Below are 1,153,433 nucleotides of genomic sequence, written 5' to 3'. Positions count from 1 at the left end.
AATTTGCATGAATTGATGTTAAAAGATACTCACTAAAACGAAGTCCTGTATCATCGCAATGAATGAGAACCAGTTTTAGTTTTATCATCATGTCTCACTTGATTTTTTATATACTCTTTCTAATTGGTTTTAATAATATACTTTCAACGTCATTTCATGTGACTTTTAATATATTTTTCAATGAAAATGGCTTAAAAACGAGCCGAAACATGTAGACCAAAAAGTTATCCCTTTAATTTAATTTTTATTTTTATTTAGAGAACTCTGTACACACTGTCTATACTGTTTGCTTTCTCCACATTATTTTTCTGTTGAGATTACAACCACACAAAACACCCTAACTTGCTTATATTAATTCTCTCTATCAATAACTTCTCCATTCTTATACCGCCCAGTATTTTACTTACGATCACCTCCGGTGCTGTAATTACACAATCTACTCCACAAATATACAGACATTCCCATATACAATAACTTTGATTTAACAATTACATTTAATATATTTTTGAAGTTCCAAATCAACAATGGACATCGTTTTACTTAATATTTTCGAAGATTTCGAAATGTCATGGCGTGACGCTGTAACTGTATCATCTCTGAAATACGGGGGTAAGGCAATTTAAGTGGATAGCTATTGCCAACATGATGTCAAGGATGCTTGGAATAGCAAAGGCAATGTTCCACAAATACATGGTAACCAACTGAGGACTGAGCCTAGAATTCGTTAAAGTATTTATTTGGTCAGTGGGGCTGTATGGTGAGGAAACTGGAACACTGAACTTCGATCTGACAAGCCGGATTCAGGCATTTGAGATGTAGTGTTGGAGGCACGTGTTTAAGATCAGGTGGATGAATCTAATCAGAAATTCATAATAGGTCTTCTCCATCGAATTAGTGAAGAAACTGCACTAAACGACTCGCCTGGATTCGACACACGCTGCGACTTGCAAGTCACACTGGAAGGAAGGAAACAGCGAGGATGATTAGCCTACATGGTACATTTATAAACCAACTAAAACATAAGTCGGAGTTCACACATTTGAGAAGCTAAAGGAAAGGGCTTTCTGTCGTGAAATTTTGAGATCTATAATTATAGGTGGTGGTGGTGATTATTGTTTTCCTTTTTTAACAAGTTGTTTTACGTCACACCGACACAGACGGGTCTTATGGCGTCGATGGGATAGGGAAAGGGCAGGAGTGGGAAGTAAGCGGCAGTGGCCTTAATTAAGGAACATCCACAGCATTTGCCTGGTATTAAAATGGGAAACCACGGAAAACCACTTTCAGGGCTACTGACAATGGGGTTCGAACCCACTATCTCCCTAATCAAGTTAATACCTGTGCGCCCCTAATCGCCAACTGACTCGGTAAGAGGAAGTACAACTGATGGGAAGCCTAAGTTCCCAATGAAAGGCCTTACATCTAATAACTGAAGTAAAACTAGGCAACCATCCTCTATCAACACTAATCAGGAGACAAATTGAAGGGGTCCGATAATTCGAAAAATGAAGGCATCGGCCGAAGAAAGGCAGGGACGACGACAGGAGTGAAAATGTAAAACTCCCTAAGCTTTGAATGCTCTAATACCGTTGGAGTCGGAAAAGAACAAGAGTTGGGAGTTCAGATAGGATAGATCAAATTGAGGAGCTTGGCACAACTTCGTGGAAGTAATTCCAGGACTCAGCTCAGAGCCCCGTGGCTGCCAATCCACGTTCCCAAGTTAAGAGCCCCTGGCGCCCGTTTTAGTCGCCTCTTACGACAGGCTGGATTGACTGATTCTCGTACTGGACAAGGCATCATTAGGCTAATGTTAAAAGAGATTATACGAATAAAGTCCTTACTTTAATTTGCTTTATTGTGAGACTTGAACATAGTAATCGTTAAGACTACGTGCTTCCAGCATATGCGAAATCTGACGATTAACTTAAGTTTGCAAGCTCCAGCCTCAGTATACTAGTCAGAGGCCTTTTGCAGGATTGTCCTCTATTCCACGGCATGTTATGATGTCATGAAGAACTTCGTGTAGGATGGTCTTTTATTGTATACTTAGCTTCCTTCTCCGATGAAATTGGGTTTGCAAGGCCTAAACTGTCTCTCACTTTCTCGCCAATCATGAACTTTTCTTTTATGTCTGTAATATAACAAGGCAAATTTCATCACCAGGAACACGCAATAATACGTGGAATTTTCCAGCTTCTACTCCAGCTGAAATGAAATGGCATATGGCTTTTAGTGCCGGGAGTGTCCGAGGACATGTTCGGCTCGCCGGGTGCAGGTCTTTTGGTTTGACTCCCGTAGGCGACCTGCGCGTCGTGATGAGGATGAAATGATGATAAAGACGACACATACACCCAGCCCTCGAGTCGGCGAAATTAACCTATGATGGTTAAAATTTCCGACCCTGCCGGGAATCGAACCCGGGACCCCTACGACCAAAGGCCAGCACGCTAACCATATAGCCATGGAGCCGGACTCTACTCCAGCTAAATGTTGGCAAGTTGTCCTACATAGGCCTCGATGTTCCCGAGTTTCATAGATAAACAGGAACATGGGCTATGTCTCAAGAACACATTTCGGTTATGAAGATGCATGTGTTATTTTAAAAAATCACTGTAAAACATTAAATGCGATTATCGATTATGCAAGTGGAGGAGTCGTAGTCATTTATAAATTCCGTATAGGGCCTATGTTCATCGGGATTCGAACCGCTGCCGAAGTCACTCAGCTATCACGTCCAACATTCAAGAGCATTCAGTCTGTATTGGCCCACCCTATAACATTTTATCCTATATATTCCCTTCTCCTGGAGATGGTTTTTCGTGGTTTCCTGTTTTCACACCAAGCAAATGCTGAATGGGGCTGTGCATTAAAGCCACGACCGCTTCCTTCCCAATCCTAATCCTTTGCTATCCTTGCGGCGCCCAAAATACTCGATGTGTTAGTGCGACGTTAAACCACTGGCAAAAGTCAAATCAAAAGTATTACCCATCTACAACGAACTTCCGTGGCTCAGGTGGCAGCGTGCCGGCCTCTCACCGCTGGGTTCAAATCGCGGTCACTTAATGTGAGGTATGCGCTGTAAAAAAGTGGAGGCGAGACAGGTTTTTCTCCGGGTTCTCCGGTCTTCTCTGTTATATTTCATTCCAGCAACACTCTCCAGTATAATTTCATTTTATCTGTTAGTCATTAATCATTGCTCCATACGAGTGCGACAGACTTCGGCAGCCGGCACAGTTCCTATCCTCGCCGCTAGATGGGGGCTTCATTCCAATCCTGACCCTGGCGAATGACTGGAACATTTTCATTTTCATCCATCTACAATATACTGTATATGTGAAGTTGGCTGAAAATTCATGCGTGATATCTGTATTGCATTCTATGTTGTGATGTTATTCCTATTCAAGAAATGGATCCATTTAATAGAAATTTTACATGCTAATGACAGAAATATCCTTCCATGTGAAATTAGACGTGACATTCTTTTCAATGATGGAGAGAGGTAAATTTCGGAGTCATCAGTCTTTCAACTTTAAATTACCCCGTAGATGGTCCGTATAAACGTCCTCCTTGCTTGCGCAGTTCTAAGATGATAGGTAGGACAGACCGTGTGGGGGTCGATTCGTTTTTTCTCCGTTTATTTTTTATTTATTTTTTACAATTTACTTTACGTCACACCGACACAGACAGGTCTTACGACGAAGATGGGTTAGGAAGGAGATCGGAGTGGAAAGAAAGCGGACGTTCTCTTAAATGAGGTAGAGCCCCAGCATTTGCCTGGTGTGAAAATGGGAAACGACAGAAAACCATCTTCAGGGCTGCCGACAGTGGGGTTGGATCCCACTATCTCCCGAATACTGGATACTGGCCACAGATTTTTTTAAAAATATTGCGACATTTAGTGATTTTTTGCCCCTACTTGTACCATATGATATGAACCTGCGTGTAACTGCAATTGCGGAAGTGTAGAGTGTTGAATGTGAGGAAAGGAACGTTAAGGACGACACAAACATCCAGTCACCAGGCCAGGGATATTAATAATTTACAATTAAAAATCCCTGATCCGCCCGGGAATCGAACCCGGGGCCGCCGAGTGACAGGCGCACGCGTTGGCCCCTACACCGCGCGGCCGGACCAAGCCGCAGAGCGACTGCAGCTATCGAGCGCGGTGTGGCGGGGACTAATTTTCGTTCCTTTACGGTCTTAGATTAAATCTGCCGCGGTTACTTTTTCGTACATGAACAGGTAAGTCGATGTGCAAGTTGGAGCATGTACGGGGGTCTGCGGCCTTAGCGTCAGTTTTAACCAACAGCTCTAACTATATATTTCACTCGTAGAATATAACATAGTCCGCCTCTGTCGTGTAGTGGTTAGTGTGATTAGCTGCCACCCCCAGAGGTCCGGGTTCGATTCCCGGCTCTGCCACGAAATTTGAAAAGTGGTACGAGGACTGGAACGGGGTCGACTCGGCCTCGGGAGGTCAACTGAGTAGAGGTGGGTTCGATTCCAACCTCAGCCATCCTGGAAGTGGTTTTCCGTGGTTTTCCAGGCAAATTCCGGGATGGTACCTAACTTAAGGCCACGTCCGCTTCCTTCCCTCTTCCTTGTCTATCCTTGTCATCCCCCCGCAAGGCCCCTGTTGAGCATAGCAGGTGAGGCCGCCTGGGCGAGGTACTGGTCATTCTCCCGAGTTGTATCCCCTGACCCAGAGTCTGAAGCTCCACGTCACTGCCCTTGAGGCGGTAGAGGTGGGATCCCTCGCTGAGTCCGAGGGAAAAACTGACCCTGGAGGGTAAACAGATTAAGAAAGAAAAGAAAGGACTTGAGAATCATACCTGGAGCGTTTTTAAGCGAATTCATCTAGCTATACCATTCCAATCCATGCTTGTGGAAAATAAAATATAAAGTTGTCGGAAAATGATCCCGAAACTACAAAAGTGGTGGTAGTGGTGATTATTCTTTTAAGAGGAAGTACAACTAGGCAACCATCCTCTAAGGAAGCAGCGGTCTAAAAAAAAATATCAAAGCTTCGATAAAAAGCGTCATATATCATTTCATAAAATTGTGCTGTAAGCTTACATTTCGTTCTATATTTTAAAGGACATGACTCGTTGGCTGAACGGTCAGCGTACTGGCCTTCGGTTCAGAGGGTCCCGAGTTCGATTCTCGTCCGGGTCGGGGATTTTAACCTTAATTGGTTAATTCCAATGGCACGGGGGCTGGGTGTATGTGTTGTCTTCATCATCATTTCATCCTCATCATGATGCGCTGGTCGCCTACGGGTGTCAAATAGAAAGACCTGCACCTGGCGAGCCGAACCCGTCCTGGGATGTCCCGGCACTAAAAGCCACACGACACTTCATTTCATTTCAAGGACATGAAATTCATGTTATGTTACCTTGTAGAAGTAACTTATAAATACATTTCCACTTACTGTGTAGTAATGTTTCTCGTCACACCTAATACCGTATATTGCAGGGCAGGTGTGAGGAATGATTACTCCCAAAAATTGGGCTTAAATTACAGTAGACAATGTTAGATCTTATTTCCTATCTCAGTGCATCGTCACTCTTTTTTATATTTATTTTTACTTATTTATTGATGTCTTTATTTGTGGCGAAGTTAGGGCTCTTGGCCCCCTCTTACACTTATCCACATTATGCGGCTTAATATTGAATACACCGGGCGAGTTGGCCGTGTGCGTAGAGGCGCGCGGCTGTGAGCTTGCATCCGGGAGATCGTGGGTTCGAGCCCCACTGTCGGCAGCCCTGAAGATGGTTTTCCGTGGTTTCCCATTTTCACACCAGGCAAATGCTGGGGCTGTACCTTAATTAAGGCCACGGCCGCTTCCTTCCCACTCCTAGCCCTTCGATGTCCCATCGTTGCCATAAGACCTATCTGTGTCGGTGCGATGTAAAGCAGCTAGCAAAAAAAATATATATATATATTGAATACAAACTTAATATTCAAACTTAACACACTGTATATAATATAATAATAATATAACTTAATATAGACTAAAACTAAAAGATTACATCCTAAGTCTAAAATTAGAAAAATAAATTCAATAACTACTCTAGGTGGAATTCATATAATATAACAGTAATTTATGTAAACTTTTGGGAACTATTTGCTCCAGACATTCACTCACACATTCACACATTACTGCATGATATAGCCTACGTATTCAAGAGGAAATCTTTAGACTGTCTTTTGAAAGTAATTAATGAGGAACAGTTTCTAATTTCAGAGGGTAAAGAATTCCATATTCTAGCGCCCAACACAAGGAAAGAATTACTGAAGGAAGATGTATGATGTGGAGGTATTGCAATTGTTGACCCAGATCACGTGTCACGGTCATGAAAGGAAGATAAAAAACGGAAATTACTGGAGAGATATTCAGGTATATTTTCAGTCAAGAGTCGATAGATAAGGGTTGATACATGGTGATTTCTCTGCTGCTCTACTTTTTAGATATGGAACGCTACCAAGTGAAGAATGTAGGTTTTGCTGCCCATCCGTATATAATTGTACTAGTCACCTGGTTTTAAAATTAAATCTTTCATTTAATTTATATGCGACAATTTATCTCGTTCAAGTAAGCAAGCTTGTGCTCATTTTGAATTAGCCCTTTTCTTTCTAAGTTGTGATCTCAACGCTACAATGGTGTAAATTAAAAGTACCTCCAAATGTTATTCCGTGCATGACTCGCGAAAACTGACCACAAGCATGACAGTAAAACGGAACATCTGTGTCTTCTTCCTTGTTTCATCTTACCTGTCATCTTAGAACTGTGCAGGCAGGGTAGCCCAACGTACGACCCGTAGGCCGCACCCGACTCGCGAAGGCATTTTATGTGGCCCCCTGGCCGAGCTTTTACAATGTGCTTAAGTTTCAGTTTATGTTTTTCGTAGGTACTGAAACACATACTTATTAAATAGTAATAACTTTCTACGGGGCGAGTTGACCGTGCGGTTAGAGGCGCGCGGCTGTGAGCTTGCATCCGGGAGATAGTGAGTTCGAATCTCACTGTCGGCAGCTCTGAGGATGCTTTTGCGTGGTTTCCCATTTTCACACCAGGCAAATGCAGGGGCTGTACCTTAATTAAGGCCACGGCCGCTTCCTTCCAACTCCTAGGCCTTTCCTATCCCATCGTCGTCATAAGACCTATTTGTGTCGGTGCGACGTAAAACCACTAGCAAAAAAAGGAATAAAGTTCTTGTAAATTACGGAGGAAGAAGATAAATCGCGAGAAAAATCTCCGAATAATTCATAGTTTTCTTCTTGACGTGATGTTTTTCTTCATTGGGCAGTAGGAAATTCTAAGATGCATACTTATTCCCACCTTAAAATTAGGTAAGGTTTAGACTTTATCCGTACGTTACTAGGAATTACATCCGCAGACATCCCCGGAGAATGAAAGACTTGGTGCATTCCACGGGGGATAATATAGATACAGTTATCTTGGGACATCCACAAGAAAAGGCCAGTTACCCCCGAAAAGTGCTTTGGGAGGTTCATTGTGGTTTACTATTTTAGTGTGAACGAACGTTCTTACGAACTACTGATATTTAAATTCGTTTAAATAATTTATTTGTGAACGAAAATGTCCCTTTCGAACGTAGCAAAATGGACAGTGTGCCGTGCCTTGAGGTCAGACCTCTCATTAATTGGTAAGTTTATTCCAAGTTACAGAGTATTCTCAATTCCTTTTGTATTGCGTGTTTTTGTATTGTTTGTACTGACGAATATCCATTTGAGACGTTGGTTAATTGGTTGATGATTGAAGAAGGGGCACCTGGGTATGTGGATGTATTTTTGTGTTAGAGAAGGACGGGAAGGGGAGAGGGTGTTAGCGAATAATGTGGCCCGTAGGTCGTTTAGGAATCTGCCGTTCGGCTCGCCTGCAAATTAAGTTGAGTACTCCTGGTCTATGGGACAGTTATGAGTGATACACACAGTTACCTGAACAATCCTCGTTAGGAAAATAAATTTATATTTTTATATGTCGAAGATTACTTCCTAACTGCGACATACAGAAACTGGTTGTCTATTAAAAGCAAATTTATTGTAGCCAACGAAGAAATAGTCTCATATGCAATTTGATGCCGAGTTCTAGCGGTTGTTAAATTTATCTACAGATGATTACTGGACAGGTGGCAAGGTAAGTCGGTCAGTAGTGCCAGAAGGGTGTGACCTTGAACCTCTGGTATTGTGTAGTTCTCGGAAGGACAACTGCACGCAAAAAGGCCGTGATCGTGACGGGAGTTTGACGTGTTCTTCGGAAGAGTTGTGCTGTGGTCTCAAGCAGTTAAATAGCAAGTTGTATGCATTACTCTCGTTATCTGCTTCCGGTATAGCGGCTGGGCTTCCAACAAAACATGCTTTATTTATGTTCACAATGCTCAGAACAATGTATATTTAGCAGATATGGTTTGCATAATTGGTTGGGAGTGAAGAGCGAGTGCCCGTGCATTTCGTAGAAAACTGTGTGGTGGTCATCGTAATGCAACATATGGCTGTAGAATGTACTTAAATAAGGAGGTAAGCTGAAGCGAGAAAGATAAGAATAATACCAGCTGGTGCTTTCTTATGTCATAGCTCAAGCGAAAAAATACCATTTCTTCCTTACCTTCGCTTACAAATGTTCAAAAACTATCTAAGCATATGGTCTTCAAACTCGCGTTATAGTAATAATAATTGCAAATGTCCTCCGGAGAGGTCTGCTGCATGTATTTCTAGACGATGCCCTGGCACCTCACCTACGATAAAGTCTAATGTTGAAGACGGCATACACACCCAGTTCCCAGTCTAGATCCATTTAATAATGAAAGTTACAATTTCAGATCCAGCCGAGAATCGAACCCGGGACCCTTTGGATCAAAAGCGAACATACTAACCAGTTAGCCGTGGAGCCAGACGGAAGCACGTTGAAATAATTTTTTTTTACAAGCTGCTTTACATCACACCGAGACACATAGGCCTAATGGCTATGATGGGATAGGAAAGGTCTAGTGGTGGTTATTATTGTTTTAAGAGGAAGTACAACTAGGCAACCATCCTCTATATAACACTAATCAGAGGGAAAATATGGAAGGGGTGCGACACTTCGAAAAATGAAGATATCGGCCAAAGGAAGACAAGGGCCACGAAGGGCGCGAACATGAAAGACTCCCTAGCCCTCGCAAACCTAATAGCGTCGGGGTCGGAAGAGAACAAGAGTTGACCAAGGGAGGTCGGATAGGATAGATGAAAGTGAGGAGTCTGGCACAAGTAAGTGGAAGCAATGCCAGGACTTAGCTAAGGGCCCCGTGGTCGCCAACCCACGCTCCAAAGTTCAGAGCCCCTGGGGCCCCTTTTAGTCGCCTCTTACGACAGGCAGGGGATACCGTGAGTGTATTCTACCCCCCACCCACCCACAGGCGGGGGGAAAGGTCTAGGAGTGGGAAGTAAGAGGCCGTGGACTTAATTAAGGAACAGCCCCGACATTTGCTTGGTGTGAAAACGGGAAACCACGGAAAACCATCTTAACGGCTGCCGACGGTTTGTTTCGAACCCTCTATCCAAACAATATATAGACCTACATGTCTTCTAACGTGGACCACGCTTTCGTGTTCGGTAACTTATCTTTATTGGCCATGGAAAGTCCCTCAGAATCCGTATTACTAAATTTTCATTGCCCAGAATGGAACGTTCAAATTTTGTAGTAATGTAGATGTGTGACAAGGGAATGTTGGAAGTTGGATAAATTTGCAAGTTCTTTGAAATCGTGTAAGAAAAGACTAGGTAAGCAACTTACAGGAAACCTGTCACCTGGTCGACAGCCCTAAATTAAGATCAGTTGTGATTGATTGATTGATTGATTGATTGATTGATTGATTGATTGATTGATTGATTGATTGATTGATTGATTGATTGATTGATTGATTGATTGATTGATTGATTGATTGATTGATTGATTGATTGATAAACAACTGATGGTCGGTATCGAATTCATTTATCCCTTCATACTAACAACCCCTGATGTTGTTAAACAGGGGCAAAAGCTCGTACGCGGAAGAGGAGTTAGGAATTGGAGTAATTTACCAAATGTCGATAAATTCTTTGATACTGTATTTAATAAAAGACTAGATCAAAAATTGACCTAAATGCGGATCATTGATGAATGAATTCGTTAGCTGCCGTTTTCGCAGGCTGAACCCTGAATATCATTGCAATCACTACTGATTTGCATTTAGGGCAGTCGCCCAGATGGCAGATTCCCTATTTGTTGTTTTCCTAGCCTTTCCTTAAATGACTGCAAGAGAATTGGAAATTTATTGAACATCTCCCTTGGTAGGTCATTCCAATGCCTTACTCCCCTTCTTATAAACGAATATTTGCCCCAATATTTCCTCTTGAATTCCAACTTGATATTTATATTGTGATCTTTCCTACGTTTAAATACACAACTCAGAGTTATTCGTTTACTAGTGTCATTCCACGCCATATCTCCACTCACAGCTCGGAATATACCACTTAGTCGAGCAATTTGTCTCCTTTCTCCCAAGTCCTCCCAGACCAAACTATGCAACATTTTCGTAAAGCTACTCTTTTGTCGGAAATCACCCAGAACAAATCGAGCTGCTTTTCTTTGGAAGTTTTCCAGTTCTAGAATCAATATTCCTTGGTAAGGGTCCCATACACTGGAACCATGCTCTATTTGGGGTCTGCCCAGAGACTTATATGTCATCTCCTTTGCTCCCTTACTGGAAGATGAAAAGTTTCCAAGTTCCCACAAGGGGTAGGATCCAAAATATTTATTGGGATATGTATCATTAAAGAGCGATATATACTAAGCATGTTTGATTCCCGAAGAAACCTACTGAATGTTGTTTGCTACTAAGGCTGTTTATTGACACAAGTATTCTCATAGCACCAATATATACCTACAGTGATGGTTGTGGTACTGATGGAAATTATCGTTTTAAGCTGAAGTGCAACTAGGTTATTTTACCCCCTAAGAAAGTCTGAATTAACTATAGTAACTTAGATATTACATGCAGACGAAAAATCCATTAAAACCGATTAGGATTCGAACCCCAGCTTAGCCACTACGCTATATACCCTGCTATCAGATATATCATTCTCGTCGAAATGTAGGAGTCTTTCCTTGTTAGTCATTGCGCGGAGTTCCTTCCTACCACAGACCTTGTCTCCAAGGATGATGGTGTGGTCTTTAAAATCGATTAAGGTCATCTGCACTGCTGCGCTCTTGAGGTACAAAAGTCTGAAGGTTACGACTACATTGTCACACGGTTGTGTTGCCTCGGGGGGCTTCAAATTGTTCTCAGAAATTCACAAAAGAACGCGATCAACGTAAGTGAATGACTTCTGAATGTTTAGAGGGCGGCAATATGTAAATATATATTATTACTTAAATTATATTCTATTACGACTAACGTCACACATACATGTGATGAAAGTTTAATGATCGACATACGATGTGTAGCATGTTCCTTGTTGACGTGTTACGTCCTCGCATTTACACCAGATCTCCTTGCAGGCAAATTGAGTTTCAAAGGAAAAGTATAAGAACTTAATTAGATGTTTCTGCACAGATGGCTCAATGACAGCTTTAGGCTATGTAGATAATTGTGTCTATTAATAATAATTACAACCCATACCTGCATTTCTCTTTGAGACAGGTGTCGTAATCATACAGGATCAGTCGTAGAGTGTCGGCATTCCGATCTCAAGACAGCGGCTTCAAATCCAGGCACAGAAAAAAAAGTTTTCAAGGGCTGAGGAAAGTTCATTCGGAATTCCATGCTGTACGATGTCGACTTGTAAAAGATATCAGGTAACAAATTCAGTGTTTAGCCGATAAATGTAGACTAATTAAAACTCAACATTAGACAACCCAAAAGAGTGCAGGATTTTTTTCTCGCAGGAGTTCTTTTACATACCAGTAAATTTACCAACAAGGGACTGGCGTATTTAAACACCTTCAAATACCACCGAACTGAGCCAGGTTTGATCCTGCCATGCTGGGCTCAGAAGAAAAGTGCTCTACCGTATGAGCAACTCAGCCCGACATTATTATTATTATTATTATTATTATTATTATTATTATTATTATTATTATTATTATTATCATTATTATTATTATTATTATATGCGAATAAACCCACCAAGACTACGCAACTTAGAGGTGTGTGCATTTGCCTTCCTCTGTGCCCATATTTCATTCATTCTTTTATCGTGGGATTCCTTAGTGTCTTCAGACCAGGTTGTTCCAGTCTTCTTCTTTGGTCTTTCATCTTGGTCAACTTGCCATTTGTGAATTCTTGGTCTGAAGATTACTCTGTTTTGGACATCTACTGGTGTAATTCCTGCCTGTTTCAAATCGGTTTTGATATCGCCAGTCCATTTCATTGTGACTGTTTTAGCCTTACTCCTGTTTTCATAAAATTCGACTATTAGTTTGGTAGGTCTGTCTGGATGCATTATATTAATATGACCATAGAATCTTAGCCTACGTTTTCTAATGCCACTATGAATATTTCTGTATTGTTTGATTTCCTGTCTGATTCTGTCCGTTGGTAAGTTTTGGGCCTAGAATTTTTCTTATGATTTTGCGTTCCTTTTTCTCAATGTTTTCATTGTCTGCTTTCCTGTTCAAAATTAGCCTCTCTGATCCATAAAGATATTCTGGTTTAATGTCTGTATTGTAATGTTTAGGTTTTGTATACTTGGAGGTACATTTTTTGTTATAGATAATTTGAGTTAGTCGATGAGTAGTTTCAATCTTTTCACATCTAATTTCGTTAGCTTTTGTTTCAAGTCCATTTTTCTGAATTGTTTCACGAAGATACTTAAATTGTGATACTCGTTTAATTTTGCCATACTTGGTTTGCGCGAATTTCGGTGCATGTTTTTTTCAGGTCATGTATTCTGTCTTTTCAAAACATATGTGAAGGCCGACCTTTTCCGCAATTTCTTTCAGGAGTTCAATCTGATTTTGGGCTGTTCAAATGTCTCGAATTAATATTGCGAGGTCGTCCGCATATGTTAAGCAATCTATTGCTAGTTTTCCTCTGCCTAAAGTGATTGGTTGCTGAATTTTGAGGATCAGTTTCTGTTTGCGCTTTTCTTGTCTCAATTTTTCAACGACGCAGTTGTAGAGGAATGGTGAGAGTCCATCTCCTTGTCTTACTCCCGTTTTAATTTCAAAGGAATCTGAGGTTTCCACCATGAATTTAACGTCGGACTTCGTGTCTGTCAGTGTCTGTTTTATGATTCCAAATGCTTTAATGTCTAAACCTAGTTCTTTCAATATTTGAAAGAGTGATTTGCGACCAACTGAATCATAGGCTGTTTTGAAATCAACAAATGTTCACACTAAATTTTTGCTACAAATTATCTGATGTCTTAGGATTAGCTTTAGGTTCAAGATTTGCTCTGGACACGATCGGCCTGGTCTGAATCCTGCCTGATATTCTCCGATTTGTGGTTCTACTTGTTGTTGTGCTCTCTTCAGAAGACATTGGGATATAATTTTGTATGCAACCGATATTAGTGAGTTTCCTCTGTAGTTCTTTACATTATTATTATTCTTAATCTGTTTACCTTCCAGGGTTGGTTTTTCCCTCGGACTCAGCGAGGGATCCCACCTCTACCGCCAGGGCAGTGCCCTGGAGCGTGAGACTTCGGGTCGGGGGGATACAACTGGGAAGAAGGGAAGGAGGACCAGTACCTCACCCAGACTGTCTCACCTGCCATGCTGAAGCGGGCCTTGTGGGGGAGGATGGGAAGTTTGGAAGGGATAGACAAGGAAGAGGGAAGGAAGCGGCCGTGTGGGGTAATGGTTAATTTCATTAGCTGCCACCTCGGAGGCCCTAGCTCGATTCCCGGCTCTGCCTCGAACTTTGAAAAGTGGTACGAGGGCTGGAATGGGGTCCACTCAGCCTCGGGAGATCAAATTTATAGGGGGGAGGGGGGTGGAGGTTCAATTCCACCTCAACCATCTTGGAAGTGATTTTCCGTGGTTTAACACTTCTCCCCCAGGCAAATGGCGGGATTGAACCCAACTGAAAGCCATGACCGCTCCTTTCCCACTTCCTTGTTTATCCCTTCCGCACTTCTCATCCCTTACAATACGGATATTCAGCATCGCAGGTGAGGCCGCCTGGGCGAGGTACTGGTCATCCTCCCCAGTTGAATCTTCGACCAAATGTTTCACGCTCCAGGACACTGCCCTTGGGGCGGTAAAGGTGGGATTCCTAGCTGAGTCCGAGGGAAAAACCAAGCCTGGAGGGTAAGCAGATTAAGAAAGAAAGAAGAATTCGTCGTTAATCAACCATATCTGTATCGTCCGGCTCTATGGCTAAATTGTTAGTGTGCTGCCCTTTGGTCCAAAGGGTCCAGGGTTCAATTCGTGGCAGGGTTGGGTTTTCAACCTCTATTAGTTAATTCCTCTGGTTCGGGTACTGCGTGTATTGGAATTCAGTATTGGAATTCATTTTAGGTAGACTCCTATCCTAACAAATGTCCGACTCCATGGCTAAATGGTCAGCTTGCTGGCCTTTGGTCACTGAGCCCCGGGTTCGATTCCCGGCAGGGTCGGGAATTTTAACCATAACTGGTTAATTCCTCTGGCACTGATACTGGATGTATGTGCCGTCTTCATCATCATTTCATCCTCATCACGACACGCAAGTCGCCTACGTGTACCAAATCAAATGATCTACACTAGGCTTCTTTGGAGCCCAAACGCCATTATATAACCATGTCTTGTTGTTAAAAGAAATTTGTACAGCCTTTGTCTAAAAAAATTTTAAGAGTTTTTCTTCACGTGTTTATCTAATAGTTTCACACATCTAGTGAAATCAGCGAAGCTTCTATTCACAGTCTCTCTTTACCTTAATTTCTCCAAGTCTAGTCACACCACACAGCAACTCTGTGCAGACAGGTTTGTACGCAGACTACTGGTCACACAACACACAATCACTGTTCCTTTGTTCGACTCCAGAGATAGTCCAGTAATTTACAGAGACGAACACAGTGAATAACTAAACAGCTTCAGCTCAATAGTGTTAAACCGCAGGGCAGTACGCCTCACAACAACGGCCAGTAACACTCGCGAATCCTAAAACAATTTAGATAATCATAAAGAATTGTAAAATCATAAGAAAAATTCTAGGCCCAAAACTCGCGGGACAATATCGATTCAGATGCAGACCAGAAATCAAACAATACATAAATATCACACAGTGACGTTAGAAAACACAGGTTAAGACTCTATGGACACATTAAAAGAATGCATCTAGATAGATTTACAAAACAAATAGTCGAACTGTACGAAAACATGAGTAAAACAAAAACAGACACAGTGAATTGGATTGGTAAAATCAAAACCATTTTGAAACAGGCAGGTATTACACCAACAGATGTCCAAAACAGGGTAAAAATCAAATCCAAAATTCACAAATGGCAAGCTGACCAAGACGAGAAACCAAAGAAGAAGACTATTTGCTTTACGTCGCACCGACACAGATATGTCTTATGGCGACGATGGGATAGGAAAGGCCTAGGAATGGGAAGGAAGCGGCCGTGGCCTTAATTAAGGTACAGCCCCAGCATTTGCCTGGTGTGAAAATGGGAAACCACGGAAAACCATCTTCAGGGCTGCCGACAGTGGGGTTCGAACCCACTATCTCCCGATTACTGGATACTGACCGCACTTAAGCGACTGCAGCTATCGAGCTCGGTAAGAAGAAGACTGGAATGCTGAAGAAAGAAAGAAAGCCCACAGTAAAAGCTCGAATGATATGTGGACACAAAGGGAGAAATATACGCCTCTACGTACTTTGCACAGTCCTAATAGGCTTATTCACATATATAAAGAATCATACACATACATGAATAACACTAAATCAGTATGAAAGATTTGACATGGTCTAATTTAAACATTTTCCACACTACACCTTTTTAGTTTAGCTGTTGCGGATTACCCTTTCTGTGCACCAATGGATGTGATATTTTCTACTTTTCGTCTGTACATTTCACAAAAGAAAACGGTACATTCACTGGTAGGTTCGAGGAATCGTTTCAGCGTACATCATTTATGATGAAAACAATGAATACTTGGTCTGGTTACTACATATTACAGTTAGCTGTTGTCCATTCTCGGTATATCATATGTATGAAGTGTAGAATCCCTTCTGTATATCGTCGCTGTTACAGCTAAACCTCGTATCTACCAATGATCTTCCTATCCATTATTCTCCTTAAGACGGGTCAAGCCTCCCAGCCACGTATGGACATGCAGTCCATGAGAACATTTTTCGTTGGGTTCATCTTTCCTATGATAATGTGTAAAGGAAAATGAACCTTAAACACATTATACTCTAACAGTAATGATAATTTCGTGTGGCTATTTCTAGGCGAGTGCAGCCCTTGTAAGGCATAACCTCCGATGAGGGTGGGCGGCATCTGCCATGTGTAGGTAACTGCGTGTTATTATGGTGGAGGATAGTGTTATGTGTGGTAATAATAATAATAATCGTATGGCCTCAGCTACCGCGTGCAGATATTTCAATTTGACGCCATCTGGCTGTCTGCTCGTCAATTTAGACGTTCCGTATTACTCTAGGCCCACTAGATGACAGACCGAATAAACCGAAACTCTCTTGGGCGTCTATGGCTGAGATTTAATGAATTTTGTCGGGTAAACACCAAATGTGTCACCAGAGATCTTTTACATGCCAACATCGTACAACATGGAGTGTCGAATGGACGTTTTTACGCCCGTCAAAAATCCGACTACCAGATGGATTACATATCCATATGTGGCTGGGAGGCGTGACCAGTTTTAATCCGTGGTTACTCGCATGGTGAGCGCGGTGGTCACCTCCGTATTATATTGCTTTTTGTTGGCATTTTACAATACCTCTATTTCTGAAACTCCATATACCTTTCAAACAGACTGTTAGGAAAAGGATGTGTCAGTCATTTCTATTATCTTTGAAAACCAAGACCCTCAATCCATTATTAGGCGCAACAGTGCATATTTGGTGAGCGGTGCGCTCAGTAGCGAGTAACAGTGCTACTCATATTGCGCGCATTGTTAAAAGTCAAAGTTTGTCTTAAGCTTGTGTTTAATGTGAAATGTTGATATTGTGACTGTTGCTAGTGAATTTATACAAGTCATAGTGGCATCCACCGATCATATACCTTCGCTTTCGGTTTAAATGGTGGAGGAAGTAGACTTGAACAATGAAAGCGATGGTAGTGAAACGAATGAGGTTTACGAAAGTGATCATAACTCTGAAATAGAGTGTCTACAAGTTCTGAGGAAGAAGAGGTACTTTTGTTGATTGAAAGCTGTGTTCCATTCGTTTCAGGAAAGGATGGAATTACCCGCTGGGGCCTCCATAGTCCCGTTGCAAATGTTCGAACACGGAAACAAAAATTTGCAAATTGTTCCAGGAAAGATGCTGAAAGCAACAGTAGTGATGACTAGAGCCCGGAGTTTTATGCATTAATAGGTTAGATTGCAAACTTACTGAAGTGAGTAGCAAGTATAGTCTACCTTCACAACGATTATACTATGGGGTTAGCATAACCACGAGGGGTACGGCCCATCAGAACCCCTATAATTTCTGTTACTCTTGCTACATTATGGAAGAGCGGGTGGCCGACACTTCCTACTAACCAAATTAGTTTGCAATCTAACCTGTTACTGCATAAAAATCCGGGCTTTAGTGATGACTGACTGTAAAATATTTGTTTCCTCTTATACACGATAATATGTTCACATTATTTATTTCATACTGAGCATGCCCCTATCTCAAATTTGTTTAAATAAGTAGGCGTGTTCCTAAATAATTTGTTTGTCTAGCCCTCAGAATGAATGCAAGGAAGAATGACATGACAATATGTAAATACAAGAAAACACCCATAACACATTTCAAAATTGGCCCTGATAAAATTGAACAAGTGAAACGGTTTTGCTACCTAGGAACCTTGATCACGAGTGATAATCGGAGCATATCAGAAGACACGAAAAGGATTGAGCCTCCATGATAAAAAGCATCTGCTGGCCAACAAACATATAGATATTCAAACTCGAAAGGCATTTGCGAAAACCTTTGTATGGAGCGTGTTTCAGTATGGTTGCGAAAGCTGGGTATTAGGAATGCAAGTAAAGAAAAAAAATCTAGAGGCAATTGAAATGTGGAACTGGAGGAGAATGCAGAGGTTAAGTTGGACTGAAATGAAAAAAAGCAATACCGAAGTCCTTAGAGAGGTGGAAAAAGAGGAAGAGGACGACCCTGAGTGTCTTATTTCAAGAACCTGCTGCTGAGGATGAAGTGCAAGCAAGACCTACACTGAGTTGAAAACACTGACTCAAGATAGACATCTATGGCTGCGGAGACAATGGAGAATGATTTGAATATTACCTGGAGGAAATCTGCCTGGGTAACAATCAAGGTTCTATTGATAGATCCATGTCTTCTTCTTCTTTATCTGTTTACCCTCCAGGGTTGATTTTTCCTCGGACTCAGCGAGGGATCCCACCTCTACCGCCTCAAGGGCAGTGTCCTGGAGTGTGAGACATTGGGTCGAGGGATACAAGTGGGGAGGATGACCAGTACCTCCCCCAGGCGGCCTCACCTGCTATGCTGAACAGGGGCCGTGGTAGGGGTTGGGAGGATTGGAAGGGGTAGGCAAAGAAGAGGGAAGGAAGCGGCCGTGGCCTTAAGTTAGGTACCATCCCGGCATTTTCCTAGAGGAGAAGTGGGAAACCACGGAAAACCACTTCCAGGATGACTGAGGTGGGAATCGAACCCACCACTACTCAGTTGTCCTCCAGAGGCTGAGTGGACCCCGTTCCAGCCCTCGTACCACTTTTCAAATTTCGTGGCAGAGCCGGGAATCGAATCTGGGCCTCCGGGGGTTGCAGCTAATCACATTAACGACTACACCACAGCGGCGGACAGATTCATTTCTTGCCATTTAATTTCCTCCTGAGCAGGCAACTAGAAGCAGAAAGGAGTTGGCACTAGTAACAGGACTTGAAGTTATTCTACTTCTCCTGTCAGTTAGTGCTTAATTAGTATCAGAAATGTATAATGGTATAATAAGGATATAACGTTTCACAGGGGTCAAATATCTGGCTCTAAGAAATGCCTTTGCCCCATTGGTCTTTTTTTTTTCTTTCACAGTTTAGGACCCTTCACATCTTAACTTCGTCTCTGTTATTTGACTTACTGAACCCACTAGTCCCGTTTCTTGATACATGGTTGGGAATGAGCTGAAATGAATTTATATAGCTTGTTTTACGGTCGGATGCCCTTCCTGATGCCAAACTCATTTGAGGAGCTAATGAAGTTGAAATGAATGATGCTAAATGAAATTGGGTGAGTGAGCAGGGGAAGGACTAGGCTGTAGCCTAAGAATGGAAACTGTCCTTGCATTTGCCCGGAAGCGTAAACAGGAAACTATAGAAAATAATTCTCAGGACAGTCGACATTGAGATTCGAACTGACGCATCTCTATAGCCATGGCGCGTTATCACGCGCGCTCACTCCACTCACTCCTGTTTATAAATAACTGTCACTCAAAAATTTACGTATTAAAAGTACTTCAATCTTCATCTGGGCAGATTATGGCTTTTAAACATAAAGGTGAACGCTGTGCTCACTGGCGAGTAACGGCGCACGTAAAGATCTGGTGTAAAATGCCGGGTTAAAGACAATAATGGATAGGATGATATTTGGAAGACATGAGGTTTCGCTGTAACAGCGACGATATTCTTCATTTTATATTTTCTCCGTTGATTTGTTTGATCTCAAGCTGCTGTGGCTGGTAGCTGATATACTCCTCATGTCTTCCAGGAAAAAGTTTTCTTTTGCCATTACGTGTACGAGTCTAGGGTGGTGTAAACCTCGAGATGCAGTGCTATTATTCAAGAAAACTGCCTTCACTTTTTCAAGGTCTTCCATGTTGCATTCAGTCAGGTTTTCCTATATCAGCGTGAGATCGTAGGTGATGATAGGCGTGATCTTTAATCGGAACAACTGTATAGCCATCTCAAGGGGTATACGTGGGAGATCCTTAATGACATTCATGGCCTGTAGAGCAGTGACTCTTTCTCTGAGATGTGTCTCCAAGAGGTTGGAATGTTACGAATATTCCTACGTATTTACAGGATGATTGTACCCTTAGCTGTTCTCCTTCCAAGGATATGTTATAACGTGCAGTCCTAGCTTTCCTTCGTTTCTGAAAACTATATCTTGTTATCCGATAGTTATTTTCATTGTTACAGTGTCCTGGTTGCGTAAAATGGCAATGCTGTAAAGTACGCCATTAATATATTCTTTTGAGTGTCGTAATGTTAGACTTTACGACAGTGAAGTACATAAAATATAATTTATTCTCTTGCGTACCACGCGATTTTACCATATGGTGAATAATAACGCAAATAGTCGCAATTGTTATGCCACAACATTGGCTTCATACATTTGTGATCTGATAAATTCGTCATTAATTAGTAACTCAGTGGCATAGCGTATATTCAAAGATTTTTCATATAACATCCTGATATATTATCTTCTTTCACATCACAGTAATATATTTTGAAAACTAATCAAACAATCAAAATTTTCAGCGTATCTCACATTATCCTATTCTTTATCCAATAACAGTTTGTGGAGTGAGAGTGAACTAAAGTGAAGTGGTTGTAATTATATACCTTGTTGTGGTAAGGTGATCTGCAGTGTAATTATGTTGTCAAGTAGTATATTGCTTGCGTTATTGTCGTGTAATTCGTATGAATCATGCGATATTTCTCTCTTTCTGTAGATAATTTTGTATGGAAGAATTGTACTGAATGGCTGAAGAATTCAGAGGTAGGGACTGCGAGCGTGAGTTTGTTTTTTTAGGGAGTATGAGGGAAGAGTTGGAGAATTATGAGAAGGTAATTAGGAATCTAATGGAGGACACCGATGAAGATAGGTCTCACTTGAACAATGTACAGGGTACGGTGGGCAGAGAAGAGTGAGGGGAAGGAAAGCGAGAATTTGTGGATGGCAGATTCGCTAATGTTTTAAGGGAAGGGAAATTGAGAAGTCAAGGGTTCACTTCAGGAGACGTATCGGTGAAGAATCGATATGAGTCACTACTAATAGAACAGAAGAGGGGAGATGGGCAACAGGGAATTATTACTTGCGAGGGCGATAGGTGATAGGATAGGGAAAGATAACAAAGAGGAACATAGATTAGGGGTAAGAAGATAGAGGTGGAAGGGTCAAGAGAAGGAGAGAAGGGAGGAAGGAGTTGGTCTTGCACCCGTTGTAGAGGATATGGGAGACCAGTAAGAGAGGGGATCAGTTGAGGTGGGAGGGATTAAGGCAATGGCCATTGGAAACTCCATTTTTAGGTATACGGGGAAAGTGTGTGAAACCAGGGTAGAGCGTTGTCCTATTATTAATTTAAGGTAGATGTTTAAGATGGTTCATGTTTGTGGGTTACTGTAGTCACGTCCTAGTTCGTGAACCATGGGCAACGGCTGAGTGGCCTAGTAAGTGGTCCTGAGAGTCGGGATACTAGTTGCTATGGAATGGGAGTGGGCATCTCGGACATATTCTGAGTCGTGGCCCTCCTTGTGCTCAGGCGGCTAGGACTATACAATTCACCGGTGGTCCATAACCCGTTAAAGGAGAGATCCTCACTTGGACTATGTGCAAGTAGGGCAACATCCTGCTTCATGAATTTACCGAGCTCAGAACATTTTAAGCAAGCCTCGGACTTATGGGAGTAATGGAGTCCCACTCCCATTTGACAGGCGAGGGACTCCTTGGAAACAACTTGGCGAACGAAATGGAATTCGATGGGGAGCTATCAATATTAACGGGGCTTATGGAAGAAAGAAGGTAGAACTGGCTGAGTCAGCAAAGAGGATGCATCTGGATGTGCTAGGAGTAAGTGATATTCGGGTAAGGGGAGATAAGGAGGAAGAGATAGGAGATTATAAAGTGTACTTGACTGGTGTTAGAAGGGGAAGGGCAGAGTCTGGGGTAGGGCTCTTTATCAGGAATACCATTGCACGCAACATAGTTTCTGTTAGGCACGTAAATGAGCGAATGATGTGGGTAGATTTGTCAGTGGGAGGAATTAGGACAAGAATTGTGTCCGTGTATTCACCATGTGAGGGTGCAGATGAGGATGAAGTTGACAAGTTTTATGAAGCATTGAGTGACATCGTGGTCTGGGTCAACAGCAAGGATAGAATAGTGCTAATGGGCGATTTCAATGCGAGAGTTGGGAATAGAACTGAAGGATACGAAAGAGTGATTGGTAAATGTGGGGAAGATATGGAAGCTAATGGGAATGGGAAGCGTTTGCTGTACTTGTGTGCTAGTATGGGTTTAGCTGTTACGAATACATTCTTCAAGCATAAGGATATTCACCGCTACACATGGGAGGCTAGGGGTACCAGATCCATAATAGACTATATCTTAACAGACTTTGAATTCAGGAAATCTGTTAGGAATGTACAAGTTTTTCGCGGATTTTTCGATGATACAGGCCACTATCTGATCTGTAGTGAACTAAGTATCTCTAGGCCTAGGGTAGAGAAAGTGAAATCTGTCTGCAAACGAATAAGGGTAGAAAATCTCTAGGACGAGGAAATTAGACAGAAGGACATGGATATGATTAGTGAGAAGTTCCGAACAGTAGACAGTAAGCAGGTTCAGGATATAGAAAGTGAATGGGTGGCATACAGGGATGCTGTAGTAGAAACAGCAAGGAAATGCCTAGGAACAACTGTGTGTAAAGATGGGAAAAGGCGAACATTTTGGTGGAATGATGAAGTGAGAGCAGCTTGTAAACGTAAAGAGAAGGCTTATCAGAAATGGCTCCAAACAAGGGCCGAGGCAGACAGGGATTTGTACGTAGATGAAAGAAACAGAGCGAAACAAATAGTTGTTGAATCCAAAAAGAAGTCGTGGGAATATTTTGGTAATAACCTGGAAAAGCTAGGTCAAGCAGCAGGAAAACCTTTCTGGACAGTAAGAAAGAATCTTAGGAAGGGAGGGGAAAAGGAAATGAACAGTGTTTTGAGTAATTCAGGTGAACTCATAATAGATCCCAGGGAATCACTGGAGAGGTGGAGGGAATATTTTGAACATCTTCTCAATGTATAAGAAAATCATCATTGTGGTGTTGCAAACAGCCAAGCTCATGGGGAGGAGGAAAATGATGTTGGGGAAATTATGCTTGAGGAAGTGGAAAGGATAGTAAATAAACTCCATTGTTATAAGGCAGCAGGAATAGATGAAATTAGACCTGAAATTGTGAAGTATTGTGGGAAGGCAGGGATGAAATGGCTTCATAGATTAGTAAAATTAGCGTGGAGTGTTGGTAAGGTACCTTCAGATTGGACAAAAGCAGTAATTGCACCTATTTATAAGCAAGGGAACAGGAAGGATTGCAACAACTATCGAGGTATCTCATTGATTAGTATACCAGGCAAAGTATTCACTGGCATCTTGGAAGGGAGGGTGCGATCAGTCGTTGAGAGGAAGTTGGATGAAAACCAGTGTGATTTCAGACCACAGAGAGGCTGTCAGGATCAGATTTTCAGTATGCGCCAGGTAATTGAAAAATGCTACGAGAGGAATAGGCAGTTGTGTTTATGTTTCGTAGATCTAGAGAAAGCATATGACAGGGTACCGAGGGAAAAGATGTTCGCCATACTGGGGGACTATGGAATTAAAGGTAGATTATTAAAATCAATCAAAGGCATTTATGTTGACAATTGGGCTTCAGTGAGAATAGATGGTAGAATGAGTTCTTGGTTCAGGGTACTTACAGGAGTTGGACAAGGCTGTAATCTCTCACCTTTGCTGTTCTTAGTTTACATGGATTATCTGCTGAAACGTATAAAATGGCAGGGAGGGATTCAGTTAGGTGGAAATGTAGTAAGCAGTTTGGCCTATGCTGACGACTTGGTCATAATGGCAGACTGTGCCGAAAGCCTGCAGTCTAATATCTTGGAACTTGAAAATAGGTGCAATGAGTGTGGTATGAAAATTAGCCTCTCGAAGACTAAATTGATGTCAGTAGGTAAGAAATTCAACAGAATTGAATGTCAGATTGGTGATACAAAGCTAGTACAGGTGGATAATTTCAAGTATTTAGGTTGTGTGTTCTCCCAGGATGGTAATATAGTAAGTGAGATTGAATCAAGGTGTAGTAAAGCTAATGCAGTGAGCTCGCAGTTGCGATCAGCAGTATTCTGTAAGAATGAAGTCAGCTCCCAGACGAAACTATCTTTACATCGGTCTGTTTTCAGACCAACTTTGCTTTACGGGAGCGAAAGCTGGGTGGACTCGGGATATCTTATTCATAAGTTAGAAGTAACAGACATGAAAGTAGCAAGAATGATTGCTGGTACAAACAGGTGGGAACAATGGCATGATGGTACTCGGAATGAGGAGATAAAGGCTAATTTAGGAATGAACTCGATGGATGAAGCTGTACGCATAAACCGGCTTCGGTGGTGGGGTCATGTGAGACGAATGGAGGAGGATAGGTTACCTAGGAGAATAATGGACTCTGTTATGGAGGGTAAGAGAAGTAGAGGGAGACCAAGACGACGATGGTTAGACTCGGTTTCTAACGATTTAAAGATAAGAGGTATAGAACTAAATGAGGCCACAACACTAGTTGCAAATCGAGGATTGTGGAGACGTTTAGTAAATTATCAGAGGCTTGCAGACTGAACGCTGAAAGGCATAACAGTCTATAATGATAATGTATGTATGTATGTATGTATGTATGTATGTATGTATGTATGTATGTATGTATGTATGTATGTATGTATGTATGTATGTTTAAGAAATAGAGCGGGAGAAATAAGGTAACCTGAAGTTCCTCACATTCATACCAACAACATAGTTGCAGAGTGTGGGATCTGATCATGACAGCGCAGGAGAAGCTTAAGCGAGAGGAACACTGAAATAATGGAATACTCTATAGGAGGGATGCTGACTGGGAGGTGATCTAGGCTATTGAAAGAGTTTGAGAGGAAAAGGGTGCGCGGTTTGTATATCCTAATGGGTGAGTAAGAGATAGGGATATATTGCCTTCACTTGAACCGGAGAGGTACGTTTAAGGTTTGTTTAAAAGGGTAACAGGAAGGCACACTCAGGGAAGCGGTATGGACTAGAGAGCAGTGATGAGAGTAGTGGGAGCTGGAAGTCAAATAACGATGACATAAAGTTGTTACTGTTAAACTGTAGAAATGCTGCATTGAAAGGAATTGAATTAATTCAATGTATTCATATTTGCAAGTTATTGTAAGGGGAGTTAAATCTAGCCTGAGAAAGGATAATATGGATGCGGAAATATTTTCCCGGGACTGAAGTGTTTGTACTGGTGAGAGAATAATGTCTAAGCTATGGAACGTTAAGGATGAGAAACACGAAATTCTAGGAATAAAGCTCATTTATAACCTTAATAGGAATCTTAGTGCTTATGGGAAGAGTGACGCTCTTGCGAAATAATTTGATAAAATATTCATTCGCTTGGGGACCAACACACAAAGCAACGAAGTTGTTGAGGACGATTTCAATATACTAGGCGATAACAGGGAAAGTACAGCAATGCAAATGACAGGCAGCATGATCAACCAATGGTAAATAGTTTAATTTAGGAAGGGCAGCAAAATCAGAAAATGATGGAATCATCTAGAAGGAATAATATTCTAGATGAGGTGCTGATAAAACTAGATGAGCTCTTCAGAAAACCTGAAGTGACAGGTGGTGTAAGTGATCACAGAGCAGTTTTAATTTGTTAAAAATGCATGTATTACAAAGGAATGTTATAATATTATTATGCAATACCATATTGTTGATGAAGAGTGAGTTCAGGAAAGATTATCTTTGGTGGAAGGTGGTAAATAATAGTTCAGAATGCATGAAGCCTGTAATGGCAATAATTAAAACACGAGTACGTTTATCAAACGAGTGCCTTAATTCCCATTATAGGCGAGTTGCATACGACTGTTTATGCTCGACGATAGTTATAACTCTTTTGTAAAATATTCATACATTTCTGTCGAGATGTCGCTTGACAGTTGAGTTTACTGAACAGAGCGCATGCGCTGGGTTATTGATTTTCCGTGAGTGCATCAGAGACCTTGACAATGTCATATGTTTTCGAAGCTTTGATAGAAGGTTATCATAACCTAGCTCGATTTCAAGTAATAATATGGATGCGGAAATGTTCTCCCGGGTCTGAATTGTTTATATTGGTGAGGGAAGAATGTCTAAGCTATGGAACGTTAAGGATGAGGAACACGAAATTCTAGGAATAAAGCTCATTTATAACCTTAATAGGAATCTTAGTGCTTATGGGCAGAGTGACGCTCTTGTGAAATAATTTGATAAATATTCATTCGCGTGGGGACCAACACACAAAGGAACGAAGTTGTTGAGGGAAAGCTCAATATACTAAGCGATAACAGGGAAAGTACAGTAATGCGAATGACAGGCAACATCACCAACCAATGGTAAATAATTTAATTTAGGAAGGGCAGCCTTCATACTTTAATAATTGTTTATTATACAGGTAGTGAAGTGAATTTGCGGGAATGTGACTTCTGGTTGTGGAATATTGGAAGCAGAAGGTGCATTGATGTTAATATGTGTGTCCGACATGCTTGATTTTGGAAACAAGTGCGAAGCTAGTGCGGTGGGCGCAGGTACGATGCTATAATTACCTAATTAGTTAAACAGTTGTATCATAACGAAACTTTAACTATAATGAGCCTCATTAAGATTCAGTTTTCTGGGATATAATATATTTCGCGTCGTCGAGCATAAAAATGTTAACATCTTCTGGTATAGGTCTATAGAAATTGCTAAGGGGAGTGAAAAGAGTTAAATACCTTTATAGGTGGTAATAAATGGTAAAGATCCACTATATAAAAACAAAGAAATAACGATATTAATGAGGAGGTGCAGGTTAGAAAAAAAGAGTCAGTCTTTGTTGTGGAAGGAAAGATAGATTTATGGAAGTTCATAGGAAATCAAATTTAGCAAAAATTCATCAAAGGATAACATGATGGCAAGCATAATTGGCAGTCATTTGAGTTCTGTTAAAAAATCGAAGGGTTCAGGATTTCAGCCATATATAGAATGTATTCTAGATTCAGAAGGTCATCGCCAATGACCTGTCCAAGGCTTTGAATAGGGTAGATCATGGAAGACTAATGATGAGAATGAGACCTATTGAACTAAACAAAATCGTGATTGAATGGATGGATAATTTGCAGAAAGAGGAACTTAAGGAATTAGAGTAGGAAAAGCATTATCTGATCTTCGGGAACAATAATTAAGAGGAACAGACAGAATTATTGGACCTTCACGTTTTCTCATATATGTAATCGTATGAGTAAAGAACTGGTTTCACAACTAAAGTTTTTTTTTTTTTAGGATTATATTTTAATGCATAGTGTAATGAATGTTACAGGATTTTGAGTCAACCCCGAAATGACCTCGACGATGTTATGAGTTGAAGAACAGACAATTGGACAATAGCAGACGTAGTGAAGTTTTACGATTCAGTAAGAGGAAAACTCCACTCATTTTAATTACTGAGTATTTCATGGGGTTCACTATAAATATGTAGATGTTAACATAATGAAAGTTAATTTTTTTTCAAGTTGCTTTACATCGCACCGTCACTGAGAGATCTTATGGCGACCATAGGATGGGTTTAGGAGTAGGAAGGAAGTTGACGTGGCCTTCCTTATGGTACAGGCCCAGCGTTTGCCTAGTGTGAACATGGGAAATCACAAAAACAATCTTCAGGGCTGCCGATAGTGGGGTTCGAACGCACTATCTTCCGAATGAAGCTCACAGCAGAATAGAAATAAAGGTTGCACGTATATATGTATAAAATAAAATGTCCTGACTGACTCACTCACTGATGAAAAAAGGACTGAAAAAGGGGTTGAATTCTTTTTGTGAGGATACTTATATCTCAAAACCTGAAGATGTTACAGACATGAAAATTTGTATTTAGAATATTCTTTAAAAATAGAGAAACATGAATTTTATTTTGTTTTCTGAAAATCCACTTAAGGAGATGGGGTGGGTGAAAAGAAGTGAAGAAAGTGTTGAATTCTTTCTATGAAGATACTCATATCTACAATTCTGAAGATGTTACAGACATGAAAATTGGTATCAGGAATCTCCTGTAGTAGTAAAGAAACGCACATTATTTGCTTTCTGAAGATCTACTTAAAAGAAAGTGTTAGAGAGGGTGAATTCTTAAAATGAGCATATCTACAATACATCTCAAAAACGTAACATTTAACAGACGTGAAAATTGGTATTTTTAATCTCATCTAAAATTAAGTAAAAACGTAACATTTAACAGACGTGAAAATTGGTATTTTTAATCTCATCTAAAATTAAGTAACACGTATTTTTTGTTTCGAAAAACGCACTTAAGGAGTGGGGGTTGTAAACAGGGCTGAAAAAGGTGTTGAATTTATTTTTATGAGGATACTTATATCTCAAAAACTGAAGATGTTTCAGACATAAAAATTCGTATATGGAATATCCTTGGAAATTGAAGACACACATATTTTGTAGTAGGGAATAGGGGGGGAGGAGAATTATCTTAATTGGGGTGGAAGAGGAGTTGAATTCGTTTCTTGGGAATAAAAATGAGAGGTGGATTTAAAAGATTACAATCTTAAGGGGATTTTGACTGGGGGATGAGGAATGATGACAAAAAATGTGTTTACATGAAACCGTTTGATTTATAAAGTTAAAATTTCAAGTGATATCCTAAGTGTTAAATAACAGAAGGTTTGAAAAACATTTTACCGCTTTGAGAGTTAAATGGGGGTTAAGATCCGAAAACAAGTAGGCCTATATTCCTTCCTTCCTCCGAAACGGTTTAACGTACGAAGACAGAATTCCAAATAGCGGTATATATTTTAAATAATTGGTGTGAAATAGGAAATATTTTTAACGTTCCACCCCTAAAGTGTTAAATGAGGTTAGCTCCGTAAACGAAATTATTCTTCCCTCCAGAAGAGTTTGACGTAAAAAGTTGTAATTTTACGAGAAGATTCTTCTTTTGTGTCCTAGGTGTAAAATATCGTATACTTGAAAACGTTTCTCCCCTAAGGGGTTGAGATGGTAGCTGACTCTCAAAAACACAATATCCATTCATCCGAAACCCTTTCAGGTACGAACTTAATTTGTTAATGAAGGGTAGTCGTCTATATTCTAGATGTTCATAAATATTTAAAAACATCACCCCCAGAAATGTACTCATTCCTCCATTACTGTTGGACATACAGAATCAAAATTTTCACAGATTGATCGCTTTTACATCTTAGGTGATAAATAAGATAGGGTATAAACATTCAAATTCTTCCGTATTGGGTTAACATGATTGTTATATCAGACGATAAATAATTATTCCCCAAAAAACAGTTTGACGTACGAACTGAGGGCGTATTTTACAGGCTCAGCTGACAGTGGACTCTCCAAAATGTTAAAAGTTTGAATAATAACTTTCAGTTTAAAACCATAGCAAAGCACGGGTATCTTGCTAGTATATTATTCAAGTTATGAGGGTATTCAAGGATTTTAATAGGAATATAAAAGAGAGGGTGTTTAGGTCACTGGTAAGACCCTAGTTAGAGTATGGTTCCCGTGTATGGGACTCTCAACAGGATAACTTAAACCAAAAACTGCAAAAGTTCCAAAAGAAAACAGCACGATTTGTTCTGAGTGATTTCCAATGAGTGAGTAGTGTTACGAAAACGTTGTAAACCTTCGGCTGGAAAGACTTGGAAGTAAGGAGACCTGCTGCTCACATAACCGGTAATATCCGAGCTGTCAGAAGGACAGAATATAGGATGATGTTAGTAGACGAGTAAATCTGAACCAAGATTTTTAAAGTTGGAATCATCATGAAAGGAAAAGAGTTTGGAATTTAAAAGGACGCATTTTTGGAAAGTGTTCGTGATAGGAAGAAGAATTCCATAAATTTCCAACTTCTTTGAAATCATGTGAGTAAAATCTGGACAAGCAATTGATAGTGAATTTGCCACTTGGCCGACAGTCCTAAATCGACGTTGCGCCTCAAAATACGGTTATGTGACAATATTGAAAGTAGAAATACTGACCTGCAGCACATGTATCACCTAGAAGAAAAATTCGTTGAGACAGTTCATGCAATGCTGAAACTTACATGACGGAACCTTCCTGATCAGAGTTCTAAGCTAAAATATTAACACATAGCGCTTTTCCTTGGTGCAACGACGAAATGCAGGGCAGTGGTGAATGATAAATGACCGTGTTTCATTTTCTACACGCTTCCAAGTATTTCCAGAAATATTAATTAATCATCACCAGCGTCATATGTCGTCACCCCATATGAACACTGCTTAGAGGTTTGGGATTGAATCCAAGATGCAATCTGATGATTAGAAACTGTTTACCACCACCTCTCTTTCCCTGTCGGCCAACATTCTGGTGGTGAACAGTTTTTGGACTGGCAGGACTGGAACTGGCAAATCACGGTGTCAGACCATGTAGAAGATCACGACCACCACCGTGTATTATTCTGCCATCAGAAAAAGACAAATAGTGAAGCTAAATGGCTAAGACAATTATTTTGATGATGCTGAAGCTGATGCTGCTGCTGCAGTTACTGATAACGGTGATGATGATGATCATGATGCTTATTGATTAAAAGGGCCTAACATCTAGGTCATAGGTCCGAGTTCCAGTATTTTAAGTTGCTTATCTAAACACTCCAGTTTCGTATCGACAAATTTACTAACACCTAATAGAACACCTGTACAACGAAATTCTGGCTCCTTGGTGTCTCTGAAAACCAAATAAGTAGTTAATCCGACTTAAAACTAATAGTATTATCATTAAAATGTATGGTTTTGTTATACAGTCAGTGTAAAATGGTATATATCGTGCCTGTATCTGTTTACTTACTTACTGGTCGACGCTACAGTCCATGTAGGTCCTTGGCCCCCTGAATCACCTGCCTCCATTCATCTCGGTCCACAGCTTTCCTTTACTTTAAATAACTTTACAGCATCAGTAACAATGTACGTTTTACAATGTAGGGAGTTAACCCTACGACCAACCCCCATTCTAGAGGACTATGCTAACACTCTTAGTCTGGATCATCCCCTTAGACCTTATCTGACAATAAATAAATAAATAAATAAATAAATAAATAAATAAATAAATAAATAAATAAATAATATAAATAATATAAATAATATAAATAATAAATAATATAAATAATAAATAATATTTATTTATTTATTTATTTATTTATTTATTTATTTATTTATTTATTTATTTATTTATTTATTTAATCCCTTCACCCTCCAGGATTGGTTTTTCTCCCGGTCTCAGCAAGAGATCCCACCTCTACCGCCCCAAGGCTAGTGCCCTGGAGCGTGAGGCATTTGATCGTGAATAAAACCGAGAAGGAGGACCAGTACCTCAACCAGGCAGCCTCACCTCCTTTGTTGATCAGCTGCCTTGTGCGTGTGGGAATATTGGAAGGGATTCGCAAAGATGAGGGAAAGAAGCGGCTGTGGCCTTAAATTAGGTACCATCCCAATATTTGCCTGGAGAGGAAGCGGCAAACCTCGAAACACCATTTCGAGGATGGCTGAGGTGGGAATCGAAACTCCTATACGCAGTTGACCTGAGGATGAGTGAACCCCGTTCTAGTCCTCGTACCACGTTTCAAATTTCGTGGCAGAGCCGGCAGTGGAACCTGGGCCTCAGGAGATGGCAACTAATCACACTAACCACTACACCACACAGGCGGACATATAAATACGAGTAAATAAGTATAAACATTATAATATTATAAATGTAAATGTTTCCCTGAACAGATTATAGAGTGGGCAACTGCTATGCACATTAGTTTTGAGGATCTATTAAGATAGTGGTCGATTCATAACATAGCGTAATGGGTCATAAGCTCTCTTCAATGACATCAACTTCGGAAGGGACGCCGACAAGGTTACTGAAAGGCTAATTACGTGGCCTGCACTTTCATAATGTTCAGTGAGAGCACATGCATAATTGAATATTCCTTATTGTTCTTCTCCATCTGACCTTTAATTGCGCTAACAACCCGTCAACGCTTGAGGGAGAAACTAATTGAAATAAAATTGTGTAATCCAAGTTTGAGTGATGCACGACAGTAGTAAGTAAATTATTGCTCATAATAAATGCTCTTCTATTTCTGTCGTAGTTGTCTCCCACATGGGAGTCCGTAGTTCAAAAGATGCATATTGCTCCCCAGCATTATGTGTATTATTATATTTTTTACGATCTGCTTTACGTCGCACTGACACAGGTAGGTCTTAAGGCGAGGATGGGATAGGAAAGAACTAGGAGTGAGAAAGAAGCGGCCGTGGCTTTAATTAAGGTACAACCCCAGCATTTGCGTTGTGCGCAAGTGGGAAACCATGGAAAACCATTTTCAGGGCTGTCTACAATGGGGTTCGAACCCACTGTATGTTATGCAAGCTCACAGTTGCGGGATTCTAACTGCGCGGCCACTTACTCGGTACAATGGGTAGCGATAAAATGTTAGACAAATGAGTGTAAAGTCCTGTATCAGAAGGCTGATGATACATTCGTTTCACTTAATTAGAGCTGGCAACTTTCCCATCATTGACGTCAAGTTTCTTACAATAAGTGCATATGCCAAAAAGTCTCCGTAAATAACGAAATGAAAGGCGATGTTCAGAATATGAGAAATATATAACAGAACCACTATATGAAGGATTTTACAACCAATTCAAGACATGTCCTATCAGAAACGAGAATGTTGACAGATAAGTGGCTAGTACCCAGACAACATTTGTTAAGTGTTTGGATATCATATAAACCTATTGTAATATGTGAAGTGCAGTGGTGCTGTGAAATGAGTGTCTTAAATATAATCTACTAACCTTTAAATAGCGTTTTCTAATATGTGTCTTACTTTTTTAAGAGTCTGCCAATACCAGGCGGTAAACGCATGCTTGCTTCGACCGGAATAAAGTGGGTTCTACTCATCTTCAAAATAATAATAGGGCAATTTCCACGTCGTTTTCTACTCTCAGCCAGAATGTGCTATTACATGTCACAATGCCAAACCCACTGGAACGTTAACACCACCTGACCTTACAAGCAGTATCTTCTCACAGTTCCTAACAGAAACTTACCATAAAGGAATAGCGTTACAAGCTTTGTGCATACCTCAATTACACTGATCATGTTGGAAGATATCAATGAAAGTAACACACGTCTTGTTGCCCATATTAGCGTTTCTAACATACAGGGGGAAAAACTTACGAAAAAAAATTTCCCTTTGCGGAAATCAAATGATCATAAATACGTGGCTATCCATCCATGGCTGCTAACTTCAGATGATCACCGCAATAAGGCATAGCCTGCACGGTGGCTAGGTAACGTTGTCTGACTACCAATCCGTACCTTACATCACAGCCTGCACAGGTGCAAGGTAACAGAGTCTGACCATCCATCCATACCTTACATCACAGTCTGAACGCTTGAAAGGTAACATTGCCTTGTCATCCATTCATACCTTACATCACAGCCTGCATGGTTGCAAGGTATCATTGTCTTGTCATCCATCCATACCTTACATCACAGCCTGAACGCTTGAAAGGTAACATTGTCTTATCATACATCCATACCTTACATCACAGCCTGAACGGTTGCTAGGTAACATTGTCTTGTCATCAATCCATACCTTCCATCACAGCCTGAATGATTGCTAAGTAACATTGTCTTGTCATCCATCAATACCTCACATCACAGCCTGAACAATTGCAAGGAAACATTGTCTTGTCATCCGTCTATACCTTACATCACCGCCTGAACGCTTATAAGGTAACATTGTCTTCTCATCCATCCATATCTTACATCACAGCCTGAAAGGTTCCTAGGAAACATTGTCTTGTCATCCATCCATAAATTACATCACGGCCTGAACAGTTCTAAGGAAACATTGTCTTGTCATCCGTCCATACCTTACATCACACCCTGAATGGCTGCAAGGTAACATTGTCTTGTTATCCATCCATACCTAGCATCGCAGCCTGAACGGTTGCAAGGTAACATTGTCTTGTCATCCATCCATACCTTACATCACAGCCTGAACAGTTGCAAGGAAATATTGTCTTGCCATCCATCCATATCTTACATCACAGCCTGAACATTTACCAGGAAAGATTGTCTTGTCATCCATCCATACCTTACATCACAGCCTGATCAGTTGTAAGGTAACATTGTCTTGTCATCCATCCATACCATACAACATAGCTTAAACGGTTGCAAGGTATAATTGACTTGTCATCCATCCATACATTACATCACAGCCTGAACGGTTGTTAGGTAACATTGTCTTGTCATACATCCATACCTTACATCACAGCCTGAACGGTTGTTAGGTAACATTGTCTTGTCATACATCCATACCTTATATCACAGCCTGAACGGGTGCAAGGTATCATTGCCTTGTCATCCAACCAGAACTTACATCACAGACTGAATGCTTGCTACGTAACATTGTCTTGTCATCCATCCATATCTTACATCACAGCCTGCATGGTTGCAAGGTATCATTGTCTTGTCATCCATCCATACCTTACATCACAGCCTGCATGGTTGCAAGGTAACATTGTCTTGTCATCCATCTATACCTTACATCACAGTCTGAACCGTTGTAAGGTAACTTTGTCTTGTCATCCATCTATACCTTACATCACAGCCTGAACGGTGCTAAGTAACATTGTCTTGTTATGCATCAACCCATACCTTACATCACAGCCTGAACGGTTGCAAGGTAACATTGTTTTGTCATCCATCAATCCATACCTTACATCACAGCCTGAACGTTTGCTAGGTAACATTGTCTTGTCATCCATGCATACCATACATCACAGCGTAAACGGATGCAAGGTAGCATTGTCTTGTCATTCATCCATACCTTACATCACAGCCTGAACGTTTGCTAGGTAACATTGTCTTGTCATCCATGCATACCATACATCACAGCGTAAACGGATGCAAGGTAGCATTGTCTTGTAATTCATCCATACCTTACATCACAGCCTGAACGGTTGCAAGATAACATTGTCTTGTCGTCCATCCATACCTTACACCAGAGACTGCACGGTTACTACGTAACATTGCCCTGTCAACCATCCATACCTTACATCACAGCCTGCACGGTTCCTGGGCAACATTGTCTCCTCGTCCATCCATACTTTACATCACAGCCTGCACGGTTGTAAGGTAACATTGTCTTGTCATCCATCCATACCTTACATCATAGCCTGAACGGTTGCAAGTTAACATTGTCTTGTCATCCAATCCATACCTTGCATCACAGCCTGCACGGTTCCTGGGCAACATTGTCTCCTCGTCCATCCATACTTTACATCACAGCCTGCACGGTTGTAAGGTAACATTGTCTTGTCATCCACCCAGAACTTATATCACAGCCTGAACGTCTGCAAGGTTACATTGTGTTGTCATCCAATCCATACCTTGAATCACATCCTGCACGTTTGCTGGGTATCATTGTCTTTTCATGCATCCATACCTTACATCAAGGCCTGCACGGTTGCTAGGGTTATACTTCAGTCACACATGTTGTCGCGTCACTTTACAAAAATTCCCTATCAATTGCTTATCCAGATTTCACTCACATGTTTTCAAAGAATTAGGAAATTTATGTAATTCCTCTTCCTATCACGATTATTTGCAAAAAAATGTCCTATAAATTCCAAACTTTTCCCTTTTATGATGATTCGCACTGTAAAAACCTTTGTTCAAATTTACTCGTCTACGAACGTCATCCTATATTCTGTCATTCAGACAGCTCGGATATTACCGGTTATCTGAGCATCAGGTCCCCTTACTTCCAAGTCTTTTCAGCCGAAGGTTTACAACGTTTTCGTAACACTACTCGCTCATTGGAACTCACTCATAACGAATCGTGCTGTTTTGCTTTCGAAATTTTGCAGTTTTTGGTTTAAGTTATTCTGGTGAGAGTCCCATACACGGGAACCATACTATAATTAGGGTCTTACCAGTGATCTAAAAACCCTCTCTTTTATATTATTAAATCTTTGAATACCCTCATAACTTGATTAATATACTACCAAGATACCCGTGCTTTGCTACAGTTTTAAACTGAAAGTTATTATTTAAGGTTTTAACATTTTGGAGAGTCCACTGTCAGCTGAGCCTGTAAAGTACGCCCTCAGTTCGTACGTCAAACGGTTTTGGGGGTGGGTGTTTATTTATCGTCCGATCTAACAATCATTTTAACCCCATACTGCCTGTTCTATGTAAACAATGAAAAGGAGGGGAAATCTGCAGCCCTGCCTCACTCCTTTCCGGATTGCTGCTTCTTTTTTAAAGCCCTCGATTCTTATCACTGTAGACTGATTTTTATACAGATTGTAGATAATTCTTCGTTCTCGGTATCTGATCCCAATCAGAATCAGAATCTTAAATAGTTTGGTCCAATCAACATTATCGAATGACTTTTCTCGATCTACGAATGCCATGTACGTGGGCTTGTCCTTCTTGATTCAATCCTCTAAGGTCAGACGTAGATTGCATCTCGTGTTCCTACATCCCTTCTGAAGCCAAATTGATCTTCTCCCAACTCAGCTTCAAATTGTTTTCCATTCTTCTGTAAACAATACGTGTTAAAATTTTGCAGGCATGAGATACTAAACTAATGGTGCGATAGTTTTCACACCTGTCAACACCGGCTTTCTTGGGAATAGATATAAAAACATTCTGCCGAAAATTGGATCGGACTTCTCCTGTCTCACACATCTTATACTCTAAATGGAATAACACTGCCATGCTGGTTTCTCCTAAGGCAATCAGTAATTCAGAGGGAATGTCATCAATTCCAGGTGCATTGTTCCTACTTAGGTTGCTCACAGCTCTGTCAAACTGTGACCTCAAATTTGGGTCTCCCATTTCATCAGCATCAACAGCCTCTTCTTGTTCCAGAACCAAATTATCTACATCTTCACCTTGATACAATTGTTGGATATGTTCCTGCCATCTTTCTGCTTTGTCTTCTTTCTCTAGAAGTTGCTTTCCATCTGAGCTCTTAATATTCATACACCTAGATTTCCTTTCTCCAGAGGTTTCCTTGATTTTCCTGTATGCAGCATCTACCTTTCCTAGGACCATACAACCTTCGACATCCTTGCACTTTTCCTTCAGCCAGTCTTCCTTAGCTCGATTTCCTCATCATCCGCTGAGCTAGTAGGCATATAGGCCTGCACTATTGTGGAGGGCATTGGCTTGGTGTCTATCTTGACGACAATAATTCTTCCACTACGATGGTCGTAGTAGCTTTCCCGCTGCCCTATTTTCTTATTCATTATTAAACCAACTCCTGCATTTCCTCTGTTTATTTTGTGTTGATAATTCGGTAGTCGCCCGACCAAAAATCCTGTTCTTCCTGCCAACGTACTTCACTTGTACCAACTACATCTAAATTCAGTATATCGATCTCCCTTTTCAGATTCTCTAATCTACCACAACGATTCAAACTTTTAACATTCCACGCTCCGACTCGCAGAATGTCAGTTATCCATCTTCCTGATGATCGCCCCCTCTCGTGTAGTCCCCACCCGGAGATCCGAATGGGGGACTAGTTTACCTCCGGAATATTTTACCCGGGAGGAAGCCACCACCAGTGCATCATTCATACAGCTAAGCCATGTTGAGTATTATTACAAGGCCATTTCAGTCAATCATCTAGACTGCCGCCCTTGCAATTTCCGAAAGGCTCCTATTCCCCTTTCGATGAACCATTCGTTAGTCTGGTCTCTCAACAGATATCCATCCGATATGGTTGCACTTGCGGCTCGGCTATCTGCTTCATTGGGACACGCAAACCTCCTCACCGCGGCAAGGTCACATGGTTCGCTGGGGAGGAAGGAAAAACTACTATGCAAAATTCCGTGCCGAATACTAAGGACCATTCTGCAAACATGTGATTTATTGCGCCTTGAAATATCACAGTTGTTTGTAATGCGATCGATTTAACAAGTTATTCCACGTGCTCTGTAATGTAAAGAAGTTAAATGAGCACTGTAAACCATCATTCAAGACTTTGACATGGCTATTAACATTCGAGGTGAAACGGTCATGCGTAAATATTAAACCTCTAACAACAGTTTTGCATGTCCACTTCGTAACTGAATTGGTTAAGGGCTGAAACACAAGGTGTGTGAGTATCGGCAGCGTATTAGTTCGAATCAAGCTTGAGTAAATTTTTTTAACGATAGAGGTGCTCCATTTTAGCGGGGAAGCAATATTATGAATATTTTCTTTTAATTGGTTGTCCGACTCGTTGGCAGAATTGTCAGTGTACTCTCCTTCTGTTCAGTGGGTCCCGGGTTCAATTTCCGGCCGAGTCGGGGATTTTAATCGCTTCTGATTAATTATTTTGGCTCGGGGACTGGGTGTATATGTCCGTCCCAACACTCTCCTCATCATATTCAGACAGCATACCACACTACGAAGAACCTCAGAAACACGCAATAGTGATTACATCCCTCCGTAGAGGGTTGGCGTCAGGAAGTGCATCCGGCCGTAAAGCAGGGCCAAATTCACATGTGCGACGCAGTTCGCACCCGCGACCCCACAGGTGTGGGAGAAAGCGGCAGAAAAAGAAGCAGATTTTTTTTTGCTATTGGTTGCGCTCTGATTTGGCGTCTTTTTCCTAAGGATGGGTGGGGGAAGGAATGGGAATGAACTCGGTCTTGGTCTTTTTATTAAGGTACAGTCGCGGCATTTGCCTGGTGGTGGAAATGGGAAACCGAGGAAAACTATTTTCAGCTTTGACAGCATGCGATTGGATTCCACAACTTACCGAGTTCAACGCACGGAAATAATAATCCACACCTACCACGTCACGTCACAGCACTTATTAATTTCTCCACGACGTATTCCTATGAAGATTACATTGAATTGTTTGTAGTTTATGGAGAAATCACTGTCGAATTAATATGTATTCTGCGTGCTCCGTAATGGTAAAATGTTAAATGAACACATTAAAGTGGCAAACATTTCGAACACTTGCTACTCTGTATATGCTGGTCACCCTACTTCCTACCTATAGACCATCACATCGCAGTCCAACCTAACTATGTAACATCGGATAAAAACGGTCCTTTTCAGGACCAAATAAAACTTCTCTCTTTGGAAAAGGATGATATGCGTCCATATTTCAGTCACTGTAAACGGCATTAATCTCAAAAATTGTACCAAATCTTTGAATCGAACCTATTCCCACACAGCTTGGCTGATGCAACAACAGTAATATATGGTTTAGCCAGTTTACCTACTACCGCGAGCAGCGGTGCACTTTTAGCTCGTTGTAGTGCTTATAGACACTTTCTGTCCAAACGTAAGATAGTGTTATTCCCAGCTGTGATCGTTCTACACATTAATTATAATTAGGTAATAGAAATAACACTGCCGTTAATGATTTCTACCATATTCGCCAGTATCATGTAAACGGTGTGGTTGTACTAAGGCCATAAAAATCAGGTACTAATGTTTTTCAGATGATTATGATATACGCGTTAGTTGGGTTACCTACCTCCGTAAAAAATAAGGAGTTGGCGAACCACCGCTGTATGCATGCGAACAACATTTTCGATTATTTTACTGACTGTAATAACTTATATTAATATTATTTTCTTAACCTGCTTATCCTCCGGGATTATCTGTTCCCTTGGGCTCAGCGAGGGAACCCACCTCTACCGCCTCAAGAGCAGTGTCCTGGAGAGTGAGACATTGGATCGGGGATACAATTGGGGAGAATGACCGGTACCTTGCAAAGGTCACCTGCTATGCTGGACAGGGGTCTTGCTAGGGGATGGGAAGATTAGAAGGGATAGGCAAGGAATAGGGAAGGAAGCGGTCGTGGCCTTAAGTCAGGTACCATCCCGGCATTTGCCTGGAGGAGAAGTGGGAAACATTGGAAAACCACTTCCAGGATGGCTGAGATGAGAATCGGACTCACCTCTAATCAGTTGACCTCCCGAGGCTGAGTGGACCCAGTTCCAGCTCTCGTACCACTTTTCAAATTTCGTGGCTGAGGCGGGAATCGAACCCGGGCCTCCGGGTGGCAGTTAATCACACTAACTACTACACCACAGGGGAGAACATATATATTAACATTTGACTCAGAAAATCAGATCGCCGTCCAAACAAACAAGAAACGTCTTGTAAATCAAAGTATAGATGTTAAAAGTATAACTGACCACATGTTTAATAATCCCTTAATAATTGACAAGAATTACAAATGTAACATAGTAGTAAATAAACTAATTATGTAGCTACATAGATAAAAAGTGTACGCTGTTCTTCACTAACCGAGGTAACTTAAACAGTAAGAGACCAACATGCCCAGGAATGACACCTGACCTCTTGAAAATTTTTGAACAAAAGAACATTATCTTCTTCTTCTTTATCTGTTTAACCTCCAGGGTCGTTTTCTAAGTTGGACTCAGCGAGGGATCCCACCTCTACCGCCTCAAGGGCAGTGCCCTGGAGCTTCAGACTCTGGGTCGGGGATACAGCTGGGGAGGAAGAGTAGTACCGCACCCAGGCGGCCTCATCTGCTATGATGTACAGGGGCCTTGCGGTGGGATGGGAAGATTAAGGATAGACAAGGAAGAGGAAAGAAAGCGACCTTGGCCTTAAGTTAGGTACCATCTCGGCATTTTGCCTGGAGGAGAAGTGGGAAACTACCAAAAAACTCTTCCAGGACGGCTGAGGTGAGAATCGAACCCACCTCTACTAAGTTGACCTCCAAAGGCTGAGTTGATCTCGTTCCACCCCTCGTACCACTTTTCAAATTTCGTGGCAGAGCCGGGAATCGAACCCGAGCCTCCGGGGTTGGCAGCTAATCACACTAACCACTACACCACAGAGGCGGATAGAAGGATATTTATGCCAAAATTAAAAGGCAACAACTTAGAAACAGAATGGGGTGCGAATATAATTCAGAAGAACAGCTAAGGGACTACAAATTACTATGTAGAAAAGTAACTAAAATGAAAAGGGATCTAGAGAATTCATATTTTATTTACAGATTAATTACTACAAAATACATTGGAAAGTGGTAAATGAAATCCTAACCACCGACAGCGAAAATGATAGCAAAGAAATACACTTGAGAGTACAGGATATGGTTATCGCAAATCCACTAGAGTTATCAACAACATTTAATGAATATTTGACTAATATTTGTCAAAACCTAGCTGCCAATATTCCACGTAAAACCACTTCCAATTTAGGTACATATTCATGTATTTCTCTATTTTACACCCTAACAACGATAATGAAGTATTAAATAAATCAGAAATCTGAAAAATACCAGTAGCTGTGACTGTCATGGTGTTAGTAACAAACTTATAAAGAAGCTGGCTCCCTACCTAGTCCCCTATATTACACAACTTATAAATATATCGTTTCATGAGGCTACTGTCCCCAAAATGTTGAATGTCGCAAAAATTATACCATTAATAAAGGTTTAGATAAATATAACGTAAGTAACTATCGTCCAATTTCTATACTACATATCTTATCTGAAAGAGAGGTTTGCTGAGCTTTTACTTAAAAATAATTATTTTTACAGATATCGGTTTGGATTTTTCCAAATTCTATTCATACAATGCAATAGAAGATATAATAATTAAACTTCAGGAAACCTTAGAGTCAGGAGATATTGCTGCAGGATTATTCATTGACTTGAAGAAAGCTTTCGACACAGTGGATCATGATATTTTAATCAGGAAGTTGGAAGCTTCTGGATTTAGAGGAATCGCATGAAACTGGTTTATCGATTACCTTATGGACAGAGATTAATGTTTGTACTGTAATAATGCGAACAGTATCCCATTGCCTATAAATATAGGTGTACCTCAAGGTTCAGTACTAGGTCCCATTATTTTTCTCATTGTTATGAATGATACAGGATAACTAAATTTGTACGGACGATTGTCTCTATTTGCTGACGAACTAACGTGTTTTACACGGACACTTCTCCGGATAACCTTGAAATCATGATGCAGTCCGATATTTACTTCAGAATAGGCTTCTTGTAAATCGTCTAACTATTAATCTGCCTAATACAAATTATATCATCTTTCATAAACCACCATGCAGGATTTCTCTGGAAATTACAGTCAAAATTTATGACTGAAAAATACTTAGAGCTGGGGCGACAAAATTCCTAGGATTAATTCTTGATGAATTCCTCTCTTGGAGTGATCAAGTTCAGGCGGTATTTAATAAAATTGCACCAGCCATTGGCGTTATTAATAGACGTAAATAAAAACTTACTAACAGTCTACTAAAGAATATTTACCACGCTCTTATTCAAAGTCATATACTTTATCTGGTATAATACTATTTCGGACTCTTGAAATTCTACACAAGAGAGCATTAAAAATAGGTTTCTAAGCTACCTACCCGACCAACAGCTTATCTATACAAATTTTGTAATGTTCTTCCACTTGAGGCTCTACGTCAGAAAGTTTTAGCTGTGATGTTCTATAAATTGATAAATAATTTGGTTCACTCCAATACTTTATGTGAGACAAATTCTGACAGTCATTCAATACAAGAGTTATCAATAAAATTCACATTGAATTAATTAACTCAACTAAATATGGCAACAAATCTGTATGCTACCACTCAGCACATGTCTATAACTCACTTCCTGAAAATACTGGACAGGCTGCTTCATTTTCTGTATTTAAGCAGAAACCTGTAAAATATTTATATCAGGTGCTATGAACATCTGAGTTATCTTGACTATGTTTCTTGTATATGTTAAATATATCGTAATAATATTGTAATTTTACCTCACTTTCTGTTTATTCTTATTTCAAAAATGAGTGTATTTAAGATTATGCTTTATCTCCTAATCCTGCCGTATTTATATCAGATAAATATTGCACCTATATGAGTCAGCTCAAGTGCCCTATACGAAAAAAATGTATGATGTGAAAATTTAAACATTTCTTCACCTTATACTCTTCAGCCTTTTTGACTCTCTCTTCTCCCCCTGTAGGGACTGGCACCTTAACTATTCCCCTAGGTAATGCACAGCTCCTCCAGTCAACAGTCAAATCCTTACTGCATTTATAGATGAGATGAAGAACAACGGATGATCGTAAGAGCTACTTCATCTTAGAGCAGAACAGAACAGATATCTCAGTGTGATACCTTCACTGCAATACAACGACTTTAACAGAAGACAATAAAGACAAGCTTCAGGAACGAGGAAGTGAATTGTTCCACCCAGCACGAGACCACAGGACCGCTGGCAGACCACTCACCTTGCCTTGACGGTATGTCGGTCAGTGTCACAGTCCAAATATCATTCAATTATCAGTTGGCCTAGATTCTCTCCACTTGACACCAACGTACACAGCATAATTTTATTATTATTATTTATGATTTTACGTCCCACTAGCTACGTTCTATGATTGTCGACGGCATCGTTTTGCCAGAATTTGTCCCGTTGAGTTCTCTGACATTGCGCTAAATCTACCAGCAGGAGGCTGGTGTATACGAGTGTGGATTGAATCGGGGTGGAATCTACTAGTTAGCCATAGAAAGCGAGCAGTCATATGTCTGTCACCCAAACCGATTACTCTTCCTACTTTTCTTGCTAGTGGCTTTACATCGCACCGACACAGATAGGTCTTATGGCGACGATGGGATAGGAAAGGCCTAGAAGTTGGAAGGAAGCGGCCGTGGCCTTAATTATGGTACAGTCCCAGCATATTCCTGGTGTGAAAATGGGAAACCACGGAAAACCATCTTCAGAGCTGCCGACAGTGGGATTCAAACCCACAGTCTCCCGGATATTCTTCCTATTATTATTATTATTATTATTATTATTATTATTATTATTATTATTATTATTATTATTATTATTATTATTATTATATGCCTTTGCTGGCAGGAGCTAGTGTTTACAGTGCACTATATCTTCTGGTATGGGCTAGAACAGTTTTGTTACTTTCATTGATCTGTCTCTGTCTTATCCTTGGCTTTGACAATATGAAAGTGACTGAGGTATGAGCGATGCTAGTAATGCGATTCCTAGCACAGCCAGTCCCTGGTATGAATGGTGTGAAAATATTGCTCATAGGGTCGGTTGATGCATTTCAGTGGGCTTGGAAGACTGATATGTAATAGTAACTTCTGGCTCGGTGGGGAAAGCAACGGGAAACTACTTCACTCCTCATTTCCCTAGTACGCCTCTTCAGTGATGCCTATGACAGCTGATGGTAGAGCTGTTGAGGATCCAACCAGCCTTAGAGCTCAAGACTGAACATACACACATTATTATTATTATTATTATTATTATTATTATTATTATTATTATTATTATTATTATTATTATTATTATTATTATTATTATTATTTCAAGTGAATTGTACTTCATACTTCATCAGAAAGGTTTTCAGCGATGATGGGATTGGAAAGGGCACGATTGGGAAGTAACCGGTAGTTCCCTTAGGCCTAATAAATTGCCTGATGTGAAATTTGCGAACCACGGAAAGCCATCTTCAGGCTTCCCAGCAATGCGATTCGAACTCAACATCTCCCGATTTAAAATTTATAGCTATATGGCGCAAACCGTGTAGCCAGTTCATTCGATATTATTATTATTATTATTATTATTATTATTATTATTATTATTATTATTATTATTATTATTCTTTCTTCGTTACGCCCATTCAAAGAGCGCATTTGAACTATTTCATCGGCCTGGTGGTTTACGCCTTATAAACCTCCCTAAATCTGTTCATGAATGCACTGTGCTGCATCTTGCGTTCTGTGGACCACTTCACCCCAGTTTTCATTTTAGGTCTCTCCATGACGTTTCGCTTGATTGCTACTGTACTCAAGGCTCCATGAGCTTGTATAATGTCGTCCGAAATATTCATTTCTTGGAAGTCCATCTTAGTTTCTTCCAGCCAGTTTATATTGACCCTCTTTGAGTTCATTAATTTAATAATCTGTTGGTGAGTCTGTTGCCTTCTGGAGAATTTTCCTTTCTTCGTTTTCAATTTCTATAATTTTAGAGTGACCTCCAAGGTCTGAGGCGTATAAAGCATCCAGAGAAAACAATTGCCTTGTAGTGTCGTAATTTTGCATTACGCGCTGTGACTCTTTTGTTGTAGTAATTCAACGTTAGTTTGTACGCCTTATGGAGTTTGGTGGCTCTTTCTACATTGGCCCTACTGTCCAGTCCCGATGGTAGTATGATTTCTCCAAGGTATTTGAAGGAGGACACCTGTGAAATTTTACCGTTTTCTAGCTCTAGCGGAGTTTTCTTCTGCTGTTGATGTTGATGTAGTCTACAATATCTGGAGGCCTGTCTTAATGCTATATTTCAAATGTCGGTAAAGTGTATCTGATTTAATATCTGGTCTGAGTCATCATTGCTAGATTGTCAGCAAAGACTAAATATTTCACAGTGACTTTGCATCCCAAATTTCCGATGTTCACGCCTTTGACGTCCCTTTTCCATTCTCTAATAACTTCGTCTAGAACTCCAGCAAGTTAATCAGAGTAGGGGAGATGCCGTCACCTTGACGAACGCCCGTACATATTTCAAAAGGCTCACATTTCCCCAAGGAATTTTAATTTAAAAGTCGTATTCGTGAGAGTTTGCCGGATTAATTCTCTGGTCTTCCTGTCCACTCTGAGTTCTTCTAGAGTATCAAGAAAATAACGATGCTCGACTTGTAAAATTTCTGTGTATACAAATTGTTGTTTTTGTTGTTGTTGCTGCAGCCTCTCATGAATGATTGGGATATTTTGATAGGTAGTAGTCTACTCTGTAGTAAATCTGAAAGTCATTGATTGATTGATTGATTTGATTGATTGATTGATTGATTGATTGATTGATTGATTGATTGATTGATTGATTGATTGATTGATTGATTGATTGATTGATTGATTGATTGATTGATTGATTGATTGATTGATTGATTGATTGATTGATTGATTGATTGATTGATTGATTGATTGATTGATTGATTGATTGATTGATTGATGCATTCATTCATTCATTCATTCATTGATAAGTAATTTCGATAGTCATACACCGTGTAGAAGCATATTTGAAAACGTACGTTGTCTATCAATCTCTGTCTTACATACATATCACATGTTCCTACTGAGAATAACATAAAACAGATTCTCCTTGTTGTGAAGGTTAAGGGTTAAAAATAAAGTTCCTCATTTTGCTGAGCTTTAAGGGATGAAAGAAAAAATAAAGATCGTTACTGTGTTGATATCTGAGGGACGAAATGAAACAAATATAGTTCTTAATTCTGCAGAAGATTAAGGGATGAAATTAAACAAAGTAAAACTCCTCACTATGTTGAAGCCTTAAGAGTTGAAATAATGGGGAATAAAGCTCCTCACTGTATTATGGGTTAAGGGATAAATGCAATAAAATAAAGCTCCTTACAGTGCCGAAGAAGGAGGTATAAATAACAGAAAATAAGCTTCTGACTATACTGATATTTAAGGGTGAAAAAGAAGAAAATAAAGCTCCTCACTGCGTTAAGTTTTAAGAGTTAATATAAAAGAAAATGAAGCTCCTCGCTGTGCCGAGGTTTCAGAGATAAATAAAAGAAAAAGCTTCTCACCGTGCTAAGCGTGAGGGTAGAAATAAAACAAAATAAAGTTCTTCAATATGCAGAGGGTTAAGAGATAAATAAAAGAAAAAGCTCCTCACTTTGCTGAGAGTTATGTGTTGAAATAAAATAACAAAGATCCTCACTGTGCTGAGGGTTAAGGGTTGAAATAAAAGTAAAGATCCTCCTTCTGCTAAAGTATAAAATTTGACATAAAAACATACAATTTCTTGCCGAACTGAGAGTTAAAGGATAAATGAAAGAAACCTAATCTCCTCACTATTGTGGCCATAAATATACAATGATTAACTGTACAATTTAGGTCCAATACCTTTCGTAGTGTCGTAAGTAACAGACCAAAGATTTATATACCTATGTCTACCCCTTAGTCCTCATTCTTGATACGGGTTCGGGGATGAAGTGATATTAATTTACATGCCATGCTTGTACGCTGGATGTATTTCCCGTCGCCAGCCTCAGTTCAGGAGCTAATGAAGATAAAATTGATGGTGGTGAATGAAATTGGGAAAGGAGGTGAAAACAGTCGGCCGTGGCCTATGAATAGGAACTATCCTGGCATTTGCTTGGGAGTGAAAATGGGAAAACACCATTCTCAGGACCATCCGCCAGTGGGATCGAACCTTCGCGTCTCCCGAATGCAGAGTTTGGCTCCATAGCCGTAACGCGTTAAAACGCACGGCCACTGCACGCGGTAGGCAAACAAAAACAACAACAACAACAACAAAAACAACAAAAACAAAAACAATAATAATAATAATAATAATAATAATAATAATAATAATAATAATAATAATAATAATAATAGACATGATGCTGTATAGGCTTTTGGGCTTATGCCGTGTCAAGAAAATAAGGTGAAATTCTTTACGTTTCGCAGTTTGAAAATATTGAGTTTGACTTAGAAACGTAAGATTTAAAAAATGATTTGTCATAAATGAAATGTTAAACAAAGGTCAAACCACATATAGAGTTTCTCTGTAAATATGACAGTCACAATTAGAACGACGCTTACTTATTTTACTCAAGATGCAATCTTGAAAGTACTGAGTTCTACTTAGAGTAGGAAGATTCTCAATTTAAATAAAATGTCTTGTCACAATTGATCAGAAGCAGAAATGATGAAACATGTATGAAGTTTCTTTAAAAACATTAAAATAATTCTTGGAAAACAAACTGTAACAGTCGTCTGTTTTAAAGTTCTAACTTGATTGGAAAGCGTTATATTGTGTTAAGTGTCGTTCTAATCGTGACTTCAAGATTTTGAAATTGTGATTATTTGAAGTTTTAATCTCCAGATACTTTTAGCGGCATCGTAACTTCAATATTAAGAGTGTTTATATGCGCATTGTTTTAGTGATGATATATATATTTGCGATTGCCTGCTCTCATATTTGGCTGTAGATGACGCTCACCAGCTTCGAAACTAGCTCCAAGTAAATGTTATAACATATTTAGTTTAATGTTAGTATTGAATAGGTGGACTTTTTAATTTTACATATCTATTATTCTCTGTTTAATACGGACGTAAAAATGAAGTTCTTAAATTTAAATGAAGTACCACTAGGCAACCACTTTCCTTTAACATATGGGTGTATGTGGGTATGTTACAGAATAGCTCTGAACGAAACTTGGTACACATACGACTTACCATCTAGAAAAGAATACTGTAGAGATGAAACATACCGATCCCCCCTGGGCGTGCGGAATGGAAGTGGATGGAATTTAAAAATAATGGAAAATAACCTATATTAATGTCGATTCCATTATGTGTCACTGAGATGAATTGTGACGCTCTGGATACCGCTTTAAGACTACGTTCAGACTCCATTGGGATAGGGGCTGAGATAGTGTGAAAAGTAAACAATCCAAAATGGCCTAGATTAGTATTTAATACACTGCTTTTGGGGTCGCAAGGCTGATTGGTGACAGTCTTAATGACAGTTGGAATCGTGTACACCATACCTATAGCACGACGGGTAAATACATTCCTATTATAAATTTTGAAAGGGTCAAATATTTCCTACTGGGCGGGTTGGCCGTGCGGTTCGGGGCGCGCAACTGTGAGCTCGCATCCGGGAGATAGTGGGTTCGAACCCCACTGTCGACAGACCTGAAGATGGTTTTCCGTAGTTTCCCATTTTCACACCAGGCAAATGGTGGGGTTGTACCTTAATTAAGGCCACGGCCGTTTCCTTCCCAGTCCCCCATCGTCGCCATAAGACCTATCTGTGTCGGTGCGACGTAAAGCAAATAGAAAAAAAAATTCCTGGTCAATTCGGGCTTCCACAAGGACAAAGTTTAACTAGAAAATGAAATAATCTAAAACTTGAAATCAAACACATATAAATAACTCTAAAACTACATAATATAATGTAAAATATTAATCAACGTCTCAATCAGAAATTCTACAAAAATTCACTTCACATATAATTAACAGGCAATACAGGTAACTTTTCAAGAACTTTCCGGGCAGCTCCGGGTACTACAGCTAATATTCTTATATGCGTGCAATCTAAGGGGGCTGTCACACTGGATCGATCGAACGACTGCGATGAACCGACTAAGAAAACAAACCTACAGAGGGCAATGGCACCAGTCACACAGCATCGATCGTCAGCGATCAACTACGAGCGATGAAGATCGACTGGTTTGTGAAAACAAACGTGTTCGTTTTTCAGTCGCAGTCGTTCGATAATGGCGGATGTAACATTGTGTTCTGTTGATGAAATCGAAACATTAATTTTCCTAGTGTATGAAAACAAAGTGTTGTATAATCCTAGACTCCCTGGATATAGTAATAGGGAGACGGTAAATTTCGTATGGCATTTTATAGCGTTGAGAATTGGGACGAAAAGTGGTAAGTAATTATTAGATTTTTTATGATTATGTGTAGTGATATCTTATATTAATTATTAATAAGATATATTATATGGAATAGATTGGTAAAGAAAGTTACACTAGGAGAAGTAGTAATTATCATTCTTATGACTTATTTGAAGAAACGTTCGGAAAACATAGCAGTGCTTTCCTAACCTCCATCTCGTAGGCCTACCTAATGAAATGAAGAGCATTGTTCGTTTTAATGACAAATAAGTGTATGCCATAAGTACTACAAGTATATTTTCTTTGTCACAATATTCTAATTCATTGTTTCAGGATAAAGTTGTGCCAAAATATGGAAAATTCTGAGGGCAGGTTATCGAGAGATAACATCCCCCCTCCCCACCCAGGTTCTGCTGTACAGAAAACAGGAAATGGGTCTACTTCACTGCCCGCAACTTTCTGGAACCCTTCATTGCTGGAAGAAGGTACAATTCTGTAATATTTATTTTTAAAAGTAGGCCTAGCCTGCACCACAGACCAGTGTTCTAGTTGTGAAAGAGTGAGGGGAAAATTGAGTCTCTAGGCCATAAGTTCTACCCATATGTTCATTAATGTATCAGATATAACTGAAAGTAATATAATCTAACCTAACAATCATCTTACTATAATTATTATTGAAACTAATAATTTCTTAAACAGAAGGCTTGTGTGCAGACTAAAATGTAGCTCCAATGTAGAAGAATTGCATTAATATATTGTTCATTTTTTTCAGTTCTATAACAAACACACCTATAGAAGTGGCACCTGGTGTAGGAGAGCCTTCTCACCAAGCTGAAATGGAGAAGGAGGCAGAAATAATTTGTGTTGGATGGGTTTAAATCCTGCAGTTCAGTAATTATTGAAGGGACATCAACGTGCAGTCCAGTGAGTTCTGCTTCTACCAACGGCTCTGCCAGCAGTAAAAAAAGAAAGAAATGTGAAAGTGACAGTGATGTGTTAAGTAAATATTTAGAAAAGATACTGAAAACTGCAAAGAAAACATAATCAATGTTATTTTTAGTGTCGTCATGATGACATGGAAAGATTGAGTGAACTAGGTCAAAGGGTTTTCATAGTTAAAATTCAGGAACTATTGTAGATCAAGAAAGAATCTAATAAAATTTATGACCTTGAGAAATGTTCTACTTTTTAAATTAAATCAGTTTTCCTTCTACTTATCTATCAATATTTATTGGAATCCTCAGTGAGTTATGTGTATTTGCACCTAATGGGAAAGTAACCTTAACTACAATGTTTATTAATTATTAGCATTATTACAACTTAATTTGTATATTTTATGTGGTAGAACATGTATGGCTCAGAAAAGGAGCGGCCCATTTTGAAATACTGGTAGTAGGTCCTCTCTATGTATATGTAGTAAGCAGTTGTACAGCACAGGTGGTCTGAAACCAGACTGGTGTATTGATAGTTTTGTCCAAGAGCTAACTTCCTTCTCACGGTATACCGTTGATCGCAAATGCAAGCTCATTCCACTAGGTTTGTACAGCACAGGTGGTCTGAAACCAGACCGGTGTATAGATACGAGTAGTTTTGTCCAAGAGCTGACTGCCTTCTTACAGATTACTGTCGATTGCATATGCAAGCTCATTGCATTAGGTTTACTGCACCTATATTCAATGTTGCTTACTATAATGCCATCCTGGGAGAATACACATCCTAAATAACTATTTGAAATTATCTACCTGTTCCAGTTTTGTATTCCCAACCTGACATTCAGTTCCCTTTTAGGTGTCTTCCCTACTGCAGTCACTTTAGTCTTGAAAATACTAATTTTATTATTATTATTAGAAAAGCGCACGAATGTGCATTACATAGATTATTAATTTTCATGTCATTTTTAAAGTTACTAGATATTAGATTGCATGGTTTCAGTAGACCAAGTCTTTTGCATAGGACAAACTTCTTACTACAGTTATACCTAAATTAATCCCTCCCTGCCACCTTATACCTTTGTAATTAGCCTTTATCTCCTCATTCCAAGTACTCTCCTGCCATTGATACCTGTTTGCACCAGCAAACATTCTCACTACTTTCATGTCTGTTACTTATAACTTATTAATAACATATAGGCCTACTGAGGGCAACAAGGTAGACCCATTCTTTTATTTCTTGTGCTGAAGGTCCATGTAAACAATGAAAAACAAAGGTGGAAAATTCATTTGTAACTGTTTTGACAGGTGTTTCTACCAAAGTTTTGTAGATTTTAATCTACAAAATAAAAATCTGCATTTTGTGTGATGTGATATTAAGGGGATGTGATGGCAGAAAATATACATATTTATAAAAAATACATTCATATCACAGTTACATGCTTGTAATAAAAGGTTGAGTAGATTAATTACCCTGTAAGTTAATCCGAGATTTTACAAGAGCTAAGCACCCTACTGTCAAATATTATTTTATATAATCAGTATTTACAAATAATTTTGACACACAATGTAAGATATAGCAAAATGAAATCATTTACCACCTGAGCAACAGCCCTAAATAACATTCTACTGTAAACAGCCATGGTACTTAGTTGTTAGAAAGGCATAATCTTCACTTCTAAAAATAGAAGGCAAGGTGCTTGTTATTAGCACCTATTATTGTTTGCAGTGTTTGGTCCCCATTTTTGGTGAAATTGAAGGCAAAGTTTTCATTTTCCTTCAAGTGATTCATAAGGGAAGTATTTCAGGATAGATAGATAAGTTTGGTAGTGTTCACATCAGTAAAGATGCATAAGAAAAATATACAGAAAGACAAAATCAACATTGAGGTAAGAAAGAGTGTCCTACCAGACATTTGTGGAAAAAGTTGTAACTCTGTACCAAGGAGTTTAGCAGTAACTTGGACGGAAGTGCTGGATTTAGATTAATAGGTTTATTATTGCCAAGTGAGCAATAAGATCAGCTTGCCCGTGCAAAGTTTGGGGAGACAGTACTGTATGCGTAGTGATGGGGGCAATAAGACCTTGTGTGTAATTTACATGTAGTTGTGACAAGCATCAGTCTATTACACTGCCAACTTACTCCTTAGAACAATATTCCAGAAGCTTTTCCTATAGTTATTGATCTAGTGTACAGAGCACTAGCCTCACCTGAACTCCTCAAGAAATGTACACATATGTGAATACACAGAACCCTAACGAGAATTTTTTCTTTACTTTGGAAGAGATGTCCATAGACAACCTTTCTTCACAGCCATTTGGTAAAATTAGCTGCTTTTCAAGATGCTGTAGTATCCAATGATATAAATTATGATAGGTTTGTCATTCTTGCACAAAGTTTGGTTTTGGACCTGGATTCTTTGCACAAAAGACAGTACAGAAATTCAGCAACATGCTTGTCATGAAAGCAATATGCTACTATTCTGAACATGGCACAATATCAAAGAAGAAGAGAGGCAAGAAGAGATTTACAGAGGATCATGAGGGAGAGAAACAGTGTAAGGAACTCCATTGCTTTACCTTGTTTTTCTCATTTTCACAATATTCAGAACATATGTACATTTTTCTTTCATTCAAAATTATTTACAGAATTGTAATGAAACTTGACACACTATTTCTACATTAGGTATAATGTAAATTTTAACTGGAAGCATTTCTTGATATATTTATTATTTTGGTAGGTGGGGTCTCACCAAGTGGTATGAAAATTTTTAAAAAATGTTAACCTCCATCAAATAAACAACTCAAAATATCATCTGAAAAAGGCAGTAATTATGTCCCAAGAACCAGCATAATAAAAAAAATAAGCATAAATGGTAGTAGTCTTATATTTGAAGTACAATGAGCCACTGTTGTGAGGCTTTTGTTGCAATTTTCACCCTGTCAAGAATTCTGGCTGTAGTGCACTATGAATGGCATCACATATAATAGGTACAAATCTGGTGATGTAATGTGAGCAATCCTAAATCTGTAAGATGCAGACATGTATGAGTCCACAATGTCCAGAAACCTGTAGGCGTAAATAAATATATTTCCACTGTTAATTGCAGTACCTTCAAATTATGAATTCCAATTGATGTACATAAATTCTTCCATGGCTTTCAGTCCTTTTTTATCAATACTTTATTAGCAACCTGTAGAATGCAAAGAAATGTACCTGCCACTAATCTTTTATTTGAAATATTTTGTCACGGACATAGTTGTTTCGGAGGTGAACATCGCTTCTGACTTTAAACCTTAGAAAATCGTTGTGAACATTGAATTTAACGATACTGTCAGCTTTTCGTCAGAACTTATACTTTTCCTGTAATTTGTTTGCCTGTTGTTTATTAGTGACTTCATTTTTTCCCACTAATTCCTTATAATTATTGAATGGCATTCGGTACTAGTTCCTGAATTTTTCTTCGTCATTCCACAACGAAGGGACACGTTGGTCGAATTCTCCATGGCTCTTTGCCTTGTCCACTGCAATTGTCTGGTTCTTTCCATTCTCCTAATATATTCATACGTTAGAATAGTATCTTCACACGAATTATCGCGTTCACAACACATTCTTTTCCGCTCGTTAATATGAATACGTCCTATAGCCTGTACGGTACTTGGCGGGAGTATCAGCTGTTTCCGCGCAGTCGATCCCTCTCGATCGATGACCAGTGTGACAAGGTAAATGAATTTAGTCGTTAGTGCTCGATGGCAGTTGGTTGCTCTTGATCGTTCGATGCTCTGTGTGACAGCGGGCTAAGGCTCCTATAACACCGGGTACTACTGCTAGTATTCTTATATGAGTGCAATCTAAGGCTCCTACAACACCGGAAAAATGTAATAATTGATATACTGCTTGAATGATTTTCGGGCATCCTTTTATTGCGGGAAAAGTAATGAAATGCCTTGCCAATGCAGCGGAAACTCTTGGCATAATTCTAAACACTCTTCTCTTTCATTAATGAACTCTGTCGCCTAAAATTACATGAAAAGAGTCTGAAGCACAATATCTAAGAACTATAAACTGCTCTTGTAATGGAGACACTATCAAGTTTCAATCTGTAGGAACTCTATTCTATGTTCAACTTCTTCTAGTATCTTGTTCGTAATGGCGTTGGTAATTAGGCACATACATTTGTAGAAAACTTTACTCTGATAACTCTAAGAAGCATTTTTCTTAGTATGGATTATCCTTTGCCTTCTTTCGTTTACGGATTTTTTTTTTTTTTGCTAGGGGCTTTACGTCGCACCGACACAGATAGGTCTTATGGCGACGAGGGATATTTTTCATATAGCAATATAACTTCAAACTTACTTCTTCTAAATACAGCCATTTTGAAATTTTAACAGATGTTAAGAGGATTAACACAGGGCTGGTGTTGTATCAATTTAACACAAGTATTAACAATTTGTTAGTGTTAATAATTTTGATGAGACGGTAATTTTGTTAAATTGTGTATCTATTTAATCATCATCATCATCATCATCTGTTTACCCTCCAGGTTCGGTTTTTCCCTCGGACTTAGCGAGGGATCCCACCTCTACCGCCTCAAGGGCAGTGTCCTGGAGCTTCAGACTCTTGGTCGGGGGATACAACTGGGGAGTATGACCAGTACTTCGCCCAGGCGGCCTCACCTGCTATGCTGAACAGGGGCCTTGTGGAGGGATGGGAAGATTGGAAGGGATAGGCAAGGAAGAGGGAAGGAAGCGGCCGTGGCCTTAAGTTAGGTACCATCCCGGCATTCGCCTGGAGGAGAAGTGGGAAACCACGGAAAACCACTTCCAGGATGGCTGAGGTGGGAATCGAACCCACCTCTACTCAGTTGACCTCCCGAGGCTGAGTGGACCCCGTTCCAGCCCTCGTACCACTTTTCAAATTTCGTGGCAGAGCCGGGAATCGAACCCGGGCCTCCGGGGTTGGCAGCTAATCACGCTAACCACTACGCCAGAGAGGCGGACGTATCTATTTAATAGCACTTAAAATTCGTTGAAGGAACCGGACCTCAGTAAAGTGTCTGTCATAAAATCTTCTTTTGTCCTTGTTAAAATTCACAATGTATTTGTTAAACTGTTCATGCTGATTTAAAAAGAAAAGTTGATGCTGCCTTTAGACTTGACCTTGAAAATAAACCTCAATGTGGAAACAATGGTGAATTGTTTGAAATAGTCACTCAAGTTACTCATTATTTCATTCATTCATTTATAGATTTTAATGTTTCCAGTATTTTGTTAATTGCATTTAACTGATGATGACCACAAAGGCCGAAACATGTACCAAGCATAACATACCTAAACTTATGTTTTTAAAAAAAATTGTGAGTGTTAGTCTATGAAGTATTGAAAGGTGGACCCGAAAAATTAAAATTCGTAAGAATTGAAACCAAGAATCTTTAAGGCAATTATCATCATCATAAGTGTTCTGCCCTAGAGCAGGTTTCTTCACATGGCAGCTCTCCGTGCAATCCAGGCATCTGCTACCCTCTTCGTTTTCTCGTAATTGGCATCGTACTACCAACCATCTGGTATTTCCTGCGTCCTATTCTTCTTCCATTTACCGTCCCTTCCATAACATCCATCAGTAAACAATCTCTTCTCATCCAATATCCAAGCCAATTGTGCTTCCTCCTCCTGATTACATTTAATATTTCTCTCTCTTTCCCCACTCTTCTCAGCATCTCCTCATTTCTCACTTCTCTGCCCATCCATCCTCCCCCATATCCACATTTCAACAGCGTACAGTCTTCTTTCTTCCTCTTTCCTCAGTGCCCATGTCTCAGCTCCGTATAATGCCACGCTCCATATAAAGCACTTTGCTATTTTCTTCCTAAGGTCTCTGTCCATGCAACCACAAAAATACTCCTCTTTTTTATTAAATGCCTTCTTAGCAATTGCAATACGACTTTTTACCTCCCGTTTGCATCTGATGTCTTCCGTTATTATGCTCCCCAGATATGAGGCGTATAGTTTCAAACACGACCAAGTCCATCTTTTTCACGTTCTGATGAATACAACGGGAACGAAAGTGGGTTTCAAATCCGGCCAGATCACAATTAAAATTGCAGCAAAGAATGATGTTTCATATCAAAGTCGGCCAAGTCCCTGTTAACCCGCACGGGCCAATAATGCTGCGCTATCCAGTCACGTGTTTTCTTCCGGTAATATGGCGGCCTGACGTTTGTTCGAGTTACATGTGGTGGTTTTGTTTGCGTGTATTTTAATAAATATTTTATAAATAATAAATATATACATAATTAATTGGTCGTTTTTAATAGTATTCATATTTGCTGTGCAATAAAATGGAGGAAATTAATAAACGCCATACCAGAAAGCGGCAACGTGATCTTTCCACCTTGAAGCGCACGAGGGAAAAACCGCTGAGATGGTGGTGATTCAATCAAGGCTCGGTGATGTGTTTCGAAGGCGCGATGGTATTGAATAGATATAATATAAAGAATATACATTGAAGTAGCTACTTGAATCCATATATTTGCAAAATAAACACTATTTAAATGTTAATTAGCCTCTACATTGGTTACAATGTTGAGTAATTTTACACAAACATAATGTTTAAAATAATAATCTTTAAAGATTTTTCACTAAATCTTATATCATTTTTAATCATATTTGTTCTAAATAAAGTCAAGATAAACACAGTTGGAAAATAGGCCTAATCTAGATTTCTTTTTTCTTTAGGTATTAGGCCAAATTTTCTAATCTAAGTTTCAGACATAGTCAAGTCCAAATTTTAAATACATTTTTTCAATTCATGTAATATATTTCGACTGTAAAAATTGTATGGTAATGAATCAGAAGCCTCTTCTAAGCAACATAAAGATTAAAGTGTCTGAATATACAGGGTGAAGCGAAATTCGCGCACTCGGGTGTCGCAGCGCGACTCCTCACATGCCAGCAATAAAAATATGTCTCTCACAAAAGTTCGTCCTGCGAGTATATCCGGAAGAAAAAGGACTTTGAAGAGTGGTAATCTGGCAACACTGTAACCACATGCAGGGTAACTACCTCTGTCAGCACATTTCACTCGTGCTGTACAGTTGGTGCAGTGGATAGAGTTTTGGGTTAGCAAGCAGGAGATCGAGGGTATCGATCCTGGTTTGAGGCGAACATTCGTTTTCATTGGTCAGCTTTGAAAGACGCACTTTCCACGTCTTGGGCGTGAATTTATTCACACCACTTCATCTACTGGATCCGTTATAACGTGTTCATCGTGACTAAATTTTGTAAATGTAGGATACATGTGACCTTTGAAACGGTGTCTCACTCTATTACAGTATGTAATGTCCGATGGAAATTAGCAAAAAAAGAAAAAAAGTGCGCCTAAACCCAGGATCGAACCCTCGACCTCGTGCATGATAACACAGAACTCTATCCACTGAACCAACTTTACAGCACGACTACCACGTGGTGACAGAGGTAGGTACCCTACGTGTGGTTACAGTGTTGAGAGATTGCCACTTTTCAACATTCTTTTTCTGTCGGATATACTCGCAGGACGAACTTTTATTGCTGGCATGTGAGGAGTCGCGCTGCGACGCCCGAGTGCGCGAATTTCGTTTCACTCTGTATATGAATTCATACCCTAAACGAGTTTTTAGCTTCTCCTGAGCAAACAAACAGCTCAACGGACTTGGCCATGTTTGAAACTATACGCCTCATATATGAAAGCACTTACTTGTTCCGTATTTTCCTGTCCTAATTTTATAGTTGTCTTTAGTTTTCTTGCACTTATCACCATACATTTTGTCTTTTTCTTATTGATTTTTCTTCTATCATTCCAAGCTTAGAACTTTCCCTCTGCCAGTAACATCATATCATCAACAAATCGAAGATATTCTGTCCTCCTACCACCAATCCACACCCGCCTTTTTCTTTCCATTCATTCATTCACTGATATCCTAAAGGAAAGGCCTTGTCACTGCAACCACATTTGTCTCTCCTCTGGTGAGCGTTTCAGGTCAACATATTTTTTCAAATTCAGCCTGTCCATCACGGAATCCAGATACATCTTTCTCTGCCTTCCTCTTCCTTTCGTACCCAGCACTTTTCCTTCCAGCATAGTCGTGAGAAATGTGTTATGTCGAAGTATGTGGTCTAGGAATTTGTTTTTCCTCTTTTCTACAGCGATGATCAAATTCCTTGTTTCGTTTATTTCCTTAAGACCGTATTATTTGACTTTTTCTCTGTCCAACTAATTTTCAGCATCATTCTCCATATCCACATTTCCATTGCTTCCAGGCGTTTTATATCTGTTTTGCTAAGACCCACGTTTCGTAACCATACAACAAAATACTCCACACAAACATTTTGGCAAATTATTTCCTAATTTTAATGTTAATGTTCCTGGTTGTCAGAAGCTGTTTCTTGTTACTGAAGGCTTGTTCAGCTAGAGCAATCCTCCTCCTGATTTCTGTGGTGCACCTGTTGTCCTGAATGATAATGCTTCCCAAGTAGCAAAATTGACGTACTTGTTGTACAATTTCATCACCTACCTTAATGTTTATTGGTATTTCTTCAGTTGATATCTTGACAACTAATACTTCTGTTTTCGAGGTGTTCAGTTTCAATTTCGATTCTTGTAGTGTTGATGTTAAACTCGTAACATTTTACTTATTTCCCACTCTGAATAAGCAATTAATGCACACATACGTTTCTGAATAATATGCTCCAAATACATGTTAAACAGTATTGGGAAGTGAGAGAGAAAACAGCCTTGCCTTACTCCCCTACCAATTATGCTTAAGTAAGTTAGTACGGAATCGTAATGAAGTTCAATCTTTGCAAGTCATTTCTGGTGTAAACTGAATAAAACTCAGAGCAAGAAAATGGAATCTCTTGGCGCGTGGTGTCTTGGCGAACAGTGTAAGGGATATTTTACGGCAGAGAGAGCTGGACACTGTCGTGTAGGCACTGGCCTTGTGAGAGTGTGGTTGATCAGGTCGCTCCAAGTCCAGTATCAAGGAAGGTGCAGGAGTTACACTTGAACAGCCTTGAAGTATGAAGACCTGCTGATGATAATTTGCATATAGATTGCAGAGCATGACGCACACTCTCTGACACAGAGGGGCGAATATTGTAACCATCACATCATGTCATCTGCTTATCTACGAGATTAAAATTGAGACATATACTTTCAACACTGGATTTGGACCTCCCACTAGGCTAATAATATTCTAAGGTGCGTACGAGAGATCTGATGTTTTTATGCTATGTTTATCAACAGAAACAATGTTGGTTGAGCGTCCGGCTCCCCCATGTTAGCGTGCTGGCCTTTGGTCACAGGGGTCCCGGATTCGGCAGGGTCGGGAATTTTAACCATAATTGGTTAGTTTCGCTGGCACGGGGGCTGGGTGTATGTGTCGCCCTCATCATAACGACGCGCAGGTCGCCTATGGGAGTCAAATCAAAAGTCTTGCATTTGGCGCGCCGAACATGTCCTCGGACACTCTCGGCACTAAAAGCCATACCCCATTTCATTTCATGGTGGTTGAGCGACTGGAAATGTATCAGTTCTTCTTATTCTTATTTTATTATTCGTGTCCTTTTTCTCATTTTATTTGGATCGAAGTTTGATGACCATTTGGCCCAGTTATACGACCGCGAGCATGTGGAGGCATGTATGCACTATTGTCATTTTCTGTTTGCATGTTGATGTAGAGACGTGAATTATGACGAACTCAAAGACATATTCCTGAGTCAGCGAAATTAACCAAGCACAGTTAAAATCCCCAACTCGACTAGGAATCGAATCCTGAACCATTTGACGGAAGGCCAATACTTGGGTATCTGTAAAATGAAAATATTCATGGATAAATTCTTTTGAAATATATTTATTTGAAGAACATAGACAGATGTGCGACCTGTGCGGTTTCTTGACATCTAATGTATGACCCTTTCTCTTGCAAAAGACAAGAGGTGACAGCAAGTAGTCCGTGTGCATACTTTAGTTGAAGGCAAACGAGAAAAGATATTCGATCATCAAATAAGGATCTTATTGATAGACAGCTGCTGATCAGATCTTACTGACATAATACATAAATACAGAGTGAACATAAAGTCTGACACTCTCCTTACAAAGTGTTATGAATATTACGAAATATGAAATTAACAATGTCTTTGCATTGTTTAGATTGCCTTCTTAGGTATTTGACTCATGTCGCCAATGACCAATCTACACCTGCCTGTCACTGAAATTTTATCGTTCTTCTGTTATGACTTTCATTTTATCACAGTTACCTGAACTAGTTTCTATATTAAGTATAGTGATGGGAAGGGTACAAGAAAAAAGAAACTACGTTTCATTTCCGAAAATCAAACGATTATAAATATATCTCCCGGTCATAGCCATCCATCAACGGTTGCTAATTTCAAATGGCCACGGTTGCTAGGTAACAAGGTCTGGCCATCCATCCATACATTACATCACAGCCAGCACGGTTGCTATGGTTACACTTCCGTCACACATTTTGTCGCGTCACTTTACACAAATTTTCGGATGATCCCCAGCCGTAAGACAAAAATAATTGGGATTAATTACGATTATCTGACAAATATTTTATTCAGTTTTAAAATTACAAATTACTTTTTCAACAGCTAATCTGTAAAATTACAATTTTTTCACAGAACGCCAGTCTTAAAGAAACCGCTGACATATTTTTCGCACGGAGCAGGAATGATACCATAGTTTGGAAGGAGGAAGACATAACATGATTTTTTGTTTTATGTAGCACACAGACAGTACTTGGCTATCATAATTCATAACTAGGGCTTGGATGTTTAGGACCAAAAAATAGTCCAAATAAGTAAGTAAATATGATCTCAAAAGTCACGAAATATGACGTCAAAATTACAAAATATGACCCGTAAATTATTAATCTAAATATAACCATTCTAAAATAAGTTATAAATCGAAACAGCAATTCCTTTGATTCATATTTGTTAAGTAAATTCTTTATTCTTACTTTCATATTAATTTTCTGAATATAGGGCCTACATGTTTAACAGTAATTCACAGTCTATTGTACTCGATTTACCTATCAAACGTTTGTGAATACATACATATAAAGTAATAAGTTCGCTAAGATTATCAGATCACACAACATCTGAAAAGTCAAAACATGTTTGCACCATTCATTGGTGGTTTGAATTACGATAAAACTAGAAATCAAAATTTTTAAAAAATATTTTGGAACGTTTAAACCCAGATTATATTAATAATACTCAAATGCATTGAAGTTTGAATTGAGCACCACGAAATTAATTAAGTAGATGTCTTTAGATACATTATGGTAGGGTGGCAGGGCAAATAGTGCAAACTCACCTAACATTTTCATTCTTCTCCGCGGATGGTATTGAAGTGTATGACAAGATTCATCTTCAAAACATCAGGCGCGGAAGACCTCCGATTATCACCTAACACATTCTTATAAGAAGATAAGCTCCTTTCTTCGTCACAAGACGTTATTGGTGCACATTTAAATAATATTCAATCACTGCTGTCGAGTATGTACTCATTTGAAATGTACTGGTACCTTCTCCTCTAAGAACACCATTTATCTTGTCATACACAGTGAAAACCGTCACTTCGATTAAGCACGTTTTGAAGTTTCCGTTTAACAATGACGCCAACTATTCCATATGTTTGTTGTGCTGAAAGCTCAACACTTCTCACAATTTTAATACTTGCATGAATTTCTAAGCTATCAGCTTCTAAACGAGTAATTGCACTCGATATAATTCAAAAGTTCGACTTAATATATGCCAGATTTTCTGACAAACGGTTGGAAAACAATTCCTGCGCTATCTTTATAGAAGAGGCAGAGTATTCCACTTGTATTAAATACAGATGTGATAGGAAAAAGCCGTTTTGTAAATACTAGTTCCCATTCGGAAAGTTGACGACGAATTTGCAGAACTACAGAAGTCGCCAAAACCACCGAAATATGATGTTTTTACAAAAATAGCTTCAAAATATGACCTTATGACAATACATAGCCAAAATATGCATATATATGACAAAAAATCACTTAATTGTGACGATAATCACCTGATTTGCACCAAAGTACAATCAGGCAAGAAAGCAGAGACAAAAAAATATATGACTTTTCCTAATCATTCTTAACTAAGGGAGACTAAATATGATGCTTTGAAATTTTCAAAATTATCATTTTTCCTATATTTTTAATGTTGTTAGTAAAGTGTAGTACTTCAAATCTTTTACTATTTCTTTTAAAAATAATTGATTCTTATATCATTGCTAAGCCTCGACAATACTGTACATTTCTGCCTTTGCTTAAAAGACAACCTACAGGGGCACTTGTGTTTAATTTTAAGAAAATTCCCAGCTGTGATGGATATTTTAGGATAATTACTGGAAAGGTAAGGAAGCACTCCATCCAGTACTGGTGAAGATACTGGCTCTGCTCTACTAGAAGTGAAAAAGTTATCTTCAGCGTCACTTAATTTCCTCCCTTTTCTGTTTCCATGCGATTTAAATTAATTAATATAAGGTTACGATGATTAGAATGTAAGGATTACAATTTTATTTGAAGAAGTAAATTACGGGTAAAAATTACGTTTTCTGGAAAGTAACGATTACAAGTAAAAATAAATGTAAATTTATTGGTTACGAGTAATTTGATTAATTTTACTCAATTCCTTCCCCATTAGTTTTGTTGAAATTCATTAGAATGATACAATTTACAATTGTCTTTACGTCGCAATGACACAGACAGGTCTTACAGAGACGATGAGAAAAGAAAGGGCTAGAAGTGGAAAGGAAGCGGCCGTGGCTTTAAATACGGTACAGCTCCAGCATTTACCTGGTGTGAAAATTAGAAACCATAGGAAACCATCTTCAGGGCTGCCAACAGTGGGGTTTGAACCCACTATCTCCCGAATTCAAGCTGATAGCTACGTGACACCAACCACACAGCCACCTGTTCAGTTCTTTCATAATATATTTGACCACAGACCGCACGGTCAGCAGGATGTGACAGTGTTATTTTGATGAAGACGGCAGCAGACATTTTGAGAGACTGCGGCCCACATTGTTTGAATGCAAAAATAAAATGGCATATTTCCGTGCTGAATTTTTTGTTTTCTCTATAGGTTATAAATATGTGTGACTTTTAATTTTTTTTTTTACATTTATTGTCTTTTATTATCATTCATCATCATCATCATCTGTTTACCCTCCAGGGTCGGCTTTTCCCTCGGACACAGCGAGGGATCCCACCTCTACCGCCTCAAGGGCAGTGTCCTGGAGCTTCAGACTCTTGGTCGGGGATACAACTGGGGAGAATGACCAGTACCTCGCCCAGGCGGCCTCACCTGCTATGCTGAACAGGGGCCTTGTTGAGGGATGGGAAGATTGGAAGGGATAGGTAAGGAAGAGGGAAGGAAGCGGCCGTGGCCTTAAGTTAGGTACCATCCCGGCATTCGCCTGGAGGAGAAGTGGGAAACCACGGAAAACCACTTCCAGGATGGCTGAGGTGGGAATCGATCCCACCTCTACTCAGTTGACCTCCCGAGGCTGAGTAGACCCCGTTCCAGCCCTCATACCACTTTTCAAATTTCGTGGCAGAGCCGGGAATCGAACCCGGGCCTCCGGGGGTGGCAGCTAATCACGCTAACCACTACACCACAGAGGCGGACTTTTATTATCATTGCTTATTAAAATTTGTTGTTATTTCCTAAATAGTCAAAACAAATACAAAACGAGCTCCAGATTCTCTACAGATAATTTCAAGGCCCAGGATAATAGATCAGAGATAATATTCTTTTGGGTTTATATCGCATGGAAGAGATAAAATACAGAGAAACCTGAGATTTCACGAAGATTTTGCTTCGCTTCATCAGGAGTTAGCCGCTCGTTTCCATGATTATTCCAATGATGAAAAATGAATAATTACAATACTGATAACCAACGGCCGTAGCCGTGTTGAAACACCGGATCCCGTGAGATCTCCGAAGTTAAGCAACATTGGGCGTGGTCAGGAGTTGGATGGGTTGCCACGCGCTGTTGTTGAGGGGTAGGGGAATGGAGGAGCGGAAAGGAACTGGCCGCCCTACCGCACGTAAACTCCGGCTCAGGACACCTCTGCGGTGGTTCGGACCTCCCTTCGGGCAGAACAACCCTTACCTTACTGCAATACTGATTTACCGTGAATGAATTAAAATGAAGGATATGTTCCAATTTGCTAGTTGTTTTACGTCGCACTGACACAGATAGGTCTTATGGCGACGATGGGATAGGAAAGGGCTAGGAGTGGGAAGGAAGCGGCCGTGGCCTTAATTAAGGTACAGCCCCAGCATTTGCCTGGTGTGAAAATGGGAAACCACGGAAAACCATCTTCAGGGCTGCCGACAGTGGGGTTCGAACCTACTATCTCCCGAATACTGGATACTGGCCGCACTTAAGCGACGCCAGCTATCGAGCTCGGTTGTTCCAATTTGATTATGGCTGTTAAATTTTGGGACACGTGGGATTCAGTTAGTGACAATAAATCATGAAATCACTTCCTTTCTAATATCTAATCTCATGTAAAGTTTTCGTTGCTGTTAAGACAATGAGTTTCGAAACTGATTAGGCCTAAATCAGTTTACATTCCAAACCCACATTTCCACCACCCCGAAATGTGAAGAAATTGATTTTACACTGGGGTTATGAGTAGCTCATTGGCTCAGCTGCTGGCTTCGTACCTTGAAGGATGAGGTTCTAATCCTGGATTGAGTTTTCATTTTTAAGAATCACGTAACGTCATGAAGGGCATCAGGACTTTAACCTCCAGGAGAAACTAAAATGGGCGTGGGTGGCTTCGAGGCCCTCGGTTTAGAGGGTTCCGTGTTCGATTCCTGGTGGGGTCGGGGCTTTTAATAGCATATGGTTAATTCCTCTGTCCCGGGGACTTCAGTTCGTCACAAAGCCCTCATAGTCATACACTTACAACACATTACATTATTGGCCAAGACAGAAAATAGGGCTGTCATCAGAAAGGGCAATCGGCCGTAAAACGGGGTCAAGTTCACTGGCGTGAAACAGTTCGCACCCGCCACTCCATCAAAGTGTGGTAAAAGTGGTAGAAGAAAAAGATAGACAGTTTTACACTCCCCGGTTCGTACAGTGCCACCTAGTTAACTACTCCACCGTCCATCTTCTCTAATTTGCTTGTCATATTCACACCTTGGTCTACCTCTATCGTTCTTACCGCCTATAATTCCTTGAGTGTCTTTACATGTGCCCTATCATTCCATCTCGTTTTGTTGTCAAATCGATCTCTTCTCACCAACTCAATTATCTCTTTAATCGTGAGTTGATTTATCCATCTCACCTTCAGCATTCTTCCGTAACACCACATTTCAAAAGCTTCTAATCTCTTTCTTTCTAAACTAGTTATCGTCCGTGTTTCACCTCCATACACTGCCACGCACCGGACGAAATTCTTTAGAAACATCTTTCTAATTCTTATACCAATGTTCGATGTAAGAAAATTTCTTTTCTTAAGAAAGTTCTTCCTTGCTTGTGCTAGTCTGCATTTTTTGTCCTCTTTACTTCTAATAATGTTATTTGCTTTACGTCCCACTAACTACTTTTTAAGGTCTTCGGAGACGTCAAGGTGCCGGAATTTAGTCCCGCAGGAGTTTTTTAACGTGCCAGTAAATCTATCGACACGGGGCTGTCGTATTTGAGCACCTTCAAATACCACCGGACTGAGCCAGGATCGAACCTGCCAAGTTGGGGTTACAAGGCCAGCGCCTTAACCGTTTGAGCCACTCAGCCAGGCCCTCTTTACTTCTGCCGACGTTAGTTATTTTACTACCCAAGTAACGATATTCATATACTTCTTTTGTCCGCCTCTGTGGTGTAGTGGTTAGCGTGATTATCTGCCACCCCCGGAGGCCCGGGTTCGATTCCCGGCTCTGCCACGAAATTTGAAAAGTGGTATGAGGGCTGGAACGGGGTCCACTCAGCCTCGGGAGGTCAACTGAGTAGAGGTGGGTTCGATTCCCACGCACCGGACGAAATTCTTTAGAAACATCTTTCTAATTCTTATACCAATGTTCGATGTAAGATGATGGGTTCGATTCCCACCTCAGCCATCCTGGAAGTGGTTTTCCGTGGTTTCCCACTTCTCCTCCAGGCGAATGCCGGGATGGTACCTAACATAAGGCCACGGCCGCTTCCTTCCCTCTTCCTTGCCTATTCCTTCCAATCTTCCCATCCCTCCACAAGGCCCCTGTTCAGCATAGCTGGTGAGGCCGCCTGGGCGCGGTACTGGTCATTCTCCCCAGTTGTATCCCCGACCCAGAGTCTGAAGCTCCAGGACACTGCCCTTGAGGCGGTAGAGGTGGGATCCCTCGCTTTGTCCGAGGGAAAAGCCGACCCTGGAGGGTAAACAGATGATGATGATGATGATGATATACTTCTTTTGAGAATTAGTTTCCTAATCTAAATTACCTGCATTTACTTCGTTCGACTGCACTTCATTACTTTTTCTTTGGACTTATTTATTTTCATCTTGTACTCCCTGCCAAGCCGGAAGGACGTGGGTTCGAATCCTCGTCAGGAAGTCGTAAAATTTAAGAAACAAGATTTCCACTTCTGGAGGTGCACATGGCCCTGACGTTCACTCAGCATACCCCAAAAATGAGTACCAGGTTAATTCCTGGGGGCAAAGGCGGCCGGGCGTAGAGCTAACCACTTTACCCCACCAAGTGCCGAGGTTACGGACAGTGGAAGCCTTTACCTTCCACTCCTCCAAGGGCCTTCACTGCCTGTACGGTGATGACTTTGCTTTTAGATTTTTTTACTTCTTTCCCAAGACTCGGTCTATGCCATTCAGCAATTTATCCAAATCTTGTGCAGACTCAGATAATATAACAATACCAGCGGCAAATCTCAGAGTTTTGATTTTCTCTCCTTGGATTGTGATTCCCTTTCCAAATTTCTCTTTTACTGCCTGATCTATACAAACATTGAAATGGTGCAGAGGAGTTAATAAGATGGAATGAGTTACGTGATGTGGTAGTAGGAAGGGAGAGGGTGAAACCCGGTGCCGGCTCAAAGCCTACTCCTGACGAATTGCACCAAGGGGTCTGCTCAAGGCTTTACGTCTCCACCCGACGGACGAATCCCCCATCAACAGTGTCATATGTCCTCACTCCATACAGTATGAGCACCGCGGAGAAGTTTGAAATTGAATCCAGGCTTTTGTCACGCAATCTAGTGATAAGAAATTGTATACCACCACCTCCCCTATCCTGCCGTCCAAATTTTGATGGTGAAAATCTTTTCGACCAACGGGACTCGAACCGGCTAACTATTGTGTCAGGCCATATAGACTTCCCGCATTAACAATCATGGTCACCAGGTGGGCTTCCACAGCAAGTACAGAGAGAAGAATCCTCCAGAGCTCAATTACTGTACACTTGTCTATGTCAGAAAGTAGTGCAACATACGAATGTTTACTATGCAAGCATATTCCTAGATAACTATCTGACATGAGCTATTCTTAATGAAACGCCTAGTATGTAAGTGGGGTCTAGTTGAGGAATCGTGATCAGACTGAAAACATGGGCCAAATATGGAACATCTCCGATGTGAAGGTTAACCACAAGGCTCTGCGTCTACTGATATCACTACTATTGATCTTAGAACATAAATGAATCCATCCCTAGGATGAACATGGTGAGTTGGTTTACCGTCAGTCACCTGATCGCAAGGTGAACCGCATTATCGTTGATATTAACATACGTTCAGGTATTAAGAGCATGACTTTGCTGCCTATCACCTGTTCTATCGCAGTAACTTGCCTTCACTTCTGTCCGTCTTCATGAATTAATTCCCCATCTGGAGGGGTAATGCCCATTCTCTGGCCAAGAGATGAGCTGGATTTGGAGGTATATTGGAAGAATAAGTTGGGTCAGGTAATTATTTTGAATCTGAAGGATTTGGGGCTTTTGGGGAGAATTGATAAAGCGAGGAGTGAAGATAACAAATGCTAAGTGGTGGATAACCTAATATTTCCTTCTTTTAAAAATTATTGTATGATTACAAGCTTATTAGACGATAATGTATGTTTGGGTCCACCTCAGTGGGGTAGTGGTTAGTGTGATCAGCTGTCACCCCCAGAGGCCTGGGCTCGATTTCCGACTCTGCCAAGGAATTCAAAATATGTACGAGGGCTGAAACGGGATCCACTCAGTCTCGGAAGATATAAAGGGGTTCAGTTCCCTCCTCAACCAGCCTCGAAGTAGATTTTCGTGGTTTCCCACTACTCCTCGTGGTAAATGACGAGATAGTACCTAACTTAAGGCAACGGCCTTTTCCTTCTCTCTTCCTTGTCTATCCCTACGGATCTTCCCATCCCCCACACTGCTTCTCCTCTCCAGTTGTATCCACGAACAAATATCTCACGTTCCTCGACACTGACCTTGAAGTGGAAGAGGTGGGATCCCTCCCTAAGTCCGTAAAAAAAAGAATCCTGGAGGCAAATTGATTAAATAAATAGCAAGTTATGTATGTATGTTTAGTCATCAGTCCGAAGGCTGGTTAGATCCTCAACAGTTCCGCCATGAGCTGTCATAGATGGCCTAGGCATCACTGAAGAGGCGTACTAGGGAAATGAGGAGTGAGGTAGTTTCCCGTTTCTTTCCTCACCGAGCCAGAAGTTGCTATTACATATCAGTCTGCCAAGCCCACTGAAATGCATGCACCAACCGACCCTATGAGCAATATTTTCACACCACTCATAGCAGGGACTGACTGCGTAAGGAATGGCATTACTAGCATCGCTCATACCTCAGTCACTTTAATTTTGTCAAAGCCAAAGGTAAGACAGAGACAGATCAATGAAAGTAACAAAATTGCTCTAGCCCATACCAGAAGACTTAGTGCATTGTAAACACTAGGTCCCACCAGCAAAGGCATAGTAAGTAATATATTTAGATAATTTAATACAAGATTCTCCCAACTACTGAGGTTGTCCTCATGCACAAGGTATACAAACAGCATTCATGGAGAATTAAAATTGGGGGTTAATTTTTTTATTTTCAAAATCTTCCTCAATTCGAAGGCTGTCAGAGATGAAGAATATACTAAACGCTTTCAGTCAACAGGCGATGGACTCCTTGGTATGTTGCTGAATTGCTTCATCATCTGTATCGTCTTCTTGGGACTGACCCTTTCACACGGATCATGAGAACCCTCACTTCTACGCCGTCCAACTCGCATGTATTCATGTAATAGGGCACTGTAAGCAGGAAGATGGACTTAGTTTCTCTGTCTACTTCGCCTGGTTACAATAACATGTATGAATATAATAGCATAGCAAATAACAAACCACACATAACGTCATTGAACTGAGATAGTAAATTAAAACTTTTCTAACAGGCTCAGCTCACGATCGAGGAACTGAGCGTTTAAGAGGTTGTGCAGTATGTCGATGGAACCTTTCAGCGAGGAGATCGAGACCTCTTTGATTAGTTCTCTGTCCAAGCCGAAATGCCAGCAGAACTTGACTAAAGTATTAGGAAAAGTCCCTCTAGCTCAGACCATGAGACCAATATTTACTTTAGGGCTGACGCGGGTTTGAACCTTGTTAATGAACATTGCAGAAGATACTGGAACTGGCCTCATCTAAAGAAATGAGAAACTGAAGATCCGAAAGTCGTGACTCCAATTCACTCAGAAACCAGCGGCACAACTCAACACGCGAAGGTTCATCTGGACGCTTTAACGCATGCTCAACACGCGAAGGTTCGCCTGGACGCTTTAACGCATGCTCAACACGTGAAGGTTCGTCTCGACACTTTAATGCATGCTCAACACGCGACGGTTCGCCTGGACGCGTTAACGAATGCTCAACATGCGAAGGTTCGTCTCGACACTTTAATGCATGCTCAACACGCGAAGGTTTGCCTGGACTCTTTAATGCATGCTCAACACGCGAAGGTTCGCCTGGACGCTTTAATGTATGCTCAACACGCGAAGGTTCTCCTGGACGCTTTAATGCATGCTCAACACGCGAAGGTTCGCCTGGACGCGTTAACGAATGCTCAACACGCGAAGGTTCATCTGGACGCTTTAACGCATGCTCAACACGCGAAGGTTCGCCTGGACGCTTTAATGCATGCTCAACACGCGAAGGTTCGCCTGGACGCGTTAACGAATGCTCAACATGCGAAGGCTCGCCTGGACGCTTTAACGCATGCACAACACGCGAAGGCTCGCCTGGACGCTTTTACGCATGCTCAACACGCGAAGGCTCGCCTGGACGCGTTAACGAATGCTCAACATGCGAAGGTTCGTCTCGACACTTTAATGCATGCTCAACACGCGAAGGTTTGCCTGGACGCTTTAATGCATGCTCAACACGCGAAGGTTCGCCTGGACGCGTTAACGAATGCTCAACATGCGAAGGCTCGCCTGGACGCTTTAACGCATGCACAACACGCGAAGGTTCGCCTGGACGCTTTTACGCATGCTCAACACGCGAAGGCTCGCCTGGGCGCGTTAACGAATGCTCAACATGCGAAGGCTCACCTGGACGCCTTAATGCATGCTCAACACGCGAAGGTTTGCCTGGACGCTTTAATGCATGCTCAACACGCGAAGGTTCGCCTGGACGCGTTAACGAATGCTCAACATGCGAAGGTTCGCCTGGACGCGTTAACGAATGCTCAACACGCGAAGGTTCGCCTGGACGCTTTTACGCATGCTCAACACGCGAAGGTTCGCCCGGACGCTTTAACGCATGCACAACAATAAATTTGTAAGGATACAGATGTAAAACCTTTTTAATAACGTTTCGATATATCGATCTCTTAATTCCCATTCCTAACGATATAGGGCAATGTGATTTCATCGGACTTCGTTCAAGGCAATCCTTCACTCGAGCGATGTGTTCTGGTGTTCGAACTCCTTTCGGATAACTACAGATTCGCTACAGAGCCCGCTTCACGCCATTTTGCCACTAAGTTGTGTATTTCAGACTTTGCTGGAGGTTTCGCCAAAACACTTCCAGTCTTGAACTATTGCGCAAACAGTTCCGCACAAGTTTTCCACAAATCATGTTTCGCATAACAGTCGACAATGAACACGCGCTGTTTTACAGTGAGTACTATGTTGCGTTGCATTCAACTGGTCACTAAACACGTCTGCTCCTCTCACTCACTCACGCGCAATAACACAGCGACGTACTCGCGAGATGCTGGAGATGCGCAAGTGTAGACATGTGACAACAACCGAATCGTAATCTCTGTTCCCAGCATTTCCTGTGACGGGCAGTTCTCCTGTTCATTAACAAGGGTCAGTTCCGCTTCACCGGGGGAGTTGGCCGTGCGGTTAGGGGCGTGCAGCTGTGAGCTTGCATCCAGGGGATAGTGGGTTCGAACACCACTGTCGGCAGCCCTGAAGGTGGTTCTCCGTGGTTTCCCATTTTCACACCAGGAAAATACTGGGGATGTACCTCAATTAAGGCCACGGCCACTTCCTTTCCACTCCTAGCCCTCTCCTATCCCACCGTCGCCATAAGACCTGTCTGTGTCGATGCGACGTAAAGCAAATTGTAAAAAAAAAATCCGCTTCGGTCTTATAAATATTTTTCGGACCAGTTTTATTTTGCCCACCCTGTATATCAGCCATTCAGTATTTTCTTCTTCTTTTTAACCTCTAGGGTCGGTTTTCCCTCGGACTCAGCGAGGGGTCCCACCTCTACAGCCTCAAAGGCAGTGTCATGGAGCTTCAGACTCTGGGTCGGGGGATACAACTGGAGAGGATGACCAGTACCTCTCCCAGGCGGCCTCACCTGCTGTGCTGAACAGGGGCCTTGCGGGGGATGGGAAGATTGGAAGGGATGGACAAGGAAGAGAGAAGGATGTGGCTGTGGCCTTACGTTAGGTACCATCCCGGTATTTGCCTGGAGGAGAAGTGGGAAACCACGGAAACCACTTCGAGGATGGTTGAGGAGGGAATTGAACCCCTTTCTACCATCCGAGACTGAGTGGACCCCGTTTCAGCCCTCGTACATTTTTTAAAATTCTTTGGCAGAGTCGGGAATCGAACTCAGGCCTCCGGGGGTGACAGCTAATCACACAGCCAGTCAGTATTTCTCCTTATAATGCGGTTTTGTGGTGTCATTCTCATTGTGGATTTCAGTCGGTTGTTGCACGTGGGTTGGGCCTCTGTTCCCAATGTCGGATCGATTATGAATCCGTATTGTCTCGGAAGGCGATCATATCTATTCGCAGATAACTGCGTGCTTTTGATATCCCATGGATTTCCTCAAAGCCAAGATAGCATTTTTTATTTTATTTTGTTATCTTCCAAAATGTTGATACTTGTTTAACGTCGCACTAACAGATCGAAGGTTTTCGATGACGGAAGGGCTAGGATTGAGAAGCTTGCAGCCGGGATCTTAATTAAGGTACAGGCCCAGTGTAAAAATGGGAAACTACGGAAAACCTTCTTCAAGACTGACAAGTGTGCGAATCGAACCTACAATCTTCCGAATGCAAGTTCACAGTAGCACGACCCTAACCGCACGGACAACTCGGTCGCCTGAAACTTCTTCCGCAGGGCTCTGTCAATCAGTGAACTACTCGGTGGCAGAGTTTCACCAAGCGAACAGTATCCCTAGACGTGACAACGATTTGCTTTCTCACTGAGACTCTGAAACAGTGAGATCCATACAGTGCTCGCGTCTCCCGACAGTATAATCATCTACTTCCATTCACCGCTTGTCCGATTTATTTACATTATTTCCACGGGATCACATCTTTGCTCTTCTCTTCATAATCTAATATGTTTCAAACACAGAAATACACACACACACACACACAAAGCCGCACACAAAGAAAATATACCCTCCCCGCCGGGCTGAGTAGCTCAGATAACAGAGCGCTGGCCTTTTGAACTGAAGTTGGTGGGTTCGATCCCGGCTCACTCCGGTTGTATTTCAAGATGCACAAATACGTCGGCCTCTTGGCGATATATTTACGGACTCCTTAAACTAATCCCGCAGGACAAACTTCCGGCACCTCAGCGTCTAAGAAAGCCGTAAAAGTTGTTAGTAGTACAACAACCAATAGGCATAACATATTTTTTCCCCAATTGGCTTTACGTCGCACCGACACAGACATGTCTTATGGCGACGATTGAATAGGAAAGGGCTAGGAGTTGGAAGGAAGCGGCCGTGGCCTTAATTAAGGTACAGTCCCAGCATTTGTTTGATGTGAGAAACCATGGAAAAACACCTTCAGGGCTGCCGCCAGTGGGGTTAGAACCCACTATATCCCAGTTGCCAGCTCACATCTGCACTTCCGTAACCGCATGGCTACTATCAACACTCCAGAACTCATTTATTAACTCGAGTATTTGCGTGGCGCACTGTTTATTGCATCAACCTTTTCGAGTTTACTTAAATTTAAAGCCAAAAATTATGTTAGGATTTAGATTATTTGATACTAAAATCATTCATACAGAATTAGGCCTAAGTAGGCCGATAATACTGGATTATGTTTATTTATTTTTATTATTGATTTATTCCCTTTAGCCTCCCAACATGGTTATTCCCCCGAACTGAGCGGGGGATCCATCTCTACAACCTCAAGGACAGTGTCCTGTATGGGGAAACATTTGGTCGGGGATACAGCTGGGGGCAGGAGGACCAGTAACTCGCCCAGGCGGTATCACCTGCCATGCTGAACAAGTGCTTTGTGAGGTATGGGAAGGAAAGGGAAAGGCAAGGAGGAGGGAACTAAGCAGCCGTGGCCTTAAATTAGGCCGAATCCAGGCAATGGAGAACAAGTGGAAAACTCCAGGTGATGACTCAGGTGGGAATCGAACACCTTCTACTCAGTTGACCCCCCGAGGCTAAGTGGAACTCGTTCCAGTACACATACTACTTTTCAAATTTCGTGGTAGAGCGAGAAATCGAACCTGGGCCTTCGGGTTTGGCAGCTAATCACACTAACCACTACAGCACGCAGGCGGACGGATCATATATTATGAGATTATAATAAAATTTTACAATGTGAATACAATATATCTCCTGATAAGAAAAAGTTGTGTTAGCGTATACTAAACTGAATTTAGTATCAGAAGTATAATTTATTATGTGATATTCGAAGAATCCACTCAGATCTGATATTAATACATTCGTTATTTTATCTAAAAAGGCGGCGGCCGGGCTGAGTGGCTCAGACGGTTAAGGCGCTGGCCTTCTGACCCCAACTTGGCAGGTTCGATCCTGGCTCAGTCCGGTGGTATTTGAAGGTGCTCAAATACGTCAGCCTCCTGTCGGTAGATTTAATGGCACGTAAAAGAACTCCTGCGGGACTAAATTCCGGCATCTCGGCGTCTCCGAAAACCGTAAAAGAGTAGTTAGTGGGACGTAAAACAAATAACATTACTATTATTATTAAAAACGCGGCGAATGGCATTATCACAATCATCCGCTTGGTTGAAATCAGTAGGCCTATTTTCGTTGAGTATCCAGCACAGATGGGGATTTGACAGATTTCTGCTTGTTGTTAATAAACATAGCAACATTTGCAGACATTCCTCTGAAGGTAATGAATGTCGAATATAACATAAATGATACTGAAGTTAAATGAAAACGACCGGGCGAGTTGGCCGTGCGCGTAGAGGCGCGCGGCTGTGAGCTTGCATCCGGGAGATAGTACGTTCGAATCCCACTATCGGCGGCCCTGAAAATGGTTTTCCGTGGTTTCCCATTTTCACACCAGGCAAATGCTGGGGCTGTACCTTAATTAAGGCCACGGCCGCTTCCTTTCAACTCCTAGGCCTTTCCTATCCCATCGTCGCCATAAGACCTATCTGTGTCGGCGCGACGTAAAGCCCCTAGCAAAAAAAAAATTAAATGAAAACGAATCAAATGTTTATTAAAACATAAACTGTACTTATATGTTCACGAGTGGGATACTGCGTAATTAAAACTCAGTTTACCTCGCTTCTGTTAAACCGATATTCATTACAACTTCTCACAGGGATAGGGAGAGTAGAATTGAAGAAGTAATTAACTCTACAGAAAAACAGATTGTATATGCCTAGAAAAACCGCTAAGTGGTAATATTCTTGCTTAGAATTCTGACCATAAAGGTTCTGTCATCTAAGGTTCATATTGCATGAACTACGAGAGTTAGGGCATCAGTCATAGCAACTATTTATTCCTCACAATTTCACCGTGCTACCATACAATGGTCATATGTCCTGGAAAGGATCACACTCATAGTGGATGAGCACAGCACGAGATGCCCGTGTATTGGACAGGTACCACGCACAGGGCGATGGAGCAGCCTCCATGCTCACCGGACTTGTCTCCCTGCGAATTTGATCTCATCCCCAAAGTGAAAGAATTATTGCATGGGAGGCGGTTTGGGACACGAGATGACATTGCCAATGCTGTGAAACATGAGACTGAAAAATTTACCCATGGTGAGGCGACTGATATCCGACGTCTCCCGTATCATTGGCAACGAGTTGCGGACAATCTAGGTAACTACTCTGAGATTTTACCGTAAAGGTTACTGTACTCTCTGAGAATAAACATTATGTAGCACAAGGATTTCCCGGCTGACAGGTTCGTTGCTTTGTATCCTACAACTGGTAAACATACTCGTCATTTTTCACACATTCTCCTGCACCTTACGCTCCCCACTCGTATCTGTATATTTCTATTTGTCTGGTAGATCCCACATCCGTGAAATAAAAGTAGTTGCAATGTCTCCTCGCATGACAACGAATTTTCGTTCTAAGTGATACATGTGCTGCGGGTCAGTATTTGGAGGTCCAAAGACGGTATGTTTAATAGGCTTCGATCAATTGGCGGCACGCTTGTGCAAGTAATTTGATGGCGCGTGCGTGCGCAAGCGTGCACATATAAACAAAATCTGCAGGAGAGCGACAGAAACAAGTGGTGACTTGTCCATCGCCGCTCACACTGCGCGCCACAAGCAAGTGCACGCTTTGGCAATCTTGATCCAACCCAACTTCGAAACAAAAATATTTGTTTTGTAGTTGCAAGCGTGCGTGATATCAGTTGATTTCTGACCATCGAAGCAATGAGAGTGTAGTGTTTTGTAGCTCTTCAGGTGATACACACTTTCGGAAATTAGATTGCCTCCTTATTCTAGATGTGATGTTGTCCAGTATATAGTAGAAAGTGTCTGGTATCATTCTGAAGTATTCAAAAACGTATCAGGCTGTCTAAGCAAATCGTTGAATATTCGTCAGTACTCTCCATCTTCCTCTCTGTGCAAAAAATACTCGTTCAAGCACACTTCCCTGATTTCCTGCTCATCCAAAAATAAAAACTTTAGAACACCGTTTTCCAAAAAATGTCCTCATCTTCTGACATCTCCATTTCGACTGACCTGTTCATTATAATTAACTTGCACCTGCTTGCATTTAGTGTGAGCACATTGCTGTTCACGCCAGCTTGCGCACGCGCGCGCTACCAAATTACTTGCACAAGCGTGCTTCCAATGTGATCGAAGCCTTATCGTATCTGCACCAGTGCAAGTGCTGGAGCGTTATTATTATTATTATTACTATTATTATTATTATTATTATTATTATTATTATTGCTAGTTGCTTTACGTCACACCGACACAGATAGGTCTTATGGCGACGATGGGACAGGGAAGGGCTAGGAGTGGGAAGGAGGCGGCCGTGGCCTTAATTAAGGTACAGCCCCGGCATTTGCCTGGTGTGAAAATGGGAAACCACGGAAAACCATTTTCAGGGCTGCCGACAGTGGGATTCGAACCTACTATCTCCTGGATACTGGCCGCACTTAAGCGACTGCAGCTATCGAGCTCGGTATTATTATTATTATTATTATTATTATTATTATTATTATTATTATTATTATTATTATTATTATTATTATTATTATTATTATTATTATTATTATTTAAAAAAATCTCAAACAATTGACGATAAGGTTAAGCGAAGTTGGCAGTTACGGAATTCATGGAAGGGGTCCCACACTCGTTGTGCTTTTGGAAATCGAGCAAGAGAGAGTACATAACAATATTTAGCCTTCACTGAGGCATGTTAGTGAAGGTCAGCGTTCACTAGGGAATGTGGATTATAAAATATTCAACTTTCACTACTCGTCCCTGTGAACGTCAACCGTCAGTAGTCTAGTAATAGTCACTGACTTTCAAGATTCACTGTAATACATTATTCACTGCTGCGTCTTTCTGTGTTGATTAATAGTGTTGTGTGTTGTACGTAGATAAGCACAGACATCCAGTCCCCGAATCGTAGGAATTAACCAAACGTAGTTTAAATCCTCGCCCAAAGAGTCCCGGGTTCGATTGGCAGACAGGATGGTCATTTTAGTCGTGCCTGGTCAAATATTGCTCTGGGAATGGGTTTTTGTGCTTGCCTTATCACACGCCTCTTCATTTACACGGTACACATCCAACTACCAGACACCAGAGGAACACGCAATGATCAATACAGCTCTCTACGCAGGAAGGACATTGGAGCGTTCACACATGTGTTCATTGCTGACGATCTAGCAATAAGGAGGGAATAATAAATGATCGTTCTACGCTTCAAAAAGAAACGCTCCTCCGTTCTGATCAACAAGTACGGTGACACTGAAATTTGACGGTATAAGAACAACCGCGAAAACGTCTCCGTGGTTGCATTGGTCGATGGTCAACCCTACGTTTGCCTTCGGAGGTTCATGCATTTATTACAATCCCATCTGAGTCACATTAATGAAAACCAATAGTAATTATGATCATATATCGCATTCCATACAGTCTATGATGCCTGCGTTTCGGTAGCTTTTTTTTTTTTTTGCTAGGGGTTTTACGTCGCACCGACACAGATAGGTCTTATGGCGACGATGGGATAGGAAAGGCCTAGGAGTTGGAAGGAAGTGGCCGTGGCCTTAATTAAGGTACAGCCCCAGCATTTGCCTGGTGTGAAAATGGGAAACCACGGAAAACCATTTTCAGAGCTGCCGATAGTGGGATTCGAACCTACTATCTCCCGGATGCAAGCTCACAGCCGCGCGCCTCAACGCGCACGGCCAACTCGTCCGGTAGTTTCGGTAGCTCTTGAAAGGCCGGTCTTAAGCAACATGAAGATTTAGCAACACCGCCTCGCAAACCACATTTTAATTCCCCTGCCAAGCGATCTCATTGGTTAACTTCAGCAGCTGATAAAATGACAACTATTTATTTTTGACATAAGTTGGTCTTATGACTGAGGGTCATCCGAAAATTTGTGTAACGCGACGCGACAAAATGTGTAGAGGAAGTGTAACCATAGCAACCGTGCAGACAACAACCGTTCAGGCTACGTTTTATGGCTGGTGCTCGTCTGAAATTAGCAGCCGTTGATGGGTCGCCATGACCGGGAGACATATTTATGAGGTCGGTAGATGCAGAGGGGTCTTGGCCCTCAAGTCGCCACGGCTGGTCCTTGGTCCAACAGCACTGAACTCTGACCGACCGACCGAGCAGAGGAGGAATGACTACGGCTCTACCGTGACTCTACGCCTCTGCATTCGGGAGACGGGACAGGGCTAGACCTCACGGCTGGTCCCAACCGTCGGCTGTCCTGACAATGGTTTACCGTGCTTGTCCATTCTCCTGCACTAAGGCGAATGCCAGGACAGTTCCTAGTTTAGGCCACTGCTGTCAACCCCCTCACCTTCTCCATGCATCTCCTTCACCGTAACAAATCTCCCGGCCGGAGAGACGGCGTTACCTCCTAAGAGGCCCGCCTCCACCTTCAGGGGAGGAATGGAAATATTTTAGTAGCATTTATGATTATTTTAATGTCGAAAACCTTTCTTATCAGATAAAGCACGGATATACATACTACGAAAAATGTTAAATTAAGCAATTTCCTCAATGTGCTGAAAACTGTTAAATTAAGCAATTTCCTCAATGTGCTGAAAACTGAAGGGCTAAATGGCCTGGAAAGGTTCTAATGTGTGGGTCCTAGATAGATCTAACAAAATTTAAAAACTATATTTCGAAAATCACTTCCGAACGAAATGCAGTTCCGGAAAACAGCCTAATGTAGCTTGTTTCTTTACTCGTTTACTTTTTGATTCAAATCCTAGCCAAATTTATTTAGATAATTATTTCTATAATTTCCATGGTTCAATACTCTCATGCCTTTTTTTATGTTTTGGAAAAATTGCACACCGCATGTAGTTATAAGTGCTTAATTGAAACTGTGCATTGACTCACATTAGCGCTCGTAGTGGTACATGCAAGCACAGAAATGGTATCCCGACGTAAACAGTCAACACTGCCCCACTCCAGTACAGAAAAGGAGGAGAGAGAATGAAGGGGTGGTGTCCAAGGCCACTCCAGTAGAGAAAAGGAGGAGAGGGAGTGAAGGGGTGGTGTCCAAGGCCACTCCAGTACCGAAAAGTAGGGGAAGGAGTGAACGGGCAGTGCTGAAGGCACAGTATGTGTATTGCTATACATCCACCACTGTGCCCATTTCAGTCACAACAGTCTTGCTGCGGGCTGTCTACCTGCAGCAATACGTTAAGCGTGGAGGTGGGGGTTTACCATGTTTTGTTTATACCGGAACACCATTTCTGTGCTCGCGTGTACTCAAGTGAAAGAATGTATTGACTCACATTAGCGCTCGTAGTGGTAGAAAAAGGTAAACTGCTAATCTAATTGACCGGATTACAATGATTAAAAAAAGGATTGTACGTTTTAGGAATAAGTAGATAATAAATTCTCATACTTTATTAAATTGTATTTACCTAAAATACGTAGGTCATATCCCTAGGAAGTTTTCAACGTTGAGTTGCTTGCCTGTAGGGCTACGTTGTGGATTTTTATTTTCGCGAAGGTAAAGTAGTTTCTTTTTTTTATCGCATTACTTGATGGTATAACCATTCCTATAACGTTCACATACCAGGTGCACGCTGTTTCCAAGTACACTGTATATGAAGAGGAAGGTCTTATAGACCTGAGGGAGTAAGTAAAAAACGCAATACTTAAACGCCGAATATCATACGCCACAGTGCGGGCACGTAATCATAAATTCTACATTGTAGCTTCTTTTTATCGGAGGCTCACTAAGATATGACCCATGTGTAATTGTTCGGTCCAACATTTCCCTCCACGCTGGGAACCAGAAATTGAACTGCTTGTGAAGCCACCACATTCTACCAGAGATATAACTGCACTTCTATAATTCCACAAGATCAAGGCCACTCTAGTAGTGTAATTCTGCCTGGGAGACTGATTACCTCGGATCGAGTAGGGGTATTTCAGTCGCCTTGACAATGAATACTGCAATGTATTCGAAACGTCGGCAAACTGTACGTGATATGCGTACAAGTACAACACGGTTCAACCCGGAAAATAAATTAAATAATACCTCGTTCATGATGTTGTGTCTGATCCCCGCACTAGGAAACTCATATTCGACTTCTACTTGCAAGAGACCGCAGCGACCTCCTTCTAGATCAACTCCTATTTATACTGGATCTATCTCAACAAACGTTATATTTATTTTTACGTCACAGCAACTCATATGTCTTAAGGCGACGATGGCATAGGAGAAGGCTACGAAAGGAAAGTAAGCGACCATGGCCTTAATTCAGGTACCAATGGTTTTAGGGGATAGAACCTAGGATACTAGTGTGAAAATGAGAAAGCACGGAAAGCCAGATTGAGGACCACAGATAGTGGGGCTCGAACCAAGAATATCCTGAATGGAAGCAAATGGCTACACGCCTCGAACCGTGTTACCATCTCGCTCGATAACATACGTTAGCTACCTCCAACTAACTGTTGAGGAACAATTCATTTGTACTATTCCGCTGAATGGTCAGACTACTATGGTTACGTTCCAAGGGCCCCAGGTTCGATTACCGGTCGAGCGGGAAATTTTAACTGTGTGCGATTAATTCTTGTAGCTCGGAGACTAAGTGTTTGTGTTTGTCTCAGTACACTTTTCCACATTTGCACCAACCACGCCGCGCTGCTAACTACAACAGAAGCATGCAAAAGTGAATACATTCCTCCAGGAAGGCCATCCGGCAGTAAGAATAGGCCAGACCGACACTAAATGCCAACCACAGTAAATTTAAAACAAAGCCATGAATAAGAATAATACGAACTTGGATTTTAGTAATGATTGGTAACTGCCCTGAACATGCTAAATAATTATCATACGATAGGGGTTCTTGTGTGATGAAATAACTAATTATTAAACCGTACTAATCAAGATATGTCTCATTTATACCCTTCTAATGTAACTCCCTGACTCTTCTTAAATCCATGTATAACCACGATTCAAATAGTTTTGTTTAGTTTTGTTGTAGTGTTAGTTAAGTTATTTGTTAAAAAATTTTGTTATTAATTGCGCCTACTTACCTAATTGCCTATTTTACATTGCATTGTCAATTATTAACATTTCTATTTTTCACTCATATGTAGGAAGAATGGCAAATCAGTAGAACCTGATAATTTTTCATCTGAGCTGTGGAAAGTTCAGGGTACTGAACGAATTGATTGGCTTACTAAGATGTTTAACAAAATACTCCCTGCGCACCCAAGCCAGAGCAATTTCGCCAAAGCTGCCTTGTGCCCATCTTCAAGTAGAATGGAGATGTTAAAGAATGCGACAGCTATAGAGGCAACAGAAGCATATAAAAGTGAATGCATTCCTCCAGGAAGGGCATCCGACAGTAAGACTAGGCTAGACCGACATTAAGTGCCGTCCACAGTAAGAATAATACGAAATTCGATTTAGTAACGATTAGTAATTGCCGTGAAGAGGTCGGTGTAGACTTAGCACTTTGGAGAAAATCTTTGGAGACAAATGGACTCAGAATAAGCTGTAAGAATACAGAGTATATGCTCTGTAGCTTCGCCAAGCCAGAAGTTCAAGCTCCACCCAATACAACTTCCCTCTCTAAAATTACTGGAGAGTCTAGGAAATGCCTTTATGGTCCTAAACTCGATAAACTCGATAAAAAGAAATTCTTGGTATTCACCTTCCCGAGGTAACGTCTGAATATGCATTTTTGTCATATTCAAGCGGCTAACGAATACAGGAACCAAATATCTTCCGGGATAAGGAAACCACCATTGCTAAGTGCCAACGGCCTCCTGGGAGGGTGGATGAGCGGGTAATGATACAGGGCACTCTCTTGCCCAAGAGGTAGGAAACTACCTCTGAAGGTGGATGAGCCACTTTAGTGCTGGTCAACGGCCTAAGATAGAGAAAGCAACGGGAAACTACTCCATTAATTATCTGTTAATATTTCCCAAGTATCGGCAATATGATGGAAGGCTATTTAGTAAATTATTCCGGAATAGTCCTCCATTCGTATCTCCGGGCGAGGACAACTGAAGAGATGAAGCGAAGGAAATACAGTGGAGGAGAGGAAAGAATAGCAACATGGAATGTGCAATCGGTGATGAAGTGTAGAAAGTTGGAAGATTTGAAACAAGAGATGAAAAGCAGGAAAGTTATCATTTTGGTACTGTGAGAAGTAAGGTGGGCAGATGCAGGAGACTTTTGGAGTAGCGATATCAGAGTAATTTGCTCAGGAACATCATCTGACAAACTAGGTTAAGCAGCAGTAGGAATAGTCCTAAATAAAGAAATGGGTATAAGATGAAAATCATACGTCCAATTCAGTAAAAAATTAATACTGGTTAGACTAGAAACAGACCCAAGAGATACAATAATAGTACAAGTTTACATGCCAACAACTGTTCACGGCGAGCAGGAAATTAAACACATGTACGAAGAAATAAAGAAAAGGTATTAGGAGAGTAAAAGGTGAGGAAAATCTTATCATACTAGGAGACATGAATGATGGAGAAGGAGCGGAACATAAAATAGTAGTAAAATATGGACCGCCTCTGTGGTGTAGTGGTTAGCGTGATTAGCTGCCACCCCCAAAGGTCCGGGTTCGATTCCCGGCTCTGCCACGAAATTTGAAAAGTGGTATGAGGGCTGGAACGGGGTCCACTCAGCCTCGGCAGGTCAACTGAGTAGAGGTGGGTTCGATTCCCACCTCAGCCATCCTGGAAGTGGTTTTCCGTGGTTTCTCACTTCTCCTCCAGGCAAATGCCGGGATGGTACCTAACTTAAGGCCACGGCCGCTTCCTTCCTTCTTCCTTGCCTGTCCCATCCAATCTTCCCATCCCTCCACAAGGCCCCTGTTCAATATAGCAGGTGAGGCCACCTGGGCGAGGTACTTGTCATCTTCCTCAGTTGTATCCCCCGACCCAGAGTCTGAAGCTCCAGGACACTGCCCTTGTGGTGGTAGAGGTCGGATCCTTCGCTGAATCCGAGGGAAAAACAGACCCTGGAGGGAAAACAGATTAAGAAGAAGTAAAGAAGAAGAGCCGGCCCCGTGGTGTAGGGGTAGCGTGCCTGCCTCTTACCCGGAGGGCCCGGGTTCGATTCCCGGCCAGGTCAGGGATTTTTACCTAGACCTGAGTGCTGGTTCGAGGTCCACTCAGCCTACGTGATTAGAATTGAGGAGCTACCTGACGGTGAGATGGCGACCCTGGTCTAGAAAGCTAAGAATAACGGCCGAGAGGATTCGTCGTGCTGACCACACGACACCTCGTAATCTGCAGGCCTTCGGGCTGAGCAGCGGTCGCTTGGTAGGCCAAGGCCCTTCAAGGGCTGTAGTGCCATTGGGTTTTTAAAAAGCAGAAGAAGAAGAAGAAGAAGTAAAATATGGCCTGGAAACGAGGATTGGAAGAGGTGAAGTACTATTAGAATTTTGCCCTAAAAATTAACTTGTATTCATCAATACATGGTTTAAACCCCATAAATGAAGAAGGTACACTTGGAAAGCACCAGGTGATATCAATGGATGTAAAACTGATCATATAATAGTTAAAGAGAGATTTATGAATCAAGTAAAAGATAGCAAAAGCTCTCCGGATGCTGATGTGGAAATAGATCATAATCTCGTTATGATAAAGAGTACGCTGAAATATAAAATAATACAGAAAAAAATGCCATATCTTGGCAAATATGTAAATTGAAAGATGAGAACACTGCTGAGGCATACCAGCAGAAAACTGATGACATAACTAAAGCAGAAATAGAGAATACAAAAAAAGATTCATGGATTCAAAATCAAAAAAGATCTGATGGAGGCAGCTGATGAAATTTTGTGGAAAACAGAAATACCACCTTGGAAGAAATGGGTCACTAAAGAAATCTTAGATATGATAGATAAAAGACGGTTAATCAAGAGCTTAACAAGATCGGAAGACAAAGAAGAATATAGTAGATTGCGAAATGCTGTAAACAGGAAAGCAAGAAGAGCAAGAGTAAATTATTACGAGGCATATGCTCAATGACTAGGGGCTGCCTGGCTGAGGCGGTAAAGGCGTGCTCGGTTCGCCCGGAAGGACGTGGGTTCGAATCCCCCTCAGGAAGTCTTAAAATTTGAGAAACTTGATTTCCACTTCCGGAGGTGCATATGGCTCTGAGGTTCACTCAGCCTACATCAAAAATGAGTACCAGATTAATTCCTGGGGGCAAAGGCGACCTGGCGTAGAGCTAACCACTGTACCCCATCACGTGCCGAGGTTTACAATGGTGGAAGCCTTTACCTTCCACACCTCCAAGGGCCTTCACACCCTGTACGGAGGTGACTTTGCTTTGCTTTTTTGCTTATATGCTCAATGATAGAAGTAAACATTACGAAAGGACATGTAGATCCTGGGTATTAGATGGTAATGATTTTCTTTGGAAAGAGGTGTAACAATACTAATGCCATAAGTAATGCAGAGGGAGTAATTATCGATGATCATAGTGAGATTGCAAAGAGGTGGAAAAATGACATTGAAACCCTGTACGAGGATGTAACTATACAAGGAAATGAACTTGAGAAAATAGAGAAAGTAGAAGACACATTTTTTGCTAGTGGCTTTACGTCGCACCGACACAGACAGGTCTTATGGCGACGATGGGATAGAAAAGTGCTAGGAGTGGGAAGGCAACGGCCTTGGCCTTAATTAAGGTACAGCCCCAGAATTTTCCTGGTGTGAATATGGGAAACGACGGAAAGCCATCTTCAGGGCTGCCGACAGTGGGATTCGAACCCACCATCTCCCGGATGCAAGCTCACAGCTGCGCGCCCCTAACCGCACGGCCAACTCGCCCGGTAGAAGATAATTTAGGCGTTAACGTACTGAGAGAGGAATTTGAATTAACTCTACGAAGACTGAAGGACAATAAGGCACCAGGCATTGATAATCTCAAAGCTGAACTCCTAAAATAAAGTGGACCTCATATGAAGGTGAGATTGCTCATACTTGTACAAAACATCTTCATGGAGGTAAAACTACCTACAGACTAGGAAAAAAAGTGTCATAGTCCCTATACCAAACAAAATGACAGCAAAACAATGTGAACCATATCGCACTATCAGTGTAGTCGTTCATGCATCAAAAATTGTCACCAACATAATAGTAAGACGAATTGGAAAGAAAATTGAAGAGTATCTGACTGAAGTCCAATTTGGTTTGTTAAAGGTAAGGGTGCAAGAGAAGGTATACTGGCATTGAGACATATTCTTGAAAAACGATTAGAAAAAGAGGGACGAACTTCTTTATGCTTTGTGGACATTGAAAATGGTTTTGATAATGTGCATTGGATAAAAATGTTTAAAATTAATAAAAACATAGGTGTTCCATATCGAGATAGAATAATAATTTGGTGTTCGTATACAAAATGGAATTGCAATAATTAAAATTGGAAATGAACAAGAGAAAGCAAAAACAAGGAAAGGAGTTCGACAATGTTGTGCTTTGTCTCCCGTGCTTTGTAATGCCTACATCCAGGATGCATTGAATAAGGTTCGAGAGGATTTGAATATAGGAATAAGGATACAGGGTGAGCAAATAAATATGATTAGATTTGCAGATGACATTGCCATAGTTGCAGCCAGTGAACAACATCTCAAACAAATAATTTAAAAATGGAGGAAATCATAGGTAATGAATACAACCTGAAAGTAACGTAAGACGAAATTTATGGTCTGCGGTAAAAAAGCAGGCTCAAGTATGAAAATAATGGTGGGCAACAAAACACTGGAAAATGTTAAAAAATTTAAATGTCTTGGAAACAAAATTACCAAAGATGGAAGAAGCAAGAAGGAAATTAAAAATAAAATGTTACAATCCAAATTGGCATTTCACAGAAACGTTTATTCACTACGGATTCCATTAATTATAAAAGAAGAAAAAGATTATTGAAAACGTATGTTTGGAGCATTGGCCTTTATGGTTGCGAAACGTGGACAATTGGAAACGAAGAAAAAAGGATATTAAATTATTTTGAACAGTGGTGTTGTAGAACAATGTTAATGATTAGCTGGACAAAAAATTAACGCATGCTGAAGTATTTATTAAGAAGATCGAGGAAAATTTACCTTATGGAAAAGTATAAAGGGAAGGAGGACTAGACTGTTAAGACATACTTTGAGACACGATAGCCTGTTAAGAAAGGCAAAAGATGTCGAGGAAACCACGCCTACAATATGTACAGCAAATCAGGTCTGATGTAGGATGCAGAAGCTATGAAGAGATGAAGAGGAAAGCTATGAATATAGCCGACCGGAGAACTGCCGCAGACCAATACATGCATTTAATACTTAAGTACAAGATAGAGGCATTAAACTCACCTCACACTAACTAAAAATTTTGGAACGTGTCATTGCTATCCGCATCAAGAAAATTATAAACATCCATAGAAAGCAGCGCGGCTTCACATGTGGAGTCTCAACTAGTGATGTGATTGAAACTCTCTGAATATTGATGGAGAAACGTTTTGCTCTTCACAAGGATCCCCTCATGGTTTTAATTGATTTAGAGAAATTGTTTGATCGAAGTCCTAGAGAAATCGTTTGGACTATACTGCGACACCGGGGGAGTATGTAAGGCTTATCCAAAATGTATATGTCCATCCCTCTACAAAAATGGAGTCTAGTTGTCGTATCTCTGGGAGTTTTTCTGTTGAGGTTCGTGTTCATCAAGGTCCAGCTTTGAGCTCAATGTAATTCAATATAGTTATTAACTATTTCACAGAACAACTGATGACTGGTGACTCAGAATAAGCCGTAGGCATACGGAGTACATGTTCTATAACTTCTCCAAGCCACAAGTTCAAGGTCCAGTCAATATAATTTTCTTAGTGAGTGAACCACTGGCAATGGCGAATAAATTCAAGCACCTGGACTCAATTATTACAACCGATACGACACATTGCATCAAAGTTGGATGGATCAAAGGGCGTTTACTGACAGGCGTCTTATGTGACAGACGGATGCCTATAAAGCGCAAAGACAAGATATACGAGACTGTGGTTATACCTACCACCACTTACGGCTCCATGTGTTGGACAAGGCAAAAGAAGCATGATCAGAAAATGTATGTAACGGAAATGCGGATGCTGCGAATGTCAGCAGGTGTCACCTTATGGGAACGAGTGCGCAGTGAGTATAAACGAGGATCATTTAATACGGCCCCTATTAGTGAGAAATTGGACGAGGGGCGGTTGCGCTGGTACGGACACGTTCAACACCGAGATGAAAATCATTCCGTTAAAGAGAGCTCTTGCAGTCGAGGAACCAAAGAGAGGGCAACATGGTGGCGTACAGCCGAAAAGGCCTTGGATATAAACGGCATTCCTCTGGCGGAGCCATCCAACCACAGGGAGTACTCTCTAAGGATCAGAAGAATCGATCCTGAATTATACTTGGAATCCATTGTGGGCACATATACGGTCAGAAGAGAAGAATATATATTTGTATAACTGTTAAGTTCATACTTCTTCTTCTTCTTCTTTTCCTACCGCTTTTCCAACACATGTAGGGTCGCGGATGTGAACTGCGTCGCACATATTGATTTGGTCCTCTTTTACGGCCGGACGTCCTTGCTGACGCCAACCCTATATGAAGGGATGTAATCACTATTGCGTGTTCCTTTGTGGTTGGTAGTATCGTATGTTGTCTGAATATGTTGAGGAATGTGTTTGGATGGACACATATGCCCAGTCCCCGAGCCAGAAGAATTAATCAGAAGCGGTTAAAATGCTCGACCTGGGCGGGAATCGAACCCGGAGCCTTCTGAACCGAAGGCCAGGATACTGACTGTTCAGGCTACGAGTCGGACTGTTAAGTTCATACTTAATAACTCAAATATATTTATCCATTGTTGTAACCTTTTTACTTCAGTTAGTTATAAGCAATTTATTTATTAATTACATATTTAATAGGTTATTTTATACTACGTATTATTTATTATCATATTTTACACTCGTGTATAATTTAACTGTTAAATTCATACTCCATCATAACTCAAATAACATTATTTATATTTTGTAACGTTTTGTTTAGTTAGGTATGAACAATTTAGTTATTAATTACTTACTTAGTAACTACCTATTTCATATTATTAATTACTAGTTTGTTCTGCAGAATCGTTTGAAATTGTTTAGTAAATAAAACAACACATTCATGTTTTTTATGTTCGTTTGATAATTTCAGTTAACATGTAATTTTTATACGAGAGCAATAAAAGACAATATTCAAATAACATTTCTGTTCAAGTTGGATATTTCTTTTAAACCAGATTTTGTAGCCTAATTTATGACATAATATTCCTGAATTGAACTCCGTCATGTCTAATTCTTTACCCAATAGGCAACAGCTAGAAAGTAGCTGATATTCATCAAACCAGCAGTATCATAGCATTGTTTCTGATTACTGACATTATTCTCTCAGAATCACATGCAATCACCTGATGATGGAATAAGGTAAGAGACAGCATTAACTCAACAAGCTGTCTTCAGTCTTGTGCACTGTATATTGGTAGGTGTTTTTTCTTTAATTTGCTGCTTTCCTTTGAGAAAATAAAATTACAGCTTTGTTCTGTTAAAACATTTATCGAAATCACTGTAAGGGAAGTATCCTTTCATCTGGAAATCACACAAATATTCCGTTGAAGTATCAAAGTGAGGCCAAATATGGAACAGCGCACTTATTTGTCAAAGTAGAGAGCAATGAGATAACCAGCTCTGAGGTTTCCTCTGAAGTTCAACAGCCTTCAACTGACGACCACCTTTTGGAGGATTACTAGCCTCCATTTTCTTTTCCATTTTAGTCTTAATATTCCTGGCAAGAGTGAAAAAAGCCTCCTCTACACGAATAGACGCCTTTGCACTAGTAGGTATGTACATATATAGTCGAGAACAACAAATAGCGTAATAAACTGATTAAATATAAGAGAATACCACCTGGCCTTAATCCTGTCAGGATAAATCGATGATTAATCAACAATCAGTCAATCAATCAATCAATCAATCAATCAATCGATCAATCAATCAATCAATCAATCAATCAATCAATCAATCAATCAATCAATCAATCAATCAATCAATCAATAATACGGTGTCAGCTACCACTCGTCACATTCGTACACAACTATACGTACTGCAATACGCATCATTGTAATCGTCAAACGAATATTGGTTTCTGTACTCGCACGATGACGTATTTACTCCTACAGTTCTCTAGAATGCGTCCGGACAGAGAAAATAATTGCACGTGGCTGAAATGTCCTACTCCTGTCAGGATTGGAAACAGGACGCTCTGAGCCGGTGACCATGACGCAGAAGATTTAGCCTAGAAGCCAAACTACCTGCCAGGCATTTCTTGAACATTCTTTACGACAGCAGTTTTTAATATCTTCGATGTGGTTTAATTACATGTTAGATACTATACGATGCTCAATTACGTTTAAGCTAAAACTGGCTACAAAAACATGAGAAAAATCCTCAAATCCACTTTCAGTTATTACAGTCTCTGAATTCAGGTTATGACTTTATTTATACGTAAGAACAGTAATTATGAGTAAAACTGCATCGATACTATGCAATATTTTTCTTTCGTGCAAATGCATAGGTAATTACGGTGTATCAAACAGGTTTTGTGGTTTAACGTGACATATTAAAAGCCTGTGATGTAGGTCAGTCCTCCAAGGACAAGTCCAAGTAGCCCTGACTCTGCATTATTCAGAATCTGCGGTAACAGAAGAACACGTCCACTGTCAATGTAACAATGACGGGAAGGTTACAAGATGATGTCCAGCGAAAGGTTTTCTTGCAACTTATTACAACCTTTAAAAACCTTTTAAAAGTAATTATTCTTAAAGAATTTCGAATAGTAACTTCGTTCTATAATATCGAGAGAGAGAGAGAGAGATTGAGGTATAGAATAAACAATATTGTTATTGGTTTTACGCCCAAATAACTACTTTTACGGTTTTCGGAGACGCCGAGGTGCCGGAGTTTAGTCCCGCAGGAGTTATGTTACGAGCCATTAAGTCTACCGACACGAGGATGACGTATTTGAGCACCTTCAAACACCACCGGACTGAGCCAAGCTGGCGTCAGAAGGCCAGCGCCTCAACTGTCTGAGCAACTCAGCCCGGCGACTGAGAGACAGAGGGAGTGTTCGTGAGTTTGTATGTGGAGGCTAATCTGACGATCCACCCTACCGATGTCAATCATTTATTCACAACTTGAAAAATTGCTGAGCCAAGTTTGCTACGCGGTTTGGGTCACGTAACTGCGAGCTTGCATTCGGGAGATTGTGGGTTCAAACCCGAACATCGGCAGCCCTGAAGTTGTTTCTCCGTGGTTTCCAATTTTCACTCTAGACAGTACCTAATTAAGACCATGGGCGCTTCAATTATTGGTCCTAGACCTTTTCTAACCCATACCTGTGCAAAACCTTAGTTGCAACCAGAGTTGGTTGGGAAGTGAGTATAAGTATGTTAATTAGTTGTAACGAATACACCTACTTATTATTAATTTTAATCCGTTTAGCGTTCAGGGTTGGTTTTTCCTAGGACTAACAGAGGAATTTCACCTCTACCAGCTCTAATGCAGTATCCTGGATCGTGAGTCTTTGGGCCTGGTGATACAACTGGGAAGGAGGACCAGTACCTCGCACAGGCGGCCTCACCAGCTCTACTGAACAGGGGCCTTGCGGGTGTATGGGAAGAATTGAAAGTATATACAAGGAAGAGGGAAGGAAGCGGCCATGGACTTAAGTTAGGTACCTTCCCGGCATTTGCCTGGAAGAGAAGTGGAAGACCACAGAACACCAGTTCGAGGATGGCTGAGGCGGGAATAATCGAACCCCCCTCTAATCAGCTGACCTCCCGAGGCTGAGTGGACACCGGTCACGATTATATTCTTAGTAGATTTTACTTATGATCGTTACATTTTACAAAACGTAATTTTTAATTGTATTATAGTTCTTAAAATGAAATCGTAATCGTTACATTCTAGTATAATAATTACGTGTGGCTGTTTCTAGCCGAATGCAGCCCTTGTAAGGCAGATCCTCCGATGACGGTGGACGTCATCTTCTATGTATAGGTAACTGCGTGTTATTGTGGTGGAGGATAGTGTTAGGTGTGGTGTGTGAGTCGCAGCAATATTGGGGATAGCACAAACACCCAAACCCTAGGCCTTGGCATTAAATAATGAAGGTTAAATTCCCCGACCCGGCCGGGAATCGAACTCGGCATTCAGACAACGAGTTAGAATCCATTCTAGTAATTGATATACATCGCACAGAAGCAGAAACGGGAGAGGCGAAGATAACTTTCTCAGTTTTGTTACAGCATAATCAGAAGCTTCAGCAGTTCTGAAAGAAGTACTTTCTTACCTTTCCAGTACTTCCAAAGACGGTATTCTTAAAGTTAAACACAGGCACACTTTCAAATGTCCTTGTAGGGTGTCTTTCCGGTAAATAATGAAAGATGTACACCCACTCCACACTTTCCAAGACGTCAAGGATTAGCAATGAGTAGTTTAAGATGCCTTATTCTATATAAAAGAGTTTACTAAAAACGGGTTTGTCTGATCTGTCCGTCCGTTCTACTGGACCGATTTACTCCATTTTTATTTTATTCTCTCCGGAATTATCTTCCGGCGAATCATCAGATATTGATAGGTCTCTCAGTTTAGTCAACTGAGTAATCATGAAATCAAAACATTACATAATCATTCAAATAATTGCAGGCGAAGGCTTACACTATCCCGCAATACACGCTGTACTTAGCAGGTTGCTAAGCAACTAACACTTTCGTTAATATTCTGTGATTTTCATCCAAGGATGCCACTGCATGCAGCCATGATTGAATACTACCTGTCAAGCCGGAGAGTATACACTTCCTCTGATCACGGAAGAATACTGTTCCCTGCTAGATACTTTTTGATCCTCTAATCTGTCCCAGCTTCCAAATGTATTCAGCAGATGGTAGAGCTATCCTAATATCTTACATGCTGGTGAGGGAAAACAGTCTACGTGCAAACAGACCTCATCATGACATATACATTAGACATTATCTGGGAACACCTGTCGAAAGATAACCTAGCTACACTAGGAGAAAATAAGTTCTGTATACAAGAACTGCAATTAAAAATACCATTGTCTTCTACGACACAATACCAAGCTTTACATCAAGAACTGCAGGATAAAAAAAACGAGCGAATTTACAAATAGATGTTTACCAAATAGGCGGCAAGATGACGTCAGAATGAATTCTGTCTACGATCTGCGGCACACCATAACGCGCTTCTTATTTAATGTTCATAAAACCATTGAAAATTGCAGACAAAACAATATGACTACAACAGACATATCAAGACGAGTTATCTGATCTAATTAAAACGAATACTGCGAAGCCGCACGGGTCCTCTAGTTCCAAGTATCATATTTAATTTCACCTTGTGATGATGGCCACTTACTGCATCTGTGCTAAAAAAATAGGCATTTCCATGCTTCTTCTTCTTCTTCTTCTTCTACTTCTACTTTATCTGTTTACTCTCCAGGGTCGGCTTCTCCCTCGAACTCAGCGAGGGATTCCACCGCCTCAAGAGCAGTGTCCTGGAGCTTCAGATTCTGGGTCGGGGATATAACTGGGGAGGATGACCAGCACCTCGCCAAGGCGGCCTCACCTTCTATACTGAACAGGGGCCTTTCGGGGGGATGGGAAGATTGGAAAGGATATACAAGGAAGAGGGAAGGAAGCGGCCATGGCCATAAGTTAGGTACCATCCCGGCATTTGCCTGGAGGAGAAGTAGGAAACCACGGAAAGCCACTTCCAGGATGGCTGAGGTGGGAATCGAAGCCACCTCTACCCAGCTGACCTCCAGAGGCTGAGTGGACCACGTTCTAGCCCTCGTACCACTTTTCAAATTTCGTGGCAGAGCCTGAAATCAAACCCGGGCCTCCGGGGGTGGCAGCTAATCACACTAACCACTACACAACAGAGGCAGACCCATTTCCATGCTAGATTTTGTATTATTCCAGTCTCACGCTAAAAGATCTGTGATTTCCTTATGACTAGCGTTATGTAAAGAAATTCTAATTTAGTAAAATATTTCTCAGGTAACTGTATTTGAGCCCAATTACTTTTTTCTCGTACTCTTCCCATTACTGGTTATAACACACACAGAAAAGGGAGAAAATCATTCTGCAATGGGTCTGTTTAGTTCCTAAATTCGAATCCTGCAGTTGGTTTTTTCATTTAATTAGTGAGTATGTGTTCTGCCTAAGAACCTGTTTTTTGTGATGTTTGTATTAGCATTGCAGCTGCCTCATCGAGCCAGTTAAGGTGTTCATCTGAAAAGACGTGGGTTCGATTTTCTGTCATAAACGTGACTAATTTACAAACGAGATTTTCACTAGTTGGGAGACAAATAGACCAAGAGTTCACTAAGCCAAATCGAAAACGGGTACCAGGTTAATTCATCGAAGGAAAAGAGCCAAATATAGAGCTAATATTTCTGTGTTACATAGATAGATCTTATAGCGACGATTATTGTATTTGTGGTCTTACACCTAGCTACTATCACTTGCCCAATTTCACCTGAGTTCACCACGTTTTTTTTTACCATTTCCACACTCTCTTTACCCCTTTCTACTCTAGCCCCTTATTTTTCATCCCCCAGAGGTCTTTTATACTTAAGCTTCTTCTCCTACCCATTGATTCACGTCTGCTTTCTTCTCTCTCCTCACATCCTCTTGTCTGCGTCGTCCCCTGGCTGTCCTCCAATCTTGTGATCCCCGGCTCCACGTGTTCTGCATTTAGCAGTTCTTCACTTCCCGATCTTGTGCGGTTGACTTCGCTCACTTTCTTAAAGTCATTCTCCTCTATCTCATCTCTACTTCTCCTTCTCGTGAACTTCCTCACTTCTCCCTCTTCCGTCTGGGTCGCCTTCTGCTGATGTTCTTCATTCATTTCCTTTAACCGACCCACGGTCCATGTACGTGAACATCTTCCATCCCCGACAACCAGCTGCTGCCCACTAATATATGCACTGAGACCTTGTTTTCTTCCCTCTCTTAAATGTCTGCTAAGGATTCTGTTCTCCTTAATGGCTCCACCGTCCATCTTCCTTTTTATCCACTTTTCTCTCCTTTTAAATTACTAACATTCCTTATCACAATGTCCGCCATAAATGTAGATAATAATTTCACTATAATGGGCTTACTTTCCTTAACTTTCCCGACCCGATGCACATCGTATACATCAACTTCACTAAAGTTAATTTTCATTCTATTCTGCACCACCTCCACCACTTTGTACACAAGCTCCACTTTAATCTCTTTCTCCTTTTCTTGCACACTATAAATGGAAATATTTTTCCTCAAAATGATTACCTCTCACTACTAATCGCTTCGCTTCCCTCGGATCTTGCTCTATTCTTACATTCCGCTTCAATATTTCCAGCTCATCTTTATTACACCCTACTTCCTCCTTTATTTTCCTCACATCTTGCTTAATACACAGCTTTAGGTTCTTAAAATCATTAGATTTCTCTCGAATCATTTCCTTTATTTGCTCCGTCTGACATGCCTCTCTCATTATCTCTTTCATCACTTCAAATTCCTCCCATCCAACGAAACCCACTGAACCAGGATCAGGATTAACTTCCACTCCTACTGGGCGAGTTGGCCGTGCGGTTAGGGGAGCGTATCTATGAGCTTGCGTCCGGGAGATAAAGGGTTCGAACCCCACTGTCTGCAGCCCTGAAGATCCGTGGTTTCCCATATTCACACCAGGCAAATGGTAGGGCTGTACCTTAATTAAGACCACGGCCGCTTCCTTTTCATTCCTAGGCCTTTACTATCCCATCGTCACCATAAGACCTATCTGTGTCGGTGTGACGTAAATCAAATAATTATCAACGGCACAACCACAAAACCGCCGCCACCGATGGAGCTGCCAACATTCCCGTTTTCTCATCATTTATCTCCACTCTTCTCTCCTTTCTACTTTCCATTCCTTACCGCTACACTGCATTGTGCGAACGTGTTGCCCATATTCAGCGCTCAACTCAGCACATCCGCACTCCTTTCTTACTCAAACAAAACTGTGCCTGACATATTTGAGCACCTTCAAATACCACCGGACTGAGCCAGAATTGAACCAACCAAGTTGGGGTCAGAAGGCCAGCGCCTTAACCGTCTGAGCCACTTAGTTTCGTAAACTAGGAACAGTTATAATAAAACAACTAGCAATTGTACCCGTGCTTCGCTACGGTATTCCAGATTGTATACGGATATCGAAGTAAATTACTGTACATGAAGTTAATAATAATTTTTTAAATTGCATGTAAATTGGCGTTATCCGAGAAAAAGCATAGGGAAGTCCGCAGACGATGTTTCCAATGTAAAGTGCGAGTTGTGGAGTTGTGATGATAACGACAGGTGCACTTGTCTTCCACGATTCATCATGTTTTAGAAACGTTGAATAGGGTGAAATTTGTGTAAGATTTTCACACAGTGCATTATTTTTCAGATACTTATGCGACAGCTTCAAACATAGAATTTGGCTCACATATGGCTACTGGGTGGGCCAATATTCGTGTAGAATTTGATGATCCCATCTTTCCTATAAGTGAATCAAACCATCAATTGTACGTGTACAAAGTGGAAAATTTAGGTAAATCCAGAAATAGAGAAAAATTTAGTGTATAAGGAATAGAGATACGACAAAAGGTCATAGGACCGAAGTTGTAGATCACTCCAAATTGAACCGAGATTGTGCCATCCGTTTTGTGATACGACTTACCGTTTAGCCACGAAATACATCGAAAGAAAGGACTGCACCGTCATTAAAATTGCCTCCATATTTCGATAATTTCTGGGGTAAAAAATAAAATGTTTAAACATCTCGTAAATTTTCCGTCGGTTACATGCTAAAAGCTATAATTTTGCAAAATTTCAATTTTCTAACTTGTCTGGGAGACTGTGCTGCGATCTTGATATGGGGGAGTGGGTTAAAAATCAGGACTTTAAGTAAACTTTTAAGCCCATAAAACCTGTAGGTTCTGGATAAATGTCACCGACTGTGTTCTTATGCAGGTTTGAAACTCCCAGCATGTACTCCTCAGAGAATTATGAGAATTTGAGATTTTTCTAGGGATTCTGAAGTCATCAGGTTGTCTGGTACCAAGTTTTAAATTTCTAAGGTGCCTAGAATGGTCTCCCTAATTTACGTCTGTTTTCATTTTTATGCCTTAATTTATATATATATATATGGTACAGTATATATAGATCGCGCCAAACAGACTTCCATTTATTAGGATGGATAATATTTTACCGGCTTCCCTAGTGGTTCTAGGGGCGTCTTACTCCCACAGTAGGTTTTCCAGGTAGTAAGTCATACTTGAAAGTCATACTGGAACATACACACGTCCATTATCTCGGTCATTTCTGACAATTTATTTTTTCTCCCTTTCTCACCCCTATGCCAAAGGGGGCTGAAGTTAGACTTTAAACATCCGGAATGTTACTATTCATCTCAGCGATCCGTAAAACTATGGATTCGGCAGTATATTCGATTACTATTATATCTCACTCCCCCTTCCCCCACCCTAAAGGGGGCTAAACTTCGAGTTCTAAAAAATTGGAATGTTACTATTCATCTCAGCGACCCCGAAATGTATGGATTCGACACTACTTTCGATGATTTGTATATCTCAGTCCCATTGCCCCCCCCCCCCGCCGCCCCCAAAGGTTCCTGGGCTGTTTTACCCCCATGTGGTTTGTCTCCTAATACTAAAAATTCGGAGTGTCACTATTCACCTCAGCGACTATGTATTCGACACTATTATTTCTATATATAATTATTATTTCTATATATCACTCTTCCTTCGCCCCCCACCACGAAGGGGGCTGAACTTGGACTTCAAGAAATTCCGGAGTGTCACTGTTCATCTCAGCGACCCCGAAAAGTATGGATTCGACACTATTTTCGATGATTTTTATATCTCAGCCCCCTCGCCCCCCTGCCCCTAAGGCTTCCTGGGCTGTCTTACCCCCACGTGGTTTGTCTCCTGATACTAAAAATCCGGAGTGTACAATTCACCTCGACGACCCCGAAAACTATGTATTCGACACTATTTTCGTCTAATTTTATATATCACTCCCCCTCGCCCCCACCCTAAAGTGGGTTGAACTTGATCTTTAAAAAAAAATGGAGTGTCACTATTCATCTCAGCGACCCCAAAAAGTATGGATTCGACACTATTTTCGTTAATTTGTTTATCTGACCCCCCTCGCCCCCCGCCCCTAAGGGTTCCTGGGCTGTCTTACCCCCACGTGGTTTGTCTCCTGATACTAAAAATCCAGAATATACAATTCACCTCGGCGACCCCCGAAAACTATGTATCCGACATTATTTTCGTTTAATTTGATATATTACCCCCCCTCGTCCCCCATACGAAAGGGAGCTGAACTTTGACTTTTAAAAAATCGGGAGTGTCACTGTTCATCTCAGTGACCTCGAAAACTGTGGATTCGGCACATTTTTCGATTATTTTTATATCTTGCACCCCTGGCCCCCCACCCCTAAGGGAGCTACGGATGGCTTACCCCCACAGTGCTTGTCTCCAGATAGTAAGTCATAAGTGTACCAAGTTTGGATGAAATTGCTCCAGTGGTTTAGGAGATGTTTCATTTACACACACACATACATACATGCATCCATTTTTATATATAGTAAGAAGAAGATTATGCTTGCTTTATTATTACATGGAGAAATTTTATTTTGAACACTGCAGAGATCTAAACTTAAACTGTATATCCGAAGAAATTATTCGAATCCGAGGAATGAATATTACTTCGCTGTAATCAAAGCTGAAGCACTATATACATCTGAAAAACTGATCATTGGGGGGCAGATAAATTATTGAAGATGTAAAAAGTAAGAAAAAAATCTTAAGGAAAATTGTTGGACCAGTCTATACAGGGAATCTCATGACCTGTACGAACACTCATTGTGAGACACGTTTAGGAAAACACGCTAGCAATTTTACGGACATATTATCAGAATGAGTAATCAGACATTTATCAAACGAATTCTGAACCTTGGCCTATCAATGAAAGTAAAAAATATTTGGCTACTCGACGGTGGAAAAGATCTTCAGGAAACAGGCATCACTGATGTCACTGTATTAGACAGATCTATGTTCAGGAAATCAATCGCCAATCACCGATTTACACACCATCCAAGCACTACATATACGTAGAATTTGCTTTACGTCGTACCGACACACATAGGATTTATGGCGACTATGGGATAGGAAAGGGCTAGGAGTGGGAAACAAGCCACCGTGCCCTTAATTAGGTACAGCTTCGGTATTTGCCTAGTGTGAAAATGGGAACCGCGGTAAGCCCTCTTCAGAGTTGCTGAAAATGGGAAATCACGGAAGCCCTCTACAGAGTTGCTGATAGTTGGGTTCGAACCCACTACCAGCTGAATCCAAGCGCAGTTGTTTGCTCGGTGGCCAGATAAATTTTCATGCCAACATCGTGCGCTTTAGCTTCCGATTGGACTTCAGATGTCTGGCTAGGCCTACCTCTGCTGAATGTGAGATCCGAAATCCAACTCTCTACCAGTGATCCTCAATATTAACGGCACATATACCAGTGTTGCTCTAAATAGCATTCCTCTTGGCACTTCTTCCTGCTCTGAATTCAACGCGGCATAAAATGGCCGCCGCTGAGCTGCGCAAAACATCATCGCGAAGGAGAAAATACGTAGCTTTGAGGAAGTTGCATGTTAAGTGCAGTAGCGAAACACTGCCTTTCCTCAAGCGAGTGAATGTGCACAAGTAAAGCAAGGCCAATGATTTGAGAATAAAGTTAAATAATGGTCTGAAAAAGTTACATGCAACATGTATGCCCTGGGGGGATATTTCCTTATAAGGCTCTTTTAGCTCATTGTCCTCAGTTCCGTATGAATGCTCGATGCTTTGGTAACACCACTCACTGTGTTAACTGAAATACTGTTTAAGACTCTTACGTCACTCTCTGTCCTCAAGCACCTTCTGCAACAGCCGACTGGGAATAACAGTGATATAAGTTTATCGTCATAATTTATTTATCTTTAACCGCTTATCCGGAATTAGCCACACCACTGAAAATCTTTCGTCGAAATATTATTACTATACAATTGGCTTTACGTCGCACCGACACAGATACGTCTTACGGCGACTATGGGACAGGGAAGGGCTAGGAGAGGGTGGGAAGCGGCCGTGGCCCTAATTAAGGTACAGCCCTAGCATTTGGCTGGTGTGAAAATGGGAAATCACGCGAAACCATCTTCAGGGCTACCGACAGTAGTAGTAGTAGTAGTAGTAGTAGTAGTAGTAGTAGTAGTAGTAGTAGTAATAGTAGCAGTAGTAGTACCGAGCTCGATAGCTGCAGTCGCTTAAGTGCGGCCAGTATCCAGTAATCGGGAGATAGTGGGTTCGAACTCCACTGTCGGCAGCCCTGAAGATGGTTTTCCGTGGTGTCCCATTTTCACACCAGGCAAATGCTGGGGCTGTACCTTAATTAAGACCATGGCCGCTTGCTTGCCTCTCCTAGCCATTTCCTGTCCCATCGTCACCATAAGGCGTATCTGTGTCGGTGCGACGTGAAGCAAATAGCAAAAATGTAGTAGTGGTGGTAGTGGTGGTGGTGGTGGTAGTAGTAGTAGTAGTAGTAGTAGTAGTAGTAGTAGTAGTAGTAGTAGTAGTAGTAGTAGCGAATTCTCTCAATATTGGAAGACGTTAAGCAAATACCTCAATCAATTCTTCTGTGAGTTTTTCTTGTTGTTTCAAAAAGCTTTCATTCTTTCCGAGAAGGCTTGTTTACGTTCTTTCGACAACTTTGGTCTTTGCTGGTTTTGTTGTAGTTGCTCTGATGTACCATCCCAATTGCATAGTTTGTGTCTAAAGGTGTCTCTTTCTAGAATGTCTGTTGAACTTGTGTTTCTAAGATCCTTTGAATTTCAGACATAAGAAATTCAGCAAAATGATCAAAATATCGCTTTTTATCTCCGGAGTGTCGCCTTAATTAAGGTACAGTCCCAGAACAGAAAACCATCCTCCGGGCTGCCTCCAGTGGGGTTCGAACCTACTATCTCCCGAATGCAAGCTCACAGCTGCGCGCTCGTAACAGCACGGCCAATTCAATCTATCGGTATATTTACTGGCACGTAAAAAAGGACCCCTGAAGGCCAATATTCTGGTACCTCGAAAACCGTAAAAGTAGTTGGCGGACGTAAAACCCAAACAATAATAATAATAATAATAATAATAATAATAATAATAATAATAATAATAATAATAATAATAATAATAATAATAATAATTGTACCGGGCAGTACACCCCTACGCCGCACTTTTAAATCTTGCGCCAATAAAACCTCCTCTACAGGAGAAAGTTTTTCCGCTGAATTCAAACAATTCACTGTAATAATCCTTTGTTTGCCAAATGTAATTTTACATTTAAATCCCATTTTTCTTTCGTAATATTCTGCCAAATGTAACAAAATTTGTATGGTTTATGTGTCACAGTTATATTAAGAAAGCTACGTATAGAATTTTTCTAAGTAGTAGGGATTTTTAAGTCCAAAATTTTAGGACGTAAATATTACACTAACTTTAGTACGATACAAGCTTGTCCCGCGGTGTAGGGGGTAACATGACTGCCTCTTACCCGGAGGCGCCAGGCTCGATTCCCGGCCAGGTCAGGGATTTTTACTTGAATCTGAGCGATGGTTCGAGGTCCACTCAGCCTACCTGATTAAAATTGAGGAGCTATCTGAAGGTGAGATGACGGGCCCGGTCATAAACCCAAGAAAAACGACCGAGAGGATACGTCGTGCTGACCAGACGACACTTCGTAATCTGCAGGCCTTCGGGCTGAGCAGCCGTCGCTTAGTAAACCAAGGCCCTTTGGGGCTGTTGCGCCATGAGGTTCGGTTTAGTTTAGTACGACATGTCCCCTTATATAAATTATGTACAGAAACATCGATACGTAGTGCTTTTAAATGGAGTATTATCTACCTAATTACGAATTTACATGAAAATGCTCATTAAATTTCATGGAAAAATGGAATAAAAGATTTTAAAAAAATATTTTGGAAAAATTAATTGTATATGAAGAAAATGTTCTTGATTTCTCTACTTTTATTTAGGTGACATTCCCAAAGTTTTGTGAAAATCATTGCAGTAGTTAAAAATATGTTTCTATCTCCGGAGTGTCACCTTAAGGTCACGGACGCATCCTTCCCACTCCTGGTCCTTTCCTATCACATCGTCGTCATAAGACCTCTCTGTGTCGGTGTGACGTAAAGCAACTTGTAAAATAAAGACATCTACCGACATGGAGCTGAGGCACTTGAGCCCTTTCAAACTCCACCACACTGACCCGAACGAACACGTTAACGTCAGTTCACAAGGCCAGCGCTCAATCGTCTGATTTAATAATAATAATAATAATAATAATAATAATAATAATAATAATAATAATAATAATAATAATATAATTTATAATTATAATTTATAATTATAAATTATAATTAATAATTTATAATATAATTTATTATTATTATTATTATTATTATTATTATTATTATTATTATTATTATTATTATTATTTTGCTTCTTGCTTTACGTCGCAACGTCACAGATAGGTCTTATGGCGACGATGGGATAGGAAAGAGCTGGGTGTGAGATGGAAGCGGCCGTGGCCTTAATTAAGGTACAGCCCCAGCATTTGCCTGGTGTGAAAATAGGAAACCACGGAAAACCATCTTCAGGGCTGCCGACAGTGGGGTTCGAATCCACTATCTCCCGGATGCGAGCTCACAACTGCGTGCCCTTAACCGCACAGCCAACTCATCCAGTATATTATTATTATTATTATTATTATTATTATTATTATTATTATTATTATTATTATTATTATTCTTTGTCGTTTAGGCCTACTGAGGACCACGGGGCTCGTATCTACTCTTCGGTAAAGTTGTTGCTTTCTTCTTCTTCCAATACTCCTTCATTTGCTGACTATGAGCCAGCTTTCTCTCCTCTGTCCACTTAGTTCCTGTAGTCTTCTTACTTGTAAAGGACGTTGGGAAAACTCCGTGTCGGATGGCTTGACGGAACAGTAGTCGGTCATGAGTTTGTCCCAGTGGGATACCTAGTTGTTCCATATCCGACTTAACTGACGTGATCCATTTGTTCTTAGAAGCCTTGCCTCCTCGTGTTACTGTGAATATCCTGTTGGTCAGTCTTTTGGAATCCTGATGGGCCAAGTGTCCATAAAAGGTCAGGCGCTTTTTCCTTATAGATGTGACCATGTCATCCTGGTGTTCATACAGTTCATCATTATGGCGGATTTTGTATGTGCCTCCTTCCTCTCTGATTGGTTCTAATATCCTCCTCAGGATCTTCCTCTCTTTTAACTCCATCTTTCTGAGTGGTCCTTCCTAGCCATTACAAGGCACTCGGAAACATACAGAACAGATGGTTTGACGACCCAGTTGTAGTGTCTGAGTTTGAGGTTCTTGGAGAGGCACTTAGATGAATAGATACTACGACAGGAGTGATAAGCCCTTTCAAACTTGGTACATCTGGCATCTATTGCTAGGTTCTCGCTCTGATTCGCAGAGATCCATTCTCCCAAGTACTTAACTGCAGGTACTTTTCGTATAGCAGCGTCTGTGAGAGGAATTGTAGAAGGGGCCTCCTTGATATTGGTCATAAATTCAGTCTTCTGGATGCTGATCTTCAGACCAGTCTTAACCGCTACACTATAAAGACTCCGTAAGTTGTAGGTAGCCTCCTCTATATTGTTTGAAAGTAGAATGAGGTCATCGGCAAAGGCTAGGCACGGGACAATGAGGTTGTCTCTCTTGTACCTAAGCTTCAACCCAGTTCCCGGTGGTAGCATCATTCTCCATTCGATAATGACCTTTTCCAGGACACAGTTGAAGAGAATGCAGGAGAGACCATCACCCTAACTCCTGTTCTGATTTGAAAGCTTTCGGATAGTTCACCTCTGAACCTGACCTTGGACGTCGTGTTCTTCAGAGTGGCTTGAACCAATCGTAGGGTCTTCCCATCCAGACCAAGTTCCCATATTATTATTATTATTATTATTATTATTATTATTATTATTATTATTATTATTATTATTATTATTATTATTATTATTATTATTATTAATAATAATTCTTAATAATAATAATAATAATAATAATAATAATAATAATAATAATAATAAATGAAAGCATAAATTATACAAATAAATAACATTAGAACAAATTGGATCATAGCAAGAAATTATACTTCACACCAGTTTTTCCTCGAGGTGGTCATGTCCAAAACCCGGCCAATGCATGTTGGATATCCCTTTGGTATTCGGATTCTACCTAAAAAGTGAAGGTCCTTTGGGTGATTGTTATCGTTTTCATATCATTGTCTCTATTTTTATGTGGAATCCTAATCACAGGGACACTAGTTTTTATTTTAAATAAAATTATGTCGAATTTCGCTACAGGAAAATCAAATGTTCATAAATATGTCTAATGTATCAAGGCCATCCATCAACGGTCGGTAATTTCAGATGACCGCCAGCCGCAAGACACAGACTATACTCCTGTTTGCTTGAACAGCCCTCGCACCAGCTCATAGGCCTAGACACCGCAGCTCAACACCACGAAGCGTCTCATCACTGACACCATAAGTTCTACACCCACATATTGTCCACCTATCCTCAGCCATATCTCCGTACCAGATCTTCGACCTAATTACGCTCTCCTCAGGGAGTTCAAGAAAATAATGAATGGTCCCCATTTACCAATACACTTCCACCTGAATAGTCTAAGATCTCGAAATCCACCAATATGAACTGCAATAGAATTGATGAATACGAACTTCAATATAACTAAAGAATGGCAGGGAAGGCAAGATAATAAGCCTGAGTCAACTTCGAAACAAATTAGTTCATCGTTGCCACCTGGATTTGAGTTTCCTCGTAAAACTTGGTGTACTCTCAAAAGGATACGATTGGGCTTTGGTAACTGCGCAGATTTTAACTACAGATGGAAAACATAACTGCGATTGTGGTGCCTCTAAGCAGACTATCCAGCATATTATAAAGTACTTATGCATTTCCAGAGACAATTAATTACATAAACAACCTGGACATAAACATACAGTTTGCTTTCCAAAATCGTGTACGTATGTATTGCATATGTAAAGTCATAACGCTAAATAAATCCATGGTTTATATCACAGCCTAGACGTTTGCTAGGTAACACTGTCTGGCTATCCATCCATACTTTACATCACTGCCCACGCGAATGCTAGGTAACGCTGTCTGGCTATCTATCCATACTTTACATCACTGCCTACGCGGTTGCTAGGTAAAGCTGGCTATCTATCCATACTTTACATCACAGTCTACGCGGTTGCTAGGTAACGCTGTCTGGCTATCCATCCATACTTTACATCACTGCCTGCCCGGTTGCTAGGTAATTCCGTCTGGCTATCTATCCATACTTTACATCACTACCTACACGTTGCTAGGTAACGCTGTCTGACAATCCATCCATACTTTACATCACAGCCTGCACGGTTGCTAGGTAATGCTGTCTGGCTATCCATCCATACTTTACATCACAGCCTGCAGGTTTGCTAGGAAAATCTGTCTGGCTATTCATCTATACTTTACATCACAGTCTGCACGTCTGCTAGGTAAATCTGTCTGGCTATCCATACATAATTTACATCACAGCCTGCACGTTTGCTGGGTAAATCTGTCTGCCTATCCATCCATACTTTCCATCACTGCCTACACGGTTGCTAGGTAACGCTGTCTGGTTATCCATCCATACTTTACATCACAGCCTGCACGGTTGCTAGATAACGCTGTCTGGCTACCCATCCAAACTTTACATCACAGCCTGCACGGTTGCTAGGTAACACTGTCTGGCTATCTATCCATACTTTACATCACTGAATACGCGGTTGCTAGGTAACGCTGGCTATCTATCCATACTTTGCATCTCAGCCTACGCGGTTGCCACGTAACGCTGTCTGGCTATTCATCCATACTTTACACCACAGCCTACGCGGTTGCTAGGTAACGCTGTCTGGCTATCCATCCATACTTTACATCACTGCCTACACGGTTGCTACGTAACGCTGTCTGGCTATCCACCCATACTTTACATCACTGCCTACACGGTTGCTAGGTATCGCTGTCTGGTTATCAATCCATACTTTACATCACAGCCTGCACGGTTGCTAGATAACGCCCTCTGACTATCCATCCAAACATTGCATCACAACCTGCACGGTTGCTAGGTAACGCTGTCTGGCTATCCATGCATACTTTGCATCACAACCTGCACGGTAGGTAGATAACGCTGTCTGGCAATCCATCCATACTTTACATACCTGACTACACGTTTGCTAGGTAACGCTGCCTGGCTATCCATCCATAGTTTACATCACAGCCTGCACGGTTGCTAGATAACGCTGTCTGGCTACCCATCCAAACTTTACATCACAGCCTGCACGGTTGCTAGATAAGGCTGTCTGGCTATCCATCCAAACTTTACATCACTACCTACACGGTTGCTAGGTAACGCTGTCTGGCTATCCATCCATACTTTACACCACAGCCTGCACGGTTGCTTGGTAACGCTGTCTGGCTATCCATCCATAGTTTACATCACAGCCTGCATGGATTCTAGGTTGCACTTCCGTTACATATTTTGTTACATGACACTATTTCGTTACGTAAAATTTCGGATGGCCCCCATCTCTAAGACATACTTACGTCAAGAAGATAGAAGATTGAGTGAAAGATGTGAGGGATGATCTTCGCAAGCTGGGAGTCAGAAGTTGACAGAAGGGTGCAGCGAAGTGGAAACACTTTGACAGGGAAGCCAGGGCTCTTCGAGAGTTGCAGTGCCATCGGTGATAGGTACGCTAAGTAAGACCTAAATCTCTATGAATGTTTGACATTACTGTTCAGCTGAACGGGATAATACCAACGGCCTGTCAAATCATTTTGCGGCTCACTGGTTGAGCAACACAACTCTTCTCTTAAACAAGATGAGTTGAGATTTTGTACATGGCGGATAGGTGCAGTTTGTCACGTGCATTAGGAATGTTTTCTCTTCATTAGCATGCAATGCCGATTATGCAACGAGCTAAGCAAGTAGAAAAAATATTAAAAAAATATTAGCAATAATTTGCCTTGGACAGGCTTTTACTGTTCTTCATTCTGGTATGCAGAGGACATTGGTACCTTGATTTACTGCGGAAAAATTACATATATTATTCTTTATCACCACCCGTAGAGGCTCTCTCTGCGTGGTTTTCCTGATGTAATGGACACTGGGTAACGAGTAAGACCAGCTCATCTTCCGCTACCACACCGAGTGGTCTGTAAGCCAACAATTGAACCCACAGCTGGTATTATGTGGGTCAGATCAATGACACACGCACTTACTGTGTTGACCTCTTTCGCATCTTCACACCAAGAGCACTCAGTTACCAATATGGTTTTGGCCTACAAGTGGCCACGGCTGGTTTGTGGTCCGACAGCTCTGCACGGCGACCGACCAACCGAGCAGAGGAGAGTTGGCCACGGCTCTACCGTGACTCTGCTTTTCTGCATCGGGCTGGTCCCCACCGTGGGTTGTTCTGATAATGGCTTTCCGTGGTTTTCCGTTCTCTTGCACTAAGACAAATGTCGGGACTCTTCCCCACTGTTGTATGTCCGTCGCTCCCTTCTCGATCCGCCAGCCAGCTACACGCGTGCCAGTGTGTTATTCTTCGAGCCTCGACGCGCAGCTCTCAGTGCGCGTGCCTGGAACGTCGTGTGTGCTATAAAAAGGAGCTCCTAGTCTGTCCAGACGCCCACTGACCCCGGTGTCCCGCTCCAGAATACACCCTACGTCGAGCACGGAGGCTACTCCTCTTGAAAATGTGCTTCGGCCAGGTGGACTGAATTTCTGGCAGTAAGAGGTCTCACCTCGGGTCACCGCTCCTCTTGCCTATTCCGCTGTCCATGCCCAGTCTTACCATTATATGCCACTATCATTCCCTAGCTAATGCAAGCTCCCATTATCAACTTAGTTTCGCTAAGTAGGAACTCTTCAGTCATTGAACTTGCGTTAATGAACTCAGACACTTCAACAAGGAAGGACTCTCTGATATATTTACGTCAGTGCTTCTGATAGTTTTCGACTATCAAGAACTTTTCATGTCACAAGGACTATCTTTCCGAAATAGTAGTGAACGTGAATACTCCAACATGTATATAGTGTACAAAGACAGACTCTTTCTCCAAATTCATAGTTCATTTTGCTTCGAGATAACTTTCAGTTTTGTTAGTATAAATATTGTAATTTTACATGTGAAGTAAATAAAGAAGTTGTGTTTTTGTAAACCCAACCTTGTTTACAACACCCACCACAAAGGTGAGAGACTGCGTCACCGTCTAACGAGGGAAGTACCCCAGCTCGAACGGCTAAAACCGACTGGAAGTGCGCTTAACATTCGAAGATATGTCTGTTCTACTACCCATCAAGGGCATTTGTCTGTAAAACCCCGCATTAGTGTACAATCAATGTTTGGAAGTTACGGCGTAAAAAGATTGTAGAAACACAATTCGCAGCAGAAACTACCGTGCAGCAGACACTCCGGACCATTATAGTAATAAGAAACAGATGTGGTGCAGTATCACGTGCTTGCAACAAGAACTCTTAACACATGTAGTACCGTGTTGACATAGTCATCTTTCCCACAATAGAAGATACTGTGTTGTCCTTTATTCGACGTCGAAGTGTAAATGTGGAGTTTCAATTAAGTTATTAAAACAGCGGAATGGAACAGTATGCACACTTAACGAGGTTAACATGCAGACATGCTGCATTATTTACAATGTTCCCGCATTGCAATAGTCCAAACTCAAATGCCACGGTGATCACATTATCAAACGAAGCAACAGGAACATCCACATCATAACCCTGCATTTTGCCATGCGTATGTTAACATACGTCTGAATCTCGGTGCAGGTGGTTTGTTGTAGATGACGGAGTGAAGACGGATTATGAAGTATCGATCATGTAACGTGGCCTGCGTGGTATCTATTTGCAAACGTACAAAATCAACAAAACGCCTGACATAGAGCTTGTACTGCCTAAAAGTATACATCCAGAGGGTGACAGTATTTGGTTGTTTTGGGTGGCAATATCCTTAATGTAATATCTTTATTTGGAAAACATTCTTCAATGACGCTGTAGCTTTTGTGTCCTGACCAGGAATCGCAATGTAATAGACCTTTCTCACCAACATGTTCAGCGAGGACCGAACTAAAGAAGCTCTTCATTACGTGCTTTAGTCATTTTTCCACTTTTACTAGCTTCAGCATGAATGTTCCGTGGAAACATTGTTGTCATTGCTTTGCAACCTGCGGACCAAACGTTCCATCCTTTTCCTGCAGACAAATGTAAAGCTTGTTCGCTAATTTGCCATTTATGAACACAGCCACATCAATTGTCTAACTATGCGTAGAACTATGTACAGACTGTACCAGACCAACTGTTGATTTCCCCCCCCCCCCCACTCTTTGAAAGTGTTGCAGAAGACGTTAGTCATAAAAAATTGGCTCTTATCACTATTCCACTATTCCTTCATTATATTCCCTTCTTGAATAAACATGTTCACGTCTGCCACAAATGTTTCTGCTGTTTGTATACTAACACACTCTTCTTCAATCTCTTTTCGAGCCATGTACATAGTGATATGTCTGGACGAAATATTATATTCGTCTTTGAAGGCCCTGACAACATGAACGAAGCTTAAAAATTGTCAAGAGAAACTGCTCTAGCGGCCTTCAGAGCCCATGCTTGAATGTGCCAGCAGTGGACCACTGATCCATCATCTCTAGCTCTGTCAAATTGTTCTTTTAGAGACTCGTCTAAAGCCTTCAGTCTTAATGTTTTGTTTCCCTTGAACAAACCTCGGTCTTGCATTTCGCGCGTCACATAATATAAAATTACCTTGCAGATTGATTTCGAGCTAATGCAGCTATACCGCTTCATTAGTTTCTGATAAGAATTGTAACCACGATTCTAATAATCATCATAAATGTTGTCCAATTTCGGTCATCAGTACTCCGTATCACACTTGTTTGTACACGTTTTGGGGGTGAAGGAGCGAAATCGCTGTCACGTGTAGTTCCTTTCGTTGCTGGATTGTCGGTACGGCTGGAACCCTCATACTCATGTGCTGTTTTTTCCACGCCGTCTGCCTCACAGTCACCATTACTCTCCAATAAGTGTCGCTATGTAGTTCTGTTACAGATCCATTGTATTTCTGCGTTATGATATCATATAACATGCAAATGGCCCATCCTCCACACCACTTCAATCTTCAGCATCCGGTGTGTAGCGTCGGCGTACAATCCGCGCAGCAACTTCACAACATCCACAGGGTTGATTGGCTTCCACCTACTCATATCGGATGTTTGTGTGTGCACTATACTACGACACACTGCAACTGACTAACAGGCATTGTGTATACAGCTCCAATGCAGCGCGGCCTGTGCGCTGTCAGATTGCGCTGGCGACCGACCACGTACTTTTACAGATTAATGGCCTTGATAGCTATTAACATAGGTACAACTGTATACTTTAAGCCCACTTTTTGTCTGTTTTAGCCGTTCGAGCCGGGGTACTTCCCTCGTTAGAGGCCCGCCTGACCTCTTTAGGGTAGGAAAGAAAACAATTAATAGCAGTACCTACCTCCCTCTACAACCTCTTTACAAGTGAGTGTTAATCCAAGCTCCATAGTAACTTCTAGTCTGTTTTTACTTTTTAATTACAATTTCATTCATGTCGCACCGAAACAAATAGATCTAATGGCGACAACGGGATGGGAAAGGGCTAGGAGTGGGAAAGAAGTGGCCATTGCATTAATTGAGGTTTCTCCCCAGCTTTTGCCTGGTATTAAAATGGGACACTACGGGAAACCATTTGCATGGCTGCCGTCAGTATGATTCGAACCAGATATCTCCCGGATGCAAGCTCACAGCTGCGCGACCCTAACCGCATGGCCATCTTGCCTGGTTTCTAGACTGTTGATAAACCGAGCTCGATAGCTGCAGTCGCTTAAGTGCGGCCGGTATCCAGTATTCGGGAGATAGTGGGTTCGAATCCCACTGTCGGCAGCCCTGAAGATGGTTTTCCGTGGTTTCCCATTTTCACATCAGGCAAATACTGGGGCTGTACCTTACTTAAGGCCACGGTCGCTTCCATCCCACTCCTAGCCCCTTCCTGTTCCATCGTCGTCATAAGACCTATTTGTGTCGGTGCGACGTAAAACAACTTGTAAAAAAAAAGGCTGTTGATAGACCGGGCGAGTTGGCCGTGCGGTTAGGGGCGCGCGGCTATGAGATTGCACCTGGGAGATAGTGAGTTCGAATCCCACTGTCGGCAGCTCTGAAGATGATTTCCGGTGTTTTCCTATTTTCACACCAGCCAAATGCTGGGGCTGTAACTTAATTAAGGCCACGGTTGCTTCCTTCAAACTCCTAGGCCTTTCCTATCCCATCGTCCCAAAAGACCTATCTGAGTCATAATAATAATAATGCTATTTGTTTTACGTCCCACTAGCTATTCTTTTACGGTTCTCGGAGTCGCCGAATTGCCGGAATTTAGTCCCACAGGAGTTCTTTTACCTGCCAGTAAATCTACCGACATGAGGCTGACGTATTTGAGCACCTTCAAATACCACCGGACTGAGCCGGGATCGAACCTGCCAAGTTGGGGTCAGAGGGCCAGCGACTTAACCGTCTGAGCCACTCAGCCCGGCCCTATCTGTGTCAGTGCGACGTAAAGCAACTAGCAAAGAGAAAAAATACTATTATAGTGCACCTAGGTTTATTTGATTCACACAATAATGCTTAGTACACACATCAAAAAACGTTTTGCATCACCTCTGTGTTGCCGTCTTGAGATGTTTGTAAACATAATCACAATTTTACGCACCTTAACCCCTCTAAAATTGGAAGCAGTATTGCAGTTGATGTTTTAGCACACAAGTGTGGGAGAATTAGAGGTATGTTCTAAGCGGGGTTGTGAGCGGCTAGGATGGCACGGCGTGCAGTATCGACATATGAAAGACTGCACATAGTCACATTATGTCAAGAAAGATGGTCATCAAGGGCCGTAATGAAAGTCATGTGTTTCGAACGTGGAAGTTGTAACAGCGTGGCAGGGACTGTTTGCCTCGCACAGGTCACCCAAGGGCTATGACTTTCAAATTTAAGCTGGAAGGAACCCTGAACGCGAAGTCACTATGTTGAATAAATTATCTTCGGTCAGCCACAAGTCACCAAGTTTCAACTCAAATGGTGAGAAACAGGTTCCACGAGGCACAGCTTCACTCCTGATGACCTTGGTGAGGCCCAACTCTCATACCTAGATCTCATGGGGCGCGGTACATATGAGCCCAACATTATGCTGAATGGTCACTTCATCATCATCATCATCATCTGTTTACCCTCCAGGTTCGGTTTTTCCCTCGCACTCAGCGAGGGATCCCACCTCTACCGCCTCAAGGGCAGTGTTCTGGAGCTTCAGACTCTTGGTCGGGGGATACAACGGGGGAGTACGACCAGTACCTCGCCCAGGCGGCCTCACCTGCTATGCTGAACAGGGGCCTTGCGGGGGATGGGGAAGATTGGAAGGGATAGACAAGGAAGAGGGAAGGAAGCGGCCGTGGCCTTAAGTTAGGTACCATCCCGGCATTTGCCTGGAGGAGAAGTGGGAAATCACTTAAAACCACTTCCAGGATGGCTGAGGTGGGAATCGAACCCACCTCTACTCAGTTGACCTCCGGAGGCTGAGTGCACCCCGTTCCAGCCATCGTACCACTTTTCAAATTTCGTGTCAGAGCCGGGAATCGAACCCGGACCTCCGGGGGTGGCAGCTAATCACGCTAACCACTACACCACAGAGGCGGACATGGTCACTTCACTATGTGAATAAAGTCTTTTTCAACGATGAGTGTCGCATAAGCCTTTTCTTGACGATCACCTGCAACGCTTCACTGTCCATCGCATACATGAAGGTGGTGGTTCCCTGATGTTTTGGGGTGGCATTGTGTGAGGCTGACGGCGCCTGCCGTTCCTGGTTATGCAGGGTAATAAGGTATAAAGGAACGACATCCTCCGACCCACAGCGATACCGTTCCGCTACCATTTTGAAGCAGATTTTTTTCTCAAAGGGCGATAATGCGCACATCCATCGTGCAGTTCTCGTGCGATCACGATATCACTCGACTAGAAGGCCGCCGTGTTTCCCGGACATGCCTTGAATAAATTAAAGATGGCTGTTTATGCCCGTCATGACTCACCAACCACTTTGAAGTCTACGCCGAGTCACCATTGAAGAGTGGGAAAATACGGACCAACATTACTAACAAGACGAATGCAGGCATCCATCAATGCAAGGGGAAGTGTCCTTTCTTTCTTTCTGTCTTTCTTAATATATTTACACTCCAGGGTTCATTTCCCCCCCCAACACCCCCCCCGAGGGATCCCACCTCTACCACCTCAAAGGCAGTGTCCTGGAGCGTGAGACTTTGGGTTGGGGATACTGCACCTGTCCAGGGCTCTAGTGCATAACAATTTATATTAATTGGCTTATACAGTGGCTGTAAGGATTTATTCGACGAGACCCTTGGACATTCCCTGGAATCGAAAGCCATCACCCCTACTTGAGTTTCCTTCGGCTTGCTCGAGAGCTTGGGTTCGTGGTATGTCCGGAAGGGGGCTTAAAATATTTAATTCTAAGTAAGGGGAAAGAGTCTCGGATTATCAGAGGAATACGAACACATTACTAATGAGAAGGAATACCGTCTATTTTGTAAAAACACCTTTAATTAGCTAAGGAAAACACTTGAAATTTCATTACATACAGATATGCCGAAATATTTATTAACACACTACATTAATTATTAATCATGTCTGAACTCGAATGTCCTTTTCTGTCCTTTTATCAGACCGGCATTCATCATTTCATAACATTTAAATCATTAAACACACTGAAAAAAAAAAGGGCGTCCCCTTTGAATTATTTAACACACGAAAATCTTATTATATTAAGCATTTTACACATATGTTATTTACAAGGGCATATCTTCTTACGGCGCGAGTTATATCGCCCAATTCATTCGAATCATGTTAATTGAGCTTGTTTAAATGTGCGAGTACCCTTCGAAATACATGATAGCTATGTCACAGTCTCTATGCTAATGACCTCGTCTGATTTATTACACGGAGTATTTACCCCTTATAACGCCTGTTTCATAGGGATTTACCTAGGCGTTAATACAACAAGTGACATTTCATTTCAACGGCGTTCCTAAAAACAACAGGCATATCAACCAATAACCAATGAATTGCATCACCTAACATAATATACACACTGGAAGAAATGACATAACACCTTGCATTTGCTTCTCCATGCCAGAGAAGAGTAAAAAAACAACAACAACACAGGGTCTTGATACAGCTCCGATTTGTTACCACATGCGGGTAACAGTCTTCTTCGAACCCTGGGGTCTCGAGCCCAGGACTTCCATGATTTGTTACCACATGTGGGCAACATTCTTCTTCGAACCCTGGGCTTCGAGCCCAGGACTTCCATATGTGGGGTGTACAAAAAAAGAATCTAAAACCCTATCCTGGTTTTTATCTTAATAATAATAATAATAACAAAGGTGGAAGGAGTTCATTAATTTGTCATACCTAGGATATGCACGACGGTGTCTTTATCTTGAATTGTGCACGTTTCGTTCCACTATATAAAGAAGGGAGAGTTGGACATCACATTTCATGCAGTGGCTAGCGAGACCCTCTCATTCCCCCCGGCCATAAACCTGTCAAGGGTTCGGCTCGCTTGTCTTTTATTTTCTTTTCCTTCACCCACATAGCAAGGCTATCCCCTTACTTGCTATATTCAAATTCTCGTATTATCGCAAAAAAAAAACCCTTCTTGCTGCAGTTCATTGACACACACCTTACATATGCCTTCAGCCATCTTATCCCTGTGCCGGCATTTTCCAAATGTCTCTTCTATCGGAGAACACATATATGTACACACCACTGTACTTTCAAACGAACTCACAAATCACATACCGTCCCTTCTCCCCTCATTTCCCGAAACAGTGCACATTTAACCAGAGGACTCTAGCCTTCAGAATAAAAATAAATACAATAAAAATGATTCATGGTTAATCGCATCTATAAATTCAAGTACACCCCACACTTTGTTTACTGCCGTCTTGTAGTATGCCGCCTTAATATATATACAGGAGGAACTTCTATCATCAGGTGACGTATCATCCTAAATTACTAATCAGGAAATTTGTGAGGATTCGTCGCAGTTACACTCAGCCTTGGACGATCGGATCACCTAATGAAACTTTATTCCCGTTATTTACATTACGTCACCTGTAAATTATACTAGGGCCTTATTAATTATCATGCATTATATCCCCTAATTAATAAAATGAGTGGCTCCGGCCACGAAGAAAATCTCACAGGAAAATCTTATCAACTATAATCCCTGAAACCTGCGTTATACTCAAGGTATTTACATGCAAATGAATTTTATTTCCCTACAAGTGACTAGCTATCGAGATAAATGAAAGAGTACTTATCACTACTGCGACTCGCTGCCCTCAGGGAATACATCCATCAGCTTAGGCCGTCATCGGGGCGTTGAGATCGGCAGGGTTGTCCATGGTCTTCATATTCTGGTTCGTCCGCATGCCGACTGGATCCTCAGATGTCGTTGGAAGGTCCAGAGTATACCTGACGTTTTGAAGTTACTATACAGCCGACCTCTCACCAGCCCTGAAGTTCTCGTAGGTCATACATGCAATGAGGAAGGATTATTGCGTTATGAATGCACTAAGTGTGTCGTGCATTTAAACCTGTCTCGGCTAAAGATACTCATATGTATATTTAAGTATCCTAGCCCTAGATTATTAGTCTGTCCTGCAGCTCGACACTATTGCCTTCCCTTGCACACACTAGTTCTCCATAAATATTTTAGTTGACTCTAAGAGCACCACGCGCTAGACGGACGCACTCACAGGGTTTGAACATACGTGTTACTATATCTTTTTATATCGGTCATCCATCGACCCACTCCACTTCACTGATATTTAATCCAATGTGCAACTCACTGCGTTAGAGCGAATACGGCGGACACTGCCCGGTCTATAAACCAATGGCTGAATGCCAGTCACTAATGTCGTCGGTTCGAATCTCACTACAACACTGTGATCGAACTATATCCTGGGCACCACGCGCCTTTCTGACACATAATCCGAATTAAAGAAAAAAAAATTCACATCCAGCTCATTACAGGCTGCATTAGAAGCATGATCAATATCTGGCTTGCAACGCACTGTCGCTCACTATAGGTTGTCACTGACTATTACATATCACTGTTCGATGAAGAATTTCCACAATGTAAAACACTAATTATCCCTAATAACTGTTCACTCACGAATAGACATGTCGATCACACCAAAGACACAGAATATACTGGGTTACCCTGGTCTCCTGCCTCTCGCCTATATGGTGGAACGAATTATTTCTGGAGGGGGAATCAGTCCACGCCCCCTTGTCACACCTCACTCCGGTGGCAGGTGTATTTACACTTTGAATTTAGTATCAAATTAAAGCGTGTACATCCCGCTTTTCGTTGATCATTTTTCATTGCGAATTTTTCACGGGCTCGCCTGTAATCATGAAAGCGTCATTACCAATTTAAAGTAGGTGGAGCTTGACTCCGGGGATTTTTTAGATTTCCTGGTCCTGTCAGAGCCGGGCATCTGGTCTTTCTCACTTCAAGATATTCGCTGCCTGCGCAATTCCCATTAACCTTATCATGTAGAATGGTTCTCTACATGATAAATCCCCATAAAATCCCCTCATTCATTGAAGCTGTAACTTGAAATTATCTATCGAGCATTTCCGAGTAATTAATATTGATAGCCTCGTAACAGTTGAAAGCGATACACTGGTACCACCAGATATTTAGGGGAATACGTGGGGTGATATCGTCTAGAATGTTGGGACGACTTCCTTGGGGCTGCTTCGTGACCTCACCTCTCAGTCATGTGACATCCCGCTTGCTCCAGCTCCCTCGCTCAGAGAGAGAAAGAATTCCACTTACGGGCGCCTGTACTCCCTGTTTTCTCAATTACGCGCAACGAGAGGAGAGGCGCGTGACTCTACGGGGGGCGGCTCGCATCCCGGAACCGACAAGATTATCCCCGTTCGGCGGCTATTTGACGTAGAACCGCGCGGAAAACGGCATATTCTTTCTACAGGATGTCTCCATATACGTATGACGAGGTCATGAACGGTCACATCCCTCCCCCACTTGGGTTAAGAAAAATCACGACAATGAGGAGGGATTTTTCTTATAAATCAAATGCATCATGACCCTTTCACTTGACTTTGTCGGAGGATAACATTCTCCAACCTCAATTCATATCCGATCATAAGGATGCGCAAGCAATCTTGAGTCATCATATTCCGTCTTTCCGCGCAATCTATACAATCATCCTCATTTGAATAACCCCCGTCACCCTCTGCATCTCGATCATCTTCTTCCATCAGCACACAGTTGACTTCATCACCCTCTTCTTCCTGTTCATGGTCATTTTCAACGTCGGCTTCATCTTCTTCCTCATCTTCTTCTCCTGATGGTTCTCCATCACCATGATCATCCGGGTTTTCTGCTGGTAGCTGTCCGGGCGCGTGATATAACTTCAGATTTCCCGCATTGTATATGGATTCACTGGTGCCATCCATTGACTGAACCTTATATGAATTGTTCTCTAAACTCTGAATTACTCTATAAGGTCCAATGTATAGTTCTGCGAACTTATGGTAAAATTTACGTGGTGGGTCCGAACTAATGGGACGCTTTACCAACACGAGCTCTCCCACACGTAATGCTCGGTGAAACCTCCTATTTCGGTGTCTTCGCATTCGTTTGTCTGCCTGTTTTCTGAGAGACTCCAAGGTATCTCGTACTCTTAATTCTGCTGAAAGCCTCGGATCCTCTGGACATGGTACAATGTTCTTCCATGGCCTTTCAGGATGCTCATTAAAATGTACAACACTAGGAATCTGCCCCGTTGATTCGTGGACTGTGGAGTTGATGCATTCCATGATAATCGGAACAACATCTACCCACCGCCAGTGTTGCCTTGGGCAATATACTCTACAGAATTTACTGATTTCCCGCATAATCCTTTCTGCTGGGTTGGATTCTGGGTGTCTGATTGAACTCATGACGTGACGGATTCCCATTTGCTCCATAGCACGGCGAAATGCAATAGACGTGAATTGGGGTCCATGGTCGGTTAGCAATCGTTCTGGTTGGCCCATTTTCGGAATGATTTTATTCCTGATCTGAGTAATAACTGCACGGGTATTCGCTTTTTGCACCGGGCATAGAACCACAAATTTAGTAAATACATCCATACAGACCAAGATGTATTGGAGTCCTCTGGTCGCCTTGGGAAGGGGACCGTAAAAATCCATCGAAAACAACTCACGTGGCTTCTCAGGTATTATTGGCTTCAGCCTCATCCAATTTAATCTGCAATACTTCTTCAAACCTAGGTTCTTCTCCTTCGTCTTCTTTCTCCAAATCAACAACCATCATCTCGAATTTCTCCCCGATTTCTTCCATCATTTGAGCGTTCCAATTCGGAAATTCTCTAGGCCTACCTTCTTCGCTATGGAGTACCTGCGTTGTCCAGATCCTTTCTCCGTCTTCTGTTTCTGGCCTATCATTTAACCGGACATCTTCGCGGCTCATATTGATGCAAAATTTGACATGATTTTGATCCATGTCGATAACCGCTCGATACTCACGCAGAAGATCTGCACCCACAATCACGTTGTATTCCATCTTGTCTAGAACCAAGAATGGATGTGCGAGCGTCGCGTTACCTATCTGTAGGTCTAGATATACTTGCGTATCGCATACCGTCGTGCGATCCGGAATGATGCCCCGCACCTTTACCTTAGCTACTGGTAAAGTAGGAATTTTAAATTTTGATTGGATCTCTCTGACGAAATTTCTCGACACCACGCTCACGCTGGCTCCGGTATCCACTAAACAACGTACGCGGAGTCCGTGGACACGTATGTAAATCACCGGTAATTCTCTAACTATCTTTTTACTGCATGGATTTGGGTCTTCTATCAAGTCCTCTGGTTGCATCACCCAGGTATCAACGGTAACGATGGTCCATTCTAATTCGTTTTGGTGGTTGTTGGTATGGGGAAAAACTATCTCCTCGATACCTAGTTCATCTTTTTTTTTACGGCTCCACCCCCAGCATGATATTCGCTCGCGTGAGGGTTGAGTCGATTCTCGGAATCTTGTCTACGTTGGGCCTGAAGCTGAAGACTTTCCGCCCCTCTACTTTCTTCCATCGCGGCCATCTCTTGAATTGGTCCTTGCCATTTGTCATTCATAACAGGTTGATTTCTGAGGTGTTCAACGTATCTCCGAGACTCGGCCTGACGATCCCGTATGTGGCTGTCCGAACCTCTAGATCTTTCCCATGGCCGTCCTCCATCACTTCTCCATTTCGTGTACGGTCTTCGATAACGATCGCCTTGATTATATCCGAATCCATTTCTTCTTTCGTAAGGTCTTCTGTGTTCGTAATTTCGAGAACCCCATTTGTCACGATACCGTTCTCTTGGTCTATTCCACTTTGAAGTCTCCCTATCTTCTGTCCTCGGTGCCGAGTACATTTCTCTCCTTTCTTCTGTACTAGTCCCCTGATTTCGGAGCTGAGGCGTTCCTCCCTCTCGATTTGTATTGACGGTGTGGATAGCCTCATGGTGCCTCTGTCGAACGTATCCCCCGTTAGTTGTTTGGTCGAGCTGCCGCAAAACATGTTCAGCCTCTACCGCGGTCCTAACATTAGCAGAGATAAGTAATTTCTGCACCTCTAGTGGTAGCTGCTTCCCTATCGCTGCCACCAACTCCATTTCTGTTGGGGGACTATCCAGCTCTTTCATCCTCAGGAGCTGGTGCACAAAGTATTCACAAAATCGTGTCTGCCCCGTGGCCGAATACCGCCGAGAATACAGTTCCAGGCGTAGATTTTGTTGGGTCTCAACCGACCAATATTTCTCAAGGAATCGACACCTAAATTCCTCGTAACTCCCGAAGCAATATTTGAACGCCTTGAACCAAATAAGAGGCTGTTCTACTAGATACTTCTCCACCATTCTTAGGCGCTTATCTGCTGGAATATTGTGATCAAGAAAGTATTGATCCATTTCAGAAAGGAACCCTCTTGGTGTCATGTGAACGTTCGAGCCGAACTTCTTTGGTTCATCATAACTCATGCGAAGAAAGTTATAAATTGGCATTGAGCTACAATCCTGTGGTGCCGAATTACGCCCGGGTGGAATACGCATGGGATTCGTTTCATTTATCTGTGGAGAATCCTCCATTTTATCTGGTTCGGTGCGATTTCCGATAACATCGTGTTCACCTTTCTCTGGCTTCTTTAAGGCGGATTTTAACAGTCCATCTCCTCGAGACTCTTGAGATTTAAGGTTCTCGACTTCCTCTTGTAACTCCAGTATTAATTTGTCGTGAACATCAGCCTTAATACTAGCTTTATGAACCTTCAATTCGAATCTATCAACCTTGTCCTTCGTCTCCTTCAACTTGCTTTGAATTTCCCGTTGTTTTCCCTCGACATCGGTTTTCAATTCGACTTTCATTAGGTCCACCTGTTGGTCGAGGTACTCCCTACATTTCGCCTCTGTACTGTCGGTGACCACTATCAGTTGTGCCTCAATATCTTGGGATTTCACGGACAATTCTTCAACTTGAGTTCGTAAATTTACGACCTCTTCCGATCCGATATTAATCTTTGCTTCCAACCTATCAATTTTTCTTTCCTGAGCGGTAAATTTTTCATCAACTTCTTTTATTTGTCCCTCCAGACGGATACTTGTTTGATCTAATTTTTGTGTCAAAGAATCTATATGAGCAGTTAAGTCATTAACACGGGAAGTGAAATGGTCTTTAAGTTCTGTGGCCTGGGCCTTACATGATGCCTCGTATCTCTCTAAGCGTTCAGTGAGTTGCCCAACCTGACTGGTCTGTTGGTTCAAACATTGGTCTAACTTAATAAGCTGTTCTTTAGTCTCAGCGTCCGCTTGCTCCTGTCTAGCAAAACGTTCCTCGAGCCTGTCACTATCGGCCCTAATCTGCTCCTTCAAGAGTCCCGCTTGCCTCTCACTATCGATCCTGATCTGCTCCTTCAAGATTTCCGCTTGCCTCTCATTATCGATCCTGATCTGCTCCTTCTGTTCGGCCAATAGACTGGCCATCATCGCCTTAATGTCCTCTACATTCATACTGACACTTATTTATGGAGAACGTGTACCCCCTGAATCGAGCTGACCGCAGTATACTCAATTAACATGATTTATTTTCCTAAAGTTAGGCAGGTGTGTTCATTTTTGAAACACGTAATTTGCCTTATACCAAATTTAGCTTCACAACAGCTACGTCACACCTCCTAATAACTGCAAGTGTTTCCTTAGTGTGTCCATACATCATTCGTAACTATTTTCCCGGAACTCACTACAAATAACTTTCTGTAGCCCTTTATCAAATTACATGTCACCCGAATTCATGACCTAAATGGGCTCGGCAATTTACCTATACCAGACACCTGGTATATTCGATGAACATTGGATGCCGTCAGCTTCAAGATGTACAAGTTGCACTAGCAGTCAGTTGTCCGTCTATGAGCTGACAACATTTCACTGTTCATTTTAGGAAATATAAAAGTCATGGGGTGAGGCTCCATCTCTTACTCACGGTATCTAATATTTAAAATAGGACGTATTCCCTAAGTTACCAAGGCCCGCTACTAATGCATCGCCTCTGGCACAAACCCGTAACCAGCAGGATTTGAAGAATTCTGCCCGATCACTTTGTCCTCACTAACGGGAAAGACATTGTATTGTCTCTCTGAAGTTTCACCATTTTGTAACTTCATCGGGTCTGCCATGATCATGAGTGACCATCGTGCACATTACCACTTAATCTGGTTACACGATTTTCCCAATTTTTCTCCGTATCTTTATTAAATATAATCTATTCCAATCACTCATTTACATATCATTGCGTGTGATAAAACTGTCTACGGAAATGACCTAAGCACTCCGCCCGACACATCATTCATACTAGTTACTGTATTCACACGTTCTGACTTCATCTCGTATTCCTCCTTCCTACTAAATTCAACATTCGGATACATTCGGTATTTCTAATCCTTTAGTTCTCACCATACACCTTTGGTACTACTAAGTTTACCAGGTACTCCTTTTTATAGTAGTGGTGTTCGAACTAAGCCACATGTTCGGAGATGAACTTGTGCTCTGGAATACGGTTATATATTTTTTTGCCACTAAACTACCATATTAATGCCTGAACGTTGGCCGATATTTTGTACGCCCCTAACGTCGGCCACTATTTGTACGCCCTGACGTTGTGTGCCATTTGTATGGCCCCACGTTGGGCGCCATTTGTATGCACCTGTCCAGGGCTCTAGTGCATAACAATTTATATTAATTGGCTTATACAGTGGCTGTAAGGATTTATTCGACGAGACCCTTGGACATTCCCTGGAATCGAAAGCCATCACCCCTACTTGAGTTTCCTTCGGCTTGCTCGAGAGCTTGGGTTCGTGGTATGTCCGGAAGGGGGCTTAAAATATTTAATTCTAAGTAAGGGGAAAGAGTCTCGGATTATCAGAGGAATACGAACACATTACTAATGAGAAGGAATACCGTCTATTTTGTAAAAACACCTTTAATTAGCTAAGGAAAACACTTGAAATTTCATTACATACAGATATGCCGAAATATTTATTAACACACTACATTAATTATTAATCATGTCTGAACTCGAATGTCCTTTTCTGTCCTTTTATCAGACCGGCATTCATCATTTCATAACATTTAAATCATTAAACACACTGAAAAAAAAAAGGGCGTCCCCTTTGAATTATTTAACACACGAAAATCTTATTATATTAAGCATTTTACACATATGTTATTTACAAGGGCATATCTTCTTACGGCGCGAGTTATATCGCCCAATTCATTCGAATCATGTTAATTGAGCTTGTTTAAATGTGCGAGTACCCTTCGAAATACATGATAGCTATGTCACAGTCTCTATGCTAATGACCTCGTCTGATTTATTACACGGAGTATTTACCCCTTATAACGCCTGTTTCATAGGGATTTACCTAGGCGTTAATACAACAAGTGACATTTCATTTCAACGGCGTTCCTAAAAACAACAGGCATATCAACCAATAACCAATGAATTGCATCACCTAACATAATATACACACTGGAAGAAATGACATAACACCTTGCATTTGCTTCTCCATGCCAGAGAAGAGTAAAAAAACAACAACAACACAGGGTCTTGATACAGCTCCGATTTGTTACCACATGCGGGTAACAGTCTTCTTCGAACCCTGGGGTCTCGAGCCCAGGACTTCCATGATTTGTTACCACATGTGGGCAACATTCTTCTTCGAACCCTGGGCTTCGAGCCCAGGACTTCCATATGTGGGGTGTACAAAAAAAGAATCTAAAACCCTATCCTGGTTTTTATCTTAATAATAATAATAATAACAAAGGTGGAAGGAGTTCATTAATTTGTCATACCTAGGATATGCACGACGGTGTCTTTATCTTGAATTGTGCACGTTTCGTTCCACTATATAAAGAAGGGAGAGTTGGACATCACATTTCATGCAGTGGCTAGCGAGACCCTCTCATTCCCCCCGGCCATAAACCTGTCAAGGGTTCGGCTCGCTTGTCTTTTATTTTCTTTTCCTTCACCCACATAGCAAGGCTATCCCCTTACTTGCTATATTCAAATTCTCGTATTATCGCAAAAAAAAACCCTTCTTGCTGCAGTTCATTGATACACACCTTACATATGCCTTCAGCCATCTTATCCCTGTGCCGGCATTTTCCAAATGTCTCTTCTATCGGAGAACACATATATGTACACACCACTGTACTTTCAAACGAACTCACAAATCACATACCGTCCCTTCTCCCCTCATTTCCCGAAACAGTGCACATTTAACCAGAGGACTCTAGCCTTCAGAATAAAAATAAATACAATAAAAATGATTCATGGTTAATCGCATCTATAAATTCAAGTACACCCCACACTTTGTTTACTGCCGTCTTGTAGTATGCCGCCTTAATATATATACAGGAGGAACTTCTATCATCAGGTGACGTATCATCCTAAATTACTAATCAGGAAATTTGTGAGGATTCGTCGCAGTTACACTCAGCCTTGGACGATCGGATCACCTAATGAAACTTTATTCCCGTTATTTACATTACGTCACCTGTAAATTATACTAGGGCCTTATTAATTATCATGCATTATATCCCCTAATTAATAAAATGAGTGGCTCCGGCCACGAAGAAAATCTCACAGGAAAATCTTATCAACTATAATCCCTGAAACCTGCGTTATACTCAAGGTATTTACATGCAAATGAATTTTATTTCCCTACAAGTGACTAGCTATCGAGATAAATGAAAGAGTACTTATCACTACTGCGACTCGCTGCCCTCAGGGAATACATCCATCAGCTTAGGCCGTCATCGGGGCGTTGAGATCGGCAGGGTTGTCCATGGTCTTCATATTCTGGTTCGTCCGCATGCCGACTGGATCCTCAGATGTCGTTGGAAGGTCCAGAGTATACCTGACGTTTTGAAGTTACTATACAGCCGACCTCTCACCAGCCCTGAAGTTCTCGTAGGTCATACATGCAATGAGGAAGGATTATTGCGTTATGAATGCACTAAGTGTGTCGTGCATTTAAACCTGTCTCGGCTAAAGATACTCATATGTATATTTAAGTATCCTAGCCCTAGATTATTAGTCTGTCCTGCAGCTCGACACTATTGCCTTCCCTTGCACACACTAGTTCTCCATAAATATTTTAGTTGACTCTAAGAGCACCACGCGCTAGACGGACGCACTCACAGGGTTTGAACATACGTGTTACTATATCTTTTTATATCGGTCATCCATCGACCCACTCCACTTCACTGATATTTAATCCAATGTGCAACTCACTGCGTTAGAGCGAATACGGCGGACACTGCCCGGTCTATAAACCAATGGCTGAATGCCAGTCACTAATGTCGTCGGTTCGAATCTCACTACAACACTGTGATCGAACTATATCCTGGGCACCACGCGCCTTTCTGACACATAATCCGAATTAAAGAAAAAAAAAATTCACATCCAGCTCATTACAGGCTGCATTAGAAGCATGATCAATATCTGGCTTGCAACGCACTGTCGCTCACTATAGGTTGTCACTGACTATTACATATCACTGTTCGATGAAGAATTTCCACAATGTAAAACACTAATTATCCCTAATAACTGTTCACTCACGAATAGACATGTCGATCACACCAAAGACACAGAATATACTGGGTTACCCTGGTCTCCTGCCTCTCGCCTATATGGTGGAACGAATTATTTCTGGAGGGGGAATCAGTCCACGCCCCCTTGTCACACCTCACTCCGGTGGCAGGTGTATTTACACTTTGAATTTAGTATCAAATTAAAGCGTGTACATCCCGCTTTTCGTTGATCATTTTTCATTGCGAATTTTTCACGGGCTCGCCTGTAATCATGAAAGCGTCATTACCAATTTAAAGTAGGTGGAGCTTGACTCCGGGGATTTTTTAGATTTCCTGGTCCTGTCAGAGCCGGGCATCTGGTCTTTCTCACTTCAAGATATTCGCTGCCTGCGCAATTCCCATTAACCTTATCATGTAGAATGGTTCTCTACATGATAAATCCCCATAAAATCCCCTCATTCATTGAAGCTGTAACTTGAAATTATCTATCGAGCATTTCCGAGTAATTAATATTGATAGCCTCGTAACAGTTGAAAGCGATACACTGGTACCACCAGATATTTAGGGGAATACGTGGGGTGATATCGTCTAGAATGTTGGGACGACTTCCTTGGGGCTGCTTCGTGACCTCACCTCTCAGTCATGTGACATCCCGCTTGCTCCAGCTCCCTCGCTCAGAGAGAGAAAGAATTCCACTTACGGGCGCCTGTACTCCCTGTTTTCTCAATTACGCGCAACGAGAGGAGAGGCGCGTGACTCTACGGGGGGCGGCTCGCATCCCGGAACCGACAAGATTATCCCCGTTCGGCGGCTATTTGACGTAGAACCGCGCGGAAAACGGCATATTCTTTCTACAGGATGTCTCCATATACGTATGACGAGGTCATGAACGGTCACAATACAACTGGGGAGAATGGCCAGTACCTCGCCCAGGCGGCCTCACCTGCTATACTGAACATGGGCCTTGCAGGGAAGAGGGGAGGGGGTGGGAAGATTGTAAGGGATAGACAAGGAAGAGGTACGGAAGCGGCCGTGGCCTTAAGTTAGATACCATCCCGGCATTTGCCTGGAGGAGAAATGGGAAACCACGGAAAACGACTTCGAGGATGGCTGAGGTGGGAATCGAAAACACCTCTACTCAGTTGACCTCTCGGTGCTAAGTGGACCCCGTTCCAACCCTCCCCACTTTTTAAATTTCGTGGCAGTGCCTGGAATCGAACCCGGGCCTCCGGGGATGGCAGCTAACCACACTAACTACTACACCACAGAGACGGACGAGAGGACGTGTTACCCAGTATTAATAATAATAATGCTATTTGCTTTACGTCCCACTAACTACTTTTACGGTCTTCGGAGACGCCGAAGTGCCGGAATTTAGTTCCGCAGGAGTTCTTTTACGTGCCAGTAAATCTACCGACACGAGGCTGTCGTATTTGAGCACCTTGAAATACCACCGGACTGAGCCAGGATCGAACCTGCCAAGTTTTACCCAGTATTGAAGGTACTGGAGTGTGCTGTATTTAGTAACTCAAATTGAGAAAGCAAAGCTCTATTGTTGTAGAGACTGTCATTTGTTGTTTTGCTGGGCAATACCGTAAATATCGCTGTGCACCTTTGTGGTGTAGTGGTTAGTGTGATTAGCTGCCACCCACGGAGGCCCGGGCTCGATTCCCGGTTCTGCCACGAAATTTGGAAAGTGGTACGAGGGCTGGAACGGGGTCCACTCAGCCTCGGGAGGTCAACTGAGTAGAGGGGGTTTCGATTCCCTCCGCAGCCATCCTGGAAGTGGTTTTCCATGGATTCCCACTTCTCTTCCAGGCAAATGCCGGGATGTACCTAACTTAAGGCCACGGCTGCTTCCTTCCCTCTTCCTTGTCTATCCCTTAGAATCTTCCCATCCGCCACCAAGGCTCCTGTTCGGCATAGCAGGTGAGGCCGCCTGGGCGAGGTACTGGTCATCCTCCCCAGTTGTATCCCCGACCAAGGGTCTGAAGCTCCGGGCCACTGCCCTTGAGGCGGTAGAGGTGGGATCCCTCGCTAAGTCCGAGGGAAAAGCCGAACCTGGAGGGTAAACAGATGATGATGATTATGAACTACTGCTGTAAATACCTCACTCCTCTACAACCGAGGACACTCTAAGGAAGTCACCATTGGCCAAGCTCCAACTACTTCCAGCACACGCGCTACCTCGAATTCTCGTACTTGGCAAAAAATGAAACAGTATTATAACGTTTCTCTAGGAAACTCATGCAATGCTAAACTCGACTGATTAACGATAATAAAACTTAACATTGAGTAAATATTTCTTAGTTACTTTTTATGTGAGGTAAACGGCGCTCGAATGTTTAGACACGTGCCGTAAGCCGCACCAGACAATTCTAGCTGGTTACATCATTCTCATTCAATGCGGTAGTGTTCATATCTTCCAGACACTCTTACAAGTCCGAAGGGAGAATATTCTTAACCTTCTGATAGCAATATGTACAACAGTGAGTAAGGTAAAACTCTCATCTAGGATTACTCTTGTGAACCACAGATTACTCGTACAGTCAGATCAAGATGTGGTAGCTGATCAACATCGTTACTAGCTTGACATCAATGAAACTGCAGTACAAATCCCTGTAAATGCATGCTGGGTTATGAAATTAAAATTTATATCTACATGGTTCGGATTCCACTTAAACACAACATCTTTTAGATATGACCAAGATATCAAAAGTCACGTACAGTGGGTAGTAAACACAGCATGGGCTTGTCCTCTGTCAATGTCGCACAAGAGCACTGTCCTAGTGCCGTTAAATGGTGTTCTCCAGCAACCAGTCAACGAGCACCTTGATATGAGTGGTGTGTATTAAGGAGTGGCCCACCATCACATCAAAATTTAGTTTTATGCAACCTACAGTTTATAGACAACCTAAAAATAGCGGTCCCTCTTCGAAACGCCTGTATCGAAATACTAGGTAAACATGAATGAATCCTGTAGTTGTGACCTCAAAACACCTCCTCCTACTTCCTCTTTATCATTAATTCCCTTTTCTTTTAACAGATAATTTTCTTCTTCTTCTAATTCTTCTTCTTATTCGTACTTTACCTTCCCTTTTCCTCTCAATTGAAGGCGACATTTCGGTATCTTCTTATAATTAGTATAATCTGGTACTTAACGTTCATATGTTTCCTATGTACGTACAGTAAAATGTGTTTTTGTATATACTGTACAGGAAGAACCCGAAGTACACCGACAAACCTTCGGAGGTTGTTCAGCGATGCCCTCTGAGTATATTGGTAAGAGGGCGAATCAAAAAGTAAGTTACACAAGCTCGCCGTGAGAGCATGCTGGCCAATGCGAAGCAAGCTACAGTAACTGCTGACACGTCCGATAGGAAGGTTTGTGTGGAATCTCGTCGTGTTGTGTGTGCAGAGCGGGCAAGGCTCCATGGCGCGTCGACTGGATCTGCACTCCAAATGGAAGGTGCGTGCAACGATCAGATTTCTATGGGCTAATCGGCTCAATTGCACGGACATTCATCATGAAATCACTGCTGTATATGGTGAACGTACAATTTCTCTCCCAGGTATTGTAAAGTGCTTGTAAGCAATTTGACGCCGGACGCACGGATCTCACGGACGAATATCGCGAAGGCAGGTCCGCAACGTCCAGTACTGTTGCAAATCTTGACCGTGTGGATGGGATCATTAGAGAGAATTGGCACATAACACTATAGGAATATTTCGTATGGCAGTGTGTTCTCCATTGTTCACTAGCACCAAGGATTTCGTTAACTGTGTCAAAGACGGGTCCCACGTCTGTTCACCGATACTCACAAGGGACAACATTTTCAATCGTCACTGGCATTTCTTAACGGTATTCTGTGGTGGGCAATACACTTCTGCGGCGAATCATCACAGGGGATGAAACGTGCGTCCACTACTTCACCGCCGAAACAAAGAGAACATCAATGGAATGGGTCCACATCACATCACCACCACGAAAGGAGGCCAAGGTTCAACCTTCAGCAGGAAAGGTAATGGCTACAGTGATCTTTGAGATGGAGGCTGTGGTACATGTGGAATTTATGCCGAATGGCACGACAATCAACCCGGTTTCGTTTTGTCAATCGTTGAACCGGTTGCGTAAGGCAATTAAAGAAAAGCGGCGGCGAAAATTGAGCGCTGGTGTGATCTTGTTGCGCGATAGCGCAACGCCTCACTCGGCCCGTCAAACATCCGAACTGCTGCAGAGATTCAAGAGAGAGGTATGGCAACATCCTCTGTAGAGTCCAGACTTAGCGCCATGGGATTATCATGTGTTTGGTAAGCTGAGAAAAGATCTCGGTGGACTACAATTCCGAAACGATGAGGAGGTGAACGCAGCTGTCTCCAGGTGAAGCCCTGGAGGTAATTTCCATGCATCCGGAATCGAAAAGTTGGTTGACCGTTTCGAGAAACGATTACAGTCTCTTGGGGACTATATGGAAAAGTGAAATTACATTGTATGTTGTTATAGCCATGTTGCCTATGTGTAGGTGGTTTCATAAATGGCCATAACTTGGAAGTGGAACTTACTATTTGATTCGCCCTCGTATACGGGACCCGTGATCTCCAGTGGTTCGTTACAGAATAATGGCATTCGTTTGGTTTTTTGCCACAATCTGTTTTACACTGAAAATAATACGAGTAATAATGTTATTAGTTTTACGTCCGTCCTGAATCCTACTTGACAGACGGCGGGGTGTCAGAATTTTGTTACACAGGAGTTATTTAATGTGCCGGAAGCCAACGCCACGGAAATGTTACCTTTAAAACGCTCTTTAAAGGCATATCGCAGGCGTTTTCACTGTTGAGAGGGAATTTTCACAGAAACAATGATGATTAGGGTAACAAACCGAATACTCATAATTACATTATTAATTATCTTATCTTATCTTATCTTATCTTATCTTATCTTATCTTATCTTATCTTATCTTATCTTATCTTATCTTATCTTATCTTATCTTATCTTATCTTATCTTATCTTATCTTATCTTATCTTTTACAGGATTACTACAATGAATAGTTCGGGTTTAAGCTCAATAATACAGATGGAATGGTCAACGCTTGTCTGCTGATAATATTGAAGGCATGAAACGATGATAATTCATGTATTTACTTGATATATGCTTCTTGGAGTTTTATGAGGATAGTGCCGAGCTCCATGGCTAAATGGTTAGCGTGCTTGCCTTTAAAATCACAGCAATAGAACCCGCTTTTGGGTGGTTAGGCCGTGTGCATTATGCAGAGTTTCGTCCAGACGTGCCATTTGGACTCATCAGCTGGAATGGCACGCCCCTCCAGGACTCTGCTTAGCAGTAGCAGACCAAACTGCGTGGCCTCGCTGTGTTAGCAAATCAAGTTTGCTAACCTGCTAAAGGAGAAATCATTTCTCCGTTCAAAAAATGCTCCCCCATTGGAGATACAATGTCAAAAAATGCTTTCACAGCCGCCATTCCAGCTGATGAGTCCAAATGGCACGTCTGGACGAAACTCTGCATAATGCACACGGCCTAACCACCCAAAAGCGGGTTCTATTGCTGTGATTTTAAGATCTGCGGCTGTGAAAGCATTTTTTGACAGTGCTTGCCTTTGCCCACAGGGGTCCGGGTTCGATTCCCGGCAGGGTCGGGAATTTTAACCATCATTGATTAATGCCGCTGGCACTGGGGCTAGGTGTATGTGTTGTCTTCATCATCGTTTCATCCTCATCACGACGCGCAGGTCGCCTACGGGAGTCAAATCCAAAGACCTGCACCTGGCGAGCTGAACATGTCCTCGGACACTCCCGGCACTAAAAGCCATACGCTATTTTATGAGGGTAGTATATGAATGTGTCTGTCCATTCTCATCTCGAACATGGCTAAGCTTGCGCATGTGCCTGGTTTCGTGATTCTGTACCCGAAAGAAAAACAACTCTTATGTTGATGACCAAATTATTAGGTGAGAGTTGATGTATATGTTAAGTCTTCAGGTCGGAGGCTAGTTGGATCCTCAGGTAGTACCACCAACGATTATGTGATTATGGGGAAACCATAAAACCTATGGTGGGGAACAATGAGGCTTAAAAGACGTGGCAAAGAATGAGATATTTGATCATTGCTCTCTCCTCACTGCTACAGAGAGGGCTATTGCAGACCTATGAGTAGCATTTTTAAAAACATCCAGACGCACTAATTGTGCTTCGAATCATTCATAACCAGGCAGCATCTATACCAGAGGTGTTCACGCTGGGCATATCTTCCCACGGGTGCCCAGTACTGGAGGCGGGCGGGCAGGCAGCCGATGAGCGTAAGCTATTCAACCACAGTGACGTTGGTGGTTACGTCACAGGCCGTGAAGATGGGAGAAGTTCTCCCAGTCGTCTCGATCACTGCGGGGATATCAGAGTTTGAAATGGAGGCCAAAAAAAAAGTGAAAGAAATAGGGAAGAAATCCACGTAATTTTTAACTTACATCGCAAGGAATAAGTTATTTAATAATATTAATAATAATAATAATAATAATAATAATAATAATAATAATAATAATAATAATAATAATAATATTGGCTTTACGTCCCACTAACTACTTTTACGGTTTTCGGAGACGCCTAGGTCCGGAATTTAGTCCCGCAGGAGTTCTTTTACGTGCTAGTAAATCTACCGACACGAGGCTGTCGTATTTGAGCACCTTCAAATACCACCGGACTGAGCCAGGACCGAACCTGCCAAGTTGGGGTTAGAAGGCCAGCACCTCAACCGCCTGAGCCACTCAGCCCGGCAATAAGTTTTTTATGCTCATTGCAGTTAATAGTCCGACTCGTTGGATGAACGGTCAGCGTACTGGCCTTCGCTTCAGATGGTCCCGGGTTCGATTCCCGGCTGGGTCTGGGATTTTAACCTTAATTGCTTAATTCCAATTAAGCTGGGTGTATTGTGTTGTCTTAATCATCTTCATCCTCATCACGACGCGCAGGTCGCCTATGGGAGTCAAACAGAAAGACCTGCACCTGGCGAGCCGAACCCGTCATGGGATATCCCGGCACTAAAAGCCATACGACATTTCATTTCATTGCAGTTTATACATTTTGCCTGGATACAATAAAGAATTAAACCTACAACTTCACATATTTTTGTACTGCGCGTAATGAGTTACAATTTTTACTATTATATTTTAAGAGGTGCTTTTATAAATATCTCTGATATAATATGAAGTTAAGGTGGATAAGCTGTGGCTTCAAGTTGCTGCGATTTAAATTATCTTATAAACTCACGAACAATCCAGACACACTTGCCGTAAATAAAATCAGTTATAAGTTAGGTTATTTATTTCAAGGCAAACTGTACATGTATTTGGTACATACATTACATTGTTACTGAACTTTAATCTTGGACGGTAAATATCTACGTCCTCCGAGTGAGACGTCCCCGCCGTTTAGAGGCTAGCTATTATCAGCGGACACCTGATGAGATTTAAGATACTTCTTTTCAGAAATTCAGTGAACAGGAAAAGTCACACAACACTGTGTGACATCAAGCAACAAACTTGTTGAATGATGTAAATACTGTATATTATGTTTTCTGAATGAACAATAGGAATATTTTTTTATAATTGAAATACTGTCATTTACATCTAATGAATTGTAAATTGTAACCTGTACGCTTAAACGCTGTATCTCTGTAAACTGTAACACAAAAATTATAACGTGCTAGTTTTCTTTGAATTCATAAAGTAAGGTAAGGGTGTAATCTGTCCTAAGGCAGGTCCGAACCTCCGCAGAGGTGTACCTGAGCCGGAGTTCACGTACGGTAGGGTGACCAGTTCCTTTTTGAATGTATAAATATATATAAAACTGAGTGTTTATATCGAGAGCAGTACAAATCAAACCGGAATATCTTAAATAGGTCGGTTTTTTGGCCATTATAATGTTTTCTAATACCTTGCGGTATCGCAGTGAAAATTTCACTGAGTAGTGGAATAGAGCTTTGTAGTCAAAGTCGAACGTCGCCGTTCTACATCCCTCTTAAGTGTGCTCGCTCTCTCACTTGACTGTGACGTATGCATGCTACGTAAGCTGCCCGCATTTACGTCACGCCAGCCCGGACGCACTGGGCTAGCCTCAACGGGCGCCCAGCTGACCACCTCTGATCTATACTATCATAGCCAACTGAGAATTTAGTGGACGAGACCTTTCGCTCCGGCCTGTACCAAGACAGATTAATAACAGTTTAAACCTTGACTTGGTTTCTGAAAAGGAAAGCGAAATCATAGGATGGGCATATTCCTGGTAAAGTATATGAAATTGTCTAAAGAGAATAGCCTGAATTAGCAGTTACATTTTGCGATTTGAAATACGAATAAATTTGGACAGCCTTAATCATGTGTTGACAGATCGAATAGCCCACGTCATTATACACAAACAAGGAATTAAATTTCAGTAATTCGTTAACTATCCGTGTAATTACAGTATCAACAACATGGACGGATTTAAATGATTGTTCGCCCATAGGCCAACTTCTCAGCGCTCCTTCCCCTCCCCCGACACTCTCCCTGCTCGATCCAGAATTTCACGTTTCTCTTAAACATAAACACTAGGCACATCTATTAATATATGTATAGTATTATAAAATATTAAAAAATAAAGAAAAGTATATTAGGAACAACGTTATTATAATTTTAAAATGAGTTTTTACTATACTAATCTCTTCTATTTCTTCAGCGTTCGTCCCTCCTGGTGGCGAGGCCCGCTATATGGCTTGGTTTGTCGGCAGATGAAGAGTAGATTTCGGCCTACAAGTGGCCACGGCTGATCCGCGGTCCGACAGCTCTGCACTCCGTCCGACCAACCGGGCAGAGGAAGCGGGGGCCACGGCTCTACCGTAGCTCTACACCTCTGTATTCGGGAGACGGCGAGGGGCTGGTCCACACGGTCAAGTGTCTTGAGATTGGTGTTCCGTGGTGTTATATTCTCCTGCACTTAGGCGAATGCCCGGTCAGTTTCTAATATAGGCCACGGCCCCCAACAAACTCACCTTCTCCGAACATTTCCTTCACCGTTAAATCTCCGTGGCCTGAGTGAAGGCGTTACCGTCTAGGAGACCCACCGTGCCGTTCAGAGACGGAATGAAAACATTAGTACTACTACTAGTAGTAGTATGGATCGGTTGTCTCCAGTTAGTTCTGTCCTGGGGCATATCAGGGTGGAGATTGACGCTCTTCAAGAATATAAGCCCATTGCTGTTTTTGTCGTCTCTTTGGTCTCCTACCGACGACTTCTAACCCACAACCTTCGCGGTAGCGTCGGCCCCTGTCCTTTGCACATGTCCAGACCATCGTAGACGACTCTCGCGCATTTTGCCTTGAATCAGTGCAAAGCCAAACATCTCCCTGATTGGAGATGCGATCCACTTCAGTGACGATAAATGTTCACCTCAGCATCTTCGTCTCCATGACGCTATATCGACGTTCAGGTCGGCAGAGAGTACGATCGATTTTTGATTTCAAATTATCTTTCAATATCTGGTCGCAAGTGACGCAGACCGTTGTTCGCCATTTCATCCAGGATGCGGATATCCTTGCATCGACCTCTTCGACAAGTCAGCCATCACTAGATATCGTGAAGCTAAGATACACCAGTGTCCAAAAGTTAAGCATAATCGCTAAACGAGGCCATACCATCTGATAGGAATGTCAGACGGATTGCTGAACAAACGGAATCTGAATCACACACCGTATGCCACAAAAAAAAAGCAGTGTCGGAAAGGTTCCGCTAGCTAAGGTACGACTTTAACAACAACTGACAAAACTTGGCAATATCTTCCACAACAAAATATGCTGTTAATAGGGTGTATGGTTACCCCTAACGGCCACCCATGCTTCGCAGCGACGTGGCATACTCTCTGTCAGCTGGTCCAAGAGCTCTTGTGGCAGTCAATCCCATTCCTCCGGAAGGGCAATGCGAAGGTCTTGGAGGGTCCTTGGTGGAGGCTTACGGGATTCTATTCGCCTCCCCAATGCATCCCAGCCATATTCTACAGGATTCAGATCCGCAGACCTCGCTGGCCAGTCCATGCGATGAATTTCTTCCCCAACCAGAAATTCATCCACCAGAGCAGCGTGGTGCTGTCGGTCATTATCGTCCATTAAGTGGAAGCCTGGACCAACTGCATCTCTGAAGATTCTAGTACCTCATCCCTGTATCTTCGAGCGTTAACAATGTTCCTCGGACCACCCATGGATGTGCAGTTCCGTACTTCCATTCAACATGATCCCGCCCCATACCATGACGCCACCACCATCACCATACTTGTTCCATGATGATCTAGTGGTTGTATCGGCTACCCGGTTCTCTGTACAGTAATGTGCGACGGGAATCGTTCTGCAAACTGAAGCGGGATTCATCTGTGAAGAGCACATGCCACCATTAATTCATGGTCCAGTTTCGATGCTGATGGCTCCTCAGTAAACGGGCCGTCTCTGTGCTGGAGTGAGCGGGATGATTCAAAGGGAAAAACCGACCCTGGGGGGTAAGCAGATAAAGAAGAAGAAGAAGAAGGAGTAATTATGTTTGAATAATTAGGTGCAGGTCGTTTCTGAGGAACGTGTCGCAGTGGAAAAAATCCAAACAAAAGCAGCTCGATTTGTTCTGGGCGATTTCCGACAACAGAGTAACGTTACTAAAATGTTACAAGGTTTGGGCTGGGAAGTGGTGGTGGTGGTGGTGATTATTGTTTTAAGAGAAAGTACAACTAGTCAACCATCCTCTATATGGGCTGGGAAGACTTGGGAGAAAGGAGATGAGCTGCTCGACTAACTGTCGGTGGAGAGATAGCGTGGAATGACATTAGTAGACGAATAAGTTTGAGTGGTGTCTTTAAAAGTAGGAAGGATCACGATATGAAGATAAAGCTGAAATTCAAGCGGACAAATTGGGGCAAATATTCGTTTATAGGAAGGGGAGTTAAGGATTGGAAAAACTTACCAAGAGAGATGTTCAACAAATTTCCATTTTTTTCATGCAATCATTTAAGAAAAGGTTAGGAAGACGACAGATAGGGAATTTGCCACCTGGGCGAGTGTTGCGAGAGAGGGCACTATGTTGTGTTACACTCAACACAATAAACTGCTGCTAGATGCAACCAAGTGGCAATTCCTCTACGGACAAATCGTAAAAAAAAAAAAAAAAAAAAAAAAAGGAGCCCTCTGGTTCTACAAACCCACGTGATCATTTACGAACCTTTCCGTGCAGAGTGACGTGAGGCTATAATTTTTACTATTTTTCAAAGAGTCTCCGGGGTCCCTGAAAGGCCCGGGCCTGCCTGCATTGCAGATACTGCAGGCCCTAACGTTACGTCCCTGAACTGAAGCTTCCCTTCACTTTCACGAGAAGAAAGAAGTTTCTCAAAAATCATTTCTTCAATTGTGGATACGTTCGTTCGTCTTTCGGTGCAAGTTACAAGTGGCATTCTTCACTAACACTAGATCTCAAGGGGATCCATTACTCACAAATTATGAATTACTCTGACGGCGATTTTTTTCTAAATGTGGTTCGGTCCAGGCTTTCTATACACTCCACTTATATTTTCATGCAGCATTTGTAATGACATACCTGAAACGTACTTGTGCACACACGTTAATGACATGCGAATTCAAAAAGCATCTGGTGTCATTAATTAGTGAAAATACAAAGAATCATGTATTCTAAAATTGATCTGATCTACCACTCTTTTTTGCTGTTATCCTCCAAGGGCTACCGCCATCAAATCTGAGTTCTTTGTTAGTCCCATTTCCTGTTTTTTTTACAAGCTGCTTTACATCACACTGACTCAAATAGATCTTATGGCGACTCTGGGAGAGAAAAGAAGTAGGAGTGGGAACGAAACGACCGTGGCCTTAATTAAGATACATCCCCATTTTTGCCTGGTGTGAAAATCGGAAACCACGGAAAGCCAACTTCAGGGCTGCCGACAGTGGGGTTCGAACCCACTAATTCCCGAATACTGGATACTGACATAACTTAAGCGAATGAAACTGTCGAGCTCGGTAGTGCCATTTCCTGATACGGGTCGGGGATGAGGTGATGGTGAAGTGAATGTATATTTCATGTTTTTTTCGGACGGATGCCCTTCCTGGCACCAGCCTCCGTTGAGGAGCTAATGAAGACGAAATAAATGATGGTGAATGAAATTGGATAAAGAGGTGGAAAGAATCGGATGTGGCCTATGGAGTGATATTATTTGCCTGAAATTGAAAATGGGAAACCACAAAAAAGGCATTTTCAGGACAGCCGATAGTAGGGTTCGAACTCATGCTGCTCTACCGAATGCAGAGCTTGGCTCCATAGCAGTAGCGCGTTAACACGCACCCTTGCTATCAAATCTGACTATCCCTACCTAAAATGTGTTAAGCAAACAATCAGTCATGTAAATTATGAAGAAATATTTTTTTCAGTGCTTCATTTCTTATATGCAGAGGTATAATTTTGATGAAACATCATATTTTAATTGGTTCACTGCAGACATTGCTAACTTGTACAGAAATCCTGGTAATAGTTTCAACATTGTAGACATGCTAATTTATTATGCTTTTGGTCAGTTTTTGCATGTTGTAATTTTACATCATTTTCTAAAATTGTAAGTCATTATTTGGTCATTTTATAGAATTTATTAGAATTTTTTTTTTTTTTCTGAGTGATTTTCTTACATGTTCGAGGATTTTGAACCATTTACGCGTGTGGTATTGGATATTATCGCAACTTTAAGTGAGGATGAATACGATGACTTGAGAATCTTCACAATGCTTTGTCAATCTGGGGACTGAAGAATCTTCGTTCTCCACTTCTTGGAAATATCCACATTCCAGGGGAGACATCTCTAAATGGAAAATTCTACCTCGTGAACACTCGAGATTTTTTCTGAAGACGCGGAGAAAAATTCTGGGCAAAAAGTAAAGAATTTCACCTTGTTTTCTTGACATGGCAAAAGCCCAAAAGCTTAATAAAATGTCTACAAAATAAATATAGGCTATACCAACTCGATTAGTAAATTGATTGTAAAATTTCATTTAATATTTGCCACTTTTTAAAGTTTTCGGATTATTTTACTTGATTTTCGCCACCAGTTTATTCATAACTTTTTAAACAGTTTTAGGTCATAAAAATCCCGGCCACACGCTTTAAAACCGAATGTGCTTCCTTCCTGGTCCAACCGAAGTAGCCGGGATTCAACCCTGGGACGCTTAGCACGACAATGCAATGCCTAGATCAGTCAGTGCCTTCACTCGAACAGAAATAAGTAGCAGTAACAGCTACGCCAAAAAGGAAGGCATTTAGAAAACATCCCAAATATAGTTGACCGTACTGTTTGGCGAGCCTTCTTTCGCGTTGATACCAAACGGACTGTTGTGTTAGAAGCTAGATCAAGTGCTCTATTGAGCAAGAAGATGGTCTTCTTCGGCCTTCACTAGTAGTCTACATTGCCCTAGAATCCTTGCAAGCCTCAGTCATGAAGGCTGACTACCTGTACGCTGCTATAATCAGATGATAATCGGAGCGTCTGAGTGTGTGATATTTGGACATGGGGTCCTTGTGCTGTCAGTTATCTTAAAGGGAACTCCATTTAGACCGAGCCTGTTGCTGCAACAGATGTGCGCGAGCCACTTCCACTAACCTGTACACTGAAATCCTCAAGTGCTTCTTCATCGACAGAAAAATTATACTGATGGTTACAGCATTCCTATGGCGTACGGAGAGGATATGGTAAATAAAACTACCGGTAAGTACAAGGACATAGAAATAGATGTTTTACTGCCTACTGTACACTTCATCACAACACAATCAGTTGAGAAACAGTAATTAGAAAGGCACAAACAGTAAATTGACACTGAAGAGTAAATATAAATTAACAACAGTTAATTATGCCGTCTCATTAAAAGAAGCAAGAATATCAGCTGCCTGTCTAGCTGATAGAAATCACTAAATTAATTCTCAATTTGACGATTTGTTGTCAGCAATTCTTCTCCTCCACTCCTCTCCGTAATCTGCTCAGTCTCTTCATTTCCTCATATGAGTCTGATCCTATATCTTCTCTGATCTGTCTAGAGTATTTCTGTCTAGGTCTACCTGATCTTCTCTTGCCTGATTCATTAGTGTTCTTATCTGCTATCTTCGGGGTCCCAAGAATAGCAGAAGGGCTGGTATGTGGTTAAAATGGTACATGTGCCTCCATTGGAGGTGTGCCTAAAAATAGCTGCACCGCCTCGGGATGAGAACGCGAGTTTACTTTACTTACTCTTCTAAGAATATCTTCATTTGTAGCACCACTCGTTAGTCTGAAATGATACAAAAGGAATTGTGCTGCTTCATTTTCGAACTTTCCCAGTTCTCGAATCAAGTTATCAACTTAATTATCGGGGTGAGAGAAAGGATATATTTGTAGTGTAGTTTCTGGTTTCAATTGAATACTTATATTTTTAGCAATCGTGTTTATTAATATGTGGTACTGAATCACAAAAAATTCAAAATATTGGTGAAAATTATCTATTACTACTATTTTTTATTATTACTATTATTGTAGTCCACGTTAAGTAGCACTCACACATTATTAGAAGCCTCCTTTGCAGCCCAAAACCTGCTTTCTCTGGCAGCCTGTCTTCTTTCCTCTGTCCATCTCCTATTCAGTTTCTGCTCGTCATGGAAGCTTCTGAGGCTGTCGATCACTGATATGCATTTTTTTCGGTTTAGGATGTCTTACCGATTTAATCCAGAGTGCTCAAGATCCTTTCTTACATACATGGACCGTTTGTCAGAAACTTTAGGTTTACTGTCGAGTGTTCTAAAAATCTGTTTTGTGCGCCGTTTTTATCCATTCTAAATACATTTCCATAAATTTTGAGTCTTATTTTCTTCATTGACTCAATGAGTCCTTCGCTTTCCTGGTAACCTATACTGGCCATACAAGATTATTGGACCCATTATCTTGCGAAGGATGTGTATCTCAAATTTCTCGGCTTCTCTCACTCCCGACATTCCTGTCAATCAGAGGCATACACTAGCACATAGACATCATCTTTTAGTCACTGCCTTGTATTGTCTTAGTTTCTCTTGCGAAAAGTGGTGGCCACCGTCTCTCGCCTGATATAGTTGGCTTCTCTCTCATTAGTTGTCAGCAGAGCGATTTTTTTTTATGTTTAGAAATTGGCTTTACGTCGCACCGACACAGATAGGTTTCATGGCAACGATAGTACAGGGAAGGGCTAGGAGTGGGAAGGAATCGGCCGTGGCCTTAATTAAGGTACAGCCCCAGCATTTGCCTGGTTTGAAATTGGGAAACCACGGAAAAACATCTTCACGGCGGCCGACAATGGGGTTCGAAGCGGATGCAAGTTCACAGCTGCGCGCCTCTAACAGCATGCCGCATGCCCAACTCGCCCGGTACGATTTCTCCGAGGTACTTGAAGCTGTCTACTCTTTCTTTTTTACCAAGTGATTGTGGGCTGTTTTGATCTTAGTCGTATATCAGTTTTCCTCACAGGAAATTTTGATTCATGATTTGTCTGCTTTCTGGGTCAGTACATTTATCTGATCTGTAGCTGAAATGAATACAAGAAGTTGTGTATGCCATACAACTTTTCACACGACTTCACAAATACGCATTATCTGAAGGCATTCTGTTCCAGAGGGTTAATTTTAAAAGAACTGGGCGAGTTGGCTGTGCATTTAGGGCCGTGCGGCTGTGACCTTACATTCGGGAGATAGTGGGTTCCAACACCAATATCGGCTAACCTGAAGATGGTTTTCCGTGCTTGCCCATTTTCGCACAAGGCAAATGCTGGGACTGTACTTTAATTAAGGCCACAGTCGCTTCCTTCCCATTCCTAGGCCTTTTCTATCCCAACATCACCACAAGACATATCTGTGTCGGTGCTACGTAAAACAAATTGTACTGTACAAAAAATATTAAAAGTTACTTTCCAGTTATTTACACTGAAAGGAGGCAGTGCATTAACATGATTTTCTGATTCAGAATCAATTTTACTAAAAGTATGCGTCTCCTCCCATAGTTTCTCAATACCGAAAAGAGCAGTTTCACTTTATTTGCTCTTTTTAACCTTCGTCATTCTCCAGCGATTATGACTAGAATCTATTTAACTTACATTAGTGTATTTGCTTAATCACATTATAACTCTGAAAACTTTCGAAACCACTCGAGTAATTTGAAAATGTACAGGAAACCTTTAAACATGGCCGCGTGTGAAAATTGTAATACTGAAAGAAGTACCTGACAGACGGAGGGAGGAGCATCGCACATGCCATTGCACGATGTTGCCACATTCCTACATTCCTGTCTCTTTCCCCTCGCTTCCGGCTCACTTCTTCGTTCGTTCAGATCGCTCAGAAGTGAGCGGTTTGCAACTCCAAGTAACACCAGCCGGTCAGCAGGCTTATCTCCATGGCAACAGCTGTGGACCCGCCCCCGTTTCCATGGCAACCCTAACCCCTACTCCGTTATTCCCACCCAGGCAGATAGTACACGGACCTACCCCTAAGGAGTGCTTCTTTAATTATTACGACCTTACAAGCTTTAAAATCCCATTTCCGTTTTTTGGGCCAATATTTTAGTAGGGTTCTCCCTTAAACGGAAATCCATAAAATCACACGGAAATTCTTCTGAATATCTCTAAAATAATTATTTTCTAGAAGAGAGAAAGCAATGGAAATTCTTTATCAGTGGTAGGCCTACATACAGCTACTACCTGCCTACAGTCAAACTGCACTGACACATGTCAGAATGAAAAGTTGTATTATTTTTATAAACAAAATAAAATGGTAACCTATAAGTTTTATAACATATAGAAATGCCGGTCACTAGTAGCAATTACAAACTACTTTCAAGGTAAAATTATTTTACACATTTGTACAAATAATTTAGTGCTGTTTCATTTCCGCTATGGCGTTCAAGCAAACAACTGCCTAAACTCTTTAATCGTTATTACCCAATATGTAATCCCGCTTGGAGATATTCGTGAATAACCGCACTTAAAGTTCTCAGGTCAAAAAGCTGTTTATAAGGAAATATCTGACTTCATGCGTTTGTCAAGGTTGCATCCAGCATGATGGATGATAATTAACCTGGGAACTGACAGAACACTTCATATTATCTTACAGTAACTGTCAACTATAGCAGTAATATCATCAGAAAATATACGATAGAGAATTTTTACCTTTAGTTTCCAAAGGTGGCACGTTGTTCTGGCGTTCTGGACGCAAGAACAAGAATCGCGCAACGAGGAGGGCTTGTTGTTGTGATAACAGTGATCATAATTATCAGAAAGCATTTTTTCTTCTTGTTTAACGTCGCACCGACACATATAAGGTTTTCGATGACGCAAGGATAGAAAAGAGCTAGGATTGTGAAGGTACCGGCCATGGCCTTAATTGAGGTATAGCCCCAGCATTTCCTGGTGTGAAAAAGGGAAAACAAGGAAACCCATCTTCAAGGCTGCCAACGGTATGATTATAACGTACCATCTCCCGAATTCAAGCCCACAGTCACGCGAATCTAACCACAGAGCCAGCTCGCTCGGTATATCAGAAAACTTTCACACACAGCGAATGCATTCTGTCGCTTGTTTGTCAGCCGGTTTATTTACATTGCTCCATCTCATTATTGTTGATTGTTACCATGTGCGTTCTTCTTACGTGTCCACTTCCGTAACAGAATATCCAGTGTCTTTTGGGTTTTGATTATATCTTCAAACATTAATAGTTATTTAGCATCTGTCCATATTGTTATTATTATTGTTATTATTTTAACAATTTGCTTTACGTCGCACCGACACAGGCAGGTCTTGTAGCGACGATGGGATAATAAAGTGCTAGGAGTGGGAAGGAAGCGGCCGTAAGGTACCATCTTGAGGGCTGCCGACATTGGGGTTCGAACACAGTCTAGCTTAATCCATCCAGGAGAACAGACGTGTCGTGTGGTGTGTGCCGGCTGAGTGGAGTGGAGGAGTTGGGGAGCGGTCGGGTCAAGTGGAGTGTGAGGAGAAAGCTCGGAAGATGATCGATATTGAGTAGTACAGGGTCACTATCGGGAGATGGCAGGGAAGAATGAAGAAGGGAACGAATAATAAAAAGGAATGTAAGGAAGAGATGGGAGTGAAGGAGGAGATGCTGTTAGTGGCAATGGTCGTCACTGTGCTGCTGGTTATTGGAGGAGTGGAGGTAAATCCAAGTCCACGGAGTAGTAGCAATATGAGCTGGGTAGACATAGAAGTTATAACGAAGGTGGTAAAGGAGGTAGTGGAGGAGTTATGCCCGTTTGAGCAGTTAGAAAGATGCTACAGGAGCAAGTCCAGGAGCACGAAAAATCGAGGCAGTGATCCGGGAATACATGAAAGATATTAACGCAAAGATGGAAGACAGCGAGAGAGAACTGGTGTCACTAAGGAAGAAAAAAAAAATATGGAAGAGGAGGTGGTAAATTTAAAGAAAGAAATAGTAGGCTACAGTGTGGATCGTAAGAAGAAATCCATATTTATTTATGGGGTGGAGGAAGAAAAGACAGAAACTAGAATGGAAATTATTTACAAAGTGGTAGATGTCTTCAAACGAAAATGAAAATTAACTTTAGTGAAGGCGATATAGACAATGTGGAGAGGGTAGGCAAGGTGAGAGGGCGCAGACCCATAAAAGTGTCGCTGCTAACTTCATTGATGGCAGATATAGTGATAAAGAACTCAGGTAATCTACGGAGTGAGAAAATTGGGATTAAGAGGGATTTGGGAAGAGAGCAGAATATGAATTTTAAAATTTTGAAGAAACATTTAGTGAGAGCAAAACTGCAGGGGTTGAGGGCGTACATTAGGGGACATACTGGTGAGCTACGGCAACTGGACGGTGTCGAAACTGAAAGCATTGGAAGGGAGTTTGAAGCAAGAGGAAATTAGCAGGGCAGATGAGGATGTACATATTAGCAAGAGAGGAGAACCGAGCAGAAGCAACATAATCGAAGCCGTCTTAGAAGGAGTCGGGGAAGCAGCAAACGAGCTGAGGATGGAGACCAGAGCGAGATAAGAATGGAGGATACAGGAAGTGAAGGTGGGAGGGGAAACACAAGAAATGGCAAGTGGTCATAAATGAAGCGAAAATAATGGTTTGACGGAAGAAGCAGAAGTAAGAGGTGCCTTGGCTAAAGGGAGAAGCTCGAGCTTAAAGGAACTATGGGGTAAGAAGGGTAAAAGTGACGAAGGCGTAGTGGCGAGAAGTAAAAAGGTAGTAGTAAGTAAACTGTTTTTCTTTTGAAATGTTTAGTGAATTGAGTGTATCTAAGGTAGTTTGGAATGGATTTGGGATTGTTAAGTATATGTGAATGAGGAGTCGTTGGCATGAGAGTGATGAGAATTTGTAAGGTCTAGAGAATTATTCTGGAGTTAGATTGTGATTATATTTATTGAAATGTTTAGTGATCCGAGTGTAACTAAGGTAAGTTGGAATTGATTTGGAGGAAAATATATAAGGCAATTTGGAATTGCTTTGAAGTGTTCAGTATATGTGAATGATGAGATGGTGGAATGAGAGGGTTGAGAATTTGTAAGGACTAGTGAATTTATTGTGGAGTTAGATTATGATTATATTAATTGAAATGTTTATTTATTTTAGTGTAAATAAGGTAATCTGGAATTGATTTGGAGGTTAAAGTATACGTGAAGGATGAGTTGCTGGCATGAGAGGATAGCGAAGTTGTAATGAGTAGTGAATTTAATGCGGAGTCTGATTGTGGCTATCTGGTGGTAGGGTAAGAATGATGATAAAGGGGAGAGTGTATCTGTTAAGGGTAGTTGAAAGGAATAGTGAGTAGTGTAGATAAGAGAGATTATGAATAAGAGGCTGAGTTGGTGGTAGGAGACTGGAAAGTGCTGAATCAGATTGTGATTATATTTATTGAAATTTTTAGTGATCTGAGTGTAATTGAGGTACGTTGGAATTGGTTTGGAGGTTAAAGTATATGTGAATGATGAATCGGTGTCATGAGAAGGTCGATAATATGTAATGACTAGTAAATTTAGAGTGGAATTGAGGTAATTTGTGAAGGTAACAGTTTGATTTGGAGGGATAGGAGATTGGAAATTTCGATAGTATTTTTAGAGTGGAGGTCGCTAAGAGTTATTAGACGTGATGGCGGAATGTAATTGTGGAATTTGATTGTGGGTAATTTGAATTGAAGAGTGATTAGTTGATGAGACGGATGAGAATTCGAAATGTGGAGTTTGTTTGGGTTGTAATTCTAAGAGGTTGATTGAAGTGAAAGGAGAGTGTGGGATTGTGATTATATTTATTGAAATGTTTAGGATTTGAGTGTAATTAAGGCAAATTGGAGTTGATTTGGAGGGTAAAGCATGCAATTTGGATGAGTGATTAGTTGAATGATAACAGTTTGAGTTGGATGGAAAGTTCAATGGTATTTTTGAAGTGAAGGTCGCTTAGATTGATTAGACGTTATAGCAGAATTTAAGTGTGGAATTTTATTGTGAGTAATTTTAATTGAAAAGTGATTACTTGATGAGATGGATGAGAATTTGAAATTTAGAGTTTGTTTGGGTTGGTAATTATAAGAGTGTGATTGACGTGAAAGGAAAGTGTGAGATGGTGATTATATTTATTGAAATGTTTAGTGATTTGAGTGTAATTAAGGTAATTTGGAATTGATTTGGAGGGTAAATTATGTAATTTGGAAGAGTGATTGGTTGGGATAAGTAATGGCGTTTAGTAATTAGGAAGTAGTAAAATGCTAGGTAAGAAGCTTGTGGCACACCAACACGACAGGCGATGTAATGCTAGAGCTGGGTAAGCATCCTGAGGAGGTCAGCAGCGAGGACAAGGTACGGGCTGAAATGTGCTAGGTTGCGAGCCCAGCCGGAAAAGATATGTAGGTTTCTAAACTACATGTGTCTGTACTGTGTCTGTTTTCGTATTATGTTCAGATACAGAATTCTTTCTCACGACTGTTACTAGCCCAAGACCTGCAAAGTCATGATCTTCGTTAAAATATTATTTTAGTTTTCATTTACATTTTTTCAATTTATTTCCCATGAGTACAGACACTATTTAATCTCAATACTCTTAGTTTGTAATATATATTTTTCTATATTATAACTGTAGCATGTTAACTTAAGATGTTTTAAAGTGTAAATTTATTTTCAATGTATTCCTTGTATGATTGGTTAGTAATAGGCATTTTTCAACATTATAATTGTAGCATGTTATCTTAAGATGATTTTAAAGTGTAACATATTTTCAGTGTATTCCTTGTATGATTGGTTAATGATTCGGACTTTTGACCTTCAGGTTACCTACCGGCTGATGATGCCCTTAACAAGGGGCGAAACATGTCCCTAAGAAGTGTACATAGTATTATGTAAATTTCACCCACGTAACACGTGGCATGTATTGAATGGATGATACGATAGAATACATTATTTTGTGACAATTTGCTTATAGTCAGCTTCAATACGGACCAACCATGAGAATTGTCTCTTGCAACATCGTTTCTGTTAATGCAGCAGCGTTTCGTATATACTGAACAGCATTGACGAACAAGAATAAAGCATCTAATCTGAATTATACAGAGTGGATAAATAAAACTGGACCAAAAAATATTTATCAGGCTGATGCGGAATTGACCCCTGTTAATGAACAGGAGAACTGCCCATTACGGGATATGGTGTAAACCGTGATTTCTATGCACCAATCGGTAGCTGTCACATGTCTGTGCGTGCGCATCTCCTGAGTACGTCGCTGTGTCATTACGTTTGATTGAGTGAGAGGAGCAGACGTGTCTAGTGACCAGTTGAATGCAACACAAAATGGTGCTCATGATCAAAATGCGCTTGTTCATTGTCGAGTGTTATAAGAAGCAAGATTCGTCGAAAATCTGTGCGGAACTGTTTGCGCAAGAGTTTAAGACTGGGAGTGTTCTGGCAAAACCTCCAACAAAGTCTCCAATGCAAAACTTCGTGCTAAAATGGCGTGAAACGGACTCTGTAGCGAAAGAAACCGTAAATATCCGAAAAGAATTCGATCATCAGAAAACATTGCTCGAGTGAAGGAAAGCCTGGAACGAAGTCCCACTAAAATCTCACCGCCATTTATCTCTGCAAGTGGGAATTAATAAATCGTTGTTTCGAAACATTATCAAAAAGGACCTGCATCTCTATCCTTACAAATTTACTGTTGTGTATGCGTTAAAGCGGCCAGGCGAACCTTCGCATATATGACTTCTGCCGGTGGTTTGTGAGTGAAGTGGAGTCAGGACTTTTCGATCCTCATTTTTTTTTTTTTTCAGATGAGGCCATTTCCAGCATCTTCTACAGTGTTCATTAACAAACATAAATCCCGCGTCAGTCTTATTGTACACATTTTTCTGGCCAGTTTTATTTCACCCAATCGGTACAAGGTAGCTTGAAAACGTAAGGTAACAAACGCTCTCAAGGATAAACTATATTTTAAAAATAGATGTAAGGGATCACAGTAGTAGTAGTACACTCATGTTCTAACAAAACACCTTGAAGGAATAAAGATAGGAAGTTAATATTCACGGGACATGTGTATTAGTATGTTCTGAAGAAATAATTAGCATTTGAACCATATCGGCTCTCAGATTAGAGGTTCACATCGATATATCGGCGCACCACCACCTACTGGTAAAATGTGCGTGCGGTTCTCGTCTTCGCTATAAAGCGAAGGTAATGGATCAGTGTGACTTGAACGGACGTGCAGGATGCCTCGCAGACGTATGCGAGAACCGTACTTTCAAATGAGTGAATTTGAAAGAGGGCGCATTATTGGCATGAGAGAACGTGATGCATCCATCCGGGAAACTGCAGCTCGTGTGGAACGAAATGTGTCGGCAGTGGTAGGGGTGTGTACAGAATGGTTCACAGAAGGCCGTAGAACACGACGAGATGGGTCTGGTTGCACTACCTAGATCACCCCCCGAGAACATCGACACCTCATTGGAATGGCACTGAGGACAGATCTGTGTCCTCCTCGGCTCTGGTGCAACAGTGGAACAGTGTAACACTTCGTAAACTATCAGAGAGTGGCAGTCCATCGCTGTTTATTACTCTCTGGGTCAACGGTGCGTCGTCCACTTCTCCGCCTAGCTTTGACTAATGTGCATAGTCATACTAGACTGCAATGGTGTATGGAACGACGTCACTGGGGAGAGGAGTGGCAGCAAATGGTGTTTTTGGACGAATACTGGTTCTGTTTATTTGAAAATTATGGCCGCATTTTGGTTCGCCGCACACAGGAGGAGAGGCATCACACTGACTGCATTCGCACAAGACGTACAGCGATAACTCGCTCGGCCTTATGGTGTGGGGTGCTATTGGGTGCAACCACAAATCACAGTTGGTGCGTGTCCAGGGCACTGTGGCCAGTTTGACGTATGCGAATGACATCCTGTGACCCGCAGCCACACCCTTTCTGCCCGGCACCCCAGACGCCATATTTCAGCAGGACAATGCGCGACCACATGTTGCTGCACGAACACGTGCCTGCTTGTTGTCACAGTATGTCAGACTGTTGCCCTAGCCCGCCCGATCATAGGACTTGTCGCCAATCGAAAATGTGTGGGCTATGGTGAAATGACGGGTGCTGCACTGTGGCTCAGTGCCAATCACTAAAGAAGAACTGCGGAACCAGGTGAATGCATCATGGATGGCTGTATCTCAGAACGCCATTTGCGCCTTATACGCGTCGATACCATCACGCATGGGATAATTTATCTGTGCTCATGGAGGACCCAGTGCCTACTAGGCAACAAATCGCCTGCTGAACCTAGGTGACTGAAATGCTAATCGTTTCTGCAGAACATACTAATGAACATGTCCTGTGAATATGAACTTCCTATTTCTAGTCTTCCAAAGTGTTCTGTTTTTTTATGAACATGAGTGTTGTCGCCATTGTTGTCCAAGCACTTACTCCAACGGTGCACGAAGGCATCCATACCAGTTTGGTTGAAATGAATGTCCAGTCCCTGAAGCCACTTCATGTCGGCATACTGCACGACCGTCTCGTCGTTTGATTGCTTACCACGCTGGAACTTCTTTAACGGTCAGAAGAGACGGAAATCACTGGGTGCCAGGCGGGAGCTGTAGGCAGGACAGTCTAGTAGTTCCACCAGAAGCTCTGTGCCAATTACCGGTACACGTGTTGTAGCTGCGTCTGGCCTGGCGTTGTCGTGCAGTAACACGACGCTTGTAGAGAAAAGTTCGAGATGTGTAGAAGTTACTACAAAAGAACAGCGCGCTCTAATGGACAGTGGTTCTGAAAGTAGTAATTTGTTTAAGATAATGTTAATGGCAGCCGGACCCCTGGTGCAGGGGTAGCGTGCCTGCCTCTTACCTGGAGGTTCAGGGTTCGATTCCGGGCCAGGCCAGGGATTTTTATATGGATCTGAGGGCTGGTTAGGCGTCCACTCACTCTTCATTTGAGTAGGTATCTGACAGTGAGATGGCGGCCCCGGTCTTGAGAGCCAAGAGTAACTGCCGAGAGGAATCGTCGTGCTGACCACGCGTCACCTTGTAATCTGCAGGCTCTCGGGCTGTGCATGGTCGCTTGGTAGATCAAGGCCTTTCAAGGGCTGTGTCGCCATGCGATCTGGTTTGGTTTTAATAATAATGGCGTGTGGCTTCTGAAGAGGCCTGATGCTGTGCTTTCGAGTTGACGCCATAAAGGAGACATTCGCGTCTGGGGGGATAGAGCGCTAGCTATGATGAAGACGGCACACACCCCCAGTCCCCGAGCCATCGGAATTAACCAATGAAGTTTTAAATTCCCAAGTCGGCTGGGAATCTAACCCGAGACCCCTTGGGCTAAAGGACAATACGCTAAACATTTAGCCATGGTGCCGGTTCTGTTTAAGATGATACCGATGAAACATTTTTGTCTTTATTTATTTATTCTTCTCATAATATTTCCACCTCCTGGTGCGGTCGCATGTGCTAATTGTGTCGCACTTGTGAGTTGGGCCCTGCTTTACAGCCGCATACCCTTCCGGCAAACAATCGTTTGTGGAAAGATATGGTGTCGGAAGAATGGTATAATGTCTATAGAGGATTGTTGGGACAAAGACTTAGTCTACGACTCAGACGAATTAACTAGATGCAGTTAACCTTGCCGGGAATCGAACCTGGGAACTTGTGAATTGTGGACACCAGTAAATGCGAGCGGAGCCCGGAAGACATCTATCTACATAAATCAGAGAAAGTTTTGCACCTGGCGTATTTTAAGTGCTCGTGAATGATGTCCCTCTAAGAGAGTACTGTAGTCTCAATAAAAACAGACATCGGAAATCCATGGACGTGGAAGTAGAAGTGAATTATAACTGGAAACCCTGGACACAACATGCAGAGAAACTAGTTTGTAGTCTGTTCAGTTTGTAAATATACCTGCATTACAATACTTGATCGTGCATTTCGTCAGGAAGGCCTGCCCGCGAAGAAGGTTCCCTGCTTGGTTGATGACGCCCTTGGCATGTACAATCGCTGTCGTGTGACACAAAGTGTTGAAAATCCTAGTTGTAGTCAAAACATTAGGGCCTTTTACTAAATCTTCTCGCTTGCAAGAGCCGAGAATATTTCACACCAGGGCTGTGGAACGTATCTCTGACTGCAACTGGGTGGGCTATATCTTCTCACACATTCAGAAATATTCTTCATAGGATCCATCTTCACTCCAAAGTTCTTTGGCGAGCATCTACACGTACACCCAAATATCGTGGCACCAGGTGAAGGTGCCTGGAGTCGTTTTCACTGCTGAGTACAGAATTTCCCCGACGTCTGATAATCGTTGGAGGATGGTGTAAAAAGAATGAAGTATCTCCAGATGAGTCATATACACCATAAGCAGAAGGGAGGCGGATCTGTCACGTTTATGACGCGGTATTAAGTATAGAAGTCGGATGCCACTCATCATCGTTGAGGACACCATGATAAGTGTACGATATCGGGTATCCTTCAATCCATTGTTCGGCCATACCAATAACTTTTCGGAGAAAGGGTCATTCTACATGACAGCGCCTAAATCAATAGGATCGAATGATCTGCTAATCTGATTCCGATCGTACTAGCCTGAGACCAGCTGAAGCAGGTGATTTGAAGACGTAGGTACTCTCCAGTAACACTCGACCTCGGGAGGTCTGCTGTCAAAGAATGGGGCAGGGTAGAGCAGGGCAATATCAAGCATCAATATGGCGTATGGTAAAATGAGACTTCAATGCACAGGGTGAATTAATACCACCTTCTTCTCCACCTCCCCCCACCCACAAATTCCACCTGACGCAAACGCATTTTTCTCGTTTCTTTTTGCTACACACTGTTCTTTCTATCTTCGGCTCTATTCTCATATCCTATTAGTATTTCGTCGCAACTTATTTTATTTCTTCATTTCATTTTATTTATTCTTCCTTCCACCGCATTCGTCCCTGATTCATCTGATGAACTTGCATTTTACTTCACACGTACGTACGATGGAACAAGAAACATCTTAATAACTGGAGCTCGGAAGACTAGCATACAGTGAGCCATCCAGTGACGATCGAGAGTACCATTTACTATAGACCAAGTGTAAAGTATTTTTAAATTAAAAACATCATTAGGTATTAGAGAAGCCTCGTTCGTGAATAGACAAGATTTTCTTCTGAAGACGCGGAGTAAAGTTCTCTGCGAAACGTCAGGAGTTTCTTGACACGGCATAAACCCAAAGGCTTATTATCACGTCCATGATTTCCAGGTTTCATAGACGGATGCTGTTTGTCAAATAATGCGTCGTGTTTTACGTAGGTTTGTGTGTTCTCCAAAGCAATCAGGTTATTCGTTTACAGAAAGTACGCATGTTCCTCCCATACTTTCTGTTGCATCGCAAGCAACCTAGTACATTTGCATTTCAAGTTTTTTAAAGCTTTTGAGGTGTGTAATACGTAAGTACATTGTTACTTACGGACCCCTTGATGTGTTCCTCCTCTTATATATCCTAAGGCAGATGAGTGTATAATATTACTTAATAACTTGTGTTGTATCAGTGGAAGTTGGTCAGCCGCAGAATGATACCAAGTTACCTCGTAAAATGAGAGCACTGTATAAGTAAATATTTAATATTTGGGGAAGAGAAACGCTGATAATATAGCACCCTATCCATTAGGTACCTAGTCTAAATATTCTGGGTTTAAATTCCGAATATTCTAAAAAAGATTTTCAATAGCACCGGTATGTGGCTACAGGAAGACCATACGACCTCAAACCCAAGGCCAAATCTTAAAATAAGTTATGATGCTCCATTAACCCCAGATAAATCGTACTAAGATGGGGTGAAAAATTGAATCGTTTGTTTGATTCTCTTTAGACCATCACATCAAAGGTTCAGCTACTTCACTGCATGGTTAATATAGTGGCTTTCGGGTCAGAGGGTCCTGGTTTCAGTTCTCGAAAAGGTTGGTTTTTAATCCCAGTTTGGTCAATTCCTCTAACCTGCGGCTAGGTTTCTGTAATACAAACACTTTTATTGGATTTGGGTAACAGAGGTAACCGCTTGCATTCAGGAGTTAGTCTGTTTGAACCGTACTGTCGGCAGCCCGAAGAAAGTTTTCCGTGATTTCCTACTTTCACACCATGTAAATGCCACGATAGATTCTTGGCGACCTCTAGCATATTCCTATCCCACCGTCGCCATAAAATCTAGGCTATCTGTGTGAGTGCAACGTAAAGTAAATTAAAATAAAAAAAATAAAAATTAGAGGACCGGGAGAGTTGGCCGTGCAGTTAGGGGCGCCTAGTTTTGAGCCTGCATTCGGGAGATAGTGGGTTCAAGCCCCTCTGTTGGCAGCCCCGAAGATGGTTTTTCGTTGTTTTCCATTTTTACACCAGGCAAATGTTGGGGCTGTATCTTTATTTTTTTTTCTAGTTGCTTTACGTCGCACTGACACAGATAGGTCTTATGGCGACGATGGGACAGGAAAGGGCCAAGAGTGGGAAGGAATCGGCCGTGGCTTAATTAAGGTACAGCCCCAGCATTTGTCTGGTGTGAAAATGGAAAACCACGGAAAACCATCTTCAGGACTACCGACAATGGTGTTCGAACCTACTGTCTCCCGAATACTGGATACTGGCAGCACTTAAGCGACTGCAGCTATCGAGCTCGGTGTATCTTAATTAATGCCACGGCCGCTTCCTTCCCACTCCTGGGCCTTTCCTATCCCATTGACGCCATAAGACTTATCTGCGTCGGAGCGACATAAAGCAGATTGAAAAAAAAATTGACTTACATCCAACGTTTTTGGAGACGCCGATGAACCGGAATCATGTGCCGTTAAATCTACCGACACGAGGATGACGTATTTCGACACCTTCAAACACCATAGCACTGAGCCAGGATCGAACCTCTTACCTTGAGTTCAGAAAACCAGCCCTCTACTCAGCCCGGCGAAGCGACTATATTCGTATTAATACACGCCTCTTAATTTTCACAGGAGAAACCAAACCACCAACAACAGTTAATAATGCTATTTGCTTTACGCCCCCTAACTACATTTACGGTTTTTGGAGACGCCGAGGTGCCAGAATTTAGTCCCACAGGAGTTCGTTTACGTGCCAGTAAATCTATCGACACGAGGCTGACGTATTTGAGCACCTTCAAATACCACCGGGTTGAGCCAAGATCGAACCTGTCAAGTTGGGCTTACCGTCTGAGCTACTCAGAGAGGCACGCAATAGTTAACACATTCCTCCACAGAGGGCTGACGTCTGAAAGGATATCGAACAGTAAAAATGCGCTTATTATTATTATTATTATTATTATTATTATTATTATTATTATTATTATTATTATTATTATTATTATTATTATTATTATTATTATTATTTGTTTCTGGCAATTTGTTTTACGTCTCACCGAAACAGATAGGTCTTATGGCGACGATGGGATAGGAAAGGCCTAGGAGTGGGGAAAAAGCGGCCGTGACCGTCTTTAATGTATAATCCCAGCATTTTCCTGGTGTGAGGATGGGAAACAAGGGAAAACTATCTTCAGGGCTGCCGACAGTGGAGTTCGGACCCACTACCTCCCAGATGCAAGCTCACATCTGCGCTCCCCTAACCGCACGACTAACTCACCCGGTAAAACTGCGCTTAATCCTGGAGTAGTATCAACCTCAAGTTAATGGGAATAGGTCAGGAAATCAGAGGAAAAGAAGAATTACGCCTGATGCTTGCAAGAAAGTTTGTAGTTTTACGAGACTGTTGATGTCTTCATCATAGCCACGGAACCTCCGTAACGTGACATTCCGAAAATTCCTCGTACATTATTTGAGACTCGAACCGTGACCGTTTTGAATGTAAAGCAGTGACAATACCATACGGCTATACGACATAGTAATAAGCAATAATAGCGGAGAGTGAAGAGCATTTAACGACAATGCTGGAAGCAATGGAGACGAGTCTTATATATGGATAAAACATGAACATAAATTACGATAAAATGAAAGTAATTGTGGTAATTAAGCAACAAAGAAAATTAAAGATAGCTCTGCGTGGTAACCAGCTCAGTAACGTTGAAGTGTCTTCTTACTTGGAAAGCAAAATAACAGTTGATAACCGAAGTTAAGAGAGATCTGGTCAGCAGAAATAACCAGGCTAAGATAGCCTTCAATGAAAAGAGAAAGCTCTTTACATCTAAAAAATATCAGCTCAAAACTGATGAAAAAATTAGTTAAGACATATGTATGGAGTGTATTTCTGTACGGAAGTAAGACCTGGACACTAGAGGTGACAGAGAGGAAGAAAGTAGAAGAATTTGAACAATTCTGCTATGGACGAAAAGTGAAAAATCCTTGAACAGATAGAGTTACTAATTAGGATATAATGGAAAGAGTTGAGGAAACCCCGAGCTTGTCAATGAACATGAAGAAAATAAGAAATACATGAATTGAACATATAATCAGAGTTTACTAGCCTTCACCCTGGAGGGCTCTTTTGAAGGGAAGAAATTGTAGGAGAAGGCCTAGCTTCTGTTAACTGGTGGGGGAGAAGGGATGCCAATCTTATGTAGAACTGAAGAAAATGGCACAAAACTGGAACTTTTGAAGAGTTGCTGCTAACCAACCTTAGGGTTATAAACTTTTGTAGTAGTATCCTAGGTTTTCTGTCAGCTTCTGAACGATTTAGAGCTGTCCTGCCCATGATATACACATCTAACCATATTCCTTATTACTGGTATCGGTATCAGGCCTTCCGTTGACAAACCACTAGAAATCCATCCGTCGGAAATTGTTGGCTTGCATATAGTACCGGACGAATTTTCAGCGTTGGTGGCCATAATACTCACGTTGATCTACACGGAAGAAGAAACGAGCTAGTCAAATGAGTTAGAAACTCAGTTATGTGAAAGCAATGCTCGTTCAATCTTGAAGTAGGGAATAAAGTTTTCATCAGGGAAAGCCGATGCAAACCAGGCGTAGGTGAAAGTTGTTGACAGATATTTGCATACAATAGACGTTGTGACAGCTCTACCGGTTGTTCAGAAGGCTATGCTAAGCATTGGCGCACGGCTTGAACCATTAACAATCTTCAGGAACTGGGGAACGACACTTTCCTGCCATTCAATGATATGTACGAATCAGGCTGTTAAGAAAGAAGATATACAAAGACCACTTTACCATTTGAATTTAATATATTCTTATCAAACATTTTTGTTTCGGTATCATGCCACCCTATCCTGTACTAAACTTTTCATTTCTATGTAACTACTACACCTACATCTGCTGTAATCTGCCTGTCATATTCATCCCTCGGCCTACCCTCTACCGTTCTTACCACTTACACTTCCCTCAAAAACCAACTGAACAAGTCTGAGTGTCTTAAGATGTAACCTATCATTCTATTTCTTCTTCTCGACAAATTCAACCAAATCGATCTTCTCTCACCAATTTGGTTCAGTGTTTTTTCATTCGTGATTCCATCTGCTAATGTCACCTTCAGTATTCTTCTATAACACCACATTTCGAAAGCTCCCATTTCTCTTTATTTCCGAGCTAGTTACCGTACATGTTTCACTTCCATACAAGACTCCTGAAGAAAGTCTTTAAAAACATCCTTCTAATTCCTATGTCTTGTTCGAAGTGAGCAAATTTCTTTTCCTAGGAAAGGCCTGCCTTGCCTGTGCTAGTTTGCATTTTATGTTCTCTTTGCTTCTGCCATCGTTAGTTAATTTACTACCCAAGTAACAATATTCATCTACTTCCTTTAAGACTTCATTTCCTAATCAAATAATTCCTGCTTCACTTGACTTCGTTCGACTGTACTCCATTACGTTTGTTATGGACTTATTTATTTTCATCTTGTGCTCCTTCCCTTCGTTCTTGATATCTGATCCCGATCACCTACTACTACTACTACTACTACTACTACTACTACTACTATACTAAATGTTTTCATTCCTCCCCTGAAGGAGAAGGCAGGCCTCCTAGTGCCCTCTCCCAGACCAGGAGATTTGTACCGGATAAGATGTGCGGAGGAGATGAGAGGGTTTGAATCCGTGGCCTTTTCTAGGAACAGTCCTGGCATTTGCCTTAGTACAGGAGAATGGAAAACCACGTAAAATCATTCTCAGGACAGCCGACGGTGGTGACCAGATCTCTCCGTCTTGGCGCACGGCCAAGGTAAAGCCGAAGCGTTGGCCGACCCGAGAATTAACTTTCCGTGGTTTTCACCATTCTCCTCACTAAGGCAAATGCCGGAGCAGTCCCCTTTATAAGCTGCAACCGCTCCCCTCACATACTTCTCCACATCTCAAATCATCGCTGCACCTCCTGGCATGAGAGAGGACGTCACCTTCTCGGAGGGTCGCCGTGCACCTCCAGGATACGGTTTGAAAGCTTTGTAGTAGATAAGTAGGCAGATACGTAGGTAGATTCTGACTGCTGGTCAACATCCTCATGGCCGTATGTGTGTGCCTCAAGGCATGGTCCTTCACCAGGGGGTTTCTAAAGGTGCGATAACAGTAGAATATAAAATAAAAGTTAGTGTCAGCATTAACAAATATATTTAGATTGTAATATCTTACATTTGTATTAAAGTAAAAGCATACGCATATGACAGAGTTCCGGAGGAACAGGTGTTCGCCGTACTGGCGGACTATGGGATTAAGCGTAGATTATATTAAAATCAATCAAAGGCATTTATGTTGATAATTGAGCTGCAGTGAGAATTGACGGTAGAATGAGTTCTTGGTTCAAGGTCTTACAGGGGATACGCAAGGCTGTAATCTTTCACGTTTGTTGTTCCACGTTTACATGGATTATCTGCTGAAAAGTATTAAGTGACAGGGAGGGATTCAGTTAGGTGGAAATGTAGTAAGCAGTTTGGCCTATGCTGACGACTTGGTCTTAATGGCAGATTGTGCCCAAAATCTGTAGTCTAGTATCTTGGAACTTGAAAAGAGGTGCAATAGGTATGGTATGAAAATTAGCCTTTCAAAGTTTGAATTGATACAGTAGGTAATAAAACTAAGATAATTGAATGTCAGACTGGGGGCACAAGGGGGAATAGGTAGATATTTTCAAGTATTTAGGAGGTGTGTTCTCCCAGGATGGTAGTGTAGTAAGTGAGATTGAATCAATGTGCAGTAAAGCTAATGCAGTGAGTTCGCTGTTGCGATCAACTATATTCTGTAAGAAGGAAGTCGGCTCCCGTAAGAAATTATCTTTACATAGGTTTGTTTTCAGACCAACTTGCTTTATGGGAGTGAAAGCTGTATGGAATCAGGATATCTTATTCATAACTTGGAAGTAACAGGCATGAAAGTAGCGAGAATAATTACTGGAACAAACAGGTGGGAACAATAGCGGGAAGGTACTCGGAACGAGGAGATGAAGGATAAATTAGGAATGAACTCGATGGTTGAAGTGCGCACAGACCGGCTTCGGTGGTTGGATCATGTGAGACGAATGGAGGAGGATAGGTTACCTAGGAGAATAATGGACTCTACTGTGGAGGATAAGAGAAGTAGAGGGAGAAGAATACGACGATAGTTAGACTCGGTTTCTAACGACTTAAAGATAAGAGGTATGGAACTAAACGAGGCCTCATAGCCAGCTATAAATAGAGGATTGTGGTGGCGTTTAGTAAATTCACAGAGGCTCGCAGACTGAACGCTGAATGGCATAAGGAAGAGGTATGTATATATGTATGTATGTACGTATGTACGTATGTACGTATGTACGTACGTATGTATGTATGTATGTATGTATGTATGTATGTATGTATGTATGTATTGAACCCATGACCTTTGTTCAGTACGTATTAAAGTACTCGTATTAAATGAAATAGCGATGAACAGTAAATATTTACAACTTGCCGTTTGCTTGCAGTTAGCACATGCGTGGTGTGTCTACTCTACGGTTTATATATCTTTGAAGCAGATAAGCGATATAAATGAATGTTATCAAGTTGTTTACTATACAAATATTATAACTTGCTTAATGATATTGTTGCAATAGCCATTGTCCAGATGGAGCGGCTTCCTTATCAGACTATCATGGAAGAGATACTGCCTGGAGTTGTATGCAGACATGATTACAGAAATGGATAGGAATGTCATTTTGCGATATCCGTCTGTCTCAGAAAGTGAACCGCTTTACGTCGCTCCGACTCAGACAGGTGTTATGGTGACGATCGGACAGGAAAGGGCTACGAGTGGAAAGAAAGTGGCCATGGCCTTAATTAAAGTACAGCCCCAGCATTTGCCTGGTGTGAAAATGGGAAACCACGGAAAACCATTTTCAGGGCTGCCGACAGTGGGATTCGAACCCACTATCACCCAAATACTGGATACTGGCAGCACTTAAGCGACTGCAGCTATCGAGGTCGGTGCCTTCAAGACTGACTCACTCCCATACCCATATCGCTTCACAAACAGGTATCGACAATGATCTGTGCAAAATACCCCCACCATATCATTGATATCACATGCAAGTAAACTGTTATTCCTTATCGTAAATGAACGTTTGAAACCTTACATCAATCAATAACTTAGTCACTACTGACCTGTATTTAGGCCTGTCACCCAGGTGATAGATTCCCTATCATTTATTTTCCTAGTAAAAAAGTTGGAAATTTGTCGAACATCTCCCTTAGTAAATTATTCCAATCCCTAAATCCCCCTCCTATAAACGAACATTCTCCCCAATCTTCCATCGAATTTCAAATTTTCCTACTTTTAAAAAGTCCTTCCAAGCTTATTCGTCTACAAAGGTCATTGTACGCCATCTCTCCACTGACAACTCTGTACATACTGCGTAGACGAACGGCTCGTCTCCTTACTCCCAATTCTTCCCATCCCAAAGATTGATTCGGCTTCCACGAGAACAGGTTATTTTTGTTTAAAATGAGAGGAATTAAGGAACTAATCCTCAGTGTAGGTCATTTGTCCGAGAAGGCACGTGAGTTCAATGTTACATTACAGGGCTATCTCTGTTTTGCAGACTGTAAAAAGGCCTTCGACTGGAGAGTGTCATGGTTTGTTCTGGAAGATATGGACGTTTCTCCCATCTTATCTTACTGATCAAAAGGTCCTAACAACACCGAAAAATAAGAATTACCGGGTGAATTGGCCGTGCGGTTAGGGCCTCGCAGCTGTGAGCTTGCATCCCGGAGATAGTGGGTTCGAACCCCACTGTCAACAGCCTTGAATATGTTCTCTGTGGTTTCCCATTTTAACACCAGGCAAATGCGGCTGTATCTTCATTAAGGCCAAGTCCGCTTCCTTCCCACTTCTAGGCCTTTTCTATCCCATCGTCGCCATAAGACATATCGGTGTCGGTGCGACGTAAAGCAAATGGTTTATTAAAAAATAAGAATTGATGGTGACTTCTCAACAGGTTTTGGTATTTTAAAAGACGTAAGACAAGGCTAAGGTCGTTTAACATCAATCGCGAATATATCATGCGATGTGCCTTGGATAACTATGAAGGTGGATTTCCAGTTGATTCGAAAAAAATCGGTAAACTTAAGTTATGCAGATGTCACCACATTTATTGCAGGCAGTGTACAAGAGGATAATGAAACAATGGAAATTGTAGAACGTGAAAGTCGCACTCTTGGCATGGAGAGAAACTGGAGTAAAACCAAAGTAATAATCGTGAACAAGCGTAAAGCAGTTCAGCCGACAGCGATACTGTGACATCTCTAGAGAATTCACCAGTTTACGTATGTGGGTAAAGTAATAGAAGGCATTGCCTACTGTCAAAATAACATAATGCAAAATCTGCGGAACATTTTCCAAAATAGAGCAGTTACTATAAACATTATTTCTTTCATTCTTTCTTTCTTTCCTAATCCGGTTACCGTCCTGAGTTAGCTTTTCCTTCGTACTGAGCGAGGGATCCCACCTATACCGCCTCAAGGACAGTGTCCTGGACCTGGACGTTGAGTCGGGGATAAAACTGGGAAGGAGGACCAGTACCTCGTCCAGGTGGCCTCACCCACCATGCTGAACAACTATCTTGTTGAGGATGGAATGCTTGGAAGGGACAGACAAGGAAGTGGAAAGAATGAATTAGCCCGTGGCCTTAAGTTAGGTATCTTCCCGGCATTTGCCTAGAGGAGACGAGGGAAACCACGGAAAACCACTCCGAGAATGGCTGAGAAAGGATTCGAAACCCCTCTAATCAGTTGACCTCCCGCGGCTGAGTGGAACCCTTTCCAGTCCTCATATGACGTTTCGCATTTCGTGGCAGAGCCGGAATCGAACCCGGATCTCCGAGGGTTGCAGCTAATCACATTAACCACTGTACCACAGAGGCGGTCCAATTACTATGAACACGAAGAAAAGAGCCTAGCCCAGTCATCCGTATTCTCCATGATGCTTGATGAACGTGAAACTTGGATCGTAAAGGTTGTGGACAGAAAACGCCTCACGCGATTGAAATGTGGTGTTGGCATAGAATGGTGAGAATAACGTCGACAGCCAGGCGAACAAATATTTTGATCCTCGATTAAGTTAGAGTGGAAACCCGTCCCTCCAACATTGTTTACCAGATAATCCTACAGTTCTTTGGTGACAAACATGAAAACCTGTACGGTAACTCTCCGAAAGGCAGAAGATCGAATGATCAACTGATAGAAGCTGCAGCAAGGCCCATGGACCACAATGCTCGACCGAAGGTACAAATGCACTCTAACACTGAACTAAAATGTTCTCAATAAGCAGTTTGTTTGAAATTTGTCCGAAAGTGCTACTATTAGAAGCCAAAGACATATAGACAGCCATCTAATAAAAGAAGAAATTTTGCAAAATAATCATGACACCCTGAAATGGATAACAATTGTAAATTCTGGCCACAGTAATAAATGCATTGGCATTAAGTTCTTAGGAACGTATTTGTAAGTAAGTAAGTAAGTAAGTGAGTGAGTGAGTGAGGGAGTGAGTGAGTGAGTGAGTGAGTAAGTAAGTAAGTAAGTAAGTAAGTAAGTAAGTAAGTAAGTAAGTAAGTAAGTAAGTAAGTAAGTAAGTAAGTAAGTAAGTAATTAATTCGTCTTTATTCGTGGCAAAGTAAGGGCTCAAGGCCCTTTCTTACACTTAACCAAAACATTTAACATAATTAATATACATATATTTTTTAAATACAACAAATTTTTTTAAATAATATGAAGATAGTAGTAAAAGAAATAATTATAGAATGTACATTACAATATAAATGAACATCATAATAATTTTAAAACTAACACTAGTAAGTCAATAATAAAAGAAGGAAAAACAGTTAAAACCTATGACTAGCAAATGCATTTGTAAGTTTTATGAAAATAAGATCATTGACGCACTCATTCACACTACGCACATCGAACAAGTCAGCTAGAAGTATTCAGCAAGTGATTTCGGCAATCCATCTCAAATCTCCTACGAGAACGCAAATCCCCAATGGTTGCAGGGAGGGTATTCCACAGGCCAGCGGCAGTGACTACAAAGGAGCGGTTGTAAGTCCTGGAGTGACTGACAGATATTGTTAAACAGGAGCCAGATCGTTTATCGTGGTTATGATAGGAGGAGAGGTAAATAAAGTTTGATGAGAGATAATCCGGTACAACGGAACGGACAAGATGTGGAGACTGCGACGTTCATGAACACGAAGCCATGACAACTCCCTATAATAAGATGAAATGTGAGAATCATATCGCAACTTAAATATGAATCGAATACAGGTCTTTAAACTCCGTTCGAACATCTTGTTGCTTTCTTGAGATATGTCCGTAAGTATAGAGTCGCAGTAGTCTCTAATTGGGAAGATTAGGGATTTTACCAGTTGTATTTTAAGATGTTTTGGAAATATAGTAGAGTAGCGTTTGAGAGGAAAAGTGGATTTATGCACTTTACGGCATGCATTTGTCACTTGTTCAGTCCAATTTAGTGCCTCAGTCATTATAACACCTAAGTTTCTTACTGACGTAAAATAGGGCACGACAAGTATTATTTAAAATAATTGGGGGTACATGTCTACTTTTTAACAAGTTAAGGTTTCTTTTGGTACCAAAAATAATAGATCATGATTAATCTGCCCAGCATTAAGGAATCCACGAATGCTTGTTCTATGAAATTTGAACCCAGAAAGCTGCCAAAAATAAACTATCCTGTGAATTTTGTCTATAATTTCACTGTTTCACCGGCCAACGGCCGTAGCCGTGTTGAAACACCGGATCTCGTGAGATCTCCGAAGTTAAGCAACATTGTGCGTGGTCAGGAGTTGGATGGGTTGCCACGCGCTGTTGGTGGGGGGTAAGGGAATGGAGGAGCGGAAAGGAATTGGCCACCCTACCGCACGTAAACTCCGGCTCAGGAACACCTCTGTGGAGGTTCGGACCTGCCTTCGGGCAGAATAACCCTTACCTTACCTCACTGTTTCACCGCAGTCATTTGATAGGTTCAATAATTGCATTTGAAAATTTAGTTGAAATTGGGCCACATAACGACAAAATATTTGTCTTATGTTAGCATTTTCTTCCATCATTCTTTACTCAGGTCTGAATTATCATGTTATTGTTTTGTTACATACATGACTATATATAGAGATAATACAGAATGAGCTACGTATAATCATGAGACAAGTAAAGCCGTGAAAGGTAATTGTTAGTACTGTAAAATGGTAATGGCATTACGAGAGGCTGAGATAAGCTCTTCCTTAATGCATGTTGACAGACACACGGTACTGTAGGCTCATTTAAACCTTGGTGAGGCAGAGAGGTTCTCAAGGAGTGGGTGTGCTTCAAGTGTAGACACCGTTCGACACTATCACTCTTCGAATGTCACCAGTAGTTAGCAGATCCTTAAATCTACCGAAGCCTCAGAACGTCTTGATAACATAGTTCTCTCAGATATACGAATAAAGAAAAGAAGGAAGGAACCATAAAAGGAAAGTACTCCCTAGGCCTGGCACAATCATAACTGGCGTGGTGAGAAGAAGGAAAGGTTTTAAAGGAAAATCTGAGAGGAAATATGAATAATCAGACAAAAGTTGCCAAAGATGTAGCCGTGTTGAAACACCGAATCCTATGATGTCTTCGAACTTAAGCAACATCAGGCGTTGTCAGTAATGAGATAAGTAAGCATTTGCTGTTGGCTACAGAAAGAGCCGAAATGAAATGGTCGTCCTACTGCAACCTTCATCCAGGATAAAAACATTTGTCCGCCTGGCTCTCGACGATATTTTCAGCATCTTGTGCCAGCACCAAATTTCAGACGGGTCAATGTGTTTTCTATCCACAACCTTTACGATTCAAGTTTCACGTTCTTAAATCAGCACGGAGAGGATGGGTGACTGGAGTAGGCTTCTTTTTGTTTTCGTGTTTATAGTAAGTTAATTGCTCTATTTTGCCAAATATTCCTCAGGTTGTGCATGATTTTATTTTGAGACTTGGCAATGCCTTCTATAACTGCAAGTAACTCTGGTTTAAAATACCTGACAAATGGCCCTTGACTTAGCTGGGGACACTGAGTAAGTCAATGGTGTCCAGGTTTGGATGAGGCACTTCGTTGGTTGTTCAAACCGAATATACTAGAAGTCACACAGGATTCAGCTGAGGTTCCGTGATTACCAATCATGACTCATAACGTTTGAGCCCGTAGAGGGGCGGAAGGACCTTGCAGCAGTAAATAGTGTATTAGGTACGGAATACAAGGCTTCTAGTTGTCTAGCTGTCCAATTTTGCATGGAATATAGCACACAGCACAGCTGATATCAGATGGTAGCTACCTGGTGCAGAAGCTGTTTACTACAAGGTCAGCCTTTAATTGCTACATAACGCCTTGCAGCACAACTACTTGAAATATATCCCTGTACAGTAGGAAACTCAAGAGAGATGTCGACATCGTCTTGTCTGCCAGTGAGAGCGTGAATTACAGAAACACTGTTATTAGAAGAATGAGTACCGGTATGTTAAAATTCTTCCTTAGCATCGCACTATGATTACTCAATAATAGCAACGAAAGAATGAAATGCTGTAAGATAGGTTCTATTGCGGTGAAGCATGTTGCTAAGCCATTACATAGTATTCTCAACTGAGTTCACTAGTTTCCTTCCCAGTGAGGTCTTACTGATGACTTCGATGAAAAAAGAAATCTAGTTTCTAATTTACGATAGGTTAGTATTAATAGTTTCCAGGTCGGGTTGGTTCCAGTTCGATTCCTGGTTAATTAATAATAGGTAAACTCACGCCTCCGTCCCGAAGTGGAGAAGCTATATTTAGTCACACTCCCAATTGAGGTGAGCTGCGGGACTTGCAGTTTTCTTGTTTTCTTTTTTGCTAGTTGTTTTACGTCGCACCGACACAGATAGGTCTTATGGCGACGATGGGATAGGGAAGGAAGCGGCCGTGGCCTTAATTAAGGTACAGCCCCAGCATTTGCCTGGTGTGAAAATGGGAAACCACGGAAAATCATTTTCAGGGCTGCCGACAGTGGGGTTCGAACCTAGTATCTCCCGAATACTGGATACTGGCCGCACTTAAGCGACTGCAGCTATCGAGCTCGGTTTTCCTGTTTGTTAGCAGCATTTGATCTTTAACCCTACAACTGTTTAACTCTCAAAGGCAGCAGTTATTTTTCCCTAGTACATATAAATCTGTAGTTGTTCCGTGCTCACCAAACAAATTACCAATAACTTTAATAATAATACTAATAATACTAATAATAATAATAAGAAGCCGGAAGCACTATCCGCATCTGAAACACTGATCAATAGGGTGAAGATCATTGATTAAGGATGTAGAAAAACAGGAAAGAAAAATCTTAAGAATAATTTTTGGACCAGTCTCTACAGGGTAAACCTTGATTATAAGGAAATCTCATGACCTGTACCAACACTTAGAGAAAATCTCAGACATATTTAGGAAAAGATGTTTGAAATTTTGCGGAAATATTCTCAGAATGAGTAATTAGATTGGCCAAATGAGTTCTGGCATTGCCCTATCAATGAAAGTAAACAGACAATTGGCTTCTCGAAGTTGGAAAATATCATCAGGAAACAGGCATTACAGATGACATTATGCTAGACAGAACTAAGTTCAGAAAATTAGTCGACAACCACCGCTTTACACGTCATCCAAGTACTACCACCAACAAAACCTGGTTGGAAGATCGCAAGAAAAGCCACAGCGAGAGATAAGAAATTTACGAGACAAGCTTTCCGATTCTGTTGGGTGAACCGCGTGTTTAAGAGGAGGGTTCTGACATTAGTACCCCGTTTGTGTAAAGTGATTCGTAGGTAATGTTGATTGCATTTAAATAACATGTATTTGGGCTAAAACAGTTGCAAACAGTATCATTGAGTGGAAAAGAATGGACATAATCAAACACCTGGATTACAACGAAGAAAGAACTTCCAACTTCCCAATAGACTAATGCCATTAAAATGAACTGTAGGCCTAATGTGATAACAAGTGCAAGAAGATTACGATATTTTCGGTGAGGAAAAGGCAACAACAACATCGGAGAAATAAGTTCAGTCTCACTCCTTTGTCAGCTATAACGAAGAAATACTAATAATAAATACGAAATTACGATATAATTAAACAAACGTATTTGAACGTCGTTAAGTATTTATTAATTCCGATTTTTCAGGATGTTGCCAACGGCTGCAGCCGTGTTGAAACACCGGATACCGTGAGATCTCTGAAGTTAAGCAACGTTGGGCGTGGTCAAGATTTGGATGGGTTGCCAAGCGCTGTTAATGGGGGTTAAGGGAATGGAGGAGCGGAAAGGAACTGGCCACCCTACCGTACGTAAACTCCGGCTCAGGCATACCTCCGTGGAGGTTCAGACCTGCCTTCGGGCAGAGTACACCCTTACCCTTAAGCGGTCCTTACACGATCAATAATATTGACTATACAGTATGATATTGACAATAATATTGATCGTGTAAGGTAAAGAAAAGAGTATTGACGGTATGTATTGAAGCGATATTGATGAAATCCAGATTTTCTGATCTTGGGGCGTCAATATTTAAAAGTGGAGGGGATATTGTCAATATTATTGATCGTCTAGGGGAGGACGTTAATATTATTGTCAATACTCATTTGTCGCCGCGCTTTCGTAGGAAACGGAAGTGATCTTTGTGCGGAGTATTATGGATTATACGAGTGACCTTAAGACGATGTCTGAAAACTTTGAAGCGGTAGAATCGGTGAACTCTGACAACAACATACCGACTATCGCAAAACTTGGGGAGAAAAACTGCTCACTTTGGATGTCAAGCAGGGACAATTTGCTGAGGAAACAGTAAATGACGTGCATTTTGAAGCAAGCTTGAGCACTCTCCATCGCAACTCCGTAAAAATAAATGAAGTATGTCAATATCTAAGCCCTCAGATTACCGCACATCCGAGAACAAGCAGTGGCAGCACTTCATCCTTCTCCACATTTAACTATTCTTATCCTACTCACAGTGATAACCCACTAATCAACAACAAACAACATCAGGATTTATCAGTGGTGACTTTTTTCAACCTGCCGCCTCTGTGGTGTAGTGGTTAGTGTGATTAGCTGCCATCCCCGAAAGCCCGGGTTCGATTCCCTGCTCTGCCACAAAATTTGAAAAGTGGTACGAGGGCTGGAACAGGGTCCACTCACCCGCGGGAGGTCAACTGAGTAGAGGTGGGTTCGATTCCCACCTCAGCCATCCTGGAAGTTTTTTCCGTGGTTTCCCGGCAAATGCCGGGACAGTACCTAACTTACGGCCACGGCCGCTTCCTTTCCTCTTCTTTGTCTATCCCTTCCGATCTTTCCCTCCCCCCTAGTCGTATCCCCCGACCCAGAGTCTGAAGCTCCAGGACACTGCCCTTGAGGCGGTAGAGGTGAGATCCGTCGCTAAGTCCGAGGGAAAAACCGACCCTGGAGGGTAAACAGATTACGAACGAACGAAAGAACGAACGAAATTTTTTTCAACGCCTTCGCAGATTGAGGATTTTAAATTTTGATTGATTTTGATTGCCTTATTTTTTTCTTTTCTGTTTAATCAATATCTAATTCATATTATATTTTGTTTTAAATTATTCAATATGCGTTTCCATACTTCTGCTGCCGTGCTAACTAGGCCTAATTTCATAAAGGTGTGAAGAGGTTGTGTGCGATGGCAGACTGAAGGGCGGGAAAAAGTCCATTCGACACTACATGCCGTACGATGTCGGCATGTACAAGATCTCTGGTGACACATTTGGTGTTTACCCGACAAAATTCATTAAATCTCAGACATAGACACCCAGTCTGCCATCTAGTAGGCCATCTAGGAAAACAAACGTCGAAATTGACGAGCAGACAGCCAGATAGCATCAAATCGAAATGTCTGCACACGGTAGCTGAGGCCACATGATTATTATTATTATTATTATTATTATTATTATTATTGAAATGAAATGTCGTATGGCTTTTAGTGCCGGGATATCCCAGGACGGGTTCGGCTCGCCAGGTGCAGGTCTTTCTATTTTACACCCGTAGGTGACCTGCGCGTCGTGATGAGGATGAAATGATGATGAAGTCAACACATATACCCAGCCCCCGTGCCATTGGAATTAACCAATTAAGGTTAAAATCCCCGACCAGGCCGGGAATCGAACCCGGGACCCTCTGAACCGAAGGCCAGTACGCTGACCGTTCAGCCAAACAGTCGGACATTATTATTATTATTATTATTATTATTATTATTATTATTATTATTATTATTATTATTATTATTATTATTATTCTGCCTTCTCGAGAGTGGTTCTACCATCTGTAATAATTTTATGAACATCCTTTCTTTCATTCTGAAATAATCTGCCAATCTGATTTCCATCAGCAGCCTCAAATGAGAATATTCTTCACGTTTCTTCATCCACTCTGTCATCCACCTATTTATATTTTTTTCTATCGGTTTTACGTCGCACCGACACAGATACGTCTTATGGCGACGATGGGACAGGAAAGTGCTAGGACTGGGAAGGAAGCGGCCGTGGCCTTAATTAAGGTACAGCCCCAGCATTTGCCTGGTGTGGAAATGGGAAACCACGGAAAACCATCTTCAGGGCTGCCGACAGTGGGGTTCGAACCCACTATCTCCCGAATACTGGATACTGGCCGCACTTAATCGACTGCAGCTATCGAGCTCGGTCCACCGATTTCGCTGAACTTGACGAATACCTTCCATAGCCATATTTATGGCTACACAACCTTTTTATCGATCGTCCATATTTTCAAAACACACAACGCCACAAAAATTCACTTGAAAAGACACTATTTCAATAGTCCGAATGGTGGAAACAAACGTACTGAGCACATTTATTGATACAATTATTGACAATAATATTGACCGTGTAGGGTATGGTGATATTGACAGGAGTAAGCGACTGTATTGACAAGACTGATATTGTCAATAATATTGATCGTGTAAGGGCAGCTTTACCCTTACCTTTCAGGATGTAACTTACTAAATAAATGATTTTTGGAAGGTTAGTAATATTGTCTTATTCATGCAACAGGTTTCAATATTTCCTATTAATTCTTCTAAATATATTCTATTATTCACCTAGCCTAACACCTCTCACATTTATGTTTACAAATTTATGACACATTTCTCATTTTAGTTCCTATTCGGAACTTCCGAGGCACCCTATTCATTGCCATCACTCTCATAGTATTCATTGCCTGTTCATCCGTTTCTACAGAACTATTACTGTCAATGTCGATATCGTCACACAAACCTTCGAAAACCAAACGCCATATTCCAGCCGTGCTGCTTCTCAGCCCTCACAAGTGATGAAAGTGCAACGACGTCTCTAGCCATATAACTGCCTGCAAGATATTATTTGTCTCAAAGATTTTCAGAACAAAAGACTGAATTTTAAAACAGGTGAGAGACGCATTTCTGGGGTGAGATATAAGAAGTCTGTTTGTATTAGCAATGTAACGGTAATTGAGAGGTTCCGGTTCGAAACTTGTTTAATGCACTTTTGGCCAGTTTGAGTTATTATTGGCGTTCGGAAGTCCGAAATATATCTACTAAAGTGCGCAAACGTCTGTATCAAACACGTTATATATTGAGCCATGTTAGAAGGCTACAGGATATGAGGCTCCGTTGCAAAACCTGTTCATTGCTCAACGCAAGCAATAATAATTTCGTGTGGCTATTTCTAGCCGAGTGCAGCCCTTGTAAGGCAGACCCTCCGATGAGGGTGGGCGGCATCTGCCATTTGTAGGTAACTGTGTGTTATTGTGGTGGAGGATAGTGTTATGTGTGGTGTGTGAGTTGCAGGGATGTTGGGGACAGCACAAACACCCAGCCCCCGGGCCATTGGAATTAACCAATTAAGGTTAAAATCCCCGACCCGGCCGGGAATCGAACCCGGGACCCTCTGAACCGAAGGCCAGTACGCTGACCATTCGGCCAACGAGTCGGACAACGCAAGCAATGAAACTCCATATCAAAACCTGCCTACTGCTCTTACAAATTAGGAGCCATCTGTCAGGCTTTCTTGAAGGTCTACAATAACAAAATTAGCTGCATTGTTACGGACATTGTGCACAGTAGTGTGCAGCACGTTGGTGTGCGAGCTTGTTAAATTGAGGAGAGAGCATCAAGACCGCTGTCTACAAGTTGCAAGGACTCCAGGAATAGAGTCAGAATATAGAAAAGGAACTACAGAAAATAGATGAAATAATAAGACATGAAGACTACGCAGATTTTGTTGCTTTGGGACTGTACGAAAAATGGGCACGGAATGGTTTCCTTCTGATTGGAGGGCAGAACTCAACAATGTCTTGAAAGTTCTTTAGCATTGCCTCTCCAGTTGAAGATTTGCCCGGAATAAGGATGTAACCAACACATTTTTGAAAAGTGAGATTTCAGTCGAGATAGGGTGTACCAACACGCTTCTATGATGTGGTGCCATCTTGTGTCTTACATTTGAACGTCAAGCTGGTGTACTTTGTCCTCCGTGGTGTAAGGATGGAACATAAGTCAGGATAGTGGACAGTGCTTGTGTTGCTTCATCGCCAGATGTAATAGATCACAGGCCACAGACCAAATTACATCTATATTTATAAATATGTTCTTGACATTTTTATTGGTATTATTACACTGACATTACTTGCTATCTATTTGTGATTGACCAGAGCGCCACTGCATTGGCGCTGCGCCACTTCTTGGGGTTGTTTTTATGTCGGCAGTGATCGGGCACCTTCGCGTGCAATCGGGTGAGCGAGGGGTTGACGGGAAAGCAGCATGGCTGCCGGACTATGTTAAAATGTGCTATGCGGACAAGTTCGTAAATATCTAAACCATCGTGTGAGCGACAGGTTAAACAAATGTATCACGATAATTAAGTACAGTTCATCTTTCTATGTGTATGAACCAGCATGTGGTTCCTAGCACCACGTGTTCTCAGGGACCTGTGCGTATGAGGTCGGAACACTATCATTTTTGTTCCAGTTGCATATACAGGATTTCTCTTCTGTTATATACAAAATATAAGACATACTTGCAGATTATTCACCATTGTATTACTTCCAATTCGTACATTATATTTAAAACCTTTTGTTATAACAATAAATTATTGTTTTTAATAGATGGACTCATTTGTATACTTGCACAAGCAATTGGTTCAAGTAGTGTATACCGCTCTCTTGAAAAAAAAAATACTGATTTGCTGCTTACGTCCGTATTCCGGGAAGGTCTTCAATTATCTAAGTGAAAGAGAATATTCTTCACGCGAAGAAGATAATCCATTCTTCTCAGAGGGGAAAGCGCCTATCATAATCATCTCGATATAGAGCAAATTATTTTAAAGAAATGAAAGACTTCAATACATGTATCGCCGAAAAGATCCCGCATTGAAATTCTTGTCTCAGCAGAAAAAATGGAGGACGTGAAGATGCTACTGAAAAAGCATTTTGGAGATTCATGGAGGGATGTCCCTCATTTGTCATATTACAAAGACGCGGTGACTGGAGAGCTAAGAAATTTACGAGACAAACTCTTCGATTCCGTTGGTGAACCACGCGATTAAGAGGCGGGTTCTGACATTAGTACACCGTTTGTGTAAAGTGAGTCGTAGGCAATGTTGATTGTATTAAAATACCATGTGCATGGACTAGAACAGTTGCAAACAGTACCATTGAGTGGAAAAGGTGTCTCGAATGTTTAAGAATGGACTCAATCAAACACCTGGATTACAACGAAGAAAGAACTTTCAACTTCCCAATGGACTAATGCCATTAAAATGAACTGTAGTGTGATAGCAGTCCGAAGCGATCACAGTAAAAGCCAAGAAAACCGTTCTTGTCACCGCAGCGAGATAGGAACGCTCACTCATGTTCTTGGTTTCTGCCCGAAAGGGGGAACTATTGAGAAATAGCAGGCACCATAGGGTTAGGAGTAGTATTGCAGAACTCAGCAGATTTGAGGTCTTTGAAGAACACTGTATCTCTAGCGATGGATCCAGTAAATGTGCATACATTGTCGCGGTTGACAGGGAGAGGAACATCGGCGTTGTTATTGATCCAACAATAAGGTTTGAGAGTAACTGTTCACAGGCCAAAGAAGTTGATTCTGAAAAGAAGATACAAAATGTGTCTCCAGAAATCTTTTACTTGCCGACATGGAGTGTCGAATGAACTTTTACCACCCTTCTGCCTATGTGTCATGAAAATTGAAATTTCTATCAATTCATTACAACTAATCTCATGACACATACCACGAATACAGAACAAATAATAAAAATGGTTTAAAAAGAAAACAATCCTAATATTAACAGTCATTCCGTTATTTTTCCATGTTTTTCTCAGATTATAATTAGCAGATTTTGCACCGATTATCCTCAAATAGTTTGGCGAGTCTTTTGCATGAGAAAAGCAATTTTATCTTTAAAAAGCAATTTTGATCATTATTTGGACTTATCACTTGACTAGAAAGTTTTGTATCATCTGATTTGTTACGTTCGTAACAACTGAATGAATAGACTCTCCTGTCGGTCGATATAGCTTAATCTAGCACATGCCATTTAAAACAGGGCGAGGCAATCAACTGACTCTTCTCAGACACGTAGTTCTGAAGAGATCTTTATTATCCTGAATTGTTTATTACACACTCGAACAACACGTTTTACATAGCACTTGTCAATACGCCCAGCAGGTTGTTTTATATCTGCCTGTTACTGGGTGTAAAAGGCTTAAAACAAAAACAAGAAATAATCTCGGAATTAAATGGTGTACTCAGGTTATATAGGCCAACTCAAAAAAGTATGTTTATCTTCTTCTTCTCTTTAATACTTCTTATGCTGAATGTAAAGTAGCTGTTAAAAGTAGTGACTCATTTCTTTCGGTTAATTTTGGTCAATATGAATTATTTTCCGATGAAATGAAATGTCGTATGGCTTTTAGTACCAGGATATCCCAGGACGGGTTCGGCTCGCCAGGTGCAGGTCTTTCTATTTGACGCCCGTACGCGACCTGCGCGTCGTGATGAGGATGAAATGATGAATACAACACATACACTCAGCCCCCGTGCCATTGGAATTAACCAATTAAGGTTAAAATCCCCGACCCCGGCCGGGAATCGAACCCGGGACCCTCTAAAATGAAGGCCAGTACGCTGACCGTTCAACCAACGAGTCGGACATTTTCCGATTCATTGCACTTATGGCTGAGTAGAATTAAATATATACAAAAAATCACGTTTGGCCGGTAGGCTACAATATGAAAGTGATCATTTTGTACGACTAAAAAAACTTTTCCGTGTCATACAAAGATTTTAGAAATAACTGGTTCAACTTCTGTTTATCTACGTGTGTATCACGTAAATAGACAGTTTATGAGACTCGGTATGTATCTAACCAATATCGCATGAAATTAGATGCTGAACCAATTGACATTAAGGCATTCAGAAGAAGATGAAGAAGAAGAAGAGCTAAGAGTGAGGATGAAACGTTTTCTTGACGACATTAATATTAATAATAATAGTTTGCCATTTCTGTTGGCAAACATGTCGGTGCGCCGTGTGCTGCTAGAGATGAAGAAATACCGTGAAATTCCTCATGTACATTAAAGTGTTTCTTTTTTATTTCTTCTGAAATAAAAAATCTTATTTTATGGAGACATGAGTTTCTCAGTACTTCACCATAGGGGCATGAATCCAGAACATGTGGCTGACGCATCTGCGAAAGAGGTACCGTCCTGGGTTCTGCCGGAATAGTCCGTACAGCAGAAACATTTCATGTCATTTTGATTGGATAATGACGAATCCAATTGTTGGCTGACTCCTGTAATTGCAAAGGACCTACAAAATGGCACCGCCCTCTGTTTTGAACCTATTATCTTCGAATCTGGAGGCTAACACTCTGCCACAAATCCTCAGAGAAATTCATGCAAATAATAATCTATATCTATATATATAAAGTAACTTGTCCTGACTGACTGACTGACTGATTCATCATCGCCGAGCCAAAACTACAGGGCATAATGAAATGAAATTTTGAGAATACACTCACAGTACAATGTAAGTGCTCGCTAAGAGAGGATTTTTGGATATTCCGTAGCTGAAGGGGTGAAAAGGGGGGTGAAATTTTAAAATGAGTGTATCTATATCTCAAAACTTTAAAAGTTTACAGATGTAAAAATTGGTATTTGGAATTTCCTTTAAAAATAAAGAAACACGTATTTTTTTGTTTTCGGAAAATCCAAATAGGAGGGGTGAAAAAGGGTGAAAAAGGGGTTGAATGCCTTTAATGAGGATACTTATATCTCAGAAACTGAAGATATTACAGACCTGAAAATTCGTATTTGGAATCTCCTTTAAAAATAAAGAAACACGTATTTTTTTGTTTTTTGAAAATCCAATTAATGTGAGGGTGAAGAGGGGGTGAATTTTTAAAATGAGTATCTATATCTCAAAACTTTAAAAGTTTACAGATGTAAAAATTGGTATTTGGAATCTCCTTTAAAAGTAAAGAAACACGTATTTTTTGTCTTCGTAAAATCCCAATAGGAAGGGTGAGAAAGGGTGAAAAAGGGGTTAATGCCTTTTATGAGCATACTTATATCTCAGAAACTGAAGATATTACAGATCTGAAAATTGGTATTTGGGATCTCCTTTAACAATAAAGAAACGAGTATTTTTTGTTTTTGGAAAATCCAATTAATGGGGGGACGGGAAGGGGGTGAATTTTTAAAATGAGTGTACCTATACCTCAAAACTTTTAAAGTTTACAGATGTAAAAAGTGGCATTTAGAATCCCCTTTAAAAATAAAGAAACACGTAGATTTTTGTTTTCGGAAAATCCCCTGGAAGTGGTGAAAAAGGGGTTGAATGCCTTAAATGAGGTTACTTATATTTTAGAAACAGAAGATATTACAGACCTGAAAATTGGTATTTGGGATCTCCTTTGAAAATAAAGAAATACGTATTTTTTGTTTTCGGAAATCCACCTAAATTGGGGGGGGGGGAATTGAAAAATTAGTTGAATTTTTTGTATGAGGATACTATTATCTCAAAAAAGAAATATTTTGCACATGTGAAAATTGGTATTTGGAATCTGCTTTAAAATTGAAGAAACGCGTATTCTCAGAAAGTCTAATAAAGGGGGGGGGGGGGGTGAAACAACTGAAAAATTAATTGAATTAATTGTATGAGGATATTTACATCTAAAAATGTAAAGTTGCTACAGACATGAAAATTTGTATCTGGAACTCCTTTAAAAACTAAGAAAAAAGCGCTTTTGGGGGGAAATAATCTTGGGGGCGGGGGTGAAATGGAGTTGAATTCCTTTTATGAGGACATATATCTCAAAAACTAAAGATGTTAGAGTCGTGATAATTGGTATTTAGAAGATCCTTTACTATTAAAGAAACAAGTAATTTTTGCAGGAAAATTCACTTAAGGGGGGGGGGGAGTGTGAAAGGAAGTAAAAAAAGTTATTTCTTTTTATGGGGATACTTATATCTCAGAACTGAAGGTAACGGACGTGAACATTAGTATTTGGAATCTCCTTAAAATATAAAGAAAGCCGGTTTCTTTTTCGGGTAGTGGGGGTAAATTAACACCGGCGGTGGGGTGAAAAATGCGTTGAGACCAATTGATTTTACTGTTCATAATGTACTTATTCTGAACATAAACCATTTTTAATCTTTCCTAGGTTCGTTTTCAAGAGCCATCTTTTCCTTTGGAGAACATAAAGTTAGATTACAGTACATTCTCCTGGCATATAAATAAAAATTTAAACACCTTTGAAATAAACGATATGAATGATATTGACCGTACAACTGTTCACCTCTATAATAAGGTCAATATTGCACGGAAGTATATCATTCGTGTCGCCAGAAATCTCGCGCACTTGCCTACGCGCGACGATGGTGCTGGTCACATTTTCAGCAATGACAATGGCAGCAGATGGAATTTACCGCCAAGTAGCGGTCTTGCATCTTGCTGTGGGGTCCAGACCATCAATAATAATAATAATAATAATAATAATAATAATAATAATAATAATAATAATAATAATAATAATAATAATAATAATAATAATAATAATAATAATAATAATAATAATAATAATCATTTTTTTTGCTAGGGGCTTTACGTCGCACCGACACAGATAGGTCTTATGGCGACGATGGGACAGGAAAGGCCTAGGAGTTGGAAGGAAGCGGCCGTGGCCTTAATTAAGGTACAGCCCAAGCATTTGCCTGGTGTGAAAATGGGAAACCACGGAAAACCATCTTCAGGGCTGCCGATAGTGGGATTCGAACCTACTATCTCCCGGATGCAAGCTCACAGCAATAATAATAATAATAATAATAATAATAATAATAATAATAATAATAATAATAATAATAATAATAGTAATAATAATAATGGTCTGGACCGTCGTCCAAATGTGCGGACCGCGCTAGAAACGGGTCCTGGCCGGGTAGTGACTACGAATGCAGTCCGGCCGCGGGTTCAGTACCGCCAAGGCACCCAAGTCGACACCACGCCAGATCTCCTCAAGGATTTGAATCATATTAAAAATGCTTATAGGAAAAGATGGCAAAGATTTAGGGACCCAACTGACCGAATGGAATACCTGGAATTAGCCCGGGAAGAATGAAAGCGATTGCTGGAAAGAAAGATTGAAAAATGGGTGGAACTTTGCCGTAATCTCTCAGAAAACGAATCAGATCACGGATTTTGGCGGATTCTCTGAGAAAACGAGTCACATCGCGAATTTCGTCGGATTATATATAAAACGTTAAGCATTCAATTATAAATTTCATTATAATACCGTAGCGAAGCACGGGTATCTTGCTAGTATATATATAAAGTAGCTTGTCCTGACTGACTGACTGATTCATCATCGCCGAGCCAAAACTACTGGACATAAAGAAATGAAATTTTGGGGATATATTCATATTATAATGTAGGTGCTCGCTAAGAGAGGATTTTTGGATATTCCGTCGCTAAGGGGGTGAAAAGGGGGGTGAAATTTTAAAATGAGTGTGTCTATATCTCAAAACTTTAAAAGTTTGCAGATGTGAAAATTGGTATTTAGAATCTTCTTTAAAAATAAGGAAACACGTATTTTTTTGTTTTCAGACAATCCCAATAGGAGGGGTGAAAAAGGGTGAAAAATGGGTTGAATGCCTTTAATCAGGATACCGCTACTTATATCTCAGAAACTGAAGATATTACAGACCTCAAAATTGGTACTTTCGATCGCTGTCAAAAATAAAGAAACACGTATATTTTTGTTTTTGGAAAATCCAATTAATGCGAGGGTGAAAGGGGGGTGAATTTTTAAAATGAGTGCATCAATATCTCAAAAGTTTTAAAGTTTGCAGATGTAAAAAATGGTATTTAGAATCTTCATTGAACATAAAGAAACACGTATTTTTTTGTTTTCGGAAAATCGCAATAGGAGGGGTGAGAAGGGGTGAAAACGGGGTTGAGTGCCTTTAATGAGGCTACTTATATTTCAGAAACTGAAGATATTACAGACCTGAAAATTGGTGTTTGGGATCTCCTTTAAAAATAAAGAAACACGTATTTTTTGTTTCTGGAAAATCCAATTAAGGGGGGTGAAAAGGGGGTAATATTTAAAAATGAGTGTATCTATATCTCAAAACTTTTAAAGCTTATAGATGTGAAAATTGGTATTTAGAATCTCCGTTAAAAATAAAGAAACACGCATATTTTGTTTTCGGAAAATCCCAATAGGAAGGGTGGAAAAAGGTTGAAAATGGTGTCGAATGATTTTAATGAGTCTACTTATGTTTCAGAACCTGAAGATATTACAGACCTAAAAATTGGTGTTTGGGATCTCCCTTAAAAATAAAGAAACACGTATTTTTTGTTTTTGGAAAATCCAATTAATGGGGGGGGGGTGAAATGTGGGTGATTTTTTAAAATGAGTGTATCTATATCTCAAAACTGTTAAAGTTTATAGATGTAAAAATTGGTATTTAGAATCTCCTTTAAAAGTAAAGAAACACGTATTCTTTTGTTTTTGGAAAATCCCAATAGGAAGGGTGTAAAAGGGTGAATAATGGGTTGAATGCCTTTAATGAGGCTACTTATATTTCAGAACCTGAAGATATTACAGACCTGAAAATTGGTATTTGGGATCTACTTTAAATGTAAAGAAACACGTATTTTTCGTTTTTGGAAAATCCAAATATTGGGGGGGGGGGTGAAAAGGGGGGGTGAATTTTTTAAAATGAATGTGTCTACATCTTAAAACTTTAATTTTTCAGATGTAAAAATTGGTAGTTGGAATCTCCTCAAAAAATAAAGGAACACGTATTTTTTTGTTTCCTGTAAATCCCAATAGGAGGGGTGTAAAAGGGTGAAAAATGGGTTGAATGCCTTTAATGAGGATACATATATCTCAGAAACGGAAGATATTACAGAACTGAAAATTTGTATATGGGATCTCCTTTAAAAATAAAGAAACACGTATTTTTTTAGGTTTTGGAAAATCCTATTAATGGCGGTTAAACAGAAGTGACAAATTGGGGTGAATTTTTTGAAAGTTATCTTGGAAACGTAAAATGGTACAGAAGTAAAAAGTGGGTGTTTGGAATCTCCTATAAATGTAAAGAAACATAGGTGATTTGTTTTTGGAAACTCCACTTAAGGGGAACCCAAAAGGGGTGAAATTTTAAAATGAGAATTTTTACAGTATATCTAAAAAAACTTAACATGTTACAGAAGTGAAAAATGGTATTTTTATCTCTATTAAACATAAAGAAACGTGTATTTTTAATTTTCGGAAATACCACTTGGGTGGAGGGGGGGGGGTAAAAGTGACTGAAAATGGTGTTGAATTATTTCAATTAGGCTACTGATATCTTAAAAATGAAGATGTTACAGACGTGAAATTTGATATTCGCAATCTGCTTTAAAAGTAAAGAAACACGTATTCTCGGAAAATCCAATGAAGCGGGGGGAGGGGGGTGAAAGAATTGAAAAATTAATTTACTTTAATTGTACGAGAATATATACATCTAATAAAAACTAAAGTTGTTACAGACGTGAAAATTCGTATTTGGATTTCCTTTAAAAACAAAGAAAAACGCGTTTTGGGGGGGGGGAAACCATCTTGGGGGGCGGGAATGTAAAGGAGTTGAATTCCTTTCATGAGGACACATTAATCTAAAAGTGAAGAAGTTAGAGTCGTGATAATTGGTATTTAGAAGATCCTTCACTATTAAAGAAACAAGTATTTTTTGCGGGAAAATTCACTTAGGGGGGGGGGGAGTAGTTTGAAATGAAGTGACGAAAGTAATGGGGATACTTATATCTCAAAACTGAAGGTAATAGACGTGAACATTGGTGTTTGGAATCTCCCTTAAACATAAAGAAACACGCCTTCTTTTAATTTTTTTTTTGGGGGGGGGGGTTGGCAGAAAAAATTAACGGCGGTGGGGTGGAAAAGGAGGTGACACCAATTGATATTACTGTTCTTAATGTACTTATAAGGATCCTCCGTTGCTCAGGCGGCAGCGCGCCGGCCTCTCACAGCTGGGTTCCGTGGTTCAAATCCCGGTCATTCCATGTGACATTCGTGCTGGACAAAACGAAGGCGGGACAGGTTTTTCTACGGATACTTCGGTTTTCCCTGTCATCATTCATCCCAGCAACACATAATAGTAATAATAATAATAATAATAATAATAATAATGTTCCGGACCGTCGTCAAATATGCGGACCGCGCTGGAAACGGCTCCTGGACGGGTAATGACTAAGAATGCAGTCCGGCCGCGGGTTCAGTGCCGCCAAGGCACCCAATATGACACCACGCCGGATCTCCTGAAGGATTTTATCCAGATTAAAAATGATTATAGGAAAATACGGTATGGCAAAGATTTACGGACCCAACTGACCGGGAAGAATACCTGAGCCTAGCCCGGGAAGTACGAAATCGATTGCTGGAAAGGAAGATTGAAAAATGGGAGGAAACGTGCCGTAATCTAATAGAAAACGAGTCAGATCGGGAATTTTGGTGGATTCTCGCTGAAAACGAGTCAGATCGCGAATTTCGGCGGATTATACAGTATATCTAAAACAATAAGCATTCAATTATAAATTTCAGTATAATACCGTAGCGAAGCACGGGTATCTTGCTAGTAATCAATATGCATAAAAGACCAGGGCTTCATACGTTAACGATTAATTCTAGAGTTGTGGAGGACTAACTTTAACAGTTTTTATGTCATTCGAAAATCCGGCCCAGTGGATTCAAAATTTTTTAAAGTACTGGGTTTCTTGGAAAATCCTATCGGAAAAGTGGATGAACCTCTAACTCCTTAACCCCTTAAAGATATTGAGTTGAGGACTTCATTAATCGATTTCAGATAGAGACGTTTTATGTCAAAAACGTGAATTTCGTCTACGTTTTATGCATGTACCGATAATCGATAATGGCTGATTTCAAGAAAGCTACTAAAAGCGCCCATGAGTATGTAAAGATGGCGTGTGGCCTCAGGAGAGGTCTGGTGCATTCGGGTTGACACAGTGACGATGGGGCCCTATCTATGATTAATTCCAATGCTGAATACGGCACACGCACTCACCCACCCTTGAGATATCGGAATTAACTAATGAAGGTTAAAATTCCCGACCGGACGAGGAATCGAACCTAGCAACCCTTGGGCCAAAGGCCAGCGCGTTAACCATTTAGCTACATAGCCGGCAAAGCAAACTCGTGTCATCGTCCCAAAGTGGTGCAGTTCTTTCCAAGTACAATTTCAACAGTGGTGAGCTGCATGCACCGCTTTAGGCACATACCACTCCTCCTGCGATTATAAATATCTGTCAGTACAGGGAATCGAACTCGATCCTCAGGGACGGCAGCTGATATTGCTAAGATACGAAGGTGGACATGTACTAAATACTGAACTGAGATGGAAGTAAAATGAACAGTAACGACTTTTACGAAGAAAATGACGGCTCTGGAACACATTCTCGGCTTACGTTGCCTAAACAGTTCACGACAGACTATGTGATTAAGAATTATAGAACATTAAAGGTTCTACAAAACAGTCCGCGGGACGACATACGTGTTTTTAAAAGGTAGTCCACAATAACAATTTTATGTTGCACTTGAGGGTAAAAGAATTATCGAGATGCTGTAAACTGAAGATGACGAAACAGCTGCATGATTTTTTATATTGGTCAGCACTGAAAGTATTTCCTCCCAGAAATCTTCGTCCACCCTCTTAAAGAGTTAAGGTTCATAAAAGGTTTATTCAAATCCATTTCTCTGCGATATTTAATACAGGTGTCACATTGTGTTTCACTTAGTGAATTTTAATGAAGATCGCAGGACACAATCGCTTGGATTCGCAAAACTTTGTCGAGGCCAATGGAACCTTGAGTGAAAACTAGTGTCACTGCTTCCAGGTTATGGAATACGATCCAGGTAGATATTAAAAAGTCTTGCTCGACTAGGACCTTTAAAACAGCCTACCGGAAATTCCTCCAGAGTACATACAGTTGACTCGAATGAATGTAAGAGTGAATGACGTGTGAATGAAACAAAAAAACTACGTATGAGATTGAAATATCTTACGCTACCCTAGAGCCTCCGTGGCTCAGGCGGTAGTGAGCTGGCCTCTCACTGCTGAGTTCCGTGGTTCAAATTCCGGTCACACTATGTGAGATTTGAGCTGGACAAAGCGGAGGCAGTTTTTCTCCAGGTACTCCGGTTTTCCTTGTCATATTTCATTCCAGCAACACTCTCCAATATCATTTCATCTGTCAGTCATTAATCATTTACCCAAAGAAGTACGACAGGCTTCGGCAGCCGGTACAATTCCTATCCTCGTCACTAAATGGGGGCTTCATTCATTCTGTTCCTGACCCGGTCGAATGACTGAAACAGGCAATCTTTGGCTTAGGCTACCATTAGATCTATGCACTGTTCCTAGATATAGCAACACGATTTATAATGAACTCAGATTGTAACATAGTAATATTAGTTGATATATTTTTGCCTCATATTAGAAAAATCTTCCTTTAAGCTAGAGTAGATATATTATTTAGTTATTAATTTGATATATTTTCATTAGTGTCCACTCTCTATTCTTCCCATGACTTTTTCATCAATAGTAATCTTAATTAGTTGTATTATTGTTACTCTTTATCTAATAAACTCATCTCATAAACTGTACTTGATTACCATAATATCCACTAATGCTGTTATAGTCTGAAAAAAAGTTTGTGGTTAAGTGTAAGAGAGGACCAAGAGCCCTAACTTCGCCACTTTATAAAGTGCGAACCATGTGACCTTGCCGCGCTGGGGAGGCTTGCGTGTCCCAATGATGAAGATAGCCGAGCCGCAGGTGCAACCATATCGGATGGGTATCTGTTGAGAGACCAGACTAACGAATGGTTCATCGAAAGGGCGGTAGCAGCCTTTCGGTAGTTGCAAGGGCGGCAGTCTGGATGATTGATTGATACGGCCTTGTAATAATACTCAACATGGCTTAGCTGTGTTGATACTGCTACACGGCTGAAAGCAACGGGAAACTACAGCCGTAACTAACTCCCGAGGACATGCAGCTCTCTCTGTATGAATGATGTACTGATGATGGCTTCCTCCTGGGTAAAATATTCCGGAGGTAAACTAGTCCCCCATTCGGATCTCCGGGTGGGGACTACACGAGAGGGGGCGATCATCAGGAAGATGGATACTGACATTCTGCGAGTCGGAGCGTGGAATGTTAGAAGTTTGAATCGTTGTGGTAGGTTAGAGAATCTGAAAAGGGAGATGGATAGGCTAAAGTTAGATGTAGTTGGCATAAGTGAAGTACGTTGGCAGGAAGAACAAGATTTTTGGTCAGGCGACTACCGAATTATCAACACAAAATCAAACAGAGGAAATGCAGGAGTTGGTTTAATAATGAATAAGAAAATAGGGCAGCGGGTAAGCTACTACGACCAGCATAGTGAAAGAATTATTGTCGTCAAGATAGACACCAAACCAATGCCCACCACAATAGTGCAGGTCTATATGCCTACTAGTTCAGCGGATGATGAAGAAATCGAAAGAATATATGAGGAGATAGAAGATTTAATACAATATGTAAAAGGTGACGAGAATCTAATTGTGATGGGAGACTGGAATGCAGTGGTAGGCCAAGGAAGAGAAGGTAGTACAGTAGGAGAATTTGGATTGGGACGAAGGAACGAAAGAGGAAGTCGTCTGGTTGAATTCTGCACTGATCATAATTTAGCCCTTGCCAATACTTGGTTCAAACACCACAAACGACGGCTGTATACGTGGACGAGACCTGGAGACACTGGAAGGTATCAAATAGACTTCATTATGATTAGGCAGAGATTCAGAAACCAGGTGTTGGATTGCAAAACTTTACCAGGAGCAGACGTGGACTCTGACCACAACTTTTTAGTCATGAAATGCCATCTGAAGTTGAAGAAATTGAAGAAAGGAAAGAATACAAAAAGATGGGATCTAGACAAGTTGAAAGAAAAGAGTGTGAGGGATTGTTTCAGGGAACATGTTGCACAAGGACTAAATGAAAAGGCTGAAGGAAACACTATAGAGGTAGAGTGGAGAGTCATGAAAAATGAAGTCAGTAGGGCTGCTGAAGAAATGTTAGGAAGGAAGAAAAGATCAACTAAGAATCAGTGCATAACTCAGGAGATACTAGACCTGATTGATGAACGACGAAAATACAAGAATGCTAGAAATGAAGAGGGCAGAAAAGAATACAGGCGATTAAAGAATGAAGTGGATAGAAAGTGCAAGGCAGCTAAGGAAGAATGGCTGAAGGAGAAATGCAAGGATGTCGAAGGCTGTATGGTCCTGGGAAAGGTAGATGCAGCATACAGGAAAATCAAGGAAACCTTTGGAGAAAGGAAATCTAGGTGTATGAATATTAAGAGCTCAGATGGAAAACCACTCCTAGGGAAAGAATACAAAGCAGAAAGATGGCAGGAGCATATCCAACAGTTGTATCAAGGTAAAGATGTAGATAATTTGGTTCTGGAACATGAAGAGGCTGTTGATACTGATGAAAAGGGAGACCCAATTTTGAGGTCAGAGTTTGACAGAGCTGTGAGTGACCTCAATGGGAACAAGGCACCTGGAATTGATGACATTCCCTCTGAATTACTGACTGCCTTAGGAGAAACCAGCATGGCAAGGTTATTTCATTTAGTCTGCAAGATGTATGAGACAGGAGAAGTCCCATCCGATTTTCAGCAGAATGTTGTTATACCTATTCCCAAGAAAGCCGGTGCTGACAGGTGTGAAAACTACCGCACCATTAGTTTAGTATCTCATGCCTGCAAAATTTTAACACGTATTATTTACAGAAGAATGGAAAAACAAGTTGAAGCTGAGTTGGGAGAAGATCAATTTGGCTTCAGAAGAAATGTAGGAACACGTGAAGCTATCCTGACTTTACGTCTGATCTTAGAGGATCGAATCAAGAAGGACAAGCCCACGTACATGGCATTTGTAGATCTAGAAAAGGCATTCGATAATGTTGATTGGACCAAGCTATTTATGATTCTGAAGATGATAAGGATCAGATACCGAGAACGAAGAATTATCTACAATCTGTATAAAAATCAGTCTGCAGTGATAAGAATCGAGGGCTTTGAAAAAGAAGCAGCAATCCAGAAAGGAGTGAGGCAAGGCTGCAGTTTGTCCCCTCTCCTTTTCAATGTTTACATAGAACAGGCAGTAAAGGAAATCAAAGAGAAATTTGGAAAGGTAATCACAGTCCAAGGAGAGGAAATCAAAACCTTGAGATTTGCCGATGATATTGTTATTTTATCTGAGACTGCAGAAGATCTCGAGAAGTTGCTGAATGGTATGGATGAAGTCTTGGGTAAGGAGTACAAGATGAAAATAAATAAGTCCAAAACAAAAGTAATGGAGTGCAGTCGAACGAAGGCAGGTGATGCAGGAAATATTAGATTAGGAAATGAAGTCCTAAAGGAAGTAGATGAATATTGTTACTTGGGTAGTAAAATAACTAACGATGGCAGAAGTAAGGAGGACATAAAATGCAGACTAGCACAAGCAAGGAAGAGCTTTCTTAAGAAAAGAAATTTGCTCACATCAAACATTGATATCGGAATTAGAAAGATGTTTTTGAAGACTTTCGTGTGGAGCGTGGCATTGTATGGAAGTGAAACATGGACGATAACTAGCTCAGAAAGAAAGAGAATAGAATCTTTTGAAATGTGGTGTTACAGAAGAATGCTGAAGGTGAGATGGATAGATCGAATCACGAATGAAGAGATACTGAATCGAATTGGTGAGAGGAGATCGATTTGGCTAAATTTGACGAGAAGAAGAGATAGAATGATAGGACACATCTTAAGACACCCAGGACTTGTTCAGTTGGTTTTTGAAGGAAGTGTAGGGGGTAAGAACGGTAGGGGTAGACCAAGATATGAATATGACAAGCAGATTAGAGCAGATGTAGGATGCAATAGTTACATAGAAATGAAAAGGTTAGCACAGGATAGGGTGGCGTGGAGGGCTGCATCAAACCAGTGTATGGACTGATGACTCAAACAACACAAATATATAAGTAAATAATAAATACATAAGTAAATATAAACATGAAAGCTTTTTAAATAATTAAAAAGCAAAACCAAAGTCATCTCCATAGAGGTCATGAAGGCCCTTGGAGGGGCTGGAAGATAAAGGCTTCCGCTATCCGTAACCTCGGCACTTGATGCGGTAGAATGGTTAGCTCTACGCCCGGCCTCCTCTGCCCCCAAGAATTAACCTGTTACTCATTTTTGGTGTAGACTGAGTGAACCTCAGGGCCATGTGCACCTTTGGAAGTGGAAATCTCGTTTCTTAAATTTTACAACTTCCTGACAGGGATTCGAAACTACGTCCTTCCGGGCGAACCAAGCACGCATTTACCGCCTCGGCCAGACAGCCCCTTTTAAATAAATAGTAAAGTCTAAACTGGTCCGCCTCTGTGGTGTAGTGGTTAGTGTGATTAGCTGCCATCCCCAGTTACCCGGGATCGATTCCCGGCTCTGCCACGAAATTTCGAAAGTGGTACGAGGGCTGGAACGAGGTCCACTCAGCCTCGGGAGGTCAACTGAGTAGAAGTGGGTTCGATTCCCAGCCCAGCCATCCTGGAAATGGTTTTCTGTGGTTTCCCACTTCTCCTCCAGGCAAATGCCGGGATGGTACCTAAGTTAAGGCCACGGCCGCATCCTTCCCCCTCTTCCTTGTCTATCCCTTCCAATCTTCCCATCCCCCCGCAAGGCTCCTCTTCAGCATAGCAGGTGAGGCCACCTAGGCGAGGTACTGGTCATCCTCCCCAGTTGTATCCCCGATCCAGAGTCTGAAGCTCCAGGACACTGCCCATGAGGCGGTAGAGGTGGGATCCCTCGCTGAGTCCGAGGGTGAAACCGACCCTAGAGGATAAACAGATTAAGCAGAAGAAGAAAGTATAAACTGGACATAATACAGTAAGTTGAGGTTGTGGGAAATAGTTCCGGTGGAAGTCACTTTTAAATAACACAATGTAATTAAGCTGGGAATTTCAGGGTTAACATTTCTTCCGGCATTACTGCTTGCATTTTTTTATAATCTGCTTTACGATGCACTGAGATAGATAGGTATTGTGGCGACGGTGGGATAAGAAAAGGCTAGGAGTGGGAAGGAAGCGACCGTGGCCTTAATTAAGGTACAGTCGCACCATTTTCCTGGTATGGAAATGGGAAACCACGGAATCCCAGTTTTATAGATAATATAAATTCGACAATTAGGACCCGCACGAAGTGAGTGAAGTCGTGTACGTAAGAGTGTCTAGATATCTACAGGGTTTTAAATATTACAGTATCTTCACGGAAATCCTTTTATCTCTTCGCAGACATCCCATCCTTGAGATGTATAATTACAGGTTAGAAGGATGTGATGTTGTGTTGCTTGAAGTCGTGCGTTGCCGATAGTCGGCAAAAGCATGCATACATCGTATCTTCCTCGATAACTTGCAAAGTAATTACAGGTAGGTCATGTTTCAACTTGGATGACTTAAAAAAATAATAAAATTGTCCGTATTGGAAGAAGATTTATAGGTGACATTTGGAGTAATTAAGATCAGCTGTTCTCGTCCGATGAGTGAGTCCTCCTTCAAGTCACGCTCGACTTGAGTAAAAGGATATTGAAATGTCACTGCAGTGAGGAAAGACATGAGTGGTTTACTGTTCGTGGTTTTAGCTCTCACATTAAATGCCATTGAGCAAGTGAGTAAATACATTATACAGGAAATCCTGCTGTCCTTAAATATTTTGATTTCAGTTTCACCGATTCACACACAGTATCCATTATCCTTTTCGCAGAGGCGTAAAGAATATGATAGGGCCTATCTGTAGAAAACAAAATTGAGCTCAACAAATTATAAAATCTAACAATAACACATATTAATTTAGCTACAGCAAAAACTTTAATGCAGTCTGTATCAATTTAATATGTGCAAAGGATTTACAGTACTATAAGATTTAAAAAACGAATTAATTTTTGAATAGCAGAGCCTGGCTGTTAAGGCTGTCATAGGTTACAGTGTCAACATACTAAAAGAAATAATAATAATAATAATAATAATAATAATAATAATAATAATAATAATAATAATAATAATAATAATAATAATAATAATAATAATAATAATAATAATAACAATAATAATAATAATAATAATAATAATAATAATAATAATAATAATAATAATCGTTTGGCTCATCTACCGTGTGCAGACATTTCAATTTGACGCCATCTGGCTGTCTGCTCGTCAATTTCGACGTTCCCTTTTACTCTAGGCATACTAGATGGCAGACCAAGTAAGCCTAAACTCTATTGGGCGTCTATGGCTGTGATTTAATGAATTTTGTCGGGTAAACACCAAATGTGCCACCAGAGATCTTTTACATGCCGCCATCGTACGACATGGAGTGTCGAAGGGACTTTCTTCCGCCCTCCAAAAAACCGACTACCTCTGCCGAGTTTGAACCCACTATCTTGCGATCCGGAGGCCGACACTCTACCACTGATCCACAGAGGCAGCTACTAAAGTAAATAACAGGTATACTCTACCCAGACAACAGTTCTGCTGTGAAATTTGCACAAATATTAGGGTCCCGGTTTATTAGAACCCCTACAACTTATGCTACTCTCACCACATTACGGAAGAGCGGATAGTCGGCCTTACCAGGTAAGGTTTTTTTAAACACTATTTATGCGGGGCGTCGACCTAGAAAGATCTTTTGCCCCTACTTGTACCATATGTTATGAACCTGCTTGTATTTGGAAATTGCGGAAGTGTAAAGTGTTGAATGTGAGGAACGGAACGTTAAGGACGACACAAGCACCCAGTCTCCACGCCAGGGATATTTATAATTTATAATTAAATACCCCTGACCCGGTCGGGAAACGAACCCGGGGCCGCTGGGTGACAGGCGGACGCGTTTCCCTCTACACCGCGGGGAAGAAATACCAGGTAAGTTAGTTTGCATTTTAACCTAAACATCTAGGCTCTAATGAATAGATATATATTTTGCTGGTTGCTTTACGTCGCGCCGACACAGATATGTCTTATGGTGACGTTGGGACAGGAAAGGGCTAGGAGTGGGAAGGAAGCGGCCGTGGCCTTAATTAAGGCACAGCCCCTGGATTTGCCTTGTGTAAAAATGGGAAACCACGGAAAACCATCTTCAGGGCTGCCGGCAGTCGGGTTCGAACCTACTATCTTCCGAATACTGGATACTGGCTGCACTTAAGCGACTGCAGCTATCGAGTTTGGTATAGATATTATTTTGAAAATAAAATACCTTGTATGGAATTAAATACAACATAAATATATAATTATGTGTCTATCTTTTGTATATACATTTATAAAACTTTGTTGTAGTCAAATTTGATTCTAAAGGAACTGTACCATGCAGCAGACCTCCTGGAATCCAATGGCATTGACAATTTCGAGGATATCCAAGGATGAAACATTCAGTGTTGAGGAAACAGCTCACAGAGTCTGTCATGGGTCATACCTGTTACCGTGTTTTGGTGGTAGGTAGAGGTGTAAGAAGGTGAGGGCGTGAATGGGTCTCAAACTACGGAATCGAAGTTAATGTAAAATTTAACAAGGTTATATTTTCTTTTCAAGATTAAGTAATAACAAAGAACAGGTACTTAGTAGCCGAAACACAATTTGAAATGTACAATTACAGGGGTTACAGAGTTTGGGCTTCGAGCCCTGAGTTGACAATTCTTGGGCAACTAGCCCAACTTTCCGATATACAAATTTTAACAAAGGGGCAGAAGACTCCAATCCAACCCTGGAGCACTTGCTCCAAATTACACAGTAAAGCCTCCTCGAGGCACACAACACTCCGTTTCCAAAAGAGCCACTCGCTCTTTAATTTAAGCCTCTCCCAGGCCACACCAAACTCCACCTTCAAGTTGTCCTCAACGGACATAAACACAGGGGTAAAATACCCAATCTACTGAGGTCTATTAAATGAAAAGCGGTTTAATTAAATGACCTCTAAAACAATTTGAGAGGAGGCGAACTTGCACTCCTAATACACTTTGATTTTAAGACCTACTTTGGCTCTTAGGCCACTGATGCAAGGGCTAATCCCATACTACAGAGGTGACTTAGGAAAGAACAATTTGTTTTACGTTATCGAAGAATAGGTTGAGAAAAATAAGTTCACCTCAAAACAATATGAGTGGGAGCTCGAGAGGGTTAGCACTCTCTATCCCAGTATGTAGCTTTACAAGAGAATAGAGGAAAAGAGTAGTTACATTTTAGGAAAAGGTTACATGGTAGAACGCTTCGCACCCGCCCCGAAAGTTAAACTGCTGAGCAAGAAAAGAATGAATTTATTAATCGGCCATTACCTTATTGTTGACCGCTGCCGAAGAAAGAGGCGCTTCCCGCCTCCTGCTATGTACTTAATACACTGAAAGATCGAACAGAAGTGGCCCGGAGACCCTAAAATCAGCAGTTTATATCCTCTCGCGGAAGGTTCTAGGCGTTAGGGGAATGAAAACACCCTCCCTCAACGTTTTTATTGGATAGGACCCCGCAACAGATTCAAGTTGGGGGAAGATACCCCTGATTGGTCAGAAATTAATTAAAGAAATTCGGGATTGGTTACATTCATAACAAGGGGAAGAAAGGGGTAAATATTGCCAACTTAAACAATGACAGAAATAAATTTAACAAAGAACAAACTCTTGAAATTAAATTTTCTCCAAAAAAATAGTTCTTTGACTCCTCACTAGGTTGCACTATTGTTGATCTTCAGTAGTGTCCTCTAGAAGAGAAAGTTCACACTTCTTACTTCAAGTGAAACAAAACCACATCAAAAATGACACAGTTCAAAAACTCAAAATTTTCCACGTGGTGACATCTTCTGAGAAGGTAGAGAATTAATAGCGTAGATAAAGTTCAGCCCTCCTCCAGCAGAGGAGTTTCAAAAGGCGCACATTTTAAATTAGCGGCGTGGAGGTGTACCACCCGGTACAGACCTCACCCCCCAAAAGTTCCACCAGGGGTGACACATGAAATTGTTTGAAAACAAAGTCCAAGTTTTGATGTTGATATTAAAATAAATTGCAGAAGTATTTGAGAAATTCCTAAATGGGGTTTGATTCAGTTCCAAAATTTTGTTGTAATTGGTAACGTAAAGTATTTATGTTTGTAGAAGGCGAATTTCTGAAGATGATCTTTTAAAAGGTGATGAAAAATTTTGCAATGTCCACCAAATATTGCTGTTGAATTCCCATGAAACGGTATTAAGGTTGAACAGGAATGTCTATGTAGTTGATGTAGGCTAAATTGGATGGCCAGACCGGCCGTTACAGCTTGCGTCCAAAGGAAGCCGCTCGGACCCCTCAAGTACCCTGAGATACCGCTCGCCCGCACTATGAGGGGAGCAGAGGTGTTGAAACACGCCGCGCCCGCGGTGAACATATACAGGCTGCGGGCAAGTAGCAGGTCGTGCGCCGCACATCAGCCTTGGCCGGGAGGAGAGCTCCGGCTCGCCGTGCACATGTCGTCCTCGCTGGGGCCGAGGGGGCCCGTCCTCGGGCCCAGTTGCCGCACGGCGCCGCGCGGCTGCGGGGGCACTGAAACATTAAAACTAGGCGGCAGAATTGTGTTGGACCATCATGTATCTTTTGAGGGCACAGGCATGTAGAGAGATTGAGGGGCCAGCGGCGTGGAGATATCCATGGCGTTTCATCTAAGCCAGCCACTGTGTGTAGTGGAGCAGGAGACGGGAGCGTGGTAATGGCCGTGACAAGGACAGGATGGCAGTTTAACAATCGGGGGAGGTTTACAAGAAATGCTTACATATAAAATAAAATAGAAGGAGCAGAATGCCTTAAGAGTGGAACTCAAAAAAAAAATATAACCCTCATATTCCTTTCAAATTATATGAAGCAAGTTGACACAAAATTTACACTGGTTTCACCTGTGACAGGTGAACCCTAAATATCCTCTCGGTGGCTGGATTGCTTACTAACAACGTAACTGGCGTAAGAAAATCGAGAATGATACAAGGCCCATGAAATCTGGGGGCAAGCTTGCCCGCGGGAACAAAATTCTTGACCATCACCTGGTCACCTACCTTCAAAGGGGAGGGTCTCCGTCCACGATCATACTTTTCCCTAACCTTTTCATGAGATACCATAAGATTGGCTTTAGCCTTCTTCCAAAGATCTTTGATATTATCCGGATCTATTGTCTCGGGTAGAATGTCACTCAGAGACCAGAGGTTAGAGAGCGGCGTGTTGGGAACAAACTTGAACATCAAGGAAGCTGGAGTGAACTTATGAGATTCATGAACCGCCGAATTCAAAGCAAAAGCTAACCAATGCATGGACGTGTCCCACCTGGAAGGATCTTCATGATGATAGGCGATAAGTGCGGACCTGAGATTACGATTAACCCGTTCAGCCAGAGATGGTTGAGGGTAATAAGCAGAAGTGGTTACATGAGAGATGGACAAGTCAAAACAGAATTTACGAAAAAGATTTGATGTGAACGCCTTAGCATTATCAGATACAATATATTGGCACGGACCAAAAGAAGCAAAAATAGAATTTAGACAGGTAATGGTGGACTGAGCGGTAGCCAGCTTAGTCGGAAATAACCAAGAAAATCTGGTAAAACCATCTACACATACAAGGATGAATTTGTTGGCATTTCCCTTCGACTGGGGGAAGGGTCCTACATAATCAATATACAGGCGTTCCATGGGGCGCGACGCTTGATGAGAAGACAAAAGGCCTACTTTAGTGGACATGGTGGGTTTACTGAGCAAACACGATTTACAAGCTTTTACAAGTTCCCGAATTTCACCGTCCATACCTTTCCAGATGAACCTTTCACGAATCTTTTCACGGGTTTTAAAGATTCCAAAATGCCCCCCCAATGGGGTCTCATGATAGTATTTGAAGATCATAGGCACCAGAACAGCTGGAACGACAACTTTCATCATCTTGTCATGCCTCGAAGGGCAACATAAAACACCATTCCTCAGAACATAAGGGACAACATGTTCCCCAGAAGAAAGGGTTTCCATTATCGGAGCCAGCGTCGGATCTTCACGTTGGTATTTCTCGATATCCCTAAAAAGCATGGGAGCATCTGTTAGGATGGCATTAACCTCAGATAGCATGGACTCGGGAGGTGATGAACTGTCGACCTGTTCATGGTTATCAACGTCGTCTGAAAACATACGGCTGAGTCCATCAGCAACAACATTTTCAGTACCTCTGATATGCCTGACATCGAATTGGAAGGCAGAAATACGGATGGCCCAACGGGCTATACGACCAGTACGACGCGGCCTACCTAAGACCCAGCTTAAGGCTTGATTATCGGTCTCCAGGTCGAATTTAACATGTTCCAGATAGAGACGGAACTTCTCTAAGGCGAATAAGACTGCCAAACCTTCGAGCTCATAGATGGAATACTTGGCTTCTTGAGCCGACAAAGTCCTAGATGCATAGGCGATGGGTCGCCTCCCTAGTTCAGTCTCTTGAAGAAGGACTGCAGCTACTGCTGACGACGATGCGTCGGTTTGGACGATGAATTTCTTCGAGAAATCAGGCATAGCAAGTACAGGGGCATTACAAAGTGCTAATTTAAGGTCTTCAAAAGCGGCTTGTTGAGAGGGTCCCCACTCGAATTTGATGCCTTTCCTACGAAGAAGGTTTAAGGGCGCCGCTCTATTAGCGAAGTTAGGAATAAACTTCCTGAAGAAATTCACCATACCAATGAACCTGGCGATACCTTTAATGTCCTTGGGAGGTTTAAAATCACGAATGGCCTGTGTTCTAGAATGATCGACTGCTACACCATCAGGTGACACAATATGCCCTAGGAAAGACATAGAGGGCTTAGCAAAGGCAACCTTGGACAACTTAACCGTTAACCCAGCCTTACGAAGGCGATCGAGAACTTCTCGCAGATGATCTAGATGTTCTTCAAAAGTCTCTGAAAATACGACGACATCATCCAAGTAGTGATATAAGTACTCAAATTTGATGTCGGAGAAGACCCTCTCTAGTAGCCTAGTGAGTACAGCTGCTCCGGTGGGGAGCCCGAAAGGCACGCGGTTGTATTCGTATAAATTCCAGTCCGTAGCAAACGCTGTAAGATGTTTAGACTCTTCAGCAAGGGGAATTTGATTATAGGCCTGATTCAAGTCCAAGATGGTGAAGAACTTGGCCTTACGAAACCATGAAAAACAAGAATGAAGGTCAGGAAGGGGCACAGATTGCAACACCACCTTCCGATTGAGAGCCCTGTAATCAATGACAGGCCTGAAGCCTCCTTGGGGTTTCGGGACTAGAAAAATAGGCGATGAATACGCCGACTTAGAGGGCCTAATAATACCATCCTTCAACATCTGATCGATAATTTCTTTCAGAGCCTTCATTTTAGGAGGAGATAGCCTATAAGGTGGAAAACGGACAGGAATCGAATCTGTGACCTCAATTTTGTATTCAATAAGGTCAGTAACACCAAGAGTATCAGAGAACACCTCGGGAAACGACTGACACAGTTTGCGAATACTATCAGCCTGCTCCTCAGGTAGATGTCTAAGGTCTAACAACATCTCATCCTGGGTAGGCGAAATAGAAGAACATAACACAGAATTACACTTTAATAGAGGGATTTTACAATTAGAAGCAAATTTGAATGTGCACGACCTAGACTGGAGATCGAGCACAAGACCAGTGTGAGAAATAAAGTCCGCTCCCAATATAATGGGGCAAGACAATTGCTTGGCCACAAACAATTTAACTTTCCATGTAAACTTAAAAACACGAATTTTGACCAGTAAGGAACCTAGAATTTCTAATGGAGATGAACTAGCCGAAACGTATTGAACAGGAGAAGAGACATAGTCAGGAAGTTTACAAACCGTTTTCAATTTAGAATACCATTCAGCCGAAATAATCGAACAAACACTGCCTGAATCTAAGAGAGCTGTTATAGGCTCGTTATTTAACTCAATCTTAAGAAAAGGAACATAAAGAATTTCACCTTATTTTCTTGACACGGCACAAACCCGAGAGCCTATATCATGTCTATTACTATTATTCATAATTAATTGTAATAGACTTTTATTTGCTCACACGATGTTAGAATTTGTTTTACGTCACACTGCCACAGATAGGTCGTATGGTAAAGATGGGACAATCAATGGCTAGGAGTGACAAGGAATCGACCAGGGCCTTGGTTACGATACAGCCCTAGCATTTGCCTGGTGTGAAAATGCGAAACCATTTACAGGGCAGCCGACAGTGGAGTTCGAACTCACTATCATTCTAATTCAGGCTGAGATGGTGGTGGTGTTCATCCTCTATTAACACCAACCAGAGGGAAAACATGGAAGGGGTCCAAAACTTCGAAAAATGAAGGTATCGGACAAAGGAAGACTAGCGCCACGAAGGGCATGAAAATTAAAATCTCCTTAGGCCTCGATACTTAATACCATCGGGGTCGGAAAAGAACAGGAGTTGACCAAGGGAAGTTGGATAGGATAGATGAAAGTGTGGAGCTTGGCACATGTGGAAGGAGTGTCAGGACTCAGCTAAAGACACCGTGGTCGCGAACCCACACTCCAGAGTTCAGAGGCCCTGGGGAACATATTAGACACCTCTTACTGCAGGCAAGAGATACCGTGGATGTTTTTCTACCTCCCCGAATTCAAGCTGACAGCTAAGTGACAAAACCGCGCGGTCTATCACGGGGTTATCTCTCAATTCACGCTCACTCTGTCTCACTGGCACCTAATCACATTACCCAAAGACTTTAGTACTAGCAATCGCAATGTCCCACCATCTTACATATTACCATATTTAACGCTGCTGCACTTCCCCATCACGACGCGCAGGTCGCCCACGGGAGTCAAATCAAAAGACCTGCACCTGGCGAGCCAATCATGTCCTCGGACACTCCCGGCACTAAAAGCCATGCGCTATTTCATTTTACTGACATAATTCAGCAATTTAATACGCTGTCTCATTTTGTTCTCGACCTTGAGATTTTGCTCACTGGTTCTTTCTTCCTTAAATACCGGTAAGTATTGCACTCCAACACAACGTGTGTTATCTAAACTATTGTTTCAAGTGGGGAGTAATTGTTCTGACCAGCAGGCAACCTTTGACCCCTCACGTGAGCATAAATCAGGTTAGAACACAACGAAGGTCTTCTGATATCATCACTCGTCCGTTCACTAACTTACAGTGTCAGTGTCAGAGGAGCCAATTATATCCCGAGCTTCTCCCCACGGGATTTATTGAGTCCATTGTGTTTGTCAAGGATGAACTCATCCCGCTAATTCAAAGGAGATCACAATAAAAGAAGATGAAGAAAACAGGTATTAGAGTGTAAACTTCCGACGATAATTAGCAAGAAATCTTTCAACGCTTAACACCTGAAAGAATAATTAATGACCATCTACTTCGGTGCACTTGTTCGTATCATGAATACCTGGAGCATGTGTGCATTTTGTGCTGCAAGCAAGCTGGAACACAATCTTGCAATCCTTTCCAACAACAGAGGGGAAAAAATGAAATCCGGTCTGTAGAAAAACTTCGTGAATAGCGGCAAAAACCAAACTCCAAATTTCACTTGATAATGTGCAATATATGGAAGGAGCTAAATCAGTATTCAGCAATCAACTTTTATTACCAAAATAAATACCTCCCAAGTAGATACGCTCAGGGCAGCCTCTGTGGTGTAGTGGTTAGTGTGATTAGCTGCCACCCCCGAAGGCCCGGGTTCCATTCCCGGCTCTGCCACGAAATTCGAAAAGTGGTATGAGGACTGGAACGGGGTCCAATCAGCCTCCGGAGATCAACTGAGTAGAGGTGGGTCGGTTCCGACCTCAGCCATCCTGGAAGTGGTGTTCCGTGGTTTCCCACTTCTCCTCCAGCTAAATGCCGGGATGATACCTAACTTAAGGCCACGGCCGCTTCCTTCCTTCTTCCTTGTCTACCCCTTCCAATCATCCCATGCCCCCGCAAGGCTCCTGCTCAACATAGTAGGTGAGGCCGTCTGGGCGAGGTACTGGTCATCCTCCCCAGTTGTATCCGCGACCTAGAGCCTGAAGCTCAAGGACACTGCCCATGAGGCGGTAGAGATGGGATCCCTCGCTGAATCCGAGGGAAAACCGACCCTCGAGGGTAAACAGACAAAAAAGAAGAAGAAGAAGAAGAAGAAGAAGAGAATACGCTCAAGCATATAGGCGAAAGTAACCAATGGGGACAAAGCAACAAGCAAGTAAATAAACAACTTCAAAATAACAAAAGGTATATAAAATCACTTGGAATAAATAGACCCTACAACAAAAATTGGAATCACAAAACGCAAAAGATGGCCCTAAAATATAGACTAGTAATAAAATAAGAAACTATCCAGCCTAAACTCTGATAATATTGGCACAGTTCGCAAACAAATAAGAAAATCTTCCAAAAATAGGGGAGAAAAATAACAAGAAAAAACGTAGGACCAAAAGGCGAAATTGGAATTTGGATGAGAAAAAACCACAGGATATCTAACATCACAGAAAAATCTCAGATACAATCAGAGAAAGGCGACTAACTTTTTACGGTCTGTATAGAGAGCAAATAACCTCTCCCCATTGCACTACAGCCCTTGAAGGGCCTTGGCTAACCAAGCGACCGCTGCTCAGCCCGAAGGCCTGCAGATTGCGAGGTGTCGTCAGCACGACGAATCCTCTCGGCCGTTAATCTTGGCTTTCAAGACCGGGGCCGCTATCTCACCGTCAGATAGCTCCTCAATTCTAATCACGTAGGCTGAGTGGACCTCGAGCCAGCCCTCAGGAAGAGGTAAAAATCCCTGACCTGGCCGGGAATCGAATCCGGAGCCACCGGGTAAGAGGCAGGCACGCTATCCCTGCACCACGGGGCCGGCAGAGAGCAGATGACAACGAAGAAAATTCTAACCTTAGCACTATCCCTGAAAAATCACAGCAATTGGCTAGCAGAAGTAGCCAACGACATACAAGAATTGGTATTAAGGATAAGAAAATGTTCAAGATTGAAAAATTAACAACCCTAATAAACGAACATAAAAATGCTGATAAATTTTAACGAAAAGTTACAAGATGGATAGAAGAATGCAGAAAGAAACTCAGCGAATGGCTGAACAGATTTGGAAAGAAATGAATTAATAGTTAAGTAAATTCAAACGTTCTCCTTAATTGGGCATAATAATAATAATAATAATAATAATAATAATAATAATAATATTATTATAATATTATTATTATAATAATAATATTATTATTATTATTATTATTATTATTATTATTATTATTATTATTATTATTATTATTATTATTATTATTATGTTTGGCCTTCGTTCTCCACGGTAAGATAGAGAGGATCTAAATGAAAGAGTGAAAATTCGTAAGGAAAATCATCGACCGATGTCAAAATTGTGAGGGCGAATATCACTTGAGGTGAAATGGAGAGCTGTACTCTGAATTTGGAAAGCTCTCACTTGTTAAGAGGAAGCACTGTCCCTAACACCAGAATATGTCAAAGAACTCTCGTATCTTCTCATGACTTGGAAATGTACCACTCCACTGGGAACTCCAGTGAAGGAGGATCAGGCCGGTGTCTCTGAGACGCTGCTTTAAGAACCTGGGTACACGGGATAAAGGATCATCCGGATAGAGTGAGAAGATAACCTGCTGCAAAGTGGTCCGAGGAGCGAAGATCTGCAATCCCCATCAAGATGAGCCAGTCGTGAAAATCCATAAAGCCTGATGAGTATCATCCGTGGTCCTAAGAGGACGAAGCGATATGTTAAGAAAGTAATAATAATCGTAGGGCATCAGCTACAATGTGTAAGTATGTCAAGTTGACACCATCAACGCTGCCTGTGCGTCAATTTTGACGTTCAGTTTTACTCTACTAGATGGTAGTGTGAACAGGTACAGTTGAACGAGTTTGGCTGAGTTTTAATTCATTTTGTCGGGTGGACATCGAATGTGTCATCAGAGTTTATTTACACGCCGACATCGTTTTACATGATTGGACTTACATTTGCAATTCAAAAATCCGATTGATTGTGCCGGGTTTGAGCCTAATCTTAGAATAAGACGGCCGACAATCTACCACTCGTCGACAGAGAGATCTATGCCTGTAAGAAGATGTTCATAACGGCCTAAGTTCACCCTCTACTATTACAATGTTCACAATTCTGCAGAATTACAATCGACAAATTTCATTGTAATGGTCCGTATTGATGAAAATGAAAACCTACAACCTGTTTTCCAGTCAATGATCTGGTCAGGAATGGAATGAATGAAGCCCCCATCTTGCGGCAAGGATAGGAATTGTGCCGGCTGCCGAGGCCTGTCGCACTCCTCTGGGGCAATCATTAACGACTGACAAATGAAATGAAATGATAGTGGAGAGTGTTGCTGGAATGAAAGATGACAAGGAAAACCGAAGTACCCGGAGAAAAACCTGTCCCACCTCCGCTTTCTCCAGCACAAATCTCACATGGAGTACCTGAACCACGGAACCCAACGGTGAGAGGTCGACGCGCTGCCACCTGAGCCACGGAGGTTGGTCCGTATTGATATAATTTTATTAAAAACTTCATTTTATTTAAATTATCCACATAATCAATACAAATCACTTCACAAATAAAAATACAGTCCGCCTCTGTAGTGTAGTGGTTAGTGTGATTAGCTGCGATCTAAGGAATTCCGGGTTCGATTCCGTGCTCTGCCACGAAATTTGTAAAGTGGTACGAGGGCTGGAACGGGGTCCATTCAGCCTCGGGAGGTCAACTGAGTGGAGGTGGGTTCGATTTCCACCTCAGCCATCCTGGAAGTGAAGTGGTTTTCCGTGGTTTCCCACTTCTCCTCCAGGCAAATGTCGGGGTGGTACCTAACTTAAGGCCACGGTCGCTTCATTCCCTACCGGGCGAGTTGGCCGTGGGCGTAGAGGCGCGCGGCTGTGAGCTTGCATCCGGGAGATAGTAGGTTCGTATCCCACTATCGGCAGCCCTGTAGATGGTTTTCCGTGGTTTCCCATTTTTTTTGCTAGGGGCTTTACGTCGCACCGACACAGATAGGTCTTATGGCGACGATGGGATAGGAACGGCCAAGGAATTGGAAGGAAGCGGCCGTGGCCTTAATTAAGGTACAGCCCCAGCATTTGCCTGGTGTGAAAATGGGAAACCACGGAAAACCATCTTCAGGGCTGCCGATAGTGGGATTCGAACCTACTATCTCCCGGATGCAAGCTCACAGCCGCGCGCCTCTACGCGCACGGCCAACTCGCCCATTTTCCATTTTCATACCAGGCAAATACTGGGGCTGTACCTTAATTAAGGACACGGCCCCTTCCTTCCAACTCCTAGGCCTTTCCTATCCCATCGTCGCCATAAGACCTATCTGTGTCGGTGCGACGTAAACCCCCAAGCCAAAAAAAAAAAAAAGCTTCCTTCCCTCTTCCTTGTCTATCCCTTCCAATCATCCCATCCCCCCGCAAGGCCCCTGTTCAGCAAAGCAGGTGAGGCCGCCTGGGCGAGGTACTGGTCATCCTCCCCAATTGTATCCCCCGACCCAGAGTCTGAATCTCCAGGACACTGCCCTTGAGGGGGTAGAGGTGGCATCCCTCGCTGAGTCCGAGGGAAAAGCCAACCCTGGAGGGTAATCATATTAAGAAAGAAAGAAAATCGCATTGAATATCACTCTTGAACACATTTAATATTATTGAATACATCAACTCGTCTTCTGAGGCATCTTCAAAAAATGTCTGTGCAACATCTTGTTTTGGTAACATTCTACAAAATATCTTAAGAGTATTTTAAAATGCACACTTAAAAGAACAACTAGAGTACAATCATTCTCTGTAAAAACTTTGTTAAAATGGAGTTAGTGGCTGATTGTAACCTGATTTCAGTTTCTGTGTATTGATTGTGTGTTTTTTGAACTATAGCTCAGGAGATGGAAGAGAAAAGGGACCTCGCTGACAGTTAGTTTTGTCAAATTGTCCGGGCGCCGGGAGCTTTCGTACAGAAGTCTGGTCAATAACAAAGTCTGGAAAGAGAGAAAATATCTTGTTGATTTAAAGTGCTGAAGTGAATCGCGTTTATTTTTTTCTTGTTGAGAAAATGTCCACACGATATCAAACGCGAAAAATGCTGCAGTGATCTACAGCAATTCAATTATTTCTATTAATTACAAATCCTGGAACTTATTGTTAGTTTATATTTTGTAAAGTCAACCTCGAGTTAAGGACGGAGAATTCAGTTGGTGATATCGTGAGGGAGAGTGTGGGAACAATGGAAAACGTGTTAGAACGTGTGATCTGCCACTGATAACAATCTGCACTCAGTAGAGCAAATAAACTTAATGATGCATTACAAGTATATAGGTTAAGGATGTAATCATTCATATCTGAAATTAAAGGTCAAGCGGCTCATGATTCATAATAAGTTCACTTTTAATTTTAGTTTAGTAGTCGATGTGTAACAACTTGATAATATACTGTAATCCCTACTAATATACTGTATAAGGGACAGTCCAATGAAACGGGTCACCTGGCAAATGGTACAGTAGAACAATGCGTACCTCAAAAGCAATTACCAGAACTGTTGAGGCAATCCCAATTGGTGGTAAAATGGTCAGTTCCATTCTTGAAAGAGCAGGCAGGCTGTCGTCGGAGTCATATCTGTACATCGTCGTCCGATGACAATCGATGAAATGAAATGAAATGGTGTATGGCTTTTAGTGCCGGGAGTGTCCGAGGACATGTTCGGCTCACCAGGTGCAGGTCTTTTGATTTGACGCCCGTAGGCGACCTACGCGTCGTGATGAGGATGAAATGATGAAGAAGAAGACACATACACCCAGCCCCTGTGCCAGCGAAATTAACCAATGATGGTTAAAATTCCCGACCCTGCCGGGAATCGAACCCGGGACTCCTGTGACCAAAGGCCAGCACGCTAACCATTTAGCCATGGAGCCGGGCTGCAAATCGATGTCTACGAATAACTTTTAACATGGATATATTCTGGGCTGGAGGTATACCTGGAGTTAGATAGATAGATAGATAGATAGATAGATGGGTAATTTTTATCCTGGCAAATTTAGGGACAGCTTTCCCTGTCTTACACTTAACGAGTATCAAAATTAGGTTAGGTTGATAACTAATTACATATTATTCAAAACTTACCCATAATAAACTTAAACTATGTAGAGCTATTGAACTATAGCTAACAGTAACTACTTGTATTAAAACTTAAAATGTCAAGGGGCAATAGCACAATAACAACTTACAGAAAAGGAATACAGTTTTAAGATATACATAAACAATATAGTTATAAAAACAAATTATTATTATTATTATTATTATTATTATTATTATTATTATTATTATTATTATTATTATTATTATTATTATTATTATTAATGCCTTTGCTGGCAGAACCCAGTGTTTACAGTACACTATGTCTTCTGGTATGGGCTAGAGCAATCTTGTTACTTTCATTGATATGTCTCTGTCTTATCCCTGGCTTTGACAATATGAAAGTGACTGAGGTATGAGCGATGCTAATAATGCCATTCCTTCTGCAGCCAGTCTCTGCTAGGACTGGTGTGATAATGTTGCTCATAGGATCGGTTGGTGCATGCATTTCAGTGGGCTTGGCAGACTGATATGTAATAGCAACTTCTGACTCGGTGAGGAAAGCAACGGGAAACTATCTCACTCCTCATTTCTCTAGTACGACTCTTCAGTGATGCCTAGGCCATCTACGACAGCTGATGGCAGAGCTGTTGAGGATCCAACCAGCCTTAGGGCTGAAGACTGAACATATTATTAGTCTTATTATTATTATTAACAAATACATTGTAATAGGGATATATCCAGGTGGCAATGGTCGTTTACAATAGTGTGATAATAAAGTAAATTTAATACATAACTACACAGCAACAACAACAAAGGGAGTACAAAAAGCAATTCCACGGAAAGAAAATATTACAAGAAATACTACTAGTTTAACATTCTATATCCAGCATCATCATATACTAACTCACATACTACTTAAGTGTTTCCAGTGCTTAATACTACGGCTTACAATACTACACGCTGAGTTTACAACTAGCTTGAAAGGTAAGGTAAGGGTTATTCTGCCCGAAGGCAGGTCCGAACCGCCGCAGAGGTGTTCCTGAGCCGGAGTTTACGTGCGGTACGGTGGCCAGTTCCTTTCCGCTCCTCCATTCCCTTACCCCCCACCAACTGCGCGTGGCAACCCATCCAACTCCAGACCACGCCCAATGTTGCTTAACTTCGGAGATCTCACGGGATCCGGTGTTTCAACACGGCTACGGCCGTTGGCACTAGCTTGAAAAGAAACTGGTAATTTGGAGGTTATAAATGATCATTGATCCTTTACTTGGTTTTCAAAATGAAGAGCGTATGTGAAGAAATATTGAAATGTCTCCTCTTCTATGCAGTCCAGGCGTGTTTATGGGATGTTTACGATGTTATTTCAAAAATAAAATGGAATGCACTACTGATATTGAATCAATTCTGGAAGGTAGTAATACGGATGGACTGACAGTTGATGAACTCAAAAAAATAGACTGCCGCTATTGTAACGACCGCAGGGTTCGGAGGGTTTCGTAGACTTATTTATTATATATATTTACAATTTGCTTTACGTCGCACTGACATAGATAGGTCTTATGACGACGATGGGATAGGAAAGGCCTAATAGCCGGAAGGAAGCGGCCGTGGCCTTAATTAAGGTACATCCCCAGCATTTGCCTGGTGTGCAAGTGGGAAACCACGGAAAACCATCTTCAGGGCTGCCGACAATGGGGCTGGAACCCACTATCTCCCAGATGCAAGCTCACAGCTGCGCGTCCCTAACCGCACGGCCAATTCGCCCGGTAAATGCCTTTTTTATCTGGGTGGATATATATGTCACATAGAGACAAACATGTTTCCGTACGTGTGGGAACTGTAGAACCAGTTATTATTTTGCCTTTTTTCAAATTTTAGTTTCCGTAGCCTATTTGGTAGTATAATGCCTTTTTTTTTGCCTTTTCTTAAGTTGCTGTAGATATTTTCTGCTGCTATTTATGTATTAAAATGAATCAATGAAAAGAAAACTATAAATCGAATGTACTGTATTAATAATAAAGAAATACATTCATTTTCACTTAATAGATAAACAAAAACATTTAGATAAACGATATCTTCATATGACACAAATATCTACTGAAAACTCTGCAAGCCAAGTGGTCGAGAGGGTTTCCAAGTCCAGTCGTTGCTACGTAAAATTGATAAAGTGATAATTGTTTTAAGAGGAAGAACAACTTGGTAACCATCCTCTGCTAACACTAATCAGAAGGAAAATGGAAGAGGCCCGATACTTCGAAAAATGAAGGTATCGGCAAAAGAAACGGAAGGACCACGAAGATCTTGAAATTTAAAGACTCCCTCGGCGTCGCAAATATAATACCATCGGGGTCGGAAAAGAACTAGAGTTGACCAAGTGAGGTCGGACAGGAAAAGTAGGGCGCGGAACCTGTCACAAGTACGACTCAGCCCGGGGAACCGTGGCCGCCAACGCACACTCCCAAGTTTAGAGGCCCTGGCTCCCCTTTTAGTCGCCTCCTCTTACGACAGATAGGAGATATGGTTGACGTTATTCTATCATCCCAACCCACAGGACGATGTAAGATTAAGTACTAAGATGGGATGCAGACGTGCATTACGTAGCTTACATTAAAGCATCTTTATTATTTTAGTGCCCAATTTTGTCATGATAAATGCCTATGTTCTAAATGTCCAATGCTTATTTCCCTCACTATTTTAGCAAAATTAAATGCCTGAACTTCCGGGCTCTAGTAATAACTCTGTGTAGTCTGAGTCTATGAAATAAGAAATCATCATCATCATCCCACCTCTACCGCCTCAAGGGCAGTGTCCTGGAGCTTCAGACTCTTGGTCGGGGGATACAACTGGGGAGAATGACCAGTACCTCGCCCAGGCGGCCTCACCTGCTATGCTGAACAGGGGCCTTGGTGGGGGATGGGATGATTGGAAGGGATGGACAAGGAAGAGGGAAGGAAGCGGCCGTGGCCTTACGTTAGGTACCATCCCGGCATTTGCCTGGGGGAGAAGTGGGAAACCACGGAAAACCACTTCACTTCCAGGATGGCTGAGGTTGGAATTCGAACCCACCTCTACTCAGTTGACCTCCCGAGGCTGAGTGGGCCCCGTTCCAGCCCTCGTACCACTTTTCAAATTTCGTGGCAGAGCCGGGAGTCGAACCCGGGCCTCCGGGGGTGGCAGCTAATCACACCAACCACTACACCACAGAGGCGGACATTATTATTACCGTTGTTATTATAAAAAGATGGAAGTGCTGCAAAAAGAAACATTTCCCTTTGCGAAAAGCTAATGATCATGAATATGTCTTTCATTAAATGAAACAAAGATTTATTTCGATCATTTCATAGAGCATCTTTGGTGACCAAAATGTACGGTAATGACTAACATGACGCCACTTCCGTCACATTATGTCGCGTCACTCAAGTTTTCGGATAACCCCAGCTATAAGACATATTCATGTCAAATCAATGCTCACTATGCAGGAGTATAAGTTGCCAATTTTACATTCTATATACGTCTGTCTCACTGGTTTGTTACCTTTTGTGCCACCCATACAAACTGTGATAATTTTACACAATGACAAATATACATGAGAGCTTTGTGATAAATGAATATTAAACACGGTATTTTAAAATATACTGGATGGTTCACAAAATACGGGACATTATGCGTCCCGTTTTTTTTTGGACAACGGGACATTTTAAAGAAATAATGGACAATCCCGCAAAATAAGCGACGTATTGTTATTATCATTATTTTAAATAGTATTAGTATTTTATTTATTACAATTATATAAAATCAACGAAGGAAATTTTGTACGCTGCTTTCTGAATTAGTATGTTAAGTTAGTCATCTGTGGCAGTAATTCTGAATCTTCTTCAGTTACCTTTACTGCAGTCGGCGCCCTATTGATATTATCCTGAATGGCAAACTCAAACCAAAGGTAGGTCAAGCCCATTCTGACCAGCACGTAAGGGAAGATACAACCCTCCATCGCTGTATTGTCCCATAAATTAGGCAAGTACTACCCTCCGAATCCCTTGGCGGTATCCGACAGTGACAGAGTTGTAAATAATGTCATTGTAAGACCTCATGCAACACCTTTCAAAAATGGTGAAAAAACTGTCTACTCCTGAACATACCAGTTTTGACCTTGAAGATGCAAGAATATAAAAACTATATCCAAGGACCAGCAATACCTGGAAATCGGATGGCTTTTGATTTCGCTAAAATAAGGTAATAAAATTGGAAATTTCTGTACTGCAGGTACAACTCATGGCTCCCAGAAGACAGGTAAAACACGGATTTTACTGAAAGGACACTACCAGGTCTTAAATAAATTGTGTTTTTAGACCGATAAAATTGTCATATGACTCGGTCTCGCTAATAATAATAATAATAATAATAATAATAATAATAATAATAATAATAATAATAATAATTATAGCGTGAAGTCTTCGGTGAGGCCTTCGCATCTGTCAGGATGAGACCCTCTCTGTAATGAATTCTAATGCTGAATACGCCAGGCACTCTCAGCCCCCGAACCATCGGAACTAAACAGTGAAGGTTTAAATTGCCCGACCTGCCCGATAATTTTTTTTCTTTTTTTGCTATTTGCTTTACGTCGCACCGACACATATAGGTCTTATGGCAACGATGGGATAGGAAAGGCCTGGGAGCTGGAAGGAAGCGGCCGTGGCCTTAATTAAGGTACAGCCCCGGCATTTGCCTGGTGTGAAAATGGGAAACCACGGAAAACCATCTTCAGGGCTGCCGACAGTGGGGCTCGAACCCACTATCTCCCGATTACTGGATGCTGGCCGCACTTAAGCGACTGCAGCTATCGAGCTCGGTCCTTGGAATAAAGAGCAGCACGCTAAACATTTAGGCATGGAGCCAGACTCTGGGTCAGAGTGGTTGTTTCATTTCTTGTTGTTATTGGTGATGATTAGGGTCTGGAATTTGATGTAAAATCGAAGTGCGAAATTTGTAACTAAATATGTAATATTCTAAAATTATGTAATTAAATACGTACTGATAATTAAATCTGTACCTGTGATCTAAACCAAGGTAAGTCACATTTTATGAAACTTAGAGCCATGTAAACCTAAGTCCACTGTCATTTTATTTTTATGGCAATAAAATAAAAATTAACCATTTTAAGTGTAAATTATATTAATGAATGTGTTCAGTGATCAAAATTACAGAAAATATATCAAGAACAATGATGAACATTTATTGCCTAAGTCACAATGCAGCAAAAATTCTCTACAACTGTCGTTTTCCTCTCTGCTGTAAAATGACTAAAATGTGACTTACGTTGAAAATGGTGTTCCGTTGTTTCCCATTTTCACACCAGGAAAATGCTGGGGCTGTACTTTAATTAAGACGACGGCCGCTTCCTTCCCATTCCTAGGCCTTTCCTGTCCAATCGTCGCCATACGACCTATCTGTGCCGGTGCGACGTAAAGCAACTAGCAAAACAAAACAAAAAAGATCAAAGTCAATAGTTTTACAGCGGTTGGTATTTTCAGTTTGCAATCTAAAATCCAACTTTCGAGGCTTCTTAATCTAACCAATCCTAGACTACTGCGACACTGTACTTACGGACATATCTCATGACAGTAACAAGATGCTTGAACGGAGTTTAAACACCTGTATTCGATTCATATTTAAGCTGTGATATGGTTCTCACATTTCACCTTATTACAGGGAGTTGTCATGGCTTCGTGTTCATGAGCGTCGCAGTCTCCACATCCTGCATGGAGTTCGAAATAAAGGTGTACCGAATTATCTCTCTTCAAAATTTAATTACCTCTCCTCCTATCATAAACACGATACGCGATCTGGCTCCTGTTTAACAATATCTCTCAGTCACTCCAGGACCTACAACCGCTCCTTTGTAGTCACTGCCGCGAGGCTGTGGAATACCCTACCTGCTACCATTAGGGATTTGCGTTCTCGTAGGAGATTTAAGATGGATTGCCGAAATCACTTTTCGATGTGTGTAGTGTGAATGAGTGCGTGAATGAGCATATTTTCATAAAAAGTAGAATTATATTCGCTAGTTATAGGTTTTTACCGGGTTTACGTCCCTTATTATCACTAGTGTTAGTTTTATATTTATTACCATGTGCATTTACATTGTCGTGTTGTACATTCTATAATGGTTTTTATTACAATCCCCACATTTTCTATTAGTACTATATTATTTTTTAAAAATGTGTTGTATTTAAATATTATACTGTATGTATGTTAATTATTATAAATATTGTGGTTAAGTGTAAGAGAGGGCCTTGAGCCCTAACTTCGCCACGAATAAAGACGAATTACTTACTTACTTACTTACTAATCCCCTGAAAGTTAAATAAATAAATAAATAAATAAATAAAATAACAATTAGGTCTATGTGATACGCGTGCCGGATCTCGGGGATTGTCTGACTGCTGAATACTTACCCCCAGTAACCCCCCTCCCCCACTTTGGCTACACCCCTGATACGCGGCTATGAAGCGTAACCACTCTTAAGGAAAAAAGCATGGGGACATACGAGGTTTGGTTTATTCAACGACGATATCTATGTATTTATTTATATGTGTGGCTATTTGAAGCGCTTCGTGGCTCAGGCGGCGGCACGCCGCCTCTCACCTCTGGATACCGTGTTTCAAATCCCGGTCACTCCATGTAAGATTTGTGCTGGACAAAGCGGAGGCGGGACAGGTTTTCCTCCGAGTACTCCAGTTTTTCCTGTCATCTTTCATTCCAGCAACACTCTGCATTAATATTTCATTTCATTTGCCAGTCATTTATTATTGCCCCAGAGGAGTGCGACAGGCTTCGGCAGCCGGCACATTTCCTATCCTCGCCGCTAGATGGGGGCTTCAGTCATTCCATTCCTGACCCAGTCGAATGACTGGAAAAAGGCTGTGGATTCTCATGTGTGGCTATTTCTAGCCGAGTGCAGCCCTTGTAAGGCAGAGCCTCCGATGAGGGTGGGCGGCATCTGCCATGTGAAGGTAACTGCGTGTTATTGCGGTGGAGGATAGAGTTAGGTGTGATGTGTGATTTGCAGGGATGTTGGGGACAGCACAAACACCCAGCCCCCGGGCCATTGGAATTAACCAATGAAGGTTAAAATCCCCGACCCGGCCGAGAATCGAGCCCGGGAAACCCTGAACCGAAGGCCAGTACGCTGACCATTCAGCCAACGATTCGGAGGATATCAATGATGATGATGATGTTTGTTGTTTAAAGGGGCGTAACAGTTAGGTCATCGGCCCCACGACGATATCCCCTCCAGCTTTTGCTCCCGATCTCTCCACGGGAAGCACTAGAACTTAGGGACTCCTCACTGGTAGCTATAACGTTACTTTAAATAATCGTCGCAAATATCGAACATTAACAAACAATTTTACCAAGCAATACTTCCTCTCCGTTGATATGGGACATAGGACATTTAGAAGGTCGGCGGTATTACATATCGATGCGATGCGATGCGATGACTCCTTGGCTGAAGGGTCAGCGTAGTTGTCTTCGGTTCAGAAGGCCCCGATTTTGATTTCTGGCTGTATTTGGGATTTAGACGCATTTGGTTAAGTCTTCTAGTTTGGAAACTGAGTGTTCGCCTTCTTACACACCTTCATGTACATGCAACCACCACAGAAAAACGCAACACTGAATAGATCTCTCAGCATAAGGTTGGTGTCAGGAAGGGCTGCAAAACTGGCCTTGATCCACGGATAGTGCCAACTCTAAAGAATTGGGAAACGACCAGGAAGAAGATGAAAGCAAGTGGTGGAAGCGCGGAAGAAACCGCAATGCCAAGACGTAAACCTGTTTCTCAACAGCATAAGTTATCTGAAAATGTACACAGACCTGAAGATAGTTTTTCGTGGTTCCCATTTTCACACCAGGAAAATGTAGGGGCTGTACCTTAATTAAGGGTATGGCCGATTCCTTCCCACTTCTAGACCTTTACTATCCCATCATCGCTATAAGACTATCTGTGTTGATACGACGTAAAGCAAACAGCAAAATAAAAAATACAAAATGTAACCAACCCTGGAGGGTAAATGGATTAAAGAGAAAGAAAAAAATATACCCTCAGTGTACACGAGTTTCACATTCCTGTTGGGTACATCATGTATTGCATACAAATGCTACAAAAAAAAGCATTCAACAGAACTACCCACTTCTTTATTCCTCTTCAAATAACACAAGTGTTATTTGTGGCAGAGTGACAGAGTAAAAATGCTATTTAATTCTGAAATTGATGAAGATTGAAAATTCATTAAGTTATGACGTCATCTAGCGTATGGAAGCTTAACTAAAGCGAATGCGGAAAACAGCAGCTAGGAATTTCCACACGTTGAGAGCGTCCATATCAAAGTAACTGTGGGCAGTTTTGGGACAACTTCCGTACAGTGTGTCACACGCTGAAGAGTTCCGCAGACCCTGCGAGGCAGCCAGCAGATACTGAAAGTACTGTCCTTCTCCAGATACGACCCTGAAACAAAAATACAGTTTTACATTAGCCCTTTCCTGCGTACAAACTTCATACGAGGTTTTATGTACCCTTTCTTAGTTATGTATTGCAAGATAATAACAACACGTTTCACTGTATATGTCACATATGTGTGTTAAATAACTCAAGACACAGAAGCTGTGTATATGAAACTCGAACTGTATCTGTTGCATACGTGTCACTCGTGCTAAGTTACTGTAGGATAGTAAATACATGCATATAAAACAACTGTAGTAGGTGAGTAAGAATGTTTTCTACAGTCTAAATATGTGTTCTCATAAGCTTCCCCTCATTCCGACAGAATATTTTTGGACCTAAAATTGTTATTGAACAGTGTATAATTATTGTTACTCCGACACGTTATGGTATTATTATATTGGGCATAAATTAAACATATGTATTATACAAAAAGGTAGACAGAATTAACTTCCACTCCCGCCTATAAAAGATCCGTTTAGGATCAACTTACGTGTATATATGTTCAGTCCTCAACCCGAAGGCTGGTTGAATCCTCCATTACCTGCCATAGATGGCCTAGGCATCACTGAACAGGTGTACTAGGGAAATTAGTATTGGTGTAGTTTCCCGTTGCTTTCCTCACTGAGGCAGAAGGGTGATCAGAAAGTTTCCGTTTGCAGCGGATATGCAACGTTGCACGACTCCGATGCGGTTATGTAAGCACGGACATGAAGGCAAAGGGGTTAGTGTGGCAGTCGTTTCGTGCAGAAGTGCGTGCGTTAAATGCGGCCACGTTAACTATGGCAACGTTGTTACCAAATGCGTCCAAACAGGACCAACGTGTTGTTAATCCGTTTTTGGCTGCCGAAGGACAAACACCGGTGGACATCCATAGGAGAATGAAGACCGTGTATGGGGCAGCATGTCTGTCGAAAACCACCGTTGTGGAATGGTGCACCAAGTTCCGTGTGAGTCGCGTTTCGACACAAGACGCCAGTCGATCTCGCAGGCTGGTCTCTTCCATTACGGACAACAACTGAGGGGTGGATGAGGCGATTAGGGCGGAGCAGCGCATAACCATTTGTGCGTTAGCAGTGGATCTCGACATCAGTTTCGGTAGCTTGAAGGGTCGAAGCTTCCTGTCGGACGAGGATGCGCAGCAGGTGGTTACGGACTTCTTCACGCAGCAGGACGCGGTGTTTTACCACACGGCGATCTGCAATCTAGTGCGTTGGTGGGATGAGTTCCTCATTGTCCACGACGGTTTTCCCTGATTGCCATCCCGGTTCAGGACTGTACTACCGTCGTATCAGTCTTCCAAGCCCACTGAAATGCATGCACCAACCGACTCTGTGGCAACATTTTCACGCCATTCATAGCAGGGACTGGCTGCATAAACAATGGCATTACTATCATCGTTCATACCTACGTTATTTTCATGTTGTCAGAGCCATGTACAAGACCGAGACAGATCAATGAAGGTAAAAAAAAAATGCTCTAGTCCATACCAGAAGACATAGTGCACTGTAAACACTACGTCACGCCAACGAAGGCATGATCAACGTACAGCATAGAATGTTGAGTAAATAACTATTAAACCACCGAAGTATATCAAAACACGAGCTACAAAAAAAAAATCACTTCGTACTCGACCCCGTAGAGAAACGGGACAAGGGTTGGACATGCATACATTGACAGTTTATTCTGACATTACTTTGATCAGAAAATATGAAGAAAAATTCAATTTAGTTATTGTACTCTTCTTCTTCTTCTTCTTCTTCTACTACTACTACTACTACTACTACTACTACCGATTTTCCCGCACTCGAGGGGTCGCGGGTGCTAACTGGGTTGGACATATGGATACGGTTTTATTTTACGGCTGGATGCCCTTCCTGACGCCAACCCTATGTGGAAGGATGTAACCAATATTGCGTGTTTCTGCGGTGGTTGGTAATGAGTGTGTTATTTGGATATGGTGAGGAGAGTGTGGGACAAATACCAACACCCAGTCTCCGAAACGGAGAGATTCATTCGACGGGATTAAAATCCCCAACCCAGCCCGGGAATCCAACCCGGGACCCTCTGAACCGGAGGCCTCAACCATTCAGCCAAGGAGTCGGACCATTTAGTTACTGCACTGAACGCAGTAAATCAAGTTCCGCATGTGGGAAATTTCGACAGAGACCGCAGGTAATAAAATGTCACCTATGCTCATATGACTTTGTATTTACCCTATAATGATTTACTTGACCTTATATTGGCCTTTAGAGCAATTTGGGCCTTCCCGATAAAAATATTATTCCGATTTACTTGAAAACCTGTATTTGGGTAGGAAATAATGGTGACTCATAGTTTATTCGTCTGGACTCCTCAATCATGCTGGCTCTCTTCTCAGCTATAAACATTTTAGTACCGCACACGCCTACCTGTGCAACTTGGTCTTATGACCTCACCTTAATTTCGTACGTTAGTAAGGTGAACGTTGACGACCCCGTTCTAGAAAACTGTACTTCTTTTCTGGTCAAAAATGATTTGTCCAGGGTTGTTTTTTTCCCTCAGACTCAGCAGCGGATCCCACCTCTACCGGCTCAAGGGCAGTTTCCTGGAGTGTGAGACATTTGGTCGGGGGTACAACTGGTTAGGTGGACCAGTACCTCACCCAGGCGGCATCACCTGCTTTGCTGAGCAGGGGTCTTGTGAGGGATGGGAAGATTGAAATGGATAGACAAGGAAGTGGCTGTGGCTTTAAGTTGGGGACCATGACTGGAGAAGTGGGAAACCACGGAAAATCATTTCGAGGATGGATGAGATGGAAATGGCACCCCTCTCTATTCAGTTGACCTCCTGAGATTCACTGGACCCCATTTTCCTGGTGTGACAATGGGAAACCACGGAAAACCATTTTCAGGGCTGCCGATAGTGGGATTTGAACCTACTATCTCCCGGATGCAAGCTCACAGCCGCGCGCCTCTACGCGCACGGCCAACTCGCTCGGTCACATATTTTTAAAATGAATAGTTCGCTAAGGGAACTACGTGTAGTGGTAGACAAACACTCAATCAAAACAAGATTTTACTGAAAATGAGCAGGTTCAACTATTTTCTGAACTGCTCACTGAAGACAGAAGCTACGGTAAATTTGCGTACAAGTTGAGCCGACTCCGTGTACTGTCAGTAGCGCGCGTACCACACTTTGAAAACCTCCGCTCTAGAAGACACTTGCTGTCAACTGCCAGTGCTCATATGGGTCAGTTCCTAAGCTCTGTGGAAACCACTCCATTCTTTGATATATCGAACCACCGACTCGTCACAGTCCCTCACTATTCTTTGTAATATGAGCCTTACTACTACTACTACTCAAATGTTTTCATTCCTCCCCTGAAGGGAAAGGCGGGCCTCTTAGACGGTGACGCCGTCTCTCAGGCCGGGAGTTTTGTTACGGTGAAGGAGATTTTCGGAGACGGTGAGGGGTTTGGCGACCGTGGCCTATACTAGGAACTACCCTGGCATTCGCCTTAGTGCAGGAGAATGGAAAACCACGGAAAACCATTCTCAGGACAGCCGACGGTTGGGGCTAGCCGTGAAGTCCAGCTCGGTTCCGTCTCCCGAACGCAGAGGCGTAGAGCCACCCTTCCTCTACTCGGTTGGCCGGTCAGAGTGCAGAGCTATTGGTCCACGGACCAGCCGTGGCCACTTAAGGGCAGAGACCCACACTGCATCTACCGACCATGAGCCTTAGCTCATTGGTCAAAGTATTATTTTGTATTTCGCTAGGGACATTCGGGTCACCAGGTGGATGCCTGGATGTTAAAATCCGCCCTGAGTTGTAACTTGCTCTGTCTGTCTGTCTGTTACAATATGTTGACGTTACTATACGCCAGACAGTGCAGATTGTAGTAAATCTGTGCGCTGAATAAGGTCAGTGGAACCAGCCTTGAACTTGTACAGGCCGAGACCTCCTGCTGCGTCAGACTGATTTACACATATCCTTCTCTCATTCTCTGTCCCACCCTTCTTCCCATCAGTAAATAAATATCGCTCGGAAACATTTACACACACTTCATCGTCTTTGAACATATGCAATGACTTTCTTCACATTTCAACTCTCCCCCCTAAACAGGAATAATGTTGTGGAACACATATAAATTATATTAACTGCTTAATTAATTTCCTAGTCTTCTTCTTCTTCCCTTTCTTCTTGCGGGGATGAATAGCTTAGACCGTAGAGACTTGGCTTTCTGAGTCCAGGTTGGCAAGTTCAATCCTGGTTTAGTTCGGTAGTATATGAAGGTGCTGAAATACGTCAGCGTCGTATCGGTATATTTACTGTTGCTATTGATGCTTTCACGGGCCGTACTTATAGACATGATGTAGGCTTTTGGGCTTATGCCGTGACAAGAAAATAATGTGAAATTTTTTACGTTTCGCAGAGAACTGTGCTCTGCGTCATCAGAAGGAAATCTCGACTGTCCACGAGAAAGGCCTCTTAACAATGAGCTTTGCAATTTAGACGTTACAATTAAAGTGGAAATGATACATTCATTCGTCACCAGATGGCTCCCCGAAGCTGTCAGCTTTTCTTCTGATGACATTCTCTGCAAAACGTAAAGAATTCCAACTTATTTTCTTGACATGGCATAAGCCCAAAAGCCTACGTCGGGTATATTTATTGGTACGTAAAGAAACTCCCGTGGGACAACATTTCGGCACCTAGGCGTCTCCGAAAAGTAGTTAGTGGGACGTAAAATAAATAATAGTATACCTTCGGGTTTTTTTAACAATCCGATTTACGTCGCACCGGCACAGGTCTTACGTTGACGATGGGATACGAGAGGGTTAAGAGGGGGAAGGAAGTGGCCGTGGCCTTATTTAAGGTACAGTCCCAGCATGATTATTTCTCATTCTTTTACCGGGAAGGGGGCGCACGGTTTAAGCCACGTAGCCATCAGTTTGCATTGCTGAGATGGTGTGAGTTTAAATCCCACCGTAGGGATTTTCCTTGGTTTCCCACTTTCACACCAGGAAAATGCTGGGGCTGAAACTTACTTAAGACCACAGTCACTTCTTTTCTATCCCAGCATCGCGGTAAGATCTATCTGTGTCGGTGCGACGTAAAGAAAAATACACAAGAACCTCGTTTATCCGGATTAAGTGGGACCGGAACTGATCCGGATTATCGAAAATACACAAGAACCTCGTTTATCCGGATTAAGTGGGACCGGAACTGATCCGGATTATCGAAAATACACAAGAACCTCGTTTATCCGGATTAAGTGGGACCGGAACTGATCCGGATTATCGAAAATACACAAGAACCTCGTTTATCCGGATTATGTGGGACCGGAACTGATCCGGATTATCGAAAATCCGGATAATCCAGAAAAACTAAAAAACCAAACAGTACATGTTATATAGTCTATTAATATAACTTGTACAGTAATATCTGTTTTCAATTGTACAAACAAATATAAGAACACTTTTCTTATATTTACGACTCTGTTTTATGCACTAAAATAATGTGGAAGTTTTTTTTTTCTGTTTTACATTTGTATAGCGTTAGCGCGCAGCATGATCACGAACGCGTTTTACTAACAACAGTTCTGCCGGTGTGGTTTCAGTCTAGGATTCTAAATAATAATAATGTTATTTGTTTTACGTCCCACTAACTACTTTTTTAAGGTCTTCGGAGACGCCAAGGTGCCGGAATTCAGTCCCGCGGGAGTCCTTTTACGTGCCAGGAAATCTACCGACACGGGGCTGTCGTATTTGAGCACCTTCAAATACCACCGGACTGAGCCAGGATCGAACCTGCCAAGTTGGGGTTAGAAGGCCAGCGCCTTAACCGTCTGAGCCACTCAGCCCGGCGGATTCTAAATAGCCCATCAGTTTGTCCAGCTGCATTGTTGCCTCTCCATGAGCCAAAGTTTCTTTTGATGGAGCACCGGTTTCATTTTCGAATTCAGTATTAGTGAATTAGTATCGCGTTGCATTCAGAAGAGCGTGAGTTCGAATCCCACCTCGGCCGTCCTGGGAATGGTTTTCCACGGTTTCCCATCCTCAATTCCAGACGAATGCCGGGGCGGTACCTTTGATAGACCGTGGCTGAATTACTTCCATTTCCTGTACTTAACTGTCCTTGGCGGAAAAGACATTCAAAAAGAGTCGACCCCGTGAAAGAATTACTGTAGAAGTAAAAATACTTTTTATTATTATCGATTCGGATAAACCGGAGATCCGGATTAATGAGGACCGGATAAATGAAGTTCTTGTGTAGTAAAACAGTCTTCTTTTTCTTCTTCTTACCCTTCTTCTTGGCCATTTAACAATTACTAGGGGTTAGCACTATACTGTGTGTTGATAAAGCCCAGTTTTACGTCCCGATAAACTTCCTGACGTCATCACACGTGGTGTGATATATATAGATGTGAATTAAGAAGAAGCCACATTTCTAGCGCCCAAACTGGACAAATTGAACGTGGGACCTTCTGAACGGAACACCACTACACTAACAATTAAAATGGACTGTTTTATTACTTATGATGATATAATTCAGTTTCGAGTAGTTATTTAAATCTGATGCAGCTCTTGCAAAAACAAAAAACAAAACACCCAGTGATAACGGTGGGCTGCGGCTGCCACAGAAAGTATTCGTACATCAATGGAATGTAATGGAACATCATTACCGCATACGAGCTGAAGTTAGATTTATAAAGAGCATAACGACAGACATCAGATATACACGCTGAACATACAGATCGTTTAAAAATGTAATATGATCGGCACGATACTGTATACAAACTGCAGATCGTACCGCCAAGAAAGTATTCGTGCAGTGGGGATGTACTGTCTTTGTGATTAGTTAAATCAGTTGTCGCCACAGGTTTATGCCGCTGTGCCTGCAGGAGTTGTCATCTCTTCAGTCATCGCTCTGCTGTTGTTGCCGCAAGGTTATTTAGTATGAGGCGAAAGAAGACGGGACTTTCAGTGAGTCAACGAGAGAGTATAGTGTTACTGTGTAAACAAGGTAATAGTTATCGCCAAATTGGAAAACAGCTGGACATTAGCTATAGTACGGTGATTTTAATCTATATAACTTATATAAAATAAGAGTTTTGACTGTACATTGATCAGAATTTGAAAAAAAAATGGTATTTCTGTATCGTTCATGTCCACAGTAACAAGGAAACGCACTTTTATCTTTTCCGTAATGTCTGTCTGTCTGTATGTATGTACACGCATCACCTGAAAACGGCTGAAGAGAATTTAATGAAAATCGGTATGTAAAGTCGGGGGATGAGCCACTACAATCTGAGCTATAAATCATTTTATTCACGCTGAGTGAAATAGTAGTTTAGAGGAAGGCCTAAAATTCAATTCTCAAATATTTATATTTTAAGTGGTACTGTCGATAAATACTACATAACTGAAGTTACATAGAATTAAATTTCCGATCATTTATGTCTTATACAATTTTACCGTACCGGCTATGATAACACTGATACTCATGAAGTTCGATTTTTGTTGCTAAGTCCACATCAACGCCGAGCCACGAGAAAATGGGTGAACAGAATTTAATGGAAATCGGTATATAGAGTCGGGAAAGAAAGAACTGTAGTCTAAGCTATAAACAATTTTACTGAACCTGGGTGAAATGGTAGTTTAGGGGTAGGCGCCTAAAATTTAATTTTTAAATACCTTCGTTATTGCTCCTATAGAAAAGTACTAAGTTACATAACAAAAGTTATAGAGAATAAAATTTCCGACGAGTTGGCCGTGCGTGTAGAGGCGCGCGGCTGTGAGCTTGCATCCGGGAGATAGTAGGTTCGAATCCCACTATCGGCAGCCCTGAAAATGGTTTTCCGTGGTTTCCCATTTTCACACCATGCAAATGCTGGGGCTGTACCTTAATTAAGGCCACGGCCGCTTCCTTCCAACTCCTAGGCCTATCCTATCCCATCGTCGCCATAAGACCTATCTGTGTCGGTGCGACGTAAAGCCCCTAGCAAAAAAAAAAAAAATATATTTCCGATCATTTATGTTTTATTCAGTTTTACCGTCCCGACAGCGACAAGAGTAGTATTTCAGAGGCGGAGGAAAACTAAATGCGAAGGCCTACAATATGGAAAGCGCATAACATTGATCAACAATTACATTACATTGACCATTGTTTGTTGTGATGTTCTTTGCCTCTTATCGTGCCCTCAACTCTGATAGATGGGATTACTGTTGCGTATCGAGTATAACAACCTGACTCAATATTGGCGGGAAAGAGTTGGGGAGTTAAAAAACTGTTTTCTTTAGCATGCCATTCCTCTGGTTCATACATTGTCTGATACTGCTGGTACGTAACACACTGGTTCATCAGTATTCCAGCTATTCACTCCCTACTCTGACACGCTGTTTTGAATGAGCAGTGTGCAAATTTGGCAGAGGCTCACTTAGTAATAGTAGTATGACCTGGTCTAGAATTACAATATAAGCCTATTCCAAATTACAGCACTATAATTCATTCATAATTCAAAATTCAACCCTGAAAAGAGATGTTACTTAAGAAAAGCGTCTTCCTCTTCACTTTTATTAAATTCTACATTCATTTTGTTCGAAATTAGCAGTGAAGAGGTTTTTTCTCCTCTGGCTTGGAGGAAAAATTTGCCTCCAAGTCAGATAGATTTTTCTGCCACCAGTGTAGTGAAAGGAGATTTTCCGACTCATCGGGTACTCCTAGGAAAGAGATTAGTAAAAGGGCATAGATTTGTCCTCCTGGGACTCCCCGCTATTCGACCCCTCCCCCCCGACGAAAAAAAGACGAAGAGTGTTCACGGATCAAGGCTGTGCGGCTTGGCCATTCTAGCTCTGGAACTTTGGACTGTTAGATCGGCAGCTTAGTACTGTTCGTTAAAAGTGAGAAAATGTGTTGTTTTTTCATTTGGTCGAGTATTTCATATTGCTTTTAATCGCGCCATTCCTACTGACGTCATTGTAATGACCTATGTTCATTTCACTTGGGAAAACCACTAAGGCAGTCTTTCTGGGAATGTAAAAAAGCAGGTGGAGAGTGAGTGTCTGCCATTATAATGAAAACTCCCCAACCTGATTGTGACAGAGTAGGCAAGCAGACCTACCATCACAATGAAAATTCCCTAATCCAGTCTTCATATGAGAAAAGACGTTTGGTGACTTCCCCCTCGCCTTTCTAGGGTAACGTTGCTGTACAACATAATACAATCTTGCTCACAAGGTGTACACTACTTAACATAGAATTCTGTATACAATGTAGAATTCCGTAGCGGAGCACGGGTACATCAGCTAGTAGTTAATAAATACAAGCACAGCGGACAGAAAGAGAACAAACCAGTGCTGACAATACAGGAGCGACGCATTATTGTGCATTCGGCACGAAAGGAACTGTTCCGGAGTCCTGCATCCATTGCTACACAACTCGCTTCAAGGTCAAACAAAACGGTGAGTGTGCAAACTATAAGGAATGTATTGCACAGTGCGAACCTGCGTCCACGAAAGGAGCTACTTATAAGTGAAAGAGCCTTAAGACCTATCTGTGTCGGTATGACTTCAGTTGCAGCACCACGCCAGCGGCCAGAGATATTACAGTATGTAACTGAGAAGTAAGGGCAATTGCACACAACTTTGAGCTAAGAACTTACCGTAATATAAATTCCTAAATTGGACCATTCTCAGTAGAATTTATTCAGCTTTATCGCACTTCACACTACTGTCACATGCTTCCAGAGAATACTATCAGTTTAACATCCTCTATTAAACGTGTTAATGGAGCCACGCGACTTTGTATACGTTCGTGAAGAAAAAGAAAACAATAGTAGTTTCCGAAGGTGAGGAAAATTTGGTTGTAATAGCTCTTCCAAAGCATAAACAGGTGAGTTGAGCGTTGAGCATGTGACATCAACTGGCCGTGGGAAGTCTTATATCGACGTTTGGCTTCCCTGGACCACTGCCTTGTAGATAAGTAGATACCACTTAGGCAGCACCTGGACAGACCACAGCCACCAGGCTTGGTTTATCCTCTGCATCTCGCACGTATTGATAGGAAAAGACGAGGGATAGGGAAGGATGGGTATCCTCAATTATGGTGCAGGTATTTGCCTGGAGTGAAAATTAGGAAACCACTGAAAACTACCTTCAGGGCTACCGACAGTGGGGTTCAATCCCACTGCCTCCCGAATGCAAGCTCACAGCTACGTGACCCACTTGTAAAAAAAGTGATAGATAATCGTAATTTCAGGATATTAGATCGCGCAATGTTAATAATCTGCTGACGCGTTTCGATCCTGCGACCAGGATTTCAGAGCAATAACAAATAAAGTATTGACAACTGTCTCTCCATAGAAACCAGACTCAAGGCAGAAAGACCCTGTTAGAAATATACACTGCTGGAAAAGTATTAGTACACCCTCGTAGAATTTTCCAATTCACTCAAGATTTATTGTTGAAACACTACATATGGAGTATATGAAATGATTACATTTAAAGATCAATAGCTCAAGTGGTACTGAGGTACCAGGTGTCGATCCATGCTGAAACACCCATATTAGTACGTGGTGTATCCTCCATGGGCGGCAATGCAGGCACTGATTCTGACATCCATTCGATCATACAGATGGTGAATACTGTCTTGGATTACATTATTCCACACCTGTTCGACCTATTCACGTAGTTCTGCAAGAGTTATGGGTTGAAGAGTCGCACGTGTTAGTTGTCGTCCCATCATATCCCACACATGCTCGATAGGAGACAAGTCCGGAGATCGTGCTGGCCAGGGAAGCTGCTGCACGTCTTGCAGAGCACATTGAGTTTCACGCGCATTGTGTGGGCGAGCATTATCCAGTTGAAACAACACATCACCGTCCTGTTGCAAGAATGGCAAAAGAACGTTTCTTACAACATTCTGCACGTACCGACTGCTGGTTAGCGTTCCCTCCACAAACACCAAAGGTGAACGAGAGTTGTAGCTTATGCACCCCAGACCATAAGGCCTGGGGTGTGGCCAGTGTGTCTTGGCCGAATGCCCTCCACGAGACAGCACTCGCCAGGTGTACGTCGTACGCGCAAACGACCATCACTTGCTTGCAGGCAGAATCTGCTTTCACTACTGAAGACCACGGCCGGCCATTCCTTCTTACAAGTGATTCTCTGATGCTACCAGTCCAGCCATGCACGTCGATGCTGTGGCGTGAGCGGCAGACGGGCTAGAGGTGTGCGTGCCCGCACTCCCACTGCTAGTAACCGGTTGGCAATAGTTCGTGTTGACACTTCTAGGCTCACTAACCCTCTTTTCTGTGCTGTGGTAGCTGTACGATCTGCTACTGCTGCCCTTACATTACGACGATCTTGGTGGACATCCGTGCTGCGTGGACGACCAGAACCTCGTCTACGAGTATGAGAATGTTCACTCGACCGTTGCAGGCAGCATCGTTGCACAACTTACGCAGCACGTCCAACCTGTGCGGCAATTCACCGAAAGGACCATCCCACCACTCAGAAAGCCACAATTTGACCCCTGTCAAACTCGCTCAGTTGGCTGTAGGAAGCACGAGTGCGTCTCCGTGGCATGGCGCATGTTTACTTCGTACGTTTACATCACACTGAGCCTTCTGGCTGTAAACATTCTCTGTTAAAGGGTACACGCAGATGTCGCACTGGCAGCTATGTCACTGCGCTATCTATGAATATTGAATTTTCACGACCGCATTGTAATCGAAACAGACTTTCAACGTTTTAGGTCGTGTTACGTACATGTAGTACGTGTTGAAGAGATGTTAAGTACAGAACAAAAATGGCCAGCCGGACACCAGTGGGATCCGAACACAACACGTACTACATGTACGTAACACGACCTAAAACGTTGAGAGTCTGTTTCGATTACAATGCGGTCGTGAAAATTCAATATTCATTGACATGCCCCACAATGGGCGACTTAAACGCACTCTACAGTGTGCTAGCAGCAGTGCCAGACCTGTAGCTCAGATCCTTTCAAACAGAACAAAGATGGCCTAGGCCACCATAGCTCAATTGGTAGAGCAACCGACGCGAAATCGGAAGGTTGTGGGTTCGGATCCCACTGGTGTCCGGCTGGCCATTTTTGTTCTGTACTTAACATCTCTCCAACACGTACTACATGTACGTAACACGACGTAAAACGTTGAAAGTCTGTTTCGATTACAATGCGGTCGTGAAAATTCAATATTCATTGACATGACCCACAACGGGCGACTTAAACGCACTCTGCAGTGTGCTAGCAGCAGTGCCAGACCTGTAGCTCAGATCTTTTCAAACAGAACAAAGATGGCTTAGGCCACCATAGCTCAATTGGTAGAGCAACCGACGCGAAATCGGGAGGTTGTGGGTTCGGATCCCACATGGTGTCCGGCTGGCCATTTTTGTTCTGTACTTAACATCTCTTCAGCACGTACTACATGTACGTAACACGACCTAAAACGTTGAAAGTCTGTTTCGATTACTACGCTATCTGTTGGCGGACGACGTTGAAACCATTATCAGTACATCCGCCAGGTGGCATCTGCTGTCATCGGATCAAAATCGATGTCATCTTTACAGGTGTTCTATTTTTTCCGGCAGTGTAGTTAATTCCAGGGCCTCCAAGTCAAGGATAAAGATGTTGACGAATTAATAATGGAGGGTAGCCATGATCTACTAACAATTTCTAACGCCTCAGGAATGATTCTAGGTATATACTCATGCTCTTTATGAATGAACTATATTTCTAACAGGGTATCTCTATCTTGAGTGTGGTTACCATGGAGTAACAGTAATAAATCTCGAGCTGGTGCAGCTCTTTTCAGGCACACCCCCATTGGAGGTGAGCTGCATGTACCATTCCAACCACATACCAGCCCTCCTGCCATTCTTAAATTTCTGGCAGTACCGCGAATCGAACCCGGGCCCCCGAGGACGGCAGCTAATAACACTAACCGTTACGCTACGGAGGCGGACTGGAGTAATAGTTACCAATACATTATTTGTTATTGCTCTGAAGACGTTCCTGTTCGCAGGATGGAAACGCGACATTTAGTGGTCGTGAAAGTCTACGTTGTTGATGATTGAGTCATCAGTCCATAGATTGGTTTGATGCAGCCCTCCATAACACCCTATCCTTAGCTAACATTTTCATGCGTACACAACCGCTACATCCTACGACTGCTCTAATCTGCTTGTCATACTCGTACCTTGGTCTACCCCTACCGTTCTTTCCACCTACACTTTCCTCAAAAACCAGCTGTACAAGTCCTGGGTGTCTTAAGATATTACTGTCATTCTGTCAAAAGTCAAAAAATCAAAAGTCTACATATTAAGATAAAAAGTGAGAGCGTAAACAACTCTGTCACTTACGCCGACTTTAAGCAGTTGTACTGTCCGACTCGTTGGCTGAATGGTCAGCGTGCTGGCCTTCTGTTCAGAGGGTCCCGGGTTCGATTCCCGTCCGGGTCGGGGATTTTAACCTTAATTGGTTAATTCCAGTGGCCCGGGGGCTGGGTGTTTGTGCTGTCCCCAACATCCCTGCAACTCACACACCACACATAACACTATCCTCCACCACAATAACACGCAGTTACCTACACATGGCAGATGCCGCCCACCCTCATCGGAGGGTCTGCCTTACAAGGGCTGCACCCGGCTAGAAATAGCCACACGAAATTATTATTAGCAGTTGTACTTTTCTTTCAGAAGTAGCCGTTTCAATATTTGCTCTACACAGTACTTTTTACTATTTACAATATTTCATGTAAGCGTAAAGTACACAGTTCGCGTGCAGCTGTTCATGTAGTATTTGTTAAAAAATTGCACATATCTTAAGACTGACACGATTTAATTTTGTTTCTGTACAAGACGTGACTGCCCTGACTTCCTCTGTCGGAGTGGAGGTCAGCAGAAGATACAGCCAAGGTTACCTCGATATTGTTTACTGTCAGAACTCATCTGTTTGATATAACATCAGCTAATTAAAGATGCCATAAACATGTACCTCCAAGGCCAAGAAGGTTCAGTCTGTAATTACTGTAGTTAGTCAGCTGATTTGTGCTACCAAGTTGCACCTTGCAGGTCGTAATATGATCTGATATAATTTCAGTGACATTTCATTATGAATAAAGAGTCAGACAGGTGCATTAATGCACGTAAATTAGAAATACTCCTTTTAATAAAACGACATTTCACCTAACCACAAAACAAATTACTAAACAAGCTTCAGTTAAAAGCATCGTTCCTATGAGGTGTTTAACGTGGAAGAATACACGACAAAATTAAATGTGATAGCTTATCTATATCAAGCTCTACAAGTTTTGATTTAATTTCACTCTTCCTCAACTTGCTGGTTGGATGTTACCAATTGAACATCTCCCTCCAGGACACGAGGAACATTGGTCTACGTGGAAATCGTTGAACAGGCTTCACACTGGGGTTGGTAGAGCAAGAATCAATATGGTAAAGTGGGGCTTTCCTGGCACATCCAGGCAATGTGAATGTGGTGAAGACCAAACCACAGCCCATTTCATGAACTGTAGTAAGTGTCCTTTAAGTTGCACAATAGAGGACTTGATGGCTGCGACACCTAATGCCCGTGATTTGGCAAAATTCTGGGCAGACACTATTTGATATGTATGTCATTAAGTACCATTATGCTATGTAAAATGTATGCTTCTGATACGAATAAATAAATAAATAAATAAATAAATAAATAAATAAATAAATAAATAAATAAATAAATACTCTAAATATTCTTCTTCTTCTTTTTCTACTGACGCTAACCCTATACGGAGGTATGTAATCACTATTGCGTGTTTCTGTGGTGATTGGTAGTGTAGTGTTTTGTCTGAATATGAAGAGGAAAGTGTTGGGACAAACACGAACACCCAGTCCCCGGGTCAGGAGAATTAATCAGAGGTGATTAAAATCCCCGATCCTGCCGGGAATCGAACCCAGGACCATCTGAACCGAAGGCCTAACCGCTGACCATTCAGCCAATGAGTCGGACATTTGATTTAATTTCATTATTTAATTTAATACACTCTCACCAAACCTCTTAAATTTGCTTATTGAAGAAGCAATATGTGTTTTAAAGGAATGGTCTAAAGGAATAAAGGTAAGCGGGAAAAGAATCCACAGCATTAGATTTGCTGATGACATTTCCATGCTAACAGATTCTGAGAAGGAATTGAATAGAATGTGGACTGTTCTGTGTGATACATTGAAACATTACAAACTTAAAATCAATAATAAGAAAAGCAGAATTTTAGTTGTGAACAAAGATGGCAGAGGAGTTATTATTATTTTTTTGCTAGGGGCTTTACGTCGCACCGACACAGATAGGTCTTATGGCGACGATGGGATGGGAAAGGCCTAGGAGTTGGAAGGAAGCGGCCGTGGCCTTAATTAAGGTACAGCCCCAGCATTTGCCTGGTGTGAAAATGGGAAACCACGGAAAACCATCTTCAGGGCTGCCGATAGTAGGATTCGAACCTACTATCTCCCGGATGCAAGCTCACAGCCGCGCGCCTCTACGCGCACGGCCAACTCGCCCGGTAGGCAGAGGAGTTAATACAAATGTATGTTCAGTCTTCAGCCCTAAGGCTGGTTGTATCCTCAACAGCTCCGCCATCAGCTGTCATAGATGGCCTAGGCATCACTGAAGAGGCGTACTAGGGAAATGAGGAGTGAGGTAGTTTCCCGTTGCTTTCGTCACCAAGCCAGTTGTTATTACATATCAGTCTGCCAAGCCCACTGAAATGCATGCACCAACCGACCCCATGAGCAACATTTTCACACCATTCATAGCAGGGACTGGCTGCAGAAGGATTGGCATTACTAGCATCGCTCATACCTCAGTCACTTTCATATTGTCAAAGCCAAGTATACGACAGAAACATATCAATGAAAGTAAAAAAATTACTCTAGCCCATACCAGAAGACATAGTGCACTGTAAACACTAGGTCCTGCCATCAAAGGCAAATATAACAATAGGATATTCCAAAATACAACAAGTGCAACATTTCTGTTATTTAAGAAGCATTATAACTGAAGACGACTTCAAAAAAGCTTTTGACAAAGTAAACCGCAATACCTTACTTAATATTTTAATATCTCACCACACCCCACAACAGATGGTACAGAACATAAGTACCCTTTACACACTTAACCTGATTTCCGTAAAGGTCAGCGATAAATTATCAAAGTGGAAAACAATAAACACAGGAGTAAGACAAGGTTGCGGTCTTTCCGCTCTCCTGTTCATAATCTATATGAATGCTCTCATACGAGAATTTAGAGAAACAAGACATGGTTGCATCCGCATTAACAGAAATCCACAGCTGGACACAATCTTATTTGCAGATGACTTAGTGCTGGTCGCCACCTCAGAAGATGATTTACAGTGTTCAGCCTAGTCTCAGGAAAGTATTCAATATCCCCTGAGAAAACTGAGCTAATGGCTTTCTGCGGCAAGGAACCAGTAAGAAGCAAGATCTGCTTAAATAACAACATTTTTGAAAGAGTAAAAAATGATTTTAAATACCTCGGCTACAAACTTCTTTGAAGAACTGGACATACCCGAGAAAATCTCCAAATTTACCAGATGTTTGGGAATCATCAATAAAGTTTTTTATTTGGGAATCATCAATAAGTTTTTTATTTGGGAATCATCAATAAAGTTTTTATTGATGATTCGCAAACATCTGGTTATTTTGGAGATTTTAGTTTTTAGACCATCATTACTTCAAAAACACACCCGTACAAGAATCTACAAAACCTTGGCAAGACCTGTACTTTGCTATGGAAGTGAAGCGTGGATCCTGAGGAAATGTGATGACAGAAGAATAACTACAGCTGAAATGAAATGCATGCGGCGAACAGCAGAAGTCACTAAGTGGGAACACAAAAGAAATACAGATGTGCTGAATGACCTTAAAAGCAGATCTATATTGGAATACATCTATGAATACCAGAGAAATTGGCTAGAACACCTAAACAGGATGGACAGAAGCGGGATCCCCAAAGCAGTCATAAACTACTGCCCCGGTGGGAAGAGATCTCTGGGACGCCCCAAGAAGAGAAGGCGTGAAAATGCAAATCTTTTGTGTAGACTGTAACAGTTCTTCTATAGGACTAATACATGAAAGTATGATGATGATGATGATGATGATGATGATGATGATATAATTGAAGACAATAGATGCACCAATAATATCAAAAGAAAAATGGCTCCTTTTAGGAAATACCCATATAAGTTTATAAACAAGAAAGGCTTTTGTAAAATCCTTTGTCTACAGTGTACTACTTTACCGTTGTGAGAGCTGTACTCTTGGATAAAATGAAATAGATTCGTTGGAAGTAACTGAAGTGTGGATTTGGATGAACATGACGAGTACATGCTGGACTGAAAAGAAAAGACGAATCGAGATATTTGAAGGGAAGTCAATGAGCAACGGAGACTGATAAAGGATATGGAAAGAAGAAAGTTAAAACTCGTAGGTCATATCTTGAGACCTAATTAATTCCTAGTAAACGTCTTTGATGGAAAATACTAGGAAGGAAAGGAAGAGGAAGACCAATGACGACATACTTGATGGGATGTAAAGACTACAAGGAAGTGAAGAGCAATCACATTATGTCGCACTCACATCCCGATAAGAAGGCAGCATGGCTATTATGATGTGTAATTTATTGTAATGCTATAGTGTATAATTTTACTCCCATTATGATGACAAGAAAAGTAATGTGTGGGATGTCAATTATTCTGTGCCTCGGTGCAAGATAATGTTAAGCGCCTTGAAGGTTTTCAGTGATGTTTAAAAGAAAATTAGAATACTGAGAATCACGTCTTAGTAGTTCTTATTTTCTAATATTCTTATAGGATATATTAGGATGTACAGAAGAAATATTCACGGCCAATACATCGAAGAGTTACCAGCTAAACTCTATTACTGAACACATGCAAGAGTTCTTTCTTTAGGGCGTTGTATCAAGGGAACGTTTTGTAGATTTCTTTACTGTGACATTGATTGATCTTTTTTGAACTATTTTGTAGTTTTAGAGTTATTGTTGTGTTTTAAATTTAAAGTTTCAGATTACAAGCCCGCCTCTGTGGTGCAATAGTTTGATTAGCTGCCATCCCCGGAAAATTGAAGAGTGGTACGATGGGACGTCAACTGAGTAGAGGTGGGTTCGATTCCCTCCTCAACCATCCTCGAAGTGGTTTTCCGTGGTTTCCCACTTCTCCTCCAGGCAAATTCCAGGATGGTACCTACCTTAAGGCCACGGCGGCCGCTTCCTTCCCTCTTCCTTGTCTACCCCTTCCAATCTTTCCATCCACCCACAAGGCCCCTGTTCAGCATATCAGGTGAGCCCACCTGGGCGAGTTACTGATACTTCTGCTCAGTTTCACCGCCAACCAATAGCCTCACGCTCCAGGATATTGGAGAGATGGAGATCCTTCGCTGAGTTCTAGGGAAAAACCAACCCTGGAGGGTAAACAGATTAAGAAAGAAAGAAAGGAAGTTCTAGATTATTTTGTTTTGCGTAGAAGTTTATCTTCGTTCCATCCCATATTGTGTGGGAATCAGATGATTCTTGATAATTGATAACTATATGTAAGGTAAAGTGAGGTAACTCCGTGATACTAAGATTTTGTTGATACTGTGTACAGAAATTTTGTGTCACGGGCATGATCACACTTCAGTTGAAAGAGGGATAGTTTTGGAGCACATTGCGGTTAAAATTTTGTAAAACGTCCAGTATTGAACACCAAGAATTTATTTACAAAATTTACAGTCGAAAGTAGATAATTCCGTGATATTCTAGTAAGTCCGAGTGTTCAAGTAACTCCGTTACAACCAAATATTCACAACGAACCGTGCTTTTTCGTAATAGAAACATGTTTGTAACAAAAAATAGGTTTACATATCCATTGTATCCTTCAGTTTCTTATGTTGCAGTTATGATTTACTACAGTTTAGGGCCTAAATATTTTGAAACTAAAATGACAAAACAAATATCAGTTGTAGTCACTATCGCAGAAATCTTGCACATAAAATACACTTTGTCTATCACTTTTCGACACTCCTCATGGTATCAAACATGACAAAGCTGGCATTCAATCCACTTGGTACCATTCTTTTTCCTAAAGTCATCTGCTCAACATGCTCCACAGTTGTCGTTTAGCATATATATGAGGCATGGTTTCCAGCTTGGGCACAGTTGTGGATTTCATTCCTGACGTTGATGGCCTTTTCTGGCTTGGTTAGCCTGGCTACTTTGTAAATCCTAAACCCAAAGATTGCATTGTTGTAACATAATTTACTATTTTAATTTCTAGTTCAGATGGCTTGACAAGGGGCTTTCCAATTTTAGCAATGGTGGCACACAGAGGATCAGCTAAGAATATAGCATAATAATCCTTGGGAGTGATCAAATTGCTTTCCTAGCTTTGTAAACTGTCCAGCCTTCGTCCTTAACCAAACGCAACGCTTCTTTAATGCTTTGAGACGTGTAGGAGCGAACCGCTTTACTCTACTTGGGGGCCATCACCACGTGCAAAACCTAAGAAAAGCTATCATCTTGCTAAGCTCCTTGACCCCTACCATGTAGCACGATTTATTTGTATTTTTAATATCTAAATTATTAGTATCTGATCTGTAACTCTAGTTCAAATTGAACATTCACACTGAAAGCTGCTCTTAGTAATGTATTAAAATGCACAACACTACTTTCACTACATGGAAAAGGTGTGTTGATACTTCAAAATTTAACAAAGGACTCTGTAAAATCTCACACAGGTGCCCACAGACGGTGTTAGCCACCTGGTAGGAGTCGCGCATACTTCTGCCATCTGGCGATGGAGTTTGGAGACATTCGGTTTTCAAGCTACGTCGTGATTTAGGAAATGCAAACTATCAAGTCATTACCTGATATCACGAAGTTACCTTACCTTACCCTATATACGCATTGGATATGATGTGCACGATTCTAACTGCCACTGGGACTATCACCAATTAGCCTAGCGAACCCGAGAACTGTGTATTCAACACTAAGCTTGGTCATTGTTATATTTTCTTTTTTCATCCCTTCTGACTGCCATGCCGATGAAGGCTGAACTTAAACAGCATCCAGAGTGTCACAGGTAGAGGCGGCAAACTATCGATAGTAATCGCCATCGATATTTTCCAATATTATGAGCTCTACTATCGATAGTAATCGATAGTTTTCAAAAAGTGGAACGAATCATATCATTATGCATGAAAATAGGACCTTCACTGAACACAATCCACACAAAAATTCAGTAGAAATTACAACTATTTCATGCTATGTAATTTCTGAAATTCAAATCGGAATCACTCATAAATCTCTTTAGTGGCACGTCCGAGACATTCTCGAGCTGCATGCGCTTGCCCATAACTTGACCGCCCGAGAAATTTTCGTTCAGCTGCAGTGTTCATTTGCGATTGCCGGATATTTTCGCGGGTATAGTAATATCTTTGGAAAAATGTTTTACAGCCTTCTGAACGGATGGCAGGAGAGTTTTCAGTTGCTTTCGTGAAGCCTTTGGCCTAAAATTTGCCTTATCTTCTCTCGCCTCTATGTTATACAATCTCTGACTCACCAGCTGACAAGGTAAACAGAAATGGCGAGCGCGAAAAGGAAGAAATGTTTGTCTGATGACAAAATAAGGGACTCGCCTACATCAAAGATGAATCTCTAAATGATATTGGTAATTCTAATAGTAGTAATAATGATTTTTCGCATGATGATCTGGTATTTCTAATGAATGTGAGGAAGATATTTTGTCGGAAACAATGGTGATGGTAGATGTAGCACATACATTCGTGTGGAAAGAATGTAATCCTGTAAATACTGAACGATCTAATATAATTCCATTTGCGGATATTCTCGTGTAGGGTTTCTATTACAGTATTCCACACTCATTGCACTTAGTCAACTTTTCATCCTCACTACGCCTAAACCACTTCCAAACGTCAGGTGATCTTCCTTTTGGGCATCTATATATGAAGTTCAACATTTTAAATCGGGATATTAAAGTTACTACCAAACGTGAAACATCTGTACAATTTCTGTTAGTGCGAAAAATAAGCAAATAACGAAAAAAGAAAACTATCGTTGACTATCGATAGTAGGCAACTGACTATCGATGTCAGACGATAGTGGTCGCTATCGATAACTATCGATATCACTATCGATAGTTTTCCGCCTCTAGTCACAGGTAATGTCAGCGACCCCGAAAAGTGTTGATTCAACACTAATATAGCTTATTTTGGACTACTTTTACACGCCACTCCCTCCCCACTCCATCACTAACCGTGCGGGGGGTATCTAACCCCTACAGTATTTCTATCCAAATCATACTGTCACATGCGTACCAAGTTTGATTGAAAGTACAGGTTTGCCTATAGACGCCTGCCATTTTAATCATTTAGTTTACGTAAAGATATTGCTCCTTAACTGTGTGCAACCAGCTAAGTACAGTCATTAAGTGACTTAATCATAGGATTGCTCAAAATTTACTGAAATTAGAGACCTATCAATTTCTAATGATTCACCGGCACGTTATTCCGGGGAGGAAAAAAAGGCATGAAGCAAATCGGTCCAGTAGACCTTGTTAATATATAGATAATAATAATAATAATAATAATAATAATAATAATAATAATAATAATAATAATAATTGTACCGGGTGGTACACCTCCATGCCGCTAATTCAAACTTTGCGCCAGTTGAAACTCCTCTACTGGAGGAAGTCTGAACTTTATCTACTGTGTTAATTTTCTAGTTTCTCAGAAGATGTCACTACTTGTAAATTTTGAAGTTTCTGAACTGAGTCGTTTTCGATGTATTTTTGTTTTGCCTGTAGTAAGAAGTGTGGACATTCTCTTCCAGATGACACTTCTGAAGAAATACAATTATGCACCCTAGTGCGAAGTGAAAGAACTATGTTTTTGAAGAAAATTTGTGTTTATAAGTTTGTTCTTTGTTAAATTTCTTTCAGTTATTGTTTATGTTGGCAATATTAACCCCTTCCTTCCGCCCGGTTTGAATTTAGCCAATCCCGAATTTCTTTAATTAATTTATGACCAATCAGGTGTATCTTCTTCAACTTGGATATGTTGCTTAACCCTAGCCAATAAAATTCTTGTGGGAGGGTGTTCTCATTCCTGAAACGCCTCGAACTTTCCGCGAGAGTATATAAACTGCTGATTTTCGGGTCTCCGCGCCACTTCAGTAACATCTTTCAGTGTGTAAAGTATGTAGCAGGGGGCGGGAAGCGCCTCTTTCTTCGGGCAGCAGTTCATCCACAAGGTAATGGACGTTTAATAACTTCTTTTCTTGCTAGCTCAGCAGTTTAACTCTCGGGGCAGGTCCGAAGCCTTTTACCATGTAACCTTCCCTTATAATGTAAAGTCACTCGGTATCAATTCTATCTGTTTAAACTATAAATTGGGATAGAGAGTGCTTAACCCTCTCGAGCTCCCACTCATATTGCTTTGAGGTGAACTTATTTTCTCAACCGTATCTTCCAGTCTAGCGTAATGTAAATTGTCTTCTCATATAAGTCACCTCTTTAGGATGGGATTAGCCCTTGCATTAACGGCCTAGTGCCAAGTAGGTTTTAAACAAAATGTATTAGGAGTGCAAGAACGCCTCCTGTCAAGTTGATATTTTAGAGGCCATATAATTGACCTGTTTCCTTACTTAATAGGGCTCAGTAGGTTGGGTATTTGTTTTACCCCTGTTTTCATGTCCTTCGAGGACAACTTGAAAGTGGAGTTTGGTGTGGCCTTTGATAGGCCCGAACTTAAGAGCAGGTAGCTCTTTCTTAAACTTTGTTTCTGCGCGCCTCGAGGAGACTTTACGGTGTAATTGGGAGCAAGTGCTCCTGGGCATGATTGGGGTCTTCTGCCCCTTTGTTGAATTGTGTATATTGTAAAGTTGGGCTTATAGCTCAAGAATTGTGTGTCTGGCTCTCGGAGCCCAAATCCTGTAATCATTGTAATTGTACATTTTCGAATTGTGATTCGGCTACTGAGTACCTGTTCTATTTGTTATTTCTTAATCTTTAAAAGAAAATATAACCTTGTTAAATTTTATCTTAACTTTATTTTCGTATTTTGGGACCTGTTCACCCCCGCACCTTCTTTCACCTCTGCCGTTCCACAGATACCTCGGAACAATAATAATAATAATAATAATAATAATAATAATAATAATAATAATAATAATAATAATATTAATAATAATAGCGTGTGGCCTCCGGACAGACCTGGCGCAGGTCTTTCAAATTGATGTCCTATGGATGACCTTCGCGTCTGTGAAAAGCGGGTCTTACCTAAGATGAATTATGTAGAGCGATCAAAACGTTTCCCTTCGTCGGACGGACTGTCCTGAATCGGGATGCCAGTCAGGCAAAATTGCCGTGAGCACTGAGGCACTCATCCTGCCAATGCACCAGATTGAAGATCTCCGTATGGTAAAACACCGTCTCGTGCTGCGTGAAGAAGTCCGCAACTACCTGCTGCACATCCACGTCCGACAGGAAGCTTCGGCCCTTCAAGGCCTCTTATGTCGAAACGCGACCCGCACGGAACTTGGTGCACCATTCCACAACGGTGCATTTCGACAGACATGCTGCCCCATACGCCAGTCTTCATTCTCAGATGTATGTACACCGGTGTTTGACCTTCGACAACTAGGAACAGAATAACAGCACTTTGGTCCTGTTTGGACGCATTTGGTAAAAACATCGGCACGACATGTTTCCCTCTATCTACATGTCCATGCTAATGTACCCGCATGGAGTCGCGCTACGTTACTTGTCCGCTGCCGCAACGCCCTCAAACGGAAACTTTTTATCACGCCTTATATAAGAATGAAGCCCTAAGCCAAAGAAATTAAGAAATAGAAGTTATAATTCTGGTTGCAGCCGGCGATCGAACTCGGGACCAAAGGCCAGCACGCTAACCATTTAGCCTCGAAGCCTCACGTAAGTCGTGTCCTCGTGCCGGGGTGGTACAAGTCTTTTCTCACACATCCCCAATGGAGGTGAGTTGTGACCACCATTTCAATCACATACCAGCCCTCTTGCCAAACTTCATTTTCTGCCAGTACCGTGAATCGCACGCGGGTCCCCGAGGACGACAGCTGATAATGCTAACCATTACTCTTCGGAGGTGGGCAATCCCCGATACGGGAACAAGAAAATAGGTGATGATGTTGGGCAACCTTCTGTCAGGACAGAACTGTGACAGAAGGAGAATATTAAATATTCTATATCAAAAATTAAGTTCCCAGGAGGAAACCATACTTTAATTTCATCGATTGCAAACATTAGAAACATGTTATTAAATATTCTGTTCGAAGTACAATTGTTTATGTTTTTACTGGTATATTAGGAAAACCGCCTCTGTGGTGTAGTGGTTAGTATAATTAGCTGCCACCTCCGGAGGCCCGCGTTCGATTCCCGGCTCTGCCACGAAATTTGAAAAGTGGTACGAGGGTTCACTCAGCCTCGGGAGGTCAACTGAGTAGAGGGGGGTTTCGATTCCCACCTCAGCCATCCTGGAAGTGGTTTTCCGTGGTTTCCCACTTCTCCTCCAGGCAAATGCCGGGATGGTACCTAACTTAAGGCCACGGCCGCTTACTACCCTCTTCCTTGTCTCTCCCTTACAATCTTCCCATCCCACCACAACGCCACTGTTCAGCATAGCAGGTGAGGCCTCCTGGGCGAGGTACTCGTCATTCTCCCCAGTTGTATCCCCCTACCCAATGTCTGACGCTCCAGGACACTGCCCTTGAGGCGGTAGAGGTGGGATACCTCGCTGAGTCTGAGGGAAGAACCGACCGTAGAGGGTAAACAGATAAAGAAGAAGAAGATATTAGGAAGATATATTCTGGAGGATTCTTCTGTACGACAGAAAGAAATAATTGCTACAAACGGGAAGTTTCTACCTGTCTTGAATGAGCGAATCAACAACATTTAAAAGGGATCCTGAACCATTTTCACTCTTCTGCAATTCTTCTCGTGCTCTATCACTTTGTGTCGTTGTGCTAGACATGTCTTCTACTCTACAAGTTTATGGTTGTGTGGATTTGTTTACACCAGTGCGTAGTTACTTCACTCTCAAGTTCCTAGTCATGATGTTTCCTCTACTGAAGGTAGTTCTTCATAACTGTATGTGTACGTATGATCGAGTATAGAAAGAATTTTGCGTTGGTTAATAATTTCATGATATCATCCCCAGCATGGAATCTCAAGGTAAACCCTTCAGCTGATTGGTTACGGATACATGTACTGTTATAACACGTGTCCGTTTGCATAGAGTCGCGTATGGCGAGTGCACATGCCTGTATACCATGCGGACTATACAGATACATAGTCCCATTTGAACGAAATGTTGTGAAGTTCAAACATACATGAGCCAGTAAATATTGAATGATTGCTGAGTGGTAGTTATGCCCATTTTGAAGATACTCCTGGGAAGTCTAAGGCACATAACCCTTCACCCCAAAGAAAAATAAGCTGTACTACTTGGACCATGACAGTCGTCTTCTATTGAACACTAGATCACACATACAGATGACGTAATAATTCCTATGAGCAGTCCATACCTAACTAGGTTGACATTATTGGCAATCAGAGCAAGATTATGTAGGGTCAATGGTCTCCATACAGCGTCCAGCTCTTTGGCTGTATGGAGAGCGCAGCAGCTTTCCGTTCAGAAGTTCTCGCGTTCGAATCCCGGCTGGGCTGGAGTTATAAGCCAAGTCTGGTTAATTATTCTGGCTCAGACACTAGGTGTTTCTGCTAAACTGTACACTTCTTCATTTAAACTCACTAGACTACCACCAGCAACACAAATCTGCCGAAGTTGCTGTCAAATCTGGTTTCAAAGATCCTGGTAGGCGTGAGGTCTGGAGCCTTTCTTGGTCAAGGATTCTTGTTGACACCACTAAGGCACGCCAGAGATAACGATGGTGTGTGAGGTCGGACATTATACTGCGTTGTCAAGGTGCATCAGGAAGGAAAGCACACAAGGTCGCCGAATTTCTTGGATATAGCACAGTGTCGTCAGGGTTCCTTCAATCACCACAGTGGGGAGCAGGAATCGGAGAAAGTGGCACCTCGCACCATGAGACCCATCTACGGGGTGATGCCCTTTTCTACCATGAAGCGTGGATCACTGTGCTCGCCAGGATATCTCCGGACAAAGTGCCATATTCCAAGTACCCAGGAGGCTGGTTAACACAAGAATAGGATCTGGATTCAGAAACCACATTCAGAAGTGTTTATGTCAAACTAAGACATTTTATGTTAAACCATGACCTCCAACTTGAAACTCGTGAAGTGTCGTATCGGTACTGTTCTACTGTGTGGAAGGATGGGAAAAAAAGACTTCGTTAATCAACCAACAGCAAGCCTTTGAAATGAGCATTTTCCGTGGTTTCCCATTTTCACGCCAGCCAAGTGCTGGGGCTATAACGTAATTAAGGTGATGATGGCGATTGTTGTTTTAGGAAGAAGTACAACTGGGCAATTATACTCTATTAGCACTAATCAGAAGAAAAATAGAAGGGTTTCGACACTTCGAAAAATGAATATATCGGCCCAATTAAGCCATGAAGAACATGAAAATGAAGGACTCCCTACGATTCACACACCTAACACCTCCGCGGTCGAAAAAGATCAAGAGTTGACCAAGAGAGATCGGATAGGATAGACGGAAGTGAGGAGAAGCGGAAGCAATGTCAGGACTCAGTAAAGGTCCCCGTGGTCGCCAACCCACGCTCCCAAGTTAAAAGCCCCTGAGACTAGCTTAATTAAGGTGACAGTCGCTTCTTTCCCATTTTCTACACCATCGCTCCATTAGACCTATCTGTGTCGGTACGACGTAAAACAATATGTGAATTTATCGTAAAACGTTCAAGATCACAACAGACCACGAGTGGCTACCCTCGCAAACCGCAAAATGTTGCCTATTTCGGCCACATATTCTAAAATGGCAAATTGAGCATGGTACAACTGATCATAAAAGGAGAAATAGACAGGAAGCGAAATTCTGCGCCTTCTTTTTATTATTAGCCAGGCTGAGTAGTTCAGGCGGTACAACACTACCTTCTGAGGTCAAGTTGACGGGTTCGATGCCAGTTCAGTCCGGTGGTATTTGAAGGATCTTAAATGCGACAGCCTCGTGTCAGTAGATTTACCAGCACGTAAAAAAACTTCTGCGGGACAAAATTCCGGCAACTCGGCTTCTCAGGAAAGCGTAAAAATGTACTTAGCGGAGGTTAAACCAATAAAAGTATTATTATTATAAAATTATTATTATCATTATCATTAGTATTATTATTATTGTTATTATTATTATATAGATTGATGCCTTCACGGCCCCTAATTGTTGACATGATAATAAGGTTTTGAACCTTTGCCGAGTCAAGAAAATAAGGTAAAGTTCTTTACATTTCTCACAGAAATTTGCTCCGAGTCTTCAGAAGAAAATCTACTCTGTTCACGAGCAATAATCTATATAAATATAATAACTTGTCCTGACTGACGGATTCATCATCGTCGAGGCAAAACTACTGGACATAAAGAAATGGAACTTTGGGGAAACTTTCATATTAACATGTAGGTGCTCGCTAAGAGAGGATTTTTGGATATTCCATCGTTAAAATTTTAAAATTAGTGTATCTATATCTCAAAACTTTAAAAGTTTACATATGTAAAAATCGGTATTTAGAATCTTCTTTAAAAATAAGGAAATTTTTTAATTTTTTGTTTTCGATGAAACCCAGTAGGAGGGATGAAAAAGGTGAAAAAGGGGTTGAATGTCTTTTAATCAGGATACCAGTACTTGTATCTCAGAAACTGAAGATATTACAGACCTGAAAATTGGTACTTTTGATCTCTTTTAAAAATAAAGAAACATTTTTTTTTTGTTTTTGGAAAATCCAATTAATGGGAGGGTGCAAGGGGGGTGAATTTTTAAAATGAGTGTATCTATATCTCAAGACTTTGAAAATTTACAGATGTAAAATTTGGTATTTAGAATCTTCATTAAAAATAAAGAAATACGTATTTTTTTGTTTTCGGAAAATCCCAAAAGGAGGGCTGAAAAGGAATGAAAAGGGGTGAAAAAGGGGTTGAATGCCTTTAATGAGGATACTTATATCTCAGAAACGGAAGATATTACGAACCTGAAAATTGGTATTTGGGATCCCCTTTAAAAATAAAGAAACACATATTTTTGTTTTGGAAAATCCAATTAATCGGGGTTTGAACAGGGGGGTAAAATTTAAAATGAGTGTATACATATATCAAAACTTTTAAAGTGTACAGAGGTAAAAATTGGTATTTAGAATCCCCTTTAAGAATAAAAATAAAAATTTTGTTTTCGGAAAATCCCAATAGGAGGGGTGAAATAAAAGGTGAAAAGGGGTTGAATGCCTTAAATGAGGATACTTATATCTCAGAAACAGAAGATATTACACACATGAAAATTCGCATTTGCGATCTCCTTTGAAAATGAAGAAACACGTATGTTTTTGTTTTTGGAAAATCTAAATAAGGGGGGTTAAACAGGAGTGACAAATTGGGGTGAATTTTTAGAAAGATTTTATCTACAGTATATCTCATAAACGTAAAATGTTACACCCGTAAAAATTGGAATTTGGAATCTCCTGTAAAAGTAAAGGAACATAGGTGATTTGTTTTTGGAAACTCCACTTAAGGGGAACTAAAAAGGGGGTGAAATTTTAAAATGAGAATTTCTACAGTATATCTCAATAACTTAACATGTTACCGAAGTGAAAAATAGTATTTTTATCTCTAGTGAAAATTAAGAAACATGTATTTTTTTTCTGAAAAACCACTTGGGTGGAGGGGTAAAAGTGACTGAAAATGGGGTTGAATTTAAATCGGATACTGATACCTCAAAAGCTGAAGATGTTACAGACGTGAAATTTGGTATTTGGAATATCCTTTAAAAATAAAGGAATACGTAATTTTGTTTTCGGAAATCCACCTAAAGGGAGGAGGGAAATTGAAAAATTAGTTGAATTATTTGTATGAGGATACTACTATCTCAAAAACGGAAGATTTTCAGACGTGAAAATTGGTATTTAGAATCTGCTTTAAAATTAAACAAACACGTATTCTCGGAAAATCCCATGAAGGGGGGAGCTGACAAATTGAAAAATTCATTGAATTAATAGTATGAGGATACTTACATCTAATAAAAACTAAAGTTGTTACAGACGTAAAAATTGATATTTGGATATCCTTTAAAAGCAAAGAAAAAAGCGTTTTTAGGCGAGATCATTTTTGGGGCGGGGGTGAGAAGGAGTTGAATTCCTTTTATGTGGACACGTATTGCAAAAACTGAAGATGTTAGAGTCGTGATAATTGGTATTTAGAAGATCCTTTATTATAAAAAAGACAAGTATTGTTAACGGGAAATTCACTTAAGCGGGGGGGGGGGGCGAGTGTGAAGGGAAGTGAAAAAGTTAATTCTTTTTATGGGGATACTTATATATCAGAACTGAAGGTAACAGGCGTGAACATTGGTATTTGGAATCTCCTTTAAACATAAGGAAACCCTCCTTTTTGGCGGGGGGGGGGGGGGGATAAATCAACTTAACGGCAGTGGGGTGAAAAAGGAGTTGAGACCAATTGATTTTACTGTTCATAATGTACTTATTCTGATCATAAACTGATCATTTCTAATCTTTCCAGGGTTCGTTTTCGAGAACCATATTTTCCTTTTGGAGTACATAAAGTTAGATTACAGTAGATTCTCATGGCATATAAATAAAAATTAAAACACATTTGAAATAAACGATATGAATGATATTGACCGTGAAATTGTTCACCTCGATAATAAGGTCAGTAATTCACGGAAGTATATCATTTGTGTCGCCAGAAATCTCGCGCACTTGCCTACGCGCTACGATGGTGCTGATCACATTGTCAGCAATGACAATGGCAGAGTATGTAAATTTACCGCCATGTAGCGGTCTTGCATCTTGCTGTGGGTTCCAGACCATCAATAATAATAATAATAATAATAATAGTAATAATAATAATAATAATAATAATAATAATAATAATAATAATAATAATAATGTTCTGGACTGTCATAAAAATGTGCTTACCGTGCATGGTCATGTTGATACAAATAACCAACGCCTCCGAACTGGTCTTCTACTATACGCAGTACACAATGATTTAAAATGTGGTCATATCCTTCCGCATTTAGAGTTTTTTAAGTGCAATAATGGGACCAAACCCTAATCACGAAAGCACTCCTATATCTCCGTACTTCACTGTTGGCACTACGCGTGATTGCAGGTAATGTTTGGATCCAGGCATTCGCCTTACCTAAATCCTTCCATCGGATTGCCGCAGGGTACAGCGCAATTCATCACTTCAAAGCACTCGTTTCCAGTCATCCACTGTGCAGTGGCGTCTCTCTTTACACCACCCCAAGCGTCGCTTAGCATGCTTAGCGTAAGAGCAACAGCTCGACCATTGTACCGCATTCCTTTTAACTCCCGACCTAGCCAGAGAGGCGGCGTAAGCTTCTAGGTGGCCCGCCCCACCCCTTTAGGGTGGCGAAAGGAAACTTGCTCAGACAGAAAGACAGAACTCCCGCTGCACAGTCATTGTGCTGGCTGGACTGCTGGTAGCACTTTGGAACTCACGAGTGATTCCTTCCACTGTTTTCTTATGATGTGTTACAACCACCCTCCGCAATGCTCGACGATCCCTGTTCGTTATTAAATCAGGTCTGCTTGGTCTTGGTTTAGTTGCGATTGTTCCTTCGCTTTTCCACTTCACAATCACATCACCAAAAGTCGAGTTGGGCAGCTTTAGAAGTGTTTGAAAGGTCCCTGATTGTTTTGTTCCTCAAGTGACATCCAATGACTACTCCATGTTCGAAGTCAATGAGAGCCGGGCTGAATGGCTCAGGCAGTCGAGGCACTGACCTTTTGACCCCAACGTGGCAGGTTCGATCTTGGCTCAGTCCGGTGCACAGTGGGTAATTTCTAGCATCCAGCCGGCGAAAAATAAGATTTTCAACCCTTGTCTTCGGTGCGCATTTTCTGTGAGTCGTGTTTATAAGACTCTTGGGTACAGTAATTAAGTATTGAAAAGTCGCGCTGTCTGATTATCTAATCTCACCGAAGGCCTAAAGTGGCTCTCCTCCGGTAGGGCATCATATTCTGGCGAGGAGAGCGCGCAGTTAGTATTATGTGAGGGCTCAGTAAGGACGTCAGAACTAAATATTTCTTTAGCTTGAAATGTGATTACGTTAAATGAAGGTATGTATTTTATATAGTATGTAGCATTTTCTGAAAGTTACTATATTTTTGTCCGGAATATGCACTTAAAATTCAGGTACAGGGAGACCAAGAGCTATCTAATTATATAAATTTGAGCTGACTTTCAAAATGGATTGCCTTTGATTTCCGCAATGAAAGTATTTGGAGGAGTTATCTATACTTTAATAAATAGAAAACTGTGACTTTTTGCTGCGACCAGGCGCAACCATGAGAGTAATTAATTTTTTTCAGAAGCCATGTACTCTGTAACCCGGAGGTCGGTTTTCGAGCTGTTGAGGAACAGCAGGGAATATAAGCGGAACGAAGATATTGCGAATGTTGTAATTGAACATGTAGGCTTTGAGGATTGTTATGAGGATATATCCAAGTCAATAAGGAAGTTTGTCAATATTTTGTGTGCTAAAATTCGATCACGCTGGACAAAATATAGTAGAAAAAGGGACAAATTTCTGAAGTACAATAAAAGTTGATTTGACCGGAGAATCAGCCTTGCAGAAGGACGTGCATCACAGCAATGTCAGGATGAGCCTGCCACTACTATAGCTCATTCCATGTTAAGAAAACAGTATTGCTCTTATGACAACAGGGTTGCCATATAAAACGGCTTTTCTCAACGCCATCACGGGAAAACGGCAGCACATAAATTTGTGAAATTCGGTATTTAAGTTCAAGAAAAAAAGCTGAAGAAACTACGCTACAAATTATTTTTTATGAACTAAAGGGGACGCGGGGTTTACAGGGGCCACTTTGGTTTTTACAGAATCAGACGAAAACTACGGCACATAAGAAACCTCAGCACTGAAATATAAGGCAAATTGAGGGAGAAAATAGACAAATAATTTTATGGGCTCGAGGAACGGGGGATGTATTTAATTGCATTTAATAAATGTATCCACACAATAAAAGCTAGAAGAAAGACGCAATAAATAAATACTGCAGATGACTATAAAAGATCGCAGTATTAATATTAAAGAAAGAAATCATACACGTAGGCTTATCGCATAACTCTCATTCAACACAATACAATTACGCACTGATTTAAAGCCTAAAATACACACGCAATGCATAAATACTGTAGATGGCTTCACTACAGAAGTGAGCTGCCAGCGGTTCACAGGGCGGTTGAACAGGAGCTACATTTCACTGTGGTGGAAGGAAAAGTCTGCAGTGCATTGTCTTCCTGTCAGTCTTATCAAAGGTACTGGATGTGTGGCGCGTCCCCCAAAGGGATGAATAATATTCCTGAAGTGACTGAAAGAGTAATTAACCCAACACCACTTAAGTTTGGGTTATGACCACTTCATGCATGGATTCGAAGTTTCGAAAGCCTTTTATATATAGCGTACACACTTGACGTAAGAAAGTAGCAAATAAGAGATGCCGAGGAGAAGAAACTGGTTGAAGAAAGAAGAATATACAGGTTCGGTTCAGGGAGGAAACGGGTCTATTGGTTGATATCCGAAGCAAAGTGCTGGCAATACCAATGATGGAAACCGCTAGAATATTCTTCAGAGAGGCTTCCACTTCTGCGGATATTATGGGAGTAGATCTAAATTTAATGAACCATCTACGTGTCATCTTGGAAACGCTTTCGTGTGGGTATGCCATTGATAAAGTGACATTTGGAATGTACTAAAGGAAACTGTACAATTGTACTTACAAAAATACAAATCGTACTACATGCCTGTAACTTTGCACGAACTCTTGGTTCATGGAGATGAGGTAATTAGGCACTGTATTATACCTATTGGACAACTCTCCGTGGAAGCCCGGGAGACCAGGAATAAAGATAACAGTAAACCTTCCAGAAAGGACTTAAATAATGACCTTTCCCATAGGCTCCATAGGCTGCTTATATCATCGGACCCTTACATTACCAGATTAAGGAAATCAGGGAGGAGGAGGTTGATTCCGCTTTCACGAGAGAAGTGCTCAACTTACTGTCTGAGTCCCCTGTATCTGGTTCTGCCGAAGGAGATAATGACAGTGAAGTTAGCGATTCTGATGTTACTGCATCTAATAACTAAGTACATGTATTCCTATATCTGTTTTTAAACATTCTAAACGGCATGTCCTACTATTAACATCTATTTAATTTCTTAAAGCTATAACGAAAAATGATTAAAATTACAAAGATTACTAATTCTATTCCTGGCGTAGTAATTTGTTCTTTGTACTTGATTGACCATACACTTAATTATCTCCAATAATAGCAGTTACATACTAAGTTTCGTGTAAATCGGTCCGTTAGTTTCCGAGATACGATTTTTGGCGGGCTAGATTCCTGAAATTACACACTGTGCGGTGGAATAGGAAGGTGCTCAAATACGTCAGCCTCGTATTGGTAGATCTACTGGCACTTAAAAGAACTCCCGGTGGACTACATTCCGGCACCTCGACGTCTTCAAAAACGAAGAAGTAGTTAGTGGAACGTAAAGCCAATAACATTATTATTATTATTATTATTATTATTATTATTATTATTATTATTATTAAGTCACTGAATTCTTCTGACCGACCAATCCTACTGTTAGTTTTATACTGGCGACTCCTCCTCTCGTGACATCTAGAGTTCAATTTCGCATTACATAGGGTATCCGGATACTTTTGACCAGGTAGTGTATTAAACAAGAATCTGTCCAGTCAAAAAATAAACAGAGAATGAAGTTCTGAAGAGATCAGGAATCAAGTGGACTGAAGAAAGAAAGAAAGAAGACCTGCGGGTAATAAATGGAAGATTAGAAAGGCGAATCACAAACACACTGTGTGATCCAACAGGATCAATTCGCACATAATTATAAATTCATATTATTATTATTATTATTATTATTATTATTATTATTATTATTATTATTATTATTATTATTATTATTATTTGTGCCCTACTGCACTATAAAGTTCCGTCCAGGCGAAGGCCGGTCTCGAACCTAGAGTACAGTAGTGAACAAACTCTCACAGACGTGAGCTGGTGCACATAGTCTTACCTGAACACTGTCCTCTTCAATCAGCCGGTAGAACGCTCTTCTCAGGGATAACATGGGTATAACGGGGCAACATAAAGATAAAACACTAGGACATGTGCCTACTCAGGTAAGAATTCGACTAAATTAAAAAATTAAAATAAAAATCTAACAGAAAACACCGCTGCATTCAAAGTTTAACAAATAGGGATTTATTACATAAAATTGAATTATTTACAAATAAAAGATCATTTCAATATGAGATGGGAAAATGACGCTGAGCCGATGACTTTCAGTTCACTGCCTTCATAAAAACTCGTGAGCTGCAACAAGCATGTAACAATGGTGTAAGTAACGAGGTTTTGGAAGATGGATATCTGCTTAATTACACAAAACAATGATTCCCATAAAATTTTACAATGCCTCGCGCCGTCGAACCCCGGTGCTAACAAGTTTACCACCAAATTTACAATGACCTGACTTGGTCACGAACCCTAGTCCTATGACAGGTAAGGTGTCCAAGATACCTATGCAAACAATATGAAAGAATCCAATCAACACATACAAGGGTGTCAGTATAAAACGGGCCAGTGTTAAAATATTACGTAAAACAAATGGGACATAAAACAAATCTCTCTCTCTGCTTTCAAAACAAGAAGGTCGTTTCTTCCCCTCCTAGCATACTTGAAATACTGCAGACGACCAACACACCAGCCTGTGACGTCAAGCTCAATAACCTCCATTCTCACCCCTCCACTTGCGGCAGTCCCCCTAATTTATGAGCTCCACCGAGGAGACAGGCTAAAGTCTTGCCTTTCAAAAGAACATTTCACGTCGTCAGCTGTTAAAGCCATCATTTAAATATACCTGGGCTATCTGCCCTCGTCTCCATACCTTCAGCAATCTCGCTCATCTTACTAATGCCTCTCATGGGCTAAATCCAAGTGCTACAAAACACTAATCATTAAGCGATCGTCACATTGCCATACTAGGCATTTCCAAAATATCTTCAATAAACTCTCAATGGTTGGGCTCTCTCATACCAACTGCAAATTCTACTACTGCCTCTTATGGGCTCAAATCTCATAAATATTGGACTCGCGCACACTATCAATGAATCTGGGTGAATTCCTGGTCACGACTTGGTCACCATTTGGTCATAACTATACACTTCTACGTCTGCAGAAACAAATGCCTGAATGTGATCTAATAAAAGTACCTATCTGTAGACTAACCTCCTATGCCCAAATGAGTTCAATCAGACCCTTACAAAAACACGTACAATAAAATAACGCAATTACAATGAACCATAACTTCACTAACAAGGACTTTACAAATAACATCTACCTTAAAGTACGGGGTTCGAGTTTGAGGCCTAGCTCTATATTACAAGGGAACTTCTCCTATTACCACAAATTAGTTGACTGACGGCCCCCATATTCCTATCTAAATTTAAATGACATGCTTGAAACAGAATTGGAAAGCTCTGACCTTAAATTTGAGAACATAGCGGAGCGGCCATCCCTGTGGACCACTGGATCTACCCCATTCTGATATACTGCAGAGCTGTCATCAGAGACTGTTGACCACTTGGAGACATTCTTGCTGGTGTGGCGTCTTCGTACAGCTCCCTCTGTAGTCGGAAGGTGTCCTCTTCGATGTTGTGCTGGTCAGGTGCTCCCAACGTTCCTGGATCGATGCCCGTTGTTGTGTTGGCTTCAGCTCCTGGTTGTGGCTTCTGTGCAATGATGCTGTCAAACCCTCGTTCTGACTTGATGCTGGGGTAACTGAAAATAAATTCGTATATTACAGACTGTCCAAACTCGATGCCTGTCTTCACTGTTAGCGTGTCTCACACGTCACACTGACCAAGTCTCGTTCAGAGTTTTAACCTGGTACACAATAGTTTCTTCACTACTCTCCGTCACTGTTCTATCACCCTATCACATGGACAACATACAGTATAGTTTTAGAATTCCTAACCTGAGCAGATAATAATTCTAGCATTTCGCCTGCAACCCTTGACCTCATAGAAATATGGAGCTACTAGTACATTAGTCTCTTATAAGCAGTACCTCATCTCCCCATAGCATAATTCTCACAGGAAAAATCTTCAATTCCTCTGAATATTCAAGTTGATTACTTACATCTTTGCAGAAATAGCAGTACAGGCAGTCGATGTAGCTTGAAGACAAAGCGTTGTTCTCAGCACCAACACGCAGTATGACGACTCGTTCCCGCAGCCTCTCGGTCTACGAATGACTCTGATATGCCCTGGCGGCCTTAATTTATAATTCCGGGTCGCGTCATCAAGCCGCTTGGCTGCGTGCAATCTTAGCGTGCCCGGGAAACTTTCCCGCATTAATTACATCATGGGCTCAAATTAGCGAATGCATTAATTAATGCAGCCCTAATGCCTATCAAAATAAAGCGGAAATAATACAGGTTGCAATTCTTGTCTCAAATCTAATGCAACTCTTCTGTGACCAAAGATATTAATTTATTTCATTCTTCCCTCCTAGAATAAGTTTAGCCGCGAACTGGAAAGCGTCCCCAAACTTCATCAAGAGGCTTGGCTTGGGACATAACTTCTTTTAATGAGTTCTGGAGATTTCTCATAATGACGCTCGCGCTCACTTCACATAAGAACGCTTCTTCTGGACCCCTTTATGACATATACTGTATGACATCGGCTTCGTGGGTGGCCTAGTATGATTCCAATATCCAATACTCAAATTAATACGATTGCTTCAATGAACAGAATGGTTCATATTATTATTATTATTATTATTATTATTATTACCATCATCTCACCTTGTACTGAGTACTGAGTTACTTCATGTGTAGAATTACCTTCAGTGTAGCAGTGATCATCGAGTGTGACAACTCGAGTGAATAAAATCAACATAAATATTACAACAACCTTCAGCTGTGCATATTTAATGATTTATTTATAATTTTATTTCTAACATCTTCTTTAGAGAGATCTACGTCATCACATCTTAGCCGTCCGAAGTGAGAGACAAAGCATTAAATTGGCTGGTATGGACGACGCGTCACGTATTTTCTGTTAAGGCACTTGTCCTACGAGGAAGGGTCGTGAGAAATGTGTGGGACTGGTTAAACTGGAGGCAGGACTACTGTAGCAGTGTTACTATGAGCATGATTAAGGTGTCCTTGAGTATCCATATTCTGTCTTCAGGCCTTATGACTTGTATCAACAGTTTTTATTTTTCCTACAATCTATTATTATGCATATTAAGCCAAGCCAATGATGTAGTCGTATGGAAACCCCCGAATTTCGTGTACAGGATAGAACTCAATAGAAATAAGCGAGGACAGAATTTGGAAGGTTGACCCTGTGCTGTTGCTTGAAGGAGTTGTAATAATAATAATAATAATAATAATAATAATAATAATAATAATAATAATAATAATAATAATAATAATAATAAGGGGACAAATCAGTTATGGACACCCTGCTTAATAGGTTGGAAGAACAAACAGAGCATTTAATTAGTGCATATCAGGCAGGATTTCGAAAAGGTAGATCGTGTGTAGAGCAAATTTTCAACCTTAAAACCATTCCTCAAATTCAAAAACCAGATAAACAGTAGTCACATTTACTGAATTCAAAAAGGCATGCGACTCTGTAGACCAACAGACAGTGTTTAACGTGCTAGAGGAATTCCAAGTTGACAAGAAAACAAGGGAATTGATCAATCAAACATTGACCGATACAATATTGAAAGCAAAATTTTTAGGAGAAATGTCTGAACCATTTGAAATCAAAACAAGAGTCAGACAAGCAGATGTATTCTGTTTAATTTAGTTCTAAAAAGTTATTAGGATATAGCAAAACGAAACTAAAGGTATAAATATGGGTAGATGTCACCAAAACAAAATTCACCTGAATTTCGCAGCATTTGCTGATGACATTGCTATCCTATCAAACAACGGACGGGAAGCAACCCAGTCCGTAGAAAAACTTCATGAAATATCAGCCAAAACAGGACTCAAAATTTGTTATGGAAAGACAAAGTGTGTGTAAGGGATTAGATCATGTTTCAACAGTAATAGGTTAATCACCAAATATCGAAATATCGCTCAAGTAGACAAATTTAAGTATCTAGGTGAAATTATTGAACCATCAGTGTTAAATTAGAAAGATAACTACGAAAGAACTGTAAGAGCATACACAATTACTTGGAACAGATACAATAAAAGAACTATATAATAAAGGCAAAATTACTACATTATAACACAGTAGTTAGAACAGAAGCACTTTATACATTTGAAACTATTATCATCGGTGGCAAATCTTCAATAAACATGATCGAAAAACAAGAAAGGAAAAACCTCAGAAAAATCTTAGGAACAAAATGCAAAAATGGAATTTGTATGGAGAATAAATCACATGAAAACTATCAAGTTACAAAAAAACATCACAGATACCACCAAGAAATGGCAATTTCCATATTATATAGAATAGATTAACGCAGGCTCACACAGAAAATTTCAAAATTAACCTTATCAATGAAAAAATGGAAATAATTGGTTAGTAGAAATTAATGAAGACCTAAATGAAATTAGCATCAATGAAGAAATCATTTAAGATAGAATAAAATTTAGAAACTTAATTCACAAACACAAAGTTTCCGTAAAGCCCACACTACTAAATAAAGGATGGACTGAACAACGTAAAGAGGAACACAGCGAGATCATTTTTAGAAGAGAAGACGAAAAATACAGAAAAAGAGCTAATAAGTTCAAACGTGCTCCTTAGTTGGGCATAACGAATCAAAATCATAATCTCTCTATATATACAGTATAAACTAGCAAATGTACCCGTGCTTCACTATGGTAATCTACACTGTATACGGATATCGAAGTAAACTACTGTACATTCAGTGAATGAGATTTTTTAATTTGCATGCCACTTAGCGTTATCCAGAAACAGCACGGGGAGGTTCTCATACGTTGTTTCCAATGTAAAGTGCGAGTTGCGGAGTTGTGATGATAACGGCAGGCCCACTTGCCTACTGCCATTCACAATTGAGTAAGAAAGTTTTAATTATATTTGGAGGTTCCATTATCTACTGCGCTGTCACAATCGATTTTGGGAGTTTTTGTTACAATGGCTGGCGTCCTTTCCTACTTCCAGACAGATTACAGTTGATGAGTTTTTATTACAATAGCAGGCACCTTCCCTACTGCCGGTCAAAATTGAGTTGGGCTGTTATTATTATAATGACAGGCCCCTTTTCTTAACGGCAGTCACACCGAGTTGGTGGGTTTCCATTATAATAGCAAGAATACTATGCCGAATGCCAGTCACATTTTAAATGGGTAACTTTGTTTATAATGACGGGCACACTTGCCTACTCCCAAACACAATCGGTCAGGGGCTTTTGAACAAAATCGTATGCTCCCTTGACTTCTGGCAGTCAAATCGAGAAGTGAATTGTTATTTACAATGGTAGTCCCTCGTTACTAATACTAGATACAAAGGAGTTGGGAAAGGATCCCAATCCTACTGCAAGTCAAAATCCATGGGGAGAGTAATGATTACAATAGCAGACGCCATCTTGCTGAGAGTCACTATCGATTTAAAATATTAATTGTAATGGCAAACGCACCCTTTCTACATCGCTACAAATCGACTTCAGTTAATATATATAGATCATCGTACGAATTATATGCATGTTTACAATTGCAAACTTTAATTTACAGATTAATTGCTGCTAAACGACACATCATATCGGCATTAGCGGTCTAAATGGCTGGTCTTACGATATTTTCTCCTGTATCATCTATTTATGGGTGAAATTGAGTTTAAAACATTGAATAGGGTGAAATTAGGGTAAGGTTTACTCACAGTGCATTTCTTTTGGACACTAATATGAAAGCTACAAACATAGAATGTGGCTCACGTATGAATTCTGGGTGGGCCATGCATGTGTAGAATTAGATGATTCTACCTTTCGTATAAGTGACTCGAACTACGAATTATACGTGTACAAAGAGGAAATGTAGGAATAACCGAGAAATAGATACAAATCTTTTTTTTTTGCTAGAGGCTTTACGTCGCACCGACACAGATAGGTCTTATGGCGACGATGGGATAGGAAAGGCCTAGGAGTTGGAAGGAAGCGGCCGTGGCCTTAATTAAGGTACAGCCCCAGCATTTGCCTGGTGTGAAAATGGGAAACCACGGAAAACCATCTTCAGGGCTGCTGATAGCGGGATTCGAACCTACTATCTCCCGGATGCAAGCTCACAGCCGCGCGCCTCTACGCGCACGGCCAACTCGCGCGGTGGAGATACAAATCTAACATATAAGGAATAGAGATATGACGAAACTTCATAGGACCAAAGTAGACCACTCTAAATTGAACTGAGATTGTGTCATCCGTTTTGTGAAACGACTTACGGTTTAGCTGCGAAATACCTCGAAACAAATGTCTGCACCGTCATTCAAATTGCCTCCATATTTCGATATTTTGGAAAAGGGGGGGGGGGCAAAAATAAACATTTTAACACCTCGTAATTTTTCCGTCGATTACAGGCTAAAAGCTATAATTTTGCTCAAGTTCAATTTTCTAGCTCGTCTGGCAGATTTTGCCGCCATCTTGATAGTGGGGAGGGAATTAAAATTTAGGACTTTCAGGAAACTTTTAAGCCCATTAAACCTATAGGTTATCGTTTAGGATAAATATATCCTATGGCGTTCTTATGCTGAGCCCCAAATTTGAGACTCCCAAGGAGGCCCCTTAGGGTATTTTGAAAATTTTCTATTTTTCTATGGATCCTGAAGTCATCAGCTTCTCTGGTACCAAGTTTTAAGTTTCTAGGATGCCTGGAAGTGACTCATTAATTCACGTCTATTTTAATTTTTGTACCTTTACTTATATATACAATACAGTATACTACGTATATAGATAGTTCCAACGAACTTCCATTTATTAATATGGGTTATATTTAACCCTGTTCCCTAGGGGTTCTGGGGGCGTCCTGCCCTCACAGTATATTTTCCAGACAGTAGGTAATATTTGTACGCCTCCCACCCCAAAGCGGGCCGAACTTGTACTTTGAAAATATCCTGAGTGACATTATTCACCTCAGCAACCCCGAAAATTATGGATTCGACTCTATTTTCGATTATTTTCATATATCACTAACAACCCCCCCCATCCCAAAGGGGGCTGAACTTGGACTTTAAAATATTCCGGAATGTCACTATTCACCTCAGCGACCGCGAAATCTATAGATTCGTCACTATTTTGGATTATTTTTATATATCACTCCCCCTCGGACCCCCAGCTCCAAAAGGGGGGGGGGTGAAGTTGGACTTTAAAAATTCCAGGAGTGTTACTATTCATCTCAGTGACTCCGAAATCAATGGATTCGACGCTATTATCAATTATTTTTAAATATCTCTCCTCCCTCGCCCCCCTTCACGAAGGGGGCTGACTTGGAATTTTAAAAATCCGGCGTGTCACTATTCATGTCAGCGAACCCGAAAACTATGTATTCGATACTATTTTCTATTAATTTTATATATAACCCCCCTGACCCCCACCCCTAAGGGTGCTAGGGATGGCTTACCCCCACAGTGCTCGATTCCAGGTGGTAAGTTATGAGTGTACCAATTTTCTTTGATTTTTCTCCAGTGGTTTAGGAGGAGATGTGTCATTTACATACATACATACATACATACATACATACATACATAAAAACAAACACACAAACATTCATTTTTATATATATAGATAGAAAATAGTCTCGCTGCTGTGAGAATACTGAAGTTGATGTTGCCAGGAGAAGCCAGTTGTTACGGCAGTTCATTTCTTTATCCGATTCCTAGAGCAGGGATAGTGTGGTGCCATTATCTCCATAACAGTTGGTTTTAGGGCCTTAAAACATGGTTTTTGGGCCCATAGGGCTTACCGAGTTTTGTGTTTTGCGTCATGGGGCTTAAATTGAGCTTTGTCCTGTCCTTGTATGACAAATTTGATATTTCGCCAATATTAGGCTAGTATTTTTACATCTCTCCCAGTGCCCCCCCCCCGAATTGTTTTGAAAATAAAATACATCCCATATCACTCACTGGCAATGTAGCTTTCTATAGGTGAAGTAATTTTTAAAATCGGTTCAATAGGTTTTGAGTCTAACGTCTCCGTGGCTCAGACGGCAGTGCGTCGGCCTCTCACCGCTGGATACCGTGGTTCAAATCCCAGTCACTCCATGTGAGATTTGTGCTGGACAAAGCGGAGGCAGGACAGGTTTTTCTCCGGGTACTCCGGTTTTCCCTGTCATGTTTCATTCCAGCAACACTCTCCATTCTCATTTCATAGAATCTATCAGTCATTAATAAATCACTTTGGGAGTGGCGACCTCATCGTACTAATAGCCTATATCTATTTCATTCATTACATCCCTGACCCGGTCAATGACTGGAAAACAGGTTGTAGGTTTTTATTTCAGTTTTTGAGTCTATCTGTTACAAAGAAATATACAAATTTTTCCTCTCTATAATATTAGTATAGATAATAATTCACCTCGATCTCTTTCATTCACCAACCATTATATTTCCCTGTGGGTTGGGGTGTCAGAATAACATCTACAGTGTCCCCTGCCTGTCGAAAGAGATGACTATAAAGGGAAGCGTGAGTCGTCGCGCACCCGATCCCTCCTGCGGTCATCGCAAGCAGCTACTGTGAATTTTGAGACTCATTAGAATGTTTACTTTAGTTACCAGTTTCTAGTCGTGAGTTTTGATACTGTTTGTAACTCATTTTAGCACGTGAGTTTTGAGACTCGTAAGTTTTGAGACGTAACCAATCGAATCCCCTCTACCAACTGACCTCCTGAGGCTCAGTGGACCACGTTTCATCCCTCGTACCACTTTTAAAATTTCGTGGCAGAGCCAGGAATCGATCCCAGGCCTGCAGGGGTGGAAGATATACACACTAACCACTACACCACAAAGCGAACATATATTATTTTAATTACGCATAATCTCGTTATAAATAATATAATGATTGTAGTCTTAATAAAAGAATGCTACAGTCGTACGTGAACATAAGAAGCCGCGGAAAATCATCTTCTGGACTATCAAAGGTGGATTTTGTACTCACCATCTTTCGAATACAACTTTACAAGTATTTGAACTGTACCGCATAACTCGCATGTTCTTCACTTTGTTTGCCTTGTCCCACTTCATATTATTATTATTATTATTATTATTATTATTATTATTATTATTATTATTATTATTATTATTCAACGAACGCTCTCGAAGTCCAAGACTGTTGCCCTGCGCTGTTCACGTGACGGAAAGTACGACCATGGAAATTTTCTTCTTCGCATGTTGTAATAATGTGTCTTTGGTGAGGCCACGGAAACGTAATCCTGACAACTTAACGTCGATGACCTGCCCTAATGTTTCGTAAGAAACTCACTGGTGACCTCCACGGGTTGAAGAGGCGAGACTGTTTCAAGTCTATTGTTAGGTTTTCATATCGATTGTGGAATAACAGTTTAAAACTTCCGTGTCATTTTACTAGTCCCAAAAAATGATTGCTTTTCACTCAAAATTCTCTTTAATTAGATCTTATTATGGGCATTTCTTTCATCACTTACTCCTTTGTTTTCTTCGTTATTATCCTCTTCACTTTCATCACCATGACCTTGTTCGATAGCTTCAATGACAGATTTGGTTTAGAGCAGTTTCCAGGTTTGGTCATAGTGAGTTTCATCTGAAGGGGGGCCATTTTAAAACACCAGTATTTTGACATCTCTAAAACTGAGCAATTTAAGCAGTGTTTTGTGAATTTTATGAAGCATTAGCCTCAAGATCTTTAGCCTTATTACTGAAGAAATAATGCCATCAAAGTTTAAATTTACCTGAACCAGTGTTCCTTTTGTGTGTTTGGTAGTGTAGTTCGTAACAGTGGCATATGGGGTAGGTTTTGGCGTAAGTCTTCTGACATTGTAATTAGGAACAATGATGTAATAATAATAATAATAATAATAATAATAATAATAATAATAATAATAAACTACAAGTTGGAGAAGCCAGAGGTCTTAAAAAGAAGAATTCTCAGCCTGAAGGTGGGTGGAAACTTCGGAGTAACTAAGAAGTTTATCAGAATGTGGAGAGAATCTCGAAAACCATTAGGAGGAAGAGATTGGTTTTTCTAGGACATTTGTACAAAATGAAAGGAATAGAATTACCAAACATATATATGATTTCTTCTGAAAAAAAGAAGAGAACTACAGCACGGATTAAGGAAATATAGACAGATATGGAAAGGTTAAACACCGCGCAGGTCCAAATATTAGACAGAAATAAATTCAGGAACACGTCGAAAATTTTGAGAAGGTTTCATGCCGAAGGAAGAACATTGAAAAGAGGAAGACCCGGGGCATAAGAACAACGGAAGCAGATAGTGAACGCATGAAGGAATATTGGACTGAAAGGGAAGACCAGACAAAGAGAAGAGGTTTTAGAGTGATTTAAAACAATCATAAAATAGGTAACTCCATTATTATTATTTCTTCGTTATGCCCATTCAAAGGGCGCGTTTGAACTTGTTCGTTGGCCTGATGGTTTTCGTCTTCTTATCCTCCCTAAACCTCCTTGTGAATGCAAGTGTTGCATCTCACGTTCTGTGGACCACTTCCTACCTGTTTTCTTTTTTAAGTTTTCCCCACGATTTTTTGCGTAGCTACTATTGTATTAAAGGCTCAACGATCTTCTATGATGTCGTCCATGAAAGTTCATTTCTTGGAGGTCCGCCTTAGTTTATTCCAGCCAGTTTATTTTGACTTTATTTGAGTTGATTATCTGAAATAACATTTTGATGAGTCTGTCGCTGCCCATTCTATATATATGGTCATAGAATTTCAGGCGTCTCTTGCGCACGTCATCAATGAACCTGTCAGTTAATGAGTAGAGGTCCGCTGTTCTCTTAATCCACATTCCATTTTCTCTCGTGCGACCATAAATTTTCCGAAGAATTATTCTGATAGTAAGGACGGATTCGGCTATAACTCTCAGAAATACAGATTAAATTGGAGATTTTATTATTATTATTATTATTATTATTATTATTATTATTATTGAAAATTCTCAGCCTGTTTAGAGTCATTCGACCGGGCCAGGAATGGAATGAATGAAGCCCCATCTAGCGGCAAGATTAGGAACTGTGCCGGTTGTCGAAGCCTGTCTTACTCTTCTAAGACAATGATTAACGATTGACAAATGACATTAAATGATATTGGAAAGGGTCGCTTGAATGAAAGATGACAGGAAGAACCGCAATACCGGGAGGAAACCTGTCCCGCGTCCGCTTTTTCCAACATAAATCTCTCATAGATTGACCGGGATTTGAACCAGGGAACCCAGAGGTGAGGGGCCGGCACGCTGCCACCTGAGGGACTAAGGCTATTATTATTATTATTATTATTATTATTATTATTATTATTATTATTATTATTATTATTATTATTATTATTATTATAGCTGGAGTGTCTTGTGTTCGTTGATGATTTGGCATTGCTAGAAATATATAGCTGAAAAACGCTTCAAAAATGCGGAAAGACAGGATTCAAGATCTGCTAGGTAAAAGCAGAATGCGGTATATGATAGAGAGCCACATCAAGAGAATGTATCAATTTAAACATCGTGGAAAATACATCCAGCCTAATGGGCTTGATCAAGAATGAAACAAAAGACGTGCCAGAAAAATAGAACTAGCCTACAAGTCAATACAGAATAGATATAACAAGAGAGCGATCTCCTACAACGCGAAGATCAAACACTGCATCACGGTTGTGAAGCCAGAAGGGCACAGTGGAGTTCAGAATACTTGATAATGAAATATACAAGGGGAATGTAGGAGCTAGGGGAGAAGGAAATATGTATTTTAGGAGGATGCTGACCGGAGGAAAGTGGCATACAGTGGAAAAGGAAATATGAGGACAGAAACTGGGTGGAGACGGTGACGAAGCCATGCGCTCAGTACGTAATACGGGTGTAGATGGGTGTTTGAAAGGAGATATTTTTTTTTGACTAAGACTCTTCTCTTGCGAATGTTGTGAAATCCCACTATTTCCAACCTGCAGAGCCTCGATTATATCTTGTACGTTTTCGGACTTACCGATCCTCATAGACAAGACGCGAGCAGTGCGTTAGACGTACTGTAATTGGTTGCTGTCCGTGGTGCTCAGCCGCCACGACTTTCTTACGGCTCTGTTGCGTTCTGTCTCGAACATCCTGGGCTTGTTCGATTTTCTTCAAAATATTTCTACCTGTTTTCAGTTATTTCGGATATTCCTTAAATTAAGGCATTGCGACGTTTCGCAAAATGTTCACAAAATTGTCTACTACTTCACAATTTTTAAGACACCTAGACAAGTTTTCTCACAAACATTTATTTATTTATTTATTTATTTATTTATTTATTTATTTATTTATTTATTTATTTATTTATTTATTTATTTATGTCCGCCTCTGTGGTGTAGTGGTTAGCGTGATTACCTGCCACCCCCGGAGGCCCGGGTTCGATTCCCGGCTCTGCCACGAAATTTGAAAAGTGGTATGAGGGCTGGAACGGGGTCCACTCAGCCTCGGGAGGTCAACTGAGTAGAGATGGGTTCGATTCCCACCTCAGCCATCTTGGAAGTGGTTTTCCGTGGTTTCCCACTTCTCCTCCAGGCGAATGCCGGGATGGTACCTAACATAAGGCCACGGCCGCTTCCTTCCCTCTTCCTTGCCTATCCCTTCCAATCTTCCCATCCCTCCACAAGGCCCCTGTTCAGTATAGCAGGTGAGGCCGCCTGGGCGAGGTACTGGTCATTCTCCCCAGTTGTATACCCGACCAAGAGTCTGAAGCTCCAGGACACTGCCCTTGAGGCGGTAGAGGTGGGATCCCTCGCTGTGTCCGAGGGAAAAACCGAACCTGGAGGGTAAACAGATGATGATGATGATGATTTATTTATTTATTTATTTATTTATTTATTTATTTATTTATTTATTTATTTATTTATTTATTTATTTATTTATTTATTTATTTATTTATTTTGCATCGGACAGGTACAAACCTAATGGCGTGATACACGTGCACAACTGCATTAAATGAAAAGAAAGAACAACTTACTCCAATAGAAATCAATGTGCAAGTAAAGGGGGAAAATGTCATCTATAAAATAATAACTAGAGACTGGATGTTTAGGCATTGAAATGAAATGAAATAGCGTATGGCTTTTAGTGCCGGGAATGTCCGAATATATGTTCGGCTCACCTGGTGCAGGTCTTTTGATTTGACTCCCGCAGGCGACCTGCGCGTTGTGATGAGGATGAAATGACGAAGGAGACAACATATACACCCAGTCCCCGTGTCAGCGAAATTAACCAATGATGGTTAAAATTCTCGACTCTGCCGCGAATCGAACCCGGGACCCATTTGACCAATGTCCAGCACGGTAACCATTTAGCTATGGAGCCGGACGTTTAAGCATTTATAGGTTGCAATACAAACAAACTGAAAGGAGTAACAAGTATACTGTAGCCCGAACAACAGTTCTTCTATGACCTTTGCATAAACATTAGGGACCCGGCCTGTTAGAACCCCTAGAAGTTATGTTACTCTCGCTATATTAGGGAAGAGCGGGCTACACGACAACTCCTACCGGCCAAATTAGTTTACATTCTAACCTATTAATGCCTAATCTTCCAGTCTCTACTAATAATACGCTTCTCTTAAGTAGCGCAATATGGACAATCGAAAACAATATCCTTATATATCAAAGGCTAATGTAGGCCCCGAAGACACACGTTTAATTCGTCGTCTCTCTCTCTTATTGCGTCATCATACACAGCCAACGTGTTTATAACGTTCATGCTTTCTGTAATGAGTCGAGTCAAAAATGTACATATTATATTTATACGACATCATTGGTCGATGCGTGTTGTTCTACAACAACTCTCTTGACATAACTATGTCTTATGGCTGGGGGTCATCCGCGAATTTGTGTAACGTAACGCGACAAAATGTGTGACGGTAGTGTAACCATAGCAACCGTGAAGGCAGTGATGTAAGGTATGGATGGATGGTCAGACAGTGTTACCTAGCAACCGTGCGGGCTATGCCTTATGGCTGGTGGTTATCTGAAATTAGCAGTCGTTGACTATGGGGGGACTATGGAATTAAAGGTAGATTATTAAAATCAAACAAAGGTATTTATGTTGACAATTGGGCTTCAGTGAGAATTGATGGTAGAAGGAGTTCTTGGTTCAGGGTACTTACAGGGGTTAGACAAGGCTGTAATCTTTCACCTTTGCTGTTCGTAGTTTACATGGATCATCTGCTGAAAGGTATAAAATGGCAGGGAGGGATTCAGTTAGGTGGAAATGGAGTAAGCAGTCTGGCCTATGCTGACGACTTGGTCATAATGGCAGATTGTGCCGAAAGCCTGCAGTCTAATATCTTGGAACTTGAAAATAGGTGCAATGAGTATGGTATGAAAATTAGCCTCTCGAAGACTAAAGTGATGTCAGTAGGTAAGAAATTCAACAGAATTGAATGTCAGATTGGTGATGCAAAGCTATAACAGGTAGATAATTTCAAGTATTTAGGAGGTGTGTTCTCCCAGGATGGTAATATAGTAAGTGAGATTGAATCAATGTGTAGTAAAGCTAATGCAGTGAGCTCGCAGTTGCGATCAGCAGTATTCTGTAAGAAGGAAGTCAGCTCCCAGACGAAACTATCTTTACATCGGTCTGTTTTCAGACCAACTTTGCTTTACGGGAGCGAAAGCTGGATGGACTCAGGCTATCTTATTCATAAGTTAGAAGTAACAGACACTGCCCTTGAGGCGGTAGAGGTGGGATCCCTCACTGAGTCCGAGGGAAAACCAACCCTGGAGGGTAAACAGTTTGAGAAAGGAAGAAAGAGAAAAGAAACAAAGGTTTTGAAATTAATTGCCCGTCATTTGCAGTCAGTTTTGCTATACGTTCAGAGGGCCTGACAGATGCAAGAACACAAATCAGTCTCCTAGAAGAAATGGCCAACAAAACACGTTTGAGAATATCTGTAGAAAAAACAACAAATGTATTACAAACATAAAATACGCTCCAAATCGTTTGTCAGCACTTATTGGTCGAATAGAGAACGTAAAGAAATGCCAGTACCTGAGAGAATAATTCAAGGAAATGGTTTCGAAAAACATGCTGTAGGAAATAGGTAACGCAGGATGGAAATAGCGTCATGCCATCACTAAGCATTTTTACAAGAAATGCTTATCTAAATGTCTTAAATTAAGGCACTACAATACAGTGGTGAAACCAGAATGTACTTTACCCAAGTGAATGTCTAGTTTTGAACTATATTTTAGATAAGAAAGAAGAATCATGAGAAAAATCTTAGGATCAATGAAAAGAACAGAACATTGGAAAATATGAAGTGATTAAGGAAATGCCGCCTCTGTAGTGTAGTGGTTAGCGTGATTAGCTGCCACCCCCGGAGGTCCGGGTTCGATTCCCGGCTCTGCCACGAAAATTTGAAAAGTGGTACGAGGTCTGGAACGGGGTCCACTCAGCCTCGGGAGGTCAACTGAGTAGAGGTGGGTTCGATTCCCACCTCAGCCATCCTCGAAGTGGTTTTCCGTGGTTTCCCACTTCTCTTCCAGGCGAATGCCGGGATGGTACCTAACTTAAGGCCACGGCCGCTTCCTTCCCTCTTCCTTGTCTATCCCTTCCAATCTTCCCATCCCTCCACAAGGCCCCTGTTCAGCATAGCAGGTGAGGCCGCCTGGGCGAGGTATTGGTCATTCTCCCCAGTTGTATCCCCCGACCAAGAGTCTGAAGCTCCAGGACACTGCCCTTGAGGCGGTAGAGGTGGGATCCCTCGCTGAGTCCGAGGGAAAAGCCGAACCTGGAGGGTAAACAGATGATGATGATGATGATTAAGGAAATATTCCAGAACATAGAAAATGTAACAGAAACAATATAGGAAAGGAGATTATTATTTTTGTACGTATCTATAGAATGAATGATAACAGATTGACAAAACATATATTCAAGTACTTTAAGAGAAAAAGCCAAAAGCTTGCTGGATAAAAGAGGTCAAGAAATATTTAGAAAGAAATAAAACAAGATAAAAGGAAGCTATATAAAGAGAGGTCTTTAAAAAGAACATTTTAGGAATGGAAAAATCCCAAGGAAGAATTAAACGGAAATCCGGTCCAATGCGGTCTGAGGAAAGAAGAATAAAGCAGAGTGCGATGATGAAGGAATTATGGAAATAACGAGAGAGTAAACTACAAAGAAGGAGGAATTAAAGTTGACACATCCCTATCAGGCCTTATTGTAAAGAAGAAGAAGAACAAGAAGAAGTGTAACACTTAGACTTTCTAGATTATTTCATGCTTTTCTTCAGGGGAATATTATGTACTGATACCGAGAGAAGAGATGTGTTGTATGCAGCTCGTTAACATCACACTTGTTCTTGTATTGATGGCTTCACACGCATTTTTAGGTGAGATGATGCCCCCAGCCCGCTGCATGAAGCTACGAGAGCAACTTGTGCAGCTGTACACGGAAGTTTCACGTATAGGAAGTGGTCGTGCCTGGTGGCGATGCCATGTGACCCTAACTGGCTGCGTCGAACGTTAATGTTTTGTCTAATAGTGAGTCGTCTAATTTGGTGCCGACCTAGACCTTTCAAGACTGGTCTGAAATGTACTTTCTTGAAACCAACTGGCCTTGGTGCTCACGGTATTGGCTCTGTTTGTGACCAATGCCAAGTTTTACATTTCAACTGTGAAAATGTTAGGGTTCATTTCATGCTCTGTTGGTCAAAATGGAAACTTACCTCTATCTCGCATGTAAACTCACTTTCTTTCTTCATTTTTCCACTACAATTTAGCTTTATAGATTCTTTGGATGCTTAGTGTTTTGGTTCATATTACGAGTCCTTAAATTTTCGGTCAAAGCCTCACATTTCATCAGTGTAAACATTTCATTGTTGTTGTTTGAGCCATCAATCATAGATTGATTTGATGCAGCTCTCCACGCCACCCTATCCCGTGCTAAAATTTTCATTTACACGTAACTACTGCATCCTCTGCATCTGATCTAATCTGGCTCTCATGTTCATAACATGGTCTACCCGTACCGTTCTTACCACCTACACTTCTCTCAATAATCAACTGAACAAGTTCTGGGTTTCTTAATGTTTGTGCTTTCATTCTATCTCTTCATGTAGTCAAATCGATCTCCTCTCCCCAATTCGAGTCATTATCTCTTCATTCGTAATTCGATCTACCTATCTCACCTTCAGCATTCTTCTGTAACACCACTTTTCAAAAGCTTCTATTCTTTTTCTTTCTGAGCTATTATCGTCCATGTTTTGCTTCCATACAATGCCATTCTCCAGACGAAAGTCTTTCTAATTCCTATATCAATGTTCGAAATGAGCAAATTTATTTTCTTAAGAAAGCTCTTCCTTGCTTGTGCTAGTCTGCATTTTATGTCCTCCTTACTTCTGCCGTCGTTAGTTATTTTACTACCCAAGTAACAATATTCATCCACTTCCTTTAAGATTTAATTCCCTAATCTATTATTTCCTGCATCACCTGACTTCGTTCAACTGCACTTCATTACTTTTGATTTAGACTTACTCATTTTCAACCTGTTCTCCTTGCATATATCATTCTGTCCATATCATTCAACAGTTTCTCCAGATCTTCTGCAGACTCAGATAACTCAATAATAATTGTGCTAATTTTTATACGGTCCACACATGAACTAAAATCAAAGCCAAAGCAATATCCATACAGGTCACGAAGGCACATGGAGGACCAAATACATAACCTGGATACTTAGTGGGATAACTTTATGGTCATTCACATCTGTTCCACGAATTAACCTGCTACTCCTTCTTTCTGTAGGCCAAGTGAACCTCAAGGTCATGTGTTTATCCAGAACAAGAAAAATAAGAAGTCCTCTGAGGTGGGAATCGAACCCATCTCTACTCAGTTGACCTCCCGAGGCTGAGTGGACCCCGTTCCAGCCCTCATACCACTTTTCAAATTTCGTGGAAGAGCCGGGAATCGAACCCGGGCCTCCAGGGGTGTCAGCTAATCACACTAACCACTACACCATAGACGCGGACACTTTCAGTGTTATCAGGGAAAAGCCATCCTGGAAGTGGTTTTCCGGGGTTTCGACTTACTTACAGGGAATCGAACCCACACATCTACCAAGAGAAGAGAGCAGGCCTTAAGCACATGGACCTCCTCTGCGAAAATAATTAAGCATATAATGAAAGCAGAAACGATCCGAAAATTAAGTGATATCTTCACTTTAAGTTATATCAAATATACTTGTAACTTAAGTTAAATGCTTAGAAGAGATGTTTTTCCGCCACGGGTCATTTAGAGACAAATTGCCTCATTATCGTCTAGATTAAATTGAGTTCCATCCCTTCCACATTCCATACCACACATCTCTAAAATAGGCGAAACTTTACCATTGGTTATAGGTTAGCATTCCTTAAGGGGGGACCCACACTTTTGACCAACCTAAAATGTGGGTTTTAATTTATTTTCTCCATTTAAAATTGAACTGTTTTTATAACAGTGCAAAAGTTGTGTTCTTATCTCCAATACTTTCGGAGTTATGACAAAAAGAAGTGAAACCCTGTCACCCAAACTAGCCCTTTATCGGTTTGTTCGTGGCTAGTTTCCCATAAATTTTGTTTTTTTTTTCAGAAACTTTTCCCTGATAACTCTGAAAGTGTCCGCCTCTATGGTGTAGTGGTTAGTGTGATTATCTGCCACCCCCGGAGGCTCGGATTCGATTCTCGGCTTTTCCACGAAATTTGCAAAGTGGTGCCAGGGCTGGAACGGGGTTAACTCAGCCTCGGTAGGTCAACTGAGTAGAGATGGATTCGATTCCCACCTCAGCCATCCTGAAAGTGATTTTCCGTGGTTTCCCACTTCTCCTCCAGGCAAATGCCGGGATGGAACCTAACTTAAGGCCACGGCCGCTTCCTTCCCTGCTCCTTGTCTCTCCCTTCCAACCCCCCGCAAGGCCCCTGTTTAGCATACTAGGCGAGGCCGCGTGGGTGAAGGACTGGTCAACCTCCCCAGTTGTATCCCCGAACCCAGTGTCTGAAGCTCCAAGACACTGCGCTTGAGGCGGTAACGGTGGGATACCTCTCTGCGTCCAAAGGAAAACCCGACCCTGGAGGGCAAACAGATAAAGAAAAATAACTCTGAACGTTTTTAATATGTTGAGGTGAAATTTTGCAAGTATATACATTTCATAAAGAAGAAGAAGATATACTAGAATTATTGAGCTAGCTTCCCTGTTTAAGTTTAAAACAATTTTTTTCAAATGAAAATTTAAGACAAAATCGACTACTTGAAAATAACTTCCTGAAATATATATATATATACTTGATGGACTTCACTGATTCTAGTACAGGTTGTAGTTATAACATTACTAATCGTAATAAAACATAATCATATAAGAATATTCATGTGTTTGGATATTATCAGGAAATCGGTAAAATAGTATCCATGATACACCGCCATTTTTAATAATTAATCATATATATTGACATTGGTTTATATGATTTGTAAATATGTAAGCATATTATTAAGGAATAATGTGTTTGTCGTACTAAGTTTCATTTTAGAATGCATTTCCAATGATACGGAAAAGAAAGTTTAATACAGCCCATTTTTCTATGTTCAAATGTGACCTTAAGAAGGTGACTGATTTGCCTATTGCTGTAAGGCAATACAGTGAAAAGGAAGCATTCGACAATTCATTGAAAAAGAGAGTCGAGTTTCCACAGAATCATATTTATTATTGTTTTAAATCGAACATTTTCTCTTTCAACATCACCTTATCATTCTTGACTGGTGTTGGTGGAAAATCTAGGTTCAGTTTATGACTGGATGTCCTTCCTGCTATTATGAGCTGGTTCTAGTTCATATCCCATCCTAATGTTTTTGCGAACGAATTCGGGACATACGGGTTGATAACATTGTCCAAATGTACCTAACGTATAACGATAAGGCAAAATGTCGCCATGTTGTTTCTGACGGAGTTAAACATTTTGAACAGGATAGAAGAAGATTAGAATTTACGAGGGGGAATCGCAGGAAAGAACGAGCAAGAATGAAACCAGTGTTCCATTACAACTCTCTCCTTTGGCATCTACTGTGTGCCACCACTGCAATACAGGGTATATCAGAACTATACCAACAAAAAAAGTCAGGGATACTCTTCGCGTTATGTTAAAAACGACGGTGCAGTCCGATTGGCGGAGTAAATTGTTGTGTGTTACTTCCGGACGCGCGATTCAAATTGACGAACTCCCCGTATGCAGTATGCCATGCCAGAAAGCCAGCACCTCTCGTGCTTCAGGGAAGAGAAGGGGAGGGGAGGGAGGGAAAGTGGGGTGTATGATGAGACAGAGATAATGTTCCGCGCGTATGCGCAAGATTTCTCGTTCCCTTGCAGGCAATATCCACAGTTCGTTCACTAAACAGCCGCAACTGTACCCACAGTACAAGAACAAACCGTAATTAAGACATATTTATCAGTCAAGGAATGGGCTAGATCGTTTCTCCTCTCGTCTGTTCGTCGGAGTGACGTTGATCATTACTTAATATGGTCGAAGAAGCAACGCTGCTGCCCACGATTATGTATTCCTTCACTCACAACATTGTAAATGGAACGAAATACTGAAAAAAGGGAAACAATACGTCCAGTGATTTGATTACAGTAGATGTTCAATATGCGCCCCTCGTACTCCGATGCACAGTTCACAATGGCGTAGTGGACTTTATTCAGCATGTGTGGTGTGTCGCGAATGACCTGGAAAGCTGAACAAATTCACCTTCTCTTTCTTTGGGGTTTGCATAGTTGTCAGTTTGTGCAGAACAAACCGTACACTGTCTACTGGGGCTGGGAAGAGACTGTGCGGAACGAGAGAGAAACTTGTACATTTGCATCGAGTATTACCAATGTCTCCTACTCCCCACTTCCCCTTCCCTCCTCTGACGTACAGAAACAGGCAGCGGCCGGTTCTCTGGCATAGTAATTACGGCAAGTTCGTTAATTTGTTCGCAGGCCCAGAAATATCAAAATAACTCCATTTTCTCGAAAAGAAAAATTTTCTCCGCCAAACCGATTGTACCATGGTGTTTCACAACACAAGAAGAGCACCCCTGAATTTTTTATTTAAAGATACAAACAATATTTCACTGTTTTCAGTATATATATATATATAAAGTAACTTGTCCTGACTGACTGACTGATTCATCATCGCCGAGCCAAAACTACTATACAGGGAGGATTTTTGGATATTCCTTCGCTAAGGGGGTGAAAAGGGGGTTGAAATTTTTTTTTGCTAGGGGCTTTACGTCGCACCGACACAGATAGGTCTTATGGCGACGATGGGATAGGAAAGGCCTAGGAGTTGGAAGGAAGCGGCCGTGGCCTTAATTAAGGTACAGCCCCAGCATTTGCCTGGTGTGAAAATGGGAAACCATCTTCAGGGCTGCCGATAGTGGGATTCGAACCTACTATCTCCCGGATGCAAGCTCACAGCCGCGCGCCTCTACGCGCACGGCCAACTCGCCCGGTGGTTGAAATTTTAAAATGAGTGTATCTATATCTCAAAACTTTAAAAGCTTTTTTTTAAGTGATTTGATTACAGTAGATGTTCGTACTCCGATGCACAGTTCACAATGGTGTAGTGGACTTTGTTCAGCATGTGTGGTGTGTCGCGAATGACCTGGAAAGCTGCCTGTATTCTTGGAACAAAAATTGGTATTTAGAATCTTATTTAAAAATTTAAAAAAACACGTATTTGGTTGTTTTCAGAAAATCCCAATAGGAGGGGTGAAAAACGGTGAAAAAGGGTTTGAATGCCTTTAATCAGGATACCGGGACTTATATCTCAGAAACTGAAGATATTACAGACCTGAAAATTGGTACTTTTGATCTCTTTCAAAAATAAAGCAACACGTATTTTTTGTTTTTAGAAAATCCAATTAATGGGAGGGTGAAAAGGGGGGTGAATTTTTAAAATGAGTTCATCTATATCTCAAAACTTTTAAAGTTTACAGATGTAAAAATTGGTATTTAGAATCTTCATTAAAAATGAAGGAACATGTATTTTTTTTAATCACAGCAATAGAACCAGCTTTTGGGTGGTTAGGCCGTGTGCATTATGCAGAGTTTCGTCCAGACGTGCCATTTGGACTCATCAGCTGGAATGGCACGCCCCTCCAGGACTCTGCTTAGCAGTGGCAGACCAAACTGCGTGGCCCCGCCGTGTTAGCAAATCAAGTTTGCTAACCTGCTAAAGGAGAAATGATTTCTCCGTTTAAAAAATGCTCCCCCATTGGAGATACAATATCAATGTATCTCCAATGGGGGAGTGTGTCTACATCTTAAAACTTTAAAAGTTTACAGATGTAAAAATTGGTCTTTAGAATGTCCTTTAAAAATAAAGGAACACTTATTTTTTGTTTTCTCTACATCCCAATAGGAGGGGTGTAAAAGGGTTGAATGCTTTTGTTACGGAGTTATCCGTGGTAGTTAGAGGTCAAAGAAGGTGCGGGCGGGAACAGGTCTCAACTTACGAAATTAAAGTTAATTTAAAACTTTAACAAAGGTTATATTTTCTTTTCAAAATCAACAGATAACAACAGAGTAACAGGTACCAAGTAGCAGGAAAACAATTTAAGAAATTACAATTGTTACAAGATTTGGGCATCAAGTCCCAAGATTAATTTCTGAGCTCTCAGCTCACCACCACAATAGTTAAGGGCAGAAAACCCCTAAGTACGAGGAGCACTTGCTCCTAATTACAATGTTAAGATGAAAAGAGCAGACCCGCTCTCAATTTTACAAGCCTATCAAAGGCTACAACAACCTTCATTCCTAACTGCCCTTAAGGCACACGTACAATGAAACAGGGGTATCTTGTACCCAACCTACAGGGCCTTTACATGAAGAAAACAAACTCTGGGTTAATTAAATGGCCCAAAAAACTAAATTGACTGCAGGCGTAGCTTGCACTCCTACATGAAACTTCTTAAAACCTAGGGGGCACTCGGCCAGTTATACAGGGGCTAATCCCATACTAGGGAGGTGACTAATTGGCAAATAAGTTTAAGACTTTAAGAAGGAAGAGAAAAACGGTTACGAAAACATAGTCACCTCAAATTCAAAATGAAGGGGAGTTCGAGAGGGTGAAGCACTCTCTATCCCAGCTTTACAGATTTGTAATTTATAGATAGACAGAAAAGAATTTACATTTTAAAAGGGTAGTTTACATACTAAAGGTTTCGAACCCTCCCCGAGAGTTAAACTGCTGAGCTAGCAAGAAATGAAGATGTTAACAGGCCATTACCTTGTAGATGAACTGCTGCTAGGAGAAAGAGGCGCTTCCCGCCCCCTGCTATATATGTTCACACACTGCGAAAGATGTTACTGAAGTGGCACCGAGACAAGAAAATCAGCAGTTTAAATACCCTCGTGGAAAATTCGAGACCTTTCAAGAATGAAAAAAACACACCCTTTCAACTTTATTGGTAGACTAGGAATTACACATGGAAACCTGAGGAAGAAAGCTATGATTGGAGGAAAATTAATTACAGAAATTACTGATTGGTTAAATTCAAAACTGGCGGAAAGAGATGGGTTATACTGCCAACCCAAAAAATGACTAAAAGAAATTTAACAAAGAACAAACTTATGAATACCTAATTTCTTCAAAAAAAACCAGTTCCTTCACTTCGCACTATGGTGCACAATTATAGTTCTTAAGTAGTGCCATCTAGGAAAGAATGTCCACACTTCTTGCTACAGAGCAAACAAATACAAATCGAAATAGACATAGTTCAGAACACTTCAAAATTTACAGTAGAGACATCTTCCGAGAAACCTTTGATTTAATACAGATTTTAAAGTTCAGAGTTTCTCCTGCAGAGAGGTTTCAACCGACGCAATATTTGAATTCGCGGCGTGGAGGTGTACCGACCGGTACAGCTTTAATGAAGATACATATATCTCAGAAACTGAAGATATTACAGAACTGAAAATTTGAATATGGGATCTCCTTTAAAAATAAAGAATCACGTATTTTTTGTTTTTGGAAAATCCAATTAATGGCGGTTAAACAGGAGTGACAAATTGGGGTGAATTTTTTGAAAGACTATATCTACACAATATCTGAGGAACATAAAATGTTACAGACGTAAAAAGTGGGTATTTGAAATCTCCTGTAAATGTAAAGAATCATAGGTGATTTGTTTTTGAAAACTCCACTTAAGGGGAACTAAAAAGGGGTTAAAATTTTAAAATGAGAATTTCTACAGTATACCTAAAAAACTTAACATGTTACAGAAGTGAAAAATGGTATTTTTTATCTCCATTAAAAATAAAGGAACGCGTGTTTTTAGTTATCGGAAATACCACTTGGGTCGAGGGGGGGGGGGGCGGTAAAAGTGACTGAAAATTGTGTTGAATTATTTGAAGTGGGCTACTGATATTTCAAAAATGAATGTGTTACAGACGTGAAATTTGATGTTTGGAATACAATGAAGGGGGGGGGGGGCGTGAAAGAATTGAAAATTTAATTGATTTAATTGTATTAGAATACATAACCCACAAACCCTATGGCACTACAGCCCTTGAAGGGCCTTGGCCTACCAAGCGACTGCTGCTCAGCCCGAAGGGCTGCAGATTATGAGGTGTCGTGTGGTCAGCACGACGAATCCTTTCGGCCGTTATTCTTGGCTTTCTAGACAGACTTAGAATACATACATGTAATAAAAAGTAAAGTTGTCACAGACGTAAAAATTGGTATTAGGATCTCCTTCAAAAGCAAAGAAAAACGCGTTTTGGGGGGAAACCATCTTGGTGGGCGGGAGTGAAAAGGAGATGAATTCCTTTCATGAGGACACATAAATCAAAAACTTAAGAAGTTAGAGTCTTGATAATTGGTATTTAGATAATCCTTTACTATTAAACAAACAAGTATTTTTTAACGGAAATTTCACTTAGGGGGGGGGGGGGGAGTGTGAAAGGAAATGAAAAAATATGAATTATTTTTATGGGGATACTTATATCTCAAAACTGAAGGTAATCGACGTGAACATTGGTGTTTGGAATCTCCTTTAGGCTAAACACCAAGAAACACGTCTTCTTTTAATTTCTTTTCTTTGGGGGTGGGGCTAAATAAACTTAAGTCGCTGGGGTGTAAAAGAGGTGAGACCAATTGATTTTACTGTTCATAATGTACTTATAACGAGCCTCCGTTGCTCAGACGGCAGCGCGCCGGCCTCTCACAGCTGGGTTCCGTGGTTCAAATCCCGGTCACTCCATGTAACATTCGTGCTGGACAAAACGGAGGCGGGACAGGTTTTTCTCCGGATACTCCGGTTTTCCCTGTCATCATTCACTCCAGCAACACTGTCCAATATTTCATTTCATTTGTCATTCATCGATCATTGCCCCAGAAGAGTGCTTCGGCAGCCGACACAATTCCTATTGTCGCCGCTAGGTTGGAATTCGAATATGGACAAAGGAAGCGAAAGCTGATACTATATAGCTAAGCCATTCTGACAAGAATAATAACAATAATTTTACGTCCCGCTAACTACTTTTACGGTTTTGGGAGATGCTCAGGTACCGGAATTTCGTCCCGAAGAGTTCTCTTATGTGCCAGTAAGTGCACCCACACTAGGCTAACGTATTTGAGCACCTTCAAATATCACTGGACTGAGCCAGGACCGAACCTGACAAATTGGGCTTAGAAGGCCAGCGCTCTACCGTACGAGCTATTCAGCCCGACGCTGAAAATTATAATATTGCAAGTTGGGTTGTATGTTCTAGTGATTGTGTTCTAAATTAATTGCTGATAAGTCTGGAAAGGAAACGCCTGTATCCTTAAAGAAAAGGCACTTGCCATATATTAAACCTTAAGTACATGGACTTTTGCTATAATATTTAATTCTGCAGAATGACACTGATTTTTACATCACTTTGTACTACCTCGTTGAAGTACTTTGTCTGTCTCCTTTCTTTCTTAATCCGTTTACCCTGCAGGGGTCAGTTTTTCCCTCGGACTCATCGAGGGATACCACCTATACGGCCTCAATGGGATACAACTGTGAAGGAGGACCAGCAACCCACCCAGGTGGCCTCACCTGCTATGCCTTGTAGGGGCCTCGTAGAGTGATTGGAAGATTGGAAGGGAAAGACAACGAAGAGGAATTAAGCGGGGTGGCCTTAAGTTACGTACAATCACGGCATTTGCCTGGAGGAGAAGTGGGGAACCACAGAAAACCAGTTCCAGGATGGCTGAGGTGGGAATCGAACCCCCTCTACTCAGTTGACCTCTCGAGGCAGAGTAGACCCCGTTCCAGACCACGTACTACTTTTCAAATTTCTTAGCAAAACCGGGAATAGAACCTGTGCCCCTGCGGATGAGAGCTATTCACACTAACCACTACACCGCAGAGGCGGGCGTTGGAGTACATTTATCGTGTGAATAGGACTTCAAGACATTCCTCTAACCTCACATATCTCGCAAGATTTGAGCCCCTGACAGGAGTTTCAGAATCAAATGTCTTCAGATTTGGAAGAAATAACTAAGGAGAAACATTGACGCGGAAGAACAAAATTAACCTTAGGGAATGACAAGTGTAGGTTTGGAAGACCTTCCTTTTAATCTATGTGGTATGTCACAGAATTCAAGGTAAACGTTTATGAATTGTGGTTGGAAGTCAATGTCTCTTTGATGCTTGTTTATATGAACATCAGAACTGTTGCCAGATTGAGTCCAAATGCGACTCTCAAGGCGTTGGTGTCTGATGCTGGTGACCATCACATTTTTAGCGATTATTAGGAAGCGATTGCATTCCGAACATTTCCATGGTCTAGTACAGGGCCGCCCAAACTACGACCTGGGGGCCACATCTGGTCTGCTTCATTTGAAGTTATCTTGCTGTCATGCAATTTTGAGTTGCCAGATAACCAATAAATTAGATCAATGTTGGACGATCAAATGCAAATTTTAATTAATTTCATCAGGAAAACCTCAAATGATCCGCTTCTGTGGTGTAGTGGTTAGTGTGATTAGCTGCCACTCCCGGAGGTTCGGGTTCGATTGCCGCCTCTGCCACGAAATTTGAAAAGTGGTACGAGGCCTGGAACAGGGTTCACTCAGCCTCGAGAAGAATATCTGAGTAGAGGGGGATTCGATTCCCACTTCATCTATCATCAAAGTGGTTTTCCGTCGTTTGCCACTTCTCATCCAGGCAAATGCCGTGATGGTACCTAACTTAGGCCACGGCAGCTTCTTTCCCTCGTCCTTATCTATCCCTTCCAGTCTTCCCATCCCTCACAAGATCAGTATTCAGCATAGCAGGTGGAGCCGCCTGGGTCAGATACTGGTAGTTCTCTCCAGTTGTATCCCCGACCCAATGTCTCACAATCCAGGGCACTGCCCTTGAGGTGGTAGAGGTGGGATCTCTCGCTAGTCCGGGGGAAAAACCAACCATGGCCTCTAAACTGACTAAGCAACAAAGAAAGAAAATCCCAAATGTATTGTCAGAGATCTTTTACATGAAGAAATTGTAAGACATGGAGTGCGAATGGATCCTTATCCATCCTTAAAAATCCGACTACCTTCGCAGGATCTTTGGGTGTGGAGTTGAACACTTTGCCACTGTACTAAGGAGGGAGATTTTTGTTTTGTTTGGACGCTATATCGGAACTCTCCTCCTCGATGTTTACACGTATAAAATGAAAGGAAAATGAAAACTAGCAAAGCAAACAACCAGTTGTTGCAGGTTTTGAGGGATAGTGTAAGGTTTAGGTGATCTTGCTCCTAACACACATACGATGAAACAAGAAACACTCGGAAGGCTAGGGTACAGTGAGCCATCTAGCGACGAACGGGAGTGCCACTTACTCTTTTTTTTCTTTATAAGTTACTTCACGTCACGCCGAGACAGATAGGTTTTATGGCGACAATGGGGCGGGAGTCCGCCTCTGTGGTATAGTGGTTAGTAACATTAGCTGCCACCCGCGGAGGCCCGGATTTGATTCCTGGATCTACTACGAAACTTGAAAAGTGGTACAAGGGCTGGAACGGGGTCCACTCAGCCTCGGGAGGTCAACTGAATAGAGGGGGTTTAGATTCCTACCTGAGCCATCCTCGAAGTGGTTTTCCGTGGTGTCCCACTTCTCTTCCAGGCAAATGCCGGGATGGTACCTAACTTAAGGCCACGGGCGCTTCCTTCTCTCTTCCTTGTCTATCCCTTCCAATCTACACATTCCCCCACAAGGCCACCGTTGAGCGCAGCAGGTGAGGCCGCCTGGGCGAGGTACTGGTCATCTTCCCCAGTTGTATCCAAGACCCAGGGCCTGAAGTTCCAGGACACTCCCCTTGAGCGGTAGAGGTGGGATCCCTCGCTCAGTCCGAGGGGAAACCGACCCTTTAGGGTAAACAGGTGATGATGAAGAAGAAGATAGGGCGGGAAAGGGCCAGGAGTGAAAAGGAAGGGGCCGTGACCTTAATCAAGGTACAGTCCCAGCATTTGCCTGGTATGAAAATGGGGAAACCACGGTAAAACATATTCAGAGCTGCCGACAGTGGGGTTCGAGACCACTAGCTCCCGAATACTGGATACTATAGCCCAACGGTAAAACATTCTTGAATTCAAACCTTCATTATTAGGGAAATCTTGCTCATGAACAGTCGAGATTTTCTCCTGAAGACGCGGAACAAAGTTCTCTGCGGAACGTAAAGAATTTCAGTTTGTTTTTAACGCGGTAAAAGCCCCAAATCTTATTATCATGTCTAAAATTACGGGCCGTGAAATCTTCATTGTAAATAATTATAATAATGAATTAATAGTGTAAGATGTTTGGGATAAAATGGTGGTGGTGGTTGTTGTATGTCCGTCGCGCCCTTCTCGATCCGCCAGCCAACTACACGCGTGCCAGTGTGTTATTCTTCGAGCCTCGACGCGCAGCCCTCAGTGCGCGTGCCTGGAACGTTGTGTGTGCTATAGAAAGGAGCTCCTAGCCTGTCCAGGCCCACTGACCCCGGTGTCGAGCTCCAGAATACACCCTACGTCGAGCACGGAGGCTACTCCTCTTGAAAATGTGCTTCGGCCAGGTGGACTGAATTTCTGGCAGTAAGAGGTCTCACCTCGGGTCACCGCTCCTCTTGCTTGTTCCACTGTCCATGTCCAGTCTTACCATTATATGCCACTATCATTCCCTAGCTAATGTAAGCTCCCATTATCAACTTAGTTTCGCTAAGTAGGAACTCTTCAGTCATTGAACTTACGTTAATGAACTCAGACACTTCAACAAGGAAGGATTCTCTGAGATATTTACGTCAGTGCTTCTGATAGTTTTCGACTATCAAGAACTTTTCATGTCACAAGGACTATCTTTCCGAGATAGTAGTGAATGTGAATACTCCAACGTGTATATAGTGTACAAAAGACAGACTCTTTCTCCAAATTCATAGTTCATTTTGCTTCGAGATAACTTTCAGTTTTGTTAGTGTAAATATTGTAATTTTACATGTGAAGCAAATAAAGAAGTTGTGTTTTTGTAAACCCAACCTTGTTTACAACACAACTCTGTGGCGACGAGGTAAAAAACAACAACACAAAACTACAATTCATCGGCCCCAGTCGCCAACTCTGTGGCGACGGGATAACAAACTTGCAATTCATCTGCCCTAATCGACACTCGGTGGTGACGAGAAACAGCACGAACTTTATAGGCCCCGTCATCCACTCATTCACCACGAGGTACAGCAAACTCCGTGCCCTCAGACACTTATACATTGGCAACGAAGTCAATCAGTGCTCAGTGTGTCGCCCACTCAGTCGACACAAAGTGCAAACCTGTGTCCATTCGGTTATCAACTCATTTGCAACAGACCAACAAACGCTTGCGGGATATTGTCCACTCATGGGCGCAGTGACATTATACTACGTAACTATCATCCTTCCACATTGGCACCAGTACGGCCTATCACAGCAGTTCGCTTTTCTCCAGTGAAGCTATTAGACTTCTTCACACTACGGAACGTCAACCGACATTCCACAGCTCTCTGTCGTGCGCTCCACCTGTGTGGCACGCTCCAGTGTGTTTGCTTGCTCTCTCTCTCACTCCCAGCTATACCGGTCAAGGTCTCGCCTACAACCAGTTCTGACACACAGCTATACTTGCTCTTTATTGCACGCATCTCGCAATGGCTACAGCTGAGCAACTCGCTACAGTATTCCAGGCCTTACAGCAGCAACAACAACAGTTTATGCAACAACAACAGGCAGCATTAATTCAGGCTATTCAAGCTATTTCTGTCTCTACACAGCCATCAGCTATTCCTCCGTTCTCTGCTTTTGATCCGGCTAAGGAAGAATGGTCCGTTTATTTAGCCCGCTTACAACAGCATTTCATCTGCCATTCTGTCACAGATGATCAACGCCGCCGAGCACTATTTCTTAGTTCGGTTGGCAATGCTACGTGTGAATTACTACGTAAATTAAATCCAGAAGAAAACCTATCTGAGGTACCATTCGCACAGCTCTTGGCCCGTCTCACTGAACACTATTCCAAAGCTCCTCACATAGTGGCTGCTCGCTATAAATTTTTTCAGAGCAGAAAGCAACCCCATCAGACACATACTGAATGGATAACTGAATTGCGTGGTCTAGCTAAACCCTGCCAGTTCATATGCTCCAAGGACGGTTGTGGTTCACCCTACACTGATTCTCTCATTCGGGACATGGTAATTTTACATACTCCTGAGGACAAAATACGTTTTGACGCTGTCAAGAAGAGTAACCCTTCTTTAGAAGACGTCCAGCGTATTGCTACGGTTTATGAGCTTACTACCAAGACTGCCGCAGCCATAGCTTCTCCACACGAAGTTGCTCAAGTCTCGACTCAGGCCCGCAAGTCCTCTGCTACAGTGAACCGCGCAGACAAGGCGCTCTCTACCAAGCATTCTCGCACGGTTCCCTCTCGTAATTCTACAAGAAAACCCAAATCTACACGCAACTCGAAACTCCTGCCTTCCTGCCGCGGCTGTTTCAAGCATCATGAACGTCGTGACTGTCGTTTTTTCAAAGCCACTTTTGAACGATGTAATAAACTTGGACACATTCAGACTGTATGTCAGAGTTCGCTCCGCCCTGCTAAGACTCCTGCAGCACGCCGGCAGCATCTACAGCCCCTAATAAATCTCATGTTTATTCCGTATTGGCTCAACACAACTAAGGTTAAGTTATGAGTAAGTTCCCACCTTCCAATACTTCCAATACTATTATATAGAAATTGATAAGTATTGGAAGGTGGGAACTTACTCATAACTTAACCTTAGTTATCTACAGCCCCGCCAAGACATGGAAGTTGATCAGATCAATCTTGTTCTTCCCACAAAGAATTCTCACAAGATCATCGTTCCTCTCTCATTCTCTGATCGATCTGTCGATTTTCAATTAGACACTGGATCACCTGTCTCTATTATTAACCTGGCTACATACCACGACTTAGGTTCACCTTCATGCTCTCCGGCTGACATCCAGCTCGTGACATTTAACAAAAGGAAAATTGACATTAAAGGTCAAATCAAGCTTCAGGCTAGTTATAAAGGAATTCAGAAGGCCATTCCTCTTCTCGTAGTTAACAACTACACTGCATCCAACATTATGGGCATGGATCTATTTAACTTATTTGGTTTCCGGATACATGACAACATTAACGTCGTATCTACATTGCATCCTACTTCTGACGTTACCGCTCTCCTGGAGCAGTTTCCTGAAGTCTTCGACTCTCAGCTCGGAACAGCAAAAGCCTATACAGCTCACATACAGCTGAAATCCGGAGCTAAGCCTCGCTTCCTCAAAGCACGACCAGTACCCCTCGCACTTCAAGACCAGGTCACGAAAGAATTAGACAGATGGATACAAACTGGAATTGTGGTACCACTTCTAGTCAATGGGCTACTCCACTAGTGGTCATCAAGAAACCTGATGGTAATGTTCGACTTTGTGGAGATTTTCGATCTACCGTCAACGCACAAATCGACACAGATATCTTTCCTATTCCACGTCCAGAAGACTTATTCCGTCGTCTCTCTGGTGGACAATTCTTCTCTCGAGTTGATCTTAAAGAAGCATATCTCCAGCTACTTTTAGACGAAGAATCTAAGAAATTTCTCACACTCAACACTCCTCTCGGACTGCTCCAGCTCCAGCGGCTCCCATTCGGTGTTTCATCCTCAGCGGCTATTTTTCAGCGCTATTTAGCTCAACTCACCGAATCAATTCCCGGTTGTGCTAACTACCTGGATGATATTATTGTTACTGGAAAAGGTCATCAGGAACATCTAACCAATCTACGCCTCCTTCTCCAGAAATTGAAAGACAATGGCCTACGAGCGAATCTCGCTAAATGTACATTCTTTCAGCCTCAAGTTCACTACCTAGGACATATACTTGATCAGACTGGAATTCGCCCTAGTGCACAAAATGTCTCAGATATCGTAAACATGCCGGCACCGCAGAACCTCAAGCAACTCCAGTCATTCATAGGCAAAGCGAACTACTATAATAAGTTCATTCCCCGCTTTGCTACAGTGGCAGCTCCATTAAACGCTCTACGTAAAAAAGGTGTTAAATTTCAGTGGACTCCGCAATGCCAACAGGCATGGAAAACCATCAACAACGCCTTAATTCAAGCTATACAACTCACTCATTTTCAGCCCGACAAGATCATCACGCTAGCTACTGACGCTTCAGACTACGGTGTCGGTGCCGTTCTCTCCCAGAAGGATCGTCATGGACAGGAACGCCCCATCGCCTTCGCTTCGAAAACACTTAATGACCATCAACGTCGATACTCACAGATAGAGAACGAAGCTTTAGCCATCATCTTTGGTATTCGCCGTTTCAATGAATATCTCTATGGCAACCATTTCCTGATCATTACTGATCATAAGCCTCTCGTACACTTATTCCATCCTGGTAATAAGATCCCTGAGAATTCCCTCAGAAAGCTTAAAAGATGGTCCATGTTCCTTTCTGATTATTCCTATCAGATTGTCTATCGAGCCACATCCCAGCATTGTAATGCTGATGCCCTCTCACGCTTACCAGTTGGTCCTGATACTGCCTTCAATTCTCAAGAATCTGAATGTCTTCAGTTGGACATAGAACTTGAAGATACTGTATCCCGTTTTCCTATTGATGCTACCTGCATAGCTAAAGCTACGGATAGGGACAGTACACTTGCTACTGTGCGTACTTACATCCGCAACGGTTGGCCTCTTCAGAGCAAGCTTCCTGCCCACCTTGCACCTTATCATCGTATGCAGCATCGTCTCACGACTCGTGCTGGAGTCGTACTCCTAGAAAAGGGCACCATCTTCCGAGTGGTTATCCCACTTAGCCTACAGAAACAAGTTCTCGAATTATTACACCAAAGCCATTGGGGTATATCCAGAACAAAGCAACTAGCACGTCAACACTGCTACTGGCCCGGTATTGATGCCGCCATCGAAAAGCTCATCCGTCATTGTGAACAATGTCAAATGAATCAGAACGCCCCGTCTTCTGATCTAGCTTCATGGCCTCCTGCTACTACTCCATGGGAACGAGTTCACATCGATTTCGCAGGTCCTTTCCTCAGTTCCATGTGGTTAATAGTCATCGACCGAGCTCGATAGCTGTAGTCGCTTAAGTGCAGCCAGTATCCAGTATTCGGGAGATAGTTGGTTCGAACCCCACTATCGGCAGCCCTGAAGATGGTTTTCCGTGGTTTCCCATTTTCACACCAGGCAAATGCTGGGGCTGTACCTTAATCCAAGGCCACGGCCGCTTCCTTCCCACTCCTAGCCCTTTCCTGTCCCATCGTCGCCATAAGACCTATCTGTGTCGGTGCGACGTAAAGCAACTAGCAAAAAAAAATAGTCATCGATTCATTATCGCACTTTCCATATGTAGTGGATATGCATTCGACTACTACGACAGAAGCTACCATTCGTGCTCTTCAGAAAATATTTACTACAGAAGGCTTACCTCAAGTACTCATTTCGGACAACGGACCTCAATTTACAGCTACTGCTTTTAAGAAATTTGTACATATAATGGCATTCGTCATATCCTAGCACCGCCTTTTCACCCTCAATCTAATGGTGAAGCTGAACGCTTTGTACAAACATTTAAGAGAAGTATGAAAAAGGCTGTCTCTTCAGGCTTAACTAAAGACCAAGCATTGCTCCCACTCTTAAGCAACTACAGAACTCTGCCCGGCGCTGATAATATCACTCCTGCACAGAAGCTCCATGGACGACCTCACAGAACTTTACTTTCTCTGTTGCAGCCTCTTCCGGCCCAGCCTCAGACCTCACCAACGAAGTTCTCCGTCAACGACAAGGTCTACACCAGGACATTCAAGTCAAACCCACTCTGGATACCTGGAGTCATCTGCAGATCGTTGGGTCATCGTCTATACGAGATACAGACTACGGAGAAACGTATCTGCCGCCATCAAGACCAGATACGTCTGCGCTACCGCCCATGTCCAGCTATTGATTCTATTGCTAAGCCAGATAAATCTATTGCTGAACGAGCTTTAGACCATTTAATAACCATGGGTTCCTTTCAGGACGAGGCAGCGCCACTCCGCCCAGTCCCAGCTCCGGACAATACAACAGAGACATCAGCAGCTCCGGCCCAGCATCGCAGCCGCCGCCGTTTCACGCCGTACCGGCGTATTTAGGAGGGGAGGGTGTTGTATGTCCGTCGCGCCCTTCTCGATCCGCCAGCCAGCTACACGCGTGCCAGTGTGTTATTCTTCGAGCCTCGACGCGCAGCCCTCAGTGCGCGTGCCTGGAACGTTGTGTGTGCTATAGAAAGGAGCTCCTAGCCTGTCCAGGCCCACTGACCCCGGTGTCGAGCTCCAGAATACACCCTACGTCGAGCACGGAGGCTACTCCTCTTGAAAATGTGCTTCGGCCAGGTGGACTGAATTTCTGGCAGTAAGAGGCCTCACCTCGGGTCACCGCTCCTCTTGCTTGTTCCACTGTCCATGTCCAGTCTTACCATTATATGCCACTATCATTCCCTAGCTAATGCAAGCTCCCATTATCAACTTAGTTTCGCTAAGTAGGAACTCTTCAGTCATTGAACTTACGTTAATGAACTCAGACACTTCAACAAGGAAGGATTCTCTGAGATATTTACGTCAGTGCTTCTGATAGTTTTCGACTATCAAGAACTTTTCATGTCACAAGGACTATCTTTCCGAGATAGTAGTGAATGTGAATACTCCAACGTGTATATAGTGTACAAAAGACAGACTCTTTCTCCAAATTCATAGTTCATTTTGCTTCGAGATAACTTTCAGTTTTGTTAGTGTAAATATTGTAATTTTACATGTGAAGCAAATAAAGAAGTTGTGTTTTTGTAAACCCAACCTTGTTTACAACAGTGGTGGTGGTGGTGATAAACAGAAATGACTGAACTTAAACACACTCAGCCGGGTCTTTCATACTCGGATGTAAAATACAGTAGTGCTTCACAGAAACGTCTGGTGGTTTGCCTATATAGCTTGGCGTCTGACTTATTCAGTTTACCTATTGTCTTCACATTTGGTCAAGGGAGCCTCCGTGGCTCAGGCGGCAGCACGTCGGCCTCTCACCACTGGGTTCCTGGTTCAAATCCCGGTCGCTCCATGTGAGATTTCTACTGGACAAAGTGGAGGCGGGACAGGCTTTTCTCCAGGCACTCCGGTTGTCACTGCCATCTTTCATTCCAGCAACACTCTCCACTATCATTTCGTTTCATCTGTCAGTTATCAATCATTGCCCAAAAGGAGTGTCACAGGCTTCGGCAGCCGGCACAATACGTATACGTATACTCGCCGCAAGATGGGGTTTCATTCATTCCATCCCTGACCCGCTCACTGACTGGAAGGCAGGTTGTAGGTTTTCAGTTTCACTCGGTCAAGGAGGGCTCTGGTTGGGACCCTCCATCCCGCGAATACGGGCTTACACTTTCATGACTCGTATAGCGACAAGAACTGCATTTATATAGTTTCACTTAATACAACGTTGTCCTTGAGTTTTCCAACTATCTACCTATTTGAAATCTCATGCTCTATTGCGTGACTACCGACTTGGATAAATGTTCTAGAATGATTGAGAACCAGTCACAGATACTGAATCATCCGCATAAATACCTGCTTTGACAACTTACTGAACACCACGCGAACTCATTAGCATTAGCAACAGCGGTATTGTATTTAACTAGAAATGTTGGAGTAATAATTACTGGATTCCACAGACATATCGGCTGGTAAAGCACGCGACTGAACTAGGAAGCAGCTTTTTTTAATGCGTGTCCCTAATCTTCGGCTCACTGACTTCCGTAAAACTCCACGGACACTACCGCATTCAGTTTTCCCAAACAGGGACGTCGTAAGGGGGAGACGATGCCTGAATAATTGAGGGCCAACGATGTAAAATGGGTGAAAATGCCAGAAACATGTTTACGAGTAAACGCCAACAAACCGGGTGAGTTGGTCACGCGGTTAGGGGCGCGCGACTGTGAGCTTGAATCCGGGAGATAGTGGGTTCAAACCCTACTCTCGGCAGCCCTGAAGATGGTTTTCTGTGATTTTCCATTTTCACATCGGGAAAATGCTGGGGCTGTACTTTAATTAAGGCCACGGCCGTTTCCTTCCCACTCCTAGGCCTTTCCTATCCCATCGTCACCATAAGACCTATCAGTGTCGGTGTGACGTAAAACAAATAGCAAAAGAAAAACGCCAGTAAAAGAGTTCCCGAATACAGTGGCACTTTTATCATTCTCTACGAAAGGAGACCAGGAATTAATGATTACCTACGCCCTTTGAAGTGCAAGTATACTACATCCAATACATTTTATATAATTGCATAACAATATTTAGCTTCTATAAATTTTCTTTCTTTAATTTAGTGGCTCGGAAATTGGAAAATACATGAGTGATAGCACACTGACTCAATGGACAGCACAGAAGAATTGCAGCGCGAGATGCTGGCACATTCACCCTTCCCCACCAAACTCAGCTCGACGCGTTGGACTGTGGCTCTACCTACTGAACTAATGACTAATGACTAATGACCTCAGGCACATGCACAAGTTTCCACTATATGCGACATGGCTAATACGTCCCCTTATTACAAAATAAACCACATTTTTGTCATATTTCGGCACTTTCAACCTTTTCTACCTTTGGTCCACAATTGCTAAATTTGGAATTGCCATAACATTTGTAATATTTATGGCAAACTAGTAAGATTTAGTCCACACGTTTTCAATAAGTTAAGCACCGAATGTGACACTTTTTGATATTTTTTTTATCGATTCACTAAACGTCCAGCCAATTTTCATTCCTTTTATTTATCACGCTACTCAGATGATTCTTTTTTTGAAAAAAGGCCGCGCGGTTAGGGGCGCGCAGCTGCGAGCTTGCATCCGGCAGATACTGGGTTAGAATCCCACTGTCGGCGGCCCTGAAGATGGATTTTCGTGGTTTCCCATTTTCACACCAGGAAAATACTGGGGTTGTACCTTAATTAAGGCCACGGCCGCTTCCTTCCAACTCCTAGCCCTTTCCTATCCCATCGCCGCCATAAGACCTATCTGTGTCGGTGCGACGTACAGCCAGTAGCAAAAAACTTTTTAAAAACGAGAGAGATCGCTTAAAAATATGTGTACATGGGTTATAACATGGCAGAATTCATTATCTGAAACACCTATTTGTATTATTTATGAATTTGAATAGGTTTTAAAATGTGTTGTTCGCAATATCGTGAGACTTCAACTAAAAGTAATAATAGGCATATCACAGAAGTATTCAGTGAAATTTACGTTATGAAATGTAGAAAGTAGGTGCCCAGTTTCATAAATTTTCTCTCGAAAAGTAAAATGTACCTACGGAATTATACTTGTAAAGCTTAGGAAGACAAGACGGAAGAAGAGAACCATAAAGAGAAGTGTGCAGGAAAATGAAGAAGAATGGAAATTAATTTATGGGGGATTTTCGACAACCCTTCCCCACAAACTTTATATTGGCAAGCTGATCCAATTTCCTCTCTCAGAAAGGACAAATATATTATTCTAAACGCTGAGGTACTGTTATATTTCTTATACACACTGTCAAACCTTGCAATTTTGAAATGGCCTTACAATGATCTTAGTAAAATTAATATCTTGTCACTATTTTCATTAGATATGATTACGAACATAAAAAAAAGGCAAACTGAACACTACGTTGCAACAAACAGTCACAAACATATCTTTCACGGAAGAGGGCATATAAGTCTCTGGTAAGACCGCAACTAGAGCATGGTTCCAGTTTATGGAAACCTCACCAATATTACTTGATCCTAGAACTGGAAAAAGTCCATAAAAATGTAGCTCGTTTTCTTCTGGGTGATTTCCGACGAAAGAGTTGTGTTACGAAAATGTTGCAAAGTTTGGGCTCGGAAGGTATGGGAAGAAGGAGACGAACTGCTCTACCTAGTGGTGTGTTCAGGGCTGTCAGTGGAGAGATGGCGTGGGATGAATTTAGTACACGAATAAGCTTGAATGTTTTTTAAAAGTAGGAAAGATCATAATATGATAAAGTTGGAATTCAAATGAACGAATTGTGAAAAATTTTCCTTTAATAGGAAAAGGAGTAATTTACCATGGGAGATGTTCAATAAATTTCCAAATTCTTTGCAGTTATTTAAGAAAAAAGTAGGTAAACAACAGACAGGGAATCTGCTGCTTGGGTGACTGCCCTAAATGCAGATCAGCGGGGATTGATTGCTTGATCGAGTAATTACACATTACGGCCGTCTTGAATCTGCTACATACCACATCTATGGTCAGAATTGATCTGTAAACTTCTTCTTTCCTAGACTTTTCTCAATTATCTGAGGCCGACACTAAAGTACATTAAGCCTAGTGTTACGATCAGATGCCCTTCCTGACACCAAACCTATGTGGAGGGCTGTCTGTATTATTGCGCGTTTCCGTGATGGTTAGTAGTGTAAATGAAGATGTGTATTAAGACGGTCAAAAACACCCAGTGGCCGAACTAGAGGAATTAAGCAGACGTAGTAAAAACATCCAGCCCAACCGGTACACAAACCCGGAACCAATGAACCTGACATGCTTCTGAAAACTAAACATAGTAAATAACGTTTGATAGAACAGGGGCATGGAGCCTACAACACCTCAAAATTTGCATTAATTCATCCATTAATATCCTTCTTATTTCGAATAACCCATTTGGAGGGTACGATGAATCAACTTTGGTTACTTTTCATTGTGTTCGATTTCCTTTGCTTCCAAACTTCCTTCATCCTTCGAGAGTGTCGTTCCTTCTCTTCTTGAATCCACTTTCTTCGTTGGTTTCTTCCGCTCCTGAAACGCTGCCTTTTGAACTGCTTCTCTAAAAAGTGTTCTCTTTTTTGTTTGTATATGTTTTAATTCCAGCATTTTTCATGTCTTTCTCTTTTTATTTCAGGCATGAGAATTAGGTGTGAAGAAAGTCTCACCTTTGCGTAGAAAAGAGCTAGGCATATCGCGGGACCCAGAAGAGAAGATTTAGCGGCAAAGCGTAAAGCCATAAGGAGCAGAACAGGTCCCTGTATTTGTTCTGTGAAGGGCAGAAGTGGGCTAAGTGTTGTGGTTCATGTGCAAAGTGGTTCCATGAGAACTGCGTAGAGACTGAAGGTGATTATTTCTATTGTGATGAGTGTAGTTAATAAAACTTTGTCTATATTTATGACTCAGAATGCTCTCTTTTGATCAGTTTTGTTAGATCATTTTTCTTTTCATATTACACACAGTCTGAGCCATTTTTATGTCATTTATAACTTCTAGTTCAGTACAAGTGATTCCTATTTGATAATTTACTAATGGTATTAGTTATACTTCCTTGGTAGCATTTGTTCATGATCGGTGTTTCACATATATGTCCAATACAGCCACCTTGTTATAAGACAAAATGAATATAATCATGTTTATTACTCTAATTATCATTTAATAACTTGTTCTAATATTCCCAGCAAATATGCCCATACTACCTTAAGAGTTTCGAAAATATTGGCAGTTGACGAGTTTGCTGCGAAGCTGCACAGTATGTAAAGCACTATGGGTTGGAGACTGGTTCAAGCTTTATTAGAATGGGAATAGTTGTAAATTTTCAAGGACTTTTACCAGAAAAAATGTAATTTGTTTTAGTGCTCCTTTTCTTAGATACATGTTTTGGGGCCCATATTTACCAAACTTACCCTAGAGCAGGTCGCACGGGAGAGATAACTTGTGTTTAGTTTAGTTTGTAGGCATATATAAATATTGTAGTGTTTTGTTGGTAAAATGTCCAGTACATTCCTTTGTTGGATTTATTGTTGGATATTCTGAAATGGTTGATGATCATTCTGAAGTTTTTATTACTCTTGTCCAAGCCAGGCCTGTGCTGCATTAATTAGCATACGCAAGTATTTACAAGAATGTTTTTCGTCGTTCCTGAGATTTTCAAACAATGTATATAATAACCCCACTTCCTCTCTCCTCTGATTCATAGGATGCACACAAAGATTGGGAATCCGTCTTTGTACCTTTCAGCAAACAATGAAATAACCATAACGCAATACTTTGTTCACGATTCATTGCAAGACTCCCTGTTCGACTAGTATCAAGACATGCACTGAGCTTACAAAGGCAAGAAACCGTTGTGGTGGGAAAAGATCCTAATTGGGATCGAACATTTGTCTTTTCAATTGTAAAGCTAATGACTTGGTGACTCTAAGAGCTCTTCTTAGCATTCTTGACATTGTGACCTGAAGCCGTCCTTCATCACACCTGGAGTTACCATCTTAAGCGACCAACCAATTAAGTAACTTTGTTATTACCACTCTTATACTTCTCTGCCTACAGCAAGTTCTTCGTTCCACTCGAAATAAACATCCAACACGGCACAGGAAATTCTTGAGAAGTCTGACGAAGTGAGGTAGCAGAAAACAAAGAAGTGTTTTATATCCGGAGGGATTGAAAGTCCGATGTGCTGAACAGAAGTCGTGAGAACCGCCCAAGGAAGTTATGTTATAGAGGGCAACATATGGTTCGCATGGCTGGCAGCTAGCGTGCAAACAGAAGCTACGTAGTTTTTACAAATATGTCGCTCTTAAATGGCCGCTGGAGGAGAAAAATATTCAGTAAACACGCCAACGCAGACAAAAAATGAATTAGGTATGTATTGAGGCAAATTAAAGTCAGTGGTTTAGCCTTGCCGGTAGCTGTCAGCCGTAGAGGATTCGAACGTTAACAATGGCGTTTATATTTGATTGACACCATGAGTGGTCTCTTCTTCTCATCGGCCTTCAGACTGCGCCGCCAAACATTCGTGTAACTCCATAGCTGAGGGGGGACAAGAATTACAGTAGTCCTCATAACCACCCCGATGTTGATGTATCACTACCAATCACTCATAACTGATCTGCATTTAGGGGCGAGGCCCAGGTAACAGAATTCCCTATCAGTTGTTTATCTAGCCTTTTCTTAAATGATTTCAAGGTAGTTGGAAATTTATTAAATATTTCCCTTGATAAATTAATCCAATCTCTAATTCCTCTTCTTATAAATCGATATTTCCCAGTTTGTTTTTTGAATCACAATTTTATCTTCATTTTATGATCTTCCCTACTTTCAAAAACTCCACCCAAGCTTATTCACCGGGCTGAGTAGCTCAGACGGTTGAGGCGCTGGCCTTCTGACCCCAACTTGGCAGGTTTGATCCTGGCTCAGTGCGGAGGTTTTGAAGGTGTTCAAATACGTCATCCTCCTGCGGGACTACGTTTCGGCACCTGGGCGTCTCCGAATACCGTAAGAGTAGTTAATGGGACGTAAGGCCAATAACACTATTATTATTATTACAAACGTATTCTTCTACTAATGTCATTCCACGCATTCGCTCCTCTGACAGGTCGAAACATTCAGCCTAATCAAGCAGTTCCTCTTCTTCCTTCCAAGTCTTCCCAGCCCAAACTTTGCAACATTCTCTTTACACTACTATTTTCTTGGAAATCATCCAGAACTGCTTTCCTTTGAATCTTTTTCCATTTCTGGTATCAACTGATCCTGGTGAGGGTCGCATACACTACAACCATACTCCAATTATTAGATTCATACCAGTGAATTAGACGTTATTTCCCTCAATATCGTTTATACAACCACTAAGTACCCTGATAACCTTATGAAGATATCTGTGACCTTTATTTACAATCTTACTTGTGTTTTTTTTTTTCTATTGGCTTTACGTCGCACCGACACAGATAGGTCTTAAGGCAACGATGGGACAGGAAAGGGCTAGGACTGGGAAGGCAGCAGCCGTGGCCTTTATTAAGGTACAGCCCCAGCATTTGCCTGGTGTGAAAATGGGACACCACGGAAAACTATCTTCAGGGCTGCCGACAGTGGTGTTCGAACCAACTATCTCCCGAACACTGGATACTGGCCGCACTTAAGCGACTGCAGCTATCGAGCTCGGTAATCACACTTGTGTGAATACCCCAATGTAGGCCTTTCCTTATACTAACACCTATGTATTACATTGAGGAGATTTCATCCCATCAATCCAGTAATTAAAGCTGAGAGGACTTTTCCTCTTTGTGAAACTTACAACCTAACTTTTCAGCCAGTTTACCATTAAACTATCGTCTATTGTCCAAGTCACAACTTTGTCGAGGTCTTTTAGCAGGAGCCCATAATCCTGTTAAATATTTATTACTCCATTCAGTATTATATCATAATTTTCAAAAAAACCTTACCTGTTATTCCAGATCCTTACTCATATCATTTATATATAACAAATAACGACAGAGATCCAATAACACGGCCTTGCGGGACATCCCTCTTAATGACTACAGGATCAGATAATGATGCATATTCGGACATTGGGAAATTAACTGAAGGTCTCTTTCTGTACTAAATGTTCCCAAACTTTTAAGGCCACCATCTCTTCTACTACGCTAACACATCCTCAGTGAACCATTCTTCATTACTTGACCCCACCCTACATTCAGCAATGCGGTTCACACAACCCACAAGGAAAATGAATAACCTTCTGAAATGCATTAATCTATAGTTTACAATTTATTACAAATGAAAAGAATAACTTTAATAGCTATTTTACTTATTCTTATTTGCGTTATTTAATTAATTCCCTCTTTTACCTTGCTCGTCAACAATTCTTCATTCTTTCGTTTTGTGGTTTTCTCCGCTCTTCCGTCCAGATGTAACTTCTTTTCTTACTTTCTTTCTCGTGTAAACCATTAAAATCTTGTATCAACCTTCTAAAAGTTGTTCTGTTCTGTATTAGGTCTTCAGTTATCTCCATTTCTTCCTTGTCTTCCTTAATCCCTCGATCCCTTCCAAATAAGTTATTCCTTTGTTATTAATAGGAGCTATTGACTGGAAAAACAGAAATGAACAATGTAATGTATGTGTTTTAATGATTGAAAGTAGGTTAACTTCTTCTTCTTCTTCTTCTCTTTTATCTGTTTACCCTCAGGGTCGGTTTTTCCCTCGGACTTAGCGAGGGGACCCACCTCACCTGCTATGCTGAACAGGGGCCTTGCGTGAGGATGGGAAGATTGGAAGGGAGAGACAAGGAAGAGGGAAAGAAGCTGCCGTGGCCTTAGGTACCATCCCGGTACTTGCCTGGATGAGAAGTGGTAAACCACGGAAAACCACTTCCAGGATGGCTGAGGTAGGAATCGAACCTACCTCTACTCAGTTGACCTCCGGAGGCTAAGTGGACCCGGTTTCAGCCCTCGTACCACTTTTCAAATTTCGTGGCAGAGCCGAGAATCGAACCCGGGCCTCCGTGGATGGCAGCTAATCACAATAAACTCTACACCACAGAGGTGGATAGTAGGCTAACTTACGGCTTAATATTATATGAGTTGTTCAGTGCTTCATTGTGGTGTATTAACCTTTGTTTAGGATTTTTTTTTTTTTTTTTTTTTACAATTTGTTTTACGTCGCACGGACGCAGATAGATCGTATGGTGAGGATGGGAGAGGGAATGGCTAGGAACGGGAAGTAAGCGACCGTGGTCTTAATCAAGGTACATCCTCAGCATTTGCCAGGTGTGAAAGTGGGAAACCACGGAAAACCATCTTCAGAGCTGCCAACAGGGGGGTTCGAACCCACTATCTCTCAGATGCAAGCTACAGCTACGTGACCAAACAACACAGCCACTCGCTCAATAAAACCTTCAATTTGGTACTTCCAGTCATTGTTATCAATCGGTTTGCATCATAAGAGTATCTACATCCCAAAGTGATAAGCGGCGTTGACTATACTGAGGAGCGATCTTCATTGGGGTAATCACATTAATGGGATTGTAAATAAAGGGTACAGATCTCTGCACATAGTTATGAGGGTTTTTAGGATGTAAAGGAGAGGGCATATAAGTCTCTACTAAGAACCCAACTAGAGTACAGTTCCAGTGTATGGGACCCTCACCACGATTACTTAATTCAAGATCTGGAAAAAATCAACAACAACAAAAAAAAGCAGCTCGATTTGTTCTGGGTGATTTCCGACGAAAGGGTAGCTTTACAGAAATCACAATATGAAGGTAAAGTTAGAATTCAAGAGGAAAAATTGGGGCAAATATTCATTTATAGGAAGGGGAGTTAGGGATTGGAATAGCTTACCAAGGAAGATGTTCAATAAATTTCCAATTTCTTTGAAATCATTTAAGAAGAGGCTAGGAAAACAACAGATAGGGAATCTCAGCTGGGGGACTGCCCAAAATGCAGATCAGGATTGATTGATTGATTGATTGATTGATTGATTGATTGATTGATTGATTGATTGATTGATTGATTTAGGGTACTAAATTAATCAATAAATGATCGTTCTGTGATTGTCCAAAATGAGCAGTACTGACTGGAACTGCTGGGGTATTTGTTCAATAGGTGCAGAGACGGGGTGGCCACAGCTGGTCCGCGCATTCCCACCGACCAACCAAGCAGAGGACCGGTGCTCTACCGTGGCTCTACACATTTGCAATCGATAGGTGGAGAGGGGCTGGATCCCACCGTCGGCTTGGTTTTCTGTTGTTTTCAATTTTCCTGTACTAAGGCAAATGCCGGGACAGATGCTTTTGTACGCCATGCTCGTTTTCCGCCTTATCCTTCTGGTCGTCATCTTCGCCGTAATAAATCTCCTGGCCAGAGAGAGGGCGTGACGGAATGAAAACTTGCGTAATTACTTTGGGATATTTTCTTCGTAATTGTAAAGGCGGCCTTGATATCGTGACGCTTTAAAACATTATCATTTCTATCCGTATCCTCCGGTTTGTAAGGAATGAATGCTGTTTTCTTGCGGGTGTCTATTTGTTTCTCCTCTGATTGTGGAGGACACTCAACAACCCTCTTGATCTCAGTCTTCCTGGATCCATTAGCAAGTGAAGCCGAGAGGAGATCATTCACTTCGTTCTAGGACGGAACTGGCTGGCACAATCTCTTGCCTCACTCAAACAGCGACCTCATCATCTGCCGGTTCTGTTTAGGGAGATGGTTGGAGTCTATTGAGATAGCGGTCAGTATGTGTAGGCTTCCTATACATTGTGTGGGCTGTATACAAGCACGCCCAGGAATAGGAGTTCTCCTTCCACTTTTCTACCCATCTAGAACAGGATTTTTGTGTGAATGCTATTGAGATGATAGAGAAACTCGAGTATTTTTTCTTCTCCGCTTCATAGCTACTGCGCAGAGAATATTGATTCCCTTAATTGTTGATTCGACACTATTCGCAAAGATAGCCAGATCATGTGCAAAGGCAAGGCAATTATTTTATGGATCTAACAAGTGCAAAATTTATTCCTACGATCCATTACCCCTTAGATCGTTCTTCAATTAAGTTATTCTATTGGGTAAGTAAAATATTATATTTTAATTGCGAATCACTCTTGTGGATTCATTACGTCCCACTAAGAGCATACAAAAGTGTCATCGACATGGCGGCACCATCTGGTGGGCTTATGTATTATGCCTCCAGTGCAGATTTCTCGAACGTTTATGTACAAAAATTAGCTTGTGTTTTGGAGCTCCCCATTGCTACCACATCAATTTTCTCAAAGCAACTGCTATCCCACTGGATGAATGTGGCTCACAAGTAATGGTTGAGGAGAGCAGTGATGTCAGAAGGGAAAATTTTAGCTAGAAGTGAAACTGCAGCTTCGAGAGGCACATTGGTAAAAGGGTATTAACATCGAAACTGACCATCATGCCAGTGCTATTAATATTTATCCCTTCCAGCAGTTTAACAGAATGCTCAGAATTCCTAATGTGAGGTTCCGCTTGCCGATGTGTCCCGGAGGTAATCTATCTAGGTACCTTGCCAGATCGAATGTAGGAGAGACAATTGTATTGATAAAGGGGCGTAATGTAACGTCAATTTTATTCATTTTGGGGAGACCTTAAGGGCGTGGTGGTAGTGCCTCCTATTGAGGGAGTCTCAGGACTGCGGCTTCCCCGAGAAACGATATTTTGATCAGCACTTTAGTCCATTTTACGACGCGAGGACTGGCGTCTTGATCCAACTCCCGATAGTTCTCAGCGTCCAGTTTTATTCTTCTAACCACCGGTGTTGCGATTTAGATCGCGTTGTCTTTGACCGCTGGTACGATAACATTGTCTTCGTTCCTCCATAATTCTCGGAGTGCATTGATTTCTCACATAGAGGTGTTCACTTTAGGCAGAAAGAGAAGCTCGCAGTATTCTGCTAACATCAGTGCACAACTCTGCAGCCTTATCCATAGGAAGGGGTTGAAATGCAGCTCCATCGTGAGAAATGATATCTTTTAAAAGCACCTATGTGGAAGTGGGGAAGATTTTTTTAATTTCACGAGAATCGATCATTCTTCCTTGGTTAAATGATAGTCGGAGTTATTTATGACAGTTATCTTTGTATCCAAGGCTGGCACAAGATCCGCTGGTTTAAGACGTTGGAATTTATTCTTCTGTCGAGGTCTGGAAATCTCCAATTGCAGCACGTGCGACGGAAAAGTCCCACGGTCCTCTACAATGCAGTCTCCATTACGCAGGACTAAACCCAGAAAATTATGATAATGATGATATTATTAGCTTTACGTCACTCCAACTATTTGTACGGCTTTCGGTGTAAGGTGTAGTCCCGCGGGAGTTCATTCACGTGCCAGTAAATCTACCGACACGAGGCTGATGTATTTGAGCACCTTCAAATACCACCGGATTGAGCCAGGATTGAATCTGGCAAATTGGGGTCAGATGACAGCAGCATTGATCTCTTTCGGTTTGCTGATTATACTGAATTAATAAAATTTAATCGGAAAATTCTAAATTATTTCATTGTTATTTTTATTTTTGATTTTGACCACTACGGACCATAGTTTAACAACTTCTGTATCCTGGATCACATTTTCCTTCCGCTGGCTTTGATCGTCTGCAAATATAGCTTCATTCGTTGGTTTATTTCCTTACTCTTTCTCTGAAATAACCACTTTTGAAGATTTCTTTTCTACTACTCCTGGGAAGTGTCTGAGGTCTGAAACTAAATGTCGAAAGTGGTTCCTACTGTGAATGTCTTCCTGATTAATGCCTATTCTCTTCATATCGGTATGTATCTCCAAAAATCACATGGGAACAATCTTTTTCTCTTCGAAATGTATAAAGAGATTCCGAATCAACCTTCTTCATCTATATGTAGGGGAGTACCACCAAATTGTATTCGTCACTTTTTCATTGACTCTATAAATCATTCAGTTTCTATTATTATATGTTCATCTCCATTACGCAGGACTAAACCCAGAAAATTATTATAATGATGACATTATTAGCTTTACGTCACTCCAACTATTTGTACGGCTTTCGGTGTAAGGTGTAGTCCCGCGGGAGTTCATTCACGAGATTCCGAGTCAACCTTCTTCATCTATATGTAGGGGAGTACCACCAAATTGCATTCGTCACTTTTTCATTGTCTAGGTCCTAGAATATTCATTTGCAACTTTGTTTCCTTTTTCTTCCCCACTTGTTCCTGCAATCCTCTACTTGTTAAATCCAAGATCTCAGCAGCTTATAATCCTTCTGGCTTGATCACAGTGTTATCGTGCCTTGGTTTCATTTTCAGACTTAGTGATATCTTGTTGAACACATCTTTCATTAACTGTTACGCTAATTACATATTTCATTAACTGTTACGCTAATTACATCTTCCTGATTCTTGCCTTCATTGCCTTATGTTTTAAGCCATTAAACTGGATCGTCTCACCAAGATACTTGAAGCTCTTGACTTTTGATATATTTCCTCCTGTTGTGTTCATGATTTTTGAAGCTGATTTTATATTTATCATAAATTTCTCTTTTTTTCCTAAGGAGACGTGCAAGTCATCTGCGAAGGCAAGGCAATTATTTTATGGATTAAAAATGCAATATTTATTCTTAAGATCCACTTCCCCTTAGATCGTTTTGCAATTAAGTTATTCTATCGGGTAATTAAAATGTTATATTTTAATTGCGAATCACTCTTGTGGATTCATTCCCACTAAGAGCATACAAAATTAGCGATTTAGGTGAAGTAGAAGAATCTAAATGCTGTAAATGGTAACTGAGCACTTGTGAGCATAAGTTACCTGTACTTTATGTGCCATGATCTCTGGCTTCCTGAAGTTAAATTGACTCGTCGTCAGGCTGTGTTGTGCTAATTTGCAGTTGTCATAGTAACTCAAGCGTCATGATTTGTGCTTGTTAAATCTCATTGTTGTTGAAGCAAGTTGTCTGTCAATCATACCGAGTAGTGAAGGCCGTAAACCTTTCAGCGGGGAACCGCACACGGATGAAAGGACAATGTCTTATTAAATGCTAACTATCAGCTTCAAGGTGTGTAGCTAAGACTACCGCGACAGATGTTCGCATACACAATATGGTACTTTCTCTCTTTGAAAACTTTGTAATGGAGTGGCCACGCGTGTCACTCTTCATTCAGGAGATGCATGAGTTCGAACCACACCATCAACTGTCCTGAGAATTGTTTTTTGTGGTTTCCCAGTGTTACTTCCATGCAAAAGGCGGGGCAGTTCCAATTCATAGGCCACAGCTGATTTCTTCCATAGTTCCATTAACCATCATTCATTTCATCTTCAACTGAGGTTGGCGTCAGGAAGAGCATGCGGCCATATCAGGAAATGGGACTAAGGAGTAGACAAACAACAAAGCACTCAGAGTTCCTGATCGCTGCGAGGTGTGACTGAGAAGGGAGGTTGGGGAGAGGAATTTAGGCAGCTCAGATTTCCGCAGGTAAAACAAGAACCATTTAAGTACTGACTGGGGCCGATGACCTTAGATGTTAGGCCCCTTTAAACAACAAGCATCATCATCATCAAAAGTATTGACTTGTCTCCTTTTTCAGTTCGCGTGTTAAAATTTGTAGTCTACTTTGCTTTTCCTGCCTAACGTTGAAAGCATTTCTTGGCAGACAAAGTAGGGGTTCCCCACACAACGAAAAACATAAAATTAAGGGCCCGAAAATGTTTCAAATTGTGAGTCTTGGATAGCTCTATCAAACTAAAGAACAAATTTTGAAAATCACTTCCGGACTAAATGCAGTCCCGGAAAAACAGCCTAATATCGCTTGTTTCGTTGCAGGTTTTCTTTTTGATTCAAATCCTAGCCAAAGTAACTTATTTATATAACTATTTCTGGAATGTGTTCCTTGGTAAATTATCCCCCAGCATTTTTTAATTTTTTGAAAAATATCCGGACCGAATATAGTTATAAGGGCTTAAGTGAAACTCTGCATTGAATCGCATTAGCGTTCGTAGTAGTAGAAAAAGGCAAACTGGTAATCTAATCGACCGGGCAACGATAATTAAGAAAAGGATTGTAAATTTTAGGAATAAATAAAGAATATATTCTCATACTTTAATAAATTTATTTGTTTATTTATTCCTGACTTACATTTGTGGCGAAATTAGGGCTCATGGCCCTCTCTTACACTTAACCACTATTCTTCTTCTTCTTCCTTATCTGTTTACCCTCCAGGGTCGGCTTTTCCCTCGAACTTAGCGATGGATCCCACCTCTACCGCCTCAAGGGCAGTGTCCTGGAGCTTCAGACACTGGGTCGGGGGATACAACTAGGGAGAATGACCAGTACCTCGCCCAGGCGGTCTCACCTGCTGTCCTGAACAGAGGCCTTGTGGAGGGATGGGAATATTGGATGGGACAGGCAAGGAGGAGGGAAGGAAGCGGCCTTGGCCTTAAGTTAGGTACCATCCCGGCATTTGCCTGGAGGAGAAGTGGGAAACCACGGAAAACCACTTCTAGGATGGCTGAGGTGGGAATCGAACCCAGCTCTACTCAGTTGATCTCCCGAGGCTGAGTGGACCCCGTTCTAGCCCTCGTACCACTTTTCAAATTTCGTGGCAGAGCCGGGAATCGAACCCGGACATCTAGGGGTGGCAGCTTATCATACTAACCACTACACCACAGACTTAACCACTATCTTATAAATAAAGTTGTAGGGGGTCCGCTGTCTGAAATTTCGTTTGTTTTGCCAATTTTCCAGATATTTATCAGTTTTAGGTCAACTCAAGACCGAATCTGTGGTTTTTACTTTTCGTGTCTGTTTGTCTGTCTGTTTGTTTGTTTGTTTGTTTGTTTGTTTGTTTGTTTGTTTGTTTGTTTGTTTGTTTGTTTGTTTGTTCCACCATCACGGCAAAACGGCTGGATATATTTAAACCAAACTTCATATTTGGAGTATACTCACCCCGAGGAAGGTTTCTATGTGCATTTCATTTTAAAATCTTTGATTAGACGAGGGTTTATAGGAAAACCAGAACGGGTTTTCTCCATTTTCTCTTATAATATTGATTTCCTGTAAACTCCATGGACCGTATGTGAAACGTCTCTTCATTATAAACAACTTTCGTTATGTTCATAATTTACCTTACTATTCAAATGACGGAGAAATTTACTATTTTCTGCGGGAATCATGGTCTGCGTGTGTGACCGACCGACCGACAACGAACCTACAGGTTACCATGGCAACGTCTCTGACTGCTTGCCAGCAGGGAAGTAACGTGTTGCCATTTTCCTCATCATACCTTTAAATTCATGGTTGTTCCTTGGGTAGAAGGCAAGAGAGGGCGTCAATCGGCCATTCTGCGGGATATTGGCGGAATAACCGTCCTCGAATAGCTTAAGTAATAACACCATTAGTCATCTTATTTGTTGACCTAAGAATGCCTGCGCCTAAATTTCTCCTCTGTTACCACTTTCTTATTTCCATAACTCACACCAGCATAATTTATTGAGGGGCATTTGATTTTCCAATACATTCACTTGGTATTTACACATTTGTCGTCATCCGGCTGTCCTCAGTTTTAATCCATTTTCTATTAATATCAACATTCTTTACTGAATTCTTTTCTTCCTTAATTACACCGTATGTATGCGAGTGCTAATCCCGAAGGCTTGACACTCTTTCCTTTGAGGAAATATTCTAAGCTATGCAAATGTATAACTTTCGGCCCCGGAAAATATCGAAATATGGATGCAATTTTAACGACGGTGCACACCTTCGTTTCGGGATAATTGGTGGCTAATCTGTAAGTCTGATCACAAATCAGAAAGCACAATCGCCTTTCATTTTGGAGAGAGCTAAAACTTTGGTCCTATGACTTTTTATCGTATTTCTATTCCTTATACGTTAAATAGAGCTGTATTTCTCGATTTCATGTTAATTTTGTACTTTCACACGTATATGTTAACATTAATTTGGCACACTTATAGGAAAGATAGAATCATGACATTCGACACGCACATTGGCATGACCAGTGGCAATGTGATAGCGAAATTTTATGATTCTATCTGTCACATGAGTATCACAAATGTAAAGTAGTATGCGAAAACTGCACAAAATTTCACACGCAATGATTCTAACTGAATCTAACCCATAAATATAGGAGATATGAGAAGATGTCGCGGGACCAACCATGTAGAACACTGAAAGAGGCGTCTGATGGTGAGGTCCGTTTGCCGATATGTCGCAGAGTTTCAAAGCAGTAACTCTCGAAATAAAGGTCTGCACTTCTAGAGTGCGTCTGTACATTGACTATTTTGACGACATTTCTGTACAGTTATCCGTTTCAGGTGTAATAATGACCATCTGCATATTTTTAGCTTTGGTGTCTGTTTTTCTGTTTGTCTGTTTGTCTGTTTCTCTATAATTTGGAAACTACTGGATATATTTCCACCAAAATTCATATTTAGAATCCACCTGTCCTTGGGTAGGTTTCGGGGCAAATATTGTTTCTAAATACATGAAATGACTGGGGGGTTTATACGAAACCGAAACCGTGATTTTGCACTCCCACAAAATATACACAACCATACTTAATAGAAATCTACCTGCCTTAATGGAAATTAATTTTTAAACCTTTTTTCTCATGTGCATCATTTCGGTAAGAGGATTTATAAGGGAGATATCATTAACCGGACTTAACTTAAGAACGGGCGCGTGGTGAGCGTATTTCTTGCAACTTCAAAACTATTGAACATATTTGAACCAAACTTTATATTTAGCATCCACCTTTCCAAAGGTAGATTTTAAAGGTCAATAACATTTCCTGTTCCTGGAATGGACTGGCGGTTTATAGGGAACCGAAATGGTGAATTTACTCTTCCACAATATATACAGTACATGACCAACCTGACTGGAATCGACCAAATTTGTTGGAAATCGATTTATAAAACTTTTTTTCATGTGTATTTTTTCGACAGAAAGATTAATAAGGGAGATATCATGAATGGTCGGTTTTGCAGGGTAAGTCCAGCAGACATAGACCAAAAGGTGTTGTACGTGGAGCAGATTCCTTATCTATCTATATAAGCAAAATCCTTACGACTGTGTGCCTGTACATTCACTATTTTGGCGAAATATTCGCACAGCTACGCGTTTATGGGGTAATAATAACAACCATCTGCATAATTTTTTGGTTTAGTTTCCTGAAAGTCCTAATTTTAACCCTCCTCACCCAAAATCCACATTACGGCATTGTAGGAATTTGGCAAAATTATACGTTTTAGCCTGTAACGGACAGAACATTTCAAAGAGCTTTAAATTTTTCACTTTTTTCCCCGAAGAATATCGAAATATGGAGGCAATTTTAATGATGGTGCAGATCTTCGCGAATTCCTATCACATAAGGGAAGGCACAATCTCCGTTCAATTTGGAGTGATCTACAACCTCGGTCTTATGACTTTTTGTTGTATCTGTATCCCTTTTACGTTTGATTTTTGTCTTTCTCGATGTTAAGTAAATTTGGACTTTTCACATGCATAATTCACACTTTCAATCACTTATAAGAAAGATAGAATCATCAAACCCTACACGAAAATTGGCCCACTCAGTAGCCATATGCGTGCCAAATGCTATGTATGTAGCTGTCACATAATTATCTGAAAAGTAATGCAATGTGAGATAATCTTACAAAATATTTACCCTATTCAACGTTTCTAACTCAATCTGACCCAAGAATAGATCAGATATCATACGACCAGCCATTTGGGCCGCTAAATCTGACGTCTTATGGTACAATCCTTTGTCGATATGACGTACCGTTTTGCAGCAGTCAATCTGTAAATGAAAGTCTGCAATATTTTAAGCATGCATATACTTTCGTATGTCGATCTATATATATTCACTGATGTCGTCTTGTAGCGATCGAGAAAGGGTGTGTGTGCTATTGTAATCAGTACTCCCCACACCGACTTTGACTGGCAGTAGGAATGGGGTCCTTCTACAACACCTGTGTAACTAGCAATAGTAAGGAAGGCCTACCATTGTAGTGAATAATTCACTTCTCGATTTGATTTGCAGAAAGCAAGGGAGCATGCATTGTTGTTTAAAATTCCCCTACCCGATTGTGCTTGGCTGTAGGCAAGGGTATCCACCCTTATAAATAAATGTATCCATCTAAAATGTGACTGGTATTAGGCATAGTGGCCTGCTATTTTGATGGAAACTCACCAGCTTGGTGTGACTGGTAGTAAGCTGGCTGGCTGTAGTAAAAGGGGCCTGTCATTATAATTATAACTGCACAACTCAATTTCGAATGGTAGTAGGGAAGTTGCCAAACATTCTAATGAAAACTGTAATCTGTCTGGAAGTAGGAAAGAGGGCCTGCCATTGTAACGAAAACTCCCAAATCGATTGTGACCGCGCAGTAGGCGATGGGGCCTGCAATTATAATGAAAACTTCCCAACTCGATTGTGAATGGCAGTAGGCAAGTGAGCCTGCCGTTATCATCACAAATCCGTAACAAGCACTTTACATCGGAAACACCATATTGGGAACCTCCCTATGCTGTTTCTCGGATAACGCTAAGAGACATGCCATTTTAAAACAATATTTACTGTATGTACAGTATTTACTTCGACATTCGAATACAATGTAGAATACCGTAGCGAAGCACGTGTACATTTGCTAGTAATCAATAAAATTTAAAAATATAATCATAAAAGTAAGGCATAGAAATTCTAAAAAGGAATAATACTACGGACAGATAATTCTAAGACTAAGTCCTACATATCAGTACGGCAATTAGTATAACTATAATAATAATAATAATAATAATAATAATAATAATAATAATAATAATAATAATAATAATAATAATAATAATAATAATAATAATAATAATTGTACCGGGCGGTACACCTCTACGACGCAAGTTCAAATCTTGCGCCAATTGAAACTCCTCTACAGGAGAAGCTCTGAACTTTAACAACTGAACTAATTCTACGGTTAATCAGAAGATGTCACTCAGTGTTTTTTTTAAATTTGCTTTTGTTTTTCATCGATCAAAAAGTGTGGACGTTCTCTAACAGATGTCTCTACCTAAAAACTATGGTGATACATTCTGGTGTAATGGAATGTACTCTCCTGAAGAAATCTTGTATCCATAAGTTTTGTTTTTACTAAATTTTGTCTGTGGTTTGTGGGTTGGCAATATTTATCTTTTCTTTCCGCGTGTTTTGAATGGAGCCAATCAGGAATTTCTGTAATTAATTTTCCACCAATAAGGTGTTTCTTCCTCGAGTTGTATGTAGGTTTTGCTGTCAACCAATAAATATTGAGTGGGTGTGTCTACTCATTCCTGAAAGGTCTCGAATTTTCAACGAGGGTATAAAAACTGCTGATTTTCTTGTCTCGGGGCCACTTCTGTAACATCTAGCTTAGTGTGTGGATATGTAGCAGGGGCGGGAAGCGCCTCTTTCTTCAGGCAGCAGATCTTCAACAAGGTAATGGCCTCTTAACATCTTTATCTCTTGCTAGCTCAGCAGTTTAACTCTCGGGGAAGGTTCGAAACCTTTAATATGTAACCCATCTCTTTAAAATGTAAATTCCTTTTTAGTCTATGTAAAAACTACAAATATCTTATACTGTAAAGCGGCGATAGAGAGTGCTTTACCCTCTCGAGCTCCCTTTCATTTTGAAATTGAGGTGACTACGTTTTCATAACCGTTTCTTCTCTTCCTTAATGTATTAAAGTTTTCTCATACGGATCACCTCCCTAGCTTGGGATTAGTCCCTGTGTATCGGCCTAGAGCCACTTAGGTTTTAAAAGGTGTATTTAGGAGTGCAAGTTCACGCCTCCAGTTCTTTCTGTCCTTTGGGCCAGTAACTTAACCTGATGTTTTGTTTTCTCCATGCAAAGGCCCTGTAGGTTGGGTATTAGATACCCCTGTTTCACTGTTAGTGTGCCTTGAGGGCAGTTAGGAGTGAATTTTGTGGTGGCCTTTGATAGGCTTGTAAAATTGAGAGCAGGTCGGCTATTTCCTAAATTTGATCTCTGTGTGCCTCTAGGAGGTTTAACATTGCAATTCGGAGCAAGTGCTCCTTGGTATGATGGGGTTTTCTGCCCCTTAATTCAAATTTGTACCTTGGTAAAGTTGGGCTAATAGCTCAAGGGATGTAAGGTGGGGCTTGAAGCCCAGGACTTATAACGAACATTGAACGTATTCTTTCATTTGTAAAATGATTCTTGTACCTGCCTTTCGTTGTTATTTCCCCTAGTGGAATATGTTTAAAATTTTCTCCAATTTTGGACTCCTTGATCGAGTACCTGATTTAACTGTTTGTTATTTGTTGTAAGCTCAAAATTCTATGTCACCATTGTTAAGTTTTGAAAATATAACCTTTGTTGGAATTTTAATTCATCTTTCGAACTTGTAGTTAGACCCATTCCAGCCCGCACCTTCTTTCACCTCTGCTGATCCACCAATACTCCGTAACAATAATAATAATAATAATAATAATAATAATAATAATAATAATAATAATAATAATAATAATAAATGAAGAAACCCCATTCATACAACATACACACAATAACTCACACAACTCATATTCCTAGGATTTTTTCATCATTGAGTTGCTTGTCTGAAGGGCTAGAACTGTGGATTTTAAAATTTAATGTTTACCGTATCACTTGGGCTCGGAATTACGACCTAAAGAAGTACAAAATGTACAGGCAAACATGCCATAAAAACAAGCTAAATGTGACCTAAAACAGGTAAAATGTGACTTAAGCATTTTGTATGTGTATGTTTAGTCCTCAGCCCGAAGGCTGGTTGGATCCTCAACAGCTCGGCCATCAGCTGTCTTAGATGGCCTAGGCGTCACTGAAGAGGCGTACTAGGGAAATGAGGAGTTAGGTAGTTTCCCGTTGGTTTCCTCACCGAGCCAGAAGTTGCTATTACATATCAGTCTGCCTAGCCCACTGAAATGCATGCACCAACCGACCCTATGAGCAATATTTTCACACCATTCATAGCAGGGACTGGCTGCAGAAGGAATGGCAATACTAGCATCACTCATACCTCAGTCACTTTCATTTTGTCAAAGCCAAGGACAAAGCTGAGACAGATCGATGAAAGTAACAAAATTGCTCTAGCCCATACCAGAAGACATAGTGCACTGTAAAAACTAGGCCCCGCCAGCAAAGGGATAGGTATGTAATTATATATTATTACTGGCATTAAACGTGTCAAAAAGTGATTAGGAGAAATACAGCAGACACATTTAATCATGCGAACTGTCAGAGCTACCGTATGTAAATTAAAACTCTATACATTTTATATTTCAATTCAGTATCAATAGCCCTCCCTGATGCGGAGTTATCACTCTGTTTTCCTATTTAAAAAAACTAAGTGAAGTACTGGCATTTGGTATCTGTCGGCGTTTGTTCGTACAGGATCTCTTTCTCGGAATTATGTATTGTAAATCTGCCACCTATTTGTTTCAGTAAAAGAAATAAAAATGCATCTACTACAGTATTTGAAAATTCTGTGTTTGAAACTCAAGCCAGATAACCATTCATCCAAGGAGCAGGATATTTCCGGCTGTTTTTGCCCCCAGGAATCAATCTGCTGCTCATTACTGACGAGGCTGAATAAATCAAAGACCATGTGCTTCTAGAGATTTAAAAGTCTACATCATATTTTTTCCGACTTCCTGACTACATTCTTGTGATTGAACGGAGCACGCCTTTACCGCCTCGGTTAATCAACTCTTCTTTACGATAAAAGTTCACATGAATTTACAAGTTAACTTAGCCATTCTGAAGTCGATTTCAACTACCTTAGCCTACCTCTCAACTACGGGACTTCCCCCACTTCTCACTGAAACTCGTACAACTTTTGTTCCTACAAAGCACTCTCGTTCCACGAGGGCTGCTTTTTCAGGCCTGTTATGTAGTAGTGTTGGTAACTCATTGAAAAATAAACCAGAAGAGCAAGACTGTATTTTCAAAGAGATAATACTGATTTACAAGGAGTAGATATATTACATAATGTTTACTGTTTCGCATTATGGGTCCAGAGGTTGCGTGAATTCATCACGTTTGCTACTTCTGCGACTATTTAGCAAACAAATCCAATATGTCTCACCGAGCTCGATAGCTGCAGTCGCTTAAGTGCGGCCAGTGTCCAGTAATCGGGAGATAGTGGGTTCGAATCCCACTGTCGGCAGCCCTGAAGATGGTTTTCCGTGGTTTCCCATTTTCACACCAGACAAATGCTGGGGCTGTACCATAATGAAGGCCACGGCCGCTTCCTTCCCACTCTTAGGCCTGTCCTGTCCCATCGTCGCCACAAGACCCATCTGTGTCGGTGCGACGTAAAACAAATAGCAGTATGTGTCATGTTGTGCATTTGCATTAATCTTAGCTAGAAGCATGTTCATTAGTACTCCATGTAACAATCAATGCTCTAGTGAAAATTTTGTCAGCAAATTTGTTTCCTTGATACAATGTTAAACATATGTAAATGGTTGATGTCATATATCTCAAGAACGGTGGGTGATAGAGACAAATGGTTTGCATAATTTAAATCAACGTGTTTCATTTGTCTTAGAGTCCGACTCGTTGGCTGAATGGTCAGCGTACTGGCCTTCGGTTCAGAGGGTCCCGAGTTCGATCCCCGGTTGGGTCGGGCATTTTAACCTTCATTGGTTAATTCCAAAGGCCCGGGGGCTGGGTGTTTGTTCTGTCTCCAACATCCCTGCAACTCGCACACCACACATAACACTATCCTCCACCATAATAACACGCAGTTACTTACACATGGCGGATGCCGCCCCCCTCATCGGAGGGTCTGCCTTACAAGGGCTGCACGCAGCTAGAAATAGCCACACGAAATTAATTATTTGTCTTAGAACGCTTCTTGGATACCAAGATATCCACCGTAAGTTAATTTCTGTTGATCATTGTTATTAAAGGTGAAAAAGACTAAGCAATAAATGGATAGAAGTAATCAAACAGATGTGAAGGAATAGGTATTCAAGTACCACATGTATAGCGGAAAGAACTGCACATGTTAACATTGAAGATCCAGACTTCTCCTTGTTCTTCCCCATTATCTGTCGAACGTCATCATCCTAGACTATCTGACAGCTGATTATACGTTAGGTTAAAGAACAATTCGTTTTACGCGCCTTTTGATACTGTCCAAGATAAAGTAAAAAAATGAAATATCTGACTTGGCTCTTTTAACTTCGGAGGAATTTACATGAAAGCGAAGACCCTGGTACAATGAATGACGCAAACTAGCAATTATTGGTAATCAATGGTTCTCTATCCAGTATACAGTGTGGAGGTGGGGTAAATAACATCCGGTGTGATACCACTCCTACAGGCACTCCTGTGTGCATGCAGTCTCCTGCATTCACTCCTCTCACGTCAGGAATCACTGGTAGATTTCGTTAATGTTCCATTGGTTCTGTGGATTGGATGAATATTTGAGACATGTATGGTATATACTCACACTCGTGTGCAAATTTCATCACTTCATACGTCAGTACCGATGTTCCATTGGTTTATTATTTCCTGCTAATAGTCCATATTCAACTGTTAGAACATTTTACAATGCTTCCATTGTTGGAATAGCTTTCCCAATCTCAGTTTATTATACAGAGTATCAGAGTACAGCACTTGCGAAGGTCTGACAGTGAAAAGCTCTATCCCAGACACATATATCAGAATGTTACATCCAGACGAAAAGAAATTGCTCTTGGTGGGTTTTCCTTATAACGGTGTTGGTTTCTTGTTCCCTTACTAAGGATTGATGACCGGTGATAAAGACGTAGATATACTGCGGAGAAAAGCGTCGCCAGAGATGTAGAAATTAAGTCCTGAGAGGAATCTGCGATTCAAGTATTCGATTGGCCGGGAAACTTTCCCGACATGAATCCGATCGAAAACTTATGAGGATATGAAAAGGCAGGCTGAAAAATTGGACTGCTCAACCAAAGATCAATTCTTTGTAACTCATTTAATGTATGGTGTCATGACAAGGAAAATGAGGGAAAATGCAAAGTGTTGTTGTCTAAAAGCGTAGATATGCATTTTAAGCCTAAGAGAGGATATACAAAGTATTAAGGAGGGTCCGTTTAATTAAACTCGTAGCGGTTCGGTAGAGGTGGGATCGCTCGCTGAGTCCGGGGGAGATATACCTAACCTGGAGGGTAAACGGATTATATAATAAAATCTAGTAAATGTATTTATATATTTAAAGAAATCGTTCCCTTCACATTAATTTACACGAGGATGTAACTCGAACGAGGTCAATAAATATGCTCATATGTTACTGAATAATCCTTTGAACACAACATTTATCGGTCTCCGTTTGCATGCTGAGAATTGTGCGGCACAATACCGTCAAAAATGGACGATTTCTTCATTAAATGACTCTTTGTGCATTGTATCGTTGGAAAGCAATATTTTTCTACAAATTAATTCCTACGTCCAAAACTGAGCTTCACATTTGTTCGTACTGCCTGTAATTGTCCGTTGTTTAATTGACGAAATGTACGTCCTGCCGCGATACATCGCAAGAGAATGAATACAATGTTGCAGTGTAATGCAACATTCTAGGAATAAAGAACACCTCAAAATTCCGTCGAAGAATAAAAGTAGGTGTGAAGTGATTCCATCAAAATGGGCTGATAATGTACAACGTAAGAGAATAAAAGTAAATAAATAAATAAATAAATAAATAAATAAATAAATAAATAAATAAATAAATAAATAAATAAATAAATAAATATATTTGATTTGATTATTTAATTCGTTTATCCTCCAGGCTTGATTTCTCCCTCGGACTCAGCGAGGGATCCCACTTTTGCCGCCTCAAGGGCAGTGTCCTGGAGCGGGAGACATTTGATCGGGGATACAGCTGGGAAGGAGGACCAGTACCTCGCCCAGGCGGCCTCACCTCCTATGCTGAGCAAGGACTTTGTTAGGGATGTGAAGTTTGGAACGGATTAGGAAGGAAGTGACCGTTGTCTAAAGTTAAGTACCATCCCATCATTTACCTGGAGAGGAAGTAGGAAACCACGGAAAACCACTTCGAGATGGGAATCGAACCCCATCTACTCAGTTGACCTCCCGAAGCTGAGTGGACACCATTTCGGCCCTCGTATCACTTTTCAAATTTCTTGACAGAGCCGGGAATCGAACCCGGGCCTCCGGGGATGGCAGCTTATCACACTATCACTATACCACAGAGGTGGGATAAATATGGTGACGATGGACTAGGATTGGGTGTGGAAATAGAGAACGATGGAAAACCAAATAAATGAATAAATAAATAAATAAATAAATAAATAAATAAATAAAATATTGTAATGTAATATTTGAATAATAAAGTGCAAATCAAAATTCGTCGATAAATAAAAGTTCGAGTGAAGTAATTCTATGAAAATACGTTTTGTCTTGGTTTTTCAAACCTTATATTTGTTCGTATGTTTGTTAAGACAATGGCGTAGCAAAATTGTGCACAGGGCTCAAGAAGGAAATATGAATTATCTTCGTAATATTCTCCGAAATGAAAAAATGTACACAACAAACGTTATGAAACATATTTTCTGGTCTTTTACGGTGTACATAAATGGTTCTACTTGAAGAATTTTAAGAGACTTCATGATGTCAAAATTCTGTCCAACAAGAGTTATTTAACATGTCGGAACCAACAACAACATTGAATTGTTACGTTTAAACTACCTCGGATATACCGAGTGAATTTGTCCCGTGGTTCGTTTCGCGTAGTTGTGAGCTTAAATTCGGGAGGTACTGGGTTCGAATCCCACTGACGGCAGCCCTGAATATGTTTTTCCATGGTTTCCCATTTTCACACCAAGCAAATTTTATCTTCGTAATATTCTCAGCAATGAAAAATTGTACACAACAAACGTTATGAAACATATAATTTCTGGTTTTTTGCAGTATATATGTTTCTACATGACGAATTTAAATTAATTATTTATTTAAGGCCTTAATTAAGGCGACGGCCGCTACCTTCCCAATCCTAGCTCTTTTCCATCATTGCGTCGCCGAAAACCTTCAACGTTAAACCAAATACACTGTAGACAATACTGGACACTTCCGTACTCTCCCGTACGAAACGGAGAGACATATTGACAGTGGCGCACCTGGCGGCCCGACCTGAAACTTCAGGCGGCAAGATCGAAAGTACAAAAGTTGCATGTTAAAATGGATAGAAATAATGATTTGTGTTTTATCCTACTACGAAATTTGAATGTTAATACTGATAGGAATGATGAAACTCAATAATGATTTCGTTTTGTCCGAATCCTTGATTTTACCGGGCTAGTTGGCCGTGCGGTCAAGGACACGCGGCTGTGAGCTTGCATCCGGGAGATAGTGGGTTGGAATCCCACTCTCGCCAGCCTTGAAGATGGTTTTCGGTGGTTTCCCATTTTCACACTAGGCAAATACTGGGCCTGTACCTTAATTAAGGCCACGGCCACTTCCTTCCCACTCCTAGGCCTTTCCTATACCATCGTCGCCATAAGACCTATCTGTGTCGGTGCGACGTAAAGCAACTAGCAAAAAAAATCCTTGATTGAATGGTCAACATTGAGGCCTTTGGTTCAGAAGGTCCCGGATTCGATTCAAGCCTGGATCGGGGATATTAATCGCGTCTAATTAATTCTTCTGGCTCAGAGATTGGGTGTTTTTGTTTGTTCGAGCACGTGTCTCTTCATATTCAGACAACACACTACACTTCCAACCACCACAGAAACGCGCAGTAGTGATTACTAGACCTCCGATTTTTAGGTGCTTAAATGTTATTTTAGCTGCGTAAATGATAGACTCTCACATAGGTTCTAAAATATTTTTAGGCCACTTCAGTTTTATGTATTTTAATAGGCATCAATTAAAAACCACGTTTATTTGGCTAAATTGATACCAACCCGTTAGGGGAAAATAGAAAACAAGTTTCACTCACCTCTTTGCTGCAAACATCACAGAATATAATTTTACCATCCGATGTGAAATGAGGAAACACCTATAAAGACTTTTTAAATAAAGACGACTTGGAACCTGACCCTTTCGGCATAATTCATATTGTATTTTCCAGGCTGTCCAGCTAGGCGCGCTGGCAATCAATGTCTTCCGATATCTCGCAAAGTGGCAACGTATTCCCTATAGTGTATTTGGTTTAACGACTAGCGCAAAAAAAAAAGGAAAAGATAAAGAGCAAAAGACCTCAAATACCGGTGAGCTTAGCAGGGACTGAATCTGTTATTTTGGGAAAAGAAGGCAACGGCTAACTGACTGCGCCAGAGGGGTCAGCTGTGTTGGGATTATTGATATTATCTATCATTTTAACGAATACCAGCTGCATCTGTGGATCAGTGGTGGAGTGTCGGCCACCGGATCCCCAGATAGCGGGTTCAAACCCGGATGAGGTAGTGGGATTTTTGAAGGGCGGAATAAAGTCCATTCGACACTCCATGTCGTACGATGTCGGCATGTAAAAGATATCTGGTGAGACATCTTGTTTTTAATCGAAAAAATTAATTAAATCTCAGCCACATACGCCCAAGAGGGTTTCGGTTTACTCGGCCTGCCATCTACTGGGCCTAGAGTAAAACGGAACGTCGAAATTGACGACGAGACAGCCAGATGGCGTCAAATCGAAATGTCTTCACACGGTAGCTGAGGCCATACGATTATTATTATTATTATTATTATTATTATTATTATTATTATTATTATTATTATTATTATTATTATTATTATCATCGTATACTTACGTCCCTTGAAAACGGGTACATGGAAAGAAAATTTTAAGACGCTTTCTCTGTTATAAAATGGCGCTGCGTTGACTCGCGAACTCAGTTGGAGGTTGTTTGTCGTTGTGAATACATCGTGGTCAGTTGAATAGAGTAACAAAATTAATAATGTAGAAGAAAGATTGACGTCACACGAATAGGCCTAAATCTGTTACAACGTGGCGCTGCGTTGACTCGCGAGCTGAGTTGGAGGTTGCCTGTCGTTGTGAACACATCTTCTCATTGTACCACGTTCTCAACATCATCATCATCTGTTTACCCTCCAGGGTCGGCTATTCCCTCGGACACAGCGAGGGATCCTACCTCTACCGCCTCAAGGGCAGTGTCCTGGAGCTTCAGACTCTTGGTCGGGGATACAACTGGGGAGAATGACCAGTACCTCGCCCAGGCGGCCGCACCTGCTATGCTGAACAGGGGCCTTGTGGAGGGATGGGAAGATTGGAAGGGATAGGCAAGGAAGAGGGAAGGAAGCGGCCGTGGCCTTATGTTAGGTACCATCCCGGCATTCGCCTGGAGAAGAAGTGGGAAACCACGGAAAACCACTTCCAGGATGGCTGAGGTGGGAATCGAACCCACCTCTACTCAGTTCACCTCCCGAGGCTGAGTGGACCCTGTTCCAGCCCTCATACCACTTTTCAAATTTCGTGGCAGAGCCGGGAATCGAACCCGGGCCTCCGGGGGTGGCAGCTAATCACGCTAACCACTACACCACAGAGGCGGACTGTACCACGTTCTACTGAATAAAATTTATTATCCACACAATATTTCTCTTTTATTTCTCATAAGTAACCCTGCGACCGTTACAGTAGTGACAGCCTACCGCCAAGTATTTTATATTTTCACTTACTCAAAAATTGAGTTGCGGTTCCAAGGGTCCTAACATCAAAGACATTTTTCCTTGTCCAAATAATTCAAGCACTGAAACCTGTATGTGCTACTTTTCCTTCGCCCAAATTTTTAAATTTTATTTTTGGCTGATAGTTCCAAGTCGCACCAATTCAGAAAAAAACTTCTGGCAAAGTTGACATAGGAAGTACTTAGGACTGGGTTGCAAATGTGGCCTTAAGTAAATTACAACCTCAAAATTGTTCTGGTATGATAATGGGAAACCATGGAAAACCATTTTAGGACTGTTGATAGTGGGGTTGAAGCCCACCATTTCCCGAATGCATGATTACAATGTCATGAACCGATCCACATAGCCAACTCGTTCGGTTAAATAAAGTTTGTATTCATTATTTTTCACTCCTATTTTAGAACTCACTGCCCTCCTCCACCCTCTGGTCTTCCAAACCAAACCAAACACCATGGCGCAACAGCCCCGAAGAGCCATGGCCTACCAAGCGACCGCTGCTCAACCCGAAGGCCTGCTGATTACGAGGTGACGTGTGGTCGGCACGACAAATCCTCTCGGCAGTTATTCTTGGCTTCCTAGACCGGGACCGCTATTATTCAGCGTCAGTTAGCTCCTCAATTGTAATCACCAGTCCACAGATCCAGGTAAAAATCCCTGACCTGGCCTGGAATCGAAGCCGGGGCCTGCGGGTAACAGGCAGCCACGCTACCGCTACACGGCGGCGCCGGCTCCCCGTCATCCAACTATATTAACTGATCACGTGGGAAATGACATTTCTTGTATATACCGTTCCCTAGCAGCGAGGTTTCTCTCGAGCCGTCAGTACCTAGCACATACACGTGTTGTTCAACAGTGCACCAGATGCACATAGATACAGTCAATGCCATTAATAACTTTTATGCTGCATTATCTTGTATATCTTGACATGAGTCGTGTGTGCTGCTTAAAGGAAGGCCTGCAGGACAAAATTAAGGCTCCTTGGCATCTCCAAGAAGCCATAAACGTAGTTAGTGGGACGTAAAACCAAACTTCTTCATCTTTTTCTACTTAGTATTATTATTAAATGTAGAATTTATTAGTCACGTATACATGAAAAGTTTGGGACAGGATAGGATGGCGTGACCGTAGAAAATATAAAATACTCCTTCCAATTACATATAAATTCACAATAAAATAATGTCTCCTCCTCTGTGGTGTAGTCGTTACCGTAATTAGCTGCCACCCCCAGAGACTTAGGTTCGATTCCCGGCTCTGCCACGAAATTTTAAAAGTGGTACGAGGGCTTGAACGTGGTCTACTCAGCCTCGGGAGCTCGACTGAGTAGAGGAGGGTTCTATTCCCTCCTCATCCATCCTCGAAGTGGTTTTCCGTGGTTTTCCGTGGTTTCCCACTTCTCCAGGCAAATTTCCGGGTGGTACCCAACTTAAGGCCACGGCCGCTTACTTCCCTCTTCATTGTCTATCGTTCCCAATGTTCCCATCCACCCACAAGAAACCTGTTCAGCATAACAGGTAAGGCCACTTGGGCGAGGTACTGGTCCTCTCCTCAGTTGTATACCCTAATCGGAAGTCTCACGCTCCGGGACACTGCCCTTGAGGCGGTAGTGGTGGGATACCTCGGTGAGTCCAAGGGGTAAACCAACCATGGAGGGTAAACAGATTGAGAAAGAAGGAAAGAAAGAATAAAGTAATGTATGTCACCGAGCTCGATAGCTGCAGTCGCTTAAGTGCGGCCAGTATCCAGTATTCGGGATATAGTAGGTTCTAACCTCACTGTCGGCAATCCTGAAAATGGTTTTCTGTGGTTTCCCTTTTTCACACCAGGCTGTACCTTAATTAAGGCCTCGGCCGCTTCCTTCCCACTCCTAGCCCTTTCCTGTCCCATCGTCGCCGTAAGACCAATCTGTGTCGGTGCGACGTAAAACAACTAGCTAGTAATGTATGTCACAATTGAGTTTAATATATCTTAGGCCGGAACTATAATTCGCGAATTCAATTCCCATACTACGCACTACCTCATCGCGTCTAAGAGCAAGCTCTTAATGACAGGTAAAATCCAAGGCTGCAGATCTAAAACTAACAGCAGCAGAATGGGTTGTTAGGTCATGCGCATGTCATAGTTCGCCCTGGTCGTGCCATTTGGGCTTGCTGGTTGGAGTGACAGTTCTTTAGCGATAGCAGGCCATCTAACAATCTCGCCGTGCCCCGGGCAAAATCACACCAAGCATATTTTTAATTGTAGAATGTATTCTCAGATTATCTATTCTTTTCACTTTCCCCTCTTTTCAAAAACAACAAGAACAATGTAACAAATTTTAACAAGCAGAATATAGAACGGATATTTGCAATATCGTAAGCTTAGGGGAGAGGAAAGTCCCATTTTGCAACACGCGACTTTGTAATTCTGCGCAGGACCAATAGGTTTACGTAAATTTTTTGTTTGTGAAGTAGAAAAGAGGCTATAGCCTCTACAAACCTTAAGTAGTGACATGTCGGGAAGGTCTTGAACCCTGCACCACAATTTCAGTTTTTAATGGTCGAACGAGCCAAGAACTCAAGTCAGAACACATCTTATTACACTTTTTTAATTTCGTGTGGCTATTACTAGCCGAGTGCAGCCCTTGTAAGGCAGACCCTCCGATGAGGGTGGGCGGCATCTGCCTTGTGTAGGTAACTGCGTGTTATTGTGGTGGAGGGTAGTGTTATGTGTGGTGTGTGAGTTGTAGGGATGTTGGGGACAGCACAAACACCCAGCCCCCAGGCCATTGGAATTAACCAATGAAGGTTAAATTCCCCGACCCGGCCGGGAATCGAACCCGGGACCCTCTGAACCGAAGGCCAGTACGCTGACCATTCAGCCAACGAGTCGGACATCTTAGTACACTGAAAAGCTCACTAGCTTTTCTACCTCATAACACTCGCTGTCGTTACTTGATAGGGAAGTAACACATAAAACAAGAACCTCATAGTTCTCGGCCAAGAAAGGGAAAAACAAAAGGATAATACAAAGGCCGAGGACAAAACAGAATGAGATAATAAACTCAATGTCCTTTATATGCTCACTATGCTCACTATGATTGAGCGAAACATGTCCTACTTGTAATTAAATGGTTTTATCCTAAATATAAAGGACATTGAGTATTGGAAAGGTGGTTTTTATTAACATGATAATTTCTTAGACTAAGACGAGACCAAAAGACCAAAATGCAGAATATAATTCTAGTGTCCAGAAAGCAAAGTGAATAAGGGAAACGAGGGTACAAATTCACACATCCTTACATTACATAGTACCCACGAATGGGGTTACCCTCCGTTAGCAGACAGACTAGAAACCTACAGTACACAATACACACTAAGTGAACGCTAGGAAACCCTACATTTAAACCTACGTAATCGCAGCTCGCCTAACTGTTACACGCTAAAGGAAAACACTGGCATCTTCCCGTCACCACACGCAGATAAGTTCACATTTTACTTCAAATAGCTGCCTACCTTATTTCTCCCGTTCTCCCCTGAGAGGAGAACATCACTTAACGCTGCATAATTCAAGATCCAGACAGATACATAAGAGTCAATTTATTAGCTCAATTTATGGTCGCTGACTGGAAAGTTTGAAGTGAAACGGATGTAGTGGTAATTTAGAAACTAATGACTTAAGCCATCCTTGTGCCATACCCCGAACAAAAGTCGTACTTATCGTCGTTGCGCCTGCGCAAACAGCTATGTTGTAATGTTTTGGGAAAATACTGATCCGCAACACATGTGTCATTCAGCGAAAATGCTATGAAACAATTCACACGATACTGAACTTAAAATGACAGAATCTTTCCGGCTAAGGTTCGAAGCTGAAATATTTCACATAGCGACGTTATGTTTTTATTTGTTACAGTTTGTTAGCAGTTATTGACTTGTTAGTGGTGACAGAGAAATTCCAATTTATTTTGTAACTAGTACTTAAGACTGTCTTAGACAGTCCAAATTATTATGCCGTAAGCAATTGGAAATTTGAAATGGATATGTTGATGTATCTTATGAATACAACTTATGCAAGATCGACAGTCATAATTACTAATAACTAATTGGAAAATGTAAATACACTGTTAATAGATCTTATGAACAAAAGTTACACTTTCCATATTACATATAACGTATTTGACTGGATTTAGAACAGGTATTACAATATTTCCTTACAAATCATATCGTGTGTTGTTGCAGATGGAAGTTGGACTCTGACGTCTATATATCTGTGTTCAGCTGTCCATGACTATACCCGGAGTGATTTAGCCCAAATTTCTATGAAGTTTGTCCTCGTGACTTATTCATTGCGACAGAGAAGGTTAAATTTAGAGGAAATTACCTCCGTTTAAGAACGAACAGATATGGGGGAGTATCATGTGCTAAATCTATTCTTGGAATAAAATACTTTCTTCGTGAAGCTGATCGTGTTAGAATTTCTGCATGAACGATACTTTTGTCTACCTTCAGTACAATCAATCTTGTTCCGTTGCACAAACCAGCTTTATTAGCTTAACTGACATCATCACACACTACGGAACCAATTCTAAGGTGCGTTATTTGGTCATCTATCAAACTATTCAGAACATGTTCGTTGATGACAAAACTTGTTCGTTTGTTGAGCACAAAATTGCTAATTTAAAAAATTAATTTTCACGTGGATGAAAATAAGAACTATATAAATCTGATGTTATGGAATCTCTTTAATGCAATTTTGACCCGTTATCCTTTGCCGATTTTTAGAAGCCATTCCCTGAAGTTAGATCTACAGCTCTTATATTCTCTTTTTTTAGCTTAAATACATTAATCTCTGGCTATAGTATATAATATTACAAACGTATCTGGGCAACAGTTGCTCTGTGACTGTGAGGAATAACTGGCAAGCACTTTTGGAAATCTCCCATTGAGTAAGATTACTTTTCCAAATTGTATTTTGCAGTAGCTAATCTACTGCAGGAAGAGCGTAATAACAGACCATGCTTGGCTCGTCAATGCCTTATTTTCTCTGCGTCTTCTGATATCATTATCATGTGGGACGTAGAAATACGCAAAATTAACATATTACACACACTCTCTCTCTTTCCTCTGATCTATCTTTACTCATTTCATCTTTCTACAAACATATCGTTTAAGCTTCAGTTTAATCTCTGTAACTGCATATTTTTTTCTAATTTTGTCACCTTTACTTTTGTTTACTCGTTTTGGTCTTCCTTATGGTGTTTTGGTAGGTGGATGGGCAGACCATTTAAAATTCGTCGATTTAACACAGGAAATTCATACAACCTGTGACGATCGAAGATTCCTTTCAAGTGCCTTCATAGATGTAATGTTTTTCCGACGAATTACTGCTGAAAATGACATGTGGGAAAATCAATGGCGGTAACACCACAGTCGTGTTAGGCTAACGATATACAGGGTGAAAAACATTGCGACAGAAATTGGGAACAGCCTGGATACAAAATCCCGCTGTTCTGGCAAGAAAGTATTCGTGATTAAACTACCATAAATGTTTGTATTGAAGCCATCATGATAAACACATAACTGATTCAGTACGTGTCTTCATGAGTGTTTTCGACATTTCTGCTAATTATAATATGTAGGCTATGTATGGAAATATAACCGACTAAGCGAAGTCTAGACCTTCAATTAGGAAAGGCTCTCTGTGGCCTAAAATTTGTTTCATGGACACAATATCGTGGAACAATTAATTAACATGATCTCCCGCTAAATCATCATCAGATTCTAGTTCACTGTTTAAATCAGATATTGTAAGAAGAATAAATGGAAATGGCGTCTACTACGCAGCAACTTAAGTGCACAGAACACAAACATATCGAATGATTGCCACTTGCTAATATCGTTCTCTGTAATGTCATAGCCCGCTGCGATGTCCTACATCGGAGCGGGCTGTGGTATTGGAAGCAATCCAAAGCGGGCAGCAGGACTCGATTTGGTCTGATACCAAATGGCAATCTCACTTCACTGAATGAAGGAAATTAACGATTTTTTCTCTCAGTTTATCGCTTTCAAGATGTAACAACTTCAAACCAGGCAGTAGAACTCGGTTCAGTCTTATGCCAACAGATGATGTTAATGTTAATACGTGCGACAAAATGACAATCTCACATCGCTGGATGAAAGGCATTTTATTGAGAACCAAACATGCGATCCCATTCTGTGGTCGGCGAATGCAGAGTGGGTGTCGGCCCACAAGTGGCCACGGCTGGTCCGTGATCCGACAGCTCTGCACTCCGACCGGGCAACCGAGCAGAGGTGGGGTGGACATGGCTCTACTGTGGCTCTACGCATTTATATTCGGGAGACGGAGAGGGACTGGTCCGCACCGTCTGTCTGTCCTGAGTGGTTTTCCATTCAACTGCTCTAAGGCTAATGCTGGGACAGTTCTCAGTATACTGTAGGCCACGGCCGCCAATCCTCTCACCTACTCCGCACATCCGATACAAATCTCCTCGCCTGAGAGACGGCGTCACCGTCTTCAGAACGTCTTAGCATTAGTAAATCCAACTGACCCGAATTATATCTCTACTATGGAAACACCTACAGCGAAGTATCCACGATAAAAATGTGATAGATGTCACTTGCAAGGCTCAGCGGAAGGATTTCTATCTCCATGCTATAGATGGAAATACCGTAGTTGCATACGCCAGAACGATGAAAAAGATACATTCACTTCACGGATATATAGTATTTATCACTTAACGGTTCAAGTATGATGGTCGTAATTGCATTGTTCCTGTAACCGACGGTATATCTGGTGCCAGTTTCAGCCTTTCAAACGTACCCTTTTCCTCAGCATCTCGGTGGAAGGCAATAGACGTCAGGGTGTAGGCCCTAAGTAGTTTCAACTCCTACCGATAGATATAGCTGTCATCATGTTGAATATGAGACAAACACTTCTCAGAAAGAAACGTATTTTTCCTTAAAAAGCACAAAAGTTGTGGTCGTGAGAATTTCACTGCGTTTTTCTTGTAAAGAACGGATAACAATCTATAACTGGTATAAATATCAGCTGTTGAAACGTTCTCATTTTCTCATTAAAGCTGTGAATGATAGACAGAATGGGGGTTATATTGAGCCCTGACAGCAATCCCTGTGACCATTTTGCACATCTTAATTCTGTATCTCAGTGTTGGGTTATGCCGCGGCAAAGCAAAGCAGTCGGAGATCCATGAAGCCTCTACTCTAGGGACGTGCAAGTCCGACGAGTCGGGTCACAGGTTCATATAGTGGACTGTTATCAGTATGGTTTAAACGTAGAAAGTAATCATCATTTTCTGCCCAAAATTACGTGAATTATTCCGCAACAGAATATTAAGAGAACTAGGATATTGGTATATTCATCAAGATACATTGACCATCATTTCATTTTATCCTAAATTAAATAACTATCCTAGTATTCCTACGCTACATCAAATGAGAACTCTGTAAAATGTTTCATTTATGGAAGGATTTTCCGTTTAATGACTTCAAATAACTTCGAATGCCAGTTACATAATGAGCAAATTATTAGCAACACAAACGGATATAGAAAGAATAAATGTTACGTTAAAATTGAAATAAACACCTAACTTCTTGCTCTTGTTACAAAGAAATTATAACATCGTCAATCAAGAGAAAATCGAAAAACAAAAGAGACAAAGTGTCCCACTGCTGAAGGCTTACAGTGAAAGATCTATTATCCATCACGCATTTCGAAATAAATAACTGGGAATTATAGAATCGTCCACTTCAGAATGCTGTTCCTACTCAAATATCTCATAATATTCCGTCATTCTAATTTAAATCATCGCATTATTTATCGGTAAACTGTCTACCTAGCAACTTGAAAACACCGTTATTCTAAATTCATAAATCATCATGAATGCAAGAGAAATGTTTGAAAGACAGAATCGTAACATAATATATCATCCACCAAAATCATGCATTTAAAAGACAGACTCGATCCTCTCGAATATTCATCGAAGACTGCACCTAGATAAAGAACATCAATAGACATTGCAATATCTACGATAACCTTCTCTAACTACGTTGATTCTGCGCCTCCGTATTCCGCTGCGACGTTTGGCCTGAAATAACTACATCAGCACTAGGCGTCAACTCAAATGATCTACAAAATATCCAACTAGCAAAGAAATGATTTACTTACCATAGGAGATCATATTCCCTTTGCGACATGACCGAATATCTATACGCTATCGTTTATTTTATGAAGATCCTAAACATCCCTTTAATACCGTGCGCTCTGGTCAATCTTGTATTTAAATAGGATAAATGTGACGACCATCTATTAGTGTTCGTGAGTGCAAAATTCTATAACATTATTCTAAAAATACGGCCTCGTGCCTAAATAAATCATTCATTACAACAACATCAAAATTCACGCATGACCAACACAATTCCTAACGCCAATGCCATCATCAGGACCTTCACATTACATCATCATAAAATACGCAATCCTAATGACACGTCTATAACCATCCACATCTCACTATCCACGTACATATTTTCAAAGATCCTACCGTATCAAACACCTTATCACGTCGCACAAATCGTCATGCACAGTGAATTCACAATACTTAGAAATAATCTATTCAGGCAATTACGTCAAACTACTAAATACATTGCCGCATTAACACCATATCACCACAAGAATATCACACTTCCATTATCAAACACCGCATTTCTGCACAAGCACATAATATTTGAAGACCACAGAAACGCACGTCGCAAATGCTAAGCTCCTCCGGGGTATTTTGAGCCATGAGTTAGGTTAATGCTCATCACCATAACACCATTACGGTACCAATAACATCGATGCCGAAAAACCATTCCGTAAAACCTTGCTAGCAGATATTAAAAGAAAACTTAAACGACCCATCGCATATTATCACAACGTAGATTGACTCACTGCACTAGACGCAACGATCATAATTAATACAACGCAATGATTAACAAATAACGGTCGCCTTCAAGTTGAAAATTGAACATGTCTTAAATCGACATTCAAAATAAATACTACTCTACATCTAAAATAAGCAACTAAGTGGCGGAATATATAGATGATATTCAAGTACTCATCCTGGGTTGTTGCTCCACGACAGTGTCACCTTCCGTGTTCAGCTCTCAACCATAAATATTATTCATTAATGTCCATCACATTCCTGGCCAGATCCTTCGAGGTCCCTCTATTTAGTTGTTCATGTTAATACGTGCAGTCATCTCGTATGTATAACCAATAACTGACGGTTCCATGTTACCTGAAACTCAGAGATATCAATTAGGACAGAGTTATACACCTTGATACAATTTTACAGTTCAATTGATACACTTGCCTTTGCACTTTCCATAACAAGATATCTTGTTTTACAATATGATAAATGTTTATAATATGCCAATATCACGCTAATATATCTCTTCAACACAATCTTTTCGCTACGAATTTTTGCTTCCGATCCTTCTAGGATACAGATTGAAAGTCAACTTCCTCAGAAACAAAAACAAATTCTACAACAACATAATAATCGCAGACGGTTTGCTTTTAGAATTCTTCTCTGCTTCCAGCTCCCATATGTTCTTGACAATTGGAAACATTTGACACATAATGTGTAATGATCTCGTATAAATCAGCTGTACTAGCAAAGGAACTTATTTAATAATTGCCGCCTCGTATTTAGGTTAGTAATCGACAGTTTCATTTCTTCATCTCGATCGTCGAATCGTGCGAGACTAGATGTACAAGGTATGGCCCTCTCATATAAACTTATTATTCGCACGTTTCATGGCCCTCAGCAACATTCTGTCATTGATATTCTGCCGTTTCATACGCATTTCAGTAACTATGCTTGAGGAATGTGGTCATTTAATCCTGCCCTATCTTCCACGATGTTTAATCGTCTACCAGTATTTCCAAGGCACCACGGGGTTTAGAGCTTGTTATCAATCCGCCGCTATCTTCAATTCAGCGATGCCGTTCACATAATTAGACAAGTCAACTGAACTCAAATTCACCTGGAGGTATGATAACCGGACATAAGATTTCATTGACGTTATTTCTCAACATAAACTTCCAATGTGTTCACCAAACTCATCCTGACATACATTGGAAGGTTATAATATATGTAGATAGATGCTCACTTCCAGTTATATCTTGTGGTTAAGTTCTCTTTTCCTATTTGAGTCCTTAGTTTACACTACTCAAACATATCATAGTGCAGTAGATTATACTAGCTAGAGGTGTGACAAACGGTTATTTTTTGTAACTGCTACATCTGTCACTGCTACAATAAAGTAACAGTTAAAAATAACGTCCAACCACAGAACACCAATATCGTCCAACGTTAGTCGCAGCCTAGTCATGGCTACAAGCTTGTCTCGTTACAGCTGTGTTCTAGTCGCATTAATTCACTCGCACATGCGCGCACGTATCACTACACTGTTGAAAGTCGGTGCAGGAAAATACCATTCCTGTTTGCTATAAAGTTAACGAGAGGTAGATAACGGATGAAATGAGAAGACAACACAGCGTCTTTTCTTAAATCTAGAGGAATGAGTTTGACAATGTCCCGATTGAAGATAGAAGACAAGAAAACATGATGATCTGTCTGCCAAACTTCGACACAAACCCTACAAGAGGATCGATTAAGTAAATTGAAGTAGGGTCTAATGTTATGTTATCTATAATATTAATATGGAAAGTTAGCATACTAATTTATTTAAGGTACAAGAAAAATTATTCTGATGGAACTGATAATAATATTATAATATAGGTGGCCCTGCGTGATGTCTAAGTCAACGATTACCCCTGAACAGTTGAATACGTCAAAACAGTTTACACTTTAGTTGCCGGATGAGAGCAGGAACTTATGTATAATATAATCTATAGTGTATTTGACTTACAGCAATCTCCTACAAAAGCGCTCTCACTTGGAAGAACTCTGAAGGTCACATTCTGTGTCTGTAAGCTGCTACTAGTGACAGTTATCACTTCCCAGTTACTGTTTTCACTAGTACGTTATTCTGTTGTCGTTACTCGATAACCGGTTATTTTTGTCCTCGTTACATTTGTAACAGTGACAAGCATGTAACTGTGACAAAGCAACTGCTACGTTATTTTTCAGCCATCTCTAATACTAGCTGAATAGGCCAGACGGTAGACAAGTGGATTTCTGAGAAGTGCTGCTAATGAGACCGTGGTACTTGTTACCATGATGTAAGTACTCACATCACGCTTGTTACTAGGTATGGGCTTAGCAGTTATTTTTGGTTAATGGTTATAACTGGAGTGGTTAAAATCACTTCTATTGCAAAAGCGGTCCGTTATTAAATGTATCTAATATTCGCTGTGCTAGGTAAATATGGTGCCCGTCGTCTCGGAGTAGCGTGCCGGCCAGACCAGCGATTTTCAAAGGCTGGTTCGGGAGGTCCACAAGCATACACTTGAGGAGCTATGTGACGGTCAGATGATGGCCTCGGTCAAGTAAACCGAGAATAACGTCGCAGGGAATTCGTCACGCTGACCACGCGTCACATTACAATCTGCAGGTATTCGAGGTTAAGATTGGTCGGTTTTAGTAGGCCAAAATCCCTTCGGAGCAAGCAGCGCCAGAGACTAAGGAAGTATAGGATGTGTACCAACTGCAAGGTTGACGTAAGTAGCCTAAATTAAGAATCATAATTGCAACTTTACGTCCTTTGGATTACGTCGCACCGACACAAATAAGTCTTATGGCTACAATGGGATAGGAAAAGTCTGGCAGTGAGAAGGAAGTGACTGTGGCCTTAATTAAGGTACAACCCCACCATTTGCCTGGTATGAAAATAGGAAACCAAGGAAAACTATCTTCAGGGCTCAAATCCTCTACCGAGCTCGATAGCTGCAGTCGCTTAAGTGCGGCCAGTATCCAGTATTCGGGAGATAGTAGGTTCGAACCTCACTGTCGGCAGCCCCGAAGATGGTTTTCCGTGGTTTCCCATTTTCACACCAGGCAAATGCTGGGGCTGTACCTTAATTAAGGCCACGGCCGCTTCCTTCCCACTCCTAGACCTTCCCTGTTCCATCGTCGCCATAAGACCTATCTGTGTCGGTGCGGCGTAAAGCAACTAGCAAAAAAAAGAAAAGAGCAAATCCTCTATCTCCCGGATACAAGCTCCTAACCGCATGGTCAACTTGCACGGTAGTCATAATTGCCTTTTATGTAAATACAACTCTAATGGCAGAGACTTCTCGCACGTAAAAATACATGAAGTCGATCAGTTTTAAAATAACAAAAAAATACCTCCAAATAACACAAGAATACGGTACATGCATTTAAATTCCTTGCTTAAATAACTTTATAGAAAAGCCTCGACAAGTACTTAACAGGAACATGGAAGAGAAATACAACAAAAATTTAATCCATCATATTTTTTTAAAAAAGAAGTTAATTACAAGCTGAAATAACTTACATAAATACTGGTTACTAAGGTGGTTACTGGTAGTGAGTATGGCCGCGTGGCTTTGCCCTCTTTATAATTCCTGCAATGCTAAAAATACGCGTTTACAAGCCAATACTGGTTAGTAAAATACCGATTACTCGAGGCAGTTACTGGTAGTGTGTACGACCCGCGCTGCCCTATTTGGTCGAGTCCACACGAGTACTGCCAACGGCCGTAGCCGTGTTGAAACACCGGATCTCGTGAGATCTCCGAAGTTAAGCAACATTGGGCGTGGTCAAGATTTGGATGGGTTGCCAGGCGCTGTTGGTGGGGGGTAAGGGAATGGAGGAGCGGAAAGGAAGTGGCCACCCTACCGTACGTAAACTCCGGCTCAGGAGGTAGTGTGTACGACCCGCGCTGCCCATCCAAATGGCAACCCATCCAAATCTTGACCACGCCCAATGTTGCTTAACTTCGGAGATCTCACGAGATCCGGTGTTTCAACACGGCTACGGCCGTTGGCAGTACTCGTGTGGACTCGACCAAATAGGGCAGCGCGGGTCGTACACACTACCAGTAACTGCCTCCTCTGCGGAGGTTTGGACCTGCCTTCGAGCAGAATACACCCTTACCTTACCTTACACGAGTACTGCTGAGCCGCTGTTATTTCAGTAACTGGGTCCAAACGCGTACTGGTTAAAGATACTTCTTAAGTTACTTACCAGCCACCACATACATGATTATAGAAGTTACTGCCTGTAATGTCTTCAAGATAGACGCAAGTAGGCTAAGTTAAGCTTCGTAACTTCCTCTTACGTAGTAGCCTCTCTATTGTACAACCGATATTCACGAAGAAATATATTAAGTCGATCACTTTAAAAAAGAACGAAACTACACAAAAAAATCTACGCGACATAATAACAGATTATTTTACCGTAAAATGAATTTGAAAGAGACATTTAAATAACTATTAAGTGAAAAGATACGGTAAGTGCTGAATAGGAACTTTATGTTTTAATAATAATTTAAAAATACAACTGCATTTTACCCTAAATAATATGAGTAGATACCGTACTGTAATTGAATGCAAACACAAGCTTGATAACTGTATGTCCGACCCTAGTCCCATTTCTCTACGGAGTCAGGTCTGAAGCGAAATGAAGCTTCTTAGCTAGTTTTTGCGACTTGATGCCTGATGCCCTTTCTGACGTCAAACTCATCAGAAGAGTTAATGAGATGAAATTAATTAAGGCCACGGGCGCTTCTTTCCCACTCCTATCCCTGTCCTATTCCATTGCCGCAATAAGACCTGTGTTGGTGCTTACTTATGCCAGGCTCCTAACTTTCACCTATCCTATCTGACCTCCCTTGACCAACTCCTGTTCTTTTACGATCTCGACGGTTTGCACTCGAGGCCTAGTGACATTTTAATTTTCACGCCCTTCGTGCCCCCTTTTTTTTGGCCGATACCTTCATTTTCGAAGTGTCGGATCCCTTCTTTATTTTCTCTCTGCTTAGTGTTGTATAGATTATCGTTGCCTAGTTGTATTTCCTCTTAAAGCAGTAACCACTACCATCTGTTTCACTGCGAAGTAAAACAAGTGAAATAATAATAATAATAATAATAATAATAATAATAATAATAATAATAATAAAATAATAATAATAATAATCGAATGGCCTCAGCTACCGTGTGCAGACATTTCGATTTGACGCCATCTGGCTGTCTGCTCGTCAATTTCGACGTTCCGTTTTACTCTAGGTCCGCTAGATGGCAGACAGAGTAAACCGGATCTCTCTTGGGCGTCTATGGCTGAGATTTAATTAATTTTGTCGGGTAAATACCAAATGTATCACCAGAGATCTTTTACATGCCGACATCGTACGACATGAAGTGTCGAATGGACTTTTTCCGCCCTTCAAAAATCCGACTACCTCTGCCGGGTTTGAAGCCGCTATCTTGGGATCCGGAGGCCGACACTCTACCACGGATCCACAGAGGCAGCTATAATAATAATAATAATAATAATAATAATAATAATAATAATAATAATTTTCCTGGGTTTCCGCGGGTCACAGAAGAACAGGAAGCGACTGGGTTGAATGGCTAGAGAGGGGATTAGTTAGAGCAAATGTCAGCATAACAAATTTGGAAATTATTATTTCTTTCCTTTCTTAAAATTGAGAGATAGAAATTTTAATACAAAACCACGAGCTCGTCAGCTTTAACAATGCATTGGACTTAGAAGTCCTAAATCAGCTACAAATAATTTGGGATAAACTCCCAGTCGTTAAATTTCATATGAAAGAGCATAATTGCTCCTGACAGGTACAATATTGTAAAAGAGCAAGGTTTGCTCTGAGCAAGTACACTTCATAGGAGTCTCAGTTCCAAACTACAAGAGTCTAACCTCAAACAGGCAGTCAGTTGCGTTTAACACAATTACGCTCGGCAATGTTCCACAATAAGTTTAATTACTGTTCCGAAAGGAAACCAAAATTAAGACGCAGTTACCCTAAAGAATAAACAGTGGCGTAATTACCCATACTACAAGGCCTTAAGAATAAAAAGGAAAGGTTACACCTAACAGGCCATCAACAAAAGACAAGGAGGCGAAACACCAGCACTCATTATGAAAATGTACACTGACTGACAGAGCAAATGCAACACCAAGAAGGAGTGGTCAGAACTTTATGCCAATTGCAGGGTAGACTGACGTCACTGAGGTATGCTCATGATGTGAAATGCGCCGCTGTGCTGCGCACGTAGCGAACGATAAATGGGACACGGCGTTGGCGAATGGCCCACTTCGTACCGTGATTTCTCAGCCGACAGTCATTGTAGAACGTGTTGTCGTGTGCCACAGGACACGTGTATAGCTAAGAATGCCAGGCCGCCGTCAACGGAGGCATTTCCAGCAGACAGACGACTTTACGAGGGGTATGGTGATCGGGCTGAGAAGGGCAGGTTGGTCGCTTCGTCAAATCGCAGCCGATACCCATAGGGATGTGTCCACGGTGCAGCGCCTGTGGCGAAGATGGTTGGCGCAGGGACATGTGGCACGTGCGGCACGTGCGAGGGGTCCAGGCGCAGCCCGAGTGACGTCAGCACGCGAGGATCGGCGCATCCGCCGCCAAGCGGTGGCAGCCCCGCACGCCACGTCAACCGCCATTCTTCAGCATGTGCAAGACACCCTGGCTGTTCCAATATCGACCAGAACAATTTTCCGTCGATTGGTTGAAGGAGGCCTGCACTCCCGGCGTCCGCTCACAAGACTACCATTGACTCCACAGCATAGACGTGCACACCTGGCATGGTGCCGGGCTAGAGCGACTTGGATGAGGGAATGGCGGAACGTCGTGTTCTCCGATGAGTCACGCTTCTGTTCTGTCAGTGATAGTCATCGCAGACGAGTGTGGCGTCGGCGTGGAGAAAGGTCAAATCCGGCAGTAACTGTGGAGCGCCCTACCGCTAGACAACGCGGCATCATGGTTTGGGGCGCTATTGCGTATGATTCCACGTCATCTCTAGTGCGTATTCAAGGCACGTTAAATGGTTAAATGCCCACCGCTACGTGCAGCATGTGCTGCGGCCGGTGGCACTCCCGTACCTTCAGGGGCTGCCCAATGCTCTGTTTCAGCAGGATAATGCCCGCCCACACACTGCTCGCATCTCCCAACAGGCTCTACGAGGTGTACAGATGCTTCCGTGGCCAGCGTACTCTCCGGATCTCTCACCAATCGAACACGTGTGGGATCTCATTGGACGCCGTTTGCAAACTCTGCCCCAGCCTCGTACGGACGACCAACTGTGGCAAATGGTTGACAGAGAATGGAGAACCATCCCTCAGGACACCATCCGCACTCTTATTGACTCTGTACCTCGACGTGTTTCTGCGTGCATCGCCGCTCGCGGTGGTCCTACATCCTACTGAGTCGATGCCGTGCGCATTGTGTAACCTGCATATCGGTTTGAAATAAACATCAATTATTCGTCCGTGCCGTCTCTGTTTTTTTCCCCAACTTTCATCCCTTTCGAACCACTCCTTCTTGGTGTTGCATTTGCTCTGTCAGTCAGTGTATGTAAGAATAAGAAACTATGCGGGCTTAAGGCCCAATGACACAGAGGCTAATCCCGTACTGAAAAGTTTCACTGAACATTTAAAACCGTGACAAGATTTTCAAAATTTACAGCTTGAAAACTTTAGTCACCCAATTCAAACGTAGAAGGAGAGACGACTGAGGGTCACCACTCGCCTTTCCTTACATCACATATTTCCCAATAGAGAATAGAACTAGAGTCCGAATACTTCGAAGAAGGTCCTACATTTAAACCACCACAATACAAAATTATTTTAAGAGACGGCTGAAACCTTCCCTTCAAACTACCCGCAGTTAGTATATTACATGTTTAGGTAAATTTTGCCATTACCTTATATTTCTGGATCTTCTTCAAGCAGGCCGCGCCCGTGCCTCCCTAGCTCTCTATGGCCTCCGTCAAGTCACACTCTCAAGCTCTGTAGCAATTCAGACAATGCGGCCCTAAAGAGCCCTGCTTATATTGTTCCTTATGGGAAAGTTCCAGATTAAACTGAACTACAATATGCTGATAGGCTGAATTTCCATACCCACCCCCGGGTTTGATTGGCTAGAGAACATATTCACTAGCATATGATAAGGAGATTACAATAGAGGAGGAACCAGCTGATGTGTTGACAACTTCGGTACATTAGAAAAAAGCAATCCTCAAAAATATGGTTTACCAACTTCCGAATTAAACATTTCTCTGTTAAGTATTTTGTGTCTAGTCATAAGAGCGCGCTAACAAATCGATGTTAGAGCCATCTAACCGTCGAAGAAGAAAGTTTTTGGTAGTTTAAAAGTTCATGTCCGTTGGCATAGATGGCCCTAGAGAAGGCGCGCAGTTTAAATAGCCGGGGAAGGCATACCCCTAGTACAATAAAAATAATTCAACTGATACAGGTTTCTGATAGACGCCGGAACGGCGGTATTTTGTCCTGAAAATAGATTCTTTAATTTTTTGACATGAGTCTCTTAAGTGACAAATAACTGCGTCTGGATTGGATCCCGCAACAATAAGCAAAGAGAGCGAAAGAGAGGCAAAACTCATAGGACATTTATGCAATTGCTCCCTTTTGCCTTGCTTGCTTACATTAAGGAGTATGAACACAAAATCATTTATTTGCACGAAATTGGTTTACTTGTAATACTTATCTTAACCGCTGGCACTGATATTTTAAAATTAATTATTTGCTGAACACTTTCCTCGCGTTTTTTTTTAATTTGATGCGGAAGACTTGTAGGAGTACTTCTTCCCACGCATAGAACATTTTGCGAACTCTCTATCACGGAAAAATATGACCACATAGAGCTCGTCTTTGCCCTCTTCATAACGTCTCTGTCCGGCTCCATGGCTAAATGGTTAGCGTGCTGGCCTTTAGTCACAGGGGTCCCGAGTTCGATTCTCGGGAGGGTCGGGAACTTTAACCATCATTGGTTAATTTCGCTGGGACTGGGGCTGGGTGTAAGTGTCATCTTCATCATCAATTCATCCTCATCAAGACGCGCAGGTCGCCTGCGGGAGTCAAATCAAAAGACATGCACCTGGTGAGCCAAACATGTCCTCGGACACTCCCGGCACTGAAAGCCATACGCCATTTCATTTCATAACTTCTCTGACGATATAAATATACGGTAACAACTCAATGCAATACTGGTCAGTAAACTACTGATTAATAAATGCGGTTACACTGCCCTTGTTAAACGAGTTTACCTCACTATTGCCGAGCTGCTGTTAATTCAGTAACTGGATATCTCTTGTAATCGTTACATACTATAACCGTTACAAGTGCGTACTGGTTAAAATGCACGTTATGTTATTTACCAGCCACCATTAATCGTTGCGGCGATTACCCAAAGCCAAAATACCTGGTTTTCATCCAGTACGGATATCCGAAAACACACGGTACCCGCGTATACCTTACGCATAGTATCAGTCGTAAACGATTATATAGGCCTATTGATTGTATGCATTCCTGGCGATGTGTTTAATTCTCGTACGCCTGCGAAATTGTTTCTCTGCTCCACCATCATTCTATCTGTAACCGTAGCTCTCTTTGTCCAGAGAACGTTTCCTAGTTTGGTTTCTATTTACACAGAAACGGTCCTTCTATAAAAATCTAAATTACGTTCGAAATATTTCTTTATTCTTGTAAAATATATCAGTGACAGAGTATCTGTCACAATAGATGGAATATACGAGCCGTTATGTGTTATTCCTTGTTGGAAAAAAGATACCTAATTTACAAACTGGTGTAGCCTATATGTGAGAGATAAGTATCGACAATCATGCGATATGATAAATTGTGTCCTTATAGCGTCGTTGCAAGCGACATTTATGCTATCAGTCGAGTGAAGTGGAAAACGATGTACAGTAGAATTCCATTAGTCCGGCATCCAACAGTCCGGAACGCCCGATGGTCCGGCACCATTCCAGGATTTTTAAAAATGTTGTTATCTCTTAATAAAGATCTCTCGTGAACAATTTGATGCATTATTTGTCGAAACCAATCGAAGTGTATTTTTTTATTATTTCAAAGTTAATAATGCAAATGTATCTAATACAATCCATTTGTTAAGCATTGACTTACTTAAATATCTCTACAGTATCTCTGGAAATATTCAGCCTACAGTAGAAGGCTGTGTGCTATACTGAGTACTGGAAAGCCAACCATATGATTAAAAAAACAGATTAAAAAATTGAATGTATGGGCCACGTTTAAAAACGGATAGGAACATGCCTTCAAAAATTGAAGTGGACAGAAGGAAAAGAGAAGTTGTAGATGGAAAGACTCTAAATGTTAAAAGGAAGAATTACAGATAAAAACATCGATGAACTCCGGCATTATTATGGAATGGCAATAAGAAACAATACGTTTGAAAAGAGGAGTGTGTTATTAAACTAATGATTCTGCTGATCAACATTTTACTGCAAAACCCCGTGTTACACCTGTTTTCGTTGTACGCCTTAACCTATATCGCAGTAAGAGGTACCGCCCGACAGTCCGGCATTTTCGGTAATCCGGCACCGGGCTGGTCCCGAACGTACCAAACTATCGGACTTGTACTGTAAAACAAAACTTCATTCGGCTTATTTGAAAGTTTACGGACTGTATGACTTTAAAACCTGACACTGAAATGCAAAACTAAAGTACGGACAACCTATATCACAATATTACATTTCATAAAAGTCCGCCTCTGGTTAGTGTGATTAGCTGCCACCCCTGGAGGCCACGGCTTGATTCCCAACTCTGCCACAAACTTGGAAAGTGATACGAGGACTGGAATTGGGTCCACTCAGCCTTGGGAGGTCAACTGTGCAGAGGGTGGGTTCGATTCCCATCTCACCGAGCAAGTGGCCGCGTGGTTTGGGCAACATAGCTATGAGCTTGCTTTCGGCAGATAATAGGTTCGAACTGCACTGTCAGCAGCCCTGAAGGTAGTTTTCCGTGGTTTTCCATTTTCACAACAGGCAAATACTGGCCTGTACCTTAATTAAGCCTACGGCCGCTTCATTCGCGCTCCTAGCCCTTTCCTATCCCATCGTCACCATAGGAACTCTCTGTGTCGATGCGACGTAAAGCAGGTTGTAAAAACATTGCCACCGCAGCCATCCTCGAAGTGGTTTTCCGTGGTTACCCCACTTCTTTTCCAGCCCAATGCTGGGTTCGTTCCTAACTTGTGACTACGGCCACTTCCTTCCCTCTTCCTTGGCTATTTCTTCCAATCTCACCATCCTCCGAAAGGCCCCTGTTAATCATAGCAGGTAAGGTCACCTTGGTTGTATCCCCGACCAAATGTCTTACTCTCCAGGACACTGCCCTTGTGGCGGTGGAGGTGGGGTCCCTCGTGCTGAGTCTGGGAGTAAAAACCAACCCGGAGGGTGAACGGATTAAATATACTGGAGTGGGGGGACGGAAGAGTTTGTCCGTAGCATTTTATGAAAGTCAGTGCCAGAATGGGAAACTAAGGTATTCTTCTGGACTCTTATCCCGAATTAAGAATGTTCAACTGGTGATAGAAATATTAAATAGTCCGGTCCTTAATAAATCCTAATCGCCGGGCTGAGTGGCTCAGACGGTTGAGGCGCTGGCCTTCTGACCCCAACTTGGCAGGTTCGATCCTGGCTCAGTCCGGTGGTATTTGAAGGTGCTCAAATACGTCAGCCTCGTGTCGGTAGATTTACTGGCACGTAAAAGAACTCCTGCGGGACTAAATTCCTGCACCTCGGCGTCTCCGAAAACCGTAAAAGAGTAGTTAGTGGGACGTAAAACAAATAACATTATTATTATTATTATTATTAATAAATCCTAATCCAAACTGTAAAAATGACTGTATGTACGGGTTAGATGCGGATGTTTTTAGTAGAAAATGAGGATGAAAAGCTCTTTCCTTATAAAGAATACTTTGGTACCACAACATACCTGATACTATACGGCTCAATGGCTAAATGGTTAGTATGCTGGCCTTTGGTCCTAGTAGTGACGGGTTCGATTCATGGTCAGCTCGGGGGATTTCAACTTCCATTGGGTAATTCCTCTGGCTCTAGGGCTTCAGCATTAGAATTCATCTTAGGTAGAGCATCATCATCATGGACGCCCAGGTCGCGTATAGACCGCGACTCGAAAGACTTGCGCCAGACCCCTCTGGAGGCCACATACAATTATTATTATTATTATTATTATTATTATTATTATTATTATTATTATTATTATTATTGAATTGTTTTTTATCGTTTTGGCCTACCAGGGACTACGGTGCTCGTCTTAACTCTTAGCTATGGTCTTCTGCTTTTTCTTGGCCCAGTACGCTTTTACGCTTTCATTTCCTGGTTGTGTGCCTGCTTCCTTCCATCCGTCCACTTAGGTACTTTACACCGATACTCACGAATTATTTATATGTCACAAACATTACAGAAGGTGCAGCGGTTTATTTGGACCAGAATGGGCCGGAACGCCGTTCCGGAAAATATTCTCCCGCTTTAGAATGACGTAACAATTTTACATTCAGTAAGAAAATCCTATAATCTATACATAGCACTGAAACGTCATGGGTGTACTCTAGCGGACTAATGTCGAACCTTACTGTTTTATGTTCATAAGATACGGTCGATTTTACACTCCTGGGCGGTTTTCTGGTTCTCTAAGGTTGGCTACACTGCTATTGGATTCGGAGAGCGGGAAGTGAGCACAACAACTTTCTTTCACTCGTTATGTTTGTGTGAATCAGTGTTGCCAACTTATATTTTCAAGATCCGCTAATTACTACTAAAAATCCGCAAAAATTCCGCCAAGAAATCCGATCTCAAATAATGAGCAATAATAATAAAGAATAATAGTAAAAGGAAATGTCGCACTCACCTGATCTGTGAGTTTCACTGGGATTAACACCCTGCCTGCGAGCCGGCGAGCTAAAACTCGTAGGCGTTTTACTGCCAGGTGCAAACTAGGTAAACGTAAAATGGATAAAACAATAAATTCCGCTATAATAAATCTAGAATTCCGCCAAAAAATCCGCTGTCCGCTAAATGATGTATTTCTCCGCCAACAGTTTTCTAATTCCGCCAAATTTAGCGGAAAATCCGCTAAGTTGGCAACACTGGTGTGAATCCAAGTTTTATTTTATGTTTTGCTCAATAAGTTGCTATGAAGCAGATATTATGGAATCTCTGCAGTTAATGAACATCAGTAGCCCCGTAGTCCGGTTCCATGGCTAAATGGTTAGCGTGCTGGCCTTTGGTCACAGGGGTCCCGGGTTCGATTCAGGGCAGGGTCGGGAATTTTAACTATAATTGGTTAATTTCTCTGCCACAGGGTCTGGGTGTATGTGTCGTCTTCATCATCATCATCATCATCATCATCATCATCACGACGTGCAGGTCACCTACAGGCGTCAAATCAAAAGACCTGCATCTGGCGAACCGAACTTGTTCTCGGACACTCCCGGCACTAAAAGCCATACGCCATTTTCAGTAGCCCCGTTGTAGTTTCCAAGTTTTCCAGTGGCTGTGATAGTGAGTTGTGAGTGTGTCCATGAGTTTACTGAATTGGCTGGGTTCAAAGAAACGTGCTGGGGATGAAGATGGAGAATCAGAGAATACTAAAAAGGTGTGTGATGGCTCAAGCAAAAACGAAACTGAATGGAGTTCCCAGAGCATTAGTTTCATTAAAGACGTGAGTATAAAGAGAGAGCCTGGGTTAAAAGTTGCAGAAACGTGTGATGCAGATTCAAGGGAGAATGTTGGTTATGGTTCTACACCTTCTACCGCTAACTGTGAAATTCAAGGACCCAGCTACCGAAAACAAGATTTTCAAGACTGTTGGAACGAGTCTCAGTACCTTTATTTTTTGTCACAGAACAAGTGGTTATTTGCAGAAAGTAAAAATTTAGGCTGCAAAATGTGTAATGAGAAAAGTAAATTAGGATTAGGAGTTTCTAAAGGGGCAGGATTTAAGCTAATGAAAGCATGAGTAGAATGCAAGGTTCATCCCAACGGAAATAATATTAATCAACAAGAAACAAGCCTTCGGAAAAAAAAAATATTTGAGCACAGAAATACAGAATCTCACAAAAAAGCTATGTTACTAAAAAATCAGAATCTAATAAAAATATTTTTGAAATTTGCTTGTACACTATGAATGTCAAACACCTAGAAACCACCGTTCGACTATTTCGAACAGCATACTCAATTGCGAAAAGAAATAGACCCTTCGTAGACCTACAGGCTAATGCTGAACTTCAACAATTAAATGGTTTAGATATGGGACGAGTTCTTCATACAAATTTTAGTTGTGCTAATATTATTGAACACATTTCTCAGGAAATGAGAAATAAAATAGCAAAATCTATAACAGAAAATCAGAGGAGAATCAGTATTATAATTGACGAATCAACAGCAGGTAGTGAAAAATCTGTTTTAGTATTTATGTTTGAGATGTGCTCTTTCAGATAATTCTGAAGTAGTTTCCTTTTCCTGGGACTTGATATAACTTGAATCAACTATAGCATATGTTATTACTTGAGAGATATTGAAGAATCTTTCTTCATATGGGATGAATGAAAACTTTCCGGCAGAACATTTAGTTGGTCTAAGATGTGATGGAGCCTCTGTAATGTTAGGTAGAAAAAATGGAGTTGGAGCACAGTTTTTAAAGTTATTTCCAGTACCGTATAGTAATCTGGCACTGTTTAAACCATCGCTTGGAATTGGCCGTTTCTGATACAAGAAATGAAGCTACAGGTGTTAACCATTTCCATTCTTTCTTTGACAAATTGTATTCTTTATACAGCATGTCTCCCAAAAATCAAAGGGAACTGAACATTTGTGCTGCTCAACTGGAACAAAGAGTTAAGAAGATTGGGAAAATTTTTACAATAAGATGGGTAGCATCAAGCCAGAGAACTGTAAAAGCTGCCTGGGAAAACTATAGTGCACTAGTAAAACATTTTAGTGAGGCCAGAAATGACCACCAGATAGACTCCAAAGAAAGGGCAAAATTCCAAGATCTAGAAAATATGTTAACATGTGTAGAATTTCTAGAAAATATTGCAATTATGTATGATACTCTTGTTGAGTTAGTTGATTTGTCATCAGAGTTGCAGAAAAGAGAGACAAGTCTGACAGAGGCTCAAAATTCAATCAAGTGCACTATAAAAGTGTTTGAATCTATGTGTAACTCAGCTTCTGGAGAATACTACAGAACAGTTCTTAAAGCAGCAGAAAAAAAGTTTAGAAACATAGGATTACATGATTCTAAAAAGTTGTAAAAATTGACAGAAAGCAGTCTTTCAGAAGTCTTGTGAACAATTTAAATAATAGGCTTATGGAAAATGTGTCCGCACCATCTCATCTTAGTTCCAGCTCTAGTCAGCAGAGACATGCGAGAATGACAAAAGTTATCAGTGATTCAAAGATACTATACAAAAATAATTTTCCCCTCCACTTCTACTTTGCATATCTGCTATGGTGACGAGAGGGTTAATAACCTTTGTGACTTTTTCCACATTTCAGACGAGAGGAGGTACATTAATGCTTTTAGAAAGTATGTCGAGACCAAGGAAATGCCAGTGGAGCTGATGCCTTTAATCAAGACTGTACAGACCATTCCCAGGCAAAACCTGGGACTGTAATCAGAGACGAAGCGTCAGGGGAGACAGGGTAGACAGCGTGTACCCTTAAAATTTTGTGAACGAGAGACTGTCTAGTAAATTCAATAATTTTTATAGAACATTAATTATTTCCAAATACAAGATATTATTGTATTCCCCACTTTACTTATTTTCGGCTCACTCGCGTCAGTTACACGAAGCACGTAGACAAAAGTAGACGCTGTCCATTCTGTGTATTTTCCCTTTTATTCTCAAAGCTTTCAGATAGAGCAACATTAACGCTATCTGTAGGTGCTGACTGTGAAACTATTACTTTCCTATAGCGAGAATGCTCCGCCCAGTAGACAAACTTACCAGCGTCTCTTCTTGCTCTCATTGGCTAGTATTCGGACCTCAGTTATAAAGGTGCTCTTATTGGCTACCATCTCAGGCATGCTTTAAATGTAATTAATTTGACTTTACTTTATTATAAGACACGTCTAAAAATAAAATACTGATATAATAATATTCAAATACGAAACATAGCAAACTTATACCTATTAAATGAATGATAGCACCAAAATCTTTCAAGTACATCACTGCCTTCGCAATATACATCACGAAGGCAGTGAGTACATGCATTTTCTTGCCCGCCAATATTTGTTACGGTACGGCATTATAACGGAAACGAACAGTTACAGTTTCAAAGTTACGAATGTGGTGTGAGACGTGAGAGCAAGGTGGCTAATAGGGTATGCGTGTGCTAGTGTCTTATAACAAAGTGATAGGCCTAAGTGTTAATTTTTCATTATACAGTAAAGGAATGGTGAATAGTTACTGCTGATAAAATATAAAGTGTAATTCTTGTTTTCTCGTATGGCAGTTTGTGTTTATTGATGATAGGCCTATCATGGCTTCTGAATTTAACATCCTGACTTCGATTCAGTTGTGTACTTACTTAACAATGGTATTTCCTCCTTGTTCTTAGAACAAAAGAAAACGATAAAAACTTTACAGAAACGGCCTGACCTAACATTATCACAACAGGACGGATAATTTGTTCGAACATTTCAGGAAAGCTGGTATGATAAATATCAATGGTTGTGTGGAACTGGTAAAGGTCGTGAACAAAAGTTATTGTGTTTTTATAGCTTGATGTTTGGCGTTGACGGGGAAGATTCTTGTCGCAGAATGGGTGTAAACTCCATAAACAACTTAGAGAAAAAGCTAAAAAGCACGCGGCATTTGAGAATACTATAAAGTGCGCCGAGAAATTTCACATGTTGGGGCGGTGCCGTATCGATCATGCCGTTTCAGAGGGGCAGATACTACAGGCCATTAAACACAATGAAATGGTTTCAAAATATAGTAAAATTGTCAGCAGATTAGTAGACGTTGTTTGCCACTTAAGTAGTCAGGTATTGCCGTTCACGGGTCATCGAGATAGTCAATGTTCTTCTTGAATATGATTAAATAGCTTTAAAAATATCTGTCTAACCCCTTATTTAGCTCACGCTTCGCCACTGGCTGTAATGTAATTCAGACCACGGCCACTACCTTCCAAATTCTAGATTTTTCCCATAAATCCTTCGCCGAAAACCTTTCTATATGTTAGTGCGTTATACAAGTAGCAAAAAACGTGTTACTTTTTAAATTAGTGTGAAAAAATTTCGAAATTATTGCTCAATATTCATCCTCCCCGTTATCATAATAATATAAACGGCAAATTGTAACAGACGAGTAGCGCCTAACCTGGTAATAAGAGAATAAGGTAATACGAGTGAAGTGTTACCCGCTTATTACCCGGATAGCCAAGTACCCGTGCATTACATGAACCCCCTGTGGAAGGGCGTGGTAGAATAACATTCATAGTATCCCTTGCCTGTCGCAAAAGGAGACTAAAGGGGACCCCAGAAGCTCTTACATTGGGAGCGCGTGTTGGCAATCACGGGACCCTTATCTGAGACCTGCATTGATTCCACTTACTGTACTTATGACAGGCTCCTCACTTTCATCTATCTTATCCGACCTTCCTTGGTTAATTCTTCTTCTTTTCCGACCCCGCCGGTATTAGGCCTTGGGAGTCTCATTTTCACGCCCTTCGTGGCCCATGTTTTCTCTTTGGCCGGTACGTTCATTGATCGAAGTGTCAGACCCCTTGCCCTTATTTCCTTCCGAATAATGTTAATTAAGGACGGTTGCCCAGTTGTTCTTCCTCTTAAAACAACAATAACCATCACCTGAACACACCGGGACATGCTCGGTTAACCGGGTTCCCGAATATTTGGGTATCTCTAGCGATATTTCTGAGCCCAAGGTGATCAGTTCGATCAAATACGTCGGTCTGATATCGGTAGATTTACCTGCACGATGAAAAATTCTGCTTCCCGACCCCCACCCCGATATCTCCAAAATCCGTAAAAGGAGTCAGTGGTGACGTAAAACCAATAAATTATTATTATTATTATTATTATTATTATTATTATTATTATTATTATTATTATTATTATTATTATTATTATTAGCTACTTTGTCATGAATTTTTACGTAGTCCTTCCATACGAGTAGCATATAATAATAATAATAATAATAATAATAATAATAATAATAATAACTGTACCGGGCGGTACACCTCCACGCCGCTAAGTTAAAATTTGCGCCAGTTGAAACTCCTCTGCTGGAGGAAGTCCGAACTTTATCGACGGTATTAATTACAAGTTTCTCAGAAGATGTCACCACTTGGAAATTTTGGAGTTTTTGAATTGTGTCACTTTTGATGTATTTTTGTTTTACGGGTAGTAAGAAGTGTGAACTTTCTCTTCTAGAGGACACTACTGAAAAACTACTATGGTGCACCCTAGTGCCATGTGAAAGAACTGCTTTTTGGAGAAATTTTTATTTCAAAAGTTTGTTTCTTGTTAAATTTCTGTCTGTTATTGTTTAAGTTGGCTGTATACCCCTCTCTTTCCCCTTGTTTTGTATTTAGCCAATCCCGAATTTCTTTAATTAATTTCTGACCAATCTGATGTATCTTCCCCCAACTTGAATATGCTGCTTATCCCTAACCAATAAAGTGATTGTGGGCGGGTGTTTTCTTCCCTGAAACGCCTCGAACTTTCCACGAGAGTATATAAACTGCTGATTTTAGGGTCTCGGTGCCACTTCTGTTCCAACTTTTAGTGTGTAAAGTACATAGCAGGGGGCGGGAAGCGCCTCTTTCTTCGGGCAGCAGCTCAATAACCAGGTAATGGCCTTTTAATATCTTCTTTTCTTGCTAGCTCAGCAGTTTAACTCTCGGGGCGGGTCCGAAGAGTTTCCACCATGTAACCTTTCCTAAAATGTAACTATTCTTAGCGTCTATTCTCTTTTAAAGCTACATATTGGGATAGAGAGTGCTTAACCCTCTCGAGCTCCCACTCATATTGCTTTGAGGTGAACTTATTTCTCACAACCGATTCTTCCTTACTGTAATGTAAATTGTTCTTTTCTAAAGTCACCTCTGTAGTATGGGATTAGCCCTTGCATCAGTGGCCTAGAGCCAAATTAGGTTTTGAAACAAATACATTAGGAGTGCAGATCACCTCCTCTCAAATTGTTATTTTAGAGGTCATGTAATTAACCTTTTTCATTTAATAGACCTCAGTAGGTTGGGTATGTTACCCCTGTGTCTATGTCCTGAGAGGACAACTTGAAGGTGGAGTTTGGTGTGGCCTTTGAGAGGCTTAAAGTTTGAGAGCGTGTGGCTCTTTCTTGAAAATTGAGTGTTGTATGCCTGGAGGAGGCTTTTCTGTGTAATTTGGAGCAAGTGCTCCTGAACATGAATGGGGTTTTCTGCCCCTCTGATAAACTTATTTTGAAGTAAGGTTGGGCTAATTGCCCCAGAAGTGTGAATTCGGGGCTCGAAGCCCAAATACTGTAAATACTGTAATTGCACCTTTTGTTGCCTTGCTACTCTGTACCTGCCGTACTTGTTATTTCTTTTGAAAAGAAAATATAACCTTGTTAAATTTTATATTAACTTTGATTCCGTAGTTTGAGACCCGTTCAAGCCCGCACCTTCTTTCACCTCTACCTACCGCAAAAACACGGTAACAGGTGGTAGCAGAGCGTGGTTGAATGGGTCTCAATTTAGCCTCTTTTGACGGCTAAACATTGTTGTGTTCCGAACTCTAACAATTTTCTCAGTTGCTGGAATTTTCTGATTGTTTTTTTTTTTCAAAATTGTTCTGGCATCATGCCCGGCCCTCGCGATGTTCTCCATCTTAACTATTTGCGGAAGGAGGAGTTAATCTATGAATTAACTATCAGAAATGTGCAATCTGGAGGCACGGTTGCGGTAGACACAAACAAGCTTAGAGAGTCCCTTGATTTGCCCATTTCCATCCCCACCTTGGGAGAGAAAGAAATTGACGACTCTCTTTCCACGATCACCGAGAATACTACTGGGCTAACATCGGTAGTTAGTTTTTTTGATGAAAATGATCCTTCTCCTAATCAAATTAAGCGTGTGCAAGCCAGGCTATATCATTTTTCAAATAGAGTTAACGATCTGTTGTCTCTGAAATTGAATGACGTTCAGAGGAAGGAAGCTAGTATGTTGCTTGAAAATATTTCTGAATTATCCAGTAAGGTTACCCAATTGTTAACGGGGGAAGTTCCTCCCAAAATCGATCAACCAACCCCGATTAATGCAGGTAGCGAGGAAGAGCCTCCTAAGGGAGAAGTCAATAGGATAACCGTTGCTGCTCAAACTATCTCTGCCCCATTGGACAACGAGTCTGAACGCCGTAACTCATTGAATAATGTACGTTCTGAATTAACTTCTTTGCCACTTAAACCTTTACCGACTATGTCACCTGGGTTCAGCAGTTTGCCTCATCCATTGGCAATGTTGCTCAGAGGTATCTCGAAGTTTTCTGTCAACACCACCAGTGAAGTTATTTCCTTTTTAAGGTTTTTAGTTGAATTTCAGGATCACGCCCTTGTTTTTTCTCTTTCTCCATGTCAAATTTTGCAAATCATCTATCCTTATGCAACTGGTATTCTCTCTGACAAAATAGTAAGAGCCATAGCCGAACAGTCATCTATTGAAGATTTTCATGCACACTTGCTTGCAAATTTTATTCCCGCCTGCGCGAGGTCATCTCTGATTCAGAAGTACTATTATCGAGTACAGAGATTGGATGAAAATCTGGCTGATTTCATACAAGACATTAAGTTTTATACTAGGGTGTTTGCCCTTCATTTTCCTGAAGATCAGATTGTACAGGCTATTGTAGAAGGAATTTCACCACCCTATAGGTCATATTTGTGTTTCGCGGCGTGCCCGCAAACTTTCTCTGAACTTGAAGCGTTGGCCGTCTCAGCGGAAGGAGTGAGATACGCCGATTCCTTGCGTGTCGCGAAAGAACCCCCGCCTTCTTTTAGTAATACTCGGCCTCCACCTCGCCGATCAGTCACACCTCGTAAATGTTATGCTTGCGGGTCGCCTGACCATCTTCGCAATAAGTGTCCACTGATCAAGTCTAGTAGGGCAAATAATGGAGCTGGTTCATCACAAGGCTGTTTTAAATGTGGGGCTTACTCACATATCGCCAAGAATTGCCCAAACTCAAATAGCACCCCCTCCTGCTCAACTTCTGGTGCAAATTCCACCAATGCCAATAATAAAATGTGACTAGCGGCTTCGGCTGAGTCGACTAATTCTGCTTCCCAAGGCTCAGCCCCTGGCAAAAAGGTCGTAAATTCAGGGAACGTTCAACTTGCAAATCCATCTTTTGAATGCCCCAAAGAGTGTCTTAGGATTGCGGCGGATACCCCCGCATCTGTTCCTTTTCTTAAGATTGAGTTAAATAACGAGCCTATAACAGCTCTATTAGATTCAGGCAGTGTTTGTTCAATTATTTCGGACCAATGGTATTCAAAATGGAAGTCTGTTTGTAAATTACCTGACTATGGCTCATCTACTGTTCAATATGTTTCGGCTAATTCATCTCCATTAGAAATTCTAGGTTCTGTACAGGTCAAAATTCGTATTTTTAAATTTATATGGAAAACCAAACTGTTTGTGGCTAAGCACTTGTCTTGCCCCATCATACTGGGAGCGGACTTCATTTCTCACACTGGTCTTGTGCTCGATCTTCAGAGTAAGTCGTGCACATTCGAATTTGCGTCCAATTGTAAAATTCCCTTGTTAAAGTGTAATTCTGTATCATGTTCATCTATTTCGCCTACCCAGGATGAGATGTTGTTAGACCTTAGACATCTACCTGAGGAGCAGGCTGATAGTATTCGTAAGTTGTGTCAGTCATTTCCAGAGGTGTTCTCTGATACTCTTGGTGTTACTGACCTTATTGAATACAAAATTGAGGTCACGGATTCGATTCCTGTCCGTTTTCCACCTTATAGGCTATCTCCACCAAAAATGAAGGCTCTGAAAGAAATCATATCAGATGTTGAAGTATGGTATTATTAGACCCTCTAAGTCGGCGTATTCTTCGCCTATTTTTCTAGTCCCGAAACCCCAAGGTGGCTTCAGGCCTGTCATTGATTATAGGGCTCTCAATCGGAAGGTGGTGTTACAATCTTTGCCCCTTCCTGACCTTCATTCTTGTTTTTCATGCTTTCGTAAGGCCAAGTTCTTTACTATCTTGGACTTGAATCAGACCTATAATCAAATTCCCCTAGCGGAAGAGTCTAAACATCTTACAGCATTTGCCACGGACTGGAATTTATACGAATACAACCGCGTGCCTTTCGGGCTCCCCACGGGAGCAGCTGTACTCACTAGGCTGCTAGATAGGGTCTTCTCCGACATCAAATTTGGGTACTTGTATCACTACTTGGATGATGTCGTATTTTCGGAGACCTTTGAAGAACATCTAGATCATCTGCGAGAAGTTCTCAATCGCCTTCGTAAGGCTGGGTTAACTGTCAACTTGTCCAAGGTTGCCTTTGCTAAGCCCTCTATGTCATTCCTAGGGCATATTGTGTCACCTGATGGTGTTGCCGTCGATCATTCTAGAACACAGGCCATCCGTGATTTTAAACCTCCCAAGGACATTAAAGGTATCGCCAGGTTCATTGGTATGGTGAATTTCTTCAGGAAGTTTATTCCTAACTTCGCTAATAGAGCGGCGCCCTTGAACCTTCTTCGTAGGAAAGGCATCAAATTCGAGTGGGGACCTTCTCAACAAGCCGCTTTTGAAGATCTTAAATTAGCTCTCTGTAATGCCCCTGTACTTGCTATGCCTGATTTCTCAAAGAAATTCATCGTCCAAACCGACGCGTCGTCGTCAGCAGTAGCTGCAGTCCTTCTTCAAGAGACTGAACTAGGGAGGCGACCCATCGCCTATGCATCTAGGACCTTGTCGGCTCAAGAAGCCAAGTATTCCATCTATGAGCTCGAAGGTTTGGCAGTCTTATTTGCCTTAGAAAAGTTCCGTCTCTATCTGGAACATGTCAAATTCGACCTGGAGACAGATAATCAAGCCTTAAGCTGGGTCTTAGGTAGGCCGCGTCGTACCGGTCGTAAAGCCCGTTGGGCCATCCGTATTTCTGCCTTCCAATTCGATGTCAGGCATATCCGAGGTACCGAAAATGTTGTTGCTGATGGACTCAGCTGTATGTTTTCCAACGACATCGAGACCCATGAACCGGTCGACAGTTCATCACCTCCCGAGTCCATACTATCTTATGTTAATGCCATCTTAACTGATGCTCCCATGCTCTTTAGGGATATCGAGAAATACCAACGTGAAGATCCGACGCTGGCTCCGATAATGGAAACCCTTTCTTCTGGGGATCATGTCGTCCCTTATGTTCTGAGGAATGGTGTTTTATGTTGCCCATCCAGGCATGATAAGATGATGAAGGTTGTCGTTCCAGCGGTTCTTGTACCTATGATCTTCAAGTATTATCATGAAACCCCATTAGGAGGGCATCTAGGTATCTTTAAAACTCGTGAGAAGATTCGTGAAATGTTCATCTGGAAGGGTATGGACGGTGAAATCCGTGAACTAGTAAAATCTTGTAAATCTTGTTTGCTTAGTGAACCAACTATGTCCACCAAGGTAGGCCTTTTGTCTTCTCATCAAGCGTCGCGCCCCATGGAACGCCTGTATATTGATTATGTAGGACCCTTCCCCCAGTCAAAGGGAAATGCCAACAAGTTCATCTTTGTATGCATAGATGGTTTTACAAGGTTTTCCTGGTTATTTCCGACTAAGCTGGCTACCGCTCAGTCCACCATTACTTGCTTAAATTCTATTTTTGCTTCTTTTGGTCCGTGCCAATTCATTGTGTCTGATAATCCTAAGGCGTTTACATCAAACCTTTTTCGTAAATTCTGTTTTGACTTGTCCATCTCTCATGTGACGGCTTCGGCTTATTACCCTCAACCATCTCTGGCTGAACGGGTTAATTGTAATCTCAGGTCCGCGCTTTTTGCCTATCATCATGAAGATCATTCTAGGTGGGACACGTCCCTGCATTGGTTAGCTTTTGCTTTGAATTCGGCGGTTCATGAATCTCACAAATTTACTCCAGCTGCTTTGATGTTCAAGTTCGTTCCCAACACGCCGCTCTCTAACCTCTGGTCTCTGAGTGACATTCTACCTGAGACAATAGATCCGGATAATATCAAAGATCCTTGGAAGAAGGCTAAAGCCAATCTTAAAGTATCTCATGAAAAGGTTAGGGAAAGATATGATCGTGGACGGAGAGACCCACCAATTTGAAGGTAGGCGACCAAGTGATGGTCAAGAATTTTGTTCGCGCGGGCAAGCTTGCCCCCAGATTTCATGGGCCGTGCATAATTCTCTATTTCCTTACACCGGTTACGTTGTTATTAAGAAACCCAGCCACCGAGAGGATATTTAGGGTTCACCTGTCGCAGGTGAAACCAGTGTAAATTTTGTGTCAACTTGCTTTATATAATTTGAAAGGATTATGAAGGTTATATATTTTTTTTTGAGTTTTCACTTTTAAGGCATTCTGCCCCTTCTATAATATTTTGTTTTGTTTGTAAGCATTGTTTGTAAACCTCCCCCGATTAGTTAAACTGCCATTCTGTCCTTACCTCGGCCATTACCACGCTCCCGTCTCCTGCTCCACTACACACAGTGGCTCGCATCTGAAATGAATTGCTGCACGCTACTGGCCCCTCAACCTCTCCACAATGAATGTACCCTACTATTATTCTGGTCCAACAAAAATTCTGCCGCCTAACTTTAATGTTTCAGTGCCCCCGCAGCCGCGCGGCACTGCGCCGCGTCTGGGATAGAGGAAGGGCCCCCTCGACCCCAGCGAGGACAACATGTGCACGGCGAGCCGGATCTCTCCTCCCGGCCAAGGCTGATGTGCGGCGCACGACCTGCTACTGGCCCGCAACCTGTATATGTTCACCGCGGGCGCGGCGTGGTTCAACACCTCTGCTCCCCTCATAGTGCGGGCGAGCGGTATCTCAGGGTACTTGAGGGGCCCGGGCGGCCTCCTCTGAATGCAAGCAGTGGCGGCTGGTCTGGCCGTTAAAATCATCAACGTTTGAAGTACATATCCAGCTATATGGACATTCCAGTTCAACTTTACTACCTTTTCTTGGATATTCTACTGCAATATTTGGTGGACTTAAAAAATTTTCCTCAACTTTAAAAACTAAAGTTTTCCTTCTGAATTCAACTTCTACAAACTTAAAGACTTTACTTCACCAGTAACTACAAAAATTTTGAAACTGAATCAAACCAAATTAAGAAACTTTTAGAAATACTTCTGCAATTAATCTCCATATCAACATCAAAACTTGGACCTGGTTTTCAAACAAATTTCATGTGTCACCCCTGGAGGAACTTTTTGGGGGGGGGGAGGTCTGTACCGGGCGGTACACCTCCACGCCGCTAAGTTAAAATTTGCGCCAGTTGAAACTCCTCTGCTGGAGGAAGTCCGAACTTTATCGACGGTATTAATTTTCAAGTTTCTCAGAAGATGTCACCACTTGGAAATTTTGGAGTTTTTGAATTGTGTCACTTTTGATGTATTTTTGTTTTACGGGTAGTAAGAAGTGTGAACTTTCTCTTCTAGAGGACACTACTGAAAAACTACTATGGTGCACCCTAGTGCCATGTGAAAGAACTGCTTTTTGGAGAAATTTTTATTTCAAAAGTTTGTTTCTTGTTAAATTTCTGTCTGTTATTGTTTAAGTTGGCTGTATACCCCTCTCTTTCCCCTTGTTTTGTATTTAGCCAATCCCGAATTTCTTTAATTAATTTCTGACCAATCTGATGTATCTTCCCCCAACTTGAATATGCTGCTTATCCCTAACCAATAAAGTGATTGTGGGCGGGTGTTTTCTTCCCTGAAACGCCTCGAACTTTCCGCGAGAGTATATAAACTGCTGATTTTAGGGTCTCGGTGCCACTTCTGTTCCAACTTTTAGTGTGTAAAGTACATAGCAGGGGGCGGGAAGCGCCTCTTTCTTCGGGCAGCAGCTCAATAACCAGGTAATGGCCTTTTAATATCTTCTTTTCTTGCTAGCTCAGCAGTTTAACTCTCGGGGCGGGTCCGAAGAGTTTCCACCATGTAACCTTTCCTAAAATGTAACTACTCTTAGCGTCTATTCTCTTTTAAAGCTACATATTGGGATAGAGAGTGCTTAACCCTCTCGAGCTCCCACTCATATTGCTTTGAGGTGAACTTATTTCTCACAACCGATTCTTCCTTAATGTAATGTAAATTGTTCTTTTCTAAAGTCACCTCTGTAGTATGGGATTAGCCCTTGCATCAGTGGCCTAGAGCCAAATTAGGTTTTGAAACAAATACATTAGGAGTGCAGATCGCCTCCTCTCAAATTGTTATTTTAGAGGTCATGTAATTAACCTTTTTCATTTAATAGACCTCAGTAGGTTGGGTATGTTACCCCTGTGTCTATGTCCTGAGAGGACAACTTGAAGGTGGAGTTTGGTGTGGCCTTTGAGAGGCTTAAAGTTTGAGAGCGTGTGGCTCTTTCTTGAAAATTGAGTGTTGTATGCCTGGAGGAGGCTTTTCTGTGTAATTTGGAGCAAGTGCTCCTGAACATGAATGGGGTTTTCTGCCCCTCTGGTAAACTTATTTTGGAGTAAGGTTGGGCTAATTGCCCCAGAAGTGTGAATTCGGGGCTCGAAGCCCAAATACTGTAAATACTGTAATTGCACCTTTTGTTGCCTTGCTACTCTGTACCTGCCGTACTTGTTATTTCTTAATTTTGAAAAGAAAATATAACCTTGTTAAATTTTACATTAACTTTGATTCCGTAGTTTGAAACCCGTTCAAGCCCGCACCTTCTTTCACCTCTACCTACCGCAAAAACACGGTAACAATAATAATAATAATAATAATAATAATAATAATAATAATAATAATAATAATAATAATAATAATAATAATACCGAGCTTGATAGCTGCAGTCGCTTAAGTGCGGCCAGTATCCAGCCGGCAGCCCTGAAAATGGTTTTCCGTGGTTTCCTATTTTCACACCAGGCAAATGCTGGAGCTGTACATTAATTAAGGCTACGGCCGCTTCCTTCCCACTCCTAGCCCTTTCCTGTCCCATCGTCGCCGTAAGACCTATCTGTGTCGGTGCGACGTAAAACAACTAGAAAATAATAATAATAATAATAATAATAATAATAATAATAATAATAATAATAATAATAATAATAATAATAATAAGTACCGACATGATCAGGTAGCTAAAATCATTCACCTGAAACTTTCTGTAAAATGTGGATTTCTTTAGTCATCAACCGCATATTGGAAATATACACCTCCACCCGTTCTCGAAAACTCTTCATACAAACTACTATGGGACCGAGAAGTCATAATCGATGTCACGCTCAGCAACAATAAGCCAGATATTATTCCAGTCGATAAATCAAGAAGATCCACATCCCTTATAGAAATTGCTTTTCCAAACACCTCCAATCTGCAAACAACAACAGCAACAAAGATATCAAAATACACAGAACTGGCAATAGAAATACAACGCCTGTGGAAACTAGAATCAGTCACCACAGTTCCAATAGTAATATCATGTACCGGTGTTATTCCAAAAAGCTTGCAGAGCTCTCTGGCCGCATTAAACCTGCATCATCACACATACGTTGAACTAGAGAAAGCCACCCTCCTGAGCACCTGCCACATTGTGAGAAAGTTTCTAGGAACAACTTTTCCTCTGACTTACGCCAAACAGCATGAAGTTCCAGGCCGCAGTTCCAGTATAATAAAATAATTTCGTGCGACTATTCTTAGCCGGGCGCAGCCATTGTAAGGCAGACACTCCGATGAGGGTGGGCGGCATCTGCCATGTGTAGGTAACTGCGTGTTATTGTGGTGGAGGATAGTGTTATGTGTGGTTTGTGAGATGCAGGGATGTTGGTGACAGCACATAAACCAATCCTCCGAGCCAATGGAACTAACCACTGAAGGTTAAAATCCCCACGCGGCCGAGAATCGAACCCGGGACCCTCTGAACCGAACGCCAGTACGCTGACCATTTATCCAACCAGTCGAACGCAGTTCCAGTAACACTGAAGAACAGATTCCCAAAACGGGGAGATAAGAAGTTGTTTAGCGACATCATCTGTACATATTTATTGTATAAATGTATATGTTGTAATTATTTCCGTTGTAAATATTTTTAGATATATGTACCTATAGTTTCATAATCAACAGGGTGACTCCTTCCTTAGACCGAGTCAGCCCATTATGTTACCGGCACAAGCCGAGCCTTCCTAAATTAAAATAATAATAATAATAATAATAATAATAATAATAATAATAATAATAATAATAATAATAATAATAATAATAAATATGTTATCGTTGCAATTAAGCTTTAGTAAATCTCCTTGTATAGATAGGAATGCACAAGATAGTAGCGCTACGAAGGAGTGAGGTTGATAAACACTGCACTGGACCATACACATAAGCAGGCAATTATATTGCGTTAATCCTAGCTGTGGGGCCGTGACATTTCTAGTAGTCTAGAGCGCTATTGACCCTTACACCGTGCGCCAGTTCCGCCTGACAATAAACAGTGAAGGCCGCAGCGGCGAAGGAATTGACGAGATTTCCGTGATTACTGCTTTCATTGGAAGGGTAAACCACTAACAGCATTTTGTGCGATTCTATTCAAAACAAGAAGGTTGCAATCAACCAAGCAGTATTGCTGCAACTAACATCCGGTAGCCCGTGAATAGGAATTCACTTAATACATCACACTTTCTTTGCAGAGGACGAAGTGAAATTATTCTTGACTGGAAACGTGAAATCACACAGCAAGGCTCAGACCTTGTAGAACTCAGATGGTAGAAAGTCATAGTATTTAATGCTAATAGGTGACGTTATTGTCAACCAATTACTAGTTAATTAATTAATTCATGAGTAGATTCATTGAAAATGCCGATGAGACATATATAGATGCCCGTAAGATCGTATTACATTAAATGACGTACACAATGCGGTGTATGCTACCTAAGTAGCAGAGCCATTGCTTGGTCATACGTTAAAAAGGTAAATTCATGACCTGATCATGACCAGCTTCTAAGTAAAATTTGAAAGTTTTGTCTAAGTCACTTTTTCAGTTTATAGTTAAGAGGGCAGTACGTCATTTTTAGAAGAAATACATCTAAAGAATTTTCTTCCTTCTCAAGAATTCCACAAGGTTCAAATCTGGAACCAATTCTGCTTTCTTGTTTTTCTTGATGCTCTCCCCCAATTGTGTAGGATATTCCAAATGCTTTCTTTATGCAGATTATCTGAAATTGTACAGGCGTATTTCAACAATAGAGGATTGCCATCTTTTAGAGTGTGATATTGATAACATCTGCGAATTGAGCGTTAAGAACAAACTAAAATGCAATATTTCTAAGTCTTAACCCTTTCTTTCTCAAGAGAAAAAGTGCTGGTAATTTTCACTTACTCGATGTAAGGGGAGAAATTGAAGAAAGCCATAACATACTATGACCTTGGTATATTATTCGATGCCAAGTTGACATTCCGATGTCATATTCAAAGAACAGCTAACAGTGCTTATAAAATGCCAGGGTTTGTCATGCGCAATGTAGCACCAGTTAATGGAATAACAACAACTATCGCACTCTACACTACGTTAGTATGCTCTAGACTTGAATACGCTACCGTTATATGGAACCCATGCTAAAATGAAAGTATCAAAATAATATAAAAAATCCAGAAACGTTTCCTAATGTTTCTATGCATGAGAAAATGCGGTGAATTTCCTTTGAATGTGAGCTACGAGTGTCTGTTCATAAATACCCATTAATTTTTTTTTTTAAATCGTTCGTTCGTAATCTGTTTACCCTCCAGGGTCGGTTTTTCCCTCGGACTCAGCGAGGGATCCCACCTCTACCGCCTCAAGGGCAGTGTCCTGGAGCTTCAGACTCTGGGTCGGGGGATACAACTGGGTAGGATGACCAGTACTTCGCCCAGGTGGCCTCACCTGCTATGCTGAACAGGGGCCTTGTGGGGGGATGGAAAGTTTGGAAGGGATAGACAAGGAAGAGGGAAGGAAGCGGCCGTGGCCTTACGTTAGGTACCATCCCGGCATTTGCCTGGAGGAGAAGTGGGAAACCACGGAAAACCACTTCCAGGATGGCTGAGGAGGGAATCGAACCCCCCTCTACTCAGTTGACCTCCCGAGGCTGAGTGAACCCCGTTCCAGCCCTCGTACCACTTTTCAAATTTCGCGGCAGAGGCGGGAATCGGACCCGAGCCTCTGGGGGTGGCAACTAATCACACTAACCACTACACCACAGAGGTGGACGTATCTTTTAAATCACATAGAGAAATATGTAGAAAATTGTAAAAAACATCTTCGATAATTCGTATTTTTTCATTATTAAAATTCAATGTCCCACAGACAAAAACACGAGTTCCATTTATTTTCTGCTGTGAAAATTGAAACCAGACAATTACAATAATTCACCACTTCTCAGAATATGCAATAAGTATAACAGAATGGCCGTGGACAATATGAAGCTAGATTTCGGTTGCAACAAGTAAAATTTCCTCCATTAGCTCACGTTCATGATATAGGCACTAACAAAAGTTTGATATCCTCTTCTGTGGTGTGCTGATTAGCGTGATTAACTGCCACCCCGGAGGCGCGGGTTCGATTCCTGGCACTGCTACGAAATTTTGAAAGGTGAAGCCAACTGGGCGTGGTACTTGTCCTCCTACTAAGTTGTATCCACAGACCCAAAGTCTCACGCTCCAGGACACTGCCCTTGAGGCGGTAGAGGTGTATTCCGTCGCCGAGTCCGAGGTAAAAACCAACCCTGGAGGGTAAACAGATTGAGATAGGAAGAAAGACAGACAAAAGTTTGAAATATGGTCAATTAGCTAGTAATTAAGATAGAAATGGTTATTACACGAAGTTATTACCATATTTGCCACCATTGTGTTCATTTCTTCATTTCTCGCTATCATTAACCCAATCTAATGATCATGATCATTCATCATCATTTATGCAATTAATTAGTATATGTACTGCTATATTTAAATTTGTAAAGTACTGTAATTGAAGACGTGTCCTCTGTTTCCATTAAAATTAAAACAATTAAAACACTTTCCCTAATAACATTTATGTACCAAGTACGAAATACAAAATTTTAGCAAAGGAATCCAGTGATTCCAGACGAGGTGCTGACAAGTACGCAGTGCAGGATGAGTACGATAAAGTTCCCACCTTCGTAGTACATATAATATTTTCTTTAAAAGCTCCCTATATTATACACTGAGTGTCCAAAAGTCATGGGAAGACACTGAATATGTTAATAACAAGTTGCTCCTCCGGAAGCCCTAAAAAACGGGAGCAATACTGCGAGGCATCGACTCTACCAGGTGTTGGAATCGTTTTGGAGGGATATGGACTTACGCATCTTGCACTGCTACCCACAATTGGTCTTGTTTAATTGGTGCTGGGTTCATCAACAGCATCCCATAAATGCTCGATTAGATTAAGATCGGGGGATCTGGAGGGCAAATCCTTGGTCGTAATTTCACTGGACTGCTCCTCCAACTACCTACATGCCACCACAGACCGGTGGCATGGCGCAATGTCCTGTTGAAACATCACATCTCCATCAGGGTACTCTGGGAGCCAGAAAGGGATCCAGATGGTCTGATAGAATGTCCACATAACGTGCACCTGTCAGCGCCCCCTGGCAGCCGGAAAGTGGGGCCTAATTGCAACCATGCGAACGCCGCCCAGACCAGAACTGAGCCATCTCCCGCCTGGACACAACCTTGTTGAAACGCAGTATCCAGAGCTTCATGGGGTATACGCCACATTCTCACGCGCCCGTCAGCTCGATACAACTGGAATCGCAATTCATCGAACCATACCACACGCCACCACTGCTCCATGGTCTATTGCCGATGTTCGCTGACCCATGCAGGTCGTTGAGTTCTGTGTCGAAGTGTCAGCAAAGGGACACGAATTGGTCGTCGACTGGTAAAGCCTATGCGGTGAAGTTGCCTCCTTATAGTCCTGGTAGAAATGGGTTCCTGACTACCAACATTCAACTGGGTGGTGATGTGACTCTCAGTAGCCCGTTGAGCGCCCAGTACGGTTCTGAGGAGGCGACGTGACGTCCATTCGTTAAACACCTGTGGTCTTCCCGTGCACCTGTTTACGCGGGTGGTAACATTCTCTCTGCGATATTGAAGATCCACCCTCGGCACTGTTGACCTCGAAAATCCAAATTCGCGTGTAATCTCGACAATGCTATGACACATGCGCCGTGCTACGATTATCCTCCCACGCTCAAAGTCGGTCAACTCGCGACGTGTTGCCTACATCACGACACTAGTATCTGTGACAGATTACTCAGTTACGCCGCAGCTAGCCAAAACGCTCAGGGGTCATGCACGGTATATTTTCTAATGGAACACCCCTTCCTGTTACATTTGGCCACGCAGTGTATGAGCAATTTAAATTTTTAAAGTAGTCTAAAATATAAAACAGAATATTATCTTCCCATATGCATTACAAATTTAGCATGAAGAGCGTTTCTCTGCATCCATATGAAAGAAATTGCATCGAAATGAGCAATACTTTGCCACCGCATTATGTCGATCTATTGGGTTTGATACAGTTTGGTGTAGTTTTTCATGTACATTTTACATCTGTGAAATCAAATGGTGTCAAATCGTGTATTTTCATTATACCGAGGAAGTGGTTTTGCGAGTTTGATCATATAGATGTCAACTTGCATTTGAAACATAGTGGGTTCGAACCCCACTGGCGGCAGACCCGAAGATGGCTTTCCGTGTTTTCCCATTCTTAAACCAGGCGCGCCCGTGTGGAAGTCATTACGGTAGTTTGCTTAAACTACTAAAACAATGGTAATAAGTGAAAAGAGTACCCGGAGAAAAACCTGTCCCGCCTCCGCTTTGTGCAGCACAAATCTCACATGGAGTGACCGAGATTTGACAACAGAATTCAACGGTGAGAGGCCGGCGCGCTGCCGCCTGAGCCACGGAGGCTAATGGTAATACGCATAAGGTGATATATACTGATTTTAGTACTTTTTGTAGGTGTGCGGATGTTTTGATCTAAGTGCAGGGGCGTAATGATAGAGCCCCGGCCTTTATGGGGCCACGCACACTCATTGCAAAAAAATATATATATCAGAAGCAATAAATTAAAGTTTTCTCACGGAAATATTTTTGATCATGGAAGGCCAGGAGGTGTAGCAAGTAGAAAGCCCCTATCCCCGTAACATTAAAAGAAACCTTTTGACAGGTTGGGCTGGAGGGAAGAGCACATTGTTGACATATTCGTGCATTAATTCCTCCTTCCCTTCGCTTCCGGATCACTTTTCGTTCCTTTAGATCGCTGTGTTCTGTTGTACGTAACTCAGAATTCAGAGGTTTGCCAACTCCGAGAAACAGTAGCCGGTCAGCAGTCTTAAATCTATGGCAACCACAGTGGGTCAGCCCACGTTTCCATGGCAACCATACCACCTACTCCCTTCTCCCAACACAGACAGGCAGTGAACGGACCTCCTACGAATTGTCAGAACGAATCCTTCTATCTTACGGCTACAGTACATCGCCACTGCATTGTGCTTATCACAGCATGGCTTGCGGTGGTGTCACAACGGTATACTAGCCAGCCTTCCACTTGGCGAGCACAATACCATCCTGTGGTGAAACACTGGTTACTTTTACGATTGAGTAACCTCAACATGTTTTCAACCAGAAGCAATACATTAGAGTTTCCTGAAGGAAATCAAATTTTTGACTACGTATCCATTAGTTTGTAGTTCCTCCTGGAAGTCAAGGAGGGCACGTGTAGCAAGTTGAGAGCCCCTATACCCGTAATATTAAAAGCCGGAAGTTTCTGCGGGCCGAAAACGTACAACCATTCAATTTACACACGAGGGTTGTATTAATATGAACGATAGATTTGACGTGCGGCTAAGGTTGCGCAGCTGTGAACTTGCATTCGGGAGATGGTGGGTTCGAATCTCACCTTCGGCAAATCTGAAATTACTTTTCCATGGCTTCCCATTTTCACACCGGGAAAATGCTGAGGTTGGACCTTAATTTGAAGCTACGACTGCTTCTTTCCCAATCGTAGCCCTTTCTTATCCCTGCGTCGCGGAAACCTTCAGTGTGTAGGTGCGACGTTAAACCACTTGCAGAGAGAAAGTGATAATGTCAGCTCAACAAGTACGAAAACAGTGTCATGGAATTCGCGGGGATTGAGCGACTAGAAAGGCAAAGTGCTAAGGCCGTTCATGGACGTATGGCACAAACGTTTTTCCAGAGACGAAAAAGACTTGTTAGGCTGAATTTCGACCACCAAAAACGTACCTTAACCCACTGAGACCCACAAGTTGAGGAAAGAGAAACGTGTTGTTGAGATTTTTTAGTGTACAGATTATCTACAAGAAAGTCAAAATAAATGCTGTTAAAATCCAACAATCCGTAAGTAACCAGTTTCTACAAGATTACACCACTAGATGAGAATTACGGGCATAACAACCATAGTTGATCAACAAATTCAAATATACTAAAACTCCTGCTTTTCAAAAAGAATACATAGAAATATAACGTGCATAGTACTGCAGGTACTTAAGATACCAGTTGTATTTCAAGGAATAAGCGAAAGCAAACACTGTTCGGCATTTGGTTTGTGTTGTACGTAGTATAAATCTCCGTCGTAATTACAATTTTATGGCAATTTTCAGCCAAAATGAAATAAAACTTAGGTATATATTTTGGTAGAGCATGAGAAGTCAGTGGAGGTCTCTAGTGAAATATTTATGAATCAGGTCATCTAACGGTTCCCAATGGCTTCTCTAAGTACTGCAGGTTACCGTCAGGACACAACGTAACTATTCCAAAATTTCGGGATTTTATAATGGGCTAAATTAGAAATGATACTGTTACTGGGATTTCGTGGAACGCAGAGGTGTAAGAAGGTGTCGGGATGAATGGATGGACAGTGAAATGAGCAGAGCATAAGTTAAAGCACTAAATATTGTAATTTTATTTATTTCCTTCTTCATTTTTTAAAATGTGAAAAGATGAAAAATCTGAATAACAGTTAGATGAAATAAAAAGCTCATCAGCTTTGAGAACAACAGTGGACTACAAGTCTAAAATTCAGGTACAGGATCAGGATAAAATTATCAATAACATAACATATAAGGGATGACCATTGTAGCTCTGGAGGTACACTACATTACAAGAGCAATTTTACTCCATTCATTAACATCTAGGAGACTTAGCTTCTTACAAAATTATGTCTTACAACTTTCAAAAACAGTGTTTGTAGTCACTTCAGCTTAACAGTCTGTTACGCACTCGCTTATCAATAATAACACTTCAAACCGGGGCAATGAGTGCCCACAATAAATGATCTTAATGTAAATCGAAAAGGTTTAAGACGATCGGCCGTGAACAAAAGGCTAGGAGGCAAAGCACTTGCACTCCTTTTAGAAAAACACTTAAAATCCTAGATGGGCTAATGGCCCGAGTTGCAGAGGCTACGCCTATACTAGTGATAGTGATAGTGAATCTTTATTCTTTCTCCAGATCTACATAATATGTATATGATCCATTAATGTGGAGAAAAAATAACAAGTCTTACCTAAGCCAGCTCACAAGAAGAAAAGGAAAAGAATGTCACCAGATAGACAGACACATGAACAAAACCATACATAATAATAATAATAATAATAATAATAATAATAATAATAATAATAATAATAATAATAATAATAATAATAAAAATAAAAATAAAAATAAAAATAATAATATAAATAATAATAATAAAATGGCAATGAGGCAGGATAATCACTGTCGCCTGGCCCGAGATCAACCTCAGTTGGCCATGGCAGAAGCTAAGCCTATACTAGAGAGGGCTGACTAAACGAAAAATATTAAATACCGAAGGCGAGTGAAGAATTTAGAGGCTTAGAAAAGTTTAGTCACTCCATACCAAGTTGAACTGGAATCAACAGAGGGTGAACACTCTTTCTATTCCCTTGATTTACATGTTTCTCAGCATGAATTTCGACAGAGTCCTCAGACTTGTGGGAAATGTACATTTAAACAATGACTTTATAACTTTGCATTAACAAAATAAGTTTGAAACCTTCCCCTCAAGTTATCTGCCTGGAGCTCTCACATGTTAAGAAATTTCTGCCATTGAGTAGTTGGTCCTTTCGAACGTCGGCAGGCTGCCCTGCCTCCTTATTACGCCACACACACACACACACACACACACACACACACACACACACACACACACACACACACACACACACACACACACACTAGACCGGAGCGATGAAGACAACAATACGGCTCTAAAGCGCCAGAACTCTCTAGAGATAGGCAGAATGCCTGTACACACCCACAATTTCTGATTGGTTAATAACTTAAGGTAGCAGGAAGCTAGGAATGTTGACAACATTGATGCATTAAAGAAACAATCTACAAAAACTTAAGGTTTGCCACATTCAAAAAATTGAAATTCCCTTCAGAATTAATTGTCCTTAATCCCGCCAGAGTGGGCACACAGGCGATGGTAGAGACAACTAATGGTTAAAGGTCCAAGTATCTTAAGTTACATAAGTTCGAGATTCCTAGCACATATGACCTTCTAGAAGGCATGCAGTTCAACGGGACGGAGAAGGTGTACCCCGGTACAGATAATACAAAGTACCACCAGGATACAAAGGATTAATTAGCGGCAATTATTTGATGATGTCATCCACTACGTTACCGTGGTTCCATCTTTTACAGCTTTGAAGGACACGTTGAGGCTTGTGTCTGGATGTCTTAGTATACCAACATCACTTCAGAAGATCTACCCTCTAATTGGAATTTCTCCACCTCATATCCGAAGAATAGCAGCTGCGGCATCGGAGAACAAACGGGAAGAAACTGACTCAAGACATCCACTCTTTGGCCATCAACCAGCGCGACAGAGAATTAAGACCTGAAGAAGCTTCTTGAGGGGAGTTAAAGCCCTCAGAGGTTCACAAGAAGCTATTCGTTTGAATATATGGAGGACAGAAGTCAAGGATTCAATGGCACCAAGTCACAACTTGGCATATGTGGACTTTGAACGATGAGCTCTGTGGCTGCGGTGTTTCACAAGAGCCAGATCACTTGCTGGTCTGCCCCTTGGTGAAGGATAAGTGTTGGAAAGAAGACCTTATGGTCGCAAATACTAAAGCCATAATTGTTGCTACTCACTGAAAATAAATTATTTTATTCTTTATCCTCTTCTTCTTCTTCTTCTCTCTTCCCGTTCATGCGGGTTCGAAGTTTCTAACAAGTCGTTCTCATTTTCCGAGGTCCCAAACGGCATTTCTTGTTAACTGCTTTTCCCTGAGATCTACCCGCATGCAGTCCATCCATCATCTTCTGGGTCTACCTCTCTCCCTCCTACTTCCACATCCATGTCAAACATTCTCCTTCCTACATAGTTTTCATCCCAGCGTTAATATGGCAATACCAAAACAATCGTTTTTTCTTGGACCTTTCCTACATATTTCAGTCACATTAACACTGCCTCATATAGAGTTATCTTCATATGGCCTTTCCTCGTAATCCCACACATCGATCTCAGCGTCTTCATTTCAGATACTTCCAGCCACTTACCTTGTGACTGCACAGTTGGCGAAGATTCTGCACCATATAGCACTGCATTTTATTCGGACAGAATGATTTAATCTAGGTTATCCATCCTTTTATAATAAAACAATATATAGATCACTTCAGTGGTATGGCCACGTAATGAGTAGAGAACTTACGTCTATTTTCAACATTTCAGTGGTTTCCCATTTTCACACCAGGCAAATGCTGGAGCTGTACCTTAAGGCCACGGTCGCCTTCTTCCCACTCGCATCCCTTTCCTATCCCATCATCGCCATAAGACCTATCTGTGTCGGTGCGAAGTAAAGCAAGTTGTAATATATATAGTAAAGACAGTACTTCGCATCGCGCCATCTGGAAATCGGCAACGTAGTAGTTCCAAGAAATGCGATACAGTATGTTCAACTTGTTCCAAACGATGCACTCAATAGAAACAAGTGGAGATTGGCTTGCAAATTAGCGAACCCTGCTCCATTGCGGGACAAACTCTAAGAAGAAGAAGAAGATGATGATGAAGAAGATGATGACATAAATCACTTTTCGAGCTACGGTCACCTTTTAACTTGTATGAAGATCATCACATTGATTTTCATCGGAGAACCTCGACACCAATTTGGAAGAGGATTCACGTAAAAAATGAAAAATCAAGAGTTGATAAGGTTCAACGACCAAGACACCACTTTTTATCGTAAGGGAATGAAGAAACTCATTTTACGCTGTAACAAGTACTTCAATAACATAAGTGATTACAGCAAAAAATAAAGCAGTGCCGCCGATGTGTCGTGCATACAACAGTGCGTGTTTTAGACGTGATGACATGACGAAAGAAATGAAACTCAACTTACAATGCAGTGTGTTTATTTGTTAGTTACCACGAACTTAATTATATTTTACAACATAATGTATATTTGTTAACCTATCTATTTACGAGCAAATTGAACTTGAACTCTCTTCCGTTTCTTTTCTCAAAGTCATTGTGCGGAGAGATAACAAGACAAGAGGCTTTACGTGATCAGAACCCTTCAAAGTTCTTAGACTAGAAAATAATATACTTGATATACCGGGTGGCCCACCATCCCCTTGCGATCCAGTTTTATGCATCCCCTCACATTGACTACAATTCTAAAAGACATCGGTCCCTCTCCCTAAACCGGGGTAATGTAACGAGATGTATGTTTACGGGCTAGAAGGCAGCAGGAATCGTGAACGTCACTATTAATTCATTATGGGTACCTCGAATGAACCTATAAAACGAGTACAGTTACGCAGAACACGTACTTTAAAACAGGAGGTGGACGCACAGACCGGGAGCACGGTACTCTATAGGCTGGGAAGAGGGCGCTGTAGGTCAAGTGTCCCAGTATCTTACATGGCTAGCGCAAGGCAGGATATGTGATAGTTGACAGTCTCATGCAAGTATTTTTAAAGCCAGTTGCCTGGGATGTGGCAAGGCTTTATACATAATGCCGGTATTTTTTACTGACTGATCTGTTTATTTGGTCCTGAAAAGGACCGTTGGTATGGAGCTGGTTTGATAGAGGCTAGAAAACATGTAACAGTATTTCAATTATCCACGTCGTTTAAGGCAGCACCCCCTCAAACTAACGACCTCCGTGGTCGATACAGAGCAGCGCGTGATGGCGTAAGGACCGACCAGTAAGACACGGACTGTGCATGCTTGCCTACTCCCCTCCTACCTCCTCAATCCTGCCGGTTGCCGGACAATTGCGCTCATTGAGATAAACTTGTGCCCACTCACAGAAATTCCCTAGTTGTCATATGAAATTTGCGGTCTCTGCAGCAGGGGGTGGCCCTCATCAGCATAATCTCGAGGTATCCCCGCTAACCTGCCTGAGAACCTGCTCGCTCCTTGCAGATCAACATTTTGCTCTCGCGGGCATTATTTAGAGATTGATACCTTCAGCCACAAACACAATTCTATACCGAAACTTCCGGGTGTGAGGTACAGTATTTACTATTGTTTGCTGTAATGGAGTTGACAGTTACTAAACAGGAAAATCGTTGTGCACTTTAGAAACGTTATATGTACAGAAAGTATAGGGAGAGCCAACCTGTTAACGTCAGCTGGGTGTGTCTGAAGGAGAAGAACAAGTGTAAAGGACGGCTGAGGTCAAGAGGTGAAGAAATGCTTTATACCGTCGTTCATCAGCGTGGACCACCTGAAGAAGCGGCCTACACTGTGAAAAAAAGCAGGTTCAAAAGGGAAAGAAGAGAGCAAGAGAAGAAGTGGCTCCAAAATCACAGATTTACGTGCAGGAGTTGGGTGATTTGCATAACAGGGGCTACGACTTTGTCACTGATATGCCAGCTCACGAAACAATGCGTCAGCAACGAAATCATGCACGCGGACTTCAAGTTGAGCCTAAAACAAGTGCTCAGATAATTCCTAATGAAGAGGCGTTAAGGATGAATAATGGCAGCCAGTTTCGTTTAGTTGACGACGGTATAGGAGAAAGAATTATAATTTTTAGTGCCGAAAAATGTAGAGAATGTCATAGGCATCATGCGCAGTTTTATGGATGGCACGTTCGAGAGTTGCAGCAAACAGTTCACCCAGATATATACGATTCACGCAGACCTTCGAGACCGGAGTGATGAAAGCAACGTTTATCCAGCCGTCTTTGCGTTCCTGCCTAACATAAAGAACCAAACCAAACCCCATGGCACTACAGCCCGTGAAGGGCCTTGGCCTACCAAGCGACCGCTGCTCAGCCCGAAGGCCTGCAGATTAATGGTGTCGTGTGGTCAGCGCGACGAATCCTCTCGGCCGTTATTCTTGGCTTTCTAGACCAGGGCCACTATCTCACTGTCAGATAGCTCCTTAATTCTAATCACGTAGGCTGAGTGGACCTCGAACCAGCCCTCAGGTCCAGGTAAAAATTCCTGACCTGGCCGGGAATCGAACCCGGGGCCTCCGGGTAAGAGGCAGGCACGCTACTCCTACCCACGGGGTAACAAAAAGAAAGAAATTTATATTCGTTTCTTTCACATTATCTTGGAAGCGGTTCCGCAATGGAATCCTAAGAAAATAACTGTTGACTTCGAAGCAGCTACGATATCCGCCCTATGAGAAGTATTTCCGTCAGCCGAGTTAAGTGGCTGGTTTTTTTTTTTTTTTTTCCCCTCACATGAAGCAATGTCTGTGGAGAAAAGTGCAGGGACTTGGCCTGACGAGCGACTACAAGGAGAACGAAGATATACGTCTCCACATCCGAATGTGCACTGTTTTGGCATTTTTGAAGTCAGATGACGTCAGTGAGGGATGGTTGATTCTCATGCTCCTTCTACAGAAAACTTACTGGCTTCTTCGACTATTTTGTCCACACATGGCTTGAAAACAGCGAGAAACCAATCACTATGTGGAGCTGTTACAAAAAGCGACATCGAACAACAAATGCTGTAGAGGGATGGCATCACAAGATCAACTCTTTAGGTGGAAATCCACATCCTGGATTCGACGATTTCGTGGTTTGTTTAAAGAATGAAGCAAAAGCGACGAACTGCATCGACCTGAAACTGAAGCTCAATCTTGAAGGTAAGAGGAGGAAGACGAAATATGTGAAGAAAGATGACAGGATTGAAAGAACGCTTAAGAAATGTGAAGTAACTAGCGACATCAAGTCCTGCTTAAAGGCAATTTCTTACATAGAAAATCTTGCGTAATCTTCTTGCTGCTTCACGTATTCCTAGTGTAAATAGGTATGTACAAAGGAACAAAATTATAACGACGCTAACTAAAGTCGACAAAAATAATTGACGAAGCTTAGTTACAGCTGATTTTAAACACGCTACAATGATTTGAAAACAATCATTATGCCAGTCCAAAGCCTGGATAAAGTGTGGTGCTAATCAGCATTTTAAAACATATAATTTACTGTCGACCAAATTATTGTATGTACTCGAGTTTGGAGTTTTTGACCCCTTCTCGGTGGGAGACACAGACGAAGAATACATCCACGGTATCCCCTGCCTGTCGGAAGAGGTGACTAAATGGGTCTCCGGGGGCTCAAAACTTGAAAGCGTGGGTTGGCACAATCGAACCTGCCAAGTAGGGGCCAGAAGGCCAGTGCCTCAACCGTGTGAGCCACTGAGTCCGGCATTTGTAATTCTTTCCCATCCTATTTTCTCCGAAAATATGTTAAAGTGACGTTAGACTACCATAATAAATAAATAAATAAATAAATAAACAAATAAATAAATATATAAATGAGTTTAAATGTAAAATATAAGATTTTTGTATATCTGCGGGCATGTTTATATCGTGGTAGACACGGGACCTTTTCGTGATGGTGGTGATTACTGTTATTTTTGAGAAAGTAGAACAGTGCCACCATCTCCCCTTAAAACTAACTAGGAAAAAAGTCGAATAGATCCGACTCTCTTTTAGGGAAAAAGCCACGAAGGACGTGGAAATGTAAGACTGCCTGGGCTTGGCAAACATCGTACCGTGTGGGTCGGAAGAGAACAATAGTGGACTAAGAGAGGCCGATAGGAAATATAATATATTTATCACCTACAGAATTGTATGTTACCAAAAACATAACATGACTTGTTCTTCTCCTTCAGACACACCCAGGCGACGGTTTCATGTTGACATACAGTATAACCATTTGCCTTATTAGTAACTGTCAAATCCATTAGAGCACACAACAGTAAATAATTACACAAGGAAGTTTCGATATAGAATTGTGTTTGTGTCTGAAGGTATCAGTCTCTAAATAATGCCCGCGAGGGAAAAAATGTTCATCTGCAAGGAGCGAGCAGGAGATCAGGCAGGTTAGCGGGGATACTCCGAGATTAAGCTAATGAGGCCCTTCCCTGATGCAGTGACCGCAAACGTCCTGTGACAACTAGGGAAATTATGTGAGTGGGCACAAGTTTATCTCATTGACCGCAAATGCCCGGACACCATCCTGCCTACTGTTCAGCGCTGTCACTGTTCAGGCGAGTTTGGGCTCTCCAGTACGCGAGCGCATTAGCCAATCTAGACGCTACATTTTCTTTATTAATTTAAAAATATACGACAAGAATTTTTTATGTTTCTAAAGGCATTCTGCAAATCTACAGATCAAGAGCTTTTGTTAGAAGCTTTACGATGTCCATCGGTTCAGCCGTTCTCTCAAAATCGATGTAACAAAAATCAGGCTACTGATTTAAAGGTTATTATTTGTTTCTATACGTACCAGTACATGGTTGATAACCTACATTCTTTTAGGCGAGCAAAAGTTTGTGTTAATGTATAACTTTGGGAGGTTGGGATTTGGTACACCTGGAATCAAACAAGGGAATATCTCACACTCTAGATAGCTACTACGAAGACTTGCAGTTTCGCAGTTCGACAGTGGAGACAACTCCTTTTTGTGAAGGCAGTTAATGTAAGTGCATCGATAAATAATGATTTCGGGTTCAGAAAACTTCGTTAATTCATGCTTCGCTTGTCGGTTATCGTTAAGAAATGTGGAAGAGCTCGACTGAAGTTTGTCACATTTTGTCCCGTCCTCATTCTGTACCTCTGTTATGGCAGGCACGGGAACATTCTATTTTGGAATACTTTGTTTGTCTCATGTTTCTAACAAGATGAGATAGACTTGGCTGGAACTCTCACAGTGGAAGGGGACTAGTTAAACAATGTTCCTTCGCCGCCAGCGTACAGCAACCGACATCAATCTGCAAATGATTTTGACAGATCATTCCCCCACCGCAATGAAAATACGCAATATAGTTCTATCAATCGGTGGGTGGGCGTCCGGCTCCATGGCTAAATGGTTAGCGTGCTGGCCTTTGGTCACAGGGATCCCGGGTTCGATTCCCGGCGGGGTCGGGAATTTTAACCATCATTGGTTAATTCCGCTGGCACGGGGGCTGGGTGCATGTGTCGTCTTCATAATTTCATCCTCGTCCCGATGCGCAGGTCGCCTACGGGAGTCAACTCAAAAGACCTGCAACTGGCGAACCGAACATGTCCTCGGATACTCCCGGCACTATAAAAGCCATACGCCATTTCATTTCATACTCGGTGGGTAGTCATATTTTACATGAAACATGAAAAGTGAGAACATTCGGAATGACTCCTACCAGCGTTAAAATTCAAACCTGGCACTCTTGACTTCAGATTAGCGTAGACAGTTCAAAAAACTGTAGAATCTTGAGGGGGATCTGAACCTCACAGTCTTCTGGCTAACATACCCGCGTCTTGGGCATAACAGTGTTTCTTCTCCTCTATGTCCAGCTACATGGCTAAATAGTTACCATGCTGGCCTTTGGTCAATGGGGTCCAGCGTTCGATTCCCAACCGGGTCGGGGATTTCAACTTTCATTAGTTAATTCTTCTGGCTCGGAGTTTGGGTGTCTGTGATGTTTTCTACATTAGAATTCATCTTAGGTACAGCTCCATTCTCAGAGACGGTGTCAAATCGAAAGACCTGCACCAGGCCTCTTCGGAGGCCACACGTCTATCTTCTTCTTATTATCCTCTATATCCTCCCCGTATCATTCCAATTACTCATGCCGAATATCTCCCTTTTGTCTTACATATCTCATTTCACTTGATCTGTTCCTGTTTCCCAGGTCCTAGTACGTATAAGGGTGTGGCCTATTGTTTCCTATAGTCAAAATTTTGACCTTCAAATAATTCCTCTAAAGCTTAAGTAAATCTACATACACGAGAATATAATTTTAACTACTATTTAATATCAACTGATGGCTTGCTGATCAGATCCTCCTGCCTATATCAAAGTAGATGAGCGCTTAACAATCAAGCTAAACAGAACATGCAGGGAGTGGAGTGGGAGATATTCCCCTAACTGACACATCCGTTCTGCGAAGTATTGAGTGCAAGAGAAAAAGAAATGTCTCTAGTTAGATTTTTGAATTACGATATTTCGTAAGTTGATTTTAGGAATTGTAACCTGAAAATAAATTATGGAAAATCAGTATCGAGACATGACTCATGATAAGGTGCTGTATAAAGGTCGGTCTTTTTTTTTCTTCACAATGCTTTAGACATAAAAATTCTCCACTGATATTGAACTTGGAGTGCTCTTAACCTGAAGAGCTTTTCAATGTCACAAACTTGGTGTTGAACTTGGGTTGACATTCAATCATTTTGAGTAGATGTGTTATCGTTACAAAACTTTTCCCTCGCCGAAATGAGAAAGAGACATCATGAATATTGATTCTAAGATGAATTGTATACTGTATTTTTAATGCATTCCTGCAACTTGCCTCTTACCGCTATATCCAGATTGGTTCCAACTCGAATGTGGCAGTCCTTCACCATGGCTGATTCAGACATCCACACAGCTCTCTCTCCTCTGTATCACACCTCCAAGATATTCGGTTTGGCTCCGTTTATCATCACCGACACCGATGGTGCGAACTGGACCGTTACCAGGTCACTCAGACTAGTGTTCTACTCTGTCTCTTTAACACTGTTTATCATTTGTTCCTTTATCTTCATCATTTTTTGGAAGATATACGTAGTATTTCCACACATGTCTCTCTTATTCGTACTCACCGACATATTTGATATTTGCTCGTCCACGGCTACCGCTGTAGTTTCTCTCATTATATGTGTAGGTTTCTGTACTGAAAGGTTGGACAAACTGAATCGGACAGTAATGAGTATCGTAACTGTTGATCGAACACTGATAAGTATGTTACATGAGAACTACCAGTACAAATACAGAAGAACACGGTGGTATACTATAATAACTCTGGTATCAGTCTCCCTGTATCTAGGGTGTATATACTGCTTCGATAACTGGGTATACACAGGCCAGATATTTGACCCTAAATATATCATCAAGTACCTCCCGCATACGATCAACGTTGTAGTTACTTTACAATTCTGTTGTCTTGTACTGCTCATTGGATCGAGGTTTGTTGTGCTGAATGATCGACTTAATACACCGATGGATGGTATAAAAACCGTGAGAAGTAATGCTTGGTTTGTAAATGAAGGTCTGGCAATGAAGGACAACAGAATTTGCGTAAGAAATCATAGAATATTGCCGCTAAAAATGCCAAGATCACTTCCTTCTTTACAATCATTTCCCTACAGTAACCACCACGAATCTAGTGCAAGCCAAGCATCTCTGATACGTAATATACGCAAACTTCACGAAGAGTTGCGTGAGGCTTCCTTGGAAATCAACTCGCTGTATGGGATTCAGATTCTAATGGAAGTTACATGTATCTTCGGTGATATCACTTTCAACTTATACATCGCCATCGCTGCAGCACTGGGCTTGCAGACCGCGCAGACAGACAACACGATACTGGAAATCATAGGTAACTATGGAATGTATAATCATATTTTTCATAGTCATAACTGTCACCTTGATTGCAGAAAACATCTTGTAGTTACATGGAAAAATACCTCCTGCTTGTTCAAACGTACCACTCTAATTCTATAGTACGGTCGATAATAGCCTTTATTGTGCCAATTTATACACATTGTCTATTCTTAACTATAGGTATAAATCAGCCTGATGTGATATTGCATCTGATTATGGTAAATACAAAAATGATGTGTTTTTGAGAACATTTTAAAAGTTTATTTTTAAAAATTTTTTAAATTCACTAGGTTTTGAATGCTTTAATTCCTTAATACTGACCCACTTCTGAAAATTACAGGGAAGTAAAACACTAGCCCGTTTATCGCAGGACGTTGGCAGTGAATTTATTACTATTATTATTGTTATTTCGTTAAGCCCATTCATAGAGCGCATTGGAACTTGCTGATTGGCTTGATGACTTTCGCCTTCCGATTCTTCCAAAATCCATGAACTCACTGTGTTCCCTCTTCCGTTCTTCTGACCACTTTGTACCAGTTCTGCTGCTAGTTTTCACCACAAATGTAAGTTTATTTACTGAGGTCCTGAAGACTTCGCGATTTTTTACGATGTCTTCCGTGGTGATCTATTCATTCGGGTCTCCTCTTGTTTTCTGCAGCCTATATATATTAATATTTTCGGAGTTTATTACAAGGAATAATTTTCTTGTGAGTTTATTTTTATCCATTCTAAAAATATGTTCATCAAATTTCTAATGTCTCCTCTGCACAGTATTGATGAAACTATCTGTGTTATTATAGCGGTATGTAGTTCGCCATTTGAACAAAATTAAATTTTCTTGTGAGGGGCCGAAAATTTTCCTAAGAGTTTTACGATCTTGTTTCTCAATATCTGCAATTTTAGAATGGCTTCCTAAAATTGCCTCTTCTGATGCTTATTCTTATTCTTATTTCGATCACTATAGAGCACGGTTAACACTTGTAAATCACTCTTGACTTCCAGTACACCTTCATCTTCGCTCTTTGGACCTATTTTTCTCTAGATCTTCTTGCAGTGTTATTTCCGGAAGATACGTTAACCTATATACCTGGGTAGGTTCTGAACTTATGTTCATCTCCAACAAATGTCTCGGAGACACCAGTCATATTTTTCTCAATTTATGTATTTTTTTAAAATAATTCCTCAATTTACGTATCCCGGATCAAATTCATAAAATGTTTACCTACACCCTATTAACCTGTCCAATTTTGACTGTCTTAAAATACTGAAAACAATCAATAGTCTATTGATATTGTCCTAAATGTTTTTTTCAATACTAATGAAGAGACATAGTTACATCAAGGGTTTCAGTTAGATTTTATTAAACTACCTTACTTTGAGTGTCTTAATGCCACTCGAAATACTGAAAGGACTTGCCAGGTTCTGTTGGTAGTGCTCGAATTCTCGGTTGTTACTCCAAGAGTCAAAGAGTGAAATCCTTTCTTGTAACAATCTCCATGCCTCAAGGAACTCTGGGAAGACTAAAAGAAAGTCTTATATTAGACTGATTTTTTTCTCTTATTATTAGCAGAGGGATTAATGGTGTGGCTTGCTGTAGTAACGTCGTAGTTTCTAAGCTGTGGGCAACGGCTGAGTGGCCTAGTATGTCGTCCTGAGAGTCAGAATACCAGTTGCTGTGGAAGAGGAGTGGGCAACTCACATATTCTGAGTAGTGGCCCTCCTTGCGCTCAGGTAGCTAGGATTATACAAATAATCTGTGGTCCCTAGCCCGTTAGAGGGCAGATTTTCTCTGGTTCTATGGTTAATTATGCTAGCAAACTCCTTTACAGAATTTTTACCGAGAAAGGTCAGAACGTTTTAAGCATCCTTAGATCTATGGGAGTGACAGAGTCCCACTCCCATTTGACAGGCGAGGGACTCCTTGGAAACAACTTGGCGAACGAAATGGAATTCGAATAGGAGCTATCAGTATTAATGGGACTTATGGAAGAAAGAAAGTAGGACTGGCTGAGTCAGTACAGAGGATGCATCTGGATGTGCTAGGAGTAAATGATGTTCGGGTAAGTGGATATAACGAGGATGTGACAGGATATTAGAAACAGATGTTATAAAGGGAAGTGCAGAGTGTGGAGTAGGACTGTTCATGAGGAATACTATTTCACGCAACATAGTTCCTGTTAGGAACGTAAACCAGCGAATGATGTGGGTCGATTAGCAGTAGAAGGAACTAGCACTATCATTCTCTTAGTCTATGATCCATGTGAGAGTGCAGATGAGGATAATGTTGACGAGTTTTATGAAGCACTGAGTGACATCGTAGTCAGGGTCAATAGCAAGTGCTAACGGGTGATTTAAATGCAAGAGTTGGAAATACAATTGAAGCATATGAGAGGGCGACTGGTAAATGTGGGAAAGATATGTTTATTTTGATTTAAATACTTGTTGTTGTTGTTGTTGTTGTTTGAGTCATCAGTCCATAGACTGGTTTGATGCAGCTCTCCATGCCACCCTATCATGTGCTAACCTTTTCATTTCTAGTAACTACTGCATCCTGCATCTGCTCTAATCTGCTTGTCATATTCAAACCTTGGTCTACCCCTACTGTTCTTACCACCTAAACTTCCTTCAAAGACCAATTGCACAAGTCCTGGGTGTCTTAAAATGTGTCCTCTCATTCTATCTCTTCTTCTTGTCAAATTTAGCCAAATCGATCTCCTCTCAACAATTCGATTCAGTATCTCTTCATTCGTGATTCGATCTATCCATCTCACCTTCAGTATTCTCCTGTAACACCACATTTCAAAAGCTTCTATTCTCTTTCTTTCTGAGCTGGTTATCGTCCATGTTTCACTTCCATACAATGCCACACTCCACACGAAAGTCTTCAAAAACCTCTTTCTAATTCTTATATCAATGTTTAAAGTGAGCAAATTTATTTTCTTAAGAAAGCTCTTCCTTGCTTGTGCTAGTCTGCATTTTATGTCCTCCTTACTTCTGCCATCGTAAGTTATTTTACTACCCAAGTAACAATATTCATCTACTTCCTTTAAGACTTCATTTCCTAATCTAATAGTTCCTGCATCACCTGCCTTCGTTCGACTGCACTCCATTACTTTTGTTTTGGACTTATATATTTTCATCTTGTACTCCTTACTCAAGACTTCGTCCATACCATTCAGCAGCTTCTCGAGATCTTCTGCAGTCTCAGATAAAATAACAATATAATCGGAAAATCTCAAGGTTTTGATTTCCTCTTCTTGGATTGTGATTCCCTTTCCAAAAGCCTCTTTGAGTTCCTTTACTGCCTGTTCTATGTAAACATTGAAGAGGAGAGGGGGCAAACTGCAGCCTGGCTCCACTCCTTTCTGGAATGGTGGTTCTTTTTCAAAGCTCTCGATTCTTATCACTGCAGACTGATTTTATATAGATTGTAGATAATTCTTCGTTCTCGGTATCTGATCCCAATCACCTTCAGAATCGTAAATAGCTTGGTCCAATCAACATTATCGAAATGCATTTGAAATATGGAATTTAACTTTATGAAATCCAAGCATATGCTTGGTTGGAAATAAAAGAGGACTTCATTAGATAACTTCCAGATTTCAAGTATATAAGTATTTAAACAGAAATAAAAATAAATGTTTAAACATTTCTAAATATTTGAGTGTGATTTGATAGATCTGATGATGTTCTTCCAAGAACGAAACGTGTCATTCTGTATTAATTGATTCTTTTTCAAGTTTAACACTCTATTATATTTGGTTTACAACTTTATTAGTCAAAATTAGTTTGGGCAGCCTGAAGAACCTAACAGTTAAAAATTAAGTGAGTCGAAACTGGAAAGAGATGGCTTCAGATATTATAAAAATACATATTACTCAATTTTCAATAATTTTGGTAATATCAGGTCATTTTCGAGAAACAAGGCATGAGTGAACCCGTCGTTTAGTTTCTCACCTTTTGTTACTAAATCATTAATATCAAATTTTACCAGTGTCTCCCTCTACTTCTTTTACCCTCCAAGGCGCAGGTACTAAATTATCGTCCGTTTCCTCCATCAAGTTTATTCCTTACTAAGCCTTTATCTCCTTGTTTCGAATAGCGCTGCCCTCCTGACGTTCTCGCTACTGTTATGTCTGATAACTCTTATGAAGTTTACTGATATGAAAGTGAAAGTACCCATTCTTACTTTGTACAGAAAACCGAGATAAAGGTACCAGTAGTTTCGTCGGACAGTCCGGCAGCCGTCTGTTTTCAACAGCAAAATTGGGTAAATACGAAAAATAGTGATACCATAAAACTTAAAATAAATATCGACCGCATGTTTATGCATTTATAGGTTAGTATGCAAGCTTAGTGAAATAAGTAACAAGTGTACTGTAGCCCGGGCAACAGTTCTGCTATTAGATTTGAATAAATATTAGGGGCCTCGCCTGTTAGAACCCCTAGAAGTTATGTTACATACTCTACATTACGGAAGAGCAGGCTGGACGATAACTCCTACCAGCCAAACTTCCCGTCTCTAAAAATAACCTCGTTTTAAAGCGCTTTTAGTGCTCTTGAAGCTGCCCTGTTAGAAGTCCGAGTTCAGTTAGGGAAGAGAGTTTACTAAAAGAAAGTTTTGATAAAGGAAACTGCTATAGAGACAGAAGTTATTTCACCACGCTCGGCAGACTACAGGCTATCACCTTCATATCAATAAACTGATGTCATTTGGTAAGTTCACGTAACAATGGTACTTGGTTTAGAAGTACTGTACTGTATTAAGCGATTTTTAGCAAATAATTGCTCAAAAATTTACTGTAATTTCAGATCAGTATTTTGAAGTGGGACGTAGTTAATCGTCTGCCAGTTCCCTCTGGAGTGTTTGTACAAAGTGTCTTGAGTTTCTGCTCAGCAATTTACACGTGATTCTATTTCGGAAGGTAGACAGACACACATTTCATTTCGATATGAATTTGTCTAAGGGCTGGAGGTCATCCGAAAATTTGCATGCTGTGACGTGACGCGACACAATGTGTAACGCAAGTGGCGTCACAAAATACTTTACCTGTAGATTAGTATAAATAGATTGTGTTGAAATAGAAGGCATCAAGTTGGCCGTAGTAGTACTAACTTTCAAAACAATGGCCTCCCTCTTACGGTACACACTGTAGAAGTAATATGTAAATCCAAAGACTCCTGTTTAGGCTACGTCTTATACGTAGCTGTTATCTAGCAGCCGTTCATGTCTTACGTAGTAACAGTGACAATCAGAGGTGCATAGTCAGTAGATATGCCAAAACATGTCTAGACATTGTCCCATCTAACACCGGTGGACATTGTTGTACTGAAAAGGTGGATAACATAAAGACTTTTCTACTTGTACAGTGATAGCCGACAATACGGAATGAGATTTATAACATGCAATAAATAGACTAATGCTGAAATAGAAGTCATCAACTCGTCCGTGGTAGTACCCATGTACCCATGTACCCATCTCTGCAAATAAATCTTTCGTTATCAATATTTGAGTTTCATTTATTGAAATGCATATTCATGATCATTAGCTTTTTGCAAAGTTTACGTTTTTTTTTATATATTGAGACATTACAGTCTAGAATGCTTCAGTGCATTGAGACTGTTACCACTTACGGAAATTTCTTGTGCTCACAGGTTTGAGTGCGGGCTGGATCGTGTTTTCGATGATAAAGCTAGTCTGTCTGACTAGCTGCTGTCGTTCTACATCGAGGGCAGCTGCCAGAACCTCATCTATAGTTCAACGTCAGTTACTCTTGGAAGATCCTACATCAGCAGCAACTCAAGAATTACTCCTTTTCGCCCAGCAACTTCTGCACAGTGATCTACAGTTCACTGCCTGTGGTTTTTACCCCATAGATTTTACTCTCCTCTACTCCATTATTGGAGCCGTCACCACCTACAATGTCATTCTCCTACAGTTTCAGAATGCTGCCAGGAATTCATAAATGTAAAAACATAGGTTTCACAATAACTGAAGGGTTGATTACAAAAACCGGATAAGTACAAAACTGTAAGTTTCCAGGACAGCAAAATACGGTAGTGCTTGATGTGTGTAATATATACATACACAGGGTGGTTGGAAACAACGTGTTTCGGGTAGAGGAGCATTAAGGATTTGGCCATACTGAAAAATCTGAAAAAGAATAATTCGATATCTCTCGCCGTTGTCTTTTATCAATTGTTGTATGTCAACTAGATCGCTTGACGGGCTAATTCTAGAGGGCTTTGGATGTAACTCAAAGCTGGCCTGAGAGCTACTTGGAGAAATCAGCATCAGACACAAACATACCGTGAGGTTCAGCCAGTGTCACCGTACCATACTTACCATGGTGCGATCTTGTCAGCTCGGAGGTCATTGTTCAAATCCCTCCTCTAACGAGAAAGGGTTTTTCTTCGACTGGTGCTGTCAAGTTCGTCTTAAGCCAAATGCTACATGAGCAACACCAACTCGCAAAGCCCATTTTAATTTAACTACACCTCAAAGCGATCTTATTGGCTTACTAGCTGATATATCCGTGCTTCGCTACGGCATTTTCCTAACTGAATTCAACATAGGTCATTACAAAACATCAGTAGGAATGTAGCGTCTGAAAGCAATGTTATCATGTAAAATACTCGATCAAATGAAAAACCGCATAATTTTTCACATTCAACGAACAGTACTACGGTGCCGATCTAACAGTCCAAAGTTCCAGAGCTGGAATCAGGTCGCAGACTGCCATGGACACTCCTTCGTCATTATTCCGTTAAATATGCACACTACTCATTCCAATCACTGCCTCAGAGTAGAGATTGAATGCTATGATGCACCTGTGTGTTACGTACCAGTAATATCAGAAAATGTATGAACCAAAGGAATGGCATGCTAAAGAAGAAAGTTATCTAACTCCCCAGGTACTTTCCGCCAATATACAGGCAGGCTGTTACACTCGGTACGACCAGGCGAGTTGGCCGTGTGGTTAGAGGTGCGCCTGATAATAAGACAACTAGGTGGTATATTGAGTGGTATTTTTCAAATTATTTACCGCCCACCTCTGTGGTGTAGAGGTTAGTGTGACTAGCTGCTAACTTCGGAGGCCCGTCTTCGATTCCAGACTCTACCACGAAATTTGAAAAGTGGTACGAAGGCTAGAATTGGGTCCACTCAGCTTCGAGAGGTGGACTGAGTAGAGGGGGTTCGATTCGCACCTCAGCCATCCTGGAAGTAATTTTCCGTGGTTTCCACCTTTCCTCCAGGCAAATGCCGGGAGAGTACCTCACATAAGGTTCGGTCGCTTCCTGTCCTCTTCCTGTTCTATCCCTTCCAATCTTTACGTCCTTCCACAAGGCATAGCATAGCAGGTAAGGCCACCTGGGCGATGTACTGGTCCTCCTGCCAGATGTATTCACCCGACCCAAAGACTCGCGCTACTGCACACTGCCCTTGAGACGGTAGAGGCGAGATCCTTCGCTGAGCCCGACTGAAAAACCAACTCTGAACGGTAAACGGATTAAGAACGAAAGAAAATATTATTTATCAGTAAGACCATATCTCTATATACACCCGGTTATCGTTGTGTCTGGCCGTTCTGTACATAATACAAATAAAACTAATACAAGTCACGCATTTAATGCAGTGATAGAACATGTCACATATTTTACAGAAAACAAACAAAATTTTCAGCCAAAAGCTCACCGACACCCTAAGTGCTGCTAGAAAGGGTGCAATTGGAGAGAAACACAACATTGAAGGCGATAAGGGTGATGTGTATTTTTGTTAGATGGGTTGTATGTTTTATGTCTTTCCCCGTCTCACTCAGCTGTTACACTGAAACCAGAAATTTTGTGAATGGGTGTGAACCTACACTGTCATGATTTACACCCGTATAGTAAGTTCTTGCAAGCCACTTCATATACTTAGCCATTTCTGTCAAATTAGTAGTTTTAGTTGTAAAGTGTTGGCAACACTGCTCGAGTACGCCCACTCTACGAAGATCGCTCACACGATGCTAGTAGTCCTACCAGTCTGGATTCCTCATATGTCGGGGTCAGTTGGCTACACGCAGAAGAATAAGAAGAAGGAGAAGCAACCGTTAGGTAACGTTACTTGAGGAGTACATACAACCGATACAATTGTATAGGGACAATTTTTGTACTTATCTAGTGTTTGGAATGAACACTTCAGTTATGAAATCTGGTTATGGATTTATATTCAAAAGCAGATCACCATGTATTCTTAAGGGCTCATAGTTTTGCAGGTAGGTAGATTATAAGACCACATTTTGCACTAGTAATAGTAAGGTTGTATGACAAGAGATTCGTAACTCCAAGTCAAAATTTGATTCACATAACGCACATGATAGTAACTCATTAGGAACACTGTAAGTACCTAAGGAATCATCTTCACTGGGGTAATCATATTAACGAGGTTGTTAAGTAAGATTACATATCTTTTCATATGGTTATGAGACTATTTAGCGGTTGAAGTAAAGGTGTAAAGGAGAGGGCGTTTCTCTGGTAGGACCCTGATTAGAGTATGGTTCCAGTGTATGCGACGAACGCCAGGAATATTTGATACGAGAACTGGAAAAGATTCAAAGGAAAGCAAGCAGCAAGATTAGTTCCGGGTGATTTTCTACAAAGGAGTAGACTAGTGTTACGAAAATATTGAAAACGTTGGACTGGGAAGACTTGGGAGTAAGGAGACGAGATGCTCGACTACGTGATATGCTTCAAGCCGTCAGTGGAGACATGGCATGGAATGGCATCAGTAGAACAGTAAGTTTGAGTAGAGCTTTTAAAAGTGGGAAAGATCATAATATGAATATAAAATTGTAATTTGTGAGGACAAATTGTAATTTAAGAGGACAAAGTGGGGCAAATATTCATTTAAAAGACGAGGAGTAAGGGACTGAAATACATTATGAAGGGAAACGTTCCATAAATGTCTAAGCTGTTTGAAAAATCTAGGAAAACAATTGATAGGAAAACTGCCACCTGGTCGATAGTCCTACGTGCAGATTGATTGATTGATTGATTGATTGATTGATTGATTGATTGATTGATTGATTGATTGATTGATTGATTGATTGATTGATTGATTGATTGATTGATTGATTGATTGATTGATTGATTGATCATCTTCAACAGTCAGGCAATGAAACAATCGTTTTACTCTACCAAGTATAATTTCTATCCACCTAAATTTCTTATGGAAAATACCTCCCTGGTTGTGAAATATACTACAGCTACATTATATGTTCTGATTTCTCGCTCACATGATCTGAGAATGATTTTGCTAATACAGGGAGTATATTTTAGGACTTCGTAGCCGGGTACCGAAGCATAGGAACGCAGAGAAGCGGTGGCAGCGAGCGCAGTGCCCGCCATGGCGAGGGGACGTAGTCGTCTCAAAGAAAACCAAACGGAATTGAAGTCACCAGCTATATGAATGCTGAGGATAAATAAATAAATAAATAAATAAATAAATAAATAAATAAATAAATAAATACATAAATAAATAAATAAACTAGTAAACGAAACTGAACTAACCAGTATTTACAGAAGATGTTGAAACTGATCTCCCTGAACTGCGATGCAAGCTTCACATCTTGTAATGAGATTTCAGAACACACTTTGCAGTTCATGGACACTGATGGAACGCATAGTGTTCGCAATTTCCATTTTGAATTCTTCTGCAGTTCGAGGATTATTCGTGTAAACTGTTCCTTTGAGATTTCCCCATAGACGAAAGTCGACATGTGCTTAAATCAGGCGATCGAGGGGGCTATAAGCCCTTACTGATGATCATCGAGCACTTCTCACAAACGTCGCAAAGAGCTACGCTCCGATGAACCGTCGCACCATCCTGATGGAAATAGCCATACCTGTTTCGTTTTTCAGTCAGTTCAGTAAAACATGGTTCGAAAACGTCGTGAATATAAGTCAGAAGTAATTGTGCCCTGAAAAAATATTGGACGATAATTCGTCGTGGATTAATAGCGCACCATGCACCCACTTTCATTTCGTACAGAGGTCTCGGCTTTAAAATGTGCGGGGTTCTCTGTATCCCAGATCCTACTGTTCTGTGAACTGACATATCCACTCAAATGAAACCACTCTTCGTCACTCATAAAAAGAAAGTTCGGATCCTCTAGAGTCTAGACTATTCATTAGTCAATTGCAAAATCTTACTCTTACAATTAAATCTTTAGGCTGTATGTTATGGACTGAATGAGTCCGGTAAGATCGTAAATGTAATAATTGTGTTGAATTACGTGAGGAGTAATGTGAAATACTCGTTTCCCGAGCTAATCTTCGAAGCGACTTAGTGGACTGACTTGCAGTTTTTCCTGTATATCTTCTATCCCAGGGCCTCTCAGGGTGCATGCGCCTGATGCAAGCACTGTGCACGGTGCAAAAGACGACTTTACCTGGTTGCCCAGAGTGCAGACCCCCACTCCTCGATTTGGAGCAATAGCACTGTCTCTCTCTTTCCCTCCGCCTTTCTCGCTCGCTACCCCTTTTTCCCTCTTCCTCACTTGCTCCGTAGCGCTCCAAATCCGAGCCGAGTTGAGCCTAGCTTAGCCGAGTAGCCCAGGGACGAACCGTGGATCCGAGCTGAGCCGAGCGGAACCGATGCACAGTGCATGGAGCTCTTGCGTTTCGATTTGCACGCGTGAGTTTTTGGACGTTTGAGAGGCCCTGTTCTAACCTCTCTGTTCTCGTTCGCTGTCTTTTCTTATACTTACGGAACCAGTACTACGCCACTTGTGAACGAGTTGATGCAGATAACGTTTTGAAGGTACTGTAGAACCGGCAAACCGTCTACGGAAATTTTGAAGGTAACTTTTAACAAGTTCTTTTCTTCTTGGGCAAATAACACTCAATCAAATATATTCTCTGTGCTGTAGTGTACTTAACCATCGCGATAATAACCTTACAACACACCTTAAAAATCCAATCTTTACTAGCGACAGAGGTAAACATCCTGCTGCCTCAGCTGTCAACACTTCTTATCACTCCAGGCTTAATACAAGTCATATGGCACCAGGCTGGGGATTCCCAGAGCCTGTGAGCAGAAGTGGGAAGACTTAAACTATACTCCCTGTAGTTACAGATTAATACAACTGCAAATGATTGTACAAACTATGGTTTCGCATCACAGAGGTCAATGAGTGGTGTAAATGAATAGTCAGTCACCTGCTCTGCCGAAGCTTGTGAAGTTCGTTGATATTTAAGGTTTTCTAATTGTAATAACTACCTTGAATGTGTTTTCTGGTGAGTGGATCAAATTTGTTATTTTCATTGACCTGTGTCAGTCACATCCATGGCTTTGACAATATGAATGTAACTGAGGTATGAGCGATGCTAATAACGTCATTCCTTGTATAATCAGTCTCTATTCGTATGAGGGATCGGAAAGTATCACTTATAGGATCGCTTAAGGTCGATTCACACATCTCCGGGACGTGACGGCGCTCTCCGTTTCCGTATCCGTTCTTTCCGACATGAGTTTAACACGTCTGTTCTCACAGTTCAGTTCCATGCAGATAAGTCAGTAGTCAAGTATTCCGTGATGAATTTTAGTTGTATACCAGTCAATGATAGCTGTAATCCTGGATGAAGAGGAGGAAGTAAAGAAGAAACAGTGGGTTCATCCTATATGGATACGCACGGATTTTGAAGGACAGTTTTCTTCTCTATAGAAGGGAGTGATGGGCGACGAAATAAAAATAAATAAAAATTTTGCAGTTATTTCAGAATGAGCGGAAATACATCCAGTGTGCTGTTAAACGAAGTCGAACCTTTAAAACAACAATCGACACTTTTTGGAGACCTGCAATTATACCGAAGGAAATGCTAATATGTCAGCTTCTCAGAAAGCCCATTTTGTTAAGATTATTAATATATTATTACTGTGCTATTATTATTATTATTATTATTATTATTATTATTATTATTATTATTATACAATCCTATATGATTGTTTATAATGTTACTAACTTCATTAAATTTGGATCAGCTATCACACACAGTTTTTTTAATCTGATAAGTAATAAAAAGTTATGATTACTTCCCTTTCTCATCCATGTTTTATCCTATTTCGTCCCATACACGCTTCTCTAAACCACTGACTATGTTTTTCGAATCAGATAAATTATATAAACATAAAGAGTTCAGCAGCATGTAAGGATCAGTTCAAACTCACACAGATAACCACAGTACTCCAAGATAACCGAGAAACGGGTTGGAGGGAAGGAAATCACGTCCTGAAAACAAGAAGATATCGTTGGCGAGCAAATACGTTTTGCCGGCACGGATCACGGAGATTCACTGACGGCCATGGTGTATGCCGTCAACGGAAGTGTTGGAACTCATCACTTCGTTTACAAGGCGGCGATATTTTATTTTCACTGAAAATGCCGTTACGTCACGAATGTCAAAGTCACGCCCCGGAGATGTGTGAATCGGCCTTAGTGTGCGCCTTTCAATGGGCTTGGCAGTGTGGCATGTAATAGCAAATTCTATCTCGTTGAGAAAAACAACGGGAAACTAGATCACTATTGATTTCCCGAGCAAGATTCTTTCTATGACTCCTAGGTCATCTTTGACAGCTGATGGTGGAACTATTGAGGATGCAACCATCCTTCGGCATGAGTATTTAATGAACATTAAAATGTAATAGATTAGTTGTTCAAATAAACTGAATGGCACATTAAAATCAATGACTAATAAACACGTTTGAACAATGAGTTTAACTGTTTGCACCTCATTCCCAGCAGTAAGTCGTTCTGCATGCTTTTTAAATGGTTAATAATAATTAATTAATTTTAAATTGGTTTGTTGTACAGCTGTATTTTATTTTTGTCATTACAGTGTGTGTGGTTCCTTATTTTCCTTGAACACCCTTTCAGCGATTCTTAAGCTACCTATGACGGCAAGTGGTGGAACCGTCGAGGAACTATCCAGCCAGTTGGCATACGGCGTTGGTAACTTACATCTACAGCAGGGCCATCCCAAACAGCGCTCCCCGAGCGCTAGCGCTCCGAACGCGCTCCAAGCCAGTGCTCCGAGCGCTTTGGGGGAAGGTAGTTTCGGTAGTGGTGGGAGGAGCTTGGCTGGCTGAGCGAGCAGCCGATCCATCAGTCACTTAGTCTAGTCCATTGCGCTTTGTTTACAGAGTGTAACTAAATCAGTTTCGCAGCTGTCATAAAAAATGAAATGAAATGGCGTATGGCTTTTAGTGCCGGGAGTGTCCGAGGACAAGTTCGGCTCGCCAGATGCAGGTCTTTAGATTTGACTCTCTTAGGCGACCTGCATGTCGGGATGAGGATGAAATGATGATGAAGACGACGTATACACCCAGTCCCCTTGCCAGCGAAATCAACGAATTATGGTTAAAATTACCGACCCTGCCGGGAATCGAACCCGGGACCCCTGTGACCAAAGGCCAGCACGCTAACCATTTAGCCATGAAGCCGGACGCAGCTTTCATGACTGAACATCGTAAAGCCGAATGGGAAATTTCATTTTTCTGTACATCTTATAAAGGGCATGCCAAATGTTTTGTGTGCCACTGAGATTTAGTGTGTCTAAAATAAAGACAATAAACACAGTGCCAAACACAGGGATGATTATGGTGATTTGACAGACGCCAATCACCAATCGAAGTTGGAAGAATTGAAAGAAAATTTCAAGCAGCACTATTCTATAAGTATTATTTTTTTAATGATTGTTTACAAACGGGAATGAAGAAATGTTTGAATTATCTGAAGAACACTAAAATTGTGATTTGCCATATTTTTTTTGCGAGGCGATTGAGGAGAGTGAGGTTGGTGGGCCCAATTTACGAACAAGCTATAAATGTTCGCTGCGAATTTCCAAAGGTGGGGAACCCTTCACGGAAGGGAATTTAATCAAGGAGTGCCTAATGCACGCGGTGGCATGTATTTGTCCTGTGGAGCTATTTGAGAAATGTGATAATATCTATCTTTCTCCTCAAACTGTAGCTCGCAGAATAGACAGTATGGCCGTTGACATGGAGCAGCAATTAATGGAGAAGGCAGCAAATTTTGCATCATTTTCCATCGCCCTCGACGAATCAACCGACATTGCAGACACAACTCAGTTCGTTATTTTCATTCGGAGGGTGGATGACGATCTTCGGGTCACCAAGGATTTCCTAGACTAGGCAGCTCTCAAAGACACCACCACCGGTTTCGAAATTTTCCAAGCTGTGGAGGGTGTTTTTGAATCAATCGGTTTAAATGGGAGCTCCTGCTTCACGTGGTCTACGCTCGGGGGTTCCTCAGCTATGTAAAAGTAAAAAAATGGCTGAGAGCGGTAGTACCCTAATGGCGGCGATCCATCGCTTGATACTGCAGGAGGCAATCTGTGCAAAAGTCGCCAAGCTTAAAGACGTAATGGGAACAGTTGTGCGAATGGTAAATTTTCTTCGCACTCATGGACTCACACATCGTCAATTCAAAAAGTTCTTGGATGACATCGAAGCGGAGTATCCGGATATCCCGTACTATGCAGAAGTAAGATGGCTGAGCAATGCGAAGGTGCTTCATCGTGCTTTTTGCTTGCGGAACGCAATATATACCTTTTGTGACATGAAAGGGCGGCCCGAAGTTCTTTTGCCTGATCCTAAGTGGCTGGCAGACTTGGCCTTTTTAAGTGAACTTTGAACACTTCACTTCAGGGTGAAAAGCACAATATCTGCGATTTGGTAGAAAGAATTCAAGCGTTCAAAAGAAAATTGATTTTGGGGAATACCAGATGCGTGCAAGGAACTCAGGACAATTTCCACAGATTGTAACAGTGAAAGAAGGTGTAGACTTTGATGAGTACTTGCAGGTAATTCGTCAATTACAAGAAGAGTTTCAAAATAGATTTTCAGAATTATCAGAACTCCAGGCGGTGTTAGATGTATTTGTTCGACCATTTTCTCTTAGAGCAGAGAGTGCTCCACAATTAAGAGTTGATTGAACTGCAGTGCAATGTTCGTCTTAAAGACCGCTTTCTAACATCACGAAGTTTAGAAGTAATTTAAACAACAAGAAGAATACCCCCTTTTGTATCAACGTGCATGTAAAGTTCGGTCAATGTTCGGCTCAACGTACATTTGTGAGCGTTTTTTTTTTTTGGTTCTTAAGCTTACCAAAAGTAGAAACTTTCTCAATTATTTAAGAATAGCTGTGTCCAGAAATATTTTACCCAATTTGTTGAAGATGATTTGCTCCAAAACTAAAAGCTCGTAAAAGTGACTGAGCAAAAGTCACTCAAGACCTGTACTATCTGTTCATGTTTGTAAAATTTTGTTGAATTTTCCTCTCAGATATGTTCTAATTTCAGATTTGAATAAATCACATTATTCTTTACTTAACACTTGATTTTGTTTCCTGCATATTCCATAATTGGAGTTGAATATGGTTTTCCGTGATTTCCCATTTTCACACCAGGCAAATGCTGGGGCTGTAACTTAATTAAAGCCACGGCCACTTCCTTCCCATTCCTAGCCCTTTCCTATCCCATCGTCGCCATAAGACATATCTGTGTCGGTGCGACGTAAAGCAAATAGTATAACTGGAGTACCTTTCGATTTATATATGAGGTATATTTGTGATGGCAAAACAGCCCTATCAATATGATGTCAACAAGCCCACAAATGTTCTCGCTACCACTGGTGGTAGGGGAAGGAACGCTAGTCTGACTGCCCAGTGCTCCCTGAACGCGGGCGCCCTCTCGGAGCGCAATGACTGGATGGCCCTGATAGTAACAGTGACTGATGGTTCTTATCTCATTCTCCAGCCTGTACGTTTGAAAGACGCTAGGGTATACCACTTGAAGCGACCGGCTCATTTGTTGAATGGTTAGCGTAGTGGCTTTCCGTTTAGAGGACCCACGCTTCGATTTCTGGACGGGTCTGGGATTTTAAACCTTCATTGTGCGCCATTCCACTGTTCCCGAGATAAAACTCAATCGAGTTGGGATGAACGCAGTTACCGATAACGAAATTAAACACAATGCATAAATTCAATAAAATGTCAAGGAAGTTCAGTATAACGCGAAGTCGAAATGTTCAAGATCATAATGACAGTGGTCAAGACAAAATAAGAATTCGAATTTTAAAAACCAAAACTATTAAAAACACACAAATGAAGAAGCAATCAAAGGAAGCAGACGCGTTACCATCGACGAGGTAATTAAATCTCTTAAAGCTATTGAGAAAGAAGCAAATTCGAGAAAGAAAGTATATTTACAGCGTTTAGATAAGAAAAATAACGCACAAATATAAGAAGATTAACTTAATATACGTGTTATATAATTGAAATATATCAAGGATCGATTAGCAGCAATATGGAAGACAGCAAGAACAAGGCCTTGGCCAGAGAGGAAGTAATTCGATACAACGGAGCGTCAACACACAGTAGTTCATAAACCAATTCTATACGACGTGAAAACTGAAATAATAGCAGACATATTGGATATCTGATAGCAATTAAGGTACAAAAAGCAACCTGAAACTGAATCTCAATGTAAAATTGTGTTAGAAGGCTTTGGTAACGTCCATATGTTGCAGCTGATTTCATCAATATGTTTTATCTTTTCAATTGAGCAATTCAAGATCGCCATGGCTCTCTAACAAGACTTGAGGCAGACTACCCGGAAGATACCGACCTGAAATGTCACGGCAGAGAGGAACCTGGAATCCAGATGAAATCTCGATCATCAGCAGAATATAATGACCATCACCCAGAGCTGCGGAGGATGAACGGAAGATGACATCATTCCGGAAGCGAAGGAAAAAGATAAGTTTGCTAGGTAGAGAGAAGTATAGCTCATTTGTAGTTAAACTTTAGGTGGTTTATCGTTATTGTCTTCGGTATGACCTAAATTATGTTAGATTCTAGCGAGGGATTTATTTACTGTCTCGATATAAGGGAATAGGTATTCCTTCTAAGAAACAAGACTAACTCCAATTCGGGAATGCGATATAATATCGTGATAATGATATTTAAGTGAAATCAAAGTATCCCAACATGTTATGCCCTGTCGTATGCGAGGAGATTATGAGTAGAATATTTTAGGATCTTCGATAAAAGGCTGAATGATGTGTGAATAAATGGAAGTTATACGTTATCATAAGGAGTTAGATATGAAGATGACGGCAGACAGAAAAGATGTTAATGTTAGTTAAGAAGATATTGATCCAATGACATGAATGGTCGAGAATAAAGTGATTTACGCGTCAAAATAAGTTATATACGCGGAATATTTGAAAGAATAGGAATAGATATGATATGAAATGGGAAATGAAGAAAATGTTATGATTGTATATGAATGTAATGAGAAATGAATTGATGGAATATATATATAATAGATCTAATGGAATATTTGAAGAGAAAGATGAGATTATTCACGCAAACTAGGATCGTATATGTTTATGATGCAATGACATTGGTTCTTTTGGTCGAGAATCCATATCCTATGATAGTGATGACGTATTGCAACAGTTATAAAATATTATGGCAGGATAAGATCATCAAAAGAAATCCTTATGAAATAAGGTGTTCATTAACTTGATCATTTTGACTTGGTATTTCTACTGTAAAATCGCATTTTCTTAAAGATTAATTATAACATACTACGCAGATTAACACGGACAGTTATTACTACTTTCTATAGAGAATATTAATGAACTGATATCGAATAATATCTTTGAGAATGATATTCCCCACATATGTAACTAATTCGCGTGAGGTCACATACTGATTTTAGACACAATTAAGTATCTAAATGGTAGGTTATGTTCAATGAGTGATTTATGTTGGAAAATGAGTTAATATATGACATGATGTTGGTCAATGTTATAATTTCAAATGAATAGTAGCACATGTTACTTATTGAAAAAGAAACTTGTCGTTTTCCAGAAGCTTACTTGTAATACTCCGAAAGAAGATGTATAGAACTTGTTCTAAGAAAAACTAAAAGAATATTGACATTGACGAAATCTAACGTACATAAATAATTACAATATCTTAACTTCACCATTAATTTCCCTTGCAGATATGCATTTATTTTACTAGTTTATTTTATAAATATTATGTGAAAGTAAGATAATACTTCATTTCAATTGTGATGTTTTTTTAAATGTGCGACGAATATAACAGTGATCATTAACGATAATTTAAACCTCCATATTAAATTGTTAATTAATAGAGTTCTGAATTTTAACTTCATAATTTAATTTTCTTTGACCTACAATTTATATTATTTGAATAAATGATAGGAGATAAAATGTATATGAAATGTTATTTATAATTTCGATAGTAATGTAAGGTAAATTAGAATCGAGGCGGTGGATTATCAATCTTCTTGCAACCCAACGATACGTCGGATGGAGACGTCCATCATGATTAATGACAGATAAAATGTTAGTTAGTGTATCGGCGTTATCTTAATCCCACGTAAAAAATATATTATGAACCCTGAGAGACTGGTCGGGATTTCATTTACGTGACCCAACCTGGATGCAGGAATGGCGTAATTGGTTAATTCCAATGGCTCGGGGGCTGGGTGTGTGTGTCGTCTTCATCATTAGAATCCATCACAGGTAGGGCCGCATCCCCACGGACGTGCAGATCGTGTGTACGGTGTCAACTCGAAAGACCTGCACCAGGCCTCTTCGGAGGCCAAACGCTTTTAAATATTATTATTATTATTATTATTATTATTATTATTATTATTATTATTATTATTATTATTATTATTATTATTATTATTATTATTATTATTATTATTATTATATAAGTACATAACAATAGGTAGTTATCCGAATGAAATTGCTTGTTTGTCTTAGAATAGCTTATCTTCAAAGTGATAATAATAATAATAATGCTTTTGGTTTAACGACCCACAAACTAATTTTACGGTTTTCGGAGACGCCGAGGTGCCGGAATTCAGTCCCCTAGGAGTTGTTTTACGTGACAATAAATCTATCGACACGAGGCTAACGTATTTGAGCACCTTTAAGTACCACAGGACCGAACCTACCAAGCTGGGGTCAGAAGGACAGCGCCTTAACCGTCTGAGCCACTCAGCCCGGCTTTTCAAAGTGAAAATGTGTGCATATACTGTATGTATGTATGTAAGTGTGAAGGAAGTGCACCCTGCGTTAAACACAGAATATATCTAAAAGTATTCGGTAGATGACTGCGCATAATATTATATAAGATATATCGAGTGAACTCTCTATATACTGTACAATAAAGGTATTTAAATAACAAAAACTCTTCCCACTTGTCACTGCACGTGTTAAATTTGTACTACATTAAGCAATGGCCAAGGCCACATAGCTAACTGGTAACCGTACTTATCAGAAGGCAGTGTCTGAAGGTCCCATCATCGTCAAGAGAGAAATCATCTCATTCACGCTTGGTTGATATCGATTTCTTAACCTCTCAGGATAACAAAGACGCATTTTTCTCAACCTTCTCAAATCTACTAGTTACACAGTTGAACAACAGTAAGTAAACACTTCGTTTTCTTCAATATGTTAGTCTTCGATAAACAAACTCTTGCAACTACCTGACTTGCAGCGTAGGTACAGATAAAATGCAAACACACCTGGAGACTCCGTCAGTTTGGCAAGGGATTTCTTGTCAATCATCCTGAGGACGGCAGTAACAAATATCTTTTCTAAACATTCCTCCCAGATTTCTCAGAAAATAAATTGACAACACTACAGTTCAAAAACTCTATTATAAACAGTAATACTTGTATCTTCAGGCGAAACTCAGACGGTGCGGAAATGCATTTCATTCTACAAGATTCCTATTTGAAGCACCATGAAGGAAACCTGAGAGTGGAATCTCTTCTACGCATAAAGAATAGAATGAAAGAACAGATGCGAACAAGCAAGAATGATAGGACCAATTAGGTTTCTGAGAATACAACACAGTTAAATACGGGGACATTGTTCTTACATGGAAGGATGTTTTTAGCACATAACGTATATCAATGACATACAGTAGAATTACGATCTATAATGCCACATTCAGCACATAGGAACACTGAATTTCTCTATTAGTACTTCTTAATTCTCCACCTCTGTGGTGTAGTGGTTAGTGTGATTAGCTGCCACAATCGGAGGCCCGGGTTGGATTCCCGGCTCTGCCACGAAATTTGAAAATTGGTGCGAGGGCTGGAACGGGGTTCACTCAGCCTCTGGAGGTCAAATGAGTAGAGATGGATTTGATTACTACCTCAGCTATCCTGGAAGTGTTTCTCTGTGGTTTTCCACTTCTCCGGGCAAATGCCGGGATGGTACCTAACTTCAGACCACGGCCGATTCCTTCCCTCTTCTTTGTCTATCCCTTCCATTCTTCCCATCCCACCGCAAAGCCCCTGTTCAGCATAGCAGGTGAGGCTGCCTTGGCGACGTACTGGTCATCCTCCCCAGTTTTATCCCGACCCAGTGTCTGAAACTCCAGGACACCGCCCATGAGGCGGTAGAGGTGGGATCCCTCGCTGAGTCCGAGGGAAAAACCGACCCTGGAGGGTAAACAGATAAAGAAGAAGTATTAATTAAATTCCTCATCTTTTTTCTCTGTTTTCCTTAAATTTCATCGACTTCTGTCAACTAATATGGAATACAATTTTTCGAAGTAACTACTTTATCACAGGAGAAAAACGGACAGTGTTTTAGCGTATGCATTAACTCTGCAGTGGTCATCTTCTTCTAGTGCCGTATCCGTCATCAGATGTTGGCGTTCACTCTGGCTGTCACAGTTCTTTTGTTCGTGTGAAACACCGCCTCAAAAAATGTGCGTGGTCTCCCAGGACCTCTCTTTCTCTCTATCCTCCCTTGTATAATTATTTGATTTGTAAGTTTCCGGGTGCCTCGCATTATGGACGAAGTAGGAGAGCTTCTTGATCATAACAGTCATACAAAGTTCTTTTGAAATAAATATGTTTTAAAGTGGGGGAGGGATCATCTGAAAATTCGTGTAAAAATAGTGTCATGTAGCAAAATGAGTGACGCGATGTTACCTAGCAACAGTACCTTGAGAGCTGCACAGGTCGTGGATCTGCATGTTATGGGATTCATCAATACTTCACACCACAGCCTGCACGGTTGCTGGGTAACATCGCATCACACGTTTTATTGAAAGACATTATCCCGAGGGTAATTTGATAGACTAGTATTTATATTTCTTCTAAAGAAATTCCTAGTCTAGTATTATCTCCTCCATTAAGAATTTTCCTTACGGCCTTCCTCCGTAGGTTATAGTACTCGAACTGTGACATTTTATAGTCAAATCGAGCTCTTCTATGCAATCTTTCATTTTTTTTGCTAGTTGCTTTACGTCGCATCGACAAAGATAGCTCATATGGCGACGATTGGACAGGAAAGGCCTAGGAATAGGAAGGAAGCGGCCGTGGCCTTAATTAAGGTACAGCCCCAGCATTTGCCTCGTATGAAAAAGAGGAAACCACGGAAAACCATCTTCAGGACTGCCAACAGTGGGGTTCGAACCCATTATCTCCTGGATGCGAGCTCACAGCTGCGCACTCCTAACCGCACAGCCAACCCGCCCGGTAATATTTCATTTTTGACGCTCTTTTAGAACTAGAACATTGACTTAAGTATTTGTTGTTATTCTTTATTTTCCCATTATTTCTGGCCTCGGTGTATTTCAATGTTTCAGTTTCTTTACTCACCCTGGTCAATTTCTCCTCATTCCGTATTCTGTACACCCAGCTGATAGGAAGCATGCGGAGGTAGAACCACATTTCAAATGCTTCTAATCTTTTCCTGGTGACTTTCGCCATAGTTAAGGACTCCATTCCGTACACCACTATAGCATCGTGCGGTCCTGGCTGGAAACTGTAATGGTAGTCCTCCGCTGCAGAGCTCATGACGGAGGCTTGTAAATGCTGCCCTGGCCTTCTCAATGCAACACTTTATTTGTTGGGAATGTTCCCATTGCTCTTTGAGGACCCTGCCTTTGTATATCACCTTTTAGACCCTCTGTACTTCGTCGACATATAGGCCTGGATCCACGACGGGGCCATTGCTTACAGTCTTATTTGATCTTCTTGGTGTTCAAATTTAGACCAAGGTTTTCACATGCTTCAACCACTTTCGACATAACCTGCTACAGGTTGACGATAAGGGCAGTGTCGTCAGCATATTTGATCCATATCAAGAAGAGCCTCCCTGAAGCAGATTGCTGAGTACAGATTGAACCGGAGCGGGGTCAGAATTCAGCCTTGCCTCACGCCTAGTTTGATTGTGACTTCGTTCGTGAGTCGGTGTCCCACTCGAACACCATTGCCATACACCACTGCTGAATATTACTTCAGAGTATGAATGATAAGCCTATTTAAATATTCCACGTTTCCTTTATTATTAGTGCACTTTTTTTTTGAATTTGCTTTACATCGCACCGACACAGATATGTCTTATGGCGACGGTGGGATACGAAAGGCCTAGGAGTGGGAAGGATGCGGACCTAGCCTCAATTAAGGGATAGCTCCACCATTTTTCTGGTGTGAAAATGGGAAACCACGGAAAATCATTTTCAGGGCTGCCGACAGTGGGGTTGGAACCCACTATCTCCCGGATGCAAACTCACAGCTGCGCGTCCCTAATTGCACGGCCAACTCGACTGGTATTTGTGCAGTTTAAAAACTATCAGGGCAGATAATGAATTGTCTACTGGAATAGGTCACAAATGACACACGGTCAGCGTTATCAACAGCTGTAGAGCACATATGTGTACTCGATCATCGTCATGAACCATTCTAAGTATAAATTTATTTATATTGTATTGTACATGCATCGTTTATCTCTTTGTGCATGTTGAACACTATTAGGGAAATAATAATTGTCTGGTAGAATAAAATAGTAATGATATTAATAATTACAAATGTATAGTTATGCAATGAATAAATCGCAGCGCCCAAAGTTAATCACTTGGTAGTTGATATTTGGAATATTCGGAATTTTCTCTAAAAAGGAGTGAGTAACATTGGATAATAGAATATTACAAATTATTTTCGACATTAATATGTCTTACCGCTGAGAGTCATCCGAAGATTTGTGTGACGCGACAAAATGTGTGACTGAAGTGATGTCACATTAATAGTTTTAGAACGGGAACATGTATACGCATACGACGAATGAACATTCAGGCAAGAACTGAAAAATCCATAGCAGCTCATCGGCGAAAGATACGACAGTCGATTTCATCTTCAAAAGCAACCACTTCATGACATTTAATCTGTCAGGTAGGACTGTGTTCTAATTAAGTGCTTATCCTGTTCTTTCTGATTCTTTAATTTTAAAAAGAAGAAATAACTATGCATAATTTCGAATATGAACTTACTTCTGCTGCTGTTATAATATGTGTCAAGCTTTAAACTTGATATCTGCGGAAGTGAGTCAGTAGGGTAAAGTAATTTGGTGTTAATTTTAGATTATAGCAACTTAAAGCGGGAAAATACATGATTTATTTCTTTTAAATTTCATGTATCATATAGAACAGAATATTAGCTATAGGTTTTGATCATGAATGCTTTCCTACAATTACTGTATCTTGAACTCCTACATGATTTTGTGTAATTCAATTGAGTCAGGTTATTTGGTGATACATATAGGTAATTTGGTGATAGTAGCAAGGTAATTTGGTGATAGTTATTTTAGAACACTTTTGTACTTTCAAGAGTTGTATAACTACAGTTCACAGGAGTTTTCATCTTGTGATGAGTCTTCACAACACACGTGACACATATACACGATTATGGCGTCATCGGTAGCTTGCGATTGGCCAATCTTCAGGCATAGTGTGTCTACAAAAGTGGCATTGAATCAACTTTGCCCCAGTTTTGAGTTTTGAAATATTATAATACGATTTTTTGCATATGACACATATCCAGTCATCATCTAACTTTACACCTGAAGGTCCAGGAATCAGTAAGTCAACATCAACCCTGCTAGGTCTTTTTTCCTCTTAATGACGCTGCTCGGGAGGGGTTTGGTACTTCGCAAAAGAGTCTCTTCTGCTTTTTGTGAGTATTTCACGTCTTGGTTCATTGGGAAGCTGAAGGAAGTGCTCAACATTGGAATTTGAGTCTGCAGATTCGCTTCTTTCTGAGCAAGGTCTCTTAATTATGAGAGACAAAGCAATAGCTACAGAAGAGATCACATTTTGGTTAAAAAGCATTATTCCAGCCTTTCTAGATCCACATGTTATGTTGGCATGGGAGAAACTTGAAATAAATGCAGGTTTGAACAATGAACGGAAATTAAACTGGTTTGGTTTATCGTTGGGATGATTCCGCATGTAATCCAAGTTTGGGTAAGATACCTTCTGCAATTTTCTTCACTGTTTTGGAGCCATCGTTTGAGAGACGACCACGGAACACCTTTGAATTATGAGGCTTGGCACAATGTCATTTTACCTTCAGTCACTAATCTAGCATCCTCCACTAAGTCTGCACTGTGTTACTGCTTATACACATAAGGATTATCAACTTGTCCAGGCTTTCGTTTCATGTTGTTGTTTTTTGGGCATTTTACCGTAAGTTAATTTGGTGATAGTCTATCTTATGAAAATGATGATGACATTTGTTAATTTACACTACCTACAACTGAAATGTATACAAAATTCTCATTTCTTCAGACATTCAAAGAACCAAGCTGGAAATAGAAAATAATATGATTGTGAGTTACCATCAGCTGAGTAGAAAAGGCTTAAATATTTCGATATTATCTTAAGGTTTGTGCCGAAAACGACTATGGTATTCAACTTTTCTCTCAACGCATAAAATAACGCACTTTCTTAGGAACAGTTTGACACCAATACTAACTAAAACAAACGATATATTTTCACAGTTTATTTCACTTGAATAGCACACAGCTTTTAATATGTCTGCACTTGCCAAATCACTAAAGCTGAGTGTTGCAAAGTTACATACCTCAGTAAGTGAAAGGGTCCAAGGATTTTACCCGAGCGCGGGACAAAGGAAAAACCCAAAACACCCAGCTGACAACAGACGAGCTCAAAAATGGAACAGGTTTTGTGCTGGCATTCGTTTAAAACAATATCACCAAATTACCCGTATCACCAAAATACCTTACTTCACCTTCGGTAGTTCCATTGCGGAAGTCCTGATGTCAAGATTTAATATTAAAAACATTTAATACCTGTAAATATTTATGTTTAGAAATTTGAGAGAGCGTAACCTTCCTCAAACTAAATAGAGGAACTTGGAAATGCTAATAAATTTCAAGCGTTGGTTAGTGTGCTGTCACGTTACATTTACGCCTTATTCTTAATAGAAATAATGAAAACTTACTATGCTGTACTCTCTTTCAATTTTATAACAGCAGTGATCGTTATGTCTGGTCTGCAATTAGTTCTGAGAAACTGTAATGTTTGCTGGTATGAGATTCCTACTGATTTGCGCGCTCTGGGCTCGGCTGCTTTGCTCCTAACTGTGACGTCATTTCGTTAATCAATAGCAGCTCGTCTCGCGTTGGGCCCAACCTTTAGTAGTGTTTAAGAACCTTAATGTTATTAACAAACAGTAATATACAACACATTCTAGCTACTACCCCTAGCTTCGTACCTATTCTATAAATCCACCACTGAGTTTCACAGTAATCAAATGTTACTTACGCCAGCTGGCTCTTGAAGATCTCCCCCACTGGGAAATATTTCTCTGGTTCAGCGGTCACTTCACATAACAGCTTCAGCCGACATTCCTCACTGCATACCTGGAAGATAGAGGAATACACTTAAATGTTAATATATATAGCAACATTTGGATCGTGTGACATTACACCATTGTATAGCAATTTCATAGAACTGAAGCAGTACAATATTCAAGATATATAATGAAGCAGACCATTTTGTTCAACACCTCGGCTAAATTCTCAGAGTAGTGCCCATGAGTTTACACACGGTTGGAGAATTTAATCTTGTCTTGTTAAATCCTTTAGCTCGGGGACTGGGCGTTTGAGATCGTCTTAGTACACATATTAATGCACATATAACACATCACACTACAATCACACAAACATGCAACAGGGAAACACACCCCTCCACATAGGTTCGGCATCAGGGAATACATCCGGTCGTAAAACAAAGTGCCGACCCCGAATAATCGAGAAAAAGAGGAAGAAGAAGAAGAACATTTTCTTCAACTGTACAGTAAGCGCAGAAGTCTCAAATTTCGTATCCTTTTATATCTGTTTCGTTTAAACAAACCTCAAACCTCATGCTGGTCAGGTACGCTGTACGACCACCACAAAATTGTTTTCATTCCTCCCCTGAAGGGGGAGGCGGGCCTCTTAAACAGTGACGCCGTCTCTCACGGCAGGAGATTTGTTACGGTGAAGAAGATGCTCGGAGACGGTAAGAGGGCTGGCGGCCGCGGCTTAAACTTGGAACTGTCCCGGCATTCTCCTTAGTGGAGGAGAATGGAAAATCACCGAAACCATTCTCAGGACAGTCCCTCTCCATTTCCTGCGTACAGAGGTGTACAGCCACTGTAGAGCCATGGCCACCCTTCCTCTGCTTGGTTGGTCGGACGGAATGCTGAGCTGTTGGAGCAACAGTGGCCACTTGTAAGTCGAAGTCTACTCTGCAACAGTCGACCCGGTGTGCGATAAAGCAATTTCCTTATCGGATGGTTAGAAATTCCGGTCAGAACATTTTTCTTAAATGCCTCGAGAACTTGATAAGAGATACGGTACCTTTAAAGAAAATCAGTTTTCGAATCCGTCAGTGGTAATCTAACTAGCTCACATACACCTTGAATATCACAGAGCTAATATTTGTTGCGTGCTTCGTACAATTGGTGAAGAAACAGAATAAGCGCATGGCATTGCATATTCCATGTAGTTACGAAGGAAGCCATACTTTCCAGTGTCGACATGGGCCTCTTTTCAGCTGTTTCTGCTGAACACGGCACAAACACCCAGGCAATAGGAATTAACTAATGAAAGTTAAAATCCCTAACTAGGGCAGGAATCGAAGCCGTAGTCCTTGGAAAAAAGGTTAGCATAGAGCTGGACTCCTTCGGTGTTGTGAAGCAACGTCATTATTCCAACAGTCTACTCTAAAAATCATCAGTCACTTGAGGTTTAATTGCAAATTAAGTCATACAGCAATAATAATAATAATAATAATAATAATAATAATAATAATAATAATAATAGTAATAATAATAATAATAATACCGGGCGAGTTGGCCGTGTGGTTAGGGACGTGCAGCTGTGAGCTTGCATCCGGGAGAAAGTGGGTTCGACCCCACTGTCGGCAGCCCTGAAAATGGTTTTCCGTGGTTTCCCATTCTCACTCCGGGCAAATCGACTCGTTGTCTGAACGGTCAGCGTACTGGCCTTCGGTTCAGAGGGCCCCGGGTTCGATTCCCGGCCGGGTCGGGGATTATAACCTTAATTGTTTAATTCCAATGGCACGGGGGCTGGGTGTATGTGTTGTCTTCGTCATCATTTCATCCTCATCACGACGCGCAGGTCACCTACGGGTGTCAAATAGAAAGACCTGCACCTGGCGAGCCGAACCCGTCCTGGGATATCCCGGCACTAAAAGCCATACGACATTTCATTTACTCCGGGCAAATGTACCTTTAAGGCCACGACTGCATCCTTAACACTCCTAGGCCTTTCCTGTCCCATCGTCGCCATAAAACCCATCTGTGTCGATGCGACATAAAGCAAATAGCAAACAACGTGAATAATAATAACACGTGTCAAACATTTCACATAGCTCGGGAGGTGATCCAGCGGAATGGGTTTGAAGAAGGAGCTATTAACGTCAGGATACGAAAGTTAGACCGCGCATATCATCTCACGAAGAACACGTATAACAAGAGGACAATAAATATAGGAACCAAGTTCGGGCCCTTCTACACAGTTGTTGAAACGGAGAGATTTTATGCATCAGGAACCTTGACCTTGAGTAGACACGGACAAATCAACCAACTGTAAAAAAGGGTACGCAGGATATGAAGGAAGATCTGAGGTAATAGATGCTTCGCTGGGCAGGTACGAATGATATGTGATGAACAGGTGTAGCAAAGAGAGAACCAATCGCACCATCGATTAACAAAAAAAGGCTGCTCTTTTATGGACACATTATCAGGATATCAGGTCGGCTTACAAAAAGATTTCATCAAACCAAGTCAGCAAGACGGAGGTGGCTCCAGGAATATGAAAAGCATCTGAGAGTGATCGGTAAAGTAAATGACAGGGTCAAATTTAGACAGATGGTAAATAGGTACCAAACCTTTAAGATGGAATCAAAACGCTAAAGACACAAGAAGGTGCTGTGGCTGATGGGCTCAAGAAATATTGTACTTGGGAGGATGTCAAAGCCGAGAGGAAAACAACATCTAGACAATGAAGTGGATTGTTATGACGCAGTCCATAGAGGCTCAACTTATTATTTTTACAATTTGCATTATTGCGCACGACGCAGATAGCATCTATTTTGCTTTCATGAATCCATTTTTTTAAATTCCTTGCACCCTAGGCGTATTCATACTCTCATTCCCAGCATGTTGTATATGTGACCTATAATACTATTGTACTATTTGCCTCATATACTGTATTATTTGATTAGTACACAATTCGTAGGAATATTAAGAGGACCTAAACATAAAATGTCGAATTCATTCATTATTAAATATATCGAAGAACTATACACAATAATTTTGTATAAAATAATTTCCCATATTGTATGTTTCGTGTGATTTTTTGGCGCAAAAAACAACTACGGAGATATTCGCCATTTTACTTTTTTTTTACAAACTAAATATTTGTGGAAGTATTACTTGTATCTGAAAAATTCACATAGCAAAAAAAAAAAAAAAAAAAAAATTACGGCCTGTTTACAGTCATTTGATTGGGTCAGAAATGGATTAATGAAGCCCCATCTAGCGGCGAGGATAGGAATTGTGCCGGCTGCTGAAGACTGTCGTTCTCCTGTGGGACAATGATTAATGACTGGCAGATGAAATGATACTGGAGAGTGTTGCTGGAAAAAAAGATGACAGGGAAGACTGGCGTACCTGGAGAAAAACCTGTACCGGCTCCGCTTTGTCCAGCACAAATCTCACATGCAGTGACCGGAACCACGGAACCCAGCGGTGAGAGGCAGGCGCCCTGCCGCCTGAGCCACGGAGACCACTCACATAACAAATAATACAGAAAATCTAATTTTCACTCTTGTATATATGCATATCCCTGTCTTGTAACGGACAGTGTGAATAGCTGCCACCCCCGGTGGCACGGGTTTCACTCCCGGCTCTGCCAAAAATTTGAAAAGTGGTACAAGGACTGGAACGGGATATACTCAACCTCTGGAGATCAACTGAAAAGAGGGGCTCCGATTTCCACCTCACCCATCTTCCAAGTCGTTTTCCATCGTTTCCCACTTCTCGAGACAAATGCTGGGATGGTACCTAACTTAAGGCCACCGGGCGAGTTAGACGTGCGGTTAGGGGCGCACAGCTGTGAGCTTGCATCCGGGAGATTGTGGGTTCGAACCCCACTGTCGGCAGCCCTGAAGATGGTTTTCCGTGGTTTCCCATTTTCACACCAGGCAAATGCTGGGGCTGTACCTTAGTGAAGGCCACGGCCGCTTTCTTCCCATTCCTAAGCCTTTCCTATCCCATCATCGCCATAAGACCTATCTGTGTCGGTACGCGGTAAAGCAAATAGCGAATAAAACCTTAAGGCCACGGCTGCTTCCTTCTCTCTTTCTTCCATACCCCTTCAAATCTTCCCATCCCCTACAAGAATCTTGTTCAGCATAGAGTGTGAGGTCACTTGGGCGAGATACTGGTCTTCCTCCCCAATTGTACCCCGACCAAATGTCTTACGCTCCAGGACACTGTGCTTGAGGCAGTAAGGATGCGATCCCTCTCTGAGTCCGGAAGAAAACCAACTCCGGCGTGTGAACAGATTAAATACGTAATACGTACCATTTGCACTGTATCTTACAAAATGTGCTGAAACTGGCGGCCATCAACCTCAATGCAAGCATGACACCGGCGAACAAGATTCTGACACAATCCTGACAAATATCCCTGGTGTGTTTCGAATCACATCATAAGCAGCTGCAATTCTGGCAACTAATTCCATCTCCGTATTCAGTGGGGTCTCATACACAAGTGACATTAGATATCCCCATAGGAAATAATCAAGGGGATTCAGGTCAGGTGACCTCGCTGGCCATGAAATAGGACCTCCTCTTCCAATCCAGCGATCAGGTAATAAAATTAGACCGCACCCTATATATCAAAGCCCACTGCGAAGACAGAAAACTTAAAGTGTGTGCCCGGAACATCATCATCTGGAAATTTACTGGTACAGTACTAGGAGTACGTGGGGAGTAAAGCCAAGCGTTCTCCGCACATCAACTCTTGCTTTGTATTTCTCTACTGCTGAATATTATGCATCCATCTGGCAAAATTCCACTCAGGCAAGAAAAGTTGATATTGTTCTAAACGAAACAGAATCCTTCACACCAACCGCTGTAAAAAAAAAAAAAAAAAAAAAAAAAAAAAAAAAAAAAAAAAAAAAAAAACGTTACTATGTGATGCGCAGACGTAGGACGAAATAAAGTAGGATAAGTTGAGAAGAACAGGCAAGAAAACGATCCTCGTCACTCCATGTTCGGATATAAACCACCAACCTCGAGACTGAGGCCGAAGGAGCTTTCTGCAGGTGATACAGCCATATCCATCGTCACCCCGATTCCGCCCAGTAAAACTTTATACATTTGTTTTTTTAACAGATGGCTTTTTGTGCCCGGGTGTCCGAGGACATTTTCGGATCGTTGCGTGGGAGATGATTTTATTTATTTATTTAACGTCTCCAGGACATGCGATTACTAAAATATTTGAACATAAATATAGAGTTATTCTAAACAGCTAAATCCCTTATTAGACAGCTATTGCCACACCTGTTTTGAGTTCCTGTCATCTTCCCTGTCCCATTCCTTTTCTCCTCCTATGTAGCCAAGGGAGTTTTTATTTATTATTCTATTACTCTAAACCTGTTCCATCTTATGCTCGAGGTAACTCGTATTTCAAGCAATGCGTTCTTCTTCACTTCAGAGTTCAGTCTCACATTCTAAGTCGCATCGACACAGAGAGGTCTTATGGCGACGGTGGGATGGGAAAGGGCTCGGAGCGGGAAGGAAGCGACCGTGGCCTTAATTAAGGTAAATCCTCAGCATCTGCCAGGTGTGAAAATGGGAAACCACGAAAAACTAAATTTACGGTTGCCGATAGTGTGATTCGAACCCACTATCTTCCGAATACAAGCTGAAAGTACGTGACCCAAACTTCACAGCCACTTGCTCGTTGTTCATCACATGATCTGTAAAGACTACGGACGATTCATAAATCTTCTTACCGTAGTTTGACGATAATTATGTGCCTTTTGTTTTTCCTCCACAGCTGGCTTCTGAGACGGGTGGACAGAAGTGTAAAGGAAACATGAAGGAAGATTACACTTTAGAAATTTTAGGGAATGACGACGAGCCTGACTTTCATGAGTATAGTGAAGATACGTAGCAGTGAAATAAGCTGTAGGCATTTATCACGCTATTGTCAAGTTCTGGTAAAAGAGTCAAGAGAAAAAATATTATTAATATTGTTGTTCCTTGACCGTTCTCTAGCTGTGTGAATACAAGGTACTTTAAGCCTGTATCAACCATTCTCGAAACATCCAGAAAAATCTGATATGTGACATGCTTAAGGCTGAAAAACAGTAGCAAGTGGCAGGGGAAACTGATGAATCGGCGAGTGTTGGCGGCAGCGTGCAGGTACGTGGAAGAGGAGAGAAAGAACGAGAAGAAAGTAAAAGAAGCGAGGTATTGGCTATAGGAAGAAATTTGAGTTTGAAAGATCTGTGGGGAAATAAAAATAAAGGTCAGAAGGAAAGGACGGTTAGAGAGTGTCCTAAAAATGTCTAAAAAGTATGGAATGGAAGTGGAAAGGGAGAGGGCAATAATAACAAAAAGTAAATTAAGCAATATGGCAGAGGGGGGTAAAATAAGAGATTAAGGGGAGAGGCAGGTGAGGGACCCGTATAACTGGATTGAAAGATAGGTTTTGTAAATATTGAATGCTTATTAATTAAGATGGGGAACGAAGAAGTGATAAAATTAGTAGAGAGTTTGGATAGTGTGGCCCTGTTAGAGACGTGGTTAGAAATAGAGAACGTATTAACGTCGAGAGGGTTTGTAGTCAAGAATAAAACAAAAAAAGGGGGATGAGGGCTAGGAATACAGGGAGTATAGTGGTTTTAATAAACGTAGGAATTAGTGAATTAATTGATGACATTGAAAATGAGATGGAGGAGGTGGTTTGGGTCGGTTTAATAAGGAGTGGGAGAAAGAGGTAGAGAAGAAGGTATGCTTGGCTTTCCTATATAATCATAATCATAAGGCTGGAAAGAAATTATTTTTCCCATTAAACAATACAATTTATCTATTAAACATGAATAAATATTATATCTGGATTATAGCCACTTCATATTAATGGGTCTAACAAAAAACAAAACAGCCGATCTGTCTGCTGAGTTTTACTGGCTGCTGACAGTGAACATAGAAATTCTTCAAGGAACATGGAAGTCAGGGCAACATTATCCACGGCCCCCTAATAACTGGACTCAGGGATCGTCCCGCTGTGCTGGTAAGGAAGTTACTGAATCATCACCCTCTGCCGTCAGTTTCTGGAGTGCGTCGCGCTGTGCCATGATGGTGTTACGTATGTATTTCTGAAGTACAAATCTCCTGGCATTTGATAACTTGAAGCCATCTTCCCTCCTGAAGTTATATGGGCGCAGCTCTATCTCTATGGCTTAGTTTATAGCATTTTCTGTGAAGGATGAAGTAGTGACATTCTTAACTGACCTGATGTGTTCTTTCAACCTGGTGCTAACAAGCCTTTTTGTCATGTAATATATAAGCGACCACAACCACATGAAACTTTATAGACGCCAAGTGATTCAAGAGGCGTTTGTTTTTTGTCTTAATAATGCAATATTTTATTTATTTAGTTATTTATTTATCCGTTTATTTTCCAAAGTTGATTTTTCCCTCGGACTCAGCAAGGGATCCCACTTCTACCACCTCAATGCCGTGTTCTGGAGCGTGACACTTTTGGGTCGGTGATACATCTCGGGATGAGGACCAGTACCTCACCCAGGCAGCCTCATCTGCTATACTGAACAGCGGCCTTGTGGAAGGATGGACATATCGGGAGAGATAGATAAGGAAGAGGGAATGAAGCGGCTATGGCCTTAAGTTAGGGTACCATCCCGGCATTTGCCTGGAGAAGAAGTGGATAACTACGGAAAACTAATTCTAGGATGCCTAAGGTGTGAATCGAACAACTCTCTATTCACCTGATCTCCCGAAACTGAATGGATCCCGTTCCAATCCTCGTACCACTTTTCAAACTTCGTGGCAGTGCCGGGAATCGATCCCGGGCCTCCGGGGGTGGCAGTTAATCACACTAACCAGTACACCACAGAGGAGGACTATTTATTTATTTAATAATATTTATTTAATAATAAATTTAATAAATAAGAATGAACCACGAAAACCTACGTTCATTAAATAGAATGCATCACCTGACTGAGCCCGGAGGCTGGTTGAATACTCGAACAGTACCACCAAAAGTTATGCAATTATAGGAAAACCACTAAATCCGCCGACAGCGCCTGAATTAGGTGAATAAAGCATAATTAGAAGTGGGTTAGTTTTCCGTTGCTTTCCTCACCGCGTCAGAGACTGCTATTTTAGCCCGGATGGTCTTACGATTAACAGCTTTCATGACATACAGATGCACTGGCCGTACGCCAAATGTCATTACTCAGCACCTCCCATGCCTCAACAGCTTCCATACTGTCACTGTCATAAATGAGACGCACACATAGCGTTGCAAAATTCCGAAAAGTGAAAAACTAAACATAAATTCAAAATAAACTGTATTCTTTATTGTAAAACAGAACAGTACTACGATTCACCCAAATACATTACCGAGCTCGATAGCTGCAGTCGCTTAAGTGCGGCCAGTATCCAGTATTCGGGAGATAGTAGGTTCGAACCCCACTGTCGGCAGCCCTGAAAATGGTTTTCCGTGGTTTCCCATTTTCACACCAGGCAAATGCTGGGGCTATACCTTAATTAAGGTCACGGCCGCTTCCTTCCCACTCCTAGCCTTTTCCTGTCCCATCATCGCCATAAGACCTATCTGTGTCGGTGCGACGTAAAGCAAGTAGCACCAAATACACTAAAATTCAGTAGAATGCATGGAATAATAGCAAGTAGCAATAATATCAAATAGGAATACTTTAACTGAAACTTATTATTAGAAGTAAGAAAATGAAACAAGTATACTTTGCCCTTTCTGTTGGATCAGGAGGACGCTGGCACGTCCTATCCTGTCTATACTCTCTCACGACTGCCTGTTATTTGTTTCCTTCTGCGTGTTTTAATACAAAGTTTTTTTTCTTTTTTTTGGATGTCAAATGACCTGCTTTATGTTTTCAAAATCAGAGGCTAACCGCATATTTTCTTAGTTAACATTCAAAATAAACATTAAAGAAAATAATATGTACTTAATACACCGTAAGCTAACCAAAAAGAAATTGAAGCATTGCACTGTCACGCAAAATAATTTGTATGTACCTCACAATATTATTCATAAGTTTGACGAAATCACGTTATCCATAAGATTTACAACTGCACGCCGGCATTGTTACTTGTTTGATGTTATACCACACATCATAGTGGTAAGTAACGATTGGCGGAGTTCGGTGTGGGCTCATTGAAGAGTGTGACTGCGAACAAACGTACGGCTACGAATTGATCAAGTTTGAAGTAGGGTAATCCCGGCAGCAGTATGCGACAGAAAACTCCCACGTGTCAGAATATTCAGGCTCTTCATTGGTTGATCTGAAACCAGCTCAAAGTTGCATCACAACATTCGAAGCTTGGGAATAACTTGGAGAAATGGAGATCACGTCATACATGTCCAGGAAATGTGGTATGTTCAAACAGGAGAAATAATAATTTTGCATAAAAAATCTGAACATTTCAAATAATAAAAAATGTTCATTTAAAAATTTCGCAGAACCGTATATAACAAGTACGGTTTGACCTTCGAACCGTACGCCGTACACAGAGGGTTGAAAACTCTAAATGTACGCTTCAAACCGTATGGTTGGCAACGCTACTCATTCATTTTACTGTGATCTGTGCTTAAAGACAGATGCACAAATATTTCTTCTTCTTCTACTACTTCTTATTCCTCCTCTCCTTCTTCTTTATCTGTTTACACTCCAGGGTTGGTTTTTCCCTCGGACTCAGCGAGGGATCTCACCTCTACCACCTCAAGGGCAGTGTCCTGGAGCTTCAGAATCTGGGTCGGGGATACAACTGGGAAGGATGCCTAGTACCTCGCACAGGCGGTCTCACCTGCTATGCTGAACAGGCGACTAGCGGCGGGATGGGAAGATTGGAAGGGATAGACAAGGAGGAGGGAAGGAAGCGGTCGTGGCCTTAAGTTAGGTACCATCCCGACATTTGCCTGGAGGAGAAGTGGGAAACCACGGAAAACCACTTCCAGGATGGCTGAGGTGGGAATCGAACCCAACTCTACTCAATTGACCTCTCGAGGCTGAGTGGACCCCGTTCCAGCCCTCGTACCACTTTTCAAATTTCGTGGCAGAGTCGCGAATCGAACCCGGAGCTCCGAGGGTGATAGCTAATCACACTAACCACTACAGCACAGAGGCGGACGCGAAAACACTGCATCATCAAGACATAGCAGTCGGCGAGAATTATCACCATAACATCTGAATAATCTGCCTAAAATGTGCTCTATCTGACGAGACGAGATTACCTAGTAAGCTCTACTATTGTGTGTTTCTTAAAATACTGGTTGGCTCACTGATTTACGCTTGGATAATATTATTATGGAGATTAGCCTACTCCAAGTAGTCTATTCACTGGCCTTGCCTGAAGGCTATACTTCTCAGCTCTCTTTCAACGAGTTATCTGTTCCCACATATATACATCTAGTTTTCACTTCTCCTCTCTCTATCTGAATAACCGATCTGATAATAATAAGAGTCAAGGTTCAAATCTTGAAACTTACTCTTTAATACAGTAGTACTCAAAAGTTATTTTGCCAATAGTCCCGCTAACTAAAGTACGAAGCTCATAAGAACCATTCGTACAGTCCGTTAACAGATATCGGTATTAAAATTATAAAATCCTTTTAATAACAACCATCTACTCAATACAATACATTACTCATTGAATTATAAAATAATCATGAGGTGTCTTAAATAATGGAACATGTTTCGTTCGACATAGCGAACATCATCAGCCTTAATTTACAAAGATTAGGTCAGGGCCCTGAGCTGAATGATAAAAATTGTTAAAAGAGTGACAATGCCATAATAAAAAGTAAAATGATAACATTAGACTTGAAATTGTAACAAAATGTACAGATTAACAGCAAGTATTTGTAGTGGAATACATTGAACGATGGTAGTCTGTAAAGTTAAAACAAACATGAGGTTGTTAAAGTAAAAAGATATAGATATAGTGGATCTTAAAATATATGTCAATGCGTGAAGCGTGGATTAATTATTGACTATGGAGTTTGTTTTAACTTTACAGACTACCATCGTTCAATGTATTCCACTACAAATACTTGCTGTTAATCTGTACATATTGTTACAATTTCAAGTCTAATGTTTTGCTCAATTTAAGAACACCATAGTCAATAATTAATCCACGCTCTGGACGTGATGTTGCAGCATGGAAAGCATCTTCTGAAGTGCAGTTGTGCCATCTTCGGATGTCCTTCAGCCATGGATTCTTCCTCCTGCCAACAGACCTTTTCCCCTGTATTTTACCTTCAATGATGAGTTGTAATAGCTGGTACTTCTCGCCTCTCATAATGTGACCTAGATATTGGGTTTTTCTTTTTTTAACAGTAAGTAATAGTTCTTTTTGTTTCTTCATGCGATGAAGGACTTCGTCATTTGAAATTTTCAGCACCCACGGTATTCGGAGTAGGCGGCGATTTAGATACATTTCAAACGCATCAATTATTTTTTTCTAGATTTTGGTCAAGGGTCCAGCTTTCACGTCCAAAGAGAAAAATGGAGAATACATAGCACCGAATCATTCGCATTCTTAATTGCACACTTAGGTCCGATTTTGTAAATAGCTGTTTCATGCTAAAAAATTGCCTCCTGGCCTGTTCTATTCTAGATTTTATCTCCCTCTTGGAATCACATTCCTCATCTAGCACAGTACCCAAGTATTTGAAGGAGGATACTTGTTCAATCTTACTGCCGTTTATTGACAGGGTTGCTGGAATTTTTCTTTTAGAGAAGACTACAACTTTGGTCTTGGAAGCGTTGACAAACAGGCCAAACTCTTCACTGCGCTGGACTAATTTGTCTATCATGCGTTGGAGCACAGGTAATTCATTTGCTATGACAACAGTATCATCTGCGTACCTGATATTGTTAATTGCCTGTCCATTTATAACTATCCCGCTGTTTTCCTCCAACAATACCTCCTTAAATATTGCCTCAGAATAAATGTTGAATAAGAGAGGTGACAGCACACAACCCTGACGAACACCTTTTCTGATTGTAGACGCTTCTGATGTTCTTTGGTCGATTTTGACATCTGCGGTTTGATTCCAGTACAGTGCGCTGATAATGCGTAAATCGCATTGGTCAGTACCAGTCGATCTTAATATCTCTATCATCTGTTCATGTTTCACAGAGAGAAGGCTTTTTTGTAGTCAATAAAACAAGTATATACATCGACATTCAAGTCCCTACACCCCTGAACTAGTACATTTAAGGAGAAGAGTGCTTCACGTGTGCCGACCCCATTTCGGAAGCCAAACTGGGTCTGATCCATATAAGATTCACATTTCTTGTAAATCCGGGTGTGTATGATTCGCAGAAATAGTTTGAGGACATGGGACATCAAACTAATCATACGGTAATCATCACACTGGGAGGAGTTCTGCTTCTTCGGTATTGGTATGAAAGTTGATCTCAGCCAGTCAGAAGGTATCTTTCCTGATGTATAGATGATGTTGAACAACGATGTTAGTAGAGTGAGGCTGGTTGAGTCCTGTTCAGCTATAACTTTAACAACTTCGGCGTAAATTCTGTCTGAACCAGTGGCTTTACCATTCTTCTGAAGTTTAATGGCATTCAATACTTCACCTTTGTTATTTCAGGACTGGCTTCATTGATTCTTTCGTCAGGTGGTGGAGGATCATCTCTGTCGTCATTGAAGAGATATTCGACATATTCCTTCCATCTTTTAAGTTTTTCTTCAACTCCTAAAATAATCTCATTGTTTGTGTTCCTTAATATTTGTCCGCATCGCTTCTTTTGTAGACCACTCAGCTCTTTCACCTTTTTATATAGGTTAAAGTGATCATGCTTCTCCTGAAGTTCCTCGATTTCCTTGCATTTGTCAGACATCCAGGATTCCTTTGCTTCTCTGCATTTTCTACGTATCTCTTTGTGTAGATGTTTGTATTTAACGGGGTCTTTACCTTTATATTTCCTCCTTTCATTCATAAGCTCCAGGATTTCATCAGTCATCCAGTTTTGCTTTGTGCTGCTGTTGACGTATCCTATGTTATTTTCCTGGACTTGAGTTATGCTATCTCTTATAGAGTTCCATGTGAATTCTACTTCTATATGTTGCGACTCTTTTATTGCTTCCATCTTTTCTTCCAGAGCAGCACCAACGCTAGTTCTGACATCAGAACTGGCCAATTTTCTGATGTATATGCGTCTTGATGTTTTAGCACACCTTGTAGCGTTTCTAAAGCGTTGCATTTTAAAGTCCATTACTACTGGGTTGTGGTCACTGTTAATGTCGGCACCAGGATAGGTTTTTACTGATTTCACGAATTTCTCCGCACACTTCTTGTTTCTTAATGGTTTTACGTCTCACTGATTCGGACAGGTCTTATGGGGTCAGTGAGATAGGACAAGGCGAGGAGAGGAAAGGAAGTGATTGTGGCCTTCGAAGGTCATTTGGAAATTGGAACCAAGGACACCATCTTCCGGGCTGTCGGAGTATGCTTCCATGCTAAGGAAATAGGCAGTAATTACAGAAATTAAAAATATAGTGTTTTGGGTTTCGTTAGAATAGTCTCCATGTTCTGCATCATAACACAACCTAAAAAGCAGTAACGTGATTTTTGTTCAAAATATAAGGAAAAAATCAGTCACTACCTTCGCATTGTTTTTCGAGACATACAATGAAAGAAGGCAGTAAGAAAGTAGTATCTGCAGAATTACCCCGGTTTAAGGCTGTACTTTCATTCCACGCTCAATCGACAGAAGGCAGTAAATAATGGCTACAGTGTAAGAAAGTAGTGTCTGCACATTACTACCTCGTTCATTTTATCGGTGATAATCATTTCACTAAGAAGCTGTGCCACAAATAAAACGTTCTGCTTGTTTGATAGCTAATGAATTAATTTCAACGTCATCCATAGTGTACAAAACAATTAGAAACTGATTAAACTTTGATCTCAATTTTCAAGTTCAGGTAGTCACGGCCTATCTCATCAGCACCGCATTATGGTCCCAATCCACCATGTCCTGAAGGCAAGGTAATAGTTCCACGAAGCGAAGCTCGTAACGAACCCGCTCGGTCCACCCAGTTTTCTGTAGGCCGGGATTTGAACATTGATCCCTCACGCACACCCTTTGTTGGTATGAATGGAGCAGCGGGTGAGAATTAGTAGGGGAGGGGGAGGTTAAGGGGGATATAAAATACTGAAAAAAGCACAAAACGTCCTTCTGTCCTATCCGATGTTTTACGAGCTACAAACTTCCCAACTTTGTACGGGAAGTATTGGTAGCAGCCTTACCTGGCACATCCCATGTCGAGTAGCTGTCATCATGTTGGTGTACCACAAGGATGCTGCACTGTAATGCAAAAAGTGTTCAAAATATCCACAATGCTCCTGAATGCACGCCTGAAACGCCGCCTCATTGATGGTCGGACACGTTCAACCATTCCAGACATTGATGGCTCTGACTCCGAACTTAGTACTAAATACGGACTCTCCCTCCATTCCAGCTAATAACTAAAATAGAGTTAGCTCGAAAACTACCGACCATACACCAAATATTCATAGGGACTTCCTGTGTCTATTTCGGGGTGTATTATCCATTCGCCCTTTACTTCCCACTATTGGGAATAATTCTGTATTTATAGATACATTTTCCTATACAGCATTTACCTATGTCCTATACATTTCTTCTAATAATGTACTTCCTAGAAATTACATTTTGTAGAGCACATTTATCATATATTATTAAATAATGGACTCGATAAGGAAGCCAACTGATCATCATCATCATCATCTGTTCTGCCCACAGTCAGGTTTCCACAAGGCAGCTGTCCATGCTGTCCTGTTTTCTGCAATACTCTTTTAATTTTGAGAAAGCGGTGACTTGATTGAATCAGATAGTATAGAGTTCCACTTATATTATAATTACGTTTAAATTCCCGGATATTTATAGTTACTTTTGTGCGAGGTGTTGATATTTTGTAATTATTTGATTATGGTGATATTTTGGTACACACAAAAGTATAATATCATACGCAATGAGTTTCAGCTAGTGCACGTCCGTTGCTAAGACATTTGTTTATATCCTTGTCTATGGCCATTTTTCTACATTATCGTAAGGTAGGTCTACATCTCAAAATGAGCTGTTAAAAATATACTGATGTTGAAACAGTTATTTGAATGCACGTTTCATGCCTATGAAGTAACATATTTTGGTGGGTTAATATCCGTATGATTCAAGTGGATAACCTAATTTTTCACGTGTATTGCATCAATACGCTCCCTGCTGTAAGTTACTGGAGCAGAGCAAGAAAACTGGAACTAGCATACCAACTGAGTAAAGTTATCTACAATAAAAAATTCTCTCAAGGAAAACTAAAATCAAACACTACAACACAGTAATCAAACTATAGAGTATGTATGCCACAAATACATGTTTTTTATGAAAACCGGGGAAATAGAAGAGATAGAGAAAAAGGAAAATAAAACATTGAGGAAAATCTGGGGTCACTCCAAACAGAGGAAGGAGAGTTTAGACATAGGAGAAATAAAGATCTATATAAGGACGAAGGAAATGAAAGGCTGTCAGACACGACCAGAAAGAGGAGAATTACATTTTTTCGTCACGTAATGAGGATGGATAATAGCAGACTGAAAGGGACGAGTGTTCAGCCATCTTCACAAGAGCAAGAATGGCAACCAGTGGAACCAAGGAGTAAAAAATCATTTGACAGTGATTGGAATAACAGACAATATAGAACAAGACATAACAACTTTTAGAACATTGATACACAATTTCAAGTGTTTCCAAGAGAAGAAGAAGAAGAGGAAAGGTAATACTATCTGAATACAATAGAGGAGAAAACGGCAAAGAGGAAGAACTATTGGAACTCTAGAAAAGAAGGGTCAAGATGAATCGAAAAGAATGATAATACATCTAAAATAATCAAAACTTTCTGGTTCACATCACCTGATCTACAGAGAGGGACTCGTTTTATAATAGCATTGATATTATATATATTTCGTGCCAGGCATTACGAGTAAAATCTTCATAGTACAATTTACTAATTTAATTTTCAACAGTTAGCAGAAGAAAACTATTATTAAAAGATGAAAATGTTTTCTGGAATATCTTGATGTAGATCTATTCATTTCAAACACTCTACAATTAATACTGCCTTTGTTTTTAAAACTTCGAACTTATATCCTGAAATGAAGCTATTTTGACTTATAGTCTTTATCCCTGGCACGAAAGATGTAATGGTGAAAGCTTGTGTGTGGTATATAATAATTTTAATCAAAACCATTGAATCGTTGTCGTGACTCCTTAACGAGGTGGCGAGCTATTTATTTGTTTATCTATTTATTTATTCATTTACTTTTCGACATAATTTGTTAGTAAATTACGGAATTAAGTACTGAGTAAATACTATTTGTCATTTTATATGGTAGTCTATAATTTCTGACCAGTACTCTCGTAATGTTATTCATTCAACATCTGTTTACCTGCTTCAGATTTTAAGAAAATCCGCGTTCTATGTCTTAAAGGAGTTTTTCAACATGTAGGCAGCTAAGCAAGATGGAATTGTCACATGAACACACCCTTAAATCCCACCTATTGAAGTAAGCTCTTCGAGCTAGATGGGCAACAGTCTAACCGACTGCACCTCTGAGGTCGGCGAAGGTTTAAGAGATGCTCTAGTTGATGCATCATCATGATCTAGAAAGGAAACTCCATCAATCGGCAGCACAAACCAGTAGTATTCTTGCATCAGACAAATGACCGCGATATTCGGTAACTTTCTCATGCTCGCTCGGTGATCAAGGTCCTTGGTTCGAGTCAAGGCCTTGCCACGGATGTAACACCGTGATCATGGCCACTTATTGGCAGGTAATGACGTGCGATCAGATCAATACGAGGACATGTTACAAAACTGTGCTTTAGGCAAGGTAATTATTAGCACCATAACATCAACTTACTAGTACAAAGGAGACGTTTGGACAATTGTCATAAAGTAATAACATAATTCAAAGTAGTGACCCTGTATTTTCGTTCCAGTTTAATAACATAGTAGTTTTGCTAAAAGGAAAATTTAAATGTAAAGGTATAATGACTATTCATTCAATCTAATTGATTCGCTATTGTGCATTATGTAATTTGAAAGGCAAACAGTATGTTTAAAAGTTAGGTGTATAAGTAACATTTTTTCCTCCAGTTTCAATTCGCACGAACAAACAGCAAAGCGCTAAAACTAAGAAGGTAATGGCTTTTGGCCTTAATTAAGTCATTTTCCGTATTACAATACGGGAATTCACGGATAACCACTTTCAGAGCTACTGGTGGTGAAATTCCTACTCAACCACCTCCCGATGCAAATTTATAGTTCGGTGATCCGCAACGCGTAGATAAATCGCTCAGTTATTACACTCATTAAGTATGACATTATTTATAATTTTACAGATACGTAAATAATTTCGCGTTCTCAGTTAGTGCAGAATAGTTTCTAATGATACCCACTGTCGGCAGACCAGAAGATGGTTTTCCGTGGTTTTCCCATTTTCACACCAGGCAAATGCTGGGGCTGTACCTTAATTAAGGCCACGGCCGCTTCCTTCCCAGTCCTAGCTCTTTCCTGTCCCATCGTCTCCGTAAGACCTATCTGTGTCGGTGCGACATAAAGCCAATAGCAAAACGTTTCTAGAGATAGGCCTATATCAAACATGCACAAGAAATAGTTTAAGCTCATCAACAGCTGCATTTCCCAGAAGAATTGTTATCAGCATATAATGCCAGGGCTGTGGCATTGCTCATGGCAACCATTTTTGACATAAACATGTCATATGCCTGGTAGTGGTGGTGGTGATTATTGTTTTAAGAGGAAGTACTACTAGACAATCATCCTCTATATAACACTAATCACAGGGAAAAATTGAAGGGATCCGACACTTCTAAAAATGAAGATATCGGCCAAAGGAAGACAAGGGCCACGAAGGGAGTGAAATGAAAGACTCCCTAGCCCTCACAAACCTAATAGCGTCGGGGTAGGAAAAGAACAAGAGTTTGACCAAGAGGGGTCGGATATGATAGATGAAAGTTAGGAGCTGGCACAAGTAAATGGAAGCAATGCTAGGACTCAGCTGAGGGCCCCGTGGTCGCCAACCCACACTCCAAAGTTCAGAGCCTCTGGGGCCCCTTTTAGTCACCCCTTACGGCAGGCAGGGGATACCGTGGGTGTTATTCTACCACCCCCACCCACAGGAGGATCATATGGCTGGGAGTTATTCGAAAATTTGTGTAACATGACGCGACACAATGTGTGACGGAACTTTAACCATAACAACCGTGCTGGCAGTGCATTATGGATGGATGGTCAGACAATGTTACATAGCAACCGTGGAGGCCGTGTCCTACGGCTAGTTGCCATCTGAAATTAGCAGCCGTTGATGAATGACTATGACCGGGAGAAATATTTATGATCATTTCATTTTCGCAAAGGGAAAAGTGGTTTCTTTTTTTTTCTTGCACAGTCGCCAGGCCTGGGTTTGTTCCTTAGTTAGGGCCACGGCCACTACTTTCCTATTCCTAGCCTTTTCCCATCCATGAGTCACCGAAAACCTTCAATGTATTAACGCAACGTTAAACCAGTAATAAATAAATAAATAAATAAATAAATAAATAAATAAATAAATAAATAAATAAATAAACAAATAAATAAATAAATAAATAAATAAGCAAAATATGTTTTTCTTCACACTTGCACGGTTCCACCATACAATGGCCATATGTTCTGGGAAGCGTGACACTCATAGTACAGACGTGCACATTAATGGTGTCCCGACATAAACAATCAACACTGCCCCACTCTAGTACTGAAAAGAAGGGGAGAGAGTGAATGGGTAGTGTTGAAGGCCAATCGAGTACAAAACATGGGGGAAGAGAGTGAAGGGGTAGTGTCAAAGGCACAATGACTCACCTTATCACTTAACGCATTGCTGCATGGACTGCATGAAGACAGCCCGCTACAAGACTTCGTTGTGATCGAAATGGGCACAGTGGCGGATGTTTTGAAGTACAGCATTAGGTTACCTACTCGTCCGGCCCCGCGGTATACGGGGCAACGCGTCCGGCCGCCCCGGGTTCGATTCCCGGTCGGGTCAGGGGTTTTAATTGTAAATTATTAATATATCTGGCCTGGGGACTGCGTGTTTGTGTCGTCCTTAACGTTCCTCACATTCAACACTCAACACTTCCCTAATTTCAATTACATGCAGGTTCATATATTGTGCAAGTAGGGGCAAAAGAACTCTATAGTTCGACGCCCCGAACAAATAGCATTTTAACATTTAAAAAAAAAAGTAACCTACTCTGATAATTACAGTGTTAAGAGGTAAAGGAGGTTTTTAACCGAAAAGTATTTTATACTACAGTAGTTAGGAATATTTTGTAGCTGCGTTATATTGGGTTTACCAATCCTTCTTCACCTCGTTCTTGCCATATTTCTATCCATTTCCAAACTGTCTTAAGACTGCATGATATTGCTTGTGCTATTGCTTGGGGGACCATGTGAGCCTCCCACATGCCAATAATACGGCCTCGATTCACCTGCGATAGGATAGGAGCCATCTTATTACAATGTTACAGTATAACGCCGGAATACACACACTGTGTATTCAGCACTACCTGTTCAATCCCTTCCCCTCCTTTTCAGTACTGGAGTGGCCTTCAACACTACCCCTTCACTCTCTCCCCTCCTTTTCAGTACTGGAGTGGGGCAGTGTTGATTGTTTATGTCGGGACACCATTAATGTGCGTGCGTGTACAAGGACACAGCACGAGATGGTGGTGCGCTGGACAGGTACAATGCACAGGGCGATGGGGCTGCAGTAGTGAGTCAGCCTCCGTTCAGAAAGGATGTGACGAAATAAGGAGAGCGTGCGTATTATTTATTATACAATCTTCCTTGAACAGCTACAGGTTGCCCGAAGACAAAGAGTACCTTAACAACGATAATGGATATGGATATAGTAGATAATGTGATCGTATGATGTTTAGTGTAGGCAATCGAGTGAGGCATGTCAAACATTTATTTGAGGTCCGCAAGGATGGCTCTTGAAGATCATGATGGATTTCTTGAGTGTGGTAATCGCGATGTTCACCGGGGTCACAACGCCAAAGAATGTTAAAGGGAGTTCGTGGAAGTTGTGAAGAACAATGTTCTTTTGCACCGAACCGTTGTGAGATCGGCAACAGCATTTCATCACAGACGTGTAATAATCAGCGACGTGCAACGGCCTGCAAGACCTGTTATTGTCCGGACTGATGTGTCACGTGCGGTGATCACCCAGTGCATGGACGTGAACAGAATCTGGACACTTACTTGCGTTACAAGCCGAACCAAACATTGAGAAATTAACCGTCCACAGAATTTTACGGGAAGATATCCATCTGCGTAAAACTGAACCACGGTGAGTGGCACGTCCACTCTCTGACGTGCAGAAAGGGGACACGGTAAGCCATGTGCTCTGAGAACTTGGTACGCTCCCGGCAGGAAGGCGAGCAAATATTGGAGAGAATAACGAGCATGTTTGAATTTTGGTCCAGGGTTCAAACACCAATCTGCGGAATGACGACAAGTAGGATTACCACGAAGACAGAAGTTCCGGCAAAACCCTTCCGTCGTGAAGCTGATGGATATTGTGTCTTACGACGTCAGAGACGTGATGGTGTGTAATTTCCTTCCACATGGCATTAACGTACTATGTAGTTATGTCGTGCCATCAAGGACATATGCCCGGATCTGCTCAACAATGTCATCCTAACAACGCCAGACCGCCTGCAGCTGAAGCTGCACGGAGGAAACATCAGTGCTGGAGTTGGGAAGTTCTGGAACATCCGCCTTACTCACCAGACTTGTCACCGTGCGATTTTGAGCTCATTCCCAAAGTGAAAGAACTATTGCGTGGGAGACGGTTTGGGACCTGTGAGGACATTGCTAAAGCTGTGAAGCAAGATATTGAAAAATTCATACATGGTGAGAAAACTGCTATCCGACAGTCTATGGGACTACCTTAAGGGTTTACCGTAAAGGTTACTGTACTTTTAGAGAATAAACATTATGTAACGCAAGGATTTCCTGGTTGACAGTTTCCTCTCTTTATATCCTGCACCTGGCAAACCTACTCATATATTCCACAGCACCTTCCGCTCCCCACTCGTATGAATATATTTCCATTTGACTGGTAGATCTCGCATTTGTGCGTAAAAAATAGTTACCATGACTCATGACCCAAACCGTACGGCAATTGGTACGTTCTTCGATAAGTACCGTAAACGGGTATACTGTGCATCACTTTTGTAGTTTGTAAGAAAAAGAAACACTGTTTCAGAGACGTTATAACACAGGAAAATACATTAAACTCTTTGAAGGTGGTGTGTGGGCTAGTAGGAGTGCACGTGTGTGAAATTCAATGACCTAATAATTATAAGTTTTATAGTAATCTAAATACCGTTGCAAAGTACCGTAACCCATATGATCCGGTAACTTTGCATATTTCCTATATTTCCGTGTACTTCAATGATTAATGTAACGAGATGCAAAGTTGCAGAATGGAATGGTCAATTGTATGGCAAGAAATAAAGGGATAATAATACAAGGTTTCACATGGGAAATAACAAATTTTAAAGAAAGGAACAATAATTTTAATGCGATAAAACACTGCAATTGTAATCCAAATATGACGACAATCTAAATCAACAAAATACATTTTAGAACAGCAAACACTGTGTGCGAAATTGCCCAGACTGGCTTCAGTTTTACTTTTTCCGTTCAAGTTCAGGAATTCGAAAAATTCCCCGTTTACCTAATCTCTCTCCGTGTGTGTGTGTGTGGGGGGGGATATTCCTCCAATAACAGCTTTCTATTTTTTGGAATAGTTTACCAATTTGATGCATTATTGCGATTAATTTTTGAATAGCTTATGGTCACAGGAATGGACAGATGAAAACTGAATAACCAAAAATGGCGGGAATATCTATGAAAGTTGTTCAATGCGTGCATGTTCCATCCACTGGACTACGCCAAAACTCCTTAACTTCAGTTAGCTTTCTGTCCAGCAGATGGTGGTAAATATCTTTTCACTTTTGATGTAAAGTGTCTTACGACAAATGAAACTAAGAAAACATTTGAAGCAAGGGCGATCGTGCCCGGGGGGGGGGGGCTGGCCCCCCTCTAGCTCTCAGGGAAAGGCAAAAATCTAATGTAGTCAGGTGTTTTTCTTTCAATAAAATGATTTAAAAGTCGGTATTACGTAGAAGTTGTAGTACCGACCTCACCAACAGGAAGAGGATAGCATGGGTGTTAATCTACTGTGGAATACAAGTAGCCATTCATCTTCCAAAATTCTACATACGCCCAGGTCTAGGGACTCCCTCAACAAACGGTCATATGGGCGTCCATGATTTGAAGGAAATGTTTTAATTGCTTATACGGTATTTTGCAATTTTGACTTGACGTCTATGAAATCAGGCTACATATACTCGAGCCTTAGTGAAACAAAATCGTTTTCTCACATTCGGGATTATAGTTTTGGAACTCAAGTTTTGATCCTAATGGACCGAGAGAAATTACGACACTTGATGAATTACAATCATATATGTAGGGCTGTAAGAAAAGTTACGGTATTGAGGTATTTGATTTGGTTAATGATTATAAACTCCGAAACCAAAAGACATACGAACGTGATAAAGATGTCTTAAGTACAGAACATATGATTCAAGTTGAACTTCAACTTATGATGATTTTTAATAATAGTCTGATCTCAAAAGAAAATCATGGGAACGGAAGGACCCAATATTGACGTTTGATTTTTCTTTTGAAACATCGGTTATTTCACCATCTAAGAAACAATTCCGGCTCCTCATTTGCGGCATCATTAGAGAGCTCAATCTGAGCCCGAGATGATGGTACCCCAAAGGTTGCCCTGAGTCCTTAGGGGCAAGGTTATACTGGGAGTCGAAAAAGTAAGAATTTTTTTAACTAGCTTCATATTTATTTCCGAGTGTAAATAAAGGCATTTCTGAAAACACGGATTAACCGTAAAAAAAAGTAGAGTTAAGTGTTGTTATCTCTTCACAGATAAAAGATATATCGGTTGTTATGTCGGGCGATCCATCAGTGACTAGATTATGTAAATACAAAAAGATGAAATCTCTTGTCTTTGTGGATTTCCTTTATCTGTAATGTCCAGAATGGCCTAAGCCACTGCTGCAATACATCTGCCTTCTAGAGGCGAGTAGTGGAACTAGAATCATGCTAACCACGGCTGACTAGATGCGTCGCTCTAGCTAGCTCCTTACGGAACGCAGCGAGGGATACAGTCGGCTGTGATGCTAACCAATGCAGTAAATGTTGTAAATGAGGGAATACACTTGTGAATAACTCGTATAATAGTAGATAATACCAACATATTTCAGTTTTACAGAACATAATATTTTACGCAAATAATACGCTTATAATCTATTAAGTAGTTAACCATATCAATATTGCTGTATTAAAGCAGCAGTTATATTGACACTCGATACTGAGAATGAAAACAACAGCAATAAAAGTAACTAAAGATCAAACTTTTAAGCTCTTTTTAAGTGTAATCATGGTGAAACAGAGGCTTATGATTCTGTGGAGCTTAGAAGAAAACCAAAATTGGCTTGTGGACCCTCACTTAACTGTGTGACATTCCCCGCCAAATATCATGGTCCAAGACCCATAAATACTTCAGAACTGGGAACTGATAGATTACGTTCCGCCTATTTACCATGCATACTACCAAAATATTAAATCTGTTGCAGAATCAGAGAACATTCCTGATGAGCCTTTTTTTATGATAACGATGAAGAGTCTACTGGTAAATAACATCTTCAACCATAAAATTCCTGAGGAAAAATACAATTAGGAAATGCAATAATCTTAGTATCACATGTTCAAAAAATTATTCAATGAAAGATTAAAATTAATGTTTTTTTAGTTAGAAGCGAAAATAAATATTATTTTTAATATTGGAGAGCTTTGTTAAGGACCGAAGAAGTTTGAATTAAATGGCCTCCTTCTATTATTGATATTGTATTGTTTTGGGCTTATTAGAGGTAGTCCGCAATAAAATATTTAAATTTATACTGTGTCCTTGAGCCTTATGTTCACAAAATTAAATTCTGATGACACCTTTTTTTTCAGCCTCGTTCACAAAACTCAATTTTCTTTTATTTTAAAAAGGTGTGGGTTAACCTTTTTTTCTGGGCATGCCTTCAAATTCTGACCCATAATGTGTATATAATTGAATAAATAATGTTACGCCCTACATAACGGTACCATTGCGGTAGACTAAGCAAAATTTGGGCACAAGTTACAAATTGTACGAAACTTTGAAAATTACCGCATGCTTTGAGGATTTTGTTTGATATTATGGGAAAGTGGATTGAACTGTGTCGTCATGACTATTCACAGACTTCGACTTCACAAATTATAACTGTACAGAATCACACGAATCACACAAGCGACTGGTACGGAATGATATGGAATGGTGTGGTATGCGCATAATCGTGCAGTATAATTAGCAGTCTGAACCACTGAATGATCAGCATGTTATGTTAGCTCACAATAAATAACATCAATAACATAACAGTCGCTTTTCTCTTCGGAAAATTCACCACGTGCCTTTAGAAGTACTTACCCTCATAAAGGACGTTATTCGAGACAATGCGAAAAGACGTCGATTGTGTTAAAATTGTGCTGAACTGACTGTCTGACACGTCTTTTTTTCATCCCAAACCCTTCCAAGTAAGACTTGTGTCGGGAGACGTTGTCACAAAATCCCAGCAGGGTAGTCATTTACCGCTAAAATTACTTTCCAAATTTATAGCAGTACTTTCCAAGCGGAGTGGCTGCGCCTATTAAAGGTTAAGGAACCAAGCTCTGCATTCGGAATACCGTCAGCTGTCCTGAGGATGGTTTTCTGTGGTTTCCGATTTTCACTTCCAGACAAATACTGGGACAGTTTCTATTCTCAGGCTACAGCCGATTTCTTTCATCTCCTTACCCAATTTTTTTTCACCATCATTCATTTCATCATTAGCTCCCCAACTGGGGTTTGCGGCAAGAAGGGTATCTGGCTGTAAAAATATGCCATAGAATCTCATATCACCTCATCTCCGATTCCGAAGAAGGAAACGGACTAACGTGTAGACATATGCACATTTATAACAATATTTATTATGCGTATACTGTAACTTATAGTTTTACATCCTCCCAGTTTTAATTATTGAGTTGATGGAGTGAAAGTTCCTAATGGGGATCACAGTAAGTACCTAGCTGTTAACATAAAGAAAGATCTTCACTGGGGTAATCACATTAAAGTGATTGTAAATAAAGGGTACAGATCTCTGCACATGGTTATGACGGTATTTAGGGATTGTAGTAACGATGTAGTCCGGCTCCATGGCTAAATGGTGAGAGTGCTGGTCTTTGATCCCAGGGGTCCCGAGTTCGATTCCCAGCAGGCTCTGGAATTTTAACCATAATTGGTTAATTTCGCTGGCACGGGGGCTGAGTGTATGTGTCGTCTTCATCATCATTTCATCCTCATCACGACGAGCAGGTCAAAACAAAAGACCTGCATCTGGCGAGCCGAACTTGTTTCGAACACTCCCGGCACTAAAAGCCATACGCCACTTCAGTAACGATGTAAAGGAGATGGCATATAAGTATCTGGTAACACCCCAACTAGAGTATGGTTCCATTGTATAAGACACTAATTAGGATTACTTGATTCGAGAACTAGAAACATTCTAAAGAAAAGCTGCTCGATTTCTTCTGAGTGATTCCAGACCAAAGAGTAGCGTTACGAAAATGTTACAAAGTTTGGGCTGGGAAGACTTGGGAATAAGTAGAGGAGCTGCTCGATCTGTCCAGACTCGTTTCTGCTCATTGTGATTAGATAGCATGGAAAGGTCGCTACACTCATCTGTTCAGTGAAGTTGTCGAGTTCGGTCCTTCCAAACACTCACTGAGCAGAGAACTCGAGCAGGACGCTCTGAATAAGTCTCGATTGAGCGTGACCCATTCCTTGTAAATGAGTTTGAGCGAGATTATACGTCACTTTTTTTACATTTTCTAAGCTTCTATGGTTGGGTAGAGACAAAAGAGAACTTCGTTAAAATGAGTTACAGATTTCAACACACTAAGTATCATATCATCACTGGTGGTCTGCCTATCGGCAGGTCTTCACATGAATTCTCCACGCTGTTCTGTCTTCAGCCATGCTCTTTGTCTTCCATTAGCTTCTATTGACTTTTACACTGTTCACTAACTGATACTTCTTCCTTCCTCTATTCAGTTTCCCTTGTATCTTCCCTTCCAATGCTCCGGTTATTAAACAATTTCGTCGCAAGCAGTGGCCTAACCAATTTTTCTTCCGTCTTTGAATGCATTCCAATATCGTTCGAATTCCTTCACCCACTCTTTTTTAATACTTCCTCATTTCTTACTTTTTCCTGCAAGATGATCTACTCCATCTTCCGCCAGATCCACATTTCAAATGCTTCTAGTCTTCCTCTTTTCTCAACGTCCAAGTCTCAGCCCCATAAAGCGCCACATTCCACAAAAAGCACCTCACCAACCTCTTTTTACGGTCCTTATTTACAGGCCAGCTCAACAGTGTCATTTGTTTCACAAATGCCTCCTTGGCCATTGCAATTCTAGTCTTCACTTAGTCCAAGCAATAAAGATCACTTCTGATTATGCTTCCAAAATATTTGAATTTAGTCACTTGTTCGATCTCCTCCCACGAAAGTATTATTTTAGCTGTTGAGTCCATCTTTGATCCCATGATCATTGCGTTGGTCTTTTTATTAATTTTCAAGCCTAAATTCTTACAGGATCTGTTCAATTTTTCCAACATAGCATTCATCATTTTCTCTGTTTCTGCTAGAACCACCATATCATCTGCAAATCGAATGCATTCGATTCTTTTTTCTCCAGCTGACACACCTTGTTTTCCTTGAAAGCAATTCGCAGTTAATTCCTCCAGGTATTTATTAAACAGCGTTGGTGAAAGACAACAGCCTTGTCTCACCCCTCTGCCTGTCCTGCTCCCTTCTGACAGATCATGTCCTATTCTGATTTGGACAGTTTTGGTTTATGTAAAGGTTCTAAATTAGCCTTCTTTCTTTCCAGTCTACCCCGTTCTTCTTCAGTATACCACCCTGAGTATATATAAACATAAATGTTTATACATTTCTAAATATTTGAGTGCGATTTGATGGAGTCTGATGATGTCCTTTCAAGAACGAAACATGTCATTTAAGTAAGTACAGTCAAAACCGGTTATAACGACAGCGAAGGGATCACCAATAAACGCTCGTTGTAGCCGGTAGTCGCACAAACCGGTTATAACGACAGCGAAGGGACCACCAATAAACGCTCGTTGTAGCCGGTAGTCGCACAAACCGGTTATAACGACAGCGAAGGGACCGCCAATAAACGCTCGTTATAGCCGGTAGTCGTACCAACCGGTTTTTTTTTTGTTGCTAAAAATGTCATATCTGTAAGTTTTAAGCTGCGCGCTATCCTTTGCAAATTAACAGAATAAAGTTAAAACATCAAAAGACATAATGAAAGAAGTGGTGTATTTGCAATACGGAGTTCGTTGAGTGGGTGTGAGTGGAAGTTTTCTTCTAATGTTTACACAGTACGTACAACGATATTAACAAATAAAAAAGGCAAAGTCATCTCCGTTTAGGCCATGAAGGCCCTTGGAGTGGCGGAAAGTGAAAGCTTCCACTATCCGTGACCTCGGCTCTTGGTAGGGTGGAGTGATTAGCTCCACGCTCGGCCGCCTTTGTCCTCAGGATTTTAGTTGGTACTCATTTTTGGTGTAGGATGAGAGCACCTCCGAAAGTGGAAATCCCGCGTCTTAATTTTTTCGACTTCCTGACGGGGAATCGAACTCATATACTTCCGGGTTAACCGAGCACGCCTTGACCGCCTCTGCCAGGCAGTCTCTCACAACAATGATATGTCAGCAAAATATAAAATAAGAAGTAGCAACAATGTAAACTGATCAATAATGTCGCAAACGGTCTTGCCTAACAAATGAGATGTTCTTTCAGTCCTTCCAAACTGTACAAATCGTTGAGTGTAATACACCAAATTCTTTGACCCAGGTGACATTGTCTCCCCAATTTGTATGACTTTCCTTCAGTGTTAAAGAATTGCCTTTTCTTATGCGACATCATCACAGAGATGCCTGCCTTGACTATTTAACAGGCAGATTGAAGTCTATAATAATAATTGTTGTCAGCAACCTTCAAATAAGTAACAAACAAAAATCAACATTGTTCGTTATAGTCGATGCATTTCTCTGAAGATGTGATAAAAATACGTCGTTTTGTACTATATAACGTAATAAGCGATGTCGTACAAAGCGGGTTTTAAAAATGCCGTGTTTATATAGGATTTAGACGGGACCGTTAGACTTCGACGTTATATCCAACACCTCGTTAAAAGCGATGTCGCAAAAAAACGGTTTAGGCTGTAGTTTATTTATCAAGTATAATACTGTTTTCTTTTTCAGATAGTTTTTAAATGTATTACTCAAATTTAGTTTGGGCAGCCTGAAGAACCTAACAGTTATAAATTAAGTGAGTCGAAACTGAAAAGAGATGACTCGAGATATCACAAAAACAAATCCACTTAATTACGTCCTGTGAGCTTGCATTTGGGAGATAGTGGGTTTGAATCCCACTGTCGGCAGGCCTTAAGATGGTTTTCCATACTTTCCCATTTTCACACCAGGCAAATGCTGGAGTTGTACCGTAATTAAGGCCACGGCCACTTCCTTCCCACTTCCAGGCCTTTCCTATTCCATTGCCTCCATAAAACCTATCTGTTTCGGTGCGACGTAAAGCCAGCCACTTAATTACGTCAGCTTCCTCCATTTCATATTTCCTATCCGACCTCCCTGCGTCAATTCTTGGTCTCTTCTGACCCCGACGGTCTTATGTTCTTAATGTCTTTCCTTTCCTGTCCTTCCATATCCTTTGCATATACAGTCGAAATCGGACCGACTTCGAAAGCGATCGCCAATAAACGCTCGTTATAGGCGATAGTCGCACAAACCAGTTTTTTCTACTCTGTAAAAGTGTCTCATTTGTAAGATTTAGGCTTCACACTTCCATGGTTAATTAACAGAAATTAACTTCAGAAAACGTAACTGAAATAGGTATTGTATTTCTTTCTTTCTTAATCAGTTTACCCTCCAGGGTATGTTTTCCCTCGGACTCAACGAGGGATCCCACCTCTACCGCCTCAAGGGCAATGTCCTGGAGTGTGAGACATTAGGTTGGGGGATACAACTGGGGAGGAGGACCACTACTTCGCCCAGGCGGCCTCACATGCTATGCTGAACAGGGGCCTTGCGGGGGGGAGGGGAAGATTGGAAGGGATAAACAACGAAGAGGGAAGGAAGCGGCCGTAGCCTTAAGTTAGGTACCATCCCGGCATTTGCTTGGAGGAGAATTGGGAAACCACGGAAAACCACATCCAGGATGGCTGAGGTGGGAATTGAACCCACCTCTACTCACTTGACCTCCCGAGGCTGAGTGGACCCAGTTCCATCCTTCGTGCCACTTCTCAAATTTCGTGGCAGAGCCGGGAATCGAACCCGGGCCTCCGGGGGTGGCAGCTAATCACACTAACCTCTACATCATAGAGGCGGACAGGTATTGTATTTACAGTACAGTATTGTATAGTAGGACTTAGAGGAATTTCATTGGCTTTCGCTTGAAGAATCAGTCCTCTGATCGGCAAAATATTTGTCCTTTTGGTACTTTAATAATATACGTACTGATTCTACAATATCTTTGTGTCACATGATCTGGCCTGCTTGAGTTTTAAAGAATGTTCTTCGAAAAGAGGCTACATTTTCTCGCTGTCCTGCCAAATTTTAGAAATCGTTCAATCAATCAATCAATCAATCAATCAATCAATCAATCAATCAATCAATCAATCAATCAATCAATCAATCAATCAATCAATCAATCAATCAATCAATCAATCAATCAATCAATCAATCAATCAATCAATCAATCAATACTGATCTGTATTTAGGGCAGTCGCCCTGGTGGCAGTTTCCCTATCTGTTGTTTTCCCAGCCTTTTCCTAAATGATTTCAAAGAAATTGGAATTTTATTGAACGTCTCCCTTGGTAAGTTATTCCAATCCCTAACTCCCCTTCTTATAAATGAATATTTGCCCCAATTTGTCCTCTTGAATTCCAACTTTATCTTCATATTGTGATCTTTCCTAGTTTATAAACGCTACTCAAACTTATTCGTCTAGTAATGTTATTTCACGCCATCTCTCCGCTGACAGCTCGGAACATACCACTTAGTCGAGCAGCTCTTCTTCTTTCTCTTAATTCTTCCCAACCCAAACTTTGCAACATTTTGTCGGAAATCACCCAGAACAAATCAAGCTGCTTTTCTTTGGATTTTTTCCAGTTCTTGAATCAGGTAATCGTTGTGAGGGTCCCATACACTGGAACCATACTCTAGTTGGGGTCTTACCAGAGACTTATATGCCCTCTCCTTTACATCCTTACATTCAGTGTGATACACCCAATTCCTTCGCGGTGATGACCTTTGTTTCCCCATTTTCTAATCGCCATAATATATGTGACTTTTCTTCAGTATTAAACACTTTTCTTTACTTTAGCGACATCATCGCAACGATGCTTGCCTTGACTGTTTAACAGACAGACTGATTTGAAGTATATAATAATAAGCGTTACATTGTTGACAGTAAACCTCAAATAAGTTACAAACAAAAACCTACATTGGACGTTATAGCCGATACATTTATCCAAAAATATGTCGTTTTATACGATATGACGTAATAATGCCTTTGCTGGCGGCACCTAGTGTTTACAGTGCACTATGTCTTCTGGTATGGGCTAGAGCAATTTTGTTACTTTCATTGATCTGTCTCAGCTTTACCCTTGGCTTTGACAAAATGAAAGTGACTGTGGTATGAGTGATGCTAATGATGCCATTCCTTCTGCAGCCAGTCCCTGCTATGAGTGGTGTGAAAATATTGCTCATAGGGTCAGTTGGTGCATGCATTTCAGTGGGCTTGGCAGACTGATGTGTAATAGCAACTTCTGGCCCGGTGAGGAAAGCAACGGGAAACTACCTCACTCCTCATTTCCCTAGTACGCCTCTTCCGTGATGCCTAGGCCATCTATGACAGCGGATGGCGGAACTCTTGAGGATCCAACCAGCCTTAGGGCTGAGGACTAAACATACATACATGACGTAATAAGCGATGTCAAACTATTTTTTAAATACATTGTTTATATAGGATTTAGGCGGGACTGTTAGACTTCGACGTTATATGCAATACGTTGTAACTTCCTTTTGATGATAATAATTAATAAAATCATGAATAAAAATATATAAATAAAATTACTCAAAAACTTAATAAAATTAATAAGCATAATTAACCGAAATGTCCGTAGTATGGGCGCCAGAGTTCACCAGAATGGATCCCTCGAATTTAGATAAGAGCATGATAAACCTTATATCCCAGGGCGTGTACATAATGCTGCGTACTGGTACATCTGCTGCAGGCCTTACCTAACCTCCTGAAAACGACTAATTAGGTAGGAACTGCACCTAGGTTCATCAATAACACTGATTCTAAAATAGCTAGCTATATTCTTAACAAATTCCGTGCATGAGCACCTCATCAACATACAACATTATACATATAATACACACATAAAATATTGCTGGAAGACTCCATATTTACAACAACAACAACAATAATAATGAAAATCGTGGGAAAACGAAAGCGAGAACTAAGTTACCATTTGTAAATAGTCCGATGAACAATGTACATGTATGAAGATAAATACCCTTCACTGTCTCTATATCAATTCGACTTGCCGATTCTCATAATCGGCAGTTATCACATCACACAGATACTGTACCTTGTACTACTGTGTTCACATATTTTAACACTTGTTGAAAAGATATATACACACGTCTGTCGATCCTCAACATAAATTTATGGAAAGTCTGAGATAGCTTTCACCAACATATAATGCTAGGCCGCCACAAGTGCTACAGTACTTAATGCGCAAGCACTCTCCACAATCAGCCACTTTACACGAACATAACAAGACTACGCTCCACGAACGTTTGAAGTCCAGTCCATTGCAGCCGTGTCACTCCAGTACCGTGTATCAGCACCACTTCCTTCCCGTACAGTGCCTCAGTTGTAGTTGTAGTTGTAGTTGTAGTTATCTTCCTTCTCGTTCCTTTACAAACACCTCTACAATCACCCTTACAATGTTCCATACAATGTCCCATACAATGTCCCTGGTTGCCGCCGTATCATCAACCTTTATAGACATCAACATCCCCCTCCTCTCAGATGATACGTCTGGATTGGTGCTTGCCCACCAATCATGAGTGAACCTCTTGTCAAGACCAAGCCCTGAACTAATTCTTCCTCCCAAGACAATAACAAACTCTGGGGAGTTTTACATGAATCATCAAATTTCCCTGGTACAACAACAAGCTCATCTCATCAGGCTGGGATATATACATGACAAATGGAATTTCCTGACACAAGTACATCAACAAACACTGGGGTAGCCAGATGACTCATTCAAATTACCAGAGTTATTAAAGCAATGTTTTCCCACTCATGCAAAACAAATTACTCATACCTACATATGTGGATATCTTCCAGCTTATAAATATAAATGACAAAACATACAAATGAAATACCGATAATAATAATAATAATAATAATAATAATAATAATAATAATAAATCGAATACCGACAATAATATCTCTACCTTCTACATATAATTCGGGGGTGTGATATATGTACTATCACATAACGCCCCCTTGGTGAATCGATGATATCACATATTATGATTCACCATAAAACAGAACTTCATACATAAGCTTATAATGACATAACTGAACACTAAATTTACTGTAATAATGATATATACATTGCGTCTACTGCATTGTATTCGCACACACGAAATACAATTTGTCCAAACAATAATAATAATAATAATAATATGGCTATATACACACAACTCTGATTGTTTCATATTCATTGAACACAATCCCTTCTTGCTACAGTACACATAACTCATAATTGATAATATATACATCCAAGGTGCAAATCCTATCTCTTATATCTGCGAAGGCTATAGATATTAAATGTCCCAAGGACCTTGTTTTCAGTGGTTAGGAGCCTATAAGCACACTTGCCTATTCTACTGTCCACAGTATACGGACCCTGGTACAATTGAAAAAACTATACATAAACTTAACATTGGCATCGATAAGCGAGGAATGCGTACCGTAATAAAACTAACTACTTCTAGAATACACTCTATCTAACACACAAAGATTCGTACCATCCAGTCACACAAGAATCATACAAACTTTCATTCGGAACATTCATAAAAAGGAAATCCCTAATTCTGAAATGCGCAGGAATCTCACAACGTTTACTCTTCCACAAAACCATAATTAATGCAAGCAAACAGATCACATACTTTTTCACACATTCCACATCGATATCATACAGCACGTCGTTCACATCATTCACACAACTCTCAGTCTTAAATAAAACTTTACACACACGCTTGTCAAACATACGCACTTCATTCTCACACACGCTCACTCGATTACAGAAATTCTTGCCATAATACACTTTGAAATTGCTGTCATTACTACCTAATGACCCAACAATTAATCCATCTTCACCACCTTCCATATCAGCTCCTACTTGCACCACTTTCATGCCAACAACACTGCTACTTTCGACTCTCTTATCAGAAGTTTCATTAATCTCAAAGTCACCATTTTCACACATAATGGACCTAACTTTACTCTCCTCACATACACTTAAATCAACAAAAACATCCTCATGATGTATACTCTGTAAACACTTTTCACTCACAAAACAACCTTCATCAACTTCACAAAAAACTTCACTTTCAATTTCAGAAACTTCCACAAGATTATCGATCGCAACACCGCTATTACCATCACCACTAGCACAAAGTAAGACATCCGACACATCTTTCTTACTTTCATCACGTCCCCTATTCTCAAAATCTCCCTGAACACAAAACACAGGGTCATACAATAATTCCTCTTTCACGTCTAAATCATAACTTACCTGTTTCATCACGTGAATAGGAATTTCGGTATCGGACTGCCTATCTGACCTAACTAAGAAGTCCGATTCCGGTTTAAATTACTTTACGTGGACTGTTCACTATTATCATGTCTCTGCACTTGATCTGGAGGTCTTTGATCCGTACGCCCCCTACTTTCTGATTCCCCCTGATTAGGTCTTCTGCCATAATATTCCTGGTGATTAACTCCCTGATTAGACTGTCTGTTTCCCCTTCCGGAATTACCACCCTGATTCCCTTGCCTAGAATGACTGAAATTCTGATTATTCCTATCTCCCGCTACCTGATTACCTTGTCTCCCATTATCCCCGTAATTCCTACCTTCACTTTGCCTAGTCCTCCCCTGCCCTTCCAAAGCATCAAACCTCTCTAACAGCTGCTCTAATTCCTTAATCGTAACAATATTCTGCATACATGCAGCTAATCCGACCTTCTCAGGAAAATGCCTCAACATCTGGCGGACTGTATCTCTCTCCGATGCTAGACCTTCAATATTCTGGCTGATCAGAACATGCGCCAAGAAATATTCCGTCATAGACACACCTTCCTGACGTCTATATTTGCCAAATAGCACGCGATCTCTTTCTCTTCCCTGAATAGCATCACTCCAAAATTTAGAACTAAATTTCTCCCTAAATCCCTCCAAACTCGAAATACCCTGTCTGTAAACTTGAAACCAGGATCTCGCTTCTCCAACAAATGCAACATCCAACATCTCATCAACCATACTCCAATCAATCAAACCATCGTCAAGATTCTTGGAAAACCGTTCCTCCACCGTTTTCAAGAATTCCATCGGATTAAACTGCCGACCATTAAACTTGGGTAATTCAGAGTCCTTCGTACAAGATACGTACCTATTACATATGCTGCTACCTACTTGGATTTGACTGATCTCCTGCCTTAACTTTACATGACATGCTTTAATTCCTTCTTCAACTACCATTCTGGCATTTCCTTCTACTGACTTGAGGTCATTTTTTACCGACTTAAGGTCTTTCTCCAATTTCTCATCCTTCTCATCTATACGCTTCGCTAAAACGTTCTGATTGGATTTAATTCTATCTATATCTTCGACTTTATCTTCCACTATTTTTATTCTCTTATCACATTCCTTGCTGTTTTCAACAAATTCTTTCCTAACTACATTAAATCGGCATTCAATTTTCTCAGTCAGTTCCAAGCATTGAGCTTCTACCTTATTATTGACTTCCTGAATTTCCCTGCTTTGATGGTCAAACTTCTGGTTTAATTCATCTATTCTACCATTCACAGCACTACTTAAACTATCAATTTTACTAGACAATTCAACACTCACTAAATTGAACTCCTTACTTTGATTCTCAATCTTACTGGACAATTCCGTACTAACTGAATTTAATTCACTATTAATACTGTATATTTCATTACTTAAAAAACTCAATTCACTCTTCAACTCTTTACTCTGACTATCAATCTTTCTAGACAATTCAACATTATTATTATCATCGATTTTACTGGACAATTCAATATTATTATTATTATTGATTTTACTGTACAATTCAACATTATTATTATCGATTTTAATGGACAATTCAACATTATTATTATCGATTTTACTGGTAACAGCATTTAATTCAACACTCACTGAATTTAACTCTTTACTCTGGCTATCAATCTTACTGGACAATTCACCCTTCAACTCATTAAGTAGCGATTTAGTCATACAGAGCATTGAAGACTCGCCTTGATTCCCTACATTCTGAGTTTGAGACGGGGTACTAGATTCCTCACATATCGTTGCCGATTGATCTTTCCTACTATCAGCCATTTCGCTACTCTCACTTAAATTAGATAAACTCAATGTGGTGGAATTCTTTTGACTTCTCCTATCCTGATTCATGGTACCAGCAACTTTAACAACCTCTCTACTTCTCAATTTTATAATACTCGACTCGCTACAACATTTCTTCATACTCCAACATACACATCACGTACATATAAAACACTTCACTGACATAGTTTGTAGAATTCCATCCACACCTGACAAGTGCACCTACGCTTATAAGCCTAACAGATGTACCAATCATTCAGCCACACGTTGGGAAGCCATTTGTAACTTCCTTTTGATGATAATAATTAATAAAATCATGAATAAAAATATATAAATAAAATTACTCAAAAACTTAATAAAATTAATAAGCATAATTAACCGAAATGTCCGTAGTATGGGCGCCAGAGTTCACCAGAATGGATCCCTCGAATTTAGATAAGAGCATGATAAACCTTATATCCCAGGGCGTGTACATAATGCTGCGTACTGGTACATCTGCTGCAGGCCTTACCTAACCTCCTGAAAACGACTAATTAGGTAGGAACTGCACCTAGGTTCATCAATAACACTGATTCTAAAATAGCTAGCTATATTCTTAACAAATTCCGTGCATGAGCACCTCATCAACATACAACATTATACATATAATACACACATAAAATATTGCTGGAAGATTCCATATTTACAACAACAACAACAATAATAATGAAAATCGTGGGAAAACGAAAGCGAGAACTAAGTTACCATTTGTAAATAGTCCGATGAACAATGTACATGTATGAAGATAAATACCCTTCACTGTCTCTATATCAATTCGACTTGCCGATTCTCATAATCGGCAGTTATCACATCACACAGATACTGTACCTTGTACTACTGTGTTCACATATTTTAACACTTGTTGAAAAGATATATACACACGTCTGTCGATCCTCAACATAAATTTATGGAAAGTCTGAGATAGCTTTCACCAACATATAATGCTAGGCCGCCACAAGTGCTACAGTACTTAATGCGCAAGCACTCTCCACAATCAGCCACTTTACACGAACATAACAAGACTACGCTCCATGAACGTTTGAAGTCCAGTCCATTGCAGCCGTGTCACTCCAGTACCGTGTATCAGCACCACTTCCTTCCCGTACAGTGCCTCAGTTGTAGTTGTAGTTGTAGTTGTAGTTATCTTCCTTCTCGTTCCTTTACAAACACCTCTACAATCACCCTTACAATGTTCCATACAATGTCCCATACAATGTCCCTGGTTGCCGCCGTATCATCAACCTTTATAGACATCAACATCCCCCTCCTCTCAGATGATACGTCTGGATTGGTGCTTGCCCACCAATCATGAGTGAACCTCTTGTCAAGACCAAGCCCTGAACTAATTCTTCCTCCCAAGACAATAACAAACTCTGGGGAGTTTTACATGAATCATCAAATTTCCCTGGTACAACAACAAGCTCATCTCATCAGGCTGGGATATATACATGACAAATGGAATTTCCTGACACAAGTACATCAACAAACACTGGGGTAGCCAGATGACTCATTCAAATTACCAGAGTTATTAAAGCAATGTTTTCCCACTCATGCAAAACAAATTACTCATACCTACATATGTGGATATCTTCCAGCTTATAAATATAAATGACAAAACATACAAATGAAATACCGATAATAATAATAATAATAATAATAATAATAAATCGAATACCGACAATAATATCTCTACCTTCTACATATAATTCGGAGGTGTGATATATGTACTATCACAACGTCGTTAAAAGCGACGTCGCAGTGAATGGTTTCGGATGTATATTTTTTTTCCTAACGTTCGTGTATCTTCCACTTCTTTCTCTGATAAGTGTGAAGAAGAGAAGGTGGTTAGTCGTACTTCACGGAACAATAATCCCGATGAAGTGAGCTCTCTCTGCTGAGCAGGGAGTCTTCTGGAAATTATGGTAAAGAACTTGAAAGGGAACAAGGTTTGCGTAGGATTGCTCCAGATACATATTACCACTCTGTGGTTTGAATATTCATTGATCTGCCTGATTAATCTGCGACGCCTGGACCTATCCTGCAGAACACGTTCTGGCCATCACGTGGTGCTGTCTGCACCATTAGGCTACCCGCCAAGGTGGTTCAACATTGTGTGTGTGTGCGTGCGTGTGAAAATTAAGGCGATCTTTATGCATAAAGCGAAGGTCAAGGTGTGATTTAAAGGCCGCACTCACGCCAAACAAAGCATTTGGTGGGATGGTACCATTGTTATTAAGTGTCATCTGTCTCAGTCAGAGCTTTTAGACAGTCTTCTAATTCACATAAAAATGAGAAAAAGTTAACTTCCCGTATTTGGTTGCCTATGAAAAATACCTGCAAAGTTTTTCTGAGAAGTCACTCCGATGAAGAAACTCTCCCAAGGACAAGTATGTGTCAAGCTGTCTCGTGGAATGTCCCTACCATTTGATCGATGTAAATATTACGCACGTTAATCTGACAGCATTGCGCAGCTGTTATATGACTGGATGCAGGCCTTGCTTTTCAATGACCAAATTTTATGAATGGCAATATAAAGATTAGTTATTTATGCATCAATGGAAATGAAAGTCCAGAGACTGTTTCCAGTCATTCGACCGGGTCAGGAATGGAATGAATGAAGCCCCCCTCCAGTGGCGAGGATAGGAGTTGCGCCGGCTGCCAAAGCCCATCGCACTCGACTGGGGCAATGATTAATGACTGACAGATAAAAAGCAAACTCGTGTCCTCATCCCGAGGTGGTGCATCTCTTGTCAGGCACACCCCCAATGGAGGTGAGCTGCTTGTACCATTTTAACAACATACTAGCCCTCCTACCATTTTTAAATTTCTGGCAGTACCGCGAATCGACCCGGACCCCGAGTACGGGAGCTAAAAGCGCTAACCGTTACGCTACGGAGGCGGACGACTGACAGATGAAATGAAATTATATTGGAGAGTGGTGCTTGAATGAAGGAATATGGCAGGGAAAACCGGAGTACCCGGGGGAAATTCTGTCCCATCTCCGCTTTGTGCAACAAAAGTCTCACATCGAGTGACCGGGATTTGAACCATGGAACCTAACGAGCAGCTGCCTGAGCCACGGAGGTTCATTTTATGCATGAAGTCTCGTCCTCTATTCCAGATGTATTTTGAATGAAATAGTATGAAAGATAGGTAGGAAATTTGACGGAGTTTTCGCACTTATATCATTTAGAACTAATATGCATTATAATGTAGACAGCTTATGTTATTGTTCTTCTTATTATTCTTAATCTGTTTACCCTCCAGGGTAGGTTTTTCGCTCGGAATCAGTGAGGGATCCCACCTCTACCGCCTCAAGGGCAGTGTCCTGAAGCTTCACTCTTTGGGTCGGGGGATACAACTGGAGAGAATGACCAGCACCTCGCCCAGGTGGCCTCACCTGCTATGCTGAACAGTGGCAAGGAAGTGGGAAGGAAGCGGCCGTGGCCTTAAGTTAGGTAACATCCCGGCATTTGCCTGGACGAGAAGTGGGAAACTACGGGAAACCACTTCCAGGATGGCTCAGGTGGGAATCGAACCCACCTCCACTCATTTGACCTCCCGAGGCTGGGTGGACCGCGTTCCAGCCCTCGTACCACTTTTCAAAATTTCGTGGCAGAGCCGGGAATCGAACCCGGACCTCCTGGGGTGGCAGTTAATCGCGCTAACCACTACACCACAGAGGCGGACTTATGTTGTTGTTATCTTGTTAAATATGTTATATTTCATTGGACAGATAATTATTTGAATACGTTTGTAGAATAGGTAGTCGAAACTGGTTGAAATTAAGTTGTTTTAAAAGTAAAGGAAAATGTCACATTGAGTCAGTATTCATTGCTCATTTAAACTGAAATACTTTCCTCTGCAACGGTATAATGGCAATCAGATATTTTCCTCTTAAATTTTGAAGTTTTTCTTTAATAGTTTACTAAATTGTTACAATGCCGACTTCAACTCTCTTTTCATCTTTTAGGAATGCTATCAATCGGAAAATGGATATATTTTAGGGATCATGGTTTTAATATAATTTATTTGAGCTCCTATACTCCTTCAGTCGTCAAGTAAAATATCCTGTGGTATTTATAGAAATATGGTAATTGTCAGGATAAATATCAGTGGTGTTGTGAATCGATTGGTTGTTTTTCTTCTCTTCCCAAAATTTCGGGTTGGATCCCGAATGGGAACAGTTGGGTTTGGGGGTGCTTCAGATACTTTCAGCTTGCATTCGGTACATAGTGGTTTCGAACCCCACTGTCGGCAGTTCTGAGGATGGTTTTTATGTGGTTTCTCATTTGCACACCAGGCAAATGTTGGGCCTGTAGCCTACCTTAATTAAGGCCGCGTCCGTTTCCTTCACACTCCTAGCCGTCGCCATAAGACCTATCTGTGTCGGTGAAAATTAAAGCAGATTGTAAAAATACTTTCAGATTTGAATTTTTGTGGCATATCCATATTTTACACAGAATATCTTTCTGGAGCCTGGCGTAGGCCCACTTTCAAAGGCCGGAGTTTACAAACCGAATCAGCGCAAAAGTCTAATAAGTGTATTGGCATATTTATGTTTAAAACTTTGAATCATTGGGAAATTTATTTATCATGGTGCAGTTTGATTGTCACTTCCCTGACTCTTGCCAAAACACAGAGAGATATACAAACAAGAAGGAGCCGCCGGAATTTACGTTGTTCGATAACAAACGCGCAGGTGCGTTTCTTTTCCGCTAATCAAAAGGCTTTTCTAACTATTAAATAATTGAAGTAATGACTAGAGATGTTGATTAAAAAATACATATATTTTATATAATACCAGTTCGGGAAACATGGTAATTAGAGGGAAAAATGGAAGGGATCAGACACATCGAAAAATGAAAATTTCGGCCAAAGGAAAGCAAGGGCCACGAAGGTCGTGAATATGCAAGACTCTCTAAGCCTCAAATCGTCTAATATCCTCGGGGTCGAAAAATAAAAAGATTTGACAGTGTGGAACTTGTGCAAGAAATTCGAAGAAATGCTATGACTCACCTCATGGCTCCGCGGTCGCCAACATACGCTTCCCTGTTAAGAACCCCTGGCACATCTTCTGTCGCCTCTTACGACAGGAAGGGCATACCGTGGATATATTCTACCGCCCCCATCCGCAGTGGTGAGGGAGAGGAAGAAGATGTCATCGTGATGTACTTTACCTCAAAACATGTCACATACCCCACCACCACCACCACCACCACTATGAAAGAAATTCGTTTCTCCGACAGGAAGGTTGGCTTGTAAACAGCTATGGTCGATCAGTGGTATAGTCTGCTCGATGTAACCTGCTGTCCAATGTAAAATCTGCCAGAGTATCTCCTTGTCGAGAAAACTCTGATCGATTAGAAATGTCTCGCCACATGGAGAGATGAACAGTGATTTTAAGTCCAAAATAAGCCTCCTAAACCACGAAAATTTCGCTATCTGAAGTACATCCTACCGAGTGTGAAAAAGTTGATTTATTCTCTCGACCGTGTTATTCGAACGCTTGTAAAATGCGAGCGAACTAACTTCGTAAAAGCGGCAATTATGTCCAGATCGAACCTCCAATACAGTATTACATTCGAAGAAACAATCCACACTGCGTCACGTGACTGAACTTCTATTGCCAATAAAAATTGGAATATATAACCCAAGAATAAGCAAAAATGTCTCATGAATAAACAATACACTCAATATACGTTGTACTTAGTCTCATTAGTCGTCCTCCAGCAGTGATTCGATTCGTCCCATACCCCTCTCAGATTCCTCGTCTAAACTTGACGGCGATCAAGCATATACACCAATTATGAACTGGTCAACTACAGAGTCCATAATCCTGTCAAACTCCTAGCGTCATCCCTCTTCCTTTACCACATGATTTATACACGCCTGCCCCTTCTCAGCTATTACACGAGCAAGTCCTTCATGAACAAAGCCATGCAAGTCCGTTAACGTAAACGTTGTGTTATGCTCGTTAACACTACTTCCTGACACTCGATTTTTTCCTCCGCTAATGTCGGATACTTTTCAGAAAATTTGTGGAACACATTTAAAACAAACTGTTTTTCACCACTTTTCGCAGCCTTGCCAGATCGATTTTTCACAACTTTCGCCATCTTTACACAATCAATTTATTATTAATTAAACATGACTCTACCCTCAGTTATACAGCGCAATATTTCCCCTATGACATAACACCTCCCAGAAAGTTTACCAATTAAGGTTACAATACAAAAATAATATTCCAGAATGTATTTAAAAAAGTTAAAAATGCCGAAAATTTCATTAAAAATAAGAGCACTCTTCCCTTTGCGAAAATGAAATGATCATAAATGTCTCCCGGTCATGGTCATCCATCAACGGCTGCTAATTTCAGATGGCAACCGGCCCTAAGTGATAGCCTGCTTGGTTGCTAGGTAACATTGTCTGACCATCGATCCATACCTTACATCATCAATGCCTTCTCGGTCGCTATGGTTACACTTGGTTGAACAACGCTGCCAATTCTAATACGACATTTTCACGTGTACTTGTTTACATCGGAAAACATGTTAAACCAAACAGGTTGTAAAAGGCGTCACTCAATAGGAAGATGTTCCACAGAATATAGGGTTCAATACGTACATTCAGACTGAGTTAAAATAATATTTGTAATGCTCATGTGGAACACAGAAATTGATTACTTTATGGTTGTTTTATTTGCTCGTCGAACGTGAAGGTCATTTCTTTGTGGTGGGCATTAAATCATCTGCTTACTGCGAATTGCAACTAGGTTTGATGAAGTGCGCTTTGAAGACCTGCTGACCCGCCTTCAGTGGTGTGAAACCGCTACAATGAAACACTGCCCTTCACCTTACTCAATGAGCGAGTTCGCTAAACTCGATACGTTATGCGATTTTGTTAGTTTTAATTACTGCGTTGATGAGGTGAAAGTTCCTTATGGGCAACACAGTAAGTACCTAGGTGTTAATACAAAGAATCACATAAAATGGAATGTAAATAAACCGCACAGATCTCTGCTCATTCTTATTTCTTATTTTTATTGTTTACAAATGGCTTTACGTCGCACCGACACAGATAGGTCTTATGGCGTCAAGAAAGGGCTAGGAGTGGAAAGGAAGCGGCTCTGGCCTTAATTAAGGTACAGGTGTGAAAACGGCAAAATACAGAAAACCATCTTCAGGGCTGCTGACAGTGGGATTTGAACGCACTATCTCCCGAATGAAAGCTCAAAGCTGCTCACATGTTTATAAGAATATTTAGGTATTGTAGTGAAGATGTAAAGGAGCTGCCTGGCCGAGGCGGTAAAGGCGTGCTCGGTTCGCCCGGAAGGACGTGGGTTCGAATCCCCGTCGGGAAGTCGTAAAATTTAAGAAACGAGATTTCCAATTCCTGACGTTCACTCAGCCTACACCAAAAATGAGTACCAGGTTAATTCCTGGGGGCAAAGGCGGCCGGGCGTAGAGCTAACCACTCTACCCTATCACGTGCCACGGTTAACAATGGTGGAAGCCTTTACCTTCCACTCCTCCAAGGGCCTTCATGGCCTGTACGGAGGTGTCTTTGTCTTAGTGAGGATGTAAAAGAGAGGGCATATAAGTCTCTGGTAAGACCCTAACTAGAGTATGGTTCCAGTGTATGGGACCTTCACTAGGATTACTTGATGCGAGAACTGGAAAAAATCCCAAAAAAGCAGTTCGATTTTTTCTGGGTGATTTCTGGCAAAAGAGTAGCGTTACGAAGATGTTGAAAAGGTTAGGCTGGGAAGAACTGGGAGAAAGGAGACGAGCTGGTATGTTCCGAGCTGTCAGTGGAGTGATGGTGTGGAATGACATTAACAGACGAATAAGCTTGAGTGGTATTTTTAATTGAAAGTAGGAAAGGTCACAATGTGAAGATAAAGTTGGAAATCGAGAGGACATATTGGGGCAAATATTCGTTTATAGGAAGAAAAGTTAGTGATTCGAATAATTTACCGAGGGAGATGTTCGATAAAGTTCCAAATCCTTTGCAATTATTTAAGGAAAGACTAGGTTAACAACAGATAGCGAATCTGCCACCTGGGCGACTGCCCTAAACACAGATCAGTAGTGATTGTTTGAACTGTAAGCTTGCATTTAGGAGATGGTGCACTCACCTTGAAGATGGTTTTCCGTTTTTCAATATTTTCATACAAGACGTATGCCGGGGTAGTATCTTAATCAAAGCCACGGCCACTGCCGTCCCAGTACGAGCCCAGTCCTGTTGAGGTGCCGCTGAAAACCTACCTGTGTCAGTGCGACATTAAATACATAGCAAACTGTATTCAGGGTTACGGAAAAAGTACGCGGCCCACTTGGTCGGTATTTAACTTAAGTAAAATGACAGATTACTGTCAGTGGGAAAATAGAAAATTCTAAGAAAAGAAGAAGATTGAGTGAGTTCGCCGTGCATTATGGTCACATAGCTACGAGCTATTATTCGAGAAATGTTGGGTTCGAATCCTATCATTGGCAGTTCTAAAGATGGTTTACCGTGGTTTCTCAATACCACACCGGGCAAATGATAGGACTCTACCTTAATAAAATCACGGTCATACCTTTTAAGTCCTAGCCCTTTCCAATCCTTGCGTCACAGAAAAATCTTGAGACAATAAACAAATAATAATAATAATAATAATAATAATAATAATAATAATAATAATAATAATAATAATAATAATAATAATAATAATAATAATTTGATGGCGAGACTTAATGTTTACAATGCACTATGTTTTCTGGTGTGGGCTAGAGAAATTTTCTATTTGCATTACGTCGCACAGACACAGATAGGTCATGTGGCGACGATGGGACAGGAAAGGCCTAGGAGTGGGAAGGAAGCGGCCGTGGCCTTAATTAAGGTACATTCCCAGCTTTTGCCTGGTGTGAAAATGGAAACCACGTAAAATTATCTTCAGGGCTGCCGACAGTGGGGTTCGAGCTCACTATCCCCCGGATGCAAGCTCACAGCTGCGCGACCCTAACCGCACGGCCAAATCGCCCGGTAGAGAAATTTTGTTACTTTTATTGCTCTCTCTCATTTTTATCCTTGTCTTTGAACGAAAATTACATCACTCCTCATTTCCCTATTACGCCTCTTCAGTGATGCCTGGGCCATCTATGAGAGCTAATAGTGGAGCTGTTGAGGATCCATCCAGCCTTAGGGCTGACGACTGAATATAATAATATAATATAATATAATATAATATAATATAATATAATATAATATAATATAATATAATATAATATAATATAATAATAATAATAATAATAATAATAATAATAATCACATACCGAGCTCGATAGCTGCAGTCGCGGCCAGTATCCAGTAATCGGGAGACAGTTGGTTCGAATACCACTGTCGGCAGCCCTGAAGATGGTTTTCCGTGGTTTCCATTTTCACACCAGGCAAATGCTGGGGCTGTACCTTAATTAAGGCCACGGCCGCTTCCTTCCCATTCCCAGGCCTTCCCTGTCCCACCGTCGTCCTTAAGTCATATCTGTGTCGGTGCGACGTAAAGCAAATAGCAAATAATAATAATAATTCTACCGGGCGGTACACTTCTACGAGACGCAAGTTCAAATCTTGCGCCAATTGAAACTCCTCTACTGGAGAAACCCGGAACTTTAACCACCGAACTATCTCTACTAGTTATCAGAAGATGTCACTGAGTGTTTTTGATTTGCTTTTGTTTTTCATTGATCAAGAAGTGTGGACATTCTCTAACAGGTGTCTCTACCAAAAACTATGGTAATACACTCTGGCGCAATGGAATGAACTCTCTTAAAGAAATTTTGTATTCATAAGTTTTGTCTTTACTAAATTTTGTTCTGTGGTTTGTGGGTTGGCATATTAATCCTTTCTTTCCGCCTGTTTTGAATTTATCCAATCAGTAATTTCTGTAATTAATTTTCCTCCAATCATAGCTTTCTTCTTCAAATTTCCATGTGTAATTCTTTGTCTTCCAATAAAAATTGTTGGGGTGTATCTACTCATTCTTGAAAGGTGTCGAATTTTCCACGAGGGTATAAAAACTGCTGATTTTCTTGTTTCGGGGCCACTAGTATAACATCTAACTCAGTGTGTGAATATGTAGCAGGGGGCGGGAGCGCCTCGTTCTTCAGATAGCAGATCTCCAACAAGGTAATGGCCTTTTAACATCTTTATTTCGGGCTAGCTCAGCAGTTCAACTCTCGGGGAGGGTTCGAAACCTTTCATATGTAAACCATTAAACATGTACACTTTTTTTTCTGGTAAACTTCAGTTTTCTTGAACTTTAATTCGGGGATAGAAAGTGCTTTACCCTCTCGAGCTCCCCTTCATTTGAAATTGAGGTGACTCGTTTTCATAACCGTTTCTTCTCTTCCTTAATGTATTAATGTTTTCTCATACGAGTCACCTCCCTAGCTTGGGATTAGCCCCTGTGTATCGGCCTAGCGCCACTTAGGTTTTAAAATGTAGATTTAGGAGTGCAAATTCACGCCTCCATCCTTTTGTTTTGGGCCATTTAAATTAACCTGGTTTTTGCACACTAAGGCCCAGGAGATTGGGTACGAGATACCCCTGTTTCTTTATTATGCCTTGATGGCAGTTTGCGTAAAAGTTTGTTATTGCCTTTATAGGCTTGAAAGATCGAGAGCGGGTCAGCTCTTTATGGTGTTGTGGTAAAAGTGCCTTAGAGAGGCTTGAAATGTAAGGTTGGGAGCTAATGCTCCATGTTATAAGGGTTTTCTGTCCTTTGGTGTTTTGTGATTGTGAGCTGAGAGCTCAAGGATTGATGAATTTGGGCCCGTAGCCCAGAATTTGTAAAGACCACTTAACTGGTGCTTTCTTGTAAAGCGGCATTGTACCTGATTTTCTTTGTTATTTCCCCCTAGTGGAAACTGTTTAAATTTTTCTCTTGATTGTGTACCTGATTTAACTTGTTGTTATTTATTGTACGCTCAAAATTCTATGTCACCATTGTTAAGTTTTGAAAATATAACCTTTATTGAAATTTTAATTCATCTTTCGGACTTGTAGTTAGACCCATTCCAGCCCGCACCTTCTTTCACCTCTGACTTCCACGGATAACTCCGTAATAATAATAATAATAATAATAATATTAATAATAATAATAATAATAATAATATGTTTGGATGCTTGTCTGAATAGTCATTGCCTTCACCGTGGGCTCAAAAGGCCCGAGCTTCAGTTCCCGGCCATGTCGGAGATTTTAACTACGTTAGTTTAATTCCTCTAGTCCGGGGATGGGTGATGGTGAGCGTCTTAATACAAAACAGCATACTACTAACCATTACAGAAACACGCAATGATGAATACATTCCCCCAGATAGAGTTGGCACAGGAACAATAACCGGCCATAAAACTAGGCTTAGTCCATACTAGTGTCGACAGCATGATTATAATTGCAAGAAAGCCAAAAAAAAAGAAGAAGAAGAAGGAGAAATATACGTGTGTATGGAAGTGAGGCTTAATATATGACGTGGATGACGGCTCGGCCAGAATTTCGAAAGGGACAGCGGGAACTGGAGGAGCAACGTGCGCGGCGGTATTATTACCCGTAAGAATTTTGACGGAAAATGAAGTAAGGTTTATCTGACAGCTCGTGAACCGTGTTGGTGGTTCTAATTAATACCCCTGTCCAACACCTATCTCACTATTTGAATCGTATTCTCTGTAAAGTGAGAACGACAGAAACCAAGCTGTTAATTGGCATTTTCTTTATTCTCTTTTTCTTTACGTCACACCGACACAGATAGGTTTTCTGGCGACTATGGAATAGGAAAGGCCTAGGAGTTGGAAGGAAGCGGCCGTGGCCTTAATTAAGGCACAGCTTCAGCATTTGCCTGGTGTGAAAATGGGAAACCACGGAAAACCATTTTCAGGGCTGCCGACAGTGGGATTCGAACCCACTATCTCCCGGATGCAAGCTCGCAGCTGCGCGCCCCTTACCTCACGGCCAACTCGCCCGGTGGTATTTTCTTGCCTAAGGAATTATATAGTTAAGCGTACACTTTTTAACTGATTGTGTGTTCTGCATTACATAGGACGTTCAGTATAATAATGAGTAATGACATAAGCCCAAACATTATTAATTATATAAATTAATATTTAATGAACACAACAGTATGAGGTCATTCTTTACGAATAATAAAATTAATCTCTTATGTAACGGTCTGATTATAATTAGCAGCAATTTATCGATTGGCGGCAGAAAAATTAGCAACGTGCGCTTTGCAGATGACACTTCCGTTATCGCTGGAAACGAAGAGGCACTTACTGACCTGTTTAAAACAGTGAAGAATGTTAGTCTTCACTATGGTCTAGAGACTAACATGGAAAAAGTCAGACTAATGGTAGTTGATCGGCAAGGTCAGATCCAACTTACAGGATGTCTAAAGGACTTGAAGACAGTAAAGGAATTTGTATACCTAGGGTCAGTCATCATTGACACGGGAAGCTGTGAGAAAGAGATCAAAAGACGAATTGTCCTAGGTTGTGCTGCAGTGGGTAAACTCACTAAGATCTGGCAGAACCGGGCAATATCAAAAGCTACGAAGATGCGCTTCATGCAATCACTAGAGTTCTCAGTCTTTTTGTATGGCTGTGAGACCTGAGTCGTGAATGCTAGAGACAAAAATCGAATTGATTATTTTGGAATGTGGTGGTGGAGAATGCTGCGTGTACCCTGGGTGGAAAGAAGAAGTAATATTTCCATTATGGACGAACTGAGCCACAAGAAACATCAATATCTTCCCGTGTGAGTGAATGTTACCTTCAGTTCCTCGGCCGCATTTTCGGTAGAGAAGCGGGGAACTAGGAAATATTTGCAAGGCAAAGTTGAAGGCAGGGGACGGACAACGAGTAGATGGTTAGACCAGGCGAAGAAGAAGATCACTGGCCTACCTCTTCAGATCATGGTAAGGAAAGCTAAAAGCCACTGTGGATTGAGGCAACTAGTCAAGGCTGCAAAGATGAAATGATAGAGTTTTGAGGTCACGACGCTCAGCAGTCAGCAAAACGACTAATGATGATGATACCGGAAAACCGACACAGATGACTATTTTGTCAGGATCAAATCCACTTCACTTAACAGCCTGTACTGTTTACTTTATAGTTTGCTCTTTTGTTCTGTCACTACTGTTGTTTTAATTTGTATGATAGCCTATAGCATGCCTGGTAGCCATGATCGTCAAGGCATCAAGTCTTGAGTGGCCTGACACTGTGGTTGGTGATTAAAAAGTCACCATCAGAATGATGATCGGAAGGGCAGGAGAGGGAGAGGTATGCAATTTCTGATCACTACACTAAAAGCTAAAGCCTTGGATTCAGTTTCAAAGCCTCTCTGGAGCGTTGATGGTGATCCGGCCGTCGGATAAGGGCGTTCAACCTTAAGCAGATCCCGTGGTGCTATTTCAAAAGAGTAAGCTCTATGCCGAGACTCTCTCCACCTGATAACCACCATCACTAACACTTACCCAGACGTACAGGTTGCCCATGGGCGTTAACTAGAAATACCTCCATCAAGCGTCTCCGGAGCCAACACGCCATCAGATCACATGTGGGTAATAATTAAATTACGTAGAATAACTTCGTCTTGTTTTCAGTAAATTACCGTCGTTACGTCTGATCTAGAATACTATCGTCTGAAGCCTGTATGGAAGTGAAACATAGACGATTACTAGTTCAGAAAGAAAGAGAATACAAGGATTTGAAATGTGGTGTTACAGAAGAATGCTGAACGTGAGATGGATAGATCAAATCACGAATGGAGAGATAATGGATCGAATTGGTGAGAGCAGATCGATTGGGCTAAAATTGACCAGAAGAAGGGAAAGAATGATAGCTCACATCTCAAGATACCCAAGACTTGCGCAGTTGGTTTTTGAGGAAAGTGTAGGTGGTAAGAACTGTAGGGGTAGACCAAGGTATGAATGTGAGAAGCAGATTAGGGCAGATGTAGGATGTTGTAGTAACTAGAAATGAAAATGTTAGATCAGGATAGGGTGGCATGGACGGCTGCCACAAACCGTCTATGGCCTGTTGACTCAAACTACAGTACTGATACTGTGTATATATAACTTACGCGGATCTTCTTTTTTTCAGAGCGTTTTCTAAAGGACAATATAGTTTTCCAAACTCTCCTCTCAAATAGTAAGAAGCGAACAATTGCTGGTGAGCACTGACTATTCCAAGAAAGATGGGAACTTGCTTGCTTCTGCTTGAAAACAGTGTTTGATTTGCATCTAAAACATGAGTGTCCCATAGGAATATAATTTTAGCCGTCACTATGAAACCCATCGACAAAAATATGATTAGTATCAGGAGAAATCAAAAGAGGGTAAATTACGAGTCTTGAAGGCTGCACTTGGTGTGTTTAAGAAATGTAAATGGAGATAGTAAAGCCGTTGTTAAACTGAGCTGAGTGATATCAAGAAATTCCATATGTTTTAGTGACAGTGAATTTGTAAAGCAGTGTCTTGTGAACACCGCATAAACTATGAGAAACATCACTCTTCGTTTCGAAATTGCGGCCTCGTCTGACGGCTGGGCCGTTAATATCTCAACTCAAAGTAAAACCTCATTTAATGTACGTAACAATTCCATGACGATAACCCAGCAGTTGCGGTCCTAAATTTACGTCAATATGTCAGTGGTACTTTTCCACAATGGAGAATTAGATCCCCTCGTTGGATGCCTCAGTCATCTCATTTACATTTTTACCTCTAGGTTATCTTGAAAGTCTAGTGTACACAAGAGAAACTGACACGGATGATGGGCTTCGGTAATTCCTTTTCAAAGCTATACTGCAGCCTTCCGACTTGTCGTAAGACTGGGCGTAATGGGAGTCATGTTAAATATAATTCATTATTTTTGCATTTGTTAATATTTATCTTGCACTCTTTCTAGTTAATGCCTATAACATGCAGCAAATGTTTAAAAAGTTCACAGTTCTGTACCTTCAGGCAAACAATCCATTGTTGAAAATATCCTACGAATTTTAGGTAAATACAATATAATCAAGTATGAGAATATGTTATTTATTCCTAAATTACAATGCTTTGCTTCCGGTCGGTATTTGAAGGTGATGAAATACAACAGCTTCTGCTTCCGAGGAGTTGCTGACTGTAGATAGGCTGAGGCGCCACTTGTGCCTGAGTAACCATGGAAACGGCGACCGTCTCTCCAATTACGAGATATAAAAACGTGACGTAACTGTTTTCTCACTGTCACCATTGCCTTGTTCTACCACTCCGAGCGCTAATGTGTATCAATGCATTGTTTCACTTAAGCACCACAACGAGCGTTAATGTGAGTCAGTGCATTGTTTCACTTAAGCACCAGAACGAGCGTTAATATAAGTCATTGCATTGTTTCACTTAAGCACCACAACGAGCGTTAATATAAGTCATTGCATTGTTTCACTTAAGCACCACAACGAGCGTTAATATAAGTCATTGCATTGTTTCACTTAAGCACCAGAACGAGCGTTAATATAAGTCATTGCATTGTTTCACTTACACCACAACGAGCGTTAATATAAGTCATTGCATTGTTTCACTTAAGCACCAGAACGAGCGTTAATATAAGTCATTGCATTGTTTCACTTAAGCACCACAACGAGCGTTAATGTGAGTCAATGCAGAGTTTCACTTAAGCACCACAACGAGCGTTAATGTGAGTCAATGCAGAGTTTCACTTAAGCACCACTACGAGCGTTAATGTGAGTCAATGCAGAGTTTCACTTAAGCACCAGAACGAGCGTTAATGTGAGTCAATGCAGAGTTTCACTTAAGCACCACAACGAGCGTTAATGTGAGTCAATGCAGAGTTTCACTTAAGCACCACTACGAGCGTTAATGTGAGTCAATGCAGAGTTTCACTTAAGCACCAGAACGAGCGTTAATGTGAGTCAATGCAGAGTTTCACTTAAGCACCACAACGAGCGTTAATGTGAGTCAATGCAGAGTTTCACTTAAGCACCACTACGAGCGTTAATGTGAGTCAATGCAGAGTTTCACTTAAGCACCACTACGAGCGTTAATGTGAGTCAATGCGGAGTTTCACTTAAGCACCACTACGAGCGTTAATGTGAGTCAATGCAGAGTTTCACTTAAGCACCACTACGAGCGTTAATGTGAGTCAATGCAGAGTTTCACTTAAGCACCACAACGAGCGTTAATGTGAGTCAATGCAGAGTTTTACGTAAGCCCTTATAACTACATTCGGTGTGGACATTTTTCAAAATATCAAAACACGCCTGAGGTTATTGAACCAAAGAACACATTACAAAAAAAATCGTATAAATAATTTAATTTGGCTAGGTTTTGAATCAAAAAGAAAGCGATAAAGAAACAAGCGATTTTAGTCAATTTTCCGCAACTGCATTTAGGCCGGAAGTGATATTCGAAATTTCCTTTATTTAGTTTCATAGAGCTATATAAGACGCATAATTTGCAACCTTTCCAGGCCCTTTAACCCTTCAACTTTCGTCACAGTTGAGGAAATAGCTTAATTTTACGGTTTTCCCGGTATGGGGACCTCTACTTTGTCTGGTAAGAAATGTTTTTAACATTAAAGTACTCTGCACACTCGGGTGATTGAAGGAAATCATAGTTCTCTTTCTACTTTGATTCTTTTCCAAAGTTTACACGTTTTACTCGGCTGTTATTTTGATGTTCATAAATCACAAAATCTTCAGTATTGCGTGAAATTCATTCCACATGGACAGGAGATATCGCTTTAAGTTGTTTAACGAACAACGGCTAGAAATGACAGTTACCTTGAAGAGAAGTATGTGGTGATATCAGTAACCTACCGCGCCCTTTTTCCGAATTTATCCTAAATCTTCTTATAATGGAGGGTATACTACATAATTTCATACACCTCGAGGTAAGTGTAATTAAACACTTTCGGGCTGATTCAATATTTGAAAGTGATGAAATACAACAACTTCTGTTTCCGAGGAGTTGCTGACTGTAGATAGGCTGAGGCGCCACTTGTGGAAACGGCGACCGTCTCTCCAATTACGAGATATAAAAACGTGACGTAACTGTTTTCTCACTGCCTTGAGAAGTGACAAATAGCTTTTGACTTCCGGCAAAATACATGTGTTTCCTCAGACATGGTAGTAACTCATCGTCCTCTGGCTATCAACGCCAGCAAATTCACTGTCACATTGTTAAACTCACTTTTTATCCTGTGCGCTTAGCACTAAAAGAAATGGTGGATGATTTTTCTTAGTCTCTTGACTCAATATCACTAATCTATTCTTTAAAAGAATGAGATAAAAGTTCTAGGGAGTTATGTCGTCACTAACCGAGCTCGATAGCTGCAGTCGCTTAAGTGCGGCCAGTATCCAGTAATCGGGAGATAGTGGGTTCGAGCCCCACTGTCGGCAGCCCTGAAGATGGTTTTCCGTGGTTTTCCATTTTCACACCAGGCAAATGCCGGGGTTGTACCTTAATTAAGGCCACGACCGCTCCCTTCCACTTCCTAGGCCTTTCCTATCCCATCGTCGCCATAAGACATATCTGTGTCGGTGCGACGTAAAGCAAATGCGCTTGGTTCATGGAGTGAGTTTCTTGTTTGTTCTGTCACCGCAGTAGCAGTTGTGAGTAATCACTGTTAACTTGGAAGAAAATTAGGGCCTAGATTTAAAGTGGAGGTATTATTACCCAGTTCAGTTCGGAGAGTGAGAAAAATGCTCCATTGTTCATTTCGTATGGTCATTTTTTCTGGTTTTCGTGTATTTTATGTCTGTTTTAAGAAATGAAATGGCGTATGGCTTTTAGTGCCGGGAGTGACCGACTACAAGTTCGGCTCGCCAGGTGCAGGTCTTTAGATTTGACACCCTCATGCGACCTGCGCGTCGCGATGAGGATGAAATAATGATGAAGACGACACATACACCCAGCCCCCATGCCAGCGAAATTAACCAATAATGGTTAAAATTCCCGACCCTGCCGGGAATGGAACCCGGGACCCCTGTGACCAAAGACCAGCACGGTAACCATTTAGCCATGGACGCGGACACCATTTTCAGAAATACTCTCACAAGCATTATTGAAAACCAAAATGATTTGCTTCCCTCTAATCATTTACCGCGATAGTTTGGAAGGGTTGCCGAAGGTGCCTTGTCTTTCCGACAAGTGCTTTAAAATATTTAATACTGTTTACGACACTGCCCTGCAACGTACCGATGTAGTATTTATTGTTGGATGCTCCACATTTCCCTATGCCCTTCTTATTGCTATTAATGCAGTATTTTTGTATTTATATCTGCTTTTGCTACTTGCTCAACGTCATACTATCACATCGAAACCGAGCGAGTTCGCCTTGTGGTTAGGGTCGCGCAGCTATGAACTCTCATTCAGGAAGTGGCGAGTTCGAATCCCACCGTTGGCCACGGCCGCTACCTTCCCAATCCTAGCCCTTCCCCATCCCTCCGTCGCCGAAAACCTTCGATGTATAAGAGCGAAGTTAAACAAGTAACAAACAAAAAAAGCACGCATAGAAGGTTTTCGGTGACGGAGGGATGGGGAAGGGCTAGGATTGAGAAGACAATGACCATGGCCTATTAAGGTACAACGCCAACATTTGCCTTGTGTGAAAATGGGAAGCTACGGAAAACCATCTTCAGGGCTGCCGACTTTGGAATTTGAACCCACTATCTCCCGAACGATAGTTCACAGCTGTGCGACACTAACCGATCTTTTGGCACAGGTTATAGTGAAATACTGTATAGTTTCTACTGAAATCTTAGTCTGAATTTGGCTGTGACAGGTCGTGAGTAATGCCTTCAGGAATAGCTTACCTGAATGCTATGGAAGGTATTAATTACATTGTCATTCATACTGCAATAGAGCTTTCTGGCTCATTAAGGAAAGCAATCGCTGATTATCTCAGTCCTCATCTTGCCTAATACAGCCATCCTCCTTTCACGGTTTTGCTATAACCACACCATCTTCGACACTAATAATTGAGGATTCAACCAGCTTCCAGACTGATGAGTTGTCAGACAGACACACACTCTCGTTGGAAATGTGAATCTTTTGCAGAATGGTGAAGATCCCATGGGTATGCCACGTGAGCTCCGTCGCATAGGGAAATCATGTACGGTCTCAATCCAGGAAAACAGTCTATTTCGGTACAACTTCCGACATGACAAATGCAGCCTCTTACATCTGATAACAGAAGGCAAGGTGGAAGGGAACGGTGGATGTTGGCGATGATTATCATGGACACGGAACTTCCGCTCGTCGTTCGATATCACGACACGAGAAACACAAAAGGGAAAAAATCACGCCATGATGGTCATCAACCTTCAATCAGACGCCACCAGAAAAGTTTTAAAAAAATGTAATGAGTGGCTGCTTATCGAGGGAGGTAAATGCACACTCGGTTCACCTGGAAGAAGGTGATTTCGACTCATCGTCAGGAAATCCAGAATTTTTCAAACAATATTTCCTCCTTTGGAAAACAACAGGCTGTGAGGTACTGAGCTTTCAGTTGAAATGACCCCTGGCACCTACAGCTCGTTATGTGCATTGGCCTGACAAGACGACAGCTATCCAGTCAGACGGAGTGGTGATGGTGGTGGTGGTGATTATTGTTTTAAGAGGAAGTACTACTAGGCAACCATCCCCTATACAACACGAATCAGAGATAAAAAAATTGAAGGGATCGCACACTTCGAAAAATGAAGGTATCGGCCAAAGGAATACAAGGGCCACGAAGGGCGTGAAAACTCCCTAGGCCTCGAGTGCTTTAATACCGTCGGGGTCGGAAAAGAACAAGAGTTGACCAAGGGAGATCGGATAGGAGCCCGGCACAAGTAAGTGGAAACAAGGCCAGGACTCAGGTAAGGGTTCCGTAGTCGTGCGGCCAGTATCCAGTATTCGGGAGATAGTAGGTTCGAACCCCACTGTCGGCAGCCCTGAAAATGGTTTTCCGCGGTTTCCCATTTTCACAACAGGCAAATGCTGGGGCTGTACCTTAATTAAGGCCACGGCAGCTTCCTTCCCACTCCTAGCCCTTCCCTGTCCCATCGTCGCCATAATACCTATCTGTGTCGGTGCGACGTAAAGCAACTAGCAAAAAAGGTTCCGTAGTCGCCAACTCACGCTCCAAAGTTCAAAGCCGCTGGGGCCAGTCGGATGGAGCGCCAAGTAAATACCAGATTAATTCCTGCAGGAAAGGCCTGGGATAGCGCAAAGCGCTCTGTACCTAAAAGTGCTAAGGTCAGAGACATTGGGACCCTTTACCTTCCACTCCTCCAGGGGTCTTCAAGGTATGTGAGGATATAGCCCTATTTCTTTCAAATATATCCTGGTAAATGGAATGTAATGATGTATAAACGTAGGTATAAAAATGTAGATATGAATTAACTGACCACTTCCAGGTCCTCCACGACGCGTGGAAAAAACGAAACTCGTAGAGGGGTCCGAGCTATGAAAGGAGGAGTCAGGAGATAACTAACGCAACAATGCAAACGGAAGCATTTTCTTACCCTGCTGGAAACTTCTTCTCCGAAGCGATGACCTATAGATTTCGTAGGCTTAACATTTTCTGGCTGCCCGAATTCATTTTCACCATCATACCCTGAAAAACTTTGGAGATAATTTTTCATGATATTAAGGAGGTAAGGATGTACACAGTTGTTCGATATAGGAAGCTACTCCCTTAAGCTGATCATTTGTTTGTCAGGAGGAAAGGTATCGTGTTACGAGTATACAGTACATCATTAACCTAGTTTAATAACAGGTTGTTGCTGCTCAGATCACTAAATTTTAGGATTAATTAAAATAACCGAGGTACATAACATAAAGCACATGTAAACCACGTGTTTTGGAGAAAAACGTGTGATTCGATACTTGAAGTAATACAAATCTTAATCAAATTAAAATATGAGCGTTGCACATACATATCTTAATAAAAAGATTGTGAATCTTTAATATGAAAAACGCCAACGATTTGGTTCACCTCGTTATTAATATTACTATTCAACACTGTTCATTCCTTTGGTAATATGCATTATCGTTGAACTTGTTCCTTAACAGTCACAGTGATTTGTTTTTGTTAACCTACAGCGGATGATTGTGTTAGATTCGACTCACACAACTCGATATTAATTATTTGACTAGAATTTAACATTTCGTAACAAAAAAGAATGAAGAAAAGAAACCATTTTTCCCTTTGCGAAAATCAAATGTTCTTAAATATATCCCCCGGTCATGGCCATCCATCAACGACTGCTAATTTCAGATGACAGACAACCATGAGACATAGCCTGCACGGTTGCTAGGTAACATTGTCTGACCATCCATCCATATCTTCCTGCTCTGTTCCTATGGTTACACTTCCATCACACATTGTGTAGCGTCACTTTACACAAATTATCGGATAACCCCCAGCCATAAGACATATTTATGTCAAAAAGTATTAATAGTTTTATAAATATAATTCCTTGAACCAAGGCACCTCTTCTGTTGTACGTGCTTTAACACCCACGATTACGTTGCTTCATTCGTGTTTGTGTACTCACTTTATGTGGTTTACTAAATCAAGAGACAGTATTCGGATGACAAGCAGTGTTACGAAACAGAAGGTTTCAAATTAGCCGTTAAACCAGCTTGACTGCCGGAGACCCAGACGACCCACTAAAAGGTCTATAAACTCATACATCATCCAATTTACTTCATGGACATTGCATGAGCTCACAAATGGGCTGGACTGTTCGTTACTGGTGTCTGGAGACTGGCCAGTGATAAACAGATTGTTAACAGATGGCTATAACTGAATGGGTGTGACGAGTACGTTTACTGTAACGTATATTAAGAAACCGTCTGGAGTTATATCACCAAATCTCCGTTATTACTAGCCGTTCCTTTTCATTAAACTTTAATAAAAATGGGAAATCACGGAAAAACATCTTTAGGGCTGCCGATGGTGGAGTTGAACCCATCATCTCCCGAACACAAGCTTACAGTTACGCGACCTGTACCACGCATCCAATTAACTCCGTGGTAAAAATGTGTAGAAAACATTATGATAAAATGCCTTAAAGATGAAATATACTTTTTCTCCCTCATCGTCTACTGTGTCAACACTGTGATGTGGTATTATTTATATTCTGAGAAAAGGCCAGGTCTTTGAAGTTATCTGGCTGCTTATAAATAGGAACATGTTTTGTCCTTCATGCTCGAAACCTGTCACTAATCAAAGTCTTTAGTCACCAACGAGGATTTAAAAAATACATTTAAAAAATCACAGCCTCAGTGTCTTTGGCTACCAAGGCCTAAGATAACGTATAATATGACGTCACTGACTGTATACTTTCTATTTCAACATACTCTGTTTATACAAATCCACAGCCGCAGCATCTTCCGTGATCAAAGCTTACTGTAACGACTAATGTTACAGTTACTTCCATCACACATTTTCTCCCGTTCCACAAATTTTCGGGTGACACCCAGCCATAAGACATATGCATGCCAAAAATAAAATCCCACTGGCACGTATCATGATGATGGAATATTTTAATGATTTCAAGATAATCCTGAATTGACATTCACATTGCACATCGTTGCTGAGAAGGTGAGGAGACTTTTAATGATTCCCATACATTTAAAGGATAACGCCAACATAATGTGCAAGTGTGGATGAGCATTAAACTGAACGAGTTAAGAGAGGAGCAAGTGTAAACTAATATGCGTGGACAGAAGATTGAGACACGAAATACTATTCAAGAAAGCCATTATGGGGAAGTTATCAGGAATTTTTAAATCATCATTGTAAAGAACGTTGAGTGTACTATTCTGGGGATATTAGTGATCGATAATTTAGATACATTGCCTTATTTAATGATGTGAGCTGTAGATTAAAATTTAAGATACCTCGTACATAACCAGATCACATATTTCCTTTAAATTCATTAAATTATGTTATAATGCCCCATCGATGGTATCTTTACCTTGTCGTGGTGGTGGGGCTTGTGTGGTCAAAAGATCCTGAGAGCTATGTCGGCGGTAGCTTAGCTACTGGTAGGGCCTCCCTTGCCGGACAGGTCGAAGGTAATGATCAAGACTAAAAGGGATACCCTGGTCCTCCAGGTTGGGGGTTGGGCATAGGGTTGACAACTCTATCCCGTTAAAAAAAACTGTTGAGAAGCCGCAAAGAGTAAGAACAAACCGGACGGATAAAATTGATAAACGACCTAGGCGAGGAAATGGTTATGGATTGGTATTAGCGACTTGGAATGTGAGAAGCCTACTCCAGCCAGGGAAAAGCAGAAAACTAGAAGAGGAACTAAGAAAGTATAATGTTGAAATCGCTGCTCTACAATAAATTAGATGGCGGGAAATTAAGATTTTCGATTTACAGCATTATACTTTAATCAACAGTGGGAATAGCGATAACATCTGTGGAACAGGCTTTAAGATATCTAAACAACTCAAGCATACCTTAATGTCTTACAAGGCAGTAAATGAAAGAATCTGTATCATGAGAATCAGGGGCCGCTTCTTCAATTATACAATTTTAAGCGTACATGCACATACGGAAGAAAAGGAGGATGAACTAAAGGATAAGTTTTATGAAGAACTAGAGAAACAGTACGATGAGGCACCTAGACATGACATTAAAATAGTATTTGGGGACTTCAATGCAAAAGTGGGACAAGAGGAAGAATTTAGACCCACAATAGGAGCACAGAGTTTACATTTGAAAAGTAACAACAATGGGTTACGGCTTATTGACTTCGCTACAGCAAAGGATATGGTAATCAGTAGCGCTACATTTGAGCACAAGAGAATTCATAAAGAAACTTGGGAGGCACCAGATGGGAACACCAAGAATCAAATCGACCACATACTGATTGATAGAAGACATGCGACAGATGTACAGGATGTGCGTACTTATAGAGGTGCGGATATAGATTCAGACCACTATTTGGTGAAAGCTAAATTGAAACCAAAGTTTGCGGTAATAATCAGAGGTAAAGCAGAAAGGAGGAAAGGATTTAACCAAGAACAACTTAATGATGATGCAAGGAGGAAGGAGTATGAAAGACAGGTTGAAGAAGGTTTGAAAAACCATAAAAATGCAGTAACAATGGATGAATCATGGTGGGTGATTAAAGAAGCCATCACGAATGCAGCCCAGGAGGTACTAGGAGAAAGAAAGAAACAGCCAAAGAAGAATTGGTATGATGAGGAAGTAAAGCTAGCCTTGGAGAAAAGAAATAAAGCAAGGATGATATATATATATATGCAACGGGCAACAAGAGCTACTCACCAAATATATGTGGAATGCAGAAGGGAAGCCAAGAATCTTTGTAGAAAAAAGAGAAGAGAAATGGAAAAAGATCTGATAAAAGAGATGCAACAAGATTATGAGCATAAGAGAAGCAGAAAGTTTTATAGAAACTTAAAGCAGAGAAAAAGTGGATTTCAACCAAGAGTAAGCTGCATACAAAATAAGGAGGGGCAACTACTTGGAAATACCCAGGAAATATTAGATAGACTTTGGAAGAAGTAACAGGTGTCTTCTTATCGATGAAGAATAATAAGTCACCAGGAGAAGATGGAATAACAGCTGAGTTGTTAAAATATGGTGGAACGGTATTGATACGAACATTGTATAAGTTGATACTGGAAATCTGGCGAACAGAGAAATTACCATAAGAATGGGAAACAGCTTTGGTGTACCCAATTCTTAAGAAGGGAAATAAATTGAAATGTGAAAATAACAGAGGGATATCTCTGCTTTGCATAGGCTACAAGATTTTTACCATAATAATAGCTAAGCGTCTAACACACAAAGCAGAGCAGGATCTTGGAGAATATCAGTGTGGATTTCGTGCAAACCGTTCTACAATAGATCATATCTTTACAATGAGGATCATCCTGGAGAGGTGCTATGAAAATAACATACCACTGTATCAACTATACGTTGATTTTAAACAAGCGTACGATTCAGTGCTGAGAGGAAAACTACTCATCGAAATGAAAGCCCTTGGTTATCCTGGGAAGCTGATTAGGTTGGTAAAAACAGCTTTGAGTGGAAGTAAATCTAAGGTATGCGTACAAGGGAAAGTATCGCGAACCTTCGATGTAAAAGTGGGTTTGAGACAAGGAGATCCAATGTCTGCTGTCCTCTTCAATATTGCTTTAGAAACAGCTGTGCGTACCATCACTGCAAATCGTGAAAGGAACATGTATCATAGACTAATTCAAATATTAGCATATGCAGATGATGTGGCCATAATTTCTCGTACAAAGAATGCACTTCTCGAAACCTATGAAGAATTGGAGAGGGGAGCACAGCAAATTGGACTGGCAGTGAATAACAACAAAACTAAGTTCCTAGTGAGTTCCAGATCTAGTCAACCTCCAAATGCACTGAGGTGTGGAGAAAAGTGTTTTGAAGGGGTACAGGAATTTAGATATCTAGGCTCTCTGATTACTTCACAAAATGAAACAAAAAAGGAAATAAACTCCTGACTGGCTGCAGGAAATCGATGCTATGCTGCCTTAATTCCAACATTAAGAAATAAACAAATATCCAGGAAAGCTAAGTTGACCATTTATAAGACTGTCATTAGATCAGTGGTTACATATGGAGCTGAGACCTGGGTATTAAATAAAACAGAAGAATATAGATTAATGACGTGGGAAAGAAAGGTATTGAGGAAGATTTTTGGGCCAGTTAAAACTGAACTGGGATGGTGTATAAGATCTAATCAGGAGCTTAGAGACCTGTACCAAGAGCAGGATATAGTATCTTTGAAGAAGACTGCTAGAGTGCGTTGGCTAGGACATGTCCATCGAATGGAGACTACAAGAGAACCTAAGAAAGTGCTGGAGGGGCATCCAGGTGGAAGACGATGTAGAGGTAGACCAAGAAAGCGATGGATAGAAGAGGTGGAGGCTGATATACGTACCATGGGAGTCCGGAGATGGAGGACCAGGGCAATCGACAGAGAGCTTTGGAAGAAGATTTTTGCGGAGACCAAGATTCTGCAAGGACCGTAGCGTCAAGGAGTGGAGTGATGTTATCATGTACATTCTACGCCAGGGCTTCTCAGAGTGGTGCATGCACTGTGCACGGTGCAAAAGACGACTTCGCTTGGTTGACCAGAGTGCAGACCCCTACTCCTCGATTTGAAGCAATAGCGCTGTCTCTCTCTTTCCCCACGCCTGTCTCGCTCGCTCCGCCTGTCTCCCTCTTCCTCACTTGCTCCGTAGCGCTCCAAATTCGAGCCGAGTTGAGCCGAGCTTAGCCGAGTAGCCCAGAGACGAAGCGCTGGTCCGAGCTGAGGTGAATGGGACCGATGCACTGTGCACAGAAACTCTGCGCCTCAATTTGCACGCGTGAGATTTTGGGCGTTTGAGAGGCACTGTTCTACGCAATAAAATATAGCAAATACCTCCGAAGTAACTCAGGAAGACTATCTTCCTCTAAGCAAATTCAGAAGCATTTTAAGACTCTCTTGGTCCCTCTTGGAGGTGAAAACTTTGTAGTTAGATACGAGGGCTGTAAATAAAGTAGTGACAATATTGATAGAACGCAATATCTAATGAACTAACACGTACAATGCATTGTATTCCTTCAATGTAGTCACCAGAAAAGTTTACTACCTTTTTCCAAATATCGGGAAGCCATTGGGACCGTTGGCAAGGCGTTCCCTGTTGATGACAGTGACGGAGCTCCGTACTGAGCGAAGTACAGATGCCACATCAGGAAATCGGTGGCCCCAGAGATGTTCCTTCAAATTCGGAAACGGGTCAAAGTCACATGGACTCATGTTTGGTGAATACGGAGGGTGTTCCAAGATCTCCCAATGCCACCGTTGCAATAATAGCTTGACATGTTTGCGACATGACAACATGTGTTGTCATGCAACAAGTTAGGGCGATCGTCTCGCAGTAAACTTGGATGTTTGCGCCGCATAGCCGGTCGCAGATGTCGCTCCAGAAATCGGCAATAGTAGTCACTGTGGACGGTTCGTCCTTCAGACACAGCATGCGTAACAATAACACCCTTGTAGTCATATGCCACAATCAGCATAAGCTTCACTCGACTGGGTTCCTGTCAAAATTTACATGGACGTGGTGAACCTGGGTGACGCCATTCATTCGATTGACGCTTTAATTCAGGCCCGTAGGCTCGTGCCCACGTCTCATCAATGGCGACAGTACGTTGTTGAAATGCGTCTCCTTCGTTGCGGTATCTGTCCAGGTGGATGCCAGCCAGTGCATACCGTTGCCATTACTGTACGCCGGTGAGTTGATGTGGAACCCAACAGGACGCAATTTTCCTCATATTAAGACATTTTGTCAGTACGTGCCACACCGTTTGATGACTGAGTTCATCGATGGTCTACGGAATCGAGACCACTCACGATATCGATATTGCACCCGACAGGGGCATGATCCAAGGACCTCTGGTTAAGACTGGTCATCTAAATTGCAGTCGCAATACCATTTTGAGGAAAGAAATCTTGAAATTAATAAATATCAACATCATTCAGACAGATGAAATAAGTCTTTAAAATTTATTCTATAAAATTTCAATATTTGCGATCTATTGTGCAACATCTTCCTTTGTCCAGCGCTGAGCCCGCAGAAGAGAGAAGCTTGTGAAGTCATGGGTGGAGTTGCATCGGTGGTTCACCGTGACGTAACTTGAGAGAATTCATCCCCACCTCACGTTCAAGAAAACGAGGAGAGGCAAACATTTTCGAAGCGAAATATGGGAGCCATATTTAAATCAGCTGGTCCAACTTGATTGTCTACGATGTGAAAATTAATGAAATCTAAATTCTGGCGTCGTTTTTCGATTTAGAAGAAATAGTTATAATTGAGGCATTTATTTAGAGTGTGTAATGTCCTTTCTGCTGATAACATACGGATGGAGAAAGAATGCTTCGTTACATCTGCGTGGAAAAATACCAGGGGCCATCTGGTTAGTGTCAAGGCACCTCATTGAGGTGGGGACTTACCCCAGAGTAGAGGAGGAATGAGGAAAAACATTAATTAATTACAGGAGATCCTACGAAAAATAATCGTACGGATATGTCTCAATCACATCAGGTGGATACTGGTCACCTAATGATCGCACTATTTGACCTCTGGTGGGCTGTAGATAGGCCATCTGCATATTGTAAGTGGGGGGAACCTCATTCTGGTAAAGCACTGCCAAGGGCGCAGCCTCTCATTCGGAACTTTCAGCTCACGGAGGGCGAAGCTATGTTACCCGACCTCTTAGTAATTCTTTGTTTAATGATTTGAAACTTAAAACGCAGCAGAGTAATTCGTGTGAATAGTACATAGTGTTGACATACGTGACGCTATTAATTATATAATTAAACTGTGTCGAATCGCAAACACTTAGTTCGACTTGTAAAATTATTATTATTACTACACCAAGAACATGACGGTAGTAATAAATGAACAGTGGATGAGAGGTCCAGGGTAACTCGATATTGAACCGCGGACTACAAGGTACTAATTAGAGATCGTGGCCGGATGCCCGCGCGGAACGCATTCGAACGCATTGTGGAAATAAACTAGTGACGTGTTCTGTGCCTAGGGAACTGCGAGTGACATAATCGATCGAGGACCATGGACTTCCGTCTTGATGGTGAAATGAAGTTACCAGTAATCGCTTTGCTGCTGATGGATCAGCAATAAAACCCGATATGGACCACCCCAGCTGATCGAGATGTCGTCAGAGGATAGATGATGAGTACTTTTCTAATTAAATGGCATGGCTAGAAGCGGCGGGAATTATTTGTCGTAAACTGTAGCTATAATGTTAGGGATGTAACCTTATTTGATTGTAGAAGTGCCAAAGATGAGCACGTAGTTTTTTATATTTTTTATATTACAGGTCTGATTGATTTTAATTGTAAATAGAGGAAATTTTGATTATGAGAAATTTCTAGGCGGGAGAAGATTCATTTTGTATATGATTTGGGAAACCCATAGTTAGTTAATGCGTCATAAGACGATTAGTTTAGTAGATTCATGGACTGCTAATTTAAGATAGGTTGTAGTTAATCCAGTATTGGTAATTGCATGAATAGTAAGTACTGTAAGTTAAGCTACGCGATGAGTTCCAGAATTCCGAGAGATGCTCACAGGACTTATACCCCAACACCTCCATTGAAATATTTAGCTAGGGATCGTTTCAATTTAAGTTGGGTCGTTTTAATCAGTTTAATTATAATTTAAATATGGCTTAATTAAGAGTTAATTACCGTGTGCCTATTTATTATGAGTTGATTACTGTGTGTCATTTAAATTATGGTTTAATTATGAGTTAATTACCGTGTGACTATTTAATTATGGGTTGATTACCGTGTGGAAATTTAAATATGGTTTAATTATGAGTTAATTAGCGTGTGACTATTTAATTAAGAGTTAATTTTGAGTTGGTTGTGATTTAATTATGAGTTAATTACCATGTGACTATTTCATTATGAGTTGCTTACCGTGTGACAATTTAATTATGTTTTAATTATGAGTTAATTACCGTGTGACCGTTTAATTACGTTTTAATTATGCGGAAGTTACCGTGTGATGATTTGATATGATTTAATTACCAGGTATGACCTAATTTCGATCTGATTACCAGAGGTATGGCATCATTATTGCGTGCATGTGTAAGGTAAATTACGTAAGGAAGTCAGTGGACAGCTATAACCAATAATAATAATAATAATAATAATAATAATAATAATAATAATAATAATAATAATAATAATAATAATAATAATCATGACGATAATGATGATAATAATTATACGAATATAGTATTATAAACCAGTCTCGTGATGTGAGAAAGGTGTGACATTTGTAGTCATGGGTTCGGCCATGAGACATGTTGAATTGAGGTTCTTTTAATTGAAGTCAAGGCGGTTTGAAGTTTGAACTCACGATTCGAGATGTTATAATTACACACATAGAGGGTATGGATGAGGAATTGACCTCAGTATTATCGAGTGGGTACCACGTAACGAGGTATCTTTAAAGGGAAGCTTTGTTATGCCTGTGAAGGGCGAGGCTAATGACCGCCCGCAGTAAGGGGTGTTGCAGGACCTTGTGTCAGATGTATTTTTTGTATGTTCGCTTCAAAGGAAGAGAACTTTGGGCTGAGAAGGAAGGCCTGACTGAATATGGCTAGTAGTTGGAAATATTCAACACGGCAGAATAATGTATTTGTTAATAAGCGACACGGTAACTGGTACTAATATTTGTTATATTATTATTTATTTGAGTATAAATTAGCTAGGATTTTCAGCGCCACATGTTTATCATTGGGGTCATCAGATCAGTCCTGGGCGTGGGCAATGGTATTCCACAATGGTGGGACGAAGGATGTGTGTCTCACGTGATTCTTGTACATAATGTGTGACTATTTATGATGCTTTGTGTAACATGCAGTGAATGTAATTAGCGTCGGCGGTGGCTTCATCCCATCGGCACGGCGAATTGTGTATTCAAGTGAAGGTTCGGTTCAAACTCGGGTGTTTGATCCATGTCTGTATAATTTATCTTATGGTATTCCGTTGGGGAATAATTCGTGTGTTTTTAGATTAGGCATCACTCAGACTTGTTGCATGAGTGTAAGATTTCATTTGCCCAATAATATGGGATAACTTCAGTGTTTACGAAAAATGTTTCCGTTCACGTTACTTCATGGCATCTCGCATCATGGTAGATAGTACTCGGACCTATCACACAAGACTAAAATTCAATAAATAATCCACAACAGATGTAAAATCAATTATGTACTTCATTTGTGTATATATGTTTCATTTCCATAACCATCAGGATTTAATAAACCGATTGAATTAATTTGAACTTTATAGGAATGTGTTGTCATTACAGTCAGGTATGCCCCGTTTCTCATACCCTGTATGTCGGTAAGATAAGATAAGCGCCTATTTGTTTTTACCCATTAACGCCCTGTAGATTTCTCGCCGGAGCCTTTTAGGGTAGGGGGCGTGTACAATATGATCTTGAGGAATGGACGTCTAACCAAATACAGTAGAGGCAATACGCGACACTCTGTGAGATATCGAGGGGCAGCGATTTGAGCTCTATCTAGCGGAGTGACCTGAGAGTTACTGATTCTGTCATAAGAGCACGTGTATTTGTTTGAGAAGATTTTGGGGTTATTTATGCGTTTCCATTAAGTTGACGTAAGTAAATAGTAGCGCGTGTCATTCCTTTATATATCCTGTCATTATGAGTGGAAAGATAATGTGCTGCGTTTGGCTGCAAAAACTATAAAGTGCAGAATTTCGCGGTCTTTCTTCCGTTTCTCTCGTGACAAGAAAATGTAAGAAAATAACTGTGTTTGCATATATATTCTTCCAGTTACAATGAGATTTTTAAAGAAGGCCTACTTCCTAAACTCACCTGTGCGACCCATATTTTAACTGGCTTAAATAATAAGCTTATTTTATTGTAATAGTGCAGCAGTTAACCTTCAATACCGATGGATTGTTGTAGGTGTGATATGTGGGTTTTGATTTAATTCAAGAAAATGCATATGTGTGTGACTGGTTGTGTTCCAAGTTACCCCATTTGGAATGCCCTAATGCGTTGTCAAGCAGTGAAGAAAATACGGGAGATTTAAAAAATGTGTTGATGATGATGATGATGTAAATTTGCTTTACCCTAATGTAATGGCAGGTATTGCTTATAGCGAAATTTTTAATGTTTTTGCGGCTAAATTTGTAGATTTTCTTTCTATTAGGACGCTTCAAGTTAAAAGGAACATTGTCCAGCTCTTAAATGTAAATTCATTGAATCACGTGTGGAAGGAATGTCCCGATATGTTTATTGACAAGTGTCCTAATGTGATGTACAATACTTTTAAATGAGAAAAAAGACAAATCTAGCCGTGAAAGTTCAGGCAGATATGCTAAAGCTAAAAAAGTAATGCATAAATGAAAGATCAAGCCCTTTCACAGCAGTCCATTTCACATCCTGATTATATGTCTAATTTCAGTCTTTAAATAATAACCTGTAAAATAATTCTTCATTCATGTATCCAGAATTGCTTTAGCAACTTTGAAGTTAATAGTTTACCAACACTTTCTTTCTAGACGTAATTTATTTATCCATTTCCGTATATACATTTCCATTGATATTTGAATTTAGCGCGAATTTTGAGGTCATGCCACTAGGAGCGCCACTTGCGAATTGTCTCCCATTTGAACAAGGATAAATCCGGAAGTGTCGCGTATTGTTTCTACTGTATTTGGTCTAACCTCTGCGGTATAAATCCACCGTCTCATCCCAAACCTCACGAAACGCCTTGACCCATCGTGGTGACCGTTCTATACAGCAATACATTCTCGCCACAGGCTTCACATAATCCTCGATAACATTCGGATGAATTTTCTGCCACGGGAAATGAGGAGTGAGGTCGTTTTCCGTTGCTTTCTTCACAGGGCCAGAAGTTGCTATTATATATCAGTCTGTTGAGCTCATTGAAATGCATTCACAAACCGACCTTATGAGCGATATTTTCACACCATTCATAACAAGTACTGGCTGCGTAAGGAATCGTATTACTAGCATTGCTCATATCTCGGTCACTTTTATGTCGTCAAAGCCAAGAATGAGACTGATACAGATCAATGAAAGTAACACATTATTCTAGCCCATACCAGAAGACACAGTGAAATGTAAACACTACATCTCGCCAGCAAAGGCACGTCAAGATTTGAACTTCCATTAAAGGAGGTGTCTACTTCGGCCTTGGTGGAACCTGTGAACTCGAGATGATGGAGACTGTACCTCTGATCCAATAGTATAAGTCATTATTAACTAAAGCAGGAGATGAAATAAGGACGTCGTAAAACAAGACAACTCCAGCAGGTCCAAAACATGAGAAATGACCTCACCGGGGCATCACCAACATGTGCAATCGAATAATAAAGATGTTATCCCCAAAATTGGTGCCTTCCCGTCCACTCGTCCAACTGCGAATGTTGAGAACTCAACGCCATAGAACATATTAAACTATGCACTGTAACTTTCTTCCAAGTATATCTGCTCCCGGTAATATGTAATGCTCTACAAGCGCTTCAATACCCAAGATATAATGAACAGTGTAAGTCTATTCTTTGTCGTCTCTGTTATGATGATTTTTCTTTTGCTATGCGTTTAGTGTCACACTAACTCTATTCGGTTTACGGACACGATTGAATAGAATGGGGCTAGAACTAGAGGTATGGCTGCAATTGTCTTACTTGCGAACAGCTCCAACATTTGCCTGATGAGAAAATGGGAAACCACAGAATACACCTTCAATGTTACCGATGTTGGAGTTCGAATTCACTATCTACCGAATTTAAGGTTATATTAAATCATTTGAAAATGTTTATTTCCCACCCTGACGGGGTCGAGTTGACCATATAAAAGGGAGCATGCTCTCCCCGGCCAGAAGATCTGAGAATGTTTTGGAAAAATTGGTGATAGAGGGAGGTGGTTAAACGGCAATTTGAATTTGTGGGTAATGGTGGAGAGGGATGAATTCCTCTCAGCTAGTACGGCCGAACATGCCACACATATCCTTGTAATGGACGATCAACTGGAACAGACAGCACTCCCAGATGAAGATATTTCATTAACTGTTTGCACTAGGACCCTGCAATGAAACCGTTGTGTTTCTAATTGGCTCTACTTTTATTTCCTTTGTGTTTAATTGGCATTTCACTATTTAAAACATTAATTTGGAGCTCGAAAATCACATTCTGGACATTACTGGGATTGTTCTTGCGTTCTGTGAAAACAGAGCTTCAATCGCACATTTCTTTCCGGAAATATTCTCAGTGGTTGTTTTACGTGATTATTGCTGTTTATCAGTAGTCGAATATACATAGATACGGTCTACAGACAAGTGTACATGGAAGCTAGTACATTATATTTTTTAAGTACCAAAAATCTTATGTTAGTTAAAACTAAGAAAAAATCATAATGTACGGGCACTAAGTATATATACACATACAGACAATATATATCATATGGATACATAGCAGAGAAAGATATGGGCAAAGCAGTACCCAAAACAGACAGTAATTTGGTTAACAGATATACGATTACTGTAACACACAAGCTCACAGGATTAAATGAGATAAATTATAAAATGAAATGGACATGAGTGTGATGGAATGTGAGTGCTGTTGACGCTGTGATATAAACAAGAAATCGGAGGTTTTTGTGGGGCTTGAAAGAGCTCGGACAGAAGAGATTGTTCATGGTTAAGTACTCTGAGGATGGATTTTTGGAACTGGAGATATATTTAGGTGTCTAGATTGGGGAAGGGAAATATATCGTACAAGGTGGAGCAGGGGCGTAACGTTAGGGCCTGCATGGTGTGCAATTCAGGTGGACCAGGACCTTTAAGGGGCCCCGCAGAATCCTTACAAAACTGTATATATAATTCTGGTGGATTTTAATTTAGGTGAATCAAATAAAGACAAGAGTTGCGCTTCGCGTAATCGCCTGGGCGCATGATGTAAAATAATAATCTATGCATTTCCTAAGTAACAGCATTTGAGTGTATGGCTCATTCACACATACAGAGCATGAGTTGATATAATTTTTGGAAGTCTTATCAGAAACCTATCATCCCGTCGCACACACGTCCTGTAAGCCTGTCACGAAATAGAGATTGGTAATTTTAATTTTCCTGTGATGTTAATGATGTTTTGATGACAACATTTGGATGTTCAGACCAGAACGGCATCAACTCTAAGCTCGCATGCAATTATAAGACCTATTAAACAATTTTATTTAAATCTTACAATAATGAATAATTGCTTTGTTTACATAAATTGACGATATATTGCATTACTTCTTTCTGATGTAATTGGATTTGTATTAGTTGTTCAACGTTTGCTGTCGCTTGGTGGGCCATGGCCCTTCGGGTCTGTTACGCCATGAAATTTGGTTTTATTAACAGATTGTACACATTATTTGAGGGGGTCCAAATTTTAGTTTTTGCATGCGGGCCCTTATAACATTCGTTACGCCCTTAAGATGGAGGGCATGTCTTTCGAGGCAGCGCTCGATGGAAAAGGGTTGTTGGTAGACAACATGATTGTTTCGAGTGGGCGACGGCTGCCCAAGAAATGTGGTTGAAGGGGATTGGAGACTGATAATTGAGGAAGAGTAAGGAGAAGTTGATTTCCCACTGGGTACCAGCTACCCGACGAACAAGTTGGGCTCAGTTTGCGGTTTAATTTGGAAGTGTCGGAGGTGGAGGTGGAAGGTCAGATGCCTGACGAGGGTGATACCTTAGTATTTCAGAGAGTTTTTTTTGGTACGGATATATCACGGATACGTATTTAGAGATGGCGAGGATCCTTGTGGTTAATGAATCGTCGCTGGGGCCGACAAAAGTTGGTTTACTGAGTCTTGGAGGCAATAGGTTTTAGGTGGCATTAGTCACGCTAGAAAGTGAAAGAGATGAGTTTCTTTTTTCGGGAAGAGATGGTGGACTGGGCAAAATAGTAGAGATTGAGGATGGAAATGTCATCGGCTAATGGGAGTAGGTAGATGGGAGATAGCTGTTGTTGGGGGTATAAGCGCTAAAAATAGCACGAAGTGAATGGGTAAGAGCGGGGAACTTTGTGGTACTCTAGTTGTTAGTGGGAAGAAGGAAGGATATCCTTTTGGATGGATATCTGAATGGTGCGTTGTTATAGACAGCCGGAGATGAGTCGGATGTAGGAGGAGGGAAAGACAAAGAAATGAAATTTGAATAGGAGGGCGGGATGTTAAATATAGTCAAAGGCCAGGTAGAAATCAAAGGTGATAGGACATGTAGATATGGATGCGGTTGAAAATATTGGAGGGGTCTGGACTACTCGAAGGATTTGGCCTGAGATGGAGAAGTCAGGACGGAAACCAAATTAGGTTGGGGTAGTAGGTTGTTACTTTGAAGCAATGGCAGGTGAAGATTTTATCTAGGACCTTGGCAAGGGCTGTAGTGAGCATAATGGGACGGTAAGAATCAAACTGGTATGGAGGTTTCCCGGATTCAGGAAATACTAACATAGTGGATGTTTTCCAGTTGGAGTGGTAGAAGTCAATTCGGAGGATGAAGGATAGATGGTAGCTAGAATGGCTAGGAGGGAGATTCACAGATAAGTGATCTGCTCCATGCAGGGAGTGATGTTTTGGGTCTTGGATAGGGCTGACTTGACTCCTGAAGGAGTGATGATTGTGTCTAGTGTGTACTTGTGGAGAGGGTGAGTGGGAGCGGGTAGCAAGGAAGCTAGGGAATGGTAGACTTGGCTGTTGGGATGATTGAAGTGTAGGTCGCCGTGGGAGTTGAAGCGATGTTTGAAGCGCTGGGTGAACTTCCCTGTGGTGTTAGCTGGAGGATTGCCCACGCGGATGATTGGATAATCTGTGGGGGGGAGCTGTACTGTCCAGAAAGAATGGGTATTTTAAGGCAGTACTTGGTAATGTGGGCGAGGAAGGATCTTAGTTTGATGCAGGTATGGATCCAGGAGCGGCGGCTGTGGGCTGTGAGGTAGTTAAGGATCATTCCATGGGTCTAACGATGGAGAAGTTTGTAGTTGCGGGAGGACATGAATTGGTGAATGTACTTTCGGGTCATTTCCTGGAGTTGTATGAAATAATGTGTGAGTCTCGATTTAGAGAAAGAGTGCAGAATAGTGAGAATATGGACTTGGAAGGTGGATATGATGGCCTTTTGGATGAATGTGAAGAGAGAAACAATCGGAGGCTGGTCGGAGGGAAGTAAGGCAGGGCTATCGAAAACTTCAGTTAGATGAGCATAATAGGAATACCAATCGGCTTGGGCAAAGTTAACAGTGGAAAAGGGCAGAGGGAATAGTCTCGTGTTGTGCGTGGGGATTCGGATGAGGATGGATAGGTGGTCATTGCCGACAATGGCAAGCAGTGAAGAATGTAGGGGTGTACAAGAGAATTGTGGGCGATAATTGCTCCGGGATTTGTTTGAGAACAGTTCTGAAAGTATCTAGGAATGAGAATTACACGGGTGTCAATATGCTTGAGGAAAGTTTGGTGACTTTTAGTTTACGGCGGGAGCGTCTTGCTAGGCTGAGTTCGGTGAGGAGTATGAAGGGAGGGAAAGTGGTGTGCAGATGGCTAGTTCCCTTGTGTAGGGGAAGGTGGGAATGGTGGTAAATGGTGTCTACGTGGGGTACTCTAAAGAGAAAGTACACTGTGGCAATAGAATCTGGCAAGGAGTAGGGATAAGGAGGTGAGTATATCCTTTAGGGAGATTCTAGTGGCTATTTTGATGTCTCGCAGCCTATTTCGTAGGGTTGGTCGGAGTGGTAGAGGATGAATCCTTTGAGGTGGGTAGTTGATGAGTGCGAAGCATGGCACTGTTGAGAAGGAGGACGCTGGAATGCCGAAATGTGAGGGGGGTGAAGGTGATGGCACTAGAACTAGTAGGGTTGAATTTGAGAGAAAAATATGAAAATGGTTTTTAGGGACCGGGACCCACAAAGTTGAGAAGCCATGATCATGATTAGACTAGATTTCTAGGAAGGTAAAGTTTGAAGTAAGTGGTCAAGCTGAAGTGGTTTGTCTGGAAGTAGAGATTCAAGGTTTGATTGGTGGCTGGCTGGATTTGAGGGAGAGTGGGATGGCGATGGTAGGGATGGAAATTGAGGATAGAGATGATGACAAAACGAACTGTGTGTTCAAGGGATGATTGTTCATATTATAATTTCCTATCCCTCAGGAATCGAACCAGAAACCCTCGGAAGTGAAGGCCACTACGCTAACCATTCAGTCGAGAGGACGGATATGAGAAAATTACTGCTACTACTACTACTACTACTACTACTACTACTACTACTACTAATACTACTAGTACTAATAGTACATTATGAAATACAATTATTTACCTGGTACCCTTTCGGTGGATCATTCAGCCAACGAGCCGGACGATAATAATAATAATAATAATAATAATAATAATAATAATAATAATAATAATAATAATAATAATAATTGTACCGGGAGGTACACCTCTACGCCGCACATTTAAAACTTGCGCCAATAAAACCTCTTCTACAGGAGAAGCACTGAACTTGAAACTAGACCTACTTAAACTTTTACTCAGAAGATGTCACCACCTTAATTTGGTGATTGTGAAGTTTCCAGTACTGTATGAAATTCTACGCGTTTTGTTTACCATTTATCAAGAAGTTTGGACTTTCTGCAACAGATGTCACTACAAAAACTATGATCATGCACTCTGGTGCGAAGTGAAGGAACTTTTTTGAAGAAATTTTGTATTCATAAGTTTGTTCTTTACTAAATTATGTTCATTCATTTTTGGGTTGGCAATATTGATTTTTTCTTTCCACCAGTTTTGAATTCAGCCAATCCCTAATTTCTATAATTAATTTTCGGCCTATCACAGGGTTTTTCTTCGATTTTGTGTGTAACTTTACGCTAGCCAATAAAAGTAAGATTATTGATTATTCATGAAAGGTCTCGAATTTTCCCCGAGGGTTTATAAACTGCGGATTTTCACGGCTCTTGGCCACTTGATCAACATCTAACTAAGTGTGTGTATATGAAGCAGATGGCGGGAGGTGCCTCTTTTATCAGGCATCAGTTTTTCAGCAAGGTAATGGCCGTTTAACATCTTTATTTCTTGCTAGCTCCGAAGTTTAACCCGAGGGATAGGTCCGAAACTTTAATATGTAACCTACTTCTCTAAAATGTAAGTTCTGCCGGCTAATGTGAAAATTTCATAAAATCTGTAACTGTAATTCGGGGATAGAGAGTGATTTACCCTCTCGAGCTCCCCTTCATATTGGTTTGAGGCACTGCCTGCTCGATCTGCATCCGATGGCTGCTAAACTGCCTGCTCATTCCATACTCAAACGTGTAACACGCCTTACAAACAATCTGCCGCTAGATGGCAGCACCAAACGTACCCATTTACCGCGTGAATACAACTAGATAAGCATACCAGCAAAATTTAAAATCTGAAAGTAAGAGAAATATTAAAGAATTTTACGTATAAAGTGGTGCTCTAGAGAGTTATAGCTTCAGCACTTTTCGAGAAAGAGGTTTCGACGAACAAGAAAACCTGGAAACTTTGTCCGTATGGTACTTCCCTACATTACTAAGTAGAGGTTTCACGACTTTGGCCACCACAGTTTCTGACACAAGTTCCTGGTGCTTATTGTTACTAAAACACTTTAAAAACTTACATTGGCACAAAGAAGGTAGAACATAGTTTTTTATAGTCTGGAGCAGACTTGCAGATTTCTTGCAGTACGGTAGAGCCGCCTCAACAAATTTCTGAAGCCTCATAATTAGGCCAATAAATCGTTGCTAGGGCTAGCGCAGCTATCAATGGGGATGAATTAAATGAGGTAGAAACTTTATTCAAGCACGTGCTGCATTCTGTTTTTTCTTCGATTACACGCACTAAATAACCACACACTAATCCCTGGTAAGCAGTTTCCGAAGTGACACACACTGACTCAGGGGGCTCACGAAAATCTTCCAGTAAATCAAGTACATACTCAGGGAATAATAATAATAATAATAGACGGCCTATTAGTCGACTTGCATATCTGTGAAGATGAAAGCCCTACCTAGGATGATTTCTAATGCAGAATATGCCACACACACCCCAGCCCCCGAGCCACTGGAATTAACCAATTAACTAAATAGGCCCTACTTGCGTAAATAATAAAAGTAATAAAAAGAGCAGTATATTGACACGATTTTATACTGGTAGCAAAAGACTCGTAATGGAATCTTAATCTGCTTACCCTCCAGGGTTGGCTTTTCCCTCGGACTCAGCGAAGGATCCCACCTCTACTGCCTCAAGGGCAGTGTCCTGGAGCTTCAGACTCTGGGTCGGGGGGATGAAACTGGGGAGGGTGACCAGTACCTCGCCCAGGCGGCCTCACCTGCTGTGCTGAACAGGGGCCTTGGAAGGGATAGACAAGGAAGGGTGAAGGAAGCTCCCGGCATTTGCCTGGAGGAGAAGTGGGAAACCACGGAAAACCACTTCTAGGATGGCTGAGGTGGGAATCGAACCCACCTCTACTCAGTTGACCTCCCGAGGCTGAGTGGACTCCGTTCCAGCCCTCGTACCACTTTTCAAATTTCGTAGCAGAGTCGGGAATCGAACCCGGGCCTCCGGCGTTAGCAGCTAATCACACTAACCACTACACCACAGAGGCGGACAATGGAATCTATGACAGCATATTATTCTGTTTTGTACCTTCACATTAACATTAGTGTCCCCAGATATTATATTACTTAGTATGTAATACTTCAAACCTTACGCTTACCATTTTCTGCAATGGTGTTTGAAGAGCTCTTGTTAGACGTCTCTGTGCTTGAATCCCTTCTCTTAATCATCGCTGAAATTAGCGGTTGTTTATAAGCTGGATAATCAGGTAAAGGGCTGGGTAGAGATCCTGTTTTTAATTTCCGCGTTTTGCTGGTCACTTTGAAATCGTCATTTACGAAATGTAGACTGCAAACCACGGAATAATCAGAAGGAATCCATTTACTTCCCTTGCTGTTTCCTTCCCTGGATATAATACTTAACGACTTTCGACGCAATTGTGTACTTGAAGGTATATCATGGAATGCAATATCACGGCATTCTGGTTTCCCTTTCTTTGATTTGCAGAAAGGCACGCAGCGGTACACCATTTTCACTGAAAACAAGTACAGTCTATCCTATTTCCCGCTATTTCATTCCGACAGGTCTGGAGCCGGTTGGTGCTGCCACCTGCTGTGGGTATTTGTAAACGGAGTGTTTCATTTAGTGCCATGTTAAAATGTTGTAATGAGCAGGCAGTATAAGCAGCCATCGGATGCAGATCGAGCAGGCAGTGGTTTGAGGTGACTACGTTTTGTAACTGGTTTTCTTCCTTTCCGTAATGTCTTAAATTATTCTTATACGAGTCACCTCCATAGTTTGGGAATAGCCCCTGTTTCATTGGCCTAGTGCCTGTTAGGTTTTAGAATGCGTATTTAGGAGTGCAAGTACAAGCCTCCGTTCAATTTGGTGTTTCGGGCCATTTACTTAACCTGTTTTTTTCTGCTAAGGCCCAGTAGGTTGGGTACAAGATACCCCCATTTCATTTTTGTAAGTTGTGCCTTGAGGGAAAGTAATTGCAAAGTCTTGTATTGCCTTGAATAGGCTTGAAAAACTGAGAGAGTGTCAGCTCTTTTCAAGTGTGGTAACTGTGCCTCTGGGAGGCTTGATATTTGAAGTCGGGAGCAAGTGCTCCAGGGATTAGGGCTTTTCTGCCCTTGTGTAAAATAGTAATCTTTTGTAAGGTAGAGCTGAGAACTCAGGAACTGTAATGCAAGGGGCTGGAAGCCCGGATTACTAAACTGTCACTAAATTTTGAATTCACTTGCCTTGTATAAACTTTGTCATGGTACCTGGTATGTTATCAATATCTCAACTAGTGAAAAGTTGTTAAATTTTTGTTGTTGTTGATTGTTGAAATTCAGAAAGTATAACCTTTGTTAAAGTTTTAAATTAACTTTGATTTGCTAGTTAGACTCATTCACCCCGGCACCTTCTTTCACCTCTGCGTTCCACAGATATCCCGGAATAATAATAATAATAATACTAATAATAAAAATAATAATAATAATAATAATAATAATAATAATAATAATAATGTTATTGATTTACGTCCCACTAACTACTTTTTGACGGTTTTCTGAGACGCCGAGATGCCTTAATTGTGTCCCGCGGGAGTTCTTTTACCTGGCAATAAATCTACCGACATGAGGCTGACGTAATTGGGCACTTTCAAGTACCACCGGACTGAACCAGAATCGAACCTGCCAATTTGGAGTCAAAAGACCACCGCCTCAACCATCTGAGCTACTGAGCCCCTCAATAATAATAATAATAATAATAATAATAATAATAATAATAATAATAATAATAATAATAATAATAATAATAATAATAATAATATGGCCTCAGCTACTGTGTGCAGACATTTCAATTTGACGCCATCTGGCTGTCTGCTCGTCAATTTTGACGTTCCGTTTTACTCTAGGCCCCCACCAGATGGCAGACCGAGTAAACCGAAACTCTCTTGGGCGTCTATGGCTGAGATTTAATTAATTTTGTCGGGTAAACACCAAATGTGTCACCAGAGATCTTTTACATGCCGACATCGTACGACATGGACTGTCGAATGGACTTTTTTCCGCCCTTCAAAAATCCGACTACCTCTGCCGGGTTTGAACCCGCTATCTTGGGATCCGGAGGCCGACACTCTACCGCTGATCCACAGAGGCAGCTTATAATAATAATAATAATAATAATAATAATAATAATAATAATAATGAAATGAAATGAAATGTCGTATGGCTTTTAGTGCCGGGATATCCCTGGACGGGTTCGGCTCGCCAGGTGCAGGTCTTTCTATTTGACACCCGTAGGTGACCTGCGGGTCGCGATGAGGATGAAATGATGATGAAGACAACACATACACCCAGCCCCCGTGCCATTGGAATTAACCAATTAAGCTTAAAATCCCCGACCCGGCCGGGAATCGAACCCGGGACCCTCTGAACCGAAGGCCAGTACGCTGACCGTTCAGCCAACCAGTCGGACTATAATAATAGTATAATAATAATAATAATAATAATAATAATAATAATAATAAACATCATCATCATCATTACTGGTTTTCTATAAATAGGTGGTACTCTTTTTTACGTTTGTGGACCATGTTAAGAAATTCTAATCTTTTGTTTTTTGCTAGCGGTTTTCTTCGCACCGACACAGATAGGTCTTATGGCGATGATGGGATATGAAAAGCCTAGGAGTTAGAAGGAAGCGGCCGTGGCCTTAATTAAGGTACAGCCCCAGCATTTGCCTAGTGTAAAAGTGGGAAACCACGGAAGAAAACCATCTTTAGGGCTGCCAGCAGTGAGATTCGAACTATCTCCTGGATGCAAGCTCACAGCGGCGTGCCCCTAAACGCACGGCCAACTCGCCCGTTCGAATTCTAATCTTAAATAGGGCCTAATAATCAAGGGCAGTTGAAGTGTCCCATATTTTCATGCTTGTAATCTGGTCACTCTAAGCTACCATATTTCACTAACTATAAATTGTTTAACTCTCTCGCAGCCGTGCCAATGGTCGTAATGTCATTACCACATACATAGATCCTGAGAGGGCAAGCAACAAATAAGTTATCATTTTCCTCATTAGAGCCTAATTGTCACTTAAGGCACTGTGTTCTCCGATGGCATAATGTTAGCTAACGTTAAAGAATTAATAAATAATGGAATTATTTTTTCTGAAGGGGATTGCTTGTATTCTTCATGTTGTTCATTAGCACACAATCATAAATTGAGTGATACTCTTATGTTGGGTGAAAATCAGTTCATTTCCCAACCTGAAAAGAAGCATACGATAGTTCCTTAACTTCGTAAACCATGCAAAAGTTGGCTGATCGAACGTTGGGGATCAGTGATAAAGGTACAGATTTTTTTCACATGATTAAGAGAGTGTCATTAAGGGTTGCAGTAAGGAGGTAAAAGAGAGGTCGTATAAGTCTCTGGTAAGACCCCACATAAAGTATGGCTCCAGTGTGGGAGGTTCCACACCAGGAATACTTCATACGAAAACTGGAAAAGATCCAAAGGAAAGCAGCACGTTTTATTCTGGGTGATTTCCGACATAGGAGTAGTGTTACGAAAATTTTGCAAACTTTACGCTGGGAAGACTTGGGAGTAAGGAGACGAGATGCTCGATTATATGGTATGTCCCGAGCGAAGAGTATGGCTAAATGGTTAGCGTGCTGGCCTTTGGTCACAGGGGTCCCGGGTTCGATTCCCGGCAGGGTCGGGAATTTTAACCTTGATTGGTTAATTTCGCTGGCACTGGGGCTGGGTATATGTGTCATCTTCATCATCATTTCATCCTCATCACGACGCGCAGGTCGCTTACTGGCGTCAAATCAAAAGACCTGCACCTGGCGAGCCGAACTTGTCCTCGGACACTCCCGGCACTAAATGCCATACGCCATTTCATTTCAGTGGAGAGATAGTGTGGAATGGCAGATGTGGACGAATATGAAGATAAAGTTGGAATTCAAGAGGACGAATTGTGATAAATATTTATTTACAGAACGGGAAGTAAGGGATTGGAATAAAAGATCGAGGAAAATGTTCGATAAATTTCAAATTTCACTGAAAATCTTTAAAACAGCTAGGTAGACAATTTATAGGGAATCTGCCATCCGCGCGATTGATTGATTGATTGATTGATTGATTGATTGATTGATTGATTGATTGATTGATTGATTGATTGATTGATTGATTGATTGATTGATTGATTGATTGATTGATTGATTGATTGATTGATTGATTGATAAAAATGTAAAGGTGTGCTCGGTTCACCAGGAAGTACGTGGGTTCGATTCCCCATGTAGAAGTCAAAACATTTTCAAAAGAGGTTTACACTTCTGGAGAAGCAAGTGACCCTGAATTCCACCCAACATACAGCAAAGAAATAAGTGCCGGCTTAATTCCCGGGGGCAGAGGCGGTCGGGCATTGAGCTACATTAACCACTCAATCCTCTACAGAAGGAACCCTATACAGTCGACACCCCAGATACCGAGATGAGCCTCAGTGAACAAGTAGTATACTTTTTTCATATTTTCTATGCAAAATTCAAGCTGGGAATACGAATAGTTTTTCGGAGCACCAAAAGGATGGATACATTATTTTATTTCAATCATTTTCTAAATTCACGAAATTATCAGTTTCCGAACGCAATATCTATACTCCTTGAAAGCAATGTTACTGAAGGAAACGCTTCTCTTAGATATAACTAGCAAATGTACCCGTGCTTCGCTACGGTATTCTACATTGTATACGGATATCGACGTAAATACTGTGCGTGCAGCAAATGAGATTGTTTTAAAATTGCATGTCTCTTAGCCTTATCCGAGAAATAGCATGGGGAGGTCCACATACGTTGTTTCCAATGTAAAGTGAGGGTTGCGGAGTTGTGATGATAACGCCAGGCTCACTTGCCTACTGCCATTCACAATCGAGTTGGCAAGTTTACATTATAATTGCAGGCCCCAATGCCTACTGCGCGGTCACAATCGATTTGGGGAGTTTTAGTTACAATGGCAGACCCATTTCCTACTTTCAGACAGGTTACAGTTGAGGAGTTTTTATTATAATACCAGGCAACATCCCTACCACCAGTCAAAATTGAGTTGTGCAGTTATCATTATAATGACAGTCCCTTTTTACTGCTGCTAGCCAGCTTACTGCCAGTCACACGGAATTAGTGAGTTTCCATGAAAATAGCAGGCCACTATGCCTAATGCTAGTCAAATTTTAGATTGGAACATTTGTTTATAATGGCGGGCACCCTGGCCTAGAGCCAAACACAATAGAGTAGGGGACTTTCGAACAAAACTGCATGATCCCTTGCCTTCTGCAAGACAAATCGAAAAGTGAATTATTCATGAAAATGGTAGGCCTCCTTACTAATGCCAGTTACACAGGAGTTGGAGAAGGACCCCATTCCTACTGCCAGCAGTCAAAGTCGGTGTAGGGAGTACTGATTACAATAGCAGACACATCCTTTCTCGATCGCTACAAATCGACATCAATGAATATATACAGATGGACATACGAAAGTATATGAATGTCTACAATATTGCAGACCTTCATTTACAGATTAACTGCTGCTAAACGGTACGTCATATCGACAAAGGACTGTACCGTAAGGCGCAGTATTTAGCGATCTAAATGGCTGGTCCTATGATATTTTCTCGCATCTAATCTATTCATGGGTCAGATTGAATCAGAAACGTTGAATAGGTTGAAATTTGTGTAAGATTATCTTACATTGCATTACTTTTCGGATAATTATGTGACATAGCATTTGGCTCACATATGGGTACTGGGTGGGCCAATGTTCGTGTAGAGTTTGATCATACTATCTTTCCTGTAAGTGATTGAAATGATGCACATGAGAAGAAAAGGTTTAGAAATTAATTTCCATTAAGGCAGGTAGATTTCCATTAAGTTTGGTTGTGTGTATTTTGAGGGAGTGCAAAATCACGGTTTGGTTTCGTATAAACCCCCAATTAGTTCAGGGATTTAGAAACAATATTTGCCCTAAAACCTCCCCAAAGGATAGGTGGATTCTAAATATGAAGTTTGGTGGAAATATATCCAGTAGTTTTCAAGTTAGAGAAAGGCAAACAGACCAAACAAACAAACAAACTAACTAACAGACACCAAGGAAACCTACCCTTGGACAGATGGATGCTATATATAAAATTTGGTTCAAATATCTTGTTAGTTTTCAAGTTGTAAGAAGTACGCTTTACACACACCCGCTCTTGCGTTAAGTCCGCTGGGATTTGTACCGAAAACCGGTCAGTTAATGATATCTCCCTTACTAAATCCTGTTATCGAAATGAAGCACATGAGAAAAAAAGGTTTAAAAATTAATTTTCATTAAGGCAGGTTGATTTCCATTAAGTTCGGTTGTGTATACTTTGAGGGAGTGCAAAATCACGGTTTCGGTTTCGTAAATATCCCCACTCAGTTCAGGGATTTAGAAACGATATTTGCGCTAAAACCTACCCAAGGACAGGTGGATTCTAAATATGAAGTTTGGTGGAAATATATCCAGTAGTTTTCAAGTTATAGAAGGACAGACAAACAGACAAACAGACAAACAAACAGACAAACAGACACCAAAGCTAAAAATGATGCAGATGGTCATTATTACACCTGAAACGGATAACTGTACCGAAATTTCGCCAAAATAATCAATGTACAGACACACGGTCGTTACGATTTTATTTATATAGATGACGGATAAGCATGAGCACGTTGAAAAGTGCAGACATCCACTTCGAGATTCATATCTCCTAAACGGTTTATGATATTAAGAAACGGTTTGCGCCATCAGACGCCTCATTTATCGCTCTACATGTTTGTGTCTAAACCATTTCCTCGTATCTCCCATATTAAGGGGGTAATTGAGTTAAAATTTTGAATAGGGCGAAATTTGGGTGCATTTTTAACATTTTACATTACATTTTGCCTACTTATGTATAAGCTAGAATCATGAAATTTGGTACACATATGTCCCTTAATTGTGCCAATGTGCGCACACAACGTGATGATCCTATCATTGTTATAAGTGTGTCAAAGAATAAAATATACTTGTAAAAATCACCAAATTTACGAACAATCCAGAAATACGGCCAAATTTAACGTATAAGGGAGAGAGATACGACAAAATGTCACAGGACCAAAGTTGTAGATCACTCCGAGTTGAAGCGACGTTGTGCCATCCGTTTTGTGATACGACTTACCGTTTAGCCAAAAAATAGCTCAGAAGGAATGTCTGCACAGTCATTAAAATTGCCTCCATATTTCGATATCCTTGGGGGTAAAAAGTGAAAAATTTGAACATCTTGGAATTTTCCCGTCGGTTAGGGTTCAAAAGCTATAATTTCACCAAATTTCAATTGTCTACCTCGTCTCGCAGGTTGTGCCGCCAACTTGATTTGGGGGATGGGGGATAAAAATGAGGAAATTCCCGAAAATTTTTAAGCCCACGAAACCTATAGGTTATTGTTTTGGATATACTATACGACTGTGTTCTTATACTGAGCCCAAAATTTGAGCCCCCCCAGCGTGCCCCCTTCAGGGAATTTTGAGAATTTCCGATTTTTCTAGGGATCCTGGGGTCATCAGTTTCACTCGTACCAAGTTTCAAATTTCTGAGATTTCTGGAAGTGCCTCATTAATTCACGTCTTTTTTCATTTTTAAATATTTATATATACATCGCTCCAGCCCGACTTGCTTTTATATATATAGATGACGGATAAGCATGAGCACGTTGGAAAGTGCAGACTTCCACTTCGAGATTCATATCTCCTAAACGGTTTATGATATTACGAAACGGTTTGCGCCATCAGACGCCTCATTTATCGCTCTACATGTTTGTTTCTAAACCATTTCCTCGTATCTCCCATATTAAGGGGGTAAATTGAGTTCAAATTTTGAATAGGGTGAAATTTGGGTGCATTTTTAACATTTTACATTACATTTTGCCTACTTATGTATAAGCTAGAATCATAAAATTTGGTACACATATGTCCCTTAATCGTGCCAATGTGCGCACACAACGTGATGATCCTATCATTGTTATAAGTGTGTCAAAGAATAAAATATACTTGTAAAAATCACCAAATTTACGAACAATCCAGAAATACGGCCAAATTTAACGTATAAGGGAGAGAGATACGACAAAATGTCACAGGACCAAAGTTGTAGATCACTCCGAATTGAAGCGACGTTGTGCCATCCGTTTTGTGATACGACTTACCGTTTAGCCAAAAAATAGCTCAGAAGGAATGTCTGCACAGTCATTAAAATTGCCTCCATATTTCGATATCCTTGGGGGTAAAAAGTGAAAAATTTGAACATCTTGGAATTTTCCCGTCGGTTAGGGTTCAAAAGCTATAATTTCACCAAATTTCAATTGTCTACCTCGTCTCGCAGGTTGTGCCGCCATCTTGATTTGGGGGGATGGGGGATAAAAATGAGGAAATTCCCGAAAATTTTTAAGCCCACGAAACCTATAGGTTATCGTTTTGGATATACTATACGACTGTGTTCTTATACTGAGCCCAAAATTTGAGCCCCCCCAGCGTGCCCCCTTCAGGGAATTTTGAGAATTTCCGATTTTTCTAGGGATCCTGGGGTCATCAGTTTCCCTCGTACCAAGTTTCAAATTTCTGAGATTTCTGGAAGTGCCTCATTAATTCACGTCTTTTTTCATTTTTAAATATTTATATATACATCGCTCCAGCCCGACTTGCTTTTATATATATAGATGACGGATAAGCATGAGCACGTTGGAAAGTGCAGACTTCCACTTCGAGATTCATATCTCCTAAACGGTTTATGATATTACGAAACGGTTTGCGCCATCAGACGCCTCATTTATCGCTCTACATGTTTGTTTCTAAACCAGTTCCTCGTATCTCCCATATTAAGGGGTTAAATTGAGTTCAAATTTTGAATAGGGTGAAATTTGGGTGCATTTTTAACATTTTACATTACATTTTGCCTACTTATGTATAAGCTAGAATCATGCAATTTGGTACACATATGTCCCTTAATCGTGCCAATGTGCGCACACAACATGATGATCCTATCATTGTTATAAGTGTGTCAAAGAATAAAATATACTTGTAAAAATCACCAAATTTACGAACAATCCAGAAATACGGCCAAATTTAACGTATAAGGGAGAGAGATACGACAAAATGTCACAGGACCAAAGTTGTAGATCACTCCGAATTGAAGGGACGTTGTGCCATCCGTTTTGTGATACGACTTACCGTTTAGCCAAAAAATAGCTCAGAAGGAATGTCTGCACAGTCATTAAAATTGCCTCCATATTTCGATATCCTTGGGGGTAAAAAGTGAAAAATTTGAACATCTTGGAATTTTCCCGTCGGTTAGGGTTCAAAAGCTATAATTTCACCAAATTTCAATTGTCTACCTCGTCTCGCAGGTTGTGCCGCCATCTTGATTTGGGGGGATGGGGGATAAAAATGAGGAAATTCCCGAAAATTTTTAAGCCCACGAAACCTATAGGTTATCGTTTTGGATATACTATACGACTGTGTTCTTATACTGAGCCCAAAATTTGAGCCCCCCCAGCGTGCCCCCTTCAGGGAATTTTGAGAATTTCCGATTTTTCTAGGGATCCTGGGGTCATCAGTTTCCCTCGTACCAAGTTTCAAATTTCTGAGATTTCTGGAAGTGCCTCATTAATTCACGTCTTTTTTCATTTTTAAATATTTATATATACATCGCTCCAGCCCGACTTGCTTTTATATATATAGATGACGGATAAGCATGAGCACGTTGGAAAGTGCAGACTTCCACTTCGAGATTCATATCTCCTAAACGGTTTATGATATTACGAAACGGTTTGCGCCATCAGACGCCTCATTTATCGCTCTACATGTTTGTTTCTAAACCATTTCCTCGTATCTCCCATATTAAGGGGGTAAATTGAGTTCAAATTTTGAATAGGGTGAAATTTGGGTGCATTTTTAACATTTTACATTACATTTTGCCTACTTATGTATAAGCTAGTATCATGAAATTTGGTACACATATGTCCCTTAATCGTGCCAATGTGCGCACACAACATGATGATCCTATCATTGTTATAAGTGTGTCAAAGAATAAAATATACTTGTAAAAATCACCAAATTTACGAACAATCCAGAAATACGGCCAAATTTAACGTATAAGGGAGAGAGATACGACAAAATGTCACAGGACCAAAGTTGTAGATCACTCCGAATTGAAGGGACGTTGTGCCATCCGTTTTGTGATACGACTTACCGTTTAGCCAAAAAATAGCTCAGAAGGAATGTCTGCACAGTCATTAAAATTGCCTCCATATTTCGATATCCTTGGGGGTAAAAAGTGAAAAATTTGAACATCTTGGAATTTTCCCGTCGGTTAGGGTTCAAAAGCTATAATTTCACCAAATTTCAATTGTCTACCTCGTCTCGCAGGTTGTGCCGCCATCTTGATTTGGGGGGATGGGGGATAAAAATGAGGAAATTCCCGAAAATTTTTAAGCCCACGAAACCTATAGGTTATCGTTTTGGATATACTATACGACTGTGTTCTTATACTGAGCCCAAAATTTGAGCCCCCCCAGCGTGCCCCCTTCAGGGAATTTTGAGAATTTCCGATTTTTCTAGGGATCCTGGGGTCATCAGTTTCCCTCGTACCAAGTTTCAAATTTCTGAGATTTCTGGAAGTGCCTCATTAATTCACGTCTTTTTTCATTTTTAAATATTTATATATACATCGCTCCAGCCCGACTTGCTTTTATATATATAGATGACGGATAAGCATGAGCACGTTGGAAAGTGCAGACTTCCACTTCGAGATTCATATCTCCTAAACGGTTTATGATATTACGAAACGGTTTGCGCCATCAGACGCCTCATTTATCGCTCTACATGTTTGTTTCTAAACCATTTCCTCGTATCTCCCATATTAAGGGGGTAAATTGAGTTCAAATTTTGAATAGGGTGAAATTTGGGTGCATTTTTAACATTTTACATTACATTTTGCCTACTTATGTATAAGCTAGTATCATGAAATTTGGTACACATATGTCCCTTAATCGTGCCAATGTGCGCACACAACATGATGATCCTATCATTGTTATAAGTGTGTCAAAGAATAAAATATACTTGTAAAAATCACCAAATTTACGAACAATCCAGAAATACGGCCAAATTTAACGTATAAGGGAGAGAGATACGACAAAATGTCACAGGACCAAAGTTGTAGATCACTCCGAATTGAAGGGACGTTGTGCCATCCGTTTTGTGATACGACTTACCGTTTAGCCAAAAAATAGCTCAGAAGGAATGTCTGCACAGTCATTAAAATTGCCTCCATATTTCGATATCCTTGGGGGTAAAAAGTGAAAAATTTGAACATCTTGGAATTTTCCCGTCGGTTAGGGTTCAAAAGCTATAATTTCACCAAATTTCAATTGTCTACCTCGTCTCGCAGGTTGTGCCGCCATCTTGATTTGGGGGGATGGGGGATAAAAATGAGGAAATTCCCGAAAATTTTTAAGCCCACGAAACCTATAGGTTATCGTTTTGGATATACTATACGACTGTGTTCTTATACTGAGCCCAAAATTTGAGCCCCCCCAGCGTGCCCCCTTCAGGGAATTTTGAGAATTTCCGATTTTTCTAGGGATCCTGGGGTCATCAGTTTCCCTCGTACCAAGTTTCAAATTTCTGAGATTTCTGGAAGTGCCTCATTAATTCACGTCTTTTTTCATTTTTAAATATTTATATATACATCGCTCCAGCCCGACTTGCTTTTATATATATAGATGACGGATAAGCATGAGCACGTTGGAAAGTGCAGACTTCCACTTCGAGATTCATATCTCCTAAACGGTTTATGATATTACGAAACGGTTTGCGCCATCAGACGCCTCATTTATCGCTCTACATGTTTGTTTCTAAACCATTTCCTCGTATCTCCCATATTAAGGGGGTAAATTGAGTTCAAATTTTGAATAGGGTGAAATTTGGGTGCATTTTTAACATTTTACATTACATTTTGCCTACTTATGTATAAGCTAGTATCATGAAATTTGGTACACATATGTCCCTTAATCGTGCCAATGTGCGCACACAACATGATGATCCTATCATTGTTATAAGTGTGTCAAAGAATAAAATATACTTGTAAAAATCACCAAATTTACGAACAATCCAGAAATACGGCCAAATTTAACGTATAAGGGAGAGAGATACGACAAAATGTCACAGGACCAAAGTTGTAGATCACTCCGAATTGAAGGGACGTTGTGCCATCCGTTTTGTGATACGACTTACCGTTTAGCCAAAAAATAGCTCAGAAGGAATGTCTGCACAGTCATTAAAATTGCCTCCATATTTCGATATCCTTGGGGGTAAAAAGTGAAAAATTTGAACATCTTGGAATTTTCCCGTCGGTTAGGGTTCAAAAGCTATAATTTCACCAAATTTCAATTGTCTACCTCGTCTCGCAGGTTGTGCCGCCATCTTGATTTGGGGGGATGGGGGATAAAAATGAGGAAATTCCCGAAAATTTTTAAGCCCACGAAACCTATAGGTTATCGTTTTGGATATACTATACGACTGTGTTCTTATACTGAGCCCAAAATTTGAGCCCCCCCAGCGTGCCCCCTTCAGGGAATTTTGAGAATTTCCGATTTTTCTAGGGATCCTGGGGTCATCAGTTTCCCTCGTACCAAGTTTCAAATTTCTGAGATTTCTGGAAGTGCCTCATTAATTCACGTCTTTTTTCATTTTTAAATATTTATATATACATCGCTCCAGCCCGACTTGCTTTTATATATATAGATGACGGATAAGCATGAGCACGTTGGAAAGTGCAGACTTCCACTTCGAGATTCATATCTCCTAAACGGTTTATGATATTACGAAACGGTTTGCGCCATCAGACGCCTCATTTATCGCTCTACATGTTTGTTTCTAAACCATTTCCTCGTATCTCCCATATTAAGGGGGTAAATTGAGTTCAAATTTTGAATAGGGTGAAATTTGGGTGCATTTTTAACATTTTACATTACATTTTGCCTACTTATGTATAAGCTAGTATCATGAAATTTGGTACACATATGTCCCTTAATCGTGCCAATGTGCGCACACAACATGATGATCCTATCATTGTTATAAGTGTGTCAAAGAATAAAATATACTTGTAAAAATCACCAAATTTACGAACAATCCAGAAATACGGCCAAATTTAACGTATAAGGGAGAGAGATACGACAAAATGTCACAGGACCAAAGTTGTAGATCACTCCGAATTGAAGGGACGTTGTGCCATCCGTTTTGTGATACGACTTACCGTTTAGCCAAAAAATAGCTCAGAAGGAATGTCTGCACAGTCATTAAAATTGCCTCCATATTTCGATATCCTTGGGGGTAAAAAGTGAAAAATTTGAACATCTTGGAATTTTCCCGTCGGTTAGGGTTCAAAAGCTATAATTTCACCAAATTTCAATTGTCTACCTCGTCTCGCAGGTTGTGCCGCCATCTTGATTTGGGGGGATGGGGGATAAAAATGAGGAAATTCCCGAAAATTTTTAAGCCCACGAAACCTATAGGTTATCGTTTTGGATATACTATACGACTGTGTTCTTATACTGAGCCCAAAATTTGAGCCCCCCCAGCGTGCCCCCTTCAGGGAATTTTGAGAATTTCCGATTTTTCTAGGGATCCTGGGGTCATCAGTTTCCCTCGTACCAAGTTTCAAATTTCTGAGATTTCTGGAAGTGCCTCATTAATTCACGTCTTTTTTCATTTTTAAATATTTATATATACATCGCTCCAGCCCGACTTGCTTTTATATATATAGATGACGGATAAGCATGAGCACGTTGGAAAGTGCAGACTTCCACTTCGAGATTCATATCTCCTAAACGGTTTATGATATTACGAAACGGTTTGCGCCATCAGACGCCTCATTTATCGCTCTACATGTTTGTTTCTAAACCATTTCCTCGTATCTCCCATATTAAGGGGGTAAATTGAGTTCAAATTTTGAATAGGGTGAAATTTGGGTGCATTTTTAACATTTTACATTACATTTTGCCTACTTATGTATAAGCTAGAATCATGCAATTTGGTACACATATGTCCCTTAATCGTGCCAATGTGCGCACACAACATGATGATCCTATCATTGTTATAAGTGTGTCAAAGAATAAAATATACTTGTAAAAATCACCAAATTTACGAACAATCCAGAAATACGGCCAAATTTAACGTATAAGGGAGAGAGATACGACAAAATGTCACAGGACCAAAGTTGTAGATCACTCCGAATTGAAGGGACGTTGTGCCATCCGTTTTGTGATACGACTTACCGTTTAGCCAAAAAATAGCTCAGAAGGAATGTCTGCACAGTCATTAAAATTGCCTCCATATTTCGATATCCTTGGGGGTAAAAAGTGAAAAATTTGAACATCTTGGAATTTTCCCGTCGGTTAGGGTTCAAAAGCTATAATTTCACCAAATTTCAATTGTCTACCTCGTCTCGCAGGTTGTGCCGCCATCTTGATTTGGGGGGATGGGGGATAAAAATGAGGAAATTCCCGAAAATTTTTAAGCCCACGAAACCTATAGGTTATCGTTTTGGATATACTATACGACTGTGTTCTTATACTGAGCCCAAAATTTGAGCCCCCCCAGCGTGCCCCCTTCAGGGAATTTTGAGAATTTCCGATTTTTCTAGGGATCCTGGGGTCATCAGTTTCCCTCGTACCAAGTTTCAAATTTCTGAGATTTCTGGAAGTGCCTCATTAATTCACGTCTTTTTTCATTTTTAAATATTTATATATACATCGCTCCAGCCCGACTTGCTTTTATATATATAGATGACGGATAAGCATGAGCACGTTGGAAAGTGCAGACTTCCACTTCGAGATTCATATCTCCTAAACGGTTTATGATATTACGAAACGGTTTGCGCCATCAGACGCCTCATTTATCGCTCTACATGTTTGTTTCTAAACCATTTCCTCGTATCTCCCATATTAAGGGGGTAAATTGAGTTCAAATTTTGAATAGGGTGAAATTTGGGTGCATTTTTAACATTTTACATTACATTTTGCCTACTTATGTATAAGCTAGTATCATGAAATTTGGTACACATATGTCCCTTAATCGTGCCAATGTGCGCACACAACATGATGATCCTATCATTGTTATAAGTGTGTCAAAGAATAAAATATACTTGTAAAAATCACCAAATTTACGAACAATCCAGAAATACGGCCAAATTTAACGTATAAGGGAGAGAGATACGACAAAATGTCACAGGACCAAAGTTGTAGATCACTCCGAATTGAAGGGACGTTGTGCCATCCGTTTTGTGATACGACTTACCGTTTAGCCAAAAAATAGCTCAGAAGGAATGTCTGCACAGTCATTAAAATTGCCTCCATATTTCGATATCCTTGGGGGTAAAAAGTGAAAAATTTGAACATCTTGGAATTTTCCCGTCGGTTAGGGTTCAAAAGCTATAATTTCACCAAATTTCAATTGTCTACCTCGTCTCGCAGGTTGTGCCGCCATCTTGATTTGGGGGGATGGGGGATAAAAATGAGGAAATTCCCGAAAATTTTTAAGCCCACGAAACCTATAGGTTATCGTTTTGGATATACTATACGACTGTGTTCTTATACTGAGCCCAAAATTTGAGCCCCCCCAGCGTGCCCCCTTCAGGGAATTTTGAGAATTTCCGATTTTTCTAGGGATCCTGGGGTCATCAGTTTCCCTCGTACCAAGTTTCAAATTTCTGAGATTTCTGGAAGTGCCTCATTAATTCACGTCTTTTTTCATTTTTAAATATTTATATATACATCGCTCCAGCCCGACTTGCTTTTATATATATAGAAAAATAGCCGCCATCTTTGAATACGTCAACGTCATTCAGCGGCTCTGAACCTAACTCCACATTTCATTGTTCTGTGTATATTCTCTATGCATGTTTGGAACTTAATAAAAACACTGCCTTCGTAATGAATAGGCCGTACTGTAGCTCCGATGACGTCACGCAAAGAGGCGAACTGTTTCCTCCGTCCGACCCGTGCAATGCGAGGATATGATATGTCTGTACCTTGTAATGATGAAATATTCATAAATTTTGTATTAATATAACAGGTGAGACCATTAACACCTGTAACCTCATCATAACTCGTAAGTCAGGTCCATGTAATTTCAGGAGAAGTAGGTTTGAAGTGTGATCTGCGCGGTCAAAGCCTGAGGGTATTACTCGTCAATATACCCAATAAATAAAGTAATTATTATGCATTAATACAAATATGGAGGCAACAAACGTACAGTGACAATAAAAGACTTTATCTCCATACATTTAGATGGCCATGAATTCAATATTCTTGGTTTTTCCTTGATACTTGGGTCACTATTCTTCAATCCCTTTCTTCCACATAAACATTTGTACCTTCTTTGTTTAGGAATAGCCCATGGTTTGCCAAATATTAATGCACTGACCAGCAATATCTGTGTTACTTCCCACATTCACGAAAACTAGCGAGGAATAATGTATTAATTATTATTTAAGAATTATTTACTTAATTATTGAGTTGCATTGCTTCTAACATCTAAATGTTATCTACCAGCAAGGGTTTAATTTTAAAAATGTAAAATGTATGCATAAAAATGCTAAAATCACTTAACACAAGGTTACGTTTTATAAACTGTGTTTAATTGTACATTTTTAGACTGAGTTGTGCTTTTACTCGCATTAGTTTTGGGGAGAAAATGCAGCGCGTAGTCAACATTACTAACCCAAGGAATAACCGTACGTAAGTTCAAATTTTCACTGTCCACTTTTATGCTTGTTTTGTATCAACAATAAAACGCCCTGCTGTAGATCTGTGTAACAAGAAAGTCAAAAGCAGAACCCATCAACAGCTCGGGAAAATGAGTGAACAGGTACATTTTCAGCTGGGTTTTCATTTTAATTCGAAAATAGCGAATATATTTAGTGTATATTTACTTATATAGTTGTATTTTCGCCGTAGTACGCTCCCATCTTATGGTGGTGCCCTTAACTTGAGAGCGTGGGTTTTATTGTGGCAACTGCAAACTTTCACACACTGTTATTTAATTTCACAACACATTATATTTCCACAAAAACGTGTTGTACGATAACAATTAAATGAATAAATTCCAGGGGAAATATTCGCTCTTGAATTTATATCACTCATCACATGAAGATACTGTATCTAACCTAAACTATGAGGTCTCATTATGTCAATAAAAGCTGTTTTCGTAAATTCTGATGTGATGAATTTAAAGAAGAAACACGCAATATACTTAAATATAAATGTATGCCTTTCAAAAGTCACAATTATCCAAAGAATGCTATCAATCCTTATGAATTACATTCGCAAGTACAACTTGTAAACTTCGCTTAGGTCGCCTCAATAGATCAGCTGATGGGCTTGGCGGGCTTTCTACAGTACGGCCTGTGTATTACGAAGGCAGTGATAAAAATAATAGCTGTTTGTTTTATGCTAGAAGTAAATGTGTGTTTCCGCTATTTCATTTTCATCAGTTACGTTGGAGGGTAGGTTGTTGATTTGTGTCTTCACATCTCATAACGTAATTCGGATTTCAACACAGTAGGTACTTTCATCAAAGTGGGTAATTAACTATGTTGTAATATAACATTGTATGTTACTACTACTACTACTAAGAAGCAACCATCCTAATGAGTGAAAAAATAGAAATGCGCCGACAATTCCAAGAATGAAACTACCGACCAAAGGTCACTAAGGGCGTGAAAATGAATGACATCCTCGTAGCCAAGTGACCTAATACCGTCGGGGGCTGAAATGAACAAGACTTGACAAGGGAGGTCGGATAAGATCGATAAGTGTGAGGAATATGGCACAAGTAAGTGGAAGCAATGCCAAGACTCAGCTAAGAGCACCGTGGTCGGCCATCCCACGCTCCCAAGTTGAATGCTCCTGGGGCCCTATTTAGTTGCCTCTTACGACAGGTAGGGGAACCGTGGGCGTTAATCTACCGCCCCCACCCACAAAGGGATACGTAATACGAGAATATGAAGAGATCCAAGGAAAAGCGGCACGATTTGTTCTCGGTGATTTCCAACAAAGGAATATTTCTACGAAAATGTTGTTAATTTTGGGGCTGGGAAGACCTGGGAGTAAGGAGACGAGCTGCTCGACAATGTGTTATGTTTCGAGTTACGAGCTTCTAAAAGTAGGAAAGATCATAATATGGAGTTCAAGAGGACAAATCGCTGCAAATATTCACTTATAGGACGTAGACTAAGTGACTGGAATAAGTGATCAAGGAAAATGTTCTATACATTTCGAAGTTCTTTCAAAACGTTTAAGAAAAAGCTAAGTAAACAACTGACAGGAAACCTGCCACCTGGACGACAGCCCTCAATGTAAATCATTGATGATTGATACTACACAAGTTTTCATTCCGTTTCCGATGAGACCTTCTATATGGTAACGCCGTCTCTCTGGCCCGGGAAATTTGATTCGGTGAAGGAGACTTTCGGAGAAGGTGAGGGGGTTGGTGGAGGTGGCCTATTACTAGTAACAGTTCCGGCATTAGCCTTAGTGCATGAGAATGGGGAAACCACGAAAAACCATTCTCAGGACAGCGAACGATGTGCACCAGCTCCTCCCGAACACAGAGCTGCACAGTGCACAGCCACGGTGGACCCGTGGTCCCAGGTAAGCCAAAGCCGACTCTACGTCCCCCGACATTGTACATTATGAATCATGCATTATGATTAAACAGGGTGAGTTGGCCGTGCTGTTAGAGGAGCGCAGCTGTGAGCTTGCGTCCGGGAGATACTGGGTTCAAATGCCACTGTCGACAGCCCTGAAGATGGTTTTCGGTGGTTTCCCATTTTCTCATCCCCCCTGTGGGTGGGGGTCGTAGAATAACACCCACGGTATCCCCTGCACGTCGTAAGAGGCGACTAAAAGGGGCCTCACGGGCTCTGAACTTTGGAGCGTGGGTTGGCGACCACGGGGCATTCAGATGAGTCCTGGAATTGCTTCCACTTACTTGTGCTTGGCTCCTCACTTTCATCTATCCTATCCGACCTCCCTTGGTCAACTCTCGTTCTTTTCAGACCCCGACGGTATTACGTAGGGAGGCTTAGGGAGTCTTTCATTTTCATGCTCTTCGTGGCCCTTGTCTTCATTTGGCCGATACCTTCATCTTTCGAACTGTCGGACCCCTTCCATTTTTTCTCTCTCATTAGTGTTATGTAGAGGATGGCTGCCTAGTTGTACTTCCTCTTAAACCAATAATCACCACCACCACCACCTTCCCATTTTCACACCAGACAAATGCTGGGATGTACCTTAATTAAGGCCACGGCCGCTTGCTTCCAACTCCTAGACCTTTCCTATCCCATCGTCGCCATAAGACCTATCTGTGTCGGTGCGACGTAAAGCCACTAGCATTATGATTAGGCTGATGGTTTTTGACATAAATATGTCATGACGGGGGAGTCATCCAAAAGTTTGAATAAGTGACGCGATAAAATATGTGGGGGAAGTGTAACCGTAACAACCGTGCGTACATTGATGTAAGTTATGGGTGGATGGCCAGACAATGTTACCTAGTAACCGTGCAGGCTATGTCTTGTGGCTGTTTGCCATTTGAAATTAGGAGCTGTTGATAGATGGCCATGACTGGTTAGACATAGATCAATCCATTTTCGCAAAGGGAAAAGTTGTTTCTTTTTTAGATCACTCTAATTCACTGTGTAAAAACGCCGTAAAACGATAAATTATGGGTTTCTTCACGTCTTAAACATATTTCGGTTCAATTTATCTCTCTGATAATCCAAAGTCATTCGTCATACGCAGCTGAAATTTTGCATGGAACATTTTAATAAAGTACTCTTCCGGTCCAGCGAGGGAGGCTCATCTCGAAATGGGGTGTCAGTTAGGAATAGTATCTCGGCAGTGTCGATGAAGGCATAGTCTTGTACTACTTCAAGAACGTTCACGCCGGGCTGTGTAGCTCAGATGGTAGAGCGCTGGCCATCTAAGCCCAGTTTGGCATCTTCGATTCAGGCTCAGTCCGGTGGTATTTGAAGGTGCTCAAATACATCAGCTTAGTGTCGGTAGATTTACTGGGACGTAAAGGAACTCCTGCGGGACATATTTTCGGCACCTCTGCGTCTCCAGAAACCGTAAAAGTATTTTTTTAAATGCTATTTATTCGAAGCGTCGACCTAAGACGATCTTTTGCCCATACTTTGCACCATATGTTGTGAACCTGCGTGTATTTGGAAATGGCGGAAGTGTAAAGTGTTGAATGTGAGGAAAGGAACATTAAGGGCGACACAAACACCCAGTCCCCAGGCCAGGGATATTAATCATTTACAAGTAAAAATCCCTGACCCGGCGGGGAACCGAACACGGGGCTGCCGGGTGACAGGCGGACGCGTTGCCCCCTGCACCACGGGGGCGGGCGTAAAACACTTTATATTATTTTAAATGCACCTTCATCATAGACCGGTATGCCTTCCAGCGTTCAGTCTGCAAGCCTCTGTGAATTTTTTAACCGCCGCCACAATCCTCTATTCGTAACTATTTCTGTGACCTTGTTTAGTTCTATACCTATTCTCTTTAAATTATTATTACTTCATAGCCGGTATGAAGGTGACTTTATTTTTATTTTGTTTAAGGTGTGATAATCATCCTCTCTCAGAGAAAAAAAGAAAAGAACAAAGAGGCATAACTCTTCGAAGAAGGAAGATCTGCGGAAAAAAAGTGAAGGGCAACCTAGCACAAGAAAGCTGAAGCAATACCTGACTGAGGCTGGGAAGCCAACTTACCCTCCACCGAGCTCGATAGCTACAGTCGCTTAAGTGCGGCCAGTATCCAGTATTCGGGAGATAGTAGGTTCGAGCCCCACTGTCGGCAGCCCTGAAAATGGTTTTCCGTGGTTTCCCATTTTCACACCAGGCCACGGCCACTTCCTTCCCACTCCTAGCCCTTCACTGTCCCACCGTCGCCGTAAGACCTATCTGTGTCGGTGCGACGTAAAGCAAGTAGCAACAACAAACAACTTACCCTCCCAAGTTGAGAGCTCCGTTTTATCCTTTAAGCACCATACGAGTACCAGGAACACTCACCTCATTCGAAACTGGGATTTCACACTGGTTGCACAGGAACCTGGCTGAAGTATCGTGCTTCCCATAAACTGAAGTGATTTTGGCCCAATGTGATATTTAGGGCCGTTTCCGAGAATTAGAGTTTGGAGTCTGGAGGCCCGGCTGGTGCCACCAAGCAACGCTCAGCGAACGACAAGCCGTTATCGAGTGGGGCCTTCAATAACGAAACTACGTGAACAACGAAATCTGGAATCAAAAGGCGGCAGTAGTACGCTTAATGGTATAAATATGTTACAGTGCACGAGCATGAAAATCCATCGCTGCAATGACATTTTACATATCGAGTCGTTCACGCATAACCAGATCTCTTGTCTTAGGTTTAAATGCACGTGGAAATACTGGTACTACAAAACCGGGTATATTCATGAAAAACTGTCAGTATTTGAAAACCTTGTACAGTTTTGTTTTAAATCCATCGATGTTGGTACAGTGTTTGCACTGACCGAGGGAAAATCTCTTGCAAATTTTGCGTGTATGTATTAGTTAGGCCTATATACGCATTGATCAGTTTTTCAAAAACATTCATCTCTGTGGAATGAAGAAGTACAACTAACGTGTGTTTTAAAATATTTCTTATTTAGTATCTAGGACATAAAGGAGCTAGCATCATATGAGCCTTCAATTTCGTACGTCATCCAGTTTTGGGTCATCACCACATTCACCCCCTGAAGGTTGAATTATTCAAACCATGTCCAAGACAGTGTAGTTCAACCTTTTTCTAGTTAAGGGCCAGATTTCTTTGTAAGAGCACAACGAAGGCCAATGTTAAATATATATTTATGTATTTAATCATTTACAATTCTGCTTTACGTCGCACCGAAACAGATAGGTCTTATAGCGACGATGGTATAGGAAAGGCCTAGGAGTGGTACGGAAGCAGCCGTTGCCTTAATTAAAGCACAGCCCCAGCATTTGCCTGATGTGAAAATTGGAAACCATGGAAAACCATCTTCAGGGCTGCCGACAGTGGGGTTCAAACCCTCTACCTTCCGGATGCTGTTATATATTTTTAAATCCTCAAATACTCATAAATACCCATGCTTCAAAATACAAAATTTCTTTTTATATACACAAAGCCATCAATGTCAATCATCTGCTACTTTATGTGTTCATTATTTAACAACTAAATTTAAAAATAGTTTACCGTTGATTCTGTCAGAAGATTGGACATTGCGCGCATTAATAAGAGCAAGGATCTGGTTCGACCTCTGCTGTCACAATTTTAAGCATGGACTTCAGGGAAAACTTATTCCTCCATTTCTATCAAGGATTTCACTGTCGAGAAAGCACACTCATATGGAAGTCACTTTTAAGGCAACGTTGTGAAGTTTGAGGTACTTGTTAGGTATGAAATAATTCTAAAATTCTTTACAATTCGAACTTGTGTTTCAAGCCAATAAGAATTCATTCCGAAGCACAGCCCCAGCATTTGCCTGTTGTGAAAATGGGAAACTATGGAAAACCATCTAAAGTTCTGGATATTGGCAGTAATAGGATCAACAAAAAGGTGGAGTATTGTTTTCAAATGATCGAAGTCAGAAAACCGTACTTCAAATTCTTCTCTCATATGAGCAATATGTTGTCCAAATTGTGTAAAATTGGCAGAGAAGATTTAATTTTTGTTTTCACTGCATCATTTGAAGAATTTTAAGTCATATCTTTTGGGTCTTCAAAAACTGACACATTACATGAAAGCTTCAATATGGCTCACGATTTGACAAATATTTTGTTTCCTCCCTTGAAGTTCTAACTTTATGATGTTCAAATATTCTGTGACGACTGTCAGGAAAGCTGATGTGCAGAACCGTTGTTTGTTCTTACGTTTTCAACAGTTTCCGCGTCAACATTTATATTGGTTTCTAAGAACTGATAGACTTCATTACTTACGGAAAATTTTCCAGCACGTAGGCAGTGAATTTCGGATTGCAATGGAATGTTAGAAAATTCCGCATGTTGATACTGAAGTAACTGCGCCATTTTACGTGGCCTTTTGCATGGTTTCCTTCTCTAATCATCTTCACAGTTCTTGTTATATCCTTCATCACCTAATTTAAATCTGCTGTACAGAATCTCTTGATGAACAATGCGGTATAAGAAGGATACATTAACACATTTATTTCTTAACTACCCTAGTAACCTCTCAGGAAAACCCGACAACAGCAGCGATTAAAGAAGCTCGGAAAGACCTGGAATGGCCCAACATCCTGGATGTCCAAATGTTACAACGGAGATCTTTTGGAACAGAGCGAAAGTCTGGAGAGGCTACAAATTCATAGAACTAAAAGTCTGCGAGAGTATAGACGAAAGAGCAAAGGCAAGAACATATAGAGGAGTACTAGAAAAAGGGGAAGCTCCGGACAAAGAAGATAAAAAATGATGTTGTAGCGTGATCCTGAGTGGGCAATTCGCAAATAAATAAATAAATAAATAAATAAATAAATAAATAAATAAATAAATAAATAAATAAATAAATAAATAAATAAATAAATTCATTAATTAATTAAATTTTTCTCTCTTGTTTTCTGTTTTAGCAACAAGATTTTGCAGACGTTTGAAGACCTGATATTTTTTTGTCACTTTTATCTTCAAGTTACACTTTTTTCAGACCTTTATTCGTTTCCTAAAAGTTAGAAATATTTGCCATGTGTCATGCAGTTGTTAGTTCCTTTTTGTAATACTCGTATGTAAGCCTGTCATCGATTGTCAGATTTAGTACGTAAAATGTTACTGGAAAATTGAGACTAACATGTTAATGTGTTTTTTTTTTTTGGCCGACACAGATAAGTCGTATGGCGACGATGGGATAGGAAAGGCCTAGAACGTGGAAGGAAGCGGACGCGGCCTTAATTAAGGTACAGCCCCGGCATTTGCCTGGTGTGGAAACGGGAAACCACGGAAAACCATCTTCAGGGCTGCCGACAGTGGGGCTCGAACCCACTATCTCCCGATTACTGGATACTGGCCGCACTTAAGCGACTGCAGCTATCGAGCTCGGTACGTATCTGAGTAAGGAGAGAGAAACTCACATAAGGTAAGTTTCTTCTGACCTTAAAGATATTCGCTATCGGGGTGAAATCGTATCCGGTCATGTATAAAATACATGATCGGAATGAAAAAACCCCATTTTAACAAGCATCGGTTTTATCTTTTATACATTAGCCACGGTGCTCGGGTTTCACGCCCAGTAGGAAACTTTGAAATTTGGAAAAGTCTTCTAATCATGTTGATGTCGCGATCTTGAGGACCGGCAGGGATACACCTAGAACTGTCTTGTCTATGAACCTGCGTATTGTCAGTATTTGTAGGGAGGTGTGTAGTCTTCGTAGATTAGTAAATCGTGGGGAGTTGGTCATGATGGATATGACCCTGTTTTGCACGACCTGTAGTGCTCTAATATATGTCTTGGGGATATATCCCCAGACTTCGAGGCCGAACATTAAGACAGGCCTAATGCAGGCTAGGCACATCCTCTTTTTGAGTTGAACAGGCAGATATATGTCTCTCAAGAGTGGGTACAGAGCGGACATACGGACTTTCACTCTAGCGATGGCCTGGGCAATATGATCTCTCCATAAAAGTTTCCTATCCAGGGTCATTCCCAAATATCTTGTCCTGGGTTGCCATGGTAGGCAGGTATTGTTAAGAGTCAGTGGCGGGGGATCTATTTTGAGTCTAGTAAAGTTCATGGCAACCGTCTTCGTCGCGTTAACCTTAACACAGTTAACGTCGCACCAGTCCTCAAAGAGCTTTAAATATTCAGATAAATATTTAAAGCTCAGCTATAACGTAAAGTGAAACACAGTCTGCGTATTGCCCTATACGTACGTGTGGTCATCTTGGAAGATCGTTCACCATGAGGCTATAGAGCACCGGTGAAACTGTGCTGCCTTGGAGTACTCCCGCTTCCACTCCGCGAATGGAGGAGCGCTCACCATCTACACTCACAAAAAACGATCTTCTGTCCAGGAAGCTGGCTACCATTCGAGTCAGGTAAGGCGGTACATGGGCATCAATGTGCATTTTATATAACAACAATGGGTGCCACACTGTATCAAATGCATGTTCGATGTCCGTGAATACAGCCGGGACCGGCTGCCTGATGTCTATGGCAGTTGTTATGTAGTATACCAGTCATAGTACCTGTAGCGGGGTACAACGTTTTGATATAGCGAGGGGCGCAAAAGTCGGCTTCAGAGAAAAAATGCATTGCATTATGTGTCCCTACCACTCTTTGTCCACTCAAGTCCGTCGAGCACCAAAGAGAAGGCCCCTTACCTCCCATGTAAAAATCAACTGCAGATCACCGCAGTCTCGATCCTCTTATACTGCCTGCTCTATGCCATTAGTTTAACACAGGAAGGGGCGAATACCAATATTTCTTCAAGTCACCGTAAGAGTGCAGTCATAGGCGCACGATCTTCGCGGTCAGTATGAGTGTTGCATTGTCCTATTGATGCATGTATATTGTATATGTGTGAAAAGTTGAGTTATTTCGTACGAAGAGTAAACGTACCTGTTCACTTCCGTCTTCACAAGTGATATTTTGTATAGAAATACGAAATGAATTAATTACGTTATGCTTCTGTTAAAATGTACTTCTTTTCTTCCGTTTGTGCAAGTTTTATATGTATATACTTTTTTGTAAATTGAAACTTCAGGTTTTTCCCCGAAATATTCTACTTTTGTGTTCCATTTTGCAAATCTTGGCAAGGTGGTTCGCAGCCAGAAGAGATAGATACGATTCCATAAAATACCATCCAGTAGGGAATTAAGAGAAAAAAAATAGTTCTTGGCTATATCTAGGCAAGGTCCTAATAAAGAAAGTAGTTTGATATCCTCAGATTACTCTCGCATCTGTAGTTACACCTTATTATTTTCAGAAGGTGATTAAAGCCGTGGAGGATAGTGGATTCCTTGTGATAAGAATTAAGACGCACAATACAAAACAAACGTCTTCATGTTCAAACAGTTCGGTCAGTCTCAAATATCCAATTGATAATGTCCCAATCAAACTAGAAACAGAAAAAAAAAATCCAAATTTTGTGTACTTGGTACGTTTTGTTGAAGAGAGGACGGAGAGAGACATTTGCGTCGGCAACATCTCCCTGCCTCGAGTTTCGACTCCAGTAAATGCAACTGATTATGCATCAGAACAGAGGAGGACTTCGATACCTTCTTTCGTTACTCTGATGAAGCATCTGTAGAAGTTTTTTGAAGCTACTGTGCCCTACTCTGGGAAGTTCTTCAAACGTGCGAGCGTAATACCAGGACTTGCTACTTCAACTCTTTCAGAATGTGTTCTGTTACAGTGGGAGGTCAAAGAATATCAGCAAACTGTTAGCGATATTATCTTAACCAAGTTCGTAAGATCTCCATTAACTGATATTGCATTGGTAAGAACACAAAATTTCAGCCTTCGTCCAGGAAAATCTTTAAATTGTGACATGAAGAGGCTAACTATGACTTCATGTAGGTAATATTACAGATATTTAATATTACTGACGTAATTTACGAGCTTCAGTGAACATATGACTATACTGCGTAGTGTTTTGCAGGTTCTCGTCATAATAATGCGATCACGCTGAGAGTAATGGTAGTTTAGAGGAAGGCCTAAAATTTAATTCTCAAATATTTGTTATTAGTTGTCCTATCTTAATAAAAATCGGTATGCAAAGTCGGGGAATAAGTTGCTACAATCTAGGCCATAAATAATTTTATTCACGCTGAGTGAAATGGTAGTTTAAGGGAAGGCCTAAAATTTAATTCTCAAATATTTGTGTTATTAGTGATCCTATCGACAAATGTCTTTTACATTTTTACCGTGCCGGCTATGATATGATAGGAGATATTCATGAATTTGGATTTTTGTTGCTAAGTCCATATCAGCGAAGTCACGAGGAAATAGGTGTGTATGTTGGGTATTCAGCCCGAAAGCTGGTTGGATCCTCAACAGCTTCACCATTAGCTGTCATAGATGGTCTAGGTGTCGCTGAAGAGGCGTACTAGGGAAATGAGGAGTGAGGTAGTTTCCCGTTGCTTTCCTCACTGAGCCAGAAGTTGCTATTGCACATCAGTCTGCCAAGCCCACTGAAATGCGTGCGCCAACCGACCCTATGAGCGACATTTTCACACCATTCATAGCAGGGACTGGCTGCATAAGGAATGGCATTACTAGCGTCACTCATACCTCAGCCACTTTCATATTGTCAAAGCCAAGTATAAGACTGAGACAGGTCAATGAAAGTAACAATTTTATTCTAGCCCATACCAGAAGACAGAGTGCACTGTAAACACTACATCTTGCCAGCAAATGCCTAGGAAATAGGTAAACAGAATTTAATGAAAATCGGTATGTAAAGTCGGAGAATAAGGAACTACACTCTACGCTAGAGTATAACTCATTTTGTAAGACGCCCTAATATTACAGAGTCGAAAGAAAACTAAATGTGAAGGTCTACACTACAGAAAGCTCATAACATTGGTCAACAATAAAATACATTGACCATTGTTTGTTGTGATGTGGCTTGTGTCTCTGTTGCTACTGATCCCCGATAGATGGGATTACTGCTGTATACCGAGGTTTTCTTTAAATTTGCTTTACGTCGCACTGACACAGGCAGGACTCATGGCGACGATGGGATAGGAAAGAGCTAGGAGTGGGAAGGAAGCGGCCCTGGCCTTAATTACGTTACAGCCCCAGAATTTGCCTGGTGTGTAAATGGGAGACTACGGGAAACCATCTTCAAGGTTGTCGATAGTGGGGCTCGAACCCACTACCTCCCGGATGCAAGCTCACAGCTACGCGCCCCAAACCGCACGGCCAATTCGCCCGGTCGCACCGAGTATAACAGCCTGCCTGAATATTGGCGGGAAGTAGCTGGGTAGTTACAGTAGATAACTTTCTTCTTTAGCATACCGTTCCTCTGGTTCATACATTTTCTGATACTAACTTGTACGTAATAAACTGGTTCATCATAGCACTCGAGCTATTCAATCCCTACTCTGAGGCACTGGAATGAGCAGTGTGCATATTTAACGGAATAAAGGCAGAGGAGCAGTCAAATCATTCCAGCACTGAAACTTTGGACTGTTAGATCGGCACCGTAGTACTGTGAGAAGATGTGCAGTTTTTCGTTTGATCGAGTATTTTATATGATAACATTGCTTTTTAATCGCTACAATCCTACTGACGTTTTTGTAATGGCTTAAGTTGACTTCAGTTGGGAAAACCACAAAGACAGTCGCTCTGAGAATCCCGTAGAGAAGCACGGGTACATCAGCTAGTAATTAGATAAACTTAGCCATTGAGATATGCCCTGTTCTTAAACTACGAGTAAGTCATAGTATCTAGGCTACCTCCAAATGAATACCCTTACTACTGCCTACATGCGACTTCTCTGTTTTCATCTTCTTTAGATTCCTTTTACCGGGCGAGTTGGCCGTGCGCGTAGAGGCGCGCGGCTGTGAGCTTGCATCCGGGAGATAGTAGGTTCGAATCCCACTGTCGGCAGCCCTGAAGATGGTTTTCCGTGGTTTCCCATTTTCACACCAGGCAAATGCTGGGGCTGTACCTTAATTAAGGCCACGGCCGCTTCCTTCCAACTCCTAGGCTTTTCCTATCCCATCGTCGCCATAAGACCTATCTGTGTCGGTGCGACGTAAAGCCCGTAGTAAAAAAAAAAAAAGATTCCTTTTCCCACGTTCCTCTTATAATATTATATAGTGTTGCTGTTCTCAGTGGCATCTTCCATTCTCTGTTTAATATCTCGACAAGAGTGTAAAATGCGGGTTCATTTTCCAGTATCTCCTTCCCATCTACGGCATATATTTCTCATGGTTCTTTATACTCTTCTAGTAGTTGTGCGACTTCCAAATCTTTATTGCATAAAATGCATCCATTTTCCTCATTGTTTGTCTTATGCCTTATTCTTATATACGTCCATCAAACCCAAAATATCCCTCTCATTTCCCTTTGTGTTAACATTTCAGTCCTTACTGACATTTTTTTTTTCAAATTTTTACAAGTGCTGTCTTGCTATTAAATTCTGTCTTTATTGTTTGAGTTTAATTCTACGCATGATTTGACATGTTTCGACACGAGCATATGGAAAACTGTCGCCCTGTAACGTAAAACATTTTACTTAATAATATGTCGAATTTAGGACCACCATTCAAACATCCAAACATTACTATTATGCGCAGTTATAGGTCCTCATTCATCAAATAATAAGTATCATTCTGACTTTTATGCTCACATCAGGGCCGACCCCCCCAATATGACGTATCCTGTAGCCATATGGTAAGTATCCAAACAATTGTTTTACAAGAATTAAAAATGTATGATTTTATGATTTGAGTGCGGGGTTCGACTCATTGGCTGAACGGTCAGCGTACTGGCCTTCGGTTCAGAGGGTCCCGGGTTCGATTCCCATGCGGATCGAGGACTTTAACCTTAATTGGTTAATTCCAATTGCATAGGGGCTGGGTGTATGTGTTGTTTTCATCATCATTTCGACCTCATCACGACGCGCAGGTCGCCTACAGGAGTCAAATAGAAAGACCTGCACCTGGGGAGCCGAATCCGTCCTGGGATATCCCGGCACTAAAAGCCATACGACATTTCATTTCATTTGAGTGCGGTAAGTAATTACTGTAAAGAATTTTAAATTTTGAAGAACATAAGTATATGAAATTCGACACAGTATGCAAGAAACCATTAGAGTTGATACTAACATATATTGGGTTAAAGCGACGAAGAAGACGCACATTAAGTTACAACTACTCAACTCATATATGCGATAAAAATCATCTACACTGTCTTTTTCATCTTCAATAAAATGTTATAGATAACTACTGGGAATTCAGTAATTTTTTCCTGGGATGAGTGACTCAGACAGTTAAGGCACTAGCGGTCTGATCCCAAGTGCGTAGGTTCGATCTTGGCTCAGTCCGATGGTATTTGAAGGTTCTCTAATACTTCAGTCCCGTGTCGGTAGATTTACAGGCAAGGAAAATAACTCCTGTGGGATTAAATTCCGGCACCTCTGTTTCTCTGAGAACCGTGAACGTAGTTAATGTGAATTAAAAGCAACATTATTATTTATTAGAAATGTTTTTCATTTGTAGATTTGTTTCTTTCTTTACGTAGTGTTTTAGACCCTAATAATCTATTCAGATTTGGCCGTTCAAGTAAGAAGTATGGAAAAAACGCTTTGTGTTTTAATTTCTATATTATCAATAAAAACCTCAACACACATACATTTTAAAGGAAATGAAATCACGAATCATTTTCGGAGATAAAGAACATCGTTAATATGTCATTCATTTCTACATATTAAGACTGCAGCAGATAATTCGTAGAAAATTCATCAGCCTTCTCCTTTTATAAATACTCGTATGCCAGTGCTCGGGTGGATTTCACAAACTTTTTTTTTTTCAAGTTGCTTTATTTCACACCGACACGGATAAGTCTTAAGGCGTCGATGGGTTAGGAAAGGGCTAGGAGTGGGAAGGAAGTGGTTGTGGCTTTAATTAAGGTACAACCCCAGCATTTGCCTGGTGTGAAAACGTGAAACCACGGAAATCGATCTTCAGGGCTGTCGACAGTGGGGTCCGAACTCACTATCTTCCGAATGCAAGCTCATAGCTGCACGTCCCTAACCGTACGGACAACTCGCTTGATGTATATCTTACTTCATTAAATCAAAATATTAAGCAGCGTGCAGTATTCGTATTGTCCTGGAGCTAACTTCATCCTTACAGAATCTCGCTTTTAATAGAATGGTTTCACAACTTCCACTCTCAGTGGAGAAGATCTGACTTAATGCCTGTAGCTTACAGTGGCACTGATGTTACGACAGATGTGGTAATTACAAGATTTAATACTGCACAATAACAGGAGCGCTGAAGGCGAAAACTCAAATCGTTACCCGGAGACAGCTGTTAAGATAAAATTAGCTTCGTTAACAATTCTAAACATCCGAAAAGTTCTATGGAATTTAAATGTTGCTACGCAAGTTCGTTGTTCCTTGGTATTAGATAAACTACGATTGCTGGTTAACGGGAGCTATGACTAAATTTTTATTTTGAACAATGAAATGGCTTTGTTTATATTATTCAAACAATAATTAGAATAATTCTACCATGGGGGGATATTACTCTTATAACTCCATCATCTTTCACTTCTTTAATGGGAAATAAAGAAGACAAACCGTAATTTTTTAAATGTCCAACACCAGTTTACTGTATTAGAATCTTGCAATGTATCAATGAAATGGTGTATGGCTTTTAGGGCCAGGAGTGTCCGAGGACAAGTTCGGCTCGCCAGATGCAGGTCTTTTGATTTGACTTCCGTAGGCGACCTGCGTGTCGTGACGAGGATGAAATGATGATGAAGACGACACATACACCCAGTGCCCGTGTCAGCGAAATTAACCAATTATGATTAAAATTCCCGACCCCGCCAGGAATCGAACCCAGGACCCCTGTGACCAAAGACCAGCACGCTAACCATTTAGCCATGGAGCCGGACAATGTATCAATAGTTTTCTATGAGCAAAAATAGTCTACATAATTAAATTATTTTCAGTTTCGTTTACACTTTGCCAGAATGTTCTGAAAAGGCCACAGGGATTTAACTTTTCACTATGTTTTGAAATTCACTTAACGATGCATTTAACAGAGTTCCACTGAGTCACACTAACATGAAAAGAATTCTCAGTTTTATTACTGCATTGAAGGGATGAAAGTTCCTTATGAGATTCACTGTAAGTACCTAGGTGTTAATATAAGGAAAGAGCTTCATTGGGGCAATCATATACACGGGATTGTAAATAAAGAGTATAGATCTCTTCACTTGGATATGAGGGTATTTACGGGTTGTAGTAAGGATGTAAAGGAGAGGGCGTGTAAGTCTATGGTAAGACCCCAATTAGAGTATAGTTCCAATGTATGGGACCAATACCAAGACTATTTGATTCACCGGGCGAGTTGGCCGTGCGTGTAGAGGCGCGCGGCTGTGAGCTTGCATCCGGGAGATAGTAGGTTCGAATCCCACTATCGGCAGCCCTGAAAATGGTTTTCCGTGGTTTCCCATTTTCACACCAGGCAAATGCTGGGGCTGTACCTTAATTAAGGCCACGGCCGCTTCCTTCCAACTCCTAGGCCTTTCCTCTCCCATCGTCGCCATAAGACCTATCTGTGTCGGTGCGACGTAAAGCCCCTAGCAAAAAAAAAAAAAAAAAAAAAAACTATTTGATTCGAGAACTGGAAAAATCCTAAGATTTCCGACAAAATAGTAGTATTAGGGCAACGTTTCAAAGTTTGGGCTGGGAATACTTGGCAGAAAGGAGACGAGCTGCTCTACTAAGTGGTATGTTCTGAGCTGTCAGTCATGAAATTACATTAGTAAACGATTAAGTTTCAGTGGTGTTTTAATGTAGGAAAGATCATAATATGAAGATAAATTTTCAATTCAAGAGAAGAAATTGGGGCGAATATTCTTTTATAGGAAGAGGAGTTACGGAATGGAATAATTTACAAAAGGAGATGTTCAATAAATGTGCAAATTCTTCGCAATTATTTAAGTAAAGACTAGGTAAACAACATATAGGTAGACATAATCTGGGCCTTTGGGCCTATGCCGAGTCAAGTAAGCGCAAAGAAATTTACTCCGCGTCTTCAGAAGAAAATCTCGACGAGAAAGTCTTCTATACTAATATTATAAAGAGGAAAAATTTGTTTGTTTGTAACGAATAGACAAAAAACTACTGAACCGATTTTAAAAATTTCTTCACCTATAGAAAGGTACATTGCGAGTGAGTAACAATTCAAAGTGGGGGGCACTGGGGGGGGGGAGATATAAAATATTAGGCTAATATAGGTAAAATATCGAATTTGTCGTATAAGAACGAAACAAAGCTCAATTTAATCCTCTTGACGCAAAGAAAAAAACTCGGTAAGCCCTACGGGCCTGAAAACCACGTTTTAAGGCCCTAAAGCCAACCGTTACGGAGATATTGGCACCACACTACCCCTGCTCTAGGAATCGGATAAAGAAACGAACGGCTGTAACCATGGCAACGTCAGCTCCAGGATTCTACAGCAGCGAGATTATGCATGTACGTTTGGGCATAACTGCCAACCAAAACTGATACACATATGACTTACTATCTGGAAAAAATGAACTGTTGTGTAAGACGCTCATAGCACTCCTTTGGGCGGGGATGGAAAGGGAGTGAAGTATAAAAATAATAGCCCCGGAGATCTCCGTAGTACAGCGACCATCGGTTGCCGACGGGCCTCCGTTTTTACGTACTGGCTTAGGTTTCAGCATTTTGCGGAGTTTGTTACGTATAGTTTAAACTAATTTCTATCAAATCATGGAGTAGTAGGATCACTGATGTTTCTAGTGCCGATATTTTGGTCCACTTTTACGATCATTGTAACCATGAAACCTATATACTATACACAATTGTCAAGAACAAGAATGACTTGAAAACATTTCTCAACTTTTATACTCAGATTCATTATATGATGTGCGACATGAGTGACTAGCCCTGAGAATTATCATTCTCGATAATTATAGTAGTTTCTTTTATGCATCGCGTATTTCCTTTATCATTTGTAATAGTTCTGAAATACATTCAATAATATTTATATTTGTGGTACTATCTGGCGAAAGTATACTTACCCTAAACCTGCAGCTTTGTGAAGGGAGCAGGTATATCTAGGTGGGAATGAAGGAAAAACATGGTAGCAAAAGATCCTAGAGGTCGACGCTAATTAGGAAGTAATATTTAGAGGTCTCCATGAAGAAAAGAAGAAGATACACTATAATTCCAAACATGACAAATAATTTCTACGTACTTAAATAAATACACCAGTGATATAAATATCTAATGAAGTCAGTCACACCGATAGTATGAGTAACTAAAGCCAGTTTCTGATAACCCGTACGAAGAACGGGTACTTCTGCTAGTGTATAATAATGAGGGTTTGAATTTAAGAATTCTTCACCGTTGGACTTACAGTAGTACGCTCGCTCGCCACCAGGTGGCTTGTTACATGCTGGCGCAGCGGTCCAAGAAGGAGCTGGCGACTACATTAAGCTCAAATTAAAATGATCTATCACACCGTGTGTGCGTGAGAAGTATCGGAGAAGACATTAGACGAATCAGGAACAAATGTTGTAGAAGAAGTAAATAAAATCTAATAAAATTAAAATAATAAACCAATTAAATCAGTAACATCCTTCAATTAAATTGACTATGGAGATGAAGTAGGACGGATGCCTTCCTTTCTTGGATGTTCTAGTAAGAAAGAAACCGGGCGGCTCCTTAGGACATACCGTCTATCGTAAGCCTACTCACGCAAATCGGTACCTCCATGCAGATACTCACGATCATCCAGCACAAAAACAGGGCATTATCAAGACACTCACCACGAGGGCGACACGAATTTGTAAACCATCATATATCCAGGAGGAGATGGACACACTCAAAGTCATGTTCAAGGGTAATGGTAACAACGATGTACAGATTCAGAGAGCCCTGCATTCTAGGGGATCAACTAAGCAAATCTCACGGAAAGAAGAAGTGAAGGCAACTGCCTACCTGCCTTACATACACTATACCACAGACCGAATAGCCAAGGTCTTCAGCAAACACAATATAAAAGCCGTATTTGGCACCGTCACTAAAATTGCTCACAGTTTAGGTAAAAGCAAGGACAAATTGTCCCAAATATTACACCCTGGGGTGTACAAAACTGTCTGTAATTGCAGCAAATTATACATTGGACAAACAAGCCTGTCCATAGGGACTTGCATCAAGGGACACCAAAGAAACACCAGCCTCAAGCAGCCAGATAAGTCAGCAATAGCTGAGCACGCCCTGTTGTCGGGCCATGACGTCGTGTTCCAAGATGTTCGAGCTCTTACCGGCACTAAACACTACAGGTCTAGGATTATACGGGAAGCTATGGAAATAAGTGAAGTTCCTAACAATTTCAACAGGGGCATTGGTTATCAATTAAGTAATACGTGGTTGCCAGCCATTAAATATTTACGAAGGTAGTTCTCTTCCATGTCTTTTCTATATTGTTATTTCGTTCCGGTGTTTCCCAAATTCGTACGTTCGTCCTCACCAGTTGGTCATGTGTTAATGTCATACTTCCATAACGTGTGTGCACCGGTTATGCCGACCTTCCCCTCTTACACCGTCTCACATCATTATCATTCCCTGGTTTTCTCCACATACTTTCTTTGCATTATTCAGCTCTGTTCTATTCTATCCTGGTGTCTTTTGTCGCATTTTATTTTATTTTATTTTATTTTATTTTATTTTATTTTATTTTATTTTATTTTATTTTATTCGTTTCTATTTATTTCTTCTTATCACATTTGCCCAAGATACGTCTGATGTCCTCTCTGTCACTTCTCAAGCACACACGGTGTGACAGAACCACCGCCGTCTCAATCTCTATATACTGCCTGCTCTGTGCCGTGAGAATTGCGTTTACAGCGACATTGCAGATGGCAGCACTTACCGCACCCAGAGCACATGTTGGTTAAATGAGAGTTGGTCCGTAACACCAGTATAAAATGAAAAATAATTCTTAACATGTTACTAAATGAGAAGATAATGCACATACAGATACTAACGTTTCACATTTGAGCTTGGCTTAAGGTACAGAAATGTAAAATATATAAAATCTTACCAGTTACAGTAGACATATTAGGATCACCCCATGCTGCATGGTACATACAATTTTCAGAATTTTCTCGACACGTGTAACGGAGCACCTTTTCCGTACTTTTCTTACTGTTATTTACCAGCAGTGGACGCAAAAAATTTCTATCACTATTTCGCTGACCCTTTGTTCATGATCAATTTTCAGGATACGTTTTATAGCACTTAATGCAGTGCGTGCGTTCGTCATGTCATTAAATCCACCACCCACTCTCACTGAACTAAATAGAGCTTATATTGCGTCTCCAGAAAATAATCTGGTGAGAACATAAAATAACGAATTTTGTAACAGTTAGGACACACATTCCACTATAGATTTCACAGTTACCGAGACAGCATCTACCGTGTCATTAGTCAGACAATTCAGTTCTTCCCACTTTGATTTCAACCGAATTATTTTACGTACTCGATGAAATCATCATTCAACCATTGTAAGTATTTTATCTGTTGGTGAACAGAAATTCACAAAATCTGGATTGTTTTGCTGAAAGGCATTACAGTAATCATTTCTGAACTAAATGGGATAGATAGGAGACTTCTAAGCCTTTAAAGAGGAAATAGGCAGCAGGACTTGAGAACTTTTAAAGTCGGATAACAAGAAGACACAATATTTTATTCGCGAGAGCAGGAGATTTTACAATATCTGTGCCGCGTACACCTTCATCATTGACCACGCAAACGAACTTGTCACTGGTTCGGTCGTAGAGGAGCCGTACCTAATTAGCCATTTAATCGGTGATTACTGTTACGCTCCTCTCTGTTGGTCTGAGAGTTTTTCATTCAGCTCTACGTCTTTCTTTCACTAATTGAGAAATCCCGACAAACACTATCAACATTTTCCATTTAGGCTACCTGTCCAGAGTACTTGGTGACGGAGCTGACACTACACCAGGAGTCCTGCCATATTCATAACCGTTTGGGATACTATTCCCCACGTCACATAGTACCCTGTGATTTGTTCTGACTGCGCGGATTTTTATCTTGCGCAAATTATTGATATGATTTTAAAGATAAACAGTCTTTCGTTCATTATATTTAGCTGCTTCCTTTACTTTATTCAGACAACCATTTTCTGGGTTGTCTTCGAATTGTCTCCGTAGTCTTTTAACTTCATTATGGTTACTCATCAACTGTTATCGCAGTCTCAGAATTCTTGATCGAAGCCTCTAATGTCTGATTTTCTGATCACTGCTGTCATTCTTACTCGTTGGAATATTGACTTGGATTGATACATCGTTGTTCAAATGAATTTCGTACTCGTCATCCAATGTATTTTCTGCAGATGAAGAGCTTGTTTCATCACAGATTTCTTCCGAAGAAATATCTTGTCGTCTGGTTTTTCATGGAGCTATTTTTCTGGTTTGAATGTAATGGGGATAATTCAAAGACCGACTAGCACACTCTCTGGCTTCAATATATTTTTCTTTTAGTTTTATCTTCCATCTCCATCTCTACAAATCAGGCTACAAACACGAGAATAACCCTTGGTTGATCCTTGCCATGATACAGCGTTAAGCCAATTTTCCCAAAGTTCTTTACTTGGGGGATAACACCAATCCTCACACCTGAAGAATTTAGATTTCCTGCTTTGATATACAGAGAGGAACAGAACAATGAATCATTTTACAACCAGAGACACACACTTAAATGCTCGATGCAAACGCACTGGAACACAATAACTTGGATACGGAGGTAAGTTGGGTGCGTTAGCTGGCGCCCCTAGCGGAGGTTCGTGAAACTAAGAGCTCACGCTGAGAAGCATGTTAACCGCATAGCATACAGCAGGCAGTATATAGGATTGAGACGGCGGTGGACAGAACTTACTTGAACCACGACCGACTGGATCCCTCGCTGCGCTAGCTATCTAGAGCGACGCATCAAGTCGGCCGTGATTGGACCTAAATGTTGTCGTCAGCTCCCGCTGGGAGCGCTGTGCCAGCATACAGCGAGCTACCTAGTGACGAACGAGCGTACCACTATAAGTATAACTACGGCTTACTGGATCCCTCGCTGCGTTGATAGCTAGAGCGACGCATCAAGTCGGCCGTGGGTCCAACGGTAAAGCATTCTTAAATAAACCCTCATTATTGTAGAAGACCCTCTGGTGAATAGTCGAGATTTTCTTCTGAAGAAGTGGAGAAAAGTTCTCTGCGAAACTTAAAGAGCTTCATCTTATTTTCTTGACACGGCATGAGCCCACAAGCCCGTAGCATGTCTACAAGTGCGGGCCGTGAAAGCATCATTGTTAACACATAGGTAATCTGCCACTTGGGCGACTGCCCTAAATGCAAATCAGTGGTGACTGACGATTGATTTTTAAGCGTAAAAACTGACTAGCGCCGTATGTTTAGAAAAGTAAGATTTAGAAATGAAAATGTACTCAATGTTTGAGTGAGCTATTTGCGTGTATTTACTGTTTATGTACAGTGTATGAACAGACGGGACCTTCAACCAGGGGGACACAATCGCCCAACTATTTTCGGAGGGTAACTCTTTTTTGCATGGAAAACATCGTCTGCTGCCTCTAATAGCATTTTTCTCAGTTAAACAATTGCCTGAGATGGGCAGTAAATAACTGAGCAACTGAGATACTCCTAAACATGTCGAATTGACTAAGCCTACTGGTTTTTCTCTGGTGGCCAGTATAGCTTTTTGGATTAGTACAAATTTTCGTTAGGGATTATGCCCTGTAAGCATAACTGAACAAAGTTTCAATTTGGACGTGTTAAAATTCTATTTTGAATGGCTTACTCAAAAGTGGTAAAAAGTTACAGTACAGTCGAGATTTTTTTTCAATCAATCAATCAATACTGATCTGCATTTAGGGCAGTCGCCCAGGTGGCAGATTCCCTATCTGTTGTTTTCCTAGCCTTTCCCTAAATGATTTCAAAGAAATTGGAAATTAATTGAACATCTCCCTTGGTAAGTGATTCCAATCTCTAACTCCCCTTCCTATAAATGAATATTTGCCCCAGTTTGTCCTCTTGAATTCTTGAATTTTGGAACCACTACGAGACTGGAACAGTGCAGTTTGATGATAACGTAAATGTGATGTGGAAACTAATAATTATGTATTGTATAAAAGTGCTCCAAATTCAGAAGTTTAGGCGTCGAAACGCAATCATAAAATAATGTAAATTTGTCAGCTCGTGTTAATTAAATATGATTCGTTGTTCTGGAGGCAGTGACGGTTTCGCGTTCATCCAGAAGAAGGTGGGTTCGATTTTCCGCCAGAATGTAGAGAAATTTAGAAATGTGACCAATACTTCAGGACTGATACTTGTTTTCTTGAGTTTATTTAGGCTACAGCAGAAATAAGTGACAGGTTACTTTCTTTCTTTCTTTCTTAATCCGTTTACTGTCCAGGGTTGGCTTTTCCCTCGGACTCAGTGAGGGATTCCACTTTTCGCGCCTCAAGGGTAGTGTTCTGGAGCGTGAGACTTTGGGTCGAGGGATACAACTGGGTGGAGGATTGGTACCTCGCCCAGGTGGCCTCGCCTGCTATACTGATCGGGAGGTTCGTGGGGGATGGGAAGATTGGAATGGATAGAACAAGAAGAGGAAGGAATCACTCGTGGTCTTAAGTTAGGTACCATCCCGGCATTTGTCTGAAGGAGAAATGGGAAACCGCGGAAAATCACTTCGAGGATAGCCGAGGTGGGAATCGAAACCCCTCTACTCAGTTGACCTCCCTAGTTTGAGTGGACCGCGTTCCAGCCCTCGAACCACTTTTCAAATTTCGTGGCAAACCGGGAATCGAACCGGGCCTCCGGGGGTGGCAGCTAACCACTACATCACAGAGGCGGACGCCAGGTTACTATGTAGGAGAAATGTGGCCGACCATAAACCTGAACACTTTATGTCTTAGTATCGAGGTTGCTGACAGTGGAAATATTAACTTTCCACGCTTCCGGAGCCTTCGTTGCTTTTATGGACATGGCATATTTTTACTTTTTTTAATAGTAAACAATTTACGGGTAAAATGAAAACCATTCAACATCCAAGTTAGGATTTCCCTACACTATTATCAGCACACAACGTCTGCTGTAACATTTCACGTTGTTATAACGAAACGAAATATACATTAATATTATTCTGAATTTATGATTTTGTATCTATCTATCTATCTATCTATCTATCTATCTATCTATCTATCTATCTATCTATCTATCTATCTCTCTCTCTATATATATCATCGTTTTATATATATTTTCGTTTTTCACCGTTCAGTTTTTAGGTCTCTGTGAATTAATTAGGCCCCTCAACAATCCCCTATTAAATTTTCAACTAGATAAGCTCAAGCATGAGGCCACAATCAACGCAGAACACTATGAAGACTTGTTACAGAAACTGAGGGGCGCCATAAATTCATAACGCCCATGCATGCTATTGTACGGCATGATAATAATAATAATAATAATAATAATAATAATCGTATGGCCTCAGCTACCGTGTGCAGACATTTCAATTTGACGCCATCTGGCTGTCTGCTCGTCAATTTCGACGTGCCGTTTTACTCTAGGCCACCACTAGATGGCAGACCGAGTAAACTGAAACTCTCTTGGGCGTCTATGGCTGAGATTTTTAATGAATTTTGTCGGGTAAACACCAAATGTGTCACCAGAGATCTTTTACATGCCGACATCGTACGACATGGAGTGTCGAATGGACTTTTTTCCGCCCTTCAAAAATCCGACTACCTCTGCCGGGTTTGAAGCCGCTATCTTGGGATCCGGAGGCCGACACTCTACCGCTGATCCACAGAGGCAGCTACGGCATGATGATTCTTCATGACAACGCCTACCGACACACACGGGCAACTCTGTTAGGAATACGCTTCAGAGGGTATGGTAGAAATTCTACAGCAACCTCCTAACAGCCCTGATTTCTCTCCATGCGATGATCAAAGATTTGGGGAGCTGAAGAAGCACATTCGTAGACAACAGTTTGCATCGGACTACGACGTGTGTGGCTGGATATTAACAGCCCGCCAGCTATTTCAAGAAGAACTCGACTGTTTCGTCAACCATTGGAATAGTCTTCATAATTCCGGTGATTACTTTTTCAGGTACGAAATATTCTACTGTACTTTATGGCAGGTGGCCCGAATAAATTGACTGCCCCTTATGTTTATGTCCACATTCTGAGTAAGGCCAGCACCTTACTTCATAGAAATCTACCGAGCACGCTCAGAATATTTCAACCAAGCCTTGGACCTGTAGGAGCGACGGAGTGCTAGTTTCATTAGACAGCAAGGAAACAAATTGGTGAAGTAATAGAATTGTATGAGGCACTCATCAATTTACAGGGTGTTCCCAGACATATTCGAAGAAATCCGGGGGGCTGGGTAACACGCTGCAAACCTATGCAAAAAATACTGTGTGTAAATGTCTCCACCATATGGAAAAGCATGGAACCATGAGTATATGTTTGGGCTTAGCATACGCGAACACGAGGTTGTTGATGTATTTTAATTCCACCACCTCCTAACCCCACGACTGTTATTTGGAACATAGTATTTTTCCGGAACAGGAACAGCCGGAACTGTTCCATAGAAAGAACAACTTCGGCCATCTCTATACTACTCTAACCAGAAGAAAGATGCAGTGGATTTAAGTACGACGCTTATACCAAGGACAATTTCCTGGAAGAAGACTACCGACTGAGATTACGCTTCGAAGTGCCGAAAAACGCCATGAAAATAAATTCGTAGGAACCGAGCAAACTATATTACTACTACTAAAATGTTTTCATTCCTGCCCTGAAGGGGGAGGCGGGCCTCTTAGACGGTGACGCCGTCTCTCAGGCCGGGAGATTTGTTGCGGCGAAGGAGATGTTCGGAGAAGGTGAGAGTATTGGCGGCCTTGGCCTATACTAGGAACTATCTCGGCATTCACCTAAGTGCACGAAAACGGAAAACCACCTAAAACCCCACGGTGGGGACCAGCCCCTCTCCGCCTCCCGAATACATAGGCGTAGAACCACTTTAGAGCAGTGGCCAGCCACTTTGTTCTAGCTCCTGAATCGCTAGGTTCGTGTATCATTGTCGTGGCAGGGTATTTAGCCCCCCCCCCACCACCACCATCTGATTGAGCTTTTCAAAACTAAGGATTTTCACTTTCTTCGAGCTCAGTGTATTCAGAACACAATTATAGGCTCATTGATATAATGAACGCAAAGAATGCTACTGCGTGCCCAGTTTATAATCGGTTCTAATGTTACTTGGTACACATTCATTATTTCTAACATCCTAAAGGGAAAACAAGCGGCTAATATTATTATAAAAGACATACATCTTCTTAAAAACATTGATATTATCATATAGTTATGATGGAAGATGCAGATGTAGATGCAAAACTCACATGTAAATATCACTGATTCTCTTGAATGTTTCATCTTAAAAAAGACGATTGAATTTTCTATAATTAAAGGATGTAGAACATATTGAGCACACTAAGTTATTCATGACTACTTTATAATTAAATTATACACTAGTTTAATTAATAATTTCACTCCAATATTCCCAAAGAAAAAATGCAAGTCCTCGTTTTAACAATATCTGACTACCGCAAGGTACAGATTGAGAGAAAGCACCTTTTTTTTCGAGCGGGAGCTTCGGGAAAGTATACAGTACAAGGAAGTCTTGCTTATAATTAAATGATTTACCGGTAGAGTATACTGGGCACACGAAGTTATTCAGAACTGTTTTAGAATTCAATAATACTCATTCAATAATTAATCATTTCATTCCAAGATTCTCAAAAACTCAAAGGTGTGCAGGAATTGTGGTGACACGATGCGTTCGAATCTATGAGCCGAGTGACAGCGAATATAGCCGATGAAGGCTCCTGAGTGTCAGTCGCTAGATGGAAGTTGGCCACCCCTCCTCTGCTCGGTTGGCCGGTCGGACCACGGACCAACCGTGGCCACTTGTGGACCAAGAACCACTCTGCATCGTACCTACCTACCTACTAAATTCGTTATGCTTGCTGATATGAAAGAAGTTCTGCATGATGAAATTGAGATCAATCTGAATATCAGCAAGTTTTAGCATTTGCTGAAAAAATAGTCTGTTTATACCGAGTGAAACAGCTGCACCTACTTTTTCTTCAACAAATGCAATCTTCATGCAATTAGATATCCGTTACATAACATGTTATAGCAATATTTTATTTGCAAGCAGTATACAGCGTTATTCAAAGAGATGGACCACATTTAATTAATTTGTATTCCACGAAATATACATTGGACATGAGCAATCTACATACCAGTGGACAGTGGAAGGTTCAAAGTTTTGTTGACCATGAGTTACAAATGTCTAATGTGTCCCACTTCAGCTGCACGGCAAACATCCAAGTGGTAGCCAAACTCGTTCCTCAAACAAGAAAGCATGTCTCGTGTTACTGAGTGCACCGCAGCAGTGATATGGTTCCGCAGGTCGGCCAGGGTTGTTGGTAGAGGAAAGACGTAAACATGTAAACATAGCCCTACAGGAAAATGTCACATGGCGTGAGATCGGGTGATCTCGGTGGCCAGAAGAGTAGAGCCGGGTCTTCCTTTCCTAAGCGACGTATCCATCACCGAGGAAAGGATTGGTTTAACAGTCTTCGGACATCAAGGTGCCAATGCGGTGGAGCTTCGCTAAGTTGAGGAAAAAGCCATTGTTACAACATGTCCAGGTACGTTATTCCACTTACAGTGCGATCCGCAAACAAGATTGGTCCATAAACGTTTGTTCGTGATAAGGCACAGAAGTCGTTTAGCCTCGACGAGTCTCTCTCGTGTTCGAATGTTACATGGGGATTTTGCAGACCCCATATGCGAGTATTTATTCACGTGTCCACTAAGATGGAACGTGGGCTCATCGCCAAAAATATGCGCGATAGACACGCGTCATCTTCAATCGTTTCTAGCATATTACCACAGATTTCAATACGCATGGTTTTGTAATTTGGATGGAGAGTATGCAGAAGTTTTAACAGGTATGGCTTGTACACCAAACGCCGTCTCAAAACACGCCATACAGTTGTTCGGGATGTTCCTACTTCTCTACTAGCTCTACTGGTTGACTTACATGGACTACGAACATAACTTTCTCCTATTTGTCTGACATCATCCTCTGACACACTCGATCGGCCCGGGCTTTTTCCTTTGCAGAGAAATCCAGTTTCGTAAAATTACATAACGCAACGTCTTATGCCTTTCCTAGCTGGTGGTTCAATGCCAAATTGGAGACGAAAAGCCCGCTGCAGTGTAACTACCGACTCACATTTTGCAAACTCAAGAATGCAGAAAGACTTATGCTACGTAGTAGCCATCTTATTCACAACCGACAGTGAAGCGAGACGACGCGAGTACCCAAGCGGCCGTTTTACATAACTATCACTATCACTCTAATGGTCATGTATGCAACTATCACCGCCCAAGCGGTGGTAGTCAACAAAATTTTGGACCTTCCACTGTTCATTGGTATGTAGATTGTTCATTTCCAATGTATATTTCGTGAAATACAAATCAATTAAATTGGGTCCATCTGTTTGAATAACCCTGTACGAGGAGGTACCCAAAAATAACCGGAATAACATTGCCGTGGGCGAAGCTTGTGTAGTGCGCATTTCTGCCGCTAGGCGTGTATAGCCAGTTCAGTGGCGCCTGTGTCGCCGACCTGTTCATCTGCAGTGATTGTTTCTGCTAGAGCTGTTTTGTTCTTGTTTCACTCTTTATGATGGCAAGTTTAAGTGAACAACGTTCGTTCGTTCGTTCGTTCGTAATCTGTTTACCCTCCAGGTTCGGTTTTCCCTCGGACCCTGCGAAGGATCCCACCTCTACCGCCTCAAGGGTAGTGTCCTGGAGCTTCAGACTCTGGGTCGGGGATACAGCTGGGGATGATAACCAATACCTCTCCCAGGCGACCTCACCTGCTATGCTGAACAGGGGCCTTGTGGGGGACGGGAAGTTTGGAAGGGATGGACAAAGAAGAGGGAAGGAAGCGGCCGTGGCCTTTAAGTTAGGTACCATCCCGGCATTTTCCTGGAGAAGAAGTGGGAAATTACGGAAAACCACTTCCAGGGTGCCTGAGGAGGGAATCGAACCCCCCTATACTCAGTAGACCTCCTGAGGCTGAGTGGACCCCGTTCCAGCCCTCGTACCACTTTTCAAGTTTCGTGGCAGAGCCGGGAATCGAACCCGGGCCTCTGGAGGTGGCAGCTAATCACCACTACACCACAGAGGCGGTCAAGTGAACAACGTGCAAACCTTTTATTGGGAAGTTTTAAGAAGATTGAGCGACAGTTTTCGTATAAAAAGACCCGATTTCTGGCAGACAGGACACTGGTTCGTCCACCACGACAACACACCTGCAAACACAGCCATTTCTGCTAGACAGGTTTTGGCTAAAATGGCATGGTACCGCTGCCCCGCGCCTAACCTGGCTCCGTGCGACTTTTTCTTATTTGAAAAGACACCGATTTGACATTATTGAAGAGGCCAAGGAAAGAAAACGAGAGAGGAGCTGTCAGGCATTTCTGAAGATGACCACAAAAATGTTTCGAACAGTGGAATCACCGGTGGGACAAATGTACTAGTTGCAATGGAGAGTGGTTTGAAGGGAATGAGGTTGTTTTGTAAAAATTTTGAAAATATATAGCTTTTAAAAATAATTCCGTTTTTATGGTACCCGCTCATATATCTTCATTGAGGCTGATAAAGTACATCGTCCCATCGTTCTTCCGTCTGTAAGAACTAGTTCCACTATAAACAGCTCTTTGTAAGGGCCACTAACACGCAAACATTGCAAAGAAATATCGCAAGAACTTATTATCAGACGAGGGGGTATATGTTTTCCCGTTAGGTTATAAACTGCAGATTACATAAATCAAAATAGATAGGCATGGTTCATTTATCCGGTGTATACATGAAACAAACGAATGTTAGGGAGACAAATGATGGACAGATCACTGATTTGCATTATAAGGATTCGTAATCACTACTCGCATATCCCAAGTTTTGTAGGGCAGGGATTCCTGATGATCCTTCACCAATCACTTCTGTTCTTTGCAAATTCCATCTACCTGTCTTTCGAAATCCTCCCTGTCGCGAGATTACTGCCAAGCACATATTTTCACTTACAGTTCTACTCTGCTCTCTTCTTCTGCCTTCATGCTTCAAAAACATTTGCGAAATAATTCTTCTCTCATTTTCACCACACCGGCCTTCGGGTTAAGCAGTGGTCGCTGGGCAGGCCAAAGCCCTTTCAAGGGCGTTAAGCGCCGTGGGGTTTAGTCCACCAGATAGTAGAACTTCTTATTTCTTTCGGTACAGTATTGTCAATTCTTACTTAGTTTTTCGTGTCTTTAGTCTTTGTCTTACTGTGTGCGTTTCTTAAACGTCTGGATTATAACTGTTTGACATAAATATGTCTTATGGGTGGGTGTCATCCGAACATTTGTGTAACGTGACATGAAAAAATCTGTGGCGGAAGTGTCACCATAGCAACCGTGCAGGCTGTGATGTAAGGTATGGATGGTCAGACAATGTTACCTAGCAACCGTACGGGCTTTGTCTTATGACTGATGGATTGCCATGACCGGGAGACGTATTTGTGGTCATTTAATGTTCGCAAAGAGAGAAGTGTTTCTTCCGAGAGGGGGGAGGGAGGAGTGTATCTAATCCACACTTGAGGAAAAATCTTAATCATGTTAAATACAATTTCGTCTGGAGCCAATTCTAGAATACTATGGAAGTATGTGAAGGGCAGTGGCGACTCGTGAAGTTAAGAAAAAAGGTGGAGTATACCCAAAATGTCTCTTCAGTAATGAAAAATCACGTTTAACACATTGGAGGCCGAGCCCGAGTGTGTATCGGGGTGGGGTAACAGCTCAGACTGACCACGCCCGAGGCTAACTCGGGCCCGCTTTTTTGTTATATTGTCAACACAGCCAGGACGATAATCGCTCGGAATGTATACATACCACTTTAAAGAACTTTTATAACAGCTATACCGTGCGTTCGTGTCCTCGGTCGTTGTTTTCTCGAACTTATAGCAGCTTATTTTTGCTCGACTTCGCTTCTACCTCCATAATTCCAAACTTGCTTCCAGCTGCTCAAGGCGCGCGCTTTCAGAGTTTTCTTTACATCGTGCAAAGTGTTAAGACTGTGTTTTATTTCTGCTATAATGATTGGATCATTGCATGAAGGTGGAATTGTATACATTTTAGAAGAGATTTTTGATGACAGTGGTTCAGAAGAAGAGGTAGATGATTCAGATTTCGATCCTGGTTTCGAACTTCATGTTAGTGATGAAGGTATTTATAACCTATTCTATCATATTCCACCCAGGTGTGACTTTGCACTTCGTAGTCTATTTAGCTAATGTTTCACGATCTTCATATGACTGGATTTTCATTTAGAACGAAGTGACGCAAGCGATGATAATTCAAAGGCAGGGACTGATTCACATTCGCCGGGTACTTTTGGTGATTTGGATGCACATGCAATGCCCGTGCAGATAAAGGAAAAGCGGAAAATGGGAAAGTAACGAGGAAAGAGACATACTGGTGGTATCCAATGTGTTCTGTAGCACTTTGTGTCGCTGAATGCTTCAAACTATTCCGCCCTCAAGCTCATTATTTGTAAGACTTTCTTGTCAGACTTTTTTTGTTATTGTTGCAAAAGGCATACCGTTGGAAAATGTGTAATATGAAAAGCATTCAATAGATCTTGATTCAACTTTTTAATCTGTAGAATAGACACTTTTAACTTTTTGATGATATATACGTTGCAATTGCAATCTACCTACTATTTTTTACAATTTTTTAAAAACTTTCAAAATATGGCGGTCTGCCTGCCCACATGCCACCTTAAGACACGGTCTCGAATGTGTTAACCAAAACTTACCTAGTCACTTCCTTTATTGCAGAACAATATTATGTTATTGTCCTATTTTTAGCTGAAGTGAACAAGAAGAGGAAGGAATCACTCGTGGTCTTAAGTTAGGTAGCATCCCGGCATTTGTCTGAAGGAGAAATGGGAAACCGCGGAAAATCACTTCGAGGATAGCCGAGGTGGGAATCGAAACCCCTCTACTCAGTTGACCTCCCTAGTTTGAGTGGACCGCGTTCCAGTCCTCGAACCACTTTTCAAATTTCGTGGCAAACCGGGAATCGAACCGGGCCTCCGGGGGTGGCAGCTAACCACTACATCACAGAGGCGGACGCCAGGTTACTATGTAGGAGAAATGTGGCCGACCATAAACCTGAACACTTTATGTCTTAGTATCGAGGTTGCTGACAGTGGAAATATTAACTTTCCACGCTTCCGGAGCCTTCGTTGCTTTTATGGACATGACATATTTTTACTTTTTTTAATAGTAAACAATTTACGGGTAAAATGAAAACCATTCAACATCCAAGTTAGGATTTCCCTACACTATTATCAGCACACAACGTCTGCTGTAACATTTCACGTTGTTATAACGAAACGAAATATACATTAATATTATTCTGAATTTATGATTTTGTATCTATCTATCTATCTATCTATCTATCTATCTATCTATCTATCTCTATATACATATCATCGTTTTATATATATTTTCGTTTTTCACCGTTCAGTTTTTAGGTCTCTGTGAATTAATTAAGCCCCTCAACAATCCCCTATTAAATTTTCAACTAGATAAGCACAAGCATGAGGCCACAATCAACGCAGAACACTATGAAGACTTGTTACAGAAACTGAGGGGCGCCATAAATTCATAACGCCCATGCATGCTATTGTACGGCATGATGATTCTTCAAGACAACGCCTACCCCCACACACGGGCAACTCTGTTAGGAATATGCTTCAGAGGTTATGGTAGAAATTCTACAGCAACCTCCTAACAGCCCTGATTTCTCTCCATGCGATGATCAAAGATTTGGGGAGCTGAAGAAGCACATTCGTAGACAACAGTTTGCATCGGACTACGACGTGTGTGGCTGGATATTAACAGCCCGCCAGCTATTTCAAGAAGAACTCGACTGTTTCGTCAACCATTGGAATAGTCTTCATAATTCCGGTGATTACTTTTTCAGGTACGAAATATTCTACTGTACTTTATGGCAGGTGGCCCGAATAAATTGACTGCCCCTTATGTTTATGCCCACATTCTGAGTAAGGCCAGCGCCTTACTTCATAGAAATCTACCGAGCACGCTCAGAATATTTCAACCAAGCCTTGGACCTGTAGGGGCGACGGAGTGCTAGTTTCATTAGATAGCAAGGAAACAAATTGGTGAAGTAATAGAATTGTATGAGGCACTCATCAATTTAAAGGGTGTTCCCAGACATATTCGAAGTAATCCGGGGGGGCTGGGTAACACACCGCAAACCTATGCAAAAAATACTGTGTGTAAATGTCTCCACTACATGGAAAAGCATGGAACCATGAATATATGTTTGGGCTTAGCATACACGAACACGAGGTTGTTGATGTATTCTAATTCCCGCACCTACTAACCCCAGGACTGTTATTTGGAACATAGTATTTTTTCCGAAACAGGAACAGCCGGAACTGTTCCATAGAAAGAACAACTTCGGCCATCTCTATACTACTCTAACCAGAAGAAAGACGCAATGGATTTAAGTACGACGCTTATACCAAGGACAATTTCCTGGAAGAAGACTACCGTCTGCGATTACGTTTCGAAGTGCCGAAGAACGTCATGAAAATAAATTCGTAGGAACCGAGCAAACTATATTACTACTACTAAAATGTTTTCATTCCTGCCCTGAAGGGGGAGGCGGGCCTCTTAGACGGTGACGCCGTCTGTCAGGCCGGGAGATTTGTTGCGGTGAAGGAGATGTTCGGAGAAGGTGAGAGTATTGGCGGCCTTGGCCTATACTAGGAACTATCTCGGCATTCACCTAAGTGCAGGAAAACGGAAAACCACCTAAAACCCCACGGTGGGGACCAGCCCCTCTCTGCCTCCCGAATACATAGGCGTAGAACCACTTTAGAGCAGTGTCCAGCCACTTTGTTCTAGCTCCTGACATTCAGGAGCCGTCATCGCTAGGTTCGTGTATCATTGTCGTGGCAGGGTATTTAGCCACCCCCCCCCCCACACACACCATCTGATTGAGCTTTTCAAAACTAAGGATTTTCACTTTCTTCGAGCTCAGTGTATTCAGAACACAATTATAGGCTCATTGATATATTGAACGCTCAGAATGCTACTGCGTGCCCAGTTTATAATCGGTTCTAATGTTACTTGGTACACATTCATTATTTCTAACATCCTAAAGGGAAAACAAGCGGCTAATATTATTATAAAAGACATACATCTTCTTAAAAATATTGATATTTTCATATAGTTATGATGGAAGATGCAGATGTAGATGCAAAACTCACATGTAAATATCACTGATTCTCTTGAATGTTTCATCTAAAAAAAAACGATTGAATTTTCTATAATTAAAGGATGTAGAACATATTGAGCACACTAAGTTATTCATGACTACTTTATAATTAAATAATACACTAGTTTAATTAATAATTTCACTCCAATATTCCCAAAGAAAAAACTCAAGTCCTCGTTTTAACAATATCTGACTACCGCAAGGTACAGATTGAGAGAAAGCACCTTTTTTTCGAGCGGGAGCTTCGGGAAAGCATACAGTAGAAGGAAGTCTTGCTTATAATTAAATGATTTACCGGTAGAATATACTGGGCACACGAAGTTATTCAGAACTGTTTTAGAATTCAATAATACTCATTCAATAATTAATCATTTCATTCCAAGATTCTCAAAAAATCAAAGGTGTGCAGGACTTGTGGCGACACGATGCGTTCGAATCTATGAGCCGAGTGACAGCGAATATAGCCGATGAAGGCTCCTGAGTGTCAGTCGCTAGATGAAAGTTGGCCACCCCTCCTCTGCTCGGTTGGCCGGTCGGACCACGGACCAACCATGGCCACTTGTGGACCAAGAACCACTCTGCATCGTACCTACCTACCTACTAAATTCGTTATGCTTGCTGATATGAAAGAAGTTCTGCATGATGCAATTGAGATCAATCTGAATATCAGCAAGTTTTAGCATTTGCTGAAAAAATAGTCTGTTTATACCGAGTGAAACAGCTGCACCTATTTTTTCTTCAACAAATGCAATCTTCATGCAATTAGATATCCGTTACATAACATGTTATAGCAATATTTTATTTGCAAGCAGTATACAGCGTTATTCAAAGAGATGTACCACATTTCATTAATTTGTATTCCACGAAATATACATTGGACATGAGCAATCTACATACCAGTGGACAGTGGAAGGTTCAAAGTTTTGTTGACCATGAGTTACAAATGTTTAATGTGTCCCACTTCAGCTGCACGGCAAACATCCAAGTGGTACCCAAACTCGTTCCTCAAACAAGAAAGCATGTCTCGTGTTACTGACTGCACCGCAGCAGTGATATGGTTCCGCGGGTCGGCCAGGGTTGTTGGTAGAGGAAAGACGTAAACATGTAAACATAGCCCTACAGGAAAATGTCACATGGCGTGAGATCGGGTGATCTCGGTGGCCAGAAGAGTAGAGCCGGGTCTTCCTTTCCTAAGCGACGTATCCATCACCGAGGAAAGGATTGGTTTAACAGTCTTCGGACATCAAGGTGCCAATGCGGTGGAGCTTCGCTAAGTTGAGGAAAAAGCCATTGTTACAACATGTCCAGGTACGTTATTCCACTTACAGTGCGATCCGCAAACAAGATTGGTCCATAAACGTTTGTTCGTGATAAGGCACAGAAGTCGTTTAGCCTCGACGAGTCTCTCTCGTGTTCGAATGTTACATGGGGATTTTGCAGACCCCATATGCGAGTATTTATTCACGTGTCCACTAAGATGGAACGTGGGTTCATCGCCAAAAATTATGCGCGATAGACACGCGTCATCTTCAATCGTTTCTAGCATATTACCACAGATTTCAATACGCATGGTTTTGTAATTTGGATGGAGAGTATGCAGAAGTTTTAACAGGTATGGCTTGTACACCAAACGCCGTCTCAAAACACGCCATACAGTTGTTCGGGATGTTCCTACTTCTCTACTAGCTCTACTGGTTGACTTACATGGACTACGAACATAACTTTCTCCTATTTGTCTGACATCATCCTCTGACACACTCGATCGGCCCGGGCTTTTTCCTTTGCAGAGAAATCCAGTTTCGTAAAATTACATAACGCAACGTCTTATGCCTTTCCTAGCTGGTGGTTCAGTGCCAAATTGGAGACGAAAAGCCCGCTGCAGTGTAACTACCGACTCACATTTTGCAAACTCAAGAACGCAGAAAGACTTATGCTACGTAGTAGCCATCTTATTCACAACTGACAGTGAAGCGAGACGACGCGAGTACCCAAGTGGCCGTTTTACATAACTATCACTAACTATCACTCTAATGGTCATGTATGCAACTATCACCGCCCTAGCGGTGGTAGACAACAAAATTTTGGACCTTCCACTGTTCATTGGTATGTAGATTGTTCATTTCCAATGTATATTTCGTGAAATACAAATCAATTAAATTGGGTCCATCTGTTTGAATAACCCTGTACGAGGAGGTACCCAAAAATAACCGGAATAACATAGCCGTGGGCGAAGCTTGTGTAGTGCGCATTTCTGCCGCTAGGCGTGTATAGCCAGTTCAGTGGCGCCTGTGTCGCCGACCTGGCTTGTTCTGTTCATCTGCAGTGATTGTTTCTGCTAGAGCTGTTTTGTTCTTGTTTCACTCTTTATGATGGCAAGTTTAAGTGAACAACGTTCGTTCGTTCGTAATCTGTTTACCCTCCAGGTTCGGTTTTCCCTCGGACCCTGCGAAGGATCCCACCTCTACCGCCTCAAGGTTAGTGCCCTGGAGCTTCAGACTCTGGGTCGGGGATACAACTGGGGATGATAACCAATACCTCTCCCAGGCGACCTCACCTGCTATGCTGAACAGGGGCCTTGTGGGGGACGGGAAGTTTGGAAGGGATAGACAAAGAAGAGGGAAGGAAGCGGCCGTGGCCTTTAAGTTAGGTACCATCCCGGCATTTGCCTGGAGGAGAAGTGGGAAATTACGGAAAACCACTTCCATTGTGCGTGAGGAGGGAATCGAACCCCCATCTACTCAGCTGACCTCCTGAGGCTGAGTGGACCCCGTTCCAGCCCTCGTACCACTTTTCAAATTTCGTGGCAGAGCCGGGAATCGAACCCGGACCTCTGGAGGTGGCAGCTAATCACCAGTACACCACAGAGGCGGTCAAGTGAACAACGTGCAAACCTTTTATTGGGAAGTTTTAAGAAGATTGAGCGACAGTTTTCGTATAAAAAGACCCGATTTCTGGCAGACAGGACACTGGTTCGTCCACCACGACAACACACCTGCAAACACAGCCATTTCTGCTAGACAGGTTTTGGCTAAAATGGCATGGTACCGCTGCCCCGCGCCTAACCTGGCTCCGTGCGACTTTTTCTTATTTGAAAAGACACCGATTTGACATTATTGAAGAGGCCAAGGAAAGGAAACGAGAGAGGAACTGTCAGGCATTTCTGAAGATGACCACAAAACTGTTTCGAACAGTGGAATCACCGGTGAGACAAATGTACTAGTTGCAATGGAGAGTGTTTTGAAGGGAATGAGGTTGTTTTGTAAAAATTTTGAAAATATATATCTTTTAAAAATAATTCCGTTTTTATGGTACCCGCTCATATATCTTCATTGAGGCTGATAAAGTACACCGTCCCATCGTTCTTCCGTCTGTAAGAACTAGTTCCACTATAAACAGCTCTTTGTAAGGGCCACTAACACGCAAACATTGCAAAGAAATATCGCAAGAACTTATTATCAGACGAGGGGGTATATGTTTTCCCGTTAGGTTATAAACTGCAGATTACATAAATCAAAATAGATAGGCATGGTTCATTTATCCGGTGTATACATGAAACAAACGAATGTTAGGGAGACAAATGATGGACAGATCACTGATTTGCATTATAAGGATTCGTAATCACTACTCGCATATCCCAAGTTTTGTAGGGCAGGGATTCCTGATGATCCTTCAATCACTTCTGTTCTTTGCAAATTCCATCTACCTGTCTTTCGAAATCCTCCCTGTCGCGAGATTACTGCCAAGCACATATTTTCACTTATAGTTCTACTCTGCTCTCTTCTTCTGCCTTCATGCTTCAAAAACATTTGCGAAATAATTCTTCTCTCATTTTCACCACACCGGCCTTCGGGTTAAGCAGTGGTCGCTGAGCAGGCCAAAGCCCTTTCAAGGGCGTTAAGCGCCGTGGGGGTTAGTCCACCAGATAGTAGAACTTCTTATTTCTTTCGGTACAGTATTGTCAATTCTTACTTAGTTCTTCGTGTCTTTAGTCTTTGTCTTACTGTGTGCGTTTCTTAAACGTCTGGATTATAACAGTTTGACATAAATATGTCTTATGGGTGGGTGTCATCCGAACATTTGTGTAATGTGACATGAAAAAATCTGTGGCGGAAGTGTCACCATAGCAACCGTGCAGGCTGTGATGTAAGGTATGGATGGTCAGACAATGTTACCTAGCAACCGTACGGGCTTTGTCTTATGACTGATGGATTGCCATGACCGGGAGACGTATTTGTGGTCATTTAATGTTCGCAAAGAGAGAAGTGTTTCTTCCGAGAGGGGGGGAGGGAGGAGTGTATCCAATTCACACTTGAGGAAAAATCTTAATCATGTTAAATACAATTTCGTCTGGAGCCAATTCTAGAATACTATCGAAGTATGTGAAGAGCAGTGGCGACTCTTGAGGTTAAGAAAAATGGTGGAGTATACCCAAAATGTCTCTTCAGTAATGAAAAATCACGTTTAACACATTGGAGACCGAGCCCGAGTGTGTATCGGGGTGGGGTAACAGCTCAGACTGACCACGCCCGAGGCTAACTCGGGCCCGCTTTTTTGTTATATTGTCAACACAGCCAGGATGATAATCACTCGGAATGTATACATACCACTTTAAAGAACTTTTATAACAGCTATACCGTGCGTTCGTGTCCTCGGTCGTTGTTTTCTCGAACTTATAGCAGCTTATTTTTGCTCGACTTCGCTTCTACCTCCATAATTCCAACCTTGCTTCCAGCTGCTCAAGGCGCGCGCTTTCAGAGTTTTGTTTACATCGTGCAAAGTGTTAAGACTGTGTTTTATTTCTGCTATAATGATTGGATCATTGCATGAAGGTGGAATTGTATACATTTTGGAAGAGATTTTTGATGACAGTGGTTCAGAAGAAGAGGTAGATGATTCAGATTTCGATCCTGGTTTCGAACTTCATGTTAGTGATGAAGGTATTTATAACCTATTCTATCGTATTCCACCCAGGTGTGACTTTGCACTTCGTAGTCTATTTAGCTAATGTTTCACGATCTTCATATGACTGGATTTTCATTTAGAACGAAGTGACGCAAGCGATGATAATTCAAAGGCAGGGACTGATTCACATTCGCCGGGTACTTTTGGTGATTTGGATGCACATGCAATGCCCGTGCAGATAAAGAAAAAGCCGAAAATGGGAAAGTAACGAGGAAAGAGACATACTGGTGGTATCCAATGTGTTCTGTAGCACTTTGTGTCGCTGAATGCTTCAAACTATTCCGCACTCAAGCTCATTATTTGTAAGACTTTCTTGTCAGACTTTTTTTGTTATTGTTGCGTAATATGAAAAGCATTCAATAGATCTTGATTCAACTTTTTAATCTGTAGAATAGACACTTTTAACTTTATGATGATATATACGTTGCAATTGCAATCTACCTACTATTTTCTACAATTTTTTAAAAACTTTCAAAATATGGCGGTCTGCCTGCCCACATGCCACCTTAAGACACGGTCTCGAATGTGTTAACCAAAACTTACCTAGTCACTTCCTTTATTGCAGAACAATATTATGTTATTGTCCTATTTTTAGCTGAAGTGAACTCCTTAATCATCGGCTAACTGAAATTGAAATGGATAGTATTGCTAGTGCGTTCAGTCTTCAACACCAATGAACCCTTGCAGAATATTTGCGACATATTATTATCATAAGGAAATTGTGGAAGGAATGTTGCACTGGAGCCATTACGATAGTATTCACGAGTGTACGAGTCTGTTGGTAATTTTGCAGCTTCTATTTAAGAGTACAATATGAGTACAATATGAATCCAGAAATTTGCTGCAGTATTGGGAATTTTTTTTTACCAAACAGAGATTAGACGCGCATTTTCCTTTTTCCGTTTCAGGCTCGTTACGAAAGGAGTAAAGCCATTCGAAAGAAAGGAAAGAAAGAATGAAAGAAAAGGAGGAAGGAGGAAAGAGATACAATACCGGCTAGCGACTACAAGAGTAACTATATCCATGAAATTATGACACCGCTACAAAGAGTAAACCAATCACTATTCACTATGTGAGGTAGAATCTGTTTGTCGGGGTATACCAATGAATGATAAAATAAACGTTGCTTTCTTAGCAGAGGCTACTTCATGTCCTCCACAGAACTGATAGAAAGAGTACATAATGAATTAATTTAGGGGGGCCAATCTTAGCGGTCTCGCGGATCACATGTAACAGGAGGGCCACAAACTGAATAGGCCTGTTCTAGATCTCGCCATAAGACCTGTCTGTGGTGTCGGTGCGACGTAAGGCCTATCTTGGTCTTCATCTAACACAGGCATCGTCAATCGAGACCAAAATGCCTTCGGAGCCAGTTTGCTCCCTGCTTTCGAGGAACGAGAGTGGCTTAGCGAGCAAGTAGGGGAAGAAGTAGGGGAAGGTAATGACGTAATGCGTACTGAAGGCCAGTGGCGCAAAGGTATAGCATATCTTTCTTGAATAGTTAGATTCCGACACGATACGCGTGAACTCAAGTGAGGTGACAGTCCGTATTATACGAACCTACAGTGGTAAAGTAGAGGAAAATTTTACATCGCTTCTATGCTCTGAGGAAAGATATAGCTCCCTTTATGTAAATGCACAGTGAACCACTAGGAACATTGAACAATGGAAAATAAATGGGAGATGTGGCATTTCTAGTACTGTAGATCTCACCAGCCACCTTAATGATCTTAATTCCTCCCTACAAAGTAGAGATCTTATCATTATTCACCTCTTTGATCGTGTTAAAGCTTTTAAGTGAAAAGTACTACTGTGGGAAAGTCAGTTCGTCAATAAAGACAACACATTTTCCCACTTTGACTACAGAGTTGTGTCTAGCTCCAGACTATTCCGGTAAAACATTAGAAGAATATAAAGAGGTTACTATATGACGAATTTGAGAGTAGGTTTCACGATATTCAGGCGTTAGAAAATGATCTGCAGGTGATCGCTACGCCCTTTTCTGTGGATGTGCAATCTATTAGACCAGAACTGCAGCTAGAGCTGATTGACTTACAGTGCGATATTCAAATGAAAGGTAAGTTTGCAAACACAAAGAGTATGACTGAATTTTATGTTCGTTTTCCACGGGAGAGATTTCCTAGATTAAACAAATTTAATGCACATATTCTAAGTATATTCGCATCAACTTATTTATGTCAAAATATGTTTTCATTAATGCAGATTTGTAAATCTAGACACAAAAGACGACTCACCGATGAAAACTTGAAATGTGTTTTGCGACTTGCCAGTACGCAAACGATTGATACAATACTCTCTAAACGAGCCCAGTGGTCCCGTGAAGGAGGAATACACCAGTGATACGTTTTAGTTCGTGTGTTTAATTTGTTGTCCTAGTCATAAATGCCATACAAATATTGAAATGTATGTTAATGAGAGTGCAAAGAATGTGCACAAATCACACAAATTGTATTTTCTTTCGGTAAATGTACGTGTCCCAAAGCTTCAGTTAATCGTGAAAATTTATTTATTCAGGACATATTGCACACTGCTGAATATTCCTTTGTCAATGAATAATTTTTTGTCCTGTTATACTCTTTAATCTGTGTCCTATTCTTCTCACATGATACATGCTCCAAATTATTATTTTTACGGGGTTTCCCGTGGAACGCAGAGGTGAAAGAAGGTGCCGGAGTGAATGGGTCTAACTGCAATGTCAAGAATAGAATTTAAAAATTAAACTGAAGGTTATATTTTCAGAACTTTAAACCTAACATTTTTTTCATGCCAATATTACAGGTACAAGTAGCAATCATTACACCAGATTGGGAAAAATCCAACATTCAGAACCGTAACACTTTGGGCTTTAAGCACCTAGCTTTACATTACCTGAGCTACAAGCTCAAATTTACAAAGAGCACAAATTTATTCAAGGGCAGAAATCCCCTAATTCATGGAACACTTGCTCCCAAAATACCATATCTAGCCTTCCAGAGGCACTCGGTACAATCACAAAATTTGAAAAAGAGCTAACGGGCTCTCAGTTTCTTACTGCCTACTCAAGGCAACAGTACATCACTTTCTGGTCTCTCAAATCACCATTCACAAAATTGAACTTACTTTTACAGGGTTATTAAATACCCAACCTACTGGGCGTTCGTGGGATAAGAATAACAGGTTAAATTAATGGCCCGAACACAAAATGAATGGAGGCGTATACTTGCACTCCTAGATATGAACACAAAAAACTAAGGGGCTCTAGACCGATGAAACAGGGGCTATTTCAACTCTACTGAGGTGACTCGTATCGAAATTACCTTAACACATTACAGTAGAAAAACAGTTAGAGGAAAACGTAGTCACCTCAAACCAAGATGAAGGGGAGCTCGAGAGGGTAATTCACTCTCTATCTCCGATTTACAGTTAAAGATTTTATGAATTTTTTACATTAGCAGGCAGAAAGTTACATTTTTAGAAAAGTAGGTTACAGAGTTAACGATTCGGACCTTTCCCTCGGGTTAAACTGCGGAGTTAACAATAAAGAAAGATGTTATGTGGCCATTACCTTGTAGATGTACTGCTGACCGATGAAAGAGGCCGCCCGCCTCCTGCTTTGACACATACACTTAGTAAGATGACGATCAATTGGCCAAGAGACGAGAAAAGCCGCAGTTTATAAACCCTAAGGGAAGGTTCGAGATCATTCAAGATGAATCAGTACACGCCCTCTTGATTTTATTGGTTAAACACAAGGTGAAGAAGAAATACGAGACTGGTTGGAAATTAATTACAAAAATTAGGGATTGGCTAGATTCAAAACTGGCGGAAATAAAAGTAAGAATTGCCAACCCAAAAATAAATGACAATTATTCAGTTACAAAAACCTAGAAATACAAAACTTCTTTAAATCATAAGTTCCTTCACTTCGCACCAGGGTACATGATCATAGTTTTTAGTGGTGTCATCTGTGGAAGAATGTCCCAACTTCTTGATGAATGTCAAACACACCGAGCTCGATAGCTGCAGTCGCTTAAGTGCGGCCAGTATCCAGTAATCGGGAGATAGTGGGTTCGAGCCCCACTGTCGGCAGCCCTGAAGATGGTTTTCCGTGGTTTCCCATTTTCACACCAGGAAAATGCCGGGGCTGTACCTTAATTAAGGCCACGGCCGCTTCCTTCGAATTCCTAGGCCTTTCCTGTCCCATCGTCGCCATAAGACATATCTGTGTCGGTGCGACGTAAAGCAAATAGAAAAAAAAAATCAAACAGAACAAGTAGAAATTCACTCAGGTTAGGAAACTGTACAATAACAAAATTACTCAATATTTAGGTGATGACATCTTCTGATTAAAAGTTCCAAGTTGGTGTAGTTTCAGTTTCACTGTTTCACCAATAGAGGAGTTCATTTAGGCACTGAATTTGAGTGCACGGGGTTGGGGTGTACCTCCCGGTACAATTATTATTATTATTATTATTATTATTATTATTATTATTATTATTATTATTATTATTATTATTATTATAGCAGTTCACATGGTAATATTTCCGAGCGGGAAGTAGCCTAGCCTACAGTACGGCCACGGTATGCAACCCGCCCGGCTGTTGCTCTCTTGTCACGTGACAGACAGCTGTCCAGAGCAGAGCAAGTAACACCCGCTCCCTAGAGCAACTACGTGATGACGTCTGATCTAACATATCAATGTGTCTTATTTTTGCTGTACCATTAATTTTCAGATGTTAAATTACTTGTGTCAAAGAAAGAAAATTAGAACACGATTTCTATATAAATAATAATTTACACTAGCACGCAAAATTCCACGTAAAATATTTTCAATTTTTTTTAATAATGATTAAAAGAATGCTTAAAAATGAGAATAATGGAAAATAAGCAACACATATAACAGAAGGAGACGCAGCAAGTGATATATATGAACATTTACAAACATAACTTTTGAAGTAGCACAAATATAATTAATGTTTTACGAAAACAAACAGGAAAGTATGCAGTTCTTTTACCCAATGTTATGCATCTTCCCCTGCCAACCTCACCGCATCATTCTTCTTCTACTACCGCCTTTTCCACACCTGTGGGATGGCGGGTGTGAACTGTGTCGTAGATTTGGGTTTAGACCTTTTTTACGGCCGTACGCCCTTCCTGACGGCAACCCAATATGGAGGGATGTAATCACTACGGCGTGTTTCTGTGTAGTTGGTGGTGTGGAGTGTTTTCTGAATATGAAGAGGAAAGTGTTGGAACAAACGCCCAATCTCCGAGACAGAAGAATTAATCAAACGCGATTAAATCCCTGACCCGGCCGGAACCCATGACCCTCTGAGCCGAAGGCCTCACGCTGACCATTCAGCCAAGGAGTCGGACACTTCACCCCATCATTAACCAGTCTACATTTGTGACAGAACTAGAAATCCCTTTTGTGGTTTTCCAACTCTAAACACTCGATCAGTACTTACGGGTTCAGTCGCAGTGGGCAATGATGTTTCTTTAATATATTAAAATCAGATTTTCTTGGAACACTTCACAGCATTTATTATTATTGAATACGAATATTTTCTAGGGTTGGTTTTTCCCTCTGTGTCAGCGAGGGATCCCATCCCTTCCGCCTCAAGGGCAGTGTCCTCGAGCGTGAGACATTTGTTCGGAGATAAAACTGGGGAGGAGGACCAGTACCTCTACCCGGAGGCCTCGCCTGTTATACTGAACAGGGGCCTTGGTGGGGATGGGAATATTCGAAGGGATAGACAAGGAAGAGGGAAAGAAGTGGCCGTGGCCTTAAGTTAGGTACCATGCAGGCATTTGCGTGGAGAAGTAGTGGAAAACTACTTCGAGGATGTCTGAGGTGGGAATCGAACCCCCTCTACTCAGTTGACCTCCCGAGGCTGAGTGGATCCCTTTCCAGTCTTCGTATCAAATTTCGTAGCAGAGTCGGGAATCGAAGCAGAACCTCCAGGAGAGGCAGCTAATCACACTCACCACTACACCACAGAGACGGACTACAGTAATTTTACGGAATAAATTAAATTTTTGGATGTTATGGCACACTTCTATGGCTGAGCATTTATACGTGCCTTACAAAATATAGCCTACTGTACTGTGGTTAGTAATTTAGAAAACAGATTCCACTAAAAATACATGAGCCATTCGCAAGTCACCGCGGGGGGGCGAATGACATCTAATACGGAGACTCTTTACTGCTTGAGACGGATCTGCACGTCTCGGTTAGATACTGAAAGCGAGGATTAACTTTTTTAACTTAATGCTTATGCAAATCGCCGATCATAATTAAAGGCATTTAAATGTAAGGAATTAAAGATATGAATACCAGTAATGTGTTGACCAGGTCCTTGAAGGTACGTGGCGAGTGGTCGACCGTGAACTTTGAAAAGCTAGGCTGTGCGAATTGGGTTGGTTGTCTTTTCCAGCTTCCTCCACCTACGCACGGGTTATCTGCCGACCAGCTCCTCCGCGACACGATAAATACATTCCCCTCGCAATTTATGCGCGCTCCTGAAAGCAAGGCGTGTGTCCCCACACATGTGTGAACATTTAAGCAGGAGAAATACTGCTTAATTAATTTAAATAGCGTTAAAAACTGTGCGAGAGAAATGGCTCGCAAGTTCCATTTTCTTTCAAAGATAAAAATCTTCGAGCAGATTTCTGTTTAACCTTGGATACATTTTAACAAACAAAATAAAATAAAAATCTACATTATTTATAAGGTGGCTGGATCACCTAACCTGCTGACTATGTTATTATGTAACTTAATAATGCGCCAACGAAAAACAAGACAATGAGCTTTAAAAGCGCGAACTGGAACACAAGTACTTAGGCCTACGGTCTATTCTCGACCTTTCGATCACCGTCTTATTTTAAAGTTAAGAAAATTTAAAAATATTTGAGATGTGAACAACAGCCATTATGGTAATAATAATGTCCGCCTCTGTGGTGTAGTGGTTAGTGTGATTAGCTGCCACCCCCGGAGGTCCGGGTTCGATTGACGGCTCTGCCACGAAATTTGAAAAGTGGTATGAGGACTGGAACGGGATCCAGTCAGCCTCGGGATGTCAAATGAGTAGAGGTGGGTTCGATTCCCATCTCAGCCATCCTGGAAGTGGTTTTCCGTGGTTTCCCACTTCTCTTCCAGGCAAATGCCGGGATGGTACCTAACTTAAGGCCACGACCGCTTCATTTCCTCTTCCTTGTCTATCCCTTCCAATAATCCGATCCCCACCAAGACCCTTGTTCAATATATCAGGTGAGGCCTCCGGGGCCCTTGCCATTGGGACGGTAGAGGTGGAATCCCTCGCTGAGACCGAGGGAGAAACCAACCCTGGAGGGTAAACGTATGAAGAAAGGAAGAAAGAACGTTTGCAAGACTAAAGAGTCTGCATTTAGGTAACAAACCTCAGCATGACATTGTGGTTGTATTTAAGGCTGAAGATGAGTTTTAATAAAGTTGAAACTCAAGTACCTGAAATGAAATAATTCGTGGTAAAAACTACCTTTAAGACCCATAATTTTCAAAAGTGTTTAAAATGTCAGATAGATAAACGAATCATGAAAAACTGGTTTATCTTTCACACTTAAGTTAAACAACAATTGCTTACGATTATAACGACCGTGGCAGAGTACACTGATACGCTGTACGGCTGTTGGTAACCCTGTCCGTATGGCGGCGGTTTTAATCAAGAAGCTCCTCGGGGGAAAAAAGTAGTCTTCGTTAATAGTAACAATAATTACAGTAGTGAATGGCAGGTTGTGAACGTCGAGCAAGTCACAACAGCGGCTGATTTTTTCGCGTTTTCTTCAGTATTTACTAATACTAAGCTTTTGTGTTTCGATTTAGCTCGAACTGTTGTTTATCCATGTAAACAAGTTTAACCCTCAAACACACGCGTATAGGGTGGAATCCACCCCAGGTCATTTTATTTCCTCGTGAAATGTACAAATGACTTTTCTGTGCTCTCCCCGCTCTTGTACCTTTCTGGCTGGATCCCTTGCGAAAGAGTCATTCGTACATAATCTATCTGAAAATCTCCAATTAATACAGTAATTCATATTTTACAATACAATGATATGTGGGGTGGAAAGCACCCCCACGCGTGTGTCTGCGTCCTAAGATCTGGCGCGTGTGCTTGAGGGTTAAAAAATACTGACATGCATTGTATGGGGGGGGGGGGGGGGTCTAACTAATCTTCTCTCTTAAACCTAAAAACGACTTGAGAGTAGAGTGCGTGGTTACGTGTTTTATGGCCGATGTCCGACCAAGTATACTGCAGATAGCACAAGAGAGGAACAATATTCCACGCCCTAGTCTGCCTGCAATCGAACAATGGACAACTCAACTAGAATTCTCTAGAGAGTTATACACATGACCTCTCAGAAACATCGAAAACAAGACGTGCATTACATGTCCTGTTGGAAGTTGCCCAAGCTGAGATGTTCTTTTTTCGCTTCCAGCATACAGTAGTGTCTCTCTGTTTTCATTAAACAAATAATATGAATGCCTTTTAGTAATATTCATGTCTATGACTAAATGGTTAGTGTTCTGGACTTTGACCCAGGGGGTGCCGAGTTCGACTCCCTGAAGGGTCGGGTATTTAAACTTAATTGGTTAATTCCGGTTGCTCGGGGTCTGAGTGTGTATTCCGTCTTCATCATGAGAATTCATCACAGGTAGGGCCCCATCCTCGTAGACGCGAAGGTCACCTATACGCCGTTAACTCGAAAGACCTGCACCAGGCCTCTTCGGACGTTACACGACATTAATTATTAGTAATAATCATGATGGAGAAAATAAATATTCCTCGTAAAGTATAAAGATAACACTCATTGCTTTTGATGAGAAAGAAACGGCAGAACTCATTTCTTGTGTCAAAAATGCCAATGCTCAAATGCGACAACAAATTAACATGAACACGTCCAAAATAATGATTGTCGACAGAGCCGAGAAATTGGCCAGTACAGATATTTTCAAGGAACTGGAGAACGCCTCAGAAATACTATACCTTGGTCTGCTCTTGAGGTTAAGAGAAGACCAGCTATGGCCACAAATGTAATGACAAATTTGTCCCATTTATGGAAGAATCGATCTATCTTTACCACAGAAAGTGAGAGTAGTATCCAGTCTGATATTTACAGTTTTCCTCTATGGAGCCGAGGTGTGGACTGCTCGTACTGTAGACCTGAAGAAAATCGATTCTTTACCGAACGAATTGGCCATGCGGTTAGGGTCGCGCAGCTGTAAGCTTGCATTCGGGAGATAGTGGATTCGGAACTCCCTGTCGGCAGTGCTGAAGATGGTTTTCCGTGGTTTAATTAAGGCCCCGGTAGCTTTCTTCTTACTCCTATCCCATCGTCCCCATAATACCCATATGTGTCTGTGCGACGCAAAGCAACTTGTAAAATAATTTCGATTCTTTTGAAATGTGGTGCTGGAGAAGAATGTTACGCATACCTTGAACAGCATGTCGCACCAATGCTTCCATTATAAACCTACTGAACCTCAGAATCAGATGATCATCAATATGTAAACAAAGTGTTTTCCAATTCTTTGGACACGCTACGCGACGAAGGATTGACAGCAGAGAAAAACTTATCATTCATAGAAATGTTCTCGGCAAGGGAGATCGTTGACAAGTTCCCGCTCGATGGTCTAACATGATCAAACGTGTAACTCGGTTGAACATCTTCGTTTAGCACGTCTGGCTGAGGACCTCAAGAGATGGAGAAAACTGACCAACAGCCTCCTTGGAGATCACGATCCTCAGAACTGAGGGAACGATAAGAGAGATTAAGGTAGCTCAATACTGCAAAGAACAAAATAATTTTAATCCATGGTCATCAAATAAGATCTCGTCAGCATTAATTATTCCATGTTCAAAGGTCAAGAACATTACGTCAGTTAAATTCATATTTCTGCTGTAACAAAAAGAAGTAACATATTTACCAGTCACGCCCCGCGGTGTAGGAGACAACGCGTCGACCTGTCACCCGGTGGCCCCGTGTTCGATTCCCGACCGGGTGAGGGGATTTAAATTGTAAATGCTTAATTTCCCCGGCGTGTCGTCCTTAATGCTCCTTTCCTCATATTCAACACTTTGCACTTCTGCCATTTCCAAATACAAGCAGGTTCACAACACATGGTGCAAAGTAGGGGCAAAAGATGTTCTTAGGTCGACGCCCCGAATAAATAGTATTTTTTAATTCTAAAACACATATTTACCAAATCGGATAATGAATTCAAAAAATAATTAAAAGCCTGCCTTTGTGCAGTAATTCATAATCTTTTTTTGATAATTCATTATTTCTGCTTCTCATCATTTCTCCCAGTGCTTTTGTTTGGTTTATTATTATTATTATTATTATTATTATTATTATTATTATTATTATTATTATTATTATTATTATTATTATTTGTTTGATTTCGATTACAGTGTGCTTTTGATTGCGCATTTTCTTCTTATTCTTATCCTTCTTCATCATCTTCTTCTTAATCTGTTTACCCTTCAGGGTCGGTTTTTCCCTCGGACTCAGCCAGGGATCCCACCTCTACCGCCTCGAGGGCAGTGTCCTGGAGCTTCATATTCTGGGTCGGGGATACAACTCGGGAGAATGACCAGTACCTCGCCCTGGCGGCCTCACCTGTATGCTGAACAGGGGCCTTGAGGGGGTATGGGAAGATTAGAAGGGATAAACAAGGAAGAGGGAAGGAAGCGGCCGTGGCCTTAAGTTAGGTACCATCCCAGCATTTCCTGGAGAAGTGGGAAACTACGGGGAAACCACTTTCAGGATGGCTGAGGTGGGAATCGGACCACCTCTACTCATTTGACCTCCCGAGGCTGAGTGTACCCCGTTCCAGCCTTCGTACCACTTTTCAAATGTCGTGGCAGAGCCGAGAATCGAACCCGAGCCTCCGGGGGGGGGGGCAACTAATCACACTGACCACTACACCACAGAGGTGGAAGAACCGGCAAACTACTGTGTTTTACCATAGAGACGCCTGGTCGCTAAGTCTTCTCTATCTAGTCCATTTGATTGGACCCAGTCACCAAAGCATATTAACATATGCAAACGGTTTATTGTTCCATATTTGCTGTTCAGTAGGATCGTTTAGTCTTTGAAATTTGACATTACTTCAGTTTTGAAAGGATATCCGTAAACTTGTTTGTTCGGCTACTTATTTCAGCACATTTATTTCTTCTGGCGCAGTTTAAAAATTCTCTGTCGTTATCGTTAAGCAGTCGATTTCCACTCAGTCCTTAAATATCTGAACACATATCTAGTAGTATTTAACGCAATTCCTTTAGCACACAGTTGAACAAGTCCGCCCCTGTGGTATAGTGATTAGCATGACTACCTGCCACCCCCGGAAGACCGGGTTCGATTCTCGGCTCTGTCACGAAATTTGAAAAGTGGTACGAGGGCTGGAACGCTGTCCACTCAGCCTCGGGAGGTCAACTGAGTATAGGTGGGTTCGATTCCCACTTCAGTCATCCTCGAAGTGGTTTTCCGTGGATTCCACTTCTCCTCCAGGCAAATTCCGGCATGATGCCTAACTTAAGACCTTGGCCGCTTCCTTCCCTCTTCTTTGCCTATCCCTTCTTATCTTCCTAACCCTCCCCAAAGGCCCCTGTTCAGCATAGCAGGTGAGACAGTCTGGAAGAGGTACTGGTCCTCCTCTTCTGTTGTATCCCAGATCCAAAGTCTCACGCTTGAGGCGGAATAGATGAAATTAATGTGAAATTAATTAATACAGCTCTAAACACTGCTGGATCTTTCTTTCTCTCTCTCTCTCTCTCTCTCTCTCTCTCTCTCTCTCTCTCTCTCTCTCTCTCTCTCGCTCTCTATATACTGTATATATAATTTTTTCTTTCTGCTCTGCCGGGCTGAGTGGCTCAGACGGTTGAGGCACTAGTCTTCTGACCCCAATTTGGCAGGTTCGTTCCTAGCTCAGTCCAGTGGTGTTTGAAGGGGCTCAAATACGTCAGCCTCGTGTCGGTAGATCTACTGGCAAGTAAAAGAACTCCCGTGAGATTAAATTCCGACCTCTCGGCGTCTCCGAAAACAGTAAAAGTAGTTAGTGGGACGTAAAGCCAAAAACATTATTATTATTATTATTATTATTATTATTATTATTATTATTATTATTATTATTATTATCTTTTTGATTTCTTTCTTAATCCGTTTACCTTCTAGGTTTGGTTTTTCTCTCGGACGCAGTGAAGGATCCCACCTCTACCGCCTCAACGGGAGTGTCCCGCAACGCGAGACTTTGGGTCGGGGATAGAACTAGTGAGGAGGACCAGTACTTCGCCCAGGTGGCATCAGCTGCTATGCTGAACAGAGGCCTTGTGGGTGAATGGGCAGATTGGAAGGGATAGACAAGGCAGAGGGAAGGAACCGCCCGTGGTCTTAAGTTAGGCAGCCTCCCGGCATTTGCCTGAAGCAGAAGTGGAAAACCACGGAAAACCACTTCGAGGATGGTTGAGGTGGTAACCAAATCCACTTCTACTCAGTTGACCTCCAGAGGCTGAGTGGACCCCTTTCCAGCCCTCTTTCCAATTTTCAAATTTCATGACAGAGCCGGGAATCAAACCTGGGCCTCCAGGTGTGGCACCTACTCTCACTGATCTCTACACCACAGAGCTGGATGTATATATTATTTGCCTAATATTTCTATTCGCAGTTTTATCTTCAGGTCCCCTCAAATAAGAATTATTTTTTACAAAAAGTATAACTACGGCGAGAGTCGAATTCACTTCGTCGACGTTGGTAGACGAGTACAGTGACAACTTGGCCACCACTCCGTTTGACTGTGCTGTAACGTTCAAAGTATATATGCGTTGCATTGGATTATAGGGACTCATCAATTAACGAAAGCGTATTGACCTAAACCCTTATATACGAGTTACTGTAGTATGTCCCCCAACAGGTACTTTATAAAGCTCATTAAAATCGGTTGACCGGGCGAGTTGGCCGTGCGCGTAGAGGCGCGCGGCTGTGAGGTTGCATTCGGGAGATAGTAGGTTCGAATCCCACTGTCGGCAGCCCTGAAGATGGTTTTCCGTGGTTTCCCATTTTCACACCAGGTAAATGCTGGGGCTGTACCTTAATTAAGGCCACGGCCGCTTCCTTCCAACTTCCAGGCCTTTCCTATCCCATCGTCGTCATAAGACCTATCTGTGTCGGTGCGACGTAAAGCCCATAACAAAAAAAAAAATGGTTGGACGCAGGGTCTAGGCTCTCCTTGTTGGCCACAGAAGGAACGTGCCCCATTCCATCAGCACGATATATCACAATGTGCCCTATTGTGCAATTATATGGTGTAACCACTCAGTGATTACATTGTTAATCAGTAGCTGCAATCACTACTTTACACTAATTATCGAGTTAAACACTGTATCAAGGACAACAGTTGTACTCTGCAAGCAGCTCCTGCCTTATTTAGGCCTTCCCATGAGCTTTTGCCAAGTGAACTGCTTGCCTGGCATCTTTAGACAAATTATTTGCTATTAACCATGTATTTGAACATAAATCATTTATGTGCAAAGGAACCGGTTTTAACATGCATAAAGTACGTTCTCTGCATATAGATAGCTGCGTCATATAAAATGGCCATTCTTTCTACACTCGCTTGCATCACATATCTTTCTACCGTAGATGATTCATGTGTTCAAGTTCCTTAATTGATAGAAGTTAGAAATATATCTCAAGAGTCATGTTAATTAAATCGGCGATCCCAAAATCGACCTTGTATTTTGTCTGAACAACTGGCTACAACTAGTTGAATATCAAGCATGTTTGTGCATATATAATCTTAAGGAAGACGGAGTATACCACTCAAAATACGCAATTAATAAACAACCTACAGGCAGAAGTGAAGTTGATTTACTCATAATTAGGACCACTAACTACCAACGCGAGCAAGTTGGCCATGCGGTTAGAGGGCATGCAGGTGTGAGCTTGCATTCGGAGGATAGTGGGTTCGAACCCCACTTTTGGCCGCCCTAAGATGGTCTTCCGTGGTTTCCCACTTTCACATCAGAAAAATTGAGGCCATGGCCGCTTCTTTCTCACCCCTAGCTAGCCCTTCCTATCCCATCGGCGCCATAAGATCTATCTGAGTCGATACGTCGTAAAGCAACTTGTAAATAAATGAACAAACTACCAAAGCTCATTCTGTGGCACTGTGGCGGAGTTTCAGATTCCGGAGCTTCCTATTGCAGGTTCCTATTGAGGAAAGAAGAAAGTCCATTTGGCACTTCATTTCTTATGATGTCCGCGTTTAAAAAGATATCTAGTTACATACACTGCTGTGCGAAACGTAAGGACGAAAGTAACTATCGCATGTTGTGTCACTGCCAAGTAGCATAGCTCGATGAAACTTGAAACATACAGTACAAAGGAAGAACTGAGAGAATACGCGATGAGACGAATAGAAATGACACTTTTATCCAGAGACAATAAATTACACGTAGGTCATTGCTAATCATGATGGTCCTCTGATATCACAAAAGAAGGGACATGGCTCTTCAAATGGTGTCTGATCATCACGGACAGCGATGCAGGCTCTGCAATGTGTTCCCGTGCTGGCCTCAAGATTGGTAAGGAGTTCTTGTGGTAGGACGTTCCATTCCTCCACCAGCGCTGTTGACAAGTGATTGATGGTCGTTGGTTCATGTGGACGTGCTGCATTACGTCTGCCCGACATGTCCAACGCTTGTTCGGTGGGATTTGCGTTGGGAGAACGGGCAGGCCAGTCCAATCCCTGAATATTCTCTCGTTCCAAGAATTCCCCCACCTGCACTGTTCGATGCGGTCGTGCATTGTCATCCCTAGAAATGAAGTCAGGGCCGAATGCACCATTGAAAAGACGCACATGGGGAAGGAGTACACCGTCACAATAACGCTGATCAGTGAGTGTACCCCGTTCAAAGATTTGGAGGTCGGTATGCCCATGCAACATTATGCCTCCCCCACACAATAACACTTGCACTGCCAAAATAATCATATTCGACCATGATCCTAGGTGCATTGCGTGTTTCCCACTTCTCGCCAGATGAGAGTACGTCTAGAATCACTACTAAGACTGAATCTGCTCTCATTTGAGAAGGGGCCGATGATCTGAATGTTAGGCCCCTTTAAACAAAAAGCAAAAGCATCAACTGAGAGGAGCACGCGACTCCACTCCTCGTCGGTCCAGACCCGATGCTCTTGGCACCATCCCAAACGGTGCCGCCGATGTGGGGGTGTCAACGGAACACAACGTAATGGTCGTCGGGAGAAAAGACCACACCCATTCAGTTGACGTGCCAATGTGGAGCGTAAGATTGGGTGCCTTGCAGTCCTTTTCAATGTGGTTACAATTGCGCTCGCTGTTTGAGGTGAGACTCTTCTTAGCTGTTGTACAATTTAGCGTTCATCTGCTGCTGTAGTTGACAGTGGTCGACCCCCTCCTCTCCTTCGGGCAGCAGTGCCTGTGGTTCGGAATGCTCTCCATGCACGTGAAACAATGCTGTGAGCAATACGAAACTACTGGGCTACCGTCGTCACACTTCGTCCCTCTTCCAGTTTCCCGATGATTCTTCCCCGTGTGAAGTCATCCAAATGTTGTCTCCGGGCCATGTTATAATGAATAACACCCCCACAGTGCACCGTAACAGCTCGCTGATTGACTCACACTGCATTGTCCCGTTCCTTCAACTGCTTCGTTTTGTGGGACCAAACCCATTTGGCAATATAGCCACGCTGATCTCATGCCAGGTTTCTATGCACGTGTGGGAGACCTTTGGAAATATGTTACAGCACTTTGATTCATTTTTACGGAGTATTTGATATGTTATGAAGCTTTATTTAACTCGTCCTTAAGTTTTGCACAGCATTGTATTTTGTAATTGAAACTAAAACTAAAAACCATGGTACAAAAGCCCTAATGTGCCATGGCCTACCAAGTGATCGCCAATCAACGTGACGGCCTGCAGATTACGACGTGATGCGTCGTCAGTGCACCGATTCTTCCCGATCGTTACTCTCTGCATTCTAGAAGGGGGCCGCCATCTCACCGTCAGATAGCTCCTCAGTTGTAACCGCGTAGGCTGATTAGACCTTGTACAAGCTCTCAGATCCAGGTTGAAATTCCTGACTTGGCCGGGAATCGAAACCGGGAGCCTCCGGTTAAAAGGCAGGTTCACTACATGTAGACCGCGGGGCCAGTATGTTTTGTATTTACAGGACAAAACGTATTAAATCCCAGTCCATAGGTTGCTTAGTCATGCAAATTATGATAGCATCCAACAATTGTGGAAAAATATAATATCTGTTAAGCCCTTTAGGCTTTTTGAATCGTGAAATTACCAGCGTCCGCCTCTGTTGTATAGGGGTTAGTGTGATTAACTACCACTCCCGGAGGCCCGGGCTCGATTCCCGGCTCTCCACGAAATTTGAAAAGTGGTACGAGAGCTGGAACGAGGTCCACTCTGCTTCGGGAGGTCAACTGAGTAGAGGTGGGTTCGATTCTCACCTCAGCCATCCTCGAAGTGGTTTACAGTTGTTTTCCACTTCTCTACCAGGTAAATGCTGGGATGGTACCTATCTTAAGGCCACGGCCGCTTCCTTCCCTCTTCCCTGTCTATCCCTTCCAATTTTTACTTCCCCCCGCAAAACCCCTGTTCAGCATAGCAGGTGAGGCCGCCTGGGCGAGGTACTGGTCATTCTCCCCAGTTGTATACCCGACCCAATGTCTTACGCTCCAGGACACTGCCCTTGAGGCGGTAGAGGTGGGATCCCTCGCTGAGTCCGAGGGAGGAACCAACCCTGGAGGGTAAGCAGATTAAGAAAGAAAGAAGGAAAGAAAGAAATTTCCAACGTTTCACCCCAGTGTAGCAGTGGGCTCGTCAGTTGGATTGCTACACCTTTCCAAGGCGCTGGCGGCTAGTGCATCGTTGAGAAAGCACTGCAAGCCTCTTATGTAGGACAATGAAGTGACGGTGCACTAGGGAAAGCATGTGCCTCCACTTGTATAAATACGAATACGAAAGGCCGAAACAGATTCCAAGAAGGACATTCCAGGAATCATTAATGGACAAGGGGAGTGTGTATGTGGGGATCTTCAAAAGGCAGAAGTATTCAATCAGCAGTATGTAAAGATTGTTGGTTACAAGGATAATATCCAGATAGAGGAGGTGACAATACAAAATAAATATTAAAATTTACCTATGATAACAACAATATTTACAATAAGATACAAATATTGAAAACTAGAAAAATAGCTGGTACAGAGAAGATTTCTGGGGATATGATAAATACAATGTTTGGATATAAAGGAAGTCGACAGAAATTAGAACAAGGTTTTTAATCGGCTCATCAATAACATTTGTAAGAGGCAAAGAGGTTGATTTTGAATACGAAAGGAATTAGAAATTGATCAGATACACTTTACTCTGGCGTGCAGTGTGTTTCCTGTGCGGAAGTTCCCAGCTCGGTCACCGCACGCGGGAAGGGGATAGCGCGGTATGCAGTCAGATGTTTTGTACCCTGACCCCGGCCTTTGTTTACAGTGCGGCACATCCCTTCTAGCTGAACTTGTGCGCGTGTCCGATGTGGTAATCGCAGTTCAGCTCTTCCCAAGTGTTAATAGGTATGTGTGTGTATTTTCTTCATTTCTTAATTCTGTAATAAATTAGTCAAATAGGGTTTTATGGCTCGTGCGATTCCAACGGTACAGCGTGTCTCAATTTAAGATTCGTGTGTGTTAACTCAATCAGCTCGAGAAGTTCAAAGACGATTTCAAGAGAGTTTCCAAGAGTGTAGACGCTCCAAGTCGTAAAACAGTCTATAGGAATGTGGAAACAGGTTTGTACCTTCAAAGAGGGTAAGGAATGGTAAATACCCACTATACTATAACAGAGAAGTAAAAAGACAAAAAAGGAGGTGCAGACTGGAAAGATATAGAGTTAGAAGTGGCTGTGGAAGTAAGGAGAAATTGAAGGAACTTACTAGGAAATTGAGTCTAGCAAACAAGTCAGCTAAGGGTAATATGATGGTAAGCATAATTGGCAGTCATACAAATTTTAGTGAAAAATGGAAGGGTATGTATAGGTACCTTAAGGCAGAAACAAGTTCCAAGAAGGACATTCCAAGAATCATTAATGAACAAGGGAAGTGTGTATGTGAGGATCTTCAAAAGGCAGAAGTATTCAGCCAGCTGTATGTAAAGATTGTTAGCTACAAGGATAACGTCCAGATAGAGGAGGTGACTAATGCTAAAGAAGTATTAAAATATACCTATGATAACAACCACATTTAAAATAAGATAAAACATTTGAAAACTAGAAAAGCGGCTGGAAGAGATAAGATTTCTGGGGATAAACTAAAGACAATGTGTTGGGATATAGCGCTATATTTGAAGTACTTATTTGATTATTGTTTGGATGAACGAGCTATACCAAATGAATGGAGAGTTGTTATAGTAGCTCCTGTATATAAAGAAAAGGGTGATGGACATAAAGCTGAAAATTACAGGCCAGTCAGTTTGACATGCATTGCATGTAAGCATTGTGAAAGTATTCTTTCTGATTATATTAGACATGTTTGCGAAATTAATAACTGGTTTGATAGAAGGCAGTTCAGGTTTAGTAAAGGTTATTCCACTGAAGCTCATCTTGTAGGATGCCAGCAGGATATAGCAGATATGTTGGATTCAGGAGGTCAAATGGAATGTATCGCGATTTACCTGTCTAAAGCATTTGATAGGGTGGATCATTGTAGACTACCGGCAAAAATGAGTGCAGTTGAACTAGACAAAAGAGTGACTGAATGGGTTGCTGTATTTCTAGAAAATAGATCCCAGTGAATTAGAGAAGGAGAAGCTTTATATGAGCCTGTAATAATTAAGAAGGGAATTCCTTCAGGCAGTAATATTGGACCTTTATGTTTTCTTGTATATATTAGTGATATGAGTAAAGAAGTGGAATCAGATATAAGGCTTTTTGCAGATGATGTTATTCTATACAGAGTAATAAATAAGTTAAAAATTGTGAGCAAATGCAAAATGACCTCGATAATGTTATGAGATGGACAGTAGACAATGGTATGATGATAAACGGCATTAAAAGTCAGCTTGTGAGTTTCACAAGTAGGAAAAGTCCTCTCAGTGGAAATTACTTCGTTAATGGGGGAAACTTTCTTAAGAGAATCATTGTAATTACCTAAGTGTTAATGTAAGGAATGATCTTAATTGGGGTAATCACATAAATATGATTGTAAATAAAGGGTACAGATCTCTGAACATGGTTATGAGGGTGTTTAGGCGTTGTAGTAAGGATGTAAAGGAGAAGGCATATAAGCCTCTGGTAAGACACCAACTAGAGTTTTCTTAGCAAACTGGACGCAGAATCCCAAGTTTGCCAACTACGAATGTCCACCGCTAACTCGGGTCAACGAGCAAGGGCCTAAAACTCAGGTGTAATTCAGGGCAGTGCCCAGGAACACAGCAGACGACACCACGAAGGTGGAGACAGACACCCCGACGGACTACCTGCTTACCCTCCACAACCCAAACGACTGAATCTGCCCATGAGGACGTCAGAACCCAACGCTGTTGGCTCTGCCACCAGCAATGAGGAAGAAAAAGACGGGAGGGAAGCCCATTCCACCATGGTCCTTAAGCTAAGACGTGGGGCACTACCAGACCAGGTCTCACCCTCAACCGAACAGAAAGTGACGTCAGGAAGACACTGTCCCCGCACAAGGAGGAGGAGGAGGAAGAATATGACTCACCAGACAGGGACCATTTCATGTCACCCTGAAACTGCATCCAGGAAGGGAGTGAGATCAAATGGACCCCCTAACCAATTCTTGCAGTGTTTCAGCAGTATGAGGTGGGACCTTCATCAGGTTTCATCTGAGCTCCAGATATCCTCTGTTCTGGTGACCACAACCACACAGATTGCTCGGCACCTAGGGAGCTGCCAGTGTGGGCTAACTGCGCAGGAATGTACCCGGCCTCCAAACGCCGTTTGGCCCGTTTACCGGGCTATGGCATGAGGAGAGTGGAAGGGCGCTCCTAGCCATGCACAAGCACCTACTAATAATCCGGTAGGCGTGCTCTCATTCTCCGGGATCGGATACCAAGCACTAGGGACCCCGAGGATGCCCGATGTGCTACAGGTCGTAAGATCTCTTGAGGCATGAGTTTGGAACCGGCCAGGTCCGCGCTAGTCAAAACAGAGCCTAAACGGACATATTTCTCCAATAATTGGAAATGCTAGGGAAATATTTATGATTTGTGCATGACACATATTCCTATCATTCCCTCAGTCTACGTCCTTGTATGGCTTCTGGAGAGGCCGGGTGCAGACTTTTAAAATTGACGCCCTATAGGTGATCTGTACGTCTGTAAGCATTGGGCCGTACCTAAGATGAATTATAATCATGAAGACGATAAGCACTTAGCCTCCGAGCCAATGAAATATAAAATCACGAAATTGACCGGGAATCGAACCCGGGCCTCTAGGACTAAATGCCAGCCTGATATCCACTTAACCATGGAGCCACAGTGTCCGACTACACAGCAGTAATTGTTCGGATTAGTAGCCTACGTTTCTTGGCTTCTGAATGAAGTGTTGAACAGGATATTTCCTTGTGCTGTAGATCTTTTAAAGCACGAAGTTGCTGGGAGAGTGAGAAGGAAATTCCGCGAATAATTGCCACAAATGTGGCTGCCAACGCACTGCGGAATGGATAAAATTGTAAATAAATTCAAAGCGGTGTGCTACTGCTAGAAAATATGGTGAGTCCAATAACCGACTGTCTTAAATGACGAAACATTTCTGGATATTTGTGAAAAAGTTGAACGAAATTATTTAAGGAAACAGGCTCAGCAAAGTGAGCTTTCATATTCCTCGACACGGCGGGAGGCAGGAAAACTGCAACTTGAGCGTTACAAAGTCACAGATATACAAAGTTTAAGCCCGAGATGCTCAGCCTTATTGCATATGTTTTCTTCAAAAGTCAACAGTGGTGAATTTAATCCTGAATTGGTGCTGTTTTCTTATAAGGAGTAGGTTGTTTTAACATGGATGTGTAAATTCACAAAATAATCGGTATTGGTCACGTGAGAAGCCAAGGATAACACCGCATTGTGACTTTAAATTATAACTTTGTTGCGCTAATAGTGCTCAACGAATTGTTGGGCCAATTTTTAACGACAAAATTAATTCTGGCCGATACATAGAATTAATGCTGAATGAGTTTTTTTCTAACAGACTGAACAAGGAAGGTCACTCGCGCATTTCCAGTGTGAAAAATAGGCTCTATAAACGTAACCTCCACACTGAAAAATACGATTCTCAACGACATTTTGAAGATATATTGAGCTGAATTTCAGATAATGAACTGGAATATGGTATGCTACAAGGCTTGTCTTGGCCCCGCGGTCTAGGGGTATCGTGCCTTCCTCTCACCCGGAGACCCCGGCTTCTATTCCCGGCCAGTTCCTGAGGACTGTTTCGAGGTCCACTTAGCCTACGTGATTAAAATTGAGGATCTATCCGACGGTGAGATAGCAAACACCAAGAGTTTGAAAATAAGCTTTACATGGTTGTCAGAAATCCCCCAACGGGTAACAAACAAACATAAACATTGGACGGGGGCCGATGGCCTTAGATGTTAGGCCCCTTCAAACAACAAACATCATCAATATACATCGGACGTTATAGTCGATACATTTCTCTGAAAATTTTCCGTTTTTTACGATATGTCGTAAAAAGCCTTTTTTTAAATACAGTGTTTATATAGGATTTAGACGAGACCATTAGAATTCACCGTTATATCCAATACGACGTTAAAAGCGAAGTCGCTATAAAAGGTTTCGACTGTGGTTCTGAGTCGAAAGACAATAATTGTTGGCCACAGGAGATCCGATAGGATAGATGAAGAACGAGGAGCTTAACACAAGTAGGTGGAAGCAATAAGAGACTCAGCTAGATTTTTCGTGGCCTCAATTCCACGCTTGCAAGTCGATAAAACTTCGTCTCATGGCGAAGTAGGCTAAATGGTTCACCCGGGAGGTCCAAACCATGCTTGATCATTTCAACTGAAAATTAATAGGCCAGAACCCGGTAATCCTATTCGGAATGATAGTAGGTAGGTCGTGATGGGGCGACATTAATTACAGTAGTGTGCTTCTCAGAAATTGGTGGGGCTGTGGGCTGAGGGTCCCTTTGACTCCATTGCGGTCCGCCTCTGTCTTCGCTCTCCCACGACGCGAGCCTTCAATCTACATCAACGAAGGCAGGCTAAAAACTAACAGTGAGACAGATGGAAAACGAATGGGCATGCGTTTAATGACAGAGACTTCAATGACGCTGACTAATACATGGCATAGTCAGCACAAGTGGATTGAAATATACAATAAGGTATGATAGTTCTTTGCGAATAACTAAGTGAGTTCGCATAGGTCGTGCAATTTTCGTTCGGGAGATGGGGGGTTCGAACCTCACCGTCGGACAGTGATTGGATGGACCCATTTGGATGGCCAAGCGCTATGAATTACTGTCACTTAAAATGTGGGTGCGGACAGGTGAGGGACTGTCCGGCCAAAATTTCGTGACAATGTCACCCGGAACGAGTCTGACCTAGGTCAGAGTCCGCTTCTGTGGTGTAGTGGTTAGTGTGATTAGCTGCCATCCCCGCAGGCCTGGGTTCGATGCCCAGCTCTGCCACGAAATTTGAAAAGTGGTACGAGGGCTGAAACGGGGTAATCTCAGTCTCGGGAGGTCAGCCATCGGCGAAGTGGTTCCCGTACTGTATTTTCCTACTTCCCCTACAGGCAAATGCCAGGATGGTACCTAACTTACAGCCACGGCCGCTTCCTTCCCCGTTCCTTGTCAATCCCCTCCAATCTTCCCGTCCTCTCACAAGTCCTCTGTTCAGCATAGCAGGTGAGGCCGCCCGGGCGACGTACTGGTCCTCTTCCCAAGTTGTATCACCAGACCCAAAGTCTCACGCTCGGGGAAACTGCCCTTGAGGCGGTAGAGGAGGGATCCCTCGCGGAGTCTGAGGGAAAAAACAGCCCTGGAAGATAAACGGATTTTTAAAAAATCGTGCTTTTTATATAATATTACATTCTGTTAACACAACAGATCATGCGTATTATTCCATTACCTCGAAACATAGCAACTATGCAGCATAAATACCATAATCTGATAATTTACGGGTGGACCCCACGGGTATCCTGTTTCTCACACAGCTCATTAATGACCTTCGCTTGCTAGGACGGTGGCTTCCAGCCAGATTTTCTGCAGAAATTAAAGAGCACGAGGTCAGCGTACCTACATTCTCAGCTTTACTCCCTTGCTTTCCGGACCGGTTCTGCTGGCTCCCACTACAGACATTTCCTGAGTTGGTCTCACTAGTTGAAGGAACCCCGTTTCATGCACTTATTCCAGGAATTAAATTCTTGGACTAGCTGGAAATCAAACTTAGTTCGAACACACCCCTGGTCGAAACTGTCTCATCAATAAGCACATTGCCGCACAACAAATTTACTTTCATTTTTTTAAATCCACGGTTGTCTATTCACACTTCAAAAGTTAACGTTTGGCCTCCCTAACAGTACAATTTAATGATAAATATGTTGAGTGAAGAACAATTTAAAATATTACATGATTTTATAAACTTATTATTTTCTTTAACATGCCATAATCTTTTATACACGGCCGACTTAATGCGTCGCTCTAGCTAGCTCCTTACCGGCCTTGACAGTCGGATCCACGCACAATAACCCGAGTAGTTTCATAGCTCGACACGTGGCGCTGGCGGCCTAAGGTTGTGCGGTAGAAATGCATACTCCTCTGCGGAAAATATATTAACTTTGATTGCCTATTTATCTTAATTTGGAGGTATGGAGAATTTTACATAGGTTAATACTTTGCAAGAGACTATCCTCATTTTCTGTATTGAAAGTCTATTAAAGGAGAACAATAAATGTTTTCCACCTATCCAATACATTAAAAGCAATTATAAAATTAGGATCTCATCCTTATTTTATTGCTAAATTATTGAAAACATAGGACATGTTTCGTTCAAATTTTGAACGTCTTCAGCTATAAACATTTTTAACAAGGTTAAAACCGGTAACATTATTCTATAACTTACACTTATTGTTTACTGTTAACAAACTTCACCATAATAACTATTAAAATTCTCTTGAATATAAAGCTTTATAAATTACGTCGTCTTATTAAAACAATATAACTATTTGTTGTGTTTGAAACTTTAAAACCTTGTTCTAATATTTGAAATACAATATCACTATTTATTCATGTATAAATACATTTACAATCTGTTAAAGTTGTTGAATATCTTAAAATTATTTCTTGGAATACACATTCAAATCATTTTGTTACTATTGGCGTGAGCTTTTCCACACGTTGTATCTTATGGAAGTAAACTAAAGCTCTACTGAAAATCAACAAAGCAAATATGCCTATTAGACCTATAATCAATATGAGAGGGAGTCCTACTTATAAAATCGCAAAATTCCTACACCAATTTTTAAAGAAACATTACAAATTTAACAGCGATTGAATGATAAACAGTTCAATTGAATTTTGCAAAAAATTAAATAGTTTCAGCTTACAACCACATCACAGGATATGTTCGTATGATACAACCAATATGTATCCAAGCATACCTATTAAAGAAACCGTTGAAATCATCAAATATAATCTAACCAAACAGGGCAAGTTAAGTACGTACGAAATAGAAGAGTTTATAAATCGATTAAATTTTATTTTAAACGACAATTATTTCACATTCAACGATAAAATTTACAAACAGATATGTTTGGGGATGGGTGACTCCTCGTCAGGAATTTTATCAAATATTTACATGGATCATCTAGAGCACATCAAAATAAATTCAAGCATAAAAGGACTATGTTTGTGGTTGAGATACGTAGACGATACCTTTGTTATAATAGATAGAAAACTTAATGACAGTGGTATTATATTAAACTTTTTAAATAATCTAGACCAAAGAGTAAAATTCACTAAGGAGGAAGAAAATAATCATTCGTTAAACTTTTTAGATATTACAGTAACACGAACAGGAAATAAATTTAACTTTTAGATTTATAGAAAGCCATCTTACGTTCCAATAGCTTTTAAAAAAGATTCCCTACACTCAAAATCACAGAAACAAGCCTCTTTTTTTAAGTCTGATATACAGAGCCTTCAAAATGCCACTTCTGATAATATTTTGAAGAAAGAAATTCAATTTATAAAAGAGTTAGTTTCAGTCAACGGTTATAAAATAGATGTGGTTAACAAAATCATTAATAGAGTAAAATCGAAACAAGCCACTAACCTTATTCCGATCAAAACTGAATAACCAAAATTCGCAACATGTACATTCACCAACCCAGCAGTATACCAAATCACGAATCCGATCAAAAAGCGGCAAATCAATATAGCAATTAGAACACAAAATACAAATAGAAATATATTTTTCAACCATAATAGTGTAAATTCGGGCAACAACAAATACCAAAGTTCAGGAATCTATAAGCTAATTTGCTCAGATTGTGGTTTTCCTCATGTTTGTCAAACTGGTAGAAGTTTTATAACTAGATATTTGGAACATGTAAAAGCAGCTAAACATAACAAATTTTCCGCAATGAGTAATCATATGCAAGAAAAAGGACACCATTTTACCACAATAGAAAAAGATTTTAAAATAATCAGAAAGGTCGATAAAGGAAAATTAATGAATGAGCTAGAGAACATACATATCTACCTAGACAAATACTTCAATAGAGATAAAACCTGAACGACAAAATAGAAATCAAAAACCCATTAATAGAACAAATTCCGAAGTAAATACAAACATTCAAACTCAATAGCACAAAATTGACAAACATTTTTATCCTGAATAGTAAGAATAGTCAGTCTACAAATGAACAAACACCCCTCCACACAACTTCTAAACATTCCCCTCCACGAACCACGCCATTCGATAGAACGCAGCCCTCTGTTAACCTCCCAATGCTTCGCAGATACGGAGACACACATACAACACGAGGAGCGCAAGCAGACGTTAAACAGCTGAGTGCACTAACGTAAATGCAGGCAGAAGTAGAAAGGGTAAATGCTGAACCTTCAACATTAGCTTCTTCAACTTTTAAACCATCTAACATATTTTAACAAGAATATTTTCCTTTTACAGAGATGTCATCAGACTTACTTACGTACAATTCGATGAAGTTACCACTTGCTTATCATCAAAACTTGACTGTTACCATTTGACTGAGTCCCTGCTAACGTCTGTAGAATTGCCCTACACTGGTAAATTCTACAAGCAATTCGTGAATTTGAAAAATTGGACGTTAAATATTTAAAGTACGACAAATTTATAACCTATAATGAACAGTGTGCTTCAGTTTGTTATTTTACGGACGAAAAGAATGTTAGTCACGCCTAAACTCAGCTGTTTTGAGAGTGCACTATTTTATTTCCATAAGATACAACGTGTGGAAAAGCTCACGCCAATAGTAACAAAATGATTTGAATGTGTATTCCAACAAATAATTTTAAGATATTTAACAACTTTAACAGATTGTAAATGTATCATATACATGAATAAATAGTGACATTGCTTTTCAAATATTAAAACAAGGTTTTAAAGTTTCAAACACAACAAATAGTTATATTGTTTTAATAAGACGACGTAATATATAAAGCTTTATATTCAAGAGAATTGCAATAGTTATTATGGTTAAGTTTGTTAACAGTAAACAATAAGTGTAAGTTATAGAATAATGTTACCGGTTTTAACCTTGTTAAGAATGTTTACAGCTGAAGATGTTCAAAATTTGCACGAAACATGTCCTATGTTTTTAATAATTTAACATTAAAATAAGGATGAGATCCTAATTTTATAATTGCTTTTAATGTATTGAATAGTTGGAAATCAAAGTTTTATTGTTCTCCTTTAGGTTAATACTGTGAAAATGATTAATCCTAAAGGGTATTTACGTTGATATTTGCCGAAATAATGTGAGATGAATCTGAGGAGAGATGTAGTAGTCCAGCTGACGTTCCTTAACTGTGAGGAATAATAGTTAATAATCACTTTTATTATCCATTGCATTCAGATACATGGCAAAACTTACCACACGGGTTTTGTCAATACTTTTGTCTTCTGATGTTAATCTTGAGATTAACCGTAATTGTTGAATTAGAGTTTTAAAATTATTCCAGTGCTGCTGTGAGGAAGGGTGCTTTGGTCGGAGCATAAAATACTTTTTTTTACCGATATATTTGGTGTATGAATAACAGAAATATTTTGGCTCAATATGTTTAAATTTTATTATAGCCGATAGTTTCAGATACATTTCATTCATACCTTGCACTAGAAGTTTACATTAAAATTCGCTGAGAGAAAAGTATTTTGAGCAAATAATTGGTGAACTGTTCATTGCACAGCTACATACGGCCTTACAGTAATAACAGTAATGGTTCCTACTTGTCTGCGTTTAAATGTAAGTTCAGGTTATCTTGGATAAAAATGTGTTGTGTTGCTGTCATGTGGCAAATATGAGTCCGCCTAAAGGATTATTCAATAAAATAAAATTTAGGGGCAATAAATGCTCGAAAATGCTGGGGCTGTACCTTAATTAAGACCACGGCCAGTTCCTTCCCACTCCTCGCCCTTTCCTATCCGATCGTTGTCATGAGAGCTATCTGTGTCGGTGCGACGTAAAGCCAATTTAAAAAAATCTTATAGGAGTCAATTTGAGTTACAGCTTAAAATGACCTCGGAGTGGGTGTTGTTTGTTGATTGTCGGAGTCACACAGTGTTTCACGGGTGACAGCCACACTACCCATATTACGGGTATGGTTGATTTAAAAAATAAGAGGTAGTAAAAAAAAAAGAAAATCACAATTCAATAATGGGAGTGTATGTGGCACGTGATGGGGACGTGCGCGACAGATCACGTAATTGGCCAGCCGGCATCTGGCGAGAAGCGAAAGGCCTTGAGATGAATGGATCAGCTGATTTATACTGTGGAATGCTCGTAAAAGTAGTTTCTCTGTCTTACTCAGTAACCTGGCAACCCAGATTGTTTGCCTGCCTCCCAGCTCCAGCGGTTCCAATCAACCTATTCAGAACGCAACAACTCACTTAACAAAAATTACACCATGTTATTATCTGCGGTTTAGAGCCAGCGTCCGTACCTCGAACTCTCTTGTCTTGTAAATTAACACTTCAGAAGGCCACGAGAGGATGACTTTATCTGCTAATCAGTTTCGTACGTCAAATGATAGTACAAAACAGTCGTCTACGGAATTTTATCACGGGGGTGGGGGTTCGACTGGGGGTTTATCTGAACTCAACGTGAACAATTTTCCAACACCAATGTAACAAGTGTTCGTCCATGTATACCAGGCAAGTAGCGTCATTTTCTCATTGTGTGCTTTCTTCCTCTAACTAAGAGCTTCAGAAAATCTCGTATCAAGTGAACCCTATTCTAATCCTCAATGCAGAATTAAAATTCTTGAACTGGCCGGAAAACGAACCCAGGGCCTTGGAATAAGAAACAGGCACGCTACTATTTATTATTATTTCTACTTCCTTAACGCGTTTACCCTCCAGGGTTGGTTATTCCCTCGGACTCACCGAGGTATCCCACCTCCACTGCCTGAAGTAGGGATACAACTGGGGTATAGGACCAGTACCTCACCCAGGTGGCCTCATCTGCTATGCTGAACAGCGGCTTTATAGGGGGATAGAAAGGCCGGAAGCGATAGATAAGGAAGGAAGCGGCAGTGGCCTTTAAGTCAGATACAATTCCGGCATTTTCCTGGAGGAGGAGTGGAAAAGCACGGAAAACAACTTCTAGGGTAGCTGAGGTGGGAATCGAATGCTCCTTCACTGAGTTCACCTCCCGAGGCTGTGTGGACCCTGTTGCAGTCCTCGTGCCACTTTTCAAATGTCGTGTTACAGCCGGGAATCGAACCCGGGTCTCCGGGTGTGGCAGCTAATCACACTAACCACTACACCACAGAGACGGACTTATTATTATTATTATTATTATTATTATTATTATTATTATTATTATTATTATTATTATTATTTTAGAGTTCTAGATGTCTTTATTTTTTCATGAGCCTCTAAAACCTCCGTAGCTCAGGCGGCAGGGCACCGGCCGCCTACCGCTGGGTTGTGTGGTTCACATCCCGGTCACTCCATGTGAGATTTTTGCTGGACAAAGCAGAGGCGAGACTGATTTTTCCCTGCGTACTCCGGTTTTCGTTGTCATCTTTCATTCCAGCAACACTCTCCAATGCCGTTTTGTTTCATTTATCAGCCTTATAAATCATCAGTAGTAATTGATTGATACTGATATTATGCACATCAACAAACGGTGTCTCCATTTAACATCACACTTGAGGTTGCACAATCACGGCACAGCCTTGCTGTGGACTAAGGAAATCTCCTTTCAACACCAAACGGTGACCTACGTATCATCGAATCAAAACTGAACTTTTAGTAAAACCTAGAGAAGTTCCCTTTCAACATCAAGTGATTCATGTATCAAAGAGAATAGATGACAGAACATATTATCCTTGTCAAAAACCTTGCTTGATAATAAGGGAATACTATTGTGATTTTTAAATTTATTATCTTGTAATGATCGCATTCGACGTACTTGTGGGGATTTTGTGCAATAGAACCTCATTAATCAGGTTCCCATTAGTACAGACTTAGCTTAATCCGGACAGCCGTTAAATAATAATAATAATAATAATAATAATAATAATAATAATAATAATAATAATAATAATAATAATACACAAATTCAATTACAGTTTAAAACGGAGTTACGAGCGCAATATTGTAAACTACGCAGAGGAGGTGCTCACTGAAAGTGTGATCGCTGCAGAAAGCTCTTAAACGGATGAATATGTTCAGGATGAAGCAGGTGATATTATTAACCCTAAGCCAAAACTTTGTGAAATTAAAGACCTAATAAACATTGTAATTAAATACGTTGAAGATAACAGCGATGAAAACATATCTTCATGTTGGGAACATTTGAGGCATCTGCGTGAGTTAAGTATTAAAGAAATTAATGTCAAAGGAAGAGAACAAAACATCAGCAGGTTCTTCAAACCATAAGCGTGTCAAGTGTGGTCAGTGAAGGTGTGCCTTGATCGCCATATTCTAATTCTGTACTGCACTAGTTAATCTGTATTTTGTAGTGTCTAATAATGTATCGCATTATAACTTGTACACTAAATAACGTTCTTTTTTTTTACTAATAATAATAATAATAATCGTATGATCTTAGCTACCATGCGCAGACATTTCAATTTGACGCCATCTGGCTGTCTGCTCGTCAATTTCGACGTTCCGTTCTACTCTATGCCCCCACTAGATGGCAGATCGAGTAAACGGAAACTCTCTTGGGCATCTATGGTTGAGATTTAATTAATTTTGTCGGGTAAACACCAAATGTGTCACCAGAGATCATTTACATGCCGACATCGTACGACATGGAATGTCGAATGGACTTTTTTCCACCCTTCAAAAATCCGACTACCTCTGCCGGGTTTGAAACCCGGTATCTTGGGATCCGGAGGCCGACACTCTACCACTAATCCACAGAGGCAGCTTTTTTTTAACTGAACAGAGTATTTAAAAATGTACCTTGGCTCATTTAATAAGTTACATTGTTTAATCCGGACTTTTATTAATTCGGACACCTAGAGCCACAATTAATCCAGATTAATGAGGTTCCACTCTACTTAAATGTAGATCATGACTTTCTTTTCTCAACTCTAACATAAGCCCTTTCGTAATCTAGGATTATAGTATGGGTAATTTCGAATAGAAAATAAATCAATTTAAGAAAGCCTATTTGAAGTACAATAAGGTTTAGAAACGAGGTCTGGAGCGAATGATACAAGAATATAGCTCGCATAGTGTAAGCTTAATCATGAACTACTTCTCACCTTTTTAAATTCAAACTACCCTCTATTAATCTCTTAACATTAAATGTTGGAGTCAATCGATCCTATCTCAATTCCGATGTAGTTGCCATAGTGTATTAACACGAATCAGACAATAGTCTGCATCAATCTCAAACCGCAGGGAGAATGAAGAAGTGATTGATGCAAATGTGATTGGAGTTGTAACGTAGTAGACAAGAGGAAACGTACTTCCGAAGGCACAATTACAGGAAGGGAGAAAATGAATTATGGTGAACAGTTGGTGGTGACAAGGCATGCATCAATCATCGGCTACAGCTTGGTTTTTGCCTTGGAACAGTAGCCAAAGCTACGTATTGAGGAATGCCTATTGGCAAAAGATCTGACAGCTTAATAAACCAAGTTGTTACTGACAACAAAGTGATTAACTAAGATAAAAACTGCCCCAAGCATGTGGATATATTTATATCGAAGCCCAAGTTCAAGGAAATAACAGTAGCTGACCTCCACCATGTCTGCTATACAAGGTGTAAGGAAAGTGTCAGCAATGCTGTTCCAGTTTCTTCTCAACAGTCATCACAGAAATCGGAAGTTCAGGAATTTATTTTGGTTAAAATAAATAGGCAAATAAGCAATTAAAAGTGTAGTAAATGGGCAGTAAAATAAGGAAGATAAGCATTTAAAACATGAAGAATATGGGAATAATGAAATGGTTTAATGGAAGGTACCTAATACACATCTGCACCATATTTTAATACTTTTTAATCTTACGCAGCTGGTACGGGACTCGACAACCTTCTCGACCAGTTGAAGTTATTATTATTATTATTATTATTATTATTATTATTATTATTATTATTATTATTATTATTATTATTATTATGTCTAATATGAAAATATCTTCCGTGCGAATGTTACTTTTCTCTATTTTTCTTTTTATTATTAATGCAGAGTCCGCCTCCATGGTGTAGTTGTTAGTGTAATCAGCTACCCCCTCCCCACCGGAAGTCCGGGTTCAATTCCAGGCTCTGCCACGAAATTTGGAAAGTGGTACGAGGTCTGGAACGAGGTCCACTCACCCTCAGGAGGTCAACTGAGTAGAGAGGGATTCGATTCCCACCTCAGCCGTCCTCGAAGCGGTTTTCCGTGGGTTCCCACTTCTCCTCCAGACAAATGCCGGGATGGTACCTAACTTAAGGCCACGGCCGCTTTTTTCCCTCTTCCAAGCCTTCCAATCTTCCCATCCCCCCTCCATGAGGCCCTTGTTCAGCATAGTAGGTGAGGCCGCCTGGGCGGAGTACTGATCCTCTTACCCAGTTGTATCTCCTGACCCAAAGTCTTACTCCAGGACACTGCCCTTGAGGCAGTAGAGGTGGGATCCTTCGTTAAGTCCGGGATAAAATCCAACTGTGGACGGCAAACGGATTTAAGAAAGAATGAAAAATTATTAATGCAGTGCATTTGACTTATAATTTATTTTATTTGCACTAATATGTCAATAATAGCAGAAAATATCAGTAGTAACTCAGAAAGGTAAAAAAGAGCACAAAAGGTTCAAATAATCAATGGAGGCTAAAATAGACCAAAAAACCCACTTCTCCCATTGCAAATATCAAATGATCATAAATATGTCTCCCGATCATGGCCATCCATCAACGGCTGCTAATTTCAGGTGGCACGGTTGCTAGGTAACATTGTCTGACCATCCATTCATACCTTACATCACAGCCTGCATGGTTGCTAGGTAACATTGTCTGACCACCCATTCACACCTTACATCAGAGCCTGCACGGTTGTTAGGTAGCATTGTCTGGCTACCCATCCATACTTTATATCACAGCATTCATCGTTACTTGGTAACATTGTCTGGCTACCCATCCTTACTTTACATCACAGCCTGCACGGTTGTTAGGTAGCATTGTCTGGCTACCCATCCATACTTTATATCACAGCATTCATCGTTACTTGGTAACATTGTCTGGCTACCCATCCATACTTTATATCACAACATTCATCGTTATTTGGTAACATTGTCTGGCTACCCATCCATACTTTATATCACAGCATTCATCGTTACTTGGTAACATTGTCTGGCTACCCATCCATACTTTACATCACAGCCTGCATGGTTGCTAGGTAACATTGTCTGGCTACCCATCCATACTTTACATAACAGCCTGCATGGTTGCTAGGTAACATTGTCTGACCATCCATTCATACGATACATCACAGCCTGCATGGTTGCTAGGTAACATTGTCTGACCATCCATCCATATCTTACATCACTGCCTGCACGGTTGATAGGTAACATTGTCTGACCATCCATTCATACCTTACATCACAGCCTGCACGGTTGCTAGGTAACATTGTCTGACAATCCATTCATACCTTACATAACAGCCTGCATGGTTGCTAGGTGACATTGTCTGACCATCCATTAATACCTTACATCAAAGCCTGCATGGTTGCTAGGTAACATTGTCTGACCATCCATTCACACCTTACATAACAGCCTGCGCGGTTGCTAGGTAACATTGTCTGACCATCCATTCATACCTTACATCACAGCCTGCACGGTTGCTAGGATTACACGTCCCTCACGCGTTTTGTCGCATCACGCTACACAAATTTTCATGTGACATATTTATGTCAAAAGAGAGGGGAAAAAAAGGAAAGTAATGACGGGCCCTACCTTTCCCAAATGTACGGAAATATATTTAATGGTAATTAATGTTTAAGGGAGAATTAGATAACGATCATCCATTAGTGTTATCACGATAGAAAAAAGGCGAGAGATCAGACCCTACGAGTTATAATAATAATAATAATAATAATAATAATAATAATAATAATAATAATAATAATAATAATAATGACAGAGACGGAGTGTGAAAAGGCTAAAAAGTCTTTATTCAGATTGGCAAGCGACTATCTGGAATTACTGGAGACCTTCCTTCAACAGAATGTCTTAAGCAGCGGATAGTAATTGCTATCCAGCTGGATGGGTGAGGACATACGGAGAACTACTGGAGTTTATTGACAGAGAATTGTCAAAGACAACACAGCCTTGAAATAATTATTGCATAATTATCTTGAACACAGACTTAAATGGCCACATCATATAAGGATTGAATTGTCTGATAATGATGTTGATGATGAACTTACGATCTAAACCTGTCATAGCTGATAATTGGAATAGGTGAAATTTCCCTTGAGTAAGATCGGATGGTAAAATATTAACAATGCAATGTTTTCATTATATACTTGTTTGTAGCCTGCCATTGTTATAAAAAATATTCGGTGTATTATATTTTTATGAAAAGTGTTTACGTTTTCACTCTGAAAGAACTGACAAAGAACAAGTGATGATGTTTAAAGGGGTCTAACATCTAGGTCATCGGCCCCTAATTGTAGGGGCTGAAACGAAAAGCAATAATAACTAAAATTTGCCCAGTGATTAGAATTTAAGAGATGATGATGAAGAAAATGATTATGAATTTATTAAATAATCAGTAGATCTATTTCCCAATGCTTAACGTTCTTATCAAATGATGTAAAGATGGATTACAATATATTAAAATGGAATAAGGCTTTACCTCTGAAATGAAATCATATACACTTCATTCAAATTAAAAGTTTAAAAAACACATTATAACACAAAAAGACAGTTAAAAACGGAGTTAAATGAATAAAAACATGGTTATCAAAAGAAACAGAAACTTCGCGTTTAAACACCATAAAACAGACCATAAAATGGATTACGAGGTCTGCTGACTTGTAGTCATCTTGCAGAATGAGGGGAATGGTACTAGAATATTTTAGACTACAGTCCAGATCGGCCAGGCCCACGCACTCCATAACGATGTGTACTACGGTTGTGAGAACGCCGCAAATACTCACTGGGGCGTGAGGGATTCTCCCTTCAGTAAGTAGAAGTGCGTTGCTTTACCGTGGCCGACCTGAAGGAACAGGTAGATTTCAGCCTTCACATGTCAACTTGATTTGTCTGTACAAGGTATATTTTGACTTCGTTTTCAACTACACCACTAATTTATGCTAATTTAAAAAGAAACTGTCCAATCGACTTGTCTAAGTTCAATCGCATTAAGTCAACCTCAACCAATCCTAATGGTCTTTCAATTAAAATTAGTGTTTATCTTATACTTATTTAACATGGAGCTCTGCCAAATGCTGATGGCCACTACCACACTGTGGTTCGTAAAATATACAGGGTGTAACAGAACTACACCTACAAAAAGTCAGGGATGCTCTTCGTAATATGTTAACAACGATGGTACAATCGGATTGGCGGAGCATTTTTTTTTTCTTTTCGAGAAAGTGAGGTTACTCTGTCATTTCCCGGCGCGCAATTCAAATTGATTAACTCGCCGTATTTGCTATGCCAGAGCGCAAGCCGCTGCTGTGCTTCAGGGAAGATAAGGGGAGTGTGTATGATGTAGACAGAGATAATGCTCCACGCGTATGCGTAAGTTTCTTCGTTCGACTCGCAACAGGATTGTCCTAGTCTCGTACAGACAATATCCACAGTTCGTTTATTAAACACCCGTAACTACACACACACAGTACAAGAACACACTCTAATTAAGACACACTTGTCAGTCAAGGAATACACCAGATCGTCGCAGTAAAGTTCTTCTTCATTTAACATGCTCAAAGAAGCAACACTGCCTCCCCACGATTGTGTATTCCTTCACTCACAACATTAGAAATGGAATAAAGTACTGAACAAAGCAAACAATACTCCCAATGGTTTGATTACAGTAGATGTTCAATATGCCCCTCTCCTACTTCGATGCACAGTTCACAACGGTGTACTAGTAAATTTTGGATTCTGCTCAGGATGTGTGGTGGGTCGCGAACGACCTGGAAAATTGCCTGTATTCTTGTCACAAGTTAATCTTTTCTTTCTACGGGATTCGTATAGTAGTCAATTTGAGCAGAAAAAACTGTACCCTGCCAACTGGGGCTGGGAAGCAATTATGCGAAACGAATGAGAAACGTATGCATTCACACCTACCATTACCTATGTCTCCCACTTCCCACTTACCCACCCCTATTTCCCTTCCCTTCCCTCCTCTGATGCACGGCAAGAGGCAGCGGCCCTTTCTCTGGAATATCAAATACGGCAAGTGCGTTAATTTCAATCGCGCACCCGGAAGTAACAAACCTCATATTCTCCAAAAGAACAATTTTCTCCGCCAATCCGATTACACTATCGTTGCAAAAGGAAGAGCATCCCTGATTTTATGTCGGTATATTTCTTTTTTGTTTGTTTTGCTAGTAGCACCGGCACAGATAGGTCTTATGGAGACGATCGGTATATTTCTAATACACCCTCTATTATTATTATTATTATTATTATTATTATTATTATGAAAAGAAAACATGAAGACCTGTACCTCAATACAGAAAAATTACGAACACAATTATTAAATGATTAAGACTACAATATTTTGGTCACCTTCACAGAATGAACAACGACAGGCTAACTAAGAGGACTTTGTATAATATCTCCAAATTAAAATACACCACTGGTTGGCTGGTAGAGATACTATGGGGTCTACAAAGACTGAAGATCACAGATGACATCATAAATAACAGTGTGCCCTTACGGGGAGAGATTATTTCCGCTGATTTTTTGCTTTTGCCAATTCGACGTCAACCTCGGAGAATATTATCAGAGGAACCGAGGCAGGCGATCAGCCGACGTATGAAGAAGTTGTTGAAATAAAATAAAAAACTGTGCCATAGTCTTAGGTTCTAAGCGGTCTATAATTGAGACCATATTCTTTAATTTAAAAATATTACTGTTAAGCAGTATTATACAGTCATACTACGGATAACATCAGTCATAGAATCGCTATCAAGAAATCACTAAAATCTCCACGATAGCCAAGATCTACTGGGTTATTACGCTCAGTCACTAAGTACTTGCCTCTCAGCGCCACTTTGATGGGGGTATTTTTCCGCACTTATGCAGGACATCTGCGCAACTGTTTGGATTTGGTTGAGGATCGTTCATAACACTAGAGGCTGATCATCACCATGTGGTTTCTGTAGGATACAGGACAAGCTTCGGGATTGTGAAGGGAAATGTGTTTGCCAGTCTTCATTCCATGAGCTGTTTAATTCGTATTCATAGAGAGCTTTCGTGATGGAAGTGGCTGAATGTCAAGAACTACTCATCTTGCTCCTCAAGTGGTATTTCATTTAGTGTGCGAAGTTGAGAATTTTGTATAAACTTCCTATATTCTCGGAGAAAAGCACTCTTCCAGTTTGAATTTTGGCGGTGGGGCGGGGGTTTAAATGGCTCCGGATAGGTGGTTAGTACAATATGTAGGAGTATATCGTATTGCCCCACTAACGATGCATATGGTGCCATTTACCTGTAGCTGTGTATCAATCTTAAGTGTGTCTAGGGAGAGGGGATATTAATCCTCCCTGCCATACAATACTTTGCTGCTGATTAAACCAAGCCGAATACTGACACTCGCACCGTATCCGCTGATAATCCATAGCCAGTGCCCCACAATATATTCTGGAGCTTGTTCCGGCTACTTACCTTGGCAGCTGTATTTCGTAGATATTTCTGGTAGGAAAGCGTCCTCTCCGGTGTAACCCCTACGTATTGCGGAGTTGTGTCACGATGGAGTCCCTTTCCTTCGCACTGATCATTGAGGGTTCTGTATGGAAATCTATGGAGAAAACTTCTGGTTTGTGGTTGCTTTGGATTGAAGACTCCATTTGCGAAATAATAATAGGACGTTTCCAGTTGCTTCACATATTCTGTGCTGAGTCACTATGGTCCATTTGTCTGCGTATCCAAACATTTTGGATTTCGTTTGAGATATTGATGTAAACGGTAGAATACCATGACAAAGTGTAGCACAATGTCATTCACCAGAAAAGAATAGTGTATATTTGTCTTATGAATTTCAAAGCCCAGATGGAGAAACTCGAGCTAAAGGAAAGGAAAATGTTAAGAAAGATCATAGGACCAACATTTCAGGATAATAAGGTAATATACATGAATAATGAGACACTCTACAAGAAAATTGAGAATCTCTCAGATACTATGCGAAAAAGAAGGATACATTTTTACGGTCATCTTCTCAGAATTAAATCTAGTAGATTAACCAAACAAATCTTTGACTTCTTCTGTAACCGCATAACAAAACCCAACTGGTTTAAAGAAACTGACAAAGTCCCAGTAGAATTAAAAATTACAAAAAATTCACTAATCGAAGAGCCTCCGTGGCTCAGGCGGCAGCGCGCCGGCCTCTCACCGCTGGGTTCCGTGGTTCAAATCCCGGTCGCTCCATGTGAGATTTGTGCTGGACAAAGCGGAGGCGGGACAGGTTTTTCTCCGGGTACTCCGGTTTTCCCCTGTCATATTTCATTCCAGCAACACTCTCCAATATCATTTCAATTCATCTGTCATTCATTAATCATCGCCCCAGAAGAGTGCGACAGGCCTTGGCAGCCGGCACAATTCCAATCCTCACAGCTAGACAGGGGCTTCATTCATTCCATTCCTGACCTGGTTGAATGACTGGAAACAGGCTGTGGATTTTCATTTTTCAATATTCGATCGAACAGCTAAAGTAAGAACTAAAGACTAAAATATAAGGTTCCAAGACAAATCTACATTAAAATCCGAACCTATTACCTCGGAAGACGAGAGGAGACGAAGATCAGAAAGAGTGAAGCAATACTGGGCACTAAGAAAAGAACAACGCACAGAGAAATGACTGATTCATCGTACCCCAAAGAAGCTGGAGCGAAAGAATAAGGAGAAGAAATAGGATTAGACGAGCTATGGTGCGTTGGAGTTGTATTTTACAGCAGACTCACTTCTGCACCCCACGTAATAAAGATTACAGTTGAGTAATACAAAGTGATGAGATTCATCATGGGAAATAAAAGACCCTTTACCAAGATGTTGGACAGCACACTTGTTAGACCCAAAGAGAATACATTAGCTCGGTATGGAATTTCATATCTGAAACGACATGTTTAGCCTCTTGACACCACGACCCCATCTTGTCAACTGCGAAAGCGACGAAGACGTAGTTGTCCATCCCTGCCCTCTACTTCATCCTATTATTGCGCACGGCCAATTCCGCAGCAGAACGAGCAGCTTTGCTTGTGAACATTGCTACTCAAGTGTGACGGTGGCTTCTGTACCACATTGCGAGGAGATGGTCCTGGAGAATGTGGCTGCTGTAAAATTCCCCCGAAAGTTAAAGTTTGTTAAATAATCTGGCTCACTCCAATACTTTATGTGTGACAAATTCTGACATACATTCATACAATACAAGAGGTATCAATAAAATCCACCAGTCTAGCTCGAGCGGTCGAGGAGAGAGGTTGCGTTGCGAAGTGCGTGCTGTAAACATGGTCGGCATTGAACAGTACCGGGCCGCTATTGGGAAATGGCAGGCAAGGCAGAAGAAGGAGGCCAGGAGTGGATTGGTGGCGGACGGATTGAAAATGAGTGAAGCGGTGCTGGTGGTGACAGTGATAGCAGTGTTACTGGTTATTGGGGGGGTGGAAGTAAACCCAGGCCCAAATACCAGTGGAAAATATAGTACGGAGGATTTGGCCGCACTCAGGGTGGTTGTAAGTGAAGTTATGCAGGAGAAGTGTCAATGGGATAAGGTGCAGGAAATAAAGGACATGATGGAGGAGCAGAGAAGGGAGATAGGGAACATGAAGAAATGGCTTGAAACGAAGACAGAGGAATCGAGCAGGAGAGTGGTCAATAACGAGAAAGAAATCGAGTTATTGAGAGGGGAAGTGAAACATCTGAAAGATGAGGTGATGAAGTTGAAGAAAGAAGCGGAGGGGTACAGGCAGGAGAGATTGAAAAAAGCCATATTTATATATGGAATTGAGGAAGGGGCGAGAGAGAGCAAGTTTGAGCTGATATTTAAGGTGGTGGAAGCTATACGTGATGTTATGAAGATAAACTTTAGTGAGGTAGACATTGATGATGTAGAGAGAGTTGGTAAAATCAAAGGTCGGAGGCCAATTAGGGTTAAATTGTTCTCAACCTTAATGGCAGATTCTGTGTTAAGGAACAGCAAGAATTTACAAGGGCGGAAAATAGGGGTGAAAGGAGACATGGGAAGAGAAGGAAGTGAAAACGCGAAGATCTTGAATAGGCACCTATGGAGAGCGAGGAACCAGGGGCTAAAGGCCCGAATAAGAGGTCTGAGGTTGGAGGTGACAAACGGGCGATGGGTCAGAGTTCATTCAGTGACTAAGCTAAAGGAAATGGACGAAAACGAGAGGGTTGAGAGTGGTGAGAGGACAAGGCAAGATGGGAAGAAGAAAGAAGAAAAGAAGAGGAGGAGGGACGTGGCAGGAGAGCAGGGCATCTCGGAAGAGAATGGGCAGTGCAGCCGGGAGACAGAAGACCAAGATAGTGAAGTGGACGGTGAGAGTGGGCCGCAAGAAACTGGGAGAGGAGAGTGTAGAGGTGCAGTGAGCAAGAAAGGACAAAGGGAGGTGGATTCAGAAGTCCAAAATAGTGAGGGGGAGAGTGGGGGTGAGCAGCAAGAAAGGGTGAGTGCAGGGTGCAGTGGTGTAGTGAACAAGAAAGGTCAAGAGGAGACAGATCGACAAGAAGGTAAAAAAATTATGAGTAAAGTCAGGAGTAAGAGCTTAAAAGACATATGGGGAAAAGTACGTAAAGGGATGGAGGATACAGAGGGAGAGAGGTCGATAAATACTAGAAGTAAGAATAGAGGGGGAGACCTAGAAGGGAGGGAGGGAAAGTTATAACAATATTGGAAGATAGGATGTGTGAATATTGAAGGAGTAAGGAGCAAATTAGGAAACAAGAAAGTTAGGGAAGTAATTGAAAGTTACGATGTTGTGGCACTCTTGGAGACGTGGTTGGAAACAGGGAGGGAGATTGCATGGAAGGGGTTTGAGATAAAATATAAATATAGAAGAAAAGAGAGGAATAAGGGACGAGCACCAGGAGGGATGATAGTTCTAATTAGGGAAGAAATTAGTGAAAGAGTAGAGGATATAGAGACCGATATGATGGAAACCATATGGCTGAGATTGAATTTGGGAGGGAGAGAGGGATGGAGGAAGAAAATAAATCTAGCGTTTGTTTACTGCCCCCCTAGTAATTCAGAATATGCAAATAAATATTTTTTTGAAGAGTTATTGGTGGATATTGGTAGGATAAGGGGAATGTATCCAGGGGAGGAGGATATGTTGTTATTTGGGGATTGGAACGCGAGAATAGGAGAACAGAGCCCAGTTTATAGTAGGGAGGATGGAATGTGTTTGTTAGAAAGCAGAAGGAGTGAGGACAAAATTACAAATAGTTATGGAGAGAAGCTCCTAGAGATGTGTGCTGTGGGAAACTTGTATATTCTGAATGGGTGGATAGAGGGCGACAGGACGGGGAAATTGACATATGTTACGGAGAAAGGGGGTAGTGTGATAGATATGGTTTTGAGCTCGGAAGGGATGATTGAGGAAGTTGTAAGTATGGAAATAGGAGATTGGATTGAGTCACACCATTTCCCGGTGAGGGTTATGCTGAAAAGAGAGGAAGAGAAGTGTACAATGAAGGAAAATGAGACAAAGGATAAACGAGGGAGGGGTTATAATAAGTACAAATGGACAGAGAAGGTGGGCCGGGATTGGAATAGGGTAGTAAAGGAGGAGCTACATCTTCTGAAATATGGGTGGGAAGGGGCGTTAGAAGAGAATGATACTGATAAAGCCTTGGAATTGTTGCTACATCCAATAAAGATGATAGCGCAGAAGGTGAAAGCTAGAAAAGGAAATAAGAAAGAGGGAGAAGAATGGTTTAATAGGGAGTGTGAAGGATTGCGGAGAAAGGTGATGGACGCGTTAGGAGAATATAGAAGGAAAGGTGGGAGCCAAGAAAGGGAGTTTTTCTGTAGATTGAGGAAGGAGTATAAAAAGAAAATCTCTGAGACAAAAAAGACGTGGTTAGAGGAACAAATGGAAGCCATAAATAATGACTGCAAGACTAACAATTTTGAGAGAGTCTGGGATAAGATTAATAGAATTATGAAGGGTGGAAGGAATATGGAGAGAACGAGTATTGAGGAAGTGCAATGGGTCAGGCACTTCGATGAATTACTAGGAAAAAAGGGGGGTGATAGATGGAGAGGTTCGGGAGAAGAAGTAATTTGGAGGAATAGGGGAGTGGCAATTTATGACTTGGATAAAGAAATCACAAGAGAGGAAATCCGGGGAGTGATAAGCAGAGCCAGAGCGAAGTCGGCCGGGGGGTGTAATGGTATAAATAATAAGTTTTGGAAGGAAATTAGTAAAAATGAGATAATGATAGAGGGCATGGTGAAACTATTCAATAGGATATTCGAGGGAGGAAATTACCCTAGGGAATGGGAAACAGGAATTATATGCCCTATATACAAGGGAAAGGGTAGTAGGAACAATGTGAACAGTTATAGAGGTATATCTCTGTTGGATTCTTTGAGTAAAATATATACTGGGGTGCTAGCGAACAGAATAAGCGGGTGGGCGGAAGAAAATGAAATTTTGACAGATTACCAAGGGGGATTTAGGAAAAAGAAAAGAACAGTGGATAATATAATGATAGTAAAGACTATTTTAGAAAAGTATAAGAATATGGATAGAAGTACGGTTTATGTAGCAGCAATAGATTTTGAGAAAGCTTTTGATAAGGTAAATAGAGAGGCCCTACTAGAGAAATTAGGTAGGTTAGGGATTTCGGAGAAGATGTTGAGGGCAGTGGAAGGAATATATAGGGACGTCAGGTTTTGTGTAAAATTGGGAGAAGGGAGAATGAGTGGACCATTAGAGTCCAAGGTGGGTTTAAAACAAGGATGCAAGTTATCGCCCATACTGTTTATTTTATTTATCAACGATATTTTAGAGGGGTTTGGGGCAGAAAATTGGGCTGTACCAGTAATTAATGGTTTGGAAGTGCCAGGACTGATATTTGCGGATGATGTGTTATTGATGACGTTAACTTCAGGGGCGATGAATAGGGTCTTAGAGTCAGTGATGCTATTTGCGAGGAAATGGGGATTGAAAATTAATGGAAATAAGTCTAAAATATTGGTAGTACAGGTGAACAAAAGAAGAAAGATAGAAGGGAATTGGGTAATTCAGGGAGAAAGATTGGAACAGGTAAGGAAGCTGGAATATCTAGGAGTTATTTTTAATGATAAAGGAACTTGGAGTGACCAGATCAAAAGAATGAAATATAGAGGATTGGCAGCCTTAGCCTCAGTCAGAAATTTGCTACTCAAGTACCCGGGGATCAGTTACAAAACACTGAGACTCGTGTTCAGGTCGGTAATCGTGGGGAGGGTATTATACGGAGCAGAAGTTTGGGGGCTGGATGAGAAAAGAGAGGAACTAAGAAGGATTGTTAGTAGTTTTGCCAAGTTAGTGATGGGCTTACCGAGGTGTACAGCAAATGTAGGGGCGGAATTAATGTGTGGGGAGGATTTGGAATCAGAGGGTGTGAAAAGAATAGTTAGATATTGGATGAATTTAAAAAGACAGGAAGGTGGGAGAGTTTTACAGGCAGCATATGTACAGCAATTTAAGAGCATGTATAAGGGTGGATGGTTAGAAAAAATAAAGGGATATTTGGAGAGGATAGGATTAGGACACCTGTGGGGGGAGGTTTGGTCAAAGACAGAAGTGAGAGGGATGAATATACTGGAAAGGAGAATTAGAGATATCCATAGGCAGAAATTATTGGGGGAAAGCAGACTAAGAAATTCGCTGACTGTTTTGACGAAAATAGAGGAGATAGCAGGGTTGAATATTAGATACGTCGATAGGTCAAAACGATATGGGATGATGTGGTGGCTTTTAGGTCTGCCAAGGAATAAAGGCTGGTTACAAGGCAGGGATAAGACAAGGTGTGTACTTTGTGGAGATGTAAATGATGAGTTTCACTTGCTAAGAGACTGTGAGGTAACGAGGGGGTTAAGACATGGATTATTGAGTGCCGAGCATCGGGAAATACTGGGGAGAGGAGATGAGAACGCAATACTGAGATGGATTATTAAACAATGGGAAAAAGGGGGTGAATTGAACAGGTATTTTTGTGCGACAAAAAAGGCCTGCGAGAGTAAAATGAAGGAGAGTGAGTTAGAGGGTGGGCAGGGGAATAGGGGGGTGGAATAGTTATCTGTATAAGGGAAGGGGATAGTATGTTAAAATTCTAATGGATTAGGGAAGATAGGGACTGAGTACTTAGTTAGGTGGAGTTGGGTAAGAGGGCAGGATTGCATGGTCTGTTTGTTTTATGATATGTTAGTAATTGTTATTCATTGTAATTTTATTAGGTTATGATGGTAATTATTTGTGAAGGCTGAAATGTGGCAATGGTGAAGTGGTATATGATATGTTAGTAATTGTTATTCATTGTAATTTTATTAGGTTATGATGGTAATTATTTGTGAAGGCTGAAATGTGGCAATGGTGAAGTGGTATATTTATTGTGGATATGTGGAGTTGGAGGAGTGGTGGTATAAATATGGTAATGGAGAAGTGGTATAGGAGGAAGAAATATGTTGGAAAGGTGTTGGTATATGCGTGACTGGTATTGGTTATTCATTGTAATTTCATTAGGTTATGATGGTGAATAATTGGTGAAGGCTGAGATGTGGTAATGGTGAAGTGATATATTTATTGTGATATTTGGAGTTGAAGGAGTGGTGGTAAATGTGGTGTTGGAAAAGTGTTATATCGTTGGAATGTAGTGTGGGAGAAGTGGTGATATAAGTAGAGGTGGTATATAAAGGTTTAGTATTTAGGTGATGTATGGTTTGGTACTGAGATGGTTTATTTATGGTTGACTTCGTGGGAGTTGGGAGGTGGTATTATTGTATTGATGTCTGGTATAAGTATTTAATTTCTGGAGCTGGATAGAGGTGAGTTTATTGTCATTTTGTAAATTTTGGTTTGTTTGTATGGAGAGGAGGAAGAAATATGTTGGAGAGGTGTTGGTATGTGTTGTATTGCTGAGATATGGTGTCGGAAGCATTGGAGGCTTAGTATGTATGATTGGGTGATGTATGGTATGGTATTGAGATGGTTTATTTACGGCCGAATTCGTGGAAGTTGGGAGAGAGTATTATTGTATTGGTGTCTGGTATGAGTATTGAATTTTTGGAGCTGGAGGAAGGTGATTTTATTACAAATTTGTAAATTGTGGTTTGTTTGTATGGAGAGGAGGAAGGAGTATGATGTTGGAGAGGTGTTGGTATAGGCGTGATTGGTATTTGTTATGCATGGTCGAAATTTTTGGGAGATGGAGAGGTAATTTTATTATGGAGTGTTATGGCGGATTGAAATGATATGAAGCAATGTTAACGCTGATTGGTAAAAGCTGTGGTATGATGGATTGGAATGTTATGACGGAATATTGTTGTTATTATTTAGACTTGTACTATAGGAGGTGGAATCTGAAAGATTGAATGCAATGTTAGTGTCATGGCTGGTTTGGTATGCAATAGTGTAATGTTGCTGGTGTAGCTTATTTTGGAGTAGGTCAGGAAACAATAGAGGTGATGGAATTGCTGAAGCAAGAAGGTCGCGTGGTGTGAGTGATAACAAGCAGCAAGTTGCAACACCAGCAGCAGATTGTAAACATAGAACAGGCTGATGAGGTGTTCATTTCATTTTATTTTGTATGTGGTGGAGGGTGGTGGCTTGGGTTGGACTGCGTTTATTATTAGTTATTTATTTATTTATTTATTATTATTGTGAACGTGTATTCGGGGCTGAAAGCCTGTTTTGTTCATTAATAAATACAATAAATACAATAAAATCCACACCGGGCGTGTTGGCCGTACGCGTAGAGGCGCGCGGCTGTGAGCTTGCATCCGGAAGATAGTAGGTTCGAATCCCACTATCGGCAGCTCTGAAAATGGTTTTCCGTGATTTCCCATTTTCACACCAGGCAAATGCTGGGGATGTACCTTAATTAAGGCCACGGCCGCTTCCTTCCAACTCCTAGGCCTTTCCTATCCCATCGTCGTCATAAGACCTATCTGTGTCGGAGCGACGTAAAGCCCCTAGCAAAAAAAAAATCCACATTGAATTAATTAACTCAACTAAATATGGCAACAAATCTGTATGGTATTACTCAGTACATGTGTATAATTCACTTCCTGAACATATTCGACAGGCTGCTTCATTTACTGTGTTTAAGCAGAAACTTGTAAAATATTTACATAATATACCATGAACATCTGAGATATCTTGACTATGTAATATGTAGGCCTCTACGTTAAATGCATCGTACCTCTATAATGATTTTAACTCACTTTACGTTTATTCTCATGTAAAACATTTAAGATTCTATTTTATCTCCTAATTCTGCTACATGTATATCAGATATGTATTGCACCAGTAACAGCCATGGCTCAGGTGCCCTTTACGAAATTAAAAAAGTCTATAATTCTACTTCATTTACCTTTGCATTCGACTACTGCATCGCTACCAACACCTCGCACCGCTGCCTGTCATCTTACTGAACGCCGCATGCCTCTGTCTTTTCGCTCACCACGTCGTCGACACGCCACGCATGCGTGATTTTCTGCCGATTTTCTCGAATATTTTCGTGTGTCTCCAGATCCTATATATACTGAGACTTTCCGTTCCTTCCTCAGTCCAGTATTGACAGTGGTGTGTGTGTGTGGCTCAAAATCTCGTCGTGCTGTGTGCTGGTCACGCCTTATTTTCATTATGCACCTAGACCTTTTTATTTGGAGACAAATTGTGAGCAAAGACATGTTATTATTTGTTGGCACTTAATTTTCCAGAACTTTCTGGATCTGGCGCTTCTCGTCTCCTGCTGCTGCTGGTGGTAGTTATTTCATTCTCCCTGTTCGGGAGCGGGCCCTATTCAAGTCATCACGTATTCTCGTGACTTTGGTGCGATCACTATAATTGAATACTTCATATAATTACTTTTGGAAATGAAGCATTGCGATGTCTGACTGTTGGAACATTAAGTGCAATATTCTCTGTCAATGGGTTAGAGACTACCTCATGTGATGATACTTTTCTAAATATTCCGTCTTTTTTACTTTGCTCGGCGAGGTCCCGATTTCTATTCTTGCCTGTGATCTCCCTTTCCTTCCCCAGTATAGGGTTCTTATTCTACCGAGATCGATAGCTCCAGTCGCTGAAGTGCGGCTACTATCCAGTATTTGGGACATAGTGTGCTCAAATCCTACTGTCAACAGCCCTGTAGATGATTTTCCGTGGTTTCTAATTTTCACACCAGGAAAATGCTGGGGCCGTACATTACTTGAAGCCGCGGCTGCTTCCATCCCACTCCTAGGCCTTTCCTGTTCCATCCTCGCCGTAAAACCTCTCTGTGTCGGTCCGACGTAAAGTAACTTGTAAAAAAAGAGTTTCTTCTTCTTTCCAGGTGCTTTGTATTGTGTAATTGTACATGGGCACCTCATTTTATCTGAAATGATTTTACTGTAATCATTATTTTATGGCCAGTTCAAGTTATTGATATATTATACATTTCTCAAATCCTAATTGAGGTTCGTATTGATACGCCTATATATCGGTCTTCTTATTCGTTGTTTGTAATTTATTTATTCAAAATACGACTAGAGCACCCACGCTGCTCCACAACATCCGTTATAAATAGGTCAGCTGACTCGTCTTGATATGCCTGCCGTAATCATATTGTTTTACCTGCTCTTTTCAATGGTTTTATGAACATTTAATAGGACGCCTGTTATGGTATACCGCAGTTCGCTGTCAAAATTCATCCATTCTCACGTCATCATGCCATCTGTTTGGTAAAAATCTATTCATTTATTCGATTTCTTTATCCTACAGTTCTCGATGTAAGGCATGGTATAAAAATAATAATAATCGTATGGCCTCAGCTACCGTGTGCAGACATTTCAATTTGACGCCATCTGGCTGTCTGCTCGTCAATTTCGACGTTCCGTTTTACTCTAGGCCCCCACTAGATGGCAGACCGAGTAAACCGAAACTCTCTTGGGCGTCGATGGCTGAGATTTAATGAATTTTGTCGGGTAAACACCAAATGTGTCACCAGAGATCTTTTACATGCCGACATCGCACGACATGGAGTGTCGAATGGACTTTTTTCCGCCCTTCAAAAATCCGACTACCTCTGCCGGGTTTGAACCCGCTATCTTGGGATCCGGAGGCCGACACTCTACCGCTGATCCACAGAGGCAGCTAGGCATGGTATTATGTTGTTGAAGGCATTAATCGCAGTTCTTCTATATAGAACAGTTGTCTTGTGAGCTCAGAACTGGTGTACGAAACATGGCGTTCACTCTTTCTAGTGTAGCTAGGTTATCCTTCGATAGGCGTATTTCATGATGGGATCTGTTTGTACATAGAGCCTTTTTCTCTTAGCAGCATGTAAGTTATTAGGAACGCACTGTCACCTGATGTATGTATTTGGAAGCTGCCTCTGGCTTGATAGGTAGTAGTAATCAAACATGGCTGCTTGAAATGACATTACTAAGGACGAAAACATATGCAGCCTGTATCAGAATATTAATAAAAATGCTAGTCGCCTAGCAAGCTAAGTGCAGAATGTATTGCGGGTTAAGGTAAGCTTTCGCTTGCAGTTCCTGGAGTGGTCATTTAATGATTTGATTTTATGATTACTCAAAATTGGCTTAACGTGGAGACATATCAATGTCTCATGATTCACCGGCAGGTAATGCAGGAGAGAATAAAACAGAAATTAAGCATATTGGTCCAGTAGAACGGACGGCCGGATTTGCCAAAGACGTTTTTAGTAAACTGTAGATTTTTTTTTTTTTTTGCAAGTTGCTTTACGTCGCATCGACACAGATAGGTCTTATGGCGACGATGGGACAAAAAAGGGCTAGGAAGGGGAAGGAAGCGGCAGTGGCCTTAATTAGGGTACAGCTCCAGAATTTGTCTGGTGTGAAAATGGGAAACCACCGAAAACCATCTTCAGGGTTGCCGACAGTGGGCTCGAACCCACTAACTCTCGAGTACTGGATACTAGCCGCACTTAAGCGATTGCAGCTATCGAGCTCGGTAAACTGTAGATTGTTATTGATCTCGTTATCGATTCTTTTCATATCCCAATTTGGAGTCAATTGGGTATTTATACGCTTACCAAACTCTACTTATTGGTTCTTATTATTGTTGCTTACTTTCTCGCTACTCTAAAATACGATACTAAGTTAATAATATATCTGGATTCTCCCTATTTTTGAATCTTCTGTTACTTCACAAACCGTTAGCTGCGCCAACAGCCAGTACTACCTCCTCCACACTGCTTACAGTTCGTTGTTATCCAGGATTGAGCTCGCGAATAACCTGATACCCCGAAACCCGTCTATCCGCTCTTACCATCTAAATCAGTCGATGACGACCCTTGTCAAGAACATGTTGTACTCCACGACACTTGACCCTGGCGACAGTGGTTTAGCCCGAATCTACGTACTCATGATACACTCCGGACACGGTTACCTATTGAAGGTCCATTGCCTGCACGACTTCGGAGACGGAATAGCACACACGCACGGCAGTAATAATCTTGCCGCGATCAAATGGGTCGAGATCTCACGTCTTACAGATCCACTCTACACGAGCTGTTCGAACGCCGCTGTGTGGCTGCTTCCCCCTGTGGGTGGGGGCGGTAGAATAACACCCACGGTATCCCCTGCCTGTCGTAAGAGGCGACTAAAAGGGGCCTCAGGGGGCTCTGAACTTTGGAGCGTGGGTTGGCGACCACGGGGCCCTCAGCTGAGTCCTGGCATTTCTTCCACTTACTTGTGCCAGGCTCCTCACTTTCATCTATCCTATCCGACCTCCCTTGGTCAACTCTTGTTCTTTTCCGACCCCGACGCTATTAGGTTTGCGAGGGCTAGGGTGTCTTTCATTTTCACGCCCTTCGTGGCCCTTGTCTTCCTTTGGCCGATATCTTCATTTTTCGAAGTGTCGGATCCCTTCCATTTTTCCCTCTGATTAGTGTTATATAGAGGATGGTTGCCTAGTTGTACTTCCTCTTAAAACAATAATCACCACCACCACCTGTGTGGCTGCTTGTAATCACTACACTTGACCGACAAAATGCGGCTGTCAAAAACCGACAAAAGCGCTCGACTATTCCACGCGAAGAGTTAAAACGCCATATTTCGTAGGTCACTTTTAAAATGGGCTCTGTGCAGGTCGGATGTGTTGCGGAATTTATTTTGCTTGAAGGAATTCGTAAAGAAAAATTTCGTGAAATGTGACGTTGGTTGATTTTTTTTACAAGTTGCTTTACGTAGCACCGAAGCAGATAGATATTATCGCGACGGTGGGATAAGAAAGGGCTAGGAGTGGGAAGGAAGCGGTCGTAGCCTTAGGTAAGGTACAGCCCCAGAAGAGACATTGGTGGACTCACCCAACATTATCTACCCGCCTCTCAACAGGACAGTTTCATACCATGTTCGGTAAACGTAGGATGTTCCAGAAAAATTGAGTTCTATAAAAAGTCACTTCCTTCATTCGATAAACTACTTTATTTTGTGGGTAAAAATGTTGAAAAAGGTGATACCGTCATGAGGAAGAATATTTCACCAGCAGACGATACAGTGTGGACGCTGTCAACCACTTGTTACTTCCTCGTGTAGACTGCGACGCGTTCCTACCACCAGCAGATGCAACGCTTCCGAACTTTGCCACCGCCTGCAGCTGTTTACACACAAACGAAACCCGCCTTGAAAACACCCGTGTAGATGGTGTGTTTGAAGGTGCGGTTTACTAGAGCCACACAGCTGATGTAGAATAGTCCTAATATGTTTAAGTTCATCAAAATAATGTGTAACGTTGCAATACTGTATTTATTTATCGCACTCAATTTCTATCAGCATAAAAACATACCACCAGAAACTTTTTGTCATAAATATGTATGACGGCTAGGCGTCAATGACATCTCAAACACATCCCCTGTTTGGTTATTAGCCAGCTTGCCAATGTCTTAGACCAAGAAGAAGCTTCTTATGATTTACTGAGACACCTAAAGGGACATCAAGGCTAGCAAGAATTGAAGAGTGGCAGATAAGAAGTCAGCATCTAAATGACTGGATGATGCCAAAAGGACATTACCCTCCAGGCCACAGCAGACTTGGAAGTTTCTCATCAGACTGTCGAGAAGAGCAGTCCACAGCACACTGTACAGTGAAAGACCTGCTCAAGGCGACATCAAATGCTCTTCTAGTGGCCATACTTTGGTCTTCTACAGCCTGATCCTGCGACCATACAATATATTTTATATTATTTTTCGTTTCAAAGTATTTTATATACATATGTACTGTATGATTCTCTCTCTAATGTAATGTTTCTCGCTTGTGACACGAAATCTATCTATCTGTATATCTATAAATGTCATTGTATGTATATATGTATGTATGTATTACATCTCCACCTAAACCACTGCAGTGATTTCAACCAAACTTGGTACACTTACGACTTCGTATCAGGAGACAAACCGCGTGGGGATAAGACACCCCTATGGGGTAAGAGACCCCTAGCCTCTAAAGTAGAGGGGAAATGTGAACATTAACCGAAAACGACCGATATCTGTATCTAATCCATAGTTTTCTGGATCGCTAAGATGAAGTGTGACACTCTGGATGTCTTTTAAGGTAAAGTTCAGTCCTAATCGGCAGGCAGGTGAGAAATGGTAAAGAAAAGAAAATGTCCAAAGGGACACAGTTTAAAGACGTATGTGTGTATGTTCTAGCATACCTCTCAACCAAACTTGGTATACACATGACTTACTATATAGAAAACATTACTGTGGGGGCCAGATACACCTAGCACCCCTCGGGGTGAGTGTGAATTATAAAAAACACAGAAAGACGGGTGAAATATAATAAATAATACATAACAACAAACATTCATGTACAGTCCATAGTTTTCGAGGTCGCTGAAGAGAATAATGACACTCCATATGTCGTTGCTCAGTCCCGATCGGCATGGACATTAGAAGGGGCGGAAAGGAAAATGTTCAAAATGACCGAAATTACGGATGTATGTGTTTTTCATCCAGCATAACTCTCATATAGACTTACTATCTGAAAAAAATACTGTTGGGGTAAAACACTCCTAGAACTCCTAGGTGAGATGGTGGAATATAGAAATAAACGAATTTGACTGATATTAATGTCGAATATTCTTTACAAGGTCACAGAGCTGAACTGTGACACTCCGGATGGTTAAGTCATACTTCAGCCGCAATCAGTATTCAGGTTGAGTAGGGGTGAAAATGAATGTAAATATAACGGATATTACAAATGTATATGACTTACCATCTAGAAAAATACTATGGAGACGAAAAACCACAACCTCCGCTGAGGGTGGGGAATGAGAGGGGCTGACGTGTAAAAATAATGGAAAATAACCAATATTAATGTCGAAATCCATTGTTTATGTGTCTCTGATACGAACTGTAACGCTTTTGATATCGTTTAAGTTCACGTTCAGTCTCCATTGAGACAGAAGCTGAGAAGGGCTTAAAAGTATACAGTATAAAATGACCGAGATTAGTGTTGAATCCACTGCTTTTGGGGTCTCTAGGCTGATTGTGACAGTCTCAATGACAGCTGAAATCGTGTACCTCAATGCGTATAGTGTGACGGATAATTACATATAATTATTACTTTTTTTGAAGGAATCAAATACTTCCCAGTCAATTCTAGCTTCCACAAGGACAAAGTTTTACTCCAAAAATAAATAATCTAAAACTTGAAATCAGACACATCTAAATAGCTCTAAAACTACATAATAGGTCATAAAATCAACTTCTCAAAAATAATTCAATAAGCATTCACTTCACACTTAACTACTTCGTAATACAAATACTAAAGGTAAACATTCAAAAACTACCCGGGCAACGCCGGGTACTACACGTAGTATATATAAATGTCATTGTATTTACTATATGTGGGTATGTATTATATCTCCTCCTAAACCACTGGAGCGATTTACACCAAATTGGTACACTTATGACTTAGTATCAGGAAACAAACCGCGCTGGAGTAAGAAACTCCAAGTATCCTTAGGGATGAGGGGGCGAGGAGGGTGACATATAAAATATATTAGAAAATAGTGTCGAATCCATACTTTTCTGGGTCGCTGAGATGAATAGTGTAACGGTTGAAATCCCGTTAAAAATATTTATCTGTATTATTATTATTATTATCATTATTGTTATTATAATTATTATTGTATCTGTATTATTATTAGTATTATTGTAACTATTATTATTGCTATATATATGCGTGTGTGTGTGTGTGTGTGTGTGTGTGTGTGTGTGTGTGTGTGTGTGTGTGTGTGTGTGTGTGTGTGTGTGTTAGCATCAAAACAATGTATAATAAGACTTGCTGCCTAATATCGGATATGAGTATTATTTGTGATACCACTTTTAAAACATTGCAGCATATGGTGTAATACTGTTACAGTAACTGTCGAGTCATCGCTCTGTCACTGTATGCGTTTAGCACTATGAGGTAATTCAGGTAGTTTCCACTTTGCCTGAGGCTATTTCATCACAGTCTGTAATACTTGGAGCTGGGTGGGAGTGATGTCATATATGCTGTTTTTAGAGATGACATGGGTGTTATACCATGTGACAACTAATGTCTATATAAAGGGCTGTATCCTATAGCAGCCAGTCAATTGGAGTCAATTGGATCGAGACGGATGGTGAACAGAGAGATAGTCAGTCGTATGCAGAGTGAGGCCACAGTTGGTCAGTCCGTCAGTTGAAGATAGAGCAGTGATATTGATACGTAATTGTCCGTGACCAAATGGATTATATGTTCGGAGTGTGTTTCGTGTATCTGCTCGGTCAAGTTCTTGTGTCAGTTCGGTGACAGCCGAATATTGAGTCGTCGTAATACAGACTAACAGTTATCAGTGAATTACTTGTAAAGTTGATTGTGAAGTGCGAATATAATTTCAAGCCATGCTATATCTCGTTTTTGAAACTAAAAGGATACTTCACCAAATTAGTTTGAGATACCTACAGCTGATACCAAATCAAAGGAATACGTCGTAATAACCTCAAAGTGTTGAAGGTACTGTTAAGTGAATCAGTGAGGGATAAATTTTTTGTACAACTTTTAAATGTCCGGTCAAGAGGATTTCAAATTTAATACCTAGAGTTCCATTCAATTATAATGTCAGAGTTTTATGTTATCTTTTGAATTATCGCAACATGTCTCACTCGTTAAATTTAACATTTAAAGAATATATCTTGTTTAGTATCAAATATAATTAATTGTTTTATTTCAATAGTAGATCAGATAACCTCAAATTTTAATGGGGAAACCAAACTTCAATGTCCTTTTCCTAGAACCTATATGTTATGATGTCAAAGTAAGCTTATTACCTTACGCCCTAGAGTTATTCAAGACTTTCATTCTGTTATTGTTACATTTATTTGTAACTGGCGCCCATCAACAATTGTATATGTAAGTAATCAGGTAAGCACGACGTATGAGTACATAGTCCGACGATTGAGAACTTTATTTCATGAATATTTTAATACAGTTTCATTTTAAATCAAAAGAGTAAACACAATAGTAACACTCCGAAATACTTTTAAGTCCAAGTTTAAATCCATTTGGAGTGGGGGCGGGCTATGGGAGAGTGGTATATAAAAATAATCGAAAATAGTATCGAATAAATACTTTTCGCTGTCCCTGAGATGAATAGTGACACTCCGGATGTTGTTAAAGTTCAGCCCCTTTGGGATGGGGGGCGAGGGGTGAGTGATACATAAAAATAATCGAAAATACAGTAGTACTGAATGCATACTTTTCGGTGTTGCTGAGGTGAATATTGACACTCCGGACATTTTTATAATACAAGTTTGGCCCCTTTTGTGGCGGGGGGTGTACATATATTACCTACTATCTGGAAAAAATACTCTGATGCAAGACGCCCCTAGAACCCCTCGGGAAAGGGGTGAAATATAATCTGTATTAATAAATGGAAGTCGGTTTGGAACGATCTATATATACTGTACTGTTTATACTGTATATATAAATTAAGGTAAAAAAATGAAAATAGACGTGAATTAATGAGGCACTTCCACGCATCTTGGAAACTTAAAACTTGGTACCAGAGCGTCTGATTACTTCAGAATCTCTAGAAGATATAAGAAGATATAAGAGATCTGATAAACTGTACCCCGTTTATCAGTACTTTCATCATCTTTGCAATTGACCCTGGTGGCGGTAGTTCTATGAAGACATAGGTGCCCACTCTTGATGTCCAGTGCTTGTAAGAGGTCTCATGCATATGGTACCGACAATCTGACAACGATCAATAGTGCTCAGATCTCATGTCTTACCCATTCTATGCCCAACTGTTACTCACATGGTCAGTACTATGTCTGAAGACATTACAGTCATGAGCCACGCACTACTACTACATTTACCAGCTTGACCAGATCACATTTTGCCAAGACGACCGGTAATTCAATTATGCATCAGTGTATATCGACTGATTCTTGAACGATATCAATTCTTTCATGGTTATCGTCCACTCTTTGAATATTGCAATGTGTTCACCTTACTATTGTTATAAAAATTAAGAAATTCACCTAAGTAGAACATAAAATATTGTATGCTACAAAGATGAAAGTGTTTCAACCATTCTTTTCGAATACGTAACACTTCACTTTTCAGCACTTGTAACCTAAATAACTTTCGGACTTCTTGAAAGACCGAACGAGTTAGCTATGCGGATTGAGTCACATAGCAGCTTGCATTCGGGAGATGGTGGGTTCGCACCCCACTCTCGACATCCCTGAACAATACTTTTCTGATTTCCAATTTTCATTCAGGCAAAGGCTGGCGCTGTGCCTTAAGCAGAGGTATGACTGAAATTTGAAGGATTTTGGCGAAAAATAACATATTTTCTTTTTTGCATAACAAAATAAGCCAGTCCTTGCTGTGCCAGGAAAAATAATATATTAGCATCCAATCTCAAATCCATAATGCTAATAACTGCCATAACAGAATAGTTCTGGAGTGGGGACATGCTTATCACTGTTTTTAAGTTTTGTGTTCTCAGTTCCCACTTTACTAGTTGATGCTGTGTACAAAATGCTCCTTGTGATCGAGTTTTCCTCATAACCTCTGCTGTGTTTTAACACTTGCTATTGATATTTTTGTTATATCCAATATTTATAACAGCCTTATATTTCACATTCCCTTCAAAATGGTAAAATTAACATCTTAAGAATTAAAAAATATATTGACTGCAATAATCTTTGCAGAATTATAAAATGTATACCAAACTTTATTTGTGCATCCATAAGCTACATTTTTACTCAATTTGGTTTCATTCCTCATAAAACTGTGTCGCAAGGAGCGTTTTATATTGAACATTAAGGTATTGAATAAAATGAAGAATAACTCCAAAATCAAATTACTTTAAAGTAATAAAATTTAGCCAACAACTTAGTAATAAGGATTTATGTATGTGAAATAAATTCCAGTAAAATAGCTTGAAAACTGCAGAAGTTTGAAATTTCATTCATACCCCCCTCCTCAGTTAAGGCCATGGTCATTTTCTTTTTAATCGTAGCTCTATCCTATCCCATCCTCGCCATAAAACACGTCCGTGTTGATGCGACATAAACCAAATAGAATATACGAAATGTTCTTGAAAGAAATAGCAGGTGAAAGGTTCGTACTGTTCCTATATTTAGATATCGACGTGATGAGGTGCCATCTGCGGTCTCCGAAGAGACCAGGAGCAAGTCTTTCTAAATGGCTCCCCTGAGCGACCTGCTTGCCTAAGTGTGTGTACGCAATGATAAGGAGGGGTCCGCTCAAGGCTTAATTTCACCATCGGACATATCATCAACCGTGTCATATATTCTCACTCCATATGAGCAATATGGAGAGGTTTGGTGTTGAACCCAGGACAATGACATGCAATCAAGTGGTTATAAATTGTATTACACCACCCTTTCTACTTTACCAGTCCAATTCTGATTATGAGATTATTTTTCCACGATCGGGACTTGAACCAGCTAACCACGGTATCAGACCGTAGGGACATGGCACCATAACTATCAAGGCCACCATTTTGCCTCTGTAGCGTAACTGTTAGAAGTATTAGCTGCCATCCTGAGAGGCCTCGGTTCGATTCCGGGTACGACCATAGATTTATGAACGGCAGGAGTGTTGGCATGTGATTAAAGTGGTAGAGCGCTCCTGAGGAAAAAAACTGTACCACCTCAGGACGAGTATAATAGTTTCCTTTTCTAGATATCGATAGGTTTCTTTTTACGAGCGGAAAATGTTTATCGAACCTTGTTTTGAAAGAGAAAAATCGATATCATTACGCATATAACTGGTGAAAAAGGATTAATGTTTTTCATTCCCTGTACAGAGTACTATCAACACTAATGTGAACTATTTTAGAACATATTATTAATGTATTCCGATCTCGAAAGCCAAGAATAACGGCCGAGAGGATTCGTCGTGTTAACCACACGACACCTCGTAATCTGCATGCCTTCGGTCTGAGCAGCGGTCGCTTGATAGGCCAAAGCCCTTCAAGGGCTGTAGTGCCATGGGGTTTGGTTTTGGTATTATTAATGTATTGAGAAGCAACCATAATGTATTGGGAAGCAACCAATTTCATTTATGTGTAGCGCTATAGAGCTACTAGACTGACACGCTGTGCTATTCATTTTTTAAGAGTATTTGCAAGTGCAGAAATAATTATCGTGCCTTAGAATACTCCAGGCATAACATATGTCAGGAGAATGGCCTTGTCTCACTGTCGACTAGCTAGCCTCTATCAAAGAATGATCTGTATAACTGTCCTGAAATTAGCTAGTTCTGGGTAAGAGTCACCGCATAATTAGTTCCAAATTTAAACTGATATGTTACAAATTTGATAATGAGTTACTGTGTTATTAATCTCGGATGTTCTATGAAGTCTAAAAACGATAATATGGAGTAACCACTTACGGCAGTTTCGAATAACCTCGAACTGAGGATAGTAAAGCTATTAGCTGTAACCCAGATTTACGAGAATGCGTACGATAACAACAGTTTAATATCAGTATCAGTTGCATGAAGTTATAATCCAAAAACCTTTTATACGTTCTGCGAAGGAATCGGCTGCTTATGTGGTGAGGGGAAACTAAGTATGCTGCATCGTCTCTCACTCCTCTCGCTGCCCAGTCAACACATCGTGCTAAGTGGTGAGTGCAGTGGCGAGTTAAAAGACAGCGAACCGGGAAGAGAGAGCTTGCTAATCAAATCTCCCACTCTACCTACATGAGCAAGCCCCACCGATCGCTCATAAGGGCGTTTACTAAGTATTTGGTCTCTACTGTTCTTTATATCGTCAGTACCCTCCAAATCCTGGACTTTTAATGGGGATAAGATATTTTTGAAGGATCTTATATGTGAGGTGTGATTTAGCCTGAACCCGTCTGCGAGTGCCTTCACCAAGTTAGGGCCCCGCCGTTCGCCGCACAGGAAACCAATCAGGATCGAACAGGGCACACAAAGCTAGCCCTCTCTACCACTACCCTGTCTTCGTCCTGTCTTCTCACTGGCGGCCTTGCGGCGGTGTAAGAAAGGACTAGAAGTTAAATCAAGAGTTTTCGGATTCAAGAAGACTCTGTAGTCTTCTCCTTTCGCGAAGTATTTGGAAGGGTTGGCTTCCCTATATAAGGCAGACAGGACGAGCTTCATTGATTCAGTGGAGTTCAGTCAGAGGGTGAGTGCTGTTTGAGAGCACTGGATGGGGGTCGTAGTCATTCAGTCAGTCATTCAGTCAGTCAGTCAATCAATCAATCAATCAATCAATCAATCAATCAATCAATCAATCAATCAATCAATCAATCAATCAATCAATCAATCAATCAATCAATCAATCAATCAATCAATCAATCAATCAATCAATCAATCAATCAATCAATCAGGCAGTCAGTCATTCAATAAGTCCGTCAATCTGTCATCGGTTCAGTGCAATTTTGTCCGTGAATGACTGTTCGTTCTGTTGTGTCTGCCGTCGAGGATTGGTATCTTGTGTCCGGCTGCTGTGTCTCTGGAGCAACGTGAGAGATTTCGACTTGTTACCGGTCAGGGACAGTAAAGAAAGTCTGCGAAATACTGGTTAGCGAGACTATGCTGTGCGTGGACTGTGAACTAAGTGTCTGTGATAGCGCACAGCGAGAATAACTACGGTACAGATTCAGACTATAAGCAACATTTATGGAAGTGTGTGTAACGTGATTGTTTTAGTTTGTAGCGATAGAGAGAACAACTAGTGTGATTGAGAAGCGAAACAGAGGGAACGCGAACTGGTGTAATCACTGTGTGTATTGTGTAGTGTGAGCTGAGGTCCTAGTATATCTGTGTAGTGTGTAAGAAATCAGTAATAACTGATAAATCTCAGCCGTAGAATTTTGAACTCTACCAGTTGTATCCTTATTTGCCACTCCTGCCACGTGAGAGTATTTTGTTGCTTTATGTCTCCTATAATTTTTCATACAAAGTAATATAGCTGATTTGACATTTGTGTGGATTTCGTCCGTCTTTTGCATTTTAGCGTTATCTTCATCTTCCACACATGTATAATTTTTTCAGTTGTCTCTTTATGGATTTTTCATTGAGTGGCCATGAGGTCTATAAGAAGTCATAATTATACAGGACTCATATTATTTTATCAAGACAAACAAAACTATCGTAGTCACTTGCCGAACAAATTTATTTCTTGTACTAAAAACAGATTCCATGTCCAAGCGGAATTCCTTCACTTGCTTAGGCAATTATGAAACCAGGCGAGTGGACGTGTTGAATTCCGTAGCGTAATTAATTAGAACCTGTAAGAGAATTTCAATCTTGTTCCACAGCTTCCAGGCAACTCAATCGATCACTACATTTAATTATCAACAAGGGAACAACGAATTTTCCTTTTTACTAACAGAAAGGTCATGGAGTATTGCAGTCCATTTATGGCGCTGTGGATAAGTTTTAATGTCCTCCTCTGTGGTGCAGTGGTTAGTGTGATTAGCTGCCACCCCCGGAGGCCTGGGTTCGATTCCCGGCTCTGCCACGAAATTTGGAAAGTAGTGCGAGGGCTGGAACGGGGTCCACTCAACCTCGGGAGGTCAACTAAGTAGAGGTGGTTTCGATTCCCACCTCAGCCATCATGGAAGTGGTTTTCCGTGGTTTTCCACTTCCCCTCCAGGCAAATGCCGGAATGATACCTAACTTAAGGCCACGGCCGTTTTCTTCCCTCTTCCTTGTCTATCCCTTCCAATCTTCCCATCCCTCCGCAAGGCCCCTGTTCAGCACAGCAGGTGAGGCGCCTGGGCGAGTTACTGGTCCTTCATCCCAGTTGTGTCCCCCGATCCAAAGTCTCATGCTCCATGACAAAGCCCTTGAGGTAATAGAGGTGGGATCCCTCGCTGAGTCCGAGGGAAAACAAACCCTTGAGGGTAAACAGATTAAGAAGGAGAAGATAAGTTTTATTACAGCCTATTTAATATTTTTGGAAATAGTGCCTAAAGTGACTAAATGTATTTCACACTATGACGTAACTGTCTTCTTCCCGTACTCAAAAGGGAAAGGAAAATTACACTTTACCATACTGTAATTACTTTCCACACTAGTTTATTATGTATCCTCTCTGATTGGGTTGAACTCCGCTTTACAGTAACAAAAAACTTCGATAGTCAGATCGACCACGAATCAACGAACATGAAACTTAACCTTGCTGAATTTTTTCTCCACCTGATAGGAACACCGTATACACAACCAGCTCAAGTAATCTGCCACCATCACAATACTGACTAATGTACTGGTTAATCCATTTCCAGTTGATAAATGTTGCAAATATCACAGTACACCATAAAGTTCGCATTACTTTCAGTAATCCAGGACCCAGAGCACCCTTTTAAAACTCTGGTAGCTTAGTGGAATGTCCGATGCTTCAAATAAAAATATCAATCAATCAATCAATCAATCAACCAATCAATCAATCAATCAATCAATCAATCAATCAATCAATCTGCATTTAGGGCAGTCGCCCAGGTGGCAGATTCCCTATTTGTTGTTTTCCTAGCCTTTTCTTCAACGATCGCAAACAAATTGGAAATTTATAGAAAATCTCCCTTGGTAAGTTATTCCAATCTCTAACTCCTCTACCTATAAACAAATATTTGCCCGCATTTGTCCTCTTGAATTCCAACTTTCTCTTCATATTGTCATCTTTCCTAATTTCAAAGACATTACTCAAACATATTCGCCGGTTGATGTCATTCCACGCCATCTCTCCACTGATAGCTCGGAACATACCACTTCTCCCAAGTCTTTCCAGCCCAAACTTCGCAACATTTTTGTAACGCTACTCTTTTGTCGGAAATCAACCAGAAAAAATCGAGCTGCTTTTCTTTGGATTTTTTTCCAGTTCTTGAATCAAGTAATCCTGGTGAGGGTCCCATAATGGGGTCTTACAAGACATTCATATGCCCTCTCCTTTACATCCTTACTACAACCCCTAAATACACTCATTACCATGTGCAGAGATCCGTACCCTTTATTTACAATCCCATTTATGTGATCACCCCAATGAAGATCATTCTTTATATTAACACCTAGGTACTTACAATGGTCCCCAAAAGGAACTTTAAACCCATCAACGCAGTAATTAAAACTCAGAGGACTTTTCCTATTTGTGAAACTCACAACCTGATCTTTAACCCCGTTCATCATCATACCATTACCTACTGTACATCTCTCAACATTATCGAGGTCATTTTGCAGTTGCTCACAATCTTACCTGTAATGGAATGATTTCTAAATTTGAGGCGATTTTCTAAGTGTTTGCACTGAAATTACGTTACGCTACACATAAGAGAATATTTTTAATTATATTCTGCAGTTTTCTTCTTTTCCAGCATGATTAGTCTCGCTGACACGCGGGTTCACTTGTGTGGACTCATTTTCTCCATTCATTTCTATTAAACACTAGGTCCCCCCACAACTGGCAAATAAGTTAATATGGGAAGGGCACCTGATTCAGAAAGTGATAGAACCAACTAGAGGGAAGCATATTCTGGATGTGGTGCTGGTAAAACCAGATGAGCTCTATAGAGAAACCGAAGTAATAGATGGTATTAGTGATCACGAAGCTATTTTTGTGGTAATTAAAAATAAATGTGAAAGAAAGGAAGGTCTTAAAAGTAGGACTGTTAGGCAGTACCATATGGCTGATAAAAGAGGCATGAGGGAGTTTTTAACAAGTAACTATGATCACACAGTGCGTAATTTCAGGAATCCAGCCGGCCAAAAATCGTATCTCGGAAACTAATTGACCGATTTACATAAAACTTGGTATGTAACTGCTATTATTGGAGATAATTAATTTGTGGTCAATCAAGTACAAAGAACAAATTACTACGCCAGGAATAGAATTAGTAATCTTTGTAATTTTAATCAGTTTGCGTTATAGCTCTAAAAAATTAAATAGATGTTAATAGTGGGACATGCTGTTTAGAATGCTTAAAAACGGATATAGGAATACATGTAATTAGTCATTAGATGCAGTTACACCAGAATCGCTAATTTCACTGTAATTATCTCCTTCGGCAGAACCACATACAGGAGACTCAGACAGTAAGTTGAGCACTTCTCGTGAAAGCGGAATCAACTTTCTCCTCCCTGATTTCCTTAATCTGGTAATGTAAGGGTCCGATGATATAAGCAGCGTATGGAAAAGGTCAGTATTTGTGTCCTTTCTGGAAGGTTTCCTGTTATCTTTATTCCTGGTCTCCTAGGCTTCCAGGGAGAGTTGTCCAATAGGTATAATACTGTGATAATACAGTGCCAAATTACCCCCTCTCCACGAACCAAGAGTTTGTGCAAAGTTACAGGCATGTAGTACGATTTGTATTTTTGTAAGTAGAATTGTATAGTTTCCTTTGCGTACATTCCAAATGTCACTTTATCAATGGCATACCCACACGAAAGAGTTTCTAAGATGACACGTAGATGGTTTATTAAATTTAGATCTACTCCAGTAATATCCGCAGAAGTGAAAGCCTCTCTGAAGAATCTTCTAGCCGTTTCCATCATTGGTATTGCCAGCACTTTGCTTCGGATATCAAACAATAGACCCGTTTCCTCCCTGAACCGAACCTGTATATTCTTCTTTCTTCAACCAGTTTCTTCTCCTCGGCATCTCTTATTTGCCACTTTTTTTACGTCAAGTGTGTACGCTATATGTAAAAGGCATTCCAAACATCGAATCCATGCATTATGTGGTCATAACACAAACTTAAGCGTTGTTGGGTTAATTACTCTTTCAGTCACTTCAGGAATATTATTCATCCCTTTGGGGGAAGCGCCACATATATAGCACCTTTGGGAAGACTGATAGGAAGACAATGCACTGCAGACTTTTCCATCCACCACAGTGAAGTGTAGCTCATGTTCAACCGCTCTGTGAACCGCTGGCACCTCACTTCTGTAGTGAAGTCATCTACAGTATTTATTTATTACGTGTGTATTTTAGGCTTTAAATCAGTGCGTAATTGTATTGTGTTGAGTGAGAGTTATGCAATAAGCCTACGTGTACGATTTCTTTCTTTAACATTAATACTGTGATCTTTTATAGTCATCTGAAGTATTTGTTTATTGCGTCTTTTTTCTAGCTTTTATTGTCTGGATACATTTATTAAATGCAATTAAATACATCCCCCGTTCGTCGAGCCCATAAAATTATTTGTCTATTTCCTCCCTCAATATGCCTTATATTTCAGTGCTGAGGTTTCTTATGTGGCGTAGTTTTCCTCTGATTCTGTACGAACCAAAAGGGCCCCTGTAAACCCCGCGTAACCTTTAGGTCATAAAAATAATTTGTAGTTTAGTTCCTTCATCTTTTTATCTTGAACTTACATACTGAATTTCACAAATTTATGTGCCGCTGTTTTCCCGTGATGGCGTTGAGAAAAGCTGTTCTGTAAGGCAACCCTGTTGTCATAAGAGCAATACTGTTTTCTTAACATGGAATGAGCTATAGCAGTGGCAGGCTCATCCTGACATTGCCGTGATGCACGTCCTTCTGCAAGGCTGATTCTCTGGTCGAACCAACTTTTATTGTACTTCAGCAATTTGTCCCTTTTTCTACTATATTTTGTCCAGCGTGATCGAATTTTAGCACACAAAATGCTGACAGACTTCCTTATTGACTTGGATATATCCTCGTAACAATCCTCAAAGCATTTATATTCAATTACAACATTCGCAATATCATCGTTCCGCTTATATTCCCTGCTGTTCCTCAACAGCTCGAAAACCGACCTCCGGGTTACAGAGTACATGGCTTCTGAAAAAAATTAATTACTCTCACGGTCGCGCCTGATCGCAGCAAAAAGTCACAGTTTTCTATTCATTAAAGTACAGATAACTCTTCCAAAAGACCTCATTGCAGAAATCAAAGGCAATCCATTTTGAAGGTCAGCTCAAATTTGTATAATTAGATAGCTCTTGGACACTCCTGTACCTGAAATTTAGGTGCGTATTCCGGAAAAAAATAGAGTAATTTTCAGAAAATGCTACACAATATATAAAATACATACCCTCATCTAATGTAATCACATTTCAAGCTAAAGAAATATTTAGTTCTGACGTCTTTACTGAGTCCTCACATAATAATAACTGCACGCTCGCCTCGCCAGAATATGATGCCCTACCGGAGGAGAGCCACTTTAGGCCTTCGTTGAGATTAGATAATCAGACAGCGCGACTTTTCAATACTTAATTACTGTGCCCAAGAGTCTTATAAACACGACTCACAGAAAATGCGCACCAATGACAAGGGTTGAAAATCTTATTTTTGGCCGGCTGGATGCTAGAAATTACCCACTGTGGATCGGTGGAAAACGGTAAATAAAAATGTAAACAGACTCTGGGATGGGTTTCAATCAATTGTTGAAGAATGTGAAAATAGTTTTATACCCTTAAAGGTGGCAAGGAATGGTAAAGATCCACTATATTATAACAGTGAAGTAAAGAGACTAAGAAGGAGGTGCAGGTTGGAAAGAAATAGAGTTAAAAATGGCTATGGAAGTAAGGAGAAATTGAAGGAACTTACTAGGAAATTGAATCTAGCAAAGAAATCAGCTAAGGATAACATGATGGCAAGCATAATTGGTGGCCACACTAATTTTAGTGAAAAATGGAAAAGTATGTATAGGTACTTTAAGGCGGAAACAGGTTCCAAAAAGGACATTCCAGGAATAATTAATGAACAAGGGGAGTGTGTTTGCGAGGATCTTCAAAAGGCAGAAGTATTCAGTCAGTAGTATGTAAAGATTGTTGGTTACAAGGATAATTTCCAGATAGAGGAGGTGACTAATACTAAAGAAGTATTAAAATTTACCTATGACAGCAATGACATTTACAGTAAGATACAAAATTTGAAAACTAGAAAAGCTACTGGAATTGATAAGGTTTCGGGGGATATACTAAAGACAATGGGTTGGGATATAGTATCATATCTGAAGTACTTGTTTGATTATTGTTTGCATGAAGGAACTTTGCCAAATGAATGGAGAGTTGCTATAGTAGCCCCTGTATATAAAGGAAAGGGTGATAAACATAAAGCTGAAAATTACAGGCCAGTCAGTTTGACATGCATTGTATGTAAGCTTTGGGAAAGCATTCTTTCTGATTATATTAGACATGTCTGCAAAATTAATAACTGGTTTGATAGAAGGCAGTTTGGATTTAGGAAAGGTTATTCCACTGAAGCCCAACTTGTAGGATTCCAGCAAGATGTAGCAGATATCCTGGATTCAGGAGGTCAATTGTACTGTATCACGATTGACCTGTCTAAAGCATTTGATAGGGTAGATCATGGGAGACTACTGGCAAAACTGAGTGCAATTGGACTTGACAAAAGAGTGACTGAATGGGTTGCTCTGTATCTAGAAAATAGAACTCAGAGAATTAGAGCAGGTGAAGCTTTATCTGTCCCTGTAAAAATTAAGAGGGGAATACCTCAAGGCAGTATTATTGGACCTTTATGTTTTCTTATATATATCAATGATATGTGTAAATAAGTAGAATCAGAGATAAGGCTTTTGGCAGATGATGTTATTCTGTACAGAGTAATAAATAAGTTACAAGATTGTGAGCAACTGCAAAATGGCCTCGATAATGTTGTGAGATGGATAGTAGGCAATGGTATGATGATAAACGGGGATAAAAGTCAGGTTGTGAGTTTCACAAATAGGAAAAGTCCTCTCAGTTTTAATTACTGCGTTGATGGGGTGAAAGTTCCCTTTGGGAATCATTGTAAATACCTAGGTATTAATATAAGGAAAAATCTTCATTGGGGTAATCACATAAATATGATTGTAAATAAAGGGTACAGACCTCTACACATGGTTGTGAGAGTATTTAGGGGTTGTAGTAAGGATGTAAAGGAGAGAGCATATTTGTCTCTGGTGAGACCCCAACTAGAGTATGGTTGCAGTGTATGGGACCTTTACCAGGATTACTTGATTCAGGAACTGGAAAAAAATCCAAAGAAAAGCAGCTCGATTTGTTCTGGGCGATTTCCGACAAAAGAGTAGCGTTACAAAAATGTTGCAAGTTTGAGCTGGAAAGACTTGAGAGAAAGGAGACGAGCTGCTCGACTAAGTGGTATGTTCCGAGCTGTCAGTGGAGAGATTGCGTGGGAGGACATCTGTAGACGAATACGTTTGGATGGTGTCTTTAAAAGTAAGAAAGATCACAATATGATGATAAAGTTGGAATTCAAGAGGACAAATTGGGGCTAATATTCGTTTATAGGAAGGGGAGTTAGGGATTGGAATAACTTTCCAAGGGAGATGTTCAATAAATTTCCAATTCCTTTGCAATCATTTAAGAAAAGGCTACTGCCCTAAATGCAGATCAGTAGTGATTGATTGATTGATTGATTGATTGATTGATTGATTGATTGATTGATTGATTGATTGATTGATTGATTGATTGATTGATTGATTGATTGATTGATTGAACTCCAGATCTTTTAGATCTGAGATGACAAAGACCTTTCCTCTCCTACGGGGCCTACTTTTCACAGGATGAAGGATATGTAACAGGCTTTCTCCACCATAATCACTTTATGTCCTCATGATGTGGTCATGGATCTTGTGTTTAACACTAGTCTCCTTTACCCAGTTGGTTTATTCCTCGACAGTCCGCATGGCCATCACAGAATTTTAATTTCTGCCACCTCCAGCTTTCTTTCGGAGGCTTTTGTGATTGGCACTGTTTTCAAACCACACGCCAAGATAGGACTCTCCTGATAATTACAACTTTTATTTTAAGGTATTAAGTCTTTATCCTCATATTTTTTACCATTTTCTTTACCATAACTTATGATTAGGGCCCGGATTCACATGCACTAAAAACTCAGAAAATATGCATGCTCATATGCACTAAAAATGTTGTAAATATGCACGAAAGTATGCACTAAAATAAAACAAAATACACATACCAGACGCATTATTTAATTTTAACTCAGAGTTAAATTGACAAACATGTTTAACTCCTTGCAAAATGATTCACGTCAGTAGGTTTCAACAGTTTTTCAATGTTTTCAGGAGTCAATAACTTTCTGTTGTCGGGCAGAATTAATTTATACGCCGACGGATGTAAGTGGGTAATACTTGAACACTGGCAATGACTGCTCGGAACATTCTTCTGGCAAAATCTTAAGGCTTTTTTCAATTTAATCTGGTGAAACATGGCAGTAGACGATGAGCAGATGAATGCACTTGTTTAAGCAAACCTCGGGAGGCTACTGTAAGGAGAAGGAAATTGCTATTGTGAAAAGCGTCATTATCCGTCTACCTGCTTGTATTGCGACACTAAAAGCTTTTTCCTTGATCAGGGAAGGCTTCTTACGTTGCCAAGGGATGTATAACATACAGAGTTCATTAGATTTTTCATTTCGTTCAGAAATCTTAGATAACTGATAACACATAAGAGAAAAATATGTCTGTACATGCACTAACGTTCAAAATATGCATTTGCATATGCGCATATGCATTTTTAAAATATCCGGGCCCTACTTATGATAAATAATAATGTTGCACTACTCGTATGAAATTGTTGTTATTTTCTATTCTCTTCTCCTTCACCTGTTTACCCTCCAAGGTCAGTTTTTACCTCGGACTCAGCGAGGGATTCCACCTCTACCGCCTCAAGGGCAGTGTCCTGGAGCTTCAGACACTCGGACAGGGGATATAACGGGGCAGGATGACCAGTACCTCGCCCAGGCGGCTTCACCTGCTATGCTGAACAGTGGCCTTGATGGGGGTGAGAATATTGGAAGGGATAGACAAGGAAGAGGAAAGGAAGCGGCCGTGCCTTTAAGTTAGGTACCATCCCGGCATCTAGGAGAAGTGGGAAACCACGGAAAACCAATTCCAGGATGGCTGAGGTGGGAATCGAACCCACCTATACTCAGTTGACCTCCCGAGGCTGAGTGGACCACGTTCCAGCTCTCGTAGCACTTTTCAAATTTCGTGGCAGAGCCGGCAATCGAACCCGGGCCTCCGGGGTTGGCAGCTAATCAAACTAACCACTACACCATAGAGGCGGACTAATTAATTAGGAATGGCAACTTACCATAAAATGATGACATCTTTCGCAGAAGTGAACATCTTGCTATAAATTCCAATCACGATATCATCTGCTAAAATTCTGGTTGAACGTTCAATAACATTTGATCCGTCACCATCTACAGAGGGGTAGTTTTCGTTACAGATATCCATCAAATAATTAGCGAATTCCATTTTTTTTGTGGTTTTGCCAACACATTTTTATGTAATCGACGTGTTTCGAAGAAAGGTCAAAGAGGAGAGTATTCAATACAATTATAAATAAATAACTGTTTGGCGATAAGCATGTAGCCATAAAGGCTAAACATTCGTGATATCTCCTCCAAGAACAATAATTTTCGCATCAGAAGAAATGGAATGTCGTTACCTATGATATATTTTAGAAGACGATTCACACACGCTTTAATGAATGATTATTTGCCACTGGGGCTTTATTATACGTTGAGTCGTGCTAATCGAATATCGTCAGCTGCTTTGGAAATGAATTTTAATCCAGACGCAGAACTCTTATTTAAAATTAGTAGAATTCTGCCCGGCTGAATAGTCAGCGTACTGGCCTTCGGTTAAGAGGGTCCAGGGTTCGATTCCCGGTCGGGTCGGGGATTTTAACCTTCATTGGTTAATTCCAGTGTCTCGGGAGCTAGGTGTTTGTGCTGTCCCCAACATCCCTCCAACTCACACACCCCACATAACACTATCCACCACAATTAACACGCAGTTACCTACACATGGCAAATACCGCCCACCCTCATCGGAGGGGCTGCCTTACAAGGGCTGCACCCGGCTAGACATAGCCACACGAAATTATTATTATTATTATTAGAGCAATTATAATGTGATGTGCACTGTCCATATAGTGGGCAGAAAAAAAAGCGATTATTCCTGTTCACAAAGTACAACTGACCAGGAAGACGTCTGACTGTGCTTTCATGCCTTTCCCCTTCCATCTCCGCTATCGTTCCAACTGCTCAGCCCTCTCACGGTTCAGGCAGCCTTGAGGTATTGGCGAGCGCATTCGTCAATCAAAATGCTTCGTTTTTCTTTAATAATTTAAAAATATACGACAGGAAATGCTTATAATTTTAAAGAAACCCTGAAAAATCTGCAGGTTAAGAGCTCACGTCAGAATGCTTTACGATGCCAATCAGTTCAGATGTTCTCTCTTACTCACAGTTATCAAAATCACTCTAGTGTTTTAAATATACCGTTGATGAAGCGGTGAAGCAGACGCCATTTTCAAACTTTGGTCATGGACACAGACTAACAGCTGACCGCTAAGCATGGTATGAAAATGACGGTGGAAATGGTGAAATGGAAGGAGAGAATATCAATCAAACTATCGTTCCCAATCGCTTGCAGTACAGTCAATGAAGCTCCTCCCTGGCCTATCAGCACCGCAAAAAAAAGTGTCACTGAAAGTTTCGCGGATAGTAGTTAGCACAATGCATTAAATTTCAAGATAAGAATTACAGGTAATAACTCAATTTAGGTACCAGGAGAATAGGATATAAAGAATAAATACCACAAACCTTCAACCAATATTCTGTACGTATTATGTGTGCAGACAGAACTGCAAAGAGTTAGAATTACAACCATGAACTTAATCGACGTCAATAAAGCAAGGAGATAGAATACTTAACATCAAATTCATGTTCCCGTCCCAAGGTTCACTGCCTATGGAAAATGCGTCTACCGTTTTCTAACCACCTGCCAGCATTCCTACTAAATTTAACTTTCTCTCTGTGCCGAGGATAGAACCCAGGTCTCCGAGCACGGCAGCCAACAATGCTAACCGTTAAACAGCTGAGGTAGAGAGGGACGAGTACTCGCATAGGCTATAGAGTAAGAAGGCAGACCAACGACACTGCGATCTACTCGGACACTTTTCTCATTATGTAAAGGATTTCCATCAAACTTTCAGACGGTTTAATGTTCTTCAGCAATACTAAGAAGTATAGGAAAAAGGTATGCAAAGTTTAAATATCCTAGCTTATCACTAAAATTTCTCAGACTCGCCCACAGCCGGACAGAAAGCGTGATGGAATCTTTATACGAGTATAGTCTCGTACTTCGAAGAATCTAAAGTCTTCCTTTTTCTGTTTTGATTAGACCTGAGGCGGTTATTTAATTATAGTTCTCTGAAAAACACCTAATTGCAAAAATTAGGCTGGCAGTTGCATAGATCTCGCTCTGCATGGCATCTACGAGGGTTGTAAATAAAGTTATGGTGACGTAGTCCAGACACTCGCAGAAGTCGGGCATGCGCAGATAGGATATGGGAGCGATCAGGTGGCGCTCTTGTCGATGTGTAGTGTGCATATGACGGGCATCCAGCAGGAGAGTTGTTGCTGTGGACGTTGGAAAGGAGTGTGTCAATTTCACCGCTCTAAACCTTTTCAAAAGGTGATCAGCGTTCGTGGATTAAAATCGAGGTTTCCCGTGGGAAAAATGCATCATGTGTTATCAAGGATTATGTGAAGCCTGTGCCACGAACGTATTACCGTATAGGACGTTTGCACGATAGGTCAAGGCATTTCCTACTTGTCGGATTTGCACCATACAGGTCCTCAAAATCAGATTGACATCGTGAATGGTGTCGTTTTCGTAGACCATCGGCGGACTGTCCAAGAACCAAGCCGGGTGAAGCTTATGCTGATTGTGGCATATGATTCCGAGTGTGTTACTCTTACGCATGCTGCAACTGAGGAACAGACCCTCAACAGTGATTAATATTGCTGATTTCTGGAGCGACATCTGCATCCACGTTTATTGCGAGACGATGGCCATATCGTGTTGAATGTGTAATGGAGTCACCTCATCACCGACATATAAGGCAACTGGAAATACGCCGCATTTCTCTCAGCGACTGTAATGGACTCACCTCATCACCGACATTTAGGGCAACTGGAAACACGCCGCATTTCTCTCAGCGACTGTAATGGACTCACCTCATCACCGACATTTAGGGCAACTGGAAACACGCCGCATTTCTCTCAGCGACTGTAATGGAGTCACCTCATCACCGACAATTACGGTAATTGGAAATACGCCGCATTTCTCTCAGCGACTGTAATGGAGTCACCTCATTATCGACATTTAAGGAAATTGGAAAAACGCCGCATTTCTCTCAGCGACTGTAATGGACTCACCTCATCACCGACATTTAGGGCAACTGGAAACACGCCGCATTTCTCTCAGCGACTGTAATGGAGTCACCTCATCACCGACAATTACGGTAATTGGAAATACGCCGAATTTCTCTCAGCGACTGTAATGGACTCACCTCATCATCGACATTTAAGGAAATTGGAAAAACGCCGCGTTTCTCTCAGCGAGTGTAATGGACTCACCTCATCACCGACATTTAGGGCAACTGGAAATATGCCGCATTTCTCTCAGCGACTGTAATGGAGTCACCTCATCACCGACAATTACGGTAATTGGAAATACGCCGCATTTCTCTCAGCGACTGTAATGGACTCACCTCATCACCGACATATAAGGCAACTGGAAATACGTCGCATTTCTCTCAGCGACTGTAATGGACTCGCCTCATCACCGACATATAAGGCAACTGGAAATACGCCGCATTTCTCTCAGCGACTGTAATGGACTCACCTCATCACCGACATTTAAGGCAATTGGAAATGCGCCGCATTTCTCTCAGCGACTGTAATGGACTCACCTCATCACCGACATATAAGGCAACTGGAAATACGCCGCATTTCTCTCAGCGACTTGAATGGACTCAGCTCATCACCGACATTTAAGGCAATTGGAAATGCGCCGCATTTCTCTCAGCGACTGTAATGGAGTCACCTCATCACCGACATTTAAGGCAATTGGAAATACGCCGCATTTCTCTCAGCGACTGTAATGGACTCACCTCATCACCGATATTTAAGGCAATTGGAAATACGCCGCATTTCTCTCAGCGACTGTAATGGACTCACCTCATCACCGACATTTAAGGCAATTGGAAATGCGCCGCATTTCTCTCAGCGACTGTAATGGACTCACCTCATCACCGACATTTACGGCAATTGGAAATACGCCGCATTTCTCTCAGCGACTGTAATGGAGTCACCTCAACACCGACAATTACGGCAATTGGAAATACGCCGCATTTCTCTCAGCGACTGTAATGGACTCACCTCATCACCGACAATTACGGCAACTGGAAATACGCCGCATTTCTCTCAGCGACTGTAATGGAGTCACCTCAACACCGACAATTACGGCAATTGGAAATACGCCGCATTTCTCTCAGCGACTGTAATGGACTCACCTCATCACCGACAATTACGGCAACTGGAAATACGCCGCATTTCTCTCAGCGACTGTAATGGACTCACCTCATCACCGACATATAAGGCAACTGGAAATACGCCGCGTTTCTCTCAGCGACGGTAATGGAGTCACCTCATCACCGACATACAAGGCAACTGGAAATACGCCGCGTTTCTCTCAGCGACGGTAATGGAGTCACCTCATCACCGACATATAAGGCAACTGGAAATACGCCGCATTTCTCTCAGCGACTGTAATGGACTCACCCCATCACCGACATTTACGGCAATTGGAAATACGCCGCATTTCTCTCAGCGACTGTAATGGACTCACCTCATCACCGACATACAAGGCAACTGGAAATACGCCGCATTTCTCTCAGCGACGGTAATGGAGTCACCTCATCACCGACATATAAGGCAACTGGAAATACGTCGCATTTCTCTCAGCGACTGTAAAGGACTCAGCTCATCACCGACATATAAGGCAACTGGAAATACGCCGCGTTTCTCTCAGCGACTGTAATGGACTCAGCTCATCACCGACATATAAGGCAACTGGAAATACGTCGCATTTCTCTCAGCGACTGTAATGGACTCAGCTCATCACCGACATATAAGGCAACTGGAAATACGTCGCATTTCTCTCAGCGACTGTAATGGACTCACCTCATCACCGACATATAAGGCAACTGGAAATACGCCGCATTTCTCTCAGCGACTGTAATGGACTCACCTCATCACCGACATATAAGGCAACTGGAAATACGTCGCATTTCTCTCAGCGACTGTAATGGACTCAGCTCATCACCGACATATAAGGCAACTGGAAATACGCCGCGTTTCTCTCAGCGACTGTAATGGACTCAGCTCATCACCGACATATAAGGCAACTGGAAATACGTCGCATTTCTCTCAGCGACTGTAATGGACTCAGCTCATCACCGACATATAAGGCAACTGGAAATACGCCGCGTTTCTCTCAGCGACTGTAATGGAGTCACCTCATCACCGACAATTACGGTAATTGGAAATACGCCGCATTTCTCTCAGCGACTGTAATGGACTCACCTCATCACCGACATTTAGGGCAACTGGAAACACGCCGCATTTCTCTCAGCGACTGTAATGGAGTCACCTCATCACCGACAATTACGGTAATTGGAAATACGCCGCATTTCTCTCAGCGACTGTAATGGACTCACCTCATCACCGACATTTAGGGCAACTGGAAACACGCCGCATTTCTCTCAGCGACTGTAATGGAGTCACCTCATCACCGACAATTACGGTAATTGGAAATACGCCGCATTTCTCTCAGCGACTGTAATGGAGTCACCTCATCATCGACATTTAAGGAAATTGGAAAAACGCCGCATTTCTCTCAGCGACTGTAATGGACTCACCTCATCACCGACAATTACGGCAATTAGAAATACGCCGAATTTCTCTCAGCGACTGTAATGGACTCACCTCATCATCGACATTTAAGGAAATTGGAAAAACGCCGCGTTTCTCTCAGCGAGTGTAATGGACTCACCTCATCACCGACATTTAGGGCAACTGGAAATATGCCGCATTTCTCTCAGCGACTGTAATGGAGTCACCTCATCACCGACAATTACGGTAATTGGAAATACGCCGCATTTCTCTCAGCGACTGTAATGGACTCACCTCATCACCGACATATAAGGCAACTGGAAATACGTCGCATTTCTCTCAGCGACTGTAATGGACTCGCCTCATCACCGACATATAAGGCAACTGGAAATACGCCGCATTTCTCTCAGCGACTGTAATGGACTCACCTCATCACCGACATTTAAGGCAATTGGAAATACGCCGCATTTCTCTCAGCGACTTGAATGGACTCAGCTCATCACCGACATTTAAGGCAATTGGAAATGCGCCGCATTTCTCTCAGCGACTGTAATGGAGTCACCTCATCACCGACATTTAAGGCAATTGGAAATGCGCCGCATTTCTCTCAGCGACTTGAATGGACTCACCTCATCACCGACATTTAAGGCAATTGGAAATACGCCGCATTTCTCTCAGCGACTTTAATGGACTCACCTCATCACCGACATTTAAGGCAATTGGAAATACGCCGCATTTCTCTCAGCGACTGTAATGGACTCACCTCATCACCGACATTTAAGGCAATTGGAAATGCGCCGCATTTCTCTCAGCGACTGTAATGGACTCACCTCATCACCGACATTTACGGCAATTGGAAATACGCCGCAATTCGCTCAGCGACTGTAATGGAATCACCTCATCACCGACATTTAAGGCAATTGAAAATGCGCCGCATTTCTCTCAGCGACTGTAATGGACTCACCTCATCGCCGATATATACTGGAAATGGAAATACCCCGCACGTACACAACTTCCATCATCTTTGCTATTCACGTCCGCTGTGTCTTGTCAACTAACTGCTTTCTAGTCAGCTGATACTCCTGATGACGTCACGCTGTACTATTGTGTCTACTGGCGCATGTTCTCGGAATATCTATAATTCTTCCGGAAAGTGCAGGACCTTCCTCTCCTCATATCTCCCCCTTTCCACTATCCTATATAATCCCGGCTTCCCTCATATCCAACTGAGATGGACTTCACCCTGTGTAGAGGGTGGAACGTGGAGTGTTACATTCGTTATTACGGAGCTGTGCATATAACTTTCCTTCCTGCTCCAGTATCATGAACTTGGAAGTGAGGTATGACTAACATTTTTATTTACCTTTTTTAATCTGAGCAGTATTACTTCTCTAAATACTATGGGGTAGCATGCCATTTCCAATCAAAGACTTTATCTTTCTTCATCTGTCTATGGATTATAGCAAAGAATGAACAAGGTTTCAAGCGTGCTTGTTCGATTCCTACTGCTCTCTGAGTCCTCTTCAAGCTTATGCATGAACTGTGGTTCTGATCTATGTTGCACTATTTGAGGTTGAATGAGACTGTCATTGAACAGCCTTGTTGGATAATCGCAACTCCTGCTAGGCTAGTGAATGTTTCTAATATTATCCCACATACCGATTGACTGTCTGTAGATGCAGTTTCCTATTAATGTCTTTTTCCGTGTGTTTAATCAACGGACTTCACCTTTGAATATTTTTTTTCTAACGTGTGTTTACCTGTTTCTTCTTTTGCTTAATGTTTGTAATTCTGAAGTATGTTTCATTTGGTGGTTAGTTCATTAATTGGTCATTATGCAGGTATTTCCTTCCGTTTCCTTCCCTCGCCTTCTTTGCCCGTTTTCCCTCTTTCTTTCTTATTTGCCTTTTCGATTAAAATATGTGTGATGGATGGGAAGTAGATTGCTCAAAAGAAAATTGTAAATCGTGGTTTTGTTCACTTTAAATATATTTCTTATCAAACCTTTCACTGCTTTCTCTTGCTTTTGCCTATTCTGCTCCCGAATCCCAACCCGTTATGCTCATTTGATCTGACATATATTACAAATGTTAATTCTGGCGTTCTCATTTATTGCTTCCACTGCTCTGCTCTTAATCCGAGTAATCTCTGGAGTGCATATTATTATTATTATTATTATTATTATTATTATTATTATTATTATTATTATTATTATTATTATTATTATTATTATTATTATTATTATTATTTCCACGGCCTCCGACCACCTTTCATAGTATTATGGTAACAGAGCAATTCTACAAACGAATTGATCATATATTCATACACCAATGACAAATGAAAACGCACGTTTTCATGGCGCAAATAATGTCAAGCTCCAAATACAATAGCGGCATTGGGAGGTCTTGGAACTCCCTCCGTACCCACCAGACGAGTCATTGTGACCTCGACCTGAACCCCTCCGAGGCCGCCGATTTCCTGACGTGTCATCTGTACTCTGCGGAGTAGAGCGCTCCGTCGCTGTCATCAACAGAGAACGCCTTGCCAACGATCCGCAAGGCTTTCCGATATTTGGCAGAAGGTAATAGACTCTGCAGGTGACTACAGTGAAGGAATGTAATAGTTCATTAAATATTGTGGTCTATCAATGGTGCAACAATTTTATTTACAACCCTTGTATTTTCACCGTAGCTTTAGGAGCATAGGATTTTCTTCATCGGACCTAATTTCAATTTTTGATGAATCCTTGAGAGAGTTAAAATCATGCAACCAACTCTGACTTATTCTCATGTAAGTGAACATAGGTGTGTAAAGTCAAGCATTGTGCAGTATATCACATTACATTTTTGGCGTGGTGCAAAATAGGCGGATTACCTTGACCAATCCCTTTGCCCCAGGTGAAGTTGTGAAGTACAGAAGAATTCGGCGTTTACTTTTGATTTGACCATTTTATTACTTGCAAGTAGCAATACTTGTCAATATGATCGATGTCTTTGTTAACGCCCCATTCCTCCTTATAATGTGAAGCCTTATCAGCAACGAATGGAAGGTCGTTTCGTATTTCATTGCAACATATAATTAGGAGATAAGCGAGCCATAAAAGAACAATTTCAAACAGTCAATTACAATAGAGAACGTGAAGAATGTCTTAATAATCATTGCCCAACCTCTGAACGTAATGTAATAGTTACACCTGCAAGCTTCATGGTGCTTGCACATTCGCTGTAGATTGAAACCTGACGGTTGGGATGATTACTCTTTCGTGAGGAAATACAATCGTCGAAATTTGCCCAAAGAAAGAGGAATGAAGAACATACGAGGTCCGATCATTCGGAGAATGAAAATATTGACAACTATTGACTAGGATTGCAAAACACATAACCATGAAAATACCGCCTAGGCTTCGAGGAACATAATATTAGCGGGAAATGAAAAACTTAAGAGAGTTGACCAAGGAAGGTCAGATTTATTTTATTTATTTATTTACTAGCAATTACCCGCGGCTTCGCTCGCGTGGATTTCGTAATTTGATCAAAGTAATCGTTCCTCGGCATTGTACTAAGACATTATTTGAAAATTCCCAAAGTACATATAAAAATTCACCCAAAATTGAGTTTCACTTAACCCAGAAATTCTTTGTAAACCATGTTTGTGGTTTACCTTTTGAGGCTAAGATGACCATGTGAAATAGAACTGTACATGTGAGAAACAGTCTTTTCTCAAGTCGAAAAAATAAATAAATACATGTTTCTTAATTTTTAAAGGAGATTCAAAATACCTACGCCCACATCTGTAACATTTTCAGTTTTTGAGATATAGTCTACATAAGTATACCCATAAAAATAATTCAACCCCTTCATCAGTCCTTCCCCCACCCCCAGCCCCAGCCCGTCTAAGTGTATTTTCCGAAAACAAAAATACATGTTTTTTAATTTTTAAAGGAGATTGCAAATACCAATTTTTACGTCTGTAACACCTTCAGTTTTTAAGATATAAGTATCCTCATAAAATTAATTCAACTATTTTTCACTTATTTTCATCCCCCGTTAAGTGCCTTCTCCGAAAAGAAAAGGTTCATATTACTGTATTTTTAAAAGACTTTCCAAATACCAAGTTTCTTGTCTTTGTCATGTTAATTTCTTGACATATAATGTAGATATACCCGTACTCATTTTAAAAATTCTCCCGCGTTTTCAATTCCTTTCAGCCCCTTAACTGGATTTTCCGGAAACAAAAAAATACGTGTTTCATTATTTTTAAAGGAGATTCCAAATACCAGTTTTCATGTCTGTACGCCTGTAACACCTTCAGTTTTTGAGAGAAATGTATACTCATAAAAGTAATTGAACTTCTTCTTCCCTTCTATCCACCCCTCTCCGCCTTAAGTGGACTTTCCAAAAGCAAAAAGTACGTGTTTCTTTATTTTGAAAGGAAATTCAAAATACAACTTTCACGTCTGTAACAGCTTCAGTGTTTATGATAAAGTATCCTCATAAACATATTTAAACTTCTTATTTATTTATTTATTTATTTTCAACCCCACACCACTTACGTCAATTTTCCGAAAAACGCGCGTTCCTTTATTTTTAAAAGAGATTCCTAATACTAATTTGCATGTCTGTAACATCTTCATTTTTTTGGATATAAGTATCCTCATAAACGTAATTCAACTCGTTTCTCAACCCCCCCCCTTCCTGCGGGTTGATTCCCCCTCCCAAAAAGTGCGTATTTCTTTATTTTATAAGGAGAAGCCAAATATTAATTTTCACGTCTGTAACATCTTCAGTTTTTGAGATATAAGTATCCTCATAAAAGGTATTTCACCCCCTTAATGGGATTTTGCGAAAACAAAAACAAAAAACACGTGTTTCCTTATTTTTAAAGTTTTTAGATATCCTCATTTAAAAATTCGGCCACCCCCCTTTCACCCCCTTAGCAACGAAAAAGTACGCATTTCTTTATTTTTAAAGGAGATTCTGAATACCAATTTTTACATCTGTAAAATGTTAATGTTTTGATATGTAGATACACTCGTTTTAAAATTTCACCCTCTTTTCACCCCCTTAGCGATGGAATATCCAGAAATCCTACCTCAGCGAGCACCTACATTGTAATATAAATGTATTCTCAAAATTTCATTTCTTTACGTCCAGTAGTTTTGGCTCGGCGATGATGAATCAGTCAGTCAGTCAGTCAGTCAGGACAAGTTATTTTACATATATACAGATTTTATTTATTCATTTATTTATTTATTTATTTATTTATTTATTTATTTATTTATTTATTTATTTATTTATTTATTTATTTAATTTTAAGATCACATGGAAAATAGTAGGGCCTGGTTCATTCAAAGGGGAAGAGATGTAAAGGTAATGTGGATCACACAGAAAGATATCAAGAAGCGTAAGCAACTTGAGAAGAAACACCAAGTCCACAAGTATTTTCAAGAAATTAGCTTTACCCACTATCTCCCGAATACTGGACACTGGCCGCACTTAAGCGACTGCAGCTATCGAGCTCGGTAGAGAAACAGCTTATGAGAGGAGGGAACAGCACTGAGAACGAAAATGGGAGTATTGGGTGAAATAAGGTTAATAAACAATCTTGTTGCTTTTACGTCGCACTAACTACCTTTACGGTTTTCCAAGACTCCGAGGTGCTGGAAGTTTGTCCCGCAGGAGCTCTTTAACGTGCTGACCACGGCCGACTTGATCCCTCGCTGGGAGCTAGCTAGAGCGACGCATCAAGTTGGCCGTGGGCTGACGTATTTGAGAATCTTCTTCGCTCCTGTCTAATTAATGCGGTGTAATACGAGGCAGCGGCTGTAGGTCAGCACTCGGAAGGCCCAACAACTCAGAGGGGAAGGTTTCAAACGTCTTTGATTAATATAAGGTTCTAAAATCTCTGTTTAAATGTAACTTTTCGGCAAGTCCGTGGACATTGTTCAAATTCCTGCTGGGAAACATGTAATTTAGGGTGTATAGAGTGTTCACCCTCTGTTAATTTCCGTTCAACTTGGTATGGGGGTGACTAAGATTTTCTATACTTCTAAATTCTTCACACTGCTTTGGTACTTAAGATTTCGCATCTAGTGACCCCTCTGTAGTAGGCATATAGGCTTAGCCTCTGAAACTTCAGGCCATAAGCCCATTTAGGTTTTTAACTCTCTTTCCAAACGGAGTGCAAGTGTTTCACCTCCTAGCCTTTGTTCATGGCCGATCGTCTTGAACCTTTTATTTTTGTACATTAAGGCCATTTAGAACGGGCGTTCATTCCCCTGTTTAAACTGTCATTATTTATAGACGAGTGTGCAGTAGACTGTCGAGCAGGAAGGACAGTAAATGCATTGTCTAAAGTTTGTCAAGAATGATTGTCTAAGACACCTGTGCCTCTAAGAGGCTGGTTTATACGTAGTACAGTCATTAAGTTCTGAGACTTGACGCCTGGAGGACAGGCACCCAAACGACTCTGTGTGTTGTACACGATGCCGCATTACACGGCGTAGACCTACACAGAATAGTCGCCGTTGTCCGTTAACCACTTAAACAGAACCACATCCACCGTCAAAATAGTCATCGTTGGCCGTAAGGAACGTTTGCCAACGTTGGTATAGCTGTTGGAAGCACCGCTGAAAGGAAACCCCATTTGTTTCGTCTCCAGTTATTATCCGGTTGAGGAACGTTGGATCATCGTCAGCACTACTGATGAGGTGACCACAAATTATCATGCTATCATCACGTTGGTCTTGTGACAGGATTCGTGGCACGCTGTGCTGGGTAACACGAGACATGTTGAGGTCATCCGCCAGAATGGTGTGGCAAGTACCATGGCTGAACCCTATTGCTGCCGCGAGATCGTCTACCGATTGGGAGCGGTTAGCACGCACGAACGTTGCAACTTCTTGAATCTTGCGTTCCGTTCGAACTGTTTGTGGCCGACCAGTACGCACATCATCTTCCAAACTGTCCCATCCTTGCACAAAACGTCGGTGCCACCTAAACACAACACTGCGACTCAACGCGTCCTCACCGTAAACCTGCTGCATCATTTCAAACGTTTCGGTAGCGGTTTTGCGTAATTTCTTGCAGAACTTGATGTTTGTCCGTTGCTCAAACTGTGACATGTCAAGGTCCGTCACAACAACGACCGTACGTCTGCTTGCAGTGCATGCACTCAACTGTCTCTTGCAGGGACGAGAGACTGACATGGCACCATACCACGGCGGCGACCTATGCGCTATAGTTAACCACAGCGCCATCATGCGGTCAGTCTCAGAACTTAATGACTGTACTACGTATGAACCTTTGAAGCTATCACTACTACAGAATGGAAGTGAGAGGAGCAAAAATTTTGTAAAATAGCTACACCGATCGTTCCGTGTAAACTATTGTGTTGGTAATTTTCTCTACTGTACTTTAAGTCATTGTTATTGTGGGACCTGACGAGCCCATCTTTATATTACTGTTGTTCATCCAGTTTTTCTAAGTACCGATTTTTAAAATAAAATGGAGAGAATTAAAATTTCAAAATTTAGTGCCTTAACTTATGCTCTGATCATTTCACTGTCCACCCATCTACCCCAGCACCTTCTTACACCTCTCTGGTCCACAACACTTCGGTAACAATTATTATTATTATTATTATTATTATTATTATTATTATTATTATTATTATTAATATTATTATTATTATTATTATTATTATGTAAGACTGAAGCCTTTCACAAGAAAAAATTTCAAACATTTCCAGCCTTGACATACCTTAGAGACTCTTCATAATACAATGCATACGAAGTCATGCTCTGGTAGTTGTTGGTTCGTAATATTATTTTCAATGACAGAAAGTGTTAAATTTATTATTAAATTAAGTACTGTCATGGAAGGCACCAGAGAAGTCTCTAAGTGCTACACGTGGGCGTCCCTGACCTAGCATACTGGGATTATCCCCATATGGCTGATCCTCTCACTCCATAAGCATCCGTAATATTCTTCTAATCTTATCTTAATCTGTTTACCCTCCAGGGTTGGCTTTTCCCTCGGACTCAGCCAGGGATTCCACCTCTACCGCCTCAAAGGCAGTGTCCTGGAGCTTCAGAAACTCGCACGGGGGATACAACTGGGGAGAATGACCAGTACGACACCCAGGCGGCTTCACCTGCTATGCTGAACAGGGGCCTTGATGGGGGTGAGTATATTGGAAGGGATAGACAAGGAAGAGGGAAGGAAGCGGACGTGGCCTTAAGTTAGGTACCATCCCGGCATTCGTCTGGAGGAGAAGTGGGAAACCACGGAAAACCACTTCGAGGATGGCTGAGGTGGGAATCGAACCCACCTCTACTCAGTTGACCTCCCGAGGCTGAGTGGACCCCGTTCCAGCCCTCGTACCACTTTTCAAATTTTCGTGGCAGAGCCGGGAATCAAACCCGGACCTCCGGGGGTGGCAGCTAATCACGCTAACCACTACACAACAGAGGCGGCGTATCCGTAATATTACCAAGGTGAAATTAGCTTTTGCATTTTTATTTTTTTATTTCTTGCTTATGTCTATAAATAAAATATCTTATACTATATGCCTGTACATTATGAAAAGTATTATTTTGTTCGACCAGAAATCATTTCTATGTCACATTTTAAAGATCACTCGTTCACTTTTTGTATATTCGTGTATGTATGCACAAGGGCCGGAAGAAAAGTGGTGGCAACATACGAATAAGCTCACTTGACAAAAGATTAGGGGCTGCTTGGCCGAGGCGGTAAAGGCGTGCTCGGTTCGCCCGGAAGGACGTGCATTCGAATCCCCGTCAGGAAGTCGTAAAATTTAAGAAACGAGACTTCCACTTCCGGAGGTGCATATGGCCCTGAGGTTCACTCAGCCTACACCGAAAATGAGTACCAGGTTAATTCCTGGGGGCAAAGGTGGCCGGGCATAGAGCTAATCACTCTACCCCATCACGTGCCGAGGTTAACAATGGTGGAAGCCTTTACCTTCCACTCCTCCAAGGGCCTTCATTGCCTGTACGGAGGTGACTTTGCTTTGCTTTTTTGACAAAAGATTAGACATTTTATACCGCATAACTCCGCCTCTCGACTTGATAACCAGCTGGGTTCTGTTAGGAAGTGAGTCAACAAGGTTGTGTAGGTTAAGCCACTCGCTGGGGATTTGATAGCGCAATTCCACCAAATTGCGGGGGTGCTGATGTAGGCGTTTTACCAGCTCTTCAAAGTAGTGTCGTGCTTTGTTCGAACTTGAGACGGATAACCAAGACAGAACATCATGTGCCTTACTGCATATGCAACCACTATCACGCATGAGTGGAACGTGTAAGCTAAAATGCCCGAGATTGCTTCAATTCGTTCGACAAGGCATGTTCGAAGCGAAGCTTGCTGACTAGGGAGGATGGCCTTGCATTCTTTACTGACGTTGCAAGAAATGTGTTTTTTTTCAGATATAGGGAATTCCTTGTTTACATAGAGCAAAGCCCGGGAATTCGGAGGTTTAAAAGGGAGAAGGAATGGTTGAGTTACCCGTTAGTTTTGAGCTGAAGTTCACCATGTCACGCGAATCGACGGACAGCGTTATGGCAAAAATTCAAAGCAGTGATTATAAACTAATCAAGAGAGAGGGGCTCAGTTCTGATGTTTGGAAGAATTTAATGCATGTAGGCACTGCAGATAGTCAGCAGACAGGGTATATTTCCTGTGAAATGTGCAATGCACTGTTAAAATAGAGTGCATAACAGTCTTGTTTGTACAACAACTTATTGCAACGAATTAACGGTTAAACTATTGTACACAATTATTGTGTTGTATTGTATTGCCCATTTCGTAATAGATACACTAATGAACAATGTAAATAATAATAAAAAACAGATCCGTGATCTTACAGTTGAACACAAATACTCGTACAAGCAATCTACCAAAGTCGGGCGTTTCATAGTGCAACAATCTTGTTTGTACACTAACAGAAGAAAATAACAGTTTCACTAAAAACACTTGTTACCTTGGCTTTAATACCCCGATAAGTATCCTCCGGCTTTGAGAACTGCCTTGCACCTTCGCTGCATGGAATGCACCAGTTTCTCACATATTTTTGGATCGGTTTCACCGCATTCTTCGTTAACTATACTTCTTAACTGCTCTAGTGATTGAGGTTTCCTTGCATGAACCCTTCTTTATAGATCGACCCACAACTGTTCTGTGGATTTCAAGTCAGAGGATTGGGCAGGAGTTCGTAGTTGAGTTGGTACGTTCCATATCAGCCACTGCTTGCAAATATCAGCTGTTTACTTTGCGGTCATTGTCTTGCTGAAAGATGTAGCGAGACCCCAAGCCCATTTTTACTGTACTCTGTTTGACATTGTTCTTTAAAATGTTTAAATAACCCCATCTATCCATAATGCCATTGATGATTTCGACATTCCTTCTCCACAAGACAACATGTACCCCCAAATCATAATTGATCCACCTCCATGTTTTACGGTGGTTAGCGTATTTGCAGGTTTATTGGTTGTATTTCCTTTTCTCCACACATAAATCTTTCCATCAGAGCCGTATAGACTTATTTTGGAGTCATTTGACCAAATAACTTTGTTCCACAACGTACAATCCTTATTTTCACACACTCTACAAAATTTAATTTTGGCTTGTCGATTTTCCTTAGTGACAAAAGGCCTATTCCGTGCTCGTCTACCGTGTTACTCATATTTCCACAATACCCTACGAATTGTCTGACTTGATATTTTCTTCTTCGTACTTCCTTCCAGAATTACGTGGATCATAAGCGCACTTAATTGTGGATTCTGTTTTACTAGTTTCAAAATATAACGTTCATTTCGCTTACTCAGTATCTTTTCTTTTGCTTTTCTTGGCAAATTCTTTGTGGTTACTCTATATCTGAATTTGTTCAACACATAGTGTATTATGGAATGCGGTTTGTTTACTATGCATTCAATTTAACGTAGAGAATGCCCTTGCAATCTGAGAGATACAATTATATTTTTAGTTCGTCATTTAACACTGTTCTTTCACTCATTATGTAACACACGCCCTGGTGTACTAACTGCGAAACTATACGCACTAGCACAGCACAGATATACATCAGTTAACGAGGAGTGTTCCCGAGCGAATACGAGGTAGTAAACGTGTACAAACAAGACTGTTGCAAGCAAATAGGCCACTACACAACATATTTCACTTCTATTCTTTCAAAATGATGTACCGAGACCTTTGATCACGAACATCAAGTTTTCAGCACCTTGTGCAATAAGTTATCCAAGTTGTGATGTTTGGGACATCACTGAATGTTCTTAATTATAGAACTATATATTTAATTGATGAGATGTATATATTTAATCACTGATAGCCATTTTTAAACTAATATATATATAGGGTTTTTATCATCCATTTCAATCATCATTTCATTTCTTTGTATCGCGGCTATAACGTATTCTGAACGAACAAATTATTGGGTAAAGTATTTCAACATCACGCATATTTATAACTTGCAGTAAATTTTCCAATAACCGTTGTGAGGTGACCAGAGTCAGCAGGCTAATTTCAGCCCAGTTCCAGGAAAAGTACGTCATCGAGGTTACGAGAGATATTACCCTCTCCACCTCATGAAAAGACAGTTGATACATTATTAACACCCACTTTTCAAACTCAGCTTCGAGACGCTTTATTTCAGCGGGAAAGTTCAGCCTATGTGAATGAACGTAATGAAGCAACGTGATGGATGCACAGCTATACAAGGGAGAAGGGATGAGACCTCGAATCTTACTGGACCATGTGATATGGCTGATGGAAGGAGACTTTTGAACCAATATATACCACCGACAAGGGCTGGAGAGGACTTTCTCAGTCAGATTCTCATTCACATTCTCATTCAGACTCACATTCAGATTGACATTCGGAGTTTCGGACATTCTGATTCTGATTCTCACGCTACGATTCTACGTCTACACATCGGAGAAGATTTTAACTTAGTTCACTTCGCATCTGAGTATATTCTACTCAAAAGTTACTCTCATTGGGACTTGTTATCTCAATGACGAGAGGTAGTCAACGGGAGACCGGTTCTGACTGGTATAGGGGAGGAGAGCTTTTATTATGAGTTTAGCTACGCTACTGTTCCGTAATACGGAAGAATACGAAGGTATTCTCTCCATGAACATAACCCATGGTGGTTTTGCACTTAAAATTAGGACTCATTACGACTTTATGTAAGGAGTACAATAGGAAGTGTTAAAGACAGGAAATGTGGATGTAGGACTGGAATCCAACAACAGATGAGGCAGCCTGTACGAGAAATCCACCCATCTTCAGCTTCAAGACAACAGAGTCTACATTTGGTGAGCTTATGGCATAAGTTACTGCAAGTCTTCGCGCAACAGTTCATTTTCTTAAAGTTAATTTCATTCACTTTTTCTTTTGCTTCCGTAAGTTCAGATTTCGTTAATACGCCGTTACGTCACGTTTTACATCTTAATAAATAGCTGTTTTAATTTATATTTTATGAAATGATTATTAATGATCCTTAAATTCCAAGTTAGTGTACTTAATGATTTGTGTTCCGTTCACCCCACCCCTGGGAGTTTTTTGAGTCTCATTACGTATTTTTATTTATTATTATTATTATTAATTATCTACTTTTGTTTTCAAGCCATAAGCTTGAAGACTGGCGCCCTTGGGATACTGTTTCTGGAGAAACAATGACATATCATTTATTTATTTTAATATTAAAGTGACCCGCCACGTTATAATTTTGTCATACATCTGTGGGCGAAGTGGGTACGTCACATATTGTCGCCACAACTGAGGGGCTCGTAAATCATTAAGTACTGGTATAGAAGGATAAAATCAGTAGTTTGGGGGTAACTGTTGTGTATCCACAGTATATTTTTCTTGTGTGTTTGATTTTGGGGGTAGCATGGCTGAGCAAGAGGAGAAAGACATGACGCTGCGTAGTGGACACGTGCTGAAGGGTAGTACTTTAAGTAATTCTAAGGAAGAGTTAGATAAAGGTGTAGAGGAGGAAACTGATATTAGGAGCGAAGATAGCGAAGGGAATAAGAGTAGGAATGACGAAGTTACGTTAGATTCAGACGATAGTACGATGGGGGGCGAGGCGGAGGTTAGCCCTAACAGTGGGTGTAATAATAATCAGTTACTTGAAATGATGCAGTTAATGTTAAGTAAGATAGAGGATAGTAAATCTGAAATAAAATATGAGATGGAACAAAATAAATCTGAAATAAAAAATGAAATGGAACAAAATAAATCTGAAATAAAAAAGGAATTGGAACAAACTAAATCAGAAATTAAAAATGAAGTAGAACAAACTAAACGAGAATAAAGTAAGGCATTGAATGAACACAAGGTCGAAGCTAATAAAAGGATGGACGAACATAGCAAACAGTTACAAGAATTATTTAAACAAAATGAAAGATTTAACAAGCAGATAGAGGAACAGAAAGAGATAACTAAGCAAAATAAACAAGAGGTAGAAAAGAAATTTGTAGAGCAGAGGAGTGAGTTGTTGGGATTAATGGAAAAAGAAAGCAACAACACTAGAAAGGAGTTAGAGACACAGGTGGCAAGTATTAATAATAAAGTTGAGATCCAAAAGGAAGAAATAAAAGAATTTAAAGATCAGGTACAAAACAAGATCGATACCGTTAAGTGTATAATAGAAGACAACACTAGGGAACAAAGAGAAAAGTTTGCGATAGTAGAAGGCAATACAGTGGAAATTAAGACATTGAAAGAAAAACAGAACACTGTAGTGAATGAAATTGAAAGAAGAGATAAAGATGTAGATAACCGCATAGCGATGGCAGAAGCACGCATACGACGAGAAGTAAGAGAAAGGCAAGGTAACACTGAGAGGCAAAGTCATGGAGGGATTTACAGTAAGGAAATCGAATTACCGAAGTTCAATGGGAAACAAACTAACCCACTAGAATTTCTGAAAATAGTAGAAAAACGGTTTGGGAAACGGATTGAGGAAGGGTTTATGGACTGGGAAGAGGCGATCGACATTATTGATCATGCTTTTGTGGGAGAGACGCGTTCCTGGTTTTCAGTCTATAAAAGTAACATGAAAAGTCTGAAGGAATTTAAGACGAAGTTCACAGACAAATACTGGAACGAAAACGTTCAAAGCTGTGAAAGAGAAAGGGTAGTATTCGGGAAATTCAAACATAATGAATGTGTCTCTATGACTGAGTATTTTTTGTCACATGTCATGATTTGCCAGAATTTAGACGGAATCACGGCTGATTCAGATGTAGTCAGATTACTGTTACGACATTTTCCAGACAGGGTACGCGAAGCAGCGTGTATGCAAAGTATTAAAACTATTCAGGAAATGGAGCAGTTATTAGGGAGTTTTGATGCACTATGAAACATTGGGCATAGAACAGGAAACTCACATAATTTTGTTCCTCATAGTGAACCAAGGGACAATAGGAGACAGCCAAACTACGAGAATCGTAATCAGTTTCAGCCAAGGCATAACGGTAGGGGTGGCGCACCTGAAAATAGAACGGGAAATGCCCAACAAGTCAGAGGACAAGTTACTAACGAGCCAAGTGTAGGTACACGATCGCAACCTTTAAACTAAATGCAGGCTGTAATGATGGGTCAGAATTCCAGCCTTACCAGGAAGTAGTTAGGAATTGTGTTATGAAACTATTGCCATATGACCTAGATGTTAAGGAAGATCTTATGTGTGAACCAGATAATAATTATTTAGATTCGGGTGATGAAGTGATTAATCCTGTGGTTCAATTAGAAGTTTGGGGGGCGTATGTTCACGCGTTAATTGATACTGGAAGTCAGAAATCATGTATTAGTTCAGAATGGTATGACTCTTTAGTTAAACAGGGTATTATGATGGAAGAGATGCCTGTTAAGTCTACATTCATTATTACAGCTGTTGGTAAAAAGTCGAAACAAATATGCAAGCAGGTTGCGGTGCCGATTTGTATAGAGGGTTTTATTTCAGTACAGGTATGTTTGGTTATTCCTCACCTTGTATTTGATCTCATCTTGGGATGTGACTGGCTGACTTTAAAATCGGCTCAGCTAGATTACGATGATGCAACGGTAAATCTGAAGTGGGATAATAAGTATGTCAAACTCGAACTGAAAAATGAAAGTCAGAGGAAAACGAATGTTTGTTCTATGTGGAGTGTTATTGAGGTTTCTGGATATGAGGAGAAACCCAGTGAGGGGTTTAATTTATGCCAGTTGTGGTTGAAAGAGGATCAGAAAGATGCCTTATTTGAAGCTGCGAGTAACAGTAAATTAGAGGAAGTCCAGAGGGACGAATTGTTGGCAGTGTTATGTGAACACGCTGAGATTTTTTCTAAGAAACCCGGTAAAACACATGTTTATGAACATTCTTTTTCAGTGCTGGATGACAGTCCTTTCAGCGGGCCACGGTATGCTATCCCACACAAATATGCCAAGGCAGTTGACGATCAGATACAAGCTATGTTAGCTGATGGGATAATTGAAGTGTCTAATAGCCAGTATGTAAATTCTTTAATCGTTGTGCCTAAGAGTGATGGGAGCGTTAGAATTTGCATTGATGGGAGGGATATGAATAGACGTATTTGTACTGACCAGTTAAAATCACAGACTATTGAAGAGTTAATTCAGGGCTTTGAGGGTAAAAAATGGTTTTCATCTGTTGATTTAAGAAGTAGTTTTTGGCAGATTCCTTTGAGAGTAGAGGACAGGCCTCTGACAGCATTTAGTCATAAGTACAGCTTGTATCAGTTTCAGCGCGTTCCCTACGGGACGAAGACTAGTTCTGCAGCCTTAATTAGAGCATTAAATATTGCATTAGGTGGTGTGGCAAGGGATTTCGCCACGGTTTGTATTGATGATATGGCTGGAGTTTTATATCAAGGACCTTATCGTATACATAAGAAACTAGGACCTTGTGCTTATAAATTATCTGAGGTGATTGCATTTTAATGGGTACGTACAACATTAGAAGTTTACGTAAATATATTACGAGTCGTGTGGATTTTCCATAGTGCTGGAATATAGGTCAGTGAGCCAGGCCACGCTTATCTCTTATATAATATTCACCTGTCGCAGCGTGGTGTGACTGCTCTCTGGTAGGTGGAGTTTCCCAAGTTTTGTTTCACTTGCTACACGATGTGTGTGTATACGATTGACACGAGTTCATTACCAAGGTTACGTCTGTTCTCTTTACGTAACGCCATGTATGGGTAATTTAGTATTTGATTTTATATAACGAGGATCATTAATATTGCAGTTTAAAATTTGTAAATTCCCCGTAGACTATATTATGTCTTCATAAAGACTTGCAATAATTTTACCCTAGGCTAAAACCACGTGAATGTGTAAGCGTGTGTGAAGTGATAGTCATACAGCAAGAACGTATAAACACTTGAAAGAGTAATACGATGCATTTTGTTTGTGTAAATTTTGTACAGATCTAAATTGAATTGTCAAGTATTGCATACACTGGATTGATAAAATCAGCAAGAGGTGACGAACATTTGAGAAAGTGAGACATCAGAAACTCGCTAAGTTGTAATATTGTGTTTTAATGGAAATTTTGAAGTGTTATATATTATCTGTTATTAAGTTGTTGGTGGATTCATCAAGTTGTAATTTTGCAAAATAGTGTTGTGTTGTATACAGTAATGAATGAAGGTACAGTTGTTTTGGAAACAAGTGTAACGTAAGTGGCAATGTGTGGGTGTGAGCCCTCAACGAAGTACTACTTGTTTCAGGCTCAGAGGGGCGAATGTGATGTTTGGGACATCACTGAATGTTTTTAATTATTGAACTATATATTTAATTGATAAGATGTATATATTTAATCACTGATAGCCATTTTAAAATTAATATGTATATATATATATAGGGTTTTTATCATCCATTTCAATCATCATTTCATTTCTTTGTATCGCGGCTATAACGTATTCTGAACGAACAAATTATTGGGTAAAGTATTTCAACATCACGCATATTTATAACTTGCAGTAAATTTTCCAATAGCCGTTGTGAGGTGACCAGAGTCAGCAGGCTAATTTCAGCCCAGTTCCAGGAAAAGTACGTCATCGAGGTTACGAGAGATATTACCCTCTCCACCTCATGAAAAGACAGTTGATACATTATTAACACCCACTTTTCAAACTCAGCTTCGAGACGCTTTATTTCAGCGGGAAAGTTCAGCCTATGTGAATGAACGTAATGAAGCAACGTGATGGATGCACAGCTATACAAGGGAGAAGGGATGAGACCTCGAATCTTACTGGACCATGTGATATGGCTGATGGAAGGAGACTTTTGAACCAATATATACCACCGACAAGGGCTGGAGAGGACTTTCTCAGTCAGATTCTCATTCACATTCTCATTCAGACTCACATTCAGATTGACATTCGGAGTTTCGGACATTCTGATTCTGATTCTCACGCTACGATTCTACGTCTACACATCGGAGAAGATTTTAACTTAGTTCACTTCGCATCTGAGTATATTCTACTCAAAAGTTACTCTCATTGGGACTTGTTATCTCAATGACGAGAGGTAGTCAACGGGAGACCGGTTCTGACTGGTATAGGGGAGGAGAGCTTTTATTATGAGTTTAGCTACGCTACTGTTCCGTAATACGGAAGAATACGAAGGTACTCTCTCCATGAACATAACCCATGGTGGTTTTGCACTTAAAATTAGGACTCATTACGACTTTATGTAAGGAGTACAATAGGAAGTGTTAAAGACAGGAAATGTGGATGTAGGACTGGAATCCAACAACAGATGAGGCAGCCTGTACGAGAAATCCACCCATCTTCAGCTTCAAGACAACAGAGTCTACATTTGGTGAGCTTATGGCATAAGTTACTGCAAGTCTTCGCGCAACAGTTCATTTTCTTAAAGTTAATTTCATTCACTTTTTCTTTTGCTTCCGTAAGTTCAGATTTCGTTAATACGCCGTTACGTCACGTTTTACATCTTAATAAATAGCTGTTTTAATTTATATTTTATGAAATGATTATTAATGATCCTTAAATTCCAAGTTAGTGTACTTAATGATTTGTGTTCCGTTCACCCCACCCCTGGGAGTTTTTTGAGTCTCATTACGTATTTTTATTTATTATTATTATTATTAATTATCTACTTTTGTTTTCAAGCCATAAGCTTGAAGACTGGCGCCCTTGGGATACTGTTTCTGGAGAAACAATGACATATCATTTATTTATTTTAATATTAAAGTGACCCGCCACGTTATAATTTTGTCATACATCTGTGGGCGAAGTGGGTACGTCACAAAGTCTCATGCATTGGTTATGTACTATTTAGAAATTATGAGGACATTATTCCTGCTAATTGGTGTGTACGAACAAGACTGTTATGCACTGTATAAATCCGGTATAATTCATTTTAAAAAACACGTTTGAAAATATAATGCTGACTTTTCTGCCAAGTATTGCCCGGCATTACAAAGCAAACCATAACTAGCGCGTGTGTTTTCATGTGTGGCAAAGATTTCCGACCGTTTAACACTGTTCCCGAAGAAGGCTTTAAAGAATTAGGGCAAGAACTGATTAATGTCGGTGCTAATTTTGGAAAAGTAGATATTGTTGATGTGTTACCGCGTCCTTCCACCATCAGCAGAAACGTCCAAGCAAAGGCAGATGGAATACGAAGCGAAATAATGCCGCTGATTATTTCTGCTAGGCACGACAAATGTTGCTCGGCTACACTTAATATGTGGACTGACCAATTCAACCAAACCCATTATCTGACGCTGACTACGCAGCGTATAGGCAGCGAATGGAAGCTGATCAGTAATGTGCTTCTTACTAAAAAGTTTTCAAATACAAAGAAAACAAGTGAAAGTATAATTGAGGAAGTTCACGAAAGAATGTCCGAGTTAAACATTCCTCAGTGTGATTATGAAGACATGTCTCTTGTAACAGATCAGGGTTCAAACATAAAGACAGCTTTCGAAGAACATAGACGTCTGCCTTGTGCTGCTCACTGCATAAATACAGCACTTATGCACGTATTCGATGAAACGAGATTTATTGTGGAATATGCTCCAGTATCTCCAAGCACAATAAACGCCGCAAAGGCAGTAGTGAGGTATCTAAAAAAAGCGGTCTTGCTGCCCAGCTTCAAACAATGATAGTGCAAGAAGTAATGACTAGGTGGCATAGTCTCTATACGATGTTACAGTCCGTTTTTAAGCAGTATGATCAAATTGTTGCGCTGTTGCGAGATCATAATACCTTCCATAAGTTAGATGGCTTCAGTTATGAGGTTGCAGAAGAGATGGTAGCTTTCCTTAAACCATTCAAAGAAGCAACCGATGATCTGGAACATGGCAGAGCACCAACAATTTACTTAGTACTCTTGTGGTTTCATAAACTGCGGCAGCACTGCTCAGTCAGTGAATCAGACAGTGAGGTATTTGATAATGATTGACTTCTTCATTTTCTGTTACTTAAGTAATATGCACATAGTCATTACATTAATATCATGTTGAACCTTGATTTTAGTTTCAGGAAATCCGTAAAATAAAAATCAGAGCTCACAAACTATTAAGTGTAAAGGTACAGGTCTCAACTGTACACAAAATAGCCACATTTCTATGGCCTCCGTTTCACCACCTGAAAATGTTAGAAGAAGATGAATGGAAGGGCGTAATGGACGAAGTCAGACGTATCTGTATAACATCTGACATATCAGGTTCGTAATATAATTTGCTGTTTATTTCTAATGTTATATTTCTCTCTCTCTCTGTAGATCCTTCACGTCGCACTGTGCGTGCATCGACCAGCCTACAAAGCCTCCGATGAAAAAGAACGAATTCGGTGAGTGGATAAGCGACAGCTCAGTTGCTGGCGACGCAGTAGAGATATAATGCAATATGAATGCTCGTGAAGATGATGACGACCTACTGCGATGGTGGAAGGAACACGAAACCAGTCTGCATACTCTGTCAATAATTGCCAGACGTACGTTTTGCATCCCAGCAACAAGTGCAAGTAGCGAGAGGAACTTTAGTAAAGCTGCAATGCTTTGAACGAGTCGTACTAGTCAACTAGACCCAGACCAAGTCAATGACTTGTTATTAATTCATTACAATCAGAAGAATAAATAATTAATTTGCAATCAATTCCAAATTCCGAGCTAGATATTGTGCACTAGCCATTGAAAACCTTGAACAAAGGGAAATTTTTGAATTACTTTTGAAGTTTATATTTAACTTTATGTGTTAAAATGACTTAACTTGAACAGGTGATATAAAATGTCTTTGGTATAGTTAGTAGTGAAATATATAGCTTATGCATTAATAATATGTATTTAGTTACCATATAATAGTAGTAAAGTATGCTAGCCAGGAGGAATACACGTGGCAGCACGAGAAATTCATTAATAATTTCTCCGACAGGAGCGATATTTACTACATTATATTCCAGTATTGCTTATCTATATATACTTGGCCGCCCGAGTTCTTTATATTGTAGAATCACAGTCTAAAAATACGAGTTTAACTATTGACAGTTACATGCCCAGTCATACGTCCACCACTGAGGCAAAAGCGAATGTTTTGATAGATAAAGGTGCGCGAGACAAACAGCAGAGTACGGCTAAACAAGAACGAGGGGAAGCGAGCACTTCTACCTGTGCCTGAGACAGCGCGTGAAGGAGCGAGTATGAAGGGGAAAGTTCGAACGAACATAGCTCGCCTCGCCTGTGAGAAGCGAGGTTCGGTCGTAGCCACACTCGCCAAATATGAACCGAGCACGGACCGTGTTTTGCACGACAATAGTTGAAACATGTCTCACAGATTTTCGATAGGGCTATATCAGCTGATTTACAAGCCATTCGATTGTAATAGGGAGGGGAAGTGATCATAAAATCAGTCACATATGAGTCCAGGCCGATGAACTTTGCTGTTGTCATCTTGAAAATTTGGGGTATCATTAGCAAACTCATCATGCAGATGTTGACTGATAGGCAACACCTGATCATCCGCAATAAACAAGCTGGTTCATATTAGTGGTCGCCTCAGCGAGCGGACCCAATCCATGATACGAAGAACACTCCCAAAACATCACAAACTCACCTCCGGCTTCAACCTGATCTTGCACACATCCAGGATGAAGTGCTTCATTTGGCCACCGGTGCACTCAGCGATGTGCATCAATGGAATACAGACAAAAAGTGATTCATCAGACCACATTACGTTCCGCTAGTCAGCTACTGTCCACGTTCGATGTTTTATAGCCCATTGAGGACGCGCACTCTATGTGCCTGTGTGAAATAGGGAAAATTCATATGTACCATCCCATCTTGATTTATTTTTCTTTCTACTTCAAGAGCAAGAATTAATTTTATGTAAATTATAATTTTCCATCATCATAGATAGTGTGGATGACGAATACATTTTATTTAAATAAAACACGCCATTATTTAAGTTTTATTCAGTTTTTGTTATATGCCAAATCCTACGTCATTTTCTTTCATGTATGCTAAATCCTTACTGAGCACCCCTGAGGTGTCTCAATGTTCTTCGACTAATGCTCTAACGGGTGCAGTATGTATGTATGTATGTATGTATGTATGTATGTATGTATGTATGTATGTATGTATGTATGTATTGAACCCATGACCTTTGTGCCCTAAAGAATTTTAAGTATTAAATTATTACAGGAGGCCCCATGTCAATTGTAATAAGAAGCTCCAATTTGTATATATCTCAGGGGCGACACGTGGAAAGGGGGTGGCTACCTTCCTACCCACGCTATGATATGTGACGTCATCCGCACGTGTCGACAGTGGATGGATACAGAAGCAAGTTTATGTTGAATAAATATATTTAAATAAAAGAATTAGTAGTGAACACAGTATAATGAGGGTCCTGTATTTATCTATAAGACATTTGGTCTTTAGTAAGACGGATTTGAGACTGCTAAGCCATTTCTGTGGATTATTTCAGAAGAGACGAGTGTGTATATTTTACCCACCTACGTCGACATAAAATAGTGCCTCTCAAATGAGGTCATTTAACCAGTTAATTTGGTAAGCATAAATTTTAAATGTTCATGAACACTGCTTCTAACAAGGTAGCAAGTACGTGGTTACAGCAAAAACTCTGTTAAATACAGTTCCATTAAGTCGGAAAAAGTATTCAAATTTCTTGGCGGCAAGGGAGAAATGCCTGGAGAGGGGGGTAGTGGCTATAAAATAAGAAGGGACGCCATGTTGAAACCCCTGCATTTGTATCATTGAAGCGTGAGAGAGAGGGTTGAACTGTTCAGTATATCGTTCGTCAAAAAGTAGACTAAGTACTACAAACCTAGATTTTGCCGATGTGGCTGAATCTTGACTCTGTGTGGAGATAGTTGTTCATAGCAGAACTAATTTGATAAAGACGGTCTAGATACCGAAGTGGTTTATGTAAAAATTTAATATTGCGTGGTAAAGACAAGTAATTCGTGTGCGGGCAACAAATACATTCAGTCGAGTTCGATCAACGAAACACCGAGCGAAGGGCATTTCTTTTTTATGCTTTATTTTTCAGAAAATATGAATCAAACAAAATCGGAAACCAAAAGTGTAACAATGAATAAATAAATAAATATAGAAGGCTCACTGGTGAGCCCAAAAATGGAAGCTGACGTAAATTAAGGTAGGTGCAAATACCATCTTACCACTTAATATACCTTGTTTTATGATGTCAAACTTATATGTATTTGTAATGGGTATTTATGACGCAGTTGGTCACCCATACGTTTTTGTGAATGTCAGAAATATGACGAAAGGTCAATTGTTTTACTTTTTGGCTTGGATCAATATTTAAAGTATTGCGAGTGCCGTGCGACCTGTTGTAAAAAAGTTATTAGTGAGGGTTTCATAGTGATATCACGTCCAAAGCAGATCGTCATTACCGTGAATTTATTGCCTATATTTTGTGATGTCAAATTAAGATGTTTTATTCGACGTAAAATTTTCTGTTTGAATTTTGAGGGATTTGGTGCAAGAAATCCATGGTTACCCATTTTCAATCGGGTGGAAGTGCTGTAGTGTTGAGTAATGTAGATCGGTGAATATTTATCACGGAGTGTAATACTGTTCTATGTCCGTTAAACTGTGTATATATGGCAATAAATAACGGTAAAGTTTGTCAGCCATTTTTGTGAAAATCCTGTTTTAAAATCCGAGGTCATTTTATGCGAAGTTGTTCATTATTAAAGTATTTGTGCGTAATTATGCGTCGTGGATTCGAAGGTTTTTTATTCCTGTACTTTTATCAGTGAGATTTGTCGAGTTTGAGGCAAGAGGTTAGATTTGTCGTCCGAATTGAGGCAGGATTTGTGAATCAGGTGATAGGAAGCGTGTAGTGAACCCGGAACTATTGTGTGAGCCAAGGAGGATTTTGTATAATGTTTGGGACTTAAAAGTGCGAGAGAATCTACGCAGGTATTAATTTGCGACGCGTGCAATTATTGTAGGACATTTAAAAGTAAAATCTATGTGCATATCTGTTTGGTCAGGAATATCGTATTTTAATTATATGTGCGAAGTCGAAGGTTTCATTCTTAGAGGCCAGTCAAGCATGACGTAAAACATGTGTTTCATATCAAAGCTGGCACCCAGGACTGTCGTGTGTGTTCAATGCCGCCAGCTGATCGAGAGGGGGCAATTGGAATAATGGGGGTTGGGTTGCTCGCTGCGTGTAAAATTGAGATTGCATTTCTTGGCAACGGAGATTATTAATTGCGTGAACTAGTTGAAATTTTTATCCGTGAATGACGTGTAGGTTATTAAATACTGTGAATTTGTTTAATTGAGATCGTAATGTATATTTGAAACCACGAAGTTAGAGTATAATGAGCGACGTTAGCCAATTTCAGGGTTGTCCAAAATATAGAGTGGTGATAGTGATGACTGATATATTTTTGAGGGATGCACAAAGATTTATGCAAATGTGATGAGGTATGACATCGTAATTGGCTTACATTGAACGGCGAGTTACTTATGCAGATTTTTGTTTTGTGCTTAATTATTAGGGTTATCCAAGTATTAATAACGGCTAGTATTAGATTAGATTTAAAGTGTGATGTCATGAAACAAGATATAATACTGGAAATAAATGATGTAATTTTTTTCCAGCTAAACGGTAACAACAGATTATAAACATCAAACGAATTAAATTTAATTACGTCAGAATTTGAGCAGGGATTTGTGAAAGAAACCATTCGTCCGCGGAGATTGAATTTGTTGTTTATTAAGATTCATTAAATCATTTACTTATTAAATTCAGTGGAAACAGTATTTGCGAAATGACTTTAAACCAAGTGAATAACTTGAGGGTGCATTCTGGAAATCTTAGTTTATTTTTCTTGGAATACTCAAATGTTAAAGTAACGATTAAGGGGACATATCCGAAGGTAATGGATTTTTCTGCCACAAAGTATTGTGAGCGTTGTTGTTGTTGTATTATTGGACTTTGATTGATTGAGCATTTAATGTGCTGGGGTTATTAAAGTGGAAACATTGGTCATCAACCCATGTAGCTTAATTGTATTTAGCCTTCAGCTTAGAAACTTGGATGGTCATGGGGTCATCAACCTCAGTGACTTAGATTAGGGCCATATGCCACTGTAGCATCATTTTCCTTGCGGTCATCTTCCACAATGACTCTAAAGTAACCTAGAAGTTTAGGTGTCGGACCATGACATAGTCGCAGGTCACATCGATTCAATTAAGGGTCCATGCAGTACAACCACTGTGTAGCACACACCGATTGGACTGCCTTAATTATACCCAGAGTCCAGAGTTCGTGTTACGAGGGCTGGACGATAAAGAATAATTAAGATGGTACATGCAGTCTCACAGTGAAGCCGAATTTAAGGATCTCCACACTTTCTTTCTTTATTTAATAATTGAAACAATGGTTTCTAGTAAGGATGCCCATCAGGCAATTAAGTCAAAGAAGAACCAGTATTCTGCTCCTCTGTGTTAAAATTGTTGTTGTGTCAAATGGACAAGATAGAGTCCAAATTATATTGAGTTTTAAAATTATTATTTTCTTCCGTAAATTTCCAAAATAAAATACAAATATTTTGGTGAATAGACCTTTCATTTGAGTAGACAGATTAGGAGTACTGAACCCTACCTTTTACCTCAGCAAGTGACGAAGAACCCAATACGACCCAAGAGACAGATCTCATGAAATATTGCTGATACGTAAGGAAGGGGGGTATCCTTCAAAATAGCCCAAGGGTTCAGTAAGTATGATCCTTTTTATGTTGATTTTAAGTCGCACTGACTCAGAAAACGATATGACAGGGCCAGGAATGGGAAGATATTATGGCACAACCCAGCATCTGGTGAGAAAATGGGAAACACAGAAACTATCTGAATTTTGGAGTGCCGGCGGTGGAGTTAGAACCCATCATCTTCCGAAAGCCAGCTATCAGCTACACGGATCGATCCGCGCATCCAGCACTCTTAGTTGTGTGTATACATATGTTTGTTTATTTGTTTTTCTTCGAAAATCACGTGAAAACGGCAACGTATGCTTTAAGGAATCTCTTTTTTTAAATCTGTTTACCTTCCAGGGTCGGTTTTTCCCTCGGACTCAGTGAGGGATCCCACCTCCACCGCCTCAAGGGCAATGTCCTGGAGCTTCAGACTCTGGTTGGGGATACAACTGGGGAGGATGACCAGTACCTCACCCAGTCGGCCTTTGCCTCGCCTGCTATGCTAAACAGGGGCCTTGCGGGGGTTTGGGAAGATTGGAAGGGATAGACAAGGAAGAGAGAAGGAAGTGGTCCTGGCCTTAAGTTAGGTACCGTCCCGGCATTTGTCTGGAGGAGAAGTTGGCAAAGACGGAAAACCACTTCCAGGATGCCTGAGGTGGGAATCGAAACCACCTCTACTCATTTGACCTCCCTAGGCTGAGCGGACCCTGTTCCAGCCCTCGTACCACTTTTCAAATTTCGTGGCAGAGCCGAGAAATCGAACCCGGGCCTCCGGGGGTGCAGCTAATTACACTAACCTCTACACCACAGAGGCGGACGCTTTAAGGAATCTCGGCATACATTTTACATTTGAGTTCATTTATTTGATGAGCTGATACCACGTGAACCCAACTTCGTGGTTCATACTTTCCTTTCTAAATCTTGAGACCATTCATTTCGTGTAAATATATGTATGTCTACTGCTATATTATTACCACGGCCGACTTGATGGGTCGCTCTAGCTACTCAGCGCAGCGAGGGATCCAGTCGGCGTGTTATTACCATATTATTTCTTCAAAGCCCCGTATAATGGCGGTGGTGTCAACATGTGACGTATGCTATCATGGATTAAGAAATTCTTGGCTTCTTGAAGGACTGAGTTGTTTCGTGACTTTTAAATGAAAATTTTTTTTTCTATGTACAATACCGGCAGTTATCTCGTTTATTGACAGACAACAATGACATATTTTGCATATATATTTGTATCTTACGAACAACAACGGCGTACCAGAGTTCTTATAGAACAATCTGTAGACATTAAGATACCGGCAGGAATATTATTTTAATGAACACTTCTTAGGTGTGATTTCAAGTAATATATGTTTTTTTATTTTATCGTAAGAATTGTTCAACTTTTCTTTGTAATCAAGTTTGATCATAATTTCTCAGTATGTGTTTTGTTACTCTTGACAATATATTAAAGTATTTCTCGAACTGGGAATGTTTGAGCGTTGCACAATAATTTGCTTCGAAACTTTTAAGAATAAACTAAGTTACTTTCCTTAATTTTGAAGTGAGTTAAATTACATGATCATAATATGGAATTAGTTGTGAACCTAAAATGGACAGTTTCTTGTTCGTTTTAAACTCGATTCAGCGGACCTCGTTTTATTTAGTTCTGTATCAATAACTGAACACCTCCCCGGAATAATGATGTAGCCAATAAATCAGTAGTAATTTTTCAGGAGGAAGGGAAATTATTTTCGAGGTCTATTTGTTTCGTGTTTACACAAGTTTTACAAGGGAACATTACATTCGGAGCACACCCACATGGTGAGAACTTGCTTGTTTTTCGTGCTGTATTTGGCTCAGCGTCGTGCTGTTGAGCGCTCTGTTATTTAGTTGAACTCTGCAGTCGTATATCCTGTAGAAACTATAACTTATGTCTATCTATCTACAAATGTTTACATTCCCTCCCTGAAGGGGTGGGGCGGGCCACCTAGAGGGTAACATCCTCTCTCTGGCCAAGAGATGTGGGCGGGTTGGGGAGATGTGATGAAAGAAGGAGGTGGGTAGAGGATGTGAAGAAGTAGAATTATGCATATGCCTAAGGATTGAACAACGTTATTTAATTCAGAAGTACATGCGAGATAACAGATGAGTTACGGAAGGGTGTGAGGGAAAGGTGGAGTGAAAGTGGGAGAGATGAAGTTCAGAAGGAAGTGCCGGGGTAAAGGGGCAAGGTAAGGAGATGGAGGGTATCTGACATATAATTGAGGGAAGCGATGAGAAGACGAAGGGGTTCAAATGTTGGGAGGGGTGTAGGGATGAAACCAGTTTCAGGAAGGGGTGGACACACTGGTGGAGATGGGTAAACAGCAGGAGGGGCTGGCCGAGGGCGACGGGACGTATGATCAGAGGGTTGGCGACCGGCTGACGGTGGGGAATGAAAGGGTTTCTCTCGATAATGTTTACCGTGACACTGGCACAAGTGGTGATGAGCTGGTGGACGGCATCAGATGTAGGCAGCTGGAGCCGCACCATAAATGTAGGGCCATGGTTATTCCGAATCCGAATAGCACGTCGTACGGGAACGCCCGCTGCATGAAGTTCTTGTAGAACGTCCCTGTCGCAGATTTCAGGTGGGGTTCCACGTAGTACACTAGTTTATATTTCTTTACCTGAACTTCATTTCTAGGTGATTGTTTTGTGCATGGAGGTAGATAAAACACACCACCCACTTTTACCAAGCGAGGTACATAAACATTCAAAAGTAAAGCAAAGTGCCTACCACTTATTTAGCTCTGATATCTAGCAAATCCTCCCCTGCTAACCATGTGACATTCCCGCTGTTGGGAGGCTTGCAGTTCCCAATGAAACAGTGAGCCGAGCCGCAGGTGCAACCATATCGGATGGGTATCTGTTCAGAGACCAGACTAACGAATGGTTCATCGAAACGGGGGTTGCAGCCTTTCGGAAGTTCCAAGGGCGGCAGTCTAGATGATAGAATGAAGTGGCCTTGTAATAATACTCTACATGGCTTAGCTGTGTCGATACTGCTACACGGCTGAAAGCAACGGGAAACTACAGCCGTAACTAATTCCCGAGGACATGCAGCTCTCTCTGTATGAATGATGTACTGATGATGGCTTCCTCCTGGGTAAAATATTCCGGAGGTAAACTAGTTCCCCATTCGGATCTCCGGGTGGGGACTACACTAGAGGGGGCGATTAAAAGAAAGACGGATAGTGACATTCTGCGAGTCGGAGCGTGGAATGTTAGAAGTTTGCATCGTTGTGGTAGGTTAGAGAAGCTGAAAAGGGAGATGGATAGACTAAAGATAGATGTAGTTGGTATAAGTGAAGTTCGTTGGCAGGAGGAAGAGGATTTTTGGTCAGGCAACTGCCTGACACAAAATTAAACCGGGGAAATGCAGGAGTTGGTTTAATAATGAATAAGAAAATAGGGCAGCGGGTAAGCTACTACGACCAGCATAGTGAAAGAATTATTGTCAAGATAGACACCAAACCAATGCCCACCACAATAGTGCAGGTCTATATGCCTACTAGTTCAGCGGATGATGAGGAAATCGAAAGAATGTATGAAGAGATAGAATATTTAATAAATATGTAAAAGGTGACTAGAATCTAATTGTGATGGGAGACTGGAATGCAGTGGTAGGTGAAGGAAGAGAAGGTAATACAGTAGGAGAATTTGTATTGGGACAAAGGAATGAAAAAGGAAGTCGGGTGGTTGAATTCTGCACTGGTCATAATTTAGTCCTTGCCAATACTTGCTTCAAACACCATAAACGATGGCTGTATACGTGGACGAGACCTGGAGAAACTGGGAGGTATCAAATAGACTTCATCATGGTTAGGCAGAGATTCAGAAACCAGTTGTTGGATTGCAAAACTTTCCCAGGAGCAGACGTGGACTCTGACCAAAACCTGTTGGTCATGAAATGCCATCTGAAGTTTAAGAAATTGAAGAAGGGAAATAATGCAAAAAGATGAGATCTAGACAAGTTGAAACAAAAGAGTGTGAGGGATCGTTACAAGGAACATGTTGCACAAGGGCTAAATGAAAAGGCTGAAGGAAACACAATAGAGGAAGCGGGGATAGTCAGAGAAATGAAGTCAGTAGGGCTGCTGAAGAAATGTTAGGAAGGAAGAAAAGATCAACTAAGAATCAGGGGATAACTCAGGAGATACTAAACCTGATTGATGAACGACGAAAATACATGAATGCTAGAAATGACGAGGGCAGAAAAGAATACAGGCAATTAAAGAAGGAACTGGAAAGGAAGAATGGCTGAAGGAGAAGTGCACGGATGTCGAAGGTTGTACGGTCCTGGGAAAGGTAGGTGCTGCATACAGGAAAATCAAGGAAACCTTTGGAGAAAGGAAATCTAGGTGTATGAATATTAAGAGCTCAGATGGAAAGCCACTTCTAGGTAAAGAAGACAAAGCAGAAAGATGCCAAGAACATATCCAACAATTGTATCAAGGTAAAGATGTAGATAAATTGGTTCTGGAACAAGAAGAGGCTGTTGATGCTGATGAAAAGGGAGACCCAATTTAGAGGCCAGAGATTGACAGAGCTGTGAGTGACCTAAATAGGAATAAGGCACCTGGAATTGATGACATTCCCTCTGAATTACCGACTGCCTTAGGAGAAACCAGCATGGCAAGGTTATTCCATTTAGTGTTTAAGATGTATGAGACAGGAGACGTCCCATCCGGTTTTCAGCAGAATGTTTTTATACCTATTCCCAAGAAAGCCGGTGCTGACAGGTGTGAAAACTACTGCACCATTACTTTAGTATCTCATGCCTGCAAAATTTTAACAGGTATTATTTACAGAAGAATGGGAAAACAAGTTAAAGCTGAATTGGGAGAAGAGCAATTTGGCTTCAGAAGAAATGTAGGAACACGTGAAGCAATCCTGACTTTACGTCTGATCCTAGAGGATCGAATCAAGAAGGACACGCCCCCGTACATGGCATTCGTATATCTAGAGAAGGCATTCGATAATATTGATTGGACCAAGTTATTTAAGATTCTGAAGGTGATTTGGATCAGATACAGAGAGCGAAGAAGTGTCTACAATCTGTATAAAAATCCGTCTGCAGTGATAAGAATCGAGGACTTTGAAAAAGAAGCAGCAATCCAGAAAGGAGTGAGGCAAGGCTGCACTTTGTCCCCTCTTCTTCTCAATGTTTACTTAGAACAGGCGTTAAAGGAAATCAAAGAGGAATTTGGAAAGGGAATCACAATCCAAGGAGAAGAAATCAAAACCTTGAGATTTGCCGATGATATTGTTATCTGAGACTGCAGAAGATCTCGAGTTGCTGAATGGTATGGACGAAGTCTTGGGTAAGGAGTACAAGATGAAAATAAATAAGTCCAAAACACATGTATTGGAGTGCAGTCGAACGAAGGCAGGTGATGCAGAAAATATTTGATTAGGAAATGAAGTCTTAAAGAAAGTAAATGAATATTGTTACTTGGGTAGTAAAATAACTAACGATGGCAGAAGTAAGGAGGACATAAAAATCAGACTAGCACAAGCAAGGAAGAGCTTTCTTAAGAAAAGAAATTTGCTCACTTCAAACATTGATATAGTGTTTAGAGAGATGTTTTTGAAGACTTTCGTGTGGAGAATGGCATTGTATGGAAGTGAAACATGGACGATAACTAGCTCAGGAAGAAAGAGAATAGAAGCTTTTGAAATGTGGTGTCACAGAAGAATGCTGAAGGAGAGATGGATAGATCGAATCACGAATGAAGAGATACTGAATCGAATTGGTGAGAGGAGATCGATTTGGCTAAATTTGACGAGAAGAAGAGATAGAATGATAGGGACACATGTTAAGACACCCAGGACTTGTTCAGTTGGTTTTTGAAGGAAGTGTGGGTGGTAAGAACGGTAGGAGTAGACAAAGGTATGAATATGACAAGCAGATTAGAGCTAATGTAAGATGCAATATTTACGTAGAAATGATAAGGTTAGCACAGGATAGGGTGACATGGAGGGAGAGCTGCATCAAACCAGTCTATGGACTGATGATTCAAACAACATATAGCGAATTGTTCAGATAGAGGCTATATTTTCATACCAGCATGCTTTCAAGAGTTACATGAAGGAACTTACTTTTTCCTGTCACTATCTCATGAAATATATAGTAATCTTGTGTCTGTCACTTAGTGCAGGCCACAGCAAAATCTGGCTCTGAATTAAGTTTTTTATGGCTGTGGCAATACGCAATGCACTGAAGACTGAGTAGTGTTGAGTAAGAGCATTCAAAGAACAATTAATTTCGTGTGGCTATTTCTAGCCGAGTGCAGCCCTTCTAAGGCAGACCCTCCGATGAGGGTGGGCGAAAGAACAATTAATGCGCCTGGACGCTGTTCGAAGCGAAATCTTTCTGAAGTGTCTGAAATCGTTTAATGCAATCAGAGCCGCGGCTACTCTTTCTCTGACATGCGCAGAAATTCTTCTTCTTCTTCTTCTTCTTCTTCTTCTTAATCTGTTTACCCTCCAGGGTTGATTTTTCCCTCGGACTCAGCGAGGGATCCCGCCTCTACCACCTCAAGGGCAGTGTCCTGGAGCGTGAGATATTGGGTCGGGGATACAACTGTGGAGAATGACCAGTAACTCGCCCAGGCAGCCTCACCTGCTGTGCGGAACAGGGGCCTTGTTGGGGGATGGGAAGATTGGAAGGGGAACACAAGAAAGAGAGAAGGAAGCGGCCGTGGCCTTAAGTTAGGTACCATCCCACATTTGCCTGGAGAGAAGTGGGAAACCACGGAAGACCACTTCCAGGTTGACAGAGGTGAAAGTCGAACCCACCTCTACTCATTTGACCTCCCTAGACTGAGAGGACACCGTTCCAGCCCTCGTGCCACTTTTCAAATTTCGTGACAGAGCCGGGAAATGAACCCGGGCCTCCCGGGGTGGCAGCTAATCACACTAACCACTACATCACAGAGGCGGACAAATGTTCTTCTACGGGAAATATTTTTCAAGGAATAATTTTAGTTTATCCCTTCTCACTATATAAATACTTCTAATCAACAGAGATAAAGGCGTGACGCTTAGCATAAGTATCCTTACTGCGCTGATATGAATCACGTGCTTACTACACTACAATATCAGAGATACGACTCCATTAAACAGCACAGTAAATAGAATTATGACTTCACCTCACCATAGACATAAAAGACTGCCTGCGATTACTAGATGAAAATACATATCTGAAACTGAGTATGTAAACGTTAACACACCATACGAAACTAGCATATCACGCATGCATACACATATCTAAATTGCAGTAAAGACTTGTGTGTCTTTCAGCGTTCAGTCAGCAAGCTTCGGAGAATTAAATACGTGCCTTCACAATCATCAATTTGCATCTAGCTCTAGATCCAGATCAGTTATCACCGGATGAGTCGGCCGTGCGGTTAGGGTTGCGCAGCTTGCATCCGGGGAGATAGTGGGTTCGAACCCCACTGCCGGCAGCCCTGAAGATGGTTTTCCGTGGTTTCCCATTTTCAAACCAGGCAAATGCTGGGGCTGTACCTTAATTAAGGCCATGGCCGCTTCTTTCCCATTCCTAGGCCTTTCTTATCTCATCGTCTCCATAAGACCTATCTGTGTCGGTGCGACGTAAGGCTATTAAAGCAAATAGCAGATCATTTATTATCAAATACACTGACTGACAGAGCAAATGCAACACCAAGAAGGAGTGGTTCGAAAGGGATGAAAGTTGGGGAAAAAACAGAGACGGCACGGACGAATAATTGATGTTTATTTCAAACCGATATGCAGGTTACACAATGCGCACGGCATCGACTCAGTAGGATGTAGGACCACCGCGAGCGGCGATGCACGCAGAAACACGTCGAGGTACAGAGTCAATAAGAGTGCGGATGGTGTCCTGAGGGATGGTTCTCCATTCTCTGTCAACCATTTGCCACAGTTGGTCGTCCGTACGAGGCTGGGGCAGAGTTTGCAAACGGCGTCCAATGAGATCCCACACGTGTGCGATTGGTGAGAGATCCGGAGAGTACGCTGGCCACGGAAGCATCTGTACACCCCGTAGAGCTTGTTGGGAGATGCGAGCAGTGTGTGGGCGGGCATTATCCTGCTGAAACAGAGCATTGGGCAGCCCCTGAATGTACGGGAGTGCCACCGGCCGCAGCACATGCTGCACGTAGCGGTGGGCATTTAACGTGCCTTGAATACGCACTAGAGGTGACGTGGAATCATACGCAATAGCGCCCCAAACCATGATGCCGCGTTGTCTAGCGGTAGGGCGCTCCACAGTTACTGCCGGATTTGACCTTTCTCCACGCCGACGCCACACTCGTCTGCGGTGACTATCACTGACAGAACAGAAGCGTGACTCATCGGAGAACACGACGTTCCGCCATTCCCTCATCCAAGTCGCTCTAGCCCGGCACCATGCCAGGCGTGCACGTCTATGCTGTGGAGTCAATGGTAGTCTTCTGAGCGGACGCCGGGAGTGCAGGCCTCCTTCAAACAATCGACGGGAAATTGTTCTGGTCGATATTGGAACAGCCAGGGTGTCTTGCACATGCTGAAGAATGGCGGTTGACGTGGCGTGCGGGGCTGCCACCGCTTGGCGGCGGATGCGCCGATCCTCGCGTGCTGACGTCACTCGGGCTGCGCCTGGACCCCTCGCACGTGCCACATGTCCCTGCGCCAACCATCTTCGCCACAGGCGCTGCACCGTGGACACATCCCTATGGGTATCGGCTGCGATTTGACGAAGCGACCAACCTGCCCTTCTCAGCCCGATCACTATACCCCTCGTAAAGTCGTCTGTCTGCTGGAAATGCCTCCGTTGACGGCGGCCTGGCATTCTTAGCTATACACGTGTCCTGTGGCACACGACAACACGTTCTACAATGACTGTCGGCTGAGAAATCACGGTACGAAGTGGGCCATTCGCCAACGCCGTGTCCCATTTATCGTTCGCTACATGCGCAGCACAGCGGCGCATTTCACATCATGAGCATACCTCAGTGACGTTAGTCTACCCTGCAATTGGCATAAAGTTCTGACCACTCCTTCTTGGTGTTGCATTTGCTCTGTCAGTTAGTGTAATTAAAAACCAAGTCTAAATAATTTCACTTCTCTTATTATCTATGGTCGAGTTCCAGGCAATCTATCCTCCTCCATTCCCCTCACCACTAAAGCCAGCTCATGTGCAGAGTCTCGTCTTTCGAGTTCATTCCTAACTTAGCCTCTATATCTCCTCGTTCCGTGTAGGTTCTCTAGCTGTTTTTCACGTCACTTTCAAACCCGCTACAGTACTTCCAACTTACGAATATGATGTCCTGAGTGCACTGAGATTCCACTCCTGCACTTCTGTCAGCAGCCCCATATTTACGCATAGGCCACATGGGTCCAGGCCCAGAGCGGCAAATGCTTAAAAAATGTACGTACATCTCTAATTCAGAAGTTATTGAATAATCTGACTATATTATATATTGAAATAGCCCTACTCTGGATTTTTAAATGTGATTAGTGTGTTCGATAGAACAAAAACACCAAAAGAATAGTTTGTCTAGTACATTGTTTGTTGCTATATTATTATTATTTAATCAGATTACCGTCCAGGGTAATCTGTTTAGCCTCCAGGGTTGATTTTTCCCTCGGACTCAGCGAGGGATCCCGCCTCTACCGCCTCAAGGGCAGTGTCCTTGAGCGTGAAACATTTGGTCGGGAGGATGAAACTGGGGAGAAGGATCAGTACTCCGCCTTGTGGGGGATGGGAAGATGGAAAGAAGTGGCCGTGACCTTAAGTTAGGTACCATCCCGTCACTTGGCTCAAGAAGAAGTCGAAAAAGTACAGAAAACTACTCTGAGGATGGCCGAGGTGGGAATTGAACCGCCTGTGTACTCAGTTCATATAACAAGGCTGAGTTTACCCTGTTTCAGTCTTCGCACAAATTTCAAATTTCGTTGCAGAGCCGGGAATCGAACCCGGGCCTCCGGAGGTGGCTGCTAATCACACTAACTACTACACCAGAGGTGGACATTCCTTGTTGCCGTTGTCAAATTGACTTGGAGGCTTGGTACCAATATTCCTTCTACATTTAATTGTTATTTGGTAGTTTTGATAATGTCTGTGCCGGCATGAGTGGCTTAGATGCTTGGGGCGCTGGCCTTCGACCCAGGTGCAGGTTTTCTATTTGACTCCCGTAGGCGACCTGCGCGTCGTGATGAGGATGAAATGATGATGAAGACAACACATACACCCAGCCCCCGGGCCATTGGAATTAACCAATTAAGGTTAAAATCCCCGACCCGGCCGGGAATCGAACCCGGGACCCTCTGAACCGAAAGCCAGTACGCCGACCATTCAACCAACGAGTCGGATATTACACTTGCTGAATACATATATCTAAAGGCATGAGCAAATAATTGGGGCCGTACAATATTCTCGAGGTGGGAGTAAAAACTACCGAAATACGGATCTGTCTGTTAGGAAACAGACCGAGGCTTGTGAATTTGATCATCTCTAAATACCACCAGACTAACCCGCGTAAGATATATAATGGTTAGAGTTTTTATTTTGCTTTACGTCGCACCGACACGATACGTCTTATGGCGACGATGGAACAGGAAAGGGCTAGAGGTGGGAAGGAATCGACAGTGGCCTTGTTTATGGTTCAGTTCCAGCTTTTGCCTAGTGCGAAAAAATGGGAAACTATTCTCGGAGCCGGGATTCGAACCCACTATATCCTGAATGCAATCTCACAATTATGCAGGTCAAACCGCTCGGCCAACTCGGTAAGTAGCTGGAACCTTCTCAACTACGCTGACTAAGAAATAAAATACGGACTTCACACATTTCACTGACAACCAAATTTGATGAAACGGCTGGAAGTATACAAGTTGTATTCGAATTGGGTTATACCTACTGCATGCAGTGGTTCTCTTATAAGATTCCTATCACTGGGATACAGACAGTAAACAGATACTACACCTTCGGTCATAAAGTTTCTTAGAAATTAATGCGCATTTACAATCACCACCCTATATTTCATTCCTGACATCTGTGACAATCCATTTTGTTCAACTTGGGAGACGAAATCCAAGCTAATCAATCATAGTGTATCCACTCGAGATCAGCGTGCATGAACAATTAATAAGTATGACGTTTACTTAGTACATTTATTTGTTTGTTTATTTAGTAAAGTTCACCGCAACTCAGATGACCTTTGACAAGTATAGCGTCCATTAATTCACTCTTGTTGTCCTCTCCACTCCCTGACATGGCCACTCCTACGCAAGACACGTAGTTTTAACAGTTTACAGTTGCACAAAAAGAGGAATAAAGGTTTCATTGGGACAACGGAGTTTTACTCCAGGGGTATAATTATGAGTGCACTTGAATTTCGGTGCGTTATAAGAGAAAAGTCTGCCTTGGTGGTCTAATGGTTAGTGTGATCAGCTGCCATCCCCAGAGGCCCGGCTTCGAATCCCGGCTCTGCCACGAAATTTGAAAAGTGTTACGAGGGTTGGAACGGGGTCCACTAATCCTCGAGAGATCAAATGAGTAGAAGGGGTTCAATTCCTACCTCAGCCATCCTCGAAGTAGTTTACCCTGGTCTCTCACTTCTTTTCCAGGCAAATGCCGAGATGGAACCTAACTCGAAGCCACGGCCGCATCCTTCCCTTTTCCTTGTTTACCCCTTCCGATCATCCCATGTCTCCACAAGGTCTCTGTCCAGCATAGCGGTTGAGGCTACCTGGGCGATGTCCTGGTCGTCCTCCTCAGTTATATCCCCATCTATGCGTCTAACACTCCTGGACACTGCTCTTGAGGTGGTAGAGGTGGGATCCCTTACTGAATCCGAGGGAAAAACGAACTCTGGACGGTAAGCGGACTAAGAAAGAAGGATGAGTGAAAAACAGAATTCATCTGTCTATTAGGAACAGGCTTGTTGAGGACGCTGGCCAGTACGAGAGGGTTGCAGCGAGCATGGCAGTCATGACAACTGGGTGCTAGTGAAGTACTTCAGGCCATCCCTAACGGATGGCCCTGGGGTGTCGGGGTCCAGAGCAAGTCCCTAGGGAGAGTCATAGCAAGTGAGTGGGAGAGAGGCGAAGGACAGTGAGGTACATTCTATGAGACACAGAAAGAATATCTGAAAAAAATAAAAAGGATTCAACAAAAATAGTACGACACAATCGAACTCTCCCTTCTTCTGCATTTAGGGCGACACTAGTTACTTCTTTGATTTCAGTGATGCCAGGGAAAATTGTTTGAACAGAATGACTGCGTAACCGTGCTTTCAAAGAAACACTGAAGAAACATCCGGCCCCATGGCTAAATGGTTAGCACGCTGGCTTTTGACCCTAGGAGGCTCGGGTTCAATTCTCGAGTCGGTCGTGGATACTAACTTCTATTAGTTAATTCCTCTGGCTCGGGGAATGGGTATCTGTCCCGTCTTCAGCATTAGATTTCATCCTAGGTAGGGCTCCATCTTCACAGACGTGAAGTCTCTCTGGTTTTCATTGAAGCGAACCAACATTAGAAGGCGTCTGTCAAGAACTTACTCTATTATTCTCTTAATCAGTACTGAGTAGACGGTAATTGGTCGTCAGTTTGCCAAATATCAGTACTCTGCACTTGGAAGTGGATCACGGTGGGAAGGGTCGAGAAACTAGTCTATGTTGGAGTTTTGCCTCGTAAACTGGCGGATGATCTGTATAGGCCTAATTCTAAATAAATATTCCTTGTTCTCATTATTGTTGCGTACAACATATTTTTACCCGTAAAGAGTTACGTAAAGCTTACGAATATGTTATAATTTCGTCTCCTAATCACGGTAGGTATGCTGTACTACCCGTTGTGTTGGTGTTTGATAGTCACTGCTTGGGCCAGGCTGTCGTGCATTGCAATGAAAGTGGTTTACAGTTATCTTATATCTGTTATCATATTATACATTCTCCAGCACTTGAGACTGAAATACTAATTCAGAGTGGCATATACTATGAAGAATATATTGGAAGCGTTTCTTATATACACTTTCGAGTTTGCGAATATATGGTATGCAAATAGTGTATTCGTCCGCCTCTGTGGTGTATTGGTTAGTGTGATTAGCTGCCACCTCCGGAGGCCCGGGTTCGATTATCGGCTCTGTCACGAAATTCAAAAAGTGATACGAGGGCTGGAACGGGGTCCACTCAGCCTCGGTAGGTCAACTAAGTAGAGGTGGGTTCGATTCCCACCTCAGCCATCCTGGAAGTGGTTTTCCGTTGTTTCCCACTTCTCCTCCAGGCAAATGCCGGGATGGTGCCTAACTTACGGCCACGGCCGCTTCCTTCCCTCTTCCTTGTCTATGTCTTCCAATCTTCCCATCCCCAACCAAGACCCCTGTTCAGCATAGCAGGTGAGGCCGCCTGGGCGAGGTACTGGTCATCCTCCCCAGTTGTATCCCCCGAGCCAATGTCTCACACTCCAGGACACCCCTTGAGGCGGTAGAGGCGGGATTCCTCGCTGAGTCCGAGAGCAAAGCCAACCCTAGTGGGTAAACAGATAAAGAAAGAAAGAAAGAAAGAAAGAAAGAAAGAAAGAAGGAAGGAAGGAAGAAATTGTGTATTCAATGGTTGGTTATGTACATTCCAGTTTCCGATCGGTGCATCAAGAGCTACGACAATTGCGAATCTTCGTACCTTACACCTACTGTCCTTGAACCATTATCGCTTTAAAGTGAAAGTTTTGTCGAGATTCTCATCGACAACTTCGGAAGTCTTCCTTATCAGACCTGGGCTGAATGTACCAGGAATCGAATTCAGTGTGGTTTTTTTCTTTTTTGCAATTGGCTTTACGTCGCCCCGACACAGATACTGTAGATCTTATTGCGACGATGGGATAGGAAAGAACTAGGTGTTGGGAAGAACCGGCCGTGCCCTTAATTAAGGTACAGCCCCAGCATTTGCCTGGTGTGAAAATGGGAAACCACGGAAAACCACCTTCAGGGCTGCCGTTAAAGGGATTCGAACCCACTATCTCCCGGATGCAAGCTCACAGCCGCGCGCCTCTAACTGCACAGCCAACTCGCCCGATGATTACTGTTTTAAGATGAAGTACAACTGGGTAACCATCCTCTATGTCTGTATAACAATAAACATAGGGAAATAATGAAAGAGATCCAACACTTCGAAAAAATAAGGTATCAGCCAAAGAAAAGACAACGGCCACAAAGGGCGTGAAAATGAAAGCGTCCCTAGACCTTGAAAATCTAATACGGTCGGGATAGGAAAAGACCAGAAGTTGACCCGGGAAAGTTGAATAGGATAGATGAAAGGGAGGAGCCTGGAGCAAGTAAAGACAAACAATGTCAGGACTCAGCTAAGGGCCCCGTGGTCGCCAACCCTCGCTCCCAAGTCGAGATTCCCTGCGGGACCTTATGGTCGTCTCTTACGACAGGCAGGGGATACCATGGGTGTTATTCTACCAACCCCACCCACAGGCGGTAGGCGTCAGGAAGGGCATCCAACCATAAAACAGGTTCATTCTTCATCCTCAAGTTTTGAATTCTGCTCAGTGGAGGATTTTGGACTTTTAATTTGTCATTCCATTTCGTCTCATTTCGTACCATTAGGGGCCGATGACCTAGATGTTAGGCCCCTTTAAACAACAAACATCATCATCATCATCATCGTCGTATCTGCATCTATGAGTCGGACTCGCACCACAGATCTAAAAAGACTGAGATAAACACGCCGGTCTTCTGGAAAAGAAAGTGAGAGCGTCTCAAGATATTCTGAATCACCTCATGAGGCAGCAAGCCTTCAGCAGGCAAGTAGTCAAGGTCTGCTTGTGACACCTGACATCGGCCCACGTGGACGCGATTGCTAAGTTGACAATAAATTGTCCCGTCTAGTGGGGTCCCACAGTCTGGTACAGCTTGCCATAGACACTCCACCCAAACCAGCTACTTCCTGAGTAACAGAGAGCACTCAAAACTTGGATTCCTACTCAGAAGACGTGCTGAACCTCCGCACGCAAAAACGGACTTTTCTCTATAAACACAGGACATGGGTTTATCAAGTTACTTAATAGGTACAGTGCAAGTTAAAAACTGTAGATATTTTGTGACTTTCGAAGTGAAAAAATTCAGAATGCTACCGATATTGAGTATATCATACCAAATCGACATTTAAATTTGAATCCTCACTTTAAAATTTGCATAGAGATAGTGAAAAATATTCAGGATAATCAGGTTGTTTTGAATCATCACTCTATAGACTGTTTTCATGCATCCCTCCATGCTACCCTATCTTGTACCAACCCTGTCATTTCTTCGTAATTACTACATCTTACGTCTGCTCTAGGTCTGTCTCTACTGTTCTTACCGCCTACACTTCCCTCAAAAACCAACTAAACAAGTCCTGGATGTCTCAAGTGTGTCCTTTCATTCCATCACTTTTTCTTGTAAAATTCAGCCGAATCGTTCTTCTATCACCAAACCATTCAGTATCAATTCATTATTCATTCGATCTATCTCACCTTCAGTATTCTTTTTTAACACCATATTCAAACAGCTTCTGTTCTCTTTCATTCCGAGATAGTTATCGTCCATGTTTCACTTCAATACAACGCCACGCTACAGGCAAAAGTCTTAAAAAATATCTTTCTAATTCCTATATCAATGTTCGAAATGAGCAAATATATTTTCTTAAGAAAGGCCTTCCTTGCCTGTGCTTATGCCAAAGATCTCCTTCTTCTCTCAAGTTATTACACCAAAATGACATTCACAAAGTTTCTGGCGTCAGTAACTAGCGTTAAGGGAACGTTAAGAACCGGATAAGTGAGTATATTGCCAAAATCCTTGTTTACACTGTCCGAATTTAACTATTGGTTCTGGTTTCTATTTGCTTCTACTGTATATTCCTCTTCCATCGTTTCCTGATCCAGTTTTAAGATACCTAATCTAAAAGTTAACCATCCCTAGGAATTTTCTGAGTTCCTGTATTAAATCCTCTATAATTCTCTTATATATTTCTGGAAGATGTTTATACCTTTCCAAAGTGATCAGGTATCTGAAGAATTCGAGGCTTTCTACCCCAAAACTTATTTGGCGAAGTTTATTCTGAATCCATATTTCACCAGGTTGTCCATAACCAGCTTAAGATGATGTCTACGCTCCCCTTCAACCAAACAGTCATCAATTAAAGAAGGTACAAAATGCAGACCAGAAAATACTTTATTAATAAAGCACTGAAAAGTAACGGGGACATTCATCAAACCAAAAGAAATGACAATAAATTGAAATAATAATGGCATATGGCCTCCGGAGAGGCCTGGTGCAGGTCTTTTTCTAGTAGACGGCCTATTAGGCGACCTGCATGTCTGTGAAGATGAGGTCCTACCTAGGATGATTTCCAATATTGAATACGCCACACACACCCAGCCCCCGAGCCATTAGAATTAACCAATTAAGGTTAAAATCCCCGACCCGGCCGGGAATCGAATCCGGGACCCTCTGAACAGAAGGCCAGTACGCTGGCCATTCAGCCAACGAGTCGAAAAATAAATTCAAATAATCTGAAGGGAGTAATTATTGCAGTTTTAGCTTTCTGCGACTAGTATTTGAGAGTATATACTAAATAAATCAATTTTAAAGAAAACGTTCTTGCAAATTATGGACTGAAATTCTTCTATAATTGGCACAGAATATCTGTCCGGAATGGTTGTAGGATAGGTATGGTCAATTTCTGCTATTTATTTATTAAATCATAAAATCTTTGTGACTGAGCGGACGAAATTGCCGATACATTAATGGGGAGATGTGTGGCAGCAACACTATCAATCAGCTTTTGTTCTAGAGATCTATCAGTAAATGAGTATGCCCCAGAAAATCAGCTCCAAAAATTCCTTCATTTACTTTATCTATTATAAAAGACCATACAAAATCTCGATGTAGTCCTGGACATAAATTTAGTATTTGTTCACCAAAAGTAGGTATTACTGTAACTTTTGCTGCAAATGAAGTCAAATCTAACATCCTTGTTAGTCATGGTAATCTCGGAATTGCCTGTAAATGCGCAAATTACGAGCTAAGACACACAGTTACACACAGAAATATCACGAGCCGACGTCAGACTGCAGATATGAGTGGTGTTAGAAACAATTTAAGAGATATCTCTCCCTACCGTGTACAAAGAGGACTATTTCGATTAACAAACTGTGGAGAGAATAGTATTAATAAATAATATTAATTACATGTGTTTCATTATAATGACCATTGGCTGCAATAAATATTATTATATTCAAAGCCGGCTTTCCTACTTTACATCTAATATAGTTAGTTTATCACCTTCAGAAATATAATGATACATTTATTAGCCATTACTTCTGGTTTTTAGTATTCTGTTTGCATCTATCAGCTAGTTGGCAACTACAGTCACATAAGCTTTTTCATACATATTCAATAAAATCTTGCATCCGCTGTCTTAAATTTACCCTACTTTCAATTCTAAATAATTTTTGACTTATATCTTTCAATAAATGCCAACTATCAACAAACAACCATATATCGATATAATATTATAATATTACAATATGTGGAAGTCTTCTATAATTGGCAGAGTATGTCCCAGAGTGGTGGATGGAGAGAGGAGCGTTGAGTTAGAGAAGAGTTGGTTAGGGGCGCGCAGCTGTGAGCTTGAATTTGGGAGTAGTTGGTTCTAACCCCACTGTCGGCAGTCTTGAAAATGGATTTCTGTGGTTTCCCATTTTCACACTAGTCAAATTCTGGGCATGTACCTTAGTTAAGTCCACGGCCGCTTCCTTCCCACTCGTATCCCATCGTCGCCATAAGACCTATCTGTGTCGGTTCAACGTGAAACCAATTGTAAAAAAAGAAAAATGTATATTAAGTTAAATTACTCTCTACAACTAAAATATGTAGCTCAAACACAAATCATTACACTGGCTATCAATTAAATAATACCTGGTTGCCAGCCATTAAGGATTTACGTAAGTAGTTCTCTTCCCTGTCCCTTTACTATTGTTATTTCGTTTCGGTGTTTTCCAAATTCGTACTTCCCCATCGCCAGATGTTTCTTTACTGACTTGTGTCAATGTCATACCATCATATGTGCGTACGCCTGTTATGTTATGTTATGTTATGTTATGTTATGTTATGTTATGTTATGTTATGTTATGTTATGTTATGTTATGTTATGTTATGTTATGTTATGTTATGTTATGTTATGTTATGTTATGTTATGTTATGTTATGTTATGTTATGTTATGTTATGTTATGTTATGTTATGTTATGTTATGTTATGTTATGTTATGTTATGTTATGTTATGTTATGTTATGTTATGTTATGTTATGTTATGTTATGTTATGTTATGTTATGTTATGTTATGTTATGTTATGTTATGTTATGTTATGTTATGTTATGTTATGTTATGTTATGTTATGTTATGTTATGTTATGTTATGTTATGTTATGTTATGTTATGTTATGTTATGTTATGTTATGTTATGTTATGTTATGTTATGTTATGTTATGTTATGTTATGTTATGTTATGTTATGTTATGTTATGTTATGTTATGTTATGTTATGTTATGTTATGTTATGTTATGTTATGTTATGTTATGTTATGTTATGTTATGTTATGTTATGTTATGTTATGTTATGTTATGTTATGTTATGTTATGTTATGTTATGTTATGACTCTCTCAGACTGATTCTGATGGTTCCGCCAGCTTCCGCTTCGAACGCTAGCGCTGTACCACGTCCGAAGAGCCATCTGGTGACGAATGAACGTACCATTTCCACTTCTATTGGGTAACATCTAAATTCATAGCTCATTGTTTTAGAAGCCTTTGTCGAGGACAGTCGATATTTACTTCTGATGACGCTGAGCATAGTTTTCTGCGAAACGTAAAGAATTTCACCTTATTTTCTTGACACGGCATAAGCCCAAAAGCCTACATCATATCCATTACTGAAATTGTCAGAAGGACTTGATTCGAACTCCGTTATCTGCATCCATGCTTCGATTCTTCGATGAGGAGATAGATGACCCCGAAATTACAACATAGAACAGGGTTTCCCAAACTTGTTGTGCCTTGGACTCCCTCACCATACCGCATGCATTCCCAGGGGCCCTTTAGCCACAGAGCATAATACTTAATTCCGTAAACAGAAGACATAATTTTGTAAATTTACCAAGTTTAATCTTTTTCGTAACATATAGGACTAATATTTACTTATCTTCAATCTTTACAGTTTAATTTAGTTTCATTTGCAAAACATCATACTTCCTAAATGCATAAAAATTGTACATATTAGCTAATAAATATATCAGCCTGAATCTGTAAACTTCTTTCTTTCTTTCTTTCTTTCTTTCTTTCTTTCTTTCTTTCTTTCGTAAACCGTTTACCCTCCAGGGTTGGTTTCTCCGTCGGACTCAGCAAGGGATCCCACTTGTACCACCTCAAGGACAGTGTACTGGAGCGTGAGACATTGGATGGGGGATACAACTGGAGAGGTGGACCAGTACCTCGCCTAGGTGGCCTCACCTGGAAGGATCGGAGGGGATAGACAAGGAAGAGGGAAGGAAGCGGCCGTGGCTTTAAGTTGGTACCAACCCGGCATTTGCCTGGAGGAGAAATGGGAGACCACGGAAAACCGCTTCCAGGATGGCTGAGGTGGGAATCGAACCCTCCTCTACTCAATTGACCTTACGAGGCTGAGTGGACGCCATCCAAGCCCTCGTACCACTTTTGAAATTTCGTGGCAGAGCCGAGAATTGAACCCGGGCTTCCGGGGGGTGGCAGCTAATCATGCTAATCAGTACACCACAGAGGCGGACATCTGAAAATTCACTTAAGAAAATTCACTTGGTACAGTTACTAGTTCCGTGGGATGGATGGTACTGGTCTCCAGAGACCAAGCGTTTTAGGTCAGGTTCAAGCGTAGTCATTCGAAGCCGAATATCAACCTCTGCATTAGCTTCGTTTCTGTACTTCGTTTTCATTTGTGTGAAAGCAGAAAATATATGCTCATACAGGTATGTTGTGAAAGGCAGTATTGCCTTTCTAGAAATTGCAGGGTATTAGGGACGTGCGTGGATCCAGAAATCAGTCAGACATGGACTTGTGATACGGGGTCTTTAAAGGAGAGTCACACGATACTGCGGCTAGTTGGTCTTCCTCAAGGCCGGGAAGTTCACGTTCAGTTTTCAAGAAGGGGTTTCTGATCTACGAGATTTTATCAACTAGAGGAGTAAAATATTGTCTGAGCGTAGATCCTAGCCTTTCAGGCGTCTCACCATAACATCACATAAACTCTCTGGTAGTATTTCTTCACTTACAGACAGAAAATCAAGAATTAGTGAGAAAGAATTAAATTAGATTTTGCCGATTCGGCGTGCCTATATAGGCTACTCATTTTCTTAATTATTTCACATATTTTGTCTTTGACTGCGTTCCTTGCAGACTTGAATTCAATTCATTCAACTGTTTAAATATATACTACTTGCTAAATTAGCAAGTCTCGCAAGTCATGTGAAATCATTGAAGAAGTTTGTGAAGTTGCACCTCCCAACAAGAAGAAATATGCTAACTTCATCTCTCAGTTCAAACAAGCGGGTCAAAATTTTACTTGTCAGCAACCAAAAAACCAACATTTAGGCAGTAGTAAATGTTCATGGTCATCCCCTATCTCCTTGCATAGAACGAAAAGTAGCCTGGAAGTTAATAATAATAATGCTATTTGCTTCACGTCCCACTAACTACTTTTTTAGGTCTTCGGAGACGCCGAGGTGCCGGAATTTAGTCCCGCAGGAGTTCTTTTACGTGCCAGTAAATCTACTGACACGGGGCTGTCGTATTTGAGCACCTTCAAATACCACCGGACTGAGTCAGGATCGAACCTGCCAAGTTGGGGTTAGAAGGCCAGCACCTGAACCGTCTGAGCCACTCAGCCCGGCGGCCTGGAAATTAATAACTTTCACAGCTTTATTCAGCACGTCATCCAATTCTAAAACAATCTTCTGTATAAGTCAGAAATGATCATGAAATTCGAGGGATATTATTCGTTCATATAACCTGTGCCTATAATAACATTTCGCTTTGCAAGCACTTGCAACTTACATTATTGTTGCGGACCACTTAGGTTGTCATCGCGACCACCCAGGGGTCCACGGGCCACAGTTTGGGAATGGATTATCCAGACTATAAATAATTTTATTCGCCTTGGATGAATTAGTAGGCCTATTTTAAGGGAAGGCCTGAACATGAATTCTTAAATATCTCCGTTAACACTGCTCCTAATGATAAGGGTAAGATAATGAAAGTTATAGAAAATATGTTTTTCCTGGTCAGATATGTAATAGTTCAGGCGGTAGAGCAGTAACGTCCTGAGCTCAGGTTAGCGTATTCGAACCCAGCTCAGTGCTGCGGTATGTGAAAGTGCTCGAATGCGCCAGCCTTGTGTGTGTAGATTTAACGGCACGCAAAAGAATCCTGCACGGCAAAATTTCGCTTTATCAGCGTCTCCGAAAACCACGAAAGGAGTTAGCGGGACGTTAAACCAGTAACAGTATTATTTATTATTGTACGATACAACTAAAAACGTGGGATGTTATACACCCAGCATCTTTGAAAATGTTGATATTAAATGTCATTATTTTTCCGTTTAGAAACAAACTCCACTTGTAATTCTAGCCAATAGATAATTTGAATAAAAGTTTAATGAATACGTAAGCCTTTTATTTAAGGCCCTAAAATTATGTCTGATCATTTACGTCCTATATCAAAGAGTAGACTACTTGCACATTTAATTTAAGAAAGAAACAACTTAATTAAAATACCCGAAAAAGGAACAACAGGTATAATAGTGTTACCATATATTTTTCAGGTAGTTTATAAATGTATTAGTTAAAGTTAGTTGCGGTAAACTGAAGGGCCTAACATTTATAAATCAACTGAGTCGAAACTGAGAAGAGATGGTTTCAGATATTACGAATCACAAGTTTAATTTAAGACTTATTTATTCAACTAATGTACCTGCAAAATCAATATCCTAGATTTACAAGTAATACACTTACCCTTCTTTGTGTTTGAGGCTACCTTATCGCACTGCACTACAACGCTGTTTTAGATACTAGAAATCCATTGCATGAATTTGATAAATATAATTCTGAAAGCATAAATTTACACTGAAATATTAAAATCTTTCAAACCACAATTGTTTCAAAAGTAAGATTTTTGACGTAATGTGTCTTGCTCGTAAATCTACGATATATTAGGTTTATTTAAAAAGCAAGATCGTTGTTAGAAAATTGTTCATCCCCCCCCCCCATTGTAATTTACACCCTCTCCATATAACTTATTTATTCTCAGCAAATTGCGAGTGAATTCAAGGTTCCGGAATACAATACAATTTTCTAATGTATAATAGAAATGTGATATAATGAGTCAGTGTTACTTAATGACAACAATATAAATGGGGTTCAAAACTGTCAATGAATATTGCAAAATATTTAATGAAATATGTTGCTACATCTGTCAACATAAGACCCAGTTTCCTGAGATAGGAGCTCGTGTCCTTAAACGAAGTTCCCCTGGCTCCGAAAAGAAGTCCCATTACTTGCTATGTGTAACCAATTGCTTTTTACCTCTCACTTAAGTGAGGGACGCATGGGCAGTAGATGGCTCTCTTTTCCTCATTCACACCCAGTGCCTGTTCCGAGTTAACCTCAAAGCGTATGGTGGGGTTCAAGAGGAGGCATTTCTTGTCCTTGTGGTTGATGACGATAGTATCCACTCGCCTGGTCGATCCATCTTCTGAAAGGCAGTGTACTTCGTCATGAACCTCCCACTTGCCTTCCGCAGGGTCGTCGCTATGAAAGAACGGACGTTGTTATAGCTCTCATGTTCTTCTGTAAATTTCCCTCATATACAATTTCACACACATCTTAACTATTTCCACTACGCCTTTCATTACTATAAGTTGAGCTTACTACTACCTTAACATTACAAGTCTCTACACCTTTACCTTTGTGAGGAAGATGACGCCAATTCTCAAACAATCGCTAACGAAGCTCATTCCTAAACTTCCAGACAGAGGCTGACAGAAATACTTCATTTACCGACAAGCCTAGACTTTTAGAGCTTCTTAATACTGGGGAGAAGTTCATCACTAGATCGGAGTAATCGTTCACAAATATTAAATGGAAAATTTCTTGGTAAAATGTTGTCCGTATTGATGAAACTGAAGAACAATCAAGTTTGATTAGAGTAAATGTACTATAGAGTAAGTCAAAGTGCAACATCACCTCTGCAGGTGCTGTTGCAATTGAAGAGATCCAACCTTTCCTTAAATGAGAAGAGTTTGTTCCCTGTTGATCAAGAATTCCGACACAGAGAAGTTTGAAGATCTATGCCTCATCTCCACCCGCACTAAAGAGCACGTAAAAATGGGTTAATAGAAAATAATGATGTCCTTGATCTTTACTAAGGTGAGTATTCAATTATTTCTTTTGAATCACCTCACTTCTCCAAGAGAAAAAGAACACTATTTCGGCTTGCCGTATAAGAATAAAATTGACGTGCGTCATAGCGCTTTCTGCATGACCTCTACGAGGCGGATTTCACATATAATAACTCGCTGACATTATTATTCCCATGAATCAGTCGGTGAATGACTTATTTGTGCGACAACCATTGACCTTCGTAATATGGATCATAAATATACTGTACTATTGCAATGGCATCTCGCAAGTCGTAACATATAAGGTTGTGAAACAGGAAAGAGTTTATCTCTAATAACTTCCGAATGTAATGGAACTCAGCTATTGTAAGGCTGAAAGTTTAAAGCAAATACATACCCACAGTAAACGGTACAAATTACAAGCGATCAGTGTTCGAATTCCGTGGTTGACGGGCGATGTTCTCTTTTTATACCGAGTGAGCACAAGGATCACATCTCTCGATTTTCGTCCGATGACCTCAGAAAAAATGGTATATGTCAAAGGAATAAATTTCATGAAGCTAATCAGGTGAAACATGTCATTTAACTGGGGCACATTAATAAGAATAGGTCTCGTCCATTACTTCATAAAGTTTTTATTATATTTATTACATATCTATTATTACATTTGTTTATGAATAATATTAATCATTGCCCCAGAGGAGTGCAACAGGCTTCGGCACCCGACACAATTTCTATCCTTGCCGCTAGATGCGGGCTTCATTTATTCCATTCCTGACCCGGTCGAATGACTGGAAACAGGCTGTGGATTTTCTTTTTCATTTATGAATAATAGCCCCACGTATGCCTTTGTTAGCGAGATGTAGTGTTTACAGTGCACTATGTCTTCTGGTATGGGCTATATCAAATTTGTTACTTTCATTGACCTGTCTCAGTCTCTTCCTTGGCTTTGACAATATGAAAGTGACTGAGGTATGAGTGATGCTAGTAATACCATTGCTTATGCAGTCAGTCCCTGTTATGAATGGTGTGAAAATATCGCTCATAGGGTCAGTTGGTGCATGCAATTCAGTGGGCATGGCAGACTGATAAGTAATAGCAACGGCTGGCTCGGTGAGGAAAGCAACGGGAAACTACCTCACTCCTCATTTCCCTCGTACGCCTCTTCAGTGACACCTAGGCTATTTATGACAGCTGTTGGCGGAGCTGCAGAGGATCAAACCAGCCTTCGGGCTGAATACACAACACACATACAGCCCCACGTAACATGATTTTCTGAAAAGCATAAATTAGTATATGTACAGAAATTCAGCACAAACATGTCAATTCATATTTTTTTTTTATATAGTTGGTTAACTTTGCATTAAATCAGATACCTGTTCGGCAACTGGGGGCGGGGGGGCTAGAAAAGGGCTAGGACTGCGAAGATAACACCCGTGGCCTTAACTATGGAAGTACGAAATGAGAAACCACTGAAAACTATCTTCTAGGTTGCCGAGATTGGGGTTCAGACCCACCATCTTCTAAGTGCAAACTTACGGTACCAACTCACTCGGTAATTTAAATACAATTAAGGTTTGATATCATGTGACAAGTAGAGAAACTCTTCACCTTATTTATGCATATTTGTCGAAGGAATATTAAATTTTCTATAAAACATCACTCATTTCGCTCTATATCGCTACCCTAAACTGAGTGTGTTTAGTATTGTACTATCGTACTCATATACGCAATGATGTGCATGTCAGGACAAACTAGTTCCTATTTCGAAATAAGAACATCAGTGTCCCTACCAGTTCGGATAAATGACACTAACACTGTTTTGGTCTTGTGAATTATTTAAAAGTTGGGATAGTCTGGCCTCCCGAGGGGTTTTCTCTGGGACTTGGAAGAATCACCTCCTGATCAGAACATTCACGGAAAATTCAGGACGAATTGAAAGTGTAATACCACTGTCGGCAACCCTGAAAATGGTTTTCCGTGGTTTCCCATTTTCACACCATGCAAATGCTGGGGCTGTACCTTAATTAAGGCTACGGCCGCTTCCTTCCCACTCCTAGCCCTTTCCTGTCCCATCGTCTGTCGGTGCGACGTAAAACAACTAAAGCAAAAAGAAAGTGTAATAAAGTATATCCACCGGCCATCGTTCATTCACGTATCTTAATTACTCACTGCTACCTGGTCCGACTAGTTGGCTGAACGGTCAGCGTACTGGCCTTCGGTTCAAAGGGTCCCGGGTTCGATTCCCGGCCGGGTCGGGGATTTTAACCTTAATTGGTTAATTCCAATGGCACGGGGGCTGGGTGTATGTGTTGTCTTCATCATCATTTCATCCCCATCATGACGCGCAGGTCGCCTACGGGTGTCAAATAGAAAGACCTGCACCTGGTGAGCCGAACCCGTCATGGGATATCCCGGCACTAAAAGCCATACGACATTTCATTTACTGCTACCTGTACATTTTCCTGTACTAGGAGGAAACCGTCTTTCCTGTCATAATCTTTATCGTGGATACTTAGCGGCGAAGTGTCTATTACGTCATTAATTTATTCTACTCTACTCTTGTTAATTTCCTGGTTATTTTCTACTTTCCTCTTTAGGATAATTACCTGTTTTTATTATTGCATACCTATTTGTGCTAATTACATTTTCCTTAATATTCTGCAAATTCCTTGTTAATACTACGCCCCAAACATACCGTATAGTTTCTAGAGCGGTAAAATCTATCACATTCCTTCACTAAATCTTATGAGGTGCTAAAATTATGTCATTTAAAAACTTTTCTTTTCCAGCTTATCCTACAAAGTTCTAGGATCAGTTGATCCACCCAGGCTCATTTCAGTTTCAGTCAGGGGTTTAAGGTCTGGTGCACATTCTGATGTAAAATAACATTTCAGGTGGATATTCCAATCCCCAACAGACCGGAGATCAATCCTGTTTTTTTTTTTTTTTTTTTTTTTTTTGCTAGTTGCTTTACGTCGCACCGACACAGATAGGTCTTATGGCGACGATGGGATAGGAAATGCCTAGGAGTTGGAAGGAAACGGCCGTGGCCTTCATTAAGGTACAGCCCCCGTATTTCCCTGGTGTGAAAATGGGAAACCACGGAAAACCATCTTCAGGGTTGCCGACAGCGGGATTAGAACGGAGATCAATTCTTAGCTGACAGCTAAGTAACTGTAAAAATCGGACCCCTTCTGAAAATCTTTCTCTTATTGGTCTTAAATACAACAATCAGAGTCAGATGGCATTATTCATCATTACGTGGAATGATTTCAAAAGGCGTCGTTTGAGCATTATTTAATATAATAATAATAATAATAATAATAATAATAATAATAATAATAATAATAATAATGGGGCCAAAATAGAAAGAGCTACTATACTACTTCAGGCGTACAGGCTAACGTGGAATTACCACAACAAGAGAGTCATATCGCGTAATGCAAAATTACGACATTCTTCTTCCTCTTCTTCTTCTTCTTTTATGACCGCATAGGATCATTTTAGTCCGCCCATCGTTTACGTCGCTTTGAAGGGACTGTTCGGGCTTTGCGGTCCTCCCAGTACATCTTCAGACGCTCCGACCTTCGTGCCCCTTCCTTGGTTGAAAATATGCGTGTTGTTGGTTTGTTTCGTGTCGGGGTAATGCGGAGGTTTGTATTCCTAAGTTTTGTATTCAATTTTTTCTTATATGTGGTGTCTTCTTTGTAAGGCCTATTTCCTTCAGATACTCTCTTACTTCTCTGATCCATTTACATCCTTTTGTCGTATTTTTTGAGACGAGATTGTTTTGTACTAGTTGTTTCGGAAGTCTCAAATCCTGCAACCTTGTATGTCCAAAGAATCCCAGTCTCCTCTTATGCATAGTATCTGTAATGGGTTCTAGCTCTTTGTACACGACTTTGTTAGGTATTATCCGCCACTGTCCATATTTCTGAAATTTTTTGTTGATGCACGTTCCTCCAATCCTCCTTTCAATTTTCTGAAGTCTGTCAGTCTTTGATTGTTTATTCAGGCAAAAAAGTGTTTCTGCTGCATATGTAGCTTCCGGTTTTATAACTGCGTTGTAGTGTTTTATTTTTGCATTTTTTGATAGACATTTCATTTTGTAGATATTCCATGTTAATTTTTCTGCTTTAGCTAATCTATTTGTTCTTGTTTGGATTGAGAATTTTCACTTAGGTTATGTGTTATTACTTCTCCAAGATATTTCAGTGGAGTTACTATTTTGATTTTATTATCATTTATGGTAACTTCTTTTAGTTGTGTTGGTTTTTGGGGCATAATATCTGTTATATCAAATGATATTTTGAGGCCAATTTACGACATTATAAAAGAGTTGTTTTGCAGGAATAATTATACGCCTCAAAAACTATATCTTTGGAAGTTACTCTAAAATTATAGAAATTGGAAAGCAAGAAAGGAAAATTCTCCGAGAGAAAATGCAATGCGGACTAAGAGGAGAATAGCGGATCTCAGCTCATTAACTGACAGGTTCTCTGGTACCGTACGCAAGAGACGCTTGAAATTCTTTGGCCATATCTATAGAATGGACAGCCACAGACTCACAAAAATGTTATTTGAAGTAATCAACTCAAAGAAGGTCAAAATAAACTGGCTAGAAGGAACTAAGGCCGACCTCCAAGACATGAATATCACAGATATAATAGAAGATCGTGGAGCCTTTAGTAAAATAGTAGCCAAGCACAAATCCGGAGAGAAACCTAAAAAGATGGAGCTGTGTTGTCTCGCGCGCTTAGTTGGAGGTTAGCTGAAACAGTTTAGTAAGTAAGTCTACGAAACCTCCTAAAGCCTGCGGCCGTTAAAATAGTGACGGCTTACCGCCAATATGTGGACTAAGGTTATTACGCTAACCATTCAGTCAAGGAGTAGGAAAAATTGTATCCCTATAAAGTTGATTTGCTATTTCATTTAAGTCGTACTGACTCAGACTGCTCGTATGGTGGCGATAGGATACGACTGGTACATCAATGAAGGCAAGCATAATTTGGCAGTCATACAACTTTTAGTGAAAAATGGAAGGGTATGTATAGGTACTTTAAGGCAGAAGCAGGTTCCAAGAAGTTCATCCCTGGAATCATTAATGAACAAGGGGGATGTGTAAGTGATGATCTACAGAAGACAGAAGTATTCAGTCAGCAGTTGGTAAAGATTGTTGGTTACAAGGAAAATGCCATATAGAAGAGGTGACTAATACTAACGAAGTATTGAAATTCATCTGCAATAACAAAATTTGAAAACCAGAAAAGCACCTGGAATCGATAAGATTTCTGGGGATATCCAGTACTAAAGCCAATGGGTTGGGATATAGTAAAAAACCAAAAAACCGAACCAAACCTCACGGCACATAACGCCCTTGAAAGGGCCTTGGCCTTCCCAATGACCGCTGCTCAGCCGGAAGGCCTGCAGATTACGAGGGTCGTGTGGTGAGCAAGACGCATCCTCTCGGCCGTTATTCTGGGCTTTCGAGACCAGGGCCGCCAGCTCACCGCCATATAGCTCCTCAATATTAATCACGTAGGGTGAGTGGACGTCGAACCGGCCCTCAGGTAGGGATAAAATCCCCGACCTGGCCGGGAACCGAACCCGGGGCCTCGGGCGGGAGGCAGGCACGCTACCTCTACACCATGGGGCCGTCCTTGGGATATAGTACCATACCTGAAATACTTATTTGATTACTGTTTGCATGAAGGAACTATACTAAATGAATGCACATTAGCCAATGTGTATAAAGGGAACGGTGTTAAACATAAACCTGAAAATTACAGGCCAGTCAGCCTGGCATGTGTAACATATAAGCTTTGGGAAAGCATTATTTATGATTAAATTCGACTTAATTGCGGATTTAATAACTGGTTCTATAGAAAGCAGTTCGGGTTTAGGAAATGTTATGCCACTGAAACTCAACTTGTCGAATTCCATCAAGTTATAGCAGATATCCTGGATTCGGCAGATCAAAGGTACTGTGTCACAATTGACCTATCCAAGGCATTTGACAGGGAGACTGCTGGCAGAAATGACTGCAATTGCACTTGACGAATGGGTGACTGAATGGGTACCTATATTTCTAGATAACAGAACTCAGAGAATTGGAGTTGGTAAAGCTTTGTCTGATCCTGTCATCATGAAGAGGGTAATTCCTCAAAGCAGTATTATTGGACATTTATGTTTTCTTATATGTATATAAATGATATGAGTAAAGAACTGGAATCGGGCCGTGCGGTTAGAGGCTGTGAGCTTGCATCTGGGAGATAGTGCGTTCGAATCCCACTGTCGGCAGCCCTGAAGATGGTTTACCGTGGTTTCCCATTTTCACACCAGGCAAATGCTGGGGCTGTACCTTAATTAAGGCCACGGCCGCTTCCTTCCAACTCCTAGGCCTTTCCTATCCCATCGTCGCCGTAAGACCTATCTGTGTCTGTGCGACTAAAGCCAGTAGCTGGAATCGGAGGTAAGACTTTTTGTGGAGGACGTATTACTGTATATAGTAATAAATAAGTTACAAGATTGTGACAAACAGCAAAAAGACCTCAACAATGTTGTAAGATGGACAGCAAGCAACGGAATGACGATAAACGGGAGTAAAAGTAAGGTTGTGAGTTTCACAAATAGGAAAAGTCCTCTCAGGTTTAATTACAGTGTTGATGGGGAGAAAATTTCTTATGGGATCACTGTAAGTGCCTAGATGTTAATATAAGGAAAGATCTTCATTGGGGTAATCACATAACCAGTATTGTAAGTAAAGGATACAGATCTCTGCACATAGTTCTGAGGGTCGTAGAAAGGATGTAAAGAAATGAGCAAATAAGTCTCTGGTAAAACCCCAACAAGTGTTAGATCCAGTGTGCTGGGGTTCAGTGGCTGGACTTTGCTGTCGAGAGACAGCAAAATGTTACAGTCAGTAAATAAACTTGAGGTTCGCCTCTGTGAGGTAGTGGTGAGTGTGATTAGTTGTCACTCTCTGACGCCCAAGTTGGATTCTGATTAGAAGAGGTTGGATTCCCACCTCACCCATCCTCGAAGTGGCTTCCCATGGTTTCCAACTTCTGCTCCAAGCAAATGCCGGGGTGGTACCTAACTTAAGCCCACGGCCGCTTCCTTCCCTCTTCCTTGTCTATCCCTTCCGATCTTCACATCCCCCTCACAAGGCCCCTGTTCAGCATACCTAGTGAGGCCGCCTGAGCGAAGTACTGGTCCTTCTTCCCAGCTGTATCCACGACCAAATGTCTGACTCCGAAGGACACTGCCCTTCAGGTGATAGAGATAGGATCCCTCGCTGAGTCCGAGGGAAAAGCCAACCCTGGAGGGTAAACGGACCAACAAAGGAAGAAAACAAACTTCAGAAATGTTTGCATATTTTCGCTGCAGTGCCAAAACCGTGAACGTAACGATGCTCTTCCCATCCATTATTTGCCTAAAGACTGATCACTCTGTGGTGTAGTGGTTAGTGTGATTAGCTGCCATCCCCAGAGGCCTGGGTTCGATTCCCGGCTCTGCCACGAAATTTGAAAAGTGGTACGCAGGCTGGAACGGGGTACACTCAGCCTAGGGAGATCAACTGAGTAGAGGTGGTTTCGATTCCCACCTCAGCCATCCTGGAAGTGGTTTTCTGTGGTTTCCCACTTCTCCCAAAGGCAAATGCCGCGATGGTACCTAACTTACGGCCGCGGCCGCTTCTTGTCCTCTTCCTTGTCTATTCCTTCCAATCTTCCCATCCTCCTACAAGGCCCCTGTTCAACATAGCAGGTGAGGCCACCTGGGCGAGGTATTGGTCCTCCTCCCCAGTTGTATCCCCCGACCCAAAGTCTGAAGCTCGAGGACACTGCCCTTGAGACGGTAGAGGTGGGATCCTTCGCTGAGTTCGTGCAGTCCACGGAGGAACTGGGCATGGTATAGAAACCGATCAGTCTGTTGTACAACAAACACGCCGGGGAGCTTTCGTTCGCCAGTATCTACCTCGGTGAACAGCATACACTCAAGATAGAGCACGTCCCTCCGTTTACTTTGGCTACGAGTGAAATTCGTAGAAGAAACCGACGCTGAGTGAAGTCCGAGCATGACTTTTACATGCGATGAAGATTACGCGTATCCGTTCAACCGAAGGTTTGTTCGCCACGGTGGTACGGCAAACCTTACTTGCACCGACGTAGAAGACATTAAGTTCATGGAGGGTTGTATCGAATGGAATTTCTCGTTCCTGAATGGAATTCGATTCCCTACTCTATATAATACTACACGCAGCCGAAGAAGGATGTGCTTGCGATGATCCGTCAGCAAGGCAAACCCAATGTGTTCGTAACTTCGAGTGGAACCCGCCAAGTGAACAAGCCGATTTGCCAGAAACTTCGCTCAGTGAATGAGAGGAAATAAGCGAACACATGTTTGGGCTTATCCGTAGACAGTCGACAGTTTCCGAGAATATGACAGTCTAACATTCCGACGTGTATTACGTACCTATTAGCGCGTAGCAAGTTACTGATGGCAACCGACGCGGTAGCGCAGTGGCTTTCGTCACGACTTTGCACCTATGTGCCTCGTGTTCAAATCCTGCCGCCTCTGTGGTGTAGTGGTTAGTGTGATTAGCTGCCACCCCCGGAGGCCCAGGTTCGATTCCCGGCTCTGCAATGAAATTTGAAAAGTGATAAGAGGGCTGGAACGGGGTCAACTCAGCCTCGGGAAGTCAACTGAGTAGAGATGGGTTCGATTCCCACCTCAGCCATCCTGGAAGTGGTTTTCCGTGGTTTCCCACTTAACCTCCAGACAAATGTGGGATGGTACCTAACTTAAGGCCACGGCCGCTTCCTTCCCTCTTTCTTGCCTGTCCCTTCCAATCTTCCCCTTACCGGGCGAGTTGGCCGTGTGGTTAGGGGCGCACGGCTATGAGCTTGCATCCGGGAGACAGTGGGTTCGAATTCTTCTGTCGGCAGCCCTGAAGTTGGTTTTCCGTGGTTATTGTTATTAAGCGTATGGAATTTACATATTGGACAGGTATATACAATATTATACAAAAGGAAGAAAAGAAGAAGAACATGCAAATAATACATGGTACTAAGTAGGGAACAATTACACATGGATATCTAAATTATGTATCCACTGCACTAGGGATACTGAGACATCAGCAAAGTCTTTCCAGTTTCCACCATAAGCATGCAGAGGGCTTTCGTCCATTATATGATGCATGGTCTGGACCAAAGCACTACAATCACTCGCTGGAGATTCCCTCAAACCCCACTGGTGAAGGGAGAATGTAGATATTCCACAATTAGTGCGAAACCTGTTTAGTGATGACCACGTTCTTCTTGGTAAACTGAAACCAGCTGGGGCGTGGTTTGGATTAAAGAGTCTTGTCCACTCCGGAGCTGTACGAAACCATTGCTCTTTCCATTCCTCTTTTAAATTGAAACCAGCGTCCGTTAGATTCTTGGCTGTTTTCATTGGTGGCTTACGGGATTTCAGCCTTTGTCTCCAGAGATCTGCAACATCCCTGTGGATGGGTAGAGTTGGATTGAATATAATCTTATCATATTCTTGAACAAGGGCTCTTGAACGTCGCAGGCTTTGCGGAGCAGTGTGCGACAGGGCTGGCAGCCAGTGCGTTGCAGTAAGCTTCAGAGTACCAGAGATGATACGCATGGTGGTGTTAAGTTGTACATCGACTTTCTTCACGTGGCAACTGTTAAGCCATACTGAAGAGCAGTATTCAGCTGCAGAATACACGAGGCCAAGCGCAGTACGTCGTAATGTGTCCGCTGAAGCACCCCATGAAGTTCCACACAATTTAAATAGAATATTACTACGTGATCTCATCTTAGATCTGAGGTTTTCAAGATGCTTTCTATAAGTTAGGATTCGGTCGAGCTTTACCCCGAGTTACTTTGGATTAGGATTGTGCTTTAGCACTGAGCCATTGAAGCATACTTGGTGTTTTATGTTAGCCAACTTGTTGTGGAGATGGAAGCAAGCAGATTCTGTCTTCTTCATGCTGGGTTGTAGTCTCCAGTTTCGGAAGTAAGAGCTAAGTGTATTCAGGTCAGACGTCAGAATAGCCTCGGCATGGCTGAAATCTGGATGTTGAATGGCAATGGCTAGGTCGTCTGCAAAAGATAATTTTACTGATTTTGTCTCAGGAGTATCCGATATGTAGAGATGGAATAGAAGAGGTGCCAATACTGATCACTGGGGAAGGCCATTTTTTAGTTTCCAAAGAACACTAATGTCATCATACATCACGACACCGAAGAGCCTTTCGTTTAGCATATTGTTGATCAGTGTGGTTACAGTTTTGCAAGGGATAACTCGCTGCAGCTTCAACATCAATCCTTGCCTCCAAACAGTGTCATATGCAGCCTTTAGATCTACAAAGTCTACAGATGCTTTAGTACCCCTTTGAAAACCAGCCCCAATGTGAGTTGTTAGTGCTAGCACCTGGTCAACACAGCTTCGGTTCTGCCTGAAACCAGCTTGCTCTACTGGGATCACTTCATTAATGGCCGAACTAATCCTATTGTACACAAGCCTCTCAAGAAGTTTATAGCAAACACTCAGCAACTATTGGTCGGTTGCTATCGACTTGGTCTTCCGGTTTATCTTATTTCAGAATTGCAATGATCTTGCTTACCCGGAATTCATATGGCAGATATCCAGACGATAAGATATTAGAGTAGAATTCAGCCAACCAGAGCCTTGTGTTTGGATCACTATGTATCAGAAACTCAGGAAATATCCAAACAAAGTCAGCAGCTTTACCAGGTTTGAGGCCTTTAATAGCAGTATCTACTTCCAGATGTGAAAATGTTTCGGAGTATATAGAGTTCTCCTGCAAGTAGCTTTTCCGTGGTTTCCCATTTTCACACCAGGCAAATTCTGGGGCTATACCTTAATTAAGACCACAGCCTCTTCCTTCTAACTCCAGGGCCTTTCCTATCCCACCGTCGCCATAAGACCTACCGTATCTGTATCGGTGCGACGTAAAGCAAATAGCAAAACCAATCTTCCCATCCATCCACAAGGCCCCTGTTCAGCATGCAGGTGAGGCCACCTGGGCAAGGTATTGCTCCTCCTTCCCAGTTATATCCCCAACCCAAAGTCTCACGCTCCAGGACACTGCCCTTGAGGTAGTAGAGGTGGGATCCCTCGCGGAGTCCGAGGGAAAATCCAACCCTGGAGGGTAAAGAGATGAAGAAAGAAAGAAAGAAATAATGTACGCCATGTATAGACTTATGAGCTGTTGTCTCACCGCATTCTACCGTCATTGCAATTTCGGGAGCCACGGAAAAATTGGGGATCATTTTGAATTCGATATTCGGGTAGGTTCGAATTAACCACATTATGCTGTAGAAGCATTGACTACTACAGTTGAGGAGTGTCTGTTCATGAGGTGCTTGCTAGGAATTGAATATTATCGAGTGCTATGAGTAATCCAGACAAGATGGATATTCCTTAAAAGTTGTGCCATACTCGATCATGGATACGTTCTATGAGCCCTTTATTATATTTTTTTCTTGCGTCTTTCCTCAACTTTCTTACGGTGGAAATATCGCCTTTTGAGCAGACACTCCCCAGTTATGAAGGAATGCAACTTAATAAATGAAGAATCTGTCATGAACTTTGATGGTATACTGCTCATATCGCCTGAACTGTTCCATATCTTGCGCGTTCTATGTAGAATAACAATGTGGTTTGTGAAAATATGACCAAAATCTGGGATCTCCCATCAAGATCCGGTTGTATTATTCCATTCCGTTACGAGTGTCTGTTCAGTGAAAAAAAGAAGCGTTTAATCCTTTGATTTACAGGTATTTGTGGAGCTCTTTTATACACTAAGTTCAGTACCAAGATTATAATTCATTCAATAAAACTATATGCGGCTGGTATTGAACTACAGGGCCGTTTTTTAATCTATTCAGGGGATTACCGCTCGCCTGGTCGCCTGCGCTGCGAGCCTGTCTCCCGCCGAGCACTTTACTGTAATGCGGCCAGCTTTCGCCTGGCATTGAGTCATTGAGTGTTTTCGCACAAGATTTCCTGTACTTTATGAAGGTATTATGTATATACATATGCTAAGGTAATGAAAATGGCGACGGAACAACACACTTAGCACTAAACACGTGAACACTTGCTGTACTGAACGTTACACTGTTAAAGCTCTCAGTAGACTGCAAAGGAGAGGATCTTGTGGTGCCGAGAAGCGGACGAAGGCAAAGTTCTTGGCGGAGTCAAGCTCGCAGCGCTGGCGACCGGGCGAGTTGCTATTCCGTGTATAGATTTTCAGAAAAGGTCCCTGTAAAACCGGAAAGGGTTCGTCCAAAAATTTCAATCCCTCTCTAAAAATTGAGATGGAATTTCTCCAACATTGTGACTGAGCTGATTGGTATGAGAGGCACTGAATACGGTTGAAAGACTAGAGATCATTTCCTAGCTGTTAGAGCAAAACCTCTTATCTCTCAATGCTATTCCTATCCATTGTTTTCCTTAAGACTGGTCACACCTTCCAGCCACATATCAATATGCAGTCCATCAGAACAATGCGTTGTGTTCATTTTCCTATGGTAATGTGTGGAGAAAAATGAATCTTAATTACTGTAGGAGTGCGTAAATACGTCATGAAAACATACAATCCTACGGTAGGGTCTATTTTCTTTTACACATAAACATAGCAAAATGATAACAACGAAAATTGTTCTGATGGACTACATATCTACATGTGGCTAGGATGCGTGACCAGTCTTAAGGAAAATAATGGATAAGAAGAACACTGGGAGATATGAGGTTTTGCTGTGCAACAGCGACGATTTGGCTGAGAGGTAACCGTCTTGGTAAGGCTTACGATCCTTAAGAGAAGTGTGTGTCACAGGTTTACGTGAGTTTAAGAAACTGCACCTCCTCAACTTCCTTGGAGTCAATATGGAAAATAAACCTGATGGCTACCACCTACACTAGGGTCTGTAATCCGTTGTGTCGAGTACTGCAACTTCATACTTTTAGCGTTGAACATAAGATAACTCATCGGCATAGAAGCTGAGTATTTAAGCAACGAATATATGCGGTAAAGTTAACATCAAAGTATTACACTTTATCTGTGAAAACCATGAAACAAGATCACTATGGACGTAATTCAAGCAAGAAAAACGAATTAAGTCATTCAACGTTCCCGAATGACTGAATCAATTTGTAGGATTGTACGGCTTCCTAATGTAAGGGCGTGTACACCATGGTCCTTGCTTTGTTCCTGGTGCTCTGTTTTATGAATCATGTCGTGACTCAAGGCTTAGTTTAAGGCCATGCATAACGCCTTGCATTATTTCTCCACCGGCAATGAATTTCCTCATAGAAGTATCAAAACCACCTTGAACAGTGGGAGCTTTCTTCATCTGCTTTCTAACCACAAATATTTCCGATGGAGGGTCTTTCTAAGATCACCCATATCTAACAATGCACGGTCCTAAGAAATGAAGGTTATTAGAGAGTATTGTAGCATCCTCTCTCGTAAGCTGAGGAATGAAGTGGAAAGATCATTTACTTCAATCCACTTAAAATCCATTCTTACCCATTTGGAGAGTCCGGCTCCATGGCTAAATGTTTAGCGTGCTGGCGTGAGGGTCCCGGGTTCTACTCCCGGTCGGGTTGGGGATTTTAACCTTCATTGGTTAATTCCAATCGCTCGGGGGCTGGGCGTTTGTGCTGTCGCCAACATCCCTGCTAACTCGCACACCACGCATAACACTATCCTCCACCACAATAACACGCAGTTGAGTACACATGGCAGATGCTGCCCATCCTCATCGAAGGGTCTGCCTTACAAGGTCTGCACCCAGCTAGAAATAGCCGCACGAAATTATTATACCCATTTGGAGAAGTGGTTTCCGAACTCACCCCTCCGTCGGCTGCATATATTCATCGTCAGTCATTTCCTTATCTATGTTCATGTAATTATTTCACGCAGCCCAGAAGGAACGGGAATAACTTTTCTAAAACTGATTTATTAATTTTAAATTGACATTTATTTTAAATTTAAAAAATATTTAATGCCAACTTTACATTAAAATGGAATACAACTTCTATGTACCGAAGTAGTCAGATAGTTAAATATAATAATAATATAATAATATTTATACATTTATTTGTGTACACGATTGATGGGATATTAACTCTTTCTTGATGAAGTATTTTGTATATGAGCAAATTATAATTCTCTCCCATTTATAAAAGTATATATTAGGTATTACTCACAAAATTATGTCAAAAAAGTAAAATTTGGTACTTCTAGCATGATTAAACAAACATTTTCCTCATCTACACATTTTGTGAAAAGTAATTTGTGATGGACAGACTTTAAAAACGAAGTAGACATGAGAATATAAATGAATCAAAATATGTGAAGTGACCCCCTATTTCACCAACATTACTCAAATACAAAAATATTTATTTTAATAGACTAAATGAAATATATTTTATATATAAGTTGGCCTATGCAAAATTTTAAATATTACAAAGGTTATAAAAGAGCCTCCGTGGCTCAGATGGCAGTGCGCCGGCCACTCACCACTGGATTCCGTGGTTCAGATCCCGATCACTCCATGTGAGATTTGTGCTGGACAAAGCGAAGGCGGGACATGTTTTTCTCCGGGTACTCCGGTTTTCCCAGTCAGCATTAATTCCAGCAACACTCTCCAATATCATTTCATTTCAACTGTCATTCATTAATCATTGCCCCAAAGGAGTGCGACAGGCTTCAGCAGCCGGCACTTTTCCTATCCTCGCCGCTAGATAGGAGCTTCATTCATTCCATTCGTGACCCGGTCGAATGACTGGAAACTGGCTGTGGATTTTCATTTCCATTACAACATAACTCACTCTCAGCTACTGATTTGAATTCCCATAAAATACTTCATGTGATGAATGTGCTTGATCGAGTCGTACCAGTTTTCCAATGCATAGTTAAATTGCTTAATATGATAACAGTAGAAACTCCTGCAAGAAACTGGCGACACTGCTTCTGCACGCCATCTAGCGGTTCAAAGAGATAACCACACTTGGTACTGCAGTCAGATGTGAATTTTAGAAGTGTCACATCCGCAATTTAGATACTTTTGTGCTTGTTATGTATCACTATTTTGGAAATGAAAGTTAAAGGAGTTATTTGAGCTATGTACGGATGTTATATTTACAAAAGACAATGTGATTGCAAGTCGTTTGACGGCTAATTTTAAAAATACTGTGCATTTTATATCTCTTTATACTTTCTATTAATGTGAAAGGACTTTCTTTAAAACATTGTTATGATTAAACCCAGTCTTTTGATGGTGGCCTCTTTTAACGTCCAAGCTGCAGCCCCATAGAGGAGAGGAGAGTCAATATAACATTTCCCCATACGCTGCCGAAGTTTTAAACTTAATACGTCACCACAAAAAATGTCTTCATCTTTCTGAATGTTGATCTTGCAATTTCTATTCGGCTCTTAATTTCTAGGTCTGGTTTCAAATCATCCGTTATCCAAAAACCAAGATATTGTTGAATTTGTTGGTCTTTAAGATTTACAGTAGCATTATTTCTTCCTCTGCTGAAAACCATTAGTTCTTTTTAATGTTTAGACCCATCTTTTCCCCAACTATATTGATTTTCTCCAGGAATAGTTGCAAGCTTTTAACAATAATTACTGTATCATCTCCATATCGCAAATTACTTATTCGTTCTCCATTCACTTTAATTCCCACTTCCAAATTGGCTGATTCTGCCTTAAATATGGCATCTGAATGGATGGTAAACAATAACGGAGACAAAACACAGCCTCCTGTCGGATTTCTATGTAGTCCGTTGTATCATCATCAACCTTCACCACAACCTTCTGATGCCAATACAGGTTTTCAGTAATTATTATATCTTTATCATCAATTCCAGATTGCTGCAGTAGTCTGATGAGTTAGGTATGTTTTACTCTATCAAACGCCTTTACATAATCTATGAAAAAGGTGAAGACATCCCTTTGTTGATCCAAACATTCTTGAAGAAGAGTCGTTAAACTGAAAATAGCCTCACGATTTCCATATCCATTTCGAATTCCAAACTGGGTATCATCCAGGTTTCCCTCACATTTCTTCCTTATTCGAGTATAAATAATTTTCAAGGAAAATTTTAACAAATGACTCATTAGGCTCATGGGAAGGTATTCACCACATTTTTGGAGGGTTTCTTAGGGAGGGGAATGAAAGTAGAGGCTAGCCAATCTTGAGGTGATTCTCCGGAGTTATGGATGTTTATAAAAGGTCCACTATCTTATTCATTCGCTCTTCATTGATAAGTTTCATAACTGCAGCTGGAATTTCATCTGGGCCTAAAGCTTTCTTCTCTTTTAATTGGCTCATCACATAAATTAATTCCGACTTCAAAATACTTTGTCCATTTTGCTTTCACGATTTTCACTTTATGTTGGTCGATTATGACAGAAGGGTTCTTCTATATATTTTTCCCATATCTTAATTTTGTCACGATGATTCATAATAGGATTCCTTGAATTATCTTCTAGAACAAGGGGCATCTTTCTTCTGAAAGTTCCAGTTACTTCTTTTATAATTTTGTGCATATTGAAGGTATCGTGTTTTTCTTCCAAATTCTCAATGTTTCTGCATTTTCAATCATCCAATTTAGATTTGATTTCCTAATTTCTCTTCTAATTTGACCATGTATCTGAAGGTATTGAGCCTTATTGTTTTGAGATTTTCTGCGTTCTTTCGTTAAGTCCAAGATGTCATCCGTCTTCTACTTCTCCTTTTATGTTCTTTTATCAGACTGTAGGTATTTCTTGTTTACTTTCTGTATAGATTCCTCACTTAATCCCACCGGTTTTCCACCTGTTGACTATTCAATGATATTTTTCCTAGCTCTTCATTAATTACTTCTACAACTTCTTGTTTTATTTCACTATTTACCAATTTTCTTTTGTCAATTCGGTTGGAATGTTTTGTTTTATGCAAAACTTTGAATTTCAGTTATACATCAATAACTAGTGGATTATGATCAGAACCTATATCCACTCCTGAGTATGTAACAACTCTTTTAATGAAGTTTCTGAACCTCTCATTTATGTGGATGTAATCAATTTGGTTCCTTATAGGAACATCATGTGCACTGTCATCAGGCGAAACCCAAATGTATAATCGACTGACTGACAACTATTTCAAAGTCCTTACTAAGGCGCAAGTGAATAGATCCAATGATGCAACAGAGAAAAATCTTGCCAGTAAATACATCAAACTGAAAAGGATATTGCATGCATGATTTCCTCTTGGAGATTATATCACACTAACATGAGGATTGAATGATTTAATTTAATAATACATTTGTTTTATTCCTATCACTGGTTCTCTCAGATTAACATCCACCTCCTTCCTTCATTATATTATATTACAAGAGTGACACAAACGTCTTAAAATCTGTCTTTCGCTGGGTTTCAGAAATCAAAATCTGTAGTGTTTTTAAAATTAATTTCGTGTGACTATTTCTAGCCGAGTGCAGCCCTTGTAAGGCAGACCCTCCGATGAGGGTGGGCGGCATCTGCCATGTGTAGGTAACAGCGTGTTATTGTGGTGGAGGATAGTGTTATGTGTGGTGTGTGAGTTGCAGGGATGTTGGTGACAGTACAAACTCCCAGACCCTGGGCCATTGGAATTAACCAATGAAGATTAAAATCCCCGACCCGACTGGGAATCGAACCCGGGACCCTCTGAATCGAAGGCCAGTACGCTGACCATTCAGCCAACGAGTCGGACATCTGTAGTGTTATATAGCTCGTTATGTTAGTGTACTCCTCGAGCCGCTAGATGGCAGCGCTACGCAGTCCACATAAGTTGCTTCGGAAAGCAGCTCAGGAAAGAGGTATTTCACATTCGTAAAAAAAAACAAAAACCCGATCTTATTGGACTCATTCAGTGGTGACTTCTGTCTCATTTACTAGTTTATTTGTTTGCTTTCTTCTTCTTCTTCTTCTTCTTCTTCTTTGTCGTTTGGGCCTACTGGGGACCACGGGACTAGTACCTTTTCGTCACTTGGACCTCTTGATATCTCCCTTTCCAGTACTTCTTCATTTTCCGGCTGTGAACCTTGTTTTCTTTCCTCCGTCCCCGTAAGACTGTTTATTCATTTATTAATTTATTCGATTTATTTATTTATTTATTTATTTATTTATTTATTTATTTATTTATTTATTTACCCGTCCCCGTAAGACTGTTTATTTATTTATTTATTTATTTATTTATTTATTTATTTATTTATTTATTTATTTATTTATTTATTTATTTTCATTTATTTATTTATTTATTTATTTATTTATTTGCGCGCTCCAATGCCTCGGAACTCCGCTACGCTGGCCGCTTCTTTAGGAGGCTTGCTTCAACCTACAGTATGTTGTAGATTTGCCACACCATGCTTCATTCAGGGATCAAAGGACCTCGAGCTGGAGGTGAACGAGACGAAAGTGAATTCACTTTTCACGAAGATGACTCTTAACTGTCCGTTGTTTCCCATTTTCACACCAGGCAAATGCTGGATCTGTACCTTAATTAAGGCCATAGCCTCTACCTTTAGAAACCTAGCCTTTTCCCATCCTTCCGTTGCCGAAAACCATTGATGTGTTGGTGCGATTAAATCAGTAGCAAAGCGAACTGTTAACAGTGGATACAATTGAATAAGTTAGAACATGAGACCGAGAAGGAATCCGTAGCCAAGACGGTAAAAACACATTTGGTTCAGGCGGGGAAACATGGATTCGATTCTTGTGCAAGAGATGGATGAGGTTTCAAACGAGAATTCTACTTTTGGAGAAGCACATGGTTCTGGAGTTCGCTCTGTCTAGATCAGAAATAAATAGCAGGTTTTGTCCTGGGAGCGAATGTGGACTGGCGTAGGGCAAACCACTTTCTCCCACATAGTGTCGAGGTTGCGAATATTGGAAACCTTGACCTTCCACGCATGAAGGGGCAATCACAACCTGTAATGAAACTAGCTTTTCTTTGACTTCTATCGTTAAACATAAAGTCATGGGCAGCGATATTTTATGGAGTAACGCTTAAAAATTAAATACCGACAATAGTACTGTCCATTTCGTTTTATGTTATGAAATGCTTCAAACATGATATGAAGCTCATTTCTCCTCCCTTACTGATTTTTCCGTTCCAAAGAAGAAGCTTCTATTTGAAGCCTGAAAATTCGTCAATAAGCTGAATCAAATGGGTTGCACTTCCCTGCAAAGAACTTTCAAAGAGTTTAATTCTAAATAAGCAACTTTAAACAGAATGTCAGCGCCCAGAAAGCTCTCAGCACAGCCGTGGTTTTCTTCTTCTAGATAACAATACATTTACCACCTGGAAGTCCATCGAGTACTGCTAAAACAAAAAGAAAGACGTCTCAGCCGTCATATCTTGGCATATTTTACTGAAAGATCTAGCTTTACGAGGTCAATTTTTAATAAGGTTCATCACATTTATGAGAGTTCGAGGGACTTCATTCAAATCAACACTCAAATTCTGTGAAGTAGATACTTCCCTATGGACACTACAGTGGCTCCAAACTCCATAAGAAGCTTTGTCACGGTTGAGTGCGTTTAGGCCACTGTAACGGCCCGACATTGAACGGCCACCAACACAATGAGCCCAGTCTTTCATTTTCAACCATGGGGTTGTCCACAATTTCAAACAATGTACTGCTTGTCGTACCTGCAGTTATCTCCCGACAAAAAAAATAAAGGTCGTCTTCTTCCATTTAGCCTTTTTTATTATCAACAAATCTCACATAACATATTTAATCTGCTCCTCTGTTGCTGTTAGTGGCCTCATCAAGCTGCAAACCCTAGTACATCCCCTCATTTCCCCCCCCCCCCAAAAATCACTTCATGAAGATTCTCTCCTAAACCTTGAATTCGGTCCGCCTTTGTGGTGTAATGGTTAGTGTAATTATCTGCCACCCGTGAAGGCCCGTGAAGGATTGGAACGGGGTCCACTCAGCCTCGGGAGGTCAAATGATTGGAGGGAGGTTCGATTCCGCCTCAGCCATACTCGAAGTGGTTTTCCGTCGTTTACCACTTTTCGTCCAGCAAATGCCGCGATGATACCTAACTTAAGGCCATGGCCGCTTCCTTCCATTTTCCTTGTCTATCTCTTAAAATCTTCCCATCCTCCCAAAAAGGCCTCTGTTCAGCATAGCAGGTGAGGCCGCCTTGGCGAGGTACTGGTCCTCCCCAGTTGTATCGCCCCGACCCAAAGTCTCACGCTCCAGGACAATGCCCTTGAGGCGGTAGAGGAGGGATTTCTCGTTGAGTCCGAGGGAACAACCAACCCTGGAGGGTAAGAAAGAAAGAAAGAAAGAAAGAAAGAAAGGAAGGAAGGAAGGAAGGAAGGAAGGAAAGAAGGAAGGAAGGAAGGAAGGAAGGAAGGAAGGAAGGAAGGATCTTGAATTCGATGTCTGATCATTCTGTCGGATAAAGTAATGGGTGAAAGTCGTTTTCCCACGGAGCCACGTAAAATGGCAGACACCATATCAATGGAACACCATAAACGATTACAAGTGACTATTTTCATTTTGACCGTATTGAAATTCAATATATTAAAAATGTTTATCAATTACTTTATTGAAAACCACCTATTCAATACTTTTAAAGTCTTTAAGACTATGATACAATCATCATATTAAAGTTTAAGCATATAGTACATGTTTCACCTGTCATTGCAGGCATCATCAGCCATAAATTATAAACACCAAGTCAGAGCTCTGAGTGGATGTTATACTAAAACTATTCCCATTTTTTTTACAGCAGTTTGCACTGATGTACAAGAACATTATGGCCATATGTCTTAAAGTTCCAATGGGACATCCTACTCATGTTTACATCAAATGGAGATAATACAAAGATATCAACTCTCATAATGCCGATACTGGGACGGCAAATGAAGTCAAGTGGAAACCAAAACATCTGCAAATTCTTTCAGCATATATAGGAGTAGGACGTCCCATTGGAACTATAAGACAAGATCGGCCAGTTCATTTCTAAATGTACCATATGTTCTTATACATCAGTGTAAATTCTTGTAAAAAAAAATTGAATAGTTTTAGTATAACATCCACTAAGAGCTCTGACTTGGTGTTTATAATTTATGGCTGATGATGCCTGCAATGACAGGTGAAACATGTACCATATGCTTAAACTTTAATATGATGATTGTATCATAGTCTTAAAGACTTTAAAAGTATTGAATAGGTGGTTTTCAATAATTTAATTGATAAACATTTTTAACACCATAAACGAGTTATTCTGGGGCTTTTTGCGTTTAGCTACCCTCGTTAGTGACAAAATCCATTGCTCTAACGCGTCAGACGTGCATAGCATAGAGCACCACGAGTGTCAAACCTTGACCATCGTAAGCGCAGTTGCTTCCCCTTAGTCGGCTTGTACTTCTCCACGTTGCTGACTCTGGGCTGTGTATGCCTGCCGAGACAGGCTTCAGTTACCTGTTTTGATCTACACATAACGGCTGAAACATTGAGCACCAGGCTGTGGCATAAGGTTTGACACAGTAATTTGTTAGTGTGTGTTTATATTTGTGGACTTCAGCATCAACACGGTTCCTCGATGGAATTCTACTTTTATCGTTGCTATTTTCCACTTTATGTTTGTTAAAACAAGACATTTTGATGAAGATGTGATATAGTAGCAGCACATTATTCGGCATTGTTCTACTTCATAATTGGTTTTAGGAGAGTTGAGCACGTTCAGCCCTTTTTGTTAAACGGAAAGGAAAGAAAGCATTTAATTTTGTACTTTATTGCCTTTGGAAAAATTTAAGAAAGTTATTTTCCTTGTGCACGGTCATTACAAAGCTCGTTGTTTATCGAATTTTATGCAAACACCACGTTGAACACATTGAATTACGTATGTCCTCGTATTTACATGTATTTTTTTTTGCTAGTTGCTTTACGTCGCACCGACACAGATAGGTCTTATGGCGACGATGGGACAGGAAAGGGCTAGGAGTGGGAAGGAAGCGGCCGTGGCCTTAATTAAGGTACAGCCCCACCATTCGCCTGGTGTGAAAATGGGAAACCACGGAAAACCATCTTCAGGGCTGCCGATAGTGGAGTTCGAACATACTATCTCCCGAATACTGGATACTGGCCACACTTAAGCGACTGCAGCTATCGAGCTCGGTTTTATATGTAATGTACACAGTACCATAGTCATGAAAGTGTAATATTCACCCCTCCAGGCATGTGCTATCTGATAACATCCTGTACTGGCGCTCGTGACAGCTATTTCTCGTGCACGCAGTACTGTCAGTTGCTTAGGGATTGTCTATCGATGCTGGTATGGTGGAAAAAATTGTTCATTTCTCTAAAAAAGAAAACATCGCACAGCAGGTTATACATAAGGCAGAACAATTATATTATGGAGACATTTATGCAGATTTTGTGTTATTATTGAAAGAATTACTTTTGAAAATAATATTTATTGCACGTTCATTAAACAGTACTTCCATAAGTGTGTGTTTCAGTTGTAATATAGCAGGACTGTTTAAGCAAATTGTAATTAAAAAGTATGGAGCAATCAATGCTCCATGTTTCGGTTTATGTCCTAAACATTCTACGTTTCCATTTCAGAGCTAAATCGACGAGTATAATCATGTTACTTTTTTAAATCCCACAAGATACTTTAACGAATTTCGGTGACATCGAAGTGCTGGAATTTTGCCCCGGAGGAGTTATTTTATGTGATGCTAAACCTACCGACACGAGACTGTTGGATGCTTGAACCATAAATATCCCGGCCTGAAGCAAAGTCAGACCCACCAAATTGGGCTCCTATCACCCTAGGCATTTACCCTCGCGCCATACAAGGAGTTTGAAATTCAAGTCCATCGCTAACAATCCACTTAAAGCATCGGAATCTTATGGGAAGAAGTGATATCTCACATCAGAAGTTCTTGACAGGATGCCACTCGTGGTTCCCACTGTGAAATTCTGCAGAGCGCTGCACAACGGAATAATCAACACTTTAATTTCCAGGATAATCAGGAATGCATCAGTACTGTGAAGTTGATACATCATTTTGTGGTTTTGATGTGACGAAAATTGTGCTTAAATATTGTGATATTTTTTTGTATCTGAATCGATGTATATTATTAATTGCTATTGTTTGAAGCAGAGGTCACTGTATGTCAGCCATGTCAATGAGTGTATCCTCTTATTGTATTGTCTTTGGTTGTAATCGTAACTGCAATCATTTGGGTTTAAGGCTAAGTAAAGACATATTGGATTTAAAGTAATGTACTGTCTTAGTATTTCGCTGGAATCAGTCAGGGAAACACGCAAGTAGTCTGCATACAACATGAGCCTTGGGCCTATAATCTGTGAAAATTGTTTCTTCCCAGCCCTATCGTGAACCTATCGGTTGGCTTCACATTAAAGTATTCATACACATACACATATCTCCTTCTCAACAGTTACATAAGTCACTGTTCCCAAAGGGAACTAACACAAGGAAAACTTTAGACTCAGAAATAAATAAACAGGGGCATAATTGCCCATACTACGTGGCCTTAAAAAAGCAAGGAGGCGAAACACCAGCACTCCTAATAGAAATTGTTGAAACACTAAGTGGGCTTATGGCCCTAAGTTACAGAGGCTAATCATATACTGCACGAGGGTGACTAAAGGAGAAACATTAATGCCAAGACAAGACTTAAGTAATTTAGAGTTTGAAAGCTTTAGTCACCCAATGTAAGTTAGAATGGAAAACGACAGAGGGTCATCTAACAGAAGAAGATGAAATTTCTTGGGAGTTCGCAAGTTCAAGTCAGTTGACACAGATGGCCATAGAGAAGGCGCGCAGTTTAAATAGCCGGGGAAGGTGTACCCCTGTTACACCATCCTTTATGGTTTTAAGCAATGTTAATTTCATAATGATTTACCATTGATATCCGTTCACCACTTTCATGATCTCGACAAATAAAGGCAAGACATTAAATACCCGTGATGTATTATGCCGACACTTTCTGATTTGACTCGTATTTAAACTATACCACTACGTTCGTCCTGTTTTTTAAAAAATGGGTTATATATTTATTAATATAATTGAAACCAAATACTTTCGAAACAAAATTAAATTACAATCATATATAAAAACACTGATAATTACAAGTATGCCATTCATTTCGGTGGAATAAGAAAGAAAGACATTTTTCGGAGGAATTTGGTCTGCTCATATACATATATATGTGTGTACTGCTCCCTCACTGATGTGATTTGCTAAATCTGGAGGATCTTAGTTATCCACTGAAACGTATGTACTAAAAATTATCTGGACTGCATCCACGTCCCATCCCATAGTACCAGAATGAAGACCCTATTCCATATTCCTTACTTCCAGCTTTCTCTCACCCAAAGGTCCCTTTCTGTACGTATTCCAGCAATGTTTGATACATTATCTATCAACACGAACCTAGACATCTTCGTAACGTTTCCTTCCTTCTATCATGATATTTCTCATATAACTTAATTTTCCTTCTTGTTCTTTCCTGTTCTGCTCCTGTATTTACTGTAAATGTATTTTTTCTTTGTTAATGTAAATATATATGATTGCACAGTTTTTATTGTGTATATTTGTGTAAATATTTATATATCTTTCATTTTAGATTCAAATCTATTGTACATAGCTCGTATCTTTGTAATTAGGCGTTATGCTGCTGCTGATCCTGAATAAATAAATAAATAAATAAATAAATAAATAAATAAATAAATAAATAAATAAATAAATAAATAAATAAATAAATAAATAAATAAATAAATATTCATTCTGATGAAAGGAGAATTTGTAAGCTTCGGAAAGTTAATGATGACAAACATGAAATTATATTTGTAAGGCTCATTTCTAAATATAATAGACAACTTGATGCTTTGTAATGTACAGATCGGGAAAGAGTAGCGCTGACGCTGATTCAGAATTTTTTGATAAGATAATCAGCTATGTGAGAAACGATATGGAAAGGAACGTGATTGTAGCGGGTGATCTCAATTTACTAAATGTCAATTGGGACAGGAAACATGACCAACAAATGGAAAATACGTTAATACGGGAATGACAACTGATTCAGAAAGTGACGGGGGACAACTAGAGGGAAGAGTATTCTGGGCGTGGTGCTGGTAAAACCAGATGAGCTCTACAGATAAACCGAAGTAATAGATGGTATTAGTGACCATGAAGCTATTTTTGTCGTTGTTTAAAATAAATATGATAGAAAGGAAGGTCTTAAAAGTAGGACTATTAGGCAGTACCACTTGACCGATAAAACAGGCATGAGAGAGTTTTAAAAAGTAACTACCATCGGTGGAAAACGGTAAATACAAATAATCTGAACTATTATGCCATTTTGTGATAATAGAAATATTGGTGTTATTTTTAACAATAATTCCGAAAATCGAAACTTTGTAAGGAAATTGCGAAATTTTAGTCACTCGTCCCCTTAAAGTACTGAGCCGTATCCGACCGGCCCATAATAATAATTGGAATATTATTTGACCAAATATGTGAATTTTATTAATAAAAGATACAGTCTAATATGTTAAAGCATCGTATCCCAAGATAGTTAATACCGGATGTTGAGCAAGACTGTAAGTCGCTGGATGTTGCTTCATATTTACGTATGACCGTGAGAAAGTAAGCTTACCCACGCGCTGGCAAGGATCGACACGTGTATTACATGCTGACCAAGCAATATTTTTCAGCCAATGGGAACTTAAGGATTTGGCAAGCATGGAGGCTACACCGCGCTAAATATTAATTCCAGGATGACCAACATGCTCTGTGGATAAAGTCAGTTTCTGTAGACAATCGGTTTTCCACAGTTTCTGAAGTTAGATATATTTGGAAATGAATTATAGAAATTGGTGGAAGAGATTTGCTAATGTTTGAGCTGTGTTTTACAAATATATCACAATAAGTATTGTATCATCATACATGACGAACTCTCTGATTGGTGGTTGGTTCAGATACCCGGGAACCCCAACATTATTAGCGTCACCAAAGCCTCCTCAGTAACTCAAGATCTGGAGAGCGTCACTCTGTAGTTGAAATTTGAGCAGTACGGTTGTACTATCTCGGCACTCTGTAACAAAAGTTTGAACAGTGCGGATGTACCAACTCTGTGTCTGGTGGTTGTAATTAACGTGGCGTTATTCCAGAAATAGTAACTGGTTCTCATTGATGCTTCAAATTGTGCAGTCGTAATATTTACTGTGCTTTGACAGAGTTTACTTTTAATCGATAAAGACGGTGTAGTGACCGCTGAGTAACAAGTGTTGTAGAAACGTGCTAGTGTTTCACTACTTCGCGACGGGCGCGTATTCGCGTGGAACTTCCGTACCGAACCGTGGGCTGCTTTTAAAACTGTAATTTTACCCTTATAGTGAAGTGTGTTATATATATGTGAATCAGTGTGTTAGCTGATCTGGTAAAAGAAAGGGTATTTCGGCTCGCAGCATTAAGCAGCGAAGAGATTATCAACTATAGTCTTCTGTGTTCCAGTGAATTGTTTTCCAGCAAGATGATGGATGCACCTGCAGAGGAAGGAAGCGCATTCCCACATGTTAAGGATGTGATTATCATGGTGTAGATCCTAAAATTAGTGGGGATGTAAGCTGCTATCCTGGTTCCCCGAGAGTCATCATAAAGTAAGATGCACGTATTATATATGGCATGATATGTAAGTTATGTTAAGGTGCTAGGGCAGTGTAGATAGAATTTTCATTTTCATTTAAAGTAAGCCTGACGGCATGTATTTGTTTAATTTTGTCACTATGGTAGATTCTGATACGAGATTAATGCATGTTTATTTTATTTTCATTTTGATTTATGATTAGATGTTTGGGAAAATGAGGGATTGATAGGATCAGTCATTGTTGTAAATATAGTACTTAGAGTAGGATATTCCGAGTTTTCCTTAAACATATGCTAGAAGGGCTAGATCGACAGGTTCATTTCTATATTACGTCAAACACGTATCAATTCATTTATTTCGCTTATTCAGAGAGACAGGTATAGCTATTTTGCATGATGCATGGTTTTATAGAAGCTGCCAGAAGGAGCTGCAGAACGCCGTTGTTAAATTAAGATCTTTGAAGTTAAGTTGGATTCTGTGTGCCTGATGGTCTGCCAAGGACTTGAACAGCGTCTCGTTATGTGGAAAGGCCAGTAGGATTCATGAGGAATGATGAGATAATAATTGCATGCTTAATTATAATGTATTGGTGCAGGCCGATTGTATGCTTGACAAGATAGAGAGAAATTATGCAGATGTGTGTGTGCCTGCTTAGCGTCTTCTGAGTATATTGTGATCAGAATGGACAGTGTTAATTCCAGACTATGGAGTCTGATGTTGTTAAATGGCCCAAGCATGCTAAGAAGAAATTAATATACGGGAGTTTCCGTGTAGTTGATGATGGGCGTTATCTTATGGCAAGTTGAGTTCTGGCCTGTGTTATCGGCATGTGTGAAAGAGACAGTATCTCCTTGCGGCGGCCACGGGAGACAAAATCCAATCTTTAGCGTAGTGGAGTTCAATATTTCTTTACAGCTCGTAATCTACCCGGAAGTACATGACGGATGACCGCGCTGTTGAGCGCTTAAACGCAGCAGAAGGAGGCAATGTTGCCCGTTGCTTTCTTCATGACATCAAGGATTATTTATATGTTTTCTCTTACAGGATGGTTTTACCTTATTATTTTGTGATTGTATACCTTGTCTCGTTGTTTTTAAAGGGAACAGCCCGAGTGCTGATGTATCGTTGGTTCATCTAGTTCTGTCTAGATCTTTTGTAGTGAACCGGGATTCACATTAGAAGCAGTGTAGCATTTAAGACTTTACTCGATATCCGATGTATATATATGTTTAGTTTGATTATTTGAATTATTGTAAATATAGTGTAGGATTTGCCCCTAGTATTTTGCATTTCTTACATAGCGTCCAGTGCGTCTTAATTATTTTTCTTTCCGTCGTAATTTTTTATATAATGTAACTTTGATTTTACGGAAATAGATTGATGATTCTCGGGAGTAACTTAATTTTGAAACCGTATCGTTGGGATGCGATAGTGTGAAACTCCATACCGAAACACCACATGGCAGTGTTTGCATACACTTGTTGCCATACAACATAAACATTGGACTATGAGAAGATACTCAGTCTTGATTTTATATATGTTCTTTATTGAACTTGTTCTTTTTTATGTCAGATTTGTATTATCACTCATTTAACGTTTCTGATTTCGATTTATTTTATTACTTCGAGTTCATTTTTTACAAATTATTTTTTTATTCAATTATTTTCGTGTGATTTGATCGGGGATATTTGTTAATAAATCCATCTTACCCCCTATGATTGTTTCTCATTCGTGTTATACCTCCATTTCCTGTCATTGATTACTATTTTAGTGTAGAACTTCGACTTTATCCTGACCCAATCGACAACCAACCCACACTCTGCCCAACCCTGAGTTAGTCGGATGTTCATACAGGAATGGAGGCATCGTCCTAGAGGGTATTTACCCCTGGGTACGGTACATATATATTTGGCGCCGCAACTAAGGGCAAATAGACACTTTGGCGTATGTTCGTATCCCACTGGGAGTACTTTTTTGTTACCCAAAGATGTCTAGGTTGTTCTTACAAACTTGGGCAGGTCAAATTGAGATTTACGAGAGTGAATGTGATTTGACAAGCTATTCCGAAGGCTAGATAGGATTAGGATTATGGTTCGAAAGCTGGAAGAGACCAATAATTGGTATCCAGATAATGATTAAATTTAAGAAAGGTAGATAGTTAATTTCGAACCATAGGCGCAATTTAGGAATCTGGCAACCTAACGTTCAGACAACTTGAGTCTAGAGTCCCATGTTCAGTACTACGAATGATAGTAGGCGGACATGAAAGGGCAAGATTTCATCGGAAATCGTGTGTTTAGAAAACAGAGTAAAATCTAAATGCAGTACGTTAGGAACATCGGCAAAAAGTTTGATTTAAATTATGTTAGGAAGAATGAGGAACATAGCCGATAAGTAAGGCGTGTCGTAGTAATAAAGGAACTCTATTTGAGTCAGAGAACTATAAAAAGATTTTTCTAATGAGGTAAAGTGGTCGATGACGTGTCCTTCAGACATGTGTTGATCTTGACATAGCCTGAAATTTGTGTGCAGATCAAATTTCAATTGCCAGTAATGATAATTTTATTTGATTTAGAGTAAGGCTAGGAACTTAAGAGCGCCTCAGTCTTAAGAAAAGAGTGATGATATTTACAATGAATGCTGATGATTCAAGACTGGTAAACCTATGATGGAATATTAGTCTGGAGTCGGAGGTATTTATCGTAAATATGGTCCAGTACTGTTGTCTAGTACTTAGATTAGAGCCCAAAAGACAGGAAAATTATTAATGTTTGGATTTAAAGAATTTGGGGCTACGATGTTAGTAATTTATTTTTAAAGTTATGATAACGCGTTTGTTTGTTATGCGCGGCAGAAGATAAATATCCCAAATCATAGGAAGTTTCTATATGGCAAATTTTTGAGGCCATGTTTTCTTGATATTTGATTAACGTAAATCATAGAAGCTTTTCAGTAAAGTAAATGGTTTTCGTATGGAGTACACAAGATACGGTATAGGATACTAGGTAGTGGCGAGCATCCCTGCGTTTTCTCGAATACGTATTTGGTATGGCGTTGACGATGAAGGAGTTGTTAGAGGAGATGGACAAGAGGGCAGAGCAGGCCGAGAGAAGGGAACAGGAGCGTATGGTGGAGATGGACATAAGGGAGCAGGAGCGTATGAATGAACTTTCGAGTAAGTTGGAGGAGCAATTTAAACAAGCTGCAGATAGGACTGAGGAACAATTAACACAGGCGGCGGAGAAAACTGAGGAGCAACTTAAGGTGGCGACTAATGAGTTACAGTGGAAAATTGACTTCGTTCGTACATGCTGTTTAGAAGGCATGGGAAAATTAGAGAAGCAGCTAGAGACAGTAGAATTTAAAACACAGACGCAAATTGAAAAGATTAGAGATTCTGTTGAGGAAATCGCCGATCGGGTTACAGAACACATGACTAGTACAGATAAGCGGCTGGGAGACTTATCGCATACAGTAGAAGAAGCCACAGCAGAGATTACACTCCAGCGAGGCGCGATTGACAAGTTACGGATTGACACGGAGACGAGGTTGGAAGAGTTCACCGTGGACATCAGTAAACAAATTACTGAAGCTCAGCAGAATACTGAAGACAAAATTGATTTGAAACTTAAGATGAAACAAAAGGAGACTGAGGAAAGAATGAAGGAAATAGAAACTCAGATTCGATTGGAAATGAAGGAGGACATCGCGGAGACAGGCAAGGAAGTCAAAGACATGATAATGGCTGATCGGGAAAGGAACAAGGAAGATCTACAGGTACTTGGTTCGAGTCTGGAGACGTGGACAGAGGTTTCACAGAAAAATCAAGTGAAGATAGAGGTTGTTGAGAAGGAAATCGCCTACATGAAGGATAAGTTAGAATTGTTGGATTTACGAACGGATAAAGAACTCAGTAAATTAAAATGTACAGTGCAACAAACCATTATAGAGAAGGCACCTAGTCAAGTTAGCGATAACGTAGCGTTGAGCGATCTTTTACAGTTACCGCGTCAGGAGGTCCACTGTTCAACTCCGAATGAAACACATAATGTTCCTATTTACAATATTATGAGGAGCAATGAAGAAAAACCACGGAAGTTTACAGGGAATGATGAGAGAACACCTAAAGCTTTCTTGCGTGAAATGGATGACTTCTTAGCAGATTACAAGGTACCACCAGAGCGTAAATTAAGGACAGTAGAAAGATTTCTAGGCGAAACCGTGGCTGAATGGGCGAATGCTTTCCGTTATACATTTACTACATATGAGGAGTTTAAGGAGGTATTTCTTAAAAAGTTTTGGGACGTATCTACGCAGCAATCACTGAGGATGGAATTGTATTCACGTAGATATCCGGCTACGACGCCCACGAAGTATTCTCCTTTTTTCATTTCTCAGATGCTAAAATTTCGTGATTTAGACATGCCCCCAAGCGAGAGCGAAATTATAGCGGCAATCTCTCGACAACTACCTCTTGAAGTGCAGAGAACATTAATTGCAGCTAATGCTAAAACTGCAGCAGAGGCGGAATTGACTTTAAGACAGTTAGACCTAACATCTAGTCAAAACCAGCCTAGGTTGAGGCATGTTGAGGCTATCCATACGGTAGGGGTGGAAGAAGGAAGTAATCCACCGAAAGTAAGGAAGAGAAATGATTATCAAAGCTTAGGGACTCAAACAGCGACACATGAGCAAACCAACAGGAGTGCTGTACATCAGGATGGTAACTGGCAGCGGAGAGATAGAAGAGACCAGTTTCGAAGAAATAATTATCAAGGTAACAGCCTAAATCAGCGAGGATATAGCTATCCAAATGGAAATAATGGGAGGACCTATAGATACAAGTATAGAAACTATGGTGGACCCAGAAGACCATATTATCGTTGGGACGAGAAGGAACGAAACCCTAGAGGAGGAAGAGGCAATTACCAGGAGAACCGTGACCAAAGAAGAGAAGAATCAAGACAATACGTTGAAGAGTTGAGAGGAAAAAGGCAGGAGGAAGACCGGTGGAGAGGAGCCATACAAGCTAATGGTAACGAAGAATGTCACGGAGCTGAAAGTGTTGCGTACAGGGAATACCGTGTAAGGCAACAGGAAAACAGGTTGAATCCCAATGCTCCTAATTATGAGAGCCGAGGGACGGACAACAAAAAAAAGCACAATAGATGATGAAGAAGATAGCCTGGATTTGACCAATGGGAACAATAATGGTTGGACCGTAGTCTCTGTAGACAGTTGGATTGTAAGACCCGAGGATTTATTGGAAGAGGAAGTATCACAAAATTATCATTCGGTAAAGCGCTTACCCGTAATATATACTAGAGTTGGTCATTTACGAGTAAAAACTTTGGTGGACACTGGAGCGTCGATTAGTGTGGTATCTCAGGCATTAATTAACGAATTGAAATCACGCATGAAGGTACTCACTATTCCTATATCAAAATTGAAAGTCAGGGGAATTGTACCGGACAAGACAGCTGTGTGTAAGGAGCAGGCTCTTTTGGATATTCAAATTGGAAATTTAACTATGTCACATCCCTGCGTAATTCTACCAAAGATGGAATTTAATTTAATTCTTGGTGCAGATTTTCTTGGAGAATATAATGCCCTGATAGACATGGGAAACAATAACATTATTTTCCGAACACAAAATTCTAGTGAAGAGCTGAGATTAGACCAGGTTGAAGAGAATGTTGGAGATGAAAGAATTTGGACAGCAACTGTAACCGAGGGAAAAGAAGAACCTTTTGAGTTTCCAGTAAATTTTGTAGAAAATTGTAATGAGCTCGCAGAATATTTTGAAGCCATGACGTTAAACTTAGAAGCCGAGGAGGATGAAAAATTTTCAAAATTGTTACCAGAGAAGTTAGCGGAAGCACCAGTGAACGAAGAAGCCCGTGGGAAAATGAAAGAAATTTTAGAACAACATAAGAATGTATTCGGATCAAAACCAGGAAAAATACCTAACTACAAGTACAAAATAATTGTAAATAACTGGGAGCCATTTAAACAGAGACCATATCCCATTCCCGAGAAGATATTCCCTCAGGTGAAGGAATTGGTAGATGATATGGAGAAGAATGGAGTCATTACCAAATCGCCCACACCATTTTTGAGTCCGATCTTGGCTGTTCCAAAAGCAAATGGTTCTGTGAGGGTATGTTTGGACGCACGAGAGGTTAACAAGCGCCTAGTCCCCGAGTATACGCAGGCACCAGCAATTAAGGACATTTTAAAGAGGTTCGGAGGCATGGAGTACTTCGGCACCGTTGATTTAACTTCATCATTTCATCACATTGAATTACATCCAGAATCTAGTATGCTAACTGGTTTCATGTTTAACAACCAGACTTATCACTTCTTACGTTTGCCCTTTGGGTTAAAAAACTCAAGTTCCGTTCTTATCCGTGCATTGGAAGGCAATTTAAGTCCAGACATAAAATCATTTACTATCATCTACATCGATGACATAATTTTCTGTTCGAAAACAATCGAGGAACATTTGGACAAAATTGACCGACTTTTGGCAGATCTTAATCGCTGCAATTTCAAGGTAAATCTGGAGAAATCTCATTTTTGTAGCAGGAGTACCTTATTTTTGGGCCATGTCATCGATGGAAAAGGAATCAAGCCTAATCCGGCGAAGATATCAGCAATACAAAATTTTCCTAAACCTACTAAAATTAAGCATATCAGGCAGTTTTTAGGACTTTGTCAATTCTTTTCGGACCACTGTAAATCATATACAGACACTGTAGCACCATTACAGGAGCTTTTGAAGGTGAACAACAGATGGAAATGGGGAGAGGATCAAGATGTGGCTTTTAGAAAGACCAAAGAAATGCTGGCGAAGGCAGTGAAGCTAGGCTATCCTGCATATGACCGTCCTTTCATAATTCAAACAGACGCTTCAAATGTGGGCATAGGAGCGGTTCTGTATCAGGAAAATCCAGAGAACGAACCCAGGATCACTTATTTGGCATTCACGAGTAGGAAGTTACGTAACCATGAGTTAAAGTGGACTACAACGGAACTAGAAATGCTGTCTATCGTAGTTGCCCTAGGTCAGTGGAAGAAGTATATTTATGGATTTCCGATCATCATTAGAACGGACCATAAGGCATTAACTTTCATCCTAAAATCCAATGTAGGTAGCGACAGGGTGTACAGATGGTCGTTATTTGTACAACAGTTCGATCTGACACTAGAACACTGCCCAGGCAAGTTGAATACCGTGGCAGACGCACTCAGTCGAAACCCGGATGAAGTTGAGGCTACTGTAAATTTGGCAATGTTGGGCGAAGAGGACCAAAACATTTTGGACAAGTTACCAAGTTTAGGCCAAGAGCAGAAAAATTATGGACCAACCAAATTACTGATTGATTATTTTAATAAGGAACTCGAACCCGGCACCCCAGGTTTCATCGAGGCACAAAAGAAGGCATCCCAATATCACTACTTCAATAACCTTTTGCATAAATTTATTGACGAAGAACATACTAAATTTCGTATTGTTGTTCCACCAGTGTTCCAGATGGACTTGATGGGCCGATTGCAGAAACGGTGTTTAGACAATGTGTACGGTTAAACAGTGCCTGAGTATGGCTGCCGCATTGCAGAGACGTTATTTATCACTTAGACACTGTCTAAAGTCGATGTTCAAGACGCCATGTTTAAACACTGCTGAGAGCACTGTTTAACCTCAAAATAGAAGCGAATCGCAGTCGTTGGTTGTTCACTATGGAGCATGTAAATTATGTTGGTATGTTGAGACGGTTCAGGAGAGAAATGTTAGTCAGACGGCCTCCTGTATGTCACCTGCTACGAGATCGGAGCAATCCTTTTGAAATGTACGGGGAGGCACAATTTAAAACAAGATTTCGCTTTTCAAAGGAAACTGTAAGGGAATTGTTGCGCGACGTGGGAGAATTAATCAAGCACGACACAAGAGGTAGCTCATTACCTGTCACCCTTCAGCTCCTTCTGACTTTACGTTTCTTGGCAACCAATGCATTTTATACCATGAACGGTGATACGGTAAATGTCAACGCAGCGACTGTGTGCCGGACAGTGGATCGTGTTGTGACTGCTATCAATAGTTTGAGGAGAAGATTTATCAACTTCCCTAACAACGATGAGCTACGTGCTATCAGGAATGATTTCGCTGTCCTTTCCAGGTAAATAGGTCTAATCTTTTTTCTGCGGATTGAATGTAATTTTCTTCTCTGTAATGTGTTAACTCATAAACGTGTTATCCATTTACATTGTGGAAAATAATTATTATTTCTAGGGACAACTTTCCCGGAATAATAGGTGCAATAGATTGTACTCATATCAGAATAACTTGTCCCGATCGTCAGAGAGCTGTCACGTACATCAACCGGAAAGGATTCCATTCTATCAACTGCCAAGTAAGTCCACATAACACTGACGCAAAACAGCACTTATTTTTCAGTAACGGCTGTTATTTGTACTCGTCCTAACGACAATACCCTTATTAATGTTACACTTCATTATATGGCATGCACAATAGTGGACATAAATACGGTCAAACTGGTTCATGTTATCGCTCCCTTACAATACGTAGCAACAACAACAACAACTACTACTACTACTACTACTACTACTACACTTGAATCCTACTTACATACAGCGGTTTTTATTTCATTGCAGGTGATATGTGACACTCAGATGAGAATAAGGAGTATAGTTGCTCGTTGGCCTGGCTCAACTCATGATAGCAGAATATTTCGAAATTCTACTATCCACGACCGCCTGGAAAGAGGAGATGTTAAGGGACATCTTGTCGGAGATTCTGGCTACGCTTGCAAGAAATACTTACTCACTCCGATTCTGAACCCAAGGAACGCAGCTGATAATCGTTATAATCGAGCTCATGTCCTGGCCAGAAATGTAGTGGAAAGAACTTTCGGTTCGTGGAAAAGAAGATTTCCCTGTCTTGCACAGGGTCTGCGAACGAAGGTTCGGAAAACACTGAAAATTATCGTGGCGACTGCTGTGCTACATAACCTCGCTGTGCAGCGCGGTGAACTTGACCTAGAGGCAGACTTACCAGATGATGAAGTGCCTGTTGAACCAGTAGGAGATGATGTGACAGGAAACAGATATCGTCAGCTCATAATTGATAACTACTTCACCCGCTAGAAATCTTGCTAAGATAAGATCACCTCAAGTGAAATGAAAATACATTTATTCATTAATTATTATTATTTAACATGATTATCAATTAATTGAATTATACCACTCCGGCAAGTCATAACCCTTTTTTTTCATTTCCTGTTCAATTAAATAAATGTCTAACAGTGCCTTCCTTTCTTGTAAATCTAACACACGCAACTGTTTCTTGTGGATTTCTTGCATCATTTTCACCGCCTCGTCCTCTTTACCTTCCTCGTGTCGCCTTTTCCTGGACTTGGCACTGGAAGTACACGAAAACATAGACCATGTTTAGAGGTTATACGGTACCTTTTTCTAAAAAACTGAGGTTACATTCCGTGGAGAAAAGAAATGAATTCAAATTTCTGACCACAACTTACCTTGGAGTCTGAGGTGAAGATCTCTCCCCTGTGAATTCCATTAAGTCCTCCTTTTCCACCTCCTTAACTTCGGCGTCAGGACGGCAACCTCTCTCCACCTCACGCTCGCTGAGCAGCGACAGCTGAGCGGTAACACCTTCCGCAGGGATCTGTTTTCATACGGAGCAAATAAAACTTTCGTCAAGCAATTTATTTACAATGCATTTCCTACCTCAAGAGTAATGATTATTTAATAGTATCCGTTATACGTACGTAAGCGAGCTCCCCCTCATCGTCATATGGGTTTTCGAGAGGTTCGCCTGAATCGCCTAACACCGCCAACACATTCTCCTCTAAAGGACTTAAGGGGCTTGGTGGCGGCCCACCTCCTGTTGTTTTGGATTTTTTTCTTTTATAATCCAAGCTGTTTTTAGCCTGGAGCTTCAGCCTCCGCCACAGTCCTGTAAAAATACCCCAATACATTTTAGTACATGCCTATTGAGTCAGCTTTTGCCTTTATTTTGATTCAACATGATTAGTTTTCCAATATAGAACAGCTTAATTCCCACTGAAATAAATACAACCCGCAAAATTATCTTGGAACTTACCCAACAGAGTCCTGCTGTCACGTGGGGGGTTCTGAGGAAAACTGTTGTTGAAAGCCTCAGTAATCTTCTGCCAGGCTACCTTCTTTTTCAGTATGGTATCGCTGTTGTATGCCTTACATTCTACAACATCATGCGACTTAACAATTTCAGAAAATACTATTTTTTCTTCGCTTGAAAAGTTTTCTGAACGTCTTGCCATTTTCACAGCACACAACAGCTGATTAAAGATGGCGCCTGCATTGATGAGTTTTCATTGGTCCCAGCTGGCAAAGAGTAGCTTCGAAGACACTTCTATTTCCGTTTAGGAGCTGCTATGGAAACATAAACGATGTCTTGTTAATGTCTTGCTAAACACCGGCTGAACACCGTTTAAGCAACGCAACATCGAACATGACTTAGACGTCGTTTAGTTAGACGTTGCCTAAGGCTTAAAACTAGTCATCGTTTCTGCAATCGGCCCGATATGGTTAGGGCATCATACCACTGGACACGCGGGTATTGAGAAAGTTACAGCTACGTTACAGGAAACATTTATTTGGCCAAGAATGAGGCGCATGATTCAACAAGTCTTGCGAACCTGTGACACATGTCAGCGTATCAAACCTAACACTTTCCTATTAAAACAGCAACCAAGAGCTGTATTGCCCACAATGCCCAGGAAACTGTTCGCAATTGACTATTTTGGAGCGTTACCTGCAGGACGTCGTGGTGTGAAATATATTCTAGTATGCATGGATGTATTTTCTAAGTATGTAACTTTGTGTCCCGTACAAAAGGCCAACACGAAATCCGCACTACATCAGATTAAAAATAAGATCATTCCGAGAATGGGTAAGCCAGAAAGCATACTAAGTGATCACGGTCCACAGTTCACCTCGCCTGTTTTCAAGAGGGAGCTCGATAGGATGGAGATAAGACATGTGTTGAGTTCAGTGAGACATCCGGAGTCTAACCCGAGCGAACGCGTTATGAGAGAGATAGCAAAGTACTGTCGGATCTTCATACCAAGAGAGCACTGGAAATGGCCAGATGTAGTTCCAATTATCATGGAAAGCATTAATTCTACCAAGCATGAAAGTACCGGACAGATTCCCAGTATTATTCATCTCAACGAATACCCACAGCGTCCATGGTACGAGAAAATTCAATGTCCAAATGACCCAAGGCCGTCTGCAGAATTATGCATACGAGAGACTGCAGAAAAATTAAAGGCTCAGGCAGACAAGAGGCTGCGCAGAAGCAGGAACAAACGATTTCATAGACAACTGCGGGTTGATGAGCTTGTATTGGTAAAACGTCCTCAGAGCTCAGATGTGTCAGCGCGCTTCTGTCAGAAGTTTGCTGAATTGTATATAGGTCCATATAAAGTAACTCAGGTATATGGAAATAATTCCTACAAAGTTTGTAGCTTAGACGGATCTACGGAGAAGGTTTTCAATGCCTCAAACCTCAAGCTTTATTATCCCAGAGGTCAAATTAGAATAGACGACATCCCAGAAGGAGAAGAAGAAGAAGGAGAGATGGCAGAAGATGAGAGTGAAGATGATGGAGAAGAAGAAGAAAACCCGAATGATGAACCTGTGATGGTGGATGCAGATGACCCGGAAGAAGACACGGAGAATGTCAACTTCGCGCAGATGGAAAGAGACAATTATTCAGAAGAAGAAGATTGTGAAGAGTGTGGTGGTGTGCAGAGACGTTTTCATGCGTTACTTGACATCTACTACAACATCCGCCAAGATAATGATAGACTGTGGGAAGAGAATACAAATTTGCGGGACGGCAAATAGTACTAAAGGAAAGAGATTGCATATATCCAGATGATAATAAATAGTCAAATAATACATTAAGAAAAAAAATAAATACTCCATATTCATTTTTTTTCCCCTGGTAAGAGGAGGATGAGCCGTATCCGACCGGCCCATAATAATAATTGGAATATTATTTGACCAAATATGTGAATTTTATTAATAAAAGATACAGTCTAATATGTTAAAGCATCGTATCCCAAGATAGTTAATACCGGATGTTGAGCAAGACTGTAAGTCGCTGGATGTTGCTTCATATTTACGTATGACCGTGAGAAAGTAAGCTTACCCACGCGCTGGCAAGGATCGACACGTGTATTACATGCTGACCAAGCAATATTTTTCAGCCAATGGGAACTTAAGGATTTGGCAAGCATGGAGGCTACACCGCGCTAAATATTAATTCCAGGATGACCAACATGCTCTGTGGATAAAGTCAGTTTCTGTAGACAATCGGTTTTCCACAGTTTCTGAAGTTAGATATATTTGGAAATGAATTATAGAAATTGGTGGAAGAGATTTGCTAATGTTTGAGCTGTGTTTTACAAATATATCACAATAAGTATTGTATCATCATACATGACGAACTCTCTGATTGGTGGTTGGTTCAGATACCCGGGAACCCCAACATTATTAGCGTCACCAAAGCCTCCTCAGTAACTCAAGATCTGGAGAGCGTCACTCTGTAGTTGAAATTTGAGCAGTACGGTTGTACTATCTCGGCACTCTGTAACAAAAGTTTGAACAGTGCGGATGTACCAACTCTGTGTCTGGTGGTTGTAATTAACGTGGCGTTATTCCAGAAATAGTAACTGGTTCTCATTGATGCTTCAAATTGTGCAGTCGTAATATTTACTGTGCTTTGACAGAGTTTACTTTTAATCGATAAAGACGGTGTAGTGACCGCTGAGTAACAAGTGTTGTAGAAACGTGCTAGTGTTTCACTACTTCGCGACGGGCGCGTATTCGCGTGGAACTTCCGTACCGAACCGTGGGCTGCTTTTAAAACTGTAATTTTACCCTTATAGTGAAGTGTGTTATATATATGTGAATCAGTGTGTTAGCTGATCTGGTAAAAGAAAGGGTATTTCGGCTCGCAGCATTAAGCAGCGAAGAGATTATCAACTATAGTCTTCTGTGTTCCAGTGAATTGTTTTCCAGCAAGATGATGGATGCACCTGCAGAGGAAGGAAGCGCATTCCCACATGTTAAGGATGTGATTATCATGGTGTAGATCCTAAAATTAGTGGGGATGTAAGCTGCTATCCTGGTTCCCCGAGAGTCATCATAAAGTAAGATGCACGTATTATATATGGCATGATATGTAAGTTATGTTAAGGTGCTAGGGCAGTGTAGATAGAATTTTCATTTTCATTTAAAGTAAGCCTGACGGCATGTATTTGTTTAATTTTGTCACTATGGTAGATTCTGATACGAGATTAATGCATGTTTATTTTATTTTCATTTTGATTTATGATTAGATGTTTGGGAAAATGAGGGATTGATAGGATCAGTCATTGTTGTAAATATAGTACTTAGAGTAGGATATTCCGAGTTTTCCTTAAACATATGCTAGAAGGGCTAGATCGACAGGTTCATTTCTATATTACGTCAAACACGTATCAATTCATTTATTTCGCTTATTCAGAGAGACAGGTATAGCTATTTTGCATGATGCATGGTTTTATAGAAGCTGCCAGAAGGAGCTGCAGAACGCCGTTGTTAAATTAAGATCTTTGAAGTTAAGTTGGATTCTGTGTGCCTGATGGTCTGCCAAGGACTTGAACAGCGTCTCGTTATGTGGAAAGGCCAGTAGGATTCATGAGGAATGATGAGATAATAATTGCATGCTTAATTATAATGTATTGGTGCAGGCCGATTGTATGCTTGACAAGATAGAGAGAAATTATGCAGATGTGTGTGTGCCTGCTTAGCGTCTTCTGAGTATATTGTGATCAGAATGGACAGTGTTAATTCCAGACTATGGAGTCTGATGTTGTTAAATGGCCCAAGCATGCTAAGAAGAAATTAATATACGGGAGTTTCCGTGTAGTTGATGATGGGCGTTATCTTATGGCAAGTTGAGTTCTGGCCTGTGTTATCGGCATGTGTGAAAGAGACAGTATCTCCTTGCGGCGGCCACGGGAGACAAAATCCAATCTTTAGCGTAGTGGAGTTCAATATTTCTTTACAGCTCGTAATCTACCCGGAAGTACATGACGGATGACCGCGCTGTTGAGCGCTTAAACGCAGCAGAAGGAGGCAATGTTGCCCGTTGCTTTCTTCATGACATCAAGGATTATTTATATGTTTTCTCTTACAGGATGGTTTTACCTTATTATTTTGTGATTGTATACCTTGTCTCGTTGTTTTTAAAGGGAACAGCCCGAGTGCTGATGTATCGTTGGTTCATCTAGTTCTGTCTAGATCTTTTGTAGTGAACCGGGATTCACATTAGAAGCAGTGTAGCATTTAAGACTTTACTCGATATCCGATGTATATATATGTTTAGTTTGATTATTTGAATTATTGTAAATATAGTGTAGGATTTGCCCCTAGTATTTTGCATTTCTTACATAGCGTCCAGTGCGTCTTAATTATTTTTCTTTCCGTCGTAATTTTTTATATAATGTAACTTTGATTTTACGGAAATAGATTGATGATTCTCGGGAGTAACTTAATTTTGAAACCGTATCGTTGGGATGCGATAGTGTGAAACTCCATACCGAAACACCACATGGCAGTGTTTGCATACACTTGTTGCCATACAACATAAACATTGGACTATGAGAAGATACTCAGTCTTGATTTTATATATGTTCTTTATTGAACTTGTTCTTTTTTATGTCAGATTTGTATTATCACTCATTTAACGTTTCTGATTTCGATTTATTTTATTACTTCGAGTTCATTTTTTACAAATTATTTTTTTTTATTCAATTATTTTCGTGTGATTTGATCGGGGATATTTGTTAATAAATCCATCTTACCCCCTATGATTGTTTCTCATTCGTGTTATACCTCCATTTCCTGTCATTGATTACTATTTTAGTGTAGAACTTCGACTTTATCCTGACCCAATCGACAACCAACCCACACTCTGCCCAACCCTGAGTTAGTCGGATGTTCATACAGGAATGGAGGCATCGTCCTAGAGGGTATTTACCCCTGGGTACGGTACAGTACCACAGAAAAAATGCGCATAAACATGCATTGTATTCATGTTATCTTTCAATGTGTCTACTTTACTACATAACATTCATCGGTTTGGTGAAGGCGTTGCATAAAGCGTACTGAAAATCCCTGTTTAAAGCAATGCCGAAAGGGGACTGCAATGGAAAGACAGGCATCTTGCTCTAAAGTTATATAAAACTCAGAACTCAGGACTAGAAATTAATGGAAGCGTAAGGTGAGCAAAAGTGAGAAGTGGTGTAAGGCAGGGCTACCCTACGGCACCGTAACTGTTTAACCAAAACACAGAAGGCGCAGTAACTAAAATGAAAGAGAAAACGAAAGGATTTAAATTCAAAACTAAACTGGTCTAAAGTATCTGCTTTGCAAATTAGATTGCGATTTTAGCTCTCTGGAAGCGAAATTTCCTTAGGGAAATTTGGGATAATAAATACTCGGAAAATAAAATCATGGCGCCATTCCTCTAGTGTTGAGGGACTTGGGCTTTACGGTCTTCTAGGAGGTTAACGGTCTCTCTATCAGAGACAGCACCGTCAAATTGACATGATAGCCTTCAAAGACCACTGAAAGGGCTTTATAATAGATGCGACGATCAGATTCGAGATATCTGAAGCACAACCCAGTGAGGTACATGATGAAAAGAAAGCAACATATGAAACAACCATCCCATTCTATCAACAAGAACACCGGATGGATGATATCGAAGTCATAGGATTAATGGTTGGCCATAGAAGAACAATTTCTCACATTTTAGTCCATTTCTGAAAGTCATTTAACCTCATCAGGCATTAATAAAAGAAACTGACTGCCTTGAAATATTCCGCCCAAATCCTGAAGAACTATATCTCCCAAACTTTTTTTTTTTACTATTGGCTTTACGTCGCTCCGACCCAGATAGGTCATACGACGACGATGGGAGAGGAAAGGACTGGGACTGGGAAGGAAGCGGCCGTGGCCTTAATTAAGGTACAGCGCCAGCATTTGCCTGGTGTGAAAATGGGAAACCACGGTAAACCATCTTCAGGGCTGCCGACAGTGGGGTTCGAACCCACTATCACCCGAATACTGGATACTGGCCGCACTTAAGCGACTGCAGCTATCGAGCTCCGTCCCAAACTTTTAATATTCATACAGTATTGTCTTTTTTATACAGTATTTTGTCCTCAGGAGCAATCTCCAGTTGGGGAAAGTCGAAATAAATAATAAATAAATAAATAAATAAATAAATAAATAAATAAATAAATAAATAAATAAATAAATAAATAAATAAATAAATAAATAAATAAATAAATAAATAAAAAGACCAACTCAGTAAAACATGATTTTAAATGGTACAGCGTCGGATAACTCATGGAATTTATGCTGCTTGAGAATTGTAATTAACTCTGACAATGAATGTCTACTAGAAATGAACAAAACGCTATAGATGGTGAAACAAGAAGAAGAATTTGAGAAATCTGGAAGAAGCAAAACATGGTTCTGGAGAAGAATGACCAGAACAAGCTGGATGAACAGAAATTAAAATGATCTCGTTCCAAAAATTATCAAGGAAAAAAAACGATTTATGTAACAGGCGGTCAATAAGAGGAAAATGAATTTCTTTGGTACGTACTGAGGCACGTAACTCTTTTTAGTTAGGCTAATACTTGAAGGTGAAGTTCTAGGGAAGAAAACGCTGGGATGGTCAAGGAAATTATATATCGTCGTTGGACCTCAAAAAACAGTTATGTGAAAATGTTGAGGAGAATACTGAACCGCAGCACATGTATCACAGAACGAAAATTCGTTGATAAAGTTCATGCAATGCTGAACCTTAGATGACGGAACCTTTCTGGTCAGAGTCCTAAGCAGAACTATTGTCATATAGCGCAACGACGAATTCAAGAACACTGTCGGTGAGACAGGATGTGATCCGTACGTGGTATGAAGAGGAAGGAAGTGGACCGTCAGAGATCATTGCAGAGACCAGGCTTTGCACTTCAGTGATGACGATTTCAAGTAAAACTTCATAATGGGAGGTCAGATTTCTACTACATACCAGACTTTATTTTGCTATGCGAAACCTTGAGGTTGGACAGAAGTGAACAAGGTTTACTGTTTGTTTTAGAAAGTTCGTTACTTGTAGGAAAATGGTTTATTGCTTCTCCTACTGTTAATTATGGTTAATTTGTATCGTTAAAACTCTAGACTTTATAACCTTCGTGTCCATAAACATAGTTATAATTACTTCGCCTTGCAGAAATAATAATGTTATTAACCTTATTTCTATACACGAAGTACCTACGCATAATACGTTCTTTATACCGGAATAATTAAAAAAAGTATAATTAATTAGGTCGTTGTTACGCAGAGAAACATTCAACTATTTATCAAACATTTAAAGAGGCAGCGTATATGCAATAATTAGAATTAAAAGTAAGCTCGTTCCCTGCACAATTATACTCTACATTAATATATGAATTAGTTAATAATTTTATCCTAACTGTCGTGAGTTGATCTCATTTCTTAGCACAGGCTTGTATTCTGTCTGCCGGGTGTATGGAAGTCAGATGAGAGTGTTACGGGGTTACCTGTGGAATGCAGAGGTGAAAGAAGGTGCGGGCTGGAATGGGTCTAACTACCAAGCTGAGATATTGATTAAAATTGCATTAAAGGTTATATTTTCGAAATTAGCAAAACATAACAATTTTGACATAGAATTTTAACATTCAACAAATAACAAGTTAACAAATCAGGTACAAGACCAGGAAAGCCAAGATTTAGAGACACCTTAACGATCTGGGTTTTTCAAGCCCCACTTTTTACAAGTCCTGAGCTCTCAGCTCACAACCACATATTACCAAAGGGCAGAAATCCCCTCATTTCATGGAGTTCTTGCTCCCACCTAGCACTGTCAGGCCACCTAGAGGCACATATCTATACACAAGAAAGAGCTGACCCGCTCTCAATTTTTCCAGCCTATTAAAGGCAATACCAGACTTCTACACAAAATTGCCATCAAGGCACAGCTTACATCAAATGAAACGGGGATATCTTGTACCCAACCTACTGGGCCTTAGTAGAAAAGTAACAGGTTAAGTTAATGGCCCCAAAGTGCAAAATGAATGGAGGCGAGAATTTGCACTCCTACAAGAAACTTCTTAAAACCTAAGAGGTGCGAGGCCGATGAAAAAGGGGCTATTCCAAAACTATGGAGGTGACTCGTATACAGAATAAATTTAACACATTAAGGAAGAGTAGAAAAACAGTTACGAAAACGTAGTCACCTCAAATCAAAAGGAAGGGGAGCTCGAGAGTGTAAAGCACTCTCTATCCCCGATTTACAGTTAAAGATCTGTGAAGTTTTACAAAATTTTACATGTTTAAGAGATAGGTGACATAATAAAAGGTTTCGGACCTTCCCCGAGGGTTAAACTGCTGAGTTAGCAAGAAATAAAGACGTTAAACGGCCATTACCTTGTTGAAGAGCTGCTGCCCGAAGGAAGAGGCGCTACCCGCCCCCTGCTACACCTCCATACACTAAGCTAAATGTTGATGATCTGGCAGAGAGACAAGAAAATCAGCAGTTTTTATACTCTCGGGGAAGATTCGAGATCTTTCATGAATAATTAAGACACACCCACAGTCGTTTATTGGCTAGAGTACACAGTTACATGCAAAATCGAAGAAGAAGAAGAAGAAGAAGAAGAAGACACGATTGGTCAAAAATTAATTACAGAAATATTTGATTGGATAAGTTCAAAACAGGCGGAAAGAAAGGATTAATATTGCCAACCTACGCATGAAAGAACGAAATTTAGTAAAAAACAAAAACTTATGAATACAAAATTTCTTCGGGAAAGTTCTTCCACTTCGCACCAGGGTGCATGGTCGTAGTTTTTGTAGAGACATCTATCAGAGAATGTTCACACTTCTTGATCAATAGAAAACAAAACAAGTTGAACTCCACACAGTATTGACAACTTTGTAATCACAAAATTTATGGTAGTGACATCTTCTGAGAAACTTATGAGTTGATACAGTTGTTAAAGTTCAGAGTTTCTCCTGTAGAGAAGTACTTTAAGGCGGAAAATTCAAATGTGCGGCGTAGAGGTGTACCAGCCGGTACAGAGAGTATTTAAAATAAATGTTCATACGTAAATTACGGAACTGAGCTCTGATATGAGGAAAAATGGTCAACGGATTTTATTGCATATCTGATGTCTAAATTAAAGGAATAGATATGCAGACAAGTTGAGAGACAGAGTTATTTTATGAATTAATCGTTCAGCATAGAGAACAAAAACGACTCTGTAAGATGGTTATGTCCATTGAAGTGAACAGTCTGCGGAATCTGTCCGAGTCACCAGCCTCCGTCAGCAGGTTTATGTTAACATCACCGAGGATTATGATGTGTTCGTAACCTGGTGTTAGTTTCAGCAGGTCCGCTTCATGTGCGTCTGTATTTGTTTCCTCAGTTGGCTTGACAATCGCATCGAGGAACATACATTCAGTAGGCCTATGTGGGGTGTCATCAGGAGAAGATTTGCAGATTATTTTGCTTTTAATGTCTTCCCTACAGTACACTGACACACCGCCACCTCAGTGTCAATATGTTTTGTTAACGATCAGCTGATTGGCACGTTTATTTCATCGAAACGTATTGAGAAAGCAAAATTACCCTTATGTGACAATGTTACTTCTTTAAACTCCCTTCTCTTATGTCGGAATTTTATCTTGCAGCAGTAATTTACCGTTCAGGAAACTAGCTATGCGATGTCATTGACCTCTACAGGAATCAAGCCCGCTGTCTTGAAAGTGGAAGAGCAAGAAAGAACAAACGGACTGCATTATGTTTGCCACTGGAATAAGTACAGGGAGTATAATTTAAGACTTCCCACTTCTGCTCACAGGCCGCGGGAATCCCGTAGAGAGCGCCATGTGGCTTGTGTCAAGCTTGGGGAGATACGATGTCATGACAGCTGACGCAGCAGTTCAATAGTAACTATTAGAATATTAAGGTGTGTTACTAGGTTATTATCGCGGTGGTTAAGTACATTACAGCGCAGATAATATATTTGGTCGAGTGTTACAGTATTTGCACAAGAAAGAGAAACTAGCTAAAAGCGCCTTCGAAAATTCCGTAGACAGTTTCCCAGTTCTCCAGAACCTTCAAAACGTCACATGCAATAACTCGTTCTCAAGTGGGGTAGTACTGGTTTCGTCACTAATAAGAAAAAGCAGGTAAGGAGAACAGTTCTCACAGAGGTGAGGTTAGAAGATATACAGGCAAGACTGCAAGTCAGTCCACATAGGTCGCTTCGGAGAGTAGCTCATGAAACTATAATAATAATAATAATAATAATAATAATAATAATAATAATAATAATAATAATAATAATAATAATAATAAATCATTACATTTACGTTCTTACCGGACTCATTTAGTAGTGAGTTGTCCGGCTCCATGGTTAAATGATTATTTTGCTGGCCTTTGGTCACAGGGTTCCCGGGGTTAGATTCCCGTCACGGTCGGGAATTTCAACCATAATTGGTTAATTCCGCTGGCACGGGGAACTGGGCGTATGTGCCTACTTCATCATCATTTCATCGTCATCACGACTCGCAGGTCGCCTACGGGAGTCAAATCAAAAGACCTGCACCAGGCCTCTCCAGATTTAACACGCCATTATTATTAGTATTTATTTATTTATTTATTTATTTATTTATTTATTTATTTATTTATTTTATTTATTTATTTATTTATTTATTTATTTATTTATTTATTTATTTATTTATTTATTTATTTATTTATTTATTTAATTATTTGTCCTGAGCATTCATACATTTGAGTTTTGTTTCGTTTAGTTTCTATAGGAGTAATCACGCCGCTTCTCTCAGACAACTACGTCCGCTCGCCATTGCGGGCACTGGGTTTGCTGTCACCGCTTCTCTGCGCTCCTATGCCTCGGTACTCAGCTACGAAGTTTTAAATTATACTCCCTGTTTATATAATTTCGGAAACATTCATACTTTATTTCCACATTCCATTCACTCCTCAAGCTGATGAGCAGACGCGTTGTACAAAAATCTCGCAGATATCTGTAAATATTGAGAACAAGACTTGATACATTTTGATCCTAATAACTTTAAAAACATTCTTCGTGGAATGTAAAATATTTCAGTTACATTATGCGAGGAAATAAATACCATATTTTACAGATGATGTTATAAGGAATATGAACAGTCAGGATTGTAAGCAGAAAGAAGTTGTGGCTAAATAACATTGAGCAATGGACAGATATCCACAATGGCCAACAGCTGTTTGACCTGTCATAAAATCAAAGAGCGTATGCCGCAATGACAGCCAACGTAGCAAGAAAAAAATACGAGGGCTGTAAATACGAGAACGGAATATTTCATTAACTTTTTTTTTGCTATTTGTTTTACGTCGCACCGACACAGATAGGTCTTATGGCGACGATGAAATAGGAAAGGCCTAGGAATTGGAAGGAAGCAGCAGTGGCCTTAATTAAGGTACAGTCCCAACATTTGCCTGGTGTGAAAATGGTAAACCACGGAAATCCACTTTAATGAACGAACAAGTACAAATGCATTATATTCATTCAGTGTAGTCACCCGCAAAGTCTCTTTTGCCAAATGTCGGGAAGCAGTTGGGAACCGTTGGCAATGCGTTCTCTGTTGATGACAGAGACGGAGTGCCCTATTGGGCGGTAGAGATCCCACGTCATGAAATCGACGGCCTCGGAGGGGTTCCTTCAACTTCGGAAACAGGTCGAAGTCACAAGGACTCATGTCTAGTGAGTACGGAGGGTGTTCCAAGACCTCATTCCGACCAGCACGAAACGCCTTGACTCTCGTACATCCGTCCTATACGTTAATGCATTATCTCCATAGACTTCACTTAATACTCGATAACATTCTGATGCATTTTTGCCACAGGCAGCCTCGATTTTAATCCACGAACACTGGTCACCTTTTGAAAACATACTTTTGAGGAGTGAAATGGACACACTTCAGTGCCACACAACAATAACATTCCCAACTGGATACCCGTCAAATGCACACTACACATCGACAATAGTGCCGCCTGGCCGCTGCCATATTCTAGATTTGCGTGCCCGATCTCATACGAGTGTTTGGACTACTTTATTTACAGCCCTCATATAAGAGAAATACGGAATATCAGATCTGAATACTGCGATATCTTTAACGCATTAATGAAATAAAAGGATGAGAATATAGATCTATATTTACATCAAAGATTCGCATGAACCCGATTTTATAATGTGAGCCGATAACCCAGATGTTAGCCCCTTTTAAACACCAAGCAACCTTTATAAAGTACTTAATGAAATGTTGTGTTTCAAGTTTCCTATGTGAATTAATGCAGACTTGATACATACTCCTGGATTTTGATGATGGCAGGGTGTGAGATAGCGAGAGAGCCACGCCTCAGCACCTTTATTTCCATTTTAACTGACAAGGAACTGTATAAACATTCAAGTTATTGACTTATCAGCATGAACTCTACAATAGGACATGAGCAATGATACAAGAACAGATGAATTTTTCTCCAGTCTGTCCTTGTATTTAGCTGGAGGTGATAAATGGAATCAGATTACCGACGACTTGCTATAGAAAGTGAAATCTTAAATGCACCACCTTCACTTTTCAAGGCATTTAGCAGTAGGTATCGGTAAAAAGCATTGTGTCGTTTCGACAAGAACAGTAACTATAATTGCAAGACGGCAAGGTATTTAACGTCACACCTGAGTGACGCTGGACGCGCTTCTTGTCGCGATCTTTAATAGACGTGACATTTAGCAACAGCTTGACTAGCACACGCACTTACCAACTAATATTCATAATCGTTCATTGTCATTAGTTTACAATCATACTTGAAATTAATTAAAAATAAAAGCTTCTAATGTTTCTTTCCAGACATTATGGTCAAGGGTAGAACTGAATTATGAAAAAGGGAGTCAGTTTCAATCAGCATTCTTCAAATATGTCGGAGAAGAATAAAAACCACAGAAGTGCAAACAAGAGCCAATTTGCTGCGATTTAATGGAATTTCATGCACTCTTTTATTTATACACTATTATTCTTAACGACTGAAATCAAGCGATAGGACGTGTTGAAATGCCAACCTACCTCAGGAATAAGACTGCAAAATGTCAATATAACTCTGCTTCTTAAGACAAGGACATTCCTCAGAAGCTATTTGGAATCACATGGGATCCTAAAGCTTAAATTTTAATATCATCTGCCCTTGGGCTTGTCTACTTAACAGCAGAGTCTTGTTGCTCTGTCGAATGTGCACAAACATTTGCGGTAGGTTGTCGCTATTGTAACAGCCGCAGGTTTCTGAGGGTTTCATAGACTTACTTATTAGAATAAAATAAAAAGTATTATGTGGCAAATAAATGTTATCAAATTAATTGTCTAGAATATGCTGCTTGAAATAGTTGGTGAAAGATACATGAATACGATTCCAACGTTGTTCACGAGCAGTTTCTTCAACCAAATCCAATTGTGGAATTTTCAAATCCCCTGGTTCAGTTTTCTTGTCTTCTAACAAAGTCGTACTTGATGTAGATGCACCTTCATTTACTTCAAAATAGTTACTTATTGTAAATAGTTTTCGCTGTTTCATTTTCTCATTGTAACGCCAATTAGGCTCTTTTCGTTTAATTTCCTTTATTCTTTCAACATTCACTTTTCTCGTTTCAACTCTTTCTTTGCACCTTGCATCCGGGAGATTGTGGGTTCGAACCTTGCTGTTGGCAGCTCTGAAGATGGTTTTCCGTGGTTTCCCATTTTCACACCAGGCAAATACTGGGGCTGTGCCTTAATTAAGGCCACAGATGTTTCCTTCCCACTCCTAGGTCTTTCCTCTCCCATCGTCGCCATAAAACCTATCTGCGCCGGTGCGACGTAAAACAGATTGTACAAAAATTATTTTGCACCTTCTTGTCGAATTATTCTACACAACTGTCCGGCTCCATGGCTAAATGGTTAGCGTGCTGGCCTTCGGTCAGAGGGGTCCCGGGTTCGATTCCCGGCAGGGTCGGGAATTTTAACCATCTTGGCTTAATTTCGCTGGCACGGGAGCTGGGTGTATGTGTCCTCTTCATCATCATTTCATCCTCATCACGACGCGCAGGTCGCCTACGGGTGTCAAATCAAAAGACCTGCACCTGGCGAGCCGAACATGCCCTCGGACACTCTCGGCACTAAAAGCCATACGTCATTTCATTTCTATACAACTGACAACGATGTATTACAAACGACAGATAACCCCCAACTGAGCATGTGCGAGACAACACAGCGCCATATTGCCTGTGAAGTCACGTATTTTGCACAAATTTTTCCTTATTTTGAAGCACTATTTCATGAAAACACGTTGAATATTTTCTTGTTTGTTTCTTTTTTTTTTTTTTTTTTTTTCAACAGGTAGACTCCTCTTTTATCTGTCAATTGAGAAGCGTTCTACACAAACAGTGAAAGCGTCTTTAAAATTTTCTTTCCACGTGCCGTTGTCGAGGAACGTAAGTCTACGTCAAAAAGAAACCACTGTGCAACATGAAAGAGCCATTTCAAAGGCATACGGGCAGTACAAAGCTAAGATAAAAATATTGTACCACACCAACCATTTTTGGAGGGTAATAATGATTTGCAAAATACACCTAGTACGGCTTTGTAGAACCCCGTAGCACGGAGACAGATGATGATGCTGTTAGGCATGGCGGCAAACAGACGTAGGATGTTCTCCTGAGGAAGATTTTGTCACAGGAGGTGCAACTTACCCTCAAAATCCATCGTAGTTGCCGCTGGCCGAAGATCCCGTCCAACCCGGTTCCAGAAATTTTCGACGGGTGAGAGGTCTGCAGACCTTGCTGGCCAAGGAAGTATGGTCACATCACAAAAGCAGCGCAGAAATATCCATGCTGATGGAAGATTGGGTTGTCAGACTGCATCAAGAAGGGGAGCTCACATGATTGGAGAATTTCCTGGACTTACCGCCGCGCAGTCAAGTACCGCACGTGGACAGTGGAAATCGTAGGAAATGTCACTTCCCACCATGACACTTCTCGTTCGGGCGGTGTGCTGCTCTACAATGAAGCGTGGTTCACTGCGCTGACCGGAATGTCTTCGGACGCACAGTGCAGTCAGAACGGTTAAAGTGGCGAGCAATTCGCCGAAACTTGCCTCCCTTAGTCTGGCAATGCAGCCTCTCTCAGACTCATCTAGTTGGTCAAAGGCTTGCCAAATGTGCAGTCAAGGTAGGCTACGTGTTCGTTCAACTTAGCTCTGTGATTCACACTGCTACTGAGACCTATTTGGTGTTTTTTATATACGAATGAGGGAGAGAAATGTACGCCCCCAAGTGGCAGGCCAGTAATCAACATTAAACGCACATGGGACCCGTGTAAGCCTATGACAATGTGTGGTAACCTCCGTTGTTCTCGCGCGATTCGACCATGTGCAAATTATTATTATTATTATTATTATTATTATTATTATTATTATTATTATTATTATTATTATTATTATTATTATTATTATTATTATTATTATTATTATTACGGGGGTACCGTAGTGTACAGAGGTGTAAGAAGGTGCGGGCATGAATGGGTGGGTAAGGAAAAGATCAAATTTTAATTTAAAACTCTAAAATTTGAAATGTTCTTTCTTTCCTTGATTTCTTTTGTTTCTTTTCAATTTTTAAACTTGTTGAACTATAACAAATAACAACTGAATAGATAAAGTTAGCTCATGAGCTCGAGAACCAATTTTGGGAAAGCCTATAACAATCAGACAACAATGATTTAACAGAATGAGCTTGAAGCTCCCAAGTTAAAAAAATTTTACAAGTGCGCCACTGCTCCATTCAATTACAAGTAAGGAGCCATGGCGTCGTTGCTCTACACAATCACCAAGCAGATTACTTCCAAAATTTACAAGATTCAAGCCTCTCCGCTCAACAGTTACACTTTAACAGCAGCAATAAATGCCTTTAGTGGAAAAAGAAAAGATTAAAGTTTTTAGCAGAAAATCAAAATGTTAGATGGTGAACTGTTGCACTCCTTTGTAATTCACCACTAGATGGAGAGAAAGTTTTAAGTCACAAAAGGAAAATTTTATCATAGTCACCTCAATACCAAGTTGAAAGGGAATAAAAGAGGGTTCACACTCTTTATTCCCTAAGTTTGGCTGAGGTCTTTAGACCTGTTTGAAAGATTTACAAAGAAAGGATTTTTTAAACCTTCCCCTCGAGTTAGCTATGATTAAAACATGTCTGCCATTACCTTGAGCTGGTGGGTCTTCCGGAGCCGAGGCAATCCCCCTGCCTCCTTTATGAACAAACTCTAAACCTCTGACTAGAGAGCTCGAAAGTCAACACAGCCCAAAAGCCTAGTTTTTATAGCGGAGAGAAAGGTTCCAGAAATCTCTGGGCCGGAACCCTCCACACACCCCCAGTTTCTATTGGTTGATTCAATAAATCTCAAACATTCCTGATTGGCTACAATTTTAAGCAGGCGGGAAGAGATAGAAGTGCTAGTAACCTTAGAATACAAAAAACAATCTACAAACAATTTAGTTTTACAAACTTATAACTATCAAAATTCTTTTGAAAATTAATTATTCATCCTCTCACCAGAGGAAGCACATACGTAGATAGTAGAAACACCTGACGATAAAAAGTTCAAACTTCTTCCACTATACAGTTTGAAGTACATGATGCGCTCATTTTAAATGCACGGAGCGGGTGTATCACCGGTACAATTATTATTATTATTATTATTATTATTATTATTATTATTATTATTATTATTATTATTATTTAGATTGGTGCATTCACGGCTCGTATTGATAAATTGATAAATGTGGCATTTAGGTGACATTCTTTACCTTTCGCGGAGAGTTAGCTCCGCGTCTTCAGAAGAAAAAGCAGAACGAAAATACGTTTCTCCACGAGGAAGACTTCCCTGTCTTATTAGAGAAACGTAAAGATTTTCTCTTTGTTTTCTTGATACGCATAAGACCAAAAGCCACATTTATCTTGTCTATTATTATTTTTCAAGTGAGTGTAATAACTAAATCACATCTCACACAGTGAATGTTTACTACAACCTGTTTTCCAGTCATTGACCGGGTCAGGGATGGAATGAATGAAGCCCCTAGCTTACGGCGAGGATATGAATTGTGCCGGCTGCCGATGCCTGTCGCACTCCTCTGGGGAAATGATTAATTACTGAAAGATGAAATGAAATGATAGTGGAGAGTGTTGCTGGAATGAGAGATGACAGAGAAAACCGGAGTACCCGGAGAAAAACCCGTCCCGCTACCGCTTTGCCCAGCACAAACCTCGCATGGAGTGAGCGGGATTTGAACCACGGTATCCAGCGGTAAGAGGCCGGCGCGCTGCCGCCTGAGCCACGGAGGTTCTTGAATGCTTACTATTCACGTACTTTTTTCTTTTTTGGCTAGTGGCTTTACGTCGCACCGACGCAGATAGGTCTTATGGCGACGATGGGATAGGAAAGGCCTAGGAGTTGTACGGAACGACCATGACCTTAATTAAGGTACAGCCCCCGCATTTGTCTGGTGTGAAAATGGGAAACCACGAACAACCATCGTCAGGGCTGCCGATAGTGGGATTTGAACCCACTCTCTCCCGGATGCAAGCTCACAGCTGCGCGCTCCTAGCCGCACGGCTAACTCGCCCGGTACGTACAATTTTACGAAAAACTGTAATCATAATTAACGCATAGAAGTGTACTATAAAAACAAACAACGTCTTCCTTAATGTAGTAAAATATTGCACTGATCAACAAAAAATTATTTTCGGTGGATATCTTGGTATCCAACACGCGATCTAAGATAACTGACACATGTTGATTCAAAATATGCAAACCATTTGTCTTTATCACTCACCGTTCTTAAGATATACGACGTCAGTCACGTACATACTGTATGTTTAACATTGTATCACGGAAAACAACTCACAGACAGAAGATTCACTAGAGCACTGATTGGTACATGCAGTACTAATGAACATGGCTTTAGCTAACATTAGTGAAAATGCACCACGTGGAACATATTGAATTTGTTTATTACAAAACCGCACACACATAGCAAAACAGATCTGGTGAATTTTTTTTGTATTTTTTTTTTTTTTTGCTTTACGTCGCACCGACACAGATATGTCTTACGGCGACGATGGGATTGGAAAGGTCTAGGAATTTGAAGGAAGCGGCCGTGGCCTTAATTAAGGTACAGCCTCCGCATTTGCCTGGTGTGAAAATGGGAAACCACGGAAAATTAATATTTAGAAATTGCATGATCCGTATTGAAGTGGCATTACAATATTTGAAATTAAGAGGGTTCCTCCTATTCAATACAAAGATGTTTATTAACGTTGAAGAATCACATATCGTTCACATAAGGTACTAGTTTCGGCACCAAATATGTGCCATCATCAGTCACAAAGTCAAATCGGGCAAACACAATAAAACCTTAAAACAACTTTAAACATACTATAACACCTGCACATGGATGAATATGAAATGGTCCAGCTCCGTCCGCCGATCACTCAGGCTGCTCAAGGTTCCTTAACCCATATTGAAGTGGGAATTAATCCTTTGGATCTAACCAAGTTCATGTTTACGTTTATTTTTTGGAACCAAACTACAGAACACACATAGTGTCAACTTCATATGACATTAATCCCCGCAGCATAATTTAACAGTTTTAGAAAACTAAAGATATATTCAAGCTGGACAAACCGTCATGGGTATACAACAATGGAGTCATCATTTTAACGGATTTTAAAATGAAATGCAACTTCATCATGTACCATATTTTATTTTATATACATCTGTGCAAGTGTTATAGTGTGTTTTTAAAGTTGTTTTAAGGTTTTATTTTGTTTGCTCGATTTGACTTTGTGGCTGATGATGGCACATATTTGGTGCCGAAAGTAGTACTTCGTGTGAACGATATGTGATTCCTTCACATTAATAAACATCTTTGTACTGAATAGGAGGAACCCACTTAATTTCAAATATTGTTACCACGGAAAACCATCTTCAGGGCTGCCGATAGTGGGGTTCGAACCCACTATCTCCCGATTACTGGATACTGGCCGCACTTAGGCGACTGCAGCTATCGAGCTCGGTACTGGTGAATTTATGCAACCTCTGGACGCCATAATGTCCACTGTTACTAAAAATAACAAATAAGCAAGTAAAATGTTTGGCTTTGGGTGGAAAATAACAACACACAATGAAAACAATTCTTTATGAACGCTGTTCCATGAAAAATAAAATTTCGTCAACATCTTTAAACCCTGTCGTGATAGACCAAACTGATCCGATTTGAAATCAACATGAAAAACCTCTCTAGAATCAGTAAACATCATGCCAGATATCTACTCCTTGTAAATCAGTGTTACAGGACCGCATTAAAGAAAACGTAATTCGTTAAAATTCCATAAGTGTAGTGTGTATTCATAATAATGTATACCAGTGTCCACCTTTGTGGTGCTGTGGTTAGTGTGTGATTAGCTGCCACACCCGGGGGTCCGGGTTCGATTCCCGGCTCTGCCACGAAAATTTGAAAAGAGGTAAGAGGGCTGGAATGGGGTCCACTCAACCATGGGAGCTCAACTGAGTAGTGGGGTTTAGATTCCTACCTCAGTCATCCTCGAAGTGGTTCTCCGTGGTTTTCCACTTCTCCTCAAAGCAAATGCCGGGATGGTTCCTAACTTAAAGTCATGGCCGCTTCTTTTCCTCTTCCTTGTCCATCCCTTCTCATCTTTCCATTCCTCCACAAGTCCCCTGTTTAGCATAGAAGGTGAGGCAGCTGGGCGAGGTACTGGTCCTGCTCCCCAATTGTATCCCAGCGACACAAAGTCTCACGGTCCAGGACACTGCCGTTGTAGTGGTAGAGGTGGATCCCTCGCTGAATCTAAGAGAAAACCAACCTTGGAAGGTAAACGGATGACGAAAGAAAGTAAACTATTAACTTGTAAACAAGTGTCAAATTTCCTGAGGTTGAAAGCAAACACGTGAAAGTTATTATTTATATAAAATCTACGTTTAGCCCTAAGAACAAGACAGCTATAAAATTTGATTTTTTTTATTTCGGCTGAAAAATATCGATATTGTGTGACACGTACTATGGGTACTGATATAACGTCGCACTAACTCATCGAAAGTTTTCGGTGACGGAAGGCTGGGAAGGGGCTAGAAATTTTTTTTTTTTTTTTGCTATTGGCTTTACGTCGCACCAACACAGATAGGTCTTACGGCGACGATGGGACAGGAAGGGGCTAGGACTGGGAAGGAAGCGGCCGTGGCCTTAATTAAGGTACAGCCCCAGCATTTGCCTGGTGTGAAAATGGGAAACCACGGAAAACCATCTTCAGGGCTGCCGAAAGTGGGGCTCGAACCCACTATCTCCCGAATACTGGATACTGGCCGCACTTAAGCGACTGCAGCTATCGAGCTCGGTGGGGGCTAGAAAAAGGGAAGGTAGTGGCCGTAGGCTTAGATAAGACACAGCCCAAGCATTTTTCTGGTGTAAAAAAGAAGAAACTACGAACCATCTTGTGGGGTGCCAAAGATGGAAGTCGAACTCACCATCTCCCAAAAGGTGCAGTAGTTATCTGCTAATAGTAGCTATATCATATGTTTAACGTCTCTTCAGCTACTAAAACCCCAACCTAATTTTATCATTTACCACAAAATACACTAAATCATATCTTAACGCACTAGTTAGTACTCAAGTTTCATTGTTTGCATTATAAAAAACTGCAGTATATAAGGCATAAGCCTAAAAAAAAATTATCTTGATTATTATTATTATTATTATTCTTCAAATTAGTGTAATAGCTAAGTCACATCTCACGCACTAGGAAACACTGGTTGTTTACACTCGCGTATAATTGTATGGAAAACTGCAGTCGTAAAATGCACACAAGTGTACTTCTAAAATCACCGTCGTCTTCCTTAATGTAGTAAAACTTTCAAGGACCGCAGTTAAGAAAACAACAAAGTCAACAACGTGCTGATTAATACAGCAAAAGATACGAAGACCACAGAAAAGGAAAAGAAAGCATTTAATATTCGACAAGTGCATTGTATTTCCAGGGGAATGTAAACCAATAACATGAGAACAAGTGTCAAATTTCCTGCGGTTTAAGGCAATTACGTGACAGTGATTACTTACTCAATATTCTTCAAGAACTAGGGACCGGATCGCTTGAAGCTTTTCATTGTTTTTGCTAGTCGATTTCGACTGAAACATACCAATGTTCTTTAAGAGTAACAAATCCTATTTGACGAAGTTTATGATCTAATAGTGGCCTACCTAGACTAAAATACTCCGGTATGCTATTTGCTTCTTATGATACATCTTTAGTTCCAGAATTTCTCCCCCAAAAGATGATATTCAAATTAGCCTCTCATGAGCCTCTCGCATATAAACACCCTTTAATGTCTAACCATGTTTGACCCCTCAGTATACAGGACGAAATTCTATGTAAGTACTATACCCGAACAGCTTATCCCAGTACTCATTCTTACTTTCTTCCAAATTCAATGATCAGGATTCCACGATCAGATCTCCGATTATTGTAATTCTCAATTGTTAAGTAGATGAATATAACCGAGTAACGTTCAGGACACTTGTCCCTGTCTTACAAAAAACATAGCTGTGGACGGTAGAATATATCCCTGTCTGTCGTAAAAGGCAACTAAAACTTGTTAACTCTTTGGATCAAGGTTTGGGAACCACGGGGCCCCTAACTGAACCTGGCATTAATATCCACTTACTTGTGCTAGGTTCCTCACATATGTGTTTTCTGTCAGACCTTCCTTGGTCAATTACTGTTCTCTTCCGACAACGACAGTATTAGGCTTGCGAAGCCTAGGGAGCCTTTCACTTTCACGCCCTCTGTGGCCGTTCCCTTTTCGAAGGGTTGGATCCCTTCCATTTTCATTGCTGATTGGTACAGATCGGAAGTTTAGGCAGTAATAGGTTAGAATGCAAAACAATTTGGCTGGTAGACGTTGTCGACTAGCCCGCTCTTCCGTAATGTAGCGAGAGTAACATGACTTCTAGGGGTTCTAACAGGCCGGGCCCTTAATGTTCATGCAAATGTCACAGCAGAACTGATGTCCAGGCTAGAGCATACTTGTTACTCCTTACAGTAAATTTGCATCCGCTGTCTACGGTTAGTGCTAAAAGAGGTTAGTTATCCACTTGTACTTCGTCTTAAAACAATAATCACCACCAGCACCATCACCATCATCTCTACACACCTAAACCCTAAAAAGCGATCGCTGTTCACCTCGCAGATTACGAAGTGACTTGTGCTCACCCAGCATTCTCTCGGCCGATATTCTTGGTTTTCTAGACTGGGGCCGCTTCTGAATTTTTCTCACGTAGACTAAGTAGCAGTCTGGGCAAGCCTTCAGATCCAGGTATCGAACCTGACGGCACTGAGTAAGCCACGCTTGCCCTGGACTGCGGAGCCTGTTTTTGTCTTACAATTTATTATTCACACATCAATAATCTGGCGGCCAGCATTATAACGTTAATATTGACCACAACGTCCTGCACAACGTTATTTGCAATGTTATATAAATGAGACATATTTGTTTCGATGGTCCGACTCCTTGACTGAATGGTCAGTGTTGAGGCCTTCGGTTCAGAGTGCCCCGGGTTCTATTCCCAGCAAGGCCTGGAATTTTAATCGCATGTGATTAATTATTCTGGCTCAGGGACTGGGAGTTTGTGTTTGTTTCAACACTCTTCTCTTCATATTCAGACAACACACTACACTACCAACCACCACAGGAACACGCAATAGTGATTACATCCTTTCACATAGAGTTGGTGTCAGGAAGGGCATCCAGCCGTAAAACAGGGCCCAATCACCTATATGATTGTGGCACAGTCCGCACCCGCAACCCCACAGGTGTGGGGGAAAAAAGACGATTTACTTGTTTCGATGGCGTAACCGTTACGCTCTTCTCCTGTGGCGTGGAGTGGGCGGGAAGTAGAATAACATCCACAGTTTCCCCTGCCTATCGCAACAGGCGACTATAAGGGGGACCAAGGGCTCTCAACTTTCCGGGATATGAGTCTGGAAGTGTTCCCTCACCATTGTCTATCTCATCTGACCTCTCTTGGTCACCTCTTGCTCTTTCCCGAACCCGACGATATTAGGTTTCCGAGGACTAGGGAGTCTTTCACTTTTACGCTCTTCGTGTCATTTCTTTCTTTGGCCGATACCTTCATTTTCCGAAGTGTTTGATCACTTCCAGGTTTTTCCTCCTGTTAGTGTTAATAGAGGATGATTGCCCGGTTGTATTTCCTCTTAAAACAGTAATCATCACCGCTACCACCACTACCACCACCACCGTTCAAAAATAATAATAATTTAGGAGGGTGATTAGATATGAGGAACAATGGCTATTTTTTTTTGCTAGTGCTTTATGTCGCACCGACACAGACAGGTCTTATGGCGACGATGGAATAGGGAAGGCCTAGGAGTGGGAAGGAAGCGGCCGTGGCCTGAATTAAGGCCTGGTGTGAAAATGGAAAACCACCGAAAACCATCTTCAGGGCTGCCGACAGTGGGATTCGAACCCACTATCTCCCGGATGCAAGCTCACAGCCGCGCGCCACTAACCACACGGCCAACTCGCCCAGTGCGAATATTGAACAAGAGGGTGTGGATGTGAGACTAATTAAAATGAAGGCAGCCTGCATGAAAACTCTTAAAACATATAATAAGGGAGGAGTATCATGGGGAGTTAAGATCCGACACAACCAGACAGTAGTAGATCAGAATTTTTATATGCGTCACGAACACTGGGTTTGAGAATGATTTCGTTGCATTTTTTTAAGTTCATATTCATTTCTTCCACCAAATTCGTCTGTTAATCGTCTGATGTCCTCTCTGTAATTTTTAAAAAAATTATATTAGTTCGGGGCGTCGACCCATGTGGATCTTTTGCCCCTATTGGCACCAGATTGTATGAACCTGCGTGTAATTGGAATGGCGGTAGTGTGGAATGTTGTGTGTGTGGAAAGGGAGGCCTTTCCTATCCCATTGTCGCCATACGACCTATCTGTGTTGATGCGACGTAAAGCCACTAGCAAAAAAATTAACGTGGACTATTAAAACCGTAACAACGGCTTTTTAAAAATATATCTTCAAAAACATCCATCATGAGCCTCATCAGGTAGAATGTCGGCTTCTGGATTCCAAGATCGCGTATGCAAAGCCAGCAGAAGCAGTCGGATAACTGAAGGAAATATGCCCATTTGACAATTCATGTCCCACCACGTCGGCATCTACTTGCTCAATATTCGGTGTTTGCCCGACTGAATCAAAACTCATCCGTTTCTCTGCCATTTTGTAGATTAAGGCAGAAAGATCAAATTGGCTTGCAGACACCCTAAATGGCGACAAATAAAAAATGCCTGCACACGGTAGCTGAGAAGTCTCGTTATTGCAATAGCGTTTCTGATGGTATCTATTAAGCATAATGATATCAGTGTTACCAGTGACAAGCAGTACCTTCTAATATGACCTATCGCTATAATTCAGTAGGATATATTATTACATTTGAGTAATTAAAAGTTATATAAAGCAATTGATGCTCCAAAAGCAGTCATCAACTACTGATCACAAGACAGGGATGGCAGTCTCAAAGAAAAGCACATAATTTTCTTTACAGTTTTGAGCACCTTTGGGAGATTTTTTTTTTTTTTTTGCTAGTTGCTTTACGTCGCACCGACACAGATAGGTCTTATGGCGACGATGGGACAGGGAAGGGCTAGGAGTGGGAAGGAAGCGGCCGTGGCCTTAATTAAGGTACAGCCCCAGCATTTGCCTGGTGTGAAAATGGGAAACCACGGAAAACCATTTTCAGGGCTGCCGACAGTGGGATTCGAACCTACTATCTCCCGAATACTGGATACTGGCCGCACTTAAACGACTGCAGCTATCGAGCTCGGTCTTTGGGAGTTTGATTTTCCTCTTGTTCATACGTATGTGTAGACCATAGGGCCAGTTTAACATATGGTGCTGCATTCTATTACTTGCACAGTACCAAGTTCCCTGAACCGAACCAATTGGCTACGTGGCTTTAAGTTTGCATTCGGTAGATGGTGGGTTTGAACTTTGCTGATGGCAGCCTTAGAGGCATATTAATTTACTTAAGTCCATTTTTTCAAACTTTCAACACACAAAACCTGGATGTGTTATTTTTTTCTGACCTTGACTATCCTATATCAGTTTTACAAGGATTTATTTCTTCGTTGCTAACCCTTGCTAAGTGAACCTTATTCGGCCGCTATCTATCTATTAACTAGATTACTAATTTCCCCCCATTAACCAACAACAGTTTCCTTCTCAGATTACTTTACGTTGTCATTAAATACGCATCCTTTCCTTCAGTTTTTCCACCTTCTGATCATTTTTGCAGTTCTCAATTTAATACGTGTCTCACACTGAACAATTTTCTGCATTTCAACAACCTTAAGTACATGGAGGTGAGGAGAGTAATATACCCTGTTAATTTTGGAGTGAAAACATTCACACTTGCTTGTGATGCTCACAGAGCTTGAAGAGAAATCTGCCCAAATAACTGCTTCGGTATGTAGGAACAAAATTGTTCCACTTGCGCGCTGTCTGGTACCCGCGAAACAAAGTCCTCGGTGGAACTCTCGGCTACTTCTTGAGGCTTCAGCAGTGGTAACCCGATTTATTTTGACAATTTTTCTGATTCCGAAGTTTATTTGTTCATAGTTTTCCTTCTTCTTCTTCTTCTACGTCTTAATCTGTTTACCCTCCAGGGTTGGTTTATCCCTCGGACCCAGAGAGGGATCCCACCTCTGCCACCTCAAGGGCAGTGTCCTGGAGCTTCAGACTTTGGGTCGGGGGATACAACTGGAGAGGATGACCAGTACCTCCACCAGACGGCCTCGCCTGCTATGCTGAACAGGGGGCCTTGTGGAGGGATGGGAAGATTGGAAAGGACAGGCAAGGAAGAGGGAAGGAAGTGGCCGTGGCCTTAAGTCAAGTACCATCCCGACATTTGCCTGGAGAAAAGTGGGAAACCACAGAAAAGCACTTCCAGGATGGCTGAGGTGGGAATTTTAACCCACCTCTACTCAGCTGCCCTCCCGAGGCTGAGTGGACCCCGTTCCAGCCCTCGAACCACTTTTCATATTTCATGGCAGAGCAGGGAAACGAACCCGGGCCTCCGGAGGTGGCAGCTAATCACACTAACCAGTACACCACAGAGGCGGACTTGTTCATAGTTAATTTTCAAAAGTAGCAACTTATCGACATCCTTTAGTTAGAGTATACGGACATAGAGAGGACTTACCTACGTGAATTTACTGCTCAAACAGAGCGAACTGGCCATGCGGTTAGGGGCGCGCAGCTGTGAGTTTACATTCGGGAGATAGTGGGTTCGAAACTCACTGTCGGCAGCCCTGAAAATTGTTCTTCTGTGGTTTCACATTTTCAATCAGTCAAATGATTGGGATGTGTCTTAATTAAGGCCACAGCCACTTCCTTTCCACTTCTGGCCCTTTCCTATCATATCGTCTTAATAAGACTTATCTGTGTCAGTGCGACGTAAAGCTAATTGTAAACAATCACACCAACTTTAACAACAGATACTATTTTTGGCTGAATTTGAAACTGATATTTATGGCACTCATCATACATACATCTAAATATAGATGTCTGATTTTTGTCCCGAAGGAAGAAATAAAATTCTGACAGAAAACTTTTAGGCAACTTTTAAGGCTGTCATCGACGAATGTAGCATCCGTTTGACATACAATTGAAATTTGTATGGTGCAAACTACTGCGAAATACAAATTATGTGTTTATGTGTACATAAGGAAACCGCAAAGTTCATGTCAACACAGCCAGGGCCGAGTTGGTAAAGGGAATTGTTCTCGCCAGAGCCGAATTCGTATGCAATTTTACGAAGCGCAGATATTCTCCCATTTCCTGTCTTTTAAGAGATGCGTATATGTACCTTTCTCTTCCACTGTTTCCCTTAATATTGGCAAAGGTGTTATCTAACTTATCTTATTACCTCTCCCTGAAACATCACTGACCGCCATTCCAAGAATCAACGGAAATCACTAGTGACCTACCTTGTCTTTCACAAACCGTTGAGCTTTCACTGGGACAGTAATTTAATAGAGCGCACTACAAGGTGAGGTAGAAGATGTGTAAGCGTAGGTCATTTACACTGACTGACAGTGACAATGCAACACCAAGGAGGAGTGGTTCGAAAGGGATGAAAGTTGGGGAAAAAACAGAGACGGCACGGACGAATAATTGATGTTTATTTCAAACCGATATGCAGGTTACACAATGCGCACGGCATCGACTCAGTAGGATGTAGGACCACCGCGAGCGGCGATGCACGCAGAAACACGTCGAGGTACAGAGTCAATAAGAGTGCGGATGGTGTCCTGAGGGATGGTTCTCCATTCTCTGTCAACCATTTGCCACAGTTGGTCGTCCGTACGAGGCTGGGGCAGAGTTTGCAAACGGCGTCCAATGAGATCCCACACGTGTTCGATTGGTGAGAGATCCGGAGAGTACGCTGGCCACGGAAGCATCTGTACACCTCGTAGAGCCTGTTGGGAGATGCGAGCAGTGTGTGGGCGGGCATTATCCTGCTGAAACAGAGCATTGGGCAGCCCCTGAAGGTACGGGAGTGCCACCGGCCGCAGCACATGCTGTACGTAGCGGTGGGCATTTAACGTGCCTTGAATAGGCACTAGAGGTGACGTGGAATCATACGCAATAGCGCCCCAAACCATGATGCCGCGTTGTCTAGCGGTAGGGCGCTCCACAGTTACTGCCGGATTTGACCTTTCTCCACGCCGACGCCACACTCGTCTGCGGTGACTATCACTGACAGAACAGAAGCGTGACTCATCGGAGAACACGACGTTCCGCCATTCCCTCATCCAAGTCGCTCTAGCCCGGCACCATGCCAGGCGTGTACGTGGCACGTCTATGCTGTGGAGTCAATGGTAGTCTTCTGAGCGGACGCCGGGAGTGCAGGCCTCCTTCAACCAATCGACGGGAAATTGTTCTGGTCGATATTGGAACAGCCAGGGTGTCTTGCACATGCTGAAGAATGGCGGTTGACGTGGCGTGCGGGGCTGCCACCGCTTGGCGGCGGATGCGCCGATCCTCGCGTGCTGACGTCACTCGGGCTGCGCCTGGACCCCTCACACGTGCCACATGTCCCTGCGCCAACCATCTTCGCCACAGGCGCTGCACCGTGGACACATCCCTATGGGTATCGGCTGCGATTTGACGAAGCGACCAACCTGCCCTTCTCAGCCCGATCACCATACCCCTCGTAAAGTCGTCTGTCTGCTGGAAACGCCTCCGTTGACGGTGGCCTGGCATTCTTAGCTATACAAGTGTCCTGTGGCACACGACAACACGTTCTACAATGACTGTCGGCTGAGAAATCACGGTACGAAGTGGGCCATTCGCCAACGCCGTGTCCCATTTATCTTTCGCTACGTGCGCAGCACAGCGGCGCATTTCACATCATGAGCATACCTCAGTGACGTCAGTCTACCCTGCAATTGGCCTAAAGTTCTGACCACTCCTTCTTGGTGTTGCATTTGCTCTGACAGTCAGTGTAATAGCGTGTGAACAGTATTTCCGACATATCTCTTATGTTAATCTGCCTCAATGAACAAGTTAATTCAACGAAATAGTGTGTGAGGCTCCATGGCTAACTAGTTAGCGAGCTGTTCTTTGCCCTACGGCGTCCCGGGTTCGATTCATGAATGTGCCGGGGATTTTAAACTTCACCGGTTATTTCCTCTGGTTCGGAGACTGGCTGTTTGTGTCGTCTTCAACATCGTAAGTAGAGTCCCATCCTCACAGACGCACAGTTCACCATGCAGCAGAGACCCTTCAGGAGCCACACACCACAACGCAATACTGTATCCGTTAGACATAAATATATCTTGGAGCTAGGGTTCATCCAAAACATTATTATTAACGAAATGGTGTATGTAACGAAATATGTGACGGAAGTTTAATAATAGCAACCGTGCAAGCTGTGATGTAAACTATGCATGGATAGCCGGACAATGTGACCTAGCAACCGTGCAGGCTGTGATGTAAAGTATGGATGGATAGCCAGACAATGTTACCTAGCAACCATGCAGGCTGTGATGTAAAGTATGGATGGATAGCCAGACAATGTTACCTAGCAACCATGCAGGCTGTGATGTAAACTATGCATGGATAGCCAGGCAATGTTACCTAGCAACCGTGCGGTCTGTGATATAAAGTATGGATGGGTAGCCAGACAATGCTACCAAGTAACGATGAATGTTGTGATATAAAGTATGGATGCGTAGCCAAACAATGTTACCTAGCAAACATGCAGGCTGTGATGTAAAGTATGGATGGATAGCCAGACAATGCTACCTAGCAACCGTGAAGGCTGGATGCAATAATTATAATAATAGTAGTAAAGCTAATGGTAATAATAATAAAATGGATATTTTTAAGGATCGTTTTGAGACTAGACATAGCCAGTAACCAATTAATGATAAATGATTTACATTATTAATCTAATGTTAAATTTCATTGGGACTTGAGGTATGGTTTTGTTAGACTGCACAACTTGTTTACAAGGTTATTTTGAAGATTTTTCCGCGTGGTCACATCACTGTCACTTCATTCACCATTAGTTCAAGAATCAGGCTAACAGATGGCACTCGAATCTAACAATCGATATTTCTCGCCCTTCCCGCCTTTTTCGTTCGTAGCGAAAAATTTTGTCACGCGACTTAAGGTACAGTTTTCTGGAGAGTGACACATGTGGCGTGCTGAAAAATCTTTGTTTTGTAAATTAAAGGAGCGCCAGATGGTACAAATACAAGTAGTGTGAATATACGAGCCATAGGTCTACTTCTGTTAGTTTCGGTTGCCTACCTTCCAGACGCTCGAGCGTTGAAGAGTCGGGCGACACCCTCTAGGTGGCCCGCCCCACCCCTTCAGGGCGGGAAATGAAAGCGTCCGAGCAGCAGTTAACGAGTCGCACTGTTTTCGCTAAGGCGCTGGTGACGTGATCTTCCTCCTGCCTTCCTTGTGTTCCTCCATTCGTGTGGCGCCACTCCTGCACCTTGTGTCTGAGAAGCGTGGGGAATTTTCCAAGGAAAATGCGAATCATTGTTGCATCGATGTGAATTGTGCCGCCAAGTTGAAGGCAGACATTTCAAACATCTGCTCTGAGCGACTGTACGTTTGTCCATTTTCGCTGTTCGCAGCTAAAATGTAAACCTAAAACAAACAGTGTGTCACGTTTACGCTCGAGTGCCTGGGAGACTGACAGCCGATCTGAAATCTTTAAGTGCGGGTAACGCTGGATCTAATCACCGCAGATCTGTAGTTTATGAGTTAACAATACTTGTATTTGCATCAACTAATACTCGTTTAATTTACGAAACAAAGTTTTTCTGTAACCTGTATATCAAGTATACAACAGTACATTACAGTAGTTAGTTGAAATTAATACATTAAAGTATACCCATACAAATATGGGTGCCGGGCTGAGTGACTCAGACGGTTAAGGCGCTGGCCTTCTGACCCCAACTTGGCAGTTTCGATCCTGGCTCAGTCCGGTGGTATTTGAAGATTCTCAAATACGTCAGTCTCGTGTCGATATATTTACTGGCACGTAAAATAACTCCTGCGGGACTAAATTTCGGCATCTCGGCGTCTCCGAAAACCGTAAAAGAGTAGTTAGTGGGACGTAAAACAAATAACATTATTATTATTATTATTATTATTATTATTATTATTATTATTATTATTATTATTATTATTATTATTATTATTATTATTATTATTATTATTATTATTATTATTATTATTATTATTATTATTACAAATATGGGTTAGATGTAAGGCTGTACAGGCGTTTGCTCTATAAACCAGCATTTCGTCTTAGGCCTGACACTAGACTCATCATGAGAGTGGGATATGTCACGCCCTACCAACTGACGCTGGAGTGTATGTAGGTGAATCCATCTATCTATCTATCTATCTATCTATCTATCTCTCTATCTACCTATCTAAGTTTTCATTTTCCACCCTAAAGGGGTGGGGCGGGCCACCTAGAGGCTTACTCCCTCTCTCTGGCCAGGAGATCCGGGGAGGTAAAATAGAGGTAAACAATTAAGGAGAGGGTAAAGGATACGAATAAAGAAGTAAAGAAGACAGGATGGGCGGCTTTATTTTATTTTTGGCTATTGCTTTATTGCATCAATTTGCTTTCAATCCAGGTGCATACTTGTTGTTTACAACACATTATAACTAGTTTTGATCGCTTGATCACAGGCAGTTGTTACATAGTGCCTGACAGTATACTGTAGTTTAGATGTGGCAACGTGTTTTCATTGAATTCCTCGTTCAAGGAGGAAATTCAGGTCACTAAAATTCTCCACCGACTTCGGTGTGCTTGTAAACATGTATGCATTGAAACTAGCGATGTTACGGGATGGCTGAAATATTTCCACCTCTAAATTCCTCCACTCAACAGTCATAATACTGGGGTTCCTCGTTACCTGAATGTCATGTAATAAGATCTAAAGTAAAGAAGAGATTTTTCCCTTTACTTTGAAATAATATCGAGCTGTACCCAGACCAGTGTGCTACAGAGGTAGGTTGTAATGTATTAAGATACATAAGTCACCTTCCGCTCGTAACTTTATGGGTTGTAAAGTTGCACGGTTCATTACAGTGTATTACCTAACGAATGAATATTAAGAAGTAATCCTGTACTGTAATTTGTGCCTGGAGAGGCTTCTGTCTCAGCAGGAGGTACGTCAACGATTTATTAAATCCGAGGTCTAGTTCCACTGTAGACGTCGTAAGTTGTAATCAGCATCTGGCACTGGACCACCTCTTCAAGGCCGAAGTGCAGACGTTGTAAATAATAACTACAAACAACACTTATGTATTTGCAGTAAATTAAATCATTTATTGTCTACACTCCCTTATCTCGTATTCCTAAGCAAAGTAACCGACTTCAGTTTCAACTACTCCCTGCTACAAATAAAGAATAAATGCTCGGTGAAATCAGTTAATGTTAGCCATGCTTCAGCAACACAACAAGTCTTCAAAATTACAATACAAGTATATTTTGATACTCTTAATACTTAATTATGATTGTGCGGCACTTACCATAAAGGTAGGCCAACGAGTAACTCCACAACATTAGGACGGTGAGTTTTAGTATTTCTTTATTCTACATATTTTAGGGTAAAATGAAGGAAATGCAATGCTTTTATGTGCTGTGATATAATACTGGTCACATCTGTAAAATGGGTAATAATTGATTTGCTGAAAAACTAGTAACTCTAATCAATTCATTGAAGGTCAGTGTCAACTGGTTGAAAGAAAATAAGCAGGATTTACAATAAATAAACGCTACAGACGATACCATAAAACATGGTTCGTTCGGAATTCTGGTTGCAAATCACGCATTCGTGGAAAAAGATAGAAAGACCACTGAAGAATAGTGGACAGAAGAACGGAGAAATCACCATACCGAATTCAAGAAGAGATTTTGGGAGATGAAGAAACTGTCTTTAATTGGGCATAACGAAGAAAGAAGAATACTGAGTCTCGACCTCCACGCATGCGCAGTTTGAGTTTGGTCTGCGACTCGCGGCAATTGCGGCTTGAGCCTCCACACTTGTGCAGTGAGCAGTGCTGGCGGCCGCAGTCGCTGCGACAGTTGATATAAGTAATGTATCGGTTGTGTAGCATTCAATTATTTACTTTGGGTACGATGTCGAAGCAACGAAAAGTCGAGGGAGAGTTCAGTCACTCGCATGATGTAGCTCTTTGCCACTTACTTTCCGAGCATAAATGTACGATTTAAAGCACCCGCAGTACAAGGATTTGTTTGTACGAGACATGTTTGGGAAGAGATTGGTACAAAAATGACAGTAAATGGTCGTCTTATTATTATTATTATTATTATTATTATTATTATCATTATTATTATTATTATTATTATTATTATTATTATTATTATTATTATTATTATTATTATTATTATTATTATTATTATTATTATTATTATTATTATTATTATTATTTCATTAACATGTCAAGGAAAGCCCTGCCACTAACGCCCGTGCTCTCGTCCATTTTAGACGGAGTGGACTGCGCGACTGGCGGCTTGGAGTCGTGTCTAAGAAAAAACCTCACGTGCCCGTCGCCTGCGGCTGCTATCGCCAACGTATGTGGCGAGCCCAGTCGTGCGGCTCTGGCCGCCGTGGCGGCTACAGTCGCATCTTGGAAAACGCACCTTAAGACGTAAGAGCAAGTCAGGCAGAAAGAGCGGAGAAGAGCGAATAGTGGGTTAGTATTGCTTTAAACACGCACCAGCACAGCAGTGTATAGTTTAGTTTGTATATTGTGTAGAAGAATCTAAAATGTTTAAAAATAAAAAAAACATTGCCTGTCTTCAAGTTTCCACGTGGAAAGAGCTGTGGTATCACTGCTTGTTGTACGCTCGTAGTAGTTACGCAGCCTCATTTATACAGAGTGTTAGAGAGGTAAGTGCATGTAACCTTACGCATGGTAGGTTTGAGTGTCCACAGTTGGTAAAATATGATTTGTTTTCTGGACATGGTTTGTAGTATCAGAGAGTGGATGCACAATTAATACATTTTGTGCGTTATGTTTTTACACTTGATCCGTTGTTCCGGTGACATCGAGTCGTCCTCTCACCGCTGGCTTCCGTGGTTCAAATCCCGGTCACTCCACGTGAGATTTGTGCTGGACAAAGTGGAGGCAGGGTAGGTTTCTCTCCGGGTACTCCGGTTTTCCCTGTCATCTTTCATTCCAGAAACACTCTCCAGTATAATTTCATTTCATTGTTAGTCATTAATCATTGCCCCAGAGAAATGTGACAGTCTTCGGCAGCCGGCACAGTTCATATCCTCGCCGCTAGATGGGGCTTCGTTCATTCCAACCTGACCAGGTTGAAACTCGAAACAGGCTGTGGATTTTCATTTTCATCTCTTTACCCGTTCTTGGTAGCCTACTTACTTATTCCAGACAAGGTTTCTTACAAGCATTATCTTGTAGCATCCTCTTGCTAATCTCTGTGTCCAGCCTCCTGTTCTGCTTTAATTCACTCCTTAGGTATTTGAAACTGTGAACAATTTCAAGGCTTTGACCACCAATGCCTTTCCTTTATCTTTCTCCTCTTGATATCACCATGATCTTGATTTGCTCTGCGTTAATTTTCATACCATACTTTTCAATTTTCTTGTTCAGTGCATCAACTTGTACTTCTTTGCTGTTTGTTCTCCAGACCACAATATCGTCTGAAAATAGTAGGCTAATAACTCCATCTACCTATTCTCATTTACTTCGTTTGTCTCCTTTATAATGTTGTCCTTAACCATTAGAAACAAAGGAGGTGACAACACACTCCCATGTTCTAAACACCTGTGTACAAGAATTACCGTATGTGTTTCGTGCTACTGTAAGTACATCAAATTTAATTGCAAACTAAATATTTTGATTAATGTATGTCCTTGAACAGTTTTCTTTTCCTGTAAATATATCGTCATTCCCACAATCAATAAGGAGTATATTAATCGGAGACCAATAATTAGCCAGGATTAAAACGAAAATTAACTACTAAAGTAAATACAAACTGGGTACAGTTAAATAATTTCCCTCAAAAAGGAATAAATATACTGAAGAATGAAGCTGGCCAATGTAATATACACAGTACAGCAACTAAAGGACTTGGCGAGTCAGAGTTAATACCATTCCCAACATAGTCACTACTAGCAAAGTGACAGATTCTGAACGCCTGGTGACATTGGAGTGTTTCTCTGCGCCCCACACCATCATTCGAATATAGCACTATAGTCGTAGCTTTAGTGAGGATATGTAATGTAAAAACGAAACTTAACATCCACTGAGTCAAATATTAAAACCTACCTGTGATGATATCATCCATTTTTCTTTAATAGTATATCATGATGTTTAGTACTTTGCTATTAAAATCGGAGCAACTGCCTTCCATTTTTGATTTTCCTGGCTATTACGGATATGTCCTTTGTAAGTTAAATATACGAGACGGCATTACACGAAATGGGTCCGGTCCCATTGCTCCTTCCGCAATATGGGCATCAATGAGAGGTAAGTATCCTTTCCACAAACCGCAAAAACTTTTCTGTAAGGTTTTCTTAAACTAGTTGTTTAAACCCATGGATCAAGAAATTACTAGCAGCCCAAGGAGGCAGTCCTCAATTTTTAATCATTCAAACGTTAAGAATGATAATAAAATAAGACATAATATTTTGGATAAGATGTTATTTGGAACTGTACTCTGAATAAGGTGGGTTCTGGAACTACAACTCAGGGATTAAAAGATATAAACTTTTAACGGATCTTCCATCTTCAAGACAACCTATTTCATCATGATAAGATAATTTAAGGTGCGGTATTTTAATATATCGTTGCTGCTCTGTCAAAACCGTGAATATGACAATGCTCTTCAAATCTAATATTTTCCTTAAGAGTGGTCACGCCTCCCAGCTGCATGCGGATATGAAGTCCATCAGAACAATTTTCTTTGAGTTCATTTTCCTATGAGCATGTGTAAAGGATAATGAAACTTATCTTGGTGTAGGAATGGATGTTTGCATGACATATTTATTTATCCACTCCTACCGAGTGAGCTGGCCGTGCGGTTAGGGGCTCGCAGCTGTGAGCTTGCATCCGGGAAATAGTGGGTTGGAGCTCCACTGTCGGCAGCCCTGAAGATGGTTTTCCGTGGTTTCCCATTTCCACACCAGGCAAATGCTGGGGCTGTACCTTAATTAAGGCCACAGCCGCTTCCTTCCCACTCCTAGGTATTTCCCATCCCATCGTCATCATAAGATATATCTGTGTCGGCGTGACGTAAAACAAATTATAAAAAATATATACATACATTATCATTATAGACTGTTATGCCTTTCAGCGTTCAGTCTGCAAGCCTCTGTGAATTTACTAAACGTCGCCACAATCCTCGATTTTTGAACATTTTAATTTAAAAAATATATAAAATAAATAAATAACATTATAAAAATGTATATTCATTCCTAGAGTATGAAGTATTTAAGCGATGATATGTTATTGAAATATCCACACCCAAATCACAAATGAAATAATAAGCCCATAGTATACTGACAGAAAGAAAAAATAACTCAAAGAAATGAACTATCATTTGAGTTACGTATAATGATCAGAATATAACATATGAATAGAATAAGGAATGGATAGCTCGGGTCTTTACATCCTCAGCTTATCTTCTTCTACTTCACCAGCGTCTTCTTCACTTTCAGAAGATCCACTAGGCACTAGGACATGGTTTCTAGTACAGATTATGTGTGTATAATATGACAGGCTTTTATTATCCACCCACTGAGCACCATAAGGTTTAAACGAGAGATTGTTTACAACCTGTAACTTCTCTGGTTTGACAGGTACTGCACACGGTAACTCGTCTGGGAACAATGTTTTTTCCATAATCCTCCAGCAGCAGATGGCAGTTGGGGTACGTCAGCGTCATTTGGCTATGTGGACCGTGAGCAAATCAAGCGACGATTATATAGACGTGAAAGCAGTATCACTATCCAGTGATTCAATTTTTGTCGGAAGAATGCTATTATTGGTCGAGTGAAATTCATCGTTGCATAAATTTCATCAATATAATATATATCGCTAGTTGCTTTACGTCGCACCGACACAGATAGGTCTTATGGCGACGATGGGACAGAGAAGGGCTGGAAGTGGGAAGGAATCGTCCGTGGCCTTAATTAAGGTACAGCCCCAGCATTTGCCTGGTGTGAAAATGGGAAACCACGGAAAACCATCTTCAGGGCTGCCGACAGTGGGGTTCGAACCTACTATCTCCCGAATACTGGATACTGGCCGCACTTAAGCGACTGCAGCTATCGAGCTCGGTCATATATTTCGAGGATTGCGGAAGGGATGTTAGGGGAGTTAGGATAATAGGCTTTTAACCACCCACTCTAAAATCATGACTTGTCACCTTTTGAGTTCCATTTTTTGAGGCCGTTAAGATATTTCTGAAGAACAAGACTCTTTCACAACGTATGTTGGTTATGGTGCTGGAATGGTACAACTGGCGATCACCTTCTACTTCTCGAACAATGATATTTCTGTTTGTGTTTACATTGTATCCGGGAATTGATATTGGAGAGTATTGCTGGAATTAAAGATGACAGGGAAAACCGGAGTACCCGGAGAAAACCTGTCCCGCATCCGCTTTGTCCAGCACAAATCTCACCTGGAGTGACCGGGATTTCAACCACGGAAGCCAGCGGTGAGTGGCCAGCGCAAATCTAAAGTAAATAATATCCTAAATTCTGATTTAAACAGAACTTTTAAGCAGAACTTTCAGCTCAACCCGTTGTCTCCAAAACGGTTGCAACGAGACCGAAACACTTGGACACATGTTGGGATTCTACAGGAGAACGAGATTTCTGCCTACCCATCGTCACCATTGAGTAAGAACAGCAATTGCTCAAGGCCTGAGGCAACGGAATGGGAAGTGCACGAAGAAGTTCACTGTGTCTCTACCAACGACTCATCGAGAAGAGTGGACATCATAGCCATCAATAAGGAAATAAAGAGATGGTGTTAGATCCTACCATTCGTTTCGAGAGGGGCCTTCAACAAGCTCAGGAAGTTAATTTGCATGTATAATATTCTTCTTGGTCAATGGGTTGACAGAGGCCTCCTGTTTGGATCCATAGGTATCCTACCGAAGAACGCAGCCACTGTCCTTCAAAATGTTAAAATTCCATTTTACGACATAGAGAAAATCTTATTACAGATCATCAGAGATTTTCTGCAAATTATACAGTTCCATTTATACTTTAAATCGTAATCTCCTTACGATTAATTTTCCAGAAAAGATATGATTTCATTATTATAATTAGCCTACATACTGTAAGTTATCTATTTCAGACCTTCATGGTCACCTTCACTGGAGTACGGATGATTTATTTTTTAATAAATCTTACTAATATAATATTAATTTGTATTAAAGAATGATCCCGAGCTGGTTTCAGTTGGTCACCCTTTAAGAATGAAATTTTAATTCTGTCGTCTATTTTATAAATTCGTAAGAGTATGTCAGCATTGTAGTTAGTCCCTCCGTGGCTCAGGTGGTGGCTTCCATGGTTGAAATCCCGGTCACTCCATGTGAGATTTGTGCTGGAAAAAGCGGAAGCGGGACAGGTTTTCTCTCCGGGTACTCCGGTTTTTCCTGTCACCTTTCATTCCAGCAACACACTCCTATATCATTTCATTTTCTTTGTCAGTCAGTAATCATTGCCCCAGGGGTGAGGGACAGGTTTCGGTACCCGGCACAATTCCTGTCCTCGCAGCTAGATGGAGGCTTCATTCATTTCATTCCCGACCCGGTCGAACGATTGGAAACAGGCTGTGGAATTTCATTTCATAAGTCAGTATTACTATAAAACTCTTTTAATGAAGACTGAAGAGAGCCTTACAGCCTCAATTATTTATATTTTACTGCTAATACAACACACGTACCCATCCTTCCTTGGCCTACATTTGAACCAACCGAGCTCGATAGCTGCAGTCGCTTAAGTGCGGCCAGTATCCAGTAATCGGGAGATAGTGGGTTCGAGCCCCACTGTCGGCAGCCCTGAAGATGGTTTTCCGTGGTTTCCCATTTTCACACCAGGCAAATGCCGGGGCTGTAACTTAATTAAGGCCACGGCCGCTTCCTTCCAATTCCTAGGCCTTTCCTATCCCATCGTCGCCATAAGACCTATCTGTGTCGGCGCGACGTAAAGCAAATAGCGTAGCATTTGAACCAACTTACATTATCGACACTATGATTGTCGACCAGTACGACTGCCGTGCAGGATAGCATTGCTTTCAGACCGGACAATATGACGTTTCACACCACTACGATACAGACGAATTTCTCAAGATTTGGTCAGTCTTGTTAGGTCATGAAGGTTCCATAAGTTGCAGACCCGGAGCTATCACCGCGGGTGGCCCAAGGTCTCGCTGCTTGCCTTGTTCCGGTCTCTGGTTCGAAATAGCGCGTAGGTAGTGATGTAGAGCAGTAGCCAACACTACGACATCCATCATCTGACTCCAGGCCCACAGCCGAGCTCAATGGGTACTACACTCACAATTTTGTTAGTCGGAGACCCGAAGAGAGTAGCAACTAGCCGGTGCTTACAGTCTACAGGGACACGTAATGTTTCCCATATATTGAGTCACTACCCGTTTTATCTGCTGACTTCTGTAAATCTTTCTGTCATACTTCCTTCTGCAAATCTTTTGAAGAGTGACGGCCTCCAGATCCAACCAAGATGGTGGTGGTGGTGATTATTGTTTTAAGAGGAAGTACAACGAGGCAACCATACTCTATTAACACTAATGAGAGGGAAAATGCAAGAGGCTGACGGTTCGAGAAAAAGAAAAATGTCTGTAGGCTTTCACTATTGTAACGACCGCATGGGTTTTGAGAGTTACTTATTAGAAATTAGTACTTGATGTAGATGTAACTTCGTTTACTTCAAAGTAGTCACTTATGGCAAATTGTTTTCGCTGTCTCACTTTCCCATGGTAAAGCCTATTACGTTATTTTCATTTAATTATTTTTATTACTTCATTATTAATGTTTCCCGTTTTAACTATTTCATTTGCATGTTTCTGCTGAATCCTAATCAAATCTTTATTTTCCATTATCGCCGGCCCCGTGGTGTAGGGGTAGCGTGCCAGCCTATTAACCGGAGCCCCCGGGTTCGATTCCCGGCCAGGTCAGGGTTTTTTATCCGGACCTGAGGGATGGTTCGAGGTCCACTCAGCCTACGTGATTAGAATTGAGGAGCTATCTGACAGTGAGATAGCGGCCCCGGTCTAGAAAGCCAAGAATAACGGCCGAGGGGATTCGTCGTGCTGACCACACGACACCTCGTAATCTGCAGGCCTTCGGGCTGAGCAGCGGTCGCTTGGTAGGCCAAGGCCCTTCAAGGGTTGTAGTGCCATGGGGTTTGGTTTGGTTTGATTTTCCATTATTAAATATTTTATTTTCTATACAACTGACTACGATGTATTTACAACGACAGCTAACCTCCAACTGAGTGCGCGAGACACACAGCTCCATCTTATAAGAGAGTATGCGTGTGACGTCACATATTTAGCACAAATTTTACCTTTCTTTAAAGTCCTATTCCATGAAGACTACGTTTCAGATTTTCAATTTATTTTTCAACAGGTAGCCTCCTCCTTTATATTTCAACTAAGACATTAAACATAACCATAAATAAATACTCTGGGCGATACACGCGTTCTGCGCGAACACTAATAGCGACTAAAAATTTTTCTTTTCCTGTACCCGTTGTTGAGGAACGTAAGTCTACGTTAAAATGAAAGTATCAACCACAGAAAGACAAGAGCCACGAGGGGCATGAAAATGAAACATTCTCTAGGTCTTGAATGCTGTAATACCGTTGGGGTAGGAAAAGAACTAGAGTTGACCAAGGGAGGTTGAATAGGATAGAGTGAGGAGCCGGGCACATATATGTGGAAGTAATGCCAAGACTGAACTAAGGACCCCGTAGTTGCCAACTCACGCTCCTAATTTAAGAGCCACTTTTAGTCGCCTCTTATGACAGGCAGGGGATACCGTGGATGAATTCTACCACCACCACCCACCCATAGGGAATCCCAGCAAGATCGCGGGTTAAAAAATCTGGCAGAGGTCGATCTTAGAAGGATGGTACAAAGTCCATTTGGCGTTCCAGGTCGTTCGATATCGGCTTCTAACAGATAAGCGGAGACACGTTTGGTATTTACCACTGAGCAGAGTGGCTTCAGCTCCACAGCTCTGCATTCGGGAGGTGCTGGGTGGGCTGGTTTCACCGTCGGCTGTCCTGAGAATGGTTGTCCCTAGTTTTCCATTATCCTCACTAAGGTGAATGCCGGGACAGTTCATTTTATAGGTCACGGCTGATCCTTCCCGCTCACCCTTCTTCGCACTTCAAATCATCGCAACACATCTCCTGGTCTGAGAGAGGGCGTCACCCTTAGGAGGCCCGCCTCAATCCATCAAGGTAAGGAATGAGTAGTATTTAGCCAATAAAAGTAATAAAAACTTCTACAAACATCACCCAACAGCGAACCGCTTTATTCTCCCATCCGGTAGAGTAAACGTTACGTCAAAACTGACTCACAGGCTGCCTAAACAAAAATACACTGTTGCTAAGGCCACACGATGGCCATTATTATTATTAGTTGATTTTAGCGTGAATAAAGTTACAAATTACTCCAACTACTGACCGACTTGGCTACGCGGGTCGGGCTACATGGCTGTGATCTTGCATTCGAAAGACGTTGGCTTCGAAACTCGCCAATACCCTTATAGATGAATTTCCGTGTTTTTCCTATTTCAAGCCTGACATATGCTGGGGCTGTACCGTAATGAAGTCCGAACACCTTGTATGTGTTAGTACGACATTAAAACACCAATGCCCGGGTGCACCATTCTCGGTAAATATCAGGCGTTACGAAACCGTTGTGAAACTCTTACCTTGGTACTGTCATTAATCTGTACACCATTGCTAATCCTTGGTTTCGAACCCGCGGTTTTTCGACGCTCGATCTTTTCCGCTATGTTTCCCCTCGGTATTAATTTAAGGCAGTTTTCAGAAAGCAGAGATGAGTTCGACAGTCACTTATCTTTAATTTATCTACAAGGCAGTGATATTTTCAACAGTCATGTGTCTCTAATTTATCCAGTTTCCAGTTTACGTTTTGCCTAGAATCGTCAGCTCTCTTTATATTTCTAGCATGAATATTATTTAAATTATCATACACTTGTATAAAACTGTATAATCATTTTTCTCCTTGTCAGCAACATTGCAGTCATTTTTATCATTTCTTCTATTACATCCCTTTATTTTTAAGATGAATTAATCTTATTTCGTTAGGTTAGCTTATCAGTAGGGCCCGGATGTTTATGCAGTAATAGGGTAGAATGCAAACTTACTGAAGCGAGGAACAAGTAGAGTCTACCTGACGACGGTAATGTTATGAGGTTTGCATAAACACTAGGGGTTCTAATGGGCAGAACCCTAGTGTTTATGCAAACCTCATAACACTACCGTCGTGCAGGTAGACTCTACTCGTTCCTCGCTTCAGTAAGTTCGCATTCTACCCTATTACTGCATAAACATCCGGGCCCTACTTATCAGTATCAGCCGATATGGAAAAGGAAGGAAGAACGAGAACGCCAAATTTTAGTACATTTGAAACTGAAATTCTCACTGACTTAGATTACTTCTTGGCGAAATCATTATTATTTCTATGAATTGGGAACTCGAGACTGTCACCTATTAATTGTAAAAAGGACACCACAGTATATTTATCTCTGTTCACCCTCAAGATATTGTAGTAGATATGCGATGTGTTGTGCCAGATCAATTTTAATGATAAGATCACGGCACTTTGGATGCACGCATTTTGAGGTTATATCATTCACTCACGACCGATGTACTTTTAAATCGGATCACTACACTTTTGATGTACGCAATATACAACTTACTCGTGAGGTTGTGTAGCGTACGTATGCCTTAAAGCCTCGGTTAGCTGCTTAACCGCTCCCTCGCGACCGGTTAAATTTTAACCGCGACAAAACGTCACATATTTCAAACCCGAGCTTGATACAACATAAATTCAACATAACCATGGTAAGCTATTCATTTTACCACGGTTAACTCGTAACCTAGGTTGATGAATCCGGCCATAAAAGCAGTTCTTCAAGATGCTACACAACAGTGTACTAATGAACAACCTACGAAGAAACTCCAATTCAACATACCCACGTGAAAGCAGGGCGCAGTTCCAACGGCACATGATGAGATACGAAACTTCACTTTGCATCTCAGTAACTGCAAAGCACCAACATAAGACGGCGTAATCGCTGAGCTGCTCAAGGTTGGAGATGAACTCCTGGCTCACCACCTACAAGCCATCATTGCCAATGTGTGGAAAAGCGGAATTATATCTGCAGTTTAGAAACTTGATTTCTTTCTCCCACTACAAAATAAACGACGAGACTGATAGAAACGATTACCGAGGCATTTCACTCCTGCTAAACGCCTACAAAGTGTTCTCACGCGAACTCCTCAGCAGATTGTAGTAACTGACAGAAGATCAGTGAATACTAGGCAGAGTTCGGACCGCGCGAATCATGCCTTCAAAACGACACTCCAGCACCACCTGTCGAACCCCACACTGATCACTTTGGTAGCTTTCACCATCATATTTAACGTACTATTTGAATACGGTGTTCGGCAGCCCTGAAAATGGTTTTCCGTGGTTTCCCATCTTCACACCAGGCAAATGCTGGGGCTGTACCTTAATTAGGCCACACCGCTTCCTTTCCACTCCTAGCCCTTTCCTGTCCCATCGTCGCCATAAGACCTATCTGTGTCGGTGCGACGTAAAGCAAATAGCAACAAAAAATCAATACGGTGTAAACCAGGCCTTGACAAATGTTTTTTAATCTAGTAGCCGGGTAAGTTTTCTAGTACTTGCATCGTTAACATTCTGACGTCTGGCCTTCTGAAAAATAAAAATGCTCGTAATAATAAACGGCCCCAGGTATTGTATTTTATAGTTGTATTCACTACAACAGATTGCTACTAAATGTAAAGACAGCAGGACACTGAGCTAAATAACACATGCCAATCTGTATACAAATTTATGAAACGAAAAGTTGTTGCATACTTATATTTTGATACTGCTCTAAGGAATTTGTAAATTGTAAAATGTAAATAGCAAAGTGAATATTGTCGTCAACAAAACCAAATTTTACAGTTTCTTTGTATGTATTAGTCTGGCATGTTAAGCGATTGATAATTTAAAGCTTAACCATATGTGTCACCTATCTAAAAATATATGGACGGGGCTGAGTGGCTCAGATGGTTAAGGCACTGGCCTTCTGACCCCAACTTGGCAGGTTCGATTCTGGCTCAGTCCGGTGGTATTTGAAGGTGCTCAAATACGTCAGCCTCATGTCGGTAGATTTACTGGCCCGTAAAAGAACTCCTGCGGGACTAAATTCCGCCACCTCGGCGTCCCCGAAAACCGTACAAGAGTAGTTAGTGGGACGTAAAACAAATAACATTATTATTATTAAAAATATATGATACAAGGAACAACCTCTATTGTGCCTAGGGGCTTCGTATGCAGTCAACATACGGAAATAAAGTCCGCGACAGTACGTTCTATTTCACTTTACAATAACACTGTTAAAATAATCGTTTTAATAACAAAATTTATTTTAGTATTTTGATAGCAAAGAGAATCTCAGGATATTATTCGTGTCATTTCTATAAGAAGTAGAGTATATTTGAGTTATTTCCATGTAGGTAATACTTTCTTTACGAAAGGTTTTCTGGGCACTCAAACGTTCGTAATTAACATTAATTTTTTCTTCTATTGCTTATATAATGCGGTCTTGATTATTATTTAAAATAGTAGTAACATCAATATCAAACCAGAAATATCCCATACTGACCGAGATCCTCGTCGTTACCTAACCTCATTTTCTTGTTCAACCGAGTTCGATAAATCGTATGGAGTGAGAAGGGGTTGTATATTATAATCTTCCCCTTTATATATTTAACTCCCAGTTCAGTCTATAACTGGTGCTTATTATTACATTGGTACCCGGGATTTGTCATGCCCTGGTGCAGACAAAAAAAAAAACTGTGTAACCCAACAGACTTCCACAGACACAACATATAATGCGAAATTAATTAGTGAAATCTCCGAACCTTTTGAAATTAGAACAGGAGTAAGACATGGTGATGTGTTGTCCCCACTCCTGCTCAACCTGGTACTAGAGAAGATCATTTAAGCATGGGAGAGTGAAATATCAGGAAAAGATATTGAAAATAAAGGTAAGCGGCTCAACCTAAAATGTCTGGCCTTCGCTGACGATCTAGTCATAATATCCAGGACTCCCGGGAAAGCCAGAATAACCAACGAAAAGATTCATAAGTTCGCCATCAAAACCGGCCTCCAGTTTCCTATGAGAAAACACACTACATGGAATCGAAGAACCCAAACCTGGGATAACTTGCGACAAAACAAGGAGATATCATACAAGTTAATCACTTCAAGTTCTTAGCCGAAATTATAAGAAGTACTGGCAATAACAGAGTAGCCAAGAAGACCCACGCAGTAAAAGAAACGTAAAGCCTTCACGAGCACCTGGAATACTTACAAAAAGAAATCGCTTTCTACCAAAGGCTAACTCCGTCACTACCTCACAATCGTTCACCTAGTAGCGCTCTATGCGACTGAGACCTGAGACTTCATCATTAGCCACCAACATCAAAGAAATAGAACGGCAGATACTGAAGTCCTAGATGATATCTGGTCGTGTGGAAGCTCGGAAGAACTGCATTCCCTGATCGAACGATTCACGCAAGTCACACAGAAAAGACGTGTGAAATTCAATGGACATATAGTACGAATGCATGACTCACGATTAACTATCTTGCTCATCATCAATGGAACCCGACAAACCAAAGTACTCTGGCCATTAGGCACCCATAAGAATCTTACAGAAGTCAGTACTGACCCACTGCCACCAACACGGACTACATATAGGCAGGAAATCAACTCACACAAATTCACACTCAAGACGATGACGGTAAAAGATGTGGAACTCAAAAACGCATGAACACAAGAAAGACGACATTTTGATAGAGGAAGTATGAGGGAGTTTTGGTAAGGTAAGAAGAACAAGAAGACCAATGCTACGTTCTCCGTAGAAGGCAAAGGTTACAATAATAATAATAATAACAATAGTGTTATGGGTTTCACGTCCCACGAACAATTTTTTACAGTTTTTGGAGACGCCGAGGTGTTAGGATTGTATCCCATAGAGATTCAGTAGGTTCTACCGATATGAGACGTCTTCAAATACCACTGTACGAGCCAGGAAGGAACCAGCAACGCCAGCGCTCAACTATCTGAGCTACTCAGCTTGGCTCCAGCTATAGAACTATCCACTCTTTCCCAGTTAGACTCGTGGATACGGATAGTTGAAGTAACTTCCTCGCCTCCAGAGGTCCCTATAGTCTGAACGTAGATGGTCTTGCTTTGATCTCTGTCGATTCTCTTATAAATCATCAATTCATTCATTCATTCATTTGCCCCCCTCTTTCTCAATGTTTATATAGAACAGGCAGTAAAGGAAATCAAAGGAGGATTTAGAAAGGGAATCACAACACAAGAGGAGGAAATCAAAACTCCGAGACTTTCCTATGGTATTGTTACTTTTTCTGAGTCTGCAGGCGATCTGGAGAAATTGCTGAATGGTATGAACAGCCTTGGGGAAGGAGTAGAGGTAGAAAATAAATAACTCCAAAACAAAAGTTATGAAGTGCAGTCGAATGAAGTCAGGTGATGCATGGAATATTAGAATTGGAAATTAAGTCTTAAAAAAAGACGAATATTGTTACTTGGGTAGTAAAATGACTAGAATATTTTATTCAAAATTTTTATTAGTAATCCTTTCACACTCTGGGGAGCATAGAGCCGTCATCAACGCTTACCAACAAATACTATCCTTACCAGTTCCTCATTCTAGCTCTTTCCTTGCTGCCTGGAACCATTTCTGATAGTGTTGCCCCATGTTATGAACCTCCGTCTTCTTCTATTTATTCGATGGGGTTTCCAGCGGAAGCCTATTTTGGAGCCATTCGTTCTTCTCAACACATGTCTATTCCACTTTCTCTATTTGGTATATTTCTGGATTTCATGTTAATTTGATAACTTCCAAAATATATAATTGATATAACGTTTGGCCACTATATTCCCTTTTAAATCTCATACATCAGCGTTAAGTCTAATCATTTTCAAATTCGTATGTAATAATAATAATAATAATAATCATAATATTAATAATAATAATAATAATAATAATAATAATAATAATAATAATAATAATGTTATTGGTTTCACGTCCCACGAACAAATTTTACAGTTTTCGGAGACACCGAGATGTCAGAATTGTACCAAGTTACTACTTCGTTGATTAGTCACATGGCGAGGTCATCCTGAGTTTCCTAAATATTATTATTATTATTATTATTATTATTATTATTATTATTATTATGTCCGCCTCGTTGGCTGAATGGTCAGCGTACTGGCCTTCGGTTCAGAGGGTCCCGGGTTCGATTCCCGGCCGGGTCGGGGATTTTAACCTTCATTGGTTGATTCCAGTGGGCCGGAAGCTGGGTGTTTGAGCTGTCCCCAACATCCCTGCAACTCACACACCACAGATAACACTATCCTCCACCACAATAACACGCAGTTACCTACACATGGCAGATGCCGCCCACCCTCATCGGAGGGTCTGCCTTACAAGGGCTGCACGCGGCTAGAAATAGCCACACGAAATTAATATTATTATTATTATTATTATTATTATTATTATTATTATTATTATTATTATTATTATTATTATTATTATTATTGTTATTGTTACGGAGTTTTCCGTGGTAGTTAGAGGTGAAAGAAGGTGCGGGGGGTGAACCGGTCTCAGGCTACGAAATTAAAGTGAATTTAAAATTTTACAAGGTTATATTTTCTTAGCAAAAAGCAAGAAATAACAATGATGGCAGGTACAGAGTAGCAAAACCAGGAGGGGGTGCTATTTGAATTTGGGCAATTCTTGGCTATATGTGAGAAAGCCCCACATTTAAAACAGCCTTGTGATGAGCCAGCTCCATTATTTGCCCTACTAGATTTGATCAATGGACACTTGTTCCGAAGATGGTCAGGCGACCCGCAAGCGTAACATTTACGAGGTGTGACTGATCGGCGAGGTGGAGGCCGAGTATTACTAAAAGAAGGCGCGGGTTCTTTCGCGACACGCAAGGAATCGGCGTATCTAACTCCTTCCGCTGAGACAGCCAATGCTTCAAGTTCAGAGAAGGTTTGCGGGCACGCCGCGAAACACAAATATGACCTATAGGATGGTGAAATTCCTTCTACAATAGCCTGTACAATCTGATCTTCAGGAAAATGAAGAGCAAACACCCTAGTATAAAACTTAATGTCTTGTATGAAATCAGCCAGATTTTCATCCAATCTTTGTACTCGATAATAGTACTTCTGAATCAGAGATGACCTCGCGCGAGCAGGAATAAAATTTGCAAGCAAGTGTGCATGAAAATCTTCAATAGATGACTGTTCAGCTATGGCTCTTACTATTTTGTCTGAGAGAATACCTGTTGCATAGGGATAGATGATTTGCAAGATCTGACATGGAGAAAGAGAAAAAACCAGGGCATGATCCTGAAATTCAACTAAAAACCTTAAGAAAGAAATAACTCCACTGGTAGTGTTAACCGAAAACTTCGAGATACCTCTGAGCAACATTGCCAATGGATGAGGCAAGCTGCTGAACCCAGGTGACATCGTAGGTAAAGGTTTCAGTGGCAAAGAAGTTAATTAAGAACGTACATTATTCAACGATGCACGGCGTTCAGACTCGTTGTCCAATGGGGCAGAGATCGTTTGAGCTCCAACGGTTATCCTATTGACTTCTCCCTTAGGAGGCTCTTCCTCGCTACCTACATTCACCGTGGTGGGTTGATCGATTTTGGGAGGAACTTCCCCAGTTAACAATTGGGTAACCTTACTGGATAATTCAGAAATACTTTCAAGCAACGTATTAGCTTCCTTCCTCTGAACGTCATTCAACTTCAGAGACAACAGATCGTTAACTCTATTTGAAAAATGAAATAGCCTGGCTTGCACACGCTTAATTTGATTCGGAGAAGGATCATTTTCGTCAAAAAAACTAACTACAGATGCTAGCCCAGTAGTATTCTTGGTGATCGTGGAAAGAGAGTCGTCAATTTCTTTCTCTCTCAAAGTGGGGATGGAAATGGGCAAATCAAGGGACTCTCTAAGCTTGTTTGTGTCTACTGCAACCGTGCCTCCAGATTGCACATTTCTAATAGTTAATTCATAGATCAACTCCTCCTTGCGCAAATAGTTGAGATGGAGAACATCGCGAGGGCCGGGCATGATGACAGACCAATTTTGAAAACAAAAACAAAAAATCAAAATTTCCAGCAACAGAGAAAATTGTTAGAGTTCGAATCAAAACAATGTTTAGCCGTCAAAGGGGGCTAAATTGAGACCCATTCAACCACGCTCTGCTACCACTTGTTACGGAGTTTTCCGTGGTAGTTAGAGGTGAAAGAAGGTGCGGGGGGTGAACCGATCTCAGGCTACGAAATTAAAGTGAATTTAAAATTTTACAAGGTTATATTTTCTTAGCAAAAAACAAGAAATAACAATGATGGCAGGTACAGAGTAGCAAAATCACTAATCGAGAATGTACAATTACAGGATTTGGGCTCCGAGAGCCAGACACACAATTCTTGAGCAATTAGCCCAACTTTACGATATACAGAATTCAACAAAGGGGCCGAAGAACCCAATCAAGCCCAGGAGCACTTGTTCCCAATTACATCATAAAGCCTCCTCGAGGCGCGCAGAAACAAACTTCAAAAGAGCGATCTGCTCTCAAAGGTTAAGCCTATCAAAGGCCACACCAAACTCCACCTTCAAGTTGTCCTCTAAGGACATAAACACAGGGGTAAAGATACCCAACCTACTGAGGCCTATTAAGTGAGAAAATTTAATTACCTGGCCTCTAAAATACCAATTTGAGAGGAGGCGAACTTGCGCTTCTAATACACTTTGTTTAAAACCTACTTGGCACTAGGCCGTTAATGCAAGGGCTAATCCCATACTAACGAGGTGACTTTTAGAAGGAAACAATTTACATTACGTTAAGGAAGAAACGGTTGTGAAAATAAGTTCACCTCAATGCAATATGAGAGGGAGCTCGAGACGGTTAAGCACTCTCTATCCCAATATGAAGCTTAAAAGATAGAATAAATACAAAGATTATTTACATTTTAGGGAAAGTTACATGGTGGAAAAGCTTCGGACCCGCCCGAGAGTTAAACTGCTGAGCTAGCAAGAAAAGAAGTTATTAATCGGCCATTACCTTGTTGATGAACTGCTGCCCAAAGGAAGAGGCGCTTCCCGCCCCCTGCTATGTACTTTACACACTGAAAGATGTTACTGAAGTGGCGCAGAGACCCTAAAATCAGCAGTTCATATACTCTCGCAGAAAGTTCGAGGCGTTTCAGGAAGGAAAACACCCGCCCACAATCATTTTATTGGTGGATAAAGAAAACCCCTACACAAGATGAAGAAGAAACACATTATTGGTGGAAAATTAATTAAAGAAATTCGGGATTGGCTAAATTAAAAACAAGGGGAAAGAAAGGGTTAATATTGCCAACTTAAACAATGACTGAAAGAAATTTAGCAAAGAACAAACTTCTGAAATTAAATTTTCTCCAAAAAAACAGTTCTTTCACTTCGTACTAGGGTGCATCGTTGTAGTTCTTCAGTAGTGTCCTCTAGAAGAGAATGTTCACACTTCTTACTACAAGGAAAACAAAAATACGTCGAAAACAACACAGTTCAGAAACTTCAAAATTTCCAAGTAGTGACATCTTCAGGGTAACTTGAAAATTAACACATAAGACAAAGTTCAGACTTATTCCAGTAGGGGAGTTTCAACTGGCGCAAGGTTTGAATTAGCGGCGTGGAGGTGTACCGCCCGGTACAATTATTATTATTATTATTATTATTATTATTATTATTATTATTATTATTATTATTATTATTATTATTATTATTATTATTATTATTATTATTATTATTATGATTATTATTATCGTAAAGGCTTTATATGGAAAGAAATTTGAGGAGACCTGCAAGCCTCCACCCTTCGTAACGTCACTTGTTGAATATATTCCATTGCTGAGAGTTCTTTGTAGTTAATTTGGCATAATATGAAACATTTCGCTTGGTATGATCAACACACCCCGTTCGGGAGTATCTACCAATTTTTACCATACGACGTTCTCTTCCCTTGAGGTTCTCGTGCACGTCTCCGCTGGCACAGACTGCCGTTTAAAAGTCTTCTTAATCGCAGCTAGGACAATGACTTGCGGGAGGACTATATTAAAAATTACTGTTTATTGGAAGAGATGGTGAACCCATGTTTCCTCGTGTACTGTTCTCAATCCGCTACACAGATGTGATGATCAGAGCTTGCCTGCATTTTATTAAGTCTCTACTTGGTTGATTAGCCTTCATGGCGAGGTCATCCTGAGTTTCCTAAGGCGGAATACTCTTGTCATTTTTGAAAACATGTAATTACCTGTGTGAGTAGTATGCTTATCGTGCATTGAAGTCTCCTTGCAAATTACATGATAATCGCTACCGAAGGATAACATGATCCGTGTTATTGTGACTTGAAATGAATATCAGTCAAATTATATTAACAAGTACCACAGTAATACACAGTAATGCGATGACAATAAAATTACTGTTTTACGTATATTGTAATCAATACACTTATCTTAAGACCCATTTCTATGAGTTTCTCCACCCTGTTATGAACTAAATGTTTGTAATAAGTTAATTCTCTTGTATGTTATAGAATGCAAAATGATGTCAGTGCGAGAATAATGTCAGTATAAACATTACACTCTTCTTAATCTCGCTTTCTCCATCACCAAACGATTATGAACCAGATACGATATATTTCCTTGTACGCTTTTGTGTAGAATATAACACGAACTAAGAGTGTTCATATTTTGCCAGAGGAAAGTTATATCGCAATAATGAGGACATAAAATATCACTCTTTCATGTCGTACAGGGACTACAACAACCCCATGGTACAACAGCCCCGAAGGTCCATGGCTCACAACACCGTGATATTTCCAGAGTATCAATTAACCATTCTTATACTCTCACGGTCGGTAAACTTGCAGAACAATGGAGGAAGGTTAAAACGCATGTGAATCTTACAGTAGAGGCAAAACAGCTTATAACAAACAAATGATTAAAATTGTAAAATGATTAAGGATAGCATTCCTAAATCCAGCAGTCCCGTCTGGACTTTTATATTAGGCGTATCTATAGATGGATTTTGACGATCCAAGCAATTAGTACATCAGTCAACAGGCTCTCAACCGTTTTCAAAGAGTCATTGTGCCCTGTCGTGCAAGTAACGTGTAATATAAAGAAACAACGGAGTTCGAACGGGCAGGAATGGTCAGTCTACATGACGGTGAATTTTCGCATCCCGATATTGTACTGTAGATTGTATAATGTCACGTCAATGATGCAAGTTTGGAAGCAACGGAACAAAGTCAAAGTTTCCTTAGAAATGTAGCCTAAGTACAACTGAGGTGTATTGTAGCATCTGTGGCAATGGTTTTTTCCACTGTTCGACGACACCCAGGTTTGTATAGAAACGTAGATCGATTAGTGTAATAACGTTTGGATGGAGATCATACGTCGCAGTTGACTGAAACTTTATTTTTTTTTTCTAGTTGTTTTACGTCGCACCGACACACATAGGTCTTACGGCGACGATGGTACAGGAAAGGCCTAGGAGTGGGAAGGAAGCGGCCGTGGCCTTAATTAAGGTACAGCCCCAGCATTTGCCTGGTGTGAAAATGGGAAACCACGGAAAACCATTTTCAGGGCTGCCGACAGTGGGGTTCTAACTTACTATCTCCCGAATACTGGATACTGGCCGCACTTAAGCGACTGCAGCTATCGTGCTCGGTGAACTTTATTAGTATAGAGGAAAAAAGGCTAAATCCACAAACTTAAGGCAAAATTATTAAAAAGAAACTCAAACAGAGACAAATTTATCCCTGCTTACAGGATGACAGTGAAATCTATTTGGTACAATTATGCAGTGTATGTCAGTGAATATTACGAAGCTGCTATTGATTTTTCCAAACAGCCAAAATATTATAGTATTATCCTATGAATAAACTATACTACATTTTATTCCAAAACTAAGCATCGCAAGGAATTAATAATAATAATAATAATAATAATAATAATAATAATAATAATAATAATAATAATAATAATAATAATAATAATGTTATTGGATTTACGTCCCACTAACTACTTTTACAGTTTTCGGAGACGCCCACAAAGTGATTTAAAAATTCCTTACTTCGACTCGAATTTTCCTTGTCACGAGATCTCGGAACGAAATTTACTTAGGGAATAGCAGCAATAGCATTCTCCAACACTAAAATTAAGGTCAGTGGCACTCGTCGCACTGACCACGAGATTTCCAGACGTGCCGCAAGGGGAGAATCCGACTGTCAGTAGGTCAAGGAATGCAAGTCCTCATAGTGCATCTTCTTTTTATTCTCAGTGTTGAAGTGAAGAAATACTATTAACAGTATCTATCTTGTTCTTGCCGTTTGAGAACGACAAGTGAAACCATAAAGTAGCCCGAAATTATATCCACAATAGATGAATATGATTATAACAAACAAAAGGGATGCAGTCCGCCTCTGCAGTGTAGTGGTTAGTGTGATTTGCTGCCACCCGCGGAGGCCCGGGTTCGATTCCCGGCTCTGCCACGAAATTCGAAAAGTCGTACGAAGGCTTGAACGGGCCCCACTCAGCCTCAACTGAGTAGAGATGAGTTCGATTCCCACCTCGGCCATCCTCGAAGTGGTTTTCCGTGGTTACCCACTTCTCCTTCCCACTTCTCCTAAGTTAAGGCAACGGCCGCTTTCTTCCCTCTTCCTTGCCTATCCCTTCCAATCTTCCCATCACCCACCAAGGACCCTGTTCAGCACAGCAGATGAGGCCGCCTGGTCGAGGTACTCCCCAGTTGTAAGCCCCTGACTCAATGTCTCAAACACCAGGACACAGCCCTTGAGGCGGTGGAGGTGGGATCCCTCGCTGAGTCTGAGGGAAAAAACAACCCTGGAGGGTTAGGAAGTTAAGAAGGAAAGAAAGAAAGGAAGAAAGAAAGAAAAGTGATGTAAATAGGCAAGAAAGGTAACAGGATTGAACATCACATCCGGAATACAAAACCGAAACAGGTTCACCATTAAAAGTATTTAGGATGTGTATACTTTCTTAATCCGTTTACTCCCCAAGGTTGGAATTTCCCTCGGACTCAGCGAGGGATCACACCTCTACCGCCTAAAGGCAGTGTCCGGGAGCGTGAGACTTCGGGTCGTGGGATACAACTGGGAAGGAGGACCAGTATCACGCCCAGGCATTCTCACCTGCTATGCTGAACAGGGGCTTTATGCGGGGGATGGAAGGATTGGAAGGGATAGACAGGGAAGAGGAAGGAAGCGGCCGTGGCCTTAGGTACCATCCGGGAGTGAGGGTCTAAGCATTCCCCTAAGTTCAGTGTGTGAGTGAGAGCGTCACAAAATGGAAGTCAACAAGCAGGAGCACCGATCGTATATTAAAATATCAGTTCTCCGCGGCAGAAATGCACGCCAATGCCATGCAGAGGTGCAGTGTGCAGTGCGAACCAAACGTCCAGATCTTTTGGACAACGCCATAATCCTACACGATAACGCGACACCTCACACAGCAACCATCGCTCAGCGTCGCTTACAAGGGTGGGGATGGGAGGTTCTTCCACACCCGCCTTATTCGCCTGATTTGAACCCATGTGACTATGATCTAATCCCCAAAGTCAAGAAGCATTACGTGGACAACGGTTTGCTAACAAAGAGGACATCGTAACAGCATTTCGGAGAGAGGTGTCACACGTTAGCGATACACATGCAGCGAATGGTATTCAGGGCCTGCCTCACCGCTGGCAACGCACAGTGAAAACCTTGGGTGATTATTTTGAAGGTCTGTAACCAGTGGAGGCCTGTCCTTTGTACGTAGTCTTATGTATTTGCTGTCTATACCATAATAAAACAATGTTTACCAATGACCTGTGTTCTGTCACTTTCCTACAAGCATCTCCTGAAGTCAGAATTTGTCTTCAGGCACTATGCATATGTACATGCCCTATATTTTCAAACGTATATCTTAGATTTTCCATGTTGTCTCCTATTCGCGAGAAAAAAAAAATAGTTGCCATGACTTATGACTCGACCCACGTATTTTATCCTTTCAACGTTTATTTACGTAGTGGAGAACGGGAATACTACTAGTTTAACTTTCTAAATCCAGCATCATTATGCACAAATTCACACACAACTTAAGTATTTTCAGTGCTTAACACTACGGCTTACAGTACTACAGGTTGAGCTTTCTAGTAGCTTAACAATAAAAGTGATGATAAAGAAAATTTAAAAACATAATTACCAAACAACGAAAACAACAACAACAACAACAACAACAACAACTATGACAAGAGTACAACAAGAAATTCCATGTAGTGGAAATACTACTAGTTTAAACATTCTAAATCCAGCTTTCACTTTTCACTTTGCACTAGCACTAATCATCTTCTTTAATGATTTGCTACCGGAAGGGAATCTATCAAAGACTGCTGCAGGTAATTATTCCAATCCCTTATGGTCCTGTTTACGAAGGAAAACTTGCCGTCGTCAGTATGTTTACTTCCACATCTCTTATCTTTAAATGAGTATAAACTGTGTCTAACCATCGTCGTCTTGGTCTCCCTCTACTTCTCTTACCCTTCATGATCGAGTCCTTTATTCTCTTAGGCAACCTATTGCCTTCCATTCGCCTCACATACCTGCCCATTTATATCTTAAGTTGTCAAGCATGAACAGTAAGAGTGAAAGGTTAGAGCCTTGCTCTGGTCCTGTAACTGTCAGTAATAATCTACCTCTGATTCCGAAATTCCTTTGCATGACAAACACAGTTTTCCTTGGTACTATGCATATGTGCGCCATGTCTAGATCAGAAAAATAAAAGCATTAGTTTATATCGTTCAATATGTCAGCGCATGTGAAAATCTATTCGTTACTACACTGGTATAGTATAGTATGCTGTCGGAGACAGGCTTCACTTCCCCACTCGAAGGACGAGCAAAGAGCAACCTGACGGGAGACAGCAATTTCTTTGTCCCATCCTCTGTCCTGTAAGGCTAAGTCATTAGTAAAGTTATGTAGTTGTGCTAGCGAGACCGTGATTAACTTGACGTGCTCAGTGATTGAGGTTATTAAGTGCACAGTAATAATTACGCATATGGTGATTAAGTCCACCACTGAGCAACGAGTGTTTATTGTTAAAATATTCTAAAAGGGAAGTTGCATGATAGTTGTATCCAGAAGTATTGAAAACGATTTTCGTGAAGTATAACACCATGGAATCCATATGTCCGTGCTTTGTTTGAAAAATAGTGCCCAACTGAATCCGTTTTAAACAGAAAAAATACACAGTTCTAGCCCTTCAGGCAAGCAACTTAATACTGAAAACATCCTCGGGATATGAGCTACGAATTTTAGGTAAATAAAATATAACAAAGTATGAGAATATGTTCTTTATTTATTCCTAGAAATTACAATCCATTTCTTGATCATCGTTATCCGGGAGATTAGATTAGCAGTTTGTCTTTTTCTGCCACTACGAGCACTAATATGAGTCAATACAGAGTTTCACTTAAGCACCACTACGAGCGCTAATGTGAGTCGATACAGAGTTTCACTTAAGCACCACTACGAGCGCTAATGTGAGTCAGTACAGAGTTTCACTTAAGCACCACTACGAGCGCTATTGTGAATCAATACAGAGTTTCACTTAAGCACCACTACGAGCGCTATTGCGAGTCAATGCAGAGTTTCACTTAAGCACCACTACGAGCGCTAATGTGAGTCAATACAGAGTTTCACTTAAGCACCACTACGAGCGCCAATGTGAGTCAATACAGAGTCTCACTTAAGCACCACTACGAGCACTAATGTGAGTCAATACAGAGTTTCACTTAAGCACCACTACGAGCACTAATGTGAGTCAATACAGAGTTTCACTAAAGCACCACTACGAGCACTAATGTGAGTCAATACAGAGTTTCACTTAAGCACCACTACGAGCACTAATGTGAGTCAATACAGAGTTTCACTTAAGCACCACTACGAGCGCTAATGTGAGACAATGCAGAGTTTCACTTAAGCACCACTACGAGCGCTAATGTGAGTCAATACAGAGTTTCACTTAAGCACCACTACGAGCGCTCATGTGAGACAGTACAGAGTTTCACTTAAGCACCACTACGAGCACTAATGTGAGTCAATACAGAGTTTCACTTAAGCACCACTACGAACGCTAATGTGAGACAATGCAGAGTTTCACTTAAGCCCTTATAACTACATTCTGTGTGTATATTTTTGAAACAATCAAAAACCTCCTGAGGGTATTGAACCAATGAACTTATTCTAGAAAGAATTATGTAAGTAACTTAATTTGGCTCGGATGTGAATAAACAAAGAAAACGAGTAAAGGAACGAGCGGTTTTAGCCAGATTTTCCGCAACTGCATTTAGGCCGCAAGCGATTCTATACATTTTTATTTTACTTTGATAGAGCTATCAATGACTCGCAATTTGAAATGTTTCCGGGCCTTGTAGCATTTCAATTTTCGACACACTTAAGGAAATTGCTTCATTTTACATTTTTAGCTGTATGGGGAGCCTACTTTTTCTGCAAAGAATTTTTTCCCCATTAAAATATGTTATAAAAATTGAGTATCTCCCCCACCACAGTGCTTTGAGAGCTTGAACTTCTGCATTTATTTCCCTGTAATGTTTCCCAGGTGCACAAGTTGAATGTTGCAGATCCTGTCACTCGTGTTAATCACTGCAGATGGGTGTTGCAATCCGCGATTGACGGTAGATTTAGATTCTTCGGTTTTGACATGTCTAACGAAGATTAGTTTCACCTCAGTAGGTACATTAATATTCTCTGAGCACTCAATACCATTGAAACTCCCCACGCAAAACACGAGGTACTTCTTTATGACATGGAAGTGGGTGTTTGGTGTGGAGTTAGTGAACGAAGAATAATTGGGCCCATATTATTTATGAAACACTGAACTCCGAACGACACCTGGACACTATTTCGTATCTCTGTTTTAACATGTTGATTGAGGAAGAGACAGACTACGTCTACTTTCAGCAAGACGGTGTAACGGCCCACATTGCACGCAATTCCATGGTGGCAATTAGAAATGGGTTCGGTGACCGGATATTCGGTGACCGGATAATTAGTAGGGGATTATTGCCAGCTCGTTCTCCTGATTTCAGTATGTGTTTCATTTATTTATGGGGGAAATTTAAACAGAAAGTCTTCCGGAACATTCCGCGCACAGCTGAGGCCCTGGAAAATGAAATTAGGAGAGTAATAAGTGAAATAGCACAAGAAGAATTACGACGCATGTTACAGAATTTCATTTGAAGATACCACGCTTGAATAAATGAAAATCGACGACATTTTCAGCTGAAAAATGAAATGCAATTATCTTATTTTCTTTCATTTCCTGTTTTGGACATTAACATATCTCATGACTGAGACCATTCGAAAATTTGAGTATCGGAACGTGAAAAAATGCATGACGGTAGTGTAACCATAGCAACCGTGCTGGCAGTGATGTAAAGTATGGACGGATGACCAGAACGTGCATGCTATATCTTATGACTGGTTTCAATATTAAATTAGAAGCTGTTGATGGATGGCCTTGACCGAGAGATAATTTGAATTTCGCAAAAGGAAAAGTGGTTGCTTTTTAATTATTATGAGTCCATTTCTTAATTCCTTCTTGTAGAAGAAGGCAGTGACTGGGGTTCTGGGGGAATATAGCCTGTTCTTTCCATTATATCGCGCTATGCGCACCACGCTTGTGTTTTCCGTGAACTCTTGTTTGCTGGTTGTATGGTCACATACGTACGTATGACACATTTATTACCCAACTAGCTGATGTACTCGTGCTTCGCTACGGGATTCTCAGAAAGACTGTCTTTGTGGTTTTCCAAACTGAAGTCAACATAGGTCATTACAAAAACGTCAGTAGGAATGTACCGATTAAAAGCAATGTTATCGTATAAAATACTCGATCGGATGAGAAACCGCACTTTTTCTCACTTTTAACGAAAAATACTACGGTGCCGATCCAACAGTCCAAATTCCCAGTATTGGAATGACCAGGGCGCGGATAGCCGTGAACGCTCCTCTGCCATTATCCATGTAAGTGTGCACACTGCTCATTCCAATCAGTGCCTCAGAGTAGGGATTGAATAGCTCGAATGCTATGATGAACTGTGTGTTACGTACCAGTAGTATCAGAAAATTTATGAACCAGAGGAATGGCATGTTAAAGAAGAAAGTTATCTAACTCCCCAGCTACTTTCCGCCTATATTCGGGCAGGCTGTTATACTCGGTACGACCGGGCGAGTTGGCCGTGCAGTTAGGGGCGCGCAACTGTGAGCTTGCATCCGGGAGATAATGGGTTCGAACCCCACCGTCGGCAGCACTGAAGATGGTTTTCCGTGGTTTCCCATTTTCACACCTTAACTAAGGCCCCGTCCGTTTACTCCCCACTCTTAGCCCTTTCCTATCCCATCGTCGCAATAAGACCTATCTGTGTCGGTGCGACGTAAAGCACATTTAAAAAATACTCGGTACGCAGCAGTAATCCCATCTATCGGAGTGGCAAAAGAAGACACAAAGCACATCACAACAAACAATGGTCAATGTAATGTTATTGTTAATCACTTTTATGAGCTTTCTACATTGTAGGCCTTCACATCTAGTTTTTTTCGACTCTGTGATTTGAGGGCGTCTTATAAAATTATTTATAGCGCAGACTATATTTCCTTATTCCCCGACTTCACACACCAATTTTCGTTGCTGACCCATTTTACAAGGACTCGGCGCTGATACGGACTTAAGGAACAAAAATCGAAATTCATGAACATCCCTTATATGATAGCCGGTACAGTAAAAATGTAAAAGCCATAAATGATCGGAAATTTAATTCTATACAACTTTAGTTATGTAGTATTTATCGATAGAACCATCAATAACATAAATATTTGAGAATTAAATTTCAAGCCTTCCCCTAAACTACCACTTCAGTCAGCGTGAATAAACATATTTATAACCTGGATTGTAGCGACTTATTTCCCGACTTTGCGTACCGATTTTCATTAAATTCTCTTCAGCCGTTTTCTCGTGATGCGTGTACATACATACATACTTACAGACTGACAGACAGATAGACAGACAGAAAAGTGCATTTCCTTGTTACTGTGGAGACGACCGATACATAAATACAATCCTTTTTAAATTCTGAGCAATGTTCAGTCAAAATTCCTACTTTATATACATAGATATATTGAAAAGAAAAGCAGAGAGTCTGAGTCATGCATCTACAAGGTACATAATAAACGTTTGTATAAGAAACGGTCTCAGGAATATGGTATCTTTTTAACTTAAGAATTATTCCAAGTTTACTTGACGAATTACGGCTTTCACTATTATGGCAACCAATCATTAATGATTGGTCTGACGGAGCACTACAGTTCCCAGCCTTTTTTCTAGTGCAAACCTTCCTTACATCCCAGTTACTGATAGAAGAAAGCATAAATAAGTGGCACAAACTGCAGCAGACACAGCAAATCCCTAAAAGTTGCAGCCTTTATTTTTTTATCACTTCTATACTTTACAAAGGCTTTCAAATGCAGAACTAAGAGGTGAATGTGGTGGCTAATGCGGATATATGAAAATAAGGTCCAGAGAGAGAAACAACGAAAATTACTGTTTATTTTGTGGAATGGAATGGCGTATAATTCTTTCTCTCTTTCTATTTTTGATTTAAATTCCCTATCAAAATATTTAACTTTAATTGCGTTAGTTTCTCTACGTATTTTCAATAGATGCGCCTCTTCCGGGAGTGTCCAAGGACAAGTTCGGCTCGTCAGATGCAGGTCTTTTGATTTGACACCCGTAGGCGACCTGCGCGTCGTGATGAGGATGAAATGATGATGAATACGACACATACACCCAGCCCCAGTGCCAGCGAAATTAACCAATTAAGGTTAAAATTCCCGACCCTGCCGGGAATCGAACCCGGGACCCATGTGACCAAAGGCCAGCACGCTAACCATTTAGCCATGGAGTCGGACTATTTGGTGGTGAATTAATGGAAGAGGCGCATTTATTGAAAATACGTAGAGAAACTAACGCAATTAAAGTTAAATATTTGGGTAGAGAATGTAAATCAAAAATAGAAAGAGAGAAAGAATTATATACTGTTACGGGGTTACCCGTAAGACAGCAGAGGTGAAAGAAGGTGCGGGCTGGAATGGGTCTAACTACAAAGCTGAGATATTGATTAAAATTGAATTAAAGGTTATATTTTCAAAAGTAGCAAAACTTAACAATTTTGACATAGAATTAGAACATTCAGCAAATAACAACAAGTTAACAAATCAGGTACAAGACCAGGAAAGCCAAGATTTAGATATACTTTAACGATCTGGGCTTCAAGCCCCACCTTTTACAATTCCTGAGCTCTCAGCTCACAACCACATATTACCAAAGGGCAGAAATCCCCTTATTGCTTGGAGCACTTGCTCCCACCTGGCAATGTCAAGCCTCCTAGAGGCACATATCCAAACATAAGAAAGAGCTGACACGCTCTCAATTTTTTTAAGCCTATCAAAGGCCACAACGGACTTTACTATTAACTGCCCTTAAGGCACACTTACAAGGGAACAGGGGTATCTTGTACCCAATCTAATGGGCCTTAGTAGGGGAAAAAAGTTTAAGTTAATGGCCCGCAAAACCAGTAGAATGGAGGCCTGAACTTGCACTCCTACATGAAATCTTTTAAAACCTAAGAGGCACTAGACCGCTGAACCAGGGGCTATTCCCAAACTATGGAGGTGACTCGTATGAGAAAACTTTAAGACATTACAGAAGGAAAGAAACAGTTACAAAACGTAGTCACCTCAAACCAAAGACGAAGGGGAGCTCAAGAGGGTAAAGCACTCTCTATCCCCGTGAAGTTTTACAAAAGCGACGGCAAATTACATGTTTCAAGATAGGTTACATAGTAAAGATTTCGGAACTTTCCCGCGGTTTAGACTGCTGAGCTAGCGAGAAATAAAGATGTTAAGTGGCCAATACCTTGTAGAAGAGCTGCTGCCGGCTGAAAGAGGCGCTTCCCGCCTCCTGCTACAGTTCCATACACTAGGCTAGATGTTGTTCGAGTGGCCGAGAGACAGGAAAATCAGCAGTTTGTATACTCTCGGGGAAGATTCGAGACCTTTCATGAATAATTAAGACACACCCACAGTCGTTTATTGGCTGGTTACAAGTTACACATCAAAATTGGAGAAGAAATACACGATTGGTCAAAAATTAATTACAGAAATAGTTGATTGGCTAACTTCAAAACTGGCGGGAAGAAAAGATTTATATTGCCAACCCACAAATGAAAGAACGAAATTTAGTAAAGAACAAACTTATGAATACAAAATTTCTTCAAAAGGGTGCATGGTCATAGTTTTTTGTAGAGACATCTATCAGAGAATGTCCACACTTCTTGATCAATAGAAAACAAAACAAGTTGAACTCCACACAGTACTGACAACTTCGTAATCACAAAATTTACGGTAGTGACATCTTCTGAGGAAACTTATAAGTTGATACAGTTGTTAAAGTTCAGAGTTTCTCCTGTAGAGGAGTACTTATTGGCGGAAGATTTTAATGTGCGGCGTAGAGGTGTACCAGCCGGTACATATACAATTGTTAAATTATTAAACAAAGAATAGATTACACCGGATAGAATAGCAACTTTCTGTGTTTTAAAATATGTGGGAATAGGAAATCAAAAGAAAAGCACTTACTAAAAGAATGAAGGTTGTGATACATGGTTAACCTAGAATGTATAGAAATGTACAGTACTACATCCAGGACAAAAAAGTTAAAAGAAAAGAAAAAGTGATGGCAATTTGTGGAATGAAAATTATTATTATTATCTTTTAGTTTATTATTTAATGTAGTAATAGTAAAATAACTGTAAGGTGGTTAATTTAATGCTTGTATCAAATGAATGAATTGCAATAAAAGAGTGCTTTCACCCCAGTTCCAGGCGATCCAGAACGAGGGGATGTGAGTATTAGATTCTATTATATACTTCACGAGCCTCCGTGGCTCAGGCGGCAGCGCGCCGGCCTCTCACCGCTGGGTTCCGTGGTTCAAATTCCGGTCACTCCATGTGATATTTGTCCTGGACAAAGTGGAGGCGGAACAGGTTTTTCTCCAGGTACTCCGGTTTTCCCTGTCATCTTTCATTCCCGAAACACTCTCCAATATCATTTTACTTCATCTCTCAGTCATGAACCATTGCCCCAGAGGAGTGCAAAGGGCTTCGGCAGTCGGCACAGTTCCTATTCTTTCCGCTAGATGGGGGCTAAGTCGAATGACTGGAAATATGCTGTGTATTTTCTTTTGTATAGTTTACAGGTAGCAAACAGTCCTCAAGGCTTGAATGACGACCACGAGATTTCTGCAAAAAAAAATTACCGATGTCTCACCAAGGTAATGTGAATATCATACGTATACAGAACAAACGAAACAAAACCATGTAGACGGTCTACCAAGTGACCACTTTTCAGCCCGAAGACCTGAAGTTTATTAGGTGATGCGTGGCCGGCGTGGCGAATCCTCTAGGTTGTTATATTTGGCTTTCTAGACCGGGGCTGCTATATTACCATCAGATAGCTCTTAAATAGTAATCACGTAAGCTGTGGACCTCGAAACAGCACTCAAATGAAAATTAAACCTTGACCTGGTCGGGAATAGTACCTGAAGCCACATTATCATTGCGCTCCTTATGTAAGTAGTCCGACTCGTTGGCTGAATGGTCAGCAAACTGGCCTTCGGTTCAGAGGGTCCCGGGTTCGATTTCCGGCCGGGTCGGGGATTGTAACCTTCATTGATTAATTCCAATGGCCCGGGGGCTGGGTGTTTCTGCTGTCCCCAACATCCCTGCAACTCACACACCACACATAACACTATCTTCCACCACAATAAGACGCAGTTACCTACATATGGCAGATGCCGCCCACCCTCATCGGAGGGTCTGCCTTACATGGGCTGCACTCAGCTAGAAACAGCCACACGAAATTATTATTATTACTATTATTATTATTATTACTATTATTATTATTATTATTATTATTATTATTATTATTATTATTATTATTATTATTATTATTATTATTATTATGTAAAAAGACACATTAACCTCACTGCCGGTGGACATCCTTCTGGAAACTATGTTCAAGCAACATGTTCTGATTGGCTTATTTCAAGCATATTCCTATGACTTTGTTTTGGACATTTATTCTTCTTTTTCTGATTTGCCTACTTCTTCTAACGCATTTCCCACATCTGTCTAGATATTTATGACAATAACGGGGTAGGGATAGGTTAAAACCCGGTGTCGGAACATAGTCTACAAAATAGCAATAATATACAAAGTCCCTTCACATCAACCCACACCCCCTCCCTATTTATTAACACTGTTTGATGGATTTTCTTTTCTATTTCATGTATAAATAATGGCTGATACAAATTACTATACCATTGAAGAACGGATTCTCACAAGTACTTGGGTTCACTAGAAGCCAAGAACAGGCAAAATGTTGGAACAGGTGCGTGTTGAATTCCAGCTACGATTTGGACGAGAATCCCCTCCAAAGAGAACACTTTTGAGTTGGGAACAGAAACTGTTTTCTACCGGCAGTGTTCAGGATAAACCACGAGGTGGCAAACCATCAACAAGAGAGGGTCAATGCAGCGACATCTCGTAGTCAGTTGAAAGATCACCAGTGAAGTCAACTCGCAAACGATCCACGAAACTAAGTTATACCCCAGTCAACTCTACGCAAACACATGAACGTTGACTTAAAATTACGTCCATATCAACCGAAACGTGTTCAAGAATTGACAATGATTTAAATTGAAGGAAGATGACATGTGGCTCACTTCTTCAGGTATTTGACACTATTCCGAAACGTGGCAAAGTGATTTTCAGTGATGAATGTACGATATATCGAAGCTCGCGATCAAGAAATGTTGTCGTCTGATCGAAGGACAACTATTATTTTTTAATGATGAGATTGAGAATAGATCTCCCAATGTCATGATTTGGGCTGGTATGGACAGTTAACAAATTTAGGGTCCGTATTATTTTTGAACGAACTGTGGACCGACATGAATATCTTGATGTGCTAAGAACATGGTTCATACCCATTTTGGAAACCGGAGGGATCAAGGAGACATGTTGGATTCAACAAAACGGAGCGCTCCCTCATTTTGCCGTTTCTGCTCGAGAATATCTCAACGAAGTGTTTCCAGAACGTTGGACTGGCCGCGGTTCGCCTTCGTAGCCAACTCCACTTGACTGGCCGCTACGAAGCTCTGACCTAACGACATGTACTCTCTGGGGATTCATCAAGAACATTGTTTGCAGCACAACGTTATCATACGGTTGATGAATTGAAAGAAGCTGTGAGACTTGCTTTCAGACAGATTACTCCGGCAATGCTGAAAATAATATCAACAGAACCTAGCGACTCTGAGCATGATGGTGCCCAACCGATGTTTTAGACACTTAGACATGAAAGACATAGTGAAACACTACCTACAGTGTGTACAAGTATTTATAATTAAAGGCTGAATACTTATTTTAAATTTAATTGGCGGGTTTTGGGACTTAGTGCCCACCCTGTAGATTAATAATTTACGATACCACCAAATCTACTTACATCACACTCGTTCTGTATCATGCCAGACAAAACATTCTTGCAAGTAATTATTGTTATGATGAGCAACTCTACTCCATATACAACCCCACCTTCCTCACACCTATTGTAAACAAATTCTTATCCCCACTTTTTCCTCTTCTCATAACATCGCTAATTACTTACAATTCATCTTTTTTCCTATTATAGTCTATACCCGTTACTGTTATTGTTGCACCTAATTGCATGTCATTTCTTTGCCGAGTGGTTTCCACGGATTCGTTTTCCTGTCAAACAGAAGGGACTCTGCCGCTCCTATAAAAGACTTGCTAGAACCCTTGCAAGTGTGTTTGGTAAATGTCTGCGAATGTTAAGACCACCAGTGAAGACCAGTTAATAAATTCCTGGTCCTGCATTTATGGTAAGACTTGGTCTGAAAATAGTGTTTGGCTCATTCATGTTGACAACTTATGAAAAACATCCGAACGCATCAGAGGGTCTTTTTTCCCCCCACGTTTTTCACGACAGTCACTTCCCAGTTCGGACGGTGACTGTAACCTGAAGGATAAGACGCCAATGAGCTATTTCTCCATTTGTAACATGTATTGACCCCTGCGATCTGTTGGCGAAGCCTTTACTACGTGAGGAGTGCTCAAATACGTCAGCCTCGTGTCGGTAGATTTACTGGCACGTAAAATAACTCCTACGGGACTAAATTCCGACACCTCGGTGTCTCCGAAGACCGTAAAAGTAATTAGTGGGACGTAAAGCAAATAATATTATTATTAAATGTCGTCATAAATGCTTTCACGGCCCGGTATACGGGTATACATCGGCCAAACATGCCGGTCCATTGGTACCCATATCAAAGAACATGAACGTAATATTCGTCTCAACCAACCAGACAAATCGGCGATAGCGGAGCACGCTCTATCGTCGGGTCATGATGTCATGTTCCAAGATGCTCAAGCTCTTACCCACACTAGATACTACAGGTCCAGAATTATACGGGATGCTGTGGAAATACGTAGAAATCCTAACAATTTCAACAGGGACACCGGCTATCAATTAAGTAATACCTGGTTGCCAGCCATTAAGAATTTACATAGGTCGTTCCCTCCCCTGTCCCTTCACTGTTGTTATTTCGTCCCGGTGTTTTCCAAATTCGTACGTTCCTCGTCGCCAGATGTTTCATTCCAGGCTTGTGTCTATGCCATACACCTGTCAGTGTCATATGTTACGCAAACACGTTATGTGAACCGCTTAGACTGATTGTGATGTTTCGGTCAGCTTCCGCTTCGAACGCAAGCGTTGTGAAACGTACTGGGGCCACCTGGTGGCGAATAAACGTACCATTTCCACTTCTATAATAACTTCCAAATTCAAAAGTGTCATTGTTTAAGAAGCCTTTCTCGTGGACAGTCGAGATTTCTTCTGAAGACGCAGAGCACAGTTCTCTGCGAAACGTTAAGAATTGCACCTTATTTTCTTGACACGGCATAAGCCCAAAAGCCTATACGGTATCATGCTGTAGTAAAGTTAGGTTATCATAATGCAATGCATCAATCAAATGATTTTACCCTCCTTCTGTTTTAGCACAAGTTCTATTTCTAGGTTTGCGTTTGATGACGAAAATTTGAAGTTTTAAATTTCAACTTGCGTTCAGTGTCGTCCGTTTATCAGCAATTCTTAACTTCAGCTAGTGCCTTAACACTCGTATGTGGTGTGGTTTGGCATAATGGAATACATATACGAAATTTTGCGATTACCGGTACTAGTTTTATAACTAACAATTTAGGAAAGAGGGAGTTTCTTCTCAGACGAGGAAGAAAATACCGCCTCTAATACAGATCGATTTCTACCTCACCAGTGCAGTACAAGGTAATTTTCCGATCCATCGAGTATTCTCAGTGGAACAGACGAGTAAAACGGTATAATTTTTGCCCTGGGAATCTAATGCACTCGCTCTCAACAATAACAAGAAAGAACTATTACAACGCTAAGACTGATCATTACTGCCTACTGCCTCTGGGTACGAATTGCAAGGTGCTAGTACACTTGTACGACCGGATGTCGGTAATGTCTTTGAGGTTGAGCCAGAGGTAAACCTGAAACCTCTGGTAATTGGAACGGGAAGGGCCCACGGAAAATAAACGGTGGTTTGTACGCGTGGATTTTGGCGGGGTGGGAGGAGAACCTTTGGTTGTAGGGCTGTTTTGCCGTCTACTATATTAAAATGATGGATCGCAGGGGTAGGGAGGTGGCGACCCCATCGTCCAGTGGGAAACCACTGCAATCAGCCACCCGAGTATTGGCGGGGAAACCATACCTTACTGGGTTAGGAGGAAATGCCAACCCAGAACCCTGAACATCTGGGGTTGTCCCTCTGCGGGTAACAACCGTATTTGTAAATCGGAGTTTGCTCCACTCAAGGTTAACTACCTTTGAAAGTCAACCATGGAAAGGTCTTTTAAGAAAAAAATTCCACCGTCCTGTCCAAGAAAGCAGGAGAAGTCTACATCGGATTCGGTGGGTGGCCACCTAGAAGGCGTCGACGAGTCGGAGCGTTGGCAATCACCCATTCCTATCCCAGCTCATAACAACAGGATCAAACAAGATCAGATCAACTACATTGCAACTCACAATATTAATTCTATACTTAAAGCAAAAAACTAAAGATCTTTATGGACGAATTAGATAAACAGAAAATTTTAGTAGCAGTACTCCAGTAGATGAGAGATACTACAGAAGAACCGTTCGAATCCCAAGGCTACAGAATTTACAACGGGAAATCTGGACTAAGGGTTATGGAACACCGTTCTCAATTTGGAACTGGGTTTGTAGTCAATGTGAAAATAATAGATTCGATAATCGGTTTTCAACATTGAGTTTAAAAGCACCCAACAAAAGTTACACCATCATAAATGCCCATTCCCCTACTAATGAAAATAATTTTCTAACAAAGACTAGGAATGTAGTGGAAAAGTTTTGGGATCTCCTTGACCAAACAGTAAACCAATTAAATATTATCAAAGTTAAGATCCTGTTAAGGGACTTCAATGCTCTACTCCGAAGAGAAAAGATATACCGAGATATCATTGGGAAATGGGCTCCACATAAACATACAAATAAGAATGGTCAAAGACTTGTTGAACTCTGCAGAGAACACAAACTGATCTCAAAGTCCACATACTTCAAAAGGAGGCCAAAGAAACTTAAAACTTAAATTGACTGTGAAGTTGAATGCGTGATAGGGAAAATGTACTAAGTGTAAAAATGAGAATATAAGGGTTAACATCAACAAGTAATAGCCGTCCACCTAGCCGTGCGTAATCAAAGCGTTCTGAAGGAGAACGTCTAGGTAGATGAGATCTTTTACAAGATTGTAAGAAGAGTATGGGGAACAAGAATGTCAGAGTAAAATGTCAGAATGGTGTCAACAGTTTAGCGAAGGACGAGAGTTGGTGATGGACACGTTGGTCCGACTGAAGTCACGCCAACGAATAGCACCTGTGTTGTGCAAGTCATCCTTGAGACCTGGGAAGTACCACAGCAGGGCATTGTAGTTGAGGAGAAATATCAGTGTTGTCAATATTGAAGCTACAATTCGCAAACACTTCTTTAAAGTTTTCTTTTTCAATATGCAAGTTCCTTCACGTCACAAAGACACAGTTAGGTCTTATGGCGGCGATGGGGTAGGAAAGGGCTAGAAGTGGGGAGGTAGCGGCCGTGGCCTTAATTAAGGAACAGCCGCAGCATTTACCTGGTATGAAAATGGGAAACCACGGAAAACCATCTTCAATGTTGCCGACAGTGGGGTTCTAACCCACTAACTCCCGAATGCAAGCTCACAGCTGCGCGACCCTAACTGCACGGCCAACTCGCCCGGTCCTCTTAAAGTCTGTACAAGTCTGTACAAAATGGGTCCTTCGATACGGTAGGTTAGAACTTGATCAGAAGTGAACAACTTGATTAACTGTTAACTAGCCCTGAATCGGTTTCAAACCAAAAGTGAAGAAATATTTCAATAATCATTACTAAGAAAGACAGGCAAAGTAAGTTACGAAATTTTACATCGTAAGCCATGGCTGTTAGCGCTACGACAAGGACATTTACGATATGCAGCGTGTAGAATGAATTTCGCGCGAGAACAATTATTTACAAACTATGCCTGCTAGCTGTATGGAAGTAAAGATCTTTACGATTTACAGACTGCAGAATTCATTCGACCTGAAAAAAGTCAAATCGTAAACCAAGGCGGCTAACTTTATGAAAACAAGGATTTTTAAGATTTGCAGTGTGTAGAATTCATTTCGCGTGAAAAACTTCATTTTGCAAACCAAACCTGCTAATACTATGGGAAGAGGTCTTGTACGATTTACAGTGTGTAAAATTAATTTGGCGCGAAAAAATCTTAAACTAAGGCGGCTAGCTTTATGAGAACAAGTATTTTTACGATTTTCAGTGTGTATAATAAATTTCGCCTGAAAAAAATTTGAAAGCCATGTCTGCTAGTACGATGGCGAAAGAATTTTTACGATTTGCAGCGTGTAGAATTACATTCGCGCGAAACAGTTTGATAGAGTAACCCATGGCCCTTAGCGCTATGGGAACAAGGACTTTTACGATTTTTAGTGAGTGGAATTCATTTCACGAGAAAAAAATTCTTATAGAAAACCATGGCTACTAGCGCTATGGGACAAGGGATTGTTACTGTTTGCAATGTGTACAATACACTTCAAATGAGAAATTTCATATTTTATAATTTTTGGAAAAGGTCTTACTCTTTGGATGAATGGTCAGCGTCGAGGCCTTTGGTTCAGATAGACCCTAGTTCGATTCCGGGTTGGGTCGGGGATTTTAGTCGCGTATGGTTAATTCCTCTGTCCCGGGAACTTGGTACTTAAATTCGTCTCCCCTTCATACATTCACAACACATTACACTACGAACCACTATAGAAAACACGCAGTAGTCAGGAAGAGCATCCAGCCGTAAAACAAGGTCAAGTACACGTGCTACGCACTTTTCCCCCGTGACCCAACTAAGGTGTGGAAAAAGCGATACAATACTAATAATGACAATATTATTAATAATAATTTATAATAAAATGTTCAAATATCACCAAGATATTATTCTTATGACTTCATGTTTTGTAAAGATATGCAACTTTTCACGGTCTGTTAGGTCATCAGCCCAGAGGTTGGTTGGATCCTCAAATAGCACCACCAAAGTTTATACGGTTATATGGAAACCCCAAAAACGATGGCAGCACCAAAATGAGGCGTACTAGGCAAGATGAGGAGTGAGGTAGTTTGCCATTGCTTTCCTCACTGGGTCAGAAAGTACTTTTTTTTGCTAGGGGCTTTACGTCGCGCCGACGCAGATAGGTCTTATGGCGACGATGGGATAGGAAAGGCCTAGGAGTTAGAGGGAAGCGGCCGTGGCCTGAATTAAGGTACAGCCCCAGCATTTGTGTGAAAATGGGAAACCACGGAAAACCATTTTCAGGGCTGCCGATAGTGGGATTGGAACCTACTATCTCCCGGATGCAAGCTCACAGCCGCGCGCCTCGACGCGCACGGCCAACTCGCGCGGTCAGAAAGAACTATTGCAGCACGACTGACTCTATGAGCAGCACCTTTCATAACACTCAGATGCACTAGTCGTGCTCTGAATGTCATTACTCGGCACTACCCAAACCCCAGCAACTTCCATATTGTCACAGCCATGGATGTTGACTGGGACTTTGGTGGAAGCTACACTTTACCCTGGACTGTGCCAAGAGATGGATGCAAAAGTACTGTATCCATCAAGAAATTACAGCAGGCAGAACCTTTCACCATTAACCCTTTAAGTTTGTATGAGGACATGTGCTGGCTGCCGAAGCCCTTCACACTCATCTGGGACAATGTTTAATGACTGACCGATGAAATGAAATGATATTGGAGTGTTACTGGAATGAAAGATGACAGAGAAAACCGGAGTACCCGGAGAAAAGCCTGTCTCGCCTCCGCTTTGTCCAGCACAAATCTCACATTGAGTGACCGAAATTTAAACCATGGAACCCAGAAGTGAGAGGCCGGCGCTCTACCGCCTGACCCACGGAAGGTACTGGAGATGCTCAATAAATTTCCAAATTATTTCCAGTTATTTAAGAAAAGACTAGGTAAACAACAGGTAGAGAATCCGCTACCTGGGCGACTGCCCTAAATGTAAATCAGGGGTGATTTATTTATTTATTTATTTATTTATTTATTTATTTATTTATTTATTTATTTATTTATTTATTTATTTATTTATTTATTTATTTATTTATTTATTTATTGTTGGTCTGACTAGGTAACCTACATGCCTACCCACACTGATTTTATGAAGTTCCGGCATAATTAGACAAGTTAATATGGACGAGCTGATATTGTCGCAATAAACTTGGCGCACGGGAAATGAGTTGTATTAAATCAAACACACCGCTTTCAAGTCGACCAGGGGAAGAGGTCCATCTGCGAACCCTGTCTGTCGTACCTCCCTGAATGCTATCATGATCCATGTTGAAAAACTGGTGTGTCATAGGACTACTCTTTAGCAGTAAGGATGTTGTGGCGCTGTCGTTCAAGAAACATATGAAAAGCCTGGGACATTCATTAGCTCGTCTAAATGACATTGCCTTAAATATTATTAAGGATTGACTTAAAATTCTCCATCACCATTTGTACTTCATGTGATAGGGAGTCAATCCTACTACTAAACTATGCATACTGGTACTCAACAATGCAAGTAATTGTATTACTGTTTCAGGACCCCCGTGGAGACTTACAATTCGTAAGTTAATACCTCTCTTGTACATTCTGCATATTCAGTGTTTGTGTAAGTATGTCAAGGCATTGTGTTCTCGCAACGAGAAAATTATTGTACGCCCTACATATAGGTTAGATTTGTATATATGTATCATTTTTTCAAGGCATCCTCAAGTTTATTCAGATTACGTATGCAATGTAGATTCAGCAAAAGAAGCAAGTTAGAAAAACTTTTATTTTGTACAGAGTAAAGAAAGCTTCAACAATAAACATTTCATTTGTGTTGTACAAATCTGCTTCTTTTTGTATACAACTTCTCGGTGTCGACTCAGTTCAAATGTAACTTAAAAGCTCTCCAGTCTGCTGAACACACGATTTCAATACAAATATAACACTATAACATACCTGTAAAATACACATTACAAGGAATAAATACTAACTATAAAACAAACAATGACGTGTTTCGTTCTTAGAAAAAACATCATCAGATTCTATCAAGCCACATTCAATATTTGGAAATATGTATGTGTATCTCTGTCCAAACACCTACGAATATAAAATTTAGAACTTATCTTAATGAAGCCCTACTTTGCCACCATTCCAGCATGCTCACCCTCTAAACTTTCAGGTTGTTGCCAAATATACAGTACTAGCTGTAGTACCCGGCGTTGTCCGGGTAGCTTTTGAATGTTTACCTTTAGTATTTGTATTACCAGTTAGTTAAGAGTGAAGTGGATGCTTATTTATTTATTTTTGAGATGTTCATTTTACGACCAATTATGCAGTTTTAAAGTTATTTAGATGTATCTGATTTCAAGTTTTAGATTATTTAATTTTCGTGTAAAACCTTGTCATTGTGGAGGCTAGAAATGACTGGGAAGTATTTGATTTTTTCCAAAAATTAAAAGTAATAATAATATGTATTTACCAGTCGCAACGTACATAATAATGTACACGATTTCGGCATTCATTGAGACTGTCACAATCATCCTAGTGACCCCGGAAGCAGTGGGTTCAACACTCATCTCGGTCATTTTATACTATGTACTTTTAAACCCTTCTCAGCTCCTGTCTCAGTGGAGACTGAACGTGGACTTAAACGGTATCAAGAGCGTTACAGTTCGTATCAGAGACACATTCACGATGGATTTCGACATTAATATTGGTTATTTTCAATTATTTTTGCACGTCAGCCTCTCTCATTCCCCATCCCCCGCGGAGGCTGTTATTTTTCATCTCCATAGCATTTTTTCTAAGATTGTAATTCGTATGTGTACCAAGTTTCGTTGAGAGCCATTCTGGAACATACCCACATACAGTACATGCAGAATATCCGCCATATTTACATTCAATTTCACCCCTTCTCAACCTTCATAATGATTGCGGCTGAAGTATGCCTCAACCATCCAAAGTGTCACAGTTCAAATTTTGACCTCGTAAAGAATGTAATCGACATTAATATCTGTCAAATTCATTTATTTTTATATTTCACCATCTCCCCTAGGAGTGCTAGGGGTGTTTTACCAAACAGTATTTTTTTTTTCAGATAGTAAGTCATACGTGTACCAATTTTATATGAGGGCTATAGTGGATGAATAAAACATACAACCGTAATTTCGGTCATTTTGAACATTTTCCTTTCCACCCCTTCTAATATCCATGCCGATAGAGGCTGAACAACGACACCGGAGTGTGATTATTCATCTCAGCGACCTCGAAAAGTATGGCTGCACGTTAATTAAGGCCACGGCCGCTTCCTTCCAATTCCTAGGCCTTTCCTATCCCATCGTTGCCGTAAGACATATCAGTGTCGGTACGACGTAAAGCAAATTAGCAAAAAAAGAAAAAATAGAAATGTATGGATTCGACACAATTTTCGAATATTTTTATATATCATTCCCCCATCGTTCCCCCACCCCGAAGGAGGCTAAAATTGGGCATCAAAAATTTTCGGCGTGTCACTATTCATCTCAGCGACAGCGAAAAGTATGGATTCAATACCACTTTCGATGATTTTTATATTTCACCCCCTCGTCCCCTACCCCTAAGGGTAACTCCCACGTGGTTTGTCTCATGATACAATTCGGAGTGCCGCTATTCATCTCAGTGACCCCGAAAAATGTTGATTCGACAATACATTCGACAATTATTATGTATCACTACCCCTTCGCCCACACCCCACGGGAGCTGAATTTGGACTTATAAAATATCCAGAGTCTCACTATTCATCTCAACAACCACGAAAAGTATGGATTCGACACTATTTTCGGTCATTTGGATATATCATTCCCCCTGCCCCCCCCCCAGAGGGGGCTGAACTTGGATTTTAAAAAATTTCCGGAGTGCCAACATTCACCTTGGCGACCCCGAAAACTATGTATTCGACACTATTTTCGATTAATTTTATATAACACTCCTCTCGCTTCCACCCCAAAGGTGGCTGAACATGGACTTTAAAAATATTCAGATTGTCACTATTCATCTCAGCGACCACGAAAAGTATGGATTCGACACAATTTTCGAATATATTATATATCACCCCCTCGCTCCCGCTCCCCAATGGGTACATGGGGCTTCCTACCCACAAGTGGTTTGTCAAAACAAATCCGGAGTGTAACCATTCACCTCAGCGACCTGAAAAGGGTGGATTCGATGCTACTTTCGGTCATTTTGATATATCACTCCACCCTCGCCCCCACCCCAAAAGGGGCTGAACATGTACTTTAAAAAATCCGCAGTGACACTATTAATCTTGGCGAACATGAAAAGTATGGATTCGACACTATTTTCGATAATTTTCTTATATAACTCCCCTCCTCGCCCCCACCCCAAAGGGTGCTGAACTTGGACTTTAAAGTCTTCCAAACCTTTAAAATCTTTAAAATCATCTCAGTGACCACGAAAAGGATGGATTCGACATTTTTCAAATATTTTATATATCACCCCCTCGCACCTTCCCCCCACCTAAAATGGTACGTGGTGGTGTCTTACCTCCACGCGGTTTGTCAAAAGAAATCCGGAGTATCACTATTCATCTCAGCGAGCCCGTAAAGGATGGATTCGACCCCATTTTCGGTTATTTCGATTTATCACTTCCCTCTCGCCCCCAAACCAAAGGGGGCTGAATTTTGACTTTGAAAAATTCTGGAGTGACACTATTCATCCCAACGACCCCGAAAAGTATTGATTCGACACCATTTTCGAATATTTGTAAATGTGACCCCCTCCCCCCGCCCCTATGGGTACATGGGGTGCCTTACCCCCACTCGGTTTACCAAAAGAAATCCGGAGTGTCATTATTCATCTCAGCGACCCCGAAAAGGATGGATTCGACACTATTTCCTATTACTTTGATATACCAATCCCCCTAGCCCCCTATCCAAAAGGGGGCTGAATTTGGACTTGGAAAAATTCCAGAGTATCACTATTCCTTTCAGCGAATCCGTAAACGATATATTTGACACAATTTCTGTAAAATTTTTATGTGACCCCTCGCCCCCCCTCGCCCCTAATTGTATTTGGGGTGTCTTACCCCCACGCGGTTTGTCTCCTGATACTAAGTCGTAAGTGTACCATGTTTGGTGTAAATCGCTCCAGTGGTTTAGGAGGAGATGTAATACATACATACATACATACATACATACTGAACCCGAGTGACTTAGACCCATAGTCAGTCATGATTTGATTGATAAAATAATATATGGTACATTTATTGAAATACAGAAGTATAGTTGAAAATATTTCGTCTATGTAATGTCGAAATAGGAGCGAAGGACGACAGACTGGAGTCTGACGGATTAGCTCGACACAACAACATTGAGCTACTTCACAGCAGGGGATCTCATTAGTTAGCGAACAAGGAAATATAAGTCTACAAATAAGTGTTGGTCAGAAAGAGAAGGGGAGAGTGGGCACAAAGGAAGCTCGCTACATGAGTAATACGTTGGGATAATTTTGGCGAACGGAGATTCCTGTGACGTCGTGGAAAACTACAGCGGCTGCGAGTACATTCGCTAGCCTAGGTTCGGGCAGGTGGAGATTTAAATCACGTGACAGCTTGCCGGCCGATCGTAAAAATTTGATGGAAGACTCAGGGATACCATCTTAAGGAATGATGGATGAGATATTCTCGTAACTTCCAAAGTAATCAGTAATAAATTATTGTGAGTACACGGATCGATGTAATGAATTTATTAGATGTCACGCATGGAAAAATAATCAATAATTATTGGCAAATTAAATAAATTGAAGGCTGGATTTCTTGGAAACCAGACAGCTTGAATGTCATTGGCTGGACAAAGACCACGTTGTAAGGGACGCTTCCGAAGGCGCGAAATGTGAGGAGCTAAATCCACCCGTATCTCCTAAATCTGTGATCGCTAGGAGTTCATATTTAATCCAGCAAATATGCTAGCGGAGTGGATTAATTTGATGTAAATTTTAACGTCCAATTCGGAGTGCAAGTACCGATATTAAAAATCCACCCCCTCCCTCAGGGGTATGACGTCAATGAATCCGCGGGAGAAAGCTTCATCCACATATACGGGACAAGGGATCCTCGCCAAGACACTTGAATTGAATCTCGGGAGCTGAACTGTCGGTCGCAGCTAACTTCGAATTCTACGGGCGTTTAACATTTAATGGCGCGAGCATCCGCCAGTGTTTGTAAAATTTGATCGCGCTCAAGCAACATGAACTGGAAATAGTTAACGTAGGACAGTGTTTGTCAGTTACAAATATCAGTGAAGTAAATTAATTGCACTGCAAGAGAGTAATATAAATTGTACCACAATAAGTACGTAAATAACAGACTGTGTGACGAACAGTATTTTAAGGGAATAATAGCCTGTACTTTGGAATATCGAATCGCTATCATGAACACTTCAAGAGTGCCGTATGAAACGGGCGTATCGCGTCGGACGACATAAATCGCGACGGGCGTAAAAGTTGACACCTCGTCGTACGTGTCCATGTCCATTGTGCGGTAATTGGACGAAGATTAAAATAGTGTAAAATATTACATTTTTGGGTCTAGGATGTTAATTTGTTGTATAAAAGTTAAAGTGTTCATTGTTAACGTTGTCAATGGTGAAAGTTTGTGATAATTAAGGTATTAGTGTAAAATGGTAATGTGCCAGGAAATCGTTTGTGGAACTACGCCATCAAGAATGGAGGAGTAAATATAGCAGAGAGGGGCCGAAAGGAGCCTCTCATCTGCAAAGCTGTAATGGAATACCGAGAAACTAAGATGAGTACATAATGTATATAATATTTGGGAAATGTTAGCGTGATTGGGAAAAATGGGAATAATTTGATTATACTTGGTTACCTTCTGTAACAAGATGAGGCGCTTAACGACCCCATCCTAAATTTGTAGCACGGACAGTAGTAAATAATAACAATGTAAATAATCGGGTCTTTTTATGTATTCAGTTTGCTGGAGATGTAAATTTTGTAGATATAGGGTAGTACGTTAAGTCATGCATGCATTCATATTTTCTTTGTAGTCAATAATAATTTTCTTTACATTTGATTTTGGTTATGATAGTTAAATAAGACCCGATATGTGTTTTTCTGTTTTGTCATTTTAACGAGCTATGTAATGACATTGAAGGAAAATCCAGCTTCGCCATACCAGTTGTGTTTTGTTGCGATTGGTAGGTTTATATTTTCAAAGTGAAGTTGTTAAAATTTGTGAGAAGCGATAATAAAAAAATATATTCCAAGTAAATCCTATCTGGAGTGATTAGTGCCAGAATAAATCGAGTTTGTGAAAGGGGTTATGCGTTAAACATATTAAGAGTGGACTACCGTGTAACAGGCGAAAATAATTTTTTTAATTAATAATAATAATAAATAAATAATATAACTACTTTTTTGAAGAAGAAGATATTTTTTAAAATATAATTTGGATATAATAATAATTCATGTGATATCGGAAATTTAGTGAGCCGTGCGTAATAATAAATTTGAGTGATCAGGTGTTGAGTTTGTCGGGAATCATTTAATGACGTGATGTCGTTTTTAATTCGGAATTAGTGTGTGGTAATTTAATTTGATCAATTAATAATATTGAAATGTAGATCGGTGCTAATAATCCGTACATGTTAATGAACGTGTGGTCTAAATTACGGTCCAATATTTTTTTACGTATAAATGTCGTGTCTTAAAGTTGCAATTCATTAGCCGGAACACGTAGGACTAATATTACGAAACCATGATTGTCAAATTTTGGTAAATATAATTTCAAGATGTTACGATTATTTGTGGAGAATGAACTAAGGCGTAGATCAAAATGAGATAGAAAATGTTAAAGAATCTGCAGTCAGATAATAAAAGGTCGTACGATGTCAGAAATGAATAAATAAGTCAGTTGATAATTCTGTGAGAAATAAATGAATCAAGGAATATTGAGATAGAAAGGGATATAAATTCCGTACGAGAGACACTTAGGATATTTGAAATGAGTGTAAAATGTACGGGCAGTGTCACAAAGAAATACTGAGTTACGTAGCGGGTAGAATTCGAACCCGTGACAGCATGTACGAAACAAATAGACTGCACCGCTATTCGCTGAGATACTACGGATCTAAGGATAATGAGAGTTCGGAGTCCACATAAAAGATCGTATATTGTAATCATTGTAATGACGAGCGATGACAACATTATGTCGTAATAATAATAATAATAATAAATATTGCAGATAAACGATTGGACCGCCTTAATTAAATGAGCGTTGATAAAGATGTTAAACGGGAATCTAAATGATAATATGCAACCGATAATAATAATAACAATGTAAGGACGATGTTAAATCATCGCGGTCAGATTGTTAATAATTGTCATAATAATAACAGTAATGATGCCGTTGGTTCATCAGTGAAATATTTGTAATTGCGACCGATATCTTAATATACTTTGGCGGAAGTGACCGGTTCATTAATAATAATAACCTCTTGAGTGACGTGAATAATAATAATATCTTAAGTCACCTATTCATTATTAATAATAATAATAATAATAACCACAAGAGGGATATAATAATAATAATAATAACAGTAATAACCATTTGTGTTTGCGACCCGCATAATAATGACGATATTAATCAAACGTGACAGTGCCAGGAACCGTTGAGTAATAATAATAATATTAATAATAATAATAATAATAATAATAACCACAAGAGGGATATAATAATAATAATAACAGTTAAACATTTGTGATTGCGTCCCGCATAATAATGACGATATTAATCAAACGTGACAGTGCCAGGAACCGTTGAGTAATAATAATAATGTTAATAATAATGTTAATAATAATAATAATAATAATAATAATAATAATAACCACAAGAGGGATATAATAATAATAATAACAGTAATAACCATTTGTGTTTGCGTCCCGCATAATAATGACGATATTAATCAAACGTGACAGTGCCAGGAACCGTTGAGTAATAATAATAATAATAATAATAATAATAATAATAATAATAATAATAATAATAATAATAATTTCAAAGACGATAATTTCATGAATATTCTGACAATAGTGAATTAAATTACTCGGTGACAACATCCCTCTATTCGTATGTTGAATAATAAGAATGATAATATTATAGTCATTTGTTGCCTCGTTATCGTACGGTTTCCGCATGGGACGATGTTACAGTGATATTTGGCGTGTTTGTTTACTTCGCTCGCGATGCGAGGGGGGCCATTGCCACGGTATTTCGCAACCGCTTCTCGTTATCTAATCTGTGGCAGTAGTCTACTGAGGCTACTTTGTAACATTTCAAATCATGTGTAAAAATAAAATATAAATGCTAATTCAGTGGTATGGCATCAGCTGGATATCGTAAGATAGGAACTGTTCGTGTAATCGATTTTTCGTAATTCACGAGAAACATTACTCAGTCCGAGTACCGGTCTCGGAAAAATGTATATAGCCGGAGTACATCATCTTAGTTAAATCGAGAAGCCGACCATAACATGGGTTATGCTCGGGCTCCCGATAGAAGGAAGCTATATCCTTGAACAACGGTTCGATTCAAATGGAATCGATCCGTAAATTATACCTCAAAATGTCATTTTATTTCAGAAGCAACCCAGCAAGATATTGATACCACTTGCGGTATAGCAAGTGATTTGTTTATGTAACATGTGTGGAAATTTAAATATCATTGCCAAATGTATCAAAGTTTCGTACGTCGGATGGCGTAATAAACTTCTCCTTCTGGCAAATTATTTCAAAGGAAACCGCTCTCATAATCTTTTTATTGTAGTTAGATGATGCCCTTTTTCAAGTTAACAGTCACTTCCTAGTCCTATCATGGAGTCCTTAAATTCAAGTTTACGATCGAGCTTTCCCCATTTTAATTTGAAATTGCTCCGTTCATTCGCGTGTTCTATTATGCCTTTATATTTATATTTGATGACTTAAATAATGAACCGACACCCCTGAGATAAATGCTAGTCTGGGACTTGGGAGGTGGACGGGTGCAAAATGGCTTGCCCAACGTGGTGCTTTAAGAACGGCAGAGAGGGCCTAACAGACCAAAGGGAAGAACTACGAGTCATGTTGGTTGACATCAGTAAAATGATGACCAAGTGTAGGACATGTTACAGTTGAGCCAGAAGAAATATGGCCGGTTCAAAGTGAGACTTTACTGTGTGCCCACTGGGAAGCTTGATTGCATTATAAAGAGGCCAATATTATTGCTAATCAATTGTAAAATTTTTAAATATACTTTTTTCAAATTTTATATCTTTTTGATTTTAATTAATTGATGACCGCATCACGGTCGAGTGAGTGTTCACTTGTAACGTAATATCATACTAGAGTAAGGTTAGTTTTGAACGGGGCTAGATTTGGCTAGTTTATTAATATAATCCATTGCTAATCTCTTCAAGTTTGGCAATGATTCAAAATTCAATAAGCTCGAAGATTTGATGTTTCTCTTTTTCCCATATGAAATTTAATATCATTTTGGTAATTCAGGACTCCATTTAAATGTCATTGGATATGAGATGAATATTATAAACAGTCACGTAGGAAGGCTGGAAATGGTAAAATATTACTGAGCACCAGTTCAAGTTATTATTAAAAAGAGGTTGAGATGGTATAAATTAAAATTAACGTATTTCCGGGCAGGATATATCCAACTTCATCGTTGTTTTTAATGTTGTTGTTGTTGTTATATTGGAGCAGTTTATTGTGGAATCTTAGGTGCAAGCCAGCATTCAAGTTGAATGACATGCAAATGTAAACAAGTTTTAGAGTCAAAATTTTTTTTGTTAAATGAAAGTTAGTGTAGGGGTATAATATCATAGGATAGGGCCTAGACCCAATAGCGTATTCCTTCGTGTGCAGCAAGGTGAGAGGCCGATCGGCCCTTTTGCTTTCTCAAGAAAAGTTATAATGTCTGACGACGGTGGGGAGCGACCCCAGGACATAGTGGTAGATGGACAGGGAGAGATGAAAGCTCTCACGTTAGAGGACGTGATGCGAGAATTGCGAGCCAATAGGATTTCAGATAAACAGGAAATTATTGAGCAAATGAAGGCTAATAGTGTTTCAGATAAACAGGAAATTATTGAGCAAATGAAGGCTAATAGTGTTTCAGATAAACAGGAAATTATTTATAAGATAGACCAAGTACAGGCCGCGAGTGTTTCACTAGAGAATAAGATCGACCAAGTACAGGCTGCGTTTGAAGTATATAAAACAGAACTCAAGGCACAAATAGATGCAGTTCAGGCCGCGAGCGTAGCGATGGGACAGGAACTTAGGGACAAATTAACTCAAGTCCAGGAAGCATGTCACTTCGCGAAAGACGAATTAAAAGGGCACATGGATTCATACATTACCATCATTAATGAAAGGGTTGACCGCGTTAGAGATGAGGCTCAAATGGAGCGGGCAGAAATTAAGGAGTAATTGAACGCTAGTGTCAAGGAACTCGCCGCTCTACGATTAACTGACAGACAAGACTTAGAATCACACATAGAGGAAATTCGGGATGAATGTCGGAAGGAGAATGACATCGTCCGGGGACAAGTAGAAGAAAAATGCGCGCAAATAGCTGGCACCTTGGACAAGCATGACAAGGGCATGAACGAGTTACATGGGGAAGCTGCACGTACACTTGTAATCGTAGCAGGACTGAAAAACAAAGTCGAGGAGCTAACTGTAAATTTAGAAGACCGTAGCCAGAGAATAACCAAGTGCGAAGACGCAAACCTAGCGTTATTCCAGCGGACGGAAGACCTAATTGAACAGGGCCAATCATTTGCCGACACGGAAGTTCGCCTATTAGAACAGTGCAAGGCGTATAATGGGCAAAATTCCGGCACTAAAGAAATGTCAAGTAGTAATCCCGACGGAATGGATGACATCCGAAAAGACTTGGAGATATTGAAGGCTAGGTTGGAACCGTCAGCTTCTAGCCAAGACTTTAACCTCCAATACCATGAATACGAACCCCATAATAACCAGGGGATTCATAAGAAAGGGGGCCTATCCAAAGCTGACACGAACGGTTTCAAGTTTGAGAGCAGAGATGGGTCGTCTACGTCATCGAATGCAATCCCGACGTCAGTGATCCACGAAGGAAAAATGTCGGATGATGAAACTCCTAGGTTCGAAGCCCGAGGACATGTTAACCCGACAGGCTTCAGCCGGGAGGCAAACAACATCATTGAGGACAAAATTACGGCAGTACAGACGGAGACTTTGGCGCGCCAGTTAGAGAAGAATATTTATTATTATAACCAGAGACGCCCCAGGCATAGACGACAACAAACTAGGATAATCGAGACAGCGACGGAAGAGAGGACGACATGTGATATGAGTCAGAGGTCAACCACTGAACCGGAGCCCAGAAAATTTTTCGATCCAGGACGTCAGCCAAGGCGAAGGAGTCGACAACGAACGATAAATCAAGGGTAGATGGATGTGACTAGAAGCAGAGGATGAACGGGAGGAAGCAGATGACGAGCCGGAAGAAGATGAGGTCGAAGAAGAGGATGAAGAAGAAGACCGAAGGGAAGAAGAAGTCCAAGTAATCCATACACCAATTGAAGCAAGGCCATGTCCGGAGTGTGGAGAGATAGACAGAGACGTGCAGGAATTTGTAAATACGATCCATCAAATCGAAAGACAGAACGAGGAGTGAAGGTTCAGGAACCAGATGCTGAGAGATGAAATCAATAGCCGTCGCAGAACAGAGGATCCGATGTCAAATCATGATAGTGATGATATGAACACATAATAAAAAAAATCTCATGATACTCACTAGATTTTTTTACCTGGGCAAGAGGAAGATGAACCCGAGTGACTTAGGCCCATAGTCAGTCATGATTTGATAGATAAAATAATATATGGTACATTTATTGATATACAGAAGTATAGTTGAAAATATTTCGTCTATGTAATGTCGAAATAGGAGCGAAGGAAGGACGACAGACTGGAGCCTGACGGATTAGCTCGACACAACAACATTGAGCTACTTCACAGCAGGGGATCTCATTAGTTAGCGAACAAGGAAATACAAGTCTACAAATAAGTCTTGGTCAGAAAGAGAAGGGGAGAGTGGGCACAAAGGAAGCTCGCTACATGAGTAATACGTTGGGATAATTTTGGCGAACGGAGATTCCTGTGACGTCGTGGAAAACTACAGCGGCTGCGAGTACATTCGCTAGCCTAGGTTCGGGCAGGTCGAGATTTAAATCACGTGACCGCTTGCCGGCCGATCGTAAAAATTTGATGGAAGACTCAGGGATACCATCTTAAGAAATGATGGATGAGATATTCTCGTAACTTCCAAAGTAATCAGTAATAAATTATTGTGAGTACACGGATCGATGTAATGAATTTATTAGATGTCACGCATGGAAAAATAATCAATAATTATTGGCAAATTAAATAAATTGAAGGCTGGATTTCTTGGAAACCAGACAGCTTGAATGTCATTGGCTAGACAAAGACCACGTTGTAAGGGACGCTTCCGAAGGCGCGAAATGTGAGGAGCTAAATCCACCCGTATCTCCTAAGTCTGTGATCGCTAGGAGTTCATATTTAATCCAGCAAATATGCTAGCGGAGTGGATTAATTTGATGTAAATTTTAACGTCCAATTCGGAGTGCAAGTACCGATATTAAAAATCCACCCCCTCCCTCAGGGGTATGACGTCAATGAATCCGCGGGAGAAAGCTTCATCCACATATACGGGACAAGGGATCCTCGCCAAGACACTTGAATTGAATCTCGGGAGCTGAACTGTCGGTCGCAGCTAACTTCGAATTCTACGGGCGTTTAACATTTAATGGCGCGAGCATCCGCCAGTGTTTGTAAAATGTGATCGCGCTCAAGCAACATGAACTGGAAATAGTTAACGTAGGACAGTGTTTGTCAGTTATAAATATCAGTGAAGTAAATTAATTGCACTGCAAGAGAGTAATATAAATTGTACCACAATAAGTACGTAAATAACAGACTGTGTGACGAACAGTATTTTAAGGGAATAATAGCCTGTACTTTGGAATATCGAATCGCTATCATGAACACTTCAAGAGTGCCGTATGAAACGGGCGTATCGCGTCGGACGACATAAATCGCGACGGGCGTAAAAGTTGACACCTCGTCGTACGTGTCCATGTCCATTGTGCGGTAATTGGACGAAGATTAAAATAGTGTAAAATATTAAATTTTTGGGTCTAGGATGTTAATTTGTTGTATAAAAGTTAAAGTGTTCAGTGTTAACGTTGTCAATGGTGAAAGTTTGTGATAATTAAGGTATTAGTGTAAAATGGTAATGTGCCAGGAAATCTTTTGTGGAACTACGCCATCAAGAATGGAGGAGTAAATATAGCAGAGAGGGCCGAAAGGAGCCTCTCATCTGCAAAGCTGTAATGGAATACCGAGAAACTAAGATGAGTACATAATGTATATAATATTTGGGAAATGTTAGCGTGATTGGGAAAAATGGGAATAATTTGATTATACTTGGTTACCTTCTGTAACAAGATGAGGCGCTTAACGACCCCATCCTAAATTTGTAGCACGGACAGTAGTAAATAATAACAATGTAAATAATCGGGTCTTTTTATGTATTCAGTTTGCTGGAAATGTAAATTTTGTAGATATAGGGTAGTACGTTAAGTCATGCATGCATTCATATTTTCTTTGTAGTCAATAATAATTTTCTTTACATTTGATTTTGGTTATGATAGTTAAATAAGACCCGATATGTGATTTTCTGTTTTGTCATTTTAACGAGCTATGTAATGACATTGAAGGAAAATCCAGCTTCGCCATACCAGTTGTGTTTTGTTGCGATTGGTAGGTTTATATTTTCAAAGTGAAGTTGTTAAAATTTGTGAGAAGCGATAATAAAAAAATATATTCCAAGTAAATCCTATCTGGAGTGATTAGTGCCAGAATAAATCGAGTTTGTGAAAGGGGTTATGCGTTAAACATATTACGAGTGGACCACCGTGTAACAGGCGAAAATTATTTTTTTAATTAATAATAATAATAAATAAATAATATAACTACTTTTTTGAAGAAGAAGAAGAAGAAGAATATATTTTTAAATATAATTTGGATATAATAATAATTCATGTGATATCGGAAATTTAGTGAGCCGTGCGTAATAATAAATTTGAGTGATCAGGTGTTGAGTTTGTCGGGAATCATTTAATGACGTGATGTCGTTTTTAATTCGGAATTAGTGTGTGGTAATTTAATTTGATCAATTAATAATATTGAAATGTAGATCGGTGCTAATAATCCGTACATGTTAATGAACGTGTGGTCTATATTACGGTCCAATATTTTTTTACGTATAAATGTCGTGTCTTAAAGTTGCAATTCATTAGCCGGAACACGTAGGACTAATATTACGAAACCATGATTGTCAAATTTTGGTAAATATAATTTCAAGATGTTACGATTATTTGTGAAGAATGAACTAAGGCGTAGATCAAAATGAGATAGAAAATGTTAAAGAATCTGCAGTCAGATAATAAAAGGTCGTACGATGTCAGAAATGAATAAATAAGTCAGTTGATAATTCTGTGAGAAATAAATGAATCAAGGAATATTGAGATAGAAAGGGATATAAATTCCGTACGAGAGACACTTAGGATATTTGAAATGAGTGTAAAATGTACGGGCAGTGTCACAAAGAAATACTGAGTTACGTAGCGGGTAGAATTCGAACCCGTGACAGCATGTACGAAATAAATAGACTGCACCGCTATTCGTTGAGATACTACGGATCTAAGGATAATGAGAGTTCGGAGTCCACATAAAGGATCGTATATTGTAATCATTGTAATGACGAGCGATGACAATCATGATGTCGTAATAATAATAATAATAATAATAATAATAATAATAATAATAATAATAATAATAATAATAATAAATATTGCAGATAAAGGATTGGACCGCCTTAATTAAATGAGCGTTGATAAAGATGTTAAACGGGAATCTAAATGATAATATGCAACCGATAATAATAATAACAATGTAAGGACGATGTTAAATCATCGCGGTCAGATTAATAATAATTGTCATAATAATAACAGTAATGATGCCGTTGGTTGATCAGTGAAATATTTGTAATTGCGACCGATATCTTAATATATTTTGGCGGAAGTGACCGGTTCATTAATAATAATAACCTCTTGAGTGACGTGAATAATAATAATATCTTAAGTCACCTATTCATTATTAATAATAATAATAATAATAATAACCACAAGAGGGATATAATAATAATAATAATAACAGTAATAACCATTTGTGTTTGCGACCCGCATAATAATGACGATATTAATCAAACGTGACAGTGCCAGGAACCGTTGAGTAATAATAATAATATTAATAATAATAATAATAATAATAATAACCACAAGAGGGATATAATAATAATAATAACAGTAATAACCATTTGTGTTTGCGTCCCGCATAATAATGACGATATTAATCAAACGTGACAGTGCCAGGAACCGTTGAGTAATAATAATAATGTTAATAATAATAATAATAATAATAATAATAATAATAATAATAACCACAAGAGGGATATAATAATAATAATAACAGTTAAACATTTGTGATTGCGTCCCGCATAATAATGACGATATTAATCAAACGTGACAGTGCCAGGAACCGTTGAGTAATAATAATAATAATAATAATAATAATAATAATAATAATAATAATAATAATAATAATAATAATAATAATAATAATAATAATAATAATAATAATAATAATAATAATAATAACCACAAGAGGGATATAATAATAATAATAACAGTAATAACCATTTGTGTTTGCGTCCCGCATAATAATGACGATATTAATCAAACGTGACAGTGCCAGGAACCGTTGAGTAATAATAATAATAATAATAATAATAATAATAATAATAATAATAATAATAATTTCAAAGACGATAATTTCATGAATATTCTGACAATAGTGAATTAAATTACTCGGTGACAACATCCCTCTATTCGTATGTTGAATAATAAGAATGATAATATTATAGTCATTTGTTGCCTCGTTATCGTACGGTTTCCGCATGGGACGATGTTACAGTGATATTTGGCGTGTTTGTTTACTTCGCTCGCGATGCGAGGGGGGCCATTGCCACGGTATTTCGCAACCGCTTCTCGTTATCTAATCTGTGGCAGTAGTCTACTGAGGCTACTTTGTAACATTTCGAATCATGTGTAAAAATAAAATATAAATGCTAATTCAGTGGTATGGCATCAGCTGGATATCGTAAGATAGGAACTGTTCGTGTAATCGATTTTTCGTAATTCACGAGAAACATTACCCAGTCCGAGTACCGGTCTCGGAAAAATGTATATAGCCGGAGTACATCATCTTAGTTAAATCGAGAAGCCGACCATAACATGGGTTATGCTCGGGCCCCCGATAGAAGGAAGCTATATCCTTGAACAACGGTTCGATTCAAATGGAATCGATCCGTAAATTATACCTCAAAATGTCATTGTATTTCAGAAGCAACCCAGCAAGATATTGATACCACTTGCGGTATAGCAAGTGATTTGTTTATGTAACATGTGTGGAAATTTAAATATCATTGCCAAATGTATCAAAGTTTCGTACGTCGGATGGCGTAATAAACTTCTCCTTCTGGCAAATTATTTCAAAGGAAATCGCTCTCATAATCTTTTTATTGTAGTTAGATGATGCCCTTTTTCAAGTTAACAGTCACTTCCTAGTCCTATCATGGAGTCCTTAAATTCAAGTTTACGATCGAGCTTTCCCCATTTTAATTTGAAATTGCTCCGTTCATTCCCGTGTTCTATTATGCCTTTATATTTACATTTGATGACTTAAATAATGAACCGACACCCCTGAGATAAATGCTAGTCTGGGACTTGGGAGGTGGACGGGTGCAAAATGGCTTGCCCAACGTGGTGCTTTAAGAACGGCAGAGAGGGCCTAACAGACCAAAGGGAAGAACTACGAGTCATGTTGGTTGACATTAGTAAAATGATGACCAAGTGTAGGACATGTTACAGTTGAGCCAGAAGAAATATGGCCGGTTCAAAGTGAGACTTTACTGTGTGCCCACTGGGAAGCTTGATTGCATTATAAAGAGGCCAATATTATTGCTAATCAATTGTAAAATTTTTAAATATACTTTTTTCAAATTTTATATCTTTTTGATTTTAATTAATTGATGACCGCATCACGGTCAAGTGAGTGTTCACTTGTAACGTAATATCATACTAGAGTAAGGTTAGTTTTGAACGGGGCTAGATTTGGCTAGTTTATTAATATAATCCATTGCTAATCTCTTCAAGTTTGGCAATGATTCAAAATTCAATAAGCTCGAAAATTTGATGTTTCTCTTTTTCCCATATGAAATTTAATATCATTTTGGTAATTCAGGACTCCATTTAAATGTCATTGGATATGAGATGAATATTATAAACAGTCATGTAGGAAGGCTTGAAATGGTAAAATATTACTGAGCACCAGTTCAAGTTATTATTTAAAAAGAGGTTGAGATGGTATAAATTAAAATTAACGTATTTCCGGGCAGGATATTTCCAACTTCATCGTTGTTATTAATGTTGTTGTTGTTGTTATATTGGAGCAGTTTATTGTGGAATCTTAGGCGCAAGCCAGCATTCAAGTTGAATGACATGCAAATGTAAACAAGTTTTAGAGTCAAAATTTTTTTTTGTTAAATGAAAGTTAGTGTAGGGGTATAATATCATAGGATAGGGCCTAGACCCAATAGCGTATTCCTTCGTGTGCAGCAAGGTGAGAGGCCGATCGGCCCCTTTGCTTTCTCAAGAAAAGTTATAATGTCTGACGACGGTGGGGAGCGACCCCAGGACATAGTGGTAGATGGACAGGGAGAGATGAAAGCTCTCACGTTAGAGGACGTGATGCGAGAATTGCGAGCCAATAGGATTTCAGATAAACAGGAAATTATTGAGCAAATGAAGGCTAATAGTGTTTCAGATAAACAGGAAATTATTGAGCAAATGAAGGCTAATAGTGTTTCAGATAAACAGGAAATTATTTATAAGATAGACCAAGTACAGGCCGCGAGTGTTTCACTAGAGAATAAGATCGACCAAGTACAGGCTGCGTTTGAAGTATATAAAACAGAACTCAAGGCACAAATAGATGCAGTTCAGGCCGCGAGCGTAGCGATGGGACAGGAACTTAGGGACAAATTAACTCAAGTCCAGGAAGCATGTCACTTCGCGAAAGACGAATTAAAAGGGCACATGGATTCATACATTACCATCATTAATGAAAGGGTTGACCGCGTTAGAGATGAGGCTCAAATGGAGCGGGCAGAAATTAAGGAGAAATTGAACGCTAGTGTCAAGGAACTCGCCGCTCTACGATTAACTGACAGACAAGACTTAGAATCACACATAGAGGAAATTCGGGATGAATGTCGGAAGGAGAATGACATCGTCCGGGGACAAGTAGAAGAAAAATGCGCGCAAATAGCTGGCACCTTGGACAAGCATGACAAGGGCATGAACGAGTTACATGGGGAAGCTGCACGTACACTTGTAATCGTAGCAGGACTGAAAAACAAAGTCGAGGAGCTAACTGTAAATTTAGAAGACCGTAGCCAGAGAATAACCAAGTGCGAAGACGCAAACCTAGCGTTATTCCAGCGGACGGAAGACCTAATTGAACAGGGCCAATCATTTGCCGACACGGAAGTTCGCCTATTAGAACAGTGCAAGGCGTATAATGGGCAAAATTCCGGCACTAAAGAAATGTCAAGTAGTAATCCCGACGGAATGGATGACATCCGAAAAGACTTGGAGATATTGAAGGCTAGGTTGGAACCGTCAGCTTCTAGCCAAGACTTTAACCTCCAATACCATGAATACGAACCGCATGATAACCAGGGGATTCATAAGAAATGGGGCCTATCCAAAGCTGACACGAACGGTTTCAAGTTTGAGAGCAGAGATGGGTCGTCTACGTCATCGAATGCAATCCCGACGTCAGTGATCCACGAAGGAAAAATGTCGGATGATGAAACTCCTAGGTTCGAAGCCCGAGGACATGTTAACCCGACAGGCTTCAGCCGGGAGGCAAACAACATCATTGAGGACAAAATTACGGCAGTACAGACGGAGACTTTGGCGCGCCAGTTATAGAAGAATATGTATTATTATGCAACCTTTCCACCCCGCGCCATTTGCCGCATAGAACCAAATGACTGCATGATAATCCCAAAAAATTCGGGATATCGCCATATAACACCATACGCCAAAGCGCCTGATGGAAAGGGACCTTTTTAGTCTATAGTCAAATGTCACCTCATCAGGAAGGAACAAAAAAATTCAGAATGATGGGTGAGCAAATGCTCTTCCGACCGTGCAAGGGTCTACTGCACCCTTCCGTTCCAAAGAATCAAACCACCGACCTCCCAAGGCCATGGTACGTTCGCGGCAGAAGATCAAAGAAAATAACACATAACTAGCTTAAAGGCATAAATGAACGGAAGGAAACCTGGGATACAATGTTATTCGGCAAAATGACAGGCAAACAAAAGTTTAAATACCTATTTATTGAGCCTTGATAAATCAAATTAATTAAAGGTTGATCCTGAATATTTATAGTATATCAATGTTGAATATGCAATGTCCAATGGACTAAATACAAATTGTAAAGTGTCAAAAAAAAATTTATTTCTCCTTTACTTCTATCTTCTTCCCGACATGATGATAAATATTACATCATCATTTGTATAACATACTTTTCAAATAAAAAATTCAGAAATATCCTTATAAATGCGACGGTTATCATTAATAACTTTCTTCACTATCAGAAGAAACAATTATTTATACAACAAATTAAATTGAAGGTAACTTGAAGTGGTCACCTAACTAAATTAATTATATTATAAAAATAAACAAAGAATAAATGAATGCTAGTCGATATAATCCTAATCAAAATAAAATGACTGATGTCGGGTCCAGAAATCGAACCCACATCCCAATGAATCCAATGACAAAAATTACGAAAATAAAACTCGATTTGTCATCCACATAAAGAGTGAAACACGACTAAAAGCATGTATAAAAAAAGGAAAATATGTACACAAAATGAAAAATAATCAATAACAATATACACATGCAATTGGCTGTATATAAAAAAAATGTGACAACAAAAATCCATGGTTGCCTCAAAACTCGAACCAATGATATCGAAGATGGCGTCGACAAACGGGACTAATAAAACTGCCTTTCTTAATTAATCATATGGTCAACAAATAAATGATAATACTGGCGTTCCAGTTAGTTAAATATTATTATAAGATCATACATGAAAAAGTCAAAGAACCCTTTAAACAATAATCGGTGTTGTACAGCTTTCATTCTAAGTGGAATAGCTCGAACAATACAGCATACGGTAACCCTCTTCAAGAGCCAAACCCTTTTCACTCTCCCCTCATCGTAAATCTCTGGACGTCAAAGCGCTCGCTAATAATGGCCCAGTGTGGCAGAAATATCCTTTCAACATCTCAAGGTGAAAGCAAATCGTTTCCCTTGGAACACATATTTGTTAAATAATCTTATTTCATTATATATTCTCATATCACATTTCCAAAGCTCCACTGGCTTATAAATTCACTGTCCTGCTACAATTATATAATACAATATCAATCCACTGTTCATTGTCTCATATTCACATCCATCCACTCAGAATGACCAGCTTCGATTCCATCCGATTACAAAATACAGCCTAGGTTTTTCCTACATTTTAAAATCAAATCAATAAAATCAAATATGGATTTTAAACATATCCATAAGGATATTCTCATATTCAGAAAGGGAAATTATTCGACATTAAAGGAAAACGCTAATCTCAATAGGAAGGCGTCTGTTCGATGTCTAGGCATGTCACAAGTTACGCATATAATTAATACAGCCATCTACAAATATATCATCATGCGAATTACATGAAAATAAGAGTGCCTTGCTATCCTAATGTTAACAGTCGATAGTCCATTTTTACAAGCATAATCACCATGCATTATCATAATAAGCTTGGATATCACGTAAATAAATTATACAAAATTACGGCTCGGCTCAGTGCCAAAAACAAATCCACTATCTATTACATTTACCTAATCTAAGCACTCTGACTAACTAATATTTTATCATCACGTCAAATACATGCATTACGTTAATTATATATATATTTAAGCCCATGGAGTAGACTATTAATTCCATGAAATGAACATAAATGAATATGAAGACCACTCACAAGTTCTCTTTCTAATTAAAAAGAAATACATGCAATTTACATGTCTAACCTAATTTACGTGATCTGCATAATGAATAACCGCGCATTTATTAAAAAAAATATTTCATTTTAGTACTTATCATCATGTCGTAACAATCCAAGGTTCGGGTCCCGGGTAAGACCCTAATTCTTTCCTTTTAAGCTTCCATGGTGTTGACGTTGGTCACGGGTTCATGTCCGTTGCTACTCCCGCTGAGCACGTTCATATTCCAATGGTTATCTTCTACACTTATAACAGTTTTATGAGATTAAGACTTGTTGCGTCACTTTAACACACACAATACAATTAATAGCACTATAATGAAATTAATACTTGTTGCATCACTTAAAAAAATTACAATTATACCGTTCTTGCGATCACATTATTTCAACCTGTTTTTAAATACTGTTGTTTGTAGACAATTACAATATTCTCGAAGATATAAACTGTACATTTACAGTCTGAAACACTGAATAGATCAGAACACCATCAAACCGTGGTTCTGCTTTGGATCCTTCGCGTAAAGTGGATGGGTTGTCATCATCGCGGTTCCTTTTATAAACTTTCCCCCTTCCATGCAAGAGACAATGGATAGTCCCCACTACTTTTTTTAATTAATAGTTCCACGTGTCGTATGACATCGGTAATACACTCAAACGTGTGACTCAGATTCATAAGTAGTCTGGTTATGTGCGGAACCTGAAATGTTCGGCCATTTATTTAAAATTAATTATCAAAATAATGCCCCAACAATGTCTTCCATGAGGGTGCTGCGTACAAGGGACGCTTAGCTTGTTATATAATGCAACGATTGCGTATTCTTCCACACGTTAATATATTATAAAGAATTAGAATTTTGGCAGATGTCTATAATTAAATCATATAACATCCCGAGGTTTCTCATATTAAATACTATGCATGTCTCGAAATCTCATCATAATAATGCGATTCGCGAGCTGGCAATATCGTGTTCGGCCATTTTTTTAACGGGTGACGGTATCATTATCGATTTTTCTGGCTTGAGATTTTCTTCCCTCTCTCTCTATCTGTGTATCCTTTTAGTTAAGACGGAGTGGTGTTTAGCAGGTTACAAAGGTTGTGTAAGCATGTGCAACCAAATGCAACTTTTTGTAACAAGTACGAGGGAGCTTTACAAAGGTTTTTCACTGCCAAATAATTAATAAATAAATATGTACATGACCGAAAAGGTCACATCTGCCTCTCCGTCGGACTCAAGAAATTTGGAAAGGGTTTCAAATTTCTTGACTGCTTTCAATTTATTGAAGAAACTCTCATTTACATATTTAATTGTGGTCTCTTCGGCAGTGTATTGTTCTCAAGAGCTCTCGGTTTTCAACCCTAAACCTTTGGTTATCCCGTTCGAGTATAAAAGCAAGTTGACCCAAAATTTCTCGACGTTGTTCTAATTCTTCACAATTTTGACACCATGGGATATCCTCGTCTTCCTGGTTTTCAATCCTTGTCATCTGGACTTCAGCTTCCTCAAGATTCTCATCTTCTTCATCCTGTGGAATGTTGTCATCATCTTCATCTTGATCCTCTCATTCCTCCTCGGAGTTCTGGTCTGGCTGGTCCAAATTTGCTCTAATGCTTCCTGGTGGATAATATGATTTTTGATTTTATTGTATCAAGTACAGTTTCCTTCAATCTGGGATCATAATCTGAAATATAGGTATTTACTTTAATGTCTCTTATACTACTACTCTGAAGATAAAGTTTGACACTTTAATCTTTCTTCTCTCTTTTCCTGTCAGAATGTCCTAATGATGTCGATGCTTCTGGATCGTATGTCATCACTAAAGACTTCCATTCAGGATCTCTGCTCATGTCCCCTTGAGTTTGCAACTCTGGACCTCCATATTCAGTTGCTTGCTGCAACACGGCTGTCTTCCGTCTGTTCTGTCGATTACGTTCCCGCTGCTCCACGTATCGTCTGGGATTCAAAATTCTCCCATCTCCTTTTTCTTTCCACTTCGTGGGTTGTGGCTTCGAACCCCTTCTGCGTCGACTTCTCTTCTTTGAATACCATCTTCTCGGACTAGTACACTGTCCGTACTTGTAACAGTACCGTTTGATATGATACCGTCCTTTCCGTTGGCCTGACGATCCATTCTTGTTTCTTCTAGGCTGTAATCTCCAATTCGAACCTTTCGTGGTACTATGCGTCTTCTTTTTCTTCTTTCTTATGTCCGACTTCCTCGATGATATAGACTGTTTTGCCTCATTCTTTGAAGCAGCATTCACTTCCATGTTTAGGTATTCATGACTGGTCTTCATCTTCTTTTCTGGTGGTTCCCAGTTTAATTCATCGGATGGTCGATACTGCTTATTCTCTGATACCTCTTGTAATTCCAATTTCTCAATCTTTTCTTTCAATTCATGTACAAGGTCGTCATGTATATCTACTTTTATCTTCGTCTTTTGCATCTTATGCGACCATTCCTCGATCCTATCTGAGGTCCTATCCTCATTCCTCCGTACCTCCTCTTGGACCGTGACTATTCCATCGAATGCCTGTTTTCTGACCTCAGATATTCGCTTATCCACATCGGTAACAATTTCTTGTTTCGACGCATTGGTTTGGTTCCGAATGTCGTGCATATCGACCTGAGTCTGATGGACCTCCTTCTTAACATCTTCTATTATCCTATCTGTACGTTCCTGGTGATCTGTCACCGTTTGAATATGAACATCGATTTGTTCCGCCATACTTAATGTCTGAGCCTCAACACGTTCGACGCGCTCAATTACCGTGCCTAACGAGTTTTCTAGCCGTTCCTGTTTTTCGTGCGTATTATCCAGTCGTTTTTCTAACTGTGCTGTGTTCCTTTCACATTGTGTCTGGTACCCTGTTATCTGTCCTACCAGTTCATCATAACGTTCAATTGTTTCCTCCAACCGTACGTTAAAGTTCCCCATCTGTTTATTAATTTCATCTCTCCCTTCCTTACACTCCTTCTGTATTCTCTCCATATGTTCATTAACCTGATCTAATTTCTGATCAATCATGTCCTTAACTGTTTCATTACTCTGATCTATTTTCTGATCAATCATGTCCTTAACTTCCTCTTTCATATCCTCAACTTTTTCCCTACTCACTTTAATGTCTTCACTATTCTGATCTATCTTCTGAACAATAACTTTCATATTTTTATTAATGTCCTCTATCAGAGCCCTCATGGCTTCCATATCCATTTTACACAATATTTCAATAAAATGGGCCCCCTTAACTCGAACCTCGGATTAGGAGAAATCAACTTGAAAATGAAATCAATTCAAGGTCAACTTAATCCAAAATCATAAAATTTTCACAACAATGTGACTTGAATTAATTATATAGCCTGAATACAGCTATCTCAAAATTATTCACCAGTATAATTTATCAAGGGTACCTTTCATCACAATATTTCAAATATGTAGCCTATCATTATTATATTTATATTTATTATTATTATTATTATTATTATTATTATTATTATTATTATTATTATTTCTAATTTTGAATAAGTTCGTATAATAAAAATATCGCAAGTTAAATACCAACACAGGTGGTATATGCCAATAAATTAGGCCATCCTTCCAGTATTGAGGCAGATACACCTAATACACTGGGTAATATCGTCCCAAAACTTTCCACATGAATCCTAACTTACTGCCACTTAACAACAAAGACTAAAGGCCTGAGGTCACCTTTACCTACCGCGAAACACTAACACAAATTTAATAAATGATTCACTATGAGTAATGAGGCCTGTTACAACCAGTACCTCCTGACAAGTACCCATGAATACGATTACCTGAAGGGTATCGATATTCATTTTTCCTCAGATTTGGGAAAACCATTTTATTGTTTCCCGGGATTTAATTAAATCCCTATATGATTTTGGGTACCTCAATTACTATGAATGACTGTCCTGGTTATCGTCACTTAGACTATAACCACGACTATGTTTTCATTTTGCCATAAATATCACATTAATTTTAATCTGTCATTCACTTCGCATACTGATCCAATTATCAGCATCCCATAAATTGAACAACCATCGTGTTCCTTCATATAATAATTGGTCAGTCCTATATTCCTAAATATGGCATTACCATGCCTGACGCCCATTATCGCAAAAGTTATCATTTGAAATTATCTCTATCGAAAATATCGAAAAATTCCGAAAATGCCGAAAAATTCAAAAATTCCGAAAATGCCGAAAATACCTAACATTGTAAATGCCTAAAAATGTCGAAAATGCCTAAACGCTGGGCGCCAAATGCAACCTTTCCACCCCGCGCCATTTGCCGCATAGAACCAAATGACTGCATGATAATCCCAAAAAAATCGGGATATCGCCATATAACACCATACGCCAAAGCGCCTGATGGAAAGGGACCTTTTTAGTCTATAGTCAAATGTCACCTCATCAGGAAGGAACAAAAAAATTCAGAATGATGGGTGAGCAAATGCTCTTCCGACCGTGCAAGGGTCTACTGCACCCTTCCGTTCCAAAGAATCAAACCACCGACCTCCCAAGGCCATGGTACGTTCGCGGCAGAAGATCAAAGAAAATAACACATAACTAGCTTAAAGGCATAAATGAACGGAAGGAAACCTGGGATACAATGTTATTCGGCAAAATGACAGGCAAACAAAAGTTTAAATACCTATTTATTGAGCCTTGATAAATCAAATTAATTAAAGGTTGATCCTGAATATTTATAGTATATCAATGTTGAATATGCAATGTCCAATGGACTAAATACAAATTGTAAAGTGTCAAAAAAAAATTTATTTCTCCTTTACTTCTATCTTCTTCCCGACATGATGATAAATATTACATCATCATTTGTATAACATACTTTTCAAATAAAAAAAATCAGAAATATCCTTATAAATGCGACGGTTATCATTAATAACTTTCTTCACTATCAGAAGAAACAATTATTTATACAACAAATTAAACTGAAGGTAACTTGAAGTGGTCACCTAACTAAATTAATTATATTATAAAAATAAACAAAGAATAAATGAATGCTAGTCGATATAATCCTAATCAACATAAAATGACTGATGTCGGGTCCAGAAATCGAACCCACATCCCAATGAATCCAATGACAAAAATTACGAAAATAAAACTCGATTTGTCATCCACATAAAGAGTGAAACACGACTAAAAGCATGTATAAAAAAAGGAAAATATGTACACAATATGAAAAATAATCAATAACAATATACACATGCAATTGGCTGTATATAAAAAAAATGTGACAACAAAAATCCATGGTTGCCTCAAAACTCGAACCAATGATATCGAAGATGGCGTCGACAAACGGGACTAATAAAACTGCCTTTCTTAATTAATCATATGGTCAACAAATAAATGATAATACTGGCGTTCCAGTTAGTTAAATATTATTATAAGATCATACATGAAAAAGTCAAAGAACCCTTTAAACAATAATCGGTGTTGTACAGCTTTCATTCTAAGTGGAATAGCTCGAAAAATACAGCATACGGTAACCCTCTACAAGAGCCAAACCCTTTTCACTCTCCCCTCATCGTAAATCTCTGGACGTCAAAGCGCTCGCTAATAATGGCCCAGTGTGGCAGAAATATCCTTTCAACATCTCAAGGTGAAAGCAAATCGTTTCCCTTGGAACACATATTTGTTAAATAATCTTATTTCATTATATATTCTCATATCATATTTCCAAAGCTCCACTGGCTTATAAATTCACGGTCCTGCCACAATTATATAATACAATATCAATCCACTGTTCATTGTCTCATATTCACATCCATCCACTCAGAATGACCAGCTTCGATTCCATCCGATTACAAAATACAGCCTAGGTTTTTCCTACATTTTAAAATCAAATCAATAAAATCAAATATGGATTTTAAACATATCCATAAGGATATTCTCATATTCAGAAAGGGAAATTATTCGACATTAAAGGAAAACGCTAATCTCAATAGGAAGGCGTCTGTTCGATGTCTAGGCATGTCACAAGTTACGCATATAATTAATACAGCCATCTACAAATATATCATCATGCGAATTACATGAAAATAAGAGTGCCTTGCTATCCTAATGTTAACAGTCGATAGTCCATTTTTACAAGCATAATCACCATGCATTATCATAATAAGCTTGGATATCACGTAAATAAATTATACAAAATTACGGCTCGGCTCAGTGCCAAAAACAAATCCACTATCTATTACATTTACCTAATCTAAGCACTCTGACTAACTAATATTTTATCATCACGTCAAATACATGCATTACGTTAATTATATATATATTTAAGCCCATGGAGTAGACTATTAATTCCATGAAATGAACATAAATGAATATGAAGACCACTCACAAGTTTTCTTTCTAATTAAAAAGAAATACATGCAATTTACATGTCTAACCTAATTTACGTGATCTGCATAATGAATAACCGCGCATTTATTAAAAAGTTATTTCATTTTAGTACTTATCATCATGTCGTAACAATCCAAGGTTCGGGTCCCGGGTAAGACCCTAATTCTTTCCTTTTAAGCTTCCATGGTGTTGACGTTGGTCACGGGTTCATGTCCGTTGCTACTCCCGCTGAGCACGTTCATATTCCAATGGTTATTTTCTACACTTATAACAGTTTTATGAGATTAAGACTTGTTGCGTCACTTTAACATACACAATACAATTAATAGCACTATAATGAAATTAATACTTGTTGCATCACTTAAAAAAATTACAATTATACCGTTCTTGCGATCACATTATTTCAACCTGTTTTTAAATACTGTTGTTTGTAGACAATTACAATATTCTCGAAGATATAAACTGTACATTTACAGTCTGAAACACTGAATAGATCAGAACACCATCAAACCGTGGTTCTGCTTTGGATCCTTCGCGTAAAGTGGATGGGTTGTCATCATCGCGGTTCCTTTTATAAACTTTCCCCCTTCCATGCAAGAGACAATGGATAGTCCCCACTACTTTTTTTTAATTAATAGTTCCACGTGTCGTATGACATCGGTAATACACTCAAACGTGTGACTCAGATTCATAAGTAGTCTGGTTATGTGCGGAACCTGAAATGTTCGGCCATTTATTTAAAATTAATTATCAAAATAATGCCCCAACAATGTCTTCCATGAGGGTGCTGCGTACAAGGGACGCTTAGCTTGTTATATAATGCAACGATTGCGTATACTTCCACACGTTAATATATTGTAAAGAATTAGAATTTTGGCAGATGTCTATAATTAAATCATATAACATCCCGAGGTTTCTCATATTAAATACTATGCATGTCTCGAAATCTCATCATAATAATGCGATTCGCGAGCTGGCAACATCGTGTTCGGCCATTTTTTTAACAGGTGACGGTATCATTATCGATTTTTCTGGTTTGAGATTTTCTTCCCTCTCTCTCTATCTGTGTATCCTTTTAGTTAAGACGGAGTGGTGTTTAGCAGGTTACAAAGGTTGTGTAAGCATGTGCAACCAAATGCAACTTTTTGTAACAAGTACGAGGGAGCTTTACAAAGGTTTTTCACTGCCAAATAATTAATAAATAAATATGTACATGACCGATAAGGTCACAATTATAACCAGAGACGCCCCAGGCATAGACGACCACAAACTAGGATAATCGAAACAGCGACGGAAGAGAGGACGACATGTGATATGAGTCAGAGGTCAACCACTGAACCGGAGCCCAGAAAATTTTTCGATCCAGGACGTCAGCCAAGGCGAAGGAGTCGACAACGAACGATAAATCAAGGGTAGATGGATGTGACTAGAAGCAGAGGATGAACGGGAGGAAGCAGATGACGAGCCGGAAGAAGATGAGGTCGAAGAAGAGGATGAAGAAGAAAACGGAAGTGAAGAAGAAGTCCAAGTAATCCATACACCAATTGAAGCAAGGCCATGTCCGGAGTGTGGAGAGATAGACAGAGACGTGCAGGAATTTGTAAATACGATCCATCAAATCGAAAGACAGAACGAGGAGTGAAGGTTCAGGAACCAGATGCTGAGAGATGAAATCAATAGCCGTCGCAGAACAGAGGATCCGATGTCAAATCATGATAGTGATGATATGAACACATAATAAAAAAAAATCTCATGATACTCACTAGATTTTTTTTACCTGGGCAAGAGGAAGATGAACCCGAGTGACTTAGGCCCATAGTCAGTCATGATTTGATAGATAAAATAATATATGGTACATTTATTGAAATACAGAAGTATAGTTGAAAATATTTCGTGTATGTAATGTCGAAATAGGAGCGAAGGAAGGACGACAGACTGGAGCCTGACGGATTAGCTCGACACAACAACATTGAGCTACTTCACAGCAGGGGATCTCATTAGTTAGCGAACAAGGAAATACAAGTCTACAAATAAGTCTTGGTCAGAAAGAGAAGGGGAGAGTGGGCACAAAGGAAGCTCGCTACATGAGTAATACGTTGGGATAATTTTGGCGAACGGAGATTCCTGTGACGTCGTGGAAAACTACAGCGGCTGCGAGTACATTCGCTAGCCTAGGTTCGGGCAGGTGGAGATTTAAATCACGTGACAGCTTGCCGGCCGATCCTAAAAATTTGATGGAAAACTCAGGGATACCATCTTAAGGAATGATGGATGAGATATTCTCGTAACTTCCAAAGTAATCAGTAATAAATTATTGTGAGTACACGGATCGATGTAATGAATTTATTAGATGTCACGCATGGAAAAATAATCAATAATTATTGGCAAATTAAATAAATTGAAGGCTGGATTTCTTGGAAACCAGACAGCTTGAATGTCATTGGCTGGACAAAGACCACGTTGTAAGGGACGCTTCCGAAGGCGCGAAATGTGAGGAGCTAAATCCATCCGTATCTCCAAAATCTGTGATCGCTAGGAGTTCATATTTAATCCAGCAAATATGCTAGCGGAGTGGATTAATTTGATGTAAATTTTAACGTCCAATTCGGAGTGCAAGTACCGATATTAAAAATCCACCCCCTCCCTCAGGGGTATGACGTCAATGAATCCGCGGGGGAAAGCTTCATCCACATATACGGGACAAGGGATCCTCGCCAAGACACTTGAATTGAATCTCGGGAGCTGAACTGTCGGTCGCAGCTAACTTCGAATTCTACGGGCGTTTAACATTTAATGGCGCGAGCATCCACCAGTGTTTGTAAAATGTGATCGCGCTCAAGAAACATGAACTGGAAATAGTTAACGTAGGACAGTGTTTGTCAGTTATAAATATCAGTGAAGTAAATTAATTGCACTGCAAGAGAGTAATATAAATTGTACCACAATAAGTACGTAAATAACAGACTGTGTGACGAACAGTATTTTAAGGGAATAATAGCCTGTACTTTGGAATATCGAATCGCTATCATGAACACTTCAAGAGTGCCGTATGAAACGGGCGTATCGCGTCGGACGACATAAATCGCGACGGGCGTAAAAGTTGACACCTCGTCGTACGTGTCCATGTCCATTGTGCGGTAATTGGACGAAGATTAAAATAGTGTAAAATATTAAATTTTTGGGTCTAGGATGTTAATTTGTTGTATAAAAGTTAAAGTGTTCAGTGTTAACGTTGTCAATGGTGAAAGTTTGTGATAATTAAGGTATTAGTGTAAAATGGTAATGTGCCAGGAAATCTTTTGTGGAACTACGCCATCAAGAATGGAGGAGTAAATATAGCAGAGAGGGGCCGAAAGGAGCCTCTCATCTGCAAAGCTGTAATGGAATACCGAGAAACTAAGATGAGTACATAATGTATATAATATTTGGGAAATGTTAGCGTGATTGGGAAAAATGGGAATAATTTGATTATACTTGGTTACCTTCTGTAACAAGATGAGGCGCTTAACGACCCCATCCTAAATTTGTAGCACGGACAGTAGTAAATAATAACAATGTAAATAATCGGGTATTTTTATGTATTCAGTTTGCTGGAGATGTAAATTTTGTAGATATAGGGTAGTACGTTAAGTCATGCATGCATTCATATTTTCTTTGTAGTCAATAATAATTTTCTTTACATTTGATTTTGGTTATGATAGTTAAATAAGACCCGATATGTGTTTTTCTGTTTTGTCATTTTAACGAGCTATGTAATGACATTGAAGAAAAATCCAGCTTCGCCATACCAGTTGTGTTTTGTTGCGATTGGTAGGTTTATATTTTCAAAGTGAAGTTGTTAAAATTTGTGAGAAGCGATAATAAAAAAATATATTCCAAGTAAATCCTATCTGGAGTGATTAGTGCCAGAATAAATCGAGTTTGTGAAAGGGGTTATGCGTTAAACATATTAAGAGTGGACCACCGTGTAACAGGCGAAAATTATTTTTTTAATTAATAATAATAATAAATAAATAATATAACTACTTTTTTTGAAGAAGAAGAAGAAGAAGATATTTTTAAATATAATTTGGATATAATAATAATTCATGTGATATCGGAAATTTAGTGAGCCGTGCGTAATAATAAATTTGAGTGATCAGGTGTTGAGTTTGTCGGGAATCATTTAATGACGTGATGTCGTTTTTAATTCGGAATTAAAGTGTGTGGTAATTTAATTTGATCAATTAATAATATTGAAATGTAGATCGGTGCTAATAATCCGTACATGTTAATGAACGTGTGGTCTAAATTACGGTCCAATATTTTTTTACTTATAAATGTCGTGTCTTAAAGTTGCAATTCATTAGCCGGAACACGTAGGACTAATATTACGAAACCATGATTGTCAAATTTTGGTAAATATAATTTCAAGATGTTACGATTATTTGTGGAGAATGAACTAAGGCGTAGATCAAAATGAGATAGAAAATGTTAAAGAATCTGCAGTCAGATAATAAAAGGTCGTACGATGTCAGAAATGAATAAATAAGTCAGTTGATAATTCTGTGAGAAATAAATGAATCAAGGAATATTGAGATAGAAAGGGATATAAATTCCGTACGAGAGACATTTAGGATATTTGAAATGAGTGTAAAATGTACGGGCAGTGTCACAGAGAAATACTGAGTTACGTAGCGGGTAGAATTCGAACCCGTGACAGCATGTACGAAATAAATAGACTGCACCGCTATTCGTTGAGATACTACGGATCTAAGGATAATGAGAGTTCGGAGTCCACATAAAGGATCGTATATTGTAATCATTGTAATGACGAGCGATGACAATCATGATGTCGTAATAATAATAATAATAATAATAATAATAATAATAAATATTGCAGATAAAGGATTGGACCGCCTTAATTAAATGAGCGTTGATAAAGATGTTAAACGGGAATCTAAATGATAATATGCAACCGATAATAATAATAACAATGTAAGGACGATGTTAAATCATCGCGGTCAGATTAATAATAATTGTCATAATAATAACAGAAATGATGCCGTTGGTTGATCAGTGAAATATTTGTAATTGCGACCGATATCTTAATACATTTTGGCGGAAGTGACCGGTTCATTAATAATAATAACCTCTTGAGTGACGTGAATAATAATAATATCTTAAGTCACCTATTCATTAATAATAATAATAATAATAACCACAAGAGGGATATAATAATAATAATAACAGTAATAACCATTTGTGTTTGCGTCCCGCACAATAATGACGATATTAATCAAACGTGACAGTGCCAGGAACCGTTGAGTAATAATAATAATATTAATAATAATAATAATAATTGTACCGGGCGGTACACCTCCACACCGCTAATTTAAAATGTGCGCCAATTGAAACTCCTCTGCTGGAGGAAGTCTGAACTTTATTGACGGTATTAATTTTCAAATTTCTCAGAAGATGTCACTACGTGGAAAATTTGGAGTTTTTGAATTGTGTCATTTTCGACTTATTTTTGTTTTGCTTGTAGAAAGAAGTGTGAACTTTCTCTTCTAGGGGACACTACTGAAGATCAACAATAGTGCACCCTAGTGCGGAGTGAAAGAACTGTGTTTTTTTGGAGAAATTTTTATTTCAAAAGTTTGTTTCTTGTTAAATTTCTTTCTGTTATGATTTAAGTTGGCTGTATACCCCTCTCTTTCCCCTTGTTTTGTATTTAGCCAATCCCGTATTTCTTTTATTAATTTCTGACCAATCGGATGTATCTTCCCCCAACTTGAATATGTTGCTGTATCCTACCCAATAAAGTTTTTGTGGGAGGGTGTTCTCATTCCCCTAACGCCTCGACCTTTCCGCGAGAGGATATAAACTGCTGATTTTAGGGTCTCCGGGCCACTTCTGTTCCATCTTTCAGTGTGTAAAGTACATAGCAGGGGGCGGGAAGCGCCTCCTTCTTCGGCGACAGTCAACAACCAGGTAATGGCCGACTAATTACTTCTTTTCTTGCTTGCTCAGCAGTTTAACTCTCGGGGCGGGTCCGAAGTTTTTCCATTATGTAACCTTCCGTAAAATGTAAAGAAACTTGTATCTATTCTATCTTTTAAACTACATATTGGGATAGAGAGTGCTTAACCCTCTCGAGCTCCCACTCATATTGTTTTGAGGTGAACTTATATTTTTCTCAACCTATTCTTCTTCGACTTAATGTAAATTGTTTCCTTCTTAAGTCACCTCTTTAGTATGGGATTAGCCCTTGTATTAACGGCCTAGTGCCAAGTAGGTTTTAAACAAAGCGTATTAGGAGCGCAAGTTCGCCTCCTCTCAAATTGTTATTTTAGAGGTCAAGTAATTAATCTTTTCTCACTTAATAGACCTCAGTAGGTTGGGTATTTTACCCCTGTGTCTATGTCCAGAGAGGACAACTTGAAGGTGGAGAATGGTGTGGCCTTTAAGAGGCTTAAAGTTGAGAGCGAGGGGCTCTTTCTTGCAAATTAAGTGTTGTATGCCTCGAGGAGGCTTTTCTGTGTAATTTGGAGCAAGTGCTCTGGAACATGAACGGGGTTTTCGGCCCCTCTGGTAAAATTTATTTTGGAGTAAAGTCGGGCTAATTGCTCAAGAATTGTGAATTTGGGGCTCGAAGCCCAAATCCTGTAATTGGAACTGTTGTTGCCTTGCTACTCTGTACCTGCCGTAATTGTTATTTCTTAATTTTGAAAAGAAAATATAAACTTGTTAAATTTTAAATTAATTTTACTTTCGTAGCTTGAGACCTGTTCACCACCCCGCACCTTCTTTCACCTCTACCTACCACCAAAACACGGTAACAAGTGGTAGCAGAGCGTGGTTGAATGGGTCTCAATTTAGCCCCTTTTGACGGCTAAACTTTGCTTTGATTCAAACTCTAACAATTTTCTCAGTTGCTGGAATCTTCTTATTTTTTCAAAATTGTTCTGTCATCATGCCCGGCCCTCGCGATGTTCTCCATCTTAACTATTTGCGCAAGGAGGAGTTGATCTATGAATTGACTATTAGAAATGTGCTATCTGGAGGCACGGTTGCGGTAAACACAAACAAGCTTAGAGAGTCCCTTGATTTGCCCATTTCCATCCCCACCTTGGGAGAGAAAGAAATTGACGACTCTCTTTCCACGATCGTCGAGAATATTACTGGGCTAGCTTCTATAGTTAGTTTTTTTGATGAAAATGATCCTTCTCCTAATCAAATTAAGCGTGTGCAAGCCAGGCTGTTTCATTTTTCAAATAGAGTTAACGATCTGTTGTCTCTGAAGTTGAATGACGTTCAGAAGAAGGAAGCTAGTACGCTACTTGAAAATATTTCTGAGTTATCTAGCAAGGTCACTCAATTGTTAACTGGAGAAATTCCTCCCAAAATTGATCAACCCACCACGATGAATGCAGGTTCCGAGGAAGAGCCTCCTAAGGGAGAAGTTAATAGGATAACCGTTGCTGCTCAAAATATCTCTGCCCCATTGGACAACGAGTCTGGACGCCGTGCATCGTTGAATAATATACGTTCGGAATTAACTTCCTTGCCACTGAAACCTTTACCTACTATGTCACCCGGGTTCAGCAGTTTGCCTCATCCATTGGCAATGTTGCTCAGAGGTATCTCTAAGTTTTCCGTTAATACCACTAGTGAAGTAATTTCCTTTTTAAGATTTTTAGTCGAATTTCAGGATCATGCCCTTGTGTTTTCTCTTTCTCCATGTCAAATTTTGCAAATTATCTATCCCTATGCAATTGGTATTCTCTCTGATAAAATAGTAAGAGCCATTGCCGAGCAATCATCTATTGAGGATTTCCATGCCCACTTGCTAGCTAACTTCATCCCGGCTAGGGCCAGGTCCTCCCTTATTCAGAAGTACTATTATCGTGTACAGCGTTTGGATGAAAACTTGGCAGACTTTATCCAAGATATTAAATTCTATACTATATATACCAGATTGTACAGGCTATTGTAGAAGGAATTTCACCACCCTATAGGTCATATTTGTGTTTCGCGGCGTGCCCGCAAACTTTCTCTGAACTTGAAGCGTTGGCCGTCTCAGCGGAAGGAGTGAGATACGCCGATTCCTTGCGTGTCGCGAAAGAACCCCCGCCTTCTTTTAGTAATACTCGGTCTCCACCTCGCCGATCAGTCACACCTCGTAAATGTTATGCTTGCGGGTCGCCTGACCATCTTCGCAATAAGTGTCCACTGATCAAGTCTAGTAGGGCAAATGATGGAGCTGGTTCATCACAAGGCTGTTTTAAATGTGGGGCTTTCTCACATATCGCCAAGAATTGCCAAAACTCAAATAGCACCCCCTCCTGCTCAACTTCTGGTGCAAATTTCACCAATGCCAATAATAAAATGTGACTAGCGGCTTCGGCTGATTCGACTAATCCCTCTTCCCGAGGCTCAGCCCCTGGTAAATAGGTCGAAAATTCAGGGAACGTTCAATTCGCAAATCCATCCTTCGAATGCCCCAAAGAATGTCTTAGGATTGCGGCGGATACCCCCGCACCTGTTCCTTTTCTTATGATTGAGTTAAATAACGAGCCTATAATCGCTCTATTAGATTCAGGCAGTGTTTGTTCAATTATTTCGGAACAATGGTATTCAAAATTGAAGTCTGTTTGTAAATTACCTGACTATGGCTCATCTACTGTTCAATAAGTTTCGGCTAACTCATCTCCATTAGAAATTTTAGGTTCTGTACAGGTCAAAATTCGTATTTTTAAATTCACATGGAAAACCAAACTGGTTGTGGCTAAGCACTTGTCTTGCCCCATCATACTGGGAGCGGACTTCATTTCTCGCACTGGTCTTGTGCTCGATCTTCAGAGTAAGTCGTGCACGTTCAAAATTGCGTCCAATTGTAAAATTCCCTTGCTAAAGTGTAATTCTGTATCATGTTCATCTATTTCGCCTACCCAGGATGAGATGTTGTTAGACCTTAGACATCTCCCTGAGGAGCAGGCTGATAGTATTCGTAAATTATGTCAGTCATTTCCAGAGGTGTTCTCGGATACTCTTGGCGTTACTGACCTTATTGAATACAAAATTGAGGTCACGGATTGGATTCCCGTCCGTTTTCCACCTTATAGGCAATCGCCACCTAAAATGAAGGCTCTGAAAGAAATCATTGATCAGATGTTGAAGGATGGTATTATTAGGCCCTCTAAGTCGGCGTATTCGTCACCTATTTTTCTAGTCCCGAAACCCCAAGGGGGCTTCAGGCCTGTCATTGATTATAGGGCTCTCAATCGGAAGGTGGTGTTGCAATCCGTGCCCCTTCCTGACCTTCATTCTTGTTTTCATGGTTTCGTAAGGCCAAGTTCTTTACTATCTTGGACTTGAATCAGGCCTATAATCAAATTCCCCTTGCCGGAGAGTCTAAACATCTTACAGCGTTTGCCACGGACTGGAATTTATACGAATACAACCGCGTGCCTTTCGGGCTCCCCATGTGAGCAGCTGTAGTCACTAGGCTACTAGATAGGGTCTTCTCCGACATCAAATTTGAGTACTTATATCACTACTTGGATGATGTCGTCGTATTTTCAGAGAGTTTTGAAGAACATCTAGATCATCTGCGAGAAGTTCTCGATCGCCTTCGTAAGGCTGGGTTAACTGTCAAGTTGTCCAAGGTTGCCTTTGCTAAGCCCTCTATGTCGTTCCTAGGGCATATTGTGTCACCTGATGGTGTAGCAGTCGATCATTCTAGAACACAGGCCATCCGTGATTTTAAATCTCCCAAGGACATTAAAGGTATCGCCAGGTTCATTGGTATGGTGAATTTCTTCAGGAAGTTCATTCCTAACTTTGCTAATAGAGCGGCGCCCTTGAACCTTCTTCGTAGGAAAGGCATCAAATTCGAGTGGGGACCTTCTCAACAAGCCGCTTTTGAAGATCTTAAATTAGCTCTCTGTAATGCCCCTGTACTTGCTATGCCTGATTTCTCGAAGAAATTCATCGTCCAAACCGACGCGTCGTCGTCAGCAGTAGCTGCAGTCCTTCTTCAAGAGACTGAACTAGGGAGGCGACCCATCGCCTATGCATCTAGGACTCTATCGGCTCAAGAAGCCAAGTATTCTATCTATGAGCTCGAAGGGTTGGCAGTCTTATTTGCCTTAGAGAAGTTCCGTCTCTATCTGGAACATGTCAAATTCGACTTGGAGACAGATAATCAAGCCTTAAGCTGGGTCTTAGGTAGGCCGCGTCGTACTGGACGTATAGCCCGTTGGGCCATCCGTATTTCTGCCTTCCAATTCGATGTCAGGCATATCCGAGGCACCGAAAATGTTGTTGCTGATGGACTCAGCCGTATGTTTTCCAACGACGTCGAAACCCATGAACCGGTCAACAGTTCATCACCTTCCAAGTCCATACTATCTGATGTTAATGCCATCTTAACTGATGCTCCCATGCTCTTTAGGGATATCGAGAAATACCAACGTGAAGATCCGACGCTGGCTCCGATAATGGAAACCCTTTCTTCTGGGGAACATGTGGTCCCTTATGTTCTGAGGAATGGTGTTTTATGTTGCCCATCGAGGCATGATAAGATGATGAACGTTGTCGTTCCAGCTGTTCTTGTACCTATGATCTTCAAGTATTATCATGAGACCCCATTAGGAGGGCATCTTGGAATCTTTAAAACTCGTGAGAAGATTCGTGAAATGTTCATCTGGAAGGGTATGGACGGTGAAATCCGTGAACTAGTAAAAGCTTGTAAATCTTGTTTGCTCAGTAAACCCACCATGTCCACCAAGGTAGGCCTTTTGTCTTCGCATCAAGCGTCGCGTCCCATGGAACGCCTGTATATTGATTATGTAGGACCCTTCCCCCAGTCAAAGGGAAATGCCAACAAGTTCATCTTTGTATGCGTAGATGGCTTTACTAGATTTTCCTGGTTATTTCCGACTAAGCTGGCTACCGCTCAGTCCACCATTACTTGCCTAAATTCTATTTTTTCTTCTTTTGGTCCGTGCCAATATATTGTATCTGATAATGCTAAGGCTTTTACATCTAATTTATTTCGTAAATTCTGCTTTGACTTGTCCATCTCTCATGTAACTACTTCTGCTTATTACCCTCAACCATCTCTGGCTGAACGGGTTAACCGTAATCTCAGGTCCGCGCTTATTGCCTATCACCATGAAGATCATTCCAGGTGGGACACGTCCCTGCATTGGATAGCTTTTGCTTTGAATTCGGCGGTTCATGAATCACATAAATTTACTCCAGCTTCTTTGATGTTCAAGTTCGTTCCCAACACGCCGCTCTCTAACCTCTGGTCTCTGAGTGACATTCTACCCGAGACAATAGATCCGGACAACATTAAAGATCTTTGGAAGAAGGCTAAAGCCAATCTTAAAGTGTCTCATGAAAAGGTTAGGAAAAGGTATGATCGTGGACGGAGACCCTCCAATTTGAAGGTAGGCGACCAAGTGATGGTCAAGAATTTTGTTCCCGCGGGCAAGCTTGCCCCCAGATTTCATGGGCCGTGTGTCATTCTCGATTTCCTGACGCCGGTTACGTTATTATTAAGTAATCCAGCTACCGAGAGGATATTTAGGGTTCACCTGTCACAGGTGAAACCGGTGTAATTTCTGGGTTAACTTGCTTCATATAATCATGAAAGGAATATGAATGTTATATTTTTTTTGAGTTTTCACTTTTAAGGCATTCTGCCCCTTGTATAATATTTTGTTTCATATGTAAGTTTTTTGTAAACCCCTCCCGCACGGTTAAACTGCCATCCTGTCCTTGCCACGGCCATTACCACGCTCCCGCCTCCTGCTCCACTCTACACAGTGGCTTAATTAAGGCCATGGATTTCTGCACGCCGCTGGCCTCTCAACCTCTCCACAAAGCCTGTGCCCTCAAAAATGATGATGGTCCAACAATTCTGCCGCCTAGCTTTAATGTTTCAGTGCCCCTGCAGCCGCGCGGCGCTGTACCGCTACTGGAATAGAGGATGGGCCCCCTCTCTTCCAGCGAGGTCGACCAGTGTACGGCGAGCCGGAGCCCTCCTCCCGGCCAAGGCTGATGTGCGGCGCACGACCTGCTACTTGCCCGCAGCCTGTATATGTTCACCGCGGGCGCGGCGTGTTTCAACACCACTGCTCCCTTCATAGTGCGGGCGAGCGGTATCTCAGGGTACTTGAGGGGTCCGAGCGGCCTCCTCTGGACGCAAGCTGCAACGGCCGGTCTGGCCATCCAACTTAATCAACATCAACTATATGGACATTCCAGATCAACTTTACTACCTTTTCTTGGGTATTCTACTGCAATATTTGGTAGACTTAGAAAATTTTCCTCAACTTTAAAAACTAAAGCTTTCCTTCTGAATTCAACTTCCACAAACATAAAAACTTTACTTCTCCAGTTACAACAAAAATTTTGAAACTGAATCAAACCACATTAAGAAACTCTTATAAATTCTTCGGCAATTAATCTCCATATCTACATCAAAACCTGGACCTTGTTTTCAAACAAATTTCATGTGTCACCCCTGGAGGAACTTTTGGGGGGGGGGAGGTCTGTACCGGGCGGTACACCTCCACACCGCTAATTTAAAATGTGCGCCAAATGAAACTCCTCTGCTGGAGGAAGTCTGAACTTTATTGACGGTATTAATTTTCAAATTTCTCAGAAGATGTCACTACGTGGAAAATTTGGAGTTTTTGAACTGTGTCATTTTCGACGTATTTTTGTTTTGCTTGTAGAAAGAAGTGTGAACTTTCTCTTCTAGAGGACACTACTGAAGATCAACAATAGTGCACCCTAGTGCGGAGTGAAAGAACTGTGTTTTTTTGGAGAAATTTTTATTTCAAAAGTTTGTTTCTTGTTAAATTTCTTTCTGTTATGATTTAAGTTGGCTGTATACCCCTCTCTTTCCCCTTGTTTTGTATTTAGCCAATCCCGTATTTCTTTTATTAATTTCTGACCAATCGGATGTATCTTCCCCCAACTTGAATATGTTGCTGTATCCTACCCAATAAAGTTTTTGTGGGAGGGTGTTCTCATTCCCCTAACGCCTCGACCTTTCCGCGAGAGGATATACACTGCTGATTTTAGGGTCTCCGGGCCACTTCTGTTCCATCTTTCAGTGTGTAAAGTACATAGCAGGGGGCGGGAAGCGCCTCCTTCTTCGGCGACAGTCAACAACCAGGTAATGGCCGACTAATTACTTCTTTTCTTGCTTGCTCAGCAGTTTAACTCTCGCGGCGGGTCCGAAGTTTTTCCATTATGTAACCTTCCGTAAAATGTAAAGAAACTTGTATCTATTCTATCTTTTAAACTACATATTGGGATAGAGAGTGCTTAACCCTCTCGAGCTCCCACTCATATTGTTTTGAGGTGAACTTATATTTTTCTCAACCTATTCTTCTTCGACTTAATGTAAATTGTTTCCTTCTTAAGTCACCTCTTTAGTATGGGATTAGCCCTTGTATTAACGGCCTAGTGCCAAGTAGGTTTTAAACAAAGCGTATTAGGAGCGCAAGTTCGCCTCCTCTCAAATTGTTATTTTAGAGGTCAAGTAATTAATCTTTTCTCACTTAATAGACCTCAGTAGGTTGGGTATTTTACCCCTGTGTCTATGTCCAGAGAGGACAACTTGAAGGTGGAGAATGGTGTGGCCTTTTAGAGGCTTAAAGTTGAGAGCGAGGGGCTCTTTCTTGAAAATTAAGTGTTGTATACCTCGAGGAGGCTTTTCTGTGTAATTTGGAGCAAGTGCTCTGGAACATGAACGGGGTTTTCGGCCCCTCTGGTAAAATTTATTTTGGAGTAAAGTCGGGCTAATTGCTCAAGAATTGTGAATTTGGGGCTCGAAGCCCAAATCCTGTAAATCCTGTAATTGGAACTGTTGTTGCCTTGCTACTCTGTACCTGCCGTAATTGTTATTTCTTAATTTTGAAAAGAAAATATAACCTTGTTAAATTTTAAATTAATTTTACTTTCGTAGCTTGAGACCTGTTCACCACCCCGCACCTTCTTTCACCTCTACCTACCACCAAAACATGGTAACAATAATAACCACAAGAGGGATATAATAATAATAATAACAGTAATAACCATTTGTGTTTGCGTCCCGCATAATAATGACGATTTTAATCAAACGTGACAGTGCCAGGAACCGTTGAGTAATAATAATAATGTTAATAATAATAATAATAATAATAATAATAATAATAATAATAATAATAATAATAATAATAATTTCAAAGATGATAATTTCATGAATATTCTGACGATAGTGAATTAAATTACTCGGTGACAACATCCCTCTATTCGTATGATGAATAATAAGAATGATAATATTATAGTCATTTGTTGCCTCGTTATCGTACGGTTTCCGCATGGGACGATGTTACAGTGATATTTGGCGTGTTTGTTTACTTCGCTCGCGATGCGAGGGGGGCCATTGCCACGGTATTTCGCAACCGCTTCTCGTTATCTAATCTGTGGCAGTAGTCTACTGAGGCTACTTTGTAACATTTCAAATCATGTGTAAAAATAAAATATAAATGCTAATTCAGTGGTATGGCATCAGCTGGATATCGTAAGATAGGAACTGTTCGTGTAATCGATTTTTCGTAATTCACGAGAAACATTACCCAGTCTGAGTACCGGTCTCGGAAAAATGTATATAGCCGGAGTACATCATCTTAGTTAAATCGAGAAGCCGACCGTAACATGGGTTATGCTCGGGCTCCCGATAGAAGGAAGCTATAAGCTTGAACAACGGTTCGATTCAAATGGAATCGATCCGTAAATTATACCTCAAAATGTCATTTTATTTCAGAAGCAACCCAGCAAGATATTGATACCACTTGCGGTATAGCAAGTGATTTGTTTATGTAACATGTGTGGACATTTAAATATCATTCCCAAATGTATCAAAGTTTCGTACGTCGGATGGCGTAATAAACTTCTCCTTCTGGCAAATTATTTCAAAGGAAACCACTCTCATAATCTTTTTATTGTAGTTAGATGATGCCCTTTTTAAGTTAACAGTCACTTCCTAGTCCTATCATGGAGTCCTTAAATTCAAGTTTACGATCGAGCTTTCCCCATTTTAATTTTAAATTGCTCCGTTCATTCCCGTGTTCTATTATGCCGTTATATTTATATTTGTTGACTTAAATAATGAACCGACACCCCTGAGATAAATGCTAGTCTGGGACTCGGGAGGTGGACGGGTGCAATACATACATACATACATACATACATACATACATACATACATACATACATACATACATACATACATACATACATACATACATACATACATACATACATACATACATACATACATACATACATACATACATACAATGACATTTATATATATAGATGTACCTATTCTATTCGTACGGGCTGTTTGCTTTAGTACTTCAACGCGCTGCCAGAAAATAATAAACTGAAAAGGATTTTATTCACTGAACATACATTTAACAAAGCCTTCAGAAAACATATATATACTGTATCTGTATGCAATCATGTTAACCAAACATACAGCTTCTAATAAAGAAAAGCGCGCCCAAAATCTTGTATAATTCCTATTCGTACAAGCAAACTGAACACTTAAATATAAACAAAAAATAAAGGGTTCCTGGAACATGTTAGTATCTAGTGGAATGTCCCCAAGACTTTTTTAATTGCCTGACATCGTCACCGCATAGAATATACTAATTTCATGCACATGTCCGGGCTGATTTTCTGCCATTTCTGAAGAATCACACTTTTAAGTTCCTCCTTCGTACGCATACGTTGCTTACGGAGATTCCTTTTCAACGTAGCCCAAAGATGTTCAATGGGATTTTAATCCGGAGACTGGGAAGGTGTTCTAAGCAGCTTAGGAATGTTCCAGATCAACCATGTCTTTTTAATATCAGCAGTGTGTTTTGGGTCATTATTATGCAGGAATATATAAACAGGTGGCATGCCCATATTTTCGGCACTCTGCTTCACGTTTGCTCACGGGATTGCATTATAGCCATTCTTGTTCATTATTCCGTCGATGAAATGTAGGTTACGCACACCTCTGGCTGACATACAGCCCCAAAACATTACATACCCACCACCGTATTTTACAGTTGGGAGTGTATTCGCCACATCGTTGTCCGTACCAATTTTTCTCCATATTCTGTGGATGCTATCTGACCCAAGAAAGGTTTATTTTTGTCTCATCAGACCAGATAACATCATTCCAGGATTCTTTATCCTTATTTATATGCTCCTTAGCGAATGTCAGTATAAGCCGTCTGTTTTTATACTTACATATGGCCTTTTCCGAGGGATTGTTCCATAGTACCCATGCCGATACAGGATCCGACTAATGGTGGAGTTGCTGATTTTCTTTCCAGTTCGTTCCTCCAGGAGTTGCCTCAATACTGGTGCACTTAATATGGAATCTGATTTTATAAGCCGAAAAACAAGCCGTCCTTTCCTTTCAGTTAAACACTTTCTGTCGGGTTTCCTTGGTGTGTTCTTGCTAGTGCCTTTGTATTTAAATGGATCAACCACATATTGCCCCGTTGAATGTGTTCTATTGACCAGTTGTTCAGTCTTTCGTAATGAAAGTCCTTTAAGTGCCAGTTTAAGTATAGTGTTCTTGAGCTCCATACTTAAATCTGCACTCCTACCGATGTCCACCACAGATACACTAGGAAGCAGACTATAGCACTTCAGTCGTATGCCGTCACTGAGACTCTTCCGTGCATCGCAACCAAACGGTGGGCATCATTCTGTCCATGTTTACGAATACAACTGATACACCCGTTTGTCGATGCCGGCACATTAATATAAAATGAGTATGGTTTTCACTAACGAATTGTCATTGACAAACCATGTTTTTACCCGTAATATAATGTACCCTGATGAGATAGGCTCTATCTTTCATGATTTGATTTTGATACGAGAAATACAGATATAAAGGAATATTAAATGAATACAGTGTCAGTTTTGTGTGGACGGGAGAATTTCGACATAAGCTAGACATATCGCGACTGTCCGTCGCCACACAGTAAGCTTGTCATTAGGGGGAAAATGTTTCTTGGCCAGAAGATAAGAGGATTAAAGCTAGAGCTCACAACAACGAAGTAATGACTTCGAGGAAGTGAAAGAGTATATATTTCGGACCAAGGGCGAGCAGATGTATCACCAATACCGAGAATGTGACGTGCCAGTTTTTCCACGCCCGAGGCATTTGGTGTTGTCAACGTTACAAGGAAGAGATTTCAAACTAACCGAAGCGGTGTTGACCAATGAGAAAATTTATCATAGGCCCGCAGATAAACCAACATAAGAAAAACTCAGAGTGAATTCCAGTTAGCTTCTCCGATAACAATAATTAAATTATTCCAACCACATAATTGAATAGAGGGGATTTTTGTGATATCGTTCCCATGTTGAATAATTGTAATCGTAATAAATTAAAGTAATGAATTCGTGGAAATGACCCACGCTATCTCGCCATTGGTCGAGATGAGCACGCCATCAGGGACGCCGAGTTAGCGCGCGAAAGGTGGAGGACAGAAATTAAGTGATATTTCCATGATCACCGAACGATATGAGTTCAGAATACGACACATGAATGTGTATCGCCAGTGTATTAAGTAGGATAAAGAAAGAGATCCAAATCCACCTGCATATGCCGATTTAGGATAACCAACCCCCCTCCCCAGGAGCTGACCGCGGATGACCCCGGCGGGAAAACATATCGTCCATAAAAGTCCAGTAGCGGACCTCACATCACTCAGTTCTTACCAGTCACCAGTCGTTATCGGTCACCAGTCGTGTCAGTCGTAATGAAGTAGTTGAGACTCTGACACGTTGACTCTGTAAGTCAGTACCTCGGGACGCATTCGAAGTCAGTTAAAGCTGAAAGTGCGTGAATTATTAGAAGAATGAATACGAACAGTGAAATTATCCATAGTACCGAGTGTAACTAATCAGTACAACTGTATGTGGAATTTAATAAATGTCATGTGATTGAATAATAAATAATTAACGGAACGCCGATAGTACCTTTGGAAGGCAGTGTGCGGAGCCTGAAGTAAACACCTCAAGATAGACGGTGAATAACTATCCCAGCAGGGAATTATAGGGGCTAGGCGATTATCAAGACGGCTTAGAAATAAACCAGGAAGTGCCGGTTGAAGACGCGATACGCGCCGGTTCAAATGAACGACATTTCGTCGTAATGTGCCACGACGTGTGTTTCGGGCGTATATGAAGATTATATTGTGCGAGTGTCAGGGGTCTAGGAGCACCTATAAGTTTTTTTGTTATTAGTATTCTTGTGTAAAATAGTGTAATAAGGTATTAATCATGGGTAGTCACCCAGAAGTGTTTTATGGTGTTAAATTTGTATTGTGCGACATGATGGACGAGTAGATCACCATGGGGCCGTAAGGCCTATATCTCATCCGCTACGAGACAATGGAATTCTACATAGGAATGAGTACACAATTTTGATATTTGGGGGATGTTATCGCGACTAAACGGGGTTCAGTGTAAATTAATTATGGTTACTTAACATGGTCCGCCTCCCGAGTCCATGATTTTATTTTTTGTTAGACGGACGAACTAATTTATATTAACGTAATAATGGGTTAGATTAATTAATTTGAGTATTTGTTTGTTGTATATAATGTAAATATGGGACATATTTCTTTCAATTAATGCATGCTGTTTGTAATACTTTGACTTAAGTTCATTTCAAGTGTTAAATTCCTTTTTTTTGTGCTAACTCATTTATTTGATTTTCAATCACTGCGGTTATTTGTATGTTAGTTAGGAATATTTTCTACCTGTCAGCCAGATTATGAAAGAGCCAGAGTATGTAAGATTTGTGTTGCGTACGGAAGGTCATTAAAATACTAATAATAATCATGTTTGTGAGTTGACAAAGGAAAGTAAAATAATAATAATATTTGTGCGTTTGCGAGTTAAAGTATAATAATAATAATGACAGTGCCTCGTGAGTTAGCCAGTGCAAATATAATAATCAATGTGGAGATGACATGTAGCGTTAAAGACTTTCATTCGCGTAATCAGTTTGATTTTACGTAAACTTTTGATTTTACGTTTTTTTGGACTTTATTTTAACCATTAAAAATTTGTTTAAAAGCGATAAAGGCACGTGAATTAGAATGGTCACGATATGTTAAAAGCCCAGAATGATTTGAGCCCATATTTAGAGTTGGAAGTCATGAGGGACGAATATCCGGCGTGAAATAAATTGAGCCGTATTGTTTGTAATGATGAAATAGATGAATCTCAAGGCCTAAGATGATATAAAATACAGATGCCGGTGTTATTAGTGGTAGAATCCACGCACCGAGGATTATTTTATGAATTAAATGTTTGAAGAGTTCCGATGAAAGGAAATGGACTTCAAATTGGAAGGAATAGTTTAGCAATCGCCGGCATTGGAGGTATTTGCCCAGCCGCGATGTGCCATAGGTTGTGAGATGGGTCTTGGGAGGACAGGTGTCCCCATATAAAATTAACGGCAGTACGAAGTTGAAGGTACGGTCCCGAATACCGTGTTGTCCCGACCAATATAAAGCAGATCTTAGTGGTTCATAACGGGATTTAACATATGTGACTAAATTCTAAAGAGTGGAAATTAAAATATCATCTTTCCATTTTTAATAATAATAATAAAAATAATCATACTCCAAGTGAATCTTGTCTTAAATCAAGTGCTTAGTGCCAAGATAAATCGGAATCGTAAAAGGGGTTATACGTTAAACATATTAAGAGTGAACTACCGTGTAACAGGCGAAATTAATTTTTTAAATTAATAATAATAATAAATAAAAACTAAGCTACTTGTTTTTGAAGAATTTTTTTTTAATATTTTGGACATAATAATGATGTTGGGAGTAGAAATGGAATATTTGAGATTTTTAACTAATAATAATAATAAATAAAATATTTGAAGAAGGAGAAGAAGAATAACCAATGAAGCTAATTTTTTTTAATTTTTATTTTTTTTAATGAAAATAATAAGAGCGAGAAGTTGAAGTATTATAGCGAGGATGATTACGGGTTACGATAATCACGATTTCCACTATTAATAATAATGTTAATCATAATAATAATAATAATAATAATAATAATAATAATAATAATAATGAAAAGTTGAAGGAGCAGGAGATAAAGAACTTGCAATAGTAATTTGAGAATGATAAATATGATGAAAGGAAATTAAGATATTTAATGGGCGATGATTCATTGTTACGAATATAATAGTAATAATAATAATAATAGTAATAATAATAATAATAATAATAATAAAATATTTATGAGGAAGCTGATCATTATATTGTGCGGATAAATTAGGAGGAAGAACGACCCTTCGTTTGAAACGTCGGCAAGGGTTGGCATATAATCATCCCGGATGACAAAGGATAATAATCAAATACAGGATTATAATTGAAATTAATGATAATAATAAAATTAATTGATGGTAGTCAAAGAAGATGATAATGATCAGATAAAGAATGGTAATGATATTATTCAATAATCATAGGAGGATATGATGGGGACAGTCATCCTGTGTCGAACCGCTCCGAACCAGATGTTGGGTTTTCACGGGGAGATTGTTAGCGGTAGATACGTAAATAACCCACGGACAGCACATGTCTTCAGGGTCAGAGCATAGTAATGAACCTTTCCGTACGTCTTGTCGTATTGACAAGTGTAAATATTAAAGTAGCTTTTGAGTTAATGAACTCTACCTGGTGTGTTTGTGAATCTGGAAATAATAGGCTAGAGTTTGTCCGTATTATAAATTCCCGTCTTTTTTCGAGGCGATAATATTTTCCAAGGTGGGTGTCCGGCTCACCAGAATGTACATACCGGAAGTGTCTCATGTCCAAACGGAACGAGGAGACGACAGTAAAAAGTTACTGTCGTGCCTTCGTCTCCGAAAGAAGATCTCCAGCGGTGAAACGTCCAATCATACGGATGTGAATTCGATCCCCAGTAACCAATTGGGGCGAATTCACCAGATGTTTTACACTACCAGAGTAGTGCGGTAAAATGCAAGTATTATGTCATTTATTTTTAGGATGAAAGTGTCCCAATGTAAAATTGTCATCATGTGTAGTATGCAAAATAAGTGAATAAATTGCTCCTCATCGCAATTTCAATAGGAAACACTTTCCATATCTTTTTATTGTAGTTAGTCCAGTATGCCCATGGAATTTAAGTTGTCACTTCCCAGTCCTATTGTGGAGTCAAAAATTTGTATCCATGAATGAGTCGTCCCCCGTAACCTTAATTTGCATGCCCCGTTCATCCCTGTGTTCATTTGATGCGCCGATATATTTTTTTGATTTTCTTTATATAAATTTTTTATCGTTTTCGAACTGATCACCCCTGAGATAAATGCTAGTCTGGGACTCAGGAGGTGAGCGGGTGCATAATGGCGCCCAACGTAAAAGGGCCTATTGCATCATGTTTGAGCAACGGGTGACTTTATTTTTTTGTTGTATTAGCGACGATATCATGAGCGACCAGCTCAGTGCCCGATTTCATTATAGATAGGCCCAGTTGTTTAACTTCAATGTAAACCGAATCGGGATATTTAATTAAATTTTGACCGCGTCACGGTTAAGTTAAAAAGTGGTTTTAGATATGTCAAGTAGTAATTCATGTTAAAGTAAGGTTAGTTTCGAACGGGGCTAGACTTGATAATTATACAATAGTATTTTATTGCTATAAAGGCTCATTAAATTAATAATTCCCTATTCTACGAAATTAAAATTTTATTGTGAATTAGTGAGACTCCACATAAATGTAATTATCCATGGGCAGGAATTTTATATAGGCAAAATTTATTAGGAATACTGTATTTGGTAAAAATGTGACTGAGAACCAGATTCAAGTATTAATAAAAAGATAATGGAACTGTGTAAGTTAAATGTAAATTATTTCAAGACAGGTGACTTCAAGTTTTCCATCGTTGTATTATCGATTGTTGTTGTTGTTGTTGTCATATTCTGGAGTGACTGATGATATCTAATTCGGGGAAAATAAGCACGTGATGGCAATTAATATAGAAATTTGAATTACGTTATATAATAATTCGCTATGTGAAAGCGAAAAATATTGTTTTGGTTTTGAATTTGGAAAGTTAAAAATGTTTAGAAAATAGTAACGAGGATATAACCGTATGATAGGGCCTAGACCCAAAATTGTCGTAATCGTGTGCGATAGGATGAGAGGCTGATCGGCCCTCTTTTCTCATTTGATATAATGTCAGACGAAGGTGGGGAGCGTCCCCAAGGTGAACAGTTAGAAGGACAGGGAGAGGTGAAAGCTCTCACTTTGGAAGACTTGATGCGAGGTTTGGCTATAACGACGGAACAAATGCAGGCCGCTAGTGTTTCTACTAAACAGGAACTGACATCTATAATTCAGGCCGCGAGTGTTTCACTAGAGCGCAAAATTGAGACTAATAGACAGGAACTGACGGAACAAATACATGCCGCTAACGTTTCGTTAGAAAGTAAAGTCGATATGGTACAGGCCGCGTGTGAATTTAATAAAATAAAACTCACAGAACAAATAGCTGAGGTTCATGCCGCCAGTATATCACTAGGACAGGAATTACGGGACCGAATGACCCAAGTCCAGGAGGCGTGTCATTTCGCTAAGGACGAATTGAAAGGACATATCGACTCTTGTATTATTAGTGTCAATGAAAAGGTTGACCGATTCAGGGATGAGGCGTTACTAGAACGTAACGAAATGAAGGAGAAATTAAAGGCCAGTATTCAGGAGATTTCAGCTCAGAGGTTGGTCGACCGCGAAGATTTAAAGGCGCACATCGAAGAGGTGAGGGGTGAATGTCGCAAGGAAAACGATATCATCCGAAGCCACGTGGAAAGTAAAGGTGCACATACTGCAAATACTTTGGAGAGGCACGAAAAGGGAATCGATGAGTTACGAGGTGAAACTGTTCGTACCCTAGTACTAGTAGCCGGTCTCAGAAATGAAATTCAGGATATAAAGACGAATTCTGAAGATCGTAGCCGTAGACTCACACAGTGTGAGGAGGCAAATATAGCATTGTTCAGAAAGACTGATGGGTTGGCGGAACAAGCCAGACGATCGCTGACACAGAGGTCCGAATAGTGGAACAATTTAATGTACACACGGGGCAGAATTCAGTGGTCAAGCAAATGTCAGACAGTAATACCGAAAGGCTGGAAGAAATTAGAAAGGATCTGGAACAGGTCAAGGCCAGGTTAGAACAGCCAGGGTCAGTTCAGGACTTCCATCTCCAGTACCGAGAGTTCGAGACCCCAGACAATCAGGGCTTTCATAAAAAGGAAGGCATGTCACAAGCTGATACGACCGGACTTAAGTTTGAAGTAGGAGACGGATCGTCATTATCATCAAATGCCCTTCCGACATCTGTGGTCCACGTCATCAAAATGTCAGACGACAAACCACCTAGATACGACGCTCGAGGACATATAACCCCTAAAGGCTTCATCCGCGAGATCACTAACTATATTAGTGAAAATAAAATTCCGGCGGAGCGGCAATTACGAACTGTAGAGAAGTTTTTGGACGGAGCACCTGCAATGTGGTTCAGGGCCTTCTTATACACATTCGAGGATTTCATGGGATTCCGACAGGCGTTTTTGCAAAAATTCTGGAGTATCCAAGAACAGCAAGATCTTAGGTTGGAGTTGTATTCTAGACGTTATTCAACATCGTCCCCAACTAAATATTCAGAGTATTTCGTATCCCAATTTCATAAGATGCGGGAATTAGACAATCCGGTCAGTGAGACAGAACTCATTAGCGCTATCGGGAAGCAGTTACCATTTGAGGTCCAGCGGATGATGATTGCGTCGAATATTCAGACTGCAGTACAAGCGGAAGCTCTGTTACGTCAATTAGATCAGACCACGTATCACTCTAACCAGAGGCAACCCAGGCCTAGAGAGCAACAGATAAATAACGTCGAGAGGCAGACGGAAACTAGAACCATCAGTACTAGAAGTCAAGGAACGAGTACCGATCCAGAACCCAAGAGGATGTATGATCCAGGATGGAGACCCCGACAATGGAATCACGGAGGAGGATTTGCGGAAGGCAACTGGCAAACGAAGCATGTTAAATTCCATGACGAAAGGGGATACCGTGGATATCGGAATGGAAGGAGCGAAACTCAGCCGTAAAACAGAAGAAATCAGAATAACAGAAGGCATTACACGGAGGAATACCGTAGAAATGAGGATGATCGACACCCAGAAACCCAGCAGTACCTCGATGAGCTGAAGAAGAGGAAATGGAAGGAGGCAATCCAAAATCATGACCGAAAGGATGACAAGCCATGTAGTGTTTGGGACCGAGACGATGGGAAACCATAAATAGAGGCGACGATACAAACTATGGAGGAGCTACATCAGGAGACCAAGCAATATTTAGAAGACAAATGGAAGAAGGAGGCAAATGGTGGTCGCTACGGGGAAAGGAACGCGCCGTTGTCACATTCTCAATATAGTAGCCAGCTAAATCCAAACGCCCCTAGATTCGAGGACGAACGACAGCTAGGAGGAAAACGACAGAGTTTCAATAAAACAGAGGATGACCAAGAAGAAGATGAGGACGAAGGAGAGGATGATGAAGAAGAAGATGGAAGAGAAGAAGAAGTCCAACTGATCCATAGGCAAATAGAAGCAAGACCATGCCCAGAATGCGGAGAGATCGACAGTGATGTCCAAGATTTCGTTAACAGGATCCACATGATTCAACGAGAGAATGAAGAATTGAGACTCAATAACCAGAATCTGCGGGACGAGATCAGTTACCATCGAAAAGGAACGAAAGCAGTAATCAAATCATGAAAGTATGATGCGGATATATAAAAAATCTCATGATTACCACAAGATTTTTTTAACCGAGCAACAGGAAAATGTACCCTGATGAGATAGGCTCTATCTTTCATGATTTGATTTTGATACGAGAAATACAGATATAAAGGAATATTAAATGAATACAGTGTCAGTTTTGTGTGGACGGGAGAATTTCGACATAAGCTAGACATATCGCGACTGTCCGTCGCCACACAGTAAGCTTGTCATTAGGGGGAAAATGTTTCTTGGCCAGAAGATAAGAGGATTAAAGCTAGAGCTCACAACAACGAAGTAATGACTTCGAGGAAGTGAAAGAGTATATATTTCGGACCAAGGGCGAGCAGATGTATCACCAATACCGAGAATGTGACGTGCCAGTTTTTCCACGCCCGAGGCATTTGGTGTTGTCAACGTTACAAGGAAGAGATTTCAAACTAACCGAAGCGGTGTTGACCAATGAGAAAATTTATCATAGGCCCGCAGATAAACCAACATAAGAAAAACTCAGAGTGAATTCCAGTTAGCTTCTCCGATAACAATAATTAAATTATTCCAACCACATAATTGAATAGAGGGGATTTTTGTGATATCGTTCCCACGTTGAATAATTGTAATCGGAATAAATTAAAGTAATGAATTCGTGGAAATGACCCACGCTATCTCGCCATTGGTCGAGATGAGCACGCCATCAGGGACGCCGAGTTAGCGCGCGAAAGGTGGAGGACAGAAATTAAGTGATATTTCCATGATCACCGAACGATATGAGTTCAGAATACGACACATGAATGTGTATCGCCAGTGTATTAAGTAGGATAAAGAAAGAGATCCAAATCCACCTGCATATGCCGATTTAGGATAACCAACCCCCCTCCCCAGGAGCTGACCGCGGATGACCCCGGCGGGAAAACATATCGTCCATAAAAGTCCAGTAGCGGACCTCACATCACTCAGTTCTTACCAGTCACCAGTCGTTATCGGTCACCAGTCGTGTCAGTCGTAATGAAGTAGTTGAGACTCTAACACGTTGACTCTGTAAGTCAGTACCTCGGGACGCATTCGAAGTCAGTTAAAGCTGAAAGTGCGTGAATTATTAGAAGAATGAATACGAACAGTGAAATTATCCACAGTACCGAGTGTAACTAATCAGTACAACTGTATGTGGAATTTAATAAATGTCATGTGATTGAATAATAAATAATTAACGGAACGCCGATAGTACCTTTGGAAGGCAGTGTGCGGAGCCTGAAGTAAACACCTCAAGATAGACGGTGAATAACTATCCCAGCAGGGAATTATAGGGGCTAGGCGATTATCAAGACGGCTTAGAAATAAACCAGGAAGTGCCGGTTGAAGACGCGATACGCGCCGGTTCAAATGAACGACATTTCGTCGTAATGTGCCACGACGTGTGTTTCGGGCGTATATGAAGATTATATTGTGCGAGTGTCAGGGGTCTAGGAACACCTATAAGTTTTTTTTTGTTATTAGTATTCTTGTGTAAAATAGTGTAATAAGGTATTAATCATGGGTAGTCACCCAGAAGTGTTTTATGGTGTTAAATTTGTATTGTGCGACATGATGGACGAGTAGATCACCATGGGGCCGTAAGGCCTATATCTCATCCGCTACGAGACAATGGAATTCTACATAGGAATGAGTACACAATTTTGATATTTGGGGGATGTTATCGCGACTAAACGGGGTTCAGTGTAAATTAATTATGGTTACTTAACATGGTCCGCCTCCCGAGTCCATGATTTTATTTTTTTGTTAGACGGACGAACTAATTTATATTAACGTAATAATGGGTTAGATTAATTAATTTGAGTATTTGTTTGTTGTATATAATGTAAATATGGGATATATTTCTTTCAATTAATGCATGCTGTTTGTAATACTTTGACTTAAGTTCATTTCAAGTGTTAAATTCCTTTTTTTTGTGCTAACTCATTTATTTGATTTTCAATCACTGCGGTTATTTGTATGTTAGTTAGGAATATTTTCTACCTGTCAGCCAGATTATGAAAGAGCCAGAGTATGTAAGATTTGTGTTGCGTACGGAAGGTCATTAAAATACTAATAATAATCATGTTTGTGAGTTGACAAAGGAAAGTAAAATAATAATAATATTTGTGCGTTTGCGAGTTAAAGTATAATAATAATAATGACAGTGCCTCGTGAGTTAGCCAGTGCAAATATAATAATCAATGTGGAGATGACATGTAGCGTTAAAGACTTTCATTCGCGTAATCAGTTTGATTTTACGTAAACTTTTGATTTTACGTTTTTTTGGACTTTATTTTAACCATTAAAAATTTGTTTAAAAGCGATAAAGGCACGTGAATTAGAATGGTCACGATATGTTAAAAGCCCAGAATGATTTGAGCCCATATTTAGAGTTGGAAGTCATGAGGGACGAATATCCGGCGTGAAATAAATTGAGCCGTATTGTTTGTAATGATGAAATAGATGAATCTCAAGGCCTAAGATGATATAAAATACAGATGCCGGTGTTATTAGTGGTAGAATCCACGCACCGAGGATTATTTTATGAATTAAATGTTTGAAGAGTTCCGATGAAAGGAAATGGACTTCAAATTGGAAGGAATAGTTTAGCAATCGCCGGCATTGGAGGTATTTGCCCAGCCGCGATGTGCCATAGGTTGTGAGATGGGTCTTGGGAGGACAGGTGTCCCCATATAAAATTAACGGCAGTACGAAGTTGAAGGTACGGTCCCGAATACCGTGTTGTCCCGACCAATATAAAGCAGATCTTAGTGGTTCATAACGGGATTTAACATATGTGACTAAATTCTAAAGAGTGGAAATTAAAATATCATCTTTCCATTTTTAATAATAATAATAAAAATAATCATACTCCAAGTGAATCTTGTCTTAAATCAAGTGCTTAGTGCCAAGATAAATCGGAATCGTAAAAGGGGTTATACGTTAAACATATTAAGAGTGAACTACCGTGTAACAGGCGAAATTAATTTTTTAAATTAATAATAATAATAAATAAAAACTAAGCTACTTGTTTTTGAAGAATTTTTTTTTAATATTTTGGACATAATAATGATGTTGGGAGTAGAAATGGAAAATTTGAGATTTTTAACTAATAATAATAATAAATAAAATATTTGAAGAAGGAGAAGAAGAATAACCAATGAAGCTAATTTTTTTTAATTTTTATTTTTTTTAATGAAAATAATAAGAGCGAGAAGTTGAAGTATTATAGCGAGGATGATTACGGGTTACGATAATCACGATTTCCACTATTAATAATAATGTTAATCATAATAATAATAATAATAATAATAATAATAATAATAATGAAAAGTTGAAGGAGCAGGAGATAAAGAACTTGCAATAGTAATTTGAGAATGATAAATATGATGAAAGGAAATTAAGATATTTAATGGGCGATGATTCATTGTTACGAATATAATAGTAATAATAATAATAATAGTAATAATAATAATAATAATAAAATATTTATGAGGAAGCTGATCATTATATTGTGCGGATAAATTAGGAGGAAGAACGACCCTTCGTTTGAAACGTCGGCAAGGGTTGGCATATAATCATCCCGGATGACAAAGGATAATAATCAAATACAGGATTATAATTGAAATTAATGATAATAATAAAATTAATTGATGGTAGTCAAAGAAGATGATAATGATCAGATAAAGAATGGTAATGATATTATTCAATAATCATAGGAGGATATGATGGGGACAGTCATCCTGTGTCGAACCGCTCCGAACCAGATGTTGGGTTTTCACGGGGAGATTGTTAGCGGTAGATACGTAAATAACCCACGGACAGCACATGTCTTCAGGGTCAGAGCATAGTAATGAACCTTTCCGTACGTCTTGTCGTATTGACAAGTGTAAATATTAAAGTAGCTTTTGAGTTAATGAACTCTACCTGGTGTGTTTGTGAATCTGGAAATAATAGGCTAGAGTTTGTCCGTATTATAAATTCCCGTTTTTTTTCGAGGCGATAACATTTTCCAAGGTGGGTGTCCGGCTCACCAGAATGTACATACCGGAAGTGTCTCATGTCCAAACGGAACGAGGAGACGACAGTAAAAAGTTACTGTCGTGCCTTCGTCTCCGAAAGAAGATCTCCAGCGGTGAAACGTCCAATCATACGGATGTGAATTCGATCCCCAGTAACCAATTGGGGCGAATTCACCAGATGTTTTACACTACCAGAGTAGTGAGGTAAAATGCAAGTATTATGTCATTTATTTTTCAGGATGAAAGTGTCCCAATGTAAAATTGTCATCATGTGTAGTATGCAAAATAAGTGAATAAATTGCTCCTCATCGCAATTTCAATAGGAAACACTTTCCATATCTTTTTATTGTAGTTAGTCCAGTATGCCCATGGAATTTAAGTTGTCACTTCCCAGTCCTATTGTGGAGTCAAAAATTTGTATCCATGAATGAGTCGTCCCCCGTAACCTTAATTTGCATGCCCCGTTCATCCCTGTGTTCATTTGATGCGCCGATATATTTTTTTTGATTTTCTTTATATAAATTTTTTTATCGTTTTCGAACTGATCACCCCTGAGATAAATGCTAGTCTGGGACTCAGGAGGTGAGCGGGTGCAATACGTTTTATTTCACTTTTTCAATCGTGAATGTGAATACATGAGACTTGATAAGAAATTGAAGCCTGTACGAATAACAAAGACACATACTGTATTTACTCCTGCAGAGCTGTCGGACCACTGATAAACCTTCGCCACTTTTTGACTGAGACCCACTGTGCAATCGCCAATAACGTACGCTGCTCTTGAAGTAAACATATGTCGGAACACATCCGAAATATGAATGCAAAATTTTGAGTCTGTTAAGCCTGGCTGAGTGGCTCAGACGGTTGAGACGCTGGCCTTCTGACCCCAAATTGGCAGGTTCGACCTTGGCTCAGTCCGGTGGTATTTGAAGGTGCTCAAATACTTCAGACTCGTGTCAGCAGATTTACTGGCACGTAAAAGAACTCCTGCGGGACTAAATTCCGGCACCTCGGGGTCTCCGAAAACCGTAAAAGTAGTTAGTGGGACGTAAATGCAATAACATGATTATTAAGGCTGTTAAGGGACAAAGGCAAATGTGCCGCTACAACACAAAGGCTGCCGGTTGAGACACCTGTTGTCATATCCACCAATTTCGAAAAAGTTGATAAGTTTATATCGTCGGTGAAGAAACCAAACAAATCTCGTATGTCACAATAAAAATATTAAACCAATATAGTTCAACTTCTTCTTCTTCTTCTTATTCTTCTTCTTCTTCTTAATCTGTTTACCCTCCAGGGTTGGTTTTTCCCTCGGAGTCAGCGAGGGATCTCACCTCTCCCGCCTCAAGGGGAGTGTCCTGGAGCGTGAGGCGTTGGGTCGGGGATACAACTGGGTAGGATGACCAGTACCTCGCCCAGGATGACTGAGCTAGGAATCGAACCCACCTGCACTCATATAACCTCCCGAGGCTGAGTGGACCCCGTTTCAGCCCTCGTACCACTTTTCAAAAATTTCATGACAGAACCGTGAATCGAACTCGGGCCTCCGGGGCTGGTAGCCAATCGTACTAACCACTACACCACAGAGGCGGAGCTTATACTTATTACCATTGTTTTAGTAATTAAAAAACACCGGTCTTGTAAACCAATATTGAGATATATCTTCTCAAATTCAGACGAAAGAAAACTCTTCTGGATATAGACGTGAATTTATTTTATTGATGTTGCATTGATTGTCATTAAATATTTTATTGGGCCAATGACTTTAGGCGTAGCTACATGTGGTTATGCAGTTCATCAGAACAATATTCGTTGTGTTCATTTTCTCTTGCAGATGTGTGGAGTAAAATGAACCTTGTACAGTATATTCTACTGTAGGCGTGAGTAAATTCATCGCACAAACTTACATTCCTACAGTAAGATACGGTAGGATCTGGTTTCATGGTTTCTACTACGACTACAAGTTTATATGTGGTGAGATATACGCGATCATTCACTCCCCCTTAATTCTAATCATACGAAAAGGAGCAAAGTTTTGACGATTAGAAGAATGAAAGTATGAGCAGAAGGAAAAAAGGGCGATGAGAGATGTGAAAATGAAAGCCCTTCTATACCTCCCAAGCCTAATACCGTCGCGATCAGAACAGAAGGATCGGAAGGAATTTCAGACTCAGTTAAATGTTCGTTATCGTCACTCCATTCCCTCAAATTAAGAACCCTTGCAGCAAGATCGATAGAGAAATATGTTTTGTGAGGTCAATTCTTTAGCCTACGGTTTTCCATTTTCACACCAGACAAATGCAGGGGCTGTACATTAATTAAGGTCACAGTCGCTTCCTTACCAATCCTAGTCCTTTCCCATCCTTTCATCGTCGAAAACCTTCGATGTGTTAGTACGACCATGATGAATTCGTCATCATGGTACGACGTTAAACCACTAACAAAAAAAAACAAAAAAAACATACAAGCTGTTTTTTAACGTAACCAGTGTTAAAGTGCTAAAGTGCCTAATCAACAGCCGCGTTCCGTACTGAATACATAACGTTATAGTCTTATCTTGTTCAGCAGATATCCTCTCGGCTTAATGCCTCAGAACGTGAAAACTTGTAGATAAGTACAGCCATTATTAAGTTACGATCTTTTTTACGTTTCAATAAAAATGCCACCTATAAGAAAGCACATAAAATGGACATTACCATAGACACTAAACCTTCCTGATTGAAGCTCCAGCTCTCTTACACCTGTGTGTCACCGTCAATATTACTGCTTGTTTTGGAAACCAAGGAATAAACGTATTCCCTTCTCTTTCTTGAACAATCACTTAATATTCAATATAATCTTTTCTCGCCATGGACCCTTTCTTTCTGTTATACTCACGCACTGCTGATCGTCAACATTTGTGATAATTCTCGTCTTACCGACGTGTTTCATTTTAAACTCTTCCTTTAGCCTCTTTGTCCTTCAGTCATTCCTAGAATTATGCTTTTTTCAGTGCTATCTTGTCTTACAGTGGCAATGTTCTTCAACGTACTTTCACCATGAGGTTCTTTTATTACACCAGTACTGTACAAAAATTATTTACTCACATTAAATCCACTGAATTATTTAGATAACAGAAAATAATCATCATCTTCTTCTTCTTCTTCTTAATCTGCTTACCCTCTAGGGTTGGCTTTTCCCTCGGACTCAGCGAGGGATCCCACCTCTACCGCCTCAAGGGCAGTGCCCTGGAGCTTCAGACTCTGGGTCAGGGGGATACAACTGGGGAGGATGGCCAATACCTCGCCCAGGCGGCCTCACCTGCTATTCTGAATAGGGGCCTTGCGGGGGGATGGGAAGGTTGGAAGGGATAGACAAGGAAGAGGGAAGGAAGCGGCCGTGGCCTTAAGTTAGGTACCATCCCGGCATTTGCTTGGAGGATAAGTGGGAAGGATGGCTGAGGTAGAAATCGAACCCACCTTTACTCAGTTCACCTCCCGAGGCTGAGTGGACCCCGATCCAGCCCTCGTACCACTTTTCAAATTTCGTGGCAGAGCCGGGAATTAAACCCGGACCTCTGGGGGTGGCAGCTAATCACACTAACCACTACACCACAGAGGCGGACACAGAAAATAGTACCACATATTATTCTGAATAATCTACGAATATGTGAATGCGATTAATTTTTTTTTTTTTTTGCTAATTGTTTTACGTCGCACCGACACAGATTGGTCGTATGGCGACGAAGGGAGAGGAATGGCCTAAAAATGGGAAGGTAGCGGCCATGGCCTTAATTAAGGTATAGCCCCAGCATCTGCCTGGTGTGAAAATGGGAAACTAAGGAAAAATACTCTCACGGCTGTCGACAGTGGGGTTCGAACCCACTATTTCCCAGATGGTGGTTCACAGCTTCGCGCTCCTAACCTCACGGCTAACTTGCCCGGTAATATGAGCATTGCCTTTAGGTCAGATGTCTGTTTAAGCTAAAGATACAAATGATCTTTTTAAATGCTTATATTTTATGATTTAATTACTGACAAAATATGGAAGCACTATGATAGAAACTGCCTTTTAATAATAATAATTTACAGTAGTTTCCTTACACAGTTACTAGCATTATATTACAATATTCCTATCTCCTGCAAATAATCTTCCTGGAAGTCAGACCTCATAAGACATTATCTTAAACGTCTTTTTCTAGAAGGATTTTCACTTATGCTTCTTCTTCTTAATCTGCTTACCCTCCAGGCTTGGTTTTTCCCTCGGACTCAGCGAGGGATCCCTCAACTACCGCTTCAAGGGCAGTGTCCTGGAGCTTCAGGTTTTGGGTCGGAGATACAACTGGGGACGGCCTCTGTGGTGTAGTGGTTAGCGTGATTAGCTGCCACCCCCGGAGGCCCGGGTTCGATTCCCGGCTCTGCCACGAACTTTGGAAAGTGGTACGAGGGCTGGAACGGGATCTACTTAGCCTCGGGAGGTCATCTGAGTAGAGGTGGGTTCGATTCCGACCTCAGCCATCCTAGAAGTGGTTTTCCGTGGTTACCCACTTCTCCTCCAGGCAAATGCCGGGATGGTACCTAACTTAAGGCCACGGCCGCTTCCTTCCCTCTTCCTGGCCTATCCCTTCCAATCTTCCCATCCCTCCACAAGGCCCCTGTTCAGCATAGCAGGTGAGGCCGCCTGGGCGAGGTACTGGTTATACTCCCCAGTTGTATCCCCCGGCCAAGAGTCTGAAGCTCCAGGACACTGCCCTTGAGGCTGTAGAGGTGGGATCCCTCGCTAAGTCCGAGGGAAAAACCGAACCTGGAGGGTAAACAGATGATGATGATGATGATGAGATACAACTGGGGAGAATGACCAGCACCTCGCCCAGGCGGCCTCACCTGCTATGCTGAACAGGGGCCTTGCTCCCAAAATTGCAATATCAGGCCTCCCAGAGGCAATTTTACAACACTTGAAAAAGAGCTCAAGCTCTCTCAGTTCTCAAGTCTATTCCAGGCAACACAGTATGAAAATCCAATAATCACTGGCCTTACAAGGCACTATTTACAAAAGCCATCTTATTACACAGAGGTATCTAGTACCCAACCTACGGGGCCTTAGTGAAAAAGAACAGGTTCCATAAACGGCCCGAGCAAACTGGAATGGAGTCAAAGATTCAGATCCATAAAAAAAATAAAAACCTATAGGGCACTTGGCCAACGACACAGGGGCTAATCCCAATCTACTGAGGTAACGCGGATGGAAATCACTTTAATACATTGCAGAAACAAATGCGGTACCTCAAACCAAGATAAAGGGGAGCTCGAGAGGGTATATCACTCTCTATCCCCGAATTACTGTTAAAGATTTATAAAATTTTACATGAGCCGAAATGAGATTTACATTTTAGAAGGTTTGTTACATAGTTAAGGTTTCGAACCTTACCCTCGGGTTAAACTGCAGAGCTAGCAAGAAATAAAGATGTTAAACGGCCATTACCTTGCTGAAGAACTGCTGCGTGAAGAAAGAGGCGCCTCCCGCCCACTGCGTGACACACACACCTAGTTAGATGTTGATCAAATGGCCATGAGACGTGAAAATCCGCACTTTATAAACGCTCGGGGAAAGTTCGAGGCCTTTCATGAATATTCAAGACACACCCACAGAGTTTTATTGGTTAAACTCAAAAGTTATACTCAAAATCGAAGAAGAGATATGGGATTGGTTGGAAATTAATTACAGATATCCTTGATTGGCTAAATTCAAAACTGGCGGAAAGAAAAGATAAATATTGCCAACCCAAAAACGAATGAACAAAATTTAGTAAAGATAAAACTTATGAGTACAAAGTTTCTTCAAAAAGGTTCCTCCACTTCGCACCAGGGTGCATGATCAAAGTTTGTTAGTAGTGACATCTATGAGAGAATGTTCAAATTTCTTGATGAATGGAAAACAAAAACAAGTAGAAATTCGCACAGTTCACAATAACCAATTTTAGTGGTGCCATCTCTAGAGAAAATTTATAAGTTGTTCCAGTTTCAAGTTCACGGTTTCTCCTGTAAAGGAGTATTTTAAGGCACAAGATTTAAATGTGCGGCGTAGAGGTGTACCCCCGGTACAATAATAATAATAATAATAATAATAATAATAATAATAATAATAATAATAATAATAATAATAATAATAAATTTGGTGATAGTTTCAACTAGAGGTCAAGTTAGGTTGTGATATCTGTATGGCACAATCTTTGACTTGTTCTCTCTAACATTTATTACTACTTGCTAGTTTCCAGTTTCAAAATATTTTGATGTTGAAAACCTTTCTTAGCAGACAAAGTAGAGGTCATACAACGAAAAACTTAAAATTAAGCAATTTCCTCAGTGTTTTCCGAAAGTTGACAGCTAAAGTGCCCGTAAAGCTTTAACGTTCTAAGTTTTGGATAGTTCTATCAAACTAAAAAAAGAAACACATTTCGAAAATCACTTCCGGCTTAAATGCAATTCCAGAAAAACAGCCTAAAATCGCTTGTTTCTTTACTCGTTTTCTTTTTGATTCGAATTCTAGCCAAATTAACTTATTTACATAATTCTTTCTATAAATGTTTCATGGTTAAATATCCGTCAGAAGTTTTTGGATTTTTTTGAAAGATGTCCTCACCGAATGTAGTTATAAGGGCTTAATTGAAACTCTGCATTGACTCACATTAGCGCTCGTAGTGGTAGGAAAAGGCAACTGCTAATCTAACCGACCTAATAAAAATTATGAAGAAAATTATTGTAACTTTTAGGAATAAATAAATAAATAATATATTTTCATACGTTATAATATTTCATTTGCCTAAAATTCGTAGCTCATATCCCTAGGATATTTTCAAAACTAAGTTGCTTGCCTGAAGGAGCAGAATTGTGGATTTTTGTTTACGGAGGAAAGTAACATACCGAATACAACCAATCATCAATGATCTTCACATAGGGCTATCGCCCACGTGGCAGATTCTCTATCTATTATTTACCTACCGTTTTCAAAAAACCTTGAAATTTTATTCGAACACTTTTGTCGATAATGTATTGCAATTCCCTGCTTCACATCGTATTAATGAATACTGTATTTGCCCCAGTTTGTCCTCTTGAATTTCAACTGTGTCTTCTAAAATATTTTAAAAACTGTTAAAACCACCGCTCATGCATATTCGTCTACTAATGTCATTCCAAGCCATCTCACCACTGACAGCCCGAAACATACCCCATAGTCCATCATCTCGTCTCCGTACTCCAAGTCTTCCCAGCCCAGAGTGTGTAACATTTCCGTAACATTACTCCTTTCTCGGAAATCACCCAAAACAAATCGTGCTGTTTTCCTTTGGATCTTTCCCAATTCTCGTATCATGTAGTCCTGGTGTGTGCCCCATACACTGGAACCATACTCTAACTGCGGTCTTACCAGTGACTTATATGCCCTCTCCTTTACACCCTTACTACAATACCCAGGTACTCTCATAACCATGAGAAGAGATCTGTAACCTTTCTTAACAAACTCGTTAATATGATTATCCCAATGAAGATCGTTCTTTTTTTTTTCTATTTTTTTTTTTTTGCAAGTTGCTTTACGTCGCACCGACACAGATAGGTCTTATGACAACGATAGGACAGGAAAGGGTTAGGAATGGGAAGGAAGCGGCCGTGGCCTTAATTAAGGTACAGCCCCAGCATTTGCCTGGTGTGAAAATGGAAAACCACGGAAAACCATCTTCAGGGCTGCCGACAGTGGGATTCGAACCCACTATCTCCCGAATACTGGATATTGGCCGCACTTAAGCGACTGCAGCTATCGAGCTCGGTAAGATCGTTCCTTATTTAACACCTAGGTACTTACAGTGTTCCCGATAACGTGCTTTCACCCCATCAACACAGTAATTAAATCTGAGAGTACTTTTCCTCTTCGTGAAACATACAACTTGACTTTTCATCCCATTTACTACCATACCATTATCCGCTGTCCATCTCACAACATTGTCTATAGCCGTAGTATTTTTTTAAAAAAGCTGCTTTTTGGCAGACAGGGTTGGAGACAGGAGCACTGCACGTGCGACTGCACGGTGTTGCCACATTCCTTCATTCATTTCTCCTTCCCTTCGCTTTCGGCTAACTTGTTCGTTCGTTCAGACCGCTGTGTTCAATTGTACGTAACTCAGAAATGAGAGATTTGGCAACTCCAAGCAACGCACAATGGCCAGCAGGCTTATCTCCATGGCAACCGCAGTGGGTCTGCCATCGTTTTCTTGGCAATCATACGCTTACTCCATTCTCCCCACCCAGGAAGGCAATAAACGGACCTCCCTCTGAGAGCTGTCAGAACACATCTTTCACTATTACAACTCTAGATCTCATTGCAGTCACTGAGGGATCCAAACCATGCGGTCACTCGCTCGGTACGGGGTGTATATATCCCTCCCTCGTTCACATACACAAGACATAGAATAAGGTCTTAGTAGCAATGAGAGCCGCAGTGCTAAGTTCAGTGAACACGCAATATGCCACGACGATATATTTGACAATCTTCTGACCAGGTGGATGAGTTTGAGGGAGCCCGCATCGTCGGACTGAGAGACGCAGGTTAGATGTTTAGGCGTATTGTTCGCCGGTTGAATCGTTCTGGCTACACACTGCGTCGCTGTCGGACTCTGTGAGGGTGCACACACGTGTCTACAACACATAGGTCGACCCTCCAATGAGGGGGATCATTTCATCGTGCGGCGGGTTGCGAGCACTCCCCAGTCCTCGATGCACACCATCGAGAGACATATCATGGCAGCTGGGGACATGCCTGTAGCATATGCAGGCGGCTAGCAGAACATGACCTGTCATTGCGGTGTCCCTTACGATGTATACCATAACGACCTGAGCACCGCCAAACACGTTTAAACTTATGCCACCGGGCGAGTTGGCCGTGCGGTTAGGGACAAGCAGCTGTGAACTCGCATCTGGGACATAGTGGGTTCGAATCCCACTGTCGGCAGCCCTGAAGATGGCTTTCCGTGGTTTCTCATTTTCACACCAGGCAAATGCTGGGGCTGTACCTTTATTAAGGCCACGGCCGCTTCCTTCCCATCCCTATGCCGTTCCTGTCCTATCATCGCTATAAGACCTATCTGTGTCTGTGTAGGTGCGGTGTAAAGCAAATAGCAAAAATAAAAGAAATGAACTTATGCCAGTAACGGGCAGCATCTTTGCGAAGCGGGGTTTCAGCGATGAACACAGACAACCGCCGACTTTGGATCTAGAGATTTCCTCTACAAAGCAGTGATTCTTGCTTCATTGCAGAGCAGCAACCTGTCCCAACGAGAGATGTCAGGGTATAGGGTGCAGTTTCCTACGATTTCCGTTCCTCACTGTGGTGATCGAGTGAACCCCGACAGCGTGGGAACACGACTATGCAATTCTGCAAACGTGTGTGCTTCCCCCTACCCCCTGCTTCAACCGACAAACCTAATTTTCCAGCAGGATAATGCCCGACCTCACATAGCACGGGTATCTCTGTCCCGCCATCGTGATGTCGAACTGCTACTTTGGCCAGCAAGGACTCCACACCTCTCGCCATTCGAGAACATTTTGGGACCACATTGGACGACAATTTCGGCCAGCGGTAACTACGGCAGATTTGAGGGTTCAGTTGTGCCAGCTGTGGCAGATTCCCATTTAACTTCTGTATACTTCCATGTCTGACCATGTGGCCACCTCCTTCCGTGCTACGGCTGGTCCAACACCGTTCTAAATGCATTATACAAGCGACCATAACCCTGCAATCTATTCTTGATGCGGTGGAATATTTTGATGTTTTGTTTATACTACCATGTTCTGTACGCATTTGCGAGCCCTTACGATGGCTCTTTCTTTCTTTTTATATAAATGAGTATATTGTCTTCAGTACCTATTAACCGACATAGACCGAAGACAATTCTCCATTCTAGAAACAAGCTTCAGACTCCGTTCTATGCACCCACACGTGGTAAAAAGTTGATTAAAGTTTGTACAGATACCTTCAGATGTGTAATAAAGTGAAGTAAAATTGACACAGCGTGATGTGCTAGCGACGAGTTACTGAAAGTTACAAATGTACTGAAGAAAGAATTTAATGGCATTCACGGTAACTACTTTTGCGAAGAACCCTACATATTTGTCAAACTAACAGAGTAAACCTTGGTGCAAGTACCGCTAGTAGTGAAAATTCCTCGAGAAGTGATTTTAACCTCAGCGCACACAAAATCTCACAGCATGCCACAAAAATTTATGGAAAATGTTTTTTTAAGTTGTTATGTAACTTTGTGTTCACAAGTTATTTAAAAATTTTGTTTTATTATTGTTCCGGGGTTTCCGTAGAACGCAGAGGCGAAAGAAGGTGCCGAGGTGAACGGGTCTAACTACAATGTCATGAATTGAATTTAAAACTTAAACTGAAGGTTATATTTTCTTATCTTCAAATTTAACAATATTTTTCATGACAATATTACAGGTACAAGTAACAATCATTAAGCAAGATTGGGAAAAATCCAAGATTCAGAACCTTAACACTTTGGGCTTTAAGTCCCTAGTTTTACAATTTTGCAAAAGGAAAAGGTATTATTTGGTTAAGGGCAGAAATCCCCTAATTCATGGAGCACTTGCTCTCCAAAATACAATATCTAGCATTCCAGAGGCACTCGTTACAATTACAAAATTTGAGAAAGAGCTAACCAGCTCTCAGTTTCTTACTGCCTACTCAAGGCAACATTACATCAATCTCTGGTCTCTCAAACCACCATTTTAAAATTGAACTTACAGGGGTATTTAATACCCAACCTACCGGGCCTTCATGGAAAAGAACAGACTAAATAACTGACCCAAGCACAAGGTGAATGGAAGCACACTGCATTCCAATATAGTGAACACTGAAAACCCTAAAGGGCTCTAGGCCGATGAAACAGGGGCTATTCCCAAACTACTGAGGTGATTCGTCTAGGAATTGCTTTAACACCTTACAGATGAACAGTTATAAACAAAACGTAGTCATCTCAAACCAAGATGAAGGGGAGCTCGAGAGGGTACATCACTCTCTATCCCCGGTTAACAGTTAAAGATTTTATGAAGGTTTTTACATTAGCCCGAAGAAAGTTACTTTTTAGAGAGTTAGGTACATAGTTAAAGATTCGGACCTTTCCCTTGGGTTAAACTGCGGAGGTAGGAAGAAAGAAAGAAGTTGTGTGGCCATTACCTTGTAGAAGTTCTGCTGACCGAAGAAGGAAGCCGCCCGCCTCCTGCTTTGACACATACACTCAGTAAGATGACGATAAATTGGCCAAGAGACGTGAAAAGCTGCAGTTTATAAACCCTCAGGGAAGGTTCGAGATCTTTCACGACTAAACCAGCCACACCCTTTCAATTTTATTGGTTAAATCCAAGGTGAAGAAGAAATACGGGATTGGTTGGAAATTAACTACAAAAATTAGGGATTGGCTACATTCAAAACTGGCGGAAAGAAAAAGGAAATATTGCCAACCCAAAAGTAAATGAGCATCAATCAGTTACAAAAACCTAGAAATACCAAACCTCTTTAAATTATAAGTTCTTTCACTTCGCACCAGGGTGCATGATCATAGCTTTTAGTGGTGTCCTCTGTGGAGAAATGTCCAAACTTCTTGATGAATGTCAAACAAAACAAGTAGAAATTCACTAAGGTAAGTGTTACCGTGGTTTGGTGGATTAGCAGAGGTGAAAGAAGGTGCTGGGATGAACAGGTCTCAACTTACGAAATTAAAGTTAATTTAAAATTTAACAAGGTTATATTTTCTTTTTAAGATCAAGAAATAACAAATATAACAGGTACGCAGTAGCCTAGCCACAAATCGAGAATGTACAATTACAGTGTTACAGGTTTTGGGCTCCGAGAGCCAGACACATAATTCTTGAGCAATTAGCCCAACTTTAGCCAGATACCAGGTTTGACAAAGGGGCAAAAAAAACCAATCATGATCAGGAGCTCTTGCTCCCCATTACTCAGTAAAGCCTGCTCGAGGCACACAGAAATCAAAATGTTAAGAAAGAGCAACCCGCTCTTAAAGTTCAAGCCTATCAAAGGCCACACCAAACTCCACCTTCAAGCTGACCTCCAAGCACATGAAAACAGGGGTAAAAATACCCAACCTACTGAGGCCTACTCAATAAAGAAACAGGACAATTACATGGCCTCCAAAATACCAACTTGAGAGGAGGTGTCCTAGCACTCCTAATACACTTTATTTAAAACCTATTTGGCACTAGGCCGCATATGCAAGGGCTAATCCCATACTAAAGAGGTGACACGATAGGAAAACTTATTACATTACGAAACGGAGAAAAATGGTTGAGAAAACGTAGTCACCTCAAAAACAATATGAAAGGGAGCTCGAGAGGGTTAGGTACTCTCTATCCCAGTTTGTAGTTTAAAGAGATAGAATTTATACCAAGAGTCTATTACATTTTAGAGTAAAGTTACATGATAAAAGGTATCGAACCTGCCCCGAGAGTTAAACTGCTGAGCTAGCAAGAAAATAAGTTATTAAAAGGCCATTACCTTATTGATGAACCGCTGCCCGACGAAAGAGGCGCTTCCCGCCCACTGCTACATAATTTACACAATGATAGATGTTACTGAAATGGCGCAGGGACCCGAAAATCAGCACTTTATATACCCTCGCGGAACATTCGAGACCTTTCATGAACGATAACACCCGCCCACAAGCATTTTATTGGACGGCCAAAAGATTACAAGTCAAAACTGAAGAAGACATCTAGGATTGGTGGAAAATTAATTACAAAAATTACTCATTGGTCGAATTCAAAACTGGCGGAAATAGAAGGGTTATACAGCCCACCTAAACAATGACTGAAAGAAATTTAACAAAGAACAAACTTATGCATACTAAAATTCTTCAAAAAAAAAGTTCTTTCACTTCGCACTAGGGTGCACCGTTGTATTTCTTCAGTAGTGCCATCTAGAAGAGAATGTGCACACTTCTCACTACAGAGAAAATAAAAATAAATCGAAAAAGACACAGTTCAGAACTCTTCAAAATTTACAGATAGCGACATCTTCTGATAACCTTTAGAATTAACATGGTTGTTAGATTTCAGGCTTCCTCCAGTAGAGGAGTTTCAACTGGCGCAAAGTTTGAATTAGCGGCGCGGAGGTGTACCGCCTGGTACAGACCTCCCTCCCTCAAACGTCCCTCCGAGGGGTAACACAAAAGAACATAAACTTTTGTTTTAAAGTAAGGTCCAAGTTATGATGTTGATATAGACGTTAATTGCAGAAGTATTTACAACGAAATTTTCTTAAATGATTGGATCCAGTTTCAAAATTCTTTGTAGTTACTTTTGATATAATGTCTTTATGCTTGTAGAAGTTGAATTCAGAAGGAAAAACTTTTAATTCTTGAAAGGGAAGAAACATTTTCTAAGTCCACCAAATATTGCAGTTGAATCCAAAAAATTGTTGATATTAAATGACCATGTACATGATTAAGTACATTAACTGTTGAATAAGGTTGACGGCTGGACCGGCCGCCGCTGCTTGTGTCCAGAGGGGGCCGCTCGGACCCCTCAAGTACCCTGAGATACCGCTCGCCCGCACTATGAGAGGAGTCGAGGAGTTGAAGCACGCCGCGCCCGCGGCGAACATACAGGTCGCTGGCAAGTTGCAGGTTGTGCGCCGCACATCAGCCTTGGCCGGGAGGAGGGCTCCGGCTCGCCGTACACTGGTTGGCCTCACTGGAGAGGGGCGGGCCCACACCCCACCTCAGTGGCGGTACGGCGCCGCGCTGCTGCGGGGGCACTGAAACATTAAGATCTCGGCGGCAGAATTTTGTTGGACCAGAATGATTTTAGGGTACATTCATTGTGGTGGAACTGAGGGGCCAGCGGCTTGGAAATATTTATTTCATTCCAATTAGCCACAGTTTTATATGAGCAGGAGGCGGGAGCATGGTAATGGCCATGGCAAGGACAGGATGGCAGTTTAACTGGTCGGGAAAGGTGTACAATAAATGCTTAAATACAAAGAACCAGACTCCAAGGGCAGAAGACCTCAAAATGCAACCAAAAAGTATATAACCTTCCGAATTCTTTCAAAAATGTTAAAGCAAATATAAAATCAGCTACGTTAGCGCGGAAGCTACACAGGTTTCACCTGCGACAAGTGAACCCTAAATATCCTCTCGGTGGCTGGATTGCTGAGCAATAAGGAAACGGGTTTAAGGAAATCGAGAATAATACAGGGCCCATGAAATCTGGGGGCAAGCTTGCCCGCGGGAACAAAATTCTTGACCATCACCTGGTCACCTACCTTCAAATTGGTGGGTCTCCGTCCACGACCATATCTTTCCCTAACCTTTTCATGAGACACTTTTTAGATTGGCTTTAGCCTTCTTCCAAAGATCTTTAATATTATCAGGATCTATTGTCTCAGGTAAACTGTCACTCAGAGACCAAAGGTTAGAGAGCGGCGTGTTTGGAACAAATTTGAACATAAACGAAGCTGGAGTAAACTTATGAGATTCATGAACCGCCGAATTCAAAGCAAAAGCTAACCAATGCAAGGACGTGTCCCACCTAGAATGATCGTCGTGATGATAGGCAATAAGGGCCGACCTCAGATTACGATTAACACGTTCAGCCAGAGATGGTTGAGGATAATAATCAGAAGTTGTCACATGATATATGGATAGATCAAAACAGAATTTACGAAAAAGATGGGAGGTGAAAGCTTTAGCATTATCAGATACAATATATTGACACGGACCAAAAGAAGCGAAAATAGAATTTAAACAAGTGATGGTGGACTGGGCGGTAGCCAGTTTAGTCGGAAATAACCAGGAAAATCTTGTAAAACCATCTACACATACAAGGATGAACTTGTTGGCATTCCCCTTTGACTGGGGGAAGGGTCCTACGTAATCAATATACAGGCGTTTAATTGGACGGGACGCTTGATGAGAGGACAAAAGACCTATCTTGGTAGACATGGTGGGTTTACTAAGCAAGCAAGATTTACAAGCCTTTACTAGTTCACGAATATCACCGTCCATACCCTTCCAGATAAATATTTCACGGATCTTTTCACGGGTTTTAAATATGCCTAAATGCCCCCCCCCCCAATGGGGTCTAATGATAGTACTTGAAGATCATTGGTACAAGAACAGATGGAACTACAACTTTCATCATCTTATCATGCCTCGAAGGGCAACATAAAACACCATTCCTCAGTACATACGGGACAACATGTTCCCCAGAAGAAAGGGTTTCCATGATCGGAGCCAGCGTTGGATCTTCACGTTGATATTTCTCAATATCCCTAAAGAGCATGGGAGTATCTGTTAAGATGGCATTAACCTCAAATAGCATGGACTCGGGAGATGAACTATCGACCGATTCATGGGTCGCGACGTCATTGGAAAACATACGGCTGAGTCCGTCTGCGACAACATTTCCAGTACCTCTGATACGCCTAACGTCAAATTGGAAGGCAGAAATTCGGATGGCCCACCGGGCTATACGACCAGTACGACGCGGCCTACCTAAGACCCAGCTTAAGGCTTGATTATCAGTCTCCAAGTCGAATTTGACATGTTCCAAATAGAGACGGAATTTTTCTAAGGCAAATAAAACTGCCAAACCTTCAAGCTCAAAGATGGAATACTTGGTTTCTTCAGCCGATAGAGTCCTAGAGGCATAGGCGATGGGTCGCCTCCCTAGTTCAGTCTCTTGAAGAAGGACTGCAGCTACCGCCGACGACGACGCGTCGGTTTGGACGATGAATTTCTTCGAGAAATCTGGCATAGCAAGGACGGGGGCATTACAAAGAGCTAATTTCTGGTCTTCAAAAGCGGCTTGTTGCTAAGGCCCCCACTCGAATTGAATGCCTTTCCTACGAAGAATGTTCAAGGGCGACGCTCTATTAGCGAAATTAGTAATAAACTTCCTGAAGAAATTCACCATACCAATGAACCTGGCAATACCTTTGATGTCCTTGGGAGGCTTGAAATCACGGATGGCCTGTGTTCTGGAGTGATCGACTGCGACACCATCGGGCGAGACAATATGCCCTAGGAATGATATAGAGGGTTTAGCGAAGGCGACCTTGGACAATTTCACAGTTAACCCAGCTTTACGAAGGCGATTGAGAACTTCTCGCAGATGATCTAGGTGTTCTTCGAATGTTTCCGAAAATACGACGACATCATCCAGATAGTGGTACAAGTACTCAAATTTGATGTCGCAGAATACCCTATCTAGCAGTCTGGTAAGTACGGCTGCTCCCGTGGGGAGCCCGAAAGGCACGCGGTTGTATTCATACAGATTCCAATCCGTGGCAAACGCTGTAAGATCCTTAGATTCTTCAATCAGAGGAATTTGATTATAGGCCTGATTTAGATCCAAGATGGTAATGAACTTAGCTTTACGAAACCATGAAAAACAAGAATGAAGGTCAGGAAGGGGCACAGATTGTAACACCACCTTCCGATTGAGAGCCCTATAATCAATGACAGGCCTGAAGCCACCTTGGGGTTTCGGGACTAGAAAACAGGCGAAGAATACGCCGACTTAGAGGGCCTAATAATACCATCCTTTAACATTTGATCGATGATTTCTTTCAGTGCCTTCATTTTAGGTGGAGATAGCCTATAAGATGGAAAACGGACAGGAATCGAATCCGTGACCTCAATTTTGTATTCGATAAGGTCAGTAACACCAAGAGTATCCGACAACACCTCTGGAAACGACTGACACAACTTACGAATACTGTCAGCCTGCTCCTCAGGTAGATGTCTAAGATCTAACAACATCTCATCCTGGGTAGGCGAAACAGATGAACAAGATACAGAATTACATTTCAATAAGGAGATTTTACAATTAGAAGCAAATTTGAATGTGCATGACTTACTTTGAAGATCGAGCACTAGACCCGTATGGGACATGAAGTCGGCTCCCAATATAATGGGGCAAGATAAGTGCTCGGCCACAAACAATTTAACTTTCCAAGTAAATTTAGAAATACGAATTTTGGCTTTTAAGGAACCTAAAATTTCTAATGGAGAAGAATTAGCCGAAACATATTGAAGAGAAGATGAGCAATAGTCAGGAAGTTTACACATAGATTTCAATTTAGAATACCATTCAGCCGAAATAATAGAACAAACACTGCCAGAGTCTAACAGAGCTGTTACAGGTTCATTATTTAATTCAATTTTGAGAAAAGGAACAGGTGCGGGGGTATCCGCCGCAATCCTAAGACATTCCCTGGGGCATTCAAAAGATAAATTTGAAGACTGAGTTTTCCCTGAAATTTCGACGTGTTTACAAGGGGCTGAGCCTCGGGAAGATGGATTAGTCGATTCAGCCGAAGCCACTAGTCACTTATTATTATTGGCATTGGTGGAAGTTGCACCAGAAGTTGAGCAGGAGGGGGTGCTATTCAAATTTGGGCAATTCTTGGCGATATGTGAGAAAGCCCCACATTTAAAACAGCCTTGTGATGAACCAGCTCCATTATTTGCCCTACTAGATTTGACCAATGGACATTTATTGCGAAGATGGTCAGGCGACCCGCAAGTATAACATTTACGGGGTGTGACTGGTCGGCGAGGTGGTGGCCGGGGATTACTAAAAGAAGGAGGGGGTTCTTTCGCGACACGCAAGGTATCGGCGTATCTAACTCCTTCGGCGGAGACGGCCATAGCCTCTAACTCGGCAAAAGTTTGCGGACGCGACGCAAAACACAAGTATGATCTGTAAGATGGAGAAATGCCTACCACAATGGCCTGTACAATCTGATCTTCAGGGAAGTGAAGAGCAAACACCCTGGTATAGAATTTAATGTCTTGTATGAAATCAGCAAGATTTTCATCCAGTCTCTGTACTCGATAATCGTACTTCTGAATCAGAGATGACCTCGCACGAGCAGGGATGAAATTTGCAAGAAGGTGTGCATGAAAATCTTCAATAGATGACTGTTCCGCTATTGCCCTAACAATTTCGTCCGAGAGAACACCAATTGCATAGGGATAAATTATCTGCAAAATTTGACATGGAGAAAGAGAAAAAACAAGAGCATGGTCCTGAAATTCAACTAAAAACCTTAAGAATGAAATAACTTCACTGGTAGAGTTAACCGAAAACTTAGAAATACCCCTGAGCAACATTGCTAATGGATGAGGTAAGCTGCTGAACCCGGGTGACATAGTAGGTAAAGGTTTAAGTGGCAAAGAAGCTAATTCAGAACGTACATTATTCAATGAGGTACGTCGTTCAGATTCATGGTCTAATGGGGCAGAGGTTTGTTGAACTCCTATCGATTTAGTACTTTCTTCCCCGGTGGGAGAACGGTCCTCGCTGACTACGTTTACCGTAGCGGGTTGGTCGGTTTTGGGAGGAACCTCCCCAGTTAACAATTGGGTAACCTTACTGGACAATTCAGAAAGATTTTCAAGAACAACGCTAGCTTCCTTCCTCTGAATGTCATTCAACTTCAGAGACAATAGATCGTTAACTCTATTAGAAAAATGAAATAACCTGGCTTGCACACGTTTAATTTGATTGGGAGAAGGATCATTTTCTTCAAAAAAGGTAATTACAGATGCCAGCTCAGTAGTATTGTCCATGATCGTGGAGAGAGAGTCGTCAATTCCTTTCTCTCCCGAAGTGGGGATGGAAATGGGCAAATCAAGGCACTCTCTAAGCTTATTTGTGTCTATCGCAACCGTGCCTCCAGATTGCACATTTCTAATTGTTAATTCATAGATCAACTCCTCCTTGCGCAAATAGTTGAGATGGAGGACATCGCGAGGGCCGGGCATGATGACAAAAATTTAACAATTTTGAAAAATGAAAAGGAAAAGTCCTGCGACAGAGAAAATTGTTAGAGTTCGAAAGCAAGCAATGTTTAGCCGTCAAAAGGGGCTAAATTGAGACCCATTCAACCATGCTCTGCTACCACTTGTTACCGTGGTTTGGTGGATTAGCAGAGGTGAAAGAAGGTGCTGGGATGAACAGGTCTCAACTTACGAAATTAAAGTTAATTTAAAATTTAACAAGGTTGTATTTTCTTTTTAAGATCAAGAAATAACAAATATAACAGGTACACAGTAGCCTAGCCACAAATCGAGAATGTACAATTACAGTGTTACAGGTTTTGGGCTCCGAGAGCCAGACACATAATTCTTGAGCAATTAGCCCAACTTTAGCCAGATACCAGGTTTGACAAAGGGGCAGAAAACCCCAATCATGCCCAGGAGCTCTTGCTCCCTATTACTCAGTAAAGCCTGCTCGAGGCACACAGAAATCAAAATGTTAAGAAAGAGCAACCCGCTCTTAAAGTTCAAGCCTATCAAAGGCCACACCAAACTCCACCTTCAAGCTGACCTCCAAGCACATGAAAACAGGGGTAAAAATACCCAACCTAATGAGGCCTACTCAATAAAGAAACAGGACAATTACATGGCCTCCAAAATACCAACTTGAGAGGAGGCGTCCTAGCACTCCTAATACACTTTATTTAAAACCTATTTGGCACTAGGCCGCATATGCAAGGGCTAATCCCATACTAAAGAGGTGACACGATAGGAAAACTTATTACATTACGAAACGGAGAAAAATGGTTGAGAAAAAGTAGTCACCTCAAAAACAATATGAAAGGGAGCTCGAGAGGGTTAGGCACTCTCTATCCCAGTTTGTAGTTTAAAGAGATAGAATTTATACCAAGAGTCTATTACATTTTAGAGTAAAGTTACATGATAAAAGGTATCGAACCTGCCCCGAGAGTTAAACTGCTGAGCTAGCAAGAAAATAAGTTATTAAAAGGCCATTACCTTATTGATGAACCGCTGCCCGACGAAAGAGGCGCTTCCTGCCCCCTGCTACATAATTTACACAATGATAGATGTTACTGAAGTGGCGCAGGGACCCGAAAATCAGCAGTTTATATACCCTCGCGGAACATTCGAGACCTTTCATGAATGATAACACCCGCCCACAAGCATTTTATTGGACGGCCAAAAGATTACAAGTCAAAACTGAAGAAGACATCTAGGATTGGTGGAAAATTAATTACAAAAATTACTCATTGGTCGAATTCAAAACTGGCGGAAATAGAAGGGTTATACAGCCCACCTAAACAATGACTGAAATAAATTTAACAAAGAACAAACTTATGCATACTAAAATTCTTCAAAAAAAAAAAAGTTCTTTCACTTCGCACTAGGGTGCACCGTTGTATTTCTTCAGTAGTGCCATCTAGAAGAGAATGTTCACACTTCTCACTACAGACAAAACACAAATAAATCGAAAAAGACACAGTTCAGAACTCTTCAAAATTTACAGATAGCGACATCTTCTGATAACCTTTAGAATTAACATGGTTGTTAGAGTTCAGGCTTCCTCCAGTAGAGGAGTTTCAACTGGCGCAAAGTTTGAATTAGCGGCGCGGAGGTGTACCGCCTGGTACAGTAAGGAAACTGCACAATAACAAAATTACATCATATTTCTGTGGTGACATCTTCTGAGTAAAGTTCTAAGTTGGTGTAGTTTCAGTTTCACTGTTTTGCCCATAGAGGAGTTCGTTTAGGCGCTGAATTTAAATGCGCGGCGTTGGGGTGTACCTCCCGGTACAATTATGTTAGTTTTGTGACGTATTGCCATGGCGGTCAGATCTCCAATGGGAGTTGGCCAGGTGCCATTTTGCCGTGGTGACAATTATTCATTCTAAATTATCATCTTTTGTTTGTTTGATTGCTTACTTTATTTAACTTAATTTAATTCCTTGTTAATTTAATTAATACATAGCTCGGGTTGGAGTTTTAATGTGTTACTTGGAAGGATCGATTTGCTTAATTAGTGTAGAATCCGAGGAAATAATTTAATAATTTTTTTCTGGGAAACGGACAGCTGGACTGTGATGTTAGAAATATGTAGCAAAGGGTTATTGAAGCCACAATTCTCATCAGTCAGCCGAGTTCACAGGTAATATAGGAAAATATTGTGATATTTATTAGAAGGTTAATATGAGAAAGTTCACATTACTGGAGAAGTTCTTCAGTCAGAAAATACCTGAGTTCAGAGCTCAACACATTAAGTTTGATGCAGTTCACAATATCATGAGGCCTGAAAATCTGAAAGTAAAGTGTACATATATTTTAAAATATTCGGTGTTCTTGAGTATTCTCTGCTTGTGTCTCCATCTCACGGATCATTCCAAACTTCACGTTACCGAGCTCGATAGCTGCAGTCGCTTAAGTGCGGCCAGTATCCAGTATTCGGGAGATAGTAAGTTCGAAACCCATTGTCGGCAGCCCTGAAGATGGTTTTCCGTGGTTTCCCATTTTCACATCAGGCAAATGTTGGGGCTGTACCTTAATTAAGGCACCGGCAGCTTCCTTCCCACTCCTGGTCCTTCCCTGTCCCATCGTCGCCATAAGACATATCTGTGTCGGTAGGACGTAAAGCAACGAGAAATAAACTTCACGTTCTTTGTTGGCTTGGCGGGTTACTTAATTTGTGAATCAGGGTTCGTCCAGTTATGTTTTGAGGATGAATGTGCTAGGAAGTTTTCTTATTTCCATTGACCTTATGACCTAAACATGTAGATTCATTCATCAAGTTATCTGCCATGAGAATGAGATTTTCTTCACTATCGGCTAATAATGCTACGTCACGAATTTGTATGCAGTTTGATACCAAATTTTAAACCGTGCCAGACAAGTAGTCCACCCGTGTGGTGTAGTGGTTAGTGTGATCAGCTGCCATCCCCGGAGGCCCGGGTTGAATTCCCGGCTCTGCCACGAAATTAAAAAAAACGTTCCAGGGCTGGAACGGGGTCCACTCAGCCTCGGGAGGTCAACTGAGTAGAGAAAGATTCGATTCCCACCTCAGCCATCCTCGAAGTGGGTTTCCGTGGTTACCCACTTCTCCTCCAGGCAAATGACGGGATGGTACGTAACTTACGGCCACGATTGCTTCCTCCACTCTTCCTTGTCTCTCCCTTCCAATCTTCTCATCGCCTCACAAGGCCCGTGTTCAGCATAGCAGGTGAGGCCACCTGGGCGAGGTACTGGTCCTCTACCCTAGTTGTATCCACGACCCAAAGTCTCACGCTCAGGGACACTGCCCTTCAGGCGGTAGAAATGGGATCCCTCGATGAGTCCGAGGGAAAAACCGACCCTGGAGGTTACACAGATTAAGAAAGAAAGAAAGAAAGAAAGAAAGAAGACAGACATAAATATAAGTGAATTTCTTCTCGGTTCTTATAAGCCTGATCTGAGACTAATTCGAAGTAGCCTATGGGGGCAAATATGTAATATATATATACCGCCAAAAGACTTAGCTCTATACGTTTGTAAATAAATTTTAAGAGCCAAACGACACGGGACAACACCTGCGAAAGGCCATGGCCTACCAAGCGACCGCTGCTCAACCCGAAGGCCTGCAGATGAAGAGGTATCATATGGTCAGCGCGACGAATCCTCTCGGTCGTTATTCTTAGCTTTATATACCTGGGCCACCTTCCCATCGTCAGACAGCTCCTCAGTTATAATCACGTAGGCTGAGTGAACCTTGAACCAGCACTCAGATCCAGATAAAAATCCCTGACCTAGCCGGAAATCGAACCCGGATCCTCCGAGTAAGCAGCAAGCACGCTACCTCCACACCATGTGGCCGGTTCTTGTAAATAGATATCAATTTATAGTCTATGTGTAAGTTCACACACAGCTGATGTGAGAAGTAAGAAAATGATGATGTAAGAGAACTCACTGCAATAAATGAAACAGTCACTTGACACTCAGTGCAATGCTGAGTTGTTTTTGTGGACTGCTGTTGACCTTCCAATAGCGCCACACCCAACTTGCCTGCACTTTAAAGCGGAACCAGCCTTTTATTGTGGGAATTTATATGGAAATGTCGCTCCTATTCCTGTCGGTGGGCAATTCTACTTCGACCTTCAAGTCTCTTGCAGTGGAAGCATCGGTTTCTTCAGTTGGGGCACTCTTTATTAACGCTGGTCAGTTCGGTTATTCATGTTCGGTATCAGTCACTATATCACAATGTAACAGTGCCAGTTCTAAAAGCATTCCTGTCTGGTGCTTACATCCTACTCAATAGCGAGCACCGTCAACTGAAATACGGTTAAAGGGCTTTAACCCGCATGAACTTAAGATATGACTTATTTCCTTTTTTTTTTGTCATATCGTAATACATTTTTGATAACATATTTGTTCATCATCATTATCGCAATCTCCTCAACTCAAAAGTAAGGAGTAAGGAGACGAGCTGCTCGACTAAGTGGTTTGTTTCGAGTCGTCAGTGGAGAGATGGTGTGGAATGACATTAGTAATTACAATTTCTATACGTCATTCCGCCACTCTTTGGCGATGATGGGGTAGGAAAGGGCTAGGAGTTGGAAAGGAAGCAGCCGTGGCCTCAGTTAAGGTACAGCCCCAGCATTTGCCTGGTGTGAAGATTTGAAACCACGGTGAACCATCTTCAGGGCTGCCGACAGCGGGGTTCCGAATTCAAGCTCACAGCTGCGCGACCTTAACGGCACGCCAAAAATGAGAGAAGTTTTTAAAAGTAGGAAAGATCATACTATGAAGATAAATCTGGAATTCAAGAGGACAAATTGGGGCAAATATTTATTTATAGGCCGAGGAGTAAGGGATTCGGATAATTTATCAAGGAAAACGTTCCATAATTTCCAAGCTTTTTGAAGACGTTTAAGAAAAATCTAGCTATACAACTGATAGGAATCTGCCAACTGGGTGACAGTCCAAAATTCAGATCATCGATACCTGATTGGAAGTGAGCAACAAAGGAGTAGTGTATTGGCTGACTTCTTTCAACCAGGTGTTTGATTTCTAACGCTATCGATCAGTGCTGTGTGTTATACCTTCAAAGCATTTTTCCACTTCCGTGATGCACCAATTGGAGTTTCTTCTCAGTGACTGGTAAGTGGAATTAAGTTATCCTTAATGTCTCCAACAAGGCTATACCTATCTTGTATTAGAAGGAACGCTTCTTCATTCATTTTCTTTTCTAATAAATTCGTAAGAGACACCGCCAATGCCACATCTTAAATGTTCTGAGTCTTCTCAGACCTTTTGTGGATGCATGTTTCCGAGGCACAGGCCTATATAGTGACGTTCTATACGTACGTTTTTATAAACATGTTCCCTGATTTATATGTTAGCAGACTTCTGTTTTTTTATTTATTATTATTTCGTTAGTGCAGTGCTGGTTATAATTCCCTTCCAATTTGCTATTTGTTATTACGTCACACCGACTCGGACAGACCTTATGACTACGACAGTAAGGAGGTAACCGTGGCCTTAGTTGAGGTACAGCTCAAGCAATCACCTGGTGTGAAGGTGGGGAAAACACGGAAAACCGTCTTCAAAGCTGCCAACAGTAGAGCTCGAGCCAACCATCTCCTGAATGCAAGCTCACAACTGCGTGACCCGAACTGTGCAGCCAGCAAGCTGGGTATTCCATTCTGCCATCATTCATCATATGTTATGAGGCTGTCTAGATAAGCGAACGATTTTTAATGCGTCGCCTTCTAACCAGATGTCTGCTTTCTGATTAGCATCATGGGTACATTTCATAACTTTGGTTTTTCTTCGTTTTAATTTTCATATTAGGGCTTTGTTTTTTATTCTTATTCGTAAGTTAGTGTATAGGATCTCTTGCAAACCAAGTTCCTCTTCTGCTATAAGAGCTATGTAATGAGCAAATCGTACTGTGTTAAAATGCAATCCATTTCATTTGATGTAAGACTTGTTAGTTTAACGAAATTCCCTCATAGGCTCTCCAACATACAGCTTCAATCATAAGGATGAGAGTCCGCAACCTTGCCTCGCTCCTTTTCAAGATATCTTCCCCAACTTGGTACTTGCAATGACAGCTGTCTGTATACTGAACCCTTTAGGTCCATATTGAGGGATACCTACCTTCCTTACCTATCAGCAAAGCTCATGAGATCTGTCTCTTGGGTCGTTTCGGGTTCTTCGTCACTTGCTGAGGTAAAGGTAGGGTTCATTAATTCTAATCTATCTACTGGAATGAAAGGTCTATTTAATAGATTCCTATTTATTCAGGGAAATGAAGTAATTTACTATGTCAACGATGTCATAGTCAATTGTGTCCACTGGACACCACAATCATTTTTACATAAATGTCAGAACACTGGTGTGAGACTTTAACGTACCGAAAACTGCCTGATGGGCAATCTTACTAGAAACCATTATCTCAATTATTAATCATTTAAGAAAGGAAAGTCTGGAAATCCTTAAATTCGGCTTCCATGTGAGACCACATGTACCATCATAGTGATTCGTTATGGTCCAGCCCTCGTAACACGAACTCTGGACTCTGAGTATAATTAAGGCCGTCCAATCGGTGTGTGCCACACAGTGGTTCTACGGCATGGACCCTTAATTGAATCGATGTGACCTGCGTCTATGTCATGGACCGACATCTAATCTTCTAAGTTACTTTAAAGTCATTGTGGATGATGACCGCAAGGAAATGATGCTACAATGGCATATGGCCCTAATCTAAGTCACTGAGGTTGATGACCCCCTTGACCATCCAAGTTTCTAGGCTGAAGGCTAAACACAATTAAGTTACATCGGTTGATGACCAAAGTTTCCACTTTACTATCCCCAGCACATTCACTGCTCAATCAATCAAAGTTCAATAATTACAACAATAGCAATGCTCACAAACTTTGTGGCAGTAAAATCCATTTCCTTCGGATATGTCCCTTTAATCTTTACTTTTTATTTTTAATATTCCCCAGACAACAAACTAAAATTTCCAGAATGCATCTCCAAGTTATTCGCTTGATTAAAGTTATTTCAAATGCGGTTTCACTGAATTTAATAATTTAATAAATTTAAATGATTTAACGAAATATTAACAAACAACAAATTTTATCTCCGCGGACTCTGGTTTCCTCACAAATTTCTACGCAGCTGTGATGTAAAATTCAATATTGCGATGTTTATCTGGCTGGAAAAGAATTTGTTACATCATTCATGTCCAGCTATATATCTCATCTCGTGATATCATGCTCAAAAATCTAATCTAGTCCTAACCGTTATTAACACTTGGATATCCTAATAATCTACGTACAAACCAAACAACTCGCCATATAATTACGATGTCATATCTCGTCATCACTGAATTTTGCACACCCCTCGCAGACAAACCGATCAATCACGACCATCGCTCTATATTTTGGACAACCCTGAAATTGGGTTACTCTGTTCCTTATACTCGAAGTTCATGGTTTCAAATGTTCATTACGTCCCCAATTACAGTATTTCACAATACTTAGATCATTACCGGCTATGAATTTTCAACTAAATCCAGCATTTTAACATATCCCCTGGCCGAGAATACAGTACAATCTCGACTCCACTCCTATTCCCGTTATTATCCCCGCTGTCCGCTTAGGTCTCTCACCCCATGCTCGCTTGGCAGTTACATAAACCACCCGGTTCGTTCTACCTGACTGACTTCTCAAAATGTTCCCTTTAAACTCTGCCGACATAATTAAACAAATACGATATTCTAACCAACAAAATGCACAGATTATGCTTCAAGATGCCCACACTAATTATACGCGTCGCCAATTATACCGCTATGGATTTCTATGAATTTCTTTCCATTCTCAACATTATAAATATTCCTCGGGCTATCATATCCCGGCTTCAATGACAGGACTCTAACCTGATTCGCACATCTCATCTCAACTCATATAAAACACTCCTCGGGCTTCAGTGTCCCGGCTTCAATGACAGGTCCAACCTGATTCACAAAACTAACCTCTGTTTCCCAGCTCCACAATTATCATCGACAAAGAACTGGAATAAAATCCTCACTAGAAATTCCGACATCTAATATCGCACAATGCATTACTCATGAATAACTTCGCATAAATGATATCGTATTTAATAACTTGATTTTTACGAGAAATGACTGAAACATTCTACTAGATCTTTTATTGTCAGTCAGACACAGTTTAAAATGGACATAGAAAAACGTTTCTCTCCGTGACCAAATTCATCCCCTAGGTTCTCACCCGACAGCGCGCTTCCACTCGATTGAAAATGAGTAACCATGGATTATTATTATTAACGTCAAATTGCAGTCAGAAGAATTTTACATCGAATGAACATCTTACTTCGACGTCACAAATACAGGCAGTACACTCACACGGATGACGATCTACATTGGACGTGATATCACTTCAGAACCCTTATCAATAACTTTTTACAACATTATACGGCTTTCGCAAGACTTCAAAATTTATCCAAGTGGAAAATAAAACAAATGACTCTTTCAGTCGTACTCTCACATTTACCAAAACTTAGTAGGGCGACCACTGCGTCGTATATCCCCATGCAAATACACTTTAAGAAATCACGAGATGAGATATAAGAGGTAGTAAGATGGAAAGTCACATTACCTTATGTAGTCACACCATTGTTCGTCATAGGGCTCACCTGTGACCCTGGCCATTTTTTTAGCCATTTTTACATTCATGGCTGTACATATCATTGTGTTTCTTCAGGTTTCCTGGAATAAAGCATAAAAAAAAGAAAATACCCTTCACTTGTTTGCGGAGCGCACACGATGGATTATAATTATTCCCGCACACGAATTACTTAATCACATTAGAATATTTCAGTACTTTGACCGTCCTATCTGATACACTTATTTCTCTCAAGAAAACTATCTCCCCATGGAGTCAAGACTTAGCCGCAATGGCTAAAATCTGCAGTCGAACTCAGTCTACTTTCGTTGGTTTGATTTCGCAGAGCAGCTCAACAATTTTTCGTCCGCTCTGTATCACAAATGCCGGAGAAGGAAACTTCGTCATGGCGTCCCTTCATATTTATAGCAGTTACCCCTCTCTTCGGATCTCTCCCTTTGCCGCCAAGAAAATTTCTATAAATTTTCTGACTTACCTAAACTGCAATTTCAAGAGTTTTGAAAGTGACTACATGCTTGCTACATTTCTGACGGTAGTGTTCATGGACATTTAAAAATTTTACGGGTTCGATTTGTGAGATGATTGACCTCCTTTGATAGGCACTATATTTTTTTTTGACTTGGCGTGGTCACGCCGTGTACACGCGCTTTGAAATAGTTCATAAAAATGACTTGAGATTCTTCCGCCGTCGACACGTGTGGTTGACGTCACGTACCCCAGAGCGTGGGACCGAAGGTAATCACCCCCTCGTCACGTGTCAAATCCATGCTATCAAGAATCCAACTTTTAATTATTTTGTTACATTATGCATAATGTTCTTAGGGCACAAAGGTCATGGGTTCAATACAATTCAAATTTTTTCTCTTCGGACTCTATGATCAATGTTTGAAATTTCTTAGATCTTTAAAAATATCTACCTAGTCAACAGTATCAAGGGATTTCTCAGGATCGAAGACGACAAACATTTGAGTGTCCTCTCAGTAATTAATATTCATGGTAAAAAATATATTTGTATTCTTGTATTTTTCCCCACTTGTTGAAGTCAGCACTTGCTGTGTGTGTTTAGAACAGTTTTACGGCTAGATACCCTTCCTTACTGCAACCCAAAGGCGAGTGATATGCTGTGTATTGCGTGTTCCCTTGGTTGTTTGTTGTGTGGTGTGTTGGTGAAGAGAAGCGTATAACACAAATACCCAGACCCCGAGTCCGACCAATTAACCATGCACAGTTAAAATCGTTGGCACGGCCGGGAATCGAATACATGGTCCTCTGAACCGAAGGCCATTATGCTGACCATTCAGAAAAGGGCCGGGTAAAAATATACTTCTTTTACATTAATCATAGTAAATAATATCCCAGATCCAGAGCGTCCGTGGCTCAGGCGGCAGAGCGCCGGCCTCCCATCGCCGGGTTCCGTGGTTCAAATCCCGGTTACTCCATGTGAGATTTGTGCTGGACGAAGCGGAGGCAGTACAGGTTTTCCCCTTGGCACTTCGGTTTTCCCTGTCATATTTCATTCCAGCAACAATCTCCAACATCATTTTATTTCATCTGTCATTCATTAATCATTGTCCCAGAGGAGTGCGACAGGCTTCGGCAGCCGGCACAATTCCTGTCCTCGCCGCTAGATAGGGCTTCATTCATTCCATTCCTGACCCGGTCGAATGACTGGAAACAGGCTGCGGATTTTTATTTTCAGTATCCCACATCCACCTCACTGTAGTGGTCAGTGTGATTAGCTGCCACTCCCGACGGTGCGGCTTCGATTCTCGGCTCTGTCACGAAATTTGAAACGTGGCACGAGGACTGGAACGGGGTCCACTCAGCCTCAGGAGGTCAAATGAGTAGAAGGGTTCTATTCCCACCTCAACCATCCTCGAAGTGGTTTTCCGTGGTATCCCACTTCTCCTCCAGGCAAATGCTGTGATGGTACCTAACTTAAGACCACGGCTGCTTCCTTCCCTCCTCCTTGCCTATCCCTTCCAGACTTATTCCCCACAAGGCCCCTGTTCAGCATAGCAGGTGAGGCCACCTGTGCGAGGTATCGGTCTTCCTTCCCAGTTGTATCCCCGACCAAATGTCTCACGTTTCAGGACACTGCCCTTGAGGCAGTAGAGTGGTATCCCCTCGCGGAGTCTGAAGGGAAAACCCGACTCTGGACCGTAAACAGATTAAATAAATAAAGTAAAATGTGACGAAATAATTAACCCATCTTATCACTAATCAGAAAGGAGCGTGGAAGAGTTGTGACCCTTCATCGAATTAGAATATCAGACAAGAAAGAGAAGGGTCAAGGAAATGAATGACTCCCAAGGCCTCACAGAGTTAATAATGCCAAGGTCAGAAGTGAGCAGTAGTTGACCAAGGGAGGTCAATCGGAAAGCCAGGAACTTGGAACAATTCAGTGGGCCGGGTTGAGTAGCTCAGATAGCAGAGCGTTAACCGTCTGACACCAAGGTGGCGCGTTCGATTCCAGCTCAATCTGGTGGTATTTGAATATGTCGAAATACGTCAGCTTTAGTGCCGGCAGATTTACAGCCGTATGTTGAGAACTCCGGAGGGAACAGAAAGTCGGCAACCTTGGTGTCGCCGAAAACTGTAAAACTAGTTACTGGGACGTAAAATCTGTAAAATTATTATTATTATTATTATTATTATTATTATTATTATTATTATTATTATTAATATACCGGAGGTACACCCGCCCCGTACATTTAAATTAAGCGCCTCGGAGAATGACATCTAAAATATAAAACTTGCAACAACTACTGCAGTGCAAGAAATTTGAACATTTCTCAACAGATGTCGCTACTATAAACTTATGTGCGTGCCCACTGGTGTAATATGAACTATTAATATTCTAGATAAACTTAGTATGTTAAGGTTTCCTAAACTGAATTGTTCATACTTTGTTTTGGTGTGTTAAAGTTTACAGCATGTCTATCTCTTCTCGCCAACTTAAGATGTTGGCCATTTATTTTTCTACCAATCGAAATTTTCTGGTATTTATTTAATTATCCAATCAGAATTCGGCGGGGGGCGTGTCGGGCCTTAGTCCAGAGTTTTCTGGAAATTTCCCCCTAGCTATAAAATCTGGCACTTTAGGGACCAGGTTGTCTTTGTGATCGCTCCAGTCTACAGAGTGTTAGTAAAGGTGGCGGGGGCGCCTCGTTCATCTTCGAGAGGTCCACCAGCTCAAGGTAATGGCAGATCCAGTTTAAAATCCGATATTCAAAGCTATCTCGAGGGGAAGGTTTCAACTCTTTAATAATGTAACCTTATTTCCTAAAATGTAAATTTCAAACTCTAAATGTGATCTTCAAACAGGCCGAAAGAGCTTAACTGAAATCAGGAAATAGAGAGTGATGTAGCCTCTTGTATTTTTCTTTCAACTTAATTGTGAGGTGACTATGATTTTGTAACACTTTCTGTCTTGTAAATTCTGTAACTTAAACTCTTCTCCATCTAGTTACCTCGGCAGTGGGCCTATAAGGCTTAGCATCTGTAACGTCGGGCCATAAGCACAAATAGGGTTTTATGCATGTAATGTAAAATTCTAGGAGTGCCATAGTTCACCTCCTTCCCATTTTGGTCTTTGGGCCAGTAATTTAACCTTTTATTTTAGCCATAGGCCTAGTAGAATGGGTACTTGTTACCCCTGTTTAACTCCGTTTATTTCATGTTAAAGGTATTAGACTGTTGAGCAGTTAAGGCAGTGTATACTGTTAAATTTTGTTAAATATGGGTTGTGCCTTTGACAGGCCTCGAAAGAGTGAATTTTCGTTAATTGATTTTAAGTGTAAATTCATAGGGCAAGGACGCTCTTCCTAGTAAAGGTTGAATGGTGCCTTTGTTAAGGCTGGAATGGTGTAATATGTGGAGAGTAGTGTCCTAGATAATTTTGTGGAGCAAATATGCAAATATGCTCTTACTAATGGTGTAAAAAGCAATTGGGAAATCCACCTCCTTGACTATAGTTTGAAAGGGAGCAGTTGTGCTCATGTGAAGTTATAATTGGCAGCCTCAATCTCAGCCTGTAAAATTGTTATTTTAGATCTCCCTATAAGTGTTGTTTCAAGCCTACGGGCTAACTTCTGTAAATAACTGTTAATTACTTGGCAAGCTATTAAGATTTTTTTGTTCGCATAGCGAATCCTTTTGTTAATATATATATATATATATATTTTTTTTGTAATTTGCTTTACGTCGCACCGACACAGATATGTCTTACGGCGACGATGGGATAGGAAAGGCCTAGGAATTGGAAGGAAGCTGCCGTGGCTTTTATTAAGGTATAGCCCCAGCATTTGCCTGGTGTGAAAATGGGAAACCACGGAAAACCACCTTGAGGGCTGCCGACAGTGGGGCTCGAACCCACTATCTTCCGATTACTGGATACTGGCCGCACTTAAGCGACTGCAGCTATCGAGCTCGGTTTGTTAAAATTTAACGTCTGAAAAAAAAAGCTTGAGGGAATAAAGAAAACTGCCAGTTTTAAAGTTTTAAATCAATCCCTCGTTTGTGTTATAACCACCCATTCATGCCTGCGCCTTCTTTCACCTCTGTCCACCACGGAATATCCTTAACAATTATTTTTTTATTCGCGGATAATTTTAAAAATATACACAGTATGTGAATTTCTCCGTTACGCAGGAAAGCCTAGAGTTAGGGATATGATTTTGGGCTTAGTAGACGAGTGAGTGATTACATATTCTTTGGCTGTTCCCTTCTTAGTAGCCTCTTGCGACATGTAGGGGTAAAGTAATGCATCCTTTCACTTCACCCTTAATGAAAGTAAAGAGTTCAGGTAAATTGAAAGAAATGTGTAGCATCACAATCTACGTCCAACAATATGGCAGCTGATCCAGCACACAACATTCTCATACAATGTCACAAGATAGCCCCACCAGTCAAGATCTTCGTCCAATGACCTTATATATTCGAAAGATAGGTTTTATTAGAAAAATTCTTCTTTCTTCAGTGATGTGTGACTTGTAAATCCGAGCACGAAATTCGGGGTGGTTTCCAAAACGATCCCATTTCCGTCTGATAGCAGGTAGGAAGATACGAATGTTTTCTAAATGCGAAGAAACTCCGGAAGATTCACGTACACACATCGAAAGTTGTTTATAAAATGTGTAAATTTAAGCTCGCTCAGTGCTATGTCCTTTTGAGAACAGAAACGTTATTTCATGCGTGATGGCAGATGGCAGCCCATGACGTACGTGCGTTTCCGGCTTCCAGTATGACGAGCATAGGGATGTTGACGCGAATGTAGAAAGTGAAAACAGTGTTACTTTATGCGGAAGCAAAGAGTGTAACTCGGATTCAGGAAAGAATTCGTGTTCATTTCGATACCCGGTGGATTCCCTGCCGGCAGACGGAGTATGGACTCGGCAGCCCATTTGAAACCGAAGGCAATAACGTGGAAAGAAAACGGCCGTGTCTCAAGCCGGCCCCGTTCTCCGGAGAACATTGCTGCTATGAGAGCGGCTGTGGTTCGGAGTCCCTTCAAATCCACCAGAACTTGTTCAGCTGGACATCTCCTATTGGTCAATTCAGGGAATACTGCAGTCTGAGCTTGACGTTTTCACATAGAAAATTACAGCAATTCATAAACTAATGGTTAGTACAGTTTGCTGCGTGGACTATTGCAGAGGGTGATCCCGTACTCCACAACACATCATGGTGAAATGATGATGCGTACGTTTATCTCAACAGTGCTGTAAACAAGCAGAATGTCTGATTTCTAGCGAAAGAACTGCCTGATATTGTTCACGAGGTTGAAAGTCATGGTGTGAAAATTGCGTGTGGGTGGGTGGGTGGGTGGGTGGGTGAGTGGGTGGAGGGGCTGCAATTTCCAGTGGTGGAATTATTGGCACAACCTCTTCCAATGAAACAGTCAACAGTGTGCGTTACGTGGACATGTTGTAAAAAGGTTTCCTTCCACAACACTTTGCAACAAGACTACCAATAGAGACACAATGGTTCATGCAGGAAGGAGTTCGTTCACACACAGCAAACAATGTTCTAGATTTCTGCATGTATATTTGCGGCCCCGAGTGATGTCTTATCGATATTCCGAACGTTTTCAGAGTGGTTCGATCTGGCCACCACATACCCCTGATTTTAATCCCTGCGGCTTCTTCCTGTGGGATATCTGAAGGATATAACCTACCGCCAGAAACCAGAAAATGTACTGCAGTTGCAGGCGGCCATTCTGCCTTTTCTCTGAGGGTTGAGTGAGGGCATGTGTCATAGAGTGTTCACAACCATGCTGGTTCGCCTCGAAGCTGTAGTAAACTGAGAAAGTGGATGTACTAACGTGTCATGCATACTGAATAATCACGCACATTTCACTGAGTGTTGTAGGCTAATGCTATTTTTTTAAATTAAATATGTTGCAATTTCCAGTGTATGCCATATCGTGCGCCACCTTGTACCAACATATGTCAACAATGAGCAAGTTATTCTTTGTTAAGTTTGAAATCATTTAGGAAAAGGCTAGGAAAGCAACAGATAGGGAATCAGCCACCTTGGCGACTGCCCTAAATGCAGATCAGTATTTATTCATTCAATTGTCTCCCCAATTTTGCTTGTTACTGGCTAGCTTGTTGTTTCACAGCACATTCGTTCAAGATGAAGTACACAATGCTACAGCGCGTGATTTTAGTGAAAAATTATTGCGTTACGAAGCCTAATGTAGCCGACCAAAGTGTTCATGGTGTGCGCAATCCTCCTAAGAGAGACACGATACTGCCTATAGTGAGAAAGTTGGAAACAAGTGAGTCGGATAAGGAAGAAAATATTTTTAAAATCTAATTTCCATAGCATGTTCAGCATCAATCATGAATGTCATACGTCTTTGGAAAGAACTGATCACTTCATAAAGCCGTTTCAGTGTCTTGTTTTATAAAATGAGGAATCATGCTACCGAACTCATCAACATTATTGAACATTTTACGTAATTCATTAATGCTGACTCCTTCTTAGTTATCCCCAGGGGCTTACAACTTATGAGCTGGGAGTAGTGACTGTGGTATCCCCACTGAGCCCGTCATTGCCACCAGTTACTTGTACCTGGTTTTGCTCTTTCACTTTCGCTATCCGACCTCTCTCTTCTGGCAGATATTACTGAAAATCCACAGCCTGTTTCCAGTAATTCGACCGGGTCAGGAATGGAATGAATGAAGCCCCCTTCTAGCGGCGATGACAGATGAAATGAAATGATATTGGTGAGTGTTGCTGGAATGAATTATGACAAGAAAAACCGGAGTACCCGGAGAAAAATCTGTCCCGCCTCCGCTTTGTCCAGCACAAATAGCACATGGAGTGACCGGGATTTGAACCACGGAACCCAGCGTTGAGAAGCCGGCGCGCTGCCGCCTGAGCCACAGAGGCTCTCGCAGACATTGCTGAAAGATATTATATTATGTCCTAAATGAGTATGGAAGAAATTTTCCGGATACGGAAGCCGTTGTCAAATTGCGATTCCAGCTCCCAAGTTTCATCACTCTCCGAAATGTAGCGCACAGCTTGAAAATGTCGGCAGCTTTTTGTGATAACGGGTACACCGTTCGATCACGTCCTATAACCTCGGAAAAGGTTCATTTATATTCATCGAGACACCGGTCGTAAATACCTAGTTTCTGTAGTCTACCATGGGCTATCCCAAGAAACTGCAAAACAACTACTGCACGAATATGAGGAGTTGCCTAGCCGAGGCAAAGTGCGAAGTGCAGTCATTACTGAAGAGAAAAGTGTAGCCTGGTGTGAAAATAGGAAACACTGAAAACCATCTTCAGCGCTACCGACAGTGGGGTTCGAACACACTATCTCCCGAATGCAAGCTCACAGTTGCGTGTCCCTAACAGCACGGGTAACTCGTTTGGTGATGTGACTTTTTAATTACAAAATGTCACTGTTCATCTTCATCCCGACGCGCAGGTCACCTACGGGTGTCAAATCAAAAGACCTGCACTTGGCGAGCCGAACTTGTCCTCGGACACTCCCGGCACTGAAAGCCATACGCCATTTTTTTAAACTGTATATTCCCCGGGACTCGAACAGCAGGCAGCTTCGTAAGAAGCTAATTACGATGTTCCGGACCCCTCGAAGACCAAGAGAAGGGATAGTGGATGTGGATGCTTGTAAACGAAACACAGAGAAACATGACACTCTATAATTAAAATGTAAATGTGAGTATGCACAGTGAAGTGCAAGTGAGAATTCTTTAAGTAACGGTTAGCGTTGTAACCTTCGGATGACAGAGTGCAGTCTTACCAGAGATTTCTCCTCACCTTGAAGTTAATTACCTAGCGCAACGGCAAGAGTGAAGAGAAATGACAGATTCACTCATTGGCACACCATCGCATTCTGTTGCTACCAGTGATATCCAACACGGTTCTATCTTCCACTCACTTGTGTATAATTGAACAGCCATCGTCCTGTATGCAAGGCAGGGCCAAGGCGGAAGGAATGGAAATTACGTGTACTATAGCCGTGAAGTTCATTAGATTCCCAGCCGCCAGCTCTTTGAGTTATAGCGGGGCACTTACTTTTGACCCTTGAGGGCTCCTAGTAGTGCGTTGTTGCCAGCCTGGCCCATCTATTTATAGATGCATTTAAAGAACATTGGGCATTTTGTTAATTAAAATTGAAATAAAAATGAACAGACTGCCTCTGTGGGGCTAAATATCAGCGTGCTGTTTTTAAACCTAGAGCTCTCGGGTTTGATTCCCGGTCAGGGAGGGAATTCTTCCCTGAACGGGGTCGGAAAAGTATGAGTGTGAGAGAGATTTTTTGAATGTTTCAATTACAAGAAGCCTCCGTGGCTCAGACGGCAGCTCGTCGGCCTCTCATCGCTGGATACCGTGGTTCAAATCCCGGTCACTCCATGTGAGATTTGTGCTGGACAAAGCGGAGGTGGGACAGGTTTTTCTCCGGGTACTCTGGTTTTCCCTGTCATCATTCATTCCAGCAACACTCTCCATTATCATTTCATAGCATGTATCATTCATTAATAATCACTTTGGGAGTGGCGACCCCATCGTACCAATAGCCTATATCTGCTGCATTCATTACATCCCTGACCCGGTCAATGACTGGAAAACAGGTTGTAGGATTTCATTTCAATTACAAGAAAAGAAAAGTTAATACAAATGAAACCCACAATTCAGAGAGTAACAATAAAGCAATTAGGCTATTTCTAAAGGTAAACAAAATAGAATTTAAAAGGGGTGATATATTTTAGAAAGTTCTCTAAGAGCAGCTCAATAAAATAGCTGGTGCTTGGTTGAGCAATGTTCGTGGCTGCAGGTCCCTGGGCTGCAGGAATCGAAACTTACTTAGTATTCCAAGGCCTCCACATATTGCTAAAATCCTCATTTATTTCCAAAACACTTCACAATAGGTTCCGAAATAGTTCCAGAAAAACCGAAAGAGTTCCTACGTTGTGTTAACATAACATCCAATTAAATTATGTTTGTCTCATATTTCGCTTCAATCTAGGATTCGGTATTTTTTTTTAAGTTGAATGTAGGTTCAGTTAAACATTTTATCTGTCCCTTTGTGCTTGTTTTTCTTCGTTTGTTTGTTTGCTTGCTTGCTTGCCTGTTACGGTATCACACGTAAAGGACTCAACAGAACTTCTTGCAACTCAATACCTTACTTATGTATTTTATTTGATGAGTATAGAGCCGGACCGAGTGGCTCAAGGGGCCCTGAGTTCGATTCCCGACCGGATCGGAAATTTTAACATTAATTGGTTATTTCTACTGGCTCGAGGACTGGGTATGTGTGTGTCGTCCTTAAATAGATATTAAAACGAAAACGAGGAAAGAATGAGAAAATATAAATAAAAAATATAAAAATTAAAAGAAAGTGGCTCAGACGGTTAAGGTGCTGGCTTTCTGAGCCCTAGTTGGCAGGTTCGATCCTAGCTCACTCCGGTGGTATTTGAAGGTGGTTAGATACGTCAGCCCCGTGTCGACACGTAAAAGGACTCCCGCTAGACAAAATAACGGCACCCCGGCGTCTCCTAAAATCATAAACGTAGTTAGTGGAACGCAAAGCACATAACAGTATTGACAAGTGTAGAACGAGATAGAAATATTAATACAATAAAATTCGAAATTCTCCTTAATATTAGCTGTATCGAAGAACTGTACAAAATAAAAGGTTTGTAAGATCTCATTTTTTGCGTGTTATAATCCGTTTTTAACCATGAGGAGATATTCAACTAATCAAGAATAAGATTACACTAACTATTGACAGGTAAGGTGTGCTCCGTGTCTTCTGCTGCCATTCAACTCCACTAGCTAGTGTTAATATCGGAAGGTTATGAAGACGATTTTTTTCGAATTGTAAAACAAATCTCTTCAACGCCAGATATAACAAGGTAGTTTGTTATTTATAATTACCGCTCCTTGATCTAGCGAATTGATAACTTCCATTCTGAACTTGAAACAACACTCACACAATTGTTATTTACTGCTATTCATCCACGATCTGAAATTAGGCAGAATCCAATAAATTGTGAGCAACGAGATAGAAAGCAGTCTGTAGAATGGCTGTTGCACCGCGATAATTTGCATCCATTTGAACGCCACGTCTGCCATTTTTAAGCAACCAAAACGAGTGGGAGTGGTGCTGAAGCAAGTACACAGACTGGAGGAATAAAGACCGTTACACAGTTTTCTTGATTAAGGAGGAAGGCACTCAAAGGTGCACGATGTATTTTTAAAGGGGCATTAAAATTAGAAGATATCTTCTTCTTATTTATCTGTTTACCTTCCAGGGTCGGTTTTTCCCTCGTACTTAGCGAAGGATTCCACCTCTACCGCCTCAAGGGCAGTGTCCTGGAGCTGCAGACTCTGGGTCGGGGGATACAACTGGGGAGAATGACCAGTACCACGCCCAGGCGGCCTCACCTGCTGTGCTGAACAGGGGCCTTGCGGGGGGGATGGGAAGATTGGAAGGGACAGACAAGGAAGAGGGAAGGAAGCGGTCGTGGCCTTAAGTTAGGTACCATCCCAGCATTTGCCTGTAGGAGAAGTGGGAAACCGCTTCCAGGATGGCTGAGGTGGGAACTGAACCCACCTCCACTCAGTTGACCTCCGTAGGCTGAGTGGACCCCGTTCCAGCCCTCGTACCACTTTTCAAATTTCGTGTCAGAGCCAGGAATCGAACCCGAGCCTCCGGGGATGGCAGCTAATCACACTAATCACTACACCACAGAGCCGGACAAGAAGGCACTCAAAGGTGCATAATGTATTTTTAAAGGAGCGTTAAAGATATAACGTTCATAATTAGATATTGCGTAAAGAAGGAAAATCAATCCATTTCCAATCATTGCATAAGAAATTACAATACACTGCCATTAAGTACATTTAACATAACAGTACTTAAACAGAATGAAAATAATAGAACAGAAAGCCTTGAACAAGGCAATATGGTAACTTAGTGAAATTAATCATAAGACTTGGAACTGATGTAATAAAACAACGTACTGAAATAGCCTAGATGAAAATAATCAACAATATCATTAAAATTACACTCACAATAAAACAATACAGTAAATACCATGATGAAAACTGTTCATCTTCCCCGAACATAGATTCTGGAAACAGATTATTCTTATTTGCCTTATGTCTTTTGGTTATGATGGGGTATGGCAGGCCTTGGACTGGGAAGGACGTGGCCGTGGTCTTAGTTAAGCTACAGCAGCTCCAGCATTTGCCTGATGTAAAAATGAGAAACCACGGAAAGCTATTAAGACTGTCGACATTGAGATTCGAACCTACTATATCCCGAATGTGAGCAAAAAAAACTATACGCCTCGAACCGCGTGGCCAACTCGCTCGGTGGCAATGTTGATATAAGACTGAAAGTCCGCATATTACTCCGCATTGTTGGCAGAGGTGGTGAGCTGACTAGGAAATTCAAAACATCGTAGGTATGGCGCTGGAGAGCAAGCGTCTTCTGTCATCCTTGTTCACTATATGAACGTCCGACTCGTTGGCTGAACGATCAGCGTACTGGCCTTCGGTTCAGGGGGTCCCGGGTTCGGTTCCCGGCTGGGTCGGGGATTTTAACCTTAATTGGTTAATTCCAATGGCACGGGGGCTGGGTGTATGTGTTGTCTTCATCATCATTTCATCCTCATCACGACGCGCAGGTCACCTACGGGTGTCAAATAGAAAGACCTGCACCTGGCGAGCCGAACCCGTCCTGGGATATCCCGGCACTAAAAGCCATACGACATTTCATTTTACTATATGAACCTTCAATATGCCGTGAAACCGGGAAACTGTGCTCTGCAGGATGACATTTAACTAATAGGAAAAGAATAATGCTATTGGTTTTTCGTCCTACCAACTACCTTTAAGGTTTTTGGAGACGGGGACAGGCACGAACTTTGTCCCATATGAGTTCTTTTACGGACCTATAAATCTATCATCACAAGGCTGATGTATTTGAATACCATAAAATGCCACTGGACGTCATCTTTTAAGTGACCAAAACAAGTGGCTCCGTTTGAGCCATTCAACCAGGTGGTATACCGGTTATCATGTTTCACTGTGTCGTCAGTTCTTTATTTTTCAAAGGGAACCTAAAAGAGAACATCCTATATTATGTCACAAACACAGGGAACGTAACTCTGGCAATTACCAGAAACTGTGTTCTCTATTGTAAAATTTATTGCAAATAGGATATATCTTTTGTGCTTTTTCTACGGTTTGTGCAGTTGTATGCCTCACGTATAGACAGCATAATTTATACAGTTAGTTTATTCTGTTCAGAAGCCTCCGTATCTCAGGCGGCAGCGCGCCGGCCACTCACCACTGGGTTTCGTGATTCAAAACCTGGTTACTCCATGTGAGATTTGTACTGGGCAAAGCGGAGGTGGGACAGGTTTTTTCTCCGGATACTCCGGCTTTCCTTGTCATCTTTCATTCCAGAAACACTCTCCAGTATCATTTCATTTGTCAGTCATTAATCATTTCACCAGAGTGCGAAAGGCTTCGGCATCCGGCACAATTCCTGGGGTTGTAACACTAGCACGGAGCCTCGATTTTCATATAGGTCTAGTCCGTTATTAATAGATACATGCAGTACTTCTCATAGCCTTGATTGGAGAGCTGGCCTGTCTCCTCGGTATAAATTGTTGACATTATACTCTCTGGTTTTCTCCTACGTTTTTTTTGTACAATTTTTCTCACTTCATTCGCCACTTCATTCGGATTGTAAACACGAATTGCCTCGCCTAAAACTATTACTTTTCTTGTGATTCTTGGTTTACAGCCGGGCTGAGTGGCTCAGACGGTTAAGGCGCTGGCTTTCTGAGCCCAAGTTGGCAGGTTCGATTTTGGCTCAGTAGGTTGATATTTGAAGGTACTCAAATACGTCAGCCCCGTGTCAATAGTTTTACCGACACGTAAAAGAACCGCTGATTAGCCGCCACCCCCGGAGGCCCAGGTTCGATTCCCGGCTCTGCCACGGAATTTGAAAAGTGGTACGAGGGCTGGAACGGGGTCCACTCAGCCTCGGGAGGTAACTGAGTAGAGGTGGGTTCGATTCCCACCTCAGCCATCCTGGAAGTGGTTTCCCGTGGTTTCCCACTTCTCCTCCAGACAAATGCGGGGATGATACCTAACTTAAGGCCACGGCCGCTTCCTTCCCTCTTCCTTGTCTGTCCCTTCCAATCTTCCCATCCCCCCGCAAGACCCCTGTTCAGCACAGCAGATGAGGCCGCCTGAGCGTGATACTGGTCATTCTCCCCAGTTGTATCCCCCGACCCAGTGTCTGCAGCTCCAGGACACTGCCCTTGAGGTAGAGGTGGAATCCCTCGCTAAGTACGAGGGAAAAACCGACCCTGGAGGGTAAACACATATAGAAGAAGATATCTTGTAATTTTAATGCCCCTTTAAAAATACATCACGCACCTTTGAGTGCCTTCCTCCTTAATCCGGGAGATAGTGGATTCGAACCCCACTGTCGGCAGCCCAGAAGATGGTTTTCTTTGGTTTCCCATTTTCACTTCAGCAAATGCTGGGGCTGTACCTTACTTTAGGCCACGGTTGCTTCCTTCCCACCCCTAGGAATTCGCTACCCCAACGTCGCCATAAGGCCTATCTGTGTTGGTGGGACGTAAAGGAAATGTGTTTTAAAAGTGAACAATACTCTCCTTTCCTGAGCCGAATGGTCAGTGTACTCGCCTTCGGTTCACAGAGGTTGGATTTGATTCCCGCGCGAGTCACGGATTTTACACTACATCGGTTATTACCTCTGGCACAATAACCGGGAGTTTGTACCTTTTTCAACATTAGATTTCACCCTAGGTAGGGCCTCGTCCTCACAGATGCGCAGGTTGTCCATGGGCGTCTCCGGAGAACAAACGCTATTTACTTATTGTCGTCAGTACTCTGTTGCAGTCAATAACTTCACATAATCGTCGCAGTACTGTGACAGTCCTATTTAATTAAAATCACACACTTGTGTTGTTAATAATAAATCTCGGATACATTACGGTGACCGTACTCGTGGACAAAGTATTGATAGGAACAATATAATAGGATTTGTCTCTTTAAATGTATATAATTACGCGCTGTAAACGCAGGTTATTTGACAGTGATGACAGACTATTACAGACTAGGAAAAAAGTTAGCTATCCGGCCAGTTAATCGCGGTACTTTACAGGATAGATAGTCAACATCAAATTATAAGCACTGCAATATAGTATGTGATTATATTACATAATCGTAATGTGAAATGATTGGTGTATAAAAAGATGTAAGCATTAGGTGAGTATTAGTCTATGGACTAGGTAATATATACAGTCTTGTCTGTTAATAAACACAGTATCCAACAGTCGTCTGTTATGTATAACATCATTATCAGCTTTAGTATAAGATTGGCTGATGAGTTCATAGTACTTGCCTTCGAAGACGACTACGTCAATTCACAATTCATTAAAAATAGAATTACAAAGCTCTAGCGTTTATATTTTCGAAGTTCAAATTCATGTGAATTGTACTTATTCTCTATATCATAGCATATTTAATACCTTATTACTGCATCATCTACTTGCTACAGTGTATTTTACTTACAGAGGGAGTGCGATAATGATCTGTTTCTATCTCTGCCTTCATATCGACCATTGCCAATTTAGCAGGAGAATCAGAACAAATTATGTTTGTTCATATAAAATCTCCGCGCTTATCATTTTTATGAATATTTTTATGTGTTAGCCATACAAAGATGCGAGGTTTTGCCAGAGGGTAGATCTTACATACATTATAAAATCTACACCTTGACTGTAATTTCAGAGCACATTTTCTAGAAATTAAAACAAAATATTTTCGTGTTTGTTTGGCATGATATTCAACTCATTTCGCAGTTTTTTTTAACTCAATCCGTTTTCAACACTGTATATTATAGAGAGGCGTTCGGTCCTTCCGACGCTACAGGGGGGTTGAAGCGGAGTTCAAGATGCAGAAAGGCTGATACCGTCCGTAGCCTGGCGAGAATAAGTACACGCAAAAAAACAGAGGATTATTTTCTTTAATCTTCGAAGTCGTAACTATTTGAGCTTTAATACCAGCTATACTGGATCAATTAGTATAGTTCCATTTACAAAAATAGTATTGATATCTCGGTTATTAATATTATCCTACGGAAAAACATAGCACAGTTCTTTTTAAGCCCCGTTTTATTACCATTTAAGAATATGGGTAACCCCAACATATTGTAAGTTACTAGTACATAAGACTGTCTTTGACGCTAGAAATTACTATCTATAAAGCAATTGGAAATACTAAATGGACTATTAACGTATCTTACGAATAAAAGTTACACTTTCCAGATTTTATATGGCATTCGATTGGAATCGAAACAGGTATTGTAGTAGTTCCTTTCAAACCAAAGAGTGCAATTCTAGCTCGGAGGTATATACAACTGAGCTATATACAACTGTCCAAAACGAATTATCATCAACAGATTCATATGCGCTCATTCCATATGTGCACTGCGGTGATTGGAATTTAATCGAGGCCTTGCGCGCGTATTCTAATGATTAGAAAATCCATAAGACGATCTCCCCTAACCTTCCCACCAATATTTTGATCGTAAAAAATATTTGCAACGAACGGGACTCTCACCGTCGAACTAAGCTGTCAGACCGTATAGACTGAAGCGTTAACGGCAATGGCCACCAGCTGGGCTGTTATGCCGCGCGCTTATTAATAGAGAAAAAACAGCGAATGGAAAAAGAAAATGCATTCATTTCATTGAAAGGTAGTAACCGTGCCTTGTTAGCTTACGTAGGGGTTTGGTCCTGAACTGAGTAGGAACTAGACATAACCCTGCGTAAGACACTGCGGTTGGGGCCCTCAGCCCCGACACGGCGCGTCCCAATGGCTGATAGGGTAGGTTCCTGTAGATATGCAGGACAGGTTTGAATAAGGATTTGCTAAATAAGCATCGGCTGATCAACGAGGTAAAAGAAAAGAGGTCAATGGGTTCAACGGCAGAACAGGGAATGCGTTTCCCAATGGCGGAGAAGGCGGAAGAACCACATGGTTTGACGAAGGAGGAAAGGGCACAAAGGTTGCATATGTTAGTGGCGGTACCCCGACAGCGTCTGATCCACATGTTAGTGGCAGCTTTAATTAATAAACTCAGAAGTGGAACTCTGAGCTCAATCAGACTGGGATCCCAACCTCAGTCAAAAATCCAATCCAAGGAAATCAACATGGACATAGCACCTTCAAAAAAAGATATTTACCCCAGTGGGTCGGTTGAAAAACCGGATTCTGGGGAGGCCACAGAAGTGTGCATAAAGGTAAGTTGGAGTGTCTCGAGACCCCGTGAGAGCAAAATCCAACCGAAATCAAGAATTTGGCTTAAGACATTCAACAAAAATTCCATTTTTGGAAACAGGAAAACTTAAAAACATCCTAGACAAATCCAGAGAAAGCAAAATTAATACTGTATTATTGCATTTCAAGAATCACGATACAAAAACGAGTATCCTTTTGATTCAGAAGGATACAGAATACGCAAAGGAAAACCAGGAGAACGAGTTATGACAAACTGTCCATGATATTCGAGATCGGATTTATAGTAGATAAGTCAATACTTGATTCAGTTACATCTTTCAAGTCCTATTCAGGTCGACTCTCTGCACCGACAATAAAATCAGCAAACAAGATCTACACGCTAATCAACGGACACGCGCCAATTAATATCAACATAAGTGCGGCCAGTATCCATTAATCGGGAGATAGTGGGTTCGGGCCCCATTGTCGGGAGCCCTGAAGATGGTTTTACGTGGTTTCCCATTTTCATACCAGGCAAATACCGGGGCTGTACCTTAATTAAGGCCACAGCCGCTTCCTTCCAATTCGCAGGCTTTTCCTATCCCATCGACGTCATAAGACATATAATAATAATAATAGAATAATGTCGACAACAGAAACAACTAAGAAAAAGTGGAAGAATTCTGGAATCAGTTAGATAATATTCTCCAAAAAATACCAAAAAATCATGTCAAAATCCTCGTTGGTGACTTCAATGCTCAAATCGGCAAAGAAAAGAATTATAGGTACTGGATCGATAAATGGTCAAGACATAAGCAGACCAACAAGAATGGTATGCAACTCATTGAGATCTGAAAGAAACATGACCTTTTTTCCAATCTACATTTTTCAAGAAAAAAACCCGTCTAAAACCAAAATTTGGATCTCGCCTAATCCACTATTAGGTGAATACCAACTGGACCATGTAATGATCTCCCGCCAAAACACAGTAGAAATAATGAATCTTAAAATTCTTAAAGGACTAGATCTAGATTCAGACCATTACCCCACAAAATTCTCTTTGGACATCATTCCAGGAAAGAGAAAGTTCACTCAGATAGCTCCACACCGTAAATACGATGTACAAAAGGTAAAAGACGAGTTTGGAAAACAAACACAAAAACTGAATCCACAAAACTGGGATCAATTTCAAGCAGTGCTTGTAAAATTTGCGGAAAACATAGCACCACAATCCATTACACGAAAAAACGCATGGTGGACAGATGAGTGTGATCAACTCATGAAACTCAGAAGGCATAGCTAAATTGGTCATGCAATAACAATCCAAAAACTAGGCAGGACCTCAAAGATGTCAGAAAAATGGTCACTAAATCTCTAAGAAAGATTCGTAAACAGCACGATTACACAAAATTAAAAGAAATAGAATATGACTTCAGGAAACACTATGCACGAAATTACTACAGAACATTCAAACAAAAATTAACCAAGTATTCACCTCCGTCGCTCCAATTCAAGAATGAACTCGGGGAAATGGCTCTCAACAACGCCGAAAACGGTTAAATTCTTGGGAAATACTTTTTTAAATTATTAAATTTTGAAAATACCCAAGAAAAATTCAAATTCTACCCATCACAACGTAACCCCGACCCAGAACCACCCAGTGTACAGGAAATTAAAGCCCCAAGAAAAATTAAAATTCCACCCAGCACAACGGAACCCAGACTCATAACCACCCCGTGTACAGGAAATTAAAGAGATAATTCACTTTTTGAAAAATCACAAAGCATGAGGAGACGATCAAATTACTTCAGAAGTATGGAAAAAATCAGGAGAAAATCTCATCACAAAACTCAAAGAAATTATGGATGAAATCCAGCGAACTGAAACAATCCCTGCAGAATGGAAGATGGCGATCATACATCCACTGTACATAAAAGGAAGCAAGACAGACCCCCAAGAATTATCGTGGAATTTCACTGTTGTCAATATTCTATCCAAAGCTCTCTTCAAGCGTGCAGAATCTCAACTGGATCCAGAAATCGGCGAATATCAAGGTGAATTCAGAAAAGGACGATCATGTGTTGAGCAAATTATAATCTAAGAAACCCTATGAAATATTTCCACAGTTCATCAAACAATAATTATATCATCACATTCGTCGACTTCAGAAAACCATATGATAGTACAGATAGAGAATCACTTTTTCAAGTATTATCACAATTTGGACTTGATAAGAAAACAACAAACATTATCAAAGAAACACTCACGAAACCAAATCCAAGGTGAAGTTTATTTGAGAACTGAACACAGAAATTCAAATTGACACAGGAGTATGACAAGGCAATGGACTATCCCCGTTGCTCTTCAATTATGCGCTTAAGAAATTTGTACGGGAATGGAGAAAAGCTGGTGCACCAACCCACCGACTAGGGCCAAAACTGAAAGGCATAAAATTATACTACTTAGCATTTGCTGGTGACTTGGCAGTAATTGCCCAAGATATCTCTGACGCACAAAAACAACTTGAACTATTACAAGAACAAGCAGCGAAAATTGGATTACAAATCTCGTTCTAAATTACACTTTTTAGGACCGACATCAAAATCGCATCAAATGAACTTCTAATTGGAAATAACAAGATCTTTAGAGTAAACGAATTTAAGTAATCAGGTGAATGGATTACAGCAAACTGTAACGAAAAGAAATATATTGAATCGAGACTCCAGAAAATGGAGATTGCTTTTCAGTTAACAAAAAATATGTACAACAAAAAGAGCCACTCCTGGAACTGCAAAATCCGACATCATACAACTGTAATCAAACCTGAAGCACTCTATGCGTCAGAGACACTCAATCTCCAACACAAATCACTAAAACACCAAATAGAAGTGAACGTAAAATAATGAGAAAAATCCTTGGGCCAAGAACCAAAGACTGTGTACATTATCCAAAGCCTAACACAGAAATATATTACAAAATCCCTAAATCACAGACTCCATGCGAATGCGAAGAATGCAATTCATGGGGCAGTTATAAAGAATGGACCCCAACAGACTAACGCACAAAATACGTACATTGATAAAGAACAAGGCTGCTAGACCGAATTGGTATAAGCTTACAGAAAAAGACCTGAGGGCATTAAGATCACCAAACCTACTTGACCGGAATGAAATCAGGAAAATAACTCACACACGGGGTTTCGAGGAAGAAGAGAATACTGCGCAACATACATGTTCAGAGCAACGAAAACAGATCCAATCGTTGTAAGTAGTACATTACAGTTTATCATCACAAATGGCCAACCTGCATAGTGAAGTGGTCTGTGTTATGTATACCACAAACGATGCCTGTAACACGGAAACGAAAGCAAATAAACCATATGTTTACCGGACATGTTCTGCTTGTTGTCAGGTTCTCTATGGAATCCCCGGAGCTTTCCCACATATTTAGTTACACTATGTACACTGACTGACAGAGCAAATGCAACACCAAGAAGGAGTGGTCAGAACTTTATGCCAATTGCGGGGTAGACTGACGTCACTGCGGTATGCTCATGATGTGAAATGCGCCGCTGTGCTGCGCACGTAGCGAACGATAAATGGGACACGGCGTTGGCGAATGGCCCACTTCGTACCGTGATTTCTCAGCCGACAGTCATTGTAGAACGTGTTGTCGTGTGCCACAGGACACGTGTATAGCTAAGAATGCCAGGCCGCCGTCAACGGAGGCATTTCCAGCAGACAGACGACTTTACGAGGGGTATGGTGATCGGACTGAGAAGGGCCGGTTGGTCGCTTCGTCAAATCGCAGCCGATACCCATAGGGATGTGTCCACGGTGCAGCGCCTGTGGCGAAGGTGGTTGGCGCAGGGACATGTGGCACGTGCGAGGGGTCCAGGCGCAGCCCGAGAGACGTCAGCACGCGAGGATCGGCGCATCCGCCGCCAAGCGGTGGCAGCCCCGCACGCCACGTCAACCGCCATTCTGCAGCATGTGCAAGACACCCTTGCTGTTCCAATATCGACCAGAACAATTTCCCGTCGATTGGTTGAAGGAGGCCTGCACTCCCGGCGTCCGCTCAGAAGACTACCATTGACTCCACAGCATAGACGTGCACGCCTGGCATGGTGCCGGGCTAGAGCGACTTGGATGAGGGAATGGCGGAACGTCGTGTTCTCCGATGAGTCACGCTTCTGTTCTGTCAGTGATAGTCACCGCAGACGAGTGTGGCGTCGGCGTGGAGAAAGGTCAAATCCGGCAGTAACTGTGGAGCGCCCTACCGCTAGACAACGCGGCATCATGGTTTGGGGCGCTATTGCGTATGATTCCACGTCACCTCTAGTGCGTATTCAAGGCACGTTAAATGCCAACCGCTACGTGCAGCATGTGCTGCGGCCGGTGGCACTCCCGTACCTTCAGGGGCTGCCCAATGCTCTGTTTCAGCAGGATAATGCCCGCCCACACACTGCTCGCATCTCCCAACAGGCTCTACGAGGTGTACAGATGCTTCCGTGGCCAGCGTACTCTCCGGATCTCTCACCAATCGAACACGTGTGGGATCTCATTGGACGCCGTTTGCAAACTCTGCCCCAGCCTCGTACGGACGACCAACTGTGGCAAATGGTTGACAGAGAATGGAGAACCATCCCTCAGGACACCATCCGCACTCTTATTGACTCTGTACCTCGACGTGTTTCTGCGTGCATCGCCGCTCGCGGTGGTCCTACATCCTACTGAGTCGATGCCGTGCGCATTGTGTAACCTGCATATCGGTTTGAAATAAACATCAATTATTCGTCCGTGCCGTCTCTGTTTTTTCCCCAACTTTCATCCCTTTCGAACCACTCCTTCTTGGTGTTGCATTTGCTCTGTCAGTCAGTGTATATATATATATATATACTCGTATATTTGGCTGTATACTTTTCTTCAGAGATCGAGAATCAAGTAAATATCCACGATGTAATTAATAGACACTGACGGATAAGTTCAACTATAACATTTATCTTAATATCCTTGTAATACCAATCAAGAATTACGTGTTGGAAACATTGTGATCCCTTGGGTTTTCGAGAGGAAAATCTATGAAGCTGTATAAATCAAGAAACAATCGACAAACATGAATTGGATGCCGTTATGCATCAGTAGACTAAGCGCCATTTGACGAAAATTGAGATTTTAACGCCATCTTGTAGAGGAAGGCTTGAACTATTTATAAAAATTCCCCACTGTATTACAAGAGGCCGTTAGTTGTTAGTAAACAAAAAACCTAAGCGACAAAGCGGGAATCAGTAAAAATGTATATTGCATCAGTAGACTATGCGACGTTCCAGTTTGCATCATTGGACCAAGCGCCACATTCCTCACATTGCGTGCGGATGACAGCGAGGGAGCCCACGTTTTCGATGGTGCTGACATTTTCACATGGTGATAAAGTGAGTGGTTTATCAAGTGATGATGTTCAGCGATGTATCAAGTACTTCCAAAAGTAAGGAGAAGGACAATGCTACTAATGCAGCTTGCTAAGAAGGTTGCGTCTGAGAATCATTCTCTAGAATTTGATGGTGAATCACAGGAAGTAAATCTAAATAAGTCAAGACAGGGACGACCACGGGAAAGTAGATTTCCCTTTCACTAGGCATTAATACCTTTTTGGCAAAAAGGAAAACGTATTATATCTGAAGCCAAACTAAGAGACTTTGGTTCGCTGATGCACCTAATACCTGCAGAGCCAAACAATGTTACCAGAATCTTCAAGCAGATTCTGACATCGTGGATGACGTAGATAGGTTTAACGGAGATCCTGATTTCGAGATTGAATGAACTGAGAGCAACAATCTTATTACCTGTCCAGTGATGTGTGTGTATTTATGGGATAAAATATCTTTAATCACATTTTCTGCCTAAAGCCAAACAAAACAAGGCTTAAAAATATCACGTCAATACTATACTCTCAGAATATAATAGGCCTATCGTGAAGGAAAATCCATTCAAAAATTGTACAGACTACAATGGCTCATGACTTACCAAAGTTTCCACTCAGATAAGTTGAAATTCCTCAAATCAGTAAGTCGTTATAGCAACGACTTTAGAGAAGTGCTTCCCTTCTACAATTCCTCCATCTAAAACTTGAATAATGTACCGGAGTTGTGGCGCGGCTCGTGGTGGATCAAGCACTTAGCGGGCCTTTTCAGACAGTGGGATATTCCGTTTTTAATTATGGATGCCGCCACGTTATATTTTTGGAAGTTTTACTAAGTAGATACTCAACAGTTGAGGGTTATTGGTATAGCATCGTGATACATTATTCGCACTTGAGAAAAACCTTAAATTGCATCAGTTTGCATCCGGGAGATACTAGGTTCGAATCCCACTATCGGCAGCCCTGAAAATGGTTTTCCGTGGTTTCCCATTTTCACACCAGGCAAATGCTGGGGCTGTACCTTAATTAAGGCCACGGCCGCTTCCTTCCAACTCCTAGGTCCTTCCTATCCCATCGTCGCCATAAGACCTATCTGTGTCGGTGCGACGTAAACCCGCTAGCAAAAAAAAAAAAAAAAATTGCATCAGTAGACTAAGCGCCATTTCTATGTAGTTCGAGTATAAAAATGTTGAAATTTGGTGATAAGGTACAATCTATTATCCTACAACACCAGTAATACCATATTAGTAAAATTATGTTCGCTCGAATTTACACATAGAACCAAATTTAAACGCGATTATCTCGCAACAAACTTTTGGCGCTTGGTCTAGTGATGCATAACGGTATCCAATTTAGAAGAGAGGTAAAAGATCACCAATTCATGAATGCCAATAATTCAGAAATTTTCTCCGTATACTCAGTACTGTACAAGGCCAAATATATTGTTTCTGAACTTCCTGCATAGCTGCACGAGTAAAGACACATAACACGAGATAACTATGATGTAAGAAATGATTGATTCAGCCTTCACTGCCAACGACTTGCTCTACAGTATTCAATGTGTAACTCTGAATGATCGAACTAAGTATTACCAGGTTATCCCGTCGGAATCCGAACCACGTATCAAGTATAAAACTGGAAATACTTTTATACTTGCTTTATTTTTCCTTCTCACATTTAAAGGTCCATGGTGAAGGTTCCTGCAGCCACGTGCTATGTGAACTATGAAATATGGCTGAGTAGTTTGTGAGTTGGAATAGCAGTTATCATTCACAGTCCACCTAAATCAATGCCACGTTCCACTCCAACGTCTTCAGAGATTCGCATATAATATAGTTTTTAAAAGTGACAAGGTAAAAGGAAGTAAGAATCGTTAGAAATTGACAACCGTTCCAGTTTGCTGCTTTGAATGAAGTATTTGCATTCGGATTCAAAAACGTCTCTGGGCAGAAGTGAAGATGATTTTACCTAATTACCAATTTTAAGACCAAAAGAATGCTCAGGTTGAACGTTAAATGAGACCGCTGTCGCATTTATTAATCCTAGACCATTCCTAACACATCATCGTCAAAACCCTGCCTTACCACTACGGAAAAACTAGGTAAAAAGATTAAATATATCCATTATATCCATTATGCTTAATAACAGTAATAATATCATATAAATACATCTTACTGTATAATGGGCTCGATTACCAACGTCAGCAGCCCAAAATAAGTTTTCCGTGGTTTCCCATTTTACACCAGACAAATGCTGGGGCTGTACTATAATTAACGCCACGGACACTACCTTCCAAATTGTAGCCCTTTCCCATTCTTCCATCGCTGAAAACCTTCGATGTGTTAGTCCGACGTTAAACAAGTAACAAGAAAAAAGCATCTTAATACAGACTGTTCTACTTGTCAGCTTTAAGTTCAGTCTGCAAGTCTCTATAAATTAACTAAGCTCACCGAAATGTTTCTAAGGAGTCCCTGGTGGAGAGATGACTGCACGATAGTACATATGTTATATGCGAATAAGCCCATTATGTATGTATGTTCAGTCCGTCAGCGATTCCGCTGGTGGGATCCTCAACAGCTCTGCCATCAGCTGTCATAGATGGCCTAGGCATCACTGAAGAGGCGTACTAGGGAAATGAGGAGTGAGGTAGTTTCCCGTTGCTTTCCTCACCGAGCCAGAATTGCTATTACATATCAGTCTGCCAAGCTCACTGAAATGCATGCACCAACCGACCCTATGAGCAACATTTTCACACCATTCATAGCAGGGACTGGCTGCATAAGGATTGGCATTACTGGCATCGCTCATACCTCAGTCACTTTCATATTGTCAAAGCCAAGGATAAGACAGAGACAGATCAATGAAAGTAACAAAATTGCTCTAGCCTATACCAGAAGACTTAGTACACTGTAAACACTATGTCCTGCCAGCAAAGGCATAATAAGCCCATTAGGACTACGCAAAGTACTTTCAGGCGTGCATTTGCTTTCCTTTGTGCCCATATTTCTTTCATTCCTTTAGAGTAGGCTTCCCTGCCGTCTTCAGACCAGGTTGTTCCACTCTTCTTGTTTGGACTTTCCTCTTGGTCAACTTGCCATTTGTGAATTTTGAATCTCAGGATTACAATGTTTTGAACATCTGCTTGTGTAATTCCTGCCGATTTTGATTTCACTAATCCATTTCATTGTGTCTGTTTTGGCTTTAGCCTACTCCCGTTTTCGTAGAATTCAACTATTTGTTTTGTAACTCTGTCTGGGAGCAGACCATAGTACGTAAACCTGAATTTTCTAATGTCACTGTGAATATTTATGTATTGTTTGATTTCCTGTATGCCTATGAGACACTCCAACATCTTCAAAGACTTCAGAGTCTTCAGTTCGCCGAGTTTTGGGCCTGGGATTTTTCTTATGATGTTGCGTTCCTTTTTCATCATTGTTCTCAATGTCTGCTTTCATGTTCAAAATTAGCATTTGTGATCCATATTATTATTACTATTAATAATAATGTTATATTTAGACATGGGATTATGCCGTGTCAATAACATAAGGTGAAATTCTTTAGGTTTTGCAGAGAACTTTGCTCTGCGTCTTCAGAAGCAAATCTCGACTGTCCACGGGAAAGTCTTCTCAAACAATGAGGTTTTAATTTATACGTCATAATAGAAGTGGAAGGGGTACGTTCATTCCTCACCAGATGGCTTCCCTAGCGGAAGCTGACGGAACCATCAGATTCAGTCTCAGAGGGTCACATAACATAACATGTGTACCCACATATGAAAGTATGACATTGACACAAGCCAGGAATGAAACATCTTGCGATGAGGAACGTACGAATTTGGAAAACACCGAGACGAAATAAAAATAGTGAAGGGACAGGGAAGGGAACTACCTACCTAAATCCTTAATGGCTGGCAACCACGTATTACTAAATTGATAGGCAGTGTCCCTGTTGAAATTGTTAGAATTTATACGTATTTCGACAGCTTCCCCACTGTTCCACTGTTGCGCCAGAGCCGAGGAGGACGCAGATCTGTCCTGCAGTGCCATGAGGTGTCGATATTCTCCGGGGGTGGTCTGAGTGGTGAGGCTAGACCCATCTCATCGTGTTATACGGCCTTCTGTGAACCATTCTGCACACACCCGTTGCCTTGCCGACACACTTCGTTCCACACGAGCAGCAATTTTCCGGATGGATGCATCACGTTCTCTCGTGTCAACAATGTGCCCTTTTTCAAACTCACTCATTTGATGGTACGGTTCTTGCATACGCCTGCGATGCATCCTGCACGTCTGCTCAAGTAACACTGATCCATTATCTCCGGTTTATAGCGACAACGAGAGCCTAAGGCACATTTTACCAGTCGGTGGTGGTGCACTGAGATATCGATGTTGACCTTGAACCTGAGGGCCGACATGGTTCAAATGCTAATAATTTCTTCAGAACGTAGTCATGCATATGTCCTATGAACATGAACATCCTATCTCTAGTCTTTCAAGGTGTTCAGTATTATATGAACATGAGTGTATATAAATGATCTAAAGCAACAACGATGACTTTGTCATGAAATATGGAGTTATTTAAATCAACATTATTGTCCCATAACATAACCATAAATCATAGGCTAATAAAAGGAGCATACGAACATGTTTGTAAATTTATTGCGTTATTACTATTACATACGTTATGAATACGACATTTAAGTACATATTTCACTTAGACTTACTATGTGTTTATGTATTTATTTCGCCCTTTGATAATACACGAAATTCCAGGCCCTAGTATAGAAACTGACAGTATGGCCAGTGCCCATGATTGCTTTAAAAATGTTAAAACCCAACGTGTAGCTTCGCGGTTTGGGTCACGTAGCTAGCAGTTTTCATTCGGAAGGTAGTGGATTCGAAGCCCACTGTCGGCAACCCTGAAGATGGTTTTCCGTGGTTTCCCATTTTCACATCAGGCAAATGCTGTGGGTTGTAATTTAATTAAGGACACAGTGGTTTCCTTCCCACTCCTATTTCTTTCCTATCCCATCGTCATCATTAGACCTATCTGTGTCAATGCGACATAAAAAAGTATTAAATGCTGAAATAATATTCTCTTGCTCAGTGAGGAAGGCTGTGTCAAAGTGATTCGCCAGGTATCGTTCCTAAAGTTTCATCCTAGTGCTGTCATGAGTGTAAGATATTTCCGTAGGAGTACAAAACCTTTGGCATACTGTAGTTCTACGGAAATACGCCAGCCTCCGGAATGAAGACTTGGAAAATAAACAATAGCCTATATCACCAAATAGCATATAGTTAACCTGTAAAGAAATACGGTATTAATAATGTTATTGTTTTACGTCACAATAACTACACCTTAAATGGTTTTAGTAGACGCCGAGGTACCGGAATTTTGTCCATAAGGTGTTCCTTTACAGGCCAGTAAATCTTCCGACACTAGGCTGACGTATCTAAGCACCTTCAAATACAAGTGGGCTGAGCCAGAATCGAACCTGCCAAATTCTTCTTGGAATACCAGCGCTTTACGGTGTGAGCTATTCAGCCTGGACTGTAAGGGAACATTTGATTTATCGTCCATCTATCTATCTATCTATCTATCTATCTATCTATCTATCTATCTATCTATCTATCTATCTATCTAGCGATACTAGTAATACCATTCCTTACGCAGCTGGTCCCTGTTATGGCTTTCTTTTTTTTTTTTTTTTTTTTTTTTTTTTTTTTTTTTTTTTTTTGCTATTTGCTTTATGTCGCGCCGACACAGGTAGGTCTTATGGCGACGATGGAATAGGAAAGGCCTAGGAATGGGAAGGAAGCGGCCGTGGCCTTAATTCATGTACAGACCCAGCATTTGCCTGGTGTGAAAATGGGAAACCACGGAAAACCATCTTCAGGGCTGCCGACAGTGGGGGTCGAACCCACTATCTCCTGGATGCAAGCTCACAGCTGTGCGCCCCTAACCACACGGCCAACTTGCCCGGTAGTCCCTGTTATGAATGGTTTGAAAATATCACTCAAAGTGTCAACTGGTGCGTGCATTTCAGTGGGCTTGGCAGACTAATAAGTGAGCAACTTCTGGCTTGGTGAGAAAAGCAACGGGAAACTACCACACTCCTCATTTTCCTAGTACGCCTCTTCAGTGATGTCTATGCCATCTATGACTTCTGTTGGCATAGCTGTGGAGGATCAAACCAGCCTTCGGGATGAATACCCAACATACACACATCTATCTACTGTATAAACACAGTTAAAAAAATAGGGGAACATGTCTAGTAACGTCTGGTATGTGAACGTTAATTTTGTAGATGGGGTTCCAATGGCCGTACAGCATATCTTGAGACCTTAGCTACTCAGGGTATGTCAAATCGAAGTTTTACTCCATCTTTAAGCGTAGCCATGCATTAAACTGTCAGGTGAACCCTCAAAACAAAGTGAATAGCGGTGCATCCGTGTGTCGTTGTGAGGCACACAGACTATTGCGGTCATTTGAGCAGGTTGTACGTCCACCTACACATCCCATGAGACATCTTAACGAGGTTCAAGTCGCAAGGGCCGTCACTTTGATCTATGAAGGATGGACTTTTCGTCGTGTTGCTGTGGATCTCAATGTCTCTCCATCAGTTATTCACCGCTTAAGGAATCGCTACATTGAGACAGGCCAGTTCACAAAGAGGGTTGGACAAGGTCGTGGACGCATGACAACCACACAGGATGACCGATATCTGACCATATGTGCGTTGCGGCGTCGTTCAGCAACTGCCAGAGAACTGCACCAAGATCTCAGGAGGATCACTGGAGTAACGGTGTCTGACCAAATAGTAAGGAACAGGTTAGGAGAAGTGTCTTTACGACCCAGACGCCCTGTTCGAGTGCCCTGTTTAACGCAGCAACGTCGCTCAGCTCGCCCTCTGTTTGCCCGTACCCACCTCAACTGGCAACTTCGCCAACGGAGACCTGTGTTGTTCACAGACGAGTCCACATTTCCTCTGACATAGCGTGATGGACGTCGTCGTGTATGGTGACACCGTGGTGAGCAGTACATGCCAAGTGTTGTCCAGGAAGGTGACTGATTCGGACAAGGTTCTGTGATAGTGTGGGATGGCATCAGTATTGATGACCGTACGGATCTTGTCGTCGTCCGTGGTAATCTTACCGCTGTGGAGTACATCGAGCAGATACTGCTACAGCATGTGTTGGTTGCTACATACGGTGTTGGCACTGAATTCGTACTCATGCACGACAATACCAGGGCTCAAGTAGCGCTCATCACCAGAGCTGTCTTGCGAGGACTTGACATTTAAGAGAAGGAATGGCCATCAGTGAGTCACGTCCTTAATTCCATCGAGCATGTGTGGGATAGGCTTGCCAGAAGTGTTCGTTGGCGTCCTGTTCCACCACAGACTCTCCAAGACCTCGAACAGGCTCTCATTGAAGAATGCGACCTAATAGCGCAACGTGACCTACGTCGACTTATACGGAGCATGACACGTAGGTGCCAAGCTGCGATAAATGCTCGTGGAGGACATACACCTTACATATACATACCATAAAAATCCACTCTGGACGACTGTTATCACTTTGTTTTCGCCCTTATTTGGATATTTCTGTTTGCGTTCTGAAAATGAACGTGAATCCATCGATGTTCTTTTGTATACTTCAACGGTAAATAATAAAGGTTTATTTGGTAATATACCTGGGTGTAGGGTATTGTTTTGTGGAGCATGGCATACGTTCAAAAACATGTTCCCCTATTATTTTTGAACTGTGTACATATAAAATGAGAGTTTTGTCTGTACCTTGCTCAAAATTTAAAAATTATGGTATTTCTGTATCTGTCGTGTCCTGAGTAAGTAGGAAATGCACTTTTTAATTTTGCGTCTTGTCTGTCTGTCTGTCTGTCTGTCTGTCTGTCTGTCTGTCTGTCTGTCTGTCTGTCTGTCTGTCTGTCTGTCTGTCTGTCTGTCTGTCTGTCTGTCTGTCTGTCTGTCTGTCTGTCTGTCTGTACGGACATCACGAGAAAGTGGCCGAAGAGAATTTAATGAAAATCGGTATTTAAAGTGGGGGTATGAGGCAATACAACCTAGGCTATAAATAATTTTATTCATGCTGAGTGAACTGGTAATTTAGGGGAGGGACTAAGATTTAATTCTCGAATATTTATGTTATTAATGGTCCTATCGAAAAATACTACATAACTAAAGTTATATAGAATTAATTTTCCGATAATTTATGTATTATACATTTGTACCGTATCGGCTATGATAACATATATGTTCATTAATTTCCTTTTTTCTGTATGTGTGTGTTCCCAAGTTCATATCAACGCCAAACCAGGAGAAAATGAGTGAACAGAATTTGATGAAAATCGGTATATAAAGTCTAGGAATAAGTTGCTACAGTCTAGGTTATAAATAATTTTTATTCACGTTGGATGAAATGGTAGTTTAGGGGAAGGTGCCTAAAATTTAACATGTTTAGATACCTATGTTATTGGTCCTATCGGAAAATATAGCAACATAACAAAAATCAACAAGTTCCAATCATTTATGTCTTATACAGTTTTTTTGCTAGATAGGTCTTATGGCGACGATGGGATAGGAAAGGTCTAGGAGTTGGAAGGAAGCGGCCATGGCCTTAATTAAGGTACATCCCCAGCATTTGCCTGGTATTAAAATGGGAAACCACGGAAAGCCATCTTCAGGGCTGCCGATAGTGGGATTCGAACCTACTATCTCCCGGATGCAAGCTCACAGTCGCGAGCATCTACGAGCACTGCCAACTCGCCCGGTATATACAGTTTTTACCGTACCGACTATGATAATAGAATTAATGAATTTACACTTTTGTTGCTTCGTCCATATCAACGCCAAGCATTGCTAAGGTGGAAATATTGTTTAATCCTGTTAACTGGCGATGGTTTTGTCATGATTGTCTAAAGGTGCAAAACCGCGTGGTCGTCGGTCCCGTATCGAAAAAGAAAAATTTGAAGATGATTACAAAAATGAGGGAAAAAAACAAGAAGGAGTCATGTAAGAAGGAAGGACTGTCTTTACATTAGATGCTCTAATATTCCAGCAGCGGAAGAAACTAAATGTGAAGGCCTACAATATTCTAAGATCATAAAACTGATCAACACTAACATTACATTGACCACTGTTTGTTGTGATTTGATTGTCTCTTCTGCTGCCTCTCATCTCCGATAGATGTTATTACTGCTGCGTTCCGAGTGAAACAGCGTGCCTGAATATTAGATGAAAGTAGCTGGGGAGTAAGATAACTTTGCACATTCTCGTATATGACTGTCCTGTCAACGACATGTAGGCTACTGTAAAGGTAAGGGTGTATTCTACCCCAAGGAAGGTCCGAACCTCCGCAGAGGTGTGCCTGAGCCGGAGTTTACGTACGGTAGGGTTGGGTAGGCTACTGCATCTAGTAAGAAATAGATGAAGTGACGTTTTCTTATAACCCGTATTTCAACTGTCACCAATCACCTTTATATTGGGCAGCCATTCTTCAGTTTTTTTACTCTCAGCTGTTTTGTTCCATTTCTGTACCATTCAACCGTCTCATTATATGTATATACAAGGTGTCCTTGAAAAAGGTTCCAATATATACGGAGGAAGCAGCATACAACAAACGAAGAAAGAAAGAAAGAAAGGTCCTATAAACAATGGTCGCAAATCTTCGGAGTTATGGTTCGCTACCTCTGCCATCAACGATCATCGTGCCTTTGATCTACTCTTCATAACATGTGCTCGATGTTACCGTCATCCATTGCAATGCAGCCTTCCACCCTAAGGCGCATGGAATCACGCATTTATTGGAACACACCTGGCTGTTGCCGGATTGCATTATAGGTACGAAGTGTATCTACGTAATTTATGACAACTCCATATACCATAGTCTTCACATGTCCCAAAATTAACAGTCTAAAGGTTTAAGGTCAGGCGAATGGGCAGGCCAAGCTATTGGCCCTCCCCGACCAATCCATCGCTCATGGAAGGCCCATGCTATGGGTCACCTAAACCTAAGATGAAAATGGGTCGGAACCCCACCATGCATGCACCATTTTATGTAGCATCGTATTTCCGTCTTTTATTGCATACGACCTTCATTAAATTATTGGAACATCATGCATCTTGATAGTAGTAGTAGTAGCGGACCATAACTCCGAAGTTAGTGGGCATGCGACCACTGTTCATAGGACCTTTTACCTTCGTTTGTTGCGTGCTGCCTAGTCTGTAAATGTTGGAACCTTTTCCAAGGGCACCCTTTATATAGGCTAAATGAACGTCGGAGACATGTATCTATTGGGAAGTGAAAATCTTTTTTCCTAAATAATACTACAAAGAATCTCCTAGCCTGCTATATCAAGATCTTCGAAGTCATGTCTTTGAGATATCTTCCCGATATGCCTGCAACTGAATTACCTCATCTTGCCTCCATCAGTAATGACACTCGGAACGGGTTATAAGAGATATTCGTCTCAGTAATGGTTCTCAACACCTTAACACATTGGAACGTGCTTTTGATGGCACGGTGTGACAGATAATGGCTTCATCGCGGCTGTACAGACAGTTCGCTGACTCAGCACGAAACAAATACCGCACATAACCACAACTGTTTTTCACTGCTCATTGTGGAACTGGAGGACAAAAGACCTGCCTCACTGCAACTGAGCAAAGTCATCGCAATGTAAATATCCCGGAAATGCTTTCAAACAAGTGGTCTAGGTCTACATTGTGTCACAAAATTTTGGTCAAGGCTGCAAACGTTAAAAAACACTTTTGATATATTTAGATTATTTATTTATTTATTTATTTATTTATTTATTTATTTATTTATTTATTTATTTATTTATTTATTTATTTATTTATTTATTTATTTATTTATTTATTTATTTATTTATTTATTTATTTAATCTGTTTACCTTCCAGGGTTTGTTGTTTCCACGGACTCAGCGAGGAGTCCTACCTCTACCACATCAAGGGCAGTGTCCTGGAGCGTAAGATATTTTTGGTCGTGGATAAAACTGGGGTGGAGGACTAGTACCTCAAACAGGCGGCCTCACCTGCTATGCTGAATAGGGGACTTGTGGGGGATGGGTAAACTGGAAGGAATAGGCAATTAAGAGGGAAAGAAGCAGCCGTGGCCTTATGGTAGGTATCATCCCTGCATCCGCCTGGAGAACAAGGGGAAAACCAAGGAAAAATACTTCGCGGATGGCTGAAATGGGAATCGAATCCCCCTCTACTCAGTTGACCTCCAAGGCTCAGTAGTCCATGTTACAGTCCATAACCACTGTTCAAATTTCGGTGGCAGCTAATCACACTAACCACTACATTACAGAGGCGAACATTATTATTATTATTATTATTATTATTATTATTATTATTATTATTATTATTATTATTATTATTTCTTCGTTATGCCCATTCATAGAGCGCGTTTGAACTTGTTAGTTGGTTTAATGGTTTGTGCCTTCTTATCCTCCCAAAATCTCTTCATGAATGCACTGTGTTGCATCTTGCGTTCTGTCGACCACTTCCTACCAGTTGTCTTTTTTGGTTTCTCCCTAAATTTATGATTGGCTACGTTGGTTCTAAAAGCTCCACGATTTTCCATGATGTCGTCTGTAATATTTATTTCTTGGAGGTCCGCCTTAGTTTCTTCTAGCCATTTTATTTTGACCTTCTTTGAGTTGATTACTTTGAATAATCTTTTAGTTAGTCTGTCGCTGTTCATTCAGTAGATATGGCCATAGAAATTATTATTATTATTATTATTATTATTATTATTATTATTATTATTATTATTATTATTATTATTAATATTAGAGGTAATTTCCAAATAGCAGAGGACGTAGATTAGCGTTAATAATAATCCGATCTTCAAGTGTGTTGCCGGCAGCACTATCCGGTAGTAATAGAAGGGAAATAACCTTTTACCCGTTATTCCAACAGTAAAAACAGCTCTTGGCTTAATGTATTACACGTGTCCTCCTTCGAGGATTTCCATAATCAGGTCTAAATACAGCACGAATTTAGGTCACGGTCCAACTAAGTTTCTTAGATTTAAATACATTCAGAATGCATAGGCCTACCGAAATATTGATAACCGGGCGAGTTGGGCGTGCGCTCAGGGGCGCGCAGCTGTGAGCTTGCATCCGAGAGATAGTGGGTTCGAACCCCACTGTCGGCAACCTTGAAAATGGTTTTCCATGATTTCCCGTTTCCACACTTGGGCTGTAGGCTACCTTAATTAAGGCCTTCCTACTCCTAGCCCTTTCCGATCCCATCGTCGCCATAACACCTATCTGTGTCGGTGCGACGTAAAGCAAATTGTAAAAAAGAAATATTGATCAAATCTAAATTAATATATTAGTGCACATTATTTGCACTCAGAAAGGCTCCGTGACTCAGACGGCAACGCTCCAGCCGCTCACCGCTTGGCTCCATGGTTCATATCCCGGTCACTCCATGTGAGATTAGTGCTGGACAAAGCGGAGGTGGGACAGATTTCTCTGTGGGTACTCTGGTTTTCCCCGTCATATTTCATTCCAGCGACACTCTGCGGTATCATTTCATCTGTCAGTCATTAATCATTGCCCCAGAGGAGTGTGACAGGCTTTGGCTGGCGGCACAATTCCTATCCTCGCCGTTAGATGGGGCATCCATTCATTCCATTCTGAACCCGGTCGAATGATTGGAAAAAGACTCAGAACAAATTTTATTAAACTAATTTGATTTTTCTGACTGAGACTTTAGGTATTTCAGCGCTAACGTATCCTCTAGTCCAAAATCCTAACTCGTAGAATCCTTTCCTTTTGCCCTGTTTTCCTGTCACCCTGGTGGGGTTGCAAGTGCGATGTATGGGGACCTGGGCTAGTTGTAAGACCAGATGCTCTCCCTAACACTAACCCTTTATGGGGGAATGTAGGTTATTGCGTTTTTCTTCTGTGATTCGTAATGCGATGTGTTGTGTTTGAAAGAAGAAAAGCGTATGAACCCCCAGTCCCAGAACCAGAGAAGGAAATCCCGGACACGATCCTGAATCGAACCCAGGGCCTTCTGAACCGAAGGCTTCTACGCTGAATGTTCTACCAAGGAGCCGGACCTAATTCGTAAAAGATGACCTCAGAAAGTGTATTCCTCTGAGGATGAAGACATCGATGGGATTACTGACAAAGTAGGAAGCAAAAATAGTGGGAAGTATTGTCTCTGTACAGAAGCTTTATAAACAGCACATCCTAATTATCTGTACTCGAAGAGCATCTTCCAACTAGATATTAATTACAGGCTCACTGAACTGGCGTAAATAAATACATATATAAATAAATAAATAAATAAATAAATAAATAAAAGAACAATGAAAAAGAGGATATGAAGGCAATATTAATGAAAATGAAGGCAGGATACATGAGGATTCTTGAGACATACAATAAGAGAGCATTATCATTGGGAGCTAAGATTGGACTCTATCAAACTGTTGTAACATCGAAAGTTTTATATGCATCAGAAACACTGAGCTTGAGGAATAAAACCTCAAAACGACCACTGGAGAAACTAGAACGAAGGGTAGGGAGAAAGATGTTAGGACAATTAAAATGGAAGGAACATCAAAGCTCAGAGAACATGAAGAAGTGCATAACAAGGTGTGAAAATTAATGGACGTCATCAGGAATAGGGGATGACTTTCTTCGGCCATGCGTTCCGGATGTCTGACAGCAGACTGACGAAACAGATCCCAACACAAGTTTGGAATCTAAAAAGTAAACTCAGATGGCACCAAGGAGTGACTGATAATTTGAAGCTGAGCGGAATAACGGAACACGATGTCCGACAGAGACGCGTCTTTAAACAAAAAGCACAGGATTCGAGAATGCCTGAAGATGAGGTCAAATCGGCGAAACTACTTCCCTGGTCACAAGATCGAAAAAACGCTCACATTAAGAGTTTGAAGGACATGTGGGTAAGGACACGTAAAATTGGTTGGAAACCTAAATAATCGTGGTCCAATGAGGCCGTAACGATGTTTAAAAAATGAATCGATGGTCACAAAAGCATCATGGGTCCTCTTTTTAGCCTAGTATAGACATGATTTGTCACAAAAATAATTCGAGTTCTTTTATTTAAAATGGATATACCAATACGAATTCCGTAATTTATTGATATTAACATTTTGACACTAAGAAATGTACGGTCACGTGGTAGAAATGAATATCTACGCACTGGATATTATTGGAAAACATCTCTGAACCTGTTGACAATTACGAAACAGTTAATTATCCTGACGGTTGTGTTATTGTTTTTCAAGCCATACGACATTTCATTTCATTTCAGTGGGATATCCATCAGGATAAAAAAAGGTTCAGTTCTGTAACACATTCTGATAGCTCTACTTTGAAGTAATCAACGAAAAAACGAACAAACATCATTGGGACTTCAGTGGACAGTACCTTTGTGGTATATATAAAATTTTGTGTTTTGCTCTTCAGTTCTGTGACGCACAATGCATTAATGGTTAACTGAAGTAGACAAAATGCATCCAGGACAGGTATCTTTGAAATATGGATAATTTTCATGTAATCAAAACAGAAACATGCCACTCTGTTATTTTCTGCACACTTCATCTTATTCTTCTTCTCACTCTTCTTTGTCTTTTCGCGCTCGACGCTTCTGACAAATCGTTTCCATTTACCTCGGTCCGGAATGACATTTTAGGTTAACTTCTTCTCCCTGAGATCTTCCTGCACGCAATCCATCCATTTTAATCTTCTTTCTTCCACCTACCACCTACCTCCATGTCAAGTATTCTTCTTCCCACATCGTAGTTTTCATCCCTGGGCTTAATGTGGACTTTTCTGGATATTACAGTCACTTTAACACGCTGCGTGATATAGAGGTATTCTTGATGTGGTGTTTCCTCGTAACTCCACACATCAATCTCAGGATCTTTATATCAGATAAGTTACTCCCAGCCAGTTACATTGTGACTGCACTGTTGGCCGAGTTTCTACACCATATAACATTGCAGGTCTCAACACACATTTATAGACTTTCCACTTTGTTTTTATATTTAGTCTCCTGTCACGGAGGACACCAGACAACCTTTTCGAGTTAGACTAGGCAATCTGAATTCGGCGGTAATTTCTAGATCTAGATTACCATCAGCAGACATAGTGGATCCTAAGTATTTAAAACTGTCAGCAGACATAGTGGATCCTATGTATTTAAAACTGTCAGCAGACAAAGTGGATCCTAAGTATTTAAAATTGTCAGAAGACATAGTGGATCCTAAATATTTGAAACTGTTCCTTGCTTGGAGCTGGTTTCCATCCATCTGAACAGTTTCTTTCCCATTTCCTCTCAGGCACATGTATTCAGTCTTATTCCGACTGATTTAAAGACCTCCTTCTCATACGGTTCTTCTCAAGCATTCTAGTTTCAAGCTGTTCTCTATTTGTGCTGCATTGTACAATATCATCTACAAATATATTTTTATTGTGAAAGTCAACGACTTTCCAGACATTGTGGATTGCCACAAGGACAAAGTTTAACTACATCAGGAACATCAAAAAATAACAAAGTTAAATTTCAATAATTAATGACACGATATACTATGAAAATGAAAACCTACAACGTGTTTTCCAGTCAATGACCGGGTCAGGGAGGGGATGATTGAATCCCCCAACTTGCGGCGAAGATATAGATTGTGGCGGCTGCCGAGGCCTGTCGTACTACTCTGGGGCAATGATTATTGACTGTCAAATGAAATGAAATTATATTGGAGGGTGTTGCTGGAATGAAAGATGACGGGAAAACCAGAGTAGCCGGAGAAAGACTTGTCCCGTGTCCGATCTGTCCAGCACAAACCTCACATGGAGTGACCGGGATTTAAACCACGGTATCCAGCGATGAGAGGGCGGCGCGCTGCCACCTGAGCCACGGAGGCTCCACGATATACTATCTATAGCATAAAACATTGGGAAATACGAAAAACATTAGAAAACAATACATTTAGGGCATTAAAGGGAACTACTGTGAATACAGATGTGATTTTTAAATTCATAAAGATCCTTGTAAAGAAGCGATTACCAAAAGAGTGATTCTGAACTTCTTTAAGCCGAATCTGTTCCAGAAATTCATAAAATACCTACTTATAATGCCACTTGCACCTACCATTAAACACAGTACTTCCATCTCTTCTAAATGGTACTTTCCCCTGCTTAAATTGATCTAACACTATTCTACAAATTCTCCTGTTATACTCCACCACACATTAACACTTTGTAACCAGCTACTGTTAAGAAATGTTCAATAGCTAAACAATCATAATATAATGGTTTTCTTGTAAGACAGATAAATTACTAGCGTAAAATTTCGTACGAAATTGTTTTCTCATGTGAATCCACAAAGTTTAAAAATTGATTGAGCAGCAACAGTAAACTGTATCATCTTGATATTTTTACAGAAAGTAAGAAAATATTGGGGCTTATTACTGAACTAACTGAAGACACTCCTATGCTCCTCATTTTTATGCCAAGTTGGTTTATGCATCTCCCTTAAAATGCACCCCTTTTGAACTAATATTGTTTCTGCAACTACCAATTCAAAGACGGGTGTGAGACAAGTGTCAAGTATTTCACCCACATTGTTTAATATCATAGACGACATGCTTCCACTATGATTAGTTTTAGTTAATCCAGGGATAAGAATGTGCAGTATAACACTATTAATATATCTAGTGAATATCGTCGCTGCGTGACCAATACCGCGTATTTGACAATGCTCTTCCTATCTATTATTTTTCTTAAGACTAGTCACGCCTCCCAGCCACATTCGTGACATGTTGCACGGAAAGGGACCCAAGGTCGGGAATGGATATTTTACAGCAGAGCTGGGGTGCAAAAATTGCATTTATATATTTTGATATCCTGCACTACTTATGCGTCTTCTGAGCAGAGCAAGTTACGCAGCAGTTTGAGTATTCACCACTCAATGTCATGAATACTTTGTACAATGTCTTTCTTTCTTAATCTGCTTAACCTCCAGGGTTGGTTTTTCCCTCGGACTCAGCGAGGGATCCCACCTCTACCCCCTCAAGGGCAGTGTCCTGGAGCATGAGACTTTGGGTCGGGGGATACAGCTGGGGAGGATGACCAGTGCCTCGCCCAGGCGGCCGCACCTGCTATGCTGAACAGGGCCTTACGGGGGGATGGGAAGATTGGAAGGGACAGATAAGAAAAAGGGAGGGAAGCGGCCGCGGCCTTATGTTAGGTACCATCCCGGCATTTGCCTGGAAGGGAACTGGGAACCACGGAAAACCACTTCCAGGATGGGTGAGATGGGAATCAAACCTACCTCTACTCAGTTGACCTCCCGATGCTGAGTGGACCCCGTTCCAGTCCTCGTACCACTTTTCAAATTTCGTGGCAGAACGGGGAATCGAACCCGGGCCTCCGGGGGTGGCAGATAATCACACTAACCACTACACCACAGAGGCGGACTTTGTACAATTGCTAAGAAAATTAGCAAAAGTTGTAACTACGATTTTCTCAAAATACAGTCATAGCAACAGTCAATAATTAATATCTCCTGAAGGATCGCACCTAGAAGCAGGATATTTTTAAAATGCACACGGTCTTATGACAATTTTAGAAGCACAAAATTCTCAAAAATGAAAAATCGGAATTTAGGTGCCATTCCTCACAACCGGTTCCATATGGATATGCAGTCCATCAGAACAATTTTCATTGTGCTCATTTTCCTATGCTAAAGTGCGAAGGAAATTGAACCTTGCCGTGCCGTAAAGTAGAGGTGTATGTTCGCATGACGTATTTACGCACTCTTACAGTATAATATTATAATGTGCACCGTGTTTAAGGTCAATTAGCCCAGCAAAATGAGCACAACAAAAATTGTTCTAATGAACTGCATATCCATATGTGGCTGGGAGGCGTGACCAATCTTAAGGGAAATAATGGATAGGAAGAGTATTGTCACATACGCTTTATTGCTCGCGTAGCGTCGATATGTTATTATTTATTGACGTCCAACTTGTAATTCAAACATCACCGAACGCCTGTATAAGCTACAGTAAATCGCTTTTAGCTGTAACCTTAAAATCTTCATGTTAACGGCATTCCAAGACAAGTACCTCATCCGTATCAAAATTATAGTAGATGAAGATATTACCGAACAGGTGTCTCATTTCAGCTACCTTGGTTGCGATTTCACATAATTATGATGGATATTTATATTTTACAAAGTAGACGAAGAAGTTTACAGAATTATAAGCACTATAACGACAAAATTGAACAATGAATGAAGGAAAAGATAATTGAAATGTTATAAAGCGATTCAACGTTTATTTGCGGAACTATCTTGGGTTCTCAGAAGAAAAAAAAGTTCAGCTCGATGAGTTCTGTCACGATCTTCTTAAGGTCAATAAAGAGTTGCGCTTGACCTTGAAGTTCTCCGCAACGAAGAAGTATGTGAAGAACTCGAACTCGGTTTAGCTTCTCTTGCGGACACGATTTGAAGTTATACACAACATTCAGGTCTTTTTATTTAAACTGATATATCGAGACTTTCAAAAATGGCCTACAATTAGCATCTTAAAGGCAGAAAGAGATACCTATCACACAAAATATTGCAATGTGAATTACATACTATAAACTTCGTAAAGTTTCCGTATTGTCACCGTAAAGCTTACAAAAGAGTTCACAGAAGTCTCATCTATTAGTACAAATAGCGATTTAATTCAAATAAACCCGTGCATGTTTCGTCTTTGTGTCGTGGACATCATCAGCTATAGTTTATATCAAAAAGCAAAGCAAATCAAAGTCACCCCCATACAGGCCATGAAGGCCCTTGGAGGAGTGGAAGCTAAAGGCTTCCACCATTGTTAACCTCGGCACGTGATGGGGTAGAGTGGATGGCTCTACGCCCGGCCGCCTTTGCCCCCAGGAATTAACCTGGTACTCATTTTTGTGTAGGCTGAGTGAACCTCAGGGCCATATGCACCTCCGGAAGTGGAAATCTCGTTTCTTAAATTTTACGACTTCCTGGCGGGGATTCGAACCCACAGCTATAGCTTATATACCATTTAAAACTCAAAGATGAAGGTATCACAACAAGAAATGGATAAAATTATACAGCCTAAAGGCTAAAATGTCAAGTCCTTGTTGTTTAAAAGCTCTCTGGTGATTCTAAAATAAGACACACACACTTGGGATCTTCTTAAAATAGATCATGTTCATTTAGACGTTATAGTGCCATTTTTGGGGGTTTGGAGAAAGTCTTGACTTGTGCTGTGTGGTACGTTGTGTAAAATCATGCTCAAGCCAGGTTGTTAAAAGTTAACTCTTAAATGCGCAGTTTATTATTTCTTTTAAATATGATTAGGTTTCCATTCCAAAAGCAGGCCTAATACATTGTTATCAGAAAAATATTTGTCGAAATAAATAATTTTTATGTAGTCGGATCAGTCAAAATGTTAAGAGTGTTGAATGTTTTACGTTCGGGTATATCCAAAGCTGTACGATTACTGCAGTTACTGCCGCATTGCACCGGCCCCGGGGTGTAGGCGTAGCGTGCCTGCATCTCACACGAAGGCCCCGAGTTCGATTCCCTGTCAGGTCAGGAATTTTTACCTGGACCCGAGGGCTGGTTCGAGGTCCACTCAGCCTACACGATTAGAACTGAGGAGCGATGTGACGCTGAGATAGCAGCCCCGATCTAGAAAGCCAAGAATAACGGCCGAGAGGATTTGTCGTGATGACCACACGACACCTCGTAATATATAGGCCTTCGGGCTGAGCAGCGGTCGCTTGGTAGGCCAAGGCCTTTCAAAGGCTGTAGTGCCATGGTTATTTTTAACTGCCACACTTTAATCATAGGGACGTCCTTGCTCACGGATTCTCTGAGGTAAACAATATTTTATTTGTTTTACCTTAACTGGTTGAAGTTTACACTTCACTCCAGCCGATTCGCAAGGAAATATCATTATTCATTTTTAATACACAAGTAACCCCTAGCGCAGGGTCTCTCAGGGTGCATGCACTGTGCACGATGCAAAAGACGACTTCGCTTGGTTGACCAGAGTGCAGACACCCACTCCTCGATTTGGAGCAATAGCACTGTCTCTCTCTTTACCCACGCCTGTCTCGCTCGCTCCACCTGTCTTCCTCTCCCTCGCTTGCTCCGTAGCGCTCCAGATCCGAGCCGAGTTGAGCCGAGTTGAGCCGAGCTTAGTCGAGTAGCCCAGAGACGAATCGTTGGTCCGAGCCGAGCCGAGTGGGACCGATGCACTGTGCGTAGGAACTCTGCGCCTCAGTTTGCAAGCATGAGATTTTGGGCGTTTGAGAGGCCCTGTCCTAGCGTGTTCGTCTGCAAGATGGAAGTAAATGCACACTTGCAAAATCGTAAAACAGATATAACAATCAATTAAACTCTCCTTTTGCACATATGCAATGCTGTGCATTTAAGGGTTCAGTTATTGAAAGAAGATATATCCTCTCTGCCTTAAGTTGTTTTATCCACGTCTTGCTGTAACGGGTCTGCTGTGCCATATTTTAGCCTTTATATAATTGTACCCATTTCTTTTTATGCGATACTTTTATTTTTAATTTTAATGTTAAGCTGTAGCTGATGATGTCCACGGTACAAGGGCGGAACATGTACTAGTTGATTTTAATTCAATTGATATCTGTATTGTAAGATGGGACTTCTGTGAAATCTTTTGTAAGCTTGGCAATGTGAAGTCGGAAGAGGCCAATGGCCTAATCCTTGAATGATAATTATGAGGTGGAAGTCTAATTCCTGGGCATTTGGCAAATTATCCATTGACTAATGTTTAAAAGCTCGGTAAACAAATTGTGTTATACAGCACTCGATGAGTGGCGATGTATGCTGAGTATGTACGTGCTGAAGGTGCGCGAACCTCGGGCTCAGAGATGTGTTACGTAAGAAAGAGCAAGGCTATTGCAGAGTTCTTCATTAGTAACTCGTTCTGTAACACACGATGACCTTTAAATATGGTGGTTTGATCTGCTCCATTACTGACACTGCGCTCGCTGGTTTCATTAAGACCGCGCCCTACATGCAGTGCCACAAGTCCGGTCATCTACCACCAGTACATTCCTTTCTGAAAACACCCTTCCGGTACTCCTCACAACAGCCTCGATCAAAATGTATTACAAGGTTGGGGAAATATTCATAATTTCTGGTAGGACATGGATCTTCGCAGAGGTGTTATGCACCACGAAATAAAGCATTGGAGACGAGATACCCGAGTAGCGTTATCACTGGCTAACCACCAATGTATCATTAGTGCGAATTCCGGTCAATGCAATGCGATTTTTGAAATTATGTTTTACAATTTGCTTTACGTTGCACAGAGACTGATAGGTCTGATGGTGACGATGGGATAGGGCCAGGAGTGGGAAGCGAGCGGCTATTGCCTTAATTACGGTACAGATCCGGAAATTACCTGTTGTGAAAATGGGAAAGCGCGGAAAACCATATTCAGAGCTGCCGACAGTGGGGTTCGAACTCAATATCTCTCGAATATAAGCTCACAGCTGCGCGCCCCTAACCGCACGGCCAACTAGCTGTTTTTAAAATGAAAAGTCTCGTTCCTCTAATCTGGATTCCACGTAGAACTGGAAGTCTTGTAGCTATATTTGCAGTCACGTATGAAGCGACTAACAGCAAATAAGATAAAATATTTAGGGCCTAAGTCCTAACGTGACAGACACAGGTTCGATCCATTGTTTCTGAAGACAGTTTCCAACACGATATTTTGTGGGAATTTAACGATCCAGTCCAGTGGTCTTGGGGTAGCGACCCTCTCTCTTACGTGGATGGTCCCGTGTTCGTTTCCCGACAAGGGTAAGTTTGTCCTCGCAGTCTACATTAGAACAGTTGGAAAGGTATCTCACAGTGAGATATTAGCCCCATTCTATAAAACCAAGAGTAATAGCCGAGAGTATTAGTCGCGCTGACCACTTATCACCTTCAATCTGCAAGGCTTCGGGCAGAGTTTATGAATTTAATGACACAGTAACCCAAATAAATTTTTAGTGATGATAAGATAAGGGAGGACAAGGACATAGAAGGAACCGGTAGAGGCCTTGATCAAGGTACTGCCCCAGGATTAGTCTGGTGTGAAAATGGGAAACTATGGAAACCCATCTTCAAGGTTCACCAACTCCCGAATGTAAGCTTACAGCAACACGGCCTGGACTCTTCCGGTCTTTCCAACTGCCTTCCTCTTTCCAGACAAGCTTTAGATTGACTCAGCTTGGCTTAGTAGCAAATTTGCTTAAGCGCTTGGCTCCAATGCTCAAGGTTGCGGAATAGAAACCTGTCAAAATTGATCGGCATTTCAGAGTGCTTGAATGTGAAACCCCGTCAAGCCATCACAGCAATGTTTCAGAATTAGCTCCCACAGCATAGAATTTCGCCTTCCAAACTGACTGCGTAGCATTGCATCCACCCCAACAACAACATCAAAACGAGATAATCCTTAAAGTAATTTCGTGGAAGAATAGAGAGGACGTGTTATTTACAAGTAGGTCGTTTTTAAAAAATGTGAGTTTTTAATTTTTCTGAAAATGTCATGCAAAACAATGTAATTGATGCTCTGCTAAACCAGAATGATGGATCTGTGCCTACGTAATGTAGACAGTTTGACCTCTGTTAAAGTGGGAAATAAATTAATAATGGAGTGAGTTCGAATGAGCTGCTTTGGAGCCAGTTTGGACGCGAATTGCTTTACTCGGGACCCAGTTTGAAGTAAAACGGGGAGCCAATCCGGATGCCATACTTTATCCTGGGAGCTAGTTCTGATACAGTCCATCACCGTACGTACGGTGGAGGTCACTGGTAATCTCGAACAGAGTCGTTAGTTCCACACTCGGTTGTTGTTTCCCCACAGGAATTAACCAAGCACTCATTTCTGTTGAAACATAAGAGAACCTTCTTTCTTGTTTCTAAATGTCCTTACTTGCTTCCAAGAATTAAACATAAGTATTTTGGGCTCAAACAAGAAGCCCTATAAAGACAGTAGCTATGCATTTCTTACTCTTAACAACTTGCTTTACGTCGCACCGACACACATACATCGTATGACGAGCAAGGAATAGGAAAGGGGATAAGATACAGCCCCAGCATTTGCCTGGTATGAAAATGTGAAACCACGGAAAAACTTATTCAAGGCCACCGAGAGTGGGATTCGAACCGACTATCTCCCGAATGCAAGTTTGATAGCTACATGACCCAAACCGCAATGTCACTTGCTCTATTTTCTTACTCTAGAAATTGGTCGTATGTGAACATGTTCATTATTTATTTATTTATTTATTTATTTATTTATTTATTTATTTATTTATTTATTTATTTATTTATTTATTTATTTATTTATTATTATTTATCGATTCGGCCACCTGTGGGCCACGTTTACACAATCTTTCTTCCGTCACGCAGACTGATACCCTTCTCTTTACACTGTCGCCAAAGATTCTTGAGTCTTTGACTTCTTCTTGCTCGCTCTTCCACCGAGGTGTTCAGTGGCTTCGCATGTTGTTCTTCAGACGCATCCTTCATTCCCGCAAATTTCTTCCTAAATGATGCCCTTTCTTTTATATCCTCCTCCTTGATACCTATTTCTGCCAAGTCATTGTCCACCCGAGTAGCATCCCGGTTGTTTTTTCCACTTTTCGTGCAGAAGAAGTATCCTGTTCGCCAATCTCTCGGGGTTCATTCTTTTGATATGCCCAATTATTTATTTGATTTATTTTCAGTTGTGAAATTAGGCCTCATTGTACCCGTCTTACACTTAACCGCGTAAATTGCGGAGTAATAAAGGAATATTGACACTGAAATATACAGCAAAAGTCAACTACGCTAAATACTATGTAGAGCGATACGTTTAAGGGGATACGGAGCGGCCTATCTTACCAATGTTAAATTTGTTTAATTAATGTTCCTTTTTCTCAGGATCTAATAAAGTTATGAAAATTAAATTTATGTCACATTTTATTCAAACCTTATTTGACATACTGACGGAGCCTTTTTGTAATTGGACTTCAGGGAACTCAGATACATTTTTTTTAAACAGAATAATGTTTTCCTAAAATAAACGGCCAAATCTCAAACAGTTTTAATATAAATCAGGAAATCCCTCCGTTAAAATGTTAACCAATATGAGACAAATTAATGATGAAAATTACACAGCTCTGTGATAAATAGTCACCTAGAAAAAGGAACATACATTTGAAAAAACTGGAAACTGAGAAAACTGCAGTTAAAACTTTCCACACATATGATTTTCTCATTGTTAGCGCAAGTTTAAATTAAAATTGTGGCAACTTTTAATTGTTAAACTAAAATGTATTATACGTCATTTTAAAGAGCAGACTACAGAGATTCATAAAATATAAAAAAAATATAAAATTATGTTTTTGACCATTTTAACCGTTCCGTATCCCCTTAAGGAGAGAAAGCAATATTCGTTCAAATAAAATATAAAAGTAAAAGAAAGAAAATAACATATTTAAAGGAAATCAAGTAGTCTCGCAAGACCGATGTCCATATTGAACAGATGTTTCGAACAGTATCTAAACACTGGGTGAACATTTGGGGTTTTGGAATTAGTATTTTGTTACTAGAGGATATTGACGCTAGTATTCTCAGAGACTCTCCAAATTATCAATCACCATTTGTATAGAATTGTCAAAAACAGGTTTTTCAAATTTAAGAATAATAAATTATTAATGTGCCTAAATCCATTAATTACAACTTGAATATTTAAGTAACTTATTGACTTGAAAAGAATTTTAGGATGTTCATATGAACAGAGTAGCATTGGTACACAAGTATTTGTGTCGCCACGTGAAAAATATTGTTAGCATTCCTCAGATCGTTTGTATGAGTCAAATCGGAGAATTATGGAGGGAATACACACTCCAAGTACATGAGATAATTCAACAGTAACACCACAGTTAATAGACTTTATATACCCGAAAATATAGGTCTACTTATTTATATGATACCAATATAGTGATGAAAGTAAAAATGAGGATATTAATTATAAAGCATGCATTTGGAATACTGAAGAAACTGATGCAAAGTAGCTCTGTATAACGGTGTTAAAATTTATATGCTTTAAATCTGTGAAAATTTTACGTAGAGAAGGCTTATGACAGACTACCGAGAGAAAAGATTTTCGCCGTTCCGGGGGAACTATGGGATTAACGGTAGATTATTAAAACCGATCAAAGGCAAGTGTACTGACAATTGGGCTGAAGTGAAAATTGACTATAGAATGAGTTCTGGGTTCAAAGTACTTACAGGGTAATTTAAAATATTGTAAATACATATTAGTATTGAATAGGTGGAAACCTTTACTGTGTTGTTATTCATATGTTATTCTCAGTTCAATACGGACCAACAGCATGAAATTCATAACCCCTGATGATTCAGAAGGAAGTCAGCTCTTTTACATCATTCTGTTTCCAGACCACCTTTATTTTACGGGACTTAGGATATCTCATTCTTAACTTAGAAGTAACAGACATGGAAGTATAGACAATGATTCCCGGTATAAACAGGAGGGATTAATGGGAGGAGGGTACATGGAATGAGGAGATAAAGGCTAAGTTAGGAATGAACTCGATGAATGAAGCTGTACGCATAAACCGGCTTCGGTGGTGGGATCTTGTGAGGCGAATGGTGGAAGTTAGGTAGCCTAGGAGAATAGTGGCTCAGTTACAGAGGTTAAGAGAAGTAGAGGGAGACAGAAACGACGATGGTTATAGTCAGTTTCTAGCGATTTAATGATAAGAGTATACAACTAAACGAGGCAGCAGAACTAGCTACGAATAGAGGATTGTGACGGCGGCCAGTAAATTCACAGAGGCTTGCAGACTGCACGCTGAAAAGGCATAACAGTCTATAATGAAGATAATTGTATGTCGTTTAATGGAGTGGTAGTGATTGTTTTTATCAATTTTAGTATAAGAAGTTTACAATAAAACATTATACTCTAATAGAACGGCTATATATATATATATTTTACAAGTTGCTTTGTGTCGCACCGATACAGATAAATCTCATGGCGACGATGGGACAGGAAATGGCAAGGAGCGGGAAGGAAGTGGCCGTGGCCTTAATTGAAGTAGAGCCCCGGCATTTGGCTGGTGTGAAAATGGGAAACCACGGAAAACCATTCTCAGCGCTGCCGACATTAGGGCTCGAACCCAATATCTCTCGAATACTGGATCGTGGCCGCACTTAAGGGACTGCACCTATCGAGCTCGATCAATAATAATTCATTCCATTTTGGCAAATTTTGCCCCTCCCAAAATTTCTTCAATGGACACGTTTATATATCCGGTACTGTGACAGGTATGCAAAGAGTAGTCCTTCGATATTATTAATGAATTAATGTTATTGGCTTTACGACCCACTAGTTACTTTTGCGGTTTTCACAGACGCCGAGTTTCCGAAATTTAGTCTCTCAGAAGTTCTTTTACGTGCCAGTAAATCTACCAACAAGAGGCTGACATATTTGAACACCGTCAAATACCACCAAACTGAGCCAGGATCGAACCTGCCAAATCGATATTATTATAGGAAACTATCGACAAAGTGATATTTGATAAAAGAAAACAGGGGCCTTTTAGATTAATCGACTATACCAATATTCAAGACACTTCAAAGTGTCGCGCTGTTTTCCCAGGTAGAGAGCAATGAAAGTGAAGATGACCCCCAGTGAAAGTGTTCTGCTCTGCTACCGTGAAGGTCATCCATCAGTCACTTCAAGGCCAACTGTCGACTATAGGTCAATTTATTCTCTCGGTGCCGTGCACTGAATGTGTCATCAAACGCCGGTGGCCGAGGGAGGAGAAACTGCCGTGTATATGGTGACGTCACTGTGTGTAGGTTTTGCTACTACGATGCAGAGAAGAGTTAGGTGGATGAGATGATTCAGCGAGAACACAAACCAAGTACATGTTTTTAGATGCGTTCTTTTTTTTTTTTTTTTTTTTTTTTTGCTATGGGCTTTACGTCGCACCGACACAGATAGGTCTTATGGCGACGATGGGAGAGGAAAGGCCTAGGAGTTGGAAGGAAGCGGCCATGGCCTTAATTAAGGTACAGCCCCAGCATTTGCCTGGTGTGAAAATGGGAAACCACGGGAAACCATTTTCAGGGCTGCCGATAGTGGGATTCGAACCTGCTATCTCCCGGATGCAAGCTCACAGCCGCGCGCCTCTACGCGCACGGGCAACTCGCCCGGTAGATGCGTTCTAAACTCGGCGGTGTCATTTTTAATTTTACCGAGCTGGATAACTGCAGTCGCTTCAGTGCGGCCAGTATCCAATATTTGGGCGATAGTGGGTTCGAACCCCGCTGTTGGCAGCCCTGAAGATGATATTCCGTGGTTTCCCATTTTCACACCTAGCAAGTTCTGGGGCTGCACCTTTATTAAGAACACAGTCCTGGTCGCTGGGCCACCAGCTCAAGGTAATGGCAGACTCAGCGTAATCATGTAATAGTCTCTGAAAGATAGTTTGAGGGGAAGGTTGCAAATTTCCTTCGTAATTTAACTTCTATTTCTCATGTAAATTTTCAAACTAATCTAAATAACTTCACGTAACTGAGGGAATAAAGAGAGGGAAACTTCTTGTATTCCACTTCATCTTGGCATTGAGGTGACTTTGATTTTGTAACCATTAAAATCTATCTCATAACTTTAAAAATACTGCTCATGTGTCGATGTGCCGTAAAGCACTTTGTTAGGAAAAAAGACTTTAACGTGAAGTACCTTCTTTCGGAGGAATAACTTAGTCAGAAGCGTCATCAACAGTCGCACATACCGAGCGAATGGCTACGCGGTTTGCGTCACGTAGCTATCAGCTTACATTCGGAAAATAGTGGGTTCGAACTCGACAGTCGGTAGGCTTGAAGAAGATCTGCCGTGGTTTCCTATTTTCACACCAGGAAAATGCTGGGGCTTCACCTTGATTAGGGGCACGGCTGCTTCCTTCCCACTCCTAGTCCTTTCCTGTCCCTTCGTCACCATAAGACCTCTCTGTGTGGTTTGTAAAAAGAAAGTAGCCTAATAGCGCATGCGTGAAAACTGCCATGGTTATAGTTACTGTAAAACACAATTAAATATAGCTTGAGTTGTGACTTTTCATATGTTTCGTTTATGTGCATATTAAACACTGTTAGGACTAACAATAGTTTTCTATTAGAATGAAATGAAAATGAAAATCACTGTTTCTAGTCATTTGAGTCATTGGAATGAATGAAACCCCCATCTAGCGGCGATGACAGAAACTGTGCCGGCAGCCGAAGCCTGTCGCACTCCTCGAGCAGCTATTTCTAGCAGCCCTTGTAAGGCAGACCCGCCGATGAGGGTGGACGACATCTGCCATGTAATATATAGGTAATTGCGTGTTATCATGGTGGAGGATAGTGTTATGTACTGTATGGCGTGTGAGTTGCAGGGATGTTGGAGACAGCACAAACACCCAGCCCTTGCGCCATTGGAATTAACCAATGAAAGTTAAATTCCCCGACCAGGCCGGGAATCGAACCCTGGACCCTTTGAACCGAAGGCTAGTACGCTGACCATTCAGCCAACGAGTCGGACACCACTACAGATGAAATGATAATGTTGCTGGAAAGAAATATGTCAGGGAAAACCGGAGTATCCGGAGAAATAATCCTGTCCCGCCCTGCTTTGTCCAGCACAAACCTCAATGGAGTGACCGGCATTTGAACCACGGAACCCAGCGGTGAGAAGGCGGCGCGCTGCAGCCTGAGCCTCGGAAGCTTTACACTTTTAGAGGAAAATAGTAAACTAATGGCAGTAATAAACATTTTGAAAATGAAAGTGTACAATGATACGTGGTCGGGAATGAAGTGAGATGAATTTATGTAGTTCATTTTAACGCCCTGATACCCTACCTGACGTCACCTCAGTTGAGGAGTTACTGAAGATGAAATAAAATTTATTTAATGATGGTAAATGAAACTGGGTAGGGGTGCGAAAAGATTCGGCTGTGACCTACGAATGAATGGGAACTCTCCCAGCTTTTGCCTGGAAGCGAAAGTGGGAAACCACAGAAAATTATTCTCCGGACAGTCGACGGTGAGATTTGAAACCACTCGACTCGCGAATAAAATATAGGAATCGACGTATTTCTCGTAGAACTGGGTGAGACTGCTCAAGTGGGTTATTATTATTATTATTATTGTACCGGGCGGTACACCTCCACGCCGCTAATTTAAAAATTGCGCCAGGTGAAACTCCTCTGCTGGAGGAAGTCTGAACTTTATCTACGCTGTTAATTCTTTACCTTCTCAGAAGATGTCACCACGTGGAAAATTTTGAGTTTTTGAACTGTGTCATTTTTGATGTGTTTTTGTTTCGCTTGAAGTAAGAAGTGTAAACTTTCTCTCCTAGAGGACACTACTGAAGATCAACAATAGTGCAACCTAGTGCGGAGTCAAAGAACTATTTTGTTGGAGAAAATTTAATTTCAAGAGTTTGTTCTTTGTTAAATTTCTTTCAGTCATTGTTTAAGTTGGCAATATTCACCCCTTCTTTCCCCTTGTGTTGAACCTAACCAATCCCGAATTTCTTAAATTAATTTCTATCCAATCAGATGTATCTTCCCCCAACTTGAATATGTTGCTGTGTCCTACCCAATAAAGTGTTTGTGGGAGGGTGTTTTCTTTCCCCTAACGCCTAGAAACTTCCGCGAGAGTATTTAAACTGCTGATTTTTGGGTCTCTCGGCCACTTCTGTTCCATCTTTCAGTGTATCAAGTACATAGCAGGAGGCGGGAAGCGCCTCTTTCCTCGGCAGCGGTCAGCAACAAGGTAATGGCCGATTAATAAATTCTTTCTTTGCTAGCTCAGCAGTTTAACTTTCGGGGCGGGTTCTAAGCGTTCCACTATGTAACCTTTTCCTAAAATGTAACTTCTCTTTTCATCTATTCTCTTGTAAAGCTACATACTGGGATAGAGAGTGCTAAACCTCTCGAGCTCCCACTCACATTGTCTGGAGGTGAACTTATTTTCTCAACCAATTCTTCCGTAATGTAATGTAAATTGTTATTTTCTTAAGTCACCTCTGTAGTATGGGATTAACCCTTGCACTAACGGCCTAAGGCCAAGTAGGTCTTAAACAAAGTGTATTAGGAGTGCAAGTTCGCCTCCCCTCAAATTGTATTTTAGAGGTCATGTATTAACCTTCTTGTCATTTAATAGACCTCAGTAGGTTGGGTATTTTACCCCTGTGTATATGTCCTTTGAGGACAGCTTAAAGGTGGAGTTTGGTGTGGCCTGGGAGAGGCTTAAAATTGAGAGCGAGTGGCTCTTTTGAAAATTGTATATTGTATGCCTCGAGGAGGCTTTTCAGTGTAATTTGGAGCAAGGGCTCCTAGGTATGAATGGGGTTTTCTGCCCCTCCGTTAAAATTGTGTTTGGGGTAAAACTGAGCTGAGTGCCCAAGAATTATGTTTCTGACTTTTGAAGCCCCAAATGGGGTACCTATGTAAATGTATTTTTTTCAATCGTGTTTCGGCTACTAAGTACCTGTTCTATTTGTTGTTACCTAATTTTGAAAAGAAAATATAACCTTGTTAAATTTTAAAATTAATTTCACTTTAGTAGCTTGAGACCTATTCACCACCCAGCACCTTCTTTCACGCATAACTACCACCAAAACACGGTAACAATTATTATTATTATTATTATTATTATTATTATTATTATTATTAAAAATCGTATTTAATTAAAGCCAGGCTGAGTGGCTCAGACGGTTGAGGCGCTGGCCTTCTGACCCCAACTTGGCAGGTTCGATCCTGACTCAGACGGGTTGTATGAAGATGCTCATATACGTCAGTCTCGTGTCGGCAATTTTATTGTCACTTATAAGAACTCCTGAGAGACTATATTCCGGCACTTCGGCGTCTCCAAAAACCGTAAAAGTAGATCGTGGGACTTAAAACCAGTAACATTATTATTATTATATTAAAAATCAAAGTATATATTTCTTTCTGCAAGAACAACCTTAGATTCTATTAGATTACTTTTATAATACGCGTATGTATGTACAAAATCGTGTACGCTGTGTAAACTTGGCAAAGTAAAGAATTTCGTACAAATATGCGCACGTTATAAAAATAACTTTATAAGTTTTGTTTTTTGTGTTCACCAGTCTGGAAAAAAAAGGTGAAATTTGGTTTATTAGACAAAATCACTTTATTAGAATTAGAGGGCGGATACCTTTGCACGGAGATTGGAAAAATATGCATGCATCTGTGCATTATAAAATAGGAATACTCTGCAAAATAGGCTACTTGTTTTGCCTGTATGTCCAAAGTCGGTTCTCCAAGTATCCGCTGCTGAAGTAGAATATCTGTATCTGATTTTCCTTTTGGCATGATTTCTATTGGCTACTGGTCTTCATAGAATGAAGAGAGGAATGTATATGTTATAAATCCAACTTAAAGGCGGCTCCGACGAGCTGGCAGTGCACTGAACTAGCTTGCCAACGTCGGCGCATTTTCCACAGATACTAACACGAAAGAGCTACAAACTATTGATCAGGATTTGGCCATTGGTCTGGATTTGTTAAGTCCTCCTAGTGACATGACGATAGGGAACTGGAAGCACTATTTGGTTTCAGGCTGCCTGTGTTTTAATTCTTTATAAGTAAGAACAAGCTACTTATTTTGGGGCGGGCAGGTTGGTCCCTGCCAAGCATCGAGGAAGGATCTCTTCTGTCTACTATTCAGATATCGTAAAACATTATTTTTCTATGAATCCGACATCCGAACCGAATATCGAAACATCACCGAAAAAAAGACTTATTGTTAATCTCTTGTTAATATTTTAATATTATTGACTGTCAAAGCCTCTGTGGCTTAGGTGGCAGCACGCCGGCCTCTCACCTCTGGGTTCCGTAGTTCAAATCCCGGTCACTCCATGTGAGATTTGTGCTGGCCAAAGCGGAGGCGGGACAGATATTTCTCCTGGTACTCGGGTTTCCCCTGTCATCTTTCATTCTAGCTTCGGCAGCCGGCACAATTCCTATCCTCGCCGCTAGATGGGGCTTCATTCATCCCATTTCTGACCCGGTCGAATGACTGGAAACAGGCTGTGAACTTTCTTTCATCGACTGTCAACAACGATGCATTGTAAATTCTTCCGGCGGCGAATGGAACTTTGCACATATGAACTTCTTTGCATTGTTGTACCGATTTCAATATCCATATACATATCAACAGAAGAGATAGTAGCAGACTTCACGCTGCAGAAATGTAATTTCTGAGGTCAATGCTACAGAAAACAAGAAGAATGAAGAGATCCGACATAATACACAAGTAATGCAGTCGCTAAGCGAAAATGTAAGAACATCAAGACTCAAATGATATGGCCATACAGAAAGGATGGATCAAATGAGAACAGCAAGAAAATGGATAAAAAAGGAACTGGAAGGCAAAAGACCTAGAGGCAGACCAAGTAAGCAAGTCAAGTAAGCAGGACATGGAAGGAAGAGGAGTGGAATGGCACAAAGTTGGATAGGAAGAAATGTACCTGGATAGACAAAAATGGATGGCCCTCTTGTATCACACCGAGCGACTGGAGATGATTAAAGGATGATGATGATGATGTTTTTTAGACAAAATAATTTTAAAAACTGAAATAATGCGTTTATATGCACTATAAAACTTAACCAATTGAGTTCAAATGGTATGAACAGGCTTTACTTCTTATGGGCATATTATATCTTGAAGCAAAAAAACATGCGTATATGCCAAAATTCGTTCTCTAATTATAATTTATCTTAGGAACAGAAGAATAATGGGTAATAGACCGTACTGCCACGGTCAGTCCTTTCGAACTAACATGTGTCTCGTCAAATTTATATTCTGGACTTTTTTTCTTCGCAACCTGTCAATCTAGCAACGCTTATTAAAACAGATATAATGTTGTAATGTAGTCCTTCTTGTGATTTATGTAAGATAAAACGTAATTGCATATATTATTTATTGTTTTACTCATCAGGAATTCTCTGTCGGATCTCATCCAACAAAGATATCTGCCGCCGGGTTACCTGTAGTGACTACGAGATGTTATCATAAGACGTAAATCTACCTTCCTTGTGACTGTTACTCTTCCTTGCCCTTGACACTTCGAAACTGCCGTATACGTTCAAAGATAGATGTTAAGGAAATATCACAGATGTATTATCTTACTCAACCAGTTTATTTCAAAACAGCAATACCTACTCTTTAGAACTACATAGCCTACGTCATTTTGTACTGCAATATAATAAGAGTACTAGACTGCCTCCATGGGTAAATGGTTAGCGTGCTGCCCTTTAGTTCAAGGAGACCCGAGTTTGATTCCTGGTCGGGTTGAAAATTTTAACCTTAATTGGTTCGGCAACTGTATATTTGTGTGTTTGTGCCGTCTTCATCATTATAATTTACCATAGCTAGGGCCTCATCCTGACAAACATGCAGGTCACCTGCACCAGGCCTCTCCACAGAAATTACGACAGTATTATTATTATTATTATTATTATTATTATTATTATTATTGTACCGGGAGGTACACCTCAATGCAGCGCATTTCAAACTAGCGCCTAAATGAACTCCTCTATCGAACTAAAGTGGAAACTACTACAACAGGAACTTAGAACTTTAATCAGAAGAAGTCACCACTAAAATATTGAGTAATTTTGTTATTGTGAAGTTTCCTAAACTGACTGAATTTCTCCTAGTTTTGTTTGCTATACATCAAGAAGTTTGGACATTTCTCCACGGATGACACTACCAAAAAAACTATGATCACGCCCCCTGGTGCAAAGTGAAAGAACATAATTTAAAGAAGTTTTGTATTTCTAGGTTTTTGTAACTGATTGATGTTCATTTATTTTTGGGTTGGCAATATTTCCTTTTCCTTTCCACCAGTTTATAATCTGGCAAATTAAAAATTTCTGTAATTCATTTTCAACCTACCACAGACTTCTTGTTCGATTTTAAGTGTTACTTTTGAACTCAACCGATAAAATTGAGAGGGTGTGGCTAGTTTAGCCTTGAATGATCTCGAACCTTCCCTGAGGGTTTATAAACTGCGGCTTTTCACGTTTCTTGGCCAATTGATCGTCGTCTATCTCAGTGTGTGTGTGTTAAGCAGGAGGTGGGCGGCCTCTTTCGTCGGCAGCTGAACATCTATAAGGTAATGGCCACATAAACTACATCTTTCTTGTTGTAGCTACCTCCGCAGATTATCCCAAGGCGAAGGTCCGAATCTTTAACCATGTAACCTACGTTTCTAAAATGTAACTTTCTTCCGGCTATTGTAAACATTTCATAAAATCTTTAACTGTAAATCGAGGATAGAGAGTGATGTACCCTCTTGGGCTCCCCTTCATCTTGGTTTGAGGTGGCTACGTTTTGTAACTGTTTTTCTTTCTGTAATGTGTTAAAGTAATTTCTATACGAGTCACCTCAGTAGTTTGGGAATAGCCACTGTTTCATCGGACTAGAGCCCTTTAGGTTTTTAAATTTTCATTGTCTTGGAGAGCATTGTATGCCTCCATTTCTTTTGTGTTTGGGCCAGTTATTTAACCTGTTCTTTTCCATGAAGGCCCCACAGGTTGGGTATTAAATACCCCTGTATAAAACATTTTTCAAATTGTAATTTGTGCCTTGAGAGGCCAGTGATTGTAAGTTGTTGTTGCCTTGAGTAGGCTTGGAAAACTGAGAGCCTGTTAGCTCTTTTTCAAAGTTTTTGTAAGATTAACGAGTGCCTCTAGAAGACTAGAAATTGTATTCTGTGAATTAGGAGATTTCTGCCTTTGAATAAATTTGAGCTGGGAGCTCAGGAATTGTGAAACGCGGGGCTTGAAGCCCATAATCTGCAGAAATGACTAAATTTTGGATTTGCCTTGTCTTGTTTCAAGATTGTCATTGTACTTGATGTTTCATTGTTATGAAAAATTGTTAAGTTTGAAGTCCTAAAAGAAATATAACCTTTGTTAAAGTTTTAAACCAATTCTTGATATCGTAGTTAGACCCATTCACGCCCGCACCTTCTTTAACCTCTTTCTGCTCCACGGGTACCCCCTAATAATAATAATAAAGCCTTTTGAGACCACGTTAAGAAACAATCACACATTACTGGGAGTCTTTTTAGCAGCACAAAATCATTGCATACTTTCGATAGCAGCCTGTCTTCTTTCCTCTGTCCATCCTCAATTCATATTCTGTTTATCATGGAAGCCTCTGAAGCTGTCAATCACTCATCTATACTTTGTTCAGTTTAGGATATCTTCCAGACTTAATTCAGACTGCTCAAGACCCTTCCTTACCTCCTTGAACCATTTGTCAGAAACTTTAGGTCTACTGTCAAGTGTTTTAAAAATCTGTTTGTCAGCCTTCCCTTGTCCATTCAAAACAATGTCCAAATTATTTGAGTTTTTTCTCCATTAACTACATCAGTCTTTCACTTTCTTGGTATATTTATACCGAGCTTGATAGCTGCAGTCGCTTAAGTGCGCTTAGTGTCCAGTATTCGGGAGATAGTGGGTTCGAACCACACTGCCGGCAGCCCTGAAGATGGTTTTCCGTGGTTTCCCACTTTCACAGCGGGCATATTAATTAAGGCCACGGCCGCTTCCTTCCCACTCCTAGCCCCTTCCTGTTCCATCGTAGCCGTAAGACCTATCTGTGTTGGTGCGACGTAATGCAACTTGTAGTATATTCCTCCCTTCCTTGTAACCTACACTGGCCATCCACGATTTTTGGAGCCATTATCTTGCTAAAGATTGTCATAGTACATATATCACACCCTCGCACTGTATGTAGAAGTTACAGATATCATTGTCAGTATTCGATTTATTATTATTATTTATTATTATTATCAGTATTTCATTTGTATATTTTGTCATTAGTCGTTGTAAGCTGGAAGGTAACCATATATGTAGTATGAGTAATTTGTTTTGCATGAGTGGGAAAACATTGCTATATTGGAATCTATTAATTCGTATGACTCATGCGGGCTTCCCAGTGTCTGATGAGATGTGTTTGTTGATGATGTTGTACTAGTAAAGTTCTATGAGTCATGTGATACACCCCAGCGTTTGTTTATGTTTTGGGAGCATGAAGAAGTTCAGGGCAACCCTGAACGGTGAATCACTCATGATTGGCTGGCAAGGACCAATCCAGATGTATTATGTGAGAGGAAGGGGAATGCTGATGCCTATAAAGGTTTATCAAACGGCGGGAACCTCACTCGGTACGGACAAGAAGGAGTACTGACACACTGCACGGGAAGGAAGTAGTGCGGAAAGACTGTACGGGAAGGAAGTAGTGCTGATATACGGTACTCGAGTGACACGGCTACAATGGAGTGAACTTCAAACGTTCGGGGAACGTAGTTTTGTTATGTTCGTGGAAAGTGGCTGATCAAATTGCGGAGGGCGTACGCATTAAGTGTTGTAGTACTTGTGGAGGCCTGGCATTATATGTTGGTGAAAGCTATCTCAGACTTTCCATAATCTATGTTCAGGATCGATAAGCGTGTGTTGCTCAAATGTATATATCTTTGCAACAAGTGTTGAAGTCTGTGAACACAGTATTACGAGGTACAGTATCTGTGTGATGTTAGAAGTACTGATTATGAAAATCGGCAAGCAGTATTGATACAGAGACAGTGAAGAGTATTTATCTACATGTATGTACATTGTTTATCGGACTATCTACAAATGGTAGTTAAGTTCTCGCTTTCGTTTTCCCACTGTTTTCATTGTTGTTGTTGTAAATATTCCAGCAATATTTTATGTGTGTATTATATGTATAATTTTGTGTGTTGATGAGGTGCTCATGCACGGATTTTGTTAAGAATATAGTTAGCTATTTTAGAATCAGTGGAGTTATTGATGAACCTAGACGCAGTTCCTACCTACTTAGTCGTTTTCAGGAGGTTAGGTAAGGCCTGCAGCAGATGTACCAGTACGCAGCATTATGTACACGCCCTGGGATATAAAGTTTATCATGCTCTATCAAAATTCGAGGGATCCGTTCTGGTGAACTCTGACGCCCATACTACGGACATTTCGATAAATTTTTATTTTTTATATACTCTTATTTATGATATATTTTATGATATTTTATTATTATTTATTTAATATTCATCAAATTGGTTACAAGATCTTCCTCTCAAATTTCTTGGCTTCTCCTAGTTCCGGCATTCCCCTCATTCGGAGGCATTCACTAACATACAGACATTCTGTTTTGATAACTATATTGTAGTGTCGTAGTTTATCTCGCCTTGAGATGGCTTTCTTCTTGTACACAGCATGTGGCCTACGAAAATAAGCCGCCATGCTCTCTCGCTAGTTTTCAGCTGTACGATTTCGCCGAGGTATCTGAAGCTGTCAACTCTTTCCATCTTACAATGCTCCGTCTTCAGGTAGTGAGGGGCTGTTTTGATATTGTTCATATATTTGGTCTTTTCAAAGGAAATTTGGAGTCCTGCTTTATCTGCTGCCTGCTTTATTGTTATTATTATTATTATTATTATTATTATTATTATTATTATTATTATTATTATTATTATCAGACTACCGGAGTACCAGAGTAGCAGAGCACCAAAGACACTTATTCCAGTGAGTGCATGTCCTTAGTTAATATGCACACATCTACTGTTGAATATCGAAAAATTAGATAGGTCTACATCTTTCTGTTCTTTCGTAGCCGGAGTTCAAAACAGCCTCAAACCCGCAATAGAACGGTGGAGATGGTGATTTCTGAGTTAAGAGGAAGTACAGCACTGATATTTACATAGACTGACTACATACATTGACGTACATCTTCATTATGGACTGTTATGCCTTTCAGCGTTCAATCTGCAAGCCTCTGCAAATTATCTAAGCGCCTTTATAATCCTCTATTTGCAATTACCTCTGTGGCCAGGCTTCGTTCCAAATCTCGTATTAATCGAAAATCTAAAGCTGACTCCATCCTTTGTCACATTGGCCTGCCTCTACTTCTCTTACCTTCCGTGACTGAGTTCATTATTTTTCTGGGTACCTAACCTCGTCCATTAGCCTCACATGACCTCACTACGGTAGCAGGTTTACATGTAAGCTTTTATGAATCGACTTTATTCTTAACAGCCTTTATCGCCTCATTCCAATTACCTTGCTGCCATTATTCCCACCTGTTTGTATCAGCAAGAATTCTCATTCTTTTTACGTCTGTTTCTTCCATATTCGTACGAAAACGATATCTCAAAGTATCAGAAGAAATAATAGAAGTGGCCTGATCCCTCGACGAATGAGATTATCGTTATTGGTAAAAGAAGAGCACCGCGAGAATTAGCCTTGCTTGCATGCGGGAGATAGTGCGTTCGAACCCCACTGTCGACAGTCCTAAATATGGTTTTCCGTGGTTTCCCATTTTCACACCAGGAAATTGCTGGGGCTGTACCTCATTTAGGGCCACGGCCGATTCCTTTCCACTCCTAGCCCTTACCCTTCCTCATCAGTGTCGGAGCGACGTAAAGCAAATTCAAAAAAAGAAAAAAAGAAAAAGAGTGTGTTGGATCTCAGGTATGATCGGTGCCCCTCATACCTTCCAGATTCCAGTTATCATCAGACTTGTTAGTGGCGTTTCTGAACAGTTGTATTTAGGATTCCTGGAAACAGTCTCTCTGGTACCTCAAGTAGAAGACTTATCAACGTCCTCAAAGTAATGTATTTAAGGGTATGTAAATGTGGAAATTTCAAGTTATTGGCTTCCGCCGTTTATAAGAACTCCCGGGGAATAAACTACCAACATCCAAAATGGGACGTGGATCAAAATATTATTTGTTATATTCCCTAGCTTTTGCCCGCGTGTTCGCACGCTTGGACATTAATTTTATGGCCATGTGCAGAACAGCTGAACACTCGAAACTGAATCAAAATGAGTTTTATATATAGAATAGGGTACAGAATGTCCGCCTCTGTGGTGTAGTGGTTAGTGTGACTAGCTGCTACCCCCGGAGGCCCGGGTTCGATTTCCGGCTCTACCACGAAATTTGAAAAGTAGTACGAGGGTTGGAACGTGGTCCACTCAGCCTCCGGAGGTCAAGTGAGTAGAGGTTGGGTTCGATTCCCACCTCAGCCATCCTGGAAGTGGTTTTCCGTGGTTTCCCACTTCTCCTCCAGGCAAACGCCGGGATGGTACCTAACTTAAGGCCACGGCCGCTTCCTCCCTCTTCCTTGTCTATCCCTTCCAATCTTCCAATTCCTCCACAAGGCCCCTGTTCAGCATAGCTGGTGAGGCCACCTGAGCGAGGTACTGGTTATCCTTCCCAGATGTATCCCCCGACTCAGAGTCTGAAGCTCCAGGACACTGCCCTTGAGGCGGTAAAGGTGGGATCCCTCGCTGAGTCCGAGGGAAAAACCGACCCTGGAGGGTAAACAGATAAATAAGAAGAAGAAGAAATTAAGAGAGTGTTAGAGGAGGCAAATACACATATAGTCGAAACCGGTTGCAACGACTCCGAAGGGACCGCAAATTAACGGCCGTTATAGGCAATAGTCGAGCAAAGAGGGATTGTTGTTAAAAATGTCGTATCTGTAAGTTATAGGCAGCACACTTACAAGGTTAATTAACACAATAAAATTAAAACTTCAAAAGCATAAGTGAAATAAATGTAGTATTTGTGGTGTGGCACTGAGAGTAAGTTTTCTTCTAATCTTTACGCAATAAGTGTAACACTAATACGCCAGCAAAATAGCAGTAATGAAAATTGATCAATAATGTTGCGCATGGTCTTGCCTAATAAATGAGACGTTCTCACTGTTCTTCCAAATTGTGGAAATCGTTCAATGTAAAACAGCCAATTCTTTCGCGACGCTGACATTTCTTTCCCCACTATGTAATCGCCATGTTATGAGTAACTTTTATTCGATATTGAACACTTATCTTTCTTTTGCGACATCTTCACAGGCAGACTAATTTAAAATCTGCAATCTACTGAAAACCAAACCAAACACCATGGCACTGCAACCCTTGAAGGGTCTTGCCCTACCAAGCGACTACTGCTCAGCCCGGAGACCTGTAGCTTACGAGGTGTCATGTGGTCCGCACGACGAATCCCCTCGGCCGGTATTCTTGGCTATCTGGACTGGCGCCCCTATCTCACCGTCAGTTAGCTACCCAATTCTAATCACGTAGTCTGAGAGGACCTTCAAAGAGCCCTCAGGTCCAGGTAAAAATCCCTGAACTGGCAGGGAACCGAACCCGGGGCCTCCGGGTAAGAGGCAGGCACGGAACCCCTACACCACGAGGACGGCACTGAAAACCAGAACTTGAAAATAAAAGTTTCAATCTTGTCAGTAAACCCCAAATACGTAACAAACAAAAATCAACATTGGACGTTATAGTCGGTACATTTCTCCAAAAATATTATAAAAAGATCATCATCATCATCATCATCTGTATCAGTTTACCCTCCAGGTTCGGGTTTTCCCTCGGACTTTGCGAGGGATCCCACCTCTACCGCCTCAAGGGCAGTGTCCTGGAGCTTCAGACTCTTGGTCTTGGGATACAACTGGGGAGTATGACCAGTACCTCGCCCAGGCGGCCTCACATGCTATGCTGAACAGGGGCCTTGTGGAGGGATGGGAAGACTGGAAGGGATAGGCAAGGAAGAGGGAAGGAAGCGGCCGTGGCCTTAAGTTAGGTACCATCCCGGCATTCTTCGCCTGGAGGAGAAGTGGGAAACCACGGAAAACCACTTCCAGGATGGCTGAGGTGGGAATCGAACCCACCTCTACTCACTTGACCTCCCGAGGCTGAGTGGACCCCGTTCCAGCCCTCGTACCACTTTTCAAATTTCGAACCCGGGCCTCCGGGGGGGCAGCTAATCACGCTAACCACTACACCACAGAGGCGGACTATTATAAAAAATAATATGCTGTTTAATACGATATGTAGTAATAAGCGATGTCGTAATTAGCTATTTTTAAGTTCATTTGTTATACAGGATGAAGCGTAATTCGTGCACTCGGGCTTCGAGCGGACTCCTCACATGCCAGCAATAAAAAAATGTCTCTCACAAAAGTACGTCCTGCGAGTATATCCGGAAGGACGTTGAAGAGTGGCAATCTGGCAACACCGTAACTACATGTACGATAACTACCTCTGTCAGCACGTAGCAGTCCTGCTGTACGGCTGGTGCAGTGGATGGAGTTTTGGGTTAGCATGCAGGATGTCGAGGGTTCGATCCTCGGTTGAGGCATATGTTTTTTATTTCGTTAATGTAGTCCAGGTGGTATGGTATCAGGCATCTTAATCGTCAACAGCGATTTCAGCGAGTCCTCTAGAAACCATTTGCACTTACATACTACGATCCTAGAAATGGACGAACAATCGTTTTCATTGGTCACCTCTGAAAGAAGCCCTTTCCACGTTGTGGGCGTGAATTTATTCGCTATGACGATTAAGATGCCAGATACCATACAACCTGGACTACGTTTACGAAATAAAATACCAACTCCTCAACCCACGATCGAACTCTCGGCCTTCTGCTAACCCAAAACTTTCTCCACTGCACCAACTGTACAGCACGACGGGTAGGTGCTAACAGAGGTAATTACCGTACACGGGGTTACAGTGTTGCCAGATTGCCACTCTTCAACGTCCTTTTTCTGCCGGATATACTCGTAGGACGAACTTTTGTGTCAGACATTTTTTTATTGCTGGCATGTGAGGAGTCGCGCTGCTACGCCCGAGTGCATGAATTTCGCTTCACTCTGTATAGGATTTAGACGAGACCGTTAGATTTCGCCGTTATATCCAACACGTCGTTAAAAGCGAGGTCGTAATAAACGGTTTCGACTGTATTGTGAGTATAGTATGGTTAGTTTTGGGTGCCTATCTCCCAGACCCTCGAGCGTTATCACGCTGCACTCTTTTTGCTGAGGGGCAGTTCTTAAGTTGTATTGTAAAATTGTGTCCGCCTCTGTGGTGTAGTGGTTAGCGTGATTAGCTGCCACCCCCGGAGATCCGGGTTCGATTCCCGGTTCTGCCACGAAATTTGAAAAGTGGTACGAGGGCTGGAACGGGGTCCACCCAGCCTCGGGAGGTCAACTGAGTAGAGGTGGGTTCGATTCCCACCTCAGCCATCCTGGAAGTGGTTTTCCGTGGTTTCCCACTTCTCCTCCAGGCGAATGCCGGGATGGTACCTAACTTAAGGCCACGGCCGCTTCCTTCCCTCTTCCTTGTCTATCCCTTCCAATCTTCCCATCCCTCCACAAGGCCCCTGTTCAGCATAGCAGGTGAGGCCGCCTGGGCGAGGTACTGGTCATACTCCCCAGTTGTATCCCCCGACCAAGAGTCTGAAGCTCCAGGACACTGCCCTTGAGGCGGTAGAGGTGGGATCCCTCGCTAAGTCCGAGGGAAAAACCGAACCTGGAGGGTAAACGGATGACGATGATGATGATGATGATGATGATGATTGTAAAATTGTATTGTAAAATCTAAATTCTGTCTTCGTTGTATTTTCTGTTTTCAGGACGACACAGACACTCAGTTACCGGGCCAGTGGAAATAACGAATTAAATTTAAAACCCCCGGCCCGGCCGGGAATCGAACTCGGGGCCCCTCGAACCAAACGCTAGCACGCTAAACATTTAGCCGTGGAGACCGACAATTCGCTCGACGTTCCTTCTGTCCTCCGTGTGTTCTTCAGTCCGGCTGTTTCTACTCCTGCACATCGTGTCCGAGAAGCGTCGAGAATTTTCCAAAGAATACGCGAATCACGGTTGCGTCGATGTGAATTGCGCCACAAAGTTGGAGGGAGACATTTCGAACACCTGATTTGTGGTACTGTACGTTCGTCCATTTTCACTGTTTGCAGTTTAAATGTAAAGCGAAAACAAACACTGCTTTACGTTTACGCTCGAGTGCCTGGGAGATTGACAGCCGATCCGAAATCTCTAAGCACGCGTAGCGCTGAATCTAATCACCGCAGATCTGTGGTTTCTATGTTAACAATACTTGAATTTGTTCCTACTAACACTCGTTTAATTTCTTCTTCTTCTTAATCTGCTTATCCTCCAGGTTCAGTTTTTCCCTCGGACTCAGCGAAGGATCCCACCTCTACCGCCTCAAGGGCAGTGTCCTGGAGCTTCAGACTCTGGGTCGGGGGATACAACTGGGGAGTATGACCAGTACCTCGTCCAGGTGGCCTCACCTGCTATGCTGAACAGGGGCCTTGTGGAGGAATGGGAAGATTGGATGGGACAGGCAAGGAAGAGGGAAGGAAGCGGCCGTAGCCTTAAGTGAGGTACCATCCCGGCATTTGCCTGGAGGAGAAGTGGAAAACCACTTCCAGGATGGCTGAAGAGGGAATCGAACCCCCCTCTACTCAGTTGACCTCCCGAGGCTGAGTGGACCCCGTTCCAGCCCTCGTACCACTTTTCAAATTTCGTTGCACAGCCGGGAATCGTACCCAGACCTCTGGGGGTGGCAGCGCAGCTAATCACACTAACCACTACACCACAGAGGCGGACCTCGTTTAATTTACGAAACAAAATTTTCTGTACATTATGCATAGATTTAGTAATGTTGGATTATGTTATTATTATTAATTTAATCCGTTTACCGCATATGGCTGGTTTATTCCCTCAGAATCAGCGAGGATTCCCACCTCTACCACCTCAAGGGCAGTGTTCTGAAGCATGAGACATTTGGTCTGGGATACAACTGGGAATGAGGACCTGTACCTCCCCAGGCGACCTCACTTGCTATGCTGAACAGGAGCCTTGTGTGTGGATGGGAAAATTGGAAGGGATAGGCAAGGAAGATGGAAGGAAGCGGCCGTGGACTTAAGATAGGTACCATCCCAGAATTTGCCAGGACAATGGCTGAGAAGGGAATCTAACCGCCTCTACACAATTGACTCCCTAGGCTGTGTGGATTCAATTCCAGACCTATTACCACTTTTCAAATTTCGTTGCAAAACCATGAATCGAACCCCGGCCTCCTGGGACGGAGGCTAATCATATAAACCACTACACTTACCGAGGCGGACATTGGAGTATAACGATAGCTGTTAAATATTTTCGCCGGCCCCGCGCGTGTAGGGGTAGCGTGCCTGCTTCTTTCCCGGACGCTCCTGGTTCGATTTCCGGCCAGGTCAGGGATTTTTACCTGCATCTGAGGGCAGGTTCGACGTCCAATCAGCCTACGTGATTACAATTGAGGATCTATCTGACGGTGAGATGGCGGCCCCGTTCTAGAAAGCCAAGAATAACGGCCGAGATGATCCGTCGTGTTGACCACTCTACACCTCATAACCTGTAGACCTTCTGGCTGAGCAGCGGTCGCTTGGTAGGCCATGGCCCTTCGGGGCTGTTGCACCATGGGGTTTGGTTTGGTTAAATATTTTCACAAAGAAGAGAGTAGGAGGCGTAAGAAAACCATTAACCCATAGAAAATCACAGGGAATATACCGGAAACATCCGAAGAGTTAGTGTGGCTTTAAAAACACTAGTAAAATATCTCAACTTTGCCAACACGAGTTTTAATATAATTGTTGCTGATATCGGCAATAAAAGCCACCATAAACTGATTTAGGCTATGTTCGAATTCTACGGGCAAGTGAACACAATGCGACGTTTGTACTTTACCAAACACTTCGCGGTTGCTTGCTTGAATTCGGGGGATAGGGGGTTCGAACTCCACTGAGCCCTGAAGATGGTTTTCCGTGGATTCCCATTTTTATATCAGGCAAATGCTGGGCCTGTACCTTAATTAAGACTACGGTCGCCTCCTTCCCACTCCTAGCCCTATCCTATCACGTCTTGGCCATAAGACATTCTGTCTCGGTGCGACGTAAAGCAAATTGCAAATGGTCTTGGCTCTGAGTATGCAATCGCATAAGAAACAACACTGCGTAGCTAGCAGAGTACAGCCTAATGCAGCGATTCAATATCACTTAATTAACATGGATATATATACAGAAGTGATGAGTTTTCTCTTATAATAAATTAGTTCAACTATTTCGTTATAAGAAACAACTCCTAAGACATCTAGACCATTCTTACTGTTGTATTTCATCTTTCCAGCATTCTTAATCCATTTACCCTCCAGGTTTGGTGTTGCTCTCCGACTTATCGGAGGATCTCACTGCTACCGTCCCAAGAGCATTGTCCTGGAACCTGAAACTTTGCGTAAGGGGACACAACTGAGGTGGAGGACTAGTACCTCACTCAGGCGGCCTCGCCTGCTGCTGAACAGGGGCCTTGTGGTGGGCTGTGAAGATTGAAAGGGATGGACAAGGAGGAGGAAAGAAGCGGTCCTGGATTTAGTTAGGTAGCATCCCGGCATTTGCCTGGAGGAGAAGTGGAAAACTACGGACAACCACTTCCAGGATGGCTGAGGTGGGAATTGAACCCACCACTCCTCATTTGACTTCCCGAGGCTAAGTGGACCCCTTTCCAACCCTCATACCACATTTCAAATTTCGTGACAGAGCCAGAAATCGAACCCTGACCTCCGGGTGTGAGATATAATCACACTAAACACTACACCACAGGGGCGGACTCTTAACTCCTTACACAAGAATAATGTTCTTCTTATTCTAATTTATTTAAATTATGCAATTCTTGTATTCCCATTGTATTATAAGGAGTAATGTCTGCCACCGTAGCGTAACGGTTAGCGCGTATCAGCTGTCGTCCTCTGAAGGCATGGGAAGATTGGAAAGGATAGACAAGGAGGAGAGAAGGAAGCGGCCGTGGCATTAAGTTAGGTACCATCCCGGCATTTGCCTGGAGGAGAAGTGGGAAGCCGTGGAAAACCACTTGGAGGATGACTGAGAAGGGAATCGAACCCCCCTATACTCAGTTGACCTCGCGAGGAATGAGTGGGCTCCGTTCCAACCCTCGTACCACTTTTCAAATTTCGGGGCAGAGCCGGGAATCGAATATGGCCTCCGGGGGTGGCAGGTAATCACACTAACCACTACACCACAGAAGCGGATTGGATTTTTCGGTTATACTGTAATGTACGACACTGCTTCACAGAAACGTTAGGTGGCTTGCCTATATGGCGGGCGTCAGACTATTTCATTTAACCTATGATCAAATTCGGTCATGCAGGGCTCTGATAGGTATCATGAGAATTTGAACAAAGGGGTTATGTTCCTTCATTTCAGTAATCTTACACACTGCTAAGGATTTTTACTGCAACCTATGACGAAGTCACTCTATGAATTCTTAACCTATACTTTTAGAACGAATGTCCTTACAAGCAAGTTCCTTAATTGTTTTTTTGTTAATTTAACGTTTACTTTCTTTGCCAGTATGAGTGCCTCATATTGTAGAACACTGGCCTTTCTAAATTCTATGCCGATCAAGATCGATTGTCTTAGGGGGATCTCAAATACGCTAACCTCGTGTCGGGGGATTTTTCTGCACGTAACAGAACGCCTGATTAAAGCTTGTGCTTCCTGCACTGCAGCGTCTCCAAAAACCTGGAATGTAAAATGAATTATATTCTTGTTATTTTTCTTTTTCGTGTTCGTATTCTTCTTCTTCTTCTCTTCCTCTTCCTGCCCTTTTTCACTTTCCCAGTCGGTACTTTACATGTACTTAACCTACTCTTACGGCCGGATGCTTTTTCTTTATTTTTTTATTTTTTTATTTTTTTGCTACTTGCTTTACGTCGCACCGACACAGATAGGTCATATGGCGACGATGGGACAGGAAAGGCCTAGGAGTGGGAAGGAAGCGGCCGTGGCCTTAATTAAGGTACAGCCCCAGCATTTGCCTGGTGTGAAAATGGGAAACCACGGAAAACCATTTTCAGGGCTGCCGACAGTGGGGTTAGAACCTACTACCTCCCGAATACTGGATACTGGCCGCACTTAAGCGACTGCAGCTATCGAGCTCGGTGATGCCTTTTCTGGCGCGAACCCTATGTGGAGGGGTATATTCATTATTTGTGCCCCTGTCTGATTTATAGTGTGACCCACTGTGTGTAGATGAAGATTTGTACTGAGACAAAGACAAATTCCCACTCCCCGTAACAAAGAAGGTATGTAATTTTTATAATTTAGGTATATTTTTTTAAAAAAGTATACTGATCCCGTCACTATAAAATATTCTACACCTATACATGAATACTTAACGTCTTTAACGTCTCTTGTAAATATTGAAATAATGAAAAATAGAACTCATAAAATTTCATTTCGAAAGTGCGATATTTCAGCCTTTTTTTTTTGAAAATATCATCGTTAACATCTCTTCATCTTTTAATTACAAACACATAAAGAAGTAATTAACTTAACAGTGATGTACCTAACTGTTCAAAAATTAAGTTTGTGTGAAAACTAATATCTTAGTGAATGACAAGTTCTTATTCTGGGTCATTCGGTCTTCATCTCCTTCCCTTCCCCCTTTCGATGCTCTTGCTATCCATTTTGGCAGTTTTTTTGGCGAGCCTTGGATACAGATCAGCTTGTTTCCTAGGCTGCTCATCAATCTTGCTGATATTTTTTAACATGTGTTTTTCCGGTTGTAAATTACAGTGGGCGAGCCGGAAATTTCTTGATTATTAGAGGATACACACGATTCGTGTAACCTGTAATCTGTATCATTATGTGCAATTTATACACTGTAATAAATAGAAATATCACTACTATTGACCGGAAGTATATTTACATTATTTTCTATATTGCTTTTTCCCATACCAGGACTATTTAATTGCTTCTTCAACACACGAGTTTGCCTAGTCTTACCGGAACTTAATCGTTACAACGCCAGGTTCAAACTAAAGGAAACAAGTGAATGTTTTAATGTATCAAGTTCAGAATAACGATCCCTTGAATCTCAGTGAAAGAAAATTCACATTCAAGGAAGTTAGAACTTGGTTTATTTCAGCAAATAACTATCACAACTAACGGAAGGAGCGTGGGAGAACAATTTATGTTGCATTTAAATGGAAATAGCATAACTTCACGTTTCTGGACAAAATATGAACATATTCAAGTAGAGCAGGCTTAGCAGTACTGATATCAGTCAAAAATGAAAAATCAATATTTTCGACCCGACCGGGAGCCGAACAGCCAAGTACGCTGACCATTCAGGTAAGGAACAAGACGAAACCAACCATATGGTTATTCTAAATTATTCTTACCTTTCTTCCTGGAATTTTCCCATTTTATTGGGGTCAGAAATAGATATAGATTTGGCCCCGTTTTGCGATCGGATGTCCTTCCTGATACCAAACTTGTGAGGAGCGATGTGTTCACAGTTGCATATTTCACTTGTATCTGTTAGTGTGGTACGTTGCATATGAAGACGAACACAAGCACCCAATCCCAGAACCAGGGCATTAGCGATACACAGTTAAAATTCCCTACACATTTGTTAATCGCACTCGGAGCCATCTGAAGGGAGGATCAGTATGCTGATCACTCTTGTTATTAATTATTTTACATATATCTTCATTGGAGACTCTTATACCTTTCAGCGTTCAGTCTGCATGCCTCTGTGAATTTACTAATCGCCGCCACAATCCTCTAATTTTTAAATTTGCTTTTTACGTCGCACAGGCATAGGTAGGTCTTATGGCGACGAATGGATAGGAAAATACTAGGGGAGGAAAGGAAGCGTATGTGGCCTTAATGAAGGTGCAGCCCCGGCATTTGCTGGTGGAAAACGGAAAACCACTAAAAACCATCTTCAGAGCTGCTGACAGTGGGGTTGGAACCCAATATCTCCCATTTCCAAGATGCAAGCTCTTAACCGCCCCTTACAGCACAGCCAATTCGCCGGTAATCCTCTATTTGTAACTAGTTCTGTGGACTGTCTTAGTTGTATAGGCCCATCTCTTATCTCATATCTTTAAATCATTAGAAAATTAGTCGAACTGTCGTCGTCTTGGTCTCCCTATACTTCTCTTACCCTCCATAACAGAGTCCATCATTCAAAGCTCAAGAGAGAAGCACTGCAGCTCTGCCGTGTCACCTGCTGTGCACGTGTTCCTCCATTCGCCTCACATGACCCCACCACCGAAGCCGATTTATGCGTACAGCTTCATCCATCGCGTTCATTCCTAACTTAGGCTTTATTTGCTCATTCCGAGTACCTTCTTGCCATTGTTCCCACTTGTTTGTACCAACAATCATTCTCGCTAATTTCATGCCTGTTACTTCTAGTTGATGAATAAGATATCCCGAGTCCACCCAGCTTTCACTCCCGTAAAGGAAAATTGGTCTGAAAACAGAACGACGTAAAGATAGTTTCGTCCGGGAGCTGACCACTCCTTCTTACCGAATACTTTTGATTGCAACTGAGAGCTCACTGTCTTGGCTTTACTGCACCCTGATTCAATCTCACTTACTACACTACCAACCTAAAAACTTGAAATTATCTATCTGTTCCAGCATTGTATCCCCAGTATGACAGTCAATTCTCTTTCGTTTCTTACCTACTGACAACACTTTTTTCTTAGAAATGCTAATTTTCAAACCGTACTCCTATTTCCACGGTCCAAGGTATTAGACGTCAGGCTTTCGGCACAATCCACCATCTATTTTATTTTGTGGAATAAAATCTTATACTGTAATTGCTATACTTTTCATTCTTGATATTCCTAGTCGTTTGCCTCTGTGGTGTAATGGTTAGTGTGATTAGCTGCCACCCCCGGAGTCCCAGGTTGGATTCCCGGTTCTGCCACATGCCGTGATGGTACCTAACTTAAGGCCACGGCCGCTTCCTTCCCTCTTCTTTGTCTATCCCGTCCAATCTTCCAATCCCTCCGCAAGGCACCTGTTCAGCATAGCAGGTGAGGCCGCCTGGGTGAGGTACTGGTCCTTCTCCCCAGTTTTATCTGCCGACCCAGAGTCTGAAGCACAAGGACACTGCCCTTGTGGCGGTAGAGGTGAGATCCCTCGCTGAGTCCGAGGGAAAAATCGACCCTGGAGGGTAAACAGATAAAGAAGAAGAAGAAGAAGATATTCCTAGACAGCCTAGTACAGCGATCAAGAGACAAACATTGGAGATCTGCCGAATCACCTGTTGTGCACGTACTTTCTGAACGCACTGCGGAAGGTAACCTTGATCCCACCCACACGGCAACCGTTCGCTGCTTCTGTCAATTATTGATCCAGAATTAATGACTAATTAATCTCTAAAGCACCGATGTCTTTAAGACTATTTATAATACAGAACAGTGTATAATTACTCCAGCTAGGGTTATCCAAATCCGGGCCTGTAGTGTGGGGATAGTGTTAGTGCTTCCCACCCGATGACTCCGGGTTTCGTTTCTAGTTTTAAGGCTGGAAGAAGGGTCTTGAATTGAAATGAAACTCAATCTCATAAGAGAGCTAACAAGACTGCTTAAGAAAATCCTTCACTTTTGGTTGATCTGGTAGCAAAACGTACGTTGCTATTGTTGTTTTTGTTGTTTGAGTCATCAGTCCATAGACTGGTTTCGAGGTGACCTTGGTCTTCTCTCTAATACAAAATATTTGTTTAAATCTTCCAACTAACCCAGATGCGGAAATGCATGAACACTTCCAAGGAAAATCATCGATAAGATCGATAAAAACACAAAAACTGGAGATATTACTACAAGTCATTCATATGATTCCTGTTTTCTATATAAAAACTGACTTCAGACGAAACGATCCACCAATCTAGTCTTTATATTCTGTGTTAGCCCATTATTACTCTCTTCCTCCTTGTCTTTTGAAGAGAAGGAGTTTAGCAGAGTAAACTGCTTGCCGAAAATGTGAAGTGGAGAACGACTGTATATTTCATTTCATTCAATTATCCGTTCAGCTTCGGAGTTGGTTTTTCCCCGGACTCAGCAATGGATACCACCTCTACTGCCTCAAAGGCAGTGTCCTATAGCGTGAGATATTTGGCCGGGTTTACAGCTGGATTGAAGGAGCAGTACGTCGTTCAGGTGGCCTCATCTTCTATGCTGAACATGGAACTAGTGGGGGATGGGAAGTTTGGAAGGGATAGACAAGGAATAGGGAGGGAAGCGGCCGTGGCCTTACGTTAGGTACCATCCCGGCATTTGCCTGGAGCAGAAGTGGGGAAACCACGGAAAACCACTCCGAGGATATCTGAGTTTAACCTCCCGAGGCTGAGTGGACCCCGTTACAGTCCAAGTACATCTTTTCAAATTTCGCGGCAGAGCCGGGAATCGAACCCGGGCCTCTGGGAGTGGCAGCTAACGATACGACTGTATATACAAGGGTAAACTAAGCACTAGGAATATCAAGTACAGTAATATGATTGATCGATTCGTGAAAGTAAGTGATATCCTATTATGTTCCTCTTTTGCTAACATGGATTTTCTGTAGTGCGGCGAACATCTATTTTGAGGAATTAATCTACATAGTCACAGTCCTACTCCTTGGCTGAATGGTCAGCGTTGAGTCCTTCGGTTCATAGGAGTCCGAGTTCGATTCCCGGCCTGGTCGGAGATTTTAATCACGTCTGAATTCTTTTGGCTCGGAGACTGGATGTTTGTGTTTGCCCCAACACCCTTCTCTTCATATTTTAACAACACACCACACTACTAACTGGCATAGTAACAAGAAATAGTTATTACATCCCTCTACATAGGGCCGGCGTCAGGAAGGGCATCAAGCCATAAAACAGGGCCAAATCCACATGTGCTACACCTGCGACCCCACAACGTGTGGGTAAATTCTGTTGAAGAAGAAGAATCTATACGGGCACAACTTCGGAACTTTTTCGAAATATTTTAATGTTCGAGAATTAAGCCTCTCATATTGAAACACCAATTTTAAGTCAATATTTAGAGCTCAATTCTATTATCATCGTTGCCAAGACGCTGACTTTATAATGTAAAGTATCTGGGTTTGAGTCGGCATTGACCGTCTTTTCTTTCTTTCCTTCTCAATTATTTTACCTTTCCTTCACATCTCTGTATTTCCTTAAATTATCATCTTAGAAGAATGCTAGTCAAGCAGTGAACTGTAGATAATATATAACGACAAGGTTGTAGTTAGTTTGTCAAATATAAAGCCAATTTTTTTTAGTTTCCTTATGTCACTTCTCTATCTCTCGAATGTAATTTCCATTGTAACTTGCACTTTTTAGTACTTTCTTTACATATCAAGACTGCATATTGGGATAATGCTTTCTGTATGTCCTCTTCATAGAAAGTGATGTTATTAGGTCGGATCCAAAAGTTTTCGGACTATGTCTGTTGACGAACAAATACATTACATGCCTACAGTAAGACTGAACGTCTTCTCCTCCCAAATCGTCACCTTGTGCAGTTGGAATGTGGTCTGGAGGTCGTTTTGCATCAGCGACTCCAGAACCTTTCGCGATTCGCAATGGGCCTGGGCACTGGCGCGAAAACGGCGACCTTCCAGCTACGTCTTCCTTTTTTCGGGAAAAGGAAGAAGTCGGCTTCCTCAGAAGCCTAAGAATGTCGCAGTAAAACATTCTGATGACGACCTGACCTTTAGAGACAAATTCACGATGAACAATGCCATCGATGAAGAAAATCATGATGAGCATAGTGTTCATCAAGCTGCGGCCAAATCTCCCCTTCCTCGGTCGTAGAGATGATGGGTTTCTCCACTCCGATGACTGACTCTTTGTCTCAGGGTCGTACCCCCTAGACTGGTGATGATCCTGGACATGAAGGAGGAATTAATCCCTGCGTGATCACGGAGATCTTGCCACACTGCGAAGCGATGCTCCTTCTGCTCAGGGATCAAGAGTAAATGAGTTGCAGGACTGTGAGCGACTGCAGGTTGTAAGATGGAGAGTAGACAATGGTATGAATGTAAATGGGATGAAAAGTCAACTTGTAATTTTCACCAAGATAAAACGTTCTCTCAGTGTGATCCCCCTGTGGGTGGGGGCGGTAGAATAACACCCACGGTATCCCCTGCCTGTCGTAAGAGGCGACTAAAAGGGGCCCCAGGGGCTCTGAACTTTGGAGCGTGGGTTGGCGACCACGGGGTCCTCAGCTGGGTCCTGGCATTGCTTCCACTTACTTGTGCCAGGCTCCTCACTTTCATCTATCCTATCCGACCTCCCTTGGTCAACTCTTGTTCTTTTCAGACCCCAACGCTATTAGGTTTTGAGGGCTAGGGAGTCTTTCATTTTCACGCCCTTCGTGGCCCTTTCCTTTCTTTGACCGATTTCTTCATTTTTCGGAGTGTCGGATCCCTTCTATTTTTCCCTCTGATTAGTGTTATATAGAGGATGGTTGCCTAGTTGTACTTCCTCTTAAAACAATAATCACCACCACCACCTCTCTTAGTGTGAATTATTGTATTGATGTGGTGATGGTACCTCATGGGAAACAATGAAAGTACCTAGGTGTTAATATAAGGAGCTCTTCTTTGGCGTAACCACAGTAACTGGGTTGCTAAGAAAGGTTACAGCGCTCTTCACATGGTTATGAGAGTATTTAGGAGTTGTAGTAAGGATGTAAAGCAGAGGGCGTATAATTCTCTGGTAGGACCGCAGTTAGAGTATGGCTCCAGTTTATGGGACCCTCACCAGGACTACTTGATACGAGAATTGGAAAATAATTCAAAGGAAAGCAGCATGATTTGTTCGGGGTGGTGGTGGTGGTGGTGATTATTGTTTTAAGAGGAAGTACAACTGGGCAACCATCCTCCGATTTGTTCGGGGTAATTTACGACAAAGAAGTACAGTAGTGTTACGAAAATGTTGCAAACTTTAGGCTGGGAACACTTGGGAGTAAGGAGAAGAGATACTCGACTATGTGGTGTGTTTCGAGCTGTCAGTGTAGATTTGACATGGAATGACGAATAAGTTTGAGTGGAGAGTTTAAGAGAAGGAAAGATCATAATATCAAGATAAAGCTGGAATTCAAGAGGACAAATTGGGAAAAATATTAATTTTTAGAACGAGGAGTAACGGATTGGAATAAATTATCAAGGGAAGTGTTCGATACATTTCAACGTTCTTTGAAAATATTTAAGAAAAAGCTGGGTAAACAATTGATAGGGAATCTGCCACACTGGCGACAGCCCTAAATGCAGATGATTAAGTGGTTGAATTGATTGATTGAGAACAATTTTGGAAACGAAACGCCACGTGTTCAATTCGGACGTTAGAACTGTCTGCACTGACACAATACGCCAAAAATGTTGTTGATGGTCCTCCGACAATCCTTACATAAATGTTCCCGAATTCGTTCCTCGTTTTTTGGGAATGAATGTCTTCCAGATCGCTTGTCTTCAATCAATGTTCTTCTACCTGTGCTACTCGAAACATTGTGTATGACTCATTGCTTCACCGCCGTATGCTTACCGAAGAATGTTCAAATGTATCTGTGGCCGATTTGCCGACAATAAGGCAAAATTTCACGATAGCTCGTAGTACTCACTTTCCGTCCGGTATGTATTCGCAGAATACCATACACACTGGTTCAGAAAACCAGCACTATAATAATTCCCTATGTTAACACAGCGATGTGTCTAAGCACACTGCGTTATCAATGTTTATTTATTTATTTATTTATTTATTTATTTATTTATTTATTTATTTATTTATTTATTTATTTATTTATTTATTGACTTTAGCAGTGGCGAAGTTAGGGCTCATGGCCCTCTCTCACACTTAACCACATAATTTATGTACAGATAATACATATATACAGTAAAAAGAAATGTACTATTCTATCATAAAATCAAAGATAAGCTAAAAATTACAGATTTGGACAACATATAATAAAGGAAGGAACCAGAGTTCAACAAATAAAATTGAATAAAACTCGGAGCGTAAAGAGAAAGCGACAAAGTCATAATGAAAAGGTAAGATACAAACTGAAAAATATGCAATGCATAAAGAGAACACAATACGTAATAAAGTATATGGAAATATAAGTATGGCCATAAAAGTGATCTATATACATGAGTAAGAAGCTAAATATTATGTATATTACACTATAATAATTTTTATTATAACAATAACCACAATCATACAACCTACCATACGTCATCATACACAGGAAACAATCAGCGGTATTCAACAGGTAATCTCTACATGCAGTCTTAAATTTCGATATTGAATTAGAGTTCCTGACAGCAGCTGAGAGTGAATTCCAAAGTCGTGACCCAGCCACAACGAAGGATCTGTTACATATTAAAGAGTGGTTGACGGGAATAGCTAGGGAAGTGCCAGATCTAGTGTTACAATCATGGAATGAGGACAATAAATGGAATTTTGAAGAGATGTATTCGGGTAGAGTTTCGTTCTGAGTTCGATATATCAACGTAAGTACGTGAAATTTCCGTCGCCTCTCGGGTTTCAGCCAGGAAAGAAATGTGTAGCTAGGGGTTATGTGAGCATCGTAACTCAAGTTAAAAACAAATCGAAGATCAGAGTTCAATGCTCGTTGAAGTTTCATAGTTTTTTCACGGGTCGCAACAATGAGGACAATGTCGCAGTAGTCAAGTATTGGTAGTATGAAAGTTTGGAGTAGTTTTATATTTACGTCTTGAGGCAAAATGTCCTTATGTCGTTTCAGAGGGTGTAGCGTCGCGTACATCTTTCTACATGTATTTCTTACGTATGCAGACCAGTCAAGAGTTTCAGTCAGGGTCATACCTAGGTTCTTCACTTCCTTACTCAACGGGATTACGGTGGCATTTAATGTCATCGGAGGAATAGCATACTTTTTATAATGATGTTTAATAATTTCTGAGAACCGATATTGATTGTTTGAGTTTTTTGGGGGGTTGAGTAGGAGAGAGTTTTTACTGGCGTACACACTGGGTTGTTGGAGGTCGGAGTTAATATCTCTTATTACATTCAATACATCATTTATATTAACGTGGCAGTAAATCTGGAGGTCGTCTTCAAAGAGGTGATATCTATTATAATTTATTTTGGAGATGTCATTTATATAGAAGATAAACAAAAGGGGACCAAGAACAGAACCTTGTGAGTTTCCTGCCTTCCGGAGTCGCCACTGAGAAGCAGTATCTTGTACTGTTAACACTTTTCATACTATCTGTAAGATATGCGGTGAAAACTTTTAAAGCAACATTACCGAAAAACTATTTGACCTTCATCAGCAATGCCTGTATGTTTATCGTGTCAAAAGCACTGCTGAAGTCAAGGAGTGTGAGTATTGTCACTTGTCTTTCGTCCATTGCTTGTCTGATGTCCTCAGTCACTTTGAGTAAGGAAGTGGCTGTGCTATGACCCTTCTTGAAGCCAGATTGCAGCGGGTCAAGAAGGGAGTGAGCCTGAAGGTATTCCAGTACTTGCGCATGTACCAACCGTTCTAACGCTTTGGAGAGAGCAGGGAGAATTGAAATGGGACGGTAATCGGATAGGAGTTTCGAACCAGGGTTTTTATGAAGTAGAATTACAATGGCATACTTCCAAATTGTCGGTAATGTGCCGTTTTGGGGACAGTAATTAAAAATATGGATGAGAATGGGTAAAATAGCGCCAATAATATTATGTATGAAAGTAATAGGAATTTCATCGACACCGCTTGCTTTGGATTTAATAGAATACAAGACTTTCTTAACTTCATTTGTGCTGACGATACAAAACGCAAAGCAGGGGCGATTTTGTGGGGCAGGTGCTGGGACGTTTTTTAGGTGTGGTCTGTTAAGCGTGAAATACTCATTTAAATCGTCGAGTGGAATGTCAGGTACCTGAAGCTGTTCATGTGATTTTCCTATGTTGATGGTCACTACAGGTGGTAGCGCAGGTTGATGAGTGTATCAGTGATGACGGAAGGGATATGAACGTCTCATATAAGAAGGAGTTTAATGTGGTATGCTGGTATTTTCTGTTCCTATACGTATCCCTTGACTGGTTTACTATGCAGACTTATAGAAAATGAGTTCTAACATGGAAATAATACGATTCCGGACCCATGTCCATGTAACATATTTTCTTCTTCAACGTGTGATGAATATGTCCTGAAAGATTTGCTGTACTTTATGGTTTCAGCTGTATAAGTCACGGGTAAGACCCCAGTGTTTGGGACTCTCAGCAGGTTTACTTTGTATGAAGGAAAGCAATACGATTTGTTCCAGGCGATTTCAGACAAACACGAAGATGTTACAGTCTTTAGGATCGGAATATTTGGGAATAAGGAGACCAGATGCTTGACTAAACTGCCAGTGGTGAGATGGAGTGGAATACCATTAGTAGACGAATAAGCTAGGGTGGAATTTTTAAAAGTAGAAACGATCATAATATGAAGATGAAGTTACAATTCAAGAGGACTAATTTGAGCAAGTATTCGTTCATAGAAAGAGGATGAAGGAAATGGAAAATTTTCCAAGGGAGGTGTTCGATAAATTCCCGTAGATGTGGAACCGACTACGTAGGTGACTCATCATCCCCTATTCGGACACCAGGCAGACAGACGACTGAGGTGAAGGAAAAGTTTCCTCTGAGGAACTAATGTCCTGAAAGGGAAGCAGGAAGAAAATCCTCTAGTAAGATGGAGGAACGAGCTGGATGATTCTTTCCTGAAAGCCAAGGAGGAATTGATCCCAGGTGGAGAGAGCACCCATATCCCGAATGGAAAACTTACAATCGCTCGGACTGGGAGTATCTTGGTGTAGGGTGAACATGAGGTAATGGGATCCCCTACCATGCTATTGAAGATCGAAGCCATCTGTGAGTATGCTCTTACCTTGATGCTCCTTGTTCGATGGATAATTTTCTCCAAGCAAATTGGCAAGGCGGTATCAGGCATTAGCCATAGGACACTCGATTTCGAACCAGACACGGTAAGACGGTACTGAGTATTCCTTTCCATTATTCGAAAAACGATTAAGATTTTTTCTTTAAACGTTATGAAATGTGTATAAAATTAACAGGGATTGAAAGGAGAGAAGAATATAGATTGACAGAGAGCAGAGTGAAAGTCCAGATTGGTAGCAAGTCATTATTTTCAGTATCCGGCTCCATGGCTAAATGGTTAGCGTGATAGCCTTTGGTTTAGGGGATCACGGTTTCGATTCCCAGGCGGGTTGGGGTTTATAAACCTCATTGGTTAATTCCGATGGTTCTGGAGCTGGGTGAATGTGTCGTTTTTAGCATGAGAATTCCTCAGAGGTAGCGCCCCATCCTCACAGACGCGCAGGTTACCAATCAGAAGACAACTCGAAATACCTGCACCAGGCTTCTCCGATGACACACGTCATTTGTGCCATTATTATTTTCAGTGTCGACTTGTTAACAGTAAAAGAATCCCAGTCGGTATAACTTAGCTTACAATATGAAATAAAAGTTAAGGTAAAAAGCTGAAATGTCCGCCTCTGTGGTGTAGTGTTTTGTGTGATTAGCTGCCACACCTGGAGGCCCGGGTTTGATTCCTAGCTCTGGTGTGAGGGCTGGAACGGGGTCCACTCAGCCTCGGGATGTCAACTGAGTAGAGGTGGGTTTGATTCTCCCCTCAGACAATCTTCCCATCCCCCCACAAGGCCTCTGTTCAGCATAGCAAGTGAGGCCGCCTGGGCGAGGTACTGGTCATCCTCTCAAGTTGTATCCCCCAACCCAGAGTCTGAAGCTCCAGGACACTGCAAGTGGGATCCCTTACTGAGTCCGATGGAAAAACCGATCCGGGAGGGTAAACAGATGAAGAAGAAGAACCTGAAATAAAAACAAGAGAATGCCTTGTTTCGTTCAGTCAGACATACTGCATTGTCCGACTCATTGGCTGAATAGTCATTGTTGAGACCTTCGGTTTAGAGGGCCTCGGGTTCGATTCCCGGTCCGGTCGATGATTTATTCTGATTTATTCTTCTGGCTCTGGGACTGGGACTTTGTGTCTGTCTCAACACTTTGCTCTTCATATTCAAACAGCACCCTACACTAGCAACCAGTACAGAAACACTCAATGGTGATTACATCCCTCCATATAGGGTTGGCGTCAGGAAGGGCATCCGAATCCAAATCCACACATGCGACACAGTTCGTACCCGTGACTCCACAGGTGTGGTAAGAACGGTAGGAGAAGAAGGAACGGTCATCCTGATTCCAGAGAGAAATCACTACTTTCATTTCGGAGTGAAAAAATCAGACAACTTATGGTAGAAATAGAGACCAGGGGGTTTTTCTTGACGAGTCTCGATTTGATAGAGATGGTAGTGAAAGTGGTTCAAACAGTAACAATTGGAAATTTGTTGCGTAATTCTTACTGAACGTAGAAAGTATTTTTTCCCTTTGTTATTCCCCCTGCGGGTGGGGGCGGTAGAATATCACCCACGGCATCCCCTACCTGTCGTAATAGGCGACTAAAAGGGGTTCCAGGGGCTTGTAACTTGAGAGCGTCGGTTGGTGACCACGGGGCCCTCACCTGAGTTCTGCAATTGCTTCCACTTACTTGTGCCAAGATCCTCACCTTCATCTAACGTATCCGAACTCCCTTGATCAAGTCTCGTTCTTTTCCGACCCCGACGGTTTTAGAGCACTCGAGGCCTGGGAAGTCTTTTATTTTCACGCCGTTCCTGGCCGTTGTCTTTCACTAGCCGATACCTTCATTTTTCGGGTCCCTTCCGTTTTTTCTCTCTGATTAGTGTTAAATAGAGGATGGTTGCCTAGTTGTACATCCTCTTAATATTATCATCACCACTAGTATTATAAGAACTTCCTCCTGCATGAAAGATACTGCCTATTTAAGTCAAGCCGAAGGAGCTCTCCAGGACAGATTACTCAGTCATAAAAGATATTTCTAATCGAGGGGTTAAATAAATCCACAGAGTAAGTTGTGCCTTTAAGCACAACATGTTTAATATTTCTTCTCGCAGAGCTGGCATTGGAAAAATGGTGGTGGTGGTGGTGATTATTGTTTTAAGAGGAAGTACAACTAGGCAACCATCCTCTGGCATTGGAAAAGCGAAGGGAAGCTAACGTGCTTATTTCTGCACCAGGGAATCGTGAAAATTGTTAAGAATCTCGAAGCACTTGAGCACACATTCATGACGATGATAATGCGGTATCTGCTAAATATCGTGTAGTTAATGTGATTTTATCAAATTGTAATTCACGTAAGATAAACGGATATATTTTTAATTTTATTTTTACAATTTGCTTTACGTCGCACCGACACAGATAGGTCTTCTGGCGACAATGGGATAGGAAAGGGCTAGGATTGGGAAGGAAGCATTTAATTGGGAAACCACGGAAAACATATTCAGGGCTGCCGACATTGGGGTTCGAACCCACTATCTCATATATGCAAGCTAACCACACGACCAACTCGGCTGATAAAGATAAATTGATTGCCGAGCGCAGTAATTGCGCGTAATAACGCGCTATGACTATGGAGCCAAGTTCTGTATTCGGAAGACATGGGGGTTCAAATCCCACCATTTTCGACATGAATATGTGTTACGGCTGGGGGTCATCCCAAAATTTGTATAACGTAACGCGACAAAATGTGTGACGGAAATGTCGTCACATTAGTCATTACCGTAGGCCTTGGTCGCTGAAGATGCTGCGGCTGTGGATTTGTATAAATAGAGTGTGTTGAAATAGAAGTGTACCGTCAGTGATGTCACATTAGTCATTACCGTAGGCCTTTGTCGCCAAAGAAGTTACGATACGAGTCACATTCCTTTGATGTAGTGCTGTAGTTCTCCTTGATATAACATTGAGTTTAATTTATTGAAATATATATTCATGATCATTAGCTTTTCGCAAAGGGAAACGTTTCTGTCCGAATAAAATATATTCTTTTCTCAGGAATGTAACAATAAATACACTTGCAAATTAAAAATAATCATATTGAACAATGCTCATCCAAGTGATATTGAAACGGCAGCATTGCCCTTGAAAGACCTGTAAGTAAACAACGTGAGCATTGTTAAACAATACTCTGTACAAATTTCAAAAAGTTCCACAATGATTTCCAATAAATTAAGCACTTCCAAGGGAGTTGCCGTTCCTTTCTTCCATTTCTTTCCGCCGTCGGCTCTCCTGAGAATGGTTTTCTGTGGCTTCCCATTTTAACTTTAGAATCCCGATTCATAAGCCACAGCCAATTCCTTATACATCCTTACATAATTACATTCATTTAATGTTGAATAGCTCCACAACTGAGGTTGGGGTCAGGAAGGGCATCTGGCCGTTAAAACGTGTAATAAAATTTAATTTCATCTCATCTCCGACCCCCTGTCAGTAAACGGGTTTAAGGGTTATATACACAGGAGATTATGACGAATTTATCCCATTTATGGAAGGATCGCTCTATCTCGTTATAAATGAAATGATAGAAGTCTGGTATTTCCAGTTTTCCTCTATGGACCCATAACATGGACTATTAGTGCTACAGACGTGAAGAAAATCGATTCTTTTGAAATGCGGTGCTGGCGAAGAATGTTACGCATACCTTGGACTGCAGTTCGCACCAATGATTCCATTATAAACCAGCTCAACCTCAGAACCATATTATTATCAATATGTAAACAATAATGTTCACAATTCTTTGGACACACTATGCGACATGGGAATGACAGCAGAAAAAACTTATCATTCTTGGAAATATTCCCGGCAAGAGGGATTGTGGACGAGTTCCAACTCGATGGTTGAACATTATCAGGAGTATAACTTGAACATATTAATAGCAGCACGTCTGGCCATGGACTGAAAGAGTTGGGGACAACTGACCAATAGCTTCCTCGGAGATCACGATACTCAGAACTGAGGGAACGATAAGAGAAAGACAGGAGAGAGAGATAAATTGATTACTATGTGACTTCTTTCGTTCAAAATTCGTCAAGAATCATTAAAATCTTGAAAATATATTTTCTTGGTATTTTAAAAATTTTGCTTTACGTCGCATCGGGACAGATAGGTTTTATGGCGACGATGTGATAGGAAAGGACTAGGAGCGAGAAGGGAGCGGCCGTGGCTTAATTAAGGTGTAGCCCCAGAATTTGTCTGGTGTGAAGATGGGAAACCACGGAAAACCATCTTCAAGGCTGCCGACAGTGGAATTCTAACCCACTATCTCCCGAATGCACAGTGACAGCTACGGGCCCCAAACCACGCGGCCACTCGCACAGTCTTGGCAATCTCAAAGTAATTTTTCATTATAGACTAGGAACAAGAAGTCGTCTGTATAACTGTGCTAATTTTGACAATTTTAACAGATTTTTTTGTTTTTGTCATAATATATTGAGCCGTATCATGCCGGCCCAAAAGAGATATTCAGATTATTATTTGACATAATATATAAATTCTATTCATATAAATATCAGTCATATATGGTAGAGTAATGAATCCCAAGATAGCTGAGACCGGGAATCTATGGAGCCATCAAGTCGCTGGATATTGCCCAACATTTCCTCTGGACCGTGAGAATTGCTTAGCTTCACCAAGCGTTGGCACAGATCGGCACGTGTACAAGGTGCTGACCTAGCTAAATATTCAGCCAATGAGAACGTGAGGATATGGCAAACATGGAGTCCACATCGCGGGAAGTTATAATCCCAGGTTGACCAAAGTGTACAGTTGCTTGAATTAAATTCTGTCATTTTTCGGATTTCCACAGGTCTATAAGTGAAATATAATCAGGAATACGATATAAAAATTATAGGAAGAGATTTGATATGATTTGAACTTTTATTAATGTGTTATAATTAATATTGTGTCATTATCAACGGCAAGCATTCTGATTGGTGGTTTGTCTAGACAAGCGGGAATCCCATAGTTGAAACAGCGTTACCTAAGCGTCCTGAGCACCCCAAGCTCTGGAGAGCATCATTCTGATCGCGGTAGCCAAGGTGATGTGAAGTTATTCGGTGTGCTCTGAAAATTATATTTAAAAGTTGCCACGAGTATATATCAGTAACAGTATATGGTTTTAAACAGTGTTTCAGTCGTGCAGCTGGATAAAGTAACTGATGCAGAGTTAATTGCAGATCATATTATCGCAAAGTTCACTACTAATATATAGACGGTGAAAATTAGCCGCAGTGTAAAACGTACAGGAGAGACGTGCCATTGTCTCATATTTTCGTGTCGGTCGCGTTTCGCGAGGAACTCTCGATCCGTACCGCGTGCCGCTCTCAATAACTGTGAACATAAACCCTTAAGTGTAAAATTTGCAGTGTATTTATTTTATGTCAGTGTGTTGGCTGAGTGTGTAGCCAAGCAAGGGTTGTTCGGCACGTGCAGAATTGAGCGGTGAAGAGATATTCATCCAAAGCCTTCTGTGTTGCAGTGTTAAATAACTTTCAGCAAGAAGATGGCTTCGCCTATCGAAGAAGGGAGTGTATTTTTACGCGTTGAAGCAGTGATCGACATGGAGTAGAAACCCAATAAGGCAGAGATGTGAGCTGCTGCCATGTATCCATAGAGTCGTCCAAGTTAAGATAAGACGCATGTGTTAATTATGGAATGTTATATGGGTTATGTTAAAATACTAGTGCAGTTTAGAATAGGGATTTTATTTAACATAAAGTAAGCCTGACGGCATGTGTTTATTTCACTTTGATGTTGTTGTATATACGGATATGAGAATAATGGATATACTTTTCATTTTCATTCTGATTTATGACTAGATAATTGGGATAACGAGGGATTTGGTGGATTATTTTTTGTTCATTTATGCATGATAATTTAGTGTAGATTGTTCCGATTTTTCCTTGTATATTAGTGCTAGGAGGATTAGATTGACAAGTTCATCCAAGTTCAAAGTTAAATACTTTCTACGTTATTTTATTTTGGTCATTTAGAGAGACAGTAATAGTTAATTGCATGACGCATGGTATTTCAGAAGCTGTACGTAAGGAGCTGCATAACGACGTTGAAAGAATAGGATCTTCGAATTTAGGTTGGAATCTGTTTTTGCCCAATGATTTGCACAGGAAACGAACCGGGTCTCGTAAAAGGCGGATATGATTTGTGAGAGATATGAGAAGTTATTATGCATGCGGAGTTATAATTATGCAGGCCGATTGCATGCCTTATATGCGAAAGAATAATGTGCAGTGGATATATATATGCTATTGTCTTCTGAGAGAATATTATTATCAGAATTGACGGAATTGTTTCCAGACCAATGAGTCTGATGTGTGTTAAATTGTCAAAGCATGCTAGGAAGGAATACGATTATACGTGAGTTTCCGTGTAGTCGACGAAAGATGATGTCTTGTTGCAAGCTGATATATTGGCCGTGTTTCTTAGACGGCGCGATTGAGATGGTATTTCCGTGTTACAATCTTGGGAGACAGAATCCAAGCCTTAGTACAGTGTTGAGTTCAACATTTCCTTTCAGCTCACAGCCCACCAGGAAATACTTGACGGATGACCGCGCTGTTGAGCGCACAAATGCAGCAGAAGAAGGCAATGTTGCCCATTGCTTTCTACATGATATTGATGGAGAATTATATGTTTCCCCTTACAGGATGATGTTTTATGATGTTTCATGTTGTTTGAATATGTTGTCTTGTTGTTTAATGGGGAACAGCCCGAGTGCTGAGTTATATTGATGGTAAATCTAGTTCTCACTAGATCCTCTGTGGTGAACCGCGATTCACGTAGAATCTGTGTAGGATGTAAGACACTTTCTCTTTATCCGATGTAAATAGATGTGTTATTTTGCTTATTTTGTTTATTGTAAATATAACGTACGAAATGCCACTAGTATTTTTCATAATTCATATCATGTCCCATTGCGTCTTAGTTTTTCTTTTCATCGTAACTTTTCTTTATATTGTAATTTTTCCTTTGAACGTTTAATTTTTTGACGGCTCTCGCTCTAAATTAAATTCGTATCCCGTATCGTTGTGATGATTTCAAGGGTGACTCCATTCGAAATAACTACGTATCAGTGTATGCGTACATATATTACCATATATCATGAACAATGGACAAACAGAAGAAGATTATTTCTGAAAGTATGCAAGTATTCAATGTTGTGCTTGATACTGAAACCATACAGTGTCCTGTACAGCTCATGGGAATGATATGTGCCTTTCGACTCCATTAAAATTACTCCTAAAGGTCGCGTCATTGGTAGCAGTATGGGCGATGGGGATCGAGCGGCGTCCGGCCAGAACGGAACCCGCGAAGGAGCGCCTGGGAAACAAAGAGAAGACAAAGCAAGAGCCAAGCCCCCGCGGAAATGCCCTCTCAACTTGCAGAGAGAGATAGAAGGGGACGCGATGCTGGAGTAGTCAGATACGCCCCGAGGTGTGGCTTAGCTTCCCAGAGTTCCAAACTAACATAAGGAACTTCCGGTTTTTTATGCACGTGTCACGGGTGCCAACGTCGGATTTTGGCGCGTAAAAATGGGATGATATTTTGATGCAGAGGTAGGAAAATTATGTGAGACGCACCATTGAATAGAGCGGAATTTTCTGCGGTTCCCAGACTAAAAATATGTAATAATTTATTCAGGGGAAGAAATGAGGTCACCAGCTGTCCAGCGGTGACATATCGCTATCACATGTGAAAACTACGGCGTCACCCAAGCTAAGAGTCGCGCTCAAAGATGACTCCACCCTCCAGAGGACGCTAATGAATTAATCAAAGGCGGGAAGCAAATTACATAAAAATTGCCGATCGTAGGTCCAGCACGCCTTGCTCAAGTGAAAGAGGAGACAGAGGGCCATAAGATGCACTATTTAAATATCTTCAATTCTTGGTATGAAAGGAGCTCTTGTTCTTAATGAACCGTGAACGTTGACGCCCCCAAGCTTCCGGCGGGCAAGATAATATAGGCCGGGCTGGCCATCACAGAGAACAGTTGTTCTTTTACGGGTCGTTGAGAAGGACAATGTGTCCCGCGGTGCTCCAGTTTACAGTCCGAACCCATTGACTGCGTACAAAGAAGTGTTATTGTGTCCATAGCCTTTGTGAAGTGAAATGGGAGGCCAAACGAGCCTAGGTGAATTGTCTCTGTGCTGTGTGCCAAACTAATTAATCCGCGAGCATAATTTACAAACAAGTATCAGAATTCGGCTGAGACAGTGCCGGCTTTAATGAGTCAGTGAAATTCATAATTGGGCATCACCCAAAGTGTTACTCTGAATCAGGGGCTCGAGTCTCGTGAGCCACCCGATACCTGCTGTGGACGCGCTCGCCGTAATTTGAAAGACCGTCTTATTCGTGGTGTAAACTCTGAAAATAGAGGACGTGTGACGAGTGTAAAGTGTTACCCATTTGGATTACTGTAAGGTTTCAGCTGTGAACGAGTTCCCCAGGATGTCGGACTTGTACGGACCAGGGATGAAGGACTGCACGCCCGCCACCTACCGCGTGGTCATGCAGTGCTAAGAACTTCACCATGGGTCTCCCGTGGAAGGAGAAACAACGGCCACCAAACAGATGAGTGATGTCCAAATTTAATTTCTAAGCATGTCACATAACCCGGGGATAGGATTAGCGTTCTTTTGTAAATATCAAAATGTGGTAAGTTAATGCATGTCCTATATGGAAATTTTATTGATTTTTATAATGTTGAAGTAAATTCAAGGGAGCTAAAATTCCCGGACGACTCATATTTCTTTCTTAATGATTAGCTTATCGTGAGGGTTATATTTTTAGTAATATGTAGAATGTCCTAGCAAATATGGGAACAAAGTTAGGAGAATATTTGAGTTTCCCGTAGGGGTGGTTGGAACAATAGTGCTGGCGAGCAGGGAAAACATGTCAAAATGTTGGTAGTCACTGTCCCACGTGGTTGTCGTATATGCCAGGGAAACTCATGGGTCAGTCAGACAATGCATGCCTAGCTTACACATATGATCAGTGCATGTACAGCAAGAAAGAAGAAAATCCCGACCGGGAGAGGTACATATTGTGTGATTTAGATAGGTGTGAGGGACCATGTGCAAGTCTCCCGTGATTTTTGATTAATTGGCCAGAATGGTTTGGAGTGTTTTTTTTTATCTATAGCCGGGGTGAGACCCAGGGCAAGAGTCCCTAATCTTTGGTCAGAAGGTTTAAATATAAGTGTATTTTATGTGGTATGAACGAGGAGCCATGAGAGCCATATGCCCAAGGGAAGAAGATACGCGATATGAGACGTAGTGAGAGGGCCGAATGCCCGAGGAATTTACGATGAGATGAGTTAAAAGTGATCGGGCTCACAGTCGACGTTCAGCGATAATAATGAGAGAGAATAAAAGAGTATTTTATGGGAATTCCACGATAATATGAATAAGCAAATTAAGTGGGCCATGGATATGTGTCCCCGAGACGAGAGGGTGAACGTTTGAGGGAGAGAAGAATCTGGCGTGGCCAATGAATGAGAAATGGCCGTGCGAAGTGAATGACCGCCCTCCCTTCCTTGTTTTTTTTTTCTGTGAATGACTGGCTCTCGCCCTCGTGACAGAAGGATCCCGTTTCCACCATTGTATTAAGACTTGGAGCCCTGGCTCTCCACGCGCCCCACTGTTGGTTTAAATGGCTTAGCTAAGAATACTTGTATAATGATAATATCACGGTGATTTTTTTAAAGGTATTTAATAAATGAGTAGGGATCTCCCCCAGATATCCGGTGATATGAGACTATAGCTAGCTTAGGGATCTACAGAAACCCACAGTACCTCTCGGTCGGGAGTTGGCCAGTTCGACTCCGGATTATGATGGCGCCCTTGAGCGAGCTGCTCCAGGCGTGCGCCTTGGGCCGGAGACAGTGAGAACCATGCTGTTTCTTTCTAGAAATGGCTCTCCTTTGTGCATGAAGTGTATATATCCATATATCAGTGTATGTTTCGTAATTATGTGCATATATTTTTGAGTTCAAACAGAACCTATATGCACGTTGTGTGGTCTTGGTGATAGATGAGGAGTCCGGGGTTTAGCAAAATGGTATGTGTGTTTGTTTGTGTATCATGTAAATGTTTCTTTTAATTTGATAAATTATGTAGCGTAGGCCCCGGTTATGTTCGTGCTTAGAACAGCTAGTAATATTTGTGAATAGGGACATCAGATCATCTCACGGTGTGATCGACAGAATAATATAAAATTTTCATGAACGGTCTGAACTAATGAGGAAAAATGAACGATAGCAATTCGCAAAACCTCAATCATACCGTTATGCAGACGACGCCCATGGGCGATTTTTTTTTAAAGTTATTATTATTTTCTTTTCCTCCCATATGTGGAGAGTCATTGTATAGAGCTGTGTCAACTTCTTTAAATTGTCATATTTGAATAAATTCGTATTCGTAACCCTATTTTATGGTTCTTGTCATTTGTAGCAGTGCTAAGCAGTATCCAATAGGCATTTGAACCCAGAGATCCTACTTTCATATTATAGACATAAGGCTCCATCTTAAGTATTAGTTTTTTTTTTCTTTCGAACGTACCACTTCCCCAAGTGCTCAGGCTGCCGGGCCGGCACAGAAAGTAGGAAGGGGAGCGGTTCGAAGCTCGTTAAGCAATTCGACCCGCTCTTCAATCCAATCTCATCCGTGGGTGTTTACCCCGTTACGTGGAGGCATTCTTATGCGTGGGTCATCCATTCGAAGCCCGGAAGGGTGTAATACTTCATTTCACTTCTTTGAATAATTAACGTTGTTAATGTCCAGTTATTTCTTTAGTTTTGAGATTTTTGTAATGACATCTTATTATTTGATTTATTTAATTTTTGAGTAGTATGATTCGGGGATATTTATGAATAAACTCATCCTACCCCATATTATTGTTTCTCATTTGAGTTATACCTCCAATTTCCTGTCATTTACTTATATTTAAGAGTAGAACTTCGACTTTTAGCCTGACCCAATTGACGAACAACCCACTCTCTGCCCAACCCTGAGTTAGTCGGATGTTCATACAGGAATGGAGGCATCGTCCTAGAGGGTATTTACCCATGGGTACCGTACAATATGCCTTTTGTGGCAAGATGTAGTGTTTACAGTTCACTCTGTATTCTGGTATGAGTTAGAATAAATTTGTCACTTTCAATAACCTGTCTCAGTCTCATCCTTGGGTTTGACAATATGAAAGTGACTGAGTATGAGCGATGCTAGTAATACCATTCCTCACGCAGCCAGTCCCTTTCATGAATGGTGTGAAAATGTTGCTCAGAGGGTCTGTTGGTACATACATTTCGGTGGGCATGGCAGACTGGTATGTAATAGCAATTTCTGGCTCAGTGAAGAAAGCAACGGGAGACTACCTCACTCCTCATTTCCCTAGTATGCCTCTTCAGTGATGCCTAGGCCATCTATGACAGCTGCTGGTGGAGCTGTTGAGAATTCAACCAGCCTTCGGGCTGAATAACCAACATGCATGTCATAGTTTAACATTGTACAAGCGTCTATGATTCGATACTAGCTCTCACTTCAACTTCACCCTTATTGTTCTCAGTTATAGGTTCCTCATCACAACTTCTATTTTATTGGTGTGTCTTCATAAACAGCTTTTTTCTTCTCGAGCTTCTCAAGGGAACGTATGTTCGAAATCAACAAACGGTGCCGACACTTAAATTAGAAACACGAGTAGTGCGTCAGTACTATAATAGAAGTGCGACTATCTGGGGAAAGATTAAATCGTTCCTCTGCGAACCTCCCATCCTCTTAAGAGCTGTGTAAATGCTTGGAATAACAAGATATAAATATTAATGAATTATGAATTGTATTTTTTTTTCTTTGACAGCGTTATGAAGCATTTTGTAAATTAAATATTCAAAATTTCTTTAACTGCTACTTTTCCTTGCAAATGAATCTCGTAATATCTCTGGCAGATCTCACATCACTATCTTTTCGAATCTTCGCTTTAGGCCAGGCACGGGTAGGTTTCAGTTATTACCAATCATTGAGGGGAGGGCCGAGGGTGGGGCGTAGAAATATAAAACACTCATTTAATTTCTTTCTTTCTTTCTTTCTTTCTTTCTTTCTTTCTTTCTTTCTTTCTTTCTTTCTTTCTTTCTTTCCTAACCTGTTTACCTTTCTACCGCCCCAAGGGCAGTGTGCTGGAGCGTGAGACTTTGGGTCGGGGATACAACTGGGGTGGAGGACCAGTAACTCGCCCTGGCGGCCTCACCTGCTATTCTGAATAGGGCCCTTGTCAGGCGGGTGGGAAGATTGGAAGGGATAGACAACGAAGAGGGAAGGAAGTGGCCATGGCCTAAAATTAGGTACCATCCCGGCATTTGCCTGAAGAAGAAGTGGGCAACCACGGAAAACCACTTCGAGGATGGCTGAGATGGTAATCGAACCCACCTCTACTCAGTTGACCTCCCGAGGCTGAGCGGACCCCGTTCCAGTCCTCGTACCACTTTTCAAATATCGTGGCAGAGCCGGGAATCGAACCCGGGCCTCTGGGGTGGCCGCTAACCACGCTAATCACTGCACCACAGAGGCGAACCTAATTGAATTTAATTAATATTATTGCGCAGGAAGATGAGAATTCAATGCGGAGCAAATAACACTCCAAGTTAAGCAGAAAATGATATTTCTTTGTCATGGCAATCCGATAAACTTGATTTCATTTCATGTTGTCGTTGTTCTCCCGTTGTTTGTCAATCATCATTAATATAGAAGAAATTGTTAACGGGAATACCTCTGTATATTAGAGTAATCCCAATGTCAAATATGTATAGAATAGTAATGTACCTGGCATCAGAGTTTAGTTTCTCTTAATAGACATCGTTTCAGGCAGTTCTTTTCAGATTTAAATGAATTAAAATAGATATTTCAGAACCGTATATAATAGTAACCACCTATTACTTAAAATACGTAATTTTATGGAAGTAAAACTTCCGATATCCACGCGCAGAACCATTGACCCTATGAAACTGTGCTTAGCATTTTAAGGTGTAAACTCGCTTTATGAATGTATCCGTTCTAGTGTCCATTATACTACTATACTTGATTATTAAGAGAAGAATAGAAAAACAAGTTGAAACTGAGTTGGGAGAAGATCAGTTTGGCTTCAAACTAAGTAGGGCAAGCCCACTTACATGCTGTTGTAGATCTAGAAAAAGCATTCGATTATGTTGATTTGACCAAGCTATTTGAGATTCTGAAGGTGATCGGAATCAGATACCGAGAACGTAGACTTACTTTCAATCTGTGCAAAAAACAGTCTGCAGTTATAACTGTTACCGTGTTTTGGTGGATCAGCAGAGGTGAAAGAAGGTGCGGGCTGGAATGGGTCTATTTCTATTTCTATTTCTCCCGCATTTGGTAGGCTTTCATGGCTACGCTTAAGAGAGCGACGAATTTTACACACTCTTTCCCTGTTACATCGTATACTGAACCTTAACACACCTGAATACCTTGCCAAACAATTCCATTACCTAGCATCACCTTCTAGTATTCCTACCAGATCATCATCCACCGCAGTACTAAGCATTCCCATTCACCGCTCAACTGGCTACAGTAGATCATTCATAGTCGCCGCCAGCCGAATTTGGAATTCCCTACCTGCTGAAATTAGGAGCGTGTCAGACCACCCCCGCTTTAAGAAACTCTGTCAAACCTGGTTAATAAATAATAATAATTTCTTATAACATTATATCTTAGATCATAGCTAAGTATTAGATTAATTAAAACATTTAATTGATACCTTAAGATATTAAACTGTAGATAATTTAGTGTATATTTAACTCTTCATGTAGGTATATGTATGGTCGGACAGAATAGCAGGCTTCATAGCCTGAGTCCCGCCATATAAAACAAGACAATAAATACATAAAAAAAAATAACTACAAGTCCGAAAAAAGAATTTTAAAAAAAATTAAATAAAGGTTATATTTAAAACAGACAACAAAATTTAACATCTTTTCACTAGGTGAAATAACAATGAAAATTCAGGTACGATAGTAGTTTTACAAATAAAGCACAAGTTAAGAGGTCTTTACAAATTCTGGGCTTCGTGCCCCAAGTTACAATTCCTGACCCCTCAGCTCAGAACCACAAATTACCGAAGGGCAGAAAACCACTCATTACCTGGAGCACTTGCTCCCCACTTTCAACCTCATGACTCCCGGAGGCACTTTTCAAACCTAAGAAACAGCTGAGCCGCTCTCAATTTTCCAAGCCTATTGAAGGCTTTACCTAGACTTCAGAATCCACTGCCATCAAGGCACAACTTACAAATATAAACAGAGGTATCTCGTACCCAATTTAATGGGCCTTCTTGGTAAAAGAACAAATTAATTAAATGGCCGCAAAATACCAAGATAAATGGAGGCGTGAAATTGTACTCCTACATGAAGCTTGTTAAAACCTAAGTAGCGCTAGGCCGATAAGCAGGGGCTATTCCCATACTATGGAGGTGACACGTATACAGAATAAATTTAACACATTAAGAAGGAATAGAAGAACGGTTACAAAACGTAGTCACCTCAAATTCAAGATGAAGGGGAGCTCGAGAGGGTAAGGCACTCTCTATCCCCGATTTACAGTTAAAGTTATATAAAAATTTTACAAAGACCGAAAGGATTTTACATGTTTCAATGGATTGTTTACATATGAAAGGTTTCGGACCTGCCCCGAGGGTTAAACTGCTGAGCTAGCAAGAAATAAAGATGTTAAATGGCCATTACCTTGTTGAAGAACGGCTGCCTGAAGAAAGAGGCGCTTCCCGCCCCCTGCTACATATCCACACACTGAGCTAGATGTTGTTCGAGTGGCCAAGAGTCGAGAAAATCAGCAGTTTTTAAACCGTCGTGGAAGCTTCGAGACCTTTCATGAATAATTAAAACACCCCCACTCAACTTTATTGGGTAGCTAAAAGTTATACATCAACATCGAAGAAGAAAGACACTATTGGTCGAAAATTAATTGAAGAAATTCGGGATTGGCTGAGTTCAAAACTGGCGGAAAGAAAGATTAATATTGCCAACCCAAAAAATGAAAGAACAAAATTTAGTAAAGACAAACTATCGAATACAAAATGTCTTCAAAAAAGTTCCTTCCCTTCGCACCAGGGTGCGTGATCATAGTTTTTTAGTAGAGACATCTGTCAGAGAAGGTCCACACTTCTTGATCAACCAAAAAAACAAAAACAAATCAAAATACACACAGTGGCATCTTCTGAGGAACTGTTGGATAAATTCAGTTGTTAAAGTTCAGAGTTTCTCCGCTGGAAGGTAATTTAAGGCGGAAAATTCAAATGTGCGGCATGGAGGTGTACCAGCCGGTACTATAACAATCGAAGTCTTTGAGAAAGAAGCAGCAATCCAAAAAGGAGTGAGGCAAGGCTTCAGGTTTTACCCCTACATTTCAGTGTTTATACAGAACAGGCGGTATATTAAATTTAAAAGGGATTTGGAAAGGGAGTCACAATCCAAGGAGAAGAAATAAAAACCCTGAGATTTAATGATAATATTGTTATTTCACGTGAGTCTGCAGAAGATATGGAGAAATTGCTCAATGGTGTGGACAGAGCCTTGGGGAAGGAGTATAAGTCCAAAGCAAAAGTAACGGAGTGCAGTCTGACGAAGTCAGATGATGCAGGAAATATTAGATGAGGAAATGAAGCTTTGAAGGAAGTAGATGAATATATTATTACTTTTGCAGTAACTTAACTAACAATTTCAGAAGTAAGGAAGACATAAAGTGCTGACTAGCACAAGAAAGGAAGGCCTCTCTTAAGAAAAGAAATTTTGCCACTTCGAACATTGATATAGGAATTGGAAGGATGTTTCTGAAGACCTTCGTCTGGAGCAAGCGATTCCAACTGAGGTGCTCCCACGGCCCCGTCGGCCCCGTCAGCAGCCCTGGTGCTGTGCTATAGCACCGTTGAGGTGGAGGGGGATGAGGGGGAAGTGACAGAGGCAGAACCACAGGTCGTCAAGTCAGCGCGCAGCTTATGAAAACAATATTATTTATGACAGTTCTGTGAACACATAAACACACAATGTATTCTGTACATACTTTGCGTTTGCCTTAATGTATATTTAGAGTTTAAGTCGATTGCTGACATCGTTTTGCGGCAACTAATTTACCAATAATGGGTACAATCGATTTGGCAGTAGAAATTGTAAGTACAGCCTCTAAGTCCGCATCAGACAGAGAAGTCCTAGTTCTGAAAACATCTGTGTTTTTTTTTTTTCTTTTTTTTTTTTTTTGCAATTTTCAGAGCAACAATACCCCATAACGTGCTCGAACTGCGCCTTCTAAAGTATTGGGTTCAAGTATCTGTGGGACAGGGAGGTAAAATAATTAAAATAATTATCTTTGTGGGTTCTTTTTTGCAATAGGTCTTATGGCGATGATGGGATAGAAAAAGGCTATGAATGGAAAGGAAGCGGCCGTGGCCTTAATTCAGGAACAGCCCCAGCATTTTCTTGGTTTGAAAATGGGAAACCACGAAAAACCATCTTCAGCCCTGCCGACAGTGGGGTTCGAACCCAACATCTCCCGGATGCAAGCTTACAGCTGAGTGCCCCTAACCGCGCCGCCAACTCGCCCGGTGTTTTTTCTTAGCAGCACATCAAAGTCTAATTATAATCAGTTCTTAATAATACAAAATCAAACGCGCAAACAAATCACCTAAATTGCATGTAAAACAATTCCTAATGAGTAAGTTGTTACGTATCTCCGAAGAACTCAGCAATTCCGATTTTAACTTAGCAATTTGTTCGGTTCTTGCTGCGCCAACAATGTCATCATAGGTGGAAACATGTTTATTGTGGTAGTGTCGTCGCACGGTTGAAGACTTTGCGCTTAAAATGACATGACAAATTAAACAGTGAGCTTTCCCTTCGGTATTGAGAACAAAATATTAATCCAGCCTTGAAGGATTAAAGGACATTTTTAACGAAGGTGAAACCAACTGCTCCACTGTCTGTTCTATCGAATAGGTTCCACTGAGAATAACACACATACATAGAGAGAATGAGAATGAATGTACTGTTTCTTGCGCACACATGCACCGACCACTGCGCGGGCTAGGTGGGGAAGGAGGGGAACGGTGCTGCTGAGTGCAGCGCTGGTGCGCCCCAACACTAAGTGCTCGAGTTGGAAAGGCCTGGTCTAGAGCGTAACATTGTATGGAAGTGAAACCTGGACGATAACTAGGTCAGAAGAAAAATAGGATAGAAGCTTTCGAAATGTGGTGTTACAAAGGAATGCCGAAGCTCGTATTGGTGAGAAGAAATCGATTTGGCTAAATTTGGCGAGAAAAAGAGATAGAATGACAGACATATCGTAAGACACTCATGACTTGTGCAATTGGTTTCTGAGGGAAATGTAGGCGATAAGAACGATAGGGTCGGCCACGGTATAGATAGACAAAGAAATTAGAGTACTGTAGGATGTAGTAGTTACGAAGAAATTAAAAGTTTATCACAGAATATGGTGCAATGGAGAGTTGCGTCAAACTAGTCTACGGACTGATGACTCAAACAAAACAGCAACACTTGCTGATCATTGACTTGTTAATACAATATACATTTAAACCATTAAAACTCCTATTTCCGACCCTTATCACGTCCCAATCCTCCAGGTACCCCCATACCAGGATTCGCCCCTACCAACCTTACCTACCTTCGCAACAACAACAACAACTACTACCCTCACAACCATAACTCAGTCAACATGCACCCCCTCCCCAGACATGGTCACCACCGTCACAACTTACCACCCATCCCCAATAATGTCATCATCCTGCCTGACATCATCATCCCCCCCATCCCAGCAGACCCCAGCCAGCCCACCACCGCTATCTCCGCCGGACGCCGAAGTCTCACCACCAGCAAACCAACAACAGTTGCCCCCACCAGCCGTCTTCAGCTGCGTCTTACGCGGGATATCTCCGGATATCACCGAGAAAGAAATAATTCAAGAACTATGGAAAACTGGAGTCAATGTACGTAGAGCCATAAGAATTCACAGCATCCATGGACCTACCTTCATGATGGGCCTCCAGATGCCCAACCAGGAAGACGCTCAGCAGCTCATCAAGACCGGCGTACAAATTTATGGTCACCGCCATCGAGTGGAGCCCTCCCACTCCCCAAACCTACCACCACCCAACCGCCAACCATCAAACAAATCACACCGCCGCCCCCAGCCAACCCTCCCCCCGTATTTCCCCATATCCACAACAAATTCCGCTCCCTCTCCCAACTGGACCCATCCCCCTACCTCTCCAAACATACGACCTTCTTCGTCTCCTCATTATATCTCTCCATAACATCACAACCACCCTCCAGCTCCTAACCTCCCAAAGCTACACCGGACCCTACTTCCGACCGACCTAGGCACATCATACTCATCATTAAGAATTGCATCACCTTATCCATCCCTATGAATTGTAAAAATCGTCATGCACACCCTCATAAACTCAATCCCGTAGCCATTCATTCAAATTTTCGCACCGTTGTTCCCTCTTCTTCATTTAACACATCCATTAGTTCTCTACACATCTCCCGGCCCGAGCGAGAGCGTCACTCTCCAAGGGGCCCGCCCCACCCCTTCAGGGTGGGGAATGAAAACGAGAATAGATAGAACTGCTATTTATGTGACAAGCCGAGGACACGGAAATAAAATGGAGGATGATGTCTTACGTTATTATTATTTCTGCTCACTTTACAGCTTTATAAGCAGTTTCTTTTCTTCTCGAGTGTGCGGCACGCACTGAAATTGTTAACACACATATGAAAACTTTGACAATGTGACAAACCCGGTAATTCCTGCAGCTGTTTTATATAATAAAAATTTGTTACACCAGGTAAGTTGGCCATGCGGTTAGGGGGGTTCGAACCCCACTGTCAACAGTCCTGAAAATAGTTTCCCGTGGTTTTCCATATTAACGCCAGGCAAATGCTTGGGTTCTACCTTAATTAAGGTCATGGCCGCTTCCTTCCCACTCCTAGACCTCTCCTGCCCCATCGTCGCCATCAGACCTATCTCTGTCGGTGCGACGTAAAGCAAATTGTAAAAAAAAAAAAACAGTGATATATCTTTACATTGCAGGACTTCATTTGAATGGAGGAGTAGATACTAAAGTAATTTAACTGAATTTTTCACCGATATCAACTGATTTGTCGAGAGTTGGGTTTTCGTAAAGAAAATCATAATTCCGCATAATGAGGTTTTTGGTCACTCTGGTTTCAAAACAAGATTTTCTGCATGGGACTCAAACTCCAAAACTCCTGGATGTCTAAAAGGAGAAGAAGTCATTTCGCCAGAATGGTCACCGGTCAAAAGCTGAGCAACCTCAAGAGCTGAATATCTGTCACAGGCGAAAGTGTTCAGAACTAACCAAGTAAGTCATATTGTTTAGCCTCTGTTTGGTGCAAGTCCTCAAAATCAGCCTTCCATGGTTAGTTGGGTAGTGTAGCATTTCATCGGTGGCAGTTCTCGCAAATTGTATTTCGCCTTCAGAAGAACTGTGAGGTTTCAATAATGATAATTATATTATCAGTTTTACTCCCATTAACTACTTTTACGGTTTTCAAGGACGCTGAGTTGCCGGAAATTTTGTCCCGCAGGAGTTCATTTCCTTTTTGTCTTTCTTTCTTTCTTTCTTAATCCGTTTACCGTCCAGGGTGGGGGATTCCGTTTGACTCAGTGAAGGATCCACTTCCACCGCCTCAAGGGCAGTGTCCTGGAGCGTGAGACTTTGGGTCAGAGATACAACTGGGAAGGAGAACCAGTATCTCATCCAGGTGGCCTCACCCTGCCATGCTGAGCAGGGGCCTTGTGAGGGAAACGGAAGATTTGGAGGGATAGACAAGGAAGAGGGAAGGAAGACGTGGCCTTGAGTTAGATACCTTCAGGTATTTGCCTAGAGGAGAAGTGGTAAACCACGCAAAACTGCTTCGAAGATGACTGAGGGGGGAATCGAACCCCCCTCTACTCAGTTGTCCTCCAGAGGCTGAGTGGATCCCGTTCCAGCGCTCGTTCCACTTTTCAAATTTCGTGTCAGAACCGGGAATCCAACTAGGGCCTCAGGGCGTTGCAGCTAATCACACTAGCCACTACACCACGCTAGTTAAAAGTCTCCAGTAACTCCTTGTTGTTCTATGAGAGTTGATAATGGAATTGTTGGGAATCGAGCATTCTTTAAGCTGAAGATCCTATAGCATCACTAAATGATTGTGTATGTCAATGAAGTAACGGTAAATCTTAGTAATTGAATTCTTCACGTCAAGTCATACGAACAATGACACAGTTCCAGATAACTCCGCCGAGACCAGTTATATAAAATGTTGATGAGAGTCGACATTTTAAGTGAAGGAAACAAATTGTTATTTTATTTCGTTGTGAACTCACCCGATCAAGAATTCAGGCTGCGTACAAACTCATCTACAGCTCACAGGAAACTCGTTTCGTTGCAGATATTTTGTCCTCATTTCCGAATTGATGCTGATATTCACGTAATTGGATAGATTAATGAATACGTAACAAGAAGAACGAGTATTGCGGTTCCAGTCCGAAACGCGCGAAGGACAACCTAAATGTGTGACATTCCACTTAATATCTTTTGGCTATTTCAATACATAATCCGATATCCTTGTATATTTTGTTTCAAGGAAAAGAACTCAAGAGAGCATAAGGTATTTCACTGACAAGATAATTAGCGTGTTTTACAGTTGCCGATTATTTCTGCTCATTTTATTCAAATTATTCATCCAATCCCTATATTCCGATATTTGTGTGGAAGTCTCCGGCCTGGTTTCGAGATAGCTTGTTGAGTAATTATCATTTTAGACATTTTCCCTTGTACTTTTTTAAAGTAGAAAAAGTAAAGTCATCTCCGTACAGGCAGTAAAGGCCCTAAGAGGAGAGGAAGGTGAAGGCTTCCTTTATCCGTAACCTCGGCGCTTAGTGGGATAAAGCGGTTAGTTCTATGCCCGGACGTGTTTGTCCCTAGGAACTGACCTGATACTCATTTTTGTGTAGGCTGACTGAACCTCAGGGCATCTTCGAGGGAGGAAATCATTATTTTAAAAGTAGGAATGATCACAATATGAAGATACATTTGGAATTCAAGAGGACAAATTGGTGCAAATATTCGTTTATAGGAAGATGAGTTAGGGATTGGAATAATTTACCAAGGTTCAATACACTTCCAAATTATTTGTAATTATTTAAGAAAAGACTTGGTAAACAACAGTTAGGGAATCTGCCACCTTGCCGACTGCCCTAAATGCAGATCAGTGGTGATTGACTGATCTGATACAGGTGGGTAGAAGTAAAATGCGAACGAATACAGGACATCCGAACTCCGGATAAAATACAGAGCATGCTACCGAACAGCCACTCATTGTTCTTGAAATCTCTTCCTCCATCTTGCAATAGCACATCCAAATGCTTTTACCATTAGTCTTGAGAATGCCATAAACGGACCTACTAACATGAAACAGTAGCATATATTACTCGCTTCTGTCCAAACGCAGACAAGTTCAAATTTGGTCATGAATTTATAGTTGATTTTCTTTATTTTTATTTCCTGAAACAAAAAGAGGGTTGTTTCTCTCCTATGGAGCGACTAGAGGACAGCTGTTGTCTCATATAAGGACAAGCAAATGACTTGCTGAGCGCGCAACGCGGCACGCGACTGTGACGTCGCACTAGAAAACAAAAGGCGAGGGAAGGAGGCAGGATAGTGATCGCCTTTTGGTGGGGGTGACTTTGAAGGATGGCAACCCCAGGGACGACAGCTGAAGAATACTAATGTTCCCAGCTAGGAGGCAGCAGAGGAAGGCAGTTAGTGCTTCACAATAAAGAAATTGCGTACACGTACGTACAGTATTCATGCTTCTTGGCCCTGCTGACACACTTTGGTGAAAAATGAAATGGCGTATGGCTTTTAATGCGGGAGTGTCCGAGGACAAGTTCGACTCGCCAGATGCAGGTCTTTTGATTTCACTCCCGTAGGCGACCTGCGCGTCGTGATGAGGATGAAATGATGATGAAGAAGACACATACTCCCAGCCCCCGTGTCAGCGAAATTAACCAATTATAGTTAAAATTCCCGACCCGGCCGGGAATCGAACTCGGGACCCCGGTGGTCAAAGGCCAGCACGCTAACCATTTAGCCATGGAGCCGTCTGAGAGGCTAAGACGGTAGAGAGCTGGCATTCTGAGCCCTAGCTGGTAAGTTTGATGATGATGCTTGTTGTTTAAAGGGGCCTAACATCTAAGGTCATCGGCCCTCTGGTAAATTTGATCACAGCTAAATTTCTTTTCTTACAAATAGCTTTACGTCACACGGACACAGATAGGTCTTATGGCGACAAAGGGCTAGATGTGGGAAGGGAGTGACCGTGCCCAGGCATTTGCCCGGTGTGAAAATGGGAAACCACGGAAATATCAAGGATGCTGGCAGTGGGGTTCGAACCCAGTATCTGCCGAATGCAAACTCACAGCTGCGCGCCCCTAACCGAACGGCCAACTCGCTCAGTCACAGCTAAGTACAGTGGCCCTTGCTCAAATACGCCAAACTCGTGTCGGTAAATTTACTGGCACATAAAAGAACTCCTGTTGGACCAAGTCCCTGCATCTCGGCGACTCCGAAAATCAGACCATGAGATAGAGGGACGTAAAGCAAATAACATTATTATTACTCTCATTTTCGCGTCCGTCATAAATATTCTCTTTTTTCAGGTATCTACATTCTCCCAAGTAATGGAATTCCTCCTTTTCCTCATATGAGAGTCGAGCAATTGCACTTATCCTTAAAAAATAATTACCCTTACCATCATCACTCGTTCTATTTTACCTTTCTTCCTCTTGCCCTTCATTTTGCCAAAACGTTGCCGTCAATCTTACAAGCCAGCCAAAGTGTAGGTATAAGGATAGCGTGCCTGACGTTTACCTACCCCACAGTCCTACTCGTTGGCTGAATGGTCAGCGTACTGGCCTTCGGTTCAGAGGGTCCCGGGTTCGATTCCCGGCCGGGTCGGGGATTTTAACCTGCATTGGTTAATTCCATTGGCTCGGGGGCTGGGTGTTTGTAGTGTCCACAACATCCCTGAAAATCACACACCACATATAACACTTATCTCCACTACAATAACACGCAGTTACCTACACCTGGCAGATGCCGCGCACCCTCATCGGAGGGTCTGCCTTACAAGGGCTGCACCTGGCTAGAAATAGCCACACGAAATAATTATTACCTACTCCACACACCCCTATGCTGCAACAGCCCCGAAGGGCCATGGCCTACCAAGCGACCGCTGCTCATCCCGAAGTCTTGGAGATTACGAGGTGTCGTATGGTCAGAATGACGAGTCCTCTCGGTGTTATTCTTAGACTCCTAGACCGGGGTCGCTTTCTCACCGTCATACAGGTCCTCAATTGTAATCACGTAGGCTGAGTGGATCTCGAACCAGCCTTCATATCCAGATAAAAGTCCCTGATGTGGCCGGGAATCAAAGCCGGGGCCTCCGGGTAAGAGGCAAGCACGCTACCCCTACATCGCGGGGCCGGCATGACATTTACATGTACGACCCGAATTCCATTCTTTGAAGAGTTTTAATTCTGAACTGGGGTGGAATAGGGGTCAGTCCAGAGACGAAATTTACCTCCCTAGGTCTAAAATGACGTCAATTGGCTCCTGATTACATGAGCTACGATACACAATTTTCCTCCACCTTACGTACAAAAGCCAACGTGCATCCCCTTTTTAAATACATCACTTTAATCACGTTTTCCTTCCTATTCGCAAACTTAGGGCTGTCAATAATGTAGCCTTACGTGGTATGATTAAAATGTGGTTAAATGTAGTTAAAATATTAGTCAGTTTCACTTATAAAACTTCATTTTATTTACTCGTCTCAAAAGCATACTTAATCATACAGTTAAAATAAAATAATAAACTATTTACAAAAATTACAAAAATTAACAAGGAAATTGACCAAATGTACTGTACGTCTAGATGGTGTTTTTCCAAAACTGAGCCACACCTAGGGCATTGTCATCAGCAAGCATGAAGTCTTGCTCTGAGCATGAAAATGGGCAGAGAGGACATTGATACATATGATTCACTGTTTGTTCTTCACCGCAGTCGCACTTGCTGTCCTCTGATGTGAAGCCCCATAACTTAAGTGAGGACTTAGCCCTGCCGACACTAGTTCTTAATCGGTTAAGGGACCTCCAAAAACTCCAGTCTTCATTGTAGCCAGTCGGAAGATGTTCACGTGGCTCCATCCATTCTTGCTGCTTAGATTTCCACAAGAAAAGTCTTGCCTTATCTGGTGGTCATTTCAAAGGCTTTGATGTCTGGAGGAAACTTTTCCTGGATTTCAGCCTACACTGAGATTGTTGAACCCCCTGTGGGTGGGGGCGGTAGAATAACACCCACGGTATCCCCTGCCTGTCGCAAGAGGCGACTAATAGGGGGCCCAGGGGCTCTGTACTTTGGATCATGGGCTGGCGACCACAGGGCCCTTGGCTGAGTCCTGGCATTGCTTCCACTTACTTGTGCCAGGCTCCTCACTTTCATCTACCCTATCCGACCTCCTTTGGTCTACTCTTGTTCTTTTCCGACCCCGACGCTATTAGGTTTGCGAGGGCTAGAGAGTCTTTCATTTTCACGCCCTTCGTGGCCCTTGTATTCCTTTGACCGATATCTTCATTTTTCGAAGTGTCGGATCCCTACAATCTGTTCCCTCTGATTAGTGTTAATAGAGGATGGTTGCCTAGTTGCACTCTCTCTTAAAACAATAATCACAGAGCTCGATAGCTGCAATCGCTTAAGTGCAGCACGTATCCAGTATTCGTGAGATAGTGGGTTCGAACCCCACTGTCGACAGCCCTGAAAATGGTTTTCCGTGGTTTCCCATTTTCACACCAGGAAAATGCTGGGGCTGTACCTTAATTAAGGTCACGGCCACTTCCTTCCCAGTCCTATCCCTTTCCTGACCCATCGACGCCATAAGACCGATCTGTGTCGGTGCGACGTAAAGCCAATAGCTAAGGGAGGGGGGGGGAACAATAATCACCACCACCACCTGAGATTGTTGATGACCAAACAATGGGTGAGCTTCAACGTTCTCAACCTTCAGTCGTTCTTGATCAGCAGCGACTTCTCGACGAATACTTGGAGGTGCAAAGTCAGCAAGACCTTCTCAACAAGGTTAGATTTCAGGCATCCTGTGATTAATCTACAAGCTTCATTCAAGGCAGGGTCCACAGTCTTGGCGTGGGATGATCTATACCACACAGGGGATGGGTATTCTTCAGCAGAGAAACACAGAGCCAATGCAGTGGTTCTAAGAACTTGTGGCTTTGCACCCCAGTTTCTACCTCTCAGCTTCCTCAGGATGTTGTTTCTGGCACTGACTTTGGGTTTGATGTTGGAACAGTGTTTCCTGAAAGTGAGGGAGCGATCCAGCGTTACCCCTAGGTACTTTGGGGTGAAAGAATGTTCTAAAAGGTTTCCATTCCAATAAAACTTCATCATAAAACTTGACATATGTTTAACAAGTGAAATTCCGACATTTTTCTACAGTTACACGATTGCTATTCATTGTAAAGAAACAATTGCATGACTTAGTTGTGCTCCACTTGAGGAAGCTAAACGTGCAGCGACCGATGACATATAACACTGTTTTCACTCAACATAGATTCCATGCCTATTACCATCGAGCTCATAACATACGTACGTGTAGGAGGACCTTCACATTAATACTGAAATGTCGCCCGTTGCTATGTCATTTCGACGGATAGGCAAATTCTAGGCTATTGTGTTTTCGCACTTAACGCAAAAATATTTTAGTTTTCTGATTGTAACTACCTATCTGGGTTTTGTAACCGCGTCTTTGGCATTTCGTTTTTTTACTGTCAATAGTTTTCATTAACTTTGTTCATTAATGTAGAGAACACTTTCTTGTAATTTAAAATATCTAAAAATGAATTGAAAGCAAAATACTCCCAACTTGGTTTAGCATTCATACTTTAAACAATTATTGTCCGAGATCCATCTGGAAGGCCCTACTTCATCTGAGCACTGATTATATATTTGGCATCAACTGTCACTAAACCTCACTAGACTTCACCGCGCGGCACTGTAGGCCTACATCACTGCGCTGCAAGCTACTCCAGTCAACGACTCTGGACCTCAGAACCGGTGGCCACGGCTCAACCTTGGCTCTACACCTCTGTATTCCGGAGACAGAGAGTGGCTGGTCCCCACCGTCGGCTGTCCTGTGAATGGTTTTCCGTGGTTTTCCATTCTCCTGCACTAAGACGAATGCCCGGACAGTTCCCAATATAGGCCACGGTCGCCAATCCCTCACACTGACCCACACGTCTCCTTCTCCGAAACTCAGGCCTGAGAGAAAGCGCTACCTTCTAGGAGGCATACGGAATGAAACAAAAAATTAGAAGTAGTCTGCCTCAATGTTCGTCAGAGTTAGGAATCCAATTTCTCAACCCAGCAACATGTGATAGATGAAACTCCCTCTGCTTTTACCAAACTGTGTTTACGAAAGCATTGCCTATCATCTTCTGAGAAGACTGGATTTTAACCTCACTTCGACTGTAACTAAAGTTAAGTATATTACCTTCTAAAACTAACGAACTTTTATGGTAATTATTTTGGCAGAATACATCATATAGTTGTATAGTGCGAGTCAAACAGAAGTGTCTTGCTTCCATTTAAATAATCGTTTGGCGAACGTGAAACTGAATGTTACTTTCAGAGGGAGAATTCTTTGTCATAATTGGAACCCAAAATACCTTGGTGTCATCTTGGACCGTATACTAACCTTCAAACAACACCTCCTGAACTTAGCACAAAAGTTGAAGTCTCGAAACAACATCCTCATTAAACTGTGTGGAACTATCTGGGGATCTTCAGGAAGCACCGTACGATCTTCAGCCTTGGATTTAGTGTAATCAAGTGGTGAGTATTGTGCACCAGTTTAGTTGTACAGTCATCATACAAGGCTTGTTGACACCCAGCCTAACACCACAATGCGCATCATATCTGGCGCAATCACATCTACTCCAGTTCATTAGCTTCCACTGCTAACTGGTATATTGCCACCTGACCTACGCCGATCTAATGCCCTTATGCAGGAATTCCACAAGATCTTGAGAAATCCTAGTCTACCCGTGTATAATGACCTGCCACATTTGAATCTTAATAGACTAAAATCACGCCATCCAACTCTCCGTGATGCTGCTGAAATGGAAGCTAACGTAATTTGGTTCACTAGTTTTATATTTTCTAGTCATTAGAAATTTTTCCCCGGTTTTCTTGTAGACTTAAGTCAAAACTTTATATTCAGAACTTTTAAATAACTTTCTAACTGGTTTCCAATTTGTTTATTGTTAACTCACAACTTTGTTACCAGAATTATTGTCCGCCTCCGTAGCGGAACGGTTAACACTATTAGCTGCTGTCCTCTCGAAACTGTTCCATCGCTTAAATACTAAGGAATCACTCTTCAAACTACAGGCTCAACGTTCCCACTTCAAGAAAAAGGTGCAGCAGCAATCACTATCATGTATGAGATCCCTAAGCACCAGAACCTCTCAATAGATACCGCAATGGCAATATTTAAAATTTATAATCGCTCCAGTTGCAACGTATGGTGTTCGGTTGATATGGTCTAAACTGACTGTAGCAAGTCTGAGGACATAAAACCCGAAACGAGTCCTCCAGGTTTCAAAATGTACGGAAACCGAATGACATACGTAATAGCCAATTAGTCATACTTCTTGGAGGACATTTAAAGTCCACATTTAGACTCCCTGATACTACAGCATCGATTGTTGTGCTAGGAGAAAGACCTCATCGGATTCCAAAAGAATTCTTCAACAAGGAAGTAGCGAAGACGAGTATCTGGAGAGGACCTAATTACAAGCTACGCCCACATATGCACACGGTTCGGCGTCCACGAGTTCCACGGGAGCATGGGTCTAATCAGTGGACTTCACACTTCAAGGGAGGATTGTATCCGTTGATTCTGTGGCATGCATGCGCTGTTCACGGTACCTTCCATTGAACTGCGGCAGCAGAACGCAACCGCTCAGTACAGACTGGTGAAAGAATATCTTTTATGTACCTTATGTTTTATGTATTCAGTTAGTATGTATACAGATTGTGCTTTATATTTTTAATGAGAGCTGATAATAAACTCGCCGAATTAAAAAATAGTCACTTGCGTGCGCACGCACAGATGGATCATTAAGCGTGTAAAGATGGCGCAGAGAACGAATCCTGTGCTCAACCGCACGCGCACTGCCTCTATGTGAGTACACGGCAGTAGCGATCAGTTGGACATTTATGTTTCAAGCGGACAGAGTACGTCATCATGGGTAGATGTGAGGATGTAACAGGGTGACAAAAACTGGCAATCGTGTTGGGTCGTGCCCATGGCCATACGGTGCGTGAAGTTGTTGTATTTGTTGGTGTTTAACAGCGGACTCTGAACAAGCAGTCGTGTACTACATGTGGCCACGAAACACGACGTCAGAATTGTGGTCGGAAAAAGATCCTGACTGTGAGGGAGCGGAGACGCGTTTCACGGCTTGTGAATCAAAATTGCTTCCAAACCCGACAGAATTGTTCCAGTCAGTGAATGAAGGTCCATCCCAACTTGTTAGCAAGAGAAAATTGCGACGGGTACTGCGCGCAAGAAACATTTGGGATCAGTCACCCCGCAAGGGGCCGTTGCCCACACAAGGTCTTCAAAGGGCTAGAAATAATCGAACGTGAACAGTAGCTCACTGGTGGAACGTAATGTGGTGTGACGAATCTCACTGGTGTCTGTAATCCAAGACGAACGTCATCGAGTACACCGAAGACCAAATGAAGCATTTCATCCTGGATATGTGCAAGGTCAGGTTCAAGACGGAGGTGGGTCTGTGATGTTTTGGGGGTGTTTTCTGTGTCATGGATTGGACCCGCTCACTGAGGTGACTACTAACATTAACCAGCATGTGTATTTAAACATTCTGGATGATCAGGCGATGCCTCTCAGCCAGCTTCTACATGATGAGTATCCTTCTCATATCCCGATTTTTAAAATGACAACGGCAAAGTTCATCGGGATGGACGCATATGTGACTGATTTTATGAACACTCTCCCGCTCTATTACATCTCTATTGGCCTGCAAGATCACCTGACATGAATCCCATTGAAAATCTGTGGGGCATGATGGAACAGTGGGTAAAACGTTGACATCAACTTCCTCGCAATTTGGTGGAATTAAGCGATCAAGCCCTCGGCGAATGACTTAACCTCGACGCCCCATCACAGCCTTGTGGACTCACATCCTAATCGAATGCAGGCGATTATCAAGTCCAGAGGCGGGTTTACACAGTATTAAATGATGCTTGTAATGATTTATCCAAGGAGTAACTAATTTTTTGTCCGGTGAGCCATACGGTCCTGAATCGGGCCGCTAATCAGGCAAAATCGCCGTGACCATTGAGGCACTTATCCCACCGACCCTTCAAGGTCTTTTTGAGGGGAGTATGTATACTCTATTCTTACCTCCAAGAAGCTGAAGATCTCTTCCAGGCGGTTAAGAGCTGGTGTATGCGTCTGGTTCCCCGACTCTCCTTTAAATAATTCTTTTCGTTCATCAGAAGTCCCCCTCCTACTTTGACGTCCTTTCTTCTTCTTGACTGTGGGCAATGCGATTCCGAACGGCACTGTAATCTGTATTGCTGAAATGAGATAAAAAGTACTATATCACACATTCAAAGGGGCACATCGGATCCAAGAAAAACTCTTTAAAGACTCTTGTTTTGAAACCAGCCTTGTTATTGGACAATTCTACACTAAACTAGTCCCGGTGGAACCCACATGTCTCACGAGGCCGTGGACAGCAGCCAAGTGGAGCACAACTTACATAACATGGATAATGGAATGCATACTGCTCGGGTAAAATAAACCAATGGAGTAGTTACAGTAATAAAAATAATGCGTTAAATAAGTACACGAATAAATAAATCCAGGTATTTATGTTGTATGTATGTTGAATTTTCAGCCCAAGGGCTGGTGAGATCCTAAATAGCTTCACCATCAGGTGTCAAAAATAACTGAGTTATTACTGAACACTTCTATAGCATAAATTAGGAGTGAGGACGTTTTCTTTTGATTTACTCATTGAGCCAGACGGTGTTATTCCATATCAGCCTGCCAAGCCCACTGAAATGCGCAAACTAACTTTTCAGTGACATTTTGACACCATTCATCAGGCGGACGGGCTGCATAAGAATTGGCGTTACTTGCATCACTCATTCCTGAGCCATTCTGATACTGTCAACGCCGAGGATAAGACTGGGGCAGGTCAATGAAAGTGGCCACTACTTAACCCGAAGGCCCGCAGATTACGTAGTGTCACAACGAATACTCTAGGCTGTTATTTTTGGCTTTCTAGACCGGGAATTCACAGAAAGAAGTCTTATTTATTTATTTTTATTTATAAACTGAGAAATCTTCTTTGAGGTCATCGCCAAGCCGCGTTCCGTGATGCGTTTATAAGGTCGTTTTCTCTAAACGTAGCAGATGTTCCAGAACATTTACAATAATTAGTACAGTACCACCCCAAGTTAGGCTATCGAGAAGGAGTCAATGTTTTATCCATTTCTGGGTCCCTGTGAACGGTTTTGCTCTCTGGCACGTAAGTCTGTACACTAAGTGCACAACCTTACTCTTTCTTCCCTCTTAATATGAGGGTAGGGATTTTTGTTTATTTCCTAACTATTGAGTTCAATACAGTGTTGCTAACCATACAGTTCAGGGATCCTACTTGTCGATATGACGTCTTACAGTTACTGTTAATCTGGCAAGTTGGCACTATACAAGCTTTGTTTTATTTCGTGATTTGGGAGAATTACACATTGCCACAACCATATTGTTAAAATCACTAGTGTTACATTTCCGGGTAAAATTAAAGCATATTTTCTCTTTCTGTGGGATTTTCACTCTCTTTTGTAATACCAGGTAAATATAATTGTGGCATGTTCGAATAATGCACTTAATAACGTAGTTGGTGTGATACGACGAACGCAGCATTTGATTAATTACAGTCTTACTTCGTCCAGTACTTACGTATATAATTCTATTTTAGGATGTTTGAAAAGCAAGGAAAGTCTGCAAAAAACTCCTCCAAAAAGGAAAGAAACATTACCTTCTCTATACAGGTCAATTGAGTTCAAATGGAAGGCAATTTCGTTATCAACCTAACTTAAACTAATCTTGTCTTGTCACAACTTTGGTACGGTTTGCAAACTTAGCCTGTGTGTATTATTAAAACACAGTTTCTCTTCAATCCGACAAATGAGAGCAAATTTCAAGGAGAGGGATGAATTATTTACTCAAGGCAAACGCCGGAGAATACGGTTGTAGAAATGTGTATATCAAAATAAAGGCATAAATATGTAACATTAAATTGAGTGAGAGTAAGCGAGTGAGTGTATATTTCCTTAATTCCTCATTAAGCTTGAAAACCGACTTAATTATGAATATCTTGATTGATCAGTTATTATCATTTACTTGGATAAGGGAACCTCTTATTATTGCTACTTACATTGAGGTTAGTTTGTTGATGGTTGTATCTCGTGATTGCAATATGTAACAACTCAAGTTGGCAGCAGTGATGAGCATTAAAAAAAAGGAGAGAATGGTGCGACGATATCTGTCTTTTAGTGTATAGCCTTATGTGACGAGTATTCCAAAGTACGAAATCAAGACTATGGCCACTTCAGACAGACGCAAACTTGGAAAACATTCTAAAGATTGTCAGTCGGACAATTGCTCTTGATATCACAGACAAGCTGAAAAAATCAGAAATACATATTTTTTAAATGTGCTATTACTTTTAGTTTTCGAAATGCGCCATTTACGAAAGGTACTACACTGAAAGTAGATTGGGGACCACCTTCTGCTAGACAGTTTGCGTAGAGTGTGACCAGATGGGAGAGGGTGAGAGAAAGTGAGGGTAGGGGGGAGATATTGGCAATGAGCAGTGGCAGAGGGTGAGTGGCAGTGCGGGTATGGGAGGAGATAGGTGGCAGTGAACTGTGGTAGAATGTGAGAAACAGTGAGGGTACGGGGACAGATAGGTGGCAGTGAGCTGTGGTAGAGGGTGCCTTTCCAACGCGAGCACTTTGTGTACTGGACAGCGCACTGAACGATGGCATGCACTCTGAGCGGCCCTGCCTTAAATGATAGGATTATGTGATGAGAATGTTTGGACGAGGTTAATATGAATAAGATGTGGATCTCAAAGGCGCTAGTTAGATTGAGTATTATTTATTACTTCAGGAAGAAAGATGAAAAACCAGATATCTCTGCAGTATTGGATGTGTAGCTCACTCATAGAAGACTTCAGACTGAACGTTGGAATGTTGCGGTTTCGATTTTAGAGAATGGCAGATATTGTATTAATTTTGGAATGAAAACGGATGATTAATTGTATTGAATGTCGGAAAAGGTGGTTGTGCCCATGGGATTGGTATAGTCCATTCGTTCACTCTAAAACCCTGCACGGATGCGGATATCCGCGGATTTAGTGCCTTAGTGAATGCAAACTGTATGGCAGCGCGGATAATTTTCCTGATCATTTCTAAACAATGTGGTTTATTGATTTCCATTCAGTGTTATTCACTCTTATTTTTGATTGTGGTTAGGCGACTCTTGACATGGATATGCGAGAATGGCGATAAAGAAAGAGCCTTGAGACCACAAAGCCGTAAATCTGACTTTATCCTATCTGGTTCATGCCCGCTATTAGTGGAAGGAAAAAGGGTACCGAAAGAGAACCGCTTAATAACTCGGTAGTTGTCGCAAGGGGAAATCCCTGATAAACGTGTCACTGTATTGTATGATGTTAAGAGATCTATTCGTTTCAATACCTTGGGCATAATATATCGACAGATAACAATTCGCGAATGAGGATGAAGGATGTGCGGATGAGGATAATATTTTGTATATCAGCGCAGAGCGCTAGTTCTCTCCTCCTGCGGCGAGGTTTGTGAATTCCTATCAATCAATCAATCAATCAATCAATCAATCAATCAATCAATCAATCAATCAATCAATCAATCAATCAATCAATCAATCAATCAATCAATCAATCAATCAATCAATCAATCAATGATCTGCATTTAGGGCAGTCGCCCAGATGGCAGATTGCCTATCACCTAGCCTTTCTTAAATAATTGCAAAGAACTTGAAATTTTTTTGAAAATCACCCTTTGTAAATTATCCAATCTCTAACTCCTCCTATACAATATTATTTGCTCCAATTCGTCCTCTTGAATTCCAACTTCTTCACATTGTGAACTTTCCTACATTTAAAAACACCACTCAAATGAAATCCACGTCATCTCTCCACTGACAGCTCGGAACATACCAGTTAGTTGAGCAATTCGTCTCCTTTCTCCCAAGTATTCCCAGCCCAAACTTTGCAACATTTTCGTAACACTACAATTTTGTCGGAAATCATCTAGAACAAATCGAGCTGATTTTCTTTGGATTTTTCCAGTTCTTGAATCAACTAATACTGGTGAGACTCCCATACACTGGAACCATACTCTAGTTGGGGTCTCACTAGAGACTTATATGCTCTCTCCTTTGCATCCTTACTACAACCCCCTCATAACCATATGCAGAGATCTGTACCCTTTATTTACAGTCCCGTTTATGAGATTGTATCAATGAAGATCTTCCCTTATATTAATACCTAAGTATTAACAGTGATCCCATAAGGAAGTTCCAAACCATCAAAGCAGTAATTAAAAGTGAGAGGACTTTTCCTATTAATGAAACTCACAACCTGACTTTTAACCCCATTTATCATCATACCATTGCCTACTGTCCGGCTCCATGGCTAAATAGTTAGCATGCTGGCCTTTGGTCACAGGGATCCCGGGTTCGATTCCCGGTAGGGTCGGGAATTTTAATCATCATTGGTTAATTTCCCTGGCACGGGGGCTGGGTGTATATGTTGTCTTCATCATCAGTTCATCCTCATCACGACGCGCAAGTCACCTACGGGAGTCACATCAAAAGACCTGCACCTGGAGAGCCGAACCCGTCCTGGGATCTCCCGGCACTAAAAACCATACGGTACGCCATTTCATTTCATTACTTACTTTCCATCTCACAACATTATCGAGGTTATTTTGCAGTTGCTCAAAATCTTGTAGTTCTGTACAGTATAATATCATTCGGAAAAGCCTTATCTCTGATTCCAGTTCTTTTTTTTTTTTTTTTGCTTTACGTCGCACCAACACAGACAGGTCTTATGGTGGCGATGGGACAGGAAATGCTTAGGAATGGGAAGGGAGCGGCCGTGGCCTTAATTAAGGTACAGCCTCAGCATTTGTATGGTGTGAAAATGGGAAACCACGGAAACTATCTTCAGGGCTCCCGACAGCTCACAGCTGAGCGCTCCTAACCGCACGGCCAACTTGCCCGGTGTGTACAGTTCTTTACTCATATAATTTATATATACATATATAAGAAAATAAAAAGGTCCAATATTACTGCCTTGAAGAATTCCTCCCTTATTGACATCAGGATCAGATAATGCTTCACCTACTCTAATTCTCCGAGTTCATTTATTTTTGTCCAGTTCAATTGCACTCACTTTTACCAGTAGTCTCTCACGATCTACCCTATCCAATGCCCTAGATACGTCATTCACGATACAGTCCATATCACCTCCTGAATCTAAGATATCTGGTATATCTTGCTGGAATCCTACAAGTACACTAATATTTCCTACATTCTAAATGCCTTAATATCGAACCAGTTGTTAATTTCTCAAACATTGACGTTATAAAGGGAAACCTCAGAATAACAAAACAACAAGCTACTAGAGGTGTATTGTTATACAATGGAAGACCACCGCTTTCCATTACGTCCTGAGAAGAAGCAGCAAATGCGGACGATATACCGTCCTTTTGGTGGATTGTTAAATGTTACGCCTTACCATGTCGAAGGATGGACATTTTAGGCTTTGTCAATGAACCGCCTGGAGGCTTTTTAAATGTGGATGTGCTGCATACTGTTACGGTTCCCATGAGGAGATCATAGCACTAACCTGGAGACACGTAATCATGTCAAGAAATCATGTGAAGTGCTGAACCTGACAAAATGCAGAAAAGCGACCTACGTCGATCACATCTTCCAAAATGACAAGTAGAGCCTGATGTAAGATAGAAGAAAAACGTAGACGTGGACAGAGAAAGTTCATAAGTTGTAAAACTGCTTTCTTAAATAGTACCAGTGGGTTTCTAAATTGGACCGTAAGTAATTTTCTTCGACAATAAAGTACTTTTACCTCCTATGAGTTGTATGTATAAGGCGTGATCAAAACGTTTCTTTTTGAGGGCCTTGCTGCAACGTACATGCGACGTACAGCGACTCCAAAGCGGGTATATAAGCACGGACATGTAGGCATAACGATTAGGGTGGCAGTCATGAATTATGGAGACGTTATTATCAAATGCGTCCAAACAGGACCAACGTGATGTTATTCTGTTCTTGGCCTCCGAAAGACAATCACCGGTGTACATCCATCGGAGAATTAAGACTGTGTATGAGGCAGCATGTCTGTCGAAAACCACCGTTGTGGAGTGGTGCACGAAGTTCCGTGCTGGTGGCGGTTCGACACCAGATACTGGTCGATCTGGGAGGCCGGCCTCATCTATTACGGGCAACTACTAGCGATCGGTTGATGAGGCGATTAGGGTGGACAGGCGCATAACCATTTACGTCTTCGGTCCCCTCAAAAAAGACCTTGAAGGGTCGACGTTTCCTGTCGGACGAGGATGTGCAGCAGGCGGTTACGGACTTCTTCACGCAGCAGGACACAGTGTTTTACCACACGGAGATCTTCAATCTGGTTTGTCGGTGGGATGAGTGCCTCAATGCTCAAGGCGATTTTGCCTGATTAGCGTCCCGATTCAGGACCGTATGGCCACCGAACGGAAACTTTTTGATCGCCCCTTATACATAAAAAGCTAGGTAAACAATTGATAGGGAACTGCCATCTGGGCGACAGCTTTAAAAGCAGATCACTGAAGATTGATTGATTGATTGATTGATTGATTGATTGATTGATTGATTGATTGATTGATTGATTGATTGATTGATTGATTGATTGATTGATTGATTGATTGATTGATTGATTGATTGATTGATTGATTGATTGATTGATTGATTGATTGATTGATTGATTGATTGATTGATTGATTGATTGATTGATTGATTGATTGATTGATTGATTGATTGATTGATTGATTGATTGATTGATTGATTGATTGATTGATTGATTGATTGATTGATTGATTGATTGATTGATTGATTGATTCATTCATTCATTCATTCATTCATTCATTCATTCATTGATCAAGAAACAACGATACTAGCCTTTCCTTTGTAGGGCAGATAGCGAAGGAGTTTTAAGCACACTTTACCGGAGATTGTCATCATGCTGCTTGGTGGAGCTCAAACAGAGCGTTCATTTACTTATACTTTTCTTCTTGAAAATAATCATTGGTTCAATATACTGACCAGCATGCCCGTGTTGTCTAAACAGCACATTTCCCCTCAAAATCACAACAACTGTTCTATTCCCTTAGATATAAAATATTTGTATGTTCTTCTCTGTGCCGTAGTAACTCGCTTTCATATTCGTTGGATATCATGATAGAATCTAAGTTGTGTCCATCGAAAGGCTTTCCAGAAGATCGAAGAATCCATATACGGCTACGGCTACCTACTGGACAAAATAAGATATCTTCCCCCGAATATAGGGTACCATAGTTTGCCTGCCAGACTTTGATCGTGATTAAAATTATGTGACGAGTCGTTTTTCCCTGCAAAGTCAAACGCAAGTACTGCTACCTTTTAGGAAATAGAAGTCGGTACGATTAAGGAATCCTCACCATTTTATCCTCGTCCCATCCTTGAGAAGATTGTACTTATGTCAGTAGCTACGAGATAATTAGGACATATTAATACAGTTTCAAGTCACAGATAACACGATGTTTCAACATAAATATCTCTTATGGCTGGGGTTCATCCGAAAATTTGTGTCACGTGACGCGACAAAATATGTGACGAAAGTGACGTCACATTAATCGTTACCGTGGGTTTTGGTCGCCAAGGATGCTGCGGCTGTGGATTTATATAAATATAGTGTGTTGATATAGAAAGTATACCGTCAGTGCTACGGCTATCGTTATCAGTATTTGAGTTTCATTAACTGAAAGGCATACTGTGATTAAGTCAATACGGACCCAATAATGGCCATTATGGTCAAGATTATTAATAGAGACATACAGTATTCCTGATCATTAGCTTTTTTCGAAGGGAAAAGTTTAGTTCTTCAACCTGCTTGGAGAACTTTCTTACTATCGGTACGTGATGATAATGTTACAATGAAAAGCAAAATTTCCAACTTCAGAATATCAACTGTACATCGGTATAAATTACGTGTTTCGTAATATTATACATACCATTACTATTTCTGTCCAGTTGTGGATCTACTCGAGAGATTTCACCACCCTTCTCCATCAGCTTGGAAGCTCAAGCTTTGCGTACGTATTCCCTCTAGGTTGCAGTTTTATTCAAAAATCATAAGGATGCCGAAACTTCTAGAGACATTCTTCAAATAATTAGAGCATTTTAGCGTATATCTCTGTCTCTCATTTCCCGCTAACTCAGTCTCGCTTTCACACAAGCGCAATGACCTGCGCTCCTGCCATTTCCTTGAAACTACTACTAACGTGAGAGCGATCCTGCTTGTAGCTGAAGAGAGTAGCTTGGGGCCTAGCAGTATTTATTCCCTTTCCTTTACCGATATCGATTGAGTTCGAGGCTATAATTCTTACTCTTTGTCATTCTTGGTACATACGCACAGAACTGAAAGTTGACGCCTTGTGCTGTACACTCTCGTAACTAATTTCTCCCGAAGAAGTATGGAGGCATTTTTATTCTCGAAGTATTTCCTCATATCGTAGACAGGCTTGTGACTCGGGTATGTATAACATTACTCACAAACCACTTTTACTGTTTCTGACAACACTGAAGTGCCACAAGTTAGCTCCATGGGAGTTATTTTACATGTTGATAAATCTACCGGCAAGAGATTGGCATATTCTTCAACGAAACCTGCCAGAAAGCCGTCGTCAATCATCCGAGTCACTCAGCACCGCTGTACGTATGCTATAGTCGCGATATTAAAAGATACGTCTTGACATTCCTTTACTGTCTGCATGGGTGGGGAGAAGGGAGTAGGAGGTATGGTTGCCACGGAAACGTGGGGGACCCACTGCGGTTGCCATGGAGATAAGCCTGCTGGCCGGCTAGTGTTGTTTGGAGTTGCCAAACCGCTCACTTCTTAGTTACGTACAACAGAACACAGCGGTCTGAACAAATGAACAAGTGAGCCGAGAGAGAAGGCAAGGAGAAAGGACTGTAGGAATGTGGCAACACCGTGCAACGGCACATACAATTCTCCTCCGTCCAGCTCTCTCTCTCAAAACGCTTCTTTTAGTATTACGTGTAGGCCTATAGTAATGTTCCGTCAGGAATACTGAGTACAGACCCCAGGCTTTAAACGGGCAGACTGGACAAATGCACAGAGCGCCTAGTCCAAGGGGACGCAAGCACAAAAGAACAATATGATTAGACGGCGGAAAGTACTTGCAGATGAAAACTTAGAGTTCTAGCTGAAGGCGACTATGATGATGTGACTACATTTAGGGTTATCGTGCACAATACTACAATAGATTTCCCACTAGCATAGCTGACATGAGGAGAAAATGGTTTTGTCCTTTGGTGGATCAGTTTGAAGTATTGACACTTCTATTATCAGAAACTTCCAATGAAGTGATAACAAAAGCAGCTACAAAATTGACTTAGTTTTCTGAAGAAGACATAAATCAGGAATTCCCTAAAGAATGTTCACATTTCAAGGCTTATACTCATTTGGAATAGATACAACGGATATCTCATGTGTTTACAAACATTAAACAGAATAACTTGGTTATTACCTTTCCTAATTCCTAATTTCCTTACCAGTCACGAACTACACTGCACTACTTAAAGAGAATTTTCTGTACTGACAGGAGTGAAGAATGCGACATGTCTACCCTTTCAGACAGAAAGCTAAACTCTTTAATACTGACGTGCTGTGAGAGAGACATCACCTTAACAATTTTTCAGTTATCACTAATAAATTTGCAAAGCTGAAAGCTAGGAAAATCTGATCATTTAAAAGTTGTTCATTCTAAAATAAAAGGAAGATGTGTTACGGAATTTTGTTTATTTCTTTCATTCACCTATTCTATTGATACGTAACTAATTAAAATAAATAGACCTGCTAAGCTACCTTCTGGGAAAAATCTGTAGCCTAATTCAGCTTTATTATTTCTTATATATTTTGAAAGTATTTAACAGTTGTTTGTTTTCAGTTATAGAAATAATATTACTTAATGGAATTAAATGAAAAGTAAGTAAATACTGTACCGGGCGGTACACCTCTACGCGACGCAAGTTCAAATCTTGCGCCAATTGAAACTCCTGTACTGGAGAAACCCGGAACATTACCACTGAACTAACTCCACTAGTTATCAGAAGAGGTCACTGGGTGTTTTTGATTTGCTTTCGTTTTTCATGGATCAAGAAGTGTGGACATTCTCTAACAGATGCCTCTACCAAAAACTATGGTAATACACTCTTGTGTAATGGAATGTATTCTCCTGAAGAAATTTTGTATTCCTAAGTTTTGTTTTTACTAAATTTTGTTCTGTGGTTTGTGGGTTGGCAACAGTTATCCTTTCTTTCCGCCTGTTTTGAATTTAACCAATCACTAATTTTTGTAATTAATTTCTGACCAATAGTGTCTTTCTTCTTCGATGTTGATGTATAATTTTTAGCGACCCAATAAAATTGGGGGGTGTGTCTACTCATTCCTGAAAGGTCTCGAATATTCCACGCGGGTATAAAAACTGCTGATTTTCTTGTCTCGGTGCCACTTCTGTAACATCTAACTTAGTGTGTGGATATGTAGCAGGGGGCGGGAAGCTCCTCTTTCTTCAAGCAGCAGTTCTTCTACAAGGTAATGGCCTTTTAACATCTTTATTCCTTGCTAGCTCAGCAGTCTAACTCTCGGGGAAGGTTCGAAACCTTTAATATGTAACCCACCTTTTTAAAATGTAAATTTCCTTTCAGTCTATGTAAAAACTACAAATCTCTTTTACTGTAAAGCGGGGATAGAGAGTGCCTTACCCTCTCGAGCTCCCCTTCATTTTGAAATTAAGGTGACCACGTTTTCGTAACCGTTTCTTCTCTTCCTCAATGTGTTAAAGTTTTTTCATACGGGTCACCTCCCTAGCTGTCCGACTCGTTGGCTGAATGGTCAGCGTACTGGCCTTCGGTTCAGAGGGTCCCGGGTTCGATTCTCGGCCGGGTCGGGGATTTTAACCTTAATTGGTTAATTCCAATGGCCCAGGGGCTGGGTGTTTGTGCTGTCCCCAATATTCCTGCAACTCACACACCACACATAACACTATCCTCCACCACAATAACACGCAGTTACTTACACATGGCAGATGCCGCCCACCCTCATCGGACGGTCTGCCTTACAAGGGCTGCACTCGGCTAGAAATAGCCACACGAAATTAATAATAACCTCCCTAGCTTGGGATTAGCCCCTGTATTATCGGCCTAGCGCCACATAGGATTTAAACAAAAACTTTAGTGTAGGAGTGCAAGTAATCGCCTCCATCCTTTTGTTTAGGGCCATTTAAATTAACCTAGTTTTGCACACTAAGGCCCAGTAGATTGGGTACAAGTTGCCCCTGTTGATTTATAAGTTTGCCTTAAGGGCAGTTGAGTGTAAGGTCTGCTTATGGCCTCCTGATAGGCTTGAACTATTGAGAGCAGGTCTGCTCTTTCCTAAATTTGATTCCTGTGCGCCTCTAGGAGGCTTAACGTTGTAGTTAGGAGCAAGTGCTCCTTGACATGATGGGGTTTTCTGCCCCTTTGTTTAATTCTGTACCTTGGTAAAGTTGGGCTAATAGCTCAAGGATTGTCATTGTGGGGCTCGAAGCCCAGATCTTATAATTATCCCCTAACTCTTGTCATTTCTTTGTACCTGATTTTGGCTTGTTGTTGACTTGTTAAGTTTTCAAATTCTATGTCACCACTGTTAAGTTTTGAAAATATAACCTTTGTTGAAATTTTAATTCATTTTTGAACTTGTAGTTAGACCCATTCCAGCCCGCACCTTCTTTCACCTCTGCTGATCCACCAAAACTCCGTAACAAATACAATTGCATGTTTTATTTTCTTCTTTATTTATTTATTCATTTATTTATGTCTTTAGTAGTGGCGAATTTAGGGCTCGTGGCCATCTTACACTTAGTACATAATTACAATATAATAAAGTAGTACTATCATATAAGTAGTTACGTAAACAAGATAATAAATTCGAAAAATGCAATAATAAGGGAACTTAGAAATGGGGCAACAAAGAAAAATAATAATACGTAAAACAAGTATGGCGGTTAAAAGTTGACTACTTACATTCTATATACCCAAATTAAAAGGTAAATATTACAAACATATATGCTATTATTTGTAATAATAATAGTAATAATAATAATAATAATAATAATAATAATAATAATAATAATAATAATAAGTGTCCGCCTCTGTGGTGTAGTGGTTACTGTGATTAGCTGCCATCCCCAGAGGCCCGGGTTCAATTCCCTGCTCTGCCACAAAATTTGAAAAGTGGTACGAGTGATGAAACGGGGTCCACTCAGCCTCGGGAGGCCAAATGAGTAGAAGGGGTTTCGATTCCCTCCTCAGCCGTCCTCGAAGTGGTTTTCTGTGGTTTTCCACTTCCCCACCAGGCAAATACCGGAATGGTACCTAACTTAAGGCTACGGTCGCTTCCTTCCCTCTTCCTTGCCATCCCTTCCAATCTTCCCATCCCCCTACAAGGACCCTGTTCAGCATAGCAGGTGAGGCCGCCTGGGCGAGAGATACTGGTCATCGTCCCTAGTTGTATCCCCCGACCCAGAGTCTGAAGCTACAAGACAGTGCCCTTGAGGTGGTAGAGGTGGTATTCCTCGCTGAGTCGAGGGAAAAACCAACCCTGGAGGGTAAACGGATTAGGAAATAAAGAATAATAAGTGATACACCACCATTTCAATTCTGGAGAGGAAGATGGTGGTGGTTGTATAGGCACCTGTGTTACGTCTTGTCCAGGGCGCCATTATCCTAAGCTCGAGCCCAGACTGAATACAGCAGCCTTAGCCAAGTGAGAAAGAACAAAGAAAGAAAGAAAGAAAGAAAAAGAAAGACGGAAAGACAAGGAAAGAAAGAAAAACAAATAAATAAGCTCCTTTTTTCTTTCTTAAGATGCATTTTATGTAATTTTATGTTTGGGCTGAGGAAAGGACCAAGGGACCAAGGGGGATGTTTTCATTCCCCTCCGCGAAGGGGAGGGGCGGGCCACCTAGAAGGTAACGCCTTCTCTCTGGCCAGGAGATTCAGCGGGGTTTGGGGATTTGATAGGTTAGATGAGAGAGGGGGGGTGCTTTTTAATTTAGTGATGTGGGGGATTGGCCTCTTGGCTAAGGGTGCAGCATCTGCTCTCCTGCTTTTTATTGGTTCTTATTACATTAGTTACAATGGTTTACATATTTTGGATGATTACAGTACAGATTTACAAGTTACACAGATTTTAATTAAGAGTGGTGTTGTTGGCTAGGAGAAGGTGAATCGTTTGTTGGTAGAAGGAGGTGATGTTGACGAGGGAAGTGAATAGTAGGACGAGAAGGTTAGAGTTAGTAGGTGGGCTGCGATGGTGGGGTAGGCGGGGTTGGTTCCGGGGTGGGTTGGTGTTAGGGCGGGTGGGTGGTTGAGGGTTAGAGCGAGAGGGTTCCACCCGGTGTTGTTTTCCAAAGAGCTGGATCCCTTGCTGTATTAGTCTTTGTGCATCTTCGGGTTGATGGAGGAGGAGCCGCACCATGTAGGTGGGCCCGGCCGTGTTGTGGATCCTGGCTGCTTTCTTCAGGTTGAGTCCCGATCGCTGAAGTTCATGTGTGATGATTTCCTGGGGGATGGCTGGATTGATTCCTCTAATAACGCAACTGGCGATGGACTGAGACGCTGGTGGTGGTGTCGGCGGAGTTGCTTCGTTGGACTCGGGAGCTGGTAGTGGTGTTTCTCTTCTAGTTTCCATGGTGACGCTGGTGGCGTCTTCTTCTTCGGGCTGTAGGTTTACTGGATCAGGCTGCTTGGTGGGTTGAGGGGACATCATTATGGGTGAGGAGTGTATCATCACTGTGGAAGTTATAAGAGTGGTGGGGTGGAGGGGAGAGGTAGCAATGGTGGTGGTGATAGTGGTAGTTGTAGTGGTGTGCGGATAGGTCAACGGATGACGTGGAGGGGTGTATGGAGGTGGTGGCCGTGGTGATGGAGGTTGGATTTGTTGGGGTGGCTGGGCTCCCGGGTTCGGTGCGAAGTCATTTTCCATGTAGGCTGGGCATGGTTCTGCGTAATGCGGTCTTCCATTTATGTAGATGCCCCATCTTATGGCATTTTGGACAGCTTCTTCTGTGGCAAGTTGGATCAGGACTCGGTCGGTGGGTACAAAATCCACCAGTATTCGGCTTAGGTTTAATACTGGTACTCCTTTGTTTTTGAGGTACCCGAATAAGGTAGCGTCGGTGAAGGAGCGATCTACGCCAGGAATTATGCAGTTGGGCATGTTGGAGGGAGGCCGACTTCCAGTTTGGTGTCTTGGCCTGATTATGTTTTGTTGTCACGGCTAGGGTACGAATTGGAGACTGGAGTGTTCCCTAGCCGTAGTAAAAAGTTGAGGAAACTACGTGTGAAGGATGTGTATTCCGACGAAGATCGTTATTTGAGAACACACTGTATAAAATGCATACTAGTGCTATCTAGCGGCCTTCGTAAGAAACTGCTAATTTTTTACTGGCGTATTCGGAAATCAGCTTCCGAGGATTGGTACCTTCTTTTGATAATACCAATATTTATTCAAGTTGCTCTCTTGTCAGAGTAAATGTGACAACAACATGAAGCCAAAAAAAAATGTGATTCAGACTCGGTATCATAGGCTGTCTGTTGTGAAGTGATGTTAAGTCACCCGTGTTATATTGCATTATCCAGGGTATTTTACATCACACCCATACCTCGGGCGATTGTCTCACCTATGACCTTTCGATGCGAAGGCTGACTTCTTAACCACTCAAGAGCAATTATAGAAAATACAGGACCACCAGCAAGTAATGCAGACCATCGTACTGAGTAGGCGAGAGATTACGATTCATGTAATCATCGCTTATTAGTATTCTGTTACTTCATTCCAAATACGACTTCTTCTATCGCAACTAGACTTGCCATTCCACGGATATATATTCTTAGTAAATGTTGGGTCGGCTTAGAACATTCCATACCAACTTGGTAAGTGTATCACCTACCACAACAGCCGCGCGTGCACGAATGTTTACAGTGAATTAAATATTTAGTTTTCACGGTAGTACTTTACAAGAAATAAGCTTTCGGTATAATTCATTATACCGATGTATCCCAGGACGAGTTCGGCTCGCCAGGTGCAGGTCTGTCCATTTGACTCCCGTAGGCGACCTGCGTGTCGTGATGAGGATGAAATGATGATGAAGACAACACATAAACTCAGCCCCCGTGCCGTAGGAATTAACCAATTAAGGTTAAAATTCCCGACCCGGCCGGGAATCGAACCCGGGACCCTCTGAACCGAAGGCCGGTACGAGTCGGACAGTGGTCCAGGTGAATAAATAGAATATAATGGAATATATTTATTTATCACCTACAGGACGTTCCAGTTACAGATTATGTGATTAGAAAATTAAATAATATATACAAATATACATAAACATACAGATACACATCTTCACATGTTTTCTACTGACTACGTAATACGTAAAAATTCACATAATTTACAAAATTATCACGTTCCACACTTGAGAAGAGATTTGCAGTGGAAGGGTGATGAGAAAAGAATAATAATGTTATTGTTTCTTGTCCCACTAGCCACTATTTTCAGATTTCGGAGACGCCAAGGTGCCGGAATTTTGTCCCTCAGGAGTTCTTTTACGTGCCAGTAAATCTGCCGACACGAGGCTTACGTAATTGAGAACTTCAAATTCCACTGGCCGTTCCACGGATCTTTATTATTAGTAAATGGTGGACCGGCTTAGAATATTCCACACCAAGCTGGTAAGAGTATCAGCTACCACAACAGTCGCGCGTGTACGAATGTTAACAGTGAATTGAACTTGCCAAGTTGGGGCCAGGCCAGGGCCTCAACCATCCGAGCCACTCAGCCCAGGTGGTCCAGGAGACAAAGCACGCAAATTAAAAAGTGGAATCTTATAAATCATACTTCGTATTACATGTTAAGTGTTCAGTGCCACTGTTAGGGACCAACCAAATCGTCCTAAATAGTACACTTAATTTTTCTAGTGAAACATCAGGAAACGAAGGACATTTTCAAAATTAGGAGGTTGAAGGAAGGCTGATATTAGCTGACATTATTAAATACGGTGTCACTGCCATAATTCAATACAGATTGCAACTTGAAAACACTAAAACTTGTAACAACACTTTGGAATATAATCACTGTTTTTTTTTTTTTTTTGTATTTTTTTTTTTTTTTTGCTAGTTGGTTTACGTCGCACCGACACAGATAGGTCTTATGGCGACGATGGGACAGGAAAGGGATAGGAGTGAGAAGGAAGCGACCGTGGCCTTAGTTGAGGTACAGCCCCAGCATTTGCCTGGTGTGAAAATGGGAAACCACGGAAAACCATTTTCAGGGCTGCCGACAGTGGGGTTCGAACCTACTATCTCCCGAATACTGGATACTGGCCGCACTTAAGCGACTGCAGCTATCGAGCTCGGTACTGTTATTATTATTATTTTTTATTTTATTTTTTTTTTAACAATTTTGCTTTACGTCGCTCTGACATAGATGTATCTTATGGGGACGGCGGGAGAGGAAAGGACTAGGAGTGGGAAGGAAACGACCGCGGCCTTAATTCAGGTACAACCCCAGCATTTGCATCGTGTGGAAATCGGGAACGACGGAAAATAATTTTCAGCTTGCTGACGGTAACATTCGAATCCACCGTCTCCCGAATACAACCTCACAAGCTACATGACTTAACGGCACAGCCATCTGGCTCGGTATATTCACTCTCCTAGTAAATGTCAGACCATCATCATTCATTGAAATATCTAAAAATTTGTAATCTTCTGTCATACTTTCTTTAGACCTGAGCGTAGAAATTTTGAAAGCCGTTGACAACGATCGAAGTAAAACACAAAGCGCAGTCTAATTTATTTATTTATTTATTTATTTATTTATTTATTTATTTATTTATTTATTTATTTCAAGATCCATCACTTACGTCTTCAGTCCATTGATTGAAGAAAACTATGAAAATTCTGTCCTGTAAAAGACTGAGCCTTAGTGGATCAGAGGTAGAATGTCGGCCTTCGAACACCATGGTATCAGGTTCAAACCCGACAGAGATAGATTTCTGAAGTCCATTTGGCACTCGATGCCGTACGTTGTTGGCATGTAAAAGTTCCCTGGTGACACATTTGGTGTACATCCGACAAAGCTCATTAAAACTCAGCCATAGACGCCGAAAAGAGATGCCGTTTGCACTGCTGTCTAGTGGGCCTAGAATAAAACGGAACGTCGAAATTGACTAGCAGACTGCGAGACGGCATCAAATTAAAATTCCTACACAAGTTAGCTGAGGTCCTGAAATTATTTATTATTACTATTATTATTGATTATGTTGTTGTTATAGTTGTTGTTGTTGTTGTTGTTAAAATACGGTACAGCTATATATCGAACCGTCTGTCGATTTCACAGGACACTGTCAGACGGTACCACCAAATACTGAACAACATAACTAGTGTGCCGTATAAAACTTGGGACAGAGAGAGCGCCACGTTTGGAATCCGAATTAACTCGCTGGGAAAGTGTAAGACGTGTGTCGACTTCAAAGTTAACTTGGGCGTCAAATGGGGAAGGCGAATGAACAATAAGTGCCATTCGGAGGAGGGTTCTAATCAGCAGTTTATTTATTTATTTATTTATTTATTTATTTATTTATTTATTTATTTATTTATTTATTTATTTATTTATTTATTTTTAAGATCCATGACTTACGTCTACAGTTCATTAAGTGAAGAAGAAAAACAAGAATGTAGAAAATTCTGTCCTGCGGAAGACTGGACACTGTTGTGTGTCTCAGTTCAGATGCACTGTGAATTTTTCGTTTACTTTGCTTGTTATAGAGGAGACTGTAATAATAACATTGTCAGGCTGAGTGGCTCGAACGGTTGAGGCACTGGCTTTTTGACCCCAACTTGGCAGGTTCGATCCTGGCTCAGTACGGCGTTATATGAAGGTGTCAAGAACGTCAGCCTCGTGTCAGTAGATATACTGACCTGTAAAAGAACTCCTGCAAGACAAAATCTCGACACTTCAGCGTCTCCGAAAATCGACAGAATCTTGTTAGTCGGACGTAAAACCAATAAGATTATTATTATTATTATTATTATTATTATTATTATTATTAAGAATTCATCCCTTAACTAGACTGTTTTAACCTCGCTACATCGAAATAATGGGGGCTGCATAACCGAGACGATAAATATGTATTCAGTTCACTTGGGTTTGACTTTCTGTCAGAAAAGTGAAATAATAACAATGATAATAATAATAATAATAATAATAATAATAATAATAATAATAATAATAATAATAATAATAATAATAATGGCCACCTCTGTGGTGTAGTGGTTAGTGTGATTCGCTGCCACCTCCGGAGAACTGGGTTCAATTCCAGGATCTGCCACGAAATTTAAAAAATGGTACGAGGGCTGGAACGGGGTCCACTCAGTCTCGGGATGTCAACTGAGTAGAGAGGTGTTCGATTACCATCTCAGCCATCCTCGGAGTGGTTTTCCGTGGTTTCCCACTTCTCCTCCAGGCAAATGCCGGGATAGGACCTTACTTAAGGCCACGTTCACTTCCTTTCCTCTTCCCTGCCTCTCCCTTCCGATATTCCTATCCCCTAGAAGGCCCCTGTTCAGCATAGCAGGTGAGACCGCCTGGACGAGGTACTGGTATTCAATCCCAGTTGTATCCCCCGACCCAATGACTCATGCTCCAGGACACTGCCCTTGTGGTGGTAGAGGTGGGAACCCTCGCTGAGTCCGAGAGAAAAGCCAAGCCTGGAAGGTAAACGGATTAAGAAATAATAATAATAATAAAATAATAATAATAATAATAATAATAATAATAATAATAATAATAATTTATTATAATTTTTATATACTTTTGACATTATTGGTTTTTATGTCCCACGAACTACTTCTGCGGTTTTCGGTGTCACCGAGGTGCAACAATTTTGTCCCACTGTAGCTCTTGAAGGTGCTGGCAATTCCATCGACACGAAGGTGACGTATTTCAGATACCAGTGGGTTAGAGAAATATATAACTTTGGCATTAATTTATGCAGAAGCACGTATCATTAGGGTACACTCAGCCTACAACAAAAATATCAGGTTAATTATTGGAGTTGAAACTAGCAATTCACTCTGCGCCAATTAGTGCCAAGGTTACAAATTAAGACTCTCGTCTAATCGGAGGTGGCTTTAATGGTGACAGTACTGCCATTCACATTGATCTGTTTTGAGAACGGGGCTCCAATTAAGAAATGAATGATAGCTGATTCCGTACCCAGCATGTCGAGGTTCCCGAAAGGTATCTCGTTTTGAGTTATTTCTGGTCTAGTTTTAAAAAAATGTTCCCTACCAGTTTATCTCCTACGGACCTGTCTACTTCACCACCTTAAAATGGTTATGATAAATGGAACATTTAACATCACAGTAGCCTTGAGTCTTGAATAGTCTTCACATTTGGCTCTCTTGCACGTGACTTTGCACACTGGCCAACATAAAAAAAGGGAAACATTGCATTCTGGGAGTTAAAGTTTTCCTTAACTGAATTTATTTTAACCTACAGGAGAAAATATTATGACGCACTGTACCGAAAGTCTTTTCAAGAATTCTGCACGCCGTAAAATTATGATTCAACTTACTTATTTTACTTTTTTTTTTCACAAAATGACTTTACAGGCCTCCAATGTAATCTCTATTCTTCTCAATACCATCAGCCCAGCGTTTCGGCAAATCTTGTGCCTGTTCCTGTTAGGATGCCATCTCTGATGAGCTGTCTGATTGGTGTCCAGACATTTGTAGTCACGGACATTTGCGGTCATTGTCATATAGTTGTGCCCACTCTCAGAAATTCCCCAGCAGTCACAGGAGATTTGCGGTCAGTGCAGCGGGGGTTGACCTCATTAGCTTAATCTCAGGATATCCCCACTAACCTGCCTGGGCTCCTGCTCACTCGTTCTAGATCAACATTCTTCTCTCGTTCGCATTATTTAGAGACTGATGATATCCTTCAGCTACAAGCACCATTCTATATAGAAACGTCCTTGTGTAAGTATTTACTGGCGTATTCTGTAATGGAGTTGACAGTTAATAATGAGGCAAATCGTTGTGCACATTGCAATGGTTATATGTACAGAAAGTATACGGAAAGTCAACATGGCATGGTCACCTGGGTGTGCCTGAAGGAGCAAAACAAGTCATGTCATGTTTTTGGAAATATACAATTCTGCAGTTTAGAAACGAAGTATAAAACGTTCCAATGTATATTGTGTTGAAAGTTGCATTAGATCAGATGATGGGTTTTTGAATAACAATATCTAATACACGAATAAAACACGTTTAAAAACGGACACTTTCTGCGTTTCACCTGCGATTGCACATTCGAAATCTAAAGTAAACTGATACGAGGAAGATGATGCCGTCATTGGATTTTCTGTAGTCTTATTGGTTATTTTATGAACAATCTAAAACTCGAGTACATATAATAATTTAGTCGACGATAAATTATAAGTTTTAAAATGCTGATACCCTTCACACTTTATCCATAATATGGATCTAGAATGAGCGAGCAGGAGCCCAGGCAGGTTAGCGGGGATATCCCGAGAATAAGCTAATGAGTCCCACCCCGTGCTGCAGTGACCGCAAATATCCGAAGACCGCAAATATCCGACTCTAGAATGGATAACATCTTTGGACATTAAAATATAATGTGCTTCTTTTCTTGTTTCTGTATATATATATATGCCATACGATAAATAAATAAATAATCCGGCAGCCATCTGATTACTCGGGTCACTGCACCAGAAGCTTCCTCAATGGTTTGAAAACATTTCCATAGGAGTGGTTTCTTGACTTCTGGTAACAAATCAAAGTCTGGTGGGCTCATGTCAGAACTGTGGCGTGGTTGGGGAAGGATTTCCAAACCATATTTCTCCAAAACTCTGAGTACTGGTTCAGTAGTATGCGGTCGTGCGTTATCACGCAGAATGAGCATTTCACCTGCGAAAGTGTCGGACCTTCTTTGGCGAGTCTTTGGTCGCAAAACATTTCTCAGAAAGTTCTGCTTTATTTTCAATTTCCACGCATGTTTTGCATCATCTTCTTCCAAAATGTTGCCATTATGATATCGGAAGTGGAGTTTGTTGCACTTACCGGCCGCCACGCCTTGGACTGTATTCGATCTTCGCGGAATCGGGAAGCCCACCGTGACATTCTGATTTTATCCAGTACACTATCCCTACAAACTTCAACTAGAGCGTTGTGAATTTCGGTAGGTGATTTTCCCCGCAAACTTTCAATTTTGGTATGAGACCATTGGCCCCTACGTGAGATTTGACGTAAGTCATTTACTCCCTCCATTTCAAATCAGAATTTCTCACTCAAAACATAAATTATCAAAATAGTGAAAACACGTGGTGATAGCTTAGGGTGACCAGATGTCCTGCTTTTCGCAGGATACTCCTTTTTTTAACACCATATCCTGCGATCCGCGAAGAGGCTCGAAAATCGTATAAATGTTCTGCTTTTTATAAAATATCCTGCGAAAATACTGCGAAATATTTTTTTGCTTTATAAATGGTTTCATTTCTTTTGCAGAATGTGGTATATGTAATTATTAATGTTTTAAACGAATGAAAGTGAACGAAAAATAACGAATATTTAATTTAAGATGGCTACAGCTCCTGTTTCCGGTTGTCGTTGCGGTGGTTATTTTCACGACGGGAAGAACAGTTTGGAGCAGTATAGTTGTGTACTGAGGAGCTGTTGGCTGGTACTTGCGTTGTGACAACTCTTTTACGGCTTTGAGTATAACGTAGGCAACGGCACTGGTGATTATCCAGATCATCAGGTAGTGTGGTTTAAGCCAGCCGTGGTAATCATGCCGAAAGTTAAAGGTAAATGTGTACTAAATGTCGAATTGCAGTTTCTCTACCCGTTTATAGTACCAGATAAATCGAAAAGCGACGTTCGCTGCACCAAATGTTCAGCTTTGTTTTCAATAGCAAACGGCGGGAAAAGCGAGATTGTACGATATTTGGATACTAAGAAGCACAAACTCGCTGACAATGTTGCTGTATCCAGCTCATTTCTCACTACTTTCTTTCGAGGAGCTGAACTGGGGTCCGCTGAACAGAAATTGGGAGCTTCTGAAGGCAGTTTTGCATTCCAGACTGTTAAACATAACCAAACATTTCGCTCGGCAGACCGTGCGTCTTAACTGCTTCAGAAGTGTTTCGAACCAAAATATTCGTATGCTAAGACAAAGTGTGAAGCTCTTGTCACTAATGTGATTCGTCCATTTGCGATATCTGAAGTGAAAAAGGACTTGGAAAATGTGAACTATGTCTCGGTCTACACAGACTCTTCAAATAATAAATCCACCAAACTTTTTCCCCTTCTTGTTCGTTATTTTATTTAAAACAAGAGAGTACAGGTAAAATTGTTAGATTTTCAAGGTAGGGGAAACTGCTGACATTATTTCGTCATTCGTCCTGAAAACGCTAAATGATTTTCATCTTGAAAGTCGAGTGGTTGGACCTTCTGCAGACAACACTAATACTAACTTTGGTGGCTCATCTCCGAAAGGTTCTAAAAATGTTTATTCCATCGTGCTGAAGTCTCTTGAGAAATCGGTTGTTGGTGTTGGATGCAGTGCTCACATAGTCAACATAGTCATCCAGTTTGTGTTCAGAGTGTAGTGCAGAAAAATCTACTCATATTTTCACATTTACACTGTACGTGAGGCCTCTTTGATTGAGTTTTGTGATTTCATCGAAACTGAGTATTCCAAAGTTCTTGGTTTCAGTAGAACAAGGTGGCTTTCTTTGTTACCTTCCATTGAACGAGTCCTGAAGTTGTATCCAGCCCTGAAATCATATCTTGAATCACAAAGCAGGTGTCCAACTGTAATCAAACAGTTCTTTGATGATCCCTTGTCTGAGGTGTGGTTCAATTTTGTGCATACTAAAGCAGTAATTTTTCACAGTGGTATTCAGTTATTAAAGGGGCAACATGCTGTTATGTTGGATGCTTGTAAAGTACTTGAAAAGGAAAAAGCTCTCAAATAGGCTAGACTGTGTGTTTGTACCCTCTGTTGTTCAATATAAACTAAAGATTCTTGAAAATGATGACTTAGTTAATGTTTCACATTTCAAGAAAAATGTTGAAATATTTTACTCCACTTGCTTGGAATACTTAGACCAGTGGACTTTTCATTTTTCTAAACTCAGTGTGTTAATTTGGGCAGATCTTAATTCTGTGTTCGAATGGAGTGATGTACATAGATTTTGTACTTTAAGTACACTGGGAAAGACATATGCGATACAATGCTTTTTGATGAGATTGTTAATGTCAGAGAATATATGTCACAGTTACTAAAGTAAAGGAATGGAATTCGGCTCGTACACCAACTCATTTGAGGTGGGTGGAAATATTCACTAATTTTGAAGATAGGAATATTGGGTTCAGGAATATAGGTTATATTGTAGAATTTGTGTTATGCTTTCCTGCTACAAATGCTCCTACAGAATGGGTATTTTCATTAATGAACAATCTTTGGCCAGATAAAAAATCCAGGCTAAAGCCTGAAAATGTAAAACACAAGGGAATCACTAGGTGCAACTTGGATTAAAATTGCGTAGAGTTTTATGACATACTGCGTGGAAACTTAAAGTTGTTGAAGACAATTCATTCAATTGAAAGTACGAGAGTATGTCACAGTGACTTCACACTGCAACGTGTTAATGTAACACTGTGTGTTGTAATGTAAACAAATGTAATAGCATAATAGGTTAGTAGGTTAATAAAATTTTGTAATATTTGTTATTGGAACACATTACTTCCTTTTTATAGCATCTAAAATCACATTTAAAAAAAAGTGTTTTCATGCTGTAGTGAGTATTAATGTACGATTCGTTGTATGATTTTTACGCTTCGTATCGCTTAAAAGGAACGAGAAAAATTGGTGATCAAGTTCGCTGCTAGATTATATTTACAATCAGGTCCTGCTTTTTGTCTTTGAATATCTGATCACCCTATGATAGCTGCATTTCTGGCTCACAACTGACGCTTCACACGCGGGAATCGTTCCACTCTTACTGACACGCATGCGCTCTGCGTTGAAGTTTTGAAATGGCCCTCTCTTATTCTCAACTACAATGAAGGCTGTCGTATGATTGCTCAGGTTCCTAAGAGCACAATTGGTCTGCCATATTTGTGGAAATGCCACAAAAGCTTCCCGGAAAGCAATGTAACTGAATTATCTACTGTAAGTGCTGCTCCAGTCACTCAGTTGTAGTCTTACTCTGATAAAGGGCACAAATCTTCATATAGAAAGGGAAACACATAGAAATGCTGTGACGGTATGAAAAGATAATGTTCCAATTCCGTCTAATGAATCTGCCGGGCTGAGTATCTCAGACGAAAGAACGCTGTCCTTCTGAGCCCAGCTTGGTATATTCGATGCTGGCTCAGTCCGGTGGTATTTGAATGTGCTTAAATACGTTGAAGGACTCATGTGGGACAAAATTCGGACACCTCGGCGTCTGCATATAGAGAATATAGCATCCCTTTATATACTTGAGTGACTTGAATAGTCATCGCACGAACTGGAATTCAATCTGTCAGTCATCAATGATCTGCATTTAGGGCAGGGCCTCTCAAACGCCCAAAATCTCACGCGTGCAAATCGAGGCGCAAGAGCTCCGTGCACTGTGCATCGGCCACGCTCGGTTCGGCTCGGACCAACGCTTCCTCTCTGGGCTACTCGGCTAAGCTCGGCTCAACTCGGCTCAACTCGACTCGCATTTGGAGCGCTACGGAGCAAGTGAGGAAGAGGTAGAGAGGGGGAGCGAGCGAGACAGGCGTGGGGAAAGGGAGAGACAGCGCTATTGCTCCAAATCGAGAAGTGGGGTCTGCACTCTGGTCAACCAATCGAAGTCGTCTTTTGCACCGTGCATAGTACATGCACCAGGCGCATGCACCCTGATTCCTTACCAGTTGATTTTTCTTAATCGTTTTCAAAGAACTTGGAAATTTATCGAAAAATAATATATTCCAATAATATATTCCAATCCCTTACTCCTCGTCCAATAAATATTTGCCCCAATTTGTTCTCTCGAATTCCAACGTTATCTTCATATTATGATCTTTCCTACGTTTCAACGCTCCGCTCAAGTTTATCCGTCTACAAATGTCATTCCACGCCATCCCTCCACTGACAGCTCGAAACATGCAACATAGTCGAGAATCTCTTCACTTTATTCCCAAAACTTCCCTACCCAAAGTTAGTAACATTTTCGTAACACAACATTTTTTCGGAAATCACTCAGAACATATCGCACTGCTTTCCTTTGCATCGCTTCCAGGTCTCGAATCGAGTGATCTTCGTGAGGGTCCCATAAACTGAAACCATACCAATGACTTACATGCCCTCGCTTTACATACTTTTTGGAATCCTACAATCTGAACGTCACTGGAATAACTTTTCCTAAACACGAACTGCATCCTATAAAAGTAGTTAGTAATTTTCCAAGCGTGTTTAATATAATCAGAAAGAATTATCTCCTAGGGCCTACATACAACACATTTCAAACTGATTAGCCTGTAATTATCCGTTTTGTGTTTATCACCTTTTCCTTTCTACAATGGGGCTTCTATAGCAACTTCCAATTAATCTGAAATCCTCTTTCATGGAAATAGGTACTTCAGATATACAACAATATCCCAACCCATAGCCTTTATTACATCCTTAGAAATCCTACCAGTTACAGCTGCTCTTCTCGTTTTAAACTTTTGTATCTTTCTGTAGATATCACTATTATTACAGGTACATTTAAGTACTTCGCTAGTATTTGTAACTTCCTATACGCGGACGTTGTCCTTATTCCAAGTATGAATATATTTACATAACCAAACCAAACCAAACCAAACCCCATGGCACTACAGCCTTTGAAGGGCCTTGGCCTACCAAGTGACTGCTGCTCATCCCGAAGGCCTGCAGATTACGAGGTGTCGTGTGGTCAGCACGACGAATCCTCTCGGCCGTTATTCTTGGCTCTCTAGACCGGGGCTGCCATCTCACCGTCATATAGCTCCTCAATTCTAATTACGTAGGCTGAGTGGACCTCGAATCAGCTCTCAGGTCTAGGTAAAAATCCCTGTCCTGACCGCGAATCGAACCCAGGGCCTCCGGGTAAGAGGCAGGAACGCTGCCCCTACACCACGGAGCTGGCATATATAATTACATACTACTGAATAAATACGTCTGTGTTTATTAGACAAGGCCGATTGAAACGCAGCCAATATCCTCTAAAGGATCAAGACCAAATTAAGACATCAAAAACTCGCGTATTTAATGGGCCTTTAGGAAAAGCCATATGGCAATTCTGCACACAAATATTTGGGAGGTGGGCAACAACTTTGCCAATCAATCAGTTAATCACCACTGACTTGCATTTAGAGCAGTAGCCAAGAGGCCAGATTCCCTATCGTCTTTTCTTAAATAATTTCAAAGAATCTGGAAATTTATTGAACATCCCCGTTGGTAAATTATTGCAGTCCCTAACTCCTCTCCTTATAAACGAATATTTGCCCCGGTTTGTCCTCTTGAATTCCAACTTTATGTTCATATTTTGACAGTAATAATAATGTTATTTGCTTTACGTCCCACTAACTACTCTTACGGTATTCGAAGACACCGAGGTGCCGGAATTTAGTTCCACAGGAGTTCTTTTTACGTGCCAGTAAATCTACCGACACGAGGCTGACATATTTGAGCACATTCAAACACTACCGGACTGAGCCAGGATCGAACCTGCCAAGTTGGGGTCAGAAGGCCAGCGCCTCAACCGTCTGAGCCACTCAGCCCGGCTGTTCATATTTTGATCGCTCCTACTTTTAAAAGCACAACTCAGATTTGTTCGTCTACTGATGTCACTTCACGCCATGTCACCACTGACATCTATGAGCATACCTCTCAGTCGGGCAGCTCGCCTCCTCTCTCTCAAGTCTTCCCAGACCAAACTTTGCAACATTTTCGAAGCACTACCCTTTTGTCGGAAATCACCCAGAGCAAATACAGGTGCTTTCCTTAGGACTTTATCCAGCTATCTAATCAAGTAGTCGTTGTCAGTATCCCATATACTGGAACCATTCTCTACTTGGGGTCTTACCAGTGATTTATATGGCCTCTGCTTTACATCCTTACTACGTTGCCATGGGGGATTTCGGGGTTCTGGAAGGGGAAAGTTAGACGTTAAAATTGTTCGTTTTCTGGTCTGATTCTGTATTAGATTCTTAAATCGGCCACACAACGACGTGCCTATTAAAGAATACCAAGAGAAATGTTAAATTAGGCTGGCTATTTCTTAGTTTTGGGCTATGACCTGTGGATAGTCGCAATATCGGAAGTCACCTGTGTTACTAAAGTACTTTTTCCCCAGAAAGGACTGTACCACCATAAAATAACCCTTTGTTGTTTTCAGCACCTCCTTTCTTGATATACAGTGTAGGCCCAAGAACTCTAGGGGAAGTTTCACTGATCACATTCTCCGCCCACTTCAAAACCGCGAAAAGGTTAAATCATTTTGAAGGTCAGTCAGATGACGAAGACGAGCTTTGCGAACCACTGCAATCCTTACTAAAATGTTAGACAATTTGAATTTTATTTATATTTTCAGAGAAGAACTGTGTTTATCCTCACATCTGGACATTGGGCTTGAAGGGAATGTAATTCTTCAATAGAGTTTTGGAAGACAAATAGCTGTGTGTTCAATAATTTAAACAAATGAATAATTTAAACAAGTGAATAGTTACACGGGCCGTGAAAGTCTAATTGATAATGATTTTTAAGTGTGTTTTACGTCACAACGGCGCAGATAGGTCTTATGGCAAAGATGGGATAGGAAAGGACCAAGTGTGGAAAGGATGCGTGCTTGAACTTAATTAAGGTACAGCCCCAGCATTTGTCTAATGTGAAAATGGGTCTTGCAAATGATAACATACATACTGTAATTCTGGTAAAATCTCATCTGCTTGCACTTCATACAACCTTTCGAACATATGTGAGTAGCGGGTCAGTATTCGCAGGTATCACACAAGCGTTTCATAACGCCTACATTATCAGATCACATTCTACAAGGATTGGTTGTTTTGTCAATTTTAATACTAGAGACCTGACGTGCTCAGAAGTACATCATGATTAGGGCCTACCTATTTTCTTACCTAATTTCAAGCTGAAGTGGAAGTTTTTTATAATTCAAAATATGATGAGATATTATTATTATTATTATTATTATTATTATTATTATTATTATTATTATTATTAGTAGTAGTAGTAGTAGTAGTAGTAGTAGTAGTAGTACTGTTGTTGTTTTAATGGTTGTTTTCGTTGATATTGTTGTTACAATGCCCTATCCTCAAAATTGTTTGATGAAGAATCAGGGTTGCCATATCGTGGATGGCGAATCACTCACTGGCTAAACTTTCCGTGCACAGGATAAACTTTCCTACTGTAAGTAGCCTATAAACAAAATTGGAACCACGACTTATAACTTCAGTAAAATTTTAATATCATAGAGACACTCATTATGAAAGTCTAAGCTGTTACATAAATCTAGTTATCAATCTATCTTTAACTTAAGAGCTTTTAATCCTGTGAACACACAAGTTTAGTATAAATATGACACTATAACATACCTGTATAAAAGACGCACTATTGAACAAGGAATAATGATACACACTATTAAACAAAGAATTATGTGTTTCGTTCTTAAAAGAACATGATCAGGTTCTATAAAGTCACACTCAATATTTGGAAATATTTACGTTTATTTCTATCCGAACACTTATGAAATTGAAATCAAGAAGTTATCTTAATGAAATCCTGCATTGTCTCTACTCCAGCATACTGATCGGTATCTGATGATGTTTACTGATATCACATATCTAAATATGCCACAGCAGTAAGATATGTCATGCCCAATTCCTGCTTGATTTGACCGTGGAGGGAATTTAGCACAACTACCTGATTTGTGGCCTTTAGATTTTCTCTCTCACACGATATTTAAGACAACGAGAATAATCCCTCGATTCCTTCAACTTTAGATTAACTTTTCCAACTGACTGATGATGCTCTGGATCAAGTAGATTCAGTTCTCACGTATCTTAAATTAAATTTGAAAGAATTATGGCTCATTCAGTATTTGCCAAATAGTCTTGATGTCCTATCAATTTGTGAATTACAAATATATTTGTGAAGTACTTACATATATATATATATTTTTTTGCTACTTGCTTTACGTCGCGGCGACACAGATAGGTCTTATGGCGAAGATGGGACAGGAAAGGCCTAGGAATGGGAAGGAAGCGGTCGTGGCCTTAATTAAGGTACAGCCCCAGTATTTGCCTAGTGTGGAAATTGGAAACCACGGAAAACCATCATCAGGGCTGCCGACAGTGAGGTTCGAAACCACTCTATCCCGGATGTGAGATCACAGCTGCACGCCCCTAACCGCACGGCCAACTCGCCAGATGCAGTACGTATATACAGTTATAACGAGTTATTTAGCCCTCCTGGAGGCCATGAGCGTTAAGGCTTGAAGTCTATATAGCCTATTTGAGTTTCGATGCCGAAACAGTTTTTACCATCAGAATGTTGACCGGCAGGATAGGGGAGGTGGTGGTTCTAATCACTAGACTGCGTGCCAAAAGCCTCGATTAAATTCCAAACCTCTCCGCAGTGTTCACAAGGAGTGAGTGTATATGACGCTGTTGGTTGATCGTCCGTCGGATGGCGGTGTAAAGCATTGAGCAGACCCCTGGGTGCTATTCGACAAGAGTGGGCTATATGTCGGCACCGGGATTCCTTTATTTTTTTTGCTACTTGCTTTACATCGCACCGATGTCCTATGGCGACGATGGGATAGGAAAGGCCTAGGAGTTGGAAGGAAGAGCGGCCGTGGTCTTAATTTAAATGAAAATGAAAATTGGAAACCACGGTAAACCATCTTCAGGGCTTCCGACAGTGGGATTCGAACCCACTATCTCCCGGATGCAAGCTCACAGCTGCGTGCCCCTGACCGCACGGCCAACTCGCCCGGTGCGCCGGGATTCACGCTCTTCCTTCTTGCTATATTGTATAATGTCATTCCTTTCATCTCATTAACTAATCTATTGAGGTTGACGTCAGGAAGGGCATCCGGTCGTAAAAACACTCTACGAAGTTTCTTCGCACGTCATACCCGACCCTGAACAGAAACGGGACAAGTGTTGGACGTACTCATATACGGTTATTTAATGTTACTTTTTGGTAAATAATTTTGAATAAGCCCAGTCCGGCTCCTTGACTGAGTGGTCAGCCTACGTGCCTTCGGTTCAGAGAGCCTGGGTTCGATTCCCGGCTAAGCCGCAGAGTTTAATTGCGTATGATTAATTCCTCTTGCTCAGGGATTGGTAGTTTGTTATTTACGTACAAAAAATCGCACTGATAACCACAACAGAAATACGCCATAGTGAATACGTCCCTCCACATTGGACTGGCGTCAGGAAGGGCATCTGGCCGTAAATCTTGGCCAGATCTACATGAAGAAGCTACCTCAATCTATGTTAAAAGAGACCAGGAAGGAGGCGAATAAGATTAATTTAGAATAATCGTTCATCTTAGGTATATTCCTGAGAATCTGATAAAAGTTATTGTAATCCTTATGATATTATCAAGGAATTTTGATCGTGCTCCATCTGGTGCCCTTACCAACAAGAAACGGACTAAACATTACTTGCCACGGAATTCCAAGAGAGCGCGAGAGAAGTGAAGGGAACCAGTAGACGTGAAGTGTTGTGTATTTTCCAGGAAAGCCGTGCAAGTTTCCTAGAACACGTGCTTGTTATCGTGTTCTCATGTGCAGTGTGATAAAAATCTGGCCTTGAGTAGTCAGCTTACAATCTCCGGACTTCATGTCAATAAAATGAACAGAAGAAACAAGGTAGGTATTTGAACGCAAATCTGGTCACGTAAACATTGATACTTCTTCAGTAACAGATGACCTTCAGAGTATTTTCTTTTCTCTGGTTTCCATACTATATCTCGTGGACTCACGGTGAAACCTACTTGGTTGAATAAGGCAAGTGTCAGCTTCTTCAAATATCCTAGGTTGAAACCCAACAGTTAAGCCCATTATGACAGAGCTCTGAATTCACCACACACTTAACCCTTAAAATGTACAGTATTGCGTTTGTGCAAAAGAAAATTTACCTCCTTGCTACGCATTCCCTTAAACAGTTGAACATTGTTACCTTTACTGTACTAGTTGTCAAAAGTTTGCATTTATGACTTCTTCCTTGGAAATGAACTCGCTACATAGCACTAATGTAGTAATAATTGAACAGTCTTTCACTTCAAGCCTTTTCGTGTTAATTACTAGGAGTAAAGAGTCAACTTAAAACAGCAAAGGCAGAATCAGCTCGAAAATTGTAGTTTATATCACATCATCCATGAGAATGGACATTCCCTGAGACTGAAGCGTAATAATAATAAGAAGAAATTTCCTCCCCCTCCCCCACCATTTCAGTAACTCATTGCGTCCTGAATAATTCTCCTGCTAAGTACCATTGCTCTACGCTTCTGAATTTGGGAGACGGAGAGGAGCTGGTCCGGACCGTCGGCTGTCCTGAGAAAGGCTTTCCGTGTTTTTCCATTTTCCTGCACTAAGGCGAATGCCGGGACAGTTCCTTGTATAGGCTACGGTCGTCTACCCTCTCACCGTCTCCGCACATCTCCTTTCCCGAAAGAAATCCACTTGCCTGAGAGACAGTGTCACCGTCTAGGTGGCCCACCTCCCCCTTCAGGGGAGAAATGAAAACATTTAATAGCAGTAGAATAAATGAATTCGACAAGCGATCAACTTATTGCAGAATGAATTTCGACAACACTCCATTCGCTACAGCATAAATTCCATATATATTTAACTCACTCCATACTGAATCTCTCTATTTCTCCCTTCACTTTGAATTAATTATTTGCCTCATTTCTGGACTAGTTTCAATCGAATTTCTCTTATTGCAGACAGAGTTTATCTTACGCTTTTGAATGTGAAATAAATTCGTTACATGTTTCTCTCACTACTTTCCCCTGTGAGTGGAGGGGGTAGAATAACATCCACGGTATTCCCTGCCTGTCTTAAGAGGCGACTAAAAGGGGGACCCACGGGCTCTTAACTTCGGAGCGTAGGTTGGCACCCTTAGCTGAGTCTTGGGCGTCTTGGCATTCCTTCCACTTACTTGTGCCGGGCTCCTCACTTTCATATATCCTATCCAATCTCCCTTGGTCAATACTTGTTCTCTCTAAGTAGCGTTAATAGAGAATGCTTGCCCAGCTATACTTCCTCTTAATTTTTTTTTTACTAAGGGCTTTACGTCGCACCGACACAGATAGGTCTTATGGCGACGATGGGAGAGAAAAGGCCTAGGAGTTGGAAGGAAGCGGCCGTGGCCTTAATTAAGGTACAGCCCCAGCATTTGCCTGGTGTGAAAATGGGAAACCACGGAAAACCATCTTCAGGGCTGCCGATAGTGGGACTCGAACCTACTATCTCCGGGATGCAAGCTCACAGCCGCGCGCCTCTTAAAATAATAATCACTACCACCACACTCTCAGAACTGAACTAATTTACTTTACTCGCAGTAAAATAAATCGATCAATTATTACCTCATTGTAGAATGAATTCATTTTACACTCTACACACCGTACAATAAATTTGACCCGCATTTACCACATTGCAGACCGAAATACTTTTATACTATTTTAACTGTAGAATAACTTCTTCTCATGTTTACTTCATGTCAGAGGGAATTTTTCTTCTCGTCCACTGACAGTAAACAAACATATTAAAAGTTTATCTCACTGCAGAAAGAATTCCTCCTAGGCACGATTAACTGTGGATTGATTCGTCATATGTCTACATTATTGCAGGGTGAATTCCTCTTCAGCTCCATTCAGTTTAAAATCAATTGATTCTTTGTTAACAGTATCTCAGACTGAATCTGACTTACACTCTACTCGCAGCAGAATACATTTGTCACGTGTTTCCGTTATGTTCTCTAGAAAGTTGGCTCTCATGGATCTCAATGCTTGAATCCTAAGGAGAGCTCATCTTAAATTATTCAGTAGTCTAGAGTTAGTTTGTGTTTAAGACGAATAAATACCCAACAGGACGCCTCCGTGGCTCAGGAAGCAGCACGCTGGCCTCTCACCCCTGGGTTCCGTGATTCAAATCCCGGTCACTCCATGTGAGACTTGTGCTGGACAAAGCGGAGGCGATACAGGTTCTTCTCTGGGTACTCCGGCTTTCCCCGTCATCTCTAATTCCAGCAACACTCTCCAATATCATTTCATTTCGTCTATCAGTCATTAACCATTGCCCCAGAGGAGTGCGACAGGCTTCGGCAGCCGTCACATCTCCTATCATTCATTCCATTCCTGACCCGGTCAAATGACTGGAAACAGGCTGTGGATTACTGTTAAGTACCCAGCATATTTTTTTTTCTCTTGTTAGTATGATTCAGAGAATCTATTGTGAAGAGCAATCAAAGATCCTGTAAGACGTTTTGTCTTACTAGCGAACATGTTTTCTCCAGGAGCATGAAATGAAAGATATCTCACTGTAACCACCTAGAAATTACACCAAAGATCGTAAATCACATCGATACCCTGCACCTGGTGAGTGCGGAGTGATGACCACAGAACACCAGCTGAGTCTAACATTGCGTTCACTTACTTGCTCCCTTTTACCTTTTTATCTCTCCTGTCCGAACTGTTTCCTTCTGACGGTTTGCGAACCATGGGATACATTTCTTCTTAGCGCCTTTTATACTCCTTCTCTTTCTCTATCCGATATTTTTGTTCTCCAAAATAATTGACTTCTTTCTTTCTCACTTATTATTAGTATTAAAATGGCTTGATAATCACATTAATTTTGCCCTTAAAGCAGCAATCAAAACCACCATCGTAACGGAGCTCAACAACCTTATGATTTACAGAGCAGTTCAGTATATATACATTAGATATGTTGATACTCACCGACGTCAATATTCGATTCAGTGTCGAAGTAGATGACCCTCTTGGTCCTTCCACAATGGCTGGAGCACTGAGTGATTAGGAAGAAGAGGAGAACTCCGAAAAGTAACACGCACTGATGCATTCTTATAAGTCTGTAAACAAAGAGATTGAATAATTTAAAATAAGCAGTAATTAAATATTCAGAACTGATTTACCCAGAATCATATCAATGGCGACATGAAAATACCTGTCGTATATCAATACGATGTGGGCGAGGAGATGTAGTCACCACATTGCTAAAGATTTGGGCTAGGAATTTAAGGCAGTGATAAGGTATAATGCAAGGGTGTCTCCACTGACCCCAGAAGTGTTTTCGTGAATGAATGGTCAGCGTCGTGACCTTTGGTTCAGAGGATTTTACTCTCTACTGGGTTGGAAAATTTCATTGCGTCTGGTTGACTCCTAGGATTTGGAAACTGGGTGTCTGTTTTTCTCTCAATACATGCCTCTTTGTACACACACAACACACCACACTACCAACCAACACAGAAACACTTAAAAATTAATACACCACTCCACATATGGTTGGAGTCAGGAAGGGCATGCGGCCGTAAAACATGGTGAAGTACAGATGTGCTACACAATTCACACCTGAGAACTTACCAGGATCAGAGGAAATATGCGGAAGAAGAACAGGTTTTAATGCAAAGAGTATCAAGTTTTGCTTTTAAATTTACAAAGCGTCGTTACGCCTACGGAAACCGCTATGTGATAGCGTTGTTGGAGAAATACTGACCCGCAGCACATATATCATAAAAGCGAGAATTCTTTGAAATTATTCGCACAATATTAGACTTTAGATGACAGAACCTTACCAGCCAAAGTTCTAAGCTGAAATATTTCACATAACGCAACGACCGTAGATATTTGACGTACGAATTGTACCAACCTCTAATATTTATGCAATTCTTCTCACAGAAGAGTGGAACAGGCAAGATGTTTCTTAATTTGTGAAGTGAAATGTTCGATAAATCTCCATGTTTCTTGAAAACATTTAAGAAAAGATTAGTTAAGCAAGTGATAGGATATCTGCTACCTGCGCGACTGCCCTAAATGCAGTTCAGTGATGATTGATTCAAGGAGGCGAATATCAGAAATCACAGGTAACTTCTGGCGGCCACAGTTGGCAGAAGAGAGGCTAAGTGATGAATATGGGAGGGGATTATGATCAAAAAGTGAAAGGTATTCCGATTAATATGATTTTTTCTTTACGTCACACCGGCATAATTAGGTATGGCGATGATGGTATAGGAAAGGGCTAGGAGTAGGGAAGAATCAACGTGGCCTTAATTTGGTACAACTCCAGAATTTGCCTGGTTTGAAAATGGGAAACTATGTAAAACCATCTTCAGGGCTGCCTATAGTCGGGTTCGAACAAACTATCCCCGAATACAAGCTAATAGCTACCTACCCAAACCACACAACTATTTTCTCGGTCCCATATCTTTATTCTGGCCCTTCTTATGAGCTAGTGAAGTTGTTGCAGTTATCAACACGTCTATAGAATATATATTGCTACTCAATACACTCAAATGTCGTTGATGGAGACCGATGAATACGAGCCTGTCTAGTAGTGATGTGAAACTGGACCTGCCAAAAGCAATGTTTCCTAACGAAGAGATAAATATCAAGTGATGTGTGGCAAGGATGCAAAATATATCACGTGCGCGACAAGCAAACATTATTTTGTCATATCGGACAGTGGTCCATTCAGCAAAGGCTTGGTAATGAGGGAGATATACCATACGTGTTATAGAGTTACTCGCCGCGAGATTGTGAACGCTAAGTAGTACCAAAGGTACCTGGAACATCATATTCGTCGCGCTTTGCGAACGAAACGGCGGAATTTTCGTTAAAATGCTTCCTTGTCGTTCGTGAGAAAACTTGCTGTAACAATGTTTTAACTGTGACCAGGTTACTCAAACGGTGGAGGTAGGAGGTACTCAAACAGCCTTCATAACACCTAGACATTATCGCACAAGACTTCGGTCTGTTTACCGAACTAAAAAAAAAAACACTGAAAGGATTAATTTTCCACGCTAGATTGCTGCCCAGCAAGAAGAACTGGAAAAAAGCCAAAGTAAAGCAGCACACTTTAATCTGAGTGACTTCCGACAAAAGTAGTGTTGCAAACTTTGTTCTGGGAAGACTTGGGAGTAAGGAGAAAAGCTGCTCGATTAAGCGGCATGTTCCGAGCAGCTGTCAGTGGAGAGATGGCGTGATATGATATTACAAGACGAATTAACGTTATTGGAGATTTTAAGTGCAGGAAATATTAAGGTATGAAAAAAAATTGGAATTCAATAGGACAAATTGTGGTAAATATTAATTGATAAGGAGAGGAATTGGGGATTGCAAAATTTCTCAAGTGAAATGTTCGATTAATTTCCAAATTCCGTGAAGTAATTTCAGAGGCAAACAAGTGATAGGGAAGCTTCCACCTGAGTGACAGCCCTAAATGCATATTAGTGATGACGGATTCACGAAGAGTGAGCATTAAAGAAAAACACGGGCAACGTCTGAATGCTACAGTTTCTGTAAGACAGGCAAAGAGTTATGAATATAGGAGGGGATTATGATCAAGGAATGTAACGATGTACCGATTTTAACAGTTTATTCTTTTTTTTACAATTTGTTTTAAGACGCGCCGACACCGATAGTTCACATGACAAAGATGGGATACGAATGGGTTAGGAACAGGAAGGAAGCAACCGTGGCCTTAATTCAGGTATATCCTCAGATTTTTCCTGGTGTAAAAATTGTAAATCAGGGGAAATCATCTTCAGGGCTGTCGAGAGTCAGGTTCGAACCCACTAGCTCAGAAATGGAAGCTGATAACTACGTGAACCGAACCATGCAGACACATTCACATGCACGCAGATAAATGTATTCCAGCAGTCATTCATAATTCTTCCAATATTCTTGTAAAAATTTAATGTTGCAAAGCAGCCAACTGGTAGACTGCTATTAGCTAATTCATTACCATTGTTCTCTGAGACAATTGAAGAACTATAAAATGCACCGCGAACAATAGGTGCAGACAGGAATAATGAAGCAAAAGTGGTGAGGTGGAGAATAAAATTCTGGAGGACGCATTATTTGCAGGGATTGGCATTTACAAACCAAGGTTCTTGTAATCAGTGAAATAATGGAATGCACCACAGACCTCATATAGACAACATACGGTATTATTTACGGCTCTATAAATGTAAAGGCCAAAGATTTAGACATTTTACAGAAACTCTGACGATTCCTTGTGAGGAATATTGATTTGTTGATTTGTTAGCCAAGCTGAGGAGCTCAGACGGTAGAGAGCTGGACTTCTTAGCTCGTGTTGGAGTATTCGATCCCAGCTCCATCCTGTGGTGTTTGAAGGTGCTGAAATACGGAAGCCTCTTCTCGGTGTATTTACTGGCATTTAAAAGAACTCATGTTGGACAGAATTCCGGCACCTCGCGTCTCTGAAAATCGTAAGGATAGTTAGTAGAACGTAAAACCAGTAACACTGTTATTGTCCGGCCCCGCGATGTGCGGAGCAACGCGTTCGCCTGTCACCCGGAGGCCCCGCGTTCGATTCCGGGCCGGGACAGGGGTGTTTAGTTGTAAATGATTAATATCCATGGCCTGGGGACTGGGTGTTTGTGTCGTCCTTAACGTTCCTTTTCTCACATTCAACACTCTGCAATTCCACAATTCCAATTACACGCAGGTTCATATCACATGGTGCAAGTAGGGGAAAAATATCTCTATAGGTCGACGCCCCGAACAAATAGCTTAAAAACATTGTTATTAATGTTATTGAATTGTCATTGGATGACTGCGGCAGTCGAGATAATTTGCTAATTATATACAATTAGGTGCTAAAGACATTACGTTCAATACAGCTGCGACATTACTCTGGTGGAATTTATTCTTCGAACTGCATAACAATATGATCGGTACACTCTCCTAAGAAAAAACGAATAGACAACGAGTTTTGAACCTTCGGAAGATGAGGTTTTGGACGATAATAAATGCAACTGAATGAGTAATTGTTAAAATTAATGTGTGTTACTTTACAATTGGCTTTAATCAGCACTGAAACAGATAGGTCTTATGGTGACGATGGGATAGGAAAGGGCTAGGAATAGAAAAGAAGAGACCGTAGTCTTATCTAAAGTAAGCCACAACATTTTCTGGTGTGAAAATGGGAATCCTCGGCAGAACATCATGGCTACGAGCAGGGCAGTTTAAGGCCATTATCAACCGAATGCAAGCCGAGAGCTACGTCATGCAAACCGCCCAACCACTCGCTCCGTACACAATAAATCACTTCCCTCTTCTAAAATATTCAAGATAGTATCACTATTACAAAATTGTACCCGCTTGTTTGTTTATTAAATTTTGCATCGAATTGCCTTTGCCATTCATGGACATAATAATACCAAAGAAGTTAACTACAGCATCAGAACCTAACCTCTCTGATGAAGTAGTTCCATGAGATTGTCATTGGACGTCACTGACGGTCTGAAATCACGCTTTTGTCAGAAGTCGATGTTTTCGACGTGGCAGTGCGAAACGGAAAGTAAGTAGAAATTTTCGACCCTTGCGAGACCTAGAGTTGAAACGTTAATGTCCACAATCTACCAGTATTCGTAGGTGCGACAGTGTAGATTTGTGCTGGTTAATGTTGACGTAGAACACCCTCTCCTGTGGATCATCTTGATGTAGTACATCCCAAAATCTCGCACGAAATTCTGCTGACGGCGTAGCATGCCACTGGACTTGTGACTTGGCGTCTACACCCGCACCCCGCGGCTTGTTTCATCATAATAGCGTGTAAAATTAACGCTTGGCTCAGTTATTATTACACTCAACAATGGAAAGCATTAAATGACTGCTGATAATTAAATTACAATTGCACGGTTGTATTTATTACATCATGTATAGCTTCCAGCACGATATTCTTGTCAATGCAGTGTAAAATGTGTTCAACTAGCTCAACACTAGCTTGATTCAAGGTTAAATAACCCCTTAAACGGGACACTCATCGAAAATACAGTTCAGCATCAGCCCTTTAAGTAGAGCCAATCTGTTGTTATTTTCGATGTTGATGTGCAGACAAGAAAACCGATCCTTCAGTTGACCGTAACCATCACTTCATCAAAGTACAGCCCGGATCCATAGCTGAGTGGGCAGTGCCTTGGCCTTCGTTTCTCGGAGTCTCGCGACTCAGAACATGTTCACTGCTGATGGGAGACGAGAACGCTCAAGTTAAGGGAAACCTAAGAAATTCCCATATGACATTATTTTGGGAAAGTCAGTCGTTTTAACATGGACATGGTTTTGGTCTGGAGATCTACCTGTAATCGCGTCATCAATTTAGCGTAGAGAATTTTGTGCGGACAGAAAACCGAGACCGTGGCAACCACACCACCAGTGTTCGTCATCTTCTAGCCGGTGGGGTGGGGGACGGAACCCACTGGTACCGGCGCGATAATGCGCTCCTCTGCCAGTCTTGTAAAGGGTATGAAGGTGATAACTGAGTTTAGATAGTGAGAGCAGGTTTCTAATATAGTGAAAGAGAAGGGAAAATGGTTTAATTATTGCAGTGTGTATGGTCGAAATTTTGAAAAATGCATTCTGACAGTTCTTAGAGGGAGATCCTTTTACTGCTTGCTTGGGTGGGAAGAAGCGAGTAGGGGATATGGTTGCCATGGAAACGTGGTCGTGACCACTGCTGTTGCCATGGAGAAAAGCCTGCTGGCCGGGTCGAGTTGCTTGAAGTTTCCAAATCTCTAATTTCTGAGCGGTCTGAACGAACGAACAAGTGCGCCGAAAACGAGGGGAAAGAGAGCGGAATGAAGGAATTTGGTAGCACCGTGCAATTGCGCGTGCAAAACTCCTCCCTCCAGCCCTATCTCTCAGAATACTTCTTTAAATATTACGGGTATAGAAAAGGAGAATAAAGATTGTGAAGAGAGAACAGATAAAGTTTGGTTTGCGTGTTAAAATAGCGGACTTGTTACTATTGTTGATGTAATGTGTGAGTATTGAATGTATGGATCGTCGGCAATTTTGTGGACAGCGCCGGTGGTGACGTGGTTGACTTATATTTTAAAAAGATATATGTGTGTGCGTTGCTTTAGCGGCTACAATACGAACACTGCTTGTCGCCGGTATTCGCTAATTATTTCGCGAGTGTGAGGTGATATGTACACTTAACAACAGTTTAGGTGTTACAAGAATGGGTTTACAAGGGTTATATGCGCACCGCCTTGTTGATCCTTGCGTCAGGTGCTTCGAGAGGTTGGAAGGAATAATGGCTAATTGTAGGCTGGGAAGCCTGCTATTAGAAGTGAGGAGGCAGGGCTGGGGTTGTACTTGGTGTTACTGATTATCTAGTTGTACTTCCCCTTGAAACAAACAATCACCACCACCACCACTGGTAGGGTCTTGGTCTGTACTTCTTCTTGAGATGGGGGTCTTGACGGAGGGAGGGGTTATTGTCTTGTAGGGACTTGCCTTATGTTGGGGCGTATTTGGATGGAAATTACATGTAATAATATGAGCTGGATAAAACTATTGGTGTCTGTATGGGTAAGAAGGGGACTTCCGGTGCCTGATGATAGTTTTGGGGGGTGTGGGTGGCTAGATACGAGGAAAAAGTGATCGGGAGACTTAGAATAGGTGGAGGGAGAATGTGAGGTGGGTAGCGTGTTCTTTCCTAGTGTGCTCTAATTGCTCTTTTGGTAAATGGGCAGCCAAGAAACGAAGCTGCATGTTTGCACTGGCAGTTGGCACACGTCGTCTGGTCCCGAGACACCTTGCAATCAGAGTGGTGGTGTGAGCCACCACATTTGTTGCAGCGGGAGGCTTCTGTGCATGAAGCAATTATAGTACTGGCTGACTATTGGCGGTGTGTAGCGCCTTGAGGGCACTACTATTAAATGTTTTCATTACTCCCCTGAAGGGGGAGGCGGGCATCCTACACGGTGATGACGTCTCTCAGGCCAGAAGATTTGTATCGGAGAAGTAGATGTACGGAGAAGAAGAGAGGGTTGACGGCCGTGACCTATACTAGGAACTGTCTCGGCATTCGCTTTAATGCAGGAGAATGGAAAACCACGGGAAACCATTCTTAGGACAGCCGACAGTGGGGACCTGCCCCCCTCTCCCGAATACAGAGGCGTAGAGCAAGAGTAGAGCCGTGGCCATCCCTCCTCTGCTCGGTTGGGCGGTTGGAGGCTGCCTTCTATAAAGAGTAAGTAAAATTGGCGCTGTGTTTTAATCGAGTATTAAAGTCTTTCACCGGCGTTTCGTCTAGGTCACAACAAAGCCCCTTACATACTGTAACGCCACCGAAGAGGGCATAATTTTCCTCATAGTTATGTATGTTGCGAATATTTATGGCCATAAGATGGTGTGCTAAATCAGCGGCCATTTTGTTGAACGTACAACTTGATAGATGGGGCTATCTTGTGACATGGCATGGGAGTGTTATGTACTGGATCAGCTGCCATATTGCTGGATGCCAAACATCACAGAAGTACAAGTATGAAGGATCAGTTCTCCACCTAATCAATACTTTATTTTATATAGTGTCAATATTATTTACATAAAAATACAGTACCTCTTAAGGAAATTCGGTACTAAGTTACTAGACAGGCATTCTCTTAAAAATGTTCTTGATCACAATCGCTATTTTAATTTTCAGGTTCTGATATCTAAACGCAATGTTTTTTGCCTGGTTGGCTGGGATACTATAATCTTATCACAGAAGTAATCAAAACCCTTCTGAACACTGCCCGTGATGGAGATGTTGGTAGCAAATGAACCCGTCTTCTTTAAATCGGAAAAATAAAAGTCGCGTTACGAGAAAGATGAAAAAATTAAACCACTTTTCCCTTTACGACAATCGAATGATCATGTACATGTCTCTCGGATATGGTTATCCATCAATGGTTGCTAATTTCAGATGACCACCAGTCATAACACACATTTATGTCAAAAGCAGTCGAAATGGTTGTGACGTTAACTTTCTTTCTTTCTTTCTTTCTTTCTTTCTTTCTTTCTTTCTTTCATTCATTCCTTCTTTATTTATTTTTCTTTCTTTTTCTTCCTTTCCTAAACCTTATTCGATCCCTTAGACTCAGCGTGAGACTTTGGGTCGGGGGATACAACTGGGAAGAATGACCAGTACCTCACACAGGCGGACTCACTGTTATGCTGAACAGGGGCCTTGTGGAGGGATGGGAAGTTAGGAATGGATAGACAAGGATGAGGGAGGGAAGGAAGCGGCCGCCCCCTTAACTGGGGTACCATCCCGGCATTTGCCTGGAAAGGAAGTGGGAAACAACGGAAAACCACCTCAAGTATAGCTGAGGTGGGAATTGAATCCCTCTCTACTCAGTTGACCTCCAGATGCGGAGTGGATCCCGTTCCAGCCCTCATACCAGTTTTCAAATTTCGTGGCAGAGCCGGGAATCGAACCCGGGCCTCCGGGGATGGCAGCTGATCGCACTAACTACTACACCACACAGGCGGACTGTGACATAAACACTAATTAAAATAACCATTCCTTTTAAAGCGATGATACTTCAAAAATATGACTTAATTATGGCTCCCGTGATTAATATATTTAGAGGGAAGAAGTTATGATGGTAAACAAGTGAATGGAGCTGATACACTTAACTTCAACTAACAATCTGTGATGATGATGATGATGATGATGATGACGACGATGATTGTCGTGGTGAGCGTGCTAGCCGAGTGAAATCGTCACTGGTTTGTCAACAGCGGCACCACAGCTCGAACTCCGGCCTAGCCATTTGGAAATACTGCAATGAATGGTCCATATAACACGCAACGCACTGATGATCACAGTAAGAAGATTCGTGTCTGATTACGAGCTTGTGTTGAGCCAACGAACCATATGAAGTATTCGGAAGATCTAATCTGAAGAACTTCTTTATACATCACCGCGTTATTCCCTTCAGTGGCGGGTTCTCACACAGCTCTAATGCCAGAAAAGTGAGATTTTTCAGAGAGTATGATATGATTGTACGAAGCAAGGAATTAACGGCGGGTATTGAGAAAAATGATGCTTAGACATCCATATAATCTTCAATATCTATCAGAGGTTTAATATACAATTTATTTACACTACTGTATTTTTTAATTATTCCCATGAACATTACCAACGCAATAAACTGCCGAATTTCGCAAGAGTTGGTTTCGTTCCAAAATCGATCCCTTGTACGCGGAGATTTATTTACAAGCTTTTGAAAGCATTTTTTAATATAAGAATTGATTTCGATCACTACCAATCGTCATCCGTTAGAAATAATTCGAAACAGTCAATCGCACTGACATCTGGTAATAACTCAACACTTACACTAGGATATACAGTAAACGTATTTTTCTACTATTTGCTTCACGTCGCACCGGCACAGATAGGTCTTATGGCGACCATGGAATAGGAAAGGGCTAGGAGTGGGAAGGAAGCGACCGTGGCCTTAATTAATGTACAGCCCCATCATTTGCCTGGTGTGAAAATGGGAAACCACGGAAAGCCATCTTCAGGGCTGTCGACAGTGGGATTCGAACCCACTATCTCCCGAATGCAAGCTCATAGATGCGCGCCCATAACCGCACAACCAACTCGCTCGGTGGAAGTATATTAGACCGCACCTTATCTCCAGGCTAACATTTTCCACACGAAGTTGTGTTCTACATCTCCTACCATCACCATTGCTTCTACCGTAATATATTCTTCAATGTCACTAGAAATACCAACAAGTTCATACCAACAGTTATTTGAATCATTATCACGACTAGTAAAATTATTAATATCACTTAGAGATTTATCATCGACCACCTCTGTGATGTAGTGGTTAGTGTGATTAGCTGCCACCCCGGGAGGCCCGGGTTCGATTCCCGGCTCTGTCACGAAATTTGAAAAGTGGTACGAGGGCTGGAACAGGGTCCACTCAACCTCGTGAGGACAACTGAGTAGAGGGGGGGTTCGATTCCCTCCTCAGCCATCCCGGAGATGGTTTTCCGTGGTTTTCCACTTCTCCTCCAGGCAAATGCCGGAATGGTACCTACCTTAAGGCAACGGCCGCTTCCTTCCCTCTCCTTATCTATTCCTTCCAATCTTCCCATCCATATAAGGTCCCTGATCAGCATATCAGGTGAGGCCGCCTGGGCAAGGTTTTGGTCTTCCTCCCCAGTTGGATCCTCCGACCCAATATCTCACGCTCCAGGACACTGCCCTTGAGGTGGCAGAGGTAGGATCCCTCGCTAAGTCCGAGGGAAAAGCCAACCCTGGAGGGTAAACAGATGAAGAAGAAGAGATTCATCATTGATGTAGTCCATTATTTTATTTTCAAGCAATCATGTCTTCCGTAGTGCTCGCCATTTCTGTTTACCTCGTCATCTGGTCACAGAGTGAATGTGATGAAGAGTCGATAAGACATATTTTAGGCCAAAGAGTTCATTAATGCAGCTGCGAACCCTCCTGCCATCTGTTGAGAATGTAGGAAAACGTTTTCCACAGAGATAATAATACCCGAAAAATTATTGGGCCATCGCACAGTAAATAACGCAGCTAAATGAGAATTTCTCGACCATGCCACTGAAGAGGTTAATAAGAACAGGAATCTGTGTCTCTTCCAAACACCACAGGTGTAATTCTTAATATACATTAACATAGTCTAACTGCTGGTGATGATGAAATATAGAGGTGATAACCAAATTTATGAGAATGATTTTCAATGCGTTGCGTGGACAATTGTGTAGCATTACGTCACGTATTTTAGGAGGTGAGTCAAGTTCTGGGCGGTCCTGAGTTTTCACCTTCAAGTTCGGTTCGAACGTGCCATAAATTGTACACAAAATATAAATAAAACTAACACATTAGGAGAACAGTGAATCATAAATCAGGAGACAAAAGGGATTAAGACAATGCCTTCGTTAGTCACGTGTCATATCGGCAGGTGGCAGCACATTTGTCAAGAAGTCCAATTGAAATCCAAGCCATGGTCACTCTTTTAACGCCAAACCCGGGGTTGTTAACATACTTAGCTTTGAGGAACACTGACTTGATGAAACAAGACATACCTCCCTTCTAAGGCTACTGCGTACACCAAGAGTGACAGGCTAGAAAGGGTCCACTTGGTTTTTAACTTCGGAGCGTGGGTTGGCAACCATGGGGCCCTTAGATGAGTCCTGGTATTGTTTCCACTTACTTGTGCCAGGATCCTCATGTTCATCTATCCTATCAGACTTTCTTGGGTCAGCCTTGCTGACTGGCTCATTCGATTGAGGCGCCGGCCTTCTGACCCCAAATGAGTCCGGTGGTATTTGAAGGTGCTCAAATACGTCAACCCTCCGTAACAAAATTTCGGCACGTCGGCGTCTCCGAAATCCGTCAAAAGTAGTTAGTGAGATTATTACATTATTGTTATTATTATTCCTTGGGTCAACTCTGGTTATTTTCAGACCCCGAGGGTGCTAGAGCACTGGAGGCCTAGGGAATCCTTCATTTTCACGTCCTTCGTTGTTCTTCTCTTTCTTTGGCCCATACCTTCATTTTCGAAGTGTCGGACCCCATTCTTTTTTCCCGCACTGACTAGTTAATAGAGGATGGTTGCCCAGTTGCACTTCCTTTTAATCCAATAATCAGGACCAACGCCACCACCAGGCTAGAAAAGTGCAATTGCTAGAAAGTACCTTTCCAATCTTTTAAGCAATTGAATCCTGCTGCAGTCAGACCTGAATTTGACATATCTGAGTTAGTCTGTTTATTATCATGTTAAAGGACCATTTTCCTGAGCAAAAATCTACCATCTTCAACTGATAGTAGTTTCACAGAAATAATAATAATAATAATAATAATAATAATAATAATAATAATAATAATAATAATAATAATAATAATAATCATAATAATAATAATAATAATAGTAATAATAATAATAATAATAATAATAATAATAATAATAATAATAATAATAATAATAATATTGTACCGGTTGGTACACCTATACGCCGCATATTTGAATTTTCCGCCTTAAAGTTCTCCTCTACAGTTGAAACTCTGAACTTTGAACCTGAATTAATTCAACCGTTTATCTGAAGATGTCATCGTGTTAATTTCGAATTGTTTTTGTTTTCTAATTATCAAGAAGTGTGGACATTCTCTCACAGATGTTTCTACCAAAAACTATGATCATGCACCCTGGCGCGAAGTGAAGGAACTTTTCTTGAAGATATTTTGTATTCATAAGTTTGTTCTTTACTAAATGTTGTTCTTTCATTTGTGGGTTGGCAATATTAATCTTTCTTTCCGCCAGCTTTGAAATTAGCCAATCGTAAATTTCTGTCATTAATTTTCAGCCAATGGCGTCTTTCTTTATCAATGTCGATGTGTAAGCTACCCAATAAACGACTGTGGGTGTGTCTTAATCATTCATGAAAGGTCTCGAATCTTCCCCGAGAGTATAAAAACTGGTGATTTTCCTGGCTCTCCGCCACTCGTACAACATCTAGCTTAGTGTATGGAAGAATAGCAGGAGGCGGGAAGCGCCTCTTTCATCAGTCAGCAGCCCTTCAAAAAGGTGATGGCCGTTTAACATTTTTAATTTCTTGCTAGCTCAGCAGTTTAATCCTCGGAGAAGGTCCGAAACCGTTTTGATGTAATACCATTTCGATGTAAAATTTTTTGTTACTTTAACTGTAAATCGGGGATAGAGAGTGCCTTACCCTCTCGAGCTCCCCTTCATTTTGATCTGAGGTGACTACGTTTTCATAACCTATTTTCTTCTCGTTCCTAATGTATTAAAATTTTCTTATACGAGTCACCTTCCCTAGTGTGGGAATAGCCCCTGTTGAATCGGCCTAGCGCCACTTAGGTTTTAACAAGCTTTCGTATAGGAGTGCAAGTACTCGCCTCCATTCATCTTGATATTCTGGGCCATTTAATTAATCTGTTCCTTTTCCACGAAGGCCCAGTAGGCTGGGTACAAGATACCCCTGTTTATATTTGTAAGTTCTGCCTTGATGGCAGTTAATTGTAATGTCTGGTATTGCCTTTTATAGGCATGAAAGATTGAGAGCGGGTCAGCTCTTTCTGGTATTTTGAAAGGTGTCTCTAGGAGGCTTGACATTACTAGGTGGGAGCAAGTGCTCCATGGAATTAGGGGTTTTCTGCCCTTTGGTATTTTGTGGTTGTAAGCTGAGAGCTCAAGGATTGTGAAATAGGGGCTGGAAGCCCAGGATTTGTAAGGACCCCTTAACTTGTGCTGTCGTTTGTAAAGTTATAATTGTACCTGATTTTCTTCATTGTTATTTCACCTAGTGAAAATTTGTTAAATCTTGTTGTCTATTGAAAATATAACCTTTATTTAAATTTTTAATTTATCTTTCGGACTTGTAGTTAGACCCATTCCAGCCCGCACCTTCTTTCACCTCTGCTGATCTACCAAAACGCGGTAGCAGTTATTATTATTATTATTATTATTATTATTATTATTATTATTATTATTATTATTATTATTATTATTATTATTATTATTATTATTATTATTATTATTATTTTGATTCGTTGTGCCCAGCTGTGGAGCGCGTTTGAACTTATTTTGCACAATGTTTCTTCTTCTCACAGCCAGAAAACATCTTGAGGCAACCTCTGAGGCTCAATACCTTAGTTGTAACTATGAGATTGACAAAGATCAATCTCCCCATTATCTTCAACTTACTAGCATGATGGCAACGTCAGTTAATGATTATTATTATTATTATTATTATTATTATTATTATTATTATTATTATTATTATTATTATTATTATTATTATTATTATAACTGAGCGAGTTGGTGGTGTGGTTAGGATTGTGCAACTGTGAGCTTGCATTCGGCAGATAGCGGGTTCGAATCGCAGATACCTGTACCTTAACTAAGGCAACGAGAGCTTCCTTCCAATTCCTAACCCTTTCCTATCCCTTCGTCGCCGTAAGACCTATCTGTGTCGGTGCGACGTAAAGCCAATTGTAAAAAGTATTATTATTATTATTATTATTATTATTATTATTATTATTATTATTATTATTATTATTATTATTATTATTATTATTATTATTATTATTATTATTATTATTATTATTATTGAACTCAGCTGTACCCAACCCTATTGACGGAATGATCTGAATGAAGTCCCAGTTACACTTAGGCGAACATTCCTTAAGAGAATGATAGTTTTGTGTTCCTACGGTAGAGGCTGAGGGCAACAGGGGTCATCACTCATTATTCTTTGAATTTTATTGGACGAAATAGTGTAACATAAGATATTGAAACGCACATAATATAAGAACTTCTTCGTTGCTGACATACTAAACCTCAGGCGCTTATACTCGTATTTGAGGCCAATTCTGTATTAGATACCTGAAACCAGTCATTTAATCTTATGTTTCTTTGTACACCTCATTCGTTGTTCTGTTACCGTGAGCGTGAAGGAAGAATGATTTACTGCTAGTAAAACTAAACTGTGGAACGTGCAGTTAGCCAGATGAGAAGAAGCTCGACCTGAGGTCATGTCCTGTAACTCTCAGACACTGACCCTATGACTTGCTGAGAGTCATCGCGAAGGGCGGGGTGATGGGGAATTACAAAGGGAAACGGCTAGGCAACCTACGTTATTGTTGTAAAGTATGTGTGGAAGAGGATGCTGTTGTAATTTCTTGGGTGTAGGGATAGGGTAGGTGCTTTGGTATGTATTTCTCGGGAATGTCAGGAGAAACACGTAGAATTACCACACTGTTAACTGCCGGAGGTGACGTCCACATTGTAAGAGCACGGTGAATGAAGGACCTAACCAAAGAAGTAGCTCAGTAGTTTCCATTTACAGTGCGTTTCTCTCATCGGTTGGCCGGCAGGCGTACCCAGTTTATCTGCTTCCCGTTGACTCATCACTCCCCGCTCCGCGGCCTAGGAACAAGGACAGCACTTCGCTCACTTTATCCGTCATGAGATAACAATTAAAATTAGGAAAATAAGAACTAAGAAAATTAGTGATTAGGAATTAAGACAATAAGTTTGTACCTTATGACAAGGGATGTTGGAAATGTTCTCCTCCTGCATCCACACATGTCTGGCATCGTCTTAGGAAACTCCGATTCACACGCATAAGTTCGTCATCCGTAATTTTCCTCTGGTTTCGATTTTAACCTTTTCGTAGCCCGTCATGCTGAGCTCTTCGAAACCCCAGCTTCTTGTACAAGTCCTCTTAGGGATTTTGTAGGCTTATCTTCTAATCCTTCTGCGATTTCATTTACTTTTTCCTCGTTAAGTACACATTTTTTTAAAACTTCGCTTCTTATCGAGTGAAGGACCAGTTCCTCTCAATTTGTTTACGAGTTGCTGCACGGTCTATCTATATAGAGAATGTACACCTGGAAATTGTGTTACAAATCACTTAACGACTTTCCTGCAAGACTTTGTTTTCACATAATCATCGTACATAAATACCCTTTCCTCTACCGTGTACACATGTGGAGGCATTACGAGAAGTAACACTTCACAACTCGAGAACAGTTGGAACGACAGGTCAACACTTAATACACATTCTAAGCACGGACATTTCCGTGCTGCCGTTGCACTGTGTAACGGGAAGTGATCAGTCAACGGGAGGCAGATAAGCTGGGCCCGCCTGTCGGCCAACCGATGAGAGAGACTCACTGGATAACTAAACAGCACTATGCGCACCTGCTGAAGGGATATGTGCACTAGGACCTAGAATGTAAGACATTCCAATAATAACAACTCCCTTAATATTCTTCCTGTCGAAAAAGTGTACATGTGAAGAAAATGAAATAGATTTCCATTCAGGTTGGTAGATGTCCTTTAAGGTTGATCGTGGATAATTTGAAGGAAAGTGAAATCTCTGTTTCGGTCTTCCTACAAACTCCCAGTCCCTTTTACGATTTTGAAAAGGCATGAAACCGAAAAAGTACCTCTGGGTAGGTACATTTTAATATTAAGATTGGTTGAAATATCTTCACTAGTTTTCTAGTTGTAAGAAATCACCACTATGCGAACCCGTTGCTGGATTATGTCCATCAGGACTTAAGACTGTAAAACATTCCGTTGATAATATTTTCATTATCAGTCTTCCCATCGAAAAATTATGCCTTTGATGGCAAGATATTGTGTTTACAGTGCACTGTGTCACCTTGTATGTGCTAGAGTAAATTTGTTACTTTCATTGACCTGTCTCAGACTAATCCTTCGTTTTGACAACATGAAAGTGACCGAGGTATGAGTGATGCTAGTAATACCATTCCTTATGCTGCCATATCTGTTATGAACGGTATGAAAATATCACTCATAGGGTAAGTTGGTGCATGCATTTCAGTGGACTTGGAAGACTGATATGTAATCGGTGAAGAAAGCAGCAGGAAACTACATCGATTCTCATTTCCCTAGTGTGCCTCTTCAGTGACACCTAGGCTATCTATGACAGCTGTTGGCGCAGTTGTGGGGGATCAAACCAGCCTTCGGTCCGAATACCCAACGTACAACATACATCCAAAAACTGTACACGAATAAAAAATGTACAAGCAGATTTCCATGAAGATTGGTCGATTTAGAGTAACGCTAGTCATGGATATTATGTGGGAGAGTAAAATAATTGTTACCGTCTTCCGATAAACCCCCCAGTCCATTTCGAAATTTCGAAATGGTATTAAATCTAAAAGTCCGCCTCTGTGGTGGTGGTTAGTGTGATGAGCTGCCACCCCCGGAGGCCCGGCTTCGATCCCCGGCTCTGCCACGAAATTTGAAAAGTGGTACGAGGGCTGGAACGGGGTCTACTCAGCCTCAGGAGGTCAACTGATTAGAGTGGGTTCGATTCCCACCTCATCCATCCTCGAAGTGGAAATTTATTTTTATTACTTAAGAAAATTCTGGATTTAATTAAATCGTTCACTTTATCGACAAAGGCTGAATTACGTCGTAAATTGTTTCTAAGTGTGACGCAGCTCTAATAGCACCTAATGCGTGTGGGTTTTTTGAAACGTGGTTCGGATTCCACGTAAAGATGAAGGTCCATTAATTAGATCACAATTTAACACACATACAAAACTACAAGCGTGCCTGCTTGCTTAATGCATCTAAAAACATTGCGTGGATATTAGACGCAGAAATTTAACCTGTACATTTATGGACGTGTCAATACTCTCAATTCTCGTTGCAGAAGAACGAACCACTACCGTACATGGGTATAATGAATGATCTGTGTAATAAATTCAGAAAGTGATGTTTAGGTTAACTGTCGACATTATGTGAATGTCGGATCTGCTAGTGTAGCACTCCAGTGAACGAAGGGTAGCCTGCCAATCAGGCGCTCTTAACGGATTATCTTAAGCAGGGAGCACATTGCATCCGTACCGCTCGGTTCAGTTCAGTTCAGTTTCCCGCGTATCAGTTCGCATCAGTTCGTCTGTCCCATATACCTTCCGTCCTTTTCGGAAGCTGTCGGTGAACCTGGCTTGGAACAGCTCCTGTAGTAATGTCGAGCTCTTTGTCCGAAGGCAGAGAAATTATAGACTGCAAAGAAGAAGAAGAAGAAGAAGAAGACGAAAGAAGGTTTTGTAAACATGAAATACATTTAAAAAGGGAACACTGTGGTGAATATTACCTTCACTTTCCGGACTCGCTACTTGATGAGCACAAATTCTTTAAATATTTCAGAATATTACTCTCTCAAGTTTTTGAGTTGCTAAGCGTTCTACCTAAAAAAAATCAAATTTCAGAAAACCAATTTCACCTTTTGAGCGACTAGCAGTAGCAATGAAGTAACTATTGATTTCCTTTCATCGTCGCCATAAGACCTATCTGTGTCGGTGCGACGTAAAGTAACTAGCAAAAAAAAATCCTTTCATATTTTATTTAACAATACTACATGGTCAAAGTAATTAGAATTGTATAATACTACAAGTCAGTGTACAGTCTGTCATATTCCGTCACTAGAGTAGTTATTTTAGATTTAAATTCAATATTTGTAGCAGAGGACTAAAATATCTCACTGTTTATTCCACGGTTTCATAAAACTTTTTATCGGCGATCCGCGGGCTTTCTATCTACTTTTGCATATTTGTCAGTTAAAAAATTGTCCAACTCCTTGGCCACAGAGGTAAGTCTCTTTCCTTGCATAGAAACCGTGGACAGAGTTGCTGCATCATTATCACTTCTTGCCGATTGACTTGATCTTCTTCTTGCCATATCATGATATCAAGATGTCATTTTACAACTTCAGTCAGCAGTTCTTCATTGATCATACTCATTGAACTGAAATAGGACACTTCGCCAGAGGCTCGTAAGGTGGGGTCTACCTTCCGTCTTCCGTCAACTTTGCTTGTGCGGGCAAGCTCGGCTGAACGGATGGTGGGAGAGAAATGCTAAAGCGTGCGGAGCTGAAGCAGTAGGCGGCTGGACATTTGATTACACGTGAACCAAATATCCAAGGTCAACTGAACTGAACGGAACGGAAGCAGTGTGCTCCCTGCTTTAGGCTTTAAAACGTGACATTTCTGACGTAAGCAGTCTAAAACTTAATGTGTTACACAGTTTCTGTATGATTTTGTTTGCATCTCAGAGGACAGTCAGTAAATGTACTCAAAAATCAGTGGTCAGCAGAGAGTAAAGCTATGCGTTACCGTAAGTACCAGCTGATGATGAAACGGCGCTTCGCTACACCGTATACAGAAAACGAGGTGAAGTAGTGTACACCTTGTGAGAAAGATTTTATTACATTGCGTAGCGCTTAGAGTTACCCCATAAATACGACGGGGAGGTCACCATACGTCATTTCACATGTGAAGACCGGTTTAGGAAATATTCATTGTAATGGCAGGCCTCCTTGCCTACTGTGAGTCACAATCGCGTTGGGGAGTTTACATTATGATGGCAGGCTCCCTTGTCTACTGACAGTCACGATAGATTTGGTAAGTATTCAATGTAATGGCGGACAGTCACTCCTTACATGACTTTCTACATGCTAAGATTACGATTACAACGCCTACAGATTTTCAGAAGCCTTACAAAATAGAACATATCTTATCATATAATATTGTAGAGACTTCAAAATAATATGTTACAGGGCCATGTGGAAATAATTAAAGTACGAATGAGGTAGCAGAGGGATGGTGATCAAAACAGGCTGAGGCAATGTATTGTGAGAACACAGAATACAGCTCCTATTCATATATTTATGTTTATGACGAACGAAAGTTAGTTAAATTACCAGTGTGAAGCCGCGCCACGGAACACAGAAACACGTCTAATCGTATTGCTGTAAATGAGACATCTGCACGCAGAAGCACTTCTGTCGGCTTCTTCTATAAAGAAAGCGAACTGCGACACCGCACAATCAAGCTCATATATATACATTACTGTGCATTACTTCCACAGATGGAATTATAAATTTTACTGAAATTCTTTGACTGGGATGATGTTTGATATCGCATGCTATCATGACCATGGCTACGACAAGGTTTTGTTGAGGATATTCCTTCTACACTCATGTTCATAAAAAAAAAGGCTATTAAGGCAGTGAGAGACAAAACAATAGGTTAGAAACGCGCAAGCAAGGCACTTAACATCCCACGAGCAACGCAAAAGGACTATGTTAAAAAGAATACCAAACATATTTCATAAATGACCTTCAAGTAATTCATTATAGGGAAAAGGTTTGGTAAAATTAAAAATTGTCCGCCTCCGTGGTGTAGTGGTTGGCGTGATTAGCTGCCACCCCCGGAGGTCCGGGTTCGATTCCCGGCTCTACCACGAAATTTGAAAAAAGTGGTACGAGGGCTGCAACGGGGTCCACTCAGCCTCGGGAGGTCAACTGAGTAGAGGTGGGTTCGATTCCCGCCTCAGCCATCCTGGAAGTTGTTTTCCGTGGTTTCCCACTTCTCCTCCAGGCAAATGCCGGGGTGGTACCTAACTTAAGGCCACGGCCGCTCCCTTCCCTCATCCTTGCCTGTCCTATCCAATCCTCCCATCCCCGACAAGGCCCCTGTTCAGCATATCAGGTGAGGCCGCCTGGGCAAGGTACTGGTCATTCTCCCCAGTTGTATCCCCCGACCCAAAGTCTGAAACTCCAGGACACTGCCCTTGATGCGGTAGAGGTGGGATCCCTCGCTGAGTCCGAGGGAAAAACCGACCCTGGAGGGTAAACAGATTAAGAAGAAGAAGATTAAAAAGTAAAAATTTACACTGATGTTCTTAAGAACCAGAACACCTTGAAAGACTAAAGATAGGAAGTTCATATTCACAAGACGTGTACATTAGTATGTTCTCAAGAAATGATTAGCATTTCAACCACGTCGACCCTCACGTTCAAGGTCCTCGGTGTACCACCACCGACTGGTAAAATGTGCCTGCGGTTCTCGTTGTCGCTATAAACCGAAGTTAATGGATCAGTGTGACTTGAGCAGTTGTGCAGGATGCTTCGCAAAGCTATGGGAGAACCTTACCGTCAAATGAGTGAGTTTGAAAAAGGGCTCATTATTGGTATGAGAGAACGTGATGCATCCCTCCGGGAAATTGCTGTTCATGTGGGACGAAGGGTGTCGGCGGTGCAACGGTTGTGTACAGAATGGTTCACAGAAGGCCGTAGAACATTACTAGATGGGTATGGTAGCACCACCCAGACCATCCCCCGAGAAGATCGACACCTCATCCGAATGGCATTGCAGGACAGATCTGTGTCCTCCTCGGCTCTGGCGCAGCAGTGGAACAGTGTAACACATCGCTATCAGCAGTGACAGTCCGTCGCCGTTTATTACGGTCTGGATTACCGGCGTTTCGTCCACTTCTCCGCCTACCTTTGACTAACGTGCATAAACATGCTATACTGCAATGGTGTATGGAACGACGTCACTGGGGACAGGAATGTCAGCAGATAATGTTTTCGAATGAATCCAGGTTCTGTTTGTTTCAAAATGGTGACCGCATTTTGGTTCGCCGCAGACAGGAGGAGAGGCATCACAATGTCTGCATTCGCAGAAGACAAACAGCGTCAACTCAAGGCCTTATGGTGTGGCGCGCTATTGGGTACAACCACCAATCACAGTTGGTGCGTGTCCAGGGCACTGTGACCAGTTTGACCTACGTGGATGACATCCTGCGACCCGCAGCCACACCCTTTCTTCACGACACCCCAGACGCCATATTTCAGCACGACAATACACGACCACATATTGTTGCACGAACACGAACACTGTTGCCCTGGCCCCCCCGATCACCGGACTTGCCGCCAATCGATAACATGTGGGATATGGTGAAACGTCGGGTGCGGTGCTGTGACCCAATGCCAACCACCAAAGATAACTGTAGAAACAGGTGAATGCAGCATGGATGGCTGTACCCCATGACGCCATTTGCGCCTTAAACGCGTCATTGCCATCACGCATGGAACAAGGACCCAGTGCCTACCAGGCAACAGGACACATGTTGAACCTACGTGACTGAAATGCTAATCGTTTCTGCAGAACATACTAATGAACATGTCCTGTGAACATGAACTTCCTATCTATGGTCTTTCAAAGTGTTCTTTTTTTTAAGAACATGGGTGTATTCCTTGGCCTTCTAAATAGCGAAAACAGTACTGTACTGCTATTCACAACCATTGTGGTTGTAAAATTATGGAAATAAGAATCCCGAAACAATAAGTATCTCGCAGATTAACAGTAGCTAGATATGTTTCTAGCACTTGCGATCGATGAAGATAGATTGTAGTTTCCTTCTAGGAATGTTATTTTTGATATAACCGATTAGAGTGTAAACTTTTTAAACAGAATTTCTTCTTGCGTTGCCTACACTTACACACGTGTCTACTTCGAACACTCTGTATTTCAGAACACTTGAGCTGACGTTGCCATGATTACGGACGGTCACTTTTCCATCCAATTCTTACAGCGGGACAATGAGGTGTCAGTATCTCGATATCGGTTGGTTTTAGGGCTTTAAAACGTGGTTCCCTACCGAGTTTTGTTCTTTCCGTGGGAAGGTTTAAAATGAGCTCATCCTTGTAAGACATATTAGAAAATTAGCCTATATCAGTATAAACTAATGTTCCAAAGGGCCAGAATCAAGGTACTCGCGGGAATCCTTCAAATTTTAGGATTATACATAGCCTATGTTTCCTGGAATGATATTATCTTTTAAATGGTGAAATAAATTTCAAAATCGGTCCAGTAATTTCTACGATCTAAAACCAAACCCCATGGTGTAAATGCTCCGGAGGACCAAGGCCTGCTAAGTGACCGCTTCTCAGCACGGAGGTCTGCAGATTACGAGGTGTCGTGTAGTCAGCACGACGAATTCTCTAACCGTTATTCTTAGCTTTATAGACCGGAGCTGCTATCTCACCATCAGATAGCTCCTCAATTGTCATCACGTAGGCTGAGTAGATCTCGAACCAGCCCTGAGATACAGGTAAAACCACTGATCTGGCCGGAAATCGGGTCTCTGATTGAGAGGCAGCCAAGCTACCCTCACATCGCGGGGCTGGTAGTTTCTAATATCGCCAATTACGTATACACAAACTCACTGTCTCTCTTTATATATTACTCTAAGTATATTATTCCCTTTCTTTCTTTCTTTCTTTCTTTCTTTCTTCTTTCTACAGTGGTGACAGTTAAATGGTGGACACCTTAACTGTCACCACACACTGATCCTGGTGAAGAGTCCACTCTAAATCCCCAGGAACCTTGACGGTGTCACGGCCATAATTTTGACGTACATTACGTAATGAGTGATAAATATTGTCGAAACAAAATATCTAATATAGTATCAAATCTAAAATAATATCAATATAATATCAAAATATATCAATGTAATATCAAATATAAAACATCTACAAAGTACAGACTTTTTATTGCTGGCATTACTTTCTTAATTCTAAACAAATTTATACGTCTTCAAGACATTGAGTTCCCAATCCTTTTTCTTCACTGGGATATTACATGTTTTTGACTGGGGCTCCAAAGAGCTCGCCCACCTTAACTTACACACGATCTCAATAAGCCTTTCGACGCTCGACATAGGTGATTTTGGACGTTTTGGAATTATCAAAAGGAAGCTAATAGCGCTAACCCTAATACAACAGAGATGGGAAACAAAAAAATTATATTAACTAATGATTACTGTGTCATAATGGGAACGAAATATTTCCTCGCTTACAATACGAATTGAAGCAGAAATAAACACAGGAACATGTCACTATGTCGTAGTTTCTTGTGGTGGTGGTGGCAGTGATAGTAGTGAATGTTTTGCGGAAAACCGTGAAAAAACTTGAAGGAACACATTTGATACATAGAGAAGAATCGAACATAACAGGCTTGCCGGATCTTTCATACTTAAATGTAGTATGAAATACTGCTTCACAGCAACGTCTGACAGTTTGACGCTATAGCCGGGCGTCAGACTATGGTCTTCACACCAGCTCATGGAGGATATTAACTAATCTGAACCAACAACTCATTCTACCATCAATTATACTATTGCGAGACCCCAAATAGATTATGGTTCCAGTGTATGGGACACTCACCAGGATTAATTGATTCGAGTACTGGAAGGAATCCAAAGAAAAGCGCTAGATTTGTTCTGGGTGATTTTTGACAAAAAAGAGTAGCGTTACGAAAATGTTTTACTCCACTCTAATTGCCTCCGCCTCCCTACAAACTCTCAATAGTTTTACTTCTTTCATTATTTCCCCACAAAGTAAACAAAGGTTCTCGTCATGTTTCTCTCTCTAACTCTTTTACTTGTATAGTCCCATTAGCCACCACGCCATACCACTTACTTCTCTGTTTGGAAGCCTTTTTTTAAAACTATTTAGAAATAAAATATACAGCAAAACTAGAAAGAGGGAAAGAATTCACCACAGTTGTTAAATTGTTGGATAGGGAATAGAGTATACTCTAAAATGTATGTGGCAAAAATAATAAGAAAAAAAAGCATTAATGAAATTAATCACCTGAAAGTTTATATATAATATTAAATTTAGAGATAGATAAATAGTTTCACTGCAGTCCCGTGATTCTTTCGTTCATTAATGAAATGTTCTCCCAAATTGGTGACGATCCGTGACTGGGTGAGAAGATAGCTTATTCATTCATTCATTCATTCATTCATTCATTCATTCATTCATTCATTCATTCATTTACTGGCACAATTCAAACATGAAATCATTCACTCACCAATTCATATAGGCACTCAGTCATTCTTTCAGTCATTCAATTCATTCAAAATGTATGTTGTAATTGTAGGATAACTGTATAAAAACTGATGACACAAAAGTGAGCACTAATACAACTTAGGGATGGCAAGATACATGTATGTCATCTATATATATAAAATAAGAGTTTTGTCTGTACATTGCTCAGAATTTGAAAAGAGTGGTATTTCTGTATCGGTCGTGTCCCCAGTAGCACGGAAATGCACTTTTTACTTTTCCGTAATGTCTGTCTGTCTGTCTGTCTGTCTGTCTGTCTGTCTGTCTGTCTGTCTGTCTGTCTGTCTGTCTGTCTGTCTGTCTGTCTGTCTGTCTGTCTGTCTGTCTGTCTGTCTGTCTGTCTGTCTGTCTGTCTGTCTGTCTGTCTGTCTGTCTGTCTGTCTGTCTGTCTGTCTGTCTGTCTGTCTGTCTGTCTGTCTGTCTGTCTGTCTGTCTGTCTGTCTGTCTGTCTGTCTGTCTGTCTGTCTGTACACGCATCACGAGAAAACGGCTGAAGAGAATTTAATGAAAATCGGTATGTAAAGTCGGGGGATGAGCCGGTACAATCTAGGCTGTAAATTATTTTATTAGCGCTGAGTGAAATGGTAGTTTAGGGGAAGGCCTAAAATTTAAATCTCAGATATTTATATTATTAATGGTCCTATCGAAAAATAATACATAACTAAAGTTATATAGAATTAGATTTCCGTTAATTTATATCTTATACATTTTTACCATACCGACTATGATAACACAGATATTCATGAATATGTATTTTTGTTGCTAAGTCCATATCAACGCCGAGCCACAAGAAATGGGTTAACAGGATTTAATGAAAATCGGTATAGGCCTATAGAGTCGGAGAATAAGAAACTAAAATCTAGGCTATAAACAATTTTATTCACCCTGGATGAAATTGTAGTTCAGGGGAAGGCGCATAAAATTTAATTTTTAAATACCTATGTTACTACATTAACAAAAGTTATAGAGAATACAATTTCCGAGCATTTGTGTTTCATTTAGTTTTTCCGTACCGACTATGATAAGAGTGGTATTTCAGAGTCGGAAGAAAACTAATTACGCAGGCCTACAATATCGAAAGCGCATAACATTGAGCAACAATAACATTATATTGACCATTGTTTGTTGTGATATTCTTTGTCTCTTATACTTCACTCAGCTCCGATAGATGGGATTACTGCTGTGTACCAAGTATAATAGCCTGACTGAATATTGGCGAGAAATGGCCGGGGAGTTAGAAAACTTTCTTCTTTAGCATGCCATCCCGCTGGTTCATACATTTTCTGATACTGCTGGTACGTAACATACTGGTTCATCATAGTATCCCAGCTATTCTATCCGTACTCTGACGAGCTGTTTTGAATGAGCAGTGTACCCACTTAAACCAGAGGCTCACTTAGTAGCAGTATTAGTATTAGTAGTAGTAGCAGTAGTAGTAGTAGTAGTAGTATGACCTGGTCTAGAATTACAATTTAGGTCTATTCCAAAGTATAGCTCCACAATTCACTAAACAACCTATAATTCAACCCGGAAAATTAGCCGTTTCTTAAGAAAAGCTTCTTCTTCCTCTCCTTCACTTTTATTAAATTCTACATTCATTTTATTCCAATTTAGCAGTGAGGAGGGAGGGGTTTCTTCTCTGGCTTGGAGGAAAAATTTGCCTCCAAGTCAGATAGATTTTTTTCGCTGCCAGTGTATTGAATTGGGATTTTCTAACTCATCGGTTGCTCCTAGGAAACAGATTAGTAAAAAGACATAGTTTTTGCCCTGGTGCTCTCCACTATTCGACTCCCGCTGCCGAAAAAAGACGAAGGGTGTTCACGGATCACGGCTGTCTGCTGCTCGGTCGTTCCAACTCTGGAACTTTGGTCTATCAGATCGGCAGCTTTCGTTAAAAGTGAGAAAATGTGTGTTTTTCATTTGATCGACTATTTCATATGGAAGCATTGCTTTTAATCGCACCATTCCTACTGACGTCACTGTAGTGAGCTATGTTCATTTCAGTTGGGTAAACCACTAAGACAGTCTTTCTGAGGATGTAAAAAAGCAGGTGGAATGTGAGTGTCTGACATTATAATAAAAACTCCTCATCCTGATTGTGACTGATGGTAGGTAAGCGGGCCTACCTTTACAATGAAAATGCCCTAACCCAGTTTTCATATGATAAAAGACGTTTGGTGAATTCCCCGTCGCGTTTCTAGGGTAACGTTAAGAGCTATGCAATTTAATACAATCTTGCTCACAACGCGTACACTACCTAACCTAGAATTCTGTATACAAAGTAAATTTCCGTAGCGAAGCACGGGTACATCAGCTAGCAGACTATATAACTCTGTTAATGTCTAGGGCAAAATAAATGAACTTTAAATAAAAACAAACTACAATTAGGAACTGGGTTGAAATAGTTTATAAGTTTAATCGTAATGTTTATTGTAGTAAAAGGGAAAAGAATGAATGTATCCAAACACATTTTGGATTACAATAAATGATTACTTCATCCTCAGTTTCAGATGATCCGAAGCTGGGAGATGGGAGTATTCTATTCTATACGAAAATGTTGCAAAGTTTGGCTTGGGAGGATTTGAGAGAAAAGAAACGAGCTGCTCGACTACGTGGTATGTTCCGAGCTGTCAGTGGAGAGATGGCGTCGAATGGCATTAGTAGAAGGATAAGTTTGAATGGTGTTCTTGAAAATAGGAATGATCACAATATGTTCAATAAATTACCAAATTATTTGCAATTATTTAAGAGAAAACTATGTAAACAACTGATACGGAATCTGTCACCTAGGCGACTGCCCTAAATACAGATCGGTGGTGATTGATGATTGATGGTTCAATTATTAACATAAATGCTTTCGATTGCCTGTAATAAACCTACCCCTAATCCTTAAACGACCTATCCGTGCTACATTAACTGTACTGTGCGTAAAATACGATAAATCTGCTCATAAGGACAATTCCATACTGCGTCTTACGCTCCAGAAGACCTTCTAAAGTGCATTAGGCTGGAAACTTATTGTCTTTCTCTTCACGGAGACGCGACGTGGAGGTGAATATTCTGTCCTGCACAGCTGTCAGTGAGACATGACTACAGAAGTCTTATTATTCTGGTGTCTTGACTGGGAAAATTTCAATACATTAGTCTGTAGAGTGTTATTTTTTCTATTTTCAATGTGTTTCTCCATCTGCTCCCTTAATATGGCCGCCAGGCGCACATTGAGCAGGTGCCGCAGGAACAATGATGACACTGTGTGGAGAGAAGACAAATCCCACTGTAACCACAGTCCAGGGGGACGTGACACAGGTACGTGTGCCCATGGTCACGTGCCCTTTGTAATGACGCACGCGTCCAACCACAATACGTCTCAGACCTTCTTGTTATTCATCCTGGTTACTCAGATTACCATCTTATTGTGTTTTATCAGCAACATGTACCACACTCCTATTAATTTCTATGTATATTGTAAAGCATTCGATTTTATTGAGGGTCACGATTTCCAAGTGTAATCCGATTCTAGTGCAGCAGTTGTCAAGGGGCACTGCTTGTAAGTGAATTTCTTCAAATCAAAGACAGTCCGACAAGCCTGTTGTACGCAGTTTTTGTTATAGGAATTCTGAAGAGAAGGATGATTTTGAACCTGTTTAGTACCAAGTTTTATTCACTTTTGTGTATGTCCATTCCGAGTTTTCCTGGATGTTTCAGCAATGGCTGGAATGAGCTAAGCATTTGAAAACATATTATATTTACAAAATTACTGACCAATCATGGAAGGATTAGCATTTCTTTCTCTTTTTTCGTTTCATAATCCGTTTACTCTAAAGGGTTGGTTTTCCCCTCGGACTCAATGAGGGATCTCACCTCTACCGCCTCAAGGGCAATGCCCTAGAGCGTGAGATTTTAGGTCGGGGATACAACTGGTGAGGAGGTCCAGTACCTTGGGCAAATGGCCTTACCTGCTATACTGAACGAGGCCCTTTTGAGGGGATGGATATACCGAAAGGTACAGACAAGGAGAAAAGAAGAAAGCGGCTGTTGTGTATCATCTCTGCATTTGCCTGGTGAAGAAGGGGGAAACCACAGAAAACCACTTCGAGGATGGCTGAGATCGGAATCGAACCCCCCTATACACAGTTGACCTCCCGAGGCTGAGTGGATCCCGTTCCAGTCCTCATACCACGTTTCAAATTTCGTGGCAGAGGCGGGAATCGAAACCGGGCCTGGGGAGATGGCAGCTAATCACACTAAGCACTACACCAGGCGGACGAAGGAAAGCATTACAAATTGTCATCTCTTGCTTCTTTCGCCGGAACTGAATAATTGTGTGAGTACTGTCCATAGGTTCATTCACTGGAAACTCCTCTTCACTATCGTCATAAAAGACACAATTATCTTACTTTTTTGACAAGTTGCTTTACGTCGCACCGACTCACTTATGGCGACGATGAGACAGAAAAGTGGAAAGTAAGTGGCTTTGGCCTTAATTAAGGTACAGCCCCAGCATTTGCCTGGTGTGAAGATGGGCAACCACGTAAAACCATATTCAGGGCTACCGACCGTGAGGTGCGAATGCGAGCTCACAGCTGCGCGCACGGCCAACTGGCTCGGTGCTACACTTGTCATTCCCGACCCAATCTAAAATATCATCATGCTTTCATTACGCCTGTTTCTATAAACATGTAGGAAGACAGAAGACAGCTGTAAAAGAATATTGTGGCAAGAATATTGTAACGTGATGAATCGAATGGACTATCGTTTTCACAGGGCACTGCTGACTGTTTAGCGTGCTGGAATTGGGACAGGACATTCTGCGTTCCAATTCTGGCCGGGTCGGGGATATTAACTTTCGTTGATTAGCTCCTTTATCTCGGAGACTGGGTGTTTGTACTATCTTAAATATTAGATTTCATCGTATGGGTGGAGCCTCCGTGGCTCAGGTGGCAGCGCGCTGGCCTCTCACCGCTGGGTTCCGTGGTTAAAATCCCGGTCACTTCACGTGAGATATTTTACTGGACAAAGAGGACGCGCGACAGGTTTCTCTCTGGATACTCCGGTTTCCCCTGACATAACTCATTCCAGCAACACTCTCCAATATCATTTCATTTCATCTGTCATTCATTAATCATTGCCCCAGGGGAGTGCGACAGGCTTCGACAGCCAGCACAATTCCTATCCTCGTCGCAAGATGGGGCCTTCAGTCAATCCATTCTTGACTGGAAGCAGGTCGTGGATTTTCATTTTCATCGTATGGGTGGACTCCTTCCTCGCAGACGCACAGGTCGCCCATGGGCGTAAACTCGAGAAACTGCACCAGGCTATTATTACATTTTCTGTCCTAATTTGGCTAACTGTGGACCACATAAAACTTAAGGCATCTTGACCTTTCTCCTCTTCTCTTCACATAATTTCTAGATTCTTTCGCTTCTGATTCTCATCTTTCTCTCCTCTTCGCAAATGATCCGCCGGGTCTCCTGTTTAGTGGTTTCTCTTCAATTGATTTTACACTGTGGACTTTTCTTCTGAACTCTCCTCTATTCCAGTATAATTCCTACTTATTCTGAATCCCTCTTGACCTCTTCTACCTACTTGGAGGCTGACTTCAATCCCATGATGTATCTAAAAATCTTTCTCACTAGGTGTCCGTAGAATGTTAGCCTTCGTTTCCGCATTGTGTCCGTGATATTGTCAGTGTACTTGTAGAGTTCTCCATTTATCCTTTATTCCAAGTCCCACGAGAAGTCTTCTGCGGTCCCAGAATTTTCCTCAGAATCTTCCATTCACTTTTCTCGAGTTCTTACACCTCCCATTCTTTTACATTTAAAATTAAAACATGCAGAAGCGTACAATCCTTCCAGTTTTATTTCTTTCTTCTCTCCTGCTTAATCTGTTTACCCTCCAGGGTTGGCTTTCCCCTCGGACTCAGCGAGGGATCCCACCTCTACCACCTGAAGAGCAGTGTCCTGGAGCTTCAGACTCTTGGTCGGGGGTATAACTAGGGAGGATGACCAGTACCTCGCCCAGGCGGCCTCACCTGCTATGCTGAACAGGGGCCTTGCGGGAGGATGGGAAGTTTGGAAGGGATAGACAAGGAAGAGAGAAGAAAACGGACGTGGCCTTAAGTTAGGTACCATCCCGGCATTTGCCTGGAGGAGAAGTGGGAAACCACGAAAAAACACTTCCAAGATGGCTAAGGTGGGAATCGAACACACCTCTACTCAGTTGACCTCCCGAGGCTGGGTGGATCCCGTTTCAGCCCTCGTACCACTTTTCAAATTTCGTGGCAGAGCCGGGAATCGAACGCGGACCTCCGGGGGTGGCAGTTAATCACACTAACAGCTACACCACAGAAGCGTACTCCAGTTTTATTGCTGAACGATAATGTCAGATTTCGACCTTGTAAGATATTACGTATTTATTATATCTGATCTCTGTTCGTTTGTAGGTCAGATCCAATGTGCTGGCTCTTGCCTTGTTTGCCTCCTCATTCAGTCTTTTGGGCTGAATCCATTCACCCAGGTATCTTATCTTCTCTGTTCTTTTAATCTCGCCATATTTTACCTCCATATATCTCTCATTTTGTTTCTTCTACTCCATATATTCTGTCTTTAAGTAAAAGATTTCAAAACGCGTTTTTCGGTGATTTCATGCAGGCTCACCGGCATCTTTTGAATGTCTTCACGGATTCTGGCTAAGATGGCAAGGTCATCTGCAAGAGATAAACACTTGATTTTTAGGTAGCTGTACAGGGCACTGTCAGCTGATACCACCTCATGTTGAACAACGGAATTTCAGCGGCAGACTAAACTCGGGACTGAGAGAGAGAATGTGACATTTGAAATCCCATTTAACCCGTGATTGGGACGGTGGAAAATGTGTTAATTTCCGAGTTAACTCGGATGTAAGATGGAAAAAGTCATAAATTACTAGCTATTGTTACCAACCATTGACGGGTTAGTTTTGCTAATTTCAGCAGTAATGCAATCTAGTGGAGTGGCAGGAGAAGAGGCGGAGCACACTTCAGCTAACTGGATGATTTGTATGCGTTAGGACATCATAGTCCACTGCATTTACTTTTCCAGCTAGGCAATACGAGGTCAAGAGTGTCTTCGATTTCCTACTCCTTTCTTGGCACTCTGCCCTTCTTCTTCTTCTTCTTCTTCTTCTTCTTCTTCTTCTTCTACTGCTACTACTTCTTGTTCATGGTTACCTTCTCATTTCATCTCCATCATCTTCATGACCAGTAGGAAGCGGATTACCACGCAGTAATAAGTTAGACATAAGAAGAATCGAAGGCATCCTCTACACAGTACCTACGCTTAGTAGGAGTAATTGCATAAATATTAGGGGTTCGAAAGGGCTGTTCCCCAATATTTATGCAATTCTTTAAACAGGAACTTTGTGCGGCCTTGAGCAAGGTTTCTGTTCGTTGAAATCTAACATAATACTGCTTACAAATCCGGTCACTAGTGATCGGTACGGGCGGATTTCATTTTTTAATTAGCATATGGCTTATAGTGTCGGGAGTGTCCGAAGAAAAGTTCGGCTCGCCTGGTGGTCTTTCTAGGTGACACCAATGGGTGACATGCGTGACGTATGTATGTTATTCACACGTAGGCTGCTTTGAACCTCAACAGCTCTGCCATCAGCTATCATATACGGCCTAAGCGTTGCTGAGGAGACTTTCTAGGGAAATGAGGAGTTTCCATTTGCTTTCCTCACCAAGCCGGAAGTCACGTATGGAAATAAAATATGGATGATAACTAGCGCAGAAAGAAAATTAATGCAAGCTTTTGAAATATCAATCAAACAGTCAATCAGTCACCACTGATCTGCATGTAGGACAGTCGCCCAGGTAACAGATCCCCTATTTGTTGTTTACCTAGTCTTGTTTAAATAACAGCAAAGAATTTGTAAATTTATTGAACATCTCCCTTGGTAAATTATTCCAATCCCTAACTCCTCTTCCTATAAACGAATATTTGCCCCAATTTGTCCTCTTGAATTCAAACTTGATCTTCATATCGTGATCTTTCCTCCTTTTAAAAACAATAATCAAACGTATCCGTCTACTAACGTCGTTCCACGCCATTTCTCCACTGATAGCTCGGAACATACCACTTAGTCGAGCAGCTCGTCTCCTTTCTCCTAAGTCTTCGTGGCCTAAACTTTGCACCATTTTCGTAACGCTACTCTTTTGTCGGAAATCACCCAAAATAAATCGAGCTGCTTTAATTTGGATTTTTCCAGTTCTCGAATCAAGTAATGCTGGTGAGAGTCCCATACACTGGACTAGTTGAGGTCTTACCGGAGACTTATATGGCCTCCCCTTTACATCCTTACTACGACCCCTAAATACCCTCATGACCATGCGCAAAGATATGTACCCTTTATGATAATACAGAAGAATGTTGAAGGTGAGATGAGTATATAGAATCACAGATGAAGCGATACTGAGTCGAGCTGGTGAAGGTAAATAGATTTATCGAAACTGGACCTGAAGGAAAGGTAGATTGATAAAACATATCTTGTGACACTCTGGAGGTTCTCAGTAAGATTTTGAGGGGATTGTAGGTCTTAAGAGCATAGTAGTAGACCAAGGTATGAATATAAAAACAGATTAGAGTCGATGTAGTAATTACGCAGAAATGAAAAGTTTAGTACAGGCTAGAGTAGTGTAAAGAGTAGCATCTTATAAGTCTAACGACTAATGACCCAAACAATTTTAAAAAGTTTCAATTTTCTGGAAAAGCCAATGATGATTGTGGAGCTCAGCCGGGCAAGAAACTGAGTCGTCCAACGTCACTTTGGTTGGTCACGGATATAAGAATTATTAAACAACTAAAGGAGCAGAGATGGGCAAAAATAACACAACAGTTATTTTGGAACTGTTCCGGACCCACAACTCGGCACATGCAGTTCCGAAAGGATAATGTTTCGTGTCACCTGCACTCCAGCGAGTTTGGTCTAGCAACATGCTGTTACGAAAAGACGTGTTCCGTATTGCCTGCACTCCAGTGAGATTGGTCTAGCAACATCCTGTTGCGAAAGAACAGTATTCCATGTTTCCTGCACTCCATTGAGATTGGTCTAGCAACATCCTGTTGCAAAAGGACAGTGTTTTGTATTGCCTGCACTCCAGTGAGATTGGTCTAGCAACATGCTGTTCCGAAAAGACGTGTTCCGTATCGCCTGCATTCCAGTGAGATTGGTCTAGCAACATCCTGTTGCGAAAGAACAGTGTTCCGTATAGCCTGCACTCCAGCGAGATTGGTCTAGCAACATCATGTTGCAAAAGAACAGTGTTTTGTATTGGCTGCACTCCAGCGAGATAGGTCTAGCAACATCATGTTGCGAAAGAACAGTGTTCCGTATCGCCTGCACTCCAGTGAGATTGGTCTAGCAACATCCTGTTGCGAAAGAACAGTGTTCCGTATAGCCTGCACTCCAGCGAGATTGGTCTAGCAACATCATGTTGCAAAAGAACAGTGTTTTGTATTGGCTGCACTCCAGCGAGATAGGTCTAGCAACATCCTGTTGTGAAAGAACAGTGTTCCGTATCACCTGCACTCCAGCGAGGTTGGTCTAGCAACATTCTGTTTCGAAAAGACAGTGTTCCGTATTGCCTGCACTCCAGTGAGATTGGTCTAGCAACATCCTGTTGCAAAAGGACAGTGTTTTGTATTGCCTGCACTCCAGTGAGATTGGTCTATCAAAATCCTGTTGCGAAAGAACAGTGTTCCATATTTCCTGCACTCCAGTGAGATTGGTCTAGCAACATCCTGTTGCAAAAGAACAGTGTTTTGTATTGCCTACACTCCAGTGAGATTGGTCTAGCAACATGCTGTTCCGAAAAGACGTGTTCCGTATCGCCTGCACTCCAGTGAGATAGGTCTAGCAACATCCTGTTGCAAAACAACAGTGTTTTGTATCGCCTGTTATTTGAGAACCGCGCATGTTCGGCTGGTTGGCTGATTGTCCCGACTCCGGGCGAACGTGAATGCTAGCTATCTACACTGGTTTCGATGATCTTTGAAACTAGTCATTAACTGCACTAGAGCATCAAGGGAAGGGGAAGGGAACCCACGAAATATGAAACCGTAAACGTCACACATCTTAGTCAGCATTTTGACAGACAGAGAATCCGCGGTAAATATGCATGCCATTAATTTTTAATCTTTGGTCGTATGAATTCTTGCTGCGTGAAACCACGTGCATCGTCAAAGCATTCTTCTACCGCGGTTTACGGCTGTTTGTGTTGTGCTATTCATCGCAATATGTTCATTAGGAGTGTTAAAAGTAGAATATTAAACATACCGGTATATAAAAACATGGCAGTATCAATACCTACACCAAATGTTATTGAACTAGCCTAAATGTTTCATATTTTACTGCTACCTACTTTTTTGCCATATAAGAACCTTAGTTAATATATAACTGTTAGGTTCTTCTGTCTGTCGAAACTAATTTATGATTAAATAAAATTTACAAAATACCTGTAAAATAAAACATTTAACAATAGAGAAATCTGAAATTTAATTTAATTTAATTATGGTGTTTCTTCTCAGGTTTCATCAATACCCAATTTGTTATTATAAAAACATATTTTAGGGTTTTCTGGAGACATTAACATTAAAACATGAAACTAGCAGTGAGGAAACAATTTTAGAACATCGCAGGCACTTACGTCTTTGCCAGCCAGAGAAGTCTGCTGTGGCAGAACATTCCATACATAATGAGCATCAAATAATTTTTTTATACAACTTCTGTCATTTGTAAAGAGAAACATTTTATTCCCAGAATCATTCGTGAGGCGATATAAATTACTAAACGCCCGAATAATTTCAACAAAGTTGACGGCTATATACTGAGTATATCATGGCTACCCGCCATAGTTAACTCGTCAACATCTTTCTCCGTGACTCTGGAGGCCCTGGAATGAACTATATTTCTAACAGGGTCTCTCTATCTTGAGTCTAGTTACTATGGAGTGACCGTAGCCATTTTGCTTTGTTGTTTCTCTGAAGACGATCCTGGGCGCAGGATTGAAACGCGTCAGCTGGTATTTATTTATTATATTACACGACCTAATATCCCTAAATAATTATCATAAAGTATTTATGAAGGTCGTTAATATTTTCTGATTTCCCACCGTCTAAACCTTTGACTGTTACTTTGAAACTGTTATTCGGAACATAGTATTTTTCCGGAACAGGAACAACCGGAACTGTTCCAGAACTTCACCCATCCCTGTAAAGAAGGCACCTTCTCAATGAAGCGGTCTTGCCCGTAAATTACTGAAGATCATAAACGGCTAATCAGGTGACGTTTTTACAAATACTGTATCATCAAGATGTCCAAGATAACGAGACCATAATTATTATTATTATTACATTCTATTTTAAGGTAATGTATTGAACTGTATCAAGAAATCGCTGTGCGTAAAATTAAAATACGCAGAGTTTTGAATTGTAATGAAGTTTAATGACTGAATTGATCATACTTACACTCGCGAAATGAAACAAATTCTGTTGTTTCAGCGCAGATTGTTCCTCGTACTATTCGCAAAGCCCATTTATTCAGGAAATATCTGTAAAAGAAGGAATTAATTCCCTGGTGGCATCATGGATGAACCATCGTGAACGCTGACATTAGATGCCATCTATCAACACAAACAATAAGCTTCCGTAGGTCAAGTGATATTGCAGTCTTCGGCAATACTACTGTAAGGCCGGGCGCACTTTGAGACGTACTGTAGTTCTCCGTAGAGTTGGGCAGAATAGGACAAAACAGTGTAGTGCTGTCGAAACTGCGAAGTGCAAGTGAACGCACATTGCTACGCAGTGTCCCGCCGGATTTCAGAAAGAAAAGAAAGAAAGAAAGAACAATATTTTCTTCCAACTCTGTGGTATTCGGGCATCCAATATGAACAGAGTCCTTCTTCCTCATCTCATGGCTCTCTCTTCTGTTATTTTTTAAACCGTTAGTTCCTTCACTAATTTTTTTCTCATTTTGGTAGTTATCTTCACAGTTCCCCTTGTCGATATGGGCTGGTGATTAGGAAGTTTTCATCTTAAAACAATCACGACAAAAACCACCACCATCGCCAGTTAACACGGTGTCGTCCTGATTGAGAACAGACCATATTGTGGACAAGTGGGTACCTAAAGGGGATGATTCGGGTTTGACACACATTAATGAGTCCAGACTGCGGACAGGCATAAAGTAGAGGTACTTAAGCGAGAATATAATGAGCAATAATATATCATTTTTTATATGTCATGCTACTTACCTAGGTGCCGAAAAAACAATTAAAAGTTTCTAAAAAAACATTTGTTACCAAATAAACTGATTCTTTCACTTCTTATGTATTATTTTGAATAATAATAATAATAATAATAATAATAATAATAATAATAATAATAATAATAATAATAATAATAATATAATAATAATAATAATCTTTTAATACTACAACTCCCTCTAATCCACCATAATTAACTACCCCTCTATTTATGTTATACAATAAAAAAGATAATCTTCCAAAAGGTAAGATTATCTCAAACTAAATTATTAAAAATTTTCAATAAGAAAAATATTTTTAAAAATATGGTTAGTTTATTGAAAACATCCCAATGTACCAGTTGATGTTAATATTACTAGAACAAAAAGTAAATTTGAGACTGTTTTGAAAATTTTATCCAATTTATATATCCCAGGTCAACACTAATTTCTTGTCCACAATCTGGGCAGGGTATATTTAGTTGTTCGGAATCTGGACGGTTTATGACTTGTCCGCAATCTGGACTGTTCGCAATCAAGACACAACCGTTAACACGATTGATTCCACTCCCGGCCGAGCCAGGATTCTTAACTGCATGTGGTTAATTCCTTTGTCTTGGAGACCGAGTGCTCATATTTCTCTTAATACACACTTAATGCACTTCATTTCACCCATATAACGACCACTGAAACACACAATAGTAAACACATTCCTCCAATTAGGCTTGACGTGAGGAAGGGTCCGGCGACCCTTGACAATGGTATGGAAGAATAATTTGTAATTAATTAATGTTTTCCCGTTAACTTCAGTCGCACTTGTTTTGTTAACAGTTTCTCTATATAGGTCTCATACATCAACATCTTCCAAAAACATGCCCTTCCGTCCGACCAAATGGCGTTCTTCCATCCGTATAGAGCCCTGCACGGATACGGATAGCCACATATGAAAGTTAGGATAAAATCGCCAATTTTTTTACGAAATCATCAAATTTGACCAACATAAAAAAATTTTTAGAATCTACTTTACGTCGCACCGACACAGGTAAGTCTTATCGCGGCGATGGATCAGGAAAGTCATAGAAGAGGGAAAGAAGCGGCCGTGGCCGTAATTAAGGTACAGCCCCAACATTTGCCTGGTGTGAAAATGGAAAACCACCGGGTGAGCTGGCCGTCCGGTTAGGGGCGTGTGGGTGTGAACTTGCATCCGGGAGATAGTAGGTTCGAATCCCCTAAAGATGGGTTTCCGTGGTTTCCCATTTTCACACCAGGCAAATGCTGGTGCTGTACCTTAATTAAGGCCACGGCCGCTTCCTTCCAACTCCTAGGCCTTTCCCATCCCATCGTCGCCATAAGACCTATCTGTGTCGGTGCAAGGTAAAGCCAATAGCAAAAAATGGAAAACCACGGAAAACCATCTTCACAGCTACCGACAGTGGGCTTCGAAACCACTATCTTCCGGACGCAAGCTCACAGCTACGTGCCTCTAACCTCACGGTAAACTTGCCCGGTCATAAAATATCTGTGTTTCTAATTAATGAAAACCTACAACCTGTTTTCCAGTCATTGACCGGGTCAGGGATGTAAGAATGAAGCAGATATAGGCTGTTAGTACGATGGGGTGGCCACTCCCAAAGTGATTTATTAATGAATGATAGATGCTATGAAATGAGAGTGGAGAGTGTAACTGGAATGAAAGATGACAGGGAAAACCGGAGCACCCGGAGAAAAACCTGTCCCGCCTCCGCTTTGTCCAGCACAAATCTCACATTGAGTGACCGGGATTTGAACCACGGTATCCAGCGGTGAGAGGCTGACGCGCTGCCGTCTGAGCCACGGAGGCTCTTTCTAATTAATACCTTAAGAAAATCATGCTTAAGTAGGATATTTCCCTCAATATACTCTGTATATGTGGTATGTTAAGTGACAAGATCAGCGGTTTATCATCAGTCCTAGGATTAGGGTGGAATTGTTGAAATTTAAAGTCACTTCCCTGAATTTAGCTACCTCAGCGGGTCGTTAGTAGAGTGTCCGTTATGTAACGGCTAGCTCTATTAGCTGCGGTCCTCGGAGACACGGCTTCAATTACCGGTACTGTCAGAAATTTAAGTTTGGTAGGAGGGATAGTATGTGGTCAGACATGCAGCTCACCACTACTGGGATTGTGCGTGAGAACAGCTGCACCACCTCGGGACGAGAACATGAATTTACAATTTTTACAGTCCTGTCAATGCAAGGATTTCACCACTCCAATACTCTCACTTCTGTCAATTGTGTCAAATGAATACTTTCAACTTCATTTTGTCGGGTAACACTGAGTACTTCGTCAGAGAACTTTAGCATGCCAACAACCAACAGTCTCGTGTTGGTAGATTTGCTGGCACGTACTGTAAAGGAACTCCTGCGGGACAAAATTCCGTTACATCGTCGTCACCGAAAACCGTAAAATTAATTAGTTGAACGTGAAGACAATAACATTATCATATATTGATTCAAAGTCATTGCATCAACGAGCTGTGGAAAGGTAAGAACTGAACGCTTTAGTACGTACCGAAGAAACCACAACAATTTTAAGCGGAAATCCAGTATCTCTCAGTAGCTTAGTCGAGGGATCATTGCACTGTTCTCAAGATAGTGAGTGTGCTCTGTCCCGGTAGAGGTCAAGAGTACTTGACCGAGCTCGATAGCTGCAGTCGCTAACGTGCAGCCAGTATCCAGTATTCGGGAGATTGTAGATTCGAACCCCACTGTCAGCAGCCCTGAAGATGGTTTTCCGTGGTTTCCCATTTTCACACGAGGCAAATGCTGGGTCTGTACCTTAATTAAGACCACGGATGCTTCCTTCCCACTCCTAGCCCTTTCCTGTTCCATCGTCGCCGTAAGACTTACATGTGTCGGTGCGACGTAAAGCAAATAGCAAGAAGAAAAAGAGTACTTGAGGATGTTCAAATGTGACACCTCCGTGCTTTTGGCTCCAGAACAAAAAATTCATTCCCACCAGAAGTTTTTGTTGAATTGTTTAATTAAGAATACATTTTTAGAATGAGTGTATGGTCTGCGAATGGTATAAATACTTTACAAATTATCTCTTTTTTTGCTATTTGCTTTACGTCACACCGACACAGATAGGTCTTATGGCGAAGATGGTATAAGAAAGGCCTAGGAATGGGAAGGAAGCAGCCGCTTTAATTAAGGTACGGCCCCAGCATTTGCTTCGTGTGAAAATGAGAAACCACAGAAAATCATCTTCAGGACTACCGACAGTGGGGTTCGAGCCCACTATCTCCTGGATGCAAGCTCATAGCTGCGCGCTCCTAACCGCACGGCCAACTCGCCAGGTACAAATTATCTCTATCGTGCGTGTTATGGAGATGTATTAAAAGTCGTGCTGGTTAGTTGTTCTTTGAGCAATTTTCCCTTCACAAAATAATGATAAAAATTAAATATTTGAAGTGGGTCATAACTAATTATTTGAGCAGGAGATATCAAGCAATGATATAATAAATTGTGCGGGTGAGTGGAAAAAGATAATATTCCAAAAACTGGGAAATTAGACCGAGATAGTCATTTTGTAGCCAAGTGTCTGCTATACAATGAATAAAAAAAGGAATATTCCAATGCAACATCATTGATATAATTGATACTGAGAATATGGTTAAGTGGAAAATAATTTAACACTCCAGGAAAGTTATTTTTTTCCATTCAAAGCTAAATTACAATTTTAGGCGTGTAGTAATAGCGGGAGATTGAGTCGACAGTGAGGACTGGATTTGTTGACAGCTTCTGTAAGAATGCAAGTTAGAGCCGCTGCAGAATCGCAGTCACAAGGCTGGTTTTGACACTCACCATGAATGACAGATTCTAGGTCATCAACCACCACTATGCGATTCGAGGATATTATGTCTTGCTCAGTGACAGAAACTTCTTAATCGTCAAAGCTGTTTAAAGATTGGATAGGATTTATTCGCCAGAAGAGTATGAGGGAATCATTCGTACTGCAAGGAAACGCAAAATCCCTTTTGTAGTTAAGAGCATCCAAACCAACCATGTGCTGAACTTCAAGGATTGGTGGCCTCGCACTTTCAAGAAGATGCCCAAGTACAATGAGAAGAATGGCTGTTCGTTCATCATGACTACATATAGAAATCTGGAGTACCGCACAAGAATACATTGAAAAGATACGTGAAGGCTTCTGAGTTCATCGATGGCCTGGTGGAAAGGACATTAAAGCTTTAAAGAAAAGGACGAGAATGTAACACTTCCGAAAGACAAAGCGTACGATGGAGAAAGTCTCTATCAGTTCTAAGGAGCTGCAGCACATCTTTAAGGTCAAGCACTATGTGTCTGAAAAACACAGGTCATTTTACGATGAGATTCTTTAGTGTCCTGCTTCCAACACAGTGAACATTGGAACTGTTGCGCGAAGTAACTAACAGCAATCATATTAAGATATTTTGCTTGCTTGTTGCTTGCTGCTTGTTGTTTTAAGGGGCCTAACATCGAAGGTCATCGGCCCTTAAAATATTTTGACACATAACCACTTACTACTAGTACTGCAATAACCTAACAGCAGTTCAGCTTAAGCCACGAAGGAGAGCGGACGCATGAGTAGAGAGCTCGGGAGTGGGAGTAAGGAGTGAGTGCTGAGTGCAGGAAGCTTGTGAGGAGTTTGACAACAATGATTGGAGTAGATCAATACAGGGCGGCTATTGGAGGATGGCAAAGGAGAATCAAGAAAGAAGAAGTAAAATCAGGTGGGTGTAAAGTGGATTTGGTAATCAAAGGAGAAGTAGTGTTAACAGCGGCGGTGGTTATAATGTTGCTACTGATTGGAGGTGTAGAGCCGAACCCAGGCCCGACATCTAGTGGAAATGAGGGATGGGAAGACATGGAAGAATTCAAAAAATGCGTAAAAGAGACGGTGGTAGAAGTGTGCCCCTTTGAGCAAATTAAGAATATGATCCAAGAACAAACCAGGGAGTTTGGAAAAATGAAGTTATGGCTGCGAGAAATGACGGATGATATAACATCACAAGTGAGAAAGAACGACGAGGAAGTGGCAATATTAAGAGAAAGAATAGGACGACTGGAAGAGGAGACGTTGAAATTGAAAGCGGAAGTGAATGCCAATACATTGAATCGCAGGAAGAAGTGCTTATTTATTTATGGGGTGCCTGAGGAGGCGAGAGAAGACAAAGTACATACAATTTACAAAGTAGTCGACTTAATACAGGGGAAATTGAAACTTAACTTTAGCGAAGTGGACATAGATGACGTACAGAGAGTGGGAAGAACTAGGGGCAACAGGCCTATCAAAGTAGAACTGTTTTCTACGTTGATGGCTGATGCTGTGATAGGCAATGCGAGTAACATGCAGAGAGAAAAAATATGGATCAAGAGAGACGTGGGATGGGAGGCTATTAGGAATGAGAAAATACTCAGAAAACACAAGATACGTGCGATAAATCAAGGACTGAGAGCTACTGTTAAAGGACAAGAGCTAGTGGTATCAGGCAGAAATTGGAAGAGGAACTGGTCTGTGAATAGACTGCTGGACTTAGAAATGAAGATTAAAAAAGACGAAGAAAAAATGAGCAGTGCAACGAGAGATGGGGAAGTGAGGAGAGATAACAGTAACAGGGTAATGTGTGAAGAGGGTCAGAGAGAGGCGCCAAGTGAAATTGTAACCATTAACAGTGAAGAAGTTCAGGAAGAGGCGACATGTGAAAGAGTGACCATAAGCAGTGAAGAAGAAAGGCAGGGGAGTGAAAGCAGTGAAGTAAGGAAAGTGACGGGTAAAAAGGTGACGTCAGAGGCAACCGGAGGATGTCTCAATAGGAGTTGGGAAAGAGGCAAGGGCAGAAGATTAACGGAGATGATGGGAGCTGAAGGTGGAGGCAAAAGAACACAACAGAGTGAAGATGGTGATGAAGTGGAGGACAAAAGAGGTGGCAGAGAAACAGGAAGGTATAGAAAACTGACAGACATGTGGGATTCAGGTAGAAATGAGAAGGGTGTAGTCACTAGAAGTAAAAAGAACAATAGTATAGGGAGTAGTGAAAATAAAGATTGTTAGGTGTAAGAATGTAGTGTTGAGGAATGAGTGTTTGGTATTTGTAGGTGAAGATGAAGTGATATTTTGAAGGTTGTGATGGTGTATGAGTGTGTGGTATTTGTAGATGGAGATTTATGTGATGGTAGACGAGTGTGTGCTAGGGCTGAAATGTGGTGTTGGAAGTAGAGGTGGTATATGTTGAAATGTGGTGTTGGAAAGGTATGGAGAAGTGGTGGTGCACTCATGAGTAAGTTGTATTTAATGTGATGGTATATGAGTGGGTGGTATTTGTAGATGTTGAAATGTGGTGAAGGAAAAGTATGAAGATATAGTAATGTAATTTGGCTATTTGTAAATGGTTTGGTGGAAGATGGAGTTTTCGGTAGGTAATTAAGTGTGTTTATGGTTTGTTATGATGGGTAATAGGATGAGTATGAGTGTATGGTAAATTGAGTATGGTAGATGAGTGTGTGCTAGAGATGAAAGGTGGTGTTGGAAATAGAGGTGGTATATGTTGAAATGTGGTGTTGGAAAGGTATGAGAAGTAGTGGTGCACTCATGAGTAAGTTGTAAATGAAGGTGGTTTGGTATTCAATGTGATATGAAATTTGGAGATGGAGAAGTGATGGTACTTTTCAATGGCAGATTTTAAGTGTTGAGAGGGACGAAAACTGAGAAGTGGTGTTTGTTTAAGTGTTGAGAGGGATGTGAATAGAGAATTGGTGTTTGTTTGTAAACTTTGGTTTGGTGGACGTGATGACAAATGGATGGTGGGCATTTAATTATTGCTATATTATGTGAGTGTTAAGTGATGATGTATTGTTAAGTGATGATGTATTGGTATTAAATTGCAGTAGAGACGGTAATTTATTGCTGAAATGTGGAGATGGAGAAATGGTGGTATATGTAATGGCAGAATTTAAGTGTTGAGAGGGATGAGAATTGAGAATTGGTGTTTGTTTGTAAACTTTGGTTTGGTGGACGTGATGACAAATTTCAGGTGGAGTATGGCTTGGTATTTAAATTGATTAAGCATAGCTGACAAGGATAAAGTTGCAAAGTGAGCATACGTGAGCATGAATACGCAATGGCAGAATGTAACGTAAGTCTGGACTCAGCAGCCTAGAGTGGGTCAAGTAAAATAAGGTAGGAGGAATGGAATGTGCAAGAGTTTGCGTGTCTAGTTAAGAGAGGCATGAAGGTCTTTGACATTCTTAATACTGCTGACTTTATTTCAACTTTATTATGTCCTTTAATTATGTTTATTTAAACTACACATACTGGGAAGACAACAGGAATATTCAGCAAAGACGTTGGACGTGGCATGAAAGGGCCGAGGATGACTACCGTGGTGACCCTCACTTTGGGGGTTACGTTTCCGGAGTATCTGAAGAATTTCATGGCATGTCCATGGAGTACGTTAGATTTTTTCTTTCTTATTAATATTGTTTTGTTTGCTCATTTTTGTTCTCTGCGTGTTTTATTTTTCTTTTCTTTTTTCTGTACAGTGTGTAGAGTTTGAAAGAGTGAATTTTGGCATGGGCTGAACATGTTATTTTTCTCATTTAAAGGATCAAATGGGTATTATTACTGTAGATCTAGAGAAAAATAATAATAAAGTATCTAATAACCTAACAGTGAGAATTTCAGTACGATGTGTAACTTGGGCTGAAAACTAGTTGGGTTCTTTTTGTCGTTTTTTCAAAACTTGGTAAATAGAATGTAATCCTCTTTTCCACTCAACTGCTCAATTATATTGCTGAAATTTTCTAACATAACTGGAGCAATTTATATGATGTAGGTCATGTCAGACTTACCATTTATTCTATATCTAACAGATCATTTCACAGCTGTACTCGGCTGTATGTGGGAAACATTTTAAAACAACTGTTTGCATTTGGACAGGCACGAGTAGACATCACACTTTACACACCGATTTTTGGTTTAACTTTCACATGGACAAATTCTAGGTTTGGTACCTGCCGGCCAACCACAGTAACAGAAATAATAGGAACACACTCTGCGAAGCCCACGCACTCATTGTAGTTCGGGTTAACAAGGCATAAGCGATTCGCTAGCATGCCAGAATTCTCTTGAACGAATGCACCCGATCGTGAATCAGGTGGGAAAGGGATATTAATTGAAAAACTGTTAAGCACATAACCAGAGCCCGGATATTTAGGTATGGATAGATTAGAATGCAAACTTACTGAAGGGGTAACAAGTATTTTCTAACCCGGACAACAGTTCTGCTATGTGGTTTGCATGGACATTAGGGGCCTAACCTGTTAAGAACCCCCAGAAATTATGTTACTTTCGTTACAACATGGAAGACCGGGTTAAACGCCACCTCCTATTCGACAAATTTGCTTGCATATTAACCAATTATAGCCTCAACATCCTGGCTCTACATGTAACATTATGATTTATTATTATCATCACTGCGTTTATTGTGTTACGAAAGACCTCCTTATTTCCTACATCCTTTCAACGTACTCAATCCATGTCCGTATGCTAGATCGATATTTCTTCTGGTTAAGATCATCGTCGCCACCGAGTTTGGAGCCAGCTTGGAGAAGGCACGCGCCTCTTTTTATGAGCTGAATAGGATGAGTTCTCTGCCGGAAGTGTAACACAATATGATCGGCAGCCTAAGTGTGTTTTATTGCTGTTGTAACTCTCAAGAGATATTTACCACGTGTTTGTTTTAAACGTCCTTATCCTCGTGTTCCTTACAGAAGTCATCTCTCCTCCTTCTCTCCACTCTGAAAGAGTTTCCGGTACTCTGTCTAAGCGAAGACCTACTTTTCTGAGAGCAAAGCAATGTTTTATGTGTCCATTGACACCGGGATTACAATAACAGGACCTTCTGTTTCACCACAGGACATCGCTTTCCATTTCGAAAAAAAACTCCACATGAATTATCTGTGTTTCCCCAACTGCAATCACTTATGTGTAAAGCCACTGACAGTGCCACTCAGCAAACGACCAGAAGAAGACGGAAGGCGGCCAGGAGGAGACAGAAGATGGCCATTAGATGACCAAAAAAAGACTGAAGACGATCAGAATAGGATGTATAACGGCCATATGAAGTCGGAAGACCACCAGGAGAAGACGACTAGAAGATGAAGGACAACCAGAAGAAAACAAAGGACGGCCAGAAGAACACATGTCTCTTTCCAAAACGTTCACATGATTCCACCTTGTCAAAACAAGAACGAGCGTTACTATCGACCTGAATACCATTTAGGAGAGCAATTTGGTACTGTTTTGTAGTCAGATTTGTTTATAAGTCAAATTCATTCGTGTTGTCCAACTAGAGTTAAAATTACTTATCATTTTTGGCCGATAAGCGTGCGACTTGGGAGGAAGTGACCAAGATAAACAATTTACATTTACTCGTCTATATAAAAAAAATCGTAACGATCGTGGGTCTGTACATTGACTATTTTCGCGAAATTTCCGTACAGTTATCCGTTTCAGCTGTAATAATGACCATCTGTATAATTTTTAGCTTTGGTGTCTGTTTATCTGTTTGTCTGTTTGTTTGCCTGTTTGTCTGTCCTTCTATAACTTGGAAACTATTGGATATATTTCCACCAAACTTAATATTTAGAATCCATCTGTCTTTGTGTAGGTTTTATGGCAAATATTGTTTCTAAATCCGTGAACTGTCTGGGGGTTTATACGAAACCGAAACCGTGATTTTGCACTCCCTCAAAATATACACAACCAAACTTAATGGAAATCTACCTGCCTTAATGAAAATTAATTTCTAAACCTTTTTTCTCATGTGCATCGTTTCGATAACAGAATTAATAAAGGACATATCATTAACGGACCGTTTTTCCGTACAAGTCGCACCGGACTTGACGCAAGTTCGGGTGCGTGTAAAGCGTATTTCTTACAACTTGAAAACTTACAGAGATATTTGAACCAAACTTTATATTTAGCATCCACCTGTCCAATGATAGGTTTTTTGTGTCTGTTTGTCTGTTTATTTGCCTGTCCTTTTGTCTGTTTGTCTGTCCTTCTATAACTTGAAAACTGCTGGATATATGTCCACCAAACTTAATATTTAGAATCCACCTGTCCTTGGGTAGGTTTTAGGGCAAATAATGTTTCTAAATCCCTGAACTGACTGGAGGTTTATACGAAACCGAAACCGTGATTTTGCACCCCCTCAAAATATACACAACCAAACTTAATGGAAATCTATCTGCCTTAATGGAAATTAATTGCTAAACCTTTTTTCTCATGTGCATCATTTCGATACCGGGATTAATAAAGGAGATGTCATTAACGGACCGTTTTCGGTACAAGTCCCACCGGACTTAACGCAAGAGCGGGTGCGTGTAAAGCGTATTCCTTACAACGTGAAAACTACTGAAGATATTTGAACCAAATTTTATATTTAGCATCCACCTGTCCAAGGGTAGGTTTTAAGGCCAATACCATTTCAAATTCCCGGAATGAACTGTGTTTTTATAGGGAACCGAAATGATGGTTTTACTCTCCCACAATATAAATTGCTAAACCTTTTTTCTCATGTGCATCATTACAGTACAAGACCAACCTGACTGGAAATCGACCAAACTTGATGGAAATCCAATTTTATTTCTGTGTATTTTTCAACAGGTGGATTAATAAGGGAGATATCATGAAGGTCGGTTTCTCAGGCTACGTCCAGCGGACATAGCCCAAGAGGTGTTATACGTGGAGCAGATTCCTTATCTATCTATATAAATCAAATCGTAACGACCGTGTGTCTGTGCATTGACTACTTTGGCGAAATTTTCGTACAGATTTCCGTTTAAAGGGTAATAATGACCATCTGCATATTTTCAGCTATAGTTTCCTGAAATTCCTTAGTTTTATCCCCCTCCCCCAAAATCAAGATTGCCTCATAATCTGTCACACGAGCTGGAAAATTGAAATTCAGCAAAATTATACATTTCAGAAGGTAACCGACGGAAAATTTCCAAGGTCATTAAATTTTTTCTTTTTATGCCGAAGAATATATAAATGTGGAGCAAAGTTAATGACGGTGCAAACCTTCGTTTCGAGGTATTTCGTGGCTAAACGGTAAGTTCTATCACAAAACGGATGGCACAAACTCCGTTCAATTTGGAGTGATCTACAACTTTGGTCTTGCGGCATTTTGCCGACCCTCTCTGTCGCTTATAGAGTAGGTTTGGCTGTATATTTCGATTGTTCGTAAATTTTGTGCTTTTTACACATGTGTTACTTAGTTTGACACACCTATAAGGAATGTAGAGTTATCGAATTTGGCACGCACATTGACACGACCAATGGCTATATGCGAACCACATTTCATGATTCTAGCTTCCAGATAAGTATGTGAAAAATATAGTAAAATGTTAAAAAGTAACCCAAATTTCACCCCATTCAAATATCGTAACTCAATCGAACCCATAAATATGTGAGATACGAGAAAATGTTTTAACGCTAAACATGTAGAGCGATAAAAGGGACGTCTGAGGGTGCAAATCGTTTGTTGGTATGATCTACCGTTTAGGAGCAGTAAACTTCGAAATGGATGTTTGCACTAACAAACGTGCCCATGCTTACCTGCCATCTATATAAATATAATCGTAACGACCGTGTGCCTGTACATTAACTATTTTGGCGGAATTTCCGTACAGTTATCCGTTTCAGGGGTAATAATGACCATCTGCATATTTCTTAGCTTTGGTGTCTGTTTGTCTGTTTGATTGTATGAGTTCTTATAACTTGAAAACTACTGATTATATTTCTACGAAACTTGATATTTAGAATCCACCTGTCCTTGAGTAGGTTTTAGAGCCAATATTATTTCTGAATACCTAAATTTACTGGGGGTTTATCCGAAACCGAAACGATGATTTTGCACTCTCTCAAAATATGCACATCCGAAATAAATGGAAATCTACAATCCTTAATGGAAATCCATTTCTAAAACTTTGTTCTCATGTGCATTTTTCGACAGGAGGATTAATTGAGATACCATGAACGGTCGGTTTTGCAGGTTAAGTCCAGCGATCATAGACCAAAGGTCTTGTACGTGCAGCAGATTCCTTATATATCTATATAAATAAAATCGTAACGACTGTTTGTGCCTGTACATTGCCTATTTTTACCCCCATCCCTCACCCAAATCCAGATTGCGGCATAATTTGCCAGACGAGCAAGAAAATTGAAATTTGGCAAAATTATACGTTTTAGCCTGTAGGGGACGGAAAATTTCCAAGATCTTTAAATTTTTCACTTTTATCCCGGAAGAATATCGAAATATGGAGGCATTTTTTATGATGGTGCAGACCTTCGTTTCGGGGTATTTTGTAGGATAAACGGGAAGTCCTATCACGTAACGGATTTCACATTCTCCGATCAATTTGGAGTGATCAACCTTGGCCTTATGACTTTTTGTCGTATCTACAGTATATCCCTTATATGCTAGATTCGTCTCTATTTCTCGATTTTAAGTAAATTTGGACTTTTTACATGCATAATTTATACTTTAAATCACTTACAGGAAAGTTAGATTAATCGAACTCTACACGAACACTGGCCCACGCAGTACCCATATGTGAGCCAAATGCTATGTCACATAATTATCCGAAAAGTTATGCAATGTATGATAATCGTACACAAATTTCACTCTATTCAACGTTTCTAACTCAGTCTGACCCATGAATAGATGAGATGCGATAAAATATCATAGAACCAGCCATTTAGGCCGCTAAATACTGCGTCTTATGGTGCAATACTTTGTCGATTTGAAGTACCATTTAGCAGCAGATAATCTGTAAATGAAGGTCCAGTGTAATTTTCATTCCTCCTATGTCTAAATTATTCTTTCTCTGTTTTATTATTATTATTATTATTATTATTATTATTATTATTATTATTATTATTATTATTATTATTATTATTATTATTAGCCAGCCTCATGAAGTAGCGGTAACGTGCCTTCCTCTTACCCGAAGGATTTTGGTTTGATTGCCAGTCAGTCTCTCTTGTGGGTTGCGGGTGTTGGGGGGAGAATAATATCCACACGGTATTCCCTACGTGTCGTAAGAGGCTACTGAAAGGGACCTCAGGGGCTCTTAACTCTGGAGCATTGGTTGGCGACCACGGGGCCCTTATATGCGATTTTTTCTTTAATGGTCGTTTCCTCCAGTCCGCTGGGTCTTCTGACAATTGGCCAAATTACCTGAGTGCTTGTTGTTTGATAAATGTCGATAGCATTATTCTGTTGCCAAGATACTTCAGGACTGACTTGCTCGTTCGCTGTCCGTCCAAGGTATTTGCAATAATCTTCTGTAGCACCACATTTTCAAAGATGTTGATCCTGTGGTGGTCTGTTCTATCATCCTTAAAGTCTCTCTGTGTAGGTGGCAATGGGAAAAGCGACTGTCGCAAAAACATAAGCTTCGTCGTTAAAGTAATGGAGTTGTCTTTCCATATGTAAGTAGACTTTTCATACTCTTGTAGTTGCCAGATATGAGAAAGAATATCAAAGAAATCTCTTATACTCTTGTTAATTCTCAATCCGAAGATTGATCGGTAGTAATTCTTCTCCTCTACACCTTTCTCCATTGTCTCTGTTAACTTACTCCTATGTCTTCTCAAGGCCATATCGTGAATTGTAGTCTAACATTTATTATTATTATTATTATTATTATTATTATTATTATTATTATTATTATTATTATTATTATTATTATTATTATTATTATTATTATTATACCGGATGTACGCCCGCCCCGTGCATTCAAAATAAGCACCTTTTAGAAGGCCGTCTATAACAAACTCCGAAACTCATGTCAGAAATTGTTTTGAACATTTATCGACAGATGTCACTACTAGCAACTTATGTGCTCCCTCTGGGGTAAGGATGAACTATTAATTTTCAAAGTAATTTTGTGTCTTAAGGTTTCCTAAACTGAATTGTTTATAGTTTGTTTTTGGTGTTGTAAAGTTATCAACACTTCTATCTCTGCCTGCCAAAATAATACTTCAGTCAATAAATAAATGTGTACATTTATTTAAGTAACCAATCAGAGTTTTTGATACAGTACTTATTTGATTGTCCAATGAAAATTGGGGGGATGTCAGGGTTTCGGCCCAGAAAAATCTGGGACCTTCCTCTTCGTTATAAAAGTTGGGACCGTATTGTCTTTGTGATCACTCCAGTCAAGAAGTTTAGAGTGTGTTCATAGCGAAGGCAGGGGAAAGGGCTGCCTTGTCCATCGCCAGGAGGTCTACCAGCTCAAGGTAATGGCAGACTCCATTTAACAATCTAATAGGCTTTGAAAGCTAGCTCGAGGGGAAGGTTTCAAATTCCTTCGTAATGCAACATATTTTTCTCAATGTAAATTCTCAAACTAGTCTAAAGAACTTAGGGAATAAAGAGTGAGGTACCCTCTTTTATTCCCTTTCAACTTGATATTGAGGTGACTATGATTTTATAACCAATCAGAGTTTTTGTAAATTAAAATTTTCTGCCCATCCAGTTATCTCCGTAGTATAGGCTTAGCCTCTGTAACTTCAGACCATAGCCCACAAAGGGTTTTAATAATGTTCTGGTGAATTCCAAATGAGTGCAAGAGTTCGCCATCTAACATTTTGATTTTCGGCCAGTAACTGTAACCTTTAGTTTTTAAATAAAGACACGTAGAATGGGTACTTCTACCCCCTGTTAAAGACAGCTTCTATGTTTTCATTTTGTGTCTTTGTAAATCAGACTGTTGAGTGATTAAGACAGTGTCTGCGGTTTGGATTTGTTAAATGTAGGTAGGTGCCTTAATAGGCCTGGAACTTGTAATTTTGGAGGATAGCCTCCTACGAAGTAATCGTCTAAAGCAAAGACGCTCGCCCTACTGGTGTAAAATTTGGAGCTCAGTCTCCTTGAATATGTATTGAATGGAGCAATGGTGCTCTTGTTAAATTCGTAACTAGGGAGCTTCAAGCTCATGTTGTCAAATTATTGTTAATTTTTCTAATACTGTTACTCAAGCTCACGAGGTTGACCGTCTACCTGTTTAGCAAAGTGTAACGTTTAAAATTTGAAAGTGACAAAAGTTCAAAGGAAGAAATATAACCACAGTTTTAAGTTTAAAATTTGAAAGTAACAATAGATTAAAGAAAGAAATATCACATTTTTTAAAAGTTTCAAATTAATCTTCCAGCCTTTCTATATGCACCCATTCATACCCGCACCTTCTTTCACCTCTGCGTTCTACAGTATCCCCGGCACAATTATTATTATTATTATTATTATTATTATTATTATTATTGCTCTCTTTCCCAGTAGCATTCCTTCCTTGTGCTTGTAGACATGAGCAATTAATTAGCATCTTCTTTTCCTTATTCTTGGCAAGAAACGCAGTATTTTAACCTATTCTAAAAATTTCCTCATTTGTAATCTTGGATGACCACGAGATATTTTTCATCCTCCTGCACCAGTATGAAGTACCTCCAGACATCTCCTGTCACATGCAACAAATTGTACTTTTCGAACCATACAAGGCCACCCTCCGGACATGAAATGTAATGAGTCCAGGGATACGGCTTAGAAACTCACTCAATGCCGTTAGCGGGACAACAAACGACCGATGTCTTTCCAGGCAATAATCGGGCATTATACAACTGTAATTAAACCAGAGGTACAATCTGGTTTAGAATGTTTAACGTTGAACAAAAGAGGTGAACGAGAGGTACTCGAAACGAAAGAAATTAAAAGGGAAAATGTTGGCGCTCCTAAAGAATAAAGACGTTTGTGTGGGTAGAAAAATGAAGATCTCTACCGCAGTATAGAGAAAATTACAGACACAATCAAAAGACGAAGACCACAATTTTATGGTCACTTTTACAGAATTAACAACGACGGACTATTTAAGACTTTTTTATTACATTTCCAAATTAAAACACACCATCAGTTGGCTGGAAGAGATACGATGGGACCTACAAAGACTGAAAATTACTGACGACATAATAACTAACAAGGGTGACTTCTGGTGACAGGTCACTTCTGCGGATTTTTCGCTTTTGCACACGGAGTATGTTATCGGAGGAAGAGAGGCAGGCGCTCAGACGACGTATGAAGTATTTTGGGAAGAAAAGAAAAATACTGTACCATAGTCTTAGGTGCAAACGGTCTATAACTGGCCAAATTCTTTAATAAAAATAACAATAACATATGCCTTTGCTGGCGAGATGTAGGCCTAGTGTTTACAGTGCACTATATCTTCTGGTATGGGCTATATCAAATTTGTTACTTTCATTGACCTGTCTCAGTCTCATCCTTGGCTTTGACAATATGAAAGTGACTGAGGTATGAGTGATGCTAGTAATACCATTGCTTATGCAGCCAGTCCCTATTATGAATGGTGTGAAAATATCGCTCATAGGGTCAGTTGGTGCATGCATTTCAGTGGGCTTGGCAGACTGATATGTAATAGCAGCGGCTGGCTCGGTGAGGAAAGCAACGGGAAACTACCTCACTCCTCATTTCCCTAGTACGCCTCTTCAGTGACGCCTAGGCTATTTATGCCAGCTGTTGGCGGAGCTGCAGAGGATCAAACCAGCCTTCGGGCTGAATACCCAACATACAACAATAACATGGTGTCGGTTACCACGTTCAGACATTTGGATTTGACTCCATTCATGCTGTCAATTTAAACATTCTGTTTTACTGAAACAGAGAGTAGAAAAATGGATGCCTATTGGATGACCTATGACTGACCTTTAATTAATGTTTTTGGATAAACCCCAAATTTAACACCAGAAATCGTTTATATATCAGCAACCAACAACGTGGTGTGGCTTTTAGAAATCTGACGCAGAACCCCTGCCAAGTTTAAACCTGCGATCTACGGTTCCAGTGGGCGACACTCTCCCACTGCTATACAGAGGGAGCAGAGATGTTTAATAGTAGTTATCTTCCCGATAACCCCGGGACCCTGAACTCTTCTCTATCAGCCGCCTCGGGTCTGTCGTCATTAGAGATTCAGTATTTAAAAATTTCGTGGTCACTGTTATCAGACGACAATGTAATTCTCTTGCTCTGATTAAGAATCAGCTGCTCAGCAAGGTCATCATAAAGACACGACTGGTGAGCATGTCACATTTATATAGTCTAATCCACTTTACAATGTTACAGAATTGAATTCACGAGCACAGACTTGAGGCAATGAGAGGTCAGTAAGGGGATCGTAGCAACAAAGATATTGGCAAGACTTCCTTGATCTCCGAACTTATCAGAATCATAGTTTAGTTTTTTTTATCTCGAACTCTGAAAAAGGGTAATCGAAAAGGCTCGTTTGAGATAAGGAGTCGATGATGCAACCATTGTATGAATATGCTATTCATATCAGCTGAGAAACAGAATCTTCATTTTGTTGCTGGGCTCCTGGAATTCTGGTTGTCTTCCAGCTGTTAGGTACAAAGTAGGACCTATTTAACATTTTTGACTCCATTTTCAAAGCTTGAGTGATGTTTCGGAATTGTTGTTGATGACGAACACTACTTAATAGTAACGTGACGGTGCACAAGAATTGCAGTATATTATTCCGTTCATTATCTGGCAGAAATTATTATTGAGGAGCGGCACAATTTTCTTTTGCTAACCAAGTGATTCTTGCAGATATGTTGGTTCACACATTTCTGGAAAGAAATTTAGCTCCTGAAACAGTGAACAAAGAATAAAAAATGTAGCACCATAGGGTTTGTTTTTTATTACCATCTTTTTAAATTCGTCCATGGAAAGCAAGGGGTTAGCTTGCTGGTCCCTAGTATCCATGATCATAGGTTCGATCTCAGTCGAACTTGGAGGATTTCGAAGACCAGGAAAACCATAGAAGCCACATTGTGAACTCTAGTAAACAAATTAGGCAAACTCTTTCAGCATTCTGATTGGTCTTGTCTTAAGTTGATCGGAGCGCTCAGTGGCGCAACCTATTAGTGAGAGTGGTACTTTGAAACTGGCACGTAAGTCACTCAGATGGCATCCAATTAGTAAGACTAACGTACAGGTAGTAGAGATAACGAGATATTATCATTATGTTAATTGAAAGTGATATGTTACATAATTAGGATTTCGCTGTATGGTGGTGGTGATGATTATTGTTTAAAGAAGAAGTACAACTGGACAACCACCGTCTACTAACACTAATCAGAAGGTAAATGAAAGAGGACCGTCACTTCGGAAAATGAAGGTATCAGTAAAAGAAGGGAAAGGGTCACCAAGGGCATAAAAATGAAAGATTCCCTGGGTAACGCAAATCTCCTACCGTCGAGGTCGGAAAGGAACCAGAATTAACCAATGGATGTCGCATAGGATAAATGATGGAGAGGATACTGACAACAAGCAAATAGAACTAATTCTAGACTCAGCTATGGGAACTGTAGGTGCCTACCCACACCGCCGAATTCAGGGCCTCTCACGACAGGTAGGGGATACCGTGGGTGTATTCTACCGTCCCCAGACACAGGGGGTGATTCACACACGATTCCTTCTATACCGAACTCCTACTATCATCTCTTCATGCCCTTTACTTCAATGTATTAGAGTCGACACGTGATGCGCGTTCAGTTCAGATTTACGACCGGATGCTCTTCCTGTCGGCAGCCCTACCTGTATGAAGTATTACATGTTTGTGTGATGGTTGAAAGGTGCGTGTTTTGACAAAAAATGACTGACACAATATCACCAGCGTGACTTGGAATCTGACCCAGGGACCTACGAATCAAAGGTTAGTTCGCTGACCATCCAGGCAAGAAGTTGGACGAACTTATCCCTCCATCACTCTTACAAGTCCAGTCCATTTTCTGCCAGAGGGTTGGTGGTACTCTTCAGGTATGCTATCTCACTCTTCAGGTGTGGAAATGAATAGTGTAGAATGATACATGTATCCCTCAATCATGAATGCTCTCTCCCCAGTTGGTGGCTATCCGTGAATGGGTGAGAAAAGTGTCTTTTTCATTCATTCATGCACGGCGACAATTCAGTCGTGAAATCATTCACTCGCCAATTCATTGTCACTCATTCATTCATTCATTCATTCATTCATTCATTCATTCATTCATTCATTCAAAATGCATGCTGTAATTGTAGGATAACTATATAAAGACTCATGACACAAAAGTAAGTATTAATACAACTTGGGAGGATAAAATACTTGTTTGCCATAGACTGCATAACTCTGTTAACGTCTAGGACAAAATAAATAAATTAACTTTAAAGAAAAAATACCCTTGTATACAATTTAGAAATTGAATTGAAATAGTTAATAAGTTTAATTGTAATTTTTAATGTAGTAATATATACATTAGTAATAGGGAAACGAATGTAGAAGATTTCACCGTAGTAAAATTTTCAAACAACCTGTATATCGCGAAGTTCTCCTCGATTATGACCTCGTAACAGAGTAAATTTCTAACATGGTTTTATGAAGGATGTTTCAATCCGTCTTTGAAATTTTGCGAGATGATAAAAAATCAAAGCAAAGTCACCTCCGTACAGGCCATGAAGGCTCTTGGAGGAGTGGAAGGTAAAGGCTTCCACCATTTTTAACCTCGGCACGTGATGGGGTAGAGTGGTTAGCTATACGCCCGGCCACCTTTGCCCTCAGGAATTAACCTGGTACTCATTTTTCATGTAGGTTAAGTGAACCTCAGGGTCATATGCTCCTCCCGAAGTGGAAATCTCGTTTCTTAAATTTTACGACTTCCTGACGGGGATTCCAACCCACGTCCTTCCGGGCGAACCGACTGTGAGATGATAAGTAATCAAAATTGTCATGAACGAAATCTTCTTGATAAAAACATGTGGTCGGATGAAGCCGGTTTCAAGTAGTCAGACCTAGCAATAAGTTACCCGTTCCGCGCTGATAAAAATCGTCATTTGATAGTCACAATTGATTATAATACAATAAAACCTCTTTAACACGTAAGCACCTAAGATGAACACTCTGTTAATATGAACCAAATTTTAGTCCAGGCAGGGAATGTATTACTTCTTATGGAAGGTCTATTCAGTTACCAAGAATTTCGGTTACCTCAAATTACGAACATTTCTTTAAACCTCTGTGTCATTATATCTCACTTACGTGATCAACGGTATCTATTCATTGTGTTTTTTTAAGTTGTTTCTCTGCTAGGAGTGGAAGAAATGCGCGGATTGAAAGTAAACCATTGTCAAAACTTATTTATTAAAATAAATATTACATTGCATTAAAGCCACTTTATACTAAGGATTATAACAAAACAGCGGAGCTTTCTGCCCAGTTTCATCACCTTTAATCCAGATTTATTTATTTATTTATTTATTTATTTATTTATTTATTTATTTATTTATTTATTTATTTATTTATTTATTTATTTATTTATTTATTTATTTATTTATTTATTTATTTATTTATTTATTTATTTATTTTAAAAATGAAAATTAGCCATGAAAACCTACGTTAATTAGTTGCGAAACCATTTACGGATGTTAATCTACGGCTTAACATAGACGTTTCTTGATGTAATTAGATCGACATTCGTGAACGTTACTGAGTAAGCAATGAGTTGTGCTTCCTCTTAAAACAGTAATCACCATCATCACCACCACACTCATCCCAATAACATGAACATTAAATGTAAGGAAATAACCCTATTGAAAATGAACAGTTGTTATTGTTTAAGGCAGCGGTAGTGATCAGCAAGACGATGTAATTCCGCCTAGCCACCAGGAAATTATAACCACCTTGAATAATTTAGAACTTTTTGCTGCAACATCGCAAGTCACCACTGAGTTTACTGAAGCTATGAATATAGCTGGCCGTGATGTGACAACACACTTTCGTTCCCATTAGGGACAGCGGAACAACGTGAAATTTTCTCCCAAAAAAACTTGAGTACCTTAACTGTTCTTTTAAAAATTGGCATAATTGTACACTGCACTAGTACTCTATAACACTGTACTGTAAAGAGATTGATACTCTAACTCTTACTCGTTTAATACGACCTTCCTTTGACACGATTTCCGATCTGTTGGATTTCGTGTTAGTGAGGTTTTACTATACCTTATTATTATTCTTGATTCGTTATGCACAACTAAGGAGCTCATTTGAAATTATTAGCATATTCTTCTTCTTCTTCCCCTCTCGCTGTGTTCCTTTTTACGTCGTTCAATCCATCCTGTATTTCGGCAGTTGGGCTTTACAGAAAATTTGCATTTGTGAATTAAGGTTCTGAATTTTATTCTATCTTGATGGCTTCTTCATTAATGCCAACTTCATTTAGGTCTTCACTGATTTCTTTTAGCCAATTATTGTGATTTTTCATCTATAGGGCTAAGTTTAAAATTTCCTTTGTGAGCCTGTTATTATCCATTCTCTATAAGCGACCACAAAATTGAAATTGCCGTTTCCTGATTGAATCTGTGATTTTTTCTGTAACTTGATAAATTTCTTGTGATTTCTTTTTCATTCAAATTCCATTTTCACATTCTGGTCCTAAGATTTTCCTAAGGAATTTTCTTTCTTGTTTTTTCTATGTTTCAGATCTGCCACCAATTATTATTATTATTATTATTATTATTATTATTATTATTATTATTATTATTATTATTATTATTATTCATACACTTCTCCACATTAAATATGGGTAGATGGGTAGTAACGAGGCACGGGATGCACCAAATGCCTTACAATAATTGAAGTACAGTATTTACACATTATAACACAAATATAGATGTAGAGGTATATACAAAACTGTAGATCACGGGATCTTCATTCTTGCGAGAGGAACGATCGCACAATGTTGCATGTTGACAGGAGGACAGAATGTTGCATAATTCTGTAGATGTTCGATGGAAGACCCAGTTCTAGCAGACTCTTGTGAAGTGTGTGTGGAATGAGGCCATTGACTGACAGAATCACAGGGACTATACGTGCCATTTTCATCTTCCAGATCCTCTTGATCTCTTCTGCAAGTTCTTTGTACTTGTAGATTTTTTCACGGTAATTCCTGTCAATGTTGGTGTCATTGGGGATAGCGATGTCAATAACGGAAGTTGCCTTAGTTTTTTGTTTACCAGTATGATGTCTGGCCTGTTATGGTTGACTGTTTTGTCTGTCACTACAGCAGTGTTCCAATAAAACTTAATCGACTCGTTCTCCAGGAGTGGTGTTGGATGGTACTTGTAATAAGGGATACGCTCCTGAATTGAATAATTGATTAATTGAGTATTATTATTATTATTATTATTATTATTATTATTATTATTATTATTATTATTATTATTATTATTATTATTATTATTATTATTATTCCATTGCTGAAGAAGTAACTGTTGACCTTTCGCCGAGAGGATTTGAAACTTTTCCAGTCGTGAACCCCCCACCCCCCTCAGTTGTTAAAATTAACACATCCCTCCCCTGTCGAAAGTGAAACATGTTAAATAATAAATACATACATCCGGAAATAAAGGAAGGACCGCCATACAAATTATTGTATCCAGCTCCTTGCCGAAATGGTCAGCGTAGTAGCTTTCGATTCAAAGGACTCCGAGTTCGATTTCCTGCCGGATCGGGGATTTGAGCCTGACTCAGAGACTGGATGTTTGTGCTCGCCTTAACTCTTTCCGGTCTAAATTTCCGGCCAAAATTACGTTCACGCCGCTCTGCGAGCATAGCCCGTAGTAAGGTTTGACAACTCGCTAAAAATCGAGAACGAGTTATGCACGCATTCTGCCGACTGCATAGTGTTTCTTCATGTGATGCTTACTAGAGTATTTCAACAGATGGCAGTATTGTCGAATTTAGAGAATTTACGATATACATTAGTAGGTGTTGTCACTCAATGTGCTCTAAAACATGGCGTTTTGCAGCAAGCAAGTGCTTGATAGAAGTTACATTTTTGATATTTTATGTAATCGTAATCCTTCACATCTTAAAAAGACAAAACTTTACTAATATGTAGATTCGCGCCGTTATGAAACGCACGGGAACATACGGTACACTGTAAAATGAATTAACCCGATGAGGGTGCCATGTAAGAAAAAGGAAGCTGTGACGCAAAACCCCATCCTTTAATCCCCCAACTCCCCAAAAAACCCACCCCCTTAAGAGCTCCCGGCGACCTCCTCCCCATCATCAGAATGTATGCTAAATCATAAGCCCAAGTATTAACGTACTTTTGTATGTTTCAGAAGCAGTGAATACCAACTTCAAGCCACGTAAGAACCTTGTAACAACACTCAACAACAAATCTCGAAAACATGCAAATAACCATAATTGTAAGTATCCCTAATGTAATTATTCTAATAATAATCATCAACTGTAAATAACATTGTAAATAATCTTGTAATCAACAAAAGCATTGTAAATAACCTGCAATAACAGTACAAACAACTGTAAACAACATTGTAAATGTTTTGTAAATAACCATTAATAACACTCTTGTAAATACCCTAATAACCCCCCGATAAAAAAAGCCGGGGGTAAGGGGTATATTTCGATATATTTAAAAAATTATAGGAGCCGCCAATACTCAAGACAATAATGGAAAATGAAACATCTATTTATGTAAAATCACAATTGTAACCAGACTGAATCTGACACATGTAAATTTTAATGTAAATTTGGAAGATCAATAAACACTTGGCCAAGAGGTCGAGACCCACTCCCAACTCCTTCAACTTAGCAAATCTCCATCCTTCTCTTCCAAATCCATCAAATCCTCCAACCCCGCCAAATCTCCTGGCCAGAGTGAAGGTGTAACCTTCTAGGTGGCCCGCCCCTTCCCTTAGTGAAAGGGGAATGAAAACTTTCCCCTAGGTCTTTGGTCCAATTATAATGAAGTGCAAGATGTTGTTTCGAATTAATATTCGGGTATCAATATTTTCATTTGTGCATAATTATAATTACATACCTTGAATATCATTTTCACTCTGAGTATCTTCGCCAACACCACCTTCCGAGCCAGTGTCGTCACATAAAAATATATATAAAGAAAATTTCATTAGAGCTCCCATTTTCGTTATTGTTGTTACTATTGTTATTGAACAGTTATTATTTTATTTCATTTTCATTATTGTTGTTTTGTAATTGCAATGCACATTTTACATTATCAAACTAGGTTGAATATAACAGTATTTCAGAAAACTGTATTTACTTAGTAATCCATCAGACTTTTTTTCCTTCGCAAAATATGGTATAACATATAAACTCTTAAAATATCAAGTGATAGCTAATGTGAAATAAACATTTTAAAAACTAGATGCTGAAACAAGCGCAAAGAAAAAAGAATCGTGCAAACATCTCCTATAGGTACAGAGATATAATATTTTCTAAATCCTTAAAAATGCACAGTCCAGAACGTTTGTTAGGGATGTTTAGGCCCAGACCGGAATGGGTTATACCACACATCTTCATTTGCCCACAACGCACCACATTACCTATCACCACAACCACTTCACATTGAGTTGGCGTCAAGAAGGGCATCTGGCCGTAAACTGCGGGCGCTACCCCACAATCACATAGCTTCGTAATTATCATTCTCATGTAGGCTGAGTGGATCACGAACCAGTCCTCAGACTCGGGTAAAGGTCACTCACTTGGCCAGAAATCGAATTCGGTGCCTCCAGGTAAGAAACAGGCTCGTTACCTGTAGACCGCTGTGCAAGCCACCTTGGAAAGTGTTAAAAAGAATTTGAATATGTTCCTGAAATGTTGACAAGGAGCTATACTATCAAGAGGTGAAGAAATCAGTCGACTATAAAGTAGTTTTGTTTCCGAAAACCAAAATTTCAGATATCTGCCCAATGTCCGCTTTAAATCCAGCTGCAGGTACCACAACTTTTCAAAATCCTATGAGAGTGAGTCCAGTGTCGTCATATTCGTGCGAACCGGATGAACTGGAAGCAGTGACCTAAGTCAACAATACTGGACTCCCTTACTTCATTTTCTTGCTTTTACTTCTTTCTTTCTTTCTTTCTTTCTTTCTTTCTTTCTTTCTTTCTTTCTTTCTTTCTTTCTTTCTTAATCTGTTTACCCTCCACGGTCGGATTTTCCCTCGAACTCAGAGAGGGATCACACCTCTACCACCTCAAGGGCAGTGTCCTGGAGCGTGAGACATTGGGTCGGGGGATAAAGCTGGGGAGGAGGACCAGTACCTCGCCCAGGCGGCCTCACCTGCTATGCTAAACAGGGGCCTTGTGGGGGGATCGGAAGATAGGAAGGGATAGTCATGGAAGGGTGAAGGAAGCCGCTGTGGCCTTAAGTTAGGTACCATCCCAGCATTTGCCTGGAGAAGAAGTGGGGGGGGAACCACGGAAAACCACTTCCAGGTGGGAATCGAACGCCCCTCTACTCAGTTGACCTCCCGAGGCTGAGTAGCCCCCGTTCCAACCCTCGTGCCACTTTTCGAATTCGTGGCAGAGCCAGGAATAGAACCCTGGCCTCCGAGGTTGGCAGCTAATCATGCTAACCACTACATCACAGAGGCGGACCTTGTATTTACTGTACTTTGAATTTCTGATTTAGGCCTAATTGAAACTATTGGATTTAAGAAATGTGATACGCACAGTGTTTTTCACTGAAAACCTACAACCCGCTCTCCAGTCATTGACCGGGTCAGGGGTGGAATGAATGAAGCAGATATAGGCTATTAGTACGATGGGGTCGCCACTCCCAAAGTGATTTATTAATGAATGATAGATGCTATGAAATGAGAATGGAGAGTGTTGCTGGAATGAAAGATGACGGGGAAAACCGGAGTACCCGGAGAAAAACCTGTCCCGCCTCCGCTTTGTCCAGCACAAATCTCACATGGAACGACCGGGATTTGAACCACGGTATCCAGCGGTGAGAGGCCGACGCGCTGCCGTCTGAGCCACGGAGGCTCAGTGTTTTTCACTGCTATTCCAAAATTGTCCAAGTCCTATATCTCAATATTATTAAATAACTTGACATTCGGCATCCACGGAACGTACTTCTCGCGAACTTGGGTTCATGATTCGGTCTCCCTACTATTGACCTATTAAGGCAGCAGCATATAGTGCCAAGAAAAGGAAATTACAGGACTCATGAACTCTCAAAGACATCATTTGAATATTTGGAAAAGAATGCAAGACGTAGCTGCCAGTAACACTGAGCTCACTGTACTGTACAGTTAATGGGTGAGCGAAGCCAATACAAGTTTAATTACGTCACTTTATCCTCCCTCATCATTTTCAATTCCATTCCTCCCATTCTGAAAGCGTGAGGCGCCAACAATGACCACTTTGTGAGTCAAGAGGCACGTGAAGCGCATTAAAAACGAGAGGTCACGACATGGTAGAGGACGGGCCAGCATGTGGGGGCCCCATCACTTCTCAGAACAGACAAATACCTTAATGAGATTCGAAAAAAATTAACGACATCCATAAGTTCTCTCGTAATACAGATGAAGTCTCCAGTTCTCGAACTGAAGTTTGTCATAACAATATGGAGAAATATATGTTTTACCTTCGCATCAAAGACCGAGTTAAAAACCAGAGCCGTTTTGAGAAGTCCTTGCATGTTCATTTAAAGAAAACCCTTACTCTACCAATCCACAGACAAACGTTCAAGTCGTCCGATAGGAGTAATATTGGCCTATGTTTCCTTTCTACAACTGAATTTTTCGCCGTTTTGAGTTCCCGTAAAAAAACATTGGCATAAGAATGTATGCTGTAAATGTAATATTAAGGTAGGGGACCGAATTTTGTCCCGTTAGCACATTTGGACTTGTATAAATTTAGGAATATTATGGCTAAGGCTAGAAATTGGTATATATATTATTGAATATATTCTCCACTTAGGGGCAAGCACAATGAAACTGTTATAAGTTAGTCAATATTTGACATAAACATAAACACTACAGATACTAAACTACCACAAATGTGTTCGGTCCAGGAAATTTAAGAAAAGTACAGTATTAATTTTAATTCACTCATGTTCATAAAAGACAGAACACCTTGAAATACTAGAGATAAGAAGCTCATATTCACAGGACATGTTCACTAGTATGTTCTGCAGAAACGATTAGCATTTCAGTCACCTAGGTTCAGCATGTGTCTTGTTGCCTAGTAGGCAGTGGACCCTTCATGGGCACTGATAACTTGATGGCATCGACGTGTATAAGGCGCGAATGGCGTCCTGGGGTATAGACTTCCATGATGATTTCATCTGACAATTCATCTTTGGTGGTTGGCATTGGGTCGCAGTGCCGCACCCGTCGTTTCACCATATCCCACACATTTTCGATTGGCGACAAGTCCGGTGATCGGGTGGGCCAGGGCAACAGTCTGACATCCTGTGACAACAAGAACGCACGTGTTCATGCAACAACATGTAGTCGCACATTGTCCTGCTGAAATATGGCGTCTGGGGTGTCGTGCAGAAAGGGTATGGCTATGGGTCGCAGGATGTCATACACGAAGGTCCAACTGGTCACAGTGCCCTGGACACGCACCATCTGGTAATTTGTGGTTGTACCCAATAGCACGCCACACCATAAAGCCTTTAGTAGGCGCTGTATGTCTTGTGCGAATGCAGTCAATATGATGCAATATGATATCTGCTGCAAACCAAAATGTGGCCGCCATCTTCAAACAAACAGAACCTGGATTCGTCCGTCCGACTCGTTGGCTGAATGGTCGGCCTACTGGCCTTCGGTTCAGAGGGTCCCGGGTTCGATTCCCGGCCCGGTCGGGGATTTTAATCGCTTCTGATTAATTATTCTGGCTCGGGGACTGGGATATTTGTGCGTCCCAACACTCTTCTCATCATATTCAGACAACATACCACACTACCAACCACCACAGAAACACGCAATAGTGATTACATACCTCCATGTAGCGTTGGCGTCAGGAAGGGCATCCGGCCCTAAAACAGGGCCAAATCCACATGTGCGACACAGTTCGCACCCGCGATCCCACAGGTGTGGGGAAAAGCGGCAGCAAAAGAATAACCTGGATTCGTCCGAAAACACTATTGCTGCCATTCCTGTCCCCAGTGACGTCGTTCCATACACCATTGCAGTCTAGCATGTTTATGCACATTAGTCAAAGGTAGACGGAGAAGTGGACGACGCGCTGGTAACCCAGACCGTAATAAAGGGCGACGGACTGTCACTCCTGATACTCTACGATGTATTACACTGTTCCGCCAGTGGAGGAGAACGCAGATCTGTCCCTCAATGCCATTCGGATGAGATGTCGATTTTGTCGAAGGGTGGTGTGACCAGAACAATCTCGTCATGTTCTACGGCCTTCTGCGAACTATTCTGTACACACCCGTTGCAGTGCCGACACACTTCGTCCCCCAAGAGCAGCAATTTCCCGGATGGATGCATCACGTTCTCTCATGCCAATAATGCGTCCTATTTCAAACTCACTCATTGGACGGTACGACTCTCGCATATGTCTGCGAGGCATCGTGCGCGTCTGCTCAAGTCACACTGATCCATACCTTCGGTTTATAGCGACAACGAGAGATACAGGCACAGTTTACCAGTCGGTGGTGCTGCGCTAAGATATCAATGTGGACCTTTAACCTGCTAATAATTTATTCAGAACATACCAATGCACATTTCCTGAGAATAAGAACCTGCTATCTCTAGTCTTTCAAGGTGTTATGGTTTTTATGAACAGGGTATATTTTTACTTTTTAATCTTACCAAACAATTTCCCTATAATGAATTACTTGAAGGCCATTTATGAAATATGTTTGGTTTTCTTTTTAACATGGTCCTTTAGCGTTGCTCGTGGGATATTAAATGCTTTACTTGCGCGTTTCTAACCTTGTTTTGTCCCTCACTGCCTTAATAGCCTTCTTCATAGCCTACTTACCCCACTGCTTGCGTTTTCCCATCTGAAAATAATAATAAACTTCATAAATAAGTAAAATGAAGGGGGACGAAATTATGAACATTCCCTGTTTTATTATTATAATGGCCGCTACAGTAACTCGCGCCAACCACCTCACTGTAGCGATTACAGTCCAGGAACTACACCACATGACTGAAATGCAGTTTAGTATTTCCTGCACATATCAGTGATCACTCTAGGAATAACAGGCTCTTAATTCGAATGCCGCACTAACTCAGCTCAGCGTGCAAAATGAATCCTCCTTGTACAAACATGGTGCACACAACCAACTCCCACAACAAGACAACGGGATGAGGTTACGCCTGTGCACGCGGATAAACATTAGCTACCAACCGTGCAAACTAGAAATTCCTAGAGGGACGAAATTAGGTGCGGGGACGGAATTTGGCGCCCCTACCTTATATTTCCACATTACATGTCATTCGTAAACTGCATAGCACAGCTCATGACAGTCTGACATCACCGACACTTCAGTTATCACTTTTTATCACTTTCCTTGAGAAGGTGGTGGTGGTGGTAGTGATGGTGGTGGTGATGGTGGTGGTTATTAGTTTAAGAGGAAGTACAACTGGACAACCACCCTCTATTAACACAAATTAGAAGCAAAATGGAAAAATTTTCAACACTTCGAAAAAAGAAAGGGGAAGGCCACAAACGACGTGAAATCTACCACAGGCGGGGCCTGAAAAGAACAAAAGGAAACGACGAAATTGATGATCAGACAGCCAGGCGGCTTCAAATTGAAATGTCTGCACATGATAGCTGAGGTAATACGAATATAATACTACGCCAAGAGAAGTCGGATACGAAAGCTGTAAGCGAGCAGTCCAGCACAAATAAATGGAAAAAATGACAGACTCAGCTCAGGGACCCGTGGCCGCCAACTCACGCTCCCAAGTTAAGAGTACCTGGTTCCCTTTTTATTCACCACGTACGACAAGCAGGGTATACAACTGATGTTATTTTACAGGATGTCACTTTCCCTACAGGGTGGTAGAGTCGCGGCGACGAACTGCGTCTCACATATCTACTGGACACTATTCTACGGCCTGACTTACAAGAAAGGAGACGAGCTGCTCCACTAAGTGGCATGTTCCGAGCTTTCAGTGGAGAGATGGCGTGGAATGACTTTAGTAGGCGAATAAGTTTGAATGCTGTTTTAAGAAGTAGGAAAAGTCACAGTTTGAAGATAAAGTTAGAATTTATAAGAGGAGTTAGGGATTGGAATATTTTACCAAGCGAGATGCTCAATAAATTTGCAAATTATTTGCAATTATTTAAGAAAAGACTAGGTAAAACAAAAGATAGGGAATCTGACACCTGGGCGACTGCCCTAAATGCAGATCAGTGGTGATTGATTGATTGATTGATTGATTGATTGATTGATTGATTGATTGATTGATTGATTGATTGATTGATTGATTGATTGATTGATTGATTGATTGATTGATTGATTGATTGATTGATTGATTGATTGATTGATTGATTGATTGATTGATTGATTGATTGATTGATTGATTGATTGATTGATTGATCAGGAGCCATTTCCGTGACAGCTACAAAACATTTTGATTAATTTGCGTTGTTGTGTTCTATGGTGTAATTTAAAATCTCTCTTGTTTCTTAGTACGTTACCCTCCCGGGTTGGTTTTTCCCTCGGACTCAGCGAGGTATCCCACCACTACTGCCTCAAGAGCAGTGTCCTAGAGAGTGAGACTTTTGGTCGGGGATACAAACTGGGGAGGAGTACCAGTACATCGCCCAGGTGGCCTCACGTGCTATGCTGAACAGGGGCCTTGTGTTTGGATCAGAAGATTGGAAGGGATAGACAAGGAAGAGGGCAGGAAGCGGCCGTGGCCTTAAGTTAGGTACCATCTCAGCATTTGTCTGGAGAAGAATTGGGAAACCATGGAAAACCACTTCGAGGATGGCTGAGGTGGGAATCGCACCTCCTTACTCAGTTGACTTCCCTAGGCTGATTGGAGGCCGTTCCTGCCCTCGTACCATTTTTCAAATTTCGTGATAGAGTCGGAAATCAAAGCTGGACCCCCAGGAGTGCAGCTAATCACACTAACTACTGCAGTACAGAGGTGGACAAACGTTATATCTAGAGGTTCAATTGATTCTGTAAAGGTATACCAGTACCTGCTAGAAACTTACACAATGCTTTGTACAAACTAAGTTTCCAGAGATTGTACGTAATTAAAATGGAATGCACAGTTTAAACTACATTCGCCGAACAATACAGCCGTCTCCTAGAATCCAAAGCTGGTAGGCTGTTTGGACAATCAGTGAAGTGAGCTTCTTAATAATGAGTATAATTTAGAAATTCTAACATCAGCATTTGTCTGGAGCAGTTAGTAATGAACCAACTTAGGATAGAATACATCATTAATCTTAGCTTGTAAAATTCCCAGAATAATAATGAGATCATAGCTAAATTTGCTCCAGTACACTTACAAATGTGGATTCTTTCATTCGACTAATTAATGTTCTTCTATTTCCATTATGCTAGCATGGCTGTCGTCATGGAACCCTGTATGAAAGAAGTCTGTTGAACAAAATTCGATTTATTTTAGTAGAAAACCAGACTGGAGTATGGCTCGCTGTCAGAATAACTTCTTAGTTCATACTGATGTCATGTAAACCTGTTATTTCTTCCTTTTTAAATCCGTTTACCCTCCAGAATTTGGCTTTTCCCGTAGACTCAGCGAGTGATCTAACCTCTACCGCCTCAAGGGCAGTGTCCTAGATAGAGGGGATACAACTGGGGAGGAAGACCAGTATCTCTCCAAGGTAGGCTCACCTGCTGTTCTGAACAGGGGCCTTGTGTGGATGGGGGGGGGGGGGGTAAGTTTGGAAGAGTTAGACAAGGAAGCGGCCGTGGCTTTAAGTTGCATACCATTCAGGCATTTTCTTGGAGGAGAAGTGGGAAACCACGGAAAACCACTTCCAGGATGGCTGAGGAGGGAATCGACCCTCCCCCCTCTACTCAATTGACCTTCCGAGGCTGAGTGGACTCCGCTCAGCCCTCGTATCAGTTTTCAAATTTCGTGGCAGAGCCGGGAATCGAACCCGACCATCCGGGGGTTACAGCTAATCACACTGACCACTACACCACAGAGGCGGACCAAGTAAACCTGTAATAATTTTAGTTCATCATAATGTCATGCGCGAATTTTTCACTTCAACTGGCAAAAATCAACTAGGAAAACTCATAAATTACATTGTGAGTTACAATACGTACTAATGACCGGGCGAGTTGGCCGTGCGGTTAGGGCCGTCCAGCTGTGAGCTTGCATCCGGGAGATAGAGGGTTCGAACCCCACTGTCCGCAGCCCTGAGGAGAGTTTTCCGTGGTTTCCCATTTTCACACCAGGCAAATTCTGCGGCTGTACCAAAATTAAGGTCACGGCCACCTCCTTCCTACTCCTACCCCTTTCCTATCCCATCGTCGCCGTAAGACCTATCTGTGTCGGTGCGACCTAAAGCCAATAAGAAAAGAAGAAACTAATGCGAATGCCCGGCTTCTTGGTAGAATGGTCAGCATAGCCGCCTTCATTTCAGAAGGTCTCGAGTTCGATTTCCGAAGGGCTGGCTCGGGGACTGGTTTTTTGTATGCATCTCGTTGCACATCTCTTTATATTTACACACAACACGCCATAGAGGCGTAAGACTGGCATCAGATAGTACAGTCGAAATAGGTTATAACGACTCCGAAGGCACCACTAATCAACGGTCGTTATAGCTGATAGGTGCACAAATCGGTTTTGTTGTTGTTGTTGTTGTTGTTGTTACTAAAAATGCCATATCTGTAAGGAATGCAATGGATTCCAGTCAGCCTTCGGAGATTAACTGAGTAGAGGGAGTTCGATTTCTATCTCAGTGGCTTTTTGTAGTTTCCCGCTTCTTCTCCAGGCTGATGTCGGGATGGTACCTAACTCAAAGCAACGGTCGCTTCCTTCCCTCTTCCTTGTATATCCCTTCTAATCTTCCCATCCCCCAACAAGGCCCCTGTTCAGCATAGCAGGTGAGGCTGCCTGGGCGAGGTACTGGTTTTCCTCCTCAGTTGTATCCCCGACCCAAAGTCTCACACTATCCTTGAGGCGGTAGAGGTGGAATTCCTGGCCGAGTCCGCTGAAAAGCCAATCCTGGACCGTAAACGGATTAAGAAAGACAGAAAGAAAGAAAGAAAGAAAGAAGGAAAGAAAGAAAGACTTCTGTCAAGTCTAGTTCCTGTCTGAGAACATTGTACACTTTGCATGCTACAAAGCGATGCAAGATTCAACTCTCATCTTATGCACCCATGCGTTTTTGGCCCAAGGCCAAAGATAACTCATTTATCTGCAGTAGTAGAGTCTTGGCCTTACCTTTCTCCTTTGCAAGCCCCTGTGGCCTAATGGATAAGGCATCGGTCTCCTAAACCGGGGATTGTGGGTTCGAGTCCCACCAGGGGTACACAATTTTTATCACTACTTTCTCGTGATGATTTGTAAGTACTTGTATCGTTTCGAATTCCGATATCACATTCGTTCGCTTGATAGCCTTTCTTTATTACTTTCCTAAGGAGAAAAGAGTTCTGCCTCATCATTTGTTTAACATGTGCCGAGGCAAGTTTTCGGCCTATTAATGTCACCACACATTGAGGGAGCTAAGTAATACTCTCACGAAGATTGTGGTCTAGGAAGTCTCACTCTACTGGATCTGCATGTTTTAAGATCAAATGGATCCTACGTCGGTAGATTAAAATAACTTAAAGAAAACCATTCAGTTTATAAATACAGCCCAGTGGTGACTATAAATAATATTCCAAGTAACATAACTGCATACAGCACAATACTCTCTCCAACCGGAGAATATGTTTATTGAACGTCATTGTCACAGATTCATCTCAGCAGTACCGATCTCTTCTACTTCATGATAAACATAACTCTTTGAATAGGATACCACTTAAAATTATAATTCCTCGTGTCGTTAGATTTACTGGAATGTAAAATAACTCCTTCGAGACTAAATTCCGCCACCTTGGCGTCTCCTATAACCTTAAATGTAGTTATTATTGAAATTATAATTGTCATGCTTATAACATGACGAATATAAGAACCAAGTGTGATGACTCATCGAGTTCAGGCGCGCCCCGCCAGGCAGCGCTAGAGTTTGTTGGCTCCACAATACCTATCAGCTGTTCTTAGGAATGGTGACACAGGAAACGTATTACTCCGTAACTGATAAGTATATACACTGTCTTTTATTAAAAAAATGAGAGATTACAATTAAAATGCCACGGCAGAGAACAATGGAAAAATATCACACACGGAAATAAGAGCTACGACTTTCATCACATGTTGCGAAAAGCACAAGTTACTCGAGTGTATATATACATATACATAGCATATTAAAAGGCACTCATGAACTATTTAAAGGTAATACTCTACTTACCATCTCAGTTTGTCGGTTACTGGACTTTCGAAAGCTTGCGTGAAGATTTGGCGGATGTTCGAGATTGTAAATCTCGCCGGATTTCTTTCACTCTGAAGAAAAATCTGCATTTCAGATAATGATAAACAAGTCTGGGGATTATATCCATAATATGTTGAAGACAACAGCCAGCACCTGAAGGATCAACTGAAATTTTGTCTATAGAATCGATACAATCAAAAATATTTCGCTCCACATCGATTTTGAGTTCAGTTTTTCACTAATTACTTTCTCGGCCTGGAAAAGAATGTCACATATACTTTTGGAAGGGCGTGTTAAAAACACTTCATTATTGCTTGAACCGTAGTCTTTTATTTCGGAGAGAACTGAAAATGTACTATGATTATTATCACGTAGAGAATGGGCACAGGACGAACACTTAATAAATTTAGAAGAGTGCTTAACAACGTACCCAGCCAAATGGTACACTAAACACTTCTCAATCGAAGAGTTTCGAACTGCGCTATCAAATTCAGGTGGTGAAAAGAATTTTATACCATTAACTATTCTACCATAGCCTGACTTACAGCCAGGCACAAAACAGTACGGCATGTTGAACTATTAATTTAATCAGACCACTAACACACGTGCTTTAAGTGCACAACACACAATGAACTGAGTTTAGGAACTGAAAGCAAAGGAAATTCAACTTGTTGACTTGAAATATCTCGCACAACAACATCTCCCGCACTTTCCAACACATGGTTTGCCGGTCTACTGAAGCACGTGTTGGATTCCGACGTTTGCAGTGCTCCCAGTGGCGGGTCCACAAACTACCACGCTATAACAGTTGAGTAATCACACTTGGTTCTTATATTCGTCATGCTTATAACATAAGTGACGTAAAACTGGAAACTGCTTTGCTCTATGAATATTGAATGTTCACGACCACATTGTAATCGAAACAGACTTTCAACCTATTAGGTCGTGTTACGTACATTTAGTACGTGTTGAAGAGATGTTAAGCACGGAACAAAAATGGCCAATCGGACACCATTGGGATCCCAACCCACAACCTCCCGATTTCGCGTCGGTTGCCAACAGAACAACTAAGGCCTAGGCCACCATAGCTCAAATGGTAGAGCAACCGACGCGAAATCGGGAGGTTGTGGGTTCGGATCCCACTGATGCCTGGTTGGCCATTTTTGCTCTGTACTTAACATCTCTTCAACACGTACTAAATGTGCGTAACGCGACCTAATAAGTTGAAAGTCTGTTTCGATTAGTTTGCTCCACTTTTCTCTTTGCACCTATTACAGTGAAAATAGCATGTCTGAACGAACCAAGTTATGTTGCAATTTTAGATCACCGAAGCCGAAATTTCTTTATCGTAACATTTGAGTGCTTTGAGAATGTTCTAAACAGGACATAATTTTTATTCCGTATAAAACATATAGTATCTCTTTCATGTCCGCCTCTTTGACGTAGTGGTTAGTGTGATTAACTGGCACTTCCAGAAGCCTGGATTCGATTCCCGGCTCTGCCACGAAATTTCAAAAGTGGTACGAGGGCTGGAATTGTGTCCATTCAGCCTCGTGAGGTCAACTGAGTATAGGGGGCTCACTTCCCACTTCGGCCATCCTCGAAGTGGTTTTCTATGGTTTCCCACTTCTCCTCCAGGCAAATTCCGGGATGGTACCTAACTTAAGGCCACGGCCGCTTCCTACCCTCTTCCTTGTCTATCCCTTTCGGTCTTTCCACCCCCCCCCCCACAAGGGCCCTGTTCAGCATAGCAGGTGAGGCCAATTGGGCGAGGTACTGGTTCTCCTCCCAAGCTGTATGTTCCCAACGCTAAAGACTCGCGCTTCAGGACAATACAGAGAGGTAGGATATCCAAGTGGTTTTAGCACTATTGAAATCTATAAATATCAACTATTTTACAAAGCAAAATTTAACGATAAATACAAATTTTGAATAAATATATATAATATCAATATACATAAACCTAATTAAATATAGACGTCTTTATTGCCTTACTCTGTATGGACTGAGAATGCCCTTCCAAAGCGTGCAAATTAAGCTGGAACAACTGCTGACTTCAGAGACCAACGTTACATTGGTTAAAAGGACTAGATGTGTACATTTTAAAATATAGTCGCTCAACAAAAATCTACAAATGTTGAATGACATAAAGGATAGACGTAACTAATACCATCTCCCTCTCTTTTTGTTCTTGGGCCGATGATCTGCGATGTTAGGCCCCTTAAAACAACAAGCATGATCATCATCATCTCTGTTTTTTCATTGACGTTGAGGAAATATTTGACTCAGTATCTACCAAGTCCTTATTGGAGGCACTCTTAAAAATGCCAGGTTAGATCCTGGCTCAGTCCGCTGGTATTTGAAGGTGCTCAAATATAACAGCCTCGTGTCGGTAGATTTACTGGCACGTAAAAGAACTCCTGCAGGACTAAATTCGTGCATCTTGGCGTCTCCGAAGACCATAAAAGTAGCAAATAACATTATTATTATTATTATTATTATTATTATTATTATTATTATTATTATTATTATTATTATTATTATTATTATTATTATTAAAAGTGTTCCGAATCTATGTATCCAGCTCCTGCAAAACATTTATTCTACTATGTCTTCAAGACAAGGAGATCCCATATCTCCAAAATTATTGTCCGATACACTGGAATAAATATTTAAATCCCTTAAATGATATAATTACGCATAATTTAATGCATTAAAAATGGGAATGACCTTCGTTTCGCTGACTACAACAAATGTAAACGATATACGGAAGAGAACGCTAGGGGAAGGTGAAATATTGGACTAAAAATGAATCTGATTGATACCAAAGTTGTATTCAATCCACATTGCCGTATAAATGATTTAAAAATAGATCCAGTTGATCAACATGTATAGGCTAGGCTGACCTAGGCCAGTTAAATCGTGAAATTGGAGTTGTACAAGCGAGATAAATGCAAGAGTCATCAGCACGGATCTCCTTTAGAAGGCTGAATACCATTATTAAACGCAGCCCACCTAGTGGCCACGATCGTTAAAGGAGGCTATATTAGTCTATATGGTCTGACACCGTAGTTAGCAGGTATGAGTTCCATTGGTGGAGTGTTCGAGCTGGTGGTATACAATTTATAATCATTAGATTCCGTGCCAAAATTATGGTCTCAATTCCAGTCCTATACGCAGTTTTCAGATAGAGTGAAGGCATGCGAAGCTAATGATGGCGATTCTTCCAATGGATGGGTACGTTAAGCTTTTATCAGCCTCTTTCACGGGAGTACGTTAAGAGCTATATTTCTACATCATCATCATCATCATCATCTCATCACACCCAGACGCCTAAACCACATATGGGAGTCGATCAGAAAGACCTGCACCAGACCAGGCGAACATGTATATACAGTAATTAGAGACCGGACGTTAGATTAGGATGCAAACTTACTGAAAGGAGTAACAAGTACACTCTAGCCCGGACAACAGTTCTAATATGAGATTTGCATAAACGTTAGGGGCTCGGCCTGTTAGAAACCCTAGAAACTATGTTACTCTTGCTACATTACGAAAGAGTGGCGTAGACAACTCTTACCAGACAAATAGCAAGAGAGACGACTGTCTCGTCAGTACATAATGTAATAAGGTGAAAAATGTGTACACTTTCTTTGATTTGAAATGTGAAGCAAGGAAAATCTCGGTGTTCTGATGCACACTGAGCTTCTCGTTCCGTTTGAGGTAATTCGTTCGGCCAACTTTATATGACATAAGAGAGCTCTTAAAATGATAAGGAAGACATTCCTGAGATAAGAAAAGTGATGTAATGTACTCAGTGGACTTCTTTCTTTACAAAGCTGATGTAATTGTCTTACGATATAACAGCAAGTTGCATTTGATAGATGTGTGCCTCTGTTATCAGTAATTGCTGGAGAACAACGACTGTGTATTCACAAACGACCGGTCACGGCCACTCAATTCCGATTTCTAGAGCTAACTAAATAGAAATGCACTTACTAGTGCATTTGATGAGGATGATGAAAATCTAACTTGAACTGATGTATTACAAGATATTTTGGTTTTCAACTGTTAGATATCTCTACCATAGGTCTAATTGCTCTATCATGCGGGGTAAACTATAATTTTTCCATTAATAAATTTGTAATTTTGAATTTGTCATCCTGGTTCTTAGGATTGTCTTATTTTATGTATCAAAGTTTTCTACACTTCTGCTGGTTCCTTCTTGAATAGTAATCAACCAATCCAGATTATCACTAAAGAGCTCCAAAAAGCTTCTCCTCAAAAATACTATAAGAGGTGGGTGTTTTAGGGCCGTATTATACTCGCTGCTCCAGTTAATTGAGTGCAGCTTGTCCTAAGGGAGGCAGGGGCCGCGGGCGGCGTTGGAAAAGCCCAGTAACTCAAGGTAATGGCAGAATTTTCATAAACATGTGATAGCTCCTACAGATAGCTTGAAGGTAAGGTTTCAACTTTTTTATTTCTTGTAAATTTCTAATGTTGGTGGCTTAAAAGTAGAATTTTTGGCAAGTCAGAGGAATCTGTTCTATTCTCTACTGGGAGGTATGCAATGTAAGGGAACAAAGAGAGATTACTCTCTGTTGATTCCTATTCAACTTAACATGGGGTGACTAAAGTTTATAAACCTCTAAAATTCTTAATACTTATTTGGTATTTAATGTTTCTTACTTAGTCACCCTGGTGTAGAATAGGCTTCTCTTCTTAGGGTTTTATCTGTTTCTAAAAGGATGGCAAGAGTTTTGCCTCCTAGTCTTTTGTTTATGACCAGCCATTTTCAACTGTTTCCTTTTACACTAAGGCCAATTTAGTATAGGCAATTATGACCCTGTAATTTATTGATGTGTGTTAAGATTTTCTGGAATGAGTTCCCTTTAGGACCAATGTGTTGCAGACTCTTTAGCAATAGATAAGCCCGCATCAGGGCAACGGTGTGTAAATACTGTACTTAAGGACAACCGATAGGTGTAATTGTGCAATTAGAAACTGATTCCTCTGCGAGGCTAGACTATGACATAGCTCGAGCGCAGACTCCTACAACAGTACCTTCCAAGAGCCAAATATGCTCTTTGTAAAATATTGTACCTGTCATGGGCAATAACGCTCTTTTCCATGTAAATCAACCAAACTGTTAACTATTGTAAATCCTGTACCTGAATTTTGGACTTTAAATCCTTATGATTTCTAGACGAGCTCGTTATTATTATTATTATTATTATTATTATTATTATTATTATTATTATTATTATTATTATTATTATTATTATCATGCTTGTGTGGACCAGAGAGGCGTAAGAAGGTGCGGGCATGAATGGGCGGACAGAGAAAAGATCAGATCTTAATTTAAAACTCTAACGTTTGAAATTTTATTTCTTCCCTTAACTTTTTGTTTATTTTCAGATTTTAAACTTTGTTAAACAATAACACACCAGAGGGGGCACAAACGTCGACTGTTGAGACATCTGACGATGAACGTTCAAAGTTCTTCCACTACACAGTTTGAAATAAACGATGCAGATGGCCTTCAGAAAGGCCAGCGTTTTAAATGCACGGAGCGGGTGTACATCCGGTACAATTATTATAATAATAATATTAGCGCTCTACAGCTCTATTATCATTGAAAACGGGAGGTACACCTCAACCCCGCGTATTTAAAAGAAACGCCTTGAAGAGCGCAATTTATCATACAAAACTTGAAACAGCTAGTGCACGAATTTGGGACATTGATCAACAGATATCACTGCTAAATGATGAAGTAATATGTTACTTTAAAATTTGCTAAACTGATTGGATTTCTTTGTTTTGTTTTGGTGTATCACTGGTTTCAACGACTATTTCAAGAAATTTGGACTTTTCTCCATAGATGTCTCTATGAAAGAACTGATGTCATGCTCTCTGGTGCAAAGTTAAATAACTAGAAATTAATAGAAGTTTTGTGTTCATAGGTTTTCTAAACTGAATTGGCTTTCATTATTTTTTGGAACTTCAAGGTTTGCAACATTTCCTTCTCATCCCGCCAGCTTTGGCGCCTGGCCAATCACAAATTGTTTGTACTTTTCAGCCAATCAATAATGTTTCTAGTACCTATTTTATCCGCCAGTGAAAATGAGAGGGTGTGTCCGGATTTAGTCCAGAGCCTTCTAGAAGCTTCCTCTCGGGTATAAAAGATGTAGCTTTTTCGAGCTAACTTGTCTTTCTGATCGTCGACTTACTGAGTGTGTGTGTTAAGACAAGAGGCGGGGGCCTCAATCTTCGGCAGGCAGAACATCAGCTAAGGTAATGGCCAACATTTTTCCATCTAAGTAGTTATCTCCGCAAGCTGACCCGAGGGGAAGGTTGCAGTCTTTAACTATGTAACAGTCAATTCCTAAAATGTAAACTTTCTTCTTTCTAATGTAAAATTTCAGGTAAGTCCTAAGGACTTAAACTGTAAATCGGGGATAGAGAGTGCGTTACCCTCTTGAATTCCCCTTCAATTAATCTTGAGGTAACTACGATTTTTTAACCGTTTTTCTCTTGTAAATCGTAACTTACCTTGTCCTGCTAATCACCTCAGTAGTGTGGGATTAGCCTCTGCATCGTCCGGCCACAAGCCCATGTGGGGTTTTGATTTCTGATTTCGAGGAGCGCAAAGTGTACGCCTCCATATATTTTTGTTTGGTCCAGTAATGTACCCTGTTCTTTTTCAGTAATGCCCGGTAGTATGGGTGTTATATACCCCTGTGTAATATAAAAGGTAATTAATATGGCATTGTAAATTGTAGGTTGTGCCTAGAGAGGCCTAGAAATGTAATTCTATTGAGCAAAGACGCTCTAATCCCAAATGTAAACTTAAAGGTTGCCTTAATCAGGCTGTAAGGGTTGGGAGCGCAGTCTCCTTGGTTGAATTTGTAGAGCATGTAAGCTCTTTTCTGGTAATGTAATAGATAATTGTGTAATATAGATTGTTGCCTTTGGAAGGCCGTAAATTGTAACCATTGGAGGAAAGTGCTCTTTGAAAATTGTGTTTTAGGAGATATCTCTCTTTTTCTACCTGCCTAACGCAACAATTGTAATGTTGGGACGTTAGTAAATTATGAGCTTGAAGCTCAAATTGAAACTAGTCTTTTCTGGATTTTTCCTGGTTTATTTTCTGTTTTGTACCTAACTACCTGTACCTGAAATGCTTTTCTGTTAAAATTTAATTTCTGAAAAGAAATATAACCTTTATTTTAAAGTTTTAAATTAACCTTTGACTATCGTAGATAGACCCATTCCAGCCCGCACCTTCTTTCACCTCTGCGTTCCACAGAATACCCCGGAACAATTATTATTATTATTATTATTATTATTATTATTATTATTATTATTATTATTATTATTATTATTATTATTATTATTATTATTTGAGCTCTACAGCTCTAGAAACAATAATTATTTGAACTGAGGTACAATAAAGCGATGAGTTAGGTAGCTCAAACTTTACTCTATAACCAAGAACACTACTGCTCCAGTCAATTACAAGAAAAGAGACGGGGCTCCAAAGTTTACAATCTTCGAAAGAGCGTCTTTGCTCCACATAATTACTTAGTAGATTACTTTCCAAAATTTAAAGATCCCAGCCTTCCAAAGGCACTATTCAACTTATACATACATTAACAACAATTGGTTTCCACTGTCTTATTCGCTCGACAGTCTACATTACATTTAAATTGAAAGTAAATTTTAACAGGGGTAATAAATGCCCATTCTCCCTGGCCTCAGTGGAGAAAGAAATGATTTAATATGCCGACCTTAAACCAGAATGTTAGGAGGCAAACACTTACACTCCTTTGAAGTTCACTTGAAATTCATAAAACCCTATGTGGACTTATGGCCCGCTAAAACAGGGGCCGAGACGATACTACGGAGGTGACTAGATGGATAGTAAATTTAAATTACAAAAGGAAGAGAAATGTGTTAAGGTTTACAAAATCATAGTCACTTCAATACCAAGTTGAAGGGGAATAACAGAGGTTCACACTCTTTATTCCCTAAGTTAGACTAAGGTCTTTAGGCTTGCTTGAAAATTTACATTGAAAACATGATGTTAAGATTGACATTAAGAAAGAATTTTGAAACCTTCCCCTCGAGTTAGCTTTCTAAGACTATTACATGATTAAAATATGTCTGCTATTACCTTGAGCTGGTGGGCCTTCCGGAAATTAACGAGACAAACCCACTGCCGCCTCTGTGAACACACTCTAAACCTCTTGACTGAAGCGATTGAAAGACAACATGACCCCAAAGGTCCCAGCTTTTATAGCAGATAGGAAGGTTCCAGAATTATCTGGGCCGAAGCCCTGCACACACCCGTAAATACTATTGGTTGATTAAATAAATATCAAAAATTCTTGATTAGCTACAATTTTAAACAGGTGGGAAGAGATAGAAGTGCTAGTAACCTCAGAGCACCAAAAACACCAAAAGCACCAAAAAAATTCAGTTTAGGAAACCAATGAAAATAAAAATTCTCTTGAAATTTAATTGTCCATCGTCCCACCAGAGGAGCACATAAGTCGACAGTAGAGACATCTGATGATGAACATTCAAAGTTCTTCCACTACACAGTTTGAAGTACACGATGCAGATTGCCTTCCGAAAGGCCATCGTTTTAAATGCACGGAACGTGTGTACCTCCGGTATAATAATAATAATAATAATAATAATAATAATAATAATAATAATAATAATAATAATAATAATAATAATAATAATAATAATAATAGAAATTGCTTTCAGACTATGTCATTGAACATATAAATCCAAGTTCATTACCATCCTTGCGAAATTAAAACATTACTGTACGATGGTCAGAGCACAGTGTCTATATGTGGCGGAAACCATGATGACAGGAACAGCCGAAGTCTTTAGAAAAAAGGATAGAAGATTCCTCGGGAAAATCTTAGGTCCAAGGAAGTTACTAGATTCCTATGTTCCGATTGAAACCAAATCGAGAACATTATGAAGATGAGAAGACAAAAACTACTAAACTTATGAGGTAAAGAAAACTATCACTTTATGGGCATATTGAAAGGATGAATTCAAAAAGACTGGTGTTCAGGTTACTTAGTCAAAAAGAAAAATGGAAGGCACAACCTTTAAGGGTTAAGGAGGTTCGCAAAGACTTGAAAGAAGTGGGTATCTAGGATGGAGATGTACAGGAAAGAACAAACTTTAGGAAGAAAATTGAGGGAATTAGTTACAAGCGGAGAAACTCGTCAAGTCACGAAACATCCCGATTGAAAAGCGACGAAGGAGAAATCAAAGACTTAAGAACATCTGCAAGGAGTGCAAAAAATGGATTAAGTTCGAAGGTTAGGAGATCAGGTGGATTGTGCAAACGTAGTCCATAGATGACCGTAACGAATGAAATAAAAAATAAAAAATATTTTATGGAACCTCATATCTAAGTCATCGGTCCCATCACTGCAGATGACATGACAAGTACAAATAATCTCTTAAAAATAACTTGGTCCGCCTCTGTGGTGCAGTAGTTAGTGTGATTAGCTTCCACCCCTCGAAGGTTCGGGTTCGATTCCCGGCTCTGTCACGAAATTTGAAAACTGGTACTAGGGCTGTTACGAGGTCCAGTCAGACTCGGTAGGTTAACCGAGTAGAGGGGACTTCAACTCCCACCTGAACAATCCTCGAAGTGGTTTTCGGTGGTTTCCCACTTCTCCTCCAAGCAAATGCCGGGATGGTCCCTAACTTTAAGGCCACGGCCGCTTCCTTCCCTCTTCCTTGTCCATCCCTTCCAATCTTCCCACCCTCTGCCCACAAGGCCTCTGTTCAGCATAGCAGGTGAGGCTGCCTAGGCGAGTTACTGGTCCTGCACCTCAGTTATATCCGCAAGCCCTAAGTCTCACGCTCCAGGACACTGCCCTTGATGCGGTAGACGTGGGATCCCACGCTGAGTCCGAGGGAAAATCCAACCCTGGAGGGTAAACAGATTGAGAAATAAATACATAAAGAAAGAACAAAACACATGATAAATGTCTGTACTTTATTATAAAATTACGTACGTAACACGACTCTAAAAGTGTAAGTTGTAAATATATAAATGAGAATGAGAGATAGGTCTTCAAACACTGTCAAAGGCTTGTTACAACTTAATTCTGCTTATTATTATTATTTTATCACTGTTTCCACATCTGTGCGGTCGCGGGTGCGAACTGTGTCAACAGGTGGATTTGGCCATGTTTACGGCCGTATGCCCTTCCTGGTGGCAACCCTTTTATAAAGGGATGTAATAGCTATTGTGTATTTCTGTGGTGTACATCCACATTAACCAGAATAAACAAAATAAGAACACAGTCAGTGGCAAGCTAAAGATGAAAACTTCATGCACATATACACACGCGCGGCCTAATAACCTTAATATTCTATCGCTGCAATTGTTTGATCTGTGGGCGTGAAAGCAGTAATTGGCAATGTTCGTTGGGTTAAATCGAAGTAGAATTCTACAAAGAAAGTGATACATATCAAGTTATGGCGAAGAAATGAGAACGAAGCAGCTGTGAGCAAAACTGGAAAATATCTTCCCGTTATAGAGACGATGGTGTGTATGTTATATCACTAAAAGTGTCATTGAATGTTGTAGCGACTCCGATTTGAATCACAAGATTCTCTCTATCCGGTGGCTGCTTTAGTAATGTTATCCGAGTTTCTTCTTCCTGGGTGGCTGAGGAGCTCAGCGGTTCATTCGCCCCAACTTGGCACGTTCGATCCTAGCTCAGTCCGGTGGTATTTGAGGGAGCTCTGAAACCTCAGCTTCGTGTCGGTTGATTTACTGGCACGTAAAAGAACTCATGCGAGAATAAATTCCGGCACCTCGGCGTCTCCGAAAACGGTAAAAGTAGTTAGTGGGACGTAAAATAAATAATACGTTCGTTCGTAATTTGTTTACCCTCCAGGTTCGCTTTTTCCCTCGGGCTCAGCGAGGGATCCCACCTCTACCGCCTCAAGGGCAGTGTCCTGGAGGTTCAGACTCTGGGTAGGGGATACAACTGGGGAGGATGACCAGTACCTCGCCCAGGCGGCCTCACCTGCTATGCTGAACAGGGGCCTTGTGGGATGGGAAGTTTGTAAGGGATAGACAAGGAAGAGGGAAGGAAGCGGCCGTGGCCTTAAGTTAGGTACCATCCCGGCATTTGCCTGGAGGAGAAGTGGAAAACCACGGAAAACCACTTTCAGGATGGCTGAGGAGGGAATCGAATACCCCTCTACTCAGTTGACCTCCCGAGGCTGAGTGGACCCCGTTCCAATCCTCGTACCACGTTTCAAATTTCGTGGAAGAGCCGGGAATCGAACCCGGGCCTCTGGGGGTGGCAGGTAATCATACTAACGACTACACCACAGAGGCGAACTAAAATAAATAATAATTATTATAATAGTATTATGGGATCTTCCTTGACTTTACCAACTATCTGAGATGGGCACTATTACGGATCTACCAGACACTGAACCCGGAGCCCGCTGAGCCGGAGGTCAGCACGTTAATCATTCGGCCAAGAAAGAGTACAGTCGTTACCTGAACTTGCACAAACATAAAGGCAAGTAGGGTGTAGTTGTTTAACAGTTTATCAGGTTATGATATGACTGCCAATAATAGAAACCGAACGACGGGAGGTTCCGTGGTGTAGCGGTTATCACGTCTGCTTTACACGCAGAAGGTCCCCGGTTCGAGCCCGGGCGGAACCACGATATTTTAAAAAGTGTCACTATAATGTAGAAATATCACAATGTGATGTTCATATGGGCAGAAACGATCTTAAATTTTGAAACATTTTCTAAACAAAAAAATATTTTCACATAGATGTAAATTATAAATCATTACTATGGCACTTTTAATTCTAACATTCGGATGCTAATTTAATAATAATAATAATACAACTGTTATTTGCTGTACGACCTATTAACTACATTTACGGTTTTCGGAGACGCTGAGGTGCGGGAATTTTGTCCCGCAGGAGTTCTTTTACGTGCCAGTAAACCTACCGACACGAGGCTGACGTATTTCAGCACCCTCAAATAACACCGGACTGAGCCAGGATCGAACCTGCCAAGTTCGGGTCAGAAGGTTAGCGCCTCAACCCTCTGTGCCACTCAGGCCGGCAAAGGTGATCATTTTGGGAATGAAATTATTACAATTTTAAACCAAGCTGAGTAGGCTCAGGCGGTAGAACGCTTGACTTCTGATTACAGAATGATGTTCGAGGTGCTCAAATGCACCCAGCCTCCTGTCGATATATTTATTAGCACTTGAAAGGAACTCTTACGATGCAAAATTCCGGCATCTCGATGCTTAAAAAATAATCAAAATACAAGGTGCCCCACACTAAAATAGGAAACATAAAGTGATTGTGTACGTATTTCGTTCGTTCTTAATCTGTTTACACTCTAAGGTCGGTTTTTCCCTCGGTCTCAGCGAGGGATCCCACCTCTACCGCCTCAAGGGCAGTGTCCTGGAGCTTCAGACTCTGGGTAGAAGGATACAACTGGGGAGGATGACCAGTACCTCGCCCACGCGGCCTCACCTGCTATGCTGAACAGGGGCCTTGGTGGGGGGTGGGAAGATTGGAAGGGATAGACAAGGAAGAGGGAAGGAAGCTGCCGTGGCCTTTAGGTACAACTCCGGCATTTGCCTGGAGGAGAAGTGGGAAACCACGGAAAACCATCTCCAGGATGGCTGAGGTGGGAATCGAACCCTCCTCTACTCAGCTGACCTCCCGAGGCTGAGTAGACCCCGTTCCAGCCCTCGTACCACTTTCAAATTTCGTGGCAGAGCCGGGAATCGAACCCGGGCCTCCAGGGGTGGCAGCTAATTACACTAACCACTACACCACAGAGGCGGACTTACGTATTTTATACGTGTTATTTTTGCTGTTTGAATGTGTGACTTGAGGATGATCATTTGTAGTCTGAATATGTTAACACCCTTTTTTCATTCCAGGATGGCTCATTTAACAAATTTCCAACGCGTGGTGATTGTCCTGTTCAAGAAAGAACATACAACGTGAGGCTGGATATTTTACCAGAGTTCTTTAGTTCAATATGTAAAAATCAGTTTTCCGATGTTGTCACCGTACTTAATAAATGAAGGATCATCTGCTACAGAAGTTGTGTCAGCGTGTATCTGACATGACCAAACTGATTCATTCGCCTACCAAACGAGCTCTGTTGGACCTTGCTGTGACACCGCCATGACAAGACAGACATCATTTTAACCAGAGTGAAATCTTTGGCGAGAACTAAACTTATCAAAAGTTTCGGAGCCTTTCATTATTAAAGAAACAGTGCTAAGATGCTATCTTCTTCCACTTCTTCTTCTGTGTGCCCTGTCCAGTCTCCCGGACGTTGGCGATCAATGTGGAGAATGCTTTTCTGTCTTCAGAAGTACGGTACAGTTCTCCAGTACTTTTTATGGCTATCCAGTCTTTAATATTATTTAGGCATGTTGTTCTCCTCCTGCCTACTCCGCGGCGCCCTTCAATTTTGCCTTTCAAAATTAGATTTAAAACTGCTTATTTTTCACCACGCAAAACATGCCCTAGGTATGCAATTTTTCTGCATTTGATGGTGGTTACCAGTTCTTTTTTGCATTTTTATCTCTGCAATATATTATTCATGAGTGGCATTGTCAATCCACGAGACTCTACGCATTGTTCTATGAAGCCAAATTTCGAAGGCTTCCAGTCTTTTGATGATGATCTCTTTTAACGTCCAAACTTCAATCCCATAAAGGAGAGTAGACCAAAACTAACATTTCACCATATGCTGCCGAAGTTTTAAATTTAATGCATCATCACGCAACAATGTCTTCATCTTCCTGAATATTTATCTTGCAATTTCTATTCGGCTTTTAATTTCTAGGTCTGGGTTCAAATCGTCCGTTAACCAACAACTAAGATATTTAAGTATATTTACTTGTTGAATTTGTTGGTCTTTAAGCCTCAGAGTAGTATTGTTTCTTCCTCTGCTGAAAACAATTAGTTTTGTTTTTTGATGTTTAGGCCCATCCCTTCCCCTACTATATTACTGTTGTCCAGGAATAGTTGCAAGTATTCAACACTATTAGCAAGAATGATGGTGTCGTCTGCATATCGCAAATTACGTATTAGTTCTCCATTTACTTTAATTCCCACTTCCAGATCTGCTGATGCTGCCCTAATTTGGCATCGGAATAGAAGTTAAACAATAACGAAGACAAAACACAGCCTTGACGAACTCCTCGTCGGATTTCTATGTAGTCCGTTGTATCATCATCAACTTTTACCACAGCCTTCTGATGCCAATATAGGTTTTCAATAATTCATATATTTTTAATCATCAATTCCAATTTTCTGCAGTAGTCTGATGAGTTCGATATGTTTTACTCTATCAAAAGCCTTTTCATAATCTATGAAACAGGCGAAGACATCCTTTTGCTGACCCCAACATTCTTAAAGAAGGGTCGTTAAACTAAAAATAGCCTCACGAGTTCCATATCCATTCCGAAATCCAAACTGGGTATCATCCAAGTGTCCCTCACATGTCTTCCTTATTCGACCACGGATAACTTTCAAGGAAGATTTTAACAAATGGTTCATTTAGGCTAATGAGAAGATAATCACCACATTTTTGAGGCTGTTTTCTTTGGAAGGGGAATGAAAGTAGAAGTTAGCCAATCTTGAAGTAATTCTCCGAAATATAAATATTCTTAAAATTTGCTCCTCATTGATAAATTTCATAATGCCAGCTGGAATTTCATCTCGGCCAAAAGTTATGATGCTATAGGAGAATAGAATACCATGTACCTACTAAAGTTCGTCGGGTAGCGTGAGTAAGAAAATGGGAGTCTCTGAGACAACGTTTACCGAGCTCGATAGCTGCAGTCGCTTAAGTGCGGCCAATATCCAGTAATCGGGAGATAGTGGGTTCGAGCCCCACTGCCGGCAGCCCTGAAGATGGTTTTCCGTGGTTTCCCATTTTCACACCAGGCAAATGCCGGAGCTGGACCTTAATTAAGGCCAAAACCGCTTCCTTCCACTTCCTAGCCCTTTCGTATCCCATCGTCGCCAACGACCTATCTGTGTCAGTGCGACGTAAAACAAATAGCAAAAAAAAAAATACAACGTTTCTAAAGACGCGATAAGTGGAAACAAATATGGCTTTCGGATGAAGCGAGTTTCTGTGTTCATGTACCATTCAACCGGAAAAATGATAGCATCTATCATGCTGTTTAGTGTAGAACAAATATTGCTGCTGGTGGAAATTGATTAGCAATAGATGTCAGTTATGTGCTACAGTGTGGTCTACTGGCATGGCAAAACACATTTGCAGTTTATTGAAGGTGACGTGGCTGCGCAAGAAGTTCTACCAAGGTACAGAAGAAAGAATAAATTAAATAAACACTAAACCAGATTGTGTATAGAGAAGAAATATGCACTCAAATGTGCCTCGACTTAAACAGAGCAGCTGACCGCGATGAATGAACGTGGCAACAGGACGGAGCAAAGGCCTGTACAGCCGGGGCCACTTCACGCATGGCCAAAACATCACCATATCCCACTCTTCGTAGCCCTCATAAGCGTGCCTTTCTGTGCGCTGTAATAAGTCCTATCTCCCTATAAACCCCGCCAGTTTATTGACACATACACACTTCGCCACAACCATATTTCAGTAACTCAAATAAATTGTCTCAATAACCTTTTCTGAAACACGGGAAACTACAGTAAGGGCCTATAATTGTCGCAACGACGTCTGCGCGTATTTCAAATCGTCAGTCCAAAGAAAGGCCTAAGGAAGCAATTTACCCACCAGCTGTCATGGGACATAGGACCTAATGGTCGGCGGCCCCACCTTTTTCCTATCCATTTTCACTTTATTGAAACGACAGGCCTTCAAAATGTACAGATTTTAACGTAATGAATTTTAGCATCTGAGGCCTATTGTTACACAAAGTTCAAGTTCAGATGAGAGGAATCGCAGACATTGACTGTTTAAAAATTGTGATGACAGAAGCTCTGAACAATATTCCGCTCGAAACTATCCCCAATGCCGCTGCAAGCTGGTTATAATATCCACGTCGTCGTGCATCAGCCCGTGGAAACCATTTCGAATAGTTCAGTTGAATATGATGAAGTGTAACAAAGGTACATTCATAATAAATGAACTGAAACAATATTCCTACCGGGCGAGATGGCCGTGTGGTTTGGGCAGCACAGCTGTGAGCTTGTATCTGGGAGATAGTTGGTTCGAACCCCACTGTTGGCATCCCTGAAGATAGCTTTTCGTGGTTTCCCAAACTGAGTATTCACACTAGGCTGTACCTCAATTAAGCCCATGGAAGCTTCCTCCCGAATCCTAGGCCTTTTCTACCCCATCGTCGCCGTAAGACCTATCTGTGTCGATACGACGTAAACCAAATTGAAAAAAGGAAAGAAATATCTTGGTTTTTGTGGGGAACCGTTAAATTGGTTGTACATTGAACCATCATTATTTTTCTTGCCTTCTTCGCTGTTTATTACAGTCGTAAATTGACATGGACAAAAAAAAAAAAACAGTGAATCACGGAGAGTTGACATTTCAATCTCCAATACAACGTCATGCGCAACAAGTGCCACTTCTGTATGCCAGAGACCATCAACGCCTATGGCCCCTGTGGCCTAATGGATAAGGCATCGGTCTCCTAAACCGGGGATTGTGGGTTCGAGTCCCACCAGGGGTAGTTACATTTTACTCTCTGGACATTAATGATGCGAAAATTGTAAACCTCGGAAAACCACTAACAAGGCCGCAGATAGGGTATTCGAACCCACCATCTCCCCAATAAAAGTTCACAGTTACCCGACCCTAGGCCCGACGCCAACTCACGCGCTCGGTACTAATACGGTTTCTAGCAAAGTAGTTTGATATGACTGTTAATATTGTAATAGACACAGGATCTACCGTTTTACGTGGAATTCCAACCCCAAGGACGAGACATCAATTTCCAAAATCCCACATGTGTTAGCCAGAATTCGAGCCACGGTCGTCCATAACCTAAGACATTCACAAATTCAGATTTAAATCCCTTTTTTTTCCTTGTTTTTGCTAGTTGCTTTACGTCGCACCGTACATCCATTTCATGTTTGTACTTTCGTCTTAAGCTTTTCCACTGACGATCACATGTGTACCATTTGTGTACTGAAGTACTCTCACATACAGTACTGCAATGTAAAAAGTAGTCCAGCTCTTTGGCTACATATTCAGCTACCAGGTGTTTGGTTCATAGTGTCCACAGTTCACTTCCCGGCTGGGTCGAAGAATGTAATTGCTAGTTGTTTCCTCCGTCTCGTACGCACAACACAACTTACTAAAAACCACCACAGAAACACACAATAGTGAAAATATCCCTCCACATCGGTTGACGTCAGGACGGGCACCGGGCCGTAAAACACATTAACGAAGTGTTGAAAAAGGTTACAAATCTCTTCATATAGTTATGGGGGTATTTATAGGTTGTAGTGAGGTAGAAAGAAGAGGATGCATAAGACACTAGTAAGACCTCAACTAGAGTATGGTTCCATTGTCTGGGACCATCACCAGGTTTACTTCATTGGAAAACTGAAAAAGATTGGAAGGAAATGCACGACTTTTTATGGATAATTTCCCGCTAAAGATTAGTGTTACGAAAATTGTGCAAACTTTGGGCGAGGAAGACTTGGAAGTAAGGAGACTAAGGCGTGTGTTCCGAGTTGTCATGTAGTCTCGTAATAAACATTAGGATATTTGTGTATTGTATTCGTCTTCATTGTCTCCCTCTTCCGGCACTTTTCCCATAGCCTGATCTGGTCACGAGTGCGAACTGTGTAGCCCGTGAGGATTGTGGGTTCCAGTCGCACAAAGGATCTTTCATTTCTTCTCTCTGTACCTTAACAATGAATAAGACTGAGTGGAGATTGTTAACATAATGAAGCTATAAATTATATTCTTCTTCATCTTCTTAATCCATTTAGCCTCCAGGGTTGGTTTTCCCCTCGGAAACAGCGAGAAATCCCACCTCTACCGCCTCAAGGGCAGTGCTCGAGAGGGTGAGACTTGGGTCGGGGGATTGAACTGGGGAGAAGAACCAGTATATCGCCCAGGCGGCCTCACATGCTATGCTGAACAGTGGCCTTGGGGGGGGGGGGAGTGTGGATGGAAAAATTGGAAGGGATAGACAAGGAAGAGGAAAGGAAGCATTTGCCTGGAGGAGAAGTGGGAAACTACGGAAAACCACTTGGAGGATGGTTGAGGTGGGAATTGAACCCACCTCTACTCAGTGGACAGTGGCTAAGTGGCTAAGTGGACTCCGTTCCAGCCTTCGTACCACTTTTCAAATTTCATGGGCGAAGCCGGGAATCGAACCCGGTCCTTCGGCGGTCAGAAAAATTTTTGCTCGTGGAAAATGATTAGCAACAGACGTCAACCAAACTCTACGGTGCGGTCTACTGGTATGGTAAAACACAGTTGCAGTTTATTGAAGGCGACAAGGCTGGGCAAGGAGTTCTACCAATGTACAGAAGAAAGGAAAAATCAAACAGCAAATCATGTTGTGTAGATATGCAACAATTACTCAAAGATTCCTCGATATAAACACAGTAGCAGTCCGAGATGAATGGACGTGGTAACATGCCCTAAACTTCACCGCATCTTCGTAGCCCTCATACGAGTGCCAGTGTTAATGGTGGCAGGTGCACTTCTGTACTCTCGAATAGTCCTATCTCTCTATAAACCCCGCCGGTATTTCGATATACCCACATATCACCACCACCGTATTTCAATAACTCCATAACATTGCCGCACCAAACTTTCCTGAAACACTGGAAATTAAGGGCCTATGATTGTCGGCAACGACGTCTGCTCGTCTTTCAAACTGACATTCAACAAAAGGCCTAACCAACCAACTTACCAACCAGCTGTCATGGGACGTAGGACCTAACGGTCGGTGGCAACACATTTTCCCTATCCACTTTCACTTTATTGAAACGAAGGGCATACAAAACGTATTGTAATTGATTTTAGCATTTGACGTCTACTGTTACACAGTGTTCTTTTCCGAGGAGAGGAATGACATACGTCCGCCTCTGTAGTGAAGTCATTAGTACCACGCCCGGAGGCCCGGGCTCGATTCCCGGCTCTGCCACGGAATTTAAAAAGTGGTACGAGGGCTGGAACGGAGTTCACTTAGCCTCGGGAGGTCAACTGAGTAGAGGTTGGTTCGATTCCCACCTCAGCGTCCTGGAAGTGGTTTTCAGTGGTTTCCCAATTCTCCTCCAGGCAAATACCGGGATGGTACATAACTTAAGGCCACGGCCGCTTCCTTACCTCTTCCTTGTCTATCCCCTCCAATCTTCCCATCCCCCCAAGTCCACTATTCAACATAGCAGGTGAGGCCGCCTGGGCGGTGTACTGGTCATCCTCCCCAGTTGTATCCCCGACCCAGAGTCTGAAGCTCCACGACACTGCCCTCGAGGCTGTAGAGGTGGGATCCCTCGCTGAGTCCGAGGGAAAAACCGACCCTGAGGGTAAACAGATTAAGAAGAACAAGAAGGAATTACATTGATTAGTTATTGTGTCGACAGAAGCTTGGAACAATATTCCGCTTGGATCTATCCCGAATGCCACTGCAAGTTGATTGCAACATCTACGTCCTTGTGCAGCACCCCATAAAAATTATTTGAACATTTCAATTGAATATGGTGAAGTGTGGCTCTGCCACGAAATTTGCAAAGTGGTACGAGGGCTAGAAAGGAGTGCACTCAGCCTCCGGAGGTCATCAGAGTACAGGTGGGTTCGATTCCCACCTCAGCCATCCTCGAAGTGGTTTTCAGTGGTTTCCCACTTCTCCTCCAGGCTAATGCCGGGATGGTACCTAACTTAAGGCCACCGCCACTTCCTTCCCTCTTCCTTGTTTATCTCCTCCAATCCTCCCATACCCCCGCAAGGCCCCTGTTCAGCATAGCAGGTTGGGCCATCTGGGCAAGGTACTGATCATCCTCCCCAGTTGTATCCCCCGACCCAGAGTCTGGAGCTCCAGGACACTGCACTTGAGGAGGTAGAGGTGGGGTCCCACGCTGAGTTCGAGGGAAAAACCGACCCTGGAAGGTAGGATAAAGAACAAGAAGGAATTACATTGATTAGTTATTGTGTCGACAGAAGCTTGGAACAATATTCCGCTTGAATCTATCCCGATTGCCACTGCAAGTTGGTTGCAACATCTACGTCGTTGTGCAGCACTCCATGAAAATCATTTTGAACATTTCAATTGAATATGGTGAAGTGTAACAAAGGTACAGTCATAATAAATGAACCGAATTTTTTTTTCTGGTTTTTGCGGGGCACTCTTTAGTTGGTTGCACGCTGAAACATTAACATTAATATTTCTGGAATTCTCCGCAATTTATTAGAGTTGGAAACTGACATGAATTTGGACTAGTTCTGTAGTCCAGTGCCCTCCCTATGTGGAGGGATGTAATCACTACTGCGTGTTTCTGTAGTGTTTTGTATTGTTGTGTGTTGAGGGTGTACAAACAGAAGTGTGTTATGACGAACACCAACATCCAACTCCCGAAAGAGAAGAACTGAACGCCATCCGTATGCAGTTAAAATCTTCAGCCAGATCGGCAATCGAATCTCTCTGAACCGAAGCCCAGTACGCTGATCATTCAGCCAGAGTCGGACTCACATCACCGATATTACATTTTGTTAATTGTTTGCACAAAGGACGAGATGACTAGGACAGCATTTTTGACACTGCGGCACCGCTGTAAAACAGTGAATTACGGAGCGTTGAACTTTTTAATCTCGACTACTACATCAAGTGTCCTTTCTAAATACCAGAGAGGATTACAGTTCGTAGCTCCTGTGGCCTAATGGATAAGACATCGGTCTCCTAAACCGGGGGTTGTGGGTTCGAGTCCCACCAGGGGTAGTACAATTTTTACTCTCTAGACATTAATGATACGAAAATTGTAAAACTCGGAAACCATTTTCAAGATAGGGCATTCGAACCCACCTTCTCTATAATGCAAGTTCACAGTTTCGCCACCCTAGCCGTGGCGTCAGCTCGCTCACTCGGTACTAATACTTTTTAAGCCCAGTAATGTAATGTCGTATGGCGTTTAGTGCCGGGATATCCCAGGACGGGTTCGGCTCGCCAGGTGAAGGTCTTTCTATTTAACTCCCGTAGGCGACCTGCGCGTCGTGATGAGGATGAAATTATGATGAAGACAACACACACACACACCCAGCCCCCGTGCCATAGGAATTAACCAATTAAGGTTAAAAGATCCGACCCGGAACCCTCTGAACCGAAGGCCAGTACGCTGGCCGTTCAGCCAACGAGTCGGACTTAAGCCCAGTAGTTTAACATGACTGTTGATACTGTAATAGACACAGGATCTCCCGTTTTATATGGAATCCGAACTCCGAGGACGAGACTTTCAATTTCCAAAATCCCTCATGTGTTAGCCAGAATTCGAACCGCGGACGGATTTAAATCAATTTCAATCAATTTCGTCCTAAGCTTTGCTACTGACGATCACATGTGTACCATTTGTGTACTGAAATATTGTCACACACTGCAATATACGAAGGGTGTCGAGATATTTGTGGATGTTAAGGTTGGCAATGTTTGCTCCTTTACTCATTGGGTTTTAGTATTCTGTGGACTGGTGTTAACATGTTTTTATTGTGAACTAGCTGACCCGGCAGACGTCGTTCTGTCAAAAGTACATGACAATGGAACGAACTCAGTTTCAGTCTGTACTGCAAGCAAAAATCAGAATAATGCAAGTGACAACATCATCAACATCAAATGAGTTAATTTTCTACTGCTACCAACAGTTATTAACAAACTACTGGAAAAAACGTGTTTACATTACCTGCAATATTAATATCTTGATTGTGAATAAGGAAATGCTCAAATAGGTCACAGCATATCACTACCCCCAGAAATAACCCTGATTGTCTGTCACGTAGATGCGAACTGTTCTGCGGGTCTTCAAATCCCTCACAGAGCCATAATTATCCCCCGTTGCAAATCAAGTAATTTGATAAGTTTATGGCGTGAAGATAATGTGGCAAAACTTACTCCTCTTTCTTCGTAGAAAAGAACTATCATAGAAAACACTGGTTCCAATCAACACTATGAACATATTTTTCATTGTAAAGCTTTAAGGTACACGACATTCTTTTTGTTTGATTACGTGGTGCGTAAACAAACAAAGTTGATGGTTTTCCAACACGGGAACAGGAAACATACAATTGTCCATGCGAGAAACATGAGTTTTCAAGATTGATGCTGCAAACACTCAATGAATGGCCCTGGGATGTATTTATGGCCATAGCGAAAGCGACCGGCACTGGAAACTGCAGTCGTTTAAATTCAAATGGTATGTCAGTCGGAATCATAGGGATGCGTGGTATCAAAACGTCTTCTCCTTTATACTTCCCGTTAGAATGGTTGCTTCGATCACGTTGTTCAGTAATGTTTTCACCGCTAGCCGTGTGCCATTACAAACACGCGGTTGGTTGATATTTCGCAACATTATGACCACTGATCCGACCTTTAATTGAAGAATGTGAGGTGGCAATTCTGGCAAACACAGCGAGTTCAAAAATTCGTGTGGATAGCTGACGACATCATCTTGGTTAGTAGCGGAATCAGCTGATTTGTATGTCCTCAATTCACCGGCAATTTCATTTTGAATTTTGTAATTTAATTCATTTACATCCATACTTTTGGCAACCAATATAGCTCCTTCGCTCAATCAAATATGATCTCTGTAATTTTGAGCAATGTTTGGGAACACCTCTCGAATGAGTTCGATTTTGGATTCAGTAAACTGACAAAAATTGTCAGGAAAAGTAATGCAGCCAGTCAGAACGTCTGAAGGGAATTTGCCATTACCAATGTCAATTAGTTGGGGACCGAAGGGGTAGTGTGTGGTCCTGTGGGTTCAATTATTGCTGGTGGAAGTGTGCTAATAAAGCACAGGAAATGCCATTTATTCCTATCAAGTCCGATACATGCATGTCCAAGCCGTGGCCCCTGGGCAAGTCATGTAAGGGCGAAAAAGCGAGTTCCCGACGCTTCAAAATGGGGACCCACCAGCTAAGGGAGACAACCCCGAAAGAAAACATCGACCCTCCAGGATTGCTTGGGGTTAGCGTTGCGCTGACAACCCAATCTGTAAAAAAAAACTCGTTACGAAATCTGAAGAAGAAATAGCCGGCCTGACCTTTTTGCGACGACCTCGCAAACGTATAAAGGACTTGAGAATTGGTTCGTGGAATGTTTTAACTCTTTACCAAGCTGTAAACCTAAGAAAGTTGCTCGATCAGCTGGATGAGTATCGACTAGATATTACTGCTATTAAAGAAGTGAGATGGATTGGTGAATGAGTGATACAGAGAAAAAAATCACATGGTATTCTATAACTGCCACATGAAGGATCACATGTTTGGTACTGGTTTTATTGTCAATAAGCAAATAAAACATCATATGGATTTTCGGGAAAAATCGCATATATTGGGCAGACTTAGAATTAGAGGGAAGTTCTTCAATTACAGTCTTATCTGTGCACATGCTCCAACTGAAGAGAAGAGCGACAAAGATAAAGATTCATTTTACGATGAATTGGATGAAATTTATAATGAGTGCCCAAGAGCAGACTGTAAAATAATCTTCGGGGATTTGAATGCAAAGATAGGAAAGGAAGACGAATACAGACCTTGTATTGGAAAATATAGCTTGCATGATATTTCTAATGATAATGGAATCAGGCCTATACATTTTGAATCCTCGAGAAATATGGTAGTGGGAAATATAACTTTTAATCACAAGGACATACATAAAATGACATGGAAGTCTCCAGATGGAAGTACTTTTAACCAAGTTGACCACCTCCTAATAGATGCAAGCCACTTCTCTAACTTGATGGATGTTAGAAGTTATAGGGGGGCCAATATTGACTCTGACCACTACCTTGTGGTAGCAGCTATTAGAAGCCGAATATCTAATGCAAGAAAGGTACATGGATCCAATGCAAGATAGTTCAACAGAGCTCGGCTGAAGGAGCCTGAAACTGCTCTCAGATATGCTAGCTTGCTTAATTTACCTAATAATGAGAGTATTGATGAAATCTGGAGAATCTTAAAGATGCACTATTAAAAACTGCAAATGAAGTTTTAGGAAGGGAAGAGAAAGTCTGGCACAACGATTGGTTTGGTGAAAAGTGTGCACAAGCAACAACCTTAAAAAATGAAGCATACAAGAGAATGCAACAGAAGAACCACGCCCGGAAAGCAGTGGAAGAGTATAGAACTTCCAGAAGAGAAGAAAAGAGATTACAGAAGAAGAAAAAGAGACAGTACGAGAGGAAAGAATTAGAAGAAATGGAACGGTTGAAAGGGATGAATTATGTGGGAGCTTTCTATCAGAAGTTAAATAAAAGTCGTAAGGATTTTCAGCCTAGAACAAGTTTGTGTAGTGATAAAAATGGTATAATACTGGGCAGTGAGGAAGGCAGTGAGGAAGCAATACTAGAAAGACGGGCCCAATATTTTGATGAAATATTGAATGAAAGTCCAGCTGATAACCAAGTAACCTTAGCTCCTGTAAATACAAGAAAGTCAGACATAGAAGTACCGATACCTACTATTGAGGAAGTTGAGCTTGGCATTAAGAAGTTAAAGAATAACAAAGCCCCGGGAATGGATTTAATACAATAAGAGCTTGTAAAAAATGCTGGAAAAGAATTTGTTAAACACTTTCACGAACTAGCGGCCAAGATATGGGTAGCTGAAACAATCCCTGATGAATGGAACGTAGGTATCATTTGCCCGATACATAAGAAAGGTGATATCATGATGTGTTCTAACTGTAGAGGTATCTGCTTATTATCCATTGCTTATAAAATATTTTCCAATATTCCCTTTAACAGATTGGTGCCTTACATGGAAAATGTAGTTGGTGAATATCGATGCGTATATCGCCAAGGAAGATCTACTATTGATCACATCTTCACAGTTCGCCAGATACTTGAAAAATGTAAAGAATTTGAAATTGATACACACCATCCCTTCATTGACTTCAGATCAGCCTATGACAGCATTGATACAAGTAATCTCTATGTAGCAATGGAAGAGTTTGAGATTCCTAAGAAATTGATCGCCCTTGTGAAAGTTACCATGGAAAATACTCGGAATCAAATTAAGATCCAGAATATGTTATCAAGTGCTGTAACGACCAAGAACGGAGTTAGGCAAGGAGATTCATTATCACGCCTTTTGTTCATTATAGCTTTGGAGAAAGTTGTTAGAGGTGCAAGTATCAACACAAGGGGAACCATTTTATATAAATCAGTTCAAATTTTGGCATATGCAGATGATATTGATTTAATCGCAAGAACACCAAGAGCATTGAATGAAGCTTTCACAAGCCTCGAAAAAGCAACAAGAAAGATGAATTTACAGATTAATGAAGGAAAAACTAAGTACATGCCCGTAATCAAGAAAGACTACCCTAGTGGGTCTACATTCATAGAAATTGGCTCGTATAAGTCTGATGTTGTGCGTAGCTTTACCTACCTTGGATCAGAAGTAAATTCCAAGAACAATGTTAGTTCTGAAATCCAAAAACGTATACTGTCTGCTAACAAGTGCTATCATAGCCTCAGAAAACATCTGAAGTCTAAGCTGCTGTTCAGGAAAACTAAAGTCCTGATGTATAAAGTTTTAGTAAAGCCTGTATTAACATATGGTGCTGAGACCTGGACACTATCAAAATCTGATGAAAGACAGCTCGGTATATTTGAAAGAAGAATTTTGAGGCAAATTTTTGGGCCAGTGGAAGAAAATGGTGTCTGGAGAAGAAGGTATAATCATGAATTTTATAATTTATATTACGAACCAGATATTGTTAACTGTATAATGATCAGAATGTTGGAGTGGGCAGGACATGCGCTGCGTGCTAATGGCAGAATGATAAAGAAGATATTTAATGCAGTGCCAGAAGGAACCAGGAAAGTTGGCAGACCAAAGTTAAGGTGGGAAGAAGGTGTGAGAGAGGATGTAAAGATAATTGGAATCAAGAATGGAGGAGCACTGCACTTAACAGGAAAGAATGGGGAAAACTTCTTCAGAAGGCCAAGGCCCACAAAGGGCTGTCGCGCCAGTTATGATGATGATGATGATGATGAATATCAATTAGTTGTTTTGAAAATATATTTCCATATGGATCATTTTTCAACTCGACACTCATATTCTGGATTAAATTTATTATCTTGACGTGTTTCCACAAAACTGATGACTTTAAACACACATTAAGTACATCAGCTGGCGTTGACCGTGGAATCACTGGCAATGTTTGACGAAAATCTCCTGCTAACAAAATCATCGCTCCACCAAGTCGGTTTTGATTGTTCCGCAGATCTTGCATGGTTCGATGTAATGCCTCCAAAGACCTTGGTCATGGTCCATTCATCCCACACTATCAATTTACATTGCTGCAAAACCTTTGCCATTGCAGAGTTCTTCGATATATTGCAGGTCGGAGATTCGTTGCTTTGCATATTCAACGGCAATTTTAGCCCTGAATGGGCTGTTCGGCGGCCTTCCAACAATGTAGCTGCAATGCCTGATGAAGCAAGTTGCTAAAATCAATGAAATTAAGAAAGTTTTTCCTGTACCCCAGGGAGCGAACAAGAAGTAAATCCCTCCATTTCCATCATTTACAACTTTCATTAGAGTATCAAATACATACTTTTGTTGTTCAACAGCGGAAGATTTATTCGAACTGATTCTCTTAAAGCATCGAGATCATAAAGTATTTCGCATTGCAACTCTTGATTAAAAGCGTTGTGCATCGGGCGATTGGGCGCGGCCATGCCTAATTGAGATAATACTTTGTTTGACATCATCAAGCATTCTTTTCAGCCCACAGCTCAGCAGGAAATATGTGGCAGATGAAAGTACTTTCCAGTGCGCAAAGGCAGCAGAGGAATGCAATGTTGCCCATTGCTTTTCATTTGTTTAATAAAGTATAATATTTGTTTTCTCTTACAGGATGGTGTTCTGTGCAATTTCATGTTGTTTTGATAGGTTGTCTTGTTGTTTAACGGGGAACAGCCCGAGTGCTGAGTGAATCTAGTTCTCACTCGATTCTTTGGTGAACCGCGTTTCACGTCGAGTCAGTGTGGTATATAAGTTTCCCTTTCCTAATCCGATGTAGATATTTGAGATACTTTGCTTATATTGTGATCATTGTAAATATAGCGTAGGGAAATGCCACTAGTATTTTTCATAGTTCATATCATGTCCCATTGCGTCTTAACTTTCGCTTAATGTTAATTTTTGCGGCAACTCACCGGAATTTAAAACCGTATCCTTGTGATACTTAAGATCCTGCTACTCCATACGAATCAAATACGTATATGTATACAAATAACCGAGCTCGATAGCTGCAGTCGCTTAAGTGCGGCCAGTATCCAATATTCGGGAGATAGTGGGTTCGAGCCCCACTGTCGGCAGCCCTGAAGATGGTTTTCCGTGGTTTCCCATTTTCACACAGGCCGCTTCCTTCCCACTCGCAGCCCTTTCCTGTCCCATCGTCGCCATAAGACATATCTATGTCGGTGCGACGTAAGCCAATAGCAAAAAAAATGTATACAAATATGAACATGAACACTGGACAATCATGCGAAATCATTTTAAAGTTCACAAGTGTTTAATATTGTGTTTGGACTTCCATTATCTTGCATTTAATTATTTGAGTAATTAACGTTTTGGTTGTGCTTTTCTTTTCAATTTTATCTCTGTGAGAATTTTCTAATTTTTTATTATTTGAATTTCATTTGTGTTAATATGATTCGGGGTTATTTTATGAATAAACTCATCCTACCCCATATTATTGTTTCTCATTCGAGTTAAACCTGCATATTTTCTGTCATATACTTATAATTAAGTGATAAACTTCGACATTTAGACTTGCCTTTCGACAACCAACCCACTTCTCTGCCCAAACCTGAGTTAATCAGATGTTTATACAGGAACGAAGGCATCGTCCTAGAGGGTTATTACCCCTAGGTACGGTACAATATAATTTCCGATAATGCTAAGGCATTCACATCCAACTTATAACGTAAATTCTGTTTTGACCTGTCTATATCACATGCAACTACTTCGGCTTATTATCCTCAACCATCTCTGCTGAGCGGGTCAATCGTAATATTAGATCTGCTCTAATTACGTTTCATCATACCGAGCTCGATAGCTGCAGTCGCTTAAGTGCGGCCAGTATCCAGGAATCGGGATACAGTGGGTTCGAGCCCCACTGTCGGCAGCCCTGAAGATGGTTTTCCGTGGTTTCCCATTTTCACACCAGGCAAATGCCGGAGAAGTTCCTTAATTAAGGCTACGGCCGCTTCCTTCCACTTCATAGGCCCTTCCTATCCCATCATCGCCATAAGACGTATCTATGTCGGTGCGACGTAAAGCAAATAGCAAAAAAAAAAAAAAAAGCGTTTTATCATGAAGATCATTCCAGGTGGGATACGTCCCTGCATTGGTTGGCTTTTGCTTTAAATTCGGCGGTTCATGAGTCCCATAAGTTTACTCCAGCTTCTCTCATGTTGAAATTTGTTCCTAACACGCCGCTCTCTAATCTTTGGTCTCTTAATGATATCTTACCAGAGACAATAGATCCCGATAATATTACAGATCTATGGAAGAAAGATAAACGCAATCTTAAGGTTTCCCATGAGAAGATAGGGAAAGATATGATCGTGGACGGAGGCCCACCTTTTTAAAAGTCGGAGACCAAGTCATGCTAAGAAATTTCGTTCCTGCGGGCCAGCTTACCCCCAGATTCCATGGGCCGTGTTTCATTCTTGATTTTCTAACAGCAGTTACCTTATTGGTCAGTAATCCAGCCACAGAGAGGATCTTAGAGTTCACCCCTTTCAGGTGAAACCTGTGTAATTTCATTGGTGTTTACTTTAGCCATTAAAATTTGGCAGGAGTCGAAGGTTATGTTTCTTTGAATAAATTATTTTAAAATCATGTTAACTGACTAGGGGCCTTCTGTCCCGTTTTGATAAAAAAAATTGTATATGACCTGATATATACGATCTTCCCGTCTGTTTTTCTTGCTGTCATTTCCCTGGTGACCATTACCAAGACCCTTGTCTCCTGCATCCACGCACTTTCGACACGAAACTCATCATCTATGCCGCCCGCCCCTCTGTCTCACAATTAAAGATCGTACTCTCAAAAACTCCTGCAACACATCTCAGCACCCCCTCAGTGGTCGGCGGCCGTATATCCACATCTGGCGAGCGATACCGGAGTGGGGTAAGGGCCCACTCTACTCTAGTGAGGCCTCCTCCTGAACGGCGCTCCGGAGTCCATCTTCCCGGCATGGTCTGAAGTGCGGTAACCCTACCGCCAACACATCTGGGGACTGCACATGCACATCTAATCTGCGGCGACCATCACCACGACTACCCCTCTCATAGTAGCGGGAGAGGTGTATCTGAAGGTACTAGGGGGATCCGGGCGACCTCACCTGGGTTTCGGCAGCGGCGGCAGGTCTTGCTGTCAAGCATATCAGCAAGTATTTAACTTCTACGACCACAAGGACACTTTAAACCTGACTTACACATTTTTCTAACAATCAACTTTCGGAAAAGACTTACAAAAAATTCAACAGGAAAATTTTGTTTTCCTCTTCTCTCAAATTTCTTCTGCGTCACCTCAAGGAAGGACTTTTGAGAGGGGGAAGCCTGTACCGGGAAGTACACCTCAACCCCGCACATTCAAAATAAGCGCCTTAATGAACTCCTCCATTGACCAAAATGTGAAATTGCTACTTCAGGAAGTTGAGACTTTCATCCGAAGATGTCACTACTGAAGTGTTGAGTAATTGTGTTATTCTAAAGTTGCCTAAACTGACTGGACTTATTTGCTGTGTGTTTGGTTATATCAGGAAGTTTGGACATTTTTCCACAGATGTCACTACCAAAAAACTATGGTCATGCACTCTGGTGCAAGGTAAAGGGAGTTGTTATTGAAAGAAATTTGGTGTTTATGGGTTATCTCAACTTTCATTTCTTTTTTTATGTAATTCTAGGTTTGCAACACTTCTTTATCTTTCCGCCAGTTTTGAATCTGGCCAATGAAATTTTTTCTGTAATTAATTTTCAGCTTATCACAGGCTTATTGTTCGGTTTTGAGTGTAACTTTTGGGTTCTGCCAATACAATTGAGAGGGTGTGTCCGGATTAGTCCAGAATCCTCTCGAACCTTCCCTGAGGGTATGTAAGTTGCGGCTTTTCAAGTTTCCTTGTCTCTTGATCGTCATTTTTCTGAGTGTGTATATTAAGACAGGAGGTGGGGAGCCTCTTTCTTCGACAGGCAGTACATCAGACAGGTAATGACCACCTAAATTCTATTTTCTGTAGCTACCTCCGCAGACTTATCCGAGGGGAAGGTCCGAATTTTTAACTATGTAACAAACCTTTACTAAAATGTAAATTTTCGTGCGGCTAATGTAAAATTTCATAAAGTATTTAACTGTAAATCGGGGATAAAGAGTGCTTTACCCTCTCGAGTTCCCCTTCAACTTGGTTCGAGGTGACTACGATTTTATAACTGTTTTCTTCTTTTCTGTAATGCATTAAATTAACCGTCTTTCGCGTCACCTCAGTAGCTTGGGATTAGCCCCTGTATCACTGGGCCGAGAGCCCTGTTAAGTTTTATTCTTCATTTGGGAGTGCAAGTAATCGCCTCCATTCATTTTGTGTTCGGGCCACTAAGTTAAACCATTCTTCTCCATTTCCACGATGGCCCAGTAGATACCCCTGTGTAAAACTATTTCCATTGTAAATCGTGTCTTGAGGGGCCAGAGAATTTAAGTTTTTGATGTAATGTTGCCTTGAGTAGGCTGTGAGAAACTGAGAGCATGTAAGATCTTTTCTAAGTTTTCTGTAATTGTGAGTGGTGCCTCTGGAAGGCTAAAGTTTGTAACTGTTACGGCCAAGTGTTCGTGAACACTGTGTATTTGGAGATATCTCTCCTTATCTGACTAACGCAACATTTGCGAAAGTTGTATATTTGGAGACTGAAGCTCAGAACTTGTAAATCAGGGGCTGGAAGCCCAATCTGTAAAATTCACTAATCTTGGATTTTCTAAGTCTTGTGTCAAGACTGCTTTGTACCTGACATGTTGTTATGTTCACTAAGTGAAAAATTGTTAAGTTTGTTGAAATACAACCTTCAGTTCAAGTTTTAAATTAATTTTGATATTGTAGATAGACCCATACCACCCAGCACATTTTTTCACCTCTTTCTGCTCCACGGATATCTCCGTAACAGTAACCATGCGGAATGCCACTGCAAGTTGGTTGGTGCAGCAGCACATGGGAACCATTTTAAACATTTCAAATAAATATGGCAAAGAGTAATAAGGTCCGCCTCTGTGGTGTAGTGGTTAGCGTGATTAGCTGCCACCCTCGGAGGTCCGGGTTCGATTCTCGGCTCTGCCACGAAATTTGAAAAGTGGTACGAGGGCTGGAATGGGGTCTACTCAGCCTCGGCATGTCAACTGAGTAGAGGGATGTTCGATTCCCTCCTCAGCCATCCTGGAAGGCCGCCTGGGCTAGGTACTGGTCTTTCTCCCCAGTTGTATCCCCCGACCCAAAGTCTGAAGCTCCAGGCCACTGCCCTTGAGGCGGTAGAGGTGGGATCCCTCGCTGAGTCCGAGAGAAAAACCAACCCTGGAGGGTAAACAGATTAAGATAGATTAATAAGGGTAGAGTCATGCTAAATGTGCACAAATAAATATCTAGTTTTTTGTGGGACACCCTTCAGTTAGTTGCACGATGAACCAATAACATTATCATTTCTGTGATTCTTCGCAATTTATTAGAGTCGGAAAGTGACATGGATTTGGCCCAGTTGTATGGTACAGTGCCCTCCCTACTGCGTGTTTCTGTAGCGGTTTCTAGTGTGGTGTGTTGAGTGTACACAGAGAGAAATGAGTTATGACGAACGCTAACATCCAATTCACAAACGGAAGGAATTGGACTCTAACCGTATGCAGTAGTCCGCCTCTGTGCTGTAGTGGTTAGTGCGATTAGCTGTCAACATAGAGGCCCGGATTCGATTCCCGGTTCTGCCACGAAATTTGAAAAGTGGTACGAGGGCTGGAACGGGGTCCACTCAACCTCGGGAGGTCAACGGAGTAGAGGGATGTTCGATTCCCTCCTCAGCCATCCTGGAAGCGGTTATCCGTGGTTTCCCACTTCTCCTCCAGGCAAATGCCGGGATGGTACCTAACCTAAGGCCACGGTCGCCTCCTTCCCTCTTCCTTGTCTATCCCTTCCGAACTTCCCATACCCACACAAGCCCCTGTTCAGCATAGCATGTGAGGCCGCCTGGGCGAGGTACTGGTCATCCTCCCCAGTTGTGACCCCCGACCCAGAGTAGGAAGCTCCAGGACACTGCCCTTGAGGTGGCAGAGATGGGATCTCTCGCTGAACCCGAGGGAAAAACCGACCCTGAGGGTAGATTACGAACGAACGAACCGTATGCAGTTCAAATTCACGTCCCGGCCAGTTCGAACCCGGGTCCCTCTGAACCGAAGCCCAGTACGCTACCATTCAGCCAAGGAGTCAGACCCATATCACCACTACTGCATTTTTTTAATAGTTTGCACAAACGACGTGTTGTCTTGGAGAGCATTTCAGACAATGTTGTACCTCTATAAAACAGCGATTTCCGGAGCGTTGAACTTTTTAATCTCGGATACAACAAGTGCGCTTATATATGTCAAGTGAGCGCTACGTCCTGTAGCCCCTGTGGCCTAATGGATAAGGCATCGGTCTCCTAAACCGGCGATTGTGGGTTCGAGTCCCACCAGGGGTAGCTAAATTTTACGCTCTGTACGTTACTAATGCAAAAATGTTAAACCTTGGAAAACCATTTTCAAGGCCGCAGATAGGGTATTCGAACCCACCATCTCCCTAATGCAAGTTCACAGTTACGTAACCCAAGCCGTGACAGCAAGGCGAAATTTCCGTACAGTTATCCGTTTCAGGTGTAATAATGACCATATGCACAATTTTTAGCTTTGGTGTCTGTCTGTTTGTCTGTCTGTCCTTCTATAACTTGAAAACTACTGGATATATTTCCACCAAACTTCTTATTTAGAATCCACCTGTTCTTGGGTAGGTTTTAGGGCAAATATTGTTTATAAATCCCTGAATTGACTGGGGGTTTATACGAAACCGGAACCGTGATTTTGCACTCCCTCAAAATATGCACAACCAAACTTAATGGAAATCTACCTGCCTAATGGAAATTAATTTCTAACCCTTTTCCTCATATGCACCGTTTCGATAATAGGATTAATAAGGGAGATATCATTAACGGACCGTTTATCGGTACAAGTCCCACCTAACTTAACGCAAGAGCGGGTGCGTGTAAAGCGTGTTTCTTACAACTTGAAAACTACTGAAGATATTTGAACCAAACTTTATATTTAGCATCTACCTGTCCAAGCCTAGGTTTTAAGGTCAGAACCATTTTAAATTCCCGGAATAGACTGGGGTTTTATAGGTAACCTAAATGGTGAATTTACTCTCCCACATTATATAACGTACAAGACCAACCTGATTGGAAATCGACCAAACTTGATGGAAATCCAATTCTAAATATTTTCTCATGTGCATTTTTTCAACAGGAGGATCAATAACGGAGAAATCATAAAAGGTCTTTCTCAGGTTAAGTCCAGCTGACATAGCCCAAAAGGTGTTATACGTGAAGCAGATTCCTCATCCATCTATATAAATCAAATCGTAACGACCGTGTGTCTATGCGTTGACTATCTTGGCGAAATTTTCGTACAGCTTTCCGTTTAAGGGGTAATAATGATCATCTGCATATTTTTGAGCTATATTTTCCTGAAAGTCCTAAAATTTACCCCCTTGCCCAAAATCGAGATTGTCTCACAATCTGCCATACGAGCTGGAAAATTTAAATTAATCAAAATACTACGTTTTAGCCGGTAACCTACGGAAAACTTCCGAGATCTTTAAATTTTTCACTTTTTATGGCGAAGAATATTGAAATATTGAGGCAATTTAATGACGGTGCAAACCTTCTTTTCGAGGTATTTCGCGGCTAAACGGTAAGTCCTATCACAAAATGGATGGCACAATCTCCGTTCAATTTGGAGTGATCTACAACTTTGATTCTGTGACATTTTGTCGTCTCTCTCTCTCCCTTATAGGGTAGATTTGGCTGTGTATTTCGATTGTTCGTAAATTTTGTGCCTTTTATACGTGTGTTACTTAGTTTGACACACTTACAGGAAAGATAGAGTCATCGAATTTGGCATGCACATTGACACGACCAATGGCTATATGCGAACCAAATTTCATGATTCTAACTTCCAGATAAGTATGTGAAAAAGATGTAAAATATTAAAAAATGAACCAAAATTTCACCCCATTCAAACATCGTAACTCAATCGAACCCATAAATACGGGATATACGAGAAAATGTTTTTTAAGACCAAACATGAAGAGCGATAAAAGGGACGTCTGAGGGTGCAAACCGTTTGTTGCTATGATCTACCGTTTAGGAACAGTAAACGTCGAAATGAAGGTTTGCACTTGCAAACGTGTCCATGCTTATCTGTCATCTATACAAATATAATCGTAAAGACCGTGTGTCTGTACATTGACTATTTTGGCGGAATTTCCGTACAGTTATCCGTTTGAGGTGTAATGACCATCTGCATATTTCTTAGCTTTGGTGTCTGTTTGATTGTATCAGTGCTTATAACTTGGAAACTATTGAATAGTCCGCCTCTGTGGTGTAGTGGTTAGTGTGATTAGCTGCCACCCCCTGAGGCCCGGGTTCGATTCCCGGCTCTGCAACGAAATTTGAAAAGTGGTACGAGGGCTGGAACGCGGTTCACTCAGCCTCGGGAGGTCAAATGAGTAGAGGTGGTTTCGATTCCCACCTCAGCCAATCTGGAAGTGGTTTTCCGTGGTTTCCCACTTCTCCTCCAGGCAAATGCCGGGATGGTACATAACTCAAGGCCACGGCCGTTTCCTTCCCTCTTCCTACCTTCCCCTACCCCCGCAAGGCTCCTCTTCAGCACAGCAGGTGAGGCCGCCTGGGCGAGGTACTGGTCATCCTCCCCAGTTGTATCCCCAGACCCAGAGTCTGAAGCTCCAGGACACTGCCCTTGAGGCGGTAGAGGTGGGATCCCTCGCTGGGTCCGAGGGAAAACCCGAACCTGGAGGGTAAGCAGATTAAGAAGAAGAAGAAGAACTACTGACTATATTTTTACCAAACTTGATACTTCAAATCCACCTGTCCTTGAGTAGGTTTTAGGGCAAATATTATTTCTTAATACTTAAATTTAGTGGGGGTTTATCCGAAACCGAAACCATGATTTTGCACTCCCTCAAAATATGCAAATCCGAAATTAATGGAAATCTACAATCCTTAATGGAAACCCATTTCTAAAACTTTTTTCTTATTTACATTATTAGACAGGAGGATTGATAAGGTATTTATCATGAACTGTCGGTTTTGCAGGTTAAGTCCAGGGGATATAGCCCAAAAGGTGTTGAACGTGGAGCAGATTCCTTATCTATATAAATAAAATCGCAACGACTGTGTGTATTTTTGTGAAATTTTCGTCCAGCGACCCGTTTGAGGGGTAATAATGACCATCTGCATATTTTTGGTATAGTTTCCTGAAAGTCCTAATTTTTACCCCCCCCCCCTGACCCAAAATCCAGATTGCGGCATAATCTGCCAGACAAGCAAGAAAATTGAAATTTGGCAATATTATACGTTTTAGCCTGTAACGGACGAAAAACTTCCAAGATCTTTAAATATTTCACTTTTTATCCCCGAAGAATATCGAAATATGGAGGCAATTTAAATGATGGTGCAGACCTTTGTTTCGAGGTATTTCGTGGGATAAACGAGAAGTCCTTTCAAATAACGGATGGCACAATCTCCGTTCAATTTGGAGTGATCTTCAAACTTGGTTTTATGGCTTTTTGTCGTATCTGTATCCCTTATACGTTAGATTCGTCTCTATTTCTCGATTTTAAGTAAATTTGGACTTTTTACATGCATAATTCATACTCTTAATCACTTACAGGAAAGTTAGAATCATCAAACTCTACACGAACATTGGCCCACCCAGTACCCACATGTGAGCCAAATGCTATGTGACATAATTACCCGAAAAGTAATGCAATGTAAGATAATCTCACACAAATTTCACCTTATTCAAAGTTTCTAACTCAATCTGACCCATGAATCAATCAATCAATCAATCAATCAATCAATACTGATCTGCATTTAGGGCAGACGCCCAGGTGGCAGATTCCCTATCTGTTGTTTTCTTAGCCTTTTCTTAAATGATTTCAAAGAAATTGGAAATTTATTGAACATCTCCCTTGGTAAGTTATTCCAATCCCTTCACTTACAATGCCAACGATATTCTTCAGCGCACCACCTGTCACTCTCACTTCCAAACAAAAATGGGATACAGGAAGCACAAATGAGCACCCATTCCCACGAATATGTCAAATTCTATCAATCTGTGTCATATGAACCATCATATTCAAATTGTTTCACTCTCAGGCTTTTAGCCTTTACGTTAACACTGCTATGAATTCAAAGCAGAATCTTAATCGTTGAAAATGTTTGAAATGGAGTATATTTTCCAAACAGTATTGCTATCGAGATGTCAACTGTATCTTAGAAACAATTCAACAATATCGTGTTCATTATTAGAGGTAATAATATACTTCAATGAAATCTGGACAGGCTTGGACTGCCTAACCGCAATATAAGTATGCAAGAGGTCTTCCTTTCCATTAAATAATTGCCTTAGGTTTAAATAACCAGACATCGCACCCTGGTTCTCTTTCCCACGAGTGAACACTACAACAAACCAGGGAGTTTGTCAAGTTAATGCGTATAGCGTAGCGATTTCAGCATTTATCTACAATTGAAACATCTCATCTGCGATCGAAACTAAGATTTTGGGAACTTGAGGATTATCCCCACCCTTGATCTACCGACACTGTTATGCTACTCGATAAGATGTACCAGAAATATAAATATTAAATGAATGATGCTGTCAGGTGGAGACACGTTCCCTGTGCGGTCCGCCCCCACCAGATATAAGATGCATATCCAAAAATGTCCCCAGCGGAGGCGATAATGAGATTCATCAACAAGCCGAGAACTCAGGTGCAGAGATTTCCTTAGCAACTGTTAAGGTGAGCTCTGGCCCGAAGACCGATCCACGTTCTGACACGAGCCAGCAATGTTCTCTTCGACTGAGGGGACTTTCATGGCGTACAATTACTGTACTACTCTCTTCCTTCGAGAGGTAATTCATTGCCTCGTGCAAGAACTGCGCGTCGAATGTCTCGGCTAGTTGGTGAATCTCTTCTTGTGGTTGATCGCCACGCTGAGTTGGGGGCGTGGTTGGGGCCCCCTGTGGGAGGGTGGGTGGTTGGGGCCCCCTGAAATATACCAGCTAACCATCGCGGATGGAGCTCTGGGTGTCATGTGTATCATAAAATATGAAGGAAATGTACAATGTGTAGCCTTGTAAAAACATGAAGATATGTCCGGAAGTGTGAATGTAATGTAGAACGTGCAGCAAATAAAAAAAGTACATTGACTTATGTTCTTGTCTCCTTGTGTACGTATACAATAGCCGTGATCATTAGGAGTAATAATATCCTTTAGTCAAAACTGGACAGGCTTGGACTGCCTAATGACCACAATATAATTGTCCGAGAGGTCTTCGTTCGACTAAATAAATAATTGACATATTCAACTAAGTGAAATGAAATAACTTCGAAATCCAAAGAATGACGAGATACGAGAAAATATCATAAGACCAGCCATTTAGGCCGCTAAATACTGCGTCTTATGGTACAATCCTTTGTTGATGTGACGTACCGTTTAGCAGAAGTTAATCTGTAAATGAATGTCTGCAATATTGTAAACATTTATATACTTTCGTACCGGCATATCGATCGATATATATTTTTATTCATTGATGTCGATTTGTAGCGATCGAGAAAGAGTGTGTCTTTTATTGTAATCAGTGCTCCAAACACCGACTCTGACTGGCAGTAGGAATGGGGTCCTTCTCCAACTACTGTGTAACTGGCATTAGTAAGGAGACCCTACCATTGTAATGAATAATTCACTCCTCGATTTAACTTGCAAAAGGCAAGGGAGGATGCAATTTTGTTCAATACTCCCCTACCCGATTGTGTTTGGCTATAGGCCATGGTGCCCGCCATTATAAACAAATGTACCCATCTAAAATGTGACTAGCATTAGACATAGTACCCTGTTATTTTAATGGAAACTCACCAACTCTGTGTGACGTGAAGTAAGCTGGCTGGCAGAAGGAAAAAGGGCCTGTCATTATAACGATAACTGCACAACTCAATTTTTGACTGGTTGTAGGGAAGTTGCCTGCCATTATAATAAAAGTTCCTCAACAGTTTTCTGCCTGGAAGTAGGAAAGGGGGCCTGCAATTGTAACGAAAACTTCCCAAATCGATTGTGACCGCGCAGTAGGCAATGGGACCTGCAATTATAATGTAATCTTCCCAACTCGATTGTGAATGGCAGTAGGTAAGTGAGCCTGCCGTTATCATTACAACTCCGCAGCCCATACTTTACATTGGAAACAACGTATTTATTTATTTATTTATTTATTTATTTATTTATTTATTTATTTATTTATTTATTTATTTATTGACTTGTGGCGTGGCTCAGGCTATGAAGCCTGCTGTTATGCCAAACCATCTCATATGTACTACATTGTACAGACTACAGAGTATTAGGATTTCTAGTTACATATAATTAATTATAAAATTAAACTTAAATAATAGTTATAAACAAAAGGAAAATTTCTGAGAGTTACTTTTTAAAAAAAACATTAAATACTAATTTCTTAAGTCTATGTACCATTTATAACCTCCCAACGCTAAGTGTCATGCAATTTTAAAACAATCTTATTTACTGCACGTATAGTATTTACTTCGATATCCGTATAAAATGTAGAATACCGTAGCGAAGCACTGGTACATCTGCTAGTATGTAAATAAAAGTTACAAATATCTTCATATTGTGGTGAGAGTATTTAGGGGATGTGGTAAGGGTGTAAGGGAGAGGGTGTAACAAGACGCTGGTAGGACTCCAATCAGATTAGCCTGCTTCTAGTGTATGGGTTACTCACCAAGATTACTTCATTCGAGAACTGGAAGGGACCGAAAGGTAAACTAGCACGATTTGTTCTGAATGATTTCCGACTAAAGGTTAGTGTTGCGAAAATGTTGCAAACTTCGCGGTAGGAAGACTTGGAAGCAAGGAGGAAAGCTGCTCGACTAAGAGGTATGTTCCAAGCTGTCAGGGAGTCTCGAAATTATTTTTTTCAGATTTTCGCCTTTTTTTTCCTCTTCCGCCAGTTTTCCGACTGCCTGACAGCATCGCAGGTGCGAACAGTGTAGCACACGTGGTTTGCGGAGATTGCGTGTTGCAGTCCCGCCATGGATGATTCATTTCTGATCTCTGTGTCTTCTTCTTCTTTAACTGTTTACCCTCCAGGGTCGGTTTTTCCCTCGGACTCAGTGAGGGATCCCACCTCTACCGCCCCAAGGGCAGTGTCGTGGAGCGTGGGATATTGGGTCGGGGGTACAACTGGGGAGAATGACCAGTACCTGCTATGCTGAACAGGGGCCTTGGTGGGGGCGGGGAAGATTGGAAGGGATAGACAAGGAAGAGGGAAGGAAGCGGCCGTGGCCTTAAATTAGGTAACATCCCGGCATTTGCCTGGAGGAGAAGTGGGAAACCACGGAAAACCACTTCCAGGATGGCTGAGGTGGGAATCGAAACCATCTCTACACAGTTGACCTCCTGAGGCAGAGTGGACCCCGTTCCAGCCCTCGTACCACTTTGAAATTTCATGGCAGAGCCTGGAATCGAACCCGAGCCTCCGGTTGTGGCAGCTAATCACACTAACCACTACACCACAGAGGTGGACTTTCTGGCCTTCTTCGCAGTTTATTACAGTCGGAAAATGACATGGATTTGGCCCAGTTGTATGGTCTAGAGCCCAACCTCTTGCGAGTTTCTGCAGCGGTTTGTAGAGTGGTGCGTTGAGTTTTTACAGAGAGAAGTGTGTTGTGACGAACGCTAACATCCAGTTCACGAATGGGTGGAATTGGACGCTATCCGTATGTAGTTCAGATCCTCAACCCGGCCAGAAATCGAACCTGGGCCCCTCTCAACCGAAGCCCAGTACGCTACCATTTAGCCAAGTATTCGGACCCATATCACCATTCCTACATATTGTTAATAGATTGCACTGACGACGAGTTGTCTAGGAGAGCATTTCAGACAATGTGGTACGGTACCTCTATAAAACAGTGATTAACGGAGCGTTGAACTGTTTAATCTCGAATACAACATCAATTGATCTTGCATATGCTAGAGGGAGAGCGCTACGCTTTGTAGCCACTGTGACGTAAGAGTAAGGATCGGTCTCCTAAACCTGGGATTGAAGGTTGGAGTCCCTACACGGCTAGTTAAATTTGACATTCTGTACATTAATGGTGCGAAAACTGTAAACCACGGAAAACCATTTTCAAGGCCGCAGATAGGGTATCCGAACCAACCATCTCCCTAATGCAAGTTCACAGTTACGCGACCTTAGCCGTGACCCCAACTCGCTTGCTCGGTGCTAATACGGTTTAAGCCCAATACTTTAACATGACTGTTGATACTGTAATATTTCAGTAATCGGGCGAGTTGGCCGTGCGGTTAGGGGTGCGTGGCTGTGAGCTTGCATCTGGGAGATAATGGGTTCGAATCCCACTGTCGGGAGCCCTGAAGGTGGTCTTCCGTAGTTTCCCATTTTCACACCAGGCAAATGCTAGGGCTGTACCATAATTAAGCCCACGGCCGCTTCCTTCCAACTCCTAGGCCTTTCCTATCCAATCCTCGCCATAAGACATATCTGTATCGGTGCGACGTAAATCCACTAGGAAAAAAATTATTTTTCTTCTTTTTTTCCTCTTCCACCAGTTTTTCCACAGTCTGAGAGCATCGCGGGTGCGACCTGTGTAGCACATGTGGTTTGCAGTCCCACCATGGAAGTTTCACTTTTTATCTCTGTGCCTTAACACTGAATAAACTTCAGTAGAGTTTCATGTAGGAAAGATCATTAAATGAAGATTAAAGTGGTGTACAAGAGGAAAAATTTTGGAAATATGTTTATTAATGGGCAAAGGAATTAGTGATTAGAATAATCCACCAAAGAAGATGTTCGAAAAATTTCCATGGTACTCATTTAAGAAAATACTAGCATGGGAAGTAACAGATAAGACAGGTCGAAACCTATTTGAATTATTTTCTTTAAAAAATCGCTATATGTAAGAGGATAGCGTGCGGAGAATCGGCCCATAAATTTAACGGCAAGGCTCGGAAATAGTACCTGGAACCCTAGTACGGAAGCAAGACGGGGGGCACAGCTGGACATCACTGAGCCAGCTCGGAGTTGTGATGTGGCGGAACGTTCCTGGTTTTTTGTAGGGCATTCCTTAATTACTTGCACGTTGAACCAATAACATTATTATTTCTGGCCTTCTTGCCAATTTATTAAAGTCGGAAAATGACATGGATTTGGCCCAGATATATGGTCCAGTGTCCTCCGTATTGCGTGCTTCTGGAGCGGTTTGTAGTGTAGTGCGTTAATTGTATACAGAGAGACCCAATATTCAATTCACGAACGAGGGAAATTGGACGCTAACCGTTTATAGTTCAAATCTTCGGCCCGGCCAGAAATCGAATGCGGGTCCCTTTGAACCGAAGCCCAGTACGCTACCATTCAGCCGAGGAGTCGGTATCATATCACCACTGGTACATTTTTCAATAGTTTGCACAAACGACGAGTTGTCTAGATCATTTCAGACAGCGTGGTCTTCTTCTTCTTAATCTGTTTATCCTCCAGGGTCGGCTTTTCCCTCGGACTCAGCGAGGGATCCCACCTCTAACGCTTCAAGGGCGGTGTCCTGGAGTTTCAGACTTTGGGTCAGGGGATACAACTGGGGAGAATGACCAGTACCTCGACCAGGCGGCCTCACCTGCTATGCTGAACAGGGGCCTTGTGGGGGGATGGGTAGATTGGATGGGACAGGCAACTATGAGGGAAGGAAGCGGTCGTGACCTTCATTTTTTTTTTTTTTGCTAGGGGCTTTACGTCGCACCGACACAGATAGGTCTTATGGCGACGATGGGATAGGAAAGGCCTAGGAGTTGGAAGGAAGCGGCCGTGGCCTTAATTAAGGTACAGCCCCAGCATTTGCCTGGTGTGAAAATGGGAAACCACGGAAAACCATCTTCAGGGCTGCCGATAGTGGGATTCGAACCTACTATCTCCCGGATGCAAGCTCACAGCCGCGCGCCTCTACGCGCAGGGCCAACTCGCCCGGTGTGACCTTAATTAGGTACCATCCCGGCATTTGCCTGGAGGAGAAGTGGGAAACAGCGGAAAACCACTTCCAGGGTGGCTGAGGTGGGAATCGAACCCACCTCTACTCAGTTGACCTCCCGAGGCTGTGTGGACCCCGTTCCAGCCCTCGTACCACTTTTAAAATTTCGTGGCAGAGCCGGGAATCCAACCCGAACCTCCGGGGGTGGCAGCTAATCACGCTAACCACTACACCACAGAGGCGGACTCAGACAGTGTGGTACCTATATAAAACAGGAGGACCTCTATCATATAGTGATTTGCGGAGCGTTGAACATTTTAATCTCGAATACAACATCCAATGCCTCTTGTATATGCCAGAGAGCTGTACATTTTGTAGCCCCTGTGGCCTAATGGATAAGGCATCGGTCTCCTAAACCGGGGATTGTGGGTTCGAGTCCCACCAGGGGTAGCGCAATTTTACACTCTGTTCATTAATGATGCGAAAATAGATAAACCTCGGAAAATCATTTTCATCATCATCCGTTCCAGCCCTCGTACCACTTTTCAAATTTTCGTGGCAGAGCCGGGAATCGAACCCGGACCTCCGGGGGTGGCAGCTAATCACGCTAACCACTACACCAAAGAGGTGAACAAAATCATTTTCAAGGCCGCAGATAAGGTATTCGAACCCACCATCTCCCGAATACAAGTTCACAGTTACGCGCCACTAGTCGTGACACAAGCTCACTCGGTACTAATACGCTTTAAACCCAGTAGTTTAACATGACTGTTGATATGTAATAGACAGAGCATCTACATTTTACATGGAGTCCGAACATCAAGGACGAGACATTCAATTTCGAAATTCCCGCATGTGTTAGCCAGAATTCGAACCTCGGTCGTCCATGACCTAACACATCCACGAATTGGGATTTAAATCAATTTCATGTTTGTACATTCATCTTAAGCTTTGCCACTGAAGATCACATTGTTCCATTTTGCTACTGAAATACTCGCACATACTGCAATATAGAAGCCACAAAATGTACGGTAGTGACATCTTCCGAGAAACTTATGAGTTGATCCAGTTTTTAAAGTTCAGAGTTTCTCCTGTAGAGGAGGATTTATAGGCGCAAGATTTAAAACTGTGGCGTAGGGGTGTACCACCCGGTACAATTAATATTATAATTGGTCCGCCTTTGTGGTGTAGTGTTTAGTGTGTTTAGCTGCCACCCGGGTTCGATTAGCGTCTTTGCCGCGAAATTTGGAAAGTGGTATGAGGAATGGGGTGGGATCCATTCGGCCTCGGGAGGGAAAATGAGTAGAGGGTTGTTCGATTCAGGACCAGTGGCGTTTATTTTTTTTCGCTGAATACCTAAATCGAACCAACACCCCCCCACCATCTACTCAGTTGAACTCCCGAGTGGTTTTCCGTGGGTTCTCACTTCTCCACCAGATAAATTCCGGGATGGTATCTAACTTAAGGCCGCGGCCGCTTCCTTCCATCTTCCTTGTCTATCCCTTCCCATCTCCTCTCATGGCCCCTGTTCAGCATAGCAGGTGAGGCTCCCTGGGAGAGGTACTGGTCCTTCTCCGCAGTTTTATACTCGACCAAATATCTCATGCTCCACGACACTGCCTTTGAGACCGTAGAGGTGGCATTCCTCCCTGATTCCAAGGAAAAAACCAACTCTGGTGGGTAAACTGAGTAAATAACAAATAAATAAATTAATAAATAGTATTGGGTATCCTATAGAAACATTTGTAATACAATAAGGAGTAAAGCTGACAAGTTGTGGCTTGTTGTTGCTTGACTTTAAAATAATGTTCTGATATATTTTTCAACAATCCAGTCAATCACGTTTACCGGGAATAACGTTACCTCCTGGTAGTGGGGTTGGAGCCCACCATTTCCCGAAGGCAAGCTCACAGCTACTTGACACAAACCGCGCAGCCAATTCGCTCTGGGCTCTCTTTAGATTTCATGCTCATAATTAAGCGAAATATACTGTACCGTATGACAATTTACTTTCAAACTAATTATAGGGTGCACGTATGATAGCATCTTTCTAAGGGCAGCGAATCTTTAAGGATTTTCTCTCTGCCTAGCACGTAACAAGGTAGAAGAATCCATCATGGAGAGACTTTCATGTTACCACAACTACATTTCGTTAATCATTTACACGAACTGCGAGATGCCCAGGAAAGTAATTCGATGTGCCACCGCTATAAAACAGTGATTTTTCTTTCATTTTTAATCCGTTTACCCCGTAGGATTGCTTTTTCCTCGGATTCAGCGAGGGATCCCACTTCTACCACCTCAAGGCCAGTGTCCTGGAGCGTGAGACTTTGCGTCGGAGGGATACAACTAGGGAGCACGACCAGTGCTTCGCCTAGGCAGTCTCACTTGCTATGCTGAACAGGGGCCTTGTGGGGGGATGAGAAGATTGGAAGGGATAGACGAGGAAGAGGGAATTAAGAGGGTGTAGCCTTAAGTTAGGTAAGTTATCATCCCGGCATTTGCCACGAAGAGAATTGGGAAACTACGGAAAACCGCTTCCAGGATTGATGAGGTGGGAATCGAATCCCCCTCTACTCAGTTGACCTCCCGAGGCTGAGTAGACCCCGTTCCAATCCTCGTACCACTTTTGAAATTTCGTGGCAGAGCTGGGAATCGAACTCGGGCCTCCGGGCGTGGTAACTAATCACACTAAGTACTGCAATACACAACCGAGACGGACAAACAGTCTTCCTTTCTTTCTTAATTCATTTACCCTCCAGGGAGGTTTTGCCCTCGGACTCAGCGAGGGATCTCACCTCTTCCGCCTCAAGAAGAGTGTCCTGGATCGTCAGACGTTTTGTCGGGGGATAGAACTGGGGAGGAGGACCAATACCTCGCCGAGGCGGCCTTACCTGCTATGCTGAACCGGGGCTTTGTGACGGGATGGGAAGATTGGAAGGTATAGGTAAGAAACAGGGAAGGATGCGGCCGTGGCCTTAAACTAGATACCATCCCGCCATTTACCGGAAGAAGTGGGAAACCACGGAAAACCACTTCAAGGATGGCTGAGGAGGGAATCGACACCCCCTCCCCGTACTCAGTTGACCTTTCGAGGCTGAGTGGACTCCGTTCCAGCCCTCGTACCATTTTTCAAAATTTTTGTGGCATAGCCGGGATTCGAACCCAGCCCTCCAGGGGTGGCAGCTAATCACGCTAACCACTACACTACAGAGGCAAACTGTGGTTAATGGACCTTTAAAATGTTATCTCGGTTACAGTAGTCTATAACATCAATTGACTGGTGTATACGCTAGAGGGGATATTGATGTGTAGAACCTCTGGACTAATCGATATGGCATCGGTCTTCTAAACCGAGGATTGTGGATTCGAGTCCCTCCAGGGCTGCTAGTTCTTTTCTCTCTGTGCCGTAACGATGACTAGCACGAATTCGAAAAACACCTGCTATTGAATGGAGAAAAGTCACCTAGTGCGAACAAGTAGCCCAGTTCGGAAAATATGGCGTCATAAAAAAACTAAAAAGTGTCGTATTTATACAGGGTTTCAAATCCATGATACTTCCTTGTCCCTTAGTAAGGCTGTAGATAACAGGAAGCAAGAATACATAATTCTTCATTCTTGGCATTCATTGCTGAATCACATTCGTTGCGAGCATGGCGGGTAGAAAGCACAGAGCTTTGAACAACAGGTGAGATTTATATTGATGAATTGACAAATATTTCCAATAATTGTAAGTTTTGGGACAGATAATGTTGCTGACACTCCTGTGAATCTACCAACATACAAAGGTGTCCATTAGGTATTATTATAGAGGTGATATAGGCTTGTAAATATTGCTGTCCTGAAAATCGGACACTATGCAGACCGTGTCCTGCTATCTCAAACACTTCTATTCCCTTGCTCGTTTGATGGTGAGTGAAATATTGGAATTTTTGGAACTAAAACAAACATCAGAGAGGAGAAGAACGTTGATCCCCTAGTGATGATAGTGACAAATGGGCATGAGGGTAATCTAAATTACCTTGGTAGAAACCTACATCATCATCATCATCATCATCTGTTTACCCTCCAGGTTCGGTTTTTCACTCGGACTCAGTGAGGGATCCCACCTCTACCGCCTCAAGGGCAGTGTCCTGGAGCTTCAGACTCTTAGTCGGGGATACAACTGGGGAGAATGACCAGTACCTCGCCCAGGCGGCCTCACCTGCTATGCTGAACAGGGGCCTTGTGGAGGGATGGGAAGATTGGAAGGGATAGGCAAGGAGGAGGGAAGGAAGCGGCCGTGGCCTTTGGTTAGGTACCATCCCGGCATTCGCTTGGAGGAGAAGTGGGAAACCACGGAAAACCACTTCCAGGATGGCTGAGGTGGGAATCGAACCCACCTCTACTCAGTTGACCTCACGAGGCTGAGTGGACCCCGTTCCAGCCCTCGTACCACTTTTCAAATTTCGTGGCAGAGCCGGGAATCGAACCCGGACCTCCGGGGGTGGCAGCTAATCACGCTAACCACTACACCACTGAGGCGGACTGGTAGAAACCTACATCTGAGGAAATGTGAAGGACAAATCGAATCAACAGAATACGAAAAAGGGAATATTAGGCCTTGTGGAAGTCAAAACATTGCTGAAAAATATACGGATTGAACTGAGAAACCAGAAACACTGAGCAGAAGGAAGCTGGCATATGAAAATAAAAGTAGTCCTAAGTATGACTGGGCCAGTACCTCTGTTTGTAATATCCCTATTGGGAAATCCAAAAACATTAGTAGGTCGAATTATAACACACAAGAAGTAACCACAAAGTGGACAAGACAACAGTCTACATCTCATTTGGTGACTGACTGTGTTTCAATCCCCAATCCCCAACCCCCAATCAGATGATGAGCGTAACTGTGAACCACCGCTTGACTTCTTTCTCTGCCTTCGGCTACAGGACATCTTTCCAAATGTATATAGCAATGGCCAAAAGAATTTGAACTTGGAGTTGAATCCAACAGGGGGCATAAAATATTCCTTGTTTTGCTGTATCTCTGTGAAATTTCTAATACATCTGGCTCCATAGGGTATATGTGCAACAGGGACATTTCAATACAACCGGGTTTAGAAGTGCCCCCTTCAAAGCAAGGTGGACTTGAAAAGGTAATAAATGTGATAATATGACAGCAAATATGTTTGTGGTGATGTCTGCTAATGCGCTGGAATGACAACAGTGATAACTCTGCTGCTAGGAACTACATAAAGGTGGCCCAGCGTGACAACAGCGCGCAAAGTATCTGTACCGCAATCGAAACTGTTCAAATTCTGAAATGACGTCATGGGAGGAATGGATCAGCTTGACAAATTTGTGCCAACATACAAGTCACACATGAGACAGAAGAGATTATGATGGTCGATATTCTCATGTGAGTGTTGTGTATGCTTGGCTGCTGCACCTGAAAGTACAGCCTAACCATTGTGAAGGCCTCCTGAAGTTTCGTAATTATATTGCAGTAACCCTACCGAAAATTAATGGAGAAAAATCTCTCCAGGGGAAGATGGACCTTACACCCATACAACTGGTAAAACCGAGCTTGATAGCTGCAGTCGCTTAAGTCTGGCCAGTATCCAGTATTCGGGAGATAGTAGGTTCGAACCCCACTGTCGGCAGCCCTGAAGATGGTTTTCCATGGTTTCCCGTTTTCACACCAGGCAAATGCTGGAGCTGTACCTTAATTAAGGCCATGGCAGTTTCCTTCCTACTCCTAGCCCTTTCCTGTCCCATCGTCGCCATAATACCTATCTGTGTCGGTGCGACGTAAAGAAACTAGCAAATAATAATAATAATAATAATAATAATAGTAATCATAAAACTGGTAAAAGTTCACGTTCAGTAAATGTACTGTATGGTTGGACTTCACACCGAAATGCTTCTATTGATGCATAAAGATAAAATGAGTTGCATATACAGTATTGTAGTAAGTCTGTGGGGCGAATATTGTAGGTCCACTTTACAGTTTAAATTGGACAATATAATATAACTCTCTAACACTGGCTAGCTTGCAACATTTTTGTACAATGTAATGCTGAGCAGTCCGCCTCTGTGGTGTAGTGGTTAGCGTGAATAGCTGCCACCCCCGGAGGCCCGGGTTCGATTCCCGGCTCTGCCACGAAATTTGAAAAGTGGTACGAGGGCTGGAACGGGGTCCACTCAGCCTCGGGAGGTCAACTGAGTAGAGGTGGGTTCGATTCCCACCTCAGCCATCCTGGAAGTTGTTTTCCGTGGTTTCCCACTTCTCCTCCAGGCGAATGCCGGGATAGTACCTAACTTAAGGCCACGGCCGCTCTCCCTCCCTCTTCCTTGCCTTTCCCTTCCAATCTTCCCATCCCTCCACAAGGCCCCTGTTCAGCATAGCAGGTGAGACCGCCTGGGCGAGGTACTGGTCATACTCCCCAGTTGTATCCCCCGACCAATAGTCTGAAGCTCCAGGACACTGCCCTTGAGGCGGTAGAGGTGGGATCCCTACCTAAGTCGGAGGAAAAAACCGAACCTGGAGGGTAAACAGATGATGATGATGATGAATGCTGAGCAACAAGTGTTGTTATACTGATCCGAGTGCATAGCGTCGGATATATCGGGCGGCCTGTGTAAATAAATCTATCAGTCCGGTCGTATATGAAGGTGCTCGAATACGTCAGTCTTGTGTCGGTAGATTTACTGGCACGTAAAAGGACTTCTGCAGGACAAAATTCCGCAACCTCGGCGTCTCCGCAAACCGTTAAAAGTAGTTAGTGTGGCGTAAAGCAAATAACATATTATTAAATAAATCTAATACTTTTATAAACATTCGGAATGCTGGAATTTGTTTCTGTAATTGTTAAAAGCAGAAATATATAGATAATTTGAAATAAAACATTTAAAAAATAACTATGCATTAATTGTGGCACCAGACTGTCAAACACACAAGTTAAATAACATTTCTTTCTTTCTTAAGCTGTTTATTGTCCAGGGTTGGCTTTTCTCTCGGACTCAGCGGGGGATCCCACCTCTACCGCCTCAAGGGCAGTGTCCTGGAGCTTCAGACATCGGATCGGGGGATACAACTGGGGAGAATGATCAGTACCTCGCCCAGGCGGCCTCACCTGCTATACTGAACAGGGGCCTTGGTGGGGGATGGTAAGATTGGAAGGGATAGACAAGGAAAAGGGAAGGAAGCGGCCGTGGCCTTAAGTTAGGTATCATCCCGGCATTTGCCTGGAGGAGTGGGAAACCACGGAAAACCACTTCCAGATGGCTGAGGAGGGAATCGAACCTCCGTCTACTCAGTTGACCTCCCGAGGCTGAGTGGACACCGTTCCAGCCCTCGTACCACTTTTCAAATTTCGTGGCAGAGCCGGGAATCTCACCCAGGCCTCCGGGGGTGGCAGCTAATCACACTAACCACTACACCGCAGAGTCGGACACTATAACATACTTGTAAAAAACGCATTATTGAACAAGGGGTAAAAATGCACACTATTAAACAAAGAATAACATGTTTCGTTCCTAAAAGGTCCGGCTCTGTGGTGTAGTGGTTAGTGTGATTAACTGCCACCCCCGGAGGCCCGGGTGAGATTCCCGGCTCTGCCACGAATTTTCAAAAGTGGTACGAGGGCTGGAACGGGGTCCACTCAGCCTCGGGAGGTCAACTGAGTAGAGGTGGGTTCGATTCCCACCTCAGCCATCCTGGAAGTGGTTTTCCGTGGTTTCCCACTTCTCCTCCAGGCAAATGCCGGGATGGTACCTAACTTAAGGCCACGGCCGCTTCCTTCCCTCTTCCTTGCCTGTCCCGTCCAATCGCCCCATCCCTCCACAAGGCCCCTGTTCAGCATAGCAGGCGAGGCCGCCTGGGCGAGGTACTGGTCATTCTCCCCAGTTGTATCCCCCGACCCAAAGTCTGAAACTTCAGGACACTGCCCTTGAGGCGGTAGAGGTGGGATCCCTCGCTTAGTCCGAGGGAAAAACCGACCCTGGAGGATAAACAGATTAAGAAGAAGAAGAAGGTACGAGGGCTGGAACGGGTCCACTCAGCCTCGGGAGGTCAGCTGAGTAGAGGTGGGTTCGATTCCCACCTCAGTCATCCTGGAAGTGGTTTTCCTTTGTTTCCCACTCCTCCTCCAGTGGGATGGTACCTAACTTAAGGCCACAGCCGCTTCTTTCCCCCTTCCTTGTCTATCACTTCCAATCTTCCCATCCCCCCGCAAGGACCCTGTTCAGCATAGCAGCTGAGGCCACCTGGGCGAGGTACTGGTCATTCTCCCCAGTTTGATCCCCCGACCCACAGTCTGAAGCTTCAGGACACTGCCCTTGAGGCGGTAGAGGTGGGATCCCTCGCTGATTCCGAGGAAAAATCCAACCCCGGAGTGTAAACAGAAGATGAAGAAAAAGCAGAAGGGGAAGAAAAAATAGAAAAAGTTCCTACAAGACCATCAACACATTTTATCATGTCACACTCAATATTTGGAATTTTTTATGTTCCTTTTTTCTATCCAAACACCTATGAAACTGAATAATGGAACTCATCCGTCTACAGGTATGTTATATTGTAATATTCAAATTGAACTTGTATGTTCGACGGACTTAAATGATTTTAAGTTACACTTAACTGACTTGACACTGGAAAGTATGGTTTCCTTCTTAACAAAGCAATTGTGCCCCCGCTATAAAACAGTGATTTACGAACCGTTACAAAATTTTAATCTCGAATGTAACATCTACAGTAAAGCTGTTCTGAAAGATAGAGAGCCGAATGCGTTGTAGCCCCTGTGGCCTAATGGATAAGGCATCGGTCTCCTAAACCGGGGATTGTGGGTTCGAGTCCCACCAGGGGTACTTAATTTTTCCCTTGTAGTTTAACGATGACTGGCACGAATACGGGAAACACCCGCTAATGAATGGATAAATCTCTCCTAGTGCGAATTAGAAAGCTGTGGGTTGTAGCAGCATGAGCCCATATGGGCTGTTAAATTCTTCAACAAACGATCATTTTAACGGGAATAACATTACTGGTATTTAAATTACATTTACAGTGTTCTTATACTCCTATGGTTAATATCTGTGATTTCACTAGTGACGAAACTCTTCTTCTTCTTCTTCTTCTTCTTCTTCTTCTTCTTCTTCTTCTTCTTCTTCTTCTTCTTCTACTACTACTTCTTTATCTGTTTACCCTCCAGGGTCGGTTTTTCCTCGGACTCAGCGAGGGATCCGACCTATACCGCCTCAAGGGCAGTGTTCTGAAGCTTCAGACTCTGGGTCGGGGGATACAACTATGGAGGATGACCAATACCTTGCCCAGGCGGCCTCACTTGCTATGCTGAATAGGGGGTTGGGAAGATTGGAAGGGATAGACAAGGAATAGGGAAGGAAGCGGCCGTGGCCTTAAGTTAGATACCACCCCGGCATTTGCCTGGAGGAGAAGTGGGAAACCACGAAAAATCACTTCCAGGATGGCTGAGGAGGGAATCGAACCCACCTCTACTCAGTTGACCTCCCGACGCTGAGTGGACCCCATTCCAGCCCTCGTAACACTTTTAAAATTTCATGGCAGAGCCGGGAGTCAAACCCGGGCCTCCGGGAGTGGCAGCTAATCACACTAACCACTACACCCCAGAGGCGGACGTGACGAAACTCATTCGGTATTTAGAGGCTACCTATTATCAATGGACGTCTTATGATAACTTAAGTGTTTCTTTCTTTATTTATTTCCTAATCCGTTTACCCTACAGGGTTGGTTTTTCCCTCTGACTTAGCCATGGATCCCACCTCTACTGCCTCAAGGGCAGTGTCCACGAGCGTGAGATTCTGGGTAGTACATCATGTATCTGTGTATGTCCAACCTCTAGCCCCTTTTGCTGATACGGGGTGGGGATGAGGTGAAATTTATATGGCAGGTTTTACGATCCGACGCCCTTTCTAACTCGAATCCCATTTGCGGAGATAATGAAAATGAAATAAATGATGATGAATGAAATTGCGCAAAGAAAATGGGAAACCACAGAAAACCGTTCTCAGGACAGCCGACGGAAGAATTCGAACCCACTCACATCCCAAACGCAAAGCTTTGGCTCCATAGCCGTAGAGTGATAAAGCGAGCGATTGCTGCGATCGGTAAGCGTTAAAACACAGTCTTCTTCTTCTCCTGCTTTTCCTACACCCACGGGGTCGTGTGTGTGAACAGTGTCGCAGAAGTTGATTTGGCCCTGTTTTAGGGCCGGATGCCGTTCCTGACGCCAACACTATGTGGAGGGATGTAATCACTCTTGCATGTTTGTGTGGTAGTTGGTGGTGTGGTGTGTTGTCTGAATTTGAAGGGGAGAGTGTTGGGACAAACACAAACATCCAATCCCCGAGCCAGAAGAATTAATGAGACGCGATTAAAATCCCTGACCCAGCCTGGAATCGAACATGAGATGGTGTGAATTGAAGACCTCAACGCTGACCAGTCAGTCAATGAGTCGAACTAAGCGTTAAAACACAGTGTTGAAAATAAATCGTCTTTGTTGAGCGGCTTCCAGCCATTGGCCTTCACATGTGCATCAGTGTCCTAAATTATGCTTTAGAAGAGTGCCTTCTATTACAGTTTCATTACATTTCGGACAAACGATACCATGATTACTTATTATGTTTTAAAAAACCTGTCCGCCTCTGTGGTTTAGTGGTTAGTATGATTAGCTGCCACCCCCGGAGGTCCGGATTCTATTCTCGGCTCTGCCACGAACTTTGAAAAGTGGTACGAGGGCTGGAACCGGGCCCACTGAGCTGGGTTCGATTCCCACCTCAGCCATCCTGCAAGTGGTTTTCCGTGGTATCCCACTTCTCCTCCAGGCAAATGCCGGGATGGTACCTAACTTAAGGCCACGGTTGCTTCCTTCCCTCTTCCTTGCCTATCCTTTCCAATATTCCCATCCCCCACCAAGGCCCCTGTTCAGCATAGCAGGTGAGGCCACCTGGGCGAGGTACTGGTCATTCTCCCCAGTTGTATCCACCGACCCAATGTCTCACGCTCCAGGATACTGCCCTTTAGGCGGTAGAGGTGGTATCCCTCGCTGAGTTCGAGGGAAAAAACAACACTGGAGGGTAAGCAGATTAAGAAAGAAAGAAAAAACATAGAGTTTCAACCCGGGATAGAATCGGGGACCATCTATGTGTAAAGCAGACGTGATAACCACTAAAACACGGAACCGGAAAAAGGGTATTGTTTCTTCTGCCAACAGCTCTGCGGTGAGTCAGGATTGAAATTGCTCATCGTCGTAGCGTGGCGTCGTGTGCATCTTTTACTATTTGTTTTCAACGTCACACCGACACAGACAGGTTTTACAGTGACGATGGGAAAAGAAAGAGCTATTACTGAGCAGCAAGAGACCGTGGCTATAAATAAGGTATAGACCCAGTATTTCTGTGGTGTGAAAATGGGAAACCACGGAAAATCATCTTCAGGATTGACGTCAGTGGCAGGGCACTATCTCCTGAATGCTAACTCCACAGATGCGTGACCCAAATCGCGTAACCATTCTCTCGGTAGGTTTGGTTTGTAGTGGACCCGTGGGTGTCATAACCAGAGTCCGGATTTTTAGGCAATGACAGGTTAGAATGCAAGTGTTTACTACCCTGTACAACGGTTATGCTTTGAGATTTGCATAGACATTAGGGGTACGACCTATAAAACTCATAGAATTTATGTTACTCTAGCTACAAAGGGAGAACGGATTCCATAACACTTCATACAAACCAAATTAGTTTGCATTCTAACCTTTTACCACCTAAAAATCCGATGTGTAGACATGATATTAGCTAATATTAGCCTGATTCAACTATTCCGCCACACGCAAGGTCTGGGACGTGACGTGGCAGTTCCCTCAGAAGTGGCTACTGAGCTGTTATCAGATACGACATTGAACCACTAGTGCTGTAGAGGGCAGGCATCACAAGATACCAAACCCCAGAATCAAGGACGTCTTATTGTGTCTCAAGAGAGACGCCGAAACCTTATCCTGCATGCAGGCCTACAGTATACCACTAAATCGCGTCAGTGACTAGATAATAATAACAATGTAATTGGCTTTACGTACCACTAATTACTCGTTCGGTTTTCGGAGATGCCTAGGTGGTGTAATTTTGTACCGCAGGAATACTTTTGCGTGCCAGTAAATTTACCGACATGAGGCTGACGTATTTGAACACTTTCGGATACCACCGGACTGGGTCGAGATCGAACCTGCCAAGCCGGCGTCAGAAAGCCATTGCCTCAACCGTCTGGGCCAATCAGCACGGCAGTGACGAGTTAGACCTCACCTTTACTGGGATATTTTATTATACATTACTCATTACATTGACTGTCCGGCGTCATGGCTAAATGGTTAGCACGCTACAGTTCTCTGAGATCCCAGCTTCTATTCCAAGCCGGAGTGGCGATTTCAATATTAGAATTCATCCTCACAGAACCTCAAGTCGCCTACAGGGCGTCAGGTCAGAAGACATGTATCAGGCGTCTCGGGAGGCTCAACGCGCCATTATTATTATTATTATTATTATTATTATTATTATTATTATTATTATTATTATTATTATTATTCTTTCGAATGGGCCACCAGAGGACCACGTGCCAATTTCAATTCCTTCTTCTTTGTTCTTTCCTTTTCTTCCAGTACGCTTTCATCTGTTCACTATGTTTCTTCTTTCTGTCTTCAGACCACTTTGAACCAGTCCTTTTTACTTTCCTACCTTGGAATCCTTCTATTTTCAATACTTTTTCCCGAAAGCCTTCTCTATTATTTATTTCTTCTGTTGTTATATTGTTTTTTTCTAAATCCTTTCTTACTTCATTGACCCAGCTTGTCGTTGATTTCTTACCCCACAAATATCTGAAAATCTTACTATCTTGCATTCGATATAAATGTCCAAAAAACATAAGTCTCCTTTTCCTCATTACATGTGATATATTTTCTATTTTTTTATATACTTCAGCATTACTTCGTAATTTCCAACCTTCTGCTGTGTTTTGTGGGCCTAATATTTTCCTCATGATTCGCCTTTCTAGTATTTCTAGTTTATCTAAATTATAGTTTAATGCCAGACATTTGCTTGCATATAGGCATTCTGGCTTCACTACTGTGTTGTAATGCCTTATTTTTGCATTTTTGGATAGGCATCTTTTATTGTAGATATCTTTGGTGACACCATAAGCTCTCTCCATTTTATGTACCCTCTCCTCTACTGCAGATTTTTCTAAACCATTTTCTTGGATTATTTCCCCCTAGATATTTGAATTTTTTACCCTCTCTATTTGGCCAATATCTGTTTTCAGATATTTTGGTGCATCCCAAATATTTGTTAAAAATGTTGTTTTTTCTGCAGAAATTCTTAAGCCAGTTCTGCTGGCGATTCTTTCCAAGATAGTTACTTGGGTTATAGCAGATGTCACATTTTCAGAAAGTATTGCAAAGTCATCTGCAAATACGTCAGCCTCATGTCGGTAAATTTACTGCCACGCAAAAGAATTCCTGCGGTACAAAATTACAGCACCTAGGTATCAGTCTCCGAAAACCGAAAGAGTAATTAGTGGTACGTAAAGCCAATTATTACAATGTTATTATTATTATTATTATTATTATTATTATTATTATTATTATTATTATTATTATTATTATTATTATTATTATTATTATTATTATTATTATTATTATTATTATTATTACATTGACCGCATTAAGTAAATGTGTGATCCCTGTACACTTGTAGAAATCATCAATCACCAGTCGTCAAAATGACAGTTTCCCTATCTTTTCTTAAGTAATTACGAGTCCGCCTCTGTTGTGTACTGGTTAATGTGATTAACTGTCACCCCTGGAGGCCCGGATTCGATTCCCGGCTCTGTCAAAAAATTTGAAATGTGGTACGAGGGATGGACCGTGGTTCACTCAGCATCGGGAGGTCAACTGAGTAGAGGTGGGTTTCGATTTCCACCTCAGACATTCTCAAAGTGGGTTTCCGTGGTTTTCTACTACTCCTCCAGCCAAATCTCGGGATGTTACCTAACTTAAGACAACGGCCGCTTCTTTCCCTCCTCCTTGTCTATCCCTTCCGATCGTCCCATCTCCCACAAGGCCCCTCTTCAGCATAGAAAATGAGGTCGTCTGGGCGAGGTACTGGTCCTCACTCCAGTTGTGTCCCCCTGACCCAAAATCTCACGCTCCAGGACACTGCCCTAGAGGCGTTAGAAGTGGGATCTCTCACTTAGTCTGGTCGCTTCAAAGATAAACTAAAGTATTGAAAAAAATACCATAATATATATGTTTTCTATATTATAGATCGGTTTGTGGTTCTCACAACAAACCAGTCTTTACAAATGAGTTGTCAAAATAATGAAAGAGAATTTCATGGAGCAGTGAAAAACTGCTCTTCCACTTTTTTTTTACAACTTGCTTCTCTTCGCACCGACACAGATAGGTCTTATGACGACGATGGGGTAGGAATCGGCCGTGGCCTTAATTAAGGTACAGCACCGGCATTTGCCTGGTGTGAAAATGCGAAACCACGGAAAACCATCTTCAGGGCTGTCGACAGTGGGGCTCGAGCCCACTTTATCCCGTATACAAGCTCACAGCTGCACGCCCCTAATCGCAAAGCCAACTCGCCCGGTACTTTAGCTTGATTAGTGTTAACGGTTTGATAAAAAAAAAGTCAAGCCTCATTTGCACTGAAGTTAACTCCACCTTTACTGTAGGAAATTTTTAGTAGTGCAGGTCTTACTTTCTATGTCATGTACCGCTTGCTATGGAATTATTTCTAACTCATCGTTCATTTGTCGTAATGACACTCTAGGCCTTCTTTTAGTGCCAAATTTGTCCTTCTTTGTTTGTTATTGCTATGTTTTCCGTCCCATTAAAATTGCTTATGTTATTACCATTAACAAATCATAAGGACAAACATTGCAAAAGAGCGGGATTGAACTTGCCCAATCCCATGTTCTCCCACGGACTACTTTGTGTAGCTTTCTCTACAGTGAAAGTTTTTTTTATTTTTCAAATATTTTGGTATTTGGCAAGGACAGCGAAAATCAAGCTGTCAAGGAAGACTGTATAATTACTTACAATGTTGTTTTAAGGAAGTGTTTGCAAACTGTTAGCTCCAAGAACATTTGTAAATAGTGTTCAATAAACGTTTGCAAAAAAAAAAAAAAGAAAAAAAAAAGAACAAAAAGGGAAATTTTTCAAATACCAGTACATTATAATCTAAATATTCTTTTGTGAAATATATATTTTTTTATCAAATATCAATTGTATTGCATTTAACTTTTGCCAAAATTTCCATGAACAAATTGAAAGTAAGGTTTATATATTTTTTGTGTACGTTTTGCTAACATACCCTTGATAAGGGGTTTCCACATGCGAGAATTCCCGCACGAGTACGTTAGTTGTTTACCATTCGCGTTTAAGAATGTAGGAGGTGTAATGAGTAAATGAGATGACACATTAAAAGATTCTGGAACTTTAAGTGGGAGTAGGAAATGGAGAAATGTATTCAGGAAAAGAGGCAGGTTGGCAGAACTTTTTATGCAATATTTAGCAGTTACCATTTAGTGTCGGAGGGAACTATGTAAGGGTGAGACTAGCACGAACCATACATATAAAAATGATATATTACAATTTGATAGAGACATATTAATGAATGATACTGTGGTACAATACTAGCAAATTTTACTTAGCAATGAAGAGAACCTGCTACTTACCGCGCACTCGATGATTTCATGTCCGCAGCGGTCACTACACTGAGTAAACATGAGCAGCCCTTTCATACTATGCGAATAGCATTTACATATGAATAGAGAACGAAAACAGTTACAGTTCGTTGTTCCACCATCTGCAAGTGTTCTATTCAAGACTAAGAATGTGATTTACTTACTAAAATGTAGCTGATATAGTTTGAGTAGTTATGAAGGAAGAACATCTTACCATTTCCCCTCCATTACTGATGAAGATAGTGATTCTTACCTATATTATAACTGTTGGGTTGCACTATAGATTACTACTCATACAGAAAAGAGACTTTCCTGCTGATTCATCTTATAGTTGTTTTTCAAAATCGCTCATTGTGTTGCCTACAGGGTACACTGGGCTTGGAAAGGAGCTTACTTTCTGATAGTAATAAAATACAATGACAGCAAATGTCATGGGATAGCGGAGCACTGATGCGCAGGTGTGTTGTCTGCGCACCACACGCCCCCTGTGCCAGCGGCAGTTGTGTAGGAGACCTTGTGAGCATTGGCTGTGCATGTGACAGGTGTAACATGGAGCGTCGTCGTGAGCTGACACAGTTCGAACGGGTTATGGTGGTCGGTGCCCGACGGATGGGAAGTGCGATTTCGGAAGTGGTGCGGGAATTCGGCTTCACTGTATCGTGAATGGTTGAATGCTGGTGTCACCGTCCACAACAGACGAACGACCGGCCGTCCAGCCATCCTCGATGACCGTGACCGGCGACATCTGAGAGGGATTGTCAATAGTGACAGACGGGCAACCGTGCAACAAATCACGGCTCAGTTCAACACAGGCCGTGAAAGACACGTCTCCCAGTGGACAATCCGTAGGAATATGGGTTCTATGGGGTATGGGAGCGGGCGCCGCACACGGTTGCCACTGTTAACCCAACGTCATCGGGCACAACGACGCGCATTTGTCGCCAGTCACCAGGATGGACACTGGAACAATGGCGTAACGTGTTATGCTCGGACGAATCACGATTTCAACTGCACCATGCCGATGGGAGGTACCGTGTATGGCGCAGACCACATGAAGCAATGGATCCCGCCTGCCTCGAAGGTGTGGTCCAGGGCGCTGGAGTCTCTGTTATGGTCTGGGGTGCATTTTCCTGGTATGGAATGGGCCTCCTAGTTGTTCTGGAAGAGACTTTGAATGGTACGCGGTATGTTGAGCTGCTCGGAGACCATCTCCACCCATTTTTGGCCTTCCAGCGCCCAGACGGTTCTGCGGTGTTTCAAGATGATAACGCGCCGCCACATCGCTCCCATATCCCCCGGGAATGGTTACAGGAACATGCAGCGGAGATCCAACGACTACCATGGCCACCCAAGAGCCCCGATATAAACCCTATCGAGCATATCTGGGATGTCCTGCAACGCAGGCTCCGTGCCATGGATCCTGCACCCACAAACAGACCAGCATTTGCGGCCGCTCTGCAAACGATTTGGTGTCAGCTGCGTCCAGAGGACTACCAGGGACTTGTCGACTCACTTCCACGGCGTCTCACTGCAGTTCGCAGAGCCAGAGGAGGCCCTACACGCTATTAGGTGACTATCCCATGACATTTGCTAAGTCAGTGTATACCGCTGGAAGTCATTTATCTGAGATGGAATTTGATAGAGTACCTACATACAAGGGATTTGACTGTATATCGCTCAGAATTTAAGAAGATTCTGTATCGGTCATGTCCACAGTAACAAGTAAATGCACTTCTAAATTTTCCGTCATGTCTGTCTGTCTGTCTGTCTGTCTGTCTGTCTGTCTGTCTGTCTGTCTGTCTGTCTGTCTGTCTGTCTGTCTGTCTGTCTGTCTGTCTGTCTGTCTGTCTGTCTGTCTGTCTGTCTGTCTGTCTGCATTTATGTATGTATGTATGTACGTTAATCACGAGGAAATGACTGAAGAGAATTTAATGAAAATCGGTATGCAAAATCGGAGAATGAGCCAACACAATCTAGGCTATAAGTAATTTTATTCACGCTGAGTGAAACGGTAGTTTAGGAGAAGGCCTAAAATAACATTTTCAAATGTTAATGTTATTAGTGGTTCTGTCGATAAATACTGCATAACAAAACTTATAGAGAATTAAATTTTCGATCATTTTTGTCTTATACAGTACATTGTTATCGTACCGGTTATGATAACAGAGATAATTTTAAATTTGGATTTACCGGGTGAGTTGGCCGTGCGTTAGGGATACGCAGCTGGAAGCTCGCATCCAGGAGATAGTGGGTTCGAACCCCACTGTGGGCAGCCGTGAAGATGGTTTTCCGTGGTTTCCCATCTTCACACCAGACAAATGCTGGGGCTGTACCTTAATTAAGGGCACGGCCGCTTCCTTCCCATTCCTAGGCCTTTACTGTCCCATCGTCGCCATAAGACCTATCTGTGTCGGCTCGACGTAAACCAAATAGCAAAAAAAAATAGAATTTTTGTTCCTAAGTTATCAACGTCAAGCCACGAGAAAATGGGTAAATAGAATTTAATGAAAATCGGTATGTAAAGTCGGGGAATAAGGGAATACATTTTAGGCTATAAATAATTTTATTCATCCTGGATGATACAGTAGTTTAGGGGAAGGCAACTAAAATTTAATGTTTGAATACCTATGTTATTAGAACTATCGAAAAATAGTATATAACAAAAGTGATAGAGAATACAATTTCCGATTATTTATGCGGCAGGCTTAGTCGCCTCCTTCGACAGGCAGGGGATCCCGTGGATGTTGTTCTACCGCCCGACCCACAAGACACGACTATGATAAATGAGATCAATATCAGTAGTCGCTAAAGTGCGGCCAGTATATAGTATTCGGGAGAAAGTTGTTTCGAACGCCACTGTCGGAAGCCCTGAAGATGGGTTTCCGTGGTTTCCCGTTTTCACACCAGGCAAATGCTGGGGCTGTACCTTAATTAAGTCAAAGGCCGCTTCGTTCCGACTCCTAGCCATTTCTTGTCCCATCGTCGCCATGTGACCTATCGGTGTCGGTGCGACGTAAAGCAAATTAAAAAAGGAATTAATGAATTTAAATTAATTGAAACATTTGTTGCTTAGTCCATATCAACGCCGACATTGAAATATTATTCAATCGTGTTAACTGGCGATGGTTTTTGTAATTATTGTTTTAAGGTGTAAAAACGCATGGTCATCGATCCATACCAACAAGGAAAATTGTGAAGATGATTATAAAAATGAGAAAAAATCGTAAAGGAACGATCTCTTGAAGAATAAGACAAGAGGGATTCATGAAAGAAAGGACTCCTTTTATACTAGATGCCCTAATATCACTGAATCGGAAGAAAGTTCATAAAATTCATCAACAATAACATCACATTGACCATTGTTTGTTGTGATGTACTTTCTCCACCGCCTGCTCGATATGGCTTCTTATACTGTCTGCTCATTCCATACTCAAACGTGTAACACGACTTGCGAAGAATCCGGTGCTAGATGCCAGCACCAAACAGCCCTACTTTACAGAGGAGTACAGGTAGATAAGCACAAAAGCGAAGTTGAAACTCTGAAAATAAATTAGAAAAAGGAAAGAGTTTTACTTATAAAGTGGTGCTCTAGAGATTTATATCTTCACGACTTCTCGAGAAGGAGTTTTCGACGGATGAGAAACCTGGAAACTTCGTCTGTATTATACTTCCATAAGCGAAGGTTTCATAATTTTGGCCACCACAGTTCTTGACGGAAGTTTCTGGTGATCATTGTTACTAACGCACTTTAAATGACTCGAAGTTCTTGCAGTACGGTAGAGCAACCTCAGCAAATTCGTATAGCCCAATAATTAGGCAAATAAATCGCGGCTGGGGATACCGCAGGCCTCTTCTGTCCAAGTGACTGATCAAGTTCATCAATAGGGATGCGTTAACTAAGGTGTAAACATTATTCAAGCACGTGCTTCATTCAATTTCTTCGTGGATTACATGCACCAAATAACCACAGATATTAGTGCCTGCGAAGTTGTGAGAAAGTGGCACACACTGATTCAAAAGACTCACGAACCTCTTCCAGTAAATCATATACCACTGATTCTGTGTAGTCAAGTCTGGGAGAAGACATTGAGACAAAAAATTTGTGAATTTGGCTTGTGGATAACGCTAGCACCATCGGTGGACATTAAAATACTGAATTTCAGAATTCTCTTTACGGAATTTTGAGCAGGCCGTGAGTCAGTTATGTCTACTCTTATAGCCCTAAACGTGGCTTCAAATGGATCTTCTGACGTGCCTGTCTCAGCACATAGAAAAAAATCATTCTGTAGAAGATGAATAATGAAAGAGGAAGTAGATAATCTTCTTCCACCGCATTTCCCACACCTGTGGAGTCGCGGGTGAGAACTGTGTCAATCATATGAGAATGTTTCTTCTGTTTTACGGCCGGATGCCCTTCCTGATGCCAAACCTATGTCGAGGATTGTAATTACTTACTATTGCGTGTTTCTGTAGTGGTTGGTAGTCTGGTGTTTTGTCTGTATTTGAAGAGAAGAGTGCTGGAACAAACACAAACACCCTGTCACCGAGCTAGAAGAATTAATCAGACGCGATTCAAATTCCCTGCCCGGACGGGAATCGAATCTGGGACCCTATGAATCAAACAACTCAACGCTGATAATTCAGCCAAGTAGTCAGACAGTAAGTAATAATGATAGCTTGGTGTGTTTCTTTGGTAAGTCCTTTTTTTTTTTCACTGGAAGCTTTGGACGCTTTTTGTATCTCTTCAACATATTGGCTGAAATTGTCGCATGGAGTTGCATGGATGAACCACACATTCTCCGTCATTAATTTTTTTGAACATGCTAGTATTTGTTCTATCCTTGTAATGCCTGCCCAATTAAGTAGGCAGGCGGAATCGTAAATTTCGATCCATGAACTACCAAGCACAGCAATCTGTTGGCGAGTTGAGGATTTATTCCAATTTCTTCTGCTGCCACTCATCTCCGATAGATGTGATTACTGCTGCGTACCAAGTATAACAGCCTGCCTGAACATTGGCGGGAAGTAGCTGGGGAATTAGATAACCTTCTTCTTTAGCATGCCATTCTTCTGGTTCATAAAATTTATGATACTACTGATACGCAACACACTGGTTCATCATAGTATACCAGCTATTCGATACCTACTCTGAGAAGTTGATTGGAATGAGCAGTGTGCACTGTGACAGAGGAGTGTTCGCAGCTGTCTGCGGCCTGGTCATTCCAGCTCTGGAACTTTGGACTTTTAGATCGCCAGCGTAATACTGTTGGTTAAAAGTGAGAAAAAGTGCGTTTTTTTCATTTGATCGAGTATTTCATATGATAACATTGATTTTAACATTCCTACTGACGTTATTGTTATGACCTATGTTTATCGAAGTTGGGAGGATGTGAAAAGGCAGCTGCAGAGTGAGTGTCTGCCATTACAATGAAAACTGCCCAATTTGATTGTGACTGATAGTAGGCAAGAGGGCCAGCCATTGCAATTAAAATTCCCTAACCGAGGCTTCACATGAGAAAAGATATATTGTTATTTCACCGTCGCGTTTCTGGAGTAAAGTTAAGAGCTGTGCAATATAATACAATTGTACCTACAACGTATACACTACTCAACCTAGAATTCTGTATACAATGTAGAATTCTGCAGTGAAGCACGGGCACATCAGCTAGTCATTAATAAAGCGGTAAACAGAACTGATTCCGACCGCCGATGGCACAACAGCTCTTTGTTTTTTGTGGTCGAGTAGTTGAGAGCCCCAGAGCTAATATTATGCTCTTTTACCTATCTCTGTCCTAGGAATAGTCGATGAGTCAGAAAATCACTGTTCCTTACACTTGTGACGAGTGGGAGAGGGGGACCTGTCTGTTTTGGCGGCGGAGTTCCTGCCTTATCAGAATGAAAATCCACAAATTCCTAAATTTCTGCTATCAGATAGAGAGTAAGGGCCTGCCTTATTAACAAACAATTTATATTTCAAGTTAATAAGGGTCCACCTCTCTGGTGTAGTGGTTAGTGTGATTAGCTGCTACTCCCGGAGGTCCGGGTTCGATTCCCGCCTCTGTCACGAAATTTGAAAAGTGGTACAAGGGCTGGGATGGTGTCCACTCAGCGTCGGGAGGTCAACTGAGTAGAGGTGGGTTCGATTCCCACCTCAGCCATCCTGGAAGGGGTTTTCAGTGGTTTCCCACTTCTCCTCCAGGCAAATGCCGGGATAGTACCTAACTTAAGGTCACGGCCGCTTTCTTCCCTCTTCCTTGTCTATCTCTTCCAATCATCCCATCCCCCCGTAAGGCCCCTGTTCAGCATAGCAGGTGAGGCCGCCTGGGCGAGGTCCTGGTCATCCTCCCCATTTGTATCCCCGACCCAGAGTCTGAAGCTCCAGGACACTGCCCTTGAGGCGGTAGAGGTGGGATCCCTCGCTGAGTCCGAGGGAAAAGCCAACCCTGGAGGGTAAGCAGATTAAGAAGAAGAAGTTAATAAGGAGTGTTAATTTGGAAAAAGCCGAAAGGTATGTTTATGGGTTATAATATAGCCAAGGACCCCTATGTTTATATCGGGTAATGCACTTCTTCTGTTCTTATAACCCATTTTGTTACTGAGATGCCCAGATTAGTAAAGTTGACTGCGTAGTGAGGATTCTAGACTTGGTCGATTGTGTAAAGTTTTTAATCTGTACGCCAATGGTGGGGATGCGCAGGTCGGCGTGTATATTCGAATTGGTTGTCCATTACGGTAGTTTAATCATCCTTCTCAGTGTCTTGTTTTGGAACGTCTGAAGCCTCACAACCGTACATTAGGATGGGTCTCACGCAAGCTAGATAAACGTCTCTTTATGGAAGAAACGTCCGCCTTCGTAGCGTAACGGTTAACACTATTAGATGCTGTCCTCGTGGGTCCGGGTTCGATTCCCGGTACTGCCAGAAATTTAAGAATTGCAGAATGGCAGGAGGGCTGGTATGTGGTTAAAATGGTACATGCAGCTCACCTCTATTGGAGATGTTCCTGAAAAGAGCTGCACCACCTGCTAAGCAGCGGTTTAAGGCATGGTCTAAGTTCTGCTTTCACCTTAGCCGTTTGTCTAGCTGAAGGCCATGATTTTAACATTGGCCCAAGTTCCGTCGTTCCATGGTATAGATGGCAATGTTGCCCGCGAAGTGCTCGATTTCTACTGCTTGTGATAATGGAAGTTCGTTCACATAAAAACTGTACAGAGTAGGTGATTACGTTTCACCCTGTAGGACTTCTGCTTTCAGTGACCGAAGGGTGGATTTTTCTCCACCGCACGAGACACAGTATTTCATATAATCAAGGTAGGAATGAATAATTGTTGACCAGCTGAGTTGGCTGTGTGGTTAGGAGCGCACAGCTGTGAGCTTGCATCCGGGAGATAGCGGGATCGAGCCCCATTGTCGGCAGCCCTGAAGATGGTTTTCCGTGATTTCCCATTCACACCAGGCAAGTAGGGATGTACCTTAATTAAGGCCATAGCCACTTCCTTCCCAGTCCTATCCCTTTCCCATCCCATCGTCGCCATAAGACCTATCTGTGTCGTTGCGACGTAAAGCAAGTTGTAATAATTTTGACTAAATCATTTGGAACATGGTATTTGCCGAAAAGTTTGAAAATTAAATTATCGAGCCATGTGGTTTTCTCTACATCAAAAAAGACCTCTCGCATGGTACATTTTAAATCGAACTACCTTGATAGTATATTGAACGATACGGAGCGCCGCAAATGGGGCACTCCATTTCGACCGAAACCCAAACTGTTCCGGTCTAAATAATATTGTGGATTCGCAGGTGGCAATTGAGTCTTTTGATAACAAATCTCTCGAAGATCTTAAATAAACGTGATAATAAGCTAATTGGTCGGTAATTTTGTGGGAACAATTTATCCTCTCCTAGTTTAGGAATAAAAACAATTAGGGCTGATTTCCAAACCTTGGAGAAGTAACCCAATAAAAAGCATGCCGAAAAATTTGAGGCCAAAAATAATACTGTCCTATATGGTAGGGTTTTAATGTCCCTAATAGCTAGCTTGTCATCACATGAAGACTTATTCTCATTGAGATCCTTAACCTTGTGGTGTAATCTTTTCTGCCTTTTTGTAAGTGATCCATCGTCGGATAAAATTTGAGGCCGGCTCAACAGCCCCGAAGGGCCATGGCCCGAGGGCCTTCAGATTATGAGATGTCGTGTAGTCAGCACGACGAATCCTCTCGGCCGTAATTCTTGCCTTTCTAGGCCGGGGCCGCTACCTCACCGTCAGTTGTAATCACGTAGGCTGAGTAGACCTCGAACCACCCCTCAGTTCCAAGTAAAATTCCTGACCTCACCTCTACACCACGGGGCCGGCGAACTACATGGCTACGTTAATATTCATTGTTACGGGGTTATCCGTGGAGCAGAAAGAGGTTAAAGAAGGTGCGGTCTAACTACGATGTCAAGAATAGATTTAAAACTTTAACAAAGGTTTGGTTACCTTTAGAACCTCCCGGCAACGCCGTGCGGTACCGTATAGTACCAGTGCGCCTTACTTCTGATTTTCTCATACTGATCCTTACTTGCGCCATAAATCTGGCAACTTCGCTTTACATTGTCAAGGAGATACTCTCTACAATGCCTAAAATCAACAAAAGGTTTTATTTGAGTATTTGTTTGCGGCAACAACTGCTTGTAATTTGAGATCGTGTCGAGAGGAATTAAAATGACTACCTGTCTAAAGTAAGTTGCTTTACTTTGTTTATAAATATTGACAATACGATTTTGTATCATGTGATTTATTGTCTTGAAATATAAGTCCATGAATTGAAATAACAAGCAATTGGTCAGTATTCCTGTGTCAGCTGTTATGACACAAATTATTCCGTTGGTACCGTATGGTACGGCACGGCGCTTACCATGCCTCTCTGTTTACTTTCTCCTCCTTACTTCTAAGGGTAACAATTCATACTGTAGTTGCAAATAATGATTTATGTGTGTCATAAAACTCTATAATTGTATATTTTACTTTTAAAAATTAAACGGCATGACATACTGAAGCACTGGAATCTAAGGTATTATCCAAGGAAGATGAAGGGGGTCTCGCAAATAACCTTACGGGAGGTCAATCACGGGTACCAGCAGAAATAGTGCTAAAGCAACAAATTCCGCACAGGAGTAGATAACCAATGTCCGATAATGATTCATGGCCCGGAAAGAGAGCGAAATCATCACCTCATCCACCAGGTACCTGGATGGCGTATGGCCCAATTTCACTCCAATTCCCTAGTGCGAAATTTTCCACTTTTCGATATATGATGCCGACCAAAATATGAGGGTTTTCTTTACGATGAAATTATGAATTTCTTGTGCTCTGAAGTCAACAACTACCGGTATATGATTTTTACAAACGAAAAATTACCCCGAAGAAATGAAAATTTCATCGGCATTTTCCTTCTAAGTGGCTATGTGTAAGTACCACAATCAGAAAAGGGTAGGTGCAAAATATTTATTACGACATATATATTTGGGTGGTATTTTAAGGTAAATAAATGCAGTTGTTTACACTGCTTAGTGTATCTGACACCTTGAGTTTCAATGGCGTACATCACTATATCGCTCCGACAAACCACAGCAGGAGCTGTGAGGCGAACGAATGCGAATTCCGCGGCCGCACAGAATGCGTCACGCGTAGTGTGGGCGTTTGTGTAAACAGCATTTTGCCATTCTAAACTAGTCAAGAGTGGAAATAGGTGACTAAATAAGAAAAGCTGAAGTAATATTACTCGTATTTCCTAAAGATATGTCACGTCTGAGCTAATGTTATATTTCGGAATTCCCAAAGGGATATCACAAATAAACCTATAAACACCGTTTCTTCTTTTGTTTATTGCTCAGTAATTTGTAAGTGATATTCTGTAACAATATTAAGCATTCAGTTTCATGGTATTCTAAAGAGGTAACAATTTTTATGTTCCAACCAAAAGCTATGTCAAGCGCCGTGCGGTACCGTACGGTACCAGGCCCTCATTTAAAAACCAACGATTCAATTTTTACTTTTAAATGTTCTCTGATATGTGAATGCTGGGAATATTAAACAAAAATTTTAAAAAACGAAAATTGAAAACTCCGGCGTTCCCGGGTTAACAATTTTGTCATAACAATGAAACAACGGATACAATAACAATCTAGGAACAAGTCTAGGAAAATCCAAGATTAGTGACTCTTACAGATCCTGGGCTTCAAGCCCCTTGTTTTACAATTCCTGAGCTCCTACCTCAAACTTACAAAATAGCACAACTTATTCAAGGGCAGAAATCCCCTAATTCAAAGAGCGCTTGCTCCCAAAATTACAACATCTAGCCTTCCAGCGGCATTCGTTACAACATTTTGGAAAAGAGCTAACAGGCTCTCACTTTTTCAAGCCTATTCAAGGTAACGTTACATCAATCTCTGGTCTCTCAAACCACCATTTACCAATGGAACTTATTATTACATGGGTATTAAATACCCAACCTACTGGGCCTTCGTGGGATAAGAATAACAGGTTAAATTAATGGCCTGAACACAAAATGAATGGAGGCTTATACTTGCACTCCTAGATATGAACACTTAAAAGCCTAAAGGGCACTAGGCCGATGGAAAAGGGGCTGTTCCCAAACTACTGAGTTGACTCGTATAGAAATTACTTTAACGAATTACAGAAGGAAAAACAGTTGCAAAACGTAGTCACCTCGAACTAAGATGAAGAGGAGCTCGAGAGGGTACATCACTCTCTATCCCCGATTTACAGTTAAAGATTTTATGAAACTTTTCACATTAGCCGGAAGAAGTTACATTTAAGAAAGGTAGGTTACATAGTTAAAGATTCGGACCTTTCCCTCGGGTTAAACTGCGGAGGCATCAAGAAAGAATAAAGTTAAGTGGCCATTACCTTGTAGATGTTCTCAATTTTATTGGTAGATTCAAAAGCAACACTCAAAATTTTTTTTTCTTTTTTTTGCTACTTGCTTTACGTCGCACCGACACAGATAGGTCTTATGGCGCCGATGGGACAGGAAAGGGCTAGGAGAGGGAAGGAAGCGGCCGTGGCCTTAATTAAGGTACAGCCCCGGCATTTGCCTAGTGTGAAAATGGGAAACCACGGAGAACCATTTTCAGGGCTGCCGACAGTGGGGTTCGAACCTACTATCTCCCGAATACTGGATACTGGCCGCACTTAAGCGACTGCAGCTATCGAGCTCGGTAACACTCAAAATCGAACAAGAAGCCTGTGATAGGTGAGAAATTAATTGCAGAAAATTATTGATTGGCTGGATTCAAAACGGGCGAAAAGAAAAAGGAAATATTGCCAACCCAAAAATAAATGAACATCAATCAGAAAAAAAACACCTTAGAAATACAAAAACTTCTTTAAATTATTTCTTACACCTCGGTGCACCAGGGTGCATGATCATAGTCTTTAGTAGTGTCATCTGTGGAAGAATGTCCAAAGTTCTTGATATATAGCAAACAAAACTAGTAGAAATTCAGTCAGTTTAGGTAACTACACAATAACAAAATTACAACATATTTCTGTCGTGACATCTTCTGAGCAAATGTCTAAGTTGGTGTAGTTTCAGTTTAGCAGTTTTACCAATACAGGATATCATTTAGGTGCTTATTTGAATGCGTGGCGTTGAGGTGTACCTCCCGGTACATTAATACAAATTTGTGAATATGGCAAATTGCTGTGTTATAAATTATATATCAGATATCGCCAAGTACGTAGGAGGCTTTTCTTTCCATATATATCCTGCAGGCTGTAGACCCAGTTCTGAGAGAGAAGTAGTGATTTGTTATTTTCAGATAGTATGAGAAACAAGGTTCTCCTAGGTCACGTAGAAAGTTATAGAAAAGATCCATTTCAAAGACGCACAATTTCACAGCATGAAGTGAAAAGATAACGAACAGGGTAATCTTTAATAATCAAGAAATTGCATTGCTTGTGTTATACGACCCTTCTGCTATAAATGATACAAATACGAGCAGATCCGCCATTTAGAAACACAACAGTGTAAAATCTACTCCCGCAAGCCTGGTTTCGATTCCCTGCTCTGTCACGAAATTTGAAAAGTGGTACCAGGGCTGGGAGTTCAACTGAGTAGAGGGGGTTTGATTCCCACCTCAGCCATCCTCGAAGTGGTTTTCTGTGGTCTTCCACTTCTTCTCCAGGCAAAAGCCGTGATGATACCTAACTTAAGGCCACGGCCGCTTCCTTCCCTCTTCCTTATCTATCCCTTCCAACATTCCCATCCCACCGCTAGGCACCTGTTTAGTATAGCAGGTGAGGCCGCGCGGGCAAGATACTGGTCCTCCACACCAGTAGTATCCAGGGGGCAAACAGATTAAGAAAGAAAAGAAAGAAAGACTTGCAAGAGAAGTAACATGACTACACTTGAAGAAATAGAATGATGGAATGAAAATCCGCAGCCTGTTTCCAGTCGTTCGACCGGGTCAGAAATGGAATGAATACAGCCCCCATCTAGCGGCGAGGATAGGAATTGTGCCGGCTGCTGAAGCCTTCGCACTCTGGGGCAATGATTATCGACTGGCAGATGAAATGAAATGATAGTGGGGAGTGTTGCTGGAATGAAAGATGACAGGGAAAACAGGAGTATCCGGAGAGAATCCTGTCCCACCTCCTCTTTGTCCTGCATAAATCTCATATGGAGTGACCGAGATATGATCCATGGATTCCAGCGGTGAGAGGCCGGCGCGCTGCCGCCTGAGCAGCACTGCTCTAGAGTGAAGAGTTTAAAGCCAAAAGCACAGCCATGACTTGAAAGCCCCTTGGAGGCAAAGTAGTACCGAAACCTCAGCATTGAGTGAGCAGTTAGCTCTATGCCCGGCTCCTTTCGCTCCCAGGAATGAACCTGTTACTCAGTTTCACTGTCGCAATAAGTTGATTGCCACAGCAGCGCTATGCAAGCAGCTAGCACCATACTGTGCCACGCTCCGTTAGACAACAGCTCTTGCCCAGACTTACCGCAGCGATACTGCTCCCGTCAGGTTCCGTGGTGTAGTGGTTATCACGTCTGCTTTACACGCAGAAGGTCCCCGGTTCGATCCCGGGCGGAACCATGTAATTTTTAACAGTTAATATTCGCATACGACACATACAGTATCTTAAATCAGATGTATTAAATTACAAATTAGGAGTAGCTCGTAGAGTTAAAATTAAAACTAAGTTCAGCATGTTCGCAGCTTTTTTTTCTTTCGTTCTTAATCTGCTTCCCCTCCAGGGTTGGTTTTGCTCTCCGACTCAGCGAGGGATCCCACCTCTACCGCCTCAAGGGCAGTGTCGTGGAGCTTCAGACTCTGGGTCAGGGGATACAAATGGGGAGGATGACCAGTACCTTTTCCAGGTGGCCTCACCTGCTATGCTGAACAGGGGCCTGGATGGGGGATGGGAAGATTGGAAAGGATAGACAAGGAAGAGGGAAGGAAGCGGCCGTGGCTTTAAGTTAGGTACCATCCCGGCTTTTGCCTGGAGGAAAGGCAGGAAACCACGGAAAACTACTTCCAGGATGGCAGAGCCGGGAATCGAACCCGGGTCTCCGGGGGTGGCAGCTAATCACATTAACCACTACAGCACACAGGCGGTTACTCATAAGATAATCATAATAAATCTAACAATTACTCACCAGTTTTCATCCCAATTGCCACATAAAATTCACGGTCTCCCTATTGCTATATCCAGGGAGTCTAGGATTATACAACACTTTCGTTTTCAAACACCAGGCAAATTAATGTTTCGATTTCATCAACAGACCACAATGTTACGTCCGCCATTATCGAACGACTGCGATTGAAAAACGCACACGCTAGTTTTCACAAACCAGTCGATCTTCATCGCTTCCCATTTTCCTCCAGGCAAATGCTGGGATGGTACCTAACATAAGGCCACGGCCGCTTCTTTCCCTCTTTCTTGTCTATCCCTTCCAATCTTCCCATCCCCCTGCAAGGCCACCTGGGCGAGGTACTGGTCATCCTCCCCAGTTGTATCCCCCGACCCAGAGTCTGAAGTTCCAGGACACTTCCCTTGAGGCGGTAGGGGTGCAATCCCTCGCTGAGTCCGAGGGAAAACCCGACTCTGGAGGGTAAACAGATAAAGAAGAAGAAGAAGATCTGTAATAAATGAAAATAAGATATTCTCTTAATATCAGAGCAAAATGTCTCAAAAAAAACGAAGGAGTAAATGTGGTAAGAAAAAAATTAAAATAAACGCTTCCTGCTCATAAAGATAATTGCATTTGTGTAAAATAAAAAGTAGGGTATCATCTTAAACAATGCACTAGTTATCCACAAAAATAATAATTTGATATCAATTCAAATAATTGGAGGAAAATAATCAGGAGGATGCGGAAACTGAATGGTTTTTCATTATTTTGTAATAGGAAAGTATATTCATTTCTGGCTTCTAAAATTTCTGCTTTGCCCTCTAGTTGTCTTCTTAGGTTGCCCCGACTTTATGCGAGTTTTAAGGCATCTTCTTAGCATCGTTATCTAAAACCTAACTGTGTCTTCAGGTAAGATGGTAAAGTAAAAGCACTGCAAACTTAGAACAGTCGACGACTACTGAAGCATTTTAACGTCTCTATGAAATTCCATTGTTTTAGCATATTGGAAACACTGAATTACATTATATATCCGTATTCATGCGAGCGTGATCATGATCAGTATTCGGATGGATTCAGGCGCTGTGTACTATTCTATATTGTCAAAAATGCATTACAGGTCCAGAAGTTTTCTTTCCCCTTCCTTTCTTTCCACGCACTGGCACGTTGAACAAAAAACATTCCTTCCTAATATGACCCTTTTCCCCACCTGTACAAACCGTTGAATTTTAAGTAACTGCTGAGTTTATTTCCTATAGGGTGTATTATTGTAGTTTATCCCCAACGACCAAATTAAACTGGCATTAAATAATTATGATCATCAGGGCGCAAGGGTATTTGGAAAACTGGTCCTACGGAGTTATTGCCAGCGCTGATAAAACACTTCAACAGGGGTGCGATTACATCATGCACATTTCTTCACAATTAAATTAATTTTTCACAATTAATTTACAATTAATCGTTTTCCTTAATTAGGAATGTTTAACCATAGAAACATTCTTAATCAGTTCCCGACAAAATGGTTGTTCTGAGTGACCTGCGAGTGCATAACGTCACAAGCCACACCACCTGAAAGACGAATACACGTGACGTTCCCTCGCTTACTTCTCTTTCATCCTCAGGGTTGGACAAAATCGCCCAAACGTTACCTGTTTTCCTTTCCACCCGGAATTCTTCTGATCACGAGTGTACATGATATATATGCATATATGTTAGTCGTACTAATCGAATGTTACTATTTATTACTCCTTACGATTATTTAATCCGTATAGGTCCAGAGTTGGTTTTTCTCTCGGACTCAGTGTGGAATCGCACTCTTCAACCTCAAGGGCAGTGTTTTGGAGCGTGATATTTTGGGCCGGGGATACAACTGTGGAGAAGGACGTCCAGTACCTCGCCCAGGCGTCCTCTCACCTGTTATGCTGAAGAGAAGTCTTGTGGGGTTTGGGAAGATTGGAGGGGATATACAAGGAAGAAGGAAGGAAGGAAGGAAGCAGCCGTAGTCTGAAGTTAGGTACCAACCTAGCATTTGCGTGAAGGAGAAGTTGGGGTTGGGCTGCGGGGGGGGGGGGGGGGGCGAAAAAGTGCTTCAAGGAGGACTGTGGTAGGAATCGAACATCCTTTACTCAGTCAACCTCTCGAGGCTGAGTACACCCAATTCCAAGTTTCGTACTTCATTGCAAATTTCGTGGAAGAGCCGAGAATCAAACCTGGTCATCCGGGGGTGACAGCTGATCACGCTAACAACTACACCATTAATTTGTTAGCATTCTCGAGGCGAATTCTTGTTGCTGCAAGCAAAGATTTATGTCATGAGTCATTTTTCTTCTTCTTCTTCTTCTTCTTCTTCTTCTTCTTCTTAATTAGTTTACCGTCCAGGGTTGACTTTTCCCTCGGACTCAGCGAGGGATCCCACCTCTACCGCCTCAAGGGCAGTGTCCTGGAGCGTGAGACAATGGGTCAGGGGATACAGCTGGGGAGGATGACCAGTTCCTCGCCCAGGCGGCCTCACCTGCAATGCTGAACAGGGGCCTTGGTGGGGGATCGGAAGATTGGAAGGTATAGACAAGGAAGAGGGAAGGAAGCGGCCGTGGCCTTAAGTTAGGTACCATCCCGGCATTTGCCTGGAGGAGAAGTGGGAAACCACGGAAAACCACTTCCAGGACGGCTGAGGTGGGAATCGAACCCACCTCTACTCAGTTGACCTCCCGAAGCTGAGTGGACCCCGTTCCAGCCCTCGTACCACTTTTCAAATTTCGTGGCAGAGCCAGGAATCGAACCCGGGCCCTCGGGGGTGGCAGCTAATCACACTAACCACTACATCACAAGAAGTGGACGAGTCATTCTTTTAAGATCCAAATTTGATCTGCAGATAATTTTTCTTCAAAGATGTTGCAAATGAAATCATTGTGTGTGTTGACGATAAAACCGACTTCTTTTTTATATCTCAGTGCTCCGAGCTCGATAGCTGCAGTCGCTTAAGTGCGGCCAGTATCCAGTATTCGGGAGATAGTAGGTTCGAACCCCACTGTCGGCAGCCCTGAAAATGGTTTTCCGTGGTTTCCCATTTTCACACCAGGCAAATGCTGGGGCTGTACCTTAATTAAGGCCACGGACGCTTCCTTCCCACTCCTAGCCCTTTCCTGTCCCATCGTCGCCGTAAGACCTATCTGTGTCGGTACGACGTAAAACAACTAGCAAAATATATATATATATATATATATCAGTGGAAAAGTATCAATGTTCACATACTTTGAGAATCTGGTAATTATTTCTTATTTGTGTTCAGGCTGTTACGTTCACTCTTCCCTACCCAGTTCCCCAGTGTCCAACTATTACTTCATTGTGTAAACATACTAAAGAAAATAAATTATCAAGGGATAATTGCTTAATTTTCCGCCTATATGGTGTAGTGGTTAGTATGATTAGCTAACACAGCTAACACACCCGGAGGCCTGGGTTTGATTCCCAGCTCTCCCAGTAAGTTTGAAAAGTGGTAGGAGGACTGGAACGGGGTCCACTCAGCCTCGGGAGCTCAACTGACTAGAGGAAGGTTCGATTCCCAACTCAGACATATTTGAGGTGGTTTTCCTGGGTTTCTCACTACTCCTCCTGGCAAATGCCGGGATGGTACCTAACTTAAGGCCACAGCCGCTTCCTTCCTCTTCCTTGTTTAACCCTTCCGAACTTCCCTTCCCCCCTCAAGGCCCCGTTCAGCATAGCATGTAAGACTGCCTGGGTAAGGTACTGGTCCTTCTTTCCAATTCCATCCCCCAGACCCACAGTCTTACGCTCCAGGACACTGCCCTTGAGACGGTAGAGAAAGGATCAATCACTGAGTCTGACGGAAAAATTAGCCCTGAAGGGTAAACGGATTAAGAAAGCTTTTTATTTTTTTTCTTTGCTATTTTGCGACGATACGATTAAAAAAGAAGGAAGAAAGTGACCATTAAACTTCTCAAACAATAGATCACCTAGTTACAAAGGAAGTACACGAGGACAAATATATGGGAGTGAATTGAAGAGAAAGGGCCACAATGATCATTTATTTATTTATTTATTTATTTATTTATTTATTTATTTATTTATTTATTTATTTATTTATTTATTTATTTATTTATTTACTAGCTGTAGTACCCGGCGTTGCCCGGATAGTTTTTGAATGTTTACCTTTAATATTTGTATTACCAGTTAGTTGAGTGTGAAGTGAATGCTTATAGAATTCTTTTTGAGATGTTGATTTTACGACATCATGTAGTTTTATAGTTATTTAGATGTATCTGATTTCAAGTTTTAGATTATTTAATTTTCGAGTAGACACTAATCTCGGTCATTTTATACTATTTACTTTTAAGCCCTTCTCAGCTCCTGCCTCGATGGAGGCTGAACGTGGACTTAAACGCTATCCACAGCGTCACAGTTCGTATCAGCGACACATAAACAATGGATTTCGACATTAATATTGGTTATTTTCCTTATTTTGGCAAGTCAGCCCCTCTCATTCTCCAACACCAGCGGGGGCTAAGTGTATCTGACCCCCACAGTAATGTTTTCTATATAGTAAGTCATGTGTATACCAAGTTTGATTGAGAGATATGCTAAAACATACACACATCCTTAAACTCTGTCCCTTTGGACGTTTTCAATTTTTTGCCAGTTCTCATCCGCCTGCCGAGTAGGACTGAGCTTTATCTTAAATGGCATCCAGAGTGTTACAGTTCATTTCAGCGACCCCGAAAACTATGGATTAGACACAAATTTCGGTCATTTTCGGTTAATATTTACATTTCGCCTCTACTTTAGAGGCTAGGAGTCTCTTACCCCTAGCGTATATTTCTCCAGGCAGTAGGTCCAGTATACACACATGCGTCCATTCTCTCGGTCATTTTCGAAATTTTGTTTTTCACTTTTTCTCACCGCTATGCGAAAGGAGGCAGAAATTTGATTTCTAAAAAAATTGGAGCGTTGCTATTCATCTCAGCGACCCCGAAAAGAATGGATTCGACACTATTTTCGATTATTTCTACATCTCATCCCGTCGTAGGTGTGCTAGGGTTGTCATATCTCCACGCACTTTGTCTCCTGATAATAAGTCATAAGTGACCAAGTTTGTTTGAAATTGTTCCCGTAGTCCCGAAACGTATGGATTCAACACTAATATCGGTCATTTTCAGTCTTAATTACATTTCGTACCCTTATCTAAGGCTTCAAGGGGTGTCTTTCCCCCTTAGTATTTTTTTCAGGTAGTAGGTAATATTTGTATTAAGTTCTGCTGACAGTTATACTGGAACGTACAAAAAACATCCCTAACCTCGGTCATTTGGATATTTTCTGTTCTTGACTCCTTCTCACCCGCCTGGCAATTGGGGATCAACTTGGACTTAAACGACAACCGGAGTGTCACTCCTCATTTAAGCGACACCTAAAACCATGGATGTGACATTATTTTCGATTATTTTATATCTAACTCCCTTCCTAACCACTCACCACAAAAGGGGCCTTAATTTGGACTTTAAATGTCCAGAGTGCCACTATTCACCTCAGCGACCCTAAAAACTGTGGATTCGACACTAATCACGATTATTTTTATATATCACTCCCCCTTGCCCCCCACCCTAAATGGGGATGAACTTGATATTAAAAATTTCCCGGGATGTCACTGTTCATCTAAGCGACCCCAAAAAGTATGGATTCGACACTATTTTCGTTTATTTTTAAATATGACCCCCCCTTGCCCCCCGCCCCTAATGGTTCCTGGGGTGTCTTATCCCCACGTGGTTTGTCTCCTGATACTAAAAATCCGGAGTTTCGCTATTCACTTTGGCGACCCCGAAAACTACGTATACGGCACAATTTTCGATTACATGTATATATCACTTCCCCCTCGCCCCCACGCCAGAGGGTCTGAACTTGGACTTAAAAAAAATTGGAGTGTCACTATTCATCTCAGCAACCTAAAAAATTATGTATTCGACACTACTTTGATGATTTTCATATCTCAAGCTCCCCGCCCCCCACCCCTAATGGTTCCTGGGGTGTCTTATTCCCACGTGGTTTGTCTCCCGATATTAAAATTCCGGAGTGTTACTATTCACCTCGGCGACCCCGAAAACTGTATATTTGACACTAAATACTATTATTTTTATATCTCACCCCCTTGCTCCCCGCCCCAAAGGGGGATGAACTTGGACTTAAAAAAATCCCGGGGTGTCACTATTCATCTAACCGACCCCAAAAGTATGCATTCGACACTACTTTCGATGATTATTATATCTCACCCCATCGCCCCCCGCCCCTATGGGTTCCTGGGGTGCCCTAACCCAAGTGGTTTGTCTCCTGATAGTAAAAATCCGGAGTGTCAGTATTCATCTCAGCGACCCCGAAGAGTACTCGGCATTCTTTTCGATTATTTTTATACATCACTCCCCCCTTGTACCCCACCCTAAAGGGGGTTGAACTTGGAATTTAAAAATTCCCGGGATGTCACTATTCACCTAAGCGACCACGAAAAGTATGGACTCGACACTATTTTCGATTATGTGTATATATCACTCTCCCCTCGCCCCCTCCCCAAAGAGGGCTGAACTTGGACTTTTAAAAAATTCGGAGTGTAACTATTCATCTCAGCGACCCCGAAAAGTATGGATTCGACACTATTTTCGTTTACTTTTATATATGACCCCCCTCGCCCCTCACCCCTAAGGGTTCCTGGGGTGTCTTACCCCCACGTGGTTTGTCTCCTGATACCAAAAATTCGGAGTGTCGCTATTCACTTTGGCGACCCCGAAAACTATGTATTTGACACTATTTTCGATTATTTGTATATGTCACTCCCCCCTCACCCCCACCCTAAAAGGAGGCTGATCTTGGACTTTTAATAAAATCGGAGTGTCACTATTCATCTCAGTGACCCCGAAAAGTGTGGATTCGACACTATTTTCGTTTATTTTTATTTTTGATCCCCCTCACCCCCCGCCCCTAAGGGTTCCTGGCGTGTCTTACCCCCACGTGGTTTGTCACCTGATACTGAATCTGGATTGTCGCTATTCACTTTGGCGAACCCGAAAACTATGTATTCGACATTATTTTCGATTATTTGTATATATCACTGCCCCCTCGCCACCATCCTAAAAGGGGGGCTGAACTTGGACTTTTAAAAAAATCGGAGTGTCACTATTCATCTCAGCGACCCCGAAAAGTGTGGATTCGACACTATTTTCGTTTATTTTTATTTATGACCCCCTCGCCCCCCCCTGCCCCTAAGGGTTCCTGGCGTGTCTTACCCCCACGTGGTTTGTCTCCTGATACTGAAAATCCGGATTGTCGCTATTAACTTTGGCGAACCCGAAAACTATGTATTCGACATTATTTTCGATTATTTGTATATATCACTCCCCCCTCGCCCCCACCTCAAAGGGGGCAAGGGGGCTGAACTTGGACTTCAAAAAAATTGGAGTGTCACTATTCATCTCAGTGACCCCAAAAAACATGGATTCGACACTATTTTCATTTACTTTTATATATGACCACCCTCGCCCCCCGCCGCTAAGGGTTCCTGGGGTGTCTTACCCCCAAGTGATTTGTCTCCTGATACCAAAAATCCGGAGTGTCGCTATTCACTTTGGCGACCCCGAAAACTATGTATTTGACACTATTTTCGATTATTTGTATATATCACTCCCCCCTCGCCCCCACCCTAAAAGGGGGCTGAACATGGACTTTTAAAAAAATCGGAGTGTCACTATTCATCTCAGCGACCCCGAAAAGTGTGGATTCGACACTATTTTCGTTTATTTTTATTTATGACCCCCCTCGCCCCGCGCCCCTAAGGGTTCCTGGGGTGTCTTACCCCCAAGTGATTTGTCTCCTGATACCAAAAATCCGGAGTGTCGCTATTCACTTTGGCGAACCCGAAAACGATGTATTCGACATTATTCTCGATTATTTATATATATCACTCCCCCCTCGCCCCCATCCTAAAAGGGGGGCTGAACTTGGACTTTTAAAAAATCGGAGTGTCACTATTCATCTCAGCGACCCCGAAAAGTGTGGATTCGACACTATTTTCGTTTATTTTTATTTATGACCCCCCTCGCCCCCCGCCCCTAAGGGTTCCTGGCGTGCCTTACCCCCACGTGGTTTGTCTCCTGATACTGAAAATCCGCATTGTCGCTATTCACTTTGGCGAACCCGAAAACTATGTATTCGACATTATTTTCGATTATTTGTATATATCACTCCCCCCTCGCCCCACCTCAAAGGAAGCAAGGGGGCTGAACTTGGACTTTAAACAAATTGGAGTGTCACTATTCATCTCAGTGACCCCGAAAAGTATGGATTCGACACTATTTTCATTTACTTTTATATATGACCACCCTCGCCCCCCGACGCTAAGGGTTCCTGGGGTGTCTTACCCCCAAGTGATTTTATCTCCTGATACCAAAAATCCGGAGTGTCGCTATTCACTTTGGCGACCCCGAAAACTATGTATTTGACACTATTTTCGATTATTTGTATATATCACTCCCCCCTCGCCCCCACCCTAAAAGGGGGCTGAACTTGGACTTTTAAAAAAATCGGAGTGTCACTATTCATCTCAGCGACCCCGAAAAGTGTGCATTCGACACTATTTTCGTTTATTTTTATTTATGACCCCGCTCGCCCCCCGCCCGTAAGCGTTCCTGGCGTGTCTTACCCCCACGTGGTTTGTCTCCTGATACTAAAAATCCGGAGTGTCGCTATTCACGTGGTTTGTCTCCTGATACTGAAAATCCGGATTGTCGCTATTTACTTTGGCGATCCCGAAAACTATGTATTCGACATTATTTTCGATTATTTGTATATATCACTACCCCCCTCGCCCCCACCTCATAGGTGGCAAGGGGGCTGAACTTGGACTTTAAAAAATTGGAGTGTCACTATTCATCTCAGTGACCCCGAAAAGTATGGATTCGACACTATTTTCATTTACTTTTATATATGACCCCCCTCGCCCCCCGCCGGTAAGGGTTCCTGGGGTGTCTTACCCCCACGTGATTTGTCTCCTGATACCAAAAATCCGGAGTGTCGCTATTCACTTTGGCGACCCCGAAAACTATGTATTTGACACTATTTTCGATTATTTGTATATATCACTCCCCACTCGCCCCCACCCCAAAGGGGGCTGAACTTGGACTTTTAAAAATATCGGAGTGTCACTATTCATCTCAGCGACCCCAAAAAGTGTGGATTCGACACTATTTTCGTTTATTTTTATTTATGACCCCCCTCGCCCCCCGCCCCTAAGGGTTCCTGGCGTGTCTTACCCCCACGTGGTTTGTCTCCTGATACTAAAAATCCGGAGTGTCGCTATTCACTTTGGCGACCCCGAAAACTATGTATTCGACATTATTTTCGATTATTTGTATATATCACTCCTTCCTCGCCCCCACCCCAAAGGGGGGCTGAACTTGGACTATAAAAAATTAGAGTGTCACTATTCACCTCAGCGACCCCGTAAAGTATGGGTTCGACACTGTTTTCATTTATTTTTATATATGACCCCCCTCGCCCCCCGCCCCCAGGGGTGTTTGGGATGTCTTACCCCCACGCGATTTGTCTCCTGATACCAAGTCATAAGTGTATCAAATTTGGTTGAAATCGCTCCAATGGTTTGGGAGGAGATGTGGTACAAACCCACCCACCCACCCACATACATACAATGACTTTTATATATATATAGATAGATTTATTTATTTATTTATTTATTTATTTATTTATTTATTTATTTATTTATTTATTTATTTATTTATTTATTTATTTATTTATTTATTTATTGCATCGTTAGTTAATTTATTAGAATTCTCAAAGTTAATTCTTGGAGCTAGAAACACAGAATTAAGTTATGAGTTTTCTTTTAAGATCGAAACTAGATCTGCAAATCACTTCGTTCTAAGATGTTGCAAATGAACTCATTGTCTACTGATGATATGTCCGACTTCTTTCTATCTCAGTGGAGGTATAAGAGGAGACAGGTGCAGTGCAGACGGCAGGACAAGAAGGAGAGGCGAGAAATAGGAGAAGAGTAAATGGGTAAAACTATCGCTAATTTTAGTTTATACCAATCCGAAACAACTACCACCCAGGCATCTCTCGAAAGTATGACGTCATAGATGTGCCGGCGCATTCTGGCCTTATTCCACTTCTTTAACTAAACATACCAAACAAGCTAACACTATTTAGGTATAATGGCATTAATTCCCTATCGCATGCAGGACTCCTTGCGTTAAGACACAGAAGTTCAAACCACATATTGAACCCTGGTTTGGGAGTTTCCGTAGTGTCGTGTTTATCACGTGCGACTCACACATGCAAGGTCCGTGGTCCGATCCCGGGCGGAAACATTATATATCTTTTAATTACTTTCTAATCGAGATTGAAGAAAAGAATATCGCCATCAATTTGCTATCACAATGAGAGGGAGGTGTATGATTAACAAAAGGTATGGGCCGATGATCTTCTATGTTAGGTCCCTTTAAACAACAAGCATCATCATCATCAACAAAACAAAAGATATCCATGGATTCTTCTTTCCAGTGGTATATAAATTTGCTCAAATACGCAAGATCCTGTCGATAGATTTACCAATAAAAAGTGGGATAGCTACGCGGTTCTGCCCTTGTAGCTGTAAGCTTGCATTTCTGAGAGAGTGAGTTTCCCGTTGTCAGAGCAGCAAATGCTGCCCAGGGTGAGTGCACCCCGTTTCAGCACTCTTACCACTTTTTCAAATTTTGTGGCTGAGCCGGGAATCGAAACCGGGCCTCCGGTGGTGGCAGCTAATCATGCTAATCACTACACCACAGATGATATAGCTAACTTCTCCTTTCTACCTCTGTGGAACAGTATCAAAGTTCTCTTACTTTCTTTGAGAATCTGGTAATTATTTTTCGTTTGTATTCAGGTTGTAATGTTCATCCTTCTCAACATCATCATCATCACTACCGATCTCAAGCCTACCCACTTTTCCAGTCTCAAACTATTATTTCCATATAAAAACATACTTAGGAAACTAAAATATTGCAGGAATAATTGCAGTAATTCCTTATCGCATGCCAGACTTCTTGTGTAAGGGTGGTTGAAATACTAACTAGCTGAGGAGAACAAGGGTCAGTTTCCGTAGTGTAGTGGTTATCACGTGCGCTTAACACGCGCAAGGTCCCCGGTTCGATCCCTGGCAAAAACATGTTACATTCTTGAATTACACACTACTTCACATTAACGAAAAGAATCACGCAATCAATGTACTATCGGAATGGAGCGAGTGGTACATGATTAAAACAGTTCTCTATAAATCCAAATTTCCAGAGGAGTGTATATGTGCTCAAAAAATGTAAGAAGGTTTCGGTAGATTTAGCAGCACAGAGCGAATCCGCTACGCGTGCTTGCGTCACGTACCTGTAAGTGTGTATTCGGCACAGAGTGAGTTCGAATCGCAATATCGGAAGGCCTGAATGTGTTCACCATTTTTCACACCAGCAAATGATGCCTCTTCACAGTCGCGCTCACTTCCCTCCACCGAGCTCGATAGCTGCATTCGCTTAATTGCGGCCAGTATCCAGTATTCGGGAGATAGTGGGTTCGAACCCCACTGTCGGCAGCCCTGAAGGTTGTTTTCCGTGGTTTCCCATTTTCACACCAGGCAAATGATGGGGCTGTACCTTAATAAGACAACGGATGATTCCTCCCCACTCCTAGCCCTTTCCTGTCCATCGTCGCCGTAAGACCTATCTGTGTCGGTGCGACACAGTCCAAGCTCTTTCGTATTCCATCGTCGTCGTAAACCATGTATGTAAGCGTCTGTGCGACTTAAAAACAACTAGTAAAAAGAGCAAAGCAACCATAAGCGAAAAATAACAGCCACAAGGCAAGTTTCCAGCACCACGGCTTCTCCGAAAGCTGTCAGAAAACGCAGCAATAAGAAAAAAGGAAAAGGACCGCCTCTGTGGTGTAGTGGTTAGTGTGATTTGCTGCCACCCCATTTCCGGCTCCAACACAAAATTTGAAGAGCGGTAAGAGGGCTGGAATCGGGTGGACTCAGCCTCGGGAAATCAACTGAGTAGAGGTGGGTTCGATTCCCACCTCAGCCATCCTGGAAGTGGTTTCCGTGGTTTCCCACTTCTCCTCCAGGCAAATGCCGAGATGGTACCTAACTTAAGGCCACGGCCGCTTCCTTCCCTCTTCCTTGTCTATCCCGTCCAATATTCCCATCCCCTAAGAAGGCCCCTGTTCAGCATAGCAGGTGAGGCCACCTGGGCGAGGTACTGGTCCTCCTCCCCAGTTGTATCTCCCGACCCAATGTCTGACGCTCCAGTACACAGCCCTTGAGGCGGTAGACGTAGGATCCCTCGCTGAGTTCGAGGGAAAAACCAACCCTGGAGGGTAAGCAGATTAAGAAAGAAAGAAAGAAAGAAAGATAAACTGTGTAGTTATAAAAAAAAATTCTGCTACCGGTCAAGTAAGATGAGTAAGATGGAAATTGATAGAAAAAAATTGGGCTATCTTCTGACTGTACTTATCTGCTTTTAAACCTAATATGAAAGTACGAAACGAAACAAATATTTTCTTATATGAAATGCTAATAAACATAATATGTTTTTCAATTAAAGAAAGACCGAGCTCGATAGCTGCATTCGCTTAAGTGCGGCCAGTATCCAGTAATCGGGAGATAGTGGGTTCGAGCCCCAATGTCGGCAGCACTGAAGATGGTTTTGCGTGGTTTCCCATTGTCACACCACGCAAATGCCGGGGCTGTACCTTAATTAAGGCCTCGGCCGCTTCCTTCCACTTCCTAGGCCTTTCCTATCCCATCGTCGCAATGAGACGTATCTGTGTCGGTGGGACGTAAAGCAAATACCAAAAAAAAAAAAAAAACATAAATAAAGAAAGGCCGGATGCGTTTTATTGCCGGGGGCGTCCGACGACATGTTCGATTCGCCAGGTTCAGGTAGGCGCCCTGCGCGTCGTGATGAGGATGAAATAACGATGCAGACGACACATAAACCCAGCCACCGTGCCAGGAAATTAACCAATGATGGACAAAATACCCTGCCGGGTGTCGAACTAGGGACACCTGCATCCAATAGAACTGAGATATTGATAACGATCGCCGAACAGTCTGCGGCGAACTAGGCCTACGGTAACGACAAGTGTGGCGATAATTCCGTCACACATTTCGCCGATATACTCTCATTCTCGGATGATTACCTCACATAAGAGATGTTTCTTCTTCTTCGTAATCTGTTTACCCTCCGTGATCGGCTTCTCCCTCGGACTCAGCGAGGTATTCCACCTCTAGCGCCTAAAGGGCAGTGTCCTGGAGTTTCAGACTCTTTGTCGGGGCATGGAACTGGGAAGGATGACCAGTAGTACTTCGCGCAGGCGGCCTCACCTGCTATGCTGAACAGTGGCCTTGCGGGGAGGATGGGAGGATTGGAAGGGATAGCCAAGAAAAAGGAAATTAAGCGGCCGTGGCTTTAAGTTACGTACCAACCCGGCATTTGCCTGGAGGAGAAGTGGGAAAGCACGAAAAACCATTTCCAGGATGACTGAGGTGGGAATCGAACTCACTTCTACTCAGTTAACCTACCGAGACTGAGTGGACAACGTTCAAGCCCTCGTACCCCTTTTCAAATTTCGTGGCAGAGCCGGGAAACGAACCCGGGCCTCAGCGTGTGCCAGCCAATCACACTAACCACTACACCACACAGGCGGACTAACAGATATTTATGCCCAAAAAACGAGAGATGGCGTATTGGAAGAAATGTTCGGATGAAACAAAGGAGACTGGCAGAAATATGTTGGGGCATTGCTGGGTTCAACAGGATCCATGTGGCCTCCTTATAGGTGACGATATGTTAAGGCAGGTTCGGTCTGGACGGGAGAGAACAATACACCTGCTCTCATTTCACTCTCCACCAGCATTCAGCACAAATTCTACCTGTTTGTGTAACATGGCAAAACGAAGCAGGTATGTAATCCTTAGTAAGAGCGGAGTACGTGCGTCGGTTCCGTGGTGTAGTGGTTATCACGTCTGCTTTACACGCAGAAGGTCCCCGGTTCGATCCCGGGCGGAACCAGGGAAATTTTGAAAGATAATATAAGCATGCAGCACATGCAGCGTCGTCATAACAGATTACATAATTACGTGTAGTTCGTACCTTTACATTTAGAACGACATTTTGTTCATAGACCTTCATCGTTCAAGAATAGTAATAATGGATATTTATTTCTGTCTTCTCCCATTCTTCCATTATACACTATTTAACTTACGTGCTGTGTACACAATTTCACTGCACTTTCACGTTGCTACAGAGCAGATATTAACAACCCTAATGGCTACTAGAATTTCACTTCTACCCTGTTCAGGTGGAGTTTCCTTCTGCCCCTTCTTCCTTATCACTGTGGTTCTTTTTCTTCACATCACTATCAATGTCGTCGTCCTTTTGTACTTCCGTTCTAAGTAAGTGATCGTCTGTAGATCGAGACGTTTCCTAGTCACATTGATTCAGAATCGCTCAGTCTACTTTTCGCAGCTGTTCATCGTCGCTGTCTTCTGCAACGTTTTCAGCGCCAGTGCCATTCCTTTCTTTAGCTGAATGCCCGACTGGCGTAAATCATAACCCAGTGACGTTGTACATGATGTGTATGCACGTATGTTTGTGGTATTAATCAAATGTTTCTATTTATTATTACCTATGATCAGTTAATTCTTTTACCGTCAAGGGTAGGTTTTCCCCCCGGACTTATCCCCGGTTCCTACCTCTCTCCCCACCTCGAAGAAAGTGACGTGAAGAGTGAGATTTTCCGTCCGGATACAACTGGGCAGGAGATCCAGTACCTCTCATATGCTGCCTCCCCTGCTTTAATGAAGAGGGGCCCTGTGCGGGTTAGAAGGTCGATAGGGAATCGCAAATAAGAAGTAAGGAATCGAGCCTTTCGTTGAGTTGTGTGCCTTTCCGGCATTAGCCTGCACAAACATGGCCAAACATGGAAAACTTCTTTTCAAATATAAAAGCAGAGCCCGAAATAGATACTGTGTGGATATTATCTTACTAACCACTATACCATTTATTTATTCGTCATACACGAGACTAATTCTTAAAGCTCGTCGCCATAAGACCTATCTGTGTCGGTGCGACGTAAAGCTCCTAGCAAAAAAAAAAAATTCTAAAAGCTGCAAACGCAAAAGTGTTTTATGAATCATTCCCTTAAGATCCAAACTAGAATTGCACATTATTTTCAATCAAGGATGTGGCAAATGAAATCTTTCTTTGTGCTGGTGATATAACCTACTACTTCGTTCTAACTTTCAGGAAAACTATCAATGTTCTCCTACATTCTATGAATTTTTGGTAGGCCTAATAATTTTTGGTATATATTCAAGTAGTAATTTTCTCCCTTTCCTACATCAACATCATTACTGATCTCAAGCCTACCCAGTTTTCCAGTATCAAATCATTATTTCCTCTCCGTGATGTAGTGGTTAGTGTGATTAGCTGTCATCCCCGGAGGCCCCGGTTCGATTCCCGGCTCTGCCACGAAATTTGAAAAGTGGTAAGAGGGCTGAAACCGGGTCCACTCAGCCTCGGGAGGTCAACTGAGTCGAGGGGTGTTCGATTCCCTCCTCAGCCATCCTCAAAGTTCCTTCCGTGGATTCCCACTTCTGTTCCAGGCAAATGCCGGGATTGTAGCTAACTTAAGGCCACGGCCGCTTCCTTCCCCCTTCCTTGTCTAATCCTTCCAGTCATCGCATCCCCTCACAAGGCCCCTGTTCAGCATAGCAGGTGAGGCCGCCTGGGCGAGGAACTGGACATTGTTCGCAGTTGTATCCTCCGACCCAAAGTCTCAAGCTCCAGGACACTGCCCTCGAGGCGGTAGAGGTAGGATCCCTCGCTGAGTGCGAGGGAAACCAACCTTGGTGGGTAAGCAGATTAAGAAAGAAAGAAAGAAAGAAAGACAGAAAGAAAAATTTAATTTGTCTTCAGATTGTACTTATTTTCTTTTTAACCCTAATATTAAGTGCAAAATAAAAGAAACATTTTCTTGTGTAAATTGCTAATAATCATATTACGGCTTTAAATGAAATAAAAAACGGATGGTTTAGTGACGGGGGCGTCCGACGACATGTTGGACTCCCCAGGTGCAGGGAGGCTCACTGCGCTTCGTGATGAGGATGAAACTATGATGAAGACAACACATACACCCAGCCAGAGTGCCAGGAAATTAACCAGTGATGGTTAAAATTCCTGGGCCTGTAAGTTGTCGAACTGGGGACCCCTGTAACCAAAGGTGTCATTCATCAAAATAGAACCGAGATATTGATAACGACGAACTAGGCCTACGATAACGACTAAAGTTGCCATAATTCCGTCACACATTTCGCGGAATTACGCTCGTTTTCGGATGTTCCCCTCACATAAGAGATATTTTTTTCTTCCTTATCTGTTTACCCTCAAGGGTTGGTTTATCACTCGGACTTCACGAGGGATGGAACTGTAGAAGTTGCTCCGTGGAGATTCCCCGCCGGGTGTAGAAGTGGTTTGACAGCTGTCTTAAGCAACTGCTACCTCCCCTGCACCGCAGGGTCTTATTTCCAAGTCCAACGAATATCTGTGAATATCTGTAGTACAAAAATTTTGAAATTAATATATTAAAGTGTTATTCACTCTATCAATGTCGGTTTCTTGCACATTTAGAAAATCTGCATTGAATTTCTATCAGTGGGTGAAATGTGTATAACTATTTACAAATCAAGTGTGGAAACAAGGAATCAGTTTTTCAGTCTTATGAAGAATATCCGCAGCCTGTTTGTAGATAACTGACAAGGTCAGGAATAGAATGGATGAAGAATTAAATACCGCTAATGGAAGAAAATGCTGCCGTATGCGAGGTCTGACATGCTTTCCCGGACAAAGATTAATGGATGGCAAATGAAATGATAGCGAATTCGTTGAATAAAGAATGACCAATGAAAACAGAAAAGAACTGTCTCACCCTACGTTTTCCGACATGCACCCCTTATGAAGTGATGGGGGTCAAGAATGAACCATAGCTACTGCCAAGCAAAGGAAATTGTGTGTCCTGGCGAGGCCTGTCGCATTCCTCTGGGTATAAAAGAGTAATAAATGACGAATTAAATTGTTTCAAACAGCGGTACTGATATAAAGATGAGGAAATCAGAAATAATATTTTGAACGCCAGCTTTGTTCAGCATAAAAGGTACCTAAAGTGAACGGAGATTGAACCCCCGGAGCAGTAATGGGAAGCCTACGTTCCATCAGCGTCATGTAGAAGCTTTTTTAATCTTAACAATAACTGAAATTTACAAAAGTATTGTAAACATGCGGAACATCGCCATAAACTATTCAGAATATTAAATTTAATATGTATTACATTGAAATTTGAAGTTTTCCGTCGCAAATGTTCATTCGATCAGCGTTGTTTCCTTATGTCTTATTGAGACGATCTCCGTTGAACTTAAAACAGCCGCTTAAGTATTACTTGAATGATTTGACATTATTTAACAAACCAAGTCTAGTAATACAGAAAGCGGCCATTCGACACGGTCATCCTCATGAAAACTAATGTCTATACACATGATTTAAATTTTAGGTATAACCTTGTCAGTGTCTTAAACCTAGTATTTACATTGTATATTTATAAAGTGAGAACCGTTGAATGAACGGTTCAGAACTAAATATCTAATCCATTTGGAGGATGTAGGACATATTTGTGATGAATTTATTTACATTACCGCTTTCCAAATAGACCTCCGTTGCTCTCAAGATCCTTTGGTCTAATTGCACGTAACATATTTTCCTTCTTTTGACCTCAAGATGATGTTCATTCCTGGCAATATTCAAATTCGAGCTTTCTGCTTCGGATTTGAGACACAAAATGAGATCTTTAACTCGTGGGTGCGGTCTTCCTAGAATACTGTTAATTTTGTGGTGCCACCCTTCAGAAGCATTTGTTGTTGTGTGGCGCCTTCCGTGGCAGTTCCAGATTGCTTGTGGTACATTACGATTTTCAAGCCATCCTTCCACAAAGTAGTCCAAAATCTGGACAAGTTTAGGATTCTGTGGCGCTTCTTCGTGGATATAGAGCCAGCCCTCTTCCACATCTTCAGGCTTCAAGAAGGCAAGACCCCGCACTTCCGAATTGTCAGTCTTACTTCTTGACTTTCTTTGTAGAGGGTTGTCAGTCCGATTTCCTCTACCTGATAAAGGGCAGTGCCCTGGAGTTTCAGAAACTGGGTCGGGGGTACAATTGGGGAGGATGACCAGTACACCGCGCAGGCGATCTTACATGCTATGCTGAACAGAAGCCTTGCGGGGGGATGGGAAGATTGGAACGGATAGACACGGAAGAGGGAATTAATCGGACGTGGTCTTAAGTTAGGTACCATTCCGGCATTTGCCTGGAGGGGAGGTGGGAAAGCACGGAAAGCTCTTTCCAGATGGCTGAGGTGAATCGAATCCAGCTCTACTCAGTTGACCTCCCGAGGCTGAGCGAACCCCGTTCCAGCCAACGTACCACTTTTTAAATTTCGTGCCAGAACCGGGAATCGAACCCGGGCTTCCGGGGATGGCAGCTAATCACACAAACCACTTCACCACGGAGTCGGAGTAAGAGAGATTTATGCACTAAAAATGAGAGATGGCGTATTGGAAGAAATGTTTTGATGAAACAAAGGAGGCTGGCAGAAATATGTTGGGACAATGCTGGGTTCAACAGGATCCACGTGGTCCCCTTATAGGTGACGATATGTTAAGGCAGGTTCAGTCTGGAAAGGTGAGAACAATACACCTGCTCTCATTTCACTCTCCACCAGCATTCAGCACAAATTCTACCTGTTTGTGTAACACGACAAAACGAAGCAGGTATGTAATCCTTAGTAAGAGCGGGAAACGCGTGTGGGCTCCGTGGTGTAGTGGTTATCACGTCTGCTTTACACGCAGAAGGTCCCCGGTTCGATCCCGGACGGAACCAGATGAATTTTAAAAGAAAATATAAGCATACAGCACATGCAGCATCGTCAGCCAAACACATCAAAATTACATAATTACGTGTAGTTCGTACCGTTAAAATTAGAATAAAATTTTGTTCACAGACCTTCATCGTTTAAGAATAGTTGAAAGAATATTTCTTTCTGTCTTCTCCCATTCTCCCATTAGACACTATTTCACTTACGGGCTGTGCACACAGTTCCCTTCACAATTTCACTGCACTTTCACGTTGCTACAGAGAAGATATTAACAACCCTAATGGCTTCTAGAATTTCACTTCTACCCTGTTCAGATGTAGTTTCCTTCTACCCCTTCTTCCTGATCAATGTGGTCTTTTTTCTTCACATCACTAGCAATGTCGGCGTCCTTTTGTACTTCCGTTTTAAGTAAGCGATCGTCTGGAGTTCGAGACGTTTCCCAGTCACATTGATTCAGAATCGCTCAGTCTACTTTTCGCAGCAGTTAGGACATCGTCACTGTCTTCTGCAACGTTTTCAGCGCCGGTACCATTCCTTTCTTTAGCTGAATACCCGACTGGCGTAAATCATAACACAGTGACGTTGTACATGATGTGTATCCACGTATGTTTGTGATATTAATCAAATTTTTCTATTTATTTATTATATGGAGCGCGTTTCACGTGAAGATAAGATTAATATTCATTCTAGAAGTGCTCAACTGTGGTTTTTCAGTTATCGGAAACTTAATAGATATTAAGGCATGTTGTTTTGTTCTTGTGGGACGGAATGAAGTCCATTGAATTGTCTGTAAATATCGATGATTATTCGTGCAGCGAAGTTTCGCCAGTGGACAGAAACATAATAATCAGTAGAAGTATCGGAGTGATAAATGAACATGGGTAATGTAATTACCTATGATCAGTTAATTCGTTTACCGTCTAGGATAGGTTTTCCCCCCGGATTTAGCACCGGATTCCACCTCCCCCACCTCGAGGACAGTGGGGAGTGAGATTTTTCGTCCGGATACAACTGCTGATTGTCCTGTCTTTCGGCCACTTCATCAACATCTAACTTAGTGTATGGACGTGTAGCAGGAGGCGGGAAGCGCCTCTTTCCTCTGGCAGCAGTTCTTCAGTAAGGTAATGGCCGCTTAACATCTTTTTTCTTGCTAGCTCAGCAGTTTAATCCACGGGAAACGTCCGAAACTTTTACAATGTAACCTACCTTTCTACAAATGTAAACTTGTGCCGGCTTATGTAAAAACTGCATATATCTGTAACCGTAAATCGGGGATAGAGAGTGCTTTACCTCTCGAGCTCCCCTTCATTTTGACTTGAGGTGACTACGTTTTGGTAACTGATTTTCTACTCTTCCTTAATGTGTTAAATTTATTCATTATACGAGTCCCCTCCATAGTTTGGGAATAGCCCCTGTTTCATCGGCCTAGTGCCTCTTAGGTTTTAAGAAGTTTCATGTAGAGTGCAAATTCACACCTCCATTCAGTTTTGCACTTTGGGCCATTTACTTCACCTATTCTTTTTCTACTAAGGCCCAGTAGGTTGGGTACAAGATACCCCCGTTTTATTTTGTGTAAGTTGTGCCTTGATGGCAATTTAGTGTAAAGCCTGGTATTGCCTTTAATAGGCTTGGAAAACTGAGAGCGGGTCAGCTCTTTTATGTGGATATGTGCCCCTAGGAGGCTTGCCATTGCTAGGTGGGAGCAAGTGCTCCATGTTAGGGGATTTCTGCCCTTTGGTAAATATGTGTTTGTGAGCTGAGAGCTCAGAAATTGTAAAACTTGCGGCTTGAAGCCCATATTGTTAAATTGTCTCTAAATTTTGGATTTTCTTGTTTTGGTTAAAGCCTTATCATTTTACCTAACGCTTCATTGTTATAAAATTTGATAAAGTTGAATTTTTAAAAAAAGGAAATATAACCTTCAGTTTAAGTTTTAATTTTTTTTCTTTTCTTGGCATTTGTAGTTTGACCCATTCACCTCTGCACCTTCTTTCACTTCTGCTATTCCACAGATACCTCGGAACAAGAAGAAGAAGAAGAAGAAGAAGAATTATACTGCAGGTACACCCGCTCCGTGCGTTTAAAACTAGTGCCTTTTAAAAGACCATCTAGATCAGGAAAACTGGAACTCCTCTGGGGTGAAGATGAACTATTCAAATTCAAGTTAAATTTTGTGTGTTAAGGTTTCCTAAACTGGTATGTTTAGTGTTTATTTCCGGTGTACTAATGTTTACTATACTTCTATCTCTTCCCGCCAACATAAGACGTTGACCAATAGCAAATTTTGTACATTAATTTGTCTACCAATCAAACTTTTCTGATATTTATTTAGTTAACCAATAAAAATAATTGGTGTGTCAGGCCCTTGGCCCTGAGTTTTCTGGAACCTTTCTCTCTGCTATAAAAGCCGAGGGCTTGTGAGCCATGCTGTTAAGGACGAGCTGACTGTCGTAGCGGAAGGACGTACGTGCCACTCGCTCCGCTTTCTCTCTCCTTGCCAGGTGCTCTGTACTTTTCAAGTATCAGCCAGGCACTTGTACTTATTAGTACATCTTCGAAGGAGCATTGTCTGAGCTGTAGCACTTTTCAGTGCTCGCTCTTTTTTCTGTTTCAGGATTTCTTACAGGAGGACCAGGATGGAGAAGCTATTAGTTCTCGAGACCGGCCGACTACAACCACAAGGGAGCGGTGGCGAAACTACAAGCGGTGATCAGTTTGTTGGACGCCCCCGATTTCCGACGCCCGTCGCTGGTGGTGTACAACCGGTGGGGGAAGAACACCTACCGGGGAACGAGCGACATAATCGATCCTCTTAGTGTGATCGCTGAGTTTCTGGGAGAGAAGATCACCGAGATCATCGCCGAGGTGATCCCTTCCTGGGCGGTCATCATACGCCCTAAGGACGCACGCCGCTTCGAGGTCTACGCGGAGCTGGTGTCCCAGCTGCACCAGGTCGCCCGGCTACCAGGACTCAGGGAGAAGCTGGACGCCTGGGGCAGCCACGAGGATGCAGCCACCCAGACGGAGCTGAGGACGACGACGGCGGCGCTTCCAAGCACCGCCACGGCGCGACCCCTGTTGGACCGCTGTGCTTTACGAAGTACACGCAGACGAACAAGGCCGCCAACCAGGATCGTCGACCACCGACCAAGGCGAAGTGGTCGCAGACGCAGGCCTACCAGGAAGGGCCTGTTACCTGGGCGCAAACCAGGAGAGCGCCCGTGATGGTGGAGAGCAGCACAGTAGTGGAGAAGGACGCCCCCTGGCGTTCCGAGGCTGCTGCCCAGGCCCAGCCTGCCTGCATGTCTGTCGAGCTGCAGACCTCGATGTGCGCCCCTCAGGACAGGGAACGCAGTCGAGTGTTAACACCGACCGACGCCGCCGCCGCCAGCCAGGAGAAGGAAGAAGTCGGCGACGCAGCCTGCATATCTGTCGAGCTGCATACCTCGATGTGCGCCCCACAGGACAGGGAACGCAGTCAAGTCTTAGCACCGACCGACGCCGCCACCGCCAGCCAGGAGAAGGAAGAAGCCGGCGACGCAGCGCAGCCACCAGCTACCCCGGGGTCACCAGGCCGGCAGGAGTGCCACCAGGACGAGGCCTCTTCCCCCGCCGAGAAGAAACCCCCGGAAAGAAGACGACGCAGGGCCAGGAAGCAGAAGGCGACGCCGGCCCACCAGGAGACGGCCGCCCAGTCGCAACCCAAGACTGCTCCCAGGACAGCAGTCAACCGAGGAACCAATCAGGAGAGGACCTCAGCGGGTAGCGGCAGTCAGGTGAGAGTGAAACGTCCCCCTCAGCAGCTCTTGCAGTGTTTCCGCTGTCTGAGGTGGTGCCACCGTCAGGTCAGCTGTGGGCTCCAAGTGAGGAGGAACCGCTGTGGTGGTGATCACCACTACACGGCCTGCGCAACACTTAAGGAGGCGCCGGTGTGCGCCAGTTGCGCGGGGGGCCACCCGGCCTCCCACCGCAGTTGCCCAGTCTACCGGGCCATGGCCCGGGCAGAGAGGAAGGAGGCCCGGCGCCAAGACCCACCCCCTTCCAGGAGGCCCCTGCCTCGGCGGGCTTGGCCTCATTCTCCGGGATCGGAGACTGGGTACGAAGTGCCCCAAGGAGGTGGAGCCGTGCGACAGGCCCTAGTGGTACTCGACGCATGGCTCCGCAGGCGGCAAGGACCGCGCTAGTCACAGCAGTGCCCAGACGGACTGATCCCCTGGCAGACGGAATGGCGAGGAATGTTTTTTTTTGCTAGGGGCTTTACGTCACGCCGACACAGATAGGTCTTATGGCGACGATGGGATAGGAAAGGCCTAGGAGTTGGAAGGAAGCAGCCGTGGCTTTAATTAAGGCACAGCCCCAGCATTTGCCTGGTGTGAAAATGGGAAACCACGGAAAACCATTTTCAGGGCTGCCGATAGTGGGATTCGAACCTACTATCTCTCGGATGCAAGCTCACAGCCGCGCGCCTCTACGCGCACGGCCAACTCGCCCGGTGGCGAGGAATGGGTTTGACTTGTGCATGTTACCTGTTCCTAACTAACACAACCTCTGGTCTTTTTCCAGCCCACATCCTTGCATGTGCTATCAAAAGACGTCAGGTTTTACATGTAGGCTCTTTCTTCTTTCTGCCTATGTGGTTTTTCCCTGACCCTTCAATATCATACATCAACACCACCTTACCTAATACAAACTCTTGCCGTGGTAGCGAGTCTGACTCGGAAACCGGCAGATACTCCTTGTATCACTTCCCACTCCTCCCTGCTATCTCTTTCTTCTTCTTCTTAGAAATAATAGCATGTCGGAGGTCATGTAGATTGAGTCGATGGTCACGCAGGAGGAGCGGGCTTCGGGGGCCCCCCGAAAAAAAAAGCCATGTTGTCTTTATTATCGCTCCAGTCTAGAGAGTGCTCGTAACGGAGGCGAGGGCTTCCTCGCCCATCTTCGGGAAGTCCACCAGCTCAAGGTAATGGAAAATTCTGATTAACAATGTGATAGTCTTTGAAAGCTAGCTCGAGGGGAATGTTTCCAATTTTTGGTAATGCAACTTCTATTTCCTCAAAAAGTAAATCTCAAACCCTAAATTTCAAACAAAGTCTAAAGAACTTACTCGTCCTAGGGAATAACTTGATATTGAGGTGACTATGATTTTGTAACATTTAAAAATCTATCTAGTAATTTCTGTAAATTAAATATTTTCCTTCATCTAGTCACCTCCGGCCTAGCCTCTGTAACATCGGTCCATAAACCCAAACAGGATTTTTAAGTACAGTATATCATGTAAATTTCAAGGAGCGCAAGTGTTCGCCTCGTTACCAATTTGATTTTCAGCCAGTAAAGTTAACCTTTTGTTTTTACCAAAAGTCAGGTAGAATGAGTACTCGTTACCCCTGTTACAGTCAACTTCATTCATTTTATTTTAAGGCAAATCAGGCTGTTGAGCAGTTAAGACAGTGAAGACTGTTTAATTTTGTTAAATGTAGGTTGTGCCTTTGATAGGCGTGGAAGTTGTAAATTTCGCTATTAACCTCCTAAAGTGTACATCTGTAGAGGAATGAAACTCTTCCACTGCTGTACAAGATTGGGAGATCCTTCTCCTTGACTGTTGGTTGAAAGGAGCCGAAGCGCTCATGTAAAAATTGTAATTAGGGAGCTTCAAGCTCAAGGTTGTTAACTGGTTATTAGTTGATTGTTCTGATTGTCTCCCTAGCTCAAGAGCTAGATTTTGCACCTGAGTTATTAATTGCTTAGCAAAGTGTAAGGTTCAAAATTTGAAAAGAAAAAAAAATATAAGGAAGGAATACAGTTCCAATTTTAAAGTTTTAAATTAATCTCCTGACTTTTCCATATCCACCCATTCATGCCCGCACCTTCTTTCACCTCTGTAAACTACACTATTTTCGTAACAGTAATAATAACATGAAAGTAGCGAAAGGGATTGCAAATACGAACATATAGGAACAAAGGGAGGAGGGTAATCTGAATGATGATATACACCCTATAGGGTAAGTTGGGAATGAATTCGATGGTTGAAGCTGTGCGTATAAACCAGCTTCGGTGCTGGGTCTTGTGGGGCGAATGGAGGAACACAGCTTGCCTAGAAGAATAATGAATTCGGCCATGGAGGTTTATTTATTTATTTATTTATTTATTTATTTATTTATTTATTTATTTATTTATTTATTTATTTATTTATTTATTCTTAACTCGTTTACCCTCCAGGGTTGCTTTATCCTCGGACTCACGAGGGTCCCACCAATGCCGCCTCAATTCAAGTGTCGTGGAGCGTGGGACTTTAGTTCAGGTTGGATAGGGGAATACAGGTTGGAAGGATGTCCAATGCATCGCCCCCCAGGCGGCTTCACCGGCTGTACTGAACAGGGGCCTTGTGGATGGGGTGATGGAAAGATCGGAAGGTACAGACAAGGAAGAGGAAAGGAAGCGACCATAGCTTTAAGTTAGGTATCATTCCGGCATTTGCTGGAGTAGAAGTGAGAAACCACTGAAAATCATTTCGAGGATGGCTCAGGCAGACTATTTATTTATTTATTTATTTATTTATTTATTTATTTATTTATTTATTTATTTATTTATTTGTCCTCCAGGGTTGGTTTTCCAATCAGCAAGGGATCCCACCTTTACGGCCTCAAAGGCAGTGTCCTGGAGCGTGAGACTTTGGGTCGGAGAATGAAACTGGGGAGGAGGACGAGTACCTCACCCAGGCGGCCTCACCTGCTACCCTGAACAGGGTCTTTGTGGGGGATGGGAAGATTGTTAGTGATGGACAAGGCAGAGCCAAGGAAACGGCTGCGGCCTTAAGTTAGGTATCGTCCCGGCATTTGCCTGGAGGATAGTTGGGAAACCACGGAAAACCACTTCCAGGATGGCTGAACCCCCTATACTTAGTTGGCCTCCCGAGGCTGAGTGGACCCCGTTCTAGCCCACGTACCACATCTCAAATTTCGTGGCTGAGCGGGAATCGAACCCGGGCCGCCGGGGCTGGCAGCTAATCACACAAATCACTATACTACAGAGGCGGACTAGTCATTTATTTATTTATTTATTTATTTATTTATTTATTTATTTATTTATTTATTTATTTATTTATTTATTTATACTTCCCAATTTATGGGCTGTCGAACATTACAAAGTTTAACATATTAACAGTGTTGAAAATAAGAATGAACAGTTGTTGTTAAAATGGGCTCTAAGGGAAATTGAGAATAATTTGAAGTGACACCTTGATCGCTAATATTGATACACTCGCAAATGTAATCGTGCTTCGCTACGGTATTCTACTTTGTGTACGGATATCGAAGCAAACTACTGTACACGCAGTGAATACGATATTTTAAATTGCATGTCTCTTAACGTTATCCAAGGAACAGCATGGGGAGATCCGGATATTTTGTTTCCATTGTAAAGTGTGAGTTGCGGAGTTGTGATGATAACGGCAGGCTCACCAGCATACTGCCATTCACAATGGAGTTGGGAAGTTTTCATTAAAATAGAAGGCCTCTTTGTCTACTGTGCGGTAACAATCGATTTGGGGAGTTTTCGTTACTGTGGCAGACCCCCTTTCCTACTTTCAGAGACAATCGGGTAGGAGAGTTTTGAAGAAAATTCCATGTTCCCTTGCCTTCTGCCAGTCAAATCGGGAAGGGAATTATTCATTAAAATATTAGGCCCTCCTTACTAACGCCAGTTATACAGGAATTGTAGAAGGACCCCGTTCCTACTGCCAGTGAAAGTCGATTTGGGAATATTGATTACAGTAGCAGACACCCTACTGCTGACATTCATACCGATTTGTAAAGTATTAATTATAATGACAGACACACCCCTTTTAGTTCGCTACAAATCGACTTCAATGAAGTTTATATACTGCAGATTGACATACGAAAGTATATGCATGTTTATATATTACAGACCTTCATTTACAGATTAACTGCTTCTAAACTGTACGTTATATCGACAAACGGATTGTATCACAAGACGCCTTTTTAGCGGCCTAAATTGTTGATTCCATGACATTTTCTGGTATCTCCTCTATTTATGAGTTAGATTGAGTTAGAAAATTTGATCAGGGAGAAATCTGGGTACGGTTCTAACACACTGCATTAATTTTCGGATACTTATGTGAAAGCTAGAAACTTAGAAACATAGAATTTGGCTCACATATGGCTACTGGGAGAGCCAATATTTTCGTACTGAATTTGATGATTCTATCTTTCCTAAAAGTGTATAAAACTATGAACTATGCGTGTAAAAACTGCAAAATTTACGTACAGTCAACCAACACAGCAAAATCTAACGCATAAGGGATAAAGATACGACAAATTTCATAGGATCAGAGTTGTAGATCACTCCAAATTGAACTGAGATTGTGCCATCCGTTTTGTGATACGACTTACTGTTTAACCACGAAATACATCGAAACGAAGGTCTGTAGGCTACTGTCATTAAAATTGCCTCCACATTTCGATATTTTCCGGGGGTAGAAAGTGAAAAATTTTAACATCTTGGAATTTTTCCGTCGGTTACAGACTAAAACCTATAACTTTCCCAAATTTCAATTTTTTAGCTCGTCTGGCAGATTGTTCCGTAATCTTGAGTTTTGGGGGAGAGGGGTAAATGTGAGGACTCTCAGGAAACGAAAGCTAAAATATATGCAGGTGGTCATTATTACACCTGATATGGATAACTGTACGAAATTTTCGCCAAATTGGTCAATGTACTGTAACGGTTCAAATTCTGTTACAAACATACCT

General features: G+C 41.2%; 1 protein-coding gene and 11 non-coding genes across 12 annotated transcripts; 11 read left to right on the top strand and 1 right to left on the bottom strand.

Moving 5' to 3' along the window:
* Positions 1-210,691: 210,691 nt before the first annotated feature.
* Positions 210,692-1,112,015, bottom strand: LOC136877093 (uncharacterized). Its single transcript, XM_068228539.1, has 5 exons — positions 1,111,994-1,112,015; positions 982,627-982,757; positions 948,516-948,691; positions 390,744-390,841; positions 210,692-210,904 (listed from the first exon to the last, which is right to left on the bottom strand). Exons 1-5 carry the CDS (start codon positions 1,112,011-1,112,013, stop codon positions 210,721-210,723), a joined length of 609 nt encoding a protein of 202 aa, XP_068084640.1. The 5' UTR covers positions 1,112,014-1,112,015; the 3' UTR covers positions 210,692-210,720.
* Positions 1,052,567-1,052,639, top strand: TRNAR-CCU (transfer RNA arginine (anticodon CCU)). Its single transcript has one exon. It is a non-coding gene; the product is annotated as a tRNA-Arg (tRNA).
* On the top strand, positions 1,065,308-1,065,380 carry TRNAV-UAC (transfer RNA valine (anticodon UAC)). Its single transcript has one exon. It is a non-coding gene; the product is annotated as a tRNA-Val (tRNA).
* On the top strand, positions 1,070,316-1,070,388 carry TRNAR-CCU (transfer RNA arginine (anticodon CCU)). Its single transcript has one exon. It is a non-coding gene; the product is annotated as a tRNA-Arg (tRNA).
* TRNAR-CCU (transfer RNA arginine (anticodon CCU)) lies at positions 1,074,543-1,074,615 on the top strand. Its single transcript has one exon. It is a non-coding gene; the product is annotated as a tRNA-Arg (tRNA).
* Positions 1,086,538-1,086,610, top strand: TRNAR-CCU (transfer RNA arginine (anticodon CCU)). Its single transcript has one exon. It is a non-coding gene; the product is annotated as a tRNA-Arg (tRNA).
* Positions 1,096,629-1,096,701, top strand: TRNAR-CCU (transfer RNA arginine (anticodon CCU)). The gene has a single exon. It is a non-coding gene; the product is annotated as a tRNA-Arg (tRNA).
* TRNAR-CCU (transfer RNA arginine (anticodon CCU)) lies at positions 1,105,026-1,105,098 on the top strand. The gene has a single exon. It is a non-coding gene; the product is annotated as a tRNA-Arg (tRNA).
* A 13,017-nt stretch (positions 1,112,016-1,125,032) lies between the features above and the next one.
* TRNAV-UAC (transfer RNA valine (anticodon UAC)) lies at positions 1,125,033-1,125,105 on the top strand. The gene has a single exon. It is a non-coding gene; the product is annotated as a tRNA-Val (tRNA).
* Positions 1,125,106-1,136,789: 11,684 nt separating this feature from the next.
* Positions 1,136,790-1,136,862, top strand: TRNAV-AAC (transfer RNA valine (anticodon AAC)). The gene has a single exon. It is a non-coding gene; the product is annotated as a tRNA-Val (tRNA).
* A 2,820-nt stretch (positions 1,136,863-1,139,682) lies between these two features.
* Positions 1,139,683-1,139,755, top strand: TRNAV-UAC (transfer RNA valine (anticodon UAC)). The gene has a single exon. It is a non-coding gene; the product is annotated as a tRNA-Val (tRNA).
* A 4,842-nt stretch (positions 1,139,756-1,144,597) lies between these two features.
* Positions 1,144,598-1,144,670, top strand: TRNAV-UAC (transfer RNA valine (anticodon UAC)). Its single transcript has one exon. It is a non-coding gene; the product is annotated as a tRNA-Val (tRNA).
* Positions 1,144,671-1,153,433: the final 8,763 nt, after the last annotated feature.

This window comes from Anabrus simplex, chromosome 7 (assembly GCF_040414725.1).
Source record: "Anabrus simplex isolate iqAnaSimp1 chromosome 7, ASM4041472v1, whole genome shotgun sequence".
NCBI classification, from domain to species: Eukaryota; Metazoa; Arthropoda; class Insecta; order Orthoptera; family Tettigoniidae; genus Anabrus; species Anabrus simplex.
This window is presented reverse-complemented; position numbering and strand designations above follow the sequence as displayed.

Excerpts from the sequence above, each read along its gene's own strand:
- LOC136877093 (XM_068228539.1), bottom strand. The coding sequence starts at position 1,112,013 with ATGAAATCATCGAGTGCGCG. Across the intron at positions 982,758-1,111,993 it reads ATGAAATCATCGAGTGCGCG|ACTTATAAGAATGCATCAGT; the intron begins GTAAGTAGCAGG and ends CTTTGTTTACAG. Across the intron at positions 210,905-390,743 it reads ATCTTCAAGAGCCAGCTGGC|GGTCGTATCTGGAGAAGGAC; the intron begins GTAAGTAACATT and ends TTTTTGTTTCAG.